At 40.6% G+C, this 1,104,268-nt stretch overlaps 2 protein-coding genes, 1 long non-coding RNA gene and 2 pseudogenes across 4 annotated transcripts; all 5 read left to right on the plus strand.

Annotated features, from left to right (window-relative positions):
- The first annotated feature begins 168,707 nt into the window (after positions 1–168,707).
- LOC124076439 (NADH dehydrogenase [ubiquinone] 1 alpha subcomplex subunit 9, mitochondrial-like) lies at positions 168,708–169,849 on the plus strand (annotated as a pseudogene).
- A 188,969-nt stretch (positions 169,850–358,818) lies between these two features.
- On the plus strand, positions 358,819–852,859 carry Ca10 (carbonic anhydrase 10). Of its 2 annotated transcripts, none has more exons than XM_058571496.1 (10): positions 358,819–359,228; positions 360,167–360,793; positions 445,939–446,013; positions 575,686–575,828; positions 752,262–752,447; positions 831,914–832,009; positions 835,777–835,849; positions 847,696–847,850; positions 849,709–849,883; positions 851,586–852,859. In XM_058571496.1, exons 2-10 carry the CDS (start codon positions 360,733–360,735, stop codon positions 851,606–851,608), a joined length of 987 nt encoding a protein of 328 aa, XP_058427479.1. In that variant the 5' UTR covers positions 358,819–359,228; positions 360,167–360,732; the 3' UTR covers positions 851,609–852,859. The 2 variants fall into 2 exon arrangements, with proteins under 2 accessions (XP_058427479.1, XP_046276564.1); XM_046420608.2 differs by having other exon boundaries at positions 360,170–360,793.
- A 195,343-nt stretch (positions 852,860–1,048,202) lies between these two features.
- Positions 1,048,203–1,053,257, plus strand: LOC124076508 (uncharacterized). The gene is made up of 2 exons (XR_006846375.2): positions 1,048,203–1,048,800; positions 1,049,322–1,053,257. It is a non-coding gene; the product is annotated as an uncharacterized LOC124076508 (long non-coding RNA).
- Positions 1,053,258–1,062,621: 9,364 nt separating this feature from the next.
- On the plus strand, positions 1,062,622–1,067,311 carry LOC124076429 (protein SYS1 homolog). Its single transcript, XM_046420336.2, has 2 exons — positions 1,062,622–1,062,660; positions 1,065,879–1,067,311. The coding sequence occupies exons 1-2, from the start codon at positions 1,062,622–1,062,624 to the stop codon at positions 1,066,335–1,066,337; spliced, it is 498 nt and encodes a 165-aa protein (XP_046276292.1). The 3' UTR covers positions 1,066,338–1,067,311.
- A 4,371-nt stretch (positions 1,067,312–1,071,682) lies between these two features.
- Positions 1,071,683–1,073,388, plus strand: LOC124076430 (heat shock protein HSP 90-beta-like; annotated as a pseudogene).
- The last annotated feature ends 30,880 nt before the right edge of the window (positions 1,073,389–1,104,268 follow it).

The following is a 1,104,268-nucleotide window of genomic DNA, read 5'->3' on the forward strand; positions in this document are numbered from 1 at the left end:
ACCCACAGGGGATCTAATATTGTCATCCCAGAAAGGGAACATGATGACCCAACAAGTATGCAGAAGTAGTAGCAAAGGAGTAGTAGCTACTAGATTGATTCGGGACAGTTTACAGAAACTACTCAACTAATTATGCTGTAAAATACAGATGAGTGTGTTCCTAAATGATCTTTCTCTTTAGGACAAGATGCAAGTCAGCCACTGAGAAACAAGTGGAATTCTCTGGAATCTTCATGCCTGGGGAGACTTCTAGACTTGGGAGAACTAGGCAGAGATTCCAAAGAACTGTCAAATGGCTGAGTTTCAGGATATAGGGCAAGACTTCTTGAACCCAATAGAGGGCTGGAGAGCACCATTAAACACTGATTCAAAGGTCACGGGATTCCCCCCATGAGTTTTAAAGAAAAACTGAGACTCTCTGGGCAAGTTCCCAGGCATGTCTGGGTACATGTGCCTATAGATAAGTAGAGAGGGAATGGAGAGTAGAGTTTATGAGATTTGGACGTGCAGCCAGACTGCCTGGGTTCAGATTCTTACTCTGTCACTTAGTCTGGGCCAGTTTTTTAACCTCCCTATACCTCAATCTTCCTCTCTGTAAAATCGGAATGATAATATGCCTCATAGAATGGCTGCAAGGCTGAGAGAACAACTTTAGAGTATTGCCTTGCCCATACCCAGAGATAAGGAACTGTCAGCTCTTGTTAATATTTTGACCCCATCAACTGATGGATCTGAAATGCTCTGCCTGGATCAAAATGAACTTATGAGCTCCTAGGGCTGAGCTGGAAGATGGATGGCATTGAGGCCTATAGCTGAGCAGGGAAGATCAGGGAAGACAGACAAAGAAGAAGAACTAGGAACAAGAATCAAGGTTCAATATAGAGAACAACTCTGAAGCGCTGAAAGAAAGAAAGAGTCGGAAGACTGCTTTCTGTGTCCAAACATTGTCTTTTTTGTAGAAGAGGGTAAGGGATTTAGCTGTGAGATAAGTCATTGCTTTGGAGACTGTGGGAATGGAGAGACAGACTGATAGGAACAAGTGGTGGGATGGTTTTTTTGCATTCTTTTGCATGAAAAAAAAATCTCTTGTAAAATTGATTTCATTTTCCAGGTTCCAAAGCACCTCCATTTGCCTTGTATTTTCACAGAGCATAAAACGTAAGATCGCATATTCATTTTTTAAAAACACAATTTTAATTCATTCTAAGAATATTTGCAAAGGTATTTCATGTCAGGGGGCAAATTAGCAAAGGAAGAGTGATTACAGAATAAGTCACATCGTTTTTACTTAAAAGGAGAAAAAGAAAAACCACTTTGATGTGATATCCAATAGCCTAGAAACCACAAACCAAATTTCCTCTCCATCTCCCAGAAGGGCATTTTCCTGGTTTAAAACACTCAGAAATTTAGCATTTGGTGTGTGGCTAGCATTGCAGCACTAAATAATGATTATTATTGTTTGGGAATGTTAATTAAAATGACAACATTTTCTACAAATCTCAGCAAGAGACTTTTATGTCTGGCTTGTAGCCACAGTTCGTCTTTTGCTTAGGATTCAGAGATAATATCTGGGTAGCATTAAGCTGGATCCATCATCACTCTTGTCACAATAGATGGCTCTGGGTACTGGTAATGGGCCTCTGAGCCATCCACCTCTGGGTCACTAGTTCAGATATGGCTCAGGCTAAGCGTGAATGAGGCTCATTATTCTCCCAGTGCTATGAAAAAACATTTCCTAGGATAAACTTGCAGTGTCTAGCAATACCTAGGACAAAGGGGTTCTAATTACAGTGCTATATTATATTAATTAGCTTTATTTTAAAATAATAATACCCACTCTCTGGAAGTAAGGCAAAGGAAATGATCCAGATTCTCTTTTTTTAAGTAATGGAGTTAAATTTGTTGATGTTTACTTTCCAGGTGAGCCTAAGGCAAGAAATTTGAAAGAAAGAAGGCATTAGCCTTATTCTTAGAAAGCTATTTTATGTCCTACTGGCTATACACTAGGTAGGAAAGGACACAGACTGGAACAAGACCAAGAACTATCTGTTAAATATCATGATTCTCTGCTTGAGTTGGCAGGCTGTACTGAATTGGGATCATGGTGAGAAGGAAGTAAATTTTTTCCTATATGATTACAGCCAGGCACTGCAAAAATGTTGGTTAGGTCAATGATGGACCACATATATAACAGTGGTTTCATAATATTATTATGAATTTGAGAGATTCCTATCCCCAAGTGACATCATAGCCATGTTAACATCATAGCACAACACAGAACACACCTGTCTGTGACTAAGCTGATATAAACAAACTCACTGAGTTGCCAGTCACAAAATACAACTATGTATGGTACAAAATACTTGATAATGATAATAAATTACTATGTTACTGGTTTATATATTCACTACACTATCCTTTTAATTGTTATTTTTAGAGTATATTCCTTCTACTGATAAAATGTTAGTGGGTTTCAGTGGCACACATAGCTATAATCCCAGTGACTTGGGAGGCAGAGGCAGGAGGACCACAAGTTGGAGACCAGCCTCATCAACTTAGCAAGACTCTATCTCAAAAATAAAATAAAATAAGTCTGGGTGTGTAAGTAACAGTAGAGTGTCCCCAAATTTAATACCCAGTACCATGCACACACAAAATATTCCCTATAAAACAGTATGCCATGTTACATTGGCCAAAGACTCACATATTCTGTGTTGACCATGTCTTTTGATTGCATCAAGAGGCAAACTGAGTGATGGACTTACAACAAAAGTTTGTGTGTCTAAACAGTAATGAAATCACCTAACAATGTGGGTTTCAGAAGGTGACCCCATTGCTGAGTGATCTATGCATGTACAGCAAAAAAAAAATCTGCATTATTTGCCTCACTCTGTTCATGTACAAAATGAAGATAATGGTACCAGGTCCTAAGCTTATTATGAATATTGAATAACACAATGCCTGTAAAAATCTCAGCATATTACATGGCTTACTAAGTGGATGATGATGATGATGATAATAACTGTGTCTGTGAATGTATTTGTCCTGATCAGTTGGTTTGTGCAAGTATAGTAAAAGAATAGGTAGGACTAGATACTTGGGTAAAGCACACATAGAACATGAGGACCCCAAATGATCAATTACAGATACTTTGAAAGAAAACATGTGACCTATAAAGCCATCCTTCAAACAGCAAATGATCGCCCCCTAAAAGAAAGCATCTTCAATTCCAAACCCCAATTAGCATAAGTTTGGACCAAAAACAGAGGACCTAGTGCTATAAAAATCCCCTAGACTAGCACACTTGGCCAGAGAAAACCTGCTATCCAGTCCCCTCTTGCACTGCAAGAGTTCTGTTCCCGTTCTTCAATAAATTCTATCTTTACACTCAATAAATAAATAAGCAAGTAAATAAATAAATAAATTCTTGATGTCCTTTCTATATACACACACTGGGTTCTAGGTGTGGCCAAGGTCAGTGAATTATAATAAAAGGAGCAGTAAGTCTTCAAAGAGCCAGTCCTGAAATTCAGCTCTGCACTCGCTTAAAATACAATCAAAAGAGGTACTGTGAAAGAATAAAGATGAAAAAAGTCAGTAATACTGAAAGGAGATTTTGACTTGTAGTATTCAGGAATAGAAATTACAAGAAGCGAAATTTAGTTTAAGTGATTTCTTTAGAGTCTTAAGGTTTGGGTTCCAAAAAAAGTTTTATAAAGGAAATGCACCCATGGGAAAGCAATGTGGTAGTAGGTAAAGTGAAGAAGACAGATCAAGGTTCGATTGTAGAGGAAGCCTTAAACCCAGTATGTTCCTTCAGGGACTTCCAGAGGAGACTTGTCCAATAGAATGGTGTATGATGGTGAGAATATCCTATATCTGCACTGCTTGATTGGATAATCAGTAGCCACATGTGTCTGGTAAGTAAGAACTTGGAACATGACTTAGGCAACTAATGAAGTGAATTTTTCATTTAATCTAATCTTAATTTATTTATACCTGAATAGCCCAAACTTCTAAGCAGATCAGCTCTAGAGCATATATTATACCTGAGAGCTTATTATCCCACCTTGAGCAAAAAAACTAGACTTTCATGCTCCCAGACTAGCCAGTCATTGGCTGTTTCTCCACCTAACATAAAATGCCACCTGGTCTCCATGTTCCTTTGACAGGTGGTTTAAGAGACCAAGGCCAATCTTTAGGTTGAAATAATTGGTCCCAGGACATGTCAGGACTAGAGGATGGACACTCAAACAAGGTTAGGTAAATGGACCCAAGTGGAGAGATGAGGAACCAGCAGAATCAGCCATACCTGAAGATCATTACAGTTCTCTCTCAATCAGTCTTCCGCATCAGGGGTTTGATTGTTAAAGCCATGACTCTCCCAAGTGATAATTTTGGGTCAATGCTTCTTTGACAATGTCTTGGCTCCACCAAAATAGACCTAGTTCTTCTCAGTTTGTCTGAAGCTACTCTCACAAAGGTGGACAGAAGGAATACCTCTCCATGAAGGTGGAGAAGAGAAGTATATCTACATGAAGGTGGAGGAGTAGTTCTCCCCACCAGGACTCAAGTCGTAGAGCCCCTTAAATTGTTCATGATATTTTTATTTCTTAACAGACACCCCTGTCCAATTACTTGTGTTTGATTTTCTTCACAGTTTATACCTCAACACATGTGAGTGTAATTATGTACATGCATGCACACACACACTCCATTTATCTCCACCCAAGGACATTAAGCTGGTTACTCTGGAATTGAGTCTTGATATACAAACATTTAATATTTTCCTCAGATATAGTCTCTAGTCATACCCTTGAGAATTGACTGGTATCTCAAGAAAGTACCAAAGAATCCTGTTATTCTTTTAATATAAGTTTCTTATGTAACTAGGACTTACTTTGAGAAGTTATGAGCTCTTTAAAAAAAAAACACTGCTCAAATAATTTAAATTTGAGAATTCTGAGATATTAATATCACTTCCAAAGTTTAAACTGACTTGCTAAATGTTGATATGCAACTTGGAAATCCCCTTGAGTTTGCTACTACGGATATTGTTACTTGGAGAAAAGCAAACACTGCTGACTTAATGCACATATTTGACTCAGTATTCTTTTTTTCTTTTCTAAGAAGTTTAGAGAGGAAAACATGAATTTTTTTGTATCCCTAGAAAAATCCTCAGTTACACCATGTGTGAATGATACAAGCAAGAATTGTGTCATTTAAACCCTGCCCAGAAGGGCACACATGCTTGAATCCCAGTGACTCAGGAGGCTGAGGCAGGAGGATAACAAGTTTGAAGCTAGCCTCAACAACTTAACAAGACCCTGTGTCAAAAATAAATAAATAAAACGGGATGGAGGTGTATCTCAGCGGTAGAGAGCCCTGGGTTCAATCCTTAAAACTGCAAAAAAAAAAAAAAAACCAAAAAACAAAAAACAAAAAACAAAGAAAAGTATTGTGTTGTTTTTAAAAAACTAAATATTTATAATCAAAACCATGGAGCTAAATGGAATGTGGTTTATCAGTTTTCTAAGGTATTCATCCTTTTGTTGTTTTTTTTTTTAATTAAAAAATTCCCTTTATTTATTTATTTATTTTTTCAAATTACTTCATAAAATTTTATTCCATAAGAATATTTGTTGAAGGCAGATTCTTTTTTTTAATTTTTTATTGTTGGTTGTTCAAAACATTACAAATTTCTTGACATATCATATTCCACACTTTGATTCAAGTGGGTTATGAACTCCCACCTTCACCCCATACACAGATTGCAGAATCACATCAGTTACACATCCATTGATTTACATATTGCCATACTAGTGTCTGTTGTGCTCCACTGCCTTTCCCATCCTCCACCATCCCCCCTCCCCACATCTCCCCTCCCCTCCCCTCCTCTCTCTCTACCCCCTCCACTGTATAACCCTGAGGGTCTCCTTCCATTTCCATGCAATTTCCCTTCTCTCTCCCTTTCCCTCCCACCTCTCATTCCTGTTAAATGTTAATCTTCTTCTCCTGCTCTATGTCTTCTTTGATATAAGGAGAGTAACTAAGATCAGAGTAGGGACGAAGAGCATCCTTTTGTTGTTAAAGTAGATGTTTAGAAATTATGAACAATCTACTTCTCATCAGGTCCACAGATCACAGGTAAGTATAATGATAAAAATAAATGTTTATATTCTATGTACCTGTGCCTAAATTGTCCCACTGGTAGTCTCCACATATCCGCTGAAATAATAGCATTATGGAAGAAGAAAGAAAAGGACAATATTAAGTCCAAGTTAGAAAAAATCCAAAATATCTAAAGACTTCATGTTTTACTCACTTCCGTAGCCCCAGTAAGCTCTGTAACAAAGTCTCTCATGTAATCCTGGTCTTTTTAATTTTATGGCCTTTAGATTCCTCCTCTGGACAAGTGAGAATTGATTTGTGATATTTCTTTTTATAACTTGCATATTATTTGGTAATTTAGTGGGAATGGCACTGGGCTAGAAGTGAAAAGATCTAACTCATGGTCCTGACTCCATCCCGTACCAGGTATATACTTCAAGGAAGAGCCCAGGTAATCCGTCTCCCACCCTATTGTTCTCATTTTTCTCATATAACAAATCAGAGTGAAGACAGAGCGGGGCCTGGAAATAAGTATAGTTAACACTGTCATCCCTTCTGAACTTGTGATTAGGGAGACCTGGTTTCAAAAGTAAGCTCTTCTTTATATTAGCATATAAATTAGTTCTCCCTGTTCCAAGACAAAATTCCAAATGCAAGAAGGGTCATTTATTGATTTGTATAAATTTTAACCCTAGAGATAGTTATAATTTCAGACATAGCTGGATTTGAGGTCTCAAACAATGTCACCAAGTTCTACCATCTTGTCTTTCTTGAGCTCTATCTTCTGTTAGTTGGAAATTTATTTCTTGATATTCCAGAAAGGTGGCTTATAGGCCCAGGATGACTTCCCCCATTAACATACAGTTAATGGAAAAGATAGATTTGCATTCAGATAGCATCCCTACATGTCTTGAGAAAGCCCCAGCGTAGGTCACATTATTGTCCTGAGCCAAACACTGTAGTCAGCAGGATGCAGCTCTCTGATTGGCTGGGCCTAATTATAGGTTCCATTACCAAAGGAAATAAACCTAATCAATATAGGCAAGGAAGAAAAGAAAAATACTTTACAATGTTGAAGATACTGGGCTAAGTTTTCTCATCTGAAAAATGAATGTAATAACATGTCTCTTAAAGACATTATGAGAATCAACAAAATCATAAAGAACCTGATATTCTTCTTGGAATATTATATAAAAATTTTCTAGATTTCTATGCATAGAAACCAATCCTAGAGAAACTCTCTTTGGGAGACTTTCTCAAAACACTCATAATTTACTTATATTCCCAGAACTCCCCTAAAAAAGAGAAAGAGAAAAATATCAACACTAGATGATATGTGTCGATAAATAGGAAATAGAATGATATAATAATGTTATCTATATACCCAGACAAGGAGAACATCTCCATCTCCCATATTAGTTTGAAAGGGTTGCCTTATGAATTATGACACATGTAGTGGTTTACATTTATTTACTGGTAACTAATTATAAAAAAATTTATATATGTTTATAATCTCACAGTGTCCATGGGTCAGGAGTCCAAGTATGGCTTATCTGGTTTCTCTGCTTGGTACTCACTGTGCTGCAATCAAAACGTCATCCAGTCTGCGTTGTGATCTGGGTGACCTGTTAGAACAGAATCTGCTTCTCAGCTCATTTGGGTAGTTGGCAGAAGTTATTTCCTTGTGACTGTATGCCTGAGGGCCCTTCCTTCTTACTGAATACTGGCTGGAAGCTACCCTCAGGTCCCAGAGGTTCCTCTTCTGAGTAGTTCACAGCATGGCTCTTTAGTTCTAGAATAAAGGAGAATCCCTCTTCTCTCAATCTGCTGAGACTTACATAACCAAAGCCAATTTTAGGAGTCCCGTCATTTTGTCATATTTGATTGTTTGGAAGCCATCACCACAGGTTTGGGGCACAATCAAGGTGAGGGTTTATTCAAGAGCCTGAATTGATAGGGGCTCTCTTAGGGTGTATCCACAACACGTATCCATTGAAACTTTGAAAACCGATTTTTAAAGGAACATAAAATACATTAGCCAATTGGTTTTCATAAAAACACTGCAAATGAGTTCAATTGGGATTTACTATACATATTTTAAAAACCTTGAGATTAAGCAATGTGGTTAAATCACTTGTCCAAATGCACAGGCGATCATTAGCAAAGTTGAGAACTGGTAACTTTTTTGATTTTTCAGTCTTGTCTTCTTTCTGACTTATCATGTTATGCTTCAGTGATTCCCAAATGTCAGTCATATGAGCACCACCCTCCCAAATCTTTCCTATATGCAGGCTGACCTAAGATAATATAGGAAATTGTTTTAAAAAATAATCATTGTTTAAGCGTATTTATTTGAACAACAATGTTTATATTGGTACTACAAAGAAAGAACAATTTCAGTTGCCATATATAGAATAAAAGCAAAAATACACATACATATTTATTAAATTTGATAATGTTTACTTGTGTCCTACCTAAAGGTATGTTGCATGTCAATAGTGTACGTCACACTGGGAATCGATCTATACAGTTAAACAGAAAAATACCTCCAAAAACATCCTCACTCCCATTGCTGGTTATATCTGAACAGAAAGAACTTGTTGGTGCATGACCCTTGCTCCTGCTTTACAAGGATATGTTCTCTATAAGGTGGCAAACAGCCTGGCACATACTCTGGGTACTCCTCCTGGCACCTCTAAAGCAACAGCAATCTCTTCTTAGGCAGGGCTTTGACTCTGGGTGAGGGAGCATCAATGGAGGGGAACGCAATTAAGGAATATAATTAGCTCCAACACAATTAAGCATGACCCCTTTTCCTTGCTGTCTTCAAAGTTATACACAGTTTTGTGTCTGTTTTGCCTATAAAGCAATGCTTACCTGTTCTCACTTCCTCCTCCCTCCCTGCTACCTTCAACACCCTTCTTAGGATTCTTTCAAGGTGATAGCATTCAAACATATTCAAAAAACGACACAGAGAAGCCTCATCCTTATTCTCTCTTCCCATTTCCTTCCCACAAATGATTCTTTCCAACCCCCCATCTCTCTAGGGATATCACTATTTCTGTCCAAATTCTCCTTTAAAAAAAAGCATCTGTAACACTGTTTCATGTCATTTTTTCTTCCTGCTGCTTTTTAATGCAGATTCCCACAACTGTATTTATTACTGAAATTTTATTCCATCAGGCGCACCCTAGACTCCTAGGAATATCCTTCTCTGAATCAGCATACAGAACATAAGTTCATATTTTGTCACAACAAATGGGACAGATGTGCTAATTCTATTCTCTTATCATCACTGATGGGAAATAGGTTCATAAACAATAAATATATATGCACAAATAGGGACAGGACAAACATGCTGCTTATGTATAATAAGCGCATTTGAATAATTAACCAACTCTTGCTACTTTCTGCATAATTCTCTTAACCACTAAAGAAGCAAGGAAATAAATATTTGCTTGGATTTAAAGAGAAAGTTGGATGCCCACAATATCAATACTTTCTATAAAATCGAGAATGATCACTTTAATCAAGAATAGTAGCAATGACTGATATTTGTACCGGAAAGCTATTCTGCATCCATGTCATGCTAGTTTTTAACCCTTGGAATAACCCTGTTATGTATTTTCTCAACAAATGACCCTGAAATAAATCAAATCATCCCTGGAAGCCAATGGAGATAGCCTCTAGATGATTATTTGCCACTCCTGTGCATCTTCCTACTTGCCTATTAGATCCATCACTTTTCTCTTGATTTTTTTGGATCACAGAATTCTCAAACCCAGACACTGATATCCACTTGTGGGGTACCTGTTATTTTGATGACACATGTGGACTTTCTTTTCTGGTTTTCTGCCCCACCCTAATCCCTAATTGGTACTCTGCCTATTAATTTTATGCAGACTCTGGCAAAAAAAAAACACACACACACAACTTGCAATAGTTTTAAGATTATAGAACTGGCAGCAGACAAGACTAACTACCAAAATGACCATCTGGAAGAAACAGAGGTTATACCCAGACATGAGAGCATTTAGAATCATAACTTGGGAAGTAGTGTAATTATCATGAATGACCAGGTCAACAGGAGTCAATGGGTAAAGGAAAATATATATAAGTAAGAAAGTCTAAGGCTAACTCCTACTGGATCCACTTGGAACTAAGGGTGAAGAGGAATTATTAGCAGAGATGAAGTCAATGAATCATCTACTAACTCATTAGTAGATAAAAAGAAGAAGAAGAAGAAAAGGTATGGCCTGGTGGAATATATCTCAGTGGTAGAGTATTTCTCCAGCATGCATGAAGTTCTGGGTTCAAGCCCCAGCAAAGAAAAAGGGAGGCTATTAAATGTTGGATTTCTAAGAAAATACAAATTTTTATGAAGGTAAGAAACCAAATAGCCTAGACATAGCATTAAGATAAATCTACAGGCGTTGGGTCATACAGAGTATGAAACAAAAATTAGCTTCTACTCATGGGAACTGCAGGAGATAACTTTATACCCATTCGGATCATGCTGAGAATTGGTGGAGATTGTTGAATTTAAGTAGTAATGTTTTAGTAGTACTTTACTGGAAGTTTGAGTAAGTTCATAGTGAGTCAGGTTAGGATGTGGGAATTAGGACCACTTGGGATTCTGGGATGACTGAAATTAAATTCAATGAGGTATGATGGAAGTTATCCTGGTGGTCACTTAGAATCTTGCCATAGAGTTCAGTCCATGGACCACCAGCATCTGCACCACCCAGGAGCTTGATGAAATGCAGAACCACAGGTTCCTCCCCCAAATTACTGAATCAATAACCAATATCTCTGAGAGTACTGTTTTGGGGAGAGAGAGAAGGACATTGGAAAATTCAAGAACAAATTTAAAGAAAAATTAGTGGAGAAGATGATTTAAGTTTTTTGATGACAGCCTTTGTTGAGATTAAGAGCTCATATAGTGGATTCAAATATGCAGGTGTCCAAATCCTAGCTTCCTCATTCTAACTAGATGACCTGATCTGGGACAGTTTTCTCAAATTTTCTTACAAAAATATTAACCAATGTTGATATTTACCTAGTATGTTTATTGTAAGCATCTTATAATATGGTATAATATTCAATAAATATTAACATCTTTGACTTCTGTTTTCCTCTCATCATCCCATCAAAGATACCTATGACATGAAGGCTACCAGGAGTTAGTGCAATATTCAAACAAGGGCCAGATTCAAATGCTAAGAGTATATAGGATTTGGTTACACCACCCTTTTCAAATTTGAGCACAGAGGAAGAATCATAGGAGCTAGGAGCCACAGTTGAACTTAAAAAAGGTAAAGATTCAGACAATGTCTGGTCCAAGAGAGTGAACCGAGGATGCTTGTTTCTTTCTTGTCTTAGTATATCACTGCAAAGACCTAAAGATAGGAGGCAAGTAATAGTTTTTGATAATGTAATTGATCATTGGACTAAAAACTCTCAGAAAAAAACAGAGATCAGGGAAATTAGATTAATAAAAAAAAGACAAAATCAAGACAAAATCTAAGATAAAGTAAGTACAGAAGAAATATACAAGAGAAAGTAACACTGAAAAAGCTTCAAGTTCAGGAACAGTTTTCAGAGAAGGTAATTACTCCTCCCAATTTCATTCATATATATATATATATATATGCTTATTTTAAAAAGCATCTAGGGTATGTCTGCAAAATCCATTTTTTAGAGGGTTTGGTACATTGGAAACACTTTCTATCTTGAGGAGCATGCTTCAGAAGCATCCATAATATATCTTCCAGGTTGCCTCTAAACCAAATGGGATTGAAGAATGCATGGTGGAAAGGAAGCATTCATTATATAGATAGTGTCTTAAAAAGCCTTTGATTTGCTGTCTACATTTCTTCATTCTGAATCAGATGGAAATATACTCAAATCTCAGCTTTGTCATTTAACATTGCATTCATCTGATGGGATGTTTTCATAATCCTTAGTTTTCTGCCAGGTAAAATGATGGTGCTAATCACTACCTGTTAGTAATATTGGATAAATTGAGCAAGATTATATCTACAAAATTCTTGTTGTAGTAGATCCCCAATAGATGTAATTTCTATTTGTTAGAGCCTGTTCTTGGGATGTTCTGATGAACTTTCACTGAAACAACTGTCAATCTCAGGAACATTTTCCTGTGACATTAGGTAAACGAGTAAACCTTAAGGAAGCTATTTCCTTAACATTGATTCTACTGCTTTTCAGGGACAGTTTCTGGGTTAGAACTAGTATATGCAAAATGCCTTGAACTTAGTAGATACTCAAAAGTAGCTAAAGAGACACATCAATATCTTAAAATACGAACACTCTCAAGGACAAATTCAATTGATAGAGGATCAGCAATAATTCCAAACCGCCAAGGCTTTCTGCTCCTTCCAGCAAAACAGACCAATTTTAATTCTTAAAATGTGGAAGAAAGGCATATTTGAGGCTTGTTGTCTACCTCCTTTGTTTATTTCAGATACTTCTTCCGCACTGAACAAACAAATAAAGCCTTTCTTTAACCTTCCTCTCTCCCCATCTCTCCTGTAGTCTATAGTCTAAATCAATATTGTTTTATATTAGTTCTTTATTATTGAACTCAAAAGTATCCTTGCCTTATCCTTTAACCTATGTGTGCACAGACTGTGTGTGTTTCTATGTGAAGCAAATTGGTGTGGGGGAAAAGAGAACATAATGAGACCCCAAAGCAGAGGGGTTGCTGATGGGAAGTTGGAATAAAATCCAAGCAGCACTGTTAAGCCAGAAGAACAGAATGATGAATTTCCCCTATCATGGGAAATACCACTTAGCATTCAGAGATGATGTCTTTCCGAGGTGATAGAAACCCTCAGAAATCCTCAGCATCACTATAGAACAAACTGCTCCTATGATGCTGGAAAGCAGGCTGCATATTTTAATGAAGTGTCATCTAGTTATTGTTCCACCAGCATTTGGGGCTGTCTGACTTGTGCCAATGTGAACAGTAGGCAAAGGAGTCCCAAGGCTTATTCGAACCAAAACTTTGCCCTCCAAAGGCTCACACAAAAGTGGGCGAGACGCATTCATAGACAACTACTTACAAAGTGTGACCCCATCTCTCTGCAAAAAGGAAAAGAAAACTTTCATTCCTCTGCACAAATGGTGCCTGAACCCAGTGCTCAGGTTCATTTTAAAAACAATGGTGGGCACTTAAAAATGTATCAGAAAGGAAACTGAAACACTCATAAAGTCCACCTCCCAGAGACACTCTTACCAGTTTTCTAGAGTTGCCAAAATAAACCCAAAGCATCAGAGTCTGGGTGGCTTACATGACAGGTATTGATTTTCTCAAAATTCTGGAGGCTAGAAGTCTGAGGCAGGTGTCAGCAGGGTTCATTTCTTCTGAGGCCTCTCCCTTTGACTTATAGGGGGTCATCTTCTCCCAATGTTTTTACAGGGTCTTTCTCCTACTTCTGTGTTCTCGTCTTCCATTCTCATAAAAACACCAGTCATATTGCATAAAAGCCCACCCTAGTGAACTCTTCAACACTCATTACCTATTTAGAGAACGTGTCTTAGAACTGAGACCCATTCTCAGATGCTTGAGGGGAGGGCTTCAACATCTGAACCTTAGAGAGACATAATGCAGCCCATGTAGAGGCACACTTGACTATTTTTATATATATATATTTCTGCTTTGCTTTGAGGGTGGTAGTGTTGGGCGTCAGAGCCTAGTAGAGATACTTGAGTCTTGGGGACAAAGCCCTCATGAATGGATTAATGCCTTTCCGTATGAGTGTGTTCTCATTCTTGAGGGACATGGATTAATTACCACAAAATCAGGTTATGATAAAGCAACTCCATCTCTTGTGTTCTCTTCCACTGATGCTCCCATACCTTTCAGGTTTCCACCATAATTTGAAGCGGCACAAAGGCCTCAACAGAAGCAGAGCAGATGGCTGCACCAGGTTTTTGAACTTCCAGCTTCCACAATCCTGAGCCAAATAAAATTAATTTATTTATAAATTTCCTAGCCTCAGATATTCTGTAATAGCAATAGAAAACACCCTAAAGCAAACTCTCTCTTTAATATCAATAGAAACATACAAATGTACACTTAAAAAGTATATGCAAACAAACTTGTGTTCAAGTATCTAAAATACCCAACAATTTCCTGTAATATTATATGACAATTATTTACACATATCTTCAAATATTATGTGAAAACAATTTTGATGACTACGTTATATTACCTCAAATACATGCACCATTTCCCTATTGACAATTTAAATCATATGTAATTTTTCACATTATAAATAATTATAATATATATATATATATATATATATATATATATATATATATTAATGATCCCATAATAAAATAATTTTATGATAAAAAAATCTAAAATAAAAGAACAAATTCATGATTGGACCTGTTATTAGAAAAAGTTCCTAAAAACAGGATTAATGAGTCAAAGTTATGCATTTTTAAAGGTTTTTAATAATTATTAGCAAATTATTTTTTAAAAAATATACACCATTTCATATGTTTATTAGTTGTACTATTAGTAAGAATTTCACAAATTTCATTTAGATATACAACATGAAAATACAGTCATGATAAGCATGACATCTATGTAGTTTTCAGACAAGAAATACAGAAAGGAGGTTTATCAGCAAGACAGAGGGCAGTAGGTTGACTAGCAAGGAGTATCTATTCTAATAAATTCTTGAGGTTCAAACACCAGCTCTTAAGTTATATAGTTATACATGGTCGAGCTAGAATTAGATTCTGGGTCTCCATATTATAATGCAATGCTTTGTTGATGTACTGTACTCTTGGCCTCAGGAAGCTAACCTGGAATCCCTGGCTCCTTTGGACTTAATAATCAAACTTGCTTTCTCTGATTGTCTTGCATTCCAGATATGGTGCTCTAGAACCCAAGTTCTGCACTTGCTTGCCCAGCTCTGGTCCTTGCTATAGTGATAGTGAGAGTATCTCAGGAAAAGGATGTTTGTATAGCACCCTTGCCTACTTCTTGAATGATTGTATACTCAAGAGAAAAATTCTTAATGTATATGGGCTAGGATTTTTTTTTCAATTTAAATGTTTAGGAGAGTTTATGTAGGTTTGCTTAAACTCACTGTTACATTTACAACCCCAAACTTGTGAAATCACTTAGTTGTCTGTAAGAAAGACATTTAGACTTTGTGTGTCTGATAAGAAACACAACATGAAACGTAAAATTTTATCTATTGCAGACTAAGGAAATCAAATATTACTCAATTCTAGTTAAGCTTTGAAAGCATTATGCATGAAAACATCCATACCAATCTGAGAATTCATCAGGTTAAACTAAGTCTTATATTTATATGACAGCTTTCAATAAATGCACTGAGGATATAAATACATAGGGCCATTGTGAGGCTATTTTAGTCTTAAACTCATTAATTCCTTTAGAAAGATTTGAATGAATATAATACCTTTAACTCATTTCTATTTTTAATACTATTATTGTGGTGGTGATTATGGTGCTGTTACTGTTCTCAGGTAGGAGTCAAGGAAAATGGGACAGAAGAAATGGAAAAGTCATTGGGTGATTTATTCTTTCAGATTTTGGTCATAAACTTCAGAAAGAACAAGATAAATGCTGTGTCTTTTTTGTAACACCTAGCATAATGTTCAGTTACTGCATTAAAATGTAATAATTAAAAAATTAAATGGTTCAACTACCTATTCAAAAAAATGGGAGGTGCATCCTTAACTAAGAAATAGTTAAAGCTGTAAGTTTCTTACAAATTGTTCACCACAGTAGCTGTCCAAGGGGAGCACACTTACCCAATAATTTTTGTAAGACTTCTTAGAAAGGTCAGCATTCAATTGCCATGCTGTTAATTTGGCTCAATCTCTTTAATAGGTGTGAAGATTGAAAGTGCATCAGCTTGCTTTGTGTGTAGTGAGGGTTCGGAGAACCCTCGGTTAGCTTGCTTAAAAATCTTCCTACACAACACTATGAAATTCATGTTCTGAGATCAGCATTATTATACTTACAACCTCCATACTTAATTGACCCTATCCAATCATGATCATAGTGCTGTTGATGATGATGGCTGGGGATGTGGCTTGGGGCTGGGGATGTGGCTCAAGTGGTAGCACACTCACCTGGCATGCGGGCGGCCCGGGTTCGATCCTCAGCACCACAAACAAAGATGTTGTGTCTGCCAAAAACTAAAAAATAAATATTAAAATTCTCTCTCTCTCTAAAAAAAAAAAAAAAAAGACTAACAATGGCACCTAGGAAGTGGCGTGTGCCCCATTGAGCATATGATTATGATTCTCATTTTATATGCAGAAATCTGAAGATTAGAGAAGTTCAGAGACTTGCCTCAAATGAATGAACTGACTGGGGTTTGAACTCATGCCACCTGACAGGAGATATGCAGCTTTTGATCTCATTCTGGGAATATAGATTCTGGCAAATCCATGGCTGAATCTTAATCTTCTAGATTTTGAGTCATTCTATTTGATCTGCTTGGAGTCTTTGTTTGCTTTGCTTCCTTTACTTTGGGTGGTTTTTATTTTATTTTATTTATTTTATTTTTTTAGATTGCTTTGAAATTTTGCAATCTAACGTTCAAAAGAGTCTGGTACCACATTTGACAGTTTTATGCCTGGCTACTTCAACAATTTGTGTTCTCTATCTGATCCTTCCCTGAAATGAAGATGAGTTACTGGGAAATTCTTATGCTTTATTTGATGACAATTTTTTTTATCATGTCCATCAAGAAGATAATTGTGGGACCAGAGGAGAAGAAAAGGTATCTGTTATGTGTATAGCTGTTGCATTTTGAAAGGTCCTTTATATAGTTACTTCTTTAAAATATCACTGCAACAATCTATCTGTTATGTTTTTATTTTTAATCCCCACTCTAAGTGTGTTGAAATTAGGGATAAAGATTTTAAATAACATGTTCAAGATTACAGAATTAATGAGGTAAAATGGAATGAATTCAAATAAGGTCTACTAGATTTCAAATTTCTTCCACACTTCATTTTCAGTGGTGATGAATTGCCTCTCTTATCACAAGAAACTCCTTGGCTTTATCCCCACATTTTCCCATTTATTTAAAATTATAGTCCATATATCTTCTTGTATTTGTTAGGTTAAGTGTGGTTATGTGGTAGTAACAGATTTACCCAGAAGTATCAGCTGTTTAACTTTACCAAATTTATTTTCTTCTTTCACATTACATAGGAGATATAGTTAATTTAGAGTTGGTGGGGGGAGAAAACTGCTTTACATCATCCCTTAAGGACATCGGATAATTGAAATTTCACCCTTGGTCATGTCATTGGTCACGTGGTAGAGGAAGAGAGTACTTGAGAAGCTTGAACTTGACACTGTATTCTTGAGCACATTGATACCTGCATGGCCCCTTCTCATGTCACAGGGGCTTCGAAAATAGAGGAACACCTGGAATGGGTATATTAGTCTCTCAGCCATAGTTTGTTCTTTGAGAGATCAAAAATCTCTACATTTTCTTCCACACCTAGAACACAGTCTACTTCAATAGGGAGGATCAAAAAAATCCCACCTAATTTCTGTATCCCCTCAAAACTTAGGGTCTCTGGTAAGGCATATTAGCCTCTGCATTAAACTAAGTTGTAATTCTTTTTGATCTAGAAAACTATTAATTAAAGAGATGAAAAATGTTTACCCCTCCAGTACACTGCCCAATACAGTATGCAGAATAACCACAGCATCTTATTAAAGTTGGAATCATGCAGTACCCATAGGTCCAAATTTGCAATGCCACTGGGGACACCTGTAAAAAAACAATAGCCTTGGAGAAAGGGAAGAACTTTTATTTGGCCCTGATGCTTTCCTGGAAAAGTGTTTCTATTCATTGTGGCCTATGTGCCCTGATTCCCTGCTCTGGAAAGACCATTTTTCTTCCATTGAAAGGGTATAGTCCAAGATGTGTTATTCCCGGCTCTTAGTTTCTTTATTTTCTCATTATTTTGGTAAACTTCATGTTTATGTGCTTTTAGACATTCCCAAGGAGAGGTAATCACTACTGCTATCTTCCTCAACTTTAAAAAGTTTGTCTTCACCTTTGTTATATTTCTTTGCATTCTTGACATTCTGTCTTCTTAATGACAGGGCATTGAGTTTTCTGAAATAAGAGATGAAATTTTCTTAATATGACCTTTGTCCTGAAGCATTTAATTAATTGATACACTTTCCTGGACAGCATATCCTTAATCTAATCTTTGTCATGTGGTACACTCATCCATTAAAGGATTTTAACAACTGCATTGAAGGCTGGATCCTTAATATAATCTTTCCAGGAGGTTGGTAGTTTCTTTCCAATTTATTTTTTTCAACATTGCCAGATTATATATTTCTGGGCCTTTTCTATTAGATTCCATTTTTACTTGCAACTAAGCAATTCTTTCATGGGTTTATCTCTCTCTTTCTGTAATCTTAAATGAATGCAGAAAATAACTACAGAAAATAACATACACTACCATATTTTTTTTTTCCAATTCCTTTCCCCAGAGTTCTGTCCATCAACTAGGCTGTTTCTGTTTCAAATTACTGCAGAGGGTGGTTTTACCCCCAAATTTGCCATTGCATAACAAGGATTTCTATGACTGTAGTCTTTTTTTCCCAGTATTCTTGCCTTCTACCATTTTTAGTGCTTCTGTGAGTAAATCACTACATCCGTCCTAATACAGACTAGATGTACTGCATTACTTAGTAAGTTTCAAATGCAGCAAGTCTTTATGACCATGCTGCATGCCTAACACCATTTGGTGGGGTGCAGATTTCACGTGGTACCTCAGAGATGCAAAATGAGCTGCAATACAGCTCATCACTGCAGGAGGGGAAGAGAAGCCTGAGAGCTCACATGGCTCTTCTAAGCCTCAGTTGGAAGTAATACCTGTTACATTAGCTCCAAACAAGTCATATGTGTCTTCCTAACTACATGAGGGTTAGAGGACACAGGGATATTTCTAAAAGGCCAAATTCAAGACTAATACTAAGAATCCCTTTTGGCATTATGCTGATGTCCTGAAGAAAAAGAGTATCCATAGGGACTCTTTTCCACTACCAGCCTAGAAACGGTACCAGAAAGTTTGCTTGAAATCCTGTGTTTAGAATGGACTTGATTCCTCTTGCATTGATAAATGCCTCAATAAAAATGAATGGTTTTGCCTACCCTGTAAATGTAGTTTAGGTCCATTTGACTAAAACTTGAGTACATCCTCAGACGTTTTGAAGAATTTCCTCCTTTTAAAAGCTGCTATATTTACTGACATTTCCACCCCCTGGGAATTGGTCCTCTTGTTTATTAGAGTCGCTAAAATGAAAGTTTGACACCTGATTAATTTTAATAGTTTAGCCAGAAACCTGTGGATAATGTATATTGGCTGCCAAGCTTGAGATAAATTCTGGTTGGCTCCATTGCAAAGATTTTGGCAGAAATAAAGTCTGCCCTTTGCAAAAGAAGCACAGAGGAGCTGAAGGGATGGAATTTCAAAAGCAAATATGAAGCAAAAGACTGTTTTGTCTTCCTTTGTATCTTCCCACTGCTGTGGGGATCTGATAAACCCATTCAGCAATTCTTTTTTAGACCTCATATGTTTTATTTTAGCATTATAGTTAAAGAAGAAATGTACGTCTTTTGTGTGGAGCTGGATCTAATTCAAAGTCCAAAAGACTTCAGAAGCAGCTTGGTGAGGCAGGCTGCGGGTTGTTGTGATTTTTATAAAGATTTGGATAGCTAAACAGCAACTTAAGACACCAGGAGTTTCCCATAGGAGATTCCTATTGGATGAGATCTCACTGTAGGGTCATTTACTCACATCCTGTGGCTTTATTCAATGATAGGTCTTCCTCAAGACCTAGCTGTATAACTTTCAAGACTGAATATGAAATAAAAGTGCTGGGCCCCTTTTTCAAAAAATCAAGGAAATAGTTTCATTAGAAATATCAAAATATAAAGTCCTTTCTTTTTTCTTATGGTCTCCTCATGCTTTGTCCTGTTATTTTGTATATGCTATTTAATTCTAAGCAAAGAAAAATTTTAAAAACTTTTTTGAATTATTACACGGATCTTGCTCTCCATCTTTCCATTGTACAATGTTACTGTTAAAGGCAAACACCTGGAAGGAGAGAAACACACAAGTCAGACAAGGGAGGCTGGAAGAGGGAGGCTGGAAGTAATGAAAGAGAATCCTCCCCGTCATGGAGCATACATGGAGTGCTCTAGTGAGGCTCTCTTCAGACATGGAGATATTTTGGCATGAGCCAGATCCTCATGGGTATCCGGAACTCTGCCAACTGATATCAAATCCTACAGAAAATTAACATATTTTATGCATCTTTGTGTCACTTTTCCTATTTGTTTGAAATTGCGTTTTTGTTTGTTTGTTTTGTTGTTTTGGGTTCTTTGCTATGTTTGTCAGGATAGGTTATTTTATGCTGCAATAATAGCCAATCATGAAATCTTAGTGGCTTAACATCAAAAAGTTGATCTCTTACTCATATACTTACCAGGAGTAAGCAAGGACCTCTGATCCACATTGTGTTCAGGGATAGAGGCTGCCTGAGGCCCCTCCTTCTGACAGTCATACCTTCTGGAATGGGTCCTCACAGGTCACAGGCTGGGGAAGAGAGGAATGGAAGCTTTTGTGCCAAGGTGGAATGATTCATCCCAGGTAATTTCTGTTTGTAGCAGATTAGATAAAACTACTCAGTCCTAGTAAATCAGTTTCATCTAATTCAAAGAGTCCTAAGAAATTTTTGAGAAGCCCACATATATTTTGTGAACAGAAATCATCTCTGCTGCTCATGATTTGCAGAGGGTCAAATGTCATAGAACTTAAGCAGTGATGCATTGATCTTGCTCAGTGCTGGGCCTGAGCTCTTCAGTTCCAGCACTTACTTGTGTGCTTTCTCTATCTCTCTCTCTTTTTCCCTCACAGTATTTGGGAATACTGGAAAATCTAACTATTCTGAACCAAAGTTTCTTCAGTGTAAGATAGGAATGACAAATTCTAATTTATAAGATTATCATTAAATAACAGAATGCCTACATGAGCGCTTTGTAAATCAGGAAGTGTTATTCAAATAATGAAATTTTACTATTATCCGACTGAAAAAATAAAGGCAAAGAGTTATATTCACCTTTTCCTAAGCTTTACGGAGATATTGAATACACTATTTTTAAATCATTGAAGCAAATCCCACAATATTCTATGTTAGCACACACCCTGAACTGAGTCTCAAAGGACTCACTGAACCAAGATGGTGACAGAATGGGGGAAAAATGGGTATCTGTGGGCTAAGAAAGAAGACAACACCAGATATGTGGCAGAAATTCTTATCATTTTTGTCTACATGTTAGAACAATGCTAAGTTCCTATAATTGAAAATAATAAACTTTGAGACTAGAAGTATATATCTTACATTAAGCAAGATCTTCTCATTTTTACCACTCCAACACCTATTTCTGTGGTCCATCATCAGCCCTTCAAATATGTCTTTATTATTCTTGTCCAAGTAAGTGTGATTATTTTCCATTCATTTGGAAAACCATCTGGGAAATAATTTTGGGCAGGGATTTTGAACAACTAGAAGAGTTTCCAGCATAATATTGGAGTTCAAAAATATTTGTTGAGCGACTGTTTAATGAATAAGCAAATGAACAAACTTATCATTTATACTAAAGAACTTCTACTTTGGAAATCATGACTGTGATACTTAAGAAAAAAGATGATATGACTGTGACACTTAAAAAAAAAGATGATATGGAGTCTCATGAAGCCCCATTGTCTTAATACTGAAAGAAATGAGGATGCAAACACCATTTTACTGACGAATCAGGAATTAACAATGACATCCTGAATGCCAATTCACAAGTCAGAAACACAATCTTTTGTGGAAAATGCATCCTGCAGAAATAGATGAAAGGCTGCATTGTTCAAGAGCTGGTTCTGAGCAGGGTTTTCCTCTAATTATTCAGAGGATTAGATGCTACAAATATTATTTTATTTATTTGTTTGTGTGTTTATTTTTTGTGAATGGTGTCTCCAGAGATTTTTTAATTAATTAATTAGTTCTAATCAGTTATATATGACAATAGAAAGCTCTTTGATTCATTATACACAAATGAAGCAGAATTTTTCACTTCTGTGGTTGTGCATGTAGTGGAGTCACACCATTCATGTAATCATACAGGTACCTAAGGTAAGGATGTCCATCTCACTCCACTGTCTGTCCTATCCGTTTGCCCTGTCCTCCTGCTTTACACCATCCAAGGTTCCTCCACTTATCCAATGTACCCTCCTCATAAGGATTAGCATACTTTTATCAGAGAGAACATTCAGCCCCTGGTTTTTTGAGATTGGCTTATTTTGTTTAGCATGATAATCTCCAATTCATCCATTTACCTGCAAATGCCATAATTTTATTTTCTTTTAATCCATTGTGTATATATACCACAGTTTCTTTATCCATTCATCTACTGAAGATCATCTAGGTTGCTTCCGTAGTTTAGCAATTATGAATTGTGCTGCTACAAAAACTGAAATGGCTGCATTACTATAGGATGCTGCTTTTAAGTCTTTGGGGTATAAATTTAATCTTTGGGGGTATAAAGGAGTGGTATAGCTGGGTCAAATGGAGGTTCCATTTCAACTTTTCTAAGGAATCTCTATCCTGCTTTACAGATTGGTTGCACCAATTTGCAGTCCCACCAGCAATGTATGAGTGTGTCTTTTCCCCAAAATCCTTACCAGAGATTATTGTTGTTTGTATTCTTGATAACTGCCATTCTGACTGGAGTGAGATAAAACCTTAGAGTAGTTTTGATTTGTATTTCTCTAATTACTAGAGATATTGAGCATTTTTTCATATACATGTTGATCCACTGTATTTCTTCTTCTGAGACGTGTCTGTTCAGTTCCTTTGCCCCTTTATTGATTGGATTGTTTGGTTTGTTTGGTGTTTTCTGAGTTCTTTATATACCCTAGAGATTAGTGCTCTAACTGACATGCATGTGGCAAAAATTTGCTCCAAAAATGTAGGCTATCTCTTCACCTCATTGATTGTTTCTTTTGCTGAGAAGACGATTTTAGTTTGAGTCCATCCCATTTATTAATTCTTCTTTATTTCTTGCCCTTTAGAAGTCTTATTAAGGAAGTAGGGCCTAATATAATATGATGAAGATTTGCACCTGCATTTTCCTCTATTGGTATATGTTGTTCCAGGATCTCCTGGCTTTGAGGATCTCAGTTGAAAATTTGCTGAGATCCAAATTGGTCTTTCCCTATATGTGAGCTGATTCTTCTCTCTTGTGGACTTTAAAATTCTATCCTTATTCTGTATGCTACGTATTTTCATTATAATGTGTCTTGGTGTAGATCTGTTGTAATTGTATACATCTGGTGTTCTGTAAGTAAGCCTTTATATTTGATTTCCCAATTAGTTCTTCATATGTGGGAAATTTTCTGATATCATTTTATTGAACAGATTGTACATTCCTTTGGTTTGAATCTCTGAGCCTTTATCCTGATAAATCTTAGATTTGGTCTTTTGATGTTAACTCATAATTTTTGGATATTCTATTTCTGGTTTCTTACTATCTTCACTGTGTGATAAGCTTTATTCTTAAGATTGAATATTTTTTCTTCATTGTTTGAGGTTCTATCTTCCAAGTGATCTAGTTTGTTGGTGATGCTTTCTATTGACTTTCTGATTGGTTTTCTTGTTTCCTTCATTTCAAGAATTTGTTTTTTTTTCACAATCTCTCTTTCTTGAAGTAATCTTTTTCTACCTGTATTTGCTCTCTTATCTCTATGTTGGAGTGATCAAATTTTGCCTGTATTTGCTCACTTAGTTCACTCTTTAATTCACAAGTCATTTTAATTATGCACATTCTGAATTCCTTCTCTGAAATTTCATCTACTGTGCTATCGATGGATTCTATTATTGTAGTATCTTGGTTTGTTTGGGGCACTTGCCTCCCTTGTTTCTTCATGTTGTCTATGTGCCTTCCTCTCCTGCAGTACAGATCTGAGGTATTGTAGCTTCTACCCTATAGTTTTGTAGTGTCTGTGCAAGTTACCAATACCTTACTTTTAAGGGGGATATCAATATTTACAGCACCCAATGCAACCAATATGCAGCCATAAATCAATTAGCTTCTATTTTGACATCTAAAGTTTGGGTGCTATAAACAGAAATGGTAAGTTTGGTTATCTTCTACTAGATAGCCAGGAGGTTTGCATAATGGTTTACAGTTTCTACTAATAGGCAGGAGGGTAGGCTGTGATGTTTATGAGGTAGGATATGAGAGTATAGAGGTATTAGATTATAGGAGTAGTGAAAAGATAATCAAAAGAAGTTGACTGTTAGTTGAAAAAAGAGAGAGAGTGACAACCCCATGCAAGGCTCCCTGTTACCTCTGCAAAAGGATGGTGTCTATTAGCACACCTAGTAGAGATAGCTCTGGTGCAACAGGGCCCACAGGACTTTAGTGATGGTCTTTCATATCCTGGTTTTTGTCCCTAAATGGAAGTGGCCATATCCCTAGTTGGTGACAGTAGTAGCATCAAGCCTGTAGGTACCTTGATGTTGGGCTTCCAGGTCTCAATCAATGTCCCAAGGTTGAAGATGTCTCAGCTAAAGATGGCAGAGGCAGCAGGACAGGTAACCAAGATGGCGGCGGAGGTGTCCCAAGATGGAGGCAACCCCTTTCAGAGATGGGGCTGGAAGAATGGGCTGAGCCATATGATGGCATTGGGTGGCTGATTCAGTGATGCTACAGTGTGGCATGCAGTGCTGCAAAGGGCAGCTGCCTCCTGTCCCTGTCTGTTGTCCCATGGTGGAGACTATCATGTGTGGAGGGCTATGGCGGTGGCTGCAGTGTCCCAAAATGGAGGCAATTTGGGTGGAGCCACACTTTGGTGAATACAGAACTGCAGCGGGTACGGTGTTCCTCTCTGATCCTCTCAGATGGAAGCCCTCCTGATGTGGGTTAGGCCTCTCTGGGGTGGCCACTACAAATATTATTAATTCAGGTACCTCTTACAATCTAAACCCAACGCCCCAGAGCAAACAAAGAATATGTCCATCTGCTTGGAAGATAAAGAAGCTTGCTGCTTCTGGGGTCTGGGAGGAACCAGCCCAACTCTAGTCTCTAGATGTAGAAAATTCCTTCTCCATTTCCAGAAGTACAGAACTCAGGGACACTTAGACAGGGACAAATTCTTGATATTATTTTATGTCCCCTCATTCTTTTGAAACCTGTGTTTCTCAGAGTGCTGATGTGCTATATTTCCATTTCCAGTTATGCTCTCTTCTTTACTTGGGAGGGTATGGAATTCATATATTGGTTGAAAATCTATGCAACCAACTACGATCTAATTCTAATTATTATCAAAAGAAAATTAGGATCTCTGTCATTCAGGGAGAGTAAAGGAGGAGGTAAGATAATGTATCTCCAACAAGTACATGAAAAAATGCTCACCATCACTAGCAGTCAGAGAAATGCAAATCAAAACCACCCTAAGATACCATCTCACTCCAGTAAGATTGGCAGCCATTATGAAGTCAAACAACAACAAGTGCTGGAGAGGATGTGGGGAAAAGGGTACTCTTGTACATTGCTGGTGGGACTGCAAACTGGTGCGGCCAATTTGGAAAGCAATATGGAGATTCCTGGGAAAGCTGGGAATGGAACCACCATTTGACCCAGCTATTGCCCTTCTCGGACTATTCCCTGAAGACCTTAAAAGAGAGTACTACAGGGATACTGCTACATCTATGTTCATAGCAGCACAATTCACAATCGCTAGACTGTGGAACCAACCCAGATGCCCTTCAATAGATGAATGGATAAAAAAAATGTGGCATTTATACACAATGGAGTATTATACAGCACTAAAAAATGACAAAATCATGGAATTTGCAGGGAAATGGATGGCACTAGAGCAGATTATGCTTAGTGAAGCTAGCCAATCCCTAAAAAAACAAATACCAAATGTCTTCTTTGATATAATGAGAGCAACTAAGAACAAAGCAGGGAGGAAGAGCAGGAAGAAAAGATTAACATTAAACAGATACATGAGGTGGGAGGGAAAGGGAGAGAAAAGGGAAATTGCATGGTAATGGAGGGAGATCCTCATTGTTATACAAAATTACATATAAGAGGTTGTGAGGGGAATGGGAAAATAAACAAGGAGAGAAATGAATTACAGTAGATGGGGTAGAGAGAGAAGATGGGAGGGGAGGGGAGGGGAGATAGTAGAGGATAGGAAAGGTAGCAGAATACAACAGTTACTAATAGGGCATTATGTAAAAATGTAGATGTGTAACCGACGTGATTCTGCAATCTGTATTTGGGGTAAAATTGGGAGTTCAAAACCCACCTGAATCAAATGTATGAAATATGATATGTCAAGAGCTTTGTAATGTTTTGAACAACCAATAAAAAAAAAGATAATGTATCTCACTGATGTCACCTTGCAATACACAATACCATAATGTATAGTGCATATTTGGTACAAATAGAAAACAAAATGCCAAGCTAAAAAATGTTAGCAAATATCACAGTGGCAGAATCAAGAGAAAAAGCATAATTCAATCCATATTGTTATACCAAAAAATAAGGTAGAGAATAAAATTTTTTACTATTAATAATTGTTTACATATTGACAAATTTTAGCATATTTATCTAACATTAGCATATTGCAAAAATTGTGCATTTTGTCATTCAGATAATACTTTGGTTATTATTGTATCATAATGTTAATTGTCACTCCTTTGGCATCTTTGTAAAAAGCATGTCAGTGTTGCCTGTATATCATCTTAATCCAGGGAGACTGAAAATAGGACATTTGCCTTCTCTGATTCTAGCTCCCTCCCCTCAACGTACATTTTTTGGAACAGCAGATATGTATATGTTGATTGAGTTACACTAAAATACGAGCTCATTAAGAGCTAAATATAAATTTAAACATAATTCTCCTTGGCATCATGTTCTTAAATATCAAAAGGGTGAGATTTTATGGTTATTTGTTTGCTATACTCATAGTCACAAAGAAAAAAGTTAAAAATATTATTTCCTGATAACTTTCCTTCTAATTACTTTCATTTCCACTGACACACATACCAATATTATTACAACTAACATATTAGTTGCATATTTATCATTCTATGTACAGCATGTTCTAGCTTATGTATAACTTTGATCTCATTTCCTAACATTAGCTCTATTCAAATTAATATCAGCAGAAAATATATTGAAATCTCTCTCCAGTTGTTTTGCATTCAAAATAAATTCATCTAAAGATATTTAACATGTGTGAAACAACCACCAACCTGCCTATCTTTTTGAGACGCTATTTTCTTCTTAATCCAAAACAATCAAATAAATTTGACAAATAGATTTTTCTAAAGATACATAATATACCAGTTCAGCTTTCACTTTATTTGTAGACAGGAATTTTGAAAATTGAAATAGAATACAAACCATTTCATAACTCTAAAAACAAAAGAGTAGGGTACATTCTCATAATACAATAAGAATAAAAAGCTTTATAGGGAGACAATACTGTCTACAAATGTAAGGGGACTTAGAGGAGGTGGATGGAGATAACATTGTTCAAAGGACCTCATACTTTAAATGGAGTGGTGCTGAGCAACAACTAAATAAACACCACACACACACACACACACACACACACACACATAGTCATGACTAGTAAATTGATAGCAGAGAAAATTAAAATCAAAAGGATAAAAAGAGAAGAGTAAGTGGCTAAATAGAAACTGAGCTACATAAAATCAAATCCAACTGAAACATTAGTGTTTGCAATGTAAATAATCTAAACATTCCAGTTTAAAGTCAGGGGTTGTCAGATTGGATTTTAAGAAAAAAAAATCCCAATGGATGGAAATTTATACATATTGAACACACACACACACACCCTGCATACACACACTCACGTGTATGTATGCGAAGTCAAAGAATAGAAAATGGCATACCATGTAAGGGCATGCACTAAAGACTAAGCAAAAGATATCTTGAGTGAATACATTAAGATTACATAAGTTAGACTTCAGAGCAAGGAATGTAAGCAGAGATAAAGAAGAAAATTTCATAACATAGAGATCAATTGAGCAACATGATGTAAAAACTCCAAATGCATATGTGCTCAGTAGCACGGGAAAAAAGCTACAAATATGTGAAAATAAATTTTTATAACTGAAATTTTCTAATGCAATTGAAATATTATCATCATAATAAAACATCATAAATATAATAATATTGGAAATTAAATAAAACATAAAAATTTCTGGATAAAATAAGAAAAACTCATGGGACGCAAAAAAATATTTCAACTTGAAGGAAAATGAAAAATCTAAGTTCATGGGATGTAGCAGAAGCAGTGTTTCAAGGAAAATATAGAGTATTAAATGTGCATACTAGAAAAGAAGCCGAATTTCAAACAAAAAAACCTCAGATTCCATCATATGAAACTTTTGAAAGATGATGAAATTAACCCCAAGAAACTAAGAGGGAAATAAATAATTAAGATAAAAATAAAAAATAATTAAATGGGGAGCCAAGTTACAATGGAGAAAAGCAATAAAGCTAAAAGCTGGTTCTTTGAATGAAAGTCCTGGTGGATATCAGAGGAAGAGGAGGGAGGAATGGGTAGGTTGATCAACAGGTACTGAGCCACAGTCAGATGGGAGCAAGAAATTAGGGTGTGCTATTGCATAGTGGGGTACCTATGGATACCAATTATATGCCACATATTTTAGAAAACTGGAGAAATTATTTTGAATACTTCTGCCATGAAATTATAAATATTTGAACAGATAGATATTTTAATCTACTTAAACATTACATAATTCACACATGTATTGAAGCATCACATGGTACTCTATTAACATGTATAATTTTTATGTTTCTAATGTAATACGTTAAAAAATGAATTTTCTAAGCCAGTTGCAGTGGCTCATGTCATGTCTGTAATCCTAGGGATTAAGGAGGCTGAGGCAGGAGGATTGCAATTTAGTGAGACCCTAAGCAACTTAAGTGAAACCCTATCTAAAAATAAAACATAAAATAAAAAGGGATGGCAATATATCTCAATGGTTAAGTGCCCAGAATTAATCCCTGGTACTACTACTACTAATAATAATAATAAATAGTAATTTTCTTAAAAATTAAAACCATCAACTTTTGTGATAAAATATGTTGATTCTATAAATTGAAGCTCCAAGAAGTAAAAAAAATTCAGTCAATTTGTTTATCTTCTAGCCAGCATGAGATGATACATAAAAGAACAATATCAGGATAAAAAAGACATTAATATAAATCCTATAAACATTGAAAGAGGATAAGAAATCGTTACATAAAAATCTTTATGCCAATAAACTTGAGAACTCGGATACAATGAACATAGTCCTTCAAAGACATAAAATAACTATAGAAGAACTAGATTAGCTGAGTAACTTTTTTTTTTCTATTAAAGAAGCTTAATTCAATGTTCAAAATCATCCCCCAAAGGTAACAACAGTCTGAGTTGGCTTTACTGGTGAATTCTATTAAATATTTAGGCCATAAATAATGTCAATTCTTCACTTCTAGGAAGTAAGAATAAAGCCTTTTATTTTGTGAAGTCGGGATTACTCTGATGTCAAAGTCAGCAAAGATTCTGAAGAAATTCATGCATAATTTTTTTCCAAGAACCACACCCCATCTTCCCCTTCTCTGTTTCCATTCTCTCCAGAACACCATGACATCAAACATAACTTTCTGTTTACTGGCAGGTCTCACTAATTCAAATAAAACCAACTTTAGAACAAGTGCTATTTCTCTTCCATATTTGCATCTCTTCCACATTTAGCCAACACTGCGTGCGTGAATCACCAAATACATGGCACAAGTGGATGCTAGTTCTCAGAGATAGGAAATTCCCCCTTTGTTGAAGTTCAATACTGGGTTATAATCACCTTTGATCAGCTAGCTTTTTCAAAAATCCACTGGGTTTCTCTGCCGTTTCCTAATTAGTTGAATGTTTTGATGAATGGTATTTACGTTTTCCAATCAGAGTTCATTGTCAGACTAATAAATGCTTTGCTTTTCATGATTTTTCCAAATCTAATGAAATAGGTCTCTGTGCCTTGAGAAGGGAGGCTGTTATTACTCACAGTCCCCTGGTGCTGCAGTTTTGTTATTTTGTTACACAGTTTCCTTCACCTAACATCAAGATCCTTTTGGAACAATCAAAGGTCAAATTCATTTTCTCCTTGTCTAACCATGTCCCTATAGGTAAAGATTTAAGTGTACTAAAATAGCTCTTGCGTTTTTGTTGCTCTTGTGCGGTGTAATTCAAAATGTGCCAGCTATTAATTTCAAAAGCACTGGGAAAATGCATGAGACTCCCTGACTCTCTCTTCGTCCCTGCAGGATTCTTGTAAGTGAGCTTGCTTAGCACTGCCCAGGCCAACCATCCTACCTGGAGCAGCTACTTCATTATGGAAAGATTGAAGTTCCCCAGAATTACACTGGTGTGGAAAACCATTTTAATGGAAAACCCCTTTAGCTATTTTAATGTAAAGGAGTGCTGATGGGCATGTCAAAAAAGAAGTAGGCCACTCACTAACAAATACAATATGTAAATAGGCAGAGATGAAAGGATCAGTAACTAAGACTCAAAATATCAGATTTAAGTTGTTTTCATTGATTCTCTATCAAAGACAAAACATGCATTTCCTTTTATTTTTCTAGGAAAAGAAGTATAGTCATTTGTATCTGTCCTTATTTTTCTTGTCTATGGCTCTTTTATCCCCCAGTCCTGGAGGATTGGACCCAAGGGCTCAAGCAGGTGAGGCTTTGCTCTACCACTGAGCTACATTCCCAGAGCTTTTTATTCTTTTGAGACAAGAGTCTTGCTAAATTTCCCAGGCTGACCTTGATCTTCAGATCCTCCTATCTTGTCCTCCAGAGTAGCTGGGATTACAGGTGTGTGACACCACACCTGGATCAGTGTTTACTTTCTTTCTTTTCGTTTTGAAATGGTTCTGGAGATTGACCCCAGGGTTTCTTTGCCACTGAGCCACATTCTTCAGTTATCTTTATTTTTATTTTGAGCCAGAGTCTTGCTAAATTCCTTAGGGCCTTGCTAACTCACTGAGACTGGCCTTGAACTTGTGATATTCCTGCTTCAACTTCCCAAGTGGCTGAAATTATAGGTGTGTGCCACTGCCTCAGCTTCGTATGTGGCTCTTTAAAAAACTTACATGTTAATTCAACACACCCTTCCACACACAGGCACATGCACATAAATGTCGTATGGTTTCAGCCTGGACCTTGTTGTAGGTCTTGTTTTGACCTATATCAAGAGCATCATTGCTTCAATATAAGTAAGAGCAATATCATAGGAGAAATCACACACATTTCTGAAACAGTGGACAGAAGTACACAAAGTTTTAAAATAGTAAATAAGAAATAGTTTTCTAACAGCAATTTTAGAATAAAATAACCATGAGGTCCTGGGAATGCCTTATATTACAATAGTAATAGCAGTAGTAAAAGAAGTGGTCAGCCTGAAGGTAGGAGTAAGGTAGCCAGCCTGTTTACTTGGAATTGTCTTGACCAATTCCAAGTAAACAAGCCCTGTGACAAGGGCTTTATCTAAATTGTTATTTTTTTGGTTTTCACAATAGCACTGTCAGGTGAGTAGTACTACTATTATTGCAGATCAGAACAACTGAGTACAGTCAGCCCTCCATGTCTGTAGGTTCCTCATACTCAGATTTAATGGACTGTGGATTGAAAATACTCAGAAAAACTTTGTATCTATAGTGAACATGCATAGTTTTTCTTTTCTTGTCATTATTCCTAAGCAATGAAGAACGATTATTTTCATAGCATTTATATTGTATTATTATAAGTAATCTAGAGATGATTAAGGTACTGGGAGGGTATGTGTAGGTTGCATGCAAATACTATGCTATTTCATATAGTGTAGTTGAGCATCTGCAGAGTTTAGTATCTGCAGAGCTCCAGGAACCAGTCCCTGATGGAGAGCAAGGGATGACTGTATATGCCACCCTATATATAACTTAATGTTTCGCATGGTTGGTAGCTCGTACCTAGTCAATCTGGAAGAGAAAACCTGAGTGTAATGTTTCCAAAGCCCATTTAAACTGGGATTTGGAGACAAGCAGGACTGGATTAAACTTAGTCTTCATCATCTCCTACTCAGTAAACTTTAAAGTGGCTGCAGAGCTTGACAATACTTTACTGTAAAGGGCCAAATAATAAATACCGTAGGCTTTGTGGGCCACACAGCTTTGGTTGCAAGTATTCGATGTACCTTTGCAGAATGAAGGTAGCTGCAGACAGCAAGTGCTATTTTATTTCCTAAAGCAAGTGGGCCCTTGCCTTATGTAATCACTCTGAGCTTTGGATCATTTTATTTGTACAATGAAGATGTTCTTACATTTTGCTGTTGTTATAATTATGTTATATAAACGTGCAAAGGATGAAGTATGATAAATATTCAGTGTCCAACACATTAGCCATTATTATTTTTGCTATTTTTAACATTTCATTATTTCTCTCTGCTTTAAGCAACAGAATGAAGATAATCCCTATATTTTCCCTTCAACAAAAATGTCACCAAAAATGCAAATATCCCTTTTAAATGTAAAGCTGAATGTGTGTGTGTGTGTGTGTGTAAAATATGATGCTATAGAGGGTTGTAATAATTAATTCAAATTTTTAGAGAATTTCAACGCAAAGAATCTTCTAGCTGTTAGAAATGCAAGGATCAGATAAATACATACTTTATCAAGTTAAAGTCTAAAAGGGAAGTTGTCTTATATATAAATACCTATCTGAAGTCGCATGATGTGTTTTCTATTAATACCACTGCAGTAGATATAAATTGTATTATAACAATATAACAATTGATTTTCTTCTCTGATTCTTCCATTATCAGTTTGTGATATTCTTGAGGCCTGAGATGGCTTGTCTTACTGTTTACTGTGGATCCTGACTCCCAGCAGTAAGTGTAGCAGAGGAAATGAATACAGAATGGCAGACAGGCTATTAAGTTTCCAGAAATCCTGAGATGAAGAGGGAGGTTCCATCTGGATTGATCAATGTTACAAGAAAAAGGAACAGAAATTAGAATATACCCTAATTTTGATCAATATATACTTTAACCTTCATAAAATTAAACTGTACACATATTTTAAATTATTTAATCAAATTAATGACCTGAGTCTCTTAAGAAAAGTTCTATTTGGAAATTTTTAAGCTGAGGATCCAAAGAAAAATGTCAAACTTGCTACCTTGAAGTTTCAAACGGAATAATGATTCCAACAGCATGCCCAACTGTATCTTTTTTATCAATTATCTTTGATCTGGAAATATTGAAGAATATGAAGAAGATAAAATAAAAGAGTACTGAAATAAAGGATCTATCCCTTAAAAATGTGTGCTCATTAGAAAGTGATATTGACCAAATTATATTATTATATTGTGTGCATGTATGAATAGGTGACAACAAATCCCATCACTATGTACAACTATACTGCACCCACAAGAAAACGTCAAAAAGAAAAAAAAGAAACCTTCCTCCTTAAACATAAAAGCTGAAAGTGAACATCTGTGTAGAACCACAGATGTGAGATATAGTGATTATAAAAGCACTTAACAGCTGACAGCAAAAGATTGTTGTTCCTATACCAAAAAACTAAATTTACGAAATATGAGCACTAAAATTCAAGAATGTCTATATTTGTAGTAATATTTAAGACTGGTTTCTGCATTTTGAAAATTTATTCCATGATGCAAATATTAAGCTTCAGTTGACTACAGCTTTTATCATTTAGCTGCTTGGCATATATCCAAACCATCTATTTGTTGCCCTTCAAAAAATATAGCTTTATATTTTTAAAACCAATTTACCTTTTTTTTTTTTTTGCTCCTTTCACCTGTTGCTCATGCTCTGCATTGGTGATCTTAACTTTAGATTAACTTAGTGTGTAGCTTTTAAAATATTGGTCAGGATCATGAAGATCTAGAAGAGAAGAACTCCAAAAATCTTAGCCTTGACCTAGGTATACAAATTAATGAGCACTGGAGACATCCATTTTGGTAATCAGGAAGTACATGTGCTATTGTGTGCAGATATGTTTGTACATGTGTGTATTTGGTACAGTATGAACACTTTGGGCTATATGTATAATCCGTCTCACTGCCCATTGGTAGTAGCATATTCCATAGACCAGGTAATCAAATGCTGAAGCATAGGATTTGAAAATCTGACGAAGTGATACAAATAGCAGGGCATTCAAGAAAGTACTAATGGCAGTAGCTTTCACGATATGACTGTAATTATGGTAGGGACTTTGTGTCTGGTAGATGGTGGAAGTATACGTTTAAACCTCTTTGAATATTAACACAAAATCAGAGGGCAACTACATAGCAAAACTAGAATCCTGCAGACAACTTATACTAAAAAAAAATGAAGTAACAAGGTATGTCCTGAATTCCAAAATACAAGTGATAAAGACAAACTTCCAACACACATTTGATCTGCATAGTAACTATCTCTATGCATGAGAAAACACAGGGAAATAAAGGGACATTTCATGGCCTAAGAACAACAGTTTCTCAAAACAGGCTGAGATATTAACTAGAAAGCAGAGGACGGATTTAAGAACAGGAGCTAAAATGAGAAGGGTGTCATTGGGTTTTATTGTGGATCAGTGCAAAGGTTCTGTAATATTAAGGAGCCATAGTGGTTCACAGACTTGGTATATTTAAAAATCCCTTAGGAATCTCACTGGGACTTCCTTTCAGGTCAAAGCATTACACTTAGGAGAAAATGTGGGAAGTGGAATCAAGATTGAACATAAAAGTGATGAGAAGAGGTTTGGATAAATGTTGGGGAAGGCAGTGGAGCCCAAGTATCTGAGAAAGCAAGCCATCACATGTTTGAACACTCCAGGAAAGCAACAGAAGAGGAATCTCTGTGGAATTGAAGCCAGAAATAAAGATAGGTAGTCAGAACAGAGGCCAATTTGGGTCTGGGAAATTGGAGAGGGATTGAAATGCTAATGCCTGCAGAGCCCTTCCTCCACCTGCCCCTGCTCCAACCTGTTGCTCAGGATTATCCCTCCCTACATAGAGTTACAAAAGTTGTTAATTATGCCCCCTTCCTGCCCAGATTATTCCATCTCGGCCCCTCCAGCTCATCTGCTTCTTACTTTTGGCCATCCCACCAAGCATCTCCTGGGTCTAATCACATATGCAGGAAGGAGAGAGAGTACTGCGCTTATTTCACTTCTTTTCTATTAATCACAAATTTGAATGAAAACATTATGCATGTTAGTGACTAATGCAAAAGTGAGATAGTAAATACATTTGAGAGAGAGAATGGATTGAGAACCAAAGGGAGAGATAAATACTGGAGGGATTTCTCAACTATTGAGAATAATTGAAAGGTTCTTACTATAGTATTTGCCATATTATAATCCATTATAGTATAGCAGTGTTGAGAATTCCTAAGTTACTAAGAATGCCCAATGTACCACATCCTCAATTGCTTTGGTTTGCTAAACCTGGTTTCTCAGATTCTCTGTAGATTTTTCTGCTTTATTTGCAATTAAATATATATTAAAGAAGCCAGATTATTTGATGTCTAGAATTTCCCACTCTCTGAATTTTGCTTTTCATACTAACAATGAAACATAACATGCTTTCTTATTTTAACATATTCCTATCATATGTGTGTGTATATATATATATATATATATATATATATATATATACACACACACATATATACAGTTGTTTATTTACATAGATGATGAGACCTTGTTTCTATTAAATTATGATTGGCATAGCAGGGAAACCTTGGGCAAATGACTCAACTTTCGTGAGTATGGGTTTCCTCATCGGTGTGATCTGCTAATAATGCTTACCTAATAGTGCCATATACAACGTTAAACCCTCAAATGAATAATTGCTACCATTCTTCCTTTTTATGATTGCCCTGCAAAAGGAAGAGTAAAGGATGATGTGCAATTCCTCAAGTCTAGACTCCTGGAAAGTGTTGGAGCTGCTAATTAGAGCACCCACAAGAAGAAAGTTTATGAAACAAATGAATTTAATTTTGCCTTTATGAAATCCACGTTTTGACAACTATTTAATTGTGGATTATCCTTAGAAAATTCGAAGCTGAGAGTACAGACTGTAGTTCTTCTTTTAAGATGTCTTTGGCATGCTAGTGTTAAGACTTCAAATATCTCCAATGCAAATGCTCAGATCCAATTCCGTCTCTCTTGTCACTATAACAAGGGGAATTAATTAAAGTGTTTTCTGTGGGCTCATTAACCCACCAATTACCCATGAAACTTTGATTTGGATATTTGCTATCCCATAATTAGTCAAACATAACAGGAAAGGACTGGATAACAGAGAAATTTAGCTAATGAGTACTCTTTGCCAATTGGACCAGCTTCGGTGACAATAGAAAGAAAAGAACCATGATTATTAGCTAATCAGGGCTTGCTGCATCCATCACTCATTCCACCTCACCACACATGACTGTCATCACAGGAATATTCTGTCTGCCCATTTTTTTTTTTAGATGTGATACATCTCTATCTTCCTTTTAAGACCCGTAGTAGTATCGCTGTTATCCCCAGCTGTTGCTTTCTAGAAGGCAGTGATTTTACATGTATTAACTATCAGTCCTGATGAACTGAACCCACCCTTAGCCACTTTGTATTTTGAAAAATTATGTATTACAAAGTGTTATCCAGCCTCTTCTAGGGCAGGTATTATCAGTAGAACTAATTACTGCTGCAAATCATGTCGTACTCTGCACTGTAACATAGATCATGAGTAAAAGATGGCATTTAAAAACTGAACATTTGCCTACTGGCTCTTTGTTAGCAATCAGGTATCCAGGACATGATAGGGCCTCTTCCCATGTTTGGATTAACTCTGAATTTAGTCACATTTTCTTGCTGTTTGATACTTTGCATTTTAAAATATGTGATCATAATTTTAGTATCTTCTAAGCATTAACTGGATATCTCATTCATGTCTATACCTTCTCAGCCTTCCCTCTACCATTCTTTCATTGGGTCAGCATATATAATATTCAAAAGATGCTGACCTAAATGTAGTTTTCTTCCTGAACTAACACATTCTCCAATTTTAACCTATAATTTTCTCCACATTAGAAATAAAAAAAAGTGGGAAGCCACAATGACTTGATTATTGGTCATATGGTGAGTAAGGATTGAAGCCTGGTCAAGAAGATAAGGCTCAAGTTCAGATTTCAATGTTATTCACATGCACAAGGCCACAGGAATTTTCCCAAGTACTCAACTGTTTTGCAATCGATCTTTCATTGTTGAGAAAAGATTTGGGCAAATACAGGTATAAGAGTCTCTTTTCCCCAGGATATAGAGCCCCCTTCTTTCCTTGAGAAAAGAATATCTAGGATCTTTCCTTGTGATAAATGGGGATGAGGATTAAACAGAGACCAGAGGTGGGGGATCTAAGACAGGAGCATGTGGTGTTCATTTTATTGCTCTTCAACTATTCGGAGATGCTTAAAATAAAAAAAAGAAAGAACTATTTATACACTATTATAATTTATAGCTTCATCCTAATTCAGTGTAATCCCATATGATACATATGAGTAAGAAAAAAGCACACGTAGATTTAAAAAGGATAATATATTTGACAAATTGGTGGGTTTGAGAGACAAAAATTAAACTAATGAATTATTTCCCATCTTACAGAAAAAATAAATAAATCCTAGAAAATTTTAATGTGAAATTACTCATGAGTTATAAGATTTTTCATTAAGGATAAATGGCAGAGACAAGATATTTCTAAGTATAAATGTATAAAAAATGGAGAAAGTGATCCATTTGGCTTCATAAAAATTAGAATATCATCATATGTATAGAAATGATTTTATGTAGAAAACATATACTTTTGAAGTGTTTTTCATATTCGCAAATGAGGAATGGAAATTTTGCACTCTAAATTAACATATGAGGTACCAGAGAGCACAAAGCTAATGTCTACTGGTGGATGCTGTATATCGGTATTTTAGAAAACCAGGTCCTTACACCAATTGAGCACAGACTCAAGGGTAAAGTGTTAAGCTGAAATTTAAAATTGTGCTAAATTGGGTATCTGAGACCCATACCTGACCATACTAGACATAGGGCCTGAAATCTGTATTTCTGTCCAACAGCATAAGTCATTTTTATGAATATCAAACTATCTAGGATAGTAACAAGAACAGATCATCCAAGTAATAAATTATAATTGGATTAATTAAACTAAAGCTGTGAATTAAATAAAACACTCCCTCAACACTTATAATGATTCCCTTTAGAATAAAGAAAAGCCCACATATTTCTTGGCTTGACATTCAAGATTCTCTTTCAATGGACTTCGACTCAAATCCTAAATCATTTGTCTCTGCCTCCCGTCACATGACCTCCCCAGTCCTCCCACTAAGCATACTGCCTGACCCTCAGTCATTCTCACTCTTCATGGCTACTATAGTATGTTTGGGATGTTCTTTTCATTTTGTGTAATTCCTCCTATTTTCACTTTCCTGTGCAGTGTTTTCCTTCAGAATGCATCCCCACCTTCTACCATGGTCTCTCCAAATCTCAAAGCTCCAAAATCTAAATACCCATTTGTTCTCAGATCCTACTCTATACTCTATGGATATTTTGAACTTCTACTAAAGCATACAGCACAGTGTGTTTTGTGATGATCACTTGTGTGTCTGTATGGGTCTGTATGAATATGGATCTGTATGAGTCCCTAGGGACTGGTCTTTACTTTTTAATCGTCATCTGATCTGACATGCTCTTTTATTTATGGTGATACTTAATATGATTATGTTAAAAACCATCTAAGTTTTTTAACCTTTTATGTGTCTTTCTAGCAAGACTTCTTTTTTTTCACTCCCCAAATTTACAGAGTTTCTTAAGAGTTACCTGTTCTTTTATTTTTTATGATAAGCAAAAGACTCATTGGCGCCATAAATAATTATTATGACATAGCTGTTACTTGTACTATGAAACGCATGGGATATAGCTTTCTATCAGAAGTAAATGGGGTACCAATGAAGGTTTTGGGACAAAAATACAGGCATGAGTTGACATGTTCTAAAACAGTATTCATAGTTGTTCAGTTGAGAACAGAGTGAACATTTCAGCAAGGACTGAATAAGGTGAACAGTTAGGTATCTGTTGGAATGGTCTACTCTTAAGATGATGGTGATTTGGACCTGGAATGTTGTAGTACAAGATGTAAAAAGCATTTGGGTCTTGAATATATTCTGAAGGTAGAGCCAACAGGCTTTCTTAATGAGTCAGATGTGGCATATATAATAAAGTGGCAAGTCAAATTAAAGATTTTTTTTGACCTTGGAAACTGAGAGACAGACTTACCATCAAATGAGATGGGGAAAACTGTAATTGAAGCAAGTTCTTAAATGAGAGAGGAGATTTTCCCTAGTTTAATTGAACATATTAAATTGGACACATTTATGTTGTACCTACGCAGTTGAATATATGCGCCTAGAACTTAAGAGAAGGAAGCTGACTGGAGATAATTTTGGAAGTCATGAGAGATGAAAAAAGAAAACCAGCCAAAGAGACTATGGAAATTGTTATGGAGATTTCTCAAAAAATTAAAAACGGAACTACCATATGACCCAGCTCTACCACACCTCATTTTCTGTCCAAAAGAATTAAAGACAGCATACTTTGGAGATCTATGCATAGCTACATTCATAGCAGCACAATTTATATAGCAGCACAAGCTTAGATGTCCATCAACCAATAAGTAGATAAAGAAAATGCAATGGAGTTTTATTCAGCCATAAAGAAGAACGAATTGTGTCATTGGTAGGAAAATGAATGGCCCTGGAGAGCATCATGTTATGTGAAATAAATCAGATTCAGAAAGGCAAGTGACACATGTTTTATCTCATAAGTGAAAAGTAGAGGGAATAAAAAACGATCATATGCAAATGGAAAGGAGACCGTTAGGATAGAGGAAGGGGACCAGGAAGAAAGGAGAGGTGGGCAAGAGGAGGTACTGGAGAGTGAAGATGCTCCAATTATGTTGAATGCACGTACAAATGCACCACCACAAACCCACTGTTCTTAATAATGATGATGCAGCAATGAAAAAACTCAAAAGAAAGTAGGAGTACAAGAAGTAGAGATAGTAAATATAAATGTCCTTTGAATCATTTTTCTATATAGAGGGACAAAGCAGTGAGGTGGTTGCTGCCAAGGGAATGGACATCAAAAGAAGTTTTGTTTTAGATTTTGTGGAGATTAATTTTTAAATTGGAAGGACTAGTGGCATGTTATGTGCCAAGAGCAGTGTCTCTTTCTAGAAGTCAGAGAAAATGTGAGATAAAGAGACAATTCCTAGAGTAAGTCCTGAAGAACTTTCAAAGACTGGACTCTCATGCATAGGAAGGGAGACTGGATGAAGTGGGGGCAGGCGTTGCTCATCTTTGATAAAGGAAGGAAGACAGACTTATGCAACCACTATACAAAAGGGGAGATTAGAGTTGCAGAGAAAGGAGATACTCATGGAGGCCTGGCAATAGTAAGGGATTTAATCCAAGGACCAGAGGCAGTCTCGAGAAAATTTGCAGAACTGTTTCATGGACTGATTTAGAGTTAAAACATCACTGTTCTGTACAGTCTTCAGTCTGGAAAATTCTAAAGTCCATGACTCTGACAGCTTCTAGAGCATTTCTGCTACCTTAAATCTGAACAATTAGGCTCCATGCTGTACCTCGCCTTGGGGTTTTCAAAGTCCTCTGTTGGTTCCATATTTTTCAAGAATCTGGGAACAGAATACAGAAAACCTGGAGGATTAGACGCTGGGCTTCTAGGTCTTTCTGTTAACACATTTGCACAGGTGGGTGTAGAGGAAGACTCTTCATCCCGGAAGCACTGATTGTGAAATAAGTAACAAGATGAACAATGAATGGGAGCAAACCTTCAAGACACAGTCTGGCTATTAGCTAGGGGAGGGCAGCAGAACTCAGTTGCACTATTTAGGATAATGAATGATCTGAGAGCTCATCTCTCTCTCTCTCTGATAAAGTATTGGACAAAGATTCAATTACAAATTGGATTTTATATAACAAATGGATAAATGATAGCATGGATTCCGAAAGAGCAAAGACTAAGCAATTTCTGTTGAGGCATGAATTGGGATTCAGCCAGAAGGCTGGTTTCGACAAGTAAGAAAGATGTTTCAGGGCTTCTGGGGGTGTCATTTGAAGTTCTTTAAGTTCAGCAGCATTAATTAAATTTAATTAAAATTAGCACATTAAAAATTAAATGCTTGCAGTTTGAAGGGCAATTTTGTTTTTTTATAAAATGAAATCTCCCTATACATAATGATCTGCTACTATAACTTACTCTGAAGAACTCATTTTCTGCAGTTACTATCATGGTAAATGTTGTTGTGAAATAATGCCCAGTGAGAACACCTACATTTATACACATGGCCTTTAAGGCATATAAAGAAATGTTTGATGAATTCAGTTTTTTTAAACAAAAGGAAAGGGGAGATAAATAATAAATTTGGGATGACCGACTAGAGCTGAAATTCTAGTTCTGAGATTTATTCAGGGTGCAATTTGGGACAAGTAATTTAATTTTTCGGACCCTCAGTTTCTTTATCTGCTTCATGAGGATAATAAATCCTGCCTGTACATTATTATTTTCCAGGATTTAATGAGAAACAGAGTATAAATCACCTAACATTGTCCAGAATATTTTAGATATTTAATAAATACTAGTTGAACCAGAATCTGAGAAAGGCAGGTTGAAAATATTTCAATGAGAGTTGTGCTATTATGTCAGAAGTTGATAAGAAGGATGAGAAAAATTCCTTGATTTTACACATTAAATGTTTGAGCTTCTGGTAGGTGCACCCATTCCAGAGTACCTTTTCCTCAAAGTTGGGTTAAACTCAACCTTCTTAGTCCTCTGCCAAAACTCCCCTCATTTAAAGCTTCCAAGGATTAATATGTCACTTACCATCATTAAAAGTCTCAGCACGAATGCAAACATGTTATTTGAAGGGTGGTTTCTTTGGAATAAGAGTTAAAAATGTGTGTGGAAGAGAAGAAACTGCCAGGCTTCTACTGCCCCATGCTAGAATTTCTCAGTAGGAAACCACTTTGCCTATGTTGCTCTACTTCTCTACTAAGAAACAGGCTTGGCTATTGCAGTAGGTATGAGTTATCTTTCACATCATGATATAAAAAGTCATGCCATATCTTGTCAACCAACAATTCTGCTGACATTATTTGGAATTTAACTCATAGTCTGAGAGAAGGGACAGATATCGAAACTGTTGTCATTCCCAAAATGATCAAAGATCCACCCAACTATTAAGTTCAAAACAGAAAACTCTCCTGGGTGCTATGGTTTAGATATTAAGTGTCCCTCAAAAGCTCATGTATGAGACAAGAAGTTCAGAAGTGAAATGATTGGGTTATGATACCTTTAATATAATCAGTGCAAAATCCTCTAATAGGGAGTAAGTGGGTGGTAACTATAGGTAGGTAGGGTGTGGCTGGAGAAGGAGATTCACTGGGGCAGGCTTTGGGGTTTATATTTTGTCCTTGTTGAGTAGAGTAGTCTCTGCTTCTTGGTGGCTGTGTCCTGATTCTCTTTCCTCCACTATATTCTTCTGCCATGATGTCCTGTCTCACCTTGGGCCAAAAACAAGGGAGCCTGCTGTCTATGGACTGAGACCTCTGAAACTATGAGTGCCAAATAAATTTTCCCTCCTCTAAAATTGTTCTTTCCAGGTAAGACCAGTTGTCACAGCACTGAAAAAAGCTGAGTGATACACTGGACATAGGAAAAGAGGGATAGGAGGTTGGGTAACATTGAACATTTATTCTACAAAGCATCAGATGTCAAACTAGAAAATTCAGCTCCAAACACACTCTCTGGTCTGTTTTTCTCATTATAACCACCTATTTTTGCTAACTTGATTCTAAACTATAAAATGTATACTTTATCTGAAGCTTCTCTGAAGACATCCATAGACTGTGAATCACAGATCATATCTTAATCTCTGTAGATTAATATGTTAGCTCAAGATTCTATAGGGTTGTCAATTTGAACATCGTTTGTATGACATGGTACATAAAAGTCCAAACCAGCGGCTCACTCTGTTCTTGCTTTTCTCACCCACAGGAATGTTGGCATTGGTCTTACAAACATAAAATTCTGAAGTATACTTTTAGAAATGCTAATACAGAAGGCATGCTGGAACTATAACCCCAGAGGCCTGTCTGTCTTTTTCAGAGGATGTGTTCAATCCCTGTTGGCCAAATTCATTGTGGGGATTGATCAATTCAAGGAGAAATGATAAAGTACGAATTCATATCATTGAAGAGATCAGATCATTTACCTTGGGCAGTCAGAATAACTTAGAATCTGGGAACTTGGATAAACTTTATGCACGTTGCAATGAGACCTCATCACATCTAGAACATCTTTGGTAGTTGACTAAGAATTCAAAGCCAGCAAGTGCAAATGATAGGATATTCTCTCTGATCCATGTGTCTCAAAATTTGGCAAAACTCTAGGATATAAGGAAAGAAAGTAGTTTTTACAAAGTACAGACATCCTTTAGGGTTTGTGTGGAATTGCTTTCAGGATACCCCACGGCTACTAAAATCTATACGCCCAAGTTCTTAATATATAATGATTAAGTATTTACTTATTACCTATGCATATCATCCTCCTGAATACTTTAAATCATCTCCAGATTACTTATAATAGCTAATATAATGTATGTGCTATGTAAGTACTTGTTACACTTCAATAAATTTAGGATCTATTTGAAAAATGATTTCATTCCAAAATCTTTAATATGATTGCATCTTCAAACATTTTATTCCAAAAATATCACATTCACATTACTGGGATTTAGGAATTGGACTTGTCTATTTTAAACCACTGATCAGCCCATTATAGACACTAACATTTTCTTTGTTGGGGAACTCAGAGAAGATAATTCAGCCATTAATGAGGTGGATGAGGAGAATTTACATATAGGTTCAAAATAATCCACTTCCACCTCCACTAACATAAGCACACGTTCACCTACAGTCTTCGAATACAACAGAAAGTTGATGGCAAATTATAAATAGCCTCTGAAACAAATTTGTCCCCTTTATCCTTTTGTCTGTCATCCAATTAAAAAAAAAATCACATTTCCAAATGACACAGACTCAATGGCTTTCTTGTTTTCGAAATTGCATCAATTGTATATCATATCTCATATCCTTATTATTATATTAGCAATTGTGCCATGTTACAGCCCAGCTCAAGTGAATTTCATTTTTTCCACAAATTACCACATAAATGGTAGTCTGTTTTGAAACAAGATGTTATGTATATTATATTATATAAAATGCCTGGCCGATTAAATTATCACCTAAGTTGAAATCAGAAACCTCTTCTAAAAATGTTACTCTGGCTGAAATAAAGAGATAGCAAGGTATTTTGAAAAGATCACAGATCTGCAGTCAGGCGTTTCAAATTTTTTTCTACTTATTAGTCTTATAACCCTAGTTACAATTCTCTACCTTACCAGTATCATTAGTAAAGTGAAGCCATTAATATCTACCTTACAGTGTTGTTATAAAGGTTATAGAAAATATCGAATCTAGTGTGCAGGATGTCTAGCTATAATTATTAGAGATAATAATAATAATAACAATAATAATAATAATTAAAGAACTTCTTTTGAGGAAGTTCTATTATCATTCCTACCCGGAAATCTGAATTGTAAGCTTTTCTCCAAAGTCAACAAACGGTCCATTGACCCTTCATATCCCTGGGTTCTGCCTCCATATATTCAACCAATAATGGATTGAAAATATTCTTTTTCTAAATTGCACTTGTACTGAACATGTATTATTTTCTTGTCATCATTCCCTAAACCATACATTATGGGGACTTACATAGCACATACATTATATTAGCTATTATAAGTAATCTGGAGATGATTCAAAGTATTCAGGAGGATGTTATGCATAGATACTAAGTAAATACTTAATCATTGTATATTAAGAACATGAGCATATAGATTTTAGTAACCATGGGGTATCTTGAAAGCAATTCCACACAAATCCTAAAGGATGTCTGTACTTTGTAAAATGACTTTCTTTCTTGTTATCCCAGAGTTTTGCCAAATTTTGAGACACATGGATCAGAGAGAATATCCTATCATTTGCACTTGCTGGTTTTGAATTCTTAGTTCACGACCAAAGATGTTCTAGATGTGATGAGGTCTCATTGCAACATGCATAAAGTTTATTCAAGTTCCCAGTTCTAAGTTATTCCGACTGCCCAAGGCAAATGATCTGATATCTTCAATGTCTCATGTATTTTTCCAGTGAAAAATTTCCTCCACTACTGACATCTTCCCTTTGTTTAAGAGTTAGTCTGAAAAAGCCTCATAGATATAATTTGTTCTTCTATGTGGATAACACTTGGCCTAATTAGCTTGAAAGTCTTTAGTTATTGTCATTATTGATGCTCTAAGATAAATAAATGAAAACATCTTTAGGATGGTCAGGCATTTCATGTCACTGAAAGAACTGAGTCAGAAGTTTGATAATAGGGTTTACTTTGAAAATCAGGAATTGCCAAGTAGGTGATGTTCATAATCACAGGTTTTAAGTCCTATCTTAAGCAGTTGCCGTGATTAGGCCAAGGCCTTCCTCTGGGAAGAACAAGGATTGGGGCTACAATCAATTCCATGGAAAGCAGACCCTTGACTGACTGACTAACGAAAAGTGAAAGATAGTGAATCAGGTAGCAAGGCGATTACATTTCTAGGCAATCAATGAGTGCAGTGGCTCATTGCCAAGATACATCTCCTACTCTGGAAAGAACATAAGCTTATGAATTAGACATGTTGACAGGAAGGAGTAGCCATTAAAAAAGGGCAAAATCCACTTATTAGGGGAGCATATCCAGTCCAAGAGTAAGAACATACCATCATAGTCTCCAGTGGTAGACAACAAGGGACAGGTTAGCCAATGGATGGCATCAGATATAGGAACGGGAGATATTGAGGTCATGGCAGGAGGAAATATAGATATGAGACCTCTGCTGGATTGGGAAAAATGATGATGGTGGTGATGGGTAGCAACCAGCTAGTAGGGATAAGAAAATAGTTTTCAGAAATATTTGAGGATTAGGCATAACTGTTTAAAATAATTATGCTCTTTACTGAGGTGACCCTAGAGATGACGTCTTTATTCTCCATAACCACTTGAAATATTCTGTTCGTATTTCCTTCCATTGTAGCTAGTCCCATGCCTGCCTTGCCCTCCTTCTCAGAACAAAACATTCAATGTCACATGACAAATGGCTCAAGGACAGGTAGAAAAATCAAAGAGTAGAAGAATAGATGGTTAAATATAGAGTATGCCACAGTGTGTGTGTGTGTGTTTCAATCAGAAATAATGACAAAAAAATAGCTTCTAAAATCTTTTGTAAAATATGTATGAAGGGGAAAAATCCCTCTTTGGCTATGTTTACCCTTTAGATTTGTTTTATTAAAACTTTAGCTCAGTGAAAAGAGAGAGAGGGAAAAAGCAAGTGAGATTACTGATGGGACAGGCAATATTCAGCCAAAAAGGACGACATGTCTTAGGAGCCTATGAGCCTGTAGTGGCTGGTCTTTATGCTTGGGGAGCAGAACATTCTTGCCTTTGGAATAGCAAGCAACAGAAGCAAATGATCTAAATGCTCTAGGCGTCTGTTTCCTCATCTATAAAATACAGAGGCTGAGCTAGATGATCTTTAAGTCACTTGCAGCATTGACGCCTTGACACTCAACGAGTGTCACTTTGATGCCCTTTCCTTTTCATTTATTCCACTCTGATCCAAAGCGCTCTCCTCTCCTACCATAGGGAGCCTGTCTTTGGAAGGATGATTTTTTCCATGTGCATCAATCTGAAGCCGATTTCTGCAGTGAGCATCTGTTCACACTCAGGTGCGAGGCTGTGATGGAGCTTTGGTTCTGTGAACTGTGTTGCCAAGCAGGGGATCAGGCACAATCAAGTGGAAAGACAGAAATTTTGAAAAATCATTATATATCCCCCAGAAACCGAAAAAAAAAATGTAAAAGGAAAAACACAGAAACAAATTATTGTCAACGGAACAAAATGTGGAAATGGAAAAAAAAATTCTTGGTTTCTGTGTTTTTCAACTTACTCTAAATCAGCTCATCAACTCAAAGAGAGCATCCAGAGGGCAGCTGGCACAGGTTTCAGATTCAGTGATGAGAAAGAAATGAAATTCTTCATTGGGGAAGACAAACATTTTGATTATGGATACATCTTTGTGCAACTTAGAATAGCAGGTTACTTGAGAAAATCAAGTAAAGTTCAAGTAAATATTGTTTTAGGGACTCAGAAAAGCAGACCATACTGGACTAATCATTTCACTTATACTAAAAAGGAAAAAAAAAATAGCACAAAAACTTCATAAACACAGAGAACCTTAACATCATCTGAAGAGTAGCCAGTGTGAATGATAAGCAATAAACACACTGAACAAATGTTACTTGAGTGATTTTTTTTCTATTAGCCATGGTAATCCTTTTTGGGAAAAAAATGAGTTTAAGGAAATAGATTTTCTGTCTTCATGAAGCTTACAGTCTAGTGAGAAAAAGAGATATTGACAAAAGTTTAATTTTTTGTTAAACTCTGATCTGTACTAAGAAAGGGAAATACAGGGCACTATAAGATCATGTTAGAGAGATATTTGACTCAGTAATAAGCACTCTTGGGGAATGATGTCCTAATAAATTAATGCGTTAAGACCAGAAAAGCAAATAAGAAATAACTAAGAGAGGGAAAGGAACAATGGGTGTCCCTTCATGAGAGCACCTTGTGATAAACTCCTGTGGTAGAGGATGTGACAGATGGTGGGGGAGGAAGATGAAAGAAGATCACAAAATTAGTCTACAGAGAAAAGTAACTGCAAGGCAGGACAGATTCATGGGCCATATAAAAGAACTTGGTTCTTATCAGTAGATGATGGTGCATGCCTGTAATCCCAGTGACTCAGGTAGCTGAGGCAGGAGGATCACAATTGTTGAGGTCAGTCTCAACAATTTAGACTCTGTCTCAAGATTAAAAAAATGAAAAGGGCAGGGATGTAGCTCAGTGGTAGAGCACCCCTGTGTTCAATCCCCAATAATGTTATTGTTTTGGTCTGGTTTCTTTTTACCTGATCAGGAATAATTTTTAAATAAAATAATTAATTGTAACATAAAATAAAAAGTATCCTATTTTCAAAAATATCTCCTGTTTGGAAAACAAATGGGATGGATGAAAATCAGTATAATCATAACAATTAGGAGAGGGGAAGGGAAAAGAAATGCTAAAAAGATGTTCAAGATGACTTCTGTAAGTCATCTGGGAAATGGAGAAGCTACCTCCTACTGAGACAGAAAACAGGGTGGGGGGCACCCTGGGGAAATCATGGATTTGGTTTGGGGCACTGTAATGGACTCCTGAAATATTTGAATTTAGCTGGGAGGTTATTGAGAGCTCAGAAGGGGATGGCTGGCCTCAGCAGAGTGGAAAAGAAAATCTTCAGTGGAGGAAGTCAATTACAAGGAGACTAGGGCCCTATGTACCACCATTTACAAAAACTTACCCAAAATCAAATAAGTAGGAAGGGAAGAGGGCCTGGAGCAAAACCTGAGGAGTCCCACCACTTGATTTCTGCAAAGATGAGCATGAGTGTGGTGGCGCACGCCTATAATCCTAGCGGTTGGAGAGGCTGAGGCAGGAGGATCACGAGTTCAAAGCCAGCCTCAGCAATAGTGAGGCACTAAAGCAACTAAATGAGACCCTGTCTCTAAATAAAATACAAAATAGGCTGGAGATATGGCTCAGTGGTTGAGAGCCCCTGAATTCAATCCCTGGTACCCCCACCCCCACCCCCTGTCAAATAAAAGATGAGGATGAGTCTCCAAGGAGAATGATCGGCAGCTCAAGTAGTAGAATAAAAACCAGAGCAGTGGAGCTTCAGGGAAGTCAAGGAAATGAAAGTTCAAACATAGTGCCTCTAAATCTGTCAGAAGCCACTGAGGGCAGCTGGTACTCAGCCCTCACTAGATGCAGAGTCTGAAAATATTTTCTCCCATTCTGAAGATTGTCTCTTCACTCCAACGATCATTTCCTTTGCTGTGCAGAAGCTTTTCAATTTGATGTGATCCCACTGGTATATTTTTGCTTTTGTTTCCTGTGCAATTTGGGGCTCTTATCCCCCAATTCCTTACCCATTCCAATTTCCCAAAGCATTTCCCCCATTTTCTTCTAGTAATTTCACAGTTTCAGATCTTACATTTAAAATATTAATTGATTTTGAGTAAGTTTTTGTAACTGGTGGTACATAGGGGCCTAGTTTCTTTCTTCTACATGTTGAATATCTAATTTTTCAAGCATCACTTATTGAATAGACGGTCCTTTCTCCACCTTGTGTCCTTAGCATCTTTGTTGAAAGTCAGTTAGTTGTAGATGTGTGGGTTTATTTCTAGTCTGGATATTCCATCCTCTTGGATATTTTTGATTATATATCTTCAAGAATATTTAGAATTTGATATGAAGGGCCGATTATAGGAATCAGTATTAAGGTATAATTAAATATACAAAAAGAATAATTTAAGGGATTTAGTGACATAAAATGTAGATGCAACCTGGGCATGATATGATATAATCAGTGAAAATCAAAACCAAATAAATGAGAAAAATGAGAGAAATAAAGACAAAGAGAAAGAAAGGAAGGAAAGTTGGAAGGAAGGAAAGAAAGACGGAAGGAAGAAAGAGGCAAGAGTTTTAGTAAAAGGGTGATGAAACCACTTGCTTCAGAATTGGCCAGGCCACCTGCAGCAGGCAGGGTAGCTTAGGGACACACAGGATCCTGTTTAACACATGATCTCTTGACCCAAACTGTTTGGTTTAAATCCCAACTCTGCCAGTTCCTAGTTGTGATTCAAGCCAAAGTACATGACTTCTCCACACCAGAATTGCCTCTCCAATAAGACGGAACTTATAATAGTACTGCACCGGCTTATTCTGAGACTTAAATATGTTGGATTTTTTTATATACACTTTTTAAAAAGTATCCAGTAATATAATATTAATATTATAATATTAATAGTCTGTAATATTAATAGTAGGACATTATGGTATGAGTGATATTATCCTGGAACTTTCAGGAAGACAGTTCTATGTGAACACATAAGAAGTCAGGTAGTTAAAGGATGATGATTTAATCTGTGTTTTGTTCAGCTAGGTCTTTCTTGTTCACCTCTGGGAAACAGGGGTAGCTATGGGCAACATCCACATTCCGTATCTGAACACCTCACTAAACACACATCTTCTGGGAGCTCCCCAAGTACAATACAGTGATTTATTCCATTTATTCTGTACATCTAAACAGATTGCTTGACGTTCCAGGCTCTATACGAGGACCTGGTGAAATACGAACGTCTATGGCACAGTTCCTGTCTTGAGTAGCCAAATGAGGAAGAGAGGGATAGATAAACGAACCATGGAAAAATTTTTAAAAAAATACAGATGATATGGGTGCCCCAAAGAGAGGATGGCCATCTGCTGCAGTCTCTCTGTTAGACAAGTCAGGCTGCAGCACAGGACTCGGATCCTGGGGGCAGCGGGATGGATGCCTAGTCTGCATGCCATCAAGTGGACCCAATAAAGCTGAAGGTAGCATCAAATGCTAATGCTGGAATTAAGTTAAACTAAAGGCAGAGTTCAGGTGCAACGTGAGTAGAGAACCACAGCTATGAAGTGGTGAGTCAAAGAAGAAAGGCACAGAGTAGCAGTGGAGGCAACCCTGCTGCTCCAGGGTGCTCGATGAACCAAGAGTGGCAGCTTTACCTGGGTGCCATAGGAGTGCAGGATCTTGGGCTTCATTTCATTAGATCCACATTTTGACAAATTTTTCAATAATTCCTTTGCACATGAAAAATATGATTTAATATTGACTTTTTAAAATATTTTTAGTTGTTGATAGACCTTTATTTTATTCACTTATATGCAGTTGACTTTTTTAATAGTTGCAATCATCTCCTGTTTTTTTCTACTTCTACCCTTCCTCCCCAGTTTATGTTCTTGATCTTGAATGATCAAGGACTATATGTAATATTTGAGCCTGCTTGATTTGCCATAAAATGAATTGTCTGGCTGGGCACAATGGTGCATATCTGTAATCCCAGCAACTCAGGAGGCTGAGGCAGGAGGATTATCATCCTCAACAACTTAATGAAGCCCTAAGCAACTTTATCAGACCATTAGACCCTGTCTCAAAGTTACACACACACACACACACACACACACACACACACACATATATATATATATATATATATATATATATACAAAAAAGGGCTGGGAATGTGGCTCAGTGGTTGAAATTGGATGGGTTCAATCCCTAGTGCCCCAAAATAAAATAAAATAACAGAATTGTCTGAATGGTCATCAAAAGGACACAACCATTTATTGATGAGGATAGACAACACAAACTTTTGGAAACCCTCCAGAAAGCTGATCACACTGAACTGGAAATCAAATACCCTCCAGAAAGCTGATCACACTGAACTGGAAATACCTACCCTCTCAACGATGATGTCACATTTCAGTGACCTCAGAAAAGGACTTCTCTCAGTTCTGAAGTAGGCCAGTAGACTTGGCCATATACACATTTGTACATAAAGTTCCATCCTTCTACCTTCTATACCTTCTCCTCAAGAAAATAAATCATTAAAAAATGAAAAAGAAAACAAATTGTAGCCCTCACTAGGACAATCACCAATGTACCTGATATATCGCTGGCTTGTTCCTAGGTTGGCGTTAAGATCCAACAATGACCTAGATGTGAAGGAAGGTTAGTTGCAGGAGTTGCATTCTAATTATTAGAGGGCCTGATACTGAAATGAAAGACCTTCTCAAGAATCAAAGTGAAAAGAACTTGAAAATAACTGCTTTGAGGAATGATGGGTTAAGACTGATCAAATTTCTCTAGCTGTAAGACCATAGGGAATCTATAATTTGTTGAGCAATAAATCTGGAGCCAAACAACAGTAGAAATTTTCATTTATTCTAAACTATGGAATTTGAATATCTACTTCTTTCTATGTCAAAACTTGGGCACCCTATTAGTGTGTATATATATATATATATATATATATATATATATATATATATATATATATAATTAATATGTATTAGGCAACTTTTCTTTAAATTGGAGTGAGGAGTTCAGTGAAGCCAATAGAGGATCAGCTAAAGCTGAGTTATGGATCAAATGCATGCAGAGATACAATGTTTTAGGGCACAAAGTTTCTCTATTATTTAGCTTTTAATTATCAACAAAACTCTTAGATATATCTTCTCATTCAATTCCTACAATGACCCTAGGAAGTATCAGTTACTTAATATCATATTTTCACTACAGAAAAACCTGGGGGGCAGAAGAGGAGCAGCGGCCTGCTGAGAGGCAGAGCCGCCCCCTCCCCCTGCACCGGCAAGGTAGAGGGAACTGTGACCACGCACAGAGCAGGCCCAGCGGCCTGCTGAGGGGCAGAGCCGCCCCCCCACCCCCCGTGCCTGCCAGGTAGGTGGAACGGTGACCACCGACAGAAAAGGCCCAGTGGCCCGCGGCGGGACAGAGCTTCCAATCACTCCTGCAAGGTAGGCGGGCCTGCGACCCACCGGCAGAAGAGGAGCAGCGGCCTGCTGAGAGGCAGAGCTGCCCCCTCCCCCTGCACCGGGAAGGTAGAGGGAACTGTGACCATGCACAGAGCAGGCCCAGCGGCCTGCTGAGGGGCAGAGCCACCCCCCACCCCCCGCGCCTGCCAGGTAGGTGGAACGGTGACCACCGACAGAAAAGGCCCAGTGGCCCGCGGCGGGACAGAGCTTCCAATCACTCCTGCAAGGTAGGCGGGCCTGCGACCCACCGGCAGAAGAGGAGCAGCGGCCTGCTGAGAGGCAGAGCCGCCCCCTCCCCCTGCACCGGCAAGGTAGAGGGAACTGTGACCACCCACAGAACAGGCCAGACCTGCAACCGAGAGACAGAACAGGCCCAGTGGCCTGAGGAAGGGTAGAGCCGCCGCCCCCTGCGCCTGCAAGGTAGGCGGACCTGCGACCCACTGGCAGTACAGCCCCAGAGGCCTGCAGAGGGGCAGTGCCGCTGCCTGCGCCTGCAAAGTAGACAGAACTGTGACCACCAACAGAACAAGCCTAGCGGCCCGCAGAGGGACAGAGCCGCCGCCCGCGCCTGCGAGGGAGACTTTGCAACTATACAAGACCAATATAAATATATAGGGGGAAAATTCAATAGCACAACAGTTTCACCAAGTAGAAAGGAAAGCGAACAGTATGAAGAGACAAGGAAAGAAAGGACCACAAGCATTGCAGGTCAACTCAACGTTAGAAGAGGTAATAGCTGCAGCAGATGGAATGTCAGATAAAGAATTCAGGATATACATGCTTCAGATGATCTGGAGTCTCAAGGAAGACATCAGACAGCAAAATCAGACAATGAAAGATCACTTCAACAATGAATTACATAAACAAATCCAAGAAGCAAAAGATCAACTATACAGGGAAATAGAGGTTATAAAAAACAAACAAACAGAAATCCTAGAAATGCAGGAAGCAATAAGCCAACTTAAAAACTCAATTGAGAATACTACCAGCAGAGTAGAACACTTAGAAGACAGAACATCAGACAATGAAGATAAAGTATTTCAACTTGAAAAGAACATAGACAGCTCAGCAAGACTGTTAAGAAACCATGAGCAGAACATCCAAGAAATATGGGATAACATCAAGAGACCAAATTTAAGAGTCATTGGGATACAGGAAGGGACAGAGTTTCAAACCAAAGGAATGAGCAATCTATTCAATGAAATAATACGAGAAAACTTCCCAGACTTGAAGAATGAGACAGAACCCCAAATCCTAGAAGCCTACAGGACGCCGAATGTGCAAAATCATAAGAGACCCACACCTAGACACATTATAATGAAGATGCCCAACATACAGAATAAGGAGAGAATTTTAAAAGCTACAAGAGAAAGGAAGCAGATCACATTTAGGGGTAAGCCAATCAGGATAACAGCTGATCTTTCAACACAGACTCTGAAAGCTAGAAGATCCTAGAATAACATATTTCAAACACTGAAAGAAAATGGGTTCCAACCAAGAATTGTGTTTCCAGCGAAATTAAGCTTCAGGATGGAAGATGAAATTAAAACCTTCCACGATAAACAAAAGTTAAAAGAATTTGCAGCTAGAAAACCATCTCTTCAAAACATCCTTGGCAAAACATTACATGAAGAGGAAATGGAAAATAACAATGAAAACCAACAGTGGGAGGTAGGACACTAAAGGGGGGAAAATAATCAAAGAGGAAAACAAACCATGTTTAGTAACATAAATAAACAAATATGGCTGGAAGAACAACCCATATCTCAATAATAACCCTAAATGTTAATGGCTTAAACTCACCAATCAAGAGACACAGGCTAGTAGAATGGATCACAAAACAAGACCCAACAATATGCTGCCTACAGGAGACGCATTTTATAGGAAAAGACATACATAGGCTGAAGGTGAAAGGTTGGGAAAAATCGTATCACTCATATGGACTTCGGAAACAAGCAGGAGTATCCATACTCATATCAAATAAAATAGATTTCAAGCCAAAGTTAATCAAAAGGGATAAAGAGGGACACTACATACTGCTCAAGGGAACCATACATCAACAAGACATAACAATCATAAATATATATGCCCCAAACAATGGTGCAGCTATGTTCATCAAACAAACTCTTCTCAAGTTCAAGAGTCTAATAGACCACCATACAATAATCATGGGAGACTTCAACACACCTCTATCACCACTGGACAGATCTTCCAAACAAAAGTTGAATAAGGAAACTATAGAACTCAATAACACAATTAATAACCTAGACTTAATTGACATATATAGAATATACCACCCAACATCAAGCAGTTACACTTTTTTCTCAGCAGCACATGGATCCTTCTCAAAAATAGATCATATATTATGTCACAGGGAAACTCTTAGACAATATAAAGGAGTAGAGATAATACCATGCATCCTATCTGATCATAATGGAATGGAACTGAAAATCAACGATAAAAGAAGGAAGGGAAAAGAATACATCACTTGGACAATGAACAATAGGTTACTGAATGATCAATGGGTTATAGAAGACATCAAGGAAGAAATTAAAAAATTCTTAGAGATTAATGAAAACACAGACACAACATATCGGAATCTATGGGACACATTGAAAGCAGTTCTAAGAGGAAAATTCATTGCTTGGAGTTCATTCCTTAAAAAAAGAAAAAACCAACAAATAAATGATCTCATACTTCATCTCAAAATCCTAGAAAAAGAAGAGCAAAACAACAGCAAAAGAAGTAGAAGGCAAGAAATAATTAAAATCAGAGCTGAAATTAATGAAATCGAAACAAAAGAAACAATTGAAAACATTGACAAAACTAAAAGTTGGTTCTTTGAAAAAATAAACAAAATCGACAGACCCTTAGCCATGCTAGCGAAGAGAAGAAGAGAGAGAACTCAAATTACTAACATACGGGATGAAAGAGGCAATATCACAACAGACACTTCAGAAATACAGAAGATAATCAAAAATTATTTTGAATCCTTATACTCCAATAAATTAGAAGATAGTGAAGGCATAGATAAATTTCTTAAGTCATATGATCTGCCCAGATTGAGTCAGGAGGATATAGACAACCTAAACAGACCAATATCAATTGAGGAAATAGAAGAAACCATCAAAAGACTACCAACTAAGAAAAGCCCAGGACCAGATGGGTATACAGCAGAGTTTTACAAAACCTTTAAAGAGGAACTAATACCAATACTTTTCAAGCTACTTCGGGAAATAGAAAAAGAGGGAGAACTTCCAAATTCATTCTACGAGGCCAACATCACCCTGATACCTAAACCAGACAAAGACACTTCAAAGAAAGAAAACTACAGACCAATATCTCTAATGAACCTAGATGCAAAAATCCTCAATAAAATTCTGGCCACTGGGATACAAAAACTTATCAAAAAAATTGTGCACCATGATCAAGTAGGATTCATCCCTGGGATGCAAGGCTGGTTCAATATACGGAAATCAATAAATGTTATTCACCACATCAATAGACTTAAAAATAAGAATCATATGATCATCTCGATAGATGCGGAAAAAGCATTCGACAAAGTACAGCATCCCTTTATGTTCAAAACTCTAGAAAAACTAGGGATAACAGGAACATACCTCAATATTGTAAAAGCAATCTATGCTAAGCCTCAGGCTAGCATCATTCTGAATGGAGAAAAATTCAAGGCATTCCCTCTAAAATATGGAACAAGACAGGGATGCCTTCTCTCACCACTTCTGTTCAACATAGTTCTCGAAACACTGGCCAGAGTAATTAGACAGACGAAAGAAATTAAAGGCATCAAAATAGGAAAAGAAGAACTTAAATTATCACTATTTGCAGATGACATGATTCTATACCTAGCAGACCCAAAAGGGTCTACAAAGAAACTATTAGAGCTAATAAATGAATTCAGCAAAGTGGCAGGATATAAAATCAACACGAATAAATCAAAGGCATTCCTGTATATCAGCGACAAATCCTCTGAAATGGAAATGAGGACAAGCACTCCATTCACAATATCTTCAGAAAAAAAATAAAATACTTGGGAATCAACCTAACAAAAGAGGTGAAAGACTTATACAATGAAAACTACAGAACCCTAAAGAGAGAAATAGAAGAAGATCTTAGAAGATGGAAAAATATACCCTGTTCATGGATAGGCAGAACTAACATCATCAAAATGGCGTTATTACCAAAAGTTCTCTATAGGTTTAATGCAATGCCAATCAAAATCCCAATGGCATTTCTTGTAGAAATAGAGAAAGCAATCATGAAATTCATATGGAAAAACAAAAGACCCAGAATAGCAAAAACAATGCTAAGCAGGAAGTGTGAATCAGGCGGTATAGTGATACCAGACTTCAAACTATACTACAGAGCAATAGTAACAAAAACAGCATGGTACTGGTACCAAAACAGGCGGGTGGACCAATGGTACAGAATAGAGGACACAGAAACCAATCCACAAAACTACAACTACCTTATATTTGATAAAGGGGCTAAAAGCATGCAATGGAGGAAGGATAGCATCTTCAACAAATGGTGCTGGGAAAACTGGAAATCCATATGCAACAAAATGAAACTGAATCCCTTTCTCTCGCCATGCACAAAAGTTAATTCAAAATGGATCAAGGAGCTTGATATCAAATCAGAGACACGCCGTCTGATAGAAGAAAAAGTTGGCTACGATCTACATACTGTGGGGTCGGGCTCCAAATTCCTCAATAGGACACCCATAGCACAAAAGTTAATAACTAGAATCAACAAATGGGACTTACTCAAACTAAAAAGTTTTTTCTCAGCAAAAGATACAATAAGAGAGGTAAATAGAGAGCCTACATCCTGGGAACAAATCTTTACTCCTCACACTTCAGATAGAGCCCTAATATCCAGAGTATACAAAGAACTCAAAAAATTAGACAATAAGAGAACAAACAACCCAATCAACAAATGGGCCAAGGACCTGAATAGACACTTCTCAGAGGAGGACATACAATCAATCAACAAGTACATGAAAAAATGCTCACCATCTCTAGCAGTCAGAGAAATGCAAATCAAAACCACCCTAAGATACCATCTCACTCCAGTTAGATTGGCAGCCATTATGAAGTCAAACAACAACAAGTGCTGGAGAGGATGTGGGGAAAAGGGTACTCTTGTACATTGCTGTTGGGACTGCAAATTGGTGCGGCCAATCTGGAAAGCAGTATGGAGATTCCTGGGAAAGCTGGGAATGGAACCACCATTTGACCCAGCTATTGCCCTTCTTGGACTATTCCCTGAAGACCTTAAAAGAGCGTACTACAGGGATACTGCTACATCGATGTTCATAGCAGCACAATTCACAATAGCTAGACTGTGGAACCAACCTAGATGCCCTTCAATGGATGAATGGATAAAAAAATGTGGCATTTATACACAATGGAGTATTACTCTGCATTAAAAAATGACAAAATCATAGAATTTACAGGGAAATGGATGGCATTAGAGCAGATTATGCTAAGTGAAGCTAGCCAATCCCTAAAAAACAAATGCCAAATGTCTTCTTTGATATAAGGAGAGTAACTAAGAACAGAGTAGGGTCGAAGAGCATGAGAAGAAGATTAACATTAAACAGGGATGAGAGGTGGGAGGGAAAGGGAGAGAGAAGGGAAAATGCATGGAAATGGAAGGAGACCCTCAGAGTTATACAAAAGTACATACAAGAGGAATTGAGGGGAAGGGGAAAAATAATATAAGGGGGACAAACGAATGTCAGTAGAGGGAGCAGAGAGAGAAGAGGGGAGGGGAGGGGAGGGGAGGGGGGATAGTAGAGGATAGGAAAGGCAGCAGAATACAACAGACACTAGTATGGCAATATGTAAATCAATGGATGTGTAACTGATGTGATTCTGCAATCTGTATATGGGGTAAAAATGGGAGCTCATAACCCACTTGAATCAAATTGTGAAATATGATATATCAAGAACTATGTAATGTTTTGAACAGCCAACAATAAAAAATTAAAAAAAAAAAAAAGAAAAACCTGGGATTCAACAGAGCAGAGGCTCCCTAAATTCAACAGGTCCATCATTTGATGCCAGATCCCAAACCCACTTGATTGCTTCATTCCCTTACGTTACCTCTCCTATGCTTTCATCAATCACGTTCTTGAGAATTTGGAAGCTTTCCTCCTCCCCTTGCTTCTTAAAGAAATTGATGAAGAGCACCTGAGATTCTGAACCACTAGTTCCTCTATTTTGCCACTGGGAAAGGGTTTCCACCTTCATCCTCCCAATTCCCTTAAGAAGAAGAAGAAAAGCAGTCTCTTCAAAGCATAATCCCAATTCCATTCAAAGGAAACTGTATTTTGTTTGTTGCTTATTGACAGAGCCCCAGTGCCTTCTCAAATCAAATTGATTCCAAAGCAAACCAGAGTAGATTTTGTTTACATCCCCGAATGCAGTACAAAGAGAGGGAGTCTGTGTGTGGATCCTGTGTTAGACTTTAAGCAATTAGACAGCCACCAGCCATGATTTGTGGTGCTCTTTTAGTCACCAGCTATAAATGTAAAAAGAATTCTGGTTTTATTCTTGTTGTGATTGTTTATTTGTTTGTTCTGATTTGAATTGAACACTGATTAGCATAGAAAAAAAATCTGCTCATAAAATGAATGCCAGCATTTAAACAATAATTATGGAAATGCAATTAAAACTTAATGTTGGGGGTTTTTTGTACCCTTTAGGAGAACATCTGCCCAACAGCCAGGTGGGCACACGTGAATGGCGTAAGAGGAGGACTACCCGCTGCCCTCATTTTCATGAAAGAAATCTCTGCTGCACAAAGGTGACGCGGATTCACGTATTTTGTCCAGAAAAAAAAACGAGGCTGAGGCAAGGGCCAAATAATATGGACATATTTTAATTTTGAATCCATAAAAAGAATTAAAAGCCATCTCTGACTATAAAAAGGGACAGATTAACATAATTATTCCATTTCTATCCAATTAGTGAGCATCTGTTCTGCATTTGGGTATGAATTCTTTCCCTACCTCCGGCCAAATCTTCACCCCTTGTGGGAAATATTCACTCCCTACCACTGACCTGCAGTTACCTCATTTTGCTTTTCCCTAATTTCTGTCCTTAATTATATTAACTCGTATTTTGTATCTTTACAAATTTCCTCACATTGTTTTTAGCAATCAATCATCATTTTCTTTGAAAACCTATTTTTTCTTTTACTGGTTGTCTGTCTCTTTTCTCTCTGTTCCCTAAATCCAAGGCTTTGTTATAGCTTTGGACAGGAAATAGATGATGTGGGAACCTAAAAGACCCCATTCTGATTCTACTGACAGGGTTACCCTGGAGAAGACCTAGTCTACACCCTGAATCTTCCCCTTGCTTTGATCATGTGGGGACAGAAATTTCATCCTGCTCATTGATAGATATCTACCAGCCAGCACAGCAGGGGTTCAGTATAGATCCACAAAACAGTCTTAACTGAGTTGAGGAATGACAGGTACAAATGCAGAATGGTAAAAAGTCCACTGCATGATATGTGCTCCAAGAACTTCCCCTTTGTCCTCCTTCTCTCCTGGGCATTGTCTTAATTCATTTGGCATCACTCACACTGTCTTTCTGATCCTTCACCGCAAAGCACAGTTCATCTCAGGGCCTTTATCTTTGACAATCCTTTACCTTTGATGGTCCTTCTGCCTCCTCAAAATGACCTTTTTCTATATCTTCACAAGTTTTCATCTATCACATCATTCTAAATATCATTTCTTCAGAAAGGTCTTTCCTAAATACTTTATTGAATAGAGACCCCTCCACCACTTGTTGTCCCTTAATCTTGTTTTAATTTGCTACATAGTTTTATTTCATTCTTTCCTATAATTACATGATCCATTTATTCACTTACTTAACTGGTGAGTGATTTCCTCACTCAACCACCAGAATTGAAGCTCAGTTAGTGCAAGATATTTGTCTATTTTTTCCCCTGTATCCCCAGTCCCCTAATTATAATAAATTCTCCTAAAGTATTTGTAAAATGACTGAAAGGTCGAGATGGGACTTGGTTAAAGATCTGACTCACGTCTGGGTCCTTAACAGTCATTTACAGAAAATGTATATTTTACTTATTGGAAAAAAAACTTGCTATTTTTATTTCTATCCCAAAGTTCTTAGACATGCAAATATACTTGAAAGCAGAAACACAAAAGTAGTAGCTCTGGTCCTGTCATTTACAATCTAAGTCCTCAAGGGAAAGTCACTCGAGCTAGCAACTCAATTCCCCAGGTTGCAAAATGGTGATAATAGCATCTGCCATCACTAATCTAGAGAATTGTCAAACAGGAAAAGAAACTATCACTTATTACACACCTTCCACATATCAAGCATTGTACTTTCAGGCATGTCTCTCTCATGTCCCACTTCTGAATTATTACAATGATTTTTTTTAACTCATTCCACTGACTTTACTCATACAGTCTATTCAAGAAGGCCCTGGAACAGCTCTAGAACTGATCAGCCTTATCTTATCTCTCCTAATAGTGAAAAGACCCTTCCGTAGCTCTCCACCAACTAGATAATATACCCCAAATTCCTTGGAGTTGCAAAAAACTAATGTTTAAGTTCTGTAACATTTCTCTTTCTCCTGTGTGGTTTTCTCCATCTCAACTTCCCCCACATGAAGTTCTCAAAATACCACCTACTTGCTGGTCCCTGAATAGAATAAAACTGTTTATTTCTACTTGATTTTGTGTTTTCTGCATCCTCTGCTTGAGTTTGTAAGGGTTATAATGGGAGAGGAAAACTCATGCTTTGTCTACTTTTTCTCTTCCATTTATCCTGCTAAAATATGAGGGGTGTGCAATTATTTGTATGAAGTATTTACTAGAACATTCCAACCCCTCAGAAGAGTTAACTACCCTCTATTTTCTATATGTTTTACATGTAATTATAACCCTTACTACATCTAGTAGGTTTTTGCCTTACCATATACACTTCCAGTTCCTTGAGGGCTAACAATCATCTTTGTTACTATAGATAGTGAATGCACAGAAATGTTCCATAAATGTCTGTGGACAGAATTATTTACCTTGCATAATCATGTAATTTTACTCTATTGTCCCTAGGTTTACCAAAGAATGCGATAAAAATGTACATTATCAGTATTTCCTAACTTATGAATATGTAAGATCAAGTTGAACTCTATAGGTCTGGTTGTGAGCCTTTAAATACTTTGTTTGGTAGCATTCAATGATTGTTTTCAGGTCAATATCATCAGTAGGTTTTACAAACTCTGCATCCCAGTTGTATTAAACTATAAAACTGCTATTTCCAAAATATGTTAGAAATGATACTTAAATATTAACATTTTGGGGGCTGGGGATGTGGCTCAAATGGTGGCGCGCTCGCCTGGCATGCACGGGGCACTGGGTTTGATCCTCAACACCACATAAAAATAAAATAAAGACATTGTGTCCATCTAAAACTAAAAAACAAATATTAAAAAATATTAACATTTTGCCTCTCCTCCTCTTCTATAGTCCTTTCTCAGGAAGATATGAAACGTTATGGAACCATTATGTCCCACGTTCTTGTACTGTACTTATTAAGATAAAGAACTTGGGATAAGCTCATCTACACAAGAAAGACAATGTGGGAATGTGAACAGAGTCTGGTGTTGCAAGAGATGAGGAACAATGAGGAAAATAGGAAGTAGACTAAATAGCTCTTCGGAGAAAAGTGAGAACAGAAATGCATACAGAGGATTTGAGAGACATTTTGCTGAGTATTACATGACAGAAGATCTCACACTGCTTCTCCAAGAGACATCAGTAAAGAGTTGTGTTCTTTCTCAAAGCTCTCAGAATCAACCCAGTAAAGTTTAACATAAAAGATCATGGGAAAATAGACTCAAAGTAGAAAACAAAGGGGCTAGAATTATCCAATTCATATTGATGGCAGTAAGTCACTTGATTCTCCATTGTCAGAATGTATACATTGCAAGAAGAAAGGTCCACTGTGGTTGCATTGAGCTCATAGGACTATGAATGTATAATGAAAATTACTATAAAATGCCTGTTCTAAATATATTACAGCTCACCATAATTAGCTAGGAGGTCTTATTTATTCATCTATCCAATATTCTATAAGAACCTATGTGGGATAGAGAACAATCTGTCTCTTCACTCTTACTACAAAAACCCACAGCTGAAATAATTTTAGGCATGCTTTAAAGTTAGATGTGAATAACAGGTCAGGAGTCATGTAGTCTAGTTGTGTCACCTAGCACCTAGTGATTGAGGTGAAAACGTAAAAGCTATATCATGATTGGCAAAGGTTACAGGAAAATATTTTGAACAATGTACTCAATATCTTAGGTAATCAATATATGTCAGAAAAGATGATAACTCTTGAAAATTATGTAAATCAAAAAAGTTTCAGGCTTTGAAGCTATCCATTCACTACCTGAAAAACACCTGTAAAAAAGGTATAAAAATAAAGATCCCTCCAGAAGCAGCAGAGATACCTTCTGGAGGCTGCTCAAAACTTGCAACTTGTCTTCTTTCACCAATGCCACTACTCCTTCAGGACCCCCTGGACCCTCACTCCCCCTGCTGGGGATGAAACTCTGCAGCTATTTCATTCCCTTAAATTTTAAAGCATACTTATGATTATTGGTAAGCTTTCTTCCTTCTAAACTGAAATCCAAGTAAAACACACTTAAAGTAGTGGAAGCCTATTATTTAAAAGCCTACTACTCCAAAGTGCCTGTAAAATATATCTATGTTAATTTTACACTATCCTATTTTTAATTTCCAAGATAATTTCCTTTTTTTCATATAACCTATACAACTGCTTTCTTAAAAAACTTCCTTGATCCTTGGTCAAAAGCACACCAATTCTTATGTTTTTGTAATCTTTAATTAAAGGGCAGGTTTTACACTTCAACCCATTTGTAATTTATATTAACTATGTGTTTTCCATTTTTATCATAACTTTCTGTGTAAAACAAAGGAGGGTCTCTTGTTTGTGAGAATGTATTTTTATTAGCCTCTTGTCCCCAAGGGGGATAACATAAGCTACATATGGTGGTCCTTGTACTGTTGGCACAGCAATTGTTTTTCTTTAGCTAGGCTGTTGTACAAGTTGTGGCTTTAGGATGGGGTTGGCGGGGCTAGTGTAAATTGTTAACCATGGGATAAATATATCTTGTTGTTCAGGCTTGAGGAATAATACTATTGTTTGTATCCTGAGAGATATTAAAACATAACTCATGGCAAAAAAAAAAAAAAACACAGCTGGATGCACGCACACACCACCGCATACACAAACATATTCTCACTCACATACATGCATACCTATGGACTGGTTTAAGAAGAAGGAGGGTGATGAACAAATCTCAGAATGGGAGTTAAGTCTTAGTAAAGAGAGAATTTACAATACATGCAATAGAACTGATAACCTAATATAGGGAAAAACAATTTCAGGTGCCAAACCAAGGTATCATTTTAATATGGGGATCCCAGTCTGACACCTGGTCACCTGAAAAAATGCCTAACATAAAGAATAACATGAAAAAAAGAAAAAATAAATAAATTGAGAATGGAAACGAGGAAGAGACATAGAAGGAGGGAGAATAGAGGAAAACATACTGGATATAAGGGGTCAATAGAAGGATAAAAGAAATAGTGGACCATTGCCTCAAATGCTTCAGGGAGGCAGCGAGGTGCAGCTACTGAGTGGATCTGGCTGGTTAAAATGGACAGAGTCAGCCCAAACACATGGCCACACAGCATGGGCAATTCACCTGAGTCCACTACATACTATAATAACAGTAAGTGCTTAATCTCAATTGTCTCTTTAAATGAAGCCAGCCTTCTACAGATGGGTCGGATTTTTCAATACTGGTTCCACTTGGTCCCACCTACCATCCGTCTGTGATATACCACAATAGGTGGTCCCCAGTGTTCCCTGGTACCAGAACCCACCTGAGTTGAGCCAGAAGTTACAGAATTTAACAATATTTTGTAATGAAGGGACAGTGAAAAATGGATCAGGTAGGATACCAAGTTTAGAACCCTGAGTAATTATTGGAAGTGTCATGATTTGCATAGGTAGGAGACCCAGAAAAAAAATCTTATTATTTCAGTTTAAAATATATTGATCATAAGGACATAAAGCCACTTTCAAGAAAAACATCTACAAGAGATCTGGAAAGGTGGGGTTCAAAATCAGGAGATGTCTGCATCTGGAACTCAGATTTGGAGATCATTTGCATCAATGGGATATTTGAAGTTGAGAAAGGAAATGTGATGAGCAAAATGAGAAACTGAAAAGGAACACACCATTTTAGTAAAAACTACAGCAATTAAGTGAGGAAATCAATTAAGGGATGAAGGCATAAGGGAAGGTCATCTGGATAGCATGTGCGTGGTGGAGTTGAATCTCTGTTAAGACCTGCTCTAAGGAAGATGAGTGGAATCACCAGAGAATAACATGATTATCAAGTAGCTAAGAAGACCTGTTGAGAGCAATCTATGAGAAACTGAGAAGGCATAGTTTTCTCATTTTACATAAATACCTTCATGTAGGAACTGAGAAAAACAAAATAGTAGGAGCTTACTCAGGTCATCATTTGCCCCAACAGGCATCAAACTGATGTGGTATTGAAGGCTGACATAGTTTGCACAATCTGTCAGAAGACAAGGAATTCTAGGGTATAAAGTAGCATAGAACTGACAGCTCCTGGTGAGAAACCCTGCCTTTTGCTCAAGTACTGAAAAAAAAAAATCACCAAGGTCAATGAAAATCTAATTATAACATCTGAGCCAGGAAATAACAGAATCATGGAATATCAAAGCTGGCAAAAATAAATTAATTCTAAGCCTCCATGGGTTTATTGAGCAATCGGTTGGGTGATTGAATGATTCAACAGACCTCAGGCACAATGGGTCAGGCATGGCTCTCAGTGCTAAGGATGCACAAGGGTCAGAACCCTAGGGAAAGCCTCTAAAGAAACAGGAGAGGAACCCTCTTCAATTTTGTTTCAATGCTTTTCCTGCTTAAGTCAAATTTCTTGCCTTTCTCTCTAACCAACCACTGGCTGATTTTTCTTTCCATAAAGCTGCACGATGAAGTCAAAGCAGTAACCAGAATAGTTGAAACCACAGAGAACTTTGGTCTTGGCTTTTTGATTAATTAATTACTTAGTCCTTGGGAATGAAATGAAGGGGTGGTAAATTTAAGTTTTGACTTGTAGAAGAAAAAAAAAGATTTGGGGTCAAAGAAGAGTCTATATTGTGTTATCAAAATATAGTCACCTTTCTAACTAATTTCCAAACTTGAGCCAGTTATTGACCCTTGGACAGCCAAGTCTCCTTGAGAAAGGACAATACTACACAGAAAAAATTTATGCTTCAAATCTTTCTCCTAGTCTTTCATGTTTTTTCCCCCTCCTAGTTTTTAATGGTCTGTCAGAAGACAAGGCAGCCATTTGTTAGGATGATATGGGTGGATATGATGTGGATGCATGGGGGAATATACAAACCCTTCAGGGATTATTGAGCTTTGACTTTCAAATGACATGAATTTCTGGAAACCTCAATAGGGCCCAATGGAGACCATGTGATTATGATGTTTGATCCAGGTCTATCTCACAGTGGGAATAGGAAGTTCCCAAACCAAACCCATGGTTATCATAATGTCAAGTGAATAGACACACTCAGAAACTGGGTCCCCACATTGGTCTCCAGACACATAAAGGTGAGGGCTGGTGTTACATAAAATTCCACATGGAAAATGCTAGAATTACCTCAACTTACCAAAATAATAAACCAATACAATGCTCTATTTTTGAAGGGTTACAAAATATCATTGACACACTGGAAGGGCAGTGATTCTGAACATATGTAAGAAAACAAGGAATTAAAAAAAAACAGCAGAGGTATGTTATAAACTTAACTTAATGATCACTGCAATTGCAGCAGATGGAGTAAGTCAATACATCCTCTGGTACCTGGTATCCATCAATCATTCTAGTCAATTCTTTAACTATGCACACACAAAATCATTTTGCTTTAGGTGTCAAGGTCAGCATTGTTCACTGAATTATATCAAGGTTCTATCAGTTCTTAATCTTTATGCCATAATCCAGTCTACAACTTTCATCATTGTCTCTTCCTTTCTTACTCTATTCCACCATATCAATGATATCACATAGCATTGCATCCAACCGGGGAAGTTATGTTTAGCAATGCCTTCATGAGTTTATGATTTACTTATGTTACCATGCTTCCTAGTACCCCAATACATGTGAATTACAGAATGGACTAAGAATGTAGTTGGGTGACAACACCTTGCAGGGCTGGGTTGATCACCTTTGATATGTATCACATACTCTTATATCTGTAGCCAATGCATGGTGATATTTTTCCTTAGCCAGTGTTCACAGACCAGGGATTTCAATGGATATAAAAGAGAGTGGCAATACTTGCTGCTACTCCTAATGATCATCTAGAAAAAAAAAAAATTCCCAGTCTCATGATTTCAGGCCCTATTGTGTTTTAAATTCTAGTTTTGTAAGGAAACTAAAGGACTTTTACCAGGGAACACAGCAATTATGCCATTAAGTTAAAAATCAACACTGCCACTTTGGTTTCCTTGAGCCAGAAAAAAAAAAATGGGCAAACAGAGCTACTGTATTGTTGAACTGTTTGATCATGGATATTGAAAGAGAACCAAATTGCTTCCATGTAATCAGGATGTTGAAAGCACATCCAGAATACAAGAAATCCTCTGTTCCATATCTTAGTGACACAGTGCCCTACGGTTAAAATTAATGCAAAATGCTAACAACCACATACAGAAATAAAGGGTTTGGGCCCCTTATAGACAAAGGTCTGTGACCAGCTAAAGTGCTTGTGGAGGTTAAAGAAAATAGGGAAGAGGTGCTGGAAGGAAAAAATTATATAACTCCCAGCTATGGTAATAGTACTGGTTTTGGATGAATGAGCTCTAGTAGCCATGAGTACCTCCCTTGTTTTGATATGAGTATATTTATATATGAGTATTACCTGATTATTTTTACCCTTTTCTCATTTCTCTCCTTTACCATTTCTTAAGTTAAACCCATATTTAATTATTTGTTCTTTTTAGTTGTACAGGACAGTAGAATGTATTTTGGTGTATTATAACTTATTCTAATTAGGATTCTATTCTTGTGGTTGTACTTGATGTAAAGTTAACCACAGTCGTATATTCAAATACAAGGCTAGGAAAGTTGTGTTCCAATTAATTCTACTGTCTTTCCTATTCCCTCCCCATCATTCCTTTTAGTTCCCTTTTCTAATCCAATGGACTTATGCCCCACCCCAACCTTATTGTGGGTTAGCATCCACAATCAGAGAGAATATTTGGCCCTTGTTTTTTTTTTTTTTTTTTTTTTTTTTTTTAGGGGGATTGGCTTATCTCACTTAGCATGATATTCTCCAGTTCCAACCATTTATTGGCAAATGCCATCACTCATTCTTCTTTATGGCTGAGGAATATTCTACTGTGTATATGTGCCACATTTTCTTTATCCATTCGTTTAACTTTATAACTCACGATTTAAGTAATGGGATGTCAAGTGGGAGTGTGATTCAGCTAGAAGAGGAACAGCCAAATATGGTTAAAGTGAGGCTTTACTTACCCTCCTTTGAAAATAGGTTTTACAAAGGATATGAAAAACTGAAGCCTCATTAAAGTTAAATGTATATAGAATAAGTATGTATGTCTGCCAACTTCATAAGGGGTAGTAGTGTTGAGTTACTCTATTGTCAACTTGTTTATACTAATAAATATGCTTCCACAGATCTCCTTTCTTGTATAATTACGGGTAAGAAATTGTGGAGGTGGAACAGCAACCATCAGTTGGCAAGGTCAGTGATGTGCCAGTAAAGTCTATTTGGTCCAGGCTTGCTTCCATTTTGCATCCAGTTTTTCTTCCCAACTATCAGTCGAGTCAGTCTTGTTGAGGGACAGCACCCCAGGATGACCATCAGTTGTTTGCTGCCAACTCACAGAGCTGATAATGTGAAGCGATGCCAGCCTACTATGGTCCATTGGACTAACCCTCCTTCCAGATGTTCCTAACTTCCAGGTTTCCCTGCAAGCTGCAGCTCATTCACCTGCCTCCAGACTGGTTAGTGACAATTCTTTCATAAGTTTTTTTTTTAATTTTTAATTGATTTTTTTTAAAAATGACAGCAGAATGCATTACAATTCTTATTACACATATACAGCACAAGTTTTCATATCTCTGGTTGTATATAAAGTATGTTCACACCAATTCTTGTCTTCATGCATGTACTTTGGATAATGATGTCCATCACATTCCACGATCATTGCTAACCCCCGCCCCCTCCCTTTTCTTCCCATCCCTCTGCCCTATCTAGAGTTCATCTATTCCTCCCATGTTCCCTCTCCCTACCCCACGATGAATCAGCCTCCTTATATCAGAGGAAAAAATGTGGCATTTGTACACATATATACCCCTTCCTTTCTTTTGGGAATCAGTAATAATCTTGTCAGACACAGAATGCAGAATAACATTAATATAAGTGTCAATGATAAAAATCAAAGCAAACTATAAAGTACACACTCCCCTTCTATGAATGTGTTAGCTTAGTCTGAACAGAGAATTCTCTGAAATTCTCTGACAATGTTTCTACATCTTACTGTAAATTTCCTCCAGCAGACTGATGAGATCCTTTTCTTGTGATAGCAGCTTTCTAACCAACTTAGGCCCTCTGATCAATAGCATTGATTCCACACAGGAGGCTAGAACATGAGGGTGTTAAATTGTATTGCAGTGTATCTGAGTGAATGTTGTCACCTGTACAACTTCTCACTTATTAAATTTTTATTAAATTTTTTTTCCTGACAACTTTGGGTTGGAATCATGAGGAATAAAGAGAGCAAAATAGTTCAAGAAAGTTCTTACATGAAAGATGGCTTTTGTCTGGATCTGGCAGATGGATGATGACCATCATTTCTTTCACTGTGTTTTCATGGAATCTCTGGGGCTGATATGGAGAGTGTCCACCTGCAGTTCCTTTGACCTCTGTTCTAGCTGGTCTTGGTACTTACTTTATCTTCAGACTCTGTCCTGGTTTTATCCTATACCTGGTCCTGAAAGACAAAAAGTAGTGTCAATTATGATGATGATTTAGAGAAATAATTTTTTTTATACTGCTGTGATAGTGCAAACTAAAAGAAAACTTGGAACATCTGTTAAAACTGAAGACATGTGTACCTTGTGACCCAAAAGGTTCTCTTCCAAGATTTTCCATCAGAGATACTCACATGCCTTCTTAATAAAATTGACATAAGGCTGTTCAGAAATGTAATTAAGTCTTGCAAACTATTGTAAAATGATGGTATGAGGAACAAAATGGGAATTTTCCTTTTTTCCTAGAATAAACGGGAGTATAAGTGTTCCACATTCTCTGAATACAGAGAAATGCCCAATGTCAGGAGGCAGGCCTCTCCCTTGGAAACCTCTGCTGAGGAAGCATTTCAGAGAGCTGGCATACCACCCCCATCCCTTCTACTCTATGGAGTAGAACTTGGAGAAAGAGAAGAGTTTGGGGGAAGAGGTTCATCCAATTTCCATAGCTTGGAATTTGAATGGCAAAGAAGAAGTCTGGAGATGTCTACAAAACAATGAATACCTACATATTTATATCTTGTTCGATGTCTACTTAATCACCAGGGAGACCATATGACATGGAGCTGCAGCCAAAGAGGTTGGGTGCACTGATGTCTCCTCCAGTTTTCAATTCCCACAAGTGTAAACAGTAAATCCTGCTTTGGTCTGCAAGACCCAGAGTCAAGAGGCCACAGATGGGAGGAGGCTAGGCTCTGCTCTCTGCTGCCCTGGAAGGCTCTGTGACTTCTATGTCAGAAGAATGTTGTGGGCAGTGGGAAGCTGGCCACCGGCTACTCTTCCACAATGAAACCAGGCATCTGGGAATGTGCATACCATCAACCCAAGGGAGGAGCTCCAGGCTGGGCCCTTGCAGAGATGATGTTTTATCCCTCCCTGTCCTCTTGGCCAACACCAAGAGGGAAAAGAAGAAAAATAAAAAGTGGGGACAAGGAGTCATGAGCAGTGTATTCTGTCCCCTCACCCCTGATCTAAATAAACCATTAGAAAACCACAGGTGGTTTGGGTATGGGGAATGGGGAGAGGAAAAAGACATTGCTTTGAATAGAAGATAAGATTGCAATGATAAAATGTGCATTACTGACTGTTAAAGATCCGAAGTGGGACTTGTTTAATAACAGAAAGTGACTTTATTGATTCAAATGAGCTGTCATTAAGGGATCCCACTACCCAGCAGGAGGGGACAAGAGAGAATCGGACAGAGCACAGTTATAGTTATTGAGAAAAATAAAACTTTCCTGTACACTCCAAGAAATGATACTCCTTGGGAAACAATTGTGCAAACTAAATGCTCAATATAAGCAAATATATAAATAAATCCCCATAAAGAATACATACACTGTCAACTCAGAGTGTCTACCTGGCAGCTTAAAAGAATAAAATGACATAATGAATACTGATGAGAATATTGCAAGCACCTGTTGGTTGGGGGGGAAAAAGAAAGAATTAAAGAATAATGTAGAAATAAGGCCATTTATATATTTTCTTCAGATACATTGCATGCATGTGCATATGCATGTGTGTGTGCCTGTGTTAGTTCTCTATTTGGGGAAGAGAAATAAAATTTGAAAAATCAAAGTAGAAGAATTATAGCTTGTTTTACAATGTGCTTTAAAAGGGGACAATGTAATCATGCACTGCTTACATAACCAACTTACAAACACAGGGAGACTGAGAGCAATTTTACAAAAATGAAAACAGTGGCTATATTCTGTTTGATGAGTATTTGAGTGACTGTCCTTTTCTTTTTTTTTGTATTTTTCTATATTTTTAAATAACCTTAGCCCTCCAAAAAGAAGGAAAGAGAGGAAAAGAACAATAAAATTAATTTGCAAAGGAAGAAAAGAAATTAAAAATTCACATGCAAAATAATAATCATTTTCACTGGAATAATATAAATTCTAAAAGAACAACAAGTAAATCTTATTTCCCAACATATTGATTTTTTAATTATAATAATCATGGTGCTCATATGAGCAGGTAGAGTGAATATTAATATGTTCCTCTGGACAGCAATTTGGCAAGAAGTATAATGAGCTTTTTGAAGACTTCATGACAATGTATGCATAAAACATTTCCAAGAGACTATACAGTAAAATGTTGACTGTGCTAATCTCTGAAATTTGGAGTTATGAATGATACATGTTGATCTATATTAATACATTTTTCTATAATAAGCATGCATTATTTATAGTCTAAACATGCATATGTATGTATATACACATATTTAGATCTCACACTCTTCTACTTTAGTAATTCTACATGTAGGAATATATTGTAAGGAAATAATAAGGGATTTGTTGAAGATTGAGTACAAAGATATCCATGGCAACATTATTCATAACAGCTGAAACTGGAAACAACCTTCAAGCTTAACAATAAGAGAATGTTTAAATTCATTATTAAACAGCCCATATGATGGAATAGAAAGTAGCCCTTTATAAAGATGGTGTTTTCAAAACATACAGAATTGCATGGGGAAAATTCTTCTGATAGTGTTGTGAAGAATAGAAAGGAAGATAAATTCGGATGAATTAACAGATAGTCCAGGGGCCTAACCAAGCTTGAAAACCATGCATTTGTGGAGGCGTCAATCAGCCTGGCTGTGTAGTTTTTCTCTGTTGGTATTCAGTGCCCCAGGTATAGAAGCACAGGAAATGGATCTTCTGGAAAGTGAATCCAGCACCCAACATAGTGAGCCTTCTGTTGTCCAGGGCTCTGTGTTTTAGTTTACATTCACCTTTGCCAAACACACTCTACTCTCAAAAGACCAATCACCAGAAGATCCAGAGATCCCACTGTTCTTGGGAGATGCTCACCTGGCAAACTTGTAATCCTGCAGCCGCATGCCAAATGGCAATCCTTCAAGGTCCCCGGCACACTTGTGCTTGAGGGTAACTGAAAGAACTTGGAGACCTCTCTGAATTAACTCCCAAAAGTCAGGTTGGTAGGGCAACCATAGCATCACCAAATCCTTCACCAGCTCTGTCACAAATTCTTTAAGCAAGACCGTTGGGGTCCCTTCAATGTCACTGTCTTATTTGTTGTTTAAAACAATGTCATTGTCTTAGTTGTCATTTTTAGGTAGCCCTGCATCTGGAATTATGCCTCTATACTAATAGCTGTGTGCGCCAAGGATGTTTTAGGTTAAACGAGGACTCTCTGAAAATATATGTGAATTTTACGGATCAAACAGGTTCTGAAAACTATAAACCATCATCTCAAGCCTCCTTCTCTCTTTTTAAAAGACTTCCGTGTACCATTGCCAAACAGAATTTAAGGTAGGCACATAGATCGCAGGCTGTGGGTAAACCTTTTAAAACTATACATTGTGTTCAGGCCTCTCCCTCAAGGATACTGATTCCAAATTCTATGATGTAAATACTTAGGTTAGTACAACTGCGATGATAACGTCTTAGTTCCCTTGCCTGGATTCTCTCTCCGAAAGAGATGGACAGTGATTTTCCAGAAGGAGGATTCTACTTTCAGAGCGTGTCCAGTGCTTCCATCCTGGACAAGCCTTCCCAGTGAGTTCTAGTTTGGGATGAAGCATTGCAGAGTCCTCTAAGTTTTGACTTACCTATTTTTTTTATTATTGTATTTTAACAGACGATGAGCAGAATATGGCAGATACTGCAACTTCCTTGCAGATTAGCTCATATTCTCTAAGTTCTTCTTCATTGCCATACTAAGGAGTAACTGTGGTTCCTGCCCCTTCCAGGTACCCATGTAACTAAGCATTTACCCTTAATGACACCCATGCTTTTCTGGAGCTGGTGCCTCATCCCTACTCTGTACTGTTAGATACCAATATTCCAAAACCACCGTGGCAAGCACACACCTGACTCCACTAACAAAGAGCACTCTAGTGCATGCCTCTAATGTACACAGTCAGGTTTGTGTATATACATGCTTCCTTCTTCCCTGTCTCCTCTTGACTTCCCAAGTTACAACACACCCTGAACCCTCACATCCATCTGCGTCACTTTAACTTGACGCACGTTCCTGTACTACAAATTCACATCCTTGACCTTATCATTGCTCTGGTTCCCATTTTAAGATAATGAATACACTAAACATGTTTCTAGGCTCAAGGGAAGAATCTAGAAGAGGAAAAGGATGAATGAAGAGTCAGAGGCAATACTGATGAAGCTAGGTTCCTCTTTGGGGGATGGATTAGATCTAGAGTGAAAAACAGACTGGTTATCAGGCAGTGTTAGGAATTCAACATGTGGAAGGAAGAAAGTTTGTTTGAGCACAGAATTCTGAATCTTTAAGTTATGTTCTTACCTATCTGCATAATACTAAGCATCTTTGTTACATATAAGGGCAATAAACTGCACAAGGAAAATGAAGGGACCTGATTTCTCCAATACTCTCTTTTCTGATTTTGTGTCCTCTCTTTCTCCACTTACTCCTTTTACCTCAGCCTAAAATCATGATCAAGTTATTCATTATCTTAAAATGAAAACAAAATCCCAGCAAGGATGAAGGTACGACTTGGGTAATTCAGGAAATGCACTCATACAATCGCTATGAGGCTTTGAGTCAAAAACTCAGTCCAGCAGCCTGTGTAATATTTTTGCTTGGATTAAAACAGGCCTGAACCTTTGAGGCCAACCAGATTGAAGATCCTTTGTCCTCCTCTCCCCAAACCCATGCCTGAATTCCATGTTGTTCTGTCGTACAATTCTAATGAAAAGAAAGGGGGGGTCCAAGATCACAGGGCTAGGGAGAGGAGACAAACACCAGAGTACCAGAGATTGTACCAATGCCTAAAGTAGAGATGATTTAGGCTCCCTGCCATGACACTTTGTAATAAGAGGGACAGCTTCCAAATTCTTCAAGGCTCCTTGCTTTGTGGGAAGAATCTAGAGAGAACAAAGGAAGAGCCTAAAAGAGAGAGAGATGTCAGGGGCCTTTATCCAAGAATTTCTGCCAGAGGATGGAAGAGCCACAAAAGAAACAAAGACTTAAAGCTCTGTTTCCTTTTTTGAAAATTCTTGGGTGAAAGTTATATGGACTTATTTACATTCTTCCTGCCAAGAATCTATCCTTTGAAAAAATACCATCCAATGAGATTCCTGGAATTGACAATGGAAAGCATCATTCTTATTACAAAGGAGTGGTTGTAAACTTCTGCTGGTTATCTGTCAAGTGTCTGTTAACCTTTTCCTCTGGTATAACAGGAAAAGAAATAACTTTAGGTGAAACTGTCCTTAAAAGTTGAAGTCATCAGCATAGTTCTTTGGGTTTGGAAATACGTTTTACTCTAAAAGCTGCCTTACAAGAAAAAAAGAAATTGCAAATACTTGTTATTGGTGAAAATTAAAAACATCCATAGAGACTGCTCCTACTCTGGTCCCTACTGTGTAGGAAAGAACCTATTGGGAAAGCAGATGATGGGGACAAGTACAAAGGCAGTGGTTGTCCTGGTTGTCCTGGTCCAGGGACCAGGACAGGGTGGGAATTAAACTCAGAGCAGTCTCAGCCAGAATAACTCCTGTGATCACCCTGATGATCCTTCATAAGAAGGATCATAAACTTCCTTCAGAAGTTTATCTTCTCAAGACCATCAAACAAGCAAGTTCCAAAGTTGACATCCCAAGTGTGAATATGCAGCACGCATTGTCCTAACCTCTCTTTCATGTGACAATCAGGCCTTTATCTGCATACCTTTCTTTAATGTAGCCTTTATACAGTTATTGCCTTGTGCCTTTCTGCTTCTTAAAGAAGTAAAAGATGTTACAAGTTTTCTAATGGTGAATTCTAAAGATGAGTCAGAGAGTATAATTTTCTTCTTTCTTAATAAATTTGTTTTACATTCTCTCATCTTCTGATCCAACATACCCTGGGTCAGCTCAAATAATGCCTAGCCATCTGAAGAGATTCTCAGCTTTTGATTTTAAGCACTTTGTTTTACAAAATAATTTGCAAAGCTTCTGTGTCCTTGGGAAGTTACTGTCTTTTTCTGGTCCTCAGTCTCTTCATTGGACATTTGTCTCTTTTGTTTACCATTTCATACTCAAAAGATATTTTTAAAAGTGATTAGAGTGCCTTCGAGTTTAGCCCTATCATAATATTCCATATCACCTACTGATATTCTGGTTGTTTTCTGTGGAAAATCACATGGTTAAGTTAGCATAGTTTTCTACCCATAAAAAGAGATTTTCTTCTTATAAAATGAATGGTAGGGCTTCCCTGAAATTTGAGACCAGCCCAGTGGAATGGCATGTACAAGACTGTGCTCATTAATTGTGTAGCTTGTTATAAGAAGGAACTGCCAATCTTCCCCAACCTTTGGAAATTCACAAATGAGAATGGAGAAATAAAGTGAATTGCCACATGTCAATTTAAAGGTAGAGAAGGGATTTGATATTTTTAAAATATCAAATGAACTCATGAACTCCAGTTCACGTCATTTCCATGACTCAAAGCTATCCTCCATGTAAACATGAAAATGGTATATAGGAACAGATGGAAGGGCCAGAGCTGGCTTGTCAAAAGGAAGAGTTAAAACCTCAGATTTCTCCAAGTCTCCTACGTAAACCCTGTAAAGAGAGCTTGTCTTTGTAACCAAAATTGTCTAATGTATTTTGGACTCTCAGAACTAAAGAACCCTTAGTAAGTATTCTGAGTTGTGAGAAAGAGCTTGTAATTTTTGCTTTGACCTGTCATTCATTTTAATTTGACAAAGCCACTTTTAACACACAATTGAGATAATGCTGAAATGTCAATACATTTTCCTATTCAGACAGCTCCTTAATGGGCAGTTCATTCATTCTTTACATTACCATAAGAAAAGCCATTCAATTTACCAAGAGGATCACAACCAGTGGAAGCTGCAAGTGTTCTTATAAGTGAGAAAATCATTAGCTCTTCCCACCAAGTAATTATTGCCAGTATCTCAGAGTGAGTAGCAATTTACCCCCTTCACAAAGCTATTATCTGTGTCCTTCTGAGGTCAGAGGCCTGAAGATTGAGGGGTAAGGATGGCATATGTCATCGTAACCTTTAAAAGCCCCCCTTTGGAATGCTTTGTGTAAAAGAGAAATCTCCCAAGACCTGAACTTTTGCAACTCAGTAAACAGTTACCAGACATTCCCATTGAAGTTTCCCCAAAGGAACAATTTAATCATTGAGAAGAAGAGCATTTGTCAGGATTTCCTACTTGATCTTTTGATCTTCACATAAGCAGGTTCCTGGAAGACTTGCCTCCAAAAGAGAAAAGCCCTGCTATTGGTTAGTGCTTACCTAAAATTAAGCAACATTGTAATTATAACTTGTTGTACATATTGATGAAAAAAAAATTAGACAGATTGTCCCATTTAGTATTGACAACAACCATGAGAACAAAGCTGCTGTAATGACTACCATTTACATATAAGGATTCTTTGGCAGAGAGACTGGAACTGAAAATAGGTTGGATACTAATTATGCATCAGATTCTGTTTGCAAGGTTCTCTGGCCTGATGAGCCTTCTCCAGATCTGAAACAATTTTTCACTATGGTATATTATAGCCTGCAACTTCAAGTTCTAAACATTTGCTCTTTTATCCTTCAAAACAATTTTGAAAACTATGTAGCACATTGTATAATTTTGGAATCACCTACAATTTTGTATTATAAGATCAAATAACTCCAACATATATCATTTGGGGCCTATTTTAAATATTTGCATCTTAAAACAAGTTATTTTTCTTTATGTTTTCTAAATAATCAAAGGCATCCAAATACTTTATGATCTGGCAAACACATTTACCTGCTTATATGTTATATGAAATAGATCTTCTTTAACATTTAAAAATTTTACATCACTTAGTTCCTTTAGAATTCATACATCTATTCCATGTCTCTAATGTAATTTTAGCCTTTTCTAATATGCTTTTAGGCTTGAGATATCATTAGATGGTCATTCTGCAACAATGTCCTATGATGAAAATGTGTGTTGCATGTTCGTTTGACTTTTCTCCAACAATAAATTTATTGGTGTCTTTGGGCTCAAGTACCAAAACTGATATTATTAGTTTGAAATTGATTTTAAAAACACAACTATTTTAATATTGGTAAATAATTTTATATCAATATTAAAATTTTATTTAATACACATCTCAGTGAGGTGGAAGGGGCTCATGGTTAACAGAATAGTGACCCAGGCAGAGGTTCTGCTCTAACCTCCATAATCCAGGACTGTGCTACACGTGCTACACCCAGATGTGATTCAGGATCTTGAGAGGGAAAAATGATCCTGGACTGTCCAGGTAGATGGAATGTAGTTACAAGAGTCTTTACAAAGAAACGCAAAGGGGTCAGTGTCAGAAGGAAGAGATGTGATCCAGAGCAGGGTTGGAGTCATGCCCTGGGACAGTCTTGAAGAGCCAAGAAATGTGGGTAACTTCTAAGGACTGAAAGAGCACAGAAATGGCTTCCCCTCGGACATTTTTCAGGAAAACAGTCTTGCAGAGGCCGTGCTAAGACTCATTCAGACTTCCGACCTCCAGAACTGTGAGGATGTTGAGTTTGTGCTGTTTTAAGCAACTAAGTTTGCGATAATTTATTACAGCAACTATAGAAAACGAATACAGAGCTTTTACATTAAAATGTGGCCATTTATCCTTGCATGATTATGACTTATCACTAGAATAAAAAGGAATTCAGCATTAATTTTGTACTAATTTCTCACTTTATGTATGTAAGAATGAGGAAGTCTGCTCCTAATGATAGATGTGTTATTATAGCAATGGCAGTCATTTTCTTTGAACCTCTTCTGAGTTCGACAATAAAAAATTCCATAGTGACAAGTATCAAAAGGCATCTTTAATGATCTACCTGTCAACATTTCAATTGGGTCATACTGAGGCCAAGACCTGCGTGAGAGGAGCAAGGAGGCACTCCTGCCTGGTGGGGGTGGGGGGCACCAGTTCTGGGCAGGCATTCCCATGGTCCTGTTTATCTGGCTCACCTCACCCTGTTCCTGACCTTGAGTTCCACTGGAGTTTTATAAGAAGCAAAGAAAAAGAAACAGTCTGAATATGAACAAAAACATTTCATTACATATAATTTAAACAATACATCAATTTCTAAGACATGCATCAAAAAGATTCATCAAGGCTTCCTTCAATGACTGTTAGTTTTTTATTTAAAAACATCTTGCTTAATTCTATAGTCCTAGAACACTTGGGGAAAAAAAGCCAAACTATTGTTAATTTCAATGTATGTTTTTAAATATTATATTTTGCGTAAAAATATTTTATATTTAAATTTTGTGCCTGCAATATATTTCTGAAATTATTGGAGCTGAACATAGAACTCATTTGTTTTGTAGAAAAAGTCTGAATATTAAACAATTGGCCAACAAAAAAGCAAAAAAAAAAAAAAAAAAAAACAAATAAGACTTATTTCATGTTCCAAAGAATATAACCCTGTTTTTTAATTTTTAAAATTACTCTATTTTTAATTCAGATAAACATGCTAATACATCTCCATGGCAACCATTTTATTTCTGAATCCTAAATCCAGAACAACAAGCAAGGCATTGGGAGACCAAGTAGTTAAGGCGTTCAGTCAGTTTGAGGTGGTGGAGGTTACAAAACATCAGGAGTAGGCTGCCTTTCTTTTAGAGCACTGGAGAGCTTGAAGTGGAGAACAGAACTGGAGGTTGCAGATTCTAGCAGGAAACTGCACTTTAAGACAGGCACTACAAGCCAGAGAGCCTTAGTTTTAGAGGATTCTCATATCCTATAGCTTCAGGAAAGAGTTAATTATAGTGCTTATAGAACTGAGGTCTGGGTGCAGCTACATAGGGTGTGAATTAAAATGTATTAAAAAAAAACAGGTCTGAGTTCTCAACTGCAATGACATATTCGTGTGTACCCAGTTTCTAGACCCAAGTCAGTTTAGAAAGTATGAGATTTTGGGTCAAAGTGAGGGTGAGTCACTTTGAGGAAATAATACCACCACAGTATGTGCAGAAAATCATTCCTCCCTAATCTTCTTCTATAAGTTTCTAGGGCAATCATATATTAGAAATGACATACTTTTTAAAGTAAACTTGTCTATGACTACAGTGTGGTTTATAATAATCAGATGTTTAAGATGGAGACCATGAAATCTGGTGAAGAACCTAGGTCACAAATTTAAGGAAGCATGCTCGCTCTCGCTTGCGTGCGCTCGCTCTCGCTTGCGTGCGCTCTCTCTCTCTCTCTCTCTCTCTCTCTCTCTCTCATGCAAGTGCAAGGTTTGTACTTTCACTACTCTGGGATGATTGCCTCTTCAGATTTTACTTCCTAGATGCCTTACTTGCCTCATTTAATTTTTTGTCCTACATGAACATATGGAATTTTAGTGCAAATATATCTCACTGATAACCAACTTGTGTGGACCCACCCCTGTGGTTATCTCCAAGTTTCTTACTTGTATAACTGAGATAGATATGCATAACATCTAGCAAAACTTCACACTGTCTTACTGAATTGTGAAATAAGGGCCAATATAAGAAGAGTCAAGTGTAAGTCCCTCAATATGTCCTTTCTTCTTTTACCAAGAAAGTGAAGTAAAAGAAATTCAGCAATCCAGAAAGAAATGAAGATTAGTGTCTCCTTTATAAACTTAAGAGATGTAAGAAAGATAGACCATGCCCTGCCTCTATTCAATTTAACTCTCTGTTTCTGCAAAAAAAAAAAAAAAAAGTAGATGAACTGTAGCAAATGAAGTGAGATAATGTGTCTTGTTTTTAATGTGACAGATAAACACAAGTTGTCTTGTCCATTCCAACATCAGATCCCTCGTATCATATAAAATTATTGAGCAGAGCAAAAATCTATTATATAGTGGGAATAAGCTTTATCCATAATAGATTATATATGGAAACAATTTAAATGTCTATTTATGGATAAACAGATAAATAAAATGTGCATAAACATGCAATAGCATAAATTTAGCATTAGAAAGACAAAAATTCGGCCATATCTAACAATATGAATGAGTATGAAGTACATAAGATATCACACAAAGAAGGACAAATAATGCATGGTTTCAATTATATGAGGTATTTAGAATAACTGAACACATAGAAACAGAGTAGAATGATGGTTGTCATGTGCTTGGGGGGAAGGAAATGGGACAGCATTGTTCAGTGAGTAAAGTTGGGGCTACTCAAGACAAATAAATGTTTGAAATTGTCATTCATCAGAGTTTCTAAAGTTAACAACACTCTATTGTACTCTTAAAAAAACTGAAATGGTAGATCTCATGTTAAGGGATTTTACCACACACACGACATAATAATAATAATAATAATAATAATAATAATAATAATAATAATAATAAATAAAAGAAAAACAATAGAAAGGGCACAAGAAAACTTTTGTAGAAAATGATGTTTATTACCTCAATCATGGTAATGTTTCTCTGGTTTATGTTTATGTCCAGTCTCATCAAATTGTGTACCTAACATATGTGCATTTTTTAAATATCAGTTATACCTCAATAAAAATATTTTTAAAAACAAATATAAATCAATTAAATTTTCTCATTGAAAAGCAGAGATGGGCTGAAGGGATAAAAATATAATCAAACATTTTTAAATGGAGTAGATCTCTATATACTTCTATGAAAAAATTTTTCAACTTATGTTATTAATTTTTAAAATACAGAAAATTTAATGCTATTTTACTTATGTTTAAACAAAGAAATGGGATACCTGTAAATTTATAGAAAAAGACAAAAAAAATACCTGGAGGGATTAATAGCAAACTGTTCACAATGATGCGGTGATTTCACGTTGCTGGGGGAGAAAAGACAGTGGTATGTTGATGCGGACAGGATGAAGATAGGTGGGGACTTGTTTTAATATGCATACTTCAATGCTTATTTATCATGCAAACTATTTATGAGGTTCAGATAAAAGACATACACACATGTATATATGTATTCATATAATGAGGAAAATTTGAAAAGCTTAATCAAGAGAAGGATAAATTCATTTTTGTTTATGAGCTTCTGCTTTGGGAATCTGTTTTGCAGTGTGTGATAACCTTGTATACCAGGGCTTGTACCACGTGCAAATACACATGAAGTGCTCCTGTTTCATCCCAGTCAGAATAGCTATTATCATAAGGAAAAAAAAAAAGAATTGCAGAACTACAGGTAGAAAGGAACACTTGCGCACTATAGCAAGTATAGCCACTATGGAAATCAACACAAAACTTAAAACTATGAACTAAAAACACTAAAGGATCCACTTTGGGGTACATACCCAAAGGAATCAGAGGAGTCAGCATACAATACAGATATCGGTACCTCCATGCTGATGGTGACACTATTTACAATAGCCAAGGTATGGAATCAGTCTAAATGACCATTAACAGAATAATAAGGGAAATGAGATATATACACTCAATGGACTATTCCTCAGCCATGAAGAAGAATGAAATCTTGTCATTTACAAATGGAGACCATCATGTTAAACAAAATAATACAGACTCAGAAAGACAAGTATGATGTACTTTTTTCCTCATATGTGGAATCTAAGGGGGAAATAAAAGATGACATGGTAGTAGAATAGTACCACTTGTAATGTGGAAGAGGACCATTGGGAAGGGCAGGGGGTAAAAGAGGGTGAAAGGGAGAGTGTATATGATCATATTACATTATATGCATGTATGAAAATGCCGTTACTCAATATTTTAAACAAATAAAACATGGTGGATTTGATTTCTCTGGAGATGTCCAGTGGTTTGCTTTCACATTTCTTTACAGTCTGTTTAATAGCTATACGACACATGGTGGTAATAATAGTTACAATGGTACTAGTAACATCAGGAATAAACTACCTTCCCCTAAGTGCTTGCTATATGCCAGGTACTACTCTTAAGAGCTTGGTTTTAATTAATTTCTTTTATCTTATTCTCACTACATGAAGTAGGTCATCTGGTTAAGAAAAGTGGGACACAGAATGTTTGGGTCACCTGTCATGAGACCATGCAGCTACAAATGGTAAAGACAGTATTTTTACCCAGAATCTAGCTTCAAGAGTTCATGTTCATAGCCATTGCACCTACCACCTTTTCAGTAGAGGTAGTATGTCAATTATAATATCATAGATGTGAACTTCTTAAATTTTTAATTTTTAAAATTTTTATTTGTTTTTTTAGATATATATATTTTACAGTAGAAGGTATTTTGACATACATCCATGGAGTATAACTTCCCATTCTTGTGGTTGTACATGATCTGGAGTTACGCTGATTGTGTATTCATATATGAACAAAGGAAAGTCATGTCCAATTCATTCTGCTGTCTTTTCTGTTCTCATTTCCCCTCTCTACCCTTCATTCCCTTTGTCTAATCCAGTGAACTTTTATCCCCCTCTACACACACATACCTGATTGTGTGTTAGCATCTGCATATCAGAGAGAATATTCAGCCTTTGGTTTTTTGGAATTGATGTATTTCACTTAACATGGGCGTGTCCAGTTCAATCCATTTGCCAGCAAATACTGTAATTTCCTTCTTCTTTAAGGCTAAGTATACTTATTAATTAGCCAGGTAACAAGTAGCACCACCAACAAGTGGATGCTGTTTAACACTGCACTTTCTTAAAACTCAGAGAAACAAGCTAACACAAAGGCAGACCTAGTGTTAGGACTGAGATCAAGTAAGTTATGCTCAGGCAGAAGGAGGGTTGTTGTAATAACTTCCACCACCATTGTTCTTACCACCACAAAGTCATAAAGAAGTTATCATTATCATTGTATCCTGTTTTCCTCAGGAAAGTAAAAACCCACTTGCCTGATGTCATTCAGCTATTGAGTGACAGAGCCAAGATGAGAACCTGGAATTCTGGGCAGAAGATTCAGGTTCTCACTCACACATTTCTGAGAATGTGTGGTCTTCAAGAGCTGAAATCCACTCTTTATAGAGAATGGCATGCAAAGTAAGTTCAAGGATGCCCTCCAAGTCATAGAAGGAAAAGTGTGGACTTTGGAGTTTAAATATAGTTCAATATCTTACAAGTAAATGATTCTGGACCATCTCTCACTTCTATGAAAAAGAAAGCTTTAATAAATAAATTTATTAAATTTTATTTAATAAATAAATAAATTTTAATAAATAAAATGAAATATATATATATATATATATATATATATATATATATATATATATATATATATATATATATATCAGCTTTTTCTGTGTTTCAGACCTTGCTTTAGATGTGTCTTCTTTATCACCTTAGGCAAGTGATTTACTCTCTGTGTGTTCCAATAGTCTCTGCTGTAAGATGGGGACTTAAGCACATCAGCTCCTTAGTGTCATCAGGAGGATTGAGACAATCCATGCATTTAACATGATTTGAAGAAAACAGTGGTCCCAAGATAGGCTGTAACATAAGAGTGCCAGATACAGAAACAATCTGAACCAATACACATTAGTCTAACCCCTGAGTAGACACCATCAACCGTAGGTAGGACTAGCTTCGGTGCTCTTTAGCACACTTCTTCTGTTATGTTGTGACATTTTCCCATATTGAAATTTGCCATAAATTTCATGTATCTAAAATAGAAAATGTTGAGATTTCCATATTCCAACACTTTTATGAACTCAGCCCCAACCTGATGACCAAAAAAAATAAATAAATAAAAATAAGAAGGATATTACATTTGAAGTACAGACTTCTTCTCTAATGAAATTCTATATAAAACTTTAGGAATAAGGAATAAAAAAAGGGAAAATAGAAAATGGCAAGGAAGAAAGGGAGAAAAAAATGATGATGTAGGATAGTTGCTATACCATGGCTTGGTTTGCTTTCTTTCAGAAATGCCTGGTTTGTTTAAGATTCAGAGGGGATGACATGAACATAGAAGGGGACCATTGGTAAAGCAGAAGGGAGCCTATGGGAAGGGCAGGGGGTAACAGAGGCTAATAGGGAAGGTGGATATGATCAAAGTATATTATATGCATGTTTGAAAGCCTAGAAACTGAATCTGACCCCATACAGGGCTCTGGACATACAGAATTCAACAGTGTGCATTTCCTTGAAGAGCCGAAGGTCTTTTGGGAGAGTCAGAGACATGTCATTGATACACAGCCCTGGTGTCTGAATCAAATAGGGAAACTGATAAATATCAAATGTTGAAAAGAGCTGTCCTGAGATGGATGAGGGATGGTGATTCTTTAAACAACCCCCAGGAGTCAGTGATAACTGAGATGAACAGAAAGCACTGAGGCCTTCCAGGTACTTTGGGAATATAGGTAAGAAGCAGTCCAGGCCAAGGGAACAGCATGAAGTCATGTGGGTGTAAACTGGCCTGGACCTTCAAGGACATACTTGAAGGCATTTGCAGCTGTAGCAGAGTGTGTGTCTGCAGGACAGGGGAGCTGATGACAAGGACCAGATCATACACAGACTTCTGGGATCAGCTAAGCCATTGTTCTAAGGAAAATGCTCTAAAGTCTACAAAGTATTCTACAGAAATGAAATATTCTCTTTACTATGAGTAACTAGTTTTCGTTTCTAGTTTTCTTAGAGTTTCACCCCTCCCCCTCAACTTCCTCCTCTCTTTTCTCCTCCTCAGTGAAATCTCAAGTGACCTAAAACAGATTTGCCCTAAGGGATTAAAGGATAAGCCTCTCAAAAGAGAGAAGAGGAGCTCCACTAGTACAGAAGGTCATCTGAGAAACTATCACCCTTCCTTGATTCCATCATCCTCCACCTCCACCTGGCACTGAAACTACCTCTAGACTATGCAAAAGGTGGTGCAGTGTAGGAGCCGTTCTCACAAGAAGTCAAACAGCTCTGCTGTTGTGTGTCTATATCCCAGCCTTGGCTTCCTCATCCATAAAAAGTTTGAAGTATCTACCCAGGTTTTCTAAGCTGGCTTCCAGTGGCTTAAACTAAACTAACACTTAACTGAGCTCATTAGACCTTCTCATGTGAGATAATGATATAATCTATAGTAAAGTGCATTATAAACCTTAAAGTGTCATACAAACATTAAGAGATAGTCATTGCTAATAAATACTGTAATTTCCACGAACTGCTCACCATTTAGGTCACATTACAAGGCAGTCAAGGAATGATGAAGCATATCATTAACTCTGTGTCAGACGATTTCTTGTTTTATTTGATTGCAAATACTGAACTGCTTATGTCTGGGAAGCTTCTTTACTTGTTGCCCAGATACCATGATTGTCTGCTCACAGCTGTAAATTCTAGGAGTTATTTCTCTTAGCTGTTCTCGGGGAGCGAACATACTTGGTTTTAGCAAATCCTGCAGCGAGTCAATGGTCAAGATGGGCTCTTATAAGGAGTTTCTGAATTCTGAGACTAGTACTTAGCACAGCCAGCCCATGCACCTCTGGGGATAATTGAGACTCTACTATTCTCAGGAGGAAAAGACATCAGCTCTGCATTTGATGTTTTACTAAGGCTGGGCAGTGGGTAATTTGCCGACTTGCATCTCCACCTTATCTTCTCCTTAAGCCTTCAGTTGCATTTTCTGAATCAGGAGGTTGTTTCAGGCCATCTTGGAACACTGAATTTTTCATGCTTTTAGGAAATGACTTCTTGTTTTGAAGTACGTGTTCCTGAAATTCTGTCTGTAAGGAGGAGGAAGGTGACACCACTATTTTTACAATTTTATTTATCATTTAGAAGAAAATAACACATGTTCTTGATAATCCAGGCCAAATGATATATGGACAAGTAATCAATGGTGTGAAGATACCAGTAAAGATCTAAATGAAACCTCCTCCCTCGGTTCTATGAGAGTAGCCAGTTTCCAACATGGTCTACTGTTTCCTAGTTGTGATCTGTGCACAGGGATCACAGTTTGCATCTCAGCTTCTCTATTCTTTGGCTAGGAAAACTCCATCCTCTCTTTCCACCACGCAGAAAATGAAAACACTAACAGTGCCTACCACCAAGGGTTGTTTAGGGGATTAAATGATACTATACATCCCAGATGTGTAGCATGTAATGAGCACTGTGAGATTATGAGCGCTCATCCTCATCACAGAAGCCTCTACACACACTGAGTCCCAAACAGTAATTTAGAGACATATAGCAGAGATGTGATCTCAGTTTCCTGGAGACGATATCGATTTCACTTTGAAGCTAAAGTGGAAAGGACTACTAGTAGAGGAAGTAGACACTCAGAAACTTAATTTTAGGTCCCCTTCTGTCATTCACTGGTTGTGTGACTATAAGCAGGATGACTCGACTTCCTTCCTCCTATGTTGCTTAAAAGAGATAAATACACTAAATAAAGCAACATAGTCATAGTGAGTGCATGGTTATAGAGATTACATCAATCCTTCCTTCATTATCATTCCAGAATGAATGGTGCACACCTGTTGCTGCTAAGGTATCCAGGTCTGTGGTCAACCTAATCTCAAGAGGACTATATCAGTAACCCCTGTTTTATCATCAAGGAAAAAGTCTTGTCTCATGAAATTCTCATATATTTTGCTAAGCCTTCTTATTTCCTGGTGAGTCTCAACTTGCTGGAGTAGGTCATGGCATTGTCTGTACATCCTGCTAATTTCCTATAGACCTCAGGTCTAGAGGAGATCCCAATTAAAGCTGGATCTATTAGTGGCCTTAAGTCATAGTGGAAATATGATTTTTATGCTGATGACTACCTTTGGTGAAGCTTTTTGCCCTGACTTACAGTCCGATGTTATGGTCTAAACATCTATATCCACTACATATGTTGGATATCTATATCCAATACATGTGTTGAATTCCTAACCTACACCATGGAGGTGTTTAGAGATGAGGCAGCTAAGAAAGTAGTTACAGTTAAATAATGTCCTAAAGAGGGGAGCCTGAGCCAATAGGATTAGTGTTCTTGTAAGAAGATATGCCAGAGAGATAGTTTATACTCTCTCTCTCTCTCTCTCTGGGCACAGACCCCACACTGTGTGTACACAAAGAACAGGTTACACGAGCATGCAGCAAGAAGGCAGCCATCTATCACTCAAGAGGAGAGCCCTCACCAGACATCAACCCTTCTGGCAACTTGATACCAAACTTCAGAACTCATAGGAAATGTATTTATATAAATAAATTTATTTTGCGTAAACCACTGAGTGCATTTTGTATTTTGATATGGCAGTCATAGTCCATTTGAGCTGCTATAACAGAACATATTAGACTGGGTAATGTAAAAACGACAGAAATTTCTGACAGTTCTGGAGGCTGTGAGGTCCAAGATCAATGTGCTCACAGATTCAGTATCTGGTGAGAGCCTGCTGTCTGCTCCACAACAGATAGTACTTTTGTTACTTACTGCATCTTTTCAGGGCGAAAGGGACAGAGGGCTCTCACAAGCCTTTATGATTAGGGTACTAAGCCTGTTTATGAAAGTGCAGCCCTCATGAGCTAGTTGCTTCCTGAAGATGCCATCTCTTTATTTCACCAAAACGGGCTTCATGTTTCAACAGGAATTTTCGAGGGACACAAACATTCAGACTATAGCTCACACAAAGCAGACTAAGACAACTGTCTTGGACTCTGGTGGTCCTGGAAATTATCCCAACTATGTCTGGACCATAGTTCTTTTAGTAGGTAGCAAAACTCTGACTTCCTTATCCACCTAAGGGCTGAGGAAAAGGTGAATCAAAGTCAGTCATCTTACTCCCTATTTTACACCCTTCTCCATCCCAGTGGCCCAAGTGATAAGGTATAGATATCTCTCTTGAGATTTCTTAGAGCAGGTCAAGATCTTGGAGATTACAACTGTTATGACTGAAAACTACAAAACAACTGTAGTCATTAATGTTTTTGTAAGGCATATGCAAAAAAAAATGCTCAATGATGGGATTTGAGCAATAGAGAGTTGAATTTCTCCCCATCTTTGTGTGGATTTGTGGTTTATCTGCAAATAAACATTTTGAAGAAGAAAGAAAACAGTGAAATGGCCAAGATTTATCCATTTGCCTACTGAATATATCCAATTTGATTGACAGACTGGTTAAACAAACCAATGTCTTTGTTTTGCAAAGGGATCCCATGAAAAGCAGTGGATCAAGGGCAGCTGTAGAGAACCCACAAAGGCCAGTCACCATGGCATATAGCTATAATCCCAGCAACTCAAGAGGCTGAGGCAAGAGGATCATGAGTTCAAAGCCAGCCTCAACAATTTAGCAAGAACCTGTCTCAAAAAATAAAATAAAAAGGGCTGGGGATGTGGCTCAGTGGCTAAGAACCCCTGGATTCAATTCCTGGTAGCAAAAAAAAAATAAAGAAAGAAAAGAAAACCTACAGAGTACCTGGGTGGCTGAGGCTGTAGGGTGCAGCCTTAAACACGGGACTTGTTCTCGAAACACTTTGTAGCATATGCTTCTGCCTGGCTTGAGACTCCCTTGCTGTCTGGAGACTTTTACAAGAGCAGACCTCCTTCTGTGCTTCACCATGCTTCTCCTAAACCTTTTCCATCATATTCTGGCCTCATTCTCCTCTTACCCTTTCCTCACTCTCATCAGAAGATCTTCTTTGGAAAAATAAACATAAAACCTGAGTTTCTGAATCATATTCCCTCTGGCCTGAAATGTCTTTTCTTTAAACTTTTCCTGGCTTTTTTTTTATTGCCTCTGCAAAAGAAGATATTGACATTTTCTCTCTGAAACAGATGCCCCCACCTATGTTTGCAGCTTTTTCTCCTCTAAAGCATGGCTCCATCAATTATTCTGTGTGTTGGATATTTCAAACCTCCTCCATTGGCTTCTTCCCTTGATCCTACAGACATGTTGAAATACCTACTGTCCTTTAAAAATTCAAAATAAAACCTGATCTCAACCCTGTTCTCTCTCAAGTCACTATCTTTCCTTCTGCCTCTCTTCCTTCTTATCCAGGTTTCTTGAAAGAGTCAATACTTTGTTTGTATGTAGTTCTCCATCTTTATTTGCATTAGAGCTTCTACCCCAAGGATTTAACTAAAATGCCTTTTCATGGGTTATAACAACTACTAAGGATGAAGTTCATTGGCTTGCAGTTTTCTTATCTGAACTTTCTATTAAATTTTATGCTGTTGAATAAATTCTCCTGCAAAACCATCTCCTCCCTTGACGTTGCTGAGTTCCAAGTACAGCATTAAAACCATGAAAACAGGGACATGGACTTGACCAGTACTTGTCACCATTGCCTCCTTGGAGCCTAGAATAGTACCTGCCATGTAGAAGTATCCATGAATATGTGGAATGGTAACTGGGACTCATTTTAAAAAAGGGCAGGTGAAAAACTCAGTAAGTCATTCCTCTGTATTTCAAGATCTGATCTTGAATGATCCCTCTGGTCATTTCTGAGCTGCCTTCTACAAACCACCCCTCCTCTATCTTGAGTACCTGGCATGCACCAGGTACTAGTGAGGCAGTAGTCACACAATGCCTAAGGCTTCCCAGCATCAGATGGGGAGATGAATCAGTATGTCAGAGCTGTGGGAGAGGAGTCTGTCTAGCTAAACAGAAATGGACCCTCTTGTTTGGTTACAAGTAGAATCAAAGAAAGTCCCACAGCAAGGATAGGACCTCAGATACTAAAATCACTACTTTATTTCTGGGCAGAATTTGGATGTCATGGAGGTAGACAGAGAAGATGGCACATGCCGTGCAAGATGACATGATGGGACACTGCAATCTTAGGGAAATTTGCTTTCATTAAATTCTCTTTGCTGTAAAACAGGCCAACTATTGCCAACTTCAGAGGGTTTGGAGAAGAATTGAGTAAAAATATATACACACATAGATGCACACACAAAGCATGGCTTAGAGATATTTTTTTTTAAAGAGAGAGGAGAGAGAGAGAGAGAGAGAGAGAGAGAGAGAGAGAGAGAGAGAATTTCTTTAATATTTATTTTTAGTTTTTTCGGCAGACACAACATCTTTATTTGTATGCGGTGCTGAGGATCGAACCCAGGCCGCATGCATGCCAGGTGAACACACTACCGCTTGAGCCACGTCCCCAGCCCCAGCTTAGAGTTATTGAATGAATAGAAATTATTTCTTACTCTTCTTTCATTCAGCACTTGCTAAGCACCCACTATATGTAAAAAAAAAAAAAAAAAAAAAAAAAAAAATCTCCTCAAAACAAGGACCCAGGTATCTGAAAATATTTGGGTCCTAAGTTGTGGCAGTGAGTATGATAGCCCCAAAGCATCCTATGGCTTATGAATAAAAATGTGGCTATAATTATATACCAAGAAAAGATAAAAAGGATCCACTCAAATTTTTAATTTTTCTAAGGCCCATTTAGGAAAAACACACTCATTGCATTCATCAGTGTCTGCAGGTAATAACCTTAGAGCCAATATGGCTTAATGTTTGTGCCTGTTTGTAATTGATCAGATTAATTTTTTTAATATTTATTTATTTTTAGGTGTAGATGGACACAACACAATGCCTTTATTTTTATGTGGTGCTGAGGATCGAACCCGGGTCCTGCTGGTGCTAGGTGAGTGCTCTACTGTTGAGCCACAATCCCAGCCCTCAGATTCATTTTTTTCACTTGAAATTGTAAGGCAGGTTGCTTTATAATTGCTAATGTCTTCACAATAATCTGTAATAATAAAAATAAAAATAATAATAATAATAATAATAATAATAATAATAATAATAAAACATGGGAACGGAATATTGAAGGAAATAGACCCTCTGTCATCATCCCAGCAGAGAACACTGGGGGTGTGATCCTGCTCGTAAATACCAAGGATGATGGAGGAATAGGCGAGGCCTGCATGAAGAGGAACAGAACATCCATGTGGAAGAACTTCCAAGGAAGAGTGCAAAGATCCAGAGAGAAGAGCACCAAGAGAGGTTTCGGGACTGAAGACCAGCAGGCTGGAACACAGAGTTGGGGGGGAGGCCTGAAATGAAGTTGAAAAGGGAGCAGTCAGCCGGGTGACCAGTTTCTCTGCAGTTCCTGATATGACCTTGACTGACCTCTGGTCAATTCTAAACGGTCTCATAAAAACAATCCTAGAGCAACACTACTGAAGAAATCTTGTTCTTTGGAATATTTCATTTCATTTTGTATCTCCTGCCTCCCTGGATGCTATTCTCCACTTAAAACTGATTGGCTGCCCTTCATATCCTGAAATTACTTGCCTTCAAAACAAGTAGTGCCTCTCTTGATTTAAATGCCAGTCTTTCCTCCCAGAGCTAGGGATAATTTATCTGGAGACAACATCAATTTGCCTTGAGGTTGTTAATGCTTTTCCTGGTTACACTCTAAGTTCCTTGAGGAAGGATGGTACTCTGTGTAACTTGTTTTTCCCCAATATCCAGGAAAAGACAAATATCCAATTAAGGGAAGATGGATTTGCAGGCAGACAAATGTTGTGCCAACTACTGAAACAAAGAACATTATGTTAAATAAAGAAGTTAGCAAGTAAGTTCATAACAGCTTGGACATGAGGAAGATAGCTTCAAATATCAGCTCAGAATGAGACCTGTGGTAGTTTTGTTTCTTGGTTTCTATGCAGAGGAAATAAACATATGTTTTAAATATTTCCATCTTTTCTATATGGCAGAAATAACTATGAAATTTCAAAACAATGTGAAATATTTGTCTCCTTTTTCTCATCAACCCAAGAAACCATAACATAGGTTTCGATGTGACAATTTCATACATGTACATAATGTACTTACTTCGCTTGTATCCATCTTCCCTATTTCCTGCCACATTCCTTTCCCTTCCCTAAAAAGTCCTCTTTCTACTTTCATGTTGTCCTTCCCCCCCATATGTCACAGATGAGGGAGACATGCAATATTCATCTCTCAGGGTCTGGTTTATTTCACGTAGCATGATGATCTCCAGCTCCATTCACTTTCCTATAAATGACATGATTTTGAATTCTATCTGAAATCCTCAATAGTGAAGCCTGGAAACTCCTTGGAATACAATAGAATCCTTTGGTGATAAAGTCAGAAGCTTGGTGGTACATAATGGCACACTGCAGTTCAATAGAGGTTCTATGGTCCCAATTGCCATCTCCACTCCTGCACCAATAACCTCACACAAATATTATCGTGTTTGAAATTGAACGGTACTTAGAGTGTTTCCCCTTCCTTTGGGGAAAAAATGCCTTTGGAAGTCATAAGATCTACTTTATTTAAGTTGGAAATAATATGGTAAGTTTCCAGGATGGATAATAAAAAGAAAAAACTAAAAAGTAGAATATGAACTTCTTCCATTGTGTGTGTGTGTGTGTGTGTGTGTTTTCTTCTCATGAAAAATTCATACTGGGGGAAAATCAGAGGCGTTTTGCAAAGAGTATTAGAATCAATATATAAATACAATTTAAGATCTAAAAACAGGGTATAACTAAACAAGATTCACACATTGATGGAGCTATTCGTTGACAACAGAGGTTACAAGGAATTGCTATAATGCAGTAAATGAAACCAATACATACCTAGACATACAAATTTTTATTCACTCAAAATATCCATATTATATCCCAAGTGCCCACTATGTACCTATAAGTTGTTGGGAATCAGTAGTAAGAAACATGGTCCCTATAGCTTGTTGTATACAGTCTACCTCAGCAGTTCTCAAACCTAGCCCGTAGACCATCAGTAACAGCATCACCTAGGAATTTGTCAGAAAGCCCAAATTTGGGAGCCTGTTTTGAAAGGTTGAGTGAAGACATTCTCACTACAGGGGACATGATCCTGCTGATTTTCTCCTAGGGCTGGACCTTTAGATCCCCTCTAGACTTTGATTAATAGGAATAAGGCTGCTGTGAGCATGCTTGTACATGGATGTAAGGTTCCATTGCCCTTGAGGTGGAATTGCTTAGTTATAGAGCAGATACACGTTTTGAAAACAACTGAGGAGTTTAGCAACTTTCTGAAGTAGTTGTTCCATTTTACACTCCACCAACAAGGTCACAATATGCAGATAGTGGGCTACTGTTGATTTTAATTTATGATTTTGTGATGACTAATGAGGTTGAACACACTTTCACGTGCTATTTAAGTACTAGAGCATCTTTGTTTATGAAGTATCTTTCAAATCTTGTGGGTTTTTTTTTTTTTGGTTGAACTCATTTTATTTTTGGTGAGTTATGGGACTTCTTTATTCATATGTATGGGTTCCACATCATCATTCAACCATCAAAGAATGAAAATATTTGAAAAAATATTTTCATTTATACTGAACATGTACAGGCTTATTATTCTCTAAACAATACAGTATTACAACAATTTATATAGTCTAAAATTTATTAGGTATTATAAGTAATCTAGAGATGATTTGAAGCATACAGGAGAAGGTGAATAAATTATATACAAATACCATATTATTTTATTTGAGAGGCTTAACCATCTGCCAATTTTGCTATCTATGGGGTGTCCTGAACCCATCTTCTACAGATGCTGAGGGAGGGCTGACTTCCCTATATTCTGGCTTTAAATCCTCTGTCAAATATATAGAATGAATATTTTCACCCAATCTATGCTTTTCCTCTTTATTTTCTTGATGAGCAGAATTATTTTTATTTTCAGATTCAATTTATCAATATTTTCCTTTTAGTTGCTGTCTTTTGTACCATTTCCCAAAAAGAAAAAAAGTATTTGGCTTTTTCAAGAGTGTGAAGATATTCCTTGATGTGTTATTTGAAAAATTACATGGATTTAGCTTTTATGTTCATGCATCTACTATACCTCAAATAACTCATAATGGGGCAGAAAGTGGGTTTTGAGTTTCCTTTCTTCTGTGCAGATCTCCGTTCTCTCCTCTATATGCAGTTAATCCACATCCACCTGGGCCATTGCTGAGAGATTTTTCCATCATCTAATGGCCTACCATCCCCACTTCATATTTCTCCATATACATGAGGGTTTGCCATCTATGTCCTGTCTCCTCTGTCAGATGGCCTTGAGTACAGGTGCTTCATGGTAAGTCTTGAACTCAGATCATATAAGTAATGCAAAGTTTCTTCTGAAGTTTTCTTCCTTTTCAAGATTTATTTTTGGGGAAGAGTTCTATTTTAGTGACTTTTGCATTCTCATGAACTTTTTAAAAATTCTTTAACATTTTTTTTTCCTCATGGAAAGATTTTAAACTTTGAATTCAGTTTCTTAAGTACATACAGTTTATTCTGATTTTAACATTTTTGCCAGTTTTAGTAAGTTGTTCTTTCCAAGAATTTTTTTTCCACCTAAGTAGCTGAATCTACTGGCATAAAATTTTTCTTTTTATCCTTTTAATATTGGCATGATCTGTAATGATGTCCTATCTTTCATTCCTGACATGGTTAGCTTATATTTTGTTTCTTAATCAATCTCGTTAAGTTTTATCAACTTATTAAACTTTCCAAAGAGTTAGTTTTTTGAATTTGTGATATTCTGAATTGTTTGTCCATTTCTTTTTTTAATTTTAATTTTCAGACATATTTTATTAAAGATTTTCTTCGACTAATTTGAATATTTTTTCGTGCTAGCTTTTGGAATTTAGAATAACAGATCACTAATTTTATTTCTTTCTACAGAGTCATTTAAAATTTACATTTTCCTTAGTTGCTTCCTATAATTTTGACATACTGTGTTTTCATTTTTCTTATTTTCAAAATATGTTCTAATTTCCCTTCTGGTATTATATTAGATCCATATTGTATAATGACTTGTTTAATGTTCAAATGCCAAAGCTATACATATTCAATAGAAATTATATTTAATATTTGAATTTTAAAATTCTCCTGAGCTGCTAGCATGCGATTTGACACTGTCCTATAAGGCTGGGCAGTGTTAGAAGCCGCAGCTCCTAGTCAGTCCCTCAGGAGGGTGGACAGCAGACCTCTACAGTGTGCTATGCCAGGTATCTGATAAGATGCATGAGATATCCAATGCTTTATTTTGAAATAATAATGTATTCTTTAGCATATTTAAACCAGGTGGGGCAAAGGAATCATAGTCAGTAAGTTAGGGGTTTTAAATTCATTTTTTAAAAATTTATGATATTTTAATTTCACAGTCAGTTTATCGGGATGTACATAACTCTATCTTAGGCTGGGAAACATCTGTAGTTGAGGATTTTTTTTCAGATGTATTCCTCCTATTGAATCTAGATTTCATGCATTTTCATAAGAGAACAATCTTTCTCTGGTTCTGCTCCTTCAAAGTGTACTGAGATTTGTCTTATGGCTCAGCATATGGTTTATCTTAGCAAACACTTGATGTGCACTTGAGAAAGAAAATTAAACTCTCTCTCATTTTATCACTGGTCAGATAAGACTCCATCATGCCTAAAATCATCCTGTGACACAGATTGGTGAGGCAGCCCCTTTCCTGGTGCCATGTCAGAGGGAAGAGAAAAAGTGAAACTCACTGGCTCTTACAAATTCTATCTAAAAGTAACATATACTTGTTTCGGCCATATTCCATTAGCTACAGAAAAGTAGCATGGCTGTTTCTGATGCCAATCCCAAAATGGTGTATAGTCCTCCAGAAAAAAAAAAAAGAAAAAAGAAAAAAGAATATGAGTACATGTATAAGTCATGACTTAACTAGCATTGCATGATCCTTCGTTACAGTCTCCAAGAATCTCTCCCATCAATCACTTCTCTGCATTCAGAGAATGCCAAAACTGTTGTCCAAACCACTCTCTGTCCTTCCAGATTGCAGCAAGGAAGCTCTTAATAGATCTGTCTACATCCACTTTGGCTCCCTGTCAGCAGTTACAGTATCCAACAAAAATCTGACCATGTCACATCTATTCCCTTCCCACCATCTGCATCAGTATCTACCAAGCCCTACATTTAAACCCACTTAATGGCTTCTTTATGCACTTAGGTAAAATGCAACCTTTTCATGTGGCCCACAAGGCTTTGCATAAGTCAGATGCTGCTACTCCTTCAGGATGGCTTCTATCCACTCTGGCCTTCACTCACTGCCCCAGGGCTGTCTCGGTACCTTGGATGCGTCCATCTACTGTAGCACCATGGACTTTGCAAAAGCTACGTCTGATGTCTGGAATGGCCTTTCCTATTGTCTTCCCCTAGCTCCACTTAATAACTACCTTAGACCTCCCCATCTCTGCTCATTCCTACTACAGCACCTTTTGTTTTATTTGCATGGCTACTTATTTCCCCCTTTATGCACCACAAACTTGAGTAAATCCTATCACTCAGTTCAGGAGCCCAGTCCTCTGTGTCCCAATGCCAGGTGACTCTTTATCTTCAATCATTCATTATTGCTCTTTATAGCTCCTCACCATAACCCCCAATTCTCATCCACTTATAGTGAAGTCTTCATTTTCATTATATCTATCAACTTCTACACACACACACACACACACACACACACACACTGTTTTGTGTGCATCCTTATTCTTGCTTTCAGGCAAGTGTTAAGGGTATGCCATCAATGTCGTTAATATCTGGTTTGCTGTTTCTGCCTCTCTGTGGTAGCATTACCACTTTACAGATGAGGATCTTATATTTTCAGAGACAGATTTTGTGGACCCCCTGAATGGAGCCTGGGTTTATCTAACTCTAAAGACAATAGTCTATATCTCTGTTTCCATCAATGTCTTGCTGTCACTATATCCTTCTTAGAGATCTAGAAATTTTATGTCAGGGAAGACAGTTGACTCATCCAGGTGGTGGAGTTAGACTTAAAATCCACCGTCCTCCCACTCCCATACAGGGTACCCTGGCTTCATAAGCACGCTGATCATTCAGGGTCTGATTTCTTGCCCTGGCTTTTTAGAATCCAGACTCTTTTTTTCCTCTCTCCTGAAGCCATCTGCAGAAACGTCACTGAAAGCCTCAAGCCCTTTACCAGGCCTTAGCTTTGTGCAAAGCTTTCTTGTTTGCCCGGCCTCAAACCTGCTATCTGGAGTTGGCAAAGCTGTTTTACTTTCAAGCCTCCATTGTCAATAGATCAAGTAGAAATATTGATAACTCAATGAATCTCCTGGCAGCCTGCCCATCAGGAGCATCAATGTGATACATTTCTATGTACAGGAAGATTTACCCTGGAAGCCTAAGCAAACAGGAATTCCTGATTTTAATCCAGAATGAATAGGAGTATTGGCCACTCCTACGCTTTCCAGGACCGACAGGAAGCAGTGCAAACATCTATCTTGCTAAAATAGCCTCGGGGTCCTTGTGGGGTCCTAATAGGTTTGGGGCTTAATAGGCATGAGCTTACAGGGACTGGAGCTCAGATTCTCAAAAGTCAGGGGAAAAGCCGCAACAACTCTCCCTCTCTCCACTGTGACTTTATTGAGTGTCTGCTGTGTGACAAGCACTGGATGGGCGGAGACCCAGGGTGGAGTACAGATTCCCTGAGCTCAAAGCCCTCCTGGCCGCTTAGGAGGAATAAGTGAAGCAACAGAGGGAAGCAAACCGATCTGGACAAGGCTCTGCAGCCCCCTCCAGCGATTAAGGTCTGGGTCTCACAGGGCAAAGTAGACCCTGCAGGGGCCAGAGAACCTAGCCGCTCCTCCTGCGCGGGGCTGAAGCATGTTCTGAGCGGCTCCTGGAGCCAGGTGGAGACCCACCATAAAGTGGGAGGAGCAACGTGACTGACACCTGTCAGTGATTCCACCTGCGTTTGGCATTGTGGAAATTAACTCCCAAGGGTGTCAGGAAGCCCATTAAAACTTTCATTTCCTTGGTTTTCTTAATACAAGAGATAACTTGGGTTCCTGTTTTTTGCAACCTAGCAGGGCTTATGAGGAGACTTACCCCGGCATATTGCATAAGCCTGACATTGTATTCCATTGTCATTCTCACATCTTCCATGAGATGCTCTCTGAGTAACTCTTTCCTTTGCTACTGTGCTTTTTCTAAACCCTATGAATCACTCTTTTCACCTCTTTCTCTCTCCTTTACATTTGATCACATACTAAATAGAAAAGGCAAAGTTTTGAAATCAAGTTACAAGTTTTCACTAGTAATTACAAGGTGTTCATAGTTCATATTAGTGATTTATTTTATAATGAAACATCGTGTTTTAAAGATACAATATACTTTTCAGTCTTCATGTCTTATACTTTTTTTTATTATTTGACAATTTATTTACTACTCTCAGCTTCTTGAGAACATACAACTACCTCTTCTAGAAGAAAACAATGAACCTCTGTTATGCATAAGCCAAAGTCATATTTTTTATGATTGTAAAGAGCACTGCCCAAGATAATATACACATCATACCCTAAAGAAAGGCACCTTGCAATTGTGCAGTGTACAACTTGGGCAGCTATCATGAGAATCATATCTAGGCCTACTCATTTTAGTGAAACTATGCAATAAAACTAAAGATGAAACATGACACCTACTTTAAAAATTGAATATGATAGGAGACAATATTTCTTTCTGTTCTGATGTCACTGACTCTAGAAATTCTGTGCACCAAAAGAAACAGCTCTTGATTTTGTCTTGTAGACTTAACCAAATCCAACTATGAAATCTTAGCACACTCATCAATTGCCCATAGAGGCTGAATAACAGCAGTTCTGGATAGCATTGAATCTGGGAGACTGGATTCTATTGATACTATGATAGTAGTAGCAGAAATTTTCCTTTTAATCTGTTTTTATTCTCTCACAGAAAATAATAAAACCATTAAAACACTCACTCTGTTTAGGAACTATTAGTACCCTGTTTACAGCTACTGTGCCTTAACATAAAATGATATGATCGAATTGATCATGAAACATAGGTGGGGCCAGACTTAAGACTGAGCTACCAGTCATGCTGACTAGAAATGTTAGCCAAATCTTGTGATCACCAGCCAGACAAGAGGGAAATGCCAGTAAGAGATGGTCGTGGTTGCTTTTGAAATCAAGGTTGCAAGTTTTCACTAGTAATTACAAAAGGCTATTTCCCCTCAGCAGAAGTATTCACAAACTATTGCTGTGGTTAAATTACTTCTCTGTCTCTCTTATTAGACTGACTATATTAAGAGCAAAACTCTTTATTCAATGTCTTTGGTTCTTTCCTTCTGCCTACATCTTCCTTTTAGAAGACTAACAATGAACCTGGCATATTAAGCACCTGAAAAACCCTACCGTCAATAAACTAAGTTTATTCTGCTTAAGCTGCTATTTCCAAACTAACAAGACCACAGAAATCACTTTCACTGACTACATATTAATATCTCACAAAACCTCCAAGAAATAGTCTGGACACTACTAATTCAAGTTCTGTCCTCCTCTTTGCTGCCCAATTTACTTGATGTCCCTGAGCTGTCAATCTTACAACTAGGTCATATTGACATGCCATGGGGTTCCCAGGGTTGGAAGTACAGGCATGGAAAGAAAGGCTTCTATTTTTATCTCACACAATTAAATACTAGCTAATTGTTAGAAGATCAACCTCAACACAGGGACTCGGGACACAGTTGCTGAAAGCTGTTAGAATTCTCCAAACATTCTTTTCTTTCCATCCTATTCTGTGTCTGGCTTCAGGCCCAGTTCACTTCACCCAGGACTGTGCTTTACCTTAGTTGAGAGTGACCTGGGCTTTGGAGCTGTCCTTCAAGGGGTCAAAGGTGAAGGCAGGGACAGAAACAGTTATACATCTCTGTGTGCTTTTCTCCACTGTTGATCCACACTGGATGCTTAGCCATTTTCCCATTTTCTTTAGTTCTCCTTGCCTGTTCTCCTACACCCAGTTAAACTTGAAATTTAATACTAGCCTTTCTAACTGTCTTTCCTAAGGGTCCTACTTCAGTCCCATTACCAAGCTACTGTCTTCCTCCTCCAGGGCTAATGCTCTTTGCAATGGTGATAGATGGCATTATCTAGTCCCAGCCTTGACAGATGCTTTGCTATGCCTTTGGACTCCTTATGAAATCACCAGTGTTTTCATAGGGTTGTGATTTTTTTTTTCACAAAATCAAGAAAGACCAGAACAAAATTAGGAAAGATGATATTCTGCAGACCTGGGCACACCACAAACCCTGTAGCATCTTATAGAAACAAAGTCTATTCTTGTCACTTGCAAATGCTATCCAGGACATCGATCGAGTCTTTATCAGAGCCTCAGATTATGGGAAGCTTTTTATTAAACACTTTAATCCTCACAGCTACCTACAAAGTTGGTTTAATGACTATCCTCACTTTGTGGGTGCAGAAACTGAGATTTTGGCTTTCCTACAGATTAAAAAACTGGCTTACGATGGAACCAAGATTCAAATAGGCAGTCGCAGCAGTGGTGTGGCTTAACTGTCAGGAAGCGCTGCCTTGGTTAAGTCTGAGGGAAGGACCACTATCTCACTTTGGCACACTTAGTCTTTTCCAAAAGGAAATTTTTCTGAAATTCCTTTCCACATATTTCTCCTCTCACTTGTTCACGCAGCCTACATTCATTTGTTTCACTGAACGTTTTTCAAACACTGTGCATAGGCCAGGAATTGAGCTAACTATCTCAGGGTGGCCATAGCAGTCTGGCACCCTTAACCTGTTCAGCCTCCAATAACAAAAGTACTGAATCCTTGGTAGCTGATAAAAGCCAGAAAGTTAATTTTTTGAAAATTTTTTCTAATTAGTTACACATGACAGTAGAGTGCATTCTGACACATTGTACGCAAATGAGGCAGGAAACCAGTAGAATAGAAAAAGGGATCAGGGGAGGGAGGGGAGGAAGAGGGGAATGGAATTGATTAAATTATACTGTTTGTGTGCAAGTATGAATATATTATAACAAATCCCACTGTTATGTATAAAATTATAATACGCCAGTAAAAAGGAAAAAAAAATTTAAAAATCCAGAAAGTTATTTCTCAGTTCTGGAATCTGGGAAATTCCAAGATCAAGGCAGATGCAGCATGTGGTAAGGACTCATCTCACTTTAACCTCGTTTGGTGGAAAGGCAAGATGCCTTCCTAGGGCCCCTTTCACAAGGGCACCGATCCTGTTCGTGAGGGATCGGACTTCATGATCCACTCCCCTCCCAAGCCTTCATCTCCTGGTGCCATTGCCTTCGGGCTGGGCTTTGCACATGAGAATTTTGCAGTCACAGAAACATTCAGACCATGGCACTGGCTGTACACCAGGAACATCCCAAATCCTACATGCACGGTCTCTTCTTTCTGGAATGAGCTTCCCTCTCTCCTGTTTATCTGTACCTTTCAGGACTCAACTCAAATGTTCTTTGTTCCATGAAGCCCTCTGCAGCTCAAAAAGGCACAAAGACACTCGGATACAGTTGAAATCTTTACATACTTCCTCTATACTCCTTAACTGAGTTTATATCTATCTATCTATCTATCATCTATCTAATCATCAATCATCCATATATATCTATCATGTACATCTATGTATGTATTTATCATCTACCTACTGTGTATGATCTACCTATCATTTATCACCTCTATCATCTATGTCCATCATCTCTATCATCTATCCATTTATTGTCTATGTCCATCATATCTGTAACCTCTATCATCTATGTGTACTCTATCTATCCATCTATCCCTAGTCTATTTATCTATATACCTCTTTATCTATCATTTGTGTCTATCATCTATGTCTATCTATCTATCTATCTGTATCATCCATGTATATCTATTATCCATGTCTACCTATCCATTTATCTATGATATCTATCATCTGTGTCTACCATCTGTGTCTATTAATTATCTGTCTATTGATCTATCTATCCATCTATCCATTCATCCATCACTCACTCATGTCTGTCTATCATTCTTGTCTATCATTCATCTCTATCATCCATGTCTATCTATCTATAATATCCATCATCTGTGTCTGTCATCTATCTCTGTCTATCAATCATGTATCTACCTACCATCTGTGTCTATGTGTCATCTATGCCTGTCTGTCTATCTGTCTTCCATCTGACTCCTTTCCTCTGGTCTTTCACTCTAGCATATAGTAACCTTAAGGACTTGAGGCTTGTCTTCCTAGTCTTTCTACTCCCTTGTAGAATGTCTGGCATTTAATAAAAATTCTGGATCTAAATTCATCTACTATCTTAAGTTCTGAGAGAATACGCCATACTGGACAACCTATAGGTTTTAATTTGTGGTTACCTTAAAGAAAAAGAAGAAACCAAACATTGTTATGGGCTGAATCCTGTGTTTCCCCTGCTCAAAAGTTATATGTTGAAAACTCAAATCTCCAAACTGATGGCATTCGGAGGTCAAGATTTGGGGAAGGAATTATGTCACCAGGGTGAAGCCTTCACCCATGGGATTACACAGAGACCTTGCAGAGAGACCCTAGGGAGCCCCGTACTCCTCTTTCTGCCTTATGAAGACACATGGGAAGATGGCGGTCCATGAGCCATGGAGAGGAACGCTGCCAGACACTGAGTCTTCCAACTCCTTCATCTTGGACTTCTCATTCTCCAAAACTGGGAGGAAAAGAGTTCCCTGTTTAAACCACACAGTCTATAGTATTCTACTAGAGCATCCAGAAGTGACCAAGACCCTTAAATAAAGAGACATTGATGATGCTAATTGAGAATGGAGGTGGCAGCCATGAAGGCCTGGAGGAGTCTGAATGTGCTTCCCCCAGGAAGTGATGCTGGGGCTGGGGAGGTCCTCACTGGGCTGACAGCAGGCTGAATAGTGTTTGGGCACCAGACAGCTAGATCATGTGAGCATGGTCTACTCACCAGTAGAGCAGAGGAGGTACAAGGGGGAAGACAAGGGAGCACCTGGGACCGCAAGGCAGCAAACTATATTCCACACACATTGGATTGTGTCACTAGGAGCCCCACTCTTATGTGTAACTGTAATGTACTAATAAAAGCATTTATTTAACAATGTGGTCTACTCAGGGGTCCAGAAGTGCAAAATCATGCATGTATAGATGTCTAGTGGAAATTGAAAAGAAATAGGAATAAAGGGATATAAGAAAGCACAATTGATATGCCATGAAGAAGCCTTGATTGTTTTTATCCTTCCAAAGTGAAATGAAGCTATGAAAACAGTTTAAGAGGGAGTGATCAACTTTTCCGTCATAAGTACAACCCTGCCAATAACACAAAGGATAGAAACTTTGGAGTAGACTGAGTTTGGCATCCAGGAGATTGTTATTATCCTCCCCCTCTACACATGTACACTTGGTTAAAAAAAAAAAAAAAGAACTGTTGGCAGTTTGAAACCCTGTATCTAGTCTTACAGAGCAGCCCCCTGTGTCAAGAAACACAAAGCGACTGGCCCACTCCCTGGGGAATGCTGCCCTGGGATCCTCTGGTTCAGTCACTCCCTTCTTCCTCTGTGGTTTCTGCTCTTGCTTTGCTTCCTCAGGAAATTTCAGGATTTTCATAGCCACACCCTCTATTTAAAGAAAGTCTAATCATCCTTATCTAGGTCCCCATAGATTTCTAAACTTTCCGTTTTCAGAATGCAAAAATATAAATCCGTATTCTAACACATTCTTTACTTGTTAGGATAAGGATTATTTTGCTTCCGAAATGACAGAAACCCAACTTAAATTAGCTTCTATAAAAAAAATAAATAAATCCATAGACTTATATAATCAGAAAGTCACCAAGGGCTTAATATGGCCAGGTAAAAACTAGATAAAAGGTTTCAACTGTCAACGGCACTGTCTCTTCACCTCTAAGCTTTCTTTCTCTGTGCCTTATTGCCACATACACTCTTTTCCTATGGTAACACAGATGTGAACATCTGTCTAGGGTGACCACTGTCCTCATAGCTTTAGTTGTAAAGGAAAGTGCATGGCCTTCTGTTCACAAGCAACCCACACAAATCTTTCAATAAGGTGTTCACCAGTCTGGTTGGGATTTGCATACCTGATTCTGGACCTTGATCGTTTGAATTTGGTTGGTGTCCTCTGAAACGCATATTTGAAGTTTAATCCCCATTGTGAGGTATGAAGAGGGTAGAAAATTAATCTGATGATGGTGATTAGAGGTTAGGCCTTTGGCAAGTGGTAGAATTAGACAAGGTTTTCAGAGTGGGGCACCCGTAATTGTATATCGGTGCCTTCATAAGAAGGGGTAGAGATGCCAGAACACACATCATTGATGTGATCTGTCTCGCATTATTTATCCCCTGCAGCACCTCAGGACCCTTCCAGGAAGGACGTTCAAAGCCATCATAAACCATTGTTTTTAAACTTTATCCAGTCTGTGGTATTGTATTAGTGGACACAGACAACAGACTAATACATAGATCAATCACTATCTCCATTGGCAGTGGCTCGATGAACCCGACATGTATAACTTTAGCAAGGCCAATTCCATGCTCCTCTACCCATTGAGTTGGTAGCATGACATCAGCTACAGTGAGAGGGTGCAGTGTGTCTACCACAAAGACACTGCAGGTGCAAGAGGACCTCCTTGGAGATGTTTGGAGAAATGAGCTGTCAGCACATTATGCTTATTCCTATCTATTAGGAAATAATATGTTTCTGAATGATATTTCCATTAGGATCATGTGGAGGAGGACAACTTGAAAAGGAAACTATCAAGGATAGACCAAAAAGTACTCGGCATCGATCACATTGTTTTCAATCACAAATGGTAAATCCTCTCTTTGGTATGACAGGGGAAGGAGATTATAGTTTTTCATGTCATTTCAAGTGTATATGCCCCAGGAACACTTTCTCCCCCTAGAAAGGGATCTAATAAACAGGGTGAAAATCAATAATAATAATCTCCTCTGATACAATCAGCACTCAACCCATTGTGGAAGTTTAGTAAATGTTTCTTAAAATACCATGAGCAGTGGCCACCATAGGTCCAACAGATGTGTTACTTGTGGTCTCTGTAGGCTGGATCAGAGTTAAATTGGCCACTATGTAGACTAAGGGCACAAATCTTCTTAAGACATCTTAGAGTACCTTAACTTTCAAAAGAGTCTGAAGATGGTGATAGGTATCCAGAGTGAGGCTTTGCTTTGATGGGAGCCCAGGAACCAGATGGAGAAGAAGGTAAGACATACCTGTAATCATCATTACTGCTGCTAAACCATGTCCTTTTCCCTCCACAAGTGACTCAGAACACACACACACACACACACACACACACACACACTTCTATGAACTTAGGAGACTCTCCAGACAGAGCAGACCTCCTTCTCCAGCTTATGGATCACCACCTGAGCTGATGCTCACTCTCCAACCAGCCCCACCAGCCCAAGAGCCTGTTTTGCCTGGAAAGAATACAACTATTACACAAAGACACGGGTCCCTCAGATCCAAACCGCTCTGCTGTTGAATCCCTTCCTGAAAAAAGTACAGATAATGGCAGAGAATTTGCTGTAGCAGGCATTCTGGAGCCCATTCAGAGAACTGGCCATCCAGAGGAGAGAGAGAGCAATGGTAAGGGAAGTGGCCTGAGACCAGCAAAACAGCACGGGAAAAGTGAGCAGAGAACTTCAGAACAACAGGTAGGAAGATGTCTCATCCCCCACCAACTCCAGAGGAATCAGTAGTCACCAAAATTGGAGAGAATATCTTAAAAAGCCACCAAGAGTCTTAAGAATATTGACAGAGTGAATCTAGAAAATAAGGGCCTTCCTGCTAGGGGTCAGTACGTGGAGACTCAGAACACCTAAATTTGGCTTCGTAGTGTAAAATGTGACCACAGTTTGGATGGGCTGGTGAAGACCATGTCATTTGAGTCGAAAAGCATTCTCATTTACCATCCCTTCCTCATGCAATACCATCTGCCTAGACCTGCCCTCCAGTGGCCTCAGGTGGACTCCTCCTAAGGAACCCTGTAAGAGTGTTCTCTGTGATATTTGGAGTTTATGAACATCGCATTGATGTGATCACGAGTTCTGTGAAAAGAAGGAGTCTCTCTCTGATTTTCGCACAAGGAATGTAAGAAAGCCTAGTGCCCTTTTGGGCATCTAGTAAGTATTTACTAAACATATGATTTAATTTCAATGGCTTATAGTGTTTTAACTCCTTGAAAATTTTAAAAACTCTACCAAAAATATTGTTTTTGAATTTTACTTTTTTAAAAGAATGATACACATCCAGACTTTTAACACATTCATGTTGAAATATATTGTTTGTAAAGCTCTATGTAAGTAGAGAATATAGGACATCCTATAGAAGCTGTTTTATGTTTTTAAACAACTATTCATCAGGCATAAAGCATCTCCTTAGTAGAGTAAAGAACATTACCAAATACTATAATTAATTGATTTTAGATAAAGGAGACATGTTGAATGGCTAATTATGATGTTCATGTCAACAGAGAAATGGCCATTCAGTAGATAAATGAGAGAGAAAATATCTCTTCAGTTACATGAAAATAAAATGACCAAAGAAATTCCAGTTACCCTAGCAATACATCATAATAATTTGCAAATCATTTCAAATACCAAAGGTGCAGTATAATTTTTCCCATGAAGAATAAACATTAAAACACAATTAGTTTCTTTTGAAAAAAATTACATATATATGTAAACATACATAATATATAAAGGGAGACACACATACCCATAAAATCAGTATTTATTCAACAATTAATTGCATCTTATAAAGGGTGTTTATGGGTCTTGAATCTGAACTGCTCTGACTGACACATAAAAACCATAGTGTTAATTTTCAGAAGCAAAGCAAATTGCAATTAGATACTGAGTATTTTTTTTCAGTCCTTACTGTCCAGTAAGTATTGTGACTAAGAAGTGAGTGGGGGGACGAGCAGAAAATACAATAAATAAATGTCTCACTGAGATGCGGTTGCCAAACCTTTCACTGGCATTAATCCATTAGTGTCAAAACAGATTGAGGCTCATTAGCCAGACCCCCAGGCCCAAGCACTAACCTCCCCCAATTTGAATATTGCCAGACTTTCTTGCTAAGTTCAAATTAAGTGCTTACCAAGATCTTAATATGAGTAAAGACAAATAAGATATACAATCCCTTCCTTCAAGAGGCAAATAATCAAAAAGGAAGATAAATATGTTTACAAGTTTATTTCATCAAGCATTTATTCAGCTTCTATTGTTTCCACGACATAGTACTAGTATCCATCCCTGAGAAGTAAAACTGATTCCGTTTCTAGTTCTATTGCTCTAATCAGGATACCTAAGTTTTATAAGGTGTTGTATATAGTGTCAGGTAAAATTGACTCCTTTATCTACAGTGGTCTCATTTAAGAGGTCTAGGAAATAATTTTACTTGGATTTGGAAGATGGAGTCAGCACTCACTAAGACATGAAGAACTCAAAAAGAAGTATGTTTTGTAATCAGTGCTAAAGTCTGGATGGGATTGGGTAAAGTCCCCCATAGCCATCCATGACTCTGAGTCTAATTTGCTGGAAATAGGCGGCAGACTCAATATCTCTTGTACTAATGTGTTCAAAGTTTAATGGTCAATAAAGATAAGGGAAAGCGTCCTCTTTATAAATAAACTCAATGTGTAAACTTCAAACCTCACTGTGTAAACCAAGAGATTAATTACTTACATTGACCATGTTAGTGTGCAGGCGTGGCTGAACTGTGAAAACATTAACCCTGCGATTTCTGGGGCTTAATATCATAAAGATACATTGCTCGATCATCCATATTCTGACATGAGTTGACAGAAGAGATCTCTAAGGAAGCTGTCCTGGGCAAAGTGACTCTGCTTCCTGCTGTTCTGAATTTGTTAGGCTGCCATGGCAACCCTTTCAAATGGGGAAAGGGCATTTGATGGGTTGAGCACCAGCTCTCCCATACTTTGTTCTGAAAGTGACATCATTTTCCCTAGTATCCCACGGGCTAAAGAATTCACACACACACAGTGTGCCTAAATTAAAAGTTGAAGAGAAATATTCAGGAGTGCATGGCTATTCAAGTAGCAGTCGATGTTTTGGTCTCATGGAAAATTAATGGCAAGCCAAATAATGAAATGGAAATGCTGCCAACCGCTGACAGGATGAAGTGGCAGAGACCCACTAAAGCAGGGCGTGAGGTGTGTGGGACAAGCAAGGGTAAGCAGAGATTTTCCACTTATAAGAGCTATTCAAAGGAGTCGAGCTCAGAGACGCAGTAGAGTGGCAGCTACTGGTGCCTGGGGAGTTGGAGGGGCAGGGAGTTACTGTTTAATGGATGTTGATTTTCAGTTCTGGAAGATGAAAATTTTCTGAAGGTCTGCTTCTCAACATTGCAGATCTAAAATCCCATAAGCCACATTCTGTGATTTTTTTTCCTTTATCAAATAATAAAGATAATAGTAATTAAAAATAAATTCTCCAATTCCAATTCTCTGGAGAAGGAAATGCTCCCACTGCCAAACTCCCTGATTAGGGTCCAATCAATCTATATTGTGATTTTCAAATAGAATGGATTTGTTTTCAATGTGATTTGGGGGGGGGGGGGAAACATAGTGATATCTGGTATTAACTTTTTTATAAAAAGCACAGGAAACAATAATTAGTAATTACTTTTTATTTTTGATAATTGCTTTAATGGTCCTCCATGAAATGAAAGGTGGAAACTTTGAATAGGTATAATTTAAAGGATACATTAAGAGGAAATGGGTGACACCCTGAAAGACAGAATGACACTAACATACCCTGTAGGACATGTACTGAGCATGGGGGTAGGAAAAGAATAAAGGGAATGCAATCAGCGATTTGCACCAAGACCAACTGCAAAAGTCCTTTCCAGTCCTTTGGTCACATCACTCACGTTAACATCATAGAAATAAGCAAAAAACATATCGAAATAAGCAAAAAAGGAAAGTTATCACATAAATGCACATAGACATGCCACACCACACCCCTATCTGTCTTCACCCCATATGAAGCAGTAGGAAGAGGAAATGATGTTATCTATCGTTAGATGGACACTAGGCCAACCAACCGAGCTGTAGCTATAGAGGAATACATCCACTGTTAGAACCAGCAATCAAAGAGGAAGAGGAGAGGATAAAGACCTTGATCTCTCTCCTCCTGCCCTCCCAGTACCCCACTACTGGCTAAATCCAAACATCAATCACAGTAGAAGAGAGACCTGGTAATATGGTTTAGCCATGGCAGCCCACTATGGCAGAGAGCAGAGCAAAGCAGAGTGGTATATGGTAAGGGAAACAGACACCATAAGAAATAAAATATGCATGGAGACACACAATGGTAAGTCACCTTTAGGTGCCAACAACCACTTTAAAATTTTAGCAAATGAGTCTATCTTCATGTAGGTCATAGGTCATAGGTTCATATTTACCTGTAACTGCAATGATGCTATGCTACAAATAACCATAAAAGCTTGGTAGCATACAATGATGAGAATGCTAATAAGACTTCATTTAGCTCACATGCCTGGGGACTGCCCTCAGGTGGGCTCAATCAGAGCAGCACTATTTCTTGTGCCACTCATCCTTCTCCCAGGACAGCCATTCTCACAGAAATAGCAGGCAAACAAAGTCCAAGACCAACTGTAAATGTCCTTACCAGCCCTTTGGTCACAACACTCCCATTAACATCCAATTGTCCAAAGCAAATTACAAAATAGCCAAAGTCAAGTTGCCACCCAAAGTTAAAATTCCATTTCTTTGATGGGCAAAATGTGAAAGTCACAATGGCCAAAGAAGTAGTTAGGGAGAGAGGTGAATAATTGGGGCCATTCACGTGCTCTGCTCGGGAATGTATTAAAGACTTTTGTTAAATATGCCTTTCATCATGTCTGGGGGCAGACAAAAAGAAAAGGTACATTTTCATGCACTTTGCATCATTCCCTCAAAGAGATCATTTAGACTTTTGAAACATGTTATTGCAATAAATGATGTTCAGAAACCACTGTCAATCATGACAGGAGCCCATAGGGCCCAAGCATTTTTAAACTGAGTAGTAACTAAATCGTGTTTATCATAGTCATGCAAACCTTCAGACCAGCACATTGTGTACTATAGAAAGAAAGAAAGAGGGAGGTAGAGGTGGGATGAGGAAGGTAGAAAGCAACAAAGAAAATGAGAGAGGAAAAAATAAAAAAGCAAGGGTTTATACAGCCAGAGTTTATGGCACTGAACTCCAAAATCCAAAGGTCTTGTTTGTTTACGGAGCTCTTGTATCCTCCTTAGAGAATTCTTTCAGCACCAGAGAGACTGTTTTTATTACCATGCTTCCTTTTATTATCTCTTTTTGAGCTTTCTTTCTAATTATTTTATTTTCCTTCTTAGAAGGTATCATTCTCCCGATGGTTACTTTTTATGCTTCCCAATATGGATGGCAAAGGACCTCTTGCATTTTTCAGCCATAGACAAATTGTATACTTACCTTTATAGAATATTTGCCCTCAAGAGGAAGATAGAGATAGGGGTTAGGATGCAGAGAACATGAGTTGGACTGTCAGAGCAGCATGCCTGTTATAAAAGGACAGGGGAAAACTGAGCTCCATAGGACGGTATCTGTCTAAGGGAGCTTTCTACTAGAGTTTGGCCTCTCCATTTATAGATTCAGAATCTTAAATATAATCAGTTATTTCAGAATTAATTATATTTTTATGATTATATTGGACACACAAGAGGGAAATATATGGACCATAATTTTAAAGTGAAAAGTATAATTACCAAGTAAAATAGGCTATGATATGATGGCTAAAATCACTATCTCTTAAGCAACTTGGCTTCAAATTTCTATTTCCCCCTCATACTAGTTATTTCACCGTAGACAAGCTATTTGGTCTTTCAAGCCCTCAGTTTCTATGTCTTTGGAATGAAAATAAATGGAGTAGCTAATTCACTAAGATTTTATTCATTCATTCAACAAACACTACTATTGTTTCCCGAGTGCTGAATAAGCATGCTGCAGGGAAGATGAGGTTTGTAACCTCTATGATGCACTAATAAGAATTCTTGGGATATTACAAGTGCTCCTGGACTCCAAAGAGATAGCTCAAAAGTTCCTAAGTCAATTTTAATAGTAGAATCATGTGGCGACCATTTAAAATGTATGGTAATCTCACCCAACCTCCCAAAATTTTGTTTTAGTTTATATTAGGTCTCTCTTCAAAGTGTGTTCCTCAGATCAGCAGATCCACACCACCTGCAGCATGAGAAATGGGCAATTAAGCATTTCCTCATTTGTTTCTTAAGTGCAATAAAACTTAAGAAACAGTCATGTCAGGAGAGGCCAGGGCCTTGGTGTTTTGTATAAAGTCACTGGTAGTCTTAATGTTCAATTATTGATTAAACAGTTTATATACAGTGTTTTGTTGTTGTTGTTGTTGTTGGGTTTTGAGGACAGAGAAATCACAATGAGGGGAGATGTTTAAATAATTTGCATGTCTAACAGTACCAATAACTCATTACTTTTAAATATAATCCAACCAAATGTGCTAGGCACTTCGGTGGTCCTATCAGCAGATCTGATCCTCTGAATATTGATAGATCTAATACAAAGCCATTATTGCTTCATAGATATTTGTTCTCGTTCTATTTATAAGCAACCCCTGAAGATGTAAACAAAGCCTCTGAAGACAGATTAACACTCATTAATTATGCTTATAGGAAAGTTTTATTCTGACATAATAACCTGTTGTGGGAAGTCCTCAGGAAAAAATCCCCAAATGGAGTTGAAAACCCAAACTAACCATTTAATAAGTGCCCACATTTATGTGACCCTATAGAAGCAACCATGATGGTTACTTATTAAAGATAGCACTCAGCCCTCAGATATTACTAGTAAAGATGTACAATGGGACAGCCACTTTGGAATATACTTGGGCAGTCACATACACATAGCTATCCTATGGTCTAGTAATTCTACTGCTGGATATGTGCTCAAGAGAAATTCACACATAGATCCACACAAAAAATCCATATACAAATATTCATAGCAGCTTTATTCAGAACACAAAAAGTAAAAATGATTCAAATATATGTAGCTGATGAATGAATACATAAATGTGGTATATCCATACAATAGAATATTATTTGGCAATAAAAACAATCAAGTACTAATATATCCTACAATATATGGATAAACCTTGAAAATATCTTGCTAAATGAAAGAAATCAGTCACGGTTACATAGTAGGGGCATTTTCTATTATCATAATTACATCAAATGTGCAGAATAGGTAAATCAATAGAGACAGAAAGTACATTGGTAGTTGCCTAGAGCTGAGAGGGAATTAAAGGATGGGGTTGGGAGCTGTAGCTAAGTGAAGCAGAGTTTCTTTCAAGGGATAATGGAAATGTTTTAAAATGGATTGAGGTGATGGATGCTTAACTCTGTTAATACACTAAAAGACCTTGAATTGTGTACTTTAAATGAAAGACTATGTGGCATGTTAATTACACCTCAACAGAGCTATTTGAAACAGCATGATGCTTTCCTGATTGGACTAGTCACCTCTGCAGAGTTGCTTCAACTCCTTTGTTTAGAGATCCTCCTTTTAACTTGTCTATTTTCATAGATAAATTATAAATTATTTTATCCCTTTGCATGCCAAATGAAACAAAAAGAAGTAAAATTGGACTTCAGTCAATGCACTTGGATGAGATATCCTTCTGCGTTTACTGAAGGCATCCCTGGGGCTCCCTCAGGAGGCCACAGGCTCTGGGGCCATCTCCCTTTTTCCATCTAATCATCAAAGAACATCACAAACTCTGCTCTCAAAAGCCTCTAAGGCTTAAAGATTCTACCCCAAACCAGAGAACTGAAAGCTGCACAGAAATAGCTAGCAGTTGCTTGATGTGGGACTTGATAGGGAGCCAGGGTGTGGGAAACTCTCTGCTTGGCCTTGTCTTTGGGGATCCTAAAATGTATGTCACATTGTGGGGAAAAAGGAAAAAAGAAAACATCCATCCATAATACAGCTCAGAAGGGAGAGAAACTCTAAACAAAGTAGAGTTTGTTTCTTTCCTATGTAGCTAATATGTCACCTATGTGGTCTATGCTCCCTCGGTTTTGTAGTTTAAATCTCAAGGAACACACTTCTTTCTTTGATTGCCAGGTTGTTGGCAGTCTGTTGCTCCATCTACCTCCTTTATTAGCCATCTTGCTTCATCTTGATTTGAGTAAAGTTGAATTGATCTTGCTCTCTCCATGATTATCTATGGATTTCACTACAAGTGATAATCTGTGGTTACCTAGAAGTTACAGGGTTATCAGAGCATGGACATGTTCCCTCCTTGAACTTGGGAGAAATCTGAGCCACATTAAAATGCACCTGGTACATAAAACTAAGGAAAAAAAATAGGAGAGGTCAGGTGCAGTGGCACACACCTTTAATCCCAGCGATTTAGGAGGCTGAGGCAGGAGGTTATCCTGGGCAATTTAGTAAGACCTTGTCTCAAAATAAAAAATAAAAAGGGCAGGGTATGTAATCTCAGTGATAGAATGCCCCTGGGTTCAATCGCCAGTACTAAAAAGTAAAAGGAAAGGAAAAAAGAAAAAAAAGAAAGAGAAAAGAAAAAATAGAATATGAGGAATGAACCCCTTCTCTCAAAACATTATAAATGCCTACAAGGAAAGGGAGAGATGGTTTATGGACAAATTGAGAATGGAACTTAATGACCCCACTAAGGTACCAAGGGCTTGAAGTACAGACAACAAAAGAGGACTGGTGAGAGGTCAGGAAATTGCTTCTTATTCTTAAACAGGAGAAGTCAGATGCATGTTTGTTTTGATCTTTGGGAGAGGACCAGAAGTTCTCCTGTAAAGGTCAATAAAAACTCCTTAGAATGGACACTGGTTTCACAGTGGGAAGACCTTGTGCTCCGGGTGGCATGCATTGGGTCCCTGGAGACTCAGAGCTGAAGGAAACACTCAGGCCTGTGGCCATGCAAAGTAGAAAGTGGAATTAAAACAACACAAAACAACGTTCAAAGTAAAACATCTGGACCAATATTGTCCCAAAGCAGCACGTAGTAGTTCTAAAAATGATAGATTTGAAGGCATATTTTAAAGTTGATTTGGGACAAAGATAGGTATTCCTAAGGAAAAAAAATGGAGATGTTAGCTATTTATTATAATGTTCAACAGATCATCTTGAAATCTGGAAGATATTTCTTTTTTTTTTTTGCCACCTGGGGGATGAGGAGGAAGAAATTCAATAGAGAAGACATCAATTTGGGTCTGGGGTGGTAGTTTGGTTTTGCAGGGTGTGAAGATTCCTAGAACTGAAGGTATTTTCTTAGCTCTGTGCTACAGCTCAATTATCTCTTCTCTCATAATCTACCTCAATGAGACATGTTGAAGGAATACCATTCCCACTCTCTAGAGGCATAACTGAAAAGCAAACAGGATGTACAAGCATGCTTAGGCACTGGCCTGTGTATAACATGTATTTATGTGTGTTTAGATACGTATTACAAAGTACAAAGCCTTTCCTAACATTATACAGCTAGTGATCCATCAAATGGGAATTTTCACTGAGGTTAGAAGGATGTTCAAAACTCCTGTCCTTCCAATGTAGCAGATTGATTCAAAACATCTGTACTTTTTATCCCCAAGTCCTGAGCTAGAATAAATAACTATGGTTTTAAAGACCATTAAGCCATTCAGGAAACTCTGTCAGGTGACTTGTAAAGTCCTAGAGTTTCATGGAGCAGAGAAGATAATTACTGGTCAAGAGGCTGTGCTCTGCACATTGAATTTACAATCCATCTAAGAGATTCTAGGATAGAGTTCAGAATATCTAAAGCAATGGATTCATAGCATGTTCCTTTAGAGAATTTTTCTTGAAATAACATTTCTCTTACACCATATATACACATGAGATGTAAAACAGTGATTTAAAGGAAGAAATTAAAATCTGTAAAACATTTTCTCCATGCCAAGCACTTTTTAGATTTCTTCTTACATACTTCATTTCAGTCTAGGTTATGCTCCCTGACAGCATGAAGGCATGCTTTTTTTTGCAAGGTTTATACCATCTTTGAGCTCTGTATCGGTTGACTTTGTATTGTAAATTACAAGCAAGATGGTCAATGATATTGCAGAGGTGGAAGGTAATACAACCATCATTACAGAGTGACTAGACGACATGCAGAAGAGATACCTGCATACCTGTATTAAATGCAGGACTGTTATCAGGAGCCAAGTTATGGAACCAGCCTATGTGCCCACCAACAGGTGAATAGGTAAAGAAAATACAATATTATATACACAACAAGGTATTATTCAGCCATAAAGAAATATAAAATCATGTCATTTACAGGAAAAGAGATAGAACAGGAGATCATCATGTTACATAAAATAAGCCAGACACAGATAAGTATTGCATACTTTTTCTATTTTGTGGAAATTAAAAAAGAAAAAAAAAAAGAAGGTGGGGGATTCAAGACGGCAGGCCAGAGGGAGGCAGTATTCTGTGTTGCTGGGTGACCTGCAACTAAAGAAGTGAGAATACTGTTTATCTGTAAGCTTTATTCCTGCTCCCTCACAGGAATCATGGCCACCATGCCCTTGCAAGTCCAGGGACTACTCGCCCATGCAGGACTACTGGCTGCCCCAGCAGGACCATCTGCATCAGCACCTACAAAGAAGTTACGGCCACCCACCCAAGCAGAAATTCCAGACACCATTCCCACGTAGGACACCCAGCAGCTTCCCACCCGCAGGAACTCCAGCTGCCACTCTCATGTGGACCCCCATCTACCAATGTAGGGCTCCCCTGGTCACCGCCATCTTGGGACTCTACAGCAACAAAGATAGCCCCCTGTGCATGGTAGCCTGCCTGCTCCAGGGGACTTCACACAGGCTTTGAAGACAGCTAAAACCACACACTGCATGCCACAGAGCTCTCTCTGGACACATCTTCCACTTCCAACACCATCACCAGGCTACCCCACCTGACCCAACACCTCATCACTGAAAGCAGCTGCCTCTATCTTGGGTTACCTTCATCACCATCTTCAGTGGGGGCAATTCCCAGTTTGGAACTCCAGCTTACCATGTACCCAGTTTCTAACTTTCCCCTGTCCCCAGCAGCTGCTAACCCACCACAGTGACACCCTGGTTACCTTCACCATCCTAAGGGTGGAGATACCAGCTAACAACAGATGATCCCACCTATTGGATAAGAAGGGAAGCAGGAAAGATACTGATCTCCAACCAAAACAATCCTTGTTTCTTTCTTCAAGATTTTTTTTCTTCTTCCCTATTCTCCTGCCCTCACATCCTCAACATATGTGAAACCAAGTACTCTGCATGAATTAGAATTTTGAGGACTGGGATGTCTGAATAGTATATATTACAGTTGTGTTGTATATTCTTTTTTTTTTCTTCCAATTTTTACTATTTTCACATTTTTTAATTAGAATCCATGGCCAGCACAGCAGAAGTAATGACAGAGAAGGAGGTCAGGTTGTACATAATTATAATGTACTGTGAATTAAAGAATGAATAAGAGAGCAAATACAGGAAGCAAAAGATTACTTCAATAGGGAGCTAGAGGTTTAAAAAAACAAAAACAAATCCTTGAAATGAAAGAAACAATAAACCAAATTGAAAGTTCAATGGAAAGCATCACCAACAGATTAGACCACTTGGAAGACAGGACCTCAGACAATTCAGACAAAATATATAATCTTGAAAAGAATGTAGACCATACAGTGAAAATGATAAAAAACCATGAGAAGAACATTGAAGAAATAAGAGATAGTGTAAAAAGACCAAATTTAAAAGTTATTGGGATAGATGAAGGCATAGAGTTCACACCAAAGAAATGAGTAATCTATTCAATGAAATAATATCAGAAAATTTTTCAAATATGAAGAATGAATTGGAAAACCAAATTCAAGAGGTTTACAGAATGCCAAATGTACAAAGTGACAACAGACCTACACCAGAGCACATTATAATGAAAATGCCTAACATACAAAATAAGGACCGTATATTAAAAGCCATAAGAGAAAGAAATCAGATTACATATAGTGGGAAAACGATTAAGTTATGTACAGATTTTTTCAAACCAGACCCTAAAAACCAGAAGATCCTGAAATAACATATATCAAGTTCTGAAAGAAAACGTATGCCAACCAAGAATCTTGTATCCAGCAAAATTAAGCTTTAGATTTGACGATGAACTAAAAACCTTTCATGATAAATAAAAGTTGAAAGAATTTACAGCTAGAAAACCTGCACTACAGAACATCCTTGACAAAATATTCTGTGAAGAGGAAATGAAAAACAGCAATGAAAATTAGCAGAGGGAGGTATTACACTAAAGGAAAAACTAATCAAAGGAGAAACCAAGTCAAGTTAAATAACAAAAATAAACAAAAATGGCTGGGAATACAAATACAAATCCTGTCTCTATAATAAACCTGAATGTTAATGACCTAAACTTACCAATCAAAAGACATAGGCTAGCAGATTTGATCAAAAAAAAAAAAGACCCCAAAATATGCTACCTCCAGGAGACTCATCTCATGGAAAAAGACATACACAGACTGAAGGTGAAAGGTTGGGAAAAATCGTACCACTCACATAGACTATGGAAGCAAGCAGGGGTTTCCATCCTCACATCAAATAAAGTAGACTTCAAGCTAAAGTTAATCAAAAGGGACAAAGAAGAACATTTCATTCTGCTCAAGGGAACCATACACCAATAAGACATAACAATCATAAATATACATGCCTCAAACAATGGAGCATCTGTGTTCATCAAACAAATTCTTCTCAAGTTCAAGAGTTAAATTGACCACAATACAATAATTCATTGAATAGATTGCTCATTTCTTTGGTTTGGACTTTAACACACCTTTTTCACCACTGGTTAGATCTTCCTAACAAAAGATGAACAAAGAAACTACAGAACTCAATAATACAATCAATAACTTAGACATAACTGACATATATAGAATATTTCATCCTTCAATAAGTGAATATACTTTCTTCTCAGTAGCACATGGATCCTTTTCTAAAATAGACCATATATTATACCACAAAGCAACTCTTACTAACTACAGAAATTAGAGATACTAACCTGCATTTTATTGAATCATAATGAAATGAAATTAGAAACCAATGACAAAATTAAAAAAATAACTACTCTAACACTATGCTATTGAATGAATAATGGATGCAAAAGAGATCAACAAGAGATTAAAATATTCTTAGAGGTAAATGAGAACACTGAAACAACATATCAAAATCTCTGGGACGCTATGAAGGCAGTACTAAGAAGAAAGTTCATTGCATGGAATTCATTCCTTAAAAGAAGAAAAAGTCAACAAATAAATGACCTTACTTTGTAGCTCATAGCCCTAGAAAAAGAACAAATCAACAAAAAAAGCATTAGAACACAGGAAATAAATAAAATCAGAGCTGAAATCAGTGAAATAAAAATAAAAGAAACATTGAAAAAGTTGAGAAAACAAAAAGTTGGTTCTTTGAAAAAATAAATAAAATTGACAGACCCTTAGCCATGCTAATGAAGAAAAGGAGAGAGAAAACTCACATTACTAATATATGTGATGAAATAGGTAATATCACAACAGGCACTACAGAAATACAGATATTGTATTATTTTTAATACAAATGATTAGAAATTATTTTGAAAACATTGAAGGCATTGATAAATATCCAGAGTCATATGATTTTCCCAAATTGAATCAGGATGATATACCAAATTTAAACAGATCAATGTCAAGCGATGAAATAGAAGACACCATTAGAAGCCTACCAACCAAGAAAAGGCCAAGACCAGATGGAAACACAGCTGAGTTCTAAAAAATCCTTTAAAAAAGAACTAATATCAATACTCTTCAATTTATTTCAGGAAATAGAAAAAGAGGCAGCACTTGCAAACTCATTCTATGAGGCCAATATCACCCGTATTCCAAAATCAGGCAAAGACACATAGCAGAAAGAAAACTTCAGACCAATAGCTCTAATGAACATAGATGCAAAAATTCTCAATAAAATTCTGACAAATTGAGTACAAAAGCATATCAAAAATATAGTACACCATGATAAAGTGGGATTCATCCCAGGGATGCCAGGTTGTTTCAACATACGGAAATCAATAAACGCAATTCATCACATCAATAGACTTAAAGGTAAGAATCATAAGATCATCTCAATAGTCACATAAAAAGCATTTGACAAAATACAGCACCCCTTTATGTTCAAAACACTAGAACAACTAGGGATAACAGGAACATATCTCTACACTGTAAAAGCTATCTATGATAAGACTCTGGCCAACATCATTCTAAATGGAGGAAAATTAAAAGCATTTCCTCTAAAAACTAGAACAAAACAGGGATGCCCTCTTTCACCACTTCTGTTTAACATAGTTCTTGAAACACCGGCCAGAGCAATTTGACAGACAAAAGAAATTAAAGAGATACGGACAGGAAAGAAGAACTCAAATTAGCACTATTTGCTGATGATATGATTCGATACTTAGAAGACCCAGAAAAATTCCACCAGAAAACTTTTAGTACTAGTAAATGAATTCAACAAAGTAGTAGGATATAAAATCAACACCCATAAATCAAAGGCATTTCTGTATATCAGTGACAAATCCTCTGAAAGGGAAAGAAAGAAAACTACCCTATTTACAATAGCCTCAAAAAAAAAAAAAAAAAAACTTGGGAATCAACCTAACAAAAGAGGTGAAAGACCTAGACCTCTACAATTAAAACTACAGAACACTAAAGAAAGAAATCCAAAAATATCTTAGAAGATGGAAAGATCTACCTTGCTCTTGGATAAACAGAATTAATATTGTCAAAATTACCATACTACCAAAAGCACTATACAGATTTAATGCAATTCTGATCAAAATTCCAAGAGCATTCCTCATACAAATAGAAAAAACAGTCATGAAATTCATCTGGAAAAATATGAGACCCATAATAGCTAAAGCAATCCTTAGCAGGAAGAGTGAAGCAGGTGGTATCACTATACTAGACCTTAAACTATACTACAGAGCAATAGTAACAAAAACAGCATGGTATTGGCACCAAAACAGACTGGTAGATCAATGGTACAGAATAGAGGTCACAGAAACTAACCCACATAATTACAGTTATATTATATGAGGCAAAAGTGCCAAAAACATACATTGGAGAAAAGATAGCCTCTTCAACAAATGGTGCTGGGAAAACTGGAAATCCATATGCAACAAATTGAAATTAAAACCCTGTCTCTCACCATGCATAAAACTCAACTCAAAGTGGATCAAAGACTTAGGAAGTAAACCAGAGACCCTGCATTTAATAAAATAAAAAGTAGGCCCAAATCTCCATCATGTGGGATTAGGCCCCAACTACCTTAATAAGACTCCTATAGTGCAAGAATTAAAATCAAGAATCAATAAATGGGATGGATTCAAACAAACAAAAAAAAACTTCTTCTCAGCAAAAGAAACAATCAGTAAGATTAATAGAGACCCTACAGCTTGGGAGCAAATTTTTACCCCTTGCACATCAGATAGAGCATTAATCTCTAGGGTATATAAAGAACTCAAAAAGCTGAACACCAAAAAAAAAAAAACAAAAAAACAAAAAACAAATAACCCAATCAATAAATGGGCCAAGGACCTAAACAGACACTTCTCTGAAGATGATACACAATCCATCAACAAATATATGAAAAAATGTTCATCACCTCTAGCAATTATTTCATCTCACTCCAGTCAGAATGGCAGCTATTAAGAATACAAACAACAATAAGTTTTGGCGAGGATGTGGGGGAAAAGGCACACTCATACATTGCTTGTGGACTGCAAATTGGTGCAGCCAATATGGAAAGCAGTATGGAGATTCCTTGGAAAACTGGGATGCACTTCAGGGACACAGCCACATCAATGTTTATAGTAACACAATTCACAGTAGCTAAACTGTGGAACCAACCTAGGTGCCCTTCATTAAACAAATAGATGAAGAAAACAAGGTATATATGCACAATGGAATATTACTCAGCAATAAAAGAAAATAAAATCAAGGCCTTTGCAGGTAAATGGATGGATTTGGAGAATATAATGCTAAGTAAAGTTAGCCAATCCCTAAAAAAACCAAATGCTGAATATTTTCTCTGATGTAAGGAGGCTGATTCATAGTGGAGTTGGGAGGGGGAACATGGGAGGACTGGATGAATTCTAGATAGAGCAAAGGGATGGGCGGGGAAAGGAGGGGTCATGGGGAAAGAAAAGATGGTGAGATGAGACAGACATCATTACCTTGAGTATATATATATATATATATATATATATATATATATATAGAGAGAGAGAGAGAGAGACAGAGAGACATGAATAGTGTGAATATACTTTTTATACAACCAGAGATATGAAAAATTGTGCTCTATTTGTGTAATATGAATTGTAATGCATTCTGCTGTCATATATAACAAATCAGAATAAAAAAGAAATTTTTTTAAAAAAAGAAGTCAGATCACATCACTGTCTTAATAATTATAATAAAATCACAACTCATGCATGGCCTAAAAAATAAATTTTAAATAAAGACAGAAAAGAAAAAGAAAGAACAAAGGAGAAGAAAAAGGAAAAGAGGAAAAGATAACTTGAAAGTAGAAGAGGGACTATTAGGGAAGGAGAATGGAATGGGTGCAGGGAATAGGGGGAGGGGAGGGCAGTGGAGGGTCCTAGGGAGGGTGGATGTACAGTACAACGTATGTGTGTACAGATATGTCACAGTCAAACCTATTAATTCAGACAATTAATACGAGTTAAAGATTAAATAAAATAAGGAAATTCCAAAAAAATATACAGAGCAACTTAAAGGATACTTGGAGATTAAAGTTTCCTTTGGATCAGGATCTATGCTCCACACCCACGTAGGCCAGTGAACTGAATGAAATCTCCATCTGCCAACCCTGAGCCAGTAAGGAAACTCACAGGCAATCAGATGTAGCTCTGAGTAAGCATATCTAGAAATGCCTTTCAGTCTAAAAATAAAAAAAAAGAATAGAGAGGGCATAAGAGTAAAATCCATGGATTAGAGTTGAGATTAAAATAATTTTTCCAAATAAACATGTATTGTGTAGTTGCAAATGAGGAATTCCCTCTCCTACCAACTGGTTGCATATTATATGAGCATATAAATTTATTCCAATAGAGCTGGCTCAATTTTTAAATGTAAAACTTCATTCTATGTTTATAAAAAAATATATATATAAAAAAAAAAACCTCTTGCAGAATTCTTCACAGCACATTTTCTGACAATTTTTTGGTCATTTAAAGATGGATTGAAACCTGGGAAACAATCACTTTGCCTTAATGGAAATTTTATTGACTTCGGAATTAAACAATTCTAAGTGTGAATTTACACTGAGCAGCTTACTGGAATGACAACCCAAAACGGAGGATTATCCCCAGGATGACTGCTTCCACTTTGAAAGTAATGGGGAAACACATAGTTCAGGGATTTACCATACATAATAAATTCCATCTATTATTGTTTTCCTGGAAAAAAAATAAATTACATGGTCTATAAAGTTGGACAATAAAATTTGGCAACCAAAGGTTAGATGCCTTTCTTTTCTGTAATTTATAATTGCCTCTGGGACCACGCCAAAGGAAGAATTCCCAGTATCATATGATGGGAGTTAACACAGTGTAGGCGTTAAGAACAAAGGAAGGAGTGCTAGACTCCAGTAGTATCTACTGTGAAAGGAACCAATATTTTGGATTCTTAGATGAAGGAATACTTGTTTAAAAAGAAGTCTCTGTGCTTTATAGTCACTTCAAGCTCCCAGATCAGGCTCAATGACAGATGAATCCACGGTGATATGCCTCTAAGGAACCGACCTTAGGACCTTTGCAAACAGGTACAAGTGGGCTGGCATGAAGTTTCCTGAGCACAAGACTCTCAATCTGCAAGCATGGTTCTTCCCCCAGACTAAAAGGATTTCTCTGCTTTTATTCTCCTTCCCAGGGACTCAGACACAGATCTATCTATTTCAGGAGACTGCCTAAATCAGCCAAGGAGAACTGAGACCACACTGGTGCCATCACAGCACAGCCTCCCCGTTTCTGGCTTGCTGAGTGTCTGAGAGGGCTCCCATGTGACACAAGGCTGCTTTATAGGCCATGAGACCATGTCCCCAGGCTACTCAGATGTTGCAGGTGGAAGTGTCACCGTAAGAGGGTTCAGGAGGTCTCTCCAGAGGCAGAGACCTCTATTTGGATCTTCTAGGCTCTTGACACATTGCAGAAAAGAACTTAAGTATGTGTCCGGTTTTAGCAAAGAAGAAGAGCTTTATTAAAGCGTGAAAGGTGAAGATACATGTTCTTGAGCAGAACACCTCTATCTCAAGAGTGAGACTAGCACTGGGAATCTCAGGCTTTTCATTGAAAGGAAACTTCATGAGGAGTGGGCATAGGACCAGTATGTGGGAACCACCTTGCCTGGTGAGCTCAGCGCATTAATCATATATCACAAGACATTTATGGTGACTGGTCTCACCAGACTCTTTAGGCTGATATCATCTCCTCTATCTAGATAATGTTTGGAATGTGCCTTTCTTATAGGTTTATGAAAAAACATCTCCCTTTGTTCCATCTAATCTAAAAATGCATCATGTAGGCTAACAGTGTACTTAAGCTTTAATGAACATAAGAAAATTATCAAAAATGATCAAATTTACAGTAATTCTGAGATTTGCAGATTTCTTAGAAAATGGGGAGTGGCTAACCTGGAGGAAAAACAGGTTTTGGAAGTAGGTCTGATCACGAGAAGTAGGTCTCATCAGAGAAATCCTAGATTTATAGCTCCTACCTCAGAAAGAGTTAGAAAGATAAAGGAGTTGGAAAGGCAACGTGATAATAAACATGTCCAGAGGTCTCAGTGCAGATCAACACAGCAAGCAAACAGGGAGATTAGGTCACTCTCCCCTTGTGGTGATGAGCACACAGCAGCACTCTGAGATGGGTTTCATAGGCTAAAAAGGTAGGAGTTGCTGTCACAAAGGAAGGGACTGACCAGAGTTGCTATAAATAACACAAAATAGCTCCCATGTAGGATGGGTTCAGGGTATCAAGTTTCTCACTCAATCTATTATTGTTCTGGGGTTTTATTAAAAATCTCCCCCCACTTCAGGGAGTGATATTGGCCAAATTATTCTGTTATATTGTGTGCTTGTACAAATACATAACAACAAAGCCTGTCATTAGGTACAACTATAATGCACCGATTTAAAAATGTAGGAAAAAAAAAGATTTTTAAGTCCCCCCCCCCACTTCAGAAATGAAGAAACCAAAACCTAAAGAGGTTTAGGGATGCTTTCCTTTAAATTCAATAGGAAAAATGTTAGAAAAAAGACAGAAATCTAAGGGTCTGAAGGCCAAACTCTTGGTTTATTTCTCTCTGAAGCCTATTATTCATCTCCAAAGCTGCAGCCACACATCCACCCCCGTGGCTGCTCCAGGAAATTTCCTAGCAACAATAAAATCCCTATTAATGATGATTTTCATTACTTACTATGTGCTAGTTGTGTATCAGACCCAGGGTTGTACGTTTTACTTGAGTTAACCCATTTAACCCTTAAAGCAGCACAAGAAATAAGTAGGATCATTACTTTAAGTTAAGAAATGAAAACTGAATGAGGAGGTTAAGAAGTTGCGTGAGGTGACAGAGCAGATTCTACCCTAGTCTCTTTGATTTGAGGGTTAAGGAATGTGAATTGTGTGTTCCTCTAGACAAGGGTTTCTCCATCCTTCCTCCCATCATGAGGCCAGAGATTTTTCATGGTGCTGGAAAAGATACCCACTCCCCGCCCCCAAGATGCTTATAATCCCAGAAGCTAGGGAGGCTGAAGCAAGAGGATCTCGAGTTCAAAGCCAGCCTCAGCAAAAGCAAGGTGCTAAGTGAATCAGTGAGACCCTGTCTCTAAATTCAATACAAAATAGGGCTGGGGATGTGGCTCAGTGGTTGAGTAACCCTGAGTTCAATCCCTAGTAGCCCCCCAGAAAAAAAAAATCCCCTTTCTGTCTTCTGAACCTGCCCTTGACACTTCTGCTTACCCATAATCCAAATTTTAGAGAATTGATGGGGGATGGGGAAATTAAGGGCAAGGAAAAGATATACTGACCCAGGGTTTCCAAAGCCTTCCCATAGCCCATCATCCTTCTCTTTACTTTCTCCACTGTGGAGCAAATATTATTTTTCCTTTTATTTCACTAGGTTGCTATATACCTGCCTGAGGGATCCATGGGCTTAATAAAATAGCCACCAAACAATGTGAGAAAAAAAAAAACCAAGCTAAAATGAAGTTGCAGGAAGCACAGTAGTGTTGGCTTTAAGAGATTCCTTGAGTTGTTTTTTCTTCTTTGATACCTTTAACTCTTTTTCCTATCTGAGAACCTTTGGTCCCCTATGGTGGCCCCCCAAAATTATTTTCTTTCAACGGATCACCAGTGTATCCAGATATCTTCAGGGCACTGACATTTTAATGAATCTAATTTTATGGCTTCCCCATCTATCTTTCTCCCACCCCTCCGCTTTACAAAAACACGACACTCACAGTAAGTCTTGCAATGGAATTCTATTTTCCCTGTGTGGTCCAAGAATTTGGAGCTTCTGTGCCGGTAACATGGGTTTAGGAAGATCCAGCCTAGAGGCGGGCAGCAGAGCAGGGCAGCCCAAGCCAGAGGTTCTGGGCACCAGGCTTTCCCGCCTGAGCATCTCATTATTTTCATTCAGGAAGCTTGCTCCTTAGCTGTTCCTTTTCATCTGTGAAAGGGTCAGAAGGGAAAATCACTCATGTTCCTTGTGCTGGGACTTTCACATGTTCCAGGTTTTATAATTAGAAGGTCACGAGATGGGAAGAATTGAGTGAAGTCCCTAGCTGAGATGGGGGCTTTATTTATTTGGTGGTATAGGAACGAGTGAAGGACCCATCAGTGACACAATTAATAAAGGGCAGAGTTGGGGGTTGGGGGAGGATTCCATTCTCCAGGACTTTCCCAGTCCTCCCTTCTCCTACTTCTTTCTCCCAGAATCCTCCATCATTGGCACATTGGGTCTACCCACCATCTTCCTGGGATACCCCACAATGCAGCCACAGAGGCTTAAGGGTCCCCTTCCTCAGCAGTATGCATACAGAGTGAGGGTAGGGCAGAGAATTGCCCTTCAAAGTGATTGGGGTCCTCTTTTTTATGATTTGCCTTCCATTTTCTTAGTTCAGTCTCCCATTGGTTCAATACCGTCTTAATAAGAACAGGGAATTCAGCTAGTCTTCCAGCCTCAGTACCTGTTAGCATCCGTCCCTGCTCCTCCTAACCCACAGCGTGCTTATGATTTTATCTCCTAATTTTTACATACACAATTATAGCCCCTCACTTGTTCTCTTTCCCAATCGGACCCACCCTTTCCCCTTTAGTTCCCACTTCAGCTACCTCTCCATTGAAGACTCTCTGTTTAGGCCATTTAGACCTCAAAAGTCATTCCCACTCGCCTTCCCTTTCTGCCAAGTATCATCCTATCCATTCCTCAGAAGTCCAGTTTATGTCTGTTTTATCATGAATATTACTTAGACTATTTCAAAATTTATTCAACTTTCACCTATGCTTCAATTGAGATGAATATCTTTTAATTTACCCATCAAATGTTAAATGTGTTTTAGAAGCCAGTAATCCGTGTGAGAAAAAGCAAGTTTTTTAGCTTAACTGCAGTACAATACAGTGAATTTTAAATATCCTTCAACCTCGATTCCAATATACACATGGTGTAGGTGTGTAGTTTAATTATTTTTCCAAATGATATTATTAATGCTTAACTCTCTCTGATATTTTTTGCTGTATTCCATGCATGTAAAACTGATGACTGCAAACCCAATAAGTTGATTTCATACCTCTCGAGTAGGTCAAGAGAGAAGTTTTGGAGCACTCCTGTAAAGCAGGAGAAAGACATATAAACCGTTGCTAGCCCAAATGTACTCTGAATCAGCAATACAAGCATCACCTGGGAGCTTCCTGAAAATGCAGAATCTCAGGCTCTGCCTCAGACCCACCAAATCAGAGCCTGCCATACCAGTTCTCTGTCGTCCCGTATGCTTATTAAGGTGAGCAAAGCATTGTTGAGAGGAACCATATGAAACATTCAAGAAAGTACTAACTGGACATATGGTTGTGGGAGTGGAAGGAGAGGAAAATATTTATATTAACTGTGATTAAGCCAGAGAATGGACTGGGTTTTTTATTATAACTCAACACACCCATCTCTTGTAATAACCCTACAAGTTATTAAGTTAAATATTGTTCTTTTCATTTTCCATAAGGAGAACACCAAACCTGAGAGAGACTGAATCTTAGTGTAGTTCACAAAATTAAGAGGTAGAGCCACAGACTGGAAAACATATTTTAAAAATGTAAATCCAATAAATAACCCATATCTAAAACATACAAAAAAAATGTTAAAACTCGAGATAGCAGAAAACATGGAGGCGGGAAGGGAGTAACCCGCCCTGTGCCTCATGCCAGCACGCCCGCCTGCAGATCTCCCCTAGTCAGAATACTCCATCTCTGACAGTGTTAGAGGACCCCTATCCAGCTGCTCTCTGCAGAAATCACCAGCGCTGTGACCCTGCTAGGGGCTCTGGGCCTCAGCATTCGAGGAGGACGCCTGATGTTGGAGCACGACCCAAAGCCCCAAGTTCTAGCCCACAAAAGGCTTGGCAAGCACCTTAGCAGAATCACCCATCAACACATCTGCAGATTGCCAAGACTTCACTCCGCTCACAGGGAGTCACTCAGCTGCTACCTACCCACAGCACAGCTCAGTTGCCCAGCTCCTCCCACCTTACTAGGCTCCTCCCACCCCACCAGGCTCCTCCCACTTCACCAGACACCCTGGCTCGAGACTGCCGCCATCTTGACTCAACATTCTCCCCTTATTAGCTGGGGGCAGTTCCAGATCTTTTTTTTTTTTTTTTTTTTTTAAAGATAGAGTGAGAGAGGGAGGGAGAGAGAGAGAGAGAATTTTTAATATTTATTTTTTAGTTTTTGGTAGACACAACATCCTTGTTTGTATGTGGTGCTGAGGATCGAATCCGGGCCGCACGCATGCCAGACGAGCGCGCTACCGCTTGAGCCACATCCCCAGCCCCAGTTCCCAGATCTGATCTCCAGCGGCCAGGTACCAGGTTTTCAACTTTCCCCTACCCCCAGCAGTGGTAACCCAACACAGTAGCTGCCCAACACAGGTGTGCATTGGAACTGGGAGCCACTCACAGGAGCCCCAGGGTGAGAGTTTCTTCAACTGGGAACTGTTCGGGGAGAGGGAGACGGGGCTAAAGATTGGTCCTAACAGAGAAACCAGGAACAGGGAAGTCTCCAGGCAAGAGAGGGAGATAGTACCCTGCGCTCAAGTCACACGAGCAGTTCCAAAAAGAGAACCATGAGGAGCAGTCTCCCTGTAGTGACCGGCAGGTGCCTTGCGCCAGGACCAGTTTTCCCACCCTGGTTACCTCCACCTACGGAAGGCAGAGACACCAGTTTACAACAGACCACCCCACCTGTTGGATGAGAAGAGAAGCAGGAAAGACACAGATCTCTAAAGCTAGCTACAACCCTGGTTTCTTCCTTCGAGTTTTTTGTTTGTTTTTTCTCTTCTATCTCTCTATCCTATGGCCATCACATCTCCAACATATGTGAAACCAAGAACATTGCATGAAATAGGACTTTGAGGACTGAGTCATCTGAATAATATAATATAGATGTATTGTATATGCCCCTTTTTTCTTTTCCTTTTTATTCTTTCATTTTTCTTTTCCCCTCCAAATTTTACTATTTTAACATCCACATTTTTCTAAATACATATGAGGGTTTGTTTTATGTACTCTACTGTCATCCCATGTAGTTGCCTATGCTAAATTTCTTCCTATCTATTCTCTTGCTACTAACCTTCTTCATTAGAGTTCTCCTTCACACTTCCTAAGATATATATTAACTCTATATCCTCACATCCTACCTCCTCAGCATATCGTCCTACTCCCCACCCTCAGTTTATTGTCCACTGTCAGAAACTGTAAATCTTTTTACAAAACTACTGATTATATTTTAGATAATAATTGAATCCAACATTTCTGTACATTGAGACTCAACTGTAAACATCTCAATAACAACAAATTGTTCATAAGTGGTATATTGTTGATATTGGGATCTGTTAACATTGTCCTTTCCCATAAAGGAGAAGTCTTGGAGCCCTACAAGAGCTCTACAAACCTATAGGGTAAAAACAATAACAATCTAGACCCCCAGAGCTGGAAAGGAAGACATACAGGCAAAGACAAGGGAAGAAAGTGCCCCAAACAAATGAAGACACCACTTCATTAGAATCATTGGCAGCCACAGCAGAAGAAATGATAGAGAAGGAGTTTAGAATGTACATGGTTAAAATGTTCTGAGAACTCAAGGAAGATAGAAAAGAGCTACATAAACAAATACAGGAAGCAAAAGATTACCTCAACAGGGAGATAGAGGTTCTAAAAAAAAAAACAAACAGAAATCCTTGAAACAAAAGAAATAATAAACCAAATTAAATGCTCAAATGAAAGCACCAACAGAGTAGACCACATGGAAGATAGGACATCAGCAATGAAGACAAAATATATAATCTTGAAAAGAACATAGACCACACAGTGATAATAGTAAGAAACCATGAGCAGAACACTCAAGAAATCCGGGATACCATCAAAAGACTAAATTTAAGAGTTGTTGGGATAGAGGAAGACATAGAGGTCCAAACCAAAGGAATGAACAATCTATTCAATGAAATAATGTCAGAAAACTTTCCAAACATGAAGAATGAACTGGAAATCCAAATTCAAGAAGCCTTCAGGACACCAAATGTACAAAATTCACAACAGACCCACACCAAGGCACATTATAATGAAAATGCCCAACATACAGAATAAGGAGACAATTTTAAAAGCCACAAGAGAGAGGAATCAGATTACATATAGGGTAAAGCCAATAAGGATAATGGCAGATTTTTCAACACAGACCCTGAAAGCTAGAAGATCCTGGAACAACATATGTCAACCTCTAAAAGAAAATGGGTGCCAACCAAGAATCTTGTATCCAGCAAAATTAAGCTTTAGATTTGAAGATGAAATAAAAACCTTCCATGAAAAACAAAAGTTAAAAGAATTTATATCCAGAAAAACAAACACTACAAAACATCCTTAGAAAAATATTCCATGAAGAGGAAACAAAAAACAACAATGAAAATCAGTAGTACCCTAAAGGAAAAACTAATAAAAGAAAAAATCAAGTCAAATTAAATAACAAAAACAAACAAATATGGCTGGAAATACAAACCATGTCTCTATAATAATACTGAATGTTAATGGCTTAAACTCACCAATCAAAAGACATAGGCTAGCAGATTGGATCCAAAAAAAAAAGACCCAACAGTATGCTACCTCCAGGAGACTCATCTGATAGGAAAAGATATACACAGACTGAAGGTGAAAGGTTGGGAAAAATAATACCACTCACATGGACTGTGGAAGCAAGCAGGGGTTTCCATTCTCGCATCAAATAAAGTAACTTTAAGCCAAAGTTAATCAAAAGGGATAAAGATGGACATTATATACTTCTCAAGGGAACCATACAACAACAAGACATAACAATCATAAATATATATGCCCCAAACAATGGTGCAGCTATATTCATCAAACAAATTCTTCTCAAGTTCAAGAGTCAAATTGATCACAACACAATGAACTTGGGTGATTTTAACAGACCTCTCTCACCACTGGATAGATCTTCCAAACAAAAGTAATAAAGAATCAATAGAACTCAATAATACAATCAAGAACTTAGAATTAATTGAGATGTATAGAATATTTCAACCTGCATCAAGTGGATACACTTTCTTCTCAGCAGCACATGGATTATTCTGTAAAATAGACCATATATTATCCCACAAAGAAACTCTTAGCAAATACAAAAAAGTAGAGATACTAACATGTGTTTTATCAGATCATAATGGAAGTAAACTGGAAATTAATGACAAAGTAAAAAATAAAAATTACTCCAACACCTGAAGACTAAACAATATGCTACTGAATGAACAATGGGATGCAGAATACATCAAAGAGGAGATTAAAAATTCTTAGAGGTAAATGAGAACATAGACACAACATATAGAAATCTCTAGGACACTATGAAAGCATTTCTCAGAGGAAAGTGTATTGCACAGAGTTCATTCCTTAAAAGAAGAGAAAGTAAACAAATAAATGACCTTACACTACATCTCAAAGCCTAGGAAAAGAAGAACAAATCAACAGCAAAAGCAGTAGAAGGCAAGAAATAATTAAAATTAGAGCTGAAATCAATGACATTGAAACAAAAGAAACAATTGAAAACATTTAGAAAACAAAAAGTTGGTTCTTTGAAAAAATAAATAAAATTGACAGACCCTTAGCTATGCTAACGAAGAAAAGGAGAGAGAGAACTCAAATTACTAGCATATGTGATGAAAAAAGGTAATATCACTACAGAAATACAGAGGATAATTAGGAAATTATTTTGAAAACTTATACTTTAATAAAATAGAAGATATTAAAGGCATTGATGAATTTCTTAAGTCATACAACTTGCCCAGATTGTATCAGGAAGATATACACAATTTAAACAGATTAATATCAAGTGATGAAATAGAAGATGCCATCAGAAGCCTACCAACCAAGAAAAGCCCAGGACACAGCTGAGTTCTACAAAACCTTTAGAGAAGAACTAATACCAATACTCTTCAATTTATATCATGAAATAGAAAAAGAGGCAGCACTTCCAAACTCATTCTGTGAGGCCAATATCACCGTGATTCCAAAACCAGGCAAAAATACATAACAGAAAGAAAACTTCATACCAATAGCTCTAATGAATATAGATGCAAAAATTCTCAATAAATCCTGGAAAATTGAAAACAAAACATATCAAAAAGATTGTGCACCATGATCAAGTGGGATTCATCCCAGGGATGCAAGGTTGGTTCAACATACGGAAATCAATAAATGTAATTCATCACATCAATAGACTTAAAGACAAGAATTATATGGATGATCTCAATAGACACAGAAAAAGCATTTGACAAAATACAGCACCCCTTTATGTTCAAAACACTAGAAAAACTATGGGTAACAGGAACATATCTCAACATCGTAAAGGTTATCTGCACTAAGCCTCAGGCCAACATCATTCTAAACATTCCCTGAAGAACTTAAAAGAGCGTACTACAGGGATACTGCTACATCGATGTTCATAGCAGCACAATTCACAATCGCTAGACTGTGGAGCCAACCCAGATGCCCTTCAATAGATGAATGGATTAAAAAAATGTGGCATTTATACACAATGGAGTATTATACAGCACTAAAAAATGACAAAATCATGGAATTTGCAGGGAAATGGATGGCACTAGAGCAGATTATGCTTAGTGAAGCTAGCCAATCCCTAAAAAACAAATACCAAATGTCTTCTTTGATATAATGAGAGCAACTAAGAACATAGCAGGGAGGAAGAGCAGGAAGAAAAGATTAACATTAAACAGATACATGAGGTGGGAGGGAAAGGGAGAGAAAAGGGAAATTGCTTGGTAATGGAGGGAGATCCTCATTGTTATACAAAATTACATATAAGAGGTTGTGAGGGGAATGGGAAAATAAATAAGGAGAGAAATGAATTACAGTAGATGGGGTAGAGAGAGAAGATGGGAGGGGAGGGGAGGGGAGATAGTAGAGGATAGGAAAGGTAGCAGAATACAACAGTTACTAATAGGGCATTATGTAAAAATGTAGATGTGTAACCGACGTGATTCTGCAATCTGTATTTGGGGTAAAATTGGGAGTTCAAAACCCACCTGAATCAAATGTATGAGATATGTCAAGAGCTTTGTAATGTTTTGAACAACCAATAAAAAAAAAAAGAAAAATTGAAGGCATTCCCTCTAAAAAGTGGAACAAGACAGAGATGCCCTTTTTCACCACTTCTATTCAACATAGTTCTTGAAACACAGGCCAGATCATTTAGACAGATGAAAGAAATCAAAGGGATATGTATAGGAAAAGAAGAACTTAAATTAGCACTATTTGCTGACAATATAATTCTATGCCTAGGAGATCCCAAAAGTTCTATCAGAAAACTTCTAGAACGAGTAAATGAATTCAGCAAAGTAACAGGTTATAAAATCAACACCCATAAATCAAAGGCATTTCATATTTCAGTGACAAATCCTCTGAGAGGGAAATGAGGACAACTACCCCATTTATGATAGTCTCAAAAAAAATACTTAGAAATCAACTTAACAAAAGAGGTGAAAGAGCTATACAATGAAAAATACCGAACCCTAAAGAAAGAAATCAAAGACCTTAGAAGATGGAAAGATCTACTTTGCTCTCGGATAGGCAGAGTGAATATTATCAAAATGACCACACTACCAAAGGCACTATACATTTTTAATGCAATTCCGATCAAAATCCCAATGGCATTCCTCATAGAAATAGAAAAAGCAGTCATGAAATTTATCTGGAAAAATAAAAGACCCAAATAGCTAAAGCAATCCTTAGCAGGAAGAGTGAAGCAAGTGGCATCACTACACCAGAACTTAAACTATAATACAGAGCAATAGTAAGAAAAACAGCATGAAATTGGCACCAAAAAAGACTGGTAGACCAATGAAACAGAATAGAGGACACAGAGATTAACCCACAAAATTACAATTATCATATGTTAGACAAAGGTGCCGAAAACAGGCATTGGAGAAAAGATAGCCTCTTCAACAAATGGTGCTGGGAAAACAGGAAATCCATATGCAACAAAATGAAATTAAACCCCTATCTCTCACCATGCACAAAACTCAAAGTGGATCAAGGACCTAGGAATTAAACCAGAAACTCTCTGTCTAAGAGAAGAAAAAGTAGGGCTTAATCTTCATCATAGGCCCCAACTTCCTTAATAAGACTCCTATAGCGCAAGAATTAAGACCAAGAATCAATAAATGGGATGGACTCAAACTAAAAAATTTCTTCTCAGCAAAAGAAACAATTTGTTAGGTGAATAGAGAGCCTATGTCTTAGAAGCAAATTTTTACCCCTCACACATCAGATAGAGCACTAATCTCTAGGGTATATAAAGAACTCAAAAAGCTAAGAACAAACAAACAAAAATCCCAATCAATGGGCCAAGGATATGAACAGATACTTCTCAGAAGAGGATATTCACAAATATTTGAAAAAATGCTTTCATCTCTAGCAATTAGAGAAATGCAAATCAAAACTACTCTAACATACCATCTTACCTCAGTCAGAATGGCAGCTATTACGAAGACAAACAACAATAAGTGTTGGCGAGGATGTGGGGGAAAAGGCACACTCATACATTGCTGGTGGGAGTACAAATTGGTGCAGCCAAAATGGAAAGCAGTAAGGAGATTCCTTGGAAAACTTGGAATGGATCCACCATTTGACCCAGCTATCCCTCTCCTTGGTCTATAACAAAAGGTCTTACAAACATCACACTACAGGGACACAGCCACATCAATGTTTATAGCAGCACAATTTACAATAGCTAAACTGTAAACCTAGGTGCCTTTCAGTAGAGGAATGGATTAAAAAAATGTGGTATATATACACAATGGAATATTACTCAGCAATAAAAGAGAATAAAATCATGGCATTTGCAGGTAAATGGATGGAGTTGGAGAATATAATGTTAAGTGAAGTTAGCCAATCCCCAAAAAACAAATGGCAAATATTTTCTCTGATATAACATGACTGACCCATAATGGGGCAGGGAGGGGGAGCATAGGAGGAATAGAAGAACTCTAGATAGGACAGAGGGGTGGGAGGTGGAAGGAGGGGAAGGGGTTTAGCAATTATAGTGGAAATGTGAAGGACATCATTGTCCAAAGTACATGTATGAAGATATGAATTGGTGTCGACATACTTTATATACAACCAGAGATATGAAAAATTGTGCTGTATATGTGAAATAAGAATCGCAATGGGTTCCGCTGTCATTTATTTAAAAAATAAAAGTAATTTAAAAAGAGAAAGAAAGTTAAAACTCAACAATAAGAAAACAAACAATATGGTTAAACTGGGGAAAAAGTTTAGAAACACTCCCTTCAACATACAAGGCATACATATGGCAAACGAGTATGTGAAAAGACACTCAGCACAGTAGCACAGGGGACTGCAAATTAAATCAAAACAAAGATACCACTACACACCTGTGAATATAACTAAAACCCACAACATAACAGCACCAAATGCTGGTAAAGATGTGAAACAACAGAAACTCTCACTCCTTGCTGATGGTAATGAAAAATGGTGCATCCATAATGAAAAATTTTCTTTTCAATCTTAAGCATTGTCTTCCATGCAATCAGCAATCACAGGGCTAGGTATTTGCCTGAATTAGTAAATTTTTTTCTACAGAGAAAACCTTATGCCCACACATAGGTTTATAACAGTTTTATTCATAATTTTCAAAACTTAGAAGCAGCCAGGATGTCCTGCCATAAGTGAATGAATAAACTTACTTTGGTACATCCAGACAACGAAGTATTATTCAAGGATAAAAATGAATGAGCCATCAAGCCATGAGAAGACCTCAAAGGAACTGAAATGCTATTGCTGGGGGAGAGAATCCAGACCCAAAACAGCTACATAGTAGATGATTGTAACCTATGATATTGTGAAATGATAGAGACAGTAAAAAGGTCAGTGGTTACCAGGACATCAGGAACTGAGAAGGAAGGATGAATAGGTGGATCACAGGTGCTGTGAGTTCTAGACACTGCAGTGGCCAATGCATGGCATGACACACTTAGTGAAACCCATAGAACCATCCAAAATGAAGAGTAAGCACCAATGTGAACCATGGATCCCAGTTAATAACTATGTTTCCATATTAGTTTTTCACCTCTAGTGAATGGACCTAATGCAAAATTGTTAATGATAGAAACTGCATATGGTGGCAGAAAATAAGTAAATGGAATTCTTCACACTTTCTGCTGCACCATTTTTTTCTGTAAATATTAAAAGGCTTTAAAATATAAAATCTATTAAAAATATCAGAGGCAAAGCAAGAATTTGAACCCAGATCTATCTGATATGAAAGACAGTTACGAGAGGACAGGAAAGAGGCACTTCAACTTTAGGGAGATGGGAGTTATGTCCCACCTGCCCCCCACCCCAGGGTGAGACATGATGAAACAAGTGAATGGTTCTGTTTTACCCTTGGAGTTTCCGCCTTTTGGAAAACAAATTTCCTCTGAAGTAACAGTGATGTAAATAGTGGGCGAACACCCCTGCAATAGGTGTCAACAGGAAATAGAGAAACCAATTCCACACAAATCCTTCCAGAAAATAGAAGAGGGAACACTATCCAATTCATTTTGAGGACAGCATTACTCTGATTTCAAAGTCAAAAAGCATTATAAGACCAAGAAAAAAAAATCAGAGAAAATTCTTATAATGCAATCGAGGGTGGTTTTTCCTATTTTCTCCTATGAACATCCACATGCTGCTCCGAAGAACTCTCCACCTTGTAGTCACGTGTGAATTTAAAAATAAATAAATAAACTCAGTTACCAACCACCAGGAGAAACAACAGTTCTCAATTTTTGAGAGAGGAATACATGAATATCATAAACCCCTTGAACCTCCAGACTGCAGGTCAACCTCACTAAAACACAGGTCTCCCCTCCAGCTGGCTGTAAAGGACACTCTTGTCATGCTTTCTCCCATGAAGATGTTCCTGGAAGGGTCTGCGGTTGAGTTCTCTGAGCCTGCTCATCACGCCAGCCAACTTCAAACTTGATCAGATCTTTGCATCCCCCTACCACCCCATTTTCTGACTTAAGTAAGGCTATTTTCTGGTGTTATTTTCCAAACTAATCTTCTGTCTTTCTGAAAGCCTATTGCTGACCCTTGTGACTTTAATTTATTGGCTGAGTATTCCTTATTCAAAATACTTGGAACCAGAAGTGTTTCAAATTTCCTATATATATTTTTAAAATATATAGGGTATATTTGCATATAAATAATGAGACATCTTGGGAATAGGATGCACATCTGAACACACACAAAAAAATTCATTTATGTTTTATAGACACCTGAAAGGAAAAAAAAAAAAGCCTGAATGTAATTGTGCACAGAATCTTTACGGATCTGTGTTTGCGACGCATCACATGAAGCCAGGTGTGGAATTTCCCAGCTGTGCTGTCATGTCAGGCACCCAAGAAGTTTCAGATTTGGGAGCACTTCCTGACTTCAGATTGGGGATGCTCAGCCTGTATTTAGTGTTTGTTTTGGTTTGGTTTTGGCATATTGATTCCCGTCTGCCATCATCAGCCGGGTCACTGACATGCTTCCCTTTGCCTCTAACTTTACAGCTGCAGAACCTCAACCTTAGAGAACCAGGTTAGAACCAGCTTTGCTCTGTGCCTGCCGACACTGTGGACACCTTCTCCTGTGCGTCTATCCTGAGACCCTCCAAGACTCACTCTAGGCCAGCAGTGAGTATTCAAAGTTATCCCCTGAGAGTGGGCATAGCCTTGAGTTCCTGTTCATTTCCCTCCAAGACCTCATTGGTGCCCTGCAGCCCTGGACAGAACCCCAATTTAGCCACCTGAGCAGGAGACAGATATCAGGCTCTGGTGATCTTCCTACCATCTAACAGCCTCCAGCACAATCTAAAGGACCAACAGCCAGCACCATGGGGCTGGAGTCCAGAGCAGGTCATGTACCTGGAATACCCCAGTGTCCTGCCCTGTGTGCCTTCACCCAGCAGCAGGGAGTGGTTCCTACTACAGTGGCCCAATAGTGCCCTCTAGTGACAACAAATAGACTGTGTCCCCAAGTCTGTGTTAAATTCAGCCCCTCTCTTTTTCCACTTGGTTGGGTGGGGGAAAAAATAAAAGAAAATGTAAATACTCTGAGACCTGGGGCCTATATGCCTGGTCAAGGACATGTGCTCCCTTAATGAGCCAAATATTGGTTCCTTCCAGAGTTCATGGGGCCTTTTTCTTTTCTGGGAAGGCCCCTGGTGCTCTTTTATTAAAGCTGTTTTATGGAGATAAAATTTACATACCATGAAAATTTACCTGTTTTATGTAAATGAGTCAGTGTTTTTCTGTGTATTTACCGAGTTCTGCAACAGTCACCACAATATCATTGAAAAATAGTTTCATCCCCCAACAAAGAAATCTTGCAGTCCCACTCCATTCCTTTCCCAACCCTCAGAAACTATTCATCTACTTCCTGCTTCTTAAAGATGTGCCTTTTCCAGAGATTTCATACAATTACTGCAAGCAAGCACTGTCTTTGTGTTTGGCTTCTTTCACTTAGCATGATGCTTTGCAGCTTCACCCATGTTGAGGTATATGCATCAATATTTTGTTCTTCTTTGTGGTCAGAATGTTCTCTTGTGTGGACATACTACATTTTGATTATCTGTTCATTCTCTGATGCTCTGGGAATAACATTATTTATGAGTTGAGGCTTCATTGCAGTCTCCTTCCATGAATGTTGATTTTGAAAATGTTCAAAGCTAGTCTTGCAGATAATTGCAAATATTAGTGCTGTCCTTTTGTGAGAGGGTGATAAGGGTAAGAGAGCTTTTCAGACTCACCTCTGCCAGAAAGTCATGACACCATTTCACCATTTAGCCCTTGCAATATCCCTGTTATCTTACAGTCCTTGGCAGGCAGAACCTCCTGTAATATGTGAAGTTCAGGTGTATGCTACTTTGAAAAAAAAAAAACAGACACAGTCTCCAGACCTAGTATTCCATGTGCACCTTATCTGGACATTTCTCAATTGTCTCCTGAGCGTTACTCCCTAACAACTGGGTATTTTAAATCTTTGATGTGGAGTCCTGAGCTGTTCCTGTGCATGCACACAGACCCTCCATCTGGAAAAAAATGTCAGTCCTTCTAAAAAAATCTCACCTAGTCAATCTAGGATTTCCCACATTCTATAACATACCAGAACTTTCATTATTCATTGTTATACTTTTATTCTCTATCAGGTCCAAATCCTAACACAACTAACCCTCAAGAAATGGAAAGTTTTGTATACTCCTAAGAGGCTCTTGAAGCACTAAGATGGGCTAAAGACTTAGTTCTGTCTCCCCTTACATTGGCACATGCTGATGAAGCCCTTCTTTGCATGTGTGAGACAGACATCCTGTTCAGTATTACACGATTTTATCTGAAAACAAGATCCCAGTTTCTGTGAGACAGAATATCCATCCTAATTCTTATTACTGTGGTTCCCTAGCAATATTGACAGCTTGACTGATGACACATAAAGTACCTGGTCATGATAGAAAAGAACATGACATATTCAAAAGACACAGAACAAATGACTCTCTATCATAATAGACATTCTGCCAGTAATGTTTATTTTAAAGGTTTCGAAGCTTTATAAACTAACAAATGATTATACTTTGTAAGAAAATATTTATTGAAAGTTTTAAAAACTGGACAATGGCTCTTTCTTACTATGGATTCAACTTCAGTTTGGACCTGAAGCCAAAATATGAAACATTTGTACTTTTTTTTTTTAATATTGCAATTCTCTGACATCAAATTTTCAAAATGAGCTCTAAGGAACAATGTTTTAGTGGTTCCTGTTTCAGTTTTTCTGGTTTCAAAGGACTGCGTTAAAACAGGAAACTGTCCTTCCAAAACAAGATCATGGGCAGCACCAACATTCAAATTACGGACCCAACGGAGGGTCTATGGTAGCTGTGTAAGGTGATGTCAGTGACGTGCCCCAAAGTAAGTTCAAATGCTTTAACAGAAACTAGAGAAGGAAAATGTCTTTCTGTGTCATTTGTGCTAGAACTGATGAGAAGAAAGATTGATGGGTACAGTTTTAGGATGGCAAGACACAGGGATTTCAGACACCAGGTTTTATTCTTAAGTCAAACAAGACTAGGATAGATGGCTTGTTTAGACCCTCAGTGTATCTCAATGAACAGCTTGGGCGCTATCAGGAAAACTGCAGCGCACCCCAAGTGGTGAGGATTTTTCTTCTAAGTGCAATAGCTGTGACTAAAAATTTAATAGCTGTCAAAAGTGAGTCCCGAGGGGAGAATTCCCTTCCTTCATTGTTGCTGAACAATCCAAGCCGTTCTTGGGATGCTTGAGAGCTCATGAATGGCCCGGGTTGCTGCAGTGTCCTGTGACTTTTCAAAGCCATTTCTGACATAAGAAAAAAGAGAGAGCGAGAAAAAGAGGGAGATAGACATGTGGTAAGCAAGCCTAAAAATGGCAAAAGCTCTAAAATAGATTCTAAGAAATATTGGGAAGCTGAGCTGCTGCCATCCTAATATAATAAAGAACATTGAGCTTGCTGTCACCATTCCAGTTTTGCAAGGCTCCACAACAACCAACTAACCCTACCTCTCTGCCTCTTAGCTTCACACCCCTCTCCTCCCTTGTAACTGCCACTACCTCCAGAATAAAAAAATAAGGTAATATAGCCTGCATTCACACAATGGTAAATTTATTTCAGACTCCATTTCCTATGTTAAATCTATAATAAAAGCCATTATGCAACAACAGACTTTAAGGTGACATTGTCTTATAGCCAGTTTTTAAAAATATTACTTTAGCTATGATTTAGTAGTACTATTTTAAAAACGAGGAAATGGAGGCTCAGCATGGTTAAGTGATTTGCCCAGGGTAAGTCAGCTAACAAATTGCAGTATTGTAATTTGAGCCCCACTGTGTCTAGTGAGGTTGTAACCAAATTTTGCTGGCAGAGCATATCTGACATGCTGACCTCATAATAGGTGTTCAATAAATGTATTTTTGTCTCTTTGTTGAACCAAAATTTCCCCCCTTATGTAAATTCCTAATGGAGTTTACTCTTCAACTAAGGTCTCCTTGTAGGAGTTTAAAGCGATGTTTGCACAACAAATTATCCACCTCTATGGGGAGCATTTGTTTACTAATTGGGCTAAAGAATTAGTATTGTTTTACCATAGATAACTTTCCTGGAGAAATGTCTTTTTACGTGATAACACTCCTGAGCTCTAGAATCAAGAGCTACAGGAAGATGGGAGAAAGCCTTAGGAGTTTGGAAGATTTTCATGGCCACTGGGCATTACACAGTCTATTGTTCTCCAGCCTTTAATGATGTATTTGATCTTAAACTTGGTATAAATCAAATGTTTTTAAAAATTAAATTCCATTTTTCCCTCTACCTTATATTTGAGTTTCAGAAATGATGGCCCAAACCAAGGGTGGTTCCAAGATATACTCAAAATGGTATTTGAGGGTTCAGCGAATACCTCCCTTATAGAAAAATGGTATGCATGTCCTGATGAAATATTGATATGCTTTCTCAGTGTGTCCCTCCAGCCTGGGCTTAAAAAGGAACAGAGCTGTGGTAGAGGACTGACAGCTCTGACCAGGCAGACCTCCTGTGGACACAGTTCCAGCCACAGATCTCCAGGTGCACAGCCTAAACAGCTTACTTGAAGTAATTTACCTCTAGAAAAACTGGCTCATGCCAATAAAGCACACATGGGATTGATTGGCATTAGAAAGCCACTTTAATAAGTTAGAAGAAATCTTGACTGCCAGGATTCCAGCTCTCCACAAGCAGCCAATCAACACACTCCCTCCCCAGCAGGGAAACCTGCTGGAGAGACCATCCGCACCACAGGCATTTATTTGCAAAAGAACTCCATCATAAACTGATGGCAAGCCAGTGTCTGCTAAAGGATTATTTAACATAGATGATAATGAAGAGAGAGAATTTAATGGACTATATAAATAATCTACTAGATTTTTCAAGTTGCCAAATCATCAGAAAGCAGAGTGCTTGAACTATATTAGCTTGACCCCCCAACATGGAAGAGGCCATCTGCTGTCTCCCAGTTTCCTATATTCATATTCAACGACTGAATATAATCCTTGTGTCTAGTTACAGGGAAAAGTGTGTGAAGAAGGAGAGAAAATTTTGTCTTTGCAGATGACGTCTTTTGTCATGAGCTTTTACTAGGTATTAATTGTTCTGCAAGATACTGAAACTATACAGCTGAATGAGACATGGTCCCCATGCTATGGGAACACACAGTCTGTAATTAAGCCCCACATTCTTAAAAAAAACTCTGGCATAACTGATATTGGGGGACATGCACAAAGTGTGGAGGCCTCAATTCAGCCAGCACGGAAAGTAGGGAATTCACAAATAAACTGGAAATTCAGAGGTGCACAGAAATACATGGGTATTCCAATCAAAAGAAAAAATGATGTGTTTACTGAACAAAATATTTTTGGTTGAAAACAGAGTAGATACTGAGTACCAGCTTAGGCAAAAAATGCTTATTAGCTTATAAAACTAGAATATGCATGGGGGTCAGTAATGTTAAGTAGTCACTGAAACCTGGCACTCACATGACTGATTACTCTCTTTTCTGTGCTCTCACCACATTGCCTGCATTTTCAGGGAGGCCGTCTCCACATGATGGAAAAGGGAGCAACGAGCAATTTCAGGAATACATATCCTTTTGGAGCCTGAGTTCTCAGAGACATTAAGGAGTGCTTTCTCAACAAATTCCTGCAAATGCACAACAAAGAGATTAGACAGACTTGTACAGCTCTTTATATCCAAAATGATCATGATATCCATGTATTGAAATGCTCTTAACTGGTCAGTGAGGTATAAGAGATGGAAGAGGGTATCAATATTTCAACAGGAACAAAAGCTGGAAAGATACATGGTACGTGCCTACTGTGATGCAAAAGTCTAAACACATATTGTGATCTAGAAAGCATAGGTGTGGCTGCAAGTGGAAAGAATTCAGAAAGTAAAGAAAAATTAGTCCATCAAGTCAGGTTGTTCTAATGAAGATTTCAGAAGAGTAATCCATCTGCAAAAAGTGCACCAAAGAGATTGGTGGTTATTGTAAGTGTCAACTGGAAGCAATTAGACTTGTAATTTAAAATGTGCCCCTTACCTTGTAAATGCCGTTCATGGACATCACAGCATTAAATACCCATGAATTCCTATAAATTAGATAACCTTATCTTTATTTGAACGATAGAGGAAGAAGCTCAGAAGTGAAAGGATTCAACATAGAAAGGTAGCAGAATCAGGATTCAGGACCGATCCTCCAAAGTTTACCATTTCTTTATGGTGAGAACTTTCAATAGACTTTCTCCTAGTTTTTGGAAATGTATAAGTTCAGTCCCCCCAGTGTGCAACAGCACATGGGAATTTCTTACTCCTACCTAACTGTAATTTAGTACCTGTTGATTGACCTGCCTCTCCTCCCAACTCTTCCCCAGCCTCCGGTAACCACGAGTCTACTCTCAGCATCTGCAAGATCAACTCTTTTACATTGCACATGTGAATGAGATCTTATGCTGCTTGTCTTTTTGTGCCTGGCTGATGTCACTTCACATAATAGTCACCACTTCCATCCACATTGTTGCAAATAACAGAACTCTTTCTTTTTTAATAGCTGAATAGTATTATATGGTAATGGGATTCTATTTTCTTTATCCATTCCTGGATTGATGGACACTTAGGTTTTTTTTTTCCATTTCTTCACTATTGTTAAAGTGCTATAATGAACATGAGAGTGAAGAAATTAAAAGTGGACAATAGACCAAATAGATACTTTTTAAGAGAAAACATAAAGATGGTCAACAACATACAAAAATATGCTTTATATCAATAATCATCATGAAAATACAAATCAAAACCACAATGTGGTGTCACTTCATTCCAATAGGAAGAGCCATTGTTCAAAAAACTAAAGATAACAAGACCCATTCTCAATCCCCAGAGACACAAATATAAAGCAATTTAAGTGAGTTGGTCTCCTTAAAGAAGGATGGTTTTTAAAATGTCAGAGAAATCTTTACTGAGAAAACCAGAACAGAGTTAAAAACATCAACAGTGACCCAGGGGACTCCTCTGTGACCATCTAGAAGGCTCAGCCAGTTTGGAAATCAAAGTTCAGAGTTCAGAGTTCGGAGATCAAAGCCCTTAGAAAATATTGTTGATCTTCCTTTTGTAAGTAGAGAACCACCATGTTCAAGAGTATTTAGCAGAGGGGCTGGGTTGTGGCTCAGTAGCAGAGCGCTCACCTAGCACATGCGAGCGCTTTTTAGGGGAATATGATTTAACAAGTGCAACAACTTAATTTTTAAAATATTCATTCCTCAGAGCAGCCAAAGCCCTTTCATTTGATCTACATCTAATAGGCTGCTGATTCCCAGGACTGTTATGTGTACCCCGCATCCAGGTTTTTGAAAGTCTGGTTTAAATTGGTTTTTATGAGGTTTTTAAATTGGTTTTTATAACAAGATGAGACTAATATCTAGGCATACGTGGAGTCCATTGTGCCAACAATATTCTAATTTCAACATTTCCTCGTGGGTGCATTGATTTTTAACCCCCATAATAAAGTGTTGAAGCGCTTAATAACAATGGTGGGTATTTTATATAAACTTGTGCTTAGGACAGGACGTAGCTGCCCTCTTATTCACTAGAATTAATAGACTTTGGGTTCAAAACAGGCAAATGTAATTCTTTTCATCAGGTATTTGCTTTGATTTTCTAACCTCAAAGTTTATTGTAGGTTTACTTACCCATACCAGTCTGAAAATTTTAAAATTCAAGCAGATCTGCTGCAGCTTCCAATTTCCTTTGATTTTTAGAAAGTGTGGTTACCTCAATATATTTATCCAGTTTTTATTTTTCCTACCTCTGTTAAAGATGTCTCTTCACTCTTTATTTTTCCTTTAATAAATCAAAACTATTTTACTTTAAATGCATTAGGGTTACATTTGGAACTGATATTTAGTTCCTTGTTCTGAGCACTTTCTCAGATAATCATTCTGTTTGTGCTGTTATGAGTGTGTGTTAAGCTTCACACATCCCAGAAGAAAAGCAAACCATCAAGAATGAATAGATCAGGAATCGATACCTTGATGTACAAGAATCTATCAGAACCTCCCCTAAAATCAGATTGAGGAAAGTTAGAGAGGATATAAACGTTTTTGAATACCTTAAGAGAGCTAAACCAGAAGGCAAGAAGGAAAAGTGATTTGAGGAAAGAAAGATAAACATCATTTTGTGCCGCAGTCTGGCTGGGCACAATCAGGAGCCACTTGTCAAAAGAAACTAACTTTATTTTTAGAACCACACACGCCAAACAAAACAGCCTCTCAGGAAAAACTCTCAGAGCCCCAACTGCCACCACCGGCTTTCCACAAGCCTCTCTCTCCCCCACAAGCTTCTCTCCACCTCCCACAATCCTCCTGCTCTTGAGGCTGATTGGCTGGGTCACGTGGGCGGAGCCAAAAAAGTCCCCCAATGAGCAGCTCCATGGTCTGAAAGGGCAGGGAAACAGCCCAATGAGCATCACCGCAGAGGATCCAATCAGCTAGATGTTGCTGGGGCCACTGTGAGCCAATCATCAGCCGGCAGCTGGAAGTTTGCTGGCAGCTGGAAGTTTGCTGGGGCCCCTTCGGCTGTGGCTCTCAACATCTCCCCCTCTCTGTTTAAACAACAAGCATGTGGCTTAGGGACCGTGCCTGCCTTAGGTTGTCCAATAGTACATATGGTCCTTAGGTTGGTACCATTGCAATTGGATCTTACCTGTCACTGACTACCGGTCCAGTATACAGCCACACCTGTGGAGAGGTCTTTGTACCAGCGGGGGGGTGAGGTTCTTTGCCTCACCTCTGTTGGCCCCCAAATTTTAGCTGGACGATCATGACAAGCAGAAGGGAGGAAGATACACCAAGCCAATTGATGGCTCCTTTTGGAAAAATTGTACCACCAATGACATCATCAGCAAAAATACCCCAACACTACCACAAGTCGCTGCACCAACAGATAGTTCACAATGCATACAGGTGAGCTCACAATGTGTCCAGGCAAGTTCTGCAAGCAGTTCAGTGATGGCTATTGTAGAAGCTGTAGATTGGTTTTATCTTTGACTTCACCAGCACTGGGATGAAGATAGGAATTCTGGCAATAATGGCTAAAGAAAAAATTATGTAACATTACAGAAGCAACTAAAAGAAAACAATTTTCTTAACAATTTACATTGTCTTCACCGGCACTGGGATGAAGATAGGAATTCTGGCAATAATGGCTAAAGAAAAAATTATGTAACATTACAGAAGCAACTAAAAGAAAACAATTTTCTTAACAATTTACATTATCTTTAAGAGAATTATTAAATATAATGAAAAGGAAAGGTGAAAGTAAACAAACAGATCTGTTAACCTTCTTTTTTGTTTACATATTAAAACAATCCTCAACAGTTGTTTACCCAATTTAAATTAAACCATATACTTCACGTGAAAAAACAAAATATTTGGATCCATTTTATCATGAGCGCTCATCATATATGATATATGGACATACATACATTCAAACGTATAACACAAAACACAAGTGTGCACACATAATATAATACATACAACACATAACATTATAGTAAAGGCCTTATAACTTTTTACAGGTGAAATCTCCATTGCAATGTTTAAAAACTCTATAGTCAAAAAATAGAACTGATCAGCAAAACATTAACCTAGGTCTGTATGAGCTCAAAAAACAAAATAGAACTTCATGATATGGCAAAGGGCAATAATAAAATAGATATTGAAAAAAGCATCCTGGTTCTGTTGCAGATGTAAGAATAGCCAAACTGGAGTTTTGGATATCAGTTGTTATGGATTTGAGCCAAATCATCTTCTTTTTGGTCTGTAGAAATCGCTTTAGTTAATCTTTCTGGAATCCAAATCGGCTGCTGTTCTCCCTGTGGAAACACATAAACAGACCCCTGACTCCAGACAATCACTGGGTCAGGACCTTGGTTAATCTCTCTGGAATCCAAATCGGCTGCTGTTCTCCCTGTGGAAGCACACAAACAGACCCCCGACTCCAGACAATTACTGGGTCAGGACCTTTCCATTGTCCTGTTAGAATATCCTTCCAAAGTACCTTGGGCTTATGTACATTTTTTGGACACATATGCCTTTCCGCAGCACTAAGTCCTGATGAATCCAAATTTAAAAAGTTTAGAGTAAAAAGGGTTATTTTAAGTTTATCTTTGGGGAATATATACCCCTTCCCAGTTCCTTCTTTTTGCTTTAATAAGTACATTTTAATAGTTTGATGATTTTAATAGGACTATGCCTTGTCCCTGTGGATTGTATGGGATTCCTGTTATATGAGTAATGCCAAATGTTGAGCAAAATTGTTTAAAAGAGGTAGAAGTATAACCAGGACCATTATCTGTTTTTAACTGTTTTGGAACACCCACAGTGGCAAAATTTTGTAAGCAATGAGCTATAACATCTTTAGTTTTTTCTCCGGCATGAAGGGAGCCCATCAAAAATCCAGAAGAAGTATCAACTGTAACATGCAAATATTTTAATTTTCCAAATTCTGGCAAGTGTGTGACGTCCATCTGCCAAATATGGTTAGGTATCAATCCTCTAGGATTGACTCCAAGATTAACTTGTGGTAAAAAGGTCACACAATTTTGACATTGTTTTATTATTTGTCTAGCTTGTTCCTTAGTTATTTTAAAATGCTTTTGTAAAGTATTAGCATTGACACGGAACTTTTTATGAAAATTTATAGCTTCTTCTAGTGTAGAGAAAATATGTATGTCATGTGTAGTTTTATCTGCTAAATCATTGCCCAAACTAAGGGCTCCAGGCAATCCTGTATGTGCCCTGATATGTCCTATAAAGAATGGATCTTTTCTGTCCCAGATTAGACTTTGTAGAGTGGAAAGCAAAGAGAAAACAGTAGAAGAAGGGGAAATCCTACCAGCATCTTCAAGAGATACTATAGCATTAACTACATACTGACTATCAGAAAATAAATTAAATACAGAATCTTTAAACATCACAAAAGCTTGTAAAACTGCATTAAGCTCTACCTTTTGAGCTGATTGTTTGAGTACTAAAAATGTAAAAGTTTGATCAGGGGCAACTACTGCTGCTGTACCATTATTTGACCCATCAGTGAATATATTTGGAGCATTCATGATAGGTGTTTTTCTTGTCATTTTTGGAAAAATTACAGGATGCAATGACCAAAAAGACAATAAAGGATTAGATGGTAAGTGGTTATCAAATGAAACATTAGATTTGCACATGATTATTGCCCAAGTATTTAACTCATTAGCTAACTCATCAATTTGATTCATAGTATATGGAGTAATAATTTTATTGGGAGAAATTCCAAACACTCCCTTTGCTGCTTTTATTCCTTTGAGTATTAATTGTCCTACAGCCTCAGGATACCTAGTAAGAATAGTGTTAGGAGAATAAGATAAATGCATCCATAATAATGGACCTTCTTGCCAAAATACTCCTGTAGGAATATTTTTTGTTGGTAGTACAATAAATAATAAAGGCAAACTTATATCGATTCTATCCAAATGCATATTTTCCATATATGTTTAAATGATTTTTAATGCCTTTCTTGCTTCAGGCGTTAACATTCGGGGTGAATTTGGATCTGATGGACCTTTTAGGATATCAAATAAAATTCCCAACTCTCCTGTTGGTATACCTAAATAAGGCCTTATCCAATTTATGTCTCCTAATAACTTTTGAAAATCATTAAGTGATTTGAGTTGATCTACTCGTATTTGAATTTTTGGGGAACGGACCATGGTTGAGGATAATAGAACTCCTAAATAATTAATTGGAAAATTTAATTGCACTTTATCTATTGCTATCTCTAGATTATAATTTTTTAATAAGTTTGTAAGTGTGGCATAACATTCTAGCAATGTGTTTTTATCTTTGTGTGTTAATAATACATCATCCATATAGTGAAATATTTGTAGTTCAGGATTTTGATTTCTAAGTGGCTGGATTACTTTGTTAACATAAATTTGACACATAGTTGGGCTGTTAGCCATCCCTTGAGGGAGTATTTTCCATTCATATCTCTGATCAGGATCTTCATGATTCAGTGCAGGGATACTAAATGCAAAACGTGGACTATCCTCAGGATGAACTGGAATTGAAAAAAAACAATCTTTAATATCTATAACTAAAACATACCAAGTTTTTGGCAAAGCAGACAACTGAGGAATCCCTGATTGAGCAGGTCCCTTAATAACCATCTCATTATTAATGGCTCTTAAATCTTGCAATAATCTCCATTTACCAGATTTCTTTTTGATGACAAAAATGGGAGTATTATGGGGAGATACAGAAGGTTGTATATGTCCTTCTGCTAATTGTTGTTTGACCAGGTCATGGGCTGCTTATATCTTTTCTTTAGTCAGGGGCCACTGAGGAACCCATACTGGTCTTTCTGATTTCCAAGTAATTTTTATTGTCTCAGTGGCCCTTTCTGAAAATCCAACCCATGTCTGTCTGTTCCTTGATCTATTTGTATTGGTGCAGCTATACCTTGTTCTTGTTTATTCTAATCTTTTTCCTTTCCTAAAACCTTGTCTAGTCATAATAGTGGGTGCATTTTGGTTGATGTTATTTGTTAATGTCAAACCTAATTGATCTAGGACATCTCGTCCCCATAAATTTACGGGAAGATGACCCAATACATATGGCTGTATAGTTCCTTCACATCCTTCAGGATCCTTCCAATCTAATACGATTGCACTTCTATGGGGATTAGTTGCCACTCCTAGGCCTCGAAGCGTTTGAGTGGCTTGTTGTAATGGCCAATGTTTTGGCCATTCTTGACGAGAGATGATGCTAAGGTCTGCACCTGTATCCAGTATCCCATTAAATTCATGTCCTTGAATATTTAGTTCTAGCATGGGGCGAGAATCTAAATTTAAAGAAAGCATAGCCCAATCTACACCTGTGGAGCCTAATCCCTTGGAACCTCTTTCTACAGTACGACTGGAAAATTTATCATGTAGGCTGGGTATTATTAGTAACTGTGCTATTCTATCTCCTGGTGAAATTACTGATATACCCTTTGGAGAACTGGCTATAATTTTTATTTCACCTTCATAATCGGGATCAATTACCCCAGGACTTATCATAAGTCCTTTTAGAGTAGAAGAGTTGCGTCCCAATAATAAGCCTACTGTTCCTTTGGGAAGAGGTCCTTTCACCCCTGTGGGAATGATTTGAACTCCCATCTCTGGAGTTAGTACTGCTCTGGCGGAGGCGCAGATGTCCAACTCTGCGCTCCCTCTGGTTTGTCTGATGAGGGATCTGATGGACAATGTGTCCTGGGCACTACCCTGATGGGGTTGCTGGGTTCCTCCAGTGCTCCGTATATTTGTGGTTTTGGGCCCCGGAGCATTGGGCCCCCCTGTCCATTTTTTGGCAATGGAGCCCGATGCCTTTCTCCACGATATCGTGGATAAACACCTGGTCCTTGTTCGTTTTTTGATAATGGAGTACCCTCTATGGTGGTTTGAGAACGGCATTCATTAGCCCAATGTCTCCCTCTATGGCATCGTGGGCAAATACCTGGTATTCTACTCCTTTGATACCTAGTTTTGTTAAACCCTCCTCCAATGGGGCAATTCCTTTTAAAATGTCCTGTTTGTTCACAATTGTAGCATGTTCTTGGCCTGGCATCTAAAGCCTGTTTTACTGCAGCTGCCACGACTTGCTCTTGTTCATTAATGTCTCTACATAATTTAATATATGTGTTTAAATCTTCATGTTTCCATGGTCTAATGATATCTCTGCACCAACGATTCGCTTGCTCATAAGCCAGGTGTTTTAGTAATGGCATTGCTTGTTCTGTATTCCCAAAAACTCTGGTAGCTGTTTGAATAAGCCTATCTACAAATTCAGCATAAGGTTCATTAGCTCCTTGTATGACCTTAGATAATTGACCTTGTAAACCTCCATGTCCTTGTAAAGTCTTCCATGCCTTAATTGCATCTACAGCAATTTGTGCATATACACCAGGATCATATGCAATTTGTTGCTGCTGATCCTCATAAGGTCCCTTTCCTAACAACATATCTAGATTTCTCTGAGGATAACCAGCTGCTGCATTTCGCCTAGCCGTCTCCTTGCAAAATTCCTCATTGGCAACCTTCCATAACAGGTATTGTCCTCCATTTAGCACAGCTTTACACATATTAGCCCAATCTGCTGGCGTTATGTTCAAGTTGTTAATGGATTCGACCATGCTTACAGTGAAGGGTGCTTGAGGACCATAGGTTGTTACAGCCTCTTTTAGCTGCTTCACTGTTTTGAAATTTAAAACTTGGTAAAATCGCTGCCCTCCTGCCTCAAATACAGGGCATGTTAATATTTGAGATCTTGTCTCAGGATCCCAACTATCAACTGCGGGGGTTGGGGACCTCCCAGCATATGGAGGTGGTGCTGTTGATTGGACACTTACGTCCTCTGGTGATAGAAAGGTGTTAGTAGCAGTCTCCTGTTGTAACTTTCCCCCTGATGGCTTTTTCTGTTTTACACTTTCTTTCTCTGTCTGACTAGCTTGAGAGGCCTTCTCTTTTACTTGAATCTTTTCCTCTGTCTGACTAACTTGAGAGACCTTCTCTTTTACTTGAATCATTATGTCTTCTCCTTCCTCTACCATTGTCTGAACTGAAGGCTTTGGACTAAGCAAACAAGATATGAACGTCCACAATGGCAATGTGCCAACTGGCAGAGTCCCTGGGCTTTTCTTTTCTATTCTTTTAAATCTTCACCATGATGGTTCCATTGTGATATATTTAACAACTCCTCCTTAAAAAGCCATGGGCTACATTTTTGTATTGTATCAACGTATGCCCTGATTGTTCTTGATTTTACTGAGATGCCTCCTTCCTCTAACAATTTACTTAACACTCTTTCAGTTTGTTTTTTACTAATTTCTGATCCCGTATTTCTACTATAATACAACCCAACAAGATGACGCCAAACAAAACCGAGACAGAATGAAATAAAAAGGGAACAACAAAAAGTCATTATAGCCTTTCTATCCTCCTGACATGTGCATCCGTCCTTTCTCCCTATCTGTTCCTCAGACGTAAATAGTTTTTCCTCAGATGTGAGCGGTTTTTCTTCCATCTCACTCATCTCCAGGGACAGGCAACTTAAAACAAAAGTGAAGCAAAATAAAAGAGGAATCTTAAAATGGCTACCCATCCTCTCGCCCTGCCCTCAGGGGCGAGCAGTTTCACTTACCCTCAGTCGCTCCCCGTGCGAGCCACCAAATGCCGCAGTCTGGCTGGGCACAATCAGGATCCACTTGTCAAAAGAAACTAACTTTATTTTTAGAACCACACACGCCAAACAAAACAGCCTCTCAGGAAAAACCCTCAGAGCCTCAACTGCCACCACCGGCTTTCCACAAGCCTCTCTCTCCCCCACAATTTTGTTCATATTTCCTTAGAATATTTTTTTTCTTTTGAGTTTTTTAATAATTTTCAAAAACTCAGAGAAAATATCTAGAGCAAATGTTTTGGTTTTACGGCATGTGGAAATATTTTCCCAGAGTAAGATCTCCATATAAAAGCAAGGCTGAATGGGGAGTTTGAAGATCAAAGCCCTTAGAAAATCTTGTTGGTCTTCCCTCTGTAAGTAGAGAACCACCATGTTCAAGAGTATTTAGTAGAGGGGAATGGGGTTGCGGCTCATTAGTAGAGGGCTTGCCTAGTATGTGTGATGACCTGGGTTCGATCCTCAACACCAAATAAATAAATAAATTCAAAAAAAGAATATTTAGTAGTGTGTGCTTCATTAATATCAAATACTAGTAGGAGTTATGTGAGCGTGCAGAAAGGATGACTGACTTAAAACTGTTAAGAAAAGAAAGCAGATTTCCAAGATAGGAAGGGAAATTAATGTTTAATTTTCAAACATTTTGTGAAAGTTAATTTTCCTTGCCTTTGTCTCAGTGTGCAAGATCTCGAGAAGAGGGAAGATTTATGGGCATCTTCTTTTAATTAGCAGCCTGGAGGTAAATGTTCTGTGGAAAGTTGAGTGTATGGTCTCACGTCAGAAGGCTGCCGGGGTAACACATTGTGGAATAAGCCACATAAGTTTATTATTAATGCTGTATGTTATGTTTCATTTGCTTTTCTTTAAAAAAAATTATTAACTGTGGCCATATGTGGGTTAACATCAGATTAATAAAACTCAAATTTCATGGCTTCTATCTTATACAGGTTCTTCCCAAGGCTCCAAAAGGGGACCAAGCAACAGCATGTGTGTATATTTTTGTGAGGTTCGTTCAGGAATATACCCTTACTCTAATCTTCAAGATTAATTTATCTCTAACACAACTGGCTTTCCTTTACATTGTGTGTGTGTGTGTATGTGTGTGTGCCAGCTGATATAATCTGAGCATTCCCAGAATCTGCTTAATAGGAAATTGAGTTGGAGGCCATATTTATTTTGCATTCAGTGGGATATACGTTAGTTTTATGGCATGCAATAACTTACATGTGTAAAGTATTGCAAAACAATTGCTGCCGGTGTGGGAATGGCTCCAGAAATACTCCTGTTGCCTGCTGTGAAGATTCACTATGCCATGATGAGGGTCAGAGCTGGTATCAGAGTTTGGATATCGTCCTCAGAACTCAATAATGGCAGGATGTAAGCAGTGGAAGAAAAGCAAGGTTCAAATTTTATGAAGCCAAAAGCTGGTCTCTGGAAATTCCTCCCAAATACTACACATATAAAATTGTAAGTAGATTTGTTTCTTGTGCTATCTATGCCAAACGGACATTTTCTTGTCATAAATGCACGGGATCATGCAGCTCATATACTTAAAAATGTCTCTGGCAAATTTATGAACAGGACATAAAAGAGAACTTATCAGAATGCTGGTGTTCATAGGAGGCAGACCCGCAGCAGAAATACAAAACAGAGCCTGAGTGCATGGGAATTTGCATGCTTTATGAATCTATAACATCAACACTTTTTAAAACTGCTTTTGGTTGTTCATATTGAAATAAAGACTGAATTATTTGTCTAGAGTCTACTTAGAAGATTTTTTAAAACAGCTGTTTTATAAAGGATGATTTATTAAAGAGTATGGCCAAACATTGTAAAAAATAAAGTATTATGACAGCCTAGTATCAAGAAGTTAATGAGTAAAATCATTGTGATATTTTCTACATTTTGTGGTATTCGTGGTTCTGGTACCTTTATAAAACTTTGCAATGTAAGATGGTTATAAATATGCATTTTTATAGATAAATCTTATTCATAATTTTATATTTAGACAGACTCCAACTAAAGATTCCACTATACCTGGTTCTGCCTCAGGAAGCCACTTCCTGAGGTCTCTGGAATTGGAACAGTGACAGGGTGGCATTCTTCTCCTTCCTGGAGGGCAAGAGCAGATAGGGCTGCACCAGGAATGTTGGAATGGTTAACTTCAGAAAAAAAATCTGTTAATATGATTTATCCTATTCATTGATTAAAGGAGAAAAAATCATGATCATCTCAATAAATCCAAAGAGCATTCGATAAAATTTAATACCAGAAAAGAAAAATCCATAACAAACTGATATGGAAGGGATTTTCTTTAACCTGAAAAATGCTACTGACCAAGAGTATGGCAGTTATTAGACTTAATATGAACTATTATAATCAATCGTTTTAGGATTTGAAACAAAATGTAAAATTCAAATAGTTCAAACAGAAGTCAAAAGACAGGAAAAAGCAATTAGAAGTGAAATAAAAGTTGGGCGTATAGCTCAGTGGTAGAGAACTTGCCTAGCATGTGAGAGGCCATGGGTTCACCAGTACCACAAAAGCATAAAGAAAGAATTGGAAAGGAAAAAAATGTTTTCATAATCCACAAACTATATGATTGTCCTCATTGACTATTGAATACAATCTATAGGAAAATGCTATAAATAATACATAGATTATTGCACTGAATATATAAAAATTAATTATATATTAGGCACTAGAAACAGTCTCTAGGAAAATATAGTAATTGTTTTTAAAGATACTATTCCTATTAGCAATAGAACCTACCATGTAGCCAGATATAAATCTATCAAAAAAAAAGTCAAGATACATATGGAGAAAATGAATATCTTTATAGAAGGACATTAAAAAACCCTAAATAAATGGAGAGAGATACTTTTGGTCATGGATGGGAAGAATCAATTTTGTAAAGGTGTAAATTCTCTCTAAATTAATCTATAAATTTAATGAATTCCTACCATAATCCCATCACAGTTTTTTATAGACTGTGACAAGCTGGTTTGAAAATGCATATGGAAAAAGGAATAGCCAAGAATATTTAATTTCAAAGAGGAATAAGGAAGACAAATTTTCCTTACCAGATAACAAGAATTACAAAGTTATAGTAATTAGGATAGATAAATAATTTATCTATCTCCATTCAGAGATAGATAAATCAACCTTTTGAACATCCTAGAGTTGCATTGTGACCTCACAAACTTGAGGATTTTATGTCTGGCAAGGAGAGCATGTTATGGGTCTGCAGGAAGCTCGACTGTATAATCAGTAATGTTGAGGAAGAATTTATATAGAAACTAAAAAAATATGTATGAAGTTTATATTGACAGTTCTCAATTGGGTTGGTTTTAGTCACCCGGGAACACCTGGAAGATTTTGGAGTCACTTTTGGTTGTGAAAATGGGCAAGAAAAGATATTAACTGGTATCCTGAGGGTAGAGACCAAGGATGCTGCTGAACATTCTACAGAGCACAAGACATTTTCCCACGAACCCTCAGTGAAGAATCATCCACCCCAAAATGTCATCACTGAGAACACAGCTCTAGCTGGAACAACCTCCAAGGTATCACAAGGCCATATTCCTCACCCTTGAGATCTGTTCAGGTGTTACCTTCTCCATAAGACTGATCCAAACCCTTGTGTTTAAAATTCTCAATTGTTTTTCTCTTTCCGTGGCAATCCCATTCCCTCCTGCTCTCCTCTCTTCTTTCTTCATTCCACTGATCACCTTCTCACCTACAACAAAATTACTTCTTTATTATCCCTATTGCTTATTGCCAGTCTGTCAGAAGGCTTGGTTTTATTCAAGATAGAACTCACACCTAGAATGGTGCTCAGCACACAGAAGGTAACCAATGAGTATTTACTGAATGAATAAATAATCACGAGTCCTCATTAGTGCGTAGACTACCAGGATCACTCAAAAACTGTCCTTTGATAGTGTCATTTTGAGGAGAAATGTGGCATTACCAAATACATTTGAAGATGTATATACCATGGAAGTCATTGGAAGGTGGTAGTTTGAAACATCACACAATGGCCTTCACCCAATGACAAATTGTAGGAGCCAATAAGGACAGCACCAAGAAAGACAATATCCAAGTTATACTCAAGGAATAATGTAATGGTCTGAATGTGAAGTATCCCTGAAAAGCTCTCACGGGAGAGAATGTAAGAAGACTTAGAGGAGAAATGATTGGGTTATAAGAGTTTTAACCCAATCAGTGAATTAATCCCCTGATGGGATTAACAGAGTGGTAACTGAGGACAGATAGGGTGTGGCTGGAGGAGGCGGGTTCCTGGGGGCATCTTTGGAGGTATACATTTTAGATCTGGAGAGTGGACATTCTTTTTCTGTTGCCTGATCATCATGTGAGCTGCTTCCCTCCACCACACTCTTCCTCCTTGTTGTTCTGCCTTATCTCAATCCCTGAGGAATGGAGCTGGATATCTATGGACTGAGACATCTGTAACCATGAGCCCCTGGTAAACTTTTCCTCTTCTAAAATTGTTCATGTCCAGTTTTCATAGTCATAGCAGCAAAAAAGTTGATTAATACAAACAACTCCAATGGCATGTAACTGAGAGAAGAAGCAGAAAATTTAGACCAGAAGAGAAGAGTGGCCGAGCAGGGCTTCTCACTCTGACCACTTCCCAGTCTGTGTACCTTGATCTTTCTCTTTTTATGTATATTTTTTTTTCAGATGACACTGATTTATATCTGTACATTTTTTATTTTAATTTAAAAATCAAGTTCAAAAATCTATTATGACCCATGATTATAAATGTGGACAAAACACACAGGAAGCACACACAATGTACATGTGTGTGTGTGTTTGTAAACGTATATATATATATATATATATATATATATATATATATATATATATATATATATCTTTATATTTATACCCTGATGCTCAACCCCAAACCTATTGAACTAGATTTTCTTAGTACGATGCTCAAGAATCTATGAGTATCATTTTTGCTTTTCTGTTTGTTTTGTGTTTCAGCTGATTCACATGATCAGCCAAGTTTTACAGCTATTCATCTAGAAGATTTCAAACATAATACCGAGAATCCCTGGGTATCTGATTTCTGTAGAAATACCTTATGAGCCATTTCTTGGGCAGTTTGGGAAAGTAGGTGGTTTTATCTCCCATATATTTCATATGTATTTATAGATTTTGTGTGAGGTATTATTTGGTACAGAAAGTACTATTTCTTTAAGAAAAAAGTAAGCCATCCATCTAGAGAAACCTGGTGAACTGAGTGACCTTTAAAGTGTGTGGTAGATGTTGTCATGTGCAACCTACCTTTTCAGGAATGAGGACATTTTTCTCCCAGTTGTAGAGAGTGTTATCAGAAGATGACCCTCAGGTGCCATCCATCTTGGGGGATTGCCACAGCTAAAGTAACTGCCTGGTCCAAGGTCAGCCTCCTCCCAGATAAAGCCTACATCCAATGATTGATCTATCCAGGTGTAAAAGTGTTGGCATTCTTGCCTTAACTTAGGGCAACTTGGGATAGCTGCCCCAGTCTCCAGAACCCTTGGGGCTGGCTGGGCCCTTCATGAAGATAGCATCACAGCTGCCTCCAGCTAATGGATCTGCTCCCTCCTGTTCCCGCATGTTAAATCCACAGAGCACTCCTTAATAAACATCCTGATCACTAACTGCATCTCAGAATCTGTTTGGGAGCAACCCTACCTGCAATACTAAGTGAACAAACACACATTGCACGACGCACAATACTGTATCATTGCCCAAGTGGGTGAGCCGAGCAAATGACTGACAAACGGATAAAAGAAGGAAAAATGCACCACATGCTGGAATCAGACTGTTCTGTGTGCACACCAGATGGAAACTAATGGTCTGCAAGTTGTGAGTGAGCTAGCAAAACAGGAAGCTTGCAAGGCACGCTGGCAGGGTGTTAAGTGGATGTACATGTGCAGCACCAGCTCGAGCTCATGCCTCTACTGTCACCTGTTTAATCAGACACTATTTGGGCTCTCCATTGGTGACAAAAGTTGGGGTAGGGGGTATACAACAGCAGACAATTATTAAAGTGATAAATCAACCTGTTGAGAAAGAAAAATCAAGGAATTTGTGGTAAAAATAATACCCCACCTCTGAGATCTGTGGGAAGAATGATATGAACTGCACCTTCCTCCTAATTTATGAAGATCTACTGTACCTGAAATTCGTGTATTTATTTTGGAAAAACACAAGGGTGAAATAAATAGCTTAAAATACATGCATACTGATCAGAGGAAGATACATGCTGAAGTTTTGGAGGTCAGGTACCAGTGGCAAGGTTCCAATGGTGTGGCAGAGCACCCCTTAAGTGGTGAGCACCCTTCTAAGGAAGGACACAAATGTCCCCTCTCAGTTCCTCTGCATTCTTCCCATCATTTGAGGTTGTGTGCTCACTGAAATCTTGGCACTTTGTTTTTTGCAGATTTATAGATTTTGCTGCTGATTTACTCTTAAATAAATTCTTGTCTAGAAAAATGTCAGTTAATGTCATAAGGAAATGTTCAGATGAAGAACCACTGGGAGAGGTGAAAAGATCACTGTCAACAGGGTGAGGAGGCACAAAGAAGTATTTGACATGCTGCCAAGACCAGAGGATGTGCTAAGTCTGGAACAACTGATGAGGGAGACGATGGCTTCCATCCTATGACAGAGAAAATAGAGGTTCAAAGAGCTTATCATTTTAGGATGTGGCTCAATTGTTCACTGTCCCTTGTTTAGGTCTGATTGTTCTGAGAATACAGATTGACATGCATTCATTGTCTGCAAGCCTAGGTATTTATTGTTCTAATAAGTACACGTGGAAAATATCCCAAAACAAACCAAAACAAACTTTAACATGATTTTTTAAATCATTCTATAGCATTGATGCTACATTTAAAATTTAACTTCTTTTGGAACTATCTATATTTGATTGTTATCTTAATTTTTTATAAGTCCAAGCAAGATGTCATTAAAAAGACAAACATGTAAGGAACCTGTTCAATTTTCTGGAATTCAGCATGTTAGCTAATGATGCAAACTTTCTCCAATGCCTAAATGTAACTCCATACCATTGAATGAACAATATTGCTTTGAGTTTTAAAATATAATCAAAATACTTAGACTTACTCCAAACTTGAATAATGACTAGAGATAAAGTGAAAATGTTCTTCTCTCTTCAATAACTCTTCATTATAATGGGCTATTTAATAAAATAGAGTATGAATTATTAACTGCCCGCCATAAGAAATGTAAAAGACCTGTGAATTGGTAGGAAAATTGAGAAATACAATTAAAACTGTAAAATAAAATATCCACCTCACCCAGATCAGGAATGGAGAAATAAGACACATTGTCTAAGAATTTAATTAGATTAGACTAATTTTAAAGCTTAGATTCATAAAAGGAGCCAAAACTAAGTCTGTGGGAAGAGACTAGAAAGAGCTAGCTTGCTGTATATAAGAATACAGAAGGTATTTGTCTTTATATCTGAGAAGAAAGGGGCAGAGGAGAAAAGATGAGAAAGAGAGAAATGAAAGAAGAGAGAGGGGGAAAGAGAGAGAGAGAGAGAGAGAGAGAGAGAGAGAGAGAGAGAGAGAGAGACAGAGAGAGAGAGACAGAGAGAGAGAGACAGAGAGAGAGAAGCTAAACCAATGGCAAGAGGCAGCCTCAGGATTTGTAGAAATGGCAATAGCACTGGAAACTGCCAAGGGTCTGATAGTTAAAATACTTGTGTGGTTGGTCTCCCTATTCCCAAACTTTGAGAAAAGCAGCCCACACCCGCACATGCCTCTGTGAATAGTGTGTGTGTTGTGGGTGTGTGTTGTGAAGGAAAGGACTGAAGTCTATATGTGGACCTATGTGAGGGCAGGGAAGACTCATGCATGGGATAGTGAACTGAGGCAGGAACTCAAATCAAGGTTAGGAAAGAATTCCTCTGGGAATTTGCAGACTATATGGGGAGATCCTTGGCCTTTGCACAAATCATGGAATTGGTGGAGAGGTTCCTTACTCTTACTATATTGTAGAGTAATACCAGCTGATATTTGGAAATCTTATCTAAGCATCTGCTGGTGCATTTTATTATTTAAAATTCAACAATACCAGTTTCTGCTAAATATAACTTTGGTATTTCTAAGGACTTCATTTAACTTCAGTATGTGGCTTCTCTTAAGGTCAAAAATGTTCTGAGTTATGCTGATTCAGACTTCTTTTAGAACCAGTGAGGACAATCTCCTTGTGTCCAGCCCCTCCCCTGCATGGAGAGCTTGACTGAGGGAAGCCAGATTTTCAGCTTCCCCCCCCACCTTGGAACCCCAAGTCCTGCCACCATTCCCATCAGCCCCACAAGCAAGTTGTGCTCTGATTCTCTACAAATCTCCCTATCATGACACAGGTGTTTAAAGAACAGCATGTGTCGTCACCAACTCAATGAGATTCTCCCAACATTCCTGTCTAACCTAGAATGAATCTCTGTTGGAGACGATCGCAGAATCCTGTGTTCCTCCAAGTTGCTTCCTCTACTTGGAGTATTCATTATTTAATGAATATTTAACTGTTCTCTGCAAATCCTCTTTAACTTTTAGCGATTTTTGTCATCTTACTTTCTGTTGAGATACACTGGCTCTGTTCCTCCTCTCACTGAAAAGCAGTTTCCTTTAAGAAACTTCCCAGAAATGGGGTTTATTATTGTTTCTCCCATTCCCAAGTTATAAAAGCTCATTTCAAGACTTAAACATAAATATAAATTGAGGAATTGAAAATAACCATATACAAATAAAACATCTGTAATTATGTGTTGTTCGAAAAAGATCTTTTCAGAGTATAAAGAGTGTTAATAGTCACTTGAGGGGAATAGAGTGTCCCATAAAACTTATGACACGTGGTCACCTACCCTACTTTCAACTGGTACAAAACATTTCAGAACTCATTTTATTTCTTTCCTATTTAGAAAAATGGTATCATATTTTCTAAGTTTTCTCTTTTTGCATAGCATAATGTTTGTGTCAGTACAAAGCAGCATAATCATTTTTATAATGTTGACTTGAACTTGATAAGTGCTATAGAAATGTTATCTTTATTAACTATTGGAATTACTTTTATATTATACTGTTAGACTAATAAATAAAAAATAATTTTTAAATCCTTATTTTTTAGGATATCACTACAGGCTGTATCCCTTATCTAAAATGCTTAACAGAAGTATTTCTGATTTTGTATTTTGTTCAGGTTCTGGATTATGTGTGAATACATAATGAGACATCTTGGGGATGGGGCCCAAATCTAAATACATAATTCATTTATGTTTCATATGCAACTCATAAACAGCCTGAAGGTAATTTTATACAATATTTTTTGTGCACCCTCATTTTGACTTAACCTGTCAGATGGGTCAGGTGTGAGATTTTCCATTTGTGGCATGATGTTGATGCTCAGAAAGTTTCAATTTTGGAATATTTTGGGTTTCAAATTTCTGGAATCTGATTTTGGGAATAATAAGCAATCCTGCAATAAGTATTTTTTATACCTGCAAGTGTTTGCCCATCCTTAAGACAATTTCTAGAAGAGAAGTTTGGGGATTAAAGGCATGTAGTTTTACATTTAGCAACATAGTCACATATTGCTTTCTTCAAGATATCAATATCCATGCCCAATTGAAATGAATGGGATGCCAATTTCCCTATAATCTTGATTAAAAATGTTATCAGTCTTTTCAAACTTTATCAATTTAATGATCAGAAATGGCCTGATATTTTAATTTTACTGGATGAGGCTAATTACCCCTGGAACTAGGAATAGATTAGAAAACTCAATAGAGTTAGCTTATTATAGAAGAGAGGATTAGGGGTACAGAACAGAAGCTGTATAAGAAAGCCGATGAAGACTACCAAAATTTTAGAAAATTTTTAGTCATTAAATATAGGATCTACTCCATTTTATTTTCTGCTCTTATTGTGGCTCTTGGGAAAATATACTTTGTCTGCATAATTGAAAAACACTTGTGACTATTTCTTCTAGTACTTATATTTCCAATTTGTCAGAAATTTATTTGGGTGGAAGGTTAAAGCAAAACTCTGGTTTTAGCTTATTTAAATAATTAGCTGTTTTTTTTCCAATGTTTGTTACCATACTAATCTGACACTTCACTATTTTTATTAACCACATCTCCAAAATATGCTTCAAGCTGTTACTAAACTTTTTATTCTCTTCCAGTGATCTGCTACTGTATTCCGGTACAACTTTCATGATGTATTAATGCTGTAGTTGTAGAACATATTTTAACACTTTGAAGACTAAGCCCCCCTGCCTTCTTACATTTTATTTTATTGTGTTGTGATTTTCACTTGTTCTTTGGCTTGATATTTTGGGACATTTTGTGTATTCTATAGGAAGTAAGGAAAAATTAAACTCATTGAGATTATAAGTAGTATTGCTTTTGTAGATACATTGGAAAAGATTGACCTATTTAAAACATGGAACATCTTCTTTAAATTGCATACATGTCTAGTCACATATTTAAATCTTGTTTTGGTTTCCTCAGCTTGGTGGTAAGGAAGAATCTAGATTGATAGATTGGAAACTAGAGAAGAGGTACTTCTACAGAAACTATAAAAAACTTTAGACACTCTATTCATTTGTTTTTTAACAAGTGGTTCTCAAATTTCTGCCTAGAAACTGGCATTTTAATTGTGTATGTGTGTGTGTGTGTGTGTATTATGACACAGTATTTATCAAGTTTTCCTATAAACTAGTACTTCAAGAGGAGAACAATCTTGCAAAATATAGTCAGTATCAAAGGCAATATTTGAGGAAGATAAGATTTTGAGCTCCTCTGACTTCTCACTTAAGATTTAAGTATTATTAGTATAAGTAGTTCAATGAGAAATAGTTTTTTCCCAGATACATGCTAGCTTCATTCTAAGTACAAGCTTAGATGAAATTCTGTCTATTAAAAGAATAATGGGAAGATAGAAAGATCAATTTAAAAGATGCAGGTGGAAATTTAGAGTCAGCTGTTTTAAAATTTATGAACAGGAACAGTAATTTAACTTGTGATGGGGACAATTTTATTCCCATTTCCATGAATGCTAATGTTCACATTTTAGTTATTAAAATTAATCTGACTCAATTATGTTATGTGGGCTTGTGTTCAGTTGTACTGATTGATAATAGCAACAAGCATTAAGTATGGTTTTGTGATCTGTGACACTATATGGCTATTAACACCACATAGGAAAGGGTTGACAGAGTGTCCTTCTGACCCAAGATGCAAAATCCATTAGGAATCAATGTTAAATGATCTTTTAAAGATAATGTCATTCATTTACTCGACAAATATTTATTGAGTCTATTCACAGAACCATGCTTATGAAAGGGAAGCTATTATCTACTGAGGACTTTAACATATGCCAAGAACAGTTGGGCATATAAAGTTGCTCAACTTTACTTAAAATCCTCATAGTACCTTGTAATAATAGGAATAATTATTATTATTATTATTATTATTATTATTATTATTATTATTATTACAGCTTGCAGATAAAAAACTATAAGTCTATCAAGGTTAATTTGTTCAAAGTCAAACCAAGGGTCTGCAGTGATTCTATAATTTTATCTGCATCTTCTCTAATCTGAAATATCAATTCTTTTTATGGTACCATGTTCTTAGTCATTAGAGACATTCCAAGAAGCATAAGGCATTGTTTGTTCCTATTGTGAAAAGCCCACACATTGGGCTGGGCATATAGCTCAGTGATCAAGCACTTGCCTAGCATGCTGGAGGCCCTGGCTTTAATCCCCAAATACAAAGGAGGGAAAAGAAGCCTACAGTCTAATCAAAAGACAAGATATACAAATGGTAACTCATTTTACAATGGTGTTAAGTCTCTACAATTAACAGTGTTTTGCAAAAGGTGAAGAGAATACAATTCAGAAATAAATTCAATTTATATCCCTTACATTGAGAAGTTCACAAATGATATTCCTTTTTACTTTTATGGAAAAATAAAATTATTTGTTTTTAAAATTGACTTAACAAAATGTCATCTTCTTCATAACTCTTAGTAATAAATTGAAACATAAGGTTTTCCCCAAAAGTCACCACTTTATAATGCTTAGAAATTTAACTTAAAACATTGTAACTGGAAACCTAATTGGTGAGTTTTCTGGTTCTCCTTTATGTATGTTTGAACATATGCAAGACCACGAAATGCATTTTTTTGGCTTTAAATGGCCCAAGTTATTTTTCATATGTCACTTTGGAATTAATAGCATAATAATTTTGCCCAAATGGAAAATCCTGATTAACAATTTTCTGTCTCAGTGAATGGCATTCAAAAATAAAAACAGAACCAGTCTCTGATTCCTTCCTTTCATTTTCCATGATTCCATCCAAATAAACAATCCATGAATGCATTCCTTCCATTCTACATGTCCACGCTACTTACATACGAATGCACATCTCTTCGTATTTTCTCTCCCTCCACTAGAATCTACCTTTCCACCACCTGACATCCAGTCTAAGGCAATCACCACATGACAATCATATCACTCTGCCTCTTACCCTACCCTCCCTTTGTCTTCTCAGCACTGTTCAGCACTGTAGCCAAAGCAAGTCTTTGTTGTTGTTTTTTAAATATAATTTATATCTAGCCACTTAATAAAATTAATTTGACTCATTGATTGATCAATTGATTTCCATGCTCTGGAATTTCATTGGTCTTAGAATAAAATCACAATTCTTTATTCTATGGAGACCCACAGAAGCAAAGCGTCCTTCATCCACCCAGAACAGTTCAGTGCTTGGTAGCCATTAGCTCAGAGTTGGAGTAGCTAAACCAAAAGACCAAACAAGCATAATCTATCCTTCAACCAGCATCTCATGCCCACATCATTTCACCATATTGTTTTTAACTTTGTTTTATTTTTATTTATTGGTTTTGAGAAAACCAATTACACGTGATTTACATCTAATTATTTTAAAATCTAAATTAGTCCTACCCAAAGCTGTTACTGTAACAGAGGTCTGGTTTTGAAGTGAGACTTTGTTATAGTTTTGTTTCTACCACTTCTTAATTGAATATACTTAGGTTTGTTTGTTTTTTATCACTTTTCTGAGTCTTGGCTTATTATACTTTAAACTTGAAATAATAAATATACACCTTATAAAAGTGTTGTTTCGGGTAAAAGGAATTAAGTTACCAAATAGGAACTTACAGCAGAAATTCAGCAGATGTTAATTTACTTTTTATTTCCCAACCTCGGAGCATATGAACCCCAATTAAACTTCTATAAAGCTTAGTAGTGGTCATTTCATTCTATCTCCTATATGATGCTTAATTAATTTTATCGACTAACAATGCTTTCCTAAAAAGAAAAACTGCTTTAAAATAATCTTTTTTTATTACATTTGTAGCTCTGACATTTACTCCTAGTAATTGCTAAGAACAGTAACATGGTACTACTAGCAAAGTATACACACTTCATGAACTTGCTCTCAACTTACATTTCAACTCCACTGGGAGCTGGTACTGCAGTGGGAACAAGAGACTTCTCCTTTGATTGTTTTGAGATAGATTGAGCTGCAGCTATATACTCTCTGGCAGATTTTTTTTTTTTTGCTTTGCTTAAATAAAATCATTTTCAGAGCTTACCTTGGTCCCAGAGATGGGAAAAATCTATTAATCTTGGGGGGAAAGAGGAGATTGTGCCATATTTTAAGTGATGATATATTCCTTAAGGAGATATTTTAAGAGGCTACTTTAATGCAGTGATCTCTTTTGGGATGAGAGCTACTTGACCCTGGGATTAAATAGTTAGACCATCTTCAAGTCCACGTGGGCCTCACTTTGGAGTTTCCAGGACTCCTGCCTTCACAGATCTGCTCAGAGGCCTATGCTAGTCCTGTCCTGATAACCCTCAGGAGGCAGAACAGTCCAATGGGATGTTGAAAAATAAATTCACTCAAGAAAACCGAATGTTCAGAAATAATGGGGTAGAATACAATGTGGGTACCCTTACAACAGTAAGAAGCCCTAACTCCCAGAGACATTCTGAGCCCACTGGTCTTCTCTTCATACCTTTGAAGAGACAGACAGTGACCTGATAACATCAGAATTTCTACTCTGAATCCACCAGTTTTACAAGCTGCTTGTTAGCAGAAAGCAAATGATGTATTAATTTGAAGGAACCCTGAATGGAGATTTTCACGTTGCATTTTCAATGCCACATTAATTTTTGTTGGCAAATGATTTGATGGCTATGTTGAATATTAGGAATAGTCAGAGAGCCTTCCTGCAGAAATTATAACAATGTCAGGCACTATGAAAGGTGTACAATTTAAAATAAAATCATCAGAGTAGAAAAAGAAGTGGGCCATGGAATAATTTATTGACATATTCATACATTCACTTGTTTATTTACTTTGGATAGTTTGACTATACACACAGAGGGTAAAGATAAAAGTGAGATCGGAAAAAAAATGTATAAGGATTATACTACTTTATACTATTTGAGTAAGACATTGGTGTTTGGGTTTCTCAAACAAAACATGGCTTTCAATAAGAACTTACACAGGTTTCATTATCTGATAAGAGAAAACGTTTTGGTTCCTAAGGAGAGAAAGTTATTCTGGCACTGAAGACTGAAAATACATTATCTTATGAGTAATTTTTTTCCTTGAATCAAATATTATTAAGATGTGACAGGAAAGAGCACAGACTTCAGAACACATGTCCTGAGTTAAAAGACTCCAATCTTACTTCAGGACTCAGTTTCCATTTCTATGAAATCACAAAAATACCATCTTCTATCTCACAGGACTTTTGAAAGATTACTGGAGATTAAATATTATGCAAAACATAACAAAAATATAAGAATATAAAATATTATAAATTTAAAGAATTTAGAGATGATTTGGCCCAAATAAACACTATGCTATGATCAGGATGGTGACTGGTGTTATAGGAGGGTTTATGATGAGAAACAGCAGATTCCCACCAAAACTCTCCTCACCCCCTGCCAGTCCAGCTCCCAGAGGTCCACATTTTAACCATGTCCATATTTAGTTGTCCTGGCTAGTCATTTAGTACTAAATAACATACTATCTGATTTATTAATTTTTTGTACCATCCCCCCATCTTCTCATCCCCCACTCTTGTGTCACTCCTCATTATTCCACTGAGCAGCTCTGCAGCCTCATGTACTACACCTCCAAACATCCATCTGCTAGCCAAGCAGCATCCCTGGCCTCTTAGGCTAAAGATAATAAATCGTACTGAGAAACTTGTCTTTAGGGAGTACACAAAAGCTGGAAGATAGAGGTTGCCCAGCAACTATTTATGTTGGCCTCATATAAATAGTAATGGCATAGCACCAAGTCAAATTTGAAATATCAAATTTTCTTGCAGTGTCTACAATACCTAAACTAGTAGTATTACAAATGTTCTGCTTTCAGAAGATGGAAGCCGCTGTTCACTCCCGGTTTGTGCAGGCCTTGTCAGTGTCACCTTCTACCATTTCTTTCTGCAGTAGCCACTTCTGGGGTTCATGGCCCACCCTGTTACCAGATTCATCATGCTCTCATTCCTCATGGAAAAAGTGGGCATTCCTCTGTCAGTGGGGTCATGGCTACTGTTGTTTGGAGCAACAGGATTCCTTGGCCCATATGTTGTCACCATGTTGAACAGATGGGGTCACGGGTGATCATACCATATAGGTGTGATTCTTATGATATTTCATATCTTTAGCCCATGGATGACCTGGGCCAGATTATCTTTCTGGAAAGGAATGGAAGAGACAGAGATTCTATCCGAAGAGCACTGGAACACAGCAATGTGGTCATCAATCTTGTTGGATGAGACTGGGAAACCAGAAACTTTGATTTTTGAGGATATTTTCATGAAGACTCCCCAAGCATTACCTCAAAGTTCTAAGGAAGCTGGAGTTGAAAATTTCATCCATGTTTCCCCTCTGAATGCGGATATTAGAAGCACTTCTAGATATCTGAGAGAGAAGGCTGCTGGAGAGAAGGAAGTGAGAAATGCATTTCCAGAATCTACCATCATAAAACCATCAGACATCTTTGGAAGAGAGGATAGATTCCTCAACCACATTGTAAATATTCGTTGGTTTGCTGGTGCACCTCTTATTTCCTTGGGCAGGAAGACTGAGAAACAACCAATATATATTGTGGATGTATCCAAAGGAATTATTAATACATTTAAAGACCCAGATGCCAGAGGAAAAACTTTTGCCTTTGTTGGGCCCAGTAGGTACCTCCTCTTTGACCTATTGCAGGACATCTTTGCTATGGCTCACAGACCCTTCCTCTTCTATCCCTTGCCATGATTTGCCTATCAGTTGATAGCAAAACTCTTTAAAATAAAACCATTTGAGCCCTGGACAAGGATGGATAAAGTGGGATGGATGCACATCAGAGACATAACATTACCTCATCTTCCCTGCTTAGAAGACCTTGATTTTCAGGCAGTTCCACTGGAACTAAAGGCCATGGAGGTGCTATGGTATCATCACACTTATCGCTAGCTTTCTTCTGAAATTGAAGATATAAAACCGGCCAAAATTGTCAGCATTTAGTGCCCCCTGAGCAGCCTGGTATTATTTGAGTTACCTGGCTAGTGAGCAACCTACATTCTTTAGAAGATCCTGTACATAGTGAATAAAATCCTCCCATAAAACATCTGCAAGTAAAAGAAAAAAAATAGAAAAAAAAGTTTTGCTTTCTACTGAACTGGCCTAATAGAAGAATTTTGTTAGAAACCAGAAAATAAATGTACTCACTTAAATATTATTCAAAGTAACCATGCCATTGACAGGAAACCAAATTTTAAGATTATGGTGAAGGTATGCGCTATTAATTGAAGAAAAATGCATGTACTTAAATGGACAAGTTTTCAGATGGGAAGTTTAACTGAATGTTTTCTTGGCAGAAACTAGAGAAATAAGGAATCTTAAAAAGAGGGAGAGAGGAGGGTTGGGAAAAGGAAAGAAGTTAGAATAAATTTTTTAAACATCATGCTATGTGCATATATAAAAATACCACAGGGAATTTCACCTTTATGTATAAGCAGGAAGAACCGATCAAAAGGAAAGAAAGAAAGAGGGAGGGAGAGAGGGATGGGGGAGAGAGAGAAAGGAAGGAAGGAAGGAAGGAAGGAAGGAAGGAAGGAAGGAAGGAAGGATGGAAGGAAGGAAAGAAGGATGGAAGGAAGGAAGGAAGGAGAGAGAAACAGAAAAATCAGTACAGCATGGGGGGGGGGAGGAAAAGAGGACATGAACAGAAATCAAATTCCATGAATGTATGAAGATGTTGAGATGAACCCAGCTGCTATGATAACTCTAACACTATTATAAAAGGGAGGGAGGGGATCTTGTGAAAATAAAGGGGAGAACATTGGAATAGAAGAAGAGGATTTAGGTGGAAGGAGGAAGGATGGGAAAGTGGAGGATCTGCAAAATGAAATTGACCCATTTATGCTATATGCAAGCATAAATAGTGAATTTTAGTTTTATGTTTAACTATAATGCAATAACTAAGAAAATAAAAAAGTAGAAGAAAGACAAGCAGAGTAGAAGAAGGGGGTCAGGGGGAGGGAGGAGGGGAGGGAAAGAAGAGGTACTGGTGATTGAAATGTAGCAAATTATGTTACATGTGTTCATGCATATGCCAAAATGATCCCCACTACTAGGTATAACTCTAATGCTGTTTTGCTTTAAGATAAATGTGCAGTAAGATGGATCAATTAAATGAGGAGATGAAAAGATAGAAGGATAGATACATGATAAGACAAACTAGCAAAATATTGACTATCCCATTTAAATGACTGGCATATATTCATCTACTCTACAATTCTTTCAGGTTTTTTGCGTGTTTCACAATTTTTATAGTGAGTTGGGGAAAACATAAATTCCTAGTAGTCTTCTATTGACATTGGAAATGCATTGAGATGATTTGTATGAACGCAGCTTTAGAGTATGTCTTTTATTTTTTTCCAGAATAAAGATAGAACATTAAAATAATCCTGAGCTAAAAAAATTCCCAGTGTGGTTCCTATAGGCCATACAGTGTTCACTATCAATGTTTTCTAATAATCTCCTAGAATATGCATTTGCATCAGTATCTTTCCCCAAAAAACTGAATCTTGAATATGTTTTTCTCAAGTTTATCTCTTAAACTATTAGTCAGGAAAGGCCAACAGCTTGCAATTTATTTTAGTACTGAAGAGTAAACACCTGTTAATGCAGACTATGAGAGGAGAACCAGGAGGAAGTCTTTTTAAAAAGCCTTATAGGAGTATGAGGCTTGCTGAGCTATGACCAGGAGCCTGCTATTCCAGAGCAGGCCACAAGGGGAGGGAAAATATAGGATCTGAGAAAGCAGGAAGGGCCCAACTGAAAGCTATGATCAGTGGATTAATCTTTGTTCCCTGTGTAATAAGAAACTATCACCATTTTTAAGGAAGAGAGCTTGACTAGATTTGTGGTTTAAAAAAATAACTATTTTGACATATGGAGAAGTTATTGGAAAGAAGATGAAATGGAAGTCAAGAGATCAGATTAGTTAGATGTTCTTTCTCATTAACCCTCTCACTATCCCACTCCACCTATTAATTATTTATCTATCTATCTATTTATCTCTCTATATATTTTTGGCTCCTGCATTTCTATGTTTTGGAAAAAAAGCAATAGCACCTATTTGTTTCTATTTGTGCAAATATGTGTGTATGTATGTGTGTGTGTGTGTGTGTGTGTGTAAAATACAAACCATGTCTCCTACATTATCATGAACAGAATCCCCCAAGGAGCTCATTAAAAACTCAGGTTTGGGGGTCTCACTCCAAACCTAGAAACTACTGGAACAGTTCATTAGCTAGACCTTCTGAGTACTACTAACAAGCATGTTACATAAAATGATATCCCTATAAATGGACTTTTAGCAAGTGTTCCACTGATCATTTCATAAGGGTAACATCTGTCCTGCCTTTGGCTTGATGTTCCATTGAATTTTTATGAAAAGTAGAATTTGATGTCTGGTTTGAGCTCTCTCAGAAATTAGTGCTTTAAAGAGATTTGCCTGAGGGGCTACCATGTAAGAATTAACAATGACTTCATTATCACAGGGAGCTGGCATTTAAAATCTTATCACAGGAGGGAAAACAAAGCCAGCTGCCATTTGTTGGGAGTCCATGCACTGAGAAACTCACACCTGAATTATCATGTCTTACCACATGGAAGTCTAAGCTCCTTGAGGGCAGGGTGGCATTCATGTTGACATATTGATAGTAGACTTGATGCCAATACAGTTAATTGAAACTGTCTTTGTTAGAAGAAACACATGTGCATCCCTTCACATATTTCCTATTCTCTCATTCACTCACCCCAATAGTCAATACTCATCATACTTATATGTAAAAGGAGGATGTACAAAGAACTAAAATTAGCAGGACAAAAAAAGTTCAAGTCATTTAGTTTCTCAAAGGTAGTTTATTTATCACAACACTATAAAGTCATCTCCCATAGCTATCTCTAACCCCACAATGTGGGAAGACCCTTGACAGTTTTAGGAAATGATAACTGACTATGTGACTATAAGGCACTTCTTATTAAGTAATTAAACCTCTTTCCCCTGGAGAAAAAGGACCTAGTGTAACAAAGGAGGGAATTTTTTTCTCCAAGGATAGATCTGCTTCAAAGATATCTCACGCATGGCAAATAGACATCCAAGCAAAGTAGAAAGTAATTTCCTAAAGGTAAGAGGATCTTCTGGACTTACTGCCTACTTCGAGGTCTGATCTAGGTCTCCTCAAATCCACGCAGACCACGGGGCTGCTTTGACAAACACAGGGATTCTGTCCCACAGTGTATTCTGCAGCCTGCCCTGGAACACTTTTGGAACCCAGAACCCCAAAGACCTAGATGCTGTCTTGCTGTGAAAAATCCCAAGTAAGCAACCTAAAAGGTGAGTCAGACCAGGCACTGTGGTGCACACCAATAATCCCAGCCTCCTGGAAGGCTGAGGCAGGATGATCACAAGTTCAAGGTCAGCCTCAGCACCATAGTGAGACCCTGTTTCAAAATAAAAAATTAAAAGGGCTAGGGACATGGCTCCGTGGTCTATTAACTTTGGGTTCAATCCCGTACCACAAAAAAAGTCAGGCAGCAATGTGAGGAGGGAGCTAGCCAGCCCCCCACTGCTTCAGAGTCATCTCAGCAGAAGCATGTGTTGGGGTTCCACAGCAATAGATAACCTGCAGGTGAGCCTCTGAGGGTGTCTGATAAGGAAACGCCTTGAGACAACAGGGCTTGATCCCAAGGCTGAAGCCATAACGGAGGGAAAGGTGCCTAAAGGAACCACTAGGGCAAAAGACCATGTCTCTCTCCCAAGAGTTTCTATTTAAAGCAAGGAAAGGGAAGGCAACCTTAAAAGATGACTGTGACTACACTGCCTGCCACCCTTGGTGAAGAGACACCTGAAATTTAAACTACAAAAAAAAAAAAAAAATCCTGCCTCTGAGTATGGGCAGTTCTCAATGATGAGAAATCATTACCATTTCTTTGAAGGTTCAACTTGGAAAAACCACTGGGACCCTTTATTTCATTCATCCTCTATAAAATGGCAAAACCTCTTACCTTACCAAATTTGGAAAGTTTTTATGTGATTGTTGCAGGAGAAGCAGCAAGCAGCACTTGGAGAGGAGGAGAACTCCCAACTTTATTTTTCGCCTGCGGGCCCAGAGGAGAGATCAGACTCTAAATTCTGAGTGCCCATCACCAGTTTTTCACAACACTTATAAACTATCTAGTTTCATGAATTTTCTAGTCTAAAGGATGCAGGAAGCATGGTTTACAGAAGCAGAGTGTGATAAGGGGAAGGACCGGCTCCTCTTAGAAGTCCTTGGATAAACCTCTAGCTTTGAGCCAGCAGCCTCCAGAGGGAAGTTTATACTTCAAAGGAGTAGTTAGATTCCTAGGGCAGTTCTTTATAATCCAAAAGATAGGAACCTATGGTTAATTAGGCTTCCTAAAGAAAGGCTGAGAGAGGGGAAGGAAACTGACCCAGTCCCTAGGCATTGGTTTCTTACCATAATATTTTTATAATTTCATTTCACAACCAGGTCTGGTTTTGCCATCACGTGATCAATGAAATAATGAACATGAAATCACTTTGAAAACTATAAATAATATGTGAGTACAAAAAATAACTTGAATTATGACAACCACCTAATCACTTTATTATATGCCCGAATATGTTTGGAACAAATGAAGAAGTCTTTCCTTTGCTTCCCAGGTACATATTTATGTGCACGCATACACACACACACACACACACACACACACACCCCACATGAAGGACAAGTAGGTATAGTTACTTTTTCCAGAGTCACTGACTAGTCAAAGATAAAGGTAGGTTTCAACTTTAGCATGTTTAAACTCCCAAATCCATGCTTTCTTATGCCTCAGTGAGTAAAATAATAAAATAATAATAATAAATAATAATAAAAATAATAAAATAATAATGATACAGAACAATGAAAAGTTTTGCTTCAAGCCCTTGAAATATTTCTTTTTTTCCTCCCTATACTATGGCCAAGCACAGGTATTTCAATGGCCGACGATATCACCATGACAACTGATCCAACCCAAGGCTAGCTTTCCTTTGTGTTCCAAATCACCTCTGTGGCCCGAGCGCTCCAGGGCTTGCTGGCTTTCTGAATTAAACAGAGAGCCAGTCAGAGCGATGAGTAAACTAATTTCCACTAAATGTCTGTACTCATCAACTTAGAATGTGCAGATCTGGATTTCTGGGTCCAGCCAAATGCAAGGAAAGCTTGACAAGGATTTAATTGAGGATTGCACCAGAAACAAGCACTGAAAATAGAGCAGAAGGCTCAGCATCCTGCTAGAGGAGACACACACACTTGCTATTCTCCTATCGTTTCCCCGTCCTAATTCTTCCAACCAACACAGAAACCCATCTTAGACTTCCAGCTATCCCATCCCATGTGGGAATATTGCAAGGTTTAACCATTAACCTGCTGATCCATCTCTTCTGTGTACCCCAGGGTGCCATGTGATTCAAAGAAAACCTCTCCATCCACCCTGAAGGGCGTTTAGAAGTTTGAAAGGCAGAGAGCATTAAATTGCAATGAAACATGAACTTCTGCTATCTTTTTAGGCTGAATCAACAGAGGAGCCTCTATTTTTTTTTTACAGAATGACTAGATTGGGGTTGGGTGAATTTCACTGGGAAAGTTTGAAGGTATGTGCTGAGGAGGACTTGAGTTAGGTTTAAAGAAGAAGAAAAATTAGGGGTCACCCCAAAAGGAGAAAGAACATGAAAGGAAATGATTCTACAATGTCACTCCTTTCCCATGACCTACCTAGCTTTCAACAAATCCACTAATCTCATAAAATGCTCTGTGTGAATGGATTTCTGTAGAAATCGATGAAAGGGTTAAGTTTTATGTCTGGGTTGATGTGGAACAAAACAGATAGTACCTACATTATTACTGGTATGGGATGTACATATGCTAATATTGAATTGGGGTACAGCAGGGCCCATGTATTAATCAAGGTTCTCCAGAGATACAGAACCAATAAGATATAAATGGTATAGACAGAGATGTAGATTTAGACACAGAGAGAGATGAACATGGGGTTAGAGATAGAGATAGAGATAGAAATATATGAGAGGGAATTATTTTTAGGAAACTCGGTGTGCATGGTTATGGAGACTGAGAAGTCCTTCAAAATGTCCAGGGCAAGCTAGTCAAATGAATCAGTCTAAGTTCAAAATCTTCAGACTTAGAGAAGCTGATGTGTAATTCTTATTCTAAAAACAAAGACTAGAGGACTTGGAGTTTGCTGTCCAAGGACAAGAGAAGAATGGGGCCCCAGACTTAGAGAAAGAGAGAATGGGGTCTGCCCAACCTGGAGGAGAGCTGGATTTTTTTTTTTAACATGGTCCACTGATTCCAATGACAATCTTTTCATACCCAGAAATAATGCTTTGCCAGCTATCTTGGAATCCCTTAATCTACTCAAGTTGACACTTAAAATTAATCATCACAGACCGTAAAATCAGATGTGCTCGATGATTATTAGAAAAAGAGGTCAAGTCTTTACACTAATGTAGAGCATGGAATCTGTACTTGGATCCAATTTTAATTAGATCTGTTAGGGACAAGAGTGCTCCACATAACATATGGATGGCATATGAAAATACCTGGGACTTATCATGTACTCTTCTTTTCATTAATTATCTTATTCATTCAATACCTTCTGCAGGTTATTATGCTAAACAAACTGAGTAGAGAAACAAATGAGTCTAAGTCCAGGGCTGCTCAAATGTATTTGCATTAAAATGACCCTATAATTGTTTAAAAAAAAAAGATTCTAAAGATTTTCCCCACCACCCCAAATAATCTGATTTATGTCTGGGGTAATACCCAGAAATTTTGGTGCATGTTGTCTATGGACTTCACTTTAAAAGGATACACACCTAATCTTTCATCCTAGAAACTTACAGCATAGGAGGGTAGACAGGTTCATAAACAAGTATTGTAAGTGCTATGATCGCTGAATGCTTCCCTACAAAGGACAAAGGAGGAAAAGCTCATTTCTTCTTGTGAAAAGGACTGAATGGGGAATATGACAATAAGACTGAGAGAGAAAATTAACTAGAAGTTAATGAAAAAGTTTGGGGATGAATCTCTAAAGAAACAGCATAAAACAGGTATGGACTAAAGAGCTGGAACTGAGAGAGGTTGAGAGTGGTTGATGGAGGGTCAATAAAGGACTCAGCAAGGTAAGCTACTAGATAACCTAGGCAAGATGGCGCAAGCTTTTGCCAGCCATACATGGAGTTGGACAATGGGGACATTGCGGGGACTAGAAGAACTCACCAAAAGTGGGCAGGAGGGTAAAATAATCCATCTTTGTTTTCTTGAGACTTATTACAGCTACAGAATAAGAATCTGACATTAAATTATGGTTGACCTGTGAGCAAGAGCTTAGAAAAGCTGATCCTAATAGGATATTAAAGTTATTAGATACAATCCTAAGAAGAAAGAAGAATTTCTGGGAAACAGCAAGACACAATGGCTCTAAAAAAAGGAATATATTTCTGCTGTGCTGATGACATCCCCATTTGTTAATTTGTAACCAGAGATGGCCCACATCCTGAATTTCAATCTACAGGTTTGGAAATTGAGTTTAGCATTTTTTTGTATATTACCTAAATCCCATACTAATCCTGGGTCCAAATCCAATGTCAAATCATGGCTAGATTTGTACATATGAGAGATCTATAGCATCCGATAAAATAAGGTATTATAGCCATTTAGTTCAAAAGGGAGAATCAGAGATAAATATAGTCATTTTCTATTCATTCTTTAATTTGTACTAAATATCAATTGGTGCATATTTGTTCGAGGCTGAAAAGCAGTCCTAATAAGCTGGCTGAGTGAGCTTGATTTCTAAAATGCCCCACTTGTTCTCACTTGCTCAGAAATTCCTGTGTGTTCACACATTTCTACCTAAAAGTGGATAGTCAGATATCCATCAACTATGGGTTTGTTAAAACTTTAAGACTTCTGCCATTCTGAACAAAGGTATGGAATTATTTGCCTTAGTAATCAAGTATTAACCCATCAAATGATTGAACCAAACAACATTGAGGCATGAACGTAAACATTAATACTATCTTAAGTAATATAAACAAGTAACATGCTATTGCTCATTTGGAAGCAAAACTTTGGTTTTACAAACCACTTGGAACCATCTCTTTAATTACAATGACATCAAATGGAACAGATTTCAGATTGAAGCCAAAGTCATAATTTTCATATTCCATTCTTCTTGAGCACAAGTTCTTTAGCAATGTCATTATAGTATCACATATTAACCATTATTTGTCACCTAGGGAGCTTAAAAGGCATGCTTAAGGCCCTGCAGATATTTAGTGGCAAAGCCAGGTATTGATGCCAAGCCTGTGCTATTTTAATATAATAATTATTAACATTGTTCTTCTGTAATTCTCGGGGGCGATATCCATTGCCAAAAAAAGAATCTTGGAAGATTTCTGAGATTGGTTCAGCAGTCAACAAAGTATAAAAGGGTGGACTCGTTCTTTTACCCTAGTGTGTAAAGTATGATGCAGTCTATGTAAGCATGGGAAAAACCTCAGGCTCGTATTTTCTTGAGACTGGGGTCACAGGTGAGAAGAGCAACATTGGATAACAAGATCCTAGTGCGGTCCCATTTAAATAAAGAATATGGTTCATGCCTGTAATCCCAGTGACGCCCGAGGTTGTGGCAGTTTGAGACCAACCTCAGCAATTTAGAGAGAGGCCCTAAGGACTTAGCGAGACCCCGTCTCAAAATAAAACATAGAAAGGGATGGGGATGTGACTCAGTGGTTAAATGACCCTGGATTCAATGCTGATACAAAAAAAAAAAAAAAAAAAGAAGTATAACTACAATTTAAGTAATGGAAAGTCACAACTTCTTTAAACTACGATCACTATATATGCTGGAAAAAACTGCAAACTGATTCTTTAATCGACAAGGTGAGGAAATCATTGGTACAGACTGGTCACCTCTGGGGCAGGACTGAGCTGTCTAAGAGGAAAAAGCTGCTGGGAGAAGTTGAAGACAGGAAAATGAGTCAGAGGCGAAAGTGGCAGTTTTCGCTGACTGTCCTATGAGAAATGCACCCTGCTTGGAATACCCAGCCTACTCAGCAGGACTTTCTGTTTTCAATAATTCCAGGTTAAAGAGAGTGGCACTGGTTGACCCTCTGAAGTGGTTCTGCCTGGAGGGTTCTCTGTGTGTTTATTTTAGGTGCATGTTTGCTGTTTTATCTTTGCTATTTTATGGAGTGATCTTTCAGCTTATTTTACTTTATTCCACCCATTTCTCTTTTACTTTCACTTTTAAAAGTGGAATAGGAAGTGACACAATGACAGAGGTAGTTATAAAAATAGTCGGGACCCCAAAAAGAACAAATAGCCTCTACTCTGCACAGCCCTAGGATTATAACTGAATCCTAAGTGTAACCAGGAGGGACAGGCTCACCTAAAGAGAGAGAGAGAGAGAGTCAGGGCGAGTGTCAGGAAAGAGATTCAGAGAGAGACAAAAAGAAAGAGAAAGAAGGACAAGAAAGAGGAAGAGAAAGAAGAGAAGAAAAATTATTTACATAGGGATTTGATTTGTATTTCCCTGATCACCAGTGATGCTGAACATTTTTCATATACCTCTCAGTCCTTTGTATGTCTTCTTTTGAGAAATAGCTATTTAGGTCTATTGCCGTTTTTTTAATTTGGTTACTTGTACTTTTGCTATTGAGTTTTTAAGTTTCTTATGTATTCTAGAGGTTAAACCCCTAGACATATAGTTTGAATATATTTTCTCTCATCTTATAGTTTGTTTCTTCATTCTTTTCATTGTTCCCTTTGCTGAGCAGAAGCTTTTTAGTTTTATTTAATTCCATTGGTTTATTTTGCTTTTCATTTCCTGTGCCTGGGGTGGAGGTAGGGGGCTTCTTTAAAACAAAATCCTTGTCCTTATGCATTTCCTCTGTTTATTCTAGTAGTGTCAGTCTCACATTTAAATCTTTAACCCATCTTGAGTTGATTTTTGTAGCCAGTGAGAGATAGGGTTCTAATTTCATTCTTCTGCATGTGGATACCCAATTTGCCCAGCATCATTTATTTAAAAAGATTGTCCTTTCTCCAATGCATGTACATAGCACCTTTGTCAAAAATCAGTTGGTGGTATGGCCATTTGGACAATGTTATTTCTGCCTGTCCAAGAGCACGGGAGCTCTTTCCATCTTCTAAGGTCTTCTTCAATTTCTTTCTTTGGGGTTCTATAGTTTTCATTGTAGAGGTCTTTCACCTCTTTTGTTAGATTGATTCTCAAATAGTTTGTTTTTTGAAGCTATTGTTAATGGGGTGGTTTTCCTAATTTCTCTTTCAGTGGATTATATCATCACTGATGTATAGGAATGCATTTGATTTATGGGTGTTAATTTTATATCCTGCTACTTTTCAGAATTCATTTATTAGTTCTAGAAGGTTTCCGGTGGAATTTTTTGAATCTTCTAAATATAGAATCATGTTGTTGGCAAATAGTGATAGTTTGAGATTTTCTTTTCCTCATATTATCCATTTAAATTCTTTCTTCTGTCTAATTGCTCTGGCTGGAGCTTCAAAGAAGGCATCCTTGTCTTGTTCCAGTTCTATTAATGACTGGGATTACTTCTAACATCTTGATCCTGTTCCTTGTATGCATGTCTGTTATTCTGCTAACACCATGCTGTTTTGATATTCACTGCTTTACAGTACATTTTGAAGTCAGGTAGTATAATGCCTTCAGCTTTCTTCATTTTGCTCAAAGTGCTTTGTTCTTCAGCGTTTTGGGGGTTTTGTTGTGTGTGTGTGTGTGTGTGTGTGTAATGCTATGTACATTTTATGATTTTTTTTTGTCTAGTTCTTTGGAGAAAGTCACTGGTATTTTGGTTGTGATTGCTTTCAATCTGTCAGTGTCTTTGGAAGTATGGACATTTTAACAATATTGATTCTTCCAATCTATGAGCATGGGCTGTCTTTCCATTTTGTGTGACCTCTTCAATTTCTTCATCAATGTTTTATAGATTTCATTGAAGATCTTTCACTTCTTTTTTATTAAATTTATTCATAAATATTTTCTTTTTATGTAGCTGTTATAAATGGGATTGCTTTATCAATTCCTGTTTCAGATATCCAATACCAGGAAGAAAGGCTGCATATCCAAAGCTCACAGACAGAGCCTCTAGACCTGCCCTGGCATCAGGTAGAGATCTGTGCAATAGTAGAACAAACTTGAGTTTCTTCCTGCATCAGGACCAGACTTGGAGTGAGCCCAAAGTTGTCCTCTCCCAAACTGTGCAAGTCCCTGAATCTGTGACTTAGGTGTGACTTAGCTTAGCACCAGGCTTGATGGTCAAAAAAAATGTCTCCAGCACCCACACCACAACCATGGCCAAAACAGCTCTCCCCAGGTTAATGTTCACAGATAGAGCCTCAAGACCTACCCTAGCACTAGGTAGAGACCTGTACCACAGTGGAATTGATTTGCATTTTATTCTACATGACTGCTGATTATGGGGTGGGCCTGGGTGCACCACTGTGGCTGTGCAGGTCTTTGAAGGTATGTGACTCAGGTGCAACCAGGTTTAATATCAGTCTTTTTCATCAAGGGGTTGCCTTCACCAACAGTAACCCAACCTCAGACATTGTAGAATGAAATAAGACTCCACTCATTTAGGGCAACACAGGATCGTTAGCAAAGAACTTTACCTTGGAACTCAGTGCTGGGCTTGTGAAACCTAGTACCCAGCAGATCCTGTTGGTTCCATACCCAGGTGAGAGCCCATGAACGAAGCCTCTGGAATAGTCCCAGTACCAGGCAGAACTTGAGGCTCCAGTCTATCAGACTTCTAATCCAGCCAACAGCACCTCTGGCTGGTTGTGCTAATTTTGGGCCAGGAATCCACCTCAGCACTAGGCAACCCATAACAATGTAAGCCTTGATCTGCCTCCACTACTCTGCTGGTCTTGGCAGGCTGTGAGCTTGGAGTGTAACAAAGCTTTATGGCACTGCAGTCCATAGGCATGGCATAGGAATCTGGGGCTTGTCCTTTCATGGTGATTCTATCCACAGCTGGGGCAGAATCCGCCATGCCTGACTACTACTTGCCTGGTATTGGATTTCATCAAGGCATCCCCCCGCATTGAGCTACAAAATATACTTGTTTGCTAGCTTTCATGCCTTGCTCCTTAGCTGGTAGGATCTCCTCCCTCTGCTGAATCACATTGGAAGAGAGGTATTCTCTTTTGGCCTGTCTATCATAGTTCTAGCAGTCTGGAGGTATTGGCCTGGGTTGTGGTTGTGGGACTTCGCCCAGCACCAATTTTCACTGTGGTGGGTCTGGTACTAGATCTAAAGTCTAAGGCCTGGACTTTATTCCTTTTCTCTCTCAAGGTACAAAGCCTCTCTCTCTCTCTCTCTCTCTCTCTCTCTCTCTCTCTCTCTCTCTCTCTCTCTCTCTTTCTCTCTCTCCCCATGTAACTTGGTATAGAGTGATGCTGACAACTCTTTTCTTCTCACCTTCTTTAGTGGGACATTTCTTATACAAAACTAAGCACTATGGTCTCCCACCTGGATTCCTCAGCTCTTGCGAAAGAATTTTGGAGTGTGAATAACAGTCCAAACAGGTGTTTCCATGGGGAGATGGTTGCTGGAGGATCTTACTCACCTGTCATCTTGCTGTCCTCTCTAGGTGATTTAATCTTTAAAGTGAGAATAATAATATTATGTACCTCACCATATTGTTCCAATGATTAGATAAAATGACACTTGTAGGCTACACACTGCCCGACACAGATTGACTGACCAGTAAATGTTCACTCTGATTCTTCATCAACTATCATGTATTCTGATCTGCATTACAGCTCATCTTACAAGCCTTACTCTCCCATTAGATTGAATACTGTCTTTTTCTCAGAATCGTGTAATAAATAAATAGCAGAGCTGTGTGATTTCACAGACTGCATATCTTCTACTGCATCACCAGCTCTCAATAGACATTATTAATAAAACCATATAGGAAAAAATACCAAAAACATGATGATCTAACAAACCTACATGTCTGAGACAAAATAAAGTTACACTCATTGAGAGTGTTCAGATTTGTGTGGATGATTTTTTTTTCCTGCTGCCATTAGATTTGAAATTTAATTCAATGATTCAAACACTTGCTCTCCAATTCATACTAATGAAAACTGTCAATGGATATAATACTCCTATTTAAAAGTGAATCAGCAAAATATTAAAACAATGTAATATGCAAATATCACATGGAGAGACTCAAGGAAAAAATATTGATGTGGAAAAAAGAAACTTTCTTAGAGTCAAACAAAATCTCAAAGTCATGGAATTAAAATAAACTATGATGCATGATTGCCAACTATTTCAAAAGCAGGACTTGTTTCATTTACAGAAAAGCCACCTATTTTTTTTTTTTTTAAAGATGCTCAAAATTGAATAAGATACAACAATGAATTCCAAATAGCAGCACATTTGCAGTAGAACTCTGGACGGTATTCTATGTTTGCTGAAAGAGTTCCTTATAATTAATGTCACTGCACTGAATGTCAAAGGAATTAATAATGATTAGCCTCTGATTATAAAGAGCTGCCTATCTTGGTTATTATGTTAACATTCAAAAACAACTTGCTTTATTAAAGCATTTGTTTTTGAATTGTCAACAGCAATCTGTAAATCAATGAGTTGCATTTTTTCAGGATCAGAAACCTCATATAGGTCATTGGTTTTTTTGTTGGAGCTGTGTTCCATAATTATGCTATTCAGGAAGATGATCAATCTGAAAAGGGAAGAAAAGTGAAATTCCCTAAATAAGACTTTAGTGTTGCCCACTCCCTGTGAGGGTTACATCTATACTTGCTTAAATAAATGGGAAAGTATTTTTGCTATTTGAAATGTAAGGTGTTTAATTAGTTATAATCTAATCTAGAACTAAAGAAAAAACTCAGTTTTTTTCTTTTTCTTTTTTTTTTTAAATGGGAGATTGACCATAATATTTGTCCAAATCTACACAATGACCAAATGGCTAAAGACCCGAGTGTGTTACCCTTCTTGTTACCAACTTCAGACTTTTTAAAGGGTTAAGATTCCTGATTAAAATGCCCTGTGAGATAATTCATTTCTTAAAGATTTTAAATTATCAGTAAAATTTTAGGAGCCTGGAAACCTGAATGACAAAGTAAAATTTGATTCCAAAAAGACAATGTTATACTTGAGACAAAGGAGCCAAATAATTATCAAACCCCACAGAACAAAAATCTTTTGGGTCTTAGATAATTAGGTATAAACAATGCATGAAGAAGGAAGAAAGTATTTTTGATACAAGCATGCTGTCCCCTCCCCCCCGACAGAAGTCAGAAGATAATTTACTTCTTTTGAGGTGATACGTGTTCCACTTGCACCAGATTTTGCCTATACTGAAACCTTTCAATCTTTGTCAAGCTCTTAAGAGCAAAATCCCAGAAACAGAGCTTTGAAGCTACAGTGAGATATGATTAGAAATAGGCAAACTACCAAAGGATGGCTTACTTGAACTGGCCATCAAAAGAACTTTTAGTACAATAAACAATTACAAAACTATATCCTTGCCATAAAAATAAAAAAAGGTCTTTATTTTTTCCTTTTCGTTCTTGCTTTAAAAAACTTTTTTTTCTTCTATCTCAGGATGTGTTTGCTATTTTGATGAAACTTCCATTTTAACATCAGTAGAACTCTTTTGCAAATTGATGGTAAAACCAGGCAAGCAAAACTTATTTTGAAAGAAAAACTAGTCGTGATAAACTGATTCTAGCCACTGTCAAGCAAGCTTGCTCTTCCCTCTAACACTCCTTTGCTAGTATCAGTTTCAATTTTTGGAATGCTTGCAGTTCTTGGATGAAAATACAGGTTCAAGGATTTCCTACCTTGATGAGAGTGAAAATAGAAATAAATATCATTTTGGAATTATTATGAAAATGATTTGGCTTCCTGAACCTTCATAAAGAGTTTGGCAGTGGGGGGGGTCTCTTGGGGTCCTCAGATCATAATTTGAAAACTATGGTAGTAGTAGGCTAATAAAGATTATAGAAAATAGCTAGCATTTTGTAGTTTCATGGTGTTTTTAATGTGCATTTCTCATGCGATGGTCATGATAACCCAGAAAGGTAGCAAACTGGGAGATTAAGGCTTAGGTTAAACATAAATTTACTTAATAATAAGAATTAGAACTAAATTTTAAACTGAGATTTCTGACTTCAAATCCTTTATCCTTCACATGACATTAATAGTTGCCTTTCACTGTGGACTTGGAGAGGTCCATAGGGGATTAATCAGTTTTTTTTTTAAGTACTGTTCTTTGCAGTTTTACTTATTTTCTTCTTTGGATTATTACTCCTTATTTTCACTGTTAATTTTGTTACTCCAGATGTTCTAGTTTGTACATTAGCAGCCTTTTTTCAGGATGCTTTCCATGTCCTTTAAACATGCATGCATGTGTGTGTGTATGTGTGGGTGTGTGTATATACAAGATTACTATAAAATGCTGCTGGCTCACCCTGCATTTTCCATATTCTAGCATTGGTATTGTATGGGCCTGCAGCTCCTTTGACTGGAAAAAGGTGTTTAGAAACCAAATTCTGGGTACTAAACATAAATGTTTCTACTAAAATGCCACTGCTTTTAGACCTTCTCAGCAGGCAGGGCTAGGAAATATATAGACCATCTGTCTACAAACACGAGTCACATGAACATCTCTGACCGTAATCCAGTACAAAAGGGGTTATGGCTGCTGTTTTCTCTTGCCCATTTTTATATTCCTTTTTTAACAGTGAAAATTCATAGTTGTGTTTTAATCATTATATCTTTCCAAGGTATAACTATGCGTGCTTGAAAAGTTAATGTTGTGAATTTGGGATGCATTTTCCTGTAGAAACAATTATATTCATGGCTCCTTGTTACTTAGGGGAGTTAGAGTCCCAGGGGACCTACACAATCCTACTAAGACCTGGTGCAGGACTTAAGACTTACTTTCTATTCAAGGGTAAATTTATAGTATTACCAAATATTGGTAAGTTTTATCACCATTTATATTATACTATAATTGTTATCACAACACACATTTTAAAACTTTTCATTTTACAAAGTGCTTGTATATAAATTATCTCTTAATTCTCATGAAAATTACAAGGGCTAGTATTTGTAATTTCTATCATTTTTAAATTAAAAACTTGAGAATCAAATGCTGAGATTATTAATCACAGAAAGCCTTTTATTAAAGTTTAATTATAACCTATTAATTTAGTCAATATTTAGTATGTTCTACGTTCAAGAATAAGACAATATGTGTTTCCATATTCTATTATGTATTCAGTATTATGATATTGCATTTTTAAAAATTTTAGACATTTAAACATATTTTACAAGTCACAAGTTGCTTGTTCTCTTTTTAGGCACACTCTGCTGGGTTTGTAAACATGGGATTCATATTGGCCAGGCTGGTGTATATCATGCTTGACTTTCTTTAAAAAAATGTTGTTCTTTATTGTTATTTATGTTCACCCTGAGGAATGAAGATTAGATCTGAAAATGAGTATTCTGGGATCTGGAACTCAAGAGAAGGAAGACTTTGGTGGTCATTGGAGCTCATCCTCTGAAACATCTAAATCCCCTCATTAGTATTCACTGTACCTGTTAAGCAGTGCTTCTGAGCACAGACTTTAAATCAAAAGCTTTGCTCAAAATTCTCATCTCTTTGCAAATCACAATGAATATCAATGATGAAAAAATTACAGCAAAGGAGATTGCAAATGGGCCTCGGAAATCATCTGGTCCAACTCTTGTCACTTTACAAATGAGGAACCCAAGGTGCAGAGAGATTCATTGGCTTGTCCCTGGTCACACAAGGAGTCAGTGGCCAAGCTGGAACTAGATTCAGAGTTTTCTGCTTCAGAGGATATGTGTGGATATTGAAATTAGACCCTGAAGTCAGAGTTTTCTCAAATATCCATTTCATTTTTTCATTCACAAAATATTAATAGGATTATAGAATAAGGACTCTCTTAGACATCTCCACATCATTGTGGGGCTGCAAGACAAATATTGAAGATCATGCTGATAATATGGAAGCCGAAAGTCCTAGTGAATTAGCATATGTAAAACGGACTGAAAAACCCCACAATGTTAATATCCTGAATCAGTATTTTGTGATTCCACTAATTAGGCAAGAGCTAGATACATAGAGTCATGGATGGTTTTTATAGTTAAGTGTCTGTTTGAGAGAGAAATGAGAGTTACAGGAATTTAATAGGAGTGTAGTAAAGAACAGGTTAGGAGACAAAAGGGCAAAGATTTCATGGAAGAATGTCAGGGCACAGAAAATAACTCTCTAGAGACAGAAAGGATTTAAAGGAAACAAGAAATAAGGCAACTGTCTACCAGGTGGATTTGATTCTTGCCACTCCTGCTGGGCTTGCAAGAATTACATTGATAAGGGACTGTATGTTGAAACAAATACATATGAACGAACTGTAATAATGACGAGACATCAAATCCCCAAACCCCATAGCCAAATTTGAAGAGAAGCATAAGTATCTGGTAGAACTGCTGCATATGTTCATAGGAGATCTAAATCTTCAGGAAAACCTTAATGTACAAATCCTCAATTCTGAAGTAGATGAGTTGAATTGGTTTTGGAGACTGAAGTTGTCCAGAAATGGTCAGTATATACATAGTCCGTGTATCTAATACTGAATAAATTTTGTAGCCAATATTTGGGTTAATTAAACACCTTATTGTTGGTTAATGCAAGAGTATTTATGCAATAGTGAAGGTTTATTGGTGCCCTATAAAAAGTTTATCTACTTCTGACAATAAACCAAGAAAACAAACAATCCAGTAGATTTCACAAAAATAACTGTTTAAGCCAGCCTTTTTTACTGCTGTAACCAAAAGTCCAGAGGAGAACAATTTTAGAGGAGGAAAAGTTTATTTGCAGGCTCACAGTTTTAGAGGTCTGAGTTTATAGAGAGCTGATTCCATTCCTCAGGGCTTGAGGTGAGGCAGAACATCATAGCAAAAAAGTGTGGTGGAGGAAAGTAGCTCAAGATATCACATTAGGAAGGAGAGAGAGAGAGAGAGAGAGAGAGAGAGAGAGAGAGAGAGAGAGAGAGAGAGAGAGATTCCTAAGCCATGCCTCCAATGACCCACCTCCTCCAGCCACACTCCACCTGCCATCCAGTTACCACTCAGTTAATCCTTATCAGGGAATTAATTTGACAGTTGGGTTAAAGCACCCATAACCCAATAATTCCTCCTCTAAACTCTTATGCATTGTCTCACACATGGACTTTTGGGGGAAACCTGTGTCTAAACCATAACATTCTGCCCCTGACCCCCAAAAGCTCTTGCTCATCTTACAATACAATATACATTTAGTCCATTTGCAAGAGTCGCCACCGTCTCAACAGTTTCAAGATTACTCAAAAGTTCAAGTCCAAAGTCTTCTCAGAGACTCAAGGCAAACTCATATCATGAGTTCCTATAATTTAAAGCAAGTTACATGTATCCAATATATAATGGTATAGAGTAAATGTTTCCATTTATTAAAATAAGGGCATCAAAAGAAGGAACGGGGCCAAAGCAAGACCATAGTCCAACTGAGCAAACCAGTCCTGTGGCTCTGTGTCTGGCATATGGAGCACATGGCATTGTGATGTTCTCCCCAAAGAGTTTGTGTAGCTCTGTCCCTATGGCTTTGTGGGTTGCAGCCCACATGGCCTCTCTGTTGCCTTCCTGCAACTTTCCAGGCAGATGTTCCCCAGTACTGGCATTCTTAATCTTGGGGGTCTCCACTGCAGCTTTGGCATCCTCTTCACATCTCCGCTCATGGCCCTCTCAGGGGCAGCCTTCAGGGACTCCAACCATGCTGCACTTTGCCTGGCCTCCCAAGTCTTCCTTAGAACTCCCAGTGGAAGCCTACATGACCCCCTACCTCCAGCATTCTGCAATTCTGTAGAACCAGCTTGACACTGTTGCTGCCAAGGTCTGCCACCACCTTGAGCAGTAGCCAAGTCTCCAGGGACCATGGCAGCAGCAGCCTCTGAGTGCCTGGGTGGCTGAGCATGTTGAAAAAACTCACTAGGCCCTGGTGTGCAAGCAGGGTGCCTCACTGGTCTTTGCTAAAAGGAATTTTTACTTTTACACCCTTGAGCCTGCAATGGGGATGGTCTTGCCAATTCCTGAGATGCCATTACACCATCTTTCTTATTGTCTCTGAGCAAAGTCTTCAGCATTTCTTTTTGTGGTGGTAATATTTTAACAACTGCAACTTCCAGAGCCCCAGTTTTTCTTCCATCTTTCAAGTCCATGTTTTTCAAATCTTTCTGTTCTGCTTTCTGCTCTTGAATGCCAAATAAACTTGTCTAAAAGCCACCAGCAAGAGCCTTGCCACTGCCTAAATACTAAGCTGTTTAGAAATTTCTTCTGACACATTAAGAAGTCCATCACTTTTTAAATCATCTTCACAGAAAGACTCTGAACATGCAGGCAAAATGCAGACAACTTCCCAACCAAAACATAACACAAACGGCCTCTAGTCCACTTACCAATAGTGTCCTCCTTTTCCTCTAAAACCTCTTGGGCCCTGTCTTTTCTGTGCAGAGTCCTATTGGTATTCTGGTCTTCTGAGCTCCCACCAGAATCACCCTTTAAGCTCCACTTTCAACAACCAAAAGCATTTCCAGTTTGCATTGCAAAACATCTCCAGATTCCTCCCATAAATTCCAAAAAGTTCCAAAACCTTCTGAACCATATGGTCAGGTTAGTCAGCAACGATCCTATTTCTTGATACTAATTTCTGTTTTAGTCAGTTTTTTTTTTTTTCTGCTTTGACCAAAAGATCAGATAAGATTTTAGAGTTAGAAAAGTTTATTTGGGAGCTCACATTTTAGATGTCTCAGTCCATAGGCAGCCGGCTCTATTCCTCAGGGCTTGAGGTGAGGAAAGACATCATAGAGGAAGAGTGTGGTAGAGAAAAACAGCTCAAGACTTCACATCAGGAAGCAGATAGAGATTCCCCTCACCAGATACAAAATATGTAGTCCAAAGACACATCCCCAAGACCCATCTCTTCCAGCCACACCTTACCTGCCTTTAGTTACCACCCAGTTAATCTCATCAGAGGATCAACTCATTGATTGGGTTAAGGCTATTATAACCCCATTATTTCACCTCCAAACCTTCTTGCATTGTCTCACACATGAACTTTTAGGGGACCTCTCATATCCAAACTATAACACTATCCATGGAAAGATGTGCTAAAAAATAAACAATAGGCAGAAGAAAGCCTTTGGCAAAATTTAGCACCCATTCATGATAAAGGCACTGAAGAAACTAGAGATAGAAAGAACTTACCAAAACAACATAAAGGCATATATGAAAAACTCATAGCCAACAATGGGAAAAAGCTGTTTTTTCTTCAAAATCAGGAACAAGACAAGGATGCCCACTCTCACCACTACTATTTAAAATAGTACTAGAAATTCTAGCCAGAGCAACTAGGCAAGAAAAGGAAACAAAAAAATAAATAAAAAAAAATAAAAAAGAATTTAAATTATCACTATTTGTAGATGACTCCATCCTATAAATAAAAGATCCAAAAAGCTCCACCAAAAGAATAATTGAGCTAATTTTTAAAAATTCAGTAAAGCAACAGGTTACAAATTCAACAAACGGAAATCAATCATTTTTCTATCTACTGATAATGAATCTGCTGAGAAATAAGTCAGAAAAAGAATTCCATTTACAATAGCTCCAAAAACAAACAAAAGACAAAACCTAGGAATATTTGTATCAAAAGAAGGGAAAGACCACTACAATTAAAACCATAGAACATTTAAGGAAAAAAATAAAGAAGACACAAGAAGATGGAAAGACCTTCTATTTTCATAGATAGGCAGACTTAATATTATTAAAATGGTCATACTACCAAAAACAATATACAGATTAAACGCAATCCCTATCAAAACACCAAACACATTCTTCCCAGAACTAGAAAAGAAAATTCCTAAAATTTAGTTGGAAGAATAAAAGACCTAGAATAGCCAAAGCAATTCTAAGCCAAAAAAGCAATACTGGAGGAATCAAAATACCAAACTTCAAATTATACTCCAGAGATATAGTGAAAAAAAAAAAAAAAAACTTCATGGTATTGGCATAGATACAGACTAAGATGCCAATGGCACAGAATAGAAGAAACAGAGACAAACCCACACATCCAGTCATCTGATCCTTGAGAAAGGTGCCAAAAAACATACATTGGAGAAAAGACAGCCTTTTAAATAAATGGTGCTGGAAAGACTGTTTATGCATATGTAGAAAAATGAGAATAGACCCTTATCACTCACTCTGCACAAAAGTCAACTCAAAATGATGCAGAGACCAAGGAATTAGATCAGAAACTACAACTCCAAGAGGAAAACAGGGTTAATACTCCAACATATTGCTCAGGTGAGATTCGGGAACTTTAATTCACCAGCTAGCAGGCCAAGGGATAGGCTGAAAGTCTACATCTTTCAAACCCCTCCTAGGTTTTGAGTACACCTTTTATAGTCCAAAACCATAATAAAGCATAAGTGGCTGTTGCTATGATTCAAAACCATAAACAAACATCATGAGATCTAAAATCATAAGCAGAAAAGAGAGTGGGCCAAAACGTCCCTAGTTGTGTACAAATTAAAGAATGGTAACTAATGTCTAGACGATCAATCTCTGACAGGGTACACTGTCCAAGAAAAATGGGAACCAAGGAGAGATCACGTTTACATCATATAAGAATTGCCATTTAGTGGTGGAGCACTTACCTAGCACACGTGGGGCACTGGATTCAATCCCCAGCACCACATAAAACATACTAAATAAAGGTATTATGTCCATCTACAACTAAAAATTATGTTTTAAAATAAGAAAAGAATTGTCATTTTATGTTGTGTTTCAAGCATGCTATGCTAAGCAACTGTTGATGGGTACAGTGGCGGGGCTTTCCCTGGGAGAAGCACTTCTTATACCATGTGGAGTCTCAGGGCAAAGTGGAATCTGTGTGGACATTGCCCATATAGCCTGGCCCATAACAATATGGGCACAGAAAACAACTTTCACAATAGGATCCCCAAAGTTGGGGAAATAAGGCCAAAGAGTTAATAAATGGAATGTCATCAAGTTAAAAATCTTCTGCCCAGCAAAGAAACAATTAAGAATGTGAAGAGGGAACTTATAGATCAGGATAAAATCTTTGCTTGCTACTCTTCTGACAGAGGATTAATATCCAGAATATATAAAAAATTCAAACATCAAAAAAAGGAATATGGATAGAACTTAAGACCATTCTGTTAAGCAAAATAAGTCAAGTTCAGAAGGTCAAGCAAGAATCATATGTTTTTTTTCTCATATATGGAAACTAGAGAAGAAAAGGAATGGACAGGGTGGGTATGTCATGAAAATCAGAGGGAGAGCAATAGAATAGAGGTAACAGACCAGGGGTTAGAGAAGGGGAGGGAAAGCAAAAATACTATGTTTATGACTATGTAAGTATGTAACAACATATCCCACCATCATTTAAAACTATAATGTGCCAATAAAAAAATTAGAAAAAAAAGAAAAAAATTTGATATTTTACACTTAAACTTGCAATATTTTCATTTTACTTAGAATTGACTAAGTCTACACTTGGCTATGGTTTGTTAAGATGTTAAGATAAAAACAGGATGTAAAGGAGCATATAGAGCTGAGTTCTGGGATTCTCAGAAAACTGTGAGTCATGAATTAACTGCTAATACATGAATTTAGGAGAAAATATAATGCAAAACAAGGAAAAACAGTGAAGTGCTGAACTAAGCACAGAGAAAAAAGGAATTAGCATGACCTGGAGGAGACAAAGCTTCACAGCAGTGGACAAGAAGTTGGGTCTTAAAGGGCAAGTAGGATTGGATTTATGAACAAAAGTTCAGGTACCTCAGGCTGAGAAGAGATGACAGATGCGAGAAAAAGCATGGGCTAAATGTATGAACGAGGATGAGGACAGCAAGGGAGGAGATCAGAAGAACAATGTCCTATCCAGATTATAGGGAAATATTAAAAAACAAAGGAGCTAAAGTCAACCGAATGGTAAGGGATCAGATTATGCAAGCCTCTGAGATCCTTGAGAGTTTCAGCTTAATGCTGAGAAAAATTTGAATTCTACTTTAGCAGAAAAAAAAAAGACATAAAGGAAACATTGTTTTAGGGGGATAATTTTGGAAGAATATTATAGGAAAAACTGAGAAGGGAAATAACATAATGACATGCTCAAAGTAACAGCAGCTATAGTCCAGGAATGAATCATTTATTAATACTAAGGGTGTGCAAGTGTTTCTTTCTTTTTTTTAAAGAGAGAGGGAGAGAGAGAGAATTTTTTTAATATTGATTTTTTAGTTTTTTGGCGGACACAACATCATTGTTTGTATGTGGTGCTGAGGATCGAACCCGGGCCGCACGCATGCCAGGCGAGCGCACTACCACTTGAGCCACATCCCCAGCCCATGCAAGAGGAAATAATAAGCTTTAGTATTAAATTTTATATAATTAATAAATTATAAAGATTTGTTTAAAAGAATGGTTTTAAGTTTGAGATACTCAAAATAGTGGATGACCATTGGAAATAGTGTTTTTTATAGGTGACAGTTTTAGGAGGAAGAAGAGAGTTGGACTGGGGCCTATTTAGCTCAAGTAATGATGCTATAGTAGAGAAAACAGTTTGTGGTTCTACTTGATGTTGTTTTTTTCCTGTGCTTGCATGACTACATTCACAAGTCTTCCTCAAAGTTTAGCTGAGATCATATGTGCCAGTTCTGACCAGTGAGATTGATGTAAGGGAAGTATAGCACTTATATGCCTGTATCACAAGTTTGAAAAAGAGAGGCTCTGGATCCCTGAGTCACTGAGTGGAAGAAAACAACCTGTAGCATGACCAGCAATAAAATGTTTTGGTACTATCATTAATTTTTCTATTAAAAAGGCTTATTTGCTATGAAGCAGAGCTTTTCATGTTCTGACTAATAGAGATACACCATCTAAGCAGACATGCATAAGGATGAAATGGAAATACCTGTTAAAGTTTAAATATTAGGTGTCTCCTAAAGCTCATATGTGAGACAATGCAAGAAAGTTTAGAGATGAAATGATTGGGTTACAAGAGCTTTCACCTAATTAGTGCTGTGGTGATGGTAGACAGGTAGGGTGTAGGTCAGGGAGGTGGGTCATATGTGCTTGGTGCATATGTTTTGTGAGCCAAACATAGTCTCTCTCTCTACTTCCTAATGCCATGCTCACAACTTCTTTTCCCTGCCACCTTCTTCTGCCATGATATGCCACCTAATACCAGGCCATGAGGAATGAAGTCGGCCAGCTATGGAATGAGACTTCTGAAACTAGGAGCCCACAAATAAACTTTTCCTCCTCTAATTGTTCTTGTCATGTCTTCTTGGTCATAGAAAAATTGAAAAGGATGACTAAAACAATAACTAAATTCATTTATAATTCAGATTTGGGATGCCTGTTAATGGTAGGAATAAGTGAAGAAACAACAGGGGGTAAGCTTTCTGAGGAAGAAAGGGGACAAGAATAAAGATACAAAAGATGAGGCTTGGGTGGAAAATAGTTAAGTAATAGGAAAAACAGTAGAGGAGGGTTAAAGCAATGCTGATTCAACAGCATCTAGCTCCTGAAAAACAGAATAGTAAGGATCGACCAGGCAAAAAAAGGAGGTTGCAGATACTAGGGTAACATGAAAATTTTGTATAAGGAGATTAGAAGGAAAGTGACACTTTTGTGAAGGGCACAGCGTGAGCTGTGTTTATGACTGCATCTGACCCACCAAACCGGCCTCACCTACTCAGGTAGGACGCCCCTCTTACCTCTTAACTCATATTCATTTGCTTGCTTGCTCTTGATTCCATCTCCTCTGCATCTAAGAGCTGATTTGATGAACTAAATTTTGATCACATCTAATAATCAAAGATTTGTTACTCCAGTGTGTTTAACACCATACTTGGATTTTAGCTTAAATGGAACAATTCATTCTTATCTTCAGGAGTGATCAGAACTCATCATAAGCATAGATAATATAATTATCCTTTTAAATCTAGGCTTTGGTTGTCTTTTTATATCTCACATTTTATCATTGCCTTAGAATTAATTTCTTTTCCAACCCTAGGAATCATCTTGATCATACATGAGAAGTTTGAGACAGATAGAGGCTAGTGTTGCAATGTAAGGTGAAAAGTGTATCCTGAAGCTATGTGTGAACATGCCCTTGTTCTTTGTTGTCTGTTGCATCCACAATAACTAGTATGTGAAAGGCCATTGTTTTAAAGAAATGCATTGAAAGAGTGAGTGCATGCATGATTGAATAAAGTGAAGGAGGAAGTCACATTGAGTGGCATTACCATGTTCCTATTGAGATTAGGTTCAAGAGCTAGGCAGGTCTAAGGGCAAATCTCATCTCTGATTTACTTCAAGTAAATTTTCAAACACCTTTAACCCATATTCTCTCCTGCAAAAAGGTCCAGTGTGAGGTTGATTATAGTAAAGTTCATAAAATATTTGACATGGAACATCATAAATGCTAGATATCATCTTTACCATTTAGTAGTAGAATGGCCTCCAATTCTGAAAGTGTATTGAACCCCAAAACAAGTTATTATGTTCACAGTAACTACCCAAAAGATAACTGTCTTCCCAGTTGGAACTCTATATTTCTTACAATGACTGAGCAGAAAGCAACCTACAGAAGAATGCTAAAACACAGACCTAAGTCAAGATGCTTTTTTTTTTAACATTTGTATTTGCCTATTTAAGGAATATAAAATAATGTATGTGTGTTCATCTTATCTAAGTACAAATATGTAGCTTTTGACCTCCATATTTCTACTTCCTCTCCTGTCCATGGTAAGCACTGTTCTACTCTATTTCTATGTACTTGTCTCTGTTTCAGATTTGACACATTAAGCAACAACAGGCAGTATTTTTTTTTTTTCTGTGTTTGGTCCACTTTACTCAGTATAATGTCCTACGGGTTCATCCATGTTGACACAGATGGCAGAAAGAATAAAAAATATTCAATTTTCTACACACACACACACACACACACACATGCTGCACAATTTCTTTTTCATGCACTCCCAGGTGGTTTCCATATCTTGTTTGAATTATGCTGCAATGAACATGATATGGATAGCTCTATAAGGTTTTGATGTCATTTTATTGCTGGATAAAATATTTTTAGAAATCTCCCTACCATTATCCATAGTGAGGATACCAATTTAACATCCCGAACAATGTACAAATGTTCTCTTTTCTCCATATCTCACCAATACTTACAATGCCTTGTCTTTTTGATAATAATACTTCTAAGAACTATAAGGAAAATCTCATTATGAGATTTTCCAAATGATTAGTGATGTTGAGCACCTTTTCATATACATTGGACCTTTTTATGTCCTCTTTAGAAAAAAAAAATCTTTTCACATCCATTGTTCATCTTTTAATGTTTTTTTTTTTTGTTTTGGTTTTCATTTTGTTCATTGTTTTTACTATAATTGGTTTGCAAATATTTTCTCCCAATCTGTAGGTTGCCTTTGCATTTTGTTGATTCTCTTTTAATGACTGCAAGACTTCCTTGTTTAGATCAGTACACACATTTCCTTCTGATTGCAGTTGACTTCCAGGAAAATGTCTTTAGAGCACACACTACCTGAAAATGGCCTGGTTGTCTTATAATCATTGCATTCTTTCATCTTTCCAGGTGTAGGTTGATGATTTTTTTTCTTTTTTTTTCATCTTCTAATTCTATCAATGTGGAAAGACATCTTATGCTAGATGCAGCTGAACTAATCCATCTATTTTAATCCCAGATTTTGCCACATCTAAGATGTCTTTGAGGGACTTGGTATAACCGTGTCTTTGTTCTTATCATTCTCGAGCAAATAACATTTCCAGAATTCTAGCCAGCTCTTCAACCTGGTAATATTCTGCTTCTCCTTCCTGCTTTGTTTTAGATAAGGCTTCTATTCCACACATCTAAGAGAAGTTGAAAGCTTAGCGCAGAGGTAGCAATTTCCAATATAACCATCACCTGATTTCACCTGTACATTTGCTTGGCATTTTTTTTTTTTTTTGAATTGTGTTGTTCAAGTTTAAGTGAATTTGAAAGACCATCTTCTACATGTATTAAGGACTGCCTTTCACAGAGCATTACCATTAAAGTATGTTTGCATAATTAATTGCCTTAAATAAATTACCCTTGGACTTAATGAAATTCTCATTCCTCTTCTATAAACTTGTCTCTTTTTCTCCTTTTTTGATTGGTGCATTATAGTTATGTATAATATTGGGGTTCATTTTGACATAATAATACAAGCATAGAGTATAATTTGCTCCAACTCAGTCCCCAGTGTTTCCCCTTTCTCTCCCCTTCTCCCTCCCTGTTTCCTGTCCTCTCTTCTACTTTATCTGTCTTCTGTTTACTTACAGTTTTCAAATTAGTGCATAAAGATGAGATCCACCACAGTCTGTTCATATATGTACAGAGGATAATTTGGTCAGTTTCACTCCACTGTTCCTCCCTTTTCCCATCCTACCTCCTTCCTTTTTCCAATTTCCTTCCTCTACACCACTGAACTCTCTTCTGTTTTAATAGGAATCTCTCTTCCCTTCCCCCTGCTTATTTTGGACTAACTTCTACATATGAGAGAAAACATTTGACCCTTGACTTTTGGGGACTGGCTTATTTTACTTAGCATCATTTTTTTTTTCCAGTTCCATCCATTTACCAGCAAATACCATAATTTCATGCATCTTTATGGCTGAGTAAAAAACTGTATTGTGTACATATATCACATTTTCTTTATCCATTCTTCTGTTGATGAGCCTCTGGACTGGTTCCATAACTTGACTATTATGAATTGCTCTGCTATAAACAGTAATGCCACTGTTAATTTTTTATTTCTGGATATATACACCAAGGAGTGGGATAGCTGGGTCAAATGATGGTTTCATTTCTCTCTCTTTTTTTTAAGGAATCACCATATTGCTTTCCAGAGTGGTTGTACTAATCTGTAGTCCCACCATCAATGTATGTGTGTAACATATTCCATACATCCTTACCAACACTTATCATTGTTTTATACATTCATTTCTAAATATTACTGATATGGCTTCATGAACCTTGAGGATGTGCATGGATTAAAATAAAATCATAGCATTTCAATATTTAAGCAACTTATATTTCATTTAATCTGACTACTTATTTAAGGGGGAAAAAACCTCTATAAAAGTCATATACAGTGGAAAGTGGAGTAATAGTTAACCTGTCAAATGCCAAACTGCTGGGTCAAGACAAGTTGTTTATTGGTACTATGGATGCTTAATAGGGCTACAGGGTATCACACTGACACTCAATGGGGAATATATGATTTTAGTTTGAATTCAAGTTGAGAAATACTTCTTCCTGCCAAAATTACTCCTCACCATAGCAGTGGAGATAGCACCAGTTGGGATAATCATTATTCCATTGGAAAATAGGGATGGTAGATGGGACATACAGAGATAATTTTCCAGGTTGACATATAAATAGGAGTAAATATTTTTTTAAAGATCATTAGATGCTGCAAACTTCCAAAGATACCATTTTATAAGGATTGTCCTTAAATCTTGTGCAAGTTCGTAAGCAGAATCTAAAGATAAAGGCTTTATAAAAACATATAAAGATATAATAACAAATATGGATCAAATATTTATGAAGCACTAGGAACTGTGTATAGATCTTTGTATTTATTTTCTCATTTAATATTCACTATATCCCTAAGGGATAATAATGAAGTAGGTCAAATAAAATGAAATAGAGCCATAGGGTTTCCAAAATCAAGTAAGCATCAGGGCTGGGATTTAAGCTCTGGGGTAAGCCAAAGTCACTGGCTTACTCTTTTGCCACATTATGTAGGAAGTGACATCATAGAACAGTTTATGCAACAAAACAGTAGAATGGGACACAGAATAAAAATCATAGAACAGGAAAGAAGGTATCAAGAGCAGAAGAGAAACTATGTGCTGTGGATTCAAGTTAGCCACAAATTCTTGGCTTTTTGTCCAATAAGAGGTGGAACCACTTTCCGTCCCTTTATTCTGGGCTACACTGGCATATGATTTGCTTTGACTGAAGAAATGTGGCAAAAGTAGTGGCCTGGGACTTCTGGTCCTCACCTTGAAAAGACTGAGATCATCCTCTCTCCCTGGGTGGGAATCAAGCTGTCATACTATCGGTTTTGATGGGTGTCTCTCATTGGGGAGGGGCTGACATATCGAACAAGAAGGGCCCAGGAAGCTGCTAAACATCCTTACTATGCACAACAGAACTCTGAGCCTCACTGTTCAGTAAAGAATTGTCTGGCCCAAAATATCAGTTGTGCAGGTATTGAGGAAATGCAACTTAGATGATGAAGGGTGAGAGAGTGAACACACAGAGAGAAAGGAGCCAGGGAAAGACCAATAAGCTACCAGGCTTGTAAGTCAAGGACTCTCTGGACCTTCTATCCCAGCCTAAGTGATAGTTAAGTGCACTGAATAAGTGAATGACCTCATGACACAAGTTGGCTGAAACCTGACCAAATTCTCACACTGCCAAGGTTTGGAAAAATAATGCACTCAAGCCAGTGAGTTTTGGCTGAATCACTATCTTTTTAGCCAGATTTGGATTACTATTTTATTTTCAAAAAGGTTTAAACACTGAAAGGTGATTATTCAACACCTCCAAACTGTGGCATAATAATATGGCTAAATTATTGATATTATTAGAGTTTATATTACTCCCCCAAACTTGGGCTTATTCCTTTGCTTCAAAATGTTTGTTTTCTGTGATGCAACAAGTAAACTAATTACCCCAATGATCTTATTGATTAAAATTTGAAATTCTTCAGATTTGTGTTCCCAATACATGTTTCTCCAAATAGTTTTTGAGCAGTGGATTTTTCAAACCAGATAGTTTTTTACATTGAATCCCTTTAACACCTTGTTACTCATCTTATTCTGAACAGTTTTTTTTCCTTTTTTTTTTTTTGTTTGTTTTGATATTTTCTAGTCTGGAAGCCTCTTGTCAATTGAAGCTTTGATGAGTCTGCCTTAGATTTGTTATAAAAATTTTGAAGATATCATAGCTATAGACAATACCTTGTAGCATGCTTTTAAAATTGCCCGTTCCCTGGATTGACCCTTAGGGATACACTGTGTATCAAGCACCATCATTGTGGATGAATTGTGCCTTTTTCAGACATAAGTGCAGCAGTTTAGAAAAATGAAGTAAAGGGGGGAAGCCTTAGAAACAGGTTGTCCTCCTGTGAATTGATCTAAAATAAACATACGTGTCTGGAAACATTAATGTGAAAATGTTAGGATGATGTTGCATGGGTCAGACAGCAGGTTTCTGGCATGCTTTAGCTGATCGTGATGATTTTGGTATATAATGAAACAATTTTATTTAAAGTTGAGTCACATCATATCCAGTTAACTTATGTAAATTTGGTTGTGCTTGCTTGGTCTATAATGGCAAAGGAAAGATAAATAATGACTTCAACAGCATATAATTCCACCTGCTATTCCATGCATTAGTGTACAGCCAGTAGTAATCTTTCTTAAAAATATTTTTTTAAGTGTAGATGGACACAACACAATGTCTTTATTTTTATGTGGTGTTGAGGATCGAACCCGGGTCCCGCCCGTGCTAGGTGAGCGCTCTACCGATGAGACACAGTCTTGACATGGAGGCAAAGATCTGGTCTCTCAAGAGCAGGTTCTTTGTATATCCGACAGCATAGACTTCTCACCTCCCTGGGTGTGATTAGAACATTTAAGGAGACATGTTGTTAGCACTACTTCACCTTTTATGGAAGGCAATGTTAAAAAAAAAATACTTTTATACTACTTTTTAAGTGCAAAAGAGGAAAACGTTTCCAAGGCAGGAGAGATGTTTTGTTAAATTTTAATGAAACTATTTCTCCAACATGAGATTTTTTTTGTTCAACAGGATTTTGAAGGGCAATTTTGACTATCTTTCATCTTCCTTCAAAAAAAAATCACTGTGCATTTTGACACTTAATGTTGTAACCCCATGACACAGTACCCCTATAGCTACTATTCTGGTTATTTAATCAAAATAAATAGGGATATATATATTCAGTCAATGAACGGACAGTTTTGCACATCTACTTATATGTTCATTCAGCCTCACAGAAATCACATTTTTGTTATACAGAATCCCATGTTGTACTACATTGAAATTGATTGAGTGGGTTTATACCCATGCCTGGGGATACTAAAAAGAAGACTCTTGACAAAGCATTGTGCAGCAAAGTTTTGTGTTGCTTTGGGCTGAAACCTCTTGGAGACATGGCCCTTGGCTGCTGGGATTGTCTGACTATTAGTCTTCCACATCTCTTCCTTCTCTCTGTCTTTCTTTACTTAAATATGTCTACTAAAGTTCTTCTTTATAAATGTAAATGGTATGTATGCCAAATGTACCTACAAGAAGGAGAGTAATGTAATGCACTCCCCTATACCTACTACCTGATTTGACATTTTATTATTTTGGCACATTTCACTCAGAACTATTTGAAGAACATCATATTTGATGCAAAAGGCTGAAGTTCTGTCCCTCCTTCTCCCTCCCATCCCTGTCTCTGCAGAGGTAATCATTATTGCAAAAGTATCGAACACCCTTTATCTACATGATTTTAATATCTACAATGCATATGTAGGTGTCCCTAAGCTATATTTTGTGCGTTTTTTTTTTTTTTTTTATACAGACATGGCTATGTCACTGTTTCATGTTCTACTTCATTTTTTTGGCCACTCAACATTGTTTCAATATTTGTCCTTGGTACACATTTATTCATGGACCTGACACTGCTTCTTATTCTAATTCATTTTTCAGCCACTTATCATTGTTTCAATATTTATCCCCGGTACACGTTTATTTTGTCAATTCATTTTAACCGCTACATGAAATTTTATTGAATGCAAAAAGGTATCATTCTTTTATCTGCCCTCTTTTTGACTTTCTGGGTTGTTATTATAAGCAACTCTAGTGACCATCTTTGCAAATGCCCCTGTGAGTACATGGTAAAGTGTTTCCACGAAGCATATGCTTGTAGTGCCATAGCTACACACAGCTTCTGCCTGATCTGCTATGTGCATTCCCACCTGGGTACACCAGTTTATCATTTCTTGAGCAATAAGTGACTGTTGTTCTTTTATCACATCATCTCCTTCAGTTATTGCAGTAGAGTTCTATCTGCTGGGTGTGAAGCATTATTCCCTTTCTTGTTTAATTTGCATTCCCTGATTACCAGCACTGCAGAGCATCTTTTTATATAGAGCTAGCAATTCAGTTCAGGTTTTCTCCTCTGAATAGCTTGTTTGTTTTTGAATTTTTTCATTTTATTTATTTGGTAAGGGTTCTTTATATAGCCTGAATATGAGTTATATTAGTTGTTGTTCTTACTTGCAAGCAGAAGAATATACTCTAGCCAGTTTAAGCAAAGAAGTTAGGTATGAAAAGGATATCAGCAGCAAATAGAATCTCAAAAAGGACTGAGAAGTCAGACGCAGAGGCCCTGAGGTTCTCCCAAATCACACTGCAGGGTTGTCCCAGCAGAGACCTGACTACTGCACTGCTAGGCTCCATCCCCTGCATGCACCACTAATGAACCTAGAGACTGAAGACTGGAAACACTGCTTGCAGTTCCCTGAAGCCAGGGGCTTTGTCCCTAATCAAAGTCCTGCCCAGATGGATCTAATTATTTAAACCAAGGCCCCCTGTCTTTGCCCTCCCTGACTGCTGCCTTAGGGAAGCCAAATTCACACAGTATGGAATTCTCCCAGTATCAGGAAAGGCGTGCAAAACATGCCGGGCACGATTAATGTCAACTCAGTAATCATTTGCTGGCTACAAGTGATGCAAATATCCATTCATGTCAGTGGCTCATCTTTTAACTCTGTTTTATTATGTGTTCTGTTGTATGGAAATTTACATTGTGATCTTGTCAGATGTACTCATCTTTTCCTTCCTATCTTTATTTGTGTGATTTACTTAAGAGATCTTTTTCCACGCTAACATCATGATACCATTATTCTAAATTTTCTTCAAAAGACGTATGTTTTACTTTTCACATTCATATTTTGTATACATCGGGAATTGACTGTGTCATGGGACAAAGAGATTGGCCATGTTCCCCCCACACGTTGACCTGATGACCCCACATCATTGACGGCACTGATATTCTCACACATCTCACAGCTGGGTGCACCAACATATCTTACCTAATCAGTCTCTGCCATGACTTTTCATTGTGTCTCATCAGTCTACTGGACTATTTTAGCATCAGTACCATCTGGGTTCTATCACTAAGGTTTTATGATGCCATCTTCCGTAAATAGCCCCTTAATTTGGTTGTTCTTGTTTTGGAGATTCTTGTTGCCTCCATATAAATTGTCTTAGTTTGACAACCAATTGTATGATTTTGATAACAATTTTATGCATTAACTTACTAATTTATAGTTCATAAATATATGTTTATTAAATTTTTAATTGGTTTTTTGCTTCTGCATCAGTAGGTCTTTGATTTGGGCACATTGATATCATGTCAGGTAAACTTGCACAATCTTTTATTAGTTCTAACTGTCATTAGATTCTTTTGGGTATTTTTATTCATATGATGATTTCTCTGCAAATTAAGTTTGTTTCATATTTGGTTTTCCTTTTTTAAACTATTTTTATTGTCTTATCATCAACTATGATCTTAAGGGTGGTACACAGTAAAAGCAGAAATAGTGTGGGTACCTTGTCATTTCTTCAAGGAAATTTTTTAACATTTCATAATGAAGCACAATGCATAGTTGGGCCTCTTCATGTATACCCATTATCAAGTTAGGAAATCCTATTCTATTATCAATCAGTGATTTGAAGTTTATCCAAAAATGTTTTCCTGAATTTTTAGATGATTTCACATATCTCCTTTTTATTCTTCTAAATTGTTTCAAAAATTCTTGCATGTTTGGTATAAGCCCTAATTTGTCATTGTATGTTTATATTTGTGTGAATAGATTGGTGCACATGTGTAGGTATGAAGAAGATCCAGGGTCTATAGGACCTGAAACTTGTAAAATTTGGGAGCTTTCTTTAGGAAAAGATTTCAAAAGTAAAAATCAACTATGGCAATGTGACTCCAAAGGAACTCTGACCAAAGCTCTCCTCTTCCAAGTTAAGGAATCCAAGCCTTAATTTTCACTCTCTTCATAATAAATCCACCTCCATATGTGTAGGAACAGCTGGATTTTGTTTGTCAAATCTTCATTTGAGACTTTATTTTCTGTTTAAAAAAAAGGGAAATTGGCCTATAATTTGTTCACTCACCTTTTCTTTGGTTTTTGTATCAAAGTTATGCTACTATCATAAAATAAATCTGATAGATTTTAATCATTTTTTAATCCCTAGAGGAATTTGAATAAGATAAGATAGATCAATTTCTTGAAGTTTTTATTCTGGAGCTGGGACTTTCATTTATCTAGTTGTGAAAATAATCTTAGACTTCAATGAGAGGCAGGAGAGGGCAGGGGAGGAAGGCAGGCATTTTAGGAAAAGCACATAGGCTATTGCTAAAGCTGATCTCAGCTCTAGTTTTGAAAAGTAATGAAACAGAGGTATTTTACCTTTTACCTTAATCTTTTGTCCATTTCAATAGAGTCATAACTCAGAAAGAGAGAATAGCCATGTCATTTGTCATCACCTCCCTCCCCAAAACATCTAAGGACCTCTGAGCATGAGCCATAGCCAACATCCTGAACTATGGGTATTTGAACATTTGTACAAACTGCATTAAATACAGGAGTATCCAGCCTTTGCAAGCAACCAGCCAGCCAAATGCTTACTGAACACCTTACTGAACAGGTGCAGAGACATTCAAGACAGCTATTGATTAAACAGATGCTGTCCTGGACCTTAGGAAGCAAAGTTGAATCCAAGACTAGGAATACTGCTTTCTGCCTTTGGTTTTATAATTATAATATTTATAACACCTCACTTGTCTTCATTGAGGAATAAATTATTCTTCACTGAGAATAACTGAGATAAACATATATTTCCAGTGCCAATACTACAATTATTTCATTCTTTAAATCATTTGATAGGAATATTTCTATATTATTATTTTTTAACCTCTATTCTTCCTTATTCAAAGCAGTATTCTTTCTTCTGGGCTCTGAATGTATATTGCATTTCTGTCTGAATACCTTATATACCAAAGGCCTAAGGAATCAACTTTCTCAAGGATAGGATCCCTTGACAGTTCTGCCTCATGAATCTGAACCAAATGAAGCATTAGGGACAGAGTCAAACCCATGACAAGCTATCACCTATGTAAGCCACACTTATGGTGGGAAGGAATTAAGTGTCTCACTAATAATAAAACCATTACTTAACAAATAAAATCATGACTTTTCCAGAAAGAGCAAAGATGAAATATTTTGTATCGATCCAGAAAAAGTAAAGAGGCTTCCTGATATCTTTTCAGTCCCACTGAGTGCATTCTGTTTTCTACAATTGATTCTATAAGATTTTCCCTATATCTTTATAATACAGACTTTACATTGGGCATCCTTGAGAGAATTCCTCATCTTTTTTTTAAATATTTTTTAGTTGTCAATGGACCTTTATTTTATTTATTTATTTTTTTATTTTGAGAGAGAGAGAATTTTTTAATATTTATTTTTTAGTTTTCGGTGGACACAACATCTTTGCTTGTATGTGGTGCTGAGGATCGAACCCAGGCCACACGCATGCCAGGCGAGCGCGCTACCGCTTGAGCCACATCCCCAGCCCTGAGAATTCCTCATCTTTGCTACCAATTTTTAAATAATAAGTTATACTGATTTGAAATATAAATAATTCAGTTTGCATTATTTTAACTTAATTTGATCAATGTTATTATAAAATTTTCTATCTGTTGTCTTTTGTCTAGCAATTTATTTAGTGCCAGGCATGAAGATATACAGACTGAGTCCAAAATTGAGCAACTGAGTGACAAGAACACAACCATTTACTCACGCATCCATCTTTATTGAGTATCTATTATATCCCAGGCATGGGAAATGTAGATAAAGCAAAATAAGTTAGATCCTTGGCATGCTTATTACATATGTGATCTATATAATTCTGGAAAAGGAAGGAGGTATTTAAAATAATCTCATGAAAACTATAGTGTCAGTACTATGAAGGCAAAGCATATAGTTTTATGGCAAAGGAACAGGGATGGTGGATCCATATTTGGATAGAGGAGGACAAGAGCTCTTCAGGCCAATGGCAGATCAGCTGAGACTGAGGATAGAGCAAGACTTGGCCAGACATGGCAGTGTGAGAGAGAGAAAGCACACTACAAGGGCAGAGGATGTCTGTGCAGAGTACTTCATTCTGGAAGAGAGGAAACCAGAGTATGTGTAAGAAGGACCTAGTACAGACCAAATAGAAAAAAAAAAGGAAAAGTCGGATGATTTAGAAACTTCTAGATATCATTAAAGGATTTAGAAAAAATTGTAAGTCAGCCCCTTACTTTTAGACTCCATTGCATTTTTATAAGGGTTGATCTCTGTCAGGTCTTTCAAAAAATGATATTTAAATATCTATAAAGCTAGAAAATGCTGATCCTTCTTCCACATTCTTCTCATTTTTCATAAATTAAAACTCACCTGTAACTGAAAATGATACATTTTCACATACTAAAGGAATAGCTCCTTTGTGCAAGCCCGACCCAAAGCATAAAATATCTGGTTCTTCCAAGCAATTATCTCTCCACAGTATGCCAAACTACCTTACTACAATCCCAGTTAGAGTGGATGATGTGAACAGCAGTGATAAAGTGTATTTAACAAAATGTCAAAGAATCAGCATACAATAGGTTGATGTCATAAAGAATCTTGGTCTTATTATCATCCAATTTAATACATAATATAAACAAACTGTAATGATATTTAGCACTTCTAACAATTGTGAGTGATATAAGGACTACTTTGATTGTAATATGACAGAGTGTTCCAGAATAAACTTTGCTGACTTGCAGACTGCCAAGTTTGGTGGTAAGAATAAGAACAATGAATCCATCTGGGGAAAGAAACTTTGATGGATTTCAAAACAAAGAGCTGAGGGCCATTGGAAGAGGACATGAAGTGATGGTCACTGGTCAAGAGAAGACTTAAGCAGATTTAGTAGAATACCTTTCACACTTGTGCTTCTTCTTAATATTACCATTTCCACCATTTCATGGAACATCATCTTCAATTGGCCTTGACTCTCTCTTTCCTTTATTATTTCTTTACCTTCATCTCAAGTCCCCATACCTATTCCTATATTTTTACTATGTCAATCTATTTTTTTCTGTTATTTATTCATGGAATAAAAATGCTTGGACATCTTTTATGCAAATTGTTTTGTAATCAGAATCAGTTTTTAGCAAAATTATGAGGTTATTTCAGATGGAGAGGAAAGGGACCCTTGAGGAAACATTCACAATCGGTAGGAGATAATATTCTCACTGAGAGTTTCTATTCATTTATCTTACATGACATGCATATTGGAACATGTCCCAACTCTACATTAAGTATCTGACAATGCCATCATCTATGCCTCTGACAGGAGGATTTCTGGCAATCCCTTGCCCTTCAGAGGCTAGAGTTGACTCTAATTTAGAATAAAGATTTGAGATAAAATCACCGGTTCACAGACATTTCCTTAGACTGACATTTGGTCGGTTAATAGTGTCACCATTTCTTTAAACCGAAAACCAGATTAAAATTGAGAACTTTGACTCAGCTTGGCTCCTGATCTCTTCATCCCTCAGGTGGCACCGAGGACGACTCTGAGAAATCCTAGGGATCCATGTGCTATGACTTTAAAATCCTGAGGGAGATGATTCCTGTGAGCCTGCTCAGCTGTGACACTCTATGCTCTCTGACTAATTCTCAGTTTACCAGGGAAAACCAATACTAAGATCCAAGCTGGGAAGAAAAGTAGCATAGTCACCCACCTACCAGGTGTTAGGTACTGCCAGCTTCTTATAAGTTTTACCAAATTCAATACTCACAGCTGCCATGTGAGGTAAGCTCTGGACTCTGATTTCACCAACAAAATAACTGTGAGTCAGAGAGGCTCTTCAATTCCTTTCAGAGGGATTAAATGACTTTTAGATCAAAGGATTAGGAAATGGCTGAGCCAAAATTTGAGCCTAGTTATTGCTGGCTTTAAAAGCCCCTGCTCATTCTCACCATTAGGAATTTGAGTGATGAGCTCAGATGTTAGGCATGGTATTAGACATGCCCTATTCCTTTTAGCTGTATAGAGCTTTCAATTGCTGCATGAGAGGGGAAGTAAGTCTGAGTGGACCCTCCACTTTCTCTCCTTTTGAAATAAGTCTGAAGTGGTTTACTAAACCCCTGAGTGATCGTAGCCCTGATGTATAATTTTATTCCATTTCATCCTGATTCCCAAATCAGTTGTTCTTTCCATGCTCATGAAGGACATGGAGATATAACAAATATCTGTCAGAGTGTTCCTTTTTGAAAGGTCCATTAAGATATTTATTGAGTACCACCAACTGCACGCCAGAGCCTGAACTTACATACTACATTATTTCCTTGTATCTTTAACAGCTCTGCAATGTAGATATTTAAATACACAGTTCATGGACAAAACCAAAAAACACAAACAAATGGTGTCTTAGCAAGGAAGATATAGCTGTGGATGAGTGAATCTGGGATTTCAAATCCAGGCCATCTGGCTCTAAGCCTAATCCTCTTTTCATTTTACCATACTGCCTCCCTAATGGTTCCCAGTCTGAACTAAATCACATTTCAGCTGTTCTTTCATCCTACCCCATTTAAGGTTTGTATATTTAACCAGATTTCAGAAATAATTACAATAGTTGACTGAGTTTTCAAAGAAACGTGTATTTCATTCTGACATCTTTACTCTCTCGTTATTTTTAAATGCTGTTAAATTAACTGTCAGTTTACTTTGAAATTCTCATATTATGCGATAATGATCACTGGTACAGGGTTCAAGCCCAGTGACAGAGTAGGAAGATTAATGCATGGGTGCTAATTATCCAGCATAGAGATCCCAAGTGCTCTGACATGTCACTGAAAGAGATGACTTCATTTTACTAGACAAAGCTCTTTCAGGTGAGCACCATATTACTCACTGGAAAATGACTACCAGAAGATTTTAAAATGACACAAATCTAGAGGACTCCAATGATCACTCAGGTGTACACTCCCAGTACCCAATAATTGGCACTGATGTGGCTAAAGTGAATCCATGCTGAGACAACCATTTTAAAGAAGTAATCATAAGCACAAAGACTTCTGAACTCATGTCTGTTCCTCGTTCATTCACTGCTCACTGAGAGTTGCCTTCCCTAATCAAATAGTGGATTGCCCAACATCTTCTAGGCATTGTGTTAAGCACTGGAAATGCAAAGAAGCACAAGGTCTCCAGTCTCGAGAAAGATATTCTTTAGTTGAGGGGACAAAGATACACCTAACCATAGTTCCAAGCAATATGAGCATCCTTACCAAATGTGAAGGCATGAGAGTTTTCCCAATGAGGTGACAGACCATGAAGTTTGAGGAATGGAAGGGTGGAGGTAACACGCCAGAGGTGAAACTGGGCTGGGCTATGAAGGAAGAATATGGTTAAGACTTGCAGAAAATATGGTGGAGATTATAAGACAGAGGAAACAGCATAATCAAGAAGGAGCTGGGAAGAACATAACATGATCAGAGAATAATAATGATCATAATCTCTGATGACTAATACATCCATTTTGAGACTGAAAGAGATGGAAGATAAATTCAAGAGATAGGGTTGATACGAGGTCATGAGGATGCTCGAACGCCCTGCTAAAAGGCTGCAAATTTATTGCCTTAATGTTAGGAGGCTAGCTTCCTTCCTAATCAGCTGTCCCTATGGTCACCTGTGGGAGGTGGGTGAAGGTCGGAAGGGCTCTGGACAGCTGTTTGGAGCTCAAGCCAATCACACTGCTTGTGAGGCAGCATCGTATATTGGGAGGGGGAAAGACATGATGTTCTCTCCATTTCAATTTTCATTTGCACTAAAATGGATGGCCTTTTTACACACTATCAATAATGCCTGTGCTGGAGGAGCTTTTAATAGGACAAACATTCATCATTCTAAGGTTACTCTTTCCCCAAAAGCATGAGAGCAGTCTGTTGGTAAAATAGAAAATCCTTGTGCACAAGGCTGCCCTGCTGCCTTTCCTTCCAGGTGGCTCCCACTGATAGGAGAGACTGGTAGCAACTGGGGACAAACACTACTACTACTAATAATAATAATTATTGTTATTATTATATTATTATTATTGTTGATTATATATTATTAATTATATAACAATTGTATAATAATAATAATAATTATTATTATTATTAATTTTGCTGAGTTTCCTTCCCTCTGAGAAAGCTGTGCCACATGTAAAGGAAAGGGCTGGGTCAAGAGCCACTGATCAAGGTTCCAACTCCAATCTCACCACCAAGTAACCGTGTCATGTGTCATTTTGGAGTAAATTGTTTCCACTCCCCAAATCTACACCTATTTATCTTTAATGTAGGACTAGATTATAGATTCTCAATTTTCTCCCTTAATTGCAAAATCCTAGGAAATCCTGATACAAGATGAAATAACATCATAATGGTTTTACAGAATTCTCTGATACACTATATCCATAATATTGCATAGCTCTTCACTAATACCAACATAGCAGTTGTATCTGACTGTCTTATCTCTCAGACTGAAAAGTGTCCTTTTAGCAATAATATCCACCACTGGTACCATAACGAACTGTGAATCACTCATTTTAATTCAACAAAAGCAATATAGATGGGCTGAAAGGCCAAACCCCCAAAATATAGCTGATGCTCTGGCATGTATTATTAATAAGGTTTTCAATTCCAATTCCCAGTTATTCCACTGGGTGGAGATGATGGAATAGAGAAGTTGCTCTGAACAGGATGAAATGATAGTGTAGTCATGAAATAAATGCATTGGGTTCGAATTCAATGCATTTCCATTTTGTCAGCACGTAGAAACCACCTGATATATGCTAGAAGAGAAGTCTTTATATATACTGATATATGCTGTGGGAAGTCTTGATAGCTTACCCCAGAGAGGAACCATCTAGTTCTGGATGGCAGAATAAACAGAAGATGAAGAATCAATACAAGGCTTCTGCAAGGGACCCAAAGAATCGACACAAAAACATCAGGGAGCAGAGTTGTGTAGGAGCATCACAGAAAATGATCTCTCTCTTTTGTCAGAATTTTCCACAGCAACATTTTCCCCTTTTCAATGTTCATCCCACTTTCTAGCATTGTGTCATAGTGATTGATATCTTCTCTTCATTTATTTTAAGCATTCTAAGGTCAGAACCATACTGTCTCCATTTTAAGTGTCCTCTAATTGGTTTAGCAAAATGCATTTCACACACAGACATTCAAAAACAAAAGCTAGTAGAATCGGTGGTCAATGGGTGAAGGATGGGAATTGACTTGAATGTTGAAGGATACGGAAGTGGGAATCACAGAATGCTGGGTGGGAATGGAGTAAGAGAGACTGAGCCAAGGAATACATCTAGGGGTATACTAGGTACAAGTAAGACTTTGAGGAAGGGAAGGGCTGGCTGAGAAGGGGCTGGCAGATGAATGTTGAAAGTAAGGAATTTCCTTCTGACCTAGCAAAACTGATGAAGGTTCTCCAGGAGAAGAGAAGTATATAATAAAAAATCTGCCTTGGGAAGTTTTATCTGGCAGTTTTGTACATGAAGATAGTAGAAAGCAGAGGCATGAACGTCAACTGGGAGGCTATTAGATCCAGACATAGAAACACTGCCCTTGATATGCTGTTTTTGATCTTCAATATATTAAATCTTAGTATGGGCAGAGTCTCATTTTATCTTTTTCCAGCTACTGCTCTAGCCTCACCTCTTACTATTCCACTTGTGCTTACCCCACTTCAGCTTTGCTGTTACCTTTAACAGATCCACTAAAACCTTGAAGCAAGACTTTTGTTCTTCATCTCTGCCTGGAAGGCAGTTCTCTGCGTGGAATTCTCTCCTAGGCAACTAACTGGTTCCCCAATTCATACAGGCACCTTATGGAACAGCACTGAAGAAGTAGCTTCCCCAAGCCCCTTAACTCACCTTACCTATCTGCCATTCTCTATCCTTTTCATCTGCTTTGTTATTGTTGTTGTTGTTGTTTTCATAATCTTTATTGTTTATCCAGGTAGGACAAAAGCTCTATAATGGAAGATATCAGAGGCTTTACCAATCTGGATCTTATTTTTTCTTGGCATCTCCCTCAGGTAGAAGTACGTTTTTCTTCCACTTGGGCAGGTAGCTCTCCAGATCTGTTGCATGGCTGTGAATCTGCATTGTATTTCTGCTGCCATTCTTACCTAATGCCCTTTGCCTATCTGCTGAATTTGATTCCCTTTCTTTCTCTCTTTCTCTCTCTCTCTCTCTCTTCACACACACACACACACACACACACACACACACACACACCACACCACACACCTAGGCTTTTCAGGTTTTCCAGAAACATCTTTTGAACCCCTGCCTGGAATTTACATACACATATATCTCTTTCACATCCCCCCCTCCTTTGTCTTTTTGCTCTACTTTGAGAGAAATATCCTGCTTTATCTTCTAATTTCTTCAATTACATTTTCAATTTTCTAAAGCATTTTTATTGTTTTCTTTGAATATATCTGTATATCTCGCTAAATATGTATATATGCCATATCATTCTTTTTTTATAGACCTTCTTTTATTTCTCTGTATAGATATATATTTTGTAAGTTTTTCCCTCTCTGGTTCTTCTAACTTTCTCCATCACTTTTTTCTTGTTTTGATTTCTTCTGTGTTGAAAGCTTTCCTCAGTTATTTCAGACCTCAGTAGACGATAGTTATCTGCACATCATTAAGAGCAAGCAACTAAAAATCTGATTGGAATCTTCTCTAAAGTTGTGGGTGAGGCTTTTCCAGTTTGAGCTTCATTTTAGGATGACCTGGTTGGGCTCTTTGTTGAAAAGGCCTTTGATGTCATGGTGGACTATTGCACAGTGACCTCTTATGGATGGTGCCTCCCAGGATTCAGAAAAGGCCCCGCTGACTGTGGACTGGTCTTCAGGTTTACCCAACAGAGTATGGTAGGAGTGATACTATGCCACTCCTGGGCTTAGCGCTTTCTGGGTTTCCCTTGGAAATGGCTCCCTTATGAAGCATTACTTAGCAACCCTTCTCTGAGATTGGAGGCAGCCCACAAAGCCACGTGGAGAGGCCCACATGGAGAACAGAGGACCTTCACTAGGAGTCCCATCTGGGTTCCCAGTTGAGGCTTCACATGGCCCCACCCATCCCAGTATCCCAGTCATGCCAGGAAGAGCTGAGGAACTGCTCAGACACCCACAGAATTGTAAGGTACAAACTGTTTTACTTCAAGCCGTGAAGTTTGGCTGTGGTTTGATAGGCAGCCCTAGATAACAAAACAGTCAATATCATTGTCTTTTCTTCCCCTGGGCTTTTCAGGTTTCCCAGAGATGTCTTTTGAACCCCTGCCTGGAATTTAAAGACTATCAGCTTGCATTCTGGAATCTAACTGTAAATAAAGTGCTAGAGGATATCAGCTTTCAGCAAGCATATGGTCACTCAAGCACCCTGTTTTTCACACGGTACCTATGCTCTCAAATACGCCAATCAATTCTGGTGAATGTCAATCTCACCAAGAAATAAATCTCCATTCTTTGGCTAGGGAGGAGGATGGGCAGTCACTCAGCATCATGGAATGAGAGAGAGATTCATCTTTCTAAGTAGTTTTGGAAAATATTTCAACCCTCACCCCGCCCCCCCAAAAAAATAACAACAACATGGTTTAGGTCTCTACACATCTATTCCTCCTGGTTCTAGAAGTTCCTGGTATCAAAGTCAAAGCCTTTTAGTGCCTTTGCAGTATTAATTGGGTTGTTTTCCAGCTTTACCTCTGGCTCAGGATTTGGCCTCTTTGTTGTACTAAGACCATTATAACTGGTCCTTCTGCTTTCCATGTTCCAGAATACAAATTAATGTGTCTTGTTTCCTGTTTTCCCTGCACTTTTGAATTTAAACTCACAAAAGAGGAAAAACAAAATCTTCCTGATAGCTCTAACAGTAGTATTTTCTAAAGGTTAGAAAATAGAAGACTAGAAATTAGGAATTACATGTACACATTCAACTTACTAACTTAGCAAAGAATTTTTGATTATCATTATTATTGCTAACTCTTTTATAACTTTTATTTTTAAAATAATTACACATTTATAGGAAGTTTCAAAATATTAAGAGGAAGTCTGGTATACCCTTGGCCCAATTAACCCCTTGCATAGGGAAATGATATCCTGTACTAAATAATTTATTAGGAATTTGACATGGGTACAATCCATAGAGTTTCTTCAGGCCAAGTATTTCATGTTCTTCCTTGTATGTGCATGTGTGTCATGTGTAGTTCTGTGCAATTTTGTCATATATGTCGTTCATGTAACTATTACCACAGTCCCAACACAAAATTCTTCCAACACCACAATCTGCCCTAGTGTTACCCCTTTATAACCACACCCCACTCCCCTATCCATAATCTCTAGCAACAACTAATTTGTTCACCATTTCTACAATTTCCTTACTTCAAAAGTGTTTCAAAAACAAAATCATGCTGTATGCAACCTTTTTGAGATAGTCATATGCCGATTATTTGTTTAAAGATGTGAATCCTCATTGATCTGTAGGTTCCAGGAGGGAGGGGTCATGCCTGTCTTGAATCCCTGATACTGCCACATCTCCATCACCAAACATACTGCCTGAGACTTAGTAGGGAACAAATGAAACTGGTGGGCTAAATGACAGAAAAATCTCTGGTCCTTGATCCCCTTTACTGATTAGCATACTTTTGGCTCCAAGAAGTAGAGGGGGAAAAAAATTTAGGCTTGAGTAACATGTGAATGCTTTATCTCACAAACCAAGAAATCTGGAGCAGTCCTAGCAGTGTGCCAAAATCAGGCTCAAACACTGGTTCTTCTTGGTCGATTCTCCATTATAGTCCAAGGGAGGTAACCATAGCTCCAGGCTCTATAGCAGACACTACCATCTCCAACAAGGGACAGGTCTATTGGTATGGTTTAGACCTGAGGTGTTACCCAACAGCTCATTTGAAAAACAATGCAAGAAAGTTTAAAGGTGAAATGATTGGGTTGTGAGAGTTTTAACCTAATGAGTGCACTATTCCTCTGTTTGGGCTTAACTGGGTGGTAACTGTAGGCAGGTAGGGTGTGGGTGCAGGAGAGGGGTTGATGGGAGCATGACATTAGGGTTTACATTTTATCAGTGGTGCAACGAGCTCTCTTGTTCTGCTTCCTGGTGTGATGTGGGGAGTTGCTCTGCTCTACCTTACCCTTCTGCCATGACGTTCTGCCTCAATTCAAGCCCTGAGGAATGGAGTCAGCCATCTATGGACTGAGATCTCTGAAACAGTGAGCCCCCAAATAAACTTTTCCTCCTCTAATTGTTCTGATCAAGTCTTTTTTGTCACAGCAACAACAATAACAAATTAAAAAAATGACTAAAACATCTTCCTCAATATTTTTAAGGAATACAAAAAATTAAAAAAAAAAAAGAATTTCCAAAATCTCTTCAGCAGACCTTGCTTCTCATTTCATTGATCAGAGTTAAGTTGCCTATTCATATCCACACCCATCACTAGCAGGTGGAACAGGATCACAGTGGTCAGCTTAGATGAATAGAGTTCATCAGTGGTTAGGATAGGGGTTGTTCTCTTTTGGAGAACATGCATGACAGTTACCAGAACAAATAGGGCCCTGGGTGATAAATAAAAGGAAAGAAGTGGCTATTAGTAGAATTTCCACTATAAAATGGAGACCATATTGAGTAGGATAGAAAAAAATTATCTTGCCTCTCACTGCTCTGACCATAATCTGAAAGTTTGACAGAATACCTAACTCCTATAAATCTAGGATCTGTGCTATTTCAGAATATTGAAATCATTAATGCTAAAAACTGCTCTTATTTATTAAGCAGGAAAGAGCGTAAAGTTTGCGTCTTGTTAAGGATGCATTTTCCTTCCCTTTTTCCCAGCCTTTCCATCCACGTTCCCATTGTCCTTCTGCTGATCATAGCTTACTCTCCTTCAAATGGCGTTGCTACAGCCATAAGGACTAACAAGATGTTCATGAAATGAGAGAGAGAGAATGCATGAAATACTGCTAATGGAAGTTCAACGGAGACATACTATCCAGCTTCAGCAATCCCAGAGGCTTCTGAAACTGCAGCTGGTTTTACACTTCTGCTTCTTAGATCTGATTTTCCCCATTATGAAAAGAACAATCACTAAAGGAGTCAGCTCTGTCCATAATGTTCTTCCTAGACCCTTCATTTCAGTCCTGTTGCATTAATTTGGAGCTTAAATTTATTGCTCTGGAGTCTAATGTGTATTACTCCTGTCAGCATTAAATTTAATTTACTGCAACAGGGCAAAGGGGTTGCTGCAACCAGATTTTAATTCCCAAGCCATTAAAATGTGTTGTCCTTGATAAATAAGATCTTTATTATATACCAGCAGGAAATGTGTGTCTGTAGAGAGAGAGTTCTGCAGAATGTGCTCCTTTGGATAGCCTTTTTTCTTTTTAAAATAATGTTTAGTCTCCATATTCTGCATATATGAATGTTCCAGAAAGGTTGGGCATTTTTGTTCTATGATTTTTTTTTTCTTTTCAGGTGATGAAATAGGAAATCTAACCCCATCCAGACCACAGAATTCTGCCTTATTCCTGCTGAGATCTTCTCACCAGTGGATTAGAGCCAAAGACACTATGCTGACATTTTTTTGTAGGACAGATACTAGAGACAGCAGGGATTTCTTTGTTGTCAAAATGGAAATAGATTTTTTAAAGCTCTGAAATTTTTAAAGAATATTTGTTGCTAAAGTAATATATGCTCGTAAAGAATTTTACTGGTATGAAATGTTATGCTTTGCCATTATTTTATCATAGGTACTTCAAAAGCCTCCCTTTTTTTCTTCCACACTCTTACCTCCCCCTCTCTTTATATGTATATCTATATACATTTATTGTGTAAATATTTGTATTGTGTACATTTGCTACATATATTTACTAATCTCTGTATTTCATGCATAGCACGTACCAAGCATTTAATAAATGTTTAGTGAATGACTGAATTGGCTAATTTATGTTATTCCTTCCCATTTGTTAGTTGTGTCAATCAGATGCATGACACTGCATGTAAAACAAAACAAACAAAAGCTTCTTCAAATTGACTGAAAATGAGATGTATTTGCTCACGGAAGAGGTCACTGATGTGAGGAATGGACTTTAGGGTCGATTTATTGTCAATTCCATGATGCTCTTGAAAGCCCTGTTTTTCTGATATCTTTCCACTCTGTTCTCAACAGAAGAGGCTATTTCTAGGGTTATTATCATTGCCTCAAGACCTGTTGGAGCTCCATGATTACTCATAATAGGCAATCCTTGGCTCCTTCCAGCACAAGGAAGAATATTCCATATTCTGCCTCTCCCCACGTAGTACTTTCCAAAGTTAATTCACATAACCATTCCTCAACCAGTCATTGGCAAGGTGTGAGAGTTCCATTTGGCTCATTAGGCCATCTCTAGCACATTCTGAGAAATAATCCTGGATTCGAAGGGGAGGCAGCTGAGAAGAATCTAGTTTCTCATTAAGATGGCAGACTGTATCCTGTGTGTACTCTAACAAAATCCACAATGGCCATGTGTTTAAGGTCCTAAATGTTTTGACATTCTCCTTTGGATTTACTCATTGACCTCAAGGCTTATGGAAGATAACTGTTTTCTCAGTGGGGCTGGGAGTGTAGCTAAGTGGTAGAGCTCATGCCTGCCATGAGCAAGGCCTTGGGTTCAAGTTCCAGCACAGAAAGAAAGACGAAATTTGTATTTAATCTTCATGTTCTTGCCTTTGTTTTGCTTTTTTATGTGTGTTTTGTTTTAAATGTTTGCTTTGTAATCCACATTTCTTTTTGGTTGCATTTTGCATTTTCCCTTTTTGATAATTCTGAAGATTGAATTAAAATCGGAGGCTTCCTAGAGAGTACCAGTTAATGTCTCACAATTTTAAAATAACACATCTAAATTCTACTTGCTAATTTAGTAACTTCAATATCTATTGACATTATGCACTAAAAAATAAGGACTTTATTATATTTTAAATATCTCCTACCCATTGTGTATTCTGTTGCTTAATTTTGATTCATTATAATAATGTTCAATGTTGTCTATTTTTATTATAATCTGCATTCTATTTTGTAAAATAATATGCATTCTGAAGCCCATTATCTGAACTTTCATACATTCATTGATCTCCACTATTTCATAGTTCAGCTTTCTGATTTCTGAATTGTTTATTTTAATTCCTCCCTACTACTTTTGACTGGATAGAGTTCAAGAAAACATTTATTTGATCAACCCATCTATGTGCAATTTTTCTCTACTTTCTCAAATTACAAACATTACTTTTCTATGCCACTTTATAAGGGCAGTAGCTTATCAGGGCATGAAGTTTGCATATGCATCTTTTCCTTCTCACAATTCTACAAATACAATTGTAGTGTATTTGGCTGTTAGCATATTGCTGAGCAGATTTGTGAAACCAATGTTATCTTTTTTCTCTTTTTAAATATTGATGTTCTGCCTAGATAAAAAATAATGTTAACAGTTATACCTTGGAATTACAGTAACTTCATCTGGGTATGATTTGTTGATAGTTTTTACCAGTAATAGATTCTTGGATAATTCTCTTGGATCACACTGTATTCTGCCAATCTCTATACACATGTCTTTCTTCCTTAGAGGAACATTTTCTTAAATTATATTCCTGAATGTTTTTCTGTTCCACATGCAATAACGGTTTGTGTTGTTTCCTGTTTTAGTAACAATGGCAGTCTTTTACACTATAGGTATCTGTTTTGTGTCCTCCAAATACTTTTGCTTCTCTGTAATGGCTATTATGTTTACCCTCTGTATTGTATAATTTTCAAAATCTATTTCACCATGCTACTATGTTCTGTCAATATCTACTCAAACTCCTTTGGCATTTTTGTGTAGTTTTCATGTATGTGGAATATCTTATTTTGTGTTTTCTGACAATTGTCATCTTACTCTATTTTTCTATATTTATTGACACCCAATTCAAGTCTTCATACAGGTGTCAACATACTTTATATACAGAGATACAAAAATTGTATGTATGTGTATTAAGAATTGTAATGCAAAACAAACAAAAAAAAAACCAGTGTTAGCTTAGATTAGGTAGAGGGAAGTGAAAGGAGGGGAAGACAGGGGATGTGGGGATAAGGAAGATAGTAGAATGAACCAGACATTATTACTTTATGTATGTATGTGACTGTATGATCAATGTGATTCTACAAAATATATACTCAGAAAAATGAGAAATTATATCCCATCTATGTATGATATATTCAAGTATATAAGTGTATTCTACTGTCATGTATAACTAATTAAAACAAATAAAAAATTTTTAAAAAAGAAAAGTTAAGATAAAAATAAATAAATAAATAAAATAGTTCATTATTATTAAAATTTGGGGGGATACTGGGGATCAAACTCAGGGACACTTGACCACTGAGCCACATCCCCAGCCCTATTTTCTATTTTAATCAGAGACAGGGTCTCACTGAGTTGCTTAGCACTGCACTTTTGCTGAGGCTGGCTTTGAACCGGGATTTCAGGCATAGGCCACTGCACCCAGATAGTATTAAATTATTTTTAACATGCAGAGTTTCCATTTATCTTTTAAGTTTTATTCCCCACCTTTTGTCAGTTTTGCTTGTTTGTTTTCTGAATGACAGTGACTCATTTGTGATCTGCTATTTTTTTTTTTTTTTTTTTGCGGGAATGGGGGACAATAAGGTAAGTTGAGGTAGGTAGACTCTCATTCTGGATTTGTCATCCTAAATACTGTTTTATCCAGACTGAATACACTGTGTGGTGTGAGCATATTCTCTGTGTTCAGCTTCCTCTTTTCCGGGAGGTCATCCTATCAATCAGGAAGGAGATTAGTTTAATACTCATACAGGCAGAAAGGGAGTGAATCAATGAATCTCTGTGACTCGTGAGGATTATTAATGATACAATGCCTACTTACTTCTGTTCAATTCTACCATTCAGGAGCAGTCTATAGTACCACTTCCCATCTTTTCTCTATGAATTCTAGATGTGATAAAAACTAATGTATTCTGCACAACACCTCCATTGTCCCCTGCCTCTTTTACCAACTTGAAATATGGGTTCAGACACCCAAAATGTATTCCCTACACATAATTATGATAATAAACTCTGAGATCAGGCTCCCTCAGATGCATCCTGTGTTCACCAACACTTGTTGAGCAAATTGTCTCTCCTCTGTGAGATAGGAACACTAATAGTGCCTAATGTACTAGTAGACTTAATTGTACCTGCCTGATAGGGCTGTACAAGGATTATGTAGTGAAACACAAGGATCAGTATATTGGAACTATGTCTGGCACACAGAAAGCATTCACAGGCTTCTCGAGTTCCTACATTATTACTAGAAGATACCCATTTTGATTTCTTGGAATGTCTTATTTTCAGAGCCATACATTTGGAATCTATGAATGAATACAGTTTTCATATTCATGATTTGAAAGAAAAGTTGTGGGCTGGATTGCAGGTACTTTTCATAGATTAGGACCTAAGAGTTTATGTGCTTTCTATTATCACTCTGATGAAGTTTTGTTCCCTAATATCTGTGTTCATCTCTTACTTAGCATGGTTTCAGGGACAGCAGAAGATGAATATACCTTTGCTGTTCTGGAAAAAAAATTCTTATTCTGTAAATATCAAAATCAAAAGTTACTATAATAAATCAAAGTAAAGAGTTCACTAGGAATTCTGTCCATCAGAATTAGCCATCATGGGGTTTACTGAACATCACTGTTTTAGTCAGCTTTTTTGCTGCTGAGACTAAAGGATCTACCAGCACAACTGTGGGGGAAGAAAAGTTGATTTGAGGGCTCATGGTTTCAGAAGTCTTAGTCCTGAGAAGGCTAGCTCCATTCCTCAAACTCGAAGGGAGGCAGAATAAATATCATGGTGGAATGTGTAGCAAAGGGAAGAAGCTCACATCATGGTGGTTAAGAAGCAGAGAGAGAGGGCTCTGGCTGTAGCTCAGTGGAAGAGCACTGGCTTAGCACATGTGAGGCACTGAGTCCGATCCTCAGCACCACATAAAGATAAACAAATAAAATAAAGGCATGCTGTCCATCTACAACTACCAAAATAATAATAATACTAATTTAAAAAGAAGCAGAGAGAGAGACTCCAGCTCCATATACAAAATATATACCCCATAGCCACGCCTCCAATTAACCACTTCCTCCAGCCACAACCCACCTGCCTCCAATTACCACTCAGTTAATCCCATCAGCTAATTGGGTCGACTCTCACAATCCAATCATTTCTCCTCTGAAACTTCTTACACATGTGAGCTTTTGGGGCATACCTCATATCCAAACCATAAGAATCACACGCACATCACTATTAATATGAATACTCGTGTATCCTCTTTCTTTTTCTCACACTGTTATGAACTTCTTTCTATATAAGTAAACACATAATTTTAAATGCATACATATGCCATTAAGTAAACATAATCTCTTGGTAGACATTTGATTTGCTTCCAGATTTTATGAGACTTATTTTCTTATAATGACTAATGTTTTTATGAGCATATTTGTCCAGTGATATCTTTAATGGCACAATCCAAATTGTGGACTGAGACAGCAGGTCTATGCCTCTCTCCATTTAGCCTGCTCTTCTGAGAAAGTGCATTTTTGGCCAAAAGGCTAATGGTTCTCTATTTCTCTCTCTTTTCCCCTAAGAAAGAAGACATATACTTTAAAAAGAAAAAAAAAGTCAGGGGGAGGCTATCTCAGATGGCCTGTGACATAAACCTGGAATGAAATATATTTTCTTTCTTTTTTTCTTTTTCCAGTGAATTCTGAAGTGTTAAAAGGATGGATGTAGTGTAGCAAAAGAAGACTTACTCTCTGATTTTTCCCTAAACTGGCATTGCTACCCGAGGAAATTCTAAATATGAAATCCACTTGTTCAGCTAAAGCCCACTTTGTTCAGTAAAACCCAAGCTTGAGGGTTGTCGAGAACAGTGAGTCTCATCACCTGTCAAAAGCCCAGAGAAAAGTCAAGGCTATTGAAACCAGCTGGAAGGGAGAGAAAGGAAGCTCTCAGAGGTCTGGCACAGAAATCAAAACTCGAAAAAAGTTTAAGTGTCTACTGCTTCCTTTTATATTTATAAAATTTCTATTTCTGGACAGCTTGGGAAATTAATGTGCTAAGCTGCAATGTCTGTTTTAATGACTTCTACCTGTATAGAAGTGAATCATCTTAGGTACTTTTCTATCACGCAAATTCTTCACTCCATTTATACATCATGTATCATTTTAGGTACAAATTCAGTCATATTTTTGTTCTTTCTTTTCATTTTTCTCATGCAGTAATATTCCCTTTCCCTGGTAGATATTTATCAGGCGGATTGAACTTGTGCTGCAGACAGGGATCATTCTACTACCATTTTCTGCATGTTAAATTGTTAGCCCTGAGAATAACCATGGGTATAAAATGTTCCAGGGAAAGTACTAAGACAAATATGATGGGGAACATGTCAACTAACATCATGAGTCTTCTCTGTTAATGGATATTACTGTACTTGTTCCAAGTATTTTGGATGATTTCAGTGCCACACTGAGATGCTCCTTTTCTCAAATCTTTACCAAGAAAAAATAGATTTCAAATTATTTAAATAATGTAAAAGCACTTTTTTTTAGATTTAACTTATAGTCACTTGCTATAACACTTGTGAAAATGCAATTTTTATTCCAATGTGATGGGTATGTTGGGGAATCATTTAAGAATACTAAACACAGAGTATTTTTTCATGCATGCTTTTATCTGAGAGACACATTAGGTGAAAGCAGAAAACCCCACTGGGTTGAACTCAATTCAGTTGAAATAGAGAAAAACACACACAGGTTTCAAACACCTGCATCTGCTTCATGTCATTGTGTTATGGGTCACACCCATTTCTGATTTCAGACAACCTCCTTTCACCAATTCACAGACACTCATGAGCCACAGCCCTCAAAATGTCCACAGCAAAAGTGCCATAATTATGTAGTATTTATGAATGTCTTATCAAAATGTGTAAAACTGCTACCATTTTAAGTGGTCTTCTACTTTTTGACCACTGAAAGCTTCTAAAAAGGGTCAAATCATTTAGAGAGGCTGGAATTGGGAATCAATGACAGCAAAGCACATTAGTTACTGCAAAGGAGTTTGAGAACAGATACCAACAGATTCAAGATTTGACTTACCATTTACAAGCTATCAGGTCAGTGTGTCACTTATGAAGATTTTGGGTGTTGTATCTCACCCCTGACCCCTGGCCCCCTGGCTTTTACTCTGTGTTTTTTTTTTTCAAACCCAGTCATTTAAAAAACGCCTGTGTCTGCATAGAGAGGAATTAACTGCACATGATCTCATCATGAGTATCATTTGCAATATTGGTTAAGGTTTCACAACCTTTAAATTACTATATTTATCTTGGAATATTCTATCCATAAGAAAAAAATTCAAGAAAAAAATACCTTCCATTTCCTAGAGGAAAGTATATAAAGGATTTGTGGGTATATTTTAAAATCATCATATTAATAAAATATTTTGGGCCCACGTTGTGACTCTTCAGCTCTAAGCAGAAATTGTTAGGTCCAAAGCATGTGTGAGAAATGTCTTCTGATAGTTCTGTACATGATAGAACATATTATAGTTCAATGATATTGAAATAGTAGAACTAGAGCATCATGTCCCAGGAACGTGTATTCTAGACTAAGGAAAAGACTTCAAAGTTCTAATTCTTGGGACCACAATACAAAGGAGAGATTAGCAGGTTTTAATATCAGTAACACAGAATTAAATACTACAATTGTATGGAAAGTAGGTAAAGGTGATCTACTGACTCAGTGGTCACAACAGTCATAAACAAATGTTTGCAAATCCACATTGATCCATTTTGCTAGTTTGAAGATAGAAATGCACCACTGAGAGAAACTCCATTGTATGTATGCCACATTCCCTTTATCCATTCCTCTGTTGAAGGGCACCTAGGTTTGTCCCATAGCTTAGCTATTGTGAATTGTCCTGCTATAAACATTGATGTGGCTGCTGTAGCATACTGATTTTAGATCTTATTGATATATACTAAGGAGTGGAATAGCTGGGTCACATGGTGCATTCCATTCCTATTTTTTAGAGGATTTTTGTTACTCAGCCATAAAGAAGAATGAAATCTTTTTACTCAGCCATAAAGAAGAATAAAATCATGGTGTTTGTTGGTAAATGGATGGAACTGGAGAGCATCATGCTAAGCCATACACAAAAAGTCAAAAGAGTTGAATGTTTTCTCTCAAAGACAGAAATTAGACCAAAATAAAAAAGAAAAAGAGAGAGAGAGAGAGAGAGAGAGAGAGAGAGAGAGAGAGAAAGGAAGGAAGGAAGGAAGGAAGGAAGGAAGGAAGGAAGGAAGGAAGGAAGAAAAAGAAATAAAGAAAGAAAGAAAGATTTTATGAAAATAGAAGCGATCACTGAATTAAAGGAAGAAGAAGGAGGAGAGGAGAAAGAGGAGGAGGAGGAGGAGAAGGAGGAGGAGGAGGAGGAAGAGGAGGAGAAGAAGAAGATGATTGAGGAAAGAGGGGAAAGGGGAGGAAAACATGGAATGAATTTGACCTACTTTCCTATGTACATGTATGAATATACCACAGTGAATTTTACCTTTATGTGTATTTCTAATGCCCTAATTTGAAAGCCTATAAATAAACTGAAGTTAGATCAATAAAGTAAAGAAAACGGACTGAGGGAGAGAAAAGGATAGGGAAACTGGAAGTATTAGAGTCTGAATTAAAGCAGATTTTATTCCATGCTTGTATAATTATGTCAAAAGAAACCCTAGTATTATGTACAACTAAAATGGACTAATTAAAAAATAAATGCACACACTAAAAAATATGGGTTAGAAATAGCAGCTCAACTTCTCTGGCCAATTTTGCAAATTGCAGAATTTCGAGTAAATGTGGCAAAAAGCAACTGCTTCCCTTGACCACTGAAAGCTTCTAAAAAGGGTCAAATCATTTAGAGAGGCTGGAATTGGGAATCAATGACAGCAAAGCACATTAGTTACTGCAAAGGAGTTTGAGAACAGATACCAACAGATTCAAGATTTGACTTAACATTTACAAGCTATCAGGTCCTAAGCATTTTACTTCTTCTAATTTTCAATCTATCTTTTATAAATTGGAATAATAATATCTATAAAGTTTCTTGTGTTGATTAAGTAATGGGATGTTTGTAAAGCACATAGTTTCTGACATATAGCAAAGAGTGAAGAAATATGTTATTATTGTTGTATTTGCTTCCATTGGGATCTATGTGTTTGAAGCATAAGTTTTGTTGTATTTGCTTCCATTGGGATCTATGTGTTTGAAGCATAAGTTCTGTTCGACTAGATGATCATTGCTTTGTTTCATATATTAGTATCCTGTAACTACTAAATTTAAAAAAAAATACTAAAATTTAGTCACCAGTGATTACACTTGACATCTCCAAAGAGGCTACCTTGACCATTGTATTTATACTCACCCCCCAAATCTATAGACATCCACTGAGAATGGCATGAGGCATATTGTTAGAATATTAGTGGAGAGTTTTGACAGTGTTTGGAAGTCATGGTGTGATGGTGGTAAAAATATGAAGGAGGAAGAAGCCGTAATAGATCCTGTGGGGCTGAGTTAGAGATAGTGGCACTTGTGTTTTAAACCATGATTTTAAACATATGATTCTAAACATATAGAGACTGAAAAATATATAGGTAGATAAAAATGCATGGGTGTGTTTATTTATGTATTCCCTAATTCTAACCACCTAGAGGGTGTGGGAACCATGACAAACCAATACCAATGAGCATAACCATAACCAAGATTGTAATTTCTTCTGCAAATGAAATTGTAACATCTTGGGGAAAAAACACCCATGATTCCAGGAAAGGAGCAGAGTATATCATAAACTCAAAATATCTTTGTGCACCAGAAATCAAGAAAGTTTCCTAAAAATAATGGGAAATTGTTTGGGGCGTGAGTGTGTGTCTGTGTGTGTGTGTGTGGTCCCACCTACTCAGAATACTGAGTCAGAAGGAGAGCTTCATCCCAGGAGTTAGAGGTCACTTGGTCAACATAGTGAGACTCCATAACAACAACAACAACAAAAAGGCAGAGGGGGACTGTCAATACGGCATGAAGGCCAGATAGAAGGGATTCTCACTGGCCCAACAGAGGGTTATCTAAGGTATGAATAATGATAGCGATGAATTGAACCAATGTAATGGGAAATTATCAATGTATTAGGAAAGCATACATCCATAATTAAGTAAATGAATAAATTGAATGTTTAATAAGAAACAAGATATATACATAATTTGAAAGTACCTGCTTATAAATTTCTTACTTATTATAAATTGGAAAAGAGTAATTTACATTGATATAGCCTAGAAGATACCACCTGTTATAGTTTAGACACTAGGTGCGACCCCAAAGTTCATGTGTGAGATGATGTAAAAATAAATAGAGGTGAAATGACTGGGTTATGAGAGCTTTAGCCCAATCAGAGCATTAATCCACTGATAGGGATTAACTGGGTGGTAAGAATAGGCTATTGGGTGTGGCTGGGGGAGGTGGGTCACTGGAAGTGTGCTTTGGGGCTTATAGTTTGTCCCTGGTGATCAAGAGCTCTCTGTGCTCCCGGGTGTCCATGTTCTAAGCTGCTTCCTCCTGTACTCTCTTCTGCCATGATGTTCTGCCTCACCTGGGGCTCAGAGCAATGGAGCCAGCCATCTATAGACCGAGACCTCTGAAACTGTGATCTCCCAAATAAACTTTTCCTCCTCAAAAATCATTCTTGTCTTGACTTTTTGTCACAGAAACAGAACAGGTGAACAAAACACCACCTTAATGAAGTGATCAAATAGAACATTATTAATAATAATGGAACAATTTAAAATTCTGTACCACCTGATAGAATGCAGTGAGAGAAACAAGAATTATTTCCATAATATTCCTCCCAAAGATGCATAAATTAAATCTAAGCTCTATGAAACTGACAAACCCAAATTACAGGATATCCTACAAAATAATTGACCTGTCATATTCACAATTGGCAAGATTGTAATAAGGGAAGAGTGAAAAACTATTTAACTATCGACTAAAGAGACATGACAATTGAATGCAATGCCTGATTTTGAATGGGATCTTAAGTCAGAACATTATGAAGACATTTGTCAAACTTGAACGGGGTCTGAGGATTGCATGGGGTCGTATAACAATGTTAATTTCCTGATTGTGGCTGTTGAGTGGAGTTTGTGTAGGTGAATGATAAAATTTGTACAAAATTTATTCCAAAGTTTAAAGAGTGATGTAATATCAGGTTGGCAACCTATTCTATATTCATTCAGAGAGAGAATAAAGTTCTTCAGGTTGTCTGCTGTGTGTGTGTGTGTGATATATATATATATATATACATATATATATATATATATATATATATATATATATATATATATATAGTTTTTGAAACAGGGTCTCATTAAGTTGCTTAGGGCCTTGGTAAATTGCTGAGACTGTCCTTGAACTTGCCATCTTCTTCCCTCAGCCTCCTGAGTTGCTGGGATTACAGGAGTGTTCCACTTCACCTGACTAATTACTTCAAAATTTTATAAAACTTAACTATGTACTTAAAAGTCAATGACATGACTGCTTGTAATGGTTAATTTTACATGTCAACTTGTCTAGGTCATTGTTCCCAGATATTTTGTCAAATTGTTTTCTAGGTATTCCAATAATGGTATGCTTTAAATAAGGTTAGTATGTAAATCAGTAAATTCGCAATATCCTTACCTAATAATATTGTGGGAGACTTCATGCTTCATATTGAATGAATCCCAAATGATTCAGGAGAAGATAGAAAACTAAAGTTTTAATATAAATTTTTAACATTTATTAAATATTAACTCAAGTTTTAGTAAACATTATCAAATCCAACTGAGACACAACTCTGTGCCAGATCTAGCCCTTAGAAAGTCAGTTTTGTCTTGTACGTTTTCAGTAATACTTTTCTGTGAAAGGTTTCCTTTGATAGATGTGTTTCAATAGAAATTGAAACTAAAATGGAAATCAAAAATGATTTTAAGAGGTTAGAGAATTATTACTATTAATTATTAGAGAATTATCACTATAAATAACCAGCATCAAACCCTTTTAAAGTAGTGAAACGTCACCATGTCAATGCTCTAAATCATTCTCTTGTCCAGCGTTCAGCCCCATGAGGTCAGCTTTTCATTCTGTCAACATTATATATGAGGGTCCCACAGCAGGGCCATCTCCCATCACATTAAAAAGCCTTGTCAAAGCCTTCAGATCCTCTTTCTTCTGGGAAGTCTGGAGTCCTATTTTTTGTATGTGTTGACATTAAATAAAAAATAAAAATCAGTGACTATTTATTGGGTATTTTAATTGTGCATCCATGTCTAGGCTATTTCTTCTGTCCACTTTTTCTTTTGAGTCCTTCTTCACAATCCTCATCCTGTATCTCTCCAGCCACAACCTGGATTCTCTCCCTATACTTAACCAGTGTGAAGAGGTAATAAACAAGATTCTAGATGATCAAGGCCCAAGTCTACCTGCTTGTGGAGGAAATTTGGGGACATGATCTAGGGAAAGTGAGCACAAAAGATTGACAGTCTCAGAATCCTAAGAGAGGTCATTGTAAGAACATCCATCAAGAGGCTACTCCAAAGATCAAGGTAACATCACAAGTTTAGGATCCCAGTTTCCAGATCAGTGTATCTTATAAGTGATTTTTCCATATGTGTCAGGACATCATAAAACATGCTAAGACAAGGAATGCAGAATTCAGTGGTCAAGAGGAAGTTAAAGTGGGCATTAGAAATTCAACCACAGGTTTGTGGGGCTAGGTGGGAACTCCAGTTCTAGAATGAAGTTGGAAATCTACTCTAGAAAAGAGGGCCACCAATGGACCATGAGAGGTGAAGGTCAAGTCTGTAGGACTGAACTGACCAGGAGGTTTGGAGGGCAAGAGTGTGGAGCCCAATGACTATCCATGACTTACTCAGCAGTGGGGTCTGCAGTGGGTTCAAGTAAAACATAAGGATATAGACAGGCATGTAGGAACCTAGAGGTCATGGCTCAGTTGAACAATTTTTGAGCAGTTCAAGCAATGGACGATGTAAATGTTTCCAATCACCTGGCAGACAGCTCAATTTGAGCCACCAATGCAAGGCCACCCTGTTACTCAGTGGCCAACTCTAAGAGTGGAGCAAAATGGTAGGAAACAAAAGAGTATTCTGTAGCCTTTTTGATGATCATTCTTCCTTATAGCATCCATCGTGCCACTAATTACTTTTTAGAGCACGTCCCTTGAAGCAGGGATAGACTTTCACTGCAACTTAAACATAGAAGCTTCTACACAGTCTTTGCTCCCTTCAAGTGCTGATATCAGCCTATTATTTTTCTATTTAAAAGTATTTAACGGTTTTATATCAGTGAACAACTCAACTTCTCACCCTGGCCTCAGCTCATTCCACCCCTGACATCCCACCTTCACCATGCAAACCACTTCTGGGTCCCCAGGTGCATCAGGCAGGCAATAACTGTTAAATTTTACTTTATAAGCTCAAGTATGCAAGAAATGCCTTTCCTCTTTGCCCTCTTGAAACAAAATGAAATCTAACTCTGCTCCGATATTCACACTAACACGAAGTCTGTTTCAGTCAATGTGGGGATCTTTCTCCATCCATCCCCTCTCTTATGTTGAGCAGAGCATTCATAAAGGCACCTCTGGTGGCATCCACCTTGGTCACTGCTGGCTGCGGCTGAAATGCATACTGTCCAAATCCAGGAGGTTTGTAGACTTCAGCTTCCCTGAAGGGTTCTGCTTTCCTACCTCCGGAACCTCCTCTTGCCACAAGCCCAATTAAGATATTGCTTTAAGATAACACATTTTAGCATTCAAAACACCAAAATCCCCTGGAAGATTAACGAATTGATTGATTTGATAACCCCCTTAGAAATGTAAAAGAATTATTGTGGGAGTAGGGGACAAAATTTGAACGCAAAATAATTTCACAATAAGTTACGCTTCTTTTACTCCCAGTGTTCTTTTTACCAGAACAGTACTCTCTTTCTGGAAATTTTTCTCCCTCCTTCCAAAGACAGCTTGACTTCACCTCCTCAGAGAAATCTCCCTAATTTGTCCCTACTAGAATTTATAGCTCCCTCATTTGGTCTCCAAGCACTCAATAGGAAGGTTTACTGGAGCTACTTATTCCCCTGATTTTGTGTTTTTATAAATACAATGTCTGTCTTACCCCACATATTGTTAACTCTACAAAAGATAGGAATTGTGTATTGTTTTCATATCTGAGTCTTTAGTAGAATCCCTGGGAAGTAATGAATGCTCAATAAATACTAGAGGAAATGAATGAATGGAGTTAAGCATAAATTTCTCAATACCTATTTGATATGATGATGACTCTCTGTGTGTGTGTGTGTGTGTGTGTGTATACATTTTTATTAATGCTTCCTATTAGGATGCCATCTTCACTGGATTCTTCCAAAGTAAACCCTGCGATAAGGATTTGTGTGCAAGTGATTTATTAAGTTTGAGGTGAACCCAGCAAGTGTATAGCAAAAAAATTAAAAAAAAAAAAAACAACAGGGAAGAATTCAAACAAGAGTGCAATTTCAAGCAGTGCTTCCAGAGCTTAAATTCAACTTGATCCCACAGAGGACTCCTGAAGTATAGATTGTGTTTCAACTTCACTGCAACCTGAAGCAAAGAAGCTGGACTTTTGAGACCTTCACCTATCAGTATTGACCAAAGACCACCCTGGAAATGGGTGGGTGGGGGAAATAAATTCCTAAGCACTTCCCACTTCTTTCACTTGAGGAGCAAAGTGACTCTAGGGCATGGCCTTCAAGGAGAAGCCACCAGAATAGTTCATTAAAGCAAAAGCCCACAGAAACCAGGACAGGAGATAAAATAATTGAAGAAAGTGTGACTTAGGAGAAGTATTAGGGGTGTCCAGTACCACACCTGAACCTCAGAGCTGAAAGTCCTTACAGGGGCTCTGGAAAGGTGAGCTGAGACAAGTCAGCAAACATCCTCTGCACACAACAGGCTATGTCTGGGGCATATAAACATAATCATCAATTATCCTAAAGCAACAATTGTTCTTACACATTAAGATTTTGTGCAAAGCCTAAATACATGGCGTATTTACTAAAGACAGATATATTAGGGATGAAGAGAGGCTTTTAACCACTGAGCGACATCCCCACACTTTTTATTTTTTATTTTGAGACAGGGTCTTGCTAAATTTTGCTGAAGCTGTCCTTCCTTGACTTGGGATCCTCCTGTCTCAGCCTCTAGAATCACTGGGATTACAGGCATGTGCCACTGAGCCTGACAGTTTTTTCATCATTTAAATGGGAGTAATAATGCTGCTCATATAGAAGTATAATAAAAATTAAATACATGTAACAAAATCTTATGCAAAATACTTATTAAAACATAGGTACTCAGTATACAATGGCCTACTGATTGATGGTTTGTTCTTCATATTGTTTGTTTTCTGTTTTGCTCACAAATGGTCCTTAGCACCTAGATTGGTGAATGCCAGTCTCTTATTAAACAAATGAGTAAATGAGCAAATGAATGAAGTGATTCACACTACAGACTTTCATTCATCCCCCAAATACTTAATGAGAACAAGCCCCAGTCACAGTACAATGAGAATTCAAAATTAAATCAAATAGCCCACAACCTTAAGGAGCAGAGAATCTAATACAACAAAATGGCAATAGCTATTATACCTATCACAACAATTACGTGATGAGGTAAAGGGTCCACTGTCTTAAGGGAAGCAATGGAAGACATAAGACGACCAAGATGGAGGTTGGGGATCAGAGATGGCTTCATGGAATAAAGGCCATTTTAATTGGACCTGAAGAAGTTGCTTAACCTTCCATCTTCAGCAATATTTGAATTGTTACTCTGTAGCAGCATTGTGAAAATAGACACCACCACTGCTCTCTTGGAGTTTACACTCCAAATATAGGGACAGTGACAAAGAAATGAACAACAGATAAATTAATGAATAAATATATAATAAATGTGGTGATACCCGCTACAAAAGAAAATCAAACAAGGTAAGAGAAATGGAAGAAAAGATAGCCTTTCTAATACATTAGCATGGCAAAGAAAGAGCAAGTCTTGCAAATAACTGGGAAAAGAGCATTTCAGAGGGTAGGTTGTCTCCACCTACCCTCTGAGATGCCCTGTGAGGACCCTGGAACAACAGCAGGTTGAGGGAATTGCAGATCAATAAAGAGACAAGGCTGGCTGGAATGGGGCAAGTGGTAAGAGATAAGGTCAGAAGTAAGAGAGATCATGAGCTTGAGAATCAATTGAAAAAGGTCATTTTAGGTCAAAAAGTCACAAAGCATCCCAGCTAGCTTAAAGTGCAGGGCTCGACCAGCTATGCCAAGCTAGTACATTCTGCTGTCCTGGCAGCAATGAGCACAATAGACCCATCTCGAGCCATTTTAAATCCTTAACACAAGTAAGTAGTTGCCTGCAAGCACCTGTCATCTCTTCTCTAATAGCTGGGGCACTGACAGGCTGCTCTTTCCCTTCACCTGCATCTTCAAAGGGTCTAGCATTCCTGGTCTCCTGAGTCAAGTGGGCAGGGATCTTGGATAAGAGAAGTGTCTGCTGGGGACATTTCATTGGCAGTGCTGCCTTGGTCTGTCTGTCTTAATGCAGTGTAAGATCTGCGTTTTCAGAGAAAGAGAGTTGGCAGGAAACATACAGGCTCATGTTATTTTTGGTGATTCCATTATTTATCATCCCTTAGCTGGTTTTTGCTGACATGGGTGACAGCTAAATGGTATATTTGAAGGGGTCCCTGTGATGCGGAGGAGTGACTTAAAAGCAATGAGGGGACCATGGGCTTGGCTATTAGGCCAGACTTATTGCCAGCATATGGTATCCAAAGGTACCTCAGTCCCTTTATGATGGCTGGATGAATTTTGCAGCAGGACATGCTGGACTTCACTGGAGCAAATGCATGATTCTAACTGTGCCAGGAGTTTCTGTGTTATAGAGATAGACTGGCTGGCGAGGAGAAGGTCCACAGCTACTTCCCTCATGGCTCATTTTAGAAAGCATAGGTACCTTCACCCTAGAATCAGTTTCAGGGGAATATGTCCCCTTGCTAATGAAAAGGAGAATTTGATAGAAGGAGAGCTTACATCTATATTCTCACACTCACTTTGGTTCCCCAGCTCCAACTCTGCCTTCAAATCAGAGACCTAGCAGTAGAACAAGAAGTTTGGGATAAGGAAAAAAAACTCTAGAGACCTCACCCTAGAAATCAGTCAAAGAAAAAAAACATCATTAGCATTATTAGTCTGTCCTACCAGCATAGGTGGGCATGGGGTTTTTGTGTTTAAAATTAGTTTTTATTTAGGTAATTATCACAACCAGACAAGAGGATGTGTGTAGACTAGAGAGCATTGCCATTTTCAAGATTAAAAAGAAAGCAAATATACAAATCAGCCAACAAAAAAGAAAACCTGAGGTCTTGTGACACTATGGATACTTTATCAGCAGGTGAAAGGTGGAAAAATCAAGAATTCTTATTCGTACTCTTAGGCATGAATTTGATCTGTTGCATTTTAATTCAATGCTGAGCACAGAATATGCCGGAGAGATTGTCCTTCCCTGCCTGTGTATAAACATATTGCAGACACAGAGATTCAGTTTCCACAGCCCTCAAGGAAGAACTTGCTGGTCAGCTGTAGGGGAAGCAGTCAGCATACAGCCTCCAGCTGTCAGCTCCTCAAGGATCTGCCTTACCTGCAGAAATCCATCTTGCCAAGATCGTACCCTGACTGGGTCAACCAGCACGTGGTAACTGAATGAGGCAGACATAGGAGGGCCTAGCCATTTTGAGCAATTGTGGTCAGTATTGACTTCAGAGCTCTCTGCTGGATTAGCTTTGTCAAACCTGCATCACAATTTGACCTCTCCCTCTTCCCAACCCTGCATTTTCTTTCACAGGTGCTGGTCTATAATATACATCTAACACCCTGAATTTCAGTGTCTATTTCCTGTGAACCCAGCCTATGGCAGCTGGTAACATGAGTGCCCTAAGAAAAGCGGTGATAAAATGGGATTTTGGAGCCAGATCACTCAGGCCTAGCTGGCAATTGGAATCTCGTCACTGGTTGCAGGTAAAGCAGACACCCTTTGGTGTGGACCAATTATTAAAATATGCACTAGTGCAGAATTAGAAGAGTGTGTTGGTGGGAGGAAATAATTAGCTGAGGTTTGAGAGAAATGGGGGAATTAGGAGTTATTTGGAGAATAGTATTGACTTATTGCTAAGCATGGTTGATGCACCACTGAAACCTAATGAATAGATGAGGGCTAATATAAGAGGTAAATGCAAGTCAGGGGTGAATGGCAGAGGGTCATACAATTAAGTTCTCGTCTCCTGCCATGGGAGTTCTGAGAAATATAAGTTTATTACTTATTAAGACAAGTGTCTAAACTTCATAGAAAGTCTAACACTCAATGAAGTCAGGTCTGTTAGATCAAGGTCAGGATCTAGTTTGGAAAAACTTGAATGGAGATATCTGGGAGGGTACCTCCAAAAATTTTTGATAACCCAGACTCTTCTGCATCTGGGTTGATGGAAGTAGTTCCACTTTTCTCAGTAAGAAGTGGCATTCCTCACTCTTAGCAGGAAGAACACATGCATTCCTCTGAATCTGTCCCTAACCAGGCTTTTACCTAAGGGTTAAATCACAGTATAACTCATCCAGAAAAATGATGAGTCAAGTCTGGAAGGAAAGAGACTTCATGCATAAGGAGCTACAAATTAGGGCTGAAAAGAATACAGGGAACTAGATCCTTAGGGTGCTTAACCAAAGGAAGTAGAACACACTGTTGGGTAAGGGAGATTTTATTAGTTTGGGAATACTCTCCTGAGATACAGGATCTGACAGCTGGCAAGGATCCCTGGAGATGGTATAATGTATTAAGTCAGATCAATACTTTTGAACACAGGAAATGAGTTAACATGAAAACCCAGAATTTTTTTTTATAATGGTGAAAATGGCAAATTTTAATAACTTGAAAAAATTAAAATAAAATGGTAGATTTTTGTGGTATATATATTTTTAATACCAAGAAATTAAATCAGCACAAATAAGTATAAGCAAAAAAGTAAAATAAATTGTTCTTCTTTCTACTATCCTTTATTTTTTTACATTCATACAAGAAAAGGAGCTATATTTTACCTAACAATTTTTTTAAAACTGTTACATCAAATCATAAAATCTTTACATCAGTTGAAACAAAAAAGAAAGTTGTATTTGAAATCACTGTATATAAAGACAATTATATATTATGGTTGCATTTTTTATATGCTGAGAATATAGTTCAATATAGTGTTGGAAAATTCTAAAAATCAAATAAACAACAACAACAAAAATCAGAAGCTCCAAAATATCATAGCTCTCAACTAAAGGGGAAAAGGGGAGAAACATGAAAATCAGGTAATAAATGGAGTTCTGGACAAGATTCATTTTACAGTGGTCATTTCACCAGTTCATGAATGGAAAATTAGAATTGGTATCACTGACAATTAGCATCACCTACCCATACACACTCAGAGGGCCCAGAGTCTGTAAAGAACAATTATCATGTGGAAAAGTTCCAGTAGGATCCTTGAAACTTCCCAGGTGCTGGATCAAAACAGTGAACTAAAAGTAACACAGCATCCTGGGAAGCAGGAAATGGCCAAGTACCACCATTAAAGATCTAAAAAGATAGTCCCCGGTCCCCAGAATGTCTGCATTTAATTCTCCAGCATGGACCCTACGGAACTTTCACGGAACCACAGAGATGACTGCAATCCTACTACAAGTTGAGCCAAGTAGTAACCCAGTCACAGCCATAGCAATACCATGGAGAATAGAGTCTTCTTGTTTGTTGGTTGCTATACACAGGAGCCCAAGTATCCTGCAATCAAGAAAAATGCCCAGGTAGCAGCTATAATTTATAATTAAATGTGACACTTAAACAGAGATGTTCATGCACAATGTGAAATAGGCAGTGTAGACTTTATTCTTATTTTATCATTTTTAAACTAAGACAAAGTTAAGACTTAAGTCTTCTAATTATATATACGTATCTATCCTTCAGTCCTGAAGTATGCAAATTTAAAACATGCAGGTATTATGTCTGCCCATAAAGGCACGAAAACACACACAAATGACCAACAAAACATTTTGCTATCATGCTAAATAACTAGAATTTTCTGCAAATCTTGGCAGTGCTTTAGATGATTTCTAATTTCTTTAACAATATTTAATAATTCGGCTTAAAATAATGATATATTGAACAATACAAGATTTTGAAGTTTTTCCTTTAATTGGTACTACAGGCTACAATAATAAGTTCTTTGTAAATTTACAAATAAGTCATTTCTGCTGCCAATTAGTAGAGAATAAATAAATGAATACAATTCACTTTGCTATGTTTATGCATCTTTCCACTGGAAATGGAAATTTTAGTTGCTAAGATTTGTTAATGCTAAAAAAAAAATTACCCATGGACTATACAGTAAATATAGCTTTCAATTTAAAACTCCCCTATTAAAATAAATGAAAGACTACACTCTAGATATAGACACAGGACAAAAGGGACATTTAGTATATGATAAAGATGTCATTTCAAATTACTAGGGGAAAAGATGGATTATTCAATTTTTGATATCAAAACAAATAGTCACATAGACAAGTATAAAGCTGGATTACACTCTTAAGAGCAAAATAACAGAATTAACCAAATGTTTAAATGTAAAACATGTGTCTACTTCCACAATCAAAGGCTTGAATTATATTATTTATTGATTCAGAAAATAATGAAATGTTCACTGTGTGACAAATCTTGTCTTAAATGCAGAGACTGACATGGTCACCAAAGGAGACTTTGGCCTTACCAAGTTTAGAATCTAGCATGCAAGGAGCAATTAAAAATAGTAACATTATTCATGCAATGAAAGGAAACCAATGGCAGAGAATATATGAGTCTAGAAGCAGACCTACACATTCAAGGTCACTTGATTTATGAAAAAAAAATATCACTACAATTCACCAGGGGAAAAAACTAGATTCACAATAAATGATACTGCAACTATTGGACACTTCTGAGGAAGGAAAGGAATTTTGATCCCCATTTAATTTCAAAATAAGTCTGAAAATTAATTTAAACTAGATTTTGTACACAAATGAGACTGCTAAAAATATAAACCTCCTCTAGGAAAAGAGAATACCTTCATTACTTTGATGAAACAATTTCCCAAAGAAACACAGCTCAAAAAATTAAGCAGAAAAGAAAATATTGATAAATTGTACTTCACTAAAAATTAAAAATTTTGTTCATCAAAAAGCACCATTGGGAGCAGGCAAGACCACACAGCATACCAGGAGACCAGGAGACGCTATCTGGGAGTACATGAAACTGTTAAAGGACCCCTCTCTAGAATGTTTATAAAATCATTACAAGAATATAAGAAAAGACAACAAAATTTAGTCATTGACTGTAAGACTCATGCAAGACTTTATAAAAATGTATCCAAGTGACCAAAGCATATGAAAGAGCTAGGAAAGTTCTCAGTATCATTAGACAACAGGGAAAGCAAATTAAAACTCTAATGAGATACCACCACACACCCACACAACTGAATTTGCTGTGGAGACTGTAAATGAGTATAACCTCTTTGGAAAACTCTCTCAAGAGTCTATTACTAACATATGCCTGCCAGCAATTCCACTTTTAGTATTATACCCATGTATATGACATATACACCAAAAACCCACGTACAAGAATATCCATAGCAATTCAAACCATATAGTACCAAATATCCATCAACAACAAAATGGATAGATCATTTGTGGTGTATTCACACTATGCAACAGCACAAAGCATACAAAAGAATGGCTGCTTCACATCAAAACCTGTGTATATGTTATAATGATAAGTTAAAGACAGACCTAATATCATATGCTATATATATCCATTTACATAAAGTTAAAGAAGACATAAGAGCAATGGCATATGAATAAGAACAGATAACCCAATCAATAAATGGGAAATGAACTGAAGAGATATTTTTCAAAAGAAATCCAAATAGTCAACAAATACACACACACACACACACACACACATTCTCTCTCTCTCTCTCTCTCTCTCTCTCTCTCTCTCTCTCTCTCTCACACACACACACACACACACACACACCAACATCCAAATATAGGTAAATGTAAATCAAAACTATAATGAGATCTTGTCTCACCCCACTTAGAATGGCAATCAAGAATATAGATAATAATAAATGCTGGTAAACATATGGGGAAAAGTATACATTGTTGGTGGGACTGAAAATTCATAAATCACTATGGAAATCAGTATAGGGATTCCTCAGAAGACTAGAACAGGAAGCATCATATGAAATTCCCAAAAGACAAGGACTAGGATCACCATATGACCCAGCTAGTCCACTCCTCGCAATATTGCCAAAAGAACTGAAATCAGCATACTACAGCGATATCATCATTTCAAGATTATAGTAACACAGTTCACAATAGCCAAGTTATGGAACCAGTCTCCCAGGTGTCTTCCATAAGATAAATGGATAAAAGATAAATATGATACACACAAACACACACAATGGAGTTCTACTCAGTCATTAGGAAAAGTGAAATTATGTCATTTGCTGATAAATGGATGGAAGTGGAGAATATCATACTAAGTGAAATAAGTCAGACTCATGAAGCCAAGAATCAAACGTTTTCTCTCTCATATGCAATATCTAGAGATATATAAGGAATCCAAAAAGAGAGATCTCATGAAAATAGGAAGGAATAGGGTAAAGGGATCGAGAGGGAGGGAGGAAAGGAGAGAGAGGAGAGTAACTACAGAATGAAACCAACCAAATTATGCTAAGTGCATGTAAGAACATATCACAAGCAGCCCCACCTTTATGTGTAAGCATAATTAAAAATAGTAACAGAAGGAATATCAATAAAATAGAAGAAAGGGATCAAGGGGAGGGAGGACAGAGGACAGAAGGAGTACTGAGGAATGAAGTAGCAAGAATTATGCTATTTGTGTATATAAATATGTCACAATGAATGCCACTATTACATATAATTATAATTCACCAATGAAAAATTAAAAATAAAATAAATAAAAACAGTGATTAACCAGATGTAGAGGATGACGTGGACGGAGAAGGGATTATGGAGAATAAATATGACAAGTGCTTTGAAGGAAAATACAGAGGACTCCACGAGAATAAAATACAGGAAGATACTAGCACAGGAAATCGGGGAAGGAACTGCTACCTAGGTCATGTTTGTTTGACACATGAGAAGGAACTGAAAGGCATGTAGGTAAAGAGCATTCCAGATACGATGAAGCAGTGGGCAAAGGCCTGCTAAGCCCAGGGAGGAGCAAGAGCTTCCTGAGAGATGGAGAGAGCAAGAGCAGAGCATGCAGGGCACTGAAGGTCATGTGAAGGATGTTCAATAGCAAAGGCAAGGTACCAAAGGTGTTGGGCAAGGGCAAGGGCATGTGTGGGTCAAGCTCGAGTTATAAAAGATGACTCTGGCTTGAAATGAAGAAATAGAAGGGGAGAACCAAGAGCAAAGGTAAGCCAACCGGTTGGCATCTGTGTTAGTCATACGGCCATGCAAGATAGCATCCTGGTGGCAGAGGGAGCAGCAGTAAATTGACCCAGCTCATACTGGCTTGGAAGAGCCAACTGTGAGATTTTAAGAAAGTTTGTGTGTTACTGTTTAACTATAGCTATTACTAAAAGTTAGGTCTTATCACCTTACAAATATATTCTAATTTAAATAGAATACAAAATTCTACTTTACATACTATATAATGGTGTGCTATTGAAACATCTCCTCCCAACTCCAGAGATTCAGGCTGGTGTCTGCAACTGGTGATGGTGGAAGTACTTATGTACGTGAACCAGTAAATGATACTAATAAGGTCTTGTGGCGGGGTCGGGGTGGGGGTTGCCATTGTGTTCTTAGGGAATCAGTTAATAAGCATTTATTAACCCATTACTGGGTAGGAGGATTGATAAACAGCAAGAGGGTCAGACTTAAAAGATATTTAAGAAAGAAAATTGATTATTTGATACTAGAGTACACTGAGGGTAAGGAAGTGAGATGTGTCCAGGATCAGACCCAGTTTTCTAATAAAGTTGTGCAAGCAGAGAATATTCTCCCACTTCTCCCCTTTGAAAAGCTAATGGATATCAAGTCAAAGTTAACAATGAAATATTTGTACATTTGCTTGAAGATGAACCGCCCCCAGAAGTCAACCCATAAAGGAAATAATACATCTGAGAGTAAGATAGAAATAGAAAGGAAAAAAAATCTTTAAAAGAACCAGTCCCCTATTCCAAAGATAAAGTATTATTAGAGAACTTCAGTCTCTGAAACTCAGAGGATAAACATGCCATGAAACACTAGACAATGTAACTCCAGACTAGATTAACACAAACCCCTGACAGAAGGATAGCCACGTCCATTTCCAAACATAAAGTCTATTTCATTATTTCAATCTCTTCTGTCCTACACAAGATGCCTGGATTTTAACAACCAAAAAAAAAAAAGTTACAAAGCAAGAAAAAAGAAACTCCATATACTTCCCTGAGACAAAGAAATCAACAAAAACCAGACTCAAATACAATGCTAATGTGCTAATGTTGGAATTATCTGAGAGAGGATTTTTTAAAAAATATAAAACTAAATAACATGTTAAAAAAAACTTAATGGGAAAAGGTGACAATATGAAAGACCAGATAAGTAATTTCAGAAAGGAGATACTATAGGAAATGATTAATTACCAAAGCTGGAAGTGTAAAGCCCATTAACACAGATAAAGAATGCCTTCTATGAATTCATTAATATACAGGACACAGCTAAGGGAAAAGCAGTGAACTTGAAGATAGGGCAAGAGAAATTTCCCCAACTGAAACATAAAGAAAAAAAATTTCAAAAGGAAAAAGCATCTAAGAGCAGTGAGACAACATCAGACGATTTAATATATATATATATGAATCCCAAAAGGAAAAGAGAGAGCATGAAAAAGAAATATTTGAATAAATAATGACCAAGAATTCTCCAAAATGAATGACAGACACAAGCCTCTGAACTGAGTTAGATGCTCACAAAACCCCTAATAGGATTTGTACCAATGAAAAAATTAATAGATAAAGTCACATCAAGTATATCACACTCAAACTGCTGAGAACAAAAGATAGAGGACATCTGGGGGAAAAAAGGAAACATTATATTTTTTAGGAAAAAGTAAGAATTAGCAATCTTGAGGTCAGAAACTTTGCAAGGCAGAAAACCTCTGAGTGGCATTTTAAATTAAAAATAATAATAATAATAAAACATGTCAATAATTACTAGAATTAAGCCAGGCACAGTGGTGGATGCCTGTATTACCACCTGCTCGGAGGCTGAGACAGGAAGATCACGAGTTCAAAGCCAGCCTCAGCAAAGATCGAGGTGCTAAGCAACTCAGTGAGACCCTGTCTCTAAATAAAATATAAAAAGTAGGGCTGAGGATGTGGCTTAGTGGTCTGTGCTCCTGAGTTCAATCCCCAATACAAAAAAAAAAAAAAGAATTACTAGTAATCACTCAGCAAAATATCTTTTAAAAATGAAATAAAAATAATGACACTGTTAAACAAACAAAATCTAAGAGAAATAATGGCCAGAAAAATCTACTTTTTAAGAGAGGTTAAAGGAATTTCTTCAAGAAGAAAGAATATGCCTGACAGACTTTCACATGATCCTCAAGGCAATGAGGAGCAAGGGATGTGGAATAAATGATGATAAAAAAAAATCTTTATTTTTAGTTGCTTATAAATATAATTGAATATTTAAAACAAAAGTAGTAGACATATCTTGTGTATTTCGGTGTAAAATATTTTATACTTCATGAAGCATAATGGGGAATTGAGAATGTACTATCATGAAGTATTCTCACTACGCATCAAGTATAAAATATGATTAGTCTATGAACTCTTGAGTTATTGGAAATGCATATTGGAAACACTTGGGACAACTGCTAAAATAGTTTTTAGAGGTGGAAACAAGATGAAATTTATAAAATAGTCTCAATTCAAGCACAGACAGAAAAACAAAGGGAAAACAAAGACAAGAGTGTATAAAAAGTAACTAGAAAAATGGTATATATAAGCATTTATTAACCCATTTATATATATAAGCATTTATTAACCTATTACTGGGTAGGAGGATTGATAAACACCAAGAGGGACAGATTTTAAAGATATTTAAGAAAGAAAATTGATTATTTGATACTAGGGTACACTTAGGGTAAGGAAGTGAGATGTGTCCAGGATCAGACCCAGCTTTTCATCCAAACAGATCAATAATTACATTTACTTCGAAGCATGTAAGTGCACCACACATGTTAAATGACAGAGACTGCCAGATGGAAAGAGATTTGGAACATGAGTATTATCACAATGAAGAGAGACTTCTTAGTGATAAAGGAATCAGCTTTTCAAGAATACCTAACATTTTAAACACATATGTACCTATGAATATAGCTTTAAATTACAAGAAGCAGAGACTCCGCGGCAGAGTGCTCCTCTAGCATGTGCGAAGCGCTGGGTTCAATCCTCAGCACCACATAAAAAATAAATAAATAAAATAAAGATATTGTGTTCAATTACTTTCTCTCTCTCCCTCTCTCTCTCTCTCTCTCTCTCTCTCTATATATATATATATATATATATATATATAGAGAGAGAGAGAGAGAGAGAGAGAGAGAGAGAGAGAGATATTACAAGAAGCAAATCCAAGAAGCCCCTTTTGGGAGGAAGTCAGCAAACTCATTGTAAACATTATATGGAAATGAAAAAAAAAACAAATCAAATAGCCAAAGAAATTTTGAGAAAAAAAAATATATAAAATAGGTGATACATACTTCCCAGTGTTAAGTTTTAGAATAAAGTTGCAGTAATCAAGGCAATGTAATGTTTGTGAAAGAACAGACCCATGTGTTGGGCCATGTGGATATTCACTAGCAAAAAATAATTTAATCTCAGTCTAAACCCTGCCTTCTATACAAAAATGACTCAAAATGGATCATAGACCCAAATGTAAAAATCTAACACTTATAAGTGTAAGACTGATAACACTTTTAGAAGAAAATTTTTATGACTTTGAGATAGGAATATATATGAATATGCATATATATGTATAATTTGATACATATATAATTTGATACATATATGTATATATAATTTGATACAAAAACCTTGACCCAAAAGGAAAATGTGAAAATAAATTGGAGCTTTTCAAAATTAGCACCTTTTGTTCGTTAAAAGACACTGTTCACTTAGCATGATGTTCCCTAGTTTCATCCATTTGCTAGCAAATGCCATAATTCAATTCCTCTTTATGGCTGAGTACAACTCCACTGTGTATACAGAATGCATTTTCTTTATAGACTCAGAAAATCAAGGATCAAATGTGTTCTCTCATATGCAGAAGCTGGAGCAAAAAAGAGGGAAAAAGTGGTGGTAGTAGGGAAATCCCATGAAAATAGAAGTGAGATCAATGGAGCAGAGGAAAGGATTCAGGGGAAGGAAGAAGGGACAGGAACAAAAAAGAGGAATTCAGAATGAAATTGACCAAGTTATGCTATGTACACATAGAGACTCACCACAGCAAATTTCACCTTTATGTATATCTACAATGCACCAATAAAACAGCTATAAATAGAAAGAAGCAAGGTCAGTACACAAAGAGGAAGAGGGGGAAGGAGGAGGTAAGGGAAAGAGGAAATACTGAGCAAACTATGGTTATGTCAAAATGAACCCCAACAGTATGTATACCTTAATGCATTAACAAAAACATTTATAAGAAGACAATGTTTAGAGAATAAGAAGACAAGCCACACACTGGAAGAAAATATTTATAAATCCCATTTTCCATGAAGGACTTGCATCCAGAATAAAGAACTCTTAAAACCCCCAAATCAGAAGACAACAGATATTTTGAAATAGATATATAGACAGCAAGTAAGTTCATGAAAAGATGCTTAACATCACTAGTTATCAGGAACTTTTAAATTAAAATGACAATGATGTGGTACTATTAACATCCATTACAATGACTTAAAAAAAGAAAAGAAAAGAAAATTACAATACCCAGGCAAGAAAGAAAAGCAACTGTAACTCTTGCTGGAAGGAAAGTAAAATGATATAGTCATTCTGAAAAATCGTTATGGCAATTTCTGATACAGTCAAATACACCTACTATACGATCCAGGAAACACACACCTGGGAATTTACCAAATAAAATGAAAAAAAATGTTCACACAGAAATCTGTACACAAGGTTTATAGCAGCTTCATCCATAACAGCAAACATCGAAAAACACCAAGTCCTCCCACAGGCAAATGCAAGACCACACTGATACAGCCACACAAAGGATAACTACACAGCGAAGAAGAAAACAAAAACCACTGATGGACATAACCTCATGGATGAACCTCAAAGGCATTTTGCTAAGTGAAAGAAGGCAACCAAAATGGGTATATATTGTATGATTCCATTTATCTGGAAAAAGAAAAGTAAGAAAAAGAAACATCACAATTGAAGAAAAGAAAACTGGTCCAAGGACAAAAATTTATGAAATGTGAATGCCAGAAAAGGTGATCAAACATATTAACTCAGAAAATTCAAATAAAAGCAGCACAAAGTTATTGTCTGTGTTTATCGGACTGGCAAAATATTTTAAATAAATTAAAGCACCTAGAATTGATTATAAAAATGTGGAGAAGTGGACAGTGCACAATATTGGTAGCAGAATGCAATCCTTCCGGAGGACAGTGTGGCAGTGAGTAGCATCCTTCTATACTTTCATCCCCCTACCCCAAATTCCACAGCTCAAAATAAATTAATTAACTAATCAATTAATTAATCTGAAGGAGATAATCACACAAGCTTGCAACAATAGGAACACAAATAAAATTAAAGCATTACTACCGAAAATAGTAAAAATTTAACAAAAGCCATCAATATGCATCAGTAGAACCTGGTTAAATATTTTATTGGACATAGCAACAATGGGCTGTCAGTCATTTCCAGAGCTAATGCTTAGTGGCTTTGAATTACAGTAAACTGGTTTACATTGAATGTTCAATTTCCAAAGCATGTCAGGACCTAGAAGGTACATATGACTGGGCTAAGCGCTCAAGATGGAAAGATAAATAAGGCCTCAACCTCCAGGACTTCATCATTTAGTACAGATGGACTTGTAAGCAAACAACTTTTAAAAAAAAATAAGTGCATAGGATAAAGTTATTTATAAGTTCCAAAGGAAATATAAAAGACAAATACTTCATTCAGGCTCTATAATCCTACTGGCAAGAGAGTTGATGTTTTTCCCATTTTCCACTAATGCTTTGCCCATCATCTCACAGTAGAAAGTTTATGTGCCAGTGTTTAGAATACATTTGTTTCAATACAGATTATTAAGATTTTTTTTTTGGATGTGAGCTATCCACAGAGAAGAGTTCATTCTTGAGGCTAAAACAAAGAGTGAGCGATTTCACCAGAACAATAGACTATCAAAGAGCACAGTGAAAAGAGTAGATTCTCCATAAATGCTGGTTGGTTCAGCAATTTTCCAAAATCTTTGTAAGGAGGATTGCCACGAGGGAGGCTAAAGAAAAGGGCTAAGCCTCTGCATGATACTGGCAAAAATAAACTGTACTCAAGGAATATTGTATTAGGCAGCTTTTCATTGTTGTAATGAAATACCTGAGGCAATTAACTTACAAAGATAAAAGGCTTATTTTGGTTCATAGTTCTGAAAGTCCCAGTCTAAAATCAAAATCAGGCAGCCCCATTTTGGGGGGGGCCTCTGGGAATGATGGCACATCATGGAAGAGCAGCAGGTAGCATGGGACAAAGCAAACTACTTATGTCGTAAGCCAGGAAGTAGAGAGGGATCAGACCTGGGCCTCACAGTCTCTATCAAGGGCACATCCCCAGTGATTTAAGGACTTCCAAGTGTACTCTATCTCCTAAACATCCAGAGAACCTCCCAGTAGCACCATCCCAGAAACTAAGCCTTTAACATGTGGTTCTGTGGGGGACATCACTCAGATTCAAAGCATATCTGATAAAGATATACACTGATAAATATTGAGAATGGAATTTCTTTTTTGTGTTGCTGGGGATTGAACTCAGGACCTTATACATGCAAGGCTATACCCCCAGCCTGAGAATGGAAATTCTTAAGCCCTGTTTCCTTTGTATTACAGGTAACTATACTGCCCTTTGAAAAATTGGAACTCTCAAACATCTTCAGAAAAGCTTTGTTTTGGTTTTGAAAGTCATGCTAATCTCTCTGTAGATGCCATGCTAACAAAACTTCGAAAATCAACAACTTGTTTAAATATTTTATATCCTTCTCTCTACGAAAAAAAAAAACACTAAAAATTCAAAAAAAAAAAAAGAAAGATAACGAGACTTCCTCTTACAGTAAATTTACAGATAAATCACTGGTCAGGGTTTTAGGAAGGAGGGAAAAGAAGAAGCAATTAATTTATTTTTCTTTCATAGAACAACGCATAGGTAATAGCCCATTATGTGCATGAATTACAGCCGAGCTGCAAAAATACTGCATAATTTTAACATTCTACTGGTTTTTCCCCATCAATCTCATTGATGTTCTTTCCAAGTATAAAGAATGGAAGTCTGGCTTCCTCAACTTAAAGAGAATTGTACGATCTCATTCTGTGCTTTTCTGTTTCTTTGTTATGATCCTTTAATGTCTCCCACATAATTGATTTCTCTCTTTCTCCCCCAAGTTGAAGGCTCATTCTTGATTCTAGAATGATGGGACTTGCTTCTCAGGAGTTGTGACGAATGATGTGTATACGTACTTCTCTAACTTTTCTCTTTATGTCCAAAAGAAGTGCTGGGAGAGGGAAATGCTTGATAATCTAAGAAATGGTTTTTAACACTTGGCTTGGTCTCAAAAACAAAGCCGGTGTCTATCTCTTTATTCCACTGCCCCCTGTATCAACCAAAAAAAAAAAAAAACACAAAAACAAACAACAACAAAAAACATTGTTTCTACTCACACTAAGGGTAAGCGGGTAGGAAACAAGGACCATAATTATTTATAATACTTTTGTTGAACTCCAATGGGATACAATTTGAGTAAATCCAGTGACAGGCAACGAAACTTAAATTTAAGGGATTTTGCTTGATAGACTTGGCACTTCAAGAAGGTTGATTTTTACCTCTTTGCTGTTGATATGATTTAGATCCTCTGTAGCTAATTAGTCACAGGATGCCACCATGACAAAAATGCTCATTTCCTTATGATTCAAGATAGTGCCTTTCATATCCAAATCTACCTGAGGAGATATTTCTGGTACCTTGGGTGGATATTGCATCCCATCAAAAACTAGTTTTCTTCTCTTTGTCTCTCTTTTCTTGAATTTGTCACTTTTTAAAATGTGACTGTCTATGGGCCAAATCAGTACCAAGAACTCATCTCTTTTCATCTCAACTAGAAAAGAACTGTGATGTGTATGTATTTTCTTCTGTACGTCCAAGATTGCATAATTCCTAGGAGATGAACCTAAGTTTTAACTCCAGACGTTTCTGACTTAAGAAAGTTCATGAACTTTCTGTCATTTCATGGGGCATCTCTGTTCTTCTTCCTTGGTCTATATGCCTTTGTTTATTTCTCTGTATGTCCCTGTTAAATTAAATCTACTTTTATTGTCCTTCTGGTCAAAACTATGTCGCCTTTATTTCTTTCAACTTTTTTTTTTCTCACTTCCCTCTGGTACCTTCACTACATCACCACCAGAATCAGCTCTCCATAACTAGAGTTGTATTCATTCATTTAATGAGCTAATCATTTGTTCCTTCATTCAGTTAAAAAAATGTTTATGGAACAGCCACTAAGTGCCATTCCCCTTTGATGATTCTCACAAATATAAAAATAATGTAGCATACCTTTTCTATCAAATACCTCATGGGCAACCAAGATAAAAAATACACTCTAATGGAAAGTACAAGCGATTCTAAATATTCACTGCTAAAGAAGCAGAAACACAAGACCTTCCATTTTATTGATATTTTTTTTCTTTTTTCTTTTTTTGGTGGTGTTGGGCATTAAATCCAGGGCTTTATGCATGTGAGGCAGGTGCTCTATCCCTGAGTTTCATCCCCAGCAGACCAGTAAGTTTCTTCACATAGGTATTTCTCCCAAAGAGAAAACCATAAATGTTTGTGTAATTTGGATTCTGAACTAACTTTTAAAATTCTAACTTGTCATGTAAAATTCTAACATTTCATTTTCCTAAGGTTAAATATCGCTAAAATATCATTTTAAATAACTACATAATAATCAATGCATAGATTCATTAGAATTTATTTGTAAATTTCATCTTTGTTGGTTGCCTCCGTTTTCTCCATTAAATTAGCAATGCTACAATCGTATGTTCATATTTTTTGTTATTAAAATTATAAAATGGATGCCTACCAAGTAGATCATCTGATTCAAAAGTGGTCTTGACACATTTTGTGAGTGTTTTCCAAAGAGTTTCAAATTCAGTCGCCCCTTTGTTTTGTTTTGAGGTTAAAACTTTTCATTTTTAATTTGTGTAAAAGGTTAATTTGAGGGGTGGGATGGCTTTCACTGGTGTTTTTGCTTACAAAATATATTCTAAATGCATATTCAATGTAAATATCGCTTCTTTTTTCCAAAATATTTTTTCTTTCTTTCTTTTTTTACATGGCAGTAGAATATATTTTAAAATATTATATATACATGGAAGAAGTATAACTTGTTCCAATTAGGATCCCATTATTGTGGTTATATATGATGTGTTACACTGGTCATGTATTTATATATACGGATAGGAAAGATATGTCTGATTGATTCTACTGTCTTTCCTATCATCATCCCCCCTCTCTCCCCTTCATTCACCTTTGCTAGTCCAGTGAAAACCTAATCTTCCCCTCTCTTGTTGTGGGTTAGCATCCACATATCAGAGAGAAGATGCCATTGGTTTTGGGGGACTAGCTTATTTCACTTAGCCTGGTATTCTCTAGTTCCATCCATTTACCAGAAAAAGCCATAATTTCAGTATGGTGGAGTCATATTGCATTGTGTACGTATACCATTTTTTTCTGTATCCATTCATCTATTGTAGGGCACCTAGATTGGTTCCATAGCTTGGCTGTTGTGAATTGAGCTGTTATAGACAATGAAAAGTCCAGATGGCTTTTCAGCTGAGTTCTATAAGATCCTCAAAGAAGAACTTGCACTAATACTCCTGAAATTATTCCATGAAATAGAAAAGGAGGGACTCCTTCCAAACTTATTCAATGATGCTAATATCATCCTGATACCAAAACCAGACAAAGACTTATTTAGGAAAGAAAACTTCAGACCAATATCCCTGATAAACATAAATGCAAAATTTTTAAGTTATATCCTGACAAATCACATACAAAAACCTATTACAAAGATTGTACACCACGACCAAGAGGGGTTTATCCCAGGGATACAAGGCTGGCTCAACATACGGAAATCAAAAAAATGCAATTCATTCATCACATCAATAGACTTATGGACAAGAATCACTTGATTATCTACATAACTGCAGAAAAAGCATTTGACAAGATACAGCATCCATTCATGTTCAAAATACTAGAAAAACTCGGGAAAGCAGAAACATACTTCAACATTGCAAAAATTTTTAGTTTTAAACATTTAAACACTTTTAATCTCTCAAAAACGTATTTTCTAAAACATTATAATATATAACCTAAAATTTCAAATATCTAATTTTAAAATACTAATTTTTTTGGTGTTTTAAATAATTATGTAAGTTTTTATATAAATTGTGGATTTTTTTCCCTTATGTTATTTACTAATTGCTTTAAGTTATTTCCTTAGGTTACTTACCATTTTATTCCTGAAGTTATTTACATTGAATTTTCCTTTGGTTAATATGTCAATTTCACCGTGCTTTAACTTTAAAATAACTATTAATATTGAAAAGTCGGGTTATCCCATCATTTTACATTTAGCAAATTTATTCTATTTCAGAGATTAAGGTTTTCACCAAGTTTCCCAAATGCCTCATAATATTTTAGTTAATGTTGTCTTAAAACTATAAAAATATTTAAAATTAGGCATCATAAAGATACTTAGTCTTCCTACTCAGGAATATGTTTCTTAATTTTTTAAAATCCTTTTGGTAAAATTTTACCATTTTATTCACATTTATTCATAGTTAATTTTCATGGTCACCTCTAGGATTCTTGTTCCTGTTGTTACTGGGAGGTGGCATTCCTCTCCACTAAATATGTGTTGCTATTATTGTTAAGTTTGTATTTCCAGGGCTGGAGATGTAGTTCCGTGGTTAAAGTGCTTACCTAGCATGAATGAGGCCCTGGGTTCAATCTCCAGCTGATCTTCTCAGTATTTATTTCCATGTTTCTAAATAATCACTTATATTGCTATTTATTGATTTTCACTTTAAAGGATTATATATTCACTAAGCTTTCTTTTGCAATCAATCCTCCCATCCTTCTAAATTCTTGATTTTCATTTGATCAATATTTGCTTTATTTTTATGTCAATATTATAGATAGCTGAGCAGTAATTTAACTTTCCTGATCAAATTTTTATTCTTTCTAACATTAAAATTGTCTTCGTTCGTTTTGTTGGTTTAGATCTTTTTTTTTTGTTGTTGTTGGGATTTATGTCTGTGTGAGAAAGAGGGAACCAGAAGGCATGATTTTCTGTGTGCTGCTCTTTAATTTATCTCCAGATTCTTTTTTAGTAATTCAAGATCCTCATATGATAGTAAATAAACATGAAGTGTTCATCTTTTTGTTCCTGGAGACGGGCTCTTTTTAGGCCTACTTGAGGTAGAGTCACACTTCCGGTAGTAGTCTTTCCTTCAAGTTTTCTCTTGTATCCAAGATCTCTGTCTTAGAATGCAATCCCTTCCTACCCAGATTCCATGTTTTCCTCTTCCTTGGTTCATTACTGTATTAGGGGGAAAAAAAAAACACAGGAGATATTTTTTGTATATGTCTTGCATCTCGATGAATTTCTTTCTTCTGCCCTTGTCCTTAATTGAGACTATATACCTAGGACAAAATTCTAAGTTGGAAATTATTTTCATTCAAAAGGCTTTTACCCCACATTTTTATGGGTTCACTTGTACATACAAGGTGAGATCTGTGGCTATATATTCACATATGCACACAATATAATTTAACTAACATCATTCCCCAGTATTTCCCTTCTCTCTCTCTCCTCTCTTTCTTCCTCCCTCCCTCTGGGCCCTTCCTTCTACTCTAATGATCATCCTTCAAATTTCATGAGGCCCTTCTCTCTCTGCTGCCATCTTTCCTTCTTCTTTCCTCACTAGCTTCCACATACGAGAAAAATATATGACACTTATTTTGCTTAACATAATGTTCTCATGTTCCATCCAATTTCCTGAAATGACATAATTTCATTTTTCTTTATGGCTGAATAAAACTCCATAAAATAAATAAAATATTCTCTTTATCCATTCATCCACTCATAGATATCTAGACTGGTTCCATAGTTTGGCTATTGTGATTTGTGCTTCTATAAACACGGGTATGCATATATCCATAAAGTAGGCTGACTTTAATTATTTAGGATAAATATGGAGGAGTGGTTAAAGCTGGGTCATAGGTGGCTCCATTCAGAGTCTTTTGAAGAACCTCTATCCTGATTTCCATAGTGGTTGCACTAATTTACAATCCCACCAACAGTGTAAAAGTGCATCTTTTTCTCTGCATCCTCTCCAGCATTTATGGTTGTTCATATTCTTGATGGTTGCCATTCTGACTAGAGTGAGATGAAATCTCAGTGTAGTTTTATTAATTTTTTATTTGTGTTAATTAGTTATACATGACAGTAGAATACATTTATGCACTTAAATAGATGGGATATAATTTCTCATTTTTCTGAAGGATATATGTTGTAGAATCATATTGGTCATGAAGTCACATACATACATACAGTAATAATGTCTGTCAATTTTTCCTATCCCCACATCCCCTCCCCTCCCCTCCCTTCACTTCCCTCTACCTAATCTGAGGTAACACTATTCTTCTCTAGTGCTCCCCACCTTATTGTGAATTAGCATCCACATATTAGAGAAAACATTTGGCCTTTGGTTTTGTGGGATTCACTTATTTTACATAGCGTGATATTCTCCAACTCCATGCATTTACTGGCAAATGCCATAACTTCTCTCTTCTTTAAAGCTGAATAATATTCCATTGAGTATATATACCACATTTTCTTTATCCATTTATCTATTGAAGGACGCTTAAGTTGGTTCCATAAGTTAGCTATTGTAAATTGAGCTGCTATAAACATTGATGTGGCTGCATTACTGTAGTGTTCTGATTTTAAGTCCTTTAGGTATAAACCAAGGAGTGGGATAGTTGGGTCAAATGGTGGTTCCATTCCCAGTGTTCTAAGGAATCTCCATACTGCTCTCCATAGTGGTTGCACCAATTTGCAGCCCCACCAGCAATGTATGAGTGTACCTTTTTTTCCCACATCCTCACCAACATTAATTGTTGCCTGTATTCTTGATGATTGCCATTCTGACAAGAGTGAGATTAAATCTTACAGAAGTTTTGATTAGCATTTCTCTAATTGCTAGAGATGTTCAACACTTTTTCCTGTATCTGTTGATCAATTGTATTTCTTCTTCTGTGAAGTGTCTGTTCAGTTCCTTAGCCCATTTATTGATTAGGTTATTTGTTTCTTTGGTGTTAAGTTTTTTCAGTTCTTTATATATTCTAGAGATTAATGCTTTATAGTAGGTTCATGTGGTAAATACTTTCACCCACTCTGTAGGCTCTCTCCTCACATTATTGATTGTTTCCTTTGCTGACAAGAAGCTTTCTAAATTGAATCCATCCCATTTATTGATTCTTGATTTTAATTTTTCACTTTAGGAGTCTTTTTTTTTCTTTTTTTATTGATCTTATTTTTTTAAATACATGACAGTGGAATGTATTACAATTCTTATTTTACATAAAGAGCACAATTTTTCATATCTTTGTATAAAGTATGTTCATGCCAATTTATGTCTTTATACATGTACTTGTTTTTATTTGCATTACAATTCTTATTACACATATATGCCACAATTTTTCATGTCTCTATTTGTATATAAATTATGTTGACACCCAATTCGTGTCTTCATACATGTACTTTGGATAATGATGTCTATCATATTCTGCCATCCTTGCTAATCCCCTGCCTCCTCCCTTTCCCTTCCTCCCCTCTTCCCTATCTAGATTCCATATATTCCTCCCATGTTTCCCCTACCTACCCCACTATGAGTCAACCCCCTTATATCAGAGAAAACATTCAGCATTTGTTTTGGGGGGTTTGGCTAACTTAGCATTATCTTCTCCAATGCCATCCATTTACCTGCAAATCCCATGATTTTATTCTCTTTTATTGCTGAGTAAAATTCCATTGTGAATACATGACACATTGTTTTTATTCATTCATCCACTGAAGGGCATCTAGGTTGGCTCCACAGTTTAGCTATTGTGAATTGTGCTTCTATAAACATTGTTGTGGCTGTGTCCCTGTAGTATGCTGTTTTTAAGTCCTTTGGGTATAGCCAAGGAGAGGGAGAGCTGGGTAAAATGGTGGTTCCATTCCCAGATTTCCAAGGAATCTCCATACTTGCTGAGGGCCATTGCTAAGTAAGAATGACGCATGGCATGACCCAGGTCATTTGCAGTGACATTGCATGTAAGGTGACCTTGCTCAAGGACCAGGGCGGATCCGGGTTTAGGGCGGATCAGGGTTTAGGGCTGATCAGGGTTTAGGGCTCTCCTTGGGTTTAGGGCGGTTCCAGGTTTAAGGTGTACCCTGCTGGGAATAGGGCGTATCCTGCTGCCTCAGGCTCTCCCACTCCTTGAGTTCCCATTGAGTTCTCACGGGATTCAGAGAGTATTTGGGATGCAGAACGTGGAATTTGCCGGAGAATGTGGATTTCCCCAGAACGTGTTTGTAGAGTGCCGGTGTGAGTTTGGGAATAAAGAATTGCTGTTTGAATCTACAAGACTGTGAGTGGCTCGTGATTTTGTGCCCAGCCAGAATGCGGCATTTGGTGGCCCATACTGTTATTAATTTAAATTAGGTAAACAACTGTTAAGGATTGTTTTTAAAGGAGGTTAACAGATCTGTTTGTTTACTTTCACCTTTCCTTTTCATCATATTTAATAATTCTGTTCAGGATAATGTCTCTTTAGCATCATTGCTAGAATTCCCATCTCCATCCCAGTGCCAGTGAAGACTAAGATAAAGCCAAACTACAGCTTCTATGATAGCTATCACAGTAAACTGTATAAACTGATGCATCAATGAATATAACTCAACAAGTAATGCTCAATCAAGGACTTGATTTACTTTGGGAGGAAATGGACATATTGATAGACTCCTCCGCTTTGAACTGCTTGCAGAACTTGCCTGGACTATGTATCACTTGTATACATTGTGAACTATCATTTGGTGCAGTGAATTGTGGTAGTGCTGGCATATCTTTGCTGATGGTGTCACCAGTGATGCAATTTTTCCATAGGAGCCGTCAATTGGCTTGGTGTCGTGGCATTTCTGTATCCTCCTCCCTTCTGCTAGTGATGGTCTAAAATTTGGGGGCCAACAGAGGTGAGGCAAAGAACCTCACCCCCCCACTGGCACCAAGGCCAAAATTGGGGGCCAACAGAGGTGAGGCAAGAACCTCACCCCCCCACTGGTGCATAGGCCTATCCACAAGTATGGCTGTATGCTGGACCGGTAGTCAGTGACGGGTATGATCCATTGCAGTGGTATCAACCTAAGACAGGAGGCTGACGCCTAGAGGTCAGTTTTTCCCATGACGGGTAAGAACCATATGTTGAATTGGACAACCCACCAGGCACGGTCCTTAAGCCACATTGCTTGTTGTTTAATTAATCAGAAGGGGGGAGATGCTGAGGGCCATTGCTAAGTAAGAATGACGCATGGCATGACCCAGGTCATTTGCAGTGACATTGCATGTAAGGTGACCTTGCTCAAGGACCAGGGCGGATCTGGGTTTAGGGCGGATCAGGGTTTATGGCTCTCCTTGGGTTTAGGGCGGCTCCAGGTTTAAGGTGTACCCTGCTGGGAATAGGGCGTATCCTGCTGCCTCAGGCTCTCCCACTCCTTGAGTTCCCATTGAGTTCTCACGGGATTCAGAGAGTATTTGGGATGCAGAACGTGGAATTTGCCGGAGAATGTGGATTTCCCCAGAACGTGTTTGTAGAGTGCCCGTGTGAGTTCGGGAATAAAGAATTGCTGTTTGAATCTACAAGGCTGTGAGTGGCTCGTGATTTTGTGCCCAGCCAGACTGTGGCACATACTGCTTTCCATATTGGCTGCACCAATTTGCAGTCCCACATAATGTATGAGTGTACTTTTTCCCCACATTCTCGCCAAAACTTACGTTGTTTGTCTTCATAATAGCTGCCATTCTGTCTGGAGTGAAATGATATCTTAGAGTACTTTTGATTTTCATTTCTCTGATTGCTAGAGATGATGAGCATTTTTTTCATATGTTTGTTGATTGATTATATATCCTATTTCTGAGAAGTGTCTGTTCAGGTCCTTGGCCCATTTGTTGATTGGGTTATTTGCTTTTTTGTACTTAACTTTCTTTATATACCCTAGATATTAGTGCACTATCTGATGTGTGAGAGGTAAAGATTTGCTCCCAGGATGTAGGCTCTCTGTTCACCACACAGATTGTTCCTTTTCCTGAGAAGAAACTTTTTAGTTTGATTCCATTCCATTTATTGTTTCTAGGTTTTAATTCTATAGAAGTCTTATTAAGGAAGTTAGGGCCTAATCCTACATGATGAAGATTAGGGCCTACTTTTTCTTGTAATAGAGGAAGAATCTCTTGTTTAATTTCTAGGTCCTTGACCCATTTTGAGTTAAGTTTTGTGCATGATGCGAGATAGAGGTTTAATATCATTTTGTTGCATATGGATTTCCAATTTTCCCAGCACAATTTGTTGAAAATGCTATCTTTTCTCCAGTGCATGTTTTTGGCAACTTTGTCCAATACAAGATAATTGTATTTTTGTGGGTTAGTCTCTGTGTCCTCTACTCTGTACCATTGGTCTACCAGTCTGTTTTGGTTCCAATACCATTCTCTTTCTGTTACTATTACTCTGTTGTATAGTTTAAGCTCTGGTATAGTGATGCCACCTGCTTCACTCTTACTGCTAAGGATTGCTTTAGCTATTATGGGTCTCTTATTTTTCCAGATGAATCTCATGATTGCTTTTTCTATTTCTATGAAGAATGCCATTGGAATTTTGATTGGAATTGCATTAAATCTGTTTAGTGCTTTTGGTAGTATGGTCATTTTGTTAATATTAATTCTGCCTATCCAAGAGCAAGGTAGATTTTTCCATCTTCTTCTTTTATTATTTGTTTTAATTAGTTACACATGACAGTACAATGATCTTGACATATCATACATTTGAATCAGATGGGATATAATTTCTCATTTTTCTGAGTGTACAGGTTGCAGAATTACATTGGTCATGCATGATCTTTCCATCTTCTAAGGTCTTCTTTGATTTCTCTCTTTAGGGTTCTGTTTCCAGCCATATTTGTTTATTTTTGTTATTTTACTTGAATTGGTTTTCCTCTTTGATTAATTTTTCCTTTAGTGTACTAACTCCCTCTGTTGATTTTCATTGCTGTTTTTCATTTCCTCTTCATGAAATATTTTGCTAAGGATGTTTTGTAGTGCAGGTTTTCTAGCTATAAATTCTTTTAACTTTTGTTTATTGTGGAAGGTTTTTATTTCATTTTCAAATGGAAAGCTTAATTTTGCTGGATACAAGATTCTTGGTTGGCACCTATTATCTTTCACAGCTTGCTATATGTTTTTCCAGGATCTTCTGGCTTTCAGAGTCTATGTTGAACAATCTGCCATTATCCTCATTGATTTCCCTTATATGCAATCTGATTTTTTTTTCTCTTGTGGCTTTTAAAATCCTCTCCTTATTCTATATGTTGGGCATTTTCATCATAATGTGCCTTGGTGTGGATCTATTGTGATTTTGTACATTCGGTGTCCTGTAGGCTTCTTGAATTTGGATTTCCAATTCATTCTTCAGGTTTGAAAAGTTTTCTGATATTATTTCATTGAATATATTGTTCATTCCTTTGGTTTGGACCTCTATGCCTTCCTCTATCCCAATAACTATTAAATTTGGTCTTTTTATGCTATCCCATATTTCTTGAATGTTCTGCTCATGGTTTCTTAACATTTTTGCTGTGTGGTCTGTTCTTTTCAAGATGATTTATTTGATCTTCATTGTCTGCTGTCCTATCTTCTAAGTGGTCTATTCTGTTGGTGATGCTTTCATTTGAGCTTTTAATTTGGTTTATTATTTCTTTCATTTCAAGCATTTCTTGTTTTTTGTTTTTGTTTTTTGTTTTGTTTTGTTTTTAGAACCTCTATCTCCCTGTTGAGGTGATATTTTGCTTCTTGGATTTGTTTATGTAGCTCATTTTTGAAGTGATCTTTCATTGCCTATATTTGTTCTTTTATGTCTTCTTTGAGATCCCCAAACATTTTAAACACGTATATCTTGAAATATTTCTCTGTCATTTTTTTTCTGCTGTAGCTTCCAATTCTTCTAATGATGTGTTGTCTTGATTTGTTTGTGGTACTTTCTTCCCTTGTCTTTTTATGTTGCTCATGTGTCTTCCTTTCCAGCTCTGTGGATCTGGTGTATTATAGTTTTTATCCTATAGATTTGTAGTGCTCTTATAGGGTTCCAAGATCTCTCCTTTGTGGGGAAGGACAATGTTAACAGATCCCAGTATCAACAATACATCACCCATGAACAAAGTGTTGTTATTAAGACACTTACAGTTTAGTCTCAATGTCCAGAAATGTTGGATTCAAATATTATTTAAAATATAATCAGTAGTTTAATAAAAAGGTTTACAGTTTCTGGCAGTGGACAATGAACTGGGGCTCAGGCGCAGGACAATATGTTGAGAGGAGAAGATGTGAGGGTATATAGTTAATATATCTTAGGAAATGTGAAGGAGAAATCTAGTGAAGAGGGTTAGTAGCAGGAGAATAGATAGGAGGTAATGGGTTAGATAATTACGTGGGAAGACAGTAGAGAACATAAAACACACATATGTTTTTAGAAAAATACAGGATGTTAAAATAGTATAATTTGGAGGGTGAAGGAAGAAGAAAGAGAAAAAATGGAAAGAAAGAAAGAAAAAAGAGAAAAGAAAAATGAACAAAAAAAAGAAAAAAGAAGAAAAGAAAAAAGGGGAAAAAAGAGAAAAATAAGGGCTTACACAATTCCTCTATATTTTATTATTCAGGAGACTCAGACTTCAAAGTCCTATTTCGTATAAAGTTCTTGGTTTTACATATGTTGGAGATATGAGAGCCAGAGGATAGACAGGTAGAAGAGAAAGAATTAAAAATACTCTTAGAGATCCATTTCCTTCTCTTCTCATCCAGTAGGTGGGGTGTCTCATCCAGTAGGTGTCTCTGCTCTCAGGATGGTGAAACAACCAGGGTGTGAAGACTGTACCTGGTATAGAGCGTCTGGAAGTGGGGAGTGCCGCCCACCAGTCCCAATAGGGAAAAGCGCCTCATGAGTGTTTTTTTGTGACCACTCATCTGTCTTAAGCCCCCGGTATCGTCTCCCTCTCCTGCCTGAAGATTTCCCAAATTCTGATCTCTCTGTTATGCTCCAGACTTTAGTCCCCTCCCCTCTCTTATTTATCAGGTCCTAAATGAGGGACTTCTCACCCCCAGGTTCACACCAGATGGGCGGTGCCCTGTTTGCCTGGACTCCTGTCCAACTGAGAGCTGTTCTTGTGTTGGGTGGCCACTGTGCTGAGTTAACACCCTTGGAAAGGGGGGGGAAGAATTGCAAATCAGATACCTGCTCAAATGGCGATCTGATCTGATAGCCATACCCACCACAAAATGGCGAGGAAGGTTTTTCCAAGATGGAGTCTGTCTGCTTCCAGTGCCGGGGTGTCTGGTGATGCGGGGGAAGCTGGGTGGTGGCCTTGTGCTGTGGGTAGGTAGCAGAAGAGTGACCTGTGTGGGAGCAGCGTGTAGTCTGGAGCTCTGCAGAGGTGCTGGTAGGTGTTTCTGCTAAGCTGCTTGTGAGCCGTACGTGGGCTAGAACTACGGGCTTTGGGTTCAGAGTCTGGAGACTTACTTGAGCCCAGAGACTCTGATTTCTATGCAGGTGGCCTCTGGAGATCCAATCTGTCCCACCTAATATGGCAAGAATGTTGAGCCAAGATGGCGGCTGTCTGCTTTCAGCACCAGGGTGTTTGGTGAGGTTCATAGAGTGGGGCGATGGCATTGTGCTATGGGTATGTAGCAGCTGAGTGGCCTGTGTGGGAGCAGAGTGAAGTCTTGGTGGTCTGCAGATATGTTGGTAGGTGATTCTGCTAAGGTGCTCACAGAGTCTTGTGTGAACTGGAACTTAGGGCTTTGGGTCCTGCTTGAACACTGAGGCCCTGAGCCCTACACGGGGTCACAGCGCTGGTGACTTCTGCAGAGAATAGCTGTATAGGGGTCCTCTAACACTCTCAGAGATGCAGTATTCTGACTAGGTGAGATCTGGATCACAGAGCAACACAGAATGGTCTCTCCCTCTGATCCGCCATCTTGAAACTCCTTAGGAGTCTTGTTAAGGAAGTCAGATCCTAGCTCACATGGTGAAGATTTGGTCCTGTTTTTTCTTCTATTATGCCACAGGGTTTCTGTTCTAGTGCCTCAGTTTTTGATCCACTTTGAGTTGATTTTTCTGCAGGGTGAGAGATAGAGGTTTAATTTCATTTTGCTACATATGGATTTCCAGTTTTGCCAGCACCATTGTTGAGTAGGCTATCTTCTCGCCAGTAAATGTCTTTGGCACCTTTGTCTAGTATTATATAACTGTATTTGTGTGAGTTTTTCTCTGTGTCCTCTATTCTGTACTATTGGTCTACAAAGTCTATTTTGGTGCCAATACTATGCTGTTTTTGTTATGATAGCTCTATAGTACAGTTTAAGGTCTGGTATTGTGATGTCTCCTGCTTCACTTTTCTTGCTAAGGATTGCTTTAGCTATTCTGGGTCTCTTATTTTTTCAAATAAATTTTATGATTTTTTTTATTTCTATGAAGAATGTCATTAGGATTTTAATAGGAATTGCATTAAATCTGTATAATGCTTTTGGTAGTATGACCATTTTGACAATATTAATTTTTCCTATTCAGAGGCATGGGAGATCTTTCCATTTTCTGAGTTTTTCTTTAATTTCTTTCTTTAGTGTTCTGTAATGTTTTATTGTAGAGGTTCTTTACCTCTTTTGTTAGATTGATTCCCAGGTTGTTTTTTTTGTTTGTTTGGTTTTCGGTTTGGGTTTTTTTGTTTGTTTGTTTTTTGTTTTTGTTTTTGTTTTTGTTTTTTGAGGCTATTGTGAATGGGGTAGTTTTCTTAATTTCTGTTTCACTGGTTTCATTGCTGATGTATAGGAATGCATTTGATTTATGGGTGTTGATTTTATATCCTGCTACTTTACTAAATTCATTTATTAGTTCTAGAAGTTTTCTGGGGAAATGTTTTGGATCTTCTACATGTAGAATCATGTCATCAACAAATAATGATAGTTTGAGTTCTTCTTTACCTATTTGTATCCCTTTAATTTCTTTCTTTAGTCTAATGTCTCTGGCTAGAGTTTCAAGGATGGTGTTGAATAGAAGTGTTCAAAGGGGACATCCTTGTCTTGTTCCAGTTTTTAGAGGCAATGCTTTCAAATGTTCCCCATTTTGAATGATGCTGTCCTTGGGTTTAGTATGTATAGCTTTTGCAATGGTGAGGTATGTTCCTACTATCCCTTGTTTTTCTAGTGTTTTGAATAAGAAGGTGTGCTGTATTTTGTCAAATGTTTTTTTCTGCATCTATTGAGGTGATCATAGGATTTTTGTTTTTAAGTCTATTAATAAGATGAATCATATTTATTGATTTCCATATGTTGAACCAACCCTGCATCCATGGGATGAAACCCACTTGATTGTAGTGCACTGTCTTTTTAATATGTTTTTATATGCAATTGGCCAGAATTTTATTGACAATTTTTGCATCTATGTTCATCAGGGATATCGGTCTGAAGTTTTCTTTCCTTAATGTGTCTTTCTCTGGTTTTGGTGTCAGGGTAATATTAGCCTTGTAGAATGAGTTTGGAAGGGTTCCCTCCTTTTCTATTTCATGGAATAATTTCAGGAATATTGGTGTTAATTCTTCTTTGTAAGTCTTGTTGAACTCGGCTGAGAATCCATCAGCCTGATCCTGGGCTTTTCTTGGTTGGTAGGCTTTTTAATGGCATTTTCTATTTCATTACTTGAAATTGATCTGTTTAAATCATGTATGACCTCCTCATTCAGTTTGGGTAGGTCATATGTCTCTAGAAATTTGTTGATGTCTTTGATATTTTCTATTTTATTGAAATATAAATTTTCAAAGTAGTTTCTAATTATCTTCTATATTTCAGGTGTGTCCATTGTAATATTCCTTCTCATGTTGTGTTTTAGTAATTTGAGTTTTCTCTCTTTTTCTCTTCATTAGCATGCCCAGGGGTATATCTATTTTATTTATTTTTTCAAAGGAACAACTTTTTGTTTTGTCAATTTTTTCAATTGTTTATTTTGTTTTGATTTATTTATTTTCACTCTGATCTTAATTATTTCCTGTCTTCTACTGCTTTGTTGATTTGTTATTTTCCTAGGACTTTGAGATATAGTGTTAGGTCATTTATTTGTTGATTTTAAAATTCTTTTAATGAATTGCTCAATGCAATAAACTTTCCTATTAGTGGTATCTTCATAGTGTCCCAGAGATTTTGATATGTTGTATCAGTGTTCTCATTTATTTCTAGTATTTTTTTATTTCATCCTTGATTTCTTCTACTATCCATTTGTAATTCAATAGTGTATTATTTAGTCTCCATTTGCTACAGTAGCTTGTATTTTTTATTTTATCATTGATTTCTAATTTCACTCCATTGTGGTCTGATAGAATGCAGGGCATTATCTCTGTTTTTTTGTATTTACTAATAGTTGCTTTGTGGCATAAGATATGGTCTATTTGAGAAAAGGAGCCATGTTCTGGTGAGAAGTAAATATATTTGCTCATTTATGGATGAAATATTATATATATATATATATATATATATATATATATATATATATATATATATATATATAGTCTAAATTAGGATTGTATTATTTAGTTCTAGTTTCCTGATTTAGATTTTGTTTGGGAGATCTGTCTAGTAGTTAGAGAGGTGTGTTACAGTCACCCAGTATTATTGTATTGTTGTCTATTTTACTCTTGAAATTGAGAAGGGTTTGTTTGATGTACATTGATCCTCTATTGTTTGGAGCATAAATATTTATAACTGCTATGTCCTGCTTATATATACTTCCCTTAAGAAGTATGAAATGTCCTCCTTTGTCTCTTCTAATTAACTTTAGTTTGAAGTCTACTTTATCTGGAATGAGAATGGAAACCCCTGCTTATTTCTGCAATCCATATGAGTAATAAGTTTTTTCCCATTCTTTCACCTTTAGCCTATGGATGTCTTTGCCCATGAGGTGAATCTCTTGAAGACAGCATATTGTTGGGTCTTGCTTTTTAATCCAATCTGTCGATTTATGTCTTTTTATTGATGAATTTAGGCTGTTAACATCTAAGGTAATTACTGATATATGATTTGTATTCCCTGTCATTTTGATTTAATTCTGGTTTTTGCTTTTTCTTAGTTTCTCATTAGATTCAATGTCCCTTTAGTGTAGATCCTCCATTTGCTGGTTTTCACTTTTTTTTTCCATTTCATCCTCATAGAATATTTTGTTGAGAATGTTCTGTAGTGTAGGCTTTCTAGTTGTGAATTCTTTTAATTTGTATTTATCATGGAAGGTTTTAATTTCATCTTCAAATCTAAAACTTGATTTTTGCTGGATATAAAATTCTTGGTTGGCATCTGTTTTCTTTCAGAGCTTGAAATATATTATTCCAGGTCCTCCTAGCTTTGAGGGTCTGGGTTTAGAAATCAGTTGAGATACAAATTCATTTCTTCCATATGTAATTTGATGTTTTTTGTGTTTTTTTCCTCTCATAGCCTTTAAGGTTTTATCTTTATTCTGTGTGTTAGTCATTCTCATTATAATGTATCATGGTGGGGTCTGCTGTAATTTTGTACATTTGGGGTTCTGGAAGCTTCTTGTATTTGATTTTACATTCCATTCTTTAGGTTTGAGAAATTTTCTGCTAGTATATCATTGAAGAGATTGTGCATTCCTTTGGTTTTATCTCTGCTCTTCCATCTATTCTGAGAACTCTTAAATTTGGTCTTTTCAAGTTATCCCATAATTCTTGGATGTTCTGTTCATGGTTTCTTAACATTTTCTCTGCATGGTCAACTCTACTTTGAAGATTATATATTTTTTTTCATTGTCTGGAGGTTCTGTCTTCCAAGTGGTCTAGTCTGTTGGTGAAATTTGTAATTTTATTTACTGATTCCTACATTTTGAGGATTTTTTGCTTTTTTTCATGATCTCTAACTCTTTATTGAAGTGATCTTGTATTTCCTGTATCTTTGATTTTATTCCTTATACTATCGTTTACTTAACATATCAATTTAACTATGCACAATCTGAATTCCTTCTTGGACATTTCTTCTACTGTGTTATCTGCGGCTTCTGTTTCTGAAGCATCTTGGTTTGTTTGGGGTGCTTTATTTCCCTGTTTTTTTTCATGCTGTTAGTGTGTTTTCCATCTAGAAGTAACAATCTAATGCAGCATAAATTCTACCCTGTCGACCTATAGTGTCCCTGAAGGTTTCCAGTGCCTCGCCTTTAATGGTGAGACCAATATCAACAGCACCCAGTGTACACAACATACAGCCTTAAACCTAATAGCTCCCACTAAGACATCTATTGCTTTCTTGCGTTAAACTAAAATGATGAGTTCAATAATTATCTTTAGTATAAAAAGAAAATTTGTTAAAATAGTTTACAATTTCAAATGGTGGATAAGAGAACATAAGTAGTGTAGTACACAATATTTTCAAGGGAGGAAGAGGAAAGCTAGAAGTAAAAATCCACAGAAAGAGTGGAAGAGGAGCCAACAGAGATTGGCTATTATTTGGAGAAAACTTGGAAAGAAAATAGATAAGAGAGAGGAAGAATACAAACAAAAAGAAAAAATTAAAGACATAGAATACAACAAAAATGCAAAACACCATTCGTATATCATTGTCCTCCACACACTGATGCATAAAAAACATCTTATCCAAATATAGTAAAGATATTAGTGAATTAAAAAAGAAAAGAAATCTTGCTGGAAAGTTGAACTGTCTCTGTCAGTGTTCAACAACTTCTCAGTTCTGTCTCTGATGTTTCTTGGGATCACCAACCCAGATCAGCCCTTCAAAACCCAGTCAGTATCCCACTGATCTGGGCATCAGTTACCTCAGGCTCAGCCATGCTGTAGTCCCAAGATCTCAAGGTTGCTCCTACTTGCAGAGAGACCACCCACCAGGGGATACACTCATGCAAAAGAGCAACCCCGAGACGCAGCAGCAAGACAAGGGCCAGCAGCAATATCCGCAGGAAGACTCCAGGCTCCTCCAAATCCGCAGGCACCCCTACACTGGACCTGTCGGTCCCAGCTGGAGTCCCCAAACAGAGGCTTTTATGATGGTAAACCTGTTGGCACCCAGTCCCCAGGCCCTGGCTGGTGTCCCAAAATGGGTGCACTCACAGTCAACCAAACTTGGAATCTCCCCCAAAGCAGTCATCTAGGCCATGGTATCAGAGGTAGTGGCCGTGGTTGTTGGCAGCAGGCAGTGAGTCAGCAGCAGTGGCAGCTTCAGTGGCACCTGCAACTGCAGCTTGAGGGCTGCGTCACCAGGAGATGTCCCCACCTCAGCAGCAATGTGGCTTCAGTTGCATCCAAGGAAGTGGTGTCTTCTGTGGTAGCAGCAGGTGGTTGCAGCTGCAAGGACACCAACACCCAAAAAGAAGACCTCCAGGCGACCTCAAGTTGGCAGCAGGGAATCAGAGCCCGCAGTGATGGCGGCAGGCGGCAGGTGATTGACAGGAGACTTCCAGTTTCCAGGCAGTGATCTGGGAGGTGGCATCAGAAGTAGCATCTGAGGTAGCCGAGGTGTGCCCAGAAAAGAGACCTCCAGGCATGGCAGCAGCGTCGGCAGCAGGGGTGACTCTCAGTGCAGTTTTGATTTGCATTTCCTTAAAGGCTAATGATGTTCAACATTGTTCATATATTTGTGCTGGCAATTTGTATTTCTTATTTTGAGAAATGTCTGTTTAGTTCCTTTGCCCATTTATTAATTGGGATATTTGGGAGGTTACGTTTTTATGTTCTGTCTATGTTCTAGATACTAATCCTATGTCAGAAGAGTAGTTATTAAAGATGGATCCCATTCTGTAGGCTCTCTTCACATTCTTAATTGTTCCCTTTGCTGTACAGAAGACTTTTACTTTGATGCCTTCCCATTTATTAACTCTTGTCTTTGTTTCCTGAGCTTTAGGGTCCTATTGAGAAAGTTGTTGCTGGTGCCTGTATGCTGGAATGTTGACTCTACCTTTTCTTCTAGGAGTGGCATAGATTCTGGTCTAATTCCCAGCCTTTCATCCATTTTGTCACTCAAAAGTTTGAATGCATTTGCTTTTCTTTTATGAAACCATAGCCGTTATTTCTTAAAGTCCTACTTTGGTCACAAAATGTTTTATTTTACTCCTGTTCTTGATAGATTTTGATAGATTTGCGTAGGGGGTTCTGTCTTTTTTTTTTCTTTGATAGCTTTTGAAGTAGTTGGCCTCTTTCAAATTTCTTCCCAGTTTGTAGTGTCTCTATTGGGAAACACTCTGCCATCCAGATTCTTGTTTGTTTGCTTGAACCTGTTTTATTTTCTCTGGAAGATTTTAGGATGCCCTGTTCTTAAGTGTTCTAAAATTTCTGAGATGTGGGGCTGATTTTCATCTATTTTGCTGAGTACTCAGTGAACCCTTCAAACCTGACAATGCAGCCCATATGAGCCTTTACTTCCTGGAATTATTTCAGTTTTCATAACTGTTTCTATTTTACTTTTTATCTGAAAGTCTTCTTCTTCCTAGATTCTTTCTTTAACACCCCCTCCCCATACCCTCATCTCTCTTTGATAATTTGGTTCTACTTTCTGGGGCATTTCTTCAAATTTATTATTCAATTCTTCTTTTAAATTTTACTTTATTGAAATCATAGTTGTAATTTTCTAAATCTATTTTTCTCAAAATATTTTTTTATTTTGTTCCTGTTCTTGATTTGTGTAGTTTTTTTTTTTTTTTTTTTAATATATCCTGGAATCATTGGTTTCTTCCAAATCTCTTTAACCTTTCTTGTGTTGGCCTTGAACTTTCTGTTTCTGCATTTTTTTAAAAAAAAAACTTTCTAGTTGTTGATGGACCTTTATTTTATTTATTCGTATGTGGTGCTGAGAATCGAACCCAGTGCCTCATCCATGCTAGGCAAGCGTGCTACCACTGAGCCACAACCTCAGCCCTGTTTCTGCATATCACAGAAAGAAAAATGTTGAAGTTGTTTAGAAGTGTTCTCTATCCCAGCAGCACCTGCTTCACAGGAGGATGATCTGACTGAACCATACCTTATGAACTCTTCAACCCCAATGATAGTTCAGTTTAATGCCCTTGACCAGTCAAATCCACCAGGGAAATCTCTTAGTTTCTTCTAAATGGAGGGCACAAACAGTTCTCATACCTCCAAGAGCCATCAAGAAAGAATAAGGCTGAGGCTCTCAACTGTCAATGAATACACACACACACACACACACGCACACACACACTGATTTTCTTCTTTTTAGGACTAGAATTCAGTGAGCCTGTGGATTCACCCTTCACACATATGCCCATGATGGAATCAAGTCTTTAAGTTGTTTATCCAACATTTCAACCTTTTTTTAAGCTCCCTAATCACCCACTATCTTACCTCCCCCATGAACCTACTGCTATGAATTCCTTCATCTTTGATGGATAAATTTCCCTATTTTTCCCATTGGCAGTTTTGAATCCACAGTTCTCGTGTCTAATAACAAGCATGGTGCCGTTCTTCCATCTGCTTACAAGTTTCCAAAATATCTCCCATATTCATTTTTCTTATGGATATAGGATTTTAGCTGGTATTCTCATTACTTTTTAAAATCAGTTTTGTAAGGGAGCACTGCACAGTCGTCTTGTCTATGCTAATGTTGAGTGTCCATCGATTTGACACATTAACTCGGTAAATAAAATACCTTCAGACTTGTTCTTGGTATTTTATTTATCTATTACACTGAACTCTAACTCATTCTGTTTGTCAACTAGTTTTTTTTCATATTTCTAGACTTCTAATCTGCCAATAAAAATATTTTTTATGTATATATTTAAGTTTAATATAGATACATACATATATACAAGCATATATATAAATGTATAGAATACATATATACAAGAATACATATGAATATTAGAATATACATATATGTTATATACAGAAAACAAATATGTAGACTACAAATACATATATATACAAATATATATAATATACATTTGTATAATACTACATATATTATTACACTTATCAGAATTTCCAGAAAAAAATGTATATAAAAATGTTTTTAATGATGGTTGTCTTATTCAATTGAAAAGTTTCTAATGGTTTTACAATTAAGCACTTCTTTCTCTATTAGTTGTTAGTAATATACTTTTTATTATCTTAAGAGAATACATTCATATCATCTTAACTATTAAATCTCTGTTTGCAGAAGATAAGAAATTTTCATATGATTTATTAAATTTATACATATTTTAAAACTACTTACAAATAATATATTGATTAGGGACACTGTTTAAAGAAATAATTTCCTAAAATTAAAAAAAAAACATGTAAAATGTATGATAACATTTATTGAATTTTAATTTGTCCAATGCATGTTCATTCATTAAGGGTTCATTTCCCAGCACTCTGCTTCTTACCATATGACAGATGCATCAGTGCCAGACACTGGGAAATATAAACAAGGTCTGTCCTTACACCCATGCAGCCTGCATCCTGGTCTCCTTTAAACAAAAGTGTCTATTAGGATTTGACAGTCAGAAAGACTACTCAGAACAGCAGGGCATTTAAGAAGAGGTTAAGGCCTGAGGAATATTGTCAGTGATGTTATCATTTAATGAAATGGGAAGTACAGGGATGGTGTAGTTTGGGGGAAGGCATCAGGGAAGGATTCAAATGTTTTATTTAGACACATAACATATTAAGTACAGAATATCTACAATTCTCCAGGATGAATTATATTTAAAGAATATGGGGCTGGATGAGATCATCAAGGGAATGAGTGTCTAATATTAGAATGAAGATGAATAACTAGGGTGGGATCCTGAGGAGTCCCAGAGGTTAAGGAATTAGAAAGGAACCAGTAAAGGAGCCTGAAAAGGAACATACAGCCAAGCAGGAAGAAAACCCATGAGACCTGTGTGGACAGAGTTGATGTATCATCCTCATGATGATGAATTACTAGTGGCTTAGAATTAGTCATTTGTTTTCCCATTAATTGTTGCTAATTTTAGTACCTAGCCTATACTATGAATAAGAATGGCGGGGGTGGGGGGTGGTCTGGGGTTGTGGCTCAGTGGTAGAGCACTTGCCCAGGATGTGTGAGGCACTGGGTTCAATTCTCAGCACCACACATAAAAAAATAAAAAATAAAATAAAGGTCAATCAACAACTATAATAATAATAATAATAATAATAATAATAATAATAATAATAATAATAGAGAAGAATGGTCACAGTAGCAGTGATTTCTTTTCTAAGTCCAAACCAAAAGGCAGTGACTCAGAGGCTCATTAACAATGTATAAGGACAAATGATTGGCCATCAGTTTATAGCAACCAGAAGGAAAGCCAATTGTATAAACTAACAGCAAGAATAGGCATTTGGGCAAATTTTAAAAGTAGACAAAATATACTTTTGGGAAGCAGTGATTGTCAATTGAGAAGGGTACATACCCCACAGGTTCTAAGACACTCCAAAAGTGAACTTAAAAGGGTGAGTGGGAGTAGCATTTTGATGTTGCTCACATGCACAGTTTGCAGTGGCCTTGCTAAGAATGGAAGGAGGAAAGGTAGCGCAGTTTATAGACAGCATTTCATACCATGGTAATCAACCCCAATGTCTCCCATGAGTAATGAAGAGCCATGGAAAATATCTAAGCTTTTGTAATGCTTTTCCCTTACAGCTATAACAATTTGTAATAAAAGGGTCAAACACAAAAGCCTACTTCAGAGAAGCAGCCCCGTGAGAGTAAAGCTTGTTACGAATAAGGCAACATTGACACAGACTTATGAAGGGAATGCTTAACATTCACCCATTCATCTCAAATATCTTGAAGTCCTGCTTTGTGCCAGGCACTGTGCTGGGTACTGCCATAGATGAACAAATCACAGATGGGATTTTCACAGGATTTAAGAGTCAAGAGAGGAAACAATTGAGGTAAAATATGCTTTAATTGATTCATATCTAATAAGAAGAAAAATTGAAATTTTTGAATATATTTCATTATATATGATTTCAATATGAAATATAGGATTGATCTATATAGCTATATATTGTAGACATATTATTTCAATACAAAAACATTGAATGGAACATAGATTTCAGAGGTCACCTAGTTCAGCTATCTCAATTTAAGAACAAAGAACTGAGACCCAGAAAAGTTAACATGAATTGTCAAAAATCACACTGGCGTAGTAAAATCTGTATCGTTAGACCCATTACACTTGCCATTCAAGTTTGCAACATTAAAAGTGAAATGACTTCACACAAATTCTCTCCAACTCCAGACGAAGGATGACTCTGGGTGGTAGAAGCCTGGAGAATGAAATGGAAGAAAGTCATGTTAAGAACTTATTGACTCATTTTGTAAGACCAAAGCCCTAACCCAGTGCAGAGCAATTCACAGATGAATTGTCAAGGAGTGATTCCAGCAATCTGGAGCACCGTCCATAGCCCGTTGGAGAGAACTCAATAGCCTTTCCATTCCTTAGCCAATGACTCTATATACTCAGTGATTTTGCTTAGATACTTACCATGCAGAAAAAATTACTCAACCCAAAATGCCTTAAAACACAAGTTGGTGGGAGGCAGCTAAAGGCTCAGAAGCACTGAAAACTGCTCTTCATTTCCTGTTTACCAAAAGTGACTGGCATGCTCTGTTCATCAGCAAAAGCCCTCATTGGCCTTCTTATATCTAAATCATTATTTCTTCTTCATTTAAAAGAATTTCAAAGACATAGTTAAGAATAGAAAAAGTACACTGAAAATTTTCAAAAGACTGTGTTTTGTCAATCGTCCTCTTTTTAAAACTCATGAATCAAAAGCAGCTCCATGGTGTAGGGAAAAGAATGGACTTTGGCAGCAGCCACAGCAGTGTTTGAATTCCAGGTCACTTGCTGTAACCTGGGAGAAGTAGCTGCACTTGAAAGAACAGAGGAAGCTTCGATTTAGTCAGGTGTAAAACGAGAATCACCTGTACTAGGTTTATTTCATCGACTTGAAATATATTAAAAGAGAATGGTGCGTTCTCAGCACTCAAAAAATGTTGAAATCATTATAATTAGAGAGCATTGAACTCCAGATTACACTTGAGTGAAGAAGGAGCCACACTGTGTATTGATAATGGGGACAAACATCCCAGGAAGTGTGCAAACAGTTTTACATGCTAAGTGGTCATTAACCTCACCAGAAATGCTCAAATTAACTCCTGCACCTCCTAGAATAGTGCATGGAGGAGGATACAATACCACAATACCACTCTCATGGTTTTACATACTAAAATCTATAACCTGAATACAATCATTATGAGATCTCAGATGAACCTCAATCAAGGGACATTTTACCAAATAGCAAATATGCTTTACAAGTGCCAAGAAAAGAAGCAAAAACTAGAGACTGGTCCAGAGTAAAGGAGATGGAGGCAACCTAACAGCTATAGACAGCATATGACCCTTTATTGATGCTGGACCAGGAGAAAGACATTAGTGGGACTAATTGGCAAAACATCAATAAGATTTTGGACAATAAATATAGTTACTCAAGCACCAACATTAGTTTCATGATTTTCATGATTGTGCTGTGGTTACATAAAATGTGGAACCAAAGGAACCCTTTGTGCTATTTTTTGCAACTTTTTTTGAAATTCAAAATTTATTTCACAATAAAAAGTTAAAATTTTAAACATAAATTTAAAACACCAGAGTGTTCCCCCCAAAAAATGACTGGGGGAGAATAAGAGTATTATGTTTTTTAAGAACTCTGTAAAATCCAAACAAGCCTTTCAAATCAGTGCCATTCTTTCCCTCCAGTTTTCAAATAAAATTTTTTTGTGGACAATTTTAAGAAGCTTTAGATAATTAAATGTTTAAAAACATAGTTCAGGGCTTTCTAAATCAAATGAAGGCATCCTTTCTGAGTATCTACTGAATGCAAATACTAGGGATATATGATATAGATGGTGCACAAAGAAGGCACAGTTTCTCTTCTCCGTCAGTTTCCAGTCTAGTAAGGCAGACAATGCTTAAAATAAAATAATCAAATTGAAGAGTGACAAAATAATGACAAATAAATCAGAATAAAGAGCTGCCATTACCTGGTGATGTTGATGAAGACGTCATTTTGATTTCTGGATGGAAGGAACTATTTCCTGTGGGAATCCTCTCCTCCATCCCAGCAGACTCTAGTTCCATCTACTTAATGGACCCAGACCACAGCCTTGGGTCACAGGCCAGTCATGATAAACAGCCCTGGACAACACTGCAACAGACAGAATAACCTAAGAAGTGCAACCCTGGATTCAGAAGTCCAAGTTCAGGTCAGGGTTCTGCCATTGATCAGCTGTGTGCCTGTGGGCATTACTTGACCTCACTGTGCCTCAATTCCTCCTTTGAGTCATGAAAGTAATCGAAATACAGAGTTGTTCAATGGACCACATGAATTAATATGTGCAAAAGTCTAGCATGTAATAAATACTGTCTCCGTATTATTATTCTGCGTTTCTCTCTTACCCTCCCCACCCAAAACAGCTCTTGCACATTCATACATAATCTTTCAGTAAGACCTTTTGCTATTTATTCCTCAAAAATATGCACTAAATTAGTCTACTTGTGTTTCTCTCTTGCTAACTTGTCAAAGTCACCATCATCTCTTGCCTGCAGTACCTTGATTTCATCCTAACTCATCTCCCTGCCTCCACTTTACCTCCCTACAAATCCATTCTCCATACAATAGCCATAGTATCTTCCTAACATGATACAGATGTCATAGCTATACTTACATCAACCAGCTGCTTCCAATTGCACTTAAATAAATTCCAATTTCTTACCATGGTCTGAAGGTCCCCTGAGTATGCATGGTGTCTCATGATACTCTCCCTCATTCTCTCCCTGACCTGTGCACATTCATTCTACATCACTTCCATGGTATTTGCCCTTCCCTCCAGCTGTATGTTCCTTCTGCATCTATTCTTCCACAGAGAAGCAAATTTTTATTTGCTAAGTGAATAAATAAAAGAGTTACAACGAAGGTAGAACTTGAGTTAGGATTGGGAGAATGCCAAGCCCTGGGATAGCCTGGAGGGATTAAGAGTTCCTGATTTTTTTAGGGAAATAGAACAAGACAAACCCAGGCCACATTTCTGTCCCAGGAATGTGTCTGATTCATCAGTCTTTTGTAGAAAGCATGCTGAGATTATAGCAGTAACTGTTGTGATTTAGATATTAAGTATCCCCCAAAAGCTCATGTGTGAGACAATGCTAGAAAGTTTAGAGATGAAATGAATGGGTTATAAAAAGTTGAATCTAATCAGTGCATTAATCCCCTGATAGGGATTAAAGTGGTGGTAACTGTAGGAAGGTAGGGTATGGCCAGAAGAGGTGGGTCTTGGAGGGCATGCCTTTGGGGTTCATAGTTAGTCCTTGCTTAGCAGAGGTCTCTCCACTTCCTGGTGTGATGTCTCAAGCCACTTTCGTCCATCATACTCTTCCACCATGATGTTCAGCCTTACCTCTAGCCCTGAGGAATGGAGTTGGCCATCTATGGACTGAGATCTCTGAAACTGTGAGTCCCCAAGTGAACTTTTCCTCCTCTAATTGTTCTTGTCAGGTCTTTTGGTCATAGCAGTGAAAAAGCTGACTAAAACAGTAACCTAGTTGCAAAGGGAAGTGAGAACTAGGAATTGGGACTAAGAAATTGATCCAGCTACAGGAAAGATTCTTGAAATCTAATAAGAGTGTACAGAGAGGGTTTTGTGTTTTTGGACAATATCAAAGGTCTTACAAAGTATTTAAACTAAGCAGGGAAGAGGCTTAGGTAACTGTCTGCTAATCCCGGTGATGAGTTTCTCATGACTCAATGTGGTTTTTGTGTTACAAGACAGAAAAGTCAGAGGGTCAGAGCACAATGACCCTCAAATGACCCAAGAAGAAAGAGTCTACAAGAGCTGGCAAGCGACGAGTGCTCCAATCAAACAGACTGAGGTTCTGATGGGGGTCTCAGAACCAACCGGTGGACGAAATATGAATAATATGGACTAGATCAGGGGAGGTAAACTCATACATCTACTGACCCAAGCCTAAGTGTGGGTACTGTGGTTCATTGAGCCTGCACCCCATCCAAAGGATAAAGTAACCACTCTGACACATCTAATTGATGTCAATTGCAAGGAAGAAGTCAAGGTAATTAGAAATTTGTATATTTGGGGCTGAGGACATAGCTCAGTGGTTAAGCTGGCAAGTTCCTAACATGTGTGAAGTCCTGATTTTAGTCCCCAGCACTACAATCAATCAATCCATAAATAAATAAATAAGAAAAAATGCATATTTTAATCTGTGAACCCCAAATTTTATATGTTGACTACCCAAATGAATATTAAAATAATACCATGCTAGTTAACCATGTGAGGGGCAAAAATAACCTCTCTGAATCTGGACAAAATAAACATGGTAATGGCCAGACTGTGCTCAAGAAAGTGTGCAATGATGCTAAAGGACAAAGACTTTGCAGATCCTATTTATGATCATAATTTGGTGAATGATGCTAAAAAAGAGACAAAGATCTCTTTGCCATATCTGAAGGTTTGGTGAATGCGTCAGGATTTGGCTTGATTGATAGGAATGTTTCCACATTCGTGAATAAATACACCTATGTGATTAACCTGAAATCAAATGAACTAGAGAAAAACAATCATATCACAAATCCTATAGAAATACGAATTCTTATTTTTTTTTAAATGTAACTACTGAGTTTGCCCCAACCTATGGTGGTCAACCCTGAATGCTTGAAATCAAAAGTCTGCAAAAAGTGAGAGGTGTGAGCTCATAACCTCTTCCCACATTCCTAAGTTTATTCTCTAGGCTGGAAAGGAATTATTCAGGAATCTGGCCTTCCTTCCTTGCCCTCAATCTGCCTCACATAGGCTTATATATAAATAGTGACAGTGTTTGAATGGAACACAACCTTTGGGATATGTCCATTATCTGTTCAAGTGAAAGTAGAGGAAATCTGTATCTAGCCCCTTGAATGTCCAGAAAGGAGTCTGAGAAAGCAGAGCACAATGGTGACACAGAGCCAATCTCCTGTCTGCACTGGGAGGTAACTTGATCCAATAATAAGCAAAATACTCTGACTACAAACTACTTGAGCTTTTGTTGATTGATTACTAACACAGAAAAAGATCTGGAGCATGACTCATGTGTAAAAATAATTATGCCATGAGGTCTGAATCTGCTATAAAAGAAATTAAAGGTCTTGCACCAGCAAATTCATATGTTAAGACTTCAAACCCTAACTGGATTTTGTTCACTTAGCTCTTGGTCTAATTTGCTCAGACACAATATTTTCTGTATCAACATCTTCATCCTCACTATATTCAGAGTAAAAGTTAATAAAAGTGCAATATTCAAAACATGCTGAACACATTGCTAATTATTTTACATGATTTATCTCAATGAAGGTGACAACCCTGTAAGGTAAATACTATTTTTATTCTTCCTTTAACTGAGAGAAAAAATAAGGCCCAAAATAACTAAGAACTTGACCAAGGCCCCACAGATAATAAGTAACAAGATCAGAATCTGAACTTTGGTCTTGCCGAGGGTAAAATCTACACCCTTAGGTGTTAGAATCTAAATAGACCAGCTCTTCCTGTTGAAGACTGTCATGCAATTTCCTAAATGGTATGTTCAGAAGTCAGGATCTTCTGAAGATTAAATTTAACAGTGTCCATCTGTTCCATCCCTCTTCTAAAGAAATCCAGATGTGCCAACATGCTGGAAGTTTGTGAAAGGTCCTTGTCCTGCCCGTGTGGCCAGTGCATCCTGAGGCACTCTTCCCCCATCAAAGCCACACCTTATACCATTCTCATCCCTCCTGGCCCTGCATCTCTCTCACCAATGGCTTCTTCAAGCATCATTTGCCTCTGACAATGGGTTTTGGGCTTTCCTCTCTAGCTCACACTGATGTTTTCCTTTGGACATGCATAACAGTTATCCCTCTTGTTGTCAGATGGCCAGTACCCTCCTCACTCAAGGACCTAGGCCACCTTGGACCGACCCAGGCCTTTCCTCTAGGAAAGAGAAAACTGACAATGATCAGCTATAGGATTTCAGCTGATCTGACTCTAAATTTCATACCTTCTGCTCCTGCTTCAGTAACTGGCAATAATACATGCAGATCCCACACAGCAAATGTCAAAACCCTGAAGACTCTGCCAGCATTTCAGGTCATTTTCAGCTTACAGCTAGGGCAGACAAAACAGGCAGCCAATGACAATGAGCCAATTACAGGTTCCTGACCAAGGGTGGGTCTGAACCATGTTTGCGACCATGTGAGGTAAGAGATTTAATGAGAAGAAAAACAGTTTGCTTTCTTTTTTCCTGTTTTCCTTTGACTCAAGACCTACTGCCTAATTCCACATGTTCAATCACCGTAAGGCAGAGCTTTTAATGGGCTGGTTTCCATTCCCCAGGGAAGTACCACCCAGCCAGAGTTGGAGTGTGTTTGCAGCTAATAAGGTCAGAGTGTGGATGCCCAACCCAAAATGGAATAATAATATATAGTGACTCTGAGTGAGAGAATTAAATTCCTATAATTCACATCATTAAACAATAATAATAGTACCAGCATCCCTTGGTCTAATAATGTAACTGATTCTTCAAAGAAAGTTAAAAGTAATCACTGGCAATAAGTCCTTTGGTTCACACTACTAGATATTTACTCTGCACAAGGTGGTTGGAAGCTATGTCCAAAGACCTATATGGGAACTGGAGCCCCTGACTGATAAAATTGATATATCTATTTGCTTGATTAAGCTAACATCATTTTTCTTTAAAAAAATCCTAATTAATGAAATTGCTAATTGATCTTCCCTGCCGTGTTAGTCTCTGCTCATATTTTTCTTTTATGTAAACACACAACTTAGCTTGTGTTCACAATTACTGTGGCTCTTGTTTCAATTACCAGTCTCTTGCATGCTTCTGTTCTTGGCCAATGTTCTTCCTGGACAGTCCTTCCTTTCCTCTGGACCTTACCGACTCTTAGTGCATCTTCAGTAAAAGCGTGGATGTCTGTCTCCTCTTGTGTGGACTTCACCATCCCTTAAGACTTTAAACATGACCCCAGTGGTACTGACAACTGCTATTGTTTTTCTTAGATTATGTATTAATCAATTAAAAGCCACATAAGACTATTGTTTTCTTTTTGACTTTTATCAGCCTCTGATACAGTACATAGGAACCAAAGAACTTTAGCATGCACCAAGTTCATTACCAATTATTGCTGTTTTTTTACCATTTCTTCAAAATCTTCACCCTAATAACACTACCAAACTAGAAACTTCCATGATCTATTCATGGAGATGGTATTTTTAATGCTCTACCAGGATGCATTTTAAAACTTCCCTCAGGTTTTAAAATCCATTATCTATATAAAAGTGAATTGGGATTTGTGTCTTCTCACCATACTGAAATAGAAGGCTAAAAGTTCTATACACCAAGCAAATATTCATCAGAAACACAGTCTAGGTTCAGTACCCATTACTGTTGATACTAGGGCATATAATTATTCAAAAAGTGAATCATCAACTTTGCAGAATGTCTTTAAAATTGAAGATACTGTACTGACCAGTGGAACCTTGTGCTCTGGGTCACCAGTGAGGACGTGGATGCTAGACAAGAAGAATTGCTTTGGACACATTTCCATGGGAAGGGAAACTTCATGTTCACTTTACAGCTCATCTGAGATGGTCAGCCAAACTCACTTTAGACGGAAGAATAGAAATCCAAACTACAAAGTGGATATTAACAAAAGGGCTTAACTTCTCAGGGCCTGAAAAACTCATATTACCTATCCTGACCAGGAGTCAGAATGTAGGCAATGTCTCCCTTAAGCTCTTGGGAAAGCCCAAGTGACTAGACTATTTTGATATTCCATATTTTTTTCTTTGGACAAGGCTATATTCATATCAATAACATTAATGTCTTGATTCCATTTTTTTATTATGATCTTTGGACCAGCTATCTATTGTTGCATAACAACCCTCTTAAGAATGGATTAAAACAAAAGCCATTTATTATTAATGCTCCACAAGTACATTGGGTGGTTCTGCTGATCTAGGTAGGGCTCAGCCAATCTTGACTGCACTTGCTTTTACATCTGTGGTCAGTTGGCAGGGTGGTGGAGGGCTGGCTTACCTTTAATGACCTCATGCAATTGTCTAGCAGTTGGCTGGTTATGAACCAGGGTGATGCACAGAACTGAGCCACGTACCTCTTCTCCTTTAGCAGGCTAGCCTGGGCTTGCTCACATGGCAGGATTACAAACATCGAGTGGAAGTGCCAAAGCTTAGGTTTAGAAAAGTAGCACAGTGTCAAAATAATCCATTGGGAGGCTGTTAGCTTGAGTCAACCTTAGGATCCTGGATTCCTATGTAAGGAAACTAAAATACAACCCCATGTAACATAAATGAAGCTTAAGTGTTACCAATCAGAAAGTGCCAACTTCCCTCTGACTAAGGACTTTCCACTGAATGATCCAAATAAGGTAACTGTTCCATTTTAACCAAGCAAATATTTTCTTTGCCTTGCTTCTGTGTCCACCCTATAGAAGTCTTGCCCCACTGGCTCAGTCCCAAACTACTGGTGCTCTGGACTGTCCAACCCTGGAATCTTTATCTGCTCAAATAAACTCTTTAAAATTTTAATGTGCCTTGATTTATCTTTTCACAACATCGTGACTTCTCTGCATTCTATTGGCCAAGGGCAGTGACAAGTTCAGTCTATACTCAAGGACACAATGTCTTGAGGAAGAGCTGCAAAGTTACACTGCCAACAGCAGGGATGCAGAGACTTTGACAGTAGTGGTTATTTTTTGCAGTCTATTACAACCTCTACCTCCTGTTTGACACATTCTTTCTTTAGATGTGTTAATATTATTGAGCTAAGTTCAAGTTTTTTTCCAGCCCATTATCCTGAGAAGCATCCTGTCTCTTACTGTTGCTACATTGGGAGGGTATCATGCACCTCTTTACTATGGTCATTCATTCATTGCTCAGGCACATCCTTGGATGCTGGCTCAAGGTCATTAATTATTTGCTTCACTCAGGACTTTTCCTTTTTTTTAACACTTGGTGACCATCTCCTCCCACCATGGACATAATATCTTTGCTTTATGTATTTTTTAGGTGGTGCTGGGGATCAAACAGCCTCACCTATGCTAGGCAAGTGCTGTACCACGAAGCTACAACCTCGGACCTCACTCAGAACTTTTATGGACACAATTAATGAATAATGGAGGGTGCAACTGGGTAGGGTAAGTTTATTTTTTTTCAAAAAGTTGACAAGAGAATCAATCAAAAATGAGTTAGTTACCCCTCTATAATTCTGTAGCATCCTGTCTGTATATCTACTGAAACCCTAGGTCACAAAGAGCTGACTTCCTATGAAATTTCCTGCTAAACTCTTCTAGCCTTGGTTTTTCGTATGTCCCTGGGATGTTTTGTAGGGGATTTTGAGTGACTTATACCACAGTTTTCTAACAGATGCAAAATGAATCCACAAGACCATAGTTTCATCCAAGTGTACGGACATATCTGAAGCTTATTCCTAAGGGAAATTCTGGTTTGACAGCAGGTTCCTCAGTGCACAGGACCCAGTGGCCTCACATTGAGGCAAGAATACAAAGCAGGCATTTTAATTGTCATGCTCTTATCTATTCTCCTGCTTTCCAGGTGAACAGGTCTCTCATTAGTCAGCAGATTGGGTTATGGCACCTGGAATCTTAGATCATCTTAAATTTGGAAAATCTGTAATTTAGCACCTGTCAAAAACTAGTACATTCAGGATTCAATATGCAAGAAACCACCGTGTAACACCACTGGTGTGTCACTTGAGGGTATAAATGCCTCTAAAGCTGCATCATCTTGCATTGAATATTCTTACAAATTACTGTGGAGAGAAAAATCCATGGGACATTCTTCAGAATCAAAATGAAATAATAATGTGGGATTTTCTGCAAAATGGCAATTGTAGGCATCAAGCCTCATGTTTAAAGTTCTTTGCTTCAATAGGTATTTGGAAGTCAATATGTACAGACACAAAATATTTGGTTCAAATAGATCAAGGTGAAGCCAATCTTGTTGGGAGGACTATAAGAAGAATACACAAGTGAAAGACAAGAACTCTAACTCATCAAATACTCCATGTGTAGCTGATTCTAATAATAGTGCAACAGAGAGCCACTGGCTGGAGGGAGTGAGGGGAGAGACTCTGAAGGCGGATCCTTTGAAAAAGGCAGCTCTTCTTTGGGAAAGGAAAGGGTTGTGCATGCTATCCCCTGGTGGATCTGTTCTATCCTAGATGTTCTGATAAAGAAAATATTTCAGACAGTGAGCATCAGGCAGTTGTTTCAAGGGAGCTGCTTATGAACTCACCTAGCCAGCAGCTCTGAGCTAAAAGGGATGCCATCCTGGCTGTAACGCTACTGGAAAGCTCAAAGGCCCATGTGTCATGGACAATCTGTAAGGTCACAGAAGAACAGAAGAAATGCAGTCAGATGCTGTGGCCATCAGTGATTCAACCCAAAAGAAAGGAGGGCAGTGTGCTGCCTCCATAATCACACTCCAAATTTGCATCACGCTTTAAAATACTTCTCTGCAGAGTTTTCACAACCTTCGGTTTATTTTATCCACACACCTTCCCTTGGAGACAATTCAGACAAAGCTGCATAAAATTCACAGCATTTTGTAAGAGAGGAAAAGAAGGCAAAGAGAGGAAAAGTGATTTGTCCGATGTCACCTCAATAATAAGGAACAAATTCAGAAATAGCACCGCTGCAGGTTTCTGATTCTGAAGGTCACTATACTTCTCAGATGTCTGCAAATTTGACAGACATATTTGGTAACAGCCTGCCCAAAGGTGGATTCCTCATTACCCTTAGCTGCTCCTACATTGTTACTGTGCACCTTCTTCTTCCCTCCTTTTTATCCCTGGTCAGCCTCCACCCCTTCCTTCTTCTCATGCCTCCTTGAGGCCAATTAACTGACTATCTGGGGTGATGGGAAATGAAACATCTACTTACTCTGTTTTATTAACTCAATCTAAAATTAGATTAGATTGATATAGAAAAACAACAATCAATATTAGATGTGGCCATTTGCTATAATTTCTGGCTGTGCTAAGCCTGCTGTTCATCAATGGATAACAATGGTAAGCAGGGCCATCCCAGTGTGGTAAACACAAGCTTTGGAATCAGCCAGACTACATCCCTGCACTTATGCTCTGAACTTGGACAAGTTATTGAACCTCTCTGAGCCTCAAATTTTTCAACTTCAAAATAAATATTATGACACCTACCTCATAAGATTCTTGGGAATATTAAATGATATATAAAACTTCCCAAAGAGTATAAGAATTAATACTTTCTTCATGAAAAATCAGTTGCAAAATAATGTATAAGATAATACACACAGTTAATTCAAACAGAATAAGGGGGAAAATTTGTCTACGTCATCTAACATATTGGCTTAGTCAATTCGGACTGCTAGAATAAAGCCCCATAGACTGGGTGGTCCATGGGCAACAGAAGTTTAATTTGTACACTTACGGAATTTGGAAGTGCATCCTCCAATGGAAGAAAGTAGTGAGGGAACTCTCTTATAAAACAGGGTATTTATCTTATTTATGAGGGCTTTTTCTTTATGACCCAATTACTTTCCAAAGAGCCCAACTCCAGACCAACACATTATGGTTTAGGATTTCAACATGTATGTTTTGGAGGGACACAAGCATCTTGTTCATTACCAGCAGTACTATGATTTCTTAATTATTTAAAAATATTCAGAAATGTATTCCAAACTGCAAGTAGTACTGATTTGCTTATTTCATTAAGCAAAATACTGTGTCACATGAACATTATATATCAACATTAACAAAGTTATGATAGAATTAAGTGGGATAGACATTTCTTCTTCAGTTTATACATTTATGAACAAAATTTCTGTGATGGTCTTTCTGATGTGTCAACTTGGCTAGACTGCAGTCCCCAGTTACTTAATCAAATATTAATCATGGTGTGGCTGGGAAGGTATTTTCTATCATAAAGTCCATAATCGTTTCACTTTAAGTAAAGGAAATTATCCTAGATAACCTAGGTGGACTCAATTCAATCCATTGCCAGACATTAAATGCAGAGCTGAGGCTTCGCAATGGAAGAAGAAATTCTGTCTCTGATGCAACTTAGCTCATGCCTGAGAATTCAGCCTGTCCTTCAAAATGGCCCACCCTACAGATTGCAGATTTGCCTAAGAAATACCTGGTATATATACATATATTCATGTGTGTGTGTGTATATATATAAGCCATATCTATATGTATATATGGAATATATATGTATGTATGGAATTCCTTTACATACACACACATTTGGATTGGTAAATATATGTGTGTGTGTGTGTGTGTGTATGTGTGTGTGTGTGTGTATCTCTTTGGATAGACTCTGGTTTAACCTTGACTGATGTACCTTCTTTTATTTCCATAAAAGAGTATAATTTTTTTTTCATTTTGTTTAAAACTTATTGTTTATATATGAGTGCATGATGTGTCTGTGTGTATCTGTATGTGACTGTGTGTGTGCATGCCCACATGCACATGCGTGCGTATATGTGCACATGTTGCTGAACTACATGACTTTGCTCTTTTGTGGGTCAAAAGAGATCTTCATGGAAAATTTATCACCTTTTCTTGTACCTGTATATGCAAGAAAGTAGGGTCTCAGTCTACTTTTTCTGGTAAGGACTGGTAAAATGTGAGCATTTAGTGAGCCTACTGATTAACCAGGCACCTGAACCAGGTTCCTTCACAGTCAGCATAATGAACTGGGAGTCCATAAGAATTTTATGTCTAGCAGTTCTTTAGAGTAATGGAAACACCCACAAGTTCTGTGAAAATGTGCAACTGGGCTTCCCTTAATTCTCCCCATCCTGCATATTTTCGAACTTCAGTGTCATCCTGATTTATGCCAAAACTTCAGCAAAGTTTAGGATCAGGGTTTGGGAGGAGTTTAGAACTGAAAGGGTCCAAATAACTATTATCCCTTTGTCAACCCAAAACTTAAAAAAAAAAAAAAGCCTCCAACTTAACAAGCCATTGCTCCTTTCTTTCCCAGACAAACATAATCATTATTACTGGGTTTGAGGATATGATCTTTCTTGCATTCCCCAATCTCCCAGACACTGCCATTGTTGCCAGAATTATCTCCAGCATAATACTGCAGTGAGGCTACAGGTCTACTTTACATTCAACTAAAACATTTCTCCCGCCCAGACAAAGCAGGGGAACTCTGCTTTGTGCACTTTTCAGCTGAAATGCAGCTTCCTATTATGTGAGCAAGTAGGTCACAATCCATCTTCCTTTGGAAGGCTGTGGCGCTGCTCTGCTGCTCCTAATGAACTGGCAAGGCCAATTAAACACCACATAGAATATCTGTAGCCAACTAGCCCCCCACCGTAAAAAAAAAAAAAAAAAAAAAACAGAGATGCATTAATACTCTGTCTTTGTAGATGAAGATTATCAGGAAACAGGACTTCTGTTATTTTCCATCCTTGAAGGAAACAGGTACCCAGATTTACCAGACCAATGTCCTTGTGTTCCCTTTGGAACTTCTTGACCAACTTGAGTCAACTAACATGGACTGAATGTCTCATAGGTGCTGGATGTTGCACTCCTCGGTTTCATAGCACAATGTCCTTCAGGCATCACAGTGAGATCTGGCCATAAGGCTCACTATGCCCTGTCACATAATGAGTGGACATATACTGTCACTCATGAACTTGCCAAATCATGAGCTAACATAGGAATGGCTTGGGATCCAAATATAGAGTTCTTAATACTACGTCCCATGTTCTTTCCACCCTGTGGCAGAGTGTATATGTATGAGAGTTTGTGTTTCTGAGATGGCTGATTTCATGGGATGGAGACTTGTTAGAGGAGCCACCTCAAAATGTCTTCTATGGAAACTCTTCCTTTTTGGGGGTGGGGGTGATATTTCTTTTCTCCCATCCCTACTTGAAATTTTTCAATGGATTTTGAGTCTCCGCTTGCGTGTCTGAAACTGAAGAAAAAAAATTCTTGAGAACTTCTAATGGCTATGTCCTGCCAAGAATATTCAATCTCTGAGAAGGAAAGGTAAGAAGAGCAGGGAGAAACAGAGGAGTTTCAAGAAGGAAGAGTGCTTGACTTTTTTAGGGGCTCTGGCCCCTCTCTCAAGTTTGTTGGTAACATCAGCCAACCTTTGGATATCTCCAACATATCCCGAATCATATTCTTTAATTTAAAGAAAAATATCTCTGTTGATGCACCAGAGAAGTCACGGCACATACCTGGTCATTGAAAGTTAATAGGCAGCTGTACTGGAAAGTTGTATCAGGGATTCTTTTTGAAGCCTTACTTTGGCAGGGAAAGGTGATTGTAGATGAGACACTGAGTGAGTGTGAGAGTGGAATACAGGTCAACTTAGGCGTTAACCAGAGTCACTGGTGAAACGGCCACAGAATAGGTGGAAAAGAACTTAAAAATTTATATCCACAGATAATGCCACATTTATAAATAACATGAACAAGATGTGCAGAGGCAAAGAGGGGGAATTATGATGACAGAAGGAGAAACAAGGTGGCGCTGAGTCATAGAAGTCAGTGACAGCATTTTGGGGGGTGGACAATCTTTCAGCAGCGGTTAATGCAGGCAGGAGGTGAAGTGAATGGGAGCTGAAGAGGCTGTCTCTCACCCAGGAGAATATTCTTTATAGAAGACCCAGGCAAAGAAGTCAGACTTCACAGGGGTCATGGTAAGTAGCAGGTTTCAAAGCTTTTGTATGAAGAATCAAATGCTATTTTCCAGAATTTTGGTGGTGAACAAAATGAGAGAGTAGCAAACCAAGACTCATAGCTGATGAGATAGCGCATTTATTTCTTTATAACAATATCAGTCTATAAATCCCTGATAGAGGGTGACAACTTCCCCCACCACACCCATTATCTCCTTTTGGTGAAAGACTCTTTCTATGGCTAGATGCTACAAGTCCCAGCCTCCTTTGCTATGGCCTCCCACATACCAATTCTCATCAATATAGTAGAAATAATGGGTGCCACCTTCACCTTTCTTTCTTAAGTAAAAATCTTCAGCTTTTTATGTGAGTTCTTTCCCTTTGCTCATAATCAGGAAAAATGTTCTTGCTGGTAAGCCAGCTCAACCAGTACTCTGAGGAATGGTAGAGGAGTTAGAAACCAAACTTGAGCTCTTGTTGGAGTGAGCTGCCCATCCGTCCCTATCTGACAACCCAAAGACTTCTGTACTCCTAATGAAGAGGGGGGTGGAAATAACACAGCACAACACGAAACACTATTATACTGGAATTAATGTGTTTGGGGCTCTACATTTCAGAAGAGCTGCCCATTTCCTGGTGTATACCTTCATCAAAGAAGAAAGCTATAATTATCGTAGGTAGTTGTAATATAGGGCTGTCTAATACTCCTCACTGAATATGATTGCCTGCATGGAAAAATTTGGACAGAATCTGTGTCATACCAATCTAGATCATGCACTATAAAAATGTGGCTATTTCTCAGATATGAAATAATTCTGGCTTGGAACATCCTCCTTCAGGGCGGGGGGAAGGGAAGAGAAAGATGGAGGGAGAAGTTATTGACATCAGGGAGAGAGAAATGTAAAATTTTAAAATATGCACAAAATTGGTTTATAAATGAGAAACTGGCAGAACCTCTGCAAATAATGGCAAAAGATTCCATTTTGATGCTGTTTGTGGAAGCTGGGTCTTGCATATGACAGGACTGGATTTTGGTGAGCTTCAGCAGAAAGAGAGATTTATCGATTTGTGCAACCAAAGCAAAGTGAGAGATATAAGAATGATATCCAAGGAAAAGGGGTTTCAAGTCACCCCTCCCCACAGTATCCCCATCCCCTCATTTTTATCATAGACCAACCTCAGTCTTTCAAAGCTTCTTCAAACGAGGAAGAACAAGGGCATGGTTCCGTTCTAACCCTCTCATTGTTCTTCTTCACCTCCCAAGAAAGGCTTCCAGATTTGTTCTCTGTTCCTGAATCCAAAGACCCAGGGAAGGGGCTTTGACTGGGCTAGTCTGGCTCTGATTTGCTACCTTGGGTCAACTCATTCTTGGCAAGGAAAAGGACATCTAAGAAGATGGTAACTCTCGTTTCATTATTTATTCAATAATTTACATTTGAAACAGAGTGAGCACATCCCTTGTTGGAGAAGGCTGACTAGAGCATTTTGTAAAGTTTGATACTGTTGATACCACTTCTCGGAACTCGTGTATTAAGAAGCAGTCTTTCTATCTTACCATAAATAAAATTCAGGCTCCTGACTCATTAAATGAAGCACAGGGTGAATGACAGGGCCAATCTATGCCCTCCTCATCTTTCTGTTGTTTTTTGGAACAGGACATAAAATGAATTTGTGGGAATGAGGCCTTAATTCAATTGTTTGATCAGAACTTACAAGTGTGAAGTCCCTGGGGGGGGAATAAACAAATCCCAGCCTGATGAACATAAAGTCCGAATGAGTAGAAGTTTCTGGAATCCATAGTCAAAGGAAACACAGGTAGCTTAAAGAAGGACATTGCTGGCCATTTTGAAAAGTAGAAGGTCCTGCAAACAAGATATAACTGACCAAAAGGCTACAAAGCTTACCACCACCTGAACTCTGTGCAGGTTTGTGCTCTGGAACTGAATTAGGTTTTGGTATCATGATGGAGAAAGGATCTCCTTACAGCCCCATGACCATGTCAGGGTCTGAACCATCTGTCTCTTTCTTGATTGGTGCAGTGAAAGAATTTAAAGAGAGCTTCCAACCCCATAGATCAACCTGGGTTTATAGCGACATCATGATTCCAGGTCCCAACACCTCCCTCCACTCCCCCGCCACCATCTCCTCCACTCCAGAGGGAGCAGATGTCCTGAATGTCCCCCTACAGAGTCAAATAAGCTAAGAAGCGGAAATCTTCAAGTCCAGACCATAAAACTTATTTGAGCAAATCTCCATGGACAGTATAAAATATTGTATCCTGTCTCCCACAGATGGGATTATTTAGCCTTCACACAACCTTCAAATAATACGTTGTGCTCCTTTTAATCAATCCATAATTCAAAGACGACATTGTGTAGCCTCCAGAGGTTTGCGGTATGACAATACGTGTGGGCAGGCTAAGGAGAGGTATGTTTTATTACAAAAGTCAAATTCAGCTTGGGCCATAATGTTATAAATCTCATTAGTGATTATAGTTTCTTATTTCCAGGTATGATAAAATACCATTTTTATTTTGTAAATGTATCTCCGCCAGGAGGAAGGATCCCGGGGCCCCTCCACCAGGCTGGGAACAAAGGAATGCCTGGCGTGGAGAGGCTGTGCCCACACTGATAAGGAGCTCTGCAGAGAAGGACTGTCCTTTGCCTACACACAGCACCTTAATGAAAGGTCAGAGAGCAGAGAAGCCTCTATCTAAGTCCTACCCAGGAGAGAGAGAGGCAGGAGTTTTGTGAATGCCACAACAAATGGCCTTCCTCAGATTCCCCTGTATGGCCCAGTGTCATACAAATTGGGAATTGAAATTCTTCTAATCACCAACTGCACTTGTATTTGCGGAGGCAGAACTGCAGACTCTCCCAGCGGTTAAACTGCAGCTGGAGAAACCCCTCCTGGAAGATGGCGAATCTTCCTCTATCAATCAGTCACCTAAGCAGTTGTGCCCATGTGGCCATAAATCTTAGCTGCAACACGAGGTAAGAGGCAATTAATATTCATTGGAAGCAATTTCCAAGCACCAATTCTAGGCAAGGTCATGAGCAAGGAACTGGGGAGACAACAGGGAAAATTATACATTTTGTGTGCTCAAGAAGCAGGTAAAACTATGGGTAGTGGATCCCAGAGCTGGTCCTGCAAGAAGGTCCTGCAAACGGGTTAATGTGGATGTGGTAAGACAGTAGAAATGGAAATGACCACCTGGTAGATGGTGATCTTGAAGGAGAGTTAAAGAAATGATTGAGGGAAAAAAATGGGAGAAATGAATGGGAGAGAACTATAGCAGAAGTAAGGGGAAAGAATATTCCAGGTGGAAGTTAGAGCAAGGATAAATGCATGACACATGGCTCAGAAAAACAGGACTACAGATGTGGTTTGCGTGGGCCAGTCCCAGTGTAGGTCTATTATCCCAGCATCACTACTAACAATGTACCTCTGCATATCAAAATTGGCCCAAGTGTTTGGACAATAAATGATGTGGTCACCTTCATGATTAGGCAATAGATGGGTAGAAGCAATTTGCCGTCCCAAGGTGACAGAGTTGAGGACTGAAGTCTGAAGAACTTTCCTTGGGGTGTCCGGAAGGGGCCTGGATTTTATTCAGCAGGCAATGAGAAACCAATGAAAGGGATTTAAACAGGAGCATGAACAAAGCCAGATTTGTTTTTAAGTAAGTTAACTTTGGCAGCAAAGTGGAGGATGGATTATTGGAATGGGTAATACTGGACTCAGGGAGACCAATTAGTTCAGTGAGACTCGCGTGCTTCATACCCAAAAGAAATGTATTCTCTATATCAGTGCTTTCCAATAGAAATATACTGCAGGGTACTTCTGTAATTTAAAATATTCTAGTAGCCACATTAATCAGAGTAAAAAGGAACAGATGAAATTAATTTTAATATGGTTTTTGTAACCTAATATATCAAAAATAGTATAACTATACTATGTAATAAATACTCAAAAATTAGAATGGTTTTTGAACATTCTTTTTTTCTTTGTTGTACTAAGCCATGGAAATCTGGTCTGCATTTATGCATACAGCAGGTTACATTCCAAGTGCCCAATAGCCAGCGCAGCTAGGAGCCATGTATCAGACAAAGGTGGAGAAGATGTCTACACACACCAAAAAATTAAGTATTATTAATATGTCCAGAAAAAGCTGAATACACAATTTAAACATGTCACCACTTAAAATTACATTGTTCGCAAGCATGTTATATTTCATAAAAACTATCAAATGAGTTATAAAACAGCCTTACATATTAAACATGACTTTTAGCATTACTTTGTAATGTTACCTAATATAAAACCCATAAAAATAAAAACCAACATAAAACTCATAATAAACACCTCAAAGCTACCAAGTCTCACCTAACTGGCTTCACAGAGCTAATAGGCCACAGAAGTGGTTCTTGAACCTGGATCTTCATGCTCCCTGGCTCTCTCTCTGCCTTTGCCCTCTGAACTCAGTGTCTCCATTCCTTTGCTCAGCCTCAAGTTCTATGTGGTCCCAGAGCTGACCTTCCTATCTAACCATTTCTGCTTCTGTATGAATGCCAAGAATAAAAAACAAATTATATGAAGAGAGAATTCTGTGAGGAACAGAGTAGAAACAGGAATCATCTGGTATACAGTAGGAAAAGAGAGAGAGAGAGAGAGAGAGAGAGAGAGAAAGGGAGATGTTTGCCTGAGCTGGAAGGTGTTTTTTTTGTTTGTTTTTTGTTTTATTTTTCCTTTTGAGTCAGAGATCTTGTTTTAGTCTGTTTTTCATTTCAGTGACAAAATACCTGAGGTACCAACTTATAATGAGGAAAGGTTTTTTTAGGCTCACAGCATTGGCTGTTTTAGGCCATGGTCAGGTATGAGGCAGTGCATCATGGGAGGGAGCACATGGAAATGCAACACCCACCTCAGGGACAGGAATGTAAGGAGAGAGCGAGGAAGGGGCTGGAATCCCACTGTGCCCTGGGAGGCCATGGCCCAGTGATCTAGGTCTTCCCACCAGGTCCCAATAGTAGGGACTGATCCGTTAGTACATAGGCCCTTGGGGACATTTAAGAACCAAACTACTCACACCTGAACACAAATACCTAACTTTACTATATCATTCTGTGTGCCAGGTACCACTCTAAACCATAAATGTTAATCTCTACATCTGGAAGTTAAACTTAATGACAACCATGTGATGCAGGCTTGCTAAAAAGATTTTAGATCATTTCCATAAATATCTGGAACACAGCAGGCATTCGATAAATAGCAGCAGTATCATTGTGGTAAAAAATGGTGGTAATTTAATCCCTGACCACATCTCCTCCCTGATTGTAAATTTTCCATGGTTCCCCAACAATGCCTTGAAAATACTACCAGAATTCAATAAAAAATCAGGAAAATGCAAGGCAACGATATGTAAGAGCTAAGTTTTTCAGAGAAACCTCCCCCAAAAAACAGTGTTGAAGAACATCCAGACAGAAGAAGCTAAAGAGTTAAATACAAAAAGTCAAACAAACCTTATAGAAGTGAATGTACAACACTATTTTTATGACTTTGCAATAATTAAGAATTTTAAATATAAGATATAAAAGCTTTAATCACAAAGGAAAATGCATACAATATATGATTCAAATAGAGGATTAATATTCCACCAGGTCAGCAGCGAAATTCCAAAAAAAAAAAAAAAAAATGACTGGCAATTCATAGAAAAGGAAACAGAAATGACTGAGAAACATTTGAAAAGATGTTCAGCCTCATAGTGATCACAGAAATGAAAAATCAAAGCAGAAACTACATAGAAATTGTTGACTTATTAGATTTGGGAAAAATGAAAGAAGATCAAGAAACATCAAGGACTGGTAATGATATGAGGTCATACATTTTGCTATGACTATTTTGGAAAGTAATCTAATAATATTTATTAAAATAAACAATGAACACTTATATGTGTATCTTTTGGATCAACCACAGTATGACTTATAAATAAATAATGGGTCCAAAGTAAATACTAGTTAGAACTCTGAGGGGGTACGTTAGGAAAGCCATCAGGGAAGGTGAGTCCTTGATTTTATTATCCAATATGAGATGAGAGTCCCCAGAGAGGAGGGCCAAAATATCAGGATATTCACTGGAAAAGTCAATATATTAGTATGAAAAAAAAAAGTTGTAGAAAATAAGAAGTGGAATTGGTAAAAGGAGAGATTGAAGACTCAGGCATCAAATCCTGAAAATCTATACTAAGGACTTCCAAGCTTTTTCCTACAGGCAAAGAAATGTTTGCTTTAAGCAAAGGAGTGTTGAAAACTGATTTGTGTTTCAAATCATCTAGTGGCAGAATAGGGGAAGGGAAATAAGGCTAAACCAATAGTTGGGACAGTAATCGTAACCCACATTAGAATCAGTGAATATTTGTTAAATACATGAAGGAGACAGGCCAGATACAGTCAAACCTTCACATTTAAATAGTAATTAAAAAAAAAAAAAAAACAGAAGTGCCTCTCCATTACCTTGCCTTTTCCATACAGAGTCAATAAATGACTAATCTTAGACTTCAACAATGATCCAGAATTCACAGTTTTTCATCAAAGAACTGCATTGTTACGTGGCCAGCAAGATGGTAACACTGTGAAATAGAAAATCAGGGTAAAACACATTTCACCAGTGACTGGAGATGGAATTTCATTAAGTTGCTTGTCAATAGCAAGAACAATTTAACTGAGAATGTCAGTGGCTTTACTACTTTTTTTAATCATGTGCTGAGATAATTTAGGTGCATTTCAGCAGTAATACTAGGAGTTTGGGGAAAAATAAGAAAGCAGTAAAGAACTGCATAATTTATTCTCATCCTTATTTTATTATGAAAACCAAAGCATGAGAGAAGATCTTGAAAGGAAGTTTCATTTTCTTCTCTTTCAGGAATTTGGGCTGCATGGCTTAATCACTGTAACCTTAAGGGACACAGTCTTATTCTGGCCTTTTTGTCTACATGAGATAAAAGTTTTAGCTGCCTAAATATTTTTCATGGATATGAACAAGAGAGTAAGATTACATTCTCTTTAAACTTGGAAAACAACTATCCCAGAGGTTCACAGTCATTGTGATCACAATGACCCACACAGTCATTTAGCTGTCTCTGACTTCATCCCTTATTCTGATAATCAGGAAATTTATATAAGCCAGCATCTCCCTGTACCATGCTGCTATCAATGCCTTAACTCCAAAATCCCAGCCCTCAGCTAATGCTGACACTGGATTCAGTAAAGATTCTCTTAAGGCAGTCATTAAGCTCTCAAAATTAGCTGTGTCTCTCTGGGCCTTGGTTTATCCATTTATAAAGACTTCTCAGATGTTCTGTAAGGGCTTTTCCAGTCCCAACAGTCTAGGATTTACAAAAGAATGCAACTAGCAATGCACTAGAGATAATTAAGGGTCAAAACCTCTAATGATTCGTGGAAATACGAAAGAGTCAAAACTCAGTGCTGTTGGCTTTTAAATACCAAGTGTTTCTCATTCTCTTCAAATCCTTGATAGGATCCAAGGTTTTGGCATTGAACTCTTTAACATGCCCTAGATCACAAACTTAGGCCTCCTCACCCCCACTTGGTATGCTGCCTTTAAAACAGGAGTTGTTAAACCTACTTTTAAAAAATCTTTCTTGTTAAATCTTCCTTTTGTTTATTTTTAAGGCACTTAATTTGACATGGCTGCATTTTGTCTAGGAGAACTGCCTGGCCTCTCGGCTCTCAAGTGCATGGTGCAGTAAATCTGTTGCTCTAGATGCCACCCAGCATGCATGCCTTAATACATTTTCAATAACATATGTGGACTTGAGCGTGGTGGGGCGCATGAAATTGGAAATCAAGCCTCTCACAATATGAGCCACGGGAGAATTGGGCCTTATGTGTTTTAAATGAAAACCTGTCGTCTTTGGAGATGCCTCTCTGGATTCCTACTTGACTCAGGGCTGTTTCCAGGACACTGTACTGATCATCCTCTTCATATCTCTGCAGGGCGACAATGTCAGAAGCACAGATCCAAAGACAGCTCATTGTTTCAAATATAGTTGCTTTCTCTCATTTCCCTCTTCTTCTCCTCCCAGCCCCCTTACCGTCACAGACACTCAGCAGAACCAACATAAAATTTCTTACTGCAATCTTTCTTTGGAAAGAAGGGGGCTGGGGGGAGGCATGAGTTTGTTCTACTTGCATGTTCCTGTTTTTCTCAGCGGAACAATTGGACTTTTTTTTTCCCTCCAGTGTCTCTCACCAGACCATTTTAGATTTCCAAAAATACAAGTGAGGATTCCAAACCCCACTCCCCTCTCCTCTCCTGTCTCATTCTCACTCAGATGTCGGGGCTCCTAAGGGTCATGTGTCTGGATTCCTCAGCACCTTCTTCTATTTCTTTCTTCTCTGGCTCCTGGTTTCCCATTTCATTCACAGACAGGACATTACCTCTGTCTCAGCTGTTTCTCTCCCACTAATGAAAACCCAATCTCATTGTCTCTCTTCTCCCCACACTGACTCAGATATCTGGCTGTGGGAGCCAGAAGAAACAGCTGAGGAAGGCTCTGAGCTCAAAATGGCTCTCTGTGCACCTGTTCTGTTCTAGTCTCTTGGATAAAACATATCTCCTGTTCCTTGCTCACTTGCTGAGCAGTTTACCTAGGAGAACAATAGTTTGAGAAAGAACAACATCCCTTATCATGCCTAAAATCAGAAAACTGGTAGGATTTTTAGAAAAAAAAATATAAGAAAGGGAGTTATTAGAACTTTAATCACTCTATCTCTCCTGGACTCTGAAAGGGCAGTAGAATATACATCCCAGAATATGCCACTTTGGTGTCAGTATTATCTTGAAGGCTGTTAGAAAGAAGTCCATACAAGCACATCTCTCTGCCTTTCCCATTCTTGGCCTAAAAGCAGGACATGAATTTACAAAAACATTCCCCTTGTCTCTGACCAGTGCTGACCACTACAGACAACTTTAGACCCTCTTCAGCCTGAAGAAAGAGCCAGAGGAATCTACATAGCAAGCCTTACCAAGTAAACTTTATCTGCCATTTATAGGTCTTCCCACAATCTATTGCCCCTAGACTCGGGGCCTATTCCTTTATCTTCTTCTCTAAAAATTATACTCTTCCTTTTGAAAATGCACATAAATGCTGGAGTTCTAAGCCACCTCTTTGAGATTTGCTCATTTCCTGGGTCTCTTCCAAGGATATATGAGAGGCCCATGTTGATAAATTCCTTTTGTCTTCTCTTGTTGATCTGTCTTTTGTTATGGGAGTCTCTGTTAAGAGCTCAGAAGTACACAATTATGTTTTCCTCCACTACTCCTCCTCCTCCAAGAATGTCCTAATAAGTTCCCTGCTGCTAGGCTTGCACCTTTCCACAATCCCACTAGAGTCACCTCTCTGAATGTCAAATTCAACATGTGCAAGGGTTATGTGTCGTATTCTGTAGCACTCTAAGCCTCAGGAATGAGGTCTCTGCCTTTATCGAGATGTGCCAAGCTCTCCAGGCCCATGTCTTCTCTCTCAGCTCCCTCCTCCACCCCAGCCAAGTCCTATGCTTGAGCATTCTCCTGTGCCCAAAGTGCCCTTCTTGACTACATTCACACACAGGTTACCTCTTTGATTCTTAAAGCTCAGATCATTCTCCAAAGCCTTTCCTGACCACTGTCTTCAAGGGAAATTGAATACTCTCTCTTTACAGTCACCAACTTATCTTGAGTTGGTGTCTACTTCTACATGAGCAACACTTGGACTTAAAGCAAGAACTTGCCTTTCCCCCAGAAAGTCTCTAAATTCCTTAGGGGTAAAGACATGTCTGCTCTGTTCATTTCTGTCTCCCCAAGCTCTACTAGCACAGTGCCTGGTACACAATAGTTGATCAATGGACACTCAATGAGTGAATGATGTGAAATATTATTTTCCTTTTCTAAAATATTCCCATGAACACCTTAAGTGAGCCCTAAACTGGAATCAGTTTATACTTTAATTTACTCTATTGATTGATTCTGTCCTATACTCTGCACCTTAATCAGGTAAAGGACCTCTTAGTCATTTTTGATTATTTCATCCTAGGACCACAGGACCTCAGGGGGAACACTAGGTCAACTATGACATATACAATGGTATTTTTTTTAAATTATGCAAATAGCCATCTGTTCCAATACCATTTTGGGTTCATTTAATGTGTATGGCTTAGGATAAAGGGGAAACAAGAAAAAGCGTATCTCACTTTGGACCCATAAAAATCTGAGTGATACCTGATTCATTTCAAGTTATGAAGGGTCTCCATTTTAATGGAGCATCCTTTCTCTGTGGTCAGAATTCTAAATTGTTTTAATTGCAGTTTAAACACCTGTAGCCAAATTTTAAATGTCTTTCTCATTTAAATTCTAAACATTAAAATTCCAAACATCTCAATTATGTAAATGGTAAAAGTAAGGGACAGAATTTTTCTTTAAAGTTTTTTTTTTCCTTTTTCCACCTCATCCCACTGTACCAGTTAGGGTTCCTCTTTGAATCCCTAGGGTGGTGACCAAGTTCTCTGAATAACCCTGGAAAGTCATTTTTGCATAGAACAGAAAGGCTAAATCGTGGCAATGTATTTTCAAGAGTGCAAAATGTGTGTGTGTGTGTGTGTGTATGTGTGTGTGTACTTATATATTAAAAAAAAAACAAAGACAATAACCAAAAAAAACAACAACCACTAATTGTTCAGCACCTATTATTTGCTAGCCACCACACTGGGCCTGAAAAGCAAATTTGTTACATATGTTTGAGCCTCACTCCAACTCTACAGTATAGTACTATCAAACCCATTTCTCAAGTCATGAAACTGAGGTGAAAGTCTATGAGGGACCTACCCTAGGTGACATAGCCAGCCAGTGGCGAGGCCAGGATTCAGGTGAGACAGATCAGGCCTTACCCGATCTCTTCCTCACATCACTATCTTTTAAATGCTTCTCTCAGGGCACAGCGTTGGAAACTTCTAAAGAATCAAAATTATCAAGGGAGATTGATCAAATGGGTGACCAAGACACAGAAGAAAAAGGATGTAATCAAAAAAAAAAAGAGCATAATATACAGCATGAATCGCATTTGTAACCAACACCGGTGTCATATCCAGATGTGCCAGGGTAGTGGGGTCCGTTACAGACAGGCTAAAATAGTGCACTGAGACAGCAGGAGAGACATGATTTATTGCAGAAAGCTTACAAGAGATCAATGACAGCTTCAAAAAGAATTCAGTGGTGACAGACTGAAGAGATAGCCCCTCTGTCCCTCATGGCGTTTTGCCCAGGGGTAGCTAGCTGGGTGAGGGACATGTATCCTTTCCACAGTGCCCTCAGTTTCGCACCTGTCCCCACTCAGGAAGGGGGTCTTATATGTTAGACTGCAGAAGCAGTGACATCAGGGACATTAGCTTGCTTGGTTTGCAGGACTGACCACATCTCAAGGAGCAACTGTTCTAGCACATGCCCAAGAAAGAAGCTTTCTCCAGATAACGCTGCCTTGCCCTGGTTCCCAGTGTGCCTAAGAGACCCAGATTCCTTCAAGGTTATTTGTGCTTAGATTTCCAGTCCAGGCATGCTCTCCTTGTTCCCTTGACTTGGTTAGGTTTTTGGAAAAGAAAAGGGGGCATTTGGGAACATGGTGTTTTATTCTTCCCCCTTTTCTTTAGAACTGAATTTTTATTTTTTTTTATTTGCTCTAATTAGTTACACATGACAGCAGAATGCATTTCATTTCATGGTACACAAAGGAAGCACAACTTTTCATTTCTCTAGTTGTACATGATGTAGAGGACACCACATGAACTGGTTTTTAAAAAAATGGTCTGTTACGCATGCCATGCTGAGGTGAGGAGGCGCCATCTCAGGGCTCCATCTGCGGAGGAACTTGTGGGTCTCACCTTTCAATCCTGTGCCTCCCATCACTTCGAACTTACTGTGAGAGCTGCTCCATCTGATTCAGACCCAGAATAATCTTTTACCAGGTTTTAGGGACACGATTCAACTCTCAGATGTTTCTGATCTGTTTCCTAGTACCCCGTTGTTCCCCCATTTGTTTCAAACATTGGAGTCTGTCCTGCCACCACTGACTGCTAATGTGTCTGAAACATCTGACCATTCCTGTGCGTGAATGTTCTTTACCCTGAGTTGTTCACTTTCTCTCTCTCTCTCTCTCTCTCTCTCTCTCTCTCTCTCTCTTTACTTTTTTATCCCTTTATAGCAGTGGTGCAATAGTAGGTTCTTCCTGCCAGCTCAAGGCAGCCTGGTGTACTGGGAAGAATTTGCCACATATCAGTTTTATGAGTTTAGAGAATATTTAAGATTTGGGGGTCTCAGTTTCTCCATCTATAAAAATATGGAGAGTTAAAAAGTGATATTGTGTGAGATTAGCGCAACTAATATATATGGGAAGTCTTGAAACACAGAGCAACCACTCTGAGAATCGTATTCATTCAATAAATATCGAGAGTGCTGGGTGCTGTTCTGGATGTTAGGTATATTCTAGGGAACATAGAAGACTTTTCTAGAACTCCGTTCTAGAATATGGAGTCAGGGGCTGGGATTGCGGCTCAGCGGTGGAGCACTCGCCTAGCATGTGCGAGGCCCTGGGTTCGATCCTCAGCACCACATCTATTTTATTTGTATAAACAAATAAAATAGAATATGGAGTCAAAGAGCAGACAATTCAGTAAACTATATTATAGGTGGGCAGTGTTATTGATTAAAAAAGAGAAAGTAAAGTATAAGCAGGAATCTGTCAGGAGCACAGAGAGGTAAAGTCAGAGGTGTAGGTCAGAGTATCAAAGAGGGTGGTGGTTGAAGGGTTCAGAGAATAAGGCAGGGGATATCTGGAAAAAGAGAGTGCCAGGCTAAAGAAATGGCCACTGTCAGTGGGAAGTCCAGGAAGCAATCACAGAAGACTGTGATGTTGGATCTGAGTATTAGCAGGAGAGTGATTGGAGAGGAGATCAGAGAGATTAGAGGGATCAGATATCAAGGCCCAGGGCCACTGGAAGGACTTGGGCCTTCACTTTGAATGAGATGTTATCTGACTTAACTTTCCTTTGGAGCCTGGTAGGAGAGTCAATTCTTCAGTCCTTTTCTTTATTCTTGTGCACGCTCGGTATCTTGAATTTAGTGCTGACTACTCAAGGACAGAACTATGCCTTATTCATCTTTTTGTTGGCAATGTCTAAAGAAATATCTGAGACACAGACTATACTCACTGACCATGTCATGAATGGATGGTATTTTCGTGGCTAGTTTTCCTGGAAATTTTTTTTGGTGAACATGATGATTTTTACCTGGTAAAAATGTACATGTTTCCTGAAGGCTACTAAGAAAGATAATTTTATAATAAGCCTTTTTCATTTTCTCTCAAGTCATGGCCATAGAGGGATAAGTGCTCCTGCTTCAAAAATGACTGACTCTTTATTGCGCCATTTGATATAAGGTAGGCTAGGCACAGTAGTGCATGTTTGTAATCCCTGCTACTTGGGGATCTGAGGTAGGAGAATTGAAAGTTCAGTTCAAGGCCAGCCTGGGCAACCTAGTGAGATCTAGTCTCAAAACAAAAATAAAAAGTTCTGGTGATGCAAGCTCATGGGTAGAGCACTTTCTTAGAATAATAAAGCCCTGAGTTCAGTCCCTGATACCACAAAAATATATAGTAATAATAATAATAATAATAATAATAATAATAATAATTCAGGACTCAGGAGTTCTAGGTTTGGTTACCCAAAAACCACGTACTGGTCATATGAGTTTAAATAAATTACGTAATCCCTCAAAACCTTTTGTTAGCCCTTAAATGACATCCAAAGCAAGGGGTGATCCAAAAATTTCTTGTGTAGGACAGTATTTGGATAAACTGCAGTGCAGTATATTGTGCTGAAAAATTTTATTGCAATTCAGACACTAGAGACATTTGATGTAAAATATGAACTTTTCTTTTAAACTGATACACGTGCTTTGGGGCAGAAGAACCAAATTGTATTGTGTTGCTTTGGATCCACGGTGAGAAGACCGATTTCACCAAGAATTTATACAGTTGTATTGATCTAATAGCATGTCAAGCTGTTGGGTTTTTCTCACTTTTCTATAACAACTTTACTTATGTTAAAAGGTTCTTAAAATAGCATTTTGACTAATTAAGGGGCCATTAAAGAGGCTGAAGTCACTGTGCCTAATCAATAACACCACTCCAGACCACATGACCTACATGGAGACTCAGTGATAAAGAGACACTCTCAGCTCTCCATCTGCATCCCATCAATTGATTGGGCACTTCAAGGAACAATTGCCAAACCCAGGAGTGGAGGATCCACAATCTCAAAGAGTTTACTAAGGTTCACAGCCAACTGATATCCTGGGGCAATGGCAAGGCAACAGCCCAAATGATCCATAGGAGTCCTCCCTCCCGACTGCCATCAAATTCTTTCCAAAATGGACTGTGTTGTAGAAATCCATACCATGAGCCTATCCCCCACAGAAGATTACATAATGGTACAAAGAAAAGACAGAGCAGCATCCATTTCCCATGACTGGATGGGATAACATATTCAGTTTAATTGACTCTGGAGAATCCAAGTCAATTAGACTAAGGGTATAATAGGAAAGAGAAGCTGTATTATTCCACTAGCTTGATTATTTTGTAAAAATAGAACGAAAGAAATGTAAAATTTGGATAGTCCCACAGCACTGAGATGCGCCATCTATACCAGGCAGTGTTGAACCATGATGGGTAGATCTCTTTAAAGTTATTTTAAAACTAGTTGAAAAGATGATGTGGGTGCTCTCTAGCCAAAATCCTGACATTGTCCTGAACAATGTCAGGGCAGTTCTAGCAAAGTGAACAAGCCTGTTCCCAGGTGGGGATTAAGTGCCCGTGCAGGAGTAGAGCCAGATGCCAATATAGTTTTGAAATTTAGAAATTAAAAATTCTTAGAAAAATAAGAAGTGCTTTATTGGACATTAATTAAGCACCAACTCACTCCGAAGTGGTTAATTTTGTAAAATGAGACTGGGACGTCTATATAGAATATTACAGTTGTGTTGTATATTCTTTTTTTTCTTCCAAATTTTACTATTTTAACATTTTTTAAATTTTTCTTAATATATGTTTCTCTTATGTACTCTATTGTCTTCCCACTTATTTGTCTACCCAAAATTACTTCCTCTCTATTCTCTTGCTACTAGCCTTCTTCTTTCGATTTCTCTTTTACACTTCCTAGGATATAATAACTCTATATCCTCATCTCCTACCTCCTCAGCATATCATCCTACACCTCATTCCTAGTTCTTTGTCCACCCTCAGAAACTGTAAACCCTTTTATAAGCCTACTGATTATATTGTAGATAATAATTGAATTCACCATTCCTGTACATTGTGACCAAATTGTAAATGTCTTAATAGCAACTAATTATTTTTAAGGTTATATATTGTTTATATTGGGATCTGTTAACATTGTCCTTAACCTCAAAGGAGAGGTATTGGAACCCTGCAGGGGAACTATATGCCTATAAGGTCAAAATGGTAACACCTTGGATCCACAGAGCTAAAAGGGAAGACACAAAAGCAACATGAAAAGACAAGGGAGAAAAGTGCCCCCAAACAAATCAAAATGCCACATTATTAGAATCCATGGCCAGCACAGCAGAAGAAATGGCAGAGAAGGAGTTCAGGATGTACATAATTAAAATGTTCTGTGAATTAAAGGATGATATAAGAGAGCAAATACAGGCAGCAAAAGATCATTTCAACAAAGTGCTACATAAAGAAATACAGGAACCAAAAGATTACTTCAACAGAGAGATAGAGGTCCTAAAAAAAAAAAAACAGCAGAAATCCTTGAAATGAAAGAAACAATAAACCAAATTTTGTAAAATGAGAGAGGTGAATGTATAGAAGTTGCTACCCAGGCAGTGAGATCAGTCTTGCAAGATCAATTGGGTTTCAACAAATAGAGGTGAAGGACAACTATTGTAGGAAAGAAACACCACCATATAGCTCTGAAAGTAAGGGGAATCTATGGGGTGAAGAATGGTTCTGTGCAAATGGATACACAGCTATTATGATACAGAGAACATATTGGGAGAGAAGGGTAAGAGAAATTTCAAGACTGGAGAAATGCAAAGAAATAAGATTGGAAGTGTTGATGGAGTCCAGATAGATTATAAAGAGAATTGTTCTCCTCTAGATTTTAAACTTTGTACTACAGGAAATGAAAAACTACTAAAGATTTGAAAGAGAAGATATAAGTTGGGAAACACATGAAAATATTAGAGTTAAATATCAAAAAATGGAACAAGCATAGTTTTTTAAAGTAGTAAGGTATCTATATTTTATATCTAACAGATAATAGTTTGCCTAGACAGTGCAATAATCACTAATTTTTTTATGCTTAAGATTTGTGAGACACAATGTTGACCAAAAGCAAAGCAGTTCTGGCCCTCATGGAGTTTATATTTCTACTGTGGAGATAAAGAATAGACATGTGAAAGACAGAACTAATGATCTTCCTACAATAATGCTAAATTGCCTTAGGAGCTCCACTGGTACCAAAATCACAAAGATTTCAGATTTAGTCGATCACTATTGTCCTCACCAAACATCTGTGGGAGTTACTTTTTTTTTAATAGCATGACAGCATTTTCCTTTTGAGTCACAGCTTTTCCCAGTGAATTTAGGGTTGAGTGGGCTCAACACAAACCATTGTGATATCTGCAAGATTTTTTTTTTTTGCTATCCCAAACATTTATAAATTACTGAGAATCATTATATTTTTGCTGGAAACGAGAAATAGCCAAGCTTTTCTCAGCTGGAGTCTTTGAAATGTATGGGTTCACTGGTAAAAAGGACAGATGGCTGAGCTAATGATAGTAATTGCCGAGAGGAAAAAGTCCACAGTTGACCTAAAAATACAAGAGAATCTATTTCTTTATGACTTTCTGGTGACTGTTTAGCTTAAATACTAATTATTGCAAAATTGAAAACGAATACCTTAATGTCAGAATATTTCCCTGAGAACATAAAAATACTAGGCCACGTCTCTAAATGAGGCTCTTAGGCCATTTACTTTACAACTTACTTAACCAATCTTATTTGATCTGTGATATATCCAAGAATTTAATTAAGTACACGCCACACTACAGGGATGAAGGTGAAGGTTAGCCTCAGTGAAAAAGGACCTCAGCATCAAATATGAAATGATTTTTTTTAGTTGTAAATGGATACAATACCTTCATTTTGTTTGTTTCTTTTTTAATGTAGTGCCAGGGATCAAACCCAGTGCCTCATGCATGTTAGGCAAACGCTCTACTGCTAAGCCACGACCATGGCCCCATACAAAAAGATTTTTTGGGACTATTTTTTCTCTGCAAACTTAAACTCTTTAAGTCATGTTTAAATGTATAACTACATTTTAATAACACTGTATGAGTCTGCTATGGATGCTGTAACAAAGTACCACACACTGGGTGGCTTAAATAACGCAAATGTATAGTGTCTCAGTTCTGGAAGCTGGAAATCTGAGATCAGGGTGTCTGCAGAATTGGTTCCTCATGTGGGCTGAGAAGAAGAATCTCTCCCAGTCTCTTTCCTGCCTGCCTTCTAGTGGTTTGCTGACAATTGATATTGTTCCTTGGCTCATAAATGCATCACCCAAATCCCTGTCTTTACCTTTATATGATACCCCTCTGTGTTCCATGCCTGTTGTCCATCTCCAAATTCTCTATTTATAAGAACACCAGTCATTTTTGCATCAGGCTCAACCCTAATTATCACATGTACATTGACTGTCTCTGAAGATCCTGACTCTAAATAAGTTAAGAGTTCTGATGTCAGTGTGTGACCTGTGGGGAGACCCAATCCAACCCACAACGGATATTCTCAGAACTGAAGAACACACTTTATTTTCAGCAACAAAACCTCCTCCTCTTTGCTATAAATAACAAATTGCTTTAAAAAAATACTTAGATTTTGTAAATGTGTGTGTAGTTTATTTTTCATGTAGTCTATACTTAAATATTAAGAATGTTCTAATTAGGAAAAGTAATGTTGTCATACAGGCATGCATCAGATCATTTGAGGAGTGGCTGCCCCATCTAAAGCAAATACCCCCTTCCCTGAGACTGACTGCCAGAACACAGGGACTTGCTCCAGTGCCCATATGCTTTTGCTGTGACTCTCCTCTACTGACCATAACATTTTAACCCAAGGATAAACGCCTGACCCAAAAAGATCCAGTGAGCTTTTGACATTTGGAATGGCAGTGTTTGAAAAATAAGAACAATTAAAGCTGATTGTTTTTACCATCAAGAAAGGGCTCCAAACATCTCCTGATAAGAGATTCATGCTATCTCATTTCCCCTTTCATCTCTGTAAGATAGCACATTATGATCAAAATTAAATTTAAATATGACCAAAATTAAATTTTAATATGCCTAAGATTCCAGGGTTTTGTTGTTTTACACATGAACAAGAGGACCTTAATAAATATAAGTGTCTCTGTAGTGCTTGTGTGTGCCCTTCTGGTCCTCAAAAACCTACCTAATTTTTTTCTAATTTATGATTGAAGATGATACTCATGGCCCTCGTCAATCTATATCATTGGTCATAATGGGAACTCAGAGAAAAGGTAAGTTTGGAGCAGAAAGCCATCTCTATTCCTAGAAAAACAATAAAAAGCATGCATCTAAAATATGAGCTTTGTTTATCCAATTGTCAAAAAACCAAGACAATGGACTACAAAGTTCATGTTTTGAATTCAAAGTAACAGAGAACGCCCTGGAACAAATCAAAGCAAGGATTCCTTACTGTACTGAGGAAAAATTGCAAATGTAGATCCCTGCTAGTTTGTATAATCCACGGTTTCCATTAAGGGTCCTTTATCCGCATTTCTGCTTGGGCTTACACTGAGGCAAGAGCGATCACGTTGCCTAGAAAAAGCAACACACTAAATTTGGTTCTTGGAACACAGCAACCTGATCTCCTGAGCTCTACTCCTTCTCACTCAAGTGCCCCTCAACACCCACACATTGCATTCAAGAGCTCTAGAGCATTGTGTTATGATTTGTGTCAATATATATCTGAATTAAAACTAGTTTTAGTTTTTTTATTATTATTATTATATTCAGTTTCCTTCTTGGGGATCTTTATAGATTTGTCGACTGCCATTGAAGACATTTGCAAGCACATCTACAGGGCTTTTTGGAGGATGAAATGCATAATGAAACTGAAAGCTGAGGGTACATAAATCCTGTCCAAGAAATGTGGTTCAACATCAGAAGGAAGAGGAGATTTCCAACCACATCTCTGTGTGTGACTCAAATGACTGCCTTCTCCACCAAACCTCCTAGGAAGGAAAGAGTTGTATCACTGCAAACAGGAATTCTCTGAGAATTTAGCTGTAGCTTTGCATCATTGAGGAACAATGTAGCTCAAGGGAAAGTATGAGAATATTAATGCCCTCCACAGATTAGCTGCATTCATGATATCTACATTAACCTTTTCTTTTAACTGAAAATCTTCTAAAGACTTCTTAGCTCAGGGCAGCTCAGTACAAGGAACTATGGAAACTCATCAGTGGGAGAAAGAAAAAAAGTTGAGTGGCAATAGAATCTAGATGGATGAATTAACCAAAATAGAATATTAGAACCTGATGGCAGTAACCCACTGTCCAATCACACTATTCACAGATGTGGAGAGCTTGAATTTATTCTGATACCGTGCTCTTTTTTTCTTTTTAATTTTTTATTGTTGGTTGTTCAAAACATTACAAATTTCTTGATATATCATATTTCACACTTTGATTCAAGTGGGTTATGAACTCCCATTTTTACCCCATATACAGATTGCAGAATCACATCAGTTACACATCCATTGATTTACATATTGCCATACTAGTGTCTGTTGTGTTCTGCTGCCTTTCCTATCCTCTACTATCCCCCCTCCCCTCCCCTCCCCTCCCCTCTTCTCTCTCTACCCCCTCTACTGTCATTCATTTCTCCCCCTTGTATTATTTTTCCCTTTCCCCTCACTTCCTCTTGTATGTACTTTTGTATAACCCTGAGAGTCTCCTTCCATTTCCATGCAATTTCCCTTCTCTCTCCCTTTCCCTCCCACCTCTCATCCCTGTTTAATGTTAATCTTCTTCTCCTGCTCTTCGACCCTACTCTGTTCTTAGTTACTCTCCTTATATCAAAGAAGACATTTGGCATTTGTTTTTTAGGGATTGGCTAGCTTCACTTAGCATAATCTGCTCTAATGCCATCCATTTCCCTGCAAATTCTATGATTTTGTCATTTTTTAATGCAGAGTAATACTCCATTGTGCATAAATGCCACATTTTTTTTATCCATTCGTCTATTGAAGGGCATCTAGGTTGGTTCCACAGTCTTGCTATTGTGAATTGTGCTGCTATGAACATTGATGTAGCAGTGTCCCTGTAGCATGCTCTTTTTAGGTCTTTAGGGAATAGACCTAGAAGGGGAATACCTGGGTCAAATGGTGGCTCCATTCCCAGCTTTCCAAGAAATCTCCATACTGCTTTCCAAATTGGCTGCACCAATTTGCAGTCCCACCAGCAATGTACAAGTGTACCCTTTTCCCCACATCCTCGCCAGCACTTGTTGTTGTTTGACTTCATAATGGCTGCCAATCTTACTGGAGTGAGATGGTATCTTAGGGTGTGATACCGTGCTCTTTGTTTGCGGGAAATAGCTATTTCCAGGCTGTGGAAGAATTCTGGTTACAAATAAAATATCCACATGTACAGGAACCCCACAAGCATCAAGTGCATACAAGTGCTACTAGGTAAAGTGTCAGGGTCTCAGCACACTGCTGTGGAGGACACTGCAGGAGGCAGCATGCAAATCAGGACAGCAAGATAGAAGTTCAGGCCCAAATTCATAATAATAAGAAGTGATGAGAATATAGAGGTCATGATCCAAGTGTCTGTTAATATACTGCAGGGCACAAGGAATGGGTCCTGGCCCTGGTAGGCTGGAAGGGCAGATTTCAATACTGTGTTCCCTGTCTTGCTCAGGTTAAGCTAAGGATCTGGACAAAGTGCACCCCTAGTTGAAATAGCCTTTCCCATCTCCGTGGACTCCTGTCAAAGGAGGCAGGACTGACGTTTGTGCTCATTCTGTGTTTACCTACTCACTTTATCACTCTGTTTCCTGTACCAGACACCTGCCAAGAACACATTTCCTCCTACGTGAGTCAGATTATATAAACCTCTTCATCATTTATATAAAAGTTGTGTTTGATGTTACCTGATAAAAGCTGTGATTTTTTGAGCACCTGTTATATTTCAAGTACTGCGCTAGGTACTTCACACACAGCACTAATTTTCACAACAGTGAAAAATAGACATCTTTATTCACAAAAGAGGTGACTTTCTTAGATTGTAACAGAGAGCTGAGATCTAAACCCTAATCTGTCTGACTCCCAAGCACTCTTATCTTATCATCTTATTCCACTGAGAAAAGTTTGAGAGGGATGACTCATTTCCATGTAATTTTGCTTCGTGGAATTTTAGATACAATTAATTGAACATTAGCTCTTTCCTTCAACTCAAGTTTTGTTTGACTGTACATTCAATGCTTTTTTTAAAAAAAACATTCTTCTTATTAAAAATCAGCTTAAAGAAAATGAACTGATCAGATGTGAAAGTTGAGATCTCATGCTGATGAGTCATATTAATCTTGGAAAGTCAATTTCTCTGGGAAAAAATGCTTAACTTTGAAAAGGAAATAAAGACAAAGCTAGAAATAAATAGAAAAAAAAAGGCTGATAGAGTAAAGGAAAGGAAACAAAGAGAGGAAGGATGGGAGAAAGGAGTACTGGGGACTGAAGTGGATGGAGCACATTATATTCCATGCATGCATGATTATGTCAAAATGGACCACAATATTATATATAATATGCACAAATAAGAATACTCAAATAAAACACATACATTATATACATATATATGTATATATATATATACATGTGCATATATATATATATATATATATATATGTATGTGTATATATATACATGATATATGTATATACATATATACACACACACATATATGTATATATTTCAAAAAGGAAACAGGGACATAAAGAGTATATTGGCAGAGGCTGAATCAGGAAGATTGCAAGTTCAAAGCCAGCCTTAGCAACTTAGCAAGACTCTATCTCAAAATAAAAAATAAAAAGGGCTGGGGGACTGGGGATGTGGCTCAAGCCGTAGCGCGCTTGCCTGGCAAGCACGGGGCTCTGGGTTCGATCTTCAGCACCACATAAAAAATAAAATAAAGATATTGTGTCCACTGAAAACTAAAAAATAAATATTAAAAAATTCTCTCTCTCTCTCTCTCAAAAAAAGGGGGGGGGGTGCTGGGGATGTGCTTCAGTGGGTTCTATCCCCAGTACAAAAAAAAAAAAAAAAAAAACATTAAAAAGTATCGTTTCAGCTTTGATCATGAAAGATTGAACACTGAGAGATTTCCCACCTCTAGAGAATGACCCAATCTTTGGTAAAATTTCCATATTGCTCTTTGCAAATAAGATAATTCCAACTCTATTTTTAAAGACAAATACTCCAACTGCCTGCATATTCCAATAAGTTACTCAACATATTTCATTCATCTGCAACTTGAGAGTGTTGTGAATTACAATATTTGAAGTTGACAGCTGAAAGCTATTTGAAGTCTTATTGACCAATGAAAATATAGAGATACAAACAGAAAACAATCAAACTCTTGTCTTCAACTAGAAATGCCTTTCCAACATAATCCAATTTAAGGAACTGGTGTTTTAGTTTTAACCATGACAGTGTCGTTAGATGAGCTGAGTGAAAAAAAAAAAAAATGGAGATGGGATTTCATCATATCCTCACAAAAGACTTGGCAACTGTGACATTAATAGAAGCTACAGCAGATAAAAGTACCTTCTGACCTTAAAACAAGGAGGCTATGGAATGTTTCAGGTAGACAGCTGTTACAAAATCACCTCTTTCACTGCCTTTGTGGCCTAAGCTAAGGACTGTGTCGAACATAGAGAAGGAAAAAAGAAAGAAAAAAAGAAAGGGCGGGGATGGGAATTTGTGGAAAGAACAACATAATGAACTGCTTCAGCTAGGTAATTTTTTACATAATGGTAGGTGCAGATGGTTAGAATAGTTCACCGTGATTTTGCAGTCTGGTTTCAGATTTATTGCTGGAATTAATTCCTACATTTCTGTGAAAGGCATTATACATTCCATTCCTCGTATTTTAAATAATAAATTAATTTTAATGCATTTTTTTGCCCCAGCTTGAATGGAAAAGATGAAGAGCAATTGATAGGCACTGAGTTTTTAGAATTCCTTTCAGCAAGATTAAAAGCATAAGGCATCCCAAGTCGGCTCTTCTAAAAACAGAAAGTAGCCATCTGCTGGGGCTGCAGAGTTATTCTCCTCAAAAGCTGCATTGTCCAGCCAGTATCACAGGCAAGGCACAGCCCAGTACACTCCTGGACCCAACGGATCTGAGACCGTCGTGGCCCTGTGTGCTTTCAATCAAAGTGCTGACTTAAGGTCTCCTCTGTTTCTATTTGACAGAACCTATGAAAAAAAAAAGATGCTACTAATAATGATCCTAGACCTAGGAGATAAAAAAGTAAGCCCAGTGAAATCCCTAGTCATCCTAAAGACTTCTCAGATTTCCCTACAGTTATTGCAGCTAGCAGGTGGTACTAGGGAGGGAAATTGCATACTCTTTATAAAGTTAAGTGCTATGCGGGGACTTGAGTAAAGAGAGGCATGAAACTATTTTAATTTTGTTTGTTCATTTTCTTTCTTTCAGCATCTCCTTCGTGTTCCTAAGTCTTCCCCTACCTTCACCCTCACCCCTCCACTTTTTTTGTCTTTCTGCACTGTATTATGCTGGAAACTGAAGTGCAGAGACGATTCTCAGGAAGTCACTGCTCTTACCTTCCCTCTTCAGCTTCTACTCAGTGCATTTGCTTAGGGCAAAGCCTAAAACTAGAGTGACCTTCTCTTCCCCCAAAGACAGAACTTCATAGCCTTTACTTACGCTTATTGGTACCTAAGGGAAAGACTAGACATCTGAAAAGACACGCTGACTCTTAATTAGTCTTAATGATTAATCCTTCCCTCTTGGAAGCAGCTTTGAGAACACAATGCTCTGCTTTATTGTTCTATAATTAATTGAAAGGTGAGATTTTTCAGGAAGATATTTGTGGCAAACACTGTTCATTGGCAAACCCAGCAGCATCCCTTCCCAAACCAACTTCTCTGTCCATCTCCACATAAAGGCTTGAGAAAACCAAGCTCTTCCCCAGCTGCCCATGCAGCTCAAGGTCAGTTCCAGGCAATGAGAAAGGAGCAGAACTCAGAGGAGGACTCTGGAAAAGTCTGGAAAAGTGTGTGCTTCCTAATGAAAAGAGCAAATGAGTCTTGCGTTCCTCTTTCCTTCTGCCGTGGAGGTAGGTGTGAAATCTGTAATTATTGCAGTTATCTTTGAGGCAACAAGCATTAAGACAAAAGTCAATTTTGTCTAAAGGTGTTGGAGTTAGGATAGAGATACATCCTGAGTCCCTATTGGTGTTATTGAGCCAACCAGAACAATCACTTATTGCTATATTTCTACAGAATGAGAACAATAAGCCTCTCTTTGTTTAAGTCAGGATTTTTCTGGTTTTGTTTCTTCCAATTAAAACATTCCAAAGAATAGGGGGATTGTGTTTCTGATACCTGATGAACAATTTATATGTGGTGTTCACAATCGTTTGCAGTTGTGTAGCATTTCCCAATTTTACAAAGTTTTCACTTTGCCATATATGATCTCATTTAATCTGCACAATATGATAAGACAAACAGTATTGTTACCATGACTTTAAAGAAAAGCCAGTTAAAACATCGTGGATTTCAGTAACTTTTCCAAACTCATAGATAGAGAATATGCCAGAACCTAGGACTTGAACCATTCTCCTCTGATTTCAGTTCCCAAGTGAATCTAGTTTTCTCATGGGGGAAGCCGAATTCTTGTCTTTTCCCATTTTTTTTTTTTTAGTACTCTGAAGAGCTCTGTGATTTAGTCTTTAAAGGATAACATACAGGAATCTGTTAAACTTATTGAACTCACAGTCTGCAGTGTATGAAGTTGCTGTGATAAGCCCTAGGGTTTTAAAGATGAACAGTCTAAGGAATCGAACTCCTGCTGAGGCTGTCACAGACAGAGAAGGAAGACAAACATATAAATACCTTATTGCAAATATAATATTGAGTGGAGATAGGGCACGTATATTCATCGTCATACAGGGGCAGTACTTCTTACTTTAGGAAAAGTGGGAATGAATGGTGGACAGAGGATAGAGCTGAAGGAAGTAACACAGGGTGTATCACTAGGCAGCTTGGTGTGGCTGTAGTACATGTGGGAATGTGGGGATTCTTATCATATCTAGATCATAAAGTTCTTATGTGTCATGGGGTTTTGGATGCATGTGGGTGATTAAAATAAAATCAATAGAAAGTTGTCAAACATGGTCAGATTATATATAGAATTATATTTTTGAAGACTTCTCTGGCACCAGGCAGGCAACAGGAAGTAGGCAAGACTGCAGACCGGGAGTGGGTAGGATGCTGGGGCAATCATCCAAGCAAGATGTTTTGAGACCATAAACTCAAGTCATATCTGTAGGCGGAACAGGAGGAAGCAGATTGGAGAGATATTGGGACCAGAACACCCATGGGTGATCGTAGACTTTGGACACAGTTGGAGGATTGGCTGGCCTGTGAGAAGGAAGAAAATAGAACTAAAGAGGTGGTGTACCACTCATGATAGAAAATACTAGAGGAGAAGTAGAGAGGGGTAGAGGAGCAAAGACAGGAACTAAATTCCATACTGTGTATGTGGAGTTGGATAGCCCACCAGAACACCCAAATCGAGATGTTCATACTAGAATCTGAAATAAAATTTGTATAATGCAATGAACAATTCCTGACTAGAGATATCCATTTCTGAAGTTATGGAAGTGAATAGAGTCTCACTGGGAGCATGTGTAGAGAGAGAGAAGAAAAGAGGAGAACTCTGAAGGAACGTCAACAAACGTCAGCAAAATCTTGTGATCATGAGGTAAAAGAAATTAAATAGGTAGGGGAAAAGCAAGTGTGCAAACCAAATTTCTTCCTGAGGACCATGGGCTAGGTCCCAAGAAGTTATGGAATGGACAGTCATACTCTTAAAAATAACAGATCATGTGACTGAGCACTTACGTCACATACAATATGGCTTTTCAAAGCCATACCCTAAATTTTTAGGAAGAAAATTAGTCATAGGAGGGCTGACAAGTCACAATGACATTTTCCCACAAGTCAATCACATCAACCTTCAAAAAAAGAGTTTCAGTCCATAGTACTCATTGCAATCTGTAGATCTAAGGCAAACCCTCTCCAAACACCAAGGGCATTCTTCACTGAACTAGAAAAAGCAACCCCAAAATTCAGACAAGACCACAAAAGAATTCCAAATAGTCAAAGTGATCTTGAGAAAAAATAATAAAACGTACTACGAATCTATAGGACTCAAACTAGTGGGGTATTAGCCTAAAAACAGTCACAGAATTCATGGAAGAGAATAAATAAGCTAGAATAACACTGGACTCCGATTTCTTACCATATTTAAAAAAAACTAAATATGGATTAAAAACCTAAATGAAAGACCTGAAGCCATGAAACTACTAGAAGAAACAGGTGAAATGTTCCAGGTCATTGGCAAGGGGAAGGATTCTTTGGAGAAGACTCTTAAAACACAGGAAGCAATAGCCCAAATGGACAAATGGGATCACAGCAAACTAAAAGCCTTCTGCACAGCAGAGAAAACAATCAACAGAATGAAGAGAAAATGTACAGAATGGAAGAAAATATTTGCAGATTGTACCTCCAATATCCAAAATATATAAAGAACTCAATATTTTAAAAAAATAAAACTAATTTTAAAATAGCAAGAGACCTAAATAGATATTTCTCAAAAGAAGACACAGAAATGGCCGTTGGACATATAAAAACATGTTCAATATCATTAATTATCAGTGAAACACAAATCAAAACCTTGATGAGATACAATCTCACTCCAGTTAGAATGGCTATTATCAAAAAAGCCTAAAGTTAGCCAGTACTGGCAAGGATGTCGAGGAAAGGGAACCCTTTTACAATGGTGATGGGAATGTAAATTAGTGCCACCATTATGGAAAACAGTTTGGAGGTTCCTCAAAAAGTTAAAATTAAAACAACCATATGGTCTCACTATCCCACTGCTGGGTATATATCCAAAGGAAATGAAATCAATATGTTCAAGAGACATATGCACTCCCACGTTTATTGCAGCACGATTCACAATAGCCAAGAAATGGAAATAATCTCGGTGGCCATCAGTCAACGAATGGATAAGGAAAATATAATACATATACACAATTGAATACTATTCAGCCACGAAAAAGGAAATCACATCACTTGGGATAGCATGGATTGAATTGGAAGTCATTATGTTAAGTGAAACAAGCCAGGCACAGAAAGGTACATGCCATGTTATCTCACTCATTTTTACATTGAATCTAAAAAGGTTGTTGTCACAGAAGTTGAGAATAGAAGAGTGGTTACCAGAGACTGGGAAGAGAACAAGAGAGGGAGGGATGGGGAGAGGCTGGTCAATGGATGTTACATTATAAACGAGATAGGAGAACTATGTTCTGTAGACAGGAGACAGGTGTTCTGTTGCACACTGGATGACTGTAGATAAAGATAATGTATACTGCATGCTACAAAAAAATCAGAAGGATTTTGAATGCTTTCCACCACAAAGATGTGACAAAATGCTTACGGAGAGAGATATGTGTACCATGACGTGAACATGGCACAATGTGTGCGTTTATCAAACATCACATGGAACCCCCATAAATAGGAGCCATTTTTCGTGTTCATTTTAATAATAAAAGATGTTTCAGCCAAGTGGCAAGAGAAGACAGCAGATTGCAGTGGGCTGAGGTGTCAGTGGGAGGTGAGGAAGCAGAGATGGGGAAAGGAGTCTATTCTTTTTAAGAAACTTAACTGAAAATAGAAAGAGAACATCCCAAGGGTCATTTCTGTGACTATAATAAAGATTCCAGCCATGAAGAAAAAAAGTGGAAAGAGGAAAGAGGGAACTACAAGAACAAAAGAGAAGGTAGAGGTGATGCAGCAGGGTCCCCAAGAAGGAGGAACAGGAGGGAAAGTAGGAGCCCTGGTTATATGCTCAAATGCAGAATTTGATGACAAACAAGGACATATAAGAAAGAGAAAACCCTGAAATTTGTATACACACAGCCACAGAGATTCCCCACCACTGCTCCAGTAGTCATTGACCAATGTCTGTCTTGATGCCTTTACTTGGTCCCTGTCCATGGACACTGCTTCTGCAGTCAGTCTGAGAAAATTCACTTTGTGCATGTCACTATCTTCTTTCAAGCTGATTTGCTAACTGCAGAGAACTCTCAGGTTCTCTATCTGCAAGTGCTCGGAGCTCTTAAGCTGGTTAGCCCTGGAAGCAGAAACTGAGATTAACTAATTTTAGTGCAAGGAGTTCCTCTGGGAGGTAATCCAGTAAATGCCAGCAGGGAAGAAAGGAATTGAGAGAGAAGAGGAAGAAGTCAGTGCAGGGTAACGCTAATAAAGAAGCTCCTGATAGTGACATTCAGGGTTCTATATTCCTGGCCAACTTCAGGAGATGGTGCTGCTGAATGGATCCCAGAGTTCTCTGCAGGTTCCACTTGATTCTACAGGCCACAGGGAGCCATAGAGGTTTCAAGCAGGACAGCAGTAGAATGGGCATGTGTTTTTGAAAGATTACTTTGACATCTATGTGGGGAAGAGTTTATCTTACCCTTTGGCAAGAGAGGTAGAAAATGGAAACGGGATGCCTAGCTAAGATGCTACATTTAAACTTCCAAGACTGGGATGTATCCAGCAACTTCTTTTTGGGTGAGGGAGAGGGGGTTGAGGAAGGGGTGGAAAAATCAAGGAAGAAAGTAGTATTCAGGAAACAGCTCCAAGGTGGGTGAAGCAAGTACGTGGGCACTTCAGTTACTGGCTCCAGCTCCAGACTGTAATAAGGATGCAGAATTTGGCATACAGCTGGGGAAGGGAGGCAGGATCTCCATCAGTGTTTGGGGTAAAATGAAGCCTTGCACATAATGCTTATAAATACCTAAGACATCCAAACTGTGGTCCTGATTCAGCTCAAATTAAATACAGTTATTTTGGAAAGGTTAGTGAGCTTGGCTTTTGCTGAAGTATTTCTTCTCCACACTTTGTTTTAATATTGCACTGACAAATTGCCTTCACTTGGAGAATTTATTTCCCTTTAGATGCAGCTCACTGAATCGTACCTGTGAAGTCACAACACTTGAAGGGGGTGACTAGGGTAACTATGTAGAGGGTGGGGACAGGGACAGTTGAGAAGGCTGGACCTGGCCATTTCCCATAGAGGCATCTCCTGAGCCAGCTGCAAAAGTCTGCCTCCCAGGTGCACCAGCTGTCACCAGCCCAGCCCACCCAACCCCTCCAGCTAATCGCCCTCTGGTATGCCGCAAAGTGGAATTCTGCACGCATGCATGACCAGACTGGGTAATCAACACAGCCCAGCGGTTGTCGCTCAGAGCTTGTTCACCAGCAATCCTCCAAGAGCAATGATACCGTTAGCACCTGGCAAAGGAAGACCGCCTTCTAATTCAGCTCTGGGCTTCCAAGGATCTCGTCCTGACAGCCACTAGGCTCTTGTCACTGAGAAATGAACAAAGTGGCTTCAATGCAGAGAAGGCAGCCCTCTGGGTAGTCAGACTCCTAGGGAAAAAAATAGTCTGCCCTATTTTGGTCCCTGCTCATGAACTCCCCTGGCAGCATTGCCTCGGAGATATTTCTGTCCTCGAAGCTGGCACTGGCTTTTCCAATTCATTGAGAAGGAAGCCTGGAAAACAAAAAGATATTGTAAGGGCACAGAGAGAGGCTAGTTTAGCCAGCTCTTCACAAAGTGGTGGCTTGTGTCAGCCTTCCAGAAAAGTCGAGTTTTTTTTTACTATGATTATTTTTTTTAATCTCACCAACCTGATGAAATGGTGACAGAACAGTTACGAGGTAGCCTACCTCCCCGCCTTCCCTTAAGCATTTTTAACAGGTTTATTGAAGTTTAATTTGATATACAAAGAAGTTCACATATTTACTGCATACAATTTGATGAGTTTGGACATATGCCAACACCTGTGACCCCCATCACCAGTGTCACAGTAAGACATTCATCCAACCCCTCCTGGTTTTCCGTAGTGTCTTTGTTTATGTTTTATTGTTGTTGTTTTGTTTTGTTATATTATTGCTTTTGTTTTGTGGCAAGCACGTGTGACATGAGACCTACGCTCTTAAAATATTTGGAAGCACCTGACAACAGGCCCTAGGCTGTATAACTTACTCATCCAGCATAACTGAATCTCTGTAACCAATGAACAATTCCACATTTCCCCCATCTCAAGTCACCGGCAACCCCATAGCACACTCTGATTCCGTGAATTTGGCTATTACAGACACCTCATGTAAGTGGAATGATGCAGCATTTGTAGTGACTGGTTTATTTTACTTAATCCAATATCCCCCAGATTCACACAGGTTGTTGAAAATGGTACAATTTCTCTTTTCTTCCCATGGTAGGTATACACCACATTTTAAGATCAATTCATCTGCTCATGTACACTTGCATTGCTATCAGGAATAATTAACACTGCAATGAATATGGGAGTGCAGATAGCACTTTGAGCCCCCAATTGAAATTCTTTCAGATATATACCCAGAAGTGTAACCATTAGATCATATGGTAGTAAAATTTTCAATCTTTCGAGAAGCCTCCGTACTGTTTTCTGTAGCAGCTGCACCTTTTTATATTCCCACTGACAATGTGCAAGAGTTCCGAGTTCTCTGCGTCCTTGCCAAAACTTGTCATCTTCTGTTGGCTTTATTTTTTTTTTATATATATTTTTTAGGACAATTGCTATCCTAGCACATGTGGGCGATGTGTCCTTGTAGTTTTGACTTGCATTTTCCTGATTATGAGCGAGCAACGTTGAACATCTTTTTGTTAAACCAGTTGAACATTCATATATCTTCTTTAAACAAATGTCTGCTCAAGTTAATTTTCTGTTTATTAACTGGATTTTTTTTTCCTCTTCAGTTGAAAAACTTCCTTATGTATTTTGGAAATTAACCACTTACTAGGTAGACAATTTGCAAAGATTTTCTTCCATTCTTTGGGTTGCCGTTCTTTGGTTCTGTTGATTTGGTCTTCAGGAGCTTTTTAGTTCTGTGCTGTGCCACTTGTCCATTTAAGCGTTTGTTACCAGTGTTTGCATGTCATATACCCTGAAAATTATTGCAAGGGCAGTATCAAGAAGCTTTTCTTTTCATTTTCTCCAAGCAGGTTTACAGTTTCAGGTCTTACATTTAAATCTTTAATCTTTTGGAATTGATTGTTTTGCATGGGATACCATAAAGATCCAATCTTATTTTTTACATGTGGGTAGGCAGTTTTCCAAACAACATTTATTGAAAACTCTCTTTTACTTATTGTGTATTCTTGGCACCTTTCTAAAGATCAGTTTAATGTATATATGTATATTCTGGGCTCTCTATTATATTCCATGGTGTATATGTCTGTCATTTTGCCAGTACCATACTATTTTTATTACTAAAGCTTTGTAGTATATTTTGAAATCAAGAAGTGTTATTACTCCAACTCTGTCCCTCTTTCTCAAAATCATTTTGGTTCTTCTGAGGTTTTGGTGGTATTCTATGAATTTTAGAGTCCTTTTTTCCTATTTTATGAAAAATGACATGGAAATTTTGAAAGGAAAGGCATGAATCTGTATATCACTTTAGATAACATGAATATTTTAACAATGATAATCTTCCAATTCATGAACATGGGCTATCTTTCCATTTATTTCTGTTTCCTTTATTTTTTTCATTATTTTTGTTTGTTTTTAGCATACACTTCTTTCACCTCTCTTGTTAAATTTATTCCTAGGTATTTTACTCTTTATGATGGTATGGTAAATTGATTGCTTTATTGAATTCTTTTATGAATAGTTCATTATTAGTGTATAGGAATGCAACTGATTTCTTTATGTTAATTTTTTATCCTTCAACTTTATTGAATTTGTTTAGTCTAACAAATTTTTAGGTAGAATCTTTATGGTATTCTACATGTAGGATCATGTCATCTGCAAACAAGATAATTTTTTTCTAATATGGACGCAAAAATCTTTAACAAAATATAGTTTGTATTGATGAACAATGGGACACATTCTAAGAAATGTGCTGTTAGGCACAGAAAATGTCCATTCTCACAACTCTTATTAAACATAATACTAGAAATTCTAGTCAAAGAAATGAGGCAAGAAAAATGTAAGTTTTTGTGGTGGTAATGGTGGTGGTGACACTCCTCAGGACTTTGAGAGAGTGTAGGTTACAAATTGTTATGATAAAAATAAAAATCACTATTTGGCAATCGTAAACTCTCAGAGAATAGAAGTACAGAAAGAATTTTTTTTTTTTTACTTTTCTCATAAAATACCCTTTAATTGCTAATCTCCCTTGTTCTTTCTCTTTTCAACCCCTTCCTCTTTCTACTTCCCTACTTTCTGCCTCGATCAGAAAGCTCCACTCTTGAGAGGGGTGACTAACTTTGTCATGATATTAACACTCTGGTTAGTGACTGTAGGTCTTTTTGCTGAAGAAGCAAAGCTATCCTACTCATGGCAAAGAAACTCTCTTCTAGCCTGTATTGGCATTTTCTTAGAGTATAACTTCAAAGAACTATTGCACAAATACTATCTCTGTTTCATCTTACTGAAAACCACTAATCCTGGAAGGAAGGTGAATATGCAGAGAAGGAAAAAAAATGTGTCTTGCTATAACACTGCTGCTGCTGTTATTGCTTTATTTTATTTTCATTTTTGTTTTTCAGAAAGGTAGACAGGAGTTCTCCACACACACCCAAACTCCAGTAATTGAAAAATGCTTGTCTTTTTGTATAATCGATGTTTAAGTCTCCATTTGTTTTCCAGTGAATAATTCAAAAACTTTTTTTTTTTGGTGATTGCAAAAGAAAGACTATTAAACATATATCTTAGTTCAGAAGCCAGTATCCGAAAAATAGTGGTAACAATGTCAACAAGGTGAAGAGAATTGGTTTATAACACATTAAATCCAGGTATTAAGGGAGATGAAAAAACAAATTAGGAACCAAATCATAGGAAAGCTGACTCGAAAGCTGGTTTAGAACTGGAAGCAATACATACTCAAAACTGAGCCTGGAAGTAAATGACATGAAGTTTCTTCTTTCACACGTGCCTGGAGCCAGGATTAGTTTTGGAGTCCTGGGTGCCCCAGGCTGCAGGCTGAATTTAAAGAGAGATATCTGCCTTAGTTTGAGGCTCCAGGAAGTGAGAGTTGGTGTTCCTATCACCTCTTAATAAGAATTTTTTACTTGTATTTGATTTCAGATACAAATACACCTCTATCTCTCAAAAGAAATTAAGAATAAAACTTTATAAAAATTCTGAATATTGCAATGACGGCAATAATTTTTAAACATGTTTGGATGGAAGTTATTGCTACTTTATTCTCAATTAAAATTTTAAATCTGCTTCTCTTCATTAGTCTGATCCCAGAGAGGGACAATTGTGAGTTCTAAAAATAGAAAAAGAGTACTTGTGAAACGTATATTCTCTGTTTTCAAGTTATGGTGTTATGTCTGTACACAAGTAGATCTAACATAAGAGCACTCGTCTCTTTATTACATAGCCTGGACCTGCTCTATTTTTCTTTATTTATCAGATAAGAGTTAAACATTGATCCATTATTTATTTCTGCTCAGAGTACAGTTGAGTCAGTGAAAGTTTCTTTTCTCTCCCTCTTTGCCTCACATACAAAAACGGAGGAAAGAGAGGTGGTAGGTGCTTTTGCACAGATACTTCTCTTCTTTGTAGGTTTCTATTCTCTTCTTCACACAGTCAGCATTGTCCTTTAAAACAATGACTCTCACCTGAGAGTGATTTTGCCCTTCAGAAGACATTTTGCCATGACACTTTGGACTGTCACAATGGAGGAAGAGGGGTGCTTGCTGGTATCTAGCATGTCAAAGCCAGGGATGATGCTAAACATCCTACAATGCACAGAAGTTCTTCCACAACAAAGAATTGTCCAACCCCAAATGTCAGCAGCACTGAAATGGAGAAGCCCTCTTTAAAACTTTACTCAGAGTATGTTGTTCTCCCACTCACATCACTTCAATGGCTTTTCCATGCAATTCGGAATGAAATTCAGTTGTTTTTGAAATTGTGATTATAAATAAAGAAGTAAAAACATAGATTAATAGACTACAAAATTTGTTTGCCATTTTCCATGATCTTGTTGGAAAAAAATATTAAGTTCAGTGCCAAAAGGGACTATCAGACAAGTGTCCTGTGATTTAGACAGAAGGCTTCAATGTAAAGTTTACGGAGTTTAGTAGACATATTAGAAGGGCATTCATTGCATGTAATGACTAACATCAAAAAAAATAGCAAAAGTAAAAAAACTGAAGGCTCATGAAATAAGACATGGGCTAACTGGGCCACAGGTTTCAGATACAGGAGGAATTTACAAGGTATGTAAAGTCAGATGGCAATTTTTCTGGAGAGGGCTTTGAAGGTCATAATGAGGTTTTTAGTGATGTGAAGCCATTGAAGATTTTCAGCTGGTAACAAGAAGTTGAAATCTGCATTTTACGAAGGTTGTTGTTGTTTATTTATAGTACAGTACAATATGGATTATAGAAGAATGACTGGAAATGGGAGATAAGAAATTATAGGAATAGTTTGAGTGTGGTGTTATTTATACCTGAACAACTGTTGTGAAGATGGTGGAAACCAACAGGAAGGCAGGAAAATACTCATGATTTGTGAAAGCTTCAAAATTCTTCCAGCAAGAATTAATAAGGGCGTTATAGGCTAGGAAAAGATCTTAGCACTGAAAATATTAAATCCTAATAGATTTGGATTCCCCACTCTGAAAGCTCCATGTTGAGTAAACATCATTTTTTCATTCATAATTTGTTTATTCATCATTAGATATTTAGTGACTATCTATATGTGCCAGGCAATGTACTAAGTGCTTGCAATGCATCAAAGAAACAAAGCAGATAAATACTTCCCTCGTGGAGTTCATATGCCAGTGGAGTCCACAGGCAGTAAGCATGTACATAATGAACTAGTAAGGCAGCACCGGTATTCAAGTCTTTCATTTCAGTAGTACTTAGAGCCAGCCTAACTCAATATTGCAGGGGGCAAGGCAAAAAAAACATATTTGAAACATAGATTCAAAGTCTTAACATTTTACTGTTGAGAGAAGACTAATGCCCAAAATACAGAAGTCAGCTTTAGCACCATAAAGTTTACAAAGCATATGCCTGTTGAGAGCCACAGCTGAAGGGGCCCCAGCAAACTTCCAGCTGCCAGCTGATGATTGGCTCACAGCGGCCCCAGCAACATCTAGCTGATTGGCTCCTCGGCCCCAGCAACATCTAGCTGATTGGCTCCTCTGCGGTGATGCTCATTGGACTGTTTCCCTGCCCTTTCAGACCACGGAGCTGCTCATTGGGGGACTTTTTTGGCTCCGCCCACGTGACCCAGCCAATCGGCCTCAAGAGCAGGAGGATTGTGGGAGGTGGGGAGAAGCTTGTGTGGGAGAGAGAGGCTTGGGGAAAGCCGGTGGTGGCAGTTGAGGCTCTGAGGGTTTTTCCTGAGAGACTATTTTGTTTGTCGTGTGTGGTTCTAAAAATAAAGTTAGTTTCTTTTGACAAGTGGCTCCTGATTGTGCCCAGCCAGACTGCGGCATTTGGTGGCTCGCACGGGGAGCGACTGAGGGTAAGTGAAACTGCTCGCCCCTGAGGGCAGGGCGAGAGGATGGGTAGCCATTTTAAGATTCCTCTTTTATTTTGCTTCACTTTTGTTTTAAGTTGCCTGTCCCTGGAGATGAGTGAGACGGAAGAAAAACCGCTCACATCTGAGGAAAAACTATTTACGTCTGAGGAACAGATAGGGAGAAAGGACGGATGCACATGTCAGGAGGATAGAAAGGCTATAATGACTTTTTGTTGTTCCCTTTTTATTTCATTCTGTCTCGGTTTTGTTTGGCGTCATCTTGTTGGGTTGTATTATAGTAGAAATATGGGATCAGAAATTAGTAAAAAACAAACTGAAAGAGTGTTAAGTAAATTGTTAGAGGAAGGAGGCATCCCAGTAAAATCAAGAGCAGTCAGGGCATACGTTGATACAATACAAAAATGTAGCCCATGGCTTTTTAAGGAGGAGTTGTTGAATATATCACAATGGAACCATCATGGTGAAGATTTAAAAAGAATAGAAAAGAAAAGCCCAGGGACTCTGCCAGTTGGCACATTGCCATTGTGGACATTCGTATCTTGTTTGCTTAGTCCAAAGCCTTCAGTTCAGACAATGGTAGAGGAAGGAGAAGACATAATGATTCAAGTAAAAGAGAAGGTCTCTCAAGTTAGTCAGACAGAGGAAAAGATTCAAGTAAAAGAGAAGGCCTCTCAAGCTAGTCAGACAGAGACAGAAAGTGTAAAACAGAAAAAGCCATCAGGGGGAAAGTTACAACAGGAGACTGCTACTAACACCTTTCTATCACCAGAGGGTGTAAGTGTCCAGCCAACAGCACCACCTCTACAGGAGACTGCTACTAACACCTTTCTATCACCAGAGGGCGTAAGTATCCAACCAACAGCGCCACCTCCATATGCTGGGAGGCCCCCAACCCCCGCAGTTGATAGTTGGGATCCTGAGACAAGATCTCAAATATTAACATGCCCTGTATTTGAGGCAGGAGGGCAGCGATTTTACCAAGTTTTAAATTTCAAAACAGTGAAGCAGCTAAAAGAGGCTGTAACAACCTATGGTCCTCAAGCACCCTTCACTGTAAGCTTGGTCGAATCCATTAACAACTTGAACATGACGCCAGCAGATTGGGCTAATATGTGTAAAGCTGTGCTAAATGGAGGACAATACCTGTTATGGAAGGTTGCCAATGAGGAATTTTGCAAGGAGACAGCTAGGCGAAATGCAGCAGCTGGTTATCCTCAGAGAAATCTAGATATGTTGTTAGGAAAGGGACCTTATGAGGATCAGCAGCAACAAATTGCATATGATCCTGGCGTATACGCACAAATTGCTGCAGATGCAATTAAGGCATGGAAGACTTTACAAGGACATGGAGGTTTACAAGGTCAATTATCTAAGGTAATACAAGGAGCTAATGAACCTTATGCTGAATTTGTAGATAGGCTTATTCAAACAGCTACCAGAGTTTTTGGGAATACAGAACAAGCAATGCCATTACTAAAACACCTGGCTTATGAGCAAGCGAATCGTTGGTGCAGAGATATCATTAGACCATGGAAACATGAAGATTTAAACACATATATTAAATTATGTAGAGACATTAATGAACAAGAGCAAGTCGTGGCAGCTGCAGTAAAACAGGCTTTAGATGCCAGAGACATTAATGAACAAGGGCAAATTGTGGCAGCTGCAGTAAAACAGGCTTTAGATGCCAGGCCAAGAACATGCTACAATTGTGAACAAACAGGACATTTTAAAAGGAATTGCCCCATTGGAGGAGGGTTTAACAAAACTAGGTATCAAAGGAGTAGAATACCAGGTATTTGCCCACGATGCCGTAGAGGGAGACATTGGGGTAATGAATGCCGTTCTCAAACCACCATAGAGGGTACTCCATTATCAAAAAACGAACAAGGACCAGGTGTTTATCCACGATATCGTGGAGAAAGGCATTGGGCTCCATTGCCAAAAAATGGACAGGGGGGCCCAATGCTCTGGGGCCCAAAACCACAAATATACGGAGCACTGGAGGAACCCAGCAACCCCATCAGGGTAGTGCCCAGGACACATTGTCCATCAGATCCCTCATCAGACAAACCAGAGGGAGCGCAGGGTTGGACATCTGCGCCTCCGCCAGAGCAGTACTAACTCCAGAGATGGGAGTTCAAATCATTCCCACAGGGGTGAAAGGACCTCTTCCCAAAGGAACAGTAGGCTTATTATTGGGACGCAGCTCTTCTACTCTAAAAGCACTTATGATAAGTCCTGGGGTAATTGATCCCGATTATGAAGGTGAAATAAAAATTATAGCCAGTTCTCCAAAGGGTATATCAGTAATTTCACCAGGAGATAGAATAGCACAGTTACTAATAATACCCAGCCTACATGATAAATTTTCCAGTCGTACTGTAGAAAGAGGTTCCAAGGGATTAGGCTCCACAGGTGTAGATTGGGCTATGCTTTCTTTAAATTTAGATTCTCGCCCCATGCTAAAACTAAATATTCAAGGACATGAATTTAATGGGCTACTGGATACAGGTGCAGACCTTAGCATCATCTCTCGTCAAGAATGGCCAAAACATTGGCCATTACAACAAGCCACTCAAACGCTTCGAGGCCTAGGAGTGGCGACTAATCCCCATAGAAGTGCAATGGTATTAGATTGGAAGGATCCTGAAGGATGTGAAGGAACTATACAGCCATATGTATTGGATCATCTTCCCGTAAATTTATGGGGACGAGATGTCCTAGATCAATTAGGTTTGACATTAACAAATAACATCAACCAAAATGCACCCACTATTATGACTAGACAAGGTTTTAGGAAAGGAAAAAGATTAGAAAAACAAGAACAAGGTATAGCAGCACCAATACAAATAGATCAAGGAACAGACAGACATGGGTTGGATTTTCAGAAAGGGCCACTGAGACAATAAAAATTACTTGGAAATCAGAAAGACCAGTATGGGTTCCTCAGTGGCCCCTGACTAAAGAAAAGATACAAGCAGCCCATGACCTGGTCAAACAACAATTAGCAGAAGGACATATACAACCTTCTGTATCTCCCCATAATACTCCCATTTTTGTCATCAAAAAGAAATCTGGTAAATGGAGATTATTGCAAGATTTAAGAGCCATTAATAATGAGATGGTTATTATGGGACCTGCTCAACCAGGGATTCCTCAGTTGTCTGCTTTGCCAAAAACCTGGTATGTTTTAGTTATAGATATTAAAGATTGTTTTTTTTCAATTCCAATTCATCCTGAGGATAGTCCACGTTTTGCATTTACTATCCCTGCACTGAATCATGAAGGTCCTGATCAGAGATATGAATGGAAAGTACTCCCTCAAGGGATGGCTAACAGCCCAACTATGTGTCAAATTTATGTTAACAAAGTAATCCAGCCACTTAGAAATCAAAATCCTGAACTACAAATATTTCACTATATGGATGATGTATTATTAGCACACAAAGATAAAAACACATTGCTAGAATGTTATGCCACACTTACAAACTTATTAAAAAATTATAATCTAGAGATAGCAATAGATAAAGTACAATTAAATTTTCCAATTAATTATTTAGGAGTTCTATTATCCTCAACCATGGTCCGTCCACCAAAAATTCAAATACGAGTAGATCAACTCAAATCACTTAATGACTTTCAAAAGTTATTAGGAGACATAAATTGGATAAGGCCTTATTTAGGTATACCAACAGGAGAGTTGGGACCTTTATTTGATATCCTAAAAGGTCCATCAGATCCAAATTCACCCCGCATGTTAACGCCTGAAGCAAGAAAGGCATTAAAAATCATTGAAACATATATGGAAAATATGCATTTGGATAGAATTGATATAAGTTTGCCTTTATTATTTATTTTACTACCAACAAAAAATATTCCTACAGGAGTATTTTGGCAAGAAGGTCTATTATTATGGATACATTTATCTTATTCTCCTAACACTATTCTTACTAGGTATCCTGAGGCTGTAAGACAATTAATACTCAAAGGAATAAAAGCAGCAAAGGGAGTGTTTGGAATTTCTCCCAATAAAATTATTACTCCATATACTATGAATCAAATTGATGAGTTACCTAATGAGTTGAATACTTGGGCAATAATCATGTGCAAATCTAATGTTTCATTTGATAACCACTTACCATCTAATCCTTTATTGTCTTTTTGGTCATTGCATCCTGTAATTTTTCCAAAAATGACAAGAAAAACACCTATCATGAATGCTCCAAATATATTCACTGATGGGTCAAATAATGGTACAGCAGCAGTAGTTACCCCTGATCAAACTTTTACATTTTTAGAACCCAAACAATCAGCTCAAAAGGTAGAGCTTAATGCAGTTTTACAAGCTTTTGTGATGTTTAAAGATTCTGTATTTAATTTATTTTCTGATAGTCAGTATGTAGTTAATGCTATAGTATCTCTTGAAGATGCTGGTAGGATTTCCCCTTCTTCTACTGTTTTCTCTTTGCTTTCCACTATACAAAGTCTAATCTGGGACAGAAAAGATCCATTCTTTATAGGACATATCAGGGCACATACAGGATTGCCTGGAGCCCTTAGTTTGGGCAATGATTTAGCAGATAAAACTACACATGACATACATATTTTCTCTACACTAGAAGAAGCTATAAATTTTCATAAAAAGTTCCATGTCAATGCTAATACTTTACAAAAGCACTTTAAAATAACTAAGGAACAAGCTAGACAAATAATAAAATAATGTCAAAATTGTGTGACCTTTTTACCACAAGTTAATCTTGGAGTCAATCCTAGAGGACTGATACCTAACCATATTTGGCAGATGGACGTCACACACTTGCCAGAATTTGGAAAATTAAAATATTTGCATGTTACAGTTGATACTTCTTCTGGATTTTTGATGGGCTCCCTTCATGCCGGAGAAAAAACTAAAGATGTTATAGCTCATTGCTTACAAAATTTTGCCACTGTGGGTGTTCCAAAACAGTTAAAAACAGATAATGCCCCTGGTTATACTTCTACCTCTTTTAAACAATTTTGCTCAACATTTGGCATTACTCATATAACAGGAATCCCATACAATCCACAGGGACAAGGCATAGTTGAAAGAGCTCATCATACTATTAAAATGTACTTATTAAAGCAAAAAGAAGGAATTAGGAAGGGGTATATATTCCCCAAAGATAAACTTAAAATAACCCTTTTTACTCTAAACTTTTTAAATTTGGATTCATCAGGTCTTAGTGCTGCAGAAAGGCATATGTGTCCAAAAAATGTACATAAGCCCAAGGTACTTTGGAAGGATATTCTAACAGGACAATGGAAAGGTCCTGACCCAGTAATTGTCTGGAGTCGGGGGTCTGTTTGTGTGTTTCCACAGGGAGAACAGCAGCCGATTTGGATTCCAGAGAGATTAACCAAGGTCCTGACCCAGTGATTGTCTGGAGTCGGGGGTCTCTTTATGTGTTTCCACAGGGAGAACAGCAGCCGATTTGGATTCCAGAAAGATTAACTAAAGCGATTTCTACAGACCAAAAAGAAGATGATTTGGCTCAAATCCATAACAACTGATATCCAAAACTCCAGTTTGGCTATTCTTACATCTGCAACAGAACCAGGATGCTTTTTTCAATATCTATTTTATTATTGCCCTTTGCCATATCATGAAGTTCTATTTTGTTTTTTGAGCTCATACAGACCTAGGTTAATGTTTTGCTGATCAGTTCTATTTTTTGACTATAGAGTTTTTAAGCATTGCAATGGAGATTTCACCTGTAAAAAGTTATAAGGCCTTTACTATAATGTTATGTGTTGTATGTATTATATTATGTGTGCACACTTGTGTTTTGTGTTATATGTTTGAATGTACGTATGTCCATATATCATATATGATGAGCGCTCATGATAAAATGGATCCAAATATTTTTTTTCACGTGATTTATATGGTTTAATTTAAATTGGGTAAACAACTGTTGAGGATTGTTTTAATATGTAAACAAAAAAGAAGGTTAACAGATCTGTTTGTTTACTTTTACCTTTCCTTTTCATTATATTTAATAATTCTCTTAAAGATAATGTAAATTGTTAAGAAAATTGTTTTCTTTTAGTGCCTTCTGTAGTGTTACATAATTTTTTCTTTAGCCATTATTGCCAGAATTCCTATCTTCATCCCAGTGATGGTGAAGACAATGTAAATTGTTAAGAAAATTGTTTTCTTTTAGTGCCTTCTGGAATGTTACATAATTTTTTCTTTAGCCATTATTGCCAGAATTCCTATCTTCATCCCAGTGCTGGTGAAGTCAAAGATAAAACCAATCTACAGCTTCTACAATAGCCATCACTGAACTGCTTGCAGAACTTGCCTGGACACATTGTGAGCTCACCTGTATTCATTGTGAACTATCTGTTGGTACAGCGAATTGTGGTAGTGCTGGAGTATTTTTGCTGATGGTGTCACCGGTGGTACAATTTTTCAAAGGAGCCCTCAATTGGCTTAATGTCATGGCATTTTGCATCCTCCTCTACTAGTGATGGTCTAAAATTTGGGGGCCAACAGAGGTGAGGCAAAGAACCTCACCCCCCCACTGGTGCAAAGGCCTATCCACAAGTATGGCTGTATGCTGGACCGGTAGTCAGTGACGGGTATGATCCAATTGCAGTGGTACCAACCTAAGACAGGAGGCTGACGCCTAGAGGTCAGTTCATCCGATGACGGGTAAGGACCATATGTTGAATTGGACTGCCTAACAGGCACGGTCCCTAAGCCACATGCTTGTTGTTTAAACAGAGAGGGGGAGATGTTGAGAGCCACAGCCGAAGGGGCCCCAGCAAACTTCCAGCTGCCAGCTGATGATTGGCTCACAGCGGCCCCAGCAACATCTAGCTGATTGGCTCCTCGGCCCCAGCAACATCTAGCTGATTGGCTCCTCTGCGGTGATGCTCATTGGACTGTTTCCCTGCCCTTTCAGACCACGGAGCTGCTCATTGGGGGACTTTTTTGGCTCCGCCCACGTGACCCAGCCAATCGGCCTCAAGAGCAGGAGGATTGTGGGAGGTGGGGAGAAGCTTGTGTGGGAGAGAGAGGCTTGGGGAAAGCCGGTGGTGGCAGTTGAGGCTCTGAGGGTTTTTCCTGAGAGACTATTTTGTTTGTCGTGTGTGGTTCTAAAAATAAAGTTAGTTTCTTTTGACAAGTGGCTCCTGATTGTGCCCAGCCAGACTGCGGCATATGCCTTTAAACTTATTGGACCCTCACAACAACTCTGAATCCTGCATGACAGTGTCTCTGTTAAAAGACAGAAAACATAACTGCCCTGATTTACTGATCTAAGGTCCCAGGACTACAAAGGCAAAGGCAGAACTTGCATCCCTCTTTACCCTTTAGCCATTGCATTTCCCCCCTTTTTTCCTTTTTTTTTTAATTATTTGTTCTAATTAGTTATACATTACACCAGAATGCATTTCAATTCATTGTACACAAATGGAGCACAACTTTTCATTTCTCTAGTTGTACATGATGTAGAGTCACACCATATGTGCAGTCATACATGTACCTAGGTAAATGATGTCCATCTCATTCCACCATCTTTCCTTCTCCCATACCCCCTCCCCACACCTCCCTCCCCTTTTTGCCCTATCCTAAGTTCCTCCATTCCTCCCATGCTCCCCCACCCAATGCCATTAAGAATCAGCATCCACTGATCAGAGAGAACACTCAGCTTTTGTTTTTTAGGGATTGGCTTACTTTACTTAGCATGATATTCTCCAACTCCATCCATTTACCTGGAAATACAATAATTTTATTCTCTTTTGATGCTGAGAATTATTCCATTGTGTATATATACACCACAGTTTCTTTATCCATTCATCTCTTGAAGGGCATCTAGGTTGGTTCCACAGTTTAGCTATTGTGAGTTGTGCTTCTGTAAACACTGAGGTGGCTGCATCACTGAAGCATGTTGACTTTAAATCCTTTGGGTATAGAAGGAGGAGTGGGATAGCTGGGTCAAATGCTAGTTCCATTCCAAATTTTCTAAGGAATTTCCATACTGTTTTCCAGAGTACTTGCACCAATTTGCAGTGCCACCAGCAACATATGAGTGTTCCTATTGCCCTGCATCCTCTCATACACCAGGAGTAGACATTTTTGTTGCTGCCCCCAACCTTAGCTGGATGCAGCACCGTATGCTGGTAATCCCAGCAGTTCCAGAGGCTGAGGCAAGAGGATCTTGAGTTCAAAGCCAACCTAAGCAAAAATGAGGTGCTAAGCTACTCAGTGAGACCCTGTCTCTAAATAAAATTCAAAATACCATGCAAAATAGGGCTGGGGGTATGGCTTAGTGGTCAAGTGCTCCTAAGTTCAATCCTCGGTACCACCCCCCTGCTGCCCCAAAAGTGTAGACATTAAACTTTTGAGAATTGAATTAATTCTGGCTCTGACTTTTCTGAGTATTTAACTAGGATCCATTTCTTGAAATTCGGTTAAAATTATGTTGAGGTGTTTTATTTTTTCCCTCCATTTATCACATTTTCTTTCGTATTTTATTTTTCTTTCTTATCATATCTCTGCTATGGTCTGGGAGACGTGTTTATCAATCCTCCTCTCCTGATCCTTTCTTTAGTTCTAATTCTTCTAATTCTTTCTTTAGCTGTATTTACACTACTCTAGTTTGCCCACTGAGGTGTTTATTTGTTCATTTATTTTAATTTTTGTAAATTTGTATTTAGTTATTCTAAAATTATTTCTACTTTCACAGAATTCTCAAGGCTTCTGTACCTTACTTTATCTCCAAGAACATTTACAAGTAGTTGATTTAGCATCCATATCAAACTACTCTATTTTTAGAAACTCAGTGCCCATGATTTCTCTAATTGGCTCAATCATTTCATTATTTCTTATGTCATCACGTTTTCTTGTGTTTTTTTGTAATTTTGTCCATGGACAAATGTTTAATGGCCCTCAGAAAAATAATTCTAAGGAAATTTCAAATGTTCATAAGTTTTGGAGAAATCCCTAAGGGGATTAACCTCACTAAGACTAAAGAGGAATCAGTTGCAAACCAGTTTTTACACTAGTTTCCAGTTCAGAGCATATATATATAATAATTGGATATTATTTCAAGACTTGTAGGCATATTTGGCTCAACATCTTGCATTCAGTTTTCCACAGTTAACTCTTTTCTTATCCAGATATTTGGGGAGATGATTCTTCTATAAAGCATTCTTGAGCTATTAGACTGAATTACTCCAAAAGGACATCCTTTCCTGTCGGTCAAAGTTTTTTTTAAAAAAATGGACCTAGTTACTGTTTCAAAAATATAAGGGGTATGAGGCTTGAGACCTGTCTCCATGGAGGTGCTTATACACTGGTCCCAGAGCCATATAACCTATATGGAATTGCCTTTTCCATTCCCATGCAACAATTCTTATATATTTTTAAAATATTTACAATTGTGCTATGTTTATGTTATTATGATGATTATTATATTTCATAATTTTAACTAAAAATTTCTGTGTGTTTGGAATATATGGGAAGAGTCCTAAATAATTCATTTGTCCATCTTTATAAATAGCAGATCTGCCTTTACTGTTTTGGAGATGGCATTTTTGTTTATTGTCTCAATTATGATCCTGAGGTCAATATAATCCACTCTTATTCTCTAGACATCATACAATGTATAAATATAACATTAGGTGAAATGTCAGAACTTAGATGATAAAGTTATAGTGAACAAGTTAAAGACAGAGGTCAACCTGTTGAGGCAATCAGGACAATGATCTCAGTGGACTTCTCCTTGAGAGGCTACAAACCATAACTGCCCACCTTCTCATTGTTGAGACGGAAGGAAAATGAAGGCAGATGTTTCTCAGGAAATCATTCCCAGATACAGGTATTGGTCACAAACAAAAAAAAAAAAAAAACAGGAACACCAGATTCAATACAGAAAGCTGCATTAACTTTCCCCCACTTTTCTTAAGGGACCAAACAAATCACTCTGTGATTATTTGCTAACAGTTCATAATACCATCTTATGAAGAAAAGAACAAAAAAACAACATTTGGGTGAAACACTGACATCTCGGATCCTACATCTAAAAATAGGCTTTTCAGCTTGAGCTATTTCTCCTTAAGGATTGAAAGTGGATAAACTTTCTTCTCATCTGAGAGCAACCAGAAGACATGCACAGACACCTTCCTGATCTGAATGCACTTTTGTAGCCAAAATTCAGTCTTCAACAAGCTTTTCAGACTTCCAGTTCTGCCAAAATAATAGAATAACCATCAAAGAATCCTCACTAAAACATCTAGAAAGTCTATAAAAATGGACTGAGCATCCTTTAAAGTCACAGTTAAGATTTTGAGAAAGCGAGGAGATTTCTCAGAGACTAGATAAAAGAGAAGACTGAAAACTGTCAATGTAAGTAAGTGAACTGAAGTCGCAGTGGCTCTAGAAGGTACTACCTGCCTCAATCATCTCTATTTCATATTGTTACATTTTGTTACCACAGGACATAAAAAGTTGGACCAATGGGAAACAGAGAGATGGAATTGACTACTATTTAAAGCAGCTAGATTGGTAAAATAGACCAAAGAGGCTTTGTCACTGCTTGGTTTTGAATAGGAAAACAGATCTCCCTTCAAAATTCATAATTATGAAACTATGTCATATGTAGATTAGGAGTCAAAATTACACACATCTATAGTATGTGGTCTTGTAAACAAAGACAACATTAAAATAGATCCCAATTTGTAATAACACAAAGTTCTAGGAAGAGGAAAATTCAAAAGTACCATAGAAAAATGTGTTTTAGGTCAGGTGCTTACAGGATTTCCACAGAAAGACAATCTGAGGGAGCTCTCACATCATAAAGGACATCAGGAAGCAAAACACTGTGAGCTAAATTCAGTGCATGCACACACACACACACACACATGAACACACACACACACATGAACACACACACAGTATTAAGCTACCAAGAAAATCAAATTACAGAGTAATCCTATTATAAATAATTTTATTTAAAATGAGTAATAATAAAAAGAAGGAATTAGGGAATAAAAGTAACCCATGAAATGAGAACAGACATTTGAAGGAAAAAACCACATAACACTTCTATCAATAAAAAGATATATCATTTCAGTTAAAACTCAATTAATGGATTAACAGGTAGATTGGACACAATTGAAGATAACTGAAAAATATATAGGAGAAAAATCTTGAAGGACAAAAAATGAAAGGAAGGCAAAGAAGGCAGAGGGAAGATTTACAATGTGCCTGGTAGGGTTTGAGGAGAGGGTTGAGAAAGTGCAGTGTTTGCAATGGTAATGGCTGGTGGTCCATACAACTCATCAAAGAAGACGAGACTGATCAGATTAGGTAAAATCAAAGAGCCTTAAGAACGATTGAGGGTATTGACAATAATCCATATGGAGACACAGTGTAGCAGAACCTCCACACACCAAAGCCTCTTAAGAAGGTGGCTGGTGGAGGAAACATTACAAAAACAGATTGGAGATGTGGCTCAGTGGTTAAGGGCCCATAAGTTCTATCCCCAGTACCCAAGGGATTTTAAAGAAGAAGAAAAAGGAGGAGGAAGAGGAGGAGGAGGAGGAGGAGGAGGAGGAGGAGAAGAAGCAGCAGCAGAAGCTATGCAAGTAAATACTTATATTCACAAATTTTTATTTACTCTTACAGGGAAAAATAATGTAAACAAACAAAGAACAACAACAAAAATAGTCAGGTAAAGGTGTTATTTTTATCCACTAGTTATGAATAATCAAAAAAATTGCCATAGGCATTGGGTTAGATTCATCCCCTTCCTGTCAATGAGCCCTGAAGAGTCCAAGCCAGTCTGTGTATGTGCCCCCCATAGAGGTGACAGAGTGAACTCTGCCATGGGGAGGGGAGGACAGAGAAGTGACTCTTTCCTGCCTAGCTCCACACAAGCAACACTGTATGTATCGGTCTCTATGAAATACTTTGATAGCTATCATTCTGTTTGTTTTTGTTTGATAGTTTTATAATTTAAAGAAGTCATTTTGATCAATTTCTATACAAAGATAAATAAACACAGATGCTAAGCTCAATGTGTGACTCCACAACAAAGAAACACAGGTCAAAGGACACCCATTCATGAAATATACATAAAGTAGAGCAGAGCAGTAAGGACAGGGGCAGATGGAAACAGGCCTGATTGGGAAGACAGATTGGTCTGAGTCAGTTACCTCATAGTTCTGAAAATCGCTAAGAATGTGAGTGTAAAAATTTTCACATGAGGATTTGTGTGAGTACTCTATTCTTCTGTAATAAGTAACCAGAAATTTCACAGTTTAGCTCAACACAAGATGACTATATTTCAGTTCTAGAGGTCACACCTCTGATATTTTTGTCTTACTAGAAGAAAAGCAAAGGATTTGAAGGGTCGCATTCCTTCTAGAAGCTCTAGGAGAGACTCTGGTCCTTATGCATTCAAGTTGTTGTCAAAATTAATTTCATTTTGGTTATAGAACTGAGGTCCCCAATTTTCCGCTGTTAGCTGAGGGTCATTCCCAGCTTCTAGAGTCTGTTTCTACTCCTTTATTTGTAGTCCCCTTCTTCCATTATGAAAGCCAGCAACAGCGCTGGCTCCTTCTCGTACTTGGAATCACTCCTCTTTCTTCTTCCGTCGTATCTCTCCGACTCACTCTTCTGCTTTCTTCTTCTACTTTCCCTGAAAATGTAAGGTTGGTTCACCTGGAATACTCCAAGACAATCTCCCAATCTCAAAGCCCCTTCCCTTAATTCCATCTGAAGAGTCCCTTTTACCATGTCAATGACACATTCGCATATTCCAGAGTTTAGAGTGAGGGAACATCTTTGAGGGGGCTGTGATTCTGCCTTCCACAGCATTGCTACTGTAATTTTTAATGGAATTTTAATGGAATGTCTTGCAGAGGTAGAATCGAAATGATGAACATTTATAAGAAATATCTCAGCCCACTATCTCAAAATCAACTAAGAGTGCTATTTGTAACATTTGCACAAATTGAAAACAGTCCTCCCTACCTAGGTCCACTTTGTATTTGATAACATCTCAGGACACAGAAGGACTTGTACAAAAGGAGGGTCTTAGTTCCATTCTCCCTGCACCTCAGGGGAAACAGTTTTAGCAGTAATGAAAAAATTTTCACAGTGGATGGCCATGCATTATTCTCTCTGCCTAACAATGGTCACCTCCCCATTACCAAATTCTATTTACCACACGTATCAGACCCATATGGCTTAAGATAAATAGAGAAGCTATCATCTCCATACTGAGATTTATCTTAATTTTGTTTACCAAGTCTGTATCAAAACCAGATGCATTATTGCTTGATTTACTGAAATTCAAAACTCTCTACTAAGAGAATAAAAAAAAATAAGAAAGCTCTAGGGAGCAAGGTTCTAGTCTCTCTGCCACTAAACCCCTGATCCTTGGATATGTCACTTCATTCCATGGGTTTTTCTCACTTGCAAAATAGGTGTGAGAAAATATTTTCTTAGGTCATTTCCAGTTCTGCAAATCAATGTGATTAACTATATCAGGTATTTAATCCAAAAGAGTCCTTGAAATCTCTCATTCTTATTGGCATTCCCGATTTATTCAAGACCTGAATAATTTATGCTACTAACTATGGGAAATTGCATTTTACTTTTTCCAACTCATCTTTTGAAAGGTTATTTCTCTGACCTTTGAAAAGAAGAAAATGCATATTTCTTCCCCATGGAAGAGTCAGCGTAGTGTCAATGTCAACACGGGATGTCTCCACTCCAGACTCCCTGGGCTCGGTGCCCGAGTCTCCCTTCATTGTACAGCTGCAGACAGGCTTCTTAACCTCCTTGGGCTACTGCTTCCTAGTCTGCAAAGTGAGAACAATGACAATAGCTGAATCACAAGGACACGAGATGGAGTAAGTGAACTAATACAGGGTTCTTACTGCACAGCTGACATACAGCAAAGGTTTAGTTTTTATAGCTGAAGGCTCTACCTTCAAATGGTCATCAGCCCATTCTGCAGATTGAATCTATCCTCAAATACATGGATTCCTCCAGCCGATGACACATATTCAGCAGAAATGATAGCAGAAAATATAAGGAAACACATATAAATGATGGTAAAGCTTAATAGAGCTAAAGTTGGGTAGCTTGTTGTTGTTGTTATTGTTTTATTTTGATTTTGCATGCATCTTAAGCATGACTTGGATCTGTCAGAAAGAAAGGATCTGGTTCCAAAATTAAGGCCTATGATTCTGTACTAAAAATACAGAGGAATGGGATGATGGCCATAAGCAAGCACACTGTGCTGGGAGTCCTTGGACATGAGCTGTCAGGGATGCTGAGGCCAAGGCTCAGGCTTAAGATGCCATGTCAAGAGTTGAACTGCAGCCTCAAAAAGAGGCACCACCTGTTCCCTCCAAAGTAGACCTTCACCCCCAATGGCAAGTCTGTGGCACCAGCAAGCAGATTACCTCCTGTCACCCTCTTCTCCAAGGGTGCGTATCCAGGTTTAAGCCTACCCTGAAGAAATAGGAAGGAACAGATGTGACCATCCATTCAACTCATAGTTTCTTCTGGGTCTTCCCAAGGTGAAGAGAAGTCCCTGATAGAAAATCTTGGTAGTGATAGTCAAGACAGAGACAATGCCAGCAGTGTTAAGAAGAAACATTTTAATGTTCAGTAACAGCACTTTCCCTCAGCAGCACCTTACATAACCCAACCCCTATGACAGACACATCTGTGAGGTGGGAATATTTGGGCCATACTCTAGGGAGCAAAACCAAGGCCACCTAGGTTAAGCAATAAGTAGCCCAAAGTCACAAGATTACTTAATTCTGCATCTGAAATTAGAGAATACCCAGACAGTGACATTGACTACTGTACTTTGCTGACTCTACAAAGATTTGGGGTGGAGGTTCTCCATGCCTCACCCTCTGGGGGTATCTTTCCCTTGTCTTCTTTTTCTTTAGCACCCAGGTTCTCATTCACTACTGTTTACTTATGAAGGGCTCTGCTCCAGTGATTAAGGACTGAAAGCGGGTAATTACCCTGTGATTTGCAAGCGTTGCAGTGGCTGGTATTTCTCCAAGTAGTATTGCCGTATAAATATTACCTGTGTGCTGTGTCAGCTTATTGCCCACCTTGAGAGCAATCTCCCTGTTAGTTTTATGGCACATTAAGTCTCCTTTTGGAATGAATTGGGTTTGTACGACTGGGATTGGTTACATCAGAATAAAAGAGTAAACAGCAGGGATGACTGGAAAGCTATAAAACAGAAGCATTAGGAGAAGGGATGGGAAGGAGGAGGGAGTGTTTAAAGGAGAGGTTTCAAATGATAAACTCAGGAATGCGGTGACAGTCTGAGACTGTTATACTTAATGCAGAGACTGTCACTGTTACAACAAGGTGTGAGTCAGAGGATGAAATAACACTTAGCCCAGCAGGAAGGAAATTATCTGGGGTTGGGGAAGAGAAATGTGAATATTTGTTAAATGTCTGTCCTGCTTTGCCCTATACCTTTAAACCAGCTGCCTACACACACTTTCTTGCAGGGCCCAGTCTGACACCCCTGGAGGTCTCCCAATTTGCCTCCCTATCCCTCACCCCTTTACCACTATCAATACCATCAAGGTCAGCAGCCAGGGAACAAGATGAAGAGGGACTTAAGTCCATGTGCCATGCTCCTACCATATTACACAATGTGTGGACAGGTGTGTTCCCTCTGCTAAGACTGTAACTGGAAGTCAGAAAACATATTGGGCGGGGGGGGGGGGCGGGGGGGGGGCTTGGTATGCCTGATACAAATATGAAGCTTTCAATAAATATCTGTTATTCAAAAGAAAATAAAGAGGATGTACAGAGCAGAAAAGTGCATTTGTACATGTGTAACAACACTGGATTTCTTGACATAAAATTTCAGTATAATAGTTGGGCCTTTTAAATATAATTTCATCCAGTAATTATAGAAAACTGGGGGCCTGGAATTTAGTCAGAGTCCATAACTGAAAATATCTATTGATTTTGAGATTGATTTGGGTTACAGGTAGGAATTTATAATACACAGAAAATAAAATAATGTTTCTTCTCTCTATGGTGTCTCCTTAAATGAAGGAAAAAAATGAGTGGTATTATGGTTTTGATGTGATTTGTCCCTCAAGAGCTCATGTGTGTGACAAGGCAAGAAAGTTTGGAGGAAAAATGATTGGGATACAGCCTAACCTAATCAGTGAATTGATCCCTGATGGGATTAACAGAGTGGTGACTGGAGGCAGGTGGGGTGTGGCTAGAGGAAGGGGTTCACTGGGGATGTGGCTATGGGGTATATATTTTGTATCTGGAGAGTGGAGTCTCTCTCTGCTTTCTGATCACCATAGGAGCTGCTTCCCTCTGACACACTCCTTCACCATGATGTTCTGCATCACCTACAGCCCTGAGGAAGGGAGCCTACTGTCTATGAATGAAGACCTCTGAAATTGTGAGCCCTTGAATAATTTTTTTTTTTCCTTTACAGTTGTGCTGGTTGGGTCCTTTAGTCACAGCAGTGAAAAAGCTCACTAATACCAGTGGTTAAAAAAATCTTTAAAAAGAAAAGACTCAAAGACGGGTTACTTCGTTTGTTATTTTTAAATTAGATAAATATTACAAATGAAAATGGAAACCTATGGGAGAAAAGAAGGAGGATATAGAGGTCAGAAAGAAGTTACAAATTTCTAAGTACATCTTTTTTTACATGTTTAATCTTGGTATCAAATAAATATTTAACATAATTTGAGTATAAAAATTAAAAAACCATTTATAAACATTGAGATTATAATGAAATAAAGAAACCTGTGTATAGAATTGGTCTCATAACCATACACAGAAAAATTAATTTGAGTGACTTAAAGACATGTTTATTATCTTGAATTTCATTAGTAAAATAAATTCCTAGGACATTAAGTCTATTTAAAAAAAATCTTGGTAACTGTCCATTTATGGTAATGTTAATAATGATGTTATTGTTATTCTGAGATTGTTATGTATTCTGGATTTTCAAAAATCAGTAATTATGATGGTAACATCGGGAACCAAGATTTTTGATGAAAGAATGAAATATAGATCAAAGACTGAAGATATTAAATAAAAATTTAGTAGCCCAAATCTTTAATTGAGATTATCATGAATTCATTATCTGTTTTAACTTTCAGCTTTCCTCCCTTGAATGAAACACATGGGATAATCAACTTATAAGAGAAAATGCTTATTTGAGCTCACAATTCTGAAGGTTTCAGTCATTGATAGGATCTCGCCACTAATAGATTACTTTTGTTCTCTGGTGTGTGTATGTAGAGGAGCAAAGGCAGGAACACATTGCAAACTGTTCACTTCATGGCCGAAAGAAAAAGAAGAAAAGGAAGGGGTCAGGTTTTATTCCCTTGTTGGGCATGTCCCATTAACCTAACCACTTTCTACTTTACCCATCTCCTGAAGTTTCCATCACTTCCCAATAAGACCACCATGAGGACCAAGAGGTTAGTTTAACACATGGTCCTTTGGGGGACAACCAACATCCACATTATAACAATGTTTAAATAAACATATATGCAAACAAATATACAAATATATCTCTCTACAGAGAAACACATATACACTTAAATATATACATATATAAACACATATACATACACACACACACAGACATGTACATGTGTGGATATGTATGTATATATCCCTCTCCTAATTCTGTCTATTGAAAAGTCCTAGAAACTATGACCAACCCAGAATCAATGAGCATCGTTACCATGAAGATATCACAAAGACACCGGTCTCTTTGAAAAATTGTTGATTCTAAATCTTGGGTAGAAATTGTACAAGATTAGCCTGAAACATCTCATCAGTTTATAAATCAAGAAAGTTATCAAACATGATCTGCTTTTTCATGTATATATTCTAGAAGCAAAGATAAATTATGTCTTATTAATTATCGTCTTATCTTTAAATTAGTTCCTTCCCTGTCCCCTCCCCCCACACACATATGTCATGAATTTATAGCAGGTCAATGTAAACATGACTATATCTGAAGGAGGAGAAATGACAAAACCACTAAAAATCTATTTGGAAAATTAAAATCAGCCCTTTTAATGTAGCATAGAATCTGTTCAAATCCACTCTCAATTAAAACCACTGCTATTGACTACTAATTGACAAAAAGTCTTAGCCATTCCCATTCAGTTTTTCATTTTAAATTTGTTTCAAATATTCATTTTGGTTCATTTTTGATTTGTTAAGATTCCATGTTCTGCTTTTCAATACTAAGTTAACTAAGCATAGAATAATTTTTATGTATTTACTAATATAAGTAAAAGTCTTATGTTTCCTTTATTAGAAATTACATATAGGAGAAAATGGATGAAATCTTCTGCTAGAATATTTCAATTACACAATGATACATGTAAGATGTACATATCTTATGTCCCACATTTAATAAAGTAACTTTTTCTGTTTTTTGAAAATGACATTTAAAAATATTGGATGTTTTATTAATTGGTGCATAAATGTTCACAAATGTCAGCTCATTATTGGAGACTGATTTTAGTAGTATAAAATAACCAGCTGTTTTCTATTTAATGTTTCTTACCTCAAATTCTACTGAGCTCAAATAAAAAATTTCACCTATGCCCTCCTTCCCTTGCTACGTTTCTCTTAAGAAGCATAGGACTGAACTTTACATTTTACCCAGTCAGCAAGTTGGGTGATATAGTTTCAGGGATGGTTCCCCTCAGTCTGTAGAATTTCTGCAGGGATTAATGTCCCTAAGTCATAAAAAGTATCTCTTTTAGTTCAATTGCAATAAGATACAATAAAAGAGGAAGAGCCTGTTGTCTCTTAAAAGATGAACGTTTTAAGTGTGGCTTACAGACCACCCATGCCAGAATCACCTCGGATGCTTTTTGAAAAGGCAGGAGGGAGGACCTCACCTAAGACATAGTAAGTCTAAATCTTTGGGATATTGAGTCCCAGTGTCTGCATCTTCAACAAAATCTACAGACAAGTCCTATGGTCATTAGAGCTTGAGAATCACTGTCCAAAATTATAATGGAAAACAATCACTAAAATAAACTCTTATTTTACATATTTAGGTGATTATAAGTGAAATGCATTCAAATTAATTTTTCTCTGAGCACAGAGAACTAATAAGAGGCACTGGACAATATTTATGTGTAATGCTTAATTTAAATTGTCAAATGATTGGGTTAAAAGATGGCAAGGATTAAGAGGATTACAGGTGTGTAGATGAGGGTGTGTCTAGGAATGATTGGCATGTGGGATAGCCAACTGAAATGGAGACCCTCCCTAAGCATGGACAGCACCAACAAATAGGATGATAGCTCAGGTGGAATAAATTTTGGAAGAACAGGGAAGCAGCAGCAAATGCAAGCTAGATTCTTCTTGAATGGGGTTCTTGATTGCAGCTGTGATCCTCTGAGGATATCAGACTCTCCTTCTTCACTCTTCCAAAGCGGACTCTGCCAGTGATTCCCCAGAAACCCCCTGTCTCAGACTAGGATAGTACCTAGTTGGTTGATTCCTCTTGTTCCGGGGCTTGAACCTCTTGGACTGTGCAGCTACTGGTTCTTCCAGCTTTCCAGCCTGCAGACAGCCATTGTGGACTATCCAGCTTCTGGTCATGTGAGCCAACCTACTAAGTCCCCTTTTTATAATTATACTTCCTTTTGATTCTGTTCCTCTAGAGAACCCTGACTAATACATTCATGGAAGAATTTTTTTTATTTCCTTTCTCAATAACTTATAATATGGGAAGACAAAGCAATGGCATAGTATTCAAATTTGCCTTCTCTTGTGTTCTGGATTTTTCTCCCATTTGTCCAGTTGTTCCCCACTTTCTTCCTTCAGTCCCTCATTTACTTTCTGCTTTCTTATCTGTACTTCATGATTCTGACTTATGGGATTTGGGTATAACAAAGCCTCCTTTTTTCAGATTTTTTTTTCAAAAGAGAGAAGACACCACATTTGAAATTATAATAGTGAATAGCGTGCTCTGATGAAACAATCAAATTTTCATGCTTTTTTATTTCTATGTTCAATTCTGTTGAGTTTCAATTTATCAGGCCAAATATCTCAGTACTTTTGTTGTCAATCAATGAAGCTATAATATGTAATTCAATCATCACAAATCTCTTGCCCTACTTAAGAAACTTTTGATGACTTTTTAATATTTTGACTGAAGGAATTCAATATTTTCAAACATATGGTGTACAATAACTAATTAAGCCTCTTTCTTCTAAGAATTAGTGAGAAGAATTTTTGTTTGTTTACTTTGTTTTATTAGGCCAATCATCAAAATGGTACTCTGTAAGCTTTGAATAACGTTTCAAATTATTTAGTACATTCCTAATAGGATTCTATATCCTTTTCCTGTGGGTAATATTTGTCTTATAACTCCCTGTGGGGGGAAAAAATCCCCTTCAATGTCACTAATGGATTCAAAATACCTACTAGCAAATAAAGGTTCTGTTTAATCCTTATAGACTTAGTACACATTAAATAAACGAATCTTTCAATAGCATCTAGTTTAACACTTTCACTTTTACATATAAAGAAACCAAGGTACCCAGAGATGGGAAACGTTATGGTTTGGATATGAGATGTTCCCCCAAAGCTCCAGTGTTATGAGATGAGCAGCCTGTTCTACCACATGCTTATGCCAAAATACATTGCCTTGCTGCAGGCCAAAAGCAACAAGCCAACATCCAGAACTGTGACCCAAAATAAACCTTTTCTCTTTATTAAAAAAAAAAAAAAAGCTCCAGTGTTAATGTAGGAATGCCTGGAGGTGAAATTATTAAATTGTGAAAGTTTAAGATAATCTGCCCAACCCAGTTTGAAGGGAATGGGTGGTAACTGTAGGCAGGTGGGGTATGGCTGGAAGAAATTAGTCACTGGGACCATGACCTAGAAGGGTCCCTCTTCCATGAGATCCTTTCCCCCTCTCTTCTGCTTGCTGACCCTGACATGAGCTGAGCAGCAGTTCCTCCACTGAACCCTCCTGCCATGATGTGCTGCCTCATCTTGAGCCTTGAACAATGGAGTCAGCCATCTTTGAACTGAGACCTCTGAATCTGTGAGCCCCAGAAAAGCTCTTCCTCCTTTGAATTGTTCTGGCCAGGTATTTTGGTCATTAAGATGTAAACCTGACTGGAATAGGAAATTTATTACTCAAAACCAAATTAATAAGGATAAAAGTTCAGAAAGTATCTGACTTATTAGTCCAGCGCTCCATTGGCTGTGCCATGTCCCCACGGGGGTGTTTCAGGATATTATTTTTTACATTTCAATGCTAATTTCCTCGGATTCTCTGCAATTCCTGTGTCTGTGTTTCACAATAGGATCCTTAGCTCCTCTTTTTTCCTCCTTCCCTTATATCCATCAGCAAGTCCCATAAACACTACCCTGGAAATACATCCCAAATCCAAACCTTTTCCTTTTCCAAAACCCCAACAGCTCTTGCCCAGTCTGTAGCTGTGGATTCTCCCACGATAACTCTCTGCTTCTGCTTGTCATGCCCTCCCATCGACTGTCACCCGAGTCAATTCTCTACACCTTTGTCAAAACCAATGCTGTTCTCAAAGTGATGAAAGTCTTTGATCAAAACACTCAAATGGATTCCACATTTCTGTTGGAACAGAGTCAAACACATTATCACTGTCTACCGGATTAGATAACATCTGATGGGAGCCTGTATCCTTAACCTCCTCTGATACTACCCTTTCCTGTTGATCATTAGAGTAGAGCCACAGAAGTCTCTGGTGGTCTGTGACACATGCCAATCTCATTTGCTGCTGGATCATTGCACTTGCTATTAGCTCTGCCATAAATGCTCTTCCTTCAAATTCCACTGGCTCATTGCCTTGCTTCGATCAGCTCCCTAGTTAAATGTCAGCTTCTTAGCAAAGCCTTACCCAATGTCAAAAAGCTGTCCCTTCCTCAACTACCCACTATTACCTTCCTCTTCTTTCATCTTCTGTGTTGCATCGGTAGATCTGATATTTAATTATATACTAATACATTTGTCACTCCCCAACTAGAATAAAAGCCTCACGAGAACAATGGAGACACTGCCTTCTCTCCAGTGTCTCCATTGTGTGTGTCTCTAATGTCAGACTATCTGGAGCAAGTCTGTCATATAGTAAGACCTTAATTCATATTTATTGAATAGTTAGGTAAACATCATTGTTTCTTTCACTGTCTGGAAAAAACAAGTGCACACACACACACATTGATGCAAACACACAGAGATACACAACCTACTCTGCAGACCACACTTGAAGTATGACATTTAGCCCTGGGCATTCTTTAACAGGATAAATAAACCATGCTATGCATGCTTTAAAAACTGATTCAGAGGGTGTGATAAAAATTTCTTTGAAAACCTAAAAAACTTGCAACTTAGAAGAGGATAAATAGAACATGGATGTAGCCTGGATAGATGGAAATTTTGGAATGAAAATTACAGGAAAATAAATTCTATTTTCATTGTAAGAAAGGACTTAAACACATAAATAACCAAAGGCCGAACTCCAGATGTGCAAGCACCTCCTAGACAATCCTTGATGGGCACAGCTGTGGAAAAGTTCTTCAGTACTAAATAGGTGGCTGCAGGAAGTGGACCCATAGCTCTGGTCCAGATTCAAGGTCCTCTAATACAGAAATTTCACCCAGGCTATTGCTATTCAGAATATTTAGGACATGTTCTCTTAATAATTGCTTTCAAAGTCTGTGGTTCATTCCTTAGAATATACTAATAATTGACAAATTTAAGTTTGCTGAAGAAAGTAAGTGATAAAGCTTATTGATGCACTTTCTATTTTTAAAGAAACTGATTGTGACTGTAATATAGCTGTTTTATTTTGAAATGACTTTTTAATCCAATTTCAAATGAGAAGATTTCCATATTATTTTGAGAAATGAGAGAATTATTGAAAAAAATGTTTTCTGAGGCTCTTCCTTTGAAGAACAAAATTATTTGAACCTGCAAATTCTGAATAAGAAGATAAGCTATTTTGGGGCATGGTAGCACAGGCCTGTCATCTCAGCAACTGGAGAAGCTGAGGCAGGAGGATCACAAGTTCAAGGTTAGCATGGGAAACTTAGTGATACTCTCTTAAGTTAAAAAAAAATAAATAATTAAGGACCAGGGATGTAGCTCACATGTACAGCACCAGTGGGTCAATCCTCATCACTGCAAGAAAAAAAAAGATACAAAAAAATGCACCAAAATTTTTAAACTACATTACAATCTCACCTCTAGTATAACTTTCATTATCCCCTATTATAAATGCAAGATATTTTCACTCTTTAATAACATATTTCATAACAATAAATATCATTAGAGTTTGCTGGTGCATGTTCGAAGATCAGAGATATTAAATGACGTGGCCCATGGTTAAATAGCAAGTCTGAGTATGAACCAGGTCCCTCACCCGTTTCAGGTTCACAGCCATATTCTTCACCTCTGCTCTTCTAAATGAAGAGCGATCACCAATGTTATGGAATTTCAGGTCCAAGAAAGGCATATGGAAGGAATAATTCCATATGGTTTGCTTTTTACTTTTCCTTGAGCCAAGATGTATAGGAAGTTTTGTATTCAGCCTCCTTGTTGGAATATTCCAGCTATAAAGCACAATAAAAATGTCAAAAATTATTCTTCTCTTCTGTAATGTGGGCCATTCCTTGCCAGCATGTGGAAGGCAATGATGGATTTTCAATACACTTTATAAATTGTCACACCCTTGTTATTTTGTTTTCCAAAATCTATTTACATTCCATGACTTTATGTTAAGCTTGGGTTACTAACTCACACATTTATTCTAAACTTAATTGAATTTTTATTACTCATGATAAAACTAGTGTTTTGCATTTTGCACAGTATTTCTCTACTGTGGGTTTTCATAAGGTACAATTATATAAGAATCAGAGCCTGGAGTAGTTAATTATTAATGAATGGAGTAGAGATATTAATGTTTATCTGTAACAAATGAGAAGCTGCATTGTTTCTCTTGCAGACACTAGATTTGGATGCCCCCTTTGCTTGCCTTCACCAGTAAATTCCACTCCCAGGATTATAATAGATAGATTATGTAATATTAAGAAACCATTTAAAATAAAGTCTGTTATGGCTTAGGGGTCCCCTCAACAGCTCAGACAATGCAAGAAAGTTTAGAGGTGAAACCATTGTGTTATGAGACATTTAACCTAATCAGTGGATTAATCTACTGATATGGATTAACGGGGTGGTAACTGTAGGCAGGTAGGGTGTGGCTGGAAGAAACAGGTCACTGTGGTTGTGCCTTTGGGGTTGACATTTTGTCCCTGGTGAGGAGAGCTCTCTGTTTCCTGATTTCCATGTCCTGAGCTGCTATTTTCCTCGACACCCTTCTGTCATGGTATCTCTCCTCACCTTGGGCCCAGAGCTATGGAGTCAGCCTTTTATGGACCAAGACCTCTGAAATCGTGAGTAACAGATACATTTTTCCTTTTCTAAAATTGTCTTGAAGGGTCTTTAGATTATAGAAGTGACAAGGTCTCTGTATATAAGTGCATGTGTGTGTGTATAAGCATGCACACAATCATACAGATACATATACATATACATAAATATACAAAACGTCTGTACATTGACACACATATATATTATATATATATACATTGACACATATTTTAAATATACATACAAACCTGTACATATGTATGAACATGTGCACTCACATGCATAAATGTCCATATATACATATTCATGCATATGTTTGCACAACACACACAAAAAGTATTTTAGATGGACTTTTCTCCCCAAGTCTACTTCCTATAAGGAAAATGATCACACAGCCAGTAAGTGGCAAAGACAGGCCTCAGGCCTTGATCTCACTCACTGATTGCAAAGTCCAGAACACCTAGCACCTCAAGAGTGATAATGATGACCTCTGTGCACTGTGCACGTAGAGTTTACTCTGCACCAGGGGATTCTCATCTGTTATCTCATTTACTCCTCAAAACAGCCCAGTGGGGTAGATACAGATTCACCTATTACAGAGTCAAGAAAACAAAACAAGATGAAATAAAAGCACTAACAGCAAAAACTCAGATTGGGAGAGGCTAAATAACTTGCCCATGTAAACTTTAAATGGTAGAGCAGTTACTTTAATCAATGTCTCCCAATTCCTATTTTAGTTTTCCTTTGAATATCATCTTCTGGATGTTTTTACTCTCTGATGAGAAGAGGGGAAAAAACTTGAGTAGTGTCATATAAACATAGCCTTTAAAAAAGAAATACCTGTTTGTGTAACTTTTCCTTTTCTTCACCTTCCCTGTCCCCTAACCCCATCCAGATAATCAAATACCACTGTATTGCATAGAGATGAAGGAGCTTAAAACAGGATGCATGAGAATCATAATTTGGCATACATTTAGTTTTTGGTAAGTGATAGTTTTTTAAAACTCCTTATTGACATGTTTTATAAACCACATATTGCATTTTCCAATTACAGATTTATGAATATTTAGATTAATTAATCATTACTGAGTACTTACAACGTGTTGAATGCTTTTTATGTGTGCTATTCCATGTCATTGTCTCAAATGTATTTTTTGAAAGATGCTTTTATTCTACTTTTTCAAAAGAAATTGTGGCTCAAGTACTCACTTAAGGGATACTTAAAATCACACAGCTGGTGAATCAGAGTCTTCAGATTCAAACACCAGCCTTCCTATTCAAGGTGCAGTGCCTCTTTATCCACTCTGTTCTCTGCAGCACCTGAGGTTGGCAGATTTAAAGTTCAAGGTGACATATCTGCCATTAATCTTTGACCAACAGCTGTGGTTCATGTTGGGCATTCTTTCTCTGAGTTCCAATCATGGTCTCTAAATCTGTAGGTGAGCTATGTAGCCTCTCTAACTCAGGTGAGCTCATGGTCAAGTCTCTGGACCAGAAAATATTGCTTCCTTTTTTGCACTTGCATTGTTCTTAGGCAGGTTCTAGGAATAAGGAAGAGGCAACATTGTTAGTGCCATCAGCTATCTGATCTCCACAGGGATTAGAAGGAGGTCTCAGCTACCAGCCCTAGTGGAAAAAGACATTTAGGAGCTGCCAGATTTGAAGGTAGGAAAAAGAGAGACAGTGGGGGAGGCCACTTAGTTTTTCATAGTGCGGCAAGAGCTGAACACAAGAGCAGATTCTGGAAAGTTAAATGCATATGAAATTACTGGTTAGCTATCAGAACCGCAGGTGAATGAGAGGAAAGCGCTGCTTCAGTTTCATCAAGGACTGTGAAAAATAGCTGAGTAGGAGCACTTTCCCTTCCATTCCCCCAATGAGAACAACTGATACAGCTCTACAACACAAGAGGCTCATTACCCCCCTTCCAAGCCCTGTCATTGTTGGAATTAATGGGTGTGCCCATCATTAACCAATTAGGCTTTAGTTCCCAATCCTTCCATATTCTGCTTTGATGCTGCCTCTGGGTCTTTACCAAGCACATTTCTCTTTTGTCAACTTGTTCTCTATTAGCTTTTTGCCAACAGGGCATGCTAGAGGGCAATTGGAACACAGGAGGCAAGAAAAAGCACTTGATCCATTCAGTTTTGTGTCTGGCTTTTGCAAGGGTTTTCTTGGCAAGAGCACTGTACTTTATCAAGCGGTGTCTGATTTCCCTTTCCATTTTCTTCCAGCGCTCCACTGTGTAGTAGTACCAGCTAAGTAGCACACTGTCCTGAAAGTCTGAATCATAGCTCTGAGCTCTGAGGAGCCAGAACCAATGGGAAGCACACCTCTCTTCATCCCAGGTTCTAGATGATCAAGGGTCCCTCCCCAAGGCTTCAACATTCTGATAATTCTAATATCTCTGTGTTTTTTCTCTCCAGACATAATGGTGGTAGCTGTTTCTTAGAGTTATTCTGTGTCAATTCATTGTTCTATGTTGGTTTGCCAGTCCCAACACACATTTAACTAATAATCTACATTAATTTCTGTCAGAAAAATAGCTATTGGTTTTTGTATTCCTGACAGGACCCTGCTTGGGTCTTTGCCTCTGCATCATCCTGTTACTGCTAACGTAACCAGAAATGTCTTCCCCTCAGTGTGGATGGTCAGGTTGAGGTTCTTAAGTTCCCTCACCTGTAAGTACCTTCATTTTAAGTTTCACCATTGCTTCTCCACCTGGATAAGGCCTAGCCAGGCTGACTCAAGGTTGCACCCTGCTGGTTTAAAGTAGATAGCTAGTGGACCAGCAAAGAAAAGAGGCTATCTTGACAGAGTTCAGCTGAAAATAGTTTGGACAAAAGTCAGTCTCTAAACCTTTATAGACTCTACTTCCAGATACCAATGAACCTTATCCAAACTTCTTACATTTGATTTGTGACCCTTTAATTCTACACCTCCTTAAAAATCATTGTAAATAGGGTGTATTAAAATAAATTTTTATTTGAAAATTTTATGCAACTCCTAACAGTAAACGAGAAGTCTTTGGAAGCAGCACACAGTTTCTGCTTGAAAAAGCCCTAGTTTCTTTCTTCAATTACTATAGGTTATATTATACTAAATCCAAGAATCCAAAAATCACGGTGGCAACACTTCCAAAATCACCACCACATCCTTCTGAAATGTGCTTACACAGAAGAGAAAAAAAGAGCTCATTCTGCACATTTTCTTTCCTATTTTTTTTAAAAAAAAAGCAAAAAGAGTAAGATGCTAGTTTGTTTTCCCTTTCGTGGAAGGGAAAGTAAGGGACAGCCATTAAGACCTTCTATTTTATTATAAGAAAAGTTGCTGACCTCAAATGAAAGGAACATAATTTTTATTGCAATAACTCATCATTTTAAACATATTTAATTTTTCAGTCATGCTCATTTAAAATTCATTTTTTCCTAGGAAAAAAGGAAAAGAAAGTTGGAGGTGAAGATCTCATGAAACTGAAAGGGAGATCCGTGGAGAAAAAGGGAAAAAGGGACTTGGGGAAGGGGAAGGAGGGAGGAAGTGCTGGGGAGTGATATTAGCCAAATTATATTGTTATATCGCATGCATGTGCAAATATATAACAACAAATCTCATCATTATATACGACTGTGATGCATCAATAAAAAAGTGGAAAGAGAAAAGAACTCATTTTCCTAAAGAAATTACAACAAGGGAAATTAAAATGAAATGTACTTTCACATGCAATATTTATGTCCTTCCCCCCTCCCAGGAGGAAATTCAGCATAAGGTAATATCAACTCATGAGCGTTTTAAAGATTTATTAAGAGAAAAGTATTTGAACTAGAGATGAGTATCATCACTTAGGGATAAGTTTATGTGACATTTACAAAAGATTTGATATTTTGTGGTACCTGAGAAGGACATCTTTATATTTTTGTAAGAAAAGCTGTAGTCTTATAAACTCCTTTGTTCCTCAAGTGTCATTGACTCTGTCATCGGGTTATGACTACTCATCTCTCTCCTGTTCTTCTTGGCAGGGGGGTCCTTTTTGTTTTAACAAGTCTCCTTCTCTGTCTAGCAGCAATCATAAAATAGACTTAGAAATTCGAGGGTTTCTTGCCATGCTAACTCAACTCTTGCTCTTACTAAATCCACACAGTCAGGGAAATAAATTTTGTCCTTGAAATTGGATACAAATCTATACATCCCATTTGCAGAAGTAAATAAGCTAGATCTCTACAGCAGGGTCCCATCCTCTGTGTCAACTTTGAAGTGTAACTCCTTTGAGAGTCCTTCAGTTGCAGCATCCCTCACCTATTGAACATCTTCAGAGCTTCAGTGTTACTTTGCACAAAAGGAATGTTACTTTGCACAAGAATTTGATGTTTAATACTAGCAGGAATGCGTGTGGGGAGGGTGAGTGGATTTCTTTTCCAAAAGCTAAACTGCAATGTCAGGGAGTAAGAACAGAGGGCATGGCTATGAGATGTCTCTTTAAGTGTGTGTAGAAGAATGATCTTAAGGAACTTGAGCTTGAGACACCTCACACAAGCATGAAAGACCTAGATGAAGTCCCTGACAATGTGGAACAATGCCAGTAGAGGAAAGAGAAGAGGAGAATCACTTGTGCCAGATCTCCAAATGCTCAGAGTCTGACTGCCACATGTGCTACCTGTAGATTTTCCTGGAAAAAAAAAAATGGGGCCTATGGCTCTATAATCCAGCATACAGAAATTGCTGAGTAGAGAAATGGAAGGTGACTTTCATTTGCAAATTGAAAAGTGAAGCTTAACACTTATAATTTTAATGCTAATCATTGGGGAGGTTATGTTTTAAAAAACAGTCTTAGCAAATAGTTTAAAAAACCTAATGCACTAGTTGCTAACTCCAGAATTATACAAGCTAAGATGGGAGCAGACGGTTGTCCTAATTAAAGCCTTTCTTTAAATCCGAGAACCATTATGAAACTGCAATTCTCTATATTGATCTATAGCTGCTGTCTGATGTTACTGCACCTGGTTCATAAGCAGGAAACTGATCCTTTTGGTATAAAACTTCACTGAGAAGTACGTATTATTAAAGAACCCATACACACATACACACACATACAGATTTTATTGTTGAACTGAAAGTACATTAGAGAGAAAGCAGAAAATCTGGGAAAGCATCTTCTACTACCATGTACAGTTTTGGATAAAGTGTTAACCTGTTTTCAGCTGTTGCACTGTGTTGCTTGGTAACAAAACAATGGTTTTGATAGAAAGTGTAAAATAATTAAAAAATAATTAGGAAGGCTAGACTCAAGTTCTGAGTCTGCCTCTTTAGCTTCTATTTGAACTTGGACCACATCACTTTACCTCACTTAAATTTCCATCTTCTCACCTACAAATTAAGGGGATTTGAGTAGATCAGGGCTGAATGCATATTATAGGGCACTTGGAATATATTACAAATCATCTACCATCAAACCTATGACAAAATGCAAGAAAAATTGAACTCATTCAAATAAACAAATAAACATAATTGATTTTCCAGCAATCATTTACACAGGTCCTGCTATTGATTTATTGAAAATTAGTTTTCTTTCATTTGTAAGATCTTGAATTTAGAACACTGCACATTTGAGAGAAATTGACTGTAGTGAAAAGAAGAAGAGTGCAGCGTGAGTTTCACTCACTTCCAAAGTAATGCCCAAAGCCTTGGCCAAAACGCCACAGTCTTGGTGTATTTCATGTCCTGGTCATTTTTCATCTATTAAACTTTAAGTAGAAAATAAGGCGTAACATTTTATAGGAAAGAAACTTCTGCTATCTTATTTTAAATAATGAAGTTCTCCTATGTGGGTGCCAAATTAAAGTGTGAATCAAAAAAAAATGTCTATTTTTAAAGAAATCCTGGTCATAACTCAGCTACTATCCATTCTGATGTCAAAGATAGGAATATAATTCCTCTTCATGCTGTGTGGCTGTTATGATTTAGATATTAGGTTTTTCCCCAAAAGCTCGTGTGTTGGACAATATAAGAAAGTTTAGAGGTGATACAATTCAGTTATGAAAGCCCTAACCTAATCAATGCATTAATCCCCAATAGGAATTACCTGTGTTGTAACTGTAAACTGTAGGCAGGTAGGGTGTGGCTGGAGGAGGCAGATCACTGGGAATATGCCTTTGGTGTGTATATTTTGTCTCTGGTGAGGGGAGTCTCTCTCTCCCCCCATGTCTCTGCCTCCTCCCCCCGCCTCTTTCTGGTGCCATGTGCCCATCTGCTTCCCTCTGCCAAAACGTCTGTCATATCTGCCTCACCTCAGGCCTCAGGTAATGAAGTCAGTCATCTATGAACTGACCTCTGAAACCATGAACTTCTAAATAAATTTTTCCTTCTCTAATTGTTCTGGTCAGGTCTTTTGGTCACAGTGGCAGAAATGCTGACTGAAACAGTGCCCATTTCTTCATCTGACATTTTTTTGTCTGGAGAAGTAAACTACATCCATTCAAACAACTTAACATTTCCTCCTGAAAGACTCATTTGGAGAGAACAAAGTCTCCTATCAATGCCTCAAATAACCCACATGAACTCTCTGTTGGAAAATATAAAGTATATTGTTATAGACTGAAAAGTAGTGCGCTCTTCATTTTCAATCATTTCATGAGAGGCACAATTGATACATACTTTGCAAATTACATATGACCCAAATCTACCTGCCTATGGTAGGCAAAATTATTTCCCCTAAAGATGTTCACATCACATTGCCTGTGACATGGGAAGATATCACCTTACCTGGGTAAGGGGGTTTTCCAGATGTGATTAAATTAAGGATCTTGATAAGGAAAGATTATCCTGAAAATTTCAGTCAGTCCCAGTATAATCACAAGAGTCTTTTTGAGGGAAAGAGGGAGTCAAAAAGTCAGAGAAAGATTTTTTTTTTCCTAAGTGAAGTTAGCCAATCCCCCCCAAAACAAATGCTGAATGTTTTCTCTGATATAAGGAGGCTAAACTCAGGGAGTGAACTCAGGGCACTCAACCACTGAGCCACATCCCCAGCTCTATTTTGTAATTTATTTAGAGACAGGGTCTCACTGAATTGCTTAGTGCCTCACTGTTGCTGAAGCTGGCATTGAACTCATGATTTTTCTGTCTCAGTCTCCTGCACTACTGGGATTACAGGCATGTACCACGATGCCCCGCAGGCAGAGATTAACTTTGTTTTTGTTTTTGTATTTTCAATATTTATTTTTTAGCTGTAGTTGGACCCAATACCTTTATTTCACTTATTTATTTTTATGTGGTGCTGAGGATAGAAACCAGGGTCTCGCACATGGGAGGCGAGTGCTCTACTGCTGAGCCACAACCCCAGCCCCTGAGATTAACTTTTACTGGTTTCTAGATCTGAATACTCTCACATCACTGAATTACATGCCAATTGTATGAAGTCTCCTCGATGTACCTTCCTGGCTTACCAAAGGATTCTTCCTTGCCTTGCTCACAGCACATAACTCAAGAGACAGAATCCAGCCTTCTCATCCCCATCAAACATGCCCCCAACCATGTAGAGACTCCTTCACCTATCATCCTTGCTCAATAGAAATAAAGCGTTTCTTGCTCAGTCATTATTTTAAAGCTTATCAAGACTTTATTTCTCTCCCAAAATCTGCCTTTCTCCAGGACTGACCTGGGTAATTTCCAGTACCTCCAAGAGAAATTCCCCAAATGAATAATAGGGGATCATGTCCCCAAAGGTTAATAATATTATAAGAATCTAATGCCTATAAAACAAATAAAGCCATATATGTGGTATCAGAGCTAGTTCTTTACACCAGAGTCTCCAAATTACAAATCTGGAAGTTTGATTTTTAATATTTCTCAAAGTCTGAGGAAGACAGCAGTAACCAACATTTCACAAGAACATGACAGTGCTCTACTAAGGATGAGTGTGTCTAAGCCTGGTCCAGCTCCAGTCTCTTAATTATACCTGTGATTTTAGTCTCTACCTTTCATTTTTAAAAGCTGTTTAACCTTAGTTACATCTTGAGGAATACTTAACATAAGACAAACTGCAAATGTTTAAAGTGCATAACTTGATAATTTTGACATATATACACTCATACACCATCATATAATTAAGATAATAAATATATCCATCACCCCCAAAGTTTCTTTGCACTCCTTTTCAATCTTTCCTGCTGTCATTTGTGCTTCCCTGTAGTCCTCTGCTAGTCTTTCTGTCACTGCAGGTTAGCATATGTTTTCCATAATCTCACATAAATGGAATCCATACTGTGTGAACTCCTTTTGGTCTGACTTCTTTCACTCAGTGTAAGGATTTTGAGATTAATCCAATTTGCCCGGTATTGCAATAGTTTATTACTTCTTTATTGCTGTGTAATTCTTCCCATTTTTTATTCATTAATTTGTTGATGGACATCTGAGTTATTTTCAATGTATCATAATTAAAAGGTTATGAACATAGAAATTGCAATTTTTGTATGGACATAAGCATTTATTTCTCTAGGATAAATACCTATGTGTATAATGGTTAGGTCATATGGTTTGTATACATTCAACTTCCTAAAGATATTGCCAAACTTTTTTCTTTCTAAAGTGGTTGTACAATTTTACATTCCCACCTGCACTGTATGAGAGTGCTAGGTGCTTAACATTCTCACTAAAACTTAGTGTGGTCATTATTTTTAATTTTAGTCATACAAAGATACATATACTGTTATCTTGCTGTGGACTTAAATTGTACTCCCATAATGATTAAATTTGTTGAGCATTTTTCTATATTCTTATTTTACATGTAAAGATGGGATTATAATACAGGTATATATTTACTAGACTTTGAGAAATAGCTTGTTAATTTCCATAAAAAAATTTACTCTGTGTGTATGTGTGTATGTGTATCAATACATATTTGACAAGATCTCCACTCAACCCATTTGCCCACTTTTAAATTTTCGTTGCCTTTTGAGCATTCTTACATGTGCCACTTTCAAGCATTTGGAACACATATCATTTTCAGAATATTTCCTTTCAGACGGCCACTTGTCTCTTCAGTCTCTTAACATTAATTGTCTTTTGAATAGCATAAGTTCTTAATTTTGGGAGACAAATGCAATTTATATTTTTTCTTTTATGAATCATGTTTCTGGTGTCATATCTAGGAGAAAATCTTTGCCTAATCCAGGTTTACAAAGAGTTATTCCTATGTTTTTTTCCAGTATTTTTATAGACTTGTTTTACATTTAGGTCTATTATATATTTTAATTATTTAATGTGGTACAAGGTACAAATTATACTTTATATTTCTGTTTTCTTGAAAGTTTATATCCAGATGTTTAAAAGACAATTTGTTAAAACATGAGTTTGCATTTTTTAAAATTAATTTTAATTTATTTATTTTGCATTACAATCTTAATACACTATTATAAAATAATTTACCATATCTCTGATTATATATAAGGTATGTTGACACCAAATTCACATATTCATACCTGTATTTTGTATGATGAGGGGAGTTTGCATTTTTGTAAAAAATCAACTGAAATAATATGTGTTATTCTATTTCTAAATCCTTCATTATGTTCCATTAATTTATTTCTATAATTTGAGGCTAGTACCCTGTTATCTATGTTACTATAGCTTTTTAATTCCTGAAGTCAGGTAGTTTCAATCTTCCAATTTTGTTTTTTATTTTTCAAAAGTGCCTGGGCTATTTTAGATCCTTTGTATTTTCACATGGATTTTAGGATCACCTTGTTAATTTCCACAAGAAAAGTGCTGAGACTTTGATTGGTATTATGCTAATACTATAAATCAGTTTGGGTGAGCTGATGTGAGCTTTCTCACTCATGAACATAGCATGTCTTTCCTTTTGAGTAATTAACAACTTTTTGATAGAAGTTAGTAGAACTTAATCACTCGATTCTCTTTTCTTCTGACCTGGAAGAAATTAAAAACAGAAACATTTTCTAAATAAGAGTGGCAAATTGAATAATTTGAGCTTAATATGTTCCAAAGTGCTTTAGTATATAGTAACATTGCATAAAATGATTTAGACATAAGATTAAAATGGCACTTTCCAATTACTACCTCTAAATACAGAACTGGAAATTCACCTGTAAAGAGTGGTTGGGTTCATAAAGAAGACTCTCAATATTCTTTTCTGGACACATGAATGATGATGACTGGCCTCAGAAACACAGTTACTGCAAGAAAAGCAAAGACCTTACTGGCACCATTTTTTCTTGAGGAGGATATGGGGTGAAGAATAGAAATACAGAGTGAGTGTTTTCTTTTCTGTTTTTTAATTGCACCTGAATGCATGTTTACCAATAGAGTAATGGAATGGGAAGAAGAGACAGATTTCCTTGATCTTCTACTACAGTATGCACAGCCTCTGAGAAAAGTAGCCAAATAGATGTCAAGTTTTTACAAATTTATTAATCAGATGAGTTATTCCTCCTTCTATGGGGTTGAGTGAAAGAGGAGGTAGAGAAAGAACCAAAGAAAACTCAGTATTATCATTCTTGGTAATCCCCTGGTCTCTATGAGGCAATTAGGGTTATCTCTTACACTTGGGCTTAATCAAGCCTTGGCTAAATATGTAAGACACTTGCACTGAATTTGTGGAGGAGACGTGTAGAAAAATAGGAAAGAGAAAAAAATGAAGGCAGGTATAGTTGAGAGAGACTTTTGGAGTTATCAAGATATAGTATAAATTATTAAAATATGGAAATGTTGAAGATAGTTTTTAGTTTCAGAGAGGTTTTTTTTCATTTCTTTGTTTTTTTTTCCCCTGGGGGGGGTTAAAGAAAATATCTCCATAAAAAGTAAAGTTAGAATTTACTCCAAATTGAAAATAATGTCCCAAAGATGATATTTTTCCTTTTACAAAACATATAGGAAAGAGATGTGGCACAGCTTCTAAGTTTGGACTGCCTAGCTCTGATCTCTATACTATTAATTAGCAACTGTGAGACCTTGGGAAAATAACTACTCTGAGCTTGTTTCATATCTGTGGAATGGAGGTGATAATAATATTTATCTCATAGGGATCTGCTATGGTTTGAATGTATTTGCTTAAATTTACATGTCAAAACTTAATCCCCATTGTGCTAGTATGAAGAGCCTTTGGGGAACTGATTAAGTCAGGAAGGCTCCACTCTCAGGAATAAATTAGTGACTTATAAAGGCTGGAGGGAACTAGCTTTGGTCCTTTTTTACCTTCCACCTTCCACTATATGAGGACATAGCAAGAAGGCCCCCACCAAACATCTAATGCAGGCACCTCAATCTTGGGCTTCTCAGTCTACAGAACTGTCAGAATATTTCTATAGTTTATAAATTACCCAAGCTGTGGTATTTTGTTACATCAGCAGGAATGGACTAATACAAGCTGCTACGATGACTAAACAAGATAGTGTATATAAAGAATCGTACAATCCTTGGCCCATAGCAAGCTATTGGAACATTTGTACTACAATTTGTTTTACTAAAAAAAAAAATGAATTTTTTTTTAAAAAATCAAAACACATTTTAGCATATAATAGGCTAAATATTTCTTAGAGTGCTTAAGTCAGTTATACAGACTGAAAGAGAGGAAATAATGTATTATTGTACTGGCATTTGTCTTTTTACATTTTATTTATTTATTTACTTATTTATTTTACAGTAGATTGCATTTTGACATATAGTACACAAATGGAGCACAGCTTTTCATTCCTCTGGCTGAACATGGTTCAGTCACTCCACTAGTGTAATAATATATGTATACAGAATAATATCTGTCTCTTTCTACTCTGGCATTTATCTTAAGATACAATGTAGAGGGATATATAGTCTGTATGGTTTTGAAAAGGAGAATCATGCATTTTCAATTACAAAACCCTAGCATCTTGCCACAGTGATTGACACATATAAGACACTTATTTTATATTTGCAGACATCCTTAATAAATGAATGGAGTCGTGGTATAAAAACTCAGGCACCCTGCTTGGACTTGCTGTGGAGAGAGCCCTCCTGCTGACAGTAAATCCCAATACCCAAGAACAGAAGGTAGGTCGCTGTCCGTGGTTCTGAACCCTAACTTTAGTGGATCTGTTCATATTTGGCAAATTGCTCTCCCCTCAAAAATCCCTTTCATGCAGTCTACTTTCAAGGTACAGTGACAATCGTTCCCCAAATGTTTCCTAAATGGGCTAATTCCAACTATCTCGGATCTCTTATTAATGTTTTTAAGTGCCAATGTCTTTCGTGCTGAGCCTCGAAGCTCTCTTCATAAGAACTATGGATTTATTTCATCTGGGCTTTGATTTTTAATGTGTTGACCACCTGGAGTCCTTGGCTGTCATCTCAGAGAGCAGATCCCTCGGCCACACCTCCTTCTTGAAGAGTTGGCAAGTCTGCCAGTGGTTCCTTTTTAGAATCCCGGGAGGCAGCAGGACTACACTCTCTGGCTCTTGCAGTCAGTCCAGCCCCAACAGCTACAAGAGCTACTGTTCTGCTCTCCCTCTCACCACTCAACAAAAAGATCCCCCAAGCCCCTGGGCAATAGAGTCCATTCAAGAATCCTGGGAGCACTGTAGTGTAACTCTTTTGGCTCCCATGCTTCATCCTCAGATAACACACAGCGTGAGTGTCCGGTTCGCTGCGGAAAGACTCACTATATGAATTCTACCGTGTCAGCACCCCCTTCCCCCTCAACCCCCACACACTTCCTTCCTCTCCACTTATCCACCCTTTTTGCAGATGGAGGCTCATACTAAAATGGCCTCTAAACATCAAAAAATTAAAAGTAAAAAATATATATATACTGCGGGTTATTGTGTATTTGTGTTTGTTGTGTGTGTGTCCATCCGCGCTTGTGCAAAATCTCCAAACGTCACAGTTCATAATCAGGGCAAGCGCGTTGAGAAATCCCAGGTCTTTCCAGGGATTCCCTTTGCCCTGCCCTCCTCTTCTTCAGCATCCCCACCCCAAGGAGGTAGGTCTGGGGCTTTCGCAAACCACTACTGCAGAGAGAGAGAGAGAGGGGGGGGGGGGGCACACAAATCTGCTGCAGTTTTTCTTTTCCTTTCACTCTCAGTCCTCTTAGGCGAACAGTCCCGAGCGCAGGGTTTCGTTGCATTTCTCCGCATCCACACTGCAGCCCGGTACAAGTCCTTCCCAGGTTTCAGACTGCCCGTTCCACTACTAGACCTTCTGCGGACCGGCTGGCTCCGGCTCGCCCTGGGTGGTGGGTGGTGCTCGCACCGCCCCCACCTTCCCCTGGGGCCGTGGAGAACCGCGCGCTGGGCTTGTGTGTGTGCGCGCGCACGGGTTTCGTGGGGGAAATCTTCGCTGGAAGCTGCTGAGTCGCTGGCGGAGAGTATCCTGAAGCCCACCAAAAACCTCCAAAGCACTAGAGCATCCCTAAAGAAAAACAGAGTAAAAGAAAAACAAGAAGGGAAAGCCGTTTCCCGAAGGCCTGGTTTTCCAAGTCTCGGATCCTCCCAGAGCTGAGTAAAGGCGCAGTTGGTAGCAACCGCTGCTGGAACCAGTGGACTTAGAAAGACGTTTTTTTCCCCTTTCGGGAGGAGGGAGTGAGGGACTTGCAGGCAAGAGTTGCACCTGGTTTAGGAACCTGCAGAGAGGAGAACTCTGGGGTAAGTAGTGTTCTGGCACTAGAGCAGAAAGGGGGAAGGAGTGGGAGGGGGCAATAAAGGGATGAAAGGGAGAGGGCAGGGAATGAATTATGCAGAAAAAAAAAATCCCCAATATTCCGCAGCGGAGGGAGAGCACAGCACAGCACTCCCAGGATGAGTCCCGCCTGGGTTTCCTGCGCGGAACAAGCAGGCGCGAAGTTCTTTTTAAGGAGAGGAGAAACTCAAAGATCCTGGAGGGTAACGGAGGCAGCCGGGCGGGGCGGATCGCAGAGGCGGCCGCCAGGGGCTGGGGCCGAGGCAGTGGCCAGGGCCTCAAGCTCTGACGCCCAGCCTTCTCCTCCTCCTTATGGCCGGGTTAAACCTCACTTCCCCACCTTGGACTTCTGCCTCCGCCCCCGGTTGCCCGGAGGCCCAGCTGACGTTGGGACTACAGGCGGCTGTGAGAACGCTCACCTGGCCGAGCCTCCTTCTCCTCCTCCTCTTCCTCCTCCGCCTCCCGCCCCCACCTGCCCTCCTCCTCCTCCTCCTCCTCCTCCTCTCTGAATCGGGAAGCGTCGGGATCCGTAGGCGAGGAAATAACGACCCCTGCAGTTGCATTGCGGAAAATCTCGGCGGCGGCGCTAGTTGCGGGCGATGGAAGCGAGGCAACTGGGGGTTCTGGGGAGCCCAGGAAAATAGCAAAGGAGCAGAAAGCGCGCGCGCGCGACGTAGGGAGCCAGTGGGTCCCCCAACGCGCCCCGGTTTTCTGCGCCCAGCGGTTTCGCTCTGGGTTCTGGACACACGGCCCCAACCCGGCTTGGAGGCGGCCGGCTGCGCGCGGACTTGGGGAGCAGGGAGGGTCGGCGGAGGCTGCCGGTGGCCGGCGGTTTCTGGCAATAATCCCTGCCTCTCTTTCTCTGTCTGTCTGCTGTGTCTGCTCCTCCTCCCACCCCCGGAAGCAGGAGGAGAACGTCCCTGAGCGGAGAAGCCACCCTCTGACCATGCCCCGGTGAGGGGCGCGGACTTCGAGAGCAACTTGTCGCGGACTGCCTGGGTTTAGCCAGAGAGCTAAGAGCTGCCGGGAGCCCGGAACTGCACGGCGCGGCCCGGCGGGGGGCTATCGTCTATGTCTTCTTGGGGCGCCTGGCGGATCGGGGTCTCGTTTTTGCAGGAAGAGCCCAGCGCTGGTGGCTTCAGGTGGCTGCCGCTGCCGCTGCTAGTGCTGTTTCCACCACTGGTGCGAGGAGCAGAGACGCGCGAGTGGGGAGACCTCCGAGACAGCGAGGCATCGGACATGTGTCAGCACATCTGGGGCGCACATCCGTCGAGCCTGAGGGGAGATTTGCTGGAACAATTCAAACTGCGATATTGATCTTGGGGGTGACTGTCCCTGGCCGGCTGTCGGGTGGGAGTGCGAGTGTGCGCTCGCTCGGGAGTGTGTGTGTGTGTATGTGTGCCGTGTCGGGCACCCCCCTTCCCCCCCTGTTTTCCCGTCGAGTGATGCACTTGGAATGAGAATCAGAGGATGGAAATAGTCTGGGAGGTGCTTTTTCTTCTTCAAGCCAATTTCATCGTCTGCATATCAGGTACGGGACGTGTTGGAGTCACGGGGCGGGTTTGGTTGATATTGTGATGTTTGGAATGTATGGGATTTTATTGTGTGTAGACATAAGGCGGGAAGGGAGGGGTGTTACAGACCCATTCCTTTCTGTGGGTTTGCTGTTTTCAGAATCAAAACCCTCCAAGCCCAAAGGGTGTGTGTGTGTGTGTGTGTGTGTGTGTGTTTGGTGAGGGTAGGATCTGTGTGGATTCCCTGGAAGGGAAAAAAGGAGAAGGAGGTGGGGGTTTAAAAAGAAGAGGCAGATGGGTGTTGATTTTCAACTGCTTTTCTGGCTGAGAACTCTGGCGCCGAAATCTGAGCCTTGGCAACCCCCACCCCCATCCCCTGGCTTTCAAAGTTCCCAAACTCGGTGGTTCCTGTCTGGCAAAATGGACGAACAGCCCTGCCCTGATGTTTAGACACTTTCAAGAGACTGCAGGAGGATGCGGGACTGGGGAATGCCATCAGGGACCCAAGAGATCCTCCATGCCTTCCCTAAATACGGAAGGATGGAGGTGTTTGAAACCTGGTGGCACGCCCCCCTCCACCACAAATAAAAGAAAAACCCGTCTGAAACAATATCACCAATACCACTTTAGACCATGATCTTCCTTAATTCCCAGTAGTGAAGATGTGCTAGCTCAGACACTGATTTCAGGCTACTTGTGCCAGCCTGTGATTTGAGAAGCAGATGAGAACCCAGGGTGTTGAGATAAATGAGGTAGGGCTTGTGTGTGGCTGCCCCTGAGGGTCATGTGTTGGGAGGGATTCTGATTTCTGAGCAGTGTCTTTGTTGGTGCAGGAAACCCAGGATGGGAGGGAACCAGTGAGGAAAAGCCCCAGGACCAGCAATATTCCCCAGTTCAGTGGCTCCTCCCATTGGCCAGCACCCACTCCATTTCCCTTCACACCTGCTGTTTAAGCACCCAGAGTGAAGCCCATTTGCTGTGCTCCTTTCTGCCTGCATTCCCTCTGCAGAATTGGGGACTGAGCCAACTTCCCATGAAGTCACCAAAAGAGAGCAGGAACCTTGCCCCTGTGAGCAAACCCATTAAAGCAGCATTGGGGATGGAGAGACATGTTTCCTGTTTCTTCCTTTAGCCCTTCCAGTCTCCATCCCCTAAACCAGACCTGATTCTGAATATTAAAAACCCTTGTTCCAAGCTTACCTGGACCTAGTTCCAGCTACCATTCCTTAATTTCAGTTGTCTCCTCATAATGCAGGAGTTGGGAATCAGTTATTTGAAATTAGTGTTTGGGGCTTTCCCATCCTACTAAGAAATATTTTATAATATTCCTCTGTAATACTGTAGTGAGTGATGTTGTATATTGTACAGACAAGAAAAAGTACCTGGGATCACCCCAATTTCTCTAGTGGGTACACTTTTATTCTATAATGCATCCACGAGTAAAATTCCCAAGATGACTATAAAGGTTTATATCAATCATATGTCCAAGGATGGACAGGGTGACATCTCAAAAGGCCGCATTTTACTTCTTTTTCTTCTTCATGTCTTTTGCAAACTCTTTCTCTTGTTCTAGAATATTTTTTTTAACTAGTAATTAAATAGGCTTTGCCTACCCCCTTGTCTAGCATCATAAATAAGTTTCCAATCAGACAAGCCATCTGAGTCCCTTAAAGATTAACAAAAGGGGAACATTCACTGAGGCTCTAGATTTCCCCTAGCATTTTCTTCTTCCTCAGCCCTTGCCCTAAATTTTGCCAGGCAATGCCATAGGGGAACAAGTTGAGGAATCTGTGCTTAGCCTCCCAAAGAAGTCTTGGTGGGATACCTGTCATAGCTGTATTTGATTTGGTGTATCAGCAACTAAATTATTCAAATAGGAACATTAGGAGGGGTTATTTCTAACCCAGGAGTAGAGCTACCAACCCTGTGGCTTTCCGCATGTATTTACTAAATAATCATCATTGCTGTGTAATGAGAGGATAAAAGTATAAGCAAAATTGCTAGCTATTAGCTAAACACAGGAAACTAGGTTAGCATTCCAAATGCCTAGTGAAGATCTGCATTAATTTGCACTTTATGAAGACATGTACTCTGTATTTATACATCCATAAACTTAACTTCAAAAGGTCATTCTTTCTCCATGGTCAAAGTGATCTCCTCCTCCAGTAAGCAAAACTACCCATTAAGTGATGCCTGTGTATGTCTGAATTATGATTAGTGGTATAATCATGATTCACAATTGCCACAGTTTGGGGACTTGGTCTCCTTTCTTCTCCTATCTGACAGCATTAGGATATATAGGAATGCAAAGCACTAAGGTTGAATAATTATGCCTCAGGGAGAGTTTAGTGGGTCTTTCATTTCTGTTTCTATGATTTGCAGTTTTAATTTGCTCACAACTGAGCTTTACTAAAAGGAACATAACCCTGTGATCATAGGCTCTACTAAATCATAAATTAAAAAATATAAATAAAAAACAAAGCACTTCACCATCTTAGAATGAGTTGCCCTGACCAGTAAATGGGTGTTCATCTTCACTGAGTTCCCAGACACTGATGATTGATGCATTAGTAGGGTGGAATTCATTATGGAGGAACACACAACTGGAAAAGACCAGCCCAAATCTGCAGTATAAACATTTTACAGAAGGAAGATGTTGGTAATAGCTCTGGCCTATGGAAGGCATATTGACTGAATTTCATTTGATGGCATTTGCTTTCAGTAACACTCTGAGCTTTTTGCTTAGTGTCTTGTTAACCAAAGTTTCCAATTTCTTCTTCCATCACACCCCCAGCCAAATTAAAAGTGTACCCCAGGAGTTTTTTTTTTTTTTTTTTTTTTTTACTATGTTTATTTGTAGATATTGCTTATGTACAGCTACCTGGGCTTGGCACACTGATGGTTCTGCACTGGTAATTTAGTTAAATGAGACTGAGGGTCTGCTTGGCCAGGCTTAGCTAGCTTCTGGGTAGGTAGCATGTGTGTCCTTCCTCCAAGAGATCATATTAATATTGGCCTCTTAATGACAACACAACGAGCTTAAAGAAGGAATGCCATGAGCAGGGAACTCTTCTGGCTCCACATTAAATTTAGACCTTATTTTACTGAAAATGTAAGGCAGCAGGATCTGTAAAGAGACCAGGAATGGATAAACACACACACACACACACACAGAGAGAGAGAGAGAGAGAGAATGAGAGTGAACCAGAATGATTTTTTTTTTCTGTGCTAGCAAGAGAATCATTCCTTTCCCACAAAAGCAGCTCAGATCAGCGAGAATGAATGAACATTGAGCATGAGGAGAGAAATTCCTGGTCAAAAAGACAGCTGCCTGATTTAATTCATACAATGTATCCTATTTCCTCTCTTACATAACTTTACTTCTTCATCAGTTTATTCATAATAGTAGCAATAACAATTTAAATTGTGTGGTGCTTTTACACATTTTAAATATATTTGCAGATATTTTAACTTTTTTTTTTATTGTAGAATTCTTGGGGTAATTTTGTAGATGAAGCAATGAAAGTCCACAGAGCTTTAGCCTAGGTCTAATAGTGAAAGTTCAATATATCATTTATGTTTGATTCAAGATTTCTTTGAAATGTTTTAATTTTTTTGTATTTTGATGTTTCTAATTGAAAGAATAAATTGGGTTCATTGAATGTAAGTCTTAGAAGAGCTTGGAAATGAAGTTTAAAGCAAAAAACTATAGTATGAGACTAGAATTGAGATTGTATTTGACTTGTTGTACCTGTCAACTCAGTGGATGAAACTGTCACCCAGATTCCCCTGCATCTCATAATCAGCAGTTCCTATAAGCACAGAATATTTATCTAATCTGAATATTGAAATGGTCTCAGTTTAATTTATTTATGTGTAAGTAGAAAAGGGACAATAGTACACATCCCACAAGTTTGTTACATGGATTAAATGAGATTATATATATATGTGTGTGTATATATAATTAAATATATATATACATATATTTATTTATTTATTTTCTTTATCGCAGTGCCTGACACATAGTATATCAATTTATCTTTTATTTCTACAAATCTGAGACTGTATAGGTTTGGTTAATGTAGAGTAGAGCTGTGTGTTCTTCCACATCAGTTATAAAATCAGCAAGCACATTTTATAACATTGACCATGAATCCTACTTCCAAGGATGCCTTGGCCAGAAAGTTTGAAGTATCTCTAATTTTCCTTCTCACACAAATGAGAGCAGTTGTATTAGGCTTTGGTGCATCATCATGAAGTTAACCCAGTTTAAAGCTGTGAACCAACTACTGAGATGCAGTCTGGAAAGTTAATAAATTACCTGGTAACCATGTAGTACTCAATACCCAGGAGATCAGCAGAATTTTCTTTATTCTGCTTGTAGATTTATAACTTGGTGTAGACCCAACTTTAAAGTACTTACAAAATGACACATTTGCATTCAATATGACTTCAAATAGAATATCTTATTAAATGCAAATGAACCCTACCCACACTACTCATCTAATACTCTCATTCATAATGTGATTTCTCTATATTGAGTTTCTCACGTGACTTCAGACAGCCAGTCATAAACAGATAACCATCATCCTAGATGAAACTCTCCAGGCACTGGTCAGTGAGTAAAGAGAGTTGTCCTAATATAAATTCCCAAGGGAAAAAAAAAGAAATAGCAATGTGGAGACTCATTCTCTTGGGTAAGGAGAGAGGTTTGATTGCCATTGAGGAAGTCAGTTTCTATAACCTTAACTAGATTAAAGTTTACATATTTGTATTTAGAGTTTAGCTCAGAACTGAGACCCAGGTACCATATGGGTATGGTAGCAAGCCCTTACAGAAAGAATATGGAAGTCACAAGACCCACTCTGTAATACAACTCTAATCACCTATGTGACTTTGGCAATTATCTTAACCTCTCAGTCTCGTTTCTTCATCTGTAAAATGAAAGTTATATTTGCTTTGCTTATTTCTAGAGGATTGTTAAAAGAAACATCAGAACATGATCCCATTCGTCATGCATCGCACATGTAGAGTATCTGTGGATTTATATATTATGTACTGACCCTGTTTAAGATAGAGTTGTAAAAGCAAAGTTGAGAAGCATACACATGATATAGGAGGGTATAAGATAGCATTTAATTGTTTATAATTATAAAAGTTGTATTCCAAAGTGTATTTTGATAGAGAGCAATAAGAGTAATGCTTCATTGCTTAATACAGGACATACATTCTACAAAAGAGAGAAATCAAGTAATGAAGGAGAGGGAGGATATTAGATGGATGTTAGAGTTCTGGATGTAAGAGATGGGAAAGAAAGAGGGATGGGTGTGTCCACAGACAATAGCATATACAAACAGTATGTTTGGAGGCAAGAGCTGAAATCAAGTGTTCACTTGGGGAGATACTGGAATGTTGGGAGGAGTCCACGAAGGGAGCTATTGAATTAGAGATTATGGAGTGTCCTAACATATTTATTCTCTTTGTGATTTTTATTTTTAAGTTATGGCTCCTTGCATTGATTCAATGGATTGAACTTGGTTCAAACTTGTTTGCAATTCTAACATTGCTTTGGATCTTAAATTAGTGTTGCAAGGTCTCCAGTAAGTGCTGAATTTGCATAGTCTGTAACCTATTTAAATTGCAGAATGTTCAGTTCTTTGGGGGACAGGGAGAGAGAGGTTTGATTTTTATCTCTAAAATGAAAGTAATAACACTCAAGGTCGTGGTATTTATAGGGAAATTATAAAGATAACAAAGCACTGTTGGTAAAATACCCAGCTCAGTATCTGGAATATGACTGACCAAATTATATATATAACATATGAGAGTAAGCACAGGCTTTGGAACTAAGACAGGCTTACTTGTGAATTACAACTTTGTCTTTCACTCTTTGTGTTGTGTTGGGAAAGTCGTCTGGGTTCTAGGAGCCTCAGCTTCCTCATCTGTAAAATAAGGACTGGAGAAAATGTACATAAGATATTTCTTTCATAGTGTCTGGCATGTGGTCATCAGTGAATTGAAGCTGTCTCCACAAAATTATTCTTAGTTCATCTTCTTCATTATCATCATTATGATTGATGCCAATAATAATAATTATTGTTGACACTTTGAACCATTTCTTGTAAATGCCAATTAATTATTTAGTCATTTTATTCTGCGTTCAAATAGAAAAGTATTGAGAGCTGTGTGCCACAGACTAGAATCACAATAATGAACACCACCCGGTTCTTCATATTTACAAGATAGTATGTGTTATATGATAGAGGTGTGCACAAAGTATTCTGGGAGTACAAAGGAAGTGTAAGTAGCTCAGTGGTTGCAAGTGGGGAAAGGAAAGATTTATAGAGTAGAGAAAAGCAGGAAGGAATAGCAGGAGTCAAGAGCGGTATGTTTGTTGGTAGGAGATTTGTAAAAAAACAAAATATGAGAAGTACAGTGATTTAGGCATATGGAGGTAATGGGATGAAAAAGTCATTATAGATAGGACTACAAAAAATAAGGACTGGCTTAATGGTAAAGTGTTCACCTAGCATACTCAGAGCCTTGGGTTTGTTGCCTAGTACAGCCTAAATAAATAAATAAACAAATAACCTGGAGCTTGCAAGCCAAGATGAACAGTCTAGACCTTAGCTTTTCTTTATGAGAAGCAAAGGAGGAGGTAGGAAAGTGACATAGTCAGATTTGTTTGCAACTTAATAAAATATTTTTATACTTTGTAACAAGCCATACTGTTTTTTCCCCTTGTTAATCTTTATTCTTGATCACAAAACACAAAAACCTATTGAAAAACATCCTAGCCTCCTAGATCAATTAGCTCAACCAGCCTTTTGAGTGACAAATAAACAAAAGAGAAAGGGGAGCATTTTTATCTCTCCTGTGACCCTGATTTACCCTGATATTTGAGACTTAGTATTTTCATGTTAAGCAAATGCAACTGTCTTCAGTTTGTATATGAATAATCACAATAATGTCTTTAACAGTAGACGAAGGCCAAGAGAAACCAATCACCCATACATGCATTTATGTCACGAAGATAAATTAGGCCAAGCAGTAGATACACTGTTTGACACACAACAGATGCTTGAAGCAATACCAAGTATTTTGCAGCATTTTTACCTTCCCAAAATCTGCACAACTCTCATTTCTAATAGACTAAATGTTCACTTGGGAAAATATGCTCTTGGTACCCTGAATCATATACCCATTGCACCTTCTCAATGTTTCAGTTACTAGAGAGTGACTAGAGAGATGTAAAATGAACATGTCTCCTTTGTCTGCCTAATCATGCAACACCTGTTGAGGGTATACTGAACTATTGAGGCATTGGGGAGCTAACAAGAATGAACAAGACACTGAACTTGCCCTCCAAAATCTTGGTAATCAAATAAGAGACTAATGTAAAAAATAATCGTTACAATCGAATGTGTTAAGTACTGTAATGAAAAGATACAGGAAGTGTTTGAAGGGAACAGAGAAGGGATATCTGACTCCTCCTGGAGATGAGAGGGTAAAGGTAAGAGTATGTCATGTTAGTCAGAAGATGCTTGAGCTATGGCTTGAAAGATGTTGAAGTGTTGGCTTGAAAGATTTGTCTGATGAGGAGTGTGATGGAAAGGGATGACCATAAGAAACAACATTTGCAAAGGCAAAGGAGGATTAAGGCGCTGGTCAAGAGGGCAATATGGCAACAGCTAGAGTGGAGTGTGGTGGGTGAGGTTGAGGTCGAGAGTGATAGGAGATACAATTTCAATAGCCATGATGCCTTGCATATAATAATGTCCCTCTGTGCAGAAGAAGCCTCCTTTTTTTTTTTTTTGGCACTGGGGATTGAATTTAGGGGCTCTCTGCCACTGAGCCCAGCCCTATTTTGTATTTTATTTAGAGACAGGGTCTCACTGAGTTGCTTAATGCCTCACCATTGCTTAGCCTGGCTTTGAACTTGTGATCCTCCTGCCTCAGCCTCCCAAGCCACTGGAATTACAGGTGTGTGCCACTGTGCCCTGCAAGAGTCCTCCTTTATAGGCCCAAAAAAGTATGAAGTTTGTATCTTTCTCTTCATTAGGAACTGACCAGTCAGGGGTGAAGTTTCTGGCTCTGGTCCACCTATGCTCCATTTGACCAAGATCACTGGTCATTTTTCAGTGTTTGTATCTGGCTCCAGGTGAATTCTCAAAAGCTTTTGAGACAACTCAGATATAGATTATAGAGGTTATCTCCTTACTTATTTTATTGCTAGGTATTTATACTTTACCAAAAAAAGCCAGAAATCTATTGGCTGACTTTGGATTTTGCAATGTGTCAATTATCATCTTACTTTGGTCTGATTATTGAGTATTCCCTATAATATTTTTTATGGTTTTCATCCCAGAACTTGAAGAGATTTTTAGCATGCTGGAGTTGGGCTGGGTTGAGGGGGCTGGGTGATGAGAAATGGCCTAGGATCACCTTTATAACAAAACCATAATTGCTCTTTATTAACAAGGTTGGGGTGGGAATGGGACAGACAGTGTTTGGGTTTGATTACATTTGCATGAAGGTGCCATCAGGATGGCAGCAGAGAGATTATCGGTGGTTACGGAGCAGACAGCCTACAAATGCTTTTGCCTCCTTCTCTGGATGAGGTGACACTTTTGTCACAACAAATGCAAAATTAATCTTTAACTTTGTCTAATACTTCATGCCCAGTGGCTAAAGGGGCTGGCAGTAGGAAATGAAGCCTGTGACTTTCAGGTGAGTTTTCCAGAGCCAAGTCTTGCTGGCTTTGCAACACATTTGGCAGCAATGCCAGAGCTGGAATAAACACATTAACTGAAGGATATGAGTCAACACATTTCCCTTCCGCTCTCCTCTTCCCCCACTACATACACAGCTACGTTTTACCCTCAAGGAAAACAGTTCTGATGGCAACACTTACTGACTGAGCATAGTTCTTTCCTGCTCTGTGAGGTTGGGATAATGACAAATATCTCACAGGACTCTGGAAATAACAAAGTAACAGGCATGGCGGTTTCAATTTTTTTCTACCCTTTCATGTGTTTGTCCATTCATTGCACAAATGCTAACGAATAGATATCTCCTATGAAGTCGGGTACTGGACCAGGCATACAATTAAATGTACTGAACAAAATAGCTATGATCTTTGTCCTGGTATAATTTCTGTCTAGTGATATGCAAATAGTGTGGATTTTTTTTTTCTCATTGCCCAACCCAGTGCCTGGAATGCAGAGCTGATCAATAATGAATGACTAAATTAATACATAAATGAATAAGAAGGAGTCATTTTTTTTTTTTTAGAATTGCTTTCTAGACTTCTCAGGAGGCTAGGAGACAAGACCTAAGGCCAATCGAGGAAGAGCTGAAGCAGACCAGACTGTCTCCCTCTTCCTTCTGCTGCCTGAAGCTTTTTAAATGTGCAAAGAGTCAGAGAGAAAGGAAACCAATCCAGGGAACAACATATTTGATCGTTTTCTGTTTCCTTCTCAGACTCAGCCTTGTTTGACCAACCGTCCTTGCTTGAGACACTTAGAATTGTTTAAAATGTTTTCCGTCTCCTTTTTGCTCTATGACACCATATTGTGGACTTGAAATGGGACCATTAAGGATCCGTGGGTTCACTGTTGTTCCTTTCTATATATCATCTCTGTTCCTATTAGAGGAGATTATTTAGGATATGGTGATTTTCAGCTTGGGAGAAACCAACACTTCATTGTGCTGTAGTTAGTATGGAATTAGAGTGCTTCCCAGGAGGACCTGCCCTACCCTTTAGTCTTGATGCAGAGCAAGACAGGAAGTGACTGGTCTCTATGGTGTTTTCAGTCTCCTGTCAAAAAACATTACTTCTCTGGCCCTTTTGGAACTAAGCAGCGATATAGCTGACTAGATTTTACCAGACAGAAGAGATGAGAGTCTAGGAATTAAAAAAAAAGAGAGAGAGAGAGAGAGAGAGAGAGAGATAGATAGAGAGAGAGAGAGAGAGAGAGGATTTACTTTCCTTGAGTGCAAATTCCGTCTGTCATCACCTCCTTGATCTTAACAACTGTGAGGAAATGGTGAGGTGGATAATTTGTTACCATTTATTCACTTGTTATTTTAATGACAGAAAAAAATGGGGTGGGGGGACCTGGGGAAAATAGTTTTGTTGTTAACTTCTGATTAGATAAGTCGATTTTTCAGGAAGATACTGAGAGAAAGCAAAAGCATCTTGTGAGTATTACATTTCTTTTGTATGGCCTGGGTGTGAATAGAAATATGTCACTTGCTCTCTTAAGTCTCAGAATGCACCATCATGACACCAGCTGTATGTTGCAAAGACTGGAACCCCTGTAGAATAAAACATAGCAAAGTCATTATTTTTAATATCTGTAACAAGTTTCATCCCTGCTTTTCCACTGGGGAGCAGTTCTTTGTGACCTATTAGTTTGATTTAGTTCAGTATTGTAGTGGCTAAATGACAGCCACACACATAATCTTTGGCGCACAAGTTGGTGCCACCTTTTTATTTTTTTTTTTTTATTCTCTGCTTTTAGAACTGCTGGAACTAGAACTTAACTGAGCCAGGTACAGTCTTGTATTGTGCCACATCGAAGGGCAAGGCATGTTGAGCAAATTAATGAATGAGAGTTGTTTTTGTGCATTGGATATTTAGGCTAATCGTGTACTCAAATGAGATGTTCTTCCTGGATCATTGCTCCTTGAAAGACAGAGATTGTATATACAAAAGTGTTTCAGGGTCATAAACATGAGTGATTTGGGGAATCACTGAATTTATTTTAATGTTAAATATGTTACAAGAGTGTTAAAATTTAGGAAAAAAATAAGAAATTACCCATAGACCAAACTTTTGTTTACTAGAGTTTGAAATTATAACTTTTCCAACCTGAAATATTGGTACTGAATTTTTTTTTTTTTTTACATTATATCTTAAATATTTCCCCAAGGCTCTTTCTGGTAATAGCTGTTCAGGAAATCATGGATTCTTACTCACATGAATTGTCAGGTTGGTATATCTCTCATTCCCTCTCCCCAACCCCACCCCTGCCACACTCCTCTGATGGGGGTGGGCACTTGGTAAAGGGGACAAAGGAGAGGAGAAACAACTTTTGTAATTACTAGGGAGTCCCAAGGCTGGTGGAAATTATATCACCTTCAAAACATGGTTTCTACATTGTCCTTGACATCAACAATCAACAGATGGAAAAGAAAGTGTGGAGGAGGATCATGGGAGGGGTTCTAATAGGCCAGGAAGGGAAGCTATGTACATCATTTCTAGTCAGTGACAGGGACATCTCTTATTGCAAAGGAGCTGGGAATAGTCCCAGGGCTTGCCTTTGGCCCAGGAGCAAAGGGAACTTGGTTTGAACAATTGTCTAGTAACTACCACTTTAATGCCCATGATTTTCATTTTATATTTCTATAATGAGCCTATTCATCTAATTTTTTAACATTTATATTTTCCCCCAGTTTTGAACAATCCATTTTGTTGCCAGTTCATCCTATTTTTTTGACATCTGTTTTTATGTCTACAGATAATTATTTCTATTGAATTATTTCATTAACATAACCCTAATATTGTGATTACTGTGTCACATACTGTGAAGTTCTTTGTGATTTTATCATAAGTAATGTGTAGCCTATTTATAAGGTTCCAGACATAAACTTGAATTCCTTGGGAGAGTAAGCATATATATAAAGATTAAACCTTCACAGATTCTTCCAACAGTGATCCACACCTAAAAACTATTAAACAAACAAACAAACAAAAAATGGAATAGCACTGGAGTTCGAGATAGTATTTTACTCCATGAATTTGATCTGAGACAAGCAGCTATGATTAAGAGCTGGGTTTGGAATTTAGGGATTCCAGTGTTTTTCCTGGAACTTTTTTTTAATAAGTTACCCCAGCTAGGTTGATGGAGTGAAACTTTAGGATTGAAGACGTCGTATGGGGTTAGTCTGCCCCTGCAAGCTCTGTGCAGTGGGTAGGACATTGCACCAGTTTTCTTCTCTTAAACAGGAATGTTGGAATAGGGAATTTGAGGATCACTTTCTAAATTGGGAACCTTAGGGTGTTAAGAGACTTTTATAGAAAATGGTCCAAGCTTTGTGTTGATTCTAAACTTCTCTAGTTTTGAAAAATCAAAGCAGCAAGATTAAAAGTACAGGAAGAACTTTCAAGACTGAAGTGAATGGAAAAGTGGAGAATGGTTTTCCAGATGGGCAAGAATAAGATAAGGCATTGTAACAGAATAACCCAGACTCTTACTTGTAGGATGATGACATGTAGCCCCTTTACTATACCCTGAGAAGAAGTGGGGCCAGGGCAGGGGGGAGGGGGTCATCACTGACTTCTACATAAAAGCATGTGTTGAAAACTGTGCATATTGTCTTACCATTTAATCTTGACTCTGCTGAGAGTCCTTTTATGATCTTGGGAAGTTACTTAACATCTCTGACTGATCCTCAGTATCCTCATTTGTACACTGGAAGTAATAGAATGTGTCTTTGAAGTCAAGGGAGATTGAAATTTTAAAATGTGGCCTGGTGCTTGGCACATAGAATGCATTTGATAAATGCTAGGTTTTTCTGTTGTTATGGCTGAAGGTAGAAGAACAAAAGATACATTGGGCAAAATTAGGAAGGAATTTGGCAATATCGTGTAAAACATGGGGATTAAATGAGCCAATGCATGTGAAAGTATTTAGCACAATGCCTGTACATAGCACATAATCAGTTAAGGTTGGTTGAATTTGATTCACTAGGGGAAACTAGGATGTTCAGGGAATATTTTAAAGGTAATAAGAAGGAAGACAATCATGCCTTTTCCTAGAATGAGCTTCAGAGACAATTACTGAGTCTGGGCTACATTTTTCTTTAAAAATTATTTTAAAAATTTAATGCCACATATTTTCCTTTTACAACTATAGGAACTTAGACTTATCAAGGCCTCCAGTATGTATGATTATGTGTATTACTTGTGTCACCCAGTAAAAATCTGACCTTGAAATAGAGACAAACAGAATTCTGATTCAGGGATTTGCTTATCATTTTTCCTCCTTGATACATTAAGAAATGCAGGGTTATTGGCCAGAGCAATAAAGAATTTAGGTATCATCTTCCAATTCATTTATAGTAAAAGATATAATATTTAGTCTGTGCATTCTAAAACTGTTATTCATTTTTACTGAAATATGAATACTTTTTTTTTTCTTTTCATTATTTAGTCTTTCTAGTCTTCTTGGGATATTAATTTGAGCACATGGTAACCTTAACCATGTTTTTTCAATTCATTTGTAACATGAAAACATAATTTTGATTTATGTTTAATATTCACTTGAGAGAAAGGATTTTTTAGATGATAATTAAATGCTTTCCTATTCCTGGGATGATGACATGGTTTGTTTTCAAATATATCTGATGTAAGAATTTCAGCAAAAGGCATAAAAGAAAAACCAAAAAGAAACAGGACAGATGACAAATGCTGTGTTGATGTTAAGTAAAGACAAGCAAACTGTGACCTGGGTATGTCTCTAGGGAGCCGGCTTTAGGCTTTTCTGAGCTTTTGGGTCTTTTGGTGAGATTTTTCCCCCCCAGTCACGTTGGTAGAGAGAGGCTGGATTACAACTGAGAATGCAGAGATTAATGGTCTGTTGTGACTAATCCACTAAACCCCTACTCCTGTTTCTCTCACAGTGATTGAACTTGAGAAGCTAAAGATAGACCCACACTGTTTATCCTGCTATCAGATCTCTATGATTTAATGAGAACTAATATCTTTAAGGACATGTAACTGAGAACTGGAGAACCTTCTTGGAACAGCATCACCTTTTGCATTCATGGGTTCTTTTATTAATTGCTTATTAGATCCCAGTGCATTTTTTCATAATCCTTTAAAAAGAATATTTTCACCTGAGTACATTTTAAAAATAGTAATACTAACATAACCCAACTTTAAATAATTTGGAAAGCATTACATTAATTATGAATGCAAACATTGCTAATATTCTGGTTTGTTTCCAAATTCATATGAGATAAATATATGGTTTATATGCATTAAAATGAGGTCCACCTAAAATGTAAGCAAAATAATGTGAAAATGATTTATATATACTTAGATGGGAGAGATATGGCATTCATGAAAATCATAATGTTATGCCAAAATGGGCTCAGATTGGAAGAAATTTAAACGAAACTTAAGTTTACAAATTCTTCATTATTAATTCAGTGCTCTTAAAAATAATTACTAGATAAAAAAATGATACAAATGGTCATAGGATTAGGGATTTTTGGCCAGGAGAAACATTACAATTGAGGCAGTGACAATTTAGAAGTAAAGTTTAAAAATGTTTTAACAATTAAAGTAGAGAAATATGTTTAAATGCACTGAGCAGCCCTATAGTTTGGAGACTGAATAATACCTATGGTTTAAACCCATACTCTGACTCTTTAAAGGAGGCAGGTTTTGAGTAAGTTAAATTCCCCTGCATCCCAGTTTTCTAATCTGTAAAATGAGGATAAAATAACACTTGAGTGATTTTTTTTCCATAATTATTAAATGACATGAAAGTAAACATCTAGAACATTCTCATCAAGCAGATAATGTCTTAATGTTATCAGTAACATCACACTTATAACAGGTGAGATGCAGCCAGCCATCTTTGAAAAGAAAGAGTCTCTAGGCTTCCTGTTCTGAAGAGAACATTGTACTAGAAGCTTAGAAATCTTCAGTACCTCCCACTAACTCAAAAAAAAAAAAAAAAATCCCACATTGTTAAAATAGGTGTTTAAAAGTCTTCCATGAAATCCCATAAAATAATCTTTCGAACTTCTCTCCAGTTTGCCAGTTCACTGTTCAGTGAAGACACGTTACATGCATTTTTACCTGTTCCTTTGCTTGTTTTGACTCACCTGAACCAGGTGTGGGTTAAGCCCATGTGTCCTCCCACTTTCAGCCAGAGGTTCCTCTCTGTGAGTGCTGGTGGGACTGATCTGTCCAGCCAGCAGTGGTGTCTTGTTCCTTTGTGCCCTATTGGTCTTCCTGTCTCCTATACTGCTCACCCATCTGTCTTCATAGATGAAAATCCATCCTGCTCAGGACTCACCTAGTCTACTTGTACATCCTGTCCCACTCCAAATCCAGCATGCTGATTGGATGAACTTTACTCCCCAATCTGTGATGAGACTTTTTAATACATCCTGACAAGTAGAATCTGCTGATTTAAGTTGTATTTCCCCTTCCCTGATCCACTTAGTTCCTTTTAGAAATACTATATCTGAGACAGGGGCACAGCTAAAAACAGCCTATGTGCCAAATTCAGCCCACTGCCTGATTTTGAGAATAAAGTTTTATTGGTCACAGTTAAGCTTTCTCACCACCAAGCAGAGCTGAGTAGTTGTGATGTTGACTGTACTACTTTGCACAACCTAAAGAATTTGCTCTCTGGTCCTTTACAGAAAAAGAGAGTGACCTCCCTCACACAAGCTTAGATTCGAATGCTTCCAACAGGTGGAAGAATAAACTGGGCAGCTAGATAGGCCATTTTCTTCCATAAAGGATTGGTTAAATTTTAGATGAAATATTCAATTTTTAAAAAGCCTTGAAGCTTCCAGAACCTCAGAACTATATTTTGTGGGTTACTCTGGCAGTTTTTACCACCCCAGAATGATTCCTTAAGCACCTACCACTATCAGAAACCAAAAAAGGAAATTTCAGTTTATGCTTGTTTGGATTGCGAGAGCTCTCTTTGCTGTTAGAGGAGCTTGGGATTGCTCTGGCCTGGCAGAGTAAACATTCTGGTGGGAAGCCACCTTCTGCAAAGGGATGGCTCGTGCTAGGGATGACAGTTTGGCAGGGAAGAAGCAAGCTTTCAGAGAGTACTATTCTGCTGCCAGCTTCTTAGGAAAAAAAAAATAACCCTCCTCTTCTGGGAATGGAGATCAGACCATATTCAGAAATAAGAACATCACCTGGAGAATAAGCAATTTTAGGAATGACAACCTGAGAAATCAAACCTTTCCCCCTGATGATTGAGACAGGGCAGACTCATAACCAAGGCCATGATCAGCTTCTGCACTTGGATACAGTGTTTTTCTCCCAAATAACAAGCTGAATGAGCTGCGCAGGGCTCTGGGAAATGATTGCTATCCTTCCTGGACAGATGGGGAAATTGAAGTCAAGAAGTAAAGACTTAGTCTGGCCACAGAGGGAGTGGGTTCTGGCAAGGTCCCCTTGGGACCACAGCAGCTGGGGTCCCAGCCCTCTTAGACACAGCATTTGCACTGAGAAGCTACTAAGGTAAATTTCACAATGCTGCAGGACAGAGGATTTTTTGAACTCTAGAACACGGGCTGGCAAATGATGGACTACAGACCAAATCCAGCCCACTGCTCGCTTTTATAACCCAGGAATTAAGAGTGATGTTTACATTTTCAAATGCTCGGGGACAAAAAACAGTAAAATATTTCATGATACATAACAATTATATGAAACCAAATTTTGGTTTGTAAATAAAATTTCATTGAAACAGCAACACCCATTGATTTATGGATCACTTCTTATGTATAGACTTTCACACTACAATGGAGAGCCAAGATGTTGATCCTATATTTACAAAGCCCAAGTTATCTACTTACCTGGCATTTTGCAGAAAAAATGTTTGCTAACTCCTGTCTAGAGTATATATAACATAATTAATATCAATTGTATCAAGGCATAATATATGTAAAATAAAATGCACTCATTTTGAGTCCTCTGTTGAGGAAAAAGAGTACAGTCCTGTAACTACCACCATGATCAAGATGTAGGCCATTTCCATCACTGCCAAATTTTCCCGTGTTTTCCTAGTCTCTCCTTCTCCTATCCCTGAACTCAGGCAATGAATAAATCTGATCTCTGTTACTAGGAGCAGCTTTTAAATATTTATTTACAGAGCATTTCAGAGCACTAGAGATGGTTGAGGGGAGAGAGTGGGGGTGTGGGAAATTGTGAAGTTGATTTCATTCTTTCATTTGATAATTCCTTAATTCCCTCCAAACACCCATTCCAAACAGGCACTTAACTGCTCATAGTATTAGAAGCTAATAGCACTGTACAAAGAGCTCTCCATTTATATCATTTAATCTTTTAACCCTGTGAGGGAGTACTTATTTAGGTTCCCTTTTATTTAGCTATTAAAACGCAAAACATGTTTAAATGCTCTGAGAAGCCATAGAGTTTTCACTGGAAATGATTAAGAACTGGGTTTACAACCATTTTCTCAACCCCTTACATGCTGGTAGCTTTTGAGTATGTTATCTTCTGCATTTCAGTTTACTAATCCGTAAAATGGGGATAAAAATAACCACTTTCATGATTTGGGAGAGGAGACAGAGGCACCCAGATTTACTTAATGAAGAGCACACAGCTTTTAAGATCTAAGGTAAGATTTGAACTTAGATCTGAATCTATACTCTGAGATTTGCCATCATAGCGCACACTTAGATAACCTGACTAGAAGTCAGCTTGAGAGTAAATAGCTACATTTGATAGAAAAGTGAGATTCAGAGGGGTTAAGTAACTGGCCCAAGTCATCCAGCTGCTGACTGCCAGAGTCAGGATTTGAACTGAGCTCTCAAACAAGTAGGAGACACGGAATAGAGACTGGGAATACATTGTCTTGAAAGCCACCTTCTCTTACAAATGGGTGAACTAAAAGCCATGGCAAGTGAGTTCTAAATAATGCAGAGGATGAATGTGGAGGGGGATGAAAAGCAATCTTAAGCCAGATGTACTTTTGCTTTCTAGACTAATGGATATTCCTAGACTATTTAATTTAATATAAACAACTAATGGTTGTAAAGTGCTTTAAAAAAAATACCAAATGATGCGTCCTTGTTGACCAGCATCAATAATCAAAATTTCTCTTCTTATCCCTTCACAAACAGCATTCTATGTGCACTGGTCTGTTTAGATGGAGAAAATGAAAATCAAAGTTTTCAAAGAGCATGTCATAGACTCTGTTCTTTCTCTCCTTCCCCTTACACCTACTATTACTAAGGGTGGTTCTGTTTTCCAATCCTTGATTTGAATGATTTCATTTCATCTCTTCAGAGCCATTTAACTAAGTGCTCAGCACCTAAATAGTGCCCCCAAGATATTGTTGATTATTCCAGTGTTCTGGAAATATTGTAGTCATCTCCACGCAGGCCCTTCTTCGAACCTAGAACAGGAGGCTAGGACCATTGTAGCCCTAAGGGGTAAATGGCAGAACTTCTCCAAGACTAATGTAAATAGAATAGAAATTCATTAAAGCATTTGTACTGCTTACAGAATCTGAGGGTGGATCAAAGAATTAGAACTGAAGGCTATATTTATAAGAATATGTTATGCTACTGCTCTGAAAAAGACTCTGGCTCTTGCCATTCTGGATCGAAATAGCCAGATCCTATTGCTTATACAGATTGGGCATTAGACCCATGGTGTCCAGGAAGCTGTACCTTTCTGACACCCCCATGGCCAGAAAATAGATTTCATACCAGACCTGCTGCTTCAGTTGTTCACTTCAGAACCAAAGTCTCAGACACATGAAGGGCCAGACCCAGCCACATGCCCAGCCACCCACCCAAATGGAAAGTCCAGGATTCTACCTGGCTGGGATTGATTACAAAAGGTGGAAATACTCCAAGCATAATAGGTTGGCTGAGTAATGATGTCCCCAAGGTGTGTATATTTTAATCCCAGGAACCTGTGGAAAGGTGACCTGATATGGTTAAAGAAATTTTGCAGACATGCTCAAGTCAAGGATTTGAAGATGGGGAGATTATATCAGATTATCTAGGACCCAATGTGGTCACAAGGCCCTGATATGAGACACTAAGAGAGAAAGAGATGTGACCACAGAAGTTAATGTTGGATTGATGTGCTTTGGAGGTGGAAGAAGGGTGTCATGAGCTGAGAAGTTTGCAGGGTCTCTAGTGACTGGAAAAGGCAAAGAAATGGGTAGCCCATGGAGCCTTCAGAAGGCACACAGACCTGCTGCACCTTGATTTCAGCTCCCTAAGAGCTCCAGAACTGTATGATAATAAATTTGCATTACTCAAAGCCACTACATTTGTAGTAATTTGTTTCAGCAACAATAAGAAAACCAGTATACATAGAATAGGTATTCATAATGTGATGGGAATCCAGAAAGTATGTCAAATGTCGAGCACAGCAGCATCGAAGGAAAGCCAGGAAAATTCTACCCCACACCCAGCTCAAAGGTCACACCCCTCTACCCTACGAGAATGTTCTGAGTCCCAAATCTGGGTTGGGTGAACAAACTGAGTTAAATTGCTTGTGATTATTTAGTTTGTCCACTCACTTTATTCATTCCATGATTTATTCAACAAATGTTCTATTCATTAAATAAATATTTACTGGAGTTGAGTGCCAAGCCCTGTGAAAGATTCTATGGTTACAAAGGAAAATGAGGACAAAGACTGAAAGCTAACAGTCAAGAAGTTTGTAGACATTGTATTTAGATTTTTCAGTGATATCTATGTATCAGAGTTTACCAAAAAATCCACATTAAGGGGATTTTGAAGAGAATAAATTATCTGGAATCAGGATGTCCCCATGACTCTGGAAGAGAACCCCAAACAAATTATTTATGAAGATATGATATTAGAATGGCCGATATTTTAAGCAATTGACTATCTATTAGAATAAGTCAACAAATGACTTTTTCTTGTGTATTAAGCATAATGTGAAGAATTTTATACCCCCTGTTTCATTTTATCACATTAATCTCTAAGATATAGATAATTATTAATCTCCATTTTACAAATGATGGAACTGAAATTTGGAAATATGACCAAAAAATTTCACCTGGGTAATGAAGCAAGCTGGAATCAAACCTCAGGCCACTGGACTCTTGAACCCACTTTGTCACCCTGCCTGCCTATGTGCCACACCCTGGGCCAGCAATCCAAGTGTGTGTGGAGGGGATAATCCTTACATGGAAGGTAAACTTCTAAACTTGGTAGGTAAAATGAGCTATAGAAATACAGATAAAGAGTTACCTGATTTTCTAGGGTGGCTGATTATACAGAGGAAACTCTCCATTTGGATAATTTCCAATTCATTTGGTAAGATTATTGGCTTAAAACTGAAAATAGAAGCAGACCCCAGGTTTCTTTCACTAATCTAGGTACAACATTTGTTCCCCTAGATTATTTCAGTTTCAAAGTTCACATATTTCATAAGGAAAATACAGAAATCAGACTCTCCCCCTTTCTCCTCTTTTCCTTCATCCGTAGCCATGGGAATGCTTTGATCAGTGGTATTGTTAACAGGACCCTTTGCAGCCTCATGCCGACGAGTCTGTGTGTTAGAGAGGGCGACAGAGGTAGCCCTCTAGAACCTGCTTAAGGCTGAGTGCCTCTCCTCTTCAATGGCTCATCAAGCACCCACATAGAAAATGCCAAGGCTGGCTGGACTGTGAACATGGACCCACAGATAACACCTGTCACTCAGCTCAAGTAGCTTAGGTGTGTGTAGTTCCTTGACCACTGAGCCAGGGGCTACATCTTATAGATATGGCTCCCAAGTGTGCTGCTCCTGAGGTATTGGGAGCTGGTGTTTGCTGAATTCCTGCTCAGCAGTCCTGTTGACAGATGGTGCAACTTGCTCATTAAGTCAGAATCCTCCCCACTCCAAGGCCCTCAGGCATGTTAGGAGACAGTCTTGGTGGTGTTTTCTAACATTGAATGGTCTGCAGCTCAAGAGCATGAAGATAAATATTCTCCTTCATTGTGCATCTACTAACATAAGCCTTACTGGGTCTGTTCCCTTCGTGTTGACAGGGCACATTTAGAAAAGTGAAGTGAAGTGCTTTTAGGCACCCGGCTCTTCCATCCATCACTTGCTCTTGTACTGTGCCAGCCTGGCCCTTTTCCCTGAGACTTATCTTCACACAGTGTTTTATGTCAGTGACATACAATATGCTGAACCAAAAAAAAAAGACCTTCTTTATCCAGAGTTCAGGATTTAACTTTCTTTTTGAAGCAGTATTGTGCAAGGTATATTTCTTTGGAGTGGTAGCTGGAAAAGAAAGAAACCTGCCTATGCAAAGAGACAAATAGAAAGCCAGTATAGCTCCAGCCCAGATAATAAGCATGATTCAGAGCAATTGTGTTAACAAGTTTGATATTTGACCTAAGAACAATGAGAGGACCCTAGGCATATGATCTTGTTTGAATTCTAAGAAGACCCCACTGACTATAGCATTGAAGAATTAACAGGAGAAAGGAGGGAGACAGGTGACCTTGAGAGGGACAGTCACAAAGCGCTGGGGGCATTTGGGTTAGAGATGGAGGTTGCTTAATGAAGGTAGTAGTATATTGGGAGAGCAAACATAGACTCAGGAGCTGTTCAGGACATGGATAAGCACAGTCTGATGGATTGCATATGGCAGGAGGAGGCCCAAGTTCTGGGTCAAGAACTGGGTGTATTTCAGTGGTGTTTCTGAAGCAAGAACACAGTGGAGGAGGAAGTCATCACCCAAAGCATGGAATCTGTGTTGAGTCACTCAGATAATTCCAAGAAAGGGGGGCGGGGAGAGAGAGAGAGAGAGAGAGAGGGAGGGAGGGAGAGAGATGTGTGTTGGGGGAAGGGAGAGGAGGAAAAATCAATGTGTGCAGGGTTATGTACATTAAGAATCATGTACTTTAAGAATAAAATACTGAGATAATGCAGAATCCAATGGGAGGTCATTTTAAGAATATTTCATTGGTTTTAAATGAGGCTGTATGTGCCAAATCATCAGGTGCAAGTACATAATTTGAAGAAGGGGTCAAATAAAGGAGATTAATGACATGTTGAGTGGAGAGGATGGCACAGGAAGTAGCTCTTTAAGACAGCATTATACTTTGCCAACTTTGATTACGCTGCTTTTCCATGCATTCAAACAAAGTGCTAAGCTTGGCCCATTTGACATGTGTGACATGCTAAGGCACATTTAGTCTCATTCCCTGCTTTCCCTCTGTGTGCCCTGTGTGTGTGTGTGTCATAAAGGAACTTTCTTCCTTCCCTCCCTCCCTTCCTCCTTCCTTCTTCCCTTCTTTCCTTTATTCATTCTTACATTCACTGTTCATTAAGCAATCATAAATTGATCACCAATCAGGTGCCAGGAACTGTACTGTGCCTTGAAAGATGCAAACATAAAAATCCTCAAGGAAATGATGGGTGGCTCTAACATAGTCTGTGACTCATTATGGTGTACTTTGAAATACACCACTACAAACATTGCATCTAATGAACACAGGGACTAGAGAGGGGGTGGGTTTGTCTAAAGTTGGGGGGGGGGGATGTTGAACTAGAGTTAAAAACAAGTAAAAAATTTATCAAGGGCATAGAGGAGTTGGGCATTTCTATTAGGGAAAAGAAACATGCCTAAGAAGCAGCATCTACACAGAAAACTGCAATACCGACTTGAGCAGTTTCTGATATGTGACAGGTTTTTTGGGTTTTTTTTGTTTTGTTTTTTTTTCCTTGTTACCCCCTTTGGCTTCCCTTTTCCAAAATCCCAGAGCCTTTTCCACCTTCTCCTCTTTTTCTGCTTCCATTCACCTCTTTGCTGATTCGCAGGATTAAACTCTTCATTGTGGATCTCTGACAGTCCTCTCTCCTGCTTTGCTAACCACTTTAAAAAATAGACATTTAAAAGCCTTCTGTGGATCTCCTGCTATGTTATGGCTATCGTGCTGTGTGAATCGAGGCTACCTGCTCAGAGAACGGGTGCCCTACTGCTGGGGCCCTGGAGGCTTAGAGGCTTGCCTTAGAGGTTTGCACCATGGGCTGTGCTGAAGGACAGCTTGACTTCCGTTTCCTGGGGTTAGTCACCTGCCCTGTGCCTGCCTTCAGCAAGGGCATGGTGCCAGCCTGCTTGCTCACCCACATGATGAGGCCCAGGCAAGGCAGGGCAGTAGCCCGTGCAGTATGGTTGGGGGCCAGGCTGACTCTTAGCTTTCCCTTACCTTTGGTGTCACATGACCCATAGCTGCATGCTCAGCCTGCTCATGGCTCTCTCAGGTTCTCCTGATCAGAGGCAGGACTGATTTAAGCCATCCCCATCCCCACCCCCACCCCCATCCCCACCCCCTGTCTTGGCCTCTGCTCCAAGGCATCCTTGCTGATCTCTCACTATAGACCTGTGTTTCAGGTAACCCATAAGATTTCACCTGTGTCTGGGACCAAGTCCCCAGTTTGGTCCTGATGAGGATTCTCTCTCCATTACCTAGTGCATCCTATTCTGTTGTTATAACCTATACAGGGTCCTATAACCTATGCAGGGTCCAATGTCCTCCCTAAATTTGGCTCTGCTGCCCAAGGGCTAACCTTACTAGGAATAATCAGACTCTGATTGCCTGAGCCCAAGGAAAAGTTGCCAAACTCTGAATTGAATATCTGCTGTGCTTTCATTCCTTTTTTTGCTGTACCCCACATATGAGTCAGGAAACCAGGTATCAGATAATGGGTATGAATAATATAGCAGTTAATTTACATGTGTACCTCCTCTGCCCGATACTGTGCTACGCGCTTGAGAAGAAATGACTCATAGCCCCACAGTAGTGCCATGAGGAAGGCATTTGGTGGTACCGGGATGACTGTTCAGTCTTCCCATTTCTTTATAGTGTCCCTGTGCCTCATCTGGACCATGTTGTCAAGTTCAATGTCTTTCCAGCCATCTTTCTGGCAGATTCTTCCTCTGAATCTGTCTCTCCAATGTTTCTATGTCCCTGTGGGTAAATCTCACTTTAAAAATGGATGAATAAAAATGGTTTATGTTGGGGCTGGGGTTGTGGCTCAGTGGTAGAGTGTTTGCCTAGCATGTGTGAGGCACTGGGTTCCATCCTCAGCACCACATCTAAATAAATAAAATAAAGATGTTGTGTCCATCTACAACTAAAAATATTTTTTTAAATGGTTTCTGTTTACTGTGTACAACATGATGTTCTGATGTGTGTATATCCATGGAATAGTTTGGTCTAGTTTATTAGCATGTACATTACCTCATATAGTTACCTTAAAAATCTGTCGAAGCCCTTTTCAAGTATATAATAAATAGTTTTTAACTGTAGTCACCTGGGTGCACAAAAGCTCTCCTGAATTCATTCCCCCTGTTAACTGAAATCTGTGTCCTTTAACCAGGGTCACCCCAATCCTTCACCCTCCCGTCTTCGGTGACCACCATCAGACTTTCTGCTTTGGGATTCTGCATACAAGTAGGATTAGATGGTATTTGTCATCCTGTTCCTGTTTTCTTTCCCTGAATGATGTCCTCCAGGTTCATTCGGTTGTTGCAAATAACAGAATTTCCTTCTTTTTAAAAGCTGGCTACTTCCGCATCATGCATATACAGCATACTTTTTTTTTTAACCCATTCATCTGTGGTTAGGCACTTAGGTTGTCTGTTTATTTTGGCTACAGTGAACAGTGCTGCTTTGAACTTGTGGGTACATATCTCTTCAACATGCCAATGTGGTTGCTTTTGGATGTAAACCCAGTAGTGGGACTATTGGATCCTAGACTACTGGATCCAGTAGTGAGATTACTGGATCCTTACACTATTTTTAGTTTTTTTGAGGACCTTTACTTTTTTTTTTCTGTTTTGAATAATGGCTACACTAGTGGACATTTCCCCCGGAAGGGCACAAGGGTTCCATTTTCTCCACATCTTCACCAACACTGATTATCTTTTGTGTTTTTTATAGTAGCCATTCCAAGAGGAGTGAGGCATTATCTTGTTGTGCTTTTGATTTCCACTTCTCTGATGATTATATACTTATTGGTCTTTATATGTATTCTTAGAGAAATATCTATTCAGATGCTTTGCCCTGTTTTAAATTAGGTTATTAATTTCTTTTTTATTTTTTTATTTTTAGTTGTAGATGGACACAATATCTTTATTTATTTTATTTTATTTTTTTGTGTGGTGCTGAGGACTGAACCCAGTGCCTCACGTGTGCAAGGTAGGCGCTCTACCACTGAGCTACAGCTCCAGCCCCGGGTTATTGATTTCTTACTCTTTTGAGTTTTTGAGATTCCTGTATATTTTGAATATTAACTCCTTATCAAATGTATGGGTTGCCATTGCTTTATCCACTCTGTAGATTGCCTCGTTCATTCTCAATTGTTTCCTTTGTTGTGAAGAACTGTGAACAAATATTTTTTCTTTCTGGCTCCTTCCTCCCTGCCTAGGTCTACATTATATAATTAGACGATGTGCAATTGAGTCTTGAGATGATTTTAGAGTGGACTTAATGACACTGAAAGAACCACTAGTGTCAAATTGTACATCAAGCAGCTAATGAGTGCTTATTGCGTATTATTTATGTGCTCAGCTGCTTTCAGTACCATAAAGGGATCACAGAAGAAGTGGTCTAGCTGGTTAAGCTCATAGACACAGAACCAGGCTGTCCATATTTCAATACCTGCTTCACCACATTATAGCCATGTGAGCTTGTGCTAGTTACTTCTCTGTACCTCTGTTTTCTCATCTGCAAAATGATTATAATAGTAATATCTGCCTCAAAGGGTTCCTGTGAAGATTGAAATGATTCATCTAAAACATTTGGTAGAAGTTAAATATTCACCCCAGTGAAGAAGAAGAAGATGATGATAAAGGAGAAATGGCAATACAGTCCCTGCTTTAAGAGAATTTGAGCTTAATAAGAGAAATAATAAATCGCATAAAATAAGATCATGTATAAATAAATGCCATTTGGGGTTATTTGGAAATTGAATAAGATTCCCAATTATTGTCAGGGCCATCTGGGAAAGGCAGTATGGCTTTCAGAATGAGTCGATTGGAAATAGGCAGAGGGGAAAGTGGTGGTTTAGTTTGCTTAATATGAGAGTTACCTCCTTCAATAGAGCACTAATAGCCCTTGTTACAGTGATTGTTATATGTTATCCAAATTTCTATCCAAGAAAACAAGAGCCCATGATTCTGGGTGTAAGCTGAAATCTTCAGGGCTCACATTAGTCATGGGCAAGGTATGATTCACCCTTGGGAAGCTGAGCGTGAAGTGAAAGTGACTCAAGAGATCGTGGCCAGAGATGGAGCTGGCAGGAAGAAAGATAGTCAAATCAGGCTTCCATTAGAAGCTGAGTTGGAAAGCAGAATGAAGGTATAATGAAAAAGCTATAAAGAGCTTAAATACTGGAACAAGAAGATTTAGAATAAAACAACAGGAAACAATGTAGATGGGGAGCAGCAAGCTTTGAAGAACTTCTATTGATAAATTAAGGCAAACAAATTCTAATTAAGGCATCAGATAAATTAACTCACATTGGGCATTAGATCCCACATGAGTCAAGTCCTAAGGTAAGTGGTCCCTCGTGGTAAAGATGGGATTAGAAACCATCCATGTCTGAAGATTTTGATGTGGGAATTAACTCTAAGAAAAAGCCACAGTAGGGGACCCATGGAAGACATGGTCAGATTTCAGCTTGGGGTTACTCAGTGATCTTTGATTGCATGGAAGTAATTTTATGAGGTGAAAAGGTGAATATGCCTTTCTTTCCAAGTGTATTTATTGGGTTTCTGTTGTATTTTAGGCACTGTATTTTTGAGGCATCCCATGGTAGAAACCAAGATGACTCAGGCAGGCATCTTTCATTAAGCTAACAGTCTCACAGAGAAGATAAATCCTATTCACAAGTAACTAACACAAAGTAAAAGGCCGAGCCTGATACAGAGGAGACGGAGATAAAGAACCTTAGGAGGACAGAGGAGGGAGGGTTGCTTGCAGCAGAGCCTGGGGGCTGACTCTTCCAGAACTGGCATTGTGATCACAGAGCATGGATTCAAATTTCTGCTTGCTAGATGTTTTGAGATTGAATGCTGTGACATACCTCTTTGACTATGTCCTGATCTGCAAAAGGTAGAGCAAGGTAATACCTGCCTCACCGTTATTTTGAAGATTCACTAAGATAGTGCACAGAAAGTATGTGTCACTGAAAAAATGGTAGTGGCTGTTAATTTCAAAGGATTGTTTCATTAGGGTCAAGGGGTAATTGATAACAGAGATTAAGGGGTACCTAAAACCTGAAGTTTAAAACAAGACATAGCAGCTTAGAGGAGGAATTGACTCCAGTAAAATGCAAAAGAAAGAACTATGGCAGCTTAGCTCTTTCCAACCATCAGGACTTACCCACTGAATGTGTGCTCATCACTTCCAGAGAGCTGGAGGACACCAGCTTGTCCTCCTCCATAGAGATGCCCCTGAACGGCAGTGTATTCTCTAGTGAAAGTATGAAGTTGTGCTCTGTTATTAGAGATCAAGTCTGTAGTGTCTATTAAACTTCAAATGGAGAAAAAGAAGTGAATAACCCTGAACCCCAAATTAGAACTCTTAATAGTAGTAATAGTATGCGCACGTGTACTAGGAAAGCACGTACAACATGAAGTCATTGGGAAGAGTCTAAGTGTCCATCCACTAGGACTGGAGTAGATAAAACATGGTGGATCCACATTATATAATACTATGCAACAGTGAAAAAAAAAATGTGGGGGAACTCTTCCCTGCATGGTGAGGTCTCCATGTTCCAAAAAAACACTAGAAAATATGCATAATGGGATATTTATATTATATATATACATTTATAATTACATATTTAATAGCCTGGAAGAATACACACCAAACTAATAACAGGAATTACTTCAAGGTAGGGTTATTGTGGGGGAAGGAAGTCGGTAAGAGAAACTTGAACCTTATAATTACTCTCTGAAATGAACACATAAGCATGTGTTCACATCTAATTGTATAATTACGAACAAATACTTTTGTGAAATAAAGAGACCTGTACTCACCCCCATATGCCATGTTGTCACCTTATAGATACTCTTCTTTAACAAATGGAATGTGGAAAAGGCAAGGCTTAGTTTACTTTCATGTACTAATCCTTTATAAAGCTTGTAAAAAAAAAGTATGTTGCCATTTTTTAAAATTTTTGCAAGCAGTTGAAGAATTAAATTTGCTTCCTAAGTTTCATGGGGAATGATTTAATGTTCTCCCACACATTGCTGGCATTCACATATGTCCCAAATAAAAATGAGCCGCACTGCATTATAAATAACATTTATGTGAGATGGACAATCCTGCTTAGCTTGTTTTCCAAAGTGAAAATGCCCATTTAAAATTTACATTTAGACAGGAAAATCACCATTATCTCACTGGTATAAGGAAAAAAAAATAGTAATCCTAGAGGTCGAAGCTTTCAAGTGCAAAGCATGCAGATAGGTTAAACAAACACTCAGATGAAGACCAAAGCTGTCAGCCAGACATTTGCTCACTTTGAAATGACAGGATTTTTTTTTTTTTTGAATTCATGTGTTGGCTCTAGGAGTGGGTAAATAAAGACCACATTGCATCAAAATTAAAATAGAAATAAAGGCATCTACTTGATGTGTTTTCAAACAATGTCTTCATATCCCTTCATATCTAAGCCTCATGCTAACCCTGCTTGTTATTTAGAGCAGACATTATTTGTGCCATTTTATAATGTCACTTTATGACAGTGAGTTTTAGATTTAACAGACTTGTTTAGGATGGCATGGTCAATATCATGGCCACCTTTTTCCTCATAGCATTTATCACTAGCATATATTACATGGTTTGCTTATCTTTTTTATTTCTCCTGATCTAACTCCCTCACTAGATTGAACACTTTATGAAGGGCACAGGTTTCACCTGTTCTATTTGTTGCCTAGAATAGTTCCTTGCACATGCACAGAGAGTACCCAGGAGCTGTTGAATGGATGAGTGAATGAACAGAACTAGAGCCTGAGTTAGCATCCAAAAACCTTATAAAGTGGTGATTTGCAAATACAGAGGAGGATCTCTAAATCAAGAACATGACCATGGACTCTCTTCTGGGACAAGCAGCAAATATATCAAAGAAAAAGAAAATAAGGGTCACATTAAGGAGAGTTGGTCACTAAGTGCTTTTCTGGGAGGTATCAATATGGTGGAAGCACTCAGGCAGCAAGGAAGATTGGCACCAGGCATGGCTCAAGGTGTTCTCAAAGGAAGCAACATCTCAGCTAAGGTCTCACAGAATACTGCTGTGTAATTTTCTAGCAGAGCCTATGAGGGAGGAAGGGAGCTGTGTGCGCAAAAAGTGGGAGGAGAGAGAGAGAGAGAGAGAGAGAGAGAGAGAGAGAGAGAGAGAGAGGTTTGTGAAGCTGAAAGTTCTTCAATATAGTTAAGAGAATAGTGTGAGAGGCCAGTGAGAGGTATAGGGAAAGAGAAGAGGATGTGAGAACCAGAACATGAAGGGCCTTGGCTTCCCACACAGAAAGATCGGATCTTTCTATCCTGAGAGCTACGGGAAGCTGCTGAAATAACTGTGGGCAGGAGGAGAGCAAGCCTCGCTCGGCGAGGAAGTTATCCAAAATCATGCTTATGCAGGTTCTAGAAGGATGAGAAGGAGTTTGCCAGGTAATTGGGGTATGAGGAGCACTGCAGAGGGAAGGACACATGAGAAGACTCAGGAGGGCAAGGGAGGTGCCAGCTCAGCATAGCTGCTATGGGTGAATATGTGAAAAGAAACCAGATAGTCAGACACATCAAATTATGAGTACCTTGCATGGAGTAGTCCCCCCTCATCCCCAAGGGATATATTTCAAGACCCCCAATTGGGTTAGATAATACCAAACTCTATGTATACTACATTTTTGTTTTGTTTTGTTTTTCCTGTGTATACATACCCATGACAAACTTCCATCTTTTCACTGAAAGGCAGCATTTAGAGATTGTCTTTGCCAGATCCAAATTGCCAGAATCACTGATCTTATGCTTTGGGGCTGTTATTGAGTAAAATAAGGGCTATTTGAATACAAGCACTATACTATCACAGCAGTCAATCTGGTAACTGATACGCTGAGGACTAGAGGCAAGTAGTATATATGGAGTGGATACAACGGATAAAGAGATGATTGACGTCCCAGGTGGGATGGTGTGAAAGTTCATCCTGTTACTCAGAATGACATGCAATTTAAAATGTAGAATTTCTCGTTTATGGAATTTTCCATTTAATACTTTCAGACCACAGTGAACCATAGGTAACTGAAACTATGGAAAGTGAAGCCAGAGATAAGGAAGGATAATTGTATCCTGCTAAAGAATCATGGTTATATTCCGTAGGCACAAAGAGATCCAGGGGGGTCTCTGGTTTCATTTGAACTTTACTATATAACCTGTGTCAGTTCTCACATTAGACTTAAAGCAATACATGCTACACCAGTTCCTTGGTGGCGTAACAGAATTCTGTACCCAGGTGAAGGTAGTGAGAAAGTACTCACTCACCTTGGAGAAAGCTGACCTGGTTCTGAATCCCAAATTGATCACTTACTGACATTGGAGGCTAACAAACTTAATTTTTTTTATTGACTCTTAGTTTCTCCATCCCTAGAATGGGACTGTTGGCCACTGTAGCATTTTATTGTGAGGATCAGCTTTAAAAAGTATGTAGGAAATTGCCCAGGCTCAGCCAGATTGTGTGCCTGGTGGTGAGTGGGATGAACATGGTGAGGGTAAGTGCTAGATTAAGCATAAACTATGCTTAAACTAAGCTTAAACTAGAGTGTTAGACAGAAAGAAAGAGTTGGAGCCCCGTAGCAAAAAAAAAAAAAAAAATGAAGCAGCAATATGAGGATATGGTCAGGATAATATCTCAAACTAGAGATTGGAGCCCATGCACAACAAATGCAAGAGGAGGAATGAATGCATGGAACAGATCATTGCCATGTTAGCCAGAAGACAAATGATCAGCTGCTCCATATCCCTCCCCGCTCTCTCTTTTAGCCAAGAATTGAACCCAGGTGTGCTCAACCACTGAGCCACCTCCCCATCCTTTTTTAATCTTTTTTTTAATTTGTTGAACTGATCTCAAACTTGTGATCCTCTTTCTTCAGCCTCCCGAGTCACTGGGATTACAGGTATGCACCACCATGCCTAGTTCCATAATGTCTCTAGATGCTTGTCTTTGACAGGATGCCTTTAAGGACCCCGGGCTCTGCTCCTATTGGATACCCACATCTTTCTTAAAGGCACACTCCTCCAGTGCTGATGCCTCTTAAGGATGTTCTCCTGTTTATGGTGATTGGTTATGAAATAAGGAGTTTGCTTGCTCTTTCATTTCGTCATTGACGTTTGGTTAAGCCTGTCCTGGGTGGCATCTGTAGGACATTGGGACACATAGGTGGTTTCTATAACTCAAGGAGCTTCCATCCTTGTAGATAACCTTGAAAATCATCTGGAAATTTCAGTTTCTTAATTAATTATATCAAGCTTTGGTCAATGGTGTTTGACCCCTTGGCCTTCTTGCCATTATTTATGAGCTTTCTTATCATGAATATTTGCTCAAAAACTTAATGTTTCACCAATTTGGTTTCAGTCTTTTTTTCACAGCTGATTTATTTAAAAAAGAGAAAGAAAGAAAAATCCAGCTAGGGAATCCTTAGGCCTCCAACGGGACTAGAAAATTATTCATGGAGGTCTCTTTTTTCTTTAAATGAAAACATTGTATATATGCTGCTATTTATGCAATCCTGTTACTAGTACACCAAACTATTAACTTTCTATAAACTCTTATCTCTTTATAAACTTAGGTCAAACATGGTATACCTTTGTCACTCCTTCTGATTAATTTTTCATAATAGTTATTTTAAATGTTTCAAACTTTCAGTATGTCTTACAAAAGTTTGATGTCCTTCATGAAGTTGGGCAGGATAACCCTGCCAAGTATCTCTGCCTCTGTGTCTGCTTGGCCTGGCAATCACAAATTCTCTCCTGTGGATTAGAACATGTGATTGGCAAGTATCAAAAGTGTAGATATCTTGTCCTATTCCATGGTGGACAAAATTTATAATTAAATGTATCAACAAAGGTTTGGCAATTTTTTTCCCAAAACCCAGGTAGGGGAAAATAGTCTTTGATGGCACAAAGACTGGAAATTACTAACTTAGAAGGACCAATATATAGCAGAAATGGAGAAGTTAATGTTAATACGGGCTTTCCAATCACAATCTCTCTTGAAGGAAAGCCATAGCATTTGAGCCAAGAGGAATGTGTCACCTGCTTAAGAATGCTTATGTAAGAACTAACCCCGACTCCATTTGTGTTAATTCCAGAGCCTGTGATTTTTTTTTTCTGTTCTTTCTTTCCTTTTTTAATTTTGTAATGGGTAGGCATGTTCTGGAAGGCTATAATAGAAGGCCAACTCCTTGCTCTTTCTAGTGACTCAAGAATGTTTAGTAATTTGGAACAGGATGTGGAACAAGGCTGATTAAAGTGAGGTACTTGCCTTGGGTGCAAATTTAAAGGGCTTCTTAAAAAGTCAGAAACTGAGATAAGTGACATTTTAATGAAATATCTTTTTTTTTAAATCAAAATTAGTGCAAAAACAATTCATGATGAATGAAATATTTGAATTTGTAATAAAGACAGGATTGCCTTAAGATTCAAAGTGGCCCATGGTAATAGTGTTGAATTCCATTATTTAAAATTTTGATTTTATTCACAGTGAATGTTTTTGCATTGAATTCTGTTTATAAAAGTATTATATTCTAATATTATTGATCTCCAGTACAAAGCATTTTGGTGCACCTGAAATTTTGTTTCACCTGCCTTACTCTCATTACCCCAGGCCACAGTGTCTGCAGGTTCAAATATCACTCTGTGGCTCATTTGTCTGATTTCTGAACTTTTCCTTATTTTCTCCCATCTCCAATCTATATTAATGGCTCCTCTGTTTGAGGAGTGTAGACAGGAAGGAGCATTTGCTACAGAATGAATGAAACACAGTAAGAAAGTGTATTTGTGGAGATTTTGGTTAGAGTAGTGCTAGAATAATAATTGTTCCTTTCTGATAGGTGCTTCAGTGGTAGTTGGGGGCAGCGAGTGAACAGTCTTGACAACCCCTAGTGATCAGCTTCTTGCCTGCAGGTTCAGGGGGAGTGGTGGTTGGATGGGAGGGCAACCCAGGTGTGCAGCTGGGGGCAGGACAGTTTTCTGGGAGATGGGATTTCTTCTGCAACACAATTTGCAAAGTGTTCTGAGCTGCATGTTTTTGGAATTGACCTGGTGTCTTCTTATCAGTGATTGGAAGTTAATGACCATCATTTTGACTTTATGAGATGTGTGTGTACACACTCGAATGTGGAGAGAGAATGCCAAGAATTCCCTCAATTTTTCCCCCTTTGATGTGATGTCTAATGAGTGGCTGCAACTTCTCTTTTTTCTGAAGGTCATTTTGAGTGAAAATTCTGGAATGGATTCACGGTTTTAGGTACGAAGGCTTTAGGGAATGATTTATGGAAGAGCTATTCAGCAACTTTGTTCTGTACTTCATAGTAAGCATTAGGTTTTAGTTTGTGAGCTAAGCAGCAGTCATTTTTTTAAAAAATTTTTTTTATAGCACTATGCCTTTTCATCTAGGTTCTCTCCCCATTTCAATGCTGATGAGACAGTTTTGCCAATAATAGCAGGATCGGGAATACTGAACATCATGCTTGTCTTTTCATTTTGGCAAATCAAGTGACCAAGAGGTGACACGGAGAAGATGAGTCTTTTGAGAAGGTTGGAAGAAACTCTCCGTGCATTTGCCACATCCGTGGGAGAGTGGGTGATTCAGCCTTTGGAGGCTACCTGCCATATGGAAAACTAACAGCACTTGAGTGGACTAGATGCCAAACTATGAATGGCAAAGATCTGGAAACCAGTCAGATCCTGGAGGCATAGGAGGCGACAGGGAAGCCCTTGACAGGACTATGGATGGAAGCCAAGAAGACATGCAGTCATCACTCCAACGTCCTACCACAGACAAGCTCTCAGGAGCAGAGTGTGGCATTAGAGGGACCCAGCAGATGCAGGGAAGCTGGGGTGCAAAGGATGGGCCTAGTCCTTAGAATGGCTGACATGGACTCATCAGAAGGACTCCCATAAGAGAAATGTTGGACCTGAAACCAGGACCTCTTAGGTAGAAGCAGACAGTGAGAACTGAGTTACTCAAATTGAATCGTGTTCGTGAAACCAGGGGTGTGGTAAAATACACCGGGCTAGAAATAAGGGTATAAAAGTGGTAAGCTCTGACTTCTTGTAGCTCCCTTTGCACAGCCAGTGTTAGTTCCAGAGAAGGAGTCACTGCTGTCCCTATAGCTGGCACATTAAGTAATTAGAAGAATGCAGTCACAAGGTAGGGCAGCTTATATTTACTTGGTGCTTACTAAGTACTGATAATGGTTCTAAAAACCTCACGAATATCTGTTAGGGTCCATAAACAAGTCAAGATGGCGCCTGGCACTTTGCCAGAGGGAGTGGTTTGTGAAGTAATGCCATTGAGCCATTAAGATGATAGAGATTCCTTAATGACTGACTGCTGTGTCTAGATTATGTCAATTAAGTTAAGCTGTGTGTAATTAGTTAAGTATATATACCTCTGCTGTCCTGCAATAAAGCAGCTCCCGCTGTATCAATCATCACAAGTTCCTTGTCACCTCCCCGCCACCCCTGTTAGTTTGCCCAGCCAGACTGCAGCAGGTATCAACTCACTTGGCCCTACTGACAGCACTGTGAGATCAGTACTATTAACCTTCCCATTTGTGGCTGGGCAAATAGCATCAGAGAACAGAGAGGCAGCTTGCTCAAAGTCACAGTAATGGAACTAGGATTTGAACCCAGGCACTTTGATTTCGAAGTCACATTCTCAGCCCTGTGTATAGAGTTTATACGTGATAATCATCAAGTTACCAAAAGAGGAACTCAGTGGTTCCCAAAGGGGCCTGGGCATATGCTTAAGCTGAAATTCGAAAGTGTATCTGGGAATAGGTCCCTTTTCCAAACATCTAAGAAGCAAGGATGCTTGCAGTTATTGGTGAATAGGATACCTTGCAGGTGTTTCAGAACATTCAGTCTTTCTAGAATGTTTCAGAATCCATCTATTCTGCATTCATATGGATTCTGGGAGGCTTTCTTTGAGTTCTGCTGTGTTCTGTCAACTGGTGACTCCATTGATGCTGTTCAGGACCCCACCCCATCCTCCAGTTTTGGCTGTCCAAACCTGTCTGCTTCTCAAGATGGAAATCACATGTCCTGATTGCCATCTGAATCTCTTGGTCTAATCTACACATTTCCTCCAAACCCATTACAATGAAATTGTTAGGAAACAACACTGTGGCTGATTAACACACATTGTGAGCCTGGGAAGCTAGTTAATTAATGTTCATTTTAAACTAAAACACTTTAAATTACTCACTTGAAATGTAAATACATATTTCTCTTTAGTGTTCCTATCTTCCTTCAGTCGGAGGAAGTAGGAGGGCCATTTTTGAGTGTCTTGGTTAACAAATTCACGCATCATGTGGATCTTATTCTCCTCTAAAATTTCTATAACGCTAGCTATCCGAACAAAACATTTTAGCAACTAATTACGTACTACATGGCAGTATCTTCTCCATTGTTGTCTTGTACTGTCATTGAAGCCATTAATTGCTATTTAACTTTTCATGGGCTTGTCTAGTCTTCCCAAGTGGATTATTAACTCCCTAGCATGGGAATTTTACCTCATTGATTTTTCTCCACAGCCCCCAGGGCAGTGCTTTGTTCATTTGAATATCTGTGTGTGTGTCGTGTGTGTGTGTGTGTGTGTGTGTGTGTATGTATATGTGTGTGTGTATATGTATATATATATATATATATATATATATATATATATATATATATATATATATATATTTTTTTTTTTTACTCAAAACACTGATCTCTTATTATTGGACAATGGCCAGAAAGAAAAGGGTAGGGGGAGAGATGTTATCTATTCAGCCACCAATATTTCCCAAGCAGTGGAGTTATCCGTAGCCTCTTCCAGGTTTACGCCTCCCTCCAACTTTACATTTCTACCTTACAGAGTGAGCCCTCCGTGCATCTTGAGCAGCTAATCTGTACATACTAATAAGCTCTCTCAGGAATTCAGGGCTGCTGTTCTAAACCACAGTCCCTGGATCATCTCCACAGTCCTAATTGATTTTAAAGGTGAGAAAACACTATTAGTTGGGAAAACAAACCCATTATTGTATCGAGGTTGTTAAGCTGGGCCATCGAATATTTTCGTAGGAGGCAGAGGAAGGAGGTTCGAAATCTCTGAGTGAGCCTTTGGTTAAAGATGTCTTCTAGGAATAAAATGATGAAGAGGAAAAAATGGTTTTCCTTCTGCACAGTTGTTAAGGAACTCCTAGATAAAGAGCTGCCTGCAGTCCTATAAATATGAGTGTGCAAGACTCTCTAGGCAGACCTGTGAGCAAGGAACAGTATTGAGGTGTTCCTGTTGGCACAGGAGCCAGGGACATGCATGGGGAGGCAGTGGCAGGGGAATCTCTTTCTGCTGTTTTTAATGATTCCAGCTAATAGTTACTGAATCATGAATGCATGACAGATACTATCCTGGGCACTTTGAAAATTTTTTTTTTTAAAACTGGGGATTGAACTCAGGGGCACTCAATCAAGGAACCACATCCCCAGCCCTATTTTGTATTTTATTTAGAGACAGGGTCTCTAAATAACTGAGTTGCTTAGTGCCTTGCTTTTTCAGAGGCTGGCTTCAAACTCACAATCCTACCTCAGCCTCCCAAGCTGCTGGGATTACAGGCATTCACCACCACACCCAGCTCACTTGGAATATTTCAACCCATTCATTCTTCGTGATAGGGAAGTGGGAGGTAGTATAAGCTTCTTCGTGATGACAGTACTGAAGAACTTTCTCAAGGCGACTCAAATAATAAGTGTAAGAACCAATATTTAACCCAAGAGTCTGGGTGTCAAGCAAGAATCAGCCAACATTTTCTGTAAAAGGTCTAGTAGTAAATATTTTTGACTTTAGAGGTGAGGATGGTCTATATCTCACCTCTTCAACTCTACCGATGTATTCCAAAAAGCAACTGTTGACAGCATGTAAATGAATGATCATGCTGTGTTCCAATAAAACTATCTATAAAACCAGGTAGAGAAAGAGATTTGACCCATAGTCCACAGCTCAGTAATGCTTCTTTCCAAAATTAGGCATTTGTTTTGGTGGAGGTTTGATTTTTTTGTTTTTGTTTTCATTTTTGTTTTGCCACTACTATGGATTTTCCTGTAAGACATTAGTTACCTTGTGGATTATCCATACCAATAGTAAATTTTGTTTTTGGCTTTTTTTTTCCTTTTTCAGATATCTCATGGTCCTGTTAGAGCTAAAAAGAAATCTAGTGAATTGGAGATGTAGATCCATTTGTTTCGGTGAATGTTCCCAAATTCAACAGCTAATTGTTAGATACCCATTTACTTGATCTCATGACACTGAGGATGCCTAGAAACTCTGTTTGCTTTTCATGGGATACCTATTGGCCATTCACTGTGAATTCTCTCCTAGCACTTGCTAAGCCATATTTTCTAAATTCAATTTGGCATCTACCAATAAAGAGAACATTTGATGAAAGTACAGATTCTCCTTTGCTCACTGTGGGGTCATCCTAATAAAGCCATTGTAATTTGAAAACATCTTAAGTGGAAACTGGATTTTATAAACCTAACCTACTGAACATCACAACTTAGCAACATAGTATGCTATAGAGCCTCAGTTATCTAGTAGCAGGATTGCATGGCTGACTGGGAAAAGTAGCTTGCTGTCATTGTCCAGCAATGTGAGAGAGTATCAGTAGTTCTACCTATTGTTAGCCTGAGAAAATACCCAAATTCTCAATTTGACATAAGGTTTCTACTGAATGCATAAAATTTTTGTGTGATTGTAGAATTAAATTGTAAGTTGGACTCTATCAATACAGGCAAATAACTGATTTCTCAACCTGGTTGGGCTCCTTTTCATTTGTGCCCAGTCACTAGAACAGAAGTAAAGCTCTAGAAGGGGCTGATTAATTCAGAATAAGATACAGATTCAGGAGCATTGAACATAAAATTGATGGCAGAAGAATTAATATTAATACCAATCAATGACCTTTATTAAGCACCTTAAGATTTACAAATACTCTCCTCATTCCAACTCATGACCAATACAGCTCTTTCCTCCACTGTTGGGTTGCCTGGAGATTCATCCTAATGGAGTTTCAGGGTGTTAAGGCTCTGACACAATCACATCTGAGCAGGTACTGGGACCTGAGCATATTACTTATTCTTGCATTTGCTGATGGGGGTGGAAACCCAAGCATGACATTGGGAGATTCAGAAGGCGATACTTTTGCATCCTCCAACTCTTCAAATCTGGGTCCTTGTGCATCAAAGAGAAGAAAAAGTACATCCTTTAAAAGTGCATCTGTTACTTACGTGCTTGGAAACATGTCACAGTGAGTGGTGAAACATTATTAATTCTTTGTGCATTCGAAGAATAATTCATGCACTTACAAGTATAATCTGCATCACAATGAAATATTTGGATGTAAGCGTAGGTGTAATTAATGCCAGAAAATCTCTGAAACAAGGGAAGCAAGGAAATTAACAGTTAAGTCAGCTTCAGACATAATCAGCGTTCCAAGGAATTTAGGGATGTGCTACAACCTCGTGTAGTGCTGGTAATTATGAGGGCCAGTGAAGGGGAGAAATGTGAGAGCTGCCTTCAAAGCTTTTGGACCTGTGGATAAGGCATGAGCTACTCTTGCTCTTTTGCAAATTCTCCATAATTTTCATCCTTTAATTTAGTTCAATATAACAGCTATTTGTTGAGTCCCTATCATATCAAAAGTTCAGATCTGGACATAAGATGAAACACATATAATAATCATAATGCAGTGTGTGCCATTGCTGCCCTGCCCAGATCTCCCTTGCTGTCTTATATGCTATCAACTCACAGCTGCCCTCTTCTTCATAGAATTATCCATAGCCAAATTGGAGATGCCTGGCCATGGAAGATATATATATGTTTCCTTCCCTCCATGGGGGAAAATTTATAGCCGGTAAACAACAGACATGGAACGTTTGGTGGAGGGATCATATGAAGGAATGAACTACTCCAAGGCAGAACCAATTTGATGATGCAATTTATGCTCCAGAGCTCCCCATGGGATCAGGCTGAAGCTAGAGCTAAGCTTAGCTCCTCTCCCCTACTCTATCTTGCTCCTCTCACCCCCCTCCTTCCTGAGGTCTCTCCTTCAGTTAAATCACAGTTACCTAAATCCCCATCTAAGATTTTGCCTCCAGAGAGCCCAACCTAAGACCCAGTACTGTCAGTTATTGTGTGGATTCCTAGGGGCAAGGCACTGCCTAATCAAGTGACATGTATTATCTCATTGGATCCTTAAAATTACTGCTTTGCTGTTGGAATTGAAGCTCAGGGAGGATAAGTGCTCAAAATCTTGCAGTGCATAGAGTCAGCTTTCTGATCTGTCAGGCTCCAGAGGCCTCATTCCATCTTGCTGCCATTGCTGAATAAGATGCATGATTGGTTCTTGCTCTACCCAGAGGAAGAAAAGCAAAACTATTATAGAAAAAGAAGAGAGAAAGGTTATGGGGATTCAGAAGAAGGGGAGCTTGCATCTAGTTGGAAAACATGACTATTTATAGAGATTTTTATCATTTTCTCACTCAAAAGCCATGCCAATCTCTCCTTTTTTTTTTCTTTCTTGCAAATGGACTAACACTGGTGTCTAGTTTGGTGCATTTTATGCTTCAGACTTGTGGAGTGGTCATGTGAGTGAGATTGAGGGGTTATATTGTATAAGATTTCATATACACCTGTTGCAGATAAAAACATTTGTGAATATGATACCAAAAGAAGCATAGGATGTGTTGATTCCTGACTCTGGACACAATAGGAACAGGTCTCACATTCTTTGATGGTCATAAAGGAAGAAGGATTTTCTTTGAGGCTCCCATTCCTGAAATGGATCACCTGAAAGTCCTAAAACAGACCTTCAATGGTTCTAGTCCTGCCTTTTGGATCATTAATCTAGAACAGTAATAGCAGAGATAAAGTGAATATGGAATTTGGAACTGAGTTTTGAACCAGAGCTCAGACATTTTTAAGGACTTGCCTACGGTATGGTATTAGATGTGACCTGCATTGCTTTCCTGCACCATTGTCTTCCCACCCTTAGAAATTAAGAGCCTTCATTTTGTCCATAGACCTTGTAGAGAATAGAATGCATTTTACATTAATCTTCAAGAGTTTATTCCCCAACTAGGAAGAGAGCTGAGAGCAATTGTGGCCTCCTGCATGGTCCCCACACAGCACTTTGGTCAGGCTGCTCTTCACACTGAATAGAACTGTTGCTTTGGAAAAGACAGCACAGAATCCAACTCAGACATTTCTTCTCTACCTCTTGCTTTGGTTTTCCCTGGATAATGTATGGAGTGTTTTGCTTTTGTTATCCTTGAAAAGAAAATACCCAAAACACACACACACACGCACACACACACACACACACACACACACACACATATATATATATATATATATATAGATCCCTAGTATCCTTGGAATGGCTTGCATGTTTGCTCATAAAATCCATTGCAGCCATAATTTAAATACCAGAAAACAGTAGTTATTATCCGTGTGATTTGCTATTTGTAGGCAACGTATATAATCTCAGTTCTTCCACCAAGTAGGCCTTACTATCGCCCCCTTTCCAGTGTCATTTTAAGAAGCAAATAAAATCATGCATTTGAAAGTGCCTGGTAGACTAAATGGCTAATTAAATGTAGAGGAAATTATTATTTTCTTTTCATTTTTGAAACTTGGTGAGTATTCACCGTGCCAGATCACTGCAAGGTCAATCAATTTTATGTGGATTTATGTAGCATTCTCTGCTTTCCCTCATGGTAGGAAAAGATGTAGTCTCACTCTGACTTTCTTAAATGCTCCAGCGTTTGTTTCCAGGCTGAAGGATTACCCAGTGCTCACTGTGTCTGCACACATGTCTCCCTGGAACTAGGACCTGGGAACTGAGGACCAGGAAGTTAAGCACAAACTGATAGATACAAAAAGAGGTGGCTGATGCCATAGCAGGCCTGCTCTGCAGAGGGGAGCAGTCAGCTTGTTAAAAAGGTTTCTGTTTAGGAACCCAGAAGCAGCTTTTCTCCCTTGGACTTGGACGACCTCACTGTTTCGAATCTACTGTTGGATATTTTTTTTAACTTCTTTATTTTCTGGATGATTAAAATAAGAATTCCTTTAAACTTTTCACATGGAAACAATAGTTTTAGTTACAAGTTCCATTAAGCTATGTTAAGAAATTTAACCTAACTTTATGTTTTCTAGGGAATTTTTTATAAGGAAAAGAAAAGGGGGGAAAAAGGGCTTTTAATGGGAATTAGCCTTCTAAGAATTTCTCCTTGTCATTTATGTGTGCTCAAGGGTAGTATGACTTAGGACATTACATGTCAGAATTCAAAGGATCCCTGAAGATTTAGGCCTCACCTTTGTTTAGAGTAGGAATGAAGGAGAATCAGGACCAGAACCTCTGGGGCACCTGACTTCCTGACTTCTCTGAGGTGCAGTTCCTATGCCACCCCAGGCTGAGAGGTAGAAATGGGGCCTGTGCCTCTCTCAACTCAACCTTCTCTTGCAGATGAGAAGACAGGCCCATATAAAGCTCCTCGCCATGCATGTTTATAAATCACCAAATATATGAAATCGGAAGATCTCCTTCTGGGAACCGAAATACTCAAAAATAAAACAGACAGTTTGAGGTTTCGTGTAGAGGAGTCTCTCTACCATAATCCTAATGGACTTTTGGAAAGTATATTTGAGTTTAAAAGCCCAGTACTTTCTAAAAATAGCTGTAGTTTTGGTAAGACAATCAAAAAACAGATCTGTCCTCCAGTTTGTGACCAGTAGAGGGCGAACAAGTTAACACAATCTTTTGGAGCTGTTTGGCTCTCAATTAATGCATGAATGTGAATAAATAAAACAAAGAGCCAAGTTAGCCTAAATGTTTTAAAACAAACCCTTCAATCAATATCCGGTAAGTGAGGAAACCACATTTTCCTTTATATACCAGAGTCATTCATGACAGCGTATTACAGTCATAGGGTAGCCTGCTAAGAGTTCATTAATGAAACCCCGGGAACGGGGTCAGCTTGCTACTCTGTCATTGTCAGAGCTCTGGTGCCATCAGGTAGAAGATTGACATGGAATTTTCCGTGTGATTTTGTAATGGTTGTGAAAATTTCATATTAACAACAACAAAAAGCTATGCTCTGCTAGAATAAAAGAACCTCATATCCAGTGCGAAGGGGAGTGGCTCTTAATTCATTTCTCCTACCTCCCTCTTCCTCCCTATTCCATTTTCAAGGACTCAGCAATAAACTAATCAGCAGTGGAGGCGTCCACCTCCCTGGCTTCTTCCACGGACAGCATAAATCAGGTCTGCTGTTGATTAGAGTCACAGGCAGGTTTGCAGCATTTGGAAACTGAATGAATGGCCCCATGGTCAGGGAGGTTTCCACAGTCTGGAGACATGGCAAGATCACTGCAGAAAGAGTGAAAGCAGATATAAATTCCCTGGTAATTCATTCATTTGTGTTCTTGGGGGATTTTGCCTGAACCGCTCATGCCTGTCAGCCCACTGTGCCAAAAGCTGGGGAAATAAGAACAAGTAAGATCCTTGACTTTAATTAAGGAGCCAATTGGGCCATATTCTTGGAAGATAAGTGTATTAGAAATACTCAAGGATTATCAACCTTTATTGAAATCTACTACTATGTGTAGCTATTACAGCTGGCATTTATATAGGCCTCTGCTGAACACTGTATGTGCACTATTTCATTGAGTCCTTATGACATCTTAACTGCTGTCTATAATTTGATGTACAAGAGGGTTAAGTGGCCAGTGCAAGATCTTACTGTTAAACACAGAAATCTAGTTGTGTGTGTGTGTTTACACCCAAGGCTTACCCACAATAAGGACTCAGTAAATGCTTTAGTATGCAAATAATAATGGCTATCCCTTAATGAGACTTTGTGTGGCACACATTATGCTAAGAAATTTTAATCCATTTGAATCTCCACAAATGCTTTTACTGTAGGCACTTTCTTATTTTTCTTTCATTTTTTTCTTTTTTCTTTTTTTGTGCTAGGGACACATTAACACTAAGCTATATCCACATCACTTTTTATTATTATTTTTTTGAGACAACTCTAAGTTGCCCAAGCTGGCCTTGAACTTGCAATCCTCTTGCCTCATATCCTCAGTAGCTGGAATTACAAGTGTACTCTACTGCACTTGGTGGGCATAGATAGTTTGACAAAGCTCTCTCTATGAATATTATGATCTGTGCCACCATTTAAGGCAGAATGATGCAAGGAAGGTAGGGGATGTGACATAGACAGTGCCCTCCTTTGTAAGGAAAGCCCGAGGAGGAGTAAACCTGAACTAAGTGCCTAATCCATGCACCATCATCTTTTGGAATTCCATGGGATTCTTAAGGTAGATGTTATTATTTTATTCTCATCCCTATTTTATGGAAGGAAAGTGGACTCTCAGTCAAATGTAGTCATTGGCACCAGGCCGTAGAACTGAAAGTGACGACTGGGGTTTGAACCTAGATTGGTCTAGCCACAGAGCCTGAACCAGTCACCAGGTTGGCTCCCTGAATTTGTGGACACCTGCAATGTGACATAGCACCCACACTGATGGGAAGTCACATCATCAGATTAACCATCCACCTGAATGTTGAGGGTACCGCCTGTGCTGTAGGGAGGAGCTTGAGCCAAGTTACCTGGAGCCATGGGAGGAAGAATCACCATCAACTGCATTCTTTGTTTTGTGAATGTGAATGTCTCACTAAGCAGAAGTTTGCAAGTCTGTGACTGAAAAAAACATCAAAGACGAAATCACTAAGGTCCATGCAGGCAGCACCTGGTGTCCGGACAGTCATGGCGCAGGGTCCACTTAACCATTCAGTGGGGGAAATAGCAAAGTTTGAGTTCCCTCATTTAAGGATCAGCAGTCTCAGGCACAGACCACAGACACCTTCTGACTATGAGATTGTTACTAGCAGCCAAGCCAGGGAACCTTCCTGAATCCCAGCTGGCTGGATTTGGCCACCTGCCCACATAAAAAATAAGCAAATGATATAAAAAGGAAAAAAAAAAGAATTTACTTTGCAGTTTGGGCCAAAACTGGGGAGAAGTAACTAAACTGTCTCTGCCTGTCTTGTGAAATCAGTTATAATTTATAGAAACAAAAGCCAGGAGATATACATGTGTAGACTTAGCTAGACTCTGCTAGCCAGACGACATGTCACAATGCCTGTTCTCAACTTTTGCTGGTGCCACCTGGGCTTTGAAGGCAGTTTCTCAGTTTCCATTTTCAGCAGGAGGAAACTCTGAGATGCAGAAAGGCAGTTATCTGAAGTTGCTTTTAGTCTTAAAGGGGCTGTGTTTCAAGACGGCATACCTAATCTCATTTTTGAGTGTGATGGACTAGCTTCCTGAGGGGGTACAAAGATGAGATTAGGCTGACATCCAATGCTGTGACAGTTGGATGTGCAGACAAGCACAGACCTGGCTGTCTAGTCTTGGAAGTCATTGTGATTGCTCTGTGGAAGCCAGGAGAGTGACTGGAAGTTCATTAATAAGGGAACAGATGATAGAGGTTGTGGTCACCCACGAAAGAACTTTAAGTCTCCTCTTGACCACAGAATGTGGGGTGCTGACACCCAGAGAAAGAAAATCAGAGCTCTCCTCTGTTGCTGAACACGAGAGAGAGAGAGAGAGAGAGAGAGAGAGAGAGAGAGAGAGAGAGAGAGAGAACAAGAATTCCTAGGGGAACTGGTTTTACAAACCCAGAAACTTCATGTTCTCAGATTCTGAGTTTGGTTAGGGAGATTTATGGTAGTTCGAAAATCTCTCCAAATTATTCTAATGATCATCTTAAGCTGAACTCTCTAAACCTAAAAGCTTGAAGTCACGGATAATACAAAAGGAAGATGAAGCCCAAAAGGTGCATGTAGATAAGAAAAATACTCTGGTTAGTGAAAGCTCTGAAATTCTTAGGTTCATACCAAGAGTTAGTGAGAGTCATGGAGGGTGGAGGGTAAATGAGTGGGTATCTTGGATGAGACAGATTTTGGACCTAATGTGAGTTTTAATCATTAAGAATAAGCTCTTATTCCAAAGCCTATAAAGAGGTGGAGAACATTACATTTACCGATGTTCTTCTTGAGGAGAATATTGTTAAAAGATAAATCGAGACATAAAAAGTTTCTTTGAGCAAACGGTGATTAGAGAGTTGGGCAGCAAGTAAGTTCTCCGACCAAGCCCCAATGTTGAGGCTCACAAGGAGAGTTTTCCTGGGGTGAACAGAAGCAAGGGAGGGAAAATCGTTATGGAGTTGCCTTATACAGTCTTGCCCTACTAGAAAGTCACTAGTGATATAATAGTTTTCTAACTAGTGATATAATACAGTTATCTAACCAAGCTTTTGGTTGGTTAAGTTTGGGTTTTGTTTTTCTTTAACAAGAAGTTGACCAAGTGAAGTATCACTTATGTTTGCAAATCAAAGCAAGGTTAAGGTCATGTTCAAGGCCTGATTGGCTTTGTCTGCTCAGAAATTTTTCATGCCTTGTCTCCATTTTATTTCATTTGAACACACTAGTACTGTTGGGAAGAAACACATTTGCTTGGTAAGGTGGGAGGGAGGAAGGTAGAGACCTCAAGAGCCTGTTTAAGGTAACCAACAAGGTTCCATGAGCAGACTTCCCAGGAGCCCCTGTTGCCTGGAAGAGCCTTTGTTTTCCCGAAACTCTTAGTGTTTGGGTTTGCAACTTAAGTTCTGAGAGAGGGCTATATTGGGAATCGGAATGCATAGGCAAGTCATTTGAAATTCCACAAGGGAGGGAACGGCATCCAGAAAAAGCTACAGGTGGCAGTGTGACTAAGGAGGGATTTTGGAGAACAGAATTGTCAGTGGATTTTAACTTTTAGTGGAAACACCATGCTCTAAAAATATGATTCTTTCCCCTGAGTCAAGTCCTTGTCAGTGCAGACTCCCAAGGGAAGAAGGAACAGGAGATAGAGGTGGGGAGGGAGGCAGAGTGGGGGAGGGAGGCGGAGGGGGAAGGAAAGGAGAACAGGGGAGAGGAGCAAAGAAGAGAAAGAGAAAGAGAAATGGAGAGAAAGGGAAAGAAGATAGGAGAAGTGGAGGAAGGAATTCATTAAATTGTGGGTAAAGTTCATTTTATGTACACAGGGGAAAGAGCTAACATTTGAAGCTTCCTGGAAAAGAAAGCACACTCAGAGGGTTGCATTTGAAAGACTCTAATTAGGAGTCAAGAGTTCAAAGACAGCCAAGGTGAGGCGTGACCTCGCAACATCTAAATCTATACCCAGAGACCTTGTTCATTAGCATAAGAGATGTTAGAATAATTTTTATTGGTGAAATGAATGGTATTCAAGAAGCATCTTACGGGCACAGCTGCCCTTGAATGAAGGATGCGTGAGGATCTCAGAAGCCCAAAAGCTGCTCCTCCTCTCTGGTGGTGTGATCAGCTGAAGAATCCACTTAAGTCTTAAGTCCCTGCCACTTAGCAGGGGACATGTGGTCTGATTCCAACAAGAAGATTGGCTACATTCTGTTGCTGACACAATGCCACATTTGCCTCATGTAACCCTTTCATAAAATGGTCCTTTTTGTTGTGGTTGTTCTAATTAGTTATAAGTGACAGTGGAATACACTTTGGTTCATTGTATGAAAATGGAGCACAGCTTTTCATTTCTCTGGTCGTATACGATGCAGAGTTGCACCATATGTGCAGTCATACATGTACCTAGGGTAATGATGTCCATCTCATTCCACCATATTTCCCATGTCCCCTCCCCTCTCCTCTCTCAACTTTGCCCAATCAAAATTTCTCTATTCTTCCCACGTCCCCTCCACCATTATGGATCAGCATCCATTTATCAGAGAGAACAAGTAGGACAATGGTCCTTTTGAGAGTGTCTTACAAAGCAGAGGGAGCACTTCACAGTTTCAAAAAATAAAAATAAAAAAGAAAGAAAGAAACATCATCAGGTACAAGGCCATGAATAAAATTCTGTAGGTGATGCAGAAATCAGGCCAGGACATATCTTCAAGGTGACATCCCACATAGTGACTGCATTGTGGGGGAAGGGACCTAGTTCTCAGCTGTGTCTTGATTCTGGAAGCCATTGACATGCACCAACTATGAATGGCAGTCTTGACTCCTGTCCTTCTCAGGCTCCCTAAGACTAGACTCTTGTGGGATTGTGTTAAAGGTCTGAGCTTTGCAAATGCATTGGTACCAAAAGATAATAAACCTGGGGGCACGGGACTAGTTAAGATCGGGATCATGAGTCAGAGTAGCCCCCTCAAAAAATATATGTAGAAGACATTGTATGTCGTATATAATGAACTTATCATCATTTTCTTCAAAGAGCCTACCCAAAACTGTAAGAATGACATTGCTAAGTAATGTAATGAAACTATGATAAAGCAAAGCAGGCGAGACAGGTGCCAGTAATGGGGACATAGATGGATATCAGGAAGGCTTGATAGAGGTGATCTATTCAAGGGAAGCCTTGAAGGATGAGTTGTATCTCAACATAACAAGACCACTTAAAATGTTAAGTGCTAGCAATGGTAGTGGGGAAGTGGAATGGGATGACACGTGCTTCAAGAATTATAAAAGGGCTTATAATGCTGAAGGACAATGTGTTTCCTCCCCTGTCATTTCTGTTTAGACGTTGCTGACCTCTGTCCTGCCCACTTTCATGGTAGAATGCTGTCATTGTTTCTTCTTTTTTCATTTGTAATTATGATGGGTCGCACCGTGTAGGGCTTATCTGTTTTTCTGGAGAGTACTATTGCATGTGAGAAGTGGTTGTGCCTTCTTAGTGGCAAACATAGATCACAGGGGGGCAGACAGGAACCCCTACATCTTTTTGCTGCCATCACAACCAATGATCTGCATCTGTATTCCATCTATTTTCTTCTCTGCTGTTTCTATGGAAATGGTGTTCCCAGCCTGTCAAAACCTAAACTTAATGGTTTTGGTCTGGATCCCAGTCTCTTTCACCTTCTCAAGGTCTTTGCTCCTGCAGTTATAGCTTCCTGTATTCCTGAATCACTTTGTCCTTCCTCTCCACCAGTTCACCCCCATTATCATGCAAATGTGTTCTTGGATTTCCTAGGAAAACTCACTTCCTCTTTCCCCACAGCTCCCTTCACATACAACCTTGAGCTTCACGTCTTCAGTCTCCAGTCTCAGGGGCATTCTCCTCTCAACTTAGCTGGTCAGCTCCCCACTCTACCAGGGCCACGATTATCCAGGCCACCTGTGACCTCTGTACTGTCTGTGAACTATCTATTGGTACAGCGAATTGTGGTAGTGCTGGAGTATTTTTGCTGATGGTGTCACCGGTGGTACAATTTTTCAAAGGAGCCCTCAATTGGCTTAATGTCATGGCATTTTGCATCCTCCTCTACTAGTGATGGTCTAAAATTTGGGGGCCAACAGAGGTGAGGCAAAGAACCTCACCCCCCCACAGGTGCAAAGGCCTATCCACAAGTATGGCTGTATGCTGGACCGGTAGTCAGTGACGGGTATGATCCAATTGCAGTGGTACCAACCTAAGACAGGAGGCTGACGCCTAGAGGTCAGTTCATCCGATGACGGGTAAGGACCATATGTTGAATTGGACTGCCTAACAGGCACGGTCCCTAAGCCACATGCTTGTTGTTTAAACAGAGAGGGGGAGATGTTGAGAGCCACAGCCAAAGTGGCCCCAGCAAACTTCCAGCTGCCAGCAAACTTCCAGCTGCTGGCTGATGATTGGCTCACAGCGGCCCCAGCAACATCTAGCTGATTGGCTCCTCGGCCCCAGCAACATCTAGCTGATTGGCTCCTCTGCGGTGATGCTCATTGGGCTGTTTCCCTGCCCTTTCAGACCACGGAGCTGCTCATTGGGGGACTTTTTTGGCTCCGCCCACGTGACCCAGCCAATCGGCCTCAAGAGCAGGAGGATTGTGGGAGGTGGAGAGAAGCTTGTGTGGGAGAGAGAGGCTTGTGGAAAGCCGGTGGTGGCAGTTGAGGCTCTGAGGGTTTTTCCTGAGAGGCTGTTTTGTTTGGCGTGTGTGGTTCTAAAAATAAAGTTAGTTTCTTTTGACAAGTGGCTCCTGATTGTGCCCAGCCAGACTGCGGCATTTGGTGGCCCGTACGGGGATCGAACCCGCGACCTTGGCGTTATCAGCACCAATAATACCAATAATACTCCCATTTTTAATAAATCTTTATTGAATAACACCAATAATACTCCCATTTTTGTCATCAAAAAGAAATCTGGTAAATGGAGATTATTGCAAGATTTAAGAGCCATTAATAATGAGATGGTTATTATGGGACCTGCTCAATCAGGGATTCCTCAGTTGTCTGCTTTGCCAAAAACCTGGTATGTTTTAGTTATAGATATTAAAGATTGTTTTTTTTCAATTCCAATTCATCCTGAGGATAGTCCACGTTTTGCATTTACTATCCCTGCACTGAATCATGAAGGTCCTGATCAGAGATATGAATGGAAAGTACTCCCTCAAGGGATGGCTAACAGCCCAACTATGTGTCAAATTTATGTTAACAAAGTAATCCAGCCACTTAGAAATCAAAATCCTGAACTACAAATATTTCACTATATGGATGATGTATTATTAGTACACAAAGATAAAAACACATTGCTAGAATGTTATGCCACACTTACAAACTTATTAAAAAATTATAATCTAGAGATAGCAATAGATAAAGTACAATTAAATTTTCCAATTAATTATTTAGGAGTGGCGACTAATCCCCATAGAAGTGCAATGGTATTAGATTGGAAGGATCCTGAAGGATGTGAAGGAACTATACAGCCATATGTATTGGATCATCTTCCCGTAAATTTATGGGGACGAGATGTCCTAGATCAATTAGGTTTAACATTAACAAATAACATCAACCAAAATGCACCCACTATTATGACTAGACAAGGTTTTAGGAAAGGAAAAAGATTAGAAAAACAAGAACAAGGTATAGCAGCACCAATACAAATAGATCAAGGAACAGACAGACATGGGTTGGATTTTCAGAAAGGGCCACTGAGACAATAAAAATTACTTGGAAATCAGAAAGACCAGTATGGGTTCCTCAGTGGCCCCTGACTAAAGAAAAGATACAAGCAGCCCATGACCTGGTCAAACAACAATTAGCAGAAGGACATATACAACCTTCTGTATCTCCCCGTACGGGCCACCAAATGCCGCAGTCTGGCTGGGCACAATCAGGAGCCACTTGTCAAAAGAAACTAACTTTATTTTTAGAACCACACATGCCAAACAAAACAGCCTCTCAGGAAAAACCCTCAGAGCCTCAACTGCCACCACCGGCTTTCCACAAGCCTCTCTCTCCCACACAAGCTTCTCTCCACCTCCCACAATCCTCCTGCTCTTGAGGCCGATTGGCTGGGTCACGTGGGCGGAGCCAAAAAAGTCCCCCAATGAGCAGCTCCGTGGTCTGAAAGGGCAGGGAAACAGCCCAATGAGCATCACCGCAGAGGAGCCAATCAGCTAGATGTTGCTGGGGCCGAGGAGCCAATCAGCTAGATGTTGCTGGGGCTGCTGTGAGCCAATCATCAGCCGGCAGCTGGAAGTTTGCTGGCAGCTGGAAGTTTGCTGGGGCCCCTCAGGCTGTGGCTCTCAACATCGATGTTGAGAGCCACAATCCAAAGACCTCAAAGATCTCTAAGACTCCACATCATACCTGAAATAAAACTCAGGTCCTGACCCTGACTTATGTGGCTTGGCAGAACCTACGCCATTCCTACCCCGGCCCCAAAGTTAATGCGTTGTATCTCCACCTCAGGGACATTCCCCCTTGGTCTCTGAACATGTTAGACTCCTTCCTGCAATGTTTTCTTCAGGTGATGCACACATGGTTTCTTCCTTCTTCTTGTTCATCTCTCAGCTTCAATGCCATCATCTGAAAAAGGCTTCCCTGACCACCCAGTGTATGCTAGCCACTCAGTCACGCTCTTATCTCTTGCTGCTCTTCTCAGCATAACAACTCCACAGAAATCTCCTTTGTTGATTTATTAATGCTGTTTTTGGAGTATGTCTGACTCCAGCAGAATGTAGGTTCCTTTGGAGGAAGCACTTTGTCTCAGTACCTTAAGCAGTGAACTCTAGGCCTAACTGTGGGACACTCCTTGTTTCAGGAACGGATGACACACTGTGGGAGTGTCTTGGAACCCTGACTCACTGGGGAGTTTTCAGATAGGCTAACAGAAGCCTAGGTGCGCTGTTGGAGGATGCTAGGTAACCCTTATCTACAAACTGACCTGACTGAAGACAAGCAAGTATATTATAGCCCTGTAATATACTGGTCTCTGGTCTCCAAATTAGTGTGGCTGCAAAGTAATGTGTTTGCACCAAGACACATCTGCACAAAGGAAAGAACAACAAACCTTGACTTTAACCTAAGACTTAGGAGACTTAGGTCAATAATATGACCTTAGTGTGACATAGTTGCCAAAAAAGCCTATGTGACATTTGACTGGGTTGGTCAGTGTTCTATCAAAATTAGGGAGATGTTAGTCCAATAATATTTCAAGCTCCTGAGATCCTTACTACTCAAAATATGGCCCCGGGACCCACAGAATTGGTATCCCCTAACAAACTATCAGAAATACGGAATTTCAGGCCTCAGAACCTGATCTTAATCATAATCTACATTCTGACGAGATCTCTACATGCTTCAAACACATATTAAAATTTAATAAGCACTGTGCTTAGACTATTTTCTCATAGGCCTAAGTACAGTTTGGGGCACTGTCATTCAAAAGGTACAAAGACAGATCTGAAAGAGTAATTAGGATGGTGAGAATACCTGAATCCAGGTTACAAGTGAAGACAGACCCTTCCAGGGACACAGTCAAAATAGTTAACAGCTCTGGGCACAGAATGGAGGCCAGCTGCAGCATAGGTACAGGGTCCTTAAGGACCCTACTCAGGGCCACCCTTTTATTAATATAGAGATGGTAGGGGACAGTCCTTGGAAAAGTGGCGAGATGATGGAGGAGAGATGTTTGAGGAGCCTATGACAATGGCGATTTATCATAGATAAATTTTATAGAACAATCTCAGAATTTTAATAAATGGTGTGTAAAATGGTAAATATCTGTTAAAAATTATTCTCATTCTCTTCTACCTTTGTTGTTTGTGTATACTGATATTATCTGGCTTATTGTGTTATTGTTTTCTTAGCAAAAATCGATGTCCATCTGCCCTTCTGAACTGTATCTCCCCAATGGCACGACCATATCTTGTTCCCGAATACTTAGTATTTGCTAACCTGAATGAATGAGTGAATGAACACATTAATGTGTAAGATAGTAATGTGACAGAAAGGTCAGATGACTTCTTTGTCACCCCAGAAAGCAAAATCCTTATACTAGGTAGAAATATCAACAATGCAGATTTGGGTTCAAACTTAAAGAATAAACTTCTGGTAATTAAAGTTATGTAAAATGGATTGAGCTCGCTGGAGGAGTCAAATTCTCTGGAATTATTTCAACAATGTAATAAACCACTTTCTGTACTAACCATGTATACAGGACTGTGTATAGACGAAGAAGCTCCAAACGCCATAAATATATGAAAAATTTGCTGAGCCTCACTGGGATTCAGTGGAAATTAAAATTACAGTGGCATACCATTTCAAACCCATCATATCAGCACACATTTTAAAATATGACTGCACCAACTGTGGGCCAAGAGTGTGGTAGTTTGAATTGTTATAACCACTTTAGAAAGATCTAATTTATTTCAAGATAGGCATCCTCTACAATTCAGCAATTCTACTTCTCCGCATCTATTCTAGACTTTTAAAAAATGGGATACCTTCGAACATAAACAGTGAGATCTACACTGCAGTACAATAAAATGGCTAAAAAAAAAGAGAGAGGATTCAACTGTTCATTATTAGGGGAATGGAAGAAACAATGGCCATTTATACCATGGTAGACAATATAACAGTTAAAATAAATGAATTGAATCTGCAATATGATAAGTGATAAAAGAGAGTTAAAAAAGAATAGATAGGACTAGATGCATTTTATTTTATAACAATAAACATTTAACAGATAACAATACATGAGGATTATGGATAGAAATCAAAAACAGGCATGTAAATGATTTGCACCACCTTTAGAAGTGGGTTACCTCAAAGGAGGGGAGACATAAGGAGAAGGGATGGAGGGACGTTCAGCCCTGTCTATAATTTATTTATTCATTTTTTTTTTGTAAATAAAAACACCCAAGCACATCTAGCATGTTGACTTCTCTTCCAAACAAGTTGTGGTGATCTTAGTGTCTATTATATCATGACCTGAGTTTTTTTTTTATTCTTAGACCTTATGCAATATTTTTTAAAAATTAAAAAGGGGGCTGGGGATGCAGCTCAGTGGTAGAGCACTTGCTAGCATGTGCAAGGCCCCGAGTTCTGTTGCCAGAACACACACACACACAAATATTAAAAATAAAAGGAACTAGTGTCCATGGAAGCCAGTGGGATGGGGGATAGAAGATTGAGGGGTGGAATGTAGAAGTGTGCTCACTTTGCCCTCAAAGTCAGGCCCCACCTCTTTTTTTTCTATGATCCAAAATTCTGGGGTTGCCTGCCTGAAGTTTTTCTCTATGGACGGAGACAAAAAGGTAAACTTGGGCTCTGAGTTTCTTGGTCATTACCCAGCAAAACCTTTTAAGACAACGTTTATAGGCTTCTTGTCTAGTCCTCCTTCCTGACAGCAGAAGGTCGGTGCTCATTAGTGGGAACACCCACCAAGCTCTCCAAAGAAAAAGTAGGTCAGAGAAAAAAGTGACAGATGGAGAACAATGAGATCCTGAAGCGGTGGTGGGGACACTCAGACCACTTCTTCCCCGAACTTCAGCCCATGCACCCCCGGTAGGTGCACCAGGGGAACCTGACCACTGTGCTTTGTAGCTCACAGTATACTTTCCATATGCACGCTGCCCTGAAATACTCACACCACCCATGAAATAAGCAAGGGCATTCTGGATTTTAGAGGTGAGGGATCAAAGGCTCAACAAAGTTGCTTTGCCCAAGATCATGTAGGTATTAAGAGGGACATCTAGACTGGATCCCAAGTTTACTTAAAACGTTTTCATGGTGCATTATAGTGACGCGTAATGATGGGGTTCATTTTGACATATTCATGAATGCATGGAACCTGGTTTGCTCCATTTCATGATTTCTAATGATGAGTAGTATTCTCTTTATACCACCTGTCAACTTCCGTCCTTAGCATCTTATTCATCGAGTACCCTGTGTTATGCTCCTACCTATATCCAGCATGGTTTTACAGTGGTGAAATACATACATAAAAGATTTATCAGAATAGTAATTGGGTTGGAGCTTGTGGAATGGAGAACAGAAAGATGGAACAGAAGTGTATATCCCAAAACCCAGCCAGGAAAGTGAGCAGTGTTGAATTAGTGTGCACTTCCTAGCACAGGGGAGACACAGCAGGATATATGGTTTTATTATCTGATAAAGGGAATCTTGTCAAGGGAGACAAATGTTTCCTGGGGCCTTAATTATAAAAGGGAGAGATCACATAAATTCTTATACAGGAAACTGGTGTTGTTTCAATTAGATTTTCATTTGCCACGCTGTCCTCATTGGAAGAAGTGCTGATTGATTGATTAAATGCTTTTCCTTGAGATTAACATTTTAAATACACAGGCCTCCATTGTACAGATATGTATAAACCCATGTAACCACCACCCAGATCAAAACAGAGAACATATTCAGCATTCCATCAGTTTCGTCCTGACCCCTTCCAGGACCAATACTAACCTACCACTCCCACCAGCAGACTGTTTTAGTCAGCTGTGCGTTGCTGTGACAAAAACCCCTGACAAGAAAAATGTAGAGGGGAAAGTGTTACTCTGGCTCATGGTTTTGGAGGTTCAGTCCGTGGTTGGCCGACTCCATAGCTCTAGGCCCAAGATGAGGCAGAACATCACATTTCCAGAGGAGGAAAGGAGCTCGGGACATGGCAACTAGGAAGCACAGAAAAAGAGCTCTGCTCCCCAGGGACAAAATATTAACCCCAAAGTCATGCCCCCCTGACTTACCTCCTCCAGCCACACCCTACTTACATACAGTTACCACCCAGTTAATCCATATCGGTGAATTAATTCACTGATTAGATCACACCTCTCATAATCTAATTTCATTTGGCCTCTGAAAATTCTTGCATTGTCTCACACACAAGCTTTTGGGGGACACCTCTTATCCAAACCATGACACAGAGACAGAAACAAATCTTCCTTTTTATAACCATTGCCTGTTCCTATATAAAGAAAGAAAGAAAGAAAGAAAGAAAGAAAGAAAGAAAGAAAGAAAGAAAGAAGGAATGTAGGTTGTGCAGAATGTGCTCTCAGCTTTATTCACTCAACAATTAGTCTGTGAGACTCACCTATGTTGTTTCAGGTAGAAGCTGTTCATTCTTTTTAATTAATGTGTGGTGTAGATGTTCACATGTCATAAATACACTAGATCCCAGCTTGCCTACATTTTGGACAAATAACCCTGATCAAGTAATTTTGAACTTTAGTTTTCTCATATGTAAATGAGATTCAACCTACCAAATCAATCCATGGTGAGAATTAGGGGAGACATGCATGTAAAGCATTGGAGGCACAAGAGATGCTCAGAAAAATTTAGTTATCTCCCTTTCCCCACAATCAGTCTCATAGAGGTCAGCAGCACTTGGAGTGTTTGTCTCATACACTTAAAATATTAATAATTTAAATACTTCTACTGTTTGAGGACACAGTAAAGACTCAAAGCTAAACTTTACTGTCTTGAAGGGACAATGACAAAGGAAGAGCAAAATAGCAATAAGAAAGTTAAGTAATAGTTAACAAGAACAATTATAAAGTATTCACTGAAAAGTACAGGATCCATTGACCGGTGGAGGAAAACCTTAGAACCCTGCAGAGAGGAGCAGTTGTCTCAGCCCCCAGGAGCAAAGATGGCTTTCCCCGGGTTGCTGGTGATTTCAGCAGGATGTAAGAGCATTTGTGAAAAAGGGAGGGATAGCTCAGATGGCACCTACTGAGGCGGGCAAGGAAACAAATGGCCTCTGTAGGAGGCACTTTTCTAGTTGGCTGGGTGAAAGATGTGTTGAGATAAGGACTGTATTATCTAGAACTGAGAACAGGTTAATACAGTAAGGATATATTTAGCAGCTACTGTGTGCTCAACTCTGGACGCTTGCTTTTCTCAACTATGGTCTCTTATTTGATTCCCTGACATATGTGTGCATGTGCATAAATACACACTCACATATTTTACCTTTCAAATTACTTGTACCTTCAATGTTATCTTTAGTACTACCTGCACTTTAGCTTCACTTAAAAAAAAAAGACACCAAGTAGAAAGAATTTGAATGCAATATCATATTGCAGAAGCTAAGGAAAAAGCAAATTAAGAAGACGAGTCCCAGGGTACTGCATCCTCAGAGAGGACAAGAACAGCAAGGAGTGGGTGATGGATGTTGGGTCTTGGACATTAGAAGGCCCCTGAAAGGATAAGTTTATATTGTTTTAGGACTAAAACTCAGTTTGAAGGCAGTTAAAATGAGAGCCATGGTCTCGGGGAGGTGGGAGGGACAATGACTTGGTTGCCTGCTATCTTTAGACCTGTCAGCTCACATCTTAGGGCATGAGTTTCCCAGCCCACAGATCAGGAAGAATAGCCCTGGCCTCACACAGAAAGTGCCCTGTGCAAGTGTGTCCAAGAAGAATGCTAGTGCAGAGGAAAACCACAGGGGCTCCCTATCAAAAGCCATCTCCCATCATCTGTGAGTAGACCACCATTAGATAAAACCCTCTGTGAGTCTCAGTTTCCTTCTCTTTGGATCAAGAGTGTCTTGATTTAAATAAAGCATGTGAAGTAACAAATATACTACCAGGAAAAATGAGTGCTGTATTAGTTCCTCTCCCTTCCCCCCACTTTTTTTTTTAATTTAGTGAATAAGAGAAAGGAATGTTGTGCAGAGAGAGACAGAGACAGAGAGATACACCAAGAGACAGATGCAAACATGCAAAGAGCAATACAAAGAAACAGAGATGGACAGACAAGAGAATTAGAGACAGAGACAGAAGAAGAGACAGGTTGTTTTAATCTCTACCACAGAGAAAGGTTGGCATGGTCAGCGGGTATGAACCTGTGCAGTCTTTTAGAAGCATGAGAGGGTACAAAGGGGCATGGACAGCATTCACCTTTCACAGGTAGCGTTTGTCCCATTCCCCACCTGGCCCAGGAAGCTCATAAGTGTGCAGAGAGCAGGTTCTTCCAGGGCACAGTTCACTGTGCAGCTGAAGTCCTATTAGGAAGACCCTGCATCATAGGGTTGGCCTTTGGATTCTTAACTATTTGGGATTTCCTGGTAAACTGAATGCTAGCATATACAATGAGGGTCCCCACAGTCATGCCCATTGTCATCTACAGCAGCAAAGTGAAATTGAGTCCAAAGTGTTATGGAGTTTCCTGAACTTAGGGCTTAAAGTGACACTCCAGGCTCCCCTCGTTAAAAATCACCCTTGAGGTGAGTTCTGATTTGACATGTATGTTTTGTGCATGAGTCAAAATGAGTAAAGAATTGGGCGGGGGGAGGGGGGGAGCTGTTTAGCCAGCAGCATAGTGGTCAAGGTACAGAAGCTGGAGAATTAACTCAGGGACCATTAGTGTCCTGTGGGCTTTCTTGCTCCCATATAGAGGACTGAATATTAAATATTACTGCTGGGGGAACTCATTATTTTATCACAGAGAAAAGACATTATTAGGGTATACACTGAGATCTGTCTCCCTGGTGCAGGCCACAGGGGGAAGTTTTACCTTTTAAAAACTTGGATAACATTTTTATCCTAATCATTAAAATTAAATGCATGTTGCAAAAAAATGTTGGAAAACAGAAAAATAAGGGTTAGAAAATTAACTTTACTTCACCATCTTACCACCTGGAAATAACCTCACTTATCTAATCAATTCATTTTGACTACTGTCTCACATTGCTGTGTATGAATGTGACAATTACCTCATCTGTGTCTATACTGAAGGCTATTTAGGTTGTCCCCAATATTTATTTCCAATCTATTTGTGCCATTTTATTTTAGGCATAGCTCTACGATATTACAGATTGTAATATGTAATTTTTAAAAACCCAGTGTGAAAGTCTACATATTATAAAAGTTGAGTTTAATCTGTTTACGTTTACATTTCTAGTGATGACCAATAAACATACTGGGATTTATTTTTTCCATCTTATTTTCTATCTAAATGATTTTTCTTGTGCTTACCCACCTCTCTATCTCTGTCTTTCTTGCTCTTTCACCATTTTTAACTACTGGATTAAGTTTTTCATTTATCTGTGGACTTTTTTTTTCTTAGTTACTGTGGAATTTACATATGTCACTTGACAAACATGTGTTTATCCACTTCTCTTGAATAGTTATGGTTATTATTTCCAATCTTCCCTCTATCACAGTTTTCAAGCTGCCAGGAAGTATAGGTAGAATGAACTTTAGCATTAAGCTTCTTTAGCATTAAGCTTGAGCATTATCGGCCAAATAATATTATATGCCTTTGGACAAGTTACATAGAGTTTCTGAATCTCAATATCCACCCACATTTTCTACTTTGTGGTTGATTTTCAAATTAGTTTTGGCTTCATGAAATAATCTGTTAGAAGTGTCTGGAAGAGGGCCTGTCATCTAAAAGTCATGAGTACGTGGTGGCTTTTACCTTAGTTGTTTTCATCCTAACTGTCCTATTTCTGATTATAATGGGAGTTCCCACTGTTTTAAGTTACTTTCCAACTTTGACCAAATAATCCCACTTCGAAAATGTTATCCTGAGGAATTAGCCACAGATGCAGGATAGCTTCAGTTAGTCATGTCTCTCTGGTACTCTAAAGAGATGTGTTTCTGTGGCCTGGCAAGAGGAGGACCACGTCTATGGAAGGCAATGACCTCTTTTCTCTGGGTGTCCATCTGAACTTCCAATTTACACTGGAAATAGTCAGACATGCCCAGTCAATTGTTAGAGTCTTCTTTTCCTTTTTCTTTGTTTAACTCTATTTCTCTTGTCTTATTGACTTCTTAATACTTTCTTGAAATCTTGTTGAATTCTCTGGGATTTGATGTACTTCCCCAATCTTTCTAAATTGCAATTCTCTGAAGAAAACCTTGTATTTATCCTCTGAATCTTGAGCAGAAATAGGCATAGTGGTCAGATTTGGGAGCCAGGCTACCTAAGTACAAGTCTCAGCTCTACTAATTTACTGTGAACAAGATCCTAACCAAATTATTTAGCATCTTGAACAGCTGGCTGTCCTGTAAAATGGGTGATGTGATTTTATTGAGTAAATATATGTAAAATGCTTGGAACAGTGCTGATCTTTTTTTTTTATTTATTAATTTTTGAGATAGGGTCTTCCCAAGTTGCTGAGGTAGCGTCTCACTACACTGTTGAGGCTGTCCTAGAACTTGTGATCCTCCTGCCTCAGCCTCCTGAGTCATAGGATGACAGGCATATGTCACCAGGCCTGGCTGCAGAAACTATTTAAATGTTAACTGGTATTATTTCTTCTCTTGGCTGCTAAGAATATCTTCAAACCCAAAGCAAGTCCCAAACCTGATGCCCACCCACCCTGGCCCCAGAGATGACACCTTCACCAAGTTCAACACCACTCCAGTTAGCACCATAGACCTCTAGTGACATCAAAAATAACACAGGTGAGGTCAGTATTCTGATATTACACACTGACTGGTCAGTTCTCCAATCCTGTCTCTTTGACCTTGAAAATGAGAGCTTGGCATTTGCATCAGCAGGATGCAAATTTTTCTGGGTCCGTTTTTGCCTACCTTTTGAATTCGTGATTACATGCTCCTGGATGTTCCTGAGGAAGCGGATTTGTAGAATCGCAAAGCATTAACCTAATGATGAAAGAGCATTTGCTTACTTTTTCAACAAAATATTGTCCAGAGAAATCTGGCCAGGATGATTAAAGCATTTTATTGACTGAGCTCTACATAATCCTCCGTGTATTTTTCCACTTCCGTGCCTGGTGATTTTTTTTCTGAAAGTCAGGAGTGCCGTAGCTGTCAGGAACGGCATCTGCCTCACTCGTGTGATAAAATTACATTTGCGTGTAAAGGGCTGTTTCTTTCTTTTCATTTCTTGGTTTTAGAATCACATGCCTATGTGTAACATTTAGGACAGAAATAGGATGTTCTTGGCATTCCCCAAAATTTGAAAACACCTCTGCTTGAGAAAAAAAAAATGGTCATCTTAAAGTACACTTGTCTTTGTTTCTTTAGAGCTTAACTTTTGGATGGGGTCTCAAAGACAGCAGGCTCCTGTTGATTCTCTCCTTTGTTCATAATTATCTGATTTTCAAGAGAGTAGGCACTGAAGGTACATCACGGAGTCTTGAGGTAGACAGTGGAAGGGTCAACGCTGTTTTCCATAAGTTCAACTCTGGAACTTGCCAAGTGCTATTCTCCACCCTGGGTCCCCAGAGAGACAGAGAGAGCATATTCTGTTCCAGGATCTCTTTTCCACAAGGCAATGAGAGAAGTCTAGTCATTCCTGATTTCCTGGTTGGAATTAGTACTATTATGTACTAATATGTGCTATTAGAAAAAGCTGGACTTGAGCCAGGTGCAATGGCGCATGCCTGTAATCCCAGCAGCTCTGAAGGCTGAGGCAGGAGGATGGCAGGTTCAAAGCTAGCCTCAGCAAAAGCAAGGCACTAAGCAACTCAGTGAGACCGTGTCTCTAAATTAAATACAAAATAGGGCTGCAGATGTGGCTCAGTGGTTGAGTGCCCCTGAGTTTAATCCTTGGTACTATACCTGTCTGCCTGCCCGCCCTCCTCTTCACCCCCCACCCCCGCTGCCAAAAAAAAAAAAAACTAGACTTGGCTATTGAGCTGCTTATCCAGAATAACAGAAGTTAGATGTTCTGTTTAACTTTGCTTTTGTAACTGTTATTTTAAAATTTTATTCTGTGTAGTTGGAAGCACAATCATTTGTCTCCAGAAGCCCTGAATGATAGTATTGTCCTGCCGTTAGCTCTACAGAAGAGTTCCACTCCTCCACACCTCTTTTTCCCCATCTGGTAAATGGGAGGGTAGAAAACAGGACTTCAGGGCTTTCTCCTCATTGATAGTTGAATGTCCTGTTTACATTTTGCTGAACACGCTGGCCTGTAATGAGAAGAAAAATCTAATAGAATTCAATATCTTCTTTCTATGCTAATTCCTTGTATCCAATATTTATAATACAGCTCATCACTCTGTGTAACAGAGGAGTTGAAGAAAGCATGAGGGGTCATGTCACATATTTACTACTAGAGAAATATTGCTCAGAAGCAGAAGAACTCCAGACACATACTCCACCTGGCCTTTAATACCTCCAGGAAGCTTATTCCTGATATTTACCTGTTTTCATCAATACAAGGAAAAGGCCGGGTACCGTGGCACATGCCTGTAATCCCAGTGGCTCAGGAGGCTGAGGCAGGAGGATCGTGAGTTCCAAGCCAGCCTCAGCAATGGCGAGGTGCTAAGCAACTCAGTGAGACCCTGTCTCTAAATAAAATACAAAATAGGGCTGGGGATGAGGCTCAGTGGTTGAATGCCTGAGTTCAATCCCCAGTACCAGAAAAAATACAAGGAAAGATATCTGTACCCTCAGGTTTCTAATAATCATCTTTTGTGTAGATAACTGGGTAGGTTTTATTGACTTATTGACTGGCAAGTGATGATGAGGAGAGCAGGTCAGGGGAGAAGGCACCTCTTCTTGGGTCAGGTTCCACAACACACACACACAGTACAAAATGTGGGTCAACATATGGGTGATGTGATATGGATCTAATTGCCCTGGAGACAGTTTCTGCAAAATGGCTAAAGCTACTTGTAGCAGACAGCTTGTTTGTAGGCATGCTCATATAATTTATCCTCTGAGCTGGGACACCTTTGAGCACAAAAGTGGACCCTATTTATAATTAAACTGGAGCAAGAAGTGTAAATGGGGGCCAGGCGTGATGGTGCACACCTGTAGTCCCCGTGGCTCAGGAGGTTGAGGTAGGAGGATCACAAGTTCGAGGCCAACCTCAGCAACTTAGCAAGACCCTGCCTCAAAATAAAAACTAAAAAGGGCTGGGAATATAGCTCAGTGGTAGAACACCTCTGGGTTCAATCCCTAGTACCAAGAACAAAAATATATATATAAATGGAGAATATCCTAGGCAAATTGGGTATTTGGCCCTGTTCTCCAAAACTGACTTCCTCTTCTTCATTATCCATCTGAGAGTAATAGAAAGCTTTCAGATTCCTTCAAGTATCACCATGGGAGATGAGGGATTCTACAAGTCTCCTGTCAGTTCTACCCAGTCAAATGGCACTGTGTAGTTCTGCAGCTTGACTATATTTCCCTGTCCTCCTTACACTGAGCTACCTTCATGAAAGGAAGTTCTAACCAATCGAGTGAGGGGAAGTAACCTGTGGCATTTTCTAGGTTGATGGCAGGAAAACAGCTCATGAAAGCTCCCCCAAGCCCTTTCCTGTTCTGGCTGGAGGTACACCACCAGGTGGACTTGGAAGTCATGTATCTGGTAGCAGGGCCACAGGTGGAAGGAGCCAGGTAACTTGAGATCTGCACACCCATTCAGAAAAAGAGTTTGGGACTTAACGTGTGTGAAAAATCAACTTTCAAACATCCATGAGATTTGAGTTGACCTATTATAGCAGGTAGACCAGCATTATGAGTACCCGTATTATCTCAACATATGTACTGTACAAACATTCACCTCAAATATGTTAAAGAACATCTCTTTCTTTCTCATTGAACTATGAACCTCTTCAGGACAAAAACCACGAATAAGTATCCAAATACAATGAGGATGTTCTAAAGACTTTTTTGATTCAGTTGAATCATGTCAAATGGGGTTGAAATAAAAATAACACACACACACACACACACACAAATGGAAAGACACTTCCAAGATGGTGAACATTTTTTTCCAGGTATAGGGTTCATGGAAGATTTCAAGGATCTTCAAGCTAATACCTGAAGAGTCAGTTTTATTTTCGATATATGATGAGTCAGATGATATCCTAGAAAAAATAAATAGTCTGAGTAGTAGGGGATCCTAAACAAGAGCAGGTCGTTCAGTCTGTGCAGGACACAGGGTGAGTCAGTGAGAAGCAAAGGTCTCGATTTACTTAAATTTGCACATTTATTAGACACCTTCTCTGGTAGGAGGGCAAATCCGAGAAGACATCATTTAAGAAAATAACATATGATGAAGTAAAAATATGTGTTATGAAAGCAGGGAGGAAAAAGGTGATGCAGGGCCCATTAAAAAAATAAATGACATGGCATTTGCAGGTAAATGGATGGCATTGGAGAAGATAATGCTAGGTGAAGTTAGCCAATCCCCAAAAAACAAATGCTGAATGTTTTCTCTAATATAAGGAGGATGACTCATAGTGGGGTAGGGAGGGGGAGCATGGGAGGAATAGAAGAATTCTAGATAGGAAAGAGGGGTGGCAGGGAAAGGGAGAGGGCAGGGGATTAGCAAGGATGGTAGAATGTGTGGACATCATTATCCAAAGTACATGTATGAAGATTTGAATTGGGTGTCAACATACTTTATATATAAACAGAGAGATGAAAAAAAAATGTGCTGTATAGGTGTAATAAGAATTGTAATGCATTCTGCTGTCATTTAAAAATAAATAAATAAATAATAAATGAATAAATAAATAAATAACCAGTAGAGCAAAGGAAGGGAGGAGGGAAGGGAAAGATGAGGCACCAGGGACTGAAATATAGCAGATTAAACTCCATGCATGTATGATTCTGTCAAAGTGAACCCAACTGTTATGCATAACTCTAGTGCACTAATAAAAGCATTTGAAAAATTAAAAAGAAGGCGGTGCTGGGGATCAAACCCAGGGTCTTGCACACAAAGGGCTCTACCTTGCAGCAGAGCTACATCCCCAGGCTCCAGCTGGGGTTTGAAAGCAGTGAAATTAACCCCACCATACAGGTGATGGAAGGTCTCATGAGGGGACTTGGGCAACACTTATAACCAACAAGGAATCACTGAAGGGTTACTGTGGAGAGCCTGGAAAGATGGTCCACAAGTACGGATATGGGCTGTGTGCATAAGAGACAATGAGAGACAGGAGCAGAATGCTGCTTTAGCAGAGGACTCTTCACAGCTGGGGAGGTGTGACAACATCAGCAGAGAACAAGGGGGAGACCAGCAGGCCAGTGGGAACATGGTTGTAATTGCCCATTGAAGTAATTACTTTATTACTGAAGATCTGAGTCTAGGGTCTATTGGGCAGAAAATATAAAATTATAGGGAAAAAAGTTATAACTACAGCAGAAGCAGAATCACTGGCTTAACTCTGTGGGTATTGAGTAGGTGTCAGTCAGACATCAACTATGAGTGACAGATAATTCTAAATAAGATGGAGCTTTATTTATTTCCTGTAAATAAAGGCAGAACGGAGTTCCCAGCCCTTTTTATCTTGTTGCTAGGAATATGGTCTTTGCTTCATGGTTAAGTATGGTTATTTGAGGACCAGATAACATATCGCTATCCCAGCAACTCACTGGAAGGGGTGAAGAAAGGCATAGCATTTCTCTTTAACACTTTCTGGAAACCTCACATGTTTTCCTCACATCTCATTGGCCAGAACTTAGTCATATGTCTAAATCTAGCTACAAAGGAGAAAGGGAAAGGTACATTTTCTTCTGATAAGCCTTCTGAGAAGTACCTTACTTTACTAAAAACCAGGCCTTCTCTTTTCAAGGAAGAAGAGAGAGATGGATATTGGGGGAATGCAATAGCACTGCATTTGCTACACAGGCTAAGACAATTGTGATCAAGATGTCCTGGACAATAGTGATATGCTATGTAGTGGGGAATCCAGGTGAGGGAGTTAGGCATGTGAGCTATCCTCAGTCAAGTATTAGCTGGGACAGGTAGGGTGATCAAGCTTTTCTAGTGACGACTCTCCAGATAATGCGAGTTCCAGATTTCCCTTGGATCTTGGTTATTTGTAGAATGGAGTGTTAGTTTGGCTTCCCTGCACAGTCCAGAGATGCCTGTCATTCACTGGTTTCACTACTCCTAAGCATGTAACAGCACCTGCCATGTGCCACCTGCTCAGCCAACACTGGCTGGATCAGCACTGGAAGGAACAAAGAACAAAACGAGTCAGGCTGATGGCATATGAGACTGCAAATGAATGAAACCAACCTGACCTTTTCTTACGGTTTGCCCCTGGCCTCGTGCTCCACCATGCCTGGGTGATCCCAACAGGTCACACTGTCTGCTTTCTCTGGGCTTTGTCCCTGCAAAGCACAGGTTCCCTGCATGTGTTCGCTGACACGGTGTATTTCCTGCTTCCAGTCTCCTGTTCTGTTCCCAGTTTCCTCTGTGACTACTTGGATTCACAAAGTCACCAGTGTCTTCAGAGGCCCCTGCACTCTCCCTTGGCTGGCCAGGGCTCCTTTCCTGCCTCCAGTTGGCTCAGCCTGTAGAGGGCAGAATGAAGAAGTCCATGCTGCTTCAAGCCATGAGTTTTCTTAAATGTTACCTAAATTCAAGTAACATGGTGCCACAGTTTCTGATTTCTTTTTCTGAGTGACTTTCTACCTTTTTTCCTCTTGCCAGGTTCCCTTTCTGCCCCTGACTTTGCCAGCTCCAATACCACCACCATTTCCACACAATGATGATGATGATGGATGCCATTTCTTGGGCACAAATTGTTGTCATATAGACATTCACATATTCAGTCCTTTGACAGTCCTTCAAGGTACTTATTTCCAATTTTCAGATAAGGACACTGAAGGGTTTGGGCTTTTGAAAAAAAAAAATCTTTGCTTTTTTTAATGTCACCTTTGAAAGATGAAATAATTTGCCCAAAGTGAAACAATTACTAGGAACTTTGAAATTCAACTCCAGAATGCCGTTTATTTTGCATTATTTCATCCTGCCTCTCAAAACAGACCGATGACTCTGCTTGATTTCTTTCTTCACATTTGACTTAGCCTTGCTGAATTCAAACTTAAAAGAGATGCAAGGGATTTTATCCTCCTTGAGAGCCACTGACTGCAATCAAAAGTTTTGTGTGACATGAGATTGATCCCACAATTGACTCATCCATTGATTTTTAGGAATTATCAACAGTTTCTTTCCAATTGTAACGTTAAAATGGATTGATTTTAGTATTTTGAATATGGCACACATAAACATTTTCCTTATTGTTGCAGTTTATGGGAAGCTGGGTGAACCTGGGCATGGCCTTGAACTCTGGGGTGAGACGTTTCATTCACTTGTTTAAAAACATGAGTATATTTTACTACCCAATTGAGCTATAATATTTATAGAAAATATATCTTGACCTGATTCCAAGATGATAAATAATAGTAAAAAAAAATGGAATGTGAAATGCTCCTTGATTGATGAAATGTTCATCTCATGAACTTGTGGCAGTAGATTCAGTCATTAGAGTAGTAATAGTTCTTCATCAGTTGCTTGTTTGGTAGAAGCTAAAATTATTTTTAAATGGATTCGCATCATTCTATCATTATTTATTTGTCTTGACGGAACCCCAGATTTTCCTTCCAGAAATAATCACTTCCATTTGTTGGCAATGCGGATTGCCAGAACATTTTTAAAAACATTTTTTTAGTTGTAGATAGACACAATACCTTTATTTTATTTATTTATTTTTATGTGGTAGTGAGGATTGAACCCAGTGCCTCACACATGTGAGGCAAGTTCTCTACCGCTGAGCTACAACCCCAGCCCCTACTAGAATATTTTTTTTACAAAATTATTTAACATCTATATTTACGTCTCTTGATGATTATTTTGGTATCAGAGTTTTAAAGGTAGGTTCAGAAAAGGGGAAGCTGTGGACTTAAAAAAGTTAATTATGGTATTTGAACAACTGAATGGCCAATAGGAAAAGAGTAATTGGTATATTATAGCATCTCTGCTAACAGGACTATTATGTGCACATTAAAAATAAGAATGGAAAACAGCATTAGAAGTGATGTTTGCCAAAAGAAGACGATATAATTACAGCTCCACTCGTACAATTAAGTAGATTAAAGACAATCATTCTGTCCATTTTCCTTTGCATTCCACTAATGTTATTGTTGAGTTACACTGCTCCTAAATTCTAAGGACTCTTTATCATGAAAATTAATTTGGGGAAAAGTGGAGAGTTTTCTGAAGGGTGGGCATTGGTCTAAGACTTGTGGACCTTTTCTAAATGGAGCTTTGCAGGTCCTGCTCCCCCTCCTGGGTTTTTAAAAAATATTTCTTCTACAGAGGTGCACCCATTATATGTGTTGTATTGTGGGAGATGAGGCATAACATTTACACTTGAAATAGTTTTAATTTAGTCGGGGAGACAAGCTAGTAGGAAGAAAAGCAAATAAAAATATGTGACAACATCATTGCAGCCACAAAGGGACTAAGGGAACATGCCAACTCAGCCTAACATGGGATCCTGCGTGGGTTCCTGGAGCCGACAAAGGACTTTAGGTTAAAAATATAGGAAACAGAAGTGAAATCTGGACCTTAGATAATAATAATGTATCAATACTCGATCATTATTTGTGACAAATGTACCATAATAACATAGGCTGTTAGTAACAGGGGAGCCTGGGTATGGAATATATGGGAACTCTTTACTGTCTTTCTAATTTTTTATGAATACAGAAGTAGTCTAAAATAAAAAGTGTGTGCATGTGTGTACAGAGAGACACACACACACACAGATAAGGGAGAGAGAAGAGAAGATACCTGGAATGGTGCCCAACAACTCTTTTCTTTCCTGCCCTTTTCTTCCTCCATTCTTACTGGTTCTTTCCCCCAATCTCATTTTGTGCCTTTTCCTCCTCTAGTCAACCTCTAAATACTGAACATGCCAGAACTCGTTTCAGAGTCCTTTTGGGTCTCTATGAATTTTCACATTCTCTTTGGTGACCTCTTTCAAACCCATAGCTTTAAATATCATCTGAGTGTCAAAGAGCCATAGAGGTAAGTCTCTTCTTGACCTCTCCTCAGAACTCTCTTCACACCCACTTGCCTGCTCAACATTCCTGAGAGTGCTGGCTGCCATCTCAAATGGCATTCTGGACTCCACTGTGGGCTCCAAAGCCACACCTCCCGAGTCTCCCAGGTTTCCATAACATTAGTCCCTGAGTCCAAAAAAAGTAAGAATTACCCTGGATGTGCATTCCTTCGTTTCCTTGCTCCAGTTCAAGAGCAAGTCTTGCTCCCTCTTCTTCTAGAACGTGCTGTGTTGTGTTCCTCACCAGCACCACCAAGCTCAAGCCCCCATGATCTCCTCCCTGGATGCTACCCACACCGTTAGGCCTTGCCTGGGCCTCTCTCCCCCTGAATCTTCTATGGCTTACCCATAATTTCTACTTTTATGTTTCTAGAAAAAGCCAAGCTTCTTCTCCCCCACTTAGAATCCTTGAAGTGACCTGAAATACTGTCACTGCTGATCTTCACGAGGCCAGATGTTGTTGTTTTTTTTTGTCATTTAAACCTTTGAGTCACAGTCTCAAAGGCCATCACTGTCCTTTTTTTTTTTTTTTTGCATCTTTCTCTCACTCTATTGCTTCGCCCTCTTATGCTGCAGAATACCTTCTTGATATCCTCCTCTTATGTTAATCCAGTTGTTTGCTTTTTCCTGTCTCCCTCCAGAAACTTCTTAGGAAACAAGAGCTTCCTTGGTATCCTCCACATTCAGGATGCTTCCTGAACATCTTAAGTACTCAATAAATGTTGAAGCCCTGGGAGTGGCCAGTAAGGAAGGGCTACAAGTACAAGTCCTGAGATTGAGGAAAGTGAGGGATCGCAGCAGACGTGGAATGATTCGTAGAGCTTTCTCCAGAGGAATGGGAATTGAGGAGGCCTTGAGAAATGAGTAAAACGAGTCAAGGAGCAGTAGAAAAAGAGGTAATTCCAGAAGAAAGTGGGGAGAGGTCCATGCACGAGTAAGAAAGTAATAAACATGGTGTCTGTGGGGACACCAGGTAGAGCAAATTTTGTAAAATCATGAGAAAGGAGATTGGAAAGTGTGATATATCCAAATTGCAGAAATTTTAGAATACCAAGCTAAAAAAAAAAAAAATCAGCCATGTTGAGGCAAGTCCTCTTGTTGATTTTCAAAGCCAGTTACCGTGGACTCTTTTAACCATGATCTCATGCTAAGGCTAAAAAGGTAAAGATGATGCAGGCTTCTCTTTCCTCATCTCCTAATTCAAATATAGCCTTGACATCAGCTTGCCTGAGTCTTGTCCAACGTGAGAAGTGATTCTGGGTCATGCCCGTCTTCTCTGCTTGGAGCAGTTACTTTGTCACCCAGTTATTTCAAACCTTGATGTTCTGGTCAGCTCTTATGGTAAGTGGGGTTGGAGGTCACAAAGGATGAAAGACAGAAATGAGTTTGATCCTTGTCTCACAAATTCAAGAAAAGGAAAGAATGGCGGTGATGTAATCAGGTTCATGTATGGCCTTCACCATCCCCCTTGCTTTGAAATGAAACACATTTTGCAAAATAAAACTGGCTTTGATGTACCCAGGCAGGGTGTCAGCTCCTGGGGCTTTCCCATCTGTCAACCAACTTGAAAACATTTCTGTCTCCATTCGCACTGACCACCAATACAGGCATCACACCAACAAGTCTTTGGATATACTCTAAAGCCTCCCAGGGATTGTGTGAGCCAGACTCCAAATTTGTGTAATAGACTTCACTACAGCATTTAACACGCATTCACCTTTTACTAAGCACCTATTATATACTAAGCCTTGCATAAATAATGAGACACATTCAGTGTGGAAGAATGACAGAGGAACAGATAAAATGTGAAACTCTATGTAAACGCTAAAATGCAGAATAACACCTAATACTGGGGGTGCGCAGAGAAAAGGAAAGGCCCACCAGTAGCATCAAAGTCAAGTGCTTGAGGGAGGACGTTACCCCTGTTGTCCAGTGGTATCCTGCAGTGCACCGGGACAGTCATGCGTGTGTCCTGTGGTGATCTCTCCACACTTCTGCTTCCCACTTAGGAGGCAGAATTGGCCATTAAAGGGAAAACAGTGATGTCCTGGGGGATGTGGTACTTTGCATCATGCATTCAAGTCTGGAAGGACCTTTTTTTTTTTTTTGCATTCCAACATCTGGTGTTCTCCCAGTCAGTAGATTGAGCATTTCCTCCTCTGAGTTACCTCCTCAGGCACAGAAAAGCATTTTCTTAAGGAAACAAATTTTCAGGCTCCTCCTATGGCATTAAAAGGAAGTAATCACCATGATAGCAGGTACTCTAAATGTCCCTCCCTTAGATTCAGATCCATCTTTCCTAATCATGCATCATCCAGCACCGGTATAGTTGTACCGACCCAGAGCTCAAAGCTCATTTTTGCAAGTGTGCACGCTTAGGGTTCGACGTGCTTTGACTGATGGTGGAGTTTTCTTAAGCCATCTCTCTTCTGCCTCTGATCTTTTTGTGAGGGCTCCTCTCTTCTCCCTCTTGAACCATTCTCTTTCCCACCTAACCTGTGTACTCACAGGTGTTGCTTTTGAATTTGTAATATTGTCAAGAGACCACTATAATTTCCACATGGAAGTATTTTGCAGTGTGTTTTCTCTAACCCTAAATTAGCAAAGTTGCTTACTCTGTCTTGCATCTCATAATAGGGATTGAAAAAAAAAACTCTATTTAAATAGAAGGGAGGGGGAGAAGGAAGATGACGGCGAGGGGAGTGCATTGCCCCCGTGTGCTGCTTCACTGTGTGGGAGTATGACAAGTCAGGACGGCTAAAGGATATCTTGTTAGGAATTTCCAGCAATAGTGGGGTGCTCCGGAACCTGGAGGAAGGATTTCCATCGCACGAGGATCGGCTACGGGGACTCAAACGCGAGAGGTTTGTCGCACGGAGGGTAACACTGCTTATTCAGCAAACCGCCCCGCGGCTAGAGTCTGCAGCGCGCGCTGGGAAACGAGGAGATAGCGACGCAGGGATACAGCGCTGCAGTTTCTGCCAGCCATGCAAGCACCGCACTCAGGGCTGAATTCTGGGTTCGAGACGGGGGAAGGAAGCGGTCCATCTCGGTTCTCCACACCGGTCAGACCACAGAGGAGGCCAGCAGCCACCATGTTGGAAAGCTGACGTCACCATCCCTGTTTTCGACTGACCACAGCTCATTCAGCCATAGAACAGGTAATTTCAGGCTGCAATTCGCCTGCGGCTTGCAGACAGATTGCTAGGGTTCAGTGCCTGGGTGCTTCTTAGAACCTGATCTTACCGGAGCGAACACCGAGCACAGGGCGGCCTAGTTCCAACTCCCGGAACCATCCCGGAAACGCCCTGGCCCAGGGCTGCGGAGCCTGCGGAGGCTGCTTCTTGGACCCTGCTCCTATCAGATCATACACCAAGCACTAAGCGGCCGAATTCCAGCTCCCGGAACTGAGCCCGCGGGGACTGCTTCTTGGAGCCTACACTTATAGGAGCTTACACTGAGCACGGAGCGGCCGAGTTCCGGCTCCCGGAACTTCCCTGGACCAGGGCTAGGAGCCCGCGGAAACTGCTTCTCGGTCCGGGTCCTGCTGAGGGCCAGTCAGGACTCACCCGTTGCTTTGGTTGCCCGGCAAGGGGAACGAAATGCTGCCATTCGCATAGGATACCAACATGGCAGAGATCTGATGTCATCAGAAAGCGGCGGAGGAGAGAACTTCATCAATACCAGCGGCGACAGAAACAGTTGGTCTCCTGGTAGGGGGGGTGAGGCACAGACACCCGAGTCTCCTCAATTTGTCGTCGAGCCAGAGGGGAGGAGCCGGGCCGCCGCCAGCGCCCGGAGCAGGCCCAGTGGCTCGCCAGCGTGGTGACCACGTGACCCCAATTGGAGAGGGGGCGGAGCGGAGCCGCCACCCGCACCCACAAGGTGGGCAGACCCGCGACCCAGTGGTACATGGGCGTGGTAGGAGGGGCAGGGCAGAGCCGCCGTTCGCGCTTGCAAGGTAAACAGACCTGTGACAGCCTGGCGGGTCAGGCCCAGTGGCCTGCCAGTGTGGTACACACGTCACCCCAACTGGAGTAGGGGCAGAGCAGATCCTTCTCCCACGCCCGGATCAGGCCCTGCCAGTGTGGTGGTCATGTGACCCCAATTGGAGTGGGGGCGGAGTGGAACCACCACCCGTGCCAGCAGGGTGAGCAGACCTGTGACCAACCTGCAGATCAGGCCCAGGGGTCCGCAGGCGTGGTAGGAGGGGCAGGGCAGATCCGCCGCCCGCGCCTCCAAGGTAGGCAGACCTGCAACAGACCGGCGGATCAGGCCCAGGAGCCTGCCGGCGTGGTACACACACCACTCTAATTGGAGTAGGGGCAGAGCAGAGTCGCCGCCCGTGCCAGGAACATGCCCAGCGTCCTGCAGGCGGGGTAGTCACAACACCCCAATTGGAGTAGGGGCAGAGCAGAGCCTCCACCCGTGCCCGAAAGGTGGGCAGATCTGCGACCGACCAGCGGGACAGGCCCAGTGGCCTGCCTGTACGACAGACACGTCACCCCATTTGGAGTAGGGGCAGAGTAGAGCCGCCGCCCGCGCCTGCAGGGTAGGCAAACCTGCAACCAACCGGCGGATCAGGCCCGGTGGCCTGCCGGCGTGGTACACTCATCACCCCAATTGGAGTAGGGGCAGAACAGAGCCGCCGCCAGCGCCCAGAACAGGCCCAGTGACCTGCCGGCGTGGTAGCCAGGACACCCCAATTGGAATAAGGAGAGAGCAGAGCCGCCGCCCGCGCCTGCAGGAAAGATACGCAAGCAGTATGAAAAGACAAGGAAAGAAAGGACCACAAGCAATGCAGGTCAACGCAACTTTAGAAGAGGTAACAGCTGCAGCAGATGGAATGTCAGATAAAGAATTCAGGATATACATGCTTCAGATGATCTGGAGTATCAAGGAAGACATTAAACAGCAAAATCAGACAATGAAAGATCACTTCGACAATGAATTACGCAAACAAATCCAGGAAGCAAAGGATCAACTATACAGGGAGATAGAGGTTATAAAAAACAAACAAACAGAAATCCTAGAAATGCAGGAAGCAATAAACCAACTTAAAAACTCAATGGAGAATACTACCAGCAGAGTAGAACACTTAGAAGATAGAACATCAGACAATGAAGACAAAGTATTTCAACTTGAAAAGAACATAGACAGCTCAGCAAGACTGTTAAGAAACCATGAGCAGAACATCCAAGAAATATGGGATAATATTAAGAGACCAAACTTAAGAGTCATTGGGATACAGGAAGGTACAGAGCTCCAAACCAAAGGAATGAGCAGTCTATTCAATGAAATAATACGAGAAAACTTCCCAGACTTGAAGAATGAGACAGAGTCCCAAATCCTAGAAGCCTACAGGACGCTGAATGTGCAAAATCATAAGAGATCCACACCTAGACACATTATAATGAAGATGCCCAACATACAGAATAAGGAGAGAATTTTAAAAGCTACAAGAGAAAGGAAGAAGATTACATTTAGGGGTAAGCCAATCAGGATAACAGCTGATCTTTCAACACAGACTCTGAAAGCTAGAAGATCCTGGAATAACATATTTCAAACACTGAAAGAAAATGGGTTCCAACCAAGAATTGTGTATCCAGCGAAATTAACCTTCAGGATGGAAGATGAAATTAAAACCTTCCACGATAAACAAAAGTTTAAAGAATTCGCAGCTAGAAAACCGTCTCTTCAAAACATCCTCGCCAAAGCATTACAGGAAGAGGAAATGGAAAATATCAATGAAAACCAACAGTGGGAGGTAGGACAGTAAAGGGGGGGGGAAATAATCAAAGAGGAAAACAAACCATGTTTAGTAACAGAAATAAACAAATATGGCTGGAAGAACAACCCATATCTCAATAATAACCCTAAATGTTAATGGCTTAAACTCACCAATTAAGAGACACAGGCTAGTAGAATGGATCACAAAACAAGACCCAACAATATGGTGCCTACAGGAGACGCATTTGATAGGAAAAGACATACATAGGCTGAAGGTGAAAGGTTGGGGAAAATCATATCACTCATATGGACTTCGGAAACAAGCAGGAGTGTCCATACTCATATCAAATAAAATAGATTTCAAGCCAAAGTTAATCAAAAGGGATAAAGAGGGACACTACATACTGCTTAAGGGAACCATACACCAACAAGACATAACAATCATAAATATTTATGCCCCAAACAATGGTGCAGCTATGTTCGTCAAACAAACTCTTCTCAAGTTCAAGAGTCTAATAGACCACCATACCATAATCATGGGAGACTTCAACACACCTCTCTCGCCACTGGACAGATCTTCCAAACAAAAGTTGAATAAGGAAACTATAGAACTCAATAACACTATTAATAACCTAGACCTAATTGACATATATAGAGTATACCACCCAACATCAAGCAGTTACACTTTTTTCTCAGCAGCACATGGATCCTTCTCAAAAATAGATCATATATTATGTCACAGGGCAACTCTTAGACAATATAAAGGAGTAGAGATAATACCATGCATCTTATCTGATCATAATGGAATGAAACTGAAAATCAACGATAAAAGAAGGAAGGAAAAAGCATACATCAATTGGAGAATGAACAATAGGTTACTGAATGATCAATGGGTTATAGAAGACATCAAGGAGGAAATTAAAAAATTCTTAGAGATAAATGAAAACACAGACACAACATATCGGAATCTATGGGACACATTGAAAGCAGTTCTAAGAGGAAAATTCATTGCTTGGAGTTCATTCCTTAAAAAAGAAAAAACCAACAAATAAATGATCTCATATTCATCTCAAAATCCTTGAAAAAGAAGAGCAAAACAACAGCAAAAGAAGTAGAAGGCAAGAAATAATGAAAATCAGAGCTGAAATTAATGAAATCAAAACAAAAGAAACAATTGAAAAAATTGACAAAACTAAAAGTTGGTTCTTTGAAAAAATAAACAAAATCGACAGACCCTTAGCGATGCTAGCGAAGAGAAGAAGAGAGAGAACTCAAATTACTAGCATAAGGGATGAAAAAGGCAATATCACAACAGACACTTCAGAAATACAGAAGATAATCAAAAACTATTTTGAATCCTTATACTCCAATAAATTAGAAGATAGTGAAGGCATAGATAAATTTCTTAAGTCATATGATCTGCCCAGATTGAGTCAGGAGGATATAGAAAACCTAAACAGACCAATATCAATTGAGGAAATAGAAGAAACCATAAAAAGACTACCAACTAAGAAAAGCCCAGGACCGGATGGGTATACAGCAGAATTTTACAAAACCTTTAAAGAAGAACTAATACCAATACTTTTCAAGCTACTTCAGGAAATAGAAAAGGAGGGAGAACTTCCAAATTCATTCTATGAGGCCAACATCACCCTGATACCTAAACCAGACAAAGACACTTCAAAGAAAGAAAACTACAGACCAATATCTCTAATGAACCTAGATGCAAAAATCCTCAATAAAATTCTGGCGAATCGGATACAAAAACATATCAAAAAAATTGTACACCATGATCAAGTAGGATTCATCCCTGGGATGCAAGGCTGGTTCAATATACGGAAATCAATAAATGTTATTCACCACATCAATAGACTTAAAAATAAGAACCATATGATCATCTCGATAGATGCGGAAAAAGCATTCGACAAAGTACAGCATCCCTTTATGTTCAAAACTCTAGAAAAACTAGGGATAACAGGAACATACTTCAATATTGTAAAAGCAATCTATGCTAAGCCTCAGGCTAGCATCATTCTGAATGGAGAAAAACTGAAGGCATTCCCTCTAAAATCTGGAACAAGACAGGGATGCCCTCTCTCTCCACTTCTGTTCAACATAGTTCTCGAAACACTGGCCCGAGCAATTAGACAGACGAAGGAAATTAAAGGCATCAAAATAGGAAAAGAAGAACTTAAATTATCACTATTTGCAGATGATATGATTCTATACCTAGCAGACCCAAAAGGGTCTACAAAGAAACTATTAGAGCTAATAAATGAATTCAGCAAAGTGTCAGGATATAAAATCAACACGCATAAATCAAAGGCATTCCTGTATATCAGCGACAAATACTCTGAAATGGAAATGAGGACAACCACTCCATTCAAAATATCTTCAAAAAAAATAAAATACTTGGGAATCAACCTAACAAAAGAGGTGAAAGACTTATACAATGAAAACTACAGAACCCTAAAGAGAGAAATAGAAGAAGATCTTAGAAGATGGAAAAATATACCCTGTTCATGGATAGGCAGAACTAACATCATCAAAATGGCGATATTACCAAAAGTTCTCTATAGGTTTAATGCAATGCCAATCAAAATCCCAACGGCATTTCTTGTAGAAATAGAGAAAGCAATCATGAAATTCATATGGAAAAATAAAAGACCCAGAATAGCAAAAACAATGCTAAGCAGGAAGTGTGAATCAGGCGGTATAGCGATACCAGACTTCAAACTGTACTACAGAGCAATAGTAACAAAAACAGCATGGTACTGGTACCAAAACAGGCGGGTGGACCAATGGTACAGAATAGAGGACACAGAAACCAATCCACAAAACTACAACTATCTTATATTTGATAAAGGGGCTAAAAGCATGCAATGGAGGAAGGATAGCATCTTCAACAAATGGTGCTGGGAAAACTGGAAATCCATATGCAACAAAATGAAACTGAATCCCTTTCTGTCGCCATGCACAAAAGTGAATTCAAAATGGATCAAGGAGCTTGATATCAAATCAGAGATGCGCCGTCTGATAGAAGAAAAAGTTGGCTACGATCTACAGTCGGTGAGGTCGGGCTCCAAATTCCTCAATAGGACACCCATAGCACAAAAGTTAATAACTAGAATCAACAAATGGGACTTACTCAAACTAAAAAGTTTTTTCTCAGCAAAAGAAACAATAAGAGAGGTAAATAGGGAGCCTACACCCTGGGAACAAATCTTTACTCCTCACACTTCAGATAGAGCCCTAATATCCAGAGTATACAAAGAACTCAAAAAATTAGACAATAAGAGAACAAACAACCCAATCAACAAATGGGCCAAGGACCTGAACAGACACTTCTCAGAGGAGGACATACAGTCAATCAACAAGTACATGAAAAAATGCTCAACATCTCTAGCTGTCAGAGAAATGCAAATCAAAACCACCCTAAGATACCATCTCACTCCAGTAAGATTGGCAGCCATTATGAAGTCAAACAACAACAAGTGCTGGCGAGGATGTGGGGAAAAGGGTACACTTGTACATTGCTGGTGGGACTGCAGATTGGTGCAGCCAATTTGGAAAGCAGTATGGAGATTTCTTGGAAAGCTGGGAATGGAGCCACCATTTGACCCAGCTATTCCCCTTCTTGGTCTATTCCCTAAAGACCTAAAAAGAGCATGCTACAGGAACACTGCTACATCGATGTTCATAGCAGCACAGTTCACGATAGCAAGACTGTGGAACCAACCTAGATGCCCTTCAATAGACGAATGGATAAAAAAAATGTGGCATTTATACACAATGGAGTATTACTCTGCATTAAAAAATGACAAAATCATAGAATTTACAGGGAAATGGATGGCATTAGAGCAGTTTATGCTAAGTGAAGCTAGCCAATCCCTAAAAAACAAATGCCAAATGTCTTCTTTGATATAAGGAGAGTAACTAAGATCAGAGTAGGGACGAAGAGCAGGAGAAGAAGATTAACATTTAACAGGGATGAGAGGTGGGAGGGAAAGGGAGAGAGAAGGGAAATTGCATGGTAATGGAAGGAGACCCTCAGGGTTAAACAGTGGAGGGGGTAGAGAGAGAGGAAGGGAGGGGAGGGGAGAGGTGGGGAGGGGGGAGGGTGGAGGATGGGAAAGGCAGCGGAGCACAACAGACACTAGTATGGCAATATGTAAATCAATGGATGTGTAACTGATGTGATTCTGCAATCTGTGTATGGGGTGAAGGTGGAGTTCATAACCCACTTGAATCAAAGTGTGGAATATGATATGTCAAGAAATTTGTAATGTTTTGAACAACCCACAATAAAAAATTAAAAATAAAAAAAAATAAAATAAATAGAAGGGAGTTGTAGAAGTTAATTTCACAATGATGTAAAAGCATTCACCTGTGAAAATATAATTATTTTGTCTATGGATACAAGTGAGGTTCCTCAGAGTCATACAGAAACATATTCAGGTCCTTTTTTGACTGCTTTGGGACACTCATTTTTGCTAAGAGACCCTTCCACCTTTGGTAGCTTAGCACAATGGAATTGGGGTGGGAAGGGGGACATATTGAATGTGGCGTAGGGTGTGGTGACCAATTTCATGACTAGCTGATCCAAATGCATACTTCCTGAAATGCACATTGATCAAATATTATAAACAGGTAATTATAAGCGCTTTTATATCAAAATTAGTTCTGATTTTCTCATTAAAGTAGCTCACTTCTGAACATCTGAATAAGAAGCAGAACTAGATGACAGAATCCCTTTCCAGTTCTAAGACAGGAGTCACAAAACTATGGCCTGCAGGGTAAAGTCAGCCTTCTGTCTGTTTTTGTAAATAAAATTGTATTGGCTCAGAGCCACATGCATCTGTTTGCATATCCCATATGGTGCTTTTCTACTACAATGACAAAGTTGAGCAGTTGGGACAAAGACAGCATGGTCTTCAAAGCCTGAAATATTTACTATCTGGTCCTTTTTAGGAAAACTTTGCTGAGCCCTCTTCTAAGAACCCATTCTTTTTTAAGTGTGCTTCTTTGTGGTCCAGTTTCCTCATCTGTACCAAAAGCAGTTAAAATGAGACACCTCTTTCAAAGTCCTGAGGGTCTAAGTTTCTCAACTGCCACAACTAAAAAATGAAAACAGAGAGAGAGAATAAAAATGAACTGCTTTCTCTTGCTGAGTATATCTCCTCATCTGGCAGTGATGACAGCATTTATTGTCAACACCATTTATTTATTTATTTTTTATTAGACACCTGGATTTTTCTCAGGGGCTGGTCGCAGATTAAGTATAGAAATTCCAATCTATAAACAGAATCAGAGAACACCTTTGAAGCTCCGGCTGCTCTCTCTTCACTTGTGTGCTCTTGAGGAATTCCCAATCAGCTCTCCACTCACTCTAAACAACAAGGTGACTCTGAGGACCTGGAAAGGGGCTTTAGAATTGGAATCCAGCATTTCTGTAGGTGCTCTGTCTGGACGCAGCTTCTTGTAGTGCTGTGGCAGAACTTTAAATGAGGTACCTTTTAAATGTGCCATTCTGTTTTTCTAAACTGCCAAACAGGATGAATCTAGACTGGGCATCCAGGGGCATATGAAAACATATTATATAAAACATCATCATTCTCTTCAACTCTAGCCTGCCGCTGTCATAGTCTATAATTGACAGGCATCAGATGGGCTCAACTTAGGCCACTGATGTTTGGAGGGAGAGCTTAGTCCTTCACAATACGTGCCAAAGAAAGCTAACAGGAGTTTTGAGTTTCGGCCTTTACAGTAGTCTTTGCTCAGATGGTCTGATTGTCTCATCACCCTTCTAAAAGCACCCATGATTCTGCTTCTGAATGGGTGAGAAAGCGGAAGAAGCAATGATCAGAGATGATGAGAGAGTGAAATGTTTTGCAACTACCTGGACAAAGCTGAAATTTTTAGCGACATTTTGGGCACTTGCAGCACTCTTAGTTATCCAGGGGCTTCTTTTTCTCCTTCCTTTTAAACGTTGTCTCTTAAATTGATTTTTAGTCAGATGGGTATACATTCTTTGCAGGGTGGGTATGCAAGTGGAAAAGAGCAAATGTGAGTGCACCTAGAACTCTGAAAACCTGCTCATTTTACTCAGGTTTTTATTAGAGTTAGTGTTCCCTTTTGGCCATCTTGATGGGAAATACTTTTTGCTTCCACTTTTTTACCTGTGTAGAAAGGACAGTATTTTTTTTAAGGATATTGTCAAATGACAGAAGAATAGAAAAAAAATTGAGTTTGAATGGGGTGGTAAATGTACTCAAAACAATGCTACAATTTACAGCATCTTTAGACTTACCTTTCACCTATTTAGATAAAACTCCATCTTCTGCTGAGTGTTCAACCCACTGTTTCGCTCCAACTCATCAGGATGATGTGCATAGTGCTCTAAAAAGTCCCAAAGGTCCACAGCTGTCAACAGGGGTGTCACTGTTCCTGGGCAAATATTTTGGAAATTAACAAGGGTTCTCGAGATAGTTCTAATGAAAGAGGTTGCAATTAGCTATGACCAAAGGGGAGCAAGAATGCTATACGCTCTGAGATATATTAAACAGTTTTAAACAGTGAGAAATTATCCCATGTCCCAGCAGACATTCAAGTGTGTGAAAACCCATTTTACTTATCTGAACTTACAAACCTTATTTTGCATTTGAGCACACAGCATCTCTTACAAAAATCTTAATATAACTTCTTCAGCAATGCAAATATTGTGCAAATCAAGGGAAGGTGATATTTTATTTTGTTCTGAACTTTGAAAGGAGTTGTTCACTATTTTGGAAAAATCACACCACTCAGAGCAGTTTTCCTCATGGATTCTGTAGTCTACAATATAATCAATACGATATAATGTTTCCACCAAGCCTCTAACTTCACTTTGTTTGCTTATGCCTGGTGCCCATTTATATGTTGAAATATACAATATTTTATTTTAAATTGTGTTCTCTGTATTCCTGCTCTATATCACAGTCAAAGCATTATGTTCATTATATTGATTTGCTTGATTTTTGAAATTACGTATTTAAATTAGCAGTCAATTTTTGTTAGTCAGCAATCATAGTGGAAACATTTTAGACTCTGGGCTCCAAACAGTCCTTGTTACAATTATTCAACTTTTTCCTTCTTATGGGAAGGCATCCATAGAAAATATGTAAACAAATAGACGTAACTATATGCCAACTACACTTTATTTATAGATACTAAAATTGGAATTTAATATAATTTTCCCAAATCACAAGATGATATTATTCTTTGATTTCTTTTAACCATTTAAAAGATTTGAAATTATTCTTACCTCTTGGGTCATACAAAAATTGGCAGTGGGCCATATTTGGCTAGGAGGCACTACTTTGCTAATCTTTATTGTAAATTGTTATATTCAAGCTTTTACACAGTGAAGTGTGTATTATTATAAATTGCATTTCTTTTATTGCTCCTTTATGTATTTATTTTTTAAAACGTTTTGGTACTGGGAATTGAACCCAGGGCCTTCTGCTTGACTAGGTAAGGGCTCTACTACTGAGTTATATCCCCAACCTGTTAAGTTTTTGAAATGATGTTTGTAAACACTGTATATAAAAAGTTGGGCACTGGGTGCAGGGGCACACTACTGTAATTCCAGCTACTGGGGAGGCTGAGGCAAGATTGCACATTGAAGTTCAGCCTGGGCAACTTAGCAAGACTCTGTCTCATAATAAAATATAAAAAGGTGTTATGGTATAGATGTGGAGCCCCCGCCTCCCCCCGCAAAAAAAGCTCACATGTGAGACAAGGCAAGAAGGTTTGGAGGAGAAATGATTGGGTTATAGCCTTAACCTAATAAGTGAATTAATCTCTAATGGGATTAACTGAGTGGTAACTGAAGGCAGGTGGGGGGTGGCTGAAGGAAGTAGTTCACTGGGGATATGGCTATGCGGTGTATATTTTGTATTTGGAGAATGGAGTCTCTCTCTGCTCTCTAATCATCATGTGAGCTTGTTCCCTCTGCCACTCTCTTCCACCATGACGTTCTGTCTCACCTACAAGCCCCAAAGAATAGAGCTGGTCTTCTATGGACTAAGACCTCTGAAAACATATGCCCTCAAATCAATTTTTCTCTCCCAAACTTGTTCTGGTCAGATCTTTTAGTCACGGCAGTGAAAAAGCTGACTAAAACACAGAAGGATTTGGGATGTAACTCAGTGTCACGCATCCCTGGGCTCAATCCCTAGCACCACAAAAAATAGAATAAAAATTTTGAAGCAATATGGTAATAGTCTTATATAAAACAAAGATGTTTTAGTTCTGAGTGGATCCTTATTTGAATAATGAAATATATGCAAGAGAAGGCGGCTTCCTTAACTGGCTCTGAGAATCTAGAAAGAAAACTGTATTTATTATTCGAATTGTTCAATGACAGGCAACAGTCCAGTTTGGATACAAGTTGATGCATTTTGATAAAACTCAGAAGTTCCTGTCTGTGATAAGGAAAACCAGTCCCGGTTTATCTCTGAAGCAAAGTGATGGTCAAAGTTCAGTCTTTTAGGTTGTTAAAAAGTATATCTTTGCCAGACTGTGGACATGCTCTATAACTTTCAAGTTTACTGAGATATCAAAGTTTAGTTTTGATGGTTTCTTTTTTTGGAGGGGGGGTGTTGTAGATTGTACTGTCTGTGAATTATATTTAGTTTGGGTCAAGTGTTGTAGGGGACAGACGAAGCAGGGTGCTGAAGATAGCAGGAAACAGTTTTATTTGGCTGCAGCCAGGTTTAGAGGGTACAGCTTTCGCTGTAATCAATTAATCCTCTTAACCCTGAGTTCAGGTAGTTTCAGAAATTTATACCCAGCATGTAAGGAGAGGGGCTCAGAAGTTCACAGTCTGCAGAAGTTCACACAAAAGCAGCTTTTTCTTTCCTGATTTGGGCAAGTTAACCCTTCAAGGACAACACCTGAGAAGGGGAGAGCTTCTTCTCCCTCTTTTCCCCCTCCCCCTGCCAGCTGTTACCATGAAGCCTAATTAGTAACTTCTCTTATCTTAGAAATGTAGACATCTTTGTGAAGATCCAGCTGAAGGCCAGAGGCCTTGTTAAAGGATTTGACTTTTTTTTTTTTTAATCACAATTTGTATTTGCAAACACACTTCTACAGACTACTATACTGGATAAATGTTTGTGAAAAACTAGTAAAAGGGCATTCAGCATCTGGAGTACTGATAATTTCCAGACCAGTGGCCAAGTAAAATAGAGAAATAAGAAAATAGGAAGTTTACCTACATTGAACTCTTTTGTAGAGACTCTTTTGCTGATGGTCCTAAAATCAATTGTGGTAAAGATTTCTGGAGAAGCTTAGTTAAGATTTTCTGTGGAGGAGGAGATGCCACGACACAAGTATTACAAAGGATTTCATAAAATGGTCAGTCGGTGTGAGTGAATTATGTAACTTCTGATGTCATATATTTCTATTTCTAAGCCTTCGGGGATCCCCTCTTGCTCTGATGGCAATGACCCTCCAATGTACTGTTGTGGAAAGAGAGGGTGGATCATGCAGTGCCAAGACCCAGAGAAAAATCTGAACCCTTGCTGAGGTCTAACCCATTTCTCTCTAACCAAGACAAAGATCCTTTATTCACCGACTTGGTGAACTCTGCAACCATGCAACTTTTGATCTGCTTTCTCCACTTTGTCAGGCTTGAAGGGCTGCTGCTGACTGATATCAAATCTCCTTGTCTTTCCCTGTTGCTATAAATTCAAAACGTTTCTATTGAATCTTCCACTGGGCTTCCTGGCTGGACAGAATCTTTCCAAGCTCTGTTGTGAGGGCACTTCCCACCTTGGCCAGCTGCCCCAGAGCAGGTGCACCAGCTTTCAACTTAGCTGTCTTCAGGGTCTTCCTCAAGGGCAATAGAAACACTTGAACTCTATCCACAGCAGGTGGGAGGACAGAGTACTGGGAAACTCAATGTACTTTCTATTACATAGATTTCTGCTGCACATCTTCAATGATGATAGCATCCCAGGTCATTAAGTAGGTTTCTGAAGTCCCCTAACCCCACTGGCAATTCCAGAAAGAGTGGACTTCTCTTTTACTCAACCTTATCCACAAAGTGTGGTTCAACCACAGAGCTACAAACTGCAGAGGTCTTATTGTCATACACAGAAAAAAAAAATCTCTACTGTACGCTATGGAAAGACCCCTGGAGCTCAGCAACACTAGCTCATCTGCAACCTGAAGCAATTGAGCAAATCCTGTCTCCATACAAAGCCCTGTGTTCAACCTATTGCCTTCTAACGCAGAATGTTGAGTATTACAGCCATGGCTGTGAAGTGGGAGGCTGCAAAGAAATGATTTAAAGAAGAAAATGAAAGTGTAAGTTTAGCATTTACTGTCTACAAGCTAAATTGCAGGAATGATTGAATCTACCTTAGTTTATACCAAGGTGACTGAGAAATGAAATATGAATGCGTTTTAATAAATAAAGGGATAAACCTAAGTTCATGTGTCACCACCTATATTTTGGAGAATATATATATCTGAATATATGCACATGTATATTAGATAGATAGATAGATATAAAATTGGGAAAGTTTAATTTTCCCAATTCACCTGCCACCTGTTATAACTTCAAAGATTATTCGGAGGTCATGTCAGTATGACCTCACAGATCCCTATAATATTTTCCAGTATCTTGAGTCTTCCACCCTTTCTCCCATGGTTATTTATATTCTTGTTTTTGTTTTCTTGGGACTTGAGGAAAGCTGAATGTTTTACTCTGTAGCCTTCTAGCTTGGCTCCTTCAACAAACTCCCAATCTCTGCAAACTCAGGGTTTCTATGCACATTCAGGGTTCTGGCCTGGCAGTAGGATGCAGTCCACCTCTGACCCTCTGGTCCAGTAGGGTAATGTGTGTGTGCATGTGTGTGCATGCACGTGTGTGTTTGCATGTGTGTATATATGTGTAGGGAAAGGGAGAAGATAACAGTCAAGAGAAATAGAAGGGGACTTAAATTACTGTCTTTTTCATTTTCACTAAAATTTTGAGTACTTTTTATGAAAATCTATAAAGATATATTTAGATGTTAATAAAATATTTGAAGAAAAGGGAGAAGGAGTATTATTGATATAGTGCAGTTTGGGGGTAGGAGAGGGTTATTTCATGGACATTTACCCTTCCTTTTGGGCCATCCAGGATACAGTACTTCTGAACTATCATCTTAGTCTCTCCTCTCTTTTGCTTTTTCTTTAGCTCAACAGAATTCACCAAAAATCCATGAAGGCTGGTGGGCATACAAGGAGGTGGTCCAGGGAAGCTTTGTTCCAGGTAAATGTACATTTATTATTATTTGTTTTAAAAAATAATTCTGTTCTTAGACTTCTTTATGAAGTTGGAAATGTTAAGTATCCTGACTTGAGAATTCTGCATTGTAGACAGGTATAGAATGATCACCCTGTATCCATAAATATGTACCATTAATGGAATAATTTTAAAATGATTTTTAAAGAATTTTGAGGAAAGCAACTGGTATTTCCAGAATTTTTACTTGATACATGGCATGAAATATATTATTTAAGGCAGCATAGTCTAACCTATATGTTGGATGCAGACTCCCTCAAAGGAAAGTTTAATCAGTGAGTGGCAACTTCATCACAACACATGATTTTACATCTGAGCCTACAGTTCTCAGGTCCTTCTATGGACAGAGAATGGAGGCCTGAGGGCTGAAGCTCTGGCTGCTGGCATTTGGTTCAGTGAGGATGGACGGTTTCTTAACAGTAATGAAACAGGAAATAGGAAAAGGCTGACCATGGCAAAGACGCTTGCTGGGATACCTGCTGTCACTGATGTCACTTCAGCAGCACCCACGGTCAGGAGTCAGCAGGCTGGGCCAAGCACCAGCTAAAAATAACAGCACACTGGATGCCGTCAGCATGGAGACAGAGGACACGAACCAAAGACTGGTTAGAGCCACAAGCATCACATTTCTTTAGTTTCAAAGCAAGCTAGAAGGTCCTTGTTTTCCCCCATTTCTTTCACCCTCAATGTGCTCCTCATCCTTCTGCTGCTGTTGAGTCTCTAGTGGTAAAAGAGACCAGGGAGAGAGGAAGAATATTGAAGGGAAGATGGAGGGGAAGATGATAGAGCTTTCAAGAGGAGTCAATGTGTGGTCCCCACTCAGGGAATAGAGGACCAGTGGTGTCACTTGAAGGTTCTATGGTTGGTGGCAGGTAGAAAAAAGCAGTGACCCAAGTAACCTGGTACATTCTTGGCTGCTATGTTTTGTTTTGTTATTTATTTTCTATTTTTTCAGTAGTGTCTTTATGTGAACTGTGCAGAGATAAGCAAGTTACCCAACTCCTCTGAGCATCTCTTTTCTCATTTGCATTGTGGGGCGATAATAGGCATTCTTCAGGGATGGCAAGGGAGAGGGGACGACCCAGGAAAAAGCCAGCTGGTTGCCAAATAGCCTCAGAAACCAACATTATTAATTTTATAAAATTACAATGTCTCACCTGTTCTTTGGCTCCAGGGTACATAGAAACTGGACTTGGTTAATTCACGTAGGAATGACCAGGTTTCTAATAATCTTCTAATAGTTTTTTAAAATTTTAAAATTTTATAATAATTTAATTGACACAAGCTATGTTCATGTTAAATGGTATCCATATGGCACTTGACACTTATAATTAGGAGTATCCCTTTATAACAGAATCTTTATTTTTTTTCCTCTGGGGAATCTGCTTTTCAAATTCAGGATATCCCAGAGATTACATTTATAATTACATTCTTGTATTTTGTGAATATGGAATTAAAAGAACAAAGAGGATTCCCTCCAGGTTATAGTAAGTCTTACTAAGTTCCTTCTCCCCCCACAGAAAACATCCCTGGCAGTGACAGACATACCCATGAACAGCAGCGGACGTTCGCTGCAACATCTTGCTTTTCTGCTTACATTGTTTTTAATGGTTTTCCCTCTGTTGTCATATTCTTTCTTTATATATGTTCAAAGGCTTGATTTTGAGTTGGTTGTTGCTTCTCACAGAATCACAGGAAAGAATTTTCATCTTTCCTTTAGATGTTGATTTAAAAGAGTGTGAGTTTCCCTCATTTCCAGCTGAGCCCTGGCTGGCCTATCAGTTGTGATGAGAGATTTCAGCAAAGTTTATAGTGAAGAGACACATATGAGCTCTGTCGCAAAAGCAAGTGCAAGGTTAATTTGACTGCAGAATACCCCACTCTGGTCAGTTCAGTAGCATTTAAGGAGGACTTACCTAGAGCCAAGCACTGACTTGGGTGCTAATAAAGAGGTAACTGATTCATGATTCTTACTCAAGGCGAACACAGAATCTAAAACATGCCATAAACCCATGACTCATGGTAACCTGGGTCTTTACAACATGTGAAGTATCACAATTGTGCCTTCCTAATGTTTAACAGAACTTCTTGTTTACCTGATCAAATAACTACCTTCATCTGAACCTCACCCACAACCAGGATCCTTGCAGGTAAAGCTCAGGTTTTGTTTGACTATTCAATCTCCATGTGCTCAGGGAAGGAGCCTGTTCTTAGGACCAGAGGGTTAATATCTATGTGAACCACGGATTTCCTTCTTTTTCTTGTTAATGATTGGTTTAGACATTTGCATCACTAATATTGGGGGGTCCATTTGGCTAAGCCGTCATGCCCAGATATTTGGTCAAATGTGTCTGGATGTTGCTGTGAAGATGTGTTTCTTTAGATGAGAATAACTTTTAGATTGGTAGATTTTGAGTAAAGAAAATTGCCCTGAATAATGTAGGTGGGCCTTCAACCAAGTAATTGAAGCCCTTAAGAGAAAAAGACTGAGGTCCTCAGAGAATGAGAGAATTATGACTCCCAAAGCTCTTGGTCTCTACATGCAACATCAACTCTTCCCTGCAGGATTTGGATCTGTAAGGTCCAAACTCATGTGAGCCAATCCTCCCTTCTTCCGTCTCTTCCCCTACTCATACTGTTGGTTCTGTTTCTCTGCAGAACTGACTAATATAGACATGAACATGTGACAGGCAGCTCCATCTGTGACATAGTGTGAGAAAAAGTCTGTTGGATAAACTAGGGCTCAAAAGCCACACTAAAGATGGAAGGGTGGAAAGATGGAAGCAACCCACATTGTTGGTTTTATCTTCTTTTTGTTTTTTATGAGACAAGGTCTTTCTGAGTTACCAAGGCTAGTCTTGAACTCCTGGGCTCAAGTGATCCTCCTGCCTGAGCCTGCCAAGTTTCTGGGACTATAGTGGGTGCCACTGTGCCTGGTTAAGAACCCATATCTTTTATGGTTCATTTGAGAGATGAATTAACCATGGGACTGATTTTTGTTCAGTGAGAATAACAAACTTTTTATTGTTCAGGCCACACCATTTCAGGCTTTCTGTTGCTTACAGCCCAAAGCATTCTTCCAGATTCAAGTATCTCAGTACAAAGCTAAGGAAGGAAGGAAGTTGGAACTGGATCTTGATAATGTTCAGGATTGCTCAAAGTGGACACAGAGGAGAAGGTGAGGAATATCAGACTGCACAGTCAAAGAGGAGTGAAAATACATGTTGACTCTGGGGAGCTTGGACACTTCTAAATGCTAAAAGAAAAACAGGACCAACAAGAGAGGATCATGAGCGAGGAGCCAGCAAGGGTTGGTAGGAGGCAGGTTAAGAGACTCTTTGTGTTCAGTGTTTAGGAGTTTAGACATCTTTCTTCTGAAAATAAGGGATTCCTGAGCTCTGCAGAGAGACAAAAGAGATGTATGTTCTAATGCTAGCTGTTGTCACAGTGATGGGGATATACGGTATTCCAAAAAGGATAACAGGCAGAAACATTAATAAGGTGGATTTTTGTTTGATTTTGCTTTGTTTTGTTTTGTTTTGTTGGTCTAGGTAAGGGATGACACACTTCTAAATTAACACTATAAAAGCAAAGAATATTGAGTTGATCGTGTTTTTGAAGAATTAGCACAATACTTTGTTTACTAGCATTTCAAGTATATCTATAAAATAATGAAGTATGGATATCTATATGGATATATACATACACATATTTTTATATATATACACACATATTATATATGTATATACATACATATATATATATATATATATATATATATATATAACATGTATATAGCACATTTATAATTTAGCATAAACACACATTTAACACATTTCAGGAAAATTTGTGCCAAATATTGTCTCTTCACATTATATTTATCCATGACAGTAGGAACATTGGGTGTTGGTCTTAAAAGAGATGCTATGCTAAGAACTGAGATTGAAAAAAAAAAAAAAAAATGACATCTAACTTCTTGGAGCTTACAGACCAGGGGGCCCATCAGTTGCTAAACACCAAGCAGCCCCTTATCACCCCCATAATAATAAGTGTGATAATAAGTGTGCTTTGTGTGGCAATGTTTGAAAGGGAAGTTTCCATCCTCCTTTTCAGACAGGAACAACAGAATTGTGGGCTTGCTTCCCTTTTGTAACATTGGATCCTAAAACCCTTGGGGTGTGTATTTTTGTCAGTGTCATGAAGTTCAGAGCAGAAGGGAGCCTCACTTAGATTCTTCCACCTCTAAAGCACCACACCCAGGCCACTGAACCCGATCTCATCAGCTCATTTATCCAGCAAGCTCTCCCTGAGCACCTGCTTTCAGAATGGCCATACTAGATCCTGAGTCCCAGTGGAGATTTCACTATGGTCTCCAAGAGCTGAGAACTGTGAGAAGAAGCTGAGAAATGTCTAGTATCTTACAGTGTTTCCAAGGCTGTCGTGGAGAGAGTTTGGAGCTACCAAGTCTGAGATGGCAAGGAGGGCATCCAGATGAGGTAATGCCCTGAGGGCTAGTCAGATTCTGCTGGAGAGAAAAAGGCAAAGTGGTGTTTCAGAAAGAGAAGCAAGATGGACAAAGGCCTGGAAGCAGGTGACACACTAAGCCAGGAGAGCTCAGGGAACAAGGCCTAGGACAGCAGCAAGGATCTGATCACAGAGTGCTATACCAGCTGGGAGTCTGGATTGTATTCTAAAGGCACTGCGAAGCCAAGGGAGGTACTGAAACTACCGCAGAATGCAGACAATCCAAGAGGGTGATGTGGACTAAGATAGGAGCAGTGAGGACTCCAAGGAGGGTCCAGACTTTGGTGACAGGGACCTCATCTTCTACCTACCTCCCTCTCCAGAATATAGTCAAGAAACAGAGGCTCAATGTTTGCTAAATTTATTTGGGTCCACACAGACAGGAATCTTTGACCCTTAAAAGAAAAAGAAACAACAGTCCGATTCAGGAGATAGCTGCTCCTCGTCCTGGAAGTGCTATTTATTATTATTATTATTATTATTATTACTATTATTATTATTACTATTATTATTCAGAGCAAGTAGGACAAACTGCAGTCCAAAGGGAGAGCACTGGACTTTTGAGGTCCAATAGAAATAGTCTGGAGATTAGGAAGGGCCTCCCTTAGGAAGCCAAAGGAATCTACCACTGAAGATTAGGAGAAACTTTACCAGTATGATAATAAGTGTGCTTAGGGAATTATTCCAGGAAGGAAAAAAAATGGGCCTGAGTAATGGCGTGGAGGTAAGCATGGGTATTATACATATAAGAAAGGGACAGAGGTCACTGTGGCCTGAGTGTCAAGTGACAGAGGCAAGTTGGTTTGAGATTGGAAGTGGTGAGAAGCCAGCCCCTGGAAGATCTTGTGGACCACACTCAGTGTTTAGAGAGAGATTCTGAAAAGAACAGGAGGATGGTAAACAGTTCCAAGCAATTAGTATTCCACAGAAATCTAGAAACAACAAAAGCTCATGAAACTGAGTTTCTGGGCCATCTGAATGATTAATAGAGGAAGTCTTAGCTGCTGCTTATCAGTTCTGGAACCAAGAGGCTGTGTTGGCTCACCACCCCATCCTCTGACGCTTTCTCTAAAATTCACTAGAAATGATTCACACAGGCCCACAAACTCTCCCAACATGCTATTTCCCACCCCTTCCTTATTAGATACTTTTAAAATCTCAAGACGACGAGAAGATGAAGGTAATTATACCCTACCACCTGTGGTTGAACACTGATGTCTAATTAACTGTGTTTTTCAAAATGGCCAGTTTTCTTTGTTTAAAAAAAGTCTCATGCTTGACATCAGTAATGAATATACGAGGTCCTTTTATCCCAAAACGCCTAGGAAGTTAAAAAAAAAAAAAAACTCAAGGAAGGAAAGCAAGCTGGAATGTGAAGAGTCCTCACTAATCCAGGTTGGCCTCCCTGGGGTCATGCACCACACCCCCCTCATTCCTCCATGTGTTAAATGGTATCTAGTTTTCTATTGCTGCTTAGCAATTATCACTTGCTTAGCAGCTTCAAATGACGCACATTTATTGTCTCACAGTTTCCTTGGTTCAGGAGTCTGGGCAGGGTTTAGCTGGATTCTCTGCTCAGAGATTCACAAGGCTGTAGAAGGTGTCAGTCTGACTGCTTGCTCATCTGAAGCCAAGCTCATGTAGGTCCTTGGCCAAATTCATTTCCTTCCTGCTATAAGACTAAGGCCCTGGGCTCCTTGGCTGTGTGAAAGGCCACAAAAGACTGCTAAAAATCTCATTCCAAATTGATCATGGGCAACATTTGAAGATGAAATAGACATTGCTCTGACATAACATCTTCAAATCTTGAGATGGGGACTTGTGTTCTCTGGATGGGAATTGCTCTTCTTGACTTTGCTTGAAGATCTGCAGAAGAAGATCAAAGCTAGTCCCCTGTCTGTAACCACCCACCCCCAACCCTTCTTAGCCAATGTTTCTGGATTTATAATAAGGGTAGAGGATGACAGAGGGGGAGGAATTTTATACACAGCTCCCAGGGTTTAGTTTGGGCAACTTATTGGCAAGCAGGGACATAGTAGGTAGGTAGCATGGTAGGTAGGTGTGACAAGGTGGTAGAGTCTGCCTGTGGGCAGCAGCCATGTGGGACTCTACCACGTGCTTGGCCAGTTTGCGCTGCCAATGCATTGCCCCCCTATGTTCATCTCTCTGGCCCTCTATCATCTTCCTTGAGACTCTAGCTTCTGTCACCTCTCCCCTCTCAGCCCCTGTGCTTGTGTGGGTGCCTTTTGGGTTGCTGGTTCATGATCAGTGTTCACTCCTTGCTTCTCCCTTTCTCCATCTCTGACCAACAGGCTCCACCAACTCTGATGACAGGTGTCACTCAGGACATGGGCTTGCTTCCCTACGTGATCCCTAGGTGATCACCCCAACCTCCTATTCATCTCTTTTTGAAGGGAAGAGGATCCCACTGCCAGGAAGCTCATCTCCCCTCCAGCACCCTCTGCACACCCCTGTTAAGACATTATGTATAAAGTCATTATATTTGTTTCCTGTGGGTGTTGTGAAACATTGCCCCAAATTCACTGGCTAAATACTATACATACTTAGCTTCTGGTACTGAAGGTTGGATACCTTAAAATCAAGGTGTCGACCAGTCTGTGTACCTCTGGCACTATGAGGGAATTTGTGACTACCTCTCCATTTCTAGAGTCTGTCTGCATCACTTGGCTTATGGTCCCTCCTCCCAGGACTCCAGCCTCTGCTTCCATTACCACATCTCCTTCTCTGACTCAGACCCTCCTTCCTTTCCCTTAAAAGAACCCTTGTGATTGCCTTCAGCCCATCTAGACAATCTAGAATGAGCATCTCAAGATCTTCAACCTAATCATCTACACAGTCTCTCTTTTGCCATAAAAGGTGACACATTCACAGATTTTGAGGATCAGAGTGTGGACATCTGGGGAAAACCATCATTCTGTCACATTCCCTCCAAAGCTCACAGAAGCACAATAGCCTATTATATGAATGCATATATTGTTTATTAAAACACCTTCACATACATTACCTCTTTGAACTCTAACTACATTTGCAATATTATTTTCCCTTTTCCAGCTAAGAAAGCAAATCAAGTCAGGTGAAATTATTGACTTAAGTTTCTGATGAAGGCTAGCAGAAAGCAAGTCTGGAAACCAGTCGTTTACTTCTGATCCTGTGTGCTTCCCGTCACAAATATGTTTAAATGTTATTTTCAGAAGACATTGCTTCTTAGATAGAATGAAGTTCTATTCTGCTTATCTTCTAGTAAAACGCAAACTAAACAGACAGAAAGTAAGATGTTATGCTAGATTAACCTGCTCAAAGTTCTTCAACATACACCTTCTATCTAGACACGAACTAACATTTGGATCTAATTTACTACATTTTAGAAAGCCTTTCTAGCTGTCATCTTTTGAAGCAAAACTTTTGCTTTGGAAGAGTTTCAGAATTACAGAAAAGTTGCAAAGATAATAAATGGAATTTTTGTATACCCTTTACCCTTAATGTTAACATCTTACATTAGCATGTACTGAACATTTGTCACAACTAAGAAGCCAACCTGAGTGCATTACCATTAAGTAAACTCCAGATTGCTTTTTTAGGCTCTTTTTTTTTTCTCCATGATCCAATTGGTCTCCTTCGGGCTCTGACAGCTTCTCAACCTTTACTTATTTAGGACTTAGTCTTCAGGTGTTCTGGTCAGCTATCTTGTAGAATGTCCCTCACATTTTTTTTAATGCTTTTCTCATGGATAGACTGGGCTTTCCAGTTTGGGGGGAATATTCTAAGGAGGTAGCATGCCATATTCATTCCATTCCATCAAGGGGTCCATAATTTTCAGTGAGTGTTTTATCTCATCTGTGACACATGTTGAGAAGGACAGGAGAACATTCTTCTACCAACAGCAGGTGGGAATGCCAACAAAGCTAGGCGTTTGTCCATGGTGGTGAAACTCAAGACCAGTGGGCTAGACTAGAACCAAGTATATTTGCCTTGACAGCTGGAATTTCCCAAATGAGATTATACTTCAAATCGCATCCTAATGTCTCATTTTATGACAATTCTTTGCTACAAAGGCATATGTGAACTTTTCTTATTTGAGAGTACAGAATTTGGTTTTAATTTCTCTCCAGAATAATGCTTGATGTTTTCAAAAACCCTCTGGCATACCGTTCAGTCAAGAGACTAACTCTCTCAGTGGAAACAAAACTATGGCAGTTCTTGTTTTAACCTTACTGTTTTCTTGAGTGGGGAGTGGGTGGGTTATCAAACCAGCATTCTTTCCTCTGGACTTTGCTTTTATTATCAACCTTTTCCCTCCTTTCGATCATGGAAGTAACAAGAATTACTGGAATGTGCTCACTGGCTTTCTTTTCCACAAACCAAACAGGAAACCTTACACAAAGTCACTGGGCATCTCAGCATCTTGATTTCCTCACATATAAAATCAGGGTACTGAACTGCAAAGTTTTCAGCAATTCATTCCAGCTCCAATATGTTTACTTAGAGTTTGCTAATATGATAGAAGGTTGGTTTGGGGGAGAGACTAGCAACATTAAGAAATAGAATAACAGTTTGATCACAGATAATTTTGTTTTCAATATTGGTGTTTGGAAGTGGAGTCAATAATGTAAGTGTCTCTCTCTAGATTTCTGACGTCCTAAGAGACAGCAGGCAGAACTTGATGGGCATATTCTCAGTATAGGGGGGGTGATGATGTTACACTGACTCAGCCTCAATTACAAATACTTTCCATCATGTTTTTTTCCAGAAATTAGATGGATACTGTTCAAAATTTACACTGAGCTTGATACGTGCCAGACATCTTGCTAGACACTGCGAATATAAATAACAATAAATGACAGTTTCTGATCTTAGGAGCTCACAGTTGGATTTAGAGTCAGACATGCAAATCAGGGGTTACAGTCTAGGCTGACAAGGGTTGAGAGGCAGATATGATGAGATCCCTTGGATGCACAAAACAGAAAGCAAATAACTCTCCCTTTGGATCAGACAAGGCTTCACAGATGAAGACTTCTCTTGAGACAGGACTTAAAAGATGTGAAGGCATCTGCCAGGTAATAAGATAGAAAAGAACATCGTCAGTGGATTAGACATGATGGAACCAAGCTACTTCTAAACAGCAGGTTGTGAACTTCTTGCAAGTAGTAAGCACTCCTATTTATCACTGCATTGATGACAGTCCCTGTTATTACCACTCTTTAGAGCTATAGAATGAAATGTGCACTAGACTCAAGAGATCATGTTTTGAGTCCCACTCCGTTGTATACCAACTCTGATATATAAAAATCACCTACCATCTCAGAACTTCTCATTTGTAAAATAAGGGCAATAAAACCGGTGTCTCAGACATTTTTCAAAAAATTAAATTATATACTAGACCTAATTGTGCTTTATAAACAATGAAGGTGTATGAAAGTATTACTATTTTTGTAATTACTGTAATTTTGTGTTAGGCTATTTAAGGTTACAAGGAAGAGAGATGCTCTTTTCACACTACTCTGGGTTTCTAAAACATCTGTCATCTAGGGAGGCACTATAAGCCTTTTAAATACATGTTAACTACATCACATTGAACCCAAAGATATAATTGCAGTGCAATTATATAAATAGACATGAATAAACCTGCATGTATACTTCAGCACAGGCAGGCTTGTTGGGGTAAGCTTGCAGCCATGCAACAGGGAGTACTCCTGTTGGATAAGCTTTTGCACCTATCCTCAGAGATCCACGGTGTTCCTGATGTCATACACTAATCCCTGGCCAATCAACCCAGGTAGCTTTAACTAATCAACCCCTTGGCAAGTACTTCTGGAACTTCAGGACCCTTTCACATCAGAGATACCAAGGGAGACCCCGTGGGAGCATTCTATGCTAGGTGAAAACAGCCAGGGGTGCATCACCTATAGAAAATTTAAAATAATAATAAAACCCACAGAAAGTTTGATCTACATTTTATTATTCCCATATGCTGGAAATTCTAAAAATGCCACTGACAAAATACACCTCCCTCCAAAATTCTCTTGTTGGTCTGAGCTCTAAACTATAGCTGTAAATACTGTTCAGTTTTAATAAAATATGTGTACGTGTACGATATTAAAATTAGCATGTTTTTGTTGCTTATCCTTTAGTAAGGACCGTGTTCTACACAGAAGTGAATTGGAAGAACCATCGTTTATTCAATGAGCCCCCAACACGTAGAGACTCAATTACATATGTTTGTTCCAAAAGGATATTTCTAACAATCCAGTTTAGTGGACTCCACTATAAGGCAGTTTCTGTGTTCATGTCTGCAGACCTTCACATTCTTGAATCTAAACTGATGTTTCAAAATAAATAAATATAGCACCATGATTATAAACACAAAGAAGCAGAATTTGTATTACTTCAATGATGTTATTCAGTGAGACTCTTTGAAGTTGCTATCTGGACTTAAGATGCTGAAGCAAAATGTGAACTGCAAGATATGATATTATTGTTTGAGAAGTATAATTTTTAGCTCACGTGGAATATTCAATTGATTCTGAATCTCGTCTTTAGCACTTAAATTTCTTTTTAAATTTTTTTTGTTCAAAATTAAGGAAAGAGCAATAAAAACTAATTATTTGAATTTGTTTGATTCTTGTGTAATGATTGCAAAAGGGAATGTTTTTAGAGAGAGGATATTATTAGCGGTCAGATATTTTAGGTGTGTTATTATATATGCGCTTAGGCTCAGTAACTTTTCATTCACTAAAAACCCATCTAAGAACTGGACAACCCCAAAACGTAGCTCATGGCTGCCTTCCGGCCATGAAACAAACACGTGTTTTCTCTAGATGAGGCAAAAGGGGTGAACATTCATGGTGTGGTCCCATAATCCCCTGGTCTCCCAGCTAGGGGAAAATCTTTCCTTCCCTCCTCCGCTCAAGTCTTGTGAAAGATGACAACCCTTGGTTACCTTCACAAAACTTTACTGAAAAGCAGTTTGGTGTTCTAATGGTAAGAGGTGCTCATTGCGCGTTGTTGTGTGATAATGGAATTGTTTAGAGAATGCACAGCAGGGTGCTTGAACCTCAGGTTTTGTCAGGTGCAAGATAATCAAAGGCAGCAAACTATAACCCCCAAGCAAACATCTTTTTATACCTGCAAAAACATGAGAGGGAAGTGTATGGAATTCCATTCACTGAATAGGAATCTAACATTCTCCAAAAGACAAACCACCTAACAATTTTTTTGTGCAGCGAGTATCCAGCATGAAATGCTCTTACTTTGGGAATTTGGCAGCTGAAGTAAGCCATCTTTCTTTTCCCAGCCTAGCCCGGGTTGCAGATGCATAGTTGGCTGGGTTGGGGAATTTATTCTCCCCACCAGCCCACTCTTTGCCTCCTCATGAGTAGTCCCAGGGTGACTGTGGTGAGTTTTGGATTCAGACTCTGAACTCCAATACCCTGCTAGCCATCATCTCTCCTCACTGAACAAAACTGGGTCTTCTATCCCTGCCCAGTGTAAAACCTCGGGTTCCTTTTCCATCTCTGTCTCTGATCACCAGTGATTCTCCCTTCAGACGCTCCTTTCCTTTCTGGAGGAGTACACATTTCTAGATGGATAGTTTCTAGATCTGAATGTTCTCTTGCAGACTGCTACACCTGCCCTTCCTCATCTTACTTCCTAAAAGAGCATGCTCCAGAGCCTCTTCCTCTGTCTTCAGAGCCCTTTTCATCACCTGCTTTATGTCAATTACAAAATCTCCAGCACCAGAGTCAGCCTCTTCCAAGTTACAACCTCATTTTCCAAACTTTTGGACAGCTCAACCTCCCCACCTGAGCATCTGAACTTCACAGGGTGTAGTCAATGTCCATAATAAAACCTATAATGCTTCCTTTGAGGCTGCCTGTCTTACTCCTGGAGATTTGAGGGGTTTTTCTTCCCCTATAATGATCTTTTTAACATTACCTCAATTGCCCAGAATCATGCCTTAAAGTGTCTTATATTTAGACCACACCTTTCTTGCATTCATTTTTCCTGGGAAAATATTCCCCTTTTCTGTGTGAGTAATCAGGAGAAAATGTGCCTTCATCTCATCGGTGTGAGACTATATCAGTAATGCATTACATTATTATAATACCTTTTATAATAGTGTATTGGTATCACAATGTATTTATACTCCTGATTTTTAGTCACTCCGATTGTATTATGGCAGCTTCTTTCTTGAAGGCATTCCTCTTGAAGTTCTCTAACTTTCTACTCGAATGCAGACTGAGTGCTTTCTAAGCTTGTTGCTCAGCTATCACACAGCCTCTTTGTTTTTGACCTTACTTGCTGGGTCATTTCTATTCTTTCTCTTATCTTGTAGTATCCTCTTAAATCCACTTTATAATTTTCTCAACTCCATATCTAAGTTTTGCTTTTCTTCTTAGAGACAGGGTGGATGGATGATCAATTCTTTGGGTCCTCAAGTGTTCAATAAGAGAGATCTTTCTTTTGCTCTCATACTTGAATGAGAGTTTGGTAAGAGAATTCTACAAAATTACTTGCCTTCAGATATTTCTAAGCATTACACTACTGATGCTCTCAAAGTGTCCTAGTCGAGGAATCTGATGCTTTTTTTAGGCAAATGTTACCTACCAACTCAAGCCATTACAAAATTTTAGAACATTCACTCTCCTCGAGAATCAGAAATGTCACTGGGATATAATACACGTACACGTACTTGTACTTTTTGTTATTATTATTTGTGTTTAGCATGCTCAAATGCAAGTTCCAACAGGAAAAAAAAAGTTTTGTTTTTTTCTTTTATTTTGTTCACTGATCTAAAAATGGTAAGAAAAATGCCTGTCAAAAAGCCAGAGCTCAATCATATTGATAAATGAATTAATACTCAAGTCATTTATTATCTTAGGGCATTTTTCTTCTGTTATTTCCTTTGTTATTTTATCCCCTCTGTTCCCATTCTGGAAAGGATTTGGAACATATGGATCTCTCTTCTAAGCCTTTCCTTTTATTCCATCCGCAAATTCCACATGGTTTTCTTGCTCAGATAATTTCCATTTCTTTCGCTTACTTCCACTGTACATCATTGACTTTTGCCAATGTTCATTGTTTTGCACAGGGCTAGTATTAACTTTTTTTAATTTGGCATATCATATTTTAGTTTGTAAAATCCGCCCTGGTTTTATGTTTGTCCTTTTTATGAGCAATTTCCATATTTTAGAGACAAATTATTTTCCTAAACCACTAGAAGGATACTAATTGTATTTTTTTAAATTTTCTTTTGTCTTTCTATATTGTTCCTCTTTGATAATTTTGTTTCTTTTCTTTTGTGCTATTGACTTTCCTCAAATGTGTAATTTTCCTTGGCCATTTTTTTTTTCCTGTTTTAAGCATAAGACCCCATTGTTTGTCATTGGGAACTGGTGTGGTTTCCTCTGTAGTTAGGCCTAATTTATTACAGGCTTCTATCTTGAATAAAAGGATTAAAAATGAAGCATGCCAATAGAAGCCAGCTAGACGACTATAACAAGCAGGTGAGAAATAATAGTGGCTAGACCTGAAGAGGACGGAATGAAGATGGAGCTAAGTTGAGTGATGTCTGGATTTGTTTTGGAGGTAGTGTCCACAGGATATGTTGATGTCTTCAATGGTGTTATGATTTGAATGTGAGGTGTCCACCTAAAGCTCACGTGTGAGACAATGCAAGAAGGTTTAGAGGAGAAATGATTGGGTTACAAGAGACTTAACCCAATCAGTGGATTAATCGTCTGATAGGATTAATTGAATGGTAACTGAAGGCAGGTGGGGTGTGGCTGGAGGAGTTAGGGTATTTGGGGTGTGGCTTTGGGGTATATATTTGTATCTGGCAAATGGAGACCTGTCTCTCTGCTTCATGATCATTGTGTGAGCTGCTTCCCTTTGCCTCACTCTTCCTCCATGATGTTCAGCCCCACCTCTAGCCCTGAGGAATGGAGCCTACCGCTTGTGGATTGAGACTTACGAAACTGTGAGCCCTTAAAAAAAGTCTTCCTCTTCTACAGTTGTTAGGATGGGGTCTTCCAGTCACAGCAGTGAAAAAGCTGACTAAAATAAATGGGGAAGAGAGTAATGAAGGGTGTATTTTAATTTTGGGGTTTCAACAACTCTGTGAATGTTGATATCATTGTCTGAGTTGGTAAACTGTGGAAGATGCAGGTTTGGGTGCATCTTAAATATTTAAGCCATGTTAATTTTGACATTCTTGTTCAATTCTCCATCAAGAGTTTCATAGGAGGCATCGTGTTGGCAATACAAGTCAGAGGAAAACATACCCATTTCCCTCCTACCACATACCAGTGAAATTCAGAGTCAGAGTGCATGGTACTGCCTAAAGAGAAAATAGTAGTTCAAAAAACATAAGATTGAGAATGAAGAAAAGCAAACATTTTAGGAGATGGGCAGAGATAGGAGAAGTTTCACCCACTGTAACAAGTCGCATTCATATAGGACTTCAGGAACATGGTAAGAATTTTTTCGTTTTAACCAACATTCAGCCACTTAAAAAGCATTTTCAACAGGTAGGAGTCCAAGGAATTTATGAATGTTAACTCATTTATGCCTCACAATCATCCCATGAGGTAGTTGTGATTATTGGCCTCCCTTTTCAAATGGAGGCTCGTACAGGCTCAGTAATTTACTCAAGGTCACATAGCTAATAAGTGGCAGAGTTGGGAATAAAACCCAAGTCTAGCCCTAGAATCCAGAAATTTTTGTAGCTATTGTTATTGCAGTCCTGGGGATTGAACCCAGGGGAACTCTACCACTGGGCTACATCTTCAGCCCTTTTTATTTTGAGACTAATTGCCCAGGCTGGCCTCAAACTTGCCATCCTCCTGTCCCAGCCTCCTGAGCAGCTGGGATTATAGGCATGTGCCACTGTACCCAGCAAATTCACACTCTTAATTATGCTGCTGTGGTACCTCCCTGAGCATCCCGTGTTCTCACCTGGGTTCAGTGAGACATGGTCATTAGCAAACATGAGAGGTGGGAATGGAAATATATCTCCTCTGCATTGACCTTCTAGAACTTGATTCTAACTACTGCCACTTTTAACCAACATTGCCAAAACCTGTCATTTCTAACTACAAAATCATTCTTACGTCTGTCATCTCACCATATTCCTTGTGCTACCATCCTGATTTCACACTTTCAGAATATTAGGATACATTCCTAGCTGGTTTTTATTTTCCTCATGCTCCAATCATTTTTATCCATTGCAACTAGATCAATCAATGTACAAGAGTATCTTGTTATATCCTTGATCAAAAACCATCAGTGACCTCCCATTTCTTACAAGGGAATGTCTGTATTCCTCCCCCTCCCTTATCCAAATTCATTTGTAGTTTGCCTACAACTTCCAAACTCATCTGTCACAATTCCCCAGCTACTTGACAAGTAGCTACTTGACAGCTACTGCTGTCAACCTGGACTAATTAACTATTCCCTGAGTGTGTCCTCAGCATTCTCGGCTCAGCAGCTTTGCTGTGCCTCTCAGCCCATTCAAATTCTTTCCCTCCTCTTCTCCACCCCAACAGCTCCTATCTCTGCCTGCTGGAATCTGACCCATCTCGTACAACCCAGCTTTAAACCTTTCATGATTCCTTGATTTTCTGCTGGAAAAAAAAAAAAAAAAGATCACTTTCTGTTCTGAATTTATAAACTTTGTACTCTTTTTGATAGCCATCCTGTTATAGGAATTTGTGTGTACAGGTTGTCAAGTCCTAATGGGAAAGTTGTTTATCTCTTTCCAACCCCTGTAATGCCTGCACTATGCCTAGCTAGCAGGCTGTGCTTCATGCATTTACATACTTGATAAACAGATGTAGGCCTTCCTTCTCAGCTGCTTTCCTATCTGATTCCTATCCACAGAGCACTGCCCTTTTCCTCTCACTTTCCAGTGGAATGATTCTGCTTCCTAAATGCACTCACATCATGGAGGGATTATCACACCTGTTCCCCAAACATATACTTAAAAGCAAGAATGCTAACTGATTAACTCCCAGGTGAAACCTCTTGCAGATAGGATGAACTTTGAACAAAACAAGCCCCCACCGCAGTATGGCTATCAGTATACTGCCTTGCTGATGCTTCAAGAAAAGAAATAACCTCCCCCAAAATATAAGTTGTTTTACATTGGGGGTACTGGGAGGAGCTATCAGTTCGTAGATGGGACCCAAGTCCCCAAGACTCATTTTAAAAATCTGAATAAGAACAAAAGTTTTAGACTTTCATTTTACGAATGTCATATTTTTTTCTTCATGAAACATTTCCTAACTGGAATTTATTTTTAAGATGGGGAAAGAGAAAAGAGTTATAAACTAGATAGTTGCAAATACATATAAGCTAGATAGCTTGAGTGTTTGGACCAGAAAAAATAAACAGCATTTACTAAGTTTTAACTTTATGGTTTTAGTAATAAAAACAAGATATTAAATCAAATATACAGTATGATTCAATTTTGTTTTATATTTTCTCATAACTGTAGAAGAAAAACCCTGGAAAGAAAACTGTAAAGTAGAAAAAGTGCTAATCTCTGGATGATAGGGTTATTTTTCTTCTTTGTACATTTGTGCCTTGTCAAATAATTAGCATGCATTACTTTTATGTGACAATTTTATTAAAATACAGCTTTTATTTAAAAAGAAGAATTTTGGAAGAGGGAAATGTTGAGAGTTTTCATAGAACTGATACTAAATTTAAGACATAAAAATCTCAGTCTGTTTTTTTTTTTTAAATTCATCTTATTGAAATATAGTTTAGTTACAATAAAATTCTCTAATTTCAGATTTATAATTCCAGGAGTACTTTGCAAAGGTATTCAGTCCTGTAATTAACACTATAATTATATTATGTACCATTTTCATTATCTAAATCCTTTCTTGTGTCCACCTATACTTGATCAACTCTCTGTAGTCCTAGGCCCCTGGTGGCCACTAGTTCACTTTTTATCAATATGGGCAGGGTTATATATATATATATTCTTTATGTGGTATTTCTTTCCCTTAGCACAATACTTTAAGATCCACCCATGTTATATTGCTAACTGTGTCAGTAGTACATACCTTTATATCACTGAATTGTTCTGTACATATACCACAATCACTTATTGATGATCATTTGAGTTGTTTCCAGATTTTGTCTGTGTGAAATAAAGCTGCTTTGAACATTTATGTACGAAGACCATTGTTAGCATGTTTTCATTTCTCTTGATTAACTGAGAGAGGAATTGCTGCTTTTATCAAGATGATTGTGTGTCCATTTATTTTGAGTCTATGACATGGTAAATTACACTGATTGATTTTTGGATGTTGAACCAACCTTGTATTTCTTCGGTAAATTGCACTTGGCTGTGACATATTATCCTTTAATATATGGGCGGTTCCATCTGTTAATATTTTCTTAAGAAATTTTGCATTTATGTTCAAGAGTTATTTTGGTCTCCAGTTTTCATTCGGTGTAGTGTATATGTCTGGTTTTTGAGTCAAGGTTACTCTGAATTTAATCTCATGGAAGGAGCTGAGAAATGCTGCATTATCTTCTCTTTTCTGGAAGACTAAATATTTGATAGAACTAATCAGTGAATCTATCCAGGTCTGGACAATTTCTATAGGAAGATTTTTAACTACTAATTCAATTTCCTGAATAAGTATATGACTTCAGATTATCTATTTTTCCCCCAGAGAAAGCTTTGATAGAATGTATTTCCATGAAATTTGTCCTTCTCAAATAAGTTATCAAATTTATTAGCATAAAGTTATTAATTATATTCTCTGTGCTTAAGGTTTGATGACTTTTACTACCGTCTCTTCAAGTTCATTAATCTTTTATAATTTCTCATTTCAGATATTTTGTTTTTATATCTAGAAGATCCCTTTGTGTATTTTATTTTTTGTTGTAAATGAACACAATACTTTATTTTGTTTACTTAGTTTTATGTGGTGCTGGGAAATGAACCCAGTGCCCGACACATACTAGGCAAGTGCTTTATCACTGAGCTACAACCCCAGTGCCCCTTTGTGTATTTTTAAAGCTTCTATTTTTCTGAATAAATTCCCAGAAGTATACAACATACCAAGACCAAATCATGAAGCAATAGTGTGGATGCGTAAGTATATGTATACACAGTGGGGTATGACTCAGAAAGAAAAAGGAAAAAAATCCTGACAGTTGCAAAAATGTGAATGAAACTGAAGTACATTATGCTAAGTGAAATAAGTCAGACACAGAAAAACAAATTTTGCCTGATCTTACCTGTGAAAGCTAAAATGTCAAAGTCATAGAAGCAGAGGGTAGAATGGTGGTAGCCAGAGGCTAGGGGCAGGAGGCACAGAAGAGATAGATGCTGGTCAAAGGTTACCAACTTCCAGATATAAAATGCATAAGTTCTGGGCACCTAACATACAGCAGGATGATTATAGGTAATAATATTGCATATGTGAAATTTACTAAAAGAGTGGACCTTAGATGTTCTTATCGCCTACATAATTATCTTGATTGTGATAATTATATCACAACATTCTACTATATATGGATCCAGTTGTTGTGTTATACACCTTAAATATATGCATTTTTTTATTTCTCAGTCATACTTCAGTAAAGCTGGGGGTAAAATGCTTCCACTTCTCATCATGCCTGTGTTTTCTTCTACTTCTTTGAACATCTGGGAAATAATTGTGACAGCTATTTTAATGCTTCTGTCAATTCCTTCGTGTTCATTATTTCTTCATTTGTTTCCATCAAGTGATATTTCTCTGGGATCTAGGTTGTCTTTTTCTGCTTTTTGGTGTGCATTGCCATTTGGAATTGTGGCAGATGTTATGGATCTTACTTTTGTGGTTGCTGGATTTTGTTCTGTCTGCTTTCTAGTGTTGAATTTTGCTGCAGTGTGCAATCAAGTTCCTCAGAATCCTTTGCATACTTTGGAGTCTTGCTTCATTAAGGCAGATCAAGAGAAGCTTTAATTCTAAGGCTAATTTAGCTCCAATGTCAAGACTAATCTCTTCCTTGGATTCTACCTGCATTCTACAATATGCTCTTGTGTATTGTATACCAGTGCATTTCCACTTTGCAAATTGGGGTGTGGGGAGGGAAAACTACCCCCAGGCCTGTGTGAGCTTTGGAAATTGGTGTGATTAAGACTTTCTAGTCTTTTTTTTTTCCTTTTTCCCCTTCCTCCCTCCCTCCTTTCCTTCCCTCTTTCCTTTCTTTCCTCTTTTCCTGGCTTCCAGTTATTGGCCCTCATGCATGCTAAGATCTGTGCTCAGCCAACGACTCAAAGACTCATCTGCCAGCTTCTGGAACTCTACCTTGGTGTAGTTCCCTCCTCTCCAGTAACTTACACCACAATTTCTAGCTGCCTTGACTTTTCCAAACTCTAAGCTCTTGTCTTTGTAACTCTGAGACCACCAGATTTAGCTTGGCTTCCTCCTTTTTGTTTTGACCTGGAAATACGTTTCCTGTGGTGCCCTGGGGCTACACATAGGGCTTTATTTTGTTTGTTTTCTTCTTTTGGGATTCATCTTCCTGCTCAGCCCAATGTCCAGGGTCTGAGCAGTATTTTGCATGTTATCTATCCTAGTTATCTAATTGCTTAAAGCAGAAGGGTACTATTGTCCCTGACATTCATGGTGGTCTGAAGTGAAAGTTTCTTCATCCATTCCCTATTTGGTGAACTACATGCAACATGTATGGAATGCAAAAAAAAAAAAAAAAAAGGTTTTCAGTGTGGAAGAAGCAAATGGCTATCATGGAAGAAGATACAAAGGTCCAAGTGCCTGTAGTAGAAAAGATGTCCGAAGAGCAAAACACGAACACTCGTCAACTGAGCATGATATTGATTTGGTGTTAGAGCTCTGTGCTCAGAGATGAGGAATGAGAGCCACATTTTCCCTCCAGTGGAGGTGGTAGGTTTTCTAAGATACTGACTTTGAGGATCACTTGAGAATTATTCTAAAAGCCTTTTTTACTGAGGGGCGTGGTGGCTCATGCCCGTAATCCCAGTGATTTGGGAGGCTGAGGCAGGAGGATCATGAGTTCAAAGCCAGCCTCAGCAACATTGAGGCACTAAGCAACACAGTGACACTCTGTCTCTAAATAAAATACAAAATAGGGCTAGGGATGTGGCTCAGTGGTCGAATGCCGCTGAGTTCAATTCCTAGTACCAAAAAATGAAAAAAAAAATTACAGGGAATTCTAATGCTATAAAGAACCTTAGTTATTTCCCAACCATATCATCTCTGACAGATGGCCATCCACCCCCTCCACACATGCATTCTGAGTCCACTCCATACTCCCTTCTGGAAGGACCCTTTCCAACGTAGGAGTGCTTGATCATTTGGAGTCTTTCCTGTACTATTTACCAAATTTCTCTCCCTTGGATTTGTCTACTCTGTCTTCCTGAATAACATGGAGTATATTGTGATCAGTAATTGACTACCACCATATTATCGCCCTTAAGTCTCTTTTATCTGAATTAAAATCTTCCGGCTTCTCAGAGAGAACACGGCTTTCAGACCCTCTCACCATGCCAGCCGTTCTTCTTTGGACAAAGTCTAATATGTTACTTTCACACTTAACATGTGATTGCCAGAAATGAATACTCTAATTTAAATATAGAGTGCATGAGTCAATTATTTCCCATGACAAGGAAACTAGACTTCTATTAATGCAGTTTACAGTGGTATTAACGTTTTTCAAATGTGGAGAGATTTAATTTCTAGGTCTATCCAGAACTACAGGTAATTTAAAACACATTTGTTTCCTACCCTGTTAATATATGAGTAGCACAGACAATCGCAGGGAACCTATTGGTTCATCCATCTGTCTGGGCTTAGGTGGAGATTCATGCTGGTTTCAGATTACTTAAAAAAAAAAATCATTTCATTCCCCAAATTAAAGCAAATGCCTGCTATTTAAGATGATCACTTCTATGAAATTTCCTACCAGTTGCCAGATATCAAAAGATGCTATGTAAAAAGGAAGGATTTTTTGTTTATTTTGTTTTGTTGTTTTTTTTAATGAGGCTGTGGAGTCAGTCTAATTCTTAGAGGAAAAATTTACTCATCCTGGATTTCAGTGTTGTAATAAAATACTCATAGAGATAGTGGTCTAACGTGTATTTCCTTTCTCAAAATCATCTCTTGAACAAGACAATAAATCCATACCCAGATTCCTAATTTGGATAGAAGAGGGATAATTAAACCACATTTTCTCCCTCACAAGAATTTCAAATGAAACTTCAAATTTCATGAAATCATGATTTGGAAGAGATTTTTAAAAAATTTTTTTTTCTACTCTCATATTGTACAGTAATAAAAGTGAGGCCAGGAGAAGAAGTGTTAGCTCCTTGCGATCACATAGTTAGTTTACAGTGTAATAAGCCTTCTGACTTCTCCACCCCAATTTCTACTTCACAATTTGAGGTGTTTCTTGGAAGAGATCATCAATTTTAAGTTAATTCTAAACAGGGCTCAGAAGAACACCATGGGCTTAATTGCAATCACATTATTATGATTTAAGCAAAAATAAAAAGATAAGCAAGAATTTTGTGAGAGACATAATCCAGAGTATATGGCAGAGAAGAAGTCAGTGGGCTTACAGTTGAATACAGTTTTGCAAAATGCTTGCAGGATGTATTGTCTCACTTCTCATCATAGCTCCTTGAAGCAAGTAGACAGGACAGATCTCTTTTCACTCCTTTATAAATGGTGACCTCCTTAAGGCTCAAAGTGGGTGGGTGACTTGAACCAGGTAATTCCACTGTAAGTGTCAGAGTCAACGATCAACATCTAGTCTGTAAAACCTTGTGAAAGTTGATTTCACTGCACAATTCTGTCCACAAAATAATTAATTTTGACCCATTCTTTTAATAACTGTACAGGTGTACCTGTTCTTGCATTAGGAGTATACTTGTCCTTTACTAGATCAATTAATAGACACTGAGTCTCTCTGTCCACGTATGTTTTAATGCTTAATTTGGCCTAATCTTTGCATTCTAATTCATATCCATGAAAGCAACTTAGTATCAACATGCCATGTTATTGTAGGGTTCAGGTTCATCTCAGCACTGATTTGTGTGCTCTGTGATTTGGGCAACATGTTAATAGGCTCCCCATGCTTCTGTGTCCCTGTTCATGAAACAGGAGGAATAACACTGCTTCATAGTTCATTTGACAATAAAGTTACTAATGACAAGTGTGCATAGCAGGTCCCTGGTTATTTCTCTCCCTTTGAAAAGCTTCCCCGACTCCTGCCTGTTCTCCCCAATCTGTCTCCCACAACCTTCCAGTATATAGGCATGGCTCCATTACGAGTTTTCTTATATGTGTACTAAATTATTTTAAAATACTATTTAATCATGATGTCTTGTCTCCTCCACGCTCTCAAGAACTGCTTCTCGTGTGCTTTGTACAGACCAGGCATTTGGATGCTATTGAATAGATTACAGATGAACTGAAACCAGTATGGTCCTTCATTTTGTGGGATTGAGGAGCTAAATAAAGAGATGAAGTGTAGGTTGTAAGAAATGCCATGAGGACTCCTGGGGTGAGGACAACAGTGGGTGAGCAGGAGAAGAGTGTCTGCCACGGATTGAGCTGTGAAGTATGAGTAGAAGTTTTGCTGTTGCTATTTTCTCCATCCTTTTAAGGAAAGTTTGGAGTGTTCCAGGCTCAGGGTATAGAATTACCAAGGCAGGAAGTTATGGTGTGCATGGGAAGAACACAGACTGTCCACCTGGCTGAGGCAGTCTCCATGGAAGGATGTCTAGGAAGTGAGGCTGGACTGACATCTGGGGCAGATCACAGATGGCCTGGGATGCTACCCAGGTCCTTGGGTGGAAGGTCAGAGGAAAGCATTCAAATATCTATGCTTCTTATTGTTTTCAGGAGGATAGTTTTTCATTTGCTCATTTTTGGGGGAAAATGCTCTTTTTCCTGATTACTATCTGTTCCCATTATATGCGGATCTATATTCCATTATGAAGTATATTTTAAGCCTGGGCCTAGCAGAGTAGGAAATTGTTTCTCCGGGTTTCTAAATTCAGTTATCTTCCACTAATCCCTATATTCCTTGATCCTCAGGGTCTTCTGTATTGCTGACCATCTCTCTTTAAAGTTATCCTCTCAGCTATTGGGATATCTTAAGAGTTTTCCCCTCTATTCCTCAATGCTGACTCCAATCATTGATGTGAACCCTCTTCTCTATAAATACCATCACTGGGTAATTTCTTTCACTTCCATCCATTCAACTGCCAATGGAGAGATCCCCAATTTGCATAGGCAAGGTCTTTCTTTTGAGTTCTGGACATTCCCATTTTAGAAATCTCATTTACTGTGTTTTGCCACATAATTGTCACAGATTTTATGCCATTCTTTTTTTTTGCAAAAAAAAAAAAAAAAAAAATTGAGATGCAACCATTATGTGAAGCTTGTTTTTTTTAAAGGTGCTGGTGTTATTTAGAAATAATTTATTCCTAAATTATCTTTGTTTCAAGATTAGGATGCACAGAACACTTAGGGATACATGTTCATGTGGTGGTGATGATTTTGGTGTGAAATATGATATTTCCAAAACTGATCTGTTGGATCATCTTTTCTTTGATACCCACCCCTGCCTCCTGAATTATCACATCAGCCATTTTAACCTTTCCTCCCTTCTTCTAGTTATAATGCAGAACTTACCTGTCACTCTTCTGCCTGAATTCCTAAATGCTCATCATCTTCAGGTAAAAAGACACAAGACAGAAACCTTCATTGTCTGACCTTGTCTGCCTCAATAGCTCTGCCTGCACCTCATCCTCCAGTTCCTTGATCATTGTGAATACACCATACCCCTAAGCACCACTGTGCTATGATAATTATGCTCATCAGAATTGTCTGTATTTATTACAGGTTATTTGTGTTTCAGGCACTATGCCCAAACATGACACAGTCACTATTTTATCTTACTCCTACTTCAACCTGTGCAGTAGGTTCTTTGAGTGCCCCATTTTGGGAAGAGGACACTGAGGTTTTGAGGATAAATCATTCACCTGGACACATAGCTAGTAGGTGGCAGAGCCAGGATTCCTGCTGTTTGGCATGATGCTCTGCTGCTTTCCTGAGCCTTACACAAGCTGTCTGCCTGCCTGGATTCGCCTCCTTCCACCTGCTCATTTTAACTGGTTGGCGACTATTTACCCTTCAAGATACTTCTGCTGTCACTTCCTTCATGGAACTGGGTACTTCTCTGGGCTCCCATTGTTTCCTGTGCCCCCAGTAGGCTTGCACCCCATATCATCTATTTCTTCCATTAGACTTCAAGTCTCTGGAATGCAAGTCACATTCATCTTTTTATATTTAATGTCTAACATAGCACCCAAGATAGAATTGAAACGTCCATGGGTAATTTAGAATAAATAAGATTTTTTGAGAGAAGCTCTCATTCTCTTGCTTGTTTTGTGAACTCACATTAAAAAAAAAAAAACTTGAATCAATATCTCTGACCTCATTTTCTTCATGGATAAAATAAGAAAATTGGACTACATTAGTGGTTTCCTGAGTGTGTTCGTTTACCAGTATCAACAGAAGAAGCTGGAAACTTGCTGGAAATGCAAATTCTCAAGATTGACCCTAGACTTTCTGTGTCTAAAACTCTTAAGAGAGGGGCCCAGCCATCTGGTTTAACAAGCCCTCCATATGATGGTCTGATGGGTGGCAAGGTTGAGAACCATTAGACCAGGGGTTGTCATATATAGCTGGAGGGCACATGGGCCAAACCTACCTACCACCTGTTTTTGTACAGTGCCGGGTTTCGTTCGAGACTAAAACACTAAGGGGTCACTCCAGGTAAATTGGGCTAACTGGGCTGCGCAAAATAACCACACAAGAGACACAAATACCTTTGTCTTTGGGTTCGCTGTGATGGCTCCTCTGACCTTAAGGGTCCGCAGGAAGAGAGAGAGAGAGAGAGAGAGAGAGAGAGAAAGCACATGCTGATCCCCTTTATTGAGGAGAAGCTATTCAAATAAGGCAAGGGGTTAGGTTTCAGGGGGCTGAGTCTATCTTCATGATGTCCACTGTCAGCAGGTTGACTGACACCTGGGTAGGCCACACCCAAGAGCACAGTAAGAGAAGGGGACACACTCAAGGCACTTCCATGGAAGATTCTATCCTGAACAGGGCAACGGGTTATATTACAAAGGAACAGATGAGCATAGCTCCATCCATGGGGCTATAGCAAGACACACCCATGCACAAGACACCATCCCTTGAACCCAAGAAAGGTGGGGAAAGCTCTGCCACATTTCTGCGACTGAGCACCTCAGCACCCAGCCAGAGAGTGTGGCTCAGTCAAGGTTGGTCTCCCACAGTACAGAAATGATTAACTTCCCCCAATAAATGATAGGATTCCCAAGGACCCTTCCAGTTTCATGATTCCTCTGATACAAGGCACCATGATACCTCTGATTGATTGGTAGTGGATTGCCAGTCAAGAGATGTGGGTCCTAGACCATCTACTTCAGCCTCATTGCAATGCAAATTACTTTGACTCTGTAACGTCTGTTTCCTAAGGTTAAAAGCATCTTTTTAAAGCTCTTTCTGTTCTTTCTACCCTAGAACAAACCACTATCAAAAAAAATCGCATTTAACATTCCCATGCAAGCCTTAAAAAACACTTCATTTAAATGAGGGATGCACCCATTAAATTATCACCACAATCTCTGTCCTAAACCTATCCATCACCTCCAAAAGATTCTTCCTGCTTTCTTTGTTTACTGTTGTTATTGTTATTGTTATTTTGTGTGTATTAAGAGCACTTAATATAAGATCGACCCTCTTAACAAATATTTAATTTATATGAAACAGTATTGCTAGCTGTAAACACTAAGCTGTGCAGTAGATTTCTAGGACTCATTCATCTTGTATAACCGAAAATTTGTACCCTTTGACTAATACCTTCCCATTCCTTCCTCCCCACAACCCCAGGCAACAACCATGCTACTCTCTGCTTTTGAGTTTGGCTATTTTAGATTCCATGTGAATCTAAAATATGTATGACACCTGGGATCAGATGGTATTTGCCTTTCTGTGTCTGACTTACTTTATGTAATGTAATGTCCACCAGGTTCATCCATGCTGTGACAAATGGCAGGATGTCTTCTTTTTTAGTATTGAATTCCATCCATCATATGTGTGTGTGTGTGTGTATATATATATATATATATATATATATATATATATATATATATGCAAGCTTTTTACCTTATAATTTTTCAAAATTTGTATTTACTAATTGAGTAACTTCCATGTTTTCATTTTTATTGCTATGTATTCTATAACCCTTTTGCAGATTGCTTTCTTTTCCCATTCAGTATATTTGTGATTTTTATTTATTTTGATAAATACAAAGGGTTTTAGTTCAGTTAACTGCTGGATAGTAGCCCATTGAATGAATGTGTCACAATTTATTTTTCCATTCTGCTTCTAATGAACATACAAGCTATCTCTAATTTTTCATTATAATGAATAATATGAAATGAACATGATTCTGTACATCTCTTCAGGTACACATGCGGGTTTACATCAGGAATTGCATTTCTGTATTATAGGGTATATGCATCTTTGGTTTATTAGCTGCTTCTGAAAAGCTCTCCAGATTGATTGGGCTCATGAATGGGATTTGAATCCATATCATTTCAGCAGTCGGTATCATCAGGCTTTTGTGTTTTCTTGGAGGGATAGGACTATAATGGAATTTTCTGTTGTGTTTTTGTTTCTTGGGCGAGGTGTTTCCACATAAGCTTTGCTATGCAATTTCACTACTTCCCACCTTTGTGCATGCTGTTTCTTTATGCATGGAATGTTTGCCTGATTCTCTACTTAAGAACATCTGTTTTTCTTTGTGACCCAGCCCCCAAATTCCTCTGCAACCCCTGATGGCCTGGCCCACCTTCCCGCAGGAGCCTTTTTCTGTGTTTGCTCTCTGTGATCCTAACTGGGATAAAATTTACGTCCCTTGTCCTTGGTAATGATGAGTGCTGTCTCTTTCATTCTCAAAAGTGACTCTGTTTGGATAACATTGACCCTGGCACTGACTCCACTATAGCTCTCATTGGAGCTTGTGAACAGCTCATGTTTGCCCATTTCCCCTTTGGAAATCTGAGATAACCCAGATGGTTGATCTCTTCATCCAAAGTCCTTGATTTCTAGCAGTCCCTCCATAAATATTCCTTTCAAACCAGCCACTCCCTTGTCATCCAGAAGGAAAAAAAGTTTCACTTTATTTTCATGGGATCTGACTTAACCCAAACCCACCTTTTCCTCTCCAGGAGACACTGGTGAGGAAAATCCTTTTCCTAGCAGCCTACCTCATTTCCTTACTAGTACTCTACCAGGAGGAAGGTACCATGAAGTCAGAAACCCGAGCAGAGGAAAGAGACTGCTTTCTGCTTTGACTTCACGTTTTATTGAAGAGTTGAGTTTCAGAAGATAATTATAATAAGTCATTGTGTTTCCCGAATGAACATGCGGTACAAAGCCTCACAGATTAGAATTATTCAGGGAGCTATCAAGTAGACCCAGGCATAAAAGGAACTGCTCTTCAAGGAAGGTGCCTTGTAAAATGAAAATAATAATAATAATAAAGTGATATTGATAGTCTTCGGTTGCCATGGAAATACGAGTTCACCTGCTCCTGTTAGGTATTGTGGTTCGTCTCACTATATTAGGTTTAATACAAAAACCACATACCCAGAGATATTTTTTAACCATGTCAGGGTTTTAAAACATTCACCGGGCTGTAGTGGTCGTGCATAAGCATAGAATTATGCATTTCAGAATGATGCCTTGCGGTGACCTCCCTCTTGGTTTTAGAAGGCAGAACGGTCAGTGATTTTTAACTTAATCCATTTTTATTTGTGTGTATGTGATCGGAGATGTTTTGCCATTTGTGTGGCAGCTGCTCTATTTCACAGGGTACCTCCAATTTCAAATCCCTGTCCTTCTGTTAAAACTCCGTGTTGTGCTGAAAACGTGGGCATGGTGACTGCATCTCAAAGATCGCAAGGAAGCCAAGCATTCTCAGTGTTCACCAGCTTTATCAGTTTGTGCCATCCTTTAATTTGTGAGTTGAGCAAGTTAGTACAAACAGGAATATTGGAGGAATGATGGGGTGGGAGGGGGGATACTAGTGTTTATTACACATGGGATTTGGCAAGGAACTGACTGAAGAATGTTGCTACTATTTTTTTCTTCAATCCTTAAGATATTAGAAACCCTTGTGTGTGTGTGTGTGTGTGTGTGTGTGCGCGCGCGCTCGCAAGCACTAGAGTGCAGAGAAAATTTGTATGAATCCTTCATATGGTTAGACACAGAATCTATGTCATTCCCAGTATATGGCAGTGAGCTGTTGAAGACTGCATATATTTTAAAAGAGTAGAAGTTTACATTATTGGATGCAGTTCAGTAAATGTGTCCACAAGTTGGAGTCATCAACCATTATACCAATCTTCTTATTATAAGCAAAATGTTTCTTTATTTTTCTTGACTCATCCCTTGATTTGTACCCAGGGACCATATATTTGGAGCAGAACTGGAAGTGGAATCCAGTTCTATAACTTCCTTGTTCTCACAGGACTAAGGTCTCCTTTGTCATCCTGGACATCGCTCCCCACCCCATCCCCTCCTCAGGGGCTGCTCCTGAGTATGCTCTTTCTCACTTCGTTCCATTGATGGTATCCAACTGTTTTGTAACACATCATTAAGACTGAAAGGTCAACAGGCCCTACTGCATGATCTTTAAAAGGCTGGTAATGTCAAGATAAATGCATCCTCTTTAATCTGTTTTTAAAGGCCAGAATCATTCATGCATTTTCGGGAGAGGATAATGACATCAAAATTATTACCAAGAAACAGTCTCTGCGATCTTCAGGAGTAGCTAGGATTTACTGCTCAGTTGGAAAGAAGCCTCTGTTACCCAAAGCCTGTGCTTCATCCCTGGAGGACTCGATTTCTCAATTTTAGGGTGTAAATAGCAAGTCCTTCCTGTGTACCCTGCAACAAAACAGGATTCACTCTGTACAAATGAGCAGATACCCTTACTTGGCACAAAAATTGTTGCCTTATAAAAAAGTCTTTTCTCTAGAGTTTGGTTGTATGGTGAGAGATACGTACACATGCATTTATGATGTCATGTACTATAGAACAAATCCACTTTTTAGTTCAGTCACATGGCTTTTTTATACTTGGAATTGAAATGGCCAAGGAGTTGTAACTTTCTTGTAATCTGTGTGATCATTGTCCAGTGGCTCCTTTCTCAATTTCTTTACTTCCCTTTGGAAATTCAGGTTCAAGGTGACTGTGAAGTTCCTCCGTTGGTAGACTCCATGATGGGCACTTTGTATCTTGCTTATCTCCCATGACAGTGTGGTATTTTCCAGATGACCAGCTGAGGCCATGAGTTGAGCAACTTACCCAAAGTTGTGTGATTTGTGCCTTAACATTCTGAGTCCTCTGCTCCATTACTTCCCTCTGATTCAATCTCAGCAGGATTATTACTGAGATTAGGCAACATGCTAGCAATAAGACCAGCATTCAAAAGTTGTTGGACTACGGTTGGATTTGTTAACCAAGGGATGTGTTGAGATCATCTCTTGAGAATCTAAACTTGAGATGATAATTCCATCTCCTACAGTGGTTCTAGCTAAATGAGGCAAGATGGGGGTCCAGAGGGTTGAGCTGACTCCCCTCTGTTTCTTAGGATGGAACAGAGGAGATACGAGAGAAGGTAAAACCCAAGTGAGACCCCAGAAATTAATAAATGTAAAATGTCTCAATTAAGTTCTATGTTTCATTTTGTAATCTAGAACTAAAGATGTCTAATATTTATTAGTGAAAAACCTTAGACACATTTGAGCTACCATAGCACCCTTAAGTTAGGTTAAGTTAAAAATCCCATATTTTTAAACAGGGTGACTGAAGAGTTTGAGGGGTATAAAATAAGATTTGGGGGAGTGTGATATCAGAAGAATATGTTCCTCATGCCAGCAACTTGAGGAGAGTTTTAGGATGAGCTAAAAAGGAAAAGGCAAAAACTGAAACTAAACTTTTTACCTCTTCATGGCCCCCAAAATCCCATTATCCAAGCAAAAGCTTTGTGAGCCGAAAGAGCTGGCAATTTTGTGGGTTCACATTCAGTAGGCAGATACTCTGTGTAATTTGAGATTTTGTCCCCACTTCTCTTGACCAGCACTGACCCTATACAATGCAGTGGCTCACAGCCAAGTACGGCTCCTCCTTATTTTGGCCACAGCAAGTATTATCTTAGCTTCTTTTCCAGTTGTGACCCCAATACTGCAATTGCAAATGGTGGTCGAGCAACTTCAGCGAGCCCTCATTTTTTGTTAGACCTGTGTCCTTAGAATGCTTAAAGTAAATCCTTGTCTTTCAATTCCAATTTCAATGAAGCACTATAATCAATGAAATATATCAAAGAAGTCTCTATTTCAATAAAATCCAAAATAGTTCTGGGAAAGGTATATATAAATATAGATGTATAAAATTCCTGGTGAATATATTTTTCCTCTTAATTGGGTTTACATTTAATAGGTTTGATTGACAGTCCCAGTATCAGACTGGTTCCATATTTTGGTTTCCTTCCTCCATAATTGGGGGGTACTCATAGCATTATGGTATTTTGGGGATTTTTAACACCATCATTAAGAAGAGCACCAGATCCTCACCTTTATTATCTCACCATTCAACCAAGTACAAACCCAGATATCATCGCTTACATTGAGAAAGGGGAAACTCAGGTCAGCCAAAGTCAGTCTGGCCCACCAATATTTCTGGGAAGTAGGATCCTGGAAGCTCTTTCTTTTGGTCAGCTTGTTCACTGCTGTGACCAAAAGATCTGACAAGAACAGAGAAGGAAAAATTTATTTATGGCTCATGGTGACAGAGATCTCAGTCCATAGACTGCCAACTCGAAAGATCTTGACCCAAAGCGAAGCAGAACATCATGGAGGAAAGGTGTGGGGGAGAAAATCAGCTGAGGGAATGGCAGTCAGGAAGCACAGAGCTCTGCTCTCCAGAGGCAGAATATATGCCCCAAAGGCATGCCCCTTGTGACATATCTGCACCAGCCACACCCCACCTGCCTCCAACTCCCAACCCATTAATCCATATCAGAGGATTAAGCCATTGATTAGGTTACACCTCTCATAATCTAGTCATTTCACCTGTGAGTGTTTCTGCATTGTCTCACACGTGAGTTTTTGGGGGACACCACATATCCAAACCTGTTTCCTTGGGCCCACTGTTTTCACAGGGGCCCAAGGAAAATGAATGTCTATCTAGTGACTGCCCCTCTCAGGTGCTTAGTAAGGATACCCTATGAACTTTGGCAAATTACTGAACTTCTCTATCTTACAGCTGTCTTTTTTGAATAGTGCAAAGAATCTTATCTGCCTCTATTCTTTCTAAAAAGGATTATCAGGACTGTGAGTAGGAAGGGGGGAAAGAGAGGAGAATGTGTGTGTCTTACTTTGTTTGCAGAACATGGCTTTTTCAAGAAGAGTGACAGGGTCACTGCTTCACAGCTTCAGGGGCTCTTCCCTGAGACAATTTCTTTTTTCTTTTTAAATTTTTTTTTAGTTGTAGATGGACACAATACTTTTATTATTAATTTTTATGTGGTGCTAAGGATTGAACCCAGTGCCTCAGACATGCTAGGCAAGCCCTTGACCACTAAGCTACAATCACAGCCCCCCGAGAAGATTTCTTAAACTAACTTCTCTTTTGTGCACATCTTTTATCTCCAATTTTATGGTGTTTCAATTTTTTTCTCATGATCCCATCCTAGAACCTGTAACCATAAGATTCTGCTGGTTTGAGAGGTTGGGATGGTTTTCAGACCCTGTACTTAATGGGAAGAACCAGAGTAAATCTGGGCTGTTAGATTCACAGAACACCCAACTAGGGTAGACCTCAGAGAATTCTGATCCAAACCCCTCTGTTTAGAGATAAGCAAATGGGTGCAGGGGAGGGAGTCCAAGAAGGCCAGTCAGTTACACTGCCTTTCCTTTAGGAGATTTTTCTCCTGTCACCTATCATTGTTTTTAAATACATGAAATCATTGGGAAATTAAGCTAGAGGAAAAAAAAAAAAGGTGTGTGTGGGGGGTGGGGCATGTCATGAAGAAGAATCAGGAGTAATGTGAGAGAGGAGAGTGAGATTTCCAAGTATGGAAAGACAGTGGGGTTTAGAGGAGACTCAGGCTGATTTGATTTTACTTGGGTGCACGTTAAGGGCACACCCCACTTGTGAAGGAGGATCCTCACCTGCGCGGCATGTGGCCCCCAGCTTGTGTCCCTCTGCCCCACCCAGTGGAAAACCCTTGGGATTCCTGATACTGTTTCCTGTGCCACAGCTTGGGCAAGTTCACGCATGACCTGGGCCCCACATCTGCCACCGTCATCACCTAGGCTAGCTCAGAGGAAAGCCGTTATTATTCCCTCGATTTATATTTTTCTTTGCAATATTACATACATAATATTAACATATATAGTATCCATACATATTTTTCCTTCTACATGCAAAAAAGATTAAAAGTGCCTGCTGATCAGGTTTGTAGTTTCTCCTTTTTTGTGTTTGTTTCCCACCTATATACGTGGCTTCTACCTTTTCCTATTATCACTGTCTCCCTCTTTATATGCAGCTTGAAAAGCAATCATTGAATCCATTTGTCTCAACAAAGTTGTCTGCAAAGGCTGGAATTTTATGCATGTTTCACTTCTCTACAATCAAAAATATTTTTAGATAAATGAGGACAGGAAAGATGTTCATGAATAGAAATGGTAGTGTCCTGATTTAATCTATTCCCATCTAGGTGCCATACCCATTTGGTTTAAGTGGCAGTTAGATTTTTTTTTAATTATCCCCTTTTAAAAATGCAGTGAATGTGAAACAAAAAAAAAAATCAACCATCTATTTCTATGTGAATAAGCCTTAGGAAAGTTGCATTCTATTATTAATATTTTCTAGCAAGAGCCACAATAAAAAAAATGTGTCTCTTCTGAAATATGTGCTGTTTCTCTTTTGAGACCTTGCTGATTAATCACCCCCAAATTCTAAGCCATATAAAAAAGCATGAAGTCCTTCTTCAAGCTCTGTAGCAATGAGCAACATAGCTTTATCCCTCCCACACACTATTAGTTATAAGACAATGGAGCAGAGTCATGGGTCTGGTTGTCTCCTGTCACAAGGAGCTTGTCTGGGGTACTGCTCCTCAATACAGAATTTAGCTGATTTAATCAGATAGAGGCTGAGAAACCTCACTACTTTAAAGAAGAAGAAATATTTTTAAAGCAATAAAGTGCTAGACTTCCTCCTTTACACAAACACACATGTGCATGCGCACGCGTGTGTGCGCACACACACATACACGCCCCTCCAGAAAGCCAACAACGACATGCCAGGACTATGCACTCTGACATCCTCTGTTTTCCTGCTGATAATCATTTTCATTTCATGATCACCATCACAATCATCATCATTATCTTCATCACCATTATCATGGCTCTGACTTATTAAGCAATTACTATGAACTAGACACTATTCTAAGCACTTTGCATATTTATCACTTCCAATCACTACAAGCTTGTAGATAATTGTTCATGATTATTGTCATTGTAAGAAACTGGAGCTTAGAATCAGGAAGTCATCTGTTTTTACGGGAAACCTGAGCATCCTCTGTGGTCAAGGAAATAGTTTTCGGGGCCCTGAACATCTGTATCTTTGGTTGCATCACTCTGCTCCCTTGGCTGGGAATCTGGGAATCTGACAATACGTGGCCACACTTGGTCTCAGCTTGGGATCTGGCAGCCCCTCCAGCTGCCGTGGTTTTATATTGAGGGTCACATTATCCTACTGCTCCCACCTAGGACAACTGGAGACTAGGATACCAGAAGACCCAAATTTTATTTAATGGACTTGACATTAATACATTCTTGCATCTATTACATTTGGCTCACATTTCTCATATATGACTGTCGAAAAAATAAAAACACCATGTGTTCAGTCCGTGACTAGGATTATCAGAGTATTAGAAAGTATCGCCTCCCGAGGGGATGTTCTTCTGGCTACTGAGGATTAGCTCTTATCAGATTGATCCTTTTGCTGAGAACCAGATAATGTGCATGAAATAGTTTTAAAACAGCTGGGAAAGGATCATAGAATAACCAAGTTTGCCAATCCCCAAGCAGGCAAGAGCCCAGGGAGAAAGGATGTGCACGAGGAAGTAGCAGTAATGTTGGATGAGATAATAGCCAGGAATGGTTGAAAACTGAGAAGTACACAAATGCACAGATTCAAGAAACTTGGCAGTCTTCAAGCAGAATAAAATCAAAGGAAACCTCACCTAGAGATATTGTAGCCAAACTATCGGCAAAGTGAAAATTCTTAATGCAGAGGGGGGAAAAAGAACTTCCAAAGAAGAAAGAAGAATTCCCCATCTCAACCAAAGTTATGGATGTAGAATCAATAGAATGGAATTTTTAAAGAAAGCCACAGAAATGCTGAAATTCTATGCCAAGTGAAAATATCCTTTCAATACAAAGGCAAATTATAGACATTTTTAGGTAAACAGAAACTGAACACATATTGAGTAAATAAAATACAAGTGTATTCCTTAGGGAGAAGAAAAATGACTCTAAATAGGAGCCAGAAAATTCAAGAAGGAATAAAAAAATGTACATCTCAGTTAATATTGACTCTGTACTGCAATAATAAAAATAAAAAACTTTTATATTGTTCTGGGATCAATATGCTTGTAGAATGAAAATACCCCCAAAGCAATGACATAAAATGAGGAAAAGACATCATTAGAATTGAAAAATATGAAGAACCTTGCATTGTTCAGAAAGTTTAAAAGGCTAATTTACATTAGACTTTAATAAGCCAAGTATCGACATAAACTCAACAATTAGAACAGTTGTATTGCGTATTCAACAAGTGAAGTACTTTCAAAATATGAGCAAAGATAAGGAAAATTCAATATAGAAGAGTCAAAAATACCACCAAGAGAGTTTAATATCAGATAATTGGACTTTAAGGCAAGAAGTATTACTAGAGATAAGAAGGACATTTCATAAGCCTAAAGGGGTCAATCCACTGGGAAGATATAACAGTCTAAATCTGCACTCCCCTAAAGACATAGCCTTGAACTTAATAAAACACAAATTTACAAAACTAAAGGTAGAGGAATCTAATATAATAGTGGGATAGTTTAATAATGATTCTCAACAACTGATATAACAATTTTTTAAAAGCCAAGCAACACACAAAAGACTGAATCTGTATTCTCTTCACTGTGACATTACATTGTAAATAACTATCTGAAATAACTAGCCAGGAATTTCCCAAATGTTAAAAATTAAACCACAAGTTCTAAATATCCATGGGTCAGAGAAGAAATTTCCGTGGCAATTACCAAAAATTTCTGGCATATTCTGCTTCCATCTAGGGCTTCTGGGATGGCTGTGTTCCATGTCATGATGTAGGACCTAGATTTAGGTTGTCAGTACAGAGGGATTCACTTAGTGAAAATTCATCAGACTAGACATTTTTCCATCTATGCACTTCTGTGCATGTGTGGTATATGTCACTTTAAACAGAGTTTAAATTTAAAACTGTAAAGCATATGCTGAGATTGTTCCTTATAAGAAAATCCTGAAATTGCTTTCAGCTGCTGAAAGTAGTTTGTGGAAATTGACTAAATCAAACAAAACAAAACTAATCCTTCTCTACAGAATTCAGGATGACTGAACCAGGGGAAGGTAATACTTTTCTTTATGTAAATGCATAAAGAAAAAAAAGTGTTTAGAAGTTACAAAATTAAAATAAATGGCTGTATTAAATTCTATGAAAAAAATATAATTTTGCAACTAAGATTCCCTAATGCTATGTTTTGGATATAAAGTAACCCCCCAAAGTTCCTGTGTTAATGCAGGAGTTGGTGGCGAGAAGTGGGTCGTTGCTGTGGCAATACCTAATTGTGCATTTGGAACTGGTTTGTGGAGGAGTTTGGAAAAGTTTGGAGATGTAAACAAAAACCTTCAGAATGTTGTAAGCAGAGTTTGATTCTGATGGGAGCTCAGACTACCAGAATGCCTGTGCGAGTGTGGAGTGTGCTCCTGAGGTTTCAGAGGAACTGGGGACTATTAGAAGTTGGACTAGAAGACACTCATTATTATGTTCCAGGAAAGAATTTTTCTACATTTTGCCCATATCCTGAGACATTGAGTGAGGCTGAATTTGCAGGCAATGAACTATGAGACAGCAGAGGAAATTACAAGGCAGCGCAATGTTTAGTCAGTGGCTTAGATTTTGCAGGCACCTTTTAGCCAGGTTTATTGTGAGAACTGGGAACAAAAAGCAGAACTGAAAGATTTTTAAAACATACAGTTTAGCCAGAAGAGTGCGTCTAAAACCAGGGCCAAGGAAGGGTTAGTTGTTACAGAGAAGATATCCACTAAGGAGATTGCTAAATATTTTGCACAGAAACAATAGGAAAGATGGTCTGAGGGTGTCTTAGAAATTTGTAAGACCAGGCTCCAAGGTATAGAAAGGAAAAAAATTACTTTGAGAAGAGATCACAGGTGTGCCCTGCTTACACAGGGGGCCTAGGACATTGTTTCACCATGTTCAGCTGCCCAGACACACAGGGGCCACTGCAGCCATGATCCCAGGGGGACCAGGTAATGCACGAGCTGGTGACAGACCTTGGCAACATCCTTCTGGGGCTGGTTCTGTAAGAAGACAGGAAGCTGGAGTTAGGGGATCATGGAAGCTTCCACCCAGATTTCAAAGAGAGGTAGAGCAGCATCAAAATCTCTGCAGACTGTCCCTGTAAAGGTGAAGCTGAAGCTGGAATGGATACCCTAGGAATTAAGAGATGTCAGTAATATGCACTGTCTACGGAGAAAAGCTGGAGGCTGTGTAGATAACCAGGCTAAAAGACAGCCCATGCTCACTGCAACTGGCCAGGCCCAAGGGGCTGGACTGCCCAAGTCCTTTAGAGATAACATCTCAGCACCATGTGTCATAGATGCTGTATGTGGATTCATGGAACCTGTTTGTCTGTCTGGGGTTCAGTCTTGTTTGGGTCCCCATCCTTTCTTTTCACACCCTAGTTCCTCTGATTTGGAATGGGAGTATTAAGTGTTTGTTATTGTATATTGGCTCTATCACTTTCTTTGGAGTTTTACGAGGACTCACAGCCAAGAGTCTCAAAGGGATCTTGGACTTGAACTTTTGGACAATGCTGGAACTGCAGAGACTCCGCGACTCTTAGAAATAGAGTAAAAGTATTTTGCATTGTGAGGTGGACATGAGCTTTTAGGGGCCAACAGTGGAATATTAAGGTATGGATATGAGGTGCCCCCCACCAAAAGCTCCTGTGTTAAAGCAAGAATATTCAGAAGTGAAATTATTAGAGCTGTAACCTAATCCATTCATCGTACTTTGAATGGACGGACTTCATGGTAACCATAGGCGAGTGAGGTATGGCCGGAGGAGGGGAATCACTGGGGACATTTCCTTGGAAGGGTTCACCTTCCCTGCTCTTCCTCCCACCCCTGTTTCCTGGCTACTTCCTCCCAAACCCTTCCACCATGATATTCTGCATCATCTTGGCCTCAGAGCAATGGACTTGGCCAACCATGGACTAAACCTCTGAACTTACAAGGCAAAATAAACTTCTCCTCCTCTAAGTTGTTATTTTTTAATATTTTGTTCTCAGACACATAAAGCTAACACACACACACACAGACACACACACACACACACACACCTTCTTCATACAAAAGAATAATGGTAACCAAAAAAAAAAAAAAAAATCTCATTTTAAACCACTAAGATGTTTGAATCTCAGCATTTGTTAAAAGAAGTTATAATTAGATTTTTGGCAGTTAATACAACATATACTAAGTGAGGACTGAAATACCAGGTGCTCTTCTAAGCACGGGAGGATAGATTTAAATAGTCCGAGTGGTCCTTCTCCAAAACGGTTATTCTTCTCTTGCAGTTGTCAAGCTTTTCATTGTTCCTCCTGATTTCTTATTGTAAATTATGCATTTGAGAACAGAAAGAGTGCCAGTATCTTAGGAGGTCAATCTACAGGGTGCTCCTCGTGTTTTGCAAAGTGATGCTCTGACCCTTTGGGTCTTGGTGTCTGAGAGCCCCGGCCATCTGTAGCTCTCAACAACTCAGATGACAGCAGGGTACTGTGGTGCCTCTCCCAATGGACACTCTCTCCTCTTGCGACCCCAACCCTTCACTTGGACGTCGAGCCCAGGACCACCCTCACCCACCCAGAATGCACGTTCTCTGAGGAACCCCATTCTAAGAATGCTTGTGTCCACATCCAAGACCTCTGTTTTGTTCCAACCAAAAACAACATTTAAAATTAGATCACATGCCAAGCATGTGCAGCCAGGACTAGTGCAGTTCATCATCTGTCCACAAGAGAAATTCTTAAAAATTGGTGTTCTTGGATTAGGTTTCAAAATTTAGGCTTAAATTCACGTATGTGCCCATTTCTGGGAGAGAGATTTTTAAGCTTCGTTCTCTGCATTACTACTGAAAGTGAATATTTTGTTACTTGAGTATTCTCTCCTGTGAATTTTTAGTTCACATCATTTGCCTATTTTCGGATTAATTTGTGGAAGGTCTGGATACCAATATTATTTCAGTATATGCCCAGAAAATATTTTGTCTCAGTTTAAGACTTTTCAATTTGCTTACACAGAATATTTAAATTTTTAATATATTACATATATCTATTTATTGAAAATGTCCTTGATGGCTTGTAATTCTCCCCTATGGTAAGTTATAAAGATATTCTTTTAAATTTCTAAATTTTTTAATTTTTTCACATTTTGATTTCTTATCCATATGGAACATGTTTTTTCACAGTACTAGATAGGAATCCAATTTTTCCCAGAGCCAATTGACTTACAGTTATTAAGAAGTCTGTCCTTTAGATTGATTTTTTAAATTTTTTTTTAGTTGTTATTTTATTCATTTATTTATATGCAGAGGTGAGAATCAAACCCAGTGCCTCACACTTGGTAGGCAAGCACGCTACCTCTGAGTCACAACACCAGCCCTAGACTGATTTTTAATAATATTTTCTTTATAGTCCAGCTTCTCACATACACCTGTATGTGATTCTAGGTTATCCATTCTATAACTCATCTAGTTGTCTATAGCTTGCACCTGTGTAAAGCCTAATACCTGCCTGATAAGTCATTAGTTCTTATACTTCTGGACTTGTCATAGTGGTTTTCTCTTTTGTGAATTTAGCATTTTTATTTTTCATTCATAAAAAGTTTATAATGTTGAATTATTTAAAAATGGAATTTGATGTTCTGTTTCTTAATATAGTAGTTTAATTCCATTTTCATTTATTATGATTAATGTTACACTTTTTCAAATTTCTGCCACTTTCTACATATATCATAATTTATTTTGGCTTCCTCTATTTTCCTAGAGTTCTATTTTTATTAACTAAATAAATAGTTCATCTTTAAACTTATCCTACACATACATTAATTAACTAAATTCAAAGTTGATCAGTATTCTACTTCTGAATAGTTAAAAACATTAGACATCACAAAAGAAAAAGTCAATAAAATACTACCAACAAGGATGTACAGGATAACTAATAAATCACAAGTAAATACTCAAATAATTTCTTGTTTCTTGGAAGGTGACATGCTTCTTTTTGTCCTTCATGTGTCTTAATCTATTTTTATCTCTGTGTGCTGTATTCTATGTGGGTTTCTTCAGATATATTTATCAATTCTCTAATCTCTTCAGCCTGATCACATCTACTATTTATTACATCCATTGCATTTTAATTTCATTCTTAATATTTTTACATTTTATCAGTCTGTTTTGGCTCATTTTTATTTTTACTTTCCATGTGTGCACACTCACTCTCACTCTTCTTTCATTAGGATCACTGTATCTTCTTTTGTTACATTTTTATTATAAATATGGTATCATCTCTTTCAGGATTATGAATTTATAGTTTTCTTAATGCAAATTCTCATTTTCATTTTAGCTTCTGATCCTTCTTGATGTTGATCCATTTTCCCATATTGTTTCTCTTTGGAGTTAGGAATTTTCTGTTCAGCATGTGTTCTTTTTTTCTATGGGAGTCCTTTGTGTGGACAGTTGTTAAAATGTGTCTACAGAATGATTTTCTTTTTGCTCCTCCAATATCCTAGGGCTTTGCTAATATAGCAGTTTACAATCTTTTGCTAATATTTGGTGCAATTTTAGACTCAAGATAAAATTTCTCACATGGCACTGATGTCTGTCCACACTCCTGTCTAGTAAGTAAGCCACATTTGTATTTTTTCAGATAAATGGACAGATTTCCTACTTTCCTAACTATAGCAGAGGATGTCATTTAGTGTCAATCCTAAGCAGGAAAAAAGCACTAACAGCTCCCGAACTTTAAAACAGGATGTTTTGATGGTTGACATTTTCTCTTTTATGTTCAAAGTTGCTTTTCTCCAATCCTCCAGTTTTACAAAGAGAATCCATTGGCTATTTTAAACAATAGACTATTAATCAGAAGACATTGAATTTGGTATCATAAATGACTGTGAGTTGGCTAGATGAGTCTTCTGTGTATATGACTCTCATTCCCATTTAACAAATGATTACTAAACATATTGAATACAGTTTCATTTGTAACCATTACTTCTCTTGGAGTATTTCCAAATGTGTAAGAGAAGTACATTGGAATAAAAGATATTTAGGACCTTTTCATCTTTGAAATTGGATAAATCTTTGGCCTTTGTACATAGTAGATACTCAATAATCACTTGAGATAGACGCAACCACTACCATTTAGGAGTTCCTGGTTCAGGAGAAGGCACTGTGGTGTCCCGTGTGTGTGTGTGTGTGTGTGTGTGTGAGTGTGTGTGTGTGTTTCTGTCCTTTTTATTTTAGGTTCACAGATCTATATTCACACTTTGGTTCTGGCACCTATCAGCAATGTGGCATTTTATTCAGTTACTCAGCCTCTCCAAACTTCAGTCCCTTATTTGAAAATAAAATGAGTAATGCTAAACTTTTAGGGTTGTAAGTGATTTTAAGACAATAGGTGCAAGTTATAGCACCTCTCTCCGTCCTTTTCCTCATCTGTAAAATGGAGATGACGATCATCGCAGAATCATTCTAAAGGTTATAAAGGAGATTGCAATACTATGCCTAGTCTGATGTCTCATAAACACAAAGCTACTGTTACTAAACTCAAATCAGGGGATATTGGTGCTGAGAAGTGGAAGATCCTCCTTGTCAGACTTCTTCCTCGCCGATGGGCACCCCCCTCACTTAGCCTAGGTTAGCTCATCTTTGGTCCGGGGTGGCCTCACAGGCAGTTCTGCCTCCTTGGTCATGGGTGACATTAAAACCCAACTGGATTCACAGTCACAGCCTTGGGGGTCGTTGCCTGGAGAAACAATGCTCTTTCCTTTTTGAGTCTCCACTTTTCTCTTCCAGGATGCTGAAGTCATTTCTTTGTCCATCTCCTTAGTGAAACTCTCTTCCCTACAGATCCATAGACCCTTCTCTATACCATGTTCTCCTACAGTTTTCCCAGGCCCTGCTGCTGGTAAAACACATAGTCCAGTGGGACACCTGTCCTACATGTCACACACCTTATAGATTCCCTTATTATAGACCACTGATATATAGCAAATAAGAGGTAGGGGTGTGGGGGGACTCAAACATACTTTTGTCAAACTAGATCTATTTTTACTCATTTGCTTTAATAAAGCATCTCATGTTTTATATATTGGTTAATATAACTGAATAAAATTATTTAGCATTATCTTATTTTTATGATGACTTCCTCACTTTGTCATGGTCACCTATAAAAGATTAATGCCCAACCCACGGCGAAGGTAATTTTTAAAATTGCCCAAAGCATTTGAACCAGGGCATACTGCCATGCCCATGACCTTCAGAACAACTGACTTTCACCTCATCGAGGCAGAAACTGAAGTTCTAATTTTACAAGGCTAAATTTAGGGCCTAGTGATGACTGTGTGAAAAACCATCATCACCATCATCATGATAAATATCATGATAAATAATCATGATAAATGATCATAAATTATACCATAACTATTAGAAGCTATCTTGCTTTTCTGTAACCCTCACAAATACTCTGAAAAGTAAATTCCCAGTTTTCAGACACAGAAAGAGACTCAGAAGGGCTGAGTGGCCCTCCTGGGCTGGTGGTTGGCAGCCAGGACAGGAGCCTTGGTCTCTCTGGTCCCTCTACCTGTACATTTACAGCACACCTCTCTGATCACAGCTTCTAATCATTCTATACGGAAAATTCACTGAAACTTGACTCCATTATCCAATCACGGAACTTAACCCTTAATCACATATCTAATTGTAGCATGAATTTAGGACTTCAATTTGATTGTATCAGCTTTGCTAAGTCTAATTGAAACAGGGCTAGCATGCATTTTCTGAAATTAAAATATATGAATAAATAACCTTGAACAAAATATAAAAAGTTCTCTAGGTATTTTAACATTTGGATTTAAAATGTGTGCTTTGAATCATATATTTTTCTTGTTCTTATAAAATTGAACATCTCAAAATTACAAATTCACAAGAGAAATGCTTTTAAAAATTACAATTTACCATTGATCTACAGATCTTCTAAAAGCCTGGGAATTTTATGTAACTCTGTTGCTAAGCCCCATTGAGGGACTGATTTCTTTGAAGGGAAAGAAAATATTTAATGCTTATGGGACATCTTCCTAGGTGACAGGTCAACACCAGAGTTGAGGGATCTTAATAAAGACCTCAAGGACATAATGATATATTAAGTAGGAAGCAAGCAAAAAAATTCAAAAATTTTATTTGATCTTTATATTATAAACTATTCCACAATTAAAAAAAATTTAAACAGATTCTGTCCACAGAGGGTTTACAGTCCTATAAAAGAGAGTCTATGTCAGTAAATCACTATCCTATAACAAAGACAATGATAACTGACATCAAAGCAATATGTTAAAACATTTTCTAATTTGACAGGGTGGAAGTATCTCTAGTTGAGAGCCCAGAGGAAGGCCAAATCCTAGGGTACAACTAATTGATAGAGAAATAAACTTGAGACTTGTATATGTGTAAGGCCTGGTCTCCACTTTTGCAGAGATGAGATGGGCTGTCATTGATAGCAGAAAGACACACCTTTATCATAAGGAACATATGTGCAGCACCCTGTACCAGGCACTGTACTAGGCACTCCAGACCTGGCTATGAACCCTGTCTTCTCCTAGAGCTCAGAGTGCAGTATCCAGATGAGGGGCTGGAGAAGGTGAATGACATGGACAGAAACAGAAAGGCAGGAGAATGCTGGATTTTCAGGAGGAGCATCAGCTATTCTGCTTGGAAGAAGTCGAGGCCATGCCGAACAGCAGGATTGAGAAATAAGCTCAGCTAGGAAGGTCACTACTTCCATGTCTAAATTTAGTTACTTTATTATTTTAGTTTAGTTAAGTTCAAAGAAAATTTGCTTATATTAAGTCTACATGACACTTGAGACCCAGATTATCTTTCAAATTTTCCTAAAGTGAAAGGGAGGTCGTGAAGGACGGGAAACTTCTAATAAAGTCTGCTACCAATTTGCAATCAAGATGACATTGTAAGTTCATAGTTTGAGCCTCTATTCTGCTTCATCTGCATAGAAGTAATAGCAAAAAAGTAAAAAAATAAGAAGTGAAATTAGAAAGGCTTAGACAGAGCACTCCCTTAAATTATTAACATTCTTACTTAACCAATGTGTAAATTATTTAGTCTCTCTACCACGTTCCCATCAAAAGACGAGTTTGCATTAGACACTTCTCATACCCCAACTCCCTAGAAATTATTATCTAAAGCTTTATCTCTTCAATAAAAAAATCTTTCTTATAATACTTTTATCTAGTCATAGATTCTGAACATTCTCATTTTAAATTGATTTTTCAGCTCTCTATGATGTTAATTCCATTTGGAACATATTCACTTCCCAATCATTGATTTTATTGACTTCTTTTCAGGAAAGAAACAGTAATGAAATAGGGATCAAGTAAACATAAGATGATCAACAAAACTGAAATTGGCCCTTTGAAAAATGAACAAATCAGATTATATTTTTTAAAAAGTAAGCAAGATTAAGAAACAAGAGCTGGGCTAGGGATATAGCTCAGCTGGTAGAGTGCTTGTCTTGCATGTACAAGGCCCTGGGTTCATTCCCTAGCACCACACCCCCCCCCCAAAAAAAGAGCAACTTTGCAAATAAATAGTATGATTAACATAAAAGTAACATAAGTATAGATGTGGTGGAGAGATCAACAAAAATCACACTCCTTCAATCTGCTATTGTGTTATTCCAAATATTGAAAATTTGAAGAGATGTATAATTTTCTAGAAAAAATAAAAATGATTAAATTTTTTGAAAAATAATAGCTTGAACATTAAAATAAACCAATAACCATTGAATAATATTGTGATAGCAAACTATAGATGCACATGAATTTAAGAGTAAGAGATAGAATGAGCATAATGCACATTGTTTCAGAGAACAGGGAAGTAAGCAGTGCTACTTAATTCATCTTAAGAGGTTGAGATAATCTCTACATAAAAATAAGATAAAAACCGAAAAGTGTGAGCTATTATCAAGTGAAGCATTTATGCAAAATCTTAAATAAAATATCAGCAAATGGAATCACACAGAATATCAAAAACACCAAGTACTAATAATTATTTCAAACCTATTTCCCAGGAAAGCGACAGTAAGCCATCATCATAAAAATCCATCAACATAATTCCCTACATTGATTAAAGAAAAAGATCACATGGTCATCTCAACAGAAGCAGAAAAAAGTTTCTAAATTTTAGCATAAATGTATTCATAATAAAAATACTTATTAAACTAGAGGTCAAATTAAACTTCCTTAATCAGTATCCATCCAATTCTATAGCCAACACCTTACTTTTTGGATGAAATGTAAATACTTCCATTAAAGACAAATATTTGATAAGATAGCATCAATGCTAACATTTAATTTTTTAAATATTTATTTTTTAGTTGTAGGTGGACACACGATCTTTATTTCATTTTTTTAATGTGGTGCTGAGGATCAGCAATAAATGTTTTTAGAATAGGTATTTATACAGGAATATATTTCTGAATTTAAATAAATAACTAGCTTTGTGCACATCAACATTGACAAATCTCAACCAATCTTACAAGAAAGAAAAAGTTGCAGCATAAATACTTTACAATTACATTTATGTAAGCCACAAAGTCTTGAGAAACTCTATGATGTGTGTACATGCATATATATAATAAAAATAAATTAACAGTGATCAGAAAGGATATGAAATGGTTTTTGGATATTGATTACCTCTACTGTGAGAGAGGGGGGAAATGAACTTGAAACGAAAAAAAAAAAGGATCTTTAACTGCATCTGTATTCTTTTTCACGAAAAGATCTGTTGAAAGAATGGCAAATGTTGACATTTATTAAATCTGAGTGGAGCTATTTGACATGTTTATGTTCTTCACTAGATTTTATACAATATTTTATCGCAGTGTTTCATGATTTTAACCACAAGCCTGCCTGATTTTCTTTCTTTGGTTTATCATATTGGGAACTAAGAGTCAACGAAAAGAATATGTTGCACATCATGACTGCATCTTTTCCTATGTAGTGACTGCTGGTCTCATGCCACAGCATCCAAAGTCTGTCAACATGGAGTTTCAGGTTTGGGTAGAAGCAAACATCACATCTGCTTCTGGTGTAACTAGTTAACATGGGTGAGTAGAGCCAAATTATTTTAGAGAAAAGTCTCTAAAACAGAGAATGCATGAAGACATCAGAGGATCTTTCTGAAAAGTTTATCATTACACTGACATAGATGACCAAATCCCCAACTGCCACCCACTATAGTTTACTGTGTACCGTGAAAATCTGGTAAAGAATTGTCCATCCATGAAGTGTCTTTGACAGCTAGCTGCTCTTTAAACCAGTGAAACAGAACTCGTCCAGGCCAGATGGAACACTCGTGGTGTTTACTATTAGCAAAGTCCCCTAAAGAGCCATAATGTTCATGAGTATAAAGCCACTGAGGCATCAACCGAAAACCCATCACATGAGATGAAGGTGAAGCCATTGTGTTGATCAAGCAGCATCTTCCATGATCACCACGCTCCTCATCTCAGTGAACCCAGGAAGGTATCTATGACTCACTGCCTACCAGTGAGACTCTGTACCATGTACAGCCAGAGGAATGAGAAGTTGTGCTCCATTTGTGTACAATGTGTCAAAATGCATTCTACTGTCATGTAGAACTAATTAAAACAAATAAAAATGTTTTTAAAAAGAGAATTACTTTTGAGAGGTCAGTTCCTAATGGAGATTTTTTTTTATTTTTTTTAAATTTTTTCATTGAAGATTCCGGTAAATTCACAATTAATGTGGAAGCATAATGATGAGTAGCATTTATTTTGGAGAGAGGATTTATTTTTATAGTTTGGTCAATGGTTTTATTAGTGTGTTGATAGACTCATGAAAGTTCTGAAGAGTCAACTGATCCTATTTTGTACTTTTCCTATATTTTATGGGAGAAATGATGTGCTATAGAGGTATTCACAACTTGGGGCATTTATGAATGCCTGGCTTCCAGTGTTTCTTAGATAAGTTTCAGAATAACTAGCTGATATACTATGGAAGCTCAAGGCACTTAAGCATTTGAAAGTCTTTTTTAAGTAAGGTTTTTTTTTTTGCTTTTTAGACCAGTTGAGGATTAGAATAAGAAATACTAAGTCTTGTTCTTGACCTGGCTTTCAGATATCCGAGAAGAATTAGCAAAATTCTCCAGGCGCTAAAAATAAGTTGGTATTTTAATGATTTTATGCTAAAAGAAAGTTTTGCATTCTAGAATGTCTTATCTGTTGTCTTATTAAACAAGAACTAAACTTGACAATAAATACTTTTTATTCCCACCTCATTCTTGTTTTTTGAGGAATTCTCTGAACTGTCTCATGTCACAGATTGTCTAAAAAATTCTTCTTAATTATTGAAACATCTCTTGTAGAAATGGAATAAAAACAACATAAAGTTTTAGTGTGGAATTCATAATTTTGCTTCAGATCTGAAATGTCACACCATTTCAGTAGCCATGGTCCTGTTGTTAATGTCTGGGGGCACAAAAAGCTGTACCAAGAATTTGTGCTGCCAGCTTCTATGAAAACACAAACATGTATCTTTTCTACAGGGTTGATTGTAAATTAGTTTCGGTGGAATCAACAAGACATTGCACCTATTCCAGAAATATACAGCTAGTTTTCTTATTAACTGCGTAAGTTGTTGTTCTGATTCATAAATAGATTAGGTAGTTTTCTCTGTATCTTTTGGTTTGAGTTCCAGTTACGAAATTATGATGTGAGAAATTTGTTTCATTAACTCTTGAAATACCTGTGTGATATAAAATGCATTGTTTGTGATTGACTGCTAAAGGATAACATAGGGAAATTATATACTTATCACGGGGATTTATTCTGGTGCTGAAAAACAAGATATTAAATTATACCATAAGAACAAGCATAATTCAATGAATTTTTATGATCTGCAGAGATGGGCAAATTGCATTGCAAATGATAAATGAGCTTTCAGCATCAAGATCTACAAATAAATCATCATAAGTAGATATTTTGATTTATTAATATAACCAAGAAGCAGCCCCTTGGGATGTGCATGTTATTTTCAGTGGTTGTCCTGCTAGGAGACAGCTAACTTATTTATGTGTTGTGTTATGGTGTTGTTTTTATTCCTGTAAGTAACTATTCTGAATATTTTTAGGAAATGCTTTATTCCCTTAGAAATGAGATTCCTCGCCTGTGGCAGGGGGAATAGATGCTTATTTGATTTGCTCAGTATCAAAACAGAGTTAAAAATTGATAAAACTCAACAGGACAATTGGGAGGTCTTTCTCTTTGCTTTTTCCTTTAAAGAAAGTCATAGTGACTAAGGGTACTCATTTCCCTCAGGAGTCAATCTGGGTATTTTATTTTCTATCTTAGTTGCAAAGTTCCATATCAAATCCCTGGGACACAAGCTTCTCCTGCCCCAATAAAATTGAAAGGATGATAGAATAATGTGCATTCTTGAGTTTCCTTCATCAGCTAATATGCAAACCGTAGCCTAAAAATTAAACAGAGAAAAAGATTTCATCTACTCATTTCACTAACAGGTATTAGCTGACCGCTTGTCAGTCAGAGACCATGTTGTAGGGGGGGCAGGGGAATAGATTGAACAAAACACAACCACTAACTTCAAGGTTACAGTAATGTCAGAGAAATAAATACACAGATCGACTACCACATTGTCCTATGGCACATACTTGATGATGAAGGAAAGCTACCATGGGCACCCATAGGACAGGCATCTAAAGTGGAGGGATCTTTGGGGAACTAGGATGGTTGCCATAGTGACAAAAGAGATGAGGAAAGACTTCTAGGAGGAGCTCATGAAAAGGATCCTCACAGCTAGGGGCTGCGTAGCATGTGGCTGAGCTACAGGAGAGTGTTCAGGGAGACACAGGAAGATCAGTGTGTTAACAGGTTGAGTGCAGCCTGAATTGCAAAATGGAAACATCTTGATCTCTAGAAAGAAAAGGAGACCTGGAGATAGCACACCTGGTTTCTGTGCAAACCTCCCTTTCCTCGTTTCTGAAGGTAGAATAATCCTACCTGTACCTTTCCTACACAGGAAATGAATGATTATGTGCAGGAAAGAAGTCAGGATTGCAGGCAGACATGGAGTTGAAATTCCAACATTAGTACTTGCTACTTGTGAGACCTTACCTAGACTCTCCACCTTTATCACGTGTTAAAAGACGACAGTGACAATAATTACATATGTGATACTAAAGCACACAGTGTTCTTGTGACAAGAATGTAGGAGTGTGGATAGAGTGCTTTACATATCAAAGGTGCCTCATGAATGTAAGTGTCCTTTCCTTTTTTATCCTCTCATTTCTAAAACTTTCTTTCCCCTTATTGGATCTTGAAGATCAAGCAAAATTATGCATGGAAAATAAGGAATAAATATATATTAACTTAGATATATTGTGTATACATTATTTGTTGGTGTGGGAGGATCCATTTAGAGCACCCCTGAAATCTCACCATGTGTTTAGATACTGGGTCCTTTGTGTTTGGATCCATCTCCCCCCTCCTTGACTTTCTCTGGTCTATGACCCCATCTAATCATTTCCTGTATGTACCCCAGTCTTTACATACCTCTGGGCAGGCATGTAGGTGGCTCCATATGTCCTCTATTCTCACCTTTTCCGCTGGTATCAATCAGTGTTTTTCTCTCTAATATACTTACCTCTGCAGTGGACCACCCTAGAAATATTTCCAAGGGTTTCGTGTTTTTAATTAAATGTGCATGGCAGCTTTGGAAGCACATGCTTGTTTACTATATGGGCTCTTTTCCCACACATTATGCTTTGAGCTTCCAGAGCCCTTATGACTAATCAAACACTATTGAGAAACCATCTCTCCAGTCTCTCTTTATTTGCTTCCTAACAGGTATCTGGAAAAACCAGGATAAGTTCCAGGGTGGCCTTTGGGCCATCTGTCTTAAGTGAAGTTCCTGTATTCTGGAACTTCAGGATGATCACTGCCATCAGGATTACCCAAAAGGAATAGTGCCAGAAGTTTCCAGCAAAATGATTTGGCTTCTCTTTGGATGTGTTTTGCATGGAGATGATATGCCATCTCCTAATCACAGTTTTTTTTTTTTATCATAGAAAAATGTCAGTAATAGAAACTGAGAGTCTGATGTAGGCAGGGTAGTTCTTAGGAGGTGCACATGAAATGCTAAAACAGTTGGTCTGCCTCGTGGCCTATTCCCATATAGTGTAACAGCCTACCGAAAACACATCCACCTTCAAAAAGTATGTGCATCTTTGCTAGAGTGTCTCAAAAATGTAGTTAGATATTGTAGGACATGACTGGTAGTACATCCCTCCCCCCAAAAAAATAAAAATAAAAACTTCCTTACAGTTATTTATCCTTTAATTGCTTACAGCAAGGCAAGAGTGCAGTGGCAGAGAACATCTGTTCTCATTTTTATTTATTTCTCTGAAAAACATCAGGCACAGCTTTCTTCAGCCTCCTTCACCCACTTCTATCTTCCAGGATCTATTCTTTCTCTAGGTTGAGCTCTGCCTTTTTAGAGCAAATCCATGTAGGTTTTTCAGCTCCTTTAGTTCTGCCTCTCAAAGTCAAAGAAACCGCATGGTGTAAACCATGGGGTTGGCAAACTTTGGGGGCCAGATAGTAAATACTTTAGGGTTTATAGGACACATTGGCCTTGCTTACTTACTTTTTCGGTTTGTTTGTTTGTTTGTTTGTTGCTTTTGCAACCCTTTTAAAAATGTATAAACCATCCTTGTCTCATAAGCAAACAGAAACGGTCCCCAGGTTGATTTGGGCCAGAAGCCAAGGTTTCTTGACTCCTGGTGTGAGTATGGAAAGCACCAGTGCTATGCAGATGGCACATGACCAAGTGGGAGACAAGAAACAGAAAGGATGTTCAGTCCATTGTCAGGTATGGAATCAGCGTCTCGCCTGCCTTAACTTGTATAGTCCTCAGAGCAGCATCATGAGGCAAGTTCTGTCTGAGCCACTATAGCTATGCTGAGGTTTGGCACACCAAACCTCATCTCCAGCCCAGATTTTAACCTCCATGTATCATTCACCTACTACATAGCGTAAAGCAGATAACTTTTCATGTCTTAATCATTAAACCTCAGTTTACAAATCTCTAAAAGAGGATGATTCTTGCCCCTATAGGTTTTGTGTGTTTGAAATAGGTCAGGCATGTGGAGTGTCAGCCACGTCGCATCTGCTCCTGACATTTCAGCTCTGTCATCCCTGTTTCCATGGATCAGGTTGTTGGTCCTTGCTCTAACACTTGCCAGCTTCCATGGGACCACAGGCAAGTCGTTTATATATTTTGTGCTTATTCCCGTTTAAGTCAAGCTGGTGAAAATGGTGTTTCAAGATTACCCTGAAGATCTCCTGAAGAGAGAGCTGCATGATAGAAGAAAGAAGAACTGTCATGAACTCACTCTGTGCATCCACTTCATCTCGAGGTCTCCACCTCTGTTACTAATGTGCTTCTCCTGGCAACTTCATAAGGCAGGCTTTGTGACCGGCATGGGCACCTGCTGGGAAAGCCCTTGAAAGGAGTGAGGCTTTGGACATGGGTGTGGCTTTACTGCCTTCATTCTACCTGCAGAAAAACCAGGACACTCAACAACCACAGCTCTTGTTCCCAGCCTTTGTCTAAGCCACAGACTTATTTTTATTTATTTATTTGTTTGTTTGTTTATTTATTTATTTATTATGACAGCGGAATGCATTACAATTCTTATAACACATATAGAGTACAATTTTTCATATCTCTGGTTGTATACACAGTATATTCACACCAATTCGTGTCTTTATACCTGTACTTTGGATAATAATGATCATCACATTCCACCATCATTAATAACCCCATGCCCCCTCCCCTCCCTTCCCACCCTTCTACCCTACTAGAGTTCATCTATTCCTCCCATGCTCCCTCTCCCTACCCCATAGCCTCCTTATATCAAAGAAAGCATTCAGCATTTGGTTTTTTTTTTTTTTTGGGGGGGGAGATTAGTTAACTTCACTTAGCATTATCTTCTCTAATTCCATCCATTTACCTGCAAATGCCTATTATGCATACAAACGACAATAAGTGTTGGCGAGGATGTGGGGGAAAAGATATACAAATACACTGCTGGTGGGACTGCAAATTGGTGCAGCCAATATGGAAAGCAGTATGGAGATTTCTTGGAAAATTGGGAATGGAACCACCATTTGACCCAGCTATCCCTCTCCTCAGTCTATACCCAAAGGACTTAAAAACAGCATACTACAGGGACACAGTCACATCAATGTTTATAGCAGCACAATTCACAATAGCTAAACTGTGGAATCAACCTAGATGCCCTTCAATAGGTGCATGGATTTAAAAAAAAATGTGACATATATACACAATGGAATATTACTCAGCAATAAAAGAGTCACAGACTTATTTACACCAATGGCCTGAAGACTCCTTGAAATGTTGCTTGCAACATGATACCCAAGACTTAATTTTTAATGGTGATGCTTATCTTTATAATACCTTCGAATTGAGCTTATGATGATCCACAAGCAAATTATGTATTTTGTGAACAAAAATAAAAAGGCCCTCAGCCTAATTCTGATTCACTCTTCGTTATCACCCTAGAGCCAGAGGGTGTGATTATTGATTAGTAAACAGAGGTCTGAAGGAAGGAGCTATGTTCAAGCATCGCTCAGTGTGTTTGGTTGGAGAAGCAAACTGAATGGGGTCTGTGGGGAGCAGGGATTACAGTAGGAATAGCCTTCAGTTTAGATGGCGGAGTGATTTGAAAGGAAAGCTTAGCACACCTTGAATATCCAGCAAGCCCAGCCACTGACCCAGATTAAAACATGAGCCTGCAGAAAAGCAATAGTACCTCACACCCTGCACTAACCTCGCCCACATAAGAACATAGCTGCTGCCCCATGCCAGGTCCCATGAAAAATGTTTCTTGTGACTCACACTCATTTAGAACACTGCAACAAAACAAATTTTGACAAAAATTTCAACGTGGCTGAATTGGCACAATGCATACCCTCCAATTTCAGTAAGTATATGATGATCCAGATGTGAAGCTTGTTTACCCTGACTCTTAACACAATGTTCTGCTGCCTGTGAATTCCCTTCTCTGTAAACTGGAGGTAATAATGCCTTCCTCCCAGAGTAATTGCCCAAAGGAATGTCTGTGAAGTGCACCCCAAAATGCTTGGCATTTTAAAAAGTGCTACCTTTTTTTTTTCCTGATGTCTACTTAGGGAGTAAGAAAATATAATTAATAGGAAAAGGTAGGGCTTTGGAGGGGGGAATATATATTGTAGCATTGATTCAGGACCATCCATTACTTTAGATTATTCACTCCATTGATTCCCATTACTGGTAGGGATAATGGAGAGTTAGTTACAGCTTCACCAGACCAATTTAGATCATGGCTTTCGTTCCAGTTTATGTGTAAAAGGAAGAAATGTGCCATTCCACATGGAAGAGAGAGGAAAAGGATGGAGAGACTCATTTGATTACTCTCCGCTGATGGGCTATCTATTGGATAATTATTGAGAATTATTTGGTGCCTAAAATAAGTTGATTAAAACCAAACTCCTGCTGTCGGAGTGAAATTAAAACACACTGTATGATTTTAATACCAGACTCTTTGCCTGTGGTGGGTTACTGCGGCAGGGTTACGTAATAGAAACCAATTGAAAAAAATATATATATATATGTATATATATTGGGGACAAATTAATATAAATAGGTTGTTTGTGCTGTGCACAGAGAAGGCCCCGGGGACCACACAGTGAAAGAAGGTACTGTCTAAGTTGAGAATAGTATCTTTTAATTGATAAAAAGGAAATCGAAAGGACAAGAAATATATCAGAGGAAGATAGGATAGTGCTGTAATTTTATGAGTTTGGTGTTTTATGGGATAAGGAATTCCCAGGGACAGGCATTAAATGAAAGTAAAGTTAAATTTATCCTTGGCCGATTCACCCTATGAAGAATTGCAGGAGAGAAAATACTTGTATCCCATCTTTTTCTGGATGCTCGTTCTCTGGTCTCTAAATGTCTGTGGCACCTGCCGTCTGGACATGTAATTTAACACAAAATCATTGCACTACTTTTATTGTTTCCTCATTTTCTCACACGACGTGTCTTCTTAATCCTTGTTCCCCAGGATGTAGCCGTCTGGGATGGTGGAGTAAAAGACATGGAGAGCCACGGCCTGCTGCCTGTTTTAGACTTCTATGCCATTTAATATGACGGAGAAAGGATTTATTCATTTAACACCGAGTTATTGAGTTGTGCTCTGTGTCAGGCTAACGCTGGGTGTGAATAGATGAATGAAACAAGGGTGGTCCTTGTCATGAGCATAGAGATTGACCTGGGCCCCTACCCACTGACACAAATGAGCTCCAACTCCTCCTCTGTCTCTCTTCACCAGGCTGGCTCCAGGGTGACATACCTTCTCCCTGACAGCTATTAGTTAATATACTCTCTCCATTCTGCCACTTGGTGGCCATAATCCCCAGATGCTGCTGTCCCTGGGGTTCCCACTGGAGTGGAGATGTTTGGATTGCCATAGGAGGCTGCCATTGTTCTAGCAGCTTATGCTGATTCCTTCTCTTACCCTGAGTGCTTTTATCACTAGGAATATAGTGACATGTGTCCTCACTGGGTTTCAGCTTCCCTTGGGAAACCCTGAAGGTACTGTCCTGCTCTTTTGTTTTCTTTGAGCATGCTATTTAAAATAGAGGAATTTCTCCCAGGTTGAGTCCAATAACATTTCATTTTCCCCACATAGTATGACATCTCAAAATCTTCCTCACCAGGAAAAAAAAAAAATCAGTGTTTCATGGAAGACTCTTAGGCAGCTTGACTCTCTTTTTACTTTGGGATAAACTTTATATGCTCGTAGAGTTTGGAAAGATCTTTGCTGAATTTGATTGCAAATTTCAAAATACTTTTATCCACCTGGTCTCAGGGCTTGAGTGGGTTCTTCATACACAAAGTTGGAAACCACTTAGCTATTGATGTCATTTGGATCTGGATTGTCTCCCAAAAGCCCACATGTTAGGGCTTGGTCCCCAAGGCATGCTACTATTAGAAGGTGGTGGAGGTTTTCGGAGGGGCAGCCTAGTGGGAGGATTTAGGTCACTGGGGAAATGACCCTGATGGAGGTTATGAGACATTGGCCTCTTTCTCTTTCTCTTTCTCTTTCTCTCTTCTGCTTCCTAACTGCCATGAAGTGAGCAGATTTGCTCCATCACCACACTCCTCTTCATAACATCTTGTCTCGCCGCAGGTCCCAAAGCAATGCACTTACCAACCAGAACTGAAACCTTTGAATTCATGAGTCTAAATGAGCTTACTCTCTTTGTAAGCTGATTAGCTCCGTTGTTTGTTACCTTAATGGAAAGCTGACTAACATAGCCAACCTTATAGATCTTCATCAACCAGAATGAACCTCTTAGGAGCTATCAGCATGCTGGTATCTCTTGTTTTATTTATTTGTATTTATTTTATGAATATATAAAAGGCAGATGGTCTCTATCATTATGAATCTTACAAGTTTGCAAAACAAAAGCAGTAAACAAATAATACATTTATGACAATAATTGGGGTAAGTAATATAAAGCAAGAGAATGAGATTCTATGAAAAAGTGAAAGCACTCTGAGTTGAGGAGGCTGAATCTAAGCCCAAACTTAAAGGATGACCAGGGACCTACCCTACAGAAGGATGATAAGTCAAGAACTTTACAGTACAATCCAGTTTCTGTGCTGCACCCGTCAACTGGGAGAAACTTAGATATATTGATAAACATGGTGATATTTTTAAATCTATGGAAAATAGCTGAATATATTCTTGAAGTTCTCTTGACATTTTTAACACTCATGATTGTTTTCTGCCTGGCTGGAGTGTGGTCCTCAACTATTATTTAAAAGTCAAGCTTCTCCCTTTTGTGAAATGGCCTGTGGGTTGTTGGGCAAGTGACCATCTGGTAACCCTATATAAGTAGCGTGCTTAAAAGGCCAAACAGGCATGAGTTTTGATCTACCAAAAAAAAATTATTAGGAAAACACAGACAGAAAGCTAAAGCACACACAGAAAAGAGCGAGCTGTGAATTAAAAACAAGGCATTTTTTTATGGGTGCATTATAATTATACATAGCAGTTGGATTCATTATGACATATTCATACGTGTAGGTAACAGAATTTGGTCCATATCATTTCCCAGTGTTTTCTCTGTTCCTTCCCTCCTCTATCCCCCAGCCCCTTTTCTCTGTTCTACTGGCCTCCCTTCTATTTTCATGTCATCCTTTTTTATTTCCTTTTTTTTTCCCTTTGTAGCTTACACACTTGAATGATAATGTCCAACCCTTGACTTTCTGAGTCTGACTTATTTTATTGAGTGTGATGTTCTCTAGTTCCACACATTTTCCTGCAAATGGATAGATAATCCAAATGACATAATTTCACTCCTCCTTATGACTAGGTAAAACCTCATTGAGTTACAACATTTTCTTTACCCATTTGTTTGTTGATGGGCCTCTAGGCTGGTTCTGAAACTTGGCTATTGGAGGTGTACTACTATAAACATGAGTGTGTATGTATCATGACAGTATATTGACTTTAATACTTCTGTATAAATACCTGGAGGTATTATAGCTGGGTCATATGGTAGTTCCATTCCTAGTCTTTTGAGGAAACTCTATACTGATTTCCATAGGGTTTGTATGTATTTACAATCCCATCAACAGTGTACAAAAGTTTTCCATTTTTATATCCTTCTCAGCATTTATTTTTAATTGTATTCCCGATGTTTACCATTTTAAATAGAGTGAGATGAAATCTCAGTGTAGCTTTGATTTGCACTTCCCTCCTGGCTAAAGATATTGAACATTTTTATATATTTTTTGGCTGTTTGTATTTTTTTTTTGAGAAACGTCTGTTTAGTTCATTTGTCAATTTATTGATTGGGTTGATAGGTTTTTTTTGTTGTTGTTTTGTTTTGTGTGTGTATATGTATGTGTATGTGTGTGTTTGTGTGTGCATTTTGTGTCCCTTAAATATTCTGGATGTTAATTCTCTGTTGAAAGAGTAGCTGGCCAAGATTTCTCCCATTCTGTAGGCTCTCTCTTCAAACTCTTGTTTCATTGCTGGCAGAAACTTTTTAATTTGATGCCATACCATTTGTTAATTCTTGATATTGTTTCCTGAGTTTTAGGAAATATTGCTGCCTGCACTTATTGGAATGTTACCCTATGTTTTCTTCTAGGAGTTTCTGTGTTTCTGGTCTAATTCTTAGGTTATTGATACATTTAAGTTGACATTTGTGCAGGGTGAGAGATAGGTATTTAACTTCATTCCTCTACACATGAATATCCAGTCTGCCTAGCACCATTTGTTTAAAAACAAACAAACAAACAAAATTATCTTTTCTTAAGGATTAGATGACTGTGTATTTATGTCAGGATTGTGCTGTTTTTGTTACTGTTTCTACAACTCTGCAGTTTAACTTGAAATCAGGTATTGTGGTTCTTGATACATTGCTTTTAACTCATGCTTTAGCTCTTTTGGATTTGTTGTTGTTGTTGTTGTTCTTTCACATTAATTCTAGGAGACCAAAAAAGAACATAGCGTGTTTAGAGAATCAAGAAAAGTTTGGTGACCTGTGGACATGCTTAATCCAATGGCAATTTTTGAATCAGTGCTCCTTAACAACAACAACAACAATAAGAATAATTTTGGGGAGGAAAGACCCTACAGGCAAAGAGGTTATTACAGCTGACCATGTCAGAGATGTTGAAAACCCATGCAATGACAGGGAGAGGAAATATTTCTAATTGGAGATATTTCTTTTTTTTTCTTTATAATGTTTTTAATAAAACAAAAACTACAATGTCATAGCATTTTTAGTCATTAAATCTAGGTCAGGTGACATGTTGGGAATGTAAAGATGAGAATCAGTGTGTCACTGTCAAAGATCTGAGTGAACGAGCCACAGAGATAAGATGTCACCTGGGTCAAAGTAAAAATCTTTTTTGACAATTAAGTTAGCAGTGACTAAAGAACAAAACAGAAGATACCACTGGTGCTTGCTAAGATGCAATGAAAAGGGCACTTTGTAGATTTCTTTCTTCTTCTTCTTTTTTTTTTTTTTGATGAGTTAACATCAGATTATTTATTTTGCTTACACAAAATAAGGACAAGGGAACTTCACTATTTCGCAAGTTGAGAATGGCTGTTCTCCCCCCAATCCAGATTTCTCTTGGAGGACCAGATGTGTCAGCTTAGTTTGATTGACTCCATGTTGTTGTTTTTCCCCCCTGGAATATTGTCTCTGTTTAAAAACTGGCTTCACAAAGAAGGTGGCAGAAGAAAATTTCAGAATCCAAAGCTTAAAAATAAGTCTTGGGCAGTGTGGGGTTATTTTCTGTCTCTGGGAGGGATCATCCAGTGTCTGAGGCCTGGAGACAGAGGCAAAGTCCCCAGCCGCCCATCCAGGAGATGTCACTCTCGGTAGCGTCTAGTGTCCTGACCTTTGCTCGCCCAGGTGAGGGTGGATAAGGAGCAGCAGGTCACAGGGGCCCCCTGACCCTCTGGGAGACAGAGCTCTCCCTGGGCAGACCCCCAGGGCTGAGGGTCAACGGCCAGGGGAGAATCAAGGACTGTCCCCACCTGTGGTCCCTGAGGTCCTGGGGCAGGGATGCAGGAGGCAGCCAGTGTCATAAGACGTCCCCATCCCCAGGCAGGCTGGGCGCCTGGCTAAGCGAGGAGAAAGACGGTGGCCTGGCCCCTGCGCCTGGTCTCACTTCTTCCCGGGCACCGCCTGGAAGGGGAGGAAGTGACACCCAGGGGAAGGCCGGCAAGTGAGGCCACCGACACATTCAAGTTCAAGGTGCGACAGCTCAGTCTGCCCCCCAACAGGCCCCATACTCAGCTCCCCTTCATGGGCCACGTCCCTCTGTGAGTCACGCCCTGCCCTTTATAGGCACAAGGACCCAGAAGTTCCAGGGACATGTCCATATTTAGGCCTTCGGATCCGGAAGTGCCTCAAGCGTTCATGTTTAGGCCCCCGGATCCGGATCCAGAAGTTTCAAAGGTGCACGTCCATGTTTAGGCGCTCGGATCTGAAAGTTCCTCGGGCGCACATCCATGTTTAGGCCGTAGCATCCAGAATGTGCCTCAGGTGCGCATCCATATTTAGGCTCTAGGATCCGGAAGTTCCTCTGGTGCCCATGTTTAGGCCCCTGGATCCAGAAGTTCCTCAGGTGGCCATATTTAGGCCCACGGATCCGGAGGTTCCTCAGGTGCGCATCCATGTTTAAGCCCCCAGGTCCGGAAGTTCCTCAGCATCCATGTTTAGGCTCTAGGATCCGGAAGTGCCTCAGGCGTCCATGTTTAGGCCCCAGGATCTGGAATGCCTCAGGCATCCGTGTTTAGGCCCCCAGGTCCGGAAGTTCCTCAGCATCCATGTTTAGGCTCTAGGATCCGGAAGTGCCTCAGGCGTCCATGTTTAGGCCCCAGGATCTGGAATGCCTCAGGCATCCATGTTTAGGCCCCCAGGTCCAGAAGTTCCTCAGGAGCACATCCATCTTTGGGACCTCGGATCCAAAAGTTCCTCAGTCCTCCACGTTTAGGCAGTCGCATCCGGAAGTTCCTCAGGCGCACGTCCATGTTTAGGCCCCTGGCTCTAATTGGAGACATTTCTAATGAGGAAATCACCATTTTAGGTGAAAGTGGGGTCAGAGAGGCAGGGCAAGGTACCTCACTTCTATTAGGTGTGCTCTTACAGAACTCAGATCTTCCTCCAATGTGAACATTGAGTTATGTGCCTGCCTCCTCTGGTTGACTGGGAGCTGCTCAAGAGCAAAAAAATGCTTTATTCACCCCTGAAGTCCCAGTATGACTGGCCAGGCACATTTGTGGAGTTCAGTAATTAGTCACTACTATTATGATTAGTAGACTTTCCATAATTGTGTTTTGGTGGGTGCACGGATGACACACTTTTGGTAGTGGAATGGTGAGTACTGAAAGGTCCAGAATGATGAGAAGCTGAAAGAAATGGCTTTGACACTTTAGGTGAATTTGTTTCAAGGAGAAGAAAGGCGACAGCTCCCAAGGGAAGAAGAAGTGTGATATGCAAGGGGACATAATAGCTGACCCAGTTTGGGTCTGTTGCAAAAAGGCAGCCATAGGAAAGGTTTGAAAGCAAGAATAACACAGGAAATGAGTTCTAAAAATCCAACCATCTCCTTGAGTCATCCCTGGGCCTGGATAGTCAGATAACCTTTGCACAAAGAACACTCACTTTCTCAGATATTAAAGAAATTTTGGAATGAACTTCAGCTACACTTCTCAATTTATACTATCTTTTCATTAGATTCAGTTTGCTTTATTTAGGAAAGGACACTGGATGGAAGGATTTAATGTTAACTTTCATGTTCATTTGGCCTGCTAAGGTTTTTAAAATTTTTCAGCAGTTAAACAATGTCATCCATTGATCAAATTTCAGTTATTCAGCCAAATTATTATTTGCATAAATTGTCTTAAAGCCATGCTAAGGCATATAAACAGAATTCTTAACTGAAAATTAAGCATTTGTGTCTTGGACATTTTATTCCCTATTTTTTTTTCTTATTTGTAATAAGTGAAGCACAACGTAGAAACAATTAACTATTTTAATTAAAGAACGGCACTTTTCTAATAATAATTCAGATGCTGGGTGTTGGGCTTTATTTACTTCTTCTGGTTCTTTTATTATTATGTAAGCATTTTATGAACTTGAGATTTGAGAAGTAAAGTGTATTACGTGGTTCTGCTCCTCTGCAGTAACTTTGTATATCTGTCATGATCTTGATGTCTCATCAGCTTTACTACCTTTTCTTCTTATCTGAATATGTCTATGTGTTGATTTCTGGGTTTACATCACATACAATTCCATTCACACATCTTCTGTGGGCCTAAAGTCTTGCAAACCATGAGACAGTCATTTATTACGTGTCTTAGAATTCTAGAGTTGAAAGATAGAGGTGGGTCCTTAGTAACAAGGAACCTCTATGATCTTAACTATAAGAGAAACTATACTTCCCTCTCCATGTTGAATTATCAAATCAGCTCATAGATCATTAGTATAGTAAGTCATCTTAATAGAAATGCCCCTCAAATCCAGGAGATAGTATTGCTAGATTAGTGGTTGTAAACTAATCTAGCAATACTGGATATTTACTATAGTCATCTACAAGAAGAAAAAGGATATGTTAGGAGAAACTGGAGATAGATAATAGTTTTGGAAGAGAAGAAAGTAATTCTGAGTGGTGAGGGGACATTCTGTTAATGGACCATACCCCCCTTGACAGCTGAACTCTACCATGGAGATGGACACATACGGAACCTGATGTCATAAAACATTTAAACCATCCAATTCCCTTTGCGGAGTCTATGCTTATGTAGCCTTTGATTAAACCATAGCTTCCCCTATAGTTTTTCCATATGAAGAAAATTTCAAGACAGGCTGACAAGAACATTCGTTAGAAATCAAGAATTGATTTCTGTGCCTTCACCTCTTATACATTTGGTCTGTGTAAATCAGCTGGTACTCAAGTTCAGATATCTGTAGCAAGGATGAGAGGAAGTTTCTGGAATTACAAAATTAGAAGCCAGATGCTGAGCTACTATAAATCCATCCAGGTAGCCCTCAGCCTACCTCCCTAAAGACAGACCAGCCTCTCTCCCACTACCTGCCGGGACTCTGTAACTTCCACTGGGGGTATCCTGCCAGGCTTCTCACATTAGAGCTGAAGAAACGAAAGCTTAGAAACAGCATATGACTTGACTAACACACGTACAAATTTGGCGTCTTGCCAGGTCTGTTTCTTCCATTGGATCCTGTGACCTCTGATGACACTATCATCTTTGGAACACGAAGAAAATAATAAAAATTTATCTGATTCACAGAGGGAATCAAAACTCCTGGAATATTTATCAAATTTTATTTTCATACCTCAATGTGTGATGGTCCTCAACCCATTTAATCCACCCTGTGTTCTTTTCCTTTTTTTTCTGATGAAATCAGGACCTGAATTATTTGAGAAGAAAGATTCGCCCCATTTATCACTTCCTGTTTCAAATCTTTCCCAATTCCTCCAACTAAGAATAATCTTTTCTTCTTCTGTACATTCATATCTCTAGTGTGTATTTACCACATGGGATTGAATATCTATGCACCTATTTTCCTATCAAGATGTGAGCCCCTCTTAAAGAGTAACCTCAGGTTGCTGATCTCTGCATACCAGCAGCACCCATTGCAGCCTTGACACTAAGTAAGCTCTCAACAAAGGAAAGAGGAACAGAAAGAAAGAGGAAAGGAATCAGAAGCCTTGGCACACTCCTGTAATCTCAGCAGCTTGGGAAACTGAGGTAGGAAGATTGTGAGTTCAGAGCTAGCTTCAGCAATTTAGTGAGGCCCTAAGTAACTCAGCGGGACCCTGTGTCTAAATAAAATATTTAAAATGGATGCAGGAGCTGGGGCTGTGGCTCAGTGGTAGAGCGCTCACCTGGCATGCATGAAGCACTGGGTTTAATCTTCACCACCACATAAAAATAAAATAAAGATATTGTGCCCACCTACAATTAAAAAAATACATGCAAAAATAAAAAACAGATGGGGATGTGGCTCAGTGGTTAAGCGTGCATGGGTTCAATCCCTGATATAAAAACAATATTTAGGAAACAGTGGAGAGGGAGGGAAGGCATGTAGGAAAGAAGAAAGAGACTTGAGTGCATCTTGCGAGAGACTTCTATTTTCTAAATGGTAGCTATTGGGATCCCATGAGAAAAGAAAGGTGCAGAAAACGCAGACACCTTCACATGCAGTACCGCAGATGCAGCTCAAAACAACATTTTCAAGGCTGATTTGGATGACCCTGAATTATTTCCTCTTCCTATTGCCTTAAGCAGAATACAATTATAAATTATTAGAATTTTTTTCACATTCTATGGTAGACTTAATTAGTAATACCCTTAGAATACCGAAGGCACTGGGGAGGACTTTAGCCCATGGTTACACAGATGCTAATAAATAACTCTATCCATTTTCCAAAGTGACCTCGTGTCAGAGCTGAAGGATAGCCGGTTCCAGTGGTAATGGTGATGCTGCATTGGTTGAGCAGATGGGGAAGAATCAAAGTGTATGCTTGAGAAGAGGTCCTGATGACATTCAGTGTCAGAGACAACAGTGATGTTAATCCAGCAGAGCTAATTCTATAGTGGGGAGTGAAATATTATTTAATCAGCAGCGCTTCATACATAATTCAATTAACTGCCTTCACTCATCAGTATTAACGAGAACAGGAGCCTGGATTAATGTGCGAGAGCCTCATAAAGGAGCTCCCAGACTACCTAAGTGCTGCCAAAACTTAATAAAGTCCTGCCAATCAAATTCTGGTATCTGGACTCAATGCATCAGTGCACTGATATTACAAATTATCCCGAGCACTTCTCATTGTTTCCTAATTCTTTAATTATGCTGATATCGGCACTAAAATGTTTAATTAGTGTATGGGGGAAAACGAGTAAGATTGCCTGCCACTTCCTTGACTATCAGTATTTAGCATCGAGTAAACAAAATCGAATTTTATTGCAAATAGTTTTAAATGGCAAGTTTGGCTTTGTGTGTGTGTGTGTGTGTGTGTTTGTTTAATTCTTTGAGTCTCCATCATTGAAAAGGAAAGAGCAAGTTGGATTTGAACAATCTAAAAGATGGCTCTGATTTTGAAAGGATGTCAAAAGATTGGGTGCCCCTTTGTCCGCTGTCTTAGTTCTGTCTCTGGACTTCAGAAAACACACCTTGTCCTGCTGTCCTCTGAAGTCTAGAATTGAAGAATAAGTGATGTTAACAAATAGGTGATCAGGACCTTTAGAAAACAGAAGAGATCATCCTTACTCTGAATTTTTTGAAATGAATATTTTAGCCTGCATGCTCTGGTCAAGTTCCTATTTTAGGGAACAGGTGAAGAATGATCCTAATGTGTTTTAAGTCTACGCCTGATACAGAAGAACAGAACACAATCAGGACAACCTATAAGGCATTTATGTGCAAATTTTAAGTGCCGACTGTGTATCAGGATCATGGTAAAGCTATAGGTATATGGAGGAGAGAGACAGTTCTGGATCCCCCCAAATTAAAATCTGCTGGAGACAGATAAATGTGCTAAGAAAAATAATAGTGACAATAGTGTTGATAATAAATGATGGTGCTGAGAATGAGGGACCCAATCATTTAACTCTTTGTTAGGACATTATATCCTTGATTTTATTTAATCCTCATAGAGAGACCATTTGACTCCATTTCTACTGCAAGTGAAAATGAAACTTCTGTATGTAATGGCAAAGCTGGTTGCCTTAGAGGAGGGAAGAAGAGAACAGGATTGGAAATTTCATAACTGTATCTGAAGCACTTACAGATCTTTAAAACCCAGAGACTGAATAATATGACAAATGTCAACATTCATGAAATATGAGTGGCAGAGAGACAGATGTTTCACATCTCTGTATGTTTGAAATGTTTTATAATAAGAACAAAAGAACAGTATCCAATTCTCAGGAAGTGGAGTCAAGTCTGTGAGGAAGAACACCCGGGGCAGGATCTGAGGCTCAAATTGGAGCAATGGGGGCTCATGGAGAGCTTTGCAAAGACATTGGGGTTACTCATCACCAACATAAGGATTTGGTCAAGCATCTACTTGTTTCTGCCTTTGTCTTAGGTACCCAAGAAGGAAGATGAAACTGAGCCAGATCTGTTCATGATGTCATTGTGGGTGAATAAATCTATTAGAGGACTACATACAGATATTTTCTGGCATAAGAACATCTGAAGGATTGATTTAGTCAGCTTTTTTGTTCCTGAGACCAAAAGACCTGACAAGAACCAATTTTAGAGGAGGAAAAGTTTATTGGGCACTCAGTTTTTCAGACCATAACTGTGTGTGTGTGTGTGTGTGTGTGTGTGTGGTGTGAGTTTATGGAGACAGAGATAGTAAATAAAGTAGGCAAGTTCCAATTCTTGAATGCCTGGTATATATCTCACTAAGTTGCCAAGGCTGACCTAGAACTTGAGATCCTCCTGCCTCAGACTCCTGAGTTGTTAAGATTACAGGTATGTACCACCAGGCCTGGTCTGCATAAAAAGTTATTTTTAAAAAATGTAAGAAGGAACTTTTTTTGATCAAATATTGACTTTGAAGAGTACAAACTTCTATAAATAGTTACTTAATATGAATGTGAAATACTGACCTGGGAGATGTTTTGAACATAGCCCGCTCCACGATAACATTATGTCTATTCTCACCCATAAAGTAGGGGTCATGAGTAACCAAAACCTGCACTGGACATTTGATCCTAGAAGGAAGGAAGTCCTAAGAACAGAAATTAAGCTCTCTTTTCCCTCCTTCCAAAAACATTCATTTTTTTATATAGGTGTTATGGGGCAAAGATTATAAGGTGTAATGCATATCTTTGAAGAGCTAGATATATGGCGAGTTTATATCGTCATGAACAAATAATTATTGTTTAAGACACAGGATTCTGGAAACAGACTTGGTTTCACCGATTACTAGCTGAGCAGTTTCACACATCATCTATTAGTGCCTGTTTTCTCTTCTATAAAATGGGTGTTCGAGGACTTATAAAGTGTCGCACATGGTAGCCTGTACCTAATAAGTGCTGTTTGGAGAAATGATGAAGACTGGGGTGGGGGGGAGAGAGAGAGAGAGAGAGAGAGAGAGAGAGAGAGAGGAGAGGAGAGGAGAGGAGAGGAGAGGAGAGGAGAGGAGAGGAGAGGAGAAGAGAGGAAGAGAAAGAGAAAGAACAGAGGCAGGAAACAGGTAAGGGAACTGCAGCCAAACTTCTAGAGTTGAACATACACAGTTGCTTTCGATGGAGTCATAACCCAATAGATCCATCCTAAATTGAAAATATCCCAAGGCAAAAATGCACTTAGTGTTCCTAACCTACTCAACACCACAGCTTAGCAGCACAGCACACTGTGCCCTCAAGGTCATGCAGCTGACCAGAGGCTGCAGCTGGCTACCACTGCCCATCCTCACGAAAGAGTGCAGTGCCCCACGTCACTAGCCTGATAATTCAAAAGCTCCAAATATGGTTTCATGATCATAAGCGATCAAAAATCAGGGACCGTGTACAGTCGTTTTACTCAAAGTGAGGCCTGTGGACCCTTGGAGGAGGCGTTATCCGACTGCTTGTTAGAAACAGATTCTAATTCAGTAGGTCCAGGGTGGGAATGGAGATCCTGCATTTTCTGCATGGTCTTGGGTGATACCTGTGCTGCTGATCTGTGGACTGTGTTTTGAATAGCAAGTTTCTGGTCTTACACTGTCCAGTGCGATAGCCAGTGGCTACTGAGCACTTGAAATGAGTGTGAGCTGAGATGTGCCTCAGCAGGAAATACTCACTGGATCTCAAAGGCTGGGCAAAAGAGGGAATAACTCCTTTATACTCTAGAATGTTTACAGGTTGGAATCATATACTTTGGATTTACTAGGTTGAATAAAATGTTATTAAGATGACTTAATAATTTATTAAGACGACTGTTCCTTTTAACTTTTTTCAATATGTCTGAAAGAAAACTTAGAATTGTACCTTCTCTGCCACTGTGTTTCTATGGGACAGTGTTGCTCTAGGACATTTTTTTTAACCAACACATTTCCCTGTGACATGTGGCTATACTGAAATATTTAATTAGAAGTGGAATTAAACTAGAAACAAAGAATGTATATTCTTGAGTAGGAGTAAGGAAACTGATTTTTTTTTTTTGGTACTGGGGATTGAATCCAGGGGTGCTTAACTCATGAACCACATCCCCAGCCCATTTTACTTTTTATTTTGAGACAAGGTCTCTCTAAGTTACTTAGGGCTTCACTAAGTTGCTGAGGCTGGCTTTGAACTTGTTTGTGATCCTTCTGCTTCAGCCTCCTGAATCGATGGGATGATAGGTATGTGCCACTGCACCCAGCCTGAATCTGATATTTTAAAAATAATTTTCATTTCTTATTCTAACAGTGTTGCTTAAATAAACTGCTAAACAACTTTGGAAGGTAGAAATAGAAAGAAAACAAATGAAATCTCCTCCCATGAAGCCACCACATTAAAACAACTGCTCTTTATATGTATTTAGTTTAGTTTCTGTATTTAATTTCTGTATTTAATGTTATTAAGATGACTTTCACCTGTTCCTTTTAACTTTTTTCAATATGTCTGAAATATATATATTTATAAATATATATTTATAAATAAATATATTTATATATATTTAGGCGGGGTTTTTTTTGTACTGGGTATTGAACCCAGGGGCACTCAACCACTGAGCCACATCCCCAGCCCTATTTTGTATTTTACTTAGGGACAGGGTCTCACTGAGTTGCTTAGTTCCTCTGGGTTGCTGAGGCTGGCTTTGAACTCGAGATCCTTTTGTCTCAGCCTCCTCTCCCAAGCCGCTGGGATTACAAGTGTGCACCTTTACACCGGGCTGTATTTAGATTTTTGAAACAGTTTTAAGTAGACCTTTTCATCTTGTTTTCTGAGATTCTTTCTTCGCTGGCATTCTGGAAATCATTCCCTCTCTCATTCTCCTACCTCATGGCTGCTACATTTCATTTACTTACCTGATTGCTCCTCATCTTCCTCATCTATCAAACTCAAGTGTTTATAGTTTCCGAGTTAATGTGTCTCAAACCCAACTTTTGAATTCTGATTTTTAACCAAAGTTTGCAAAATACATTTGCAATTTATCCAAGTCGACTTTCTAAGAAGACTATGCCATTTAACAAGCAATGCAGACTCCTTAAAGTATTCCCAATTCCTCCCTCTGATCCCCTTATAACATTACTTATTCATTTTACTCATATAAAAGGTATAAGCTTAATTTTGCTGGATACAAGATTCTTGGTTGGCACCCATTTTCTTTCAGAGCTTGACATATGTTGTTCCAGGATCTTCTAGCTTTCAGGATCTGTGTTGAAAAATCTGCTGTTATCCTAATTGGTTTTCCCCTATATGTAATCTGATTCCTTTCTCTCGTGGCTTTTAAAATTCTCTCCTTATTCTGTATGTTGGGCATTTTTTATTATAATGTGCCTTGGTGTGGATCTGTTGTGATTTTGTACATTCAGCATCCTGTAGGCTTCTTGAATTTGGATTTCCAATTCATTCTTCATGTTTCGAAAGTTTTCTGATATTATTTCAATGAATAGATTGTCCATCCCTTTGATTTGGACCTCTACGCCTTCCTCTATCCCAATAACTCTTAAATTTGGTCTTTTTATGCTATCCAATATTTCTTGAATTTTCCGCTCCTGGTTTCTTACCATTGTCACTGTGTGGAATTACATCATTGCTATTATTGTTTTGAATTATCTGTTAAGTTCCCTGAAAATAAGAAAAAAAGTTACATTACTTTTATTTATTCCTTCCCTAATGTTCTTTCTTTATGTAATGCCATATTTTTGATCTGTATCATTGTCCTTTTTCTGAAGAATTTATTTCAACTTTCTTCAGGTCTTCTGACTCCAAATTCCTTCTGATTTTTATCTTCCTTTTGAATATCTGCTTTTATATATTTGTATTTTACACCTTTCTTTCTTGACTACTAAGAAAGAAGTTAAATAGTTCATCTGTTTTTATGTAATTATTATTGCTGTTACTTTTACCCAGTAGAATAAAGTCCAAGAGGTAGTGCTCCAATCTACAGTTTTGTTTTTTTATCTTCTATTTTCTTGTGTCCTGCTTTTATCTAGCCTATAGAACATTCCAAATAAATGTTTTTTGAATGGATTTTTTAAAGTAAGTGTCTCCTTACATTATTGTTTGGTTATTTCTTAATCCTCTGGGTTTATTATTTATTAATTTAATTTTCTGAACTTTCCTATAATTGGAGTTTAAACAATATTTCACAGGTTAAATATGTAATATTTTAGTCATTTTACAATAGTTTTTCATGAGTTTAATTTTCTTTTTAATATAAGAATGAGTAGAGGAATTTTTAATCTAAGTACCATGTTATTATTGTTTCAACTTTAACTAGTTCTGTAGTTTTTAATTTAATGTAAGTGTTTGTGGCCTGAAAATATATGGTCAGGTTTTGCAAACATTTTTCAGACGCTCCAACAGAAGATATTTTCAGGGTATAGAATTACATAATACACAAACGCATACACAGTTTTGTTTAACTTATGTTGTTTTGGTGATTCATTTTCTTCCTTCACTTTGTCTTTTTATCCGTCAAAAACCAGAAAAGATCATGAAATTCTCTACCACATTATTTCCTTTGGTTTCTCTCTGAAATTTCTGGATTGTCATTTTTCTCTGGGTGTTCCATTGTTGTACTGTGAAGTACATAAAAGTTCAGGACAGTCAGAATTCCAATTTTGATTTTACTCCGGCAGGTATCTTCTCTGTCCAGTTAATTTTTTTTTTTGGCTTGAATTTAACTTGTTTTACTTTTAATATTGTGACCTTGACATTCTCTAATTTTCCATTCGCCTTGCATCTTGTTCAACCCATCATGTTATTCTGTACAGTTGGATGTAGAATTATAGATGGCAGATGTGCATTTTTGTGAGAGTACAGTCCTTTCATCAAATTAGTAGTCTTATAGAGCCCAAAATCCTTTAAAGGGTAAAAGAAGAGAAATAATCTGGGGGAAAATAACAGAAAGGTAAAAACAATAATAGTCATGCTTTCCAAGATCAGCTGTTGTGTCTCTAGCAATTAGAAATGCAAATTAAAACTACAAGGAGATTTTCCCTCACTCCACTCACAATGGAAATTATCAAGAATACAGGTAACAATAAATATTGGCAAGGATGTGGGGGAAAATGTTCACTCATACTTGCTGGTAGGATAGCAAATTGGTGTAACCACTCTGGAAAGCAGTATGAAGAGTCTTCAAAAACCTAGGAATCGAACCACTATTTGACCCACTTCTCAGTCTATGTATCAAAAGGAGTCAAAAATCAGCATACTACAGTGATGCAGTCACATCAATAATTATAGCAGCTTAATTCATAGTAGCTAAGATATGGAACCAACCTAGGTGTCCATCAACAGATAAATGGTTAAAAAAAATATGTGGTTTATATACACAATGGAATATTACTCAGCCATAAAGAAAATGACTTTTTGATATTTGCTGGTAAATGGATGGATCTGGAGAATATTATGCTAAGGGAAATAAGCCAGTCCCCCAAAACTAAAGGCCAAATGTTCTCTCTGATATGTGCATGCTAACACACAACAAGGAGATGGGGAGAATAGAAGGTCATTGGATTAGACAAAGAGGAATGGAAGGAATGGAGGAGGATAGGAATAAGAAAGACATTAGAAGGAATCTGACATACCTTTCCCAGGTATATATATGAACATACCACAGTGAATCTCAACATTGTGTACATCTGAAGGACAGGATCCTAGTTAGAATAAAATGTATCTCATGTTTGTATAAATATGTCAAGGTAGATTCTATGCCATATATAATTAAAAAGAACAAATTTAAAAAAATTTAAAAAGGATCAGATCTTTTGTAGAAAATCTTGCCATTGGGAGCATATGCCAAGGAGACGTCAAGATACCTCTCACCAAAACAAACAGGGAATTTCTTCTGCCTCATTCTGCAGTGTTCTTGATTTGTCCGTGTATCATTTTTGAGAACCGTACCTTCCATCATGAAAGCATGCCTTGAGTAACAAAGACAATGATTTCTTCCATTGTCTGTTTGCAATCACTGGACCATCTTATTGCCGGAGCTTTGTTTGTTGAAATTTCATCTAATTATAGTATTCTTTTCATGCCTGATGCCTGATACATAGCCACAGGCGGTGTCTTATTTTACTTTGCTTTGGCATAGAACTTCAAATCAATAATGTGTACACAAATAAAAGGTGAAATACAGGGGCAGTCATCTGGAAGAAAACTACAGAAGCTGGGATCCATGAAAACAAGGAAGGCCTGCCATCCGTTTTTTTTTGGAGGTATTTTAAGCAGAGTGTATTATTACGTTCAAGAGGCTGAGAAGAGGCACCCTCGGTACAGATGATTTATTGAGATTTCCGTGCTACTTTTGATATTGCACAGCATACTGGAAGAAATCAATCAAACAAATCAGAAAGCCTGATGGGAAAGAGATTGTGGACATTAATCTCCAATTTGTTTTTAGGAGAGAATGAAAAGTTATGCACGGTGGCAGAAAGCATTCTCCGTTATGGATGTCCTAGATAGGAATATAGCTTGAAAAGTGCTCAGGTTTGCTGACACTCGGGGAACATTAAACGATGAGTAATCTGGACAGAGTTAGTTTCATGGTGGATAAATGGCACACTCTATTAAGAGTAACCAAATATAAAGCACAAAAGAGTTTGGGATCAAGGAAAGAGAAAAGATATATCATTTCCTATTACAAAATTGAAAGCAGACTCAAAGACATGAAACTAGATTAGGCTGCAGATAAAAAGCAATATTCCTGTGGAGGATTAAAAAAAATCCAAAATATATCTGAATATCTTGAGCCAAGGGTATCTTCATGAAGTTCACACCTAACTAAATTAGAAGGCGATGCTGTTCCAAAATCTCTGCTTTGTGTCGTTCACTGATCTTCATCAGTTATTTAGCCTTTATTATGGACTATATCACAGAGACACACAGATTCACATTACAAAGGTCCAGCCCTCGATGAGCTTCTACTTTTCTGGAAAAGACGACAGTGGAAGAAAATATATTTAAGATCCCTAAAGGCAGCAGAGTTTTCCTGGGGAGAGGTTGTGATGCTTGCAGCCTTGAGTGAAGCATAGGGATTTAAGCATCAGGGAAGAGGAGAGAGAAGGTTCTCAATAGAGGCACAGTCATGAGGACTCTGGTGTGTCTCCAGTACCAGACAGAGTCAGGAGTGACCTTCATAGTTATAAATCGGATCAAGCACAAGGGGTCTTTAGTATTTTCTCAGCTTAATGTTTTGTCTTTGAAGATTGGAATGAGTTAGGGCATTACATTTCCTTCCAAGGACACCTTTAACAAATAAACACAAACGTTCTGTAACTTCTGTCAAAAGAGACTTGACTATCTGGAGGGACCCTGATTGCATAACTTAAGTCTCCAAGAAACCAAACGTATCAGGCACAGTAGCGCACACCTGCAATCCCAGTGACTCCGGAGGCCGAGGCAGGAGGATCTTGAGTTCAAAGCCAGCCTCAGCAACTTAGCGAGGCCCTAAGTAACTTAGCAAGATGCTGTCTCAAAATAAAATATAAAAAAGGACTGAGAATGTGGCTCAGTGGTTAAGCGCCCCTGGGTTCAATCCCTGATACCAAAAAACGAAAGGAAGGAAGAAAGGAAGGAAATGCACTGTGGTTGTTGATAGTAGTGACAAGAATCTTCTCTACTTTCCTGCTCTCATTGCCACCCCAAGGGACATTGGTACATAGAGGACATGTTGGCAAGTGTTAATAACAAGAATCTGTGACCCTTGAGCTTTATTGGGCTGGGGATGTGGCTCAAGCGGTAGCGTGCTCGCCTGGCATGTGCGCGGCCCGGGTTTGATCCTCAGCACCACATACAAACCAAGATGTTGTGTCCGCCGAAAACTAAAAAATAAATATTAAAAAATTCTCTCTCTCTCTCTTAAAAAATAAAAATTTTAAAAAAAAGAATCTGTGAAAGACACAATGCCTGTATTATTAGGCTCAATTTTTCCTGGATGTTTACAACTATCGTTCTAAATGTTTGCAATAAGGGGGAGAAAAAGTTCGAACAAAGGATATTTTTATTGCCTGACAGTAAACTATAAGTTAAAATTCACGATTTTAGGAATCCCTTTCCACATCTGGTATTTGTTTAATCTCCTCTAAGTCTGAATGGCAATTTTCCAAGTATGCCTTTGGTTCTTAATACCTTTACCTATTACATTCTGCTTACCTGTTGGGGGTGGGGGGGAAGATAATAGATAAATTCAGCTGACTTCTGAATTCAGCTCATTCCTTCTTAACCTTTAAATGACTTATCTTGTCTTAAGAAGTTTCTTCCCAGTGGTCAGACCAATTTAAGTATTATCAGAATCTGCTATTTTATCATTTGATGTACTATTCAGCAGCAGGGGAAAAAAAGAAATGAAATGGCTGTCCTAGGGTAAGCAGAAGCAAATATCAGGTTTTGTTACTGATCCTGTGTGTCGTCATGTAAAAAATGGAGATAAAATTTCTGTCTGATAAAATGCATATATACCTTAACTATAAATTTCAGTAATATTTGACAAGTATAAATTCCTGCGTAACACACCCCATCAATACATAGAAAATATTCATGATCTCAAGAAGTTTCCTTGTGTAGATTCCCAAGCCTGCTCCTCAAGGGGGATTTTGGCTTTTTATAGAATTTCATACAATGGAATCATTCCATATGTATCTCTTTGGTTTGAATTTTGGCTTAAAATGTTTTAGAGACTCACCCCCTTTGTTGCATATGTCCGTAGTCCTTTGCCTTTTGTTCCCAGAGAGTGTCCCATTGTCTGATTCTATCACAGTATCTATTTGTTCTCTTGATGGTATTTGGAATATTTCCATTCTGGGTTATCACAAATAAAAGTGCTCTATTTCTATATGAGTAATTATGAAGGACATATATTTTCATTGTGTGGGGGAATAAATACATGAGTGAGATGGTCTCACGGTAACTATTTCTAACCTTTTAAGAACCTTCCAGAACTTCTGAACTGGTTGTACTGTTTTATGTTTGCACCAGCAGTGTGTGGGCCACTTTCTCACTAGCATTTGGCGCTGCCAGTGTTTGTAAGTGTTCCTTTGGGCAGACAGTTATAGTTCACCCTTTATGCTAGGTTTTGGTGTTCATCTTACTGTGGTTTTTTGTTAGGGCTTTTGTTTGTTTGTTTTTGCTTTATTTTGGTGTTTTTGTTGTTTTGTTTTTTTTCAGCTTTGGGGAAAGCAAGAGTTCCACCACTGAGCTACCTCCCCAGCCAATTATACTAAGTTTGAAGTTCTCCAACTTTGCTTTTTCTCATGATTATTTGGTTATTTCTGTTTTGTATTTCTATATAAACTTTAGAATCAATTTGTTTGCTTCTGGGACTTTGGCTAGAATTGCATTGAAGTTTTAGATCTATTTGGAGAGGGAGAAAAACATCTTAATAATCCTGAGCCTTCCAATCTCGGGGCATAGTACACCTTTACATTTATTTAGGCCTTCTTCAATTTCTCTTAGTAATAGTGTTATCAGAGAGCGCTTGCACAGCTCCCATTAAAGGTAACCCTAAGTACTACGTTTTAGATGATACCATAAAATGACATTTTTGGTTTTAATTTTCCAAATGTTTATTGTCAGCAAATAAGAGTCCAACTTCTTTTTCTATATTGAATCGTATCCTGTATATTGATAAATTTGGTTTTTTTTTTTAATTTAGCAGGGATTTTTCTTTTGCAGTTTTCCTAGGATTTCAGATGTGTTTATCTTGCTGTCTGAAAATATGGATGGCTTTAGTTCTTTCTTTACAATCTGTACACCATTTATTTTTCTTACTTTCTTGTGTTGTCTGGGACCTCTCATAAAATATGAAACAAGAATGCTGGCAAGAGACGTCTGTATATTTTTTCTGCATCCAGGGTCACAGGGCAAGGGACAACTGCAGAGCTAGGCAGCAATGGCAGCCTTTCTTACAGGTTCCCAGGATCACATGAGAAGGATTTCAAACAGGTCACTTGCTCAGACTATCAGGCATGAGATTATTGGAAGGGATAGAAAAAGAGTAAAGGGAACACTCTCAAGGGAGAGAGGGGGTTCTCTCAAAGAGAAGAAGCATGGTGCACACTACTCCTACTCTCCAGTTTTATTGGGGATGAGGGGGGAGGTCCTCAGAGAAGTTTCCAGAGAGCCTCGCCCGTGTCCACTTCTTGACTTTTGACTGACAGTTGGATGACATCAGACTTTCACGTCTCTACTGTACATGGTAAAGGTTCAGGACAAATTTAGGCCACGTTGGCTTTTACTGAGCAGTTCTAATTGGAACCTATTCTTATAGATTTTATGGTTAGGAGGGATTATCCTTGTTTCACAGAGTTGTGGGATCTGATGTGTGTTAGGGTTACAGAAGTTTTTTTGGGGGGTACAGGGATTGAACTCAGGGTCATTCAACAACTAAGCCACATTCTCAGCCCTATTTTGTACTTTTTTTAGAGACAGGGTCTCACTGAGTAGCTTAGTGGTTCACTTTGAACTCAGGATACATCCTCCTGCCTCAAACTCCTGAGCCTCTGGGATTACAGGCCTGCGCCACCAAGCGGGGGAGGTTAAAATGTTTGCACCCGATAACCCACCACCAGGGTTAAGTGTGTTCTTGTCGTTTTAGGCCTACATTTCTCCCACAGATAACAGATCATATGCTGAGAAATACAGCATATCCTATTAACTTACATCAGGCAGGGCTGCAGGTAAATTGCTTCTTTAAAGAAAGCTTGTAGGGCCTAGTATATAGAATTATCCACTTACTCTCCAGCCCCCACTGCTCAAGGATGTCTATTACCTATCACTAGTGGGGAAGCCATTGAATATTTCATAATTAAGTCAGATGTTATCTGAGGTCTTTTAACAGATGCATTTTATTAGGTTGAAGACATACCCTCTACTCCTACTTTGCTAAAAAGTTTTCCATGTTTAGATGAATTTTCTAAAAATGGAGTTTTGTGGTAAAATTTAAATGATTATATGTTTTTTTTATCTTTTTAATCTTTTAATGTGGTAAATTATATTAATTTAACTTATATTTTAACCAACATCCAACTCCTAGATAAACCTGACTTATTCATTATATGTAACCTTTCAAAAATAGTATGACTAGATAGGTTACTAATGTTTTGTTAAGCATTTTTATGTCAGGTTAATGAGAGGTATTGGTCTATATTAGTTTTCTTATATTGTTGTTGTCTGCATTTGTTTCACAGATTTGTGGGATCTGATCTGCATAAATGCCCTCTCTTTCATTTCTGATACTGGTGATTTTGGATTTTTTCCTTTTTTTTTTTTTTTTGGTGGTGGTGATGGGGATTGATATGCTGAAAGATAGATATGCTGACTTCATAAAATGAAATAGAGTGTTCCATCTCCTCTATATTCTGAAAAAATATATAAGAGCAATGCACAGTCCCAGCGGCCTGCCAGCGTGGTACACACTTCACCCCAACTGGAGTAGGGGCAGAGCAGAGCCTTCGCCTGTGCCCAGATCAGGCCCAGCGGCCCGCCTGTGTGGTGGTCAAGTGACCCCAATTGGAGTGGGGGCAGAGTGGAACTGACACCCGTGCCCGCAAGGTGGGCAGACTGGTGACCAACCTGCAGATCAGGCCTAGCGGTCCCTGGGTGTGGTAGGAGGGGCAGGGCAGAGCCTTCGCCCCCACCTGCAAGGTAGGCAGACCTGCGACAGAACGGCGGATCAGGCCCAGGGGTCAGCGGGCGTGGTAGACACCTCACACCAATTGGAGGAGGGGCAGAGCAGAGCCCCCGCCCGCACCTGCAAGGGAGACTTTTCAACTATGCAAGAGCAATATAAATATATAGGGGGGGAAAAATTTCAAAAACACAACAGTTTCACCAAGAAGAAAGAAACGCAAGCAGTATGAAAAGACAAGGAAAGAAAGGACTACAAGCAATGCAGGTCAACTCAACTTTAGAAGAGGTAACAGCTGCAGCAGGTGGAATGTCAGATAAAGAATTCAGGATATATATGCTTCAGATGATCTGGAGTATCAAGGAAGACATTAGACAGCAAAATCAGACAATGAAAGATCACTTTGACAAGGAATTACACAAACAAATCCAGGAAGCAAAGGATCAACTATACAGGGAGATAGAGGTTATAAAAAACAAACAAACAGAAATCCTAGAAATGCAGGAAGCAATAAACCAACTTAAAAACTCAACTGAGAATACTACCAGCAGAGTAGAACACTTAGAAGATAGAACATCAGACAATGAAGACAAAGTATTTCAACTGGAAAAGAACATAGACAGCTCAGCAAGACTGTTAAGAAACCATGAGCAGAACATCCAAGAAATATAGGATAACATTAAGAGACCAAACTTAAGAGTCATTGGGATACAGGAAGGTATAGAACTCCATACCAAAGGAATGAGCAATTTATTCAATGAAATAATACGAGAAAACTTCCCAGACTTGAAGAATGAGACAGAATCCCAAATTCTAGAAGCCTACAGGACGCCGAATGTGCAAAATTATAAGAGATCCACACCTAGACACATTATAATGAAGATGCCCAACATACAGAATAAGGAGAGAATTTTAAAAGCTACAAGAGAAAGGAAGCAGATTACATTTAGGGGCAAGCCAATCAGGATAACAGCTGATCTTTCAACACAGACTCTGAAAGCTAGAAGATCCTGGAATAACATATTTCAAACACTGAAAGAAAATGGGTTCCAACCAAGAATTGTGTATCCAGCGAAATTAAGCTTCAGGATGGAAGATGAAATTAAAACCTTCCACGATAAACAAAAGTTAAAAGAATATGCAGCTAGAAAACCATCTCTTCAAAACATCCTCGCCAAAACATTACAGGAAGAGGAAATGGAAAATAACAATGAAAACCAACAGTGGGAGGTAGGACAGTAAAGGGGGGGAGAATAATCAAAGAGGAAAACAAACCATGTTTAGTAACATAAATAAACAAATATGGCTGGAACAACAACCCATATCTCAATAATAACCCTAAATGTTAATGGCTTAAACTCACCAATTAAGAGACACAGGCTAGTAGAATGGATCTCAAAACAAGACCCAACAATATGCTGCCTACAGGAGACGCATTTGATAGGAAAAGACATACATAGGCTGAAGGTGAAAGGTTGGGAAAAATTATATCACTCATATGGACTTCGGAAACAAGCAGGAGTGTCCATACTCATATCAAATAAAATAGATTTCAAGCCAAAGTTAATCAAAAGGGATAAAGAGGGACACTACATACTGCTTAAGGGAACCATACACCAACAAGACATAACAATCATAAATATATATGCCCCTAACAATGGTGCAGCTATGTTCATCAAACAAACTCTTCTCAAGTTCAAGAGTCTAATAGACCACCATACAATAATCATGGGAGACTTCAACACACCTCTCTCGCCACTGGACAGATCTTCGAAACAAAAGTTGAATAAGGAAACTATAGAACTCAATAACACAATTAACAACGTAGACTTAATTGACATATATAGAATATACCACCCAACATCAAGCAGTTACACTTCTTTCTCAGCAGCACATGGATCCTTCTCAAAAATAGATCATGTATTATGTCACAGGGCAACTCTTAGACAATATAAAGGAGTAGAGATAATACCATGCATCCTATCTGATCATAATGGAATGAAACTGAAAATCAACGATAAAAGAAGGAAGGAAAAAGCATACATCACTTGGAGAATGAACAATAGGTTACTGAATGATCAATGGGTTATAGAAGACATCAAGGAGGAAATTAAAAAATTCTTAGAGATTAATGAAAACACAGACACAACATATCGGAATCTATGGGACACATTGAAAGCAGTTCTAAGAGGAAAATTCATTGCTTGGAGTTCATTCCTTAAAAAAAGAAAAAACCAACAAATAAATGATCTCATACTTCATCTCAAAATCCTAGAAAAAGAAGAGCAAAACAACAGCAAAAGAAATAGAAGGCAAGAAATAATTAAAATCAGAGCTGAAATTAATGAAATCAAAACAAAAGAAACAATTGAAAAAATTGACAAAACTAAAAGTTGGTTCTTTGAAAAAATAAACAAAATCGACAGACCCTTAGCCATGCTAGCGAAGAGAAGAAGAGAGAGAACTCAAATTACTAGCATAAGGGATGAAAAAGGCAATATCACAACAGACACTTCAGAAATACAGAAGATAATCAAAAATTATTTTGAATCCTTATACTCCAATAAATTAGAAGATCGTGAAGGCATAGATAAATTTCTTAAGTCATATGATCTGCCCAGATTGAGTCAGGAGGATATAGACAACCTAAACACACCAATATCAATTGAGGAAATAGAAGAAACCATAAAAAGACTACCAACTAAGAAAAGCCCAGGACCGGATGGGTATACAGCAGAATTTTACAAAACCTTTGAAGAAGAACTAATACCAATACTTTTCAAGCTACTTCAGGAAATAGAAAAAGAGGGAGAACTTCCAAATTCATTCTACAAGGCCAATATCACCCTGATACCTAAACCAGACAAAGACACTTCAAAGAAAGAAAACTACAGACCAATATCTCTAATGAACCTAGATGCAAAAATCCTCAATAAAATTCTGGTGAATCGGATACAAAAACATATCAAAAAAATTGTGCACCATGATCAAGTAGGATTCATCCCTGGGATGCAAGGCTGGTTCAATATACAGAAATCAATAAATGTTATTCACCACATCAATAGACTTGAAAATAAGAACCATATGATCATCTTGATAGATGCGGAAAAAGCATTCGACAAAGTACAGCATCCCTTTATGTTCAAAACTCTAGAAAAACTAGGGATAACAGGAACATACCTCAATATTGTAAAAGCAATCTATGCTAAGCCTCAGGCTAGCATCATTCTGAATGGAGAAAAACTGAAGGCATTCCCTCTAAAATCTGGAACAAGACAGGGATGCCCTCTCTCACCACTTCTGTTCAACATAGTTCTCGAAACACTGGCCAGAGCAATTAGACAGACGAAAGAAATTAAAGGCATCAAAATAGGAAAAGAAGAACTTAAATTATCACTATTTGCAGATGATATGATTCTATACCTAGCAGACCCGAAAGGCTCTACAAAGAAACTATTAGAGCTAATAAATGAATTCAGCAAAGTGGCAGGATATAAAATCAACACGCATAAATCAAAGGCATTCCTGTATATCAGCGACAAATCCTCTGAAATGGAAATGAGGACAACCACTCCATTCACAATATCTTCAAAAAAAATAAAATACTTGGGAATCAACCTAACAAAAGAGGTGAAAGACTTATACAATGAAAACTACAGAACCCTAAAGAGAAATAGAAGAAGATCTTAGAAGATGGAAAAATATACCCTGTTCATGGATAGGCAGAACTAACATCATCAAAATGGCGATATTACCAAAAGTTCTCTATAGGTTTAATGCAATGCCAATCAAAATCCCAACGGCATTTCTTGTAGAAATAGAGAAAGCAATCATGAAATTCATATGGAAAAATAAAAGACCCAGAATAGCAAAAACAATGCTAAGCAGGAAGTGTGAATCAGGCGGTATAGGGATACCAGACTTCAAACTATACTACAGAGCAATAGTAACAAAAACAGCATGGTACTGGTACCAAAACAGGCGGGTGGACCAATGGTACAGAATAGAGGACACAGAAACCAATCCACAAAACTACAACTATCTTATATTTGATAAAGGGGCTAAAAGCATGCAATGGAGGAAGGATAGCATCTTCAACAAATGGTGCTGGGAAAACTGGAAATCCATATGCAACAAAATGAAACTGAATCCCTTTCTCTCACCATGCACAAAAGTGAATTCAAAATGGATCAAGGAGCTTGATATCAAATCAGAGACACGCCGTCTGATAGAAGAAAAAGTTGGCTACGATCTACATACTGTGGGGTCGGGCTCCAAATTCCTCAATAGGACACCCATAGCACAAAAGTTAATAACTAGAATCAACAAATGGGACTTACTCAAACTAAAAAGTTTTTTCTCAGCAAAAGAAACAATAATAGAGGTAAATAGGGAGCCTACATCATGGGAACAAATCTTTACTCCTCACACTTCAGATAGAGCCCTAATATCCAGAGTATACAAAGAACTCAAAAAATTAGACAATAAGAGAACAAACAACCCAATCAACAAATGGGCCAAGGACCTGAAGAGACACTTCTCAGAGGAGGACATACAATCAATCAACAAGTACATGAAAAAAATGCTCACCATCTCTAGCAATCAGACAAATGCAAATCAAAACCACCCTAAGATACCATCTCACTCCAGTAAGATTGGCAGCCATTATGAAGTCAAACAACAACAAGTGCTGGCGAGGATGTGGGGAAAAGGGTACACTTGTACATTGCTGGTGGGACTGCAGATTGGTGCAGCCAATTTGGAAAGCAGTATGGAGATTTCTTGGAAAGCTGGGAATGGAGCCACCATTTGACCCAGCTATTCCCCTTCTTGGTCTATTCCCTAAAGACCTAAAAAGAGCATGCTACAGGAACACTGCTACATCGATGTTCATAGCAGCTCAATTCACAATAGCAAGACTGTGGAACCAACCCAGATGCCCTTCAATAGACGAATGGATTAAAAAAATGTGGCATTTATACACAATGGAGTATTACTCTGCATTAAAAAATGACAAAATCATAGAATTTGCAGGGAAATGGATGGCACTAGAGCAGATTATGCTAAGTGAAGCTAGCCAATCCCTAAAAAACAAATGCCAAATGTCTTCTTTGATATAAGGAGAGTAACTAAGAACAGAGTAGGGACGAAGAGCAGGAGAAGAAGATTAACATTAAACAGAGATGAGAGGTGGGAGGGAAAGGGAGAGAAAAGGGAAATTGCATGGAAATGGAAGGAGACCCTCAGGGTTATACAAAAGAACATACAAGAGGAAATGAGGGGAAAGGGAAAAATAATACAAGGGGGAGAAATGAAGGTCAGTAGAGGGGGTAGAGAGAGAAGAGGGGAGGGGAGGGGAGGGGAGGGGGGATAGTAGAGGATAGGAAAGGTAGCAGAACACGACAGTCACTAGTATGGCAATATGTAAATCAATGGATGTGTAATTGATGTGATTCTGCAATCTGTATATGGGCTAAAAATGGGAGTTCATAACCCACTTGAAGCAAAGTGTGAAAGATGATATATCAAGAACTATGTAATGTTTTGAACAACCAACAATAAAAAAAACATATTTTAAAAATTTTAAAATTTCAATATTATAATAACTTATTTTTTATGAATTACATTCTATCATACTATCTTAAGTAGTAATCACAATTGTAAAAAAAAAAGAGCAATGCAATATATTTCTTAAATATTTGATAATATTTCTCAGTGAAGCTATTTGTGCCAGACTGGGAAATTTTGATCAAATTAAATTGATTAAATTAAATTTCCTTAATGTATATACGATTGACCACACTCTCTTTCTTATTATATCAGTTTTGCTTCCTAGAATTTGTCCATTCCATCTAAATTGTGAAATTAACAGGGATAAAGTTGTCTGAAACTTATTTTATTAATCTGCATAAATGCCCTCTTTTTCATTTCTGACACTGGTGATTTTGGATTTTTCCTTTTTTTTTTTTTTTTTGTGGTGCTGGGGATTGAACCTAAGGCCTTGTGCATGTGAGGCAAGCACTCTACCAACTGAGCTATATCCCCAGCCCTGGATTTTTCTTTTAACTTGATAAGTATTATTCATAAATTTATTAATCTTTTCATAGAATCAAATTTTGATCTCATTGATTTCCTTATTTGTCTTTTTCATTCTTATTTTTATTAATACCTTATTTATTTTGAGTTCGATGTATTGAATCTTCTTAAGATAAAAATTGTTAGATCTTTTTTTTTTTTTCTCTCTCTAACTCAGGCACGTAATACTGTAAATTTCCCATTGGAACAACTTTCACTGCATCCCACTAACTTTAATATATAGTGCTCTTATTTTCATAATATTTAATATTTTTAAAAGTTTCCCTTGGAATTTTTTCCTTGACTCACAGGTGTTTTCTGACTTTATTGTTCTTGTGTTTAATTTCTAAATACATACAGATTTTCTTAAAATAACATTAATGTCTAATTTAATACCACTGAGGTCAGAGAACAGAAGCTGTATGAATCTTCTGAAAATTATTAACAATAGTTTTATAAGTTAGAATATTATCCATCTTGAAAGTATTATGTATGCTGCCAATGTTAGGTGAAATGATTTATAAAAATTAATTGAGCAAATTGATTCATAGTGTCAGCTTAGTTTTCTACACGTTATTGACTTTTGTTCATTTGTTTCAATAATAACTGAAAAGCTAGTGTTAATGTTCCCAACCATGATTGTGGAGCAATCGAATTCTCCATTTAGTCAAGTTTTGCTTCATACATTTGAAAGAAATTTATAAAATGAATGCCCTTTTGAGATTTAAGTCTTCTTGATGTGTTGTCATTTTTACCATCGAAAATGTTTCTCATTCTTGATAATATATTACTATGAAGTCTAACTTAGACATTGGCTTCCTCATGATGAATATATGCATGGTCTGCTTTTCTCCATTCTTTTTCCTGTCTGTCTTTATGTTTAAAGTGCATTCTTGGTAAATAGGATACAGTTGGCCCTTACTTTTAAATCAGTAGGATAATCTTTACCTTTTAAGTTAAACAGTCTACCTATTTACACTGAATGTAACTCCTTGCAAGTTTAGATTAAATACACTATGTTTTTATTTTCTATTTGTCTACATTTTTACTTGTTATTTTATTTTGGATTTCTATTTTCCTATCTGGCCTTTTACTTCAATTTCATCTTCTTTTACTTGCTTTTTAGTGAAAAGAATAATTTTCAGTATTCTAGTCATCTCCTGTAACAACTTTTTCACTTTACTTATTTATATTATTATTTAGTTACTGATCTAGAGATTATAATATGCATTTTTAACTTATGACCATCTTCCTTGAAAAATATCAACTTTCTTCTAGATTTTTGTCCTTGTCCTTTAACATAAAAGTCATTAATTTCTTGTGTTTCCAATTCTGTCCACTTTAGTTTTTATCAAAATGTTTTACCCTTGTATTTGAAAGATATTTTGTTGGCTCTAGGAATCTATTGATAATTATCAGATCTTTAAATATGTCCCAAGTCTTCTTGTTTGTCCAAGTCTGATTACAAATGAATTATTATTCTTATCAAAGTTTTTTGTATGTAAAGTACATTTTCTGATCCCTTTTAGAATTTTTTTATGGAAAATAATTAAATAGATTTTCAATAGCTTAACCATTAATTCTTCAAATAGTATTTTATCCTGTCTCTCGCTCTTCTTCTTACACTTCAATTACATGTTAGCCTGATTATCCCAGAGGTCACAGAGCTCTTTTCCCATTTCCCATTGTGTGTGTCATTGTGTGTGTCATTGTGTGTGTGTGTGTTCTTTTACTCTATGTTCATCTTCACTATTATTTTCTTTTACATTGTCCGTCTATTGTTAAAGCTATTCGATTTTTTTTCATTTCAGCTATTGTAGTTTTCAGTTGCCGAATTTCCATTTTGTTCCTTTTTGTGGTTTCTATTTCTTCCTTTAAATTCTCTACAGATTTACTCCTTTTGGAAAAAAAAATAATTAAACCTATTTATGACAGCTATTTTAAAGCCCTTATCTGATAATTACAACATCACTGTCAAATCTAAATCTATTGACATTTTTCCTCATAGTCATATTTATCTCTTGTGTCATATTTCCCTGCTTTACATTCCATTGATATTTATTATGTCATGTACGTTATGGTTTCTTTATATTTAGAGTCACCTGTTGTTGTCTTTTTTAAATGACTCTTTTCTCCAGGAGATATTTCATTTGCTGGAGAGTCACACACTTAAGCTGTCGAGGCTAAGTCTTGGCTTTGTTAAGGTGGTTCTACAGGAAACATTGGGGCTAGTGCTTCCCTTCTCTCCATCTGTGAAATTAGCTGAATGCTTGAGGTGTCCGTGAGGTCTCTGTAGTCTGGGTATCAGAACTCCAGCACTTCCCCACATTATGCAACCTTCTGGAACACTATGCAGGCCACAGTTCCCCAGAAATGATTCTCTGCCAGATCTCATGGAGTCTGCCATTGCACATGTACAGTAGCACACTATTAAGCATCTTGGAAACTCCTAGGAAGATTTCTGAAGCTCCTTATTTGCAGAGATCCCTCCTCTTCTCCACCTGATGACTCCTGCCCCTTCATCACCCTTATTCCAAGTTCTGTTCCCTTCATCCAGTTGAGAGTGCCAATCTATGGATAGGGTGTATGTCATGTCAGGGTTCAAAGGCAAAAATAAGGATAAATAAGTAGCTCACTTGTGTGTTTTTCATCTTGCAAAGATCATAACCTTGTGCTATCTCTGGTCAATGCCTGGAAATCCTGATGCTTTATTAGATTTAGACCCTATTGAACACTGCCTCATCAGCTAGCTAGTACTCTACAGGAAATGTTTTGCAACACTTCCTAACCAATTTGACCAAGCAGTGGAGAGCCACATAGCCCACGGTGATGCAAGTAGAAGTCTGTCCCTAATGACTCTCCATAGATATGATTATAATTTGCCCTCATTTTTATTTAGGTAGCATTTGGATGTTCCCCTGATTCCAATTACTACTTGCTATAAATGATAGTTTACAAAGGAAAGTTAGTTGGTCATCATATTTTGATCCTTTTTTTTAGGGGGAGAAGGAGGGATGGGAGTACCAAGGATTGAATTCAGGGGCACTCAACCACTGAGCCACATCCCCAGCCCTATTTTGTATTTTATTTAGAGATAGGGTCTCACTGAGTTGTTTAGCGCCTCCCGAGCCACTGGGATTACAGGCATGCACCACTGTGCCTGGCAACCCTTTCTTCCAGTACTACTTACTACAGTTCTGGTTTTGGTTTTCTAGGTCTTCACCTTCTCTTCTTGACCTTACTTAATCTTGTCTATCGTCTTCAGAGGTAAAAAGAGTAACACACCATGCGAGAGATTTTACCACCTGTTTTAAGATATACTTTTCAAGAATATGTATTTTCCAACAAGAGCCTACTTTGCTCGGTTAAGTACTTTGTGCTTTTATTACAGTACATGTATCTGTTCATGAGTCTGTTTACTTTAATAGATGGAGCTCATGTAACGTACGAGTCTTATCTTAATAATCTCTGTACCAATTGTTTTATCCATCTCTATAATAGTAAAGAAGGACATTACTGTTGTTCTTCAATATGTTGGATTCCAAAGAAGTGCATTGCACAAAATTTTGTTCAAACTACCATTTGTAGTCTTGAATAAAAATGTAAAGATTGAGGATTCATGAATATCTGTGAGCACAAGAAAGCAAAACAAGGCAAGTTATAAACACATAGTTGTTTTTCAGTTGTTCTCCTAAAATATCTTGTAGTCTGCAGGATGAAGCTTCCCAAGACCAGAAAAAGGGAGGCATACGAAATAAATCTCTTGCCTATCCAGTAACCTTGCTCATTTTCTGATTCCCCAGATGGTATCCTTCCTTTACATAACTCATATATCATATTTTATATAATTTCTGGTTCTATTTTGTTTTAATTACATATACCTACATTCTTTTTCCCCCTTTCTCCAGGACTATAAAGTATTTGAGATAAACAATTGTGTTTAGACTCATTTTGTAATCCCCCTCTACTTCAGTCAAACAAATGAGCCGAAAAATCAATAGAAATACAATCGATGTTAGTTGGCAAAATAAGGAAAGAATTCATAAAAACTGAGAAGTTTTAATGACACTTGGAATTGCAACTTTTTCCAATTTCTAAAAAAAAATTAAATTATTTAGTGTACATTATAGTAGCATGGGCTAACAAATTGATCTCTAGTGGCTTTATGTATAAACAAGTAGGAATAGCTTTCTATTAACCCAGGATGCTGTATAAAATATGGATACTTTTTAAACTGGAGGAACTAGAAAGTCAAAACCACATCAATTGAACTCAAGGGCATGCAACCTCTGAGCCATATCCTCATCCCTATTTTGCATTTTATTTAGAGACAGGGTCTCACTGAGTTGTTTAGCACCTTGTTTTCGCTGAGGTTGGCTTTGAACTCATGATATTATTAAACAATATTAAATATTATTAAACAGTTTGAATATCTTGTTAAAATACATTTTTACTACTAATGGAAGTAAATAAACAAGAGATGTTTTTATTCCTTTTTCAATGTTATCTCAAACAGCACTAATTCTCATAAGCAAATAGTAAGTTATCATAGTGGCTGCTGTCAAATGGATCATCTTCCCCTGCAACAAGAAAAGGCTAGACTTTGTAAGATTCCTTCTACATAAGGGATCCATATCTCACACACACAGATAAATTTTTGATTCATTATGCCCAAGGACAGATTTCAACACAATCTCACTAGGTATTTTGTGCTAGGGAAGAAAGTGTTCCATAGAAGCACGATAGTATTTTCCTGCTCCTAATCTATGCACATAATAAACATGATGTTACCATGAATGGGTAAGAAAAAAGTAAGCTGAAGGCTACCTATAAAATGCAGCATGTTATGCTGTGTGTTTCTTTCTAGACTCTTCAGTTGGTCTAAGATTCTCCAAACTTATGATTTGAGACTAATAAACAACTCTGTGTTCTTAGTTATTAAATTATTTATGGATATTTTCCAATCATGTCAAAAGTCTGATCTAGAACTTCCTTCATAGCATATATTAAGATCTATACTGTATTTAAATCATAGTCATTAATAAAATAACTCCAGTTATCATAAAATACCTACCCAGATATGGAAGCTTCAGGGTAATATTTCCCATGCAGGTCCATGGTGTGAAATAAATTTTTGTTACTTCTTGCCTACTTTCTCTACTCCTCTCTTCAAATCCATCATTTCAGGGCTGGGGATATAGTTCAGAGGTAGAGTGCTTATCTAGCATGCATGAACCTCTGAGTTTGATCCCTAGGTACTGAAGGGAAAAAAAGAGAGAGAGAGAGAGAGAGAGAGAGAGAGTGAGTTTACCTATTCTTGCTGATTGCTTTCAGCCTCCTCCATACCTCTGCCTCATTTCTGGAATATTGGTGTTTTATCTTCCATTATAAATGTTACTTATTTTTAAAAGGGACTGTAGTAGAGAAGATGGAATTTATCCTTGATATAAGCGGAACAATGAATCCCTTTACAATAAAATTTGAAAGAATCTTTGAAGAAATTGCCCTAGTAACTGAGGAAAGGCTGATGAATTAGATCACGAAATGATTAATGCTTATCATTCTTATCTCATGTCAACTAATACATCAAAAATAATTCTTCAATAAACCAAATGCAGTAGCCATCTCTGCATTGGAGTAGTGACACGGCTATGCTTCACTCTACAAAAATCCTACAACAGGAGCCCAGAGTCACTTCTCTTCTATAAAAGCCACAGAGGGTGAAAGTAAGATTTGTCACAGTAGTCACCATAACTCAGATTTTAGACTCCTCATTTTCTCTTTCTTACACATAAAAGGAAAAAAAACAATAAAAAGTAATAGAACTAAAAAAGCTCCTTTTACTTTGTGAAGATATATATATATATATATATATATATATATTTTTTTTTTTTTTTCCTTTTCCTTTCCTCAAGAAAATACCTGCTTGGATAATTCCTTCTGTTTTTCCTATGTAATTTTTAATCCATGCTCCCATAAGATTATATGAATGAAGACAATTTTTTAGATACCGTAAAAGGATATTTGAGAAGATTGTTCTTTAATAGGATTTAAATGAAGGAAGGACTCAGCCTGGCTGGTGTGGAATTGGACAAGTTTCCACCCAGTCTTGCATAGTAACTTTTTAATTAAAGGGGCTATAAAAATTCTATTTGGAGAACAGAAACCATATTGGCCTGAGGTGTGTCTTCCATCTCTCCTCTCTGCTGCTGGGGCAGGCTTTCCAGTGGGTTTCTTATTACTGTGCAAACAGCCCACTTAGAAACCCCATGTGCTTGGGCTGATTTGCTGCAGGTATAGCATCCAGGCCGCAGGCTCAAGAGACTGTGAAAGATGCAGAGCATTTAAGGGATGGAAAGAGACGTTTCCAGGAGCTTAAGTTTTCTTAGTTCCATTTTTGCCTAGAGTCGACTTTTCTGCTTTTTTCCCACTCATACAATCCACAGAAAAGTTCCTTAAGGATTCTTTTGTTTATTCCAATTTTGATCTAATCCTCATCGCTTCGCACACACAGGACACTCCATAAATACTCTTCTGGATGGAGGAATAAATATATAGCTAAGCTCAAATGAGAACTGAACTGTTTCTTCGGGTTCTAATTTATTTCATTCAGGATGCTCACAGCAGATCAGGCAAGGCATTTTTTGAAGGACACTGTTCTCTAAGGCTTGTAAATCATTAAGAATTTGCTAAAAATAAGGTGAGAAAAACTATCAAGTCTGAAAGAATATTGTAAGCAAAATACAAAGCCGAGTATGGTATCGCAGAGAGGCAGTCTTTGGGCTCATACTGTGAAATACCAGCTCTGCCCACTTACAGGATAACATGAATTCAGTATTTTCCTAGATGAGTAGAAATTGCCTTATTTGTAAAATAGGAGCAGATCATTCCTGTGAAATATAATAGCATCTGGGAAGTATCCAGCAAAGTGCCTGTCACATAGAAGACAGTCAATCATCGCTCACCATATTAGACTGTTGTTACTGGTTCACTGTGGCTTGAGAGTTGAATGGAGACCTAGCCAAAGAGTGGAAGGAGGGAGGCTTTAAAAGCATACTCGCTGTGGGGTTCAAGGATATATTGAGTATTTAAGACAGATCATTGCCCTTTATCCAACTATCTGTGGCTGTTGTTTTTCTTCTTATCAAAATGGACCAAAACAAAAACAAATAAGCAAAATAAACTTGGAGGATCCTTTAGGAACTTAGAGAAGTCTGTGAGATCTAAGCAGCTTGGAAAGAAGATGGGTTTAGTCCAAGTTAAAGATGAAAGACAACTAATATTTAGTAGAAGTTAAAAATGAGGTTTTTGTTTCAAATTAAATATTTGACTTGAGAAAATCATTTTTTCTACACCTATGTGGTGAGTATGACCATGTCCTGTGTTACCACCCAAATATAAATTTGAGTTGACATCCTTAGATTACAATGTAGAATGTACGTAATGAAGCAGTTAACTTTAATTTGTTGTTGTTCATGTACAAAAAAATTCACACTTTTGTGATGCTTTGGTTCAAATGTGGTTTATCCCCCAAGGTTTGTGATGCTTGGTCCCTTATGTGGTGATGTTGAGAGGTGATGTGGAACCTTCAAGGGGTGGAACCCAGTGAGAAGTCATTAGGTCTTGCTGGGAGTGCTTCCCTTGGAAGGATACCAGTTACTTGCACAGAGTTCTTGATGGAGCAAATTGTTATAAAAGAGCAAGTCTGGCGCCTCCGCTCTCAGCATGTGATCTTTTCCTCTCACTTGTGCTCCCACCATGATGCATTCTGCCTCGTTCCTCACCAGAGCAGAGCCAATGCCAGCACTATGCCCATTGAACTCCAGAACTATGAGCTGACTAGCCCTCTTTTCTTGATAAGTTATTCAGCCTCAAGTACTTCCTTATGCTAACAGAAGTGGGTTCACATGTTTGGTATATTTGGTATATCACACGTTTGGTGTATATTTCTGTTACTTTTGGTAAATGCAGAGTCATGTAGCTGTCACCACAGTCATAATATAAAACAGTTCACTTACCCTCCAAGACCTCCTAATATTGCCCCTTTGCAACAAAAACTGGCTACCACCCCCTAATCTTTGGCAGCTACCTATCTGTCTCTGCAGTGTTAGATTGTGCAGGAGGTTACATAAATGAAACTACATAATATACAACCATTGAATATGACTTCTTTTCATCTTTGCAGTTTATTTGAGATCCATCCATGGTGTATACATGTATCAACAGTTCAATCCTTTTTATTACTGAATAGTGTTATTTTGTATAGATGTACCAGTTTGGTTATCCATTCACCAGTATTGGTGAAAACATGGAGTATTTCTAGTTTGGAAGTTTTTGAATGAACCTAAGTATGCATTTCTCTAGGGTAAATGCTGTGGAGTTATAAAGTATATGTTTGATGTAACAAACAAACCATTTTCCAAAGTGGCTGTACTACTAGTTACGTTTTTATTTGTTCATTCTGTGTTTCAATCTTCTGGTTTTCCCTTCTCTCCATTCTTTCAGTAATTTGAATATTTTTAGTATACAATTTTAATTTATCTGTTTCCTTTCTGAATGGTCAGAAATTTTCTCTTCTTAAAGATTTTTAATTATTTGTTCCAATGATTAAAATATACATAATCACCTTTTTAAAATCTACTGAGTTCATATGTTATCACTTAAATTAAAAAATGTAGAAATATATGGCAACCATACAGGTCCTAGTGTGTTCCTTACTTTATGCTGGAATCATCAGAAGAATTACATTTTTGTCTGATACTGTCCTTAATTTTTCAATGTTATAATTTTAGCCTTCAACAGTTAGACATGTTAAAGATCCGAAAGTGGGGAGGCTGCTCATTTACCCAGGCAGTGACCACTTGCGCTCCTCTTCCTTCATTCTTGAATTTCCAATTTTCCCTTCATGGTCATTTGCCTTCTTCCTGAGAGTATCTTTCATCATTTCTTTTAAAGCATGTCTCCTGCTATGAATTTTAATTTTTTTTTCATATGAAACCGGTTCTTCATTTCACCTATTTCCTGAACTAGACTTTTGGTGTCTATGGAATTCTGAACTAACATTTGCTTCCAATACTGTGCGCAGATTCCTGCACTGTCTCTTGGCCCCTACTGTACTGTTTCCATTGGAATAGGCTGTAACTTCAGCCATTGCATCATGGACATTTTGAGGATTATATTTGAAACTATGGTTCTATTAAAATCTTTTGGAAAATGTTTTGTTTGTTTGTTTGGGTTGGGGTTTATACTGGCAGGAAATCAGCCTGCTGTGATTCTTGGCACAAGCCCCAACCTGCCTTTCATAGGTTTTGGCTACTATGTCATTTAGTTTTCAAACGCTTTGTAGTTCTCTTCTGTGGGCTCCACATATGCATGACCCAGGGGTTCACCTGAGCTTTCTTCTACACCCTAACTCAATTATTGCAGTATTTTTATGCTTCTTTGGGTGATTTCAATGCATGTGCAGGTCCAATATGACTCTGGGTCTTCATATACAAATTTATGGGTTGTTTGTCTTTACCACCTTCCTCTTTGGGACTGTCTCCATTCTCTAATCTCCAAAGACTCCTTTCCCTGATTTAAAGTTAGGATTTTAGGTTACCTATGCTATTTCACACATTCTATGACTTGGTTGACCTTGAACTAGAGAGAAGGGAGAGATACAATTCATAAGGATTTTTCACACACAAGAACCCAGGTTTCTAGCTCTTCTGCTTAATGAGAAGAACATCTCTCAGCGGCTTAGGTGTATGCAAAGCTGCTGTTTCCACAGTGTATAGGTGGAACTGGGGCTCCTCTGGGATAGACCCAGGTGAGCAAACCAGTCTCCATCTGTCTCCATCTCACAGACTCTTTCTTCCTGGTCCCCTGGAAAGAAAGGGAGGAAGTAAGTTTCTCCTAAAGATTTGTTTTATGTCTCTGTCTGATATGTACTTCTGGGATTTGGGCTTTTCTTTTTTTTTTTAATTTATTTTTTATTGGTTGTTCAAAACATTATAAAGCTATTGACATATCATATTTCATACAATAGATTCAAGTTGGTTATGAACTCCCAATTTTACCCCAAATACAGATTGCAGAATCACATCGGTTACACATCCACATTTTTACATAATGACCTATTAGTAACTGTTGTATTCTGCTACCTTTCCTATCCTCTACTATCCCCCCTCCCTCCCCTCCCACCTTCTCTCACTACTCCATCCACTGTAATTCATTTCTCTCCTTGTTTATTTTCCCATTCCCCTCACAACCCCTTATATGTAATTTTGTATAACAATGAGGGTCTCCCTCCATTACCATGCAATTTCCCTTTCTCTCCCTTTCCATCCCACTTCATGTATCTGTTTAATGTTAATCTTTTCTTCCTGCTCTTCCTCCCTGCTCTGTTCTTAGTTGCTCTCATTATATCAAAGAAGACATTTAGTATTTGTTTTTTAGGGATTGGCTAGCTTCACTAAGCATAATCTGCTCTACTGCCATCCATTTCCCTGCAAATTCTATGATTTTGTCATTTTTTAGTGCTGCGTAATACTCCATGGTGTATAAATGCCACATTTTTTTTATCCATTCATCTATTGAAGGGCATCTGGGTTGGTTCCACAGTCTAGCAATTGTGAATTGTGCTGCTATGAACATCGATGTAGCAGTATCCCTGTAGTACGCTCTTTTAAGGTCTTCAGGGAATAGTCCAAGAAGGGCAATAGCTGGGTCAAATGGTGGTTCCATTCCCAGCTTTCCCAGGAATCTCCATACTGCTTTCCAGATTGGCCGCACCAGTTTGCAGTCCCACCAGCAATGTACAAGAGTACCCTTTTCCCCACATCCTCTCCAGCACTTGTTGTTGTTTGACTTCCTAATGGCTGCCAATCTTACTGGAGTGAGATGGTATCTTAGGGTGGTTTTGATTTGCATTTCTCTGACTTCTAGAGATGGTGAGCATTTTTTCATGTACTTGTTGATTGATTGTATGTCCTCCTCTGAGAAGTATCTGTTCAGGTCATTGGCCCATTTGTTGATTGGGTTATTTGTTTTCTTATTGTTTAATTTTTTGAGTTCTTTGTATACTCTGGATATTAGGGCTCTATCTGAAGTGTGAGGAGTAAAAATTTGTTCCCATGATGTAGGCTCCCTATTTACCTCTTTTATTGTTTCTCTTGCTGAGAGAAAACTTTTCAGTTTAAGTAAGTCCCATTTGTTGATTCTTGTTATCAACTTTTGTGCTATGGGTGTCCTATTAAGGAATTTGGAGCCCAACCCTACAATATGTAGATCGGCGCCAACTTTTTCTTCTATCAGATGCAGAGTCTCTGATTTGATATCTAGGTCCTTGATCCATTTTGAGTTAACTTTTGTGCATGGCGAGAGGAGGGGATTCAGTTTCATTTTGTTGCATATGGATTTCCAGTTTTCCCAGCACCATTTGTTGAAGATGCTATCCTCCCTCCATTGCATGCTTTTAGCTCCTTTATCAAATATAAGATAGTTGTAGCTTTGTGGATTAGTCTCTGTGTCTTCTATTCTGTACCATTGGTCCACCCTCCTGTTTTGGTACCAGTACCATGCTGTTTTTGTTACTATTGCTCTGTAATATAGTTTTAAGTCTGGTATCGCTATACCGCCTGATTCGCACTTCCTGCTTAGAATTGCTTTTGCTATTCTGGGTCTTTTATTTTTCCATATGAATTTCATGATTGCTTTTTCCATTTCTACAAGAAATGCCGTTGGGATTTTGATTGGCATTGCATTAAACCTATAGAGAACTTTTGGTAATATCGCCATTTTGATGATGTTAGTTCTGCCTATCCATGAACAGGGTATATTTTTCCATCTTCTAAGATCTTCTTCTACTTCTCTTTTTAGGGTTTTGTAGTTTTCATTGTATAAATCTTTCACCTCTTTTGTTAGGTTGATTCCCAAGTATTTTATTTTTGTTGAGGATATTGTGAATGGAGTGTTTTTCCTCATTTCTGTTTCAGAGGTTTTGTCGCTGATATACAGAAATGCCTTTGATTTATGCGTGTTGATTTTATATCCTGCCACTTTGCTGAGTTCATTTATTAGTTCTAGTAGTTTTTTTGTAGACCCTTTTTGGGCTTTTCTTAAGAAATAAGCTGGGAAATTAGGAAGAAAAAGGAAACACGTGTCAAGTCACTACAATATTGGTTGAACCTTCCGTTTTGATTTCTCTCCCCTGTTCATCTGTTTTGATTTACTTTTTCTGAACTCTTTTTTAGACTCTTCCCAATTTTATTTTTACTATGTGGGAGTTGGAGTGTAGTGTATGCTCATGCTATCAGAGCTAGAACTGGAACAAAACTAAATTACATGGTGTTTTTCTTTCTATTGACAGTTTCTCTCATTTCTTCTTTCTGGTTTTGTTTTTCCTTTGCTTCTCTATTAGTTGGCTTTGCTTTGTTTCCACATCATGAAAAGATTGTTCTAATATGTTCGAGTTTTAAAATAATTTTTCTCAGCCTGCCTTACTGAGGCATGTTTCTCTTTTCCTATAAATCATCTCAGAAAATAGAAAGAAAAAAAATGCATGCCTTACCTAAGGAAAAGCAATTTGCAATTGTTTCAAGAAATATAATGAAGAATAAAGTTGAGGGGGAAATAATGCCCTTTGAAATTCTGTGTCTAGTCTTTTTCCTTTTTGCCTTTTAAGTTTTCCTTCTTGGGCACCCTTTTGAGCTATCTGTTTATTTTAACAAAAACAAATGTCAAATGTCACTGTTTGCTGCCTGAGAAAGGTGAGGAATCTGTCAGAAAGTGGTCTACTTTCAACACAATTTGTAAAAGAGATTAATGAGAAATACCCTCAAATGGACCCAATTTGGTTCCTTGCCCAGTGAATTAGACTTAAGATCTTTTAGTAGATCCCAGGGAATTAATGCCAATCTTTAAGAATTCAGTTATTTCCCATAGAATCATACTGACATGCATTTTGAGGCAATTATACTATCAAGATCTGTTGATCACTCTAGTTTCTAATGCTAAGTTTTTGTTTTTTTTTTTTTTCAACTATGCATGTCATTTAATGAACTTCACATTTTACTTACTTTGTGTTGGCCTTGTGCACAGATGGAGGGGACCACGAAGATGAATTAGACAAGTCCCTGTCTTCTAAGAGTAGAGGACATACATATACATAGCTTGCAGGCTCTTTGTCAGCCTGTGCTGAGGGCTGGATTTTACAGAGGCAGAAATAGCCTTCTCTGGGAGTGCACTTAGGGATGATTCGCCCCCAGAGGTGGGATGCTGAAGATGAGCTTCCAGATTGTACAGGCCACAGTGAGGTGGAAGACAAAGTGATATTAAAAGCAGAGTCGTGAGAAAAGGCTTGGAGCTTGAAAATGCATGGCATTCTTGGGAAACAGAAAACAAGACAGTGTGTGTGGTGCACTCCATTTTGCTTTTATTCTCTTGAACCAAGTTGCGTTATTTCTCTTACATTGTGGTTTGGACAATGATAGAATGGATGAAACTATGGGGACCAGTATTTGGATTCCAAGCATATAGTTTGTTAGTAATTGAAGCCTTTGCTTGAACCTTCTCCCTGGGTGGTAGGCACTTTCTAACTTATTTGACAGCACTGCCACTCAATCTCCTTCCTCCCCCAGGAAAACCATCCCTCCCCCCAATTGTTTACACATATTAAGGGGGTGGAGAGTAGCTTCTTAAGAGAAGGCACCATCTTATTCACACCCATATCCTATCACCAAGCCCATACATTTGGGTACTTCCATAATATGTGGAAAAAAAAAATAAAAAGGATAAATGCAAATGTCCCAGTGAAATCAGGGAAACTGAATTGGCACAAGGCATTTATTCTCCTTGCAAACTCCTTGTGATAACATTTCTTGCCTTCTTTTCAATTTGTATAAAATCATTAAGAAATAAAAATCCAAGTTCGACTTTAATTATTTCACAAAATTGTTGAGCTGGTCTGTTTCCCTCTATTCTATAAAAGTATTTATAGACATATTTTTAAACTGCTTGGGGAAAAATAAGCATATCTCCATGCAGCCTGGTTTTGTTTTTTAAGGGATTATTATTTCAAGAAAAGATTAAAGCAAACTGGGCCAGCGCTGGATACAGAAAACTAGGATTTAGAGAAAACTCCATGTGCCCTTTGACTTGATTCTTCCGTTTTGTGCAATAGCAGGAACAACATCTCCTATCTCCATTGTTGAGATTGGGAAGAGTTTGGCAAAGGATAAGGTTCCTCAGTTTCATGTGTATTTCCCTAAAGAAATGAAGTTTTGTTTCTCTCTGCATTTAGTGTGGGTCTTTAAAAAAAATCCTCTCCTTTTTATGAGTCTTAAGAATAAAAAGTTTTTTTTGCTGAAACGAAAGGAACAGGACACCTCTCCCCACTGCCAACAATATTATTTTGATGCCTCCTTAATTGTTTCCTTAATGGTCTTAATGGTGTTCAAGGGTAGCCAAGTTTAACCGTTAATAGATCAATCCAATTCCACGTCCTGCTTTTGCTGATTCAAGCAGTGCTATGGTAAGCATTGCTGTATTGCTCTCTTTGGCCACACTGAAGAACAAATGAAAATTGAAATGTCTAGCAATCGAAAATGTATTCATCCAATGAGAAATGATATAAAAGTTTAAAGGAGCGAACTAAATCTGTAAGATCACAAAAACATCCTTGAGTGAAAAATCAAAATATGTACAGCTGATTGGTATATACAGAATCATGCCATAGGTAGAAAGTTTGGCAACATAAAAAGCTATATGTAACTTCTGGGATACTGTTATGGTTTGGAATGAGGTGTCTTTCAAAAACTCCTTTAATGCAGGAATATTCAGAGATGGAATGGTTAGAGTATGAGAGATATAATCTAATCAGTCCCTCCTAGTTTGAATGAGCTGAGTGGGTGGTAACTGTAAGCAGGTGGAACTTGGCTAAGGGAGGTGGGTCACTGGGGACGTTCCCTGGAAGGGTGCATCTTTTCTGTGGTCTCTCGTCTCTCTTCTATCTTCTCTCTCTCTCTCTCTCTCTCTCTCTCTCTCTCTCTCTCTCTCTCTCTCTCTCTCTCTCTCTCTCTTTCTCTCTCTCTCTCCACCCACTCCTGATTCTGCCATGAGTTGAGCATGGGTCCTTCCCCCATGATGTACTGCTTCACCTTGGGCCCAGAGCAATGGAGTCAGCCATCTATATACTAATACTTACGAAACCATGAAATGAAATCTTCCTTCTCTAAGTTGTTCTTGTTGAGTGTTTTGATCACAGAGACTAAAAAGCTAACTAAAGAAAATATATACCCATGTAATGGACATAGAAAAGCATGATAATTAACCAGAAATCCAGACAGTGAATACTTCTAAGGAGGCAGAGGGATTAGGATCAGAGAGAGGGATACAAAGGACTTTAAAAATAACAACAATGTTGCATAACTTTAAAAATTGTTTCTTAAAAAGCAACAGAGACAAAAATGGAAAAAAAAAAAGAAGCTATAATATCATTCTTTGTACTTTTCTATGAAGTATTTCTTGATTCTCAATGCTATTAGGTGGTCACAGAAATATCTCTATAATATTTTTTTGGAAATTAAAAATTAATCCAAAATTAAAAAAAAAGGTTTAGTCATTAGATCTGGCATTAGTTTACAAATATCTTTGAGGTTAAGTCTAATCAAAAGACTAAGTAGGTGGCAGGCAGAGGAACCATTCATGGAGACTGGAAGGTTTCTCACAGATGGGAGTTTCCAATCTGATCCTTGATGGATGGAGGAGAATATTGATTGGCAAAGGAAAGAAAGGAAGACACACCCAAGAGAGCGGGCAGGGAGGGACAGGTTTGATGAGTGACAAGTGGCCAGTGTGGCTTAGACATTAGCTGGATCCGTGGGGGGAAGAGATGAGGCTAAATCAGAAACTGGTTTTTCAAGGAAAGCTGAGGAATGTGGACTTCACCATGAGGGCATAGGTTTGCATGGGTGATGACAAATCTAACCTGTTCATCAGTGTGGAGAATGGCCAAAAAGAACTGAGGCCTTCCAGAAACCACTCGGAGGTGATGAGACTCTGCGATGACCATGCTGAAATCCAGAAAGATGGAGGAGCAGTGAGACTGGCTTCTCTCTATAACTTTTTTTTTTTTGCCTCTTGCTTTTCTTCCTTCTTCCTCACTCTTTATTCCTTCAAGACTTCTCCTCAACCTTTCCGTCATTCTTTTATGAAGCCCATCAAATGCTCCACTCAGGAGGTAGGCTATTTTTAAAAATGAGATGCAGCATATTCTGTGGGGAGGTCATCAGTAATAAAGCCTCCAACTTCCCATCTCTTTTATGAATCTTGACAGCCAGAAAAGAAGCATACATTATCTTTTACACAGACTCCCTGGAAGGAATTGATGTTCTTTCCTCTGGAGCTATAATGGGGTCTCTATAGAAAGAAGCTTGGTTCCACAACATGTGACCTCTTTTCATTCCCTTGCAGAGGATCTGCTTTGTGCTGGCGAAGGGCACCAGGGCTTCCAATTTAATAATTTTGAATATCACTGTTGCATAGTATTGTACTCGTTTCCAGTCTCGCTTGTGCATCTTTAATGACCTCTCCTGCCTTCAGAGAAAGTGGGATAAAAGCCTCTGGCCAGGAGTTTCTTCCAGCTGGTCATTCTTTGATTGAACCCATGCCAGATCCTGTGAGCATCTGAACACTGGAATGGAGTAAGGATGGCTGGGTTTTTTTTTAACTTGCTCTCGGACGGACCTAGGGCCTGAGCTTTCTTATCTGTAAAGCAGAAAGCATTATTAGGAAATCCTCTAAGCCCATTCAAATCCTAAGCTTTTGTGACTCTGGGACTCCCTGGGGTCTTAAGATGAACTGTCACCATTTGTTCATATTTTATGGCCATCTGCTGAGTGCAAAGCTATGGACGCCTCAAGTTCTTAGGGAAGCTTAGAAAATGATGGCTGCTCCCAAATTTATGTTCCAAGAGAGTCAAAATAAAAAATCTAAAGTGATTAAACTTTAAAATTTTTTAATTTTTTTTTTTTTAATTTTGCTCAGAACAATAAGAATTCAGGAAAGAGAGCACTGGAGTTCAAAACCAAACTTGAGATAACATGCAAGTTTCATCAAGCAGAACTGGAACACTGTCATGTAAGAAATGCTTATCTCTTAAGAGTTTGCAGGAAACAAATGAGAGAGCGATTGGAAAACATTTGACATAATGGAAGCTGTAAGCAGGTGTGAGTAATTCTTGCCAGTATTAAAATTAGTTTAACTTCATTCAGACTTTCTTGGAGTGACGAGTAAGCACAAGGTAATGTGTCTGGTGCTTGGGTTTTCCTTTTCAGTACCCAAATCTAGCTCATTTTTGGATGACTTCCACAAAGCAAGCTGGTAGAGACCTGCTACAGCAGTCTTTGGGTGAGTTTTCCATGTAAGAGATCATGGCTGCTCCTTCCTGTCTGCAAATGAATGAGGTTCAGCTTAAGGGAGAATAAAACTAAAGGTCACACAGTGTGCTCAAGGAAACACCAAGGCAGAGCTGGAAGCCCTGTGTGCTGAGTCTGCCCTTCCCTCTAACTCTGCTAAGTAGCCCTGGATGAGTTACTTTGCTTTTCCCTTGCTCTCAAAACACAAAGGGATTGGACCTGGTGGACTCTTAGCATCTTCTTGAAACCTAACTTTTCATTTTTTACCTTGTGTTATGAATGAAATTATATCCCCTTTTCCCAAAATTGTATGTTGAAGTTTAACACCGAGGATCTCACAATATGGCCTTACTTGGAACGAGAATTGTTGCAGATGCAATCAGTTCTGTTAAAACAAGGTCATAGTGGAGTAAGGTGGGCTCCTAAACCAATATGCCTTATTATCCTTATTAAAAGGGGAAATCTGGGTGGAGACATGCACACAGAGAAATCACCCAGGTCAGCGTGAAGGCAGATGCTAGAGTGAAACAAGGAATGCCCCCCCAAATTGTCAGAAAACCACCAGGAACTGAGAAGGAGACATGGACCAGACTGCCCCATCAGAGCCCTCAGAAAGAACCAACCAGGTCCGCCATCTTGACTTCAGACTTCCACCCTCCAGGTCCACAGAAAGGAAGTCTCTCTTGTGTGAGCCTCCCAGGGGGTGATGGCTGCTACCGTAGCCCTAGGAAACTAGGATCACACTGAAGAGGCAGGCCACGGCTACCAGTGGGAAAAATATGATAGCATTCAAATGAAAGAAAATTCTATCTTATTATTCACTTATCTATGTGTGTGAGTTAATCCATCCTGGCGGTAATAGAAAACAGAGATCCATTTTAATAACACTGGAAGTTGATTTTTTTTTCTTCTTCCCAAAGGCTGTGCGAACATCACAATGTTTTGACTTACAGCTCAAGAAACTGAACACCACATGAGAAAGCTCTTACTCAGGCTGCTATATATAGCCGGGGATGAGCACAGCATTTAAAAAACGGAGCCACATGCACATGGAAGTCACTGTGTTTACAGAAAGTTTCCCTGTGGGTGCAAGAGTCAGCAGTTTCTCGCCACTCGGTTCTCCCTCCCAAGGCCACCTCAGCAGGTTCTCTGTGGTTGTGGCTTAAAGATCAGATTCTCCTCAGTACAGTAGCAGCTCTGAGAATCCAGCGGCCGTTATCGATTGATGCAGAGGAAAGAAACTCAGGCCTGTGAAAAATGATCTGATCTATTCACAAATTAAGTACTGGGCCTGTTTAATAGGTGCAAAAACGATTCATGGAGAAGCTATCGTCCAGATTTTCACAATGCAGGAAAAAAAAAAAGCGTTTATATGTGTTTCCCAATTTAAAAAAAAAAATCATTTTCTTTTTAATTAGTTATTCTGCTATAATGGATGTGGTTTCTTAAGACAATTATTGAGTCTCATCTGGACAACTAAGCCCTAGAAGTTATATGTTAATTAAACTATGGAGCATTATATGGAAATTAAGTAACTGAGGTGAGGAAGAGGATTTTGGTTGATTATGTCCTGTTGTGAGAAAAGGACAAAGGGAATGGGCCCTGTCTTCCTTGGACAGTTTTTATCTTCCTTGTTCTGCTTAAAGCAGAAATCAGGAAAGGAAAAGACAGTTTGTAAAAGTGAACTAAAGAGATCTTTCCCAAGACTGGCTCGATATCTAACTGGACTGTTACCATAGGAAACTTGTAGGAGGCAATTCGGATATTCCGGGTAGGGGGTGGTTAATGCTAAATTATATTTCTTGTGATTTAAAAATAAGCAGAGCTCTCTATTAGATGAGAATTAGAGTAAATTGGCCTCAGACTTACTAAAATAGGGTGAAGACAGACTTAGTAAAATAGGGTGATGTAGCATGTTCCCTAAGCTCAAGATAGTCCATGGGGGAGCCAGAAGGAAAATATTGTTCAACTATTTTTCTGGCACTACTTGAGGGCCTGTGACATGAAGGCCACTATCCCAGGACCTCAGCATATAGCAGTGAACAAGGACAGATGGAAAGTCCCTGTCCCTCGAAATTTTGCATTTGAAAGAAACAGGAGAGTTTATGAAGAGCTCTTTGTAGGAAAATAGACCAAGGTTTAAAAGTAACCAACAAGGAATGGTGGAGCATCCTGGGGTTTCCAAGAGCGGGGAGTTCTCTCCCCCAGGGGAGGAAACCTTGACCCAATCAAGCAGAGTACCCTGGCTGTGAATGCAAAAGTGTTATGGGCCAGGCTATATGGGCAACGACCAAACCAGATTCCATTGTGCCCCGAGACTCCATATCATATAAGAACTGCTTCTCCTGGGGCTGGGGTTGTGGCTCAGTGGTAGAGCGCTTGCCTAGCATGTGTGAGGGCCTGAGTTCGAGTCTTAGCACTGCATATAAATAAAATAAAGGTACATTTACAACCAAAATAAATATATATTTTTTAAAAAGAAATGCTTCTCCCATGGGAAAGCCCTGCCTCTGTACCCATCAACAGTTGCTTAACATGGCATGTTTGGCAACACAAAATGGCAATTCTTATACAATGCGAAAGTGTTCTCCCTTTGGTTCCCGTTATTCTTGGATAATGTACCCTGTCACAGATTGATTGTCTAGAAGTTAGTAACCATTCTTTAACTTGTACACAACTAGGGATGTTTTGGCCCGCTCCCTTTTCTGCTTATGATTTTAGATCTCATGACTTTTGTTTATGGTTTTGAATCATAGCAACAGCCACTTATGTTTTACTGTGGTTTTGGACTATAAAAGGGTCTTCTCAAATCCCAGGAGGTAGTCAAAGGGTGTAGAATTGCAGCCTATCCCTTGACCCATCAGCTGGTGGATCCGGACCACCAACTGGTGAATAAAGTTTCCGTCTCTTGCTTTAAGATCGACTCGGTGATTTATTGCAATCTCACCTTAACAGAAGAATTAACAGGAGGTATGGCCTAGGGAGAGAAACACAGCCATTTCCCATTCCTGCCCCTGAACCCTGCATGAATAGCAGTGAGGGGTTAAATAAGCACCCAGTTGTCTCTCTTGTCTCACCCTCTAGTTCCTTACTGTGCAAGGGGAGCCCACACAATCAATCATTGTAACATCAACTCCTAGGGCACAGAAAACTGCAATTCAAGGAGAAGAGGTACCTGCAGGGTAAACAGAGACCCAGCACATGTGGTCTTCAGGGTATCATGGAAGGTCAAGGAAAGGCCATTTTTCAGAAAGTCTTAAAGTAGAAAAGGATGTGAACCAAGTGACTGGCTGATGGAGAAGCATCCCACCATGAAACCTGGTATGCTGGGCAAGGTCAGTGTGGATGCAACTGAATGAATAAGAGAGGATGCTGGATGACGTTCAGTGTTTCAGAGCGTACCCCATATTAGTAACAGTTAGTACAACAACATCCGTGCGTAATCTGAATAAATACTCATATAGGGAGGTTGCATACTGAACTGATTTTCAGTGATATTCTCCAGAATACTCTGCCACCACTGCCTTAGGCTGAGTTGCTTCTAGGCATTGCAGTTTCATGGTCTTATGTAACTGCGGAGTCCACAGGGACAACAAAGCTCTCCTAGTCCAATGCCCAGCTTCACAGATTAAGATTAGCCTAAGGCCACTCCATAGAACATCAACCTGAACTCAGGTCTCCTGTAGATCCGCCCAACACTGTTTGCTTCCCTGCAGCATATTCCCCTCTGCTTTCTAAGGTGTTAAAGGTCGACTGTCTCAATGAGGAGTTCCCTTTTGGCTTACACGCTCAGTGCACATTCTCTGGATGTGGGATCTTGGCTACATTCAGAGCCCAACCTTGTTGCCTGTGCCTGGAAGCCTCACCCACAGGGTGTGTGGAAATTTGGACAAAGGAATCAAAGTGTAGAAATTGCAAGGATATTTTGCAGATATTTGAACTGTCATTTCTCTGACAGGTATTTAAGGCTTGATTGAAGGGAGAAGCAGAGCTAAAATTAATTCATGAATGGGCTTGAAAATAGAAGCGTAAATGAGACCATAATTTAAGGTTTTGCTAATTCTTCTTCCCAGCTGTGGACTTCAATATGAGCTGGGCTTTAGCTATATTTAGCTTAAAAAGTCAAATTTTTAGAAGCAAGAGCATGTGTGTCTTTGAATTACCCGTATTATGTAAGTGTTTGGTTTCAAATTAGGGCCAAAGCATTAAAAATTGCACCTTAATTGTAATACAACTAAGAAAATATGTTATTTATTAATCAATAAATTTTTAATATTTATTGTAACCCTGGCTATGGTTAAATATTGGCCAAAAGAAAAATCATGTGGTCCTGATTACGTGTGCTAAATATATTTTAAGAAGTATTTTGACAGGGGTAATAAAGTATTATCGTAGAGATCACATTAACCTGTTATTCTGTTTCTTAACAGTTTCTTTTATTTTTTTTTCTAATTACAAGATTCTTGCTGCTTTAAAAGCATTTGCTTTATCGCTACATATACCATGGACAACTTTCAGGACCTTAATATCGATCTTTCTTTTACTTAACAAATGCAGACTAACCATACATTTTTAACACATGAATACACCTTTCAAAATATACCGATAATATCAAAAAATACAGTTAAGAGTCTGCCTGACTCTGTTATATTAATTAGACCTCAGTGAATAAAACGCAAACCATGCAATTATTTCAACTGAAATAATTTAAAATAATTGTTCAATCAGATCTTAGAAGATTAGAAAGGCAAAAAACAAAACGCAAAGAAGAGGAAATCATACTGGTGAGCCTCAAGAACCAGTTACCACCTCAAGACAGGCAGATCATGGAGAGGAAACTGGGGTGCAAATTTAGCAGCTCAGTGGAGGAGACCCCAGAACTGAAGGCTTGGCGCCGCCGGGGTCCCTGCACCTGTTGAAGACCCTGCAAGTAAGTGCTGCCTCTAGTGACCACAGGAAGCAGACAGGGAGAAGCTGGCTCTTTACCTCCAGGATGCAGCCTCAGGGTCCTCTGGTCTGTGGGCGGAGCCTGTAATGTAAGCGGACAAAACCCACAATGTGGTGTGCGGAGGCTCCGCCCAGCACCTCAAGCACAGTGCTGAAGGGCAGATTGAAAGCTGAGGGGTCTTTCCAGGGGTGTTAGTCTTGTCGCTATGTCACAGCACTAAAAGCAACTCTACCGTGTCTAAACTCAGCTCTAGCTCCACTTCCTGAGCCTCTAATTCTTCCTTGAAGTCCCTAAAGGACAGTTATCTCTGGAAATAAATTGAAAGTAATTCTATTCCGAAGTCCCCAAGAGTGAATCTAGGTATGTGGTTTTTGTCTAGTTCCACCCACTTTTTAAAAAAGTTTTATTCTAATTTGTTATATATGACAGCAGAGTGCATTACAATTCATATTACACATACAGAGCACAATTTTTCATATCTCTGGGTATATACAAAGTAGAGTCACACCATTTGTGTCTTCATACAAGTACTTAGGGGAATGATATCCATCTCATTCCACCATCTTGTTTACCCCCATGCCCCCTCCCTTCCCCTCCCACCCCTTTGCCCTATCTAGAATTCATCTAATCCTCCCATGATCCCCCTCCAAACCCCACTATGACTCAGCCTCCTTATATCAGAGAAAACATTCAGCATTTGGTTTGGGGGGATGGGCTAACTTCACTTAGCATTATATTCTCTAACTCCATCCATTTACCTGCAAATGCCATGATTTTATTCTCTTTTATTGCTGAGTAATATTCCATTGTGTATATATATACCATAATATTTTTATCCATTCATCTACTGAAGGGCATGTAGGTTGCTTCCACAGTTTAGCTATTGTGAATTGTGCTGCTATAAACATTGATGTGGCTGTGTCCCTGTAGTATGCTGTTTTTAAGTCCTCTGTGTATAGACCAAGGAGTGGGATAGCTGGGTCAAAAGGTGGTTCCATTTCCTGCTTTCCAAGGAATCTCCCTACTGCTTTCCATATTGGCTGCACCAATTTGCAGTCTTACCAGCAATGTATGAGTGTACCTTTTTCCCCACATCCTCGCCAACACTTATTATTGTTTGTGTTCTTAATAGCTGCCATTCTGATTGGAATGAGATGAAATCTTAGAGTAGTTTTGATTTGCATTTCTCTAATTGCTAGAGATGTTGAACATTTTTTCATATATGTGTTGATTGATTGCATATCATCTTCTGAGAAGTGTCTGTTCAGTTCCTTGACCCATTTATTGATTGGGGTATTTGTGGGGTTTTGGGGTATAGCTTTTTGAGTTCTTTATATACCTTACAGATTAGTGCTTTATCTGATGTGGGAGTGGTAAAAATTTTCTCCCAAGATGCAGGCTCTCTATTCACCTCACTGATTGTTTCTTTTGCTGAGAAGAAGCTTTTAGTTTGATTCCATCCCATTTATTGATTTTTTAATTCTTGTGCTATAGGAGTCTTATTAAGGAAGTTGGGGTCTAATCCAACATGATGAAGATTTGGGCCTACTTTTTCTTCTAATAGGCACAGTGTCTCTGGTTTAATTCCTGCCCTTTACCTCCAGGTTCACTTTGAGTTGAGTTTTGTGCATGGTGAAAGATAGGGGCTTAAAATTTCATTTTGTTGCATATGGATTTCCAGTTTTCCCAGCACCATTTGTTGAAGAGGCTATCTTTTCTCCAATGTATGTTTTTGGTGCCTTTGTGTAATATAAGATAGCTGTAATTATGTGAGTTAGTCTCTGTGTCCTCCCACCACCTTTTTTTTTCTTTGAATTTCTTATGCCTTCTTAGTGATGTAGAACAGAAGAGGCTGAACACCCGATGAAGTTTAGGAAGCAGATTTATTGGCTTCAGGACCCGAAGGGCCTACCACCTAAAATTCTCCAGACCATGAGTCTAAAAATTCTTTGAATTTTATATCCAGTGGGAAGAGGGGTTTAAGGTTTACATGACAAGTGCTTTTCGTTCTATTTTTTACATCAGTCAGAGGTTTCACAAGTTTGACCACAGAAGCAGAAGTAACATCATCAAGCCTGTGGCCAAACTTAGCTTTTGCAGAACAGAGCAACTCATTCCTCACAGAGAATAGGAAGTCCTACACCACATTAAGTTCTTTGCAGAAATTTTTGCTGATATTCTATTAATAAAGACAATTATGGTGAAGGTCTCTGGAGAAGGTTAGTTAAGATTCTTTGGTGGAGAAGAGGGCACCACTACATTAGCATCTCTGGAATAGGCTGGTTTCATATTCTCCCAGGAGCAGAATCTCATGATTGGACACAGGTCGTTATTCTGTATGGATCTTCAAGGGTGAATGCTTGAAAGTTCTTAGGCAGATAAGCATCATCACAGCCACCTTCTCTACACCCTCTTGAGGACCAAGGTGTGCCAAGTTCACAGCAGCCTCTCAAATGGCATTGTTCTCTGGGGCTTGAAATGAGGAGCAAAAAGTTTCCAGTGAGAGAGCCATAATGACTTAATCTGCACTACCAGGACTGCATTACTATAGTTTAGCTTGTGCAATTTTACCCTACTCCAAAAGGACCCTGTCTCCCATTAAGAATTCAGACTATAATGTCATATTAAGTGAAGTTAAACATCTGTCTGTTTGCTGGGAGAATAATTTCCCTGAGTATAATGTGCCTTTTCAATTGAGTAGGAATATTTGCACAGCACTAATATAGTCTGCAAAGGGACCCACAAGGTCATGTCTACACCAACAGGTATGTATGTTCTGTTTACAAACCTCAGGTAGGTGAACCTCCAGTGGAGTTCATGAGGCTCCACCATGCAGCAGCATGAGGTTTCTCCCCATCTTTTACCTCTGCACAAATAAGCATGGTTCAGAAAGCCTAGACAAGATCTTTGCCACATGTCCCCCCATGCCTCATGAAGAAACATCCTAAAACACAATTTTTCTGTTTTGAAAAGTGTCCAAAGGTCTCTGTGGAACAAGATGGGTTCCACATACCAGAATACTTAAAGGACTACATACTAAAGGCCAAATAGATAAAGGATTTGTCATTTCTGAGACAATAGAAGCATTAATCATTGTTTCTGTTTTGATATCAGCTTATCAATCTTTTGCCTTTCAGTTAAGAGAGCTGAATTGTTCTCCAGTGACAGAAAAGTGTAGGAGAGCAAAAGCAAGTTAGAAAAAGAGAAAGCTTCACCTGTGTTAGGGACAGGGGGCTGCTATTCACCTCAGGGTTTGTGTTCAGAAGGCCTCTCAATTACTGATTCTTCAAACGTTCATCATTATTCCTAGCCACAAAGAATAAATAATAAGCTATAAATACAGTTTCCACTACTATTACAAGAGATGTCATAAGAAGTAGTATGACAGGAATATTGCAGACAACATTGGAAGAAGAGGGGATGACCTGATCCAGGAAGGACCACTGAGGAAAATTCTCAGAGGAAGAAATGATGGAGAGATGGAGTAGGTTTTTTTTTTCCCCTTTGTTCTAGGGATTGAACCCAGGGACACTTAACCACTGAGCCACATCACCACCCCTTTTTATTTTGAGACAGAGTCTTGCTAAGTTTCTTAAGGCCTTGCTAAATTGCTGAGGCTGCCTTTGAACTCATGACTCTCCTACCTCAGCCTCCCCAGCCACTGAGATTACAGGCATGTGCCGCCATGTCTGGGGAGAATAAGTAGGATTTGGATGAGCAGGACCATCAGCTGAAGATCATAGATGTTGAAAAGAGAAAAGCCCAGGGAACTCTGAGAATGGCAGAGCTCTCATTCATCTGGGAGCCAAGGTGCAGGAAGAAGCACTGGGAGAGAAGTTCTGAAGATGGATCGTTGCCAGGTAGTGGAGGATCTGGAAGACAGAGAAAAGGAGGCCCCCATACACAGTGGTAATGAGGAGCCACTGAAAGCTCTTGATCCCTAGAGATGCTACAAGTATCTCATCAGGGGTCAAAGTTGTAAGTCCTCGGAATGGGTGCTTTTGGGGGGAGGGGGGTGAGACAAGAGGTTTTAAAGGTATGCACAAGGAATGGGAAGGGAAAGACATGGGAGAGAATACCTTCTTCATTTGTTCTAAGTCCCAGGTGGTGCTCCCTGCTGTCCTCAGAGCTCTGTGATTCAGATGGCCTGAGCCTTCGGTCCTGTGTCAGCTGGTCTTGAGGTCCATGTTGGCAGCATGTAGCTCTCCTCACCATATGCTCTTTCTTTCCCTGTTCCCTTCCACTTTGTCAGTTTTGATTTCTTCATTTTTAACTTTTCATTTACCTATTTTGAATCTCTTATCTATTTTATTATTTTATTATCTATTTTTAAATGACAAAAATTATGTGCATTTATGGTGTACAATATAAGGTTCTTACACATGCAAACATTGTGTCATGGCTGAATCAAGCTGATTAACATATGCATTACCTCACCTGGCTCTGTGTGTGTGTGTGTGTGTGTGTGTATGTGTGTGGTGGGAGCACTGAAAACGTATTCTCTTAGCAATTTTCAGGTATGCAGGACATAAACAATGTAACTCACCACAGTCACCATGTTGTACAGATCTCTTGAGCTTCTTCCTCCTGTCTGAAATTCTATATCCTTGACACAGTCCCATTGCCCCACCCCCACCCAGCCGAGCCCCGGGTATTCTCTGTAGGGTGTCTACAGCTCTCTCAGATTCAACATACAGGGGAGTCCCCCAATATGCTTTGTCTTTCTGTGCCTGGTTTGCCTCACTCAACACAACGTCTTCTAGGTTCATCCATGTGGTCACCAAGGACAGGATTTCCTGCCATCTCCTTAGGATAGTTAGGGTGTGGACCTCCTCTGAAGTAAATTTCTGGTCTAGCACAAACTCAGGCATTCTGCTGCTCCTGCCAATGATGTCCTTGCTGATGCCACCAGAAGCGCCCATCAGTCGATGCGACTCTTCGGTGGTGAGGCCTGTAATCCTTGCATGGAGATCAGGAGAGGTGGCCTGAAAGGAGGGAGAAAGGGAAAATCGGTCCACTTAGTAAGGGAACTGAGGGAAAAGAGACTTAAAAGGAAAGTGAAAAGGTGTGGAAACCCGATTTAACCTGCCTCAACATTTTTGCAAAAGGCTGGCCGCACTAACTGGTTTTATTATGATCTTTTGACTCTAGTTCCAGGAAATGAGATTGCTGATCCCTGTGTTAAATGGCAGAACAAATTGGTGTGGGGTAAGAAGTAGCAAGCTCAGCTCAGGTGGGCTTAGCTCGCACCTTCTGAAGGCCCAGGCACCCACATGATGCAAGAGCCTCTGTTCTAATGCATCTTCTGTTTCCCGCCAAGAGAGTCTATATTGCTTAAGCTGAATTCAATATTAGATGATCCAATCAAATGCTTGCCATAAGTTCTAGTTCTTCTTCAAAGAGACAGGGAAGTCTGTGGTGTATCAGCAGGGATGCTCACCCCTTCCTTGATGGTGCCCCAACTCTCCAGGGAAGCTAATGTCCCAGGCCTGGGGACCTCAGAGTTCCTGATACACCAAATGCAGTCCCTTTAAACATCAATCAGCAGCTGAACCCTTCTGTTATTTGTTTCCTCCTCTTTGGTTTTTCTTGAGACTGGCATAGATTCATCAGCCAATTAGGATGAAAATAAGCCAATTAACTAAATCCCTATTAACTTCTCATGTTCAAGGGCAGGCTTGAAAGGGAAGAATTCTTGCTCAATATATTGAGGTTTCCGTGTCTCCTCCAGGCCAGTTGCTAAATATGACCACTGTTTCTCTCCTTTCTTACAAGAGGCTGATTATCTGTGTTTTATTCCTGGACATACCCTGATCATCCTAGCTGGCCCCCAAATTTGGAAAGTGTGTACAGGGAGTTAGAGAGTCTATCTTTTGCCTGCTAATGAAAAGAGACGTAATGAGAAAACTAGTGTCAGTCTTACGGATTATAATTTTTTAAATGGGTGGAAATTTGACCCAAATTGGCAGTCTTTTATTTTTTTAATTGTGAAAATACTACCTGCTCAATGTAAAAAGCTCAGAACACACAATCACACATGCATGTTCATTAATATTCACCTATAATTCCACCATCCAGAGATAGGTTCTGTCCACATTTTGGCTATTTATTTTTCCCCTCCAAGGCATGTTGTCTCATATATTTGAGACCATTGAGACCATATTCCATGCAAAAAAAAATTGCTGCATAGTTAAAATTTATGTTAATGACTGCACCAATTTTCTTTATGTGGGTGTGTCTAATTTACTAAACCATTCTCTATTATTGTTGCATATTTAGATTATTTTCAGCTCTTCACTATTATAAATTATATTCTGTCAAATGTCTGTGCACAAATCAATTTTTATTTTAAACCTCATTCATCTAAACTAATGATGAGTGCAGTCTCTCTTTGTGAGGTGGGGGGGTGGTGGCCTACTGCAGAGAGGGGCCACTGAGAAGTGGGGTCTGGGAGCCACATCCTGGTTAAAAACTCATGACCTGGTGTCTTGTGAGCAGATTCCTGATTCCACAAATGGATGTTCTGGACACTGATGATCAGGTGCTTGGAACTGATTCATTATTAAAATAGCACAGGATTGGCCATTAAAATAGCCATCCTAAAGTTCACTTTGTAGTGGGGAATTGGGAAATGTCTATCATCTATACAACACCTTCTTGCTTGAGATTAAAACACTTGGGAAACCTTATCTAAGGTGAACAAGAAATTAGAAGTTGAATAAAACTAGAAACATGGTGAATCCAAATAAAATATTACTGACCCCACCAAAAAGCTCCTGTCTGCCTCTCTCATGGCCAGATAAGAAGCAAATCAGGGTGTCTGTTCCTCTGTCCCATACTCTCTTTCAATCCTTTAGATGACATTTTTTTCCCTTAGACTCATTGGTGCTGAGGTAATGTTTCTGACCTTGTGAGGTTGGTAAACCTTCTTTCTTTCAAGAGATGTCAATTTTATCAGCTGATTTTTCCATTACTTTAGTCTATGAACAACCTGAACAAGAGCACTTGGGTTAAATATGGTTCAGTAATGCAAATCCCTGGATCCCACCATAGACTTATTTAATCAGGATCTCTGGTATAAGTCTCAGATAGCTCTTAGGACAAATTCCCTTATTTGATTATTGTTTATCCTTGAAGACCATGAATTAAGGTGATATAGGATCAACTAATAGTTCAGGTGTGTAGGCTCTGGAGCCAGACTGCTTGACTTTGAAACCTACTCAACCATTATCTAGCTACAATTCTTTGGGTAATTTGCATCAAATCTCCCTGTGCCTCTGTTTACTCAGCTATAAAATGAGATGATAATGATACCCACATCATAAGATTGTTGTGAGGATTCCATGAATTAATTCATATGCAAGCGCTTAGAACAGAGCATAGAATGAGTTTAGCATTTAATAAGTGTTAATCATTCAACCACAGTATTACATCAACTGTCTACGTATGGCATCCTACAAAGACCTTTCATCTTTTAACCATCTTTCCCTGTTTCCCTTTCTTTTAGAATATTAATCTATTCCCTTATTGCCTTACTTAACGAATGCTGTCTATGCTTATAACTTCTTGCTATGCCTTGAAATGAAAGCTTCACTTCTACCCTAAACCTTCATTGGTGCATGTTTATAGCTAATCCATCACTCATGATTGCTTCTGGACTTTAGTTTTACTGCCTCCTTTCTAGATCAAAGAGAATTTTTTAAAAGTGTTGCTCGCTTCTGAGAGAAGAGGCTATTCAACCTCATGTTGGATGAATTAGACTTTCTGCAAGGAGTTTTTGATCTGACAAATGAAATCATGTACTACGGGTTGAGCATCCTTAATCTCCAAATCCAAAGTCCAAAATGCTCTGAAATTCGAAGCTTTTTGAGCATCAATATGTTGTTAAAAAATATTTAGATTTCAGAGCATTTTGTATTTTGAATTTCAGATTAGAGATGCTCAACTGAGAAAGTCTGTGTAAATATTCAATAAATAAATAAATAAATAAATAAAAACACAGAATCTGAAATACTTCTGGTCTCAAGTGTTTTACACAAGAGGTACTCAAGCCATATTAAGTCAGGGAGTAATGGAACTTTTGTGTTTTAGGAATGTGCTTTATAAACCACTGCAAAAATCAAGACCCTGCTGATGTATCAAGATTTCCCAATGCAAAAATAAATAAATAAACCCAGATAAAGAGCAGAAAGGGGAAGCTTTATGACAAACTAGGAACTGATGCTCATGGCTGCTTAGAAACTTTTCGGGGTATGTTCACTGCTGATTAAATTTGTGAGCAGTCCTTGCTGAGTCTCCTAAGTGTCTTGGCCTTTAAAACTCAAATGTTCTTTTAATCTCTTGTCACCATGAACTGGTATTTCCTCAGGGCAGTTAGTTCTTCTCAGTAAAGACCAGGGAGCTGCCAACTATAATGAGCAAACTTCAGATTTTTACTATTTCAAAAAGAAATTGTTGGACTTTAATGTCCAGAGCCATTGATTTGAGAGAGTCTTGTAAGCCTGATCAATCTCTAAAAGAAGGCTTAGCTTAGATCAGCATGGATATGCTTTGGTAGATTATTGGGGATCTCCTGGGGAGGCTGCAAGTTGGAATATGGTTTGTCAAGCACCCCACTTACTCCTTAGGAAGCAGTGGTAAAGGAAAAAGCCTGATATCCCTGAGATTTATTTGAGCAAGCATTATAACAAAGATGTATTCCTTTTATTTAGAATATGATCTTCAGGTGTCATCCTGCCTAAAGTGCAAAATTGTACTGACCAGAACAGTGTTGGCCATAGATAAGCATTTTGCAACATAAACATGAATAATTAAAAGACCAGGAGTTGTATAGCAGTTTACAAAAGCATTTTGACATCATCTATCATTGATTCTTTGTATAGTTCTTTGTGGAAGTGAGAAATATCTTTAAAAATGTAAACAAAAGTACAGGAACAGGCAGGCATATCCTCATGTTCTAGAGTTGTATTGATGCCTATCAGAATCTCCTGGGGTAGTACCATTTTACTTCTTCTTATTCCCTTCTGATCATCGGATGTAGCCTTAAATCTCTCTTTCATGATTGGTACAAAGATGAATTGGATGACTGTGCTATAAAGTTGTCCCTTGGAATCTTCAAAGGATTGGTTCCAGGATCCCTCTTGGATACCAAAAGCCTCAGATGCTGGTGTCTCTTATAGAATGTGGCATAGTATGCACATAGAATGTACACACATACTCATATGTTTTAAATAATCTCACCAAATACAATGTAAATACTACATAAATAATTGTTATACCGTTCCAGGAATACTGACATAAATAATATACATAAGATATTCAGTACAGATGCAACCACTATAGGCCCATTGTCTACATAGTCCATGACAGCAACAATGTAATGTTTTTCTTATGTTTTCACTACATGGTTGATTGAATCTGTTGATGCAGAACCTTTAAATTCAGAGGGCCAAATTTTGAAAGCTCAGAGCATATGATGCTTGTGGATATACAAATGAATAAAGTGCTTTTCTGCTTAAGTCCAACCCGTCAAACTTTTCTATTCACCTTCGTGTTGCCCACTGAAAATCTCCTAATACATTTTTCTTATTTGGGTTTTATTTTTTTCTTTTCTTGTTTTTTCTGAATTTTGTGTTTTCATTTGGCATCCAAACTCTGAGTTGTGGACTTGCTAAGAATGCCATCACATGCCCTCTCTACCTGGAATTCGTACTTTACAATGTGAACACAAAATACCAGGTCCCTGGAATCTGATCTTTTTTCCCACTGCATCTGTAGAGGATAATCAAACATGTTGAGTAAAAGCCTTTCACCAGGTCTATCACTAAGTAGATGCTCAGTAAAATGACAGCCTTCCCATTTCCCACTCCTTGTCTTTTCTTCTGCTAGTGTATAGAATCAGATCTTGACAAATTTTTCTCTTGCCTGTCAGTCTATTGTATACTGAGTACCATGCTTAGGAATAGTGATTGAGAGACACAAGTCTCTGTTTTTAAAAGTGTCCATTCTTGTTGGGGAGACAGTTATATGCAAAAATTACAACACAATGTGAGTGTTAGAATAAATGAATGCCCCTGGATCACAGAGCTGGGGCATGTGACTCTGCTGAACAGGAGTGGCAGAAAGGGAAGGCTTCTTTGAGGGGTCCCTTGACCTGCCCCTTGAAAGATGAGAATGTATTCTCTACATAGGCACATGGGCAAGGGCTTTCCAGGCAGTAACCATGGAATGGCATGTTGGTAGAATTGCAACGGGTCCCGTACTGCCAGGCATAGATTTAAGGACTAGCTGATGAGAAGTGCCAAAATATCACTAAGTCTGTTTCACTTCTGTGTCTTTTCAAATATGAAATCTTTTCTTTTATAGATCGTTAGATTTAATTTTGGTCAACCAATTCATTAACCGTCTTTCATAGGCCCAAGCTGTATTATCAGATCCTGGACCATGATGAAATTCTTGATCTTGAGGAGCTTGCTTCTGCATAGGAAATGGTACTAATACATTTGCAAAACAATGACCACTATAGCCATGCATAATTAAGTTCAAATTTTCTAGCATCTAACCACTTCTCTAAAAATACAGAATGATGACTTAAATAGCAAAGAATGACTTGAGAGAGTGATTGCAATTTAAATTAGGGTTTGTAAAATGTGTGGAATTTGACCAAGGGAATGTGGAAAGAAGAATAAAAACAAAAGCACAAAAGAAAGTGTGACCACGTTGTGCTGTTCAGGGTATTGACATAGAGCAATATGTCCATCCATTCATTCCACAAATTGAATTGAAGTACAATAGTATGACCAACACTAGCAGAAAAGGCACAAAACAGACATCATGGTCCTGCTCTTTCTCATCCATCCATTTATTTATTCATCTCTCCATTCAGTAAATTATGTTGGGTGCCTACTTTGTGCTAAGAATTGGAATGGAAACTAGGGACATGACAGTAGCATCCAATCAGATCTCCTGGGCTACAAAGGAACATAAGTCCAGAGAATCCTAATCCTGATATTTTTATGCACTAAATTCTGTTGGGGTCCATGGATCTAGCCCAATTTCCTTACGTGCCCAGCTCTCCTGTCATTTGTGATGTGGAACTGATGTTGGAAATGGGAAACTTAGCTAAGGAGTTGCTGCAGAAACTAAGACACACGGAAGTGGGAACCTTCATTAGGCTGGTGGGAACTGGGTTGGACAAGGAACATTTTGAAGTAATCCTTAATGAGATTTAGGAGATGGTAGAGATCTACAATAAATGCTTGCAAATTTCCCCGCCTGGCATTATGAAATATGATTATGCAACCGTTGAATAGGAAAGTTTGGACAGCAAGTTAAATGTGTTGGTAGAGTTACTAGATCATGAAAACTATACCTTGCATCTCAACAGAAAATACTTGCAGACTTATTGGGCAATGGAGCCTGGTGAAGAATTGATGAAAGATCAACCAGTCATTTATATGGTTTTGTTTCCTGCTTTGTGAACAAGTATCTTGTATTTGGGCTCCAAGACTCCACGGGGGCATGAAAATTATTTTTCCTGATGTCTCATAAAGATAACTGAGCTCTATTGTTTTTGCAAATGATAAAGAAAATTCCCTAAATACATGTCCATCTCAACACAGAGTGGAACATCTGGAGGCTTCTGTAGGATTCCATGAATGTGAACACAGTGGGAAATTACAAAAAAAATGAAACACCCCCTGGTAGAACAGGCTGAAAGGTGAGGCTCAGATGATCATATGCATCTGGGTACCAGGACCTGAATTACTATCTTAACCTTCCTGATTTGCCCACTTTTGACATTTACATGGGTATAATTTTGTGTATACATAGAGCAAGAGCTGGGAAAGAGTGTGTCAAAAGTTTACATAAATAAAGGACAATGTATTCTAAGATATCCAGGTGTTCTGCAGGATTTTAAAAGTATTTCACCAGATGTTTGAATTTGTGAGAAAGCATTGCCTGATGCCATCTTATGGAACTTTAGAATTTCCAAATGCTGAAGGTCACCTCTTTCCAGGGGCTGTGTCATTTTTACCTGGTGTTTGATTCTCGTGTCACAGCTGGTTTCAGCTTTACTTATAGGGGTTCCTTGAAGCCAAGAGGCTTCAACTTTTGATAAACTTCAAGTACATTGTGTGGTTATTCAGAGGCACCAGCCTGGTTGTTTTCTCCCAATTTGCCTAGGTGAAAATAATGAATAGGCTGGTTTATGAGCACACATTGCAATATTCTTCTCATGGTGGTTTTTGAGTCCCAGCGTCAATAAACTAATTTCAGATTTTATCTGAAGCACCAGTAATTAAATGGGGCAAGAAAAATTGCCCAAAGTAATCTGATAAGGCTTAACACCATTGTCAGGCTAAATCTTAAGTCAGAGACAAACTAAGAGCTTGATGACATAAAACGGATTGTATTTTATGCTGTCTGGTGGGTTCTCAGGAATGAGTAGTCTGATTCATTGGCCTTAATTCTGAGAAAGCAAAATAGTGGGGAGATAATGATGGCAGCTTAGTTCATCTTAGTTCTATGCTGAGAATGAGGGATGCGTGGTTGCAGAATGAGGACAGAAGTTAAACCTGTGTTGAAGTCACCAGCCACGCTACGCACTAGCTGAGCATCCGCAGATAAGTTACTCACCTCTCTGAGCTCCCCTTCCTCATCCACAAAATGAAACCAGTGGTACCCATCCTGGGAAGCTGTAGTGACAGATAATTTGATGTCCACCAGTGGCATACTCCATGGCTCCATCAGGCAACGGAGCTGACTAGGAATGGTGTTGGTAATTTTGTCACTTTGATTTTCATTTGTATCCTTGGTGGATACAAGTTAATTCAGCAAAGTGTATCCTGACTTTACAAATGAGGAGACTGAGGCTCAGGAGGAAAGAATGTTTGGCTCAAGGGGAGGCGTCAGGATAGAAAGGAGATACAGTCTAGATGCCCTTCAATAGACGAATGGATAAAAAAAAATGTGGCATTTATACACAATGGAGTATTACTCTGCATTAAAAAATGACAAAATCATAAAATTTGCAGGGAAATGGATGGCATTAGAGCAGATTATGCTAAGTGAAGCTAGCCAATCCCTAAAAAACAAATGCCAAATGTCTTCTTTGATATAAGGAGAGTAACAGAACAGAGTAGGGACGAAGAGCAAGAGAAGAAGATTAACATTAAACAGGGATGAGAGGTGGGAGGGAAAGGGAGAGAGAAGGGAAATTGCATGGAAATGGAAGGAGACCCTCAGGGTTATACAAAAGTACATACAAGAGGAAGTGAGGGGAAAGGGAAAAATAATACACGGGGGACAAATGAATGTCAGTAGAGGGGGCAGAGAGAGAAGAGGGGAGGGGAGGGGAGGGGAGGGGGATAGTAGAGGATAGGAAAGGCAGCAGAACACAACAGACACTAGTATGGCAATATGTAAATCAATGGATGTGTAACTGATGTAATTCTGCAATCTGTATATGGGGTAAAAATGGGAGCTCATAACCCACTTAAGAACTATGTAATGTTTTGAACAGCCAACAATAAAAAATTTAAAAAAAAAAGAACAAGGAATCCAGAGCTAAATGCAGGAGTTTTAAATCCTGAGTCTTCCACTTGTCAATTTTCCTTTTCTTTTCCCTCCTCCTCCTCCTCCTCTTCGTCCTTCTGTCTCAAATTCCTCCATGATCTGTAAGAAACAGTAAGATAATAAAGTCTGCGTCCTAGATAGTTAAATGAGGGAATCTATGGGATGCACTCAGGACAGTGTCCCACACGTGATAAGCAGTCAATACATGTGATTGTTATTAGGAGGATCAGGCCATGAATTCAGTTCTCCTGGCCCCAAATGCTGCGCCATTTCCACCTTACTGCATTGTCTTCTGACAAGTCCCCCAGAGCTGCTCCAAGTATGCCATTTATGCTAGAGACCAAGTCTCTTAGAGGGACATTCCCCTTTGAGGGTTTTCTGGGGGAGAAGAGCAGCCATTGTGCTCTAGCAGGTGTGATTTAACACAGAACCACCTGAAGGCAGGAGGAAGAGCCAAGTAACTCCAATTATCTTGTACCCCCAGGAATGCGAAAGTAGGGTTCCTGAAATCATTAATCCTAATACATTTCCCTGGAGCTAGGGCCTCTCTGGCACCATAGTGCTAGCAGAGAAAGAGAGTGGCCATTTTTGATCAGGAGGCTTGATCTTATGAATTACCATTGATGTTACTAGACTCCAAACAGTGTGGCACCAACACAGGAAGATGCAAACAGAAGATTCTAGAAAGGCAAGAAGAAAATCCAATAGATTTAGAAACATAATATGTGATAAAGACGTTCTTAACTTAGATAGACAAGTGTGGCTTGTTTATTAAATAATGCTGGCATTATTCACTTATTATATGGGAAACATTCTGGATCCTGGTCTTGTAGCATCTATGAACAATAAAATTGAACAATAAAATTGTGAAAAGGATAGAAATAAAAATATGAGCATTCAAGGCATATGTTCATATAAGCTGTAGTTGGATAAGCCATATTCAGTGAAAGAAAAACCCAGAAACATTAAGAAAAAAAAATCAGTAAATCCAACCACATAAAAAATGTAAAGAATCAAAAACAAGGTTAAGTCCTAGATATTAGGCTAGAAGGAGATTATTTACAGCATATGACAAAAGGTTCATATCTCTGTAATTCAAATGGCAGCTAAAATTGATACAAAAACAAAATAACCCAGAGAAAAATACATGAAGAATAGCGTCCGAAGAGAAATGCAAATAACTGAAGCACATAGGAGAATATCCTTGACCTCAGCAGTAGTTAGGAAATGCAAATTAAATCAATGAGATGCCATTTTTTTCCTGTTAGATTGCCAAAAATAAATAAATAATGAATAACATCCAGTGCTAGGGAGATTGTGGGGAAATGGACACATCACACAGCTGATAGGAGTGTAAATATTCATAGATCCTGCCAGTATCTTCTAATGTGACCTGGCAGCATCTATTAAAATAAAGCATGTGTATTCCTCAAGTGAATAGTACTACCTCTCGGAATCGTCCCTCTTGAAATGAGAGCACCAGTACAAAAGGAACACGTTTGAGGTTATTTATTGTAGCATTGATTTTAATGGTAAAATAAGATGGAAATAGCCTTAATGTCTTTCATTTAGGTTAAATGGTGGAGACAAGGAGGGGGCATTCAAACTGGGGATGCTCCGAAGCCTTACATATCAATGAGGAGCTCTGTTAGTAGTGACATGAAGGGACATCTGTGGCATAATGTTACTTGAAACAAGATGCATTTTTGTAAAAAAGAACCTTTCAAAATATGTGCATATGCATTTGGGCATGTTCATGCTTGTCTGAGCACAGGAACAATGCTGAATGGTGTGTAGCACACTGTTGATCTCACAAGTGCCCCGGGAAGGAAGGTGGATGGCCATCTCTTGCTTTATACACCCATGAATTGTTTCACATGTTGCCACACATGCATTGGATATTTTAAAGAGGAGCTGATCTCAAATTCTAGTCTCTTTCTTTATTGGTCAAGGGACTTTGAAAAGTCATTTTACCTTGGAGTCTATAAAATAATTATAGTATTATCTCACAGAACTGTCAGAGGAATTAAGCAAGCAAGAGATGTCACACTGCTAACACAGAAATTATTAAATGCTGGATGATCAGCAAATGAAGACTTCTCCTCCTTCTCTTTCTCTTCACCCTCAATTAATGCGTTTTCAGGGATGCAAGTCAGTTACCACATTGGACCCAACCACACAGGGAAGGTAGAAGCTGAAGTTTGCTGTACAAATAATCTGACAGCCCCCAAAAGCTAAATGAAAATGAATTCTCTCTGGAGTTAAAACCCCAGATGTCCTATGTCACCGCTCATTCCCTCCATCCATTAACAGTGAGAGTTAAAGAGCCAAGAAATAATGGCACAGGCCTCCTTAAAACTATGAAATGAAGTGGCCAATTCTATTACCCAGACTCCCTTCAGAGTTCCCTACTCTGAAACTAGGTTGGGTTGTGTGGGCATCTGAAAGCTGCCTCACCCTAATCTTCTGCCTGGATCCTTCACCCCCTTTTATCTCTGCCCCAGGAGTGCTATAGAAGTGGAATCACAGGGCTGGTGGCCATGCGGTTCCTGACAACCCCTCCAACCCCTCCTTCAGCATTCATGAAACACTACAGAACTAACAACATGCTAGATGCTTTTATAAATATGCTCTCACTCTCTCTTCCCCAAACTCTGAAGAAGCTACCATCCGACTTTACAGACTGAGAAACGGACACTATAGAACTGGATCCACTTCTCAAGGTTCCATGGTGAGGATATGGTAACGTTATTTTTCTCCTATTCAAAAATAACTCTCTAAGTTGGAGACTCCAGTGCCTTCAATGCCCCCTGTTTAATAGTAACTCAGATTCTAGCAGCAATCCATCTCAGTTATACGGTCTAGTGTGTCTCTCTGTATGAGGAAACGCTTCAGGGTTTTCACTAGTTACAAGACCCAAAGTCCTGCCATAATGCCCGCTCAACTAGGAAGACGTATCCCAGGACAGGGTCAGCTTGCTCCATGCTATCCGTGTTTCAGCTTCACTGTGCACCCACCTTTTTCATAATGTTTATGGTGTTTCGATACAACTGACTTTTAGCTAGCCTGTCTTCCTTCCCACCGAACTAATCTTAAGAGTGGGGGCATTTGATTGATCTTTCAATCCCTGTTGCATTAAATATGGTCCACTGCGTTCTTAGAGAAATGCACAAATTAATGATTCTGTGTTAAATAGGATATATGCAACTCCTTAGAAGTTCCCAAGTGACAGAATGAGAGGACCTGGCTAGACACCCCCTGCCATGTGCTATGAATCAGAGTCCCAGGCATGGGGGAAGAATTCAGCAGCAAAGGGGTTAGTTTCAAGGCCAATTCCCTCTATGAAATAAATCTCAGATCAGAAAGGGGCCAAAAGCCTGCAGCAGTGGGTATTTTAAACATGCTGATTAATAATGGCTCAAAGTGGAGATTTATTACAGTTGAGAAGAAGGGGAAGGGACAGTAAATCAGCATTGGTGAGAGAAAGAGCAAAGGAAAGATATGAGTTCTTATTTAAAATGTATTCACATGCTTTATAACCCCAAAGTAGAGATTGCTATATTGAAGTGGAAGGCTTTATTTGTAGGTTTGAATTCACCATAGATATGTTTTATGCCAGTATTCATTTTCCCAACTTTCATTTGCTTTCCTTTGGCAGAAAAGTTGGGGGCTTAGTTTATTGCTGGAAAACAAGGAGAGATTGCCTTAGCTGAGTCTCTTTGTGAAAATATTCCTTGCCTCAAATTATGACTTGGAAAGCACTAGTTGGATCCTAGGAAAACACTATTTTATTGGCACATATGTTGAAGAGAATAGATTTTAAGACATTCAATTAGTTCTGCCTTTGAGATAGAATTTAAACACACAGTTGGATGGAATTCACATAAAAATCCTATGTCTCCCAACTGTTGCTTGGGAATCAATTATTTTCCCACTCAACACATTCTAAGGATGATCAAGTTTACCCTTGGTTATGTTCCAGCCACAGCAGATATGTGCTTCTAATTCATGAATCAGACAATGTAGTCCCTTATCAAAACCTCTCAGTAGCTTTTATTGTACTGGAATAAAATGCAGACTCCTTGGTGGGACCTGTAGAACTCTGAATCATGCCTCATCTGTCCCTTATCTACCTGGCTAATTCCATCTTACTTTTCTCCTCATCTTCTCCCTCAGACTTAAGTCAACTTGATTTCTCCCTGTTCCTTGAACACATCAAGCTCTTCTATGCAAAAACCCCTGCCTTGAATGTCCCCTTCCCTGCCACACTCACCAGGAGCAATTCTCCCGGTCCTTCCAAGGTTTACCAGACCATCCGTGACCATTATGCCTAGGTTATGTCTTTTGTCCCTGTTTCATTCTATAGTTCATGATCACCATAATCATCTGTAGAGCATGCTCAGAGTTTTAATTACCCACACATAAACTTCTTTGTCTCATATTCTTCACTGGGCTACCAGACTCAGGAGAGCAGAAGCCACTTCTCATTCATTACAAACCAAACTGAAGATAGTACCCAGCACAGAGTAGGTCCTTAGTAAATATTTGCTGCATGAATTCTCAGTGCTACACCTAATACATGGTAAATCATAGGCCATCAGTCAACACTTTGGAATTGAGTTTATCTTATTCCCCTAATATATAGCAGATTTATACAAACTGTAAAAATTAATTCCAAGTGTCTAACACCTATACCCACAATAGCATGGTCTCTATAAATTCTGCTGACTCTAAACAAAAAAAGATGGAAGATACCTAACTCATGACATGACTTTGGAGAATCTTCTCTAGGATGAAAATATCATCAAGACAAATTTTAACTCTGAATAGCAAACTTAATTCATCTTGTTCCTTGTTTTCATTTCTTTTTTTTTTTTCTTTTTTAGTACCAGGGATTGAACTCAGGGCACTCAACCACTGAGCCACATCCCCAGCCCTATTTTGTATTTTGTTTAGAGACAGGGTCTCACTGAGTTTCATAGGGCCTCCTTAAATTGCTGAGGCTGGCTTTGAAATTGTGATCCTCCTGTCTCAGCCTCCTGAGCTGCAGGGATTACAGGCATATTCCACCACACCTGACCTTGTTTCTTGTTTTCTTGACCTATTTCTTGTTTTGACAAGAAGCTTGGCTTTGGTTTGGGTGTCACCAATGTGCATTAATAAACTAAACAGGAGCTTTTTGATCTCACTGGTTTGAACGAGCAGCTGATCGGTTTTGCATTAGGTTTGCCAAGGCTCTTGATGCAAATGGTTGAAATCAGTCACTGAACATCTTTCATCGATCACTGGGTCCATTGCCAAGAGACCACGGGGGACTTGTAGTTTATGGTAAGAATGGCAGTGTGGCCATGGGGGAAATGTTCTGGCAAGAGAACCTGGAGCTGCGGTGCTGCCATGAAGTTCCATTGTTTAGTCTCTGAAAATTAATTTGCAGAGATATTCGGGTCTGTTGTGTGTTCTAGTTTATATGTAAATTAGAAGATTGTGTGAAAAAGATGCCAGGGATGATGGAATTCAAACATTTTCAGACCAGTTGTCTATTAATTAGTTAAAATGATTCTCACTCAATTATACTTTATTTACATTTTTTTTCCTGCACAATATATCAAGCTAGAAAAAGGAAGCATTAACAGATACGCCATAATAGTGGATATTTTAAGAAACAGAAGAAAGTTGACAAATCGGATTTATTGGGACAGACATGAAAACAAAGAATTCAGCAGTAATTCTCAAATGTGGAAATAGAAGCGGTGCCACCAGATTCTATGACCCCACCACGGCTCCCAAAGGTGGTAGGGAGTGTCCATAAACCTGAAGGGTGATACTACAGAGGACAGTTAAGCCTGAGAACCTTGTGCAGAAAATTCTGCACAAATCCAGAAGGACAGTGTCTCACTCGGATCCTGCAGCGTTGGTCCATGTATCCATCTTGCTCTGTGCATGAAGTCCACCAGCTCACTCCCAGGCCCCAGTAAGCGTGCACACTTCATGCCCTTGAGTTCTCACAGCCTTCATCCTGAAGCATATCCCTGGATTATACCATAGGTGCACACCTATCCCTGTCCAGGGGTACTTGAGGCCCCTGGACAAGCATCAGCATTTTAATTCTTGCCCCAGAGCTCAGCACTGCTTCTAACATCATTGCCTTCACCTTTCATGCAGACTAGAGCCTTGCTCAGACTCATCAGCCCCAAGACACTATGCCTGCAGCAGCTCTTTGTGAACAGTCTTTCCCAGCAGGTCTCCTCGAGGCCCTGCAGCTGGGACCCAAACACAACCTTCCTCACCTGAACTGAAGCCTTATTTCCTCCCAGATCATTCTGTCTATGAATGATTCTATGGCCACTGAAAAATCGTAACTGACACAGTTGACTTCAAAGCAGTTTGATTTTCACCCTTGCACTTGCAATTTATTTGAACTGCAAAACAGATGCTAATATTACTCTTAAGTTACCAAAAGACAAACAGCAGGAAAAGTCTAAGGGGGGCCATGGCAATCACTGACTCTGAAGTTCCCTGGCTATGATGATCTGCTCCTAAGTGGAGCCTGCTGGGAGGAGTGGTTTGGGACCATGGAGCCTCAGTGGCATTGGAAATCTTGAGACCAAGCCTCTGGTCTGCTTTTCCCTTTCTTGCCTTCGTCTGACTGTGTGGGCATGGGTTGAGGACTTTACTCTCTGCCTTTGTGGCCTTACTTCCATGTATGTGTTTGGATTAGATGATCTCTGAGTTGGCTTCCCTTTCAGATATGGCTGATGTGAAATCAGTAATTCAGTGGTGAATACACTTAGCTTCCCCTTCCGGAGCAGAGCCCAGGAAGGCACAACTGAGCAGAGGAGAGGGTTGCTCGGTTGTGCTCTAATTCCTCAGCAGGTGGCTAGAATCAGTGACAATGGACTTGGTAGTGAAGTGGGGATATAAAACCCCAGAACTGTTTGTCATAAAGAATCCCATGCCCAATAAAAGCAAAGGCAGATGTTCACATAAAGTTTTTGCTGTTTGTGCTTTGGTGGGGGGACTTTCTGGGCATGAAGTTTATTAGTAAGCCAGAGCAGCATCTGCCCACGCATGTTGCCACAAAATTTCAGTCTTACAGCCCATTTATGAGGCTGGGATTATTTTTGTTAATGATTTTCATGGGTGTAGATGAAATGCAATGAGTAGCAGCTGTGACTCTGTTTATCACTCAGCTGCCTTCCAGAGGAGCCCCCCACCCTGCCTCCAAACCCACACATCATGGATGTCTTGATTATCAAAGAGGTTATTGTATCACAGAGTTTTAAAGAGCTGTATTAGTTTCCTGATGCTGCTGTAACAAATAGAACTGAGTGCTTTAACACAACACAAATTTATTCTTACAGTTCGAGGGATCTGAAGTCCAAAATGAGTCTCACAGGGTTAAAAAAATCACAGGGTCATGTGTGAATATGTTGGGATGAACCCAACTACTAAATATAACCATACAGGTCTAATAAAAATTAAATTAGAACAATAAAAATCACAGTTTCAATATACCTGTATTCCTTCTAGAGGCTCTAGAAAGAGAACCTATCTTCTTGCCATTTTTATCCTAGAGGCCACCTGCATTCCTTGACCATGCCCTTTCCTCCACCGTCAAAGTTAACTATTATCTTCTCTACTCTGACCTATTTCCATCCTTGTCTTTTCTCTACGTCTCCAACCCTTCTATCTCCCTCTGTGAGGGCTCTTGGGAATTACATTGGCTTACCCAGAAAGTCTCCTTGTGTCAAGATCTCCAATTGCAATCTGCAAAGTACATTTTCCCATGTGTGCTAGTCAGTTTTCTATTGCTATAACAAGACACCTGAAATAATCACCATAAAAAGAAAGGTTTACTTTGGTTCACAGTTTCAGAGATTTCTCTGTCCATTGTTGGTTAGCCTGGGTTCTTCCATGGCTTCCCTGCCTGTCCACCCAGCCTAATTTGAGTCTGTGGCAAGGCAGAACATCATGGTGGGAGCACATGGTCAAGGAAGTTCCTTACTTTCTAATGGTTAAGAAAGAAAAAGAGGAAGAGGAACAAGTGGGGTCTCATAATCCCCTTCAAAGACACATCCCAGGGACCTAAAACCTCCTACTCCATTCTTCCTCTAAGAGGTTTCTACTACCAGTAATGCCAAGCTGAGGACCAAAGCATTAACACATGGGCCTTTGGAGTATATTTCAGATCCAAACTATAGCATATTTACAGTTTCTGAAGTTAAGATGTAGACATATTTGGAAAGAAGCCATTTGTTATTCAGCTGACCATAGGAGCCATAGACACCAACCAAGATCCAAGGGATCTGTGGCTTTGACCACACGGCTAACATGTGGCAGTGCCATGACTGTATCCCTGGCATCCTCCCATGTGCCACTTGACATACATCAAAGAGAGATAAAAGGATGTCCCGATGAACTTTATTTTAATAATAAACTTGAAATTATTGAAGAGTAAGTACAGGATTAAGTCAAGGTACATTGTAAAGGTACATTCAGAATGCAAGAACCTCCTTAGATCTTGTAGTTTTGCTAGGACATGGTGACTTGTAAAGATGTTGAGTGATTTGCAGTGATGACAGTTTAAACAATGGTAAGAAATGAGAGAGCTAAGGAATCACATGCATGTATGTAAATGTTCTTGCCTTGATGCCTTCTCTTTCTCCTCCCCTTCTTTCTCCTTTTCCCTCTGTAACTCTGGTCATTGCTGCCATTTTGAAAATCATTACCTGCCAGAAAGCCAAATCAAACTCTTTAAACTAGATGGAATGGAGTCACTGAGTCTTACTGGCATGAATTAAACTAAATCATTATTATTACTAAATTATTATTATTATTTACCATATTTCAAAATGAAGTCTATCTTATGTTGGTATTTGTCTGGGAATCCAAGGAACTTGATTTTGGTTCTCCCACTTTTACTCAGTGTTGACTGGAACCAATAAAAGGGTCAAAGAATTTAATTTTGGATTTAGAAGGCATTAGACAGACCATTTTGCCCAATTCTCCTCCTGAATTAGAGGACTTGTGTGACTGGCAAGAGATTTCCAGATTCCTCAGTTTTCTCTGTCCATATTATGGACAGGAATGAGAGCTGCTATAAGTTACAGGCTAATTCAATTTGAGCTTCTGAGAGGGTATGCACATGTAGGAGGGCTATATTCTTCTCCAGGAATAATCCCTGGCTCAACCCCACCAGGATGGGATTGGGTGGGTGCCCCTCACCTATAGTCTCATGACACACTTCAGTGTGACTTCACCTCCCTGGTGAGTTCATTGTTCTTGTGCTTATCTGCCTTTGCCATGATTTAATCTAACTCAGGGCTGGGCATAAGGTAGCTCACTCTACAAGCTTTGGATGGATTACAGGATGAATGGCCATTTAACTTAAGGGACACCTGGGGAACACATTGATCCTGCACCTCGTACTTAAAAGGACAGTGCAAGACTGAAGGACTAGTTTCTCCAGTATTGTAAAATGAGTAGGTTCATGTTCCCCTTTGTCCTGTGAACCCTCTTATATAGAGGAAACTAGGAATAGAAATCCATAGAGACTTATCCTAAAAGGCGTTTTAATGTGATGCTGGAAATGAGCACACAGCTTTTTTTTTTTTTTTTTTTTTGATATTTGCACTCAATATTCAATGTCATTTTTTTCTGCCTATCAAATGATCACGTTCTTCAGCTGCTGGAACATTAGGTTAATGACACAGAGCTGAGCCAAACAAAGACAGAGCCAAGTTGCAAGCTCCTGTCTAGCATTGATTGGGGGGGTCATAAAAATAATTCATTCCCTGGGTTTGATTTTGACAACCCAAAGAAAAACACCTTGGATGTGTTGAATGACAGACACTCTCTCTGAAAAGCTTCAAATATCTTCTAGATGGGACAAAGCTGATGCCCACAATATTCCTGCCAAGTAGGAAAACAGAGCATCAACTCTGGAATTACTAAAATATTTGGTGTAGCTCGGACAATTTGCAAAGATGATAGGGTTTCAAAGACAATGAAAGCTGAAGGATATGAAATTGATAAACCCCAAGACAGTGTGTGACCTGGGAGGAGGGAGAGGAAGAGAAACCAAAACACTGACCCTTCCAATCAATTATCTCCCAGTGACAGAACAAGCCCTGGAAGGGAGATAACCATCAATCCAAGACAGCAGTCTCTGGAAGGAGGGATCCTTTCCCAAATAAATTCCCCCCAGTGACAGTGAAACTACACATCAATCTTGTCCGTGTGTAAATACAATGGCCTCAGGAGGTTAGATGAACACTGGATTCTGAATGTAGAACCCTCCATCCCTACCCTGTAAAAACTAATTGTCTAATTGATACATTCAGTAAAAAAATATATATATATATATGCCCAGTAAAAACACATTCCAGATGTTTGCAACCTTTTGCCCACGTTTTGTTAAAGTCCTCAAGTTCTAAAACAACCTCCAATGTAACCAAATAGCCCATATAACCAAATAATCAGTGCCATTTTCTACCCAGAAAGTGAGCCCCTCTGACTCCTGACCCTTCTGCTGAATAAAGGCTTTGCTGAATCCGTGAGGTCTGCACCCATCTCAGTCCCTTTTGTGCTTACTAAAGCATTAATGCTAACTCTACTCAAACAAGAGGCCACAGGATAAACTGGCCTGAAACAACAAAATCTGACCTTCAGATATCATGAATACAGGTCTGAAAGAAATTGGCCAAAATTCAGGCCAGGAAAATACTATCCTGACACCCAGGGATCTCCCTGGGTGAAAGCATGAGGTGACTCTCTTTGATTTTACCATTTTGTGTCATCGTTCTTCCATGGCTTCCCTGCCTGTCCACCCAGCCTAATTCTACAATTTGTTTTTATTTCCAGTTCCTTCTTTCTGGGGATTGGTGAATTCAGCTTGGAATCTCTGCTCTGTGGGGAAACGGCAGTCACCAGTCAACATAGAGACCAGTCACATGATCTTCGACCCCTTCCTGACGCCCCTTCGCATCAACACTGGCGGCAGGAAGGTAAGCCGCCATGTTGCTTCTACTGGGAACTGGAGGATGGAGCAGGATCAGTGCTGATTCTGACAGCTGGTCCTCCAGGTCTTTGTCTCTGTGATGAGTTTGTCTTTCCACACTAGCAATACCACAGACCTCAAGTCTGCTGCCAACAAATTTCATCACAGCTAAACTGGCCTTTTTCTCTCTACCTACTCACTGTCATGCTTCTAATTACTGTGTACCTCTTAGAGGTTGCCCGAGGTCCTATTCCTTGGTACCCCTTGAAGATCAGAAAACCTAGTTGCCTCCCTTGCATAAGAGGCTGGGAAAATCCTTCTCTTCTTCTTTTAAACTCGAATGAAGTGAAAAGGAATTATTTTTTTTAACCAAAGTAAAATCAGATGTTTATCATCCTGGAAGGAAAAACAAACAAACAACAATCACCTTAGATGATTTATAAGAAAATCAATAATTAATCTTCCTAGGGGCATCTTGCTGCCTCAGAATCCTAATGCATGCACAGAAATGCTGATTTATGCTGTGCTTTGTGATTCTCATGCTGAAGTCCACCCCACTTTGGGCCCTGTGATGAGGTCCCCTTAATTTGCGGAAGGAGATACTGCCCGAAGGGTCTTCTCAGTGCTGGAATCGAGCATTTCTCTTGCTGCTGCATTTCTATTCAGCTACCTTCTACTCTCGAGTAGGATGTTGAAGGTGGGGGAAAACCTACACACATAGAAAATTGCATTTGAAGGTGATTTGATTGTTGTGAACTCAAGAGGAATGAAAAGTCATTTGTATTTAAAAAAATAGGGTTAAAATTATAGACTCTCATTATCACTGGCTGCTGATTCTCCAGGGTTTGAGCTCACAGGGCTGTACTCTCTCTTCTTTGTAATCTGTTCACTATCCTCACTATAGAGTTTGCAAGTTAATATTTTCCCTTTCTGGTATATTGGAATATTTTTCTGCCATGTAACACACTCTCACTCTCTCTCTCTCTCTCTCTCTCTCACACACACACACACACACACCCCTAATGTCTCAACAAAATGTTGTTAGTGACTTTGACTCAAATCGCAATGAAGCTTTTAAAAGACATTGCACATGAGATCAAGACCACTTCTATAGTATTTGTGTGCTCTTTTAAATATGGCTTGAGAAGATCTTTTTGTTTTTAGAAGGATCCTACATAGGTCATTTGATTGCTCTTCTGATTCTATAGAAAACTAAGCCATTCCAGTGATTGTTTCATTTGCAGTTTTATTTTTATGAACCTTAAAAGAACCTGACATGGCTTCCACACACACCGCTCTCTAAAAAAACGATGAATCCTTCATTTAAAGATGTGAATGTGTTGTGAGTTTTCTGTTCAGTATTTAAGAAAGGAAAGTTGAAGTTCTGGTTATATATTCAAGCATCTTTTCTTTCTTGGAGAGGATGACAGGGGGGATAATTGCACTCTATGCAAAGGGAAAAGCAGTAAAGTCAAACCAAATACAAAAAGTCCAAGATGGAATGGGATTTGAGCCTGAGTTCCAGAATTCACCTGGAATATGGAGAGCAGTGCTAAAGCCTAGAAACCAAAGAGTGGTTGCTGGCTTGGGCATGGGGTACAGAAGGTGGCAGAGGCCACATCTTGGAGCTGCATAAAGGAACTGGATCTTTTCCCTAAAAGTTATAAAATGCAACTGAAGGTTTTTGCTTTGCTTTGTTTAAACATCCTTTGGGAGTAGGATGGAAAGATGTCAAGCTAACACCAACAACGGATTTATATTTCTACCTTGTATCATACTGCTTTAGAGGAAAATGTTGATGTGAAAGAAAGAAACAAATTTCTAGATTCTCCCTCAAATGGAATGGGAAAGAAAAAAAAAAGTGAGAGATGTCCTGATGTGGAAAGTCCTCTGCATGTTATGATTTTGTTGCTGTTGTTGTTTTGGACAAGTGACTTTTTAATCTTTCCAATTCAGCAAAGTGTACCTGATCCAAATCAATTTTCAAAGGCATTGAAGTTTGGAATTTGGGAAACATTTACTTTCGATGATGTAAATATTTATATCTGGCACCATTTGTGTTGTCAGCCGTTTGAAGAGCTGAGAACTAGCTGGCAGTGCCCTTTGCATTCATGAAAAATGGAAAATAAAATATAGATGGTAGCAGGATAAACGACCTGGTAATGAAATGCCTCAGCCTGATAGGCAATAACTAAATCATGCTTGTGTGCTTTTTAGAAGGTGGTGTTTGATGAGTCACTTGTTTTGGAAGTGAGGATTCAGATCACTGCTCTGAATTTAGGTTGGCTTTTTTTTGCCTTAAAAAAAATAGTCAACTCAAAATGTTTAAAAACTACCGTGCTAGACTGGGAGTGTTTTTTTGTAGAATTTAGGCAAGATGCCACATTTTGAAGTCTGAGATCAGCTGTGTCAGTAGGTTAAATGCACCCCGGTAACTGTGTGTTTTGTGTCACATTTTTATCTGTGAACATTATTCCTTCTGGCATTTAAATATGTCTTATGCACAAAACCATGAAGCAGCTCTGCCACAGCCCCCGTTGTGTGTTCTTGTGTTTGTTTTAACATATTTGACCTGACAGGGGGCTTTTCTTAGCTTAGGCTAGGGCCAGAATTCAACCTCAACACAAGAATAGCAAGGAATGATAAGAGATGAGAGTCCAAAATGCACTGTGACTTGGGCATGATAGAAAATGTACATTTTTACCTAACAATGAGAATTCTTTCACCCTTTACGTTGCTTACTTTCAATGGTAGTTCTTATGCAATGTTTTGTTGATGTTGTTTTGGTTTGTTTTGTTTCTGGTGGGGACCATTTTTATGGAACCATGTATATATGACACATAGGACTCTTAAAGATGGAATCCAGAATAATTGTATTTTTTGAAATGACCTTCCTTTAAGGTTGGTTGCATGTGGATGTCAGAATCCTACCTTAGAATCAATCTCTCACTCCGTTCCCATTAAACTTACATTGTAAAATGCTAAATGGTTTGGAGCTAATTAATCTGTTTTAGATAAAGCTACTGAATTGACTCAAGATATTAAAATAAAAAATGGGTGACAGACTTCTAAGGACATCTAATACCAGTTTTATGGATGCAGCCTGTCACTCATTGAAGGTGGAATCTCTTGGATCTGCCACCTCTGGGGAAGATGAAGGTGGTGGAAATAATAGACATACCTTGTGACAGGGTCAGATAAAACAAGCAAAAGAAGAAGGAAATTGACCTTCACTTGGACTTATCTCAAAGAGGAAGCAGTTCCCCCATCTCTTCTGGTTTCTTTCTTGAGTTTTTGCCCAGTGGAGGCCAAGAACATGGTTCTTAGGGAGAGATCCTAGGCACCTACTACTGTTGCCATCAGTTTTCTTTGGATTACTTGCAGCTTCCATCAGGAAGAGCCTCAGCAGAAGACAGGGAATGTGTAAATCGGGTGAGTCTTAAGGACTTTAATTCAGAGGGATCCTTTATAGCCACCAGGGTTCTAAAGGGAAGAGGGGAGGGAGTTAGGAGCCAGAACCTGGGGACAGAGAAAGCTGTGGAGAGGGACACCTGACTTTTAGTAAGGAAAAAGGCCAGCTCAGTGCAACCCACAGGGATGCGTCTGGGGAGTAAAGACCTGGGCCTCTCTCCTTCCCCTCCCCTCTTCTGCCATCTCCCCTTGGAAAAAAGTCAGTGTGCAAAGCCACGGGATGATTGTGTCTGTGTAAGCCAGCCTCAGAACCACGGTGCATGGTGAAGGGCCAAACGGAAGACATATGGCATCTCCACGTTTCCCGAGAAATAAATATGAGGCACTAAAACTCCTCATCACCTAGAAATTGAGATGCAAATGCTTCTGCTTGGCACTCACAACACTTGAAATTCAGCCCCAAATCTCCTTGCTGGAGACTTATGCCACTTATACTTTGTGTGTACCTCTTATGCCCTGGGAAATACTTAAAAATAAAAAAATCTAAAAAAATAAACTGGATGTATCTCACCTTTTCCTGGAATCTGTGCCTTTGCCACAATATGCCTTTCCCCTGACAAGTCTCAGGACTCCCTTTTAATGAAACTCCTCTTGGTCTCTTTAGCCAACTGTGGCATCTCTCTTCATTTGACTTCTTAAGCATCTATCTTATTTATTGTCTTTTAAGACTTCAGCTTTGATCTCTCAAGAGATCATATTTTTATTTTCTATCTCTAGTGTTATCTGTGATGATGCTGGATGATTTGAACTGAACAAGGATTACCCTTGATTATCAATAAAAAGGTTTATGTGGAATTAGTCCATAGTTGCTAAGATTTAAAGTTGGGGAAATGTACAGTGCCCCCATGATGAATAGTTAACTTTGCTACCAGTGGAATTTGTCACTAAAGCTAAACCTCAGATATTGTGCTTGTCATAGAATATTAAAATAACTTAGAAAAGTAAAGAATGTTGACTTTTATATGTAAAATCTTATTCACTTCTCTATCTTGAAATTTCCCCATGCTCATAGTAAAATCCAGCTGACTATAATTAATCATTGCTATTCATGGTGTGTTGACATTGCTATGTTCTGAAAGCTTTTATGGGAGAGGCATTTATGTTCCTCCAAGGGATTTATAATATATTTGGGGTGAAAATATAGATACACAGAAGTTAAATGGCAGTAACTGATTTAAGCAACTATTTGAGATAATAGCAGAGTAGGTAGTAAAGAAGCTGTGACATGATTAATTAGTGAGTCAATCATTTTGGCACTAATTTTTAATGGGGGTAAGAAGCTGGGTTGGACAGACCAGGCTTTATGGATGTCTAGGATACAAGCTAGCTTGAATAGGTAGGTAGGATGAAATATAGTTTTCAGGAGGGTCTATAAATGTCAGATTGTCTGGCTAGAAGAGGCGAAGAAAAGGTAAAGATAGATCCATTTTGCCATCTAAATTTGTTTCTGTGACACTGTTTTTGATTGGATAGCTGCTGTTAAATTCCTCAACCATTTAAAACTCAGTAGCCATCTTTAAGCACCATGACCCTTTTTTTACACTGAAACTATGATATGGAAATGGTGTGTATAACTTATGTTTATTTGGGGATAGAGTAGAATTTCAGAGTGTCTGAATAGATAAATGCAATTCTTACTCATCTGTGTTTTGTTGGTTGGTAAACTCCTTGACTTACCATATTGGTGATAGCCTTTCTTAGAAGAAAGCAACTAGGGGTCTGTTTATTGGATCTAACTCTTACTAACAAGGAAAATGTTAGGCATGTGAAATGGACAGTAACTATGGATGAAAGTGGAAAGTGGATGCATTATCTTAGAAAGTCTAGTAACAAGGTAAAAAAAAAAAAAAAGTTGGACATTGTCAGACATGGATATAAAAACTTCAAATGTCTGATTTTTTAAATATTATAATTAAAATAGAGATAGAATCTCACTGCTTCATGAAAAATGACTCCAGGGGATTGGGAAGCTCCTAAAAAGAGATTAGGATGGAATAATTATAAATGATGATAACAAAAAAAGAGAGAGAGAACTGGTTGGAGTAAAAGATACTGATGTGACTTTACAGGGAGTTTTGTGAGAAATGTTTTTACATGACACATAAGAGATGTGACACAAGAGCTACAGTCAAGAAGGAAGACACAAGGAGGAGGGCTTTGTTTAAGTGGTTTCAGAGAAGATAAGGCCCAGAATGAACTGAGGCCACCAGAAATGAGAAAGGCTTTTGAAAGTTAAGGTCAGAGAAAGCAGGAGCAGCAAGACCAGGTAGACCTCTATTTTGGAGGACAAACTGGTGTGAGACCTGCATTTAAATTTTAGGTTCACCACCTACCCGTCATATATGAGAAGGTTAACCTCTCTAAGTTTCAGTTTTCTGATTTGTAAAAGGAACATTGTAACAGCACCCACAGTTTGCATGGGAAAATGCACTTATGAGGCAGGTTACAGTTGAAATTGTATCAGTGACTGACAGATAAGACCTTGCTCAGTGATGGTTAGCTACTGTCAGACAAGTTCTCATTGCTGTTAGAGAAAAACCACAACTCCCATTCAAATCTCTCAGTCCAAGAAACTAATGTTCACATTAGAGTTAGCAGTGGACACGCTAAGAGGTGAAGGATTGCATTCTTTGGATGACATATTTAAGAATTCACAGGCCTCCTCCCTGGTAGCCCCAACAAAAGAGGCTGACATCCCACTGACATAAAGGTAAAGTTTTTCTATCTAAACTTATAAAAAGCTTCACAGATTTAGACTGGGCAAGATAATGCTGTAAGAATACTATGTGTGAAAAAGTAGGGAAAGGGAACAGATGATGTGCTCAGTATGGTTCAATAGCACAGGGAAGAGGCCAGGAGAATTCTACCTAGTCACTTAGAACGTAAGGTACTACATCCATGATAAGTGAGTCAGTGTCATGCAGTACCCTTAACTGGGAGGACAGTATCTGGGAAACACAGTCAGTGCCCCCAGTGCTGGGGAAGATTGACTAATGGAAAAGACATTGACAGGGTGGAGAAGAGAAGAAGAGGCACAAAGTGATAGCAAGAAGAAAGATGTTCTGTCATCAGTTCTATCTCCCTATCCATCTACCTATCTGAAAGGAAAATACTTGAAGGAGTTGTTACAACTACCTTCTGATTATCCCTTTCCCATGAAGCCCCAGATGCACTGGTGTTTGGAAGAGACTTAGGCCAGACTTCATTTCAAAATAAGAGGAACTGGAGCTGTGTGTAAATTGAATGACCTCCTTCTGCTTCATTGAAACCACAGGCAAAAAAAAAATAAAGAGTTCTGAGAAGCACCGAGAGCTGCTGGAGATTGTAGAAAACACCCAAGCATCAGATGAGAGCTTTGACTTGACCCTGGAACCCCCTTCCAACCTGGAAATCCTTTGCTTCTGTATGAGCAGAGGTTGGATGGGACACATGGAATGTATTTGCTTGAAGCTGACCCAAGAATAAGGGTTTAATGAGAATGTAAACCCTCCTAGAGAAAAACTTCTGTTAAAGCATGAGTTTGGGCTTGGAAGAAATTTGGCTTGTTTCCTTCTCAAACTCTATGAAAATTATTCTTCGTAAAATTTTGTAATCTTAGCTCTTCAGGAGGCTGTGGTGGGGGAAGGATCACTTGAGCCTAGGAGTTCAAGGCCAACCTGGGCAACACAGTAATACCCTGTTTTAAAACACACACACACACACACACACACACACACACACACACATCACATATTAGCTAGAGTGCAGGAATCAGGGCAAAATGAATGTTGTAAAATGGGTTTTGATAGATAAAGAAATAAGGCCAAGGACATTGTGTTTGTACTTAGAGCTGTTTGCAAGGAGTAGGCTTCAGTGAGTAGTGATGAAAGATAATGGGAAAGATGGAATTGCTGCATTCTACATCAGAAGATGGATTCAGTACAAAGGCGTTCTGCTGTGAGCAGAACTGAATTCTCACACACCCATTGTCAAGCTGAGATCCGGGCTGAGGATTGGTGCATTTCTGGTGAAAGTGACCTCTTGAACCTCTTCCATAAAATCAACACAGAGCCATTAGGCAAGTCTTCCAAAGAATGCCCTGGTTATTGGCTTTAGTATTTTACAAATGTGTCTAATTCCCATTTTACTCCTCGGGTGAGAGGTAGAAAAGGCCTTATTTTGCTTTCCTCTCCTGCTTCTTGTTCCTCTACCCCCTTGATCCTTGACTTCATTTTTCCTGTTATTCCATCTCCCTTCCTTGCTCTCTTATCCTTTCCCCCAACTCCAATCTCCTCCTTCCCTTCCCTCTTTTCCCAAGCCTCTTTCTCTTCTCTGGGTCCTGAGTACATATGACCAGGAACCCATGTCCTCTCCCGTCGACATCAGAGTGAAGCCAGTTCTCTCGGTTCCAGAATCAATTCAACTAAACACAGAAAGAGTAGCAGTTGCTTAGTTGAAGTGAGGCAAAATGCCAGTTATCCAGGAAATGAGCATAATTTTTATTAGAGAATATGGGAGAGATTAATCCAAGATGTTTAATTAATTTGTAGGCAGATAAATTTCTGGAAGGAAGAATGCCCTCCAGGAATCTCCTGAGTTATGTGTCCCTTACTTCATACCACTTTGGTTTTCTGGACACGTGACCCACAGATAAAAAAACTAACAGGCATTTTACAAATTAATTCTCATCTTAAAATAGAGAAGAAAATATAGTATTCCCGTACACTGTTTGCCCTTCAGTTCTCTTACCACCCCTCTAACTATGAGAGAGAGGAGCAGGAGAAAGGGCAAACCCATGACCTAATTCTGAGAGGTTTTCTCCAGCCCAGGACAGGTTGCCCAGGACAGGGCTCCAGCTGTCTCTAGTTGGCGAGGACAAGTTCCGTCACAGCCAAGATGAATGTGGAAAAGCACCTGAGCAACAGCAGAAACCGTCACCTGCCAAGGCAAGCTTCTCACTTGATATTAAAGAACTGGTACTGGTTTTGCATTTGCTCTAAGAAGGCTCTAAAATTGGCCAATCTATTCCTCGTAAGCCTGATGGTTTGGCTGGATAAACCAGCAAAGCTGCGTTTTTGTGAACTGTAGAGATCTTGAGTCCTATTCAGGAAACCCGTTGCCTAAAAAAAACAGCTATTTTGGGAACTGAAAATAAAAATAAATAATTTCCCCAAACCTCAGAAAAAAAAAATGAGGTAGATTCTGTTTGAAGGACTTGAAAATATCCATTTTCTTTTAGTTCTATTTTATAAAAACATAAATAACTAGATTAAAACTGAAAAACTAAGATTAAAAAAATACAATTTTGGGACTCTATACGGTTTAAACAATTCAACAACTGAGTGACTGTCTGACTTAACTTTTCCTATAGAAATTTAATGTCATATAGGCACAACTTTGTTAATACTACATGAAGGATTAAGAATAACTAAAATAACCTATTCATCTATTCCCATTAGCACACATTTTTTTTCTCCTTTTTGTTTTTTTACACATTTTTATTGGCACATTATGCTGTACATATTGATGGCATTTGTTGTTACATATTCATACACGCCCAGAATATAACAATAGAATTTGACCAATATCATTCCCCGGCACTTCCCCCTCCCTCCCCAATCCCCACCCCTTGGTCCTTTTCCTCTACTGATTTCCCTTTGGTTTTTAAGACATCCATCTCATTTTTCTTTTTCCTCTCTAGCTTCCACATATGAGAGAAAACATACAAGCCTTGATCTTTGGAGTTTGACTTATTTCACTTAATATGATGGTCTTTACTTCCACCCATTTTCCTGCAAATGCCATAATTTTTTACTTTTCTTTATGGCCGAGTAAAACTCTATTGTGTGTATATACCTCATTTTCTTTATCCATTCACTGATTGATGGACACCTAGGCCAACCAGTTCCATAGTTTGGCTATTGTGAATGGTGCTGCTGTAAGCATTGGTATGCATGGTTCATTGTAGTAAGGTGACATTTTTAACTTTTGGAATGTAGGCTTTCTGAACTTTACCATACTCTATGCTAGAGACCAGATCCAAACTGCAAATAATGCTAAGATTAGCCTAACATCTGTTTTTCTCCTACTGCAAACCTGATGTCTATTCAGCCAGCCTTTCCATTTTTTAAAGTTAACAATGCCCACCTAATGTTCCAGACTATTTTTCTGTGTTTTACTCAGAACTTCATCATATGTGACAATGATTTTAGTCTATCCTAATGACATTAAGTCATTATCCCTGACACATGCACGTTCTAGCCCATAATCCAATCACTTGTGTATGACATCATATGATGGAGGTGTGTGATCTCATTTCTACCAGTCAATCAAACACACCCCCACATTTTGCTGTGTCATATCCAGTGGAAACCTGTCCAACAGGCAGCATCTCACCCGCCCAACAATATTTTCTGCCACCTGTAGAACAAAATATCTTCCCATCACTTCCAAGGAACAGAAATTTTTCTTAATTGGTATTTTCCTCTGAAATATTCAGAAACATTTCTTTCCTTTTAATTGAGAAGAAGTCACTCTTCTTTCACTTTTCAGTCAAGTAACTATTTTCACTAATTTTTCTGTATAAGCAAAATGCATTACTTGGGCTATGATGCAGAAAATAGTAACATTAAAGCATGTTCCTATTTAATGCACAGTTGCTAGGTAATTTTGAATATAGAAATCAACTTAGTGTTTGTTGATTGCTAAATTACTTGTTCAGAATGTATAAAACAAGATAGAGCCAGTCTTTAGAGCCTTCAAAGAGGAATATAGCCTCCCTGGCACACAAAATGACTCTTGTACAGTGAAGGACCCAAGGAATCAGCTTTTATCTGCTTTCAAACACTCATCCTGTGCATCTCTTCCCACCTTCCCATTCAATGATGTCAAGTTGGTACCTTGAAATCCATGATGGTAGGAGTGTTCACACCACAGAAATCTGCAAATGCTACACATCAGGGATTATTTTTTTTGCAGAATCAGGTGATACAGGTTTACCAGCCAATCACTGCTCTTATAGAACAAGGATAAGTCCCAGAAGAAGGATGAGCTATTACAGCTAGCACTCATAGAAGCTGGAGGACCTGGTAAATCACCAGCAACATACTTTTTAGGGGATGTTGGAAAGAAAGTTTCGTATTTGTTATAAATATTGATATGAAATTGTTCCAGTGACCATGGCTTAGCCTCCTAAAGAATGATACCGACTCCCCAATATCACTGGCCATGACCTAACTTCATAGAGTATGTGTGTGTGTGTGGTGGGGGAGGTGGTTATTGACACGAACATATGAATACATGGGACTCTGATTTTTCTTACCTCGATCCCTTCAACCACCTTTCTTTCTTTTTCTTTCTTTCTTTCTCTTTCTTCTTTCTTTCTTTCTCTTTCTTCCTTCTTTCTTTCTCTTTCTTTCTTTCTTTCTTTCTCTAACTGGGGATTTAACCCAGGGGCACTCTACCCCTAAGCTGCATCCCCAACTCTTTTTATTTTATATTTTGAGACAGGATCTCACTAAGTTGCTGAGGCTGGCCTCCAACTTGCCATCCTCCTGCTTCAGTCTCCAGAGTCTCGGGGATTACAGGCATGTACCACCATGCCTGGCCATCCTACTTCCTCTTTTAATAAGTCTTCTTTACTTGCTAGCCTCTGACAAGTCATATTCCTCTTTTCTTTTAATTTTTTTATACCTTTATTTATTTATTTTTATGTGGTGCTGAGGGTCGAACCCAGGGCCTCGCATGTGCTAGGTGAGCACTCTATAGCTGAGCCACAGCCCCAGCCCCTATATTCCTCTAAATGACGCCCTTGCAAAGGTTGGGCTGGCACAGAGGTCTGGGTCTTGCCCATTGCCTTGGCAGTTACAAAACAATATCTCAACTTCTTCCACCCGTTCAAGCCTTCAGGGCTCCAGAACCTGAACATTCCTGAACTATTTCATAGCCTCCGCCACCCGTGCCTCCACCAGCTTCCTCTCACTGTCACTCACGACCCACAGAAGAGCAGGCTACACCGTACATGCTACACTGTTACAAAAATGCCAAGCAGGAAATCAGGAGGAAGCTTTTAGGCTTTTCCAAACAAGTGATCTTTATCCTACACATTGGCTTTTAATGATTGTTTCAGTTTCTGAATCCAAAAAAGTAAGTATTTTTTTTTTAATCTGAATAAGAGTGAGGAAATAACCCTGTGCCAAGCAATTTGGAGTCCATGCTGTTCAATCAATTCGAAGTATTACTAGCATTTTCCTCAAGAGTATAATATACGACAACTGCCAAGCTTTCCTTTCGTGATTACAAAAAGGACAGATACTAGAGTGAGCCATATTTCAGCACTGCGGGGAAATAAAAAAATGAACTGCTAAAACCGGCCCAGGAGGAATGAATAGCAATAAGACATCAATGTCATCTGTATACTGATTTGTGATGAATTTCCAAAGGGCTTAATGGCATGATGCTATGATATATAGGGGCTGTCTGAAAGTTAATAACTGTAAGTTATCCACTTGGAAGAATGTAATGGGGAAAAGTAAGTGGTCACAGATAATATATAAATAAGTAACTTCATTAATAGAGTCAAACGGTTCTGTGCGTTCTATGTTGTTGCCCTCTATGACTAGAAATGGAAAATCAAAAGGATTGTGAAGACCTGAAAAGGTCAAATGTTATGCAAACACCCCAGCGGACACATTCGGTAAGGCCTATAATTTGTCTTGTAATTGGTTGGAACCAATATAACTTATGGGTAGGCGGCCAGCATCTCGTTAGGCGGTTCTTCTTCCTGCCAAGGAGGTTGTAAATTACCTGAGAAATTAAACTCTAGAATAATTTGTGAAGAACAAAAGACAAAGTTAGAATTAGCTTTAAAGGACTGGAGAGCCTGATAGGTCCAGTCCACACAAGAGTTGGAGCTAGTCAATTAGAAAATGGCTCCCATGGTTTTTTTAGGGGGGTACATCAAAGGCAGGGGTAAGGTTTCAGAGGTGGAGTCTTGCTTCATGATGTCTTGCAGTCTGCAGGTTGATTGGCATCTCAGCAGGCCACACCCGTCTCACAGGGGCTGTTTGGCTGAGTGGTTGTAGCAGGTCACCCCATCTCCAGTGCTGTGTGGGACCCAGCAGAGCAGAATAGAGCTCACAATGTGTCTGGGCAGCCAACCAGAGGAAATGTCCACTGGAGTTTTCCAGACACCAGATTATCCTATTCACTAAGCTGTGATGCACAATATAGTCCACACACAACCCATGGATGGCTCTCAGTAATAACCGAAGAGGAGCATGCATACACAGATGGGGACCACCTTTCCAAGGTGAATTAACAACAGACAGAGTCCTCTGGTGGAGGCCTCCAAGTAGGAGCAACAAAAATCTGTTTGCACAAACAAATGTCCCTTGCCAGTTACCATGTGATCTGGTGTTTCTCCTGACCCATGAATTGTGCGCTTCAAACACCAGCAGCTACTAGATGCAGGAGCTTGCATAAGGAATGGTTCTTTTAACCTGCAGTTCAGGTTTCCTTTTGGCCCAATAACTTTTATGCTGCATCGGACAACACGTCTGATGAGCAGCAAGGAGCATGTTGTCTGTAATGCACTTGATAATGTTTAAGGAATGAAATAATAAATAGATGAGTGAAAAACTGCCCCAGGTCCTGGGATGACAAATAGATGAGAAAAGAGACAGGAACAAAGTATATTAAGTACCTCCTGCATCCATTTATACATACATATTTTATCTTGCTTAATTCCCTGAACAACCTCAGATGGTCAGTTGTACGGACCAGGAAACTGAAATGTACAGTTGTTAAATAATTTACCTCGAGTTGCAGGAATGCAAGAAGCAGAACTGAGTTTCAACCTTAGGCAGTCTGACTTCAAAACAATATTCCTTTCCAGAATGTGGTACTGAATTTGAAGGCAGGGAAGAAATATTTTCTGTCTCTATCAAGGGTTTAGGATGAAGAAAGCATGTGATTGGAAGAATCCTCACCTGCAGCCCATTCCCTGCTCTTCACCATGTTTTGAGAGAATGATGGAGGGTGTGTGCCCTCATCTCCCCATGTTCTGGCTGGTTCATCTTCAGCTTCTTTGGGCTCTGGCACTATACATATTTTGTCCTGGTAGATGGTGACCTAGTTCTGTTTTGTTACATCCCTGCCACTCCCTTCCCCAGCAAGGTAGTGAAGCACACATTAAATGCTTTTCTGAATGGGTCATTGATTTCCCTACGCCCTTCATCCCCAAAGTGCCACATAAAATGCCCCCACATAGTTATGGTCATTGCTGCACCAGTCGCTGCAAGTAGAGTGTAAGAGAAAACATAGTCGTCATTTTTAGGACTCCATATGTACGGTCTGTCTGTGTGGAGGGTTGTGGCAATTTCCCAGCTTCCTCTGTCACCTCTCTTTGCTGCTCTGTCTCTCTCGCTTTCTGATAAGGAGACACCTCGATATTTCTGCATTTGGCTGCTCCCCCAAGAACATGAATTGCACTTTAGAAACAGTGATAGGCACATGTCCAAGTTCTGCGGGGCTCAGAGCAGCTCAGGGATCACTCTTAAAGTCATGAGCCTCAAAGGACTGGCCAATGTAAATGGCTTGTCCCTGTTTCTCCTGGGCAGTCATCCTTTAAGTCATTTCATATGATGTGCATAATTTAACAGGGGCGAAGCTGACACATCCCTGCCTTTGATTTCTCAGTCCGCCTTCAGTTCTCTGTGGATAAGAGTGATGATAATGAATGGAAAGTTTAGGGTCGTTCTTTTCCTAGTTCAGTATTAGACCAAAAGGAAGACAAGGGTGACCCTCAGTTTCCAAGGGACACCAGGAATTGGAAAATCCAATCAGAGGCTTACCATTACAATGATATTTGCCTCCCTGTTCCCACTCAAGTCCATTGCTGTGAGCTTACCCCAGCCTCCCAGACTCCTTCCAGAAGGAAGAAACAGGGTGAACCATGCTTCTTGGAGGCTGGTGTACCAGATGGCAGGGATACCTTTGCTGCCCACCCCCCAGCACTCTGTTCAGCTATTGCAAGCACAGCTGGGACAGAACACTGTCGCTCCCATCTTGGCAGTGGGAATTCTCCAAAGCAAGTGAAGGCCTTGTGCCCAACTCTGCACAGTCTGACCTTGAAGGGACTTTGGTCTTCTTCTGGGTTTCCCAGAAGATAGCATGGGTTTTCCAATTTCATAGGTGCCCACGACAAGAAATTTAAAATAAGACTTGGAAGCCATTTGACTAACCGTGCTGTTTGAGACTCAGTTGTCTGTCACCAAGAGAAGGACACCTCACCTTAGGCACAGGCATTTAGACTTTCTGCTCGTGATGATTCACCCTGCCTCCAGCTCCTCCACTGTCAGAATTGGAGCTTCTCCTCTGCTTTTCTTGGGGTTCTTATTGTCAGTTCCAAAGTCCCCTCTGCTTTTTACCAGTGAGTGCCCCATTTATGTAAATGGAATCTCAGAGTCTAGAATAATTCTCGTGTCATGCCAGAGGATTAAGCACATTTATTTACTACTTAACTCCCTGCATACAGGAAAGATATTGCTCCCATACCATCCTGCCTCTGTAAAAGGACACCCAGCCCTCTGCCCCTTAGCTTCTACCTTTCCTCTGCTGCAAGAGTCTGCAAAGTCTCTGGGTTGAGCTTGCTCCTCCCACCCAAGGGGTGCAATCTTAGCACAGACAGGTGAGTTGCCTAAAAGGCCCCTGAGTTTTTTTTCTTACTGCCATTAACATGAATGCAGCACTATTAGAATGTGCAGGGAATTTTAGATGGACATTTTATCCTTTTGTTACCGAGGCTTTTCAGAAGATAAAATATACATTGTACTGCATGGAGTGTATGAAAGTTCAGTGAAATATGATAATGCTGCTTCACACGCTGTTCTCTTGGGTATGATATCAGGAAAATGTTTTTCTCTGACAGCTTCTTATAATGGATAAAAATATTCCCTCTCGTTGCACACACAGGGCAAGGTTTGAGGCATATTATTGGAGTCAGGTAATCTGCCTCTGAAATACTGGTATTTGAAAAGCAAATTTAAGGCTTACGACATTTTCACTTTATGATCATTGACACTGATGTTAGTAAACTCTTTCTCTAGCTATGAAGAAGAGAAATGGCAGGCAAGTTTTTTTGTTGTTGTTTTTTTTCCTAGTTGCCATTTGCTTTTTAGTGACTGCACCATATGGAGCACAGTAAATAAACTATCAAGGCGGCAGGATGCATTGGAAAAAAGAAGGCACTTGGACTCCAGTGGTCTTTAAGCAAGTTACCTTACCTTCTTGAGCCTGCCTCCTGACCTACATAGTGGAATGAATGTTGAAGAATTGTGGTGAGGATCACAGCTTGTTGGAAGACTGTCATCGCTGTGCCTCGCACATGGTACTTCCACAATTAAATTTGAGTTTAACAGAGAAGTAACCAACCCTGGTATTACACCAAGACTACCCGTGTAATAATATGCTTGTGATTGGAAGGTAATATCATTTATGCCATCAGTGTTACAGTACTTTTTAGTTCCTAAAAGAGGCAGAGGGACTATATAGAACATAGTAAAATATATGCTAAGTCTGGAGGCCTTACAGAACACATGCTGTGCTATCTGTACTTCCTAGTCCTCATGAAGTACAGTAATTCATGTAAATTACTTGTGTAATTGCTCATGTAATTTATAATAGGGCAAATAACCATGCCTAATGGTCTGTTTTGCCTATCCCTGAAGCCACAAATTATTTGGCATAGAGTAGGTACCCATTAAATACGCATTGAAATCATTGGTGGTACTTGCTAAATATTTGTTGTATTTATTTGGGCCAGGATGACCAAACTAGGACTATCCAGAGATGTGAAATGCATTATAACTCCTAAGGTGTTCCCTAGAAAATGACAAGTAGATAATTCAAAACGTTATGGATGAAACAAAAGATTCACCATCATATCAAATGTAGTGTTTCACTGTAGACCAGCCAGACTTCTACTTTAGTTTCCAGCCTCCTTTTGGTAACTCTTTACCATTTTGTCTCAGTCTCTTGAGCTTCTTCTGGATTGTTCTTTTGCATCATTCCAACCAGCAGTCTCATCTCAGCCCCTCAACCCTTTCAATGGGCCATATATTTAGTGTCTGTCACAATACAATAGAATTCAAATGACATGTCAACTAATTGGTCTGATAATGCTCTGCAGAATGAGTCATCTCCTCTAACTCTTCACTTGCTCCCAACTTTTAGCAAAATATAAACTTTATAAGCCATATATGGGAATAAACATCAGAGAAATGAGCAATGTTAATTCACTCATTAAATTTGATAAGCAAATAATATGGATGATCATTCTCTGAATCGTCACAACATGTTTGTGAGTTAGGCAAGGCAGGGTTTTATAAAGCTATTGCCTCAGTAATGCTATTGAACAAATAGCTATAAAATCTTGATTTTATAAAACATAAGCATGTATCATTTCTTTTTTTTTTTCTTTTTGGTACTGGGAATTACACTCGGCCACTAAGCCACATCTCAGCCTTATTTTTTTTAGAGACAGGGTCTCACAGAGTTGCTTAGTGCCTCACTGTTGCTTAGGCTGGCTTTGAACTTGTGATCCTCCTGTCTTGGCCTCCCAAGCCACTGGGATTGCAGTAATGCGCCACTGCACCCGACTAAGCAGGTATCACTTTTTGCTGGTAAATTTTCAGGTCTGCAGGGGCGGGTCTGATTGGAGCATCAGGTCAAATGTGTTCTGTTGTCTAGCAGGTATCTAGAGCATGTCCTGCTGAACTGAGATCAGAAGCTCTTAGAGGGGGCAACTGGAGGTACACCATGTCACATAAGCATTTGTTCAAAATCAGTCCACTGTCACTTCTGCCATATTGCATTAGTCAACATGCAGGCCCAAGAGGGACTTCCACCCTCATTTCTTTCCACAACCCAGGCTGGCTTTTATTTGAGAAACATAAAACAGTTCAATGTTAACAAAGTGATATTTTGAAAGGTGATAATTTACCAAATTGTGTCCCCCTCCCCTCTCCTGCCAAGGACAGGTGTCTTTAAGATCCATTTCATGTTATGAAACTCAAGTTTATGAGCAGTTCCAAGGAGTTGCCATTGGCATTTTGCACAGAATATTGTGTCATGGGCACTTCCTGAAGGAACCTCAGGTAAGAAATTTCATCTCTAGGTTCAATATAAAACTTGCTTCCTCTGAACAATCCATGAGCCTCCCCCCATTGTGAGAAGTGTGATGTCCCTTTCCCTTTGAGTGTCAGCTCTTCAGAGATACCCTTGCACTTGTAATAAAATGGGAAGGACTTTATAACATGCTGACTTCCTCTCTGAATCCTGTTGTTCCATTCAAATTTATTTTAACTTGCTTTGCTGGTGGTTGTTATAAACAGCATTAGATGAGATGTTTGGCTTTGTTTGGTTCTGTTAACCACATCCAGTCATTTGTGGAATGCCAGGATAGGAGAAAGAACAAAACAAATAATTAAATGAAGCTGTGCACTGTCAGGAGTACCTGATTAAGAAGGGGGAAATCAGCTCATCTGTTTCTCTACTCTCTGGTTTTTATTAATTGGTAGAGGGATATTCTGTTTATAATCAAAATTAAAGCAAATCTTTGGAGATTAAGTTTTTTTAAAAGAGCTTAAGGGCAGGATCAGAGGGGATTCCGCACATTGTCTCTGGCTCTCCCCTCTCACACTGTCCACCACTCTAAGCCTCTCTCGCCCCCACCACCAGCCTGAACCCACAGAAGGACACGAGCTTCCCCTTCTGCTGTTAATTCCTATCACTGGGCTTCTGGGGCGGGGCTGGTTTCAATCAATCTAGTCACTAGGATTTGAAACGAAAATACAACAGATATAAGTCAGAACAGATAGATGAAGCAGAGCAACATTTCATTTCATGTCTACAGGTTTTAAAACTGAAGCAGAAGATTTTTTCTAATGGCAGAGAGAGTGGAAGGAGTCTCAATATAAAAAGAGCCAGTGCAGCAGAAACAAAGGAGGGGACTCTGGGTTGCCTTGCAAGCTGTTGAGGAAAAGGGTCTTTCTCAACACTCTTGTTACCTCCTGCGATTAACATAGAGGAGACATGAACATTGCAGAAGAGTGCATCCTGCAAATCTCTGAGGGACTATATTGCCTCCTAAGAGAGTAGGATGCTTTTTCTGGGATACCAAATTATAAAAAGCAGAATCTCTCACTGACTATTAAATAAAAAGCTATCAAAAGAACATCTGTAGAAGATGCCTTGAAATGGGGTCTTTGTCCTTTGAATGGATGATTAGACATTGACAGGTTCCGTCTCCTCTCAACACTATAATTTTGCTCTTGTAAAAGGGGTTGCTTTTCATTTCTAATATTTTCCATGTTTCTTCAGGGTAACATGACTCCAAATAACTTGATAGAAAGAGCAGAGGACGCCAAGTTTCCCTCTTTTAAACTTGCAGCCCTTGCCTCTAAGTTCCACCTGGCTCATGTGGCTTCACTTTCCCTTGACCTCATGGTGAGAAGCTCTGTGCCCACTCTTCAGGTAAGCAGTGACTCATTCTGCAAGCCTGACCTGTAATTCTGGAGAAGTCGGTGCTCCCCTTCAGTACACTTGTGCAGAGATGGCATTTAGTTTTCCGGAGTGAGCTCAGTACACCTTTCACCTTCTGCCTCACCTGTGATGAGGAAAGGGCTGCACATTTACAACGCTTGAATGAAAAGGGCTCTGGGACTTCACTGTGGAAAAGAGAGCATGGCTTCTCTGCAACACCATGTGTGCTGGTGTATGCATGCACTAGACTAATGGTCCTCCCCAATCCACAGAGGCCTCTGGAACTCTAGTTTTTGTAGAGAACCAGATAAAACTCAAGTCAAGAAATCAGTTATGAAAACCAAGGACGTTTTATTCAGTGAGAGTGGCCTATTTTACTAATGTCTTTGCATCCATATCAGATTAGCATAATCAGAGTTTGATTCTCTCTGCCTTTGGACAGATGTCACAGTACATAGCTTTCCTAGTGATTTGGTAAAGTAGGTACTAAACACATCCCTGGAATATGAGCTGTGATGCTCTGGCTCTTAATCCAGTGGATGAGATGGGAGTCGTTTGGAAGGTACCGCACTGATCCCTAACTGAACTGTCTTTTTATTTAGTAAGTGAGTTTATATTTCCCCAAGAGTCAGGAATCAAGGTGGTCAGTATACTCAACTAACTCTTCCTATTGTCTGCCTTCTATTTTATCTTGGTGTAAAGCAAGCTAATACGAAAAGTATTAAAGTGCAAGCCAATAATAGGAAGATATGAAGTTGAATGCTCTCAGAGGAAAATTCGGCTTCCTAACAAAATTTAATCTAGCAAGCAGGAGCTGTCAACATGATAAATATTCTAGTCTTTAATATCAGTTTACATACCAGAGTGGAAGAAAAGGAGAAATTATTCACACATTCAAAATTTGTTAAAATGATGTTGTTTAACATCAAGTGACAGAAGCCTGTGGAAATTCAAAGTTAAGATGGAATCCTTTGGCTGATCCTGATTCTGGGCTCTCTGGAGGACTACTGATGTGTTGATGCCACTAAAGTAATTACATCATCACACATGAGCACTCCCAGGTTCAACATTTGTGGGAATGAGTTTTTTTCAATTAATCTCTGTGCCTTTGCTAACTCCAGGTTTCATCTGGCATCGGGAGCATGCAGCAGCAAGGGCACAACGTCAAATGGAACCAGACCTGAGGTTACAAATTAGAAGAACTTGGATGGCCATGTCTGTGCACACTGGCTTTGGAATTGTGCAGAACTGGGTCTGACCCTATATCTGTTATATTATTCATTTATTTTCCAACTTGTTATTGAGCATCTACTATGTGCCAAGCACTTCTCTAGGCTCTGAATATATAATGCTGGTGGAGTGTACATTTTAATGGCAATATTACAGATCATCAATTACAGGAAACAGATTCTGAGGCAGATACATACATATAGGAAGTTGATTGAAAAGGGCTCTTGGATTTAACTGTTGTTGGGGGAAGGAGGGAATAAAAGACTGGACTTGCAATACAACATCAATAAAGGCTGCAGCTTATCCCATGGGGAGCTCTGAAGCTGGTCCCCCATAGGGATGTGTGAGACCCCACAGGTGCACAAGCCAGTCATTGACTGCAAGCTTTCTTAGAGTGGGTGTGATTTCACCAGCCAAAGAGTCATGAACTCCAAGCAGGTGATGAAATAATAAGAATGTCACTTACTAGCCAAGTGACCCTTCCATTCCCTGTTCCAAGAGAAGGGGAAGAAAAATATGCCCAATGAAACAACTGTGATTGAGAGCTTACTTGATGATACATTCTTTTAGATCCATTTTCAATTAATCCTTACAAGACTATAAGGTCAGGAAGGATATTTCTACCTGGTCCTCAGTGAGAACTCTCTGCCCCTCAAATCCCATTTTTCCAAATCCACATTGGTGTCTTTGCTGCAAGAGGAGAATCAAATGCAATTTCTAGGGCACCGATTGATAACTCTTAACCTCCAGTCTTGGGGCAAATCTTCAAACACTTACTTACCATCATGAAAAGAATATGGGGAGCTTACCGGAATCTTTGATAGTTGAGATTCTTGTGCATCTTATAATTATCTATCACATCACACTAATTACAGAGCAAACAAAACAGCCACCTTAGAAGACTGGGAACATGCAAGCAGCTCTCTTTAATGTTTTTAAATCTCTTTGAAAATATGAGTAAACTGAGGTTTAGAGGGATTAAGTGATTCACCCAAGCTTATGCAACTCCACAGTGACGGAAAAAGGTTCTGAAAGCAGATCTAAAAGAGGCTCAAGAGCTCCTAAATCATGTGGTTTTATTACATTCACCACCTCCTGTGGCCACCAGAAGCAGAAGGAGCCTAAATAGAGGCTTCCTCATCCAGCCTGCAAAGAGGAGTCAGGGACGGATTAGAGGAGGAATTGACCCCTCCTGGCCATGTGCTTAATAAATAAGGAAACCAAGATAGAACTTGCTCCATGTGTATAAAAGAGATTTCAAATGCGTATTTTTATCGTGAGACTTTTGAAGACTTTTTAATCACTTTCACACTTACCACATGATTTTTTTTTCTGTTCCCTGGTTAAAAATCCCTAGAATATATTTGAGGAGCTCTGGGAGTGCTTCGTGGGCAGAGGATGGATGAACCTGGGGGGCAATCTTAAGCTGCAGTGGCAAGTGGCTGTATTCAATCCTGGATCAGGGAGGGTGAAAGGTAAGATACAAAGATCTGGCAGGAGGAGGAAAGATTGGTGGGAGAGGAGTGGGTAAGCTGGAGAGATAAGCACGTTAGGATCAGGAAAGTTCTCCTCTGGTTTTCTATCGACAGGCAGCCTCATTCTTCCACAATGGTCGAAAGAGAGAGCAAAGTAGACATCACTGACTTGATCAAATGACCTAAGTTTGTAAAAGGGTTTTTCATAACCATATTTTTTCTTGCTTCAAGGGTGATGAACTTGTCTTGGCTTGCTCAGGATTTTAACGTTGAAATTCTCACATCCCCCAAAGCCCCTCAGTCCCTGGCAGATAGGGATGGCCACCTCAAGGAGTGTAGACATACCAGACTCACAGGAACTGCCACTCAAGCATGCTACCTCTGGTCTCCCTCCCCCCCCCCCCACGTACATCAGGCCAAGGATCTTCCACATATAGAGCAGGCCAAAGATTTCCCATTTTTGTTTAAAAGAGATGGCAACTCTTGTGCACCCAGGAAACCAAGAAATTTTCTCCCACTTTTTTCTTCACCAAGGAAAAATTGAGGCCTTGGTACTACAAAATAACTTATTGCATTGTTCTCTTTTCTTTGTGTTCTAAGAATTCCCTCCCTGCCATAATATCTTGAGCTTCTTTCTCTAGCTCTTGAAAACATAGTTTCCCAACATAATGTAGATGAGTTGCAAGTGTTGACTAATTAAGTTTTGACACATCACCATCTTTCATGAGGTGGCTACAGCGTGCTTCATGTAGGAGGGTAAAAAAATTAGAAAGAATATAATGGGGTTTGCATTTCTTCTAACATAGGCATCCCTTGCCATCTGTTAGCCTCCATGGAGGGTGCTTCAGTGTGGGAGCGCGTGCTTTACTATGAATAATGTGGATATGATTGCAGTTTTCTCTCCACTAGTGTGTGCCTGCTTTGTTGGGAAAAGAGGAAAAATCCAACGTTACACTGCATGCATAAACCTGAGAACAAAATAAGCATCTATGATGTGCAAAGTGTGGAGGAAACAGCAGTATCATCAGAAGTAGCCTATCAAGTTATTATATTACAGATCAGTTGTTAGAGTGCTTGCTTAGCATGCACAAAGCCCTAGGTTCAATTCCCCAGCACCACCAAAAGAAAAAAAAAAGAAGTTAATTATGATGAAGGATATAAGCATTACTAAGTAAGCCACTTTCACTCAGCACCTGAAAACTATCTTATAAAAGCCCAAGCCCTGAAGCAAACACAAACTTTCTGAGTTTCTAGAAGAGGGTTGCAAAGAAATTCCCCCTGGAGTCAAAGAGGATACATCATACGATCTTTACAGCACCAATTGTCCTCTACCACATTTATCATTTCTGTATATTCATTTGATTAATGCTATATTCCCCACCAGGTGAATATCCTTGAGGCTACAGATCATGTGTTTCTATTGATCTTCGATCCCCAGGACCCAACACAAGGCATAGCAACAAAAAGATATCCAATGATATTTGAGAAGTGAATGGGTCAATGAATGAGCAGCAATGTGTCCCTCTTCTGAAAGCCTGTCCCTTCCTGTCCCTTTCCCATTGCCCATGCTACAGTGTCATATAAGAGTGCATGATACACTATGGATTGTGCTGCCTGCTCCCCCCACTGTATGCTGCCTGAAGGCAGCCATCACTGACTCCCCAGCACCTTCATCGTGAACGACCTTCCATCAGTCACATTGCAGGAAGGGCAGAGTCACAAAGTATGATACAGCTGGCGTCCCTTTGATTTTGTTATGAGGGATGACATACTGAATTTATAGCAAGCATGACACAGGATCTTTAGCTAGCTGCTAGACTGATCGTTTTGTCTGTCCTGCCAAGGATAATCGGGATTCTGAATAGACAGCTGCTGTCATTGAAGAGAGCCCCTAGTTGAGTTGAGATTGGATTCCATTCTCAGACTTTTTCATTATGTGTTCTTGGCAGGTAACTGTTCTCACTGCCCCTCATTTTCTGTAACAGGGGCATCAACAAAGCCTGGTGTCCTAGTCTCACAGGGCTCTTGTGAGGAAGAAGTGAGAAAAAAGATGAAAATAATGTTCCAGAGAAAAAGTCTAAGTCACCACTGACCCCCAAGATGACGGATTTCTTCACCTCTGTGATTCATCAGAGGCATCTGGCCATTTCTGAGAAGAATATAACCATGTTCCCTTTCTGGTGAATTTGGAAATAGTTGCCTCCAAGAAGAATCACTAGGAATTACTTTTTTATTGGATGAAAAATAAATCTAACCTAAGTTTCTTAGAAGCCCCCAAAGATCCTTGAATATAAGCATTACCTAATTAGCCATATTTAGGAAAGAAAATTCACATTGTTAGTTCAGTCTAAATAAATTTTATTGGGTTTTCTCATTGTAAAGGTAACAAGGGCTTCTGAGAGTGAATCAAGAGATCTAGAGAAGGAGGAAGGAAAAAAGTTCACATAATCCCACCTTTGAGAAATAACAACTAATAATATCATACTGTGTTTCTTTCTGGTTTCTTATTTCAAGAAGTGGTCTTTCACTTACAAAAGCACACTTTATATCTTGCTTTTTACACTTCTCTGCTTTATTATAAACTCTCAATAATATCATCTCATTAACTGTAGCACTCATCTTTGTAAGATTGTTGTGAAGATGAAATGAGAGAGTGGATCCATCCTTAATGATTCTTAATGAGGGCTCAATAAATGTTGGCGGCTGCTATCATCAACAACAACATCAGTAGCATTATTAAGATTATCATCATTTGCTCATTGTTCTCTCGTGTTGGGCATGGAGGGTACTTCTGAATTTGGGATATTAATAATAAGTTCCGTGCTACTAATAAGTCCTTCTTTAATAAGCTTCTCCCAAATGCTTTAAGAAGTCGTTGATTGGTTATTATTTTATCATGACTATTTAACACCATCCCCAAATTACAAGGGGTACAAAAAATATTTAGATGACATGATGCAAACAATTCTTGTTCCTGATTAATTTTTCCACTTTGAACTCTCAAGCAATGTGCACAGGTGCTATAGCTGGTGCCGCAGTCTGGCTGGGCACAAAATCACGAGCCACTCAAGCAGGAACAAACTTTTATTATTTTTTGAAACTGCCGCCAATGTCCGGTACGCGCCCGGGAAGATTTTCGATCCACCCACGCGGCCTCCTCCTGGACCGCAGAGATCGCCCCTCCCCCGGAACTCCCTCCTACTGTACTTCCCCAACCAATGGGAACTCTCCAGGAGTCCCTTAGCCGGCCTAGGTGAACAGCAGGAGTCCAATATCCATATGAATGCAAATCTTAACATAATCATATCATCTCAATGGCTAGCTGGCGTCACCTTTCGACCAAAAATGCCATGCATCATATACTTGGCTCTTAGCAAGCTGGGATGTCAGAGAGCCTGGGAGACTTTGCCAAGCTCTTGATGCTCATATTTATGTTTCTGGCATCTGCCACTTTGTTTATCCTTTGAGTGTACCTTTGCCTTCTGGTCATATCACTGAGTAAAAGCAGCACTAAATAGGAACCGACTCTGGACTCTATCAAGACAGTTCCTGCCTACCCGCATCCTATAGGACAAGAGTGGGCTCACCAGAGGGGACTTGGGAGACCCAACTAAAGCAGAAAATATATTCATAGAGGTGGCATTCCGTGAATTAGCACATGGATTCTAGATCCAAATCCCATTCCTCTTGGGTGTGTGGCCTTGGATCCGTCACTTAACCTTTCTAAGCTTCATTTGTCAATGTCTATAATGGGGATAATAACAGCACTTCACTTCTAGGACTGTGAAGATTCATAGCCCTGGGTGAAGTGCCCAGTGCAAATGTCTGATCCAGAGATGAGCTCAGCAGGTGCTATCCCCATGGTTGTTGTTATCAGTGCCACGAAGCAGCATTTCTAAGGCAGAGCATCAAATATATCAAGGATGTGCTGATATTGTAGCCTGCAAAGTGGTACCACTTATGAAATCTTAAGGGTGAGACAAAGGGAATAGATTAAAAATGAGTAAAGATGGGAGGAGAAAGAGCAGGTCACCTGTGGAAAGAAGTTAAGGCCAGGTTTATGAAAGGTATGAGAACTTGTTTGTTTAACCAGGCTTTTATTTGGTCCCTGACAAAGGGTGGATCCATTAGCCAAAGGGTCCACTAGACACTGTCCAATTTGGATTAGACGCTGTTCAATTTTTAATTTAAAGGATAGATAGGTCAATCTCAGAATAGGCAAAAACAAATATTTCACGTAGACCAAACTGGATGATGATACCTTTATTTATTACATATAGGTTAGAGCTAATGTTGTCTTTGATTTACAATGATTATTTTTTTCTTTCATGCGTGACCCAGCCAGGTGCAGCAAATATAGTGTATCATGCTGTGTAGTAGATATAGTATATCATGGTGTCCTATGGAATAGATGTGAGCTGTCTATGGGGAACAACCAATATGAGAGGCTTTGTTCCAGATGGGTCAAGAAGGGAACAGTATAAACACCATCCCATGAAACACTGAAGAAAAACACCATTGATGCGGTCTCGCCTCCCCCAGATGAGGAGCAGAACCTATTGTTTGGGTTTCTCTGTATGTCAGAGACCTACCTGTAGAGCCCAGTCCCAATCATAAAGTAAGTTAATTTGAAGACTTTTTTCAACTCAAAGCAATTATAAAAATCATCACATAAAAAGTTGCTTTTCACTCCATTAAGTATGGACCTTTTTTTTTTTTTTTAGCTAAATCAGCAGGTTCAAAATCGATTAATTCAAATAGATGACTAGCATCCCCATCACATAGTCATCAGGAAGAAAATCATATTTTGTGTAGGGGGAAAACACAATCTAGGTTTACTTTCATGTGAAGATTTAGTTATATGTGATTGTCGTCATTACCTTCTATGGATTCCTCTAGAATCCATTCCCTTCTCTACACACTCCCACTCCATCCTAATGCAGACCATCCTCTGGTTGGAAGACACTGTATTAATTTTCTAGTTGATATGCTCCCCTTGTTATTCCAATTCATCCTCCATTCTCTCTATCCAGAGGTTTTCAAATTAGAATCTCCTCACCTCCAACACTATCTCTAACACTAGGTAAAACCTTTAAGAAGTGTCCTACAGTGTTCAGAATAAAGACAAAATCCTTTACTATGGTCCTATTGGAGACTCTCATTGAACCTTGAACTCTTCCTTTGTAATTCTGATGAGAGTTCTAATTTTATCATTTCGTGATTATTTAAATGTGACTTGTCTCCTCCCGCTATACCTTAACTCTACTGGGCTAGGGTCTGTATGATTTTACCTACTCTCTGGGACCCCTTTTATGAGGAGGCAAATAATAAGTGTCCACCAAAGCACAGTGTGTTAGCCTTATGTCATTCAGATAAACCCATAAAGTGATCAACTTGTAAAGAGAAGTAATTTGTTTTGGTTTGGAGATTTCAAACCATGACCCATTTTCTTCCTTGTTTTGGGCCTGTGGGGAAGCAGCACTTTGTGGTGGGAGTGTGTGGAGGAACCAAATTGCTTACCCCATGGCCAGAAAGCCAAAGGGGAAAGAGGTAGGGGCTGGGGTCCTACTAGCTCATGGAGGGTACATCCCCAATAACGTACTTTCCTCCCTCTGAGCCCCATTTCTTAAAGGTTCCACCACCTACCAGTAGTGACACGCTGGGGACCAAAACTTTAACACATGGGCCTTTGGGGGACATTCTACATCCAAACTATGGCAAAGTTGCTATCATTTTTGCTACTATTGTGGCCATAATTACTACCAAATAATGATCACTATTACTTCTATTATTATTCTGGAATCTGATTAAAGAAGTCTTCTATCTACTCAAAGCATAAATTCTTAGTAGACAGCAACCACAAATCTCTTTTTTACTTTCCTTTACCATGTCTGCTCCTTATGGATAACTTAAGTGTACTTTAAAATAATATAGATGACAGTATCATCAACCATCCCAGTTGAATCAATAATTCAGGAAATGTCTGGGAGTTTCTGAGGTTCCAAATTTTGGAGATCTCTTTATTTTACTAGATTTAGAAATATCACATTCATCGCATCAATTTCATCTCCTTCTGTGGTGTGAGCAAAGGAGGTTATTCTTAGTAACTAGAAGGTGACAGAGGCGGTGGAGGAGGTGGAAAACTTTCCTTATTTGGGTGGTAATTGCTCACAGTTTATTCAGCATTATTATTGAATTAGTATTGAAAAGGTAATTTCATGCTTCATGAAGTGGCAAATTTGATTCATATGCTAGGAAGGCAAAAGAACAAATGTGATATTGACAGTAATAATTACATCCAACCCTAAAAAAAAAAAGGTAACGTAAACAATCCGCACCACTCTGGCATGAAGACCTTCTCTCACCACCTTCTGGTTGACTATCTAAGGACATTATCACACAACAGAAGTCCCTTCGCCAGAATTTATTGGCCTGATCTTCTTCTAAGTAATAGATTGTTAATTTTTTATTTGTTGTGCTCAGGTACAAATTTGTTACCTGCTAATGTACAATGAATGAATTATGCATGTTTACTTACATGTACATGTGTATAAGTTAGAGACATTCTTTGCATCCTTAAATTGACATCATACTCCATACTAGTTCTGGGCCGGCTTTGATTTTATAAATAAATATATATAAATAATATATTCATTTATTTTTATTATTAATTGATTGATTGATAGATTGATTTTTTTGATTCCAGAGATTGAATCCAGGGGCACTTAACCACTGAGTCATATCCCCAGCCCTTTTTATTTTTCATTTTGAGACAGGGTCTCACTATATTGCTTAGTGCCTTTCTAAACTGCTAAACCTGGCCTGGAACTCGCAATCCTCCTGCCTCAGCCTCTTGAGCCACTGGGATTACAGACATGTACCACCATGCTCATGGCTTTGATTTTTAAAGAGCTTTGATCCTTGAGGAAGGGTTTGTGGGAGCACAGGCTTGCCTCAGCTCAGATTCCCTCCCGGTCATTCATTCCTTCATTCTTGCTCTTTACAATTGGGTTCTGATTTTTTTTTCAGTGATGCTTCTACTAAATAGATGTTTCCATCTGAAGAACTTTCTTCAGACTCACCTATGTGTTCTCCTAGAAGAAGGCTTTTTCTCCTCCTTGGAGTTAATCTAATCCCCAGGATAATTCATTTGATTAATTTAAGAAGCAGCTTTTATGTTAGCCAATCCCCAAAAAACCAAATGCCAAATGTTTTCTCTGATATAAGGAGGCTGATTCATAGTGGGGTAAGGAGGGGGAGCATGGGAGGATTAGATGATATCTAGATAGGGCAGAGGGGTGGGAGGGGAAGGGAGGGGGCAGGGGGTTAGAAATGATGATGGAATGTGATGGACATCATTATCCTAAGTACATGTATGAAGACACAAATTGGTGCAAATATATTTGTATACAACCAGAGATGTGAAAAACTGTGCTCTGTATGTGTAATATGAATTGTAATGCATTCCACTGTCATATATAAATTTAAAATATTAATTGTTTAAAAAGCAGCTTTTATATATTAGCCATGGTATTTATTGTGGGTACGATTGTTGGAATCATGGTCTCAGTGTTTGATATGACAGTTCAGAAATTTCTATTAGACTTTCTATCAGAGTATCAATGCTTGGAAAAATGGTAGTTCTGAAAGATGTGGCAACTGTGTACAAGGTTGCATGGTTTTGGTGACCACTGTACTGGTACCATCTGCCTTCTTTTTTTTTTTGGGGGGGGGGTGAATTTAGCCAGTTTTAATATTTGGCTGCATTTGCTTGCTGGTGTCTATTCCTGCTCTCTCAATGGTTTAACCACTTTGAAAAGCATCATAACACCACAATCCTCGAAATGTGGTGTCTCTCTTAAGAGCAGATATTCTCCAATACAATCATTCTCCTATATAAACATTATCACAGTAAATTAAGCATTAATTCCATAACATTGTCTAATATCAAGTCCGTATTCAAGTTTTCCAAGTGTTCTCCTTTGTAGTTTTCTGTCCATCCAGGATGGATGTTTCTGTCTTACTTCCAGTTATTATGTCTCTGTAGCCTTCGTTGTTGTGAAACACTCTCACCATCATTTTCACCTTCAGGACTTTGGAAACACAAGCAAATTGTCTTATAGACTGCCTTAGAGCTGAGTTCTGATGTTGGGTCTTGTGGCTTTTTTGGTTTATCCTCGTTGGCTATGTATCTATACCTGAGGGGGCTCACCTCAGATATCATATGCAAGATCACTCATGGGAGCTGTGAAAAATGAATTCAGAGCCTCTTACTCAAAAATCATGGAAATACTGCAGTTTAAGATACTAAAACAGAAAGCTTTTACCTTTGAAATATCATGTTATCACTATAAAGTATCATATGGGTAATATTGGTACATAAATTACCATCTGCCTTCTTGCTTTGACCACTACGATGCTCAGTGCTGGATTTATAACTCATCCAGCCCTAGAAAAATGCCCTGGGTTTATGTGACTCTTCAGGTCATCTCACCACCTGAACCTTATCTTCCTTCCATCTTGATTGATATATCTATTTTGAATAGATTTTTAATTTGCAAAAGTAATGTTACATACTTAGGTTTAAAAAAGAGGGTTTTATAAAGTTAGGCACCAAGGATCACTGTCTAGGGAAAGTCACTGTTGAAAAGTCAGTATTGTTTATTATTTTAGACTTTTCTCTAAACATATGTGACATATGCCCCTTAATGTATATATATATATAGGTGTATATGTACATAGATATGTGTATGTGTGTGTGTTTGTGCACACTTGCATTTGATTTTCTTCACTCAGCAACTTATGAACATTCTTCCATGACAGTATGTAAAAATCTACTGCATTATTTGAAAAAAAAACTGCCATGGTATAACAAGACTATACTTCTTTTAGCCATTCTATTATCAAAATTGAGGTCTTCTTCAATTTTTCTCTCTTCAAATAATCAGAACCTGAGTACCCTTGCCATCTAGATTCCTAGATGTAGTCTTGCTCTTCAAAGCATCTGTGTTTTGAAATTTTCGATAAGTACTCCTAAATTGACCTCCACAAATCTAAACCAGTTTAAACCCCAACCAAAAAGGTGTAAGTGCTCATTTCTCCACAATCCAGCCAAACTTGTTATTAGCAGACTGAAAAATTGTTTTCCAGTCTATTACACAAAAACCGTATCTTGTTTCAATTTGCATTTCTCTCATCACCAGCCGGAACATCTGTTGCTATGTCGATTGGCCATTTCTATTTCTTCCTGGGTGAGCTGCCAGTTTTTATTTTTTACTCATTTCTTTATTGGCCTGGTTTTTGTTGTAGTTGTTGTTTTGTTTTCTTTCGTTGGTAGGTTCTCATTTTATGTATTGGTGCTAAGCTGCAAGTGTTTTTCTCTATCATCTTTTAGTTAATCAGTGACTTCTACATAAAAAGATCATGTTTTTATTACCAAACCACTCTTTTTTTTTTTGTTTGTTTGGAAGTGCGCAGGCAGAGATTTATTTAGGAAAACAGATATGCATTCAAGGAAGAATGTGAACTGTCTTAAGAGTAAGAAGCTTTGAGGAGTAAAAGTAGGGAATAACACGTTCAAGGGAGCAGTCAGGTCATCTCAAGAGCAAGAAACAGCCCTGATCCTGACATTCTTTATGACTTTTATGTCTCAGATTCATATCCTGTTCTTATATTCCTTCATTTCTAAGGAGTCTAGAAGGTCACTTTTGACTTTTCTTTACCCAAAGTATAAAGTACATGAGTGCTCAAAAAAATATTCAAGGAAATTGAGTTTCTTTTTACTTTTACTTTTTTTTTTTGTTATGCCTTCTCTTTTAATATCCAACTTTATTGCACTTGAGTCCGAGAATGTGACTTGTGGAATTGAAGTTTTTGTATATTTACCGAGATTATCTTTAGGCGGACTACACAATCAATTTTTGCAACTATTTCACAGACACAAATGGAATGTACAACCTCAGTATATCTAGAACAACACTTAATCTTCTCTCCTTGCTGGTTTCCTTCTCCTTTCCTGGTTTCTCTTCATTCTTTCGGGTTGTCTACTGTTATACAAATCTTCTATATTTTTTGGGGGGTTTACAAAATTAGAAAGTTTCCTAGTGTGTGTTTTTTTCCCAATAAAATCCTTCTCTTTTATCATCCTTTTCCTCTTTAATATATTGCCCATGGTATTAAGAGTCACAGGTATGTTTTTAGAAAATGTCTTTTTATCAATTTAAGTTGCACCATTTTGTATATCACAAGATAAAGATAAGAAACAGAAATGCATTGCAATTTCCTTTGGTCTCTAATTCTGTTTTGCCCATTACTCCTACACAGCTGTGATGCTGGCGCTGGCCAAATAAATCTTATGTCCATTCCTTTATTTTCTACTTACTTATGTGGTTTTATCACAGGTCTTTCTCCTTAAACAAGCAGAATATATATTGGGGTTTTGTTTGTTTGGTTGGTTGGTTTTGTTTTCTGTTTATCCCATTCCAAACTAAGAGTCCTTAAAATATATATGTATTTACACTCAGTATAATGTCTTCTATGTTTGTTCTTATTTCAGGTCTTCACATTTTATCATATGTTCTTTTCTATTTTTTCTTTAATAAAATAATGAAACCTTTAATATTTAATGATTCTACCTTGTATTTTGTTCAGCTGATGAATATCTTCAAACTCGTTACAACAAAAAAAAATCATTTTCCTCTCCCCATAAAAAATGATGCCATATGTAAAACCACCTCACTCCAACAAAATAAGAATTGCATCACTAGGTATTTTACAACTTTCTTTTATTTTTTTCCTTACCACCTCCTCTGTAGTATTAAAAACTATCTTAAATTTTGGTTCCAGATTGTTAAGTTTTGACTTTGTGGCTCTTCTGTTTTATGAATGCCTGCTTAACAATTCCATTAAATTTCACTGCCATATTTTCAGCAATTACTTAGTATTAACTGTGAGTTGTACCGATTTCATTGGTCATTTTATTGGTTTGCAATGCATTTCTGTTTCTTATCTTTATCTGGCTGAAATATAACCAGATATATTACCTTTTTTTGATGTTTTCTTTTCAGAAAAGGTTATGTCGGTGGTAAACTTTCTACATCCCTGTGTGTCTAAAAATGTCATTTCCTTGGCCCATACTTTAGTAACATAATTTGAACTTCAAATGTACATCCTTATTTTTTAAGGGATTTTTGCCTGCTTTCTATATTATAGACAAGACATTTGATGCTAGCAATTAAAGCTATGGGTTTCAGAAATCCATATGAAGACTAAAATAAATACTTGCAACAAATAAATGATAGATTCAGTGATGAGAATAACAACTCCCTTAGACCAACCTAACATTTTTCTTTCTGGAAAATTGTAGGATTGTTCTTTACCTTGGGGATCCTAATTTTTTGCAATTTTGCCATAAAGGACAAAATTGGCCTTTTCCTCCCTGAGAACTCAAGTCCCTTTTCAGCTCAGAAGCATTCTTTTCTTTTACTGATTTTTATTTTTTTACAGCACACCTGTCATTGCCTCTCTGTTTTCCCTTCTGAACCTCACTACATGATTACCAGGTCTGTTGAATCTGTTCTCCGTGGGTATTAGTTTCTCATTGCTGCTATAACAGCTCACCAAAAATGTAATGGCGTAACACAACACAAGCTGCTCTATAGTTATGGAGGTCTGAATTTGAAGTGGGTTTAACTGGACTCAAATCAAGGCTCCAAGAAGGGGAGATTTATTTGGAAGCTCTAGAGGGGAGAAGCCACTGTTGCACCTTCTTCAGCTGCTGCAGGCTGCCTGCACACCTTGATGTATCACCCTGCCTCTATCTTCAAAGCTAGCGGTAGAGCATCTTCAAATTTCTGACTCTGATATTCCTGCCTCTTTCCTTTATTTACAAGGACGCTTGTTGGTTCATGGAGCCCCCCCAGGATAATCCAGGATAATCTCCACCTCAAGATCCTATTACATCTGCAAAGAGCCTTTTGCCATCTACGGAAACACACTCACCATTTCAAGGATTAGAACATGGGCATCTTTGGAAGGACCATTGTTCTGCTTACTATACCAGTTTCTTACTCTCTTAGAAAGTTAGTCTGTTTTGCTTTTTGCTATTTTCTGGGACTCATTTATTGTACTTGGCCAGGTCTCAACAATGTGCACTTATTTTATTTCCAGAATGATATTTTTAATCTTCGAGATTTCTGATTTGACTTTCAACTGGGAGAAAACTCACAATGATCTCTGAGGGTGCTAATTTTACTCTAATTATTTTTATTTCTTTTTTCTTCATTAACTTTTTTTTTCTAAGGGATTTGTCTGTGTATTCATCCTGTAAATCACTTTAGGATGACTTCTTTTCATTAAACATTAGACATCAAGTTATTTGTTCATAGTTATAAAATCAGAAAATAAATAGTACCTGGAGTTTGTGACATTATTCTTATTACATGCAGAAATCATTGGTGATTCAAAATTTTATTCAACATTGGCTATGGATTCTGGTGACAGAAGCTCTGACTTCTTTAACAGGACAAGAACTAGTGACTGGGAAGTCCTTAGGAGGTGTGGGAATTTACCCTTAGTGGCAGATCATGGTAGACAAAGTCAGGAGGGAACACAGGCTAAGAACACAGGCTGCACCTGTTTCAGTGCCTGCTGAGAACCCAACATAGCCACTTTGCAAATCTGTTCAAGGAGACATCTTTTCATCTCCACTCAGGGGACAAATGCTATGTCAGCCTTTTGAATGGGACACCTCTTTTAGGAATCTTTAACCAGTTGCCTTTCATGCTTTCTCTGCCCCCTGATCTAGAGATCGCTCTAAAATTTTACTGGAAAAAATATATATTTTCTTGGTCTCCTCTTTCCTCCCTTTTGTGTTTTGAGTTATTTAGCCTTTTAAGAATATTAGTCAATATGTCACCACCTGCCTAACACCTTTTAGAAATTTCTCAGTATTCTGATCTACCAAACATGAATGTTCTATGCTCTTCCCGTGATGTGATGGTTTTGACCTAATCTGTGTAAACTTTATGTCATTTAATGAAATGTGATATAGGAAACATCAACTGTCTTGAATTCTAATTTTATCTATTTATTCTACTGCTGGGTGCTTCTCTAAATCATAACAAATATTTTAGAAAATATATAAATAAAAATTATATAATAGTAGACAGATAGATAAGTCATTTTGATTGATTGAATTCATAAATACAGGATCTCCAACTTTGTTGGATTGACCCTGTGTTATTTATTTGATTATTTCCTTATTTAGTAAAAATATCTATACACAGAGCTAATGCTATGCATTGGAATTATTTTTTAAAAAAAAATAACTATTGTCTTCTTCCTGGTGTCTACTGTTTGAAGGATTCCGTTTTGCATATTAGGTTCATTCTGAATGTTTAACATACATTATAGACTAACAATTTATGTCACTCGGTAATTGACTAGAAAATTTTGAAGCTCAGAGAATTCCTTTTCATAGACTTTGACTCCCTTGATTTCTAAATCTTTTACCATAAAACCATAGTCTCCCTTTGTTAGTTTTATTGCTCTCTATCTTCATGAACACAAACACTATATTCAAGTCAGAGTAGCAGATCCCTTTTGCAGAGTTGGAGAGCTAATTTTGTGGTCATCACTCTGAATTCTCCAGTAATAATGCTCCCCCACACACACATACACTTCTTTGCCATGTGTGCTCTTTTTCTGCATCTGGGTTGAGAGCCTTTGACTAAAATCCCAGCTTTGAGCTTATAAACTAGATTCTCTTAACATCTGTACAAAAATTTCTACGTCTGAAAAACCAACACCATTTTATGTTACTCTCAATTTTTTTGTTATTTTTCCATGAGGATACCACACAGTTATTTATGCATTTTAATTATAGTCTCCTCATGTGAAAGTGTGTCTGTAGTTTTTGTGTCATTTAACTTTTACAATAGCAGTAATATTGATGAAGACAATAATAAGCAGAACAACCGTTTATTGAGTCAACTAGGTAGCAGGTGCTTTTATATACTGTATAAATGTTGAGTGCTTTTAACTGAATAGAATAGAAAATAAAACCCAGGCATCTTAAATTAGTTTATTTTGACACAAATTGAGAGATCTGGCAGGGTGGCAGCTGCTGGTGATGGTCCAGTTGTTCAGCGTTCTCCATAGTAAAAGCTGTTGTATTCGCATGGTCTTTTCTTCACTAGGTGGGATGACTGCATCAGCTTCAGTTGTCTTTCCCACCTCCCGAAAGAAAGAAATAGAAAAGGAGGGAATCTATATCAGACAAGTAAAAGTATTCCCCGGACTATAGCCAACCCCTCCCCCAAAGTCTGACACTAACCTACAGCCACCTGGCTTGAATCACCTAGAGAAAGAATTTGATGGCCAAATATCTGCCATATCCACATCATCTTATTTTACCCACCTCTGCCAGTGTTACTCTTCCAAAGATATTAAAGGTCAGAGAATTCATGTGACTAAAAATCACATCACTAGACAGCAGAATGGCTGAAATGTTAACTCATCTCTATCTTTCTCTGAATTCCAATACTTCCCACTTATCATACTCTCTTCCAAGGGTATTTACAAGCAGCAGTTCACAGAATTAAAGCAGGATTAAAGGAATAGATGAATGATTTGCATCTGAGTTTGGGTGTTTATGCACCTGGCTCTCTATGAGCTAGTTCTATTAAAGATCCAGCATTCAACTTTGAGAGATGGTTGGAAAAAAGCTTGGGAACCACCTTGGGTTCAAATCCCATTTCCAGCACTTACCAAGATAACATGACTATGAATCTATCACTTAATCTTTCTGGGTCCAGAAAGTTCTCATGTGTATATATGTGTGACCATTCTATCCAAGCCCAATTAAGTATTGAAGCCAAATGCATTGGTAAGAAGCTTCACTTCATTATTTCCCTACTCACAAACCACAAATGGTTCACAATGGACACTGTGTACTGGCTACTCAAAAGGATCTCCTAATCACCTTTCCCCTTAGTTTTCTTTTCCCCTGAGGCAGGAGACATAAAATATTGAAATTCTCAGCCTCTCATGCAGCTAGATGTAGCATGACACATTCCTGGCCAGCGAGATGTGACAGTGTTGGGAGAGGATGGAACAGCGTGCCCATTTAATCTTGACTCTTCCTCCTCCCCGTCGCATAGCCCTGAGCCTAGAAGTGGAGCAGCACCATCAGGAGGTGGCGAGCACGAAGATAAAATCCAAATGGAAAATTCTAGAGCAGAGCAAACAGAGAGAGACCGTGGTGTGGGGAGCCACTCTGAATGACCCACGCCTTCCATCCTGAAGCGAGAGGCTCTGACCGATCACTACATTTGTGGTGACTTGGGCATTGTCCCAGCTTGGATAGCAAAGGCAAGTCTTCAGATGTAGGTGTCGCCCCCGGAGTTGAGTTACACTCACCTGTCCCTTGTAACCCTGCCCCTTATGGCCTTTTTTGGATAGAACTTTCTAAAGAACAAGAGTCCCCCCCAATAAAAGTCCACTTCCGAACCTGCTCGCTCTCTTTCGCCAGCCTCTCGTGACTCTCTCTTGCTCTCCTTTTTGGGGAGCCTGAAGCCAAGAGCGGAGAAGCCATCCTGAAGCTTGTTTAAAGGTAAAGTGTGTCTGTGTTTTATTTGGTGTCCCTGCAAATTCACACAAGCGATTTTAAGTTCAGCTGCCTGCACAGATGAGGGGCAGCAGGATATGCGGGGAGCCACTCTGAATGACCCACGCCCTGGGTCTTCCATGGGCTCTTGAGCTGCCACACCTCCTCTGGACTGCCTTCCTCCTGATTTCTTATTGCATAAGATAAACAAACACCCTTCTCATTGAAATCACTATCTTTGTGTTTTTCCTATCACTTATAGCTTAATGTATTCTTATATAATAGCAATTTCCTACCAAGTAAAATTCAAACACATTAAGTCAGTACTGGAAATGGTCAAGAGCCTGGCCTCTCCCTTTTTTCCAGAATTCTTTCTACTTCCTCCATTCCCAAAGTTATGATTCATCTAACACCAAATGGCTTACTATTACCACCTCTAGTTCAAGGACAGGCCGAAGTGTGACTGCCCACTTCCACGAGTCCTCCCCATCTTGCCTGTCTGGTGTCATTTCTCATTCCTGAAGAAGTTTGATATTTTATAACACTTTTTATCTGTCTCATCTCTGCCTTTGTGAGTTCCTAAAAGCCTTATTATTGACCATCATCGATACCATCTCCCTCATGCACACACCACCTCAATCCCCACAGAGCACCCTGCCCAGGGGGACCCTCCGTACTTCCATGGTAATGAATGGGTAGAAGGATAGACAGTTATTTGGGCTTCTTTCTTTGTGCTTTTGAAGCAGTTACCAGGTACCCCCACTGAAAAGACCCACCATAATTAAGCTTCTCTCCTAGTCAACAAGATCTTTAAAAAGAATATCAGCAGAATTTCTGCAGAGAGCTTAGTGTGGTTTGAAGCTTCCTGTAAATACCAGGTTTGTACACAAAAGGTATGATAGACTCTGTCTCAAGTTCGTTGCTATACAAAAGATACTATCACTATTTTCTTGGTTAAAAAAAAAAAAAAACTTGTAAAACCTCCATCAAGCCTAAGAATATGGGACAGTGAGTAACTTTTATGTGCCCACCCACTGTCATGTAACACCCCACTGAGCATACATCAGAAAGAATTTCCAGACCCCATGTCCAGAGATTTTTATGCATTAGCCCCTCTGGCCTGCTGCAGCTTAAATAAACCTACTTCTTGAAAATTCCTTGAGTGTCCAACTTCATCCATCCTACATCATTTTAACTACCAAAAATAATCTTTAGTATCTCTCATTTCGTCCCTGCTGCTGTTTGTGTCTTTTCAATCACAGTAGTTGCTTAGACTCACCCTACCTGAACTGTTGTTGACCCGCCTATGAAAACCTGAAAAGGAGGAGAAATACCCTTGCTTACACTGCTTAGTATGTAGGACTCTTTTGGAGCCTTCTGCAGTGCATTGAGCAAAAGAGAGTTTTCAATTCTCTCCTTGGCAGGAAAGCAGATGGTTCTGTGCTCTTGGCATAACTGCCAACCAGCTCCATATTCAGCAATCTCTAAGAAAAGTAGAAGAAACTTTACATGCAAGGAGCAACATGAATCTTGTCCTGCACACGACCTAACCCAGTGCCTTCCATATGCTAGTCATCCGATAAATATTTCTGATAGGTTTGAAACTATGATTTTAGTCCAAATTTTCAAACAGGCTTGCCTTGCTTTGAAATACTGTTTGCTCATTTTTTTATTTATGTGTGTTATTCATACTCTGACTGCTTCTCAAAGAGATTTGTGATAACTAAAAGCTACAGATACATATATAACCATTTTGCCATTCAAGTGAGGTTTAAAAGGACAAAAATAAAATAAAAAGTCCCAGTGATAGGGAGGGTCTTAAAAGTTCCACTTGCTTGTTCTTCCCAAAATTCTGGGTTTGGTATTTTGTGCAAAAGAGGAAACTGAGGATCAGAAAGATTGAGCAGATGGGAACAGACCTCACACTCATGGATTTCAGAACCAGTACTCAAGCCTGGCATCTGCCAGCATCATGGTCTCCACTCTTCTCCTAATTTCCCACAGTGACAGAAGTAGGATTCTACTTGTCCAGCGCATGCTATCCTCATGAATAAACTAAAACTCAAAAAAAAAAAAAGAGAGAGAGAGAGAGAGAGATGATTGAGTGAAATGAATTACAACAACCAAAATAAACTAAAATATTCTATTCTTGAAGTTACTTGCAAAACCCTAAGCTACTGGCATACTAATGGAACATCAGGAGGAAAGCAACACTATAAAATGGGCTGGGTGCAGTGGCACAAGCCTATAATCCCAGCAGGTCTGGAGGCTCAGGCAGGAGGATCTCAAGTTCAAAGCCAGCCTCAGCAAAAGCAAGGTGCTAAGCAACTCAGTGAGACCCTGTCTCTAAATAAAATACAAAATAGGGCTGGGGATGTGGCTCAGTGGTCAAGTGCCCCCTGAGTTCAATCCCTTGTACACACCCCCACCTACAATAAAATGTCTTGTTTGGCTCTATCCTTTCTTCCAGATGAAGAAAGTAGGAGAATTGGGTTGTTCAAGATACTTCAAATAAATGGTTCATTCAAATCAGTCTGCTTCCCAGTGCTTAGTCACTGGTGTATTCCCATATGGAATTAGAACCAGAGATTCTCAAAGATCCCCCAGTGGGTTCTTATCTTGTTAAAGGGCTTTCACAGACATGTTAACAAGGAATGTTTGGTCACATGCTTTGTTATGGCTTGGGGTAACCTTGTTTTATATGTGATGGTGAAACCTCCATTTGGAAGTTAAATGGTAGTAACCCCACTATTGATCTTGTAAAAGTAGAAATGCTCCCATGAGTGGGAAAAATTAACTGAAAGCTAAATAAGTATGGCATCTTAGTTCATATGGCCCATCAATGAACTATCCTTCCCGAAAGTCACCCCCTAGGGTATTCAGATACTTATGCATTTAATTTTTGCATGGCCCTATATATTGAGAGAATGCAGTAGAAGTGACACTGCATGACTTTAGAGTCTAGGTCATAAGAATCTTTGCAGTCTCCTCCAGGGTTTCCCGAAAGGTTCACTCCTGGGCTGTTCCTCTTAGAATCTAGCCACCAGACCCAAGCAGGCCAAAGCCACCTGGAGAAGACATGTTTGAATGTTCAGGTTGACAGCCCAAGTTGAGTTCTCAGCCAACTTCCTAAAGCAACCGCCAGCCTGGAGTGAGCCATCTTAGACACCAGCCCAGAGAGTCTTCAGGTCACTCTGTCCCCAGACTGTGACAAGAAGAACCACCCCAAGTGCACTCAGCTGATCCCCATCAATTCACAGAACTATGAGTGATAATAATAAATTGCTAGTTTAGGTCACTAGGTTTTGAGGTGATTTGCTATGGAGCAGAGGAAATGGGAACAGCAGGACATACCAAAGGATTTTTTTTCTCCAGTTTCCATAAAACCCAGTAGCAAAACATAATCAATATCTACATGATCTAGAAGACAGTCAAATTGAAATTTGTTTAAACTCCTCTCCCATCCTGCCAAAGATGTGCCATTTCTAGCTAGGTTATTTCTTTCATTCCTAAGTGGGGCACTAGGGATAGAAGGATCTTGAAAGAAGAATGCAATTTAAAAATATCTGTTGAGATAGGTATTTTGACATTTGAAGGAAGGAAAAACAATTTGGGATGCTTTAAGAGCTTTTCGATGTTTACTTTCATATTATTTCACTCTGAGCTACAGAAAATAGTCCTCGGTCTACTTTCTAGTTTTTTCAAGCAATCTGCAATAGCATCATGCTCTCTTTAAAGACCTTAATTGAAATGTGCAGTGAAACATTTTATTTTCAGTTTGCTTATTGTATTTGCCAAAGCGGACCACACTCATTTTCTTTTCTTTTCTTTTTCCCCCTATATCTTTTAGTTTTCTCTTCTCCTCGCTCTCCTTTTTCTCCCTTATCTTTGATTGTTTTAATTTTTGTTTCTTTCCTTCATCTTCTCCTTTTTTAAATTTTAATCCTTGCAAACTTCTGCATATGCCTTTTTATAGACCAGGGGAAGGAACCTAGGAGAAGTCTTATTTCAGGGATCTCCTAAGTGTTAAGTATCATACTAAGTTGATCTCATTTTATTTCACTGAATCTTCATAACAGGGTAGCCAAGTGGTGATGCTGCCCTCATTGTACACATGAGAAATCTGCGGGTGAGATCATGTAAGTAACTTGAGCCAGAAGTAACTGGCAGAACAGGGGGTAAACATTATTCCATAGATCTCATTTTCATTGTACCACCCTGTATTTGAAGTCTGTATTTAGATCCACGAGTTGCTAAAAAGTATACAGAATGACTGTCCAGACTTTCAACCACCTTGGAATCCCTGCCTGGTTTTTGGTGTGGTTGCCAACAAGCTCCAGGCACTCTGCTTTTCTCCATCCTGTGTCCCAGCCCTGTGGACCTGCTTGCCTCAGCCTGTGGGCTTCTTTCTGAGTGTCCACACTCTTAAGAATAGTTCTATTGGTGGTAGGAGAAGGGAGTAAGTATTTAGAGAGACTCCAACTTGAAGGTCAATAAATATATCCAAAGGTTGGCTGTTTTCTTCCCCTCCCTTATCTTTCCAGCTGTTACATTAATTGCATTAGCCAGGGTCCTCTGAAGGATCTGACCAATAGGTAATATACATGAGGAAATTTATTCTAGGAATTGGTGCCGTCTGCAACCTGAAGAACTTGAAAATACAATGGTATACTTCAATCTAAATTTGGAGCCCTGAGAAATGGTGGGGGTGCTGATGATGTAAGTCTAGATCTAAAAAACAGGAGCTCTAAAATCCCAAGAAGGGAAATGGTTGTACCAGAAAAAATGAGGAAACAAATTCCTCTTCCTCTACCTTTTGTAATATGTGGACCCTCAGGGATTGAAAGATGCCAGCCCACGTTGGCAAGGGTGATCTTCTGTGCTCGGTCAACTAATCTGAAAGATAATCACTTCCAGTAACACTTTCACAGACACACCTAGAAATAATGTTTTAACAGCTATCTGGATATATTTTTGTCCAGTCAAGTTGACACATAAAATTAACCATCACAGTGTTTGACTATGATGTATCACCCAGATGGATTTAGAGATGATCAGTTTCTTTAATATAGGAATCTTTGAACATTAGTATGTATCATTTTCCTGGAGGTTTATGGACAATATAGATTCTAGGGCCCCACTCAAAAGATCTGAGTCAAGGAGATTTTAGATGAGACCCAAGGAATCCGATTTTTTTTTTTTAAGCATTGAAGTGATTCTAACAGAGTGGCTCTAAGACTTTGCATAATACAGCTTAAAGATGAAACAAGATCAGTCACACTTTTGAACTACTTTAGGGAAGGGAATTATTACTCCAGGAAGTTTTCATACTTGACAGCTGCAGTTGTTACAGCCACTCCATCTCATCTGAGTCTAAGACCACACTGTTAAATTCTCCCACAATGCTCAAAATACCTCTGGAGATTGTTCTACAGATGAGCCTTAAGATATGATGCAGGCTACTGGGGAAGGATCCTCCTGCCACTGACCACACTAGTATCAGCTCCAAGACAGTCTGGAGACAAAGTTCCTTTTTGGGGTCATGTGCAATCTATTTTGATGCTCCTATGTTAATCTCGGCTCCTTCTTCCCATGACTGAGGACTTTCCTGGAAGGCACTTGTTTATAGTAACTTCAAAAAAGCTTTACAGACCTCCACTTTCTCACCCTTCTCATTGCTCGACTCCACAGTACAAGTGTTCTGGGGCTCCATGGCCAAATAATATCTGCTCTTACTTCAAAGCCCAAGACAGCACATCTGTCTTGCTTCCTTTCCCTGTGAACAGGTGTTTGGTATGAAGCTTTTACAGTCCAAGCATGGTAGATACTAGCATTTGGAGTAAAAGAGAGATGAAGTGATGAGGCAGAAATTGGCCCCTCTTTGAAGGATCTCTTAGTTTAATGGAGAAAGTCGGGTTGTCATGATAACAGCTCAACACATTCAAGTGCATTCAAGATTTCTAATGTGAAAAAAATAGAACAGCTGGAAGGAACTCAGAGGAAATGACTGTTAATAGTGCATTTGGGGACAAGGAAGGTTTCAAGGAGTAAGAACTGAGCTGATCTAGGAGGATGTGTAAGGTTTTAAAAGGCCAATCCCCAAAAAAAACACCAGGTCAAATGTTTTCTCTAATAAGTGGATGCTAATCCAAAATGGGGACTGGGGGCTATGGGATGAGTGGAGAAACTTTGGATGGGGCAGTGGGGGGGGCATGGGATTAGGAAAGATGGTGGGATGAGACAGTCATCATTACCCTAGGTACATGTATATTTGCCCAAATGGTGTGACCCTACTTTAAGTACAACCAGAGAAGTGGAAAATTCTGCTCCATGTGTGCACACTGAATCGAAGAGCATTGTGCTGTTGTGCATAACTGATTAGAATAAATAAACAAAACAAATAAGAATGCTATAATGACAAGGAAAAGAATGTTTTTGAGAGGGAGAATGACCAAATATGGGGGAGTTCACCTTGGTAGAAATGGGGAACACTGAGGGAGATGATAACAGCTGAGAATGAACACTTAAGTGACGACCAGATGGTTCAAGACCATAAACGCCATGTTTGACGGTTGAATCTTTATTCTTCTGGGCACGTGGAGCAAGCAGGGAGTCATTCTTTATGGGACATATCCCACCCAGGCAACACTTTTTTCTCTGAGAGAATGGCAGTGAAACAAAAAATCAGGCAAAAATCTCTGCTATCGTATACTTTATATTCTTCTGTTTGTTTATATTCTTCAATAAATACAAAGACAACAAACAAAATAAGTTCAAATATATTGTATGTCAGATGATATTATGAATTGAATTTTACCACACACACACACACACACACACACACACACACACACACACAAAATATGCTACAGTGCTAACCCCTGCTATCTGTAAATATGAACTTATTTGTAAAGTCTTTACAGATGTAATCAAGCTACAAGGAGGCCATACTGAATTAGAATGGTCCTTAAATCCAATCTTATCAAGAAGGTCATGTGAAATCACAGAGAACAGACAAACAAGGAAGAAGAACAGATTATATGAGGAATAATCTGTTCCCAGGTTCCCAGAAGGAACCTGCCAGAACCTTCGCTTCAGTCTCCGGCCTTCAGAAATGTGAAACAAGTCATTTGTATTGTTTTAAGTCTCTCAGTTTGTGGTGATTTGTTATAGCAGCACCAGGAAACTAGTAGAGATAGTAATAAGTGTTTTGAAGAAGAAAATTCTGGAAAGAGGAATAGGAGTTACCAAAAGGATAGGTGAAGTGTGCTATTTTAACTGGTGTAGTAGTGGAAAACCTCACTGGAAATGCAACATAAAGTCAAAGACCTGAACAGTTTAAACTTGCAAACTATTGGATTTGGTGGGTGGTGGTGGGTGGTGGGGAAGTATCCTAAACTGGGAGAACATCAGCTGGAAAAGCCCTGAGATACCTATCCCATAGGAAACTGGAGTTCAAGGTCAGGAGAAAAGGGGAAACAAGATAAGAGGGATGGGATAAGAAGCATCTGTAGACTTGTGAGCAGAGGGACCATCTGTTTTACAGTTGAACAGAATCACTGTGTTGAAAATTACTGATGCTCAAAGGCTGAGCCAAGGCATCCAGCGAGGAGGCTAGTGCAGCAACCCAGGGAGGATCATGTCTTGACCCAGGGAGGCAGCAGAAGAGCTGGCAAAAAGTGTTCAGATACTGGATATAATTTGAAGGCAGAGTGAACAACATTTACTGGTGGGTTAAATATGGAATATGAGAGGGAGAAAAGAAAGATCAAGGATGACTCCATGGTTTTCTCTTGAGTAATTGAAAGGATGGAGTTATCACTTCTCATTTTGTTGAAGAATGCAAGAAGACCAAGTTTGGGAAAGATACTATGAGATCAGTTGGGAATACGCTGAATTTAAAGTACTTAGCAAACATGCTTGTGGAGACGTCAAATAGAGTATATGAACCTGGAATTCAGGAGAAGGCTAAACTAAAAGTAAAATAGTGGGGTTATATGTAACATTGTGATATTTAAAGCCATGACTGATTAAATCATGCTAGATAAAAAACTTCAGGACTGAGCCCTGGGGCACCCAACACGAAATGGGGAGGTATGGATCTGTAATCAGCAAAGGAGACTCGGATGGAGCTCTCAGGGAGAGAGCCCAGAAGTAGAAGAGTGTGGTATTTTGTGAGCCAGAAGAAGAAACTATTCTAAGGTGGATGGATGAAGTATGAAATGGGTCAAAACTGAAAGTGACCATTGCATCAACAATATGGTGGCCATCAGTGACGTTAACAAAAGCAGTAGTAATGCATAGGAATGGGGAAGCATTATTAGCATATGTTCATGAGAAAATGGGAAGAAAGGACATATAAATGAATATGGAAAACTCTTGAGGAATTTTGCTACAAAAAAGCAGTGAAATAGGGTAATAACAGCATAAGAAGGTTAAGTAATTAAGAGGGGATATTTTTAAGTTGGAAGAAATAACAGTGTATGCACATGGATGGGAATGATCTAGTAAAAAAAAGAAAAACTGATCAGGTGAGAGAAAGGTATTTTTTTCAATTATTTTTAAGTTGATTTGTATGTGTAACACAAGTTCATTAACCCTCTCCAAACGAAACCAACCCGAATTTTACTACATTGGAAATATTCAGAGGAATATATGTGATACCTGTTATTTAACTTCCACTCCCCACCCTAATCTGCACCTCCCCACAAGTAGATGACCTGCTACTTGATATTTTGGTGTGTATCCTTCCTACACTATCTAACCGTGCAGTGCCAGGATTCTATTGGTTGAAAGCACAACTTTCTATAGAGAAGTACCAATCTGTCCTGTACTCTGGGAAAGGAAAACAAATAACAACTTCTGAGCTTGTTTTATTAAAAAAAAAATTGTCAACCCCTTCGTGGACTCTCTAGAGAGGGAAGGAGAGGGTCAAGGCCAGTCTCTGAACTGGCAGAGTCCACTCTTGAGTTGGTATTCTCTGGCTGACAGGAGACCTGGAAGTTGGTTGAGTAGGAACTGAGAGAACTAAGCAAGGAGAACCACATTTTCAGCTGGCCTCAGTCCAAAAGGCATAGGTAACATCCTTCAAATACCAATATAGGTTCCTAAATCAGGGAGCATCGTCACAGCTAGGCATTACTGTCATAGACTAGATTGTGCCAGGCTAGTCTATGCAGTGATGTCTTGTGATGGTCAACCCCATTCAACTTCATCTTTTGAGTCTGAAAGAGAAATTGCCATCCTCCTTTGCTATGGTTTGGATATGGTTTGTTTGTGTCCCCCATGGATGTGTTGTGATTGAGGGCTTGGTCCCCACGGTGGCAGTATTGAGAGGTGGTAGCTTTGAGAAGTGGGGCCTAGTGGGAAGTCCTTGGGTCATGGATAGAAGAGCACCTTCAGAGGGGTTGGGGATTGTGGAACCCCAGTCTCTCTCTCTCTCTTTCTCTTTACCACTCCCTTTATATACCCCTTCCCTCTCCCTCCCTCCCTCCTTTTCTTTCCTTCTCTTCCTTATATGCTTCCACCATGGGTGCTGCCCTTCACCAGCCTCACCAGAGGCCAAACCAGTAGGTCCTCCCATATACAACTGATCTTGAATTTTGAGCCTCTAAGTCTATGAGCTAAATAAACCTTTTCTCTTTATAAGCTGGCTACCTCAGGTTTTTCATTGCAATGATGGAAAGCTAACTAGAACAGGAGGATGGGAGGGGTAATGCATATACTGGGGAATGGTATTGACTGAATTATATTGTAATATTGTGTACATGTATGAATGGTGGCATTATGTGTAATTGTAATGCACCAATTTAAAAAATCAAAGTGGTTTAAGCATAAAACAAAAAGAGAAGAAAAGCCGACTAATAAATATCCCTCAACACACACATACACACACACACACACACACACACACTTCACAATTGACATTCATGAGGATTTTGGACAATTTGGGGGATAGGCACAAGTGGGAGATTCTGATTTCCTGTACTAAGGCCTGTGGAGGCTCAAATGATTAGCCACAAAATGAAAAGAAACATGGTAATATAACCCGGTGAGTTTATGGAGCAGTATTTTATCAGTCACTTTAGTATATATTACATATGATATGTATTTGATTATATATAAATTTATACATGCACATGACGTAGACAATACTGTACATGTTATCTTATTATTTTGCAACTTTCATTCTTTCTTTTTCTCTTTTTTACCAACAGTATGACATAGATATTCATGTTAGGCCATGTAAATCTATTCTTTCTCTTTAGTCACTGTGAAGTTTTCCACAGTATTCAACCCTGTTTATTGATGACCCTTCAAGATGCTCTACTTCGTTGCTATTACAGATCTGACATTTTGCCCACATCTTTATGCCCCTGGGAAAGCATCCCAGTGAAAATATTTCTCAAAGTATAATGGCCACACCAAAAACTCACCAAGAATACTCTGTAATTTTGATGGATTCTGCCAAATTGTCCTCCCCAAAGCCGTCTCCTCGCCATCAATAGGGAGAGATATTTCTTCTCCCTCACATCTTTGCCAACCCTGGATATCATCCTTCTTTAATTTTTTTGCCAATCTGATACATGAAAAATGCTACCTCACTGCTGACTAAATTTGCATATCCCTGATTGCTAGTGAAGTTCATCACTTTTCATATGTTTATTTGCCTTTTGTATTTTTTTTGTGAATTGCCTATTCATATCCCTCGCTGCTTTTCCATTAGAAAAGGTTGTCTTTTTCATATTTATTTTTATGAGCTTGTTACACATTGTGAATATTAACCATTTTTTTGTTTTAGGTATTACAAAATTTTTTTCTATCTATTATCATTTGTCTTTTAAATATGTTGATAAATGACTTTTGCTGGAGCACAAAAACTTCCAATTTTAAAATATAAAATCTGTAAGTCTTTTCCTTTGTGGTTTCCTGTGTTTTTGTCCAGGCTTTGGAAAGCCTTCTTTAGCATCAGATTATAAAAGAATTATCCTATTATTTTAATCACTGTGGGTATTTTTTTACATTTATGTCTATAATCCATCTCAAAATTATTTTTAGTCTATTATAAACAGATCTAACTTTTTTCTGGCTAGTCAGTTTATTGAATAAATCCCATCACCACTGATTTGAAATGCAGCTAACTTCCTGCATGTGCATGGGTCTGTTCTATGTTTTCTCTTCGTTTCTGTCTTCATCTATATATGCCCCATATATATCGGGGGCATATATATGATATAAATGTCATTTTATCATTCTACATGTGTTTATATCTGGAATTATTTTTTTTCATGCTTCTACATAGGTCAGTTATCTACCTTTTTTTAATCATTGAAAACTACTGGAAATGTCACTAAGCAGGATTTGTACGGAGTTGACTGTCAAATTGGGAACACCAATGCCATAATGAGAAAGGCTTTTGTTCTAAAACATAGTGTATTAAAAAAAAAAAACAACTGAGAAGCAGGGAAGCCAACAGACCAGGAAACAATTGCCATTCAAGAGAAATTGATTACACACCATTCTCAGGAGGAAAGGGCATGTCACCTCACACAGGGCCTTGTGTGAAACACCAAGGCCAATCAGGAAGCAGAGAGAAAGGAGGGAACTGGGGCAAGAACCTTTTATGGTGGTTTTTGCAGGAAGGGGAAAGCCAGGGTCCGCAACCTTAGGCTCCTGTAGTCTGGAGAATTCCAGCAGGCTCTGGGTCAGAGGGGCTGTCTCTAGTTATCTGGTACTGAGCTCCCAGTCATAGAGCAGATGGATAGGGACCTGCCTGTGAGAGCCCCGTGAAGGGGGTGGTGTGGAGGGGTGGGCTCTGGGTGGGTGGTGGCCTATGGAAGACATGTGAACACGTTATTTACAATCTCTAGGAATCTCTAGGACCCAGTACCTCCTGGGTCAGCAGTCCCCAGATATCAAAGCACCAGAATATGGAAAATAAAAGACATGGTTACTACATCTTCAAGGAGTGTCACTACAGTGAATTCCATACCGGGACACATTTCACTGCCCCTTTCTTTAAAAAAAAAAAAAAAAAATTCTCCTCTCACCAGGTGTGGTGGCCCATGCCTGTAATCTCAGGAGGCTAGGACAGGAGGACTTCAACTTCAAAACCAGCCTCAGCAATTAACAAGGCCCTAGGGACTTAGGGATACCCTCTCTCAAAATAAAACATAAAAATTGGGATGTGGTTCCATGGTTTAGCAACTCTGGTTTCAATTCCTAAAACAAAACAAAACAAAAAAAGAATTCTCATCTCTAATGTGGATTTGAGGGGTTTCTTTGAAACTCCTGTTCCCTGCATTGAGGCCAGGGGACAAAAAGACAGTCAGAGTAAGTAATAAATAACTGGGTCCAATCAGGAAGATGGGATCTGGTTGGAAAGGAAAGGAAATCAAATGCTAATACCTTCAGAGTCCTTCCCCCTTCTCCTCCACCTGTTGCCAAGGTGACCTACCTCCAGGGAATTGTTCCTTCCCCCAGGAAGTTGTCGGAGTTGTTAATAAAGTACATCCTGGGTGGCTCCTCTCTTGCCCCTTTGGGCAGACAAGAAGAGGCTCCTGGAAGGCTTCTCTTCCACCTTTTGGCTTACATTTTGGTCATGTAGGCAAGATAATGGAAGGAAGGAGGGCATGAGAGCAAAGAAAATCTAAAAAGTATAAAAAGGGCATCACTTCTTCGGAAACCAGCTCTGGATCCCCTTCTCCGTGGAGAAATCTGTCTCTGTTCTAGACTTTAAATAAAACTTGCTTTCTATGCTTGCCTTGGCATTTCTTGGGTGTTCAATCTTCACATCTGGGGAAACAGGCCTTGGCCCTAATTGATCTCATCACCAGCATCAATATTTGCAGTTTCTCCAAGATTTCTGTTGAGAACCAGAGCTCCCTTCTCTGCAGTGAGCCTTTCAAAGGTCAGCTTTGGGCTCCTGGTTCTCTAGACTTCACTCTTAGCCAAGCTTTATGGACTTGCTGTTTATCATTCAGCAATTCCTCAAAGTTTCTGTTCATCCCCATTGTCTGGAACTTTCATTAGTTCGGTCCTTCAGTTTATACCTTTCTGTTCACTTTAATAAAATTGGGAGATTGAAGGGAGGTAGATAAGCATGCTCCCCCGGCCATCTTGGACAGGGATCCTACTCTAGGTTAAGTCAACAGGGTAGGGATGGGGTGGAAGGACTGGGCTAGGAAGATAACCTTGGAAGTTGTAAGGAAAATGAGGAGTAGAAGAGTGGAGAAGGGGGAAATATTTAGGCGGCCCATGCAACAATTTGTAGTGTTTGACTCCCCAATAATTAATTCAATGTTAGTAATTTATCTTAAAGAAACAGAGAAGGACATCAAAATATATGTTCAGACAACATTCACATTAACACAATGTTCAGGTAGTTGGAAGCTACCAGAGATGTCTGATAGTAGAGGAACAGCTACAGAAGCATGGTACTATCTAACACAATGCTACTTTAGCTATTTAATAAGTTAAATAATGAGGAAATTCTCATGTTACGATTGAAAATAAAAAACAAATTTACGGAGCCATATATTAAATATTTTATGTTTAAGTTATGAAGAATATGATCAAAAATATTAACAGTGGCATCCTTAAACAGAAGGGATGATTTCAAGAAGCCTTCCAGGTACCTCTCTTGAGTCTTATCAAGAGTCTCAGGGTCGTAGTTCCTGCCGTGGAATAACTAATACAGTAACTTCTGAACTTGTCCACTCATCAGAATTATGTGTGGGAAACATTTAAAAATATGTTAAGTCCAAGACCCCATTATGAATCTACTACTTCAGAATTTCAGTAGGATTAGATCTTATAATGAGAATTTTCATATTTCTGCAGGCAATTCTCATGTGCGGTGAACTTTCAGAACCATCATAGTTTTTATACCTCTCTTAACTTCTAAGAATGAAATAAATAGTAGATCAAAAATGTAACAAGCTGCCAACCAATAAAAGACTTCAAAACATACAATGACCCATAGGAGACAGATTTTAAAATGACTGTATAACATTCATTATCATTCAAAAGTACTTATTTGCACCTACAACAATGCTGCTTCCTTGAGCCCTGGATGATATACCTGCACACCTGAGAATCATGTGGCCAATGAAATGTGTGTTTGCTCCAGAATCTCAGGGTACACTGAAAACACTGAGTTGTTTTGTTAATGTTTATTAATGCATTTCAGAGAATAGAAAGGAGTTTATAAAAGGGAGAATCACATAGGGTGGGTGGTCAATGAAGAGTAAACAGTTAGAATAGTTATAATAATTATAATATAATAGCAATCCTTCCCCAAGCACTTATTTTGAGCCAAGAACTGTGCTAAATGCCTTGCTTGCTTTTCTCTTTAATACAATGATCCTATCAAATAGAAATTTGATTTAGAAAAGAGAGACTAGGTAGGATGAGATAGAAAACCATCACAAAATGTCAGTAGCTTAAAATAACACAGGTCTATTCTCACGCAAGACTCATGTTCATTTGGGTTTTGGCAGGACACTCTCCTATTGTCAATCTCACTCAAAGGTATTGGCCAGTGAAGTCCCTGCCATCTGGAATTAGCTGGTTGCCAAATCAGGAGAAAAGGAAGAGAGAGCAGTGGACAATCAGCTTTCACACATGTCCACCATGAGGTGACCCACCCACCCTCTTCACTCAGGCCAAGGCAATTCATAGTCACATGCAACTTAAGGGGTATAAGAAATGAAATTTTCTTGTGACACGACTTGAAGAACCAAAAAATATTCATGAGTTGCACTACTATCTGCCACAACATTGTTATTCCTGACTTGTAAATGGAGGAAACATCCAGTTACTAGAAGGGCATAATTCTAAGAACTTGCTAGTACTAAGTGTTGATAAGTAGGTGGGATAATTGGAACTCTCATTCATTCCTTGTAGGAATGAAAAATGGCACATGGGTATGCTGAAATACAACTCGGTGATTTCTTTTTAAAGTTAGACGTGTTCTTATTGTCTGGATGTTTAGAGCATTGATTAGAGTGTTTATTCTCAACTGAAAGTGATTTTGTCCCCCCCAGTGTATATTTGGCCATGTGAGAAGACATTTTTGACTAGAACATGTGGGACAGAAGCTGCTACCAGTATCTAATGGGTAAATCCAGACATGTTGCCTCTCACAACAGAGAATTGTTCCATTGAAAATGTCAAGATTGAAGAATTCTTCACTAAATAAATGAAAACTCATGTTCACCCAGAAAACTGTATATGAAAGCTGATAGCCGCGTTATCCATAATCACTGAAACCTTGCAACAACTCTAATGTTCTTTAATAGATAAATGGATAAATAAACTGTGGTATTCATACAACCGAGTGCTCTTCAGCAATAAAGAGGAATGAACTAATATTGATAAATGCAACAGCATGAACAGATCTCAAAGGCATTGTGCTAAGTGGAGGAAAACAACCTTAAAAAGTAACATGCTCTCTGACTGCTTTTATATAGGATTCTGGAGAAGGCCGAATTAAAGGGGTGGAGAGTTGATCAATGATTTCCACAGTTAAAAAAAGTGGCAAATGATGGAGAAGTAGAGTTTGCATCAAAAGGGGCCTGCCTAAGGGAGGTATTGGCTGTGGTGGAATTGTTCTGCATCCTAATGTTGGTGGGGCTACATGAGTGGACACATGTGCTAACATTCATTGTATACAGTGGATTCATTTGGATTGTACACGATGAATATATGTATCCCACACACTCAAAAAAAGTGTGTAAACTATTGCATGAAGTTGAAATATGAGAAGTCAGTAACAAATACAAAAGAATGGGGATTGAGACACAGAGCTCGAAGTGCAGAGTAAGGAGTGGATCCCAGGTCCCTGTGACTGCAGAAGTGACACTCTTCCCCATTCCCTAAAGCTGGTGTGGCACCGGGAAAGGAAGGGAGCTGTGAACCCAACTTCAGTGGCTTTTAGGATCAGAAGTCCTTGTTATTCAATCATGTTGACTCTTTAAATTGTTGTTTTTTGTTATGGTTTAGATATGAAATATCCCTCAAAATTCCACATGTGATTCAATGACAGAATTTTCACAAGTAAAGATTAGGTTATAAGAGCCTTAACCTAATCAGTGGATTAATCCACTGTTATGGATTACCTGGATGGTAACAGGAGGCAAGTAGGGTGTGACTGAAGGCAGTAGGTCACAGGAGATATGACTTTCATTTTATTTTTGTCCCTGGTGAGTGGAGCGCTCTCTGGGCTTCCTGGTTGCCCTGTACTGAGCTGCTTTCTTGCAACCACACTCTTCTGCCATCATGTTCGGCCTCACCTGAGGCCCAGAGCTATGGAGTCAGCCAACCATGAACTGCACCTCTGAAATCATGAGCCAAAATAAAATTTTCCTCCTCTTTAAGTTGCTCTGATTCGGTATTTTGGTCAGAGAAACACGAAGCTGATTAATGGAGTTTTATCATGGCATCTTGGTACCTTCATAGTGACATTGTGACTCTCCCTCTGCCTTTGAACATACAACACAATGCAGACTAAAGCTACCCTGCCTACCCTGACCACCCTCATGCCACCACAAACAGGACCCCCAAGGGTAAGTATGCAGATACAAGACCAAGTTCCAGATGCCGCATCCTTAGGTGAGGTCAGCATTCTGAACAAGAGATAGAAACAGACACTGAATTTGGTGCTATAGTCCTACATTTAATTTTTCCAGACCAAGACATCTTGTAACAGTCTTGCAATGTTTAACTCTAATAGTAAGCGGTTGCCTGAGGTGCAGAAGCTACACCAGGAGGAGCTGAGTACCAATGTTAACAGCAAATTTTACATTTAGAACAAGGTTAATATAATACACCACATTAATAACGAGGTCAGCCAGCACTCTCTCACATGGACTTCTTGATGCATGTGGTCAGAGGCTGTTCTAATCAGCTCTGTCCACCTCCTGACATTTTAATCACAGAAACAACTGCTATTGCTTAGGAAATAACTTAGAAAGGACTGGAGTAAAACAGCAGAGAAAGAAGACCTGAATTTCTGGGGTTTGCTTTTTTTTCTAAATAATTACTCTAATAAGAGTAGATGCTCAGTTGGAAATTTTTAAAATTTTAATTAATAATACGGGGTTATACACTGCCTCCACTGATACTAGGCATACACAGACACAAACCTGATTCTTGGATCCCGAGGAAAATTTTTCTGAGCAAAGCCAATCTTCTATCAGTTTCCAGAAGAGCTACCCTTACCTCCTGAGCTTAGCAATGAGCACATAGTTCTATCCATAAGAGCCGCGGGTTTGTAACATTATTTAGCATCCTTTGAGGATTTACATGTATAAAAGTAGACTTAGAGTAGTGGCCTGGATTTCTCCAGGTTGGAATGTACATTTCCCCCACATTCTACACAGGAGCATCCAAAACAAATGATTCTAAGCCACAGTGAACAGGGTCTTTTTTTTTTGTTCCTATAGAGAAAGAGAGGTTGATGAGAATAGGAAGAAAAGGGAGCTCGTATTCATGAAGAAACTGTTACACATCAGGCAAAAGACTAGGTGTTTTAGGTCCACTGTCCTGTGTGCCTATGTCATCCTTCCAAGCCCTGTTGATCGATTGAGATCCAGTCGCAGAATACAAATCCATTTTGGTCCTTTCAGGCAGTCACCAGAGTATTTGCAATACCATTAAAAGGGCTGGAGGAAGACTGGAGGCTGGACCTCCAGACCTGACTCCCAGAACAACACTGCAGAAACCAGGGAGAGCTGCTTTCAGGTCTGTCAGCAGTGGGGGTCAAAGGCTTGTGTTGCCAGCACAGTTACCTCTCAATACACAACAACCAGCCATGGACACTGGAAATGACCAGGGTCTCCACAATCCTGTTTACCAACAAAAAGAAAGCCAAAAAAAGAAAATGCTGGCTTCTGCCTTGTGTCTGCCCTCCACATAAGAGCATCTTATTGATGGAACTTAATTCCCTCATGAACTAGCAAACGCTTGTTCACTAGGGCTGTGAAGTGCTGTGGGTAGCCTTCGAGGATCTGCAATACCAAAAACACCAGAAAGCAGTTAGGTGATGTGGGGACTATTTAATGCATTGCACCCTGTGAAATGGCTCAAATTTTTCTAACTCTTTATTCAGGAAAATGGACACTCAATGAAGTCAGATAACTTCAACAAGGCGGTACAAGCTAGGGAGTAGCAGGACCAGCCCTTGAACCTAGGTTGCTCTCAAACTTATCATTGATTGTCGGAGTACTATTTTGTTCTGAGTGCCTTCAATATTATCTTATTTAATCTCTCCTGAAACTCTGTTATGTAAAGACTCACTGATGCTATTTTGCAGGTGAGAAAAACGAACTGGAGAGACTTAAATAACTTGCCTGAGATCACACAGTCAAAAATAATTATAGCCCATATTCTTCCACACAGAACTCTGGTGCTCCTCCTCTCTTCTCTGCAGCATGCAGAAGTCTTGGCGATGGGCATTTGATTAGCATCAGCACTGACACACATCTCACAACGCTTCTTGGGACAACAACATTCCACGTTTGTGGAGTAAGGTGACAGTCCCCTGAAAGCACTGGTGTGCTCCTGGCTAACTGGCGCAGAATGTTTGGTGACTCTCAGAGATAAATACAATCAGTTCTCTGAAGATAAGGGTCCTGATTTGCTTTTGTCAGTTTTCATGCTATAAATACTCCTAGCATGGCCAATTTCAAGCTACCAACATCATAGCAATTAGTTTGCAAAACTTATGAAAATTTAATAATAGGTTCTTGCAAACTGGTGTGATCCAGCCCCAAAGAGCACTGCAAATAGTCCTTGTTTGTTCAGGGCACAGAATACCTTTACCAAGGAACTTGAATTCTATCCACACTGGGAATTCTGACATATAGTGAGATATCTGAACACTGGAGATCTTCTGAGAGAAGGCAGACAGCAAAGAGAAACAGAGAGGACTCTGGGGATGAGGAAAAAATAAAAAACCATCACCAAAGTTTGCAAGATCTGAAAGGATAGGCTTGATAATGTCTCAGGGATTAATGGTCTCGGGTGCTTTTCTTGAACTTGCCTGGTCTCAGGCCCCTGAGTTAACCGTGACTACTTGGAAGGAAAGGATTTTATTTTTAGGGATTCAAGACACTTTGCCAGGGTAACACCCCCTCACCAATAGATGAGTGATACAGCCAAAAAAGAAAAAAAAAATGTATGACTAAGATTCCAAGTCACTCTGGAATAGCCCCTATCCTTTTTGCTGTCGTGAGAAAGGAAAAAAATTTTCCATTCTAGCCAGAGATTCACGGGAGCCCCCACATGGCACCAGATGGAATCCCTGTCTTTCTCTTCTCTGGTTTTCTGACGTCCCCTAGCTGGGGGTATGTTTCCTACTTCTCTGATGATGAAAATCCTATTCCTGCATGTTCCCAATTCCATCTTGGATGGGAAACCTTCTGGAAAACTCTGCAGTTGAAATTAGTCATTCTTTCCTGAGCCTACATTCTTTTTCAAAGCACATATTTCATTTGTTATTGGTAGTGCCATTAATTCCTGCCTACACATCATCCTCTGATCATAGATGGTAAATCTTCGAAGGCAGAGATGGTGTCTCATTTATGTCCATGACAGCTTCACTGGTATAGCAAAAGGGCCTCTCCCATGAAAACACTCATAAGTAATGCTGCCATTGTTGATAAGTGTGCAAGAGAGCAGCGAAGGATTCTTCACCTCCCAACACAGTAATTGCTTAGCCTGAAGGTTAGGGGTGTATTTCCCCCCCTCAATCTGAGGTTAAAAACATAGTTTTAGAGCAAAGCACAAAATCCCTCTAGAGCTACCTACTCGTGTCATGGCATAAGAGTGATCTCCCCACATTTCCTATTTACGATTCATCCTTTCTAGGGATACCCATGTTCCCCACATAGAGTGTTCCCTGGAGAGACTGTCCTTGGCAAAACCATTGATAAGAAGCCAAAGCATTGCTTCAGTCTGTGTGTCAAAGCCTCCATAGCAAATGCCTCCATAATGCAAACACCTTCATCACTTTGTGTTTCTCCGAGCGTGTCAATAAGTGCTCATATATAATATATGGGTGCTTACAGCATATATAATATATATGGATGTATGTGGTGTTTGGTCTGCCATGCCTGAAAGGACAGCTGATTTATTTCGTAGCTTTTATGGACTGTTTTATTATTCTCAAAAACATCACATCCATTCTCTTTGCATGCATATTTTATAGCACCTTGATGGACTCATTTGATTTGACCCAGTGTTTTGATGGGAGCATGGCCATAGGAGGTACACATTAACTTACACAAATCATTTGCTCAAGTCACTTCTGAGTGTGATCCTGCCCTCAGGTGATTTGTGGACTGCCAGCTCTCTCATGATGGGCAAAACAGCATAGCATGCCTTATAAAGCCATGGCCCAAGAAAAGTTATTGGTAATTCCTTTATCCACGGGGCCATCTCCTAGGAGGGGCTGCTCACTGTCTAAATATAGTCATTGACGGAATTATACCGCTGGCTTCGTTTCATCTACTTCTTTTCTTCAGGCTCTTCATCTCCTTATAGGGAGAGTGTAAGACAGAGTATTTTGATTGCAGATCAGATTCTTGAATCCTAAAAAATCATGCAGCCATAGATTGGTCTGAATAAGTACTTATTAAAAATGGTTTGGGCAGGAAAATTCATCACGTGGCTTCGATAACTCCTGACTTCTTGCTTCCTTTCATCTTAGAGAACACAGACTAAACTCCACTGTTTACATCCTCCTCCTTTTACTGCCGTTTGTTTTTACCTGGATAAGGGTAATTATACTCTAGGACAAAGAACACCTAATCGCAGTGGTGCCCTTCCTTCTCACCACATTGTCACCTCCAGAGATCTCACCTGGTTCAGATGAGCCTTCATTTTTAAATGTCATTGGTGTAGTGACAGTCTATGGAAGTTTGCAGATGCCCAAAGTAATGTGTGCTATAAAAGTCAGTGTTTATGCTGGGTTGCGGTATCTGAAATATTACTTCTTTGAGTACATGCATTTTTTTTAATTTTTTTTTTTTTTAGCATGCTTTCTTGGCAGTCTAGCTTAATAAGACCTGGGCTCTGCCTTTAAAACCACTCCAATACCAAGACATGTCACAGTCACAGTGGAGCTATGAAAACTGTGCATTCCCAGATATGAACTCTTTAAAGAGGGGGTTAGGTGGGCATTGAAGTTCAAAGAAGCCCCACTTTATGAAGCTGGTGGCCTCATTAACATGAGCTATAATTGCTATCCCCATGGAGTGTGAGGGGAGCACAGAGAATGCAATGATAAACTCTGTTCCGAGTAGTTAAGGCCAGACTTTCCAAAGATTTGACATAGAGGTCCTTTCTTGTCCCTTAATTGTTAGTCTAACCTGGTATATAAACTACTTTCTCTCCTTGCCTCATCTTGGGAAAAATAACTGTCCAAGGACCTGAAACCTGCCTTCTGCAAGTCCATCTTATGATATATACAAGATCTAGAAAGCAGGCTCCTGCTTAAGTTTCCTGGTCAGTTCTGCATCGTTTCCTGGTGGTCTTTCACACTAGCCGGCCCTAAGGGCCACAGGAGTAAATTAACACATAGGGAAACTGAGGCATGAAGCAGCTGAATCACAAAGAGAGTTCACAGCAGGACCAAGATCAGATCCCAGGCTTTCTGACCTTTCTGAAGACACAGTAGTCCCTCTTATCTGTGGGTTCTCTTACCATAGTTTCAGTTTTCCCGGATAAATATTTCATGGAAAATTCCCCCAAAGAAGCAATTCATGAACTTTAAATTATGTACTATTCTGAGTGGCATGATAAAAATCTCACACTATCCAGCTCTGTGCCACCCTGGAAGTGAATCCCTTTATCTACTGTATCCACCCTGCATACACTACCCTCTTGTTAGTCACTTAGGAACTGTCTCAGTTATCAGATCAATTGTCATGGTATTGCAGTGCTTGTGTTCTTATAGCCCTTATTCTACATAATAATGGCCCCAATACACAAGAGAGGAGTGGTGCTAGCAACTGAGATATGCCAAAGAGAAGCTGCAAAGAAAGTACTATAAGAGAAAATGTTAAAGTTATTATTGACTTCATATAAGAAAAGAAAAACTATCATGTGCTGTGGTTACCAAGATAACCACAGCACATGATAGTTTTTCATCATGTGCTGGGTCATGTGCTGGGGGTCTTGCAACAAACACACCCTCCCAGATAAGGGGTTCTACTCTGTTCTTTTCACAACAGTGGGTTCATTCTGATTTGCCTTTGCCTTCATAGATTGCCCCTGTGCATCTGAAATGGTGTGTGATTGGTTTTGAGGTTGTCAATGGGTCACATATGAGGATTCAATGTTCAAGACTAAAATTTTCATACTTTAACTTCAATACAGAGGAACAGCTTAACCCTTAAGATTGTTTTCTTTTGTGTGTGTGTGTGTGTGTTTACTCTTGAGCAGGAAATCATAGTCCTTCTTCTTCATTGACTTTCTTTGAGTTTACTCCCTTTGGATTTTATGTTTAAGAACTGTTATAAGCATCAAAATCATCCTACATCACTATATTTTGAATGCATATAGATGTGTAGAATCTTTGTAAAAGTAATCTGTTCCTACCAAAAGTGATTAGCATAACTTAGATTGAACACAGTATTGATTTTCAGTTAGTCCTGTGTGTGGCTTTTTATAAAGCCTTTTGTAAATAGCCTTGAGCTTCATAGCTAACTTGGATTCCATATTATGAGATGTCTTTGAGAATGATCACAAGCATTCAACATCAACCATCTTGGGTAAAAACTGAGTAGGGGAGTGACTATGTTAATACTGAGCCATGTCCAACAGGCTAAATCGCTCTCTATAAGGGGGCATCTGAAGGTCAAATGAAAGATGTCAAAATACCAGATGGTCAGCCTGAGCAGTGCAGGGCCAGGAAAGAAAGAAAAGAAAACAAATCTTTCAGTTGGAGAAGCATTAACATCAAGGCCACAACGCTTTGGAATTTGTGAAAAGTGAGGCCAGAACATCAAGAGGCAGAGATGGGGCAGGCTGACCCTTAATTGAAGAATAATATCTGTTCAGAGCTGAATCTCGTCATCTTGTCCATCAAGTGCTTTTCCCTGGGGACTGGCACCCTTACACTGGGTGGTGCAGGAGGCAGCAGGCTTCTAGAAATAAGCACCTGCTGAGCAGCAGGACAGTTTCTTCTGGAAGCAGTACCACAACCTGCATTTATAACCTATGGCAGTAAAAATAATCTGCGTATTATGAGGAAGAGTGGGAGAGATTCTGGTGCTTTGTGACAAAACCTTTAAATTCCCATTTCATTAAAAATTCTTCTCTGCAGCTGGTAGCAGAGATTACCATGGTTCACCATCTGCGCGGATTAATGTTTACTGAAAAAAAAGAAGGGAAAAAAAGAGAGAGAGAGAGACAGAAGCAGATAAGATGAATGGTTTCTCCATGGCTGTGTGTATATTTGTGTGTGTGTGTGTGTGTGTGTGTGTGAGAGAGAGAGAGAGAGAGAGAGAGACTCTCACACCTGCTTAATTTGAATCTTGTGATAGAACTGTTTAAGGAAAATTTGGTGACGCCTATTTTAAAAGCCTGAATGATGTGGAAACTTGTCTATCAGCATCAAACTGTTTAGATGTACACTTTATGAGAAAATTGATTGAGTAGCCTTTAGAATCTATTAGATTTTTTTAAAGGCATTTTGGCTACCTCCCTTTTGCCCTTCCCATTCTGGGAAGATTTTCCCTGATTCTTACAGCTCGGGATCACAAAGCAGAACCTCAGATTCTGTCCCAGGGGACCACAGATTGCCAATCACCTCCAGGTCTGAATCTAATCTTTACAGACGTGCATCTCATCCATCTTTAGGACTTAGCTCCAGATCACTGCCTGGGTGCATTCAGGTAACTGGAGCTGCTGGTGAACTGATAAGACAATATAGAGTTTCCTTGTTCGGTTTTGGTCACTTGCTTTGTGACTGTCAGTCCTTGTCTTAGCCACATTGTCCCTTTCATCCTTACAACCAACTAGAAATGCCGACCTTGTTAGCATCCCCATTTTATTAGGGAGGAGTCGAAGACTTAGAGAAGTTGAAGGACTTGCTATTTGTCAAATGACTAATATGTGTTAAAATTGATATTTAAGTTCAGATCTGTCTGCCTGAAAAGCCTGTGCAAGAAACCATTATAGTCTACAGTCTCATTTAATAGTTAGGTTATTTCCAATTCTATGTGGGCACTTTTAAACTCAATCTTAATATTGGGAATCTCATTTCTTTGAAAATCATGAGTTTTCCTCTCAATATGCCACGACTCTCCATTACCAGAAGCAAAGAGCATCTTACTTACTGCAATTACATTTGCTAATCAATTCTGCACCACTGCCCAGTGTTATAAATGTCTAGTTACCTATACTCTATTGACAGGTGGCCTCATTTCTTACTGAAATGGGCAATAGTCTCAGTTTAGAGGCCCTCTTTCTAATAGCACAGGAAAACCAAGGAGATATGTCAATCTTATGGCCATCCAAACAGAAATAAACCATTGTGGCCATTCCTCATAGTAGGGGTCCATCAGCTTAGAGCAGTATGGGTATTTGTCAATATTAACTCTTCAATGAAGAGGATCATTTCTGAGCCTCTAGGCTTCCTAACATTATTTTCAAATTTTCTCTTTAATATTTCTGTTAATAATTATCAAACTGTTAATTTTGTGTGTGTGTGCAGCTTAAAAGCTATTGCACAGTACTATATTCTTCTCCACTCCTGGCCTCAGTGCTAGGGATTGAACCCAGGGCCTCATTCATGCCAGGCAGGTGCTCTACTGAGCTATGTCTCTCACCTGCATATAATTGTATTTTTATTGAGCTTTAAAAACTGAAACATCAAAAACCAAGTTACTGGCTAGGCCACACTTCCTGGGACTGATTCTAGAGCAGACTTGATGACTATCCTGAAGATGGTTGGATGGGGACTGAAGAAGCCCTGTCACCTCTAAAGGAGAAGCCAGGAATCATCAAAACCAGGGTTATCTTGAAGGTCTTAGCATGGCCTGGTTGCTTGTTCTCTAGGTCCGGAGCAACCTACTATGGTAGCTGGAGAGATACCGGGAAAATGGTCCAGTTTTGAATAAAAGACTGACAAGAGGCAGATGGAAATACAAGAATGAACCCAAGTAGCAACTATGCCAGGAGGAATGGGCACAAGTGGGCAGCGGGGAGCAGAGGGAATGGTGACATGGAGGATCTGTCCTATGAGCTCCAATGTACAACTAAGCAAGACATGGAGACAGCATACCAACTAGTATCAGAGCCATTTGGGACTGATGGGACCATTTCTAACCCAATGCCTCGCTAGGACTTTGTTGGCTCAGACCTGGAGAAGGGGAGTCTGTACCCAGAAGGAGTCAGGTTAGGATTAAGGACAGTTGAGCTGCAGGTAGTGGAGCTGTCAAGAAGCAGCAAGATGTGACAGAGACTTTTACCACTGCCTTGTATTTATTTGGTAATGGCCTTAGTCTCTCTTAGCAGCCAGGAGCACTGTCAGCATGGAGCTGAGTGAAGTCAGGAGCTCATCCACTGCAGCGCTTTGCTCTCTACCAGTGCAGCCTTCTGTGAATGGCGGGTGGAGGGCATGGCCCCAGCCTTACAACCCAGCGTGGTTTCCTCTGCAGATTTGTCCAGCATAGGCTGGGAGCACCTCCAGAGTAGCACGGGCATCCTGCCCATTTTCACCAGGTCTTGGTATAGGAGCAGCCTGACATCACAGATGGGAAGAGCAGGGACCAAAGCCTGCATTTAAAGCTCTATCACTGATGATCTATGGTATCTAGGCAAGCTCTTTCCCTACCTCTCTATTTCCCCACTTCTGAAATACGAATAATGAATCCTTCCTCACAGGGATACAGTAAGTATACAATAAAGTGAGACAAAACGTACTAAGTGCATAGAAAATTATCTGGCTTTAAGTGCCTCTTGGTGCCGCCATCCTCAACTCCAAACCCTGGATACAGCCCCATGGCCTGGCAGGCTGGGGCACATGCCCAGTCCACTCTAGAAGGACCATCTCACCATAACACATCTTTTAAATTTTTTCAATAGTAAAAAAGGTGTCAGTCATTCAACAAATTTTTATTGAATACCTACTATGTTCCTGGCATAGCAATGACTCAAACTAGACAAAAATCTTTGCTTTCATGGAGCTTACATTCCAGAGGGAGGAGTCACATAAGTCAACAAATAGGCACATAAAGTTTGCAGATGATGTTGAATGCACAGAAAAGAGGAAATCAAGGAAGATTACCATGAGGAGGACCAGGTGCCATCTTATCCTAGTCGCACCTCAGAAGGTTACATTGGGACCCTGAAGAACTTCTGTTGGCTAGAAAGGATATGAGAGGCTGAGTCCATTCTGTCTCTGTTTGTCTCCATTGTCCCCTAGACGCTAGGTTCAAGGGAAGAAGTGGCATCTTTTTAGCACTGGGATCTCCAGTCCTAGCACAGCATCTGACACATTTGAGGCACGCAGGAATTGTTTTCTGAACCAAACTGCACTCTTCAAACCTCTCTCGGAGCCAGTGTGCCCTTTGACACTCAAAATAACCGTTTGCACTAACAGCTCCGCCTCCACGTCTCGGTTTGACAGGCAGTATGTTCTGCGCCTGCAGGTTGCTTATTGATTTGACTAATGATAAGTAATGGAGTGGCAACTCAAGTGACATTAATATAATGTGAACAGGAATGAGCACCAGGATTGAAATGCTCTCATGCATCACGGCCTCTCTGCCACGGAGAGAGGAATTGGCTGTTCTTGCAGGGTGCTCTCTGTCCCCTTGCTCAGCATCGAGATCTGCAAAATCCCACTGAAAAGGTGTGAAAGGCAAAGGCAGAGTTTTAAGTAGGAACTTACAGTCCGTTTTGCAATAGCAAAGACTGGTGAGCGTAGGAAAAAAAAAATGAAAATAAGAAAAAGTAGAGAAGAAAATAGAACCGAGGATGTGAGGGCTTCAAATTCTAGAAAGAAGTCTATCAAAAAAAAAAAAAAAAAGATATTTGGTCAATTCTTTCTTTCCATGGGGTTAAGACAATGACCTTATCTTGGCTTTTATTATTCATTCTTTTATTTATTCAGAAAATATATACTAATCCCCTACTATGTTTCAGGTTCTTTACTAAACAATCAGGATGTATATAATCTCTGTCCCTGGACTTTGTTCTTGGTTCCTGGGAGGCCAGCACTAAACCTCTGGAATTTTCTAAGTCTTTGTTATTCATGGTGGAACCTTTGTAACATACACCAGGTAATTTTTGCTAATGAGATGACTTGTGGTGAGCCCCCAGATAGTTTATGCTAACAAAATGACTTAGAATGGTAGCTGCTCACACCAGAAAGACCAACCGTTGGATGAAGCCTTTGAGCCACTGGGTATTGACCCAATGCTGGGGAGGAGAGAAGGACTGGATACTGAGTTCCACCACCTGGCCAATGATTTAGTGAATCATGTAGGTATAATGAAGCCTCAATGAAAACTCTAGACACCAAAGCATGGGTGAGCTTCCCAGTTAGCAATGCTCTATGTGTTGTCACATATTGATGCCAAGAGGGTAATCATCCCTGAGGGTGATGGAGGCTTCATGTCAGGTCAGATGTCACCCTATGCATCTCTTCTTTTGGTTGATTCTGATTTGTATTCTCTCACTAAGTTGCTTACGGCCTTACTAAGTTGCTAAGGCTGGCCTCAAATGTGAGATCCTCCTACCTTACTTAGCCTCCAAGTTGCTGAGATTACAGGCATGCACCACTGTGCCCCGCTCTGACTTGTATTTTAACACAGTATATCCTACTATAGTACTTTCTTGAGTTCTGAACTAGTTCTGGTAAATTATCAAACTGAATGGGAATTACTGAATTTGTAGCCACTCTCATCAAAAGAGAGAGTGGCCCAGGGGACCACCAAACCTATGGCTGGCATCTGAAGCAAAGGCAGTCTTGTGGAAAGCTCTGCCCTTAACTGTGAAGTTTGACTGAATTCCAGGTAGTCCTTCAGGTAACCGAGAGTCTAGCTAGGGAGAGGGGAAAAAATCACATTCACAGTGCAGTTTGCACACAGTTTGCTCTCTCTTTCTCTCTCTCTCTCTAGCTCTCTCGCACTCTCTTTGCACACAAATGTGTCTTTGTACATCCTGGAAGAGCAAGGTAGGTGCCCTATACCTCACTGGGGATAATCAGAGGCAACCTTCTGGGGAAAGTAAAACTTGAGCTGAATTTAAGGACGCAAGGCAAGGCCCAGGTAACAGAGAACAGCGAATGGAACAACTTTCAGAATTGATGATAGTAGCAGCTCAAATCCCTTGAATCATTTTTATGGGAAATATGCTTAATGTGCATTGATTCATTTCATCCCTACAAAACTTCATCCTGAGGGGATTGATGTTTCCATATTCCAGTAAAGGAGCTGAGATTTAGAGGTGGTGTACAATCCAGCCAGTCAACCAACGAGTAAGTTGCCACTTCTTTGCTTCAGACTTAGGGTTTATGCTATGGCTTCAGTAAGTCCTCTGCTCCCCACCAATCCATACGTTGAAGCTCTAGTCCCCAGTGCGATGGTATTTGGAGATGGACCTTTCCAGAAGTAATCAGGGTCAGATGAGTTTATGAAGGTAGAGCCTCACGATGAGATTAGTGACATTATAAGAGACACCTAGAGAGGGTGTGTGTGCTCACACATGCTCTCTCTCTTTCTCTCTAGCTCTCTCGCGCTCTTGTGCTCTCACTTTCTCCAAATGCACACTCACATGCACACATAGCACAGAAGAAAGGTCATGTAAGTACAAGAAGAGAATCCTTTCCAGATCCCGGCCTTGCTGAAACCCTGATCTTGAACTTCTAGTGTCCAGAATTATGAGAAAGTTCATTTCTACTGTTAATTCCCTAGTGTCTGGTATTTTGTTAAGGAAGCTCAGGCAGATTACGATCGCTTCTGAACCCAGAGCTCTCCTACATGATTATTGGACTGTATTTCCTTTGGAAAAAGCACCTTAGTCTTGGAAAAAAATACGTTAAGCATAAGGTATCCTGTCTCCCCTAAGGTGTTATGGTCTACCTGCGCGTGGGGCAAGGTACTTGGGTTGAGGTCACCAAAAAAAAAAGAGTTTCATAACAGGCTATTTTTGTCTAAAATCTCTCTTACCTAAATGAACAGAATCATCAATTTCTAGCGTAGCATATTCTTGCTCACTGAATTGATTCCCAAAGAATCCTAAGGACCTTAGTGCAAGGAGAGGTCTCCTCGTCTGACTCCAGATTCAGTCAGTCCTCAAACTGAACCAAGTAAAGCTCAACGGATACTAGTTAGAGGGGATTGATTGCCTTTTTGCATCGTGATGGTCCCTTCATGCAGGTCAGATGATCTGAAAATGTCTTCAAAGAATTAAGATTCATCCCTGTGTGTTTTCCTGGCAGGAACGAATGACAAGAGCCAGAGGGTGGCGCCTGCCTATGGCTGGGCAGGCAGGGAGCCTTGCAGTTCCGTGTTGAACCCTGTCAAGCCATCACAGCTCATTTTAAGAAAGTCATGAATCTGGGGCTCTTTTCAGATGTAGCCTTCAGTGACTCGTCTTTCACTCTGAGCTTTTGAAGTGTCTAGTCATATACATAAGTAATCTTTTATTCAACTCTTATTTTCTGTGTACGCCTTCATTGTTCACATTAGATTTCTTTTATGTAAATCAAGTCCCCCGATATGAGAGAAACAAAGCAAAGCCAGATTAATTGGCTAATTTTCAAAGGCTTATTCTACATTGATTGCAGCTTTTTCCCCCCATGAATTTTTTATTATATTCTCTCTCTCTCTCTCTCTCTCTCTCTCTCTCTCTCTCTGTAATGCCAAGAGTTGCCTTTAAAACAACAGTATGCAGTTGGTATATAGAAGTTGACCCAAATCATCTCACTTAAAAAAAAAAGAAGAAAGCGCACACACACACACACACACACACATCTGTGATTATGACCTAGTTCTCATTTTTCCAACTCAGCAGGTTTGTAATATAAGAGAGAGGGAGAAAAGAAGGGAGTTTTCACAGGTGTAGCTTCTCCTAATACCTTTCAAGCTTTATAGTCTCTCTTTCTCTCTCATCCTCATTTTCCACCTTTACAATTTAACCCATGGATTTTTTTTAAATGGGCTAAAATTAGAGAATTAGATAACCTGAATTTGGAAGGAACTTTAATAATCATTACTACTGCTGTTCAAAGCCCCTGTACCCTAGCCCAGCAGCCCCCTATCTCTGACTGACTGTTTTTCCTTTACATTTTTTTTTGGGGGGGGGGGGTACCAGGAATAGACCCAGGGGTGCTTAGCCAATAAGTTACATCCCTTTTTATTTCTTTTATTTTGAGACAGGGTCTCTCTAAGTTGCTTGGGACCTCACTAAGTTGCTGAGGCTGACCTTGAACTTGAGATCCTCCTGCCTCGGCCTCCCAAGCCGCTGGGATGGTGTGTGCACCACCATTCCTGGCTGATTGATCATTTTTTTCTGTTGGGGAGCTCATTGTTTCCTCTGGTAGCAAATCCTCTGACTATTTCTTCCTTTTACAGAATTCCTTTGAGTAGAAATTACTTCCTTCCTTCTATCAGTCTTAATTTGACTTCTTAGGCCTTGCAAAGTGTGCTATTCCTCATCTACTTCAGAGGTCTGAAAATACTTAAACAGGATTAACTTGCCCCACCACCCTCCCTTCAAACCCTCTCTTCCAAAAGGAATGTCCTTTTTTCTCCCTTCTAATTTTGTATAACAACAGGAGAAGGATACAGCTTCCAATTTTGTTGGCCTAAGTCTTTAAAACCTTGGTATCCTTTTCTATAACAACTTTGCAGGAAACAGCACGATCACTTGCCCTGCTAAAAAAGCATTTGCACACAATTACCTCGTCTGTTTTAAATGTCTATAATCTTCTAGGTAGGTGTTTTATATGATTATCTCATTTGACATCCCCAGTATCTCCATGAGATATGGATTGCCTCCACAGTCCAAACACGGTTTTCAAGTGATCTGGCTTCATAAAATAGGAAGAGTTTTCAGGCATGAATGGCTACTTTGGCTCCTAGATTATCTCTCTCCAATATCATCTGTCTCTTGTGAGCTTTCTCCACGTAACCCATAGAGCATGTATTTGTGTCTTCGACGTAAAAGAAATCCTGTTAACTCTCACTGCCAGGCGTGTTAGATAGCAAAAACGGTGTATCTATCAGAGGGCAGTCAGGAGGAAGAAGTCACACTGGGTATTTTTAACAGAGAGAATTTAATACAAAGTATGGCTAACTAGGTATTGCAGATCTGAAAATGCAGAGATAATGCTACAGTATCACAGAGCTTACAGGTGCAAGGAGCAGATACCACTTCTAGGCAGGGAGAAGGAAAGGAAGAGACTGGAATTAGTAAATCCTAGAAGCCTAGCCAAGAGAGCCAAACTCAGACCTCTGAGAAGTGGGTGTTATTTATCCAGTGCTGGCATCTCTGGGCTGAGGAGATCCTAACCCCTGAGGAGCCCCAGATGGTGCTGATGTCTCCGAGGGGTCGTGATGAGGCTGGTTCTGCCATGTTGGAGAAATTGCAAACTGGATTAAATTGCTGTTTCAGGGTGAAACTGCTGCTGCCAGAGTGGAAAAGGGAGGCTGCAAACAGGTTGCCAGGAACTCAGTCAAACACTAAGAGTATCAAGTCTTTCCTGACTCCCAAGATTCTCAGTCTCTCTCTCTAGCGCCGTCTACTGGCGGAGGATGGCAAGGTCCATCTAGCAAAACAGGTGATTTGCAAGCGTCCCAGCCGCAAACCAAGTATTTGAAGCTGAGAGACAATAGTTTCATAAGTGTCCTAGGAGCTAGTTTATATTAAAATCTCAAAGAATACAGTTTCTGTTGTTGGCTTAATAGGAGATCAGCCCAATACAGCCCACAAGCAGTGATGAGTCGAAAGAGGGGGAGAGCAGTAAATCAAATAATTACTCCCATTCTCATCCACCTTTCTTTTTTTCCAAATCTCAGCGCAAATGCCTGGTTGCTGTCAGACTTCTATTCTGAATGCCCTCCAAAGCATTTTAATGGGGTGGGGGTAATCAATAGCTGTTCTGCCGTATTTATATAGCATTGATATAGTATCACTGGCATATATAAACACATCATTAAGAGTGTATAGCCTGTTTCTTTTGCATGCCTAAAAAGGAGGAAATCTACTTGCTTCTGATCCTCCAAGTTCAAGGTCACTGGGGATCATTTAGGACAATTAATATGGGGAAAGCATCCATCCTCCAAATTGTCTCTAGGAGAACCCAGGATGGACAGTGGCCAACCACCAGCTAGTCGTTTTCTTCAGAAGTTATTTTTAAAGCTCTGCTGCAAGGAATGGCTGGCCCACCTCCTCCATAGTCCGAATACATAGCACATACTTGGCCCACTCTTAGCTGTCAGACTTTCAGCCTCTCGATTTGCTGAATGTCAGAGAAAGAAAACTAGAGAATGCTGCAAAAGAGGGCTTAGGAGTGGTGAGGCGAGGAGAATTGCAAATCTGCTGTGTCTGAGCCTCTCCGTAATTGGATGGTTCTAAATAGGAAGGGCTAATTTCATGGGGTCAGTGCTGGGTCCTGTAAAAGCATCTTCCATTTAAAAATTAATGCTTGATGAGTGCTAAGTCCAAAGTGTCTCAAGAGAGACCAAAGAAAGGGCTTCCAGGAATGGGATTGGAAAGGACATAAGGATGAAATGGGATATGTCTGCAAGGAAGGGAGAAACATGTAGAGAAGTTTGATTCCAATAAATCAGACGTGAACCTTGCTCTCTACGGACATACTTTCTTTTCTGCATCCCTGGAATCAGCCGTGCACCCAGACAAACAATCCCTTGCCTTTCTCCATCATACTGTATATTTATGGAATCCCACTGCTCCAACTTTTGACTAGGAAATGCAGTGTTTAGTTTTTACATGTGTTGTGATAACCTTTAGTCTGAGAAACCTTCAGAGTTGTTCATAGAAGCAAATGTTCAGACAGTGATAACTCCTGCCTCTCAGAAAGAAATAGTAAATATATTTATGAGGCTCTTTCCAGTTTACAGAGCTCCTTGTTTTATTCTTTAATCCTCCCAAAAATTCTGTGTGATAAAAATACTATTATTTCCATTTTCAGATGGGAAAACTGAGGCTTGAAGGGTTTATGTAATGCATCTAAGATCATATGATCCTACAAGGGATGGAGCCAGAACTTGAACTTGGATTTCCTAATTCCAATATTTAAAGTCCTTCTATGTGGGCTGTGTGACATGTGGTACAAGGGATGTTGTGCCTGCCTGAGTGACTGGGTGTCCCAAGGTTATTACCAAATAGAACTAATAGTGTAATCCTGGCCAACATTTCAGGCCAAATAATTCCAGTGTAAGGGAAAATGTAACAAATATGGCAACAGGGAGGTGCTACTGTACTCAGGCATGATGCTGACTCCAGTGTACCTGCCTCCTTTCAGTTAGACAAGTCAGGGTACGAGTGGAAATCTTGCTGTAGGGTAGAACCCCTGGAAGGAAGCACAAAGTAAAGTGTATCATTATTCACTTTCAGTACTGTTAGGAAATGCTCACAATGCTTTCTTGTATGGATATGGCGATAAAATTCAAGTCTGCCACAGGTTCGAGAACCCTGCTCTGATGCAGAAGGGAAAATGCTGTCAATTCAACGATAGTAATAACCCACTTTTATTGGGAGACTTTGAGAAGCTAAGTGATCCTCTCACATAAGGACAGGATCACATGAGAGGCAGCTCTAGGATTCAAGCTTAGTCCCCCGTAACTCCAGAACCCTTTCTCTCAATCACTGTATCTCTTGGCCGAACTTTGAAATCTGTCTTTAACTTCCTTTCGCAAACCACTGAAATTATTTCCATATGATGTTTTCCTCGGTGGGTTTGCACAAAGGTGCTAGTCATAACAATTTACAACATTCCAGCAGAGGCAGCGACCAAGACACATTGGAGCCAAGTGTTTTAATAACTTCCTCTGCTGGCAGTTATAAAAATGTAATTGTTGCTGCAGGTTCAAAGGATTAAAATATGGCAAGGTAGAAGGAACTCTTAAAGCCAGCCTTCAGAGCTAGGGCTTTGCCCTTGTAAACAACTTTTATATACCCCTTTTGGAGTGCGTATAATGAAATGACTAACATTTTCAGCTGGAACTGGAGCTATTATGCAGCCTCTGAGTGTTTTGTAGCTTGAAATCTGTTCAGAAAAGCACTGAAATTGGTGGGAATGGGTAGGCTAGGGGGACTCCTTGTCTCGGCACAGGCCCATTTTCCTCAACCTCCCTGTGGGAATAGCCTGAGCAAAGAGAAGTAGGTAAATCTCAGCCAGGCCTTCTCTGTACGAAATGAAGCTCTCATCTGCCTACTTCACTTCGGCTTTAATGCCAGTGTCCCTTCACTCTTGCTTCCTAAAGGGGAACATATGGTTTTCTTTATTTTCTAATCTTCCTCAAGGAAAACTACGAGTTGAGGATTCCAGGTAGACACCTGGAATCCAGGAAAGTATACATGATTTGCATTGCTGATGGAGGTTCCCAGGAATTTAGGATGCATCGGTTCCTTTCACCTGTGCCTCTCCATGTTGGTATATTTATAGTTGCAGATCATAGTTACAAATATTCAGAAAAAAGACAATATGAAGCTGCCAACTCCCTTTTGCCCTGAATTTTAGCAGTTGAGCCTCCAAAGACTGATCAAGGCGAAAGAGAAAGCCTAGAGTGTTTCAACCAATTTCAACCCTGACGGTGCTGAAAATGAGTCTTTCTCTAAGGGGAGACAGTATCACAGAATCAGAAAGAGCATCACTCTGCTTGTTCCTGCCGACAAGTCAAGAAATCATAAAATTATGAAAACAGAATATTGTGCTTGTGTCATCTGCTGTCTCTTAAAACATCCAGATCATAAAGAGAGGCTGTTCTATTTTCAGTCCTTTCACATGAGGATGGCTACGGGAATAGAACATGAGAATATTGCTCTTCCCCTAAACCTTAGAGCAGTTTGTTGCTAGATTAGGAAAAAAAAAAAATTTGAGCCATATGTGGTTCCACCCTATCATGGCAGGAAAATCTGGGCAGTGTCATGATCCAGCTTATTGTGTAATGTGTCACAGTGTGGCACTGGGGATTCCTAAGAGCAAACCATGAAGAGTTCTGCTAATGATGGTGCGTTCCATCCAGGGCTCCAACTCTTCAAATATGGATCCTGTTCTTGGATGATATAATTGGCAGCACAGGGTGGGAAGTGCACCCTGCAGGTGGGAACCAGGCAGCCTTTTGACTCTGATAACCTTTACTTTAGTCTCCCTCTGCTCTGATATGCAGATAGGTCCCTTCTTAGAACCTTGGAGTTCTCATCTTTTAAAATGGGGATAATATGTATTTTAGAGCATCCTGGTGAGGAGTCAATAGGATCACAATTGGAGCATCCCTGTGTTTTTTGCAGAAAAAGCCGTTTTGATTCATTTGGAGGATAATAATTTTGTAGATTTTGACTCGACTAATTGCCATGTCACTTCCCTCCTAACTCTGCACTGCAGAGAAGATGAAATCAATCTGTCTGCGTCTCTCAGTCTGTCTCCTACATCAGACACACAAACAAACACACGGGAAGTTCATAGTGCAGCCCCTACTCACCCTGGATTATTATCCTAAACTGTGGACTTTGCTCATACTCCCCAAAGCATCTGGATGCCAGTTCCTATCTCTCCAGATGTTGAATCATGTTATCATCCATCCGACCTTCCCCACCTATAGAGCCTGTCCTATGGTCCTGCTTCCACAGACAGGCTGTGGTGAGGGATCTGGCAGCTTCCTCTCTGCCCTATGAGCCTATGAGAGCCCCTGGGGATAAGAATGGTGGCATATTCAGCTTTGCATTCCTCCCAGGTGTGGACCAAGTCAACGGAGGCTGATTTGAGCTGCATCTGTATCACTGCTCTGAGTTTCCTAGTTGTTTGTTTGTGATTTGTGTTTCTTGTCATTATTTTCATGCTCCTTGGTGGCCACTTCCTTTACAACGACCTATCCTTTTGTATTAAGCATTTCCAAGACTCCTTGTGGTCTCATGTAAAGCGTTCAGGACTTTGGGGAGTTGTTATTGTCATCGTTTTACTGAAATGACTCCCTCACCTGTTTTCAAATGAGTGACCCCTTAAATAACCAGAATTAGCATCAGGAAGTAAAGCAGGAGTTTAAAATGCAGAGTTTCTGACAATGCTACTGCATGGAGTGAAAGAAAACTCTCCAATACACTGGGATTAGATCAGCCCTAGGAACACGTGTTTTTTTGTTTTTTTTTTTTAAAAGTGCAGGTAGAAATCTCTGGCTGCAAGAGGCCAGGACCATTAAGGGCATGGATAGGAAATACTTGAAACAATGAAAAAGTCCAGGTTTCTAATATCACCTCCAGCTTTAACGCTGGCACGTTTGCCCTTAGGCTGGACATGGGCTTATTCATAGCTAGAAGAACCTTACTATTTCCTCCATCCTCTCATTGGTGGGTGGTGTCCTTGGGCCCAAAGGTGAATGGACCAACCCACATCCTGGAGGTAATCAGGGAGGAAAGTGGGCCAGGACTCAGTCTCCAGGCTCCAAGTACATTGCTCTTTCCTCTCTCTCACTCTGCAGCCTCTTCTCATTCACTGATTGTTGATGTGGTCGGAATATTGACATTTTAAAGATCCACATAAGGAATTCATCACAACTTTTTCCTTACCTCTCTTGACTTCAAGATAATACTGGATTTCAACATCATGAAACTCGCGCGGCTCCATGAATGATGGAGAGACCAGGCAGCCCGTGACTGCACCCACCCGTTACCCACCAGAGCAAGCTGGCCCAGTGAGCACCTGGGCCTGTGGCTCCTTGGTCCCCTGTGGTCCCGGTAATGGGCTCTGTGCTGGTTTCATAGCCTCCCTTTCCTTATTTGCTGGGGGAGGAGGTAGGAGAGGATCCCAAATGCTTTCTGGATTGCTTATACGTTGGTATCTGTTTTAGTCAGGTTTTTTTTTTGCTGCTATGACTAATGGATCTGAGCAGAACAAATGTAGAGGAGGAAAGGTTTATTTGAGAGCTCACGGTTTCAGAGGTCTCAGTCCATAGAAGTCTGGCTCCATTCCTCAGGGCTTGAGATGAGGTTGAACGTCGTGGCAGGAGAATGTGGCAGAGGAAAAGAGTTCACATCATGATGATCAAGAAGCAGAGAGAGAAACTCCACTTTCCACATACAAATATATACCTAAAGCCACATCCCAATTCCCACCCCCTCCAGCCACACCCTAACACTTCAGTTAATTCCATCAACTCACTGATTCCGCTAAGGCCAATCATTTCTTCTCCAAACTTTCGTGCATTGTGTCACAACGTGAGCTTTTGAGGGACACCTCACATCCAAACCATAACAGTATCCTACACTGTATTTTGCCCTTTGGTATCACTGAAATTGCAATGTGTCTTACAGTCTATGGTATATGATAGTTTAATTCTCTACATTTAAAAACCTTTTTTTATGGTACCTATTGTAATCTTGCCACTGTAGATTTAAAAAGTCAAATTTCACCGAGTGCTTTCTCACAGAATAATAAAAGTCACAAACATAGACTGCCTGGTTTTGTTCAGACACTCTGGTCTTGGTAATAAGTATTACCCTAATTATTTTTATCCCCTCCCTCCATAAAGAGACTCTTTGAGCTGGCGTTATTCTCCACGTTCTACATGAGAAATTGAGGACAAAGCAATTTTGCCAAAGTTGCAAAGCAGAAGGATTCAGTGATGTTCACACTCAGGGTAATTTTAGTGTAAAAGTGATGGGTTTTCACTTCTCTGGTCAGGTTTCACTCTCAGTCTCCCCCAGAAACAAATGGATGAGCAAGAAAAGCCCTAGGAGAACAGAATCCAGAGTGACCACAGGACAGTTACTCAACTCCTGTGTGCTTCCATTTCCTCATCTGTAAAGGGGATGAACATGAGGATTAAGTGAGATAGGACCTATGAAGCATTTGACCCAACATGTACCAAATGTCCAGGAAGTGAGTGACCACGCTATCCCTTGATTTGCTGAATCCTCTGTGAGACTCATCTGAATGGTCTCCAGTTCTTTTGTATAGGTCATGATCAATGGGCCTGGACCTCTGTGATACCCTATTCACACACTTTATGAGGGTCACCACAGGCTCAAGGACCCCGCAACATCCTGGGAGGATGGCAAAAGCTGAGCTTGCTGTCCTCAAAGGCTGCTGCCCTCAGGAAGGGACTTCTCAGCCATCTTCTTGTTCATCCAGATTCCCCAGGCATGGGAGCTGAAAATTAACAATGCCCAGCAGGGGGGAAGCTGCTGCCATCCCTACTCGGGGAACCTATTTGCCTGGGCCTTGGCTTCTCATTCTGGATCACAGGTTGGTCAGAGTTACCTCCTTAGGAGGGACCTTGAGCATGAACTATGAACTAGCTAACTGGCCAGAGACAGCCTCAGAATACTGGTGGAGAGAAGGAGCCTCTCACCCAAGGTCAAGTACAGGAACCATGAGTGAATATCTGAAGTGCAACTCAGGTCAGTTGTGCCTACAGTCAGGAAACAAGTTTGTGCAACAGGTCACCAACGCCAGGGAAGCCTAAAGTAGACACAAAGAGTGAATGGGCCTGGAGAACCTCAGGGCCAAGGGTGGAGTAAATGCACCAGGAGGTGACCCGGCCACGTCCCGAATCATGCACAAATGCCCCTGTTGGGTCTGGGGGCTCCCAGGGTGTCAGGCCACATCTGCTTAAGTGGGATGCACACGCCAAGCAGCCAGAGTTCATTGCTATTTCCACTTTACACATGGTGGAACTAAGATGTAGAAAGCAAATAGAGTCCCCAGCACAATAGAGTTCTTTAAAGGTAGACCTAGAATTTAAATCTAGATCCTTTTGAATTCCAGAACCCAACTGTTTAAAGTACACTGCATTTAGATTCAGACCTAGATTTGTGTTTCAGCTGTGTGCCTTTGGGCAAATTATTTGACCCCTCTCAATCTATAATCTAGAGATTCATTGTCTCTGCCTTACTTTCTGTGGTGACTAAATTGAATCATTTAATAGCGAGAGCCTAGAACTATAACTTATTCATTATTTACTACTTTAAAAGTGTTACCCAAATTCCTACCATAATTCAGAAAATCAATGGGTTTGTTTGGGTTTTTTTTTTTTTTTTTGTCTAATTTTCTAATTTCTCTAGCAATTGGTCACTTCCACTCACCGTTATGGTGTGGCAGGTATGGAAAAACCTCAGTCCTCTCCCCTCTAATGTAGGGAAGCTGTGATCTGTTTGAACAGAGCTGGACCGTGTCGTGGATGTGTGCCCAACCATCCCCATACTGTCGCAGACAAATGAAGATTGAAAGTGGCAGACACAGTGCCAAGTGACCTAGATTCTAACTCTGGACCCAGAAAGTTTAAAGGGTGCATTATGCTGGGTCCTGGGTAGAAAGTGTTGCCTTTATGGTTGTTTTTTTTTTTTTTCCTATTTAATTGTATTGGCACAAAGAACAGCAGCAGATAAAGAATTACTTTCAAATAGGAGCCTTTATCATGTGTGGATTCCTGGCTGATAGCCAGTTAAAAAGATTTTCTTTAATTTCTCTCAAAATAAGAGGATTTGACATGGGACTAAAAGGGGTGGGGAGGAAAATTTAGCAAAATCTGAAGTTTAGTGAAATTTAAACATTTTAATTAAAACAAGTTCATAGGTATTTGGCTCAAATGTCCCAAGATTTGAAGCACAAGAAGTTAATTCATGATGAGACAAGGTGAAAGATTAAATTTATGTTTTAAACAGCTGGTTGAGATTAATGCAACAAATATTTAGCAAGACCCAGTATTTTCCTAGCACTGGGCAAAGGGTGATAAATGGATGAGCAGACATAATCCTTGATTTCCAGAAGCTTCCAGTCTAGACTGCAAAAATGACCATAGAATGGATTGTGTTCAGTGTTTAAATGACATAAAATAATAATAATAAAATATTCCTCAAGCACTTACGACATGTCTTGCAGGGCTTTGTATGTATTAATTCATTTCATCCTCAAAACAACCTAGGAGGTTTCTATTGCTTTCATTCCCATTTACAGATAAGGAAATTGAGGCAGAGAAGGTGGCAGATCCTGAGAATGGCAGAGCAAGCATTTGGACTCAGGTTTGGCTGACTTCCTTTGTGGATTCTCACTCTTGTGCACCACTCCCCTATCCCAGAGCAGGGTTGCTGTGTTACACCACTCCAGGGTTCCCCAGGCTTGTGCACACTCTATGGCCTGTGAAGTTGGGTTCAGCCTAGAATATAATAAAGTGGGCACTAATATGCTCCTTTTGGAGGGTGACATCTCCAAGGTCAGACAGCTAACAAGAGACAGTGCTGAGGCTTACAACTGGGTCTGCCACCTTTCTGCATCTTGCTCTTTCTGGATCCCAGGCTGCCTCTACCCTGCTTTGCACAGTCTACTCAGCTCCTAGAAGCAATTTGCTGGTAACACTGTGAAGATTCCCAAAGGTTCTCTGTAACCTCTCCTTCCAGAGATTACAGCTCTCACTGCACCCCAGGAACATCTCCTCTGCACAGCAAGCTTCCCTGCTCTTCTCATCAGTGCAAAGATTGGAGAAGAGCATCCAATGTAAAGTCAGCTGAGCCTGGGTTTTCTGTCTCCACTCACTGGCTCACCAGATATTATTGGGCACTTCCTAAGTGCCAGGCACTGTTCTAAGAGCTGAGGATGCAGTGTTGTACAAAGCACTTGCTTTCATAGGGTTTGCACTACAGGGCACCATCTGCTGCCTGTATGCCCTTCTATATCAACTCAGCAGCTCTGGGTATCAATTCTCCCACCTCTGAAATGGGAACAGTAGTCCCTGGCTGAAGTGAGATAATGAATGCAAGGTGCTTAGGGAGACCTTGGTCATCACTGGCAGTCAAGAAATCTCAGTCTGTTCCTGACCTACCTGCTACCCAATAAAAATGAATGCCAGGAGACCTGCTGCTGCTGCTGCTTGCATTCTTTTGAGATGTAAACTCTGTTGGTTTGATGCTGTATGGGATGATGGATCATTCTAATCCATTTGTCTAGCATGGGTTAAAGCAATGAACTGGTTCTCCATGTTCCTCTATTTTATATACATTATGACTCTGTATATGGAACCATAAAATGCGGGACAGATTTATACATACAGCACACTGCATATTTTCATGGCAATGTTTTGCCAGGCACCTGTAATACACTGATATATGTGAGCAGTTTTGTAAAGTTTATTTCTCATAGATCTCTCTTAAATTGCATGTGAAGTGACATTTTATGGCTTAACTTTTGTTTTCATGACACAGCCCCAATTTGCATCTCTACTGTAGCCTTCAGGGCTCCCCTGCTCCTGGCCTGTGGGTTCCTCCTGTCCTTGATACACATCTTCAGGAAGCTATTGCTGAAGACCCCGCTTTGGCCTCTTTTCTGGAGAAGCCAGTCCATCTGCGCTGGTGGAAATGGACTTAAATATTTCAAATTCCTTATCTACCTTGCTTGTAGGATATTAATGCAAAGAAACAGAGTGGTACTATTCTTTGTGTGGTCAGAGAGTCCTTGACATAAAAGCAACCATGAAATCTCTTTGCCCCTTTGGTTTGGATGGTGTGGGGTTCACTCTGACTTTCTGACCTACCTGCCATTCCACTGAAACAGATGGAAATGAGAGAAATGCACATCCACCGAGTACCTTGTGTAAGCCAGACTCTTTATGAAGCACTTTGCAGATCCATAATCTTGCTAAAGACCTGCACATGTGGTGGTATTGACCTTATTAAAGGAAATAGTTGAAGGAAGATTAAGTAAATTGACCAAGGTCACACAGCTAATGAGTAACAGAACCACTGAAGCAAACCCACCAGAATCAAGGCTCACAAAGAGATTCCAAGTGGGCAGAGGGCCACTTTGACATCACCTCCTTACTTATAGGAATTCATTCCTTTGAACGCTCCTTGAACAAAATGTATTTTTATCAAATGTATCTTATTAAGCTCTAGGCCAAGGGGCTGCCTTTGAACTAGCCATGGCAATTTTTGAGTTCCAAAAGAATTTCCCTCTACCTCCTCCTGTGAGACCTCTATAAATGAGCACTTTGTAAGGACATACTGATCCAAATAGAAGTGACTCTTCTCTTCTTGTGTTCCCAGGTGTCCCTGGCCTGTATGGTGGCTGGCATACACAGAGGTGGATATTGCAGAATGAATCAATGAATGGATGTTTTTACAACACCCCTAAGGGATATATCACTCCTATTTTTATTTGCATACCAGGGTCCTCCACAGGCCAGTGCTGTGTCTTGTCATCAGTGTATTCTCAGTGCCTGGCACAGCACTTGGCAGACACACGAAGCTTGTTGAACAAGTGCATGAGTGAGGGGAGAGTTACTACCAGGCCAATTTGCACACAATTAGAAATAATCAATCTAGTATCAGAAATGTAATCAGAGTAGAAATTCATGTGGAGGGAGGGAGGCAGTGGCCTCCGGAACAAAAATTAAGGGGACACCAAAACCTTGGCAATCAAGATTTAAAAAAAAAAAAAAAGTATTTCAGTGCAATGTTTTAAACAATCAAGGCAGGATCCAACAGAGTCAAGATTAGGGTAAAACAATGAGGAGGTGCATCAGCTAGATTAAGAGTCAAAACCTGTCTTTGTTTTAAAATTTTATTTTTTTTCATCCTTTTTTTTTGGTTTTGATTTTTTTTTTAGTTGCATGGAAATATTCATTATCTTGATCACTAAAATTTTGACACCCTCTAAATTTTGCATCCAAGGTCAATGCCTTACCCTAGTCAGAGCTCTGTAAAAACCCACAGCAATAACTAAAAAGATTCTTTGATGTCAGGTTATATGAAAGATTCTCCGTGTAAGAAAATCCATGAACAGCCCACAAAAGCCTCTCATTGGGAAAGTGTAGTTAGGATTTGTTTCCTAGATAGGGTGGCAGAGATGGTGAGGAGGCAGAGCTGCCCTCCTGGTGTGTCACAAGTGGAGCACAGATGTGCCTGAGATATTAAGTTTCTCAGCCAACAAGTCCTGTCCACAACCTGAGGCTACAGGGGTCCTCAGACAACTGCCTTCACCCAGAAACAGCCTCATGCATTAACCCCAGTATACTTTACAGTTTTCCACACAACCCCAAAGATTCCAACCATTATAAAAAGCAGCATGATTTTATGTACCATACCCCTGCTACCACCAAGATGACAGCAATTGTAAGGTGCTAACAACTGGAAGCTACATCTCAAGTTCAGAGATTAGGTAATGAAGAAGAAGAAGGAGGAGGAGGAGGAGAAGAAGAAGAAGAAGTGAATTTTGGAATAGGATGAAATACCTTCTCATTATATCTCAAGTGGCCAGGATATTGAAAAAAAAAGGTAGGGAATATTCTATTCAAGCATGCATTGCAATAATGGACACAAAAGAATTTTAGCATCATGCACATCTCTAAATATCTACAGTTCCATGTACCACCCCTATCCCATCAAAATCTGATGTGATTCCTATAATGATACACTTCAAACTAGCAGAAAGGCAGAGGATGCTTTGGAAGGAGGCTGTTCTGTTTGTCTTCCAGAGAGATTTCCCCAGGAGATGAAAGATTGCACTATTCATTGTCAGATTATATTATTCTTAGATAGGTTAAGGATTTTACCTACTTACAAAATATTTGGATCCACAGATTAAGAAGGGAAGGACTGAGACAGCACAGCTAACATGAGACTGAGTCTCTTTTCTTTAGCAGCCTCTATTAAAAGTAACTCTGTGATGAGCTTCAGAGATTCCTAGCTGGCATCTAGAATCTCAAACAAGAGTCCTAGATTTATTATCTAACAAGAGCAGTCCATATCATTCCACATCCAACTGATCAGGCAACAACAAGCACACTCAATTAATTGCATTCCAAAATATTACATTAAAATTTATATAGAATTAAAAAATGTACAGTGATGCATTGATCCGGGTCAGCCATTCTACAGCATGATCACGAAACAGTTGAGTCTGCCTCCTGATCCTTTGCTTTTCAAAAATGTATCTACCAAGCACAGACACAAATCAGCCCAATGGTGTGACAGCAAGCTCGCCAGAGTGAGACCTGTATAATTTTCTTGCAATTATGCCTTGCACCAGTTATAAATCATATTCCAAATCAGAAATGGTAGTAAAGAGTAAAGCATCTTCTTTGCTGATGCTCACTCAGTACCATTGAACAATTGATATGGAGGAGCATAGTTGAGAGCCAGACTGCCTAGGTTTGAACCCTGCTCTGCCTCAGTTTTTTTCACTTGTGAAATACAGATGGTAGTAGTACCTACCTCTGAAGGTTGTTACAAGGATTTAATGAGCTAATGTTTGTAAAATTCCTAGAGTATTGCACAGCACCCACTACATAGGATTAGCTGGCATTTCTGATCATAGGCAGCCCCAGCTCAGGACTTCTATGTTCAGATGAGCAGCAGAGCTTGGCGCATTCACTGATGGGGTATGAGCCTATAGTACTGAGCCTGTGGCTTACCTGCCTTTGCTTCTCCTGCTCTGCTCTGCCTTCTCCTCCCTCAACATTAGATGGACACAGTTATCTCCTCGGAGGTGCTCCCTGTACAAGTTCCAACAGTGAATGAGTGTTCAAGGCAAAAAGATTCTTAAATTTAAAAAAGCATTTAGCAAGCTCACATCATCTCCTATGGTGCCGTGAACAGCCCAGCCAAACTAGCAGTTTCCGGCAAAGGGTGATGGGAAATTAGAAAAATAAACAGTCAAAAATAAAAAAATAAAAATAAATAAAGAGTCCCGTATGCAGATTTTGAACATAACAGCTGGAATTGAGTGGAGCGCTGCTCTCTGATGGAGAAGCAGGTCTAAAAAATCATGCCAGCAATCTTTATTATGTATTTTTCATTAATCAGATTAAAGACTATGCAAGCATTATTCTTTGTATTCATGAAAATTAGAGTTAGCAACATTATGCAGCTTATTCCTGTTACATACTATAGTTGCAATGTGCAATGTTAGGAGCTTTGTGTAGCTCTCAAGAAAGTCCATTGTTTAAAGTTACTGTTATTCGGACAGGCTTAGAAGCAGCAGAACTGGTGAAACATTGTGGTTATCTAGCAAAAGAGTTCCTTTATTTCCAGGAGCTGTGTGCCTGAGATCATGGTAGAGGCTAAGCCTCTAGTTCAGAGAGCCTCCTCATGGAGGGCACTACCAGAGCAACTAGGAATCCTGCACCTTTGCATAGAAACTTTCCCAGGCACGAAGCATGCCACAGCCATGAAGTCATCAGGGACCCCAATTTCAGACACTGCTTTTCCATTCACTGTCACCACTCTCCACACTATGGGTTTCCATTCAACTTTGCCTGCATTTCCATTATTGTTCTTGTGGCATATTGTGATCTGTTTATGGTTTTGGATCCTCTGATGGACAGTAATGGGCCCTTACCTCATTCTTCCTTGCACAACCAGGACCTAAAATCTTGTGTCCAATACACAGCAGGTACTTGATAAATTTGTGCTAAATCAGGCAATGACCAATGTCTGCCTCTGGAGACCTGATGCACATCCATGAAGTACCTGTCTTCTCACTGCTCCATTCTGAAAGATCCTCTCCCACCTTTGGATCCTAACTGGAAAAGTTGTCAGAGTAGCAGCTGCCATTAGGGAGCTTTGAAATGAATCAGGGAGCCAGGCCCCAGCTGTTCACATAGAAGCCCCCTTGCATATCCTCTAACACTTACTGGATAGAATGCCAGTCTTAGGCTCTGCCTCTAAGAACATCTCCAAAGAAATCTGAGAGACCTCAGATCATTTTGGAACTACGTGTGGTAATAAAATAATACAGCTCATTCACGAAAATGGCAATCACCCTTTATTGAGAGTCTTTACATCTCAAAGAGAATGGGTCTTTGTGGCAGTGAGCTCCATGAAAGAAAGCAGCCTACTTTTTCATCTGTCAAAGAAATGAGGAAGGTAAGGAGTAGAAATTTAAGTTATGGAAAGTTATCAGAGCCTTGGGAGAAGAAATCTCTGTTCAGCTCTCAATGCATGTGCAGTGGATCTTCAAGATCTTTGGAGATGGGGAAATTGGATCTGAGAGAACAAAGGGGACTGTATTTGTTGTTCATTGCTATATAAAATTATGCCAAAGCTCAGGGGCTTGAAATAATGAATATTTATCAATGCAAGGTTTCTGTGGGTCAGAAACTTGAAAGTAGCTTAATTGGGGCTCTGTCTCAGGGTTTCTTAGAAGGGTGCTGGCAGGATGTGGGCAGGGGCTGTGGTCACATGACCTCTTGACTGAAGGGGCTAACATCATGTGACTTCTTAGCTGAAGCTGAAAGGTCCTCTTTCAAGATGGCTCCTGCGCAAGGCCATTGGCGAGAGTCCTTGGTTCCTCACCCTGGGACCTCTCTGTGGGCTGCCTGAGTACTTTATGACATGTCAGCTAACCTTCTGGAATTAGAAAGCCAGGAGAGAAAGCCAAGAGGAAGGGCAGAGCCTTTATAATGTAGTCTGTAAAGTCATCCTTGGGTCAGTGTCCCCAGCTGCCATGACAAAGTACCTCAAACAGGATGGCTGAAAACAAGAGAAATTTATCCTGTCACACTTCCAGAGGTGAGAAGTTCAAAACCAAGGGAACACTAGAGCTGACTCTCCCCAAAGACACCAGGGAGGAATCCTTACCTCCTCCTGGCCTCCATGGCGGCCGATGAGCCTGAGACTCCTTGCTTGCAGATGCAGTGTTCCGAGCTCTGTCTCCATCTTCACGTGGCTGAGCTTCTGAGTGTGTGGTTTTTCCCTTCTGATAAGAACACAGTCATTAGAGAAGGGCAGACCCTAAAATTGAGTATGACTTCTACTGATAATACCTGCAAAGACCCTCTTTCCACACAAGGCCTAGTGCTGACACTCTAGACTGACATTGTTTTTTTGCACGAGGTGGTGGTCCATGCATCTCAGAATACCCACCATCACTTCTGTTCATTAGCAGGAAGGAAACTTTTAAATGTGGCCCACAATCAACAGAATAGGAATTATTCTCTGCTTCTTGTAAATATATCAAAAAAATTGTGGGACATATTTGAAAACTACTATAAGGATAATTGTATAGATTTCCATTCCAAGTACCCCTTATGCTGTGTTTTTCTAATCTCAGACTAGAAATAGTCTATGAGATTGCGTGAAAGAGAAGAACCTTGATAGATGTTCTACATTACTTAATGATAATGTATACCTGCAAAAGGGCCATACAAAGTAAATTCTTTTGAAATGGGAACCAAATTTCTTTAAAAATGAATGAAAAATATTTTGATTGGGGTTTAATAAAAATCAGCATATTTAGCTTAAATTTCAAATAAAAAAATCAAGTTATAGTTATAACTATCCTCTAATTCTAAAAACAAAGAATGAATTGTCTTTGTGTTTCCTTATTTGGCATAACTTTTCCAAACTCCCATGATTTTGTAACATATTCTTCACTTTACGTTGGACTTTCTCATCATAAAGACGGTTATTTTACAAAATCCAAGTATTTTGTAATTTCTTTGGGATTCGTGCCTTCCTCTTATATAATGCCCAGACTGTCATTTCCTTGAGGCTCTCCTCCTCTTCAAATAATATCTCATAATGTCTCTGCCACATCATCACTTGTCAATACTTTTGTATGTGGACCCCAGCAATTCTAAAATATGACTTTTTTTAATTTGTGAAATCTTCCCCTTTTGGAAAATCTTAAAACTTGCTTTATAGTCCACAAAATATTTTTATAGGACTATATTTTACAAGTGAGACCAGTAATGATGTTGACTAAGATTCTAGTGTGAAGTGGGGACTGATTTTGAATGGAGATTGATTTCATAAGTAGCCAATTCAGTGATGACTATTTTCAAGCTATTTGTGAATTCATTCTCTGTGAAGCTTCACAACTGTGGAGACTCCATTCACAAAAACCCAGATAATAAGGACTTCCTGACTTTCCTCTCTTCTTTCTACAGTTCCATCTCTGTCCCACTAATGATATTATTGAGATCTTTCCATCATCTTCTTTGAAACAATACTGTAAAAACTAATAGTAGACAGCATTACTCTGAAGAAAGATGTGTGGTTGTAAGGAAAGGATGATATATATAATTGGAAATTATTACTAAGATTTAATTGCATCACAAACATCCTTACTAAGAAGGGGTCCACACCATTTCACAATGGATTCCAATAATGAATAGTCACTGTACTTATGGGTAATCTAACAAGCCTGCATCTAAGCACTACCTTTGCATGACCTCTGGAAACAACCCCTCTGCAACCCCCACTTTGCTCATTTTTTCTGCAACAGTAATGAGTTTTTGCTTGTCTCTCATAAATTCATTTGTAAAAACTGAAAGCCAGATGAAGATAGGGGGTCAGGTTATTTGGTTCCATATAGATGATACCCTTCTCAGACTAAATGTTTCCATTTTAATTACTTATTGATTTATTGACGTGACTTTTGCTAAGAACAGAGATGGTTTAATATGCATAAAAATAAATGTGTGTGTGAGTGTGTGTGTATGTGTGTGATCTGTGTAAGTGCATATGTGAGAGGGAGTTTCATGCCAAGGACACCTTATCTCCTTCTACAGGGATAATCTCCAGCAAGAAAACCTAGTGGCCAAGACTCTAAAACTGCACACAAAGCAGCACACCATGACTGTCAACTCCCAAACAGCACCCTTGCTGATAGTGAGCAGAGGTATCTGACATGGTGTCACTCAATCTCTGTGGAGTCCAGTGGATACACAGGAGATACTTTGATACTTCTATGGCCGCTGCATACAGGCAGCCAGTTCCTGAGATCTCCAGGTTTTTCTTTATAATTATGCCAGGCTGTCCATAACCAGTCTCTTGCCCTAGAATCTGTCTGTCCTCTTGAGTGCGGTTCTATTCTAATAGTACCCTTTGTATTTTTTTATCTCTTTTAAAATGAAAAGTATTATAGTAGAGAGTAGCTGTAGCAAACCCTGTTGGTTATCCACTTAAAATCCCATACTCCTCTTCCTCTTCACTGATAGAATAATAATATTGTTCAAATGGCACCTCTCAGAAAAAAAAAAAATGACTTCATCTTGCTTGGGAGACAAATCCCAAACAGTCAAAAGCCATTATGGCAATCTCATACCCCTGATAAGGGACTGCTTTAGAGACAGGCATGCCTGTGCTGTGTCTTTGGCTTGGAGGGAGCCTCTGCCCCAGTTTATTTGGTGAATTGGAAGACTCGCCAAGATTTCTTGGGAATGCAATGAACCTCTACCTAATCCAATTTCCCACAAAACCTTATGCATACATTCTGCTCTTTATTCGATTTGCTGAGACTTATTTGTGGGTTTTTCTCCCCACACACGTTAGAAGTTCCCCTATGGAAAAGCAGGAGCTGCACTAGAAACAGGCCAGGGGCTCTATTAAATAAAATGTCTACCAGCAAAACACATGCACGTGTTTATGCACACAGGCTTATGGGAGAAGTTGCTGTCAGAGTTACAAGACAATGGCCATGCATGGAGACCAGGAGATCAGAAAAGGGGACTGTGCAAATCGACCATCAGTACATACACACAAAGTTTCACGGAATGGCAAATGTAAATGACTCATGAACCAAAGACTCTATGTGGGCATGGGAGTGTGAAGTCCTGAGCTGTTGTGTGGCAGGAAAGGGGTAGGAGGGAACCAAAAGAGCAAGTCCTTCCTAAGGGCAGGCAAGAGGGACTCTATGTCATAAAGGAAACCGGTTCTCTCCAAGAACATGGGACCCTGCCTGGCTGACTGTTGGAAATGAAGGCCAAGGCCATCCTTGGCTACTCCCATCACTTAGCCCTCCAGAATAGGGATCCAGCTCCCTCTAAGCAACCTCATAGATCTCATGAAGTAGACCCATTTCTTGACTGATCAACCATAACTGATAATCCCCGAGGACTGCTTCTGTTGCTTCTTTGCCTTCAAAAGTGGCCTGGTCTGTGTAACACAGCTGGAATAATGGGCACACTTTTTAGACAGTGCTTCTGGCATTTTAACTCCATGCTCAAACCCATCTGGCCTTCTCTGTCATGTGGTCAGTTTCCTGTTGATGCCTTCACAATGTCTTTCCCAGTTATACTCTGCTCTATGCTTCCAGGGGAGGCTCAGACCCAATATACTCAAACCTGAAATCACCTTCCTTCATATCCTCAAGCTTAGACCTACTCTACAAATTCAAAAACATAGGAAAGAGCCCTAATTTCTTCTTTCTTTCATCTACCACTCACCAGCTCTGTATTATGATAGCCACAAGGGAAAAAAATACACACACACACACACACACAGACATCTATATATAGATTTGTGTGTGTGAGTGTGTGTGTATGAAAGAGAGAGAGAGATAGAGAGATTAGGTTCAAAGCTCAAGCACATAGCAAAATCTATTGTTGAGACAGAAATGCCTTAAGAATATGATCAGAAGAACCACATTCTGCCTTTTTGACAAAATTCTAATGAATACATGTCAAGTTACTCAGTTTGTCTAAGAAGGCAACAATGTTGGGGGAAGAGCATAAGCTTTGGGATAGACAGAACATGGGTGTGCAGCCCTGCCTTGCCCTTCCCGGCTGTGTGGTCTGGAACTAAAGAAATTGTGGATTCTTGGTGGGCTCTAGAGTAAGAGTTGTGCTAATAAGCACTTCCCTGCCTTGTAGGCAGTAAGGTAGGTGCCACCATGAGCTCCTCCTCCAGGTGAAAAGGCTTCACAAGACTCAATTCAGACCCAAGTTTTCTAGACTCCAACACTATAAATACAGCCCCACCCTCCATTGATCTTATCTCCTTGGTCCCAAGTTTTTAATCTATAAAGGAGTCAGGTGCTTACCTTGTAGGGTGGGTGTGAAGAATAAATGCTACAGTAGAACTAAGACACCTACCACACTATGATGCTGAGTGACATTTCATCTAAATATTAGGGCCCTTTGCTTGTTGACCAGCTGGTGGTGCCAACTCATGGAACTGAGTTTCCTGTCATTTCCCTTCCAGAGCTAGATTTGTATCTCTTTTGAAGTTTTCTTATTTTCTGTTTCCTCCTTTCTTTCCACTAGGCCTTTTATTTAGTTTATTGTAGTTACTTGATCAGAGGCCAACCTCCTCCTACGGAGCTTTAAACCCCTCCGGGGTCCCTGTCATTGCTTAATATATCCGGTCATCAGCCTGTGCAGGACCCAGAATGAATACCTATCTCTGCCTGATGAATAAGTCAATTGACATTTTACACATCATTTATGTTTTTACCTCTTCGATGAGGCAGTGACTTCTTAGTCATAACGTTCTGTGCATGGTAGGAAAGCACCGGAAATAGTCAAAGCCTGTTACTTCTTTTGCTCAACAATAAGCATGTAATTAACCAAAGACTAAAGCACCAATTTTGTGCATTTGCACCTCCACCAACAAACATTTCTGAGTGCCTGCTTTGTGCCAGGTGCTCTGTTAAGACTTGGAGGCTACAAATGAATGGGAAACGAAATCCATCTCTGACTTTGGAAAGTACACAGCTTTATAGGGAAAAAAATAAGAATGAAAATGAAATCGCTTTATTACTCACAGAGGTCTGTAAAGGACCCTGTGGAGGTGGATGGGAAGGATGGAGCCCATCTTTGGTGGGGGAAGTGGAGAGGAGAAGAGCAAGAGCACTTGTGGAAGGTGCCAGAGAGCTCATCAACAGGTTCCCTTGAGCATAACTGTGTGTCTGAGAAAGACAGGACATGTATGTTGAGATATTTGCTAGGCAAAGAGGGAGGGCCATTATATTCATTATAGAATACCTCACCCAATTTCTGTGAAGTTTTGAGAATGCATCAAGTCATTTTAGAAAATAATTGTCAGTCTTCAAAGAAAATAAACAAGGCTCATCCACTTTGAGTAATACCCGCAGTCAGCCGCTCATAGCAATTAAGTGGTTCCATCCCATATAACTGACTTAGCACACAAGCCACCTCAAGTATTTATTTCTCAGGACTTCTGAAACTACAGCAGTGCTGAGAATCACATTTCTATGGGAGTTCAGAGACAAGTGGGGGGGATGATTTATAAGGTGCTGGTTCCATCCACATCTTTCCAACAGTGGAAATAAATAATGTTAAGACATCAAGAATAAATATCCAAAAGGCACAGACGAGTGTCAAGACACAGGCAAGATGCTCTACTGAGAAGAGCCCTAAATTCAGAGCCTAGAAACAGGAGCTCTGATCCCAAGCTGTCAGGAGCTGCTTCTGTTGACTTGGAGGTAAATCTACTAGCTCTCTGGGGCTTTGTTTTTTCTTTTATTTTAATCTGTTAATATATATTTGTAAGATGAATGAATTAATGCATGAATGTAAGATGAGGATCATAATACCTGCAACACCTACTTCATAAGAGTTTTAAACAAGGTAATTAATTATGCATTGGAAAGATAAAATGCTTCAAGACACTTACCCTCCTATTTTTAAATCAGCAGCAATAAATATCACTTCAAGGATTTCAGAGTCTGAGAATATACAGATTCTTTCATCATCCAGATCTGCCCTTGACCAGAAGAGAAAAAATGTTAACTGGAAGAGCAGGTGTTATATTGCATTTTTATTAGATAATTAGCTGGTTAGAAACTCCAAAAAAATCTAACTTCCTGTGGACCAGATTGAAAAATAAAATTTAGAACTCATAAATAATGGAAATTTTCCAAAAGCACTTTAATAATGGCAAATCATCATCATAATCTCTCATGTAGGTATCATACTTAATATATATAAAATTTCTTACACTTTCACAGTTGATGCTATTCACACAAAAGACACGGTTTGATAAAGTCATGGTGCAGAGTCATGTCTTCGGGACAGCATTTTATAGTGGGAAGAACAAAAACTCTGGAACAAAAGAGGCCTGGATTCAAATCTTGATCCAGTCGTCAGTGGAACGGATTTAGCCACACCCAACATGAGACAGTGATCACAAGAATGAAATGGATTGTTAGTCCTCACCTTACCCCTACTATAGAAGGTAGAGGAGGGTCTTACCATTTGGGGTGCCATGGCACAAAAGAAGAGGTTCATATTGTCTGGAAACTCAGTTTTCAAAAAAAAAGAAGTTATGCAAGCCTAGTGCGGTGACACACGCCTGTAATCCCAGCAGCTCGGAAGGCTGAGGCAGGGGGATCACAAGTTCAAAGCCAGCCTCAGCAACTTAGCAAGGCCCTATCAACTTAGCCAGACCCTGTCTCTAAATAAAAAGTAGAAAGGGCTGGAGATGTGGCTCAGTGGTTAAGTGCCCCTGGGTTCAATCGCTGGTACCAAAAATAAGAAAGAAAAGAAAAGAAAAGTTAGGCAAGTCCTGCTCACCAATTTTGCTTTCAGTGCCTCTTTCTCGGAGCTCTTCATTGAAGTCTTGGCACTTAAACAGCATTAACCTGAATCTTATCACAGACTGTCTCTCCCAAGGCGCGCACGTGTGTGTGTATGTGTGTGTGTGTGTGTGTGTGTTCTCATACACAAACAACTGTATATGGACGGTTTCTTCTGGCTTTATAAATGTCCCTACAGAGCTCTGGAGGTGGCTCAGCAGTAGAGCCTTGAGCGGCATGCATGAGGCCCTCGGTTTGATCTCCAGCACCAAATAAATATATAAATATTCACACAATATTTCCCTTTTTCGTCCTTCCGCTAGCCTCACATCCCTTCCCTCCTCTATTGACCCTTTATGCCCTGCCAAGTGCCTCTTTCCCTGGGTAAAACCTTCCAATGGAAGGGACTGGTGGGTACAGCAAATATGAAGGCAGAAGGCCAGCTCCTTTCTCTCCGCATACTCAACTGCCTTGGAGAAGTATTTCCTCTACCAATACCCCTTGCAGTCAAATGCCATCCCCCAAATTGGCTCAATTCTTTGTGCCACCAGAGTTTCCTAACATCCAGCCCACATTACACACAATTATTCTTTATGTATTCATTTTCCTCATATGCTGGGATGTCCTTGGACAAGGTACCTGAAGCACTTGGCAAGGGCACTTGCAGGTGTGTAAGCAATGACTAGGAGACTATAGCCAGTCTCTTACTAGACTCTGAATGCTTTACTCCCCAGCAGGGCTGGTGGTGGGCAGAATAGCAGGGGTTTCCCTGAGGGCTACTGGGGAGAAGATCAGGGACATCCCTGCACCACCTGACCTCTGCTCTTAGCTTGGCCATGACTGTCTCCAAACTGTGAGCCCTAGCTGTCACCTGAACCTCCTTACAAGTCCTATTTTACCAGCACATTTGGTCCTGGTTCCTTTTACAAAGTGCTTTGACATAGAGCCTCTCACCAAATTTACAAAGAGGTCATGGCATCTTGGGCAGAAGGATCCCAGGAGGAGTGATGATATTTTTCCTTGACAGTATGTGTACCTTAGCCAGCAAGAACGGCAGGTGAGAAATGAAGAACCCACCTTCAGCCTGCAGTACAGAAAAGCATTGCTTCTTAGGCCAAGTTGACAAAGGCCGTAGTGATCCTATTTATGTTCACTCACACAGTCTCTTCCCAGCTGACAGGTGAAAACATATGTTGAAACATAAACCTGCACTGAGAGATGTGTTGGTGGTGGCTGGCATCTAACGCTCTACATCTTATTTAATTTTTTTCTCCTTTCTCCTTTTATCTCTCATCCACCTTCACCATCAACACCATCTCATGTCTTTTTTTTTTCCTTTATTTTTTTATTTTTTTTATTGGTTGTTCAAAACATTACAAAGCTCTTGACATATCATATTTCATACATTAGATTCAAGTGGGTTATGAACTCCCATTTTTACCCCAAATACAGACTGCAGAATCACATCGGTTACACATCCACATTTTTACATAATGCCATATTAGTAACTGTTGTATTCTGCTACCTTTCCTATCCTCTACTATCCCCCCTCCCCTCCCCTCCCATCTTCTCTCTCTACCCCATCTACTGTAATTCATTTCTCTCCTTGTTTTTTCCCATTTCCCTCACAACCTCTTATATGTAATTTTGTGTAACAATGAGTGTCTCCTTCCATTTCCATGCAATTTCCCTTTCCTCTCCCTTTCCCTCCCACCTCATGTCTCTGTTTAATGTTAATCTTTTCCTCCTGCTCTTCCTCCCTGCTCTGTTCTTAGTTGCTCTCATTATATCAAAGAAGACATTTGGCATTTATTTTTTAGGGATTGGCTAACTTCACTTAGCATAATCTGCTCTAATGCCATCCATTTCCCTGCAAATTCCATGATTTTGTCATTTTTTAGTGCAGAGTAATACTCCATTGTCATTGTCTTTATTTGTGATCTTCCTTCTTTTCTGCTTTTATGTGACTAATAATCATTCATTCTCTGGCTTGAATGTCACCTCTGTGACCTTCCTTTCATGACCCTTCTTGGTGTCCCAATAGCATTCTATTATTTCCTACAGTGCTTAGCATTAGCCTTACCCATTCAGTTGGTTAAGTGTCTGGCTTCTCGCCTGACATGAAGATAGATGTTGGATGTTCAGTATTTTTTGTCAAATGTGTAATGTTCCTAGAGCACTAAAACTAGATCACTGTTAGGAATTGGTGGTGGAGATGTTCACCCCTCCCACTCCTCCGTGCCCAGGCACCTGGGAGGTACAATGGAAGTGCTTATTTCATCAAATTGGAAGTTACCTGCCACAAAAACGCCCTTCTTAGAAACCTTGTGTTCTCTTGCCTTACGCTCTCTCTCTTTCAGGGCCCATGTTGGGCCCAGGTTTAGCAGAGGAGGAAAGCCCGATTGCTGAATGGGAGCAGGAGCTATGGAGGACTAGGGTACTGTAGTGTCAGCAGACCCTGCTTCCTTCCACCTCTCAAATAAAATTTTAGCACACAAATATGGGCCAAGATAAAGTGGCCCCAGCCCTATGTAGAAGGGGATACTGCTGCTGTCGACATGATGATGTAAATCTGGGCCATGATGCAAGGCACAGTCACAACCGAGAGGCAAACCTTGCTGCCTTCTCCTCAAAGGATTCCATGTCCCCAGCACCTGTCACTCTCTGTGGTTGGCTGTCATCTCTCCAGAGGCAGGGACGTAGACTTCCCACATGTTGGGGCTGGTATAAGCCCCGCGGTTCATCCCCTCTGAATAGCTGATGTCCAGATGCAAGAGGTTAATGCACAACCCCCTTGAGCAGCTAAAGCATAGCGCAGATTCATTTCCCCACTCTTCTGAGAGCCCTTTCACACTCTTCCTAGAAAAAGGTGGAGTCATGGGAGTGGAACCCAACCCCAGAGCACAACCTCACACTCAACTTGGCCCCTGGAAAACTCTCTGTGACAGAGCAGAGAAATGGGAACTTGTCATGTGAATTCTGTGCTGATAAATTTCCCCCAACAAAGTCTGCCTTTGCACGACATCAAGATGGTTGCCACTGCCCCCCAGGCCCCATTAACTACTTTTAATTCCCTCAACAACCATACTCATTGGTCCCTCTTAGCAGCTGAGGTGCCTGGAGCTCAGGCAATTGAAACCACTTGCTGAAGACCTCACAGCAAGGGGAGAAGCAAAGATTCTGCACCAAAGCCACATTGCCTGTGCCACTTGCCTCACACAGCGTCTCAGGGTCTTCGTGGGGACAGGAGAATGCACTGCTGATGGAAGAAGTTCTTCTTATGGCCTCTGGCCAGCCCCGATGCACACACAGACTACTGGTCTCTCTGAACCTTCAGTTAAAAGGGAAATGAAACATCATGGCCCAGATTTACATCATCAAGTCGACAGCAGCCATATCCCCTTCTACGTAATTGGCATTGTACAGATGATGCTTTTCAGGTGTGGGCAGAGAATCTGAGAAAGGAGTTGGCTCCACAGCCTGTTTTTCCAGGAAGATTTGGAATGGGCTACGTGCAGTTTTGCTTTATGAATTGAAGTTTGGGGTAATCTCTAAATCATCCCCATGCATCATCTGCCACTTTTCAAAGGGAAAGAATATGCATTATAAAGATTTGTTCAATCTGAAACCTGCCTCTGAGCACCCAAGATCAATGTGGAGACTGATTAAGTTGTGCTCTATAGATTTCTGCAGTCAAGTTCATCAAGGCACCCATTTCTCTTCCCCTAATGATGCTGAACCCCAAGCTCTTTTCTGAAGTGCTTTAATTTTCACTCGGTCACTGCGGAAAGACAGTGACTTAATGAACCGCAAATGGGAAAAGAAAGTTTCATAAATCATCTTTGTATCCTTTCCTTGTGGTCTTCCTAACAGTGTTCTCTCCTCATTACGGTGTCTCCCGTGGCTTTCCTGTTCTTGGTGGTGGAAATTAAATTATCAGCCATATTTTCAGCAATGTACCACACCAATAAAAATGTAAAATCATTAGGATAAATAACAAAGATAAATTAATGTCAACACAGCACAATATCACCTTATCCTGTGTTACCAAAAAAAAAAAAAGTTCTCCCCGCTGATTCTAGTTAGATCTCTTAGAAGATAATTGTCTTCTAATATATACATACATATTTCAGGACTACTGGCTTTCGGTGCAGATTTTACAAAACCAACTTCCAGGAAGAGAATACTATGCACTAGACTTTTTTATGTTCCCTGGCCAACCGTCCTGCCTTTCAAAATGATCAGATAATGAGTTTGTGGTTTGAACATAGCTCTGTGTTTGAAAGGTAGCATTGAAAATTAAAGTGAAGTATTAATTAAAGATTAATCAAAAGTGCTGGACCTCTAGTAAGTTCAGTGCTTTTTGCTTAATTCCGAATGGCCCGCTTTGAAAGAGTATTTCAACTTAACTAGAATTTTAATCAGCCGGCTAGAAGTTGGGGCACAGGAGAGGGGGAGAAAGAAAAAGAAATAATCCTGAATGTTTAAAAAATGCATCAAAGGCTGTTGGAAAATGAGCTCTTAATCTGTGTCATGGTAAAGGGAAGGCATGCAGCATCGAGGGCCCTATGTTGTGGTGTCTTCTGGTCTCCATGGCAGTGGCGTCTCTAGAAGGCACCAGTGAGAATGGCCAGCCAGTTGTCCCCTGGGATAAGCTATTTTTACTAATGCTCCATGCAGAAGCCTCATATCTGAAGGACTCAACCGTCATCACCCAGCAGAGATGTCAAAGGAAGAGCACAGGAATCTGTTGCTATGTTTGACTCCGGAGTGCCTCTCGAAATCCAGCTCCTTTCCCTGCTAGAAACATAAAAGACTCCATCCATTTCAGAACCTGCCACGAGGCTGGTCCTATCTGCCCATCTCTTTCACGGAATCTTGAATCTCAGAACACGGGATCAGCCAGCCTGCCTTCATTGACCCTGTGCCCAGGGAAAGCAGGAGCCCAGAGCTGCTGATCGCCCCAACCACAGGAAACACCTGTGTTCAAAGCCACTCATCTCACCATCACTTAGCTCACTCTGTGCGTTCTTCTTTCTCTTGTTCAACGTTTCTCTCCAAGAATGGGATCCTTAACTTCAGTCTCTGGAAACAAAACATAGATGTGAAATGACTCTTTCACAAGCCAGTCTTGCTGATATTCAAAGCCAGCCAGCCTGATGCTCTTGGCTTCTCTTCAGGTGAATCCTCCGTGGTCATCAAGCAATCTGCTGTTGACCTTCACATCCAGTTTGCAGGCAGAATGCAAAGCCCCTAGGTAGACCTGGACAAGTCATTTCCTTCTGCCCTGGCATTTATCAAGTGTGTGTCCTCTGGTACATCAAGGCTATCTATAAGCCTCTGTCTACTGAACTCACCTGATGTGATTCATAGAACATTTTCCAACAACACACTTGTAAACACACACGTGGCAAATACCTCATTTTATAAAAGTGGAGTCGAATGACTTCTATGCTAAAGTCCTGGGTTATCTACATATGTTGTCAAGTGACCCTCCCTAGGAGACTGTGTATCAGAACATCCCCAATACATACTCCTCCTCCTTCTCAGTTGTCATTCATCATGTGCCAGGAACTGTGTATCATTCCAGCATTCCCTCATTGCAAAAACCATGAGACAGAGCCACTGATATCCCTGTTTTACAGATAAAGCAAAAGGAATGAGAAAGTCCTTGCCATGTCAGAAAGGGGCACCTGTCAGGGCCAGGATTCTATCCCAGGTCTCTGTGACGATGGGTTCAGCTGAAGGCTCTGAAGCACCTGGAAGTGACCTGAGGGAAAGGAGAGTGGGAATCTGCTGGGAAGGCTCCCTCCTAAGGAGTATGATCCCATGGCCAGCTCTGGCCAAAGGGAGAGCAAACAGCGTGTGATATTGGAGGACATCAGCTGCCCACCCCGCAGTAGTCCCCCACCTCCTTTCTTAGTAATAGGATCTGGGTTTCCCAGCCCCTGGGAGTGAGTGGAGGTTAGTAGGAGTTTTTCATGGTTGTCACATTGCACTTTGTCAGATATTTCCTTTGCAACCAGAGGTGGCCTTATTAACCCTGTTCTGGTCAGTGAAAAGATAAGAGGGAGAGAGGACAAGCTTCTAGAAAATATTTTTATCTTTAAAAATAAAAGAAGAAAAGAAGGAAGGGCCTTCATGCCCACTCTATCTGAAGTAACAAAATTTGAAGATGTGATATCTGGAGCCATTGACACTCATCCTAGCCAGTGACGGTGACCAAGAGGCAACCCAGCTTCAGGTAAAAAGTTAACACCCAAAATATGGGCAGATGGAGGCTGAATCCTTAATGTTATTCTAAAGACCATGGAATCATCAAATTTCCACCTCTGCTTCTTGTCACTTGACAATTCCAGTTAAGAATCTGTGTTGCAAACTACAGTATCTACTGTAGTTTGTTCAAGTAAAAAAAAAAAATAAAATAAAATACAGGTAATTGTGAAAGAAGGTTGAGGAACCTCAGACTCTCCAGGATAACTAGAGACTCAGGCCTTGAAACTAGAGACAAGGGCAGCATCCCATGATGCCTAAGGGAATGGTCTTAGTGAAAGCAGCCTTCAAAGTCATAGCCGCTGGGCTCCTGTGCTGCTCATACCTGGGCACTAGAAGCTCTGCCTTAGCTCCTCTGAAGCCTCCACCATGGTGAAGACCAACATGGCAAGTGCCCCTCACCTGGCCAGCTCCCAATACTGCTCCCTTTTGAATCTGAGTCTTATATATGGGTACAGTCCATTCATGGAACACACATTCCAGACCTGTACCTAGCTGCAAGAGAGTCGGAAAATATCCATTTTCTAGTTTCTTTGTTCACTATCCGTGGAAGATGGATTCCAGGACCCCCGTGGATGCCCAAATCAACAGATGCCCAAGTTCCTTACTTAAAACAGCACAGTATTTGCATGTAACCCATGTACATCTTCCTGTATGCTTTAAACAGCTCTAGATTACTTGTAAGACCTCATACAATGTAAGTGCTCTGTAAATAGCTGTATATATTATTTAGGGGATGCTGACAAAGCAGTCAGAATATGTTCAGTGAACATGTCATTTTTTTTTCTGAGAATTTTTAATCCCTGGCTGGTTGAATCTTCAGATATAGAAACAGTGGGCATGGGAGGCCAAGTGTGTGATCAAAATATAAGGAGGCTGTGGGGGATATTCGCAAGTGGCGAATATCCAGTAGAGTGAGATACATGTCATCATCCCTTTAAGCCAGGGTCCGTGGGTCTCTGCTTCTTGGCTCTCTCCTCTCTATCAGGGGTGAGGGAAGCAGAGAGGTTGCTTGCTGGCCCTTGGAACACCTGGGACCTAACCCCATCAGCTCAGGGATGTGAAAAAAGTCATTGAATGAGGTGAATTCCCCAAACTCTTCAAGGATGGCAACTTGTTGGGATCAACTGGGTGTAAACTCTTTGTGAATAAGAAAAACAGTAGCTACAAAACATGCAAGCCTAGAATTTCAAGGCTGGAATCAAACTTGAAAATGGTATCTTCAAAAAATAATAATTTTTCTAAAGCAGGGACATAGAACAGAGAGAGAAGGGCGGGGTGGGGGGGGGTTGCAGTTCTTCTACACACAAATCTTATGCATCTTAAGAGGCTGCCTGCTCGTAAGAACCTCAGTGACCCACAGGTAAACTCTTTCTTGACTTCTTTATGTCCACTTTGACCTTTTGTCCCTGTGGGTTGGGATTACTTCTAAATGTTATGATGGAGTCCCTATCTCCTTTTGCTCTGGGAAAGAACAAAGCCCTGAAATCCAGCCTAGCCTGAATTCTAATTCTGTCTAAGACTTTGAACAGATCACTCACCCCTCCAAACCAGAGTTTCCTAGTTTGTGAAAGTGGGGGTGATAACTGTAAGTGCCTCTCGGGGCTAATAGAAGAATCAAAATGCTCCTGTGCCAATAAAGGCATCTTACATAATACCAGGCACATAGTTAGTACCTGAGTACCTACTAAGAGTAGCCCTTCTAGTTAGAGGGTGCATTGCTTCTCCATTGTGAACCTCCCTCCTGGCACCTTTTCTAGAGCAAAGCATCCTGGACTTTAGCTCCCCACATTTTTAGACTCTCTCAAATAAATTGCACCCCAGTAACAAATATGAAATTAAAAACTAGCCCAAGATGCTCCAAGAGCAACCGGCGTTTTGAGGAAAACAAACACTGAAAGCCAAAGTATCTTTCATCCTTCCAAAGAGACGGTTTCATAGCTAAATACACTTTGTTCATGAAATAACAAAGTGAAGCTTTAAATGTAGCTCCTCACGGCTGCCTTTAATTGCATGGAGCTGACTTTGCAAGATGTCACAGGAGGGATCCTCCAATCGCCCGTTGAACACACCCTCGGCCCTCTGCCCTCAGCACCTCGCCGCTCTGTTTCCCACAGTAGCTTTGAGGATCCATATGTGTCATAAATCTTTACAGTCAGGGAAGCCACAGGCCCAGGGAAGATTTCAAAAGCTTTAGAAATCACAGGAGAAAAGGCTGTGAAGGGCTGTTCAGAGGATTCTGAACACATCCATGGGGAGCAGTCTTCCAGCTGTTGCCCTCAAGCACAGCCTGGCAAATGGTTTTTTATAAATGACCAGAGAGGAGAGATTTTAGGTTTTTCAGGATGCATATGGCCTGTTGCATATTCTCTTTTGTTCCCTGTTTTTACCTCTTAAAATGATGCAACGGTCATTCTTAGCTACAGGGAAGCACAACCACAGGCCACAGGTGGGACCTGACTTAGAGACACAGGTGAGAACTAGACTTCTTAATGGAACAGGGAAACAAAACCCTTACCAAGGAGGTAACAAAAACAGCTAAGGTTTAATGAGCATTTACTATGTGCCAGACACTATTTTAAGCATTTCATACATGTTAATTATTCATGCACTATCTTATTATTATTATTCATATCTTACAAATGAGAAAAAAAAGATTAAGCAGCTCAACGTATTTACTCAGTTAGTAAATCTTTGATTTATTTCCTGAAATGCTGGGAAATGCTGTTAATTGTATTCCCAGGAAGAAATGGAGCTGGGCTTGGTAAATAGATCGCACAGAACCTACTCAACTACCCAGTACCTGGGTCTTCAGGGCTAATAATAATTACCTGTCAGCAAGCACTCACCATCTGTTCTAGCTAAATGACAATGCACTAATAAAAGAAATGCACAGGTGTATATTGCTGGCTGATAAGAAAGAATTGGCCAAGGTAGCGCTCTATTCCTTTGAGGTGTTTCTATCCAAAAAGCATGCATCAATCAAGAAAACTTAGAAGATAATGCATACTATCAGTCCATCAATTCTAAGACCAACATCTTTTTCACATGTACACGTCTTTGAAATCATTGCTCAACCCATAGCTTCTTATAATTATGTACATTGTGTGGGGGGTTCTGTCCTAGTGGTATATAAATTAAATGCTTTCCAAAGTCCTGCAGATTGAAATTAAAAGGAGGAGTATGTGGTGATGTCGTCTGTTTAATTTGTGTTTCCCAGAGGTAGATCATGCATTTTTTTTTAAATGTCACTTAAAAATATCTGGTGGACTGATATTTTGTCCCATGGCAAAACTGGTAAAAATAAAGAGCTTTGAGTTCAAGGCAAGGTGTCTTATCTGTCTGCTGGGTTGAGGATGCTTGGAAGACCTCAGGGAGAAGGTAAAACCTTGGGCAGTTGAGTCGCCGGGATCCCAAAGGGAAACAATAACACAGGTAGGACTTGAGCAGGGTTTGGTGGAGAGGCTGTTGCCAAGGGCTGTGCAGGGGGGTGTAGAGAAGCCAGAGGGACAGGCGGGGCCCAGCGCTTAGTGTCGCTGCCCTTGGTCCTAAAGGAGAGGGCCAGGTGTAGGGGGCTGACTTGAGGCAGGCAGCAACCTCAGGTGAGGGACACACCTGGCCCAATGAGACCAGGTCTGGGGAGAGGACAATGGAGTGAATATGCTGGTCTCTTGCTCTTTCCTTACCACGGTCTCCTACCCTGGCCCCTCCCTAGCCAAACCCAACCAAAAGCCAGAGTGAGAGGGCCAGCGCTGACCACAAAGGTCCATCTCCTGGAGCAGGAACAGGGTGAGAGGGTGGCAGCAAGCTCCAAGGACAAAGCTCTGTACTTGCAGCACAAGTGGACACTCACCTCCTAAACTGCACCTGGCTTCCTATGTTACGAAGCCCTTCCACATCTTTCTTTTGCTGTTCCAACAACCTGGGTCGTACACGGAGCAGGAGTGATTATCCACATTTGCCCAGGAAGAAGCTGTCTGTCTCGTGCTGGGGCACTGTGCCAAAGTCACACCGGAACTTGAAGGGGGAATTTCCTGGAGCCAACCTGGTGCTATTTACACCACGTCAGTGACCCCCGTTGCTGATGGTGTCCCAGAAGGTGATCCCCATGACAGGATGCTGTCATTAGGCATTTCCTACTGCACTTCTCATTAGAGAGTGCCCTTCACCTCTTCCATATTTATATAGCACTTTATTCTTTCCATCTACTGTATAGAAAGGTCGGGGGATCCACAGAAACCTCTGACTTCCCGGGAGCTGAAAGTCTGCTTCTCCTGGCAGACTCCATGCGTCTGTTTCCTCCTGCAGCAAATACTTATTAACCGTGCTGTTTTGCACAATGCAAAGATGAAATCCATACAGTCGATTAAGAGCAAGCACAGAACACATGTGTGGGGTAAAGCAACCATAAAACACTTCAAGAAATGAACAAAAAAATCCAGTGCTCCAGGGCATTCCAGGAAGGATGGAGTACTTCCATCTTGGTGTATTAGGGAAAGCAACACAGAAAAAGCAGTTTTTATTGGAGTCTTTGGAAAGGCTGGGGTCAGGACAAGCAAAAATGACAGAGGAGCATGGATAAGACAGTACGCCCATATGCAATGCTTATGCAATTGGTAGCAAAAATAAATATTTGCAGAATTAAAATACACAAAGTCCCATAGATCTACATGGTCCACAAAAGTCTCATTTTTCTGGTTAAAGGCCTGAATTCTGAAGTCAGACTTCCTGAGTTAAGTCCTGGTTCTGATGTTCTCCCTAGCTGTGGGCCTTGGGCAAGTTCCTTAACCTCTCTGTGCCTCTGAGTCTTTATCTGTAAGAGGTACAAGGGTGGTCTCAGAAGAACTGGAGGAGGAGAAGGATGAAGAGGAGGAGAGAGAGACAGAATTAAGCCTGATAAACCTCCACTTTGGGCACCAGGATCCTGCTCCTGTGTGCTCTCACCCTGTTCTGTTCTTCTGTACATGGACACAGTCCACAGGCGAGCATGGCCAGCCTCTCTGATGGACTTGGTGAAGCACTGCTTTGGGGGCACCTGATGGCTTTCAGTTTTGCTTCAGTTCGATGACATTTTAAAGCTTCCTCTCGCTCTCGCTAGATTCAGCGCTTTCATTTCTCTGTTCTCCGCTTTTGTTCATAAAATAATAACAAAAATGCACACACACCCAAAAAAACCCATCCCCAGGTTGAACTGGCAGTTTAGACAGGAGTTTTGTCACAAAGGCTTGATGAGAACAAAGTGGCCTGAAGAAGGAGAGATTCAGCACCCGACCTGGTGGATGCAGGGCAGGGCTCAGGGTGCATCAGCATCTTAAGGAAAGAAAGGCTCAAACGTGGCTGGTGGGACTGCGAGTTGGTGCAATCACTATGGAAAGTGGTATGGAGATTCCTCAGAACACTTGGAATGGAACCCCCATTTGACCCAGCTACCCCGCTCCTCAATTTATATCCCAAAGACTTAAAAATCAGAATATTACAGTGACACAGCCACATTAATGTTTATAGCAGCTCAATTCACAAGAGCTAAACTGTAGATCCAACCTAGATGCCTTTCAACCGATGAACGGATAAAGAAAATGTGGTGTGTGTATGTAAACATATATAGGAGGTGGGACTGACTACACACACACACACACACACACACACAATGGAATATTACTCAGCCTTAAAAAAGAATGAAATTAAGCCTTTTGGTGGTAAATGGATGGAGCTGGAGAATATCACGCTAAGCAAAATAAGCCAATCCCCAAAAAACAAAAGCCAAATGTTTTCTCTGATACGTGGATGCTAACTCACAACAAGGGTGGGTGTGCCTAAGGAAGAATAAAGTTACTTTAGATTAAGCAGAGGGGACTGAAGGGAGGGGAGGGGGCATGAGGGTAGGAAGGATAGTAGAATGAATCAGACATTATTACTCTATGTGCATATTTGACTACTGGTGGGACTCTACATCATGTACAACCAGAAGAAAGAGAAATTATACTCCATTTATTTATGAGGTATCATAGTGCATTCACTGTTGTGTATAACTAATTAGAACAAAAAAATTTTTAAAAAAAGGTTAAAATTTAAAGAAAAAGACTCAAAGCTGTTCTGAGCCATGGGACAGCCAGAGGCAAAAAGAAAACTCAGCAGAACTGATCTCATCTTTATTCAAGATGTTGAAGTTTTCTTCATTGTGAATAATTTTTGGCATTTGAATTTTCTTATTTTCTAAAATTAGTGCATTAAAATACTTATTTGATTGCCGGATTTCTTTAGCCTCCTTTAAATTTTCTGTGATGACAGGTGCCTCTCTTAGATCATTGTAGATCTGGCCCTGCTGGAGTAGAGGGCACCCGAATGGACACATTAACAGAGATGTCTTTGAAGTCAGCTGGCACAAGCCCATCCCTGGCTCAGATTACTCTCAGCTGCCTCCTGAACGTGCTCTCATGAGCAGCTCACTCCCTCTTTCAATGCTTCCTATTTGTCTCAGGAAAAAAAAAGAGCTCTGTAACCCGCTCATTCATTCATTCATTCATCTATCAACAAATATTTATTGAGAACCTATTATGTGCCGGAAGCCCAGGGGACATGGAAGTTAACAAAAAGTCTCTGCTCTTAGAACTTTTTCTAAGTCATAGCTGGAGAGAGCAGTGAGCAATTAAAATAGATGTGTGATTTTATGTAGCACTTGTGATAAATGCTTAGAAAGAAAAAAAGACACCCGCGTGAGTGACAGAGTGACGATGGGGGCAGAGCAGGGAAAGGAGGTAGGACTAGGGCAGAGGTCTGTTGAGAAAAGTCAGTGAGACTGTGGTCTCCGGAGTGTGCAGCAGAGCACACAGCACCTCCCGATGCTTGGGACATGGTGACTGTTCCTGTAGAGGAGGAGGAGATTGTAAAGGCAGGTGGGGACCCACGGACATGTCTGGGAGACTGAAGCTCCAGGCTTCTGGACCATTCCACCACTGAGTGCAGAGACACAACGTCAAAGTCCTGACAGCTGTCAGTGGCACCACTGAGGTCCACCCCGAGAACAGGCGGTCTCAGGCCCCGGGACCTGGAAAAGGCAATGAATGGAAAAGATCCACCTCTTCTTCCTCCATAGTGAGCTCAGTTGGGTTTCATTCTCTTCCTTATGGAAATAACCGTGGAGCAAGAGCAGATGTGCAGGAGGGAGTGACACAGGGCAGAACTGGAAAGGAGCCCCTCAGTAATTAGTGTCCCAAAGTGAATGGGATTCCTTTCCAGAGCAGCCTCCAGCCGCGGGTGGAAATCTCCAGCAATTCTGCCATCGCCCTTGGCGGGAGCTGGCAGCCACCCCGCGCTCTGGACTGCAGCAGACCACGGAGCGCGTCGCCCGGCAGGTCCCCGAGGCTCAGCTGACGCCGCCTGGCCCAGCCTGCCGGGCCCTTTGCCAAGGCTCTGATATGACCGTGCTGGCCCATCCCCAACTCATTTCATGGTGCTTGGGTTCCTGCGAAGCAGCATGTAAAGAAAGAAATGAAAGCCTCCCCTTCTTCATCTGGACTCTTTCTGCCTGTTAAAAACCAAAGAAAACCAAACGGAAACGCAAACAAAGGTAAAGAAACCAAAGTGCCTCTCAGGTTAGAAAGAGCAGGTCTCTGGAACAGATTTAAACACGTCTCTGTTAATGACACCTCTGGCAGAGTGTTAAGGAGCAAGACAAGGTGAGGGAGAGGAGAGCTGAGGAAGGCTGTCTCTTTACACCATTGGGAGGGGATTCTCGATGTCACTTCATCTAGAAGTTCCCCAGGTGAGTCATGTCTTCTCATCCCCTTGGGTCTTTGCACACGAGATTTAGACCCGGGTTACATACACCCATCTCTCCTTTCTGACACCTTTCAGATCTTCAAAACTCAGAGCAGGTCAACCCTTCTCCAAGAAGCGCTTAGGAGCCCCATCAGGTCCCGTGAGATGCCCCTTCCAGGTCTGAGATACAACAAGCTTCACATTCATCCTGTTTACATTTATTGAGTGGCTACTATGTGCCAAGTGCTGTTCAAGATACTAGGAATGTATCCGTGAGTCTGACAAGCCAGCTTCCATTCTGTGGTGTGGAGGACAGTTAAAACAGCCAAGCAATCCATATACATCCAGTGGTGCCAAGTTGTTTGAAGAAAAAGGAAACAACAGGGTCATGATACCGAGACGGTGTGGTCCAGGGTGGGGCTTTTAATATGAGATAGGAGCAAAAGCCTGAAGAAGGGCGGGGGGTAGGTTTGATTCCAGTGAAGGTTTCCAGAAAGGACTACTTGAGGCCAGGCTCTGTGTCAAAGAGTCTATGACAGCCCTATGGTGGGCATGCGTCAGGGGTAGTCAGGCAGAAAAAGGCGGATATGCAGACTGAGCTAGGAGGACAGTGGCAGCGGGAAGAGAGTAGCCAGTGCCAATCTGAAATCTCATGGGACTTCAAATGTCGCTCTGAGACGAAAACCATTGAAAGGTCTGAGCAGAGAAGTGACATGCTGTGACTTGGATTTTTACAACTTCTTCCTGACCCCTCAGTGTAGACTGGACTGGAAAGGTGTAAGTGGGAAAACCAGTTAGGAGGCTGTTCTTACTGCTCTGGGGAGAGTAGATAATGCTTGGACTAGGGTCAGATAACGCGTGGTGGCAGGGTCAGATCCATGATGCGTTCTGAGGTTCAGGCTCACATGATTGGTGGATGAAGAGAAACAGGAGTCAGGAAGATTGCAAGGCTTAGCAGACCCCATTACACACTGCCCCTTCCCACCTGTTGATGGCGCTTGACCTATGCATAGTGGTCGGGGATCCACCTGTCTCTGTTTCCTTCTTAATTATGCGGTCCAAGAGAGGAAGGAGCTCTGTCTTATATGGTTCTGTGTATCCAGAAGGTGGCATCTAAACAACCAGTGTTTAGCATAAGTGCCCAATAAATATTTGGAGACGGAAGGAAAGAAGAATCTCAGAAGGAATCAACTAGCCACAGCCCTCTGGTTGGTAGTTTGACATGAAAAAAAAAAAATCCTCCAGATTTCTGCAAGATTTGCTGTTCAAAATTAATCACTGCTCAATGATTCTGTGCAAAAGAAACATATTTGCCACCAGCTTGCTGTTAGTAAGAATAAAACCTGATGTACAGGTTGATACAGTGTGTTTTCTAACTTTAAACACCCATGCAAGCCTGGGAGGGTCTGGATGAGCAGGTGCTACTCTCCCCCATTTTACAGATAGGAAAATTGAGACTCAGAAATCTTGAGCAGATTAGCAGAGGTCACAGCTAATAGATGACAGAACTGAGACTCAAACTCAGGTCTTCTGACTCTACACTTCAGGTTTGTCTTCCCTAGTAAGGTGAGGGTGTTACAGAGTCTTCAGGTATAGGTAGAAATTTCCGAATAGGGTTCAGAGTAAAGGGAATGACTTTCAGTTTCTGTGTCAGAGATTTTATCTAGCTATGAGAATAAATTTCCCAATAAATAGAACTATCAAGAAGAATCTAATAGGTTCAAACCTTGAGCTCAACTTTAGGCAAGGAACTTGAGGTAGGGACAGGGGGTCCCCAGATATGTCAAGCAAGATCATTACCTTCAAGAGGATTATAACCCCAGGAAGCATCCAGAAAACTGCCTGAAAGCCTGGTGTCCAACTGGGGGGTCCATGCACACACACCAGGTAAGGACACTGAACTGAGAAACTGAGGGTGATGGAGAAGAGCTCCTAAGAACTCCGAGGGCAAGTCTGGATTGCACAGAGTCTCAGCTTTAGCTCTGGAGGCAGCTGTTACAGGTTCAAATTCTGGCTCTGTCATTTGCAAGCTTCTGGGACTTGGGACAAATCCCCCAGCCCCTCTGCATCTCATCTGTACAGCAGCAATGATGGCAGGAACCACCTGTGAAGGTTCTTATAGTGATGAGATGAGGGAGTGCCTGTGAGATCTTGGCACAGAGTAAATCCCCAAACCAGGAGAGACAGACAGACAGACAGCCAAAGACAGAGAAGAGGCAGAGAAATGGAGAAAAAGAGAAACGGAAAGGCAGAGACATAAAGAGGGCACTCACTCCTTGTAGGGAGCAGGTTTCAAGCAGAACTCTGAAGGTGGGATCCAGGTGCAAGAAAATGATGGACAGACAGCCCACCACTGGATGGGATGGGCCTGTCAATCTACAGGAAAAGGAAGTCTACCAAGACATCTGAAGCCCCTCCCATTTCCGATCGTCTCAGCTGGGGAGGAAGACCTCACCTGGGCCACTTTCCCCTGGAGGAAACGTGCACACAGGCTTTGGCATCCTAGAAAACGCTGGAAAGTTGCTTTATTTTTAGGTCGCAGTTCTGCTAAGTGACTTCAAAAGGTGACTGCATTTCAGTTCCATTAGCTCATCAGCAGTTTCTTAATGAGGCTAATTAGCCCTGAACAGCTCCCACCCCACGAGGCTCCGCTGAGAGCTGGGCTGTGCGTACCCTGTGAGCCTGTGACCTCCATCCCTGGCTGGCTGAGAGGCCCAGCTTTGGGGCATCCACCCACCGCAGCAAAGCTTAATGCTTAAAGACAGGCAAGCACTTGTGGTGGCCCTGGGTCCCCAGAACCACCAGGTGCTGAGGACCAGCCCTGTGGCCAGGAAGAAGACTGCTCTGCATGAAGATGAAATCAAAGGACCAGTGCAGACCCCTGACCAAAAAGAAAGCATCCCCAGGAATTTTAACTCAGCAGGTGTGAAGCAGCTGAATTAATTCACCAGGTGATTTCCTCAGTACCCTTATTCGCTGACACCAGAACTTGAAATAAATATATATCTAACCTCCTGGTTAGTGATACCAAAAAGAGGCTACAATTAGTTGGGATTTCCTGGTTTGACATGTTTTCTCAATCTCAGAACCAGGCAGATAGCCGTGGCAGCTAATGCCTGTTTCTTCGGCATCCTTTCTGTAGATCTCAGGATGGTATGCCACAGCCTCTTTTCTGCTCCGTGAGTGGATTTTCTGAGGTGGTACTTGATGTAGGATCTTGCCTTAGGCTACTAGAGCAATAATTCTCATGACAGCCAGCATTTATCAAGTCTCACTACGTGCCTGAGGTTTTATTTCATGCTTTATCTCCATCATCTTATTTAACCTCTCAACATCCTGTGAGATAAGGACTTTTAGGACCCTTCTTGTACAGTGGAGGAAACTAAGATTGCAGGAGGGTAAGAAATGAGCCCAAGGTTCCATAGTTTCTTAGTGGCAGAGGCACCATGCAAACCCAGGTCTCTCTAAAGCTGAAGCTGGTGGGTTTCATGTTGCATACCTACCCCCCAAAGAAAAAGACACATGGATTATGACTTCCATGCTTGCGAAACTACCATCAAAAACCCAGGTTCTGAACAGGAATCAGTCCCTACTTCAGAGATTTCAGGAGGCAGTGAAGTCACATAGGGAACCCATGTCCATTAGGAATCAAAGATCAGAGTTCTCGTCTCAGCTCACACTTCCTAGTTGACCTGAAGCAGATTGTGAACCCCTAGTTCCTCAACTGATAAAGAAGAGTTGCTTTAGAGAGATCTCTTAAAACCCCACCCAGCTCCGGCATTATATTATTCTATAATGTGCTGATTTATGGGATGCAAATGCACTATATTTAAATAAAGAAAAGAGAGCCAGGTGCTAATTTTGGCAGCTGTCAGTTTTGCAAACCTTTTTAAGGGGAAAAAAATAACTTTTTTTTTTAGAACAGAGACTTTAAAAAAGAAAAATCCACTCAGCTAATTTATTTCCTTTCTTCTTTGAATGAGTTCTAAATTAGTGAGGTAAAATGACAATTATAACTCTGTTTTGACAGTGGAACCGAGGCTCAGAGAGGTTAAGTGATTTACTTAGGATTCTAGAGAGATTCAACAGCGGAGGACAAACAAGGCTGGTGTGTCATCTGAAAGACGAGTCTGGACTGAGCTACTGCAGAGGCCTCGTCACAATTATAGTCGGTCCACACCTGCCGTGGCTCTTAGTGGTGATTCTCGAAGGGCCTCGAAATCATATGCAATGCTACTTTCGATTAGAAGTTATTGAAAATCAAGAGGTCCTGTTTCCCCCCCTCGAATACCAGCATCTACAGATGTCTTGGGGATCCAGAAAACTAAGTCTGAGAACCCTCTGATCCATTATCTAAATGTGCCGACAAGTGATAGAAGAGGGCACAGATGGAAAGTCCCATGGACAAGCTTGGGCCCAGGCTCAGAGAGTCACATGGCTTCACCTGTGGCCCACCCACCACCTACTAGGCCCCAGGGCTCTACCAATCCACAGTAAGAGGAAGGAGGGGCTCCTACGAATGTCATCTGTGTACCAGGAAAGGAGAAACGCATGGTGGTGAGCCCCAGAGGTCCTTCTCACGTAGCAGAGGCAGGATGTGAACCCTGACTTTCAGGCCACCGGGCAGCATTCCACTAATGTGAACTGTCTCATTACCCGGGCACACAGCTCCGTCTCACTTCTGTTAGTCCAGCGTCCTCCACATCAGCACTTTCAACATTTGGGGCAGGAGAATTCTTCACCATGTGGGCGATCCCCGCTGGATCATAAGATATTCAGTGGCATCGCTGGCCTCTACTTACCAAAGACCAGTAGCACCCTCCGGTTGTGACAGCTGGAAATGCTTCCAGATACTGCCACAAATCCAGTCACATGTCACAGACAGGCAGGAGCAGGGGTGGGGTGGCCCCTGGTTGAGGACTACAGTTTGGGCCCCTTGACTTCATCGTTGGAATTTAGCATCTAGAGAATTGTCTCTGGAGTGTTCAGAACTCAGAGCAAAGAGCTAATGAGACCCCAGAAGTTATAGTTCTCGTATGAGATCCTTTGGGAATGGAAAGACCAGGACACAGATGTTCCAACACCTCTTTCCCTACCTCCCCCACCTCCACCCTTTGGTTTGGTATCTATCAAGGAAGAAGTGCCGGGGGAGTCTGGGCCAGCCACACCATTGAAGTCACCTGGTACAGGCAACTAAGCACTTCCTTGGCAACAAGAAGTCAGTAGGGACTGGAATGGTTGAAAAATAGAGGCCGTCCAGTCCAGTTTGTTTTGAACAGAGGGCCGGAACATGTTTCTGCTTTCACTGCAAGAGCTGGTCCTCCTGGCCACGTGACCTTGATTGAATTGCTTGTTCAGATAATACCAAAGTTCAGTTCCACAAATCACGAGGTCCAGAAAGAAACCTAGTTTAATAGGTGTTTGGAGAGGGAAGGTTCTCTTTCATGGTTATATGTTTTAGCAAACACCATTTAAATAAAATGAAGCAGATTCCCTTCCTGCAGGACTTATCAGAATTTTTCATGTGTCATGTACAGAGGACATGGAATCCAGCATTCCCCACTGATCCCATCTCCAGGGACTTAAGTGCTCCCCAAACACTTTATATAAAATGCTTCTGGATCCTCTCCTGGTCTCAAGAGTCACCATGGAGCAGTACTCTCTGCTTTGCTGGCCTTCCAGAGCTGCTGGGAGAAAAAAAAATGAGAAAACACTTGAGAAAGTGCTTTGTAAACTCTGAAGAGTTATAAAAGTTTCAGAGGTCATTATTAATGCATATGTATCAATAATTTACTTATAATAAAATTTTCCCTGCCTCCCTCAGATGTTGAGTTGATGAATGTGATAATTGAAGTCACCAAGGTCCCCAAAGGTTAAGGGCTTGCCCAAGGTCGCACAGCTAGAACTAGAGTCACAGTGCAGATGAATAAAGATGACAAACCCAGAGGCAAGCAGTCTGAGCCCAGAGCAAGCATGCTCCATGGTGCCGGTTTGCTTTTGCTATCAGGATGGTTGTGATTCTGACTAGTGACAAACACTACAACAGGAAATCGGCAGGTGACACGAGCCACTCAAGAGTCAAGTAGCCAAGGGAAAAGAGCATTAGAGGTGGAGTGGGAATGCTTGAGCCTCTGCAATCTCCAATCGTCCAAGTGGGAATTTTTATGCAATAACTTCCAGAATTGTTGGAAGAATGGGCACATTTCATGAGGTACCAGGATTGGTATGGGCATGGAGATAATTTGGAGGGGAGATTGCAATGGCACCAGCTTTATGGAGAATGCTCTCTGATGGGCAGGTTCCTTCCTAGGGAGAAGAGAAGCAGGTGAGATGACCCTAGACCTCCAGGTAAAACGTGCCAATGACCATGCAAAATAACACTGACTCAAGGAGTGGAGGGTTCCTGGGGCTCTGAGCAGGGCCAGGTCATCTGGGAGGTCCAGATGGGGGAGGTCGAGCACGTACTGACCACCTCTCATTTCACCTGGAAGCACTGGTGCGGCCCCTCCCACACCTCGGACCTCACCGTAGCTGCCCAGGTGAGTGGTCTGGGAGCTCTGGGGGTGGGGCGACCCGTGCCCGATGGAAACCAGCGGTTTAGGCCAAGACTGCAGTGCTTCTGTCTCCCCTTTCAGATTCCCACAGTGAGTGCTTAATGAAGTCACAGGTGCCCCTGTAATGGCACAATTATGACTCAGCATTGATGCAGGACTTCATGCTTTTGAAGTATTTTACAATGATTAATTACCTGTACTATTAACGAGCCAGACACCATCACTGGAGGGCTCTGCTGGCTGCGAGTGTGTCCCTACTGCTTCCTTCCCTGTGGTGTATTTTCTCTCCCCTCTAGTGGTGTATTTTTAATCTGTGATCTATGACTCTCTTTTCTATTCACCCTGTGCTTTTCGACTCTCTGATTTAATCTAAGTGGGATTTTAATGCCAATGGAGAATTTTTTTAAGTAAATAAAATGTATGCATATGTGATACATATTTATATATAACACATATGCATAAATATATGTATATATATATGTACACACACATACATACATAGGTATAATTTGGGGGTGTATTAGGGATTGAACCCAGAGGCACTTTAAAACTGAGTTATATCCCCAGCCCTTTTTCTTTTTCTTTTTTTCTTTTTTTTTATTTGTTTTAATTAGTTACACATGACAATACAATGATCTTGACATATCATACATTTGAATCAGATGGGATATAATTTCTCATTTTTCTGAGTGTACAGGTTGCAGAATCACATTGGTCAGCAGTCACATAAATACATACAGTAATAATAATGTCTGTTTCATTCTACTATCTTTCCTATCCCCACCTCCCCTCCCCTCCCATCACTTCTCTCTATCTAATCTGAAGGTAACGCTATTTTTTTTTCTCTCACATCTTCATACATGTATTTTGTATAACAATGAGGGTCTCCTTCCACCATCCATGCAATTCCCTTTCTCCCTCCCTTTCCTTCCCACCTGTCTTCCCTTTCTAGAGGTAATCTTCTTCCCATGCTCTTCCTCTATTCCCCATTTTGTGTCACCCCCCTTATATCAGAGAAGACATTCGGCATTTGTTTTTTTGGGATTGGCTAACTTCACTTAGCATAATCTGCTCTAATGCCATCCATTTCCCTGAAAATGCCATGATCTTATTATTTTTTAGTGCTGAGTGATATTCCATTGTGTATATAAACTGGGAATGGAACCACCATTTGACCCAGCTATTCCTCTTCTCGGACTATACCCAAAAGACCTAAAAACAGCATACTACAGAGTCACAGCCACATCAATGTTTATAGCAGCACAGTTCACAATAGCTAGACTGTGGAGCCAACCTAGATGCCCTTCAAAGGATGAATTTATTTTTCATTTTGAGGCAGGTTCTTACTAACTGCTGAGGCTGGCCTCCCACTTATAATTCTCCTGCCTCAACCTCCTAAGTTGCTGGGATTATAGGCATGTGCCACTGTACCAAGCTTGCATTTTGTTTCTAAATAGACCCTGAAGTGAATGTAAGACACACCTATTGTGAATTTTCTGTAGGTTGAGCTTGGGGAGCTATTTGGGAGATAGCTGAGCAGGATCCCTTGACCTGTAGGCTCTTACCTGCTCTCTGAGAACACAGTCTTCAGGACTCCTCTGAGCTGTTTCTTGCCTTTCTTTGCACTCAAACCATGGACCAGGAGTCAGCCTTGGAGCAGGCGTGACCCCAGAGAGAGCAAAGACCAATAGGAAGGGATATCCCGGTGCCTGAACACAGGACTCTTTGGGCGAAAGAAACGGAAGGCTTCCTTCCAGAGGGCAGGAAAGGAGTTCTGATGATTAATTCCTTCCTCCGTCAAATCATCCATCACCTGCAGAACTCTTGAGTCCATCCACCGATTATCAGCTCTCGTCTCACCTTGTGTGTTAGTGTGGTCACTGGTGAACTGCTAAGTGTTTCACCCACCAGCTGGGAGAAGGGAGCAGAGGCAGCTTCTATTCCCAGGGTGCTGCCAATTTCCATGGTGTAAATGCTCCCAGTGTGGCCTGTTTCCAGTCAGCAATGTAAAGACACTAAACAAGGAGGTGCCCGTGAAAAGAGACCCATAGTGTCATACCGTTTTATACTATTGCCACCATATAGGTACAACAGATGCTAATCACACTCAGAGCGAGATACAGTAAAATACAGCAAAAGAGTTAGAAAGCCGTGAGGTTTGAGGATGTATCACCATTGCTTTTAATATCATTAAACTTACTTCATTGTAAGTTTATATCATCTGATTCCTAAGGATGGCGTATTGAACAACCGGCTTGCGAAGTTTCCTAAAAATTGAATGATCGGCGCTCGTGTGCTGGTCCTGGTGGGCACCTGACAACTTCCACAGCCTTGAAACAGTGCCCTTGCCCTCCAGCCAAAGGCCGCCAGGAACACACCTGCTATGAACAAACTGAGCTTGTTGCTCCTTCCATGAGGCAGAACACATTCTGTGGGAGGCACCTCAGGGCAGGTGTGAGGAGGGACTTAGAGCAGGGAGTCTGGACAGCAACTCTGGAGACCAGCTCGGTGGAGCAGGGACTTGCCCTGGACAGGGAATGGGTGTAATTCCAGCTGAACGGCTGTTTAATCAGCTTTTTTGCTGCTGTGACTAAAGGATCTGACCAGAACAACTACGGAGGAGGAAAAGTTTATTCAGGGGCTCATGGTTTTGGAGGTCTCAGTCCATAGAAGGCTGGCTCCATTTCTCAGGGCTCAAGTGAGGCTGAGACCATCATGGTGGGAGAGTGTGGTGGAGGGAAGCAGCCCACATCATGGTGACCAGAAAGCAGAGAGACTCCACTTTTCCAGGTACAAATATATACCCCAAAGCCACACCCCAACCCACCTCCTCCAGCACATTCTACCACTTCAGTTCCCACTCATGGGATTGATGCACTGATTGGGTCAGGACTCTCACAACCCAATCATTTCTCCTCTGAACCTTCTTGTGTTGTCTCACACGTGAGGTTTTGGGGGACACCTCACATCCAAACCCTAACAGTAGCTCAGTCAATTTTACCTGCGTATCTGGAGGAAGGAAGCTGGGTTAATACCATGACTGGTGAAGAAGCAACAGCCACTCGTACTAGTCAAAAAAAAAAAGAGCCATCATTCTAGAATTTGGACAACGTTCCCCTTTTTCCCTAGTGTTCAGACATGACTATTCAGAGCCCTTGGTTTTGACTTGACTCCTCAGAATCGCAGCACAGCCCTTGTCTGGTGTGGTCTGAGAAAGTGTTCCTGTTGCTCAGTGTGTACCAAGGCCTGCTGATAGGCCCAGCTCCTGGGGTCAGGGGCCTCTTTCCTCTCTCTCAACAGGGATTTTCGTCCCCTGCCCATCTTATGTCACCCAAAGGTGTCTTTCCATGCTGCCAAACTTTCTAAAATATGTACATGATAATGTCACTTAAAACTCTCCAAGGAATCTTCTTTGTCCTTCAAATAAAATAGAAGTCCCCAGGGTCTTCTGGGGTCCAGTTCCTGCAGCATTCTGAGCCTCCGCCAACTGCCCCTCACCACCACAACTGCCTGTGCTGTCCCCCAGCCCTAGAGAGTCCTTCCCCTTCCTCAGAGAACCTACTCATCATGTGAGTTCCCTCTCTACAGACACCTCCTCCAGGAAGCTTTCCCGGATACCCAGCCCCAGTCCTGCCCAGAAGAGGGAAGCTTCTTGACGCCTCTGTAAAAATCAACTCACGAATGCAACAAATACGGAAAGAGTTTTTCTTCCCATGCTCTGTTCTAGATTCTACGAATTAAACTAGAAATGGGGCAGACAGGGCCCCGCTCTCCTAAAATTTCATGTTCTAATGAAAGGAAATAAGCAAGAACTTTTGTTGAAAAATCCACAAAGTCAGAAGTGAAGCTAATCTTGATGAATACTCTGCCTAGATTTAAGATCCAGCTCCATTCAAAGATGAGTCCAGATCTGCTTCCGCCTGGGCCTTTCTGCAGAGGTGATCATTTGAGGGTGGAATCTGGTTGACAAGTATTCTGTCCCCTGCTCTGTCCTCATTCTCTGATTATGGACCCATGTCTTTGATAAGATTATGAAATTCCGAGAGGCTGGTTGGAAGCATATCCGTGTCTTCAACCCCATCATCACCGGATATGGATGTTTAATAAATATTTGAGGAGTCGATGACCAGCTCGTTGGCATTGCCTGTTGCTAGCAATATCCAAAGTAACTCACAGGCCTAGATGGAAATTGCCTTGAAGGGAAGTAACCAAAACCCAACCCAGGGCCCCTCTCCCCTGCAGCATCCCAGCACCATAGTCACGGGAGCATCCTCAGCCCCTCACCTTGCTGAGCTGCCTGTCATCTCCATACATCTAGACTTTACCCACCCTAAGGCCCAGTGAAGGCCCCGGTCCGTGAAGCTTGGCCAGCCACTGCTGTGTGTCGGTCGCACAGCACCCGCACCTGCCTTACCAACTGTGTTCAGGATCAGGATGCTCAGAGGTGCAACTGGATGGGGTGCAGAGAGCAATTAGTAAGCTCAGAAAGACCTTCATTTAAATTCTGGCTCCAGCCCTGTCTTTCTGTCGGACAGAAAACAAGTCATTTAACCTTTCTGAATCTGTTTTTCACATCTGTTCAGTGGGCAAGCTTCCTCGAGATAGAGGGCTATATTTTTGTAGGCATGATTTACATACAGCTATAAGGACTCTCTTATTTATCTCTGTAACCTTGACATTGAACGGAGTGGCTGGCACCCAGTCAGTGTTTATAAACATTTATGGGATAAATGGATGCGAATGATAATATATCCACCTTCATCAGGAGTGTTTTGGGGATAACTGATTTCAAGCCTCTAACAGGTTATAGGTCAAAATAAACCACTAGTTTTCATTCTTTCATTAGTTTCTGTTTTCTCCTCATTGCTTTTTTCCCTTATAATTGTCCCATTCTTAATTTTTCTTATATAGTGCTATGAGCAGTCCTAAATATCAAGTTAGAACCTCATAAACCTGAGTTCACTGGTTTGAAAATGTAAAGCCTGTAGGAATATGGGGAACCCAATAGCTTTGAACAATGGAAGACATGGAGAAAGGGTGCCTGAAAGATATTGAAAAGAATTTCTTTTGTCTTCCAAGATTTCATTTCTTGAAATTGTAAATGTAGCACCGACTCAGTCAATTAAATTTGGAAAATATAGAAAAGTAAAGAGAGAAAAAAAAAACAACAACAGACCCTGGTTCACCTGAACATAATCACTGTTGACATTTGAGAATATTTTATTTTTATACATGTGTAATTTTGCTTAGTTGAAACACACTGTGTGCATGATTTTGTTCTTTTTCCATTTAACATATCATAAGCATTTTCCAAGCTGTGCTCTGATTTTAGTGCTGCATTATATTTCATCTAGCAGATGCACCAAAGTTCACTTAGCCAGGCCCCGTCATTGGACATTAATTCGCTTCCTGTTGGTTTGTGTTATAAATAATGCTGTAGCTTACATTTGGGTGGATAAAGATTCTTCCTCAAATACAGAACAAAAATGGAAAGTCTGAGAAACAGAGGCACGGACACAAGTCTAAAATTGCCCCCAAACACTGGGTTGGTAAAGAAGTCTGTCTATACAGATTGCTCAAAGAAAGAAAAAAGAAAATCCCTTAGATCTAAACTCTATTGGTAGAGGTTGAAAAGTCAGAGAAAGAGGATTTCAGAAGTTAATTGGGAAATAACAAGCAAGTTGAGCAAATTGCCTCATCTAAACTCATTAGATAAGCATTTATTGCAATACAAAGTCTTGATGACTGTAATTAACACATTTATAAACTCTCTAAGAAACGGAAAGCTTTCCTTTTATTGACTGAAAACCAGCAGCTTTTTCAAGCAGAGCTTATGACTAGGCTGCTCCTTCCCTGGGCTGTGGGGTGGGTCAGCAAATACCCTGAGACTCACACTCCTGGGCCTGGTCTTGCCTTTCAGAACCATTGTGAGTTGTGGGGGGAATAGGAGGTAATATATTGAATATGTTTTTTATTCTGTTACTCTGTTGAGATAGAACTTGCATTCAGAAATATGCACGATCATGAGGCTGGGGGAACTTTTATACATGTTTATATCCCCACGTTCCCTCCACTGGAGACCAAGTCACACGGCATGCCCAGCACCCTGGAAACTCCCCCTTGTCCCTCCTCAGCCCACAGTCTTCTCGTGTAACCACTGCTAAGACACCCCGCACCAGTGTTGTCTTCCTGTTATGGTTTAGGTATGAGTTTTCTCCTGCAAGCTCACGATTACATTAGGAAAGCTGTAACCTAATCAGTGGGTTCATCCATTTGATGGAGGAATAATTTGAAAGAACTACTGTGCTGGGTAATGTGATAGGCAGGTAGGATGTGGCTGGAGGAAAATGTCACTGGGGATGTGCCTTGAAGTTTACAGTCCGTCTCTGGCACTTTGTTCTCTCTGCTTTGTGGCTGCCGTGAGCTGAGCAGATTTCCTCCACCAGGCCCTTCTGCCATGATGTTCTGCTACACCTCAGGCCTAGAGCAATGGAGCCAGCCATGAACTGAATCTTTGAAAGCATGAGCCAAAGCAAACTTTTCTTCCTCGAAGTTGTTCCTGTAGGTGTTTTCACCACAGTGATTGAAAAGCTCACTAGCACACTTGCCTATTCTTAAACTTCACATAAGCTCAGTCATTTGGTATGGGCCCTTTGTTTGGTCTGACTTCTTTTGTTCATCATTATATATGTTAAGATGTACCCATGCTGTTTTCTGAAGAAATACGTTGTTCTTTTTCATTCCTGGGTAATATCCCACATTGTGACTATGTCACAGTGTTCTTACCCATTCTTCTACTGATGGGCATTTTTTGATCTCTACTTTGTGACTATTGTGAATAAAGTTACGATGGACTTTTTTTTTAGATGTCTTTTAACAATGAAAGCTATTAAGTGTTTTTACATAATAGGGGTGAAAACAGTGACCCAAGAACTAGGAGACTAGCGTTCTTTTTGAAGCTCTGTTATTTGCTACTTGGAATTTTATGCAAATCATTTCATGTCTCAGATACTACATTTCCTCATCAATCAAACAGATGAGGATTTGGGGCTCTGAGGGTACATGGCTTTCTGACCAAATACCTGTGTAACCTAAAGGAAAGTTATTTCATTTCTCTGGGCTGCTGTTGATTTACCTGTAAAATAAGACAGTTGAAACAAGGACTCCACAAGTTTCCTTCCAACAACAGATCCCATGTCTCAGAAGGGTTCAACGTGCTGTGTGTGCTAGAGTTGGTCATAACCTTCCACAAGGAAAAGTCCAAGTAACCCACACATGGTAGCTCTTCCCAAGAGCCACCGTCCAGCAAAGGGAGCTGGAGACAAAAGACACAGGTTTAAATCTCAGCTGATACCTTAGTCGTGTACCTCAACCTGCCTGAATTTCCTCAATCTGCCAAATGGGAATAATGAGATCTGACTATCCCCTTCCTGTCAGGTCTGGTGTTTGACCCTGCTCCCAGGCTTCCCCCACCGAGACCACAGTGTCAGGCAGGGAAATGCTTCCTATCTTGCTGATTCTGGTACCACCCACTATCACCACAGAGCCAGGCATGCCATAGATGCTCAGCAACTGTGTCCTGAACAGATGGAAGTGCTTCAGAAACAAACCCTTACTATGTGTATGTTAACTTCCACTATTAGGAGGCATTACATTTGGTGTCCTGATGGAATCGATTCTCCAGGTAGGTTGGTTATGCAACATGAAATCATCCACCGCCCACCTTGGGCACTAAATCATGCTCGTTGCCAAGAGAATTCAAACGTGGCATGGTCTCAGCCCTCAAAGTGATGCATCATTCAACTCAACCAACATTGGCTTCATGAGCACCTGTCACTGCATGAGGTATAGTGCCGGGTGCCAGAACACAAGGATAAACTGCACGTGATTCTTTTTTTCCTTTCTTATTTTTATTTGTTTGTTGTATTTTCCATTAATGTATTTATTCAGTGAGACTTTTTTCCCCCCTGCTATCCAACAAAACAGTTGACAGCCTATGGGGAAGACAGACAAGTAAATGGATTATTAACAATCCTGTCTAAGTGCATGTTTTGTTGTTGTTGTTTGGTTGGTTTTTGTTTTTGTTTTTGTTTTTGTTTTGGGGGAGTTACCAAGGATTCACCTCAGGGCCACTCAGTCCCTGAGCCACATCCCCAGCCCTGTTTTGTATTTTATTTAGAGACAGGGTCTCACTGAGTTGCTTAGCGCCTCACTTTTGCTGAGGCTACCTTTGAACTCATGATCCTCCTGTCTCAGCCTCCTGATCCGCTGGGATAACAGGCCTGTACCACTGCGCCTGGCTAAGTGCGTGTTTAAGGGAACTGTAACGGAGCCCGGTGGGAGCCAAGGCCAGGACAGAGAAAGCCCAGCCACCAGTCCTTCAATGGGGCCTCACAGCCTGGGTCCTTGTAGGCCAGGGGAAATAGCCTCCTGACCCACCTTCCTGCTTCTCTCCTTTGTCCCCTCTGATCTGATCTGATAAAGTCCGTTTAGGGTGACAGTCAACTCAGGCGCTCTACACAGGCACCCTCAGAGATCTACATCCTTCTCAGAAGAAAACTCAGGCTCCTCATCAAACCACGGGCCCTGCCTTGGGCTCTACCTGACCCTTGCTCACCAGGCACAGCTCCTGGGCCAGGACAAGCTCTTTCCCTCTGCTCACCCTCGCCCTTGCTGTTCAATGGAGCGTGTCCTCCACCTTCCTTGCAAGGCTGGTCCTTTCTCCTGGTCCTTTGGTTCTAGTTCCCCTCCCCGACTGACTCAGTCTTAAGGTTCTCAAGCCAAACTGCACATGAATACGCTCCTGGGATTGAACCATTTAGAAAAGGCAAATCTGTAGAAAGAAGACCAGTGGTTGCCTAGGACTCAGAGTGAGAATGAGGAGTTTCTGCAAGTGGGCAGGAGGGACGTTGGGGGCTGATGGAAATGTTCTAAAACTGAACGGTGGAGAAGGTTGCACAACACTGTAATTTACCAAAGATCATTGAATTGTGCTATTGCAACAGTGAAGTCTATGATATGGAAATTATACTTCCATAAAACTGGCCTTAATTTTTTTCCTAAAGAGCTTTTGAATAATTCTGGAACCTGGATCCCCCCCCTCAAAAATTCTGATTTAATTGATCAGAGGATGGAACCCAGGCACCCATAAGTGTTAAGCCTCTCCCGTCGACTCTGATGTATAGCTGCAACTCAGAACCACAGCTCTCTCTCTCACTGTGCCATTTATTTCCTTCATTGCACGGTAATTATCTTGCTTATTCAATTGTGTACTTGATTATTGTTTTTCTCGTGCATAGCAATAAAAGCTTCCTGAAGGGAAAGATCACCTGTGAATTCCACTATACAGAACGTAGAAGCTGCTTAATACATGTTTTTGTTTTGTACCAGGGACTGAACCCAGGGATGCTTAACCATTAAGCAACATCCCCAGCCATTTTCATATTATATTGAGAGATAGTGTCTTGCTAAGTTGCTTAGGGCCTCGCTAAGTTGCTGAGGCTGGCTTTGAACTCATGATCTTCCTGCCTCAGCCTCCGGAGCCTCTGAGATTATAAGCATGCACCACACCTGGCTTAATATGTGTTCTTAACTAAATGAATAGCAAAGTAGAGGATAGAGGAAAATCCCTCACATTGGCACAAACATGAAAGGACATGGCATGTTAACATGACATGTTTGCCGAAGAACTGCCCAGAATGGCACACATAGCTGGAGCTAGGATGTTTCTGCAAAAAAATAAAAATAAAAATAAAAATAAAATTGTCATTGAGGAAAGAAACTAGAGACTGGTAAGTCCAGGAAGATGGTCACATAACCCTAAAAAGCAATCTGGAAAGACCCCAAACACAGGAAACAGGTGTTCAGTGGCAGAGGCCAGCCATAGGGATGGAGAGTTTAGAGAAAGCACTCCCTTCCCTAACCCTCTGTCCTCCGAGTGGGAAAATTTACAACCAAGGAATTTAAGATCATACGGAAAAGATAGAGTATGGAAGCAAGTTCTTATGGGTGTTTTCACATTCATCCATGAAAAAACAACAAAGATAGGTTACTAAATAATAAAATGTAAATAGCATCACATACATATTTAGTTATTAAGAAAAAAATGAACTAAAAGTTCTCATGTTCTCCCTGCCCATTCTCAATGGGATGTTAATAACTCATTTCTCCTGGAAGAGTCAGTTTGCTCTTTTCTCTTTGATGCTCTATCCAGGTTGCAATAGTAAAGATAGAAACTAAGGTCAAGTGTCTGTGAAGACAGGGAGTGCAGATGGAAACCGAGGCTTCGTGCAATAAGGAGAAACCAACATGCCCAACTTGAGGTCAAAAATGGTGCATGAGTGAGATGCAGGGGGAGGTTTCAAAGGAGAGGACCCGGGAAACAGAAATCAGAGCCCAGCGCTGGGAATATCCTAGGGAGAAAGTACGGAGTGAGGAAGATGGGGTAGAAGTGGTCCAGAAACCGGCAAGAGAGCAGCTGCCTTTCTCTCCTGACATGAGATCCCCATATACGACATGGCCCATCCCGGTCCCCTTTCTTAAAGAGGTTGCTTGCAGTTGCTACTATAGGCTACTTAGGTTAAAACTTACAGCTAACAAGGCATTGATCTACTGACAGAGTTAATGAATACAGTCCGACATTAGGTTTTGACAGATGTCTGCATCAAATAGTGATTCTAACTTTTAGTGGAGTTGACAATCAATCATCTGTGCTAAGGGTTACATAGCAAAACCGTTGGTCAGTTTCAGCAACTGTGATATCATGGGAGACAGTCCTTCTATTTTCTTTGCCTGGGGAGTTTGAATACAGATCATTGCAAAACTGTTTTAAATCATCAATATGTCAGCTGAGAAGTAAAGGTTTCCCAATATAGCCTTTTGTTGTAAAATATAATTATCTGATTTCTCAAGAAAGAATGCCCGTTCACTTATAGGTCTCCTAATGGAATTGCAATGTAGATTTTTGAGGTCCATAAACCAAGAACCTGCAGTTTAATTCCATATCAGGCAAAACTGATATCCAAGAAGAGGTCAATGAAAGCAAAGCGGCAAAGATCTTGTGTTACTCTTGAACATTTGTTTACACCTATAGCAGGTATACCAGCTGTCAGGAGAAGAGTAGCTTTCTCTACAAAAAGACCCTTTGCTCATCCAGGAAAATATTAGCATAAGAAGTCATGACTTGTAACCTGTTAAGATGAAACTGACCCTGGTTTGGTGTTTTATGTATCCAAGTTTGATGGACACATGGCATCCAACCAATTTGTTATGGGAAATAAAAGCAAACCCTCTTTGAAGCTGGGTAAATGACACCCCCAATCCATTCAGGTGCCCCCATTGTTATGCAGGAAAACAGGTGGTAAGGGGTGTGTGCCAGCCAGAAAGGGCTTGAACTCTCCAGTGCCCAGGAGAGTTGATCTACTAACTGGCTTGTGACGGGTGACTTACCAGCAAGTGGCATGTTTATATCTGCTATGGGAAGGAAGGATACCAGAGCCAAGAATGCAGAAGGCAGCTGGGGATCATCTGTGACCGCACTCACTTTCCTCCTCCCCAGGAGAGGTGGCACCAGCCTGTGACCAACTCCATCTTCTCTGCTTCTCACCAACTTCCCACCCGTCCGTGTTTTTAAAGCATATGAAAGAAACTCATCTCCTGTGGACGTAGGGCTAGCACTTTGGATTACAATGCTTCTTTCTTCTCACCACCTCTGTAATGGCTCCTAAGAAGGTCCCAGGCTGACCCGAGTCAAGAACCAAAGCAGCCACTTAGCACCTGCAAAACGTCCATCATCAGAGTCTGTGAAGGGTACAAAACAGCAGCAGGGGGAACAGATGTGTGGACAGTGATGGGTCGAAATGAAAGAGTAGTTGGCCAAGCCTGGGTGGCAGATGTGGTCACCAAGGACCTGAGGTTCTTGCAGCTCTTTTATTCTCTTTTATTTGTTTCTAGAAATTTATACTTTGAAATATGCTGGACGTCAGAGGAGATAAACTGAGAAAACACAAGGATTGCTGAAAAATCATCATAGATAAGACTAATTTAGCATTCAGTATGTGCCGGGCTCCATTTTTATAAGAACGAATTCACTTATTCCTCACAACAACTCTATAAAATAGGCCCTGGTTCATAGGAAGAAACTGGTGCGCAGAGAGGCTTAGTGATTTGGTCAAGATCACACAGGCAGTAGGTATCCAAGTCAAACTTTGAATCGAACAATCCAGTTCCTAGGCCTTTACAGTTACTCTAACTACTACTCTATGATCCATCTAAAATATAATGTGAGAAGAAAGTCTCTTTTATGATAATCGTTTCTGTCTGCCTTTTATCGTCAGACAAAAGGGAAGATGGTCAAGGCCTTGAAGAGGTTTAGTAACTTACAGCTCAATTTGTGGTGAAAGTTAAAAACACGGAAAAGTAAATTTAATTAGTTCTCTGGTAATTATTGTCTGACTAAATTATACTTTAAAATTTAATATACCCATCACCACTTAATTAAGCAAACTGACTGGGTAGAGGGTAGCCGCGTGCCCCTAAATTGATCAAAACTGCCTAAACATTGTGGCGATTTCTACTTGTCCTGAAATGTGGTGTTTCTTTGCTTATTTCTCCATACCATCTTTCCCAGCCACCACTACCACCAGAATAAAAATAGGAAGAAACCAAAGATTGCCTGTGATTTCAAAATCTCCAGAAACTCTTTGCCTGGATTAGATGGTAAACCTGGCGCAGAGATACAGAACTCAGGATTTGGGGAGATTATGCAATAAGGAGTGGGTGCCATCTCCAGCCAAGGCCTGGATACAGCAAGGGCGGGCAGAGGCAGGAGAGAAGAGCTGCCCAGCCCCTCTGCCACTCTGAACCAGTGAAGGCTGGGGAAGGGGAGGTTCCATCCAGGAGGGTGGAGGCAGAGCTACCCCTTCGCAGGGCCGCTTGGACAGAGCGCCCTGTCTCACCAGTTCCTCGGGGCCCAAACTCCAGGCCCACTTTCCTGGTCAGCTTCCAGCTAGACTCTCCTGGTGGCCTACAAATAAGAGGTAAATACCGTCTCTTTTCTGGGAGGCTCTCAAGTCATGGTAACAAAAGAAAGAAAAACAGACTTGGACTGCACAAGGCCAAGTCCCCATTTAAACCAGGAGGTGCACGTTAATCCTCTAGCCAGAGGGTCTCTGAGCACCCCTGGCAGTGTTGTGGGATTTTGGATTGAGTCTTGCTGTCTGCCGCTCTGTCCTGGATGTCAAGAGGACAGCTGTTTTATTGGTATTGATGATGGGATGGGTGCAGAATTATGGGCAGCTCTGCAGAAGCAGGTTCAGGCTGCAGAGCTGAGCATTGACTGGTAGGTATCATGTCCTAATGAGCATGGGATGAATGTGGCCAGGTCCTTCCTCACCACAGCTGTCAGTGTCATCTGCCATGAACTGGAGGTGGGGGTGCTCTGTGGATACCCCCTGCCATCTGTCTCTCAAACTGAATCCAGACTCAGCAACCCTCTCTCACTCAAACCTTAATCCCCAAATGCTCTTTGGCTTAAATGTAGGCAGCGCTTCTATATATTCTTTTTTCGGATTTCAGGCACAAATCCTTCAAGCGGAGCCTGCAGAGTATAGGAGAGTCTCTCCAAAGGCACTAGGGCTGAGAAGGAAGAGTTTTCCCTATGGGAAGTATCTTCCTTCTGCAATGCCACGGGTTGCTTCTGCTGGGGATTTGCGAGGATCCCACAAATTAAAATATTCAAAGCCCTTTTGAACAGCGCACAGCACGAAGTGAGCTCTGCGTAAGAGATCGCTTGATTTTGTTATTCCCCTTTGTATATGAGGAAATGGAGACTCCGAGAGTCTAAATAAATCGCCTTACTGCCCTGTGATGAAAAGCAGAATCAGGATTGAAACCCGGTGTGCCTGATTCCAACCCTTCCCCTTTCGGGATTCCGACTCCCTGAGATGTGATCAATGAGCTTTATCATAAATGGCAAAACCCAACCCTGCCCCCAGCCTTAGCTAGAAGTATAGACAGCTGTGACCCGTACCAGGGCACTTGCCAATTGAACTTCTGAAGCCACTTCAGGATCCTCCTCAACATGGTGTGCCCAGCAGTCCCTGCCTGTCACCTGGCATCCAGATGAGAAAGAAAGCATATCGCCTTCTTTGAGTTGTGCCACTCAGCTCTGAGACATCTGGGCCTGTGGACCACACCGTGCCAATCCTTCCTCATGATGCTTTGCCAGCTGTGGTCTGTTAGGAATTATTTTCTGAGCAATGTCTCCAGTAGGGCTGAAATGGAGCCTTCAGAAGGACAGTCTCAAATACAAGCGAGAATCACATGTGCGGTGCGCCATGATCAGAGAACTGCCTGACGCTAGATGCCTTCTTATCTCACAGTAAATTTTTTTGTGGGGGAGGGAGTTGAACAGAGGGATTGAACCCAGGGGCACTTAACCACTGAACCCTATCCCCAGCCTTTTTATATTTTATTTTGAGAGAGGGTCTCACTAAGTTGCTTAGGGCCTCGCTAAGTTTCTGAGGCTGTCCTGGAACTTGTGGTCCTCCTACCTCAGTCTCCCCAGCCACTGGGATTACAGGTATGTGCCACCACACCTGGCTCACTTTTTTGAGGTTATACCCTGACCCAGGGAACCATCCAAAACAAAATGCCAGCCCCAGGAGATCTGAAGTAGTGGGCACAGGGTCTGAACAGTGCTCCTCATTGTTCTCCACCCAGAGATCATTTGGAAGATGGATTGCCTGAGCTCACTCTTTTTTTCTTAATTGCCTTTCCCCACAAGGACAGTTCTAGAGCTCATGTAAAGTTCACAATGCATGGAAGACCGGGCTGAAGAGCCTGTTTTTTGTTTTTGTTTTAGTTTTTGTTTTGCTCTACTGTGAAAACTAGAAAGCACATTTTTGCAGTTATCAGAAAGCACAGAAGAACCCGCCCCAATGATAAAGCCGTTCTCCTCTTTTCCTAGAGGAGACTGGTAAATTGCAAGAGGGAGAAAAGGATTCTCCCCAGGCCCCAAGCAGCACTGCAGATTTATGGATAACTACAGATGGACGGACAGTGCTTCTGTGCATCCGATTGTCCCCTCAGTCAAGGTCTGACTGCTGGGCACCTGAACAGAAGTGAACAGCTGTATATTTTTCCACTCTCTACAGTGCAAACAGCCACCTGGGGCCAGGGGTCTCAGGCCACCAGGAAGTTTTCTCCTTGTTTATCTCAGTCACATCCCATCCCCAAAGAGAGAGAGAAAAAAAAAGATGCCCAAAGGGCTTTAGAGTCAAAGATGACCTCCTGTCTCTGAGGGAAAGGCAGGTGCCTTCCATCACTACAAAGAGACAGAAGGTATTCCAGCATCCCTAGCACATGACTGCAGGGGAAAGGTGGGGCAGGTGGGACCAGGGAGAGGAGGCACTTCACCTGGACACACCTGTTGAATTTGATGAGGGCTGGGAGTCGAGAATGGATACCCAAAAAACTATCCAGGAAAGGTGTGTGAACCTACCAATGAATCCTACAAATGAATCTGAAGACAGGCAGATCTGCTCAGCTGAACAGATTTCACTTCAGATGCTATTAAGACTTCTTCAAGGTGTGCCAAATTTCCTTGATTCTGAGACACATCTTTCCAACTCTGAAATTAGGGAACATCTTATAATTGATGATCTGTCATAGATTACTAGGTAATTTTTTTGTTTGGTTTTTCTTGGTGATACATTAAATAATAGTGCCCCTTGCCATCTGCAGCATTCTAAATTCTATAATGTATGATTAACACAGCCTAGTACTCTGCTTGGTACTGCCACAAGAGTTGTCTCATTTAATTCTCTTTTTTGTTTTTTTGTTTTTTTTTTTTTTTGTAGAAGTTTAAATGTATCCACTTAAATTGTATACTTCAGTGATTTTGTATATTTGGAATTGTATAACCATTACCACAATTTTAGAACAGTGTATCACCCTATAAAGAAGCCCTATGTTTATTAAAGTCACCTCCACTTCACCCCCACCCCTCAGCCCTAAACAACTACTAAATTGCTTTTTAGTTCTATATATTTGCCTATCCTGGACATTTCATATAATGGAATCGTAACATATGTGACCCTCTGTGTCATTTAGCATAATGTTTTCAAAGTTCATCCATGGTATGGCCTGTATCAGTGCTTCACTCTTTTTGATGATTAATATGCACTATATTGTACAGGTATACTGTACTTTATTCATTCGTCAGATGATGGACATTTGGATTGCTCCCACCCTTGAGCTATTAAAAATAATTATGTTATGAACATTTGTGCAAGGTTTTGTGTTGGGCGTGTTTCTACTTCTCTTGGATGCCTACCTAGGAATGGAATTGCTTCATCAAATGGTAACTCTATGTTTAGCTCCCTGAAAGACTTCCAAACTGTTTTTCAAAGTGGCTGCATCAATTTACATTCCTGTAAGAAGTGCATGAGGTTCTGTTTTCTCCACATCCTTATCAACACTTGTAATTATCTGACTCTTTGATGCTAGCCATCCTAGTGGGTGTGAAATGCATCTCATTGTGGTTTTAATTTGCATTTCCCTGATGACTAATGGCATTGACCATCATTTCATATGCTTATTGGCCATCTGTATATCTTCTTTGGAGAACATTCCATATATATATATATTTTTTTGCAGCAAACATTTTCTGAGTCTTTATCATATTCTAATCATGTGGAAGACTGATTGCATTAATGATCCAATTTCTTCACTCTTATCCATATCCATATCCATGTCCTTTGCCAAATAATTTGGCAGCACTCCTTCATGCCTGATGCTGTTAGTCACATGACTTCCTTTAGCCAATGAGAGGTTAGGAGATTGTGCCCAATTTTAAGTCTGATGGAAGATGAGATTAGTGGCACAGAGTCAAGTTGCCCTGTCCCTCCAACCGAGACTGTCCTGGATCAGCCAGTAGCTAGTCAACCCCTAGACATATGAGCAAACCATTTACAGAGCTGTCTGGGTGACTTTCAGCTCAGCATGGACATGTAACCACATCTAGCCCATATTACCTGCTATCATTTGATTCTGAAATATCCCCCAAGAGCTATTGTATGGAAGTCTTAGGTCTCATGGATTATGAGGACTCTAACCTCATCAATGGACTCATCAATTGGTAAATTCATACCTACCATAATGGACTTGGGAGGAGAGGCTTTGTTATAAAATCTCTCTCTTGGGCTTGGGATGTGGCTCAAGCAGTAGTGCGCTCGCCTGGCATGCGTGCAGTCCGGGTTCGATCCTCAGCACCACATACAAACAAAGATGTTGTGTCCTCCGAAAACTATAAAAAAATAAATATTAAAATTCTCTCTCTCTCTCTCTCTCTCTCTCTCTCTTTAAAAGATAAATAAAAAATAAATAAAATCTCTCTCTCAATCTCTCTCGCTCGCTCGCTCCCCCTTTCCCCCCACCCCCTTGGCTTCCTGGCCAACACGAGGTGAACAGCTCTGCTCTTCCACTCCTTTCCATCATGATGCTCTAGCTGGCCACAGGCCCACAAACAACAGAGTCACAAGTCACATGACCATGGACTAAAATCTCTGAAACCATGGGCCAAAGTAAAACCTTTCTTTTTTTAAAGTTCTTTTTCTTGGGTATTTTGTTACAGGAACAGAAAACTGACTGACACATCATCCAAACCCAAAGATTCATGAGCTACACATTTATAGTTATCTGTCACTGAGGGTTTACAGTTGTTTATTTTGCAAGCCTGTCATGGAGCTAGAGGACTGACACAAGACAGCCTCTGAAGTACTGGGAATAGAAAGACAAAAGATAAACAGTTCCTTCCTTCAGGAGGCCATAATAAATTAGGGAAGGCATGAGAAAACCAGAAAGCTGCTTCTCTGACCCGGTGACTATAACCACCCATTCTTCAGAAGAAGGAGACTTTGAGATTTGAATGATGAAGCTCCCTAGCTCTTCTCCCCATCTTCCTGACCTATACATCTGACAGGCTCCCTGATGCTCATGCAGAGTATCTCACACCCACATCATGTTCTTCCTGAAGCCATTAAAACTGGTTGGTGATGCGCACACTTGGCATAAAATTTTAATTACGAGACTTGGTTGCTCGAATTAGTATACTAGCATAACTTTAATTAAAAGTTACTGCTTCATATTCCTCCCAAGTTCTGCCCTGATAAAATGGTTTACTATCCTTCCAAGTCTGGGTCTTAAGCTTCCTCTGGCTTCTCTTGTTTTGCCTTGAGGCATTTGGAGTTGGCCATAGTTTGGCTTCACGCTAGTGACAATGCAGCTTTAAGCCAATTTTTTTCCAAAAATTCCTCAAGCTGCACGAAGTTTTTATGATCATACCTTCTATGTCCACATTTTATCCAACATTTTTACTATGCTTGGCACAACGAGATGGGCCAAAATAAATAAATACTTAAGCTTCATCTCCATTTTTATTTTCTTATTTTTCTCTCTTCTTTCTTTCTTTCTTTCTTTCTTTCTTTCTTTCTTTCTTTCTTTCTAATGTTCGAAGCCCTCTCCTTCAAAATAGTAGGCAAGTAACTCTTACTGCAAATATAATAACCAGGGGTTTTAGTCATTTCTGGGACAGAGAAAGATGCCTTTGAGCCTGTAGTGAAAATTCTGAATCTGCTTGCCAAAACCAATTATAGATACACGTGCATAACAATGCTTATACATTTACAGAGACTCATTTCTAAACCTAATGATCTAAGGATCGTTCTAGAACCTTGAGGTGGCCCAGCCTAATGGATTTACATTGTAGAGGGAATTGGAGCTTTCAATGGGAAACCTGGTTAGACGAAATATTTTTGATCAACGAACATCCTCGCTTAGCCAAGCACACATCCTCGCTTATGTAGTGTGACTATGAGGGAAATAGGAAGGGAGGTTGGCCCGTCAGGAAAGGGCCCGTCAGGAAAGGACCCGGCAGTGTGCCCTGTGGGGAGGAGAAATCATGAGAAGTCAAGGAATTTGCTTCTGGTTGTATAATCCCACCTTTGTCAGGGCTTTGCCATGGGCTCCAGGCAAATCACTTTGTCCCCCAGGGCCATTGTGTCCTCTACAATAAAACTTGCAAGAAGAGCATCAGTCTCTGAACTGTTATCAGTAGCCTTTAAATGCTGCTCAGCTGGATCCAGATCATTTGGAAAGCTTGTCAAATATAGATTATTTTTCCTTTCTTTCCTGAGGGAGTGGAGCGGTCCACTTCCAGGTGTTTTGATTCCATAGGGCAGGGGTGGGTAGGTCTCAGAGAATCTGTGAGTTCTGAAAGTTCCCCTGGTGGTCTGTAGGCATGGTCAGGTTTAGGAACCACTGGATTAAATGATCCTCAAGCCAGGTCATTTCCAGCTCTACCACTTGACGAGATCAATGATGTGTGTGTTTTGATTGGGTTTGGGTGGAGTTTGAAACTTGAACCTGGGACATCCACAGAAACAGCAGCACTTCCCCTGGTGTGGACAACTGCATATCCGTTTTTAGGCTGCTTGAATGGCCTCCGTACCTACTCCATGCCCAAGTTGGCTGCGTCAACTACAGCAGCTGTGGCTGCCCATGACAAACCCTCCTGCCTTTCCAATGCTGGCAATCACTCCAGGGCTGCACGGGCTCTCTGGGTCTCTCTTCTTCCTGATGGAGAACTGTTCTAGAAACCGCTGGCAGATGGTCTATAGCTAAGAACCTTAGTTCACCCGAGGTGCTTCCGGAACAACCAATAACAAGGGCTACCTTTAAAAATGAGGATAATAACTGAATAATTGTTAGCGAGGTCACATCCTCATCTTTAAAGGCTTTCATTCTTTGTTTTACAGGAAAAAATGCCAGTGTTCTAACAGCCGTGGAAGCTGACTTTGCGGTGACCTTCTGAGGCCTTGATGGCTCTTGTGAAAGTAGCAGTGCTTTTAACAAGGATGCTAGAGGCCTTGGCAGTGGACAGAATTTCAGTGGGTTGAGCAGGAAGGGGGCGAAATGACAGCTGCTGCATTATAATTAAGAGAATGGCTTTGCTGATTTGCAGAGCTCCAGGCACCCCGCATATATAAGGAGAAACAACCCCGGGCAACACAGTGTCATGACAATTGTAGTGAATTTAGCTTTAATCCTATTCTAGAATCTCAGATTCATGAGTTTTACTTGAATTACCTACAAAGGAATGAGAGAGCAAGTGCAGTTATTGCTTCTGTTGGCCAAAACTCCTTTCTAATATCCCTGGCGGCATAGGACAGAGGTTTTTCTGCACAGTGCCCTAGAGTGACCCCCAGGCAGTGCATTTCTTGGGAGTGAGGGGAGCACACCAGCCCTCTTTCAAGTATCTCTCCTCATGGCTTCTGCACCCTGGGCCCGTGAAAGGAGACGTGAACTCTAGTCAGGCTCTCTCACTAACTTTCATGAGATCCCACGCAAGGCCCTTTCTCTTTTCTGGCCCTCCGTTTCTTACTCTGAAAAGGAACTGTCTTATCACAAGTTGTGGGATGCCTTCCATCTGTAACATCTTCCATCTGTCTCTCCACGTTGGTGGCTCAGTGGATAGGCTTAGGAAAGAAGGTCAAGGACCACACCATCAGATGGATGGTGGAAGGAACACTGGATTAAAAGAAAAAGAAAAATCAGCACCCTTAGGTTCTGAAACCATTACTGCCATGTTCTAGAAAATTCTCTCCATTTCCAGACTGAAATTGCCCATTTTGTAAAACAAAGCATCTAAATCAATGGATCTGACTTCTAAGATTCGTTGTGACGTGCTCCCATGCTTTCCCCACTGTCCCCCTTTGGATTCTCCTCCATTCCCATCTACCTTAAAAATCCCTTTTGGAGAGCAGAGGGGATCTGACACATTCAAAGGCATTAGCTCATGTCCCTACTTGTTCCTTCCTGGCACTGTCTGAGGTAGTGCTGCCTTGCGTCCACAAAGAGTGTGGGAGAGAGCCAAGCACGGGTCACCTTGGGCCTCCCAGGGGTCAGCCCTGAGTCCCGTCAGCACTGGACAGATCCAGGAGAAGCTATTTTTAGTAAGAGTGCTCAGTTCCTTTACCTCCTGTAGGAAGCCAATGCCAAGAAACAGAGCCCTGCACCAAAGGCACCTTCCTTTTGTTAATATAAAACAACCTCGTTCTGGTTCATTATCTCTTTTGGTTGACTGTGTTGGAAATGGTTTCTTTCTTTGTTTGTTTGTTTGTTTCCTTTTCTCTGGCTAAAATTCTTTCCAAAATGTGTAACTTGTTCTGTATGTTGTTCTGCTTTGGTCATTGGAACACGGTGGCAAGAATGGAACCATTTTTAGATGGACACCACTCTCCTGCCACCCAGGCCATCATTCCAAATACTGGTCCTCACTGCTCCATCTTAAGAGTTGGATGGTGCCAAAAACAGCTGTGAATATGGAGCCAACCCAAGAAAGTTCCCTGGAAGCACATTTTTAGGAACGAGGAAGAAAATGAGCATTTCCTGAGCAGGTGCTGTCTGTGAAACCCTGCACACATTATCTGAGTGCACCTGCAGAGTGAAACCTCACATCCTTTTACAGCAAATGAAACTGAGCCACAGAGAAGTTTAGACTTCCGGAAAATCTGGATTTGAACCCAAGTCTTTCCAGATACTACTTTGCCCAATATTCTTTATATTCTTTATGGTTTATCCCTTTCTCCTAAATTAGAAGTAGCAAAACCAGTTCTGATTGACTGACAGTCTCAGATAATTCCTTTAATTGTTAGATCCAGCAATCCCACTACTCGGTCTATATCCAAAGGGAAAAAAAATAGTACATTAAAATACCTGCCCTTGTGTGTTTAGGTCAGCCTAATTCACAATAGCCAAGAAACGGAATCAACACAACTGTCCATCCATGGACAAGAAAATGTGGTACATATACACCATGGAATACTATCCATCCTTAAAAGAGAACAAAATCTGGAGATCTGGGGCAACATGCATGCATTTGGAAGACATTATGTTAAGTGAAATAAGTGCAGAAAGACAAGTGCCACATGATATTGCTTTGGCACAGAATTTAAAAATTGACTTTCATAGAGGTAGGAGGTAGATAGTGGTTAACTAGATGTTGGGGAGGGTAGCAAGAAGGAGGGAAAGGCAGAGACTAGTCAGAGGGTATAAAGTTATAGTTAGGAGGAATTCGTTCCAGCACTCATTTCATGGTAGGATGGCTAGACTGAATATCTATTGCATATTTCAAAATAGCTCGAAGTTTTTTGATGTTCTTATTACAAAGAAATGATAAATGTTTAAGGTGCTAGAAATGGTAACTATTCTGATCTGATCACCACACCATGTATACTTGTACTGTAGCATCATATTGTACCCCAGAATTATAATTACTATGTGTCAACCATAAACAAAACATTTTAAAATAACTACATAAATATGTAAATCCAATTCAAAGTAAGGGATTTGAGTCTCAAGTATTTTGCCCTATAGATGGGAAACTACCCTTGGTTAAACTATAATTAACACATTTCCTGAGTTTCATTCTCTACACTTTTATTCCCCTACTTTTTTAACTCTATCGTAAATTTATTCTGTTTATCTTTGAGGATCTGACAATCTCCATTCCAGTGCTTTGCACAAAGGTCCTAAATAAATATTTGTTGAAAGAATGAGAAAATTTATGATGGTGCATGTTATATTTTGTGGTATGTTATCACATACATAGCACATGATATTTATTTGGTTTTAACTGTTTAGTATCAATTATTAAATATCATGCAATTGAATTCAAGATACAAAAGAATTGTCCTGCTTGAATAGGACGGGATCTCTTAGAGCCCCACACAGAGAAATTAAAATTAATACAAGATAGTGAGATGACACCGGTCAACTCAGGGGTAAAAATAACCTAGTCTTCTCTTCCACATTTGCCACCAATTAGCTATATGACCCTGAGCCAAGCACAAAGCGTCTCTGACCTCAGCTTTCTAACAGTACGGTGCAGATGGGGCCCTGGCAGCAGCTTCCCTTCCAGCTCTAACACCTGCGTTGGGACATGTGGAGGCCCAGTCTGCATAATGCCCAGTTCACAGGCTCATTATTGTTTTTAACAACAGAACCAGAAACAGACTTAAAACATACCTCTCCCTCTTGTGATATTCAAGAAATTCAAGGTGACTGGTGTAATTAACTTCTCTCCATGGGCTTTGTGAGCCCCAACTAAACCCTGGCAGAAAAGCAGTCATTTTAATTTGCAAATATCTGTCCTGCCTAGTTCAATTCAGCCTTCTTCCAAACAAGGACCTGGCATCTGTTCACTTTGCAGAGGTGGGTCCCACGGTCACCGTTTGCTGTTTGATGTATTGTGTACAAAGAGAAAAGGACCCTGAAAAGCAAATCCCCTTCAGATTGCACTGGAGGCCTGGAGTCTGAGCATGCTTAGGCATTCACAGGCAGATGGCGGCACAGCGGGTAGATAAATGATAACCCTACACTGAATAAACAGTTGACAAAGAAAGGTCAGAAACGAGAGGGTAAGGAAAGAAAGCACAAGGAACACCAAACATCTGTCTAAAAGACGCAAGGGAAAAAGAAATTGTCTTTGCTGTGCAGAGACCGTGTGGATCTGTGTACTAATTTACCAATCAGAGTGTTTCCACTCTCCAGTTGTGCTGGATACAAGTCTATTACCATGTCACAATGAGTTACTTTACACAACCCTATTAAACAACCATGTCTCTTATCCTTCCATCTTACTCAGTGGTATCAATACAGGGCAAAACTGGTTTCCACAGGGTACCAAATCACCTAGCAATAACATAATACATTTGCAACAAATTAAGGATTATTAGAGGTCATGGTTCCAGCCTTGACCCAGGATTTGGTTTGGTTGCAATCTATAGTCTTTCCTCCTTTTCCACCAACTGGGCCTTCTGGACTTTAATATATACTTTGCATGGGACCCATCCATAGGGGTGAACAAATAATCTTAAACCCACTCCTATCACATGAAACACAATCCTATGATTTCCATAATAGATAGCTTGTTGTTGTGTTGTCGTTGTTCCTTAAATATTTCCCCCCAAATAGTCACTAATCCTGTAGAAGTTATCAGGCAATTTAGGTGCTAGAAGAAGTTCATGGCCCAGTATTCTCTCTACTCTCCTTTACTCCAAGTTCATTTAAACCATAAATTAGCAATTTCTGTTGCAAGTCATGCTGGGTTCTCAGCATGTGCCATGAAAAGAGACAAAAGACAGAACAGGGTAGGGTAAGAATAGAGGGACTGGAGTGATCAATTTCTTTCCGTGGACCTCACAACAACCACCAAAATCTTTGGAAGAAAGCAATTCCTTGGAAGGTCTTTATTCTCTTCTTTGATCTTCCATTAACTGGTTAACCTCGGGCAGGTTATTTGAACTCTGAACCTCTATTTCTTCACCAATAAAATGGGGAATTGAGTAATAACACATTCCTTAGAGTGTTACTTTGAGGATAATAATCCTGGAGAGTTTGAGATTATGATTAAACCACAAAGAGCTCTACAAGCACACCACACCATTGCAGAGGTAATAACAGCTAGATGGAATGCTGACCATCTCTCAAGTTCACTCACCCATGACCTAGGACTCCTACCTGCATGGTGTGGACCTGCCTTTCCATTGTATCTGTTGATCATGATGCTTACTTTCCTATTTATTTTTTTTCCGTTTTCAGAAACATAAAAACTTAATTGCTAGTAATCAATAAATCTACTTTTGATCTGATAATAACAGCTATGATCGTTTTACACAAACCTGGCATCTGAGGCTGGCCTTCTACGCTAAGCTTAATTCATTAATTCAGCCTTTGTTTAAGTGAATTGCCATCCCATAATGTAGTTATTCTGACAAACATTTGCCATCGGCCACCTTCCACTGCTCAAGTACTTTGAAGCTGTTAAAAGACATTTGATGAAGACTAACTATGATCACACACCCTCTATTTGTTATTGGATTTATCAGGTCATGGTCCAGCAATTACTGAGCCTCTATTTTGCGCAAAACATTGGGAGAGAGCAGGAAAAACAGAAGGACAGGTTTTGAAAACAAACAGAATTGGGCTCTTTCTAGCTCCGCTATTTGTATTTTCATCACTTGGAGCACATTGCTTAACTTCCCTAGACCTTTCCTTTTGGGAAAATTGGGGAAGTAACACCTGCCTCTCAGGTGAGAATTACCTGTAATATCTACAAAGCACCTGAATATTATCTACAGTTGAAGTAGGTACAGCCATCTTAGAAACATCACAGTGCTGTTGATCCCCTAGACCTGAGGTTCCATCTTCTTGTGTACCACAGATGCGCACCGCTGTCTGTGCTCACATGCTTGACCACAGACCATTCCAGAGAAGATGGGATCCAATCAGGGGATCCAAAAGTCATGTCCAAATCATGCTGTCTCAGTTAGAAGGAGAAGTACAAAGATTTTTCAGGGACTTTCATTTAACAAACATTAGTTGAACACCAACTGTGTGCAGATAGTGTGCATTTCAATCAGATGAGTGTACAAATGGAATATCAATGGCATCTTTGTCAGTAAATATAGAAACATGAAAGTTCACTGTCATATTATCATTGATTAATGAATTGGTTTTTCATAGCAAAGACAGAGGATTCTACTAGGCAAGATTATACTAGTTCAATAGATAAGTCATGAAATTGGTAATGCCTAAGTCTCGGCCTAGCTCTTCTATGTACTAGGTATGTGATAAGAGTACTATTGCCCCCTGTATACACAGAGAGCAACTTTATTCTGGGTACTTATGTAATCTCACTTAATCTTCCTGAATATCATTGAGGTACATACCTTGGATCCCATTTTGCAGATGCAGAAATAGAAGCTAAAAATAATTCAAGCAACTTGCCTAAGAGTCACATGTCACGTAGCTGGTAGAACCTTGATTTAAACTCCAGTCAGTGTCACTTTCACAACAGGTCCTCTTGACCAGTATGCTACCCTACTTTAATGCAGATTGGTTGCTGAATAAGTTTCCTTGCCCTCCAAATAGAGATAATGTACATGGAAATGGTGATGTGTTACAAAGCGCTATGCAGATGTTGGTTATTACTTTAAAGTGTCATTTAGTGCACCGTTAACAAACATTAATATGCCTGAGATGCACAGATGGTAGAACTTTTAAAATTGATCCACCTACTCATCTCATCTTTTCTGATGACAAGATGAATTTGAAACTGAGTTTTGTGGGGCACACATTGAAGGCAACAAATACTTGTTGAGCCCCCTGTGATCCCACAGTAAAGATGAACAGACAGACTCCATGCCCTCCAGGTCCTCTTAGCTTAGTAGGGAAGACACACTAGCAAGCAAATAAATTGCAGTCTGCTTTTGGTGAATTTAGGAAGAGAAATGTGTTCAGGGTGGAGAAATAGCCGAGAGTAAAGCATGCTCACTTGAGCTAGGAGAGTGGCTGAGAAGGAGAGTTAATCATTATTGGCTTGCCAAAATGGAAGAGGTGCAATTCCAACCACCTGTCACTTAAACCAGAGATTTATTACTTGCAACTCAGAGGACAGTTGTTACACCAGAACACCATTCTGCTGTCGGCCTGTGCTGGGGTCCAGCTGTGGGCACATTAGATGGTCTCATTCTTGCTTCACTCTCGTCTCTTGTCATTGAGGATCAATCATCAAGGTCCAGCCAAGCAAGGGAGACCAGAGGCCAGAGATTTAGTGAAGCAGTACATTAAAGTGGGGTCCCTGGCTCTGGAAACCCTAACTAGGCTTACAGCTTTTGCAGATGTATAAAGCCACCACCCAGAAGGAGACTTCCTCCATCATTGGTGAGCTAAGCACGTGATGTACAATGGCTCCTGCTGGTTGCCAGCATCCAAGAACCTTGAGAAGTCAGTGATGAAAAAAATCAATCCCTGGCCCAGCAGGACTGAGATTGGCTGTTGCTGCTGTAACTTATAGACTTACAGGAGGCCCCTTGAGGTGATGGAGATTCAAGACATGTGGCTCATTCAGAGAAGAGCTAGGGCTAGTGGTATTTCAGTCTTTACCCTGCAGTGAGCCATCCCAATACTTCCTAAGTATTGCTAAGAACTGGAGTCATTTGCTGGGTTTCACACACCCATTACAAGGGCAGAAGGTGAGAGAGACCTACCATCTTAGGTATTTAAAATGGAAAATGACAAAGGCATTTCTGTATCTCTGTGTATAGATACTTGGCTTGTGAAACAGGCTTGGGGTTCATCCCAGGGTCAGGGAAGGATCCCCCCAAGGAATTGGGGAAGAGGAGCTGGTTTCCAAGAAAAGAGAATACCATGGACACACATTTGAGGCAGAGCAGATGTGAAAACCAGGCAAATAAATGTACTGGAGATGCAAGGACAAAATCCTGAAGATGGCCTTGAATAAAAAGTTACATGCCAGGATTTGTCCGCTGTACATGGAAGAAGCTAATGGCCAAAATACTGAACTTGAAGCTGTAGGCTGTAATCGGTTAATACAAAGTGAATTAGAAATAAGCATACCATCTAGCATTACCATAGCGTAACTTGTCTCTTATTAGAAAACCGTAATTGAGAACTAAACTGTATGACAAACACTATAGGTGCCTCTGAGTTTCAGAGGAAAGGGGAGGAGACGGGGCACTAGATTTGTTTAGTTATTCTGCAGTTGTATATTCTATCCAGAGGTATGGTATGTGAGGTATAATTTTTTTTATCCCTTAGGCTTAGGGAGGTCAAGTAACTTACCCAGATTGACACAATAAGCCAGCAGCAGAGCCAGTTGAACCTGGGGGTGTTCACTCCCAAAGCCATTGCTCTTGCTAGCTAAGCCCCACTGAAGTGGTCTGAGAAATCTTCCAGAGGAGGAGAAAGGCGGTTCTCTGAAAATGCTCCATAACAGACTTTGACAAGAGCCCTTTGAAACCAACACTTTTTAAATTAAAACTTCCCTAATTTTCAGAACCTGGCATAACTGCCTTTCATATCCACCCCATATGTCTGGGGTTCTCATGACCAGTGGCTCAACTGGGGTACTTTTTCCAGGTTAACCCCACATGCACACAACCTGGATTTACCAATTCCCTGGGGTTCAGCCAACTCCTCTGAGAAGTTCTCCCAGGGTCTACACTTGGCACCTGCTCTTGGGCAACTGAAGCAGTCTGGTTTGCTTCCCCCTGTCTTTAAAAAAAAAAATGGGAATAAGAATATTTAACCTACTGAGCAAGGATAGGCGAGAAGGGGCTCCTGTAGACTCACAGGAGGTCCCTTGATTCACACATCACAGCCAGCAGGTGAAGCAAGCCCCTTCTCATGCCCCCCTAATCCCAGCCTCTTCTCTAGAACCATCCTCTGTTCTCTAAGCAACAGCCTCTCAAGGAGCCCAGGGGGCAGCCAGGTTCTGAAAAGAGGACAGATCAGCTTCCCGCCTTGCTGGGACCCTTCTCTGGGAACCATGCTGTCAGCTCAGGGCCCCTCCCATGCTGCCTCTCTCTGAGCTGGGTCCCCCCTAGTAACCACTGCAGAATTTGGGCACCCAGCAGAGCCACCTTCACTGTTCCTGTCTGGGAAAGCACAGCCTCGGGAAACCCTCACTGTCCAAAGAGGATCTGTCTTTAAACGTGTATCTTCACCTGCCCTCGCCCCTTTCTCTTTCCATCTCTGTTCTCTTTCTTCTCATTTCTTTCCAGTCCTTTCCTTCCTTCTCTCCTTCTTGCCTGCATCAATATAGGAGATGTAAACAGCATGGATTGGAATTAGGTGGTCTCTCCTGGGAATTTCCGTTCTACTATTAATCAGCTATGAAAACTTGAGAAAGCAGTTTCACCTTGCTGAGTTTTTGTTTTCTTCATCTGGAAGGTGTAGATCATGGCAGCTACTTTATGCACAGGGTGGGTACCCTTTACCCAAAAATGCTTGAGACGAGAAGTGCTTTGGTACTTGGACTTTTTTCCTATTTTGGAATAATTGCCCATGCATAGTGAGCTACCTGGGGGATGGGGCCCAAGTCTGAACACGAAATTCATTTCTGTTTCCCACACCCCTTATACACATAGCCTGAAGGTAATATTCTGTTTTTATTTTACATAATATTGTATTTTCACTGTAACCTGTCACAGGAGGCCAGGTGTGGAGTTTTCCACTTGTGGCAACATGCCAGTTACTCATAAAGGTTCAGATTTTGGAGCAATTCAGATTTCAGGCTTTCAGAATCAGAATACTTAAGCTGTATTTGTTGTGAAGACTGCAGATACCAGAGTTCTTATGTAGCTGTTAATAAGTGCAATTTAATTAATTCGTTAATCAGAGTACTCTATATGTGTGAGAGGCACATTTCAAAGATACAACAGTAAGCAGAAGAAACCCTGCTTTCATACTTCTCTAAGGGGCCCTTCGATAAGCATCCATTTCCAATTGAGTTCCTGCTCTGGAGGCATCTGCCTCCTTATCAGTGCCACTGAAATACGGAAAGGGAGGAAATCACTGGTTATTTCATTGGGCCTTCAACCAATGAAGCAGCTCTGAGAAAAAGAGGTTAATATTTAGACAACAGCTAGTTGGAAGATTATGGATAAAATTTTAAATTCCATCCTGTGTCCCTCAGGATTCAAATTTGCAAGCAACAGAAACCAACTCTGACTCTTAGAAGCAAAAAGGAAACTTATTGGAAGGATACTGGTGGGGGTTTAGGGGACCCGACTGGGAACAAGGGATACAAGCATGAGACATGGCCACCTGCTGGTAAGAGGGACTTCAAAGATCCTGAGATGTCTCCACTGCCATCACCCCTCTGCCTCTGCCAAGATGAGCTGACCTTCTCCAAGCTGCCATTTTCTACCACAAGATTTAACTTCCTGCCTCTTGGCTGTGCAGGTAATATGGGAAGAATCTGAGGCGTAGGCTTGCAGAAGTCAGGCACTGAGAATTGCTTCACTGCCGAGACAATTCACACTGAAGGAGAGGAAAAGCCCCGTTTGGTTAGGGGGGTTGCCTTCTGGACAATCAGAAGACTGACACATGTCCATTATACTGATCTTCCCATTTTCCTGTTTCCATTGGGAATGAAGAGAAGAGAAATCGAGTATGGCCTTTCTAATTAGAAAGGAATAAACCGTTCCTGGATACCACCCCTCCCCATTGTTAAAAGGAAAATTCCAGTCCAGTGAACTTTGATTTCAATTTGACTGAGCGTTTTCTCCAAGAAGATTACTAATATCAGGTCGACTCTACAGAGAGACTGCACTTCTGAGCTGGCTTGTCATCTGTGATTACAGCATCCAGGTGCCCATGTGATGCATGGCAAGCTGATATTTTCAGGCAGCTGTTATAATGTTGCTTAGCATATAAACAGAGGAAAATATTTCCATTCTCACCATATGTCCAAAGAGCAATAATTCCCAGAGGCCAGAATGAGTTAGTAGAGCATCCTTCAGAAAAATACAGGTGACCATAGAACTAAAAGTCTTTTCAAGTTTAGTATTAGTTTGAGTATTGAGAGAAAATTATATTCCAAAAGCACAGTCTGGTTGAAAGAAGAGAATAGTTTACATGGAATAACTTGAAACAAGAAGATGGTGCACATAAATTCAGGCTTTAGGTTAGACAAGGTTGGTTCAAATCCCAGTCTGGCCTCATCCTAGCTGTCAGATTTGGAGCAAATCTTCTGAGCCTGGTTTCCTCACCTATGAACTAGAAGTATTAACACCTATCTCATTATTTGTTTGCATTGTTAGTTAGGTTTTTGCCATTGTGAATAAAATACCGGACCCCCCCCCCAAAAAAAAAAAAACACTTAGAGGAGGAAAATTTTATTTTGACTCATAGTTTCCTAGGTTTCAGTCTGTGGTCATCCAACTTCATTGCTCTGGGCTTGAGGATCAGAGCATCATGGCAGAAGGGCATGGTGGAAAAAACTTCTCATCTCATAGCATCCAGAAAACAGAGAGACGGGGAAGGAGCCAGGGACAAAATATTAACCCCAGAGTCCTGCCTCCAGTGACCTACTTCCTCCAGCCATCTCCCACCTGCCTACACTTATCACCCAGTACATTAGTCCTTTCCAATTATTAACCCATCAAGTGGATTAATCCAGTGATTAAGTTTGTCCCTGCATTAAAACAGGGAGCTTTGGGGGGATACCTTATGTCCAAACCATAACAAATACCTACCTCATTCCATAAGATATGAACTGGTACACATTAATTGTTAAGGGTAATTCCTGGCATATAATGAAAAGTCAAAAAGTTATGTATCGTGATTATTATAAGAGCACAGGCCTGTATAGCATAGGAATAAAGTGGAATCTAAAGGGAAGAAGAAAAAAGCTGGCACACGCAGATGGAATGACGGACACTAAGGCACCTTCATCAATTCAAGTAAATTCACTGAATTTATGGTGTTTCTGATTGTGTGCATGAAGAGATGAATGGTCCACTTTCAAAGCCCTCAAAGTCCCGTGGAGGAAATGAACAGGTAGATTTCCATTACGATTTGCACAATTAAAGTCAGACCATAAGAGGCCATTTGATAGCCTACAGGAAGGCATCCCATTGAAGACGTCCTCTCTGGGCCTATGGCGAAATAGCATCTCTCTGCATATAACCTGCTGGAGAAAACAAGGCACCTGACTTGTGGCATCGATTCTAAACTCGTGAAACACCACAACCCCATCTCTAAATGCATCCCATTGTGGAGAAAGTGGCATCAACAGCCAACAGTTTCCAGCCTTACTAAACGTCAGAAATTGTGCTAGATCCATCTCAATTAGCATGCACAACAGTCCTTTATTCTCATTTCATAGATGAGGAAGCTGAGGCTCAAAGAAGCTAATAACTTGTCTAAGCCTATCTTCAGTGTATGAATCTCTTTTTCATCTGGTCTTTACCAAACTGACCAGATTCATCTTTTGCCATACCTTTTCTCCTAATTCTTCCTCCCCAAGCTCCATGCTCCATGTATGCCACTCTGAGCTACTTATGTCATATATATTTGTGTTCGTCAAATTCTCATTACTGCCAGGTGCGGAGGTTCATACTTATAATTCTACCAGCTTGGGAGACTGTTTTAGTCAGCTTTTTCCACTGCTGTGACTAAAGAACCTGACTAGCACAACCAAAGAGAAGGAAGAATGTATTTGAGGGCTCACGGTTTCAGAGGTCTTAGTCTATAGAAGGCCAGCTCCATTCCTCAGGGCTCCAGGTGAGGCAGAACATCAGGGTGGAAGAGTGTGGCATCAGGAAGCCAAGAGAGAAACTCCACTCTACAGATATAAATATATACCCAAAGCCATGCCCTAATTCCCACCTCCTCCAGCCACACCCTGCCTCTTTGTTTAATCCCATCAGGAATTAACTCACTGATTAGGCTAAGGCTATAACCCAATCATTTCTCATCCAATCCTTCTTGCATTGTCTCACATGTGAGCTTTCCGGGGACACCACATCTAAACCACAACAGAGGCTGAAGCAGGAAGATCATGAGTTCAAAACCAGCCTCAGCAACTTAGCGAGGCCCTAGGCAAATCAGCAAGACCCTGTCCCTAAATAAAATATTTTAAAAGGGCTGGGGGATAAAAGGGCTTGGAATAGGACTCAGTGGATTCAATCCCTGATTTAAAAAAAAAAAAAAAACTCATTACTGTGACAGAATTCCTGAGATAAGTAACTTAGAAGGAGGAAAGGTTTTATTTATTTATTTTTTCAGAAAATTGTTTTTTTTATTTCAATTTGTTATGTATGACAGCAGGATGCATTACAATTCATGTTACACATATAGAGCACAATTTTTCCTATCTCTGGTTGTACACAAAGTAGAGTCACATCCTTCATGTCTTCATACATGTACTTAGGATGATGATGACCATTGCATTCCACCATCTTCCCTACCCCTATGCCTCCTCCCTTCTCCTCCCTCCCCTTCTCCCTATCTAGGGTTCATTTTATTTTGGCTCATGGTTTCCAAGGTCTCAGTTCATGGTTTGTTGGTTCTGTTGCTTTTGAGTCTGTAATGAGGCAGAACATCATGGCGGGAATATATGGTAGAGGAAACTCCTCACCTCCTGGCAGCCAGGAGGGAAGGAGAGAGAAGAGAAGGGGCTGGGATGCCAACGTCCCCTTCAGAGGCATGCCTCCAATAACCTAACTTCCTCTCACTAGGCCCCATCTCTTAAAGGTTCTACCTCCTGCCAATAACACCACAGGTTGATGACCAAGCCTTTAGCACATGGGCCTTTGGGGGACAGTCAAGATCCAAACTACAGCACGACTTTAGAACCAATAAATTGTACAGCTCACTGACCACATCCTGGGTGCCACCCAATCTTGTCAATCAAGCGTTCCTAGCACATCACCATGCCCGTTTGCTTACATATTATCTGCCACTGCTTTCATGCTACACCCAAATTGAAATCATACAAGTCCGAAACACCCAAAATCTTTATCCTTCCTTGCTCTTCCTAGAAAATGTTTGCTGACACCCGCATTAGCGTTCCCAACCTCCTGCCCTTGCTCACGTTGTTCTTTCTGCCAGGTCTTTCATCAGGACCTGATGGCTCCAACTTTTGAGCAGAAACCCTCTGAGAAACGTCTCTAATATTTCAAGAAGTTCCTCTCTGGAATTACACTGCTGAGTGTGTCATGCTACGTTTACATCCCTCATGTTAAGCTGCACATGTAAATGCTGTGTGCCCTAAAGGACAAGGGCACAATTTTATGCATCTCTATCTCATCGTGTCACTGGATTCCTTGAGGTTTCACTTACTAGTCCTTAGAAGCAAATTGAAGTCCTTGCCACCTTTCCTGCATCCTAGCATGGGGTCGCCATGCCATGAGAGGGTCCTGGAAGCAGGCATGTGTGGAATGCCAGAGAGAACACTGGAAATAAGAAGTCAATAACCAGGAAACGTGGTGTCTCCTTTCCCATTTGGGGGGTCTCTCGTCTCATCACCTGAGTGTCCTTGGGCACAACCCTCCATCTCTCAGCGTCTGGATGCTTCATCAGCACCATGAAGGGGATTGGACTATATGATCTCAAACGTTCCTTCCCATGCTAAAAAATTCTATGAGACTCATGTCTGTGACTAAAATTCAGCAATCAGAAATACAGTCAGCCAGGGAAAAATCTAAGCCAAGTCTACCCTCAAAGTTGTCAAAGGGAAGTTTTGCTAGGAAGAATCCCAACAATGTAAGTCCAGACCGGGTGTCCATAATATTCTGAGAGCTATTTAAATCAAAGTTTCTTTCTTTTTTTTTAATAAACTAGTATTAATTAGCAAATCATGATGCCTCCTTCTTATTTTCCTGCTTGATAAGCAGGAAACTCTAACAGAGTTCTACTCACTCGGCATTCACAGGGTGGGACACCTATGACAAAGCCACCGAATCAAGGATAGCAAATGTCACTCTGGTGTCTCACCATCCTGCATTCTGACAGGTGGCATTTTGCAGTCCTGATCAGCTCCTGCCTTCATTCACTTGGAGCACATCCCCCAGACTTGTCTTGGGACAAGTGTCCCTTGGGTTACTTCCTAAGGTTTAAATTTCCGAGTTCTTTACCTGAACCCACTGAGTCTAAATCAGCTAGAGTGGGACTCAGGGATCTGTATGCTTCACAAGCACCCGTGGGGGGGTTCAGCTGGAGTTGGGGAACTCTAACTTAAAAGTCTGACTCCTCATGTGAGAAGTTCTACTTGGCTGCTAAGCCCCAGAGCTTCATCACCACTGTTTGGCTGATACAGCAACTCCATCTGTCACCCAAACAAAAGGTAATTCCAAGAAAGCATTTGCTGGTGGGGATGCGTTTTCAAGCCCTGCAGCAGTATCTTCAGGTTGGACTCATTTACACACCTGCATATTTCTCCCCAATTTTCCAGCATAACACTCTGTGAATAATTGCAGTTTTGCTAATTGAATCTGAGAGCACCTGTTTCTTAATCAATATTAATGCATCGCATGGACACAGAATTTGTAATGAATCCTTCTAGGGGGAAAACGGTTAGGTTAAAAAAAAAGGAAGAAGAGAAAAGCATTTACTGTTCATCTACAGCCTGATAACTTGTGGCCACATCTTGTCTGGAGAAACAGAGGACCGAACAGTGTGGCCAGAACAAGCAGAGTCTCCAAAATAGCAAGCCTCTCCACAGGGCTTTGCTGCCTGCTTATCTTTCTCCCAGTTTTGGGAAAGAGAAAGCGGTGGCCATGGCCTCTCGACCTCCGAACACCTGCCCAGAGAGCCCCACCTGGGCTCTGAGCACGTTAGTGTTAGTTTTCTCTTTCTCCTCAACCCCCAGGCCCTGCATGTCCACCACAAACTCTCTCTTGACCTTGCTATGGGGAAAAAAAGTGCCTGGTTCAGTTTGGTGTTATAAGGCAGGGTCTTTCTGGAGGTAGAGGCCTGGGTTCCATGACTCCCACACACCCTTCTCAACTGTTTGACTCAGGAATGTGAGGCTTCCGTGTTTCTGTTCCCTGCACAATTTCAGCTCAGAAGTTGACTTCTCCAGGAAAACTGCCCCACCTCTTCCTCCACCCTGTGTATCATGAGCTAGAGCCTCCCCCCTCTTGGATCCCTCCCTTGTACCCTCCTTCGATCTGTGTACTGATTGTCTCTTATTCAGTCGCCCACCTGAGCAGAACAGAAACAGCGTCCTGGTCGCCTCTGTGTCCCTGTGCCTCACATGAAAATGGGAAAATATAGGTGCTTTGCAACTTTGAGTTGAACAAATGCCTGAGCACTGGATTGTTTCCTCTGTGTCAAAGTGATAGATGTGATTTTGTAGCTACCAAAGCTATTGCCATGTGGTCAAGGTGTGTTTTCTGCAATCCCATCTAAATCGTTGGAACAAAACCTCCTAACAGAGTGTAAAATCCAGTAAGACCTCATCATCCGAATCACTTACCCAGTGGCCTTATCCTTAGAAAGCTGTCCACAGGGTGCCCTGTGACAATTCACACCCCCAAATGAGCCCACACGCAGGGCTAGCCAAGCTTGACTTCCACCAAATGCAGGGTCTGAAGGGCTGTGGGCTCTGTCCCTGGTCCTCCTCTGGCTCATCAGCTGAGTTTGGGGAGAGCATCTTGGGTGCTTAGTACAGGGCTTGTCCCACAGAGCAGCACACTCAGAACTGAATCGTCCCAAAGACACTAGTCCAAGTTTAAAAAATTAAAAAAAAATTTTTTTAATCCCCCAGGACAAGAGAACCTAAATCAGATGGCAACTGTTACCATTTAGAATGGGATTCCCTTCCCTGAGACTGTTCTTCATCTAAAACAGATTTCTTCACTATCATTTGCCAAGAAAAGTGCTGAGTTTAGAGCAAAGGGGGAATGCATTCCTGAAAGAGCTCTTCTTTCCAAACCAAGGGGACCCCCATGAGCCTGCCCCACAGAGGGGACCCCATCCATAGCCACATCCTTTCATTAGAATGTCAGTATCTGCAAGGGGATTACTTTTTGCTAAGCCTAAAAGATATTCTACCATATTTAAGAAAACTCCACACATAGCAAAATATTTACAATATTTGTTATTTTTATTATTCAAAGCTCACAACTGTCCTGAAATCTTTCCTGAATTTTCAGGCCACTTCTCCCAAAGCCAACTCAACATCTCTGTTTGATTATTTCACAGGAACACCAAACTCAAATGCTGGAAACCAAATGAATGTTCTTATGCTCAAGCCTCTTGTCTTATTCTCTGGCCTCTTCCTGTCTTCCCCATCTCAATAAATGCTACTACTACCCACATAATAGTTAAGTGCATGATGCGGGCTTCCCATAAATATTATTTGATCTACAAATAATATTTGATCTCTCTCCCACCCCATCCAAAGTCTGTAAACTGTCTGACATGACTCCGCGTTAGATTCAGCTCTGCCTTATTACCTGTGGGCTTTAAATCGGGGTAAATGACCAGCCAGCAAGCTACCAACTGCCCAGGGCACCCTGTGGCTGCCAGAGTTCCCTCTACCCAAACACAGGTGGGCTTGGAGTGCCAGGATCAGTCTTCATTCAATGATTACAGTCAGAGCTAAGTAACTTCACTCCCTTACTGTGCCCAAAGGATGGGATACTCCAAGAATGAGCTGTGGTAGTTCAGTAGACAGGGACCACACAACACTACTAAGCACTTGCAATAAGGCTGGTACAAATGACGAACTGTCATTTCAATTTTATTTAACTAATGTAAGTTTAAAAACTGATGCTCAGTTCTGTTTGCTATTACATCTTAGGTATGCGAATCCATTTTTTCGACAATAAATTCTATGGACTCTAAACACAGGTCAAGTATTTCTAAGAATACGTGCTATCCAAATTGAGATGTGCAGAGTATGAAGTATGCACTGAATTTCAAAGACCTTGTATTAAAATTGCCTGTCAGCTATCTCATTAATAATTTTTGGCCAAACCTGAGTGTGCAACCCTGTGGGCAGGCCACTCTGAAGAGGGAGCATGATGTGGGCTTCTCAGGCCTGGTCCTCGTCTTCTCCCTAAATCTGCTAGGGTTTAGATATGAGGGATTCCCCCAAAAGTTCATGTGTGAGAAAATGCAAGAATTTTCAGAGGTAAAATGATTAGATTATAATAGGTGTGACCTAATCCCTAGTGGATTAATCCACTGATATGGATTAACTGGGCAGTAACTCTAGGCAGGGACAGTGTGGCTGCAGGGAGCAGGTCCCTGGGGATGTGCCTGTGGATTCAATATTTTATTCCTGGTGAGTGGAGCTGTCTGTCCTGAGCTGCTTCCCTCTGCCACTCCCCTCCACCATAATGTTCTGCCTCACCTATGGAGTCCGCGGACTGCGGACTCGATTTCTGAAACTATGAGTCAAAATAAACTTCTCCTACTCTAAATTGTTCTTGTGGGATATTTTGGTCCCAGTGAAGAAAAGCTAACTTAACAGTCTCCAGGGGACATTAATATCGGGCCCCAAGTGAGATCAGGGACCAGATACGTTTTTCTTTTCTCTGGCAAAATACACTGCTCATGAGTCAGTGGCCATGGAGAGCAAGGTCCCGCCGTGTCCTGGGAACTGGCTTATCCATTTGTAAGAGGATGGAGTAAACACCAGTCAGGAGGGTCAAGTGAATTTGGGTGTGCACACATGCTCGGAAAGTTCTAGAAAAGGTATATATATCAAGCACCTTTATATGCTATCATCCTGCTTTCTCTCCTCACCCAAGAAGAAGAAGAAGAAGAAGAAGAAGAAGAAGAAGAAGAAGAAGACGACGACTTATCCATTGTCTGAGGAAACAGGACTCCAGCCCGTGGACTTGAGCCTACAAGTTGGCCTTGAATGAAGCAAGATTTCCACCCACCTCTCCCACCAATGCAGCTCCCATTGCCACCCTACACATGGAATGCAATCACCAGATTGATTTGCAGGCTGGTGGGATGGGGCAGGGGACAGGATTCCAATTAAAAATGTGCAAAAGTCCTTTGAAAATTCATAAGTAAAAGCTAAGGATCTCGTTCGGTGCTGACATTCTGACAGCCTGACAGCTCCATTGGCTGTTCTCTTCTGGAAAATGGACTTTGAAACCTGTGTCAATTGCACCTTTTTTTTTCCTTTTGTATTCTAAGCCACACAGGCATGGCAACATGATTATTCATGACTTTGGAGAAGGTTCTGACAACGGGAGGACATTAATGTCCCCAGCCTTATATCAAATTAATATCAGGCCCCAAGAATCAAAGAGAAAAGCAAGCGAAGTCCTTCTCCACAGGAGGAGAGAAGAACCTGCAGTTTGAAATGGGCTGGAGCCTGCGGCGTCACTTATACAGACAGGTGTTTGTGTGTGGCTAGTAGCTGATGAATCTGCTCAGGCAGAAGCTGCTGAAGACACAGGTCTCTACCAGCAGCGGAGACATCTTTGATTTGCTGTGTGCTGCAAGAAGCAATGAGGCTTCCAAGAGCTCTGGAATGAGGAAGGAAAAAAGAAATAAAAAACAAGATGCCTGAAACATAGAAGATGGAGAACCAGCAGGTGGAGCGGAAGTACAACCTTCCAAAGGTAGCTACAGTTCACCAAGGGGTGTACGATGCCCCCAGCTCTGCACTGGAGTACAAGATCTCAAGAAAGGTGCCATCATCTTTGTTTTACAGAGGGGGGAAACTAAGGCACAGGGTGGCTCAACAGTTACCCCATGGTCACACCGAGGAGGAGCAGAATCAAGATTTGGATGCAAATATTCTGATGCTAAAGATGCAGTAGGTGCTATTCAGAATGCACCACCCTGCAGAAGTCCAAGGACGCTTGCAATAGCGCCTTAGTGCCTTCTCTCTGCTTCTCAGACAGAAGAGGACGGACCCACAGCTCATTTAAGAGACCAGCCCAGACTGAATCTCCCAGACCTACTCCCAAGTTAGGCAAAAATAATCTGAGCAGCCCAATCCTTCTCAGGAAGGGAATCCAGACCTGAGTGGATCACCTATGACCAGGGGCGGGAACAAGTAGCTCCCATCTGGCTTCCAGAGGGTCCCATGCACTGAGAAGCCTTTTCCTGTAACAACCCTTGCCTTTCCCCTATTCCTGCCATCACAAAGTCCCTCCCCAGGCCGTTCGAAAGATCCTTAGGAGGTACCTGGCCATGTGTTAGGCAGGTGGGAAACAAAATAACTGAGGCACTTCATCAAGACAGTCACAGCACGGTGGGAGAGGTCACTCCAGGTGTGCAGGTGACACAGGGCACACGGTGTATGGGTGCTGTGTGGGCAAGCACATGTGGAGATCACAGGGAGTGCTCCGAGAGCCCCAGCTTCTCTCCCAAGATGCTCTCCGATTATTCTGTGGGTGGTAGTGAGATAAAAAGGCCTGGCTCTGGGAGTAAAATATCTCTGCTCAAATTCCATTTCATTCTGTGAGTTCAACAAGTTTTGCTTAAACGCCTTTGAGTCTCAATTTCTTCATTGTAAAATGGGGATAACAACACTTATCTCACAAGCCAGTTATGGGAATTAAATTATATAACTGTTTGCTGATTCAGTTAAAAAAAAAAAAAGTCTTTCTCCTCTTCCTTCTCCTCCCTGTTGCCATGACAATTGTAGCCCTTACCTCTTTTTAACCCGGTCACCTGTTCTGTGTATCTGTCCCCTTCTTTTTCTCATTTGAGAATTCCTCCAGGACTCAGTCTGCACATTTGTTCCCTTTATGGTCTTAGTTACTGAAATAAGAAGGATTAGCGAGAAACAACCCAGTTCAGGAAAACTCATTTCATGCTACTCTTTTGTCACATATCACTCAACACTTTCATTATAAATTAATAAGCAAGTTCTCATTTATTTGCATATTTACTTATAACTTTTTTGGTTTTCTATTTATTTTTCTATTTGTTCTCTTTAGTTATATATAACAGTAGAATGCACTTTGTTACGTCGTACATAGATGGAGTATAATTTTTCTTTCTTCTGGTTGTACCTGATGTAGAATCCCACCAATCACATATTATAAATGCACACGGGGTAATAATGTCTGATTCATTCTACTACCACTACTTTCTACCTCTACACCCCCTTCCCCCGCCTTCATTCCCCTCTACCTAAAATAACTCTTTTCTTCACTAGCCAACCCCTTCCCCTGCTTATTGTGAATTAGTAGCCACATATCACAGGAAACATTCTGCCTTTGGTTTTAGGGGGATTGGTTTATTTTGTTTAGCTCCATCCATTTACTGGCAAATGCCATCATTTCATTCTTCTTTAAGGGTGAGTAATATTCCATTATGTATAAATACCACATTTTCTTTATCCATTAATCTGTTGAAGGGCACCTAGGTTGGTCCCATAGTTTAGCTACTGTGAATTGAGCTGCTGTAAACATTGATGTGGCTGCATCACTGAAGCAGGCCAATTTTAAGTCCTTTGGGTATAAACCTTTTATAGGTGAAGAAATTGAGCTTAAGTTGTATCTGAGAATGAAAAAAAAAGAAAGACGAGAGATAGGACTCAAGCAGAATGCAGAGCACTCCACGGGTATCACTGGGATGCTAATCCAGCCTGGATTCTGCAGGCAGTACAGCCATAGAGGAGCCACCTAAACCCTCCAGGAGTCTCTCCCCACCTTGTGTGAGATATAGTGCCTGCTCCTGCTTCAGAGATTTGTCAGGGAGGCACAGGAGAGCAGTGTGAACAAGCTCTGTGCATGGGAAGGAGCCGTATTGATGTTCGCGGGCTCTGTATTGGCCAAGGCCCAGCTCCCCCTTTTCCTTCCCTACTCCCCCCACTCCAGTACCCAGGACTAGGAAAACACTGCCACATGGCGCATTACTGACTGCCACCTGCTAACAGAACCAGGAAAGAGCCAGGGCTGCCTAAGAGTCACTTTCTTCATTAAGACAAATAAGCAACAAGACTTGGACTTCATGGGACAGCAGCCCACAAATATAGGGGGACAGATGGAACTTCAAAGACTTCCCGGGTGGGACTATCCAGTTTCCCAGAAAGTCACACACATCCACCGCAGCCCTTCCACAGAGCAGGCACTGCTGGGTATGACCCGGGCAAGCTCCCTTACTGATATGATAGGGAGAGAGAAGACATTGCCGGGGGGCAAGGCTGGCTTGGTGACCTAATTTGTTCAGGGGGCAAGGCTGGCTTGGTGACCCAGTTTCATTTCCTCCAAGCTCCGTGATCTTGGACAGGTTAATAGTCTTCTCCCAGCCTCAATCTTTGTACCTGTGCGGTACCTGTAATATGAGTAGCCACTCAGGGACCACAGTGACCATCGAATGAGATGCTGTGCTCAAGTGCAGGGTCGGGCACCGAAGAAGCATTCAATACGGTTTAGCAAATAGTATCATTAATGTTTTATTGTTTGGTGACCTTCCAAGCTCTAGAGGTGCTTTGTGTCTTCTTTGCTTGTTATGGTTTGGGTTCTCCTAGGTTGTAGCTCAACTAGTGCCCACTCCCCGTTTTACATGCTCCTGATGTCTACCAATGCTGATAGACTGAGACCAGCCGTCACCTCCCTCCAAGAAACTTTCCTGAGCACCTATTTACCCCTCTCCTGCAACGCCCCCCAAACACACCCACAGTGTGGATCACAGACATCCTTTATCTATCCCATCAGCACCCCTTGCCCACCTCTGTCATAGCACTTGGCATTTTCTATTTAATGATGGCTGTTGCTCAGTCCCCAGTAAGTGAAACCTCTTTTGTCTTTCTTTCTCCGGCCTAGCCACCACCTGGCACATCAGAGTTGCTTAAGACATGTTGGGATGACCCGATGTGTCCAGTGGTGTCAAGACCCTGTTTTCAGCTCTCCCCTCCCACTCACTTGCCATAAATCCTGGGGTGTTATCTCAAAAGAAGCTGTTTACCCATTAAAAAAAAAAAAGTATGAACGGGCTAAATATTACTCATCCAAACATTATTTTCTCATTGAGTTGCCTTAACAAATGGCAAGAGCAGATGGCATTCAAGATATGTTGTCATGATAAAAGTATGAAAGTGTTATTTGTTTTTAAAAAAAAAAAAATTTTAAAAGAACCCGCACATCACTGCAGACTATTTCAAGATCAGCCCTGGGAAAGCTGGTGTAGGGAAGAAACCCTGGGCTTTGACTTTGGCTTTGTCCACTCTTGCCAAGTCTGCAGTTTTCATCATTGGCCCTTTCCTTTCTGCAAACACGATGAACTCTCAAAATTGAGTTCTGAGATGAATTTGATTGCGGGGTGTGGGGGGGAGCATTCGCATAGATCACACACCCCAGTGTGTGGCAAGAACAAGGCTCTGTGACTCGAGATATCAGCTCACGGGTTCTCTCCACAGTTTTAATAAGCGGAAACAAAATTTTACTATAACATTGAGGCCACAGCCTTGGAGAGAAGGTCATTATGACTGGTTTGGATGTGATGTAGTGCCAGCAATTGAAATTTAGAGTCAGGGACCCTGGTCTCATAAATGTCCCTCCTCATGTAAGCGCATGACATCCTTCCTGCAGAAAAGTCCCAGCCAGCAATTCTGCCTGGCTTGCCTCACTGAAAGCTGAGCACTCAGATCAATAGAGCAATATTTTATGAAATTCAATTTATCAGAAGATTTGACATCTTAAAGATGATGGAATGTCTTATTTATTGGCAATCATGGAAACTTCAGGAATGTTTGGCACGGTGAATGTTAAAGCCCAAAGTTGATTTGAAATTTCCTGTCCTTGAAAGAAAACAGTGATGGAGCATTGCTTTTGAAAACTGAATCTCAATCCCAAACCTTCGCACGCAGCCTTTGTATAAGATAGCCAAGATTCCCAGCCGAAATCAAAGTGTCATGTGCAATGAGTTTTAAGAACTGCTTCTACCAAAAGCAAAAGCAAAAATGAACAAACAAAAAACTGTCACTTCCTTACAGGGGCCCAGGCTACAAAACAGCATTGGCCTTTAAACTTTATCCCTACCTCTACCTGTTCCCACAAGAAGTTGCAGCAAATAATCAGGTTGAAACGGAGATTCCTTAAAAACACAGTGTGGTATCCCAGCTTGGATCCTAGAACAGAAAGAAACAGAAGTGGAAAAACTGGTGAAATCTAAATACAGCCTGTAGTCCAGTTGATAGTGATGTACTAACATTAATTTCTTGGTGGTGACAGATGAGCTGTGGTCATGCAAGGTGTCAGCATTAGGGGAAGCTAGGTGAGAGGTATCCAGAATGCTTTGGACTGTTTTTGCAACTTTTCTGCATAAGTAAAATATAAAGTTTATTTTTAAAATTTAAGAGGATTAAACCCAAAAGTCACTGAAGATAAGACATGAATGTCTTATATAAAAAGAACGTGCAATATGGAATCCACCCAAAGACGTGAGTCTGAGTGTCCCTCTCCTGCTATTAGCTGTGCCTGTGTTTAAGAACAGGATCAGAGGATCCTTGAGCCTTGACCTTCCCCCCACCCAGCCTTAGTTTTCTCATCTGTAAAAACAGCCATAATTAAACCCTGTTCATGGAATTATTGTACAGATTAAATGGCATAACATACCAGATGAATTTACAGTTAATAAATGTTCAGTGCATAACAGTTGAATTTAGTCCAAAGCCAACGAAGGAAATTGTTTTTAAAATAGTGAAAAATTCCCCCTACCAGGCACCTCCAGCAATTTAGGAGTTTCCTTTCAAGGATGGGGCAAGGTGATGACCATGACTAGCCCTGGTCCATTAGAGACCTCTGGCAGGAGGTTGAACTTGGCACTACCCATATCTCATGCTAAGTAAACCCTTCTTAATTAATGTATTATCCTGGAAAGCCCTCTGATTCATGGGGCGAAAACTTTTTTTTGCAAAGTTTCTTTAACTAAGAGCAACTTTACTTTCCTAGGTAAGTTCTATTATAGATAAAAATTGCCTCAAGAGAAAAAAATCCTGATTCTATATATAACTCATTTTTTTTCCTTATCTCTGGTGTTAGAGAAATAAATTTAAACTATAAACAAACTGACATATTCATTCATCTCCTTACCTCCCTGCCAATAGATAGATTGCCCAGAAAATTCAATGTTATTTAAGGAAATTTCAGCTCAGAGAAGTTCGGCAACCTGATCAACCAAGAGTGAAGACGTCAGAACTTCCTGACTCTGGAAGCTGTCCTCTCTCCTGCAGGTTGCTGGGACACTCCACCGGTTGGAAAATGCTCGTGTAACAGGGTGTGGTGGCACACATACCTGGAATCCCGCAACTCAGGAGGCTGAAGCAAGAGGATCACAAGTTCAAGGCCAGCCTCAGCAATTTAGTAAGGCCCTAAACAACTTAGTAAGACCCCATCTCAAAAATTTAAAAAAAAGGGCTCTGGGTATAGTGCAGTGGCAAAGTATGCCTGGGTTTACTCCCCAGTGCCAAAATCAATCAATCAATCAATCAATCATCACTTCTTTTGTTGTTGTTGTTGTTATTTGGTTTAGTATTGGACTGAACCCAGGAGCACTTAACCACTGAGCCACATTCCCAGCCCTTTTTTATTTTTTATTTTGAGACAGAGTCTTACTAAGTTGCTTAGGGCCTCACTAAGTTGATAAGGCTGGCTTTGAACTTGCAATTGTTGTACCCTCAGCCTCCTGAGCTGTTGGAATTACAGGTGTATGCCCCCATGACCAACTTGTCACCTCTTTTTTAAAAAAGAAAGAAAAAGAAAAAAGAAAATACCAGTGAAACCAACTCTTCCCACTTGGTTTTTCCACATCACAAGTTCAGGCAGCATACCAGAGATTCATTAGCACCCACATGGAAACTTGGGAAATTCTTTCCATCTGCTTCTCTCCTTAAAAAGAAAGGAGAACCTTATCACTTTTGAGTGTAGATTATAGAATCAAGCAACTCCAGCAAATCTGACCAGGGAGTCCTTGCTCTTAAAGGATCCATCCTGAGGTGGAACCTCGTAAAGAGATTCTACTAGGCTGAGCTGCCCTTGGTTCCATCACCGAGTGCTAATTCTTTTTACACAATGTGAGCAACCCTCAACTCTTGAGTTCCTAGCTCTCTTTCTTGCTTCCAGGCCTGGGTCCTGAACCCATTCGCTGCTCAGTACTCTCAGGTTCTGATTGAGTCCTGTTTGCCTTACCTAGAAGGCTCCCTGCCTCTGCAGACTGGATTCATTCTTGGCATTGCTTAGACTGGTAATGACCTCAGTTTCTTTGTTCAGCTGCAATTCAGTCTTCACTCTACTGCTATCTACTATCCAATGCTATTCTTCTAAAGATCTGTCTAGCCTGAGCCATCTCAGCCCTCTGCACCCCACCCAGAACCCTTCTAGGTTTATGTCTTTTCTACAAGGTTGGTTCTGCTCCAGCCACATGTGCACATATGCACACACATGCACGTGCACACGTGAGCATGCACACACACACACACACAGCCTAAAAGCTGCCTGCCTTGCAGTTTCTCATTAGCATTAAATGCCAAGTTTCAGGAATAAGCAGCCTTCTTGGTTACCAGTATACTGGAGATTGCTGCATTAATGCAGTAATGGAAATATAATGAAGGAATTTATTGTCCCTGAAAGACAATATCTGCCACACAAGCCCCGTGGGATATCTCCAGACAGTAAGTACAGCTCCACGCCTGTAATTCCTCTGGCCTGTAATTATCTCAGGAGGACCGTGACCCTCCAGTTCTCCCTATTAAAAGTATATTTCCTTACAAAATGAACTGTGCTTTATTGAATTGCATCATTTTGATCACTGGAAATTGACATACTGGGCTCATTAGCCAGGAAGTTGGATAGTTAATTTATGAGGTTTCTCAGAGACTGTCCCAGACCACTCATTGAGGGAGCTAAACAGCCCACAATGAGATGGGAGAAAGTTACTCCAGTCGAGTTGCTTTATTTTTCTCTCATTACAGAGATAATGAACAGAAAACTTCTCTGGTGCAGACATGGCTTCCCACCCCTTCCCCCCACCCCAAAATCAAATGGCTTTATTGCAACCAGATACCATTTGATGGGCACACAGACTTACTCTGCTCATTAGCACCATTTTTCGTTTAAAACGCTTCAACTGCTGAGATGAAAAGACGATCTGAGTCTTTGCCTTTATCTTTAATATTTAAAACTGTTCACACAACCTTTTAAAAATCAAATATTGATGCTGCTACCTGTTGTTCTTCAAAGTGGAGCAATTATATTGCAGGTCCTTCACGGTGCACCTGCCTTTATTAGAAATGAGAACGAGGATGCTAGGGAAACATTTCTTTCCCTGTTTGTGGCCTCCACCCTGCTTCTGCCTAGGAAGAAAGCTGGGAAGAGCCTTTGGCTCATAATAAAGAAATGTGCTGAGGCAGCCACCTGAAAGCACCTAGTGGGCAGGCTGGCAGGGGATACGGAGATGCAAGGAGCATCCTCAAAGTAAATTCTGCGCCCTTGGACCAATACAGACTCCTAGGCTCTCAGCCAGTCTGCCCACAGGAGGCCAGCTTCCTTCAACCTCTGCAACCTAGATTCCTGGTAACAGCCATTCCCGGCCTGAGATGGGTCCACACTGCCCTCTAGTGGCTGTGTCTAGAAGCTACATGTCTCGCTTGGTCCTTAACTGCATTCAGCAGTATCTCACTAAGGACCTGCCAGATGTCAGGGACTGGGGACGTTGAGGTGAATAAGACACACAGCCTGTCTTTCGATCCCTCATCATCCTCGAAGGGAATAACATGTAGGTAGATAATTACAAAGCAATATTGACGTGTTCTTAGACATAAGAAAGTTCAGAGTGCCCTGGGAACGCAGGGTACCTTCATCATGAAGACCCTGCGGTTCACAGGACTTGGAGGAGGTGGTCCTGAAGAACGAGAAAGGGCTTCCAAGCAAAGGAAAGGAGGTGTATGTAGCTCAGGACCTGTTGGTGAAGGGCCTCGGAAGGGCTACTACAAGAGCATGGCATGGCAATTATAGGAGTTTCATTGAGATACTGTGTATCGTCAATTTTTACAACTCACATTCTCTTTTCATGCTTTTAACATCTCTTTGGGGTGCCTCCTATGATGATGGTGTGCCATTATTTTATTTGAGTGAGCTTTTTTTTTTCCTCTTCACAATGTTACAGAAAACCATTGTACACTTTACGATCCATAGCATCTAAGATTTGAGGAAACAAGGGCTATAATTGTGCCATGGCTGGGGACAGAGAGAATGAGACAGGTTGCAGAGGATTTGGGGAGGTAGAATGTTTAAAAATTGCTGAATACTATGTCAGAGGTGAAGAAGAAAGAAAAGACAGTACTTCTCTACGGAGTGTGTATTTGTGTGTGTCTGAGTGTGGGTATGGAAACAACTGGAGAGAACTAGCAACATCAGTTTTTGCCTTGAGTATTTTAAGTTCATGAGTGATAAAAAGAGGTTGGGAGAATTGTATAATGAAAAGGCTCCATGAAATCACCTCACTGAGTGGAAATCTGAGAGGTTTTTAATGGACTAGAATGACAGAAATGAGGCAGGAGAGATGTGAAAAGGAATTGGGTGATTTGGTTTTGGACTTCTAGATTTATGATTATCTTCTTCTTATAGGAAGCAGGAGCAGAGTATGGCTTTTAATTGGCTCTAATTCATCCAGTGAATGTGCTCTTCTAATAAAAGCAGGGTCGATTGTACAAATAATTTCAGAGTCACTCAATACTTTTGTCATGGGTAAGACTGAAGGGTACCATTTGCTTTCCCATTCTGGATACCCAGAGAGCTGGTTTTAGGATCTCTAGATAACAACAGTGATCCCACCAAATAGCACATCCTCTACTACCCTCCCTCGATAGGCATCTTACTCCATGAGGGAAGCAAATTGGCTGTTGTAACCATTGCTTTGAAGCCATGATGTGGATTATCAGTTGCACAAAACAGAGCCACATATACCTGGAATGTTGGTTACTGCAATATGCACCTTCTCACCCTACAGTGAAATTCCAGCTAGTGTTGTAAGCTGCTTAATCATGCCATTGGGCTTTTTGTTGCTGTTGATGATGATGATTTTTACATTTTATTTCTAATAGCCAGAAGCTGAGGAAGAGGAAGAATGAAGTTAGCATAGGTAGGGTGTCTCACGCATTACAGAGGAGGCACAGTGTGGGGGAGCTTTCTCTGATAGAAAAGTATGGCGAATCTGGAGAATTTGTATAGCAGGGCAGAGCGTTCCAAGAAGAAAAATTAATCCTTAGAGAAAGTGTCCTTTTATAACATGACTTATTTGACATAGTGGTAAAAAGTGTTGGACAGATAAGCATTCGGTGGGATATGGTGGCGCGCATCTCCCAGTGACTCAGGAGGTTGAGGCAGGAGGATCACAAGTTCAAGGTCAGCCTCAGAAACTTAGCAAGGCCTTCAGTTGTTTAACTTAGTGAGATCCTGTCTCAAAATTTAAAAAGTTGAAGTAGGGGTGGGCTGAGGATGCAGCTCAGTGGTAAAGTGCCCCTGGGTTCAATCCCCAATACCAAAACAATAAGAAGACGAAGAAAAAGGAGGAGGAGGAGGAGGAGGAAGAGGAAGGGAGGGAGGGAGGTATGCATTCAAATTCTCCCTCCTTTTCTTGCTAGCCCTACAACCTAGGCAAGCTATTTAACCTTCGAGAGCCCACTTTTCCTAGTTAGTAATACGATGATGGTATTCCTTCCTACCTCTCAAGTTTGAATGGAAAGTAAACAAGATAAATTGTGTGAAACACTAGCAGAGTGTCTCATACTGTGGGGGTCTAGTGCCTACTGTCACAGATGCCCTGAGCAATCACCCCCAGGTTTGCTCAAGTCCTAACACTGAAGGAACACTGAGTAGTCACCACTACTGTTCCCATTGCAAACCTTGTATTTTCCCATCTCCCCTGTTCTAGATACCTCTGGATGCCCACCTCCTACCCATCCTACAAGGCCCATTTCAAATGCCCACGTCTCTGGGAAATGACCCTGGTTCCCTTGGACAGAAGCCATCTTTCCTTAAAGCCAAGACAGCAGCTCAGTGCCTAGTCCACACAGGCCCCTTTCACATTTATATTATTTATAGAATAATATAATTATTTATAGAATGAGACAGACATTATTACCCTGTTTACATGTATGATTACATTACTGGTGTGATAAATTTTTTATTTATTCTAATTAGATATACATGACAGTAGAATGCATTTTAACACATTGTACACACATGGAGCACAACTTCTCCCTCCTCTGGATGAGTATGGTGCCGAGTCACACCAGTAATGTAATCATACATGTAAACAGGGTAATAATGTCTGTCTCATTCTATTTATATTTATTATTTATTTTATTTATTCCCTTTGACATTTATAGCTCTGTGATCTGTTTAATCCTCCCTGAGCCTCAGTTTCTTCCTCACACCGTAATAAAGTCATCGGCAACCTGGAGTAGGGGCAAGGATCGAATTGCTAATTCACGCACCATAGCAGACATACAGAGCCCTGGAGATGGTAGTGTTGCTGACAGATTATTAGTAGCAGCATACCTAGATGTGACCTCTAGTCAGAAAATGTCATTTCCTTGGCTGCTTGCTTCTAGAAAGGATGCAAGCTGTTCCTAGAAATCGGTGTCTCTTTCCATGGTCACGCCTGACTTAAGGGCAGCTGTAGTAAACGGCATCAGTGGTGAATCCAATAGCAATTGCAACAGGGGTGGAGTCCTGTTTGGGTTTGGGTTGTGAGTGATACTTATTTATCAGCTTAGGACCCTGAGTCTTGCTTCAAGAGCACAGCAGATGTTCATCACACTTGCAGAGCCACTGAGAAATGCAAAGTACAAGAAATTCAGACGGCAATGTGAAATATCAAATGCACAATCACTCACTGACATGACTAATAGCTTTGGTGAACACAGAATAAATGCCTGACCTTCAAGATGGGAATAGGGACCGTGTAATCTTGCAAGGAGAGGAGGAAGCAGTGGGATAGAAACACGTGGGAATTTCTCCACGATCCCCCAATGAATATATATGTGAAAAAAAAAATGGTTTCCCACGTTTGTATCATTGATCTTTTCAGTTAATTTAATGATTTTCAGATTCATACAATTTCTTAGGAAGAATATTAAGAGGTTCATAATTCAGGTAACAGGACACATTATGTATTCCTCATAAACAGTGCTAGGCCAGGCATTACTAGGTTTTGATATCAGTAGATTCTAACTACCAACCCAAGCAACTATCATTTGACTTCCCCATGTGCGCCTGCCCCGTAGAATTTGCAATGTGAATCACACACAAAGAAAAGGGGGAAAACCCAGCAGATAGAATGCTAGCAGCCTACTTGGATGGGAAACAGATATAAGTTATCAGCACCATATTCCTAATTTATTCTTTTTTTTTTTTTTTTTTTTTATATTTATTTTTTAGTTATCGGCGGACACAACATCTTTTTTTGTATGTGGTGCTGAGGATCGAACCCGGGCCGCACGCATGCCAGGCGAGCACGCTACCGCTTGAGCCACATCCCCAGCCCCTAATTTATTCTTGGAATGTGCAATGTTCTTAAGAGTCTGGTATCCCCTCAGCTGCTGCCCAGTTGGTCTACACCATAATATAGATCTGCTTTCATGAGGGAGAATAGATTGGAAAGGAATATAGACCAGGCTCTCCTGCCCAGTAGTAGCTGCTAACCTCATGTGGCTATTGAGTAATGTCCATCAGTCTCCACAGAGCAGTGGTTCCAGGGCCATTCTCAAAACACATGGATCCTCAAGTTGCTAATATCAAAAGGTGTAGACTTTGCATATAACCTATAACTTATATAAATTGTATAACTTCCCATATACTTTAAATCATCTCCACATTACTATAATACCCAATATGATACAACTGTTATATAAATAGGGAATATACTATATTGTTTATGGAATAATGACAAGAAAACAGTCTGTACTTTCAGCACAGATACATTTTCGTTTGCAAATACTGTTGATCACAGTTGGTTCAATCCCCAGATGGGGAACTTCCTGATATGGAGGGCTGGTTATACTTGACACGGGATGAGTCCAAATTGGAATGTGCTTTGAGTGCCAAATGTATATTGAATTTCCAAGACTTATGATAAAAAACAAGGTCATAATAATTTTCCTATCAGTTACATATTGAAATGGCATTTTGGATATATCAATTTAAATGAAATATGTTATTAATGTCACTGTTGTTGTTTTTCTTGTTTTCTTTTTTTTAAATTTTTTATTTATTCTAATTAGATATACATGACAGTAGAATGCATTTTAACACATTGTACACACATGGAGCACAACTTCTCCCTCCTCTGGATGAGTATGGTGCCGAGTCACACCAGTAATGTAATCATACATGTAAACAGGGTAATAATGTCTGTCTCATTCTACTGTCCTTCCCATCCCCACAACCCACCCCTCTCTTCACTCCTCTCTGCACAATCCAAAGTTCCTTCATTCTTTCTTACCCTCGCCCCAACTATAGATCAGCATCCACTTATCAGAGAAAACATTTGGCCTTTTGGTTTGGGGGGATTGGCTTATTTCACTTAGCATGATATTCTCAAGTTCCCCTCATTTACCTGGAAATGCCATAATCTCATTCTTCTGTAAGACTGAGGAATGTTCCATTGTGTACATGTACCACATTTTCTTTATATAGTTATCTGTTGAAGGGCAGCTCCTCGGTTGGTTTCATAGTTTAGCTATTGTGAATTGAACTGCTATAAACATTCATGTGGCTGCATCACTGTAGAATGCGGACTTTAAGTCCTATTTTCTTAATGTGGCTACTAGAAAGCTTGAAACTGAGCTGCAGCTTGCCTTTGTCCCTGTTGGCAGCTGCTCCGAGGACCATTGTACCACAATCCAGGTTGTACCATCAGATGTGACAGCCTCCCAAGGATCTTATTTCACTTTTCAAAATCATTTACTTTTTAAATGCAAATGATACAAAAGGGCACACGGTGAAGTTAGTCTTGCACCTCTGCCCATCCTGTTCCCAGATTCCTTTCCGTCCCCTTCTGGAGGCCACCTCCCAATGTCCTGGATTCCAGAAGCATCCAAGAGAGGAGAGACGATGCTCCCCAACCACCCCCGTCTCCAACAGTCCGTGTTGTCCCACACCTGGTCCCTCTCACTTACTTACATTGCCTGCTGACCACCGTGAGCACTTGAGTGTGTCCTGCAATGTGGCAGCTCCTGGTGAACACGCGCCTGTAGGGATGAGGACTCCGTGGGAGATAAATGTTAAAGAATTAACTTGCATGCAGTGGAGTGATGAACAAGCCAAGGGACGTACTACCTAATTATGCCCCACAAACATCTGCTATTTCTTATTTCTTTGAGAAAACCGGCATCAAGGATTCTAACATCTGACCAGTGGGACCAGCAATGTCACCTGGGGGGATGTTAAGAAGGCGATTTACAGACTTTGCCTGTGCCTGTGAGCCACTCTGTTCCACAGGCTCCCCTTAAAAGGCATTCTCCTCTTTGGAGATGAAATAACTAGAGAGTTATTTGCCTAAAGCCCTGTGAATCCAGGATTGAATTAAATGACATTAAGCTAGAAATAACCTTTCTAAGGCAAGTTTTAGTATGTTAATTAAAGTGGCCTAACCTTGAATTTTCACAGTTTAGGGAAAAACTGAAAATGATTCTATGTATGTAGCCCCTTATGTGTATTTAGAAGGAGCTTTAGCGCTGTATCTTTATAATCATCAAAGCAATTCCTTAAGGCATGGAGAGAGTGTGGGGAAAGGATACAGAAAACGGCTGTATAGTCTGCAACCTGGCTCCCAGCATTGAATGTCTACCCAACTTGGTTCAAAGGAACATCAAGAAGAGCTTGGAAGAGGAAAACCAGCAGATTCCCAAGTCCTGCCTCAGTCCTACTGACTCAGACAAGGGCAGCGTGTGGGCCAGGCACCAAGATGAGACTTGAAGCAAAATCTTTACCATTTTTTTTCCACAAATAGAAATTAAGCAATGTTCATGTGCTGAGACTGCATGAGACATCAAGAAAGATAAGTCCAACCATGTCTATATTATCTTTTCAAAAAAAGTTAATATATCAAACATATATTTATATTCTATACTTTATATGAATATAGATTATAATGTATATATACATATATACATTATATTTTTAGAATATGTGCACACACACATCAAAAGTCTCCACTCAAGCCAAGCTTGACCTGGGCTAGTGTAAATAGCTAATGTGGGTTCACAACCCATGAAAGGGGCAGAGGAACAGGTGTCAGCAATACTGCTGTCAATCAGCAGGTACCATCTTGGTTCTGGTTGCTCTAGCCAATTGGGACAGGACTCCAGCCCCTCACTAGTGAGTCAGAGCACTGGATCCAGACAACCAACAGCAAGGGGCTTGGTAAGAACTCTGCAAACTTTCAATGTTCTAGTGGGATAAGGTGTAATACAGAATTTTAATTCAGGTAAAGGAATTGAAGAATTAAATCAGAAGCCAAAACTGAATTGTGGTCACACCAACCATGGTAAAGCAGAAAGCCATCTACTTTGAAATCAGTCCTCATTCAAACTTTGGCTCTTTTGACTGAGTAGCTGTTTGACCTTGGATGAGATGTGATGGTGATCTCATTTGGAAAATGGGAAGATCATGTCTACTTTGTAGGGTTGATGTAGAAATTTCAAATATTCATACAGTATCTAAACAGACACAGAAAACACATTTAATTATCATGAAATTTAAATTTTACTTATATTATTAAAATAATTATATTAAATTAGTAGAATCATTGATTGGTAGCAGTGACTCAAAAGGAAAGTAGTGCATGGGATTCACATCCGGAAACCCCTATACCAGAACACCACTCTCTAGGGTCCCCCTCCTTGGAGAAACTAGGAAGAGCTGAGCACTCTGTCACTGAGCCACAACCCCAGTCTCTCACATGCTGTTCTTCCTTTCTCCTGTCCTTAGCACAAGCAGCAACAAAGTGCAAGAGAGACTTGGTTGCAGCGTTACTGCCTTGCATCCCTGTAGAGTTTGCAAAGAAATTACCTATTATTTGAAGAGTAAATATTACTATAAACATGTTTGATTTTTATATTAATATAATAATACACTGCAAATACGATTATTTCATCTTTTTATTTAATGTGGGCTCTGAAATCCTAGTCTTTTCAGAGCCAAAGCAGACTGACTCAGATGGGGAAGAGAAAGATTAAATTTAGCCTTGCTAAGGAAGGAACCTCTATCCTCCCAGGGTTACGAGTGGTGGGTGAGATCTTGGAAGTACATCAACTCTCCTACCCAACTCCATCCATGGTAACTCAAAACAGATCATTCCAGTCTGATTCCATTTTCTTTCTTATCCCCATCTCAGCTACTTCCTTCCTGACAACTCCGACCCACAAGCTCCAAATATTTTCTTTCTGCTTTCTTTCAAAACTGAATTACACAAATGTTCACTCTTTTTTATTTTTTTTATTTTATTATATATGACAACAAGATGCATTGCAATTCATATTGCACATATACAGCACATTTTTTAGTTTTGTTGATTTTATTTTTAAAATACATGACAGTGGAATGCATTACAATTCTTATTACACTTATAGAGTACACTTTTTCCATATCTTTATATAGAGAGTATGTTCACACCAATTCATGCCTTTATACATGTACTTTTTTTGCAATACAATTCTTATTACACATATATACCACAATTTTTCATATCTGTTTATATATCAAGTATGTTGACACCCAATTCGAGTCTTCATACATGTACTTTGGATAATGATGTCCATCACATTCTACCGCCCTTGCTAATCTCCTGCCCCCTCCCTTCCCCTCCCACCCCTCTGCCCTATCTAGAGTTCATCTAATTTTCCCATGCTCCCCCTCCCTACCCCACTATGAGTCAGCCTCCTTATATCAGAGAAAACATTCTGCATTTGATTTTTTGGGATTGGATAACTTCACTTAAAATTATCCTCTCCAATGCCATCCATTTACCTGCAAATGCTATGATTTTATTCTCTTTTAATGATACAGCACAATTTTTCACAAATGCTCACTCTTGAAATTTCACATCCTTTACCTCCATTCTCTCACTCAAAATCTAATCCAGGGCTGGGGATGTGGCTCAAGCGGTAGTGAGCTCGCCTGGCATGCGTGCGGCCTGGGTTCGATCCTCAGCACCACATACAAATAAAATAAAGATGTTGTGTCCGCCGAAAACTAAAAAATAAATATTAAAAGAAAATTCTCTCTCTCTCTCTCTTAAAAAAATCTAATCCATCCCATTTCTAATCATTACTATTAAATATGTAAGGTAAAGGCATATAGACTTCAAAATAGGTAGAGGAGAGGACTTTGAGTGTACTCACCGTAAAGAAATGTTCTCTCTCTCTCTCTCTCTCTCTCTCTCTCTCTCTATATATATATATATATATATATATATATATATATATATATATATATATATATATATATATCAAAACAATACATTGTACCCCATAAATATATAAAAATATTATACATCAATCAAAAAATAAAGTAAAACATTTGGACAAACACTGAGAAGAGCCCACTCCCCAGATGCATGGTATCATGTAAAGGGCATCTCCAGATGTCAGGCTGGATTTTTTTCCACTTTTCCATGGGCTGTAGTATCCACCCAGACATTCACTTATTTACCCCAGCATTTCTAACTCTGAGTCAGTATACTTATGTGTCCTCAGCATAAAATAACTCAAAGGATACGAGAAAGGGGAGGTGAGCTACCCAGATAGAGGAGCAAAGTCAGTGGGTTGATTTCTAGTCTTGGCTCTATCACCTCCGGTTCAGTGCTGGACAACTCAGGCTATGTCTCAGTTTATAGAATAAGCTGTCAGGCTTGATTATTTCTGAAGTCCTTTTATCTTTACCATCCACACCACCCTAATTCTGCCCATCTGTATATATGCTGTGCTGCAGTGAAGCCAACCATTTAACTCACATTGTTCTGCCACATTGTTTCATCTTGCAAAGATGATCCCTCCCGCCTGCCCATGTGAACATGCAGCTCACCAGCTTTATGCACTCAGCCTTTACCCATCAGCCTGTTGGCATCTTGAGCTACTCTGCAGGAAACCAGACTAGGCAGTGTTCCTAAATCTCTTAGGCTCACTAATTACATTGCGAAGAAGAACTATTACACACCTCAGCAGAGCAGTCAGAGACGTGTAATAGGAAACCTCAGTTACAAAGAAAGGACACCTAATTTATGGCACGGCTGTCAGACCTTCTTCACTAACCTTTCTTGGCACTGAGTGGTGTTCCTCATTATGGGCTCAGTCATTCCGTTGCTAAGCCAACACTCGGCAGATATGACCCACCTCTCAACTCCCGGAAGGCAGGAACTAGAACTGCCCCTGCTGCTCTGGGTCTAGAAACTGCCAAGGGTGTCCAGACCAGGCCTGGCCAAATTAAGCCCAAGGTGGCACATCCACATGGACACCATATTTTAATTGAGTTGATCCCTAACCCCAAAAGCTGTATATAAGCCACATGGTTTCCCCAACACTCTTTCTGCCAACTTTCGACTTATTCTCTTAAAAAAAAAAACAAAAAAAAAAACTGTAGAATTTGGAATCTAAAAAGCCTGGGCTTGGAATTCTGACTCTGCCAATTTCTAATGGCGATGCTTTAAGTAAAATCATTAACCCATTTGAGCCTTCATCCCTTTGTCTGAGAATGCAAATAACCCTGCCTGCTCCACACAGGTAGTGCGAGAATCAGATGAGGTGACGAGTGAAGGTGTGGAGCACCCAGCCTAGAAGACACCTCAGCCCCTGCTGCTGTGGATGCTATGTGCCTCACAGTCACGCACTGTCCTAGTATCTGCCAAATAAGATCGTCTCCTAAGGCAAGAATGCCAACGCTCTCATATCATAGCGAACAGAGCCCAGGTGCCAAATCCACATTTTAAAAAATAATTAATTAAAAGGCTCTTGTTCCATTTTTGAAATCCACAAGGTCATTGAGAAATGAAGTGCAGACTCTGTAGGTTGCCCTCGAAATTGGTCTCTGAGATCCCAGAAGACCAGGAGCTTTGGGTCCCAAAGGCTTAGGGTCCCTAGTCCTCTCACTTTCTCTCCTGTGCTTTTGAATAGAGCCCTTACCTGCTCTGTACCTAATTTCCTAATCTAAAAAGTGCCGTAGCACCAAGGGATATTAAATTACCCAGAGTGGAAAGCATTGAGAAAGCAGGCAACCCCTTGCACAACGATGACCCTTTCTGTCTTTCACAGTTGAGATCCTTTCCTCTCAGCTACTCTGATTATAGTGTTACATTTTCTTTAAGCTTTGGGGAATTTTTTTTTTTAGTTATCAGAGGAGATTTAGGTCATGAATTGTTATGGTTTGATTATGAGGCATCCCCTAAAAGATCTTGTGTTAATGCAGGAATGCTTGGAGGTGAAATGATTTGATTGCGAGAGCTGTAACCTATTCAGTCCATCTTAATTTGAATGGACTAATGGGTGGTAACTGTAGGCAGGTGAGGTGTGGCCAGAGGGGGTGGGTCACTGAACACATACACTAGAAAGGGTCATCATCCTATAGCCCCTTCCCCTTTCTCTGTCTGCTTCTTGATCACCATGAACAGAGTGGTGCTCCTTTGCCACATCCTTCCGCCATGATGTTCTGCCTCACCTTTGACCCAGAGAAAATGGAGTCCACCAACCATACACCTAGGCTCTTTGAAACCATGAACCAAAATAAAATTTTACTCCCCTTTGTTGTCAGGTATTTTGGTCACAGCTATAGAGAAGTGACTAACCCAAGAATATAATGGAAACCTCACATAAGCTTTCTATCACATAACTAAGTACTTACTGAATCTTTTGGAATCTCTAAGCATAAAGTTTACTCAAGCTTAGCTTTCTGCAATAAACATCAACCTACCAGCACTATGTCTGTCAGGCCAACAGATCTTTGACATGTTTATTTTATGGGTTGGATCATTTTTTTTAAACTTACTTCCTCCTTTTTTTCCCCATATGAAAATATGAACTTAGACAACATCTAAGACCCCGAATAATAAGGGGTTTACACCATAATAGTATCTGAGATCCATCTATACTCGACAAATCTACCTTGTCATGCACATAGCCTTTTTTTTTTCTTTCCTTTATTTGACAAGAAAAGTTAAATTGTTTCTTTATAATTGTTCTATACTTGAGATGCACACTATTTCAAACTGGCTCCCCTTTTATATGACTAAGATTTTGAGAACAGTTTTAGTATCACTGGCTTTTTAAATTTGATGATGTAGGAAATAAAAAATAAAGATTATACAAATGCATGTGTATTATACATTATATATTAGGGATGTAATGTGTATGTGTATAATATATATGAAATATATACACATATATATTTATATTCCATATATCACCCTGTTATGTGTGGTGTACCTGTTTGATTTCAGAGCTGTTTAAACCATTGAAATGAAGAAAGCAAACAGGATTTGAAGATAAGTGTGATGGTCAATTTTACGTATGAACTTGGCTGGGCCATGATACCCAAGTATTTGGTAAAACATCATTCTGGATGTCTTAATGAGAGTGTTTGGGATGAGATAAATATGTAAAGCGGGAGAAAAAAGCAAATTTCCCAGCATGACATGTGTGGGACTCATCCAATCATTTGAAGTCCCAAAGAGAATCAAAGACTGACCCCCAACTCTGAACAAGGAGGAATTCTGCGGCCAATTGACTTCAGAACTGAGTAACCACTGGCCTCCATAATCATGTCAGCCAACTCCTTCAAATAAACCTTTTTACATATGTGTATTTACATATATGCATATTCTGTTGATTCTGTTTCTCTGGAGGTCTCTAATTAATAATCCCAGACAGCCTGAACTCCAAACCATTGCAGGGTTCCTCTTGAAGAAAACTTTGTGTATTGCATTGCTAGGCCATCAGCTAATAATTATTAATAATTTAATAGTGGTGAAAGGCACAGGCTTTAGAGCTAGAGATAACCTGGGGACAAGACCTGGTTCACCACTGATGGCTAGCACCCAGGGAGGGCCCCTCAGCCCTATGGGAAGCTCCTGCGGCACATGTGGGTTTAGCTTAATGTCTTCTCACCCCAGGGGAAGTGAATGGCATGAGCCTAAGTATCACACCATGTTTGGTGCTGGGTTGGTAAAGGGAAAAATCGTGAGAATTGACAGAGGAAGTTTAGGTTTGGAATTCAGCATTACCTCTGCTACCACATACAGGTTCAAACCAAGATGCCATCTGTTATGAACAGGATCGTGTTTCAAAGAATAAAAATTCTTCTTACCTTAAAACTGCACCAACTAAATTTACTTTCCACTAATATAGTAGGGTCACCATAACGGAAGAGGAGATAGACCCAATAACAAGAGGCCCTGGCAAATCATGAGCTGCTGTATTAAGAACTGTGTTTGCTATCCACAAACATCACTTTTACAGAATGAATATACTGGGGTAATTTTTTTTTCTTTGTAAAAGAACAAATTGCTTTGACAAGGTCTCAGGTTATCAATATTACTGATTGACATGTGATCTTGACAGGCACATTTGTAGCACCTCTGACCCACTTCCCTCACTCCCTCAATACCTGTAGCTCCACTCAGTCTTAAACCAGTAAAAATGTCTGTGGTAAGAAAACCAACACTTTGACCTTCGGGTTCCTTAAGGCTTCTTCCTAGTATGAACTTCAGCAGCCAAGTATCCAGTTGAGTCCTCTGTTCTTGAGAACCCTGATGTCTCTGGAACTGCCTAAGATCTGCATCTAGAGGCAGCAGAAGAAATGAAAATCCCCAACATTCTTTTCATCTGAAATGGGCTAAGATACTTGTATTCACTCATTTCAAGAGTACTGGTTTTGGGTTTGCCACCTGCCCGCTGTGTGATACTGGACAAGTCACAAAGCCTTCACCAACCTCACTCTGTTCCCTTATTTGTAAAATAGGCATCAGACACCTCTCACCTCATGTTGCACTGAATTGAGAGAAAAACCAAAAGGAGATCTGAGGGGGCAGCCAGAGGCAACCAGAATGTCCCCTGCAACTTTAGTTTCTTTCAGTCCTGGTTTCTGGGCTGCATAATACAAACTTCTCCAACATGCTGTGCACCAAAGTAGTTCATTGGAAACGCAGTAATTAGCATTACAGATAAAATGACACTGCTGCAATGTTAATTACTACAGTGCAGATGTACCGTTCGATTTAGATATCATACATAATGTTGTCAAGCCTTTATTTTTAAATTAAAGTGCAACAAACCATACCCTGGCTACGCGTCTTTTTTTTGATTAATACAAATTAATGTTATTTTTGGAGTCTTGGGAAAGGGTGGGGGTACGGGGGCACTGCATCTAATTGTAAGAACACATAGACAAAATGTTAGACATTATGGACTCCCATGGCTTCCTGTCCCCACTCAGATCTCTGCATAATGGAGTGCGAGTTCCATGGGAGCAGGGACCAGGCTCACCATTCTATCCCCAGCTCCTAACAGAGTCAGGTACTTGGATGATCTTCTGAGTAACGGCAGACTGAGTGAATGGCTGAAGATGGCACCTCATGTGCAGAAGGAGTCTAGAAGAGAGGTAGAAGAATAGAAGGCACAGTGGGTTATTCTTGATTCTCCTCTTTTTATTTCAAGCCTTCAAAATGATCTTGGGTGCTCCCCACAATGCAAAAGTCAAAGTTCTCCCTTCTGACATTTAACAAGCAATGCATCAGGATCTGAGAAGTAGGGAAGAAGTCAGGAAGGAAGGTCAAGAGAGATGCTTCCACATCAGCTGGGTACCATGCAGGCGGCTAAAAGAGAGGAAAGGAAGAGAGTGAAAATGTTTGACCATTGCATATGCTATTTACTTAATATTTATAACAAACTCATGGGGGAATTTTTTATCAATTTTTTATGGTGGTAAAATACATATAGTCTAAAACTTTACTGTCTTAACCACTTCTAATTTCTGTGCATTAAGCACATTCATACTGCTGTACCACCTTCACCATCAGCCATCTCCAGAACTTGCTTCGTCTTGCAAAACTGAATTTTATAACCATTCAACTAACTTTCCACTCCTCCCTCCCCAGCCCCGGCCCCTGGGAATCACTATTCTACTTTATGTGTCTATGATTTTGAATACTCTGACTACCACATGTAAATGGAACCCATTTATGTTTAAAGTAATTACTCCTAAGGAGGGACTGTGTCCTTTTGCTATCTGTTTTTTAAAATGCCTTATAGCTTTTTCTGTCTCTCATTTTCATGGGGAAATTTTTGTTGTCTCTATTTTATGGTTAAGGAAACTGAAGCTTAAGAGATGAAGTCAACTACCCAAGGTTACACAGCTAACAAGAGGCAGACTGGGAAGCTTTTGACTCCAGAGTCCTTGATTTTTCCACCTGCTGTGTGTCATGTGTTTTCTAAGTACTAGGAAAATGCAGACAAGCATACGATATGGCCTTGCCTTGCTTCAGTGGGCAACAATTTTCTTAGGAACATTAGACAGACACAGATGAGTGGATTTCTAGAAATGTAGGAAGCCAGTGATACTTGCCCAGTGGTACAAAGCATACATGCTGTAAGAACTCTGGACAACTCCTGATGCAGCCTAGCATACCATACATAGCATGTGTCTGGGTGTCCCTGGATTGAATCCCATGTTCCTGAACTCAATGTCATTGTAAGAGAATTACATAGGTCTAGCTCTATGGGATCTACTCCCCATAATGGATGGATTTGGCAATACATAGTAGATACTGTAAGAATGGGCACACCATTTGACCCACAATTTGCCTCACAAAACATACTTGGATTAGTAAAATGTTTTATCCTTAGGGATATTTATCATAGTATTTTTTACAACAGTGAAAAAGTAAAAGGAGTGTAAAATTCAATAATGAACTAGATACTTTTACAATGAAATATTATGCAAGCATTTGAAAGAGATATCACAAAAATATTAACGGCATGGGCATATATATCTATGTGAAAAATTATGTATTATCTATATGGAGATACATAAAATGATCTCATAAAATGTGCCTATATATTGTTATAAGAGTGAAAAGTATATATAACAAAATACTAGTAGTGATTTTGGAATTGTGGAATTGTGGCTGATTCTTTTTTCTTGAGCTGTTTTATAACTTCTGAAAATCATACGTAATGCCACAGAAAAAAAATAAATTTTACTTAAATGTGAAGTAATGTCAATTGCAAACATCTTGGAACCATTGGGCTGCCAAAAAGTTATGAATTGGAACACAAAAAGAAGACAAATTTTGGGCTGGGGATGTGGCTCAAGCTATAATGCGCTCGCCTGGCATGCGCGGGGCACTGGGTTCAATCCTCAGTACCACATAAAATAAAAATAAAAAGGTTGTGTCCACCAAAAACTGAAAAATAAATATTAAAAAAATTCTCTCTCTCTCTCTCTCTCTCTCTTAAAAAAAAGGCAAATTTTCATAGTCTCATTGCAACTAAATATACATGCATTTCAGGCTGGAGAACAGAAATGGAGCCTTCAAAGAGGACTATTTGGTTGCAAGGAATGGGTAACTTAACCAAAGAAAAAAAAAAGGACTTTATCAATAAGATGTGCAGTATCTGAGAAACCACAGGTCTTGAAAATACTGTGATAAAAGGATGAATGATTTCTGGAGTTCAAGCAATTTCTGCCCCACCCTCTTTTTTTTCTCTCTCTCTCTCTCTCTAGTCATATCTGGTTCATTTTTCTCTCCTTGTGTTCTGACTTTTCCTCTGCCTAGTAGCTCTACTGTCTGTGACCTTGCACTCAATGGAGACTCTCCAGCGCTTCTGTCAGAGTATTGATTGACTGTTTCAGATTCACAGAAGAGAGATGATTGCCTTAGTGTGTATCTGTTAGCTTTTGCTACACGACAAACCATCCCAAAACTTAACAACTTAATTATTTAGCTCCAAATCTATGTCTCAGTGGGCATTGCTTTTGGTCTGTTATAAGCCATGCTGATCTTGACAGGGCCAATTAGCTGATGGATCAGCCGTGTTTTGGCTGGTCTAGGTTGGTCTCTCCGGGGTTGGCTCTTCTCCTTGTGGTCTCATCCCCTAGCCTACTAGCCCAGGTTTACTTGCATGGTACTCTCAAGTTTCCAAGATGGTGCCTGGAAGCATGGAAAGCCTCTAAAAGCTGCTCAGAGCTAGCACATTGCTGCTGCTACATGCTGTCAGCCAAAGTCAGCAATAAAACCAGCCCAGACTCAAAGGCACAGAAAAAGACACTGTGAGGCTGGGGTAGAATTATGGATTTTTGTAAACTGCACATAATCCCCCAGGGACCCTGGTTGACACAGGATTCATTCAGTAGCTGCACCATATTTACATTTCCACATGATATCCTTGGTTGATGTAGTGCAGGAAGAGACTACAGAAGTGTGCATAAACTTTTCATGATTTCAGACCGGAAGTGAAGTGACACTTGTGATGTCTCACAGCCCAGGGCCAACATCAGTCACATGGGCTCCATCTAACAGTTAGGTGGTTGAAAAAAATGAATCAGTGGAGGGCTTGGTGAGCAATCCGAGAACTAAAATAACCAATCAATAACAAAGTCAGGGTCAGAAAGGTGGATGGGCAGGTAAAAGTGAATGCCATAGAGCAAAAATATAAGGACACATCTAACGAAGGAATCAGAAGTTAGGAGAAACCTTTAAGGAATCTCTTGCACAGAAATCTGGGAGTAAGCAGGAAGAGAAGCCAAGTAGTTCAGCATCCAATAACCCAGAAGCATCCCATCTAGACTCATCCAAAGTCTCCCCTAAGCTCCAGACCTTGCTCCAAGAGCTAAGTCAACCCAGGAGAGAAAGGAAGTAGAGTCCCAGATAGGAACCATGTTCTAGAGTCAGTTGTCCGGAAGTGCTAAGGTCATAATCCAGAAAATGAAGCTGAACCACAAGTCCAGAGAGAAAAGAAAGAAGGCAAAAGAATACAGAGTGGCAAGCATAGCAGTTGGAAGGGACCGAAGCAAGATGGGAATCAGGGTTATGGAATTAATCCAGGGCTGGGTGAAACGGGAAACTTGTATGACCCTCTAGTTTGGCTTGTAGCCCGAGGAGGGATCAGAGTTATCCTGTGCAACGTCTGGTGGCAGCAGCAGGACAGGGGTCTAACTAAAACACAGGACCAGACCCCTGGGACCAAACACACAGCGCTTCCTTCTCCCACCAGCCTTTGCTCCTAGTCATCTCTTCTGACTTCCTTGTCCCTCATCTGTTCCTGGCATCCCTCCCTGCTAATTGCGCTCTCCAATGGAAGGCCTCTAAAAGCCGCTCAGAGCTAGCACATTGCAGCTGCTACATGTTATACGATGGTGCAGATTTTGTAATTTCTCACACCTGAGATTTTTGATACTTTACAGAGTCTCTGCCTTCCAAACACTTATGGTAAGAGGGACAAGTTATCTTTTTATAAGGCGCAATGTACAGAATATTAGTCACAGTTGGTTAAGTCACCTTTGAGTTTCTACCTCAAATTCCTAAATGGCAATGTGGTTTACGCTTCACGGGAATACCTTAGAAGCTAGGTAGGGAAGGGAAGTATATATGGGAAGGCTGCCATCTCGTACTTCACTTGTGGATTTAGCCTAATGCCTTCTGATCAGAAGAAGGAAAAGGCATTGGTCTACACACCATGCTGGGTTTGGGGCATAGTGGAAGGACAGCCTTGCCTGACCTGTCCGCCTTTGCCTTGCAGGTCAGTGGGACTATGTACAACACTGGAAGACATGTGTCCCTCCGCCTGGACAAGGAGCACTTGGTCAACATATCAGGAGGTCCCATGACGTACAGCCATCGGCTGGAGGAGATCCGGCTACACTTTGGGAGTGAGGACAGCCAAGGGTCGGAGCACCTCCTCAATGGACAGGCCTTCTCTGGGGAGGTAGGTAGGTCGTCAGACTACTAAGGTCAAGTGCCGGTTCATGAGGTTTGGTGCCTATTTACTTCCAAGGTGGAATAACAGATGGGAAGATTTCCCTTGAATCTGTGAAACGAGAAGGTCTGTGTCTCCTTTCTCCATCTGTCTTTTGCATGTTGGTGTGGAAGTCTATAACCAGCTCCCAATATCTCCCAGGGAATGAAACAGTAAAACCGAGCATTATCTTGTGAGACATTGGTGCAGGTCTCTTAAGACTCATGCCCTATTATATCTCCAGGACATTATTTGACCCCAAACCCTCACCCCTCACGTACCCATCTGAACCCATCAGCCCCTTGTGTGCCACGTATGATGGTGCAGATTTTGTAATTCTCCCTTCTGCTAAAATAGGTTTTATTTGCTCAAAACTATAACATACTGTGAAATAAATGTCAGGCAACTAAATGGTTTGTCTGAGAATCTGCAGAATGGAAATGTCATCGTGTGCCACCATTAACAGTAAGTGTCACTGTGTGCCACCATCTACCCAGACAAAACTCAGGCCACAGCAGTAAGCCCAACCATGGCTTCAATTATAGAACGGGAACTAAAGTTTAAACAGACCTCATCTGTGATGTGACACTCGACAAACAGGGTGTAGCTAATTTTGACCTGATTTCACTGCAGTATACTTAAGGGTAGTTATCAACTAGGGATTGGGGGTCCTCATATGCCCAAATGCCCTGTACTCATGACAAGAAGGATTTGAAATTGCAGAAGCATGTATACCACTAAGGCTCTTTGTTTTGTTGTTGTTGTTGTTTGTTTGCTTGTTTGTTTATTTTTAATCCAGGTCATGTTTAAACCTGCCTGGCATTATTTTTAACGTGGTAGGGTCATACACCGAGAAACAGACCCACAACTTGAAGAAGTCCGTTGGCCAGATTTTGATGTGTGTTTAAAACGTAACAACTAAGAGAGTCTGCCTGGGGACTCAGCTAGTTACCAGGGATACAGGGATTTTTAAAAGAAAGAGAAAGAAAAAAAGAGAGAGAGAGCTCCTACCACATAGGAGTTCAAAGAGTGCTATATTCAAATCATTAAAGTATAATGTCATGCTGTAATAGAACTGTACAAAGACCTTGGCATACTCAAAGGAAGAAGTGACAAATTTCACTTGAAGGGGTTAGAAGAAGCTTCACAGAGGAGTTGCCCTTTGAACTGGGCTCTGAAGAGAGGCAATGAAGAGCAATTTTAAGAGCATCAGCTTTGGAGTCAAAGGACTTGGGTTTGTAGCTCCTGCTTTGATACACACTAACCGTGTTATCTTGGGATATTACTTGGGCCTTCTAAGGCACAATTTTGACATCTCTCGAGGTTATTTTAAAATTTAAGTGAGATTTCAAATGTAAGGAGCATTGGAAGTATTTGGTTGATAAGACAAAAAAACAGAAGATGAAGCAGGAAATGAGGGATAGCATAAGAAAAGGCCAGAGGCATGTCAGGGGCACTGTGTGTTGGAGAAGCTGCATGCAGATTTCATCTAGCATTTTATCTGGGATCTATTAGTAATGGCTGCATGGACAATGGGGTTAAGCAGGAGTATGAGTTTCCCTTCTCCATCTATTGGGGGGAAAAATCTAGAATTGATTAGGGATGTCTGCAAAGGCCATGTATTGAAAAATCCGGGGTGTGGCAGGGCATATGATAAAAACAGGGTAAAAACTCCCAATTTGTGCAAAACTGGGGACTGCCAGTCTAAATTAGAAAACATTCAAAGTTAGACAAACTCTTCCTTTTGAGGATGTAGATTACTTTAACATTTGTATTTATTTTAACTGTTGGTTTAGTGCCTCACTCACTTGTCTGCCGTTATTCCTTTGTTTTTCTCCCTCACTGGACTGTCCTATCCTGGTGCCTGGACACCATCACAACACTGTCTCAGAGTGGAAGTATTTCTACTGTTTAAATTAGGAGTGAAAATATAGATGGGTTCTAGGCTAAAATCTTTACATCGTAGAGTTCTTTGTATCACTTATTTCTTCCATATGTCATAAGGGTGTTTTGTGACTTGTACATGAACAGTTACAATTCTGGACTAAATTAGTGCTCCCGGAATCCTTAAGGGAAGCACAGAAACTTGATCTCTTAGGGTATTTATTTTTCCAGACCTCCCCCAGACCCCAGAGATCGGGTAACCCTAAGAATCTGCATTTTTCAAAAGTTCCCAGGAGAGCCTAAGACTCTGTGTAGGAAGTGCTCCCTCAAGAGGACCTGAAGTGCTCTCAATGAAGAAAGCCTTCAGTGAAGAATGCCTTTAAAAAGAGTAGCAAATAAATACTGAGAACTGGGAGGCCCTGTCAGAACATTTGTGTCTGGGTTCTTCCCCAATCCAGCTGAGTCAGAATCTCAGGGAACTGGGGTTCAGGTAGAGTTTTTGTAAAGCTTTCCCCAAGAGGTTTTGGTTAGCAATTTCTATGTCAATTCCAGGACAAGCTCTGCCTGAATTACACCAGTTTTCTAAAGAAGACTTAAAGAATAAAACCTTACTGTACAAAAAAAGAGAAAAAGGAGGGGAAAGGGAACACACACAGGTAATTGCTTCCTGGAAATAGCAAGCTACAGTGCTTTCTGAACTGACTGGACTTGGGGAGCAGCTTCCCCATGGACACACCAATTGTTCCAAGGCAGGTTTGAGCATCAGCCTCAGCATAAGTAGAGTTAGACCTTGCTGAGTAGACCACAGGTATAGCACATTTCTTTCCAAGCCCCTCAATATGAGGTGTCTGTAGAAAAACGGGGTGTGTATTTCAGTGCAAGAAATCAGAATTTTGAAGGCTCCAAAAAATACCATATGGCAGACCATTGGAAAAGCAACTGGCCAATTGAGCCCCTTAAAGGGGCCCTAGTGAACAAGAAACGCTTAGCTTTTTTTTTTTTTTCTTGAATGAAATGAATTTGCTTCTGGAAAACAGTGAATTGCCATTGTGGGAATTACTGAGTATTGAACAGAACCTGGTGTCTTCACACAAGCGGGCAAATTTCTATTCATGAAATTCTGCACCATCTATGATTTTCCCACAGATATTTCCTCCGATGGTGTTCTACCGAGGGTTCGCCTCAGGAAAAAGAAAAAATACATGTCATGCCATAGCTTCACTTTTTACTTTTATTTTGTGCTCCCTTTGAAGCCACCTGGGTCTCTATTTCTGGCTATCCTCTGAGAGGACCCAAGTAGATACTTCCCACAACAAAGTGTGTGTTTATGTCATCGACAGTGAATAATCACATTGCCATCTGCCCCATCTATCATTGCTGATCGTGATAAGTCAATTAATGGTAGCCATCTTCCTTAGCATAGTGCAATAGTTGTTATCTGAAGAGCTGGAGATTAATTGCAGTCTTGTCTAGTGAGGTTATTATAATTGATGGTAATCATTTGCTTTGTTTTATAAAGCTGCATGGATGTACGACACAGTCAGCAACTGCATTTTTATAAAAATTATTCATGTCCTACATGGAGAACTCCTGGGTGCCTTGTTGGGGGTGGGTGATAAATGAGCATATTCAGGGATTCAAATGTCTCAATTTTTTTAAAGGCAAAAATTAACTGTTTTTAATAAGTAAAACCCTTAGCTTGCTAATCATGTCTAAGTGCTTAGATTAATATCCAGTATAAAGTAGGGTATTTATGAAAAGAAACAAATACATTTAACCAGGCAAAAGATCTTATTGGAAAAGAAGCGTGCCTGTGGATTAAGTTGCAATAGCGAGACTAGACAAGAACAAAATCTTTCTTATTTGGGAGACGTTAGACAAATTCATTTTCAAAACCTTTAAGTTCTTCTTTTCAAAGGGATAAAGGGTACCCTGAGATTTGCACCAGCCCCTCCACAGGCTGTCTGTGGCCTAATCCTTTTTTTGATTTTATCCACTCTTTGCATGACTACTGTACTGTGTGATTGGCTCTGAGCAAGGCCAGAGTCCAGCTTCTACTCAGAGAAGCCTACAGTGTATTGAGAGCTGTGTATGCTGACAGATAACATCCTGTGAGTATATTTGAGGTTTATTCTGAAAGAAGATAATGAAATAACTCTCTTTGAATCATAACAAGAGAGAATGGGCCGGGGGCAATGGCACACTCCTATAATCCCAGCAACTCAGGAGGCTGAGGAAGAAGGATTACAAGCTCAAGACCAGCCTTGGCAACTTAGTGAGGCCCTAAGCAACTTAGTGAGACCCTGTCTCAAAATAAATAAATAAATAAATAAATGAAAAGGGCTGGGGATATGGCTCAGTGGTAAAGCACCCCTGGGTTCCATCCCTACTAATGAGAGAGAGAGAGACAAACAGACATACAGACAGACAGACAGACACTGAGGGAGAGAGGGAGTGGATGAACAGCTGTGTACAGCAGCTCACCAGCGGCTCCTTCTGAAGGTGGAGTGGAGGCAGTGGAGCTTTCTAGGTCACAGCCTCTGGAGTCTCTGATCCTGCTCAAAACACATTTGAGGAAGGGAGGTTAAAGGTCATGTGTAAATTATATGGGTTTTTTCTTCTTTTTTTTGTAGCTTTAATCAGAAAAGATAGAACATCTATCTCAGAATTAATAACTAAAACTGAACAACACAAAATTCAGGCCTCGTCTTCTTTAAGGAAACAATTATTTGCATCCTTTTTCCTAAAACAACACAAATCTGTAGGACAAGCAACTAACACCAAGTTGGACTCAAGTGTGTGTGGGTGTGAACAGCGGGGAGAGCACCAACAGAGAACCAGGGCCCAGGACGCCTTGCACAGCTCGGGGGAGGAAGGCTCAGGCCATCCAGTGAGCACTTAGCTGTGTGGCTGGGATCTGCTGGTAGAGATATGTGGGTGGCACAATCGAAGGTTAAGAGAGAATGAGAATATCCTGATGTCTAAGAGTAACAGGTACATGGGTAACGTATGGAAGTGCTGCTCATGGGCCAAGAGAAAGTTCTTCTCTCCACTCTGAAAGCCAGCTCCAACTCCTACCCTACTTCCACCTCAGTCTTCCTGTTTGAGATTCCCAAGCTCCCTTCCCTCCCCTCAGCTCACTCCCAGCTAGCCAGGTGCTTTCCCCTCTGGAAGTCCAGAGAATCCTGTTTACAGGGGTTTGCAATCCATACCTTATGGGATAAGTCCAGCCCAGGAGCTCAGAATGGTTTACATTTAAAAGATTGTTTAAGAAATAAAAAAGGAAAAGAGCAGGAGGAAAGGGAACAAAGAGGAGGAGGAGAAGGAGGAGGAGAGAGAGAAGAAGAGAAGCAGGTGGAGGAGGAGGAGCAGCAGCAATAGACAGCCATGGAGACCATGTGTGGCCTGCAAAGGCCAAAATATTTCCTACCTGGTCTTTTACATAAAAGTTTTGCCAACCCCAATCTATGATGTTACCCATCAGAGTGGATCTTGTAACTGTTGATTCTCATTTCTATCAGAACCCTAGTTCCCTGCTGATGGGGATTTTGTCTTGATCATCACTCTATGCCCATCTCCTCCTACGTTGTCTGGCACACAAAAGCCAATAAATGTTGACCACATGAAGGAATGAATGATTTTGGTGACCCTCTCAATGTAAGAGCTATTCATCTTTGTGTGCCATGCACCTAGCACAGTGCTTTACATATAATAAACGCTCAAGTGATGCTTGTGGAGTGAATCATTGGATTGCTGAATCAACAACTCAACCAATAGTATCCCAGGAACAAAAACCTTACAAACTTTTTTTTCCCCTGAAATTCTGAGGTGTGTTGCATTCATTGGCTACACAGAATATATACCACCCCATTTAAGTGAAAGTTGGATTGCTTTGATAAAAGATGCCCAAAGCATCACATTCCCCCAGAAACAGGAAAAGAGAAAAAGGGCTTTAGTTCATCATTACCGATAAGATTTCTTCTAGGATTTCTCTAGGAAAAAAGTAAGCTTTGTAAAGTTCAAAATATATTTATAAAACACAAACCAGGCTCCACCCTAAATATGATGGAAGACACCAAGTAATGAAATAATTAAGGGTCACCTGAAGGGATTTCAGATTCACTGGAGGGACAAGGCAAAGACTTGAGTCGATCCATTACTGTGCAGCACAATGCAGACCTTGCCCAGCCAGGTCCATAGGTGGCTGCAAAATCTCACTGCTAACATCTGGTCACTGTTTACGTGCTTCATGATTGACCTTCATTCATTTGTCCCGTTAACAGATATTGATTATCTACTATGTGCTGCAAGTGAATACAACAGATAAAAATCCCTACCCTTCAAGACTTTACAGACAGATAATAATAATAAACATAATAAATGAATACATTTATGTGTTCAGAATATGATAAAAGCTCTGGGGACAAAAACAGAGTCAAGTAGGGGTAACAGAGAATGGTGAATAGAAGTACTGTTATGAGTTTAAATTGGGAGGCCAGAGTCGATCTCATGGAGAGGATGGCATCTGTGAGCTGGCTGGGAGGACGTCCAGGGGAAGGACATCTCAGGCAGGGCCAGCGGCCAGCACGATGGCCCCAGAGTGGGAGAGAAGAGAGAAGCAGCTCGGGCATGCGTGGGAAGGGTTGGGGCACGAGGTCCGAAGGTAGGAGCAGGGCCAGGGGCTGCTGCTGCAATACACGGGGGTCCTCTCTGCATGGGCTTTGCATAGACTTTAGCTTTTACCATGAATCAATCCCAAAGCAGGTGGACATAAATTCTCCTATTTAATCAATAAACACAAGCTCAATGAGGCTGCTGTTAATGTTATCTCCTTTGTACCTGGGGGAAATAGGGCCCAAGACAATGAATGACCAAGGTCGGACTTAACTCAGGTCTTCTGATTCACGGCACTGTTTAACGGAGGCCAAGGTTTATCCATAAACCCCACACTAATAATTATTTGCTGCCACTGGGCCCCGGCACAGTGGGAAAACCCAAAGACCGACCAGCCACAGGGCCTGCCTTTAAGGAGTCTATGATCCAACAGAGGATCCTGTTGGCCCAGTCACCCTGTTCACTCCCATTGGTTCCGGAATACTTTTTAATATCTTCCTCTATACATAATGGGCTCTAGATAAATATCGCTGAACAAAGAGATTGAATGAGTAAATGAAGATCATTTAAAAGACGGGAGCTTTCAGCGTGCCTAAACTATGCCCAGCGAATCACGAACGAAATTTTATAGTCGTAATGACAAACCTAATCAAGTTAATGTCAATATTAACAGAAGTTCTGGAATTTTTATGTTAAATTATTCACAAAATTCAAGGTAAGTGAATTCTTCAGGGTACCTGGGAGGAGCAATGGAATCATTTTGGAGCTAGTAGACTAGGATAATTCATTTAGATTCTTCATGTCAGCCCTGGAATTACTCCCAGGACCCAACTAGGGAGCTTGTTTTTTGCCAAAGCTAAAAGCCAACACTCTGGATTCTAGTCCCACCCAGAGCAAGCAAGCTGGCCTTGGAGAAGCAGAGCAAACAGGGGTCAGGAGTCCAGATGGTGGTCATGCACTCTGTAAACACAACAGCAAGTGGATGGCGACTGTGATCTATGGATAGGGAGTTTTCCCTCTGGAAATGGTCGTGATGACTTTTGGAAAGGACAGGCCACTCCAGCTCCCTGCACTGCCCAATTTTAAATGGACACAGCAGGGCAGCCTCAGAGTGAAGATATTGCATTTGAACACAGCCTGCTGAGGTCAATTCACCATCCCGTGGACTCCATCCTAACCTGAGTCATGCCTCTGGCCTGGTCCCACCAGGGTGGCATTATGACAGCCACCATCCTCCTCCTCTGTCCTCTGACCTTCCTTCCCCACGGTGTTTCTGATAAAGCCTGGACGGAGTTACATCACAAAGATAATGTTCCAGACAGGAACTAGCCAGAAATTGATAGGGTTCAGTCTTAGACCTAACTGTCACCATGGAGACCATCAGTCAACCCTTTGCAAGTGATGAATGAGGATTTCATTTATCAGTAGCCGTGACACTGCCATTGAAGGGATGAGTCCTACTCACAACAGTCCAGTGAACTTAACTGCATTTTCAAAACTGTTTTCCAAAGCCACGGGAATAAAACCAATTGGCAAAGAAGGTCTTAAATAAGAATGACCTACTAACTGCTACTCTGACCTCTGTCAGCAGTTCGTGAAAACTTGCAGAGGCTCCACGAGAGCTCGCATTTCACTTCCAGATACAGACCCAGACTTGGAAAGAATAAATCTACTAGAAACTTCCATCTTAAGGGTCCCTGTCAGATGCACCTTTGAGATCATCTCTTCCAACACACCTACTGTATGGACAAAGGAAAAATCAAAAGTCAGAAGGACAAAGGCCTGAGGTCACTGAGATGGAGTGGCAGAATTGGGATCAGAACCTTCGTTGCCTCTTAGTTTGGGATTTTTAATTTAAAATTCTGTGAAATCCCAGGATTCAAAAGTCCCTTTTGGTCATTTGGTTTAAATACCCAGGACAGCCTGCAGCCCAAGCATCAGATTTCCTATATGAGTGAGCAGATGCCTGTCACAAGGGCTTTTATGGAGTCAGCTTCAAAACAGCAAAGACTTTGGCCAGTTACTTTTCAAACATGAGCAGGATGAGTGTCTGTGAGGAAATAGATCTTAAGAGTGCCAAAGTGCCCCTCCAAAAAAAAAGATCAGCAATTGAGGGCGAGCCATCATGGTGCCTGATTGCAAGAAATGTGAAAATTAAAGATTGGGAGACTAAAAATGGAAAGTGTAATGCCTTAAAGATCCTTCTTTGGTCTCAATACGGAAAAGCAATCAAACTATTGCGTTAAGAACCTAAGGATAGAAGCGATATTTCCGGGCCATTTGAACCCTCCTGTCCATGTAACCCTAAGATCCTCCAGAACAGCTCTATAATATTAAATATAAGTAATCTAGATAATAATATTGCAAAATTAAATCGTTAGGTGTCTAGCCACTTGCGGGAGGTGCTGCTATACAGTTCAACATAAAGCCATTTAAAACTCCCAGATTCATTTGCTCTGACATATCGATAAACTTCTGCTGAAACAAAGCTAATTGTCTCGATGGTGCCAACTTAATTGCTCGCCAGTTGACAGATAATAAACAGACCTGAGGATTAAAATATGAACTAATTACTGTACTCAATTCCATTTACTTGATTTCATGTTCCATTAATTCTTTGCATCATTTCTGGTGGAAGCCTTAGATTTATGGTTAGCCCAAATGAATTATGCCACTTAGTTGCCTGTGGCATGCTCGTGTTCAGAATCGGTTGGAAAGGGCAGAATTCTGGGCAGTAAATATTTAGCAGAAGCACCTAGGATATAGTAAGTGAAGGTAATTATCCATTCCCAAATACCAGCCAAGTCAGCCTCTATAAATCTATCCCCATCTCAGCACTAAAAGGGCAACAGTAGGATTACTCTCATGATTATTCATTGGATCTGCTTGTTAGAGGCAGTCTCCAAAAGCAGTGGTTGCTTTGGCTGGAAGGGGACTCGAGGGAAGCAAGACAAGCACCACAAGGGGAAAGGACATTGGCCTAACAGTCGGTCACTTGGGCCATCAGACAGAGGGCAACATTTTAGACTTTCTGAATTCAAGAGCCCTCTCTTGTCACTTGCGACCTGTGTGATCTTGGTAAAAGGAAAGTTGGGTAAACCATTTCACCTTTTTGAGTCTTTTTAAACTGTGAGATGGGGCCAATCTTGTGGGTCCTATATATGTTACAGGATAATTATGTAATGCAAGAAAAGCAAATAAATAGCCCAGGGGTAGAGCATTTTAAGACATAAAGTGCCAAATAAGTCAATTATTGGTCTGCCTTTTGAACATTAGAACTCAGTCCAAACCCCTTACAGATAAGATATATTAGCATCAGCACAATGAATTAATCAGTACTACCATCAGCTGTAATTTACTGTACACATACTATATCTCAGGGTCTTATCACACCCAATCCTTACAATAAAATTGTGAGCTAGCACTCATTAGCACCATAGTGTATATGAAGGAAAGAAATGTGGAGACTGTAGTCCCATGGCTGCTACAGGAAAGAGCTAAAATCTGAAGCCAGGTATCTGATCCCAGCTATACACCCAAGAGACCTTAAACCAGTCACCTGACCTTTCTGGGCACCTGATCTCATAAGCCCATTTTCTCTAATCCTAAGTGCCTTGTTCTGCTACCCAAGATGATCTTTCAGCTCCTCTTCACTTTGCTTTAAAAACAGTCTGCATTTTTCTCTGACTGTAAAGTGAGACCGGAGCCTATTTCTCCAAGCAGCAGAATAGTGGCATGAAATATGACACAGCGTCACTTGTTCTTGCTCAGGATGGGAGCCTTCCCCGCCCAGCTGGACAGCAATCAGGATGTTACACACAGATAGACATTCGTGTTTTTTTTTAATCTCTCTTCTTAAAAATATAAACGTAAGTTATTGTATATCTGTAAATTTGTGCATGAACGCATCCATCCGCACCCCCTCTGCAAAATAAGAAAAACTGTATTCCTTAGTCTCAGGAGTAGCTGGGGTGAATACATTTTCTTGCTTTGAATCTATTTGCTGAGCTAGAAATTTCTGGATTTGGCCTTGAAAATGAATCCTGCAGGAGCTATTTGGCAAAATGAGCTTAGCCAGGGGTTTTAAATCACACTCCCAGCCAGGAAAGGGAGGAAGGCCCTGGGATCACAGATACCTGCTTCAGGACCTGGTGCCCCTGCATCAGTTTTTCAAAGCAAATCGTTGTGTCTGCTTCAGCAAAGACTAACTGTCTATGGACCCAATGGCTACCCCAGAACAGCTGCTGTTTCTGGAAGGTTCTTGGTGGGGGTCAAGCATTTTCTGCCCACTGCACCAGCCTCTTTAGGACTGATGGGTTCCCCTGACCCAGAGGAGGAGCTGTGGCCTCTGTGCATGAGCAGATGTTAATGGTTCAGGTGAGAACTGGTGGAGTTATTCATTCTTTGTTTGAATCCAGGCTCCATCACTTACCCATTGTGACCTTGGGCAAGTGACTGAAACTCTCAGTGCTTTATTAATGAGTTTCCTTATTAATAAGATGAGACAAATAATGATGCCTAAGCTATAGAGTGGTTCTCCCCAGCTTTAGTGAGGTTAGTTTACATACTAAACAATTCAGCACTTTTAAGCCATTAAGTCCCAAATTTTCAATGCTGTGAATATTTCAATGAAACTGACACCGGTGCATTAAAGGAGGTTGGAGATCACAATGTAAAGCTCATTATATAATTTATTGTCATCAATAATATTAGTGAGACCATTAATACTAATGGATATTAATTATCACTAAATAAAACTCACCTATTACTTTTCTCAGAAGAACTCTAAAAACATAAATATTAATTTCAAAGTTACCAATAAGTGGTATATTTCTTGCTCAATTTAAGTTTTTTAGATGTTCCATAAATGGGACAAGGGGACATAATGGGTTAACTGTCCCATTTGATGTGGTTTCACAAATGCAGTCATGTGAAGACCATCACAATGAACTGGAATACTTCCATCCCTCCAAAAAGTTCCCATGTGATCCTCTGCCGCCCATCCCATCCCCAACCTCAACCCCTGGTAACCCTTGATCTGCAGTCACCGTAGATTTGCCTTTTTTGAATTTCAATCAATGGGCTTATACAATATGTATTCTTTTATCTCTTCCCTCCTTTCTTTATCTTCAAATTTATTTTCGAAGTTACAAGAAAATTACACAAAAAAATATATTTTCTTTGGGAGTACAGTTCTCTGAATTTTAATGGTGTATAGAATTGGATAACCAACATTGTAATCAGAATTAGAAACCGTTCTACCCTCAGGTTTTTGTTTTTTTTTTTTTTAATATTTTTAGTTGTAGATGTTCACGATACCTTTATGTTGTTTATTTAGTTTTTTTTTATGTGGTGCTGGGAATTGAACCCAGTGCCTTACGTGTGCTAGGCAAGCTCTATACCACTGAGCCACAACCCCAGCCCCCTCCAAGGTTGTTTTAAGGATAAAGAGGAACAATATATGGAAAGTGCTCAGAACAGTATATGGCACACAGTGAGTACACAAAAAGTGCCAGTTTTAGTTAGCACTGACGTACTTCTTTGAGTCAGCATTTCTATCCTCCATCCACATCTAACAGGAACCCAGAGTGGCCTCCAAGCAGGAAGTGAGATTCTTACAAACTGCATCCTTTGTTCCAAATGCCCTTACTCTAGGAATCTGGGCTCAAGCCTTTGCTGATTGCCATCTTCTTATCAATGTCAATGCTGCCTGCAGTAGGGCCAGCACTTTCTTCTTTGCAAATGGCACCATTCCTTGCTTGGTGTCTTTGTCCTCCTCAGGACCATGGCTTAGCCTAATACTCGCTGCTATGCTTTGCTTGTATCCCTTCAAAATTCAGACATTGCCAAATGTGATGGTGCTGAGAGCTGGGACTTAAGAGGTGATTAGGCCCTGAGGGGATTAAGGCCCTTATAAAAAGTGGCTCCTCCCACCTTCAGCCTTGTGAAAATACAGTATCCCTCCCCCCTCCAGAGGTTGCAGCCCTCAGACAGCTGCCCTGACCCTGGACTTCCCACCTCCACAACTATAAGAAATTAATTTCTGGTTTTTATAAATTACCCAGCCTCAGGCATTCTATCAGAGCAGCACAAACAAATTGAGACTCTTCCTCACTGTATATATAGGCCCCTGCTAACCGCAGCTTAGATTGGTGGGAAAGTCTCATCAGTTTGAGGTCCTGCAAGGAGATGCCCTCCCCATTCCAGCCTCCAGGTGGCGCCCTTCCCCATCCCCACATGGGGACTCATTCTTGCGCAGAGAACCTGCACCTGGAATATTTCCCATGCCCTGTGAGTCCAGCTGTGAGATAGGCTACTCACCTGTCCTGGTTTGCCTGAGACAGTCCAGGTTGATACAGTTAGGGCTGATGTAATCTCAAAAGAGCCCTGGGTCTAGATGACCTTAGTCAAGACACTTGACCTCTGTGGATCTTCTTTCCCTCATCCAGAAAACAAAAGCATTAGAATAGCTCACTCAGGACCCTGCCAGTATCAGGAGGCCTAGGGAAGGAAAAATCCTGCATAGTTTTATCATCACATGTAAACATTGAGGGGTCACCATGCTACTTAGAACATCAGAAACACTGGTGTGTCACAAAATGTCTGTTCCATTGGGGACATTACCCCAAAGATCAGGATATATAGCCACGCTCATACCTCCTATAAGATAAAGTCTTGAGAAATTAAGCCATTTGATGTGACACCAAAAATTCAAGTTCAGATTTTTCTGCTCACTTGGGTGTGTGAACTTTTGCTGTTATGATACTTGAGATATCGAACCTCCTCGTCCTTCTCCTGATGTCACCACCATGCTCTCAGTATGCACACATTCTATCACACTTGAGTCATCCACCCACCTCCCAGGTAAAATAGCCCCATGGTTAATAAGGCACTGTATTAGAAACTATGGGTTCCCCTTGGAGAAACTTAGTCTACTCTAGTTACAATTGAAATAATTTCTCTGCACTGAGCAGCCCTAGGAAGGAGCCCCAGAAATTGTCAACATCTCCTTAGGCTTTGTTTCAATTCTAGTCTTTAGAGAGCCAGAATAGCAAGGAGATTCTGTCACCTAAGCTCCCCTGTATATGCCTACCAGTGTCCACATTTAGCCTCCTTCCCAGTCAGACAAAAGGGAGGGCGTTCTCAGTTCCAGAAAGCAGGTGCAGGCTTTGCTTATAAAACTCGAGGGCATCCAAACACTCCATCTTACCAAGCTCTAGTGGTACTTCTAGAGCATTCATTTAGCTTGATTTACATTACTTTAATTTTCTTAGGGATGTCTTTACTAGCTGGAGGGTGATTTTCCCCCCTTTAATTAAAGAACAAGTTGATTCCAAAGCACTCAGAACAAAAGAGGCTGCCACCCTGTCTGTCTGGCTTGTCGCTTTCTCCTGCTGTGTGCTCTCTTCTGAGTGCTTTTCAGCTCCTCTCCACACCTGCCTCCTCCGAGCTGGAACGAGATGGAATGACAAGGCAGGCGAGGTGTGCCTTTCGGTGGAATCAGCCAGCCCTTGGTTTCAATTCATTTAATTTCCTGGAGCATATGGCAATTTGGGAGAGGACCCAGTAGTGAAATCTTTATCTCTTAGATAGAAAAGCTTGTATCCAGTCGGAGCCATTCAACAAATACTGGTGACGACGAAGAGCCAAGAGCTGCCAGCCTTGGGATGCACCAGCAACACAGCCAGCCAGTCACCAACCTCATAGAGCTCAGGTCCCAAGGGCATCTGAGCAAGGTGTTTGGGGGTGCCAACAACAGAAACCCTCTCAAATAAGCTTAAACTACAAGAGAAACTTACCAGAATTCCTTTGAGATACGTCCAAGGCCAGTGAAGAAACAGAAAGGCAGAAACCAAACAAGTTTCTTGTAAGCACATGGTAACAAAATGGCGGAGGCAGGAGAAGAAGCCAACCTCGGGTCAGCAAGCTTTCCTTTATACTGTAGCGAAGTTCATCCATCAGGCACACAGGAGGGCTCATTTTCTGGGTATGGGAAATGGCCCCCGGGTTACAGAAGGAGTTTGGGTTTCATAGTCTACACTGAGGGTGACTTAATCATTGGAGACTGCAGATGTGAAGTTTGAACAGTCAGGGACCTAGTTGTGCAGGTTAAAATCTTAACTCAGGAAGGTAGTTGTAAAACATTTTAAACTTGTTGTCACTGGGAAAAGTTCACAACTCAGTATTCACTGCTTATCTCTGGGACCCATAGTTACCTAGAGCTTCACTATTTGCTTTTCTCCTCCCAGGACTCATCTACAGTAGGAAAGGGTAAAGTCCAGGGCCCAGCATTTCAGTATTCGCCTCCTCCCTTCAGGACCCTTTGTGGTTGGGAAGGGGTGAATGTTTGCTTTTGGTGAAGATGCTGGGGATGAACCCGGGAAAGGATGAAAGTGTGCTATTTTCCCCTCAGGGCCCATCGTTAATGTTTGGCTAATTTCCCTCCCTCCTCCAGAGCCACCCTGTCCCTCCATTTTTCTTGGGGAGATGTCTTGTAGGAATATTATTTTCCATAACCCTCAGTCGTGTCCCTGGAACTACTCCTACTCCATTTCTCCTCATTTCTTCATGGCTGCTGTATTCTTATTCTTTCTCATTTTCTCCACAAACTATTCTTTGGTTGGCTTCTACGTGCCTGGGGAAGACAGAAATCACACACACACACACACACACACACACACACTCACTCACTATGCAAAATTTATTTCCCTTTTGGATCAAGACCCTCCTGGACTTGATGGTCCAGAATGACTGGCTAGCTGGCTTTCCATCCCAATTTCAAAATCTCCAAAGAAGAAATGTGTATGTTTGGAGAACAGTTATCTACTGTGGTGGGAAGAGAGTAGGTCCTGTTGCAATTGGCCTGACAAAATCTACAAGCTAACTTGCCATTGATAGCTCTGACCCCCATGTGGGTGTTAAGGAAGGCTTTCTGACACTAGCAGGATCCTGCAAAGGAAGGATGAGCATGGCTGAAGGAGGATGAGAGCATCCCAAACAGGAACATCCTGTATGGATAGAAAGAACAACTCTAAGCAATCCATGATGTGCACTCAGAGAGTTTAGCCTTTTACTGTTCCAGAGATCCTGACATGTTGTAGCTCTGTCTTCACTTGTTTCTAAGAATTATTTTTGTCTCCCTTGATTTCTTCTATGATTCATTCATCATCCAAAAGTGTATTATTTAAACTCTGGGTATTCAAATATTTTGCTTTTTATATCTTGTTGCCTTCTTTATGATCTGGTAAGATGCAAGAAATTCTATTTTTTTTGTAAAAAAAAAAAAAAGACTTTCTTTGTGCCCTAAAATATGATCGATTGTAGAGAACGTTCCATGTGCTACTGAGAAGAAAGTGAATTCAGTTGTCAAAGAATGAAATATTCTATAGATGTCTGGTAGGTCCATGAGATTAATAGTTATTTGTTAGTTCTGAAGAGTCTTTATTTAGTTTTTTTGTCTGGATGACCTGTGTAATGGTGAGAGAGGCATGTGATTGAGTGTCTCAACAATCCTACTCGTCACAGAGACATCAGTGACACATCCCAGACTTATCCCTTGTCTTACCGGCCACTGATAGTGTTCTCCCACTCCTTCTTTTTTGCTGATGCATGAATCATAGATTGGGCTCAAATAAGCTGCCTAGGGGTTAGTGTCAGCAAACACACAACTGAATATCAGCACTGCACTTACTGTGTGCCCTTTAACAAGTCACTTAGGCTCTCCCAAAGGAGAGAAATGATGATGATATAATATCAACCTCCGAGGGTTGTAGATTGGATAAAATTAGATAGTGTGAGGTAAAGTGCCCTACCAGTGTGCCTGCAGGGAGCAGGTGTCAAGCATTTGGTTCCAGCCACTGTCCCCCATCTATTTTCTTCTCCAATAGTTTGCTGACATCTTGATTTAAAAAAAAAAAATGCAAACTTAGAAACAGACACACTGGCATAATAAAGGGGCAAAATAATTAAGGACCCCCCTTCTCCATATCAAAAAGAAAAGGAGAGCGTTTTTAACATAATCCATGGGCCCTTCAGACAGCCTCACCTCTTATTTTTGTTTTTTGTTTTTGTTTTTGTTTTTTCATACCAGGGATTGAACTCTGGGGCGCTTAACCACTGAGCCACACCCCCAGCCCTTTTTTATATTTTAGTTAGAGACAGGGTCTCGCTGCATTGCTTAGGGCCTGGCTAAGTTGCTGAGGCTGGCTTTGAACTCGTGATCCTCCTGCCTCAGCCTCCTGAGCTGCTGGGATCACAGGCGTGAGCCGCTGCACCTGGCCCATCCTCAACTCTTATCTCAATGTCAGTTTTCAGAATTCTGAACAAAAAGAATACGAATTGTTTATATTGCTTCTATTGCCGGGCAGTGAGCTTCATTTTTACTTGGTACTAGCCAATGCCTGTTGGGCAGCTGCCATCCATGTAGCCTGTCTTCCCAGCTCCTGTCGCCCCCTTCAATCAGCGACCACAGATGACTGATCCATGATAACTGTATCAAATGTCTGTCCCTTCCAAAGCAATAGAATAACTCAGGGATTTATCCTGTCCCACGTGTTGACTTAACTTTTAAGATTCCCAGATGTACAACACTTTCCAAAAGCTTTTCAAATATCTAAGCCCAGGATATCCTCACTGGGATAGTTTGCCCATTATTAATGTTTTTGAAAAATGCCAACAGGTTAGAAATACATAGCTTTCTTGGGCAGAGGCTGAACTTAATCAACATTGCAGGTTATATTATTTAATTTTCATGCTCGTTTTAATTAAAAGAAAAGTTCAGTTACAGTGGACCTTTTAATATTGAATATGCATTTTTTTTTCTATACTGGCATGTATTTGATTTATTTTTCAAAGGAAAAAAAGAATATTCACTTGAGTGAAGAGCTAGGGACCAGGGCTAAATTTTCAAAACCACCTCTTCATTAGCTATCATACGACTTGCTTTCTTGCAAATGCATGATAATCCCTGTAGCCTTGGTTAAGTACCTGTTGATTCTCTAGCCAGATTTACAAAACATTTCAGGAAAAGAATCTAACTCAGGAAAATATATTCCTGCATCCAAAGTCTAAGCAGTGTGCCTAAATCTTTTCTCATCAAGTAAACAGAAAAAAAAATGAGTAATTCAGAATCATGAAAATCCCAAAACTCTATATGAAAAATTATATTTGTTCCTCATAGAAACATGGTTGAGCTCCCAGTGTGTGGATTATTTTGTTAGCCTCTAGATTCAAGTGTGAATAATGCAGATCATGTCCTCTGAGCTTCTGTTCCAGGTAGAAGACATTCAGTCTTTCTTGCTGCATGCTGTGCTAGGAGAAGGGACTGTTGACAATAGCAGGGGACAGGAAATAATTTCCCCATTAAAGTCCTCTGGCTCTGTGAGGACACCCAGCCTGCTTTGGACTTGCCTACCACTGGTGCTGAGCCTCATCCATGTTGTAGGTTATATTATTTAATGTTCATGCTCATTTTAACTAAAAGAGAAGTATAGTTATAGTGAACCTTTAATACTGAAGATACCTGAACCCAGAGGTTAGCCTTGGACAAGTTATGTACCACTCTCTGCCTCAGTTTGCTCATCTATAAAATGGGAATAATAATAATAATAATAATGGTACTATTCTTCTCTGATTTCCTTCCTAACCTGATTCTTTGGTCATTTCAGTGAGATTTCTTGTCTGACCGTGTTTCTGGACTTACCTTTCTTCTTTCCTGAGGAGAAATGTAACCTCAATATCTGCCACCACTAGAGAAAACAGATTTATGAGATTTAGCAGAAATTTTACGATACGATACAATACACGCCAGCTGATGGGAGGCATCGTGTATATCCCTCTTTAGTAACCAGTAAATGAAGAGAGAGCCACAGAATTCACCATTGCCTGGACTGTCTGAAGGAAGGAAAGAAAGGGTGGCTGGCTTATAAGCTGATAACTCTAAGAAACACACACACACACACACACATTAAGATTATGGGCATTGAAGGGTCGCTGTTGCCTGTTGTCTTGGCAAACAGCCCTGCTAGCTAAAGAAAGTGTCCAAGGCATTTAGAGACAATGGCTTTCCTGCTCATCCGGGAGCTGATAGCTGGTGTTCCTAGAGGCAGGATCCACTAAGGGGTCCTGTGGGTCTCAGGAGAGTGTATGTGTGTGTGTGTGAGTGTGTACGCACGTGCGTGCGTGTCCAATACAAGTCAAACCAAAAAAAGAGAAGGTTAAGCTGTCTGGGGACCTGAGAGGTGAAGACATACTGTTATTTTTCATAAAAAGGCCAATGTAGGCAATGTAGGTGTCACTGGAAAGATAACATTTCCTCAAACCCATAGATTAAGTCAGGAAGCTGAGCAGGAGGGTGGGCTGGGGAGGAGTTTCCCCATGGGAGGGGCAGTGCCAAGGCCTACGTTCTGAGCTCGGTGTTTTTGGAGAACAGGAAGGTGATCAGCAGGTCTGGAGCAGGAGAGGGCCAGAGACCAAGAGAGGTGGGAATGGCAGAGTAGGAGAGGGCAGATTGCACAGGCTTTGTGGGCCAGAGTTGGTAGTTTGGTGCTCTCTGTGGTGGAGGGCCTGAAGGGTTTGCGCAGGGTCTTTTAATACTATGCTTGTTCCTGGTTGGAAGCTGCTCCTTCTCCCTAGAACTGACTCCTTGTTATTTAGATGTCAGCTGAAATTGTCCCCAGTCACACAGTCACTCACAGTCACATCCCCCTGCTTTAATTATCTGCTCCACATCGATTATTCACCCATCATTTTCTTGCTTATTTATCCACTGGCTTGTATGTTTCTCTCTCTCTTTGCACTAAAAAGCAGGCTCCACTAAAATCCAGTGCCTCTTAAGTGTAGATGGTGCTTAGTGCCTCACTTCCAAACAAAAGAGGGTGCAAAAGGAAAATAGTAAGTTCACCGAGGAGAAACCTGGCAGAGGCCACCTGGACCAAGTGATCAAGGTGAACATCACCAGGGATGCTGTGTGGGTATCAGGTGCTCCCAAAGGATGTGTTGAGGGCACTTGGTGACATTCATCCAAATATCCATGAGCCCTTTATAATCTTGAGAGAACCTAAGAGAAACGTGAGTTGAAGAACCTTCTACAAAATGACTGATAAATACCCTTCTGAAGTGTTAAAAAGCATGAGAAACAAGGGAAGACTAAGGATCTATCACACATGTAGGAGCCTGAGGAGAGACGACAACTAAATGAGTGAGATCCTGGAACAGAGAAAGGGCAATAGTCTGGAAAACTGGCAGAATCTGGCTACGGTGTCTAGTTGGTCGTGTTGTGCCAATGTTAGTTTCTTAGTTGCAACAGAAGTAGCATGATGTTATGCAAGATATTAACATTAAAAGAAGATATGTTTAGGGCGGGGGCTGTACCTCGGTGGTAGAGGCACTGGCTTTGATCCTCAGCACCACAAAAAATATAAATACATAAAAAAAGATATCGTTTCCATTTTTTAAAAAAGGAAGATAGGTATATGTAAAGTATCAGTAACTCCCTATCCTAACAACTGTAATTTTAAAATTATTTCAAAATAAAAATTTTCTTCAAAAGCAAGTATTGCAATAGCAGGGACGCTGTCTTCTTTTTCTCCGCTCTGACACTCATGTTAAGAATGGTAACCACTGCTTAATAAATATGCAATAAATTGATGGGATGGTTACTCAGCAAACTCAATAATAGCATCTTAAAAAAATAAATGAAGCAATTAAAGCACTCTGCCAAGTGCAAAGTACTTTGCAAGCAGCTATTTACAAAAATAAGGGAATATGATTATTTCTCCTATTCAGATTTTTTAAATGGGAGGAGGACTACCTACTTCAGGAGGCGTCCATGCAAAAAGTAACAACTTCACCGAGGACCAGTGCGGACCACTGTGTGTGATCAAGCCATTCCTGGGTATCACTGATCTGTAGCCACCTCTGTTCATAAAGCTATTCTGAATTGAAGGCTATTAAACAAGAGAGATTTCATTTGAATGTTTTTAAAAATTATCATTATCTTGGTGACATCTTATTAATCAGGGTTCATTAAAAATGTGTGGGAAAACCCTCCCACACCACAGTTACTTTGAAAACACTTGCCAAAAATAAGGGGAAGAACTTTCTTCCTGAAGAATTGAAAATGAAAGTATGAAATGACATCCTCTTCCCTCCCTCCATCCCTCCAAAGGCCAACTGCTCTTCAAAAGGTGTTCTTAGATGGCTGAGGTAGAAGGTAGTCCATTGTTGAGGAGTCTCTGCTTCAGAAAAAAATGCAAGCTCTCTTCCCTAAGATGGTGTGGACACACCAGGAAGAAGTGGGAGGGGGCTTTGCAAACAGCACATCATGAAATCTCACACAGCCCCCTGCCCCTCCAGCATCACCTCTTCCATTCCCAGACAAGGCTAGAGGCTCTTTGGGGCTCCCACAGAATGTGAAAGTGTGTTCTTAATGCACGCCACATTTTTTTTACACCTAGAGGATCTGTGATGTTGTTCAGGGTATCTGTCTTTCTTGTCTCTGTCTCTAGCAAAGAACACAGTGCCCAGCAGAGGGCAGGCCCTCTACAAGTGGTGAATGAATGAATGAATCAATCCATCCATCAATGCACAAATGAATAAAGATATGAATGAAGACTGTGGGAACAAGCTCTGACCCAGAGACAGCCATCAGCATCTGACTTCTACTCAAACTTGATGGACAGGCATATAGGGTAAAAGAAAAGACTGAGATATTGCAAGAGAGAAGAGTCTCAATGATCAAATGCATTCTCCCTGATTCTGGGCAAAGAGGGCGGGGGGTGGACATAAAAATCATCCTTCACCTATCAACAAGCAAGTAGCTACTGGGCAGCTCGGTGTGTCCACTCCTGTGTCCTCAGGCTATATGGAGATACCCAAGAAGGCTTGCTGTGGAGAGGGTTACTCCCCGTCCTTGTTGATGTGCTGGATAGCAATGTCCTTCACTCCCTGAAGAGCATGGTTTGTGCTGATGAAACCTTGACATTTAGTGAAACTAGAGAAGAGGAACGTGTGCATTCTATTCTATTCTATTCTATTCAAGTGCAGGCTAGACAATGGGGAAATCAAGAAACCAGACCAACTTACGGGTCTTTTCGTGTGTGGGCTATGCAAAAGCTGTTTTCAAAGGGCCTCTGACCTGCTCATGGATCTTTGGTGTGTCTTGTTGAAAAGAGAGGGGATCACATCTGCATTCTGTCCCACTCAGAAGTCACCAAGATCTCTGACAGAGGCGGGGCTTTGGAAGCTAGGAAACCTATCAGGGAGTTCCAGTTCTTGTATTTACCGCTTGTATGGCTTGGGACTCCTTCTCTTTGAGTCTCAGTCTGACCATTTGTAAAATGGTACGTCATTCAGTGCTCTCACCTGTCTCAGATAATCAACTCAGGCTCCCTGGGTAGAGGTTTCAGTCCAAGATTGCCCATTTCTTTGGAGCAAGTGGCAAAGCAACCTCATGGCAGGAGCACAGGATGAAGCAAAAAAAAAAAAAAAAAAAACAAAACCTCACCTCGTGACCAAGGAGTAAAAGGCAGGGAGAAATAAGGAGCCAGGGTCTCACAGTCCCCTCTCCATTGGGAGCCAGGACTCAGGGCAGCTTCAGTGTCCTGATGACTGTCCACTGGGCTCTTCCTTTTATTAGAGTTCCCACCACCTCCCATAGCACCAAGTTGGTGGTGACCCAGCCTTTTTAATACACGGGTCTTTGGGAGACATTCCAGATCCAAACTAAAGTAAATTCCTTTCTTGCTTGTTCCTCATGAGGACTTGAGATGATAGATAGATGATAAAGCTGCTTCCACCAGATCTGGCTCCTGATAGGCATCAGCAGTGAGAACTGTCCTCATCGTCATGAGCTCTCGCCATGACCTTGATCTTCAGCAATTATGTCCTGAGCCACCATCAGACTCGGCAATCCCTGGGCCCAGGGAGGCACTGGGGTGTTTGAGACAGGAATTTCATGGAGGAGATGGGATTTTCCATGGGTCTTCAGGGGGAGGTGTGGCTTTTCCGTTCTATTTCCCATTCATTGCAAACCTTCATTTCTTTGGAGAGCAAGTAATTGTCTCTCTGCATCCCACAGACATAACATTTCCCACAGAGAAAACAAAAGAAAAGAAAAGAAAAATGGACCCACAATCTTTTCACCCCAACAAATCAAGCTGCTTTTCATTTCACAGGTTCTGGTAAAGGGTTCATTAGGCAAAGACAGAATGGAGGGGTGCTATCTGATTCAGAGGGATTTGGCCTCTTTTACCTCATCCAGAAAAGGCTGGCCCAAGCTTTTGTTGGCAACTGCTAGTGTTTACAGACAAGAATGCCTTCCAAACATTTGCATTACTTAAAAGAGCATATCCCTGCTAGACTATCCTAATGCATGTAGAGAGAAAACAATTTCTTTAAGTAGAAAATAAAGGAAGAGACCCAAATAATCTTGTTTTTATTCTAATTTGTTATATATGACAGCAGCATGCATTACAATATTACACATATAGAGCACAATTTTTCATATCGCCGGTCGTATATAAAGTATATCACACCATTCATGTCTTCATACATGTACTTAGGGTAATGCTACCCATCTCATTCCACCATTACACATGTCACAGATAAGGAATATCACAGTATGATGGCAAAATTCTGTCCTCGTATATCATCAATTCACAAGAACAGGTGCATCTGCCACTCCCAGGGACACCAGTAGAACTGTACTTATTGGAAGCTCTTTCTTTCATTTAAAGTGGCTCTTTATAAAAATCTCTCACACTTTCTCATTCTAGCCAAAACCTCACTCCTCTCCAGCTTCCTCAAAATTCCAAACTCCCCGGCTGCCTCACACTCCTGATTACTATTCGCCTGGCCTGTCTGGCTGTGCTACTGTGCCCCAGGCCCACACAGCCCCTGCAGCACTGTTGGGAGCCAGGACTCAGGGCAGGGGATGTTGGAGCTGTTGGCTTCTCTCAGAGGTGCCCAGGGCAATGCCATGCACCCTGCAGACACCCAGTAAACACGGGCTGGCTGGCTGCAGTTGTGCCCAGCTAATGAGTGCCAGGCTTTTTATCTGTGCTCAGAAATAGGAGGACAGATGGGGAAGAGGGCAGAGGGGGAATCAGCCTCACACTGAAGCCCAGATAGCATTGCACCAGCACACTCGGCAAACAGAAAGGATTCTGATTTCAGCGAAGATGAAAGGGTCAGCAAGCACCCTATATGAATGGCAAGTAGGTTAAAAAAGATTTCAGTCTGATTTTGCTTTTCTCACATCAAAGGAAAGATGAACTGACTGAGTTTCAAAAAAATAAAAAAGTCCCCAGTGACCTAAAAAAAAAAAAAGAAAAAAAAAAATAGACATGTAATTCTTTGAAATTATAAGATGCTGCTTTCCTAAAATGTATGTCTCTTCCAGAGATGACACCCACAGAATCACTCAGTAGACAACATGTCCAGTCCTGCATGGTACCTGTAAGCCCCATAGCCCCATGCCTGTCCCCACACCACATCTCAGGCACCAGTCACACTTGCTGGTTGTTCACGTCCACAGGTCTGAACTCTCGAGCCTCCTGGCTTTAACATCATGCTCATCCTCCAGTTTCATCCCTAGCCTCACCCTTTGGGACTAATTTTTTAGCTGCAACCTTGATCGCCCCCATCCAAGTCATGTTCTCCCACCAGCTGCATGTGCTAGGCCAGGCTGTTTGTTGGGCAACTCTCCCGTGGGACCCAGTCCTGGGGGTGGGAAACGGGCAACATTTTAAAAGGCTCATTGAGCCGGGCGCAGTGGTGCATGCCTGTAATCCCAGTGGATCGTGAGTTCAAAGCCAGCTTCAGCAAAAGTGAGGCACTTAGCAACTCAGTGAGACCCTGTCTCTAAATAAAATACAAGATAGGGTCTGGGGATGTGGCTCAGTGGTTGAGTGCCCCTGAGTTCAATCCCTGGTAACTTCCCCCGCAAAAAAAAAAAAGACTCATTGATAAAGCTGAGCTCCTACCATTGGTCTAATTACATTTTTATGACCAAAACCAGTCACTCTTTGTCTCATCAGAACTAATACAGGCTCCTCTGTATTTCCCTGTCTGTGACATACAGTAGCATTCAGGGGGAGAGAAGGAGGGAAGCCCTAGATTCATTATAAAGAAAATCTGCATTTGAGACCTAAAGGATGTAACCCAAGGAGAAAGCACCCAACAAAGAATTGAGACAAATGGACTTTAATCCCAGCTCTGCCAGTGACCATGTGGCCTTTGGGCAAGTCACTTCCTGATGGAGGCTTCATTTTCCATTCATAAAATGAAGAAATTGTGCCACATGATCTCCAAAATGCCCTCAAGATTTAATATGCTTGGATTCTTTTATTATAAGTCTGACTTTCTGAGATTTCATTTTCTCATTTGGAAAAATAGTGATAATATGTCTAGTCCCAACTTCCTCCCGGAGCTCTAGGAAGTATCAAATAAGAAAATGTATGAAAGCCCGTGGCATGCTGTTCCTGTTGGTAAGGGGTAGAAAGGGAGATGGGAGGCCCTGAAGCCATCACCTGGTAGAGTGAGTTATACGAGGTATAAGTGAAAATACTTTACCATCCCCATTTTTTTGCAATTAAAGACCATTTTCAAAGCAGACAAACTACACCTGGATCCATAGGATGCCCATGTTGGTCCTGTTGAAAGGAGGCTCGTGGAGGCAGAAAGCCACATACCCTAAGTTGGAATGGACCTTGAGATATGAGGGGGAAAAGAATCTGGACCAGTGGAATCAGGCTAAATTATTAAAAGAGTCGAGGGTGTTAAAGACAAAAAAAAAAAATCAGATATTGTCTATTACTTTCTAGTCACTCAGGGTGTCTTATACAATTTAGCTCAGTCTTCAAAATGAAGCCATAAAAGTGTAACCTTTTACTTTAACTATTATCATTATGGAGTGTTTTCAACATTCACCAATTGTCCGATTGTACCGACATCAGCGGAATGTCCTACCATTTGATTCAATTCCAACATGGTGTACAATCAAGTCCCATGATTACGGGCGGGGTCTCCTGATTGCCCCTACTTCAGATACCAATCCTAAGTCCAGGCCTCCCACACTGCTGGCTGAGCAGCTATAAACCCGGCATCACCCCTGCCTCCCCTCCTCCATTTGCTAGGATGGGTCACAGACCTCAGGGAAACACTTCATTTACATTTACCTGTTTATAATAAAGGAGAAAACTCAAAAACAGCCAGCTGGAACAGATACATAGGGCGAAGTCAAAGTAGGAGGGGGATGGGACGTTCCATGCTCTCTTTGGACCCTTCAAGTTCCAGCACCTTCAAGAATTCACCAACCCAGAAGCTCACCAGATCTTATCGTTCAAGGCTTCTGACAAAGCTTCTCTCTTCAGCGGTCAGGTCGGTAAATGGGACTGCAACTTCCATCCCTCTAAACAGTTGGTCTTCCTGGTGACGGGCCCCATCCCGAGGCTCTCCATTCTAGGAGTTCCATCCTGAGTAATCTCATTGGCAGAGGTTCAGGTACGATCAAAAGGGACTCACTGTGGATAAAAAAAGACATCCCTGTCACTCATGCTTGCCCTCTGCTATCAAAGGAGGTGCGGGAGACTTCTTCACTATAGTATCTTGCAAAGACAGTAGCAACCTATTCCGTAGGTGACTCAAGTAACATAGTCATTCATTTCTCCATGGCCCATCCCACTCAAGAGCCCCCTGCCTACATAGTCACAGTTAGAAATTCCAAGAGTTTTGAGAATTCTGTGCTAGAACTGGAGGCAAAGATCAAGTTCTTACTATGCCACCGTATCGATTATTACTCTTATTATCATCTCAGTGGTGGGAAACCGGTGTACAGGGATCAGCACATGCTTATTACACTCTAGAGCTGAGAACCAAACTCGAGCCTATCTCATCTCAAAGTCCAGGTCCTTAAAATACAGGAAAACCCAGGTTCATTTCCATTGCATGTATTTCGCTCCTTAAATCATCCAAAAAATAGGGCTGGGACATCATAAATGAAAGATGCCAGGTAGGTTTTAAGCCCCGTTGGACAGAGGCAGCTCTCCTCCACATCTGGCAACACAAAGGCAGCCCTTCCTGAGACCCAGTGTGTCCCCAGACTGCACTCCGTCCTGGGGCTACGTGGGTAAATACAACATGGACCTCGCCTTCGAATTCTCGGTCATTCAATGTTTTATTTTTCAGCAAAGGCTGAGTTCAAGTGTCACCCAGGTTCAGTGATGAGTGATGTTGCTTTTGCACAAGTTTTTGTGAAGACATGCTGAAAAGAGCAGAGGGGGAGCCATCTGGGAGTTTAAAATTTCATGCCTCCATGCCTCGATCTGCAAGCGACGGCATGCATCATTTATGTCTGGGCTTGGGTGGCATTTGTTTTATTTAGAGCCCATTTATCCTGGACTTTTTCCAGTGCTGTGTGAGATTTTATGATTCATCAAATCCATCGTCTCCGTAATGTGGTTCTGTGCGCACGCTGATGCGTGTGTAGGTTCAGATGAGCTCTCCCACTTCCCACTTTCCTCCAAAGGGAGAGAAAGGACAAGAGTGAGGTCAGAGGAAAGGGTGTGGCCATTTCTAGAAGTGCCACTGCCTCTAGCCCACAGCACCCTGCTATAAAAGGGAGGACTAACAGCCTCCTCGCTCCAGCAGGTGGCAGAGAGGGAAACAAAGTGTTCATTTCCTATTTTCTCACTCAACAATCAACACTTTTGTGACTTCTGGGGGGATTTCTTCCAGTCAGCAACAAGTCTCAAGACTACAGCAAACACCAGCCGGGTGTCCCTTATTCAGTTCCATCCTGACATCGTCCACCTGGAGAGAATATCAGATCTCACAGGTGAGGGATGCCCATCACAAGCAAAACCTGTCACCTGTGCTTCTGACCGACACTATAAACTGAGGCTCCCACAACACCCTCCTTGGGTTCAATTAATTTATAAGAGCAGCTCACAGAAATGAAGAAAACACATTTACCTCTTTATTATAAAGGATGTTATGAAGGATACAATTAAACAGCCAGAGGCAAGAGATGCAGAGAGCTTCCCTGCCTTCTCCTGGGGCACCGCTCATGTTCAGAAGCTGCCCAGGCCCAATCTTTGGGTTTTGTTTGTTTGTTTGTTTGTTTGTTGTGGGCTTTTTAAATGGAGGCTTCATGACACAGTCATGACTGAGTGCCCACTGGTGAGCTACTCAACCTGCAGCCCCCCTCTCCTCCCTAGGTGTTGGGGGTGGGGCTGAGCATACCAGCTCTCTAAACATGACCGGTTCCCCTGGCAGCCAGTCCCCTGTCCTGGGCTCTCTGGCAGCCAATCAGGAGTCACCTGCTTAGAACAAAAGATGATTCTCTCACCTAAGAAATTCTCAGGGATCTAGACACTCTGTGTCAGGAATTGGGGGTCCAAGACCCAACCTTAGACTAAAAGATGGCATCTCCTAGTGTCCATGGAAAAGGGTGTTAGGAGCTCTCTGCCAAGGCCTGAGAGCAGTGTGTGTATTTCTTACTGTTACACCCGTGGGTTTCCAAAGATGGCAGCACCCTGTCCCATAGGTTACTCAAATCACACTGCAACTCATTTTTCTTACCCCATCCTACTTAAGATTCCCCTGCCTCCAAGTTCATATGGAGTAGCAACCCCCCAATTCTTCAGGAACTCCAAGAGAACATTTTCTTGAGAAATCACACCAACTGGACCAGTAAAGTCTTTTGAGTTCACAAATAATGAAAACCTGACCTCCGACGTCTTGTTTGGCTGAGTCTCTGCGATGACCTACTGTTCTGGATCCACAAGCAGCTGCCCAGGAAAGCAGAGAACGTGGGGGGTCAGACCATCAGAGAACCAGAACAGGAAGATACGGCGAGTCCTGAGCTCTGTAGACAAACCCACTGGCCCTGCCTTGGCTTTCCTGCAAGCGGTGGGGTGTGTGTGATTTTGCTGTGGGCGATCCCCAAAAAGGAGAAATGACTTCTCATGGTCTGAGAGGGAGTATTGGAAGTGCTGTATGCAGAGACCTCAGAGATGGCCAGCACAGGTTTTATTTGCAACTCACTGTTTCTCCGGTTTCCTGACCTGCAAACTGTGTTGGGAGATGAAACACCACAACTGCGTCTCAGCAAGGTCTTCCTGGCTTTCCGGGGCGGTTTCCTTCCTGAAGCTGTGTTATGCAGATCAATATCAACCCAGGATGCCTCCTGACTTCACGGCCTGGTTCCAGGCTTCCTAACTCTTCACAAAGTTAAGTTTTTATTCTTAGAGGCACCTGAGCCTGCAGCTTTAAGTGTCTCCCGTCCTCTACTCCAGTCTCTCTGCCAAAGAAAAGCATTTATACAGGAACAGGTTAAATCAGTAAGCATTGTCAGGTGTCATTTGCCTAATCCTCAGGAGATCTCCCCCTGTGGTTGTATTGTCCTGATTTTAAGGATTGAGTCTCTGAGGTGCAAAGCCTGGAGCTTCCTGAGAAGCACAGGAGGCTCCAACCCAGGTCTTCTGATGAGACCCAGCCTCAAGCAGCACATGACCCTCTGTCCATGGTGGGTGTTGTCAAGGGCAGGAAAACTGCTCCCTGCCTAGTTGACACTCAAGGGAACCAAACACACATCCTTATGTCTCTTGGATGCATTCAGAGGTGAACAAGACCATGACCACAGGCTGGAGTGCCACACACCTCAACTTGTTCATCCAAGGTCACCTTGGATGAACAAGGTTGTTCCTGAGCACCCAATGATCTCTATGAGGTAGGAGTTGCTTAGCCCAGGAATGCAGAACTCCTGCCCCTGCCCAGATCCCAACTGGTCGCCACTGGAACTCTCTCCAGTCCTGAATCACAACTGCCTTCTTCCTGAGGAACTACCCTCTGCTAATTAGCCACCACCAACAGAAACCCACAGGCAAAAACTGAAGGACACAGGACAGGGGACATCATGAGCTGCCCTCCTTGCATCGGATGGGGCTCAGGCTGTGTAGCTCATCCCCAGTGCTTCCCCAAGGCCTCCGGCTGCAGCGCTCTGCCTCCTTGGGTCCCGGCTCCTGCACTGACCTGGTCTCCTCTCTCCCATCCTCTGGGCCGCATCATCCATAAATCCCTTCAGTTGGACTCCCCAGCTCAGGCTTCCTCCATCGGAACCCAACCCAAGACATCTAGCACGACTTTATCTTGTAGCAGAAGGGTTTGAAAAGAATCTGTGCATTGTGTTTTCACCCATTCAAGATGAGCCTTCTAAAAGTAAACCCAGCAAGATCTATTTGTATTTGCACGGTTTTGTTTGCATTGAGGGTAAGGAAACAGCCATCCCTTAAAATATTCAGGACGACTAAGACACCACATGGCCCTTGCCAATTTCCCAATAGTTTATCTCTCGAGCAGTCTTTTGTGAGAACTCCCCATCTGCTGATAGAAGTCCTGAGTTTTTGCTTTTGAGTAATGGTGCTAACCCTCAGTGTGAGCTGCATGGAAATCAATGCGCCGCCTGCCTGATCATTTTCACAGAGACTTTGGTGAGGTTGATGTTGAGCTTGTTGGATAATTATCTGGTTTTTTTTTTTTTTAAATCCAAGCATCCTTTCATATATTGAGATTTCTGTTTGCGAATTTTGCTTTAAGTTTACTGAACCATTTAATTAACTTAAGTGTTTAAACTTCTAGAGGTGTTGATTGATTCTAATCAGTATTTTCTGCTACTCTAATTGAAGGCTTCCTCTCTTGGACTATTGTCAGTGAGGCAAAAATTATTAAAAAAAAAAAAAAAAAGCAAAATGTTTTAGTCTTTGGCATAATCAAACACAAATTTACTTGGGCCCATAATTGAACTTCGGGAGACCAGGATAGAGCCAATTTCTGTGTTTCCTTTGAAGTTGGAGAGGCAGCCCTAGGAAGGGGCCTGTCCAGTAAGCCAAGGAAGGGCTCTTTCAACCTCTTGCTGGGATTTGGACTTCCAGCCAAGCCTCTTTCAGGTTTGACAGTTTTCACTCTTCAAGGGAACTCAGCAGGGGTGTGTTTTGAGGGGAATTTTGTCACCCAGAGAAAGAGTTTTTTTTTTCTCTTTCAAAAGCTCTTGTCTTAGAAAAACAACACACCATCCCCACTTCCCACTTCCCGTAGCAACCCCCTCCCCAGGCAAATGCAAACCTCATCCCTAGAATAAAAATGACAGGCACTGAGCAGGTCTTTCTGCTGGTAGAAAGGACCCAGGCAGGGCTTTCAGGCTCGGTGTTACTCAGGCGGTGAAGAGAGCAGGAGGATACCCATGTCAGACCAGCTGGGGGTACTGGGGGCGGGGGGGGGACCTCCAACCTGTGGGCACCAAGACACAGCACCAAAACCAACTCCTCAGCTCTGGCTGTTGAAAACCAGGTTTCCTGATGCCTTCCAAAAAAAAAAAAAAAAGGTTTTCTGGCAAGCTGGTCCGGGTCTCTCCTGAGACAGTTCCGTTCTGGTTGACTTCTGTTGGGCCCAAAATAATGTATTATGGATATTGCGTTGTTCTGCTAAGAAAATGTCAGTTGTTAAACCAGATCAAACCGCCCTCCAGTTCTTCAGCGCCGACTCATTTTAATTATTGAACTTCTCTCCCTGGAAAGTAGCTCTGTGCTGTTTACCGAGAAACTGGCAGTTTTAACACAATTTGGAAACTTTTCATAGATTGATCACCCCAGGAAAACAGGCAGCTGATCAACAGAAAAATCTGCAGCGGAGATTAGTTCACTATGACACAGAAGAAGTGAAGTGTAGGGGCTTTCTCCACCATGTGCCCGGCCTCCCTGGCTGCCTAGAGACCAAGGCTCTGCATGCAAACCCAGCCCTAGATCCTTGGCAAGGTCACCACTCACTAGGGCCGTCAATCCCAGCCTCCCTCCCCAAATGTGTGACTTCCCTCTCTCTACTTCAGTCACTCCTTTCCAGCCACACCTACCTTCTTTCTGATTTTGTAACAGCCCCCAAGCTTTTCTCTACCTCAGGGCCTTTGTACATGCTATTCTATCTAGTAACGTTTTTTGTAGTCTAAATATGTGATTTGCAATCTGGATGAACATTACAATGAACTGGGGCCTCATCTCCAGATCAATTAAACTACAACTTCTGGAGGTGGGCTTCACCATAAGTCTTTTTTTTTTTTTTAAAAAAAAAAAAAAAAAAAAAAAGCTCCCAGGTGGTTTTAATGCATTTCAAGGATTGTGAAACCTCACCCAGATCTTCATGTGGCTGGGTCCTCCCACAGCTCAGGTCTAGATTCCAACAGCCCTTTCCAGAGATGTATTCCCTGGCCTACCTGAAGCAGCCTGATCTCTAATCCCTGGAACTCTGCATCACTCACTGATTGTGGGTGGCGGTATTTGTTAGTTTCTTGGGTTTGGAGAGTTGATTTTTGTTTTCTTTTGTTTTGCTTTTAGTACTGAGATGGGATCCTGAGCTCTTTACCACTGAGCTACACCTCCTGTCCTTTTGAATTTGAGACAGGGTCTCTAAATTGTTGAGGCTAGCCTCAAACTTGTGATCCTTCTGCCTTAGCCTCCTGAGCCTCTGTGATTACAGGTGTGCACCACCATAGCCTGCATGAGTTTTTGATCTCTATAATACTTGTCACTGTCTAAAGTTATCTTTTCTGGTTTTTATTTAGTAGTTTGTTATCTATCTTCTCCCCTCAAATTCAAGCTTTTTAAAAATTTTATCTTTTAAAATATACATGACAGTATATTTTGACATAGTGTACATACATGGAGTAGAACTTCTTATTCTTGTGGCTGTACATGATGTGGAGTCTCACTGGTTGTGTATCCATATGTGAACATAGGAAAGTTATGTTCAATTCATTCAATTGGCTTTGATATTCCCATCTCCCATCCCTTCCCTTCAATCCCCTTTGTCTAACCCGTGGAACTTCTATCCCCACCCCAACTTATTGTGTGTTAGCATCCACATATCAGAGAGAACATTCAACCTTTGTGTTTTGGAACTGGTTTAATTTCACTTAGCATGATAGTCTTCAGTTCCATCCATTTACCAGCAAAAGTCATAAAGTCATTCTTCTTTATGGCTGATTAATATTCCATTGTGTATATATACCACATATTCTTTATTCATCTGTTGAAGGGCACCCAGGTATGTTCCATAGCTTAGCTACTGTAAATTGAGCTGCTATAAACATTGATGTAGCTGCCTCACTGTAGGATGCTGATTTTTAAGTCCTTTGGGTGTATGCCAAAGGGTGGGACAACTGGGTTAAATGGTGGTTCCATTCAAAGTTTTCTGAGGAATCTCCATACTGCTTTCCAGAGTAGTTATACCAATTTGCAGTTCCACCTGCAATGTATGAGTATCCCTTTTCCCCACACCCTTGCCAACACTTACTGTTGCTTGCATTCTTGATGATTGCCATTCTGATTGGAGTGAGATGGAATCTCAGTGTAGTTTTAATTCTCATTTCTCTAATTGCTAGAGATCTTGAACACTTTTTTCATATATTTATTGAAAATTCATATTTATTTTTCTATGAAGGGTCTATTCAGTTTCTTTGCCATTTATTGAATGGGTTATTTGGGTTTTGGGGGGTGTTAATTACTTTGAGTTATTTATATATCCTGTAGATTAATGCTCTATCTGAGATGCAGGTGGCAAAGATTTTCTCCCGTCTGTATTCGCATTTTTTTTATTGTTTCCCTTGCTGTGAAGAAGCTTTTTAGTTAGATACTATCCCATTTATTGATTCTTGATTTTACTTCTTGTGCTTTAGAATTATTTTTAAGGAAGTCATTTCCTGAGCCAATATATTAGAGTTTTATACCTACATTTTCTTCTAGTAGATGTAAGGTCTCTAGTCTAATTCCTAGGTTCTTGATCAACTTTGATTGAGTTTTGTGCAGGGTGACAGATTGGGTTCAATTCATTCTGCTACAGATGGATTTCCACTTTTTCCAGCATTACTTGTTGAAGAAGCTATTTTTTCTTCAATGTATGTTTTTGATGCCTTTTTCTAAAGTGAGATAGCTATATTTATGTGGGTTTATCTCTGTGTCTTCTATTCTGCTCCACTGGTCTTCATATTGCTTTTGGTGCCAATGCCATGCTAGTTTTGTTACTATAGCTCTATAGTATAATTTAACGTCTGCTATGTGATGCCTCCTGCCTTGCTTTTCTCACTAAGGATTGCTTTGGCTGTTCCAGGCCTCATATTTTTCCAAATGAATTTCATGACTGCTTTTTCTATTTCTATGAAGAATGTCACTGGAATTTAATAGGAATTGCATTAAGTCTGTATAGCACTTTTGATAGTACTGCCATTTTGACAATATTAATTCTGCCTATGCAAGAACATGGGAGATCTTTTCATCTTTGAAAGTCTTCTTCAATTTCTTTCTTTAGTGTTCTATAGTTTTCATTATAGAGATCCTTCACCTCTTTTCTTAGATTGATTCCCAAGTATTTTATTTTTGTTGAGGCTATTGTGAATGGGATTCCTCGTTGGTGTACAGGAACACAATTGATTTATGGGTGTTAATTTAATATCCTGCTACTTTGCTGAATTTGTTTATGAGTTCTAGAAGTTTTCTGGTGGAGTATTTTTTTGTGGGGGGGGGTCTTCTAAATCAAATTTAAGCTTTAAGAGAACAGGAATCTCATTCATCTTGTTGACTTGTTGCTAGACAGATGCTTGATACATAGTGTTCAGAATATATTTGATGGATGAACAAATAAATAAACAAATGGAGATATGAATGAATAAGGAAATGAGTGAGGGAAGAAATGAGCTTCTGTCCTTAGAGTCTAAGCTACTATTATTTTTTTTGAAGAGAGAGAGAATTTTTTTTAATATTTATTTTTCAGTTTTCAGTGGACGCAACATCTTTATTTTATGTAGTGCTGAGGATCTAACCCAGCACCCCGCGCATGCCAGGTGAGCGCGTTACCGCTTGAGCCACATCCCCAGCCCAGCTACTATTATTTTTGATAGTGTCCTTCATGTGATCAGAATCAGTACTCAGGACACCTGGGGAAAAGGCACTTATGCCAGAGGCAACCATCATTTTCTGCTTTGAGCTTCTCAACATGAGGATGCAAAACAAACTTTTTATCAACAACAACAAATTTATATAGCCAATGTATATCACAAGAGGCATATTGACACTGGAAATCCTGTAGCAGTCTGGGTTTTTCAAGTTTTATGCTTCCATGAGCCCTCTCAGGCACACAGCCATGAGACCAGCCAGGCAATGCCACACCACCCTGTGCCTGTGCCCTCCCACCTCACTGTCGAGCCACAGTGGAGGCTCCATGGCTCTTCTAGTCTCCCCTGGGGAAACATCTAGATAATATATTTGTCCTCAGTGGAATCTGATTGGAAGAACTAGAAGCAGCACAGAGAGTGTGTGTCTTTGGAGATCCTTCTGTGATGGTGCTGTTTTCTGCTCACCTCTACCCCTAGCTCTTTGCTGGGTAGGTGTCCTGCTCGAAATGTTCCCACGAGTGTCCTACACAGCATGGATCCCCAGCAGCTGTTCCTTCCACCAACACGTGTCTGACATGAAGGAGGCTAAGAATTCTTCTAGAACCAGCAGGAGGATTCCCCTCTTCCTCTGAGCTGCCTCTGGTTTCCCCATCAGCACCAAACAACTCTTCTTCCAAACAGAAAGAAGGTACAGCCTCCAATTGGACCCTCAGTCTTCCAGAAGGGATTCCATTTTTCTGCCGAAGGAGAAGAGCATGAGAAATACCCATCAAATTTCCTTTCCTTTGCCTGGGGACAAAGAGGGCCAGCACAGGACTTGCTGCTTCTTGTCTGTCTTGGCTATTGATTCACATCAAGCAAGTGTGTGTCTGCCTCAGGGAACCAAGCGCTATTTCTGGTGACTGAGGGAGCTCATTCACCTTCAGGAGGTGACTGGCCCCATATTTATACCCTATCACAGTCTGGCTCATTCTCCACTCTGGTGAAAATGTACCTGAAGCTTGAGCAGGTATCAGGGACATCGAAGGTCCAAGATTGATTCTGCAGCCCAGAGGATTCGGCAGTTTGATTGTAGCACAATCTCTCTGTCAAGTGCAGACTCCTCCGGTAGTCTGGCTCATGCCAACCTTACAATCCAGAAGTTTCCAAGCATTCAGAGGCACTCATCGTACATATCCCGATAAACCCATTATAAAAACAAAAATGCATTTAGCCCATCAAATCCTAGCTTGGCTTTGCCTACCTTAAAACCTGCTCAGAACCCTTGCCTTAGCCTATGGTAGGGAAAAATCATCTCACACAAAGCCCGTTTGATCATAGAGTATTGAATACCTCTTGAAATTTATTGACTATTGCACTTAAAAGGAAAAGCCGGGATGAACATATGCACATTGGTGTATTTTCTCACCATCGTGAACTCAAGACGTCCTAAGTCACTCCACCTAAGCAGAAGACTATCTTGTCACAAAAGGCACCCATTTCCCAAGAATGGGGCTGACCATTCATTCACTCATAGGGTAAGTATTAAACGCCTGCATGTGGCTTCTACGAGATCAAGGCACCCAGGGAGTGTCCAGTGGGGTGTGGGAATTGCAACATTAAATAAAGCAGTCAGGAAGGGCCTCGCTGAGAACCTGATGTGTGAATAACGACCGGAAGGAACCGAACCGTGGAGGCCATCTCGAAGGTATCTGGGGAAGAGGCCTCCCCTCGGGCAGGAGCAGGCCCTGGGAGTGGCAAGTGTAGCTGGAAGTCCTGTGGGAGGGAAGAGTGGGGGGGTCAGAAAGTTTGGCTGCAGCAGATCCTGAAGGTTGGTGGGGGATGGGATCTGGGTCTGGCCTTCACTCTAAGTGTCACAGAGGCCATCAGAGCTGTGTTCAAACAGGGGAGTGGCACCCTCAGATTTAGGTTTCAGCAGGCTCATTCTGGCCGTGGTGCCCAAAGACACAGGAAGGCAAAGGCATGGGCAGGAAGTCCACTCAGGAAGCCACTGCAGCCAGCTAGGGAGGAGACGCTGGCGGCTTAGCCCAGGGCTGTAGCTGTGGAGTGAGAGAGAAGCAGCTGGATGCTGGACACACTGAGAAAGAGAGAGCCAACTGCAGATGCTGACGGACCCCTGTGCCGAGGGGAGCAAAGAGAGGAGCCAAAGTTCAGGGCCACGGAAAGGAGCAGCCCTTGCTGACAAATGGGTCCACTCACCAATCAGATGCAGACCAGGCGGATCTTTAAGCAAGCACAGAATTACGACAAAGGGAGTAACTCAGCTCACTAACAGCAGCTTCCATTTGTGGGGTACCCAGAGGACACCCAGCCTGTGCCATTTCCTCTTCTTGCCCCATGGGAAGCATACTGTGATCCTCGGATGGGAGGAGACCAAGGCTCAAAGCAAAGAGCCCCCTGACACGCAGCATCTCTGCAGCAAGCGGGACTTCAGCCAGACCTGGCTGGCTGCAGACGCGGGCTCTCCACTATGATGCTCCCAGGATGCGCTTCAAAGTGTTGTTTGGGGGTTTTGTTTGTGTATAACCAAGGGCAAGAAAAACAATGGTGTCTTGAAACTCTTGAAGGTGTTTTAAGCTACTTAACCAACTTTCTGGACTGAACCAGCCCCTGCATTGGACAGCAAGGCCCCAGTCAAGTTCTGACCCCGGCCTTCCATCTGCATCCTTTCCCATGCGTCACCTGAAGCCTCTGTTAAAGGCTCAGCCGTGGCCTCATCGCTGGCTCCATGTTGGAAGTCTCAGAGTTACAGCTGATGTCACATCCACTTGGGTTCACAGGAGTCCTCCCCCTGGAGATTTGAGAGACTGCCCTCCACCCCTACCCCGAGCCCTTGATGAGGTTAGGACAGGACCTTGCTCCTGTGTGCAGCAAGCTGGCAACCAATGAGTGGCTTTCTTTTAAGGAAACCCCCTGGCTCGTCCCCAGGTGTGGGGGAATGCATATTTGTCAGCCTACAGCATCAACCCAATTCTCCATATTTGTTCGCAAAATGCTTACTGAGCACTTCCTGCCTGTCAGGCACTGTCTGGAGGAAAGCAGGGGTGAGGAAACAGACTTCCTGCCCTCATGAGGCAGAGAGGCCGGTGGGGCAGTCAGACACTGGGCCCAAGGACCCTTTGTTAGGATTCAGGGAGGTGTGTGCTGTAAAGGGAGACCCTTTGGTCTATGGGTATCTATCACAGAGGGGCCAGGCCTTGCCTGGGAGGTGAGCAGAAGTGTCCCTGAAGAAATGGTGGAGCAGCTGCCATGTGAAGGAGCAGTAATCCTCCCCGGGTAGAGGATGCTCAAAGATAGAGGCCTTGGAAGAGGACTATGGCAAGGTTTAGTGGCAAAGAAGGCAAGTTGGGGCTTGATGCAAAATGAGGTGGACAGTTGAGAAGGTCCATAAGACCTCCTTAAGATAAAGATGGTCTTTAGCCTAAGAGGGATGGGAGTCCACCACTAGAGGGGTGGGTGAGAAGAGGGATGCAACAAGCTCACCTTTGTGGGGACGACTCTGCCCATTCAGCAGGAGACAGATGGGAAGGGCGGGTGGATAGAAGAGACCGCTAACAATTATGGCCCCCTCCGCATTCACAGGACGTTCACATTTTACACTGAAGGTGCCTGGACACTCAGCGTGCCTGACCTGGGAGAGATCTGGGAGAGCGTTTCTCTAGTCCAGTCACGTTGTTTTATGAAGGAAAAGAGTGGCTTAGGAAAAAGTAACTTACCCAAGACCACAGGGCCGATAACTACATTCAAGACTCACATTCGGGTCATTTGACGTAAAACCTTGAACTTGTCCCCATTGTTTCAGTTATCTGCATCTGCATGGAAACTGAGCTCCTTCCAAGTACTGTGCTGTATTAATATTGTATTTCCAGCATTTGGAGGAAATGGGTTCTCAATGTATTTTGGATGGGTGATTGAGGGATGGATGGATGGATGGATGATGGATTTGGAAAGATACTTTCTTCTACGATCCACAAACTTCCACAGAAATAATTGGAAGACACATGATTGTTCCCTTAGTGAGAACCATACTTCGTGACCTTCTTTCCTAAAATTCATGTCCTCTAGTCCTGGCAACCACTCTTGGGCCATGACATCAGTGTGGCTCCAGAGGACACCACTCCTGACCCAAGTCAGTTCCCTGGCAGCCGTAGACCCTGAAAGAAGCCGATAACCCCAGAGCAGTTGTTTGGGATGGCAGGCAGCACGGGATCAGCTAGGTCATGCACTGTCTCCTTATTTCTCCTGGAAAGGAGCCTAGCTTGCTAACTGTTCAAATTGAATTTTAAAAACTTTAATTAGGTCACCATAAAGATTTGCTTCTTGGAATGGCAGAAAGCCCAGTTTCCTAAGTGTTTCCTCGGGAGCTCAGCCTTGGCCACCCCACTACTCCTGCTCACCCCACACACCCCATTAAGGGAGGAGTCTGCATGGAATGCAGATGAAATATTCTCTCCAGTGACAGGCCTGGGCGGTGCTTGGAAAATGGCTCAAGGATGATTATGAAAATAGAACCTTGGCAAATATCCTTCCATCGACTCCTCACAACTGTTTTGGGAGAATGAGGGCTCATTCCATTTGATAAACAAGGAGAGAGAGAGAAAATAAGAGTCTAAACCGTTGCCACCCCAGTATGTGGACTCATATCCTCTAGGGACATGCCCAGTTTTCTATCAGTGACAATGATATTCCAAATGGGATGAGTTCCTAGCTGTAGTTATTCAGAAGGTAATCATTGTAACTAATGAACAAAGAAAACCTGTTTGTCATCTAGCAACATTTGTTGATCACCTACTCTATACAGGGAATGTTACCAAAAGTTTAGTTCAGGCCAAATGGACATTCCTTTTTGACTTTAGAGCATTCGATGAGGGACCTCACTCAAGTCCTTGTCAGCCACTTTCTCCACTATATGAACTGGAGAAAGTCACCTCACTTCTCTGAGCTTCATGCCCTCTGCCAATTGGGCAGAGTAGACATGGCACACCCCAAACTGGATCATGTTAGGAGTGTGTATTACAAAAGGAGCACTCACTAAGGCAGAGTGAGAGAGACCCACTGGGATAATGCACTAATCCAGAGATGATATCAGCCTGGTCATCTGGCTGAAGGTCAAAGGTCAAAGGGAAGGAGAAATTCCAAAAGCTGAAAGGAGACAGATTCTTGTAGAGTTGGTGTCCCCACCACTGGGACACAGTCATCTGGAATGCAAGGACCACAAGTCTGCTTTGCAGAGTGCTGTGAGGCATAAAGGGCATAGACGGGGAAACTCACAATGCCTAGCACATAGTAGGTGCTCAAGATAACTATTATGGAGTGCATAAATGAATGATTGCCACCATCCCTTCTGATGGTTCTGTGGTCTGAGGAGAAGTTTGTGACATCTATGCAAACCACCAAGATGAAGGCAAGCCCCACAGCAGGGGGAGTGGCCAGAGGTGGGCACAATGACCCCAAGGTCCACAGAAGGAAGAGGTTCTAGTGAAGACAACACATCTAAGAGCTTTGGCTCAAGTCATCTAACCTGTAGGCTGTGGGAGCCTCGGTGAAAATGGAATTGAATGCAACCTGGACCCTCTAATAGAAGTTCTAATTTGTCAAAATAGGATTCTTCTGGAAACATGCTAAAAATGACTGTGAAATTACTTTCTTAGCCAATTCCCAAATATGGGTAGATCACTGAGAATTAGCTATTATGAGACTATCATTTGGAGATATAAATGATATTTAAAGGATGAAGAATTTGAAGGAAGTTAGTTGACATTTGCTGAGTATCTTGGGACCCACCTGGTCCATATAACAAAATTCCAGCCTTCACCGAGCTTATTCAGTAGAAGGAAATAAACAAGAAACAAGAAAAATAATTTTTAAAAATATTGCTTATAGTGTTATAGGTTGAATTGTGTCCTCTTAATAGATACATTAAAGTCCTAAACCCAACACCAGTGAATGTGACCTTATTTGGAAGCAGGATCTTTGCAGATGTTCTCAATCAAGATAAAATGAGGTCATACTGGATTAGTGTGGGCCCTAATCCAATGGCTTGTTTCCTTTTATGAAGGAGGAAATTTGGACAGACACACACACACACACAATATCACACAATCACACACACACAGAGAGATAGAATGCTAAGGATTCCCGGCAATTGTCAAAAGTTAGGCCAAGGAACAGTTCTTTCCTCAGAAGCTCCAAAAGAATCCAACCTTGCCTGCACCTTGATGTCAGACTCTTAGTCTCCAGAACTCTGAGAGTAAAATTTTGAGGCTTTAAGTCATCCAAGCAGCTTGTGGTCATTTGTTACAGCAGCTTTGGGAACCTGATACATACTGCATATTAAGCCCTATAGAGAAAAGTAATACAGAGAGCAGAGTGAGAAGGAGAAGGAAGGAGGAGCTGAGCAGGAGGGGAGGACTGAGTAGTTAGGACAGGCACCATCCAGAAGGTGAGATGTGAGCAAATTGAAAGCAGCAGATGCGCCAGCCAAGCAGAGTTGGGCAAGGAACGTGACAGGCAGAGGAAGCAGGTGCCAGGGAGGCCCTCGGGGGCTGGGGCATGTCCAGGAAGCACCAAGGAGGCCAGGGTGGCCAAAATGTGAGCGAGTGGAAGTGAGAGAAGAAGTCAGGGATGACAGTGCAGCCAGTCTCGGGGGGCAGGGAGGCTTGCAGGCCACGACCAGCATTCCACACTCCCTCAGAGCGGGCTGGGGGACTTCAGGAGGGGTCCGAGTGGTGCAGTGACATGATCTGAGATGTGATTTAGCGTGCTCACTCTGGCTGCTGCCTGGAGGACAGATGGAAGCAGGCAAGGTCAGAAGCAAGGAGACCTGCTAGGGGGCCACTGTAACGAGCCAGCTGAGAGCGTTTCCTTGACAGGGACCTGCACCAGTTTTTCAAGGACATCCTCTGATTAGCAGAAAAGCTAGATCTTCCCACAGCATCACACGGCCCACAGGCCACCACCCAAAGGCCGGTCCCTCTGACCACAGTCTTGATGCAAACTTATCTTGAGACCTTAGAAAGAAGGAAGGAAAACACCTTGCATGCATGCCTTTCTGGAATTCACGGCCCTCGACTCTGGTTTCTTTGCATGGGGAAGCTGCAAGAATCCAATGAGGGAACATCTGTGGAAGCATTATTGAAAAAGCATAAAAGCACTCGACAAATGCAAGTGATTGTAATTAATACTAATAACAGTCAGCCCCTAGTCACCCTGCAAGTGTTCACCTATAAATACTAACAAACCACCATCTCATGAAGAGACTGAGCCTCACGTGGGAAGGAAATGGCGCACACATCTGCTGGGGAGAATTTTTCATTTAATAGATTTCATTGTAACAAGATTAGCCATGTCCTCTTCCCAGGAACCATCTGTTGGGTCATGCAAGTAACCTTGTCATACAGAACTGGACCTCCAAAAGGAACAGTCATCGACCAACCTGCAACCAATTAAGTCCTCTGATTCTTCTATGATGCTTTTTTTGTTTGCTTGTTTGCTTTGAATGACGACTGGTTTGGGTTTTATAAGCTCAGGAACAACGCCATGGCTGACTCTAGGCAAAGACTGGGTGTGGGGAACCAGAGACCCGGCTGCTGACAGACAGGCATTTTCCTAAACTGGTCGGCTTCAGGATGAAAGAAGAAGCTGGTTCAAAAGAAGCTGAAAAAAATATAGAGATCCTTCGTGAAATTAAAAATAGAACTAGTTTATGATCCAGCGGTCCCATTTCTGGGTATATGTTCAAAGAAAATGAAGTCGGTATCTCAAAGAGATATCTATATCCTATGCTCATTGCAGAAATATTTACAATAACCAAGATATGGAAACAACATAAATGTCTCTCAATGAGTGAATGGTTAAGTTGTCGTGGTGGAGAGTTGGGGAATATTATTCAGCCTTAAAAGAATAAGGGAATCCTGCCTCTTGTGACAATTTAGATGAATTTGTAAGACATTACGCTAAGTAAAATAAGGCAGATACTGGAAGACAAGTATTGTACCACCTCACTTATTTTATATGTGGAGTATAAAAATCATCAAATTCATACAAAGAGTAGGTGGTGGCTATCAGGGATGGCAGGGAAATGAAATGAGGAGATGTTGGTTAAAAGGTGCAAAGTTTAACTTGTGCAAAATCAAAAAGTTCAGGGGATCTACCCTACTGCAATATATTAAACTAACAGTACTGTGTTGTAAGTTTGAAACATGCCATGAGAGTAGATCCTTAATGTTCTCAAAGGAAAAGAGAGGGAGGGAGAGGGAGAGGGAGAGGGAGAGGGGGAGAGAGAGAGAGAAAGAGAGAGGAGAGAGAGAGAGAGAGAGAGAAAGGGAAGAAAATGGTCACTCTGCATGGAGAAAAGCATTTTAATTAATCAGCTGGATTGTGGTGATTATTTTGCAAAGAATACAAATATTAAAACATCAAGTTGTATACTTTACATAATCCAATTGCTGTTAAATATACCTAAATAAAGCTGAAAGGGGAAAATAGAGGGCAGGATCATGTCCTTTGTCCAGTACTGATAACTGAAGGCTTGGAGCACGTGCTGTTTCACTTTGAGGTTGAGCTGTGGGCGTGGAGGGTGGCAGAAAGGAAAATTTTTCTGAGTTTCTAGGAAGATCTTGGGACAGCAGTCAGAAGTGAGGGCAGGGACCACAGCAGCAGCAATAGCAGCATCCACCGTGCCCAGGAGGGAGGCTGCCAAGCAGCATCCACCAGGACAGCACCCTCGAGGTGAGGTGCTACGGGCACCTCCACAGACTTCCAGTCTCCTACGGGGCTGCTGCAAGTCCCAGCTGGAGAACTGAAGCCAACTGGTCACCTGGGCCCCTGAGGGTCTTCTCACTCACTGGGGAAGACATGACCATGGTGAAGAAGGTGGATTACATCCTGCAGGTGTGCAGGGTTGGCCAATTGTAAAATTGTAGCATTTAAATAAGCATCACCTCAGGAGGAAGAAGCCTTGGGGTGTCCAGGTTAGACAACCAAGATTTATTGACATCTAGATTTACTGATTTATCGACATCTAGATTTATTGGCTGCCTACAGTATGCCAGACCCTGCACTGAGTGTTTTCATGCATGCATTTATTTATTCATTCAATAGTTGTTGATGGGGCACCTTCTGTGTGCCAGACTCTGCTCCGGTTGCTAGGAATACATCAGTGTGTAAGCCCAAAGATCTTGGTCCTCATGTGGCTTACCTTCTAGCAATAGAAAATAAGTAATCAATAATAAAAGCAATATCTGGCATGCAAGGAGAGGTCATTGTTATGGAAAGAAGAATAAGTAAAGCAAGGAGTCTCAAGGGTAGCAGGAGTAGGGTAGGGGATTATTTAGGGGAGTAGAACAGTCCTAAACAAGAAGAGGGCCTGGGAGCAAACTCAAAATGGTGGGTGATGGGGCATCCAAGGGAGAAGAGTTTGAAAAAATGAATAAAGGAAGAGTTGGTGCCAAGAGCCCTGAGGCAGGCACTTGCTTGACGAATTTCAGAAGTGGCAGGAAACCCACACAGCCAGAGAGGAGTGCGTGGTGGGGAGGGTATTATAGGATATAAGCTCAGAGGAGAATGAGAGGTTCAGACTAGGCAGGACTTCATGTATGTTCAATCTTCATGGTGAAACACATATGAATATCCTGACTTTACAGATAAGGAGACAGAGGTGCAGAGCATTTAAACTAATTTTCCTGCATGGAATAGCACATAGGTGATGGGAAAGTCCAATGCTCGCAGCATGCTTACTCCATTATGCTGCATTATTGCCTTTTAAGAAGCCCCTGTTAGACACTTGCCCATGCCCATGGATTAAAAGTCAAGATCCTGTGGTTTACTAAACTATTCCCCAGAGCCAAAACATAAGAAACAAACATGCACACTTTTAGATCAAGTTTTGAGAGCCACATTTTATTTTCTAAGCATTCCTGTGGGTTGGGTTTTTTGGCGTCTTTTTTTTTTCCCCTAGCAATATTTGAAAATGACTAAGCCAGTATGAAAGCAAGGGTGTCAAAGGTGCCAAGAACACACAACAGCAAAACAACAGTCGCTTCCTTCCATGACTGGGCACAACTGGATAACCACATGCAGAAGAGTGAACCCGGGCCCTTGTCTCACACTGTATGCAAAGATCAGCTCAAAATATACCAAAGACTTAAAGGTAGTACCCAAAACTGTAAAACTACTTGAAGACAACATAGGAGAAACCTTCCAGACATTTATGTGGGCAATGATTTTTTTAGATATGAACCTAAAAGCATGGACAAGAATAGTCAAAATAGTCAATTAATATAGTGACCATGGAGGCCAGTGTGGAGGCTTTTCTGAAAATGAAAAGAGCTAGCCTAGCATGTGTGAGGCACTGGGTTGGATCCTTAGTACCATATGAAAATAAAACAAATGCCTGTTGTCCATCTATAACTACACAAAAAAATTTTTTTGAATTAAGATTAGAACCTCCAGAAGTTCAGCAATCCCACTAATGTGTATTCGTCCAAAGGAAATTAAGTGAGTATATTAGAGAGACATCTGTATTCCCACATTCATTGCAGTATTATTTACCATAGCCAAGATAAGGGATCAATCCAAGTGTCCGTCAACAGAGGAATGGATTTAAAAAAAAATGAGATGGAGAAACGCAATGGGAAACTATTCAGCCTTAAAAATAAGAAAATCCTCTCATTTGCAGCAACATGGATGAACCCAGAGAACTAATATTCGGTTAAAATGAAACAAACTGGGCACAGAGAGGCAAACACCAAATCATCTCACTTACATGCGGAATCTAAAAGCATTGAACTCAGAAGTAGAGAGTAAGGTGATTCCAAGAGGTTGGGAGGTGGAGAGAGTGGGAAGATGTTTATCAAAGTGTACAAAATTCCAGTCAGAGAGAAGGAATAAAGTTTAAGAGAGCCAAAGTCCAGTATGGTGACCATAGTTATTAATAATGTATTGTGTTCTTGAAAATTGCTGAGAGTAGATTTTAAGTGCTCTTGCCACAAATAAATAAATAATAAATAATCAGCGTGTGAGGTTATGCATGTGTTAATTAGCTCAACTTAGTCATTCCAGGATGTATACATATTTAAAAACAATATAGACATTATATATATATATATATATATATATATATATATATATATATATATATATATTATTTGACTGTTCAAAATAATGTGAAAGGGAGAGAAAGAAGGAAGGGGAAAAGTAAAGAGAGAGAAAGAAAAAGAATAGAAGAGAGGAAGGGAGGGAAGGAGGGAGGCTGAGTGGGTACCACAGGGTGTGTGGGAGGTGGTGACAACTCAGAACGTCCAGAGAATGTCAGGGCATGTGCTGAAAATTGTCAGTGGCCATCAGTAGTTCACATAAAAGGAAAAGTCATGCGTCACAAAGCCAATATCCTCTTTCTTGTGAGGTCATTTCCTCATGTCTGTATCATCCCATTATTATTTAAAACTGTATTCATCTCAGCTGAGCAGGGTGGCACATGCATGTAAACCGAGTGACTCAAGAGCCTGAGGCAGGAGGATTGCAAGTTCAAAGCCGGCCTCAGCAGTTTATCAAGGCCCTAAACAATTTAGCAAGACCCTGTCTCAGCATAAAAGACTTAAAAAAGGGCTGAAATGTGGCTCAGTGGTAAAATGTGCCTGGATTCAATCCCTGGTACAAAAAATTAAAGAAAAATTGTATTAATCTCAAGATAGAAATAAGTACACATGGATCAATCATCTCTCCACCATTTTTATGACAGGTGGTAATCCATCCTGTCTTTCTTCATTCATTCTAAGATAATGGGGACCCTCTGATGCCATGAAAAGAGAATGGACAGCAGTTCTGACTGCTCTGAGGACACTGGGAGTCTTACATGAGCTTTGTCTCTCTAAGCCTTAGGGTTCTCCTTTGTAAATGGGGACTTAACAAAAACCCTGCTTTATAAACTTCCAAGCATGGTGTCTTTATATAGCAGATAAAAAATAGCTGTAATTTTGATTGCAAGTTTCCCATGTTCAAAAAACCTCTAGTGGGTACCGGAGGTCTGGCATAAGTAATCCAGGGTCACTGTCACCAGAGGCTCACTCTACCTAGAGTGGCTTGATAATATGTTTAAGACCACGGCCTCAGGGACTGAAATGCTGGGGTTTTACTTTTCTGTGCCTCAGTTTCCTCTCTTATAAAATACAGAGAAAATAATAATAGCACCTGCTTCGTAGACCCATTGTGAGAATGACCAGTAAAAGTGTTAGGATGGTACCTGGCCCACCGTAAGGCCAAATAAGTGTTATGATTACATCTGACAGAGGAGATGGACTTGTAAGTAATAAATTACAATACACAGTAAAAAGAGCTATGATACAGATGAGAATAAAGTGACAAGAGAAGGAAGGACGGGCTCTTCTAGGATGGTCAGGGAAGGAACCAGAGGGTGAGATCCTCGTAGTAGGTCTGGATCTTCCAGTTCTGCAGGTGAATGGGGGAAGGGATGCAACTCAGGCAGAGAAAATGGTACATGACAGGCAAAGTTATGAAGGCATTAAATAGCCCATGAGAATAATATAAAGCAAGAATTGTGATAAAGAATAACGTACATGAAAACTAATAATAGTTCTAAACACAGGCATCATCTCATTTAAGTAGGGATGAATATTGTTCCCAATTTATAGATAAGGAAGCTTAAGTTTAAAGAGGTTTAGTGGTTCAGCTGTTCAATGGTGAAAACCACGATTCAGAATGGATGAGAGCAATGCAGAGGTCCTTAGGCTTTTTATGAGTCAATGTCAATGTGTAAGTTATCCATTACTGCATAATATTCCAAACTTAATGGCTTAAATCCATAAACATTTACTATCTCACCATTGCCATGGGTCAAGAATATGGGCATGGCTCAGATGAGTATTGTTTTTGCAGTGGGATTTCACCTGGGGCTACAGTCACCCGAAGGCTTCACCGGGGAGGAGGGTCCACTTCCAAGGTGGGGCTCATATGGATGGCAAGTCAGCTCTGTCTGATGGCCAGAGACCTCCATTCTTAACCCCACACCCTTCTCCATGGTCTACTTGAGCATCCTGATGATATTGCAGCTGTCTTTACCCTGAACAAGTGATCCAGAAGAGCAAAAGGGGAAGCTGCACTGTTGTATGCTGTAGTCTTGGAAGTCACACACTGTCATTTATTCAATATCCTCTTGGTTTTATGGTTTCAACTCTATTCAGCATGAGAGGGAGCTATACAGGGGGGGTAAATATTAAAAAGTTAGGGTCATCAGTGGTTATTCTTGGAGGTTAGAGACCACAAAATCTTTAAAAAATTGAGAAACATTGGGTTATCACATTTCATCTTTTGTCAAGGACCCTTTTTTAAAAAAAAAAAAAGCACAAATATCTTGTGATATATTATCAACAGTATTTTATTAAAGCCAGGACATTCAAAACACACACACACACACACACACACAGAGCAGGAAGGAAATGATCTCGAAGTGTAGGCAAGTTGTTTAAATTTGAAAGAAACACAAAGACCTCTTTTGCTTTCATTTCACCTTTGAATTGACATAAACTTGGCTCTGTACAGGGATCTGGAAACTACTGGGACAGGCCATAGGGTTCAATCACCATCAATAGAAAATCTTAAGGCAGAGTCTCTGAGGCTGGCTTTCTTTGACAAAATGCATTCATTCATTCAACATAAATTGATTATACATCTCTTGTGTATCCAACTCTGTATCAGACACTGAGACTTCAGATGTGAACAAAATAGACAGTATCCCTCTTTCTTGGAATTTATATTCTAGTGAAGGCTGATAATGTAACCAACAAGAAAATACTTCATGTTGATAAGTGACTAGTATCGGATAACTAACAACGACCTCTCCAAGATGACATTTATGGTGTGATCTAAATGTCAGAACCAAGTGAGCCCTGTAAAGATCAAGAAATGTATGCTTTAGGCAGACAAAATGTGTGAAATTCCAAAGTTGGAAATGAGCTTGATATATTTTAGGTCAGAATTGCTGGGCCTGATGGATAAGGGAGCGACGGGTACAAAACGAGGTTGGAAAGGTAAGATGGAGAAGAGATGGAGGGCTTTGGGAGTTCAGAGAACAGTGGGCTGGAAGCCCTTGGAGGGTATTAAACAGGGATGTGACATGGCCTGGTTTCATTAAGATCACTTTGGAGATCACAGGAGAAGGGAAGAGAGGGAAAACCAAATCTAAGTAAAGAAGGAGTAAGACTTGGCAGTGGTCCAGGTTAAGCTTGATGGTGGGATGATGTTGGATGTTTCCCAGTTAGAGCCAAAAGAACATTGTGGTAGGTTGGATGTGGATAGTGAGAGGAAAAACAAGACTAGAACCAGTCTTAGATTTGGGGCTTGAACAATTAGGAGAAGACTGGAGAGGACCAGGTGTGGAATGAGGATCAGGAAGTGTGTTTGCCCAAATTAAGTTAGAGACACCAATATACACCCAAGGAGAGAGATTAAGGAGGCAATGGGGTAAAACCTAGTTACACATGGGAGTGACCTTCCACATTAAAATTTATGCCTGGGTGTCCCCAACCCCCATTGATCCTGTCTTAACTGGCCTAGAGTTAGATTTGGGGATTTTGAGACATATCCTCCGGGTGACTCTGTTACGTAGGCAGCCCACTGGTCTAGTTCTAGAAGAGGTTAGTGAAAATTCGACTCTGGGTGTCCTCAGGATAGAGACGATATTTAAAGACAAGAACTGACTGAGAGTCTCTGGAGAGATCATGAGCCTGGAGAAGAGGTGGCCACAGCCCAAGCAGGTAGGGCACCTCCAAGTCCTGGGCACCCTCAAATCCTGGGGCACCTTAACATTTGAAGGTTGAGCAGAGGAGCCGGCCAAGGAGACCAAAAGCAATGGTCAGGGCTGTTCTTATTCCTCTTTGTGGAATACTGGGCACCTCTAAGGCAAGAGTACCCCTGGCCATTCTCTTCCCCTTGGCTTTTCTGGGGCTCTTTTCCAACAGTGGGGACCAGCCCCTCCAGCCGTGCCTTTGTCAACTGTGTGGCTGCTCCTCATGGCCATTTCTATTCCCTGGTCAGTGTAATGCAAACCAATTCATTTAGCAGCTGTTCCTCCTGCTGATTGTTTGTTCCAAGACATATTATTCCACATTTGTCCACATTAAACTGCATTTTATCATCTATTATCCCAAGCCCTTCAATGATCTGGGCCCCTCTGCATTTGATCTCAAGGCTCAGTGATTCGCAGTGCCTGCAAAAGCTGTCATTTGCAGATTTGAAATCCTTCTTGCAGGGCCATTACGTGGGTCATTAGCATCAATAACACAGAGTGGCTGTACCTGGCGGCTTTGCGGAGGCAGGAAGAGACAGGAGGGGCTGGAATCGGGTCTGTTTACTTTCTTTGCCCAGAGGACACAGTGATACCCTCGCATTCCCTCCCAACTCCCAGAACTGAGGCTTCCCCTCCTGTCCTGACCGTGGCAATGAGAAAGTAACTCTAATGATTAGCAGGCTCCAATTCTGAATGTCGCTCTCCTCATCATCTGCAAGACCCCCAAATCCCAATTGTTTAATAAATGGCTCACACTGGCATGCTTCTGGGTATTTGTAATCAAGCAAGTGCATTTTCCAACAATCTCTGGCTTAATCGTCAAGGACTTTTCTGGAGATCAAACATACATTTGGCATCTTCAGCATATGATGTCCCCACCAGATAAGCTGTTCTTTTCAACCAGAGCAATGTCAGCCCTCACAGGACATTTTGGAATGTATGGGCATATTTTAGGTGGCCACAATGACTTGGGAGGGAGGCTGGCAGTTAGTGCCTGCAGGACACTTGATGTCCTGCAATGCTGGGGACCAGCCTTCACCAGCAAGCAACCAACATTGATAAGCAGCACCTCATTGAAAGAGGGGGGTGAACTGCTGTAAGACATCACCACAAATTTGATGGCTTAAAACAAGGCACATTCATTATCTTTTAGCCCCAGAGATTAGAAATTCAAAATGGGTTAACATCGAGGTGCCGGTAGGGTCTCATTCCTGTGGAAGCTCTAGGGAAGACCCATCCTCAAAGCCAGCAGTGGAAGGCTGGGCCTTTCCCATGCCACGTCACTCTAACCTCCCTCTGGACGTCACATCATCTCTGACTCCTCCCTCCCTCTCTCACTCATAAGGATCCTTGTGATTACATTGATCTCCCCTGGAAAATCCAGGATAATCTCCCCATCTCAAGCTCCTTTCACTTCGGCAGAGTTCCTTTTTTTCCATGTGAGATAACACATGGCTCCAGGGATTAGAACATGGGCCTCTTTGGGAAGCAGGGACTCTGCCTACCAGGGGTGGGACACAAGTTTGGAGTTTGAAGGTGCACTGACAGTCTCAGACACTAGAGGGCGCCCTCTCATGATGTGGGCCATCCTTGATTAGAGCATGGTGGCCTGGTAATATTCAGGAATCTATTTTAATCCAGTGGCGTATTTGCTGTCATATATCTGGAGTTTCAGAACAAAAGGACACCTGTCTTTGGAGGGTGGGCTGCCCTGGAGTTTCTTACATTGATTGAGTAGGAACCTTCAATAGGGAACACTTTTTCCTCCTTTAAAAAATCATCTGTCAATAAATGTGAATTTCTTGTCCTCGCATTGACCACACAAAGGGAAGTGATCGAAAGATGAGAAGGAAATTTCAGAGCTTTATAGAATGACACACACCAAAAGAAACTGATTACATAGATAACTCAGCCTCCACTTTATCAGGACTCAATCATGTGAAGACCTCCCAGGCGGCTTTACCATTGGCAAAACTCGTTCAAGTTCATTATCTCATTCGATCCACACAATGAATCTGAGGTAGCTGGAGCACGTACTCTTTTTTTAAAAAAAAAAAACATTTTACAGATGGAAAAAAAAAAAAACTGTGACCAGGAGAGTTTTAATAGCTCACCCAAGGTCACAAAGCTGATGAACTGCAGAACTGTCCCTCAAGTCCTTGGACTTCAGTCCTGTATGTTCTGTCCTCTCCCCCACGCTGATTCTCCAAGTGCTAAGGAGCTGATATGCAAAGCAGAGACAAACTTTAAGCCCATCTCGTCTGAGTATTAATTGGACCTGTCATTTCTAAGGAGGCAACATGAAACCATGAAAAGGATTTAAAATTAGGGGTCAGGCAAAGCCCAGTCTCCACATCTATAACTTGGGGATGATGAATTACAGCTTAATGAAGTGTTTTTTCAAACTAGCCTGATCATTAGAAACCCCTGAAGTGATGATTTAAAATACTGATTTTCATGTTTTCCCTGAGCCTGGTTCAGTGGTCCAAGGGAGGGGCTGAGCTGTCCAGATTCCTCAGTGTGCCTGGTGGCTTTTATAAGCAGGCAAGTTTGGGAATACCTGTCCACAGGAGTTTCATGAGATGAGGTATGTATCAAACACCTGGCACTGCTCCCGTCCTTCCTAAATGTCTCTTTTCTTCTCCCCACCTTTATCAAGGGGCATTCTGTGTTTCCATTTCTTCACTTTGGGCTATTGGTGCTGAGAAGATAAGTGACTTCCTGTTCCTAATGCTTATACAAAGTTGCAGAACTTTCTCATCAAGAACATGGCCTTGGGTGGTGGGAGGGGGTGGCAAAACCTCTAGGTGGTGGCAGTAAATGATCGTTTAACAGAGAATCCAATGACTTTATTGAATTCCCTTCATTTTCCTACACTGAGTAGCTATATTTCCCATCCCGTCTCTCCTCTATCCTGGGAGCAGGACTATCTAACCCAATGCATTTGTTTTACTTATCTACTGATTTATAAAACCCACCTTCCGCCTTAAGCTCTAAGCGCATTACACTGGTATAAACAGCACACCCCATATAATCAGTCTTGTCAACCAAGCCATGTCTCCTGAGATAAATCCACTCCCCCTTCCCCCACTGTGGGGAATTTTTATTTTGCAGGCAGGGTCGGCTCATGCTGTGGCCTGACTTTCAGAGTAAACACCAGCATAAATTCTCACATCTCATCCGCTTGGCTACCCAATCACGTTTTCCAGAGACCCTTTGGCAAACCCTGCCTGGAGAACTCAAGAATGATTGGCCAGAGTTCCAAGAACCTTATTCCCCAAGTGGGACTCTGGATAGATAAATAAATAAATAAATAAATAACGTTGTCTGTATCTGGAGAACAGGGCCATGTCTTTTCTCTACCTATTCCAAAGACCTGGCATTGAGTGAAAACCTGGTGGATAGTGCCAGTCACAGGCCATAGAGTTTAGAGGTTTATGGTTTGGAGGGTTTTGTTGAGACAAAAACAAAGTCATTCCACATTTCTCCCTTCATCCCAAATAGCCACAACTTATTTTTATCTTGCTTTAAACCAGTTGCTTCCTGAACAAAGCTAATACTGCCATTTGACAATGTCTAGAGATAGCTCGAATTGTCATGAATGGGGGCACTAATGCTGGTATCTAGGGAATAGATGCTAAGGATGCTGTTCATACCCTACAAGGCACAGGACAGCCCCACCAGAAAGAATCATCCAAATGTCAATAGTGTGGAGATTGAGAAACTCTGCCTTACACCAGTCAGCGCCACATTTAGCTAAAATTGGTTCCCTTTTAATTTTCTGAACTGGTCTATGACAACAGCACCGTTGGCAGCAGAAATCAGCGTGTGCTCATTGGAGCAAAGAGATAAGGAAATACATTTACTAGGCACCAGGATGGGCCCCAATACTGTGTGAAGCCTGTCCCACACATTATCTCAATCAACCCTTACAATGATCCTTTACTAAATACATTTTGCAAGTCAGAATATGAGGGCTAAGAAAATTTAACTTGCTCTGGTTCCCCCAGCTAGGAAGAGAGAAAACGGAACTCATACCCAGCTCTTCCTGATTCCAAAGCCAGCAATCCAACCACCGTACAGCTTAAGGCTGAAAGTAGCTATGAGTAAAAGTGATCGGCCTTCACCCTACACACAAATTTCACCTTTCCTGGGCAAACATCCCCTAATGCATAGATTCACTTTGGATTGTACATGGCTGGCATTCTGGTTTCCCCAGAATTAGGGGGGAAAGATAGGAGTCTTCTTATCTAACTGCCAAGCATGATTGAATAGACCTCTTTCTTGGTCTCCATTCATCAATAGCTGGGTAGGTTGTTTCATTTTCTTCAATCAGGTCTCTTTGTTCCTCAACTTCTGCTCCTCCCATACCACAGAAGGCTCCCCAGCCTGGGTCTCTTAACAGAGAGGTGCTGTTGATATTGAGGAGAGACCCTTCAACCTTCCCTAACACTATAGGCTTCTGCATCTCTTCTCACTCCTTCAGCATCCCTGGTCCCCATGCAGTAAACTCCAGGAGCTGTTCCCCAATTACTATGACAACCCCAAACACCCTGACATATGTCCAAACACTCCCTGGGGAACAGCGTCATTCCCCAACTTTGGGAAACAGTATGTTTCACACCTTCACCAAGGTCATGCCCTCCGATGTCACGGCGGGCTTCATTATTGCTCACAGATACTCAGGTGATCTGCCATACTCCTGCCCAGTTGGCTTCATCTTTCAGAGTCGGGAAGAGGATTTCTTTGTATCAGATGCCTCCACTGGCAGTGTGGACAGAGGCCTGGGTGTTAAAGGTTTAAACACTGAGATATTAGTCACAGCCCCTGCTTTTTGTACTGCAAGCCCTTAGGCCTGCTGGATTTCTTCCACCCCAAAGCCCCCCTCAGGGCCCACCCACTGACCCACACCAGGATGCCCTTCCTCCTTGAAGTTGCTCCTGATCAGTCCAGCAGCAGGAAGTGGTATCTCCCTCTCTCCTGAAATCCCGTATAACCTTACACACAGGATAGACATACTTTGGGCAGCTAGTAAGTATTTTAGGCTTTGCTGCCACAAACTACTACTGATTACAACCACTCAACCCTGACTTGACTGGGAAAGCAGCCATAGACAAGGTGCAACCCGACGGGGGTGACTGTTCCAATAAAACATTGTTTACACACTGAAGTTTGAATTTTATAGAATATGCAATTGTCAAACAATGGCATTCTTCTTTGGTTCGGTTTGTTTTGTTTTGTTTTTCCCCAACCATGTAAAAATGTCTCCTTAGATTATGAGCCACAGAAAAGCAGGGCACGACATGGACTTCACCTCAGTTCTTTTAGAAAATTAGGCCCTGTCCAGACATAATGAATCAGAATGTGCATTTTTAACAAGATGGCCATGGGATCAACATGTGCAGTAGATTCTGACACACATCCCTCTAGTTTGTTTTATAATTGAATCTATGTGTTTCCCCATTTCCAATGCCAATACTGAGAAACTCTTAGAGGGCAGAGAATGATTATGTCCTATGCATCTTGCATATTTAATTCCTTAAAAGTATATATATATATATATATATATATATATAAAGGAAAGTGATTTTTTGGAGAGAAAAGGAATGAATAGGTAAATGAGGGAAGGAAGAAAGAAATAAAGGTATGAATGAGCAAAATAATACATTAGTGAGGGAATGGATGCATGAGTGAATAAATGCATGGGTGATGAATGAATGTGTGGGTGTATGAATGAATGAATGGGGAGTAAACGAATGAATGGGTGAGTGAATAAATGAATGAATGCATGAGTGAATGAATGGATGAATGGATGAATAGGTGAGTGGATGAATGAGCAAAGGAGAGAAGGACAGAAGGAATTTGGAAAGCTTATTTCACCTGCCATAGCTCTTCACCCTCAGGCAGCCCTTTCCCCACCACCCCTCACTCTATCATTCATCTCTCCCAAAAGCTTACTTTCTTATTTTCCGGCTCATCCTTTCGGGAGCAAGAGGGTTTACTGTACCTGAGACTTTGCTTTACTAATTAAGATAAAAAGAGAGACATGAACTTCCAGGAGACTCCACATAATCCCAAATTGTTTAATGGAGAAGAACTGCTGATTTTATGCCCCTGGATCTGTCTCTCCAGAGGACTCGCCTACATCCTTTTCCATCACGTTTTTCTCCTGACTGCCTTACCCACACCTACGGAACCTTCTTATGCGCTCACCTGTCTTAGAAGCCCCTCGGTTGTTAATGACTTTCATATTCCTGATTCTTACCTGAACTCCCTGGACCAGCAAGGCTGGTCTTGCAGCTGCTTGCAAAAAGTCCGTTTCTGAGTTCCTCATAGGGGCTGAGGAATTTTTCATTATAGCAAGAAGAAACAGAGTTAAGGAATCCTTTTAAATGTTGTGCTCTTCAAGGATAAGTCAGTCATTCGGGCTTACCCTTCTTTGCTCTTTAAACATATATAGGTATATATTCTTAATTTTTTAAAATGTTAATAACATAAAATTGACCATTTTAAAGTGGATCATTCCATGACACTTAGTACATTCACAGTGTTGTGACCACCATCTTTATCTAGCTCCAAGACACTTTTGTGGCTCCCAAAGGAAACCCTATATCTACTACTCATGCCTCCCTTCCCCTGGTCTGTCACCACCAATCTGCTTTCTGTGCCTATGGATTTACCTATTCAGAGTGTTTTATATAAGTGGAATCACGTGATGCATGACCTCAGGGTCTGGGTTCTTTCACTTAGCATAGTATTTCCAAGGTTCATCCCCCTGTGGCATGCATTGGTAATTTATTCTTTTTCATGGCTGAACAATCTGCCTGTTCATTCATCCATTGATGGACATTTGGGTTGTTTCCACCTTTTAGCTGTTGTGAATGGAGCTGCCATGAACATGGGTGTACACATCTTTTTTCAGTTCCTACTTTCAATTCTTTTGACTACAGACCTAGGGATGGAATTGCTGCGGGGTTATATGGAAATTCTGTGTTTAACTTTTTGAATATTTGTCAAATTGGTTTTGTATATTTTTTTTAAACTGAGCTCTTACCTTATATCAAGCACTGAGTTAAAGCGTTCACATGATCACACACTTAGATGGTAAATATTTAGAGACAAGAAGAGACCACAGGGGCTGAAGTTCAAGAAGTCTTTGGAGATTTGTGATGGCGTCCTCTCTCACACTCTCTCTTTCACTCTTTCCTGCTCTCTCTACCACACCTTGACTGTCCAACTCTTTTCTTATATTTCTTTTTTTTTCAAATTATTAAAAGGGGACAAGATCCAGGTGCACTGGCGCATGTCTGTAATCCTAGTGGCTTAGGAGGCTGAGGCAGAAGGATTTTGAGTTCAAAGCCAGCCTCAGCAATTTAGCAAGGCACTAAGCAACTCAGTGAGACCCTGTCCCTACATAAAATACAAAATAGGGCTGGAGACATGGCTCAGTGGTCAAGTGCACCTGAGTTCAATCCCTGGTACCTAAAATAAATAAAAAAATGAGGGATATGAAGACAAAGGGGGCCAGGCACTGTGGTGCATGCGTGTAATCCCAGTGGCTCAGGAGGCTGAGGCAGGAGGATTGCAAGTTCAAAGTCAGTCTCAGCAACAGTGAGGTGCTAAGCAACTCAGTGAGACTCTGTCTCTGATAAAATACAAAATTGGGCAGGGGAAGTGGCTCAGTATTGGAGTGCCCTGAGTTTAATCCCCAGTACCCACCCCCAAAAAAAGAGGGAAGAGGGAGAGAAAAATCATAGAGTATCCCCCACACATTTTCAGTAACGATTAATAACTCTAATGGCCAGTGTTTATTGGGCAAATATTCTGTACCATAGGTGTTATTTTGCAGGCAAGTTACTAAAGACTTGCAGAATTAATAAACATAATCCGGTTCAGGTGGCAGAACCAATATTTGAACTCCAGTCTGACAAGAGAACACACAGTACTTCAGTACACCTTGTATTGCCACTTCTCCACCAGCAGAAATGTGAAAGGCTGACATCAGACACCAGATATCACAAGCCACGGCTGCTCTTGACTGTCAGAGAGCTGGACCACGGTAAGGACTCTGTGGCAAGCCAGTCATCAGGCTTGCAGATTGGCATGATGTAAGGAAGAGTCCAGCCTCAGGACTTACCCTGGATGATCCTGCAGTGACAAATTGAGAGCCCCTGACCGGGAATGGGATGGAGGACACACTCTATGCAGACCTGCTTGGAATGGTAGGCATTGCTGCTGTAAGCCAAGCAGTGCACACACCATTTCCTAAAAGTGAAGTGGACGGCACATGGTCTGCTTTCAGTAAGTCAGAGCTGGTTCAAATCTGTCCCTAACGCAGTATCTTTGGTTCACTTTGAGACTGGTGAGGTTTCCGATGTGAGCAGAGAGAGGGTGGCTATAGCCTTACCCACATCAGTCCCAGAAGTCTGCAAACTTCAGTGATCTTCAGGATCACCAGGAGGGCTTCTTAAGACAGAGTCCTGGGAGAGCCCTGGAGGAGTGAGGGATATAGTATGTCAGGTGAAGCCCCAGATCCCTCATTTATTTCTAATCAGCTCCTATGCAGTGCCTTAGCTGATACTGCCACTCAGGCAGACGGTCACGGTGGAATAGGGAGAGCAGAGCCAGCAAGCCCCCAAGAGAGACAACTAAAGCAGATTCCAAAGACTTCCTGAACTATTTGGGCCCAACTGGCCTCCTCCTCTTTCTAGAAGTTTGTCATCCAAGGGCACTATCTCCTGAGTATTAACCTCAGTGCCCACCACAGATAAGTGCTCACTTCAAAAATAGAGAAAAGCAGTTTGCTGGTAAGCAATTCAGCTCCTCAGCATATTCCCAAAAGAAGTGAAAATGGTCCTCAGATAAAAACTTGTACGTGAATGTTCACAGACTCCACTTTAAGTAGTTCTGGCCAGTCTTATTCATGCTGAACCCCTAATAACCATCCATTACTGACTTACCGTTAACACATAGGGCACCACGTCCCTGCAAGGTATATGTGAGTCCTTCTCAAAGCAGAGCATGCCCACTTGAATACCCTGCATGTGTCCAAGGGAGAGAAAATTCTGGAACCATGGGTCCAGAGGATTGGGAGCATTTAGGAATCACGGATTCCTCACATTGCTCGGGCATATAGAAATAATGGCATTTATGCTAATTCTTCCTGCAAACCCCATGGTAGGTCAGGGGTGACTGTGCCTACAACATGGAAGAAAGCCAAGTGTCCCCTCCTCACAGCAGCCCCAGTAAGCAGAACACTCTGCAAAGAGGTGCCCACCCCTCTGCCTCTCTGGGGCTCTTCTTTTATAAAGCAACAGGCAGCCTCCCGGGGAAGGTTCTCTGTTTATTTAAGGCAACTGGGGGCAAAAGTCTGTGTGCTGAAGATGAAACGGGAGCCGTGTTAATTCCGTGTTAATGACAGCAGAGCAATTTTCTTACAGGAAATAACTAGTTACCTTCATCATTTTAAGTACATATTAGCGGCAGCCTCCAAAGGCGGCCTCTGCTTATCAACACGCGCGCACAAAGGAAATGAAGACATGAATAACGGGACCTTAAACAGATTTCTGGCATCTTCCTTCTGGGTGGTATTAAATGGTATTAATCTTTTTAACTGACTTCCATCCTGAGACCACAGCCATGTGATAAAATGTTAAGTGAACTGCTGGAAATAGAGGTGGTCCCGCCAGATTTATCGTGCCAATTTACCAACAGCAGAAGTGCACACCGCTGGGAGGAAGGCCATAGAGAAGAAAAGAATGACAGGTAGATGTATGGATTAATTAATAAAATGCAGATAATAGCATCTGCCCCAATACTAATACCTCTTCAGAAAGCTGCTCTGTATCTGTCTCTGGGAGGAAAAGAGCTGCTGTCCAGTGTGTGTGTGTTGCCTCCTCCCTCCACCCCACCCCGCCCTGCCCCTGAGATAATGATCAGAGTTGGGAAGTGACTGAAAGGCAGCCAACTCTGTCCAGGACACAGTCACCCAATAAAAAAGAAAGAAAAAGTAACTGCAGGAGAAGAATAAAGTGTTTGTTCAAGGGTTTACAGTTTTAAGGCGCGTCAATTCATTCCCCACCCCACCCCCCTTAGTTAAGAGGGCTGTTTTTCTTCCCTGTGGAGTTTTGCTGTGCGGAAGGAATCAGCTTGATCAATTTGGGAAAATCAGCTACATCAACAAAGTGTATTGAGGGCTGATGATGCATTGATTGTGAAGGTCCTGGGGAAATGACTTCTGGAAGCCACAGTCCCACCCTCAAGCAGCTCCCCCCGCCCCCCCCCCATCTGCTGAGAAGGGATCCTAAAGTTCATCACGGGACTGTGAAGCCTTATCAGAGGTTATGTTGTAGGTCTGCTGATGGCCCAAAGGTGTGCGTGAGCATCTCCAGCTAGAGCAGGGTTTTGAAGGAGTGAGATTTTACCCAGGAACCCAGGAGTGAAGGTCTCAGGTGAATGGGCAAGACGTGTTCCACCATGCAGATGTGCAAACAGACAGGAAACCGGAGTGGAGTGGCACCGTGGCTGTGTGTGGTTGGGCAGTGAAGATGAGACTGGAGGTCATGGAGGGTGTTTCAGACCGTGAAAAAGAACCTGGACACTTCCCAGAGGAGAGTGAGGTCAGTGAGGTGCCACAGAGCGAAACGTCCAGAGGGAAAACCATCTCCATGACTATTACGGGGAGACTGGCTTGGGGGACATACGGTTGGAAGCAACAAAGTCAGGTAGGAAGATATGCAATAATCCCAGTGCAATACAATGAGCTGAGTCCCTGGAGTGACGCCGTAAACACTAGGAATAAAGAGGACAGACAGGGGCAGCGAGAACTGTCAGGAGTATTACTAAAATCCACAGGACCTAGTGACAAATGGGATCCCGTGAAGAAGGAAGGCAAGAGTAGAGTCCTCCCAGGCGCTCAAGTTTACAAATGTAGAGCTGGGAGGGTGGTAGCATTATGAGAGGGGTGCAGGAGGAACAGATCTGGAGCAGGGTTCAGGGTGGCAAGACAAGAAGCATGGGTTGGGATTGGCTGAGATTTGGAATATAGAATTCCAAAGGTGCTCACGTATCTCCCTTTCCTAGACACAATGATCTGCCACCACCAGTTGGGGCCACTGTGGGGGACTGCCTTGGGCTAGCCCTGAATGGCTCCTATCTGGGTTGTCAACAGTCCTTCTACCAAATGCCAGAGAAGGGGACTGTGCAGGAGAGAGACTCCAGGACTCTGAGTGGGAGGTTCATCTTCTCATCCCTGCTCAATCCATCTCTATAGCTGAGGACTAGAAAGCAAAGAATGACCCTTCCTGGCACCCTTCCAATTTCATAGACTTTAAGCTCATAGGCTGTCAACTCAGAAAAACAAGAGACATGTGCATTTTGTCTCATCCCAAGACAGAGCTAAAGGTCTGGGCATGCCTAGTGCCACCCTCACTGTCCCCTGCCTTCTCCAAGTTCTCCTGCGGATCTCCCATCCTGCAAAACTCACTGGACATCCCGCCAAGCTGCAACCAGGCCTTGGGGATTTTATTTTAACTATGCAGAGAGAAGAATGGTAAAGCAAGATGCCGGGCCTGGGGGAATCCATTTCTGTTCCATTTGGCTGCCCTGGGAAGAGCTGAGCAGACCACCTCAGTGCAGGAATCACAAAATGAGCTTTGTCTGAATTTCCACAGCCCTTCCTGAGTCACTGGAGATCTGGGACTCACTTTCCTTTTGGCTTCTGGCTAAAAGTCAGGCTCTGGAATTGGGCTCTCAGCATTCAAATTCTAGCCTTCATTTATATTAGGAAAAAATATTAGAAGAAATGAGATCGTCGATGAACTACTTAACCTCTTTAAGTCTTGGTGCTCTTCTTTGTAAAAGAGAGATGATGAAATGTTATTATTTAAGGAGATGGAGATGCTGATCACCTTGATTTGATCCTTACGCATTGTATACATGTATCACATCAATAATTTACCCTCTGAATATGTATGAATATTGTATGTCAATTTTAAAAAGATTATTACCTGACCTCATGGGGGATTTATTGGGCTGTTCAAATATGATAATGCTTATTTATTAGGCTGTTCAAATATGATAATGCTTATAAAACACCAAGTATAATGCCTAGCGTGTAGTGTAGAACCCAATAAATGTCAGCTCTATTACCGTACTAATTTAGGGCAACTGCCCCCACCTAGGTGTTAGTTACTCATTTGTAAAATACTAACTGAAACCATGACTAGCAATGAACTTTAGCGTTCTGCTGTGATCTTGCCTGCACTGGGCATCGAGCCATCTTCATGGTGGTAGTGGTTGGTAGTAGTGGTGTGTGTGTGTGTGTGTGTGTGTAGTGGTGTTTGTGTGTTTTTTTGTGTATGTTAGTCAGCTTTTCCATCTCTGTGATCAAAAGAAGACCTGACAAGAACAATTTAGAGAAGGAAAAGTTTATTTTGGCTCATAGTTTCAGAGGTCCAGGCCAGGCCAATTCCACTGCTCTGGGCCCGAGATGAGGTAGAACATCACGGTGGACAAAAGCAGCCCAGGACATGGCAACAAAGAAAGAGAGAAAGCCGTGGCATTACAGGTGTGCGCCACCGCAAGTTCTTGAGTGCCTGGTGCGTATCTGGTGTGTGCCGGGCATTTCGTGAGCATTAATTCATCTAATCCTTACAACAACCCAGGAGGTGGGGCATAAATGGTGTTTTTCGCACCTTAATGATGAAGAAATTCAAGGTCAGAGATGTGGACTCCATGATGTAAGTCGCAGAGCTGTGAGGTGGCAGGACTGAGGACGGATCTCCAACTCCATCCATGACTCAGTCTATGGAGGGAATTGATACAAGCACAGGAAAGTTTTAATTTAAGGAAGAGTAAAATCTAGATTCTAGTAGGGTTACAAGAATTCAAAAGGAGAAAGAGAGCAAATTTTGGAGGGGAATTGGGGATTGTAGATGGACACAACACCTTCATCTTATTTATTTATTTTTATGTGGTGCTGAGGATCCAACCCAGTGCCTCACACATGCCAGGCAAGTGCTCTACCACTGAGCTACAAGCCCCAGCCCCCAAAAGAGAGCAAATTTAACAGAGATATTCAGCCTGGAGGAGATGGCAATGGAGGAGGGAGTGGCTTTCAATTGTCAGAAATTACAGCTTTAAAAAAAGTGGCTCTTCCAGATGGAGACACACAATGTGGCCAAAGGCCACAACGTGAGAAGTTATCAGGCACTTGCTGGAGCAGCCAGGCGCCCCCCACACAGCAGGCTGCATGTTCTAAAGAAGTGGATGAGAGAAGCCTGGGAAGGTCAGGATCAGGCTGTAGGGGACCTGGTGCACATCCTAGGGCAGGAAGGCCCGGAGAGAGGCTTTTCCCATTAACAGCTGGGAAAAACCAAGGGTCTGGCTCCTGCAAGGGAGGGTCAGCCTGTGCCTGGGGCAGCTTCCACCCTGGAGAGACAACCTGAGACTCACTGCGGGTACATGCATGAAGCCAGCTCCCTCCAACCTGAGAGGAGGGATCCTAGCAGAAGGAGCTGAGGAGGGGGGTGAAGGACAGGGTCATCATGGGAAATGAGCCCCTGTGTCTTTTCCCCCTCAGCTAACACTAAGGGTCTAACTCCACAGGGATGTATTTCTTTAGCCAGTCCCTCAAGTCTAATGGACAGTCTCAGATCCCAGAGTATGCACATCTATGTGGGGACTGCCTAGCATAGTAGTGAACACATTGGCATCAGGCCCAAGACCCGTGTATTAATAATTCTGTGACTCGGGCACAGTACCTGACATCTCTGTACCTCCGTTTCCTTATCTGTGATTGGAGCTGATGGTAAGGTTTTCATACATAGGATTTTGTGTGGATTCAATGAGGTTTTGCGTGTGCACTGGCTTGCACAGTCCCGGGTCGCACGACAGGCTCGATGATGTTCACTAGTGTTGCTGTTGTAGTTGTTGTGGTGGTTGTTACTGTGGATAGGAGATAAACAGGCGGAGACGTGGGAGTTGTATGGATAGAACACACAGAGCCAGAGAAAGACCAAAGTGCAATGGAGCTCAAAGAATGTGGACCAGAATGATCAGGGAGGCTCTCAGCAATCCTTAGCAAGCAGGGAGTGTTCCTGAGGCCCCTGGGCAACCAGGTTTGACTCGTAGCTCTGCCTGGGTACTAACTGATGTCTCCGGACCAAGCATTCCACCTGTCTGACTTCCATGTCCACATCTGTTGAGTGGGGATGACAATCCCTGCCTGTGCATCTGGTGTGAGAACTGAATGAGACGGCATCTGCAGCGCATGCATTCAACATCCTGCTGGCACATGGAAAGCTCTCGGTAAATGATAACTACTATAATTTTTTTAATGAAGATCAGTCATGATAGGATGGTTAGAGAAAAGAAGGGAGGGTGAACTGCATGACAGAAGAAACTTGAACAAAAGTCTGAAGATGGGAAATAACTGTATTTGGGAATCAGAGAATTGCATTCAAGTCTAGGATCTTTCACTTGGCAGCTGAGTGAATCTGGGCTCTCAGGTTCTCCAGCCTGAATCAGGGTTTCAAAGCTCCCTGGCCTGATTCACAGCAGGGCTAACATGTGAGCCCAAAGAGCAAATGGATATGAAGATGGGCCATAAATTGTGACGTCCTCCTCATGTGAGCTGGTTGTGTCCATGGTTCAGAACTGCTTAAGGCCAAGACTGAGTCTCTAGCTTGGAATCTCACTTCCTGGTATAGTGCCCAGCAGAGTGGATGCCACTTCTGTGGATGGGCACCACACTAGTCCCCTCTCACCTTGGAAATGCCCTAGACTGTGGCTGAACAAAACACAAAGGCCTTCCCCTCCAATGGACCCAGCGCTGCTCGAAACAACCTTTGCCCTGGCAAATGACAGAAGTCCCAGATGGAGCCAGGATGTTGGAGGCAACCCCTTTGCTCAATGATTGGAGCCGAATAACAGGGACTCAAAGAAAAGAATGAAAATCATGATCTGGCCCAGGGAGACGAGGCCCAGTGGTTTCCAAGTAAAGCCACACTGCTGTCGCACGCTCACAGAGAGGCTTGGAATGGATCTTGAAGTCTTAATATAGACTGCCCACACGCCTGTTCCCAAATGCTGTCAGCAAAATGCTGTCTCTGTTCCCCTCCCAAAGTGTATTTTGGGAACCTGGGACAAGGGCACCATCTGGGCTTCCCTGCAGGACAGTGAGAGCAACCTGGCTTTCCTGCCTTCCGTCTCCTTTCCTCGCTGACAGCCCGGACTCACCTCTTGGTAGCAGGATCAAAGGACCCTTCTGTAAGCCAGAATCCACTAGGAGGGGAAGGCACTAGCTGTGTCCAGCACCAAAGTGACATTGAATGATAACCAGACCACACCGGAGTGCAACAGGAAGGGTATTGCCATCCAAGGTCATCTGACCCCCAAGACACATCCACCTGCGTGACAATGCGTAGCACAGATGTGCCCCATGAGAATTCTGTCATTCCTCCAATTGGCAGATGGGGAAACTGGCTTTCCTAGCTACAGCCTGCAGTGAGGGCAGCAGCAACACACACACACACACACACACACACACACACACACGTCTTGTTTATATGTGGGAGTCACAGTCACTTGGAACTGTCATCATGATGGGAAGCCCTGCAAGCAACTGGTGGGAGGGGGTATCATCTAAAGGTCTTACAATGCATGGGACAGTCACACACAAAGAAAACAAATCCACAGCCAGCTATCCACAGTTCCCTGGCTGAAATCACACTGGCTGGGGAGCAGAGGGAGAACCGGCTTCTGAGACTATTGACATGCTCCCTCAGTCCACTCATTCATCCTCACAACTCCTTCCTTCTCCTTCAGTAGGTGCCCTCCCTCCTGGGTGGCATGTAACCCTACCTCCAGGTCCCATTGTCCTCTGGCACTTGGCTTCATTTCAAATGGCACTCACAGGCCAGAAGCAGTGAGGTTATCCCTGGATCGTTCAAATTGGTTTCTGAGTGATTGCTTTTGTACTTTTCCACATAAGGACGGAGATTTTCTTGGTATGTTTTGGCATTTTATTTTCCAGGCATTGGATGACCTGTATCTTATTTCCTGGAATGAGTTAATACTGTTTTGTGATCCTCAGAATTGTTTTCTGCTCATTACTCATTTTTCATAGACTTGAATACTTTCCCAATTTTTCAGGGATCCATTTGGAGCTCTCTCATTCCCTGAAATAATCTGCAATGATACATAGTTTTCTTTCTTTTTTTTTTTCTTTGCAGTGCTTGGGATCAAACCCAGGAGTTCTCTGCCATGAGCCACACCCCAGCAACCCCAGCCCTTTTTATTTTATAGCTTTTCTTTCCACTTTTTTTATTGGTGCATTAGAGTTATACACAATGATGGGATTTATTGTTACATATTCCTACAGGCACACAATATAACAATATAATTTGTTCAGTGTTCTCCCTAGCACTTCCCCCTTCCCTTCCTGCCCCCTCTCTTTGGTCCCTTTCCTTCAAGGATCTCCCTTTGAATTTTGAGACCCACCCCCACCTTTCCTTTCCTTGTTCCTCTCTAACTTCCACATATGAGAGAAAACAGCACCCTTGACCTTCTGAGTTTGACTTATTTCGGTAAGCATAATGGTCTTTAGTTCCATCCATTTTCCTACAGATTACATAATTTCATCATTTTTATGGCTAATAAAACTCATATATATATATATATATATATATATCACTTTTTAAATCCATTTATCTATTGACGGATACCTAGGCTGGTCCCTTAGTTGGGCTGCTGTGAATTGTGCTGCTATAAACATGGATATGCACGAATCACTGTAGTAGAATGACTTTGATTCTTTAGGATTAATTCCAAGAAGTGGTATAGTTGGGTCATATGGTGGTTCCATGCCCACCCTTTTGAGGAAACTCCATATGGAATTATAGAGGAAATTTCCTCCCTATGGAAATACTAATTTCCATAGTGGTTGTACAAATTTACAATCCCATCAATAGTGTAAAAGTGTTCCTTTTCCTCTACCTCCTCTCCAGCATTTATTATTATTTGTATTCTTGAGGACTGCCATTCTGACTGGTATGAGATGAAATCTCAGTGTAGTTTAGATTTGCATCTCCCTAATTTCTAATAATGTCGAACACCTTTTTATATATTTGTTGACCATTTGTATTTCTTCTTTTGAGAAGTATCGAATTCATTTCCCCTTTAATTTGTTTATTTGATTTTTTGATGTGAAGTTTTTTGTTTTCTTTTTTTAAATTTGTTCTAATTATTTATATGACAGTAGAATGCATTTTGACACATCATACATAACTATGGTGTATAACTTCTCATCGTTCTGGTTGTACATGATGTAGAGTTACACCAGTCATGAAATCATACACGCACATGGGGTAATACTGTCTGATTCATTCTACTGTCCTTTCTAACCCCAAATCACTTCCCCTCCCTCCCTCCCCTCAGTCTAATCCAAAGTATCTCTATTCTTCCCTAGCCCCGCTCCCCCTTATTGTGAATTAGCATCTGCATATCAGAGAAAACATTTGGCCTTTGGTTCTTTGGGATTGGTTTATTTCACTTAGCATGATATTCTCCAGTTCCAACCACTTACCGGCAAATTCCATAATTTCATTCTTCATTAAGGCTGAGTAATATTCCATTGTGTATCTATACCACAATTTCTTTACTCATTCATCTGTTGAAGGGCACCTTGGGTCGTTCCATAGTTTAGCTGTGATGGAACCACCATTTGACCCAGCTCTCCCACTTCTCATTTTATACCCAATGGACTTAAAATCAGCATTCTACAGTGATGCAGCCACATCAATATTTACAGCGGCTCAATTCACAATAGCTAATCTGTGGTTACGTTGTTGAGTTCTTTATATGTCATAGATATTAATCCTCTGTCCAAAGAGTAGCTAGCAAAGATCTACTCCCATTCTGTAGGTTCTCTCGTCACCATCCTAATGGCTTCCTTTGCTGTGCAGAAGTTTTTAATTTGGTACCATCCTGTTATGAACTCTTGTCATTATTTCCTGAGCTTTAGGGGTCCTATTGAGAAAGTCGTTGCCTGTGCAAGAACTCTGCAGAGGCTTACCTCAACCCTGAGATTCTCCTGCCTCTGCCCCCAACAAATTGTGGGGATTACAGGAATGCACCACTGTTCCTGACTCACTTTTTTATTATAAAGAAAAAAAATCATGAAATAATTTGTGATGCCTTTTATGATTAAAACACTTCAGCAGATGTTCAAGGATGGTTAACTTGTCAAGTCCTGTGGCATGAGATTTGCTTCCTAATGTGGGTCATCTGATCCCAGGTTTGGAATGACCACCCATTGAGAGCCTGGGCAGCCTCTGAAAGGACAAGAATAGGGGAAAGTTGGCACAGTTGGCAATGGTGCCTGGAAGAATTAGACTCTCTGGTGGGAAACACACTACAATAAAAGAGCACGTCTCACTATGGTTTGGGCCAGAATGATCTGTGCCAAAAGCAAATCTGTGGTCATCACCATCCCCTCCCCCTCCACACACACTTTCTCCCCATCTTCAAACTTCTGGAGCCTCTCCATTATTCTTAAGATAAAGGCAATATTCTTACCACAGCCTCCAAGACTGGATATGCTCTTTCACTCCCTCTCTCTCCTCAACCCCACTTACTTCTTATACATGTGTGTCCTCTGTGGTGCCACAGGGCCTTTGTACATGTGCCTCCTTCTTCTATAAGATCTTCCCTCTTTTCGGCTTCATATACCCAGCGCATTGCCTGGCACATGAGAAACACAAATAAGGGTGTATTGGAAGGATAAATGGATGAAAGCTTGGGTGGTGATTCCCAGGCTTAGGAAACATTGTTTTGTTTGCCTTTGCTTTGATTTGATCTAATCACTATCACAGAAGAAACCAGAAGCCACAAACCGGCAGCCAGGAAGCCTGAAACTGTGCCCAACTTGCACGCATATATCCTTTGTCTGCAGTCTCTGCCTAGCCAACTCTTCTGTTTACACAACCAGCCTCCCCACAGCTCCATTCACGCACAACCCGGGCATAAACTCGCTGCCGCTGAAACTTTGATTTAATTATTTGATTTCTATTCAAGGCAATTATTTTGCTTTGAGGGAAGCTCAGGAGGGAGGCAATGTCCTATACTTCCCACCAAGCCTTGTTTATTTTTTACCAGAACCACCAAACTCGGTCCTTAAAATCTCCACCTTTTCCAGATAAAGACCCTAAGATCCATAAGTGTGCAGAGACTGACAATTACCCATCCTCCCCTTTAAAGCCCCGCCCCTTTGCCCAGCTCCTTTAAAACTCCACCCCTTTAAAACCCTGCCCCTTTGCCCCAGCTCCTTTAAAATTCCACCCCTTTAAAACCCCACCCCTTTGATCCCAGTTCTGCCCCCTTTCTACCCTCACCTCAGTTCACATGGATGGTGTTTATCTGTATTTAATGGCTCTGAAACAAACTAGTGTGCATTTCTAGTTATTAAGCATCACACTTCAAGCAATTATGTGTACAAAATCAAGCCTAGTTTTATGACTCTTTTATCCAAATTTCTGTGCAGCTTGATTTATAAGGAGAGAAGCCCCTCCCCACTATATCTAATAGATGCTGCATCTATTGCTCATCAATAAGGCAGTTAGGAGAGGAGTCGTCCAAAGTGGCTCTTGTAAATGAACAATGACTGAGTCGGGGCTTTGGCCAACAGCGGTGAGGATTTAATCTTTTCCTCCTCCATGAGGGAGACTGACCAGTGTGTGCAGCTAGAAGAGCCCTCGGTTTGAGCCCTTACTGTGAAAGCATTTACAGTCATCACCCTGCGTATTTGGCAAGTCACACTCATTTTTAATTTAGTCACATCTAAACTAGCAAAGCCACAGCCTTTATGACTAACTACTTAGAGGACACCGAGGTCCCTCGAGAGGGATGGCATCCATGCTGCACTCAGGAGGTCACAATACCCAACCCTTCAGAACCTTCCTCAGCCTTCTGTGATAGCCCCACTGTCATCTGGAAGTCAACTTCCTTGCTCACGTCCAGAGTTCAGAAATCAGGCAATGGAAGTCCTGCATCAGGTTGAAGCTCCAGATGTTTTCTTGTTTTAGTTCAGTTCAAAATCGAAGCCACTTTAATCTGAGAATAACGGAGAAGTTATCAGAACTCACTGATAATTTCAACTGTGTCTAAGGGATGCAAAAGCTGCACAGCACAATAATTAAGTCAGAAAAGCAAACTGTCAAAGCCAAGTTCTTCCCTCGAAGTGAGGAATAATTCCACCAAAATAGATGCTAACTTGGGACCAGTGTGACAAAATATAAGTAGTTCCTATTGAAATGTTCACGGTTTTCTGCTCTATTCAACCAATGTGACACATTTCATTGGAAGAGTTCTCCCAAGTTGACCTACCTGATATGAATCCAATGTTGAACCTACTCAATCATAATAAATAACCACAATGAATTATTTTCAATGTAATGTTGTCTTCCTTTAGCTTGTATTAAGTTTTTTGCACATATGATAATAAAAACACATGCCGAATGTTTTCTCTGATGTATAGTGGGGGAGGGAGGGGGAGCATGGGAGGATTAGATGAATTCTAGATAGGGAAGAGGGGTGGGAGGGAAAGGGACGGGGCAGGGGATTAGTAAAAATGGTGGAATGTGATGGACATCATTATCCAAAGTACACGTATGAAGACTTGAATTGGTGTAAACATACTTTATATACAACCAGAGATATGAAAATTTGTGCTGTATATGTGTAATAAGAATTATAATGTATTCTGCTGTCATTTATTTTTTTTAAATCAATTTTTTTTTTTTTAAAAAAAAAAGGAGCTATTGGCCTATCTGCCCTCTTGAAATTCTCCTGGAACATATTTGGAAACTATCTTGCCCTAGACGTTTTTGTGGGTAGAAGTTTTTGTAAGTAATAGAAGAGAACAACTCTTGCCTTAATTCAAAGAAACTATACAATGTTGTATGTCTACAATAATTAAAACAAAGCGAGACTTCATTAGTACTATCTATGAGGGCTCTGGAATTAACTACTCAATAACTATCTGATAAAATGACCTGGACAGAGCAGTAGGGTGGTTTTCATCGGGGACGGTCTCTCCTCGCAGGGATTGAAAATAATCCACAGAAAGGCAAACCAGAGACCACGTGCTGTTTTCATAATACAAACCATGGAAAGAAGAGACCAGAAAAATCTTCTTGGCATCCTGATGGCAATAAGATAAAGCAAGCTACCAAGACACTGCCCTCAGGAAACAAGGCCCCTACACCCTAATGGCCCCGTTCTGCTGTTCTCTGTAGAACCTGTGAATCTCTCCATCACTCTGGGCCTCTCCTTCCCTCATCGGAGCCCCAGCAGTGAGCCATTTCTACCTAATCCCCAGCTCTCCCATTGAACGAGGGCTCATCTGTGTCTGACACTGCACTGGAAGCCACTTGTATCTCATTTGTACACTGGAGCTCATTCCCACGTGTTAGCTCATTCATCAGCACGAGGATTCTCTGTGATGCCGTAGTCACAGTTTTGCATGTGAAGAAATCGAGGATGCAAGAAACCAAGTCACCCAGGACTCAAACCCATGATGTTTGACCCCAGAGCCGAAGAGCTCTCTTCATCAAGCCCCTTGCGGAGTATATGCCGAAAACAGGAGGGTGCAGAGGAAAGGGGCACGAGTCACGAAGCCTGAGTCTGCAGGGTCAGTGAGGGGAATGTGAACTATAATCAGCTGAGACTCAAAAAGGACCCATGTGCCTCGTCTTCAAATCCTGGGTGGTAGCAGCCTCTGCCTGGAAGCTGCTTCTGGAAGGATCCAGAGCTCATCACAAGCTGTGCATCCAGTTCTGGCTCTCAGCAGCTTCACTAATGACAAGTAGAAAGGGTACAGATGTTTGGGGGAAGGACCAGGGAAAGCAAATTTGCCTTCTAGAGGCAGCTATTTCAGAAAATTTCAGGGGAAAAAAATCAACAATAAAGTGCCAGAGGAACATCTCAGATCGCTTATCCCCTGCCCAGTTCCTGAGAGACTGTGCAGTTGTTACCTTTTTGATTTTCACAGTAATGCTCGGATGCATTCTTATGTTATGAAAGAAGAAAGGAAGGCACAGAGAGGCCACGTAACTAGCCTGAGGTCACTCAGACAGAAGAGGTATCGGAATAGACTGGAAGCCTTACATTTTCAGCATCATCCTGTTCCCAAACCTATCACATTGCACTTGAGCAAACTGCAGAACAGCTCAATAAAAACATCACACTTTAAAATCAAAGTTTTGTGATCTTCTTGGCGGGGGACTTATATTTTCTAGATTTCTATGGTAGATGTTTAGGGGTCTTCCGTCAATGAAGCATGGGCACTTCTTTTGATTTTTAGTTATAACTACTTTCTGTGTCTTAAAATGCAGGAGACCATCATCACCAGGCTAGCCACTGATAATTGCCAAACCTTAGGGAGAGAATGTAGTGGCTGGTAAATATCAAACTGTGCTCTTCTCTACAGACTGTGTGTGCTCTTACACATAAAGGCAAACTTGTTAATGACTTTCTATAAATAAGTTCTAGCTTATAATTGTTGTCCCAGCAAAAGCTGCTTCAATGTGATCTCTCCTCAAGTACAACACATCTTCCCTTTTTTCCTTCCTTTCTTGGGGAAAAAAAAAAGTGAAGTAGACCAGGGTAACTGTCATTGTTGGTCTGTGTGACCTCAGAAGAGTTGCTTAACTTCTCTGTGCCTTCATTTCATCTTTTGTCTGTTTTAGGAACAAACAAGAATAATATGGGTGAGGTCCTCAAGGAATAGAGAGTATTCATCTCTGGGTTCCTGGGGTCTGGCACAGGGTAGGTACTTGGGACCTATGTGTTGATTGGAATTAAACTCATTTGAATTGGTTATGCCTTGAAAAGTGTAAAGGACTATAAAAATGTGACAATGGTGATCATTATAATTTACAGCAAAGGGAGAGGTTAATGCTTAGGTTCTATCAGCCTCCATTTTCCTTCTGCCTGTACAGAATACTTTCTAGAAAATGCACGCTCGGAAAGTTGGTTATTCATCTCTCAGATTTAAACTAGCCGGGGGATCAGCAAACTCTAGTCACAGACTGTATCTGGCCCACAGGGTGTTTTTATAAATAAAGTTTTTTTGGAACCCAGCCATACCCATTATTCCATAGTTTCTCTATGGCTGTTTTCATACCACAACAGTAGAGTTGAATAATTATGATGGAAACTGCCTCATGGATAAGACGTTTAGTGGCTCTTTGCAAACAGTCTGGCTGACCTAGGTTGCAGGAGGCTTATTTATCCCGCAATATTGAGAATCTTGGTTTCCATTAGAGGTACCCTTTGGGATTTAAGACTATTCTTTACCTGCTCAGCTTGTCCCTGTCCCTATCCCTTGGGACGTCACATGTCATTGGATGATCACAGCCTACATTATTTCCTTCCTTCATTTGACAATTGTTTCTACCCTGCTCTTATTGATATGTGCCAGCTACAGTGCTGGATATTGGGGGTGTCAGATAGAATCCTTGTCCAGATGAAGCTTAAAGTCTGGTGAAGGATGTTTCTGTCATGGCAGAAGGGCATGGTGGGAGAATACTGTTCTGCTCATGTCAGCCAGGGTGCAGAGAAAGGGGGAAGGGCTGCAGAGAAGATGCACCCTTCTAGGACACACCCCCAATGACCCTCCTCCTCCAGTCCTGCCCCACCTGCCTACACTACCAGTTAGCCCATTCAACTAGGATGGACCGATTAGGTTACAGCTCTCAAAATCCAATCCTTTCTTTCACCTCTGAATCTTCCTGCATGAACACAGGAGCTTTGGGGGAACACCTTCTAACCCAAGCATGACAAGGACTGTGCTCACATTCGGATCTTTATCTTACAGGCAATGGGAAGCCACTGGAGTATTTAAGCAGAGGGAAGGTCGTCTCCTTGAATGTCAGGTGTGGTTTTCCATCACAAGGCAGCTCTTTCACATTGACGAAGGGTCTTCTGCTAACGGAGCATCCCATTGTAAAGATGAACTAAAGTAGTACACCAGGCCTGAGAACAGAGCCAGGTGCTCTCTTGAGGTGTGAGGGGTGGGAGCCCCCTGGCACACACAGGCGAGTCACCATGCCCTCTCTCTGTTCAGGCTCTGCTTGAGACCTGAACTGCAGAGGCTGTTCCCAGCTGAACCTACGACAGGGACGGCCAGTTTGTGGGCCCGACTCTTGCTTGCAGGAGATCTGCTGGTTTGGCAAAGAGGAGTACCTGTCCACTGGTGTGAAAGCTGAGCTGAGTTCTTTGTCATCAAAGACCAATGCTTTTCAGGCTCATTGCTTCAATTATGGGGCATAGGAAAAGTTTTGCCTTTGGCCCTAAGAAAATTCCGAAACATGAATATAGTTCCCTGTTGTGGTCTAGATATGAGGCGACCCCAGAGGCTCTTGTGTGAGACAATGGAAGAATTTACAGAAGTGAAATGATTGGATTATGAGAGCCCTAACCTAATCGATGGGTTAATCCACGGATGGGGATTGACTGGGTGATAACTGAAGGCAGGTGGGGTGTGGCCAGGGAGGTGGAGCAGGAGGAATGTTACTTAGGGCTTACATTTGGTTCCCTGGTGAGCAAAGAATTACTCAACAAATGTTAGTGATAATCTTAAAAAAAAAAAAAAATGATGACCAACAATGATACTTAGGCCCCCCTGTGACTATCCTGGTTGTGAATTACATCTGTTCTGATCACCCAGCATTCATGCCATTTTGGGTTGTAAAATATTTTGAACTTTGATCAGTCATATTTTGATCTCCAGAGAAATAGGACCAGTTAAGATATACTGAGAGATGTATAAGAAGAGATTATTATGGAATTGGCTCAAAAGATTATGGAGGCAGAGAAGCTTCACAATATGCCACCTGCAAGTGCCAGGGAAGCCAGAGCTGTGATCCTCAGTCCAAGACCAAAGAGCTGAGACCCATGGGAGTTAAGGAGTAAGTCCAAGAGCCCCCGATTGGAAGGCCCAAGAGCCAGGAGCTGCGATGTTCAAGGACAGGAAAAGACAGATGTCCCAGCCCAAGAAGAATGGTTTCTTCCCCCCCTTGGTCTTTTTTTTCTCCACAGGCTCTTTGCAGATTAGATGATGTCTGCCCACATCGGTGAGGGTGGACCTTCTTTTCTCAATCTATTATGCTAATCTCTTCCAGAAACAATCCTCGGAGGCACACCCAGGAATACCGTTTTACCAGATATCTGGTCAAGTGGACACATAAAGTTGACCATCATAAATTTACCTCCCAGATAAGAGTACCAGGGAAACAGAGAGGGCTCGACACTCAATGTCAGTGGTTCATGAAAGGCATCCCAGAGAAGGTGAGGCCGAGCTGACCTGAGAGGTCAAGAACGGTAGGCAGGGGTGCCTTGGCCTCCATTTTGCTCTTCTTAGCAGCCAGAGAGATCTTTTAAAAAATGCACCTCAGATCAAGTGTTTTCTTCCTTCACATCAGCAACTTCCCATTTCTCTTGAAATAAAATCAAAGCTCCTTGCCATGGTCTACAAAGTCCCAAGGTGGTCATCTTGAGCCACCTTGGCCCTTCCCCAACCTGTCTCACTGCCTGTCCCCACCTCAGGCTCTTGGCATTGTCGGGGCTCTCTGTGAGCAAGGAGTCCCCTCTCAATCTTCCCATGTCTGGCTCCTGTCCAACATCAGAACTCAGCTCAAATGTCACCTCCCCAAAGAGGCCTTCACTAGCTACTTGACCAGATACTGGTCCCCTTCTGCACACACGCACCCCATTCTTTCCATGCCTGACATTCACTTTGTAAGTGAAATCTTGTTTTGCTTCCTTCAAAGCACCTGCTACTCCCTGAAACTCTCTCTAGGAGGGCCAGGATTTCATCGATCTTATTCCAACTGGCCTTATAGTTATGGTTGGCCCTTGAAGGTGTGTTGTTTTTTTTTTTTAACAAATAAATGGGTTCCAGGCCCCTGTAAAGGACAGAGGTTATACAATGAGATGAGAACATAAGATTCAAGCTATGCCACACAAGGACAGGTCACATCAGGTCACTCAGAGGCAGAGAATGGTGGCACCTGCTATATGTGAACACCATAAAGAGGCCAGTAGTGTCTCGCTTCTTTCTCTATGACCACCATTGCTTTGTCTTGCATTGCTTGGAAACTCTAGGAGGGCTCCCATCTAAAATTAATAAAAATTCAAAATTATAGAATAATTTCCAGGAATCCAGGTTTAGCTCTTTCAGATGGTAATTCCAACTAAGCTCAGGGAAGCTCTCAGGGCATCTCTTTAATGAATAGTCAGACTTGGTGTTTAATTAGCTTGTCATCATTAGCTCTCAAAACATTTGCTCCGAGACGCAGCTCCTGCGCTGTTCCGCGGTCTTGGTGGCCGGGCTCGCTTGCTCAGAAGGTTGAACAATCACTTACTGATCATCTACTGATTTCACGTCAGACTCTGTGATTACACTAAGTCCCAGAGTTGAAGTTCAGTTAAACTACATCTTAGGCATCATCTTGAAAGGGCAAGAAGTAGTTGCCAGATATCATTTTCAGAACCCACCTGCCAATCTGACACTGGGTCCCTCGCGGGATACAATTTACACATTGCTGCTCCCTTAGTCCTACTTGGGACATCCTGCTAGGGACAAGCTGTGGAGTCTCTTCCCAGGCCCACCCACACCCAGGCATGCTGGGAGTGATGAGAGCACATTGGACTAGCACCACGGTGCCTGGTTGGGGCATAGAACAAAAAACGACCACTGTAGGAACTATAATTGCCACTGACAGAGACCTGGGAGGCAGGTCGAGGGAGGCAGTGCTGTTTCATGGGGAATCTCTGCTGCCAGGGCATGAACTGGTACAGCCCCAGGTGGTCTCTCTCTCTTCCTTTTGATGCCCAAACTGTGTTCTGGCAGTGAGAATAATAAGCCTGGCCACTGCCAGCTGCTTCCTGGCATCATCTGGTGCTGCTCCCAGAGGTTCTGTGGACTGGGAACTCTCTATGGGCCTTGGAGTCACCATGTATCCATGCTGTATCCATCCAACTAAGCACATCTCTGCCTTAAAGGGCCAACAGCTGAATGATACCCTCCCCACTCCTACTCTCTCTCCCTCCTCCAGGATGCCATTTATGGTCTATGCAGATTATTTTATTCCCCTGCTGAAAGCCTTTTGATAATTCTTATGCCAGGCTTCCTATGGACACAGTCTACCTTCCAACATACACGATGCATGTACCCCTGAAGCCAGCCACACTGAAATGGAGAAGAGGTGAACAGCCAGGCAAAACAGGGCTCTGCTAACCTGCCAACAGCGCATGCTAAATAAGTGTTTCTCAAACCTGAATTTCCCTTCCAATCGCTGGGAATCTGTTAGAATACAAATTGATCCAGGACTGTTGATCCAGGACATCTGGGGTGGGGCTCTGATTCTGCATTTCTAACAAGATCCCAGATGCCCTAACTGTGACTATCGCTGATCCCCAAACCACACATTGAGTAGCAAAGTACCCTGTCATCTTTCTAACACCTGGGTGGGGGCAGGGGGATGCCACACTCAAAGTAATTTCATTTTAAGAACATGTTCACTCTATAAAATCATCATTTTTGTAGATCAAAAGGTCAATTTCATCTGTTCAACCTAATGGAACAGGCAGTCTATCAACCAACTGCTAACAGAAACCAAAGCTCATAGCACCAGAATCCTAGGCAACTTACCTTGGAACGAGGAGGAGGTGAGACTTCAAATAAAAATCCTAAATATGTTACCAGGACCTTGAGGCAGAGCACAGCCTGACCCCCACACACATCAGCCCTGTTCCAACAGCCCCCAGCCCTTGGCAGAATCCCATCCCATGGGGCAGCCAGTGACCTGGAAGACCTCTCCCTGCCTTCTTCTAGCTTGCAAGCTGGGGAACAGGATTGCTCCCCTGGACTGCCTTCCTCTCCCCTGCTCTAGTGTTCCGAGCCTGCTGCAATTTCAAGGCATGTCTTGAAGCCCTGGCACATCAACCAGGTGGCTTTGTAGGCCACTTGGGTCAGACAGGAGGATCTTAGCAGATGGTGGCATGTGTGTTGATCTCATCTTAAAAAGCTCTCTCAGCACTGGAAAGAAAAGGGTGTTGAACATATGAGAACCTTGGCACTTCCACAGGGCAACATGTCTCCACTTGCCAAAAGTCCCAGTTGTGTGGGGGAACAAGAGAAGGGGCAATGAACATGGGCCTGATAGGGTCCTGCAGAGATGGAGCATTCACCAGCTCCTTCCTATGGTGGCCCTTCTGACAACAGCCAAGTTGCTACCATGACACAATCTGGCTCTACTGGCAAAACTCACAAGAAGGAAAAAAAGAAATAAGCCAACGGACAGCTCAAGAGCCGCGGTAACACGTGCTCCCTCCACGAGGAGTTCCACTGGCTCGGGATGTATAGACAACCTCAGATTCAAGGTACCCTCCATCTGAGAAGGCCCTGAGGGGTCTTGATGCTTATTGATGTTCTCCTGGCTCTCAACTCCAGCTGCCTTACAACCAGAGAGCTTTTAACAAATACCAGTGTCTGCTTGGCACCCCAAATCAATAAAACCAGAATCGGATCGGGCAGGCAGGCCCCGGAGGGCTTTCAAAACACCCAGGTGATCTGGGTGCATGGCAAAGGTTGCAAACCATTGCATCAGAGAGATTTTTTTCCCCCAAAGTTCAAGGTAAAGCACCTTTTTTGATCATTGCCTTTCTCAACTTCTAAAACCTCAATCCTTTTTTTTAATGTGATTCAGGATATGGCAATAATGAATACTCTTATACTTTCAGAGTCACAAATCACTTTTACAGGCACAACCTTATTAGATTCTCAAATCAGCCTGTAGAAAGCGCTAACACCATTACAGAAAGATATATGATGAGCTTGCCGTGACATTGTTTATAAGAGACAAAAAAAAAATGGAAACAATCTGAAAGCCAGTGAGAGAATGGTTAAATACGTTATGGGGCGTTCACACAGCAGAAAAGCAACAGCCATTAGGGAGAGTAAGGTAGATCTGTATGTATTGACTTAGACAGCCGGGAACTAGTGTTCCATTTTTAAAAAGCAGGTTCAGAATCATAATTATAAATGATTCCTTCTCTATTGTTTTTTAAGCCCTATTTCCATGAGCATGATTTATAAGCACTAAAAGGTGTCTGAAAGGTCTACACGAAATTTTATAGTGGTATTGCTCAGGCTGGGATGAGCCAGAGGTGGAGGAGTCTCTCACTGCTTCTTACTTCTATATTTTTAAGTTTTTTTTTCAAAAATTGTAGTTCTACACTGTTGGGGGAAAAAATACATTTTAAATTTACTGCCCTGAGATGAATTCTAAGACACTCATGTTTTCGGAGGAAGCAATGGAATCAGAAATGCGGTGGAGTCCCGTGACCAGGTGGCTAAGAATTGGTGGTGCATTGGTTTGAACATACATATATGCTATGTTTCACAGATTTAAAACAACTTTTAAAAAATTACATAACAGAGAGAAAGCCTAGTTCACTGCAGCCTGAATCCAGGGCTCCTTTTGCTCCCCACATGGCCTGCTGCACAGGGCTCCACAGGCAAATGGCTGGCTTCTGCTGAGGCCGAGGAGGTAACATTTTGCACAACTAGGTGACCTATGAAGGTTGGTGCATCAGAAGTTGAGCTTCTGTCCCTCTCTGCATGAGAATCCCTGCACCCTCCAGACTGGTCAATCTCTTCTCAGAGCCACTGGTTGACTAGGGACCTACCAAGTCCTTGCTTTTCCAAAGGCTGCCAGGAAGATTTTCTCAGTGGCAGCTGTTGGTGAAGCCGGGAGATTGTGTGGGCCCCTACAGGGCTGTTTCATTCCTAATAAGGAAATTCACTTTACACACACTTTAGGGGAATTGTCCTAGGAGGGAGCCAGGAGCAGATGGGTACTGAGCTTATTAAAAGCATGCTTGTCACCGGAAGACATTTGCAAATATGTATGGGGTGTATGTGTGTATCTATGCATGTTTGTGTGCATTTTACTCACAAGGACACACACTTACATATGCCACTGAAATCCCTTCAATTAAAAGCCTGTCTGTGATTGTTCTTCAACTTACTTTGCAGTTAGTTCACTTTTATGGGGGTGGGGGGCACATGCTGTTTCTCACACCTTTTAACACTGGATTGTTGTTCTCACTCTTGTTTTTCCCTCCTGACAGGTGCAGCTTATCCACTATAACCATGAGTTATATACAAATGTCACAGAAGCTGCAAAGAGTCCAAATGGATTGGTGGTAGTTTCTATATTTATAAAAGTAAGTGCCTTGCATTCCTTCCTTCATTCTTCTCTTCTGGCCGTTCTCTGCCCCAATCAGAAAATCAGTCTCTGTTGAAGTTGGAAATATTAAAGAGGTGATATGGATTAATGTTCCTGCCTAAGAAAAGCTGCAGGGTCTCGTGACTTTAATATCCATAAGATTCATGAAAAATGCAGTCCCCTGCAGCAAGATGTAAAAATGATGGGTTCCATTTCAAGCATCAAGACCTGAGGGTTCAGGCAGTTTCTGTCCTAGAGAGAAAAAAAAAACGTGCTGGGTCCAGGGACAGGCTTCAGATCCCCCCTAAAGCAGTAGAATCAAAGGATGCAATAGCAGAAGGGGAGGGGCTTCCCACTGATGCCTCCTAGGGCTGAAGACCTGTCCATCAATCTGCTGCTCCTGAGAAACAAGGGAGATGCGCCTCCTCTGCAGGCTCTGCACTGAACAGCTCCTCCTGGCTTTCCTGCTGCTGTCTTTCAGACATTCTGGGGAGGCACCTGCCTCAGGCATCTCCCTAACAGGCAGCAAAAGTACAAAATCTCCAACCAAGCAAATTCTAATTCATTATATAAAACTCCCTTTAACATTTTGGCAGAGGTAGAGTAAAGCAGAAAAACTAAATTTTTAAAATTTAAAAAAAAAAAAAATCTTTCCAATTAGGAAAATAAATAGATTTAAAAAAAAAAAAAAGTTATAGTAGGTTACAATCCCAAAAGTCAACAGTGCCTGTAGTAGCCCCTGGGAAGGCATTGGCCAGATTATTTGAGAAAGAGGACCAATCAGGACTTGGAATCTGATAATCAATCAAAACCAAGAATTCAGCTGGGTACAGTGGCAGTGGCTCATGCCTGTAATAGTAAGACCTCTCCTAAAAAAAAAAAAAAAAAAAAAAAAAAGAAAAAGAAAAGGAAAAAAAATCCCGGCATTACCATCAAGAAGTGGTAGCTTTCAATGACATCATCATCATTACTCAAAAGAATGGCAAGTAATGCAACCCCAGGGCTCCACTCCTCCCCCAAAGCATGACCCTGTACAATATGCAATTCTCCCCACCCATCTCCCAGGTGCCAAGCCTCCCCTAACATCCTTGCCCTCATCTGGGTCAGGGCAGGGCAGAGCTGTGCACTGGGCAGGGGCATCCATGATAAGGTATGGTCCCTGGCCACAAACTCCAAACTCCTCCATTAGCAATGACAGGAAGGGAGCATTTAGCCAAGGAACCCTGTCTTAGGCTTTTCGTGTCATCTTGGTCCCAGCACAGAGCCTGCTACTTCCTGCACTGTGTCTTTGACATCATCACAAACCCTGAAATAAGAAAGAGCAGAATCCCAGTGCCAGGCACCGTAGTATGTGTTTTACATCTATTTTATTATTTAACCCTAAAGTTGCCATCCTGCCCAAAAGCTGGAGACTTGGAGTTATTGGCTAAAAGAAAACAGTGGTACATCTGTGGAGTTTTTTTTTTAATCTCTGTCCTCCACTAATCCCCCATCCTTTCCACGACCACAGGGAACAGAGATTTGGCTGTAATTGCTGCTCAATCACACACCATTAACTTCCCACTTAAGCTCACTTATACCAAGTACATATTTTATCCTCTCACCCACACCGCCTGCACACTAGTGCCCACAAATCATCTGTGAGCACTTTGGAAATTTCTCAATTATTTTTAATCAGCCCAAAAGGGGATAGTCTCCATGTTAATGCTGTCTGGACTCACCAGGTACCAGGAGCCTGAGACCCCCAGCAATTAAGGGACATGGCGGATTCCTTCTCAGCCATGACAACATATTTTTGGCCCTCCTTCCTTAGTGGAATGCCTGAGCACAAGCAGGGGACTTCAAGCCACCTTTTAAATGCTAAAGGCTATGTCACAGTAGAAGTTGAATTTAGCACTAAAGTTTCCAGGGAGCGACAGTGTTCAATTAGGGACTTTTCTCCATTCAGAGTGGACTTTAGTCTCCATGGAGCATTATCACTGGTCAAGCTCCCCTGGGTGTGTGTCTCCCCACAACACACCCAGCAAACTGTGTGAAAAGAGAGACAGATGGAGGGAAAATAAACAGCCTGTGCTTTCCCCAAACCAAAATTACCTGTTGCTTATCTAATAATAATCATCATCTGCTGCAATTTTTCCAACCCTCAGAATAAATCAGGTTTAAAATGTTGATGTGTCACAGCATCCGATTAGCAGCCGAGGCGTAAATTGCAGAGCAGAGCTGAGCTGAGCAAGGTAGGAGATAAAGGAGGAGGATGAACAGGGGCACTCAGGAGAGGCTGAGTGAAAAGGCACTGGGAAGGAAACAGCGCTCATGGTGACGCGGAGCCACACGGGAACTCATACGTGGTGGGTCCACCAAAGGCAGCTCTGGGCTCCTTGAAGTTTAGCTCCTCCTCCCTGGAATTGGAGCTATAAGGGCATACGCATAAAATGGGACCCATGATGGGCACTTGGTGAATATTTACTGGATGGATGGATGGATGGATGGATGGATGGATGGATGGATGAATGTGGGAAGGAAGGGACTGATTGGCTGAAAGGTATGACTTATGGATATTCAATTTGTGTAGTAATTACCAGTGATATATCAAGTTTCTATATTACTTTTTAGAGTGGCTTTTTCCACCTGCTGATACTTTTATCCTGGATACTCTTTCCCTCTCACTCTGTGCTTAGATAAATATCTATCTCCTAACATGTCACTCTGTACTCTCTACTCAAAATGCTTTGATAGTTCCATTCCTACAGAATAAACTGTTCATGTCCTAGCATGACTTCCAAAGCCTGATGTGTCAGCCTCTGCCCACTCCCTGGCCTCGCCCTCCATCCTTCCCCACAACCTCCGCTCCACCAGCAACACAATTCTGAAATGCTTCCGTGAGCAGGTCAGGTTCTCACGGCCCCCATCCATGGATGTATAGGTCCTCCATGTTTTTATTGCCTTTCTCCCTTTTCCACACTCTCCCACCAAAACACCTGCTTACTTCCACCCATCCTCCCAGACACACGCATGCCTAATACCCCTTTTCCCTAATAACATCACACCTGAGACTATCATAGCCCTCCTCACATCATATGAAAACCATTTGCTCACCCACTCACCTGTCTTTCTTGTCTACACTGGGGGCTCCTACAGCATAGGGTCTATGTCTGTGATCTCTGAATTTCCAGCCATCATAGAGTTGGATACATAGTGGGCACTAAGTAAGTATGAATGGTGTTTTAGTCAGCTTTTTTTTTTTTTTTTTGCTGTGGCGGCTGAAAGACCCAACCAGAACAACTGTAGATCGGGAAAGGTTTCTTTAGGGGCTCACGGTTTCAGAGGTCTCAATCCGTAGGCAGCCAGCTCCATTCCTCAGGGCTCGAGGTGAGGAAGGACATCATGGTGGAAGAGTGTGGCAGAGGGAAGTAGCTCACAGGGTGATCAGGAAGCAGAGAGACAGAGAGAGAGTTTCTACTCTCCAGATACAAAATATATACCCCAAAGCCATGACCCCAAATCTCCCCTCCTCCTGCCACACTCTACCACTTCAGTTACCACTTGGTTAATCCCTATCAGGGGATTAATTCGCTGATTGGATTAAGACTCTTAATACCCAATCATTGATCCTCTGAACCTTCTTGCATTGTCTCACATGTGAGCTTTTGGGGGGACACCTCACATCCAAACCGTTACAAATGGGCAAGAGAATGCACAGAGGTGATGCTTATCCTGGGAAAGTGCTACCCAGTCATTCATATTTTCTTCTCTTCCCCCCCTTAGGTTTCTGATTCATCAAACCCATTTCTTAATCGAATGCTCAACAGAGATACCATCACAAGAATAACATATAAAAGTAAGTTTGGTTCCATTTCCCCTACAGCAACTCTTCTATAAAGGTCAGCCCTGTCGAAAGGCAAGAAGCCAGAACTGATGATCTCCGTGGGCCCCTTTCAGCTTCATGATCCTTTAATTCTGTTACAAAGTCACTCTGGAGAGTCGGGGTTTGGCCAAGAAGCAGCTCATTTCAAGCAGAAGTCCCTGGGGTGTCTTAGTCAGCCACGCCTGTCTCAGGCAATAACGATTATGATGATGTGGTCATTGTTATCCCGTGGCTTGGTAACGAGCTGGGGGACTCTGATGGCTGGCTGGCTAACTCCACCATGTCAGCTGTCCACAGATGGAGCTTTGCCAATCGTATGATTGCAAAAGTACCCACCAGCTACTTTGCGTCCAACCTTTAACAGAGACCCTGGGCCGGGCCGAGTCTCCTTCTCCTTATGGCTGGGCCCCCCTTCCAGGAGGAGGCAGGAGGTGGCATCGTTTTTTTGTTCTCTGTGGCCCATGGATCCAGAGACTCTGCGCAGTTTCCTTGAGTTTTTGGAGTGCTTCATCCCAGATTTCTTTAGCAGAAAAAAGAGAACAGTGAAAAGTTGAAGGAGGAGAAAAATGAAGGTACCGCAGCCCTCCTCCTCAGCAACCCCAGAAGTTGCAGGATTTAGAGAAAGTTGTGTGAGATTCCTAAAGTCTTCCCCTTCTAGGGTTTTGAATCAATCACTAAGTAAACAATGATTTCCACCAAAGGAAAAAGAAAAAAAAAGCAAGCAAACGTTCTAACGCCCCACATCTCCCTGGCACATCCTTGATCCAGGAGCTCAGCTTTGCCCACTGCTTCTACCTCCAAAGGTGATGCAGGAAAGACAGAGTGAGTGTTTACAGGCCTCCCCTGGGTGACTGGAGGAAAAGTATAGAGATCTCTGCCCCTCGCTTGCTCATTTATTCATTCAACAAACACTTCCTTCAGGAAGGTAAAGATGGCTCAGATGCAAGCCCTACCCACAAGCTGCTCACCACTAGGTCCTCCTGTGTGAGGAGACAGAGGTGCTGCTGGGGTGATGGATGAGCCTGGAGAATCACCCCACTAGACAGACATCATCTAGAAGAATGAATTAAGTTGTCTCTAAACACATTGCGGCCACCCTCATCAGTATGCTGGTGGAGTCCTCTCTAAGCACACACTTAGATTGCTCAGCTAAGGGAGATATTTCCGTCTTGCTTGTAAATAGCACATTTATAACTGCCCATAAAAGATTATTATTCTTTTAACTTTTTTTGATTAAAAAAGCATGAAAATTAAATAAAATGTTTTCAAATAATCTTGAATTTGCAGTTTAGAGACCGTGAAAAACCATGAAATTGCACATTAAGTCCCAACACACAATCTGACAGATTGCTACTCGCAGTCGATCATTGGCGGCGGGGGGGGGGGGGGGGCTTTTCTCCCCTCCCCACCTCACCCCCAGCTCTGGTAGGATTAATATGACGTGATGCGGCTGCTGCCACAGAGAGAGGAACAGGGGAGAGGAGGGGAGAGAGAGAGGGAGAAGGAGATCAAGGAAAGGATAGAAAGAGAAAGGGGAGGAATGATAGAGAAAGAGAGGGGTGGAAGAAAGGAGGAAAGGAGGGAAAGAGGAAGCCAAAGCATTGCAGGCAGAAGGAGACTGCAGAGAGTTCAGAGGGAGGGGCTCCATCTCTAGCAGCCCTTGGTGCCCAAGGTGAAGCACACCCCATCAGCATCGGTGAAGCCCAAGTGAGTGGAGGAATGATGGCCTCAGCAGTAAGGAGTGGCAGGAAGGGTGCTCTGGAGACAGACCTAGAAGACTGTACGAGCACCCCCTCTGCCATCTCACCCCCAGTCTCCATGCCTGCTAGGGCCACAGGAAGAGAAAGGGGAATCCAAGCAAGATAAAGAGACCCTGCCTGCATGGGGAGAGGAGACTGTCTCTGTCCCCTAATAACAGGTATTTTGTACTCTGATGCCCCAGGGGGGAATAATGTAGGTGTTCCCCATAGCGACCTTTGTCACACACCTGAAAGGACCAGCACCACAGGGATAATGATGGCCTGATATGAAGGGATGGCCTCCACACCCCATGCACAGGACACAGGCCGAAAGGGATTTGATTTGCTCAGCAGGAAACAGATCTCTTCCATCTGGTTAAACTCCCTGAAGCCACCGGCCTGTGGAGGGTTGACCTGGTGACAAGCAGGGGGTGTGAGGGACCTGGAATAGGACACAGCCAGTGGCACAGGGAGAGACACCAGCCTGGGGATCTCTCTGGAAGCGCTGCAAGAGGCAGGAGGATATGCTGGCATCAGCCCATGAATTCCAGTCCTGATGCAGACAAAGCCACCTGCTTGGGGGCACCTGTCAGGGTAGCCTGCTTCCACGCTTGTAAGTGAAACAGAAAACAATCAACACCCACCCACCCACATACACATACAACCACTGCAACCACAGTACTCGGTTCACCTGACCCCAGCACCCCCACTCCCCCAACCAGCCCACACCACTGCTGCTGCCCAGAATTACACCCCGGCGGAGCTCCAATTTCCCCGGATTGCTTAGATGCAGTGCCTACTGTATGACAAGATGGGCATCAGGAATATGGAGGGACGCTCTCTGAGCAATGTTCACACTCCAGGCTCCATGCTTACATGCAGCACCTCGGCTCATGCTCACCAAGTCCTCCAAAGTGGGTCCGGTTGCTTACGCCAGCTTACGGATGAGCCCAGGGATGCCACCAAGTGGGCACTCAACAGTAAGCGCTGACTCTTCCCTGCTGCACTTAGGGTCAGTCGGGGTAACGGGGTCTCCAGCCAGAGCTCCAGGGGTCAGCTGAGGCAGCTCACTCCACACAGCTCGAGTTCGTCCAGGACCAGGAGCCCTAGTCTCCTGGTGGAGGTCAGAAACACGTCATGTGACCTAAGACCTCTGCTCACTTTCCACCGGCCAACACAAGCCACGTGGCCAAGCCCAAAATCAAAACCCACCCATGGAGATGGGGGTGAGGAGCAAGCACACACTTAATGACCAACAGCCTACACTTCCACGCTAGAGAGCAAGGATTTTGGGTCCTAGGTCATTTCCTTTATCGTGCTTCCTCCCTACAGAACAAGAAAAGTTAGCTCTGAGGTCTTAAAACTAGTTTTAATCCTGATACGTTGACATTACATGAAATTTGTCAGCATTACATTTTGAAGAGCCTTTTTTTTTGCTTTTTGTATTTGTTCCACTCGGAAGGGACATAAACTAATCACACAACTAACATGGTGGCTCATGTTCAGGGTCATCCCCACCCAACTTTTCTGCAATTCCTGTGTTTCCCTTGGCATGGGACCTCCAATGGAAATCAGTGTCACCTAGAGGCACAACAGTGGCACTGTCATTATGGGCATATACAGTAACCAGAAAAGGCTTAGAGAGTGCTTTCAGACGGGTTCAGTCGTCCCCAAGTCTTCCTCTTGGAGGCCATGTTGTAACTAGAAGCCAGTCTGACTTCAAGCCAAGGGACATGATCTGCTGAAAGAAGGAGCACTCTGGTTACTTGGCTGCAGATAGACTTCAGAGAATCAAGGGGGAAAGTGAGAAACGAAGGCAGCCATCCAAATCATGGGACTTTGATCATGACTACGTCAATGGGAAGGGGTAGTGGCAAATGATTTGGGTTTATTTTAAAGGTAAAGCCAAGAGATTTCTTGGTAAATCAGATGGGTGAAATGGGAGGAAAAGAGGTGTCAAAAATGACCTTAAGGTTTTTAGCTGGGGCTAGAAGACACTCCCATCCACTGAGATGGGGCAGATTTAGGGGAAGCATATCTGTGGGTGGAAAGGGAATCACAAACTTTGAACACGTTGAGCTTAAGATGTCTATTAGGCCCCCAAAAAGAGGTGGGGTGTAGGCAGTTGGATAAGTCTGGATTTCAGGAGAGAATACTGAAATGTAAATGTGGAAGACATCGACATCCAGATGGCATTTAAACTTGGGTGAAATCGTGGAAGTAAGAATAAATAGACAAGAGAGGCGGGACATGTCTTCACTTTCGAAAGAGCAGCTCAAATCTTCATGACTTAGAGTTGAAAAACACTTCTAAAGATATCTGTAAAATCCCACCATGCAAGAGGCTCCTCTGTGGCCACCTCCTCAGCCAGTGCGGAGGTGTGGGGAGGAGGGAACAAACAGCTCCTGTGTAGTTAGTATTTTTATAGTGCACAGTCATGACAATGTGATTCCTAGGAAGCTTAGATTTCCCTAGAAACCTGGGGGAAATCACCCCAACATGGCAGCTGGTGGAGACACTGCCCAATTGCCAGGTCTATAGGTTTGGGCACAGCAGGCATGGCTAGGAAAGAGGAAATTGTGCAGAATCATTCTTTTGACTTGGTTAACAAAGCCAGGAATCAGGTCACTTTGATGCCAAATGAGAATAAAACCAAAGGTGAACAGAATATTCTTACTTTAAATGAAGCGTGGCTCCTATTTGTACCCATGCAGCACACTGTAATGACAGTGAGACTCTACTGCATTCCTTAGAAGCTTTAGATTTCCTACCTCTGAGTAAAAACTTATAAAACACTAACTGGAATCCACAATGGGTAAAAACCAACCTGAATTAATTTCAGGGTGAATTTAGAAAGTCTTCTAAAGAAAATCCATTTTATTAAAGTTAAATTCCCCTTCAACAGAGTGAGGGGCAAGATTGCAATCGTGACATCGAAAAAAAGATTTTTCTGGAAACATTTTCTAGAGAAGGTACTGGTAGCTTATTGAAATGTTCTAATTTTTTATGTACTGTATTGGAATAATGCCTCCATTCCTCTGTTTTCCTTGTGTTAATTAATTAGCTGGCTCAGGACCCCAGAAAAATAAAAGATAGCATTCCTATCATTTGATTTCATTGAATGATTTCATCATTCGTTTTTTTATAAAGGGGGATTTTGTGGTATTCTCAGGTGGCAAATTAATGATTAGTTGAGTGCAAAGAGCCATCTTAAGTGATAAGAGGAAGCACTTCTTACAACATTGTCTATAAATGAGCAATCTTCTAACATCCTCGGACAGTGTGTTACTTTATTTCACATGCCCTTCAACTTCGTGTGCCTCATTCATGTCATGGGATGTCAATATGATGGTGGGCTTCAATAACAGGAATGCAAAGGATCACAAAGGTCTGGTGACATTTTTAATAAATTTCCTACAGGGAAATAAAGACAGCCCACTGAAGGCATCTGGAAGACAGTTTTCCCGTAAGGTGTCTGGCAGTGGAGCAAACTCTTTTTTTTTTTTCAATTTTTTAAAAATTATTTATTTCTTACATACATGACTCTTTAAAAGAACTTCTGCAGGCTTCTTTGTTTAACTCCACTTTGGCCCCACCCTCCCCCAAACCCCTCTGTTAAAAGAGGAAGGCGTGGGTCAGGGTGGGCCCCATTGTAACCGCCTTCTACTTCACAGTTCTTGGGGAAGTGTTCTCTGCACTGCTCCTTAAGGGACGTGGTGTTAAATGTGATGAAATATCACTGAGGACTTTAAGCAGATTGCTCCGGGTGCCTTTCTCTATGCTTAATTGAACTTGTACTTTCATTTCAAAGGAATGGCTTCGGAAATGTTTTCACAGAATGCGAAATGCAGCCCGCCGCTTCCCAGGTTGCAATCTAAGTAGTTATTCATGTCAGCAAGGAGTAGAAAAGGGGCAGCTTACCTCCAAGAATCCAATTCTCGGAGGCCCTTCTTTTCATTTATTGTTTGTGTAAAACAGAAAACCATATTACTTTATTCTTTAGTAATTGCTTTTTTTTTCATTTCAGTTGAATTTGCCTCAGATTATAAGAGGAAATGTCATTCCATATAATAAAATTGCCAAATAGTTCCATATTGATCAGAAACAATATTGATCTCGGGAAGTGCCCAGTCTTTTTCGCATTGGAACCATTTGCTTTGAACGAGAACCGCATAAGCAGGAAGAGGCAATGTTAGCGCTCATCAGTGGTCCACATGAGTAAGCAGGATACATTTGACAGAGGCCAGAATCTCGGACCAAGGAAAAGATTTCCCTACTGTATTATCCCAAGCATTTCATCATAGTGTGCTTTTAACAAAAAAAAAAAAAAATTAAGAGTTGAAACCATGATTAAGAACTCAGTACAAAATACATCCGAGATTCAGCAAGAGCATGCCATAAAACCAACACACAACTATCAACTTTTGCAGTCATTTGAAAGACTGAAATGGGCTGTGTATTGTGCTTAAATATTCTTCATATATATATATATATATATATATATATATATATATATATATATATATATTTTAGTTGTAGGTAAACACAATACCTTCATTGATTTTGTTTTTATGTAGTGCTGAGGATCGAACCCAGTGCCTCCCACATGCTAGGCAAGCGCTCTGCCACTGAACTACAACCCCAGCCTCATAGACATTCTGTTGTTATTGATTATCCAGGGGTTTCCTGTACTAGAAAGATACAGCCAATGCATAAGAAGCTACAACATTCTCATGCCAAAAATTTGACCTAGAGAAGATAAATTTGGCTATATAAACTTGTTTATTCAGAGAGACATTTTTGAATCTATGTAATTTTTGTTATCTGAAGATGGCCTGAGCATTTATGCACAATTTTTGCCACAAGTAAGAGGTTACATGACTTACTTGTGAAGAAATCATAAGCTACTGGCAAAGCCACAGTTGGACTTGGATTAAGACTCTTGACTTGAAGTCCAGGGATGATTTTCCCTCTATAAGCTATTTTCTCATAAGATAGATTAAAATAGATGATAGAGATAGAGATAGATAGAGAGACAGACAGAGAGAGAGAGAGAGAGAGAGAGAGAGAGATCTTTATAAGATGGTCCATGAAAAACTATTTGAACTTCTGCCATGACTTTCTCTCCATAAATGTCCTTAAAGCTAGCAGAGACATGTGTCATTACCCCATTTGGCCTCTTTTGTGCTCCGTGCCATATCTGTGTATCTCTGTGCACAAACAGTCCTGACCTTTTCTAGATTTTTTTGCCATCCTTACTCTAATGACTAGAGCCTGGAGAATTTGGAGAGGAGGATTCAACATCCAATGAATTAATTCTCAGGCTTCCGTTCTGCCTACAACAACCAGACCATAACACTGAGGTACACAAAAGGCTGGGGGTCTGCTGGCTGCTGCGTGGACAAGCTAGCTTGTGGGTGATACTCAGTTCCAGGCCTGGTTGGCCAGGGGAGACACCCAGTGTGCCTGGACACTAGGATTGAAAACTTCTGGTTTGGCCATATTCCTTTCTTGTATCCCAGCGTCTGTGTCCTACCAAATAAAAGCAAGCTTCCGTGAGGGAGAAAGAAGATGCAAAAAGGTAGCCTGCCGCTCTCAAATCCTACTACCTAAAAGAGAGAACATTGATTTAATAGCAGCCTTTGAAGCAGAGTGGTGAGTCAGAAGGACAAATGTTACATGCTAAATGCAGACCAACTTCAGCAAGGTAGTTGAGGGTACAGGCTTACTTGGAGTAGACACATGAGAACACCACATGGAGATGGAGACAAAGCCATCAGTCTCATCCCAATGTCCTGGGGTGTGACATGCAAGGGGGTGGTGGTAAGTAGCATGTGTACAGGCTGAAGCCTCAGAGACGCCTTCCATCATCTGACCAGATGTTGCCTTTTCCTGTCTTGGTTCTGCCCAGCAACACCACTAGCAGGGCTTCCAGGGAGAAACCATTTCATAGATTCATTTAATCTACATTTACTGAGCACCTGCTATGTAGAGGACTTCATGCTGACAATTAGGATTCAGAGATAAAAGATGCAAATAATTCTCTGAAAGGCTCCCAGTTTATGGGGACAGTCAAATAGGTAAATAATCATTGGCAAAATAATTCAATAAATACATTTTTTTTAAAAAAAAAAAGAGGGCACCAACTCAGTGGGGAAAAAAACAGGGAGTCTTGGGGAAGAAAGCAGTGGTCATCCCCAGAAGCAAGGCAAGGACACTGCTACCCAGAATTGCTACTTAACCTAGGCTGGGCCTTGTGCTGGATAACACTTGCAAAGCATGATTGCATGCATTCCTCAAACAACCCCGTGAGCCAAGGACTCCAACCATCTGTATATTACAGATGTGGAAGCAGAGGATCAGTCTGTTATCGGTGGGTCCAAGTTCACGCAGACGATGAGCAACAAAGTCAGCATCCAAATTCGGGCAGGAGTCCAAAGCTCAGACTCTTCACGCTGGGTCTGTCCAAGTTCTAGAGCCTGGGAAATAAAAAAGGGCAAAAGATGAAGCAGGAACATTAACAAGAATCAACCAAAGAATACAGTGAGGAATAAAGATCTGCCCAGGCCTTCTGTGGCCACTGCATCCACTGTGATGTTCTGGAAACAGTTGTCCCCCCATCAACAATCCTGGGGTAAATCCATCAACATCACCCTTTGCCCTTTGCTCCTGGTCTGTGCTCACCTCCAGCCCTCTCTTCAAGTGTGCTACCACCCAAGGGCCGATTACCATTTCAGCATAGAGCTCCTCTTTCTTTACTCTGGTCATGCCTGAAATGCCCCTCATGGTGCTTGCTGCATTCTCTCCTCCCCACTCCCCTGAATAAAATAAAACACAATAATAGCAGCACGCTAGAGTACCCAATATGTTTCTTGTGCAAGCTTGGTTAAACAAATCACATTGACCTTTAATAAGAAGGTGCCAGATGCTTCTTTCTCTCATCCAATATGTTAATCTTCAGGCCAAACCACCGTCGGAGCAAGCCTCATTAAGTGCAAATCTGATCATGCCATCCCCGGCTTCAAACCCTTCAGTGGTTCTGAATGGCCTCCAGCATGAGGCCGGAACTCCCAACAGCACACACAAGGGCCTTCCCTGTGTGGCTGGTGCTGAACCCCTCCAGGCTCATTTCCCACAGTATCCCTCCCCCTGCGTCTCACTCACACTCTAGCTGTCCCCAGGTACATGCCACACTCAACTTCCTGAGCTCTTTCTCTAGCAGGAGTCTGTCTACAGTGCCCTTGACAGCCACCCGCTGCCAGCCACACACTGATTATCTCTTGTCATTCAAGATGCCGTTCGGGTCAGCTCCTCAGTCCATCCTTTCCTGAGCTCCCCAAGCAGAACTGATAGGCTGTCTCTGGGCCAGTGCAGATGCACATCACTGTCCCTGTGACTCCCAGCTACATTCGCTTAATTATGTCCTTCTCACCTACACGGAGCTGAGAACCTGACACACAGTAGGGGCTAAGAAACAGTCACCAATGTCAAGTTCCCTGCATAAGCTTATCCAGCACCTGAGGACCGTCACATCTGTGTGCTCTGCACACCGTGGCTTTGTGATCGGAGCACCTGACCACACATGCCACGGTGCAGACCCAGACCCCTCATGTTCCAATCACTACCTGGATGCTTTGTGTTTGGATGGAGAGTGTTTCTATTTCAGCAGCCCGTGGAAGGAAGTCCTTCCTCTTAGGGCTACTCAGGTTGACCAAACTCTCTTCCTCAGGGGATTTGTATGGATAAAGTTGGAGACCAGTAGGAGCAGTTGGGATTGGAGAAAGAAAATGACTTTTTTATTTTTAATATCATTTCAAACTACTGACTCAACAGATTTGTTCATAATTTAATTAACAAGCAAATACAAAAACCTGGAATTCAAGTTCCCTTAGCAAAGATGCCTCTTTCTTATCAGAGAGAGTTAAATGAACAATTTCTGGAGGAAGACATAGGGAGAGGTAGTCTTTACCCAAGAAAATAGATCAGTAGCATTAATGCCAGGATCCTTAGGTAAGTGCACTTAGCACCCTGACATCATAGTCTACTTATGTTTTGTCATTTGCTGTCTCGCTCTTCAATTAGAAGAGACAGACAAAACACCTGTCTTGTTCATAGTTCTATCCCCAGAGCCAAACCCAAGAGGTTCTTAGTGAATGTTTGTTGAGTGAGTAACCAACCTCAGTGTGGAGACCAGGAGAGCTGAGTTCCAGTTCCTTTGCAGTCACCAGCTTACTCTGTGGCTTTGGGATATTTACTTTGCCTCTTTCATCTTTATTTTCTTGTCAATGAGAATGTTACTCTCTCCCTGACCCACCTCACTGGCTCCGTTTAAAGTTCCAACTACATGTGCAAGTCCTTTACTGTAATATATGCACAAAACTGAGTTTGAGAAATTATATTGATCACTAAAGACTAAGTCCTTTCTCACCAGGATGAGAGAACACAACACGTGTGAAACCAGGGGTACTGCAGAAGCCAGTCTCATCTCTCTGCCAGTCAGGCTTTGGGCTCCTGCCACATGTTCTGCAAGCCACCTGGACTGACCCCAACAGTTGGCGTTCATGGCACACTGGAGGGTGCCACACTTCTGGGGACATAGATGTGGAAGCACTGGGGTGCAGAGGACAATTGGAGCCTGGATAGTTGGGCTACCCAGGATGAGAGCATAGATTGAGAAAGAAGAGAGGCTTGGGCAGGTCCTCAGGGTGTGGGAAACAGGTGAAGATAAGAGTCAGCAATGGACTGAGAAATAATGGTCAGAAATAAGAACCCTAAGCACTGTGGTTTGGAAGCCAGGAGAAGAGAGCCCCAGAAAGCAACATAGAAGGGAGGAGGGAAGAGATGGAGAGAGTCAATGCAGATTTCAAAACCCCAGTGCATTCCAGTTTTCTAAAAAATTAACCTATACACTGAGATTTAAAAAAATTAAAAAGAAATTTAGCAAGGTGCTAGTGGTAATTGTTGTTGATGATTGGAATTGTATCTTCTTTCTCTCTTTCCTCCATGTTTAACAATTAAAAACTATATGTAATAGCAAAAGATATGCAAATATGAACTGCTTAAATAGGTGTATAAGAAAAGGTTACCCACATGGGACTACCAGGAGGAGACATGTCAAAAATGAAGTCAATTGTTGAACTTGACCAATGAATCTTGTGCTAGGATTTAACCTAGTTATTTTTCTTTCTAGAATATATTCTTAACGATTTTTGTTTGTTTTGTTTGTTTGTTTGTTTGTTGGTCCTGGGGATTGAAACTAGGGGCACTTAACCACTGAGACACATCCCCAGCTTTTTTTATTTTTATTTTTAAAATTTTGAGATAGGATCTCACTAAGTTGCAGAGACCAGCTTGGAACTTGTGCTCCTCCTGCCTTTGCCTCACAAGTTGCTGGGATTACAGACGTGCACCACCGCACCCAGCTGAATGCTCTTTTAATTAATGATGTTCATAAATAATAATCGTAACCAGGCAACTTTTCAACAGGTCTGTGTCCATTCCATTGTGCCTACCGTGCCTACGGCCCAGGTCTCAGGGACCCTCATGAAGGACTTGACTCTGCCATGGTCCTGTGGTGGACCACATTGCTTTCAGCTCACCAGCATTCAGTGTCCCATCCCATGGGAAGAATGTGCTTCCTTGCAGCCCTGATTTCAGCCTTGGTCATGGAACTCTCTGGCTACCAAAATGAGAGCAGAAGTCAATGTGTCACTTTGGGACGGAAGCCTTCAGAGCCAACAAATATTTCACCATGCTTGCTTTTCCTTCTGTCATTATGATCCACAAATCACAATGCAGCCAGACAGTGTCTTCTCCAAGAGACTGGGTCCCAAAACGTGTACAATAAAGACCTGGAGGGAAGCCCTTAGCCAAACTTGCATGGACATGTTTGAGAGCCACACACAAAACTTTGTTGATTAAAGTGATTGAAATAGGGAAAGGAGGTGATGGGACTGTTTGTTACTGCAGCCTATCCTGACAGATACCAGTTGTCTGGAATCCAAAAAGAAATATATATAAACAATACCAGTACTTTCTTAAGAAACTTAACATTTAAGTCTTTGTTACCTTCTTTTCTAGATGATGCATACTTACTACAGGGACTTAATATAGAGGAACTATATCCAGAGACCTCCAGTTTCATTACTTATGATGGGTCGATGACCATCCCTCCCTGCTATGAGACAGCAAGTTGGATAATAATGAACAAGCCTGTCTATATAACCAGGATGCAGGTGAGCTTAGCTTTCGTCCTTTAGCTAATGGGGAAGATGGATGTAAAGACTGGCTGGGTTGGCTTAGGGACTGTTGTAAAGTCCCACAGACGGGGTGGTGTAAACAACAGAAACTTATTGACTCATGGTTCCGAAAGCTAGAAGCTGAAGATCAAGGTGTCAAAAAGATTGATTCCTTATGAAAGATATGAAGGATACTTCATGCCTCTCCTTGGCTTTAGATGGTTTGCTCACAGTCTCTAGTGCCACTGGGTATGAGAAGCATCACCCCTAATCTTTACCTTCATCTTCGTGTGACATTTTCTGAGTCTCTGTGTCCAAATTCCTTCTTTTTAAATTTTTTTAAAATTTATATATTTATTTGTTCTCATTTGTTACACAGGACAGCAGAATGCATTTCAGTTCATAGTATACAAATGGAGTCCTCCTTCTTATAAATATACCAATCATGCTTAATTTGAAGAGGCCATTCCAGTAACCTCATCTTACCTTAGCTAAATACCTCTACAGTGACCCTATTCCCAAGTAAGGTCACATCCTGAGGTACTCGAGGTTACCAGGGCCTTCAACTTATGAAGATTGAGGGTTACACAATTCAACTCATAATACCTGTGTTTAAAGAGCCAGCCTCAGGATTTGGCATGAACTAACTATAGAAGCATCCCACCTCTCTGAGTGAGAGAAGATTGCACAGTTAGCTCCCAAAATGTACTCTACAGTCATACCATCCAAAGAGCACAGGAGCAAATTGAATGATAGCATCGGACATGTTTGGAAAAGGTGGGTTTTAAAAAGTTACATAAGTTTTATTGTGGAAGGATTTCTCAGGCCTTTGTAAACTGATAACACATGCATCGGTCTCCGAAAGGAGGCAATGTGATACATGGTATTCCACACACATTCTTGAATGTGGGATGTTCTAGATGGATGGGAGCCAGGCCTGCCCTCCTGGGCCAGCTTTGCTCCATGGCTCATGGTGCACTTCAGGTCTGTCACCCTGCTCTGTGAAATCGATACTCCTCCTCCTTATCATGGGGGGTAAATTACATGCTCTGATGTTCCACAATTGTGAGAGCCCATCAAAACTTAAAGGACAGATGAGCCAATGAAGCGGAACTCAGCCTCCTTGACAGGAGACATGTTCACAGCCTCCTCTCTGTATTGATTGGAACTCATTGAGTGACAAGCATCAGGAACCCCCTGCAGGTAGCTTAAGCTTAGACAAAGAATTTATTCAAAAGATACTGGGGCTTCTTGTGGAATAGGAGATCAGAAACGGGTGTCAGGAACTCCCCAGAATCAGAAGCCCTTCCTCTGCTTTTCTCTCCTCACTGTACATTTGCTTCATTCTTCTCTCCTGCTAGAGCCGGGCTCCTTTTGCTTCTCAGTCCTGTGGCGGAACATGGCTGCAGGTGCTAGAGGTCAGACCCCTGGCTCTGCGATGCACAGAAAAGGAACTGAATTGGTCCAGCTTAGTTTAGCTCTGACCCCCTGGGTCAATCACTATGGTCTGGGTAATGTCCACATGGGGGTCAGGGAATGAATGAACCATGGGGTGTCAAAGCAAGAAGGAACCCTGGAGAGCACCTAGCTAGAATTTCTCCTTTAACAGATGGCACATGTGAGGGGGGCAATAAATAACCCATAGAGTCACGTGTGAGCTAGTGAGCCAGGAGCAAGGCTTGGTCCATGCCTGGAGGCCTTAGCAGCTCCTCAACTCAACTGGACCCAGGGAGAAGTGGCTGGTGCCCTTTCCCAGACACCTGGTGCCACCTGGCCCAGTCTGCCTGGTCTCACTTCTTGCTTTGTGCATCAAAGAGCGTGACTGGATCTCACACAGCAATTTCTCTCTCCTCAGATGCATTCCTTACGCCTACTCAGCCAGAATCAGCCATCTCAGATCTTTCTGAGCATGAGTGACAACTTCAGGCCTGTGCAGCCACTCAACAACCGCTGCATCCGCACCAATATCAACTTCAGTTTACAGGGGAAGGACTGTCCGAACAACCGAGCCCAGAAGCTTCAGTATAGAGGTGGGTACGGTGGCTCAGACAGCAGAGGAGGACCCAGGCCAGAGCCCCATGTCCCTCTTAGACCTGTTCTTAAAAGCCTGACACTGTCTCCCAGTACAGAAATCATGACTATGGATGACAAGGGCACCCTCCCCCCAACATTTGCATGATGATTTTCTTTTTGGAAAGCCTATGTATTGTGACTAAATGGTGATAAATGTTTGATATATAAGATGCATATCTACAGGTGTATTTAAGTTTGATGTCACATGTATCAAACCTTTATACCCCTCTGGTTCAGGCTAGACAGTCCTTTTTATTGCCATTTTAAACAAGAACCCAGAAAGGCTGATTTCCCCAAGGTTATATGTTAGAACAGGATAATAAGAAGCAGTAGGGCCTTTGGTTATGTGTCCCTCAAAGTTGAGCAATGCTCTGGATGCCAGGCCATCCGGTCCAATGAGGTAACATGTGTGAACATATCTTTGTCCAATACTCTGACCCTAGAATGGTTATGATTCCTACTGCAGGGTACGTTTAAGATGACTTCTGCCTCCTGAAACCCGGGCCCACCCTCAGCCCTCTCTCCTTCCTTCTGCACATGGACTGAATATCTGGTGGTCATTTTGCAGACTCTCAGTGTGGAAAGGGAGGTGGAGGTGCAATAATGTCTTAGATAGGCCCTGGACCTGAGGGCCAGGCCTTGTTCTAACAAGCTACAAATACCCAACCAGCTCATTTACCCCTCTAGACCAGGATTCTTTCTGACAGTCCCTATCCCCATTTACTTCCTTGCCTGCTGTGAGGGACAAACAAGAGCCTGGGTGGGGAGGCCTTTTGTAGCAATAGCACACTCTCCAAATACAGGCCTGTGGTTCTCACCAGGCAGGTCTCCCCACGTGCCCTTCCTTCTCTCTTCTTTCAGACACACTGACACACTGCCTAAACCATAGATTTGTCTGCTCCCTTCAAGCCAGAACTGCTAGACAAATAAATGCCCAACTCATTCACTGCCCCTCCCCTCTATTCAGCATCTATTCATGGTGTGCCTACTATGTGCCAGACACTTAGGTAGACGATGGCAACACAGCAGTGGTGAAGACAGGTGTGACCCTAACCCTACAGAGCTATCGTCTACACCAGAAATTAGCACACTTTTTCCGTAAAGGGGCAGTGAGCAGATATTTTAAGCTTTGTGGGTCACACAGTCTCTGCCTCACTCTAATGTAGTGTGACATCAACCACAGACAAGAACCAGATGCAGGGGTGTGGATTACCATAAATGAAGCTTCACTTACAATAAACAATACAATATTTCAATAAAACCTGATTCACAAAAACAGGTCCTGGTCTGAAGTTTGCCCATCCCTGGTCAAGACCAGTGCCGTTCTCTAGAACTTTCTGCAATGATGGAAATGATCTATTCCATACAAGGCTGTCGAACAGTTGATATGTGGCTAGTAACTAAACTTTGCATTTTAACTCATTTGGATTTCAGTGGCCACAGCTAGCGGCCACCAGATTGAACAGCACGTGTCTAGAGGGTCGTGGGGAAGGGAGTAGCTGGGATACTAATACGTAAGCTGGCATTTACAAAATAGCCCCTTCCCCTTTGGAGTCAGGCCCCGTTAATGTGCAAATTAATTCAGTTACGCCTTGTTTTGTGTTGTGTATGTGTGTGTGTATGTGTGTGGTTTGTTTCTTTCTCTCTCTCTCTTTTCAGTAAACGAATGGCTTCTCAAGTAGGGAACTAAGCCAAGAAGAATCCCACCTCAGTGAAACGCTACGACTGTGAATTGGCGTAACCCAGAATGTCCCCCTTCTTTCTTCCTTCCCCCAAGCCTCATTCACTCTTTGGATTGGCCCCTTCTTCATGAATATGGTCTGCAAAAAACATGGCAGAGGAAAGCATCTCTTACACACACCCCTACACGCACACACACACACAAGTGCTCACACACACACACACACATATAATGAGTAATGAGGAGACATTTTCAGAAACAAAAGCCTCCTTCCTAAGAGGTTTAGAAGATAATAACCAGTTAACCCGATTACAATTTTGATACCATTTTCCTGAATTGATACATCTACCCGACGAGACTTTTCAGCCTTTGTACATACAAGATTCTTCCAGAAGAGACAGAGAGGAGAAAACAGTTCTGAACACATCAACCAAACATTGCTTCCAGTCCTCTCCAACAGTGTCCTAGGATCCTCTGAGGATGCTGGTGACAGTGAACCAGGACAAAGCTGAGCAAGGACACTTTATTTCTAGATAACGATTCTTCTGTTTACTCAACGATTTAAAAAAAAAGAAATTTAAAAAAGGACAGACACTGAAGAGCTACACACTGTATATATATATATATATATCACTGCAGACTATAAAGAAATGGAATTATTTCCCCTCTTTGTCACATATCTGTAGTAGGATTTGCCAAGATCAGAACTGATCCATTTGCTGTTTCTTGTTTTCCAAAGGTCATACATTGTGTTTGGTTATTGTTAACAGCTCAATAAATGTGTTGAACGAGTTAATTTCACTTTTTTTTTCTGGCTCGGGTCTGTTCTCCTTCCCGGCAGGCTGAGCCCTGGCTCCCCTCAGCTGCATTCTTTGGTTTCCCTTCTCCTTCATCTACATGTCCGTTCATCTGCAGCCAGTTTTACTGGGTTTGTGGCAATCAGGAATGCATTTGCTAAGCAAGTATAACTTTAACTCCACTCCATGGCGCCATCCTTCATACAAGGTGAGCTTCAGCCTGACGTTGCAGGCGACCGATTTCTCGCGTTTCAAAAAACTGCCATCCCCTCCCCTGTGATGCTCCCGTGAAGGAATGCACTTTGCCTTGTAAATTCCCGGGAAAGGGGTGTCTTTCTCTCCAGGTGCAGCCGGATCTCACAAAGTACAAACGAATGCCTTTCTTTTCTTGTTTATAAATGGTCACTCACTGTGTTTGGTTACTGTCAAAAAAAAAAAAATCAATAAATGTGTTTAACAAGTTACCCAGTACCTATGTCTGAATTTATTGAGAAGGAGGATGCATCCTGTGGAAGTCTCTGAGTCCTGCTGGGTCCACAAGCAATTGCATGCAGCCGGCAGGGCAGCCAGAGATGCCAGAATAGTCTGTCTGGCCATTCTCAGAGCCAGGTAATTAATACCCTGTTGAGAAAACATATAGGCTTAGCTGCTGGAAGGGAAGGCCTGGATGTTCGTTCAGTGGCCAAATTAAAAATAACTTTCATGTCTCCTTTCCATCACAATCACCGGAAGGAGAGAAAGCAAAGGCACGTGGCGTCTGTATGAATAGAAAATTCACAAGCATATCAAGTGACAAAGCATATTGACAATGACAATTTCCAACAGGTCCGGGTTTTTTCATATTTAAAATCCTACACTTGACTGAATTTTCACATTCACTTTTTGGCATCACTATTACGTGACAGCCTCGGCCAGGATGGCACGGAGGCCTGTTTCTAAGCAATTGTATCTTTCCAGAAAACCAAATACTTACACAGGTTCAGGGCGAACAGGTGATAGTCTTTCTTGGTGCGCTTTGCTGCTTCCTTTCTGGGTCAGTATCTTCCTTAGTTTGCAATAGCAGACAGCATAATGGCTGAAGAATATGAATAGTGGATCAAACTTACCCTGCCACCTGTCTCCTGTGTGACGCTAGGCAATTTGTTTTATGTCTCTGATCTGTACGTTAGGAATACCAATAACTGCCTCCATGAGTTATGAGGCCTAACTACTATCAGCTACTTAAAATAATTAGCACACCACCTGCACTGTCGTCTGAATGGTCCCTAGAGAGGGAGCACCTGTGTAGCCTATCTACTGGAAGTTCACCTGAATCATACCATGCCTCTCTTTACAGGAAAGGGTTAGCATTGATCACCATGGGGACACCAGATTAATATCAACTGATAGCAGCCCGATACCCAGCAGACAGGTCAAAGGTACATGCCTGAGGTGTGCTGAGGGAGGAACACAGGCACAGGTGACAAAAGCAGGCAGGGCCTGGGATCTTAGGCCCTGTTCTGTCCCAGCATCTCTGTGACTTGGAGCAAGTCAACCCTGTTCCCTGGGGACTGGGTTATTTTCTATAAACAATCTGATAAAGATGACCTCCTGTGGCTTTTCCATGCATCATTCCCCCCCCCACCCCCCGCCTGTGTCTCCTTTAGCTCTTCAATCCAAGAGGAACCAAGAAAAACCCAGGTACTCACCCCCTCCCACCCCAGGGACCCTGAGCACCTTGACCAACCAGAACTCAAGGCAAAACTGGCCTCTGCCTCTCACCCTCTGGGCCAGCCCTAAGTGCCCCTTCTCCACACCCACTGGGATTCACGGGCACCAGTTCCTCAAACCACGTGGGAGCAGTAAAGATTAGCTGGATGAGTACGTCTCTACAAAAAAATAAAAATAAAGAGATGTTTTCAAACTACCAAAAATCCCCTGGAACTTGGCCTGGTGAAAACATGGAAAATACAACTCCACAAATGCACTCAGTCAAGGGGCCCAGGAAGAGGTGGCAGCCGTGCCCCTTTGCTCTGCACCCTGTGCCCACCTGCTGACTCTGCTATTCAGAGCCTCAGACCAACATGGGCATCCCTTCCATCCTGGAGAGGGCATCTACCACCCCGGGAAAAACATTAGGCCTCAGTTCCCTTCTCTAGGACATAGGAAAGGAGGGAAATGTGTACCCAAGAGAGTTCTGGGCAAATGGGGAGAAAAAGAGAAAACATGGTGTGGACATCCATTGGCCCATCGAGAGAACACATTTTGTGGTTTCCAAAGCCATTGGCGGCCATTCAGGGCCTTGTTCCCATCTCCCTGGGTACCAGTTTGGTTGCCATGTGACTAGGATAACCCCAACTCACTGCCCTACAGGTGTTGGGAAGGTGGTGCAGAACAACCCCAGCATGACATGGAACCCGGGCAGGAAAGCAGGGATCCACAAGGCCACACCACTCACGTGAGGCTGGAGTCTGATGGACCACGTGGTTGACATATGCCAACACCCCCGGGGTGGACCCTTTCTGCTAGACCCCAGAACACTTGCAGTACATGAGAGTACCCAGATTTCCTGTTTCAGAAAGCCTAAGAGTAGGACTTTCAGGAGCAAAAACTCACTTTAACACACTGAGCAACTAGCAGATTGAACCTAAGGAAAGACCTTAGGTTCTGAGGAAACACACTGGTAAAATCCAGCGTGGGTTGCACATTTCCTGCGACACAGGCCGTGAGCTAAGCAGTTTGCAATACCATCTCATTTCACCCATCCAGTGACCCAAGACACACTCACCACTTGCTGTCCTTATGCTATAAATGCAGAAACTGGACTTTTTAAAGAACAAGTGACAGGTGCAGGGTTATGTAGCTATATGTGGTAAAGCAAGACCCATCTCTTCCAAGCCAGTGATCCTCAAAGTGTGACCCCAACCATCAGCATCACTTGGGGACCAGTTAAAAATGCCAGTTCTTCGACTCCACTGCAGAACTATTGATGTTCTGGGGTGAGACCCAGTCATCTGTGTTTAAACAACTCCCAAGGCGATTCTGATGCATGCTCAAATGTGAGAATCACTGTAAGCGAAATGTCTATTCTCACTACATCCTCCTCTATAGGTTCCCAAACTTTGCCACACATTAGAATCTCCTCCAAGTGATTCATAATTATAACATAATATCCGTCCAAGTCCATCCATGTTATAGCAAAGGCTAGGATTCCCCTCTTTTTTCAAAACTAAATAACATTCTATTGCTCGTATATGCCACATTTTCTTCATCCATTCATCTGTCAATGGAAATGTAGATTTTTCCATGTTTTTGCTATTGAAAATATCATAGCAATGAACACAGGTGTGCAAACAGCTCTTCCAAATCCTGATTTCAATTCTCTTGAAATCAGGAGATACCTGAATCATTTTCAATTTTTTTTTGTAGAACCTCCTTACTGTTTTCCATATGCTAATTTACATTCCTGCCAATATTGTACAAAGGTTCCCTTTTTTTCCAAATCCTTGCCAAGATTTGTTTTCTTTTCTTGATAACAGCCATCCCAACAGATGTGAGGTGGTTATCTCCATGATTTTGGTTCACATTTCCCCATTAGTGATATTGAACAACTTCTCACATGATTGTTGGTTATTTGATGCGGTCTTTGGAGAAATAACTATTCAGGTTTTTTACCCATGTTTTTTTTTTTTTTTTTTTTTTTATTTTGGGTTGTTCAAAACATTACAAATTTCTTGACATATCATATTCCACACTTTGATTCAAGTGGGTTCTGATTTTTGCCATTGAGTTGTAATGACATAAACCAGACACAACAAACACTACATGATTCCACTTGTATTAGAAATCGAAAGTAGTCATACTCATAAAAGCAGAATGGAGGTTTCTAGGACTTCTGAGAAAGGGAAGCAGGGTGGGTGCTGGACAAAAGGTAGTTAAGTTTCAGTTATAGAAGATGACTAAGCCCTTCAGATCTACAGTAGAGCACATTACCTGTAGTTAACGACACTATATTCTTTACTGAAAATTTGAATACCTCAAAAATAAGAGGGTAGACCTTATGTTAAATGTTCTTATCACCAGAAAAGAGGGAGGTGGAAATTTGGGGGGTTAAATTCATGCCATTGTTTATGGTTATGGTTGCAAAGGTGTACACCTATCTTCAGTCATTAAGATGTCTAAGTTAAATATACACAGCTTTCTTGCATGTCCATCATACCTCAGTAAAGTCACAATGTCTGGGATTACAGCCAGACTTCAATGTTTCCTAGGGACCTGCAGATGATTCCAACAAGCAGCAAAATGTGGGCCCACTCCTCTGTCTAAGGACCTACTCAGAGGATGGCTCCCTGGGAGTGTGTTCTTGGAAGCCTAGAGGACAGCATTATCTAATGAGCATTCCCTTTTCAGAATCACATCCTGCTGCCTATGCAGATTAACTATTTTGGATGGTTTCAGAATGTTCCCCCAGCCTCCTCCTTCAAATCTTCAATTAACATATGCAGACTTTGAATAAAAAAAAATCTCTCTCTTTTAAAATAAAAGATGCATTCGTGTTTGAATAATGGCTCCACACCAGCCTTCTGAAACCCACAGCAGGTCATCTCTCCTAATCACTCAGATTGCAAAGTCTCCAAGATCTCAGACCATTAGGAGAAATGAAAACAAGATGTGCGTCAAGAGTTTGGAAAGATGGAAAGAGGGGTCCATAATTAAAAGTCATATGCATAAGTTATAGCCCTGCCAGTTCTGACTTCATGATGTCTTTTCCATGCAGTGCTCACTCCCTCTAACTCTGCAGCCCTGTGACAAGGTCCTAGTCCAGCCCTTATCATCTCAGGCCTCGACTATATCAACACCCACTCAACAGGTTCTCCTGCTTCTCATCTCCACATAAGTGAAAGAATCTGAACTAAGAGCATAAAAATATCCATGCTCTGCTCTCAAATAGAGAGAACCTGAGTCCTCCCTAAAGAGAGGTAGCAGGAAGTTTAGGCTGGGCCATGGAGTGGTTAAAGGGAAACCTGAGGCATTTTCTAGGGGTGAGACCAAAGTGCAAAGCTAAGCAGAAAACCCAAAGGAGAAGAAGCATTCCAAACTGATTTGGTAGAGAAACGGATTCCAAAGACAGGGCACACAGCAAGAGAACAGAGCAGAACCCAGGTGCCAGACCTGGAATGGAAGTAGGAATCAGAACCCAGGGGACTTGTTAAGCTGCTTTAAAAAAAATAAAAATTAAAAAAAAAAAAATATATATATATATATATATATATATATATATATATATATATTCACTGGACACAATATCTTTATTTTATTTATTCATTTGTTTTTTGCGGTGCTAAGGATTAAACCCAGGGCCTTGCATATGCTAGGCGAGAGCTCCACCGCTGAGCCACAATCCCAGCCCCTTTAAGCTGCTTTTGATGTAGCATCTGAGGCCTTGGTCATGGCCCAAGGTGGAGAGAAGGAGTGTCATATCCTGACCCAGATGTGGCCAGGCACCCCCATACCCACACTGGGATAAATGAGCCAAAACCTCCAATCAGAGATCATCTCCCAAGACTCACATTTTCAATAGTCCCCAGGAGTTTTCAGAATAAAGGATCCAATTCTTTACCTTCCTTCATGGGTTCCCAGCAGAGGTCCAGAAATGCTTGTCTCCACCCTGGTGCAGGTTGCAGATGAGCCACCCAGACTCTTTATTGTTATCATACTTGCATTTTCCAGTCCCCTAACATCACTCAGCTTGGATTACTCTTTCAAGTGCAGGTTAAGTCCAGCTCACATCTTTAAAGAGTTCCTCATCAAGTGCCACCTCAGATTTCCTTGATCCCTCCAAGGTGTGCTTGGGAGAATTCTTCCATCCTCTCAGCTCATACAGCCCAATAATTGTGTGTCTAATACTGATTTCATTTGGTGCTCTGCTAGAAACATGCATAATATATAAATGAGTTCACCTGGTTCTTGATTCTCTTTTTTATGCATGCCAATTTGAAGCTCCCCAAAGGTGAAGATGATCTCTCCATTCTACTTTGTTATCTCTCCCCACTATGCACAGATAGAGAAAGAAACCATATTGAAATGCCTTGCAACTAGTAGATACTAAAAAAAAAAAAAAGTTGAAAAGTTGATATACAGAATTTCCCTATGGGAAGGAGAATAGCATTTGATTCCTTTTCCCCTTCCAAATTGAGCTCCTTCTATGTACCAAGTATGTGATAAGCTCAGTGCTGGGTTCTTTGACATATATTATAAATATGTTATTTTATTTGGTACATCTAGCAGTTCTGCCAAATAGTTCTTGGTCTTATTTAGTAGAGGTTAACAATCAGAGAGCTAAAGATATACAACCAGGACCACACAGCTGGTGAGTTTTGGAACCAGAAAGTTGTAGCAAAGTCTAGATTACCAGTAGACTTCTTTCTGATGCTAGAAAGTTCTTATAACTCGTGCTTCTGACTGAGGCCAGAATGGAAGAGTGATTCCCTTTAAGACTGTAATCATTTAGTTTTAATCTTTATAATGAACTTGCTAGGTTGGAATGTTTATATCCCCCCTAAACCTCAAGGTGATGGTATTGGGAAGTTTAAGCCACAATTATTTTTGAAACTCAGATAAGCAAGTTGGCTGAGTATGACTGTATAGTCTCCACACGGCACAAAAGGGCCCAGCTAAGAGGAAGACTGAGGACGCCTTTTTGCAGACTTTTGGGAGGTGGGTCACAGGGGTGGAGCCCTCATGAATGGGATCCATGCCCTGATAAAACAAGCCAGAAGAGAGATCTCTTGCCCTTTCCATCACGTAAGCACACAGCAAGGAAGCATCGTCTATAAGGCAGAAAGTAGTCCCTTACTAGATGCAGAATCTGCCTTGATCTTGGACTCCCCAGTCTCCAGAACTGTAAGAAATAAATGTCCATTGTTTACAAAGCATCTAATTTGCAGCATTTTGTTATAACAACATGAACCAAGCAACGCTCAAGGCACAGGAACTTTGCCAATGGTTCACAACCCCAGAAAAATTAAATCAGAGTCTCTGACTATGAGTCTAGACCTTCAGTAGACTTTTTTAAAGCCACAGATGATCCCTCTCTGCCATCTGTAATATTGGCTGCCCATCAGAATCGACTGAGATGCTTATGAAGGGCCCTAGCTACCAATGGCAGTTCTGAAAGTTCTCCAGGTAAGTCTGACATCAGCCAAGGCAGAAACCCACTGTCGAATGCCAAGGTATTTTCAAAACAGTTCCAAATATTTATAGGCTGCCTGAATCTTGAAGAGATTCTCAAATAGAATGGTAGAATGGAGAGTCGAGAAAAGAACATTTCCTTTAGGGCTCAGGCTGCTAGGTGCTGACACAAGAACCTACTGGAACGTGCTGGCAGGATTCTGGAACTGAGGGGGACACAACCCTTCCACCCTAGGCCTCTTTACCTCAGGGCCCAGAGCCAGTGGGAATTCCAAGAATGATCAATGGTTAATTTTAGGAAAGCATCCAGAGAATCAAAGAGAGCCAAACTGTTCACTGGATCCAAACGTGTCCACCCAATTGAGTGGCAGCTTTACCCCACCACCAGACAATGAGATGAGATGCTTCCACCTCCTGGGTTTAAGGGCCCTCACAAGTAAAATGGAGAAAATCACTTCTCTTCTCAAATCCTAACAGGTTCAGAGAACAAAACCAGCTGAGAGGTGAGAAAAATCTTGGGGAAAGTGTGAAACCAACGTCAGGCCGTGCTAACAGGTGGGACACAAATGTTTCCGTCTCAGTGAACAAAGATGCCCTGCTGGAAACTGTGCACAACTGGGGATCCTGGTGGACCCCGATTCCACAGCCATTGAGTGAGGGCCTACTATGTGCCAGGCACAAATCCTCCTCAGAGAATTTAGTATAGAAGGGAAGATGCAATCCCAATATGGACCTTTGCATTCACCTGCCTGCTACAGATTTCAGAGACGAAAACTTGAGCTACATCTGACGAAATACTTTTGAGAGTTGGGAATTGTGATTGGAAGGGAAAGACCACCTAGGGAATTGTAGAGGGGAGAAATTAATTCCAGTGGAGGCTTCTGGGAAAAAAAGACTCCCCTGAGGAATTCATTTGCACTGATAAAGCTCAAAGCATGGAGGGGTGAATAAGGAAGGAGCCTGCATTTCAAAGAGGAAACAACCTGAAGAACAGCCATGTGGTCAGGGTGGCCAAGGTCACCTATGCTGTCCGTGGACTTTTTCCTGCAAGAGTTTGGCTGGGTCCCTTCAGAGCCAAGAGATGACATACCCTTCCTCCAATTCACCTCATTTGCTGCACCCTGGAGATTGAACATGGCCCTGGACCAGATACAATGGCAAGAACCGAAGGCTAAATCATGGTTCCTGCCCCCAAGGAGCTTAAAATCCATTTGAAGGAGACAATTAAGGAACGTGAGACTCTTGCAATCTCTGTAACTTTAAGTCACAAATAATTATTTTTGAAGTTTTCAGATAAGCAAGTTGGCTGACTTTGATTGTGTAGTCTGCACACTGCACGAAGGGACCCACCTGAGAGGAAGACCGAGGATATTTTTTTGCAATTGATTAGCCTACAGGGAATGAAGCCTTCTTGTAATTCACACAAAGATACTTCTTGTGCTTGCTGCTATCCAGAGAGCAGCAACTTTAAGAATGATAGGAAATTCAGAAATGAAGAACAAGGTCTTGATTGAAAAGCTCAGTGGGAAGCTTTAGTGAAGGAAGAGAGATTTGAATAAAGCCATCCAGGTGGCAGGATTGGAATAGGTAGGGAGGCAGATGCTATTCCAGACAAGCAGAAGAACTAAGTCTACAACCAGCCCAGCAGGTGCCTGGGGCATGATGAGAATTCACTGGTTTAGTACAGACCTGATGAAAGAGAACTAACACACAAAATCTCCTGGATTCCATAACAGGAGGCCAGAGTGGGTGGCAGTGTGCAAATCAGAGAGGTGACAGCATGCAAAGCAGAAGAAGCAGGTGCTCCTGGGTCTGACCAGCACCATGGAATTAGAACTCTGCAATTCACATGCTGATGACCCTTGACAATGCTCTTATGCCTCTGAGTCCAAGATTCCTCATTTAGTTAAAAAAAAAAAAACAGAGAAAACTCCCTCACCCTTTTGCAGGGAGACACTCAGAAATAAAATAGGGAGAGAACTATTTACTATGTGGGGTTTAGAGGAGTTGCCTTAATATGAGACAACGGAAACTGATGTAAGTCTTGAGCAGGAATATGATACAGCCAATAGGATTGGGGAGTATACCTGGGTCACAGATCCAAGGGGTCTGTCAAGGGGAGGAAGAAGACAGCCTTAGATCCTTACTGGTCAGGTGGGAAGAAACTCAAAACCAAATTCTTCTAAAGTTCGTTGGTGTCTGATCCTCCTCCAGACTTCCAAGACTCCTGGTGTTAAAGGGTCAACCCAGTTGTTCGACCACCTTGCCTGAGAAGAAATGTCAGACACCAGCTGCTCCAGGAAATACATGAGAAATCCTAAAACAAATGAATTCAAAAGGAGATTCCAGGAAGTTCCAGAAGGAGAAGATGTGGTTGCTGATATCCGTTAAACACAGACAATGTGCTTGACAGGAACTGATTCCTTTAATCATCACAATGATGGGGGAAGGGAGGGACAGAGAAGTTAATGCTACATTCAGCTAGTAAGTAGCCAAAAAGAGAGCCCGGCACCAGAGCCTCCCTGCCTTACCACTGCCATGGCGCCTTTCAGAAAATATGCTGATTTAAAAAAAAAAGCACAGCATCGATGAATAAAAATAAGTAAGCATTATATATGAACAGAATTGAAAACAGGTGCTCAAATACAGGTACACGCATGCTCCTAGCAGCGCTACTCACAACAGCAAGAAGGTGGAAACAGGCTGAACACCCGTCAAGGGATGAATGGATAAACTGTGGCATATACACTCAATGGACTCTTATCCATCCATAAAAAGGAAACAACTGTGGATATATGCTACAACCTGGGTGGACCTCGAACACATCACGCTCAGTGAAAGGAACCTGCACAAAAAGCCACAAGTGATAGGATTCAGTTTATGTGAAGTAGGTAAACACTAAAAGAACACAGATGGGGGTTACCAGAAGTTGGGAAGAAAGGGGAAAGGGAGCAATTGCTTAACAGGTACAGACTTTTCTTTTCCATGATAATGTTTTGGGACTAGACAGAGACAGAGGCTGGACAACACTGTGAACATACTACATGTCCCTGAATTGCTCACTTCAATATGGTTAACTTCGCCTTATGTAAATTTCACCTCAACTCGAAAGGTCAAGATGGGACACAGGGATGAAAGGCCACTGCTTGAGAGACAAGGAAATTACAGGGAGGCACAAAATATAAGGGTTTGAATTTGCTTTTTCTTTGCTTTAAACAAAAGACTTGATAAGAATGACGTGAAGGAGGGAAATTTTATGTTGGCTCAATGTTTCAGAGGTTCAGTCCTTGATCAGCAGACTCCATGACTCTGGGCCTGAGGTAAGGCAGAAGGGAGTGGTGGAGCCAAGCAGCTCAGACATGGCAACCAGGGAGGAGAAGGACAGTGCTCTGCTCACCAGGGACAAAATATGAACCCCAAAGTCATGTCCCCAGTTGCCTATTGTCTCCAGCCACACCCCACCTGGCTACAGTTCCCATCCAGTTGATCCATATCGAGCAATTAACCCACAGATTAGGTTACGACTGTCATAACCTAATCATTTCACCTCTGAACCTTCTTGCATTGTCTCACACATGAGCTTTTGGGGGACTCCTCCTATCTAAACCATAACAACATATAATCAGCCTCTGACCTGTAGAACACAGCCTTGCTTAAATTTGTTTGGCATCCCACTTGATTCGGAGGGAAAATATGGTGAATCGTCATGTCTGCTGGTCATCGAATACCATCTCACGTTCCAGGCCATATGTTATGCACTTGACTGGTATGATTCATCCAACATTCCAACAGTCTTATGTGATTAAAAATAAATACTTGCTATCCCCAAACACAGTGAACCAAACAGAGGTTCAGAGTGTTAAAGTAACTTGCCCAAAGCCTACTCTTCCTAAGTGGCAGAACTAGGATTCAGACCCACTGCACCTCACTTCTCACACCAGGGTTACTCTGGGACTGGGAGATCACCACCCTACACATTCATTTTTTTAAATCTTTTGGACAAAGAGAAGTGAGTTCATCCTCCCCTCAGCAGCTTGTCCTAGAACTCCCTGCCTTGAGAGCAGTATGAATTGAGAGTGGGCAGCTCAGATATGCCATTTCTGATTTTCTTTCCCAACTAGAGATGGGCAGGGAATAGTCATGGAAGCTCAGAGATATGTTTTGTTTCCAGTAAAATAAAACAACTGTCAAACCATTGAGGCTACCTTCTGGACGGTGGCTACAGAATTATTCAGAAGGAAGTTTGCATGATAGAGACCCAAACCAATTATAGTGAGAAGCCTAACATCAGAGAGAACCCAGACTGCTTCCTGCTGTGTCCAAAGTGGGAAAATAACTAAGGATCTGTCAAACACCCAAGTGAAGCAGAGGATGAAAAATGGATAATAAATCTTTTCAATAGAATCTGGGTACTGACAAGAGAAAATGGTAGAAACAGCCCAAATCCAGGAATCCAGACAGCTCGACTGCCACTCTTGTGCCAAACAACCCAGGCTTTCTGGAAAAGCCAGAGTGGGAGAGCATCAGTGACATCAAGGAAGGCTTAGTAGGATCGTATAATTTGATCCAAAGGAGGAGAAATCTGGCGACCCTAGAAGAAACCCCAAGAAACGACCCCACCTTAGCTCTTGTCTGAGATCAAAGACACAGCTGATTGGGCTGTCACTGAAGATGTTCTATAAAAACTAATGTCTTGGACAAAAAAAAAGAGAGCGAGAGAGAGAAAGTCATAGGTTGATATTCATAGTACTGAAATCTGTAACAGCACCCCCACCCCCGACCCCTAAAAAAAGCTGTTTAGCAGAAGCAAGGTAAGTAAGATCTTCATTTGGGTGGGGAGATTTGTCAAGATTGGGAACTTCTGTGCCAGTTACTCCTCCTGCCAGAGGTGCAGGCCCACCCCCCAGGCCTGGTTTCCCTCATGGTGAAATGTGGCTACACAATGGGTTATTTAGAAAATTAACCAGGAATGATCCTGGAAGTTCTGGTTAGAGACTGACCACTTTCTAAAGGAATGTTGATTATCAATAAAAGGAAGAGATAACAGGCATTGAACATAGATTCCTATCCCAGGGCTTCAGAATACATACATGCACTCTACACGTTGCTTGGAGAAGCTTTCTGAATTCTGACAGCTCATTTATTCTGTGTCCTCTCTGCATTACAGATAACATTCTTATAACCTACTTCTTCTTCATATGCCGTTTTGAAAGACTTCCTTGTATGGTTTCATCGGAGGGACCCATCTTCCAATTATTAGCCACTTGATGGCTCCCCCACGATGCAATGATAGGAAAGTTACTTAATTTCTTTGAGCCACCGTTTCTTCTTATACAAAACAGGGGTAATGAATAATAAGTAATACCTGACTCTCCCAGTTATTGAGAGAGCTAAGCAAGTTAACATGCCTGAAAATGCGTAGCATTTAAAAGATGTGTATCTAGCAAAGTGTTGACCACATAGTCAGGGCTAAGTAAGTATCGTTTCCATCCTTCTCTAAGACTGGAACACCCAGACAGAGCGTATCTCCCCCCATAGACCAATAAAAAATTTCCCCTGAATACCTCCATTTAGGACTCAATCCATAAAGTGTACATTCGTGGTATCATCAATAGGTAGACTAGCCAGTGACTAGAAAGAGGAGGATGTATTAATTAGTGAAGTTAATTAAAACTAGCTGCTGTCATCATCAACACCAAAATCTCAGTCCATAGCTTCACATTACAGTTCAAAGTCAACTTCCCTTGGAAGCTCTCCTCCAAGCAGTGGGTGACTCAGGGATCCAGGTTTCTTTTACTGAGGAGACTGACATGTTAAACACACAACCACTACTATCAATTTTGAAGAGAGTTCTTGCTTCTAGCTACTTATATGGAAAAAACAGAGAGTTCCTGAACAATGACTCAAGAGGTTTTTATGGCCAAGCCTGAAAACACCATGTGTCATTTCTAGCCACATCTTAGCTGACAGAATCCAGTCACATGACCCCATACTAATGGCAAAAAAACTAAAATTAAATTTAAAAAAAAAAAACCTTAGGAAATAGTAGTTTTCCTGGAATCCAAGGGAAAATGGAAATAGTTGGATGAGCCTATGGCACTGCCTATGGTACAGTCTGGACGGAGACACATGGAGGGACGCCAGCACACCCTACCTGAAGACACATCGGCCACTCTGTCTCCTGAGACATCAGCCCAGCTCGGGCCCACCCTGCTCTTGAGAAGCTTTGCCTGCTCTTACTGGCTAGTGCTGCCCTGGGAGGAAGCTGAGCCTGCTAGGCAGGAGGTGAGAGTCTCACTCCATCAGCCTGGACCTTGCCTTCACCCTGTGCAGTGCCTGGGACAGAGAGACTAGGCTCACCTCCCACCAACAGAGGCACCCATGATCAGGAATGTCTCTGTAGGAGCAAGCACTCGGCAGACACCTGAGTCCTGGATCAGTCCATCCACAAGTCCCAGGACCGAAGTTCCTCACTTCCCCAGGGTACTCCTGTCTCCTTTTGCCCTTCTAGACCCTTCTTCACTCTGCTCTGTGCCCCAAGAGACTGACCTTGTGAACCCATAGCCTCTCTGGCTCCCTCTCTCGCATTTGGAAATGGCATTTGTTTGGTCCCACCAAAAACAGGAGACCATAGAGGAGGGAGGAGGGGAGGATGGCGAGGTGGAGGGACTTACTCTGGAAGTGCTATCCCTTGGTAGGAGGGCTGACAGTGTCTGGACTCTGTTAAAGACCACAGCTGCAGCGACCAGCCCTTCGGTTGCTCCAGACACCTGAGAGTCGCTGGATTCACAAGTGTCACTCACCCATGGTGCTAGGCTCCATGCACTCCCTTGGCCAAGGCTTTCCCACTGTGCCTGGGGCAGCGGGGACATGGCAGCCTCCCCAGAACAACAGCTACAGCCCATGCTGAAGCATCAGAAGCCAAGTAACAACTGGACCCCTAAAACTAAAAGACTCACCAGTGGCCTGGGGGTCTGTGCGAAAGAGGCCTGATTTTAGATCCATATTGGGCAATGATCTGTTTCACAAATGTGGGTGAATGCTTTGGCCTCTCTGGGCCTCATTTTTCTTATCTGTGAAAATCATGATAGCACCCTGCCATGAGGGCGAAATGAGCAACATATGTCACCTAGCTCCTTCTCCCTCTCTCCCTGCCTCCCTTCCTCTCCCTCTCTTTCCCTCTCCCTCTCCTCTAAGTTCCTCATCTATCAAATAAATCAAGATTTTTAAAAATCAGATTTAAAGTCCACCTTCATAAAGTATCCACTAAGTACCTGCAACTCTAAGCATGGTATGGAGGACACAAGGCTTCATACCACCCTACATCTGCTTCCAGGGAGGTTAGGAGTGCAAAAGGGGACCACTGGATTCCTGGCACCTTCAAAAAGCAGGCAGTGGTAAACCGAGGCTAAGCAAGACGGCAGCGGAGCAAGAATGGGCCCGGGAGGTGGTGTTCTCCCTGAGACAGCTGGGACTGTTAATTGCCTATTCACACCAAGCACCTCATTCTGTACAGCAACTGTCACAGTGTGGCAGGCTGGGCCAGCCGTCCAATTCTGCCCTGGGCAAAACACTCTTCAGAGTGTAAATGACATTTTCTTACGCTTTTGTCCAAAAAAAAAAAAATGCAAAGAGAGAAAAATTAACAGTGCTTCACACTCTGGGTTTCCGACAGCAGTGGCGACAGAGCTGACCTGTTGAGGAAGTCTCTGGGAGGTTCCCTGGCAGCCCCAGGACAGTGTCACTGCCGTCAGCCCCTCACATCCCTGACACACCCCACTTGTTACTCCTTGCTCACACCTTCCGAGGCCCCCCATTGCACCTAGGAATAAAAATGAGATTCAAGCCACTTAGTCTGGTCCATGAGGCCTTGCATTATCTGATCCCATCTACCTCCCCTACCCAGGACCCCTAAATGCTTCCCCATACCCTGTGGTCCAGTTACACACACTCCTGCAAAGCCTCAAACAAATCATGGTATTTCAAGCTGTATGCTTTCCCCTCCACTTGGAGCATCCTTCCCCAATTCCTGCCTCTCTCCTGCTTATTAAAGCTAATTTTAAGTACCACGTCCTGCCAGAAACCCTTCTGACTTCCTCATCTGAACCACCTGCCCCTCCCCATGTGCATGCTTGTACCATGAACTGCTTCCCTATCACCTGCTGGACTAGTAAATCCCTGAAGGCAAGCACCTTGTCTTTTTTTTTTTAATATTTACTTTTTAGTTTTCGGCGGACACAACATCTTTGTTTGTATGTGGTGCTGAAGATCGAACCCGGGCCACACGCATGCCAGGCGAGCGTGCTATCGCTTGAGCCACATCCCCAGCCCCCAAGCACCATGTCTTATGTGAAATCTGAGCACCAAGTATGATGCCTAGCACAGGGCAGATGCCCAGTTAATGTAGAATGAATGAAATAACAAGTGAGTGAGTGCTGAGAGAAGCTACTCAAAGATCACTCATTCATTCCACCTGTCATGTTAACCTCCCAGGCTAAGAGGAGTATTCTGAGTCATATGCCAGCTAGAGGATATGCAAGGGACTCCCCTCTGGTGAAAGAGGAACAGAACAACCAATCAGCAGTCACAGGAAATCAAGCTGTATCTTGGAGGAAACAGACCTAGTCAATGCTTCTTCAATCTTGTGTTCTGCATACTGACTTCATTTCACACATTAGGCAACCAGCACTCTCCCATGAGCCCACAACTGATGTGTGGGGAGCCAGATTTCCCCACCCAGGTGACCTGATGTCAGAGCTCTGTGACAACCCCTTTACACAGCCTCCCAACTTGGTGAGATCGCCATCAGTTCCCAGGTTGCCACAGACCTGGCTCTGCTTCCTACCCAAACTTTTAATTACATGATTCTAACTGACCCTCACTGTCACTGTCCTGCACCTGCCCTGCAAGATCTGTGGTCCTGTAAACCAAAAGGCCAGATGAGAGGTCCTCTGATGGAGGCCTGGGGAAGGAACGCCAAAGACAGGAGTGAGGGACCAGGTAACACATGGAGTGTCCTGTGTGAGCCTCCCTGAGCTCAGGGTAGGGATGGGGCCTTTGAGGGAAAAGAGGCACAGGCTACCCCGAGTGCAGCTGCCCGGAGAAATGTGCCAGAAGGTGGGGAGTAGAGTCCCAACCAGCCCAATCAGAATGCTGTCCCCAGAGCATCTCTTTATCTCTCCACCTGGCATAAGTCCAGATAAGGACTTAACTCAAATAGTTTATTGTTTCTCAGAGGAAATGTCACCTGGGAGCTGTCAGCCTATGTCTCAGAGAAACCCAAATTAAAAATTCTTAGGCTCATAGATTCCTTGAATATAGAGTAGGATGATGACAGTAATGATGAAACTGGGATAAGCACTTGATATGTACTCATCCAATTTTCCCAACTCTCCCTGTCAGTTAGGGTTATCCTCCTGAATTTTATGGCTGAACAACCTCAGAAAGATTAATTAACTTGACTATGGTCCAGCAGTTGGTATTAAGCTCAGAGGATCTAATCTCAATTCTTAAACCCTTTCCCCAGGACCAAGGCTTTTCTCGACAAAGAGATCACCCTCCTGACTATTCTTACAAATAAAGTTTTATTGGAACACAACTTCTTGTAAAGTATTCAAGAATTTTGCAAGTTGATGTTAAACTTTTAGCAGTTTGAAACCAGCTTACATTTATACCATGGAAACTGGCAAACACTAAAAATGAGGGCTTTTCCCCACTAGAGAGCTGGTTTTACCTGCACAACACTGTCAAATTGAACAGCTTAGTAGTGACCAGAGCATCAGTGTTGTAATGGTTAATTTGAATTGTCAACTTGATTGGGTTAAGAGATGCCAAGGATTAAGAGGCTTATGGGTGTATTAATGAGGGTGTGTCTAGGAATGATTCGCATGTGGGATAGCCAACTGAAATAGAAACCCTCCCTAAGTGTGGGCAGCACTGTCCAATAGGATCATGGCTTGCAAACAACAATAAGTGTTGGCAAGGATATGGGGAAAAGGTACAGTCCCACATTGCTAGTGGGACTGCAAATTGGTGCAGCCAATATGGTAAGCAGTATGGAGATTCCTTGGAAATCTGGGAATGGAACCACCATTTGACCCAGCTATCCCTCTCCTCGATCTATACCCAAAAGACTTAAAAACAGCATACTACAGGGACACAGCTCCATCAATGTTTATAGTAGCACAATTCACAATAGCTAAGCTGTGGAGCCAACCTAGATGCCCTTCAGTGGATGAATGGATAAAAAAAAATGTGGCATGTATACACAATGGAATTGTAAAAGAGAATAAAACCATGGCATTTGCAGGTAAATGGATGGCGTTGGAGAATATAATGCTAAGTGAAGTTAGCCAATCCCCAAAAAACAAATGCCGAATGTTTTCTCTGATATAAGGAGGCTGATTCATAATGGGGTAGGGAGGGGAAGCATAGGAGGAATAGACGAACTCTAGATAGGGCAGAGGGGTGGGAGGGAAAGGGAGGGGGCAGGGGGTTAGCAATGATGGTGGAATGTGATAGACTTCATTATCCAAAGTACATGTATGGAGACACAAATTGGTGTCAACATGTTTTATATACAACCAGAGATATGAAAAATTGTGCTGTATATGTGTAATAAAAATTGTAATGCATTCTGCTATCATGTATTTTTTTAAAAATCAATTTAAAAAAAGGATCATGGCTTGGATGGAATAAAGTTGGAAGAATAAGGAAGCAGCAGCAGATACAAGCTCAATTCTTCTGGAATGGGGTTCTTGATTACTGCTGCCATCATCTGAGGACATCCGACTCTCGTTTCTTCACTCTTCCAAAGCAGACTCTGCCAGTAATTCCCCAGAAGCCTTCAGTCTCAGACTAGGGTAGCGCAGTTGATCCCTCTTGTTCTGGGGCTTGAGCCTCTTGGACTCTGCAGCTACTGGTTCTTCCAGCTCTCCAGCCTGCAGACAGCCATTGTGGATATCCAGCTTCTGGTCACGTGAGCCAACTTAATAAGTCTCCTTTTTATAATTGTACTTCCTATTGATTCTCTTCCTCTGGAGAACCCTGGTAATACAAGGGTCAATGGTTAGTTTCAAGGATTTTGCCTGGGGATAGGATGAATGGAGAAAAAACCTCTATCATAACCTACTCCATTCTACAATACTTTGAGTTTAAGGGGGGCAATTTTCCTTTCCTTGGAACAGAGGTTTTTGTAATGTTTTCCCACTCCAATATCAGATAGGACCCCTTCTCTGATGCCCCAGACTCAGCTAGATTTCCCAGTACCCTGCCTGGCACCCATTCCTCTCCCAACCCCAAAGAAAGCACGTCCATCAGAACGCCATGAGTACTTGGGAAGCAGGGAGACTTTGATAGATAGAATATTGAGGCTGCTCTCTTCTATTGTGTCAATCATTTGCAAACACTGCTACTTAATTACTACCAACAAATTGCCTGTGACAGACCAGCAAGGAGTCAAGGCCCAGCTATTGAGAACAATCACACTAAGCAGCTGACTGTGCCTTATATCTTGTATTCAATCCAGATTCTTCATTTTTCAAGCTGAATGACATTCTCTGAATTGATTTGGAAAAAGAGAAAAAAAAATCATCACCTCAGAGGTGCCACTTGTGATTTTACACCCAGACTTCTTCATAAGAGCCCAGTCATTCACTCCTCTATCCATTTAGTAAATGCAAAGTGCATACCTTTCACTTTCCCTGCCGGGGAAGCCATCAGAAATGTAGGTTTGGTCCCCTTTCTTGTCTCCTCAGGCCCCTCCACAGCTGTCCCCTGCCTACATGATGAGTTGAAACTGAGTCCGACCCATTGGGCTCCCAGTGGTCTGGCTCAGCAGGTCTCCAACACCCCTTTGCAGTTTCTGGAATGAGATGGGTTCTGACACCTCTGACTTTTTCTTCGAAAATAATCCAGGAACACATTCTCAGAATTAAATGTTTAAACCCTAAAAAATTTAAAGACTAAAAAAGAATTTCCTGGGGCTGGGGTTGTGACTCGTGGTAGAGCACTTGCCTAGCACATGTGAGGTACAGAGTTCGATCCTCAGCACCACATAAAGATAAATAAATAAAGGCATTGTGTCCATCTACAACTAAAAAAAAAAATTTTTTTAAAAAGAATTTCTATTTGTCCTCCACCTCAAACCCTCAATTTTATTCTCCTCCTCAGCGATAACCACATAACAATATAACAATTGAGCTGAGGCTGTGGCTCAGTGGTAGAGCACTTGCCTAGCATGTGTGAAGCACTGGATTCAAGTCTCAGCGCCACATATAAATAAATAAAAGTCCATTTACAACTAAGAAAATATTAAAATATATATGTGTGTGTGTAAAATATATATATGTAAACAACAGTTTAGGTTTTCTCTTTACAAACTTTTAAAAATGCACATATATGTATATATCTGTGTGTATGCGTATGTCTTGCACATATGAATATAGTATATGGTTTTTAAAATAATAAATGAAGTTATATGTTACATCTATACTATGTGAAATGTGCAATATCTTTTTTTCATTTTAAATAGACTTTGCAGCTCTTCCCATATCTGTACATGCATATCTCTGTCTCATGATCCTAAACAATTAAATCTATCTCCACGGTCTAAATACATCAAATTATTATACATCTAATTAATCAATTTCCACTTGATAGTTTGGTAACTTTTTCACAACTGCAAACAATTATGGAATGAACATCCTTGCACATATTTGTGTACGTGGATAAATATTATCCAGAACAAAAACCTGAAATTGGAATTTCTGAGTGAAAGCATGCTCATTTAGAATTGCACTTCAAATTGGACTTTCAAATTACCCTCCATAGAGACTCTACTGACTTATACTTTTTTTGTAATATATGATTATTCCTATTGCCTCACAATCCCGTTTAATCCGAGATTTTGTCATTTTGTTAATTTTTTACTAATTTGGTTTTAAAAATGATATCTAGTTTATTATCATTTAAATTTTTATTTCCTTGGTTATTAAAGAATGTATGTGATTTTTCAAATATTTATTGACAGTCTTCTTTTTTTTTCTTCTTTGAAATTATCTGTTTGTACTCTTTGTTTTTCTATTGGCTTATATTTCTTAATGATTGATAAGAGTTCTTTATATATTAAGAAGAATAATCCTTTGACCCTTATGGATGTTAACTCATCACCCCTTTGCTTTGGGAACAGAGGGCTTGAGTGGGAAAAGCATTTCTAATGGATCCAGGATTATCTTTCATATATACAAAGAATCCCTACAAACACCTGTCCACATATGTGACTCCTCCTTTAATAGGTGCAAGCATTGCCTCTTCCTGCCCTTGTTATACAATCCCTCAGCAATTAAGGCCTCCTATCCCACCAAGCTGAATGTGGCCCTTCAATGTGTGTAAATTAGATGCTTCAAGTTCCTAATATAAATAAAACAAAATTATCCTAAGAAAATAAACCTCCGTGCACATCAGCTACAAAACACACATGGTGCATGTTCAAGGAGACCCTGTCTAAAGAAGCATTCTCCCTCTTTCTCCCTCTGTCCTTGACTCTAGGCAGAATTCCTCCTCAGTACAGATATCAAAGGGGGAAATCACAGCTCTGTTTTATGCTCCTAATATTCGCAAATAGAGTGAAGCATGAGGCTCCTTGCTCAACGTGCTCTTCCATTGAGATTCCAGAAGTGGCCCCTCTCTAGATCTGACCTTCAAGGCGTTAGGCTGTGGGGTGTAACTTGTCCCCAACATTCCTCCTGAACTGGGTGGCTCAGTTCATCTAGGTTGTCCCTGAAAGCAATAGCTCCTCTTCAAACAGAAATGGAATTTATCAAATAAGATCTCGACTTGGGCCAGCCAGCCATCCTAAGGCTGAGTCTCAGCAGACAGAGAATTAGGGGATGAAGCCGCACAGCGGCAAGCTCACAGACACCTGCTTGTGTAGTTGACCCGGTCGTCCTTACCCGTGGTGTCCGAAGAAACTGGTTTCTTCTTCTTGGAAAAACACTTTTTTTTCCCTATACATACCAGTTCTGACACTAAATGTGTGGGTTTTTTTTTCCACACCAAGCAATTCTCAAACTCTCTGAACACCAACTGAGTATCCAAAGATTCAATTTAATTCTGACACTGTCTACCTGGAGTCAGCATCCGATGATGCTCAAGGGAAAAGCTCAGTGCACAAGACAGCCCCCACTTCAGATGCCAATTGCAAGTCCAGGCCTCCAGTACCCCTGATTTACCTGCTATAAATCATGGGTTCCTACAGTCCTCCTTCTCTGGTTTGATAATTTGATAGAATGACTCACAGGACTCAGGGAAACTCTGGTCTTATATGATACTGGCTTATCATAAAGAAAGCAAACCAGGAACAGCCAGATGGGAGATGCTGTGGTGGGGTATAGGGAGGAGGAGGGTGTGGGAGTGCAGCCCCACCCCTGCTCTGTGCACACAACCCTCCCAGCACCTCCACGTGCTCACCAACTGGAACTAAGGAAATTTGGCTCTGCAAGACTTTTTTACAGATCGTTTATGTTCTGTTTGTTGCGATGCTGGGGACCAAACCCAGGGCCCCAACCCCCGTTTTAGAGACCTTAATCTCCAGGCATCTCCCTCTTCCTGGAGGTCAGTGGTGGGCTGAAAGTGCCCTCCCTCTGATCACTTGGCCTTACATGTGGCCAGCCTCATCTTGAGGCTACTATTTAGGGACCCACCTTAAGTCACCCATTAGCCTAAACTCAGGTTTGATCAAAAGGGACTCATTATGATTAATGAAAAGACACTCCTCTGACTTGATGAATTCTGAAGGTTTTAGGAGATCTGTTCCTGGAACAAATTTAAAAAAAATACACACACACACACACACATACATATATATACACATATATATACATATACACACACATACCATACACACACACATATATATACATACATTTGGGAGTGAGGAAGTTACTGGGGATTAAACTCAGAGGAACTCAACCACTGAGCCACATCCCGATTTGTATTTTATTTAGAGACAGGGTCTCACTTTGTTGCTCAGCGCCTTGCCATTGCTGAGGTTAGCTTTGAACTCACAATCCTCCTGCCTCAGTCTCCCGAGCCACTGGGTTTATAGGCATGTGCCACCAAGCCTGGCTTTAAATATATTTCTTATTGTACTACACTTCTGTTTCCTGGGGAAAAGAAGAGGTAAAGACAAGCATTCGAGTGCCTGGTGATTATGTTCCTGACATAACACAGACACCCAAGAAACCTAATACCATGTCTCTCCTAACCCCTGGATCCTATGTGCATTCCTCAGTATTACAATACTTATCTCCTTCCTCTGTAGCTGTTACCTATGAGCTTCTAGAGGGTAGGGATGAGGCCATATTGTAATTTTTCAGTCCAGGCATTTGACTAACACTCTACAGCTATTCAGAAACTGTTATTGCACTAATGAATGAAGGGCTGTTGTACCTACCCGTGGCTGCATAATTATTCTGTTAGATCCTGTGCTAAACACATCACGTGCTTTATATATAATTTAATCCTCATAACAGTGTTTTGAGGTTGGCATTGTTTATATATATATATATATATATATATATATATATATTACTGCTGGTGAAACTGACAGTTAAGACAAATGGATTCCCTAAAATCACACAGTTTATAGTGGCAGACCCCGAAATAATACCACAGCCTGCCTGAATCCAAATCCCACCACTCTGAGCCACTGCTCAACACTGCCTCCAACTGAAGTCAGGTGCACAGAAAAGCAGATAATGACATCATCTTTATGGAGCAAAATACATGACTACACATTTGTGTTTGTCAGTTTTTCATTGCTATGACAAAAATACCTAACAAGAACAACTTAGAGAAGGAAAGGTTTATTGGCTCATGATTTCAGAGGTTCAGTCCATGATTGGCCCACTCGATGGCTCTGGGACCAAGGCAAAGCAGAATATCATGATGGAAGGGCATAGCAGAAGAAAGCTGCTGAGTTCATGGCAGCCAGGAAGAAGAGAGAGGAGGAGCCAGGGGACAAGATATAATACATCCCCCAGGGCATGCCCCCAGTGACCCACCTCCTCCAGCCATCCCCTACCTTCCTATAGCAATCACATCAAATGGATTAATCCACTGATCAGGTTACAGCTCTCATAATGGAATCAGATCACCTCTGAACATTCCTGTATTAATGCAGGAGATTTGAGGGGACCCTTCATATCCAAACCACAAAAATGCAATACACAAAATACAGTGCTCACAAAACTAGAATATTTCAGCTATTCTGAATGATACTGAGATGACTATATATTAACAAGAAAAGTGTATATAATAATATACTATAAAGAGAAAAACAGCCATTTTTAAAACAATGTGTTCCCATCATGTATGTCTATAATTATTTAAACAGAAAAATCTAGAAGAAAATATACACTTACATATTAGGATAATTATCATGGGTGTTGTGAACTGTCTTCTTTTTCTATTTTTAGTTGACAACACACAATAATTGCACATATTTCTGAGGTACGGTGTGATATTTCAATACATTATACAAAGTATATTGATCAAATCAGGATAATTAGCATATCCATCATCTCAAACACTTATCATTGTTTTGTGTGTTGGGAACATTCAAACTCTCTTTTTCTAGCTATTTTGAAATATACAATAAATTATAGTTAATTATAGTCACTCTGCGGTGCTATTGTACACTAGAACTTATTTTTTCCTCTCTTTGAACTTATCTACATTTTCTAATGTAACTGAGAATGAACCACCCTGCCAGTACAATGAGCCATATTTGTACTTATTTACCCATTAGGGAATCACTCGAACATTCTCATATAAGCAAGATGCTCACTTTATCATGCTTGAGCCTCACCCTCTTCTTGAATGGCCCAAGAATCACCAACCTTGCTCGGTTCTATTTTCAACTGTTAGGTAAAAAGAAAAGTAGAGGAACTCCTGGGTCCACTGGACCCTGTTGCTGCTAAAAATCTGGCCGGCTGCCTCTTTGTTGATTATTCCTCTTGCTCTCCCAGATCCTTGGCCAAGCCAAGGCCATCTTTGGGTGTTCATGATGTTCACCTTTTGACGATCCTCCATAGTGCTCCTGGTGTGGGTCTTGTGGATCTTTAGTTCACATTCACAGGCAGATCCTTTTCTCCAGGTTCAGTCATGAGCCAGACTCCTGTCTCTCATAATGAGTACCTTTTGGAACCCTTACTCCTCTTTCCAATCAGCACATCTGCCTGGGACCCACTGCAATCCATCTGGGAGTGTTTGCTAACTTTGAACCTCTAAAGGGGTTGATCCTTTCCTCCCCCAATGGTTTCTTAACCCCAATACAAATGGACCCATCTTTTCAAAGCACCAGCTAGTATATCAAAGGATTTCCAGAGAGCAATCTCTGCCAGGTGACCAAAGGCCCTCTCACATCCTTTCTCCATGATGAAAAAGAGCCACTGAGTCTTCCATTTGTAGAACGTTCAAAACCAGTGGATTAACTCTTCCCTGAGGAAAGATCTGCTCCAAGTCTCTTTGTCCATCCACCCAAACAAGGAGGCTACCATCTGTACACAGCAACTTCATAAAGACCTCACAAATGGGCCCCCCAAGTACTGTGGCTTGAATATGGTTTGTCCCCTCCAAAACCCATGCTTATATTTAATTCCCATTGTGAGGTTTTGAAAGGGTGGAAACTTAATCCAACTATGTGTTTAGAGACAGGGCCTCTCACCATATGATGCCCTGCACCATCTCCAGACTCTGACAGCAATAAGACCAAAACCAGAAGTAGCCTCTACACCTTGAACCTCCAGAACCATGAGCCAAAATAACTCTCTTTATGTTAAAACGCACCCAGTCTGTGGTATTATGTGAACAACAGATTAACCACATTCCAGCAATTTTTATAAGATGGATATGTACAGCTTGTTTAATAGGAAAAAGGTTTGCTTCTTATTAAAATTCAATCTTCACTTTATGGCTCCTTTATCATTTATTCTTTGGGAGTATCCTGGCCAAAAACAAAAGGAAAATCCAACCATCACAAGTCACTTACCTGCACTTCTCTAAAAATGTGAATGGGATCCAAATATGTTCTCCAGAATGACTATTTTTAAAACTTTTCTTTCCACTCCTAGCCATATCTGCCTCTCCAATACCAACCTAATTTTCGCCTAACTCTAATTTTCTCTCTCCACCTTATTTCCTAGCCCCAAATTCTGCTCTGCTGCATCTCCAACTTAAAAAGAAAAAAAATGAGCAGGAATGTACAGGATTAGTCATTGTATTCGTGTATATATATATATATGTGTGTGTGTGTGTATATATATATATATATAATATATACTTTATGTATGTATACATAATATTTATGCTACACACACATACACATAAGATTATTCATGGAGCTGTCCTATCCAGCTACCGCATGGTAACTGTGGTATCCACATAATAAAAGCATAATTAGACAATAACACAAGGGCTGCCAATGCTGAGCTAGGTGGTGAGTGGGTTGTCCAATGGGATTTCGTGAAGGGAGAATCCACTTTTATCTCAGACCTCAACTGGTAAGTATCTCTTCCCATTCCAGGCAATGAAAATTCTCTTCCCTCTGCAGTGTGGGGACTGTCACCACCAACCTGAGCATTTGGTGGAAAAAGAGTCAAGAGAAACAGGAGCATTTTCCATCCATGGGAATGAGGCGTCACGGCACTATGTACTTACTGGAGCACAGGAGAAAAAAAGGGTTGTCTTCCATGGAAGGATTGAATTCTTAGAGGCTTCTTCTGGTCAGTAGGGCTCATAGTAAGAAGCCAACTTAGGAAGCAGGTGATTCCCAGAACCTGAAGGAAAAAGGATTCTTGGTGGTGATTCTGAGAATCACCACCAGCCCCAGCTGGGGAGGCCAGACACCTCATCAGCCTCTGGATTTCCATCTAGTTCACTTCTAGAAAATGTGTATGGTAAGTGATTCTGGTCCAGAGTGAGGTTTCATAAGTCCTTCCTCTGCATCTCGAGCTCTTTATGTTGTTTTGCTTTTTAATATGGCACCTAATACAACACTGGTACCTACAGTAAGACCAACTAAGGCAAACAGGATGGCTTACAGAATGCTTTCGTACTGAAATACAATCTGGTTACACTGTCCATTGTATAAGTTCATTTGTTTCCTTGTTGGAAAATGTGTCCAGAGTGATACAGAAATTCTGTACTGTGGGTGTGGTGGGAGACCCCTATCCATTTCTTACCTTTCTAAAAAGCCGTTTGTGGCAGCAACTGCTATTTTCCATCCTTGTATCTGTTCTATCTCTTTGTCCCGTACGTTACAGAGAGCAGTAATGTAACAATCTAAAACACGGCATATACTGGAAGATGGGATTGTCTAATGGCACAATTGTCTGGACTGAATTTCCAGACAAGTTATTTAAAAGGCCTTTACCTTTGCAGCTTCCTCTGATTCTTAAATTGGAAATGTAATAATTGCCATTCTGACTGGGGTACTTTTAAAAAAAATGTTCTTTTTAGGTATTCATGACAGTAGAGTATATTTTGACACATTATACATACATGGAGATTCATATATTATATATGCATGTATATATTATACACATATTATATATCTATGACATATATTACACATACATATTATATATACATATATAATGATTTTGACATATATACATTCCTTGAAATGTAAATGTGATGGCTGGAGCTGCAGTGGCCACCTTGAGATTTTGAAGGGACTTAGATGACAAAATCCATATACAAAGACTAAGAGAACAGAAAGGTAGCAGGATTCTGAGTCCCTGTTGACATCACGAAGCTACCATATAATCCCTGAACAACTGACTGGGAAGAAAATAAAATAAACACCTAAATCATAAGCTACTAACATTTGAATTTCCTGTTACACATAGATTTCATAATAATTCATATGCTACATTATCCTTATGATATTAAAAGAAAACAATGCCCTGAGATGCAAACTCATACTAGCTGGAAACTGATGTTCAGAGATGTGAAATCAAATAGTACAAAATATTAAAGTTAATAATAAAGTAATAATAAAACAATAACCCCATTTTTCAGATAAGAACAGTGAAATTGAAAAACATAAAGCAACTCACCCAAGTTTACTCAGATCCTGAGCAAAATATCCAGGATTAGAGCCAAATTTTTCATCTCCCAGCTCAGGTTATCACCATCCTATAACACAGCCCACTTCCTCCAACCATCCTAAATGAAAGGCACTGTGGCTGTGCCATAAATAGCATATGATAATACCTTGCACCAACCTCCCTTTTCCCTGTCACTCTCTCCCTCCCAAGGTGACCCCATCAAGAATTCCTAGATGGATGATTTTTTTTGGTGGTAATACACAATAAGGGGGTTGGGAGGAATAGAAGTTCATTGGATTAGACAAAGGGGAATGAAGGGAAGGGAGGAGGATGGGAATAGGAAAGAATGAATGGGACATAACTTTCCTATGTTCATATATAAAATATACAACCATGAAACTTCACATCATGTACAACCACAAAAATGGGATCCTAATTGGAATAAGTTATACTCCATGCATATATGTCAAAATACACTCTACTGACACGTATACCTAAAAAGAATGATTCTTTTAAAAAAAGCACTCCAGTCAGAATGGCAATCAGCAAGAATATAAGCAACAATAAATGTTGGTGAGGATGTGGGGGGAAAGACTCACTAATACATTGCTGGTAGGACTGCAAATTGATGCAACCACCCTGGAAAGCAGTATGGAGATTTCCTCAAAAAAACTTGGAATGAATCCACCATTTGACCCGGTTATCCCACTCCTCAGTATATATCCAAAGAACCTAAAATCAGTGTACTATGATGATGTGGCCACATCAATGTTTACAGTAGCTCAATTCACAATAGCTAAACTATGGAATCAACCTAGGTGCCCTTTAACAGATGAATGGATAAAGAAAATATGACATATATATCCAATGGAATATTACTCAGCCATAAAGAAGAAAGAAATTATGGCATTTGCTGGTAAATTGATGAAACTGGAGACTATCATGCTAAGTGAAATAAGCCAATCCCCACCCTACCCCCCCCAAAAAAAAACAAAGAATGTTCTCTCTGATATGTGAGTGCTAACCGACAAGGGAGGGGAAGATTATAAGTTCATTGGACTAGACAAAGGTGAATGAAAGGAAGGGAGGGGGGAATGGAATAGGAAAGATGGTAGAATGAACTGGATATCTTTCCTATCCTCATATATGAATATATGACCAGTGAAACTCCGCATCATGTACAACCACAATAATGGGATCCTAATTGGAACAAGTTTTACTTATTCTATATACATATAATATTTCAAAATATACTCCACTGTCATGTAAAATTTAAAAAGCTAAATAAACACAAAGAAAAAGGGGAAAAAAGAATACTAAGATAAAATACAACCTTATTTCTGAAGAGGCACTTTTAAAATAAACAACAGATACACAAATATACAAGAAAAGTAAGGAGGTAGAAAATAAAATTACTCTAAAACAGAGGTCAACAAACTAAGGTTCCCAGGCCAAATCTGACCCACTGCCTGTGTTTTATCAATAAAGTTTTATTGGAACCCATTCATGTCCCTCCCTCTACATTGGTCTCTGGCTGTTTTTTCACTACAAGAGCAGATGAACCATTGCAGCAGAAACCTCATGCTCCAAGAAACTGAGAATGTTGGTGATCTAGCCCTCTACAGAAAAAGTATGCCGACCTCTGGTGCACTTCCCACGTTGGTGACGCTCAACAGCAGTGACCAGTAACCCATCAAAGAATCCCCGCAAACTTCAGAGGTGGCCATCAAAAGCCATCAAACCACATGGTCTCTCCCAGCAACTCCAGCAGGCATAGAGTAAGGAGGAAAGAACACATTTAATGCTTGTAGTTTTCTTTTTCCCCCCCCGGATAAGATAAAACCACAAGCCACTACCACACAACTAAAGGTCAATGAGACTGTTAAGAGAGAGGGACAACAGAGCCAGTCAGAGATATCTGCAGGGTCCCCCAATGATCCAACAGCCTCCTTAAGGAGTAACAGCCCATCCAAAGAGCTAGAAAAGGTCAGGGGAGACGAGGGCTGACGTGACAAAGGAAAGAAGGGAAATTGGAAAAGGCAGAGTATTCATAAATGGGGACGGGAGAGACAGATGGACTGTCACAGAGGGTAAATTGCTCTGAGGATGAGAAATGTGCCAAGAGCTAAGAGAAAATCAAATCCTGGACCCACCACCCGAGGTGGGGAGGGGAATAATAAAGACAAAACTGCAAGGAAAATGATGTACAAATGGTAGTTTTTCCAGAAATAGACTAATAAAATGCAGATGAAACCCATCAAATTGAAAAATGCTCTTCATCACCTGGAATGCAGCAGCGCAGTGTGCTAAAAAGTGTGTGGCTGCGGAAGCCAGTTGGAAAGTTCCATCGCTTCCCAGCACACCCATGTCAAAACGCCCTTTCCTGAGAACAGATTCCATCAGTGGTCCTGCCTACCTCACACGCCTCTCCTGTTGGCACCAGGACCTTGACTGATCCTGGTGTTTATATCAGGAGTGATATTCAGAACTCCCAAGGACAGCTCGGCATCCATCCGCCAATCAGAGCAGATGCTGGCAGGTGAGCCGTGCCGGTGGGTACCAGCTGGTCCTGATGGGAGACACAGCGATGCCTAGGGTGGATTTGTGAAGAGCCTCACTCCTGAATCAGAACTACTGACCGTGTACCTGTGTGTTAAATGAACTGGAAGAAGACGTGAGTTGGATCTTGGTTATCATGGTGACAACTCTCAGTGTGGACCCAGGATGGTTCCTTCCTTCTTCCTCCAGATTTTGGAGATTATCTGTTTCCCAAGTTGGCTTCTTACCCCAGGTCCTCATATCTAACCTCACCTGCTCAAAGAGAAATCTTTAAGAATGTTATTATTTTTCGTCAATTTTCCTGGAAGGTGACTCTCCTCTCCTGTGCTCCAATAAGCACACACAGTGTGTCTGCTGGTTCCCATAAATGGGAAATGCCCCTGTTTCTCTTACTCTTTTTCACCAGAATGCCCAGGTTGGTGGCAGGAGCCCTCAAACTGGGTGAGAGGAAGAGGATTCTCATTGTCTTGAATGGGAAGAGACTTGCTGATTGAGGTCTGAGCTGAAAAATGCACAAAAGGTATATGATTGACCTTTCTGAACCTTGGTTTGCTCACCTGTAGAATGGGTGCAGCAGAATGAAAAAACAATTTTAGCAACTGAAACATGTTTGAGCCTGAACTTCCTGGATGAAAAATATTCTGCCACCCACCCACCAGAGAATACCTGTGAGTGTTGCCTTATTATCAATGAGATAAGGAATCAAACAAGAGTTTGGTTTTAGGTCAAGGTAGCATGGTTAAAAAAAAAACACAGTCTGAGAGCCAAGACCACAGGCCCAGGTTCAAGTCTGTTCCTGGCATTAACTGTCAGATGAAGTTCAAGTCTAGGATGAGAGTTCCTCTGGAATTAAATGAGGCTCAATTCCAGGATCCTCTCCACCAGCTGTGGTCAGTCCATATCCACCCAAACAGCATCCCATCCTCTATTTTGTAATTTTTCTGTCCAAGTAAGATTTACTGGATAAAAAGGGACCATTATTTAAGAAAATAAAAAGTTTAAAAATCCCCATTAACATCTTTTGCTTCTATGACTTGATAATTTTCAAGATCATCTTGAAGTATTTTTGTCAGACAAAAATGTAGTCCTTGACAGCAAAATCCAAAGACATCATCAGAAAAGCATGGAGGATTAACCAAGGTATTTACTGGAGAACTATAAAAAGCTCTGAAAAGTTTTCTTCTCCCTGCTTCAAAATGGGACTGGACAGACGGGGTGAGCACTGGGTGGGTAACATTCATCATAAATGGTCTGTGTCCCAGTCTGTTTGGAAATGTTCCCACATCCATGTTACCCTGTCTTCTCGACTTTAAGACCAAGCTGATCTTCCAGATGGCACACAGTCATCCTGAAAGGGAAGACCATTGGTTTCCTTCTTTTTTTTTTTTTGGAGGGGGGCAGGAGGATAGTGGTACTTGGGATTGAACCCAGGGCCTTGTGCATGCAAGGCAAGCACCCTACCACCTGAGCTATATCCCCAGCCCGACCACTGGTTTCCTATTGCTGCTCTAAATGATGGCCACAAACTTAATGATATGAAACAACACACATTTATTATCTTACACTTATAGAGGTCAGAAGTCTGCAAAGGGATTCACTGGGCAAAAACCAAGATGCTGGACGGAATGGTTTTTCCTGGAGAGCTCAGGGAGGACCTATTCTTTTCTTCCCCTGTTTCTAGAAGCTGCCCACAACACTGAGCTCACAGCCTCCTCCATCTTCAAAGGCAACAATGGTGGTTGGAGGCCCTCATGCATCCACCATGCTGATCCCCATTCTCCTGCCCTTCTCTGTCCCTCATGTGGACACTCGTAATTCCACTGGGCCCATCCAGATAATCCAGAATAGTTCCCCTACCCAGGGTCAACAGATGGGCCACCTTCATTCCATTTTCAACCTTCACCCCCGACCTTGCTGTGTAACATAACATCGTCACAGCTTCTGGAAACAGAACCTTAATGTCTCAGGAGGGTGGGAAGGAGGATATTATTCTGCCTACCACAGGCCATTTACAAAATCTCAGGACCTGCTGGAGCAGGAGGAGGTGGAAAGGGTCATTAGCAGGACACCTACAAGCCCTGGAGTCAGGGGAGAAGGAGAAACTCCAATGACAGATTGGGAGATGAGTGTTCAGAGCTCTGGTCAAGCAAGCTGGTGTAGGAACTGGAAGTCTTCATCAGAGGTGGGCATGGAGAAATGGACAAGGGTCAGCATAAGGAGGTGGCCAGAACCAAGTGACATACAAGCAAGAACTCAGGATGGTGCAGAGCTGGTAATAGGACACCTGAGTCCCCAAAGCACCAACAGCTATAACAGCAACTCCCTTTCACTGAGTGCTTATTATGTGCCAAATAGAATACTGAGCGCTTGAGACTCTCTGTCATCAGTCCTAACAATCCCATGAGCAAGTGGTAACCCAATGGTAACTTCTGATTTTTAATCTAAAACGAATTTGTAGAATTGAAAGTAAATTTAAAATATATCCATTTTTCTAATTCTCCACTTTCATAACTTTTTATTAGAAGGGTTTTTAACCGCACTTCCTAGTATCAGATAATTGATGAGCACCGCACAAGGCACCTTAGGCTGCGTGTTTGGAAAATGTTTTCCCAGCTGACAAGCAGTTTACAGATGTTAGCTCCACTTCCATTTTCCAAGCGTCGCCCCGGGAGTGTTGTGGCTGGCATTACGATCCTGCCTGGGCATTGAGAAACTACACACAAAATACCTCCACCCTGAGGTGTCCAGCCCTTCTCTCTGTTCACTTCTCTTACACCCCAGAAGTTGCCCATTTTCCCCTCCGGGTCTCTGAACATGAGGCAAAGTATTCAGCTCATTGGAGTTGCCAGGGGAAAGAGAGCTGATAATTTAATTTTTGTTTTCCAGAGTTTATTGGATGAATTTGAATTGGCATTGATTCACCTCTGGCAGGAAATCTACCCACAGAGTGCTTTGGCATTTGAGGCAAAGGCAGCTTTTCTTCCAATCTAAAGAACAATAGGAAAATACCTTTCAGGACTGAGTTATGGGGACTCCTCTCACAGACTCCCATTCAGGCTCTGACAGTATCTATCTGTCCTTGATGTATCACCTTCTATACACAGGTGTCAGCTGACACAGTGAGAATCCTGGCCAAAGAAGAAGACGAGGTCTCCCAGAGGGGTTCCCTCACACACCTGGCCAACAGTAGCTGGTCAGGTGGAAAGAGTTAGAGAGCAGATGCACTTTCTAAAATGAGACCAGATCCCAGCGTTCCTCTTGAATCCCTTAGTGGCCCTCCATCACCTATTGGACTCAGTCCACACTAATTACCAAAGGACAAAAGCCTGTTCGTAACCTGGCCTCTCCAGCCTCATTTCCAAGCTTTTCTCCAGCTGGTAGACAGAACCTGTGCCCTGGTCTTACCAGACCATTTGGCTTCCCAGTGCACCATATCTTAAGAGATTTACATGTGCTGTGTGTTCTGCCTGGAAAGCAAATTTCTTCACCTCCACCTCCACACTGTGGGTGAGGCTAACCATTTTTCAACCTCAGGACCCTAGCCAGGTATGACCTTGTCCATCCATTTGCCATCCATTTGCCAATCACCATGACATCAGTAGCATCATACAGGTATATTCACGTAAATGCACCTAACCCAGAAGCTGAGATGGCAAAGAGAAGGCACTGCTTCTCTCCACAGCTGTTTTAGCGTCCCTTGGTCATCCCTAACTCAATGTCAGGGTTGAATGGTTGAATTTCTCTCTCTCTCTCTCTCTCTCTCTCTCTCTCTCTCTCTCTCTCTCTCTCTCTCTCTCTCTCATTTAGACCCATAGGAGTAGATCATTCTGCAGGGACCAGCTTTAGAGTATCTGATTTAAGGGTCAGAGAGACCAGATTTCGAATCCTGGCTGCACACACCTTATTATTTCATCTTGCATAACTTACTTACCTATTCTGACCCTTGGTTGTTCCCTTCCACAGAACAGGGGTACTAATGTCTACATTGTAGAAATTTTATATAAATTGGTTAATATGACTTATATAAGGTAACTAGCAGTGTCTGGCACATAGTGGGTGCTCAATAAATGGTATTATATGTTATGTATAGTATGTATTCAGTCAGCTTTGCATTGTTGTGACTAAAATACCCAACAAGAACAACTTAAAGGAAGAAAAGTGTATTTGGAGCTCACAGGTCAGGGTCCACAGATGGCTGACTCCTTTGCTTTGGGTCCCAGGTGAGGCAGCATATCAGGGGGAAGGGCCCAGCAGAGGAGGCTGCTCAGCTCATAGTGGAGTCAGGAAGCAGAGAAAGGGGAAAAGGAAGGAGCCCCAAGAAGCATAATCCTGCCAGGACACACCCCCAGTGACTCACGTCCTCTAGCCACGCCCCACCTGCCTATAGGTAGGCTGAATGGACTGCCTGTCGATGTACTCAAACTAGGATGGATTGATTAGGTTACAGCTCTCATAACATGATCATTTCATCTCTGCATGAATACAGGAGTTTTTGGGGGACACCTCTTATCCAAACCATAACAATATGTAACAAATTTAAAATTCACATTTTAATAAAAGGGAAAACATATAGCCATTCCACTGTATCCACAGGGGATCTGCTCCAGGATCCCCTGTGCCTACCAAAATCCAGGAATATTCAAGTCTTTTATAAAATATGGTGTAGTATTTGTGTAGATGTGTAGATCCTGTGCACATCCTCCCATATACTTTAAACCAAATCTAGCTTACTTAAAATACCTAATGTAAGTGCTATGTGCTATGGTTTGGAAATGATTTGTGTGTGTGTCCCATAAGTTCATGTGTTAGAAGCTTGTTGATTTTGATGGGACTCAGTGGCGAGGTAATACACCTTTATTAAGGATTAATGTTTTTCTTGTATTGAGTGTATTCTTGTTGTACTGAAAGTGGTTATTAGAAGCAAAACCGGCACCTCCTCTGACTCTCTTGCTTCCTGTCTCACCACATGATCTCTCCTCCACAAGGACTCCCACCATTGTGACACTGTCTTCCATGAGGCCTTCACCAGTGCCATGCTTTGAATCTCCAGAACTCTGAGCTCAATACCTCTTTTCTTTATAAATTAACCAGTCTCAGGTATTCTGTTATAGCAACAAAAAACAGACCAAGACACTATGTGAATAGTGCTTATACTGCATTGTTTAGGGAGTAATGACAAGGGGGTGGGGAAATGTCTGCATGTTCAATACAGGTGTAATTCTTTTCCAAATACGTTTGATCTGTGGTTGGTTGAACCATGGATGCAAAAATCCATTGGTATGGAGGGCCAAGTGTAACACATCAGGTTGCAAAATTAGTTCCCTCAGAAGTGCAGCTGAAATGGAAAAGTTGGAGAGTGAGTGAGAGAGCATCTCTAGGTGACTGGTCATTAACTGCCTCTCCTTTAGGAAGGGTGTTCAAAATGTCACAACAAAGAGCCCAGAGATCATCCAATCCAACTCCCCAACATTGTACTTTTCAAGAAGGAATCAAAGACCCAGTGGCACTGCTGTGAAGCCTTAGAGTCCAGAAGCTTCAAAGGACAAGAGTAGAAAGTAATTAAGAGAAGTTAGCTGCCTCAAATTGGTTTTGGAAGCAGGTGGGGCATAAATAATACATAAAATAAATAAAGAGGATTAATACTTTTCTTCTTAAGAGCAGCAGAGACTGCCGGAAGCTGATAAACCAGAAACCAAGTGAAAAGACCCTGTAGATAGGAGACAGATATTAAACCCCCTTCAATCATGAAAGAAGGGCAATATTCAGATGAGACGGACAGATCAGAGTCAAACAGTCTTCAAAGGCAGAGCATCGGTGACAAAATGCACCCTATTTATAAGCAGTGGGTAGAAATTAATGTGTCTTTTTTTAATAAAGAAAGGCTTAATAGGAAAGCATACATGAGTATGAAAAAGGTCCATTTAGCATAAGTTACTGCAAACAGAAAGTTTCCCAAAGTGTTTGCATCATTTCTAGAAGAATCTATGTTCCCAAGGCTAGTATTTCCCTTGTTAAATGATGTCACTGATGAAATATTCATTTACTCAGCAAATAGCTATTGAACACCTATTAAGTACCAGGCACTGTTTGTCTGGGACCCAGGAATATGCTAGCAAAGAAAACAAAGTCCTGCCAGAGAGAAGAGATGGAGAGTAAACAATTACATAAGCAAGATGATTTTTAGAGAGCAACGAGCACTCCGTGGAAAAATGAGACAGGGTGAGGAGGAGGAGGGAGGGGCTTTGGGGATGAGAAAAAGATCTCTGAGGCAAGACCGTGGTCGCACTGTCTGATAGAGGATTGGAGAAATGAAGAACTGGGGACAGTATTCTAAGCAGAAGAACCCAAGTCAGAAGCCTCCAAGGAATGAGCTAGGGTTTTGTTCAAGGAACAGAGAGAAACCAAGCACCCCTGGAGGAGCAAGAGCAAAAAGGGAGAGGCCAAGAAGAGGTCAGAGAAGCAGGAAGGAGACGGCGCTGGGCCCAGGAGGCCAGAGGAAGCAGCTCGAATGTTCTACCGCAGACAATGGGAAGCTATCTGAGGCTTTAAGCATGAAAGGGAAATAATCTAACTTACGTTGTCAACATCGAGTTTTAAAATCATCACTATAACGGGAGTCGGTCGCTGACAGTTGTTCTTAGAGGTAGATCCTGACACCAGAAAACAGCAGAAACTCCCTTTGAGTGAGGCCAAAACCTCCATCTAAAGAACATGTGTATATAATGCAAATAAAATTCCAGGGCTACTGGCCCAGTGTCGGTTATGATTCATTCATTCGTTCATTGGCTCATTCATTTTGTTCATTCAACAAGTATTTATTGCAAACTCGTTGCCAGGCATAGAGCTGTAAAGAAAACAAAATGTATTGCCTAATGGGTCTTACATTTTAAGAGGGAGACAGTCAATAAACAAACACATAAATATTTAATGTTAGTGCTAAAAAGTACCATGGAGGAATATAAAATCACATAAGAGAATACCTGGAAATGATATTTTGATTTTTCTCCTTTTAGAGAAAAAGTTCCTCTGAGGGATGGAGATGTGAGCACACGGCTAAATGAGCCACACAGACCTCCAGGGAGGGGACAATCCAGGCAAAGCAACAGCAAACACAGAAGCTCTGAGGGAGACCACTATGGCCACTCTGTCGCACACACAGCAGAGCCAGCAAGGCTGAACCAAACTAGCAATGGGGAGAATAGAAGGCCATGCACTCCGAGATCAGCTCTGTGTGTAGAAGTGACCATTTTCCTCACCACTGCCCTGCCGGGTCAACTTTGTCATACACCAAGTGTCCACAGATGGCCTAAGTCTCCCCAGGAGCCCTCTGCTCTGTTCTGTGGGTCTGTGTACCTGACTTGTGCCAATGTCAGGAGAGTCAGGAGACAGAAACCATACCAGGAATTCAAACAGGGAAATGTTTAATATAAACAATTATTGACTTGTAAAAGACAGTGAACTATTAAGAGGATTTAAAGAGAGCTCTACGAAAAACAGAAATAGCAAATGCGAAGTGCAGCTATTTACCCTAGGGCTGAGGCAGTACCCAAATTTGGAACAAACTTGGAAAGGGGCCTTCCACCAAGGCTGAGATGGACACCTCCCTGGAGAGCAACCAGCGGCAACCCACTGGGTAGCGATAACACTGACAAGGGCCCTGTGGGTCAGAAGTGGTCTGCAGCCAGCCAGCCAGGACAGTAGAACTGTAACTGCTTCTTATGGTGCCATAGCCCAGGGCTGGCAAGATGGACGGTGCCCAATGAGGTGTTGGAAGGTGAGTACCACTGAGTCTTCCGCAAGCTCCCACTGATCCTTTCATACTATAAAAACAAAGAGAAAATCTCCCCAACACCCAGACAAGCAGTCCCGTCTCTGCTCCGCCTTGCAATGTCCCTCCAGCACCCTCTACTGACAAAGTCTGACGTTTCACCACTGGGTAACAAAGGTTTCCAGGGTCCAGCTCCCCTGTCGCAGAGCAGAGCCAAGGCTGGGTTTGGAACTAAAAGTCAATAGTTGATGACTGGCACAATTGCACTATGGTAATTATTTAGCTCTATAGTGGATTTTGAAATCCTTTAAAAATAGATCTCGAAGAAGTCCTCCACATTCTTATTCAGGAGTATCTTGGCTATTCCTGGACCTTCTGCATTTCCAAATAAATTTTGGAATCAGCTTGTTGGATTAAAAAAGAAAAACATTGCCATTTTTATTGAGATTGCACTGCATATATAACCATTTGAGGAGTTATTGACTTTTCACAATTCTTTTGTGGTTGGGTAGGGTACCAGGGATGGAACTCATCAGGATCACTTGACCACTGAGCCACATCCCCAGCCTTATTTTGTATTTTATTTAGACCCAGGACCTCACTGAGTTGCTTAGCACCTCGCTTTTGCTGAGGCTGGCTTTGAACTCGAGATCCTCCTGTGTCAGCCTCCCGAGCCGCTGGGATTACAGGCTTGTACCACCATGCCCAGCGACTTTTCACAATCTTGAGCCTTTCCTTTCCTGAACATATTATAACTCTCCATTTATTTAAGTGTTTTAAAATTTTTAATTTTTCCCATTCTAAACAGAGTTTTTGCCAAGACTTAGAAATTATTTCTAGGTGTTTGGTATTTGGGGTTGGTGGCCCTGAATGTTAAGTAAGAGTACAGTTGAGCTGCATTCAGCTCCTTGGATACAGATATCATGTAGAAGGAGAGACTGAATCTGGGGTGGTGGTTGAGAAGAAGGACAGAGAGAAATAGGAGCAAGAGAGTGACTCCATAGGAGAGGATTTGTACAGGGGGTTAAAATGATGGGCCATGAGAATTTAATTAGGCAATGGGGAAAGTGAGGGCATGAGAAGGGTAAGTGCAAGGTCAGTGAACTGAAGGTCCCGGGGAGTTCAAGAGTTATGAGAGTTAGGTGTTCAAGAGAGTGAGCTGCAGTGATAGAAGATGAGAGTCTCAGAATGTGATGCTCGACATTGTGTGGAGCTCTCAGAGCAGTGCCATCTTATGGCACCTTCCGCGGTGGTTGCAATGTTCTGTATCTGAGATGTGGGTTAGTGCTACTGAAGGATTCTAGTTTTAAATATAATTTTTAAATTCAAATTGAAAGAGTCACATGTGGCTACTGGCTACCATGTTGGGCAGAACAAATTTAGCATGTGACCACAGTGATGTAGGGCTGAAGGACAAAATCATCAGAGATGGGATAGCCAAGCAACCTGGAGGTACAAAACGCTGAGTGGCTCATTCATGTGGACTTTGAAAAAACCAAGAATGATGGCAGGAACGGAGGTGGAAAGGAAGAAGTAAAAGCAGGTGCTTTGGTTTTCGGTGCCTGAGCTTAACCACAGGCCTGAGGAGAAGTGTACCAGGAGGGCGGTGTGTTTCGAAGAAGCTGCATTCTTCAGGGGCGAGGAAGGAAGGGTGTTCTGGAAGGGCTAATGAGGAGCAGACAGGAGTCTGCCCCGCCTCCTGGCCCAGGAGTGAGCAGGAAGCCTGGGAAGGAGATGGTCCACCAGGGAGGCTACAGGAAATAGGTGGCTTCAAGGAAGGGCGTTTCAGAGCAAGGAGAGAAAGGAATATTCCAAAGAGCATGAGAATATTGAGCATTTAGCTACTGACAGACCGTTGAGTTTCGAAGAACAGACAGGAAGGACCTGAGGTAACAACCCAGATGAGGTTAGGAGTCCAGATAATACAGGACTGCCTGAGAGACTTGAAAGACTTCTGGTAACTGGAGGAAAGTCCTTGTGGTCACTTAGAGCAACAACTTCCAGTCATTTTTGACTGGAACTGAAGAAGAAATATTAATATAAGTATAGCCATTTTGGAAAACAGCATGGCAGTTCTTAAAATAATTCAAAATAGAACTATCACATAACCCAGCAATCCCTCTTCTGGGTACACATACCAAGGAAGTGAAATTAGTATATGGAGAAGACATCTGTACTTCACAAGAGTTAAGATGTGGACACACCTAAATGTTTATCAACAGATGAATGGTAAAAGAAAATGTGTGCGTATGTGACTATTCATTTTTAAAAAGAAGGAACTTTCCAATCCCGTGGCACACACCTATAATTCCAGGGGTTCTGGAAGTTGAGGCAGAGGATTGCAAGTTCAAAGCCAGCCTCAGCAACTTAGTGAGACCTTGACTCAAAATTTTAAAAAATAAGCTGGGCACAGTGGTACACACCTGTAATCCCAGCAGCTCGCTAGGCTGAGGCAGGAGGATCGCAAGTTCAAAGCCAGCTTCAGCAAAAGCGACTCAGTCAGACCCTGTGTCTAAATAAAATACAGCATAGGGTTGGGGATGTGGCTCAGTGGTAGAGGGCCCCTGAGTTCAAAACCCAGTACCCAAAAAAATAAATAAATAAAAATCAAAAGGGCTGGGAATGTGGCTCAATGGTAAAGCCCTGCTGGGTTCAATCTCCAGTTAAATAAGCAAATTAAGGAAATTCTGTCATTTGCAGTAACATGGATGAATCAAGAGGACATTATGCTAAGTGACATAAGACAGGCACAGCATGATCTCACTTCTGAAATTCAACTCAGGAGCAGAGAGTAGAATGGTGATTATCAGGAGTAAGGTGTGGGAGAGGGCAGGACTGGAGGGACATTGATCAAAAGATACAAAATTTCAGTCAGACAGGAAAATCAAGTTCATGTCATTTATTTTACAACCTAATAACTATCATTATTAACAACATATTGGATTCTTGAAAAATGCTTAGAGTCTAGGTTTTAAATGTTCTCACTGCAAAAAAAAAAATGATAAAGATGTGAAGGAATGGAGGTGTAGTAGGATTAATCAAATTATACTAGAACAATGAGTACCAAAAGGATTCAAATGAGGCATAAGCAGCATTTGCTTCCAAACCTGACACCAGCTCACCTCAACTCAGAAATGTGTTGTATTCCAAAATTTTATATGCACAGTAGGATTTTTTTTGAACTCAGAATAAAATTTTTCTTTAAGATTAGAAATTGAAAGCATACCCATATGCATGTGTATTTATATATATGTACCTTTATATTTTGCCTAAAATATAGAAATTTTATTTATTTATATGTATATTTGCATACACACATTCAGAGGTTCTTAATTCTAAGTCCATCAGCAGATTTACAGTGATTCATGAGCCCCCTGAAGCTTTAGACAAAATGTCGAGTGTACAATATCCTGGGAAGAGCTTCCACAGCTCCCAGAAACTGCTCAAAGTATCCGTGACCTCAAGTGGATTAAGAAGCCCTGCAACAGAGCACAGGACTCAGAGCCCTCGGTTTAAGTCTCAGCGTGACTACTTGCTGTATTGACCTTGAGCCAACTGCATAACTTCTTTGTGTCTCCTATGTCTTCATCTTATGGTGAGAACTGAAGAATATGGCACAACGTAGTGCCCCTTTTAGCACAAGGGCAGCTGGTAGTGACCTGAGCTCCCAGAAAGTCCTGGAACAATCCAAATTCCCAGCTCTCTTCTAGGAATATTGGGGAAAATCCTGTGGATTTTTAAATTTGCTACCCCAGTAACCCAAACTGTCCCTTTTCCAACCTTATATGCAGAAGATCCAGACATCGCTGCCTCGCTAGCCTGTGTATCTCCCAATTTTCCAACTTTCCAAGATTTCGAAGCAAAAAATCTTAACACCAGCGAGATGCTTAATAGTCCTCTTGCTCTTAAACCCCACTGCTGAATGTGACTTCACATCGATCCTTTGATGTAAAGCTTGTGCTCAAATTCATTAGACCATCACCAGAACACCTGTGCTGCTGCGCTGCCTCCTGCAGGCTAACCTCTTTAAATGGGCCCCACCCAATCTCGCCCACGTGTACTTTGACGTGGTAATCATCTCCAGAATTTGTTCAAGCAACATCTTGACCATTAATTCGACCTGGCTCCTACCTGCTCTCACCTTCTGTCATTTTCTGGTCTTGATTTTATTTCAAATATTGGTCGATTTGTTCTCCTTGTTTAACTACCTACTTAACATCTGCTGGATCTCTGAACTCTCTGAGGCATAAATTTGCTTCTTTGCTCCCTGAAGCCAGCAGGGAGAAGCAGTGGGGCTGCTTCCTGTCCACTTCCACAGTGGGAATTGTACAAGGACAACTGCATCAGGGGTTGGGGTCTAATGCAGTTCACTTGACACAGTTGGCTCATGTGCCTCCTCATCTGGGGTCCCTGAGGTCAGGCTGAGCTGGTCACAAGGGGAATAAACAAGTATCCAATGTCCTAGGAAGCAAGGCACTCATTACTAGTGATCATTTCACATCTCAGTGAGACCCTGTCTCTAAATAAAATATAGAATAGGGTTGGGGATGTGGCTTAGTGGTCGAGTGCCCTGGAGTTCAATCTGCGGTACCCATCCCTCCCCACCCACCCACCCCCCCAAAAAAAACTGCACACCAGGGGGCGGAAATTTTGAAAGGACACCAGGAAACAAAGTCAAAGGTGACTGACCACAAGGTTAAGGCATAAGAGAAAGTTGACAATAGAAGAGGCAGATAAGAGGAAGGCCACACGCTGGAGAGAAGTGGAGCAGTTCTGTCTTAGTTTATGATACTGAGCTTCTACAAGGTCCAGGTTAGCCCTTGAAAGAATATCAGGCCGACACCGTTCCTGCTTGGAATCAGACTTGTTTTCACTCACTATCGACTCTTCGCATTCATCTTTACTAACGCTGCCCTGCTTATCTGAGTCAGTGTGGTACACAGGATGTGAACTCCTAACTAGAAAAAATTTAATTTTTTCCTCTGCCATTTAATCACTGAGACGTTAGCCCATTTTCCTCTCATTTTTCCAAGAATCTTTCTGTTGAGCTCTCATCAAGATGCAGCAAACAGAATTCTACTCTTACAATGGTTGGCTCCGGGAAACCCAATCATCTCCTCCAGTGGAGGACACAGAGCACCCGGGGTGGGGTGGCTTTATCCTGTGATTTTTGTTTTGATTTTATGGGTTTTGGCTTTATTTTTTTTTTCACTGCTTTCCTCAAATACAAAGCAAACTTCAGAGCTTGGTTTGGTTCCAGAAATAAAATATAAAATAAAAATAATAATATAAGAACCTTATCTTAAACTGTAAATAGAAACTAAAACATGTTACACCTTCCACCTGCTCATGGGGGGACAGACAGGTCAGGTCTGAAGTCATAGGAGAGGCTAATATCTTAATTAGAATTAAGAATGGACACATGAGGGGAGACTCGCAATTATACAGAGCAGCAAGCAATTGCCTTGATGAGGTGGTCAAAGTTAACATCATCTGTGAGAGGCAGGTGGACATTGGGTACCTCTAAGTGTGGTACCTTGAGAGGGACACAGAATCTCTTAGAGAGATTTAGGGATGCATCACTTGAATCTAACTATGAGAAAACATCAGAAAAATCTCAAAGCAAGGAAGCTTCTATGAAACACAAAAACAGGATTGTACCTTCACAAATGTCAATGTCATATCTGACAGATCAAGACTGCAAAATGTTCCAGATTAAAGAAAACTAAAGAGACATGATAACTAAAGGAAATACTTGATTCTACATTCGTTCTTGTACTGAAGAGGGAAAAATACTATAAAGGGCATTATTGGATCAATTGACAAAAATTGGAATATGCATGGTAAGGTATCACATTGTTGTTAAATTATTGACGTTGACATGTAACAAAATGTATTTTATTAAAAGGTACATAAAGTATTTGCAAGAGTCATGATGTATGTAGTCTATTTTCAAATTTCTCAGAAAAAAATTATAAGTGTATGTTTGTATTTATGTACATAAGGAGAGGCTACAAATCATAAAGTAAATGAGTAAAATGTTAACAACAGGTTATCTGGATATACAGCATATTGACGGTCTGTGGACTATTCTATTTTTTACAGCTTTTTGAAACATTTCCAAATAAAATGGGGTGGTTTTTGGTTTTTCATGTTTGTCTTTTCATGAATGCTTACAGGTTCATTTTGCTTTGCTTACCCTGAATTTCACACACAAGAGCCTTACAAATCTTCTTATTTTAAGATGAACCAAAGCAATAAGAACCCAGAATATTCCAGGATTTGGGAATGTTTACTTACACCAAAAAAAAAACAGCAAGACCTAGGTTCTTTTCTGCCTCCTTTGTCAATTCAATGTCATATTAACCTAAACTGTCAAGCATATATATTAACATGATATCATTTTGTCCTTGGAGATTTTTTAATAGTCCCATTCTTCCATCCATGCCTGGTGAAAGTCCCGTGGCCTTCCCAAGATCTCTGAAAACCCTGAATATCTCCATCCCAGCATCACTTAGCAGCTGACCAAGGAGCCCCATTTATCTGGCACCGTGGGGTTTCCTGGGACATCAATTTTCAGTGGTAAGATTGGGAGAGTCCTCAGTGGTCACTCTACATTGTGGTTCTGAGTTTTCTGGCTCCAGATGAAAACCTGGCTTCACTACCATCACCCACAGCGTTCTTCTTCTCTGCCCCTCTGGCATGGATCTGAAACTCAGCCCCTTTTCTGTGGTGACAATCTGTCCCACAGTGGAAAGGCTCTCTGGAGCCACTGAAGGAAGTAATAGGTGCATCCGATCTGAGCAGTGAGTTTGATGACTGCCCAGGGCTCAGTCCCCTCTCTCCTTTGGTGTCTGGGCTCACTTCCCTCTCTGGATCCTTCTGAAACTCAACTCCTCTCCCTTCATTATTATGCAAAAAAAAATTGCCTCTGGACTCATACTCCTGAGTCTCTTTTTACATGATGTCAAACATCTTAATGTTTCTCACTGAACACAGAGTCAACTCCACATTTTTTCTCTTTAGAGGCCAGAACTCAGGACAATGACTGTGAAAGTTTTGTTTTTCCTTTTCTCTGCAATACTAAAAAAAAAAAAAAAAAAAAAAAAAAGTTTGTATCAAGAAAGAGACTAAACTCCATGCTCTATATAGTTTGAACTTCATGTATACTTTATTTTATTCTGATTTGTTGAAACTAGCAATTCATGGTTGGTGTACTTGATAACATAACATCTTCAATATGTATATTTTAATATGTAATATTCAAAACACTCCTACATACATCACCTCATTTGATTTGTGCATCATCACTAACAGATGGCCTGGACAGGTGTGGGATGCTCAGTTAGCGAATTCAAACCCTGAAGCTTAGATAATTACTGTGACTCACAAGAAAGCAATAGAGACGTGTCTTTGACTCTACTAAGCTCAGGACTCTTGCTACCATTCCATAGCCTCATGTTCATTCTGTATTAATCAAAATGCCTAATTAACCAAAAAAAATTGATTCCTGACTCATGCACTATATCAGAAAATTTATCCAATGTGACAGAACAGACCTGAGTGGGTGAGAAGAAATCCTTTCATCCTGTTAAGAAATGCCAGTCTTGCAGCTACAGCCAGGTGCTACAGGAGCCTTTCCATCCAGACTCAGGGCTAATCAGGCCCTGGACAGTCAGTGATTATTCCCTGCTCCCCTGGAAGAGTGTGAGAGGCTGCCTGAGGTGGGTATTATCTCCGTGTCGAAGGTCCCTTGCCTCGGTGGAACGTCTGGCCCTCTGCTCTCCCACTCCCCACCTCTGCCTTTACTTTCCAACCAATGTTACAGCTTGAGCGATGTCACAGTTTAATTTGCCTCCAGTTCTTTCAAGCAGCAGGGCTTCAGCCTTATCTGACAGAGTCAAGGTTCCATTTCACCTCTACTACTCAGACAAGGCTGCCCCACACTTTACCCTAATAGCTCCTGTCTTCGTTTCTTTCCTTCTGGGCTTGCTTGGAAAACAAGACAACATTTCTCTGAGTCCCTTTTTCAGGAGTCAAGATCAGGCTTCATGAGGGTAGTAACCCATCTGTGTTGAGTTGTGGGGCTGGGGCTATATATTCAGTGGTTATTGGGGATACAAATCAAGTGTCAGCTAATGGATAGCCAAGGATTTCAACCAAAATGATGCATTGGCTTATAGTCTGGGGCACAACTTTTCAACTTAGCACTCGTGACATATTGGGTTGCATTACTATTGTGGGGGGACTGTCCTGTGCACTGGATGTGTTTAGAAGGAACTGTGCCTCCTCCCACTAGATATTAACAGCAGCTCCTCAAAGTTCTGACAACTAAAATTGTCTCCAAGAATTGCCAAAAGTTCCCTGAGTTGGGAGAGGCAGTATCCCACCCCCAACCCCCTTGAGAACTACTGGCCAAGGATTATTAGCCCAGAGTGAAAAAAGAGACAAGAGTCTTAAGATCAGGGTTAGGTAGATGAAGAACAGAGGAGAAACCAAGTTGCCATACCAATCAAGTAATAACCTTTGCCACCATTAAGAGAGAAATGCTGGGCTGGGGTTATAGCTCAGAGGTAGAGCGCTTGCCTAGTATGTGGCACGTGTGAGGCACTGATTTCCATCCTCAGCACCACATAAAAATAAATAAATAAAGGCATTGCATCTGTCTACAACTAAAAAAAATTAAAAATAAATAAATATATAAAGGAAATGGCTAAGGTGGCTAGCCATTTTTAAAAAGAGAGAGATAGAGAAAGGCCCAGTCGGGTGTGGTGGCTTATGTCTGTAATCCAAGTGGCTCAGGAGACTGAGGCAGGAGGATTGAGAGTTCAAAGCCAGCCTCAGCAACTTAGCAAGGTCCTAAGCAACTCAGTGAGACCCTGTCTCTAAATAAAATACAAAAAGGGACTGGGGATGTGGTTCCATAGTTAAGCACCCCTAGATTCAATTCCTGGTACAAAAAAAAATGAAAAGAAAAGCCCCAAACTGACCCTCAAAGGGAGCTGGACTTGAGCTTGTGGTTTAAAGAACAGAGTCTAGGGGACCTGGACATATTCAATTAAGACCTTTCTCCTGATAACCCAGGGTGATCAATATCAGTACATTAGGCAGCTTCTCAGCTTGCCGCCCACGTCCTGATCTCTCTCCTAACACAGAGACAGAAGCACACTTCCCTCCTCATGTTTGACCTCAGGGCAGAAGTGCAGATACATCCTCTCTGGGTCAAAACATTGTGTCATTCTACAGGTCCCTGTATCATTGGGGAATGAGTTGGGCTGCAAGTAATATAAAACAGATCACTAGTTTAAAGAAGTAAGAAATTTCTTTTCCACATAAGAATTCTTTGGGTGAACAACTGAGAACAGCTCCGTGATTGCAGGGCTAATTTCTTGCTGATCTTCTGAGCTTTTCCCATGTGGCTACATGCAGGCTGCTTCCGCTCCAGGCATTTGATCTATATGTTCCAGGAAGGAAAAACCAGAGATGGTATCAGCTGCTCATCTTTTTTATGAATAAAATCATTTCTAGGATCAAGGAAGGCAGAGGAAATGAGTATTTAGCTTTTTCAGCCTCTACAAAGCAGGCGAGCCAAAGAGGAATGGGTATTGGATTAGCTAAATAATGAAGTCTTCCAAGTAGAGACTTGAATTTTTCCCAGTTGTCACCTGACTGCTCTTTAGCCTAGAGAGAAGGCAGCCACCAAAATGTGTTTGGGTCAAGTAGATTCATCTACAAAGACACATGGAAACAAAATTCTCTGTTCCTCTCCCACCAGGCTTTTCCCATACCACATCCAATTGATCAGTGCATCCTTCTCTCTCTTCCAAACCTTACCACAAGCTCAGCTACTTCTGAACTCCTTCATGCGCCTGTGCTCAGCACTGTAAAGCTTGCCTAGGCAACTACATCTGTGTATTAACTTGTCTTCCTGCTCCCCTGGCTGCCTCTCTCCAGTCTTTCCTCCCTGTAATGGCCAGTAATCTCCCCACGTGTCCATCACAAATCATCAAAGGAGCTAGGGAAAGAAGTTAAATGCAAAACACAACACATTATATGATTCCTTCATATCAAATAGCCAATAGGGACAGTGAGTAGATGAAGAGTCATCAAGAATCAGGGTGGTGACAGGCAATGACTACAAAGAAGGAGCAGAAATTAGCAGGGCTGATGGAAGTGTTCCAAAACCACCTTGCGGCAACGGTGGCACACCTCTGAAGACGTACTCGACATCATCTAATTGCACACTTGAAACGGGTGCATTTTATGGTATATAGTGATACCCCAATGAAGATGCTTTTTAAATGGGAGACTTCCAGGGATATCCCTAATACTTAGAATAATTTTCTCCATCCCCCCACTTAAAAAGCACTACAGGCTGCAGCCCTTGCCCACATGTCTGTGCTTGTCATCGTCCCCCATCTCCACTGCACGTTCACTATACTCCATCTCATCTTAGAGACTTTCTCTCTCCCAACCTCCAGATTGGCTTCTCCTTGACATTCAGATATTGGTCTCACTGCCACTTCTGAAAGCGGCCTTCCCTGACAACCCAACCCGAAATATCCACCCACTAACCATCACCCTGTTTTAATTCTCTGCTTTGACTTATTTCTACCTGACATTTCCCTTGTAGTTTGCTTAACATATGTCCTCACTTGCCAATGTTCATGTGAGTTGGAACCTTTGTGACGGGAAATCCCTAGTCATGTCCCATTTTTTACTTATAGAGGGTATCGCAGATATTCACCAAATGGATAAAGGGCTAAATGAATGAATAACTGAGAATACCAGAAACCCATGCAAATAAAAATTCTGATATTGAATTTTCCCCAAGGAAGGAGTTTCACGTGCTTACTTTGAGTTATAGAGATCATACATTAAAAAAAAAAAAAAACTCCATATAATGGACTCCAGTGAAACTTCCTAAAACCACAGAGGCACCTCTGAAATTAATTGCTCTACTCAAGGCACGTTATGTATTGGAAAGCAAAACCAATTTCAAATGGTCCTGACAAAGAGGAGTTTATTCTATATGCACAAATAACAGTCCTTTAGAAATCTAAGGAGTCTTTTTTTTTTTTTTTCCTGGTACTGGGGATTGAACCCAGCAGTGCTTTACCATTGAGCTGCATTTCCAGCCCTTTTTATTTATTTATTTACTTATTTATTTTAATTTTGAGACAGGGTCTCGCTAAGTTGCTGAGGCTGGTCTTAAACTTGTGAAACTCCTGCCTCAGTTTTCCCAAGTCACTGGGATTACAGGCATTCTAAGGAATCATTGAGACAGAAAAGAATACTTTCTACCAGGTGCCATGTGGGTCCATTTTAACTTCTCTTGACTACTAGCACTGATCTCCTGGGAGTTTTTCCATTTCCTTTACTATGACCTTGGCCTTGAACAAATGTGATATGGAAGAGGGGGGGTACAATTGTTTTCACGGGAGTTAAAAGGACAAGTCAGAGGAGTGAATGCTTGAGTAAGACGCCCAGAAGGAAGGAATGGGACAGACCAGAGTAGGAAAGAACGCAGACAGAAGAGGCACGGAGAAGGACTAGCAAGGCTGATGCAGGCAGTTCCAGGTTACTAGTTGTCACTAAATCTGAATGAATAGGAAAAGAAACACACATATATAGGGGCATTGCTTATGGACAGGCACCATACTATGCATCAGGGTACCAAGCTGAAACTGCAGTTCCTACCTTGAAAAATTCATAGCCAAGCTCATCAGAATCTTGCAACTAATTTTTTTTTCAGTGCTGGGGATTGAATCCAGGGCCTCATGTATGCTAGGCAAATACAGCACCACTGAACCAGTCCCCAGCCCTGGAACCTAATTTGTACCTACTATAGAGATTCAGGGAGACCAGGAAAGTTAGATAAGCTGATGGTTTAAAAAAAAAAAAAAAAACTACATGAAAGCTTTTTAAACTATGATCCAAAAACCTTCTGAGAAAGAATTCATCCTACAGAAACAGAGCCAGGAAGACAGTCAGTGGTACTGATGGATCCTGATGGGAAAAGAGACATTTGGGGGAGTCGGCATAATCGTCTGCAAACCTAAATTTGTCCCAGACCAAATCATATATAAATAGCAACTATGTATTTCTTTTTTAGTGTAAAAAATAAAATAATTTTCTTTTTTAAAAGATGATTTGTGGTGGTGGGAGGCACTTTTGGAAGTGAAGGAGGAAAGTTCCCCTGGGGACCTGGAAGCCGCCCTCTCACCACCGGCACTGTGCTGTGCTCTCTTGGGACGCACCACCACATCCAAGTTTGGAAACATACTTCTTCATTCCACCCTCAATGCTCTCCTCCCCGAGCGGCATCTTCCACACTGATAACAGCAGATGGTCATCCCCATCTCGGAGACAGCATCGCCATGACAGCACCACCGTCTGTCTGTCTCCTGCAGCAATCCTTGAGTCTGGTGTTTTCAACGTGTTTGTGCTTGGTTTATGGCAAACCACAGCCCACAGGAACCAAAACACCAAGATGGCAACATCAGACACAAGCGCAGGCAGAATGGCTCACTTAGTCACACACAAGTCACCTCCATGGGAGCCCAGTGTGGCAGCTCTAAGTGACTGAGAGGGAATGACATCCCATCCATGGCAGGGCTACAGATGGCAGTAGGTTGCGGGTGCAGAGCCAAAAAGCAGGGTGGTGGGCTTTGGTGTAAGTCTAGGATCCAGGATGAGGAGTAGACAGGGGAGCCGTTCAGGAGAGCAGCTAGTAGTCCAAGAGCCTGTGGTCAGGAAAGAGGAACGGGTCCAACATTCAGAGAGTGGTCTAGAGTAGGGGTCAGCAAACTTTCTGTAAACAGGAAATATTTTAGTCTTGATGGGCCATAAGATCTTTGTTGTGAGTGCTCAGCTCTGCCATGGTAGCATGAAAGCACCGTACACAACACAAAAATGAATGTGCGTGGGTGTGTCCTAATAAAGCTTTATTTAGACATTAAAATTCAAATTTCATGTCATTTTCATGAATACTATTCTTTTAAAAAATTTTGTCCCACCTTTTAAAAAATGTAAAACCCATTTTCAGCTCATGAGCCATATAAAAACAGGCAGAGGACCACATTTGACTCATAAGCATATTTACCAAGAGAAATGTACTTGTCTAGAACAGTACCTTCCAATGGAAATATGAGATGAGCTACAACTGCAAGCCACATAAGTGATTTTTAATTTCCTAGTAGTCACACATTGTTAAAATTTTAAAGAATTGGGTGATTAAAGAATTACCCTGAACTCTTTGGGTCGCAGTTTCCTTTAAAATTAGGCTAAGGGGCCTGCTCCTATCAGAACATACACCGAGCCCGGAGCGGCCGAATTCCAGCTCCCGGAACTGCTCTGGCCCAGGGCTAAAGAACCCGCGGAAACTGCTTCTCGGTCCGGGTCCTGCTGAATACTGTGGAGGTAAATACCAACCAAGCCTTCATAGGCAGTGGCAACAGGATTGAGACGGGGCTTGTGAGGGCCGGTCAGGACCCACCTGTTGCTTTGGTCACCCGGCAAAGGGAACGAAATGCTGCCATTCGCATGGGATACCAACATGGCAGAGATCTGATGTCATCAGAAAGCAGCAGAGGAGAGAACTTCATCGATACCATCGGCGACAGAAACAGTTGGTCTCCTGGTAAAGAAAGTGAGTCACAAACACCCGAGTCTCTCTCACTTTGTCATCAAGCCAGAGGGGCAGAGCAGAGCCGCCGCCCACGCCCGGAACAGGCCCAGCGACCCGCGGGCATGGTAGACACGTCACACCAATTGGAGGAGGGGCAGAGCAGAGCCGCCGCCCGTGCCCACAAGGTAGGCAGACCTGCGACCGACCGGCAGAACAGGCCCAGCGGCCTGTCAGCATGGTAGACAGATCACCCCAATTGGAGGAGGAGCACAGCCACCGCCCGCCCCTGCAAGGGAGACTTTTCAACTATATAAGAGCAATATAAATATATAGGGGGAAAATTTCAATAACACAACAGCTTCACCAAGCAGAAAGAAACGTGAGCAGTATGAAAAGACAAGGAAAGAAAGGACCACAAGCAATGCAGGTCAACGCAACTTTAGAAGAGGTAATAGCTGCAGCAGATGGAATGTCAGATAAAGAATTCAGGATATACATGCTTCAGATGATCTGGAGTCTCAAGGAAGCATTAGACAGCAAAATCAGACAATGAAAGATCACTTCGACAATGAATTACATAAACAAATCCAAGAAGCAAAAGATCAACTATACAGGGAGATAGAGGTTATAAAAAACAAACAGAAATCCTAGAAATGCAGGAAGCAATAAACCAACTTGAAAACTCAATTGAGAATACTACCAGCAGAGTAGAACACTTAGAAGATAGAACATCAGACAATGAAGACAAAGTATTTCAACTGGAAAAGAACATAGACAGCTCAGCAAGACTGTTAAGAAACCATGAGCAGAACATCCAAGAAATATGGGATAACATAAAGAGACCAAACTTAAGAGTCATTGGGATACAGGAAGGTATAGAGGTCCAAACCAAAGGAATGAGCAATCTATTCAATGAAATAATACGAGAAAACTTCCCAGACTTGAAGAATGAGACAGAATCCCAAATCCTAGAAGCCTACAGGATGCCAAATGTGCAAAATCATAAGAGATCCACACCTAGACACATTATAATGAAGATGCCCAACATACAGAATAAGGAGAGAATTTTAAAAGCTACAAGAGAAAGGAAGCAGATTACATTTAGGGGTAAACCAATCAGGATAACAGCTGATCTTTCAACACAGACTCTGAAAGCTAGAAGATCCTGGAATAACATATTTCAAACACTGAAAGAAAATGGGTTCCAACCAAGAATTGTGTATCCAGCGAAATTAAGCTTCAGGATGGAAGATGAAATTAAAACCTTCCACAATAAACAAAAGTTAAAAGAATTTGCAGCTAGAAAACCATCTCTTCAAAACATCCTTGGCAAAACATTACAGGAAGAGGAAATGGAAAATAACAATGAAAACCAACAGTGGGAGGTAGTACAGTAAAGGAGGGGAAAATAATCAAAGAGGAAAACAAACCATGTTTAGTAACATAAATAAACAAATATGGCTGGAAGAACAACCCATATCTCAATAATAACCCTAAATGTTAATGGCTTAAACTCACCAATTAAGAGACACAGGCTAGTAGAATGGATCACAAAACAAGAACCAACAATATGCTGCCTACAGGAGACGCATTTGATAGGAAAAGACATACATAGACTGAAGGTGAAAGGTTGGGAAAAATCATATCACTCATATGGACTTCGGAAACAAGCAGGAGTGTCCATACTCATAGCAAATAAAATAGATTTCAAGCCAAAGTTAATCAAAAGGGATAAAGAGGGACACTACATACTGCTCAAGGGAACCATACACCAACAAGACATAACAATCATAAATATATATGCCCCAAACAATGGTGCAGCTATGTTCATCAAACAAACTCTTCTCAAGTTCAAGAGTCTAATAGACCACCATACAATAATCATGGGAGACTTCAACACACCTCTCTCACCACTGGACAGATCTTCCAAACAAAAGTTGAATAAGGAAACTATAGAACTCAATAAAACAATTAATAACCTAGACTTAATTGACATATATAGAATATACCACCCAACATCAAGCAGTTACACTTTTTTCTCAGCAGCACATGGATCCTTATCAAAAATAGATCATATATTATGTCACAGGACAACTCTTGGACAATATAAAGGAGTAGAGATAATACCATGCATCTTATCTGATCATAATGGAATGAAACTGAAAATCAACGATAAAAGAAGGAAGGAAAAATCATGCATCACATGGAGAATGAACAATAGGTTACTGAATGATCAATGGGTTATAGAAGACATCAAGGAGGAAATTAAAAAATTCTTAGAGATAAATGAAAACACAGACACAACATATCGGAATCTATGGGACACATTGAAAGCAGTTCTAAGAGGAAAATTCATTGCTTGGAGTTCATTCCTTAAAAAAAGAAAAAACCAACAAATAAATGATCTCATACTTCATCTCAAAATCCTAGAAAAAGAAGAGCAAAACAACAGTAAAAGAAGTAGAAGGCAAGAAATAATTAAAATCAGAGCTGAAATTAATGAAATTGAAACAAAAGAAACAATTGAAAAAATTGACAAAACTAAAAGTTGGTTCTTTGAAAAAACAAATAAAATTGACAAACCCTTAGCCATGCTAATGAAGAGAAGAAGAGAGAGAACTCAATTTACTAGCATACAGGATGAAAAAGGCAATATCACAACAGACACTTCAGAAATACAGAAGATAATCAGAAATTATTTTGAATCCTTATACTCCAATAAAATAGAAGATAGTGAAGGCATCGATAAATTTCTTAAGTCATATGATCTGCCCAGATTGAGTCAGGAGGATATAGACAACCTAAACAGACCAATATCAATTGAGGAAATAGAAGAAACCATCAAAAGACTACCAACTAAGAAAAGCCCAGGACCGGATGGGTATACAGCAGAGTTTTACAAAACCTTTAAAGAGGAACTAATACCAATACTTTTCAAGCTATTTCAGGAAATAGAAAAAGAGGGAGAACTTTCAAATTCATTCTACGAGGCCAACATCACCCTGATTCCTAAACCAGACAAAGACACTTCAAAGAAAGAAAACTACAGACCAATATCTCTAATGAACCTAGATGCAAAAATCCTCAATAAAATTCTGGCGAATCGGATACAAAAACATATCAAAAAAATTGTGCACCATGATCAAGTAGGATTCATCCCTGGGATGCAAGGCTGGTTCAATATACGGAAATCAATAAATGTTATTCACCACATCAATAGACTTAAAAATAAGAACCATATGATCATCTCGATAGATGCGGAAAAAGCATTCAACAAAGTACAGCATCCCTTTATGTTCAAAACTCTAGAAAAACTAGGGATAACAGGAACATACCTCAATATTGTAAAAGCAATCTATGCTAAGCCTCAGGCTAGCATCATTCTGAATGGAGAAAAATTGAAGGCATTCCCTCTAAAATCTGGAACAAGACAGGGATGCCCTCTCTCACCACTTCTGTTCAACATAGTTCTCAAAACACTGGCCAGAGCAATTAGACAGACGAAAGACATCAAAGGCATAAAAATAGGAAAAGAAGAACTTAAATTATCACTATTTGCAGGTGACATGATTCTATACCTAGCAGACCCAAAGGGTCTACAAAGAAACTATTAGAGCTAATAAATGAATTCAGCAAAGTGGCAGGATATAAAATCAACACGCATAAATCAAAGGCATTCCTGTATATCAGCGACAAATCCTCTGAAATGGAAATGAGGACAACCACTCCATTCATAATATCCTCAAAAAAATAAAATACTTGGGAATCAACCTAACAAAAGAGGTGAAAGACTTATACAATGAAAACTACAGAACCCTAAAGAGAGAAATAGAAGAAGATCTTAGAAGATGGAAAAATATACCCTGTTCATGGATAGGCAGAACTAACATCATCAAATGGCGATATTACCAAAAGTTCTCTATAGGTTTAATGCAATGCCAATCAAAATCCCAATGGCATTTCTTGTAGAAATAGAGAAAGCAATCATGAAATTCATATGGAAAAATAAAAGACCCAGAATAGCAAAAACAATGCTAAGCAGGAAGTGTGAGTCAGGCGGTATAGCGATACCAGACTTCAAACTATACTACAGAGCAATAGTAACAAAAACAGCATGGTACTGGTATCAAAACAGGTGGGTGGACCAATGGTACAGAATAGAGGACACAGAAACCAATCCACAAAACTACAACTATCTTATATTTGATAAAGGGGCTAAAAGCATGCAATGGAGGAAGGATAGCATCTTCAACAAATGGTGCTGGGAAAACTGGAAATCCATATGCAACAAAATGAAACTGAATCCTTTCTCTCCCCATGCACAAAAGTTAACTCAAAATGGATCAAGGAGCTTGATATCAAATCAGAGACACGGCATCTGATAGAAGAAAAAGTTGGCTACGATCTACATACTGTGGGGTCGGGCTCCAAATTCCTCAATAGGACACCCATAGCACAAGAGTTAATAACTAGAATCAACAAATGGGACTTACTCAAACTAAAAAGTTTTTTCTCAGCAAAAGAAACAATAAGAGTGGTAAATAGGGAGCCTACATCCTGGGAACAAATCTTTACTCCTCACACTTCAGATAGAGCCCTAATATCCAGAGTATACAAAGAACTCAAAAAATTAAACAATAAGAAAACAAATAACCCAATCAACAAATGGGCCAAGGACCTGAACAGACACTTCTCAGAGGAGGACATACAGTCAATCAACAAGTACATGAAAAAATGCTCACCATCTCTAGCAGTCAGAGAAATGCAAATCAAAACCACCCTAAGATACCATCTCACTCCAGTAAGATTGGCAGCCATTATGAAGTCAAACAACAACAAGTGCTGGCGAGGATGTGGGGAAAAGGGTACACTTGTACATTGCTGGTGGGACTGCAGATTGGTGCAGCCAATTTGGAAAGCAGTATGGAGATTTCTTGGAAAGCTGGGAATGGAGCCACCATTTGACCCAGCTATTCCCCTTCTTGGTCTATTCCCTAAAGACCTAAAAAGAGCATGCTACAGGGACACTGCTACATCGATGTTCATAGCAGCACAGTTCACAATAGCAAGACTGTGGAACCAACCTAGATGCCCTTCAATAGACGAATGGATAAAAAAAAATGTGGCATTTATACACAATGGAGTATTACTCTGCATGAAAAAATGACAAAATCATAGAATTTGCAGGGAAATGGATGGCATTAGAGCAGATTATGCTAAGTGAAGCTAGCCAATCCCTAAAAAACAAATGCCAAATGTCTTCTTTGATATAAGGAGAGTGACTAAGAACAGAGTAGGGACGAAGAGCAGGAGAAGAAGATTAACATTAAACAGGGATGAGAGGTGGGAGGGAAAGGGAGAGAGAAGGGAAATTGCATGGAAATGGAAGGAGACCCTCAGGGTTATACAAAATTTCATACAAGAGGAAGTGAGGGGAAAGTGAAAAAAATACAAGGGGGAGAAATGAATTACAGTAGAGGGGTAGAGAGAGAAGAGGGGAGGGGAGGGGAGGGGAGGGGGGATAGTAGAGGATAGGAAAGGCAGCAGAACACAACAGACACTAGTATGGCAATATGTAAATCAATGGATGTGTAACTGATGTGATTCTGCAATCTGTATATGGGGTAAAAATGGGAGTTCATAACCCACTTGAATCAAAGTGTGAAATATGATGTATCAGGAACTATGTAATGTTTTGAACAACCAACAATAAAAATTTTAAAAAAATAAAATAAAATTAGTCTAATGGGCTGGGGTTGTGGTTCAGTGGCAGAGCGCTTACTTAGCATGTTAGAGGCACTGGGTTCAATTCTTAGCACATATAAACAAATAAAATAAAATTAGGCTAAGGATCTGTGGGTCTGTCACAATGTTTAAATGACTCAAATTGTGGGAATTGGGAGAACAGTGCCTAGCACTTAGCAAATCCTCAACAAATTTCATTGTTAACCTTTTAACAAAGAGAAACAGGTAAAACCAATTTTAATAGCACATTCTATTTAACTCAATACAACCAATCTATTATCATTTCATACATAATCTACATAAGCAAATTATAATTGAAACATTTTTTTCCATACTGAATTTTTGAAATCATTTATTTTTACACTTTATCTCACATTTCAAGTATCCAATAGCCACATGTAACTAGTGGTTACCATATAGGGCAACACAAATCTAGAACAAAGATAAATTCAAACATCAAAGGTGAGAGTCAAGCAAAAAAGCAGATCTGGGTAGATTAGGAAGAGGAAGGCAGAAAGCAAAGTCCAAGGTCAAGGAAGGGGTAAGTACCATGGTCCGGGATGCAAGAGAAGATCTGGGCATCAGAGATAAGTATCAGTAAAAACAATTAATTTAGGACCTTCTGGGCTAGGCATAATAGAAAACACCTCACATGCATTCTCTCATTTAATCTTGACAGTGATCTTGTGAGGAGAATATTCTTACCATTATGTTAGGAGTTATACTAAAACAAAAGGAAGAGGCATGTTTTAAAATCATACCTGTACCTGGTCAGTGGTAGGGCAGGTTTTGAACACCCTAACACCCATGTACTCTTTATTACACTACCTCATGCATAGCCAAGGCAATGAGGATGCATAAAACATCAGAACCTCAGGGCAAGATACTGAGTAATGGTGCATCCATGGCCCCACACATCGTCCACTTCTCCACCCTCACTGCTCCCTCATCTTCTCTTCACCTCTTACCTGAATTGTGCAGCAATCATCAACCCCAGTCTCCAGTCTTCCTAGATCCAATTTTTTCAGCATTCAATTGACAAAATAATTTCTTAAAGTCAAATTCTGAACATATTTGACTCAAAACCCTCCTTTTCTCCCCTTGGCTACATAATAAAACCTAGGTTCAGGAAAACACAGATCCTAGTCTACCAGACTTACTCTAATTAACTCTCCAACTTGAAAGCACAGCCTTCCAAACCCTGCATGGCCCTTCCTATCATGTTGCCTTCATAATCCTCAACCTAGAATTCAGAATTTTCTAGACTCCATGCAACCAGTCACAGCCTGGTATAACTTTCTCCCAAACACAAACTATAATTTTTACACCCGTCCCATGGATCGCACTGTTCCTTCAATTTCAAATGCCCTTTTCTTCTACTTATCTTTCCCACCACCTCTACTAGCACAGACCTGAGTGTCTCAGTCACACCCTTTCATGAACCTTTGGTTTCCTTATCCCTCTGCTGGACTCTCCCAATACCACATCTGTGAAACTTTTACAGCTCTTACTACTTTCTTCTTTGTGTTTTACCCATATGCATGTGATCTCCTCTCCCTTCTACACTATGAGCTCCTCAAAGAAAGGTACTGCATCTCACCATCCCTTAGTATGTGCCAAAATATGTCATGCTAAATGATTAGGTACCCAGTAAGTCATTTAATTAAAAGATAAATCCATGCTAATTTAGTCAAATTGATCTATCAGGATGCTTAAAATTCTTACCATCTAATTCATTCCCGAAGAATATTTAAGAAATTTTATCTGAAATTGTACTATAGTAACCTAAAGAGATAGAATTAAATAATATTCAGAAAGATCTCAGCCTGCTGCTGTTAATACAAAAATAGAACTGTAGCACTCATGTTTTTTTGTATTTGCTTTGACTCTTAGAAAACCCGACTGAAAATTCAGCGCCCAAGGACAAGAACATCCTCAACCTAGACCTCCAGCCTTCTGCTTCTGTTTAGTGATTCAGGTGTTTTAGTCTTGCTTTGTAGATCAACTTTAAGTATAGCTTATTGAAAGCTGTCTGAAATTCTTTTGAAAGTATGTATTAAAAGGAGTGGATAATCATAAATAAATACTAGTCGTAGTATTTGTTTATAAGCTTCCCTTATGAGGCACTGTGAACCCTTACACACAGGTGTATAGGAAAGTTGAGAATCCAGGATAAAGATGGCTGGAACTAAGCATTAGAGCTAGCACCTAAAGGGAAACCATTAGTCCAAAACCCATAATCCTGAAGGACACAGAACTCTCAGGCTTGTTTTGAGCTGTAATGCTCAGAGTATGAGACATGGCAGCAGGTGAAAAGAAGACAGCTGCAATGCACGTAGCCAAGAAATAAATCCCTTAGGGAAAGGAGCTAGTGGTACATCTGATAGTGAGGAGTTAGGGAGAAGAGAATCCAATATGTAGGGGAAGAGCTGCCACACTGAGGAAGAGGATCAGATTCCCTGTTAAAGAACAAGAATTCAAAACCAGACTCCCGCCCCAGAGTGTGACACTGGAGATAAGCAGGGAACCCAAGCAGAAGCCGCTATGAAGCACAAGCAATGATGGTAAGGTTAGAGGGAGGTCATACCTCTGAGTGCCGTGGGCTCCCAGGCCCTTGGTAAATCCTACCTAATAGTCAGTGGGCTGAGAGCCACCAACTAGCCAAGAGTTTAAGTGGATATCACTTGCCTCTTAGGTTAATGACTAAAGGTGACTAAAGGCTTCATTCCCTATTGGAAAATATAATCATGGTAAGTTCAAGGATCAAGTTCAAGGCCAGCCTCCACAGTTTAGCAAGACTCTAAACAACTTAGCAAGACCCTATCTCAAAATAAAAATAAAATAAAATAAAAAGAACTGGGGATATAACACAGTGATAATGCAACCTTGGGTTCAATCCCCAGAACAACAACAAAAAAAGATACCATGGGTCAGGTTTGATGGGAATCAGTGGGCAGGAACCTCCAAAGAAGAAACCAAGAGCCAGACAAGGTATCTACATGGGCAAAACTGATATGGAGTACAGAACACATGGAACACCGGACTCTTAGAAAGCACCCACCAAGATGGCAGCCTCACCATTTGGTGGAGTCAACTCTGGTAACAATGAGGAAAACACAGATGGTCAGGGAATAGCACTTCCTCCCTGACCACTCTGATGCACTTTCCTTTCCACAATTTACAACAGGTATTGCGGTCCCCATTTTTGAAGTGAGGAAATGTGCATATATACCCAAGTCATCCAGCTATCAGGAGCCAAAATTTAAATCCAAGTCCCTCAGACTCTCAGGTTCTTCCCACAGACTGGACTATCAACATTTTTTATAAAAAGTAAATGAGATTACTGGAGCTCAATAAAGCCCCCACTCAGCACTGGGCTGAGGTATAGAATCTCCCAGGGAAGTCAGCAGGCACCTTCTCTGGAGCTGAGGGACTGGGTGATTTGTGGACAAAGAGCACATATCCTAGGGGCCTCAGAGGAGAGCTGCCCTCACACCCAAAGAGAGAAGTCCCAGGCCCCTAGGGCCCTCCATGGCTTCAGTTCATGGAGAAAATCACAAAAGGGCTCTGCAGCAGAAGTGCAAGGTGAAAAACACCATTCCTCCCCCCTCAAAAGTGGGGCCAGGCTGGCCACTGAGGGCTCCATTCCAATTATACCTGCTAAGATCACAGGATGCCTCAGGCTGCTTTGCCCCGCATGACATTTCTCTTGAATTGCCAACCCTTGTTTTTCACCTCTTTCAGAAGCTGACTCTGCTTTTCAAGCTATGCAGCTGGCATTTGGGGTCTCCTGGATTCTCACATACTGAGAATGTTCTCTGTGCAGGTGTGGTGATAGACCCCTGGTTTCCTGTCCAAAGAGAAGGAAGGAACATGCAACACCAACTACAATGACAAATGTGCTGAAGTCATCTTGAGAGTCTCTTCCGGATCCAGCAGGGGGGCTGCGGGGGTGGGGCCCTTGTTGCTGGTCTGTCTTTATTCCTTCAGCCAGTGGCGACGGCCAGGGCTGCAAGGGATGCGAAGGGCAGCGAGGATGGAACATGCTGAGCTATTTTAAAATAAAATACACATCTAAAAATAAAAAGCCACTTGGGCTGGGCTAGGGCTCAGTGGTAGAGAACTCGCCTAGCACAGGTGAGGCCCTGGGTTCAATCGTCAGCACCACATAAAGATAAATAAAGATATTGTGTCCATCTACACCCAAAAAAAAATTAAAAAAATAAAAATAAATTAAAAGCCAGGCACAGTGACACAAGTCTGTAATGCCAGCAACTTGGGAAGGTGAGGCAGGAGGATCACAAGTTCAAGGCCAGCCTCAGGAACTTAGCAAGACCCTGTCTCAAAATAAAAAATAAAAAGAACTGGGGATGTGGTTCGGTGGTAGAACAGCCCTGGGTTCAATCCCTGGTACTAATAAATAAATAAATAATAAATAAGACATCTCCAGAAGCCATGGCTAACAATGGGGGCAGCAATCCAGAAGGGCCTTGAGCCATCACCTTATATAGCCCTTGGAATCCTTTCACCTAGGAGGCCCTGGGAAGACTGCAGCCCCTCATGGCCATTAACACATCTGCCTTGTGCCATGGGTGCCCCTCCTTTCTGCTGAAATGTATTTAAATCAACTATAGCCCATGATATCATTAAATACCTTCACTGCCCCAGTTATTGTCCCCGTACTCCTCTGTTCCCATGGAGATGGTAGAGAAGAGCCTTCTGCCACCAGGATCAGGACGATGTTGCTACATTCCCAGGAAGGGGTCTCCTTGTGTCTGCTCTTCACTAAGGAACCCAAGATGAGCTCCCTTCTGAAACAGGACTGGAGGACATGGGATTGACATCACACATGCCACACCCAAACTTTCTCCGTGCTAACAGTTGTGGCTCTCATCTCAGGACAGGAAGATACTCAACTTTAAGGAAAGATTCTAACCTGTGCCAAGAACTTCCCCCAGGGAAGTTTTGTTATTTATTTTTTATTTTGTTTGCTAGAGAGACTTTGGTTTCTCAAGATTCAGGTGTCAAAAATATTCACTGGAGAAAAGATAGCCTATTCAACAAATGGTGCTGGCAAAACTGGAAATCCATTTGTAGCCAAATGAAATTAAACCTCTATCTCTCACACTGGATCAAATACTTAGGATCTTGTGCCTAATAGAAGAAAAAAATAGGCCCAAATCTTCACCACATCAGCCTAGGATCTGACTTCCTTAACAAGACTCCGATGGCTCAAGAAGTAAAATCAATAACTAATAAATGGGATAGATTCAAATTAAAAAGCTTTTTATCAGCAAAGGAAACAATAAAGTGAGGAGAGCGCCTACCGATTGGTAGAAAAGCTTTACCACACGCACCTCTGATAAAGCATTAATCTCTAGGATATATAAAGAACTCAAAAACTTAACACAAAAAAAAAAAAAACAAATAACCCAATCAATAAATGGGCTAAGGAACTGAACAGACACTTCACAGAAAAAGAAATACAATTGATCAACAAATATATGAAAAAGTGTTCAACATCTCTAGCAATTAGAGAAATTCAAATCAAAACAACTCTAAGATTTTATTTCATTCCTGTCAGAATGGCAATCATCAATAATACAGGCAACAATAAATATTGGTGAGGATATGGTGAAAAAGGTACAGTCATTCATTGCTGGTGGGACTCCAAATTGGTGCAACCACTAAGGAAAGCAGTATGGAAATTCCTCAGATAATTGGGAATGGAACCACCATTTGATCCAGCTATCCCACTCCTTGGTTTATACCCAAAGGACTTAAAATCAGCATACTATAGTGATGCAGCCACATCAATGTTTATAGCATCTCAATTCACAATAGCTATAGTATGGAACCAACCTAGATGTCTTTCAATAGATGAATGGATAAAGAAAATGTGGTATATATACTCAATGGAATATTATTCAGCTTTAAAGAAGAGTAAAATTTGCCAGTAAATGGTTGGAGTTGGAGAATATGATGCTAAGCAAAATAAGCCAATCTCACAAAACCAAAGGCCAAATGTTTTCTCTAATATACAGATGCTAATTCAAAATAAGGTGGGGGGCACTAGGGAAGAATGGCATTACCTTAGATTAGGTAGAGGAAAATGATGGGAGGGATGGGGAGGGAATGTTGGGATAGGAAAGATAGTAGAATGAAACAGACACCATTACTGTATGTTTACATGTGACTACATGACCAATATGATTCTGCAACATGTACACTCAGAAAATAAGAAATTATATCCCATCTATGTATGATACATCAAAGTGCATAAATGCATTCTACTGTCATGTATAACTAATTAAAACAAATTTAAAATTTTTTTAAAAAAATTCAACCACTGGTTTCAAAGGACTCTTTTAGAATATTCCAAGAGGTCTATGAAATTGTCAAGTAAGTAGTATTCCTAAAAACATGCTCCACTGAGCCACTGGAGCAATTGGATTAGGATTATCCCTCAAAACCCCACTGTGTTCAGAGAGTCAGACACACTGAAATCATAATACATTTATGATTATGTGAAGAAAAACCTAGAAGCATTAGATTTCAAAAGCAGTGAAATGCAATTTCGGTGTCAAATCTAGGATTGCAGCACTGTTCAAACCAGAAGCCAGGAGAACTCCGGCCAGCAAGCTGTCCTAGGCTGCATGGTCATGGTGACTCAGAACTGAGGCTGCAAATGGACATTTGAATGCCGCTGACTGAGGAACAGGGCACAGGCCCTCAGTAAAGTGTCACATGGGAAGGCCAGAGCTAGCTGGTCCCAAAATGGCCTTCAATATGAAGGTTCAGGGTTCCCTGCTTCACACAGAACTGATTTGAAAGCATTTCCTTTTCACAGTTGTTCCAATGCAGAGCTTTGTTTCAGAGCTGCCCTGAGAAAGGGGAGGGGGGGGGGGAGATGGGGCAGGGGCATATGGGATGAACTGTCTTCCCCTAGAGTTCACCTTGATTGATGCTAATTAAATTCTAATTGAAACCATCCATCCAGGCCCCAAGCTCACCTGAAGGAAACTTCAATATCCGGAAGCCACACCCCAGAGAGTTTGCAAGCATCTCTCTCAGTGCACGATTCTACCAAGTACATTATTTGTCTATTAAACCCTGATACACCTTTAGAGACTCCACAGAACACCCTTATAAAGACAAAAAGAGCACAGGCTCTATTTTGGGCTGCCCTAAAAAGCTGGGTTTTGACCTGATAAGACTATTACAGTTCATTTAGCATCATTGCCATATACCAGGCTAATTAGAACTTGGGGACTCTTAGAATCACTGGATTATGCAGTGTTTCCTCCCAAGCCTTTCTGTGTTGTGGTCCAAATCCTGATGAAATTTATATTCAATGAATAAAGAGTGGGCAAGAAAGAGAAGGGGGACAGGGGGGAGTAGGTAGAGGTGAATAAGAACTTCATATTGCATCCAAGGGTAAATGAGTCCTTTTGATATCTTTTGTTCATACATTCCACAAATATTTACTGAACCCCTACTATGTGCAAGGGATTGATCATTCCAGATCCCAAGGATACAGAGTCTCAGACTATATATTTTACTGGAGGGAAGCCAAACACATGAAAATGAGTGAATAAAATACTTCCAGGTGCTCAGTGCAATCAAGAAACAAGATAGTATAATAAGATAAAGAGCAGATTGGAGAAAGAAAGTTAGCCAGGGTCGATGGAAAAGGCCTCTCTCAGGAAGTGACATTGAAGAGTCAAATGATGAGAGAAAGATCCATAAGTGGATATAATGGAAGAGGATTCCAGAGGAGTCACCACCAGGAAAAACAAACCCAGGCAGGAAGGAACTTGGCATGTGGGAGAGTCAGAAAGAAACCAATGTGAGTGAATAAGGAGAAAATAGAGACAGGTAAGGCTGGCAAGGCAAGCAGGGACCAGACTTGATAGGTCCTTGTAGGTCATGAAACAGAATGTGTAGGTGGAGGAAGGAAATCCTGAATGGAAACCTTAAGTGGGAAAGTGTCATGATCTAATTTCTGCTTTGGAATCACCATTCAGGCTGCTCTATGGAAGATGGCTGGGGAAGGGGGAGGCAGAAATAGAGCGAGAGGTCAGTTAGGAAAGTGCTAGAAAGGTCCGATAAGAAATAAGGATGACTCGTACTGGGAAGGAGCAGACAGGTGGAAAAACTTGGAAACAGAGAACAAGGGATGTACTAATGGATTGCATTTGGGAACATTTAAACAGAGAGAAAATTACAAAACTCAGGGTTCGAGCCGGGGTGTTGGGTTCGATGGGGCTCTTTTCCCTACGATGCCTCCTCACTCCGTCACAGTCCTGTTTTATGCCTTCTTACTGCATATGGCTCTTAGAAATTTCTCACTGTCTTAAGTTCCTCTTCTCCTATTTTCCTCCCATTGTTCCTCGGTTGGGTGGCCACCCGCACTTCTCCATGGAAACGCCCTTTAACAAGGTCATCTGCCACTACATCCTGCTAAACCAATGGTCAATTCTTGGAGACAAATTTCTCAAACCTTTCAACAGCATTAGGCAGAACTAACCACTCACTCCAGGCCTCTCCTCAAGTACCACCCTGATTCTCCTCTTCTTCAGCTTGTTCTGTTTCTTTAAGGCCTTGGTAACCACAGCCTGATGGCCTCAGCCCTATTCCCAACCTCTGATAGCAACCCTCTGCTCCAACCCAGGTGAAACACAACTCAGGTGAGAAGCCAATATTCCTCAAGCACCTCTGATCTGCTGGATACCTTGTAACTAGTCTTTTATTAAATTCTAATTTAATCCTTGCAAAAACCCCATGAGGTAAATATTAGCCACATTTTACCGATGACAATACTGAAGCTCAAGGAGCCTAAGTGGAACCCCAGTGACCGTCAAAGTCTAGCTGCCAGTGACCATCAGAGCCAGCATCTGCATATTCCTCATTCCAGATTCCTCAACCTTTCCAATGTCCCATTTGCATTCATAATAGAAGGTACAGGGTGGGGAGGCATGGGACAAGGTAAATGGAACCTTCCTGAAATTCCTTGAGCTAAAAAAAAAAAAAAAATTCCCTCTACATGTTCCTCCTATTGAACCAAGTTTCTCACTGCCCTTTTAATCCTAAATTAAATACTTTACACTTCCAGAAACCATTCCCTTTCCAATCTTGTTTCTCAATCTACATCTTTCACATCATCTGGGGAGGGGAGGGTGGTCCTATATAGCTGGCAGGAGAGTCATTGGGATGAGAGAGGACATATGAAAATAGTTGGCACTTAGTAGGTGCTCATTATGGCTATATTAGCACTATTGTTATTGTTGCCCTGGCCTTTATTATTATCATCATTATGAGAAGGGCATCAGTTACTAAAGATTGTCTCAGGTGTGGTTTTATTTGCCCCGCCCCTCTTCATCCCAAGACACAGGAACCACAATTTAAAAAAAAGAAAACAATGCAGATAGTGCTCACTTGTATGCAAGTAACCAAACCTGACTGTAGACTGCAATCTTGTAAGGCTCATTCATAATGCAAAGGTACAAGGAATTTCATCCACATCGCAGCTTTCCATTTTCCCTAGCTCATTGCTCCGAGTCACACATTATAAATTGCCTTTTATGTTATCTCTCTATTCCAGTAAACCCTTCCCCTAATCCTTTCACCCTGCCCAGAGCCCATGCTCTGGGGCTGCCTGCAGCAGCCCACCAGAACCGAATGGGCTGTTCTTTGTAAAGCTATCGATCCCTATAAACTACTTTATTAGTGGTCATTATTATTCTGTTTCTAATCACCACTTTAATTAAAGTTTTATCATCCACATTAAAGAGAGTATACGACCTTTAATAGGCTGAATGGCTTCCTCTCAGCCATGAAGCATTCCCGTGAAATCAGCCAATAGACTCTTGGTTTCAAGGACTTGTGTGAAGCCCATCTCCCTTCAGGATACAGGTGTGAGGTTTAAGAGCGAGAATGGAGGCATCATGCACTGAATCTCCTCCTGGGTGGCCCCTTTGTCTCCCCAGTTCAGGAAGCACCAAACTCAAAGGTTCCAATGTCAGAACTATCTAGTCACTGTATTAGAAGTACCCGCCTCACTTGAATGGTCTATAAATACAAAAGGGGATATTGATCAAGACTCCAAAATCTCCTTCAAGTCCCATTTCTTATAATACCCACTTTAGCAAAATCTCCTCCTCTTGAGGGAGTTCTCCACTCACTCAAGGACCAAAATAATACACAGAAGCAATCACTTCTCTGACTGAACTTAGATCCAAATAAAATTATTTGCTGATGCATCTGCCCCTGCAGGCTCCCTAATCCTCTTCCCCCGCACTAAACTGAGTTCTGTGAAGGGAAGGGCATGCCTGAGTCAATTTCGTATCTGAAACACTAAACCCAGTGCCCAGGACACAATGTATCTTCAAAGGAGCTGAAATGAAGTCACGGACTCCATCCAGGAGGCCATGGCTACAGTGGAGAGTAAAATAGAATCAACATGAGGACTGCCCTGCAGGACATCTTCCCTTCTTATTTCTCCAAGAGTAAGTGGGAGAGTGTGCTCGGAGCAGCTTTGTTCCCAATATCAAAAGATGGGAGCACCCGGTGAACAGATAAACAAAAAGTGGTGTCTATGTACAATGGAGCCATTAAAACGCCTCAAAAGGGAAGGAAATTCTGACACATGCTGCAACCCGAACCTTGAGGAGGTTATATTAAATATAGTGAGCTGGTCACAAAAGAACTGAGATTCCACTTATAAAAGGTACCTAGGGTAGTCAGATTTACACAAAGAGTTGACTGGTGAATGCCAGGGATTGGGAGGGGGCCGGGGAGTTATTGTTTCTGTTGGGAAGGTGAAATTTTTTTGTGGAGATGGACAGTTGGTGATATTTGCACCATAACGTGAATGTACTTAATGCCACTGAACTATACAAAAAAAAATAGTTCAAATGGTCAATTTTAGGTTTTGCATCTTTTAACAATGTAAAACAAAGCAGGAGCGTGTCATTGGTACTTGAGGGACTAGGAGAGATCATGCTTTGCAGTTAGTCATATCTCTTCCAATCTCACCCCAGGGTTCCAGGAAGAATCACCACACCACCAGACATGCACGAATCACATCCATCTTCACTCAATAGACTCTAAATGCCTACTATGTGTTAAGAACCAGAACTACAAAGATAAATGGCATATCACGTGCCAGGGTGTGCTTCAAGGAGCAGCCAAGATTCTTTGGGTTCCCATGACATTGTATTCCTCTCATTTTATCATGCAGTCACCAGGGGCTTTCCAAGGATGGAGAGAATGTCCCTTATCCAAGGTTCTGTCACCCTTCATCACTGTGCTTGATGTCATTCTGCTTCCCAATCCCATGAGATTCTAGTACAAACCAGCCCTTTGCCTCCAACTGACAGCTTCTCTCATCCCAGAAGGCCTTGCAATGGGTCCACGGGCCACCCTAAGGACAAACACTGACTCTATTCTCCACAGGGAGAGGACTTGCCCTGGGCACAGTTGCAAGGGCATACCCAAAAACTCGGTCATACATATTTTCATATTTTGATTTTTAAAAGTCAAAAAGAATGCAAAAATACAAAAATGAAGACAATATTAAAAAAATTTTGGTGCCCCTTTAATTTTTGTGCCCTAGTTATGGGCTTCACTTATCTCACCTTAGTCCCACCCCTGCTTCTCCATGTCACTCTATCCCCTTGGCATCCAATACCCAAAACCTCCTTCTTCTCTCAGACCTGTAACATCTCCTTCCAACAGATAATTAGGGGCCCAACTGATCACCACAGAGAATTCAGTCTGAATCATTCCAGGCTCACCCCCTGGGAGCAAGGGAGTGGACTGTCTATTATGGACCAAATGTTTGTGTCCCCACAAAATTCAAATATTGGAATCCTAACCCCCAATGTGAGGGGGTTAGGAGGTGTGGCCTTTGGAAGCCAATCATGTTATGAGGGTGAAGCCCTCATGAACAAGATGAATGTCTTTATAAGAAGAGCTTCTGCCAGGTGTGGTGGCACTGCCTGTAATCCCAGAGACTTGGGAGGCTGAGGCAGAAGGATCACAAGTTCAAGGCCAGCCTCAGCAACTTGGCGAAGACTTATGCAACTTAGGGTGACCCTGTCTTAAAATTTAATTTTTTTCAAAAAAAGGGGCTGGGGATGTGGCTTAAGCACCCCTGGGTTCAATGGAAGGAAGGAAGAGAGCTTGCCCCTACCATGTGAGAATACAAGGAGCAGTCAACAGTCTCCAACCCAGAAGATGGTCTGTACCAGATCCTGACCATGCTGGTGACCTGATCTTGAACTGAGAGCCTCTAGAGCTGTGAGAACTAAATACCTGTTATTTACAAGCCAACCAGTCTGTGGCACTTTGTCAACACAGCCTGAAGTGGGGAAGGCAGCACATCTCTGCATACTCCCGGCCATCTCTCCCATAGCTGGCAAGCCTTGGAGGCAGGGTCTCTGCTTTCTTCATTGCATCTTTATCCTTGCCTGGCACACACCTGGAACCCAGCAAGTTCTTCATCGGGTTGTCAAACTGACTTTAACTCCTCTGAGTCCCTATGAGCATATACAAATAAGTACAGTCTCGTTCACATTCTGATTCTCACTTGTGAAGGTATGTGGCAATTTATAGTTTTTCTCTTTTTTTCTTTTCTTTTCTTTTTCTTTTCCCAATGCAGGTTTCTTGGAGAGGTTAAGCCGCTTTTTAATCAAATGTGTTTCTCTTGCAACCTGTTCCTCACCATAGTCTCACTGAGCAGGTCGCAGACGCTCTCCTGTAATTACCCCCTATTTTCGGCTTTGCCTTCTAAGCCTTCGCAGAGGAGTTCATCCCCCGTGGGTAATTCTCAGCTCTTGTGTGAGCTCAAACCAATCCCCACCCCAGCCCCCAACAACCTCTCACAGACACTTACCGTTCACTATTTTATTTCTTTAATTGGATTTTAATTTGTCTCACTAAACCCAGATTTGTTCGAAAATTCCTCCTCCCAGGTTGAAATTGCAAATTGAAATGACACACTTCTTACAAAAGAGAAACAGGAGGTAGGCCAGGAAAATTACAAAGGGCAGAAATAGGACCTTCAAAGAGGGTCAGAGAGAGTTTATCCTGCCCAAGTCTCACACTAGAAAAGTGTTCCAGAAAGCCCACTTTGCCCACTGATAATCGAAAGAGTCTCTGGGTCATTGCCTCGAGTGGTCAAGGAAATAATCAGACAACAACCCCATTGAACATTATCATGATAAGAAAATACCTTGCCTTACAAAGTAACCTCAGTCATCAGGAACTACCACCACACCCCAGGAAGTAGATGTCCATCAGGGTCATCTCAGGAAGCCAGTAGTGAAACATGGACACTCCTGGGGCAATAGGGCCCACTCAGTGTGTCACGGATTGGGCTTTCTTAAAGCAGGTGCACAGAGGTAATTGGAGGTGAAATTTGTTTGTTGGGGATCAATACCTGCAAAAGGAAGGAGGAAGAATCATGGGCGGAAGAAATGGTGAAACTGCATTGCAGGTAGGATCACATACTTCCTGTTGGAATATTCATGTCAGTCCAAAATATCTAGGCCTTAATATCCCATATATTCCCACCTCACTCAGTCACCTGATGCAGATGCTTCAGGTAAGATGACTCTTCTACAGTGGCAGATCCTTAAAGAGCTTATGGATAGAATCAAGTCCTTCCTTCAAGGGGGATCTGGGCGGTACCTCTCCATCTCTACCACACAGTGGAATCAATAGAAATCAATTTTAACAGTGAATGGGTTGGGTTTGGTCCAATTCAAGGTCAGATGGAATTTAATAGGGTTTAAACTCCTGGAACATCCATTCCTTTTATGAACCCCATTATAGGATCAGAGACTATGGAAAAAATGGGGGAAGAACTTCTGAGAGTACAGGTAATCAAGGTGGAGGAGAGGAGACTTCCAATTTGAGAAGCCAGATCCTTGAGCAGAACTGAACAAACGTCTTGTGTAGAAAGATCTGGCCAGAACCTCATCATCTGGACCTCAGAAAACTAGGTTCTCAGGACTGACACTGTCACGCTCAGCTCACAATTTCCATGACCAGTAGCCCAGTCAAGTATGGGTCCAAAATATGCTGAGGATGTCCTCAAGATACCAGTGGGGGCCCAGTACCCAAAAGGCAGGTTGGTTCCTGCTCATCATCTATTGAAAAGCCAATGACATGATCTAAATGCCATCAGTGGGCATTAGGGGATTGGATCATCTTCATGGATGCCTTTTATACGTCTCCTGTTCCAATCCAGACTGAATTGTGGAAGCACCAGCAGCCCCATTTCAATCTGAACATCAGGAAATCATTGGAGTGAAAGCTCTCTAAAACAACAGCAACTTCTGGGGAGTGGCTACCTGTTTTCCACAGGTAGGTTGCAAGGCTGTTTCATGAACTTCCTTGCAGGGAGGAAAGTCCCTAGTTTTGGAAGTCCTGTTCATGGCCCTGAAGGTACTGGTAAGCAGACTTGATTTCTTTTGCCTACTCCTAATCCTGACCATTGTCTTCTCTATTTTCTTTCTTTCTTTTTTCCTTTCTTTTCTTTCTTTCTTTCTTTCAAGGAGATTTCTCTTGCCTACTCCTAATTCTGACCATTGTCTTCTCTATCTTCTCTCTCTCTCTCTCTCTCTCTCTCTCTCTCTCTCTCTCTCTCTCTCTCTCTCTCTCTCCCTGTCTTTCAGATCAAGGCCATCCCTGATCAGACATCTCTATGCGGGGTCAATCAATACCTGTGACATGTGCTCAGCCCAGAGGGCATGGAGCTTGCTCTCTGCCAGGACTAGGGGAGGGAAACATTGGAGTTGAGGATCCCAGAGAGTCAGCTGTCCTTGCCTGGGGATGGGGAGGTAAGGGACATCACCCTGGAGAAGCAACATAGTGCCAAATGCCAAAAGAACAGGAGGGTATTTGGCAGAGAAGGTGGGGAAGAAACAGCATGAGACAAGGCCAGCAGGAGAGGAGTCTGAAATGAATGCGGTTAGGAGGCAGGGAAGCTTGTAGGAATAGGGGGAGATTTTCAGTGCTAAATTCAATGACTTAGATTTTAGGGACAGTGAGGAAATCTACTTAATGTCAAATGGCCCTCCAGAAAGGTAGTATCCTTGCTGCAACAGGGTATAAGCATGCTTGTGTCATGCTCCCACATACACACAGGGACCACAGTGTTCCAGGAACTAAATATATGCTCAAAATATATGCACATGGTAAAAAAAATGGTATGTGCATCTTGAACTCATGGGTACTTACTTGCTTATGACTGAAGGTAAACCTGTTTGCATCTATTTATTGGCCAATTTCCTCTTCAAGAAAACCCTTACTGGATTTCTTAGTCAATGTTCCTCCAATTTTTTATTGTACCTCTTTTAATTTTAATGCATGTATTTTCTTTTTTATTAGTTCTTTTTAGTTATACATAATAGTAGAATTCATTTTGACATAATTATAAAAGCATGGAATAAAAAAATAAATGAAATTAAAAAATAAAACAACAGCAACAACAAAACATCAAAAGTCCCAATACAAATGGTGATCACTGGTTTTTCTTTCTATCAAGAACCAATCCCCCAACCCCTGCCATTCCTCCAGATTCTGGTATGTAGAGGCACTACAGGATGATGTGGTGGGCTGTGTTAATCATCACTGGAATCCCCTAACCTTCAGGTGTTTTGAAGACCGTCTCCTAAATGAAAAGGCCATGGATCTTCAACTAGGAACTGCTCAAGACCAGGAAGATCATAGTGTAATGTCTGTTGAGGTGTTTCAGCCCTTCTCAGATACCTTTCCCCTATCTTCTATTCCCCTTCCCCCAACCAACCCAACAAAACCCCATCCAAAAGGCTATATGGTGAGTCACCACGTCCTCCAGATCTGGAAATCCAGTCCATTGTTGACTTGCATGGGGACAGGTGTGAACTGAGAGGGGAGGTGTGAACTGCTCCCCTCTCCATAAATCAGTATGACTACCCTTTAGTCTCTCCATATTCCCCACCCTTTACCCTAATCAGCACAAAATCTCAGGAGCAAGGCAGGTGATTTTGGAATCCTCCCAGAAAGTCATGGGGAGGTGAAGACTATGAACACTTAGAAACCATTTTATTTTTGCTTCTGATACCTATGAACCCATTTTGAGATGAATTCGTGGTAAGTACCTTATAAGTGGGCATCTCCCTTCTTGGAGAGATCTGCGCACAGGTACAGACCAGAATGAAGACTTGGATGGAGCTAGTATAGAGAACAAGGTCCAACTTCTCAGTAGGAGGTAATGTATACAGGAGACCCCTTCCACCCTATCCCTGAGGAATATATGGCTAGCTCCCCCCTCCCACACTCAGTTTCAGTGCATCTTTAGGGACAGATTTCCTAAGTTCCCTCCTTGCCCCTGCATGAGTTTCCAAATGTCACCTGGGAGATGTATTAAAAATGAATTCCAGCCCCATTCCAGCCCCACTAATTCAGCATCACTCCTGGAAGGGCCCAGGTAACTATGTGATCACCATGTATCCCAGGAGATTCTGAGCATCAGGAAAACTGGGAAGCCAACGATGCCTGAGCCCTGTCCTCAAAAATTCTGAATTTCTCATCTTTGGCATTATTGACATTTTACAGCCAGATAATTTTTATTGTTGTTGTTCTGAGGGCTGTGCTTTGTACTGAAGGAAGTTTGCCAGTGTCCCTAAATGCCAATAGCACCTGCACCCCAGTTGTGACAACCAAGCTTTCTCTAGACACTGACAAATGTGGAGGGGTGAGAGAGAAATCAATGTGGCTGAAATCACTAGTCTAGGCTGTGATCTGAGCATCAGGGTTATTTTTAAAGCTCTCCAGAGGATTTGGAATGCAGCTGAGATGCTTTAGATTTTTCAAACCTTAATGTGCATGGAGATCACCTGTAGGTCTTGTTAAAATGCAGATTCTGATTCTGTAGATCTGGATGGGGTCTCAGAGCTTGGCCCCAACAAGCCCCCAGGGGACACAGTGCTGCAGGTAAGTACTTTGAGAGGCAAAGCTAAAGACTATCCTTTAATTGGGCCAGACACAGGTCATTTTATCCAACTGTTTAGGAATCAGTTTTCCTGAGCTAGCAAAGAAAAGGGTTGGGCATGGTTGACAGACTGAGTAGGATCTTGACAGTCTCCACAAAGGAGGCTTTGGGTTATAGGAGGTCAGGTTTCTATCAGTCATTCTCCTGGAGAAATGATTTTCAGGGAAAAAAAAAAAAACACTGCACAGGCTCCCCTACATAATGCCTTGCAATCTACAAATTATCCAGTGGTAGGAGGAATCCCAAGTCTGGACAAGTACCTCTGTCCATTTTCTGTTACAATAATAGAATAACTGAGGCTGTGTTTTCTACAAAGGAAAAAAGTTTATTTAGCTCACAGTTCTGGAAGTTGGGCTTGAGTGAGGATCTCATGATGGATGGCATCACAATGGCAGGAGCACAAGCAAGAGGGAGAGATTACATGGTGAGCAAGGAAGCCAGAGGGAGGGCAGGGCCAGGTTAGCTCTTATTATAACAACCCTCTCACGTAAGCTACTCAGAGTCCCATGAGAACCATCTTGACCTCTTCCAAGAGAAATGCCCACTAGGACCCAGTGACCTCCCACTAGACCCCACCTTTTAAAGGGCTCATCACCTCTTAACATCATCATTCTGAGATCTAAGCATCCAACACATGAACCCTTGGAGGATGGATTGTATCCAAACAATAGCAGCAAGAGCAGCCAACTGTCTCCTGCAAAGATCGAAAGGAGAGGACAGATAGAGTCCCATCATGGGTGATCAAATCTGATCTGTATCAGTTGAGAAAAGAGCAATCATCTGTCTATACAATTCTTTTTTTTTTTTTCTTATCACTAATCTTTCCAGAGACAGCACATCAAATATGACAAAGAGTTATTTAGGGGAGAGTGGCAGAAAAGGAACAGAAAAGAATTTGTAAGCAGTAAGCAAAATGTTTATCTCCTGCCTGACCCTTTGGACATGTGGTCTGGCCTAGCCAAGGGCTAGGATCCTGCAAGTCTGGAAATTCTTCACTTGAAGCCTCAGGAAATCCAAGTGTGTGATGCCTAAAACCTGATAATAAAACCATATTCCAAAAACCAGGAAGAGCTACAAATTCTTAGGAAACTACCACAAGCAAAGTACTTCTTCAATGTAATAAACCAAGAACAGCTAACATCATTCTTATTGGTGAAATCCTAAAGACATTCCCATAAAGTGAGAAATGAAACAAGGATGTCCACTAATACCTTTATTATTTACTTTTTTATTGTTATTATTTGGGTAATTCTAGCTAGTGACTGGGAAAATAAGAAAAAAAAACAGTATAAATATTGGTGGAAATGAAAAACATTATTATCTACCTGGAAACCCCAAGAGGATTCACTGAGAACTTTTTGATCTAATAAAAGTTTAGTTAGCTGGATAATTACAAAATGCAAACACAGAAATCAATAGCTTTCCTATATATGCTAATTATGAAAAAATGGCCTATTAACTTATATTCTTTCCTGAACCACTGTAAGAAGGACTTCATGGTGGTTTTAAAGCTATGTCCACAATTCTTTTATCCTTCTTCTCTCAAGAGATGAGGCTTAATTCACTTCCTTTGTCCTCTGACTTGGGTTTTTCTCACATACACACTCTTGCTCTCATTTGCTCTGGGAAAAACTAGCTACCTTATCACAAAGTCATTCGGCCTAAGCAAGTATTAGTCCACTTCCTGCTGCTATAATAATAGAATACCACAAGAAAATGTGCAATACTGTTATACACAACCGAGTGTTATTTAGCCATAAAGAAGAATGAAATCTAAGTGTAAGGCATTAAGTGAAATAAGCCAGACCCAGAAAGACAAGTACTGAATGTTTGCTCCTATATGTGGAAGCTAAAAAAACAAAAGGTGACCTGAAAATAGAATAGTGACTACTAGGGATTGGTAGGGCATGTGGAGGTGGGTGGGGGGAAAGTAGTTGGATTGAATCAGTGAATGCTATGTGCATGTAAGGAAACATCACACTGAACCCCATTTGGATGCACAATTAGTAATATATGTTGAATTTAAAAAAGAATATCATCAACTGGGTAACTTATAAACATCAAATTTATTTCTCACACATCTGGAGGCTGGGAAGTCCAAGACCAAGATGCCAGCAGGTTGGGACACAGTCTCTCTTCTTTTATTTTTGAGGACAGAATCCTCATGACATGAAACACTTTCCTTAGGCCACAACTCGAAATTCCATTGTGACAGGGACTAAGCTCCGAACACACAAGTTTAGCAGGGACAAAGCCGTTCAAACCAGAGCAGCAAGGAATTAAGGCAGACTTGGAAGCAGCTTTTCCCCCTCCAGTCTTGAGATGACCACAGTCCTGGTCAACAGCCTGAATGCAGCCTCATGAGAGGATCTGCTCAAGAACCACCCAGCTAAGCTGCTCCTAGATTCTGACCCATGGAAACCCCTAAGACAATAAATGTTCTAAGGCACTGAGGATGGGGTAACTTGTCACTCGGCAGTAGATAACTAACGCAGGGTGCTTTGCCACTCAAGTTCTCAGCTGGGTGGTGCTAAGCAGAGTAACAGACAGACAGGCAGAGCCAGAACACAGCTGGAAATACTAGTTTGGATGACAAGAGCAGCATAGATCTGGAAGAGGAGAATGGAAAGAGTACAATGTACAGCGAGTACAGTGTACAGCTGGCACAAGCATGATAGAGAGCGAGCACTCAACCTGCTCTGAGCTACTCAATGTCGTGCTCCCCCACCACCTTCTGTGAGCCTTCTAGTAAGGTTTGGGGTTTTTCTATGTTTTTATTACTGCATTGTAGTGACACACAATATTTGGGTTCTTTTTTATGTAATCATACTTGTATGAAATTTAATTTGCTCCAAGGTTTAAGTTCTGTTTTTTGTTTGTTTGTTTGGGGGGGGCGTGGTACTGGGGATTGAACTCAGGGGCACTCAACCACTGAGCGACATCCCCAGCCCCATTTTGTATCTTATTTAGAGACAGGGTCTCACTGAGTTGCTTAACGCCATGCTTTTGCTGAGACTGGCTTTGAAATTGCAATCCTCCTATCTCAGCCTCTGAGCTGCCAGAATTACAGGTATGTGCCACTGTTCCCAGCAAGGTTTTGGATCTTAATGCTTTGCAATATCAAGCCCTGTATTCAGCTAAATGTGACACTGCTGAAATCTGCCCTGTGGCAAGTTCAGCTTTATTTACATATCAACAATGTCAATAATAACTAGTTAAAATGGAAGAGAATAATGGAGGAAAATATTCCATTTACAATATTGACAATTATAACAATATTAATAGTTAAGTTTCACAATGTCTACAACATAGCAAATATGCAGGATTTATATGACATAAGAAATAAATTATTACTATGAAACATACAAACAAAAATAAAGGAGCTCCACTGACTCACTTAGTCAATAAACTCTTGGTTAAAAATAAGGGGAAAGCAATTTAAACGGTAGATGAGTGAAATGGCCAAACACTGTAGAAGCTTTCTCCTTCCAAAGCAAGCCATATCTGTTGACCTCAAAACTTTTTGTATTCTTCCACCTAGGTACTAGGCAGCCCCAGCCCAGCCAAGGTTGAAGCCCAGGAAATATCACAGGAGTTGGAAGAGGATATGGGGTTTGGTCTCTGGTTAATCACCCAAAAAAAAATAAAAATAAAAAACTAATTTAGTCAGCTTTATATGCAAAATAGGAAATAAAGGCTTACTTCTTTTTAAAAAATTTTTTTGAAAGGAAACTCTTGAAAAAAAAAAATTTGAATAAATACTGCTGTGGCATCAGGGTGCTCTAGAACAGAATATCCCCAAAATGTTGTATTTGGGGCACCATAGTTAACATTTTGAATGTCCTTTCTGAATCTAAACATTTTCATCACCTTTTCTTACAATCTCTCATTTCATAAAATCATCAAAAAAAATCACCTTTGCAGAAATTGTCATAATGCTGATGGCAAATTTACCAAGACCTTATATCATATCCATGTATTGAGAATTAGAGCATCAGTGGATCTCCTTTCTCTGAACTCCCCATTGATCCATTCACATGGCTGACAGAGACAATGACTGGTGGCATGTTCACTAAAAGGCATCTTTTTCAAGGATGTGGGGAGAAAGGTACTCTCAGACATTGCTGGTGAAACTGAAAATTGGTGTAAATACTCTGGAAAGCAATATGGAGATTCCTTAGAAAAGTTGGAATGGAACCACCATTTGATCCAGTTATCCCACTCTTTAGCACATATTCAAAGGACTTAAAATCAGCATACTACAGTGACATAGCCAATAAATGTTTATAGAAGCTAAATTCACAATAGCTAAGCTATGCTATGGAACACACCTGGGTATCCTTCAACAAATGAATACATATAGAAAATGTAGTATATATACACAGTGGAATATAGCTCATCCATAAAAAGAGAATGAAATTATGACATTTGCTGGTAAATGGTTGAAAATGGAAACTATCATGGTAAGTGAAATAAGCCATTCCCCAAAAACCAAAGGTCAATATTCTCTCTGATATGTATATGCAACCACAACAAGGGGGGGTGGGGGACTAAGAAATCCATTGAATTAGACAAAGGAGAATGAAGAGAAGGAAGGGGAGGGGAATAGGAAAGACAGTAGAATTAGACATAACTTTCCTCTCCTTGTATTTGAATACATTACCAATGTAACTCTGCATCATGTACAACCACAGAATAGGATCCTAAATAGAATAAGTTATACTCCATGTAAATATAATATGCCAAAATACATTCTACTGTCATGTATACCTAAAAAGATCAAATAAAATTTTTAAAAGATACTTTTTTAAATTTTCTGTTTTAAAATTTGATGCCACATAAATATGAAATTGAGTAACTCAAAACTAAAGAAGGCAAAATTATTGTGATCATGCAGAAGATGCCCATATAGTCCATCTATGGCAGTGGGCACTGCCATCATTCCCATTTTACAAACAAGGAAAGCAAAGCAGGGGATGCAGGGCTAGTAAAAGGGCAGAGCTGAGATGCAAATGCCAGCAGGCTCACTTCTACACTCCTAGTCACTTCAACAGTACAGACTGTGTTGTAGGCATTAAAAAGAAGATGTAGGAGCAGGTGGAAAACTGACCTTCTGAAGCCACGACAAGGCCAAGAGATCTGTGTGATCCACTCTGTCCCCTCTACCAGAGAAGCTCTGCTTTTTATTTTGCATGTTGGGATTCTACAAAAGATTTCATTTGTAAGAATGACTAGAATGACCACATTGAGGAGAGAAAGGTTAAAAACCAGAATTACAGCAGAATATCCAATGACATGAGGAAATATAAAAGGGAAAAACAATTTTCAAAGTGACACATAGAGCAGGACATCAATTTTTTGTAAAAAAGCAACACCCATACATATGACGGGGAAAAAAATACATCAAATGGTAATAGTGTTTATATTTAGATTGTAGAAATACAAGGAATTTTTTCTCTTTTTTATATTTTAAATTTTCTGCAATGGATGCCTTTAATTTTTAAAAAATTTAAAGCACATAAAATTGCTCAACATCATTAGCCAGTAGTGAAATGCAAATTAAAACCACCAGGAAACACCATTTCATACCCACTAATGGCTAAAATTAAAAATACAAGCACTAATAAATGTTGGCGAGGATGTGAAAACCCAGAACCCTCGTTCATTGCTGGTGGGAATATAAAATGGCACAATACTTTAAAAGACAGTTTGGCAATTTCTTAAAAAGGGAAACATGAATTTTCCATATGATCCAGTAATTCCAATCTTAGGTCTACCCTAGGAAACGAGAACTTATTTGTATATAGAATCATACATGAACATTCTTATCAGTGCTATTCATAACTTAACAAACTGAAAAACAAGCCAGGCATGGTGGCACACACCTAAAATCAGCAACTCTAGAGGCTGAGGCTGGAGGATCTCAATTTGAAGGCCAGCCTTGGCTATTTAGTGAAACCCTGTCTCAAATTTTTTTAAAAAAAGGAGTAGGGGGCTCTGGAGTATAGCTTAGTGGTAGGACATCCCTGGTTTGGATCCTCAATACAGCAAAAATTTAAAAATGAAAATAATATAAACATCCATAAACTGGCAAATAATAGACAAAATGTGTATGTACTTGCAATGGTCAACTGCACAGTAGTAAAAAGGACTGGTTTACCAATACTTAGCATAACACAGATGAACCTCAAAAACACTGTTCTCATTAAAAGAAGACAGAATCAAGAGACCATATGTGGTATGATTCCATGTATGTGAAAGATCCAGAAATAGCAAAGCTATATGGGTAGAAAGCAGATTACTAACCTCTTGGGGTAGGGGCAGAGACAGAGGAAAGGAGCATTAATGTAAGGAACTGTGTGAGATCTTATGGAGGTGATGAGGGTACTCTAAAACTAATTTATGGTGATAGTTGACAATCCGATAAATTTAATAAAAATCATTGAATTGTGCATTTCAAAAGGGTGTGTTATAGGATATGCAAAATGTGCCTCAATAAAGTTATTTTTAAACTATTAGAAACAAAATGATACCAGGAAGACACTCAGGGGGGCTCAAAAACATTTAAACCAAAGACAATGCATAAATCCAAGGATTAAGTGGGACAGACATCCAAGCACACGCCAATGAGTCAAAGGATGATGAAAGAGGAGAGAGATTCTTCTAAATGGTACATCTCAAACTTTTCTCAGAAAGAGCCCTTCCTCAGGTGAGGATGTGCATCTTTGTATCACCTCTGGAAGGTCGTGGATGGAGCAGCCTGTGTCGTGTTTGTAGTGTTTACAGCTACTTTAATTTCTAATTGGCGTTGGGCCTTCATCCTGGATGCTTACTATCACTTTCTAACCTTGCTCCTCTCAATTTTCTCTGAAGCTCTTATCATTTGGCTCTGCCACCTGTCGCCCTCCACCTCTTCTCATCTGAGCACCTAGCAAACTTGAAGTCACTTTCCCTCATTCCTGAAGATCTTGGCACTTCTGAAGGTTTTCTGCTTCACCTCAGCAGGAGATTTCAGCCTCCGTGTACATGATGCATTCGACAACCTGGCTTTGAGCTTGGCATGGAGTTGGAGTGGGGCGAGTCTCAAGCCAGGAGCCACAGAATGTTGAAGAATGAATTCGTGAATTGGAACCTGTGGAAAGGCCATCCCTCTGGAAGAAAGGAGCCTATGTGGCAAGAGAAGGCTGGGAGAGGGAAGTCCACAAGGCTCTGGAGGCTGGTGACCTAGAAGAATGTATCTGTTTTAAAACAATGCCTACTGCACCCCTGTTTAAATAGCTAAAATCAGAAGGGAAGGAGGGAAAGAGGGAGGGAAGGAAGGAGGGAAGGAGGGAAGGAAGGAAGGAAGGGAGGGAGGAAGGGAGGGAGGAAGACTGTGCCAAATTCTCACTCATTGCTGGTGGGGCTGCAAAGGAATGCTGTCGCTTTGGGAGAGAATCTGGCCGTTTCTTGACAAGCCAAACACGATCTTACAGTACAAACTAGCAGTCACACTCCTTGGTATTCACTCAACTGATTGAAAGTCACTGTCCACACAAAAACTGACCAGGAACGGCTTCCCCTTCCCCATAGTAAACTTGAACCGTTCTCTCCTTAACCACAGGCCCCAAACTCCTCTCTCCGAGCGCGACAGCTGACAATGGTAGACTCCTCCTCCCAGTCTTGCCAGGTGTACAACCCAGGAACTTTCTCAAGTCTCTAAGAGCCATCCTTGGCGAATGTGAAAACAGTGTTCCAGTCTTCCAGTCTCTAGGGAAGAGTCGGAATTTAACTTGAAGAAGCGCCAACTAGCAAATGCAGACAGCCTGATCGTAGATACGTGGATGCCCGGATGCCCTGAAACGTGGATACGTGGATACGTGGATACCCGGATGCATGGATACGTGGATACGTGGATACGTGGATGCCCGGATGCCCGGATGCTCCTTCTGCATAACACCCTCCAGCACTTTTCCTCTGGCACAACAGAGGGCTTGAAAACTCCCCTGCCTTTTTTCAGCAGAGCTGATTTCAGTGTCTTACCCTTGTTGCAACAGTCTTGAATAAAGTCCTCTGTGCCTATTTAACTTGCCTGATGCAATTATTCTTTTGCAAAACACACAAATGTTCATAGCTTTATTCATAATCACACAAAAAAAAACTGAAAGCAAACCAAGATATCCTTCAACAGATAATAGATAAATACAGTGTGCTGCATCTCCATCTAATGGAATGCTATTCCATAGTAAAACCAATGCACCATCAAGCCATTAAGTCAAATTAATTTGCAGGGGCGGTACCAGGTTTGAACTTGGGGGCACTAGACAGCCACATCCCAGCTCTATTTTGTGTTTTATTTAGAGACTCATTGAGTTGCTTAGTGCCTCATCATTGCTGAGGCTGGCTTTGAACTTGTAAAAACCTCCTGCCTCAGCATCCTGAGCTGCAGGGGTTACAGTTGTGCCCACCCCCATGAATTAATTTTTAATGCATATTGTTAAGTAAAACCAACTGAAAAGATTTCATTTTATCTGACATTCTGGGAAAAGCTTGACTGTGATGTTGGTGAACAGATCAGGGGTTCAGAGTGGGAGGGGATTTTTAGGATGATGAAACATTTCTCAGTGACTATATAGTGGTGGATACGTGGCACTTTGCATTTGTCAAAACTCGTGGAGCTTTAACAACACAGAGTAAGCCTTCATAAACGCAAAATTTAAAAATGAACGTTTTGGTGATTGGAAGATTCTAGAATGGAATGCAGACTATAACAAAAGAACCTGACTATATTACAAATGTATGAACTAATCTTGCTGAAGGGGGTGGAGGGTAAAGGTGCTGATCTACATCACCTTGGAAATGAATTCTGTCTGCAAGATTAAAGGCAAAAGATTTATATACAAACATTCTACAGCATGTGAATACTGGGAGTAAAGAGGCCACAGGACTTACGGTGGAGGCCAGGTTTCTCACTGTTACAATGAGAGATTAGAAATTAGCAAGGGATAAGGTTAAAATGATCCATGGCATTGACTATACATAAAAGTCCGAAAAATCAGTATGAACTTGTATTTAGTTGAATAGACATACAGATGGAGACATGCAGAATTTTTTATAGATATTTGTATACACAGAGACTATATACACGCATTTCTCTAACAGACCAGAGGGTCTAAAAGTATCAACATTCTAATAGCAATGAGTACACGACACCAACCATCCAAATCTTGGTTTCTAGTACTATTCTGTAATTAAAGGAACGTGGACTCCTTGAAGAAACAGTTGATTCTAGGACCTGAGGCAGAGAATATTCAAGATGAGCCTGGAGGCTCTGAGGGGGCCAGAAATTAAGGAAGTGCTAAAAATAACTTTTTAAAAAACCACAGTGATGTGGATATGGATATGCCAAAGAGATGCAGGAGCCAACTGAAAGATCTCCCAGTGGCCAAAGCTGGAACTATTTTAACAGCAAAACCAGACAGTTTTTGGATTATAACCCAAAGTACAAAATAATTTTCCATGAGTCCATATGGATATAAATAAAAGATGGAATAAATGAATTAATTGAGAAGAATAAACAAATCTCCCATACAGAATAATTCCAAATAATTTATGTACCAAATGTTTTCTCTTAAAGGAGATGAAGCGTAACTCTCCACTCCCTAAGTGTGGGCTGCCAAGTGACTTACTTTCAGAAAGTCTGGAGACGGGAGGAGAGAGAGGGAGAGCAACTTTACAGAACTTTACAGTAACTTTCGAGAAGCTGGCCAGCACTACACAAGCCATGGGGTCAAGGTCAACAGCAACAGCAACAGCAATAGGCACAGCCTTTGACATGATGTGATGAGAGCCGCACTTCAGCTCTTCTAATCCCAGCTAATCATGAAAAAAAAAAATGTTAGACAAATCCCAACTGGGTGACATTGTATGACCAGTACTCTTCAAAATGGTCAAGGCCATCAGAATCCAGGAATGGCTGAGACACTGTCACAGCTAGAAGGAGACAGGATAGATGTAATGTGGTAACCTGCATAGGAAAACAGAAAAAAGGAAAATCAGTAAAGGCTGAACAAATCTGAATAAATCATGGACTTCAGTTCATTTTTAAACAGAGTAACTACTGTAGGCTTTTTTCCCCACCTTGACACACTTTTCTGCCATTACCCTCTGATTCAAAGTTGTCTCCCCATCTCTGACCAGGACTTGTGTATTTTAACCACTGGGTCACAAGCTCCCTGAAGCAGGAAGCATGTCTGCCTTTTTCGTTATTGCATTAATAATAAAGATGATGTCTAAAAATCCTTCCTCTATCCTGTGCTAATCCTCCAGCTAATACCCAATTTCTCCTCACTTATTCATCTGAACATCTCAAAAGAGTAATTTACTATTGCTCTATACTGTCCTTCCTTCCAATTTTTAACCCCCTAAATTTGGCTTCTACCTTCTATCAGTGCTCTACTGAAATTTCTCCTCCTGGGTTCTCAATGACCTCCATCCTGCCAAAACCTTGAACTTTTGGATGATGCCCTTTCCCTGGGTGCCTGGACCCTGTCCCTATTTTAGGTAATATAATTATTTCCTATGTGTCTGTCTTTTCCATTGAGATAATCTTAATGGCAGAAATTATGTCAAGATTATTCATCTTTGTATCTTCAGCATCTAGCACATTTCTCAGAACTTAGTAGGTGCTCAATAAGTTTTTCCTTGTTGTTGAAGTTCTGAGATGTACAGCCAAATGTGCCATAGGTGAAGAACCACTATAAGTTTGTGCTCCCAAAACAAGATTTTGTTGTTGTTGTTGTTGTTGTTGTTGTTTATTTATTCTTTTTAGTTATACATGACAGTAGAGCATATTTTGACTTATTATACATACATGGAGTATAACTTCCCATTATTGTGGTGTACATGATATGGAGTTACACTAGTCATGTATTCATACATGAACTTAGAAAAGTTATGTCTGATTCATTCTACTGTCTTTCCCATTCCCATCCCTCCCTCCCTTCCCCCCCCAACTCCCCCCTGGAGAATCAGAGAGAACATTCAACCTTTGGTGTTTTGGGATTAGCTGTTTTCACTTAGCATGATAGTCTCCAATTTCATCCATTTACCAGCAAATGCCATAATTTTATTCTCATTTATGGCTGAGTAATATTCCACTGTGTATATATACTACATTTTCCTGTTGAAGGGTGCCTAGATTTGTTCCATAGTTTAACAATTCTGAATTGAGCTGCTATAAACATTGAAGTGGCCGTGTCACTATAGTATGCTGATTTTAAGCCCTTTGGGTATGTGTTAAGGAGTGGGATAATTGGGTCAAATGGTGGCTCCATTCCATGTTTTCTGAGGAATCTCCATCCTGCTTTCTAGAGTGTTTGCACCAATTTGCAGTCCCACCAGTAATATATGAATACACCTTTTTCCCCACATCCTCACCAACATTTATTTGTATTCTTGATAATTGCCATTCTGACTGGAGTGAGATGAAATCTCAGTGTAGTCTTAATTTGCATTTCTCTAATTGCTAGTGATGTTGAACATTTTTTCATATATTTGTTGACCAATCATATTTCTTCTTCTGTGAAGTGTCTGTTCAGGTCCTTTGCCCATTTATTGATTGAGTTATTTCCAAAACAAGATTTCAAAAGGCATCTTGGTGTTTAAACTTCTATTCAATATGGAGTTTGTTTCTTGTGTGATTGTTTAAGTGAAATTTGATCCTCAAAGAAAAACAAGGAAGAAAATTCTCTCTTATACTCCTAATGCTTAGGAGGGCTGAAACACCAACATGAACCAGCAAACTTATGGGGTGGAGAAGGCTTGTATTCCACAGGAGTTCTCTGGGGGCACTGTTCATGGACAGGTGCACACTCACAGGTACATGCACACCTATTTCTGTGATTTTAGAGACACTGGAGTGTTTTCCTGCCTGAATATTTTCCTCCTTTACCTGTTGGCTAATGTCTGGCCTTCAGCCAATAGTCCCCCCACCTAGCTTAAGGCTTTCAGCCTTTGTTTTTATTTTTTGGTTTTGTTTTGTTTTGGTAGTAGGGATTTAACTCAAGGGGCCTGGATCACTGAGCCACATCCCTGGCTGTATTTTGTATTTAATTTAGAGACAGGGTCTCACTGAGTTGCTTAGAGCCTCGCTAAATTGCTGAGGCTGGCTTTGAATTCGTGATCCTCCTGCCTCCACCTCCAGAGCCACTGGGATTACAGGCGTGGGCCACCAACCTGGCCCTCAGCCTTCGTTTTTTTGGGGGGAGAAAAAAATCAGCAGGAAACAAGGCTGTTAGCTCTGATCCAGCTTTTGTCCCAGTGAAGATGACATCCAGATCCTTCCTTAAAAGATAGAATTGATGGAGGGAGTGTCTATATGAAGGAGGGAAAGAAGCTGGAAGAAGCTGAAGGTGTCCCCAGAAATGTCCACTTGACCAGTGTGCCCAGAGCCAGCCTTGCCAGGATTCTGCTTGTGATAGCTCACTTCTTCTTGAATTGCTGTAGAAAGAATGGGAAAGAAAGGGGCTGAGAGATGAGAGAATTTTCAAGTCAGGAAAAGTAGACACTGCATTAAAAAAAAATCCCAGTTCCAGTCCTGCCTGGGGTCACATAGCAAATAGGTTGGAAACCCACATAGAACACAGGCATCCATGTCTTCTGTGGCCACTGAGCTAAAGATATGATCCTTCCATATGTTTTTCTAAAGGCCGTAAACTTTTCTTTAGGAGAAAATTCGAGCTATTAGCAGGGCATTCGAGACCTCAATATACATTTCTGATTTCAGGTGACATTCCCCAAAAGTTTACTCTGTCCTGTCATCACAAGAGTGCCTACTGAACCTAACACACTGTAGGGAATTCACATCTCTGTGCTCTAGTTCTGTGATATTGTGACTTTAGGTAAATAGGTGTGGTGGGGGGGGGGGGGAGTTCATTGTTGCTTCCTGGCACAGAGCTCCTAAAACCTTTATAGCTGGGGTGCTAGTGTAATCTTTTGCTCTAATATATGGTCTTTGACCCCAGTTCCTGAGAGAGTTCCTAAGTCCCTTAGAATTTCCTGGGTAATCACATTCTTTTTGTTCCAATTTTGTTGTTGTTATTGTTGTTGTTGTTGTTGTTCTATAAGGTAATTCTTTAGTGGGCTCCAGGATAGCTTCAGGACTCCACCCCTGATATCCAGGGAGCAGAAGGGGGCTGGAGGATTAACTGATCACAATAGCCAATGATTTAATCAATTTGCCTAAGTGAAAAAGCCTCCATTAAAATTCCAAAAGGACTAGGTTCAAGTAGCTTCTGGATAGCCAAGAGGGGATGTGGGGGGTTCCTGGAGGGTGGTGCACCCAGTGTGGGCACTGAAGCTCTGTGACCCTTCCACCCCACCTTGCCCTATTCATCTGGCTGTTCTTCTGTATCCTTTATAACATCCTTCATAATAAATGGGTAAATAAAAAGTATTTACTGGAGTTCCATGATCCACTACATGAACTAAAACCCAGGAGAGGGTCGTGGGAACCATGATTCACAGCCAGTCAGTTAGAAGCCCAGGGCACAACCTGTGCTTGTGATTGGTATCCCTGGTGAGGGGCAGGGGGAAGTCTTGTGCGACTGAGCCCTCAACCAATCTGACACTGTCTCCAGGTATATCTACATGTTGTATCCCCTTCCAATTTTATTTATATTCTTTTTCAATTAATGATATATACTTTTATATGCGTGTGTGTGTGAAAGAGAGAGAGAGAGTGGGGAGTACTAAAGATTAAACCCAGGGGCTCTGTACCACTGAGCTATATCTCCAGCCCTTTTTATTTTGAAACAGGGTCTCACTGAGTTGATGAGGTTGGCCTCCGATTCATGATTCTCCTACCTCAGCCATGAGCCTCCGGGCCCCGCTTGTATACACATTCTCAATGATTACATAATCTTTCATCTTATGAATGTACCACAACTTATTTAACCATTCCTAACAGTAGGTGTTTAGGAATATTTCCAAATTTATACCATAGTAAGAAAAGCTGCAAGGGAACAACTCATCTTAAACACATAGCTTTCTGCATTTCAAATTATTTCCTTAGAATAAATTGTTATAAATGGAACTACTGTATCAAACAGTATGAATATTTTTAAAGATCTTTATACATTTTTCCAAACCCGTTTTTGGGGAAGTTTTAACCAAAAGAATCCATAAGTATTTATGAAAACAGCCAAAACACTGGAGTTTCTTTACCAATGACAACGCAGAGTATTGTCTCTAGTGCATTTTAAAAGTAAAAGAGATTTCTGCTTTTTATCCTCGTCCAGGGGATATCTTTCTGTTGTAAGGAATGTCAGAGGTACTTCTAAAGTTGGCCAACTTAATAGTGACAGTCATTGGCTTCTTATTACTTTTGATCCAACAACAAAGTTCCAGTAGATTCTAGATAAAAGATAAATGAAGCTAGAAAAGTTAACCATTTATCAATCATGCTTTCTAAGTAATAAAGAGCTTCTAGGTCCCCTCTGCATGTGTGTGTGCATGGTGCTCTATAAAGCAGTTTAACACAATTTACTATCCTCATGTTGCTGCTGGAGGCTGGTAGGGCTCAAAGAGATGGTTCCCAAGGTCATAAATTGGTAAGTGCCCAAGCCAAGTCAGTAGCCAAGTCTAGCTTTGCATCTTAATGCTTTGCCTCTTCATCTCAATTGCCTCTTCTGTCATGCTGTGTTTAATGTGGGTTGGAGGCATAGTTTTTGCCATGGATGAACCACATGTCAGCTGAGATCTCCCTTCTTCTCCAGTTCCAGGTGAGATCACTCAACCTCTTGTATTAATTTGCTAGGGCTACCATCACAACATGTCACAGACCAGGTGACCTAACCAAAAGAAATTTATTTCTTATATTTATGGAGTCTGGATGTCCAAGATCAAGATGCCAGCAGGGCTGGTTTCTCCTGAGGCTTCTCTCCTTGAAGGCATCCATCTTCTTGCAGGGTGTTTGCCTATTTTCTGTGCACACAATCCCTAGTATTTCTTCCTCTTCTTGTAAGGACACCAGTCTTACCAGATTAGGGCTTTATTTAATCTTAATTGCTTCTTTGAAAGCCCTATCTCAAAATGTAGTCACATTCTAAAGAACTGGAGATTAGGACTGTAATTTATGAATTTTGAGGGGATGCTATTCAGTCCACAATGCACCTCTGTGCTCCTTGACATGAAGGAGGTTCTTGATGGTGGAGAGCAAGGAGAATCCTTGCCCTTCCATGGCACCAAACTTCTACCTTCACCAAATTAAATCAGCTATTCATCTTGTCCCATCCAGTACCTACCATCTCTGTCTTATGTTCTGTTGATCTATAAATGAGAACCAGCTCTTACGTTGTCCAGGGCAAAATCATTCCCAGGAGTCACTTGGATGTGTGTTAGATGTTAGTAAGAAGTCCAAGGAAAAATGGCATAGTAAAGAAATCTAGATGAGAAATTTCAAGTTGAACACTAGAGAGCCTTGTTCTCAAGCAATCTTAACCACATGTGACTCCAAGCACCTATTCCCAACCAGTTAGAGCCCCAGGGACAGGTAAGGTGAGATATTAATAATTTATATTTTCAATACCAAAATCAACTGAGTACAACCACCTCCTTGTGACCACATCCCCATAAGATAGCAAGATGAAAGGAAAGTGAGGAACTGGGAGACAGGTGAGTGGCAAATGAAAGACAGAGCCCAGGGAGAGATACACTCGAGAGTTTATTTGTCAGAGCTGACAAATAAAGGCACGTCTCTTCATAGACAGAGAGAGGCAAAACAGTCTTGGGGTTCAGGATGTTTGTGGGGCAGGCTCAGGGATTAGAGCTGGGAGGTCCTAATGCAGGCAGTGAAAGGTTAGGTTGGTATTAGGGAGTGGGTGAGCCTTTCTCAGAATCACCCTTGGGTGGGAAAGCCAAATTTTTCTTAAAATGGCAGCTGTCACTTAAGCTGGCCGTCCAGATGCTAAGCAAGGACCTTACACAAGATGCAACCTATTTGAATTGCCCTGATGACCCGCACACCCACATGGACTGTGCAATTGTGCTTCAGTGACCAGTAACAGAGTAACTTCTGGAATTCATGCCTGCTTGCTTTAAAACCACCAACTACAACCCCATAGGAAGCCTGTTTGGATAATGCTGTGGACCCAATAAAGGTCATGGCCCACAGCTCCCTGCTTCTCTCTTTCTCCCTTCCTGCACTCCCTGACCTTCCTGGGTGTGGCCTCCAGGATTCTATGTACCCCCTAGGACCTGAAAGTAATAAAAATCTTTATTTCCAGCTCCTGTTTCTCCTCGTCATTGGCGTGCTCTTAATTTTAAAGATCCTAGCACACAGAGAACGTAGTGAAAATCCCCTGGAAATTTTTCACTGTCTGCTTCATTCCGTGTGGTTCCAGGCCTAGTGCAATATCATAAGTCCTTCTCTCCTGCTTAGCCTTCCCTTTTTCCTTCTAGAATCACCCCCTGGGAACCCTGAATTCTTCTCAGTCTATCAGGTAGTAGAGTTTTTCAGCTTTCCCTGCTCCTGCTCCAGACTGCCTTCCAAGAGCCAGACCCCCTGCCTGGAGGGCTCCACAGAACGGATGGCTTTCAATCTCGCCAGCTCCACTTTCCTTAGACTCCGGTTGCAGTTTTAATCGCATGTGTGTCTTCATTATTCAAGCAAATCCTAATGATGTTGATATTAGTGAAGATAAATGTTTAACAGCTTGAGACTGAAATGATGATGTTGCTAAATAAAGAATGAGGTCAGGGTTGCTAAAATGCTTGAGAAGTGTCAGCTGGGATGGGTAAACAGGCGCACTGTCGATGGGTGGCTTAGGGATGCAAAGCACAAGCATCTGGGGGAGAAAGAAGGAAGTAAGTTACAGTCCTGGGCATGCACTCAGGGACATCAATGCTACAGGTTAGTCCTGAGGTCACCGCTTATGACTGGGAGAAAAAATCTGACCTTGGGAAGAGACACTTAGCCACAGAGTGAGAAACTGACAAAGAAATGGAGTTACCAGGTGGCTGCCACCTCTGAACAGCCACTGAGGCCCAGAGGAAATGAAATTTTTTTTGATTCTTTGCATTCAGGGACTTATGAGCAGGAAAATAATAATAACAAAAAGCAAAGGTTTTAAAAAGAAAGAAGATATATAAGAACCCTGCTGAAACATGGGCTCCCATTCTTAGCCTCCGTAATAGCAGCTCACATATGTTAATCAGCCCCAACTATGTGGAAACTAAACTGGAAACAACCTCAAGTCCCTGAAACAAACCAGGTTATCCATACACTGAAATATTTTGCAACAACAAAAGGAACCAACTATTGATATACACAACTTGGATGAACTTCAAAGGAATTATGGTAAATGCAAGAAGCCAATCTCAAAAAACTGAATGATTCCATTTATTTGACATTCCCAGGAAGACAGAGCTACAGTGACAGCAGATCACTGGTTGCCAGGGGGTAGGTGTAGGGAGGGTGTGATGATAAAGGGTTAACTGATCAAACTGTTCTTATTTCTATCACAGCGGTGGTTACACAAACCTACAGCTAGATGTGGAGATGTGCACCTATAGTTCCGGCTGCTCAGAAGGCTGAGGCAGAAGGATCACCTGAGCCCAGGAGCTCGAGGCCAGCCTGAGCAACATAGACCCCATCTCAGACAGATAAACCTATACAATCATTAAAATTCATAGAACCATATATCCTCAAAAGTTCAACCTTAATGTATAGTAATTTTAAAAGTAATTTTAATCCATCAACATAAAAAAAATTCAGAAGTAGACATTCACAAAGTGTGTATATGGTATGATCACATCTTATTTCTCTCCAATTCTTGTTTACCCAGAAATGACCCAAGGATTAGGGTAGAGGTGTAGGAATCAGACAAGGCTTCCAACTCCCCTTCATCCAGAACATTCCACTCTACTCTTCTTAGATTCTCTGTATAGATTTAAGAAACTTTTCATTTGAAAATATAAAATTCAAACCATTGATATGATAAAGCCTCATCATAATTAGCATTCACTGAGCGCTTACCATGTGCTAAGCACCGTACAAAATGCTTTCTTCACTATGCACCATCTCATTTATTTCTCCATATAATCCTGTGGGTTTGAATTATCTTACTTTAAAGATGAGAAAAATGAGACTGAAAGAAATTACTTCACTTGCCCATGATTGACTGCATAGTGGGTGGCAAACTAGAGATCTGGACTATGGTAGCACCTTTCAGATCCTCTACTGCTGGGAGGGTAACTGATCCACGGCCCTGAGGCTGCATTCTGAAGTCCACTACCACTTGCACACAAAGCCACAGATCCCGTGGGCTGGAGTCAGTGACTGATATCCTGGCAGGGGTCCTAAGGCAGGCCTGCTCTCAAGGAGAGGCAGGAGTCCTCCTGAGACGCTTTAACTCTAGATTCCCTTTTAGCTTGGCTCCTGTGAGCCACATGCAGTCCCCTCTCTCCTGTTCTTCCTTCTTCCCCACTTTCTTCCTTCCTTCCCTCCTGTCTTCCTCCCACTTCTCCCTTGCAGGGGCAGATCTTCACCACAATCTGATGGCTCTCCCAGCCTTCTCTGGCTCCTTTTCCATTTTTGTCCATCAGTGTTTGCGCCAGTGAATTCCGCCATGTCTAACTCCACTGAGCATCTGCTTCCTCAGAAGGGCAGTTCTCATGAGCTTTGCAACGAGAGAGAAATCCCAGTCTTAGGGATGACAATACCTAATATACATCTTAGAGATGTGGTAAGAATTAAGCTGCCTGGCACAGAGGAACCGCCACTGGGTGCCCCTGCTAGAGGATCTACTCAACAGTTACTGAATATGTGAAATGGAAAGTCTGTATGGCCGTGAGCTAGCAGTGAGTTAATGAAGGCGTGTTCCCTTCTGGCAGTTAAAGAGAACAGACGAGGGAACAGCAAGCAGATTCCCCCCAGGCATCTGGCAGTCCCCATCTGAGAGTCCACAGGACCCCATCACTACCAGCCTCTTCCTCCCTCCAAACCCAGCCAGAGATGATGGGCCCGGCTGCCTCTTCCCACCCCCATCAGCGTTTTATACAAAGAAGAGTTTTCACACTGACATCCCAGCTGGCCCCCAGAGCTCGTGCAAGTCACTTCATGGGCTGAAAAATCTCTCTCTGAAAGAATTACTCTCATAAAGTGCTGTGAATTGGACGCTGACCTGGAGTTGACCAGAGGAATTTTTCAATACCCACTTTTATATATAAAATTTGTAACCTTTCTCTTCTCATTGAAACTAGGTAGTATTGATTGAGTAGAAATTTCAGGAAAGTGTGTTTGGGGCTTAATAGGGGTGAGCCTGTGGTAATCGTGGCTACCCGCAGTTCAATTAAGATTCCTAACCAAAAGGAGAAAATAAAATCAGAATCAATACCTGCACAGGCACGCAGTCTCAGAACCTTGTAGTGATGCGAGCAGAGCCTCGTTCAGCCACGGGCAGCTCCGATTCCTGCCACGGGCTATTTCTCCATCATTTGTCAATAGGAAGGCAAAGAAGGAGGAACTGAGGGAGGAATAAATGGAAAGGGATTCCGGCAGACACCAAAGAAATCCATCAGCCGGGAAAAGAGACCACAACTAAAAACCAACCAGAGAGGAAAATAAATGTCCCCATGTGGCAACAGTCGTCCCTGTCAACAGTGGGCAAGGATCCTTGTCTGTCTCCAGGACATGTGGGGGGAAAGTAGAAAATGTCAGTTTTCTGGAAGGATCCAGGAGAGTCTTGTTTTGCCAATAAAACTGAGGCTTAGAGAGACCAAGAATCTGGCCCAAGATCTTGAAGAAGCAGATGAGGGAGGGGTTAGGATGCAGTCCCTGCCGTTTTACCTCTTCACACACAGGCCATCTTCTTGCTCACTTCTTGCAAGTGTCCCTCTCTCCTGAGCCTGTAATTATCTAGAGAACTCTATTTGCAACTTTCCTTAAAATTTTCCAAGACCCAAATGTCCAGGAGTTCATCCAATTTTATTTCCACTGTGTGGCGGGGGTTATGCATTGGCATATGAACATCACGGGACACAGAAAATTCAATCGGCAATGTGTGGACCCCAGAAGCAGACTCATGGTGCATGGTGGAAGATGGGGTAGGACTTGGTATGAGGGGTCCCCCTCCATAGGCTGACCCACCTCCAATGAGAGCTTCCACATTGTGTCCTGTCACCCCCTCCACTGCCCCCATACCTACTCCTGATGATGCATGATGAAAATCCTAAAGAGCCATGAGCCCCTCCCACATGTCCAGTTCTGATTATGCACAGTAGAGACAGGGGGATGGATGAGTTGATTTTTTGTTAGTGAAAGGAGCCACTTTTCAAAGAAACGTTACCTTCTTCCATCCCTGTGATCCCTCTCCACATCCCCATGTTGGGAGCATTGGGATAGCTGGCATCCAGCACCAGCTTAGTACTTGATGGGAGGCACTCAGTAACTGCATCGAGTGTGTGCGTCAACTGTGCATAAACCAACACAGCAATGTAGCGCTACTCGAGCAACGACTTCAAAGATTAGGCTTCTTCGTGATGGAACAGTGTAGAATCTGAAAATGTTTACAACCTCTTTCAAAGATGATCACACTTATAACTACAAAGCAAAGGTCAAAAGAGAATGAACTTTGGAACTAGATAAACCTCCGTCTGAATTCCAATTTCTCAAAACCAACTGTGTGACCTCTAATTAAATCATTAACCTCTCTGAACTCCAAAATATCACGTATAAGATGGGACTAGTGGTATATGCTCTTTGCAATTCTTTTGTGCTAAATATGACAGCAAGTGTGTGATTAAGGTAGGATGACATACTTAAAACCATTTAAATAAACAACTAAGGAATGCCCAGATGGTTAGTAAAAAAAAAAAAATTACTTGGGGATGTGTCTATGAGGGTATTTCTGATAAATATTAGCATTTGAATCAGTGAACTTCACCCTCACCCATGAAGACAGACATCATCCAATTCCTTGAGGACTTCCACAGAAAAAAAAGGTGGAATAAGGGAGAGATTTTTCTCTGCTTGAACTGAGATTTCCATCCTCTCCTGCCTTTGAACATCAGGGTTCATGGTTCTTGGGCCTTTGGACTTGGACCAAGGCTTAGATCATCAGAGTCAGGTTCTCAGGGCTTCAGTTCAGACTGAAGCCCCCTGGTTCTCAGACCTTTGGGTTTGGACTGACCTATACTGGTGACTGTCCTGGGCTTCCAGTTTATAGATGGCAGATCATGGGGCCTGTTAGCCTCCATGATCACATGAGCCAATTCCTCATAACAAATCTCTTTCTGTACCTCCATGTGTCTATGTCCTGTGGTTTCTGTTTCTCTGGAGAAACCCAACTAATACATGAACCTTCCATAAAGTCTGCTGCCCATATACAAGGCCCTTCATAACTTGGGGTAGGTTTGGGGGAAAAAAAAGGTGGAGAGAACTATCTCACATCTAGGTTGACAACGCCTAAGAGAGAACAAGATGATCCAAACACTCAATATTTTCAGCAGAAAAAAAAAGTGCTCAAAGATATTGAAGACCATGTAAATTTAAGCTCCAAGAAAATTTACATAAGTTTCTATGTGTGGTGGGGGGTTATGTTGGTGAGGCACAGGGGATCAATGGGATCTAGATCTTAAAAGAGACATCTAACAGTTCAAATTACATGTATAATACCTGAAGTTATAAATCCTTAGTAAATATGAATTTATCTCCCCCTATTTTTAAGAGATTGTTGATGGTTTATGGCTGTTGGGTGGCTTGTTCTGTTCTAACCCCCAGCAATTTGGAATAAATGGAAAGCAAGAGAATAAATGGACAATTACCACAAAGAAAAGACTGGTCCATTCCGCTTGGCTGCACACACCCAGCAAATTAAAGCACACAATAGTTTGCCCATCAATTTCCAGTCACACATTTTTAAAACATTTCCTTGAAACCCAGATGTCTCTCAATTAACAGAGCTAAAGTCTCTTTGCAGTAGCTTCTTGGAAACAGATTAAATGCTTACTTAACTAAAAGCAGGGATGGAAAGACATAAAACACAGAAACACTCATGTTTTTGAACTCATGCAATCTTTGTAAATCCTAATGCTACTCTTATGAGACTGAAATTACACAAATAATATGGTGACCTGAAGCCCGAATAAACACAGATTGAGGCTCGTGGCTGGTAAGAAACTGCAGCAGTGTCTAATGTGAGGAAGTCCCCACACCTTTTGTATCCTTTGATCTCTCTGGTTATAGCTGGATCCTCTCTGGAGAAAGAATGAGGAACAACTTCTCATCAGCCCACCTCTTCTTCCCCTCGCACACCAACAACCCTGAGCTTCTGATGGGGAAAAGGTTAAGAGAAGTCTTCCTTCCCTATTCTCTATGCATGCAGGACAACATGATACTGTTATGAAAGAGGTCTCCAGGACAGCTTCTTCTGGGTCCCTTGAGATGAAGGATGGAATTAGGCCACAAATGCTTTGCAACAAACAAGACAGCATGGAATTCTTTTGCATTATCTTTTGGGGTGTGTGTGTGGTGGGGGGCGTGTATGTGTGTATTGGTGGGGTTTGTTGTTGTTATTTTGTTTTGGTGTTGGGTTTTAGTTTTTGTTTAATGAGATGGGATCTTGCAATGTTGCCCAGGCTGGTCTCATACTTCTAAGCTCAAATGATCCTCCCACTCAGATTTGCAAGTAGCTGGGACTAAGGTGCATGCCCACCATACCCAGCTTCCATTACATTTTGTAGTTATAATTACCTTTGTATTTTTTTATTTTTTATTTTTTTATTGGTTGTTCAAAACATTACACAGCTCATGACATATCATCTTCCATACATTTGATTCAAGTGGGTTATGAACTCCCATTTTTTTTTTTGAACTCCCATTTTTTACCCCAAATACAAGTTGCAGAATCACATCGGTTACACATCCACCTTTTTACATAATACCATATTAATGACTGTTGTATTCTGCTACCTTTCCTATCCCCTACTATCCCCCCCCCTTCCCTCTCATCTTCCCTCTCTACCCCATCTGCTGTTGTTTAATTCTCTCCCTTGTTTTTTTTTCCCCCTTTCCCCTCACAAACTCTTATATGTAATTTTGTGTAACAATGAGGGTCTCCTTCCATTTCCATAGTTTCCCTTCTCTCTCCCTTTCTCTCCCCCCACTCGTCTCTGTTTAATGTTAATCTTTTCCTCATGCTCTTCTTCCCTGTTCTGATCTTAGTTGCTCTCTTTATATCAAAGAAGACATTTGGCATTTGTTTTTTAAGGATTGGCTAGCTTCACTTAGCATAATCTGCTCTAATGCCATCCATTTCCCTGCAAAATCCATGATTTTGTCATTTTTTAGTGCTGCGTAATACTCCATTGTGTATAAATGCCACAGTTTTTTAATCCATTCATCTATTGAAGGGCATGTATTTTTTTTAAAAAAAAAACTAATTTTGATTCTAGCCTCCTAACCAATATAAATTTTATCTAAAAATTTTATAATTTATGAACTTGGGTTTTCTAAGAAAACATCTATTTTAAACGAATAATTATATTTTCTTGTTCCTAAAAATTGTCACTCTTAATTTGATGTCTTATCTTGTTGCACTGGCTAACTTTTTCAGAATACTTTCTAATTATAGTGGTTGTTACTACCAAAATTGTCTTATTTCTTATTTTAAGGAAAGAATTTCACTATCACAAATGGTGGTTTCTCTTCATATGATAGTCCATATTGCATTATGGTTTTAAGTTCAAGTTTTAAATCTGCGTGAATTTTTCTTTTTTATCAGGTATCTTCTTTTATGTCTATAGAGATTGTAATATGGCTTTTTGTTCTTTAACTAATTGATATTTTGTTAGGTATGCTAATCTTATTGCCTTTTAGATCATTCCTGTTTGTTATGGCATATAATTGATTCAATAAATTGTTGAATTTTATTTGTTAATGCTTTACCATCTATATTCGAGTTAGAATAGTGCACAGTTTTGTTGTCTTTGTCATTACAGGATCATATTAACATGTTAGCTTTCCATAACTGTAACAAAATACCTGAGACAATCAACTTCATAAAGGGAAAGGTTTATTTTGGATCAGTCAATAGTCAGTTGGCCTACTGCTTTTAGGTCTGTGGTGAGGCAGTACATCATCGTGGGAGCATATGGCAGAGGGGGAGCTGGCTCACCTCATTGCTGCCAAGAGGCATGAGAACAAAAGAGGAGGGGCCAGCGTCCCAACATCCCCATCAAGGGGAGCTCCCATATGAATTAACTGCCTTCCACTAGACCCCACCAACTAAAGGTTTTTGCATTCCCAGGAGTGGCATGGACTGTGGACCAAGCCTTTGGAAGATCCAAACAATAGCAATTAGCTTTGTAAAATTAGAGAGAAATCCTTTATTTTCCATGATCTTTGATAATTTATACTTCATGGAAATTTATTTTTTGTCTTAAGGATAAGAACAACGTCATATGTAAGAACACATGAATAGAGAAAATCACTGAAACCAAAAATTGTTTCCTGGAAAACATTAACAAAATTGGTAAACCACTAGCTGACCTATCTACAAAAAAAAAAAAAAACGGCAAAAGATTTAAATTACTAAAATCAGAAATTAAAAATAAAACATTATTACCAATTTTATAGAAATTTAAAAGGATTAAAATTTAAAAGAGTAACATGAGTAATTATTCACCAACAATTGAATAATCTAGGTGTGATGGACAAATTCCTAGAAACATACAACCTATAAAGACTTAATCATGAAGAAATCAAAGTCAGAATAGACATTTAATAAATAAGGAGATTAAATCAATAATCAAAAACCTCTTAACAACAACAAAAAAAAATCGGACCAAATGGCTTCATTAGTGAATTCTATTAACTATGTAAGAATAAACACCAATATTCTCAAACTCTTCCAAAAACCTGGAGAGAAGGGAAGACTTTCTAAGTCATTCTGTGAGGCCATCCCCATCCAACAAATCCTTGCTCAATCTAATGTCATGAAGATTTCCTCTGTTTTCTTCTAAGAGCTTTGTAGTTTTTAACTTCCTTTCAGGTCTGCCCCACTTGCATTTTCTCTTAGCTGGTAGGGAAGTAGGAGGTTGAGGTCATGGATTGTGGTTACTCAGGGATCTGCACTGGGCTCAGGCAGGGCTGCCTTTTTGCCACAGGTCTACCATGTCCTGGCACCTCAGGCCCATGCCAGCATGGCAGGTTCCTCCAGGTCTCAGCCACACTCCAGCCCATCCTGGCCATAGCTCCGCAACTCCAGGAGGACTTCAACATGCTGTGGAAGAAGGTATAGTGGTGCCTTGAAAAGTTTAACAAAGTCAAGTTCAGTAGGGAACACCTGTAATACCAGCTGCTTGGGAGGCTGAGTCAGAAGGATTGCAAGTTCAAAGCCATCCTCAGCAATTTAGCAGGACCTTGTCTCAAAAAAATAAAAAAGTATATCAATGTAGCAATTCCACTTCTAGGTGTATATGCCCAAGAATCAAAAGCAAGGATTCAAGCAGATAATGTAAACACTGATGTTCACAGAAGCAATATTCACAATAACCAAAACAACTAAATGCTCATTATCAGATAAATGGTTAAACAAAACATGGTGTAAATGTACAATGGCATATTATTCAGCCTTAATGAAGAATGGAATGCTGATGCATGCTACCCCACGGATCAACCTTCAAAACATTATACTAAGTGAAAGAAACATTAAAGGATGTATGTTATATGATTCCTCTTAAATGAAGTTTGTAGAATAGGTAAGTTTAACACAGACAGAAAGGAGAATAAGATTACCAAGAATAGGGGTGGGGACCATGGAAAAGGAAATGGGGTATCATCATTTAATGGATCTCAGAATTTATCTGAGATGGTGAATAATTTCTGGAAATGGATTGTGCTTAAAGTTTCACAATATTGTAAATGTACTTAATGCCACTAAATCATACACCTAAAAAGGGTTGAAATGGTAAATTTTACATTATGTATATTCTCCAACAATAAAAAAAATAAGCAGCCAGACTTTTTTTTTAAAGGTATAAGTGCCAAAAGTTCCAATTTTTGTTTCCTGGCTAATTGGCTATTTATTCTTTCTACTTCTTCTTGAGTCAATTATGATCATGTCTAATCTCTCAGAAAACTATTTCTTAAGTACTTTCAAATTTGTTACCATTAAGTGAAATTCTAACCTCCCTTTAATGTCTGTTGCTATATCCTCTTTATAATTACTCATTTAGTGTGCTTATGTTTTCCCTTAATTCTTGATTTGTGTTGCTAGCAACTTGCTTTTCATTCTACTTTTTAAAAATTTTTAAGTCCTGCTATAGTCTTTGCTTTATGTTATGCATATTGTTTCTGTAATTATTGAATTAAATACTTGTATATAGTTTATTCCTGGTCTTACAACAAAGGTATTTAAGGCTACGCATTTTCTCTGAGTACAATTTTGGTCATACCTTGAAAGTTTTGCTATGAAGTGTCTTCAATGCCATTATCATCTAATTAGCCTCTAATGATATTTCTTATTTCCTCCTTTACTTAAGAATTGTTTAGATGAATGTTTAATTTTCCTTTTGTTTTTAATTTTCAAGAGGTTGAGGTTCTATTTCAACTTTTATTTATTAATAGTTGAATGTAACCTGTGTAATTTTGATCAAGGGAAAAGAGAAGAGTTTAGATTTACTGCAGAATCCCAGAGATTCAGCAGCCTGGAGAAAGGACCCAAAGCTGTATGACACTGCAATCAAGATTTAATCTCTGTGTTCACAAATTTCTTTGCCATGCTGAAGTGGCCATCAAGCGTTGGCTATGCAGTGTCCCCGGGCTCTGCCTGGCAGACGTCTATGCCAAATGCACAAATGCACAGATCAAGTGCAATCTGTAAGTCCCACACTGGCCCAGGACATTTAATGAGCTGCTTCTCCCAAGATCCAGCTCTGCCTGTCTGATTGCCTGCAGCCCAACCCTACCTTCCTCAGAAGAAAAGCATGTCACTGAATTTAGGTAAAGTCTGCCCTCCCAGGCAAGCTGGTTTTAAGCATAAAAGGAGCCACGAATGCAATCAGTCCTTTTGATCCTTGTTTTCCTGTAAAAGAAACTGGGTTTCTGGACTATGCATAGCTATAAGCATGCCAAGTGTCCACGCAGGTTTCTCCTTCCTTTTGTGTGCCCTTGGACATTTCCATTAGATTCCCCTAATGGTAGATCCAGGTACTAAAGTCACTAACTTGCCTAGAAGTCCCTTTTGCCTTTTTTTTTTTTTCCTTTTTTTACTTGCCGCTCAGAACAGCCACCTATTGACAAAGTACTCACTAAAGGATAGGTTGGTATTTCCTCTTTAGATAATGTACTTAGAACCTAAAGATATTAAACGAAACACTTGAAAATCAACACCATTACAAACGTGCTTTGCCTAAGAACCTGACTTGGGCTGAGCTGCAGGACCAAGACCTACTCCCACCAGAACAGCAGGTGTCCCTGAGTCACTGTCAGTAGTATCTCTCGTCTGAAAAATAAATCCAGCATTAGGCAGCTGACCACATATGTGCCTCTGAAACTATGGCAACAGAAAGTCCTTTTACCTCTGCGTCCCAATTAAAAGTGTTTGTTGGCTGTAATTGGGGTGTTTGGTTTCCAAAACTAATACATCAAAGCAATCACATAAGCCTCAAATGTCACCATGATACAAGTTGACATTTCCCATGCAAGCAGCTAATGAGTGGTCCGAGCAAAAAGCATGCGTGATTGAAGTTACAGGGAACAACTGGATAAATCCACTTTTGGATTCTTGTCTCCATGCCCCATCCCACCCTAGTTTTGACAACTGATTGAATGTTGGGATGGGGAAGAAAAGATGATAGTAATTTAAGGTTAGGTATCCAAGAGGATAGAGGGTTTCTTTACAGAGATGGGGAGAAAATACTTGGAGTACATTTAATGGAAAAATGATACCCGGTAAGAATAAATGCATTCAATCCATTCTGCTCTGATCGCCAGTGCCTGGCACTGAACTGGGCATGTCATGTTTGAGTTTCCTGCCTGGTTAATATAAAAACATATTAGCCAGTAAAATGATGTCTTTGTTATCACTATACTTTCAGATTTATTTTATTGTTGTCTCTGATTATTTTTTTATTTGTTCTTTTTAGATATATATGACAGTAGAGTGTATTTTGACATATTATATATACATGGAGTATAACTGGTTCCCATGCATATATAATATGCCAAAATAATTCTTAACCAGAAATAGCATGGATCAACTCACCTTCTAGTTTCTCTTCTGTGAGAATGAAATGGTCTATAAATGAACACTTTAAAAGATGCAACTGAGAGGGATCCTGTGATCCTTTCAAAATGTGAAAAATCCTTGGGTAATGCAAATCACTTTGCCCTCAAAATAACCTGTTTGCTAACATATTCAGTACTATTTAATAATGTAAAAAGATATTTCCTGGAGAATAGGGAGAGAGAGAGAGAGAGAGAGAGAGAGAGAGAGAGAGAGAGAGAGAGAGAGAGAGAGAGAAAGAGAAAGAGATTTCTTTTTTTATTATATTAGAAGAGTAGGTTCCAGTGCAAATAACAGAAAGCTCAACTCTTAGTGGCTTAATCAAGTCATAAAGGAGATGAGTGCCGATATTATTCTTTCAGCAGTTTGAGCATGCCAAAGCTGAGGCTCATGCAATTCTCTTGACCTAATAGTCACTTAATGATGACAAGATCATTGTACCTCTAACATGGCATCTAAATTCTAGGCATAAAGAGAGTGAATGAGAAAATAGCCTATTATCTGGTTCTTTCCTGCTATAAGGGATCCTTCTTAGGTTTCATCTAGTGACTTCTACTTTTGACTTGTTAGCCAGAACTATGAAAAGATCATCTTTTAGCTGTAGTTCTGTTAATAATAAGAAGGGTGAGTGAATACTGGTTAGGCGACTATTATCTCCCCCTCTATGCTACCCATTAAAAGGCCTGGGGTTTTGTATCAGCCATTAGGCAGCCCTCAGTCTAAGGCTTCAAGAGGCAAGTTATGCATGATCTATCATTAGAACAAAGAAACTCATGTCAAAAGACCTGGGATCTGGTCTCTTCTATAATGCTCTACCACTAGCTCTGTGATCTTGGACTAAGTCATTTACATCTGTTTCTGATCATCAAAATGAGAGAACTTAAAGCTACCATTGTAAAGATCCTGAAATTGTATGCACCTCATTCTGGAGCCTTACTTGGTAGATATCCAAGTTGTATCATGCTGTTGTCCTGGACCCTGGGTCCCACCTGTGTTCCTGACACACAAGAGAGTATTGCTGTCGTGATCAGCCCAGAATCTAAGAGCAACACCACTTCAGGAATCACATTATCTTAGAGAAATAAAAGTAGCACCTTCTAGATTTCTCAACAAACGTGGAATGTAACCACAATTTGACCCAGTTATCCCTCTTCTTGGTATATACCCAATGGACTTAAAATCAGCATACTACAGTGACACAGCCACATCAATGTTTATTGCAGCTCAATTCACAACAGCCCAGCTATGGAACCAACCTATCAGCCTAGGTGTCTTTCAACAGATGAATAAAGAAAATGTAATATACATACATTATATATATATATATATATATATATATATATATATATATATGCAAGAACAGTGGAAGATTACTTATCCATAAAAAAGAGTGAAATTATAGCATTTTCCTGTAAATGGATAGAACTGGAGACTATCACACTAAGTGAAATAAGCCAGTCCCCCAAAACCAAAGGCCAAATGTTCTCTCTGATATGTGGATGCTAACACACAACAAGGGGAGAGGAGGACAGAATAAAAGTTCATTGAATTAGAGAGGAATGAAGGGAAGGTAGGGGTAATGGGATTAGGAAAGATAGTAGAATGAGTGGTACATAACTTTCCTATGTTCCATATGAATACAAAACTAGTGTAATTCCACATCATGTACAAATAGAAGAATGGAATCCTAATTAGAACAAGTTATACTCCATGTATGTATAATAAGCCAAAATGCACTCTACTGTTATGTATATCTAAAAAGAACAAATCTTAAAAAAGTAGCTCCTTCTAGCTCCAATAAAGGGAAGATTGCAGAGCAATGGTGGCTATGATCCATTCAGCAAGGCACCTGTGCTGTCCATGGTCAGCACACCTGTGTGTGTCCATGGTGAGAGGTCATCCCAGAAGTCAAAGGTGAGAGGAAACATTCAACAATGTCTCCAGATATTAGGAACTTCTTCAACCATGACTACCCACAAATTGCCAGGAAGAGGAAACAGTAATGAGAAGGAAGGAGTCGGAAAAGTTTAGGGTAACGGGGAGATCTTGCCCAAACCTACCACACTGTGAAATCCACAGTACTTTTTTTTCTTTTTTTTTTTTTAACAAATTTAGACCACCAAAGAGAAAATTTTTTCCTATTCCTTCCATCCAGAAACTCTATTCTTACTTAGCTAAGACCACTGGGGAAAGGAAGAGTGCTCTATTCATTACATGCACAAGAAGGAGTGATTGTTCTTTGCATCTGGATTCTATTTTACTAGTCACATCATTGTGAATGAACCATGTATAATACAGAGAAATTTCACTCACTCTCTTCCAGCACCACCTGCCCACCCTCTCACTGAATCAAATCTACTGGTGAATAGAGACTTTCAATAGCTGCCTCTGGTTAGCTGATAAGTGGGACTTTGAAATGCATCTATGATTTTATACTACCCACTTAATTCTTAAAATATATAATAATTGAAGAACTTGGCTCCTGTTAGAAATAACTTGCAAATAGAATAAAAAAGTTACCCATTGTACAGACTAGAACCAGATATATCAAAGAATCTGAGAGATTTCTTAAGTTTTTTTTTTTTAACAAAGAGCAAGATTTCACAGATTTATTGGGGGATTATGTATCAGATAAGGAAGAATAAAGGAAACTTCATCTGAATCCAAAATGCTTTAGTTTTTCTAGATCCATATTTCACACCTCACACCAAAGTAAAATCACAAAAGTTTCAGAAGAAAATATATAAGGAAATAAGACTTGCACAAAGCCTAAGAGTTTTAACATCTACAATTAATAGCATTTTAAAAAATATTTTTTAGTTGTAGATGGACACAATATCTTTATTTTATTTGTTTATGGATATGTGGTGCTGAGGATCGAACCCAGGGCCTCACACATGGAAGGCAAATGCTCTACCACTGAGCCACAACCCCAGTCCCATACAATTAATTGTATTTTTTAAAAGCTTCTTCATATTTGAAATATCAGTTGAGATAAAAGATGAATTACAAACTGGGAAATATTTGTAAATTATGTCACAGACAAAGGTGTAATACTTTAATATATAAAAAGCACCTGCAAAATCAATAAGAAAAGACCAACAATCCAACAAAAAAGAAAGCCAGAAAAGAGTAACTATGGAATGACTGTTCATTGAGTCAATAATACAAATAGGGAGAAAACAGATGAACATGCTAGATGTAACTATCTCAGCTGTGGAGAAAAGAAACAGACACTTCCCCTACATAGGCCTAACTTTAGCTTTAGAAAATCAATTTTAATATGCAGATGTCTTATAGAAATTTCCCATCCCAGTCACATGTGAAAATATCAGCTAAAAATTGAAGAGGGACAGTAACTTCCTATTTGGTGCAATTTCAGGTTTATCAATAGTCAGAAAAGTGCTTCCTATGCTGCCTTCTAATTCCTAAACTCCCCCCACTAGAGATCTGTTCATTGGCTTATATATTTCCCTACCAAAAAAAAATAGACATGGGATAAATCTCCCTGGGACCTTCTAATTATAATTTGGTATGATTTAATAATAGCAATGTCATAACCTCGTACTGAGTTTTGCCATGAACAACATACTGTCACAATGAGATCTATTGAATCTTGTGAATAATTCTTAAAATAATAAAAAGAATTATGATTCAGATTTTATAGATACTGTTATGCTCGAATTCGGGACCCCCAAAAGACCACCAGAGACCAAGATCGATGTAAGCAGCAAAGAAGTGTTTATTGCGAGCTAGCTCGGTCCTCCGTGTGCACAAAGCAATTGGTGACGCTGAGAGCCCCAGAGCCCAGGGTTTGCAGCAGTTTTATACACTCTTTGGGGAAGGCAGGAACTTCACATACATCATAGCATCTCTTAGCAAATCATCACACACCGCGGGAAAATCATAAAACAACTCTAAAACATGATTAGCACATTCACTGGCGGGAACAAGTTGGGTAGGGGTGATTGGTTAGTACAAGAGGGGGATTCGTTTGAACTGATTGGTTTAAGCCACTAGGGGAATACTTGTTGACTTACATGGTTTCCCAACATGTTATCAACCACCATAAACTACTGGGAGGGTCATCTGGCATCCCAGGTATTTTCCCTGTCTCATGCTGATTGGTGATTGCTAGGGGGTTGCTATGGGTCCTCACCTAGCCTGAGTCTGGGATACCTGGCTCCGCAGATCTCTCCTGTTATTTGTAGATAAACAACTCAGCAGAGTGGGTATGTGCCTAGGAATGCCCTATGGGTCTTTCCAAGGACAAGGGTCCCGCCCCCTTCCTTGGACAGGCTTTGCTCTAAGGTAGAAGCTGGTTTCTCAATACTTTTTCAGCTGTGGAACAGATTCAGGTTTTCTGATTCCAAATTCTGAACCTGTTCCTGAATCCCAGGCTGTATGTAGGAGGGTATGTAAAATCCTTTCATGAGACAGCATTCTGGAAGGGGGCGTGGGGGGAGAGAATAAGGCCAGGAACTCCTGGTGCTTCTGAGTCAGGTAAGGAGAGAGAGAGAGAGAGAGAGAGAGAGAGAATAATAAAGTACTCAAGGAGTGGTCAGGGGCACCAAAGACACAGTAAACTTTACACAAGGATATTCAACAATGAGGTAATTCTAGGCACTTATCAGAATGGCCAAAATCCGAAACACTGACAATCCCAAATGTTGGTGAGGGTAAAAAATGGCAGGACCTCTCATTCACTGCTGGTGGGAACACAAACAGTACAGCCACTTTGGAAGACCATTTAGCACTTTCTTCTTAAAAAAATGATAATAATAATAATATCCAGCAATTGTATTCCTTGGTATTTATCCAAAGGAGCTGAAAACTTATGTCCACACAAAATCCTTCACATGCACATTGACAGCAGCTTTATTTATAATTTCCAGAACTTGAGAGCAAAGCAAGATGTCCTTCAGTAGGTGAATGGATGAATAAATCGTGATGCATTCAGACAAAGGCACATTGCTCAGGGCTCAAAGGAAATGAGCCATCAAGCTATTGAAGACCTGGAGAGACCTCAAATACATATGACTCAGTGGAAGGAGCCAATCTGTAAAGGGTGCATACTGTCCTATTTCAACTATTCAGAGGGAGGAGTAAGACTACCAAGATAATTAAAGTTTGGGTAGTTGCCAGGGGTTGGGGAGGAGGGAGGGATGAATTAACAGAGCACATAGTATTTTTAGGGCAATGAAACTGCTCTATCTGATCATATAAAGGAGGATACATGTCTTTATGTGTTGGTCCAAACCTACAGAATGTACACCACAGAGAGTGAACCTTGATGTAAACTATGGAATCTGTGTGATAATGATGTATCAATATAGGCTCATCAGTTACAACAAAGGAGCCACACTATAATGGGGGAGGCGAGATCCTGTGAGAGGGCAGGACAGGAATATATGGGAATATGTAAACTTTATACTTTTACTCCAATTTTGCTATAAACCTAAAACTGCTCTAAAAATTAAATCTATTAGTTAAAAAACAATTTGCTTTGGGCTGGGGATGTGGCTCAAGCGGTAGCGCGCTCACCTGGCATGCGCGGGACGCTGGGTTCCATCCTCAGCACCACTTAAAAATAAAATAAAGATGTGTCCACCGAAAACTAAAAAATAAATATTAAAAAAAATTCCGCCCCCCTCATTAAAAGAAAAAAAAAACAGTTTTCTGATCTGTAAATACACGTGATATTTCTTTTCCTTCCGGGTGGGTACTGGGGATTGAACTCAGGGGCACTCAGTCACATCCCCAGCCCTCTTTTGTATTTTATTTAGAGACAGGGTCTCACTGAGTTGCTTAGCACCTAGATTTTGATGAGTCTGGCTTTAAACTAGCGATCCTCCTGCCTCAGCCTCCCAAGCCATTTGGGATTACAGGGGTGCGCCACCACACTTGACTGCACATAGATATCTCTAACTTCTTCTTGGCGCTCAAGAAACTAAACACCTTAATGTTTCCCAAACAGAGATCACAGGAAATTTCTGAGCACCTGCTGATTGTAAGTATTACTCATGTTCTCACCATTGTGGCCAAATTGTTCTTTACCCTGCCTTTGAGTTTAAATATCAGTAACTGCATTTTTATTTCTGCAAATTCTCTCTGGTTCTCCTGCTTCATTCTTTTCTCATATTCTCACTTCCTTCTATTAGAATTTTGATGATTTTTTTGGGAGGGGTAATCAGTGGCCCCTCACTTATCCACAGTTTTGCTTTCTGTGGTTTCAGTTACCCATAGTTGACTGGACCTCAAATATTAAATGTGGGCCTCAAATATTAAATGGAAATTTTCAGAAATAAACAGTCCAAAAGTTCTAAGTTGCACGTCGTCCTGAGTAGTTTGATGTAATCTTGTGCTCTCTTACTCCATCCCTTTGTCCACTGTAGTCATGCTGTGTACACTAACCACCCACTAGTCACTTGATAGCTGTCTTAGTTATCAGATTGACTGTCACAGTAACACAGTGCTTTCATTCAAGTAGCTCTTATTTTGCTTAATAATGGCCCCAACATGCATGACTAGTGCTGCTAGCAATTTGATATGCCAAAGAGAAGCTGTAAAGGGCTTCTCTAAAGTGAAAACACGAAAATGAAACGAGGTATTTTAAGAGACTACATTTACAAAACTTTTGATACCATAAGTTATTATTATTCTGCTTTATTATTAGCTATTGTTTCTCTCTTAGTATGCCTAGTTTATAAATTAAACTTTATCATAGGTCTGTATGTATGTATAGGAAAGATAGATACAGATATAGATATAGATATAGATATAGATTTCCCTACTATCTGTTTTCAGGAATCCACTGTAAGTCTTGGAACTTCTCCCTGGCAGAAAAACAAAGATTAGTATACTCATTTCATGGTCTCCATTTTGGTTATTGAGTTCAACTCTAGTAGGGCTCTATCTGTGCAAATACCAAGTGACCTGAGTTAAGGTTCTACCCAGTATTTGCTTCTGGACTTGCCGGAAACAAGTGTTGTGTTTACTTTTTATCTTAGGAGCATCTAAGACCATGCAGGTAGTATAAATTAAGACCCCAAATCTATGCAGAGAGCTTGTTATTAATATGTATAGCTCTGTATTCCCTCTTTATTTCTGAAATTCCTCCTCAGAACTCAGGAGGAGACACATGAATTTTTCTACATTGTCTCTGCCAGGAGGTGGGATTTTTTTCTATAATCAAAAGCTATAACCTTTTGAGTGACTCAGGTTTTTTCAGTGGTCTCAGTTCCAACTCTCTGCCACACAAAAGCCCAAGACTTCATCTTCTACCTCTACTTGAGTTTTAAAATCCAAATACCTCATTTAGCTCTCAGCTTCCTTGTTGACACGTCCTGAGCTGCTTTCCTCCACCACATTCTTCTGCCTTGATGTTCTGCCTCACCGTAGGTCCAGAGCAATGGAGTTGGCTATCTAGGAACTGAGATCTCCTGAAACTGTGATCCTCAAATAAACTTTTCCTGCTCTCCATTGTTCTGGTCAAAAAAGTTGACAAGACAGAAATTGATATTGAGAAGTGAGGTCATTACAGTGACTACCCTGACCATGTGGTTCAGAAGCTTTGGGAGATTTTTGGAATTTAAAGGAGAAATTTTGAAAAGCTCAGAGATGGAAGCTGGAAAACTTTAGAATGTTGTAAGTGGAACTTAATAGGTGATTCTAGGGGGAGCTCCAAAGACCAGAATGCCAGTAGGACAGTGGTCAGTAAAAATGGACTCATGAGGTTTCAGAGGAAAAGAAGGACTCTCTTGAAAACGGGACTAGAGGCCATTCATGTGATGTTCTTCAAAGAAGTTGTCTATAACTTGCCCATGTCCTGAGACTCTGTGAGGCTGAATTTAAAGGTGATGGACTAATTGACAGGAAATTTCAAGGCAGCACAGGATTCAGGTGGTGGCATAGAAACTGCTGGAAGCTTTTAGTCAAGTTTACTGTGGTAATCAGGAGCAGAAATCAAAGTAGAAAGATTCGACATACTTGCAGTTTAGCCAGGAAACCGAGTAAACCTGGAGCTAAGGAAGTGTGGTTGTTAGAGGCATTACAGCCACTGAAGAAATGCTAAGAACCTTACCCAGAAACAATAGGAATGAAGCCTTGAGGGCATCTCAGGAATTAGTAAGATCACCCCCATCTCAAGTTCAAGGGTATAAAAGTAAAAATTCCCTTGAGAAGAGACCACTGGGGGAGGCTGCTTGCCCAGGAGAGCACCGGAGTTTGTCTCACCATGCTCAGCTGCCCAGCACTCAGAGGCTGCTGTAGCCACTGTCCCAGGAGACTCGGTACTGCTCCAGATGGTGGCAGACCCTGGCATCAACCATGTGGTGCTGCTTCTGCAGGATTGTGAGATGCTGGAGTTAGGGGATCATGGAGGCTTCCACAGAGATTTCAAAGGAAGGCTTGTAAGGCCAGGCAAAGCGCAGCAGAGTCAGGGTGGGCAGCCCCTGAGAGGGTGATGTGTGAAAATGTGGAAGGAAGTCAAAGCTGCAGTGGAGACCCCCAAAATTCAGAAATGCCAGGACTGTGGAACATCTACTGAGGAAAACTGCAGGCACGAAGCAGAAATAAGCCAAGAGAGAAGCTAGGAAAGGTGGGGCTACGCAAGCCTTTGGAGAGAACATCACAATGCCCTGTGCGGCAGATGCTGGACGTGCGACTACAGGACTTGTTTGATCAGTCTTACTTTGGTCCCATCCTTCTTCCTATGCCCCTATTTCTTCCTTGATGGAAACATTTACTCTGTGACTTTATATATTGGATTATGTAACTTGTTTTTGATTTTTAAAGGTGCACACAGAGTTTACCATGAGTCTAAGAGGAGACTTTGGACTTGGAATATTGGGTAGTCCATGAGCCCCCAAATAAACTTTTCCTCCTCTAAAAAAAAAAAAAATCCCTTATTTAACAGAAATAATAAGCTATAGCATCCCAAGCTGGCTGTGCCATCATCCCTATTCTTCAGTTCCCTCTGATTTGGACCCCTGGGATTTCCCCCCTTTAACTTCACTATTTCTTATGATAGTGTATAAGGTTACAAATAAAAAGTAGGGGCTTGCTTGGCAAGGTGGCACATACCTGTAATCCCAGCAACTCTGGGAGGATGAGGCAGGAGGATCTCAAGCTCAAGGCCAGCCTCATCAACTTAGAGAGATCTTCAGCAACTTAGCAAGAACTCATAATGAGGATGTTTCTCACTGGTAGAGCAACCCTGGGTTCAGTTTCCAATATTGAAAAGAAAATTTGGGAACTAACATTTTCTGGAAATTGCTAGTGAACCTACACTGGTATAAATAAGTATCATGTGTCGTTGCTGAATCCATTGTAAATGTGCGTTTGCATTTACCTATATCAGTCTTTCTCCATACCATTGTGAGAAGAGATGTAAAAATCAAAAGTAAAATCTACTGACAAAAGAAAAAAAAGGATACTGTTATATTCTATTCAGCATTTCTAGGTATCTCCTAGCTTTTAGACTACCACAATACTAGGAAAGAAGACAACAGACAAGTTAGATACGTTATTCCTTTTAATCCTCACCCCAGACCTGCAAGCTAGATAATAATATTCCCATTTCACAAATGAGGAAATCAATAATCTCAGAAGTTAAATAACTTTCTCAAGGTCACAAAACTAATGTTCTCTGACCTCAAAGACCATTCCCTTCCCCTTATCTCATATCACCCCTCTGAAGAGACAACCTGCTTCTTCTACGGTTTCTAAAAGGAGTCCAGAGCTTACAAAGAGTTTATACAGCAGAATACTTTAAGTGTTCTCCTTGAAGAACATTTTTTTAAAAAATATATATGTTTCTGGCAAGGTTCCATTACTAATTATGAGGGTGAATGGTGAGAATTATGAAGGCTAAATGTGGCTTGACATCACCTTTGGGGAAGCCATCAAGAATCCTTGAATAGGCTTGTCTGAGCCATGCAAAGAATGAGCGGCAGACCATCCTGCCCTAGGCAGCTGGCCTCATTCTATCCAAGGTGAGGGAGTCAGCAGGAGGTCTAGAGGATTGGCTCTGCCTGGAATCTGTAGGATAAAATGGACACGGGAGAGGTTAATGTCCATGCTGAGGAATCATGAAACCAATAGCACTGGGTTAGAAACTGGCCCAAGGCCAAATACAAAATATAGCCATAATTAGAGCCTTCCCAAGTAGAAAAAGGTTATTAGTGGAATCACATTAATCACAATGATTAATGCTGAAACCTAGGTTTTTTATTATGTAAAAGGCTCAAAAGAGTATATTGATGGGCAAGGGGGAGGGAGCAGAAGGTTACAATTTTGCAGAAATTAGGGAACCAAGAGGAACAGTAAATATTCAGGATATAATTTGAAAATCCAAAACCTGGATGTCACACATATCACGCTTAAAGCCGCTTATGCAAAGAAGTTTGCCAGAAAGCAAATGTGCCTACAGATGGCCCATCAAGAGGCAGTTGGGTGGCCCCCGCATGCTGCAAGGGCAGCCAGACCAAGGGACAGGACAGGGACAGGGGAGGCACACAGGAGCTGAGAGCAAAGACCTTGCTGTCCATGGTCCTCCCAGAGTTCGCAGCCTGCCAAGGGCAGTGCCCAAGCAGTGCCATCTGGAAACTCTAGGGCCTTTAAAAATCTCCTATCTCAGACAAGTCAGGGCAGAGGATTGGTGCTAACTGGATGTAAGTTGTGAATCTAAGGAGGAATAGCAAAATCCTGTGCTGAATCAAAGTAAAAGTACACAGGCAAAATCCTTATCCCTGAATTCAAGTCAAGCTAGACGAGAGGTTGGTCAGTAATGAAAGAGATGTGGAAAAATGAAACGTAAGAAGGAAGTTGGCCCTGGAGAAAAATCAAAAAGGGCTCGAGTGGCTTTTGTGGTCTGACCATTATTGTCACGGACCCAAAGTGATGGGTAGAGAAGAACCAAGAATATCCTTACTTATTCCTTGGCTTCCTAAACTGACCATTAAGTAATTGTTCTCTGCCTTAGATTTTGTAGCAAGAAGAGAGGCAAATGATGTGTCTTTTTAAATTAATTTTGACATGTTTGTTTCCAAAAGGATCTGGAGTGCTACCATACTAGAGCATGGGCACAAGGCAGTAAAGATGCTTGGCAGAGACCAGTCACGCTTCACCAGGCCTCCTCAGTCCATCACTCCTCCAGTGTGACCCCACTGAGGCACTGGGGCCGCTGACTCTCTGGACATTATGCATAGCCCTGGGGACCCAGAAAACTGTCTCAGGCCCAGCTTCATGGACACTTCCTTCAACCAGCACCATGTTACCGGGCACCATGGTGAAACTGAAGCTTCTCTAAAGGTCTTGCAATTTTCTTAAGCTATGGCTACACTAGCTTTCCCCCAAATCTCCCTGGATGATGCTACCACCCCTTCATTCTCCTCTCCACCCCCAACTCTTTCTCTCCATTCCAGATGGGATCCCTTCTTCCTGTTCCCATCTGAAAGGAAACACCTATAAAGAAGTTCTCTCAAATATATTGACACTCAGGGATAGGGATGTAACTCAGAAATAGAGCACTTATCTAGCATGTGTAAGGCCCTGGGTTCAACACTCAGCACGCAAATAGATAGATGATAAGTAGATAGATAAAACAGACAGACCCTCTTGTATTTAGGCCCATTTAGACTATAAGATCCTTGATAGTAAGATTTTTATCTTCATGTTTCCAGGACCTATCCAGTATCTGGCATGCAGTAGAACTATACTAAATTAAGGAATGGAGAGAAGGGCTTAGGAACCAAAAGTGGAAAAGAAACCCCAATATCTCAAGATAAGAACATGGGACGGTAAAGGCGGAAGGGGAGTGAGCAGGGCCATGGCGCTGCAACTTTTATCTCCTGCCTGGTATAAACTTGCCAAAGAGAACTTCTGAATTTCACTTTTTGTCCCCCTTTTTTTTCCCCTGCAAATCTCAGACAGCAGTACAGTTATAGTCAGGACTACTTCACTCACAGAGGCAGAAGCATGCTCATCATGATGCAAATACAGCTGCCTGCCTCCTCCTCCTCCTTCTCCTCTTCCTCCTCCTCCTCTTCTTCCTCCTCCTCCTCCTCTTCCTCCTCCTCCTCCTCCTCCTCCTCCTCCTCCTTCCAGCTGCCATGAGCTAAGAACCTGCCACCCTTCCACCATGATACCATGCCTCACCTCACACCCAAAATAACGGAGCCAGCTGACTTTGGACTGAAACCAGAGAACAGTCTGGAGAATAGCCACCACACTGGCATTAGAAGTTTTCTTCATGCCAATGGGATTTTAGTAACATGTTGGGAGGCAGGGGTAGACAAAGGTAAGACTCCAAAACATTATGTGAAAGTGAAAACAAGAATCAACTACAGCCTACGACGAAGACTGGAAAATCAAGCAAACCCCCAGCAAGATACAGGCTGGACCAGAAATTCACAACTGCTCAGCAAATCCCTACTGGAAGGGAGAGAAGCGCCCCCTGGAGGGCAGAGTGGATGAGTGCACAGGTGGGAAGGATCCGCACAGGGTCCTCCTGCTGGAGGGGAAGGATCAGGAGGGAAGGTGGGAGGAGGGAAGGAGGAAGGAAGGAAGAGGGAAGGAGGGAGGGAGGGAGGGAGGAAGAGGAAAGGGAGGGAAGGAGAGAGGGAGAAAGGAAGGAAACAGGGAGGGAAGGAGGGGAGACGGAGGGAGGAGGGAGGGAGGGAAGGGACTCTGTCCTTATCCCTGCTTTCTTCCTTTCAGTAAATGACTTTCACTAAAAAAAAAAAAAAAAATCTGGCAGGAGTGGGAATGGAATTTGGTAGGGCAAGTTTCCAAGGGTCAGTTTGCATAAGGCACTAGGGACACCCCTGGGAAATAATCCATTAAAAAGGAAGAAAGAGTTAAGTGTCCAATTTTGGACTAACTAGCACACCCTGTCAGGAAGGGAGGGGTGGAGGGGAGCGCCCCACACCTGCTGTCTTTCAGCTCCCTGTCCAGGCTGGTCCCTGTGGATGTGCCAGAATGCAAGATGAAGGACGCTGTGCCAGGCATTAAAGGATAGTTTTTTTAAAATATATTTTTTATTTGTCAATGGACCTTTTTTTATTTATATATATGCAGTTCTGAGAATCGAACCCAGTGCCTCACACATGCTAGACAAGTGCTCTACCACTGAGCCACAGCCCCAGCCCTTAAAGGATCATTTTAAAAGAGGGATTTCTATTTTTAAAAAGATACATACCTTATGTAGTTGGTACTGTAGTTACTGAAGGAAAGTCTGAGTTACACACAGATTGATCATACATCCCAGGTTTCCAAGAAAAGTCCCAGTTTACACATGTTATCTTAGCTGGTGACCCTCTTCTGGTTTATTTTTGTGTCCTAGTTCAGAAAATAAATTGTATGGTCACCTAAGTTCTGGGGGACATCATTGGAACAAACGTAGATAATTCACATATTCCTTTTCCAACACCCAATCTCCTCATATTCTTAAAGAGGGTCGCAAGTTCAAGGTCAGTTGGGAAATTTAGTAAGACCTTGTGTCCAAATAAAAAACAGAAAGGATGGGGGTATAGCTCAGTACGAGAGTGCCCCAGAGTTTAATCCTCAGTACCATAGATATATATGGAATGAGAAAGGCATCATATTTATAAGGCAATATTGGAAGTTATAAGAAAGTAAAGGAATACCTCATGAACTCTGAGACAAATTGTTTCCAACACACAGTAGAATAAAAAGAAGGTATCTTGCAAAATATCTCTATCGTGCACCCTTTTCTAAGAAAACCTTTTGTCAGGAAAATGCGCTCCACAAAATTTATAGAGTTATCTAAGGAAAAGAGGATACAGAATCCAGACAACAGGAGGTTCAAGACTGGAGAAAGAAACAGGAAATGCTCAGGATGACACCTGGGAAGGCACTAGAGGACCCTGAGTTATGACTGAGAAAGGGGAGACATGTATTATCTGATGGGTGTGGGGCGGGGGGAATTGCAGTGAGTACAATTTTATAGAACTATGGTAAGATGTCAGGAGGCACCGCCAGAAATTACAGAAAGTGAAAGAAGTAAAAACAAATGAAATCATCGTTAATTTTAGGAAAAACAAGTTGTTCAGGGAAGAAATAAAATAGTGCACTCTTTTTTGTATCAATACTGATATATTTTTATCTATTCTAATTAGTTATGCATGAAGCAGAGTGCATTTCGTTTCGTGGTACACAAATGGAGCACAACTTTTCATTTCTCTGGTTGTACATGATGTAGAGTTGCACCATTTGTACAATCAGACATATACTTAGGGTAATGATTTCCATCTCATTCCACCATCTTTCTTACCCCCATGCCTCCTCCCCTCCCCTCTCCCACTTGGCCCAATCCAAAGTTCCTCCATTCATCCCATGCCCCCTCCCCACGTTATGGATCAGCATCCACAATAGTGCACTCTTAAGCCAGGAGTGAGCATGATGAAATAACACACCAAAAATAGTGAATGTGGATTTTACTACAGTTCCTTAATCCTTTGGTTATAGTGGAAGGGTGGGGGAAATGCAAACTTATCTCACCATAATAAACCCTGTCTTAGAGTGATTCATCAAGACAACAGTGTTATCTATATTATTTATGAATCTGGAGGTAAATATCAGAAGAAAAAAAGGATTAAAAGTCAAAAGTGCTTCTGAAGAAGAAGAGAAGGGCTATTGTTTAACAACAGGGCATTTGTGGGGTTTTTTTCAATCTGTCTAGTGCTCCTTGACTTTTTAAAATAATGGGTGTGTATTTCTTCAACAAAAATAAAGCTACTCTTTTAAAATGTAAGACTTTTTTGTGGGCTATTTTTCTTCCATCTAGTAGTTTTTTTTTTTAATTATCATAATAAATCTGTGTAAGATGATGGCAGCCTCTGGCATTAATGAGGGGTGAAAGGCATGATCTCCATTTCAAAGTCCTCGTTGAAGACAGAACAGACCCAACAGCCTGAACAGGGAGTAGCAAGAATATTTTTCATAATTGCTGGCATCCAGAACTTTTTGAGTAGCCTTCTTGAGTTTTGAAAGTTACCGCTAGAGTACTACTGCCTTCCCAGCATAGGAATCAGATCCCTGCTTTCCCAGGCTTCTAGGCAGCCAGCAATTATGGGGAATCCCCAGGAAGAAAGTGATGTAAAGAAGGAGGCTCCACAGGGAAGCCACTGGGGCAGGCTGACCACCAGCTCTCAAGGACAGCCAAGGTCTTAGCAGTCAGCAAACCAAGCCAGCAGCAGCAGCTTGGACCACACTGCCCATGAACCCATCCATGGAGTCGGCCTCTCTTACTGGCTGGGTTGCTTGAAGTTTGATTCACTGACCCCTTCTGTGATTCTTCTTTTCCTTATATATTTTTTATTGGTGAATAATAGAAGGCACTGGGTGTTACATATTTGTGCATGCACACAACATAGCAGTGTGATTTGGCCAATATCATTCCCCAGTATCTCCCCTCCTTCTGTGATTTTTGAAGCAGCCTGATACTCTTTCATAAATACCTTTTCTGTTTATCGGTTTTGTTGTTCACAACCAAGAACTCTGACTGGTACAGTGAGTCAATGCGGCATATCCTGGAAGGGGGATTTGGGAGAGGACAAGAGAACATCAGAGAATTCTGGAATGTCGGCCCCTAGAGGAAACTTCCTTTCCTATCAGGAGGAAAGGGCAACAGAAGGCATGTTACATGTTACAGGTTAGCTGCAGTTACCATGTACATATACTCAGGAAGTAGCTAAGCAGATGACAGGCAGCCACCAATGCAATTTCTTGCTAATTTTTTGTCCCTGCAGCAACCAATGGAGGAGCAGGCCATGGAGCAAGAGCAGGGACTGCATGCAACACATGGCTTCATGCCCAGGGCTGTGCCTACGGGGTAAGCGCCTGATGTTCACATGCCTAGCATGAGGGGAGTGGCCTGCCACTTAGACACCCTTAACATGTGCCATGTATGCAGTACTCCATGCACTTGTCCCCACAAGGGTGAATTTCTAACAGCAGATAAGTGCAGAGCCATAGAATGAAGTAGTTATATTACTGTTACCATGAGCCTAGTTTTATCCCCAAACTGAGGTTTTCAGGAAGCACAAGCTACAGTAGTCACAAACCTGAAAGGTAACCCACGTGTCACATTCAGATCGTCCTGGACATTGCTCTCCTCTGCTCAAGCCCTCTAGTGGCTGCCGGTCTCCCTCAGTGAATTCCTCTCCCATTAACTTTCCGTCCCAATGTCCCACCCTCTTTATTTCTTGAGCCCCAACTACTATCCTCACTGTTCCTCACACATGCCAGGCATGCCCCTACCTCAGGGCCTTTGCATTGGCAGGACCCACTCACTCCCTAGAACATCTTTTCTCAGAAATCCACTCAACTCATCACTCCCTTTTTTCAACTGAGGCCTTCCCTGATCAGCCTGTTTCAAATTCCACTCCTCCCAAGCACTCAGGGCCACCTAATTCACTACATAATTTAGTTATTTCTTCAGTTTATTAACAGTGTCCCTTGAGTAGACTGAGGGTGTCGGATCTCAAATGAAGTGATTTTTTTTCTTTTTTTTAGTTTCTGTGTTAACAAATCTTCCAAGGAAGCAAAATATCTTTAGCAGTTCCAAATCCATAAACAGAGCTGGATTTGAAAAAATGCCATCCCCCCCGGCCTGGGGACAACATGGCTCACCTTTCACCCAAACTGAAGTCAGAAGGGTAATTAGTGGGACAGTCAGACTGGGGACTCTAACTGATGGTCTCCCAAGGCAATTAGCAAAACAACTTTAAAAACCGGGATTTCTGGTCACTGACAGCCCCTCCTGACAGCCAAGAAGGTCAGATTCCATCATGTCCTTCCAATCTGAAATCTCGTCCTAGGAAAGAAAATCACACACACTCACACACACACACACACACGCGCGCACACACACATACACTCACACATACTCACATACCTTCCATTCAATGTGTAGCAATGTAGTAATTCCCCCCCTCCCTAATCTGACACCTTGACTTCATACCAAACCTCAATCACAACTAATATCCAAATGCATGAATGAAATGACAACAGCACTCCTCCCTGGTATGGAATTCCACCCACGTTCATCTTTCCAGCAGTGTCCACATTTGGAAATGAGAGTGAAATGTGCCCCATCGGGGGCCTGATCGATGCTCCTGAGGAGAATCCAGATGAGCAGCTGCATCCCTCCCTCGGACGGGCGCCCGTGTGGTCCTGCCCCGCCCCACCCCGGGAGAGTGCCAATGGCATTGGAAACCACAGTCCCCTGGGGGCCACTTAGGTCCTCTCAGGCCCTCCCAGGCAAGGGGGCCTTCACCAGTCTGGGTTTCAGGAGCCTGCAAGATACAGAACAGAGAGAAACGGGAAATTGTCCCATACTTGTTCTCTTGAGCTCTGTAACAAAACACCATGGACTGAGTGGCTTAGAAAGAGCAGAAATCTACTGTTCCCACCTCTGCAGGCTGGTAAGTCCAAATGCATGGCAGAGTTAGTGCCTGCCCATGGGTTCACGACTGCCATCTTCTCACTGTGTCCTAATAAGACAAAAGGGGAAAGGGAGTTCTTAGGGCTCGGTCCCTCACCCCAATATTGGGGATTATTATGGTTTACATGTGAGGTGTCCCCCAAAAGCTCATATGTGAGACACTGCAAGAAAACTTAGAGGTGCAATGATTGGGTTAGGAGCATCTTATTAACCTAATCAGTGTGTTAATCCACTGATAGGGATTAACTGAGTGGTGACTGTGGGCAGGTGGGGTGTGGCTAGAGGAGATGGGTCCCTGGGGGCGTGGCTTTGGGTATATATTTTGTCCTTGTTGAGCAGAGATCTCTCTCTCTCTCTCTCCTCTCTCTCTCTCTCTCCCCTTCCTGGTGTGATGTCCTGAGCCACCTTTCTCCACCACACTCTTCTGCCATGATGTTCTGCCTCCTCTCAGGCCCCAAGGAATAGAGCCAACTGTCTAGGGACTGAGAACTCTCAAATCCTGAGCTCCAAAATAAACTTTTCCTCCTCTAAAAAATGTTTTTGTCAGGTCTTTTGGTCACAGCAGCAAAAAAGCTGACTAAAACAGGAATTGAAACCAGGCACGCTCTACCTCTGAGATACATCCCCAGTCCTTTTTACTTTTTATTTTGAGATAGGGTCTTGCTAAATTGCCAAGGCTGGCCTCAAACTTGTGATCTTCTTGCCTCAGCTTCCCAAGTCACAGGGATTATAGGTGTGTGCCACCATACCCAGTTCAGGGCACTAATCCTATTCATAAGGGTCCCATCCTCCTGAACTTCTCACCTCCCTAAGAATTCACCTCCTACCTCACAATCCTTAACAAGAAAAGCAAAGCAGGAGGCATCACAATACCAGACCTCAAGCTACACTACAGAAGTATAGTCAAAAACAAGGTGGATTTGGCACCAAAACACGCAGGAAGACCAATGGAATAGAAGACACAGAGACATGCTACAGAAAAACAGTTATCTCATACTTGACAAAGGCACCAGAAACATACATCAGAGAAAAGATCACCTCCTTAATAAACGGTGCTGGGAAAACTAAAAATCCATATGTAGTTAACTGAAACAACCCCTCTCTCTCTCTCTCTCACTCTGCACAAAACTCAACTCAAAGTAAATCAAAGACCTAAGATTAGACCAGAAATTCTGCACCTGCTAGAAGAAAATGTAGGCCCAACACTCTAACATATTGATTCAGGAACTGACTTCCTTGACAAGAAAACTATCAAGAGGGAAGAGAGACCACAGAAGGGGAGAAAATCCTTGCCACCTGTTTCTCAGATACGGTGTTAATATCCCAGGATATATAAAGAACTCAAAAAACTTAATGCCAAAAAAAAAACCCAATCAATAAATAGGCAAAGAAATTGAATCGACACTTCTCGAAAGAAGAAATCGAATGGTCAACAAATATATGAAAAAATATTCAACATCTCTAGCAATTAGAGAAATGCAAATTATAACTGCACTGAGATTCCCTCTTACTCCGGTCAGAGTGGCAATTATCAAGAATACAAATAACAATAAATGTCGGCAAGGATGTAGGGGCAAAGATTCACTCATTACATTTCTGGTGGGACTGCAAATTGGTGTAATCACTCTGAAAACTTGGAATGGAACCACCATTCATCCAGTTATCCCACTCTTTGGTATATATCCAAAGAATTTAAAATCAGCATACTGTGGTGGCACAGCCACATCAATGTTTATAACAGCACTATTCACAATAGGTGAACTGTGGAGCCAAACTACATGCCCTTCAACAGAATCGATAAAGAAAATGTGATAGATAGATAGATAGATAGATAGACAGATACAAACACACAATGGAATATTACTCAGCCATAAAAAAGAATGACTTTATGACTTTTTCCAATAAACAGATGGATCTGGATATTATCATGCTAAATGAAATAAGCCATACCCCAAAAATTCCAAAAATTAAATATTCTCTCTGACATGTGGAAGCTAATCCACAATATGGGGAGTGGGGCAGGGGATAGAAATGCAGTGGAGTAGATTGAAGGGAAGAGAGGGAGAATGGGAAAAGGAAAGACAGTGGAATGGCTCTGACATAACTTTCCTATGTTCATATGTGAATATACCACAGTGAACTCACCATGGTGCACATCTACAAGAAATTAATTTTTTTTAAAAAAACTTTGGGTAGATGGCAGAAAGATCAGTAGAAGGAAGGGAACAGGAGGTGGGGAGGGGAAGGGGAAGGAGAGGTATGGGGGATTAAATTAGAAAAATATATAGTCCATGCTTTCATAATTATGTCAAAATGGATTCTGCTGTCATGTATAACTAAAAAGAACCACTAAAAGAAAGAAAGTTAAAAATAATAATTGTAATAGTAATTCACCTCCTAAAATCACCACATGAATCATGAGGGACACATTCAGACTACAGCACACACAAGGACAATGAGCAGTCACAAGCAAGGAACCTTCTGGATCATGACATCTTAGGAAACGGGCTGAGAAGCCAGAACAGTATCGCAGTTAGAGGCCTCGACCCACATGCAGGCCAGATAGAGCAGGCAGCTCCCCTCGGGCATCCAGGTGCAGAGGGAGGAGGCATTTACAGAGCCCCTGGGGTCTCACTCTTGAAGAGGGTGGGAGCCATTGAGGGATCCAAGTCATATCTGACTCAGGGGAACCAGCAGCTGAAGCAGCAGCTGGCATCACTGTCATCAGGGTTGATGGAGGGCCTGAGCCCATCTGGGCCACAGTCAGGTAGACAGCTGCCTGGGACCCAGGAGGAGCCAAGGTGCAGCAGGAATATTGCTGGACCCAACAGGCAGGAGTTCACCTCTAAAAAAGGGCTCCAAAATGGATTTTTTTTTTTTTGTACATCAAACATTTAATAAACATACTGAGTGGTGATTTAAAAAAAAAAAAAAGAAAGAAACTCTTGCAATCTAGATATTATTTGAGCCATGGCATAACTTTAGATCTCTGAATTTTTTAATTTCTTGAAGCAAAATCAACAGGTACACAAGTAGAAAGGACTGCTTCTAGTGTTTGTGCCCTGCTGGCCACAGGAAAGCTTACAGAGTAGTGGGTCCCAGACAGGAAAGAAAAACAACCTCACCAAAGCAGAATCTCTCAGGGGGAAGGGGACCCTCTTATTTGGTCCCAATGAAGATCAGATCAAGAGATTTTAACAAGCATTTCAGATTTCCCCCAGTTTGGTTGGTTATCGGCATAAAAATTTCAATCTCTCTCTCTCTCTCTCTCTCTCTCTCTCTCTCTCTCTCTCTCTCTCTCTCTCACACACACACACACACACACACACACACACACACACAAGTTATTGCTAATTGGAAAATAACATAATAACATTTGTATATATTTATGGATACAAAGTGGTGTTTTGAAGTCTGTATACATTGTGGGATGATTATATCAGGCTGATTAACATATCCTTCACCTCACATACGTATGTGTGTGTGTGTGTGTGTGTGTGTGTGTGAGATATGCTACTCTTTTGGCAATTTTCAAATTCATTGTCATCAACTACAGTCATCATGCTGCCTAACAGATCCCTTGGAGTGATTCCTCCAGTCTAATGGAAGCTTCGGATCCTTTGTAACCAACATACTTTAACTTGAAACTTTGTGAAGGCAACAAAATAGCTTCCTGAGGACCCCAGGATCCTTTCCCTAGAGCAGGAACACCCTGCAGTCGCTCTATCAATATACAGCAAACAGCAGGGAGCCCACAGAGCCTTCTCACCCTGAGTCCACAGGACACAAAGCTGGTGCTGTCCAGCAGAAGACCTATCCTGACTCCTTTTGATTATATTTCAGATGACTCTTGGAAAATGCTGCTTCTGTCTTTGCAACCATTCAATATACAATTTTTAAGCACAGAAGATTTATCGATGGGGCCTTAGCTATTTAGTGTTCCGTATTGACCATGCTCTAATAACACTAAAGGTTCATGCATGTGCTATTTCTTTAAGACAAAAAAAAAAATTCAATCCAATATTCTGCGCCACTGCTTGTTGTCCCTTGTGTCTGAAGTTGAATGGCATGGCTAAAGTTGTGTTTCTGGGTGCAAAGTGGCTCCCAAAAGAAAGTCAGCTGCTGGTGCTAATGAAAAAAAAATTAAAGAAAAAAAAAGATGCCTGAAAAAAGTAATAGTTCTTACTGGAGAAATAGGAACTCTGAATATGTTCAGGGTAGAATGTCAGTTGGACAGCATCTATATTCCAAAGGACTCTACCGTGCATTCTATATAAAAACAATAAAGGCAATTTGTAAAACTGCTTCAGGACATTTTATAGCCAGTGTGAAATAAAAATTGCTCATTGAGTGAGCAATAAGTCATTTTGGTAAGTCCCTTAAATTTTTCAGTTACACTTACAGGGAAAAGTATATGCCATAATGGTGGAGATTCTTGCTGCTCTTGAGACGTACCTTTACTAGCAAAATCGTATCTCAACCATTTATTCTATTAGGTCTTTATTAACTGATGGCTCCAAAAGGTTTGCTTCCCCAGCCTGCCCTGCCTGGGACATAATTCTCTGTCTCCCCAACCGGAAGGCTCTATGCCAACCTCACTCCTGTCCATAGTCACCCTCCATGTACTCAGGTGACACGTAAGATGGTCCCTGAGTGGACAGTCTCTGCCTACCTGGACTTCACTCTGAAAATAGGTCCTTTGAGAAGCAGAACGATCCAGATGGTGATATTCTCTGGGTAACAACATTGAAAAATCCCCGAGAATTAACAGTGACTATTCAATCACTTCATTTATTCACTTAGTGGGGTGTGTGGGTGTGGGTGTGTGTGTGTGTGTGTGTGTGTGTGAACTCCATAAAAAATAAGCAGCATAACTCTTCATCACCTGGGAATACACAACTCTTTCATAATATCAACATCAACACCACACACGTGCGTTATTACCCAGGGAAGGTAGAATCTTTGAACTTGATGGGCTTGTCCTCAGCTCCATGAGACCCGGTAAGCTGAGGATCTCTCTCCATAGGAAACATTTCCCTCCTTTTCACCATTTTCTCACAAGCCAGGAGAAACAGCATTGAGTCAGCTGCAGGCGTGCTTAGCACGTTCGACCCTTGGAACAGGTTATCTTGTGATACCTTGCCTTCGTCTATATAGCAAAATTGTTTTCAGTAATGATCATAGGTAAAATAAATAATAATGACGGCCAGTGAAATGCAGATAGTAAGGTTTTGTCTACTGATTTCCACATGTATAAAATCATGTCTGTAAAATTAAAATCATAACAAATATAATAGCACAAAAATGAAAAGAAATAATAAAGGTTTTTAATCATCTCTATTCCTCTCTCAAATCTGTGCTGTCCCCAGAGCTGAGAGCACCCACAGAGGAGCACTGAGGCAAGCAGCTGCCTTTTGAGATGACTCTGGTTATGCCGTTCTTGATTCAGTTATAGGAAGGATTTTAGGGCTTCAACTAAGCTGTCATGGTTTCATCCAGAGCATCTAATATGTTCAAAACCACTTTAGTAAACATGTGCCTAGGATTTATCCTGGGATAACAATGTCCTTCTGGATCTTGCCTGATTTTTCACCACATTAGTTCATATTCACATCTGGTTGTCTAATTAGTATAATTTTCTAGAAATATACAATGGTTTATACAGTGTTTCCATAATGGTTTTGTCACTATCTTGGCTGTTTAATCTTTTTTTTTTTTAACATGCCTGTGTGAGTGGGGCTCAGTGGCACACACCTGTAATTCTAGCGCCTCTGGAAGCTGAGGCAGAAGGATCACAAGTTCAAGAGCAGCCTGGACAACTTCACAAGACCCTGTCTTAAAAATAAAAAAATAAAAAGGGCTTGGGATGTATCTCAGTGGCAAAATGCTCCTGGGTTCCATCGCCAGTAAGAAATACACCTCTGCAGGGAATCCAGTCCTCTAGTCAGAAAGTCCACACATACTAATCCTTGTAGGACACATAATCCTCAAAGTCCATTCTTTTAGCTGCTCTTGCATTCTGGGACTTTCATTTCAATGTGTTTTACACAATTGTTATTACGTTTATTTCATATACAGGGCTATTCCTGAACAGTAGATTCATCTCTTACCAATTGACTTAGTAGATATTTACTGAATCCCTACTCTGTGCCAAGCACAGGAAATATACTAGTGAACCACACACAGGCTGCCTTCAAGGAACTTGAAGTGTAGTGAGGGTCCAGACAGCATATGGTTAATTACAATAAGGAGCCCTTGGTGACACCTTGGCTCTTTGCCATATGACTGTACTTATTTCCTCTAAGGACTTGGCAAAGACTCTCTAGAAGGTCAAAAGACTAACAAATTTATATAACTTACAACATGAAAGAGGATGCCCATGAGTTCTATAGTGTTTTTACCATGACCTTGTTAATTTGTAAAATCTCTGTTGGAGGATTTAGAAATACCAACTCTCAATACCCAAAAGGAGGAAGGAAAAGCTGTACCTGCATGCTATCACTTACCATCACCCTAGGCACAAAACAGGCAGGTCATATGCAAAAGAGAGAGCATATCTGGGAGGAGCTGAAGAGCTTAGTACTATGCTGTCCTCCCGTGTGCTCCTCGTAAAGTGGGCTGGAGCCAGAGTGCCCTCCAGCTCTGTGCGGGTCTTGGAAAAGACCAGGGAGAAAGATGGCACCCACAGAGCGCTGAGAAAACACTGTTGTCAAATTCTGATTCCTTTTTGTTTCCTTAAAGAGAAACTGAAGAAAGTGCTTCAAAGCACTTTGGATGAATATCTATCTACCTCTTAAGAGCTCAATCCCTTACTTCAAGAATCTGTTAATTAATTTGAGGCCTGTAAAGGAAAAAGAGAGTGCCCTCAGATCATTGGTCAGAATTTTCCCCAACACAGATGAGTAGGATATAGAGGGTACAAGAGACCATTTCTTTTAACAATGAGAAAAATACTCTTTGGATACATCAAAAAGATGGGAATGCAAAGTCTAAACTCATGAAGTTCCAGAGAAATACAAACCCTTATTAGGTGAACAGAGACTGGCAATTGTTTCGTGTCTGGAGGCACCTACCAAGGTGAGACAGCAGGAGAGGGTCAGCTCACCAGATGGGCAAGGACTTTTCTGGGTAAGGAAACAATCAGAAAATGACTACACGTGAGCAGGCAGAGCACACCGGAATCTCAAGGAATTACACAGGCTGGGGTTACTTCTCTATGCAGCCAGGTCTCCCCCATGAAAATATTCCTTAGGAAATTGTGGTATAGGAACTGGGGCTGGGCTGGAAAGCAGAAAATGATCTTTCATGAACTCACAGCATCTACATCCCAAAGCACCATTGAAAGGCAGGAACTTGAGACTTGATTCCACTATCAAGACACTCAAAGTTAGACATGGCTTGAAGCTAATTAAATAATAAATTATCCCCAACCCCTCTCAACTCCTGAGTACATGAAAGATCAATTCTTGTCCTAGCTACCTGAGGGAGAAAGAACAATCCTTTTTTGGAGAGGAAATAGCATTTCAAGTTCTGCTGTTCTATTTTATTAATATGGCTCATACCCAGGAGGAAAGACAGCCAACACAGGAGACCTACAGAAATCTGAGACATTGGATGAGTAAACAATATCTTCAACTAATACACATGTGATAAGTAAGTTAAGGAAAATATCAACCAACTGGATGAAAAGATGTAGAATTTCCATAGGTAAATAAAAACTGACAATCAGTCAAGCTGAAAAATAACATATCTTAATTTAAAAACTCACTAATGGGTTTAACAACAGACTGGACACACAGAAGAAATGATTAATGAACTTGAAGAAAAGCCAGAGGAAATCATCCAAACTGAAGCACAAAAAAGAAAATAATAATATATGGGGCTGGGGCTGGGCCTCAGTGGTAGAGCACTCGCCTAGCACATGTGAGGCACTGAGTTTGATCATCAGCATCACATAAAAATAAATAAATAAAATAAAAAGGTATTTTGTCCACCTACAACTTAAAAACTATTTTTAAAACAAAATTGAGAGAGAGAATAAAATAAATGGAACAACACAGAAAACACAGAGTCTTCTGAGACAATATGAGGTGTATAACTGGGGTTCCCCCCACCCCACATAAAAGAAAATGAACATTTTAATGGTTGAATGTTTGAACAGAAAATAGCCAAGAATTTTTTTTAATTAATTAAAGTTATCAAACTGTAGATTCGAGAGGTTCTGCAAACCTTAAGCAGACGTCTACCCCTCGTAGATCAGACTCAAGTGCTAAAAAGGAAATGAGAGGATCTCAAAACCAGTCATGAGGAAAAAAAGATACATTGCATTCAGGGGAATAATAACAATGAATAATTTCTCACTAGAAATAGCGAAAAAACCCTAGAAAAATAGTATCGCATATTTCAAATGCTTGAAAGAAAAAAATCATCAACCTTGAATTCTGTACACAGCAAAAACACCCCTCAAAAATGAAGAAAAATTTAAATTTCCATTTCAATATACAACTGAAAATATAGAACATTCGATATAAAAGAAATAGTAAGAAGGTTCTGAAACGGGGGAAAAACACAGACTGGCTGAGGACCCCTCAGTGTGACACTCGGGTAAGTTCAGTTTCCTTTTGTGCCTCATATAGTACACACTTGGAGCCAAAAAAAAGCCAGCAACCCAGAAATGCCAACATGCACAAACAACAAAAACCTCAGTAAAAACCTGACTTCCCTAGCCAAAGGAGCAGGGCAGGGGCATCCTGGCACACGGAAATCTCATTGACAATAGCCACTACCTCAACAACTCCACAGAAAACATGTGGCCTCGCCCCACCCATAGCAGTAAAGGCCGAGTGAGGGCCTAACCTGCCACGCTCCCCTCCAGACCCAACAGGAACACCAATGTCCTTGCCAGGGCAGGACCATGCCTGACCACTAGAAAGAACCTAGCATCCAAGCAGAGTCAGGGGAGATCATGCAGAGAGCCTGGACTTCCACCCCTACTCAGAATTAATGAGGAAACTTCTCCCTCTCCCCAATGGATGTCAAAGGAGGTTACCTGGGCAACCTGGATCTTTTCCTTCCCCTGTGAATATGAGGTGGTGCTTCCTCTTCCCTCATCATTATAATATCAGAGAAAGCCAACTAAAACAAAAGGCTTTAGATACAATCCAGCAATGACAAATATAATATGAAAACATCCAGGTTGCAATAGAATAGAAAGTCACTCACCCTACCAAGAATCAGGAATTTCTCAAACTGAATGAGAAAAAGAAAAGACAAGACAATGGATTCCAATGACAAGAACACAGGGACGTTAAAACAATCTAAACAAATATCTTCATGTAACCATGATTTAAGAAAATAAATTTTAAAAAACACCTTGAGATTGAAAAGCTAAACAAAGAAATAGATGGTCTCAACAAAGAAACAAGAAGACTTAAATAGAAACTACAGAACTGAAGAACACAACAAAAAAAGACTTGATGGATGCCAGGCACTGTGGTGCATGCCTATAATCTCGGTAACTCAAGAGGCAGAGGCAGGAGGATCTCAAGCTCAAGGTCAGCCTCAGCAACTGAGTGGAATTCTAAGCAACCTAGTGAGACCCTTTCTCTAAATTAAAAATTAAAAGGACTGGGGGATGAGGCTCAGTGATTAAGCATCTTGGGTTCAATCCCCAGTACCAAAAAAAAAAAAAAAATCTTTGTCCATTAACTAAGTGACAGAATGGTTAGACAGAGAAAACAAGCAATGAGCAGGAAGATAGAACAGCAGAAATCACACAGTGTGAACAGAGTAAATAGACTGAAAGATGTCAGGAGGCTGTCCTCCAGATCCTGAAGGACTAGAACAAATGAACTCACCGTTGTGTTAGTGGAGTCCTGAGAGGAGAGGACAAAGGAGGTAGGGCTCAAAGAATCCTTGGAAAACTAGTGGCTGAAAACTCTCCAGATTTTGCAAGAGAGAAACCTACAGGTTCAAAACAGCATATCCTAAACAGCATAACCCCAAAGAATTCTGCTCCAAGACACATCCTAATTAAATGTCCAAATGCTAAAAAGAAAAGAAAATGACCTGGAGGCAGCCAGAGAGAAAAACACCTTGCCTATAAAAATCCAACTGAGAAGACAGCAGGTTTCTCCTCTGAAGAACAGTTACCTCTGGACAGTTATCATCCAGCAAAGGACGCAGGGACAGTTTCTGTAAACATACCTTGCTCTGAATGGTGGTCACATGATAAAAGTTCACCTGGCTGTCTACAAGCCTTATCGTTGCTAATTTATCTTTGCAGCCTTGGGGAGCACACCTTTTCTTCATGTGCCATGTTTCAGTAGGGTCCTAGGTGGTCACAGGGTATGGGACAATGCCTTTTTAAAGCCTTTGTTTGTCATATAATTAACTCTGGCCATTGTCAAAACTAACCACTGGTTTCAGAACCCAGTAACAAACCTAGAGATTCTCAGTGAAACTCTAAACCTTGGCACACATTAGAATAAAATACCAACATCCAGGCCCCATGACAATTACATTGGAATCTTTGATTTTAATCCAGGCAAAGAATTTCTTTTCAAAGCTCCTCCCGTGATTCTCATATGCAGCCAGGATTGAGCAGACCCAAAGCTGATCCATATCTGACTGCAGGCAGACCCAAGTGAGCACTTGAAATCAGGTGCCAAAAGAAAAAGAAAAATCCTATTGCCTCGCTAGGCTGCAGGCCAGGGAGGGGCGTGGGTTTCCTCTCATTAAGTGGCAATGATTATGAAAGAACAGGTCTGGCTACTTGGGTTTTCTGGACAGCTCCATCTCCAGCACTTGGACTTTAATTGAGCTCAGTCCCCAGAGCCCATCAAGAGACAGCTGAGAGAAGAAACCTATAATCAAGACTTCCTATTGGACTCAATCTTCAGGCCCAATTCAATCAAAGAATTTTTCCCCGAAGCTTTATAAGAGTTACGTGCTCTCAGTCTTTGGCAGCTCTGAAATAGCCTGTGGAAGACACCTGAGCCCAAAACTCTGGACACTTTTTATTAAGTCTGACTCCAAGAGAGTTGGCTACCTTCCAGGATGTGTTTGAAAGTCAGGCAGATTCTTGGTTATATGTGCACACAATTCCAAGACATGAGTGTTATGAAAATCAAAATACTTGCCAAAATTGCAGCTTTCCCTGACCCTCCCTGTGAAGTCTAACAATGGGTTTAGCATCTGTGCCCTGGACCTGGTATTCATGATGCTGGAGTTCATCATTTACCTCTGATTGCAATTTTTCCCTGCTACCTCTTCATCTCAACTCCAGCCCTTGCTCAAGACACTCTCTTGGCAGGCGATCAGACCTCATTCTGACATTTGCAAGTCCCTTTTTCTCCACCCTGAAGTCAAACCCTATTCTCTGTGCCTCTGTTCACTGTCTGAGAATTTGCTGCAAATGGACATGAAAATAGGCAACTTATCCTCTTGAATATCTATCATCTTCTGCTTGCATACCCACATTCCTGCCCAAAAATGGGCTTCCTGAATTCCAACACCTGCAGAACAAGCTCAAGTATTTCATAGCCATCTCAACTTTGGGTATAAGATCTCTAATCCACCCTTACTGAATCTATATTCAGTGTGACTGTGTTAGGGTCCTCAGACTCTGGGTTCCTAAGCCCTGACTCCCTGCACCTCCCCAGAATCCAAGCTTCTACAATTGTAGCTTGTCCCACGAAGATCCCATCAGAGTTCTGACACAGGTAAATCCAGAGTTCTTCAGATAGAAAGAAATCAGTGTCATTCTATTACTTCATCTTTTTTCCATAAAGTAGACATTGAATAAATACATAGAAACAATAGAATTTTGGCAGATGTAGGGATTACTGGGGATTTAACGTGGGGCAGTTTACCACTGAGCTACATCCCCAGCCCTTTTAATTAATTAATTTATTATTTATTTATTTATTTATTTATCAAGACAGAGTCTCACTAAGTTGCTGAAAGCCTCACTAAGTTGTGAGGCTGACCTTGAACATGCAATCCTCTTGTCTAAGCCTCCCAAGCCACTGGGAATACAAGTGTGAGCCACCATGCCCAACTGCAAGAAGAGAATTTTTGACAGGAAAGAATTGTTTTACCCTAGCGTGGCAAGTAGTTTTGATTTCTAGTAACCATAATTAGTTAGCAAGGGCTGTCCAAACAGCAACCTTGAGAATTCTGTGGCTGGTCTGAGCCTGATCAGAAATCTTGCCTTGATCTATTAACAGTCTCTTCAATGGTCAAGAAAAGTGAGTATCAGTCTGTGTGTCAACTGTCTGCAGAGCCTGATTCTATTCTGAATTAGCAGTAAAGTCAGGACCCAGGTATTCCAACATTCCATTAAAGAACATTCACAAGATGTAGATCTGAGGGCTGAGGCTGTAGCTTAGTGGCAGCGTGCTTAACTATCATGTGTGAGACAGTGGGTTCAATCCTCAGCACCATGTAAAAATAAACAAATAAAATAAAGACATTCTGTCCATCTACAACTACAAAAAAAATTTTTTTTAAAAGATGTACATCTGAGTTTACCAAATAGAAATTAAGCAACTTTTGTCTCATTACAGACGTCTCCTTTGTCTTGAAGTATTTTTACATGGGAAATATAAAGTCTTTAGTAAATTAAAGAGCTGGCTTGCAGATCATTAATTAGCTCCCAATGAAACCTGGGAGCAGATCACTACGAGGGTTCCGTAAATGACCATGAGAGAAAGATTAAGCTAAGATCTACGCTCAGAGATGATCATGCAAACTAATCATGAAATAAGACATGGTTTTTAGAATCCCATTTACCCTGAGCTTTTTAAAATTGTGACTCCTTAGGAAACAAATATACACTCAAATTGCAAGGAAAAGGAGATCTAATAACTTTATTTTTGGTGTGAACGTGATTCTTTATTTAATGTGTGAACGTGACTCTCTCTGGTGTACATGATGTATGAAGCTAAAGATTCATAGAAGAATTGTAAATTGTGAATGTCTTTGGAGCTAGAAATTTTGCTTGAGTTTGTAGACTAGCCACTAGGCCCACAAAGAGACTTACTACCTATCTCCTAGGAGGAAAAAAAAAATCCTCCAAGAAACTCTTCTGATTATACCCTGGGGAATAATGAGCCCTAATCAAATAAATAATAATTTGAGGGAGACATCCAAGGATTGGGGCTTCATCAACACGAGGTTCCGTAGAAGGAGTTAGAGGAAAGAGGGAGAGAAGGGACTGCTGGCCTGGTGCCTCATTGACTGCCCACTGGTCACTGAGCTCAGCCAGGCTAGCAGTAAGCACAGGACTCCTGGTCTATGAGGGAAGAGTTCTCAAGTGGTATAGAGTGAAAGGAGCTCAGGAAAAATGACAGGCCACCTGTGGACTTCCTGGGTAGCTGTCTTTCTGGTTGACTGATGGCATGCTGGTGATCTGGGACCCTACAGCTCTGTGCTGCATGACTCAACCTTACAGGACAGGGTATAGGTAACAGGATCTTACCCTTGCCCCTGACTCAGAACCAGCTGCCTACCCTTAATCAAGTCCCTATCTCACCATGAATCTATGACATAATCTGTGGTGACAGCATCCTAAAAGGAGGCAGATGGGGTTCCCCTTCCATTGCAATGAAAGTAAGGTGTTGTCTATCAAACTAACACTCTTTAAGATCCAAGTTAAACCTGTGTTACACCTGTGGACTTGGGCATTGAAACTCTGTTGGAATCACCATGCACACAGATGAAGGTCACTGATTTTTTAATCTCCTTTTTTAATTTAAAGAAAGGCAAAAAAATCATACCAATAATTCTTGTGGACTGGATCTATATATCTATGTCAAGTGACTGCCTTTGGCAGTTTTCTTTAGCTGAGTAATTACAAACCTGCAAGAGGCGTGGTGTATAATGAAGTCACTGGGGTAACCTTAACTACCTCCATGCTAATAGGTGTCTCTCTCGTTTGCAAATTATAACCTGTAAAATGATGACATGCCTGGAAAGCAGTGATGGGGACTCATGAAGCTTAGCACCAAGAGTCAGAAAATGCCCATGAGAAGCCATCGCAGGCAGATTTATTATGACATTAGACAATACGCATATGGCATTAATTATACCCTCAGAGCTTTACTAGACTGCAGCCAAAGACAGGGTGTCAAGCAATAACACCCCATCCACAGTGTCTCACAGCCACTTGCTGGTGACATCTTTGTCACGGACAACCCGTTTTACTAGAAGTCCCTAGGGCCAGGCTCAGAGGACAGAGCATCTAAATGTTCCATCCTGCCTCACTCTGGTGGGTAGCTAGGTGACCCTAAGCTAATTACTTGGCTAGTTACTCTCCCCAAAAAAGGGCATTCCAAGATTGAAGTGGAAAATGGAAGAAAGACTGAGAGGCTGGAAAGAGGACCCCAGGAGGGAGGAAGGAATTGGACTTTTTAGCTAAGGCTGGAAAGGGCTAGAGATGGGAACAAGAAAAGAGGCAAAGGAAAGAACGTTCAGGTCTCTCTTCATGTCTTTGAATTACTCATTCTCATGAGTCAAGGCTTTGATCCTTAAGCACTGAAACAACATCCACCAAAAAGGCATCCTAACACCCTTAGCCTCTCTGTCAAAACCCTAACCACAAAAACTCATTGCTCCCAAGGCAGCCCATCTATCTTGGACAGCACCAATGATCAGCAAGCTCATCTTCCTGTTGAGCCCAAATCTGTCTCCCTATAACTGATAGATGCTGGAGCATACAGGGAATGACCCCACCCCTTCCTTCTAGGGACAGCCCATGAGTGTTTGATGAAAACTGTCAGGTCCGGGGACTACCCTTTCTCAATTTACCATCAGCATCAAACAATATTTGTGTGTACTTATGGGGTACAGTGCCATATTTCAATGCACATATTCAATGTGTAATGATCAAATTGAGGCATATAGCATTTCCATCTCCTCAAACGTTTTTTCATTGCTGCGTGTTAGGGACCTTTGGACTGTTCTTTCCTAATTATTTTGAAATATGTCATAAATTGTTATAATTTGTAGTCACCCTACTGTGCTACAGAACACAAAAACTAATTCCCCTGTCCCCCTATATTTTGTTACCTATTTTCTAATCTCATACAATCTCTCTCCCCACTACCCTTCCCAGTCTCTAGTAACTATTCCTAAAGTGAAAATATTTTTTAAAAGCAGAAAAGAGAAAAAAATCAAATGTGTATAAAACAAACACATATAAGAATTAATTGATAATAAGAAATTGTTAAAGGATCATTTTCCAAAAAAAAAAAAATATTAAATCAGGACTTTCACATCGATATAATCTAAACATGTTAAAATTTTTATTTAACTCATTGTCAGATGAGGGAACCAATAAGATGTTATAACCAATTCAAAAGACAAATCGAGGAACAGAGATATTTGTAGATAAAGAATATTGAAATAAATGGGCAACTAAGAATGCCTCTCACAGTGGGGGAAGGAAGGAAATTAAACTTTTACATGGACAGGACAAATTTTTCATGTCTCTAGACAAGAATTATTTTGTATTACTATCAGTTATCTATAATATAGATTCTAAAGAAGGTCCAAAGCAATATATTTTCTTACCAGGGCTGCCTTTTAAAAGTACCACAAATTCAGTGGTTCACAAAGCAGAAATCTATTGGATTGCAGTTCTGGGAGCTGAAAGTCCACAATTGAGGTGCTGCGGGGCTGCTTCCTTCTGAAGGTTGTGGGAGAGAGTCTGTTCCCTGCCTCTCATCTCACTTTCTCTAGTTCTTTGGTAATCTTTGGCATTCCTCAGCCTGCAAGTCATTGCCTTTCTCTATGCCTTCTTCACATGACAACGTTCTCTGTATGTTTCCATGTCCAATTTTCCTGTTTTTATTGAGGATGCCAACCATATCAAATTGGATACCATCCTGCTTCAATATAACATCATCATCATTAATTATATCTGCAATGACCCTATTTCCAAACCAGTTCACATTCTCAGATACTGGGAATTAGAGGACTTCAACATAGAAAACTGGGGGAAACACAATATAATCCTTTATGGGTACAGAGCCTGCAGAGAATCAGAATAAAATAATCTGAAAGGCTGTGTTCTAAACAAGGCATCATTTTCCTTTGGAGCACAAATTTCTTCTCTACAGAGCCATATGGAGAACTTCCATAAAACAATTCCAAGAAGTTTGGGAAGAGTGATACCTGGAGACCTTAAAAATTTGAAAGTCCTCTGTTAGGGTATAGTTTTCCTCCAGGAAATGATTATTACTATTTGCCAATTATTCTAGAACATTACAATGCTTGAAGTCTGCTGTTATTTCAAGAACATGAAAATTTTAGAAAACTCAATCCCTCCTTCAAAATATCAATTCAATAATTCCCGTTAAATTCAACAACTGCTGTTAAATTCCAGGCTCTGTACTCATTCATTGTGATCAGCCTTGGCTATACATTAAAATTAGTTGTCTGCATGACAAAGTCCCCCAGGCTGGGTGGCTTAAACAACAGAAATTTATTTTCTCACCATCTGGAGACTAGAAGTCTGAAATCAAGGAGTTGGCAGTTTGTCTCTTCTTGCTTGACTTTCAGAGGGTTCTCTTCTTCCAATGTCTTTATTGGCATCAGATCCGCCATTTTAGGTCAGAAGCCATTTTTATCTAGGGACTCCCAGACGTGGATTCTGAATGTGCCTATGAAAAGGTTAACCCCACCCCAGCCCATGATGCAACTCCTAAGCATGTTTGTGAAATTCCTCTTGCGGGCTATAAAGCTACTCTGTGAGTGCTGACAGGCTGCTGCTCTCCTCGGAGGGACAGCCTTGTGGGTTTGCTCCATGCTACTGAAAATAAATCTCTTGCATGGGATTCCGGTGTGTAGTGTAGTCCTTGGACTTTGCAAGTGTTGACTTTGCAAGTGTCCTTTCAGTCTTCACCTGGTTTTCCCTCTGTGTCTATGTTCTAAACTTCTCTTCTTATGAGGACAGGTGTCATAGTGGATTAGGACTCACCCATGTGACTTCATTTTACCTTAATTCCCTCTTTTTTTTTTTTTTGTACTTTTTTAGATATATATGACAGTACAGTGTATTTTGACATATTATACATACATGGAATACAACTTATTCTGGAGACCTTAAAAATTTGAAATTTGACCTTAAAAATTCTAATTAGGATCCCATTCTTGTGGTTGTCCATGATGTGGAGTCACACCTTAATTCCCTCTTAAAAGCTCTATCTCCAAGTCCCATCACATTGTAAGGTCTTAGGGGTTAGAACTTCAACATATGAATTTGGGGGTACAGACACAATTCAGCCCATAAAAGAAGGCTGAAAAAAATATCAATTCCACCTCCCCTGCACACAAAATCTGATTTAGTTGGTCCAGACAGGGCCGATTCCAATGGGTGTTCAGGGAGGTCCTCAGTGAAGATTCCAGCCCCAGCTCAAGTTAAAAGAATGTGAACCATAGTTTTCCCAGTTATAAAATGAACCAGCTGGGCAGGAAAAAAAATTAAATCATTTTCAGCATTGAAATTTCATGGTACAGAGGAAAGAAAATAGTCCATAATCTAATTCTTCTTTTCATCCTAGATACTGCTACATTTCATGGCATCCTGATAAGAAATGGTACATTGGAGGTTCAAGAGAAAATGTAAAGAATCTCAAAAAGTTACAGGAGGATCAACTTCTAGCCAATTGGGTGTTCCCCAGTAATACAGTTGGGCAGGACACTCATGGCATTCTGCCTAAGTGCTTTTGCAGCTGAAAGCTATTGGGGAAAACATCAAGGGGCCCTGTCATTAGCATCTCCATGCAGCTGCAATGGGACTCCTCTGAGAGCAAATTTGCACAATGAGTGTAGTATGCTAATTAAAATGGAATTCTGTGTGGACATTTCACTTGTGGATTAGTTAGATTCGATTAGCGTCTGGGATAGAAAAGGTACTCTGGGAAAGAGGTTGAGCTAGGTACATTTTTGGGTGGGATGAAAAAATTAGGGTTTAGCTAGGGTGACTAAGAAAGTTGACTCTGCAGTCTCCTGGGAGATCTGTCACTGTGAGATGAAATTCACAAAGCAGACTGGGAGAATTCCCAACACCAGGCCCTATAATAGATTTACTGGGTTCTTGAGCTTACACCATCTTTCTTTCTATTTTCTGTCTTGCTCAACACCATTAGGAACATAATACAATAAAAGCAGATTGATGAATAGTAGGTTCATTTGTAACCAACTGGTAATTTGACACAGCAAATTGAATGTTTCTAGAAAATCTCTACAAAAAGCCTTTTAAAAGAGCAGAGGGAGGCAGGTTCCCAAATATTAGTACACTGGACATTGTACAGATGAAACAAGTCACTGGAGAGAATGTGTGAATTGGAAAAATTGATTTGCCTTCCTTCTCCCAGAGGCAAGATAAAGAGGCCCAGACATGGGAGACTAGAGTTAGTGGAAGATAAAACAAATTAGGGAAGGTTTAGTGACTGAGGGTCCTCTAACTGATCAGGGGAAAGGGAAGAAAACGATAAGATTCCCCAGAAATTAGAGTGTATCTGTAGACAAATGTGTTCTGTCTTGACTAACATTAGAAAGTAAGACCCACTGATGCCAGACATAGCACAGGATGACGAAGACATAGGCAAATAAATAAAGAGATGACAGCAACCATTTTCAGACAGGAATAGGCACAGAGACCCACCAACTTGGTTCCCTACAGCTTGCACCTTTCACAGAGAAGAACTTCATATTCCCCCAAGTCTAACAGGGGATACACAGGTGAGAGCTTTGATTGGCATGTGATATGGTTCAGATATACTTTAATTGTGTCCCCCAAAGCTTCATGCATTGGAGTCTTGGTCCCCAGGATGGTGGTATTAGGAAATACAGGGACCTTTAAAAGGTGGGGCATAGTGATAGGTCCTTAGGTCAATTGGGTGTGAGACCTTAGGTGGGGATTGTGGGACCTCAGTCTATTTAATAAGAGAATTCTTCAAGATTGTCAACTGCAGAATCAAAATTTGAAGTCAGTAGAGTTCCATTATACTAATAATTACCAGTAAGAAATTATAATAAAGCCAGGCAAGGTGGCACACGCCTGTAACTCTAGCAACTTTAGGAGGCTGAGGCAGGAAGATTGCAAGTCCAAGGCCAGCCTCAGCAACTTAGCAGAACTCTCTCTCAAAATAAAAAGAACTGAAGCTGTAGTTCAATGGCAAAGCTACCCTGGATTCAATCCCCAGTCCTAAATAAATACATAAAAAATAAAAAGAAATTATAATAGAAAAAAATGTCACTCATAGTAGAAAAATTCTATCTATCTGAGAATAAAGTGTGAAAGAAAATTTATAGGGAAATGACAGAACATTTTTGAAGCCCTTAAAAGAAAACCTGAATAAAGAGATATACCATGTTCATGGATGGAAAACTCAATTACATGTACATTATTTTTCCCAAAGCAATCCATAAATTTATGGCAGTGATTACCATTATGGGAAGGACAAAGAGAGGGAAGGAAATAAAATTGAGTATAGTATAAAATTCAAGTTTATCTGTAAAAGTCTATTCCTTTTATTTTTTTAAGTGAAGGGAAATGGGAAAGAGAAGATTTCCTGGAAGCAACTTCTACTTCTAACTAAACCTGCCCCACTGATAGCCTCACCCTCTCCAAGGGATCAATCACCTGTTCTTTGGAAAGGAGGGGGTGAGGTAGCTACTGACTGGATCAAAGGCTAACCTCTTCACTTAAGCACAACTAATCCATGGACTAATCAGAAGTCTATGATGTGGCGTAAAAGCTAAAGGTGACATGGGCTGATCAGAGTTCTTCCCTTGTAACATGAGCTAGAGGCACTAAAGCTGCCAGCCACAAGGGTCAGAAATGGCAAAAGAGCAATTGGATTTTGTTAATAGGTGCTCTGCAATGAAAATCTTCATCACAGTTCAGCTAGGTCCCTGGCCTTCCTGTGCCTGGCCATTCCTGGATTTCCATACATAAAGCTGTCAATAAACACCACTACTTGAGGTAACTTGGGTGGATTGCAACTACAATATCCTGAGTAACAAAAAAAATCTCTCCACCTGTGAACTAGAGGCTATCTCCTTCCACCTGTGGATTATTCTCACTATTCAGACCTAAAATCAGTCTCTTTCTCTTTCTTTCTCTCCCTGCCCCCACACTTAAATATATTCAAGACTCCTTAATCTTTAAAAACACTTTGTCAGGCTACCATTGGGTGGGGGGGAACCTAGTTTTTATGCATAACATAAAAAATAGAAATTTATTTCTAAGAAGATCAATGGGCTGACAGATCCAGCATCTGGTGAGAGCTCACTTCCTGGTTTGCAGATGGCCATCTTTTCATTTTATCCTCACAAGGTATAGAACAGAGAGGGGAAGCAAGCTCCCTTGTGTCTGCCTGCCTGCCTTCCTTCCTTCCTTCCTTCCTTCCTTCCTTCCTTCCCAGGGATTGAACCCAGGACAGGGGAGTTCTACTTCTGAGCTATATCTCCAGCCCTTTTTATTTTTATTTTTAGGTAGGATCTCACTATGTTGCCAAAGCAGACTTCAAACTTGTGATCCTCCTGCTTCAGCCTCCCAAATCACTGGGATTACAGGTATGCATCACCTCATCCAGCTCTTGAGTCTTCTTATAAGGTCATTAATTCCACACACGAGGGCATCACCCTTCTGACCTAAAAGTCCAAAATCCCACCATCCCATTGAGGGTTAGGAGCCAACATATGAGATTGGGAGGGATACAAACATTCAACCCATCTCACAGCACTCTTCTTCCTCCTCATATGCCCTTCCAAATGCTGTCAACAATCATACTACTTTAGTCAGCTTTTTTGGCACTATGACCAAAAAGACCTGACAAGAACAATTAGAGGAGGAAAAGTTTATTTGGGGGCTCACAGTTTTAGAGGCCTTAGTCCAAAGAAGGCTGGCTCCATTCAGCAGGGCCCGAGATAAGACAGGACATCATAGCGAAAAGGTGTGGTGAAGGAAAATGGCTCAGGACATGGCACTAGAAAGCAGATAAAGACTGCTCCACTCACAGGGACAAAATACTCCAAAGGCACAACCCCAGGAACCCACCTCCTACGGACACATCCTATCTGCCTACAATCACCACCGAGTTAATCCCCATCAGGGCATTAATGCACTGATTACATTACAAATCTCATTGCCCAATCGTCACATCTCTAAACTTTCTTGCATTTGTCTCACATGAGCTTTTGGGAGACACCTCCCATCTGGACCATACCACATAGCATCTTGAACCCTCACAGGACTATATTTATTGACTATTTTCCTTCCCCAAACCATAGGCTTCCTGAAGGCCAGGACTTGTTCACCTCAGGATCTCTAGTCCCTAGCATAGAGCATGACCCTTGGTTGATCCTCAGTGATTTATTGCTGGAGTAATTTTTAAATCACAGATCTCATCACTTGTTTAAAAAAAAATAGTATTTGCATTATTCTCACTAATCTATTTGTTTGTGATCACTCCCAAAATTTATATATTGAAATTCCAATCCCCCCAAGGTAATAGGGAGATGATTAGGCCTTTATACTTTAGGATTAGTGTCCTTATAGTATAGGCCTGAGGGAGCTCATTCTCTCCTTCCAGCTTATAAGACCACAGCAAGAAAGTGCTGCCTATGAAGAATGAGCCCTCTCCAGACACCAAATCTGTCAGTGCTTTGATCCTGAGCATGCCAGCTTCCAGAACATAAATATTTGTTGTTTATAAATCACCAGACTAAGGCATTTTGTTACAGCAGTCTGAAAAAAAAAAAAAAAGCTAAGACTAAATATCAACAATTTTTTGACATTTTTCACCATCCTGATATTGAATGTCTCAGATCTGAGTCCTGAATAATTTCACTAATAGTAAGATTAATAAGAACAGTCTGCAAATTGGTGAGAGCCACTTGTATGAAATGGTATATTTGGCCACTAATTGTGTCAAATTGATATTGCTATTGCATTCATATAAAGAGTTCTCAACTCCCTGGCTTTTCAGGAACCTTAATTAAACCTGTTGATGAGCCAGTTCCCTTGAGCAGCTTCAAAGATGGAGTTGAGAGGGGAGCCAGCACGGCTAATACAAAGGTGTCCTTGTCAGTCAAGAGCAGACGCCAAGGACCAGATCTTAAATGGTACAAAGAAAACGTGGCTCCCTCTGAGACCATGGTCTCCACCATGTCAGACAAAGAGTTAAGCTTCTCCTTCCCCCTTTGAACTTCATGCAAACATAAATGGGAGGTGCAGAAGCTAATGTAGCTGCTCATAATTTCTGTCATAAATCACAGGCATGAGCTGCAGCCTTTAGTCTGGCAATTTTAGAGTTTATTATGTTCTGACTCACGCAGTCGGGGGATGACATCAGCACAAAGTTATGATATATAAGGTGGTGACAACCCTGACTGATGCTCACTCTTAGCTTCCTATTTCCAAAAGCCTAAATGTGCCCCTTCTCTCTCCAGATACAGTAAATTCATATTGACTTCGGAGAGACCTTCCCAAAGAAGATGTCAAGCTGTATTTAAAGGCATTTCTCCGCAGAGCAGTGGGTATTATCATTGGCCCAGCCAGTGACTCTGCCCATGCAGAATTCAACAGTGTTATCCAGGTTAGGAGCCCCTTCTCAGCAATCGCAGCTCCTGTGGTAGAGTAGTTTAAAAGAAGAGAAAGCACCTCAGCTGCAACTTACTAGAGAGGTGTTGTCGTCTTCATAAAGCAAAAGGGTCTAAAAAGAAAGTCCAAAAGTGCCCACAATCAACAGGACAGTTGTTTAACTTCAAGTTGTTCCCTCTAACACTTGCTACCCTCCTATCAAGAGGTGGAGCCTGATTTGCAGGTAAATGGATGGCATTGGAGAAGATAATGCTAAGTGAAGTTAGCCAATCCCAAAAAACAAATGCCAAATGTTTTCTCTGATATAGGATGTTGACTCATAGTGGGGTAGGGAGGGGGAGAATGGGAGGATTAGATGAATTCTAGATAGGGAAGAGGGGTGGGAGGGAAAGGGACGGGGCAGGGGATTAGTAAAAATGGTGGAATGTGATGGACATCATTATCCAAAGTACATGTATGAAGATAAGAATTGGGTGTCATCATACTTTACATACAAACAGAGATATGAAAAATTGTGGTATTTATGTGTAATAAGAATTGTGGGGCTCGGGATGTGGCTCAAGTGGTAGTGCGCTTGCCTGGCATGCATGAGGCACTGGGTTTGATCCTCAGCACCACTTAAAAATAAAATAAAGATATTGTGTCCATCTAAAACTAAAAAATAAATATAAAAAATAGAATTGTAATGCAAAAAAAACAAAGTATGTATAAAGACATGAATTGGCGTGAACATACTCTATATACAAAGATATGAAAACTTGTGCTCTATATGTGTAATAAGAATTGTAATGCATTCTGCTGTCGTGTACTTAAAAAAATAAAATCAATTTTTAAAAAAGAGGTGGAGCCTGTTTCGAGTGCAAGAATAAGTAGTGTTTCCCTGACCATTTGCTCATAAGCAAAGCTTTCCTGGAGTCCTCCAGGCTGGTGTGAACCTCCTCCCCAGGACCTTCTTCCAATGCAGCACCTTGGTTATTACGTGTAATTCTTCTATACTCATCGGATTGCAAGCCCCCTTCCAAGAACAAGGCTGGCAGGCAGTGGGTGGAATAGCACAGTGGCTAATTCCAAGGGCTTTGAGAACATTCAATGCCAGGTTCAAATCCTGGCTCTCTCATTTGGTTTTAGACATGTGACTTCAGGCAAGTTACTTGACTTCTCTGATGGCAAAGCAGGGTAAGAATATCTACCCCATTGATCACCAGAATCTTGGAAAGGGCAGGAAAATGAGGAAGGGGCAAGATAATAAAAAGAGGATGGATAATGGACACCAAAATATAATTAAATGGGATAAATTAGATCTAGTGTTCATTTAACTGTATTTTTCAAAATAGCCAGAAGAGAGGATTTTTGAATGTTTCCAAAACAGAGAAATGATAAATATTTGAGATGATGGAAATGCTAATACCCTGATTTGATCATTATACATTGTATCCGTGTGTCAAAATATCACACTGTCCCATAAATATGTATAATTGTATGAATCAATTAAAATTTTTTAAAAAGAATATCCACCTCATGGTGTTGTGTGAGTGTTAGACAAAATAATCTGTGTAAAGTACTCAGCCTGACACAGAAGAGCCTTCAATAAATGGTAGCCACCGTTATTAGGCATTCATAAAAGGCTGTAGAACAAGCAAAATGCACTTCTAAACTCGTGCCTGCTCTGCTGAGATGGCTTCTTCTGGGATTCCTCTTCTGTTGCCCCTTTTAATAATTAATTGCTCTTCACCTTAGCTACCGGGGAAGATTTCTGATACCTAAATAAATAATTTTTTAAAGGATTCAGAAGAAGAAGAGAATGAAAAGGGGAAGGAGGAAATCTGATATCCAGGCTGCTTCCCAGGCCAACTGACTCAGAATACCTGGGTGGGACCCAGCTATCAGGAGCTTTTAGAGACTCCAGGTGACTCCAACAAGCAGCCAAAGGTGAGTCACAAAATGTCTTTAACCAAGGACATTTCTCAAGGACCAGCCCTTGGTCTTCAGCTGGCTCCTTCCAATCTGCAGTTTCTCCCCGGGGAGTCCCACCCCATTCAGAAGTCCCTGATTTAGACTGCTGATTCTCGGGACTCTTCTCCAGTCGCAGATCCTCTCTCGAACCACAAATATGCATCTCCTTCTGCTGCTTGGCTCTCTCAGCTAGATATCCTTCTTCCTTAGAATCAATTAATCCAGTCCCTGTCTTTCATTCTGCCTGCCCTCCAGCCACCCTTGCCCCGGGTTTCCCAGGTGAAGGCACGAACATCTTCCCAAATGCTCAAGCTGAAAAGTCATAAAATCTTTGTTTAACTCCTCTTCTGGTCAGCTATTTCACTGCTGTGACTAAAAGATCTGATGAGAACAATTGTAGAGGGGGAAATGTTTATTTGAGGGCTCACAGTTTCAGAGGTCTTAGTCCATAGAAGGCGGGCTCCAAACCGACGTGATTCTGTAATCTGTATTTGGGGTAAAATTGGGAGTTCAAAACCCACCTGAATCAAATGTATGAAATATGATATGTCAAGAGCTTTGTAATGTTTTGAACAACCAATAAAAAAAATAAAAAATAAATATTGATTTTATAAAACAAAACAAAAAAAAAGAAGGCGGGCTCCATTCCTCAGGGCTGGAGATGAGGCTGAACGTTGGCGGAGTGTGTGACAGAGGGAAGCAGCTCACATCATGATGATCAAGAAGCAGAGAGAACACAATTCCACTCTCCAGATAAAAAATATATACCCCATAGCCAAACCCAATTCCCACCTCCTCCAGCCACAACCACTTACAAACTAATTGGGTTAAGACTCTTACAAACCAATCATTCTTCCTCCGAACCATCCTGCATTGTCTCACATATGAGGTTTTGGGGGACACCTCACATCCAAACCATAACAACTCCTTACTCCCTCCAGCCCCACAAAACTCAACATGGAGACTCACTGATTTCATCTTCACATTACACTCATACCATCCTCCATCTTTAGGTTCACATGATCTTTGCACTAAATCAAACCCTAAAGCTCTCTAGTTTAGACAACTGTAGTGATTTACTACCCTGGTCTGTCCATTCTCTCATAGGTCTTCCCATACTTAAAGACTGCAAGACAGTCATAAGATACTGCTCTGGTTATTTCTCTGCTTTAAAATATAATGGCCCCTTTTGTCCTCAGTTCACCTCCCTGCCAGAGCTCAGAGCTGTCTAGCATTTGAAAACAGCCACGCTTTCTCATTTCCCATAGAAGCCCCTCTGCAGCTTATTCTCCAGCCCCCTGGTTCGCCCACCCTACCAGGACACAGGATGCACTCCAGTCTTTTGGCCTTTGTTCTAGCTGTTTCTATCTATCTCAATCCCCTGCACTCTCACCCGCCTCCTCCTTCTGCACTCTCTAGCTGACCTTCTTCAGAATTAATGCACAACTCAAAACCAAGAAGAGTTCCACCTTCCTGAGGGATAAAGATCCAGCTAGTTTATTCAGCCCTAGGTCACAGTGAACAACAGCCTTGTCATGGAAATTTTCAGGGAAAACCTCATGATCCTCATTCTTCCATTCTATCTTCCACCGTGAACTCTCCCAGCCCTCAAGAGAGGAGCTTAGGAAACTGGCCATCCATCCTTCTAGGTAGTTTCCACAATTGAAGATAGGTTTTCCAAGCCACTGGTTCTACCATCTCAGTGCCAAGAGGGTTATCACCTCGTTAGGCCAAGAGGAACCACAGCACAGGATTCAGAACAGATTCTGAAGTCAGGGCACTTCTTAGGTTTGTGAACTTGAGCAAGTTACTTAACTTCTTGGTTTCAGAGCCTTCATTTGAAAAATGGATATAATAATAGTACTAACTGAGGGGGTTGTCATGTGAATTGAATGACTTAATATTTTAAACTCCTTAGAATAGTATGTGGTACATAGTAAGCATTATATAAGTGCTTGTTAAATAAATAGGGAATCTTGGTATATGTTAACAAGCCACCTAATAGCATATCAGCCTCCTCAGGGTAAAAATAATGTCATATTTATCTGGAACAGAGTAAGCACTCAAAAAATGTGCATTAAGATGGCTGGAAAAAAATGGAAATTGGTACATTTCTGAAATACTCTTGGATAATATGTATCAAAATGTTTAACAGAACTGTTCTTTGGCCTAGTGATTCCACCTCTCAGAATATTTTTTGTGGACATAACTTAAAAAGATAAAAAGATGCATTTATAAGGGTTTACTGTAGAAAAACTTGAAACAGCCTTACTGTCTTCCAATAGAGAATCAGTTTCATAAACCAGGGATACATACGATGGACCATTTGTCTGGCTGGGGATGTGGCTCAAGCGGTAGCGCGCTCGCCTGCCATGTGCACAGCGCTGGGATCGATCCTCAGCACCACATACAAATAAAGATGTTGTGTCCACCGAAAACTAAAAAAAAGTAAATGTTAAAAAATTCTCAAAAAAAAAAAGCCAATTGTCATGCACGTCTGCATGCTGAAGACATGGAAAGATGTCTAGATATACCCTAAGGTTTTAAAAGGAGGCTAGACAACAAGAAGAATGGTATAATCTCGGCTTTTACACATGGCTGCATATGTGTTTACATGTGAGGAAAACACACCAAAAAGAATACACATCAAAGGTTAAAAGTTATTACATCTGGGCAATGAGATTATACACATTTGGACCTTTATTGTTTTTTAAGTTATAAAATGGTACTTCTGTAAATCAAGTTTTTAATTGAAATAATATTGAAATAGAGAAAAAAGTGAAAAGCCCCCTCAACCTTCCAAACAAACACCAATAGTACTCTTCAAAGCAGTTACACAGCTGGGATGTGGAATCCTAACTTTTTTTGTGTGTGTGGGGGGGGAGGGAATCCAAACATACCTTGGTACTAGATGAGGTTTTCTAAACTTTAGGGTTTCAATAAAATGAGCACCAGTCCCTTCTACAACCTTCTAGAAGTCCAAGACCTTCCCCAAGATTTCTGTGAGTCCCCAAAGACATGTGTCCTTGTGACCTCCACTGGCTCTCACCAAATTCTCTCATTTATGAATTCCCTTCCCCACCTCTTCTTTCCTCCCCTACCCTCACTGACTCTAATGTACAATGAAGTTCCTTTCTTCTGATTTTGCCCCAAATCACTCCCAGGTACCTAAAAGAATTTACTGAAGACATGACCCAATGGATGGGAACTTATTATACAGAAAAACAGCTGGTAATTAATTCAATATTGAAGTCCCAGTTCTTGAAAGTCCCTTGTACCATCAGCCCCACCCCACCCTCAGCCACCACCTCTCAACACAGGTTGGTATCTGAGACTTTACATATCTCCCAAGACCTTCCTCGTGTTCACGTCTCTGTATTTGAGAACTTATAAGCTCAGTTCAACAAAAGGTTATGTTCTCTGCATCTCATCCTTAGGGTGACACATGGAAGACCCCAAAACAAATAGAGCAGCTGCAGCCTGAAGCCTCCAGAAACTGTCTCCGATGGTGCCCCCAAGGCAGAAGTGGTGACTCAGAGCATCCACAGAGCACTGATCTTTTGGTGTGAAATCTTCATCTCACTCCAAGGGACATGAATGATTCTAGATCCAGTAACTCAATCAGTTCTCCATATCTGTGGGTTCTACATCCACCAATTGAGCCAAATTAGATCCGAAATATTTCTGAAATTGAGTTCACATTGATGATGCACAGACTTTTCTCTCATCATTCATTATTCCTTAAACAATACAGTTTAACAACTATTTTGCATAGCATTTACATTGCATTTGGTATTATAATTAATCTAGAGATGATACAAAAGATCTGAAAGGATATGCCTAAATTGACTTGAGCATCACCAGATTTAGTTGTCCATGGGGGGTCCTGGAACCAACCCCTGAGGACATACTGCATACTGTCATAGAGCCAGACAAGCATGGTATATGATCCAGAAAGCAGACAAAAGAGGCCCCTAGGAGTTGGTCATTAAAATTTTTTTAAAAAACTTTGAGTCTTTGTTGGAAGACACCCCTTGGAGTCATGGAAAATTCCTCTCAGCTCCACCTGCCAAGGCAAAAGCCTGAGAAGACAGGCTGACACAGCCTGCCGCGTCCGGCTAACGGAGCCGAGTCTGGCGAGGGACGGCGGGGTTAAAAATACGCAGGACACCAAGGTTCTTCATCCAAGAGGGAGCATGTGAGCGCTTTATTGCCAAATTTGTTCCCCTTATATATCTTTTTAACAGCTGCGGGAAATCACTCAAAAGTGAGGAGGGAAGAGTAATAACTGCGTCCTTGGGTTACCGTCACGTCACCGTCCCCTATCAGGAGGCTCGAACAGGTCAAGATGTTCCCGAGAGACACATATGCTCTAGGCAGATAAATAGGGAAACCACAAGCCCACGTCATGGCCTTGTGAGCTGGCCACATTGACATGCATAACAAAGAACTGGGGGTTGAGTCCCCAGGGGCCAGGGCGGGCCTGCTACCAGAGGTGCAATGGGGCTCCCTGGTACAAACTACCAGGCACAAGGGGCACGCTCAGGAAAAGTAATGCAGGGCCTGGAGGGGCCAGTTGTGATGTGTGCTGCAACATGCTCTGGAGGTGTTGATTACTGGCGGGTCCCAGAGGCAGAGTTGAGACTGACAGTGAGTCTTCAAGCCCTGCCACTGCAGCAAAATTTCAAATGCCTTGGTCCCCGTGGCTGACCACCTAACAACATGCACATGGGTAGCTGGGAATGCAGAGGGAAGTGGGTCTCAGACACTAATGCTTTGACGGTATATCACATAAAGGCGAGAACTTGTCTTCATACATGTGCTAGAGACAGTGCAGGAACGCTGAGCCAGCTCTGGACTATCCCAAGGTAATATGACCAGGTGCCTGAAGTTGTGCCCCTGACACTCAATCTCCAGGGGAGTAGAATCCATCCCCACCTCTATCCAAGGGCTTGCAACCAGCTGAGATCAACAATCCTACCAATGGAGATATCAAGAAATTGTCTCCTGATGCTCAACAAAGAGACAGTGGCAGATCCAGGAAAGAGCAAAAAATGTTAGCAATCCAAGCCTTGGGGAGTCCAGGTCCCTGAGCTGGCTGAGGGCACTCCCAGCCACGTAGGTTATGCACACTGGAATTAGGAACACCAACTGGGCAGAAACCTGAAACCCTGGTAACCAGAGTGCCGCAGTCTAGTTGGGCGAAATTAAGATGATGAGGATTCCTTATTGTTGACTGCTGTATCTAGATTATGTTAATTAAGAACAGGCTGTGTATTCAGTTATGTATATATACCCCTACTGTCCTACAATAAAGTGGCTCCCGCTCCTGCTGTATCAACCTTCACAAGTTCCTTGTCACACACACCCCCCCCCCCCCCCCCCGGTTATTTCGCCCAGCCAGACTGCAGCACCAGAGCAAGTAGCTCAATGCAACCCCACCCTCCTTCCTCTGTAGAAGTAACACTTCACTCATAAGTAACAATATGTCCTCTTGTCACAAAACAGTATTTTTTAATTCTCCTTAAGACAACTTTAGGAAGTGTGGAGCATGCAGGGACATGGTGACAGGTATCTCAAGGGGCTCAGTTAGCTGGCAGGGAAGCCAGGAAGAAACAAGTTTCAAATATGAACCCAAGACTTGTCATCCCCACAGACCTTCCGCCTCCACCACGGTAGATTCACCTCCACTCTGCTCCAGCAACTGTTGTCACTCTGTCCTCAGCATGTCAACAAGGTCCTTCCTCCCAACCAGGAAGCAGTGGAAATTGGTGAACCAGTGAAGCCCTCACCTTCTTAGCACTGACACATAAACCCTTCAGGTGGAATCAAGAGTTCCTGAGATCCAAGCAGCGCCGGTGCACATGCTAGACAGGCATGGGTGTCCCCACACTAATCATGTGACTGTTGATGTAGCCTTGTGTAGCAACGTCTTCCAGCGCATGCTTTACACAATCTTCCCAGGAGTCATTGTTTGAATCCCCATTTTTTCCAAATGAGGATTCTGAAGCTTAGAAAGATTAATTTGCCCAAAAAGAGTCACAGAGCAAATATGTTAAGGCAATGAGATTCCAAAAGTCATCCTGAGAGGGAACAGAAATGAACAGACGTTGATTTGGGTAGCCACTAAGACCCTTCTAAGGGCTAGAGGGACAAAAGTGAAAAGAAATTCTCTCTGTTCTGAAGAAGCGCAAGGTCTCCTCGAGAGTGATGCGATGCAAATGACAAGGCAGCCATGTGAGGACAGCGGTTCATTCAGGAGCCACGGTGGTGCCCTGGGCTTACTCTTCAGTTGTTGGCTTTTCTGTGCCTGCCTCCCTACTGGACTCCGAGCACAGGCAGATCATTCTACAGCTGTCAACACCGAGCCCCTGCCACGCAGCCTCACGTGCAAAGCCATGCTATGAGGAGGAAAAATAAATGCAGAACACAAACATTCTTTGGAAGGTAAACATGGTGATATCCACGCCTGCAAGAAGCAGAGAACCTAGCAGGGATGCAGAGAAGCAGGACAGAAAGGGAGGCGTGACCACCTCGGGGCTCAAACCAAAAGAGCTCTCCTCTCTTGGGAAGCCGGAAGCTGATACGTGGGTTGAAAGACAGCAGGTGAACAGGAAGCCCTTGGATAGAGGTGGGGATGGATTCCACTCCCCTGGAGATGGAGTGTCAGGGGCACAACCTGGTTCAACCCGGTTCAACGCAGCCTCTAGCAAGAGGGGAGGTCACCTGGTAACCACCACGATCACCACCCAGCCTACTTCCCTGGTCTCTAAAATGGAACCATCACCCCATCACCCCCTCTGCCCACTTCATCCCCATGTGGTGAGGCTCACACAGTCAACTGAGAGACAGAATCATAAAGAGTGCTTCATAACGGTCAGTGGTATTCAGTCCAGGGGCTACAGCAGCTCCCGTGTTTCTTTCCATCAGATGGGCATGAAGGTCACAGTAAGCCCAGCAGGGAAAGTCACAACTCAGGGCCAGGAAGGAAGAAAGAGCTGACCAGGTCTCACCAGCCTCTTTCAGCAGCCCCAGCTCAGGCTGTCCCCAGGGCACCCACATGCTCCTTCCTCCCCTGGGTCCTGGGCCAGAACACACCAGACGACTAGCAGCACTTCTTCCCCCCAAGGGGAGGGACCTGGGAGGCCCTCACCTCTGTGGGCAAGCTGCACTGGACACCCTCTCTACCAGAAAATCCATTCCTGCTGTGCTTGACTAAGGCCACACCCCATGGTATAAATATCACTCATCTGGGGAGCAGCAGACCTGGGCTCAGGCCTCGTCTCTCTCTCACATGAGCTGCCTTTCCTGGGGAAGGACACCCACCTCTTGGGAACCCTGTTGCTACACTTATAAACAGGGGGTTCCTGAGCTCACACTTGCTTAATCTTGTCACTGTTGGCATTGTGGGCCAGATGATTCTGTGTTGAACATTTATGTACCCCCTGGAGGCTAGTAGCACACCCACAACCCCATCACAACAACCAAGAATGTTTCCAAAATAACCCCCAGTTGAGAACCGCTACATTAGGTGATTTCCTACAGACCTCCAACCTGCTTTAACTTCCCCAGCCCAGGCACCAAACCCTCAGTTCAGGCTTCCCACACCTGAAACACTTCCCCTCATTTGATGGTCACCTCCTCTTCAACAACCCCAGCCTCAGCAAAGCCATTCACCTCCATCCCTGGGTTTCATCATCATCTGTGGTCCTGTAGTTTGTGAGAGGTGGAAGCCTTGGCAGAGAGGATCCAGCTCTCATGTCACAGCACCCAGAGGAAAGGAAGAGTGCTGGGATGGTCTTGGAGCCGAGCAGATCTAAATTTAAATCCTGGCTCTGCTAGGGGTCCTTCACTGATTCACGGCATCTCTGCAAGCTTCAGTGTCCTGCCTATAAGGGAGAATCAAAAGGTAAAATAACTCCACAGGATTGACATGCAGATTAAATGAGGTAGTACTGAAAGGGCCTGTTGCTCCAGATGGGTGGTCTCCTTCCCCACTCTTTAAGAGTGTCTTTGGGAAGAAACTCAATGAAGGATATCCTTCAGCTCTTTGACCTGCCTCCTCTTTCAAACTTAAGTTCACACCCCATGTTGTGGTCCACCTCGCTCGGCTGTGCCAATGCATCGCTAGAGGCTCTGGCAAGTTTCCCCCGGCCTCAGCAGCAGAACCTGGTCCATGGGCCAGCTCCCCAAGAGGAGAACCAATCCTCATCTTCAGAGTGGCAACCAAGGTGGAGCCATTAAGCCCATCTTCACATGGTCTCAGTAAAACCTAACAAGTGGGAAAAGCTGCTAGGAAATTTCTCACTTGCTGAAGCCAGAGCCCTCTTTTAACCCTGTTCCATTTCCCTTCCTGCCCATCCTCCCCATCCTCATAGTTGAGTAATTTAATAGAAAAGAAGCCAAACCAACAGGAAATGGGGCTGCCTGTCTATTTGTGACAAACACAGCGAAATCTCAACTTCAAGAACAAATCCAGGAGCATACATTAGGCTGTGAGTGATGCCTACCAATGAAGCGCCTCCTCCCCATGTGCAGTGCCAAGGTCTCTGACACCAGGAGGAGCATACAGAGGAAGTGTAAGAATTCTGCAGGGTGTGTGGTATATCCACCTGTCTGCCCAACCTTCTCATGTCAGATAGAAAATATCAGAGCACAGCAAGTACTTCTGGAGACCCTGAGCAAAAGGAGGCCAAGGCAAAAGTCTTGCTCTTTGCCTCTATTCCTCTTCAGTAAAATGGAGTAGTAAGAGTGACCTGCCACAAACTATGGTTGGCAGGAATAAGTCAGTTATACTTTAAGTGCTTGGGACAGTACCTGGGATATAATAAGTGCTATGTAAGTGTACCCTGTTGTAATTATCATCAGACTATTACTGCTATTATTGTCATCCTTCTCACTCTCTGTACCTAGTCATTTGGGCCCCCCAGAGACAGATGAAATCCAGCACAGCACCATAATCCTCTCAGGCTTTCATGACTGTAACCACAATCAAAAGCCAGTGTTTATTGAGAACTTACTATGTCTATTTTCTTTAGTCGCTGCAACCATTCTGCACCATTGGTATTATGGTCCTCATTTTATAGACAAGAAAATTGAGGCTTTGAGAAAGTTATCCAAGGACACCAGTAAACAAAGAAGTCACTACACATCATGTCTAATTTGGCTTAAGTCTGTCTACTCCAAAGTCTAAATATCGCCGGGTAGCACAACCTGCACTTCCCAGCAGGGAAGGCCTGAAACACAGAACAAATGTTCTCACCATGAGCTCACATTTAAGAAGTGTCCTAGAAAATTGTTCAATATTTGTAGATCTCTGGTTGCAAACAGTAAAACCTGATTTTGCCTAACTTAAGCAAAAGGGGCTATGACGAAAGGAGACGGGGACTCTCAGAATCAACCAGAAGCTTCCACCCAGTCCTGGACACTGCTAGAGACATAAGCAGCTCTGGAAGCAGGAAGTCTAGGAACGGTCTTATGGCAGGATTGGCAGATCAAGAGGTCACCAATGGATTTCATGACATCAGAAATATGCAGCCTTTGCTGCTTTGCTCAAGATTCCAATTCCAAGAAAGGAGCATCCACTTGGCTGGTCTGGGTCACATGTCCACCTCTTGTTTACAGGAGGTCAGGACCCTCCCATACTAAAGCCACTGGGGAAGATAAAATTGTCCCAAAGGATACTGGGGTGCTGTTAGGAATGGGAAATGGAGACTGGTAGACCAAAGGAGCACCAGCCACTCCCATGAAGCTTCCCAAAGTCTTCATGCTATGGTGCCCCATGGAAAGGTGTCCTCTGATGAGCAGTGAGTCAAGATATCTTGCAGAGAAAGAGGATGAATTCTGAAGTGTCTGTGTGATGTCAGTCCATCTGCCCAACCTTCCCTACATCAGAAAGAAAACATTAGAACATGTTTCTTGGGGCATGACAGAACTAATAATAAGAATCTTAATTTGCTAGACTTAGAAAGGCCCTTAGAATGAACTCATTTACCCTCCTCCCCCTTTTCTTACAGACATGCAAACTAAAGATAGTAAGTTCCCCCAAATCACACCTCTGGTTAGAGGCAGAGTCAGGGTGAGGACAAAGGGTTCTGCAGCCCATCCAGGGCTTCCACATTAAAACACCAAAGATTGTTCACCAACCTGAGGCATTGCCAACATTCCCACTTCCCTGTCAGGCCCTGGGCCATCCCAGGGATCTTTCTGGGATCTGAAAAATCTGGTCAATCATCTACTCTAGACTTTGTAGGGCCTCCCTCTCCTGAGGGAGCAGGTGACATCGGTAGAAGAGACAGAGAACCATCAAGAAAAGGGAATGTTGGCCAGCCATAAGAGACCAATACACACGCTTGGGATCTGAAAAGGAAGAAGAATGGATGCTTATTCCTGTCCCCCTTCTCCATACCCTTCCCAGGCTCAGGTAGCCCTTCTTTGCTATATCCTTTTCCTGACAGGGGTCCCTTGATCATTCACTATGACCAGCTTCCCCAGTGTGCCGAGGCAGAGATTTCTGGGAGCATACCCTGATGCCTCCCTCATAAAAACATGGCCCTGTCAGTTCCTGGTCTTCGGGTTGACTTCCACGCTGCATGGCTGTTGCTCTAATTTAGACTCTGCATCCCTGCAGAAGCAGAGGTAATGGGAGACAAAGGGGGAATGTGTGTCCCCAGGTGTGGTCTCTGCAACAAATGCTAGTTTTTGCCAATTCTAGCCCAACTCTGTAGCCTACAGAGTAAGTACCAGCATATATAACAAGGTTACCCAGGGACAGCACTAGCCTGTCAGCTCCATGTGCTTCCTGTTCATATCCTAAGTCGGAGTTGTGAGATAAGAAATTAAATGTCACATAATCAAACTTCTGGATAAGAAAGAAAAGTCATTGCCTTCAGTGCCTTCTAAACAAGTTTCTGAGAATGTTGATGCTGCTACCAGAGAAATGTCTCAGGCAAGAGCAGGCTTCCACTGAGAAGACAGAAAATCATTAGGAAATTGTTCCTTCTTTCCAGAGGTAGGAAAACCTGAATTCCCTTAAAATAAAATGGGATCCTCTTCAAAACTTTCAAGATCATGAAAAGAAATAAAACCCTGCGGAAACTGACACCAGTGGGAGGAGCCTAGGAAGACTAAACACAGCGTGAGATCCCAGACTAGATGGTAGAACAGCAAGAAGACAGGAAGAACCAGTGAGCTCACAACCTTGTAGCTTGAGCCAAAAGATGTTGACGGTAAATTGGGAGAAGGGCATTTTGATATCTTATATTAATTTTGCAATGTTTTTTAAAATATAAAATGAAAAGCTAGTCAACGTGGGGGAGGAATCTCAGGTAAAGCAAAGGCTGTACCAACCCTCCTTACAACAAGCCCAGCATGGGCCCCAGAAAAAAGCACAGTTAAGAGCAAATTGAGCTCAGTCTCACTCAGGCCCTGGGCAAGCAGAGATCCGTTGGCAGAAATGCCAGACGAAGGAAGCAAAGAGAAGGACCAGAGGTGCTGGATTAACAAACCACATCAGCAAGAAGTCAGGTGAGGTCACAGGGACATCGCTCATCCTCATGAAAAATAGAATGCACATAAACATCAAGCTGGGCCGGCTCAGGTGCTAAGCTTCCAGATTAAAAAATAGAAGACAAGAGAAAGAAAGAAATGCTGTGCTTTTTAATAAAGGAAAATCTTAAAATTTTAAAGTAGCATTAAAAAGGGAACCAAGAGGTCAGGCAAACAAAGGGTGGGGAGGGGAGAGAGAAGCACAGTCTCCTCTGCTCGTAGTTCAGGGGACAGAAATCAATCTGACTGTGCAAACAAGCTCCCTGGAAACCAAGTGTGCCCTTGCTGAGCTCCAAGTCCTGCTTCCCACACTGTCTGCCTCAGGCTGCCTGATGGTAGCTAGCAGGGCCGAGGCTGAGTCTCCCCCAGGAGGCCATCTGGCTGGGAAATCACAAAGCCCCACCCTCTCCCAGCACCCCCACCTGCATTCTGCAGCCCCCTCTTCCACCTCTCCATTTGTTCACCCAGCAGTTGTGCATGATGGCTCTCAGAATTCTTGCAGATTCTATCTTCTAACCTTGATCCCTAGCCTGCCAATTAAGTCCCATCTCAGAACCAAGGATGCCAATGGTGAGTAATTTTAGTTACGTTCATGCGGCCAAACTTCAGCACCAGAGAGAGGTCCCCTTCATTGTTACTACACATGAGTTCCTGGGGGAGTATAAGAAACTATTTTTCAAGTGGTCCTTGTCCTCAAGAAAATGAACAAAGAAATCAAAGTCTCCCCATACAATCCATTGGAATAAACACTTATTAATAATTAAATCTAAGTAAATGGTAAACGTGTGACTTGAAACTTTAATGCAAATGTTAGTGGATTCTGAACACGTGAGAGGCAGGTTCTAAAAAAAAGTTAATAACCAAAAACTAAAATTTCCATTATTTCAACAAATCCAGAGGGACATAATCATTATTTCATTTTTATAATTGTTGTAGAAATATGTTAAATACGTATATTAAATGTTATATGGAAACACTAGAGGAATATGAATTCATATTAAAACTTCCAATTCACCAGAGGAAGGAAAAAAGGGAATTAAGAAATGTCATCAATTTAACAAATACAAGTAAAGGGAACTGAGGAAACCAATAGAAAGTGTAATAAATAGAACACACAAAATTAAATGGCAGGATTGAGACCAAACATCCTGGATACCAAATACATAGCAGAGAATTCAGTTGTGTTCTGAAAAATGAAGATCCTTAAAATGGGTTTGAAAAATAAAATTCCAATTACACACTATTTATAAGATATGAACATCAAACAATAAAGGAACTTATTTGAGATAAACAAAGCATAGAATTGTAACCTGGGACATACAGGCCAGGTTGGCCTCTGGTATTTCTGGAGAGCAAAAGGAAGAGTCAGAATTTTATAAGGACAGAGAAAGCGATGAAGTTATTTAGAAAGAAGTTTCATTGGCACTCTGGTGTTTGTGAAATGGGGGAGCTCTGGTTGGTTAGCCGTGGCAGTTCCTAGATCCAGCTAGCCTTTGGGTCATAGTTGGCAGTTCCATCATCAGATGCTAAGCAGAAAGAGTCTCATAGACAGAGCAGGCTGTTCTGCTGGATTGGATCAATCACTGGAGCAGGTGTCCATAACCCAAGTGTTCCCTTTCTCTCCCAGAGCCCCTCAACTCCATTTTTAGTAGGTGTGACAGAAGTAACCCCGTCTTGTATAACGAATGTTCACAGGATGGACATTGCTGTAGACATATAGCCTGTCTCCCCCACCAGCATGCCAACTAGGAGGCACAGAATGTTGTCCCTCCTCTTTGCTGCTGTATCACCACAGGCATATAGCAGGAACTCAGGAACCTTCCATTGTAGGAATGGTCATTGGCAGCCCCTACGATGGCCCCCAAAGATCTCTCCTTCTGGAATGTACGCCTCCTTGAGTATGGGCTGATCTGAGAAACCCAGTTCTAACAATAGAACACAGCAAAAGTAATGGGATGTGACTCCAAGGTTAGGCTACAAGAAAAAACAGTGTTTGGGGAATGCTTTCAGACTCTCTCCAGTCACCGGCTGCTATGTCATAGGACACTCAGGTAGCTTAGGGAGAAGGCCCTGTGGTGAGGAGCTGCCATGAACTGAATTATGTTCCTCTAAAATTCATGCATTGAAATCCTAACAGCCAATGGGACTGTATTTGGAGATATGGCCTTAAAGAGTCCAACTGAAGACAAAAGAGTGAGGCCCTAATTCAGTAGAACTTGTGCCCTTTTATGAAGTAAGTGTCTTATACCAGAGATACTCAGGCCCCGAAAAAAAAAAAAAAGCCAAATGGGGACAAAGCAAGAAGGTATGGTCATTAGTAAGCCCAGGAGAGGCTCAGGAGAATCTGACCCTGCTAGCACCTTGATCTTGGACTCCCAGGTCCCAGAACTGTGTGTCATGAAATTCCTGTTGTTGAAGCCACCCTGTCTGTGGTATTTTGTTTGGGGAAGGGCTAGAAGACTAAAAACAGGAACCAAGGGCATGGGAATGAGCTTGCAAGTTGAACTTTGAGACTGCTGTGTCTTAGCCTCAGCTTGACTACAAGCCCATGAGAGAACCAGGGTCCAGGGGTGCCCAGCTAAGTCATGCCCAGACTCCTGACCAACAGAAACTGGGAGATAATGAAATGACTGTTGTTCTAAGCATCTAAGTTTTCATGTAATAATGCAGCCATAGGTTAACTAAATCCATGAATGAACAATTCTTTGAGTTAGGTAAAGGCAGTGTTATGTTATCCCCTATTTATAGGTGAGAAAGCTAAGCTCAAAGAGACAGTCTTGCCTAAGGTCCAAGAGCCTGGTAGACCCTTACAAGGGAGAGAAGGGGACACTGAAGATAATGCTTGGCCAACATAAGTTTTGCCTTGGGCCACCCTGCCAGGCCTCTTCACTCACACACAGAACATTGCTGAAACGCCTCAGAGTGTCATCTTAATGGTCTCCTTGAGACTTGGCTGCCAAACACAAGGGGTATTTTAACAAGGTTCACCTTGGCTTGCTTACCACATGCAGTAATGAGGCCCCTTAGACATCCCTTAAGACAACCCCCTCCCACCAAAGTGTGAGGGTCACATCAGAACAGACTCTAAACATGTGGAATCTTGTCAGAAATTATAACAGCAAAGACTTGTGAGTCACTTGCTGGATTCTAGGAAATCTTTTGAGCACTTTACTATATTTATTTATTAATTTTAGGTAATTCTACTATAGTGTTCATTTTATAGATGAGAAATCTGAGGCATCAAGGATTTAACTATTTGCTAGTCACCGAGCCAGCAATTGGTAGTACCAAGATTTAAAGTCAGGTAGGTTAGCTCCAGTGTTAATGTTTTGACAAATTTCTCTCTAGGTCTTCACATTATTTAACACCCACAATATAATAGTAACTTTCTGGAAGCCTCTGAATCCCATAACCCCAATAGTTTGTTTGTTTTGAATTGTTTTTTGCTTTTATGAGTGAATTATAGTTGTACATAATAGTTGGTTTCATTTTGACATAATCATGCATGCATGAAATTTAATTTATTCCAGTTCAGTCTCTTGTGCTCCCCTTTCCCTCCCATCCTCTCTCTCTCCCATTTCCCTTCCACTACTCTAATGGTCTTACCTGCCACTCATTTTTTTTATTTTCAATTGGTACTTTATGGATATACGTAAAGGTGGAATTCACTGTGGTATATTTTTATATGAATTTTGTTAAATTCATTCCATATTTACTCCCCTTTCCCACCCTCCTCCTTCCCTCTCAATCTCCTTCAACTCACTGATCTTCCCTCTATCCTTATGATATCCAACCAATTCCCCCCTTTTTCCTCCATACTTTGTTCTTGCTTTCATATATGAAAGAAAACTGACCCTTGACTTTCTGAGTTTGGCTTATTTCACTTAGCACGATGTTCTCCAGCTCCATCCATTTCCAGCAAATGCCACAATTTCATTCTTCTTTATGACTAAGTAAAACTCCATTAGGCATTTGTACCACATTTTCTTTATCCATTTATCTATTGACAGGCACCTGGACTGACTCCATAGCTTGGCTATTGTGAATTGTGTTGCTATAAACCTTGATGTGAATGTATCACTACAGTATTCTGATTTTAGTTCTTTTGGATAAATACCAAGGAGCAGGATTGCTGGATCATGTGAAGGTTCCTAGGTTTTTGAGGAACCTCCATACTGCTTTCCACATGGTTGTACTAATTTGCAGCCCTACTCATTTTAAATATCAAAGAGAAAAATAATCACAGCACATAAAGGCCATCTTGCCATGCATGCCTCATGGAAAACCTTTTAAGGGCTCCCTGACCATGTCCTTGGTGTGGTTCATGAGGTCCCCCAGGCTCTAATTCCTGTGAAATCCCCAGCCTGAGCTCACTTCTGCATCCTCTATTCATCCATCCAAAATTCCTCTTTGCTATGACCCAGAAGTCCAGTCAGGTACCCCTCTACCTGTGCACAGGCTCTGCCCTGGAAATCGCCCTCATTCGTCTCTTCCTGCTATCAGCACTCATCCTTCAGTCTTCTGGTAAGTCTTGCCTTCACCTTCACACCAGCCAGACACCCAGCCCTGCTCCCACCATCCAAGTCCCGCTGGCCCAGTGTTCTGCTTCCATCCCTCTCCCTCTGGACTCTGGTTTCTGCAAGGACAGAAACAGCATATTTGTCTTTATATTCCCAGCAATTAGCACAGCACCTGGTACCTATTAAGTCCCAGTTTGTTGAATGAGCATTAGCCCTCCAAAGAACCAAGTGACACTTTAGTTACTCACTCTAACTGCCTCTGCTAGACAGTCCTGGGACAGAGAGCTATGCAAACATTACACTGGAAAGGGGCCCAAGAGAGATCCTGATTTATTGCAATACCTTCATAAAATGATGGGGGAAAAAAAAGTTCGGAGAAAATAATTGACTTGCCTTATAATTAGTCAAAGGAATCATGAGCTCCTCAATGGGGCCAAGTTTCCAGGTGTCTGAGCTCCACACTCCCTGCTCCCAAAGTCATCTGTAGTAGTTTCCTATTGCTGCTCTGGCAGATTATCAGAAATCCCTTTGCTTAAAAACAACACATCTTATTATCTTACAGTTCTGGAAATCACTAGTCTTCCTAGGCTAAGATCAAGGTGCTAACAGGGCTGTATTCCATCTGGAGGCTCTGGTTTGGTCCCCTGGCCTTTCCCAGCCCCAATAGGCCACCTCTATTGCTTGATTTGTGACTCTTTCCTCCTTCAGAATCAGTAGCAGAGCATCTTCAAATCTTCCTCCTCTCTGATCTCTGCTTCTGTTACATCCTCTCTGGACTCCTTTCCCATATAATGACCCTCATAATAACCTACAAAAATCTCTTTATCTCATACTCTTTATTTAATCAAATCCACAAAACCCAGTTGCTACGTGAAGTAAAATATTTACAGGTGCTGGAGATTAGGATGTGAGCATCTCTACTTCCTCAAAGACGAGGAAGCAGAGATGAAGAAGCAGAGATGCTGTCGACCACAGCATCTTCACCTTCCTGATGTAAAAGTACTCGTGCTCTGACAACATCCTCTATGGTGGGATGGCAAAGGAAAAAAATTCAACAATGTTCAAATATATTTTGTTCTCTTTTTTCATGCCTACATATCTAGTTTCAAAGAACTAGTGGGAGAAATCATTCCCAATATATCCATATGAAATATAATATTATGCACTAATAACCATAGTATACTCCTCTGTAATGTTTGTCTCAGGCATGCATTCCTAATATTTTAATCCTCATGACTGATTTCAAGGAGCATAAGGAAAATCAAATTTTCAAAGAGAAGGAGTGGGAGGAAAAGTTGGTGAGCATCACCATATGCCATCCACTCTGGGTCTTACTTAATTTAAGCCTCACAATAGCCTTCTGAGCTGACTCTATCACCTCCCACTTATAGATGAAGAAACTGACTCTTAGATGAGGAAATTTATCATCTAGCTCATAGAGCCAGGGAGTGGCAAAAATGGGTTGGAAACTCAGATGCATTTGGTTCTGGAATTCATGCTCTCTCCATTAGATCTTATTTCCCCCAGAAAGTTCAACTTACTTTTCAACAGCCTAATTTATTGCCTGATGCAGAGAGAGAGATGGGGGGAGGGAGAAAAAGAGAGACAGAGAAAGAGAGAAACCATTAGAATGGTCTAATAATAATTTGGTTGGAAACTTCCATGAGCAAGCAAGTTTGGGGAAAACCCTTAGCAAGGCAGTATGGCTGCCTTCTACCAAAATCATCAGTGGGGTCCAGGAGACTGCTGGTTGCTAGGCAACTTCTCTCTGACCACACTCCATATCAATCTAATTAGCAGATTTCACCTGAGTTCCAACAGTTGCTAGGTAACTCTCAAAAAGTTGCTAGGTAACTCTCAAAAAATATAAATAAATAAATGAAAGAGGCTGGGGCCTTTCCCCCTCCCTTTCAAGCCAATGCTGATCCCAAAGGATAAGGAGGGGGTGTTTGTAAAAACTCTACTGAAGATGTGTCTAAAATCCCCCTTGTGATTTCACTATATCTACCAAAAGTAAACAAAACCAGGAAATATAATTCAGGCAATGGCATTTCAAAAAAGAATCCCATGAGGCAGGGAATTGATTATTTAAGAACAAGAGAGTTACGGGACAAGAATAGGCCAGAGACCAAGCTAAACTACCTTTGTGAACCACTTCAGACAGGAACTCTTACTGGGGATTCTAAAGGAATGGATCCTTGCATGACCAAGAGGGAGGAAGGTGGCCACATATATATGGAGTCCCCGTTATATACCTGGCAATGTGATCCATAGCTTCACAAACACCTCGTCACACGATTGCTGTGAGGCCGGTGCTGTCACCACCTACACTTTACCAAGGAGAAATTGCAGTTCAGACACAGCAAGTGAGTTGATTATGATCACTTGCCCAGAGGAACTGGAAGTTAAAGACATTGTCTGACTAAATTCTAGGCATGAACCTCCTGCATGAATCTCCTTCCCTGCAGATTCTCCTGTCTCTATGGGCTACGTCCATGAGATGACAAGTGCTATCATTCATTCAGAATAACCTCAGTATTAAAACAGACTACTGGAAATGAAGATCCAACAGGAGAAACATGTGAAATCCCTTCCCCTGTTCATTTCCAAGGCTTTAACATTATCTTATGGCAGCAATTCTCAAGCTGTTTGGTCCCAGGACCCCTTTATATTCTTAAAAATGAATGAGGCCCCCCAAAAAACTTTTGATTATGTAGGTTGCATCTATTATACTTACCATATTAGAAATTAAAACTGAGAAATTGCTAAAATATTTATATATTAATTAATCTTTAAAATAACAATAATAAACTCCCTGCACATTAACATAAATTATCTATTTTTATGGAAAATAACTACTTTCAAAAGCAAAAGAAAATAGAGAATGATACTATTCTGCATTTTTGAAGACCTCTCTGATGGCTGGCTTCTGCATTCAGTCAGTAGCTTATCACATGGCAGCCAACCCCAGGAACATTTCACTCTGCTATAAACCTGTGAGAGAAAGAGAGCAAAATAAGCACATAATGTCTTATATTATCATGAAAATAGCTTTGACCTTGAGGACCCTCTGGAAGAGTCTCAGAATCCCCCAGAGATCTCCAGACCACAGTTTGAGAACCACTGCCTTAAAGTATAATTGCTTGAATGTCCAGAATGCATTCAGAATTTGTCTATGTACCTCCTGTTTTTTCAGCCAGTTTAAGAACATCCTTCTCACCTGTAGCATTATGTGGTCCCTTAGAACAAACCCCATCTACCTCTCGGGTGTGCAATCTTTGCAATGCTGTATGTGAAAAACAAGATATAGACACTGGCTCCAGACTGACTGAAAGAGTCAAAAGTATCAGAATACATGATTTTTGTTTTCCCAGGAGACTTTCCTTCATTTCCTCTGGTAACTGGTGCAGAATGAAGCATGAGACTTTCTGGCTCTGTGATTGGTAGAAGAGATGGGCATTGGACTCAGCCCAGCCAATCAGAACTATTCCCTGAATTTTTTCACTCTACCTTGCAATTTCTTTTCCTCTGAGGTACTGGCATGTTATCCTGGATCATCAACTTTATGTTAGTGTCTTTATAAGAGACATTCCCTTGCCTGGAAATGAAGTCAGACCACCTCGGCAAGCGTGTTTTGAGCACCTACCATGTACCAGACACTGTACTAAGAATACAGAGATAGAAAACGAGTCCTGACACTCAAAGAGCTCACATGTAGTAGGGATGATGAGACATAACCAGTAACTACAGTAAGATCTAGCTAGTAAGATTTATGCATCACATGGGACTTTTGCAGTATGAGTGATTTTTGAACAGCCACCCAAAACTGGCTGACACAAAAAGGAGAATTTTTGGCTCTCCTAACTGACAATTCTAACAGGATATCAACAGCATCTTTGTACTGTTTTTTTTTTCTTTTTTCATTTACAAATGACAAAAGCCACACAGGCTCCACCAAGTCACTTAGGTACAAGGTGGTGGACTGGTAGCCTCACTCCTGTATGAATGCAGACAAGACCAGAGCCCCTGGAAAAGGAATTGGGGCAGGTGCATGGGAGGAGAAGGAAGAAGAGAGAATTCATCAGTGTTCCAGGCTGTGGAGAATAATTCAGTCATTGTGGACTTTGGTGAGTCTCCCCAGGGACAATGAGGCATATGTTCAGCAATGAAACCTGGAGCAGAACCTCAATATTAAAAGCACCATTAGAAATCATCCTAATTGGACACAAAACTCCTTGAGAAAAATAAATGAACAAAAATCTATTTGCCTATTTCATTTCCCCTCCCCCAGCCCAGACCCATTTCTTGCCCTTCTTTAACCTGCTGCTGTATAAAAGCTGACCTTGATCTCTGGCTTTGACTGTGTCCATCCAATAGAGGTACCAGAAGAAGATGGGAAGACTTGAGGAGAGTAAGGTAAGAGTATTAATTCCCCCTGCCCAGCCCACCCTCAGTTCCTCCCTGCCTTATCAGTGTGACAGTGCCTGCATTTCTCTACGGCCACCACCCATCTTCCATGGCTCTTTATGCAGCTCTGGCAACACTGAACTCACCCCTTCAGGAATAAGGATACTAACAGTCTCCCACTGTTGCCAGGCCCTGGGTGCTTCACTATGCTTTCTTGATTCCTTAATCCTTCCCCACACCTCTGTAAATAACCCTATCTCCCCCTCTCTTCAAGTATACCTTTTTGAGTGTTCTATTTCCTACTGGAAATCCTGACATTAGGCCTTCCATGGAAGGTACTGACTTACGTGGAAGGCCTTCACATCGACTCTCCATTCATAACCTCAGAACTGCCTGCTCCACATCCCAAGGTCTTGCAACCCCTGCGCTCTTTTTGTCCTCCTCCCCCTTCAGATTTGAGCCTTCCAAATAAGACCTTGTCTCCACTCCTATATTGTTACCCCCTGCTTGCAGGATCTCAGACCCCCTGAGGGAGAGTGTTCCTTTGACCCCAGGATGGCCACATGCTCCTTTTCAAGAGGCCGTTAGTTCTGGTGTCCTGACACCTGAGAAAGTGAGGCTGAGGGTATGGCTCGGTGGTAGAATGCATGGCCAGCAAGGCCCTGGGTCTGATCCCCAGGACCACAAAAAAGAAAAAAGGACAATTCTGAAGAATCCTGACCCATAGTGTCGTGTGGGGGCAGACCCCGGGAAACAGTTCTGGGATCCCTGCAGGTGGAAGAAGATGCAAGACACAGGTGGGACACTAGACATGCTTTATTAGGAGACAGCATAGCCCCTGGACAGCCCGCAGCCAGTTCCGTTAATCCCCTGAATCTTTTCCATAGGCCGTTTTTTATATGCAGGCCAGACAAAGAAGGCACATTACCAACAGGTCACAATCAGTGGTGCATGCTCACATGCAAATGGTTATGACCCTGAGAACATATTCTGAATCGCAGAGTTTATGACCTTGACTACACACTAAAGACAGCCCACCAGAAGTTTAGGAGAGGGGGCCTAACTGTAGTCATTTTGGGGTCTACCCATCACATAGCCTCTGAAAAAAACACCCAGGCCCCTAGAAAGAGCTCCTCCATCAGGAGACTTTGGCTATCCTGTCCATCAGCTTGCTCAGAGAGCTTACAGTAAAGGCTGATAATCTTGTTACCAGTTCAATCTGATCCCTCTCTGCCCCTCTGCACCTGCTTCTCCTTGATTTAGATATCTTTATCTGTAGCCATAAAGCGTAGGTGTTAAAAGCAAAAGTTTCAAGGTCACTGACCTATCTTATTTGGTTACTTTCCTTTCTCAGCTGTATGACCTCAGGCAATTCATTTCACCTCTTTGAGCTTCCATAGCAAAATTAAGAATAACAGTTCTGCTCTCCCTTCCTCATAGATGCCTGAGGATTGAGATAGTGAATAAAATACAGTAGGTGCTCCAAAAAAATCTGTAAGCTTTTATTCTATCATTATCATTACAATTAATAAAACTCAAGGGGACATAAGTTCCATTTTCCTCCCCTTCCCAAAACCACACAGCACTCCTCACATGCAGTCACCTGCTCCACCCAAGTTGAGTTCCTCCCTGACCACCGGGAAGCTGTTTTCCCCATATATCCTTCTTTAAAAGGATCACCACTCAGAGCTCGTCTCTTTCTCCATAGAAACACAGAGAATAAATAGAAGCAGCAGGTTTTCAGAATTTTCCACTCTGGCTGTTTCAATTAAATAAACCCACACAACTCTCCCATTAGCATGTGGGTGGAGAAGCCAGTGGTTCCTCAACAGCCCTCATTCCATGGTTCACTTAGACCTTCCAATTATTTTCAGCCAAAATATCATCTCCTTGACTGGCATTGTTACAAGTAACCCGTGCCACTGTCCACATGGAGACATGCAGTTGGGACAAATCTGTTGTAACCTTCACATCTCTTTCAAGTGCTGACATAATAAATGTATTTTTTTTTCCAAATCATGAAATCCTTTTTCAAATACTTTTCTTTTTTTTTTTTTCCCAGTAGGCACTAATCTCCCCGCCCTCACTCTCCCTCTCTCTGTCCTCTGTTAGTAGACTAAGGGATAAAGAAATGGAAACAGGAATGGTCGACTTAAACGAGAACATTCCAAATATAATGTGTATATTCAGAATCCCATGGCCATGAGGGCGTGCCATGAGTCAGTGTGACCTGAATAGAATTCTCTACTCCTTCCCTGGTGGAGGCTCTCTTCAGGAACAAGGGTGCAGATACCAAGCTCTTTGTTCCCATGAGATAGAGGCAGGTGGCATCTCAAAGATATAGCGTGGCTGTGTGCCAGAGGAAGAGTTTAACCTACATGAGACCCAGATTCTTTGGGGTCAGTGGGAGATGTGAGGAGGGGAGGATGAGGGCTCTCATACTTCCCATCGGCTGCCAGGGAAACAGCTCTGCATTTGGATTTAGAAACCTTGAGTATGAGACAGAAGAATAGGACCTCTATGCCGAGAAAACAATACAGCCTTTTAAAAAAAATGAATGGATCTATACAAACTAACATGGAAAAATCGCTGAAACAGATTATTAAAAGAAAAAAAAAGTCAGTTACAATTTACGTACAAAGCTGAGCACAGTGTTGCATGCCTGTAATCATAGCAACTCAGGAAGCGGAGGCAGGAGGATCATAAATTCAAAGCCAGACTGGGCAACTTAGTGAGACCCTATCTCACGAAATAAAAACAAAAAGAGCTAAGGATGTAGCTCAATGATAGAGATCTCTGGGTCCAATTCCCAGTACCAAGAGAAAAATGAGTTCAGCATGGTCGCAGAGAGCATAGATTTGAGAATCAGAAATACAAATTTCAAGCCAGGCACTGTGGCACGTGTCTATAATCTCAGTGACTTGGGAGGCTAAGGCAGGAGGATCACAAGTTCAAGGCCAGCCTGGACAACTTAGCAAGACCACCAACAACTTAGTGAGACTTTGATTCAATTAAACGTTTTTTAAAAGGACTGGAGATGTAGCTCAGCGGTAAAGTACCACTGGGTTCAATTCCTAGTAGCACAAAAACAAAAGCAAAAAAAATTGTGTACAGTATTCCATGCATGTAAAATTTGCAAATTAAAACCGCAGATTTCCATGGAAACGTGTATCTGCATATATAGGAAAAGGTCCTGAAAGTTAAACACTAAACCATTAACAACAAAGTTCCAGAAGGAGACTAGGTTTGGGGGAAAGAGAACTCAAATCCCACCATTTGGGATATTAACATTGGGCCCCTTCTGATTTCTCAGATTCTGCACATGAGGAAATTTCAAGTCTTTTTTAAATTACCCAGTGTCCCTCCCCTGTAATATCTAGAAAGTGTATGTTGCAAATTTGGGACTCATTTGTCCATTTTTTACACTATACACATAGCAAAACAAAATGCAGAAAACTGATGTCTGAATATGTTCAAGTTTGAACACACTAACATATTAGCTTTTGAAATTGTATCCCTCTCACCTCCTCCACATCACCGAACACTATACTGCTCACCGGGGTGGTTTAACAGTTCCATTCCCAAAAGACAATATTTCATATGAATTTTATCAAAAAGATATTTACAAAGTGATATTTTATTACCTCTATATTCAACATACATCAGCACACCTAAACATCTAGACAGAATAGATGTTTCAAGTAAGGACCCACTTTGTCCACTATGTACATGATAGCTTTGAATAAACTGCACACATGTAACAATAGTTCTAATTTGAAAATGTCTTTAAAATATGAGCATTCTGGCTCTTCACTGACTCTGTAGACTCTAATGCTCAAGTTTTCAGAGGACAATACTTCCGAGGAATTTTTACACAAAACACACAAAATTTGTTTACTGATACTACTTTTGTCATACACCGGCAACCTCTTTAAAACCTAGAAAGATTACATGTAGATTAGGACTTGTTTGTCCTTTATATACACTATGTACACAGCAAAGTGAAACAAAATCCACAGATAGGAGGAACAACTCTTGACTCATCATGCACTTGCATGGCGCTCCAGAGAACCAGCACACAGCTGCATACTATTCAATGGAGGTTGGCTATTGCCCCCCCAAAAAAATTTAACAAAAAGAAATTTACAAAATGTGTTATATGTTACTTCTGCTTCTAATATATACCAGGCATTTTAGAATACCTAGAAAGTCTAGCTATTTTTAAAAAAGTATTCAGCAGTTTCAATTATATATACAGAATATCCAGATGTAGCAAAAACATCTGGGTTTTTAAAAGGTTGGGGACAAGTTGAGAGCAGGTGTTATACACAGGCCTTTTACAAATGACCAGTAAATCTTCCCAAATTAAATCTTTCTGTCTACACATTGTAGCAAAGTTAGCAAACCTCGAATTTTCTTACTAAGGTTTCACAGTAAATTCCACTTCTCTCTATTTGCTTAAAAGTTATCTTTCTGTTTGTAATTACTTTAGTATTACCCTTGAAATTTTACCAAAAATACTTAGCATAATAAAGTCTAATGTTGTTTAATATCTTAAATTCATCCAACTTTGAACAAGGTAAAAGTCTTAGATTAGTTTACTTCCAATCACTCCCTCCCAACATACATGCTCTGATTGTCCAGCGTTTAAATGGTGTCCTTTGTGTGACTTCACAAATTTGACATCATCAACAATATTTGTTTATTCGTCCCCCTTCTACTTTCAAGGCATGTGACTTCCAGTCTGTCTCAAGTCTTGGGGTCTGGAGCAAGCATGTCTAAGCCTGGCATGTGATGGATCCCAATGCAGCCCAGCTGTTTAAACCTGATCATCGGAAGCCCATGATGACCAAGGGAGAACAGCTTGCAGGGTAAGTGCTATGTCAGAAGCAGGTTTCTGCTGCAAGATCAGCAGACACCACTGGGATGTCCAGCTGGTCATGTCCTCATTCTGAAAGAATGAGCCATCCGTCACTGGCTGACGACTCAGTTCTTAAGCCAACCATGGAATCAATATTTGTTGAATATTCCCCATTATAGATTAGTCTAAAACAAATTTACCAATCAATAACTATATTAACATATTGAACAGCAACATTTCTTTGTATGATACGTAATTCTAAGGACATGTCATGTTTCAGGCATAGAAGAGGAATCAAACCAGACTCCTGCCTCTGAGGACTTTTTTGAGGCTCCCTAGGAGTGACAGACTAGAAAATGAATCGGTCCAATGGACTATGACATAAACTAAAAATAAAACCCTTGGACACTGGTTTTACCTTGTAAGCCTCAGGTTCCTCATCTTTGAATTGGGGGTAATAAATTCATAGAGTCAAGGCAATATGAAGAAGCTAGACAAACATGATTAGTTTAGAAGGGGACTCTCATGAGTATAGAAGGGAGAACAGTGGAATATAGAAAGGGGACCAAGAGGGAAGAGAGGAGGGGTGGAAAGGGGGAGGAACTGTGGAATGAAATTGACCAGACTATGTCACATGCATGTATGAGCATGTCACAATAAATTCCACTTTTTGTGTACAACTATAATGCATCATTTTTGGGGGGGCGGGGGGGTGGGGGTACCGAGGATTAAACTCAGGGACACTCAGCCACTGAGCCACATCCCCAGCCCAGTGAGACAAGGTCTGACTAAGTTGCTTAGAGCCTCCCTCTTTTGCTGAAGCCGGCTTTGAACTCGCAATCCTCCTTCCTCAGCCTCGAAAGCTGCTGGGATTACAGGTATGTACCACCATGCCTGGCTAATGCATCAGTTTTAAAAATAAGTTAATAGAAGGAAGACCAGTAGAGTAGAAGAAAGGGATCAGGGGAAAGGGGATAGTACTAGGGATTGAAAAGAAGCAAATATGTTATATGCATTTATGAATATGCCAAATGAACCCCACAAATAAGTATAACTATAATGCACCAATTTAAAAAAAAAGAGCCAACACATATAAAATGCTTGGAACTGAGTCTGGCATATTTAGAAAAATCTGATAATTGTTAACAAGAGACAAAGTACATGGTAGCAAAAAGAGAGACTGTCGCTCCTGTGGGGCTAGAAAATGCTTCTTAGGCCTGGTGATATTTATGCTGAGCCTCAAAGGATAAGTGAATGTTCACATGCCTAAAGAAGCAGGGGATAGAGAATCTAGGCAGAGGAAACAGCAAAGACAAAGACATAAAGATGTGAATAACAAAGACCATGCTTTATCCATCAAACCTTTTTTTTTTTTTTTTTTTTTTGGTCCTCTTGGGCACACAGCTAAACTACATTTTTTTTTTAGCCTCCATTTCAGTTAGTGGGGCCACATAATTGAGTTCTCACCAACAAAATAGGCCAGAGTGATAGAAGATATGGCTCCTAAAATATTTTGAGTATCCCTCTATGCACTTCTTCCTCTCCTCTGCTGGCTGGATGACTTCAGGATGAACTTGAATGCAGGCTCTTTGGAAGTGTGAAGAGCCTGGATCCCTGAGTCGTCGCATGGAGGAGAGCTTCCCAGGGAAGCTGCCCAACCAGAAACATCACACTGGACAGAGTAAAAGCAGTTGATCAAATTGTATTGTGTTAAAGCACTGAGGTTTCAGGTCTTATTTGTTGCAGAGCCTCGAGTTACTTTCCCTTAAGCAATATGAAACCTCTTGTTAATCTTGAACAAGAAAGAACTAGAAGTTATTTGCTGGGAGCCATTAGCCAAGTAGGTATGACAATTTCCTTGCCAGCGTACCCCATGTTGCTGACATGTTGCAGTGACATTGAATGTAGGTGACCTTGCTCAAGGACCAAGGCAGATTAGGGTGTTCCCGGTTTTAAGATAATCGTGTTTAGGGCGTTCCCAGTTTAGGTTCCAGGTTTAAGGTTTAAGATTATTCCTGCTGGGAATAGGGCGTATCCTGCTGCCTGAGTTCCCCTTGAGTTCTCACGGGATTCAGACAGTATATTTTGGAGATAGAAGCCCAGTGGAGGTGGATTTGGGAAGAGAACGTGGATTTCCCCAGAACGTGATTGTAGACGGCTGGTGTGAGTTCGGGAATAAAGAGTTGCTGTTTGAATCTACAAGCTGTGTGGTGGCTCGTGATTGTGTGCCCAGCCAGACTGCGGCAGTTATTCACTAAAATTTTGAGGTCTGGGAGAAAAATTTGGGAAAGTAAGTGGGAATCAATTTGCAAAGGAGTTTAATTGCCTCATCAAGAACTTTGGTCCCTGTCCTATAGGTGATGGGAAGTTTTAACTAGGGCAATATCAGAATCAAATGTGTGCTTTTTAAAAGGTAACCCTGAAAACAGGAAGGAAGGAGAACCTGAATAGGGCTGGAAGTGGAAATTCATTTATGAAAGGCCATTAGGGTTAATGAGGCCTTGGAGGCAAAGGCTGTGTCATGTTCAGCATCGTATCTTAGCTCAGTAGCATGGCACATATCAGGTACTCGGTACAACTGGATGGGGGAAGGATGGATGGATGGATGCATGGATGGACGGACAGATGGGTGAACAGATGGACAGGCATATATTATTAGAGTAATCCTGGTGAGATAGTGAGACATGAACTAGGATTGAGGCACTAGAGATGGAAAAGAAGGGATAGACCAGAAGAATATTTAAAAGTCAGAGCATACCAAGCCTGGGGACCAATTGGCTATCGAGGATGATGGATTTGCAAGAAGCATGGAGTTCCAGGTCTTAAAGTCAGCGCTCAGAGGCAGAGAAGACAAATAGGAGATGAGAGTCCTGTCGCCAGCCAGGCTTTCAGAAGGACCATCTTGAGACCTGGCCTCTTGCCAGGCATTCAACACACATTTTCTCATAATCTCTGCAAACGGCTTTGCATCCCCCACAGAGACAAAGGAATTAAAAGAAGCAGATTTATCGATCTCCAAATATTTTCTGGCTAGTCTTTTGGGGCTATTACCAGGTCTGTGGAAAGTCTATATTCTCCCTTTATTCCTTTCCTTCTTTTCTCTAGAAAGTGGTATTTTCTCCCCAAATCTTCTCTTCTTTAAGCATTTGAGGGTTTCCTCTCCTGATTCTCTGAGTCCCCACTCTGAATTTCCTCCCACCTGAGAAGGCAATGATGTTCTACACCAGGGGTCAGTACACTTTTTCTATAAGTGCCTGAATAGTAACTCCTTTAGGCTTTCTGGATCATGTAGACTGTCAAAACTACTCAGCTGCATTGCTGAACCACAGATAATATGTCAGCGAACAAGCATGGCTTACAAAAAAAGGGCAGTGGGCCAGATTTGACCCATGGGATGTGGTTTGCCAACCCCTAATCTAAACAGACCCAAAGGCATATTGGGTGAAGCCACAGCAGACAGAAGAAGGCAGGTCTGGTTTTACTGTATCACCATAAGCAAAGAACACAATCTCCCTGGATCCACATTCAGAGATACTGCTGTCTGCTATTCCTGCCTTCCTTGATATTGCAGACAAGCAACGAGAAAGAAACTAGCTTCTGCTGCATGCCAGTCAAGTGTCAGGAATTAATGTTCCATATTTTATCTCATTCCCCAGGAGAACCCCCATGATGTACTATTGTGCCCACCTTGCAGATGAGAAAAGTAAGTTTCAGAGAGATTAAGTATGAAGCTCATTGTCGTATTGCTAAGAAATATCAGAGCTAGGATTTGACTAAGAGCAGTTGCAAAGGAAAGACCAACTGACAAGAGATCAAGACAGCTCCAAGCCAATTTCAATGGCAATGGGCTGAATCCATTCCCCAGGGTGCTTTGCCAAGCAGGACTTCCTCCTCCTCCTCATGGTGCTTTATCCAATGGACAGATGACATGTATGCTTTCCACAATGCCCTCAGGTTCACACCTGTCCCCACTCAGAGAGGGGTTTTATCTACTAGGCTGTAGAAGCAGTGACATCACCAGCATGAGCCTGCTTGGTTTGCTTGAATGACCAGCATCTCAAGAGCCACTGTCCCAGCATACATGGAAGTGGCTTTCTACAGATAACAATGACTTGCCCAGGTTCCCAGTATGCCAGTGTCCTTCAAGGGCCAGTGTCCTTCAAGATAATATGCTCCTAGACTTTCCCGCTTAGGAGTGCTCTCATTGTTGCCTTAACTTGGCTAGATTTGGGGGAACAGGTAGGGGACATTCAGGGACATAGTGTTTTATGGTCCCCTTCTCTTTAAAGATGACACCCATTGGATCTTAAATGTCCCCCAAAGGCTGATACACTAAAAGGCTTGGTCACCCTCCTTTGGTGCTACTGGGAGGTGGTACAACTTTTAGGAGGTGAGGCCTAGTAGGAAGAAGACAGGTCACTGGAGCATGCCCTTGAGGGGGACCCTGGGACCCCCACCCCTTCCTTCCTCTTCCTCAGCCATCACAAGGTAAACAGTCCCCTGCACCATGAGCTCTGGCCTTGAAAATGGACTGTTTGCCACAGGCCCGAAGCAACGTGGCCAAGTGACCATGGACTAAATCCATGAGACCAGATAAACCTTTCCTCCTTTAAGTTGTTTCTCTCCAGCATTTTGTCACGACAATGGAAAACTGACCAGCCCATCCTTCTTGATCATTAATTAATGGTTGCATAGCGACCGATAATAAGTCAGTGCCATAATCCATTTAACCAGTTCCCCTGCCGTAGGACTCATTCTTCTTCCTTCAGCTGCATAATATCCACCAATTTGACTACAGCCTGGCCAGGGAACCATCGAGTCTCTTAATCCCTTGGCTTATTTTTATTAGTCATGCTCCCTGCCTCCCCTATCTGAGCCTGTTCTTCCTTCACGGCGCGCTCTGAAGTCTAAATGAGGTGTGTGCATTAGGGCTTTCCACGTGCTGTAGAGCATGGTCCCCTAGGAGGGGCCGATGGAGCCTGCATATGGGAAGTCTGACAGGAGGCTGGCATCAGCACCTGGGATGAGGTGTCCTGGGGTGGGATGAGGAATGACCTTGAGTCTTCTACCCTTGGACTCTCCCTCCAAAGGAGCTAGAGACCCACACTAACAAACAGGAAGTGGGTCTGTGTACCAAAGGCCAAGGCACTTCTGTGCCCAGCCACTCTTAATTGGGCCAGTCCACGCTGCTCCTGCATCCACAGCAGCTGAGCGCACACACACACACACACACACACACACACACCACCAGTGTCTATCGAGTCTGATAGTGTCAAAGTGAGTGTCCCCTTCTTCCTATGACTACTGGCAGAGTAGTGAGCATTCGGATTCTAGATTTAGACAGTCTGGGTTAGAATTCCCAGCTCAAATCCTACCCATGTGTGGACACTGTTGAACTTCAGCATGCCTGTGTCCTCACCTGCAAATTGTGATCAAAGAATGTCTACCTTCCAAAACTATGAAAGAATGTATATTGAGTGTTCTGTCTGTACCGGGCACATAGAGATGTTTTGGTAGGCCTGAGCTATTTTATTATTGTCGTGAGTACTATTATTATTATTTCTACTCCTGCCCTTGTTAACAGAGGTGGTAATACCACAGAGCTAGCGACACAGAGAGGAACCTGAGCTTGATAAATTCCAGCTCACCAGGGCCCGTAACAACTCCATTATCACAGCCATAAACCACTGGGGGCACCTTCAGCACGCTAGCTGATATAATGCTGTACTCTGGATGACAGAGGCCAGCCCATAAATAAATCAGAGCAAGCTTCAAAGCCAGAGGACTCAGACTCCTGGAGCTTGGTAGTGTGTTCTCACTGCAGCCGGGATCCTGTTCCTCTAGCAGGGTCCCAGGGTCCCATGCTTCCATGCCTCGACACCTTGCTGGTCTAATGCCAAAGGGAGGGGGAAGGATCATGGTGGAAGGGGAGACCCGAGGACAAGAGGCAGGGCAAGATGTCATTGGTGATGCCTGTGTCTGGGGACAGACAGACCCTGAGGCAACCACTACCACAGACTTTAGAGGATTCAGACCTATTGCTGCTCGTCTCCACTGTGATCCGAACTAACACAAACAGGTGTACCATGAGGGATGCAAGTTAGACCTAGGGCATAACTTTGTGCCTAGAATAACAAATACAAGTCACTTTAGCATAACTTTCCTTGGGATATCACTAAAAAGAAAAGCAGATTGGATCTCATGGGTTCAGAACAACCTTCGCTGGGATAGAGGAAGAACAGGAGGGGACAGTGGGGGGAAAAAAGACAAGGAGCAAAGTGTGAGGTTCTCACCTGGACTTGTTGGTCCCATTCCCACTTTACTCAAAGATCAATTGCAGAACAAGTTTATGTGCTTTAAAGTCAATCGTGACATTAATTCCAAAATTAGATTTATTTCCTCGCCTGAGTTGAAAGTCCCATATTGACACATGTCTGCTACTTGGCACCTTTCTTGTAAATTAATGCCTCTCTTCATCAGGGCCTGCATGCTGATGAGAGCAGGTGGTTTTAATCGCATCTGAAATGATACTGCAGGGCGCAGCTGCAGGCCAAGCCACCCGATGGCTCCAGGTGGACCTCACCACACCCCACTCCCCTGCAGGTGAGGAGCTCTTCCTGGGCGTGGCGAGGAGGGAGGGGCTCCCTTCCCTGCTCCCTCCTCTCTTCCTTCCCTTCCTAAGTAGGGGTGTAGGGGAAGGTGGAAAGAGAAGCACTGTTCGGATAAGAGTGTCCCAGGCTCTGCTATACGAGGCTGTCAAAGGTGACAAAGCAAAAGTTTGTGTTCTCATGGGGGTTCAGCCAGAAGAGGTGGTAGGCCCTGGAGTGCCCAGCGTCCAACCTAGGATGGAGTCCTTCAGGATGGGGAAAAGCAAGAGCCTGAAAAGACCAAGGGAGTCCCCAGGAGGAACAGGAGAGCAGTCAGAGAAAGAAGGGTCCCAGGCATCCAGGAAGGGGAGCTCCGTGCCCTGAGAGGTGGTCAGCAGCAAAGAAGTGGCTTCTTCCCTCTGGACTCTACAGAACCACAGCACTGCAGATGGCCTGGTGAGAAACGGATGTGACTCCATTTTAAAAAATAAATAAATTGGGGCTGGGGATGTGGCTCAAGTGGTAGCGCGCTCGCCTGGCATGCGTGCGGCCCGGGTTCGATCCTCAGCACCACATCCAAACAAAGATGTTGTGTCCGCCGATAACTAAAAAATAAATATTAAAAAAAAATTCTCTCTCTCCTCTCTCTCACTCTCTCTTTTAAAAAAATAAATAAATAAATAACAGCAGCTTCTACCTCAAGATCTGTTCTAAGGAAGGGGGTGTGACCCTTGTCCTAGGAAAAACCCACAGAGCACTCCTAGGCACATACCCACCCTGCTGAGTTATTTGTCTGTAAATAACAGAAGAGATCTGTGGGGCTAGGTGTCCCTGACTCAGTCAGGCTAGGTGAGGACCCATAGCAACCCCCTAGCAACCTCCAATCAGCATGAGATAGGGAAAAAACCTGGAATGCCAGATGACCCCCAAGTAGTTTATGGTGGTTGATAACATGTTGGGAAACCATGTAGTTTAGCACGTACACCCCTCGTGGCCTAAACCAATCAGTTCAAACGAACCCCCCTCTTGTACTAGCCGATCACCCCTACCCAACTTGTTCCCACCAGTGAATGTGCTAATCAATGTTAAGAGCTGTTGTTTGACTTTCCTGCGGTGTGGAATGATTTGCTGTGTGATGTTGTGACCCATAGAGTATCCCCCCAAAACCTATAAAATCTCACTGGACAAAGGACTGTGGGACTCACTCCCTGGGACCGCTATGTCGGTAACGGTTGTGAGTCCAGGCTCGAGCTTGCAATAAAGACTCTTGTGTGATTGCATCGGATTCGGCTCCTGGAGGTCTGTTGGGGTCCCACGAATCTGGCTTAACATTGGCATTGCCAAAGACTCTGTCCTGGGCTGAGATTCTGTCTGCCTTTTCCTGAGAGCACACTGAGAGCCCAGGAGGGACAGCATAACCCTATTCACAATCATATCACTGCAAATAAGGATTCAGTCCCTACTGCACTCAGTGCTGGTCGAAGCACTTAATGTCTGTTAACCTGTCTAACCCTCTCACAGGCCCTCCTGCAAACATAGCTCTTGCCCCCATTTTACAGATAAAGGAACTGAGGAGCCAAGAAATTAAGGAATCTGCCCAAGACAACAGTAGATAAAGCTGAGATTCAAATCCAGGCACGCTGGCTCTGAGGAGCGACCATGGCCAGGGTTAAAGCCGAGGGATGGAGCTTGTAGCCATGTCAAGGACTTTGGAACAGGAGAGGAGGGAGAGGAGGACAGGGGCAACTGGGAGTGATGAGGGAGGACTTCACATGAGTGCCTGGGACATCCTTGAGCACTCAGGAGTTGTTTGCAGGATATAAAGAAGCACGGGGCATGGCATGTAGATGCTCTCACTGGCTTGGAGAGTCAGCAGTGGTAGGCAAATGAGATAGGGGGCACCCACAACATCAGGGAGTAAGATACTGACAGGTTCCCACATCCCCACCTTCTCCTGCACATAACCTTTCCCCCTCTCCAACCCCAGCAATGTATCAACAAATAGTCCATGAAAGCCCCCCAGGCTCTAGACGCTGTCCTGGTGCCAGAGGCTCACGGCAGTGAACGAGAGACAGTCCTGCCCTTAAGTTGCTTGCATTCAAATGCACCCAGAGGAATGAATTTTGAGCGAGAAAAGCAGTGAGTGAATGAGATGCTCACATCCAAAGAAATGCTTTGAAAATACGAGTCCACATACAATCTAGAAACAAAGCAATGTTTTTCAGCCCTTCTGTGCCAATCTGCAGGGGACATCAGCCTTAAGGAAATCAATTTGATCATATTAGGGAATTTTCTTGCATGTAAGTCTCCTAAAGTTAAGTCTCCTAAAGTTTAGCGGTATAGCGACAAATTGCCCCAATAAAGTCATCATAATCAGTCAGCTGTATCAGCCTTCATGAGTTCTGCATTGTTTAAATGATATCGGAATGCAAATTATGGTGTTGTCCCCACATGGTGTCTAAAGTTCACAATCATTTTCAGTGACAGTGTTTGTATGGTATGTGTGCCATTATTCTTTTACTCATTCAACAAGCAATTATTAAGGGTTTGCTCTGTGCTGGACACTTGGGCTTGCAGAGGATGCCCTCAAGGATCCACAGTAAAGAGGGCATACAGACAAGGAGCAGGTGACACATGGTACTGAGAGAAATAAGAGCCCAGCACTGGGGAGAACCTAGACTTGAGGGGGCAGGGAAGGCTGCATGAAGGTCACAACTTAGCTGAGACCAGCTGGACATATGCAAGAACCAATAAGAAGCCCAAATAAAAACATGGTATCAGTTCTGGGGGAAATAATAACTTCAGAATTAAAAAAAAAAAACTAGATTTGAATCCTAGCTTATCAGTTGGGTGTCCGGGTGTACATCCTTCATTCGTTTGAGCCTGTTAACCTGATTTGTTAGATAAGCATGGCAACATTTTCCTTGCAGGCTCAGTTTAAGGATTACTTGTAAATGGCCTAGCACAGTGCCTGGCACAAAGTATGTGCTTAATAAATGGGAACCGTGGCTTGGGTTACCGGGAAGTCAATGAACATTCATTCCTTTCTATAGAGCAAGCATAATCCTGAGCCAAGAGGCACAAAGCAGCCAGGGAAAATCCTTGCCCTGTTTCCTCATTAAAACCTGACTTTTCTTTGGAAACAAGAAGATTTTTCTCTCTCTCTTCTCCCATACATCGCCATTAGCTAACCCTATTCCAAAATGGGAGAAATGCCACTTTTTCCTCCAATAAATAATAAGGTGAAATTTTCCTACATGCTCCCGGCCATGCCCCGTGCTCATCTTTGTGAGCCAGCAGGGAGCCTCTCTTGAGTGCTGAGGGTAACTGTAATTGAATCATTTGGCATGAAATTGGGGGATGCACCATAATAAATCAGACCCACTCCTGCATCCTGAAAGAATCAGGCACCTAAGCAATCCCGATGCCAGGTCCAGCTGAGAAGGCCCAGCTGCTGGGGCACAGGAGGCTACATGTGTCTCTGCACCGTTTCTGCAAGAAAGGGTGTTGAGAGCTCATCCCACCTATCCTGGCTCCGCATAGCCTTGTATGGCCCCACTGGACCAAGAGAGAGCCTTTGATGTGTTCAAAGACGTGCTCAGAAAAGCAGATTCCTCAGGCAGCAAAATCAAATCTTGGGAGAAGCAGAGGCTCTGAGTCTGATAGTCCTAGCAATAAGCCTTTCTTCCATCTCTTCCTACCTGTGTGTCCTTGGGCTAGTTACTCAACCTCACTGAGCTTCTGCATGTGGAAAAAATAGGGAGTATAATAATATTGTGTCCATTATCTCTTGATACTGTAACAATACAGCAAACTTGACCACTTCATCTTATTCCCATACAGTTCTGGATCTCAGAAGTCTGAATTTGAATTCACTGGCAAAAGCCAAGATGTCAGGAGGGCTGGCTCTTTCTAGGGACTCAGGGGGAAATCCGTTTCCTTGCTTTTTCCAACTCTAGTGGCCACCTGTGTTCCTCATTTCAGGGCCCTTTTTCCATCTTTGAATCTCATCACTCCACTTCTGCTTCCTCCCATTCCTTCTTCTCTGACTCTGATCATCCTGAAAAACCCCTCCCCACTTATAAGGGCCCTTCGATGACATCAGGCCCACCTGGATAATCCGGGAACATTCCCATCTCAGTTTCATGAACTTGATCACATCTGGAAAGTCCCTTTTGCCATGTAAGACAATATTCCCAGATTCTGAAGATTAGGATGTGAACATATTTGTGAGGCCATTACTCAACCTACCCCAACTACCAAAGGACAAAATGAGACACAAATGTAAAACACCTAACAGTGCCTGGGATTCCCAGGGCCCTAGACACTTTTCATCCTTCTCTCCTCCCCATCCACCCCAGAACACTAGGACCAGAGGGATTATCACACGGCAGGCCTTGCCAGGCATAAATGGCATGGTCAGGCTCCGGGGGAGATTTATTTGATACCACCTGGAAGCTACACATCTTCTTACAGAGACTCTGTTTCTGGCTTTGTGGTGAGTCACCTGTAGCTACCAAGGTCTATTCTTTGGGTCAGGGTTGTTTGCAAAAAAAAAAAAAAAAAAGACCCTTCTCAGGCTACATGAGTCATTGTAGGACTTCAAGAAGCAACTGAGCACCCAGGGACAGAAAAGTGGGTCACCGTGGACGGATCATACCCTAACCCCTCCCTCTGGACCATGTGCTCCTTCCTCTCTGCTTCTCTCTGCTCATCCTCTCCACAGACCAGCCTCACCTTCAGTTTGCCCATAGGCCTGTTTGGCCTTGGCACCTATTATATTTTAGGTATGAGGTGTCCCCAAAAGTTCATGTGTGAGACAACTTAAGAATGGTCAGAGGTGAAATGATTAGATCATGAGAGCTATAACTACTGATATGGATGAACTGAGTAGTAACTGTAGGCAGGTAGGGTGTGAATGGAAGAGGTAGGCCACTGGGGACATGCCTTTGGGGTTCATATTTTTTCCCTGGTGGGCAGAGCTCTCTTTCTGCTTCCCGGCTGTCATGCCCTGAGCTGCTTTCCTCAGCCACATCATTCCGCCATGACGTTCTGCCTCACCTTGGCAAGGCCCAGAGCTATGGAGTCAGCCAGCCATGGACTGCACCTCTGAAACCATGAGCCACAGTAAAACTTTTCCTTCTCTACATTGTTCTTGTCAGATCTTTTGGTCACAGTGATGAAAAAGCTAACTAAAACAGTACTATCTCCTACCCCCCAAATTGTATCACTGTCCCTCAACCAACACCATCAGATTCAGTCAACCTCTGCATCCTTTCATTCAATTTTTCAATAGAAAGAATGAACTGGTGCAATGCGTCATCCATCTCCCTGAGGTAGGTATCTACCCCAGCTCGATCAGTCACATGTCGGTAAGGACTGAACTCACTTAGGACAGAGCTTGGCTGTTAGTTCTACACCTGGGAAGAGAGCAATTTCCAAGAAAAAGCAACTTAGGCTGGACACTCACTCAACACACATACTTGATGACTACCCATCTCTAAAAAGGACCCAGAATCATTCATAACAAACTGCTTAATTGTTAAGAATGACAATTCCATGAATTGCTAATCACAAAGTCCCACTTCCCAACCTTACAGCTGACAGCCTAGTATAGTAAGAAACACAGGACAAGCCCCAAATCCAATGCTGCCAGCTGCTCTGCCCCTAGAGGCAAAGATGTCCATTTCTTCCAAGAGTTCAGGAAATGCAAAAGATACACAAGTGCTTGATGTGGGGATTTTCGGGATGTCTTTCTATATTGTGAGAACTAAGACAACTGATCAGCAAAGCAAGTAACCCAAGCCCTGCTGACTTGAGTTTTCAATGATTAATGCAAAATTTAACCATTAAAAAAAATACAGAGTCTTGACCTCAAAAGTCCAAAGCAGGCAGAGAAAGCTAGAATCTAATCAATGAAAAACTCCAGAATCCTGGAGGATGGGGGAGGGGGGGTCCTCATGCCCTGGGAATATCAGTGATGTAATTTGTAATGTAGATCTCGTGTTCCTCATGACTTTGTGGATGTTCTCTCCAAAAGGAAGTGAGGACACCCCTGAGGAGGTGAGCTCTCCTTGGTCCCCCAGTTCATGGAAAGGTAGCCAAGTGAATGTGAGCTTGCTTCCCATCTGGGCCCCTCCAGACTTTATCTATTTCAAACACACTAGAGGCCTTTCAGGAGGCTCTTCAGTGGGACATTGGGTCTCCTGGCCATGGAGGGAGCAGGGCAGGAGGATCCTTCTGGGCCACGGTTAACAGAGTTCTGCCTTGCTGCCGAGCCCAGCGTCACGGAACACAGAAGGAATGGGAGTGAGATTCGTGCTGCGTATGTTTATCAGCCCGTTTCCAATTTTGTGTCTGAAATCAAACAGCCAAGGATCTGCATGCTTTGAATTTTAATCTGTCCCTTTAGGGCAGTCACAGGTTATGAATACAGAGAATGAGTTCCAGGCATGGTGAGCCAGCAATGTACATACATTTGTCCCTTGTGCTTCCCTTTACCATGGGCTTCAGCAGAGAGGTCCTGCTGGTCTCATATTAGCCAAAATTCTGGTGCCAAAAAAAAACAAAAAGAGGCATTTTTATTTCCATCCAATAAAGACTACCTGACCTGCTCTGGAAACAACGGGGTAGCTGATGAAATCTCATTTCCTCTCTTGAACAGTAATCTACTCTGACATCTCAGTCCCCAGGTGACTGTGTCAGAAAAGGACTTCATTTATCACTAGAGTTGGGCCACCATGAAAACAGATTCTTAGTTTTCAAAAAAAAAAAAAAATCTTCTCCATGGTGGCAAAAAGAAATCAAACCCTCATTCTATGAGATCTTAAAATTGCCCTGGAAGTTAAAGACGAACTCAAAAATAAAACATTCAAACTTTGTGAGTAGCCATTGATTTTAGATTTTTTTTTTAATGCATGGATTCTTTTTATGTAGGCTTATGTGATGCATTCCAATATCTTTGGCCACACTCTGCATTCTCAAAAGTTACATGCCGTTTATAGGTGTGAGGGACAGAGATCTAAATTATGAGGAAGAAAAGAGAGACTTGATGAGTAGGAAGAGATGATGCTACAGGCAGATTCAGGAGTTGCCTATAGATCAGAACACCTGACCTTCAACTTGGACTTGAGGAGATCTGACGCTCAGCCAAGTTGGAGGCTAACATGTTTGGCCAAGTGTATAATGAGACTGATCGGGATTTAATCCTTTTTAACTTGCAAATACGAAGAAAGAAAGAAGTTAAGATAAGTTTCCTCAAGGCAAATTGGTTTTGTTTTGGCAGAATCAAAGGTCAGTACTGCTTTCTGGTTTTATTTTTACAGCATCCAAGAGCAGAGCTGCTTACTTTTCTCATTTCAGGCTCTATTCAAGATGTCCACATGAATCGAATCAGAGGCTCCCTGCCCTGTGTATTGCATCAGTGGTTCCAAAATTATGGGTGATCAACCACTTTAAGACTAAAAAGTATGAAACCATGTTCTGGTTTGTTTTTAATTTAAGATCTAGCTTTGCAAACTCTTAAGTGAACCTACAAATTTCCTGTTGATTATACTTCCTCTGGGATTGGCAAAGTGAGAAAGAAAAAAAGAAAAAAAAAACACTCTAATCTTCTATGGAGGCAAGTCTGGCTGTGAGCCATTTAGGGCAACACAATTGTAGAAAAGAACCCCAATTTGCACACAGACATTTATCTCCATACCTTTTCCACTTTAAATCAGTCTCAACGACTAAATGGACCTCTGCAGTTCATTACTGTCTTTCTCTGTTGCCTTCAAGGACAAGATTCCCCAGAGACAGGACTACTAGGAGACTACAAAATAGACTGAGAAAGCAAAGAAGAGTGGACTCCCCCAGGGGAAGAGCAGCAAGGCTTTGTCCTGGAGCCAGGAGGGGAATCTCACTGAAAACTGAGGGAAACTGAAATCCACGCCCAGCAGCCTAAAATACAAAATACCTCCTCCTTGTTCGGCTTCTAATGCCCTTCACTGGTTTCTTTCCTCATCTTTTTAGCTGCAAGAACTGCCCATCCTTCAAAGCCCAGCCAAATCTGCACCTCTAGTGACTTTGTTGGCCAAGCGAGAACCTCGTGAGCTTGGCGGTGTAACAGTCTGAACATGGCAACGGGAGCAAGAGGGACACATCTGTCCTCTACACCTGTCATGCGGGGGCTCTGACCCAGAAAACAGATCCGGGGTTCGGCAAGTGGAAGAAGATGCAAGACGCAGTCAGATAGTAGACATTGTTTATTCAGTGGTGCCCATAGCCATGATCCAGCTCCCATCTCCAGCTTCAGCCCCCAGCCAGTTCCATTGTAGCCCCTCCTTTTTGCCCATTTCCTTAGGCCCTTTTTATATGCAGGCCAAACAAAGAAGGCACACGGCCAACAGGTTGCATAAGCAGGAGAGGGAGCATGCTTACAAGTTCATGTTTATGACCTTGAGTCTATACACTGAAGCACACGGTGTTTCTGTTTCTTGACTAACCATAACATAGTAGTTCCCAGCCCTGGCTACACACTGAAAGTATAACATAGCCCGCTGGAAGTGTCAGCGATTGAGCCTAACTACAGCCATTTTGGGGGCCTGCCCCAACAACACCCTGGGAAATAAGACTTTGTCACATGCATCTCATATACCACTTATGGCATGCCATGGTATAATAAGTTGTCTTTCCTGACCATTCTACCTTTTCCCCACTCCCTCAACCTGGGACCAAGTGTTTCCCAAGGTCCAGGACTATTTCTTAGGATCTCACCAGGACAGAGCCTGGGACAGAATCAGCTCTCAGAAAACTGTTGAGTGGATGAATAATGAAGGTTACCTATTCTTAGACACAAAGAAAAACAGGTGTTCTCTAAGTTAGGGGCTCTTGAGTTTAACAAAATCCAGAAGAATTCTGAAGGCAAGAACGTTCGAAGAAGGAACTGACTCCACTGGTGCCCACCCTCACCCTTAAACTTCAAATTCTGTGTCCAAACCAACTACAGCCAAATACAACCACAATATAACTACAGTTGAAGACAGGACCACTAAAATCTGTTTGGAAATACTGACCTCCAACTGGCTATTGAAATAGAACCAGAAGAGATCGGGTGTGTTCAGGGTGGTATGGCCGTAGATTAAATGGATTTAAAAAATGTGGCATATATACACAATGGAATATTACTCGGCAATAAAAGAGAATAAAATCATGACATTTGCAGGTAAATGGATGGAGTTAGAGAAGATAATGCTAAGTGAAGTTAGCCAATCCCCCAAAAAAAAATGGTGAATGTTTTTCCTGATATAAGGTGACTGACTCATACTGGTGTAGGGAGAGGGAGCATGGGAGGAATAGACAAACTCTAAATAGGGCAGAGGGGTGGGAAGGGTGGGAGGGGAAGGGAGAGGGCAGGAGGTTAGCAAGGATGGTGGAATGTGATGGACATCATTATCCAAAGTACAGGTATGAAGACACAAATTGGTGTGACATACTTTATATACAAACAGAGATCTGAAAAATTTGTTCTACATGTGTAATAAGAATTGTGATGCATTCCACTGCTATGTATTTAAAAATAAAGGCAATTTTTAAAAAAAAAAAGAAATATAACCAGATGTTGGTGAGTGACCCCATATGACTTTCCTTTTCCCTTTCTGTGGTGCATAGCAAGCCTTTGAGCATCTCCAGCATGAGCCCAGTGTTCGGAGCCCTCAAACTGTCGAGTACCTGGGAGAAATTGAACTTTTGAAGTGAGAAAAACAAAGAAAAGAATGCTGGCTTCCACCAGCCTCACACTACCTACAGGAATGAACATCGGAGATAGCTCACAAGGTGAGCAGAATGAATAAGACCCTCCTCAGCTCAGCCCTCAGATCAGCCTCCCCCCACCCCCCGTGATGCCTCTTCCCAGCTCTTCATCTGTACCATTCACCCATTCTTCCCACAGTTGCTGCTGTGCTCCAAAAGCACACACACAAATATGTCCACATGCACAACACACACACACACACACACACAATTCATTCTTAACATTGTGCTCTATCCACTGCTCCAACTGGACAACTGTGTTGGCTCTGTTAATGTCAGCTTATCTAAGCTGAACTTGATTTCTCTAAACTTCCTTCCCTTTATGCGTCCTGTTAGGGTAGACATGGAGAGATTCTCAAGGAAGATTTTTGAGGGAGGGAAGCAGCAATCATATTGTGTTTTTATACTTGGAAGGCCAGGCTACAGTCAGCAGATTGTCACTCACCTGGCACCAGGGCAGCTGTCAGATCTGTAAGGACCCCACCTCCCTTGGATCCTCCTCCACATTCTCCTCCTCCTGGAGCAGCGTGTGTCTAGCTGTGATGAAGGACCCAGCTGCTCCCATAGGATGCCCACATCACCAGAGTTGGAGGCAGTGAGAACTGACAATGGGTGCTAGTCCATCCTCCTGGGTTCTTATTCATGCTCATGGGCTCCAGTTGGTCTTCACTCTTCCCCACTTCAAATCCACCTTTCCTTCCTGACTTCCTGCCTGAGAACTTCAAGTTCCAGCAAAAGACGTCAAACCCAAAGACAAAAGCCTAACAGGCTAAAACTAGTCCTTTAAGAATATGACTAGTGTCCTTATAATAAGGCAGTTGGGGCTAGGGTCGTGGTTCAGTGGTAGAGCACTTGCCTAGCATGTGTGAGGCACTGGGTTCGAATCTCAGCACCACATATGAATAAATAAAGTCCACTGACAACTGAAAAAAAAAAAGAGAGAGAGAAAGTTGGGAAACACAGAAAGACACCAGAGATGCCCGCATGCAGAGGAAGGATCAAGGGAGGACACAGAAAGAAGGTGGCCATCACAAAGAGAGGCCTAAGAAGAAACCAAACCTGACAATACCTTGACCTTGAATTTCCAGCCTCCAGAACTGTAAGAAAATGAATTCCTGTTGTTCAAGTCACTCCACCCATGGCATTTTTTATGCATCCCAGTCTAACACACTGACCATAACATCTCCATGAAGAGTGACACTGGGTATCAAGCAGGCAAAGGCTCTGTGAAGCCCTGCTGGGAAGATGAAATGCTTACCTTGAAACTGTTCCCAGGCTTCTGCATCTCTTGGCTGCACAGAGCTGCCATGATATAGACTGATCTCAGAGAGAAGGCTGTCTGAATATCAGTCCTGATTTAAGTTCCCAATTATGTTCTTGCTCTCCAGAAATAAAGAGGTAAAAGATAATTATCAAAATATTTGTCAAATCATAAAAAAGGAGAGGTGTCAGGAAAATGTAGATGGCTTCGGGGTAAAATGATACATGCACCAAAGCTTCTTTTAAAAAACCCAAATTCAGATGCCATCTCTGCTCTTAACTGTCTGGGTGACCTAGATCAAGCTCCCCCCTTGCTCTGGCCTCAAGGTTCCCAATATCCTAAAGTGAATGGTCTAGCTTACGAGCTCTTTAGCTAGGTTTTCCTAAGTCATTAGATTTGTTGACGTGACATAGAGGTCCCTGAGTTAGCCTCCATAGGTCTCCTCTTGGTTTCTAGCTTTCGGGTTGAAGTTTCGTTGTTGATGCCTTTTTAACTTAGAAAACATACCTCTTGACTTAAGTTTCCAATTCCTCTCTGTTGCTTCCAGTGTTCCTGATCTTTACATTTTTTCCTACACTTTTGTAGTAGAATAACATTTTGATAAATTACCAAGGGGTTCCTTTATCCTTTGTCCTTCCTTATCCTTGAAACGCAGCATTTGTTCCAAAGCTACTATCTCAGGGAAGCAACCACAGAGCAAAATACAGAGAAGAAAGTGAATCAGTTCTTGACTTTTTAACAGAAGAAAAAAAAAATCCTAACTCCTGTATGGATTTAGGACAAAGAAGATGCATGAAGAAGAGCAAAGCTGAACTAGCTGGAGATTCTCTGGAAAGACCTCTGGATTCCAGAATGGTTAATGTCAAACTCTTTCCACTAACTCCCTATCTCAAAGTCCATCTCAAAATAAAAGGGATAACAAGATACAGATACAGAAACTCCAAATGAATGGTGCTATAAGTTATCTGTAAGTCAAGTCACAACATGATCTATGGAAGAAATGGAAGATGGAAGAATTTTAAAAGGACATGGCCAAGAAATGTCAAAGCTGAGTGTTCGGGAAGAGATCATCGATAAGAAGCAAACCAACTCACCTGCTCAGACCCTTGCAGGGTGAGAAGAAGTCGAGGCAACAGATACCTGGAAAGGTGGGGCTCTGGAAGTGAGGGGACCTTCTTGAAAGTCTGTATAAAAAACAAGTAGGCCCTGGGATAGCCCACCCCTAAGATGACCCTCAGTGACCCCAACGACCTGGGATTCACTCATTTGCATTGTTTCCTCCTCTGGGTACCAGGCTCAACCTGTGTGACCAAGAGAATACAGCAGAAACGATGGAAAGCCACCTCTGATATCAGGTCACCCATCTGGGTGTCAATGTCAGCCTCTCTCTGTCTCTGGGATAGGGAAAAAAGTTGACTCTGTGGAAATTTTGTGTCAAAAACTGTTCCACAGAATTATTGGAAGATGTAAGGAGGCTTAGCAAGAAATGGACAGAAAACAGGAAAGCAAATAAAATGTCCCGATTATTAGTATTTTAAGAGAGTTGGTCAAGAAAGGACATAAGATCATAGTGCCTTCAATAGTGAACAATGATAATATAATTATAATAATAAAACACTTTGAATTGGCAAAAAAATATATAATACAACTGAAAAAAATGTAATACAACTGAATTGGAAGGACAAGAGAATTTAAGGAGGTGAACATAAGCAAAAAATTTTCATGTACCGTAATCAGAATTAAGCAAAGTAAATCTAATGTGGACATGTCAAGAGAGAGCCACATACACATATTATTTATGAGCCTGGAGAAATGGCTTTTTAAAAATAGAAAGGGATGCCTCTGGGGAATGAGAAGTTGTGGAAGAGGGGGGAAGGGAGGCTGGGGTTGTTCTTTTTTATTATAAAAACTTTAGCACTGTTTGTCCTTCATGGACAGATGCCCAGGTGAGGAGGAGGATACCTCCGGAATAACAGCGGGACAGTACCAATGTCCACCCACTCCCCGAGACTTTGGCATTACCGAAGATTCCTAGGATGTGACCCACCACAGGAAAAAAGAGAGGGACACCAAAAAACTATTAAGTGTCCCTCACCCAGTACAATAAGGGCTTGAAATAAATATTGAATTCAGTCCCAGAAAAATGAAATCATACTTCTTAACCACCAGAGTGAACAGATGGATAGTCACATCTCCTAGCCACACAACCCAATAGAACATTCTGGAATAGTGGAAACATTCTCCGACGTCTGATGTGATAGCCACCAACCACACGAGACTATTGAGCTCTTGAAATGAGGCCAATGTGTTTGGGAAACTGAATTTTCAACTTTAGTTTTAGTTAATTTAAATGTGAATGGCCACAGGTGGCTAGTGGCCACCATAATGGATGGTGGCATGGAGCGTCTCTCATTGGGTCAGTCTGTCATTCAGCATACTGGGTGCCAGGCCCCGTTCAAGGATCTTGAACAAAGCACTCCCAGGCCCTTTCCTAGGGGCCCAGCAAGTGGGCGAGGCAGACGCTCAGGCTCCAGTTAACACATGATTGCAGGTTGTGGTACACACCGCGACGGAAAAGGACTGAGTGACGTGAGGGAACACAGGTGTGGCCCCTACATTATGTGGAAGGTGTCTGCTCTGAAAAGTGGGCGGGAAGAGCTGGGAATTAAAAGGTTGACCAAAGGCCGGGGAACCTGCCCTCTCAGGCTGGAGAGAAGGCAAGGAGCCGCAGTTCAGAATGGAGGTGATCAAAGACCAGACTATAAGATTGTCAGAGGCCCAGTTGGGGATTTTTACATTTTACTCTCCATGGTGCAGGCAGAGTCCATGTTTAAAAGTCCACTCCAGGAGCTGTGTGGAGAATGAAGCAGAGCTGGCAGAGGAGACTCGCAAGGGCTGTCACGGGGACTAAGGGGGTGGCAGTGAGGGCGACTCAGACCAAAATGGAGGCATCTGAGGGGGAGCCTTGAGCAGGATCCAGCTATTTGGGGGAAAGATTCAATACAGTGACAGATGGGATGTGGGAAGGGATGGAAAGGGATGTCCAAGCAGATAGGGAGGAGCCGGCATGAGGTCGGAAGTTCACAGGTTGATCCCTCCAGGGCCAACAGAGTCTCAGACACAGAGATCTGTTCTCCGCTGTCATGGAAGGAACCAGGGAGAAGAGGGTCATTCCTTTCAGCTCCCACTGGATCTTCCAAGGGGCTGAGCTCCAGCTCTCCTTCCTGGACAATAGACCTTCCAATGGCCCAGCTTCCTCTCCCCTCCCCTCACTCCAGCCTGGGTTTTCACTCCAGTTCTTACTTTCTCTTCAAGTTCTGGCCACCAATGGCATTTCTTAGCACCCATCTCCCACTGAGGAGCCTGTCCTACGCTTTCCACAACTAAGAGCCCATGCCCAGGACAGGGCTGGAAGCTCTAAGTGAGGTGCTGGGCACAGGAGAGGGCTAGATTCAGAGAGAAGGGACCTGGGTCTGCCTCCAGGGTAAGAGTATGACCGAAAATCCAGGGAGGGAAAGGAGGGAGGGAGAAAGAGCAGAACCCAGGCAGGAAGAAGGGGAAGGAGGCCACAGGCACAGCTGCCCCTCGAGAGCAGCTCCCCCATCCCCCAGTGGGATGCCAAGTGGGGGCCTTTAATAACCTTCCCAGGAAGGAACTCTGAGCTGCACCAGTCACTAACATTTCTCAGGGAAAACGTTTCCTGGTTAACTCTGGAAAGATGGACTGTTTTTTACAAAGGCGCTGCACCCCCAAACCTCACTACAACACTTAGTTGAAGATTAGAGCTTCCAGCCCTGTCCTGAGCATGGGGCTCTTAGTTGTGGAAAGCACAGGACAGGCTCCTCAAGGGAAGATGGGTGCTAAGAAATGCCATTGGTGGCCAGAACTCTAGGAGAAAGTAAGAACCCTGCTCTTGAACAAGCTCAGCCTGCTGGTGCTATGGGGCCACATAACCCTGACCATAGCTGTCAGGCCTTGCCCATCCACAGGTGTGGTCATGCTCCCCAAAGAATGCCCAAAGCCCCACTGAAGAGGCCAGCCTCTACCTCTGATGAGCTTGTGTGGGTCTTTTCTCCTCCCATGACCTGACTATGGAACCAGTCTGAGCTCGCCATCATGTGTCCTTTCTCCATCTGGGATGCAGGTCCCTATCTGAGTGGCTATACTGAGGGACCTCTAAAATTTAGGCATATCTAGGAAATCTGAGAAATCAATGAGACTACCTGGTGATCCATGTGCAAAGAAGAAAAACAGAACGTGCTGGAGCATAGGGACCTTGGACTGTGGGAAGAAGTTCAATAGATAAATTTTTGGAAGGATTTTTTGGAAAGGTCGGTGAGGGTGGGCTGATTCTGACAAGAGCCCCAGAAAGAGGAGTTGATCAGAATAAAACTCCATGCAGCCTCTACTAGGTGGTGTGAGCAGAAGCAGCCCTGTTTCCTAGACTACACCCCAGCATCCAATGTGTCTCACAACGGGCCTCAGCATAAATGTCACCTCCTCCAGAGGACTTCCCAGCGCCCCAGACTAGGTAAACTCTCCTGTCACATATTCCCACAGGGCCCTGTCGCTTCTCTCTCTCTCTTTTTATCAACTTTCTAGAAATTGCCTTTTGACTCCATGGTCTCCTCCACTGGATATAGCCACCATGAGCCCAGGGACCACATCTGTTTTCCAACTGGTGTGGTGTGCCCAACTCCACAGTGCCAGAGGCCACCTGGAGGACCTGGCTGGAGCTCAGAAGCAGCTGCAGTTTCCACGATTTTGCAAGCAGGTATAAAAGCAGAGAAAGGCAGCATCCGTGTGCCTGCTGCCCTCAAATGGGCCTATCGGGGAAAGGAGGACTGCACGCTTGAGCATCCTAAGCTAAGGGTACCAAGGTCATGGCTGCATCTCTCCCATATCAGGTTAAAAGTGTATGGACTAGGAGCTGCAGATGGATGTGTATTAAAGCAGAGGCCCTAATGGAAGCAACAACGTTTTTCCAGCTTTACAGATGCTGTCACATGTCATTACAATATTCATTGTCTTTTCTCCTGACTTAAATCATTTCCTCAGCCACGAGACCATCAGTTCAGAATCCGATGTACAGCTATCAGAGAGAATAACAGACACTTGCTGCTCCAACCTTGAGTCCTAAAATGAGATAATAATTCTTCTGACACCTCAGAGAATATTCCGTCAATTGGTCAAAAATGGATGAAGTCATCTAAATACATTTCCAGGACCCAGCAGGAATTGAGTTAAGCACATTTGTTTAAAAAAAAAAAAAAAAAAACTGAAGAGGGAGGGAGGAGATTGCTGATTCTTAAACCCAGAAAAGTCATGGATTTACTACTTGACCGCAGGCTAAAATCATATTAATTTTATTTCAAATGTATGTATCCAAGTTAAGAGAGGTTGTCGTGAAAGGTTTAAATCTTAAATCAAATGTTCTTTCCAATAAGGTCACTAATGACAGGTTGAAATGTTGCAAGGGATGTAGTACATGATGGATGTTTGTCATTTATTCAAAGAAAAATGCTACAGTGAGCCTAAAGGGTCATTTCCCAACCCCAAGGTATTCTCAAGGGGCAAAGCTGCCAAGCGATGAAATCCAAATTGCTCTCCTCCCCTCCTGCCATGTTAATTACTCCTGAACTTTGCAAGGACAAGTATCTTGCTTGAACTCAGCGGTCTCCCCACACTGCCTAAGGAACTGAGAGCTGGACACATTCCATCACCAAACCCAGACAAGGGATGAGGAATAGGAAACTTAGCCAGACAGAGAAGTCTGGAGGCTTCTTCTGAGCAGGATGTTTATGGACTTTTCTGGATGTTTGTATTTGGAGATAACAAAGGTGACCATTGTACCAGAGGTGGATATGGATTCAAATTCATAAAGGCAATATAAGATCTGTCAGAGGACTGTTAACGTAGTAATATCACCACTATGGGGGCTGGAGTTTTAGCTCAGTAGAGTGCTTGCCTCTCAGGCACAAGGCCCTGGGTTCAATCCCCAGCACCACAAAAAACAAAACAAACAAACAAACAAAATGTCACCACTACATTCCCAGCATCTTTAACAGGGATGACCAGACTTTTGTAGACTCCTTGAACTCCCTATAAACAATCTAAGTTTCCAAAGAATAGGTGTCAAAACCCAGGAGGGAAGTAGCGAACATATGGGTGTAGGCAAGGTCAAAGCCTGACCCTTCACTTCCATGTGTAAAATGCGTAACCTTCCCCTAGTGTCCCAAACATTTCCCAGAATTCTCTCCTTCACCACAAAGTCTGTTGGTAGGTACCCTCATTGAGAAGTAACCATCATAACTAGCTAGAAACAGTGGTAGCTCAGAGCTACTCCCTATGTTATGGGACAAGACCATACATGCCAGGGCCAGGACTGGGAGCTTCCATTATTAGTTCCACTGTTCTCTCTCCTACATGGTACCCTCTCACCCAGCACCCAGCAGTACCCACCAGTCACCCAGTACAGGCATGTGTTTACTCCAGGAAGCCTGCAGTAAGCCTGTGGTTCCACAGGAAATGACTGGCCAATCAAATGACTACCCTGGGCTGGGCTTTATCAAGAAAGTCACCTACAATGAAATGAAGCCAGGGTCCTCCTTGGAGCAAATAAATCAGCTCTTGTATAATGCAAAAACATTTTCTTGAGTACTGCGAACAAGAGTTCATAGATACCCAAAGAAATGGCCGTATTATGATGAAACTGCTGCTCTGTGCCCCTCTAGTCACCAATCTTCCATAATATAGTGTTTTCTGAAACTTCATGGAAAAGTCATTATGGAAGGATGATTCTCTCCTCATGGTAACTTGCTGACGTGAGTAAGTCATCTTTGATATCATACCAAGTGGCATTTGGGGTTGAAAAACTATTTGTAATTCACAAATCATCTTAGATGAGCAACTTCAAATTGTATTAGCAAAGTACAAAATCTGAGAAGGCAAATAGCAGGTCAGTCTCTTTTCTTCACACACATTAAGAAAATAGCTCTCCCCTCTCTGCTGTGGTCTTTCTAGATGGCTGGAGTCAAAATCAGGTACCCTAGTTTTTAGCAGTCCTACAGATGGTCAGCTTTAACTAGGCTTTGGGAAACTCATGCTTCTGTCTTGGAGGACTCCATGTACCTGGGCTCTTTTGCAAGGAGGGACCTTGGGGATAATTTTATCTTACAATATCATTTTACAGATGACGAAAACTGAGGCCAAAAGAATGACCCAAAGGCAATCGAAAATTAAAGGTATGAGCTAGAAAAATATAACTCTAGATAAGGCAGAGGGATGGGAGGGGAAGAGAGGGGGTATGGGGTTAGAAATGATGGTGGAGTGGGATGGACATTATTATCCAAAGTACATATATAAAGACATGAATTGGTGTGAATATACTTTGTATACAACCAGAGATATGAAAAATTGTGCTTTATGTGTGTAATAAGAATTGCAATGTATTCTGCTATCATATATAAATTTTAAAAATTAATAACAAAAAGGCATTCATTACACTATAAAAAAAGAGAGATGGGGCTGGGGATGTGGCTCAAGCAGTAGCGCACTTGCCTGGCATGCATGCAGCTCCGGGTTCGATCCTCAGCACCACATACAAATAAAGATGTGTCCACTGAAAACTAAAAAATAAATATTAAAAAATTCTCTCTCTAAAAAAACAAAAAACAGAGAGACAATAAAGTAACCAAAGGCGAAACAGAGCAGCAGGTGATGCTCCTCACAGTGAAATAATATATTCAACAGGTTTTCTTTCTTGAGGATCAATGTCACTTCTTTGTGCCACCAAGCTAAACTCTGAGCCTTCTAAGACCCTTCCAAAACAAAATTTAAAACATGCATTGTTAGGCTTATTTTACAGATGAGGAAGCTGAGGCTGAATTGTCCAAGGCCACACAACTAATAATACACAGACCAGAATCCTAATAGAGTTTGGCCTGACTCCAAAGTGCACTGTTGTCATCCTTCCTCAGCCTGGGGAGTGTACACAGGCTCATGGCTGAGAAGTTCTGGAAGCTGAAGCTCAGCTGGACTTTGGAAATGTGATTGCAGATAAGCTGCTGAGCTCCTGATCCTTGCTGTCCCAGATAAGAACCCCTCCGCTTAGCTGCCAGCAGATCCTGCAGCAGCTAGATGCTTCAGACCACCTGAAGATGCTGCAGTCACTCTTCTCACCATTGCTCAGAAGAAGGTGCCTTTTATGCATGGAGTAGCTAGGAGTCCCTGTCTTTAACCTGTCACCACCATGCCTTAGCCCCTTTCCTCTGGCATTAAGAGGCCAGCCAGTTTTGAAGACCCCTATCAGGAGACTAGAAAAACTTCTGAGACAAGAACTGGGGCAAAGGTCTAGGAGAGGCATGAGACTCAGACCCATGTGACTCAGACTGGCACAGATGTCCTCCAAACCAGGCTGCCTGCCTCCCCTGGGCCCCAGGCTTCACGCTTCAGGAGCCTGCTCACTCAGAGGAACCACAGACTGCCTCTGTGTGCTGGGGGAAAAAGAAAGCAATTGATTTTGTTTGGGAGAATTTTATGTTAGTCCTTTTTATTATCTCAAGAAGGGTCATGAAATCCTCTAAAGCAAAATCAATTACAGCCACGCTCTGGGAGGCCAGAGCAGCCCTTTGGCTTATGAGCAACAGGCAGGTCTCCAGAGGAGAAGCCCCAGCCTTTGAGTTGCTGCTGGTCTGCTCCCTGTTGGCTTGGATCCAGGTCACCCTCTGCTCTTCATAAAGCTCTTTTGTCAACTTACCAAGGGACCTGCCCTGAAAGCCACAGCGTGGGGCAGGGACAGACACCTAGTCCAAGCTGGACCAATCGATTTGCTCTCCCAGAAGTTGGGAAGTCAGACTCAGAGCCAGTTAGCCTCCAAATGTGGGAAGAACAAAAGAGACATTACCCTGGTGGTTGGGGATGGTGCATGATCAGCCGGGCGTTCCAAGAAGGAAAAAAGGAAAAACCGTCTGAGCAGAGAAAGAAACAGTCGACAGGTGAAATGAATGACAATGTTCTGGAGAACCTTCAGACCCTGGCACTAGAGCCCTTTGACTGGACTTGGCTTCTGGTAGGAACTCAGGTAGATCAATAATCTCCCTTTTCTCAGATAAGCTGGTTCAAGCTAGTTTGTGCTATTTGCAACCTAATATTCAAAGTGTTTTTTTTTTTTCTTTTTTTCTTCTATTTGTTTGGTAAATGTAGGAAAAATTCTCCCACTCATTTGTTTAGTTGTTTTCATTAAGAAATAGTATGTTATATGAAATATCCAAAATATGGAAGTCCATAAATACAGAAAACATATGGGTGGTTGCCCGGGGCTGAGGGAGGGGGAACAGAGACCGCCTGTACAGTAAGGTCTGGGGTTTTGTCTAGGGGGTGATGAAAATGTTTTAGAACTTGATACAAGTGTTGCACAATAGTAAGAGTATACTAAATACCATAGAATTCGACACTTTTAGATAGTTAATTTTAGTTGTGTGAATTTCACTTCAAGCAATGTGCTCTACCTTTAAATACCAAGAAGTCCCATTACATGCAGAATTTGCCAGTAACTTGCTGAAGTATCTAATTAATGTCTCCATTTGTTCATTGGTCGTACAGATTATGTCCCAAGCACTGTGCGGAGGGCACTACAGAGCACAAATGGACCCAGTCCCTGCCTAAGAGAGCTGAGAGTGGACAGTTAAGGAGCTGTAACACTAAAGCACTGCAGGGGGTGTCCTCTGCTGCCCTGCAGGACCCACCCCTACCTTTCCAACAAAGAATGTTTTCTCTGCTTCCATGATGTCAATCAGAACCCTTGAAACGATTGGCTCAGGAAGGGACACTTGGCCAAAAGTCAATCAATCAAGACCTCCCTGGAACTCTTCTGCCACTGTTATTCTGAAAGCCCTTGTGGTCCCACTGCTGTAGCTAACCAAAAGGCTGCAAGTATGGGATGCTATTTTGACCACCATGAGGAGATGGCTGGTTCAAGAAACTGAGAGAGAGAGACCCAGAATGCTATAATTAGCAGCCCACTGATATTTCCAGCGATCAAGCCAAGAAATCATCTTCCTTGTTGTTTAAGCTAATTTGTGCTGTATTCCTTTCCCTTAAGATTCTTTTATTGTGAGGAGAGACAAAGGAAGTACCAGGTTCCAAAGAACCTCTCAGTGGGCACATGTATTAGAAGATCGCAGGTTATAGGATCTACTCTGTCCAATAATTTACATGTATAGGTAGGCTTTCGATGTTGATTGACTATTGAACATTTCTATTCAAATGATTGTTTCTGTGCATCACCACCTTAGGATTTCTAAGATGTATGATACTCACTGAGCCTTGGGAACATAACAGCATATCATATCACCTCTAGGTTCTTAGAGAACAGTCCGTAAGAGAGATATTCCTGGGGCTCCTGCAACAGATTGAAGACATTCAGTGGTGGTGACAGTGAAGGGACAGCCTTCAGTCACCTGCAGCTCAGAAGAGCCTGAATTTCTCATGTGCAGTTGGCATCCTGCATCACGCCCTTCATCCCAACAGGACTGAGGCTGGTTCCCTAGCAACCGTGCTCCCTGCCTGTCCACCCACCCAGAATTACAGCCAATGCTTCCTCCCTAGGCTCTCTGGGATCACTCCCCAATGCTCAGCTTCTCAAAGTCTCTGTCATCCCTCAACTGTCCCCCAGGAAGCACATTCTCACTCTTCACCTCGCAAGCTTTAGAGTTTATAATGTTCCACTTACCTTTCTTCATCAGATGTTTATGGCCACCCCAGGAATAGGAATCACTCTCTCCACTTATGGACGAGGAAACTGAAGCTCAGAAAAGCTGGGAAACTTTCCTGAGGACACACAGCTCGCAAATGGAGGAGCCAGGGTAAAACAAAGAAAAAAAAATCACTTCATCCTTCAGGGTGCTGTCCTCGTGAATAAGCCGAACACTCACCCACCCTGGCTTCCGGGCTTTGCCAAATCCTTCAGTGATCAGTCTCCACGATTCTTTGGGCCTTCTTCTTTTTCACTGGCCTGGGCTCCAACCCTGCTTCACCTTCCTGGATGCAGCTTCCAAATCGTGTCCCCACCCTCCGAGACCATCTAGCCTCTTCCTGTCCTACTTCGTACCACCAAGGACACATCAGAGGTCACAGGGTCATAGGATGGGACAATCAATGGGACAATGGTTGAAAAGCACTGAATCCCAGAGTAACTGGGTCAGTTAAGTAGTCACTTAAGTGACTCCCAGGGACAAGTTAACAAATAAGTTGACGATAGCAATACACAAAATAATTCAGGCTGGGGCTGATGTTTACAAAACTAATTTGGGTTTTGCAATGAAGAAAACTTGACCCCAGCAGGACTCTGTCCTGACTTCCTGGGGGGGCCGAGGGGAACCTTCCCCCAAGGGCTGGGGTCTTCTGGAGAAACCAGAAGTAAAGCAGATTCTCCACAGGGCACTAAACAAGCAGCAGACTGTGGAAGTGTGTTCAGTTAGACTTATAATCCTGAGAAAAGTGCCAGAAGATGTTCTGTCACCAGGTCAGCCACAGCTATTGTCTGTGACAGGATTGGCCATGCCAAGCCCGATTGCTAGCCCCTGGTGACATAAGTATGTCTGCACACAACAGTGTGTTTCTATGTGAACGCATGTATCTGTGACTGTGTGTAGTTTGGTGATTGCAGCATATAAACTTGCTGTTTTCCTAAGTCCAAAGCAGAATAGTATTGGTCATTTCATTCGGTTCAAACTAACGCTTTAAAAACTGGAAAATTCCATATTCATGAAAGATTTATTCACCAACCTCCACTGAAAATGTGGTTTTCAACACCAACAAGCAACACAGAGGAACTGCTTGGTTTTCAGTTGACAAGTAAAAGAGATGGGACAAAGACAGCGGGACTTGCTCCCAATTACACGTGGTTCCTGGCAGCTGGGCAGCTGAGCGGGTTCAACCGGCACCTGTCAGAGGCACTATCTGCTACAATCCAGTCAGACCCTTTGTGCTGACCCATCGGCCTCATTTGCTGGCAAGATTATCCTGGGCTTTACTTCCCTTTGCTCTTCCCTGTGTGGGAACATGAAGCTCCAGGTCTCAGAGCTCGGCCTGCAACTCCATTCCAGGCTTCCCAGACTGAATGGGCCTTTCCCTTCTTGGCCCCAGCCCCCTTGCTGAGCCCTGTTCAACCCCAGCACACCACAGACCGGCTCTCGCATGTATTTTAAATCTAGGAATTGTCTTTCCAGGAAACTTCTTATTGTGTTTATCTAGGTCTATTCTCCTAAAAAAAAAAAAAAATGTGGGCAGTCATAAGAAAAACTCAAAAGGCAAGAGGGCTGCTTCCAGGGAGAAGCTGGGAGCCCGGCCAGCTCGTGGAGAACCTGGGGAAAGAGGCCTGGCTGATGGCAACCCAGCCATCAAGTCAGCCAGAAAAAAAAGAACTGCCCTTGGAGGAATGAGCCCTAAGATGCCAGAGGAGGTTGAAGGGTCTGATCTGGCTCAGGTGGGATTCTCCAGGAAAAACACCCTGCAGGGACCAACCCCGAATCAGGCCGTGCTGCCCTGCTGGACATCACTATGGGCAGTCAGAGGGAGGAAGGAGAGGTCGTGAGGAGGGAAGGAGGTGGCTAGGGGGAGTCACCAGACTGATGCAACTGGCTTTGCAATACCGTCTGTGCCTCCCCACTTCTTAAAAAGCAGGTCATCTCACCAAAACAAGGCCCTTTATCTTGGTGATGTTGCATAAAGAGTGCAATATTTAAGACATTCATGCTAAAAAATTATTCATCGCTCATCTGAAATTCAAATTTAACCAGTGTCCTGTATGTTACCAACAACATCAGGAGGATGGAGAAGCTCCCAGAGGGATCACAGAACCAAGTGTCCAGCCTATGATGACAGCCAGCCCTGGATCCTCACCACACACATCTATTCCCAGAGGCTAACCCCACAGTGCAGTCAGCAGGTGAGAGACAAGCTCACACTTCAGAGCAGGATGAGAGGGGTCAGCTCCCCTCCTGATCCCCTGTCTCTGTGCTGCCTGGCACCCCACATCTAGGCTGTGCTCTGGCTCAATTCCTAAACTAAGGGTCTGAGGCTTAGTGATTTAAGTAGCTCCCCACCCATGCCTGCTGATACCAGGAGGCACTGACAACCCCTTCCCCAAAACATAGCATCAGAGTCACACTTCTGGTCTCTAGAGAAGGATTCTTTTGGGGGGGGGAGGGCACCAGGGATTGAACTCAGGGGCACTCAGCCACTGAGCCACATCCCCAGTCCTATTTTGTATTTTATTTAGAGACAGGGTCTCACTGAGTTGCTTAGTGCCTCACTTTTGCTGAGGCTGGCTTTGAACTCCTGATCCTCCTGCCTCAGCCTCCCCAGCCACTGGGATTACAGGCATGCACCACTGCTTCCAGCTAGAGAAGGGTTTTTTTTTTTAATGGCTTTTTCTTTTAATTTTGATTATGATAGCTATAAATGATTATGCAAATGATTCTGTGAAAAAAAGAAATGGAAAATAGAGGCAATTCTGAATAAAAGAACATGACACAACCCTATAGTGCCGAGATGTTCTCTTGCAGCCTTTTTGATTTGCATATACGAACTTTCCACGTAGCTGGCACCCTAATGCATGTTCACTTTTTTCTTGCTTTTTCACCCCATTGTTTTGCATTTGACATCATCCCATTCGATTCAACTTTACTCGATAAATATTTTACCAAATGCCTGCTCTTGCCCCGCGCTCTGTGTAGAGCAGTAAACAAGGCTGACACTGCCTCTGCCCTGGGCTGCCTGTGGTTCAGGGTGGGAGTCAGACATTGAACCAGGGAGATAAGAAGTGAATTAAATAGTTGCCCACAAAGTCTGCCACATAATTTATCCTACACTTTGCTTTTGAGGAAATGTGTTCCTAGAAGTACAGAAAGAATATGGTAAAGGGTTGTATTCAAAGTAAATATTTTGTGTATGACGCTAAGTGGTAGAATGTTTCAGTGAAAATAAAGAATGCCTCTTTGCAGTTCAGTCTCGACTCATGTGAACCCTGGAGCTTCCCAGGATTAGTACTTAATAAAGCACTTAATAAATAACAAGGGATTGTGACTCAATAAAGCACCATAAGGACTGTGGGGTCAAAAATTCTTCTACCACACAATTTTTGGTGACTGCCTACTGTTCCTTTGTGTGGAAAGACCATAAATTCTTTAATCCCTTATTCTGAACATTTATGTTGATTCTAAACATTGACTTTTTTCATAACAACAGACTTTGTAATTGAATATCTGTATGAGCAAACCTGATTATTTCTTTGGGATAAGCTGTATAGTCTGACTACTTAAACAACAAGTCCAGGAGCAGAGACTAGCCAGCTGTACACAACCCTTATTTTTTTTTTATCCTCTTGGACACACACTGGAGTGCGTTTCCCAGCCTCCTTTGTAGTTAGGAGAAGCTATGCCACTCATCTCTGGCAATGGAATAGAGGTAGCAGGGATGCTTCCACCCACTCTGGGCCTGGCCCACAAAGCCTTCAATACGTGCTTCTCCGTTTTCTTTCCACTTTTAAGAGTCTCTAGAAGCCATTAGTTGAAAATGGAAGAGTCACTAGAGAAAGGAACTGTGCCCTTGAATTGCCATTTGGAGAAGAGCTACCCACTTTCTGGTCAGCATGAGCTGTTCGGACTTTGTGTGAGCCAGAAATGAACCTCTATTGTGTTATGCCACTGAAATCTGAAGTTTCGTCTGTTACAGCAGCTGGTGTTAACTGATACAAAAGTCCTGCACTTACTTCTCCTGCCTGATTCCAGTCCCTATTGGGCATCTCAGGTGGTAGTAATGCAGCAGCCCCCATTCCAAGTTTCCCTCAACAGTCACCTGTGCACTTCCCTAGTTTCACCACAGGGACCAGGGCCAAGCCTTGTTCTTGACGGTCTTCCTTCCTAGGGAGTTGGCACAAAATTGGGGCCCTAGGTGAAGCTGCCTTACCCAGCAACTCACCTAGAAAGACACCTTAGTGAAAGCTGTCAACTGCCTGTCCTGGGACTTGCCTTATAAAACCTCTGCATCTGGAAGACCAGCCCCAATTTTTTTTTTCATACAGCAAAAAGAATCTACACAAGTCACAGGATAAATAATCCTACAGATTACAGATCACCCATTCTCCAGGCTCACTGGTGCTCATTCTGTGCCTAGAAACCTCTCTGGCATTTTGTCTTTAATGTCTCTTCCACCAGAATGCAAGATGGACCCTGCCGCCCTATTCTGAGTTACTACAAATGGAAGCCTCTTAATATGAATGTCTGGGGCTCAGATCAGCAGGGTAGAGGGCTCTGCAATCCCTCTCCAAAAGCCTCTGCCTCCCACTGTGTATTGGGGAGCAAGCAATCTCTGTAGTTGGGAGACAGATGCTCTGTGCTCTTTCAGAGACAGTGCAGGCTGGCCCATCATTGTGCTGTGACTGCCATCTTGTGGCAGAGGCAGAGTAAGGCAGTGGGCGCCCCTGGTAGGCACCATGAATACCCAAACCATGATCCGCCTCCAAAGAGAGCCATGAGAAGATGATCAGAATCAAAAATGCTTCCTCCCTAAGGGATGGGTGCTGGGGTAGAAAAGGGAAATAGTGGGGAATGATAGTGACCAAATTATATTGTTATACACTATTATGTACAACTACAATGCACCAATAAAAAATGATAAATAAAATGCTTCCTCCCACTGTTTCAAAAAACCCTTTATTTTGCCTACCAAAAAAGTCTGTGCTTTCTTTTTATCATCCTGCAAATAATATGCTTAGGGTATTATCTGAATTCGCTTTTATTTCATTATTATAAAAATGATACATGCACATCGTTTAAAAATTGAAACACTAAACCTTAAATCATCCCAAACCCAGCATTTGTACTTGGGGCTAGTCACTCCATGTCACCCACAAGCAGAAGAAGCAACAGGTCCTACACAGTTCAGAGCTTTGGCTCTGGTGCTAGGCTGCCGGAATTCCTGTCTGTCTCTGCCACTCTGACGTGTGACCTTGGGCAAGTTACAACTCTGTGTCTCTCACTTCCTCATCTTAAAAAAAAAAATCATTGGGGCTGGGCGCAATTGTACACACCTGTAATCCCAATGGCCTGGGAGGCTGAGGCAGGAGGATGATGAGTTCAAAGCCAGCCTCAGCAAAAGTGAGGAGCTAAGCAACTCAATGAGACACTGTCTCTAAATAAAATACAAAATAGGGCTGGGGATGGGACTCAGCGGTTGGGTGCCCCTGAGTTCAATCCTTGGTACCACCCCCCCAAAAAAAAAAAAAAAAACAGGAATTGGAAGAGAATAAACAGGAATAACAGCGGCACCTCTCTCAGTATCCAGGAAGAATTCCTCTATAGATACTCAGCACAGTGCCCCCAGCACATGGGAAACCATCTTGTTGGTCTTTATTGTGATAGATGGATGAACAGGCAGAGAATGAGATAACACTTTTAGGAGAAGACTGCTTAACTATTTAGATTACTTTAAAAAAATAAAAAATAAAACTTTATTTTATTTTTATTTATTTTTTTTTAAAGAGAGTGAGAGAGGGGGAGAGAGAGAGAGAATTTTAATATTTATTTTTTAGTTATCGGCGGACACAACATCTTTGTTTGTATGTGGTGCTGAGGATCGAACCCGGGCTGCACGCATGCCAGGCGAGCACGCTACCGCTTGAACCACATCCCCAGCCCAAATATTTTTATTTATTTTTATGTGTTGCTGAAGATCGAACCTAGTGCCTCACACATGCCAAGCAAGTGCTTTACCACTGAGCCTCAACCCCAGCCCTCAGATTACTTTTAAACTTTAAAAATAGTGCTTGTAAGGGCCTGGGGATGTGGCTCAAGCGGTAACGCGCTCACCTGGCATGCGCGGGGCGCTGGGTTCGATCCTCAGCACCACATAAAATGTTGTGTCCGCCAAAAACTGAAAAATAAAAAAATTCTCTCTCTCTCTCTCTCTCTCTCTCTCTCTCTCTCTCTCTCTCTCTCTCTCTAACAAGTGCTTGTGAAAAGAACAGGGAGAGAGAACCCATAAGTATAGAGACTAGGAACCACCGAGTATCTGAATCCCCAGGGACCACAGGTGATCACTCACTCTGTCTCCCAGCTGGTTCTTAATCCCCATCTCCCCGCCCCCCAGGGATGTTTCCTTTAGCTGTAGCAGTTCCCACTTAAGCAGGTCTCACTCAGGAGGAACAAGGAGTGCTAATAGCCAATTGGGGAGAGTTAGAATCAGGAGAGAAAGGAGTAGGTGAATGGCGGGGGTGCCTTAAAAGCCACTCCCAGGAGATGCCCACACTGAGAAGTCACTCTGGCCTACTATCAACAGACATGGTCCACCATGGAGCACCCACTCCCTCAATACCTACAGAAAGTACTGGAGACACACCTGTCACCTTGCCTTCTGGGTTAGATATCATCATCCCCATTTTGCAATGGGGTAAACTGAAACTTAGAAGGACAAGGCAACTTATCTAGGGTAAGTAGTAGAGCTGGGATTGAAATTCAGGATCCGGGCTGACTGACCCCAGAGCCCATTCAAGTTCTTAGAACAAAGGGAAAGCAGAAACCAACTCATCCGAGGAACTCTAGAAAGCTTACACAGCCGGCCCCAAGACACATTCCAGGAGAGGAGTCCCAGAGGCATTTTGACATTTCCTTCTCAATCTTTGCCTCCTTTCATAAGCATAGTGTCAAATCATGGCCATCTAGAATCCTCATAAAACTGGTTGGTTGGTTCACTCCAAAAAGATAACTCTTAATTTCTCCACCAAGAGTCATGTGTTAAAAAAAAAAACAATCATCACAGATCATCCAGAAAATGCAAGATACCAGAGTGGAAGCCAAAGTGATTCCCTCTCTCTGGCCTCTTTTCTACAAGCTATTGCCAACCCAGCCACCAACATGTTCAATGGAACAAGCAGGAGGCCATTAACCTGAGGCTCCCTCTTACTTCAAGTTCTTCAGTAACAAACCATAACCTAACTTACTATGTAAACAAACTGAAATCTAATTTAGAAGTATATATATATATATATATATATATATATATATATATATATTTTTTTTTTTTTTTTTTTTTTTTTTTTGCCACAAAAAGGCTAGATTTCAGCCAACGGATCATACTCAAATGTGGCGAATGCCTGGCTGTCATCAGTCAAATTTCTCTACTTTGTTTCCACCTCTGGCCTTTAAGAGTTCTTGGCTCACATTGTTGGGCAGAGCTCTGAGCCTCTTCCGACTTTGAGAGCTACTCAATTCATGAATTTTTCTTTGCTCAAATAAATTATTAAATTTACTTTGCCTCAAATTTTTCTTTTAATGAAAAGTAACTGACCTTTCTCAAAAACAGGGCCAAGCTTGCTGCTCTCTCACCCAGCACCCTTCCCCCGTGCCCTATCAACAAAGAAGAAAGCTTGTGACCCCTCGTGTGGCATAGAAACCACCAGGTTTATCCTCCCCACAGGAGTATGTATGTTATGAATGTCTCTCCACCCCACACTTCCTCAGAATAGGAACAGATACCCTGGGGCCAATATCCTCCTTTTGTCCTCACCTCCCCAACTCCAATGAGTAAAGGCATGGACAGGTAAGAACATGCCATGGATGTCCATGGTGAGGCATGGGGAGGAGAGGCACAATATTCCCAGAAATGTGTCCTAGGAGTCCATTAGTCCATACATGTGTCCCATTTGGGTACTCCTGAGAAAGCGCCTAAACCTTTTTATGTATTCATGAGCTTTATAAACAGGCACTGGAGGGGCTGAGGATATAGCTCAGTTGGTACAGTGCTTGCCTTACTTGCACAAGGCCCTGGGTTCAATCCTCAGCACGACCAAAAAAAAAAAAGAAAAAAAATAAAAAATAAACAGGCACTGGATTTGGATTCTAGAAACCAGGGTGCAAGTCCCAAACCAGCCATGTGAGCTTATGTAATATGCTCACCTTCCTGGACTCAGTTTTCTCAGAAGCATCACTGGGTGGGCTAAGAGTTATCTCTACAGCTCTAACTCTACAGTCCTCAGTGGTGGCCATCTCTTGGGGAAAGGAGAGCAAAGATATGTGTGAGCTTCCTGCTTCTCTTTAGCTCCATCTCCAGTTGTGACTAGCCATGTTTCCACTCTTACCCTGCCTACCCAGAATGTGCCTGCCCTTTGTTTAAGGAATGAACCTCCTAATCTATATCTTGACTTCATTTAAAAAGACAGAAGCAGAATGTCCCATGAAAGATTAGGAGAGAATTAGAGACCGACGAGGCAATACCCACATTTTACAGGTAAGGAAGATAAAGCCCTGGCAGTTTGAGGCGATGGTGGGAGTGAAACCCAGGATTCTGAGTCTACCTCCACGGGGGGACTGCAGGTTTTCTGACCATCCTGTCCTCATTTGGATTGCCTAGAAACACGGGGGCCAAAATGGCGCTAGAGACACTAGTATGGTGTGCATGAAAATTACCAGTTCCAGAAATTCAGCTGCATCACAGCCCAATCATTTCCATGATCCCAGAAATGGTGGTTTTATACATTTGGAGTTAATTAAACAATTTTGCTATCTTATAAGAAATTCAGGATAATTACAATGGTTTATCCTGTAGATCCAAAGAGGGCAATGGATTCTGAACCAAAAATACAAACGCTTGACTTGAAAACAACTTCAAAAGGTCCCCAAACTCAATGAAACCTACAAATAATCCACAGGGTTTTCTTGGACCCCAGATTAAGAACCCTTAGAAAAGAAACACTTAAAGTTTTTCAGTTAAAAGTCCAAGGTTTAAATCATGGTTCCATCACATACGATGTGTATGATCTTGGTGCAGCTTCCAAACATCTGAGCCTTCATTTCCTCATCTATGAAATGGAGCTAATACCTCCTGCTTCATAAGGTAGATGTGGGATTAAAGGAGAAGGGAAGTCTCATAATATGCCCCAGGGTTTGCAGTCTATCGCAATCGCTAATAGATACAAGGACTTTCTAAGTACCAGGCTCTGTCCTTTTACTACATCTGAACTATCATCTCAGCAACCCCAGAAGCCAGGTTATTATCCCTGGTTTACAGAAGAGGAAGCTGAGACAGTGAGTTGGGGACGTGTCCAGGATGGCAAAGCTTCTAAATGGCACAACCAGATAGTGGACACCAGAGTCCATGCTCTAAATCATTTACTATAGTGTCTCATGGAGTGACAATTTAATGTACTCCAAATATGTGGTTATTACAAACAATTTTTTAATCAGATAAAGAAGACTAGAAAGAGACAGATCTTAGTGAAAAATGAGTTCACCCAAAGGCCTGTTTGCAAACCTGCCCATTTCACCTTTTTCTAGGGACTGAGACAGAAGCAGCATCCTGAGCCCAGGGGCAGCAGATGCCCCTGAAGGTCAGTCTCATCTAGGTTCCTTCAGATACATGTTTACACATGCGACGCTGTCTTCAGATGCTCTCCGTGAATCATCTCATAATAATCAGTGCTCATTACAGTCCTGTAGGGTAGAGACTACCACTAGCCCCATTTTGCAGATAAGGAAACAAACATGTTAAAATCTCCTCCAACACCAATAATTAGGAAGGGGAAGATCTGGGAGGAAATCCCAAGTGAGTCTGAGACCAAAGCTCTCATCTGCCACTCTAAAATATTGCCCACTGCAGGGTCTCAGGAACAGATTCAGTACAATATGATGGTTAAGATCAGAGGCTTTGGGGTCAGACACAAGTAAGATCCCTAAGAAGGGATCTTAGGGAAGGAGGTTAAACATGCACAAGCCACATACTGCACACCGGAGCTCACTCTGCCTGGGGTGAACCATTTGGATATGCTGGGACTCATCAGAGAAGCTGTCCCAAGGACGAAGTAAAGAAGTAGAGAAAGTGGATGTGAGAGGAGAGGGTTAGTGGACAAGTCAGTTGACACTTTGAAAAAGGAGATCAAGGACCTGAACTCCAGCTAGAAACAGCAACCCATTTTGATTTCCAGAGCCCCAGGGAAGCTCAACCACCGATCTCAGCACCCAGTGCTCCAGCATAAACATCAGCAGAGCAGAACAGTCCCTTGCCCACCCTCCAGCCTGCTGAACCAGACTCCTTCCCATGAATCTGGCCTCAAGCCCAGCAGCTGCAAGTCAGTAGGGCAGGTTGGCAACTTTCCAAAGGAAGAAGCATACAGGGCAATAAAAAAGCTGACACCCTCTTCCACATACACATCCATATGCTCCCCACCTTTCTGTAAAATAGTGACTACCCTTGGCCACACAGCAGAATTACCTGAGGAACGTTTTTTTTTTTTAATGGCAGTACAAGTACTGGAGATGGGTATATCAAAAACTCACCAGGTGGTCACAATGTGCAGCCAGATTTGGGAATCCATTCTTAATTCATCACCCATGGTGTCTCCTCTGGGACAGACAGCCTCTTAGACCCCTGCTACTCAAAGTGTGGTCCTCACAGCCTCTGCACCAATATCGCCTAGGAGCTTGTTAGAGATGCACAATCACAAACCCCAGCCTGGTCTCCTTGAATCTGAATCTGCATTTTAACAAGATGCCCCCGGATGATTCATCTGTACAGTAAAGTTTGAAAGGCACCAGTTTAGACTTTGGCTCTTTCTACCCACACACCACCCCTTCCCATCTGTACAATCAGCAGCTGTTCAACTGTTCACCTTGCTCAGCCTGATCAAGAACCAAGATGAACCGCCGGAGTTCCCAAGTTCTAGTGTGTCTCAGCAGCACCTCAGCAGCTCACTAGAAACAGACATATCCAGGCCCAGGTACCTGTTTAACAGGTACTCCATAGAGGCGGGCCAGAGACCATGAGTGGGAAAGCGACTGTGGTAGAAAGCCCACAGGCATAGAAAGCAGGTAAACTACACCCCAAATTCTGGCTCTGCCACTTGCCATCTATGTGAGTTGTAGGAGTCATCCACTTCTCTGAGCTTATTTTCTCATCTACAAAAATCAGAATAAAGACATCTCAGCCGTGTTATATAGGTTGAATTGTGTCTTCCGAAAATATATGTTGAAATCGTAACCACCCATGCCAAAAAATGTGACCCTTAAAGAGAAATAGGGTTGTGGATTGTTGCAGATGTAATTAGTTAAAATGAGGTCATAGTGGATGAAATACCATGGGCTCTTAATCCAATAACGAGTGTTATAAGAAAGCTCACAGACACATGGATGGGAGGGTGCTTTGTGACAATGGAGGAGAGGATGAAATGTTTTATCTACAAGCCGGGGAACACCAAAAATTGCCACAGATCACCAGAAGCCAGAAAGAAGCAAGGGAGGGGCTGGAGATGTGGCTCAAGCGGTAGCGCGCTCGCCTGGCATGCCAGGTTCGATCCTCAGCACCACATACAAACAAAGATGTTGTATCCGCCGATAACTAAAAAAAATAAATATTAAAATTCTCTCTCTCTAAAAAAAAAAAAAGAAGAAGAAGAAGAAGCAAGGGAGGACTCCCTGCTCCAGGTTTCATAAGAAGCATGACCCTGCTGACCTTTCAGACGCCTGACCTCCAGAACAGTGAGAAACGATACATTTTTGTTGTTTTGAGCTACCCAGTGAGTGGTGCTCTGTGATGGCAACCCTGAGAAACAATACAAACGAGGTTCAAGGATTAGCCAGTCCATACAGAGAGTTCCTAAAAAAATAGGAGAAACTGTGCATAAGGGTGGGGGCATCCCCTGAACCTCACTTTCTGGTTTTCTGGTCAACAACCAACATGACAGCATTGCAGGTCTCATCCCTTCAAGGAGTCTTAGTTCCAGAGTGAAATGGCAGGCAAAATTCTTTGCAGAGCGACACATGAAGAAATTCAGTCCTCACACCATGAGCAGCCAGACCACAGCTCTCAAACCAGAGTAGTGTGATCAAAACCTAACTCCGCCGGCGCCAACATGGTGGCAGCGCTGACATCCCTCGAGGTCCCAGCTACTGTAAGCAGCCCAGCAGGAGCCTCCACCCTGAAGTACTGGTTCCTGCTCCTACCCCCCCAGAGAAAAAGCATAAAGGCTAAATCAAAGAACTAGTCAGACTTGGAAAAGAAAAAGTCATGAAATCTTAAAACAACTTTGAGTGATGCCAACTGGATGGGGTAAAAGAGAAAAAAAAAAAAAGGATGTGTAACTGATGTGATTCTGCAATCTGTATATGGGCTAAAAATGGGAGTTCATAACCCACTTGAAGCAAAGTGTGAAAGATGATATATCAAGAACTATGTAATGTTTTGAACAACCAACAATAAAAAAAAGAAAAAAAAGAACAATTAATTGCACCTGTGTTACAATGGAAGAAAATATTATTTTAGCTAATTAAAATATCTTCCATGACCAAGAGCCTACTTTGTTCAAAGCCTCCTTTCCTTCCAAAGCACTGTCCATCACCAAGGTTGGCAATGGCATAAACCCTAAACCTTCACAACAGCACAAACCCAGAAGGTCTTGTTGACTTTTGTTTCAAGGACATCAAGCAGATGTTGGAGAAAAGCATTTCTCATTTATACTCCCAGGGCCTGAGCAGCATTAGTCAGAAAACTGGGCATTTAAATTCACAGATCATACTATATCAGCATTGAGTTCAGAATCTCAAGCAGTAGTGTGGCACTCAGAATTCTTTAATAAATTTATTTTTGTGCATCTAAGATAATCAGGGCCATCTAAAGGATAAATCTCAAGAACAGCGCCTCTTTGGCAGTGCTAACCAGTGTATCTAAACTTGGAAAACTCAGAGTTATAAATTTTGGAAAGAAGAAAGAGTACTTATGATTTTCTGCCTAGAAAATACAATTATATTGTTGGAAAGGCTATGATAATTATTTAAATAACCTGCCTAGTTATAAATGTACTCTGAAAAGCATTACATAACAAGCAAAAAATATGGAAGAAAAAGTCATTGACGAAAGCAATAAAGATAACAAAACCACATGAAACACACATGACTAAAATACAGAGTTATATAAACTAACTTATAAAACAGCACTGAATGGTATAAAAGGGGACGTGAATGAATAGAGAAATAAACAATAGTCTTGAATAGTGTGCTGAACCTATTTTCAACTTGGTTAAACTAGAGCAGTGTTCCCAGATGCCTCTTCTCTGTATGGTTCTGCATTAGAATTGGTTAAAAAAGGTATTTGTATAGAACTTGGGAGGTGTAAGTGAAGCAGGGGCTGTTGCTGTTTGAAGCTGTTCATAGTTCTTTGCAGTGATAGACACAAAGTTTTGATGAGCTCCAGAGTATCCTCACTCTCTTCTGCTCCAATGTATAGCTCCTTTCCTAATTGTTGACCATGCTGACCAGTGTTCGTCCCAGCCCATAACTGGATGCTTGGATGTTCTCTTTCTGCTTAGCTCATGAAATTTACTTCCTTTGCTGGGAGAAAGACTCATTTCTTGAGGTAAAGAGAAGATCTTCTATGTCCATAAATTCAAACTGACAAAAAACTGTTGAGATCAAATAGCAATACAGTTATTTCCCAGATGAAGGAACGGATGGATGCCCAGTGCATCATGTGTCTTACTCAGGGTCATGTATCAGGGCCTGACTGTCCTCAGGACCCTAAATCCCATGCTTTCTCAGAGTGATTCCTTATCTATTCCCTTTCTACACAACACCTACTTGAGATTTAGACTCTCTCTCTCCAGCTGCTGAAACTTGAGGTTTGTGAACCAACAGCAGCTTAAAGAAGGAAGAAGCAAAACCAGGGTCTTGTTCCCATTGTATCTTAGCACCTGGCAGTTTTCCTTCCCTTAGAACACATGCAAGAAGTATTGATCAAGGGAAGGAAGGGAAATGCTTTTAGTCAACAGTTATCCTCATCCTACTCAGTAAAGGCAAGCATTTCATAAAACTAATTTTGTTGAATATGTCAATCATCTTTAATGCACAAATATTGATTCCTAGCTATGCTAATAAGTTGTAAGACAAGATAATCTTATTCTTCAAAATTAAAGATTCATTTTTCAGTAAAAAAAAAAAAAGGTGCAAGGACAAGGCTATTTGAATATGAAAAGCAAAGAATTGCTCTTCAAATAAACGGGAGAATCGTAAGACAGTCCTACAGAGAGAAGCCTTAGAAATCACCTCCCCACTGCTGAGAGGTCAACCAGATCTCCAAATCATTTTAGAGACAGAGAAACTGAGGCCCAAAGCCTGGAAAGGCTGTCTAAGATCATGCAGGCCTATAAGTAACAGAGCAAGGCCCTGAGACTCCTGACTCCCAGCTGGATGCTCTTTCCTCTGTGCTAGAATTCCCGGGGCAATACTTTATGCATTTGTTTGCATGTGATTAGCAAGTCCAAGCTGGGTTGATTATGAGCGGTTCTCTCAGGCGTAAAGCTATGAGAATGTGAAAGAAACCCCACAAGAGTGTGGCAGCAGGGATCCTGCCGTTGAAGTCAACACTAAGAGAAAATTTTTGTTTTGTCATAAAAAAAAAAAAAAATCAGATCCAGAAACCCCTCAGGGCTTCTGGAAGCAACTCTGGACCACCTAAGCCCACCTGCAGACGTCTCCTTGGCATCATTGCTGCCCAGAAAGAGAACCTATTTGGGTTCCCCTTACCTTAGATCATATTCTTTGTGATGGACTGAGATAGTTGTGTCCTCCCAAAATCCATCTGTTGAAGCCTTCCCTCCTAATGCTATTGTAGTAGGAGCTGGGGCCTTTGAGAGATAAGTTTAAATGATATCATGAGGGTAGAGCCCCCATGATGAGATTGGTGTCCCCAGGAAATATGAGAAACCAGAGTGCTCTCTCGGCCATGTGAGGGCACAGCAAGCAGAAGATCATCTGCAAGACAAAACAAAAGTGTCCTCACCAGAACTTGACCATGCTGGCGTCCTGATCTTGAACTTCCCAGCCTCTTAGAACTGAAGGAATTTATATCTGTTGTTTAAGCCATTCAGTTTGTGGTGTTTTGTTATAGCAGCATGAACAGACTGAGACATTCTTAGAGTATTAAAGTAGCTCAGGGCCTCTCTAGGCCGTAGGGCCTCTCCTCCATGGTTCTGTCTGTCAGTCGGGTTTCGGGAACCTGCGGATGAGGCCACACCACGCGCGGATGCTTCATCCTTGAGTCCGTCACCTGTGGCGGGGCGGCCTGGGGCCCATGGCGCTGCGGTGCTGACAGAGGCGCGGGCGGTGACCGGGCCAGTTCCGCAGCTACGTGTGGGACCCGTTGCTGATCCTGTCGCAGATCGTCCTCGTGCAGACTGTCTATTACAGCTCGCTGGGCCTGTGGCTGGCGTTGGTGGACGCGCTAGTGCGAAGCAGCCTCTCGCTGGACCAGATGTTCGACGCCGAGATCCTGGGCTTTTCTACCCCTCCAGGCCAGCTGTCCATGATGTCCTTCATCCTCAAGGCTCTCACCTGTGCCCTGGGCTTGCTGTACTTCATCCGGCGAGGGAAGCAGTGTCTGGATTTCACTGTCACTGTCCATTTCTTTCACCTCCTGGGCTGCTGGTTCTACAGCTCCCGTTTCCCCTCGGTGCTGACCTGGTGGCTGGTCCAAGCCGTGTGCATTGCACTCATGGCTGTCATCGGGGAGTACCTGTGCCTGCGGATGGAGCTCAAGGAGATCCCCCTCAACTCAGCCCCTAAATCCAATGTCTAGAATTGGGCCCTTTGGACACTCTACTGGCACTTGGGCTCCCCAACTTGGGCTAATCAGACCTTCTGGATGAGGTCCAGCCCAGGTCTGAGAGGAAGCCTGGAAATGTGAAGTCTGTTGGTGGAGAGATAGTGAGGTCCCGTCAAGAAGGCAGGTAGCAGTCAGGATCACAGCTGCAAGAATGGCCTCTGTCTGCTGAAGCCTTGGTATCTGGGAGGTCAGGAAGGGGACCTCTTTGAGGGTCATATCAGATTTGGAACCATGTCACTCTTGAGCCATCACACCTGTCACCAGCCTATTGTTTTAAAAAAGAAAAAAAAATCAAGGATATCTGATTGGAACAAACCACTCTTCTAGTCATCTCTCTTACCCCTGGACAGCTATTACCTTTGCCATGTTGCGGAACCAGTGATTCTTTTTAGAACAACAGATTTCTGGAGCCTTAGCCACAGAAAGAGATCTAGTGCAAAGTACTATGCTACTGTCAGGGAGAGGGCGGCAGACACAGACATCAAGCACAAGGAGAATGCAAAGCCTGTGCCCTGTTACACACATACATGTGTGCACCCAAGAACCCATGATTAACTTCCTTCAAGTTCCCACTCCTGGGTCCCCAACCTGATGCCAGCCTTCCTCAAAGCAGGTCATAGGACCCAGAGAAGAATCCCATCATCACTTCCAGTCTAACCCTCATATTGGGGTCACTGCCTGCTCTCTAGGAATGACCAGGTTCCCAAGCTCCTACTGGATCTCAGTACTGGCAAGAATTCCTTTTTCCTGTATTATTTGGAATTCTCTGGTGGGAAGGGCATGGTGGGTGCCCAGCTTTAGGAAGCCCAACTTTCCAGCCCAGGCTATGCTGATAGTGCTGAGGCAGATAAAAATTTGCTGCTAAGATTTTTCTTTGGGGTAGAATTTCCTGTGAGGGGCTTGCAGCTCTCCTTCCTGTGTACAGAAATACAGTATTTTCCATGGGAAAAAAATAAATAAATAAAGTAGCTCAGATGGAGATTGAGCCCTCTGGACAAACCATCTGATTTCACACTAAAAGTCAGGTCCAGAAAGGGAAGGAACAAGCCCAGGAGCAATGCTGGGCAGGTACAGAGTCTACTTGAACTCGGGTCTTCTGGCTTTAACACCATATCCCCACAATGCATATCCCCCCAAAATTCATAGTTTGAGACTGTAACTCCCAATGTGCCTCTATTTGGAGACAGAGCCTTTAGGAGGTAATGAAGATTAAATGAGGTCATAAAGGTATGGACCTGATCCAACAGGACTGGTGTCCTAACAAGAGAGGGAGAGATGCCAGAACAGGTATGCACAGGAAAGGTCATGTGGAGACACAGTAAAGGGCAGAGGCAAGCCAAGGGGAGAGGCCTCAGGAGAAATCAACCCTGCCAGCACCTTGGTCTTGGACTTCCAACTCCCAGAATTGTGAGAAAATGAATTTCTGTTGTTGAAACCACCCAGTGTGTGGTACTTTGCTACGGCTGTGCCAGCAAACAAATGCAGTAAGGAAGAATCTCCCTCAGTTCCCTCCACCCAAGTATTGAGTGTTTATTATAAGGACACACCAATGGGGAGGTGGACATTATTAGAAAAACCCAGAAGACTGTGATTCAGAAACTGGAGGAACCCAACACAGCAGTGGGGAGCCAGCAACAGGAATTCCTGCATCTTCACCTGGCCCTTTTCACCCTGACAACACACCGTGATTCCACATAAGATTCTTCTATGGGCCTCCCTTCCTCTCCCATGAACTGTGGATTTAGACTTAGCCCTGAATTCCCCAGCTGAAAGAGAGGACCTAATCCCTGCACTTAATCAATATCAGCTGGTGAAGCAAAGCCTCTCCCAGGCTGCCTCTCCAGTCTGTAACTAGACCAGCTATAGTCACCTGGCCCAAGGGCAATCAATCAGCTGCAGCTACAGAAAAGGAATCACAAGATAGTCTCTTTACTCACTGTGGCTCAGGACTAGCAGTGATTGCATGATCTGGGGGGGGGGGGGGGGCTTGTTACAAGGCAGAACCTCAGCTCCACCCAGTCCTGCTGAATCAGGTACAGATGTGTCTCCCCAGCAATTCAGACAAGTGTTGCTTTAGAAATGGCTCCTCAGCAGAAGTCTGTGGGACAGTTTCCTCAAAAGAGATATTGATGTATACTCCCTCTGAGGGCAGAAGTTCTCTAACTTTAAACATGAACTTGAGCCAGCTCAGTGGTGCGCACCAATAATCCCAGTGGCTCCGAAGGCTGAGGCAGGAGGATCGTGAGTTCAAAGCCAGCCTCAGCAAAAGCGATGCACTAAGCAACTCCGTAAGACCCTGACTCTAAATAAATTAAAAAATAGGGCTGGGGATGTGGCTCAGTGGTCAAGTGCCCCTGAGTTCAATATCCCCAGTATGCAAAAAAAAAAAAAAATGAACTTGAGAATCTCCTGGGAAGCTCTTCAGAAGGCACTTTGCTTCATCCTGCCCTCAAGATCCCTAGGTCTGGGTTGCAGTCCAAGAACTTGCATCTACCCAAGCCCCCTGCACTCACCCACCACCCCAAGTTATGGACAGAAGATGGTTCGTGGGTCTCACTTAGAGAAACACCATGCAGGATAAAGATCTGAAGCCAAACCTGTGCCTATGCCACCTGGAATCCCTTTACAATGCCAATTGCATTGGGTCATTCCCTCACCTAAAACCCTTCCTCCATAGCTCCTCATGCCTCTGGGACCAAGTCTCAGCTCCGGAGGGCTTTCATGTTATGGCCTCTTCCTTCTCCTGCTGCCATCCCTCCTGCTTAGGGCCCCACAGTTCGCCTCTGCACCCTTGCTATCACGGTTCCTCCTGCCTGACACGTCCTTCCCCCTCCTTCTCCACGTGACCAATAGGCATTCTCCCTTTAAGACTCCAGTTTTATTCAATCTGGAAAGTGAGTCAATGTCCCGCGGTTTTCCTTCTTGCCCTACAAGAAGGGTTGCCGGTTCTCATTGCTGCCCTGTTTGACTCTGAACTCCTGGAGGGCAGCCTGGCTCTTGTCCATCTCTGATTCCAAGCCAGTGTTTCACATGACTGCAATTGGCTCCCGCTGCTGCCTGCCAACCTGCGTGAGCTGGGAGGGTGCCAGCTTCCAGAACCCAAGGCTCCTGATGAAGCAAGATGGAAATATTCAGGCAGACTCTCGGCAAAACTGCTCCTCTCTCCACAGTAGAATTAAGTGAAAGGCTCAAGCAACACCCATTGTTTAAACACTAATAGCAACACATTTCTGTGGCCCTGAGAGGGCCACAGGAGGGGTGTCTTTCCCAAGGACAGCACAAACTAGCTCCCTTTATTTCCAAAAAGGCACAATGAACCCCATTCTTTGGTAGGTGCCAGGAGACAGCCTCAGTGGAGTCGAGTCCAAGAAGCAGAGATATTCCCCTCAAATATAAGGATGAGAGGGTAGGAGGAGGGAATTCTCTATGAACTCACTAGGTCTTTGGGTCTTCACCCAGTACTTGTAATGCCCTACCCCTCCAAGGATAGGAAAGGGAAGGAAAATAATTAAACACAAACAGGCTGGTGTTGCTGCTTCTTAGCTGACAACTGAGATGATGGGGATAATTTTAATAGGATTAACTTAGCTAGAGCTAATCCTCATATGGCCTGGTCCTTCCAGGAAGTCATTATTAAGGCTGGTGATAGGAGGAAGGGGACCAAAGGGCCTTTTAAAAATACAGGGCATGTGTTGGCACTCCAAACCAGTTAAATCATGACATCTAGAGGTAAGGCCTGGGCATTCTGAGTTGTTAAACCAGATGATTCTAATGCCCAGGCACAGTTGGAAATGGCCTCGTTGCAGGGCTGGGGCAACAGAGTCAGGCGAGGGACCCAGGCGTTCATTCATTCACTCATCCTACTTCCCTGAGACCGGCTCCTGCCAATCACTGGGCCAAGTAAAGAAAATAACCATTGCACCCTGTCCTCCTCAGGCTCCCTTGGTTCACGAAGTTCGTGGTCTTCTGCCAGAGCCTGCAGCCCTGTTTCTGAGAACAAGGATATGGTGTCAGGGGACCAGGGATGCCATCTAAGACAGGGCCCCCAGGCTTTAGGAACTCTCAGATATGAACAAATGAAAAATGAGAAAACCAGTAATATTGGTTGAACGGCTTTTTGTTTTTCCAAAAATGGGAACACGATATTTTTTTAAAAAAAGAACTACCAGGGACCATTGAAATCAATTAATAAAATGAATCTCATTTTTAAGTCCTCTGGACTGTAAAAGCCTTTGGAGGAAGTTCTTACAATTTTTCAGTTTTTCAAAAACTGGCTGTCCAGGTTTTCCAGCGGCAGCCCAAAGCCAGGAATTTGGAATGGAATAATTATAACAGCAATGGATGGAGATACTGATGAATGCTTCTTGAACCCTGTGCTAACCATGTGTGTGCCAGGCCCTGCTGCATAGCACTTTGATGACCTCCTTGAATTCTCACAGCAACTCTGGGAGGTCCTTGTATCAGTTGGGGCTTAGAACAAGATACTAGAACAACTCTGGGTATTTTAAGCAGAAGATGGCTTTATAAGGCAAATAGGGTGTACAGAATCATTAGAAGAGCTAAAAGAGTTAGATGTGGTCTAGGAGCCCAGGATTGGTTTCCAGAACAATAATAAGTGGTCAGTTTTGAGAGATGCCATCCCAAAAGCTATTAATAGAATTACTAAAGCCACAACAGCCCCATTGCTATGAGCCAGAGATTGGAAACCAGAATCAAGACTCTTCTGTCCCCATAACCACTGCTCACCCAGGAGGTTGGAGACAGGACACTGCCATGAAAGGCGACTGCAAAACCACTCACTCCCACACCCTCGTTTGACAGCAGGAGGTTCAAGAAGAAGGTCTGTGCTCCTGCCTCACTCGGCCATCCAGATCCTGGGCATGTATCTAATTAACAGACTCTACATTGCATCCTGAAGCCTAGCTGCAAAGGCATCTGGAAAATGTAGATTGTGGCTTTCCAGGCTTCATAGAAGAGGAAGGCAGCCTGAAAGGAGGGTGGAATGGAGACTGAGAAAGCCAACTCACAGCATTACTAGCCAATGCTTAGTAACTACGAGTAGTATTTCTATACTTACTGGTAAGGAAACTGAGACAGGGAGAGGTTAAATCATCTGCCCACTGTAACAAGCAAGTCATCAGTGAAACCAAGGTTTGAACTTTAGGGTCTAACTTAGAAGGCTCACTCTTAAAATGATCCCTTTCAAGAAAGGGCTGTGCAGCTTTGAGTCATCTCCACATAGCCCAGATGCCATGAGCAAGTCAGGCATGATCCGGGCCCATACTGCTCTGTAGTAACTGCAGCCCCTTCCTTTCAAGATGCCTGAGGAAGTCCACCAGGAGGAGGTGAGGATCTTTGCCTTTCAGGCAGAAATTGCCCAACTCTTGCCTCTCATCATCAATACCTCCTATTCTGACAATGAAATTTTCCCTCAGGAGTTGTCTTCTGCTATTTATGATACCTTCGACAAGATTCTCTATGAGAGCCTGACAGACTCTTCCAAATTGGACAGTGGTTAAAAGCTGGAAATTAACATCAGCCCCACCTCTCAGCAATGCACCCTGACTTTGGTGGACACAGGCACTGGTGCAACCAAGGCTGACCTCATAAATGATTTGGGAACTATTTATTCAGATTTGTGTAGCTGTGATTAAAATACCTGACAAGAACAACTCAGAGGAAGAAAATTTTATTTACTCTGGGCTCATGGTTTCAGAGCTTTAGTTCATGGTCAGTCAACTCCATTGCTCTACAGTGGATGTGAGGCAGAACGTCATGGCAGAAGAGCATGATGGAGGGAAATTGCCCAGCTCATTGTGGCCAGGAAATAGAGAGAGCTCGAGGAACCAGAGACAAGACATAATTCCCAAGAGCACACACCCAGTGACCTTCTTCCTCCAACCACACCTACAGTTACCACCCAGTAATCCATTCAAATTATTAAACCATCAAATGGATTAATCCACTGATGAAATTACAGCTCTCATTATGACCTAAAAGCTCCACCTCTGAACCTTCCTGCATTGGTTCATGCTTTTAAAATGTGAGTTTTTTGGAAGATATTTCTAGACCTAAACCATCACGGAAATCATGTCCAAGCCTAATTACTAAAATATTTATGGAGGTTCCTCAGACAAGTACAAACATCTTCATGACAGGGCAATTTGGTGTCAGATTTTATTCTGCCTATCCAAAGGCAGGGAAAGTGGTTGTGACCACAAAACACAATGATGAACAGTCCACCTGGGGGATCTTCTGCTAGCACGTCTCCCAAGCTAGAGATGAGATGTTTCCTCTGTCACAGTACGTCTCTCACAGGAAGGAGTCTCAGAAAGCTATCTATTACCCCTCTGGTGAAACCAAAGAACAGATGGCCAACCCTGTTCAGTGGAGCATGTGTAGAAGCGGGACTTTGAAGGAGTATATGTGATTGAACTCGTTGATGAGTGCTATGTGCAGCGGCTCAAGGAGTCTAATGGGAAGAACCTGGAGTTACCAGGGGAGGGGGGGAGAAGGAGGAGGAAGAGGAGGAGGAGGAGGAGGAGGAAGAGGAGGAGGAGGAGGAGGAGGAGAGGAAAAAAACAGAAGAGAGCACGGTGAAGTCTGAAAACCTCTGCAAGCTCATGGAAGAAATTTTGGATACAAAGGTTAAGAAGGTAACAATCTCCAATAGGTACATGTGTCTCCACCCTGCTGTGTGGATCTTGAAGGTCCAGGCACTTCCAGATATCTCCACAATGGGCTACAAGATGGCCATAAAGTACCTAGAAATCAACTCCGGCCACCCCATTATGGAGACACGGTGGCAGAAGGCTGAGAGGTCCAGGACCTGGTGGTGCTGCTGTTTGAGATTGTGCTGCGCTCCTCTGGCTTCTGCCTTGAGATTCCCCAGACCCACTCTAATTGCATCTACCATGTGACCAAGCTAGGAATCTGCACTGTTGAAGGTGAAGTAACACCCGAGGAGCCCAGCACCCCTGTTCCCCAGGAGAACCCCCTTGAGGGTGATGGGGATGCCTCTTGACGGAAGAAGTAGATCAGGAGTTTCCACTGGGAGAGCCACACCCTCTGCAAAGCATCCCCATGGCTCCATAGCTGCCCTCAGTGACCTTGTCCACCTAGCTCCTGCTGCTGATGGCTAATGGTCTTTTCCTCTCTCCTGTCCTTGTGTCTAAGGCAGGAAACAAGGACCTCAAGTCCCATCCCTCCCTAATTGGACAGCAGAGTTGGATGCTGTGTATTGTGAGTTTTGTTGTTGTTATTTTGTTCCGAAATTAAAGTAAGTGAAATAAAGACGATGAAGTTTTAGACAAAAAGAAAGGGCCATTTACAGCCTTAGACAGCATATTAGAAAAGAGAAATGCTTTTTTTTAATGGCAGAAAACTATAGAATAAAACTTTCTTTTTTGCTACTATGCTATCAAAAAAATTTTTTGTCAGTATGGGACCGGCTCTTAATTCAGCAGAACTGCCTGAAATAGAGTTTAAATATTTAACTACTTGTTAAAAATAGCCGTTGAATAAAATCCAGTTTCACATGTTGATGGAAATAGAAAGATGAAGCAACATTAAGAACAGAGAGAAGCAGAGAAACCCCTGGATCTCCTGCGTATATCCTGTCTTCTTTCAGGGCCACAAAAAAGGTGAATTAGGGAGGAAACTGTAGGGATACTAGAAGAAAACAGGGGGGAAGTGCCATCACTTGGCCAAGGCAGTGATTCTTTGGATAGGACCCAAAAAAGCACAGGCAACAAATGCAAAAAAACAGACAAATGGAATCACATAAAACTATAGCAAAGGAAAAAATAAGGAGCCAACCCACAGATTGGGAGAAAATATTTGCAAGGCATACATAGGATAAGGGGCTAATATTCAAAACATGTAAAGAACTGAAGCTCCTCAATTACAAGAAAATAAATAGCTCTATTTTTTAAAAAATGGGCTAACGACCTGGACAGACATTTCCCAAAGGAAGACATATAAATGGCTCACTGACAACATGGAAGTGTTCAACATCACTATTCATCTAGGAAATGCAAATTAAAACCACAATGAGATTCATACCTATTAGAACGGCTATTATCAAAAATACAAAAGTTAAGTATTGGCAAAGATATAGAGAAAACATGGTTAGAAACAAATTAACACAGTATGGAGATCCCTAAAAAAAAAAAAAGAATTACCCTATGATCCAACAATCCCACTTCTGAGTGCACAGTGTATCCAAAGGAATTGAAATCAGTATGTCAAAGAGATACCTGTACTTCTATGTTCATTACACTATTATTCACAATAGTCAAAATATGGAAATAACCAGAGTACCTGTCAACAAATGAATGGGTTTAATAATGTGAATTACTATCCAACCTTAAAAAAAAAAGAAGGAACTTCTGTCACTTAGGACAACAGGGATGAATCTAGGGTATATGATGCTACATGGAATCATCCAGGCACCAAAAGGTAAATAAACACCTAATGATCTCACTTGTGTGTGAAATCTAAAGAAATCAAACTGTAGAAGTAAACAGCAGGTGGTGATTACCAGAGGCTAGAGGATGGGGAGGGACTGTGGGAGCTAAGAAGGGGGAAATGAGAATCAAAGGGTACATCGTTTCAATTCTGTAGGGATAAGTTCTGGTGATACATTGCACAGCATGGTGACTAAAGTTAATAATAATGTATCACATAATTCAAAACTGGTTTTTTAAGTAGATTTTGAATGTTCTCATCTCAAAGAAATAAGTATGTTGGTCATGGGGTCAGGAAAGGGTACTGGGAATGATGCTGTAGACCAGGGATAAACTGATCATTGGCTTAGACAAAGGGGAATGAAGGGAAGGAAGCGGGGATGAGAGTAGGAAAGAGAGTGGAATAAATCAGTCATAACTTTCCTTATGTTCATATATGAATACACAACCAGTGAAATTCTACATTATGTACAAGCACATAAATGGGATCCTAATTAGAATGTGTTAGATTCCATGTGTGTATAATATGTCAAAATACACTCTACTGTCATGTACATCTAAATAGAACAAACTGGGTGGGTAGGGGGGATGAGCAATAGTTCCCAACCCACACCTGTTATCCAAGGCATGAGACCCAGAGGAGATCAGCCACCCCCAACCATTGCCCTTGGGTATTACAAATCCAACCTCTAGATATGGGATGGAAAGCTCCAGTCAACATAGATCTGACTTTCCTTCTTCTCTGTCTCCATCACAGACACAAAAGGGGACATTTTAGAGGAAGAAAGAAAAGCAATAGATTCAAACTAGGTTTAAGGTGAACTGAATGTTCATTTTTTATTTAACCTCTTTGCTTTCCTTGATTACAGAAAGACATGAGTGATCTACAAGAGCCATCTCTTAGCTAAGCGTCATAATCTCTGCTAACTCAGAGTCCTGGCACGCATGAAGGCAGAGGTGGATAGTGAGATAGATAAATGGATTAATCAATGGATGCATGAATGGGTAGATAAATAATGCTGTAAGGTGGGACAGAGACAGGGAGATTCAGCTTTAAAGAGTCAACCCGCTAAGGCCAGAGCTGGAACAAAGATGGCCAGGAAGAAGAGTATGGCTTCTGGGAGTCGACTGGGGTATACACTGAGGAATATTCGAACCGTCAAAAGAAATAGCCACAACAAAAATAACAGTCACCCACCTTCAAAAGGGCAAACGGAATAATTACAAACCTCAGCAATTAGAAACAGAAGAGGAACTAAATGGAAAGAGAGACTTGTAAAAAAAAAAAAAAAAAACCCCAATACCTCTATCCACCACTAGGTTCAAGGTAAAGTTCAAACCAATCAGCAAAACTCCCAAAAGGAGCCCATAGCTGCAACAATCCAACTGAGGTCACTGAGTCCCTGCCCCGTCTCCTGGATGCATAGCTTCTCCTAATCCCCCTTCCCTGCAGCTGAGGCAAACTGTGGCTTGGTTCCCAAGGGCTGATCATACCTTAGAGAAATGCACTAGAAAATTAAAGGGCAGCTTTGGCAGTTTCCTTTTACCACTCTTGCCCAGCCAAGCATTGCAGAAAGGGAGGACAAGCTATAATTGTCAGGCCCAATGGCCCCACCCTCCACCTAGGAAAGACTTCACATATGCCCTATTATCAGGAAATTTTGTCTCTATAGCCAAGATGTTCTCTGCAGCTTAGGTTATTCTAATGCCCTGGAAGTTAGATCCAAGGCTGCTCCTCTTTCTGCAATTCAGCACTGGTCAGTTTCAGGTGGGGCAGGAGGAAGGAGTGGAGAGAAAAGCAATGATCCGATTGAGTAGGATGTCAGGGAGGTAGCACAGGGAGTGAGGAGAGATGCACAGGGCTTTGGGTTTGAATTTCTACTCTGCCAGCTGGCTATTGTGAGTCCTTGATCAGGTTATCCTGCCTCTCTGAACATCCACTTCCTTACCTACAAAAAGAAATATTAGTACCTTTCTCTGAATGTTGTTTCACTATTAAAGATTTTGCACAAATTGTTGGGTGTGGTGGTGCACAATTCTAGCAGCTCATGAGGCTGAGGCAGAAGGATTGTCAGTTCATAACCAGCCTCAGCAATTTAGTGAGGCACTAAGCAACTTTGTGAGATTCTGTATCAAAAAATAAAAGGGCTGGGGATGTGGCTCAGTGGTTAACTGCCCGTGGGTTCAATCCCTGGTACCAAAAAAGATTACACATAAAAGGACCTGTTCCTATAAGCAATGGAAACTGTCATAATGGTCCTCAGCTCCTCCCTGGCCCCCAGCTCTGCACCCCCTCTCTGACTTTGCCCCAGCAGAGGCCTCTGACCCACGTGCAGGCTCTGTCCCTCCCCCACTCCCCAGAAGAAAAGCAGTTTAGACTGAATTATAGGCTCAGGGTCAGCCCTCCCTTCTACTGTCCACACCAGTATGGGGTTGCCCCAGCATTGGAGGTGGCCTTTGCCCTGGGTCTACCCCTGATTTCTGGCTCTCATAAACAACCAGATGGTCTTACTGAGTGTCGACTGAGCACTAGGGAACTCAAATCCCTTCTGGAACACACATCCTGCCTGGCTCTTGCAGTCTCTCCCCCAGAGTCTGGAGCCCTGTTCCAAGCCCTAATTTGGTGACAGATGCTGTTATTCAGAGACAAACCCCCACCCCAACAGAGTCCTAAGCATCTCCTATGCCACAGTCCCTGCCCACATCAACCCCTACCACTTCCTTCCAGCTCCACCCCTGTTGCAGGCTGCCTAACAGAGGTTATCAGACACCTCCCACCTTCCTGCCAAATCTTTCTCCCCCTGCAGGGCATGGTATAGTGGAATAGACACAGATTATAGAATCAGACTGCCCTCTAGATCTGCTGTGTGACCTTGGGCAAATTTTTTCACCTCTCTGAACCTCATCTATAAAATGAGGATAATAATAGCTTCAGCAGGCTGGGGAGGAAATTCAAGGGATAATGTGCACTGTGAGCCCAACACAGTGCCTGGCACATGGCAGTGCTCCTTCAAGGCCACTCCCTTTTGCCTCCTCCCAGCCCAGATGGCCTGTGACTGAATCCAGAGATATGACAGTGGTCATTAAAACAAATTTGTCACTTGCTTCTATAGCCAGGTGGCACATGACAGCCATTAATTTTTCACATGAAAAATAGCTCTGCTAATTGAAAAACATCAAAAAGATTGAGGTTTACACAAATGTTCAGCTCTGTTTATTTTTTCTAATTTACTTTTCAGCAGTCAGTGAGAACTTAATGAGCTCTCATTTATGGCTTCCTCCCTATTTATAGATCTCTGCGCCTGCAGTGTTCTAGATGTTTGTACTGAGAGCACTCAGCCCGGCTACACAGCCAGGAGGGAACAGTTACAATCACCAGGTGAATTCCAGATGGGAATTTCCACTCCTCAAAAACAGTCGGCGCACTCTTCATTAGACAGCCCTCCGCTGGTGCTGCATATCTGTCGGATTCTGTTTTCCTCTTCTGGTGATGGGTTTTTCCAGCTTGAAGATCTTTTTGTTTTTTCACTTAGTACGAGATGAAAACAGGTGACCTGTAATGAGCAATTACCCTGTCCTGGGCACTGCACACTTTACATGGATTATCTCACTGTGTGCCTTCCATAATGCTATTAGGAAAGGATCATTTCTTATCCTGTTTTCAGATGAGAGAACTGAGGTGTAGGGGGATATGAAAAACTTGGACACTCGTTTCTCCCTGGGCCCAGAGCCCATATTTTTATTATTGTGTCCACACAGTCAGACCCTCTTCTCATCAAGCAGAGCACCAACTGGTGGGTTCTGCCCATTTGAGTTTAGAGGCCTGGGGTAGGGTTGGAACCAGAACACCAGCACCTACTCTTCTTCCCTCCAGCTGATCAGCCAACAGAGACACAGAGAGAGAGAGAGTGTATGAGATGGATTAAGGGCCAGTTTTGGACCCAGTAGTCCCCCCAAAGATAAAAATGACGAAGCTGAAAGGGCAAATGTAGATTGTGGATGAAGCCAGAATGGGGGACTCCTATTCCCACCCAAAATCTAAGCCATAGAACCCACAGGACCATGAGGATGCTGTCCTGGGTCAGGAATGGGATAAGGAGAGAGTTCTTGGAGTCCTGGGATGAAAAGGTCAGGAAGACTAGTAGAGCCTCTTTCCCACAAAACCAGGCACCACAAACCCTGCTGTGTTAGTCAGCTCTCCATTACTATGACGAAATACCTGAGATAATCAACTTGTGAGGAGGAAAGTTTCATTTTGGCTCATGGTTTCAGTCCATAGTTGGTTGGCCTATTGCATTTGGGCCTGTGGCAGCACAGAACATCATGGCAAGAGCACATGGCAGAGGAAGCTGCTCACCTCATCGTAGCCAGGAAGCAAATAGATTGAAAAAGGAAGAGCCAAGGCCCCAATATCCCATTCAAGAGCACACCCCCAATGACCTAACCTCCTTCCACTAGGCCCCATCTCCTTAAAGTTCCACCACCTCCCGATAGCACCATGGACAGCGGTCTAAGCCTTTGACACGCAGACCAAACCCTACCACCGGTATGAAGCAGCCAGAGTAAGAGGCAGGGAAAGGGAACAGCATTTACACTGAATACTTCCCAGAGCAGAAAACATGTGAGTAACTAACCCCCACCCATATGTCAGTCTTCACCTGTAAAATGAGAGTCTAGACCACAGAGGCAAGAGGTGGCACAGATGAACTAGAATAATGGCTACAGTGACAAAGGTGAGTGGCTTCAAGAAGTGAATGTATCTGGGTGCAGAGTGAAGGCACAGCCAGGGAGAGGTGGGTGCATCTGGTTTGGAGAAGCTGAGGATGATCCCTTTGGGGGTAAAGCCCCTCTCTTATTCATTTCTATTGCCCCCTGCATCCAACACAGATGAAGCCTGGCTCAAGGTCAAGCTCAATCGGTATCTGTTGAATGAATAAGAGAATGAGCAGAAGGGCCACAGCTTAGCATCTTAGCATCACCCTGAGACAGGAGTCTCATAGGGGCTTGATTCATAAGCCTGGTGGTGCTGCAGGGATGTTAGCTCTTGTTATATCCATTCATTGCCTCCCGATCACATAATTAACAGTCAAGGCAGCAGCAGTTTTTCCATAATAGCATTTGTGGGGAGATCATAGAACTAGAAATAATTTACTCAAGAGATCAGCATGTTACAGCTCAATCACTCACATGGCCACAGACCTTGGAACTGGGAGTATATGTGCAATGTAGCCTGGAAACCTGGGCTCCCGACTCACATGCCAGTGCACTCTCCCTACAGCACAGGCAGGGACAGGGGCCACCATGGAGGCACAGGCCTCTGGGAGGTTGCCACCTGAGCCAGGGAGAGGGCTCTTGTTATGAACTGAGATTGGCAGCTTTCCATCAGCATATATTAGCTTCCCATGAGTACCAACAACCACTATCCTTTTCTTGGACTTCAAAACCAAATGCCAGGAACACACAAAAATATACATATGATGTCCTCTCTCTCTCTCTCATCTATTTTTGGGGAAAGTGGAGTGGTACCAGGGGCACTAGACCACTAAGCCACCTCCCCAGCCCTATTTTGTATTTTGTTTAGAGACAGGGTCTCACAGAGTTGCTCAGCACCTTGCTGTTGCTGAGGCTGGCTTTGAACTCGAGATCCTCCTGCCTCAGCCTCCAGAGCTGCTGGGATTACAAGCGTGCGCCACCATGCCCAGCTTTACATCGAGTCTTGTGGCAACTTAGTGAGTTCAGGGGTCAAGGTTCAGGAAACACTTCTCCAAGGGTGTGATGTGCAAGTTGAGTCCTAAGAGAAGAGGAAGGGAAGTTAACTTGGGAAAGGGGGGAAGGTAGAAGCCTCTACAGGGAAAGAGAGCAGCATTTTCAAAATCCTTGAGGTGAGAGAGTCTATGGTTCCCATCAAAGCAGCTAAATGGCAAAACCCCATTTCATGAAAGAAAAGAGGATTTCTCCAGAACAATGATCTGGGATGTTATCAATGGAAGCGGAGGGAAGTGGGGAAAAGATATCTAATTCCTTCACCCCTTTTCAATAGTCCAAAGTTCTTTTCAGCAGATCATTAATCCTGGGAAATGCTCCATAAAAATAAACTTGGGAGATGCTATAGACTCCTCTTGACAATTCACAGAGCTCGTTAACTCTATAGAGACTGTGAGAAGTCTTGCCATAAAGAACACGAGTCCCCCAATTTATCTGACTACTTTCTTTGATCAATATCTATTTAACATACCACAGAACATACATCAGGAAAAGATTTCCATAAATTAAGTTCAACAACCACATGGAAAGCACCAACCCTGGCATCAGCCCCCCACCAGCAAAAGCTCTTTAATATAACTGTCTATTGCTGCAGGTTTCCTGTGCAATCCCATGAGCATGGAGAACACCCTGGTCAAGCCCCAGGCTTACGGCATCCATCCCTAAGACGAGGGCCATGTGGAACGAAGCGCACGCTCACCATTTGATCCCCAGGAAAGAGGAGAAGGAGGCCTGACTGGGGCTGGCTTAACAGAGATTTACTTCACAGGCATCCTTTGGAATGGATATCCTGCATGATTGAGCCGGGCTTTGTTCAATTCTCAAAGCAATTTGCCAGGAGTGAGAAAGGAGCGCTTAGTAAAGCAAGTTGGTCAGTCCTGGATGATTACTTCTTATTCCAAAACAATTACTATAAAGGTAAAATGGGTTATGTTGCTGTAAAAAATATGACTCTCTCCAAACAGTAGCATATGAATTCCCAGCCAGAGCCGGGAGGCCACGGCCAAGAGCAGGCCAGGCAGAGGATCTATGGGGAAGACACTTCTGCCCTATCAGACAGTAGCAGCTGAAAACAGAATTAAAATACACAAGGGTGAGCTAAATAAGCCGGGGACACAGGACAGTGACGGGATACCCTGAGACAAGCGTCCAGTCATCTTCTTCCACCTGGACCCCCAGACCCATTGAGGCTCCTAAAAGAATAAGGCTCAGCAGCACTTCTCAGCCTCAGCACTAGTGGCAATTTGGGGTGGGAATGTTTTTGTCATTGAGGGATGTTCTGTGCATTGGAGGACATTTAGCAACATCCCTGGCCACCACCACCCCTAAATGACAATGACAATCCCTCCTTCCTGCTAAGTTGTGTCGACCCTAACCATCTCCAGACATTGCCAAGTGTCCCCAGGGCTCAGCTGGGAAGTAGCTGGGGTGGAGTGAGGGGATCACCCCTGGTTGAGAACCAATGAACAAAAGCAATGTGGATGCGGGAGATGGGTCCCATTGAGTCACTAGATCCAGAACATTCCAAGAGGAAACGATTGAAAGGCTCTGGCTGCTGGCTGTGAGCACTGAGAGAGCAGAAGTGGTCAGAGGCCCTGAACATGCTGCCCTGTGGCTGCCATCACAGCCCAGAGTCCCTCCGCTCTGCAGAGGGCAGCCAGCAAAAGGAATAGAGGCCATCAGACGTCAGGGAGTCTTCCTTCCCTGCAAGCCAAGAAAGCTGTTCCAGGCGGCCCCATCCCCCTCCCCTGTCTGACTTCTAATCATTCCTATGCTGTTGGTGGGAAGGCCACTTAAATAGAAGGGTGTCCTGTAAGACTCAGGGAGGCCCAGAAAGAAGAGTAGGAGACCCCTTCTCAAAGCGAAAGATGGTCACAGTTCCCCCTGTGTCAACCAACAGATGATGTGATAGACAATGGCCTGAGTCAAGTTCCCCCAAGTTATGAATGAGCTCCCGTTACTATCCCCGCCTGCGACCACTGCAGGAGGAGTGCCCTGGCCTGGAGTCAGATGCTGTGATAAGGTCCTGACATCTGTCCCAAGTGGCTTCACTTCAGCCACCCCAGCATGTCGTCCATTCTAAAGTGAAGAAAACAACAACAGCCCTTTTGCTGGATTGTCACAGGATTCAAATGCCATGTGTGTGAAAGCATTTTGGAAGTGCAGAGTCCTGGGGAGACATCCGCTGTTTTTATTCACTCGAGAGGTATCATGAAAATCAAAAAGCAAATCAATTTTAATTTGCTTAAAAGTGGATGCCAAGCTACCATTTGCAGAGAAGACTGGAAAGAAATATCTGCTTTGAACATAGTAACTAAGTGTAGCTGAGTTGAAAAAAAAAAACAACGAGGCAGTGTTTTTAAGATTTTTAAGAGTGATTTATTAAAACACCTCAAAACTCTTAGATACATAAAGGAAAAAATAGGATTGCTCTTCAAAGTGGTCCTTTCTGGGTCTTTTTCCCCCACATCTTTAGACCTTTATTCTCTCTTCCCCCATTCACCTCATTTCCATGGTTGCTCGGTCCCCTGAAGTGCCCTTAATTGTCATGGCCAGCCTCTTCCAGAGCCACTAAGAAGCATTTAACTGCTCATGGCACCATACCAGGTACTGTACCGAGAAAATGACTCTTGGTGGAGGAGAGAGGAAGGGAAAGAAAGGAGAAAGAGAGGGAGAGAGGGAGGTCATGAAGAGAGGGAGAAGCTGGACCTGACCCTCTGGGGCTTTAAATCTCAGCCTAGACATCGCAGTCTGGAATCAGGAGTGGGGACTGACACTGACCAGAGACCTAGCCTGTGCCAAGGACTGTGCTGGATGCTTCACATAGAATTCCTAAGTAGGGCAACCTTCCTTAAAGCATGATGCCCAGAGTTCAGTTCCCTCCTTGATTCATGCAAGCCGCCAGTGTTTACTGTAGGTGTCTCTCTTCATGCCAGAAACAGAATAGGTAATAATAGAAGCAAATATTAATATAGGGTCTATTGTTTGCCAGACACTGTTTTATATAGGTTGATTCAATCATGATAACCTTATAAAGAAAATACTATCTATCCTATCACAATGTTACAGCTAAAAGTGGCAACTGCCCAAAGTCACACCCTGGTGTGACAAAGACTCTCCAATGGCCCCCCGCTGACCCCTGTCTCCTGATGTCTACACCCTGTGTAGTCTCTTTCCTTGAGTGTGGGTAGACCTAGTGACTGCTTCTAACCAGTAGAATACAGCATGGGCAACAGGCTGTCATTGTGATTAGGCTTTGTGAGATTGTGACTTCCATCTTTGCTGGAAGACTCCCTCCCTTGCTGGCTTTGATGAAGAGGCGCTTGGATCAGAGAGACTCGTGTAGTAAAAAATGAACAGCAGTCTCCAGCCAACAGCCCCCAGGATACAATTCTACTAATACCCACGCGGGCTTGGAAGCAGATCCTGCCCCAGTGGAGATTTCAGATGAGACCCCAACGCTGGTTAACACCTTGATTGAAGCCAAGTGTGAGACAGGTCGGTTCTCCTGACCCACACAACTGTGAGATAATTTCAGACCCACAGCCACATGCATGATTTCAACCACTACGTGTGAGGTCATTTGTTACACAGCAGTAAATAACAAACACAAACAGTAGGTGGCAAAGATGGGGCTTGTTCTCAGCCACTTTCATTCCCAACTCTATGTCCTTATCCACTGCACATTATCACCTTTCATATAGAAGGGGATATTCCAATTGGGGGGAAATAAATGGGGCGACATAAGTTTGGAAGTGTTGAAGATTTACATTGCAGAAAGTGAAGCTCTACAGTAAAGAAGTGTCTTTCTCTTTGCCTGACCCAATGTTGCCCATACTTACCTAACTTTCCCTGTGGCACCTGGGGAACCCAACAAACCAGCTCCATACAAGGCATTTTGGAAATGCTAAAACAAGCATAACTCCTTTACAGGTAAGGGAAATGAGACTCAGAAAGATTAAGTAATTGTTAGAAGTCTCCCACAAAGGGGGCAATCCTGAATCTGTGATCTGATTTGAAGACCCATGCTCTTCCCACTTAGTGGCCACAAATGGGAAGGGCAAATAAAATGACCTAGAGAAGTGGGTGGGGATGCGTTGGACATTGGTGGAGAAGAAATAGCCTGAAGCAAGCATCCCTTGCCTGATGGCCAGGCACTGCTTAAATCTCAGCCAGCCGCACACCAGGAGGCTTTCAGTGCCCTGGGAAGTCATCTGCACACTGGGAGGGAAGGAAGTTCCTCTGTGGCCACAACTACAAAATGGCTAAGGTGAGAAGAAGCAAGTGGAAGTTATGGTCTAGTGAGCAAGTGAGAGAGCACCTGGGACCTGTGTCCAGGCATTTGTACCCATAACTTTCATATGTGCCTTCCTCTGCTTGGACAGACAGGTCAAGACCCTGAAAGTAGTACTCATAAGCAACCTAGAGACTCACAACCCACAGACTGGGTGGCCGTCTATAATCATTCCTTGTTTGAGGGATCTTAGTGTCATCACACCTAATGAACCCACCCTGTGAATGCACCTCCGAAAAAAATAAAGGGAAAGAAGGAGGGACACTGCCAAGTGGCTGCACTGTTCCGGGCTGGAGTTGAACCAAGAGGACAGCATTTCTTCCAAACAACCTCGTGAGGTGGGGACTCTTTCCTCTCCCATTTTACAGATGATTAACTGAGGTTCAAAAAGATCACAGCTTCTGCTCCAGGTAAATAAATGGCAGGGTCAGGTTTTAAGCACAGGTGAGTCTGACTCCACAACCCAGGATTCCTTTAAGTGCAGTTTGAGGCAGGTGACATTTGGAAGAAATCATTCCCCTCTCTCCCCCCTTCACATAAAGGTGATGAAAAATGGGTGTGTAAGGAGCTTCTGGAGCACTAAATGCATCTCTGTAGCACATGGAATACTCGGCCCTTTCCAGCCATTCTCTGTTTCCAGGTGCTGAGGAAGATTCTAAAAAGGAATGTTTGACCCCCATCTGTGAACATATGGAATAAACACCTCTGAATGTGAGGTTTGGGTTTCCTTTTAAGGCCATTTTTATAAATGAAGTGACAGGAGCTACACTGAAATAACAGAGGGGGTGTCTTGTCACCCAGGATGTCTCAGCAGCTGCGTGGCTCAGACAGAGCCCGTCCCGTCAGCTGCAGAGGTTCCGCCTTGTACAAAGCTGTGGTTTGGTACACCGTTGGCATACCAACGCAAGTGGATCCACAAACAGCCCTTTGTGCAGACAGGCTGTGAAAGCAGATGTCTTAGTTAATATTCTACAGGGGTACTTCTGGGCTCACATTTCCTTTGGAGGGTGTGTATGTGCGTGTCCATTTGTGAGCTTTGGAAAACTCAATCACCCCTTGAGGGGCAAATAACTATGAATCACTCCATCAATTCACAAAGGAACAGAGAAGAGGAGATTTGCATGCAATGATTTCACTCCTGTCTCTGTACCAGGCACTGAACATACATTATCTTTTGTGACGCTCAATTTCTCCACCTGCTAGCTCCAGTTTACAGATGAGAAAAGGGAGGCTCAGAGAGGTTAAACTATTTGTACAAGAACACAGAGCAAGTCCATGGCCAAGCCAGGATCTCACCCAGATCAGCCTGGCTGAAAAACCCATACACACCCAAACTCTGTACCATACTCCTTCCTGAAGGAGAGACAGGAAAAGAAGTTAGGAGCGAATATCAGTGGACTCCGACAGTATGCAAAGTGTCTGCTAGCCGCTGCATACAATCAGTCCTTACAGCGATCGTGCAAGGTTAGATCTTACTATACTTTTTCACAAATGAGAAAGCAAAGCTCCAAGATGTTTAGTAAATTGCAATATCCACTGTGTTCTGAACCAAGGTCTGAATCCAAAGCCTAGAGTCTTTCCACGACCACTTCTCCACCGCTCTTTACCCTGCTCCAGAAGGACTGACCCAGGGAGGTAAAAGCAGAGATGGAAGCCAGACTGGTTGCTTGGGCACCAAACACCCAGGGGGTGTGGGGAACAAGTATTGTGCCAGCCTGCCGAGGCAGGTAGGGATGTAAGGATGGATTGTGTGACAGCTAAGAGGAGTGGGATAGGGAGCCGTATTTAGGCACTGGATGAAGGAAGGGCATGGGCTAAGGAGAAGACATATTTGTTGCTTCTCCTAGTTACTGTGCTTGCTTAGCTTCATTGGTCCCATCTGGTAAGTGGAGTCAACTCATTTGCCCTGGATGTACAGGTGGAAGGAGAGGAGGTTTCTGGAGAAAGCAGCGCACTAAAGTAGGTAGGTGTCTTTGGCCCAAAGCCAAGTACATTCAAGCACCAAGTGGCCAAAGGAGGGATCCCATCCTACACAAACCCATTCTGTCCACTTACCTTATCACATTCTTCTCCATCTTATTCTAAAAGGTCCACAAATGTTATATTAATTTCTAATTTGTTTTTACCTAGATAAGAACAAATTTGGGTTTTTCTTTGTTTTGTTTTGTTAGCCAGATTATATTATGTGATTCCAAGTTTTTGTTCACTAAATCTATTTTAGGAAAACGTCTTAGAATAATGGAACATGTTTTTAAGTGTTTCAAAAGTGAGTATCCACACTCTCGCAGAAGGCAAGAGGTCTCCATGTTTGTCTCTCTGCGTGTTCCCTCTGGTCCCTGCCCAGCCGTCAGTCCAGGTCACATCTCCATCTATTTGTTCATTATGTCTTTCATTCACTAAAATGGATTTGTTTATTTTTTGCATTTAACAACTACCAAGTTACAGACTGTCTTGGTTGCTTAGGAAACACGGTCATGGATGAGCAAAAAATAGACACTGTCCTTCTCCTCATGGAATTTAGAGTTTAGTGGAGGAAAAGGAAATTAATCTATTAATCACATGCAAAAAAATGTATAATTAAAAACCATGATAAGGACTTGGAAGGAATAGCACATGATACTTTGAGAGCAAATAACAGAAGGGCTTGACCTGATTGAAGAAAAAGATGTTTGAGGTGAGAGCTAAAGAATGGGGCAGGAGTGGGGGTTCAGACACACAATCAGAGTCGCATTTTGAAGAGATCCCTGAATACAGCGTGGAGAACAAATTGGGAGCGACAGCAGAGGGAGAAAGTCACACTCCAGGAATGTAAGGAGAAGGGATAGGAGGCTGTTATAGAACCCCTGGAGGAAGGAGATGCTGTCTTTGTCAAGGGTGGTGGCTTCAGGGTGGAAAGGAGTGGATTGAGGTCTGAGCTATTCCAGCCACATCACTGACAGACTGGATGACTCCTGGCTTGGGGGTCTGGACATGGCCATTCATTGAACATACCGTTGCTTGCCCAGCACAGTGCCTAATGCCATGAGGGACACAAAGGCAGCACTGGTCTCACCTTCACCCAGTGTCCACATCAGACCAAGGCCAGATTCCACAGTCTCTTATACAAAGCTCATCTACTCCTGTAAGTTCAATGTGAAAGCTACAACTACTCCTCCCAACCCTGTCCAGAGTGAATGCCATATATCCACCAGGACCCACTCTGGATTCAGTGGTGTGGAGGTGGACGTTCCCTCCCATACACCCAAATGTCCACCCTGACCCACAGCTTTGCTTGCAGCCACCAACTCAGACGGCAGTGACCTTGCTCTCAGCATCCTTTCTGCTCTGGTTCCCAGAGGCTTCTCACACATTTCCTACAGCCCCACCTCAGCCGCGCACCTGTGCCTGCACCTGATTGCTGAACTTGGCTCTCCCGGTTTCAGTCCCTGCACTCTCCAAGGTCAGACTCTGTGCCACTGTCAGGGAAGGATTCTATGACTAAAACAACTGCAAGAGAGCTATTAAAAGCCCAGTGGCGTCTGGAGGGGTAGCACGAGGCCTTGGATTCCATCCCTAGCACTGCAAAAATTAATAATAAAAAATAATAAAAGTCCTGTGATGGCATGAGTGCATCAGCATGTGGTTGTATTCTTTTGTTTGGGGAGAGATACTAAATATGATAGAGTATGATAATCACCTAGAGGGTCCAAGATTGCCAAAAAGCAGGAATGAGGAGGTTTGGGTTTTTCTGTGAAACCAACACCATCAAAGTAGGCAGAGCTTCTCCTGAAAGAATATTCACCAGGTTCTAGAGAAAAGATCAAGTATGGGCTGGGGCTGTAGCTCAGTGGCAGAGCCCTTGCTAGCACATGTGAGGCACTGGGTTCGATCCTCAGCACCACATAAAAATAAATAAATAAAATAAAGACATGCTGTCCGTCTACAACTACAAAAAAAAATTAAGAAAAAAAAATCAAGTGTAAGTCCTTACTTAGTTGTTTTTAACTAAGTGACATCAGGGAGTTTAAATAATCTGGGCTTGGTTTCTTTGCTAGGGATACGGTTCACTCTCCAGCACACACACACACACACAAATAACCTTCTCCCAATGGGGCCATTATGAGGTCCAAATGTGGTCAAGGCAACCACAGGTGCTGAACAGAGCGGGTCCACATCACTGCCAGCAAGACTTTGGGCTTATTTTGAACGTCAGTCCTCATGTTCACCTTCTCTGGCCTGTTTTCTCTACCCTCTGTTCAGTGGGGTACTTTGGTCAGCACTCTTCCCCAGGGGCCTGATGGATACTGTCCCTCTTCTCTTTTAACCAGAGGAGAAGGAAGTATTACATTCAGCTCCAGCATTCCAGGCCAGTGGGCACTTTCCCTAACAAGGCTCCTTGATTCTATCCATTCATTCATTTGATAACTGTTTAGTGAGACTTGACTTTCTGATGGATACAGAAATAAGAAAACAAGACCTCACCTATGGACAAGTATCCTTCATATCAGGCAGGTGCTTGTGTGAGACACAATGTGAGACACAATGGAGATGCAGCCCAGAGACCAGAAAGTTCACAGAGAAGGTGGAGCTTGCAGGAGGCCATGGGGTAAGTACAGTCAACCCGGACCACAGCCAGCTGTTGAGGACAAGAGTTCTTTCTCCAATCAAAGGGAGCTATATTAGAAACTAGCAAGAAAGAATCTTCCCCTTCTGCCTTTCTTTGGATATTTTCCTTCCAGGTCAGAGAATTTTTTTTATCACAGAGGAATCAAACACCCTTGGACTGGAAAGAGAGCTCACTCATGCATGTTCTTTTGAAAGTGTGTTTCAATAAAACCAGTGGTCTGGTAATAGCCTGCAGAGGTCATCTTCTTCTTTTCCTTCTTCCTTTGTTTCACTTTTAGCTGAAATAGACAAACATGATATGTATCACCACCATTGAGCAATTAGACATCCACACACCCAGAGCTGAGAAACTCTGGGGATAGTCAATAATTTTGCTTTTTGTTTTTTGTTTTTGCAGTAATCACACACACGTGATAATCGAGAAACAAAGAAATTAGCAAGCTATTCAAATTATATTCATAACTCCAACCCTAGCATTTACTTGAAACTATTAAGTACCTTCAAGGCAAATCACTGAAGTGGCTGAGCAATTTCTTCTGCAATATTTAACGATGCTTATAAATCCTAAAACCCTTGCGGGGCCATTCCTGACAGGAGATGGAATGGTGTTGGATGTGTTTGAAATTGTCAGTGTTTAATTATGTCTAACAAAGTTGGTTCTCAATAAAGTGATAAGTCCGTGTCTGAACTCATCTTTCCCTTTGTCATTTGGGATAATAACCAGTTTGAATGGGCTTGGCAAACATTTTCTGTAAAAGTCTGAAAGTAAATATTTTAGGTTTTGCTGGCTACAGAGTCTCTGTCACAACCACTCAACTCTGTCGTGGCAGGGCAACAGCAGCCACAGATAACCTAGAAGTGAATGAGCAGGCCTGTGTTCCAATAAAACTCTATTTACAGACACCAAAATTTGAATTTTGTGTAATTTTCACATGTCATCAAATATCATTATTGTTTTGATTTTTTGACCATTAAAAATGTAAAAAAAAGAACCATTTTTAGATTGCAAGCCATAAAGAAATGAACAGTGGGTGAATTTAGCCTGTGGATTATGACCCCTGATTTTAAATGATATGGTTGGCATGTATTTGAACAGTAGAAAATTTTATAAAATTTTCCTTTGCATGGCCCTTAAACTGGACAGTTAGGGAAGATCCTTAACCTCCCTGGGTCTCTGTTTTTTTCCTCTAAATGAAGATAATCAGAGGGCCATGGTAAGGATTAAATAAGATGCTATATGTAGGATAAACAGAAGTTCAGGAGGAATCCAGAAAGCCTGAGATCAGAGGATTTGACAGCTTCATAAACACCAAGTACTTTATCAACCTACATTTTTTGGTTCTTTTTCTTTTTTTATTTAATCTTTCCTAGGAGCAACTAATTAAGCATGAGAACAGATCTGGTCTTGAGAGAAGGAAAGCCAGCCCCCTCCTTTATGACATGAGCCCTCCCATCCTGACCCCTTTCCTCCAGGTACAAGGAGGCCTAAGCTGGCCCTTGGAGGCTGGGTATCCGCTACTATTAATATCAGGGAGAGACTAATGAAGTCACAATTGATTGATCAAGTCAATGCCATCTCCCTGGAAGGCATCCCATTAGAGACAAGGATCTCTATTAGAGACCTACAGAGGTGGCCAATGTCAGTGGCAATTATACATGTCTCTTCTTTCTTAGCAAAGCTGCCACCCACTCATCCCCCCTCCCTCAAGAACCCCAAGGTTTATCAGTCACAAGCCTTACAGGTCCAAGCATTCTCCACCAAGTTTGTGGTGTCCCACACAGGATGGGTGGGGTCAGGGAGCATCTTTCCCCATCTTGGAAAGAAAAAGGAACTGATGAGGCCCAGGAAGACATGACAAGGCTTGGCGAATGGCATCCAAGTGGGATCTTCAGAACTACCCAAAACTGATTCTTTCCAACCGAGAAAATATCCAGAGGTCATTGTTTGAAAGAGTCATGCTCCAACCTACTGCTTCATAAGAAATGGGATCTGATCCTCCCATATCAAGTGCTTCATATCACATCTCAAGAACACCCACCAAAGTCTATTCCCACTGGCCGATACACCAAAGTTGAACAGGTGCATCAGAAGAGTTGATGATACTCAGAGACAATATGTTTTGAGAATTAGGAGTCGGTGTTTCTTCCACTTACTGATGCTGCACTTATGTCTCTGATCCTCAGTATCTGAAAACCTCTAAAGCTAGGGGAAGATGGAGATAAATGACTCATAATGTGGGATCTGATGAGATCACCCATGAGACAGCTGGGGTTTCCCATGGGTACTTCTTCAAGGAAGGTACTTCTGATCATAAATTCCTCTGCAAAGGTTTAGTCCTCCGGCAAGTTCCTCAAGGACAGGGAGTACCCTGGGGAGCAGCTGGCAGGGTGCCTGGTCTTAGAAAGCGCTCAGTAAGCACTTGTAGATCACCTGTACGTGGGCTTGGAATTCACTTAGAAAGGAAATTGATGGCCACTCTACTGTTTGCAAGGGCTGTCACAACAACAACAACAAAAACAGACTGGGTGGGCTTCAACAACAAGACTTTATTTTTCTCACAGTTCCAGAGGTTAGAAGTCACATCAAGGTGTTGGCAGTTGTGGTTTCTTCTGAGGTCTCCCTCCTTGGCATGCCAACAGCTGCCTCTTACTGTGTCTTCACATGACCATCTCTCTGCCCCCACGTGGTCTGTGTCCTAACTGCCACTTCTTCCAAAGACACCAATCATTAGGGCCCACCCGGATGATCTTGCTTTAACTTAATTACCTTTTTAAAGGTGCTATCTCCAAATGCATTCACATTCCAAGGTACCAGGAGTTCAGACTTCAACGTATGCATCTGGGGAGTCACAGTTCAGCCTGTTAACTCACTGCAAACCCCTCCTCCTGCTTTGCCCTTAAAGATTTGCTTTCTGGGATCTCTATGCAAGCCAGGGTTGGAGGCACTACACTTGGTCATGATCACCTCAGAAACCACCACCTAGAAGGCCTTCCACAACTGATCAGCTCTGACTCTGGCTGGGCATTGGCTTTGGATCCCTGCCAAATATTCACTTTGCCTCTGACCTTTGCTTTGTTTCTTGAGGCAAGCATGGGGGAGCTGGTATGACCTCTTATAGCTGCTACTCTGTCCCCTGGCCCTTGGAGCACTCTTTACCGCCTTGCACTATACATTTAACACTCGGCCCTTCCACACATTTGCAGGGCCAGATACTCCTCCTGGCCCTTGACCAGCCTGAGGTCCACAGGCCCCAACTAGGGCACACCACTTTGGTGTCAGGGTCCTGCCCTGGATCCCTGAGGACTGGCTTGCCCTGGCCTCTGAGATTCATCTATTCTTTTTATCTTCTGCCCACCTAACCTGCAATCCTCCTGCCTGGGATGATATTTCAAAGAATTCACGTTTCCCCACCACTCATTTTTCCTAGCTGTCTCTCACTACCATGGCTTCTCCTCTTAACACCCATTCTCCAAGAGCACCACAACTTTCATGTTTCCAGGAAGAGAAAAATCACTTTGGGCTGATTACATCTTCTCCCCAAATCTTTCTATGTGAAACCTGCTCCTGTGACTTTGAAACTTAATCATTACTCATTTGTCCCCTCTGTTTTGTCCCATCCGGTACTGGTCTCCTTCTTATTGGTGAGAATCAAGGCAGATAGAAAGTACAGGATAAACAGGGAATAGGGGAAATCCCATTAGTCACCTCTTTACCTCATCATCCTAAGAAAAATTGAATGGTGGGGAAACATATGCTAATTCTTTAAAGCATGCACATGGGGGTCTTTGTTTCTGACCCTGTCTCACTCTCTCAGGATCTATATGAACTGTTGAAATCCTACCCTCCAAGATGATAGTATTAGAAGGTGTGGAATCTGGGAATAATTAGGTCTGGGGATGGAGCTGTCAAGAATGGGATTAGTGCTTTGTTTGTTTATTTATTTATCTATCTACCTATTTATTGCGGTGTGTGTGTGTGTGTGTGTGTGTGTTTCTGGGAACTGAACTCAGGCCCTTGCACATAATAAGTAAGCACTCTACCTATAAGGTACATCCTTTTCAGGGTTTGTTTTGTTTTGTTTTGTTTTGTGACAGTGTGTCATTCAGTTACCCAGGCTGGACTTGAACTTGCAATCCTCCTGCGTCAGCCTCCCTGCCATCACATAAGAGTCCAAAGAAGTCTCCAAGAGCAGAGGAGACCATTCCTTGGAACTTCCATGGTCTTGACCATGTCACATAAAGGAATTTAAGGACATACCAGATATATAAGTAACAACAAGAGATTTAGTATAAAGGGACAATACGCTCCCAAGGATGGGAGTGCCCGCAACCTGAGAGAGGGAGTCACCCCCTAGTGCCTTTATTTAAAAGGGGGAAGGAAAAAAAAACAGAGGGCTCATTAGCTCTCTTTCCACTATGTGAGAATACAAGTCAGTGGTCTGCAACCCAGAAAAGGACCCTCCTGGAGGCTATGGTAGCACCCTGACCTCAGACTTCCAACCTTCAGAACCTTAAGAAATGCCTGTTGTTCTTAAGCCACCTAGTCTGTGGTATTTTTGTTGCAGTAATCACAACTGATGCAGACAGCACCACCTAGACATAAAATGTCAAAAGGTTCAGTCTCTTCCTTAGCCAGGAAGCCCTTCCTCCCCTTCCCTCAGTGAAGCCCAGCCACCCCTGGGGGAGGCAACAACATCTTGGCTTCTCCCAAAACTGTGCCATCCATGTTCTCCCAGAACCCTGTGCACACCTCTATCCTAGCACCCCCAGTTGGTACTCCTCTAGCTCATGTGTACATCATTTCCATGTTGACTACAAGCCTCACCTTATTTATCACCCAGGATCCAGCACTAACTGGAACACTGAATGAATTGATTAATTAGTTAATTAATTAATTAGTAGGTAAATGGATGAACTAGTAAGCTTCCCTGGAGGGGGGGACATAGAAGTCTTCTTTCCTCATTTTGTAGGTTTCTCCTTCCTCCAGCTCCTGTACCCCAACACAGGACAAAGCTAAAAGGCCACGGTGGCTCCAGTTTCTCCAGAGCTGGCCAAGGCTTTCTCTGGGCTCTATCAGCGCTCCACTTCTTCTTCTGCACTATGCTGCTTCCATCTCGCTTCTTCCATGGGTATTGATCTCAATAAGATCCTCTCAGAAATCACCTGCACACAGGGGCTGAGGTTGTGGCTCAGCGGTAGAGCACTCACCTCACGTGTGCGAGACCCTGAGTTCAATCCTCAGCAATAAAAATAAATAAGTGAAATAAAGGTATTGTGCCCAACTACAACTAAAAAACAAATATTAAAAAAAAGAAAAAGAAAGAAATCACCTGCACACAAATCTCTTCCTCAGAACCCCTGCTTCCCTGGAACCCTAGTGATACAAGCTGTTAGGAATATGGACTTTGGACGCTCCTAACACACCTGAGTTTGGATCCTGGCATTTCTACTTTTTTGCCCTGTGACCTTGAGAAAAACTGCCCAACTTCTCAGAGGCTTCACCTGCAGTAATGAACTCATTTGGGTTGTTGGTGTTGAATTAAATGCCATTTGAATCACACTCAGTACGGTAGCTGGTACATTTATAAATGCTTAATAAAGGATCATTTGTACAGTCAGCAACATTACATGGGCCAAAGGACATAGTAAGGCTCTGGAGCAAAATGAGGCCCTTGAAACCAACTGAATGGGTTACCAGGCTGTCCCCAAGAGAGGCAGGCAGATGTCTGCTGTGCGATTCTAGAGGGCATCACACACATGTGTGGACAAGCCTGCACTGATATGGTGGAGATATCCAAAGTGTCACACAGCAGGGGCTGTGCGGTGGGTAATTTAAGTCAGAAGAATTTCGAGAGGAAGTCTAGAGTTAGGCACTTCCCCAGCCCTTGAGCAAGTTCCTGGCACCAGTAGGAAACTAGAGTTTAATCATGTGCTAGAGAAAGCAAGAATGCATTTTCACAGTGGGGTAAATGATAATACCCTGGGAGGATGCGACTGAGATTTGTCTCAGACTGGGGAGGGGAGGCACAGCAGTTCTGTCTGTGATGATGGGAACAGAACTGAACATGTGCATAGAAATCCTTGTGCTCTGAGTCAATTTGACTTAATTTAATCTCTTCACTTAGTCCTAGAAGCCACAAGTGCAAAATTACCTTTGTCTCTTACAGCCTTCAGAAGCACAAAAAGGATCGTTCCTTGTTAAAGGTCTTCTGACGTCCTATTCTCATTTATCAATGAGTACCAGGCAGAGGGTTGCAAAACTGAATAATTCCTGATCTCTACCCTGGGGATTATTCATAACCTTATAGGAAGAAATAGATATGTAAGCAAATAATAGAAATCATGAACTTTATCATATAAGTAGGTATCTGTCCATTCATTGCCTATTACCAGTTCGGTACTGTGCTCCGTGCAGCAGAAACAAAGCTGACCTAGATGTGGTACCTGACCTCAAGATACTTGAAGATTAGTGGTTACAGGGAACAGTGAGGGCACTAAAGAGGCAAAGGAGGGGAGCCTGAGAAGCAGAAATTGGAATTCCAAGCCAGAGCCTGGCTCCGGTCATGAAAACCAATCTAATCCTGATGTTCCAAAGAATCCAGACACCTTAAATCTTTGTTTTGTTACTAATCTAGAAATATTGAGATAATAAGAAACTAAAGCACAATCGAGTGCACTAAATCTACCTCATTACATTCATTTCTATATAACAGAATATCAGTCATATTTCTGTTTATTACAATGCCCCAGCACTCACTCCATTAAAGAAAATCTAACTAAACAAGTGTGATCTCTTTTTTTGGCTAATACATCTACATAGACATATTAGCATTTAAATATTTTTATACATGGCCATAGGAAACGTTAAAAATAGCCCTGACCAGGCCTGCAGCAAATAATTTGTGGCATACAGTAATTAAAATGGAGTACCAGGCTGGGGATGTAGCTCAGTTGGTAGAGTGCTTGTCTTGCATGCACAAGGCCCTGGGTTCAATCCCCAGCACCACAAAAAAAAAAAAAGAAAAAAAGAAATGAAATGGGGTACCATAAAATTTCCACTGAGAACTCAGGACAAAGGATACAAAAGTAATACCAAAAGTAATGCCAAAGAAAATCCTCATAATATCCTGCAGCACTAAGACTTTAAAAAAAAAAAATCTAAAAGCTTCCAGAGGAAAAAAAATCACATTGAAAGAAAATAGAATCAGAATATAATCCGATTTCCCAACAATAACACTATGACAAAAGAACAATGCCTCAAAATTCTAAGGGTTTTAATTTTCAGATTCAAGTAGACATTTCCATACATACAAGTTCCCAAAAATCTTACCTTCAGCACACTCTATTAAGGAAAGTTATTTAAGAATGTTCTAGGGGGGCTGAAGTTGTACTCAGTGGTAGAGCATTTGCCTAGCACATGTGAGGCACTGGATTCGAGCCTCAGCACCACATTAAAAAATAAATAAATAAAATGAAGGTAGTGTGTCCATCTACAATTACAAAAGAAAAAAAAGAATGTACTAGGGGAAGAAAAAGAGGAGGAGGAGGAGGGGAGAAGGAGAAGGAGGAGGAGGAGGAGAAGTGGCAGCTAAACTAAGAATACAGACAATGTGGAAGCCAGAAACAGTGGGAAACAACCAGGAGAGCAGCCAAGGAGAACCCAGAGTGCAGACGGGAACAGATGAAGGATTCTGGGAGAAGAGACATCCGATCTAATAGCACGGCTGGAGGAAGAAACAAAATCAAAGGAAGGTATAATATGATAGTGGAAATTATCAAATTAAATATAATGAAAATAGACCACTTCCTTTTCTAGTTCATCAGATTTACTTAGTCATAATAACAGAAATACCATTTCACTAAAAAATAAAATAATAAAATTTCCATGTTGTGAGAATCAGATAGGGGAGGGGGGACAGGTACAATATCCATAAGTCTTTATTTTAAACATTACAGAAAGAAGTAAACAGAACATGTCTTAAGGTGAGAAGCCATAAAATAGTAGTATAAGCATATTATTCAGAGACAGGGAAGTGACTCACTCAGATGAAGGTGGCTAAAGGGATTCCATGTGGCTGCCTCTGAGAGCTACTGAGGATTAGGAGGGGTGAGGAAAGACGGTTTTTGCATCTTAAGCCTTTCAGTACCATGTGATTTCTTAACCTTGCATATTGTTGCCTTGATTTAAAAAAATTTTTAAATCTGAATAAATAGGCCATCTACCCTTATAGAATGTCCCTCCTCAAAACCTGGCTTTTTGCACAACTGCAGCTGAAGACAGGACCTGGAGCATAGCTGCTCCAGTCCTGGCCTCCCATGGACCTCACTTTCTGGCCTGGGCCATCTGCCTGAAGACTGCTTGCTTTCTGGCCACATGTGGGCCCTGACTGAACCAAGCAGTTTTGCCTGTGGTAGTGGAGAAGGTTTCTATTTATTGCATGGTATTGCCAATTGACATCCTGGATTCCATTGCACAATCTCTAGGAAGCAGGAGCCCCTTTAAACAATGGAGAGAAAAGGCAGCACAGAAACGAAATGCATAAGTCCCATTTGGGATGGTATTTTGATACTAATCGAATTCCTTCTAATATTTAAAATGGTTTCAACTGTCAAAGTTCCTATAGACCCCTTGGTTTTACTTTTGTAATTACTGTACAGAAAATTTCAGAAGTGTTTGAATGCTTGTCATAATCAGACCTTTTCCTCAATAAGTAGAGACATGACCATTTCCAAGAATTATACTTGGAAAAGTTTTTTTAAATACGTTTTTTTGATTTGTTGTATTGAGAGGGAACAAAATATTTATAACTTTCAAACATTCCTGTCTAAACATTTGTACAATATAATATGCTCAACTTTCTTGTTATTTGCTAATTTTTCTAAGATATATTAAACTGTTTTGTATGATATAGAAGAAGCAAGAAAATCTTCAATGTCAGAACATCAAATAAATAAATAAAATCTGGATAAAGATATGAAATAATAAATTTGGTGGATAAGACTGGAGGAAACACACAAAATAGCTAATGTACTAGGACTTTGGGGCAATTGTTTGTTCTCTGTATAATATTTTGTTTTCCTGGTGAAGTTGTATGTATATATATATATATATATATATATATAATATATTATATATACATTATATATTGTATAATTATTTTTATGTTTTATGTATACAAATCTGTTAGGCCTAATTTCAGTACTTGATACAACATGAAAAAAGTTTATTCATTATAAAGTGGACCTGGGAAGATGGCAATAGTGGCATATGTTATGTGTTTTGTTTTTCAATTTAAAAAGTTAAGCTTAAGTTAAACTATTCTAAACTGGGCCCTTCCACACAAAGTTGATGGGAATAAAAACTGATAAAGGTTTTTGTCAGGCAATTTAGCCATATCTATCTATATTTTGAATTAATAGTGGTCCCATATGTCTTACAAGCTCAGGTACAGACACACACACACAAAAAAAAATGAATGTAACTATGGGTGGATACTTGTTAAGGACTTTAGAAACATAACAAACAGAACCAGGCTGGCAAAACGCCTACCAAAGGTCAAGGAAAGTGCGGTACATTTTATTGAACTCTTTACACATCTGTGAGATAATTATCATCGATTCAGATGTGGAAACTGAGGCTCAGCCATGTACCCAAAGTCAGCTAGCCAAACAGATGAAAGAGCCTTTCACTTCAGAAATCAATACTCCAGAGGTATGAGAATAAGAAACAAGCAACTACCCTGCCAATCCATCAGGCAGAAAAGAGAATGAAACCCAATGTTTTTGTTGAACAAAATGGAATGTTCTTGGTACTTACTAAAAGCAAGAAGCCCAAAGACCTTGAATGAGAAGTTATATTTTGTATAGAGCTCAACAGTGCAAAAACTCATTAGCATCTTTTCAGTAGTATTGTATACATTATCATATAATGCCTTTTGTAAAATTAAATCATCCTAAAATTCTCAAATGCATAAACAGATGATAGGTTTTACTTCAAGTTGGAGGAACTCACAGTTAATTCCATTCCTAGACAACTCCCAGCCAAAAGCTCAACACACTCACTGAATGACAGGAACCCACCAGCCTTGCAGTCCTCCTGAGACTGGTGTCCTGGCTTTACAACGACAGGAAGAAAGTTTCTGAAGACTAAGACCAGGCAGAATTCTGACAAAAAGAGGAGCAGCTGGAAGGACAGAGAATTCACACACATGAAAGTCAGTCAGGCAGTTCCCCAGGGAAATATCATTCATTTCAGAGGCCACTGTAAGAAGGGGAAGGAGCACTGGACTCAGAGTCAGGCCACTTGGGGTCCTGACTGCCATTTACTGACTTTGTGACCTCACATCAAGTCATTTAACATTTCTGAAACCCAGCCTCCCCAGGGGTATAAAGGGGTTAATAACACCTGCCCTCCTACCTCCCAAAGCTGCAGGAAGGATCAGATGAGCACATAATAACAGCTGGCTTCCACAGAAGTCTTGCTATGTGCCAGGCAGGGGGCCACCGGCTTTATATGTCCTAGTACCATTTAATTCTCCATCAACCCACTGAAGTCGCTTCCATTGCTGCCCTTGTTCTACAGGTAAAGAAACAGAGACTTGGAGAATTTAAATGCTCTTCCCAAGTTAAGGCTTACGTTAAACCCAAATAGATTGATGCCAGGTTCTGTGCCTTAACTCTGATGTGCACATCTCTAGAAGGACCCTGTGGGCTGAAAACTGCACAATGGAAGACAGGCTGCCTGGAGGACAGTTCCCTCACAGCCAAAGCAGAGGGCCTGCTTCAAGGACACCTCCAAGCAAAGGTTAAGGGATGTAAGAGGGCTCAGGGAGAGAGGAGGAGGGGGCACGGTGTCTTCCCCCACCTCATCCCTGACAGCCAGATACACGCTCTGGAGAGGAGAGGATTCCTGGGCATGTAGAGGGTTGCATGTGACAGTCCACATTTTGCGGAGGAAACTTCCTAGAGCACAGACTCAAGGCCTTTGTTGCCTCCCTGGGAGAAGAGCCCCAACAAAGTTCCCCACAAAGAGATTGGACAGCATGGGATATCATAGTAGAAAGAGCTTTAAAGTGCAACTCAGGATGCCTGGGTTTGAGCATCAAGTCCTGGATCCCAAGCTAACTCTGATATGCATGAGTCATGCAACTTGGGACAAGTCACTCCCACCATCTGGACCAAAGGACCTTCAAGGTCCTTAACCAAACTGGATTCCTACAACCCTATCTTTTCTGCCCTGCCTGACCCATGGGCACTGGGATGAGGGAAGGGACTTGGCATTTATGAAGATCCTACTGGGTGCAATGTTCCATCAGAAGCTTTTAAAAATAAAAATAGCTAGAATATACATGGACCCAGTGCTAAAGGCTTTATAAACATGACAATGCTATGACAAGAAAAGTTATCCCAAGCTCTGAAATATAATTCACTCCCTGCCTTTCAAAGTCCTTTTAGAGTATTGTCTAAGAAGAGTTCTACAGGGTTGGGGATGTAGCTCAGTGGTAGAGTGCTTGTCTAGCATGCACAGAGCCCTGGGTTTTATCCCCAGCACCCCTTCAAAAAAAAAAGAGAGCCATTGTGACCTTCTCTGTCATCAAACTGAGAGAGAAGTGGGAGTAAGTAAAATCATCAAAGAGCAGAAAGAGCAGTAGTCCACAGGAGACCCAAGAGCTTCAGAGAGGACCTGGGGCTCCAAATAAAGAGTAGCAATTGAAAAAAAAAATGCACAGGGAGTTTTCACAGTATGAAAGGGAATCCCACAGAGCACAATGGAGAGCAGGCTCTGGGAGAACGGGGTACAAGGGTGGGGGAGACAGGACGGAACTCCTCTGACTCCTGGTCAACTCTTATTCTTCCAAACTAGGCTTAAACATGGCTTCCTTGGGGAGCCTTTCAGAACCCTTCAGACCAGCTCAGGTTTCCTTGCCCCATGTTCCTAAAGCTCTTCTAAATTGGTCACACTTGTTCAACCTGCCTAATGTGTGGTGTTCTCTCCAGGAGTGCTTGGCATCCAGAATGAGAAATCTAGAGTGAACAATATGGTACCTGCCCCTGGGTTTTATCCCCAGAACTCCCTCTCAAAAAAAAAAAAAAAAAAAAAAGTCTATACATCATTTAGTGAATGAACAGGTGGATGGATATGGACGACTGTGTCAGTGGGTGGGTGAACCAATGTCCTAAAAATCCAGTAGAGGGCAACAGGGGAGAGATGTTGCATAAGCAGCACAGGTTTGAGGGAGAACAGGGGGCATATAAAAATAACTGTAAATAACCATACCGGAACTTCTGGGAATTTGATTTCACTTTACTATGCGAAGCCCACACAAGCTTTCTGAGAAGAGGCAGGACCTACAATGAGGGAATTTTTATCTCTGCTTTGCTGTCAATGAGAAAATGCATTTGCCTGCTGCTGGCTGACTCAAAGTTTCATGGTTTATTTTCAACTCATCATCTATTTTAAAAACTGACTTGAGTTTTGCCTCTGGCTACCCACAGTCCATCTCTCCTTATGCCTCAACTTTCCCTCTTAAGCTCTTCTTTACAACTTAACCCCTAAAACAGTTTCAATTTCAAATATTCTGACCTGCTGTCTATAGAAACCATCAAAATACCTCAGAGGTTTCACCATTTCTACATTCATATTATAGCTCCAAGACAGATCCTCACATCTGAAAGTGGAATAAAAATCTGTATCAAATCTGTTAAGGTTCTTGATTCAGGATTCAGAAAATGTGCCCTTAGCCAGTGCCTCATATTTAACTTTTTATTTTATATGTAATCAAGTTACATTTTTAAGCTCATAAAGTTACATGTCTAATATATGGAGCAAGCATTAAACTAAATGCTATAAATGTGAAATTGTTTAGTACAAGTCCATCCAATTTACCATTTAGACAAAAGAAAATGTGGATGACGAATTCTCATGGAGTCTTGCCAGATATTTAAAGGCAAAAGAAAAGGCAAGCGGGGTTCAAGAGCAAGAATAAAGGCAGAGGGGAGAGAAATGCCTTGGCTTATTTGGGGAGATAACAAAGCAGCTCAAGACTTGAGGAGCATAAGGCAAGTGAGAAACTGGAGAGATGGAAGAAGCCAAAATAATGGGTCTTTCTATCAAGCTAACGAGCTTGACTATCATCCTGTACCTGCCACGGTCATGACTATAACAATGGCAGCTAACATTCACTCAGAGCTTACTCTGGGCCAGGAACTCTAATCCTACAAGGCAGGTCTATTTTCACACCATTTGTATAGGTAGGGGAAACTAAAGAGAGTTTGGGAGAGATGAGCCTTTGAAGACTAAACCAGAGTAGCGTGACTAGACATGTATTTTTAAAATATACTTCTGTACATAGTATTTATTGATGGAATGAACTTACCATTACTTTAAAATAACAGGAGTTGGCATGGGCACATAAAGATTCCTACACTCTGATAATTTGGCAATGTGAACTATACTAGTCCCTCATCTTTTGTGTTTGAATTTTTGCACAGTAAATGTATATATATTTAAATCAATAGCTGCAATGTGGAGGTCCAAATGAGAAAGTGTAAAGTAGAAAGTAAAGAGGGGTCTGGGGATATGGCTTAGTGGTAGAGCACTGCCTACTAAGCACAAGGCCTTGGGTTCAATACCCAGCACTACAAAAAAAAAAAAAAAAAAAAGGAAAAGGCCAGTTACAGGATTGTTTAACAAGTGAGAGTTGATGAGAGCTAAAGTACCAGTAGGTTAAAGAGGACGTTTTAAGGGTAAAACTTGCTTGGTAACTAGTCTATATGGTGGGGAGAACAATCTCATGTTTAAAACAGGAGTTGTTAATATTATAGAGAATACAAAGAACGTCTGGGAAACAGAAGAGTAGGGCAATGTGTCATTTGGTGTGGCATTAGGTAGGGTATTTCTTAATGAAAGGGACACTGAAAGTACCCCCAGTAGAAACATACTTGCTTACCTACATGATCTATAGTATAAATACATTATGAAGTAAGATCCTTTTTGCACAACATAAAGTTCCAGTATCTCATTTCCAGTCTCCTGAGGTGTTCTTCATACTCTCAAGAGCATGCACTCCCCACTCCGAGTCCATGTACAGTCAGTGGCTTTAGGATTGGATGCCCAACCTCTTGAAATCTCAACTTATTTCCCTATAAAATTAGAGTTCCTTACAGAGGAACAATGAGAATTGCATGAGATTCTACGAACAAACTGATGTCAGCACAAGCACAGCCCCAGGAGTGGAAAATGCTGTCCCCCACCTGCTCCCCCCACCTCCTGCCCCAGACTCCATTTCTTCAGTTTATACTAACAGAATGGGGCTGGGAGTGTGGCTCAGTGGTAGAGTGCTTGTCTACCATGTCTGAGGCCATGGTTCAATCCCCAGTACTGTAAAAAGGGAAATAATGACAGTAGCTTTGTTTCTCACATGAAGAAACATTCTGTGCTTTCAAAGGGTTACAGACCCTAACCAGAATTTCCCCCCGCCCCCACAACACTTCCATCCAGTAAGGCAAATTATTGTTCGCCTGTAATCTTTGCAAAAAGGAAATTTCTGCCCCGTTCACTGAATATTCATGGAGGTGGAGAAGAGAGGGTGAATAGGAGAGATTTCAACTTGTCAGTCCTTCACTCCAAATACACCCAAATACATCCTGTGTGGCTCTACATAGCAAAACGTCATCTGCCAGCTCAAGATGGTTCCCCAACCCTCCCTCGGAAAAAAAAACAGGAATCTGAGCCATTCATGCTATCATAGCAACTGCCCGTACAGAATTGTGTA

The sequence above is a fragment of the Marmota monax genome, unplaced genomic scaffold (assembly GCF_021218885.2).
Source record: "Marmota monax isolate L192 unplaced genomic scaffold, Marmota_monax_Labrador192_F-V1.1 WCK01_AAM20220418_F8-fsc00064, whole genome shotgun sequence".
Classification (NCBI taxonomy): domain Eukaryota; kingdom Metazoa; phylum Chordata; class Mammalia; order Rodentia; family Sciuridae; genus Marmota; species Marmota monax.

Coding starts and splice junctions, on each gene's coding strand:
- Ca10 (XM_058571496.1), top strand. CDS start 360,733: ATGGAAATAGTCTGGGAGGTGCTTTTTCTTCTTCAAGCCAATTTCATC. Junction 752,448..831,913: donor GACAGGCCTTCTCTGGGGAG/GTAGGTAGGTCG, acceptor CCCTCCTGACAG/GTGCAGCTTATCCACTATAA. Junction 832,010..835,776: donor TAGTTTCTATATTTATAAAA/GTAAGTGCCTTG, acceptor TCCCCCCCTTAG/GTTTCTGATTCATCAAACCC.
- LOC124076429 (XM_046420336.2), top strand. CDS start 1,062,622: ATGGTGGCAGCGCTGACATCCCTCGAGGTCCCAGCTACT. Junction 1,062,661..1,065,878: donor CCCTCGAGGTCCCAGCTACT/GTAAGCAGCCCA, acceptor TGACCGGGCCAG/TTCCGCAGCTACGTGTGGGA.